Source organism: Lithobates pipiens, unplaced genomic scaffold (genome assembly GCF_037356315.1).
Source record: "Lithobates pipiens isolate NorthernLeopardFrog02 unplaced genomic scaffold, aLitPip1_a1.2 Scaffold_35, whole genome shotgun sequence".
NCBI lineage: Eukaryota > Metazoa > Chordata > Amphibia > Anura > Ranidae > Lithobates > Lithobates pipiens.
Window position 1 is genome coordinate 3,978,570 of NW_027507811.1, and position 1,138,865 is coordinate 5,117,434.

Here is a 1,138,865-nt window from a genome sequence, read left to right on the forward strand (position 1 = left end):
AAAGGTCATACCTGTGACCACGCCCTGGAGTTCCACCACCGGACTCGGAGGGAAGGGCCCTGGCTGGGGTTCAGGGGGGCCCTTCATGGTTTCTTGCATCGGGGCCCTGAAGGTTCTAGTTACGCCACTGTCTACAATGCAACAGCTACAACAAGAAAACGCTCAATTGAGGGAAGAAACCAAATACACTAAAATCACAAATGATACTCCACAATCAGGGAACACAATTAAAAGTCCGTACAGACAGAGTGCCATCAACAGACTGGTGAGACCCATCAACTTCCTAAAATTATCATTACAAAGCCCAGCAATAGCCGAGACAACCCCAGTATGCCCATCAACGTAGCCTCACTGTGCCCATCAATGGAGACTCACCTGTGCCCATTAACACACACAGCCTCCAGTAGGAGAAGGACCCTCTTACATTGGAGGTCAGTAAGAGAAGGACCCTCTTACATTGGAGGTCAGTAGGAGAAGGACCCTCTTACATTGGAGGTCAGTAAGAGAAGGACCCTCTTACATTGGAGGTCAGTAAGAGAAGGACCCTCTTACATGGAGGTCAGTAAGAGAAGGACCCTCTTACATTGGAGGTCAGTAAGAGAAGGACCCTCTTACATTGAGGTCAGTAGGAGAAGGACCCTCTTACATTGGAGGTCAGTAAGAGAAGGACCCTCTTACATTGGAGGTCAGTAGGAGAAGGGACCTCTTACATTGGAGGTCAGTAGGAGAAGGACCCTCTTACATTGGAGGTCAGTAGGAGAAGGACCCTCTTACATTGGAGGTCAGTAGGAGAAGGACCCTCTTACATTGGAGGTCAGTAAGAGAAGGACCCTCTTACATTGGAGGTCAGTAGGGGAAGGACCCTCTTACATTGGAGGTCAGTAGGGGAAGGACCCTCTTACATTGGAGGTCAGTAAGAGAAGGACCCTCTTACATTGGAGGTCAGTAAGAGAAGGACCCTCTTACATTGGAGGTCAGTAGGAGAAGGACCCTCTTACATTGGAGGTCAGTAAGAGAAGGGCCCTCTTACATTGGAGGTCAGTAAGAGAAGGACCCTCTTACATTGGAGGTCAGTAAGAGAATGACCCTCTTACATTGGAGGTCAGTAAGAGAAGGATCCTCTTACATTGGAGGTCAGTAAGAGAAGGATCCTCTTACATTGGAGGTCAGTAGGAGAAGGACCCTCTTACATTGGAGGTCAGTAAGAGAAGGACCCTCTTACATTGGAGGTCAGTAGGAGAAGGACCCTCTTACATTGGAGGTCAGTAGGAGAAGGACCCTCTTACATTGGAGGTCAGTAGGAGAAGGACCCTCTTACATTGGAGGTCAGTAGGAGAAGGACCCTCTTACATTGGAGGTCAGTAGGGGAAGGACCCTCTTACATTGGAGGTCAGTAGGGGAAGGACCCTCTTACATTGGAGGTCAGTAGGAGAAGGACCCTCTTACATTGGAGGTCAGTAGGAGAAGGACCCTCTTACATTGGAGGTCAGTAAGAGAAGTACCCTCTTACATTGGAGGTCAGTAAGAGAAGGATCCTCTTACATTGGAGGTCAGTAGAGAAGCACCCTCTTACATTGGAGGTCAGTAGGAGAAGGACCCTCTTACATTGGAGGTCAGTAAGAGAAGGACCCTCTTACATTGGAGGTCAGTAGGAGAAGGACCCTCTTACATTGGAGGTCAGTAAGAGAAGGACCCTCTTACATTGGAGGTCAGTAAGAGAAGGACCCTCTTACATTGGAGGTCAGTAAGAGAAGGACCCTCTTACATTGGAGGTCAGTAAGAGAATGACCCTCTTACATTGGAGGTCAGTAAGAGAAGCACCCTCTTACATTGGAGGTCAGTAGGAGAAGGACCCTCTTACATTGGAGGTCAGTAAGAGAAGGACCCTCTTACATTGGAGGTCAGTAAGAGAAGGACCCTCTTACATTGGAGGTCAGTAGGAGAAGGACCCTCTTACATTGCAGGTCAGTAAGAGAAGGACCCTCTTACATTGGAGGTCACTAAGAGAAGGACCCTCTTACATTGGAGGTCAGTAAGAGAAGGACCCTCTTACATTGGAGGTCAGTAAGAGAAGGACCCTCTTACATTGGAGGTCAGTAAGAGAAGGACCCTCTTACATTGGAGGTCAGTAGGAGAAGGACCCTCTTACATTGGAGGTCAGTAAGAGAAGGACCCTCTTACATTGGAGGTCAGTAGGAGAAGGACCCTCTTACATTGGAGGTCAGTAAGAGAAGGACCCTCTTACATTGGAGGTCAGTAGGAGAAGGACCCTCTTACATTGGAGGTCAGTAAGAGAAGGACCCTCTTACATTGGAGGTCAGTAGGAGAAGGAACCTCTTACATTGGAGGTCAGTAAGAGAAGGACCCTCTTACATTGGAGGTCAGTAAGAGAAGGACCCTCTTACATTGGAGGTCAGTAGGAGAAGGACCCTCTTACATTGGAGGTCAGTAAGAGAAGGACCCTCTTACATTGGAGGTCAGTAAGAGAAGGACCCTCTTACATTGGAGGTCAGTAGGAGAAGGACCCTCTTACATTGGAGGTCAGTAAGAGAAGGACCCTCTTACATTGGAGGTCAGTAGGAGAAGGACCCTTTTACATTGGAGGTCAGTAAGAGAAGGACCCTCTTACATTGGAGGTCAGTAGGAGAAGGACCCTCTTATATTGGAGGTCAGTAAGAGAAGGACCCTCTTACATTGGAGGTCAGTAAGAGAAGGACCCTCTTACATTGGAGGTCAGTAGGAGAAAGACCCTCTTACATTGGAGGTCAGTAAGAGAAGGACCCTCTTACATTGGAGGTCAGTAGGAGAAGGACCCTCTTACATTGGAGGTCAGTAAGAGAAGGACCCTCTTACATTGGAGGTCAGTAGGAGAAGGACCCTCTTACATTGGAGGTCAGTAGGAGCAGGACCCTCTTACATTGGAGGTCAGTAAGAGAAGGACCCTCTTACATTGGAGGTCAGTAGGAGAAGGACCCTCTTACATTGGAGGTCAGTAGGAGAAGGACCCTCTTACATTGGAGGTCAGTAGGAGAAGGACCCTCTTACACTGGAGGTCAGTAAGAGAAGGACCCTCTTACATTGGAGGTCAGTAAGAGAAGGACCCTCTTACATTGGAGGTCAGTAAGAGAAGGACCCTCTTACATTGGAGGTCAGTAAGAGAAGGACCCTCTTACATTGGAGGTCAGTAGGAGAAGGACCCTCTTACATTGCAGGTCAGTAAGAGAAGGACCCTCTTACATTGGAGGTCACTAAGAGAAGGACCCTCTTACATTGGAGGTCAGTAAGAGAAGGACCCTCTTACATTGGAGGTCAGTAAGAGAAGGACCCTCTTACATTGGAGGTCAGTAAGAGAAGGACCCTCTTACATTGGAGGTCAGTAAGAGAAGGACCCTCTTACATTGGAGGTCAGTAGGAGAAGGACCCTCTTACATTGGAGGTCAGTAAGAGAAGGACCCTCTTACATTGGAGGTCAGTAGGAGAAGGACCCTCTTACATTGGAGGTCAGTAAGAGAAGGACCCTCTTACATTGGAGGTCAGTAGGAGAAGGACCCTCTTACATTGGAGGTCAGTAAGAGAAGGACCCTCTTACATTGGAGGTCAGTAAGAGAAGGACCCTCTTACATTGGAGGTCAGTAAGAGAAGGACCCTCTTACATTGGAGGTCAGTAGGAGAAGGACCCTCTTACATTGGAGGTCAGTAAGAGAAGGACCCTCTTACATTGGAGGTCAGTAAGAGAAGGACCCTCTTACATTGGAGGTCAGTAAGAGAAGGACCCTCTTACATTGGAGGTCAGTAGGAGAAGGACCCTCTTACATTGGAGGTCAGTAAGAGAAGGACCCTCTTACATTGGAGGTCAGTAGGAGAAGGACCCTCTTACATTGGAGGTCAGTAAGAGAAGGACCCTCTTACATTGGAGGTCAGTAGGAGAAGGACCCTCTTACATTGGAGGTCAGTAGGAGAAGGACCCTCTTACATTGGAGGTCAGTAGGAGAAGGACCCTCTTACATTGGAGGTCAGTAAGAGAAGGACCCTCTTACATTGGAGGTCAGTAGGAGAAGGACCCTCTTACATTGGAGGTCAGTAGGAGAAGGACCCTCTTACATTGGAGGTCAGTAGGAGAAGGACCCTCTTACATTGGAGGTCAGTAAGAGAAGGACCCTCTTACATTGGAGGTCAGTAAGAGAAGGACCCTCTTACATTGGAGGTCAGTAAGAGAAGGACCCTCTTACATTGGAGGTCAGTAGGAGAAGGACCCTCTTACATTGGAGGTCAGTAAGAGAAGGACCCTCTTACATTGGAGGTCAGTAGGAGAAGGACCCTCTTACATTGGAGGTCAGTAAGAGAAGGACCCTCTTACATTGGAGGTCAGTAAGAGAAGGACCCTCTTACATTGGAGGTCAGTAGGAGAAGGACCCTCTTACATTGGAGGTCAGTAGGAGAAGGACCCTCTTACATTGGAGGTCAGTAGGAGAAGGACCCTCTTACATTGGAGGTCAGTAGGAGAAGGACCCTCTTACATTGGAGGTCAGTAGGAGAAGGACCCTCTTACATTGGAGGTCAGTAAGAGAAGGACCCTCTTACATTGGAGGTCAGTAGGAGAAGGACCCTCTTACATTGGAGGTCAGTAGGAGAAGGACCCTCTTACATTTAAAAATAATTTAAAAGGGGAGGACGGGTTTAAGGATAAAAAATAGATTTGCTAATGAAATGCAGCGAGCAGTGTACGTGTACGTGTAGCATACTTTTATAAAATCTAATATAAATGTAAAAAAAAAAAAATAAATACCTCCTACAATTTTTAAAAGTACACAACTAAAAGGTAAAAAAAAAACGATTATTAAAAACAAAAATATAAATAAGAATTTACTTAAATAAAAATAAATAAAAATAATAATTTTTTTATAATATTATATATATATATAATATTATAAAAAAATAATTATTTTTATTTATTTTTATTTAAGTAAATTCTTATTTATATTTTTGTTTTTAATAATCGTTTTTTTTTACCTTTTAGTTGTGTACTGTAGGAGGTATTTATTTCTTTTATTTAAAAAAAAAAAATATATATATATATATATATAATAATTAGACCGAAAAAATACCTTTTATAATAAAAATAATTAAACACTAGTTGTGGCTTTTATTTGAAATAGATACAAGCTGAAATTAAAAATCATTGAAAAAATAAAAATAAATATTTTTCTACATTATATGTGCATCTATTCACAAAAAAAAAAAAAAAAAAGAAAGAAAATCATTTCTAAAAAAGGCAATATTAAATGATATTTATTTTAACATTTTAGACAATAGTATAGTACGTTGATTTAGCAGATTAGGTGTTAGTTTATTTTGAATGAAAGCTGACTCCTCGTGCTCCTCATGGTCCTCGTGCTCCTCGTGCTCCTCGTTGTCCTCGTGCTCCTCGTGCTCCTCGTTGTCCTCGTGCTCCTCGTGCTCCTCGTGCTCCTCGTTGTCCTCGTGCTGCGTCTGGTCTTCACAGGTAATACTGAACAGGTATACTGGTCAGTATTACCTTTTGCCCACGATTCAAATGGCGGTTTGTGAACCGCCCTCTGAACGTGGGTGACGTCATGACGTCACTTCCTTTTTCTTCCTCGTGCGAGAACTCGAGCCTGGGGGCCGCACAGACTCCTGGGAAATTTAAAAAAAAAAAACGATCCCAGGAGACAGTGCGGCCAACAGGAAGCGCAGACCTGCCGCTGAAGCCCCGCCCATGCCCGCAGCCGCACCGCCCCTATCCGAAATCTCCAGGACCAGGAAATTCAAAAAGAGAAAAAGACAGAAGATGCCAGCAGCAAGGTAAGGAGGGAATATCCTGCAATTACACAACAAGACAATCATAAGGGCATAGGAGTTGTAATTCGGGTGGAGCTCCGCTTTAAATAAATTGCAAATTAAAAATGTCCATTTAAATTGATTTACATACATGTCCCCCTTGGTGGGAGCGGAGATGACCCCCATCTATAAGGATATTCAGTACATACACACACAGCACAAGGCCGTGTTCACACTACGAGACGTTTCTCGGGGGCTGCAGTTCCTCTGAGCTCCACAAGGTGGTGATCTTCTCACTTCTACCATAGAGACAGGAAGTCTCTATGGAAGACAGGAAGTGATGTCAGGTTATAAATAGGATGTTTCTGGTGAGAGGGGAGTCGGGAGAAAGCAGAGAGGAGGTAATAAGATCTTATTTTCTATTTACACACAGTAACCCCCCCGTCATGTCCGTCCTCTTCCTCCATAGTCACTGTGACGTCTTTTTATCTCCAGCAGATGATGATACACACATATATAGTGTGGAGACCTAGATTACCCCCTTCAGGGGCAGAACATTCCCCCACTTACGGGGCCGGAACATTCTCTTCATATTGGAGATAAATTCTAGTAATTTTGTTCCTCTAAACAAACGCCCAACTATGCCCTCCCAGTGGTGTCACTTGGTTTGGTGTCACCCCCATCCCCCCCACATCGGTCACGGAGATACCCCGGGGCAATGAGCAGGCTAGCACAGCAGCACAGCTCTTCCCTTGTGCAAGCCCCCTAATGTAACCCCCCCATGTAATCCCCCCCCCCAATCTAATCCCCTTATGTTCAACCCCCCCCATGTAACCCCCATGCAATCTCTCAAATGTAACCCCCCCATGTAATCCCACTAATGTACCCCTCCCGTGTATATCTCCCCTCTCTACATCTACGTACATACACATGTCCTTCCTCCTAGGCCCCTCCTCCTGTCGTGGATATACAGTCAGTGTGGAGGAGGAGCCCAGACTCCATCAGCTCTGAGGGGTAAGGATGAGCTCCGGCGTGTTCGCAACGAGCATGTGCAGAGCCCGCCAGGAAGTCGGCGCTGCGCTGATCACAGGCAGTGAGATAAGTGCAGCGCAGTGCCGACTTCCTGGCGGGCTCTGCACGTGGGCTGTGCGAACACGCCAGAGCTCATCCTTACTGAGGAGTGTAATTGGGATAGCCGGCACCTCTCCCCGTCTTCCGGCACCTCTCCCCGTCTTCCATCAGCCGGCCACCTCTCCCCGTCTGCCGGCCTCCTCTCCCCGTCTGCCGGCCTCCTCTCCCCGTCTGCCGGCCGCCTCTCCCCGTCTGCCGGCCGCCTCTCCCCGTCTGCCGGCCGCCTCTCCCCGTCTGCCGGCCGCCTCTCCCCGTCTGCCGGCCGCCTCTCCCCGTCTGCCGGCCGCCTCTCCCCGTCTGCCGGCCGCCTCTCCCCGTCTGCCGGCCGCCTCTCCCCGTCTGCCGGCCGCCTCTCCCCGTCTGCCGGCCGCCTCTCCCCGTCTGCCGGCCGCCTCTCCCCGTCTGCCGGCCGCCTCTCCCCGTCTGCCGGCCGCCTCTCCCCGTCTGCCGGCCGCCTCTCCCCGTCTGCCGGCCGCCTCTCCCCGTCTGCCGGCCGCCTCTCCCCGTCTGCCGGCCGCCTCTCCCCGTCTGCCGGCCGCCTCTCCCCGTCTGCCGGCCGCCTCTCCCCGTCTGCCGGCCGCCTCTCCCCGTCTGCCGGCCGCCTCTCCCCGTCTGCCGGCCGCCTCTCCCCGTCTGCCTGTCACGATAATAGGGGATTGCGGTTCCCGGAGGACATGCGGGCACTGGGCTATGGTGGGCTATGGGACTCCTCCCCTGAGCTGTCTGCCTCACAATATTATGTCCAACTACCCCCGCCCCCCTCCCCCCCGACCATCGCAGGGAGCCAAGGAGACACTGGAGTGTGCAGGGGAAGGAGGAAGAAGTGAGAGCCATGGCACCTCTCTCAGTACAGTGTCGGGTGTCACCCCTCTGGCGGGTATCACCTGGGTGCAGCATGCACCCCCCGCTTCCCCCCTAGCGATGCCACTCTGTCCTCCTACACCCCTCCTGTGCCCTGTCCTTGATATCTGGTTTTCCTCCAATTCGGAATACTTCTAAGCAGATGGTATTAAAGGTCTGTTCCACAGAGGTGAGAAGTGCGTGACCATAGGACAGGGATCTGCAATTAGCGGACCTCCGGCTGTTGCAAAACTACAAGTCCCATCATGCCTCTGCCTCTGGATGTCATGCTTGTGGCTGTCAGAGTCTTGCTATGCCTCATGGGACTTGTAGTTCTGCAACAGCTGCAGGTCCACTAACTGCATATCCCTGCCATAGGAGGTGGATATGTAGGGAAGGAAGAGTCAGCGGACTAGATTTCAGATCCCTGGCACATCTGGATCTTGCTGAGGGTAAGGACTTATTGGCCTCCCCTCGTATATCCTGGAATACAGTATTGTAGATCTGTGATTCTGTTTCAAAAACCAATCGGTAAGGCTGCAGTCAGAAAGTGGCGTCGGCCATCTTGGTACACCCCGCACTGCTCACCACCAAACTGATAGTCATAAGGGACAGACGACATTATTTGACACCCTCATTCGGTGGCGTTGATGTACAGTACCACACCTCCCAACTTTCCGAGATGGGAACGAGGGACACCTATTAGCAAAAGTATGTTGTGATAGGACACGCCCCCTTAAAGAGGAATTGTAAAAAAAAAAAAAAATGATTGGTTAAACCCACAAGTGCTTTTTTTTTTACCGCTACTGTTCCTTTATATTGGCTTTTGGAATTTACAAATGCAGCAATTTAGATGAAAGGTTTAGTCCTGGGAAACACTTTTTGAAAGATAAAAAGTGAATTTTATATAAAACTATATAGATCAGAGACAAAATGAGGGACAAATGAGGAGGAGAGAAAAACGGAGGGACCTTGTTTCAAATTTATGGACAGACCCTCCACATCCGGGACAGTCCCTCCACATCCGGGACAGTCCCTCCACAGACTCTCCACATCCGGGACAGTCCCTCCACAGACTCTCCACATCCGGGACAGTCCCTCCACAGACTCTCCACATCCGGGACAGTCCCTCCACAGACTCTCCACATCCGGGACAGTCCCTCCACAGACTCTCCACATCCGGGACAGTCCCTCCACAGACTCTCCACATCCGGGACAGTCCCTCCACAGACTCTCCACATCCGGGACAGTCCCTCCACAGACCTTCCACATCCGGGACAGTCCCTCCACAGACCTTCCACATCCGGGACAGTCCCTCCACAGACTCTCCACATCCGGGACAGTCCCTCCACAGACTCTCCACATCCGGGACAGTCCCTCCACAGACTCTCCACATCCGGGACAGTCCCTCCACAGACTCTCCACATCCGGGACAGTCCCTCCACAGACTCTCCACATCCGGGACAGTCCCTCCACAGACTCTCCACATCCGGGACAGTCCCTCCACAGACTCTCCACATCCGGGACAGTCCCTCCACAGACCTTCCACATCCGGGACAGTCCCTCCACAGACCTTCCACATCCGGGACAGTCCCTCCACAGACTCTCCACATCCGGGACAGTCCCTCCACAGACTCTCCACATCCGGGACAGTCCCTCCACAGACTCTCCACATCCGGGACAGTCCCTCCACAGACTCTCCACATCCGGGACAGTCCCTCCACAGACTCTCCACATCCGGGACAGTCCCTCCACAGACCTTCCACATCCGGGACAGTCCCTCCACAGACCTTCCACATCCGGGACAGTCCCTCCACAGACTCTCCACATCCGGGACAGTCCCTCCACATCCGGGACAGTCCCTCCACAGACTCTCCACATCCGGGACAGTCCCTCCACAGACCTTCCACATCCGGGACAGTCCCTCCACAGACTCTCCACATCCGGGACAGTCCCTCCACAGACCTTCCACATCCGGGACAGTCCCTCCACAGACCTTCCACATCCGGGACAGTCCCTCCACAGACTCTCCACATCCGGGACAGTCCCTCCACAGACCTTCCACATCCGGGACAGTCCCTCCACAGACCGTCCACATCCGGGACAGTCCCTCCACAGACCGTCCACATCCGGGACAGTCCCTCCACAGACCGTCCACATCCGGGACAGTCCCTCCACAGACCGTCCACATCCGGGACACTCCCTCCACAGACCGTCCACATCCGGGACACTCCCTCCACAGACCTTCCACATCCGGGACAGTCCCTCCACAGACCGTCCACATCCGGGACAGTCCCTCCACAGACCGTCCACATCCGGGACACTCCCTCCACAGACCGTCCACATCCGGGACACTCCCTCCACAGACCGTCCACATCCGGGACACTCCCTCCACAGACCTTCCACATCCGGGACACTCCCTCCACAGACCTTCCACATCCGGGACACTCCCTCCACAGACCTTCCACATCCGGGACAGTCCCTCCACATCCGGGACAGTCCCTCCACAGACTCTCCACATCCGGGACAGTCCCTCCACAGACTCTCCACATCCGGGACAGTCCCTCCACAGACTCTCCACATCCGGGACAGTCCCTCCACAGACCTTCCACATCCGGGACAGTCCCTCCACAGACCTTCCACATCCGGGACAGTCCCTCCACAGACTCTCCACATCCGGGACAGTCCCTCCACAGACCTTCCACATCCGGGACAGTCCCTCCACAGACCTTCCACATCCGGGACAGTCCCTCCACAGACCGTCCACATCCGGGACACTCCCTCCACAGACCGTCCACATCCGGGACAGTCCCTCCACAGACCTTCCACATCCGGGACACTCCCTCCACAGACCTTCCACATCCGGGACAGTCCCTCCACAGACTCTCCACATCCGGGACAGTCCCTCCACAGACTCTCCACATCCGGGACAGTCCCTCCACAGACTCTCCACATCCGGGACAGTCCCTCCACAGACTCTCCACATCCGGGACAGTCCCTCCACAGACTCTCCACATCCGGGACAGTCCCTCCACAGACTCTCCACATCCGGGACAGTCCCTCCACAGACTCTCCACATCCGGGACAGTCCCTCCACAGACTCTCCACATCCGGGACAGTCCCTCCACAGACTCTCCACATCCGGGACAGTCCCTCCACAGACTCTCCACATCCGGGACAGTCCCTCCACAGACTCTCCACATCCGGGACAGTCCCTCCACAGACTCTCCACATCCGGGACAGTCCCTCCACAGACTCTCCACATCCGGGACAGTCCCTCCACAGACTCTCCACATCCGGGACAGTCCCTCCACAGACTCTCCACATCCGGGACAGTCCCTCCACAGACTCTCCACATCCGGGACAGTCCCTCCACAGACTCTCCACATCCGGGACAGTCCCTCCACAGACTCTCCACATCCGGGACAGTCCCTCCACAGACTCTCCACATCCGGGACAGTCCCTCCACAGACTCTCCACATCCGGGACAGTCCCTCCACAGACTCTCCACATCCGGGACAGTCCCTCCACAGACTCTCCACATCCGGGACAGTCCCTCCACAGACTCTCCACATCCGGGACAGTCCCTCCACAGACTCTCCACATCCGGGACAGTCCCTCCACAGACTCTCCACATCCGGGACAGTCCCTCCACAGACTCTCCACATCCGGGACAGTCCCTCCACAGACTCTCCACATCCGGGACAGTCCCTCCACAGACTCTCCACATCCGGGACAGTCCCTCCACAGACTCTCCACATCCGGGACAGTCCCTCCACAGACTCTCCACATCCGGGACAGTCCCTCCACAGACTCTCCACATCCGGGACAGTCCCTCCACAGACTCTCCACATCCGGGACAGTCCCTCCACAGACTCTCCACATCCGGGACAGTCCCTCCACAGACTCTCCACATCCGGGACAGTCCCTCCACAGACTCTCCACATCCGGGACAGTCCCTCCACAGACTCTCCACATCCGGGACAGTCCCTCCACAGACTCTCCACATCCGGGACAGTCCCTCCACAGACTCTCCACATCCGGGACAGTCCCTCCACAGACTCTCCACATCCGGGACAGTCCCTCCACAGACTCTCCACATCCGGGACAGTCCCTCCACAGACTCTCCACATCCGGGACAGTCCCTCCACAGACTCTCCACATCCGGGACAGTCCCTCCACAGACTCTCCACATCCGGGACAGTCCCTCCACAGACTCTCCACATCCGGGACAGTCCCTCCACAGACTCTCCACATCCGGGACAGTCCCTCCACAGACTCTCCACATCCGGGACAGTCCCTCCACAGACCCTCCACATCCGGGACAGTCCCTCCACAGACCTTCCACATGCGGGACAGTCCCTCCACAGACCTTCCACATGCGGGACAGTCCCTCCACAGACCTTCCACATGCGGGACAGTCCCTCCACAGACCTTCCACATGCGGGACAGTCCCTCCACAGACCTTCCACATGCGGGACAGTCCCTCCACAGACCTTCCACATGCGGGACAGTCCCTCCACAGACCTTCCACATGCGGGACAGTCCCTCCACAGACCTTCCACATGCGGGACAGTCCCTCCACAGACCCTCCACATGCGGGACAGTCCCTCCACAGACCTTCCACATGCGGGACAGTCCCTCCACAGACCCTCCACATCCGGGACAGTCCCTCCAAATCCGGGACAGTTGGGAGCGATGTATCACTAAACAAATCATCACATAGATTACTTTTTGTCCCCTATGTGATGTGGGGTGGGGAGGGGGGGGAGTTTAAGTTAAGTAAAAAAAATAAATATTTTTTTTAATTGTAAAAAAAATAGTTACACCCAAGAGCATAAAATCTCCCCCTCAAAAAAAAAATGTGCCCTCTTCACCACATATACATTTTACATGTTACATATCGCCACACGTGCCGGAATGAGAGCGATAATTCTAACACCAGACCTCCACCGTTATATATATATATATATATATATATATATATATATATATCTGCTTTGAAAGCCTCCTTTTGGTCATCAGTTTAGCATATTAACCACTTCAGATCCGCGCTATTGCCAAATGACGGCATTAGCGCGGACCTACATTTTCAGGACTACGTCTATTGACGTCGTCCTGGTTACGAGCGGCCTGCGCGCCCCCTGAGGGGCGCGCGCGGCGCGCTCTGTGATCGGCGAGTCCGTGAGACTCGCCTGATCACCGATCCGTGTAAGGGGTCGATCCCGACCCCTTATCAAGTGATCAGCTGTCAGCCAATGACAGCTGATCATGTGATAGAACGGAGCCGGTAATCGGCTATTATTCCTCCTCGCGCTGACAGCGCGAGGAGAGAAAAAAAAAGCCGATCACCGGCGGCCGTGATCGGGACATCAGTCCCGATCACGGCCATCAATACAAGGGACCACCTGCCACCTGCCTGTGCCCACCTGCCTCCCGCAGTGCCATCCTGAAAAAAAATAAAAGAAAAAGTAAGTGCCCCCCGTCAGTGCCCCCTGTCAGTGCCCATAGTGCCCACAGTGCCACCCACAGTGCCACCCACAGTGCCACCCCACAGTGCCACCCACAGTGCCACCCAATCTGCCTCAAAGGTGCTGCACCCCAGTGCCGCCCATCAGTGCCCAGCAGTGCCGCCCATCAGTGCCCAGCAGTGCCACCTATCAGAGCCACCTATCAGTGCCACCTATCAGTGCCCATCAGTCCCATCTATCTGTGGTACCTATCAGTGCCCATCCGTGCCACCCATCCGTGCCACTTATCCGTGCCACCCATCCGTGCCATCTTATCTGTGCCCATCTTTGCCCATCAGTGCCGCCTTATCTGTGCCCATCGGTGCCGCCTTATCTGTGCCTATTAGTGCCGCCTTAACTATGCCTATCAGTGCCCACCAGTGCAGCCCATCAGTGCCCACCAATGCAGCCCATCAGTGCCCACCAATGCAGCCCATCAGTGCCCACCAATGCAGCCTATCAGTGCCGCCTAATCAGTGCACTTCAATGAAGGAGAAAAATGACCCGTTTGCAAAATTTTATAACAAACTATTAAAACATGATTTTTTTTTTTTTTTTTTTTTTTTTTGCATCTTTTTTTGTTTGTTTAGCAAAAAATAAAACTCCGAGCTGTAATTAAATACCACCAAAAGAAAGCTCTATTTGTGGGAAAAAAATGATAAAAATTTCATTTGGGTACAGTGTTGTATGCCCGCGCAATTGTCACTCAAAGTGCATCAGCGCTGAAAGCTGAAAATTGGTCTGGGACTGAGGGGGGTTTAAGTGCCCAGTAAGCAAGTGGTTAAAAATCAGGTACTGAAGTTTGTCGCCATTTTACAAGCGCAAACAAATTTAAGGTTTGGTATCTATTTACTCGGTGCAATCTCATCTTTTATATTTTACCAAAAAATTTGGAAATTTTTTGGGATTTTGTGCCCCCTAAAATTTACGTTCAATGCTTTTTTTTTTTTTTTTTTACTCAAATTTTGTGTTTCCTTACTTGCGGTAATATTGCGTGACATAAATGTTTGGAGCAACCACTATTTTATTCTCTACGGTGTCCGCTTTAAGAAAATATATCGTATTTTGGGGGAATTTATGGAATCTTCAGGCCTTACATTTTGCAAAAAAAAAAATGCAAAAACAGCTCTACCTGAGAAAGGATAAATTCACCTTCGGGAACAAGTTCCACCCGTAAGATTTGTTAGTTAGAAAAATACGGCTTCTGATATTTTCATCTCCTGGAATCAAAGCACATTTGTCAAGCCCCGCCCTAAACAGTCCAAATTAAATGTGTTCCCATGGGGGTAGTAGTTCTTCAATGAACATCAAGCCTCCTATATCCCTCCCCTCCCCCCCAACATCCTATTATTGTGTGACCAACACCATCCAAATAATTCTTACTTTCATTTCCCAAAGTTATCCGTCTACAAGGAGACCTGTATAGATCAAATGACACCACCAATGAGGATGGAGGAGGACCGGAGTCACATGACTGAGAGGATACTAAACCTCACCCTGGAGATCATCTACCTGCTGACCGGAGAGGTGAGGAGGATTCTGGGAGGTCACATGACATCACTCTTATCTCTATTAATAAAACACAGACCTGACCGGAGAGGTGAGGAGGATTCTGGGAGGTCACATGACATCACTCTTATCTCTATTAATAAAACACAGACCTGACCGGAGAGGTGAGGAGGATTCTGGGAGGTCACATGACATCACTCTTATCTCTATTAATAAAACACAGACCTGACCGGAGAGGTGAGGAGGATTCTGGGAGGTCACATGACATCACTCTTATCTCTATTAACCACTTCAGCTCCGGACCAATAAACACCTTAAGGACCAGAGGTCTTTTTGCAATTTCGCACTGCGCTGCTTTAACTGGTAATTGCGCGGTCATGCAATATTGCACCCAAACGAAATTTGCGTCCTTTTCTTCCCACAAATAGAGCTTTCTTTTGATGGTATTTGATTGCCTCTGCGATTTTTTTTTTTTTTTTTTGCGATATAAATGGAAAAAGAGCAAAAATTTTGAAAAAAAAAGATATTTTCTTCTTTTTGTTATAAGAAAAATCGAATAAACTAAATTTTAGTCATACATTGAGGGCAAAATTTATTCAGCCACATGTCTTTAGTAAAAAAAATGTCAATAAGCGAATATTTTTTGGTTTGCGCAAAAGTTATAGCGTCTACAAACTAGAGTACATTTTCTGGAATTTACACAGCTTTTAATTTATGACTGCCTATCTCATTTCTTGAGGTGCTAAAATGGCAGGGCAGTACAAATCCCCCCCAAATGACCACATTTTGGAAAGTAGACACCCCAAGGAAATTGCTGATGGGTATGTTGAGCCCATTGAATATTTATTTTTTTTGTCCTAAGGGATTGAATAATGACAAAAAAAAAAAAAAAAAAATTTTTTACAAAAAGTTGTCACTAAATGATATATTGCTCACACATGCCATGGTTATATGTGGAATTGCACCCCAAAATATATTCCGCTACTTCTCCCGAGTATGGGGATACCACATGTGTGGGACTTTTTGGGAGTCTAGTCGCGCACGGCACCCCGAAAACCAATCACTGCCTTCAGGATTTCTAAGGGTGCAAATTTTTGATTTAACTCCTCACTACCTATCACAGTTTCGAAGGCCATAAAATGCCAAAATAGCACAAAACCCCCCAAAATGACCCCATTTTGGAAAGTAGACACCCCAAGCTATTTACTGAGAGGCATGTTGAGTCCATGGAATATTTTATATTTTGCCACAAGTTGCGGGAATATTACAAACTTTTTTTTTTTTGCACCAAGTTGTCACTAAATGATATATTGCTCACACATGCTATGGGCATATGTGAAATGACACCCCAAAATACATTCTGCTGCTTCTCCCAAGTACGGGGATACCACATGTGGGGGACTTTTTGGGAGCCTAGCCACGTACGGGACCCCGAAAACCAAGCACTGCCTTCCGGATTTGAATATAAAATGCTATAAAAAACAAACTAACCAGAGTCACCCGTAACACTTATACGGTGATCAGTGGTGAAAGGGTTAACTAGGGGCAATCAGGGGGTTCAAATTTTTATTAGGTAGTATATGGGGGTCCCTGGCGCTATATAAAAACCTGACGGGGAACCTAAATAACTAACTGGCTAACCAGCGTCACCAGTGACACTTATACTGTGATCGCTGGTGAAAGGGGGTGAAAGGGTTAACTAGCAGCAATCAGGGGGTTAAAACCATTATTGGGTAGTATATCGGGGTACCTAGCGCTATAAAAACCTGGCGGTGAACCTAAAAAAATAACTAGCTACCTAGCGACACTGATGCAGCGCTCAGAAAAATTATCGCTTAGTGACACTGGCAAAAGGGGGTGAAAGGGTTAACTAGCGGAAATCAGGGGGTTAAAACCATTATTGGGTAGTATATCGGGGTACCTAGCGCTATAAAAACCTGGCGGTGAACCTAAAAAAATAACTAGCTACCTAGCGACTGTAGCGACACTAATGCAGCGATCAGAAAAACGATCGCTTAGTGACACTGGCAAAAGGGGGTGAAAGGGTTAACTAGCGGCAATCAGGGGGTTAAAACCATTATTGGGTAGTATATCGGGGTACCTAGCGCTATAAAAACCTGGCGGTGAACCTAAAAAAATAACTAGCTACTTAGCGACACATGCAGCGATCAGAAAAATGATCGCTTAGTGACACTGGCAAAAGGGGGTGAAAGGGTTAACTAGCGGCAATCAGGGGGTTAAAACCATTATTGTGTAGTATATCGGGGTACCTAGCGCTATAAAAACCTGGCGGTGAACCTAAAAAAATAACTAGCTACCTAGCGACTGTAGCGACACTAATGCAGCGATCGGAAAAACGATCGCTTAGTGACACTGGCAAAAGGGGGTGAAAGGGTTAACTAGCGGCAATCAGGGGGTTAAAACCATTATTGGGTAGTATATCGGGGTACCTAGCGCTATAAAAACCTGGCGGTGAACCTAAAAAAATAACTAGCTACCTAGCGACTGTAGCGACACTAATGCAGCGATCAGAAAAACGATCGCTTAGTGACACTGGCAAAAGGGGGTGAAAGGGTTAACTAGCGGCAATCAGGGGGTTAAAAACATTATTGGGTAGTATATGGGGGTACCTAGCGATATAAAAACCTGGCGGTGAACCTAAAAAAATAACTAGCTACCTAGCGACACATGCAGCGATCAGAAAAATGATCGCTTAGTGGCACTGGCAAAAGGGGGTGAAAGGGTTAACTCTAGGGGCAATCAGGGGGTTAAATCTTTATTGGGGGGTAATAGGGGGCTACCCTGGACCTAACACTAACTGTCCTGACAGTTTTTACTGTCACAACTGACACTGAATGCATTGATCAGTAAAGAAATGATCAATGCAATCAGTGACACTGTGACTGGGGGGGGGGGGGGGATCGGGGGGCGATCGGGGGGGGGGGTTTGTGTGCCTGTGTGTACCTACATGTCAGTGTAGTGTTGGTGCACACTTACTTTTAGTCTTCTCCTCGTAGTCCGGTCAAAAAGACCGCCCCGAGGAGAATGACATCACTTCCTCCTTCCTGTGTAAACAATACACAGGGGAGGAAGCTTCTCATTGGCCAGGAGCGATCCAGAGGGGGTGGCCGAAAACCAACGGCCATCCCCTCATCACGGAGCGCTCCTGGACCGAATCGGACCGCCGTAAACAGCGGGAGGGGGTCCGATCGGACCCCCCACCCGCTGGAAGGCAATCACGTAGATGTACGTGATTCTGCCTGCCTGTGCCATTGTGCTGACGTACAATGGCAATACGGCGGTCCTGAAGTGGTTAATAAAACACAGACCTGACCGGAGAGGTGAGGAGGATTCTGGGAGGTCACATGACATCACTCTTATCTCTATTAATAAAACACAGACCTGACCGGAGAGGTGAGGAGGATTCTGGGAGGTCACATGACATCACTCTTATCTCTATTAATAAAACACAGACCTGATCGGAGAGGTGAGGAGGATTCTGGGAGGTCACATGACATCACTCTTATCTCTATTAATAAAACACAGACCTGACCGGAGAGGTGAGGAGGATTCTGGGAGGTCACATGACATCACTCTTATCTCTATTAATAAAACACAGACCTGACCGGAGAGGTGAGGAGGATTCTGGGAGGTCACATGACATCACTCTTATCTCTATTAATAAAACACAGACCTGACCGGAGAGGTGAGGAGGATTCTGGGAGGTCACATGACATCACTCTTATCTCTATTAATAAAACACAGACCTGACTGGAGAGGTGAGGAGGATTCTGGGAGGTCACATGACGTCACTCTTATCTCTATTAATAAAACACAGACCTGACCGGAGAGGTGAGGAGGATTCTGGGAGGTCACATGACATCACTCTTATCTCTATTAATAAAACACAGACCTGATCGGAGAGGTGAGGAGGATTCTGGGACTCTAACATGATGTTCCTATTGGTTCCTCAATACAGAGATTTCCTCTTGTGAAGTCCGGTGATCATATGACCATCACAGTGCCTCCATGTGACTCCCTAAAACCTGAGAGACACAACATGGAGAAGATTCTAGAAGTCACCAAGAAGATGATGGAGCTGCTGACAGGAGAGGTGAGGAGGATTCTGGGAATTCTGGGACATTATCCAGTAACAGACAAGGGATGTGTCTGGATGGTGACTGTATCATTGTGTGTGTCAGGTTCCTATAAGGTGTCAGGATGTCACTGTCTATTTCTCCATGGAGGAGTGGGAGTATTTAGAAGGACACAAGGATCTCTACAAGGACGTCATGATGGACAATCAGCCGCCCCTCACATCACCGGGTAAGAGGAGACTTTATTGTAAAGGAGAGAGCAGTACGGAGGCTCCACCTAGATCCCCCATCATCTGATAAACACATAGAAACAATGTATTCAGTCAGTGTGTGTGTTTCCTACAGATGGATCCAGTAATGGGAACCCACCAGAGAGATGTCCCCGTCCTCTGTATTCCCAGGATTCCACACAGGAAGGTCACACCATCCCCCACTGTTACAAGGTTGGTAGGACGGAGCATCTAGAACATGGATTCATGGAGATGTGTGGATTTTCTATGTAAACTTATATTTTACAGATGATATTTTCTCTCATTTTCTTGGTTTAGAGTGGAGATCCAATGGATATAGAATTTGAGGTGAAATCAGAAGAAGAAGAGAGGTATGTGAGGGATGATCAGCAGTCTATGGAGGAGGATGGACTATTGAGGCTAATTCTAGAGGACGGCACTCTCACAGAGATCAGCACAGGTGGGTCATTAACACTAAATCCATTCCTCCCCCCCATACTGCTCACTGATTGGTCCAGAGTAGGGCGGGGGCTGGGTGATATCAGCCTGCAATCCCCTGGTCACTTTCCTGAGCTGTGTTCCCCGTCCTGTATTCCTGGATTTCTCTCCGATAATCTTACTTCTCTGTGCTGGCAGGAAAATGTTAACTTTTGGTATAGGCGTTTCTCAGCATAGGCATCTGGGGGATGTGTTTTAAATCTTGGCAAGAGGGGGACCTACTCAATATTAGGTGGATGGTTATGATTTCACGGCCAGTTGGTGTATTGCATGGTACATACTCCTGACCCCTGCACTATATACTATATACACTATATACTATATATACTATATGTTGTACATTACATACTCCTGAAACTCGTCCTATAATCCCCTCATCACTGTCACTCCTATAGAAGACAGTTCTCGTTGTTTCCTCACTCTCTGACTAAGGTCCATGAATAAAGAAATGATCTGGTAGGAGATCAGAGGACCCATTTACTAGTTACCTTGAGGGGGGAATTGTAAGATCCTCAGAGACAAAGCTGCCTGATGTGGGCGGAGTCCTGGTTTAGGGGAACCAATCAGCTCGTGTCTAGTAATAATAAGCCAAATGGTCCGGGGCTGAAGTGGTTAAACAATTCTACTTATAATTTGTCCTAAGTCACAACCTTTATATTTTTACCTTATAACAGAATTATCATTAGGTCAGTAGATACTAAAATTGTAATCGTATCTGTGACCTGGAATATAATATGTATAATTTGAATGACTTATAACCACATGTATTTTAAACACAATACTGACTGCACCATTTGAAGTGAACTTTGGACAAACTCAGTGGATATTTAGAGATGGATTAGGTATCTACACAGCTCCTAAAATCTAACACAATGGGTTTTGCTGGACGAGGGTGATTTCTACGTGATAACAGTCTGTATAACCCTTTTGTCTAAGGCTGTCTGTCGCTTTTCTTTACCCACCAAAGATAGGTAAATATCTTCTTTGTTTTGTGAAATGGGACATTATTGTTCAGGCAAATCTGTTTCAACACCAGGTTTGTATAATCTAAAAATGGTTGATCCATTGAAATCATATGTTTTCCAAGTTTTCAATGGATCCGCCATTTTTTTTTTGTCACTCCTATAAAAGACAGTTCTCGTTGTTTCCTCACTCTCTGACTAAGGTCCATGAATAAAGAAATGATCTGGTAGGAGATCAGAGGACCCATTTACTAGTTACCTTGAGGGGAGAATTGTAAGATCCTCAGAGACAAAGCTGCCTGATGTGGGCGGAGTCCTGGTTTAGGGGAACCAATCAGCTCATGTCTAGTAATAATAAGCCAAATGGTCCGGGGCTGAAGTGGTTAAACAATTCTACTTATAATTTGTCCTAAGTCACAACCTTTATATTTTTACCTTATTACAGAATTATCATTAGGTCAGTAGATACTAAAATTGTAATCAGATCTGTGGCCTGGAATATAATATGTATAATTTGAATGGGGGGGGGGGGGGAATTGTAAGATCCTCAGAGACAAAGCTGCCTCATGTGGGCGGAGTCCTGGTTTAGGGGAACCAATCAGCTGATGTCTAGTAATAATCTTTGTATTTCTATTTTAGTAGATGGACGGGAGATGAGGAAAACCTCAGAGGATTGTCTCACTTTGTCTCCAGACTGTAAAGTAGAAGATGAGGACATCACACAGTATAGTCCAGGAGAAAACCCGACTACCTCAAATGTCCATCCGGCACCACACAGTGTAGATGGACCATCGTATTCCTCTTATCCTGAGGAACCTCAGACTGTGCGGGACGGTGCCGGACCATCGTATTCCTCTTATCCTGAGGAACCTCAGACTGTGCGGGACGGTGCCGGACCATCGTATTCCTCTTATCCCGAGGAACCTCAGACTGTGCGGGACGGTGCCGGACCATCGTATTCCTCTTATCCTGAGGAACCTCAGACTGTGCGGGACGGTGCCGGACCATCGTATTCCTCTTATCCCGAGGAACCTCAGACTGTGTGGGACGGTGCCATCCTTCCTAAGGATAAGAGGTTTGACTGTACTGAGTGCGGGAATTGTTTCCGCTTTGAATCCGGTCTTATTGTGCATAAAAGAATTCACACAGGAGAGAAGCTATATTCCTGTCCTAAGTGTGGGAAATGTTTTACACAGCAGTCGAGACTTAACACACATAAGAGATCTCACAAAGGGGAGAAGCCGTTTTCCTGTCTTGAGTGTGGGAAATGTTTTTCACACAATTCCAGTCTTAACACACATCAGAGATCTCACACGGGGGAGAAGCCATATTGCTGTCTTAGGTGCGGGAAATGTTTTTCACAGAAGTCTAGTCTTAACACACATCAGAAATCTCACACAAGAGAGAAGCTATATTCCTGTCCTAAGTGTGGGAAATGTTTTACACAGCAGTCTAGACTTAACACACATCAGAGATCTCACACAGGGGAGAAGCCGTTTTCCTGTCTTGAGTGTGGGAAATGTTTTTCACACAATTCCAGTCTTAACACACATCAGAGATCTCACACAGGGGAGAAGCCATATTGCTGTCTTAGGTGCGGGAAATGTTTTTCACAGAAGTCTACTCTTAACACACATCAGAGATCTCACACAGGGGAGAAGCCATATTCCTGTCTTGAGTGCGGGAAATGTTTTTCAGAGAAGTCCTATTTTTACAAACATCAGAGATCTCACACGGGGGAGAAGCCATATTGCTGTCTTAGGTGCGGGAAATGTTTTTCGCAGAAGTCCAGTCTTAACACACATCAAAGATCTCACACGGGGGAGAAGCCGTATTCCTGTCCTGAGTGCGGGAAATGTTTTTCACTGAAATTCAGTCTTAACAAACATCTGAGATCGCAACACTGAGGTAGATCCACTTTCTACATCTGATTGGCAGAAGTGTAAACCACAGAAGTCCTTTGTTTACAAACATCAGAGATCTCACGGAGGAGAAGCCGTATTCCTGTCCTGAGTGAGGGAATTGTTCCTCACTGAAGTCCTGTCTTCCTGTACATCAGGGGGTCCCACACAACCCTGGAGGTGTATTAGTGAGTGCGGGAAATGTCTTGTATATGAATGTTTCTGGATATGTGGGGAAGAAGCACCCCCTGATATACACCTCAGATATACTCCATGGCTGATCTTCATCATGGAAGAAACAGTTGATAAGGAGATCAGAGATCACCAAAGACATGGATGAAGTGTTGTACCGTGTCGGCCGTTGATAGCAGGAGAAAAATAAAAATGGAGTCATTACCTCTCATTGGCTGAGTACATTTTGTGGTGTAAACTCTTGAAAGAGGTCTGTTCTCTCAAGTCGTCTTCAAGGACGAAACACGTAAACCCCCCACTTAAAAAGCGGCCCTCTAGGCCTTTTAAAATAAAAATGGAGTCATTACCTCTCATTGGCTGAGTACATTTTGTGGTATGGAGACTTAGAGTTCTGTTATTCTCTTACAAGAGGTCTGTTTTCTCATGTCGTCTTCCAGGACGAACCACGTTAACCCCACCACTCAAAAGGCGGTCCTCTAGGGCTTTTAAAATAAAAATGGAGTAATTTCCGCTCATTGGCTGAGTACATTTTCTAATATCTGTACCAGTGTCACTGACATACCAGTACCTGATCACCATCACACCAGTACCATGTGACCAGTGCAGCCAGTAATATCTGTACCAGTGTCACTGACATACCAGTACCTGATCACCATCACACCAGTACCATGTGACCAGTGCAGCCAGTAATATCTGTACCAGTGTCCCTGACATACCAGTACCTGATCACCGCCACACCAGTACCATGTGACCAGTGCAGCCAGTAATATCTGTACCAGTGTCAAACCAGTACACGCCAGTTCCTGATCACCGTCACACCAGTGCCATGTGACCAGTGCAGCCAGTAATATCTGTACCAGTGTCAAACCAGTACACACCAGTTCCTGATCACCGTCACACCAGTACAGTGTCACCAGAGCCAGCAGAAACACGAACGCCATGTCCAAAAAAAGGTACAGAAGTGAATGGGGAACCTTTCATATTCTGATCATGACAGATGAGAGTAGTTGGGAGGAGGTCTCACTGTCAGATTGGGATTCTGAATATGAACCTGTGGAGAGCAGCGGTTCAGTAAGGAAGGTGAAAGGATCCCAACAAAGAGAACCGAAAAAGCAGCAGGTGAGAACCAGCAGTGCAGTACATCCTGGTGATTACAGGTGGGCCGAACTAACGCCTGTTTGGTTCACGGCACAACTCTCGAAATTCAAGAAAGTTTCGGAGCCGAATAATGAACCCCATTGAAGTCTATGGGACCCTAACTGGAAAAATCAAAAGTGCCCATTCAAGTAATTGGGAATACAATGGTGATGGGCGTCCAGGTACTGCACTGGGGGACATGTATCAATGAAATAAAGTTTTTGAAAAACATCATTTGTAATATACTGATGCTTAAGGGGGTCGCCTTAGTCTGCCTGTAAAGTGGTGCATCTGTAGCATGTATAGAACCTGCTTCAGCAAAAATTACATTTATAAAGGCCAAAAAATTACATTTAAATAGATTTTCGATGCAAGGTTTCTTTATTTTGTAAGTAACTGGGTTGGGGAGCCAGTCTGTATGATGAGGCCACAATGTCGTGCACTGGGAACAAGATTAGAGATTTTTTGGATAAATTCTGGTGTCTTTTGCAGACTTTGGATAGAAGTCGCAGGTGTGGAAAAATTGGGCTTTGTGTGTTGGTGGCGACTTCACACTATAACCCTATAGAGGTACTCTTGATGATCAAGCAATGGCTGTGCATGATCAAGGAGCAAGTGGCTGACGCTGTGTTCAAATAACTCAGCTGACTCCTCCATGCATGATGCTGGAGCTATGACAGTAATGGCTTTGGACAAGGAGGCAAGTTTAGCCACTCTGGCAGCTGCAGGGGACTGCACACCAGTCTCTGCTTAGATGATGGAGGATGAGGATGGTTTAGTAAGCCAGTCCACTGCCTCCTCTGCATTGTGTGGCTGGACTGCACGGGAAACATCACTAAACAGAGGAAATTATGCCCTGCGTAAGGACTGACCACAACCTTTGCCCGTGGATAACTACACTGCTGGACCCCTCACAGTGCCATGGGAACGTCTGCCTCTCCTTGTTGTCCTCCCAGACATGATAATGGGGGCTTATTACTAAAATTTGAGAGACACAAAAATGTGTACGTGGATGTACTTTAATCAATGAAAAGTGGTGTTTGGTGCACTTTAACTTGAGTACTCACTACACAGACACACTCCACTGGTACACTAGAATATACTACAGTAAACATGCACTAACACACCTCAATACACTGCAGTAAACGTACAATAACGCACCTCAATATACTGCAGTAAGCATGCACTAACGCACCTCAATATTTTGTAGTAAACGGGCACTATCACACCTCAATATACTGCAGTAAACGTACAATAACGCACCTAAATATACTGCAGTAAGCGTGCACTAACGCACCTCAATATATTGTAGTAAACGGGCACTATCGCACCTCAATATACTGCAGTAAACGTGCACTAATGCACCTCAATATACTGCAGTAAACGTGCACTAACGCACCTCAATATACTGCAGTAAACGTGCACTAATGCACCTCAATATACTGCAGTAAACATGCACTAGCGCACCTCTATATACTGCAGTAAACGTGCATTAACGCACCTCAATATACTGCAGTAAACATGCACTAGCGCACCTCAATATACTGCAGTAAACGTGCATTAACACACCTCAATATACTGCAGTAAACATGCACTAGCGCACCTCAATATACTGCAGTAAACGTGCATTAACACACCTCAATATACTGCAGTAAACATGCACTAGCGCACCTCAATGTACTGCAGTAAACGTGCACTAATGCACTTCAATATACTGCAGTAAACATGCACTAGCGCACCTCAATATACTGCAGTAAACTTGCACTAATGCACCTCAATATACTGCAGTAAACGTGCACTAACACAACTCAATATACTGTAGTAAACGTGCACTAATGCACCTCAATATACTGCAGTAAACATGCACTAGCGCACCTCTATATACTGCAGTAAACGTGCATTAACGCACCTCAATATACTGCAGTAAACATGCATTAGCGCACCTCAATATACTGCAGTAAACGTGCACTAACGCATGTCAATATACTGCAGTAAACATGCACTAACACACCTCAATACACTGCAGTAAACGTACAATAACGCACCTCAATATACTACAGTAAACATGCACTAGCGCACCTCAATATACTGCAGTAAACGTGCATTAACACACCTCAATATACTGCAGTAAACATGCACTAGCGCACCTCAATATACTGCAGTAAACGTGCATTAACACACCTCAATATACTGCAGTAAACATGCACTAGCGCACCTCAATATACTGCAGTAAACTTGCACTAATGCACCTCAATATACTGCAGTAAACGTGCACTAACGCACCTCAATATACTGCAGTAAACGTGCACTGACACTAAAGTGAATTTGAACGGTCACACTACACTCAGTCTGCACTATCACTATATTCACATTACACTTGCACACACAATAGAAAAATAACACTCTAGTATCAATGAGCAGAGCCCTGTTCTATATCTCTCCACTCCAATGGCCGCTGTGGGAAGGATACTTTTATAGAGGGGGGTGGGTGTATGAGGAATGGGTCATGATTGGGCACAATCATCATTACTTTCTCCCATCATGGCTCTGACAGTGTTCTGTGCCCTGATTTGGCAAATCCTTCATTGGTTCAGCCAATCAGGGCTTCCAATGCCCTGTGTAGATTGCAGTGAGCCGAACAAACATTTGAATGCCCTGACAAATTCAGATGTTCATCAAATGGGCAAACAGCCAATTCCACGGCCGAACCATTCGCTACTGGTGACGTGGTGAGCACCAGCAGCGCAGTACATCCTGGCGAAATGGAGACCACTGGCAGTGCAGTACTTCCTGGTGAGGTGGCGAGCACCAGAAGCACAGTACCGCATGCGATCCTGAAAATGTCAATTCACTATTGCTTTATGCAGTATTTACCGCAAAAAGGCTCGGTAAATACCACAAAAACAAGAGTTAAGTCAATAAACAAAAGGGGGTCAACATGGGGTTCACCCCAATCCATACCAGGCCCTTTGGTTTGGTATGAATTTTGTCTGTCTTCTTCTCACTGTAATGAAGTTGCTCTAAAAAGGAAGGTCAGTACAACGGACAACAGATTTCCATAACGGCACACATCAAAGTAATAGTTTAAAATGCTATATTAGAGAGGTGATGTGTGAAGAAATTCATTCTGGCCGCCGGGCGACAAATGTGACATTCGTTGAGTTCTAAACAGTCCCTGAAAGATAATACAGTGAGTCCCTTCCCCCGGCTGAATAACAGATGTTGCCTATTCTGGCCATTGTAATTTGTGGTTAGAACTCACTCTTAAATAAATTGCCAATTAAAAATGACCATTTAAATTTATTTACACATATGTCCCTTGCATAGTTGCCAACAGTCCCCATTTTCCCGGGACAATCCAGACTTTGGGACCCTCGTCCCGATCGGAGGCCGTCCCGATTCGGGATTTTACCTTTTTGTCCATGGAAAAACAGGAATGTTTGGTTCTGCAGCAGTTCTGGCTCCTGGCTCCAACAAAATGGCTGCCGGTGCCACCGCGAGAGCTTTCCCCTTGTGTTCAGCTAAATCTCCTCTCATTCCTCGTGTTCGGTGGAGAGGGGAGGGGCCGATCCACGCAGCCAATGAATCAGCTTCTCTCTTCACAATTCTCCAGCCGGGGGGTTAGCTGCACGGAACAGCCCCTCCCCTCTCCATTGAACACGAGGAACAAGAGGAGATGTAGCTAGTCTGCAGCCAACCCTTTGCTGGGGGCACTGATTTAAGAGGCACTCTGCTGGGGGCACTGATTTAAGAGGCACTCCGCTGGGGACACCTGATGTAAGAGGCACTCCGCTGGGGACACTGACTGCTGGGGACACCTGATGTAATAGGCACTCCTCTGGGGACACCTGATGTAAGAAGCACTCTGCTGGGGACACCTGATGTAAGAGGTACTGTGCTGGGGACACTGACTGCTGGGGACACCTGATGTAATAGGCACTCCTCTGGGGACACCTGATGTAAGAGGCACTCCGCTGGGGACACTGACTGCTGGGGACACCTGATGTAATAGGCATTCCTTTGGGGACACCTGATGTAAGAAGCACTCTGCTGGGGACACCTGATGTAAGAGGTACTGTGCTGGGGACACCAGATGTAAAGGAGGACTCTGCTGCTGGAGACACCAGATGTAAAGGAGGGCTCTGCTGCTGGGGACACCAGATGTAAAGAAGGGCTCCACTGCCGGGGACACAGATGTAAAAGAGGGCTCCGCTGCTAGGGACATCAGATGTAAAGGATTGCTCCACTACCGGGGACACCAAATTTAAAGGATGGCTCCGCTGCCGGGGACACCAGATGTAAAGGAGGGCTCCGCTGCCAGGGACACCAGATGTAAAGGAGGGCTCCACTGCTGGGGATACCAGTTGTAAAGGAGGGCTCCAATGCTGGGGACAGCATATGTAAGGAGGGGGCTCTGCTGCCAGGGACACAGATCTGTAAGGAAGGACTCTGTTGAGGGCACTTGATGTAAGGACGGACTCTGCTGGGGGCACCTGATGTAAGGTTGGACTCTGCTGAGGGCACCTGATGTAAGGACAGACTCTGCTGGGGGCACCTGATGCAAGGACAGACCCTGCTGGGGTCACTTGATGGGATCTGTCGACTGGCTTCGTTGCAGGTGACACGCTCAGGGGTCCCACTGATTCTGGATTATGGTGAGTTGAATGATTTCATTCTATATTACAATGTAATAATAGAAATAATGCGCTTCAATCATCCTGACACCATAACAACCATGGTGCCGGGATGATTGAAGTGCTAACACCAGGTGTTTGGAGTATCTTTATCTGTTGATTTGTTAAACTCTGGAATACACATTTCTATTGTGGTGTAGGATCTGGGCCTGCTGTCCCTCCATCCCTCTTTCCTTCCTTCTCTCTCCTTCCCTCCTTCTTTCTCTCTCCCTCTCTCCTTCTTTCTCTCTCCCTCCCTCCCTGTTTTCCCTCTTTCTTTCTCCATCTCTCATTTATCTCAAACTCTAACTACACCCCCATTTGGACCACGCCCATATAAGCCACCCCCACTATTTTACATAAATCACACCCGATTTGTTGGTGCACTGTGCTGGGCACCGCATTTTTCTTTTTTTGCTGTGTCACACCTACAAATGCATGCCTAGCCCCCTAATTATAATAATACCCTGCCTACAGCCAAAAAAGTGTCCCTATAAACTTTTGTACAATGTTGGCAACAATGCCCTTGGTGGGAGTGGAGATGACCCCATCTATAAGGACAGGGCCATCTTTAATATCGATTGGACCCTGGGCAAAAATGTTCTTAGGGCCCCCCTCCCCCCATGCAATTTCGCTCTCCACCTTCTCTGAGACATACAATAAATAGCAGCTAGACTTAAAATCAGTTTACTGTATCAGATCAGGCAGCAATTGCGATTGGTTGCCAGAGGTTACAGCATATCATTACTGTTTACTGACTTGCTTGAGGTTACAGCACTCCTTAAGGCTCAATGATTAGTTGCTAGAGGTTACAGCACATTTCTGCTTGTTGATTGGCTGCTAGAGATTGCTGTACAGTAATACTGCTCACTGGTTACTATAGGTTACAGCACATCTTCTCCTCACTGCAGGGGGGCATGATATACCTATGAATGCTGCCTTTATTTACATATCAATGCAGTTGGCCTCAGCTATTTACATATGCATGTCACTGCTATTTATATATGAATGCCAGTATTTACATGTAAATGCAGGTCTGCGGGTAAGTCATCTGTACACAACAATAGGGCAGAGCTGGGCAGCATTAGTAGCAGCACAGGACTAAAACTTCAAGGGACAAGAGAATGTAAACTGGGATAGTTGGCAAGTAAGGGGCAGCTGCTTTGGCCCCCACAACAATGACAGGGCCCAGGGCAGCTGCCCCTTTTGCCCTGCCTTAAAGACAGCTTTGTATAAGGATATACAGTACATACACACACAGCACAAGGCCGTGTTCACACTACAAGACGTTTCTCTGGGCTGCAGTTCCTCTGACCTCCACAAGGTGGGGATCTCACTTCTACCCAGACAGGAAGTCTCTATGGAAGATGGGAAGTGATGTCAGTTACAGACAGGAAGTTCCGGGTGAGAGGGGAGTCGGGAGGAAGTAGAGAGGAGACAAAGATGGAAGTGGCAGTAGAGGAGGTAATGAGATCTTATCTTCTATTTACACCCAGTAACCCCCCCGTCATGTCCGTCCTCTTCCTCCATAGTCACTGTGATGTCTTTTATCTCCAGCAGATGATGATACACACATATATAGTGTGGGGACCTAGATTACCCCCTTCAGGGGCAGAACATTCTCCCACTTACAGGGCCGGAACATTCTCTTCATATTGGAGATAAATTCTAGTAATTTATTCCTTTAAATCAGGGGTCCCAAACTGGCGGCCCTCCAGCTGTTGTGAAAGTACAAGTCCCATGAAGCATTGCAAGGCTGACAGTTACAAGCGTGACTCCCACCAGCCGAGCCCGAGGCATGATGGGACTTATAGTTTCGCAACAGCTGGAGGGTCACCAGTTAGAGATCCTCTGCTCTAAACAGACAGCACTGACAATAAATAGACAAGACAATGACCATCCTGACTACACAGCTAACAAATGGACATACCGGTATCGGGGCAGATACTAGGCGCGTTTGTGAGAGTATCGGTACTCGCGAAAATGCTCCGATACCGGAAACCGATACAGGAAGTGACGTCAGCTTGGGAGTGGAACGCCTCCTCCTCCTCCCCTCCGGCCAGCTGTCTCCTCTGGCCCAGGGCCATCTTAATGCACGGGCCAGCCTGGGCACTGCCTATGTGAGTGGGATCTGTAGTGCTCCAATCACAGGTCATGGAGAGGAGAGCCGGCGGGGATCGGAGCAGTAGACATTCCTCCAGCACAAGTAGCAGAGGTAAGATCATGCCCCGATCTAGGGGGGGTTATTGGGGGAGGGTGGGGTACTGGGGAGGGGTGGGCTCCCCCCTTCCTAGCCCTCCACCACCCCTGACACTTGCCGGCAGTCTCCCATCTCCGCATGGCACACATCTTGAGCACAGAACTAAGAGCTCCTCCTCCCCCTCCCATTCCCTTACAGCTACCGTGTGTATAGTGTATAGATGGCTACTGCAACTCCATCCCCACCATGGAAGGTCACCGCTCAGAACTGCAACCAGTATCTAGATATACACTGTGCAGGGAATGGGATTTCACCTCCAGTGTGTGCTGTGTGGGGAGCTCTGCCTGTGTTCAGGATGTGTACAATGCAGGGATGGGGGACAGAGCTCTGCCAGCAGTGACCCCTTACTGTGCCCTCCTACCCTCCTTACTGTGCCCTCCTGCACCCCTTACTGTGCCTTCCTACCCCTCTTACTGTGACCTCCTACCCACCTCACTGTGCCCTCCCAACCCCCTTACTGTGCCCTCCCAACCCCCTTACTGTGCCCTCCTACCCCTCACTGTGCCCTCCTACCCACCTTACTGTGCCCTCCTACCCACCTTACTGTGCCCTCCTAACCCCCATACTGTGCCCTCCTACACCCCTTACTGTACCCTCCTACCCCCTTACTGCGCCCTCCTACCCCTCTTACTGTGTCCTCCTACCCCCCTTACTGTGACCTCCTACCCACCTCACTGTGCCCTCCCAACCCCCTTACTGTGCCCTCCTACCCCTCTTACTGTGCCCTCCTACCCCTCTTACTGTGCCCTCCTAACCCCCTCTACTGTGCCCTCCTAACCCCCTCTGCTGTGCCCTCCTAACCCCCTCTACTGTGCCCTCCTACACCCCTTACTGTACCCTCCTACACCCCTTACTGTGCCCTCCTACCCCTCTTACTGTGCCCTCCTACCCCTCTTACTGTGTCCTCCTACCCCCCCTCTACTGTGCCCTACTACCCACTTTACTGTGCCCTACTACCCACTTTACTGTGCCTTCCTACACCCCTTACGGTTCCCTCCTAACCCCCTTTACTGTCAGTGTTGCCAACCAGCAGTATATTTACTGGCAGCCAGTAAAAGCAAAAGGTTGCCAGTAAAAAATATGGCTGTGATGCTCGGCTTGGTCCGGAGCCGGCTGAGACCATCCTAGTGCCTGCTAGAGTGTGATGGGGTGGCTCTGGCGGAGGCGGTGCTTGAGTGAGCATGTCGTGTGATGTCATAGTGCAATGGTGCCAAGCAGAGCTGCCAGAGCCTCATGTGGTACAGGAGCAAGGCAGGCTGGGACCGGGACCATCAGTGCTGTGTGGACTGGAGGGACCACTTGGCTTGGACTGTGACTCCGGAGGGGACGTGTTGTGTCAGTGAGGTGTCATCGTCATCTGCGCTGCTGCACACTGCTGTCAGTGTCAACGTGAGAGTCCATTTTATGTGTGTTTTTTGCCTTATTATCTTCATTATCATCTTCATTAAATCACATTGCTAATTGCATATTGTACGTGTTTGTAGCCTAAATACTCAAATTTGCACTTAAAACTGTAATTTTATAACTTTTGGAAATGCCAGTAAAAATGTGGCTGTGCCAGTAAATTGTGGGTGTTGTGTCAGTAAATTTCAATATGGTAGGTTGGCAACACTGTTTACTGTGCCCTCCTACCCCCCTTTACTGTGCCCTCCTACGCCCCTTTACTGTGCCCTCCTAACTCCCTTATTGTGTCCTCGTAACCCCCTGTGTTGTGTCCTCCTCTCTTTAACAGCTCTCACCTCTGACCCAATGTCTCCCGATGACCCTCCCATCCCCATCCTTTTCCCCCCAGTGATCACAGCCTTTTCCATCCCAACTCTCCCACCCCACAATCCCTATTTCACCCCTCCCTCAACTACCCTTCTCTCAACGTACAGCAACCCTTCTATTGCCCCCCCCACATCCTATTATTGTGTGACCAACACCATCTAAATAATTCTCACTTTCATTTCCCAAAGTTATCCGTCTACAAGGAGACCTGTATAGATCAAATGACGGCACCAATGAGGATGGAGGAGGACCGGAGTCACATGACTGAGGAGATACTAAACCTCACCCTGGAGATCATCTACCTGCTGACCGGAGAGGTGAGGAGGATTCTGGGAGGTCACATGACATCACTCTTATCTCTATTATATAAAACACAGACCTGACCGGAGAGGTGAGGAGGATTCTGGGAGGTCACATGACATCACTCTTATCTCTATTAATAAAACACAGACCTGACCGGAGAGGTGAGGAGGATTCTGGGGGGTCACATGACATCACTCTTATCTCTATTAATAAAACACAGACCTGACTGGAGAGGTGAGGAGGATTCTGGGAGGTCACATGACATCACTCTTATCTCTATTAATAAAACACAGACCTGACCGGAGAGGTGAGGAGGATTCTGGGAGGTCACATGACATCACTCTTATCTCTATTAATAAAACACAGATCTGACCGGAGAGGTGAGGAGGATTCTGGGAGGTCACATGACATCACTCTTATCTCTATTAATAAAACACAGACCTGACCGGAGAGGTGAGGAGGATTCTGGGAGGTCACATGACATCATTATTGTCTAGTCTGGTCAGTAGACCATGTTCTTATTGTAGACATTTAGATGATGTCAGATGATTGATGTCGGTTTATCTTTCTCCTGATCTGTAGGATTATGTTGTAGTGAAGAAGTCTAGTGGGGAGCCAATCTCAGGAGGATGGAGCAGGACCCAGAGCCCCACCATGGTGCCTCCCCCTCCTCCTCCCATACCTGAGAGGAACAAAGAGCAGAAGATCCTGGAACTGACCACGATGATGGTCCATCTGCTGACAGGAGAGGTGAGGAGGATTCTGGGAATTCTGGGACATTATCCAGTAACAGACAAGGGATGTGTCTGGATGGTGACTGTATCATTGTGTGTGTCAGGTTCCTATAAGGTGTCAGGATGTCACTGTCTATTTCTCCATGGAGGAGTGGGAGTATTTAGAAGGACACAAGGATCTCTACAAGGACGTCATGATGGACAATCAGCCGCCCCTCACATCACCGGGTAAGAGGAGACTTTATTGTAAAGGAGAGAGCAGTACGGAGGCTCCACCTAGATCCCCCATCATCTGATAAACACATAGAAACAATGTATTCAGTCAGTGTGTATGTTTCCTACAGATGGATCCAGTAATGGGAACCCACCAGAGAGATGTCCCCGTCCTCTGTATTCCCGGGATTACACACAGGAAGGTCACACCATCCCCCACCATCATCGGGTAGATGAGTGACAATCATTGGTAGTTCTGATTTATACACAGCATGATTGTTACAATGAATGTTTTATTATATATTCAGAGTGGAAACCTCGGGGATTATAATATTGATGTCAAAGAAGAGTATAAAGAGGAGGATGAGGAGTATGGAGTGATGGAGGAGTTTTCTGAAGGACACAAGGATATGATGGAGACACCAAATACCAGGAACCCACCAGAGAGATGTCCCCGTCCTCTGTATTCCCGGGATTCCACACAGGAAGATCACACCATCCCCCACTGTTACAAGGTTGGTGGATTGGAGCATCTAGAACATGGACTTCTGGAGAGGATGTTTTTTTTTATTATTATTTTTTTTTTTAAGTGATGTCACAATAATAAATCTTCTATCTTACAGATGATATTTTCTCTCTCATTTTCTTGGTTTAGAGTGGAGATCCAATGGATATAGAATTTGAGGTGAAATCAGAAGAAGAAGAGAGGTATGTGAGGGATGATCAGCAGTCTATGGAGGAGGATGGAATAACGGGGACATTTATAGAGGAGGACACTCCTACAGAGATCAGCACAGGTGGGTCATTAACACTAAATCCATTCCTCCACCCATACTGCTCACTGATTGGTCCAGAGTAGGGCGGGGGCTGGGTGATATCAGCCTGTAATCCCCTGGTCACTTTCCTGAGCTGTGTTCCCCGTCCTGTATTCCTGGATTTCTCTCCGATAATCTTCCTTCTCTGTGCTGGCCAGAAAATGTTGATTTTTGGTATACAGTGCCTTGCGAAAGTATTCGGCCCCCTTGAACTTTTCAACCTTTTGCCACATTTCAGGCTTCAAACATAAAGATATAACATTTTTATTTTTTGTGAAGAATCACCAACAAGTGGGACACAATTGTTCTTCACAAAAAATTAAAATTTTATATCTTTATGTTTGAAGCCTGAAATGTGGCAAAAGGTTGAAAAGTTCAAGGGTGCCGAATACTTTCGCAAGGCTCTGTAGGTGTTGGTCGGCCTAAGCACCTGGGGGTTGTGTTTTAAATCTTGGAAAGAGGGGGACCTACTCAATATTAGGTGGATGGTTATGATTTCATGGCCAATCGGTGTATTGCATGGTACATACTACTGACCCCTGCACTATATACTCTATGTTGTACATTTCATACTCCTGACACTCGTCCTATAATCCCCTCATCACTGTCACTCCTATAAAAGACAGTTCTCGTTGTTTCCTCACTCTCTGACTAAGGTCCATGAATAAAGAAATGATCTGGTAGGAGATCAGAGGACCCATTTACTAGTTACCTTGAGGGGGGAATTGTGAGATCCTCAGAGACAAAGCTGCCTGATGTGAGCGGAGTCCTGGTTTAGGGGAACCAATCTGCTCGTGTCTAGTAATAATAAGCCAAATGGTCCGGGGCTGAAGTGGTTAAACAATTCTACTTATAATTTGTCCTAAGTCACAACCTTTATATTTTTACCTTATAACAGAATTATCATTCGGTCAGTAGATACTAAAATTGTAATCGTATCTGTGACCTGGAATATAATATGTATAATTTGAATGACTTATAACCACATGTATTTTAAACACAATACTGACTGCACCATTTGAAGTGAACTTTGGACAAACTCAGTGGATATTTAGAGATGGATTAGGTATCTACACAGCTCCTAAAATCTAACACAATGGGTTTTGCTGGACGAGGGTGATTTCTACGTGACCAATCAGCTGATGTCTAGTAATAATCTTTGTATTTCTATTTTAGTAGATGGACGGGAGATGAGGAAAACCTCAGAGGATTGTCTCACTTTGTCTCCAGACTGTAAAGTAGAAGATGAGGACATCACACAGTATAGTCCAGGAGAAAACCCGACTACCTCAAATGTCCATCCGGCACCACACAGTGTAGATGGACCATCGTATTCCTCTTATCCCGAGGAACCTCAGACTGTGCGGGACGGTGCCGGACCATCGTATTCCTCTTATCCTGAGGAACCTCAGACTGTGCGGGACGGTGCCGGACCATCGTATTCCTCTTATCCCGAGGAACCTCAGACTGTGCGGGATGGTGCCGGACCATCGTATTCCTCTTATCCCGAGGAACCTCAGACTGTGCGGGACGGTGCCGGACCATCGTATTCCTCTTATCCCGAGGAACCTCAGACTGTGCGGGACGGTGCCGGACCATCGTATTCCTCTTATCCCGAGGAACCTCAGACTGTGCGGGACGGTGCCGGACCATCGTATTCCTCTTATCCTGAGGAACCTCAGACTGTGCGGGACGGTGCCGGACCATCGTATTCCTCTTATCCCGAGGAACCTCAGACTGTGCGGGACGGTGCCGGACCATCGTATTCCTCTTATCCCGAGGAACCTCAGACTGTGCGGGACGGTGCCGGACCATCGTATTCCTCTTATCCTGAGGAACCTCAGACTGTGCGGGACGGTGCCGGACCATCGTATTCCTCTTATCCCGAGGAACCTCAGACTGTGCGGGACGGTGCCGGACCATCGTATTCCTCTTATCCCGAGGAACCTCAGACTGTGCGGGACGGTGCCGGACCATCGTATTCCTCTTATCCCGAGGAACCTCAGACTGTGCGGGACGGTGCCGGACCATCGTATTCCTCTTATCCTGAGGAACCTCACACTGTGAGGGCCAGTGCCGCCCTTCCAACAGATAAGATGTTTTCCTGTCCTGAGTGCGGGAAGTGTTTTTCAAAGAAGGTTCATCTTTCCAAGCATCAGAGATGTCACACGGGTGAAAAGCCGTTTTCCTGTCCTGAGTGCGGGAAATGTTTTTCAGATAAGTCCAGTCTTTACCCACATCAGAGATCTCACACGGGTGAAAAGCCGTTTTCCTGTCTTGCGTGCGGGAAAAGTTTTTCACACCAGTCCAGTCTTTACACACATCAGAGATTGCACACGGGGGAGAAGCCCTATTCTTGTTCAGAGTGCGGGAAATGTTTTTCAGATAAACCCAATTTTAACACACATCAGAGATCTCACACGGGGGAAAAGCCCTATTCTTGTCCAGAGTGCGGGAAATGTTTTTCAGATAAGCCCAATTTTAACACACATCAGAGATCTCACACAGGGGAGAAGCCGTATTCCTGTTCTGATTGCGGGAAATGTTTTTCACAGAAGTGCACCCTTAACAAACATCAGAGATTGCACACAGAGGAGAAGCCCTTTTCCTGTACTGAGTGCGAGAAATGTTTTTCAGACAAGTCCCAGCTTGACAGACATCAGAGATCGCACACGGGGGAGAAGCCGTATTCCTGTCCTGAGTGCGGCAAATGTTTTTCACACAAGTCCCTGCTTGATAGACATCAGAGATCTCACACGGGGGAGAAGCCATATTCCTGTCCTGAGTGCGGGAAATGTTTTTCAGATAAGTTCAATTTTAACAGACATCAGAGATCTCACAAGAAGCAGGGGCCACTTTCCTGTCTTGAGTGAGGGAAATGTTCCTCACTGAAGTCCTGTCTTCCTGTACATCAGGGGGTCCCACACAACCCTGGAGGTGTATTAGTGAGTGCGGGAAATGTCTTGTATATGAATGTTGCTGGACATGTGGGGAAGAAGCACCCCCTGATATACACCTCAGATATACTCCATGGCTGATCTTCATCATGGAAGAAACAGTTGATAAGGAGATCAGAGATCACCAAAGACATGGATGAAGTGTTGTACCGTGTCGGCCATTGATAGCGGGATAAAAATAAAAATGGAGTCATTACCTCTCTTTGGCTGAGTACATTTTGTGGTGAAAACTCGTACAAGAGGTCTGTTTTCTCAAGTCGTCTTCCAGGACGAAAAAACGTTAACCCCACCACTTAAAATGCGGTCTTTAAGGCCTTTTAAAATTAAAATGGAGTCATTACCTCTCATTGGCTGAGTACATTTTGTGGTGGAAGATTTCACAAACACTTACAGGTCTGTTTTATAAAACTCCTTGAAGAAATCTGATGCACATTCACCAAACTGATGAATTTTGTCCATATTTTATTTCTTATGATGATTTCCTATGATCATTGGCTCCATCTTGTGGCCATAATACAGTGTTGCACTAGTTTTACTGATGAAGGTCTTTCAGTAAAAAATATTGCATTATAAACACTAGATGGCGCTGAGGGTCATAGGAAATCACTGTGTTCTTTATAAAATGGACAGAATTTTTAACGGCTGGGCAAATGTCAGTTTAATCAACTAATATTCTATAAAATGAGACCCCTTCGTTTCTTCCATTAGACGTGATTTCATACAAATAACTGAGATCATACACTTATGAGTACAGAAGACATCGAAAAACGTGAAGCCAACAATATTATACCAACCATTGATTTACAAAGGACATTTCTACATTTGGTCATTAGGTGGCGCTAAGTATGGGGATTAGGGCCAACTAGTGGCCAAATGTGGTATTTTCCATTTTAAATCAATGGAAAACATATGAAAAGCTCAGCAAATAGCCGAATAACATTAATTGTTTTACCCCGATACACAGAGAAGGAATGTACATGCACTTTACCCGGGCAAATTATTTCTGATTAGACCCCTAAGTGTCAGGAGATGTATATTTAACCACCTCCCACCCAGCCATTATACATATACAGTTGGAGGAAAGCTTTGTCTATTTAGGAGAACGTACCCGTACATCCTCCCACTGTACCCGTCGGGGGGGGGGGGGGGGGTGTAGCGGTGGGACCTGTGATTGTTGTGTCTCTTGGACTCCTCCAAGCACAGTTTGGGGCACAGGGCCCCATCAATATCTGTACCAGTGATACTGACATACCAGTACCTGATCACGTCACACCAGTACCATGTGACCAGTGCAGCCAGTAATATCTGTACCAGTGTCACTGACATACCAGTACCTGATCACCGTCACACCAGTACCATGTGACCAGTGCAGCCAGTAATATCTGTACCAGTGTCACTGACATACCAGTACCTGATCAGTGTCACACCAGTACCATGTGACCAGTGCAGCCAGTAATATCTGTACCAGTGTCACTGACATACCAGTACCTGATCACCATCACACCAGTACCATGTGACCATTGCAGCCAGTAATATCTGTACCAGTGTCACTGATATACCAGTACCTGATCAGTGTCACACCAGTACCATGTGACCAGTGCAGCCAGTAATATCTGTACCAGTGTCACTGACATACCAGTACCTGATCACCGTCACACCAGTACCATGTGACCAGTGCAGCCAGTAATATCTGTACCAGTGTCACTGACATACCAGTACCTGATCACCATCACACCAGTACCATGTGACCAGTGCAGCCAGTAATATCTGTACCAGTGTCACTGACATACCAGTACCATGTAACCAGTGCAGCCAGTAATATCTGTACCAGTGTCACTGACATACCAGTAACTGATCACCGTCACACCAGTACCATGTGACCAGTGCAGCCAGTAATATCTGTACCAATGTCACTGACATACCAGTACCTGATCACCATCACACCAGTACCATGTGACCAGTGCAGCCAGTAATATCTGTACCAGTGTCACTGACATACCAGTACTTGATCACCGTCACACCAGTACCATGTGACCAGTGCAGCCAGTAATATCTGTACCAATGTCACTGACATACCTGTACCTGATCAAATTCACACCAGTACCATGTGACCAGTGCAGCCAGTAATATCTGTACCAGTGTCACTGACATACCTGTACCTGATCAAATTCACACCAGTACCATGTGACCAGTGCAGCCAGTAATATCTGTACCAGTGTCAGACCAGTACACAGCAGCAACCATGGTCCTGATCACCGTCACACCAGTACAGTGTCACCAGAGCCAGCAAAAACCTGAACACCATGAAAAGGAGTACAGAAATGAGGGGGGGGGGGGGGGGTTCAGATTGTGATCATGGCAGATGAGAGTAGCTGGGAGGAGGTCTCACTGGCATATTGGGATTCTGAATATGAACCCGTGGAGAGCAGCGGTTCAGAAGATGAAAGGTTCCCAACAAAGAGACACCTCACTCCAAAGATCGTTTCCTACAACCCACTTTCTGAGACACAGCTTTATTCAGGATGTCGGGTACGTTGTCCGAATGTAATGTGGCATTGATCGGTGCCTGCCACCGAACACCATTAAGGGACAGCTGTTGGCCCCTCCAATATTTCAAGGATTCTTGGCAAGTTGACTTGGGTCACATCTTTCTGATCAGTCACATTGTCCCGTGGCTCTATGTGTTATTATAACTTCAGTATCCTTTCTTCAAACGATTGCCCAAGGTTCCTTCTACGACCCCAGCACAGAAGGCAGCCTTCCTTGTTACTATTGTCTTCACCTGAGAAGGTAACTGAGTTGGTGGCCAATCACCTTTTCTTATTCTTCTCAAGAACATGATCGATTTACAGCCCATCCGTCCTTCCATAGACTGTGTTCACCTTTCTGAGGATATCATGTTACCCTCCATTTGTCTGTCTTCTTCTCACTGTAGCGAAGTTGCTAAAAATAAGTAAGCTCCCTACAACGGTCACCAGATTTCCACGAGGACACACATTGGATTATTATTTTAAAATGCTATATTATAGAGGTGATGTGTGAAGAAAAAAATTCTGGCTGTCGGGCAGCAAGTGTAACATTCGTTGAGTTCTAAACATTCCCTGAATGATAATACAGGGAGTACCTTCTCCCGCCGAATAACAGATGTTACCTATTCTGGCCATCGTACTTTGTGGTTAGAACTCACTCTAAAATTAAAATACAATAAAAAATGTCCATATTTGTTACATATACGCTCCTCTTGGTGGGAGTGAAGATGACCCCATCTATAACACACAGCACAAGGCCGTGTTCACACTATGAGATGTTTCTCGGGACTGCAGTTCCTATTAGCTCCACAAGGTGGTAATCTCACTTATACCATAGAGACAGGAAGTCTCTATGGAAGACAGGAAGTGATGTCAGGAACAGACAGGAAGTTCCAGGTGAGAGGTGAGTCGGGAAGAAGTAGAGAGAAGACATTGTTGGAAGAGGCAGTAGAAGAGGTAATAAGATCTTATTTTCTATTTACACCCAGTAACCCCTCCATCATGTCCGTCCTCTTCCTCCATAGTCACTGTGATGTCTTTTCTCTCCAGCAGGTGATGATACACTCATGTATAGTGTGGAAACCTAGATCAACCCCTTCAGGGGCAGAACATTCCCTCACTTACCGGGCCGGAATATTCTCTTCATTTTGGAGATAAATTCTAGTAATTTGTTCCTCTAAACAAACAATTGTCAATTGACAATAAATAGACAAGACAATGACCATCCTGACTACACAGCTAACAAATGGCCATTCCTGGTGTTCGTTTTCAAATATACTTTCAGGCAGGCAGGTGATTCAGTGATCTGCAGGGCATAAAATATATATATATACAGTCTCCTATATATATATATATATATATATATATCTACTGCATTCTAGTCTAGCCAAGCCTATATCTGACTGCAGGGCCATTCCTGGTATACATTTTCTAGTAAACATCAGGCGGTGTTTTGCTAATAAAATTTTACAGCATGTCTGGAAGGCCACCAAGGAGAGGCAGACGCTCACAGCCCACTAAAAGAAGGCAAGCAGGCTCTGTGTCTACAGCCAACAGTGCTGGTTGTGGACACATCCTCAGCACGTGGCCGTGGGGCATGCTTGCCCTTTTTTTAGCAGCTGGCCGTGTTGATCCACAACATGCAGAAGAGTTGGTAGAGTGGATAACTAAGCCATAGTAGAGTAGTTTGCCTGCCAATGCAGCTGCCAAAGCGGCCTCTTCCATCGGCTCAGTGTCATCAGTCACTTCTTCCCTAGCCCCACCATCATGCACAGAGGAGTCCCCCAAACTTTTCAACCACAGTGTCGGGTACATGCTGCAGGAGGATGCGCAGCATTTTGAAGGCTCCAATGATCATACCCAGGTTGAGGAAGGCAGTAATGTGAGCCCAGAGAGAGGGGGTGCCCAAGAAGGACAAAAAACTGTCTGTCCTCCCAGCTGCAGCATACTGCCAGGTTTGCTCCAGTGACTAGAAGGGAGGGGATGATGAGATCGCTGACTCTATGTGGGTGCCTGATAGAAGCGTGCAGGAGGCACATCTCTGAGGCAGGATGCCCTCCAGAGGCCAGCTTAAGGGCAGCCACCCAACTACATCACACTGCAGAGCTCCTCATGTGCAGGGCACTGCTGACTCCCCACATATTTTAAAAAAGTTCTTTGGTGTGGGCCTTTTTTGATATGTGTGCAGCAGATCGCACCGTTGCTGTTTGCAACATATGTCTGAAGCGTGGCCAAAACAGCAGCCGCTTGGGCACCATATGCTTAACCATACGTCGACCTCCCATGCAGTCCGTTGACAACAGTACTTAAAAGACCCACACCAAAGAACAAGGCAGACCTCTCCTTGCTCCTCATAAGTTGGGATCTCCAACCCCACTATAACTTCAGTCCTCTCAGAAACCTGGACTGAGAGGAATGAAGGTGTAGAATTAGGTGTGCCCGGTACTTGCGAGCAATCTGCTATCGCTACACCAACATCCGATTGTACCAGTTGCTAAACCATCAAAAGAAATTCGGGCCCAGCCATCCACATGCTCACCGGCTGAATGCTAGCTTGGCTAAATTGCTAGAACTCCAACTGCTGCCTTTTCAGCTGGTAGACTGCCCCCTTTCTTGAATTTGTAGAATGTGCGGTACCCCTTCTTTTCATGGAAGGCCATTCCGGCTCTCTACCAGCATGTGGAAGGCAATGTCTTGGCCTTGTTGGACAGCGCAGTCAGCGGTAAGGTGCATATTATCATGGTCCAGCAGGCATGGGCAGGGACGTTACTTTTCTTTCACGGCGCACTGGGTAACTCTGCTGGCAACTGGGAAGGATGCAGGACAGGGTGCAGTATTGCTGGAGCTTTTTCTGCCACCACGCCTCCAAATCGCTAGTAGTGGTGATTCAGCCACAGCTATCTCCTCCACCCCTACTCTTCTTCCTCTATGGCCTCTTCCTCTGCAGATTTGTCCTCTGAACCAGCGGTGCTCCGTAGGCATTCAAGGGGCTACGCAAGCACTCAGACTCAGAGGTGGTTGAAGTCACTCCAGCTTCAGCCAGGAATAGTGGTTTGCGACAATGGCACCAACCTCCTCTCTGCCCTCCGACAGGGACACTTGATCCATGTTCCTGTTTGGCTCACTTCCTTAATTTGGTGGTGCAGCGGTTCTTGTGCAGGTACCCAGGCTTAAAGGATCTCCTGAGGCAGGCCAGGAAAGTCTGTGGGCATTTCTGCCGGTCATATAATGCCAATGCTCCTTCAAAAGGAATGCAACCTGCCCAAGAACAGCCTCATTTGTGACATGCGCACCAGGTGGAACTCAACGTTGGCATTGCTGCAGCGGCTGCACATGCAGCAGAGGGCCATCAATGAGTACCTGTGCGACTATGGCACCATGACAGGGTCAGGGGAGCTTGGCTTTTTTTTGCCACGCCAGTGGCTAATGATCAAGGATGCATGCACTGTCCTGTCACCATTTGAGGAAGCCAGGAGGATGGTGACAGTGCATGCATTAGTGATACTGTTTCTCTTGTCTTCCTGTTGGAGCACACGCTTTGTGGAATAATGGACAGGGCACTTGAGGCAGAACAGAGGGAGGAAGAGGAGGACTTACTTACCTCTCAAGGCCCCCTTTATCCAGACAGTATTCCTGCGGGCCCGCTGATCACACAGGAGGAGGATTGTGTCAGCATGGAGGTGGAGCCTAGCACTCAGCAGCAGACTTCAAGGGATCGTTTTCAGTCCCCAGAAACCCATGGACTTGTAGGTGTCTGGAAGGAGGTGGCTGTGGATCATGTCATCCTTAGTGAGCCAGAGGACTCCGGATCAAATGCCTTAGCAAACCTTTGCTGCATGGCCTCCCTGATCCTGCAAAGCCTGCGAAAGGACCCTCAGATTTGTGGTATCAAGGAGAGGGATCATTACTGGCTGGCAACCCTTCTTGATCCATGTTACAAGGGTAAGGTTGCGGAATTTATCCAGCCTCTGCAGAGGATGAAACATCTTTGGGAGGCCTTGCAGAAAGGTTTGTGCAATGCATTTCCAGAGTCTGGGAGGTTACAATTTCCTGGTCCGCCTGGACAATGTGTTGCTGAGGCTTCGGTGAGTCACAGAAGGAGTGGTGGAGAAGGTGGCCGTCTGATCGATACGTTCAGACAATTTTTTTATTCCGCAGCCCCAAGGTCTGATCGGTTCCAGAAACCATCGCCAACATCTGATTTACATGGTGCAGGAATACCTAGGGCCAAGATCAGACTTGGAGACATTTCCAACCAAAAATCCACTGGGTCTTGAGGATGGATCACTGGCCAGAGTTTGCACAGTCTGCAATTGAGCTACTGGCCTGTCCTGTATCCAGTGTTCTTTCTGAATTCACATTCAGTGCCGCTGGATAGTGATGGACGAACGTTTCGCCCGGCGGTCGTTTCGCGGCGAATTTCCGACTTTCGCCGTCCGCGGGTTCGAACGCCTTTTTCCGTCGTTCGCCCCGGCGGACTTACGTGTTTAATGTATACAAGAACTTTAACCTTTCGTGACACGTTTATCATGTGTTACAGGACAACCAATTGAGACATGACAGCTCATGGACACTTGGACATTCCCCCTAACCTATAAATACACCCGATCCGGTGGCCATTTTACATTCTTTCTTCTGTCACTGTAGGGAAAGGATCCTGTGTGGAGTAGGGACAGAGAAAACGCTAGCTATTTGGTACACAAAAGTTCTTTTCAGGACTGGTATAGGTGTTAGGTCAGCAGCCTGAGTTTCTTTTGTCAGTTTAGATAAAGGGACAGAGCGCTGTATGCTGCTATTTTAGGGACAGCTCAGCCAGATTAGTCTTTCTTCATCATCATCATCATCATCATCATTAGCTGTTACTATCAGGTCCACAAAAGAGCTGTTCCAGCTAATCGTTCCAGCCTACTCTTTTTTGCCAATTTGTATAGGGACAGGCAGGAAGCAGTGTGTCAGGCAGTGAGGATAATTTTAAAGACTTGCTGTTACTATTAGTTCCACAAAGGTTCTTTTCAGGACTGGTATCAGTGGTACGGTAATAGGCTTGTACACGTATAATATTCTTTCTTCCAAATATAGAAAGAATATTATACTTGACTGCTGCCCTTCTGCTGCAGTCTGCTAATCATTCACAACTCACTTGTTCCACAAAGCTCTTTATCAGGACTGGTAACTTGGTCTGTCTAGGGTGCTACGGTACATAGGCTTGGGTGCGGTACAGTCTGCTGTTCTGTAAGGACCGCTATCGGTCCACAATACATAGGGTTGCCGTGCACTACTGCTGACCGCTGCCCTATACTGCAGCAGTCCTTCAGCGGTATAGGGACTGACGCACAGTCTGCTAAACACTAATACACAACCTGCTTGGTCCACAAAAGTTCTTATAAGGACTGGTAACTTGGTATAGGGTGCTACGGTACATAGGCCTGAGTGCGTTACAGTCTGCTGTTCTGTAAGGACCGCTATCGGTCCACAATACATAGGGTTGACGTGCACTACTGCTGACCGCTGCCCTATACTGCAGCAGTCCTTCAGCGGTATAGGGACTGACGCACAGTCTGCTAAACACTAACACACAACCTGCTTGGTCCACAAAAGTTCTTATAAGGACTGGTAACTTGGTATAGGGTGCTACGGTACATAGGCCTGAGTGCAGTACAGTCTGCTGTTCTGTAAGGACTGCTATCGGTCCACAATACATAGGGTTGCCGTGCACTACTGCTGACCGCTGCCCTATACTGCAGCAGTCCTTCAGCGGTATAGGGACTGACGCACAGTCTGCTAAACACTAATACACAACCTGCTTGGTCCACAAAAGTTCTTATAAGGACTGGTAACTTGGTATAGGGTGCTACGGTACATAGGCCTGAGTGCAGTACAGTCTGCTGTTCTGTAAGGACCGCTATCGGTCCACAATACATAGGGTTGCCGTGCACTACTGCTGACCGCTGCCCTATACTGCAGCAGTCCTTCATTGGTATAGGGACTGACGTACAGTCTGCTAATCACTAACACACAACCTGCTTGGTCCACAAAAGTTCTTATAAGGACTGGTAACTTGGTATAGGGTGCTACGGTACATAGGCCTGAGTGCAGTACAGTCTGCTGTTCTGTAAGGACCGCTATCGGTCCACAATACATAGGGTTGCCGTGCACTACTGCTGACCGCTGCCCTATACTGCAGCAGTCCTTCATTGGTATAGGGACTGACGTACAGTCTGCTAATCACTAACACACAACCTGCTTGGTCCACAAAAGTTCTTATAAGGACTGGTAACTTGGTATAGGGTGCTACGGTACATAGGCCTGAGTGCGTTACAGTCTGCTGTTCTGTAAGGACCGCTATCGGTCCACAATACATAGGGTTGCCGTGCACTACTGCTGACCGCTGCCCTATACTGCAGCAGTCCTTCAGCGGTATAGGGACTGACGCACAGTCTGCTAAACACTAACACACAACCTGCTTGGTCCACAAAAGTTTTTATAAGGACTGGTAACTTGGTATAGGGTGCTACGGTACATAGGCCTGAGTGCAGTACAGTCTGCTGTTCTGTAAGGACCGCTATCGGTCCACAATACATAGGGTTGCCGTGCACTACTGCTGACCGCTGCCCTATACTGCAGCAGTCCTTCATTGGTATAGGGACTGACGTACAGTCTGCTAATCACTAACACACAACCTGCTTGGTCCACAAAAGTTCTTATAAGGACTGGTAACTTGGTATAGGGTGCTACGGTACATAGGCCTGAGTGCGTTACAGTCTGCTGTTCTGTAAGGACCGCTATCGGTCCACAATACATAGGGTTGCCGTGCACTACTGCTGACCGCTGCCCTATACTGCAGCAGTCCTTCAGCGGTATAGGGACTGACGCACAGTCTGCTAAACACTAACACACAACCTGCTTGGTCCACAAAAGTTTTTATAAGGACTGGTAACTTGGTATAGGGTGCTACGGTACATAGGCCTGAGTGCAGTACAGTCTGCTGTTCTGTAAGGACCGCTATCGGTCCACAATACATAGGGTTGACGTGCACTACTGCTGACCGCTGCCCTATACTGCAGCAGTCCTTCAGCGGTATAGGGACTAAGAGTTTTGTCACAGGGTGATTTAAAAAATGACAGGCAGAGGAAGAGGCAGGCCCTTCCGCAGGGGTGGTAGGGGTAGGGCAGGAGCAACAGCCTTGAGCCAAAGTGGGAAGTTGCAGAAGGTGCGTTCAATTACTTTAAAGGACGCACCAGACTTGGTTGAGTGGCTCACTCAGCCTTATTCTTCTGCACCCTCCTCATCCTCTCGATCTGCACCCTCTTCTTCACTCTCTGCTATGTGCACCCCCAAAGACACTACCACCAACAACACCACCACCACCACATACCTTCCGCTTGAGTGCAAATGGGGGCCTTCATGCTCCAGTGTTTTAATAGGGACCCCCGTATAAAAAGCATGAGGGTCAAGGACCAGTACTGGGTGGCAACGTACTTAGATCCCCGGTACAAACACAAAATGGCGGAAATGTTACCGCCGTCGCAGAGGGCTGTCAGAATGCAGCACTTCCAGGCCTTGCTTCGAGAAATGCTGCATTCTGCTTTTGCGTGCGCTGGCAGAGGAGCAATTCCCACTCCCAGAGAAGGATTTGCGGGTACCAATCCAACAGCGCCTGCAAGAAGAGGCCGGTTTGAAGATGTGTTGGTGACTTCGGATATGAGGTCATTCTTTCAGCCGACCCATCGACAGGTGTCATCCGGATCCAGCATCAGGGAACGCCTAGACCGTCAGGTGTCCGACTACATTGGGTTAACGGCCGATGTGGACGCTCTGAGGAGTGATGAACCCCTAGACTACTGGGTGGGCAGGCTTGACCTCTGGCCAGAGCTTGCCCAATTTGCAATCGAACTGTTGGCTTGCCCCTCATCCAGTGTCCTGTCCGAAAGGACGTTCAGCGCAGCAGGGGGGATTGTGACCGATAAGCGTACTCGCCTAGCTCACGACAGTGTTAACTACCTCACATTTCTAAAAATGAATGAGGCATGGATCTCGGAGGAATTCAACACATGTGATCAGTAGACCATGTATATGTCTATAAACAATTTTTGGAATCAAGCACACAGACCTTCTTAATTCATTTGGCTCACTTCCCTGACCCAAAAAAGCACACCGTACTATATGCCCCTACCCTCCTCTTTGAAGAGGTTGAGCGGTGTCATATTTCTACTGGGGCTGCTTATTATGAGGGGTTCCCACCATCCCTGTGCTGTGCTGACTTCCTCCTGGGTGTTCTTATTATGAGGGGCTCCCACCATCCCTGTGCTGTGCTGACTTCCTCCTGGGGGTTCTTATTATGAGGGGATCACACCATCCCTGTGCTGTGCTGACTTCCTCCTGGGGCTGCTTACGGTGCTGCTGTCAGCGCTGTATGTCACGGAGCTGCTGTCAGCGCTGTATGTCACGGAGCTGCTGTCAGCGCTGTATGTCACGGAGCTGCTGTCAGCGCTGTATGTCACGGAGCTGCTGTCAGCGCTGTATGTCACGGAGCTGCTGTCAGCGCTGTATGTCACGGAGCTGCTGTCAGCGCTGTATGTCACGGTGCTGCTGTCAGCGCTGTATGTCACGGAGCTGCTGTCAGCGCTGTATGTCACGGAGCTGCTGTCAGTGCTGTATGTCACGGAGCTGCTGTCAGCGCTGTATGTCACGGAGCTGCTGTCAGCGCTGTATGTCACGGAGCTGCTGTCAGTGCTGTATGTCACGGAGCTGCTGTCAGCGCTGTATGTCACGGAGCTGCTGTCAGCGCTGTATGTCACGGAGCTGCTGTCAGCGCTGTATGTCACGGTGCTGCTGTCAGCGCTGTATGTCACGGAGCTGCTGTCAGCGCTGTATGTCACGGAGCTGCTGTCAGCGCTGTATGTCACGGAGCTGCTGTCAGCGCTGTATGTCACGGAGCTGCTGTCAGCGCTGTATGTCACGGAGCTGCTGTCAGCGCTGTATGTCACGGTGCTGATGTCAGTGCTCTGTATTACGGTGCTGCTGTCAGTGCTCTGTATCTCCTGCACCCTCTTGTTTGCCTACCCTGGTCCCTGACCTTCCCTCTCCTCCATTGCCTTCATTAGCTCCATAGTCCTGAATTGTCAGAACAATTTCCCAAATAAAAAAAAAATGCTTGTAGTTATCGATCCCAAATTCACCTCATACATGTATTATGCTATTGTCCAGGTGGTGGGACTACGTGCTACCCCCTAATAATTACCCCGTGGCCGCAAATTCGACCTAAAGGTTTGCGAAATTCGCCTCCCATTGAAGTCAATGGAGCCCGCGGCGAACGGTCGTTTTCGCGAACGTTTGTGTCCGTTCGCGTTTCGCGTTCGCGAAACGTCCCGTCGGAAGTTCGTCCATCACTACCGCTGGAGGCTTTGTAACCGATCACAGAGTGCGCCTGTGTACAGACTCAGTTGATCGGCTCACCTTCATAAAAATGAATCAGTCTTGGATCACCAACTACCAAGCACCTGATGTAACCGATTAATTTTTCTATGAATGTGAGATACCTTAAAGACTGCCTATGCTGAGTGACTATCCTATTCCTCCTCAATGTTCATGTTGATAGCTTCTATGAACATTTTTGTTTCAGGGCACCACCTCCACCGCCTAAGACACAATTTTTCTGCAGCGTTTAACAATAATGTAATTACAATTTTTGATCTAATATTTCACAGCAGGGCCTGTTCCTGTGCCCACCACGAGTAACTATGAGGGCTTACAGTGTTGTGGCACCACCGCCTAAGACCCAATTTTTCTGCCCCTGTTTAACAGGGGCATGTAATTACAATTGTTGATACAATATTTCACAGCAGGGTCAGTTCCAGTGCCCACCAAGAGTAACTGAGGGCTTACAGTGTTCTGGTACCACCAACACCTAAGGCCCAATTTTCCACAGAGTATATAAGGCAGACCGTATAGTATATACAGGCGGTCCCCTACTTTCAAGCATCCGACTTATAAATGACTCCTACTTACAAACGGAGGGAGACAACAGGAAGTGAGATGAAATCTACCCCTAGGAAGGGAAATTCTCTACTGTAAGTGTTAATATGGGAAAAAGGTGTCTCCACTAATGCTTTATCACCAATCCTTGTTTCCCTAATAACCCCACATTTTCAAAATCCAATTGTCATTGGGACAGAAAGTGAGGTGAAATCTTCTGAACAGACAGCAAAACAAATGTTACAGGGGTTATAACCCTTCCCTTTGTTATCCAAAAAGCTTAAAAATAGATTTTTCGGCTGGAGCTACTCTTACGAAATGTACCAGTTCCAAATTACAAACAGAATCAAATTAAGAACAAACCTATAGTCCCTGTCTTGTTTGGACCGCCTGTATACTGCTGTTCTGAGTATATAGGGTCTGGGGGCCCAATGCCTTTTCTTTTTTTTTTATTTGGGTGCGGGGTTCCATTTAATATCCACACAAGACCCAAAAGGCCTGGTAATTGGGGGGAGGGGGTACTCATGCCATTTTTCTCAATAATTTTCATCCATATTGCTAGGACCCGACATTACATTACAGCCGAAAACGGTTTTAAATTACTTTTTTTTCCTTTAGAAAAACACGGGAAACATGCGCCACTTTACAGACATACTATAGACACCCCCCAGGTACGATATTTAAAGGAATATTTCACTTTTATTGTTTCACTTAAAGCATTATTAAAATCACTGCTCCCGAAAAAAACAGCAGTTTTTAAAACTTTTTTTTGCATTGATGCAGGACCCGGGCCCTCAAACACTTTTTAGGACAATATCATGCATATTAAATTTAAAATTCACACTTTTGATTTTTCAGGTTCGGGTCCCATAGACTTTAACGGTGTTCTAATGTTCGCGCAAACTTTCGGTCCATTCGCATGTTCTGCCGCAAACCGAACCGGGGGGGGGGGGGGGGGGGGTGTTTGGCTCATCCCTAGTCATAAGGGACAGACAACATTTCTTGATACCCTCCTTCAGTGAGGTTGATGTACTGTACCACACCTCCCAACTTTCTGAGATGGGAACGAGGGACACCTATTAGCAAAAGTATGTTGGCATGCCACGCCCCCTTAAAGGGAAATTGTACAAAATAAATGATTGGTTAAACGCACAAGGGCTTTTATTTTTACCACTACAATTTTTTTAAATTGGCTTTTGGAATTTACAAATGCAGCAATTTAGAATTTGGACGAAAGGTTTATCACCAGGAAACGCTTTTTGAAAGATAAAAAGTGCATTTTATATACAACTATATAGATCAGACCAAAATGAGGAGGAGAGAGGAACCTTTTTCCAAACCTGGGACAGTCCCTCCAAAATCTGGGACAGTCCCTCCAAAATCCGGGACAGTCCCTCCAAAATCCGGGACAGTCCCTCCAAAATCTGGGACAGTCCCTCCAAAATCCGGGACAGTCCCTCCAAAATCCGGGACAGTCCCTCCAAAATCCGGGACAGTCCCTCCAAAATCTGGGACAGTCCCTCCAAAATCCAGGACAGTCCCCCTGAAATCTGGGACAGTCCTTCCACATCCAGGACAGTCCTTCCACATCCGGGACAGTCCTTCCACATCCGGGACAGTCCTTCCACATCCGGGACAGTCCCTCCAAATCAGGGACAGTTGGGAGCGATGTATCACTAAACAAATTATCACATAGATAAATTTTTGTCCCGTATGTGAAGGGAAAAAATAAGTTGAGTAAAAAAAACATCTTTTTAATTGTAAAAAATTAAAGTTACACCCAAGTGCATGAAATGCCCTCCCCCGCACCCCATATTGACAGAAAAACACAGAATTGTTGAAATTTTTGCTGATTTATTAAAAAAGAAAAACTGAAATATCAAATGGTCCTAAGTATTCAGACCCTTTGCTGTTACAATCATATATTTAACTTTCTTTAAATATATTTAAATATATATATATATATATATATATATATATATATATATATATATATATATATATATATATATATTCAAATTTCTTCTGATCATCCTTGAGATGGTTCTACACCTTCATTTGAGTCCAGCTGTGTGTTGATTATACTGATTGGACTTGATTAGGAAAGCCACACACCTGTCTATATAAGACCTTCCAGCTCACAGTGCATGTCAGAGCAAATGAGAATCCTGAAGTCAAAGGAAGAGCTCAGAGACAGAATTGTGACAAGGCACAGATCTGGCCAAGGTTACATAAAAAAAAATTCTGCTGCACTTAAGGTTCCTAAGAGCGCAGTGGCCTCCATAATCCTTAAATGGAAGATGTTTGGGACGACCAGAACCCTTCCTAGAGCTGGCCGTCCGGCCAAACTGAGCTATCGGGGGAGAAGAGCCTTGGTGAGAGAGGTAAAGAAGAACCCAAACATCACTATGGCTGGGCTCCAGAGATGCAGTTGTAGATGGGAGAAAGTTGTAGAAAGCCAACCATCACTGCAGCCCTCCACCAGTCAGGGGGCTTTATGGCAGAGTGGCCCGACGGAAGCCTCTCATCAGTGCAAGACACATGAAAGCCCCGCATGGAGTTTGCTAAAAAAAAAAACACCTGAAGGACTCCAAGATGGTGAGAAATAAGATTCTCTGGTCTGATGAGACCAAGATAGAACTTTTTGGCCTTAATTCTAAGCGGTATGTGTGGAGAAAACCAGGCACTGCTCATCACCTGTCCAGTACAGTCCCAACAGTGAAGCATGGTGGTGGCAGCATCATGCTGTGGGGATGTTTTTCAGCTGCAGGGACAGGACGACCGGTTGCAATCCAGGGAAAGATGAATGCGGCCAAGTACAGGGATATCCTGGAAGAAAACCTTCTCCAGAGTGCTCAGGACCTCAGACTGGGCTGAAGGTTTACCTTCCAACAAGACAATGACCCTCAGCACACAGCTAAAATAACGAAGGAGCGGCTTCACAACAACTCCGTCACTGTTCTTGAATGGCCCAGCCAGAGCCCCGACTTAAACCCAATTGAGCATCTCTGGAGAGACCTACAAATGGCCGTCCACCAACGTTTACCACCCAACCTGACAGAACTGGAGAGGATCTACAAGGAGGAACGGCCGAGGATCCCCAAATCCAGGTGTGAAAAACTTGCTGCATCTTTCCCAGAAAAGACTCATGGCTGTATTACATCAAAAGGGGCTTCTACTAAATACTGAGCAAAGGGTCTGAATACTTAGGACCAGGTGTTTGTGTATATATATATATATATATATATATATATATATATATATATAATAATTATCGGGTACTGAAGTTTCTGCCCATTTAAAGGGCACACACAAATTTAAGGTTTGGCATGTTTGGTATCTATTTACTCGCTGCAACTTCATCTTTTATATTTTATCCTAAAAACTGGAAATTTATTGCAATTTTGTGCTCTCTAAAATTATCTTTCAATGTGTCTACAAGGAGACCTGTATAGATCAAATGAGGATGGAGGAGGACCGGAGTCACATGACTGAGAAGATAATAAAACTCACCCTGGAGATCATCTACCTGCTGACCGGAGAGGTGAGGAGGATTCTGGGAGGTCACATGACATCACTCTTATCTCTATTAATAAAACACAGACCTGACCGGAGAGGTGAGGGGGATTCTGGGAGGTCACATGACATCACTCTTATCTCTATTAATAAAACACAGACCTGACCGGAGAGGTGAGGAGGATTCTGGGAGGTCACATGACATCACTCTTATCTCTATTAATAAAACACAGACCTGACCGGAGAGGTGAGGAGGATTCTGGGAGGTCACATGACATTACTCTTATCTCTATTAATAAAACACAGACCTGACCGGAGAGGTGAGGAGGATTCTGGGAGGTCACATGACATCACTCTTATCTCTATTAATAAAACGCAAAACGCAGACCTGACCGGAGAGGTGAGGACGATTCTGGGAGGTCACATGACATCACTCTTATCTCTATTAATAAAACACAGACCTGACCGGAGAGGGGAGGAGGATTGTGGGAGGTCACATGACATCACTCTTATCTCTATTAATAAAACACAGACCTGACCGGAGAGGGGAGGAGGATTCTGGGAGGTCACATGACATCACTCTTATCTCTATTAATAAAACACAGACCTGACCGGAGGGGTGAGGAGGATTCTGGGAGGTCACATGACATCACTCTTATCTCTATTAATAAAACACAGACCTGACCGGAGAGGTGAGGAGGATTCTGGGAGGTCACATGACATCACTCTTATCTCTATTAATAAAACACAGACCTGACCGGAGAGGTGAGGAGGATTCTGGGAGGTCACATGACATCACTCTTATCTCTATTAATAAAACACAGACCTGACCGGAGAGGTGAGGAGGATTCTGGGAGGTCACATGACATCACTCTTATCTCTATTAATAAAACACAGACCTGACCGGAGAGGTGAGGAGGATTCTGGGAGGTCACATGACATCACTCTTATCTCTATTAATAAAACACAGACCTGACCGGAGAGGTGAGGAGGATTCTGGGAGGTCACATGACATCACCCATTGTCTAGTCTGGTCAGTAGTCCATGTTCTTATTGTAGATGATGTCAGATGATTGATGTCGGTTTATCTTTCTCCTGATCTGTAGGATTATGTTGTAGTGAAGAAGTCTAGTGGGGAGCCAATCTCAGGAGGATGGAGCAGGGCCCAGAGCCCCACCATGGTGCCTCCCCCTCCTTCTCCCATACCTGAGAGGAGCAAAGAGCAGAAGATCCTGGAACTGACCACCATGATGGTCCATCTGCTGACAGGAGAGGTGAGGAGGATTCTGGGAATTCTGGGACATTATCACTGAAAGTATCATTAGGATCTGTACATTATCTGCATTGTTACCATTGATGTCATTTTTATTATATATTCAGAGTGGAAACCTGAGAGATCCTAAAGTTGAGATTAAAGAAAAGATAAAAGAGGAGGATGATGAGGATGGGGGGATGGAGGAAGAACACAAAGATCTGTACCAGGACACCATGGGGGAGTCATCCAGATACAGGAACCCACCAGAGAGATGTCCCCGTCCTCTGTATTCCACACAGGAAGGTCACACCATCCCCCACTATTACAAGGTTGGTGAGACGGAGGTTATAAAACACGTGGAGATGATGTGTGGATTTTCTATGTGATGTCACAATAATAAATCTTCTATCTTACAGATGATATTTTCTCTCATTTTCTTGGTTTAGAGTGGAGATCCAATGGATATAGAATTTGAGGTGAAATCAGAAGAAGAAGAGAGGTATGTGAGGGATGATCAGCAGTCTATGGAGGAGGATGGAATAACGGGGACATTTATAGAGGAGGACACTCCTACAGAGATCAGCACAGGTGGGTCATTAACACTAAATCCATTCCTCCACCCATACTGCTCACTGATTGGTCCAGAGTAGGGCGGGGGCTGGCTGATATCAGCCTGTAATCCCCTGGTCACTTTCCTGAGCTGTGTTCCCCGTCCTGTATTCCTGGATTTCTCTCCGATAATCTTCCTTCTCTGTGCTGGCAGGAAAATGTTGATTTTTGGTATAGGCGCTGCTCGGCCTAGGCACCTGGGGGATGTGTTTTGGTTGTTGGCAAAAGGGGGACCTACTCAATATTAAATGGATGGTTATGATTTCATGTCCAATCTGTGCATTTACTAGTTACCTTGAGGGGGGAATTGTAAGATCCTCAGAGACAAAGCTGCCTGATGTGGGCGGAGTTCTGGTTTAGGGGAACCAATCAGCTGATGTCTAGTAATAATCTTTGTATTTCTATTTTAGTAGATGGACGGGAGATGAGGAAAACCTCAGAGGATTGTCTCACTTTGTCTCCAGACTGTAAAGTAGAAGATGAGGACATCACACAGTATAGTCCAGGAGAAAACCCGACTACCTCAAATGTCCATCAGGCACCACACAGTGTAGATGGACCATCGTATTCCTCTTATCCTGAGGAACCTCAGACTGTGCGGGACGGTGCCGGACCATCGTATTCCTCTTATCCCGAGGAACCTCAGACTGTGCGGGACGGTGCCCGACCATCGTATTCCTCTTATCCTGAGGAACCTCAGACTGTGCGGGACGGTGCCGGACCATCGTATTCCTCTTATCCCGAGGAACCTCAGACTGTGCGGGACGGTGCCGGACCATCGTATTCCTCTTATCCTGAGGAACCTCAGACTGTGCGGGACGGTGCCGGACCATCGTATTCCTCTTATCCCGAGGAACCTCAGACTGTGCGGGACGGTGCCGGACCATCGTATTCCTCTTATCCTGAGGAACCTCAGACTGTGCAGGACGGTGCCGGACCATCGTATTCCTCTTATCCTGAGGAACCTCAGACTGTGCGGGACGGTGCCGGACCATCGTATTCCTCTTATCCTGAGGAACCTCAGACTGTGCGGGACGGTGCCGGACCATCGTATTCCTCTTATCCCGAGGAACCTCAGACTGTGCGGGACGGTGCCGGACCATCGTATTCCTCTTATCCCGAGGAACCTCAGACTGTGCGGGACGGTGCCGGACCATCATATTCCTCTTATCTCGAGGAACCTCAGACTGTGCGGGACGGTGCCGGACCATCGTATTCCTCTTATCCCGAGGAACCTCAGACTGTGCGGGACGGTGCCGGACCATCGTATTCCTCTTATCCCGAGGAACCTCAGACTGTGCGGGACGGTGCCGGACCATCGTATTCCTCTTATCCCGAGGAACCTCAGACTGTGCGGGACGGTGCCGGACCATCGTATTCCTCTTATCCCGAGGAACCTCAGACTGTGCGGGACGGTGCCGGACCATCGTATTCCTCTTATCCCGAGGAACCTCAGACTGTGCGGGACGGTGCCGGACCATCGTATTCCTCTTATCCCGAGGAACCTCAGACTGTGCGGGACGGTGCCGGACCATCGTATTCCTCTTATCCCGAGGAACCTCAGACTGTGCGGGACGGTGCCGGACCATCGTATTCCTCTTATCCCGAGGAACCTCAGACTGTGCGGGACGGTGCCGGACCATCGTATTCCTCTTATCCCGAGGAACCTCAGACTGTGCGGGACGGTGCCGGGCCATCGTATTCCTCTTATCCCGAGGAACCTCAGACTGTGCGGGACGGTGACGGACCATCGTATTCCTCTTATCCCGAGGAACCTCAGACTGTGCGGGACGGTGTCGGACCATCGTATTCCTCTTATCCCGAGGAACCTCAGACTGTGCGGGACGGTGCCGGACCATCGTATTCCTCTTATCCTGAGGAACCTCAGACTGTGCGGGACGGTGCCGGACCATCGTATTCCTCTTATCCCGAGGAACCTCAGACTGTGCGGGACGGTGCCGGACCATCGTATTCCTCTTATCCCGAGGAACCTCAGACTGTGCGGGACGGTGCCGGACCATCGTATTCCTCTTATCCTGAGGAACCTCAGACTGTGCGGGACGGTGCCGTCCTTCCAACAGATAAGAGGTTTTCATGTACTGAGTGCGGGAAATGTTTTTCACACAAGTCCACTCTTTACACACATCAGAGATCTCACACAGGAGAGAAGCCGTATTCCTGTACTGAGTGTGGGAAATGTTTTCAAGTGAAGTCCACTCTTTACCGTCATCAGAAATCTCACAAGGGTGAGAAGCCGTATTCCTGTACTGAGTGTGGGAAATGTTTTTTACTGAAGTCCATCCTCTACAACCATCAGAGATCTCACACAGGGGAGAAACCATATTTCTGTCCTGAGTGCGGGAAATGTTTTTCACAGAAGTCCAGTTTTAACTTGCATCAGAGATCTCACACGGGGGAGAAGCCGTATTCCTGTTCTGAGTGCGGGAAATGTTTTTCACTGAAGTCTAGTCTTAACTCACATCAGAGATCTCACATGGGTGTGAAGCCATATTCCTGCCCTGAGTGTGGAAAATGTTTTCAAGAGAAGTCCACTCTTTACCGTCATCAGAGATCTCACACGGGGGAGAAGCCATATTTCTGTCCTGAGTGCGGGAAATGTTTTTCAGAGAAGTCCAATTTTTCCATACATCAGAGAACTCACACGGGGGAGAAGCCGTATTCCTGTCCTGAGTGCGGGAAATGTTTTTCAATGAAGTCCAATCTTTCCACACATCAGAGATCTCACACGGGGGAGAAGCCACATTTCTGTCTTGTGTGCGGGAAACGTTTTTCACATAAGTCCAGTCTTTACAAACATGAGAAAGTGCACACGAGGGAGGAGTCACTTTCCTGTCCTGAGTGAGGGAATTGTTCCTCACTGAAGTCCTGTCGTCCTGTAAATCAGAGGTCCCACACAAGCCTCCAAGTGTATTAGTGCGTTGAGTGCGGGAAATGTCTTGTATATGAATGTTGCTGGACATGTGGGGAAGAAGCACCCCCTGATATACACCTCAGATATACTCCATGGCTGATCTTCATCATGGAAGAAACAGTTGATAAGGAGATCAGAGATCACCAAAGACATGGATGAAGTGTTGTACCGTGTCGGCCATTGATAGCAGGAGAAAAATAAAAATTGGGTCATTACCTCTCATTGGCTGAGTACATTCTGTGGTATGGAGACTTAGAGGTCTATTATTCTCTTACAAGAGGTCTGTTTTCTCAAGTCGTCTTCCAGGACAAAACACGTTAACCCCACCACTTAAAAGGCGGTCCTCTAGGGCTTTTAAAATGAAAATGGGGTCCTTACCTCTCATTGGCTGAGTACATTTTGTGGTGGAAGGTTTCACAAACACTTACAAGTCTGTTTTTTAAACTCCTTGAAGAAATATGATGCACATTCACCCAACTGTGATGAATTTTGGTCATATTTTATTTCTTATGATGATTTCCTATGACCATTGGCTCCATCTTGTGGCCATAATGTGGTGTTGCACTAGTTTTACCAATGAAGGTCTTTCAGGAAAAAATACTGTGTTATAAACACTAGATGGCGCTGAGGGTCATAGGAAATCACTGTGTTCATTATAAAATGGACAGAATTTTTCACGGCTGGGCAAATGTTTGTCACAATCATCAGCTAATATTCTATAAAATAGACCCCTTCGTTTCCTCCATCAGACGTGATTTCATACAAATAACTGAGATCATACACTTATGAGTACAGAAGACATCGAAGAACGTGAAGCCAACAATATTATACCGACCATTGATTTAGAAAGGACATTTCTACATTTGGTCATTAGGTGGCGCTAAGTATGGGGATTAGGGCCAACTAGTGGCCAAATGTGGTATTTTCCATTTTAAATCAATGGAAAACATATGAAAAGCTCAGCAAATAGCCGAAGAACATTCGTTTTTTTTACCCGGCTCCTGGTGAAGTGGGGAGCACCGGCAGTACACGGCTTTCGAGAGCCGATCACTACAATAGATTACATCGTCGTGGGAAGTTGTATTCTGTCTTAGGAGAATTTCCCGTAACTCTGGTAACCTATTCACTTTCGCTATTTACCGCAAAAAGCTAAAAAAAAAAGCGTGCTCCCCCCTCCACCTGAACCATACCAGGCCACATCACTTCAACTTGTGGGGTGCTTTGGGGCAGGGGGGGGGCTCTGCCCCTCCCAAAGCACCTTGACCCCTTGTTGCTGGGAACAAGGTGCTCTTCCCCACAACCCTGGCCAGTGGTGGTTGTGGAGGTCTGTGAGCAGGGAGCTTTCCAGAGTCTGGAAGCCCCAGATCCTGCCCCACCCCAATGTGAATGAGTATGGGGTACATGGGTACGCCTACTTATTCACCCAAAAAAAATGTGTAGTTTAATCACAGGAGGCAGCTTTTGACAAGTCCTTTTTTTTTTTGTCTCCTTGTTGTTGGGGATAAGGGCCTCTTCCCCACAACCCTGGGCAGTGGTTGTGGGGGTCTGTGGGTGGGGGGCTTACTGGAATCTGTAAGCCCCAGCTCTATGGGAATGGGTAAAGGGTACATGGTACTCCTCCTTATTCACCAAAAAAAAGTGTAGTGTAAACACAGGAGGCAGTTTTTCGACAAGTCCTTTATTAATAAAGCAAAAATAAAAGAAGAACCCCCCCCCTCCCCGGTGTAGATCCATCATCAATTACGATGACCTCCCCATACTTGGATACCGTAAGATACCGCTTTTGTGATTGGAACCCTATGAGCCTAGCTCAGAAGGAAGCCTTTCCTGACATTGTTTCAACTAAACATGTGCAAAAGGAAAAAATTTGTTTAGTTTCGTTTCATTTTAATTCGTTAATTCATTAATTTCCTTTAGTTATATTCGCTAACTTCCTTAAATTCGTTTTTAGGATTTCGTTTAGTTTTCTACCGAATTCGAAAAATCTGCCGCATTCGAAAATATTTCAACCAAATTCGAAAATATTTCTACCGGATTCGAAATGATTTCAACATGATTCGACATTATTTCAACATGATTCGAAAATATTTCAACCAAATTCGAAAATATTTCTACCGGATTCGAAATGATTTCAACATGATTCGAAATTATTTCAACCGCATTCAAAATGATTTCAACATGATTCGAAATTATTTCTACCGGATTCAAAATTATTTCAACATGATTCGAAATTATTTCAACCGCATTCGAAATGATTTCAACATGATTCGAAATTATTTCAACCGCATTCGAAATGATTTCAACATGATTCAAAATTATTTCAACCGCATTCGAAATTATTTCAACATGATTCCAAATTATTTCAACCGCATTTGAAATTATTTCAACATGATTCGATATTATTTCAACCGCATTCGAAATTATTTCAACATGATTCGACATTATTTCAACCGCATTCTAAATGATTTCAACATGATTTGAAATTATTTCTACCGGATTCTAAATGATTTCAACATGATTCAAAATTATTTCAACCGCATTCGAAATTATTTCAACCGCATTCGAAATTATTTCAACCGCATTCGAAATTATTTCAACATGATTCCAAATTATTTCAACCGCATTTGAAATTATTTCAACATGATTCGATATTATTTCAACCGCATTCAAAATTATTTCAACATGATTCGACATTATTTCAACCGCATTCTAAATGATTTCAACATGATTTGAAATTATTTCTACCGGATTCTAAATGATTTCAACATGATTCAAAATTATTTCAACCGCATTCGAAATTATTTCAACCGCATTCGAAATTATTTCAACCGCATTCGAAATTATTTCAACATGATTCCAAATTATTTCAACCGCATTTGAAATTATTTCAACATGATTCGATATTATTTCAACCGCATTCAAAATTATTTCAACATGATTCGACATTATTTCAACCGCATTCTAAATGATTTCAACATGATTTGAAATTATTTCTACCGGATTCTAAATGATTTCAACATGATTCAACATTATTTCAACCACATTCGAAATTATTTCAACATGGTTTGAAATTATTTCAACCGCATTCGAAATGATTTCAACATGATTCGAAATTATTTCAACCGCATTCAAAATGATTTGAACATGATTCGAAATTATTTCAACCGCATTCGAAATTATTTCAACATGATTCGAAATTATTTCAACCGCATTCGAAATTATTTCAACATGATTCAACATTATTTCAACCGCATTCGAAATTATTTTAACCGCATTCTAAATTATTTCAACATGATTTGAAATTATTTCAACCGCATTCAAAATTATTTCAACATAATTCGAAATGATTTGAACATGATTCGAAATTATTTCTACCGGATTCGAAATGATTTCAACATGATTCGACATTATTTCAACCGCATTCGAAATGATTTCAACATGATTCGACATTATTTCAACCGCATTCGAAATGATTTCAACATGAATGAATGAATGAATGAATGAAATACTTATATAGCGCACAATGCGAACTGAATCGCCTCTAGGCTATGCGAACATGATTCGAAATTATTTCAACCGCATTCGAAATTATTTCAACATGATTCAAAATGATTTCAACCGCATTCGAAATGATTTCAACATGATTCGACATTATTTCAACCGCATTCGAAAGGATTTCAACATGATTCGAAATTATTTCAACCGCATTCGAAATGATTTCAACATGATTCAAAATTATTTCAACCGCATTCGAAATGATTTCAACCGCATTCGAAATGATTTCAACATGATTCGACATTATTTCAACCGCATTCAAAATGATTTCAACATGATTCGACATTATTTCAACCACATTCGAAAATATTTTGTGACCCGACTTTAGGGCCACGTATCTCGGGGTCACTTGGTGCTAGAAACTCTAAATTTGGTATGCAAACACAATAGTACTAGCACTACAACATATCCAAATTTGGAGTTTCTAGCACCAAGTGACCCCGAGATACATGGCCCTAAAGTCGGGTCACAAAATATTTTCGAATGCGGTTGAAATAATGTCGAATCATGTTGAAATCATTTCGAATGCGGTTGAAATAATGTCGAATCATGTTGAAATAATTTCGAATCATGTTGAAATAATTTCGAATCCGGTTGAAATAATGTCGAATCATGTTGAAATCATTTCGAATGCGGTTGAAATAATGTCGAATCATGTTGAAATAATTTCGAATCCGGTTGAAATAATTTCGAATCCGGTTGAAATAATTTCGAATCATGTTGAAATCATTTCGAATGCGGTTGAAATCATTTAAAATCATGTTGAAATCATTTAGTACTTCGGCTCAAATACAATACAACACCCTTCTAACTCAGTTCTCAGGAATGCACTTTGCCGGTAATCCATCCTCCAGCCATAAAATTATTTAGCTGATTGGACTATAAGATTTACTTTGAGCTGACCTTTTGTTTCATTAGCTCTTTAAAGAATTACCGAATCATGTTGAATTCATTCGAATTCATTCGTTATATTTCTTTCGTATTCGTTGTAATTCGTTATTTTTTTATTCGGACATTCAGATGCGAAATTCGGCCGAATTTTCGATTCGTTACGAAACGAATTGCACAAGCCTAACCACTTTCAGACCGGACCATTTTGCTGGTAAATGACCAGAGGTCTTTTTACACTTTGGCACTGCGCTGCTTTAACTGGTAATTGCGCGGTCATGCAATGTTGTACCCAAACAAAATTTGCGTCCTTTTCTTCCCACAAATAGAGCTTTCTTTTGATGGTATTTGATTGCCTCTGCGATTTTTATTTTTTGCGATATAAACGTAAAAAGACCGCAAATTTTGAAAAAAAATGATATTTTCTACTTTTTGTTATTAGAAAAATCCAATAAACTCAATTTTAGTCATACATTTAGGCCAAAATGTATTCAGCCACATGTCTTTGGTAAAAAAAAAGTCAATAATTGTATATTTATTGGTTTGCGCAAAAGTTGTCACATCTACAAACTAAGGTACGTTTTCTGGAATTTACGCAGCTTTTAGTTTACGACTGCCTATCTCATTTCTTGAGGTGCTAAAATGACAGGGCAGTACAAAACCCCCCCAAATGACCCCATTTTGGAAAGTAGACCCCCTAAGGAAATTGATAAGAGGCATGTTGAGCCCATTGAATATTTTATTTTTTTGCCTCAAGCGATTGAATAATGACAAAAAAAAAATTTTTTTTTTTTTTTTACACAAAGTTGTCACTAAATGATATATTGCTCACACATGCTATGGGCGTATGTGAAATGACACCCCAAAATAAATTCTGCTGCTTCTCCTGAGTACGGGGATACCACATATGTGGGACTTTTTGGGAGCCTAGCCGCGTACAGGGCCCCGAAAACCAAGCACCGCCTTCAGGCTTTCTAAGGGCGTAAATTTTTGATTTCACGCCTCACTACCTATTACAGTTTTGAAGGCCATAAAATGCCAAGATGGCACAAAACCCCCACAAATGACCCCATTTTAGAAAGTAGACACCCCAAGCTATTTGCTGAGAGGCATGTTGAGTCCATGGAATATTTTATATTTTGCCACAAGTTGCGGGAAAATTACAAACTTTTTTTTTTTTTTTTTTTTTTTCACAAAGTTGTCACTAAATGATATATTGCTCATGCATGCCATGGGCATATGTGAAATGACACCCCAAAATAAATTCTGCTGCTTCTCCTGAGTACGGGGATACCACATATGTGGGACTTTTTGGGAGCCTAGCCGCGTACGGGGCCCCGAAAACCAAGCACCGCCTTCAGGCTTTCTAAGGGCGTAATTTTTTGAGTTCACTTCTCACTACCTATTACAGTTTTGAAGGCCATAAAATGCCAAGATGGCACAAAACCCCCACAAATGACCCCATTTTAGAAAGTAGACACCCCAAGCTATTTGCTGAGAGGCATGTTGAGTCCATGGAATATTTTATATTTTGCCACAAGTTGCGGGAAAATTACAAACTTTTTTTTTTTTTCACAAAGTTGTCACTAAATGATATATTGCTCACGCATGCCATGGGCATATGTGAAATGACACCCCAAAATAAATTCTGCTGCTTCTCCTGAGTACGGGGATACCACATATGTGGGACTTTTTGGGAGCCTAGCCGCGTACGGGGCCCCAAAAACCAAGCACCGCCTTCAGGCTTTCTAAGGGCGTTACAGTTTTGAAGGCCATAAAATGCCAAGATGGCACAAACCCCCCCCCCCAAATGACCCCATTTTAGAAAGTAGACACCCCTAAATTTAGGGGTACACTAGTGAGACTAGGTAATAAATGGCGGGTGCCCTGAAACTATAAAAAAATAACTAACCAACCAGCGTCACCTGTAACAGTTATATGGTGATCACTGGTGAAAGGGTTAACTAGGGGGCAATCAGGGGGCTTTATGCGGTAGTATATGGGGGTCCCTGGCGCTATAAAAAGCTGCGGCGAACCTAAATACCTACCTGCCTAACTAGCGTCACCTGTGACACTAATACAGCGATCAGAAAAACGATCGCTTATTAGGCTGGGTTCACACTGGAGCGATGCGGGAACGCCACGAATGCGCGGCGGGTTCCCGCATCGCATGCCTCCCGGCGGCAGTTCACACTGCCCTATGCGAACTGCTGGGAGTGTCAGTGAAATGTTAATGACACCCCCAGATCAGTTCGCATATCGCAGTGCGATCTGCAAACTTGGATCGCATGGTGTGAACACCCATGCGATCCGATTCTGCTGCGGACCAAAAAAAGGGTCCCGTGCGAGTTTGCGGCGGGTGCGGCGGGTGCGACACGAATTCAGCCATACTATCTGTATAGCTGAACTCGAATCGCACAGAGATCGGATGTGATTTGCACTGCAGTGCGGTGCGAATCACATCCGTTCTCATAAACCGCTGCAATGTGAACCCAGCCTTAGTGACACTGGCGACGGGGGGTGATCACGGGGTTAAACCTTTATTGGGGGGGTTAGGGGGGTACCTTAGAACTAAAGGGGGCTAACCCTAACTGCCCTAACAGTTATTAGTCACAAATGACACCTGCCGGGTGATCAGGGGGTTAAACCTTTATTAGGTAATAAATGGCGGGTGCCCTGAAACTATAAAAAAATAACTAACCAACCAGCGTCACCTGTAACAGTTATATGGTGATCACTGGTGAAAGGGTTAACTAGGGGGCAATCAGGGGGCTTTATGCGGTAGTATATGGGGGTCCCTAGCGCTATAAAAAGCTGCGGCGAACCTAAATACCTACCTGCCTAACTAGCGTCACCTGTGACACTAATACGGCGATCAGAAAAATGATCGCTTATTAGGCTGGGTTCACACTGGAGCGATGCGGAAACGCCGCGAATCCGCGGCGGGTTCCCGCATCGCATGCCTCCCGGCGGCAGTTCACACTGCCCTATGCGAACTGCTGGGAGTGTCAGTGAAATGTTACTGACACCCCCAGATCAGTTCGCATATCGCAGTGCGATCTGCAAACTCGGATCGCATGGTGTGAACACCCATGCGATCCGATTCTGCTGCGGGCCAAAAAAAGGGTCCCGTGCGAATTTGCGGCGGGTGCGGCGGGTGTGGCGGGTGCGGCGGGTGCGGCGAATGGCTGAACTCGAATCGCACAGAGATCGGATGTGATTTGCACTGCAGTGCGGTGCGAATCACATTCGTTCTCATAAACCGCTGCAATGTGAACCCAGCCTTAGTGACACTGGCGACGGGGGGTGATCACGGGGTTAAACCTTTATTGGGGGGGTTAGGGGGGTACATTAGAACTAAAGGGGGCTAACCCTAACTGCCCTAACAGTTATTACAGTCACAAATGACACCAATGCAAAAAAAAAAAAAAAAAATGACATTGGTGTCACTGTGACTGGGGGGCAGGGGTAATTGGGGGGGTGATCGGGGGGTAAAGGGGGGGTGTGAGTGTGCCTGGCATGTTCTACTGTGTGTGGGATGTGTTGGTGCAACTCACTGATCCGCTCTCCTCCGTGTCGGAACGAAAAATACCGACACGGAGGAGAGAATACATCACTTCCTCTCCTGTGTTTACATTACAGGAGAGGAAGTGATGTCACCGGGGATTTCCATTCGTCGGGAGCGATCGCGAGGGGGTGGCCATGAATGAATGGCCGTCCCCTCGTCCGGGATCGCTCCCGAACGAAAACCGACCGCCGCAGGCACCGGGCGGGGGCCCGATCGGGCCCCCGACCCGCGGGAGGCAAATCACGTACATGTATGTGCTTATGCCTGCCCGTGCCATTCTGCCGACGTACATCGGCGTGCGGCGGTCGGCAAGTGGCTAGTTTCAACCTGGAGAAGTGTATCCATGTTGGTGGCCATTCACCTTTTCTTATTCTTCTTAAGGACTTTTTGATTGCTTTACATCCCACTCCAAAGATCGCGTCCTACAAACCCAAATTCTGAGATACAGCTTTATTCAGGGTGGCAGTTACATTGTCCAATTGTAATGTGCCATTGATCAGTGCCTGCCACTGAACAATATTAGGGGCCAACTGTTGGGCCCTGTAATATTCAAAGGATCCTTGGCAACTTGACTTGGGTCACATCTTTCTTATAGGCATCAGTCCCGTTGTCCCGTGGCTCTATGTGTTATCAGAACTTCAGTATTCTTTCTTCAAACCATTGCCCGAGGTTCCTTCTACGACCCCAGCAGAGAAGGCAACCTTCCTTGTTCCTGTTGTCTCAACCGGAGAAGGTATCTGAGTTGGTGGCCAATCACCCTTTTTTTATTCTTCTTAAGAACGTGATTGACTTTAGACTTGTGTACAAGGAAAAAATTTGTTTAGTTTCCTTTCGTTTTAAATCGTTAATTCATTAATTTCGTTTAGTTATATTCGTTAACTTCCTTAAATTCGTTTTCGGATTTCGTTTAGTTTTCTACCGAATTCGAAAAATCGGCCACATTCGAAAATATTTCAACCAAATTCGAAAATATTTCTACCGGATTCGAAATTATTTCAACATGATTCGACATTATTTTAACCACATTCGAAAATATTTTGTGACCCAACTTTAGGGTCATGTATCTCGGGGTCACTTATAGCTAGAAATCCCAAATTTGGATATGTTGTAGGGCCAGTACTATTGTGTTTGCATACCAAATTTGGGGTTTCTAGCTATTAGTGACCCCGAGATATGTGGCCCCAAAACCGGGTCGCAAAATGTTATTCTCTGCTCTAATAACTAATAACATTTTGCGACCCGATTTTGGGGCCACATATCTCGGGGTCACTTATAGCTAGAAACCCCAAATTTGGTATGCAAACACAATAGTACTGGCACTACAACATATCCAAATTTGGGATTTCTAGCTATAAGTGACCCCGAGATACATGGCCCTAAAGTCGGGTCACAAAATATTTTCGAATGTGGTTAAAATAATGTCGAATCATGTTGAAATAATTTCGAATGCAGTTGAAATAATGTCGAATCATGTTGAAATAATTTCGAATTCGAAATTATTTCAACATGATTCGACATTATTTCAACCACATTCGAAAATATTTTGTGACCCGACTTTAGGGCCATGTATCTCGGGGTCACTTGGTGCTAGAAACCCCAAATTTGGTATTCAAACACAATAATACTAGCAATACAACATATCCAAATTTGAAGTGTCTAGCACCAAGTGACCCCGAGATACATGGCCCTAAAGTCGGGTCACAAAATATTTTCGAATGTGGTTAAAATAATGTCGAATGCAGTTGAAATTAGAGATCGACCGATATATCGGCCGATATTTGCCGTTTTTTAAATAATCGGCATCGGCCGATTGTGTTGATAAAAAGCCGATTCTACAGCGGGACTTTGAAATGACTTCTGTAAGAAGTCAGTGTGAGTTGTCTGAGTCGTCATAGCAACACTTTCCTCCTCTCTGGGCAGACTGCCAAGAAAAGAACTAAAAGATACAATGTTTACACTTCTGAATGAATGAAATCATCTCAGTGTGTAGAAGTTCTCAGTTTAACCATTTAAAGACTAAATCTTTTCTGACACTTGTTGCTTACAAGTAAAAATCCTGTATTTTCTGCCAGAAAATCACTTAGACCCCCCAAAAATTATATATATTTTTTTAGCAGAGATCCTAGGGAATAAAATAGCGGTTGTTGCAATATTTTATGTCACACGGCATTTGCACAGAGGTCTTTCAAATGCATTTTTTTGGGAAAAAAATACACCATTTAAAAAATAAAAATAAAATAAAAACAGTAAAGTTAGCCCATTTTTTTTTTTTTTTGTCCAAAAGTTTTGACTACCCGTTTTTATTTAATATATAGGTTTTTTTTTTTTTTAATCTAGATCATACATACAAGTAAACTGATTGGAGGTTTGTTTTGTTTAATAAATGTTTAAAGCGGGAGTCCGCCGGGACTCCGCGTTTTTTTTTTTTTTTTTTTAAAGCCAGCAGCTAGAAATACTGCAGCTGCTGACTTTTAAAATAGTGACACTTACCCGCCCAGCGCGCCCGCGATGTCGGCACCCGAAGCCGATCTCTAGATCGACACTCGAGTGCTGCCGCCGCCATCTTTGGTATGGGAATCAGGAAATGGAGCCTTTCGGCTTAATTTCCCGGTTCCCTACTGCGCATGCGCGAGCCGCGCTGCGCAATGAGGACGGTCCCCGCTGCCTCTGGGATCTGTGTGTTTCCCAGCAGGCAGCGGGGCACTTGCGGAAGGGGGCGGGCACTTGTGGAAAGGGGCGTAATGTACGCCCCTTTCCGCAGAGAGCTAGCCCGGAAGTGGGTGCAGTTACCTGGATTATCCAGGTAACTGCACCCCCCTCCCCCCTGAAAGGTGCCAATTGTGGCGCCGGAGGGGGGGAGGGTTCCGATGAGCGGAAGGTCCATTTTAGGGTGGACCTCCGCTTTAAGTGTAAGAAATTTTCTGTATCACTTATGAAGGCTGCTTTCACACTGGAGCGGGCAGACGTTGATGGTAAAACGCAAGTTTTAGCGGCTCTTTACCATCATTTTAGCGGTGCTATTTGGCTGCTAGTGGGGCACATATAACCCAGCTAGCGGCCAAGGAAGAGGTTAAATGCGCCCATGAAGCACCGCTGCCAAATCGCATTGCATGCGCTTCGGCAGTGGTGCCCATTCATATCAATGGGCAGGAGTGGTGGAGGAGCGGTATACACCACTCCAAACGTGCTGCTTGCAGGACTTTTTTTTTTTAAGATCCTGCCAGCGCATCGCCTCAGTGTGAAAGCGCTCTGTCTTTCACACAGACTGCAGGGGAGCCATTTTGCAGGCACTTTACAGGCGCTATTTTTAGCCCAAAAGCGCCTTAAAAAACGCCCCAGTGGGAAAGGTGTGTTAGATCAAGGGGGATTAAAAATAAATAAATAAAATAAAATCGGCCTAACATATCGGCCCAAAAAAAATCGGCATCATATATCGGCTATCGGCCGCCATGATTTCTAAATATCGGCATCGGCCAGAGAAAAACCCATATCGGTCGACCTCTAGTTGAAATCATTTCGAATGCGGTTGAAATAATTTCGAATGCAGTTGAAATAATTTCGAATGCGGTTGAAATAATTTCGAATGCGGTTGAAATAATTTCGAATGCGGTTGAAATAATTTCGAATGCGGTTGAAATAATTTCGAATGCGGTTGAAATAATTTCGAATCATGTCGAATTCATTCGAATTCATTCATTATATTTCTTTCGTATTCGTTGTAATTTGTTATTTTTTTATTCGGACATTCGGATAAATTCGGCCGAATTTCGATTCGTTACGAAACGAATTGCACAAGCCTAATTGACTTACAGACCATCCTTCCTTCCATAGAACGTGTCCACCTTTCACCTGTCTGAGGATACCATCCATGTGTCTGTCTTCTTCTCACGGTAATGAAGTTGTTCTAAAAAGGAAGGTCAGTACAACGGACACCAGATTTCCATAAAGACCCACAATAAAGTATTATTTTAAAATGCTATATTAGAGAGGTGATGTGTGAAGAAAAGAATTCTGACTGTCGGGTGGAAAGATGTGACCTTTGTTGAATTCTAAACATTCCCTGAATGATAATGCAGGGAGCACCTTCTCGAATAACAGATGTTCCCTATTCTGGCCATCGTACTTTGTGGTTAGAACTCTCTCTAAAATTGAATTGCCAATTAAAAATGTCCATATGAATATGTCCCCCTTGGTGGGAGTGGAAATGACCCCCCATCTATAAGCATATGCAGTACATACACACCAAGGGGCGGACTAAGAACTCATGGGGCCCCTGGGCAATAGGAGATTATGGGGCCCCCAAGCAATCCGAGATTATGGGGCCACACAGTGTACACAAACACACACACACACACACACAGTATACAATCACACAGTATACACAGACATGTTTCTATTGGCTGAGAAGGTACTGGAGAGGTGGGGCAGCTATAATCTCGGGATTTTTAGACCAAAAGGATGTCGGTAAAGGGACATTTCAGAGACAGATGAAAACACAGATTTTTTACATCCTGTCCCCGGTTTTACTGAGGCTGGCAACCCTGATGGGGCCCCCTAGTGGCCCGGGGGCCCTCGGGCAGTGCCCGAGTGGCCGAATGGTCAGTCCGCCCCCGATACACACACAGCACAGGGCCGTGTTCACACTACGAGACGTTTCTCTGGGCTGCAGTTCCTCTGAGCTCCACAAGGTGGTGATCTTCTTCCCAGACAGAACGTCTCTATGGAAGACAGGAAGTGATGTCAGGTACAGACAGGAATTTCTGGGTGAGAGGTGAGTCGGGAGGAAGTAGAGAGGAGACATTGTTGGAAGTGGCAGTATAGGAGGTAATAAGATCTTATTTTCTATTTACACCCAGTAACCCCCCCGTCATGTCCGTCCTCTTCCTCCATAGTCACTGTGACGTCTTTTATCTCCAGCAGATGATGATACACACATATATAGTGTGGGAACCTAGATTACCCACGTCAGGGGCAGAATATTTCCCCTACTTAAGGGGCCGGAATATTCTCTTCATTTTAGAGATAAATTCTAGTAATATGTTCCTCTAAACAAACAGCACTGACAATAAATAGACAAGACAATGACCATCCTGACCATACATGACCTACAGAGGGCAATTATTACACTACACAGGCAGCCAATGGGCAATCATTACACTATGCAACCTACACAATGATGGAGTGCCGGGGTCAGGAGTATGGAGCATAGAGCCCCTTACATTGCTGGTCAGGAGGAAGAAATCATCCCCCAGCCTGCCATGAAGAATATATTCCATCATTGGTGTCAGAGGGAGGAAAATAATGAGGGGTCTGAGGGAAGTAGAGGAGCTAACCCTCTGTACTGTGCCCTCCTACCCCTATTACTGTGCCCTCTTAACCCCCTGTATTGTGCCCTCCTAACCACCCTGTACTGTGCCCTCCTACCCCGCTGTGCTGTGCCCTCTTAACCACCTGGGGTACCCAGGGGGTACTGAGGCTAGAGGACTTTGGGGCCCCTGAGGGGTAGTAGAGTTGAATGGCTCATAAGGTTGGAAGGTAGCAGGGCCCTCCTAACCCCTTACTGTGCCCTCCTACCCACCCTGTACTGTGCCCTCCTACCCACTCTGTACTGTGCCCTCCTACCCCGCTGTGCTGTGTCCACTTAACCACCTGGGGTACCCAGGGGGTACTGAGGCTAGAGGACTTTGGGGCCACTGAGGGGTAGTAGAGTTGAATGGCTCATAAGGTTGGAAGGTAGCAGGGCCCTCCTAACCCTATTACTGTGCCCTCCTACCCACCCTGTACTGTGCCCTCCTACCCACTCTGTACTGTGCCCTCCTACCCCGCTGTGCTGTGCCCTCTTAACCACCTGGGGTACCCAGGGGGTACTGAGGCTAGAGGACTTTGGGGCCCCTGAGGGGTAGTAGAGTAGGGCTCTTAGGGAAGAGGAGGCTGTAGGGTCAGGGGGACTCTAAGTAGGGAATGGTGCTTTTGGTCTATAATGGTCCTACCACCTACACTTACTTTTCAGACCTCCCTTACAAAAGTCCTACCAGGAAATTAAAGCAACCTTCACCTTTTTACCTTCTCGCCTTCTTGCCATCTCACTGGTCAAATGAACATTTTTCAAGATACCAAGAATGAAGAAGGGCAGTCCTTCATCCCTTGGTGGGCACTCGAATGGTCAGGGGTCAGTGCTATGCATACAGAGAGACAGTCCAATACCTTCCCATGACACAGGGTCTGGCAGTGCCCGGTGCTGGAATTCAGAGCCCCAGGAACCCACCACCACTCTATACAATGTCCTGGATACTACAGTATATTTGGCAACCAAGAGAACAAACCCCTCCCCCTACTGTCCTCCTCCTACCCACACTGGGCTGTGATTGGATGGAATAGAACAGATCCTCCCCCACAGCTCTCTACTCCACCAGTAGCATCCTCATGTTATCCAATCCAATCCCTTCTCTTACTGCAGAGACATCACTCCTGTCGGTCAGCAGGCTGCCGGAGATTGGAGCCTTGCAGCCGGAGTTCTGGCAATTATCCTGATTATCCGGCAACTCCGGGCCAAAAGTCTAGCAATTTAGAATGAACAAAAACTCTGGAGGGTTGCAGGCTGTAAAATTTAAATTTGGAATTTTTGTGTATCCTAGTCTTCAAGTAACGAGCTGGGCGTTGCACCTGTGGTTAGGAGGATGGCGTGAGAGACCATATAGCAGACCCACTTAGAGCTGAGTCCATTTCTGTAGGAAGTTCCCCTTCTTGGACATCACGATGACCCTCCATTGACCTCACAGCACTGCCTCAGAGCAAATGGAAGGATCATATTTATCATTTCTTGTCTGCAGATCTCATACTAATCAAATCCAGTTCAGAAACCAAACAAACCCAACAGAGAAAAGGGAATTTCTGATCTGACAGGTCAAGAAGGTCCCGGGTATGGGTGGGCGAACGGTTCGGCCCAGGCATTAGTTCAGGCTGAACATTAGCTGTTCGCCCATTCGATGAACACCCAAATTATGGGTCTTTTTGTTAATTTGTTAATGCATTACTGCAAGTTTAACACCGTATATTTCAGTGCGTTACTGCAAGTTTAACACCGTATATTTCAGTGCGTTACTGCAAGTTTAACACCGTATATTTCAGTGTGTTACTGCAAGTTTAACACCATATATTTCAGTGCGTTACTGCAAGTTTAACACCGTATATTTCAGTGCATTGGTGTACCTTTAACGCAGTATATTTCTGTGCTTTACTGCATGTTTGACGCAGTATATTGCAGTGCCTCAGTGCAGTTTTACTGCAGTATATTATAGTGTGTCAGTGGAGTGTGTCTGTGTAGTGAGTACTTAAGTTAAAGTGCACCAAACACCACTTTCCATTGATTAAAGTGCATCCACATTTCCACATCTTTATTACATTTTGTTAAAAACCTCTCCCCCCATCATGTCTGGAAGGACAAGAAGGAGAGGCATACGTTCCTGTGGCACTGTGAGGGGGCCAGCAGCGTAGGTGTCCATAGGAAAAGGTAGACGCGGTCAGTCCTCGGGCAGGGCATCATTTCCTCTGTTTAGTCGTGTTGCCCATGCCAGTCACAGCATGCAGAGGAGGTGGTGGACTGGCTTACTAAACCGTCCTCCTCCTCCGACACTCAAGCAGAGACTAGTGCACAGCCCACTGCAGCTGCCAGAGTGGCTAAACCTGCCTCCTTGTCCACAGCTTTTCCTGCCATAGCCCCGGCATCAGGCATGGAGGAGTCAGCTGAGTTATTTGAACAAAGTGTCAGCCACTTGCTCCTTGATGATGCACAGCCATTACTTGATTCAGATGTTGGGTCTGAGGTTGAGGAAGGCAGAAACATGAGCCTGCAGAGAGGGGAAAACATTGGTACAAAAATTGGCAGTCATGTTCCCCCAGCTGCAGCGTATTGCCAAGTTGTCTCTAGTGGTAATGAGGATGGAGGAGATGATGATGAGTTCACTGCCGTGACTTCGGTTCCAGATAGAGCAGAGGAGGAAAGTGAGGGCGAGGCACAACTCCAATGAGGCAGCCATCAGGGAAGAGTAGAGAGCAGCCACCCTATTCCATAACATTGTGGAGCTGTTATCTCCCAGCCCACTTCCCACAGCTCAGCTGTCTGGGCCTTTTTTAGCACATGTGCAGCTGATCGCACTGTTGCAATTTGCAAACTTTGTCTCAAGCACATCAAGCGTGGCAAAAACACCAGCCACCACCATCATGTGGTACCCAAGTACCATATGCTTGACAAGGCATTTAACCTCCCACCAGTCAGCCCGTTGGCAAGAGCACCTGAAAGCCACACAAAAGGGGCACAATTCTGTTCCTCCTCCTTACTCACTTCAATCTGTCCCCCGCTATACCTCATGGCCTCTCAGCAGCCTCCACTGATAAAGATGATGGTATAGCGCAGGGTGTCCCAGGTCCTTGCAGCTCATCTGCCAGTAGCACACCACCAGTGGTAGACTATAGCCGGCAAATTTCTCTGCCCCATCTGCTGCAGCGGGGAAAAATAATAATACAACCAATGCCACCCACATGCCCAGCATCTAAATGCAAGCTTGTCAAAGATGCTGGCTCTAAATTTCTCTGCCCCATCTGCTGTAGCGGGGAAAGGGAAAAAAAAATACAACCACTGCCACCCACATGCCCAGCATCTAAATGTAAGCTTGTCAAAGCTGCTGGCTCTACAACTTCTGCCTTTCCATCTGGTGGATTCTGCCCCCTTTTGTGAATTTGCAGAATGTGCTGTACCACAATGGCAGGTTCCCAGTCGTTATTTCTTTTCATGTAAGGCCATTCCAGCTCTGTACCATCATGCGGAAGGCAATGTTGTTAGCGTTGTTGGGCAAGGCAGTCAGCCGCAAATTACACGTTACTGCTGACATGTAATCCAGCAAGCATGATCAGGGACGATTTATTTCATTCACAGCACACTGGGTAACTCTGCTTGAAATTTGGAAGGATGCAGGACAGGGCTCAGTTCTGTAGCTTGTTGTACCACAACGTCTCCATTCAGCTAGTTGTGATGATGCAGAATTTTTCATCTCTTCCTCCTCCTCCATGCCCTCCTCTGCTGAATTGACCTATGAACCACAAGTACCCCCTAAGCGTTCAAGGGGCTATTCAATGAGTCAGGCTAAAAGGGGCAATGTGGTGCTTCAGCTGGTGTGCGTAGGGGACAAGAACTACACCGGAGCAGAGATTCTTTGCAGCTCTGCAGGAGCAGGCCCAGAGGTGGTTCACGCCATGCCAGCTGGAGCCAGGAATGGTGGTGTGCGATAGTGGCACAAACCTTCTGTCCGCCCTTAGAAAGTTGACACATATGCCATGCTTTGCACGTGTCCTCAATTTGGTGTTGCAGCATTTCTTAAATAGGTACGCAGGGTTGGAAGATCTGCTAAAGCCAGCCAGAAGAGTCTGTAGTCATTTCAGACGGTCATAAACAGCCAGTGCTTGGTTGGCTGAAATTTAGTAGGAATTCCACCTGCCCGTAAAACCGTCTAATTTGTCACATGCCCATCAGGTGGAACTTGACGTTGGCAATGCTACACATGCACGAGTACCTGTTTGAGTATGGCACAACGACAGGCTCAGGCCTGCTCTGCTTTTTTTCTCCATGCCAATGGCTGCTCATAAAGGATGCATGCACTGTACTGTCACCATTTGAGGAGGCCAAAAGGATGGTAAGTCGTGACAATGCATGCATCAGTGACACAATCCCGGGTAAACAGTACAAAAAGTATACAGTCTGGAAACTTGTTGGGATCATACTGTGCCAGGTGAGGAATCCCCCCGCCTCTCCCAGTGCATCACCCAGGCCTTTCTGGACTAGCCCGGTTGGAGGGCTGGATTACCTGGGATTCTCCCAGTTTGAGGTAGACAGCCAAGTGGTAGCCTCAGACTGTGAGAAACCTGAGTTGAAATAGAGGAAAGTGAAAAAGGAAAAGGGGGATAGAAGTCCTCATAAAAGAGGAGAGGGTGGGGGGAGGGGCGTGCCTATTGTGGGGCTGTGGGAAATGCGTGGCTGTTGCTGGGCTGAGGGGTGGTGTGTACCTGGTTACCTGGTATGAGGGAGATTCCCACATAATGGGCCCAAGGCTCTCAGATCTTTTGGAATTTCTTTGAAGTGTCTGTCAGGATGCTGGATAGCTTTTCTTGGGTCATAATCCACGATATCTTCCCTCTGACCGCCTGCAAGAAGGGTTTTGGTGATTGTGATTTTAGCACCCAGGAGGATAAAATGAATTAGCTATTGGGAAGCCTTAGGGAGTCCTGGGACATGTGCATTGAGGATGTCCACCTCTGGGGACCTGGCAATCGGTCACCTTGTAGATCGTATTGAAGATTTGTCTCCAAAATGAGCGAATCTTGGGGCATTCCTGCCATGTGTGGGCCATGGAGCCCAGGAGTTGACATGCTCTGAAGCATAGAGGTTTTGCTGAGGGGTAAATGGCTGCCAGCCTGGCAGGGGTTAGGTACCATCTGGTTATTTTCTTAACGCTGGCCTCCATGAGGGAGATGTTTTGGATCCCTTTGAAGGATCTGGTAAAAGCCACTTGCCAGGACTCCAGCTCCAGGCTGCATTAAAAATCAGCCTCCCAATCCGTCATGTAAGAAGTTTCTTCAATAGGGTGAGTGAGGGTGAAGTATATCACTGAGATGCCCCCCCCCCCCCCCCCCCTTTGCTCCATGGCCTGTCCACACCACAATTTGTATGCTGTGAATTTGAGAGGGAGGGGTTTGTCCCTCCAGATTTTATGTAAAAAATTGGAAATTTGATTGAAGCGGAACCTTTCCGAGTCCGGGAGCTCCAAGTTTTTCATACAGAAGCTGAGGGTAATTGGACCGCTAGAAGTGAAGTAGTGCCTTATCCGGTATAGCCCCTTATCCAGCCACCACTTGAATGCTGTAATGTCCAATCCAGGTGGAAAATCAGGGTTGTGGAAGAGGTGTGTGAGTGGGCGTCCTGCTGAGACCAGAACTGGGGTGTGCCTGAGCCTGTCCCATAAGGTGCATGAGTGGGATAAAGTGGGTGAGAGACTAGGGGGCCGAGTCTTTGGGGGGCACCATAGGAGATAATCTAACGTGAAGTTGGGGGTGGCCTGCCTTTTCGATTGTCACCCAGTCAGGATTTTCATATCTGGAATAGATAGGGGACAATTGGGCCAGTCTAACCTCTATGAAATGTTTATGTAAGTTTGGGAGGCCTAGTCCTCCTCTGCGTCTATGGAGGAATAGAGTGCTTTGTTGGATGCGATATCCCGCTTTACACCAGTTATATTTTAGTATTTTACTTTGGAGTGATCGCAGGTGGTCTTTCCTGACTGGTATAGTGAGGGAGCGGAAGAAATGGAGGATTCTCGGGAGTAAGGTAATTTTAATTGAGTTGATCCTTCCTAGCCATGATAGTTCATGTTTACGGTCTTCCTCCAGTTTCTTGAAGAGTGGAGGATAATTGTGGGTGTAAAGAGTTTCTGTTTTGGCTGTCAATGAGATGCCTAGGTAGCGAATGGAAGTATTGTTCCATTCAAATTGAAATGACTGTTTTAGCAAAGAGACCGTCCGGAGAGGCAGGGATACGTTGAGGGCTTGTGATTTGGAGAAGTTGACTCGAAGACCCGAGATTTTGGCAAAGTCTTCTAGTACTTGGCACAGATTGGGGAGTGAGGTGAGGGGGGAGGTCAGGAAACGGAGGATGTCATCCCACCCTAAGAGAGAAAAGATGTAAGACCAGGACACTGTATCAAAGGCCTTCTGCTGGTCTAAGGATAGGAGAAATCCCTGTTGTTTCGCCCCCCCCCAGTTTATTTGTAAGATCGAGGTTATGTCTGTTGCCCGCCGGATTTGGTCAGGGCCCTGTCTTCCGGGTAGGAAACCCACTTGATCTTTATGTATGTATTGACTGATAAAGGACGCCAGCCTGTTTGCTAGTATTTTGGTGAGTATTTTTAAATCGTTATTTATGAGGGAAATTGGGCGATAATTACTAACGTCTTCATGATTTTTTCTGGTTTGGGTATGACTGTGATAAATGCCATATTGAGGTGGATATCTAGGGGGTCTCCTTTGGTTTTGAAATTTGGTCAGGTGCGGCGTTATGGTGTCCTCAAAGGATTTGTAGTAGGGTATGGATAGACCATCAGGTCCTGGGGCTGACCCCTTTCTGAGGTCCCTGATGACCACCAACAAATCCTCCTCTTTGATGGATGATTCCATCCTCTCTTTGTGGGCATCAGTTGGGGAGGGGATGGGGAGGCCATCCAGGAACCGCGGGATCAAGCCAGCGTTGGACTGAGTGGGTAGGCTGTATAGTTTTGAGTAGAATCCCTGGAAAGCTTTGAGTATCTTGACTGTGGTGGTCGTGGGGGGTTGACCTGCTACCCTGATCTTGGGTTTGGTGTGGACCCTGATGCGAGGGGATAGTTTAGCTGCTAAAAGGGGACCCATTTTGTCTGCCTGGGCGTAGTATTTATGTCTGCTCCAACGGATGGATTTTTCGGCATTAGCAGTGAGTGCGAGATTGAGATCTAATCTGGCTTTGTCAATTTGAGATATGGGGCTCTTGGATGGGTCTTTTTTGCGCAGAGCCCTTAGTTCAACATATTCCCTGTCTAGAAAAAATATGTCGGCCCGCCTTTCCCGTTTAACTTGGGTGGAGATCTGAATGAGCCTGCCCCTGATGAAAGCTTTGTGCGCAGCCCAGAGCATTTCTGGGGTGGTTTGTTCCGTGTTATTGAGAGTAAAGTACTCTTGTAGGGCTTTTCCGATTTCTGAAACTCTGATGGGGTCAGAAAGCAAAGACTCATTCAGTCTCCATTGTCCTTGTAACCCACCCGAGGTCCCGGAGTGGATTGTTATGACTACAATTGAGTGGTCCGATAATGCTGTCTCCCTGATGTGGGCTTTGAAGACTACTGGAAGGAGGGTGGACGGGGTTAGGATATGGTCAATCCTCGCATAAGTGTTGTGAGGGTGCGAGTAATGGATGAAGTCCCTCTTGGAGGGGTTGAGTTCCCTCCATGTGTCTGCCAGACCGTGAGCATATAATACCTTTACTATTTTGAGGCTCTCTTGTTGTGCGAGTTAGTTGGGACCGGGGGGGGGGGGTTTCGATTTGTCTAGGTCCTTGTCGAATGCGACATTCGAGTCACCCCCAAAGATGATCGTTCCTTCTAGCCTCGAGGAGAGGGTGCTCAGTAGGGAATTGAAAAATTTGGCTAGTCCATTATTTGGTGCATAATATGAAACTAGGGAGTACAGGTGGTCCCCCAGCCTGCCTTTAACCAGAATGAATCTCCCTTCTGGATCAGCATAGTCAGAGATTTTTATGAATTTGCAGGTTTTGGATATTATGATCAACACCCCCTTGGTTTTGTTGTCTGTGTTGGCTAGGAAGAAGTGAGAGAAGTGTGGGTGGAGGAACTTGGGGCTATACCAGGAAGGGAAGTATGTTTTAATGTAACATAAGAATGTCTAACTTGAGGGACTTGTAGTAGTTTAGTACCTTCCTCCTCTTAATCGGAGAGTTGAGGCCCTGGACATTGTGGGAAGCTATGTGGAGTTTAGCCTCTGGGCCGTCAGCCACGGAGCAAAGGAGGTGGAAATCTGTGTGAACTGCCCTCACTTACCCTTGGATGTCTTGAAACCGAGATAGTTTCGGAGGGTTCTCCGCTTTGTTCTGGTGGAGCCTTGGCTCCCATTTCCTGTAAGGTGTGTTGTTGATCTGAAAAAGACACTGGTATTAGGCACAAGAAAGGTGAACCAGAATTCGGGGGGGGGGGGGGACTGGAACAGGGCGCCCTGTGAATAAAATTTTCCTTTCAAGTAAAAATATGAAGTATAACACGGTTTTCATATGATTTGTCTGATGTGAGACCTCTACCCTTCTTAACCACCCAGAGGGTCCCACCCTTCACCCCAAAGCGAGGGGTCGGGGGGGAACCCCCCAGCTTGTCGGTGAATAACATCCCTGGGAGTCAGTATCTCTAAAGGCTTCTTACCCCCCTCCCCACCACAGCAGAGCATCCATTGGGGGGATAAGTCTAAATACTTTACGCAGTGTGGGAACGCTGCCCCTTAGAGGGGTGTAGGTAAAATCTGAAGAGCAGGGGCGTGGCCTGAACATGGAAGAGTAAAGACGTGCCTTGCCTGAGCTCCCGGCCGTCTCTCACCTCCACGGTTACTGCTGCTGCTAAATTGCACTATGCCCGCCTCAAAGAAGAAGTCCTTGCAGAAACTCAACAGAGCTACTCGACCGCCGACTCCCGCATCGCTATCGGGAGATATTGGGAGACTTTTTCAGTCCTCCCAGCACCGCTCCACAGGCCCCAATATGGCGGCGGAGCAGGCCCACGCGGATGCTGACCGGGCCACCTGCTCATCGCCGGATTTGGACTCAGAGACCTCCCAGGCTTACCTACCGGCTCCGCAGCTGGGTACACCCCTGGTGACCCACGGCTTGACACGGGACACTATGGAGACCCCCCGCTCACTACAGCCGATTGATGCGGACCTCCGCCTGCTGCTACAGGCTCTCCCCACGAGAGCAGACATCACCGCCTTAATAGATAGGGTGGAAGAGACACACCGACATGAGATGGCACTCGTCAGAGGGGAGGTGAAAGATCTGGCGGTTAGGGTTGCTGGCGGCGAACATTCTCTGTCGGCCTTGGAGTTGCGGATGGCGGCAATGGAGGCCTCGCAGGAGGCCCATGCGGACATGCTCCTCACGCAGCAATTGAGGTTGGAGGAGATGGAAGACCGCAGCCGCAGAAACAACCTGCGGCTGCGGGGGTTGCCTGAAGCGACTGGAGCAGAGGATTTGGCGGACACGGTTGCTGCAATCTTCCGCGGTATTCCGGGAGTGGAATTGCCCTCTAGACTGGAGTTTGACAGAGTACACCGCGCTCTGGGCCCCAAGTCGACAGATTTAACTCGGCCAAGGGACGTAGTTTGCCGGCTGCACCATTATAGCCTTAAAGAGGAGGTCCTGCGGAAAGCTTGGGAGGCCCCTACCTTAGAATTTGATGGAGCTGAGGTGAAGATCCTCCCGGACATCTCCCGTGCCACCCTCCAGCGACGGGCTTTACTGAAGCCTCTGCTAGATCTTGCACGTCGATGTGGTGCTACCTATCGCTGGGGCTACCCGCTCTCGGTGACGTTTCGTAAGGACCAACACACCTTTTCTCTTCGTACTGTGGATTCGCTACCCGCTCTGTTCGGTTTCCTGGACGTGGAGCCCATCGTTGTTCCGAATTGGCTGGCGTCTCTACCTCGTCCGCAAGGTCCAGAGCCGACCCGGGGACGACGGAATGACTTCCCACCTAGACAACAGCGACAGCGCCGCAGATCTAGAGCGCCCTCGGGGGAGGACTCCCGCGAGCTCTAAGGTACCCCTCCTTTGTTTTTTCTGATTTCTGACCAGCTGCCCCCCCCTCCTCCCTTCGGCTGTCTCCGGGGTTATTACCTCTGTCCTTTGCGATGTCCCGATGTCCCGTTGTTTTACGTTGCGGATGTAGACTCTGTGCATGGTCGCCCCCCCCCATTTTTTATTTTTCCTTAACTCCCCTTCAGCAACTTTCCGGGCCTCCCCCCCTCCCCCCCCTCATCGTGGAGCCATTGCTGGAGTCGCCTCATCCGCCACCTCCATGTGAAGATGTTCCCCGGGTGCTAACATTTTTTATTTTGGGTTTCGAGCTGGACCTGGACTCTCCACTTCTGAATCTTCTGGGGGGGGTTAATCCCCCGTGCGGCTGTCCTCTTCATAGGGGATAGCGCTGTTAGCTGCCCCGGGGTTGGCACGGGGTAGGACTGCCTGCTAACCTTCGCTGATGTGCCCGCACTCCTCTACGAGCGGACAAGCTGACCGTCGTATTTTCCGACGGTTCCTCTATACCTTTTGGCGGGGGACGCCTGGATGTGATCGATCGAACGAACGCTATTACGCTGAGTTCCGCTGCCCTGGCCACCCCTGTGACCCGATCGGATGGGGACTTCTCTTTACATGACCGGAACCGGGGGCTTGAACGTTCGGATATATGATGGCCCTTTTCTCTGCTGACTGGTGCTGGGAACTGATTGCCATGTTTTCTGGGCTTGGGAGGGGGGGCCACATTGCTGATGGGTGTTGCCTGTTGTCCGTGTTGGGAGGGGGGTGTCCGGGACAGAGAGGTTTCTGAGACTTGAGGGGGCGGCGGATTGTATGTACCCAGATGGGCCTCTGTGTACCCTTCTCAGCTGAGAAGAGTCATGTTGACCGCCTTCCCTGGGTCGCTGTTCAGTATTTTATCCTTCTGCTCTGTCTGTTCACTTTATTTGCACATTTGATTTTTGGTTTGATTCTGTATTTTGTTTGTTTTGGTTTTGATGTTTTGAGGTGTTCTGCATAGTGCATCTGTGATCTACTAGAGGTGGGTGGCGAACCTGTGGAGCTGGCTGCCTGGTTCCTGGTCAGTCTCGTCCCCACCATTAGGCTGGCATATCTCGCCGGGGGGTACGGTTTGTTCCCCCGGGGAGCTTATATGCTCATATTTCTATAGTAGGGAGATAGGGGCACTAGGCCCACTCCCGTGTTACGGTTCTTTGTTCTTCTCTTCCTCTCCTCCATTTGGTTCTCCCCTCTTCCTAAACTGGTCCCTGCCTTCTGACTTTCCTGTTCACATCTCTCCTTTCTATCTCTGCTTATTCCTATCTCATCCCTTCTGCTGCTATCTTTTCCCCTCCTCTGCCCTTCCCGCCCCTTCCCCATCCCCACTCTAACCCCGCCCTGGTCCCACCTGAACCCCCCCCCCCCCCCTCCCTTCCTATTAACCTTGTCTACCCACCCCGGTGTTCCCCCCCCCTTTCCGATTTGGTGGTTCCCCCCAATGTGATCATGTCAGTATCACATGTGAAGGTTCTCTCCCTTAACGCGAAGGGCCTTAATACGCCCGAAAAGCGTCGTATTCTTTTAGCTGATCTGCGAAGATTCCATGCGGATATCGCCTTTATTCAAGAGACGCATTTTAAACCGACTGCCCTGCCATATCTACGTAATAGACACTACCCGTGGGCGTATCATTCGACCAACCCGCTAGCTAAATCCAAAGGGGTCTCCATACTCCTCTCTGGTCATCTCCCGTGGCGGTGCCAGGGGTCCCTGTTAGACCCCTCAGGCCGATATGTATTTATTAAAGGGCTTCTTGGCCATGTCCAGGTAACTTTGGCGGCCGTTTACGCCCCTAATGAGCTCCAAGCCACTTTTCTAGAGAGGACCATGGACAAATTGCAGGAATTTAAAGAAGGGCAATTGTTGCTGGGGGGTGACTTTAATGTCCCGCTAGTCCCGTCTGTAGACACTTCGTCGGGTCAGACTTCCATGCCGGTTGCACAGCTTAAACGTATCGCAAAGACGCTACATAACTTACAACTCATAGATATTTGGAGACTCCAACACTCGGGTGAGAGAGATTACACGTTTTACTCCCCCATGCACAAGCTCTACACCAGAATTGATTATTTTCTGATCCCCCACTCCCAATTGCATGCGGTTGTTAGCTCCTCCATCGGTGACAGGACGTGGTCGGACCATGCGCCGGTTTTCCTAACCTACAGATTCTCAGATGCTCCCTCTTTGACGAATAGATTTTGGCGGTTGAACGAAAGCCTCTTACAGACCCCGGAAGTCTTGGAGGATGTTACCAACACTTTGCGTTGTTATTTTCAGGAAAATGACCTCCCTGACTGTGCCCCGGGAGTTCTGTGGGAGGCCCACAAAACAGTAGTGCGCGGGGTCCTCATAAAACATGGGGCACGGATAAAACGGGAGCGCGCCAAGCAGTTAGACCAGCTTTTGGCGCAGCTACACGTCTTGGAGGCCAGACACAAACATGCCCCCTCCCAATCCTCTGAAAATGACCTACTGATCGTCCGGAGGAAGATTACGGATATACTTTATTATAGGGCTAAGGCAGCTCTACAATCTTGCCGCAAGCTGACTTATGAGGCAGGCGACAAATGTGGGAAGCTACTGGCGAGACTGGTGCGGGAGCGTAGACTTTTAACTTATGTTCCTCATGTCATGGCGCCGGGGGGCCGGAAGGTCCACTTACCCATGCAAATTACCCGTGAGTTCAGGAATTTTTACTCGGACCTGTATAATTTGCGGGCGCATCACCCTCTTCCGACGGCTTTGGCCGATTACCTAGAGAGATCCCAGATGCCATCTCTGTCACCAGAAGTGCGGGAGGAACTAGATTCGCCCATTACCATGGCCGAAATCCGTAGCGCTATAGGGACGATGAAGCCGGGGAAGGCTCCGGGACCGGACGGCTATACGCTCCAATACTATCGACGATTGCTAGACCTGTTGGGGCAACCCATGCTTGCGCTTTTTAACGCCATAGGGATAGGAGGGGACTTCACTAGAGATTCCTTAGCTGCTCACATCTCAGTGATTCATAAAGAGGGGAAGGACCCGGCATCCTGCGGTAGTTACCGTCCGATTTCTCTCCTAAATGTGGATCTAAAAATTTACACCAAGGTCTTGGCTGCTAGGCTGGCAAGTCATCTCCAGCAATTAGTCCATTTAGACCAGGTCGGCTTCATTCCCTCCCGTGAGGCCCGAGACAGTACCACGAAGGTGCTCAATCTGATTCACGTGGTGAGGTCGGCGGGCACACCGTGTGTGTTGTTGAACACGGATGCTGAAAAGGCCTTTGATCGCGTGAGCTGGCCCTTTCTGTTTGCTGTGCTCCGACATGTGGGATTGGGGGAACGGATGATAGCGCGTATATCGGGGGTTTACTCTGGACCGACTGCGCAAGTTAAAGTCAATGGGACTTTATCAACTCCCTTCCCGATAACCAATGGGACGCGCCAGGGTTGCCCCCTATCTCCTCTCCTGTTCGCGCTATCCTTAGAACCTTTCTTAGCCACGGTGAGACTGAACCCAGACATACAGGGGGTTGTTCTGGGAGACGCGCAATATAAAATTTCGGCTTATGCGGACGATATGCTTTTCACATTGACTAACCCCAGCATCTCCTTACCGAACCTGCTCAGGGAGTTTGAGGTGTACGGCACATTGTCCAACCTAAAGATTAACTTCACCAAATCGGAAGCCATGGGGATACTGGTACCGCCACGGTTACTTCCCACTTTACGCTCTAGCTTTCGTTTTAAGTGGACGACGACCGCCCTGACTTATCTAGGCACTAGCATTTCTCCAGACCTCGCGGATCTGTACGGACGCAATTTCCCCCCCTTACTTACTAAGACGCGGCTGCTTCTGGACTCATGGCAAAAGGGAACACACTCCTGGTTCGGTAGATGTAATCTACTGAAAATGTGCATTTTACCTAAATTTTTGTATCTGTTTCAGACTTTGCCGATCAAAATCCCCCCTGCCTATTTTAGGCAGGTGCAAGCCCTGTTTACCCGTTTTGTCTGGGCACAGAAGCGGCCTCGAATACCACGATCTCAACTATCCCTTCCGAAACAATGCGGGGGTATAGCGTTACCGGACGTCGGGCGGTATTACAGCGCCTCCCATTTGAGTAGAGTGATTGATTGGGGTCGTAACCCCACCACCAAATTGTGGGTCCAAATTGAGCAACGCCAATGCCCGGCTCCGTTGCAGTCTGCTCTTTGGTGTAGGGCCACGTTGCCGAGAGAGGTGAAGGTTCATCCCCTCATAGGCAATACTCTCTACCAGAGTGAGAAGGTAGCATTGCGATGTTCCCTGACAACCGCGGAGTCGCCGCTAACACCAATCCTGGGTAACCCTGGCTTTTTGCCGGGTCTGCCGACCACGCAATTCAAGAGGTTACGGGACTCCAACCTTACTAGGGCCCCTCAGTTTGTAACACGCGACGGTTGGGTCTCTATTGGTGACCTTATGGACCACGGGGGCCTTTATGGTCTGGATTTCTGGAATGCTGCGCGTCTACATCACTTCCTACAGTCCCTCCCGAACCCTAAGGCTTATTCCAGAGCGCTGACAGTGTTTGAGGAATACATTTCTGGCACGGAACCCATCTCCCGACTTCTCTCTAAGATGTATGCGTTATTGATTACCCCACCTCCTACGCACCGTATCTCTAGTCTCGCGAAATGGGAGGGGGATCTCGATCGCACTTTTACACCCGCGCAAGTTTCGCGGGTTTTACGGTTTACCCTGAAATCCTCAATATGCACTAAAACACAGGAGCTGAACTATAAAATCCTCACGAGATGGTACCTGACTCCCAGCCGACTCCACCTTATCTTCCCGGACGTATCGGCCTGTTGCTGGCGTTGTGGGGAGATGAGGGGTACAGTCCTGCATATCTTTTGGTCCTGCCCCAAGCTTTCTGACTTCTGGACGGCTGTCCGAAACATAGCCCAAAAGTTTACAGAATGGCAGATCCCGCATGACCCGGCGTTCTTCCTCTTACACGTATCGGATGTATCCCCTAAGATATATGCACGATCCATATTGCGTCATCTCACCAATGCAGCCAAATCTTGTATCCCTTTGCTATGGAAGCAACAAACCCCCCCCTCCGTGGCAATGTGGCTGCGGAGGGTGGAGGATATTAACAAAATGGAGGATTTGATTATGACTGCCCAAGATAGGCAAGAAGCATACCAAAGGACCTGGTCGCTTTGGAATACGTTTGTGTACTCGACTGAAGGCAGGAGTCTTCTGGTGCGTTGAGCGGAGAGGTGCGGATTGACGGGTATCCACGGGGGGAACTCTAAATCGCCCCCATTCCTCTTTCCTACTTGATCCCCTATCTTGCCCTCCCTTACTCCCCTCTTCCCACAATCCCCCTTCCTCCCCTCTCTACTGTTCCTCTACCCTATCCCACTCCCCCCCCCCCCCAAGTATCTTGTCTCCCCCTCTTTCTTCTGGGTGTGCGCCCACTTTGTGCCTCTACATGTGGTTGCGACCGATTGCCGGCTCATGTTAGCCTTGACCTCTATCTGTAGACCTGGGTCTGAGCTGTTAAGCGGCTCTGGTGTGTTTTTGGTCCCCCCTCCACACTTGGTTGAGGGAGTGCTACCTGTGGGGTCCACTCATTATTTACACTGTACTGCAGGGTTGGTAATCGCACTTTCTGTTACTGTGTTGTGCACTCAGGGGGCTGCGTCCTTCACTGTACATGTTGTATTTTCTTGTTTAGGGTCTCTACCCTATCTGTGTAAAAAATTTTGAATAAAACTTATATTTGCAAAAAAAAAAAATCTGAAGAGCAAACCGGAGAGGCCTGAGAGTCTTGGAGGGCCCAGAACCTTCCATGGTCAACACCGTCAACAAAAAATAAACTCGAAACTGCGAACAGCTAACTCAGTAGTTAAGGCCTAAGTGGTAAATGAAACTTGGGGCCTGGGCTGAGTAAAGCCCACATCAGTGAGGTTACGAGTCCTCTGGTCTGAACTGTAGGTTTGGGAGAAAAAAAGAGGCAGTCCATGGGGGACTTGCTTCAGGTGGGACCGTTGTCTTTGGCCTTCTTCGCTTTTCCTTTGGTCCACAGGGAGGACTGAGGGCTGGTTGGTGTTGGTCTTTTTTTGGAGCCAGTGCCGTTGTTGCAGGTGTCCATTTCAGCTTCTTGGGATATGAGCTTTAGGTGCAGGAGTATTTTTTCTCCTTCCGTTAAGGTGGAGAAAGCATAGTGTCTCTCCTTGTCGGTAAACTTGAACGCAAGCGGGAAGGCACATCTGTATTTTATATCCCTCTGAGTCAGTGCCTGGAGTAGTGGTTTCAGAGATCTTCTCTGAATCGTGGAGGGTGAGAGGTTCGCAAAGATCTGTACCTGGTGGTCCTGGCACATCACTTTAGGAGCAGACCTAGCTTGTTTCATCACTTCCTCTTTCACTGAATAGTGGTGGGGTTTGACAATAATGTCTCTCGGGGCGCCGTCTTTCCTGGGGGTCCCTAGGGCTCTGTAGGCCCTATCTAGTTCAAGGCGGTGAGGAGAAATATTGGGTAGCAGGTTTTTAATCAGGTCCTGCGCTGCTTCTGGAACATTCAGCGCCTAGAGGCGATTCAGTTCGCATTGTGCGCTATATAAGTATTTCATTCATTCATTCATTCATTCAGTATGGTCTCCGAGAGCCCCCAGGTTTCGTTAATGATAGTAGAACGCGTTGTCCACAGACTCCGTAGACCATCTGACATTTATCAAAATGAATCAGTCCTAGATTGCCAGCAGTGGGTGTTGATTTCATCTGGAATAATGTTTTTGGTGTAGGTTTCATGGGCACAATTAATACCCAAAGACCATTTTTTCCGCACCTGTTCGACAGGTGCATATCATTTTAATTCTTGTTAAACCTCTGCTCTCTACTATATTGCCCAGCTCATCTTTTGTGTGTTCCATGTAATCTAATTCTTTTGCTTTTGTGCGTGGACCCATTAAAGTCAAACTGGCAGCCACATAAGGTGGGGGGTCCTCCTCTATAGAGTCTTCTGGCCAAACGTAGTAAATTTGGGCAGTACTTTTATTAAACATCTCCATCAAGCCAGTTTGATTTGCTACTTTAGCTTCTGTCTCCCATGTGCGAGCTATTCTCCACGTTCTTTCACTGCACAGTAGTGGGCCATAATCGTGCAGAAAAGTTTGCCATGCTTGTAAATCAAAAGTCCCTTCAGATTTTAAAGGTTTAGCTGTTCCCTTTGTCCATTCTACCCATTTATCTAGGGGCTCAGTATAGGCGGAACCGTACCTTCGGTTCATATATTCTCTAGCACTCATCTTGCGCTGGGCATTTTCTGAAGGCCTCTCTTCCTTCATTCCCTTAATTAATTTAATGCCCATAATGACTGGCCAGTCTTCTCTACTTGTGCCTATATACTCTTGCCTCTAAAACAAATTGTACAGCAAATCTGCAGATTTACAAGAAGAGTCTCCAATTATCTACGTGGATAGAAGGGGTTTATGACAATAGACAAAACACTCATTAAGAGACCCTCTTCGTCTCTTCTCTTCTCTGTGAGTTTTATCTGACCCTACCATGCACCTCTGACCCAGGTTGCCCACAAGGAGTCAACGCAGGGAACTGCAGAGGATTCTCCCTACCCACACACAGTCCAACCCGTGAAGGGGGACACAAACACATTCACACACACACGTTACCCAACCAGAAAGGTCTGAGAGTGGTCTGGTTTCCTTGAGAACTGACAGATAGGATACATAGGAAAGGCAGAAATATAACAAGCTTAAAGACAGCTTACCTAGCCGGCATTTAGATGTCTGCGTTCCCGATGATCCCGATCAAAGCGCGGTTCCTTCTGGAAACTCTGCCAACCTCCTGGCTGGCTCGCCAAATTGTTATGATTAATTTCTGTTTGGGACTCTAAAATAAAGTTAATACTGCAACTCAGTGCTCGACAAAACCCGGTCGCCAGGTCGCATTGGCGACTAGAATCAGCGACCTTGCGCCTGGGGCAGCATAGCTGGGGGTATCCCGTCTCCGTGGACCCCCCCCCCGCGTGATCGCGTCGGGCCGCGCGATCGCGTCGCGCCGCAGGCGGCCGGTAATTGAGCCCCCGGCTTTGAGGCCTTCTGTGATCCTATGGTTCCTTCTGGAACCTGGTGCCCTCTTGTGGTGGCCGTTGGAATTACAACCAACAATGCTAATGGGCCAGTCTTTCTCCATCCCTTTACTTAGAACCCCTAAACAAAACAAAAAAAAAAAAAAAAAATTATATATATATATATATATATATATATATATATATATATAAAATATATATATATATTTTTTTTTTATTATTTATTCTAACACCCTAGAGAGTAAAATGGTGGTTGTTGCAATACTGTCTGTCACACCATATTTGCACAGTGGACTTACAAGCGCACTTTTTTGGGGGGAAAATTTTTTATTTAATAAAAAAAAAAGACAACAGTAAAGTTAGCCCAATTTTTTTTTTTTATATTGTGAAAGATAATGTTACGCCGAGTAAATCGATACCCAACATGTCACGCTTCAAAATTGCGCCCGCTCATGGAATGGCGACAAACTTTTACCCTTTAAAATCTCCATAGGTGACGTTTAAAAAATTCTTCAGGATGCACGTTTTGAGTTACAGAGGAGGTCTGGGGCTAGAATTATTGCTCTTACTCTACCGATCGCAGCGATACCTCACATGTGTGGTTTGAACACCGCTTTCATATATGCGTTCGCTTCTGCACGCAAGCTTGGCAAGACAGGGCGCATTTAAAACAATTTTTTTTTCTTATTTTAACTTTTATTCTTATTTTTTTCACTGTTCTTTTAAAAAAAAAAAAAAAATGTGTGTCACTTTTATTCCTATTACAAGGAATGTAAAAATCCCTTGTAATAGAAAAAAGCATGACAGGTCCTCTTTTATATATGAGATCTGGGGTCAGAGAGACCTCACATCTCATATTTACACTAAAATGCAATTTAAAAATGTCCCTCTAAGAGCTATGGGCAATGACTTGGAGACAGGTGGGGGGCTGGGGGCTATCTTCCCCTCACTCGTCTCCATGTCAGGCCAGGGACAGGTCCAGATCGCCGTCACGGACCTGGCTCCTATCTTTTTTAGCTGGCTCCTAGATTCCAAGCAAATTTGTCAACCCCTGCTGCAACTGCAGGAACAGATTCACAGGACTCAATCACTATGTTTAAAATGTCTGTTCAGTGGCAAAATGTATTATTACATCTTATTCTATACATAGATAAGAAAGGGGGTGGTGTGAGATGTTATTAAAAACGAACAAATAGAAATATGTTATTAAAAGCTAAGAAATATATTATTAAAAGCTAGCGAATCCAATACAACATTTGCAAAAGTAAAACATTGAGAAGGGAGGGGGGAGTAGAGAGTGTTTAGTTCCCGATGATCCCGATCAAAGCGCGGTTCCTTCTGGAAACTCTGCCAACCTCCTGGCTGGCTCGCCAAATTGTTATGACTAATTTCTGTTTAGGACTCTAAAATAAAGTTAATACTGCAGCTGCAGGAACAGATTCACAGGACTCAATCACTATGTTTAAAATGTCTGTTCAGTGCCAAAATGTATTATTACATGTTATTTTATACATAGATAAGAAAGGGGTGGTGTGAGATGTTATTAAAAACTAACAAATAGAAATATGTTATTAAAAGCTAACAAATAGAAATATATTATTAAAAGCTAGCGAATAGAACAATTGCAAAAGTAAAACATTGAGAAGGGAGGGGGGAGTAGAGAGTGTTTAGTTGGAGATGTTTCTGTGTGTTAGGTGAAGGTTACAGAACACATTTCAGCAGCGAGAACAAAATGGAGTCTCTTGTGCTTAAATGAACAGTACAGTGAATGTCCATGTCAACAGCAAGGCCAATTCTTGCTTTCGTCAAGAGTACTTCTATAGGGTTACGATGTGAAGGCACCATCGACACCAAAAGATCAATTTTTCCGCACCTGTTACTTCTGTCGGAGGTCTGTGGAAAAGACACCAAAATTTATCCAAAAAATCTCTAATCTTGTTCCCAGTGCACTACATTGTGGCCTCATCATATGCTTAGATATGCTCATCATTGCTTAGAAAATAAGAAAGCTTGCAAAGAAAATGTCATTTTTTTTGTCTTTATAAATACAATTATTGCTGCAGCAGGTTCTATACATGGTACAGATGCACCACTTTACAGGTAGTAAACTATAACACTATATTGAAAGGCATTTTTCATTTTTATGCTTTCACTTTAAGCATCAATAAATCACTGCTCATTTAAGAATGATGTATTTTACAAATTTTGTTTTCATTGATACATGTCCCCCCAGGGCAGTACCTGGACCCCCATAACCATTGTATGCACTTACTTGCATATAAGCCTTCAAAATGGGCACTTTTGATTTTTCCAGTTTGGGTCCCATAGACTTCAATGGGGGGTTTCGTAATTCGGTTCCAAACCTTTGCGATGTTCGAAAGTTCTGGTGCGAACTGAACAAGAGGTCGTTCGCCCCATCCCTAGTCCCGGGTCCTCTAAGATGTAACAAACACTAAACCAGGCTCAGAAAACCCCGGTACCAGGCCGCCATGGCGAAAAACAATTGTGTCCTGGTGCTTGGGCTGCCACCCGAATTCTCCACACACCACATGCGCGCCCTTCGCTATGTATCCCGATTGCCCATCTGCAGGCTCGGGACTGGCATAAAGGGTGCCAGCGGCTTAGAGGGGAATGCAGAGCAGACACACATCCGATCTCCTCCCCTTCTTGTTGCTGACCCGGAAGTGATGTGTATGACATGACTTCCAGGTCCTCATTAACAGTTTCCCCCGACCATCGAGGCGATGAGCATTGCATTACATTCAGTGGAGCACAGGGGAGACATTGGGGGTCTTTTAGACCCTGGATGTCTCAATAAAGAGAACCTGTCACCAAAAAAATATCATCACTTTTTGTCCTGTAATTAAATACTTTTTAACTGTAAAAAGCTAAAGTTACACCCAAGCACCTAAAATCCCCCCCCCCAAAAAAATTGAGGCCCCCCACCACCACCACATATACACACGTACAAACGTAAACACACGCAGCGGGGCGTCTACACATGATAACACTGATTGTGCTACACGCATTACATATCACTGCACACGCCGAGATGAGAGCGATAAATCTGACAACAGACCTCCACCGTAATGCTAAACTGATGACCTATAGGAGGCTTTCAAAGCAGATATAAATATATATATATATATATATATATATATATATATATATAATAAATATTGGGTACTGAAGTTTGTCATCATTTCACGAGCGCACGCAAATTTCAGGTTTGACATGTTTGGTATCTAGTTACTCGGTGCAATCTCATCTTTTTATATTTTACCAAAAAATTCAGTCCAATACCATCCAAATAATTCTTACTTTCATTTCCCAAAGTTATCCGTCTACAAGGAGACCTGTATAGATCAAATGACGGCACCAATGAGGATGGAGGAGGACCGGAGTCACATGACTGAGAAGATACTAAACCTCACCCTGGAGATCATCTACCTGCTGACCGGAGAGGTGAGGAGGATTCTGGGAGGTCACATGACATCACTCTTATCTCTATTAATAAAACACAGACCTGACCGGAGAGGTGAGGAGGATTCTGGGAGGTCACATGACATCGCTCTTATCTCTATTAATAAAACACAGACCTGACCGGAGAGGTGAGGAGGATTCTGGAAGGTCACATGACATCACTCTTATCTCTATTAATAAAACACAGAGCTGACCGGAGAGGTGAGGAGGATTCTGGGAGGTCACATGACATCACTCTTATCTCTATTAATAAAACACAGACCTGACCGGAGAGGTGAGGAGGATTCTGGGAGGTCACATGACATCACTCTTATCTCTATTAATAAAACACAGACCTGGCCGGAGAGGTGAGGAGGATTCTGGGAGATCACATGACATCACTCTCATCTCTATTAATAAAACACAGACCTGACCGGAGAGGTGAGGAGGATTCTGGGAGGTCACATGACATCACTCTTATCTCTATTAATAAAACACAGACCTGACCGGAGAGGTGAGGAGGATTCTGGGAGATCACATGACATCACTCTCATCTCTATTAATAAAACACAGACCTGACCGGAGAGGTGAGGAGGATTCTGGGAGATCACATGACATCACTCTCATCTCTATTAATAAAACACAGAGCTGACCGGAGAGGTGAGGAGGATTCTGGGAGGTCACATGACATCACTCTTATCTCTATTAATAAAACACAGACCTGACCGGAGAGGTGAGGAGGATTCTGGGAGGTCACATGACATCACTCTTATCTCTATTAATAAAACACAGACCTGACCGGAGAGGTGAGGAGGATTCTGGGAGGTCACATGACATCACTCTTATCTCTATTAATAAAACACAGACCTGACCGGAGAGGTGAGGAGGATTCTGGGAGGTCACATGACATCACTCTTATCTCTATTAATAAAACACAGACCTGACCGGAGAGGTGAGGAGGATTCTGGGAGGTCACATGACATCTCTCTTGTCTAGTCTGGTCAGTAGACCATGTTCTTATTGTAGACCTTTAGATGATGTCAGATGATTGATGTCGGTTTATCTTTCTCCCGATCTGTAGGAATATGTTGTAGTGAAGAAGTCTAGTGGGGAGCCAATCTCAGGAGGATGGAGCAGGACCCAGAGCCCCACCATGGTGCCTCCCCCTCCTCCTCCCATACCTGAGAGGAGCAAAGAGCAGAAGATCCTGGAACTGACCACCATGATGGTCCATCTGCTGACAGGAGAGGTGAGGAGGATTCTGGGAATTCTGGGACATTATCCAGTAACAGACAAGGGATGTGTCTGGATGGTGACTGTATCATTGTGTGTGTCAGGTTCCTATAAGGTGTCAGGATGTCACTGTCTATTTCTCCATGGAGGAGTGGGAGTATTTAGAAGGACACAAGGATCTCTACAAGGACGTCATGATGGACAATCAGCCGCCCCTCACATCACCGGGTAAGAGGAGACTTTATTGTAAAGGAGAGAGCAGTACGGAGGCTCCACCTAGATCCCCCATCATCTGATAAACACATAGAAACAATGTATTCAGTCAGTGTGTGTGTTTCCTACAGATGGATCCAGTAATGGGAACCCACCAGAGAGATGTCCCCGTCCTCTGTATTCCCGGGATTCCACACAGGAAGGTCACACCATCCCCCACTGTTACAAGGTTGGTGGGACGGAACATCTAGAACATGGACTCCTAGAGATGATGTGTGGATTTTCTATGTGATGTCACAATAATAAATCTTCTATCTTACAGATGAAATTCTCTCTCGTTTTCTTGGTTTAGAGTGGAGATCCAATGGATATAGAATTTGAGGTGAAATCAGAAGAAGAAGAGAGGTATGTGAGGGATGATCAGCAGTCTATGGAGGAGGATGGAATAACGGGGACATTTATAGAGGAGGACACTCCTACAGAGATCAGCACAGGTGGGTCATTAACACTAAATACATTCCTCCACCCATACTGCTCACTGATTGGTCCAGAGTAGGGCAGGGGCTGGGTGATATCAGCCTGTAATCCCCTGGTCACTTTCCTGAGCTGTGTTCCCCGTCCTGTATTCCTGGATTTCTCTCCGATAATCTTCCTTCTCTGTGCTGGCAGGAAAATTTAGTTTTTTTGGTATAGGCGCTGCTCAGTCTAGGCCCCTGGGGGATGTGTTTTGGATGTTGGCAAAAGGGGGACCTACTCAAATTTTAGGTGGATGGCCATGATTTTATGGCTGATTGGTGTATTGTATGGTACATACTCCTGACCCCTGCACTATATACTCTACTGTATGTTGTAAAAGACAGTTCTCGTTGTTTCCTCCCTCTCTGACTAAGGTCCATGAATAAAGAAATGATCTGGTAGGAGATCAGAGGACCCATTTACTAGTTACCTTGAGGGGGGAATTGTAAGATCCTCAGAGACAAAGCTGCCTGATGTGGGCGGAGTCCTGGTTTAGGGGAACCAATCAGCTCATGTCTAGTAATAATCTTTGTATTTCTATTTTAGTAGATGGACGGGAGATGAGGAAAACCTCAGAGGATTGTCTCACTTTGTCTCCAGACTGTAAAGTAGAAGATGAGGACATCACACAGTATAGTCCAGGAGAAAACCCGACTACCTCAAATGTCCATCCGGCACCACACAGTGTAGATGGACCATCGTATTCCTCTTATCCTTGGGAACCTCAGACTGTGCGGGACGGTGCCGGACCATCGTATTCCTCTTATCCCGAGGAACCTCAGACTGTGCGGGACGGTGCCGGACCATCGTATTCCTCTTATCCTGAGGAACCTCAGACTGTGTGGGACGGTGCCGGACCATCGTATTCCTCTTATCCCGAGGAACCTCAGACTGTGCGGGACGGTGCCGGACCATCGTATTCCTCTTATCCCGAGGAACCTCAGACTGTGCGGGACGGTGCCGGACCATCGTATTCCTCTTATCCCGAGGAACCTCAGACTGTGCGGGACGGTGCCGGACCATCGTATTCCTCTTATCCCGAGGAACCTCAGACTGTGCGGGACGGTGCCGGACCATCGTATTCCTCTTATCCCGAGGAACCTCAGACTGTGCGGGACGGTGCCGGACCATCGTATTCCTCTTATCCCGAGGAACCTCAGACTGTGCGGGACGGTGCCGGACCATCGTATTCCTCTTATCCCGAGGAACCTCAGACTGTGAGGGACGGTGCCGGACCATCGTATTCCTCTTATCCCGAGGAACCTCAGACTGTGCGGGACGGTGCCGGACCATCGTATTCCTCTTATCCCGAGGAACCTCAGACTGTGCGGGACGGTGCCGGCCTTCCAACACATAAGATATTTCAATGCCCTGAATGCGGGAAGCGTTACCGTTCTAAATACGATCTTAATGTGCATAAAAGATCTCACACAGGAGAAAAAACACATTCCTGTCCTGAGTGTGGGAAATGTTTTTTACACAATTCCACTCTTATCTCACATCAGAGGTTTCACACAGGGGAAAAGCCTTATTCCTGTCTTGAGTGTGGGAAATGTTTTTCAAAGAAGTCTAGTCTTAACACACATCAGAGATCTCACACGGGGGAGAAGCCATATTCTTGCCCTGAGTGCGGGAAATGTTTTTCAGAGAAGTCCTATTTTTTCAAACATCAGAGATCTCACACAGGGGAGAAGCCATATTGCTGCCCCGAGTGCGGGAAATGTTTTTCAGAGAAGTCCTATTTTTACAAACATCAGAGATTGCACACAGGGGAGAAGCCATATTCCTGTCTTGGGTGCGGAAAATGTTTTTCACAGAAGTCCAGTCTTAATACACATCAGAGATGCCACACGGGGGAGAAGCCGTATTCCTGTCCTGAGTGTGGGAAATGTTTTTCACAGACATCCAGTCTTAAAACACATCAGAGATCCCACATGGGGGAGAATCCGTATTCCTGTCCTGAGTGTGGGAAATGTTTTTCACAGAAGTCCAGTCTTAAAAAACATCAGAGATCTCACACAGGGGTGAAGCCATATTCTTGTCTAGAGTGCGGGAAATGTTTTTCAGATATGTCCAGTTTTCACAGACATCAGAGATCTCACACGGGGGAGAAGCCGTATTCCTGCCCTGAGTGCGGGAAATGTTTTTCAGAGAAGTTCAATTTTTACAAACATCAGAGATCTCACACCGGGGAGAAGCCATATTCCTGCCCTGATTGTGGGAAATGTTTTTCAGAGAAGTCCTATTTTTATAAACATCAGAGATTGCACACAGGGGAGAAGCCATATTCCTGTATTGTGTGTGGGAAATGTTTTTCACAGAAGTCCAGTCTTAACACACATCAGAGATCCCACACAGGGGAGAAGCCGTATTCCTGTTCTGAGTGCGGGAAATGTTTTTCAATGAGGTCCAGTCTTAACACACATCAGAGATCTCACACAGGGGAGAAGCCGTATTCCTGTCTAGTGTGCGGGAAATGTTATTCAGATAAGTCAAATTTTTACAGACATCAGAGATCTCACACGGAGGAGAAGCTGCATTCGTCTCCTGAGTGAGGGAATTGTTCCTCACTGAAGTCCTGTCTTCCTGTACATCAGGAGTCCCACACAACCCTGGAGGTGTATTAGTGAGTGCGGGAAATGTCTTGTATATGAATGTTGCTGGACATGTGGGGAAGAAGCACACCCTGATATACACCTCAGATATACTCCATGGCTGATCTTCATCATGGAAGAAACAGTTGATAAGGAGATCAGAGATCACCAAAGACATGGATGAAGTGTTGTACCGTGTCGGCCATTGATAGCAGGAGAAAAATAAAAATGGAGTCATTACCTCTCATTGGCTGAGTACATTTTGTGTTGAAAACTCTTGCAAGAGGTCTGTTTTCTCAAGCCGTCCTTCAGGACGAAACACGTTACCCCCACCACTTAAAAGGCGGTCCTCTAGGCCTTTTAAAATAAAAATGGAGTCCTTACCTCTCATTGGCTGAGTACATTTTGTGTTGAAAACTCTTGCAAGAGGTCTGTTTTCTCAAGCCGTCCTTCAGGACGAAACACGTTACCCCCACCACTTAAAAGGCGGTCCTCTAGGCCTTTTAAAATAAAAATGGAGTCATTACCTCTCATTGGCTCAGTACATTTTGTGGGGAAAGATTTCCCAAACACTTACAGGTCTGTTTTTTAAAACTCCTTGAAGAAATATGATGCACATTCACCCAACTGTGATGAATTTTGTCCATATTTTTTTTCTTATGATGATTTCCTATGATCATTGGCTCCATCTTGTGGCCATAAGACGGTGGTGCACTAGTTTTACTGATGAAGGTGTTTCAGGAAAAAATATTGCATTATAAACACTAGATGGCGCTGAGGGTCATAGGAAATCACTGTGTTCATTATAAAATGGACAGGATTTTTCACGGCTGGGCAAATGTTTGTCACAATCAACTAATATTCTATAAAATAGACCCCTTCGTTTCCACTATCAGACGTGATTTCATACAAATAACTGAGATCATACACTTATGAGTACAGAAGACATCGAAGAACGTGAGTTTCATATGACGGGCAGGCGGTGCGGCTCTCATTCTGGGCGGGCGTCATATGAGTCACGGCCGATCACAGATGGTACCTACACTGTGCACGGCACGTGCACATCGGGGGCAGTGTGTTCCCGGGAACACCGCTCGTCACCGACACTGGTAAACAGCCATTGGCCGGCGGCTGTTTACCGCGTGATCGGCCGTGATCCTTTCACTGCCGATCACTAAATGTAAACACAGCGGTAACGAGATGTTACCGGGTGCTCCTCCTCACACACCGATCGTGTGTGAAAAGGAGATTGCGGTAACATCTCCTTACCGCTTAGTGTATACCAATCGCACCAATTTCTCCACCAATAAAGAGGACCTGCCACCACCCAACAAAGTACCTGTCACCACCCATCAGAGTACCCGAGTACCTGTCACCAGTCCATCAGATTAACCAAGTACTTGTCACCAGCCCATCAGAGTACCCGAGTACCTGTCACCAGCCCATCAGAGTAACCGAGTACCTATCTGCAGCCCATCAGAGTACCTGTCACCAGCCCATCAGAGTACCCGAGTACCTGTCATCAGCCCATCAGAGTAACCGAGTACCTATCTGCAGCCCGTCAGAGTACCTGTCACCAGCCCATCAGAGTACCCGAGTACCTGTCACCAGCCCATCAGAGTAACCGAGTACCTATCTGCAGCCCGTCAGAGTACCTGTCACCAGCCCATCAGAGTAACCGAGTACCTATCTGCAGCCTGTCAGAGTACCTGTCACCAGCCCATCAGAGTAACCGAGCACCTATCTGCAGCCCGTCAGAGTACCTGTCACCAGCCCATCAGAGTACCCGAGTACCTGTCACCAGCCCATTAGAGTAACCGAGTACCTATCTGCAGCCCGTCAGAGTACCTGTCACCAGCCCATCAGAGTACCCGAGTACCTGTCACCAGCCCATCAGAGTACCCGAGTACCTGTCACCAGCCCATCAGAGTACCCGAGTACCTATCTGCAGCCCGTCAGAGTACCTGTCACCAGCCCATCAGAGTACCCGAGTACCTGTCACCAGCCCATCAGAGTAACCGAGTACCTATCTGCAGCCCGCCAGAGTACCTGTCACCAGCCCATCAGAGTACCCGAGTACCTGTCACCAGCCCATCAGAGTAACCAAGTACCTATCTGCAGCCCGTCAGAGTACCTGAGTACTTATCTGCAGCCCATGTCTCATAGAATATACATTGGGGTGTTTGCTTTCCAAAATGGGGTCATTTTGGGGGTAATTCCATTGTCCTGGTGCTCAAGGACCTTCAAAAGTGTGATAGGTAGGAATGAAATGAGATGTGTAATTTATGCTCCTAGAACGCCTGAAGGTGCTACTTCAATGTTGGTCCTCTGTATGTGACCAGGCTGTGTAAAAGTCTCACACATGCGGTATCGCCATACTCTGGAAGAGTAGCAGAATGTGTTTTGGGGTGTAATTTTTGGTATGTACATGCTATGTGTTAGAAATATCTTATAAATTGACAACTTTGTGTAAAAAAAAAAAAAGCGTTTTCATTTTTTCCCACATTTTCCAAAAACTTCTGGAAAATGAACCGTTCAAAAGACTCGTTCTGCCTTATAGATTATACGTTGGGGTGTTTGCTTTCCAAAATGGGGTCATTTTGTGGGCAATTGCACTGTACTAGTGCTCCAGGGCCTTCAAAAGTGTAATAGGTGGTTGAGAAATTAGATAATTTTATGCTCGTAGAACGCCTGAAGGTGCTACTTCAATGTTGGGCCTCTGTACATGGCCAGGCTGTGAAAAAGTCTCACACATGTGGATTCGCTGTACTCGGGATGAGTAGCAGAATGTATTTTGGGGTATAATTTGTTGTATGCATTAAGGATGAGCCGAACACCCCCCTGTTCGGTTCGCACCAGAACCTGCGAACAGACCTAAACTTTGTGTGAAATTTAGAACCCTATTAAAGTCTATGGGACTCGAACGTTCAAAATCTAAAGTGCTCATTTTAAAGGCTAATATGCAAGTTATTGTCCTAAAAAGTGTTTGGGGACCCGGGTCCTGCCCCAGGGGACATGGATCAATGCAAAAAAAAAGTTTTAAAAACTGTATTTTTTTCAGGAGCAGTGATTTTAATAATGATTAAAGTGAAACAATAAAAGTGTAATATTCCTTTAAATTTCGTAGCTGGGGGGTGTCTATAGTATGCCTGTGAAGGGGCGCATGTTTCTGGTGCTTAGAACTGTCGCTGCACAAAGTGTCATTTCGCAAGGAAAAAAAGTCTTTTAAAATCACTTGCGGCCGCAATGAATTGTCGGTGTTCTCTGCATTACGGGAGCCGACAATTCATTCATTGATAAAAAAAAAAAAAGCGTGGGGGTTCCCCTAAATTTAATTACCAGGCCCTTCAGGTCTGATATGGATATTAAGGGGAACCCCGCGTCAAATTAAAAAAAGAAATTGACGTGGGGTCCCTCTAAAAATCCATACCAGACCCTTTATCCGAGCACGCAACCTGGCAGGCCGCAGGAAAAGAGGGGGGGGAACGAGAGAGCACCCCCCCCTGAACCGTACCAGGCCACATGCCCTCAACATTGGGAGGATGCTTTGGGGGTCTGTGACCCCTCAAAGCACCATGTCCCCATGTTGATGGGGACAAGGGCCTCATCCCCCACAACCCTGTCCGGTGGTTGTGGGGGTCTGCGGGCGGGGGGCTTATCAGAATCTGGAAGCCCCCTTAAACAAGGGGACCCCCAGATCCCGGCCCCCCCCCTGTTTAAAATGGTAAGGGGGTACAAAAATACCCCTACCATTTCACAAAGAAAGTGTAAAAAATGGTTAAATAAGACAAACACACTTTTGAAAAAGATTCCAGCGGTGGTAATCCACTCTTGCTATCCAGCGACGGATGATCATCTCTCCGGGGTCCAGCAATCGCTCATCTGATCCAGCGACGGGTAATTTTCAGTCCAGCGCAGTCCATTCATGCATCCGTCTTCTGTCTCCACTGAGGAGACACTGTGGGGATCTGACGTTTCTTATATTAGGAGGGCGGGGCAATCCGTCACCTGACCCCGCCCCCTCTGACACTAGTGAGGGAAGCCAGGGCTTCCCCAATGACGTATGGGTGACCGGAAACCTGCGTTACATCAGAGGGGGGCGGGGTCACTCATACGTCATTGGGGAACCCCTGGCTTCCCTCACTAGCGTCAGAGGGGGCAGGGTCAGGTGACCGGTGGCCCTGCCCTCCTAATATAAGAAACGTCAGTGCTGGGATCCCCGCAGTGTCTCCTCAGTGGAGACAGAATACGGATGCATGGATGGACTGAAATTTAAAGGAATATTACACATTTATTGTTTCATTTTAATCATTATTAAAATCACTGCTCCTGAAAAAACTGACAATTTTAAAACTTTTTTTTTTGCATTGATCCATGTCCCCTGGGGCAGAACCCGGGTCCCCAAACACTTTTTAGGACAGTAACTTTCATATTAGCCTTTAAAATAAGCACTTTATATTTCTCCCATAGACTCTATTTGCATGAAAAAAGGATGCAAATTTCATATGAGTAAAGTGTTGCATGGCTGAGTAATTGTCATTCAAAGTATGAGAGCGCTAAAAATTGGTCTGGGCAGGAAGGGGGTGTAAGTGCCCTGTATTGAGGTGGTTAATGAAGCCATCAATATTATACCGACCATTGATTTAGAAAGGACAATTCTACATTTGGTCATTAGATGGCGCTAAGTATGGGGATTAGGGCCAACTAGTGGCCAAATGTGGTATTTTCCATTTTAAATCATGGAAAACATGAAAAGCTCAGCAAATAGCCGAAGAACATTCATTTTTTTTACCCCGATACACAGAAAAGGAATGTACATGCCCTTTACCCATGCAAATTACCGTGCAAATTATTTCTGAATAGACCCCTAAGCGTCAGGAGATGTAATCACCTCCCGCCCAGCCATTATACACATACAGTTGGATGGGAGCATTGTCTATTTAGTACAGGGCCGACGCTCCCGCTAGGCGAACTAGGCAGCCGCCTAGGGTGCACTGCTGCCTAGGGGGCGCAGCCACGACCACTGAGCCTAACCAGGGAACACGAAGGGCTGAAGAATGTCTGGCGGACACAGCTGGGGAGGTGGAGTAGGACACTGGGGAGCCAGGTCTCCGGGCATAGGCGAAACTATCCTGCCCTTTTCCTATTGTCACCCACACCCTACTCAAGACTAGCGCCACCCCCGCGCCAGGGTGGGCGGTTGGCTTTGGGGGGGGGGGGAGTTAGTTTGGCCTAGGGTGCAAAATAGTCATCCTGGGCAATTGGCAGAGGACCGGCAGTTCACAGCTTTTGAGAGCCGATCAGGACAGTTCATGCAAATTTATTTGAAGGGACAAGCACGAAAAATTTTCTCGGAAGATAACAGAACAAACGTTTTTCATTTAATCAGTACAGTATTCGTCCATAAAAATCGAGTGACCAAGACTCGGAGGCTCGGAAACGAAGGATTACTATACAATACATTACATCATCGCGGGAAGTTGTATTCTGTTTTACGCTAATCCTCGTAACTCTGGTAACCGATTCACTTATCACTATGAGACTAGTAGCAAAAATAAAAAGCAGACGATCGTTCCACCGATATTCTCATGGTGTGTCTCAGGCATTAATCTGGTGCTGTCGGTTATTTCAGTATCTGTCCTCCAAACCAATGTGTGACATTCTCTCTATGGGCTCCATTCACAGAAGCAGATCACACGTGGTATTTAGGTGTTTTCCCAAATACAACACGCGACCCTGAAGATGTCAATTCACTATTGCTTTATGTGGTATTTACCGCAAAAAACGCTCGGTAAATACCGCAAAAACGGGAGTGGAAGTCAATTTACAAAAGGGGGGAAAAAAAATGCATGCGGTAAATAAGTAGTGGTCTCGGCATGCGATATTGAAGGAACCGGCAGCCGCTGGCATCCTTAACAACTAGTAAACAACATTGAGCGGGCGGCCGGCGCGTCCTTAACAACCAATGATCCATCAGATGTCGGAGGGATTCCCCGCTGACAGCTGACTGTAAAGAAAAAGATTTGCTGGCAATGAAGAAGAAAAAAAAAAAATAGGCATGGGGCTCACCCAATCCATACCAGGCCCTTTGGGTCTGGTATGAATATTGAGGAGAACCCTCGTGCCAAAATGTAAAAATAAATGGCGTGCCCCCCCTCCCCCAAATCCGTTCCAGACCCTTATCTGAGCATGCAGCCCGGCAGGACAGGAAAAGGGGGGGGGATAAGGGAGTGCCCCCCCCCTCCTGTACAATTCCAGGCCACATGCCCTCAACACGGGGGAGGGTGTTTTGGGGCAGAGTGGGCTCTGCCCCCCCAAAGCACCTTGTCCCCATGTTGACGGGGACAAGGGCTGTTTCTCCACAACCCTGACCAGTGGTTGTGGGGGTGTATGGGTGGGTGCTTATCGGAATCTGGATCCCAGCCCCCCCCCCCCATGTGAATAAGCATGGGGTACATGGTTCACCTTCTCTTTCCTCAAGAAAAAAAGTAGCGTAAAAAAAAACACAGGAGGCAGTTTTTGACAAGTCCTTTATTAGAACAAAAACTAAAAAATTTAAGAAAAAGTCCCCGGGTGTAGATCGATGGTCAGTCACTATGACCTCCCCATACTCGGATACTGCAAGATACCGCTTTGTGAATGGAGCCCCATGAGCCTAGCCCAGAAGGAACCCTTTCTCGTCATGGTCTCAACCTGGAGAAGTGTATTCGAGTTGGTGGCCCTTCACCTTTTCTTATTCTTCTTAAGGACTTTTTGATTGCTTTACATCCCACTCCAAAGATCGGGTCCTACAACCAACTTTCTGATTCACAGCTTGATTCAGGGTGTCAGTTACGTTGTCCGGATGTAATGTGGCATTGATCAGAGTCTGCACTGAACAACATTAAGGGCCAGCTGTTGGCCCCTGCAATATTTCAAGGATGCTTGGCAACCCTTACTTGGATCACAACAATGGAATCAGTTACATTGTCCAATTTATTAAGCCTCCCGTGGCTAGGGATGAGCTTCGTGTTGGAGTCGAACGTACGTTCGACTCGAACATTGGCCGTTCGGCGAATTCCGAACGTTTTGGCCGTTCGCGTCAAAATTCGAGTGACGCGCGCGCGGACCACAATGCACTGCGTTGGCGCAGTGCATTGCTGCCCCATGATTGGCCAAGCATGCACTGTGACCCCGCATGCTTGGCCAATCGCAGCGCCGGCAGCGAGGAGAGCCATGATTGGCCACAGGCATCCTGCCTGTGGCCAATCATAGCTCAGGCTGTGTAGTGCACGCCCCACACTATATAAGGCCGCCTTTAAGGCGGCCTCCTGTAGTGTGTTACTTTGCATCTGAAGCAGTGGGTGTTCTGTGTACCTTCAACACAGTACACACCGATCGTTTTTGGCTGATTTCCTATCTTGCTGCTGTGTAGTGGTTGTTGTCTGTGCCCTGACTGCAGTATACACCACTATATTCACCTCACCTATATAGCTAGTGATCTAGCTTTAACCACTTAACAACTGCCCATTGCCGATTAACGGCTTCAGGGCGGTTGTTTAACTCAGAGAGGCCGTTAATTAACGGCCTCCCAGAATTCTGCTCTCGCGTGCCCCGAGGTGTGCGCACTCGAGAGCATCCGTGACCGCCGGGTCCATAGGACCCGGCGCATCATGGTAAACGGCCGCTCATAGCGGCCGTTTACCACGTGATTGCTCCGTCAAATGACGGAGTGATCACTTGGAAACAAACCGGCGTCATGTTATGACGCCTGTTCCTCCCTCCCCTTTCTGTACCGATCGGTACAGCGGAGGGGAAAGAGATCGGTGTCAGCAGCGATGTGGGCTGCATCTGCAGTGCCCACATCGCTGCTCACCGAATTTAACCCCTCAATTCCCTGCCAATACTCTGCAATACCAGTGCATACTCTGCAGTACCCTGCCATTACTCTGCAGTACCCCGCCATTACTCTGCAGTACCCCGCCATTACTCTGCAGTGCAGTACCCCGCCATTACTCTGCAGTGCAGTACCCTGCCATTACTCTGCAGTGCAGTACCCTGCCATTACTCTGCAGTGCAGTACCCCGCCATTACTCTGCAGTGCAGTACCCCGCCATTACTCTGCAGTGCAGTACCCCGCCATTACTCTGCAGTACCCCGCCATTACTCTGCAGTGCAGTACCCCGCCATTACTCTGCAGTGCAGTACCCCGCCATTACTCTGCAGTGCAGTACCCCGCCATTACTCTGCAGTGCAGTACCCTGCCATTACTCTGCAGTGCAGTACCCTGCTATTACTCTGTAGTACCCCGCCAATACCCCGCCAATACTCTGTAATACCCTGCCATAAATTGCCATACCCAGCCATACTCAGAGATACCCAGCCATACTCGGTGATACCCTGAAATACCCAGCCATAGACGCCCCCCACCCCTCACCGCCCTCCGGTGCTTCTACCAACTCGCCAGTACGATCAAAGCCAGAATCTTTTTTTTATTTTTTATTTCAGGCTTCCCAGCCTAGAGGTGAGATGTGGGGTCATATTGACCCCCCAGATTTCACTGTAAAGAGGACCTGTCACCCCATATTCCTATTACAAGGGATGTTTACATTTCTTGTAATAGGAATAAAAGTGATCAAAAATATATTTTTGGGGAAAAAAATGTCAAACTAAAATAAATAAAGTAAAATGAACAATAAAAAAATAAAATAAAAATTAAAGCGCCCATGTCCCCATGTGCTCGCATGTGCCACACATGTGAGGTATCGCCGAGAATGTTAGAGCGAGAGCAATAATTCTAGTCCTAGACCTCCTCTGCAACTCAAAACATGTAACCAGTAAAAAAAAAATTTAAAGCGTCGCCTATGGGGATTTTTTAAGTAGCGACGTTTGGCGCCATTCCACGGGCATGTGCAATTTTGAAGAGTGACATGTTTGATATCTATTTACTCAGCATAACTTCATCTTTCACTTTATGCAAACATTGGGCTAACAAGTGGTTAATAATAGAGCTTGCAGTCAGTAGTGTTAGGAGATAGTGCGTGCTGTCTGCGTGCTCTGTACCCAGTACATACCGCTATAATATAGGGCAGGCCCCTACTTTCAAACATCCAACTTACAAACATCTCCTACTTGCAAACGGAAGGAGACAACAGCAAGTGAGATGAAAAAAGATGGACGACAAAACAAATTATACAGGGGTGATAACCCTTCCCTATGTTTTCCAAAAAGCTTAAAGATAGTTTTTTTGACTGGAGCTACACTTTAAAAATGTACCGGTTGAAAATGACAAACAGATTCAACTTAACACAACAAACCTACACAGTCCCTGTCTTGTTTGCACCGCCTGTATACTGCTGTTCTGAGTATATAGGGCCTGGGGGCCACACGCATTTCCTTTTTTTAATATGGGTACGGGGTTCCCCTTAATATGCGTACAAGACCCAAATAGGCTGGTAATGGGCAGGGAGGGCTACCCATGCCATTTTTCTGAATGATTTTCAACCATATTGCAGGAACCAGATATAACATTAAAACCGCAAGCAGTTTTAAATGGTGTTATTTCCGTTTAATGTCATTTTGTGCAGGGACTGTTCTAAACACGGGAAACACGTGGCACTTCACAGGCATACTACAGACACCCCCCAGGCACCATATTTAAAGGAATATTTCACTTTTTTTTTTTCACTTTAATCGTCATTAAAATCAGTGCTCCCGCCAAAACGGTAGTTTTTAAAACTTTTTTTTGCAGTGACCCATGTCCCCTGAGGCAGGAGGCAGGTCGCCAAACCCTTTTTAGGACACTATCTTGCATATTAGCCGTTAAAATGAGCACTTTCCAATTCGAACGTTCGAGTCCCATAGACTTCAATGGGGTTCTAACGTTCGTACCGAACGCGGGGGTCGTTCGCAAGTTCTGGTGCGAACCGAACCGGGGGGTGTTCGGCTCATCCCTACCCGTGGCACTATTTGTTATCAGCACTTCAGTATTCTTCCTTCAAACCATTGCCCAAGGTTTATTCTATGACCCCATCGCAGAAGGCAGCCTTCCTTGTTACTATTGTCTCATATTAGGTAGTTGGTGGCCAATCACCATTTCTTATGCCGTGTACACACGGTCGAACTGTTTGACGTACTTAGTCCATTGAAACACATTTCAGCGGACAATCCGCTCGTGTGTGGGCTTCAGCGGACTTTTTCAGCGTGCAGTCCGGAGTGCTAAGAATTTCGGATTTTCCAAAAATCTGTCCGTCGTACTTTGGTTTCAGCGGACAATACGGTCGTCAGTATGCTAGTTCGACGGACTAAGAATGGCGCATGCCCAGAAAGGATTTACACGGCGGAAGGTTGCATTGCTGTGTATTGGACTTCCTATTTCTAGTCCCGTCGTACGTGCTGTACACGTCATCGCGCAAGCTTTCGACGGACTGTTTGTGTATCCGTGTGTGGTCAAGTCCGTTCAGTGGAAACTACGACGGATTGTCCGTCGGATTGTATGACGGACTAAGTATGCCATACAATCCGCTCGTGTGTACGCGGCATTACTCTTCTCAAGGACATGGTTGATTTACAGCCCATCCTTCCTTCCAAAGACTGTATCCACCTTTCACCTTCCTGAGGATACCACGCTACTCTCCATTTGTCTTCTTCTCACTTGAAAGAAGTTGCTAGACAAAAAGTAAGCTCTACAAGGGTCACCGGTAGTGATGGCCGAACGGTTCGCCCGGCGGTCGTTTCGCGGCGAATTTCCGACTTTCGCCGTCCGCGGGTTCGAACGCCTTTTTCCGTCGTTCGCCCCGGCGGACTTACGTGTTTAATGTATACAAGAACTTTAACCTTTCGTGACACGTTTATCATGTGTTACAGGACAACCAATTGAGACATGACAGCTCATGGACACTTGGACATTCCCCCTAACCTATAAATACACCCGATCCGGTGGCCATTTTACATTCTTTCTTCTGTCACTGTAGGGAAAGGATCCTGTGTGGAGTAGGGACAGAGAAAACGCTAGCTATTTGGTACACAAAAGTTCTTTTCAGGACTGGTATAGGTGTTAGGTCAGCAGCCTGAGTTTCTTTTGTCAGTTTAGATAAAGGGACAGAGCGCTGTATGCTGCTATTTTAGGGACAGCTCAGCCAGATTAGTCTTTCTTCATCATCATCATCATCATCATCATTAGCTGTTACTATCAGGTCCACAAAAGAGCTGTTCCAGCTAATCGTTCCAGCCTACTCTTTTTTGCCAATTTGTATAGGGACAGGCAGGAAGCAGTGTGTCAGGCAGTGAGGATAATTTTAAAGACTTGCTGTTACTATTAGTTCCACAAAGGTTCTTTTCAGGACTGGTATCAGTGGTACGGTAATAGGCTTGTACACGTATAATATTCTTTCTTCCAAATATAGAAAGAATATTATACTTGACTGCTGCCCTTCTGCTGCAGTCTGCTAATCATTCACAACTCACTTGTTCCACAAAAGTTCTTATAAGGACTGGTAACTTGGTCTGTCTAGGGTGCTACGGTACATAGGCTTGGGTGCGGTACAGTCTGCTGTTCTGTAAGGACCGCTATCGGTCCACAATAGATAGGGTTGCCGTGCACTACTGCTGACCGCTGCCCTATACTGCAGCAGTCCTTCAGCGGTATAGGGACTGACGCACAGTCTGCTAAACACTAATACACAACCTGCTTGGTCCACAAAAGTTCTTATAAGGACTGGTAACTTGGTATAGGGTGCTACGGTACATAGGCCTGAGTGCGTTACAGTCTGCTGTTCTGTAAGGACCGCTATCGGTCCACAATACATAGGGTTGACGTGCACTACTGCTGACCGCTGCCCTATACTGCAGCAGTCCTTCAGCGGTATAGGGACTGACGCACAGTCTGCTAAACACTAACACACAACCTGCTTGGTCCACAAAAGTTCTTATAAGGACTGGTAACTTGGTATAGGGTGCTACGGTACATAGGCCTGAGTGCAGTACAGTCTGCTGTTCTGTAAGGACCGCTATCGGTCCACAATACATAGGGTTGCCGTGCACTACTGCTGACCGCTGCCCTATACTGCAGCAGTCCTTCAGCGGTATAGGGACTGACGCACAGTCTGCTAAACACTAACACACAACCTGCTTGGTCCACAAAAGTTCTTATAAGGACTGGTAACTTGGTATAGGGTGCTACGGTACATAGGCCTGAGTGCAGTACAGTCTGCTGTTCTGTAAGGACCGCTATCGGTCCACAATACATAGGGTTGACGTGCACTACTGCTGACCGCTGCCCTATACTGCAGCAGTCCTTCATTGGTATAGGGACTGACGTACAGTCTGCTAATCACTAACACACAACCTGCTTGGTCCACAAAAGTTCTTATAAGGACTGGTAACTTGGTATAGGGTGCTACGGTACATAGGCCTGAGTGCAGTACAGTCTGCTGTTCTGTAAGGACCGCTATCGGTCCACAATACATAGGGTTGACGTGCACTACTGCTGACCGCTGCCCTATACTGCAGCAGTCCTTCATTGGTATAGGGACTGACGTACAGTCTGCTAATCACTAACACACAACCTGCTTGGTCCACAAAAGTTCTTATAAGGACTGGTAACTTGGTATAGGGTGCTACGGTACATAGGCCTGAGTGCAGTACAGTCTGCTGTTCTGTAAGGACCGCTATCGGTCCACAATACATAGGGTTGCCGTGCACTACTGCTGACCGCTGCCCTATACTGCAGCAGTCCTTCATTGGTATAGGGACTGACGTACAGTCTGCTAATCACTAACACACAACCTGCTTGGTCCACAAAAGTTTTTATAAGGACTGGTAACTTGGTATAGGGTGCTACGGTACATAGGCCTGAGTGCAGTACAGTCTGCTGTTCTGTAAGGACCGCTATCGGTCCACAATACATAGGGTTGCCGTGCACTACTGCTGACCGCTGCCCTATACTGCAGCAGTCCTTCATTGGTATAGGGACTGACGTACAGTCTGCTAATCACTAACACACAACCTGCTTGGTCCACAAAAGTTCTTATAAGGACTGGTAACTTGGTATAGGGTGCTACGGTACATAGGCCTGAGTGCGTTACAGTCTGCTGTTCTGTAAGGACCGCTATCGGTCCACAATACATAGGGTTGCCGTGCACTACTGCTGACCGCTGCCCTATACTGCAGCAGTCCTTCATTGGTATAGGGACTGACGTACAGTCTGCTAATCACTAACACACAACCTGCTTGGTCCACAAAAGTTCTTATAAGGACTGGTAACTTGGTATAGGGTGCTACGGTACATAGGCCTGAGTGCGTTACAGTCTGCTGTTCTGTAAGGACCGCTATCGGTCCACAATACATAGGGTTGCCGTGCACTACTGCTGACCGCTGCCCTATACTGCAGCAGTCCTTCATTGGTATAGGGACTGACGTACAGTCTGCTAATCACTAACACACAACCTGCTTGGTCCACAAAAGTTCTTATAAGGACTGGTAACTTGGTATAGGGTGCTACGGTACATAGGCCTGAGTGCGTTACAGTCTGCTGTTCTGTAAGGACCGCTATCGGTCCACAATACATAGGGTTGCCGTGCACTACTGCTGACCGCTGCCCTATACTGCAGCAGTCCTTCATTGGTATAGGGACTGACGTACAGTCTGCTAATCACTAACACACAACCTGCTTGTTCCACAAAAGTTCTTATAAGGACTGGTAACTTGGTATAGGGTGCTACGGTACATAGGCTTGAGTGCGGTACAGTCTGCTGTTCTGTAAGGACCGCTATCGGTCCACAATAGATAGGGTTGACGTGCACCACTGCTGACCGCTGCCCTATACTGCAGCAGTCCTTCAGCGGTATAGGGACTGACGTACAGTCTGCTAAACACTAATACACAACCTGCTTGGTCCACAAAAGTTCTTATAAGGACTGGTAACTTGGTATAGGGTGCTACGGTACATAGGCTTGAGTGCGGTACAGTCTGCTGTTCTGTAAGGACCGCTATAGGTCCACAATAGATAGGGTTGACGTGCACCACTGCTGACCGCTCACCTATACTGCAGCAGTCCTTCAGCGGTATAGGGACTAAGAGTTTTGTCACAGGGTCATTTAAAAAATGACATGCAGAGGAAGAGGCAGGCCCTTCCGCAGGGGTGGTAGGGGTAGGGCAGGAGCAACAGGCTTGAGCCAAAGTGGGAAGTTGCAGAAGGTGCGTTCAATTACTTTAAAGGATGCACCAGACTTGGTTGAGTGGCTCGCTCAGCCTTACTCTTCTGCACCCTCCTCATCCTCTCGATCTGCACCCTCTTCTTCACTCTCTGCTATGTGCACCCCCAAAGACACTACCACCAACAACACGACCACCACCACCACCACCACATACCTTCCGCTTGAGTCACTGGAATTATTTTCCGATCCATATCAAGAGGACATTTCTGATGCGCAGCCACTCTTGGTATTGGATCAGGAAGAGGAGGTAGCAACAAGCGCTACTCAGCAGTCTGACGCCAGTACCCAGATCAGCCCAAGGAGGAGGTTGGTCCCCGGTGTTGCTGCCTACTCCGAGATCTCTACTTATAGCGGTGGGGAAGGTGACGTTGATGATGACGTGTCTAGTGATGTCACGTGGGTGCCCACAAGAGAGGAAGAGGAGGGGAGTTCAGAGGGAGATATGGACCAGCAGATAGGGAGGAGAAGCAGCAATGACTTACATTGCACAGCAGGGACAAAGCAGACTGCAAATGTATCAGGAGCGAGTCATCGACCATGTACGGTCACATCTGGCGCTCCCAGGACACCGGCACATGGCTCCGCAGTGTGGGCTTTTTTTAACGTGTCCGCTGCTGACAATAGCGTTGCCATCTGCAATCTTTGCAGTCAACGCGTTAGTCGCGGTAAGCCCAATACTCACCTAGGGACGACCGCCTTAAGAAGGCACATGAGCAGCCATCACCGAGCCCAGTGGGAGCAACGGAACACACAAAGCCACACTGCAGGCTCTCACCGTCCAGCCTCGTCTTCTACTTCTCCTTCTCCTCTCTCCTCACAATTGTCCTCCACTCCACCTTCCATCACGCCAAGCTCACATTTTTCTGCAAAAAGGCAGGCTTCCGTGGGCCTAATGTTTGAGCGTAAAAAAATGATGACGCCGGATAACCCTCTTGCCCAACGGTTGGCGGCTGGCTTGTCAGAACTCATAGCCCGCCAACTACTGCCATATAAACTGGTGGACTCGGAGGCCTTTCGCAAATTTGTGGCCATTGGAACACCACAATGGAAGGTCCCAGGAAGGAAGTATTTCTCAGAGAAGGGCATCCCAGAGCTATATGGCCATGTTCAGCGGCAAGTGAATGTATCTCTGGCACACAGTGTCGGTGCCAAGATACATCTGACCACAGACACGTGGTCTAGCAAACACGGGCAGGGAAGGTATATCAGTTTTACTGCCCACTGGGTGAACCTTCTGACGGCCGTCAAGCATGTAACCCGTGGCACCCGTGTAGATTTGGTTTTACCGCCACGGATTGCATGCAGGCCTGACTCTTCTTCTCCTCCTCCTACTCCATCCTCCTCCCTCTCCTCCTCAGCTGCCTCCTCCTTTTCCGCTGCTAGCGTCTCTTCCACTGCACCGCCCAAGCTCCCCAGAACCTATTCCACATGCCAGGTGAGACGTTGCCATGCCGTGCTGCGTCTGTTGTGCCTGGAAGCAAAGAGCCACACTGGCCCGGCACTCCTTTCAGCTTTGCGTTCACAGGCAGATGAGTGGCTAACACCGCTCAATTTGACAGTTGGTAAAGTGGTGTGTGACAACGGTGCCAATCTGCTTAGCGCATTGAAACAGGGCAAAATCACGCACGTGCCGTGCATGGCACACGTCTTAAACTTGGTCGTGCAGCGATTCCTTGTCAAATACCCTGGGGTCCAGGACATCTTGCGGCAGGCAAGGAAAATCTCGGCCCATTTCAGAAGATCTTACACGGCCATGGCTCGCCTTGCTGACATTCAGCGGCGACACCATCTGCCGGTCAGACGTCTTATTTGCGATTGCCCGACGCGATGGAACTCAACCTTCTATATGCTTGATAGGCTGCTCCAGCAGAAACGTGCAGTTAACGTCTACCTGTATGAACTCTGCGAAAGAAACGGTTCTGGGGAGCTGGGTTTTTTTTCACCGCGCCAGTGGCTGCTCATGCGCGACACATGCAGACTTCTGCGGCCATTTGAGGAGATCACCAAACTGGTCAGTCGCAGCCATGGCGCCATCAGTGACATGGTACCTTATGCCTTCTTTCTGGAGCGTGCATTGCGTCGTGTCATTGATCAGGCTGTGGAGGAGCAGGAGCGGGAAGATGAGGAAGTCGCAATGCTGGATGAATTCCCAGGGGGGGCTACTCTATCTGAGACAAGTCAACAACAGGAGTCTGATGAGGAGTCAGAGGAGGATGGTGCCGGGGCGGATGAGCAGGAGCAAGAAGAGCATGCTTTAAACCTTTCTGGGATCCCTGTTGTGCGAGGATGGGGAGAGGAGAATGAAGAGGACGACATTATCCTGGATGATGAGCAGGAGCCAGGCCACCACACCGCTTCCACTTTAGTGCAAATGGGGGCCTTCATGCTCCAGTGTTTTAATAGGGACCCCCGTATAAAAAGCATGAGGGTCAAGGACCAGTACTGGGTGGCAACGTACTTAGACCCCCGGTACAAACACAAAATGGCGGAAATGTTACCGCCGTCGCAGAGGGCTGTCAGAATGCAGCACTTCCAGGCCTTGCTTCGAGAAATGCTGCATTCTGCTTTTGCGTGCGCTGGCAGAGGAGCAATTCCCACTCCCAGAGAAGGAGTTGCGGGTACCAATCCAACAGCGCCTGCAAGAAGAGGCCGGTTTGAAGATGTGTTGGTGACTTCGGATATGAGGTCATTCTTTCAGCCGACCCATCGACAGGTGTCATCCGGATCCAGCATCAGGGAACGCCTAGACCGTCAGGTGTCCGACTACATTGGGTTAACGGCCGATGTGGACGCTCTGAGGAGTGATGAACCCCTAGACTACTGGGTGGGCAGGCTTGACCTCTGGCCAGAGCTTGCCCAATTTGCAATCGAACTGTTGGCTTGCCCCTCATCCAGTGTCCTGTCCGAAAGGACGTTCAGCGCAGCAGGGGGGATTGTGACCGATAAGCGTACTCGCCTAGCTCACCACAGTGTTAACTACCTCACATTTCTAAAAATGAATGAGGCATGGATCTCGGAGGAATTCAACACATGTGATCAGTAGACCATGTATATGTCTATAAACAATTTTTGGAATCAAGCACACAGACCTTCTTAATTCATTTGGCTCACTTCCCTGACCCAAAAAAGCACACCGTACTATATGCCCCTACCCTCCTCTTTGAAGAGGTTGAGCGGTGTCATATTTCTACTGGGGCTGCTTATTATGAGGGGTTCCCACCATCCCTGTGCTGTGCTGACTTCCTCCTGGGTGTTCTTATTATGAGGGGCTCCCACCATCCCTGTGCTGTGCTGACTTCCTCCTGGGGGTTCTTATTATGAGGGGATCACACCATCCCTGTGCTGTGCTGACTTCCTCCTGGGGCTGCTTACGGTGCTGCTGTCAGCGCTGTATGTCACGGAGCTGCTGTCAGCGCTGTATGTCACGGAGCTGCTGTCAGCGCTGTATGTCACGGAGCTGCTGTCAGCGCTGTATGTCACGGAGCTGCTGTCAGCGCTGTATGTCACGGAGCTGCTGTCAGCGCTGTATGTCACGGAGCTGCTGTCAGCGCTGTATGTCACGGAGCTGCTGTCAGCGCTGTATGTCACGGTGCTGCTGTCAGCGCTGTATGTCACGGAGCTGCTGTCAGCGCTGTATGTCACGGAGCTGCTGTCAGTGCTGTATGTCACGGAGCTGCTGTCAGCGCTGTATGTCACGGAGCTGCTGTCAGCGCTGTATGTCACGGAGCTGCTGTCAGCGCTGTATGTCACGGTGCTGCTGTCAGCGCTGTATGTCACGGAGCTGCTGTCAGCGCTGTATGTCACGGAGCTGCTGTCAGTGCTGTATGTCACGGAGCTGCTGTCAGCGCTGTATGTCACGGAGCTGCTGTCAGCGCTGTATGTCACGGAGCTGCTGTCAGCGCTGTATGTCACGGTGCTGCTGTCAGCGCTGTATGTCACGGAGCTGCTGTCAGCGCTGTATGTCACGGAGCTGCTGTCAGCGCTGTATGTCACGGAGCTGCTGTCAGCGCTGTATGTCACGGAGCTGCTGTCAGCGCTGTATGTCACGGAGCTGCTGTCAGCGCTGTATGTCACGGTGCTGATGTCAGTGCTCTGTATTACGGTGCTGCTGTCAGTGCTCTGTATCTCCTGCACCCTCTTGTTTGCCTACCCTGGTCCCTGACCTTCCCTCTCCTCCATTGCCTTCATTAGCTCCATAGTCCTGAATTGTCAGAACAATTTCCCAAATAAAAAAAAAATGCTTGTAGTTATCGATCCCAAATTCACCTCATACATGTATTATGCTATTGTCCAGGTGGTGGGACTACGTGCTACCCCCTAATAATTACCCCGTGGCCGCAAATTCGACCTAAAGGTTTGCGAAATTCGCCTCCCATTGAAGTCAATGGAGCCCGCGGCGAACGGTCGTTTTCGCGAACGTTTGTGCCCGTTCGCGTTTCGCGTTCGCGAAACGTCCCGTCGGAAGTTCGTCCATCACTAGTCACCGGATCTCCACGAGGACACACATTGGATTATTATTTTAACATGCTATATTAGAGAGGTGATGTGTGAAGAAAATAATTCTGGCAGTCGGGCGGCAAAGGTGGCATTTGTTGAGTTCCAAACATTCCCTGAATGATAACACAGCGAGCACCTTCTCCCGCCGAATAGCAGATGTTACTTATTCTGGCCATCGTACTTTGTGGTTAGAACTCACTCAAAACAGAAAATTGGCAAGTAAAAAAGTCCATATACATTTATTTACATATATGTTCCTTGGTGAGAGTGGAGATGACCCCATCTATAAGGATATACAGTACTTATATACACACACAGCACAAGACCGTGTTCACACTATGAGACGTTTCTCGGGAGCTGCAGTTCCTACTGAGCTCCACAAGGTGGTGATCTCACTTCTACCCTGACAGGAAGTCTCTATGGAAGACAGGAAGTGATATCAGGTACAGACAGGAAGTTCCGGGTGAAAGGTGAGTCGGGAGGAAGTAGCGAGGAGACATTGTTGGAAGTGGCAGTAGAGGAGGTAATAAGACCTTATCTTCTATTTACACCCAGTAACCCACCGTCATGTTCGTCCTCTTCCTCCATAGTCACTGTGACGTCTTTTTCTGTTCAGTATTTTTATCGAGGAGTTCATAAGAAAGACAGAGAAGGTTATAGTTACAGTTACACGGGATACAATTTCTTTGAACATTAGCATACAGAAGCTTAGGTGCCGGAGGTTGAACACATTAAGTACAATCAATATATAGCCAATAAAAAGGGTTAGCGAGGAGGACTGAAACTTGGGGTGACTAATTTTCCTTGTACGATGTTGAGTGTGCCTCCAGTCCGCCCGCTCACCCCTGATGGGATCAAACGGTGAACGGGTGGAGGCACATCTGTCAAATAACATTTCGTCCTTAACAGTAGCTAGAGGTGTGGTATAGGGAGTATATGAATAGTCTGCACTTTATGCCACCACCTTCATTCACGTAGAAAATTGGTCTGATAAGAGAGTTTTGAAGACCATAACTTGAGGGTGGATTGGTAGGGGTTCAACTTTGCTAACACAAGCTATCGGTTGGGATGTGAACGGATATCCCATGTAAGTGGGCCAAATGGTTGCGGGTAGATTTAGAAAAGCAGAGGGGTGAAAGGCCAAGGTGTGGGTGTGCGGTGGGTTGGGGTTCCTCGAGGGTTTGTAAATAGTTGGGATCACTACCCATTGCCCACTCCAAATATATCAAGAAGAGAAAGAGTGGGAGAAAGTCTCCCATGACGGTAGTGCGATTCGCGGTCAGGAAATGTTTAGTGATAGGCTGAAGTGTATTAACAAAGCAATAACAGAGATTTGTCAAAGTCAGGAGGTAAGCAGTACTTGACCCATGGTTGCCATATTTTGCCAAACTTCTTTATTTTATAGTTTTCAATAGTGGTCATTTTGGCGAAGACAAGGCTCATCCTGTGTTTGGCTTCAGCCATAACCAAGGTTTGGGATTTCCATGCCTTGGGGATGGTTTTGTGTGGCTGTGGTGGTAAGGTGGATGAGTAATCGGAATTGAGCAAGAGAAAGTACATCTGGTTTAGGGTTAAAAGGGGCTTGGGTCGGGGAGAATATTGGTTTCCAAGGCATTGGAGGCCATAGCAAAGATTTTTTTCCAGAATTCTTGGGCAACTGGGCATTGCCACCATATGTGAATGTGGGTGCCCGATTTGGAGCAGCCCCAAAAGCAGGTCCCTGGGTATGATGGGACAAATTTTGCTATTCTCGCTGGTACTAGATACCATCATGCCAGAACTTGGTTGAGCGGCACAGTGGTGTAGTGGTTGGCACTCTCACCTAGCAGTAAAAAGGGTCGCTGGTTTGAATCCCAACCACGACACTACCTGCCTGGAGTTTGCATGTTCTCCCTGTGCCTGCGTGGGTTTCCTCTGGGTACTCCGGTTTCCTCCCAGTACTCCGGTTTCCTCCCACACTCCAAAGACATGCAGGTAGGTCAATTGGCTTCTGTCCCAAATTGGCCCTAGTATATGAATGGGGACCTTGGATTGTTGGATCCTTGAGGGTAGGAACTGATGTGAGTGCAATGTACAGGGATAGGGACAATTGTAGACACTCCCTCAGGTTGAACTAGATGGACTGGTGTCTTTATTCAACCTTACTAACTATGTAACTTTACAATTGGTTTCAAGCGCCAAGCTATCGGGGGAGGAAGTTTTGGTGGCTAGCCATATGCTAGACCAATCTGCGATCTCGAATGTGCGTTCTATGTCTAGTGCCCATTTGGTGTGGTAAAATGGTAGTGCTTTGTTTGGGATTGCATTAAGATGTTGGTATACTGTAGGAGTGATATCAGTCCTCTGATGTGGGAGTCACTCTTACAGATGCGTTCACATTGTGTAATTTGGTTTAGTGGTGATCTCGTTTGGGCGATGGGCATATAGAAATTTTTCGCCTGCACTGTATTAGAAACTGTACTATGACTGCACTGTATTTTATATGTATTATGAACACCACCAGAAGTGTAGTAGAAACTGTACACACTGCATTAAATACTGTGTACACTGCCTGCACTGTATTAGAAACTGTACAATAGCTGCACTGTATTATGTACTGTGTAGACCACCAGAAGTGTATTAGAAACCGTACACACTGTATTAGATACTCTATGCACTGCTTGCACTGTATTAGAAACTATACAATGGCTGCACTGTATTATATACTGTGTACACCACCAGAAGTGTAGTAGAAACTGTGCACACGGTATTAGATACGCCTGCACTGTATTAGAAACTGTACTGTGTACCGTGAACACCACCAGAAGTATATTAGAAACTGTACACATTGTATTAGATACTGTATACACAGCACTGTATTAGCAACTGTACACCACAGAATGCACTGCAGATATAGGCTACACTGAATGCAGTATATATATATATATATATATATATATATATATATATATATGTATATATATATATATATATATATATACACACACACACACACAGTACACCTGGCAATGACACTTGGCTACAATGTAAAGTAGTGAGTGTACAGCTTGTATAACAGTGCAAATTTCCTGTCCCCTCAAAATAACTCAACACACAGCCATTAATGTCTAAACCGCTGGCAACAAAAGTCAGTACACCCCTAAGTGAAAATGTCCAAATTGGACCCAATTAGCCATTTTCCCTCCCGGTTTCATGTGACAGGCCGTATATGGGTTGAATTTCAAAAGAATTTTCTTTCGAAAGTTTTATCTAAGAATTAGTGGGCTGCAGCAATAGCTGATTTTCGTGCGGCAATCAAATGTGAGTAATCGGACATCGGAAATTTTGGGTGGGGGGTCAGCCTGTCTTTGCTCAGACCATACGCCGCACACTGCATCAAATTGGTTTGCATGGCTGTCATCCCAGAAGGAAGCCTCTTCTAAAGATGATGCACAAGAAAGACCACAAACAGTTTGCTAAAGACAAGCAGACTAAGGAGATGGATTACTGGAACCATGTCCTGTGGTCTGATGAGACCAAGATAAACGTATTTGGTGTCAGATGGTGACAAGCGTGTGTGGGGGCAACCAGGGGAGGAGGACAAAGACAAGTGTGTCTTGTCTACAGTCAGGCATGGTGGTGGGAGTGTTGTGTTCTGGGGCTGCATGAGTGCTGCCGGCACTGGGGGGCTACAGATCATTGAGGGGACCATGAATGTCAACATGTACTGTGACATACTGAAGCAGAGCATGATATCCTCCCTTCAGAGACCGAACCGCAGGGCAGTATTCCAACATGATAACCACCCCAAACACACCTCCAACACCACCACTGCTTTGCTAAAGAAGCTGAGGGTAAAGGTGATGGACTGGCCAAGCATGTCTCCAGACCTAAACCCTATTGATCATCTGTGGGACATCCTCAAAAGGAAGGTGGAGGAACGCAAGGTCTCTAACATCCCCCAGCTCCGTGATGTCATCATTGAGGAGTGGAAGAGGATTCCAGTGGCAATTTGTGAAGCTCTGGTGAACTCCATGCCCAAGAAAGTTTAGGCAGTGCTGGAAAATAATGGGGGCCACACAAACTATTGACACTTTCGGGACCAATTTGGACATTTTCACTTAGGGGTGTACTGACTTTTGTTGCCAGCGGTTTAGACATTAATGGCTGTGTGTTGAGTTATTTTGAGAGGACAGAAAATTGACACTGTTATACAAGCTGTACACTCACTACTTTACATTGTAGACAAGTGTCATTTCTTCAGTGTTGTCACATGAAAAGCGAGAAGAAAAGATTTACACAAATGTGAGTGAGGGGTGTACTTACTTTTGTATATACTAGACATATATATATATATGTATGTGTGTGTGTGTGTGTATATATATATATAATATATAAATACTCTGCCTGAAGTGTATTAGAAACAGTACACCATGGAATGCACTGTAGATATAGGCTACACTGGATGCAGAGTATATATATATATATATATATATATATATATATATATATATATATATATATATAAAATAATAATACACTGCCTGCACTGACTGAATATATAGTCTATGCTAAATGCAGAGTATATATACTAGACTATATATATATATATATATATAATCTCAAATACACTGCCACTAACTGAATAACCTGCTTGCTTAATCTAACTCAAGCTATCTCTCTGTCCACGCCAACAACACTACACACGGCCACTATGTCAGCAGCCTTATATAGTGTGGGGCGTAGACTTAGTCCCCTTGAGTCATGATTGTGCCTCTGGCCAATTATGGCTCTCTCAACAGAGCGTGCTGTGATTGGCCAAAGTATGCAGGTTTAGGTGCATGCTTTGGCCATTCATACAGCAATGCACTGCAAACTTGCAATGCATTATGGGGCTTTCCGCGGTGCTCAAATTTTCCGCGAACTTCCCATATGTTCGGTTCGTTTTAACAAACGAACACCCGATGTTCGAGTCGAACTTAAGTTCTACTCTCTACTCCACCAGCAGCATCCTCATGTTATCCAATCCCTTCTCTTACTGAAGAGAGTGACATCACTCCTGTCAGTCAGTAGGCTGCCAGAGATTGAAGCTTAGTAATTATCCTAATTAGCCGGCAACTCCGGACAAAAGTCAGCAAGTTCCCCTTAAGCCGCGTACACACGGGCGGACTGTCTGGCCCACTTAGTCCGCCGAAACACATTTCAGCGGACAGTCCGCTCGTGTGTGGGCTTCAGCGGACTTTTTCAGCGTGCAGTCTGGCGAACTAAGTATTTCGGAATGTTCGAAATACTGGCCGCTGGACTCGCATTTCGGCGGACAATCCGCCCGTGTGTATGCCAGTCCGCCGTACTTTTGAAATGAGCGGACTTTTCCCGCCCGGAGAAAAGTCCGCTCATTTCCAGCGGGTCTCCAGGTAGGCGGGGCCCGCGAAGGAGACGTCGCTGGCCCCGCCGCCTGGTATGGACTTAAAGGGGAACCCCAACGCCGAAAAAAATCGGCGTGGGGGTCCCCCCCAAGTCCACAACAGACCCTTGTCCGAGCACGCTACCCGGCCAGCCAGGAAAGGGGGGCGAGCGAGCGCCCCCCCCCTCCTGAGCCCTACCAGGCCACGTGCCCTCAACATGGGGGGGTGCCTTGGGGAAGGGGGGGCCGCGCGGCCCCCCCACCCCAAAGCACCTTGTCCCCATGTTGATGAGGACAAGGGCCTCTTCCCGACAACCCTGGCCGTTGGTTGTCGGGGTCTGCGGGCGGGGGGCTTATCGGAATCCGGGAGCCCCCTTTAATAAGGGGGCCCCCGGATACCGGCCCCCCACCCTATGTGAATGAGTATAGGGTACAATGTACCCCTACCCATTCACCTGTAAAATAAAAGTACAAAAAAAAACACAACACACAAGATAAAATACTTTATTGCACAGCTCCGGGGGTCTTCCGTCTTCGGGGGTCTTCTCGCCGGACTCCTCCGCTATCTTCTTGTAGCTCTTTTGCTAGCGGAGGAGTCCGGCTTTCTTCCTCACCGCCGGCCTCTTCTCCCGACTTCGGGGGTCGTGTCCCCCTCTTCGGTTCTTCTGCCGGGCCACCGCGCCTTCTTCTAGCTCTTTTACAGGCGGTGGCCCGGTCTTCTGCCGCCGCCGCCGCCCATTCTTCTTCTTCTTCTTCTCCAGGAGATGTTGACACGACGCTCTCTATATAGGGACCAGGGGCGGTGTCACATGGCTTTATGTCACATGGGTTGGTGTCACATGGTGACCCCGCCCCCTTACGATGTCATAGTCCCCATGTGACACCAACCCATGTGACATAAAGCCATGTGACACCGCCCCTTGTCCCTGGCATTGCAGCGCGGCCCTGGCATTGTGGCCGGAGAGAGCGTCGTGTCAACATCTCCTGGAGAAGAAGAAGGAGAAGAAGAAGAAGAAGAACGGGTGGCAGCGGCGGCGACAGAAGACCGGGCCACCGCCTGTAAAAGAGCTAGAAGAAGGCGCGGTGGCCCGGCAGAAGAACCGAAGAGGGGGACACGACCCCCGAAGTCGGGAGAAGAGGCCGGCGGCGAGGAAGAAAGCCGGACTCCTCCGCTAGCAAAAGAGCTACAAGAAGATAGCGGAGGAGTCCGGCGAGAAGACCCCCGAAGACGGAAGACCCCCGGAGCTGTGCAATAAAGTATTTTATCTCGTGTGTTGTGGTTTTTTTTTGTACTTTTATTTTACAGGTGAATGGGTAGGGGTACATTGTACCCCCATACTCATTCACATAGGGTGGGGGGCCGGTATCCGGGGGCCCCCTTATTAAAGGGGGCTCCCGGATTCCGATAAGCCCCCCGCCCGCAGACCCCGACAACCAACGGCCAGGGTTGTCGGGAAGAGGCCCTTGTCCTCATCAACATGGGGACAAGGTGCTTTGGGGTGGGGGGGCCGCCCCAAGGCACCTCCCCATGTTGAGGGCACGCGGCCTGGTACGGCTCAGGAGGGGGGGCGCTCGCTCGCCCCCCTTTCCTGGTCGGCCGGGTAGAGTGCTCGGTCAAGGGTCTGTTGTGGACTTGGGGGGGACCCCCACGCCGATTTTTTTCGGCGTTGGGGTTCCCCTTTAAGTCCATACCAGGCGACGGGGCCAGCGACGTCTCCTTCGCGGGCCCCGCCTACCTGGAGACGTCGCTCGAAATGAGCGAACTTTCCTCCGCGTGTGTGGGCGAGTCCGTTCATTTCAAAAGTAGGGCGGATAGTACGGCGGACTTAGTACGCCGTATTAGTCCGCTCAAAAAGTGCCGTGTGTGGTCAAGTCCGTTCATTCGAAAGTATGACGGACTGTCCGTCGGATTGTCTGACGGACTAAGTTGGCCATACAGTCCGCCCGTGTGTACGCGGCTTTAGAATGCACAAAATCTCTGGATGACTGCACTCTAGAATATTTCAATTTGGAATTTTTGTGCATCCTAGTGTGCAGGTAACGAGCTGGACATTGCATCTGCAATTGAGAGACCATGTATCAGACCTACCTAGAGCTGAGTCTATTGTGTAGGAAGTTCCCCTTCCTGGACATCATGATGACCCTCCATTGACCTCACAGCTCTGCCTCAGAGCAAACAAGTCACAGGAAGGATCGTATTTATCATTCCTTGTCTGCAGATCCAATACTAATCAAATCCAGTTCAGAAACCAAACAAACCCAACAGGGAAAAGGGAATTTCTGATATCCGGCAGGCCCAGAGGGCAAATTTGTAGCGCGTGGGCTCCCTCATGCTTCAAAGCCTGCGACAGGACCCAAGAATGCGTGGCATAAAGAAGAAGGATTACTATTGGTTGGCAACCCTCCTTGACCACCGTTACAAGGGGGAAGTCTCCGAACTCGTCCCGTCCCCACAGAGAGTGCAGAAGATGAAATCTCTTGAGGACACCTTAAAGAGGAGGTTATCTAACGCTTTTCCCGACTCTTTGAAATCACTGGGCAGCACTGCTGAATCGCCTGCAAAGCGATTCGGCAGCTGCTCTTTTAACCCCGTGTTAACCTCTTCTTTGGTAAAGCGTAAAGTGCCGCTAAAACGAGCAGCTCTTTACCACAAGTCCAGTGTGAAAGTGGCCTAAGTGATGCATTTCACTATTTCTTTAGTCCTCGCCACCCAAGACTGTTAGCTTTCACATCCCATCAGCAGCGTCTGCATCACACGATGGATGATTATCTAGGGGAAAAAACAGAGATGGAAAACTTTCCAGTTGATGATCCACTGGCTTACTGGGTCAGTGGAATAGACCACTGGCCAAAACCTTCCCAGTATGCAATTGAGCTGCTGGGCTATCATGCATCCAGCGTGCTTTCCAAATGGGCATTCAGTGCTGCTGGAGGTTTTGTTACTGATAATAGCGCACGTTTGTCCACAGACTCCGTGGACCGTCTGACATTTTTTCAAATTAATCAGTTCTGGATTGCCAGCAGCTATGAAGGCCCTGATGGCGATGTTGCCGATTAAGTGTTTTTAGGATGTGGAATCTCTGCAGGACTTCTAGGCTGCCTAGCTTTGTGGGTATTGATTTCATCTGGAAGAATATTTTTGGTGTAGGTTTTATGAGCACAAATAACACCCAAAGACCACGTTTTCTGCACCTGTTTGACAGGTGCATACCATTGCAATTTTAGACAGCAAGGCCAATTCTGGCTTTCATCAGGAGTACCTCTATAGGGTTATGGTGTGAAGGCACCACCGACACCCAAAGACCATTTTTACGGCACCTGTTGCTTCTATCCAAAGTCTGTGAAAGAGACACCAGAAATTATCCAAAAAAATCTCTAATCTTGTTCCTAGTGCCCTATATTGTGGCCTCATCATACAGACTGGTTTCTCAAGTCGTTGCTTACAAAATAAAGGCAGCTTGCAGGGCAAAAAGACATTTTTTATAAATACAATTATTGCTGCAGCAGGTTCTTTACATGGTACAGATGCGCCACAGGTAGACTAAAGGCACTATATTGAAAGGAATTTTTCATTTTTATGCTTTCACTTTAAGCTTCTTTTTTCATTGTTACATGTCCTTCAGGGCAGTACCCGGACCCCAATAACCATTTTATGCCCAATTAATTGCATATAAGCCTTCAAAATGGGCACTTTTGATTTTTCCAATTTGGGTCCCATAGACTTCAATGGGGTTCGTTTATTCGACTCTGAACTTTCGCAATGTTCAAAAGTTCTGCTGCGAACCGAACTGGGGGCCGTTCCGCCCATCCCTAGTCCTGGGTCCTGTAACAAACACTAAAACAGGCTCAACAAACACCAGGTGCCAGGCCACCGTGGCAACAAAAAATGTCATCCTGGAGCCTGGGCTGCCGCCTGAATACTCCGCACTCCCCATTATCTAGGGGCGAAAACAGAGATGGAGAGCTTTCTAGTTGATGATCTACTGGCTTACTGGGTCGTGGGAATAGACCACTGGCCAGAACTTGCGCAGTATTCAATTGAGCTGCTGGGCTGCCCTGCATCCAGCATGCTTTTCGAATGGACATTAAGTGCTGCTGGAGGTTTTGTTACTGATGCTAGAACGCATTTGTCCACAGACTCAGTGGACCGTCTGACATTTTTTTTTAAATGTATCCTGATTGCTGCTATGTATCTTGATTGCCCATCTGCAGGCTGGGGACTTTCATAGCGGGTGCTGCCGGGTATAGGGGAGAGAGGAGAGCGGACACACATCCGCTCTTCTTCCCTTCTTGTTGCTGACCTGGAAATTAGGTGTATGACATGACTTCTAGGTGCTCAATGACAGTTTCCCCGCCCATCGAGGCCGGGAAAAAATGTAATGCAGTGTGATGTGCATTGCATTACATTCAGTGAAGCTCAGGGTCCTTTTATACCCTGGATGTCTCATTAAAGAGAACCTGTCACCAAAGAAAATCATCATATAGAAGACTTTTTGTCCCGTATGTGGTGGGGGGGGGGGGGATAAGTAAAATAAAAAAGAAATTTTATTGTAAAAAGTTAAAGTTACACCCAAGCACATAAAATCCCCCCCCCCCCCAAAAGAATTGGGAGCCCCCAACCACCACATATACACGTTTCATATCGATGCGCACGCCATAATGAGAGATATAATTCTAATACCAGACCTCCACTGTAACATAAAACTGATGATCTAGAGGAGGCTTTCAAAGCAGAAAAAAAATATATATAAAATATCGTGTACTGAAGTTTGTCGCCATTTCACGGGCACACACAAATTTAAGATTTGACATGTTTGGAATCTATTTACTCGGTGCAACCTCGTCTTTTATATTTTACCCAAAAATTTGCGGTAATATTGTGTGACATAAAAATTTGGAACAACCACTATTTTATTCTCTAGGGTGTCCGTTTTAAGAAAATATATCGTGCTTTGGGGGAATTTATGGAATCTTCAGGCCTAAAATGATTTTTTAAACGTGTGCAAAAAAATGCAAAAATGTCTCTGCCTGAGAAAGGGTTAAAGAATAAATTCACCTTCGGGAACATGTTCTACCCATAAGATTTGTTAGTTACAAAAAAACGGCTTCTAATATTTTTAACTCCTATATTCAAAGCAAATTTATCAAGCCCCGCCCTAAACAGTCCAAATTAAATGTGTTCCCATGGGGGTAGTAGTTCTTCAATGTACATCAACTCACCTATATCCCTCCCCTCCCCCCCACATCCTATTATTGTGTGACCAACACCATCCAAATAATTCTTACTTTCATTTCCCAAAGTTATCCGTCTACAAGGAGACCTGTATAGATCAAATGACGGCACCAATGAGGATGGAGGAGGACCGGAGTCACATGACTGAGGAGATACTAAACCTCACCCTGGAGATCATCTACCTGCTGACCGGAGAGGTGAGGAGGATTCTGGGAGGTCACATGACATCACTCTTATCTCTATTAATAAAACACAGACCTGACCGGAGAGGTGAGGAGGATTCTGGGAGGTCACATGACATCACTCTTATCTCTATTAATAAAACACTGACCTGACCGGAGAGGTGAGGAGGATTCTGGGAGGTCACATGACATCACTCTTATCTCTATTAATAAAACACAGACCTGACCGGAGAGGTGAGGAGGATTCTGGGAGGTCACATGACATCACTCTTATCTCTATTAATAAAACACTGACCTGACCGGAGAGGTGAGGAGGATTCTGGGAGGTCACATGACATCACTCTTATCTCTATTAATAAAACACAGACCTGACCGGAGAGGTGAGGAGGATTCTGGGAGGTCACATGACATCACTCTTATCTCTATTAATAAAACACAGACCTGACCGGAGAGGTGAGGAGGATTCTGGGAGGTCACATGACATCACTCTTATCTCTATTAATAAAACATAGACCTGACCGGAGAGGTGAGGAGGATTCTGGGAGGTCACGTGACATCACTCTTATCTCTATTAATAAAACACAGACCTGACCGGAGAGGTGAGGAGGATTCTGGGATTCTAACATGATATTCCTATTGGTTCCCCAATACAGAGATTTCCTCTTGTGAAGTCCGGTGATCATATGACCATCACAGTGCCTCCATGTGACTCCCTAAAACCTGAGAGACACAACATGGAGAAGATTCTAGAAGTCACCAAGAAGATGATGGAGCTGCTGACAGGAGAGGTGAGGAGGATTCTGGGAATTCTGGGACATTATCCAGTAACAGACAAGGGATGTGTCTGGATGGTGACTGTATCATTGTGTGTGTCAGGTTCCTATAAGGTGTCAGGATGTCGCTGTCTATTTCTCCATGGAGGAGTGGGAGTATTTAGAAGGACACAAGGATCTCTACAAGGACGTCATGATGGACAATCAGCCGCCCCTCACATCACCGGGTAAGAGGAGACTTTATTGTAAAGGAGAGAGCAGTACGGAGGCTCCACCTAGATCCCCCATCATCTGATAAACACATAGAAACAATGTATTCAGTCAGTGTGTGTGTTTCCTACAGATGGATCCAGTAATGGGAACCCACCAGAGAGATGTCCCCGTCCTCTGTATTCCCGGGATTCCACACAGGAAGGTCACACCATCCCCCACCATCATCAGGTAGATGAGGAACAATCACTGATAGTATCATTAGGATCTGTACATTATCTGCATTGTTACCATTGATGTCATTTTTATTATATATTCAGAGTGGAAACCTGAGAGATTCTAAAGTTGAGGTTAAAGAAGAGATAAAAGAGGAGGATGATGAGGATGGGGGGATGGAGGAAGAACACAAAGATCTGTACCAGGACACCATGGGGGAGTCATCCAGATACAGGAACCCACCAGAGAGATGTCCCCGTCCTCTGTATTCCCGGGATTCCAAACAGGAAGGTCTCACCATATCTCAATGTTACAAGGTTGGTGGGATGGAGCCTCTAGAACATGGACTGGTGGAGATGATGTGTGGATTTCTTTTATGATGTCACAATAATAAATCTTCTATCTTACAGATGATATTTTCTCTCATTTTCTTGGTTTAGAGTGGAGATCCAATGGATATAGAATTTGAGGTGAAATCAGAAGAAGAAGAGAGGTATGTGAGGGATGATCAGCAGTCTATGGAGGAGGATGGAATAACGGGGACATTTATAGAGGAGGACACTCCTACAGAGATCAGCACAGGTGGGTCATTAACACTAAATCCATTCCTCCACCCATACTGCTCACTGATTGGTCCAGAGTAGGGCGGGGGCTGGGTGATATCAGCCTGTAATCCCCTGGTCACTTTCCTGAGCTGTGTTCCCCGTCCTGTATTCCTGGATTTCTCTCCGATAATCTTCCTTCTCTGTGCTGGCCGGAAAATTTAGTTTTTTTGGCATAGGCGCTGCTCGGAAGGATGTGTTTCAGATCTTGGCAAAAGGAGGACCTGCTCAATATTAGGTGGATGGCCATGATTTTATGGCTGATTGGTGTATTGTATGGTACATAATCCTGACCCCTGCACTATATACTCTACTGTATGTTGTAAAAGACAGTTCTCATTGTTTCCTCACTCTCTGACCTCTGGTGGGGCTCAGCCCCGCTGTTATTCATGACTAAATCATGGACTAAATAAGGAAGTGCAGGACTTATTCTGTTGGGAAGATGGCAATGAGTGATAGAGGGGGAGGGGACACTCCTTGAGCGGGGAATTGTAAGATCCTCAGAGACAAAGCTGCCTGATGTGGGCGGAGTCCTGGTTTAGGGGAACCAATCAGCTCATGTCTAGTAATAATCTTTGTATTTCTATTTTAGTAGATGGACGGGAGATGAGGAAAACCTCAGAGGATTGTCTCACTTTGTCTCCAGACTGTAAAGTAGAAGATGAGGACATCACACAGTATAGTCCAGGAGAAAACCCGACTACCTCAAATGTCCATCCGGCACCACACAGTGTAGATGGACCATCGTATTCCTCTTATCCTGAGGAACCTCAGACTGTGCGGGACGGTGCCGGACCATCGTATTCCTCTTATCCTGAGGAACCTCAGACTGTGCGGGACGGTGCCGGACCATCGTATTCCTCTTATCCTGAGGAACTTCAGACTGTGCGGGACGGTGCCGGACCATCGTATTCCTCTTATCCTGAGGAACTTCAGACTGTGCGGGACGGTGCCGGACCATCGTATTCCTCTTATCCTGAGGAACCTCAGACTGTGCGGGACGGTGCCGGACCATCGTATTCCTCTTATCCTGAGGAACCTCAGACTGTGCGGGACGGTGCCGGACCATTGTATTCCTCTTATCCCGAGGAACGTCAGACTGTGCGGGACGGTGCCGGACCATCGTATTCCTCTTATCCTGAGGAACTTCAGACTGTGCGGGACGGTGCCGGACCATCGTATTCCTCTTATCCTGAGGAACCTCAGACTGTGCGGGACGGGGCCGGACCATCGTATTCCTCTTATCCTGAGGAACCTCAGACTGTGCGGGACGGTGCCGGACCATCGTATTCCTCTTATCCCAAGGAACCTCAGACTGTGCGGGACGGTGCCGGACCATCGTATTCCTCTTATCCCGAGGAACCTCAGACTGTGCGGGACGGCGCCGTCCTTCCAACACATAAGCGGTTTTCCTGTACTGAGTGCAGGAAATGTTTTACACAAAAGTCCAGTCTTAACTCACATCAGAGATTGCACAAGGGTGAGAAGCCGTATTCCTGTACTGAGTGCGGGAAATGTTTTTCACTGAAGTCCACCCTTTACACCCATCAGAGATCTCACACGGGGGAAAAGCCGTTTTCCTGTCCAAAGTGTGGGAAATGTTTTTCGCACAATTCCAGTCTTTACTCACATCAGCGATCTCACACGGGGGAAAAGCCATTTTCCTGTCCAGAGTGCGGGAAGTGTTTTTCACGCAATTCCAGTCTTATCTCACATCAGAGATCTCACATGGGGGAGACGCCGTATTCCTGTCCTGAGTGCGGGAAATGTTTTTCACAAAAGTCCAGTCTTTACACCCATAAGAGATTGCACAAGGGTGAGAAGCCATATTCCTGTTCTGAGTGCGGGAAATGTTTTTCACTAAGGTCCACCCTTTACACCCATCAGAGATTGCACAATGGTGAGAAGCCGTATTCCTGTCCAGAGTGCGGTAAATGTTTTTCACACAGATCCAGTTTTAACTCACATCAGAGATCTCACACGGGGGAGAAGCCGTATTCCTGCTCTGAGTGCGGGAAATGTTTTTCAGAGAAGTGCAGTCTTAACTCACATCAGAGATCTCACACAGGGGAGAAGCCGTATTCCTGTCCTGAGTGTGGGAAATGTTTTTCTCAGAAGTCCCATCTTAACTCACATCAGAGATCGCAACACGGAGGAAGATCCACTTTCTAGTTCTGATTGGAACCCACAGAAGTCCTCTGTTTACAGTCATCAGAGATCTCACACAGGGGAGAAGCCATATTCCTGTCCTGAGTGAGGGAAATGTTCTTCACTGAAGTCCTGTCTTCCTGTACATCAGGGGGTCCCACACAACCCTGGAGGTGTATTAGTGAGTGCGGGAAATGTCTTGTATATGAATGTTGCTGGACATGTGGTGAAGAAGCACCCCCTGATATACACCTCAGATATACTCCATGGCTGATCTTCATCATGGAAGAAACAGTTGATAAGGAGATCAGAGATCACCAAAGACATGGATGAAGTGTTGTACCGTGTCGGCCATTAATAGCAGGAGAAAAATAAAAACTGAGTCATTACCTCTCATTGGCTGAGTACATTTTGTGGTATGGAGACTTAGAGGTCTGTTTTCTCAAGTCGTCTTCCAGGACGAAACACGTTAATCACACTACTTAAACGGCGGTCCTTTAGGCCTTTTAAAATAAAAATGGAGTCATTACCTCTCATTGGCTGAGTACATTTTGTGGTGGAAGATTTCACAAACACTTACAGGTCTGTTTTTTAAAACTCCTTGAAGAAATATGATGCACATTTACCCAACTGTGATGAATTTTGGTCATATTTTATTTCTTATGATGATTTCCTATGATCATTGGCTCCATCTTGTGGCTATAATGCGGTGTTGCACTAGTTTTACTGATGAAGGCCTTTCAGGAAAAAAATACTGCATTATAAACACTAGATGGCGCTGAGGGTCATAGGAAATCACTGTGTTCATTATAAAATGGACAGAATTTTTCACGGCTGGGCAAATGTTTGTCACAATCATCAACTAATATTCTATAAAATAGACCCCTTAGTTTCCTCCATCAGACGTGATTTCATACAAATAACTGAGATCATACACTTATGAGTACAGAAGACATCGAAGAACGTGAGTGAGTGAAGCCAACAATATTATACCGACCATTGATTTAGAAAGGACAGTTCTACATTTGGTCATTAGGTAGCGATAAGTATGGGGATTAGGGCCAACTAGTGGCCAAATGTGGTATTTTCCATTTTAAATCAATGGAAAACATATGAAAAGCTCAGCAAATTGCCAAATAACATGAATTTTTTACCCCGATACACAGAGAAGGAATGTACATGCACTTTACCCGGGCAAAGCAAAGCAACTTGTCCCCGTGTTGATGGGGACAAGGGCCGTTTCTCCGCAACCCTGACCAGTGGTTGTGGGGGTGTATGGGCGAGGGCTTATCAGAATCTGGATCCCAGCCCCCCCCCCCCCCCAAGTGAATAAGCATGGGGTACATGGTACACCTTCTCTTTCCTTAAGAAAAAAAGTAGCGTAAAAAAAACCCCAGAGGAGGCAGTTTTTGACAAGTCCATTATTAAAAATAACAAAAAAATTTAAGAAAAGTCCCCGGGTGTAGATCGATCGTCAACCACTATGACCCCCCCTCCCCATACTGGGATCCCGTAAGATACCGCTTAGTGAATGGAGCCCTATGAGCCTAGCCCAGAAGGAAGCCTTTCTTGTCATTGTCTGAACCTGGAGAAGTTTATCCAAGATGGCGGACTACCACTTTTTCTTTTTGTGGTTAGAACTCACTCAGAAATTAAATTGGCAATTAAAAATGTCCATATAAATGTATTTACATATATGTCTCTCTTGGTGGGAGTGCAGCTGACCCCATCTATAAGGATATACAGTCAGGGCAGGACTTACCATTGGGCTTGACTGGGCTCAAGCCCATGGGCCCTGCCCAATAGGGGGCCCCTCTGAGATACATAGCCGAGTGTACTCGGCTCAGCTCTGCTCACAGTCACGCCCAGTCCCACCCTATGATGGAAATAACACAGGGACTGGGCGTGACTGTGAGCCGAGCCGAGTATACTACTCTTAGCTCCGCTCGGGACTGCGAGAGGACCCGAGAGCCACCAAAAGGACCCGAGAGCCGCTGAGATGACCCAAGAGCTGCCGAGATACACAGGACTCTGTATCTCGGCGGCACCATTTTTAAACTTCAAGAATGCAATGACAACCTGCAAATGACACTGGGGCAAGGCTGTAAATGACAAGGCTACACTGACAAGGCTGCAAATGACACTGACAAGGCTGCAGATGGATGGGCAAGGCTGCAGATGGATGCTGATCAAGCTGCATTGATGGGCATTTAAATGTAAGTTTTACTCAAACTTCCCTCCTAAAAGTTTTTCTCCTTAAAATTGCCGCCTAAACTTGGGGTGCGTGTTATATGCCGGCTCGTGTTGTACGCCGATAAATATGATAATGTATAGAAGGTATGGCCCGAAAGTGACTCAAGTCCAGGGGCCCCCACCACCCTAAGTCCTGCCCTGTATACAGTACATACACACACAGCACAAGGCCGTGTTCACACTACGAGACGTTTCTCGGGGTTGCAGTTCCTGTGAGCTCCACAAGGTGGTGATCTCACTCCTACCCAGACAGGAAGTCTCTATGAAAGACAGGAAGTGATGTTCAGGTACAGACAGGAAGTTCCGGGTGAGAGGTGAGTCGGGAGGACGTAGCCGGGAGACGTTGCTGGAAGTTTCAGCAGAGGAGGTAATAAGATCTTATTCTCTATTTACACCCAGTAACCCCCCCCCCCCCCCCGTCACGTCCGTCCTCTTCCTCCATAGTCACTGTGACGTCTTTTTCTGTTCAATGTTATTATTGAGGAGTACATAAGACACATACACAAGCTTAGGTGCCGGAGGTTGAACACATTAAAGAGGAAGTAAACCTTGATGGGTTCTACTTCCTCTTTGTTTCCCTGCAAAGGTAAAGCATAATGGGCTGCTATGCATAGTAGCCTATTATGTGACACTTACCTGCTGGAGAAGCCCGCGATGTCCCCGTCTTCCTCGCTAGCAGCGAGCGACCATTCTTCACCCCTCTTCCTTTCCGGGGGCCGCGAACTCCGGCTCTGTGACTGGCCTGGATTCGCGTGACGTCACTCCCAGCGCTTGCACGTGGGAGCCGCCAGTCACGGCATGACCCGAGCTAGGAACGGCACAGCGTGCCCTTTCTAACTCCGGCGCATGCGCAGAAGAAACTGTCATACGGCAGTTTTCAAATATCTCCTAGACCTACACGGTCTAGGAGATATTTCAAGCACCTACGGGTAAGCCTTAATCTAGGCTTATCTGTAGGTTAAAGTGGTCTGTAAGGGTTTACAACCACTTTAAGTACAATTAATACATGGCCAATAAAACGGGTTAGCGAGGAGGACTGAAACTTGGGGTCACTAATGGTCCTTGTTACCGTGTTGAGTGTGCCTCCAGTCCACCTGCTCACCCTTGATGGGATCGAACTTTGAACGGGTGGGAGCACATCTGTCAAATAACATTTCGTTCTTAACCACTACAATACAGGGCACTTTCACCCCCTTCCTTCCCAGCCCAATTTTCAGCTTTCAGCGCTCTCGCTCTTTCAGTGACAATTGCGTGGTCATGCTACACTGTACCCAAATGAAATTGTTATCATTTTTTCGCACAAATAGAGCTTTATTTTGGTGTTATTTATTCACGACTCCGTTTTTTTTTTTTTTGCGATATAAGCGCAAAAATAGCGGAAATTTGGAAAAAAAACTATATTTTCTTTTTTCTATTTGAAAAGAAATCCAATAAAATCAAATTTTGTCATAAATTTAAGCCAAAATGTATTCTGCTACATGTTTTTGGTAAAAAAAATTCCGTTAAGTGTATAATAATTGGTTTGTGTGATCACGGACATATGTACGCAAATGATCATGTACATATGTGTGCAGGTGATCACGTACATATGTGTGCAGATAATCATTGGGACATGTGATTTTAGTGGGACATATGTGGGGGACATGTTTTTATTATTAGGGACATGTGTTTTTATTATTTGGGGACATGTATGTTTTGGGGACATGTGTGTTTTGGGGACATATGTGGGGACTGTGTTTGTACTGTGTGGTGTGTTGTGTGTGTACACTACACTGATGATCAGTGAGTAAAAAGCTGTAAAAAGCAGCCCATACTCACTGATCATCAGCCAGCTGCAACGATCTGCTCTCTTCTCCTCAGCGGTGACTTCCGTGTGAGGAGAGGAGAGCCGATTGCCTAGCAACCGGCTGTTTGTTTACATCACATGACGGCCGTGATTGGACACGGCCGTCATGTGATCAGGAGGGCCAATTACAGAGCCCTCCTGCCGATCTGAGATGTGCCGTGTCCGGGTGACACGAGCACATCGGGATCGCGCCGCTGCGCGGGAGCGCGCGCGCGCGATCCCGCTGCTCCTGAATGACGTTCCCAAACGTCCTATCAGGAGCAGGCGGCTCCCACCCGGCCGTATATACGCATTGGCCGGGTGGGAAGTGGTTAACAGTAGTTAGAGGTGTGGTATAGGGAGTATACGAATAGTCTGCACTTTATGCCACCATCTTCATTCACGTAGAAAATTGGTCTGATAAGAGAGTTTTGAAGACCATGACTTGGGGGGGATTGGTAGGGGTTCAACTTTGCTAAAACAAGCTATCGGTTGGGATGTGAACGGATATCCCATGTAAGTGGGCCAAATGGTTGCGGGTAGATTTAGAAAAGCAGAGGGGTGAAAGGCCCAGGTGTGGGTATGTGCGGTGGGTTAGGGTTCCTCGAGGGTTTGTACATGGTAGGGATCACTACCCATTGCCCACTCCAAAAATATGAAGAAGAGAGAGGGGAGTAGAAAGTCACCCATGACGGTAGTGCGATTCGTGGTCAGTAACTAGTGATAGGGTGAGGTGTATTAACAAGGCAATAACAGAGATTTGTCAAAGTCAGGCGGTAAGCAGTGCTTGACCCATGGTTGCCATATTTTGCCAAATTTTTTTATTTTATCGTTTCAAGAGTGGTCATTTTGGCGAAGACAAGGGCTCTATTCATCCTGTGTTTTACTTCAGCCACAACCAAGGTTTGGGATTTCAATGCCTTGGCGATGGTTTTGTCTGGCTGCGGTGGTAAGGTGGATGAGTAATCGTAATGGTACATGAGAAAGTACATCTGGTTTAAGGTTCCAAAGGGCTATGGTTGGGCCGGGGAGAATAGTGGTCATTTTGGCGAAGACAAGGCTCATCCCGTGTTTGACTTCAGCCATAACCAAGGTTTGGGATTTCCATATCTTGGATATGGTTTTGTCTGGCTGCGGTGGTAAGGTGGATGAGTAATCGGAATGGTACACGAGAAAGTACATCTGGTTTAAGGTTCGAAAAAGGGCTATGGTTGGGCCGGGGAGAATAGTGGTCATTTTGGCGAAGACAAGGCTCATTCTGTGTTTGACTTCAGCCATAACCAAGGTTTGGGATTTCCATATCTTGGATATGGTTTTGTCTGGCTGCGGTGGTAAGGTGGATGAGTAATCGGAATGGAACATGAGAAAGTACATCTGGTTTAAGGTTCGAAAAAGGGCTATGGTTGGGGCGGGGAGAATAGTGGCCATTTTGGCGAAGACAAGGCTCATCCTGTGTTTGACTTCAGCCATAACCAAGGTTTGGGATTTCCATATCTTGGATATGGTTTTGTCTGGCTGCGGGGGTAAGGTGGATGAGTAATCGGAGTTGAGCATGATAAAGTACATCTGGTTTAAGGTTCAAAAGGGCTATGGTTGGGTTGGGGAGAATATTGGTTTCCAAGGATTTGGAGGCCATAGCAAAGATTTTTTTTTTTTCCAGAATTCTTGGGCAACCGTATGTGAATGTGGGTGCCCAAGTCGGGGGAGCCCCGAAAGCAGGTCCCTAGGTATCATGGGACAAATTTTGCTATTTTCGCTGGTACTAGAACTTTATAATTGGTTTCAAACGCCAAGCTATCGGGGGAGGAAGATTTGGTGGATAGCCATATGCTGGACCAATCTGCGTTCCATGTCTAGTGCCCATTTTGTGGTGTAAGATGGTCGTGCTTCATTTGGGATTGCATTAAGATGTTGGTATAGGAGTGATATCAGTCCTCTACAGATGCTTTGTTCGAATTGTGTCATTTGTTTTAGTGGTGATCTCGTTTGGAGGAAGGGCAAATAGAAATTTTTCACTTGCAGGTAGCGAAAGAGTTCAATTCTAGGGAGTCCAAAAGTTTTGCATAGTGTAGAGAATGCATGGATAGCATTGTAGGGAAACTAGCGCATGGAGCCTGGATAGGTTTACGTTAGACATGGGACGAAGAACATCATGGGACATGGATCAAGTGTCCCTGTCGGAGGGCGGAGAGAAGGTTGGTGCCATTCTCGCATACAATCATTCCTGGCTGAAGCTGGTGTGGCGTCAAACCACCTCTGAGTCTGCCCCTGCAGAGCTGACAGAATCTCTGCCCCAGTGTGGCTCCTGTCCCCTAGGCAGACCAACTCAAGCACTGCATGGCATCTTTTAGCCTGAGTGCTTGCATTGGCCCTTGAACGCTTACGGAGCACCACTGATTCAAATTATGCAGGAGAGGCCACAGAGGAAGAAGAGGAGGGGGGGAGGAGAAAGCTGTGGCAGAATCACCACTAGCATTTTGGAGGCGGGGTGGTGGAACAAGCTCCAACAATACTGAACCCTGTCCTGCATCCTTAACCAGTGCGCAGTGAAGGAAAGGTAACGTCCCTGCCCATGCCTGATAGACCATGAGTCAGCAGTAATATGCACCTTACTGCTGATCGGCCTGTCCAACAAGGCCAAAACATTGCCTTCCACATGCCGGTAGAGAGCCGGGAATCGCCTTCCGAGAAATTAAATGGAATTTTGGAACCTGCCACTGAGGTACAGCACATTCCACAAATTCACGAAAGGGGGCAGATTCTACCAGCTGAAAAGGCAGCAGTTGCAGTGCTAGCAATTTGGCCAAGCTGGCATTCAGCCACTGAGCATGTGGATGTCTGGGACCAAATTTCTTTTTACAGTTCAACAACTGGGGTAGGGAAATTTGCCTGCTAAAATCAGATGGTAGTGTACTGATAGCAGATTGGCTGCAAGTACTTGGGACACCTATTGCTATACCTTCATTCCTCTCAGTGCAGGTTTCTGAGAGGACTGGAGGTATAGTGGGGTTGGAGATCCCAGATGAGGAGCAAGGAAAAGTCTGCCTATTTCTTTGATGTGGGTCTTTCAAGTGCTGTTGTCAACGGACTGCATGGAAGGTCGTCATGTGACTGGTCAAGCATGTGGTGCCGAAGTGGCTGCAGTTCTGGCTGTGCTTTATCCGCTTCAGACAGGTAGCAAACAGCAACTGTGCGATCTGCTGCACACGTGTCAAAAAAGGCCCACACTAAGGAACTTCTCAAAATCAGCCAGTAGTCAGCAGCGCCCTGCACCTCCGGAGCTCTGCGGTGTGATGCAGTAGGGTGGCTGCCCTTAAGCTCCCCCCCAGAGGACATCCTGCCTTGTTGGATTTGTGCCTTTTGATCTTTCCAGTTTGGGTCCCATAGACTTCAATGGGGTTCGGTATTCGGTTGCGAACTTTCACCAATGTTCGAAAGTTCTGGTGCAAACCGAACTGGGGGTCGTTCCGTCCATCCCTAGTCCTGGATCCTCTAAGATGTTACAAACACTAAACCAGGCTCAACAAACCCCAGGTGCTAGGCCGCCATGGCGACAAAATATTGCATCCTGGCGCCTGGGCTACCGCCCCGAATACTCCACACAGCCCATGCACGCCCTCCGCATTTATCCTGATTGCAAAAATCATCACATGGAGGACTTTTTGTCCCGTATGTAATGGGAAAAAAAATAAGCAAAAGAAAAAAAGATAAAAAAATAATTTACACCCAAGCACATAAACCCCCCTCCCCCTACATCTTATTATCGTGTGACCAATACAATCCTAATAATTCTTACATTAATTTCCCAAAGCTATCCGTCTACAAGGAGACCTGTATAGGTCAAATGACGGCACCAATGAGGATGGAGGAGGACCGGAGTCACATGACTGAGAAGATACTAAACCTCACCCTGGAGATCATCTACCTGCTGACCGGAGAGGTGAGGAGGATTCTGGGAGGTCACATGACATCACTCTTATCTCTATTAATAAAACACAGACCTGACTGGAGAGGTGAGGAGGATTCTGGGAGGTCACATGACATCACTTATCTCTATTAATAAAACACAGACCTGACCGGAGAGGTGAGGAGGATTCTGGGAGGTCACATGACATCACTCTTATCTCTATTAATAAAACACAGACCTGACCGGAGAGGTGAGGAGGATTCTGGGAGGTCACATGACATCACTTATCTCTATTAATAAAACACAGACCTGACCGGAGAGGTGAGGAGGATTCTGGGAGGTCACATGACATCACTCTTATCTCTATTAATAAAACACAGACCTGACCGGAGAGGTGAGGAGGATTCTGGGAGGTCACATGACATCACTCTTATCTCTATTAATAAAACACAGACCTGACCGGAGAGGTGAGGAGGATTCTGGGAGGTCACATGACATCACCCATTGTCTAGTCTGGTCAATAGTCCATGTTCTTACTGTAGACTTTTAAATAATGTCAGATGATTGATGTCGGTTTATCTTTCTCCTGATCTGTAGGATTATGTTGTAGTGAAGAAGTCTAGTGGGGAGCCAATCTCAGGAGGATGGAGCAGGACCCAGAGCCCCACCATGGTGCCTCCCCCTCCTCCTCCCATACCTGAGAGGAACAAAGAGCAGAAGATCCTGGAACTGACCACCATGATGGTCCATCTGCTGACAGGAGAGGTGAGGAGGATTCTGGGAATTGTGGGACATTATCCAGTAACAGACAAGGGATGTGTCTGGATGGTGACTGTATCATTGTGTGTGTCAGGTTCCTATAAGGTGTCAGGATGTCACTGTCTATTTCTCCATGGAGGAGTGGGAGTATTTAGAAGGACACAAGGATCTCTACAAGGACGTCATGATGGCCAATCAGCCGCCCCTCACATCACCGGGTAAGAGGAGACTTTATTGTAAAGGAGAGAGAAGTACGGAGGCTCCACCTAGATCCCCCATCATCTGATAAACACATAGAAACAATGTATTCAGTCAGTGTGTGTGTTTCCTACAGATGGATCCAGTAATGGGAACCCACCAGAGAGATGTCCCCGTCCTCTGTATTCCCGGGATTCCACACAGGAAGGTCACACCATCCCTCAATATTGCAAGGTTGGTGGGGTGGAGATTATAAGACACAGACTCATGGAGACAATGTGTGGATTTTCTATGTGATGTCACAATAATAAATCTTCTATCTTACAGATGATATTTTCTCTCTCATTTTCTTGGTTTAGAGTGGAGATCCAATGGATATAGAATTTGAGGTGAAATCAGAAGAAGAAGAGAGGTATGTGAGGGATGATCAGCAGTCTATGGAGGAGGATGGAATAACGGGGACATTTATAGAGGAGGACACTCCTACAGAGATCAGCACAGGTGGGTCATTAACACTAAATCCATTCCTCCACCCATACTGCTCACTGATTGGTCCAGAGTAGGGCGGGGGCTGGGTGATATCAGCCTGTAATCCCCTGGTCACTTTCCTGAGCTGTGTTCCCCGTCCTGTATTCCTGGATTTCTCTCCGATAATCTTTGTATTTCTATTTTAGTAGATGGACGGGAGATGAGGAAAACCTCAGAGGATTGTCTCACTTTGTCTCCAGACTGTAAAGTAGAAGATGAGGACATCACACAGTATAGTCCAGGAGAAAACCCGACTACCTCAAATGTCCATCCGGCACCACACAGTGTAGATGGACCATCGTATTCCTCTTATCCCGAGGAACCTCAGACTGTGCGGGACGGTGCCGGACCATCGTATTCCTCTTATCCCGAGGAACCTCAGACTGTGCGGGACGGTGCCGGATCATCGTATTCCTCTTATCCTGAGGAACCTCAGACTGTGCGGGACGGTGCCGGACCATCGTATTCCTCTTATCCCGAGGAACCTCAGACTGTGCGGGACGGTGCCGGACCATCGTATTCCTCTTATCCCGAGGAACCTCAGACTGTGCGGGACGGTGCCGGACCATCGTATTCCTCTTATCCTGAGGAACCTCAGACTGTGCGGGACGGTGCCGGATCATCGTATTCCTCTTATCCTGAGGAACCTCAGACTGTGCGGGACGGTGCCGGACCATCGTATTCCTCTTATCCCGAGGAACCTCAGACTGTGCGGGACGGTGCCGGACCATCGTATTCCTCTTATCCCGAGGAACCTCAGACTGTGCGGGACGGTGCCGGACCATCGTATTCCTCTTATCCTGAGAAACCTCAGACTGTGCGGGACGGTGCCATCCTTCCAACACATAAGACGTTTCCCTGTTCTGAGTGCGGGAAGAGTTTCTATTTTAAATTTAATCTTGATGAGCATAAAAGATCTCACACAGTTGAGAAGCGGCTTTCCTGTACTGAGTGCGGGAAGTGTTTCCATTTGAAAAGCAATCTTGATGTGCATAAAAGATCTCACACAGGAGAAAAAACGCATTCCTGTCCTGAGTGCGGGAAATGTTTTACACAAAAATCCAGTCTTAACTCACATCAGAGATTGCACAAGGGTGAGAAGCCATACTCCTGTCCTGAGTGTGGGAAATGTTTTTCACTGAAGTCCACCCTTTACACCCATCAGAGATCTCACACGGGGGAAAAGCCATTTTCCTGTCCAGAGTGCGGGAAATGTTTTTCGCACAATTCCAGTCTTATCTCACATCAGAGATCTCACACAGGTGAAAAGCCGTTTTACTGTCCTGAGTGCGGGAAATGTTTTTCACGCAATTCCATTCTTATCTCACATCAGAGATCTCACACGGGGGAGACGCCGTATTCCTGTTCTGAGTGCGGGAAATGTTTTTCACAAATGTCCAGTCTTTACACGCATCAGAGATTGCACAAGGGTGAGAAGCCGTATTCCTGTTCTGTGTGCGGGAAATGTTTTTCACAAAAGTCCAGTCTTAACTCACATCAGAGATCTCACACGGGGGAGAAACCATATTCCTGTCCTGAGTGCGGGAAATGTTTTTCAGAGAAGTCCAGTCTTAACACACATCAGAGGTCTCACACAGGGGAGAAACCATATTCCTGTCCTGAGTGCGGGAAATGTTTTTCACAGAAGTCCGGTCTTAACTCACATCAGAGATCGCAACACGGAGGTAAATCCACTTTCCAGTTCTGATTGGAACCCACAGAAGTCCTCTGTTTACAGTCTTCTGAGATTGGACATGGGGGAGAAGTCATTTTCCTGTTCTGAGTGAGGGAAATGTTCCTCACTGAAGTCCTGTCTTCCTGTACATCAGGGGGTCCCACACAACCCTGGAGGTGTATTAGTGAGTGCGGGAAATGTCTTGTATATGAATGTTGCTGGACATGTGGGGAAGAAGCACCCCCTGATATACACCTCAGATATACTCCATGGCTGATCTTCATCATGGAAGAAACAGTTGATAAGGAGATCAGAGATCACCAAAGACATGGATGAAGTGTTGTACCGTGTCGGTCATTGATAGCTGGAGAAAAATAAAAATGGAGTCACTACCTTTCATTGGCTGAGTACATTTTGTGGTGTAAACTCTTCCAAGAGGTCTGTTTTCTCAAGCCGTCCTTCAGGACGAAACGCGTTAACCCCACCACTTAAACGACGGTCCTCTAGGCCTTTTAAAATAAAAAGGGAGTGATTACCTCTCATTGGCTGAGTACATTTTGTGGTGGAAGATTTCACAAACACTTACAGGTCTGTTTTTTAAAATTCCTTGAAGAAATATGATGCACATTCACCCAACTGTGATGAATTTTGTCCATATTTTATTTCTTATGATGATTTCCTATGATCATTGGCTCCATTTTGTGGCCATAATGCGGTGTTGCACTAGTTTTACTGATGAAAGTCTTTCAGAAAAAAAAACTGCATTATAAACACTAGATGGCGCTGAGGGTCATAGGAAATCACTGTGTTCATTATAAAATGGACAGAATTTTTCACGGCTGGGCAAATGTTTGTCACAATCATCAACTAATATTCTATAAAATAGACCCCTTAGTTTCCTCCATCAGACGTGATTTCATACAAATAACTGAGATCATACACTTATGAGTACAGAAGACATCGAAGAACGTGAGTTAATGAAGCCAACAATATTATACCGACCATTGATTTAGAAAGGACAATTCTACATTTGGTCATTAGGTGGCGCTAAGTATTGGGGATTAGGGCCAACTAGTGGCCAAATGTGGTATTTTCCATTTTAAATCAATGGAAAACATATGAAAAGCTCAGTAAATAATATATAATAACATTAATTTTTTCCCCCGATAACCCAGAGAAGGAATGTACATGCCCTTTACCCGGGCAAATTTCTGTGCAAATTATTGCTGAATAGACCCCTAAGTGTCAGGAGATGTTTATTTAACCCCCTCCCGCCCAGCCATTATACATATACAGTTGGAGGGGAGCTTTGTCTATTTAGGGGAACGTACAGGTCCTACGCTCCCACTAGGCGAACTAGGCAGCTGCCTAGGGGGCATGGCCACTGACTTCCCCTCTAGCCTAACCCGGGGAACACGGGGGGCTGAAGAATGTCTGGTGGACACTGGACACACCTAGGGAGGTGGAGGGAGGACCCTGGGGAGAGAGGACACTGGGGAGCCAGATGAGGTGGGCACCATCTGATTAGACCCCTAAGTGTCAGGAGATGTTTATTTAACAACCTCCCACCCAGCCATTATACATATACGGTATGTTTAGGGGAACATACCCATACATCCTTCCACTGTACCTCTTCGGGGCATGTAGCGGTGTCACCTGTGATCGTTGTGTCTCTTGGACTCTGTGATCACAGATCAGGGTACAGGGCCCCATCAACACCTGTACCAGTGTCACTGACATACCAGTACCTGATCACCGTCACACCAGTACCATGTGACCAGTGCAGCCAGTAATATCTGTACCAGTGTCACTGACATACCAGTACCTGATCACCATCACACCAATACCATGTGACCAGTGCAGCCAGTAATATCTGTACCAGTGCCACTGATATACCAGTACCTGATCACCGTCACAGCAGTACCATGTGACCAGTGCAGCCAGTAATATCTGTACCAGTGTCACTCATATACCAGTTCCTGATCACCGTCACAGCAGTACCATGTGACCAGTGCAGCCAGTAATATCTGTACCAGTGTCACTGACATACCAGTACCTGATCACCGTCACACCAGTACCATGTGACCAGTGCAGCCAGTAATATCTGTACCAGTGCCACTGATATACCAGTACCTGATCACCGTCACAGCAGTACCATGTGACCAGTGCAGCCAGTAATATCTGTACCAGTGTCACTCATATACCAGTTCCTGATCACCGTCACAGCAGTACCATGTGACCAGTGCAGCCAGTAATATCTGTACCAGTGTCACTGATATACCAGTTCCTGATCACCGTCACACCAGTACCATGTGACCAGTGTAGCCAGTAATATCTGTACCAGTGTCAAGCCAGTACACTGTTACATCAGTCCCGTTGTCCCGTGGCTCTATGTATTATCAACACTTCAGTATCCTTTCTTCAAACCATTGCCCAAGGTTCCTTCTATGACCTCAGCACAGAAGGCAACCTTCCTTGTTCCTGTTGTCTCAACCTGAGAAGGTATCTGAGTTGGTGGCCAATCACCTTTTCTTATTCTTCTCAAGAACGTGATTGACTTACAGCCCATCCGTCCTTCCATAGATCCATACTTCCATAAGTGGTGTCCACCTTTCACCTTTCTGAGGATACCATGTTCCCCTCCATTTGTCTGTCTTCTTCTCACTGGAATGAAGTTGCTCTTCAATAAAAAATAAAGTAAGCTCCGGACTTCCACGAGGACACACATTGGATTATTACTTTAACATGCTATATTAGAGAGGTGATGTGTGAAGAAAAGAATTCTGGCTGTCAGGCGGCAGATGTGACATTCATTGAGTTCTAAACATTCCCTGAATGATAACACAGCGAGCACCTTCTCCCGCTCAATAACAGATGTTACCTATTCTGGCCATCGTACTTTGTGGTGAGAACTCACTCTAAAATTTAATTGCCAATTAAAAATAAATGTATTTTTACATATATGTCCCCCTTGGAGGGAGTGGAGATGATGACCCCCATCGATACAGATATACAGTACATACACACACAGCACAAGGCCGTGTTCATACTACGAGATGTTTCTCGGGGGGTGCAGTTCCTCTGAGCTCCACAAGGTGGTGATCTCACTTCTAGCCAGACAGGAAGTCTCTATGGAAGACAGGAAGTGATGTCAGGTACCGACAGGAAGTTCTGGGTGAGAGGTGAGTCGGGAGGAAGTCATTGTTGGAAGTGGCAGTAGAGGAGGTAATAAGATCTTATTTTCTATTTACACCCAGTAACCCCCCCGTCATGTCCGTCCTCTTCCTCCATAGTCACTGTGATGTCTTTTATCTCCAGCAGATGATGATACACACATATATAGTGTGGAAAACTAGATTACCCCCTTCAGGGGCAGAACATTCCCCCCACTTACGGGGCCGGAACATTCTCTTCATATTGGAGATGAATTCTAGTAATTTGGTTCTATAAACAAACAGCACTGACCATAAATAGACAAGACAATGACCATCCTGACTACACAGCTAAAAAATGGACATACTGGTATCAGGGGCCGATACTAGGCGCGTTTGTGAGAGTATCGGCACTCACGAAAATGCTCCGATACCCGAATCCGATGCAGGAAGTGACGTCACCTTGGAAGTGGAACGCCCCCTCCTCCAGCCCAGGGCCATCTTAATGCACGGGCCAACCTGGGCACTGCCTATGTGAGCGGGATCTGTAGTGCTCCAATCATAGGGTGTGGAGAGGAGAGCCGGCGGGGATCGGAGCAGTAGACATTCCTCCAGCACAAGTAGCTCAGATCATGCCCCGATCATGCCCCCGGGGGGGTTATTGGGGAGGGGTCTACTCTTCCTAGGTGATAGGTACTGTATCTGTAATTGGTATTGGCGAGTACTTGAAAAAAGTATTGATACTCATAATTGGTGTTAAAAAAACGCTATCGGTGTCTCCCCATGGGCAATCATTACACTATTCAGCCAACACAATGATGGAGTGCAGGGGTCAGGAGTATGGAGCATAGAGCCTCTTAGATTGCTGGACAGGAGGAAAAAAACATTCCCAACCCCCTGTACTGTGCCCACCTAGCGCCCTGTAATGTGCCCTCCTACCCACCCTGTAATGTGTCCTCCTACACCCGTTACTGTGCCCTCCTATCCCCTGTACTTTGCCCTCCTATCCCCCCATACTGTGTCCTTCTACCCACCCTGTACTATGCCCTCCTGTGCTGTGCCCTCCTAACCCCCTGTACGTTGCCCTTCTGTGCTGTGCCCTCCCTGTGTTTTGTCCTCCTTCCTCCATCAGCTATCACCTCTGCCCTAATGTCTCCCAATGACCTTCCCATCTCCATCCCCCTCCCCCCCCCCCCCCCCCCAGCGATCACAGCCTTTTTCATCCCAACTCTCCCACCCCACAATCCCTATTTCACCCCTCCCTCAGCTACCCTGCCCTCACTTACCCCTCTACTCCCCCTCCCACCCTGCCCTCACCCACCACCCAAACCACCCCTCTACCTACTCTTCTTAAGCTATAGGTATCTGTAATTGGTGTCGGTTACTACTTGAAAAAAGTACTCGTTGTTAAAAAAAAAAAAATGCTATTGCCTAGTACTGCTGCTCAGGGCAATCATTACACCATGCAGCCAACACAATGATGGAGTGGCGGGGTCAGGAGTATGGAGCATAGAGCTCCTTACATTGCTGGTCAGGAGTAAGAAAACATCCCCCAGCCTGCCATGAAGAATCTGTTCCATCATTGGTGTCAGAGGGATAGAAATTCTGAGGGATGTAGAGTAGCTGAGCAACATCTCAAGGGGTACTGAGGCTAAAGGACTTTGGGGCCCCTGAGGGGGTAGTGGAGTTGACTGGCTCCAGGCCATTGATAGGATAGGTGGGCTGCAGGGCTCTAAGGGAAGAGGAGGCTATAGGGCTCAGGGGGACTCTAAGGTAGGGAGGGGGCTTTTGGTCTATGATGGTTCTCCCACCTGCACTTAAATTTCAGACCTCCTTACAGAACTCCTGCCAGGAAATGAAGGCGACCTTCACCTTTGTAATGAAACGTCCCACACTCCACTTGAGTGCTTTCGTCATATACCGCTTCCTTCCAGTCTAAATATAAATATCAGATCTTCTCTACCACTTCCAGCCACAAACCTCTTTATTGAGGTAAATACTCGGGACAATCCCCCCCCCCTTTTGCATTCCAGGCGGGGTACACTATCCAATCAGCAGGGAGAGCTGTTGGAGGAATTTGTTCAGAGAGCAATGCATAGCCGGATTGTACTATCGTTCCTATGGATGCAAAGCTATCTGCAGGGACACGCTCATGGCCCCTCTACGTGGTGATCAGAAACACAGAAAGACATGAGCGTACATCCCATCACAAAAGCAGATCGGTATCAAACCGATAATGTCTTTGCAGAGCGAGCATATCCCCACCAGTCTAACAAATCTGCGCATAACCCATGGCCCCTCGCTGGTGGACATATCTTTGCAGGCGAACACCTCTCCACATCCAAGAGGAAGGTTTTCACTACCAAAGGCCCTTCAACGGTGCCGGTTGTCATGGTTATGCAATAGAGTTGTCTGCTTACCTGTTTTCATGTGTTCATCTCTAGAGACCAGCCGACCCTCACCTGACTGCTTTTGTAATCCATCCTCTGGCATGGCTCCACCCTAGCTCCTATCAGAGGACTCTATATTAACCTGTGCACTGCAGGCCAATCCTGCTGATCAACCTTTGTGTGTTAGCTTCCTGTTACCTGCCGTGTGCTCTGCTGTTGTTCCGTTACCGACTTTGGCGTGTCCTTGACTATCCCTGTTTGCCTGTGATCCTGACCTTTTGGCGTGTCCCTGACTATTCCTGTCTGCTTGTGGCCCCGACCTTGGCTTTGTCCCTCACCATCCCTATCCTCCTGTTGCCTACTGTGGGTGTGAGCTGGGGGTCGCGACCTGGAGTCAGTTGCAGCCAAGTCCATCCTCACCACTCGAGGCTCTGGTGAACACCTGCTGGCTCTTAGACTCCGCGCCACAGGGAATCTTATGCTCTAACCCCGGTGGAATCCATCTTGGTGTTCTGGCGGCCCTGCCTTCCTATCACCTTGACCCCCGTCCACAGCAGTCAGCCGTAGGGTCCACAACCTTGCGGTGCACTCCTGATCCCTACGGTGTGCATCTGTCACCTGGCCTCAAGGTGACCTGACACCGGTGTTCTGGCATATAGCGTCCGTCAATCGGCTAGTGTCCGCTCCGTACTGCACAGGCGCAGCGCTTGATGAAGATGAACGGCTCCTGCGCCGAGAGTGGAGGTGGTAGCCCCACCATCCAAGTGGACATAGGGCTGCAAATATTAGAGGGCCGCTTCGCTCGCCGCGCTTCGGGCACGGCCCTCGCTGCGTTCAGCTCTTTATATTCCAACTCTATGTCCACTTGGATGGTGGGGGCTAGGACCTGGACTCACGGCGCAGGCGCCGTTCATCTTCGGCTATTTTCGAAATCTGTGTGTAGTACACAGCGGACACTATCCGATAAGGGACACAATGTGATAGGACACCGGTTCGCTCCGGAGCTGCAAGTAGAACTAACACTGGGAGAAACTGTGACAATACATATTAAATACATCTTAATAAAATTTTTACAACAGTATATAATACAGTGTGTACAGTATATAGTACACTGCAGGCAGTGTACAGTATATAATACAGTACAGGCGGTGTACAGTATATAATACAGCACAGTGCGGTGTGAAAAAAAATCCCTGTGTCCGGAAGGCCACCAAGGAGAGGCAGACGCTCACAGGCCACTAAAAGAGTTCAAGCAGCCTCTGAGTCTACATTGAAAAGTGGTGGTTGTGGACACAGTGCATCCTCTGCAGGCGGGGCGCGCTTGTCCTCTTTTTCTACTGCTGGGCGTGTTAATGAGCCACAACAGGTGGAGTGGATAACTAAGCCCTCCTCATTCTCTGTCACCCAGACTCATACTAGTTTGCCTTTCAACGCAGCTGCCAAAGCAGACTGTTCCACCGGCTCTTTGTCCACAGTTACTCCTTCAATAGCCCCACCATCATGCACAGAGGAGTCATCAGAATTATTCGACCACAGTGTCGGTTACATGCTGCTGGAGGATACACAGCAATTTTAAGGGTCCGATGTTGATTCCCAGGTTTAGGAATGAAATAACGTGAGCTTAGAGAGAGGGGGTGCCACAGAAGGACAAGAAACTGGCAGTCATGTTCCTCCAGCTGCAGCATACTGCCAAGTTTGCTCCAGTGACGAGGAGGGGATGATGAAGTCACTGACTGTACTTGGGTGCCTGAGAGAAGAGAGGAGGAAAGTTAGGCACAATTCCGAGGCAGGATGTCCTCCAGGGGTCAGCTTAAGGGGAGCAACCCTATTGCATCACACCGCAGAGCTCCATAGGTGCAGGGCGCTGCTGACTCCCCACTGACTTCCAAAAGTTCATTGGTGTGGGCTTTTTTTTTTTTTTGACACGTGCAGTAGATTGCATAATTGCTGTTTCCAATCTATATCTGAATCGGATAAAGCGTGGCCAGAACAGCAGCGGCTTGGGCACCACATGCTTGACAAGACATATGATGACCTGCCATGCAGTCCGTTGGCAACAGCACCTGAAAGACCCACATCATAAAAAAAGGCAGACTTCTCCTTGCTCCTCATCTGGGATCTCAACCCTACTATACCTCCAGTCCTCTCAGAAACCTGCACTGAGAGGAATGAAGGTAGAGCAATAGGTGTCCCAAGTACTTGCAGCCAATCTACTACACCACCAGTTGATTTCAGCAGGCAAATTTTGCTACCCCAGTTGCTGAACCATAAAAAAAATACTGTCCCAGTCATATACATGCTCAGTGTCTAAATGCTAGCTTGGACAAATTGCTAGCACTACAACTGCTGCCTTTTCAGCTGGTAGACTCTGTCCCCTTTCCTGAATTTGTGGAATGTGCTGTACCACAGTGGCAGGTTTGAAAATAAATTTATTTTCACGTAAGGCTATTCTAGCTCTCTACCGCCATGTGGAAGGCAATGTTTTGGCCTCGTTGGACAGGGCGGTCAGAAGCAAGTTTCATATTACCCTTGACTCATGGTCCAACAGGCATGGTCAGGGATGTTACCTTTCGTTCACGGCGCACTGGGTAACTGCTGGCAGCTGGGAAGGATGCAGGAAAGGGATCAGTGTTGGAGCTTGTTCCGCTACCATGCCTCCAAAAATCTGGTGATGATTCTGCCACAGCTCTCTGCTCCACCCAGTCATCTTCTTCTTTCTCCATGGCCTCTTATTCAGAATTGTCCTCTGAACCAGCAGTGCTCCCTAAGCGTTCAAGAGGCTACGCAAGCAGTCAGGCTAAAAGATGCCATGTGGTGCTTCAGTTTGTCTACCTAGGGGACAGAAGCCACACTGGGGCAGAGATTCTGTCAGCTTTGCAGGGGCATGCTCAGAGGTGGTTGACACCACGGCAGCTTGAGCCAGAAATGGTTTAATGCGACAATAGCACCAACCTTCTCTCCACCCTTCCGACAGGGACACTTGACACATGTTCCATGCTTGCCACACATCCTAAATTTGATGGTGCAGCATTTCTTGACCAGCTACCTAGGCTTACAAGAACTTCCGAGGCAGGCTAGAAAAGTCTGTCGGTATTTCTAGCTGGTTAGTTACAAAAAAAATGCCTTCTAATATTTTTATCTCCTGGATTCAAAGCACATTTGTCAAGCCCCGCCCTAAACAGTCCAAATTAAATGTGTTCCCATGGGGGTAGTAGTTCTTCAATGTACATCAACTCACCTATATCCCTCCCTTCCCCCCCACATCCTATTATTGTGTGACCAATACCATCCAAATAATTCTTACTTTCATTTCCCAAAGTTATCCGTCTACAAGGAGACCTGTATAGATCAAATGACGGCACCAATGAGGATGGAGGAGGACCGGAGTCACATGACTGAGAAGATACTAAACCTCACCCTGGAGATCATCTACCTGCTGACCGGAGAGGTGAGGAGGATTCTGGGAGGTCACATGACATCACTCTTATCTCTATTAATAAAACACAGACCTAACCGGAGAGGTGAGGAGAATTCTGGGAGGTCACATGACATCACTCTTATCTCTATTAATAAAACACAGACCTAACCGGAGAGGTGAGGAGAATTCTGGGAGGTCACATGACATCACTCTTATCTCTATTAATAAAACACAGACCTGACCGGAGAGGTGAGGAGGATTCTGGGAGGTCACATGACATCACTCTTATCTCTATTCATAAAACACAGACCTGACCGGAGAGGTGAGGGGGATTCTGGGAGGTCACATGACATCATCACTCTTATCTAGGTCTCAGTAGACCATGTTCTTATTATAGAATGTAGATGATGTCAGATGATTGATATCGGTTTATCTTTCTCCTGATCTGTAGGATTATCTTTTAGTGAAGATGAGCAAGACCCAGAGCTCCACCATGGTGCCTCCCCCTCCTTCTGCCATACTTAAAAGGAACAAAGAGCAGAAGATCCTGGAACTGACCACCATGATGGTCCATCTGCTGACAGGAGAGGTGAGGAGGATTCTGGGAATTCTGGGACATTATCCAGTAACAGACAAGGGATGTGTCTGGATGGTGACTGTATCATTGTGTGTGTCAGGTTCCTATAAGGTGTCAGGATGTCACTGTCTATTTCTCCATGGAGGAGTGGGAGTATTTAGAAGGACACAAGGATCTCTACAAGGACGTCATGATGGACAATCAGCCGCCCCTCACATCACCGGGTAAGAGGAGACTTTATTGTAAAGGAGAGAGCAGTACGGAGGCTCCACCTAGATCCCCCATCATCTGATAAACACATAGAAACAATGTATTCAGTCAGTGTGTGTGTTTCCTACAGATGGATCCAGTAATGGGAACCCACCAGAGAGATGTCCCCGTCCTCTGTATTCCCGGGATTCCACACAGGAAGGTCACACCATCCCCCACCATCATCAGGTAGATGAGGAACAATCACTGATAGTATCATTAGGATCTGTACATTATCTGCATTGTTACCATTGATGTCATTTTTATTATATATTCAGAGTGGAAACCTGAGAGATCCTAAAGTTGAGGTGAAAGAAGAGATAAAAGAGAAGGATGATGAGGATGGGGGGATGGAGGAAGAACACAAAGATCTGTACCAGGACACCATGGAGGAGTCATCCAGATACAGGAACCCACCAGAGAGATGTCCCCGTCCTCTGTATTCCCGGGATTCCACACAGGAAGGTCACACCATCTCTCCATATTGCAAGGTTGGTAAAATGGAGTATCTAGAACATGGACTGGTGGAGATGATGTGTGGATTTTGTATGTAAGCTTATATCTTACAGATGATATTCTCTCTCATTTTCTTGGTTTAGAGTGGAGATCCAATGGATATAGAATTTGAGGTGAAATCAGAAGAAGAAGAAGAGAGGTATGTGAGGGATGATCAGCAGTCTATGGAGGAGGATGGAATAACGGGGACATTTATAGAGGAGGACACTCCTACAGAGATCAGCACAGGTGGGTCATTAACACTAAATACATCCCTCCACCCATACTGCTCACTGAAAATAAAAGTGATAATGGGGGAGGAGTCAATAACCCAATGATGGGGGTCTTCAGGATCAGTCCAGTCTTCATCTTGGTTGTTCTCCCCCCATCCTCACTCTCTGACCTCTGGTGGGGCTCAGCCCCGCTGTTATTCATGACTAAATCATGGACTAAATAAGGAAGTGCAGGACTTCTTGTGTTGGGAAGATGGCAATGAGTGATAGAGGGGGAGGGGACACTCGTCCTATAATCCCCTCATCTCTGTCACTCCTATAGAAGACAGTTCTCGTTGTTTCCTCCCTCTCTGACTGAGGTCCATGAATAAAGAAATGATCTGGTAGGAGATCAGAGGAGCCATTTACTAGTTACCTTGAGGGGGGAATTGTAAGATCCTCAGAGACAAAGCTGCCTGATGTGGGCGGAGTCCTGGTTTAGGGGAACCAATCAGCTCCTGTCTAGTAATAATCTTTGTATTTCTATTTTAGTAGATGGACGGGAGATGAGGAAAACCTCAGAGGATTGTCTCACTTTGTCTCCAGACTGTAAAGTAGAAGATGAGGACATCACACAGTATAGTCCAGGAGAAAACCCGACTACCTCAAATGTCCATCCGGCACCACACAGTGTAGATGGACCATCGTATTCCTCTTATCCCGAGGAACCTCAGACTGTGCGGGACGGTGCCGGACCATCGTATTCCTCTTATCCCGAGGAACCTCAGACTGTGCGGGACGGTGCCGGACCATCGTATTCCTCTTATCCTGAGGAACCTCAGACTGTGCGGGACGGTGCCGGACCATCGTATTCCTCTTATCCCGAGGAACCTCAGACTGTGCGGGACGGTGCCGGACCATCGTATTCCTCTTATCCTGAGGAACCTCAGACTGTGCGGGACGGTGCCGGACCATCGTATTCCTCTTATCCCGAGGAACCTCAGACTGTGCGGGACGGTGCCAGACCATCGTATTCCTCTTATCCCGAGGAACCTCAGACTGTGCGGGACGGTGCCGGACCATCGTATTCCTCTTATCCCGAGGAACCTCAGACTGTGCGGGACGGTGCCGGACCATCGTATTCCTCTTATCCCGAGGAACCTCAGACTGTGCGGGACGGTGCCGCCCTTCCAACACATAAGAGGTTTTACTGTCCTGATTGCGGGAAGTGTTGCCAGTCTCAATCCAAACTTAATAGTCATAAAAGAACTCACACGGGGGAGAAGCCGTATGTGTGCCCTGAGTGCGGGAAATGTTTTTCAGATAAGTCCAATCTTTCCAGACATCAGAGATCTCACACAGATGATAAACAGTATTCCTGTTCTGAGTGCGGGAAAAGCTTTGTACTAAAGTCACAACTTTCCACACATCAGAGTTCTCATATGGGGAATAATTCAGGAGAAAACCCGGAAACCTCAAATGTCCATCCGGCACCACACAGTGTAGATGGACCATCGTATTCCTCTTATCCTGAGGAACCTCAGACTGTGCGGGATGGTGCCGGACCATCGTATTCCTCTTATCCCGAGGAACCTCAGACTGTGCGGGACGGTGCCGGACCATCGTATTCCTCTTATCCCGAGGAACCTCAGACTGTGCGGGACGGTGCCGCCCTTCCAACACATAAGAGGTTTTCCTGTCCTGAGTGCGGGAAGTGTTGCCAGTCTCAATCCAAACTTAATATTCATAAAAGAACTCACACGGGGGAGAAGCCGTATGTGTGCCCTGAGTGTGGGAAATGTTTTTCAGATAAGTCCAATCTTTACAAACATCAGAGATCTCACACGGATGATAAACAGTATTCCTGTTCTGAGTGCGGGAAAAGCTTTGTACTAAAGTCACAACTTTCCACACATCAGAGTTCTCATATGGGGAATAATTCAGGAGAAAACCCGGAAACCTCAAATGTCCATCCGGCACCACACAGTGTAGATGGACCATCGTATTCCTCTTATCCCGAGGAACCTCAGACTGTGCGGGACGGTGCCGGACCATCGTATTCCTCTTATCCCGAGGAACCTCAGACTGTGCGGGACGGTGCCGGATCATCGTATTCCTCTTATCCCGAGGAACCTCAGACTGTGCGGGACGGTGCCGGACCATCGTATTCCTCTTATCCCGAGGAACCTCAGACTGTGCGGGACGGTGCCAGACCATCGTATTCCTCTTATCCCGAGGAACCTCAGACTGTGCGGGACGGTGCCGGACCATCGTATTCCTCTTATCCCGAGGAACCTCAGACTGTGCGGGACGGTGCCGGACCATCGTATTCCTCTTATCCCGAGGAACCTCAGACTGTGCGGGACGGTGCCGGACCATCGTATTCCTCTTATCCTGAGGAACCTCAGACTGTGCGGGATGGTGCCGGACCATCGTATTCCTCTTATCCTGAGGAACCTCAGACTGTGCGGGACGGTGCCGTCCTTCCAACAGATAAGAGGTTTCCCTGTACTGAGTGCAGGAAGTATTTTTCAAGCAAATCCTATCTTAAAAAACATCAGAGATATCACACGGGTGAAAAGCCATTTTCCTGTCTTGAGTGTGGGAAATGTTTTCCTCATAAGGCCCAACTTAATTATCATCAGAGATCTCACACAGGGGAGAAGCCGTATTCCTGCCTTGAGTGCGGGAAATGTTTTTCAGAGAAGTCAGATTTTTATAGACATCAGAGACTTCACAAGGGGGAGAAGCCGTATTCATGTCCTGAGTGCGGGAAATGTTTTTCAGAGAAGTCCAGTCTTAACAAACATCAGAAATCTCATACGGGGGAGAAGCCGTACTTCTGTCCTGAGTGCGGGAAATGTTTTTTAGAGAAGTACAATCTTTCCAGACATCAGAGATCTCACACGGGGGAGAAGCCGTATTCCTGTGCTGAGTGCGGGAAATGTTTTTCATTCAAGTCCAGTCTTTCTGCACACCAGAGATCTCACACGAAGAGAAGCCGTATTCCTGTCCTGAGTGAGGGAAATGTTCCTCACTGAAGTCCTGTCTTCCTGTACATCAGGGGGTCCCACACAACCCTGGAGGTGTATTAGTGAGTGCGGGAAATGTCTTGTATATGAATGTTGCTGGACATGTGGGGAAGAAGCACCCCCTGATATACAGCTCAGATATACTCCATGGCTGATCTTCATCATGGAAGAAACAGTTGATAAGGAGATCAGAGATCACCAAAGACATGGCTGAGTACATTTTGTGGTATGGAGACTTAGGCCGCGTACACACGGGCGGACTGTTCGCCCAACTTTGTTCGTCAAACAATCCGACAAACAGTCCGCTCAAAATTTGCATGAACGGACTTGACCACACACGATGAACGAACAGTCCGCTGAAAGCATGCGCGATGACGTGAACGGCACGTACGACGGGAAGAGAAATACGACGTCCAACACACTGCAATGCAACCTTCGCCGTGTAAATCCTTTCTGAGCATGCGCGAAACTTAGTTTGTCGAACAAGCCTACACACGAGCGGACTGTCCGCTGAAACCAAGTTTCAGCGGACTGTCTTACGGAAATTCCGAAAAACTTTGTTCGTCAGACTGTCCGCTGAAACTGTCCGCTGAAGCCCACACACGAGCGGACTGTCCGCTGAAACACTGTTCAGCGGACAAAGTTCGGCGAACAGTCCGCCCGTGTGTACGCGGCCTTAGAGTTCTATTATTCTGTTGCAAGAGGTCTGTTTTCTTAAGTCGTCTTCCAGGACGAAACACGTCAACCCCACTACTTAAAAGGTGGTCCTCTAGGCCTTTTAAAATTAAAAATTGAGTCATTACCTCTCATTGGCTGAGTACATTTTGTGGTATAGAGACTTAGAGGTCTATTATTCTCTTGAAAAGTACATTTTGTGGTGTAAACTCTTGCAAGAGGTCTGTTTTCTCAAGTCGTCTTCCAGGACGAAACACGCTAACCCCGGCACTTAAAACGCGGTCTTCTTCTTCTAAGCCTTTTAAAATTAAAAACATAGTCATTACCTCTCATTGGCTGAGCACATTTTGTGGTATGGCGACTTAGAGATCTATTATTCTCTTGCAAGACGTCTGTTTTCTTAAGTCGTCTTCCAGGACGAAACACGTCAACCCCACCACTTAAAAGGCGGTCCTCTAGGCCGTTTAAAATAAAAATGGAGCCATTACCTCTCATTGGCTGAGTACATTCTGTGGTATGGAGACTTAGAGGTTTATTATTCTCTTGCAGAGAGTACATTTTGTGGTCTAAACTCTTACGAGAGGTCTGTTTTCTCAAGTCATCTTCCAGGACGAAACACGTTAACCCCGCCACTTAAAACGCGGTCTTTTCAGCCTTTTAAAATGAAAAACGTAGTCATTACCTCTCATTGGCTGAGTACATTTTGTGATGGAAGGTTTCACAAACACTTACAGGTCTGTTTTTTAAAACTCCTTGAAGAAATATGATGCACATTCACCCAACCGTGATACATTTTGGCCATCTTTTATTTCTTATGATGATTTCCTATGGTCGTTGGCTCCATCTTGTGGCTATAATGCGGTGTTGCATTAGTTTTACCGATGAAGGTCTTTCAGGGAAAAAAGCATTATAAACACTAGATGGAGCTGAGGGTCATAGGAAATCACTGTGTTCATTATAAAATGGACAGAATTTTTCACGGCTGGGCAAATGTTTGTCACAATCATCAACTAATATTCTATAAAATAGACCCCTTAGTTTCCTCCATCAGACGTGATTTCATACAAATAACTGAGATCATACACTTATGAGTACAGAAGACATCGAAGAATGTGAGTGAATGAAGCCAACAATATTATACCGACCATTGATTGATTCAGAAAGGACAATTCTACATTTGGTCATTAGGTGGCGCTAATTATGGGGATTAGGGCCAACTAGTGGCCAAATGTGGTATTTTCCATTTAAAATCAATGGAAAACATTTGAAAAGCTCAGCAAATAGCCGAATAAATATATTTTATTGATGATCACCTCTGCGGTCTTTTTATTTTTTGCACTATAAACAAAAAAAAAAAGAGTGTCAATTTTGAAAAAAAAAAGCAATATTTTTTTACTTTTTGCTATAATAAATATCCCCCAAAAATATATAAAAAAAAAACGATTTTCTCAGTTTAGGCCGATACGTATTCTGCTACATATTTTCCGCAATAAGCGTTTATTGTTGGGTTTGCGCAAAGTTTATAGCGTCTACAAAATAGGGGATAGATTTATGGCATTTTTATTATTACCGGTACGTTTTTTTGTAGTAACGGTGGATATCTGCGATTTTTATCGTGACTGCGACATTACGGAGGACACATCGGCCACTTTTTTTTTACACTATTTTGGGACCATTGTTATTTACACAGCGATCAGAGCTATAAAAATGCACTGATTAGGGTATAAATTACACAGGCTGGGAAGGGATTAAACACTAGGGGGCGATCAAGGGGTTAAGTGTGTCCTAGGGAGTGATTCTAACTGTGAAGGGGTTACCTAGGACAGTGATGGCGAACCTTGACACCCCAGATGTTTTGGAACTACATTTCCCATGATGCTCATGCACTCTGCAGTGTAGCTGAGCATCATGGGAAATGTAGTTCCAAAACATCTGGGGTGCCAAGGTTCGCCATCACTGACCTAGGACATGACAGCGATCACTGCTCCCGGTGACAGGGAGCAGTAGATCTCTATCATGTCACTAGGCAGAATGGGCAAATGTCTTGTTTACATAGGCAGCTCCCCGTTCTGCCGTTCCGTGACAGGATCGCGGGCATCCGGCGGACATCAAGTCCGCGGGAACCACGGTCACGGAGCACGCGGCGGGCGCGTGCGCGTGCCCACAATGCCGCATCTTAAAGGGGACATACCTGTATGCCCTTTTGCCCACCCGTGGCATTTTGCTGACGTCTGTCGGTGTGTGGCGGTCGGGAGGGGGTTAGCAAATAAGGGGAAGACCAAAAAGGCAGGAAAGAAAGGAAGAGGGTGGGTGGGGGGTAGGTATGGACACAACCATATGGGACTGTCCTCACACCACAACGCCAATAATAGACATATTTGACGTGTCTTCTTTTCACTGGAATGAAGTTGCTATTCAATTAAAAGAAAGTAAGCTCCGTACAACGGACACCGGATCTCCACGAGGACACACATTGGATTATTATTTTAAAATGCTATATTCGAGAGGTGATGTGTGAAGAAACGGATTCTGGCAGTCGGGCGGCAAATGTGACTTTCGTTGAGTTCTAAACATTCCCTGAATGATAACACAGCGAGCCCCTTCTCCCGCTGAATAACAGATGTTCCCTATTCTGGCCATCGTACTTTGTGGTTAGGACTCTAAAATTAAATTGCCAATTAAAAATGTCGATGTAAATTTATTTACATATATGTCCCCCTTGGTGGGAGTGGAGATGACCCCATCTATAAGGATATACAGTACATACACACACAGCACAAGGCCGTGTTCACGCTACGAGACGGTTCTGGGGGGGCTGCAGTTCCTCTGAGCTCCACAAGGTGATGATCTTCTTCCTTCTAGCCAGACAGGAAGTCTCTATGGAAGACAGGAAGTGATGTCAGGTACAGACAGGAAGTTCCGGGTGAGAGGTGAGTCGAGAAGAGAAATTGCTGGAAGAGGCAGTAGAGGAGGTAATAAGATCTTATTTTCTATTTACACCCAGTAACCCCCCCGTCATGTTCCGTCCTCTTCCTCCATAGTCACTGTGACGTCTTTTATCTCCAGCAGATGATGATACACACATATATAGTGTGGGAACCTAGATTACCCCCTTCAGGGGCAGAACATCCCCCCACTTACGGGGCTGGAACATTCTCTTCATTTTGGAGATACATTCTAGTACAGTGATTCTCAACCAGGGTTCCTCCAGAGGTTGTAGGGGTTCCTTCTGCCTCTCAGATAAGTTCTCACTCACACCATTGATCTTTTTAGCTATGTTTAAGGAGGTAATTCTTCCCAATGACCACAAGTGTGGGGACCGTTCTTCCCACTGACCACAAGTGTGGGGACCATTCTTCCCACTGACCACAAGTGTGGGGACCATTCTTCCCACTGACCATCACACTATTGTATCATGAGTTGTGGAATTCAAATTTTTAGCAGGGGGTTCCCCGAGACCAGAGAACTATTTCAAGGGTTCCTCTGTGTTGAAAAGGTTAAGAAAGGCTGTTCTAGTAATATGTTCCTCTAAACAAACATCGCTGACAAAAAATAGACAAAACAATCACCATCCTGACCATACATGGCCTACAAAGGGCAATTATTACACTACACAGGCAGCCAATGGGCAATCATTACACCATGCAGCCAACACAATGATGGAGTGCCGGGGTCAGGAGTATGGAGCATAGAGCTCCTTATGTTGCTGGTCAGGAGAAAGAAAACATTCCCCAGCCTGCCATGAAGAATATGTTCCATCATTGCCCGCTCTGTCTGTAACAAACTCACCTCTCTCCACGACCTCTTTATCAATAATGAATTGAATCTACTCGCCATTACTGAACCCTGGCTTCATGAAGTGGAGTGGGAATCCTTCTATCCCCACATTGCACCTTTCAGGTACTTCACCCACCTCCCTCTCTCTGCCACCTACTGGCCATTACTGAAACCTGGCTTCATGAATCCGACACTGCGTCTTCTACTGCCCTCTCCTATGGTGGTCTTCTCTGGACTCACTCCCCTCAGACCCTGTGGATGGAATAGAAGTGGAGTGGGAATCCTTCTATCCCCACATAGCACTTTTCGAATACTTCACCCACCTCCCTCTCTCTGCCACCCTCCTCATTTGAGGCACACAGCATTCCTCTATTCTTTCCAGTTTCTCTAAGGATAGCTTTGATCTACCCGCTCCCTAGACCCGTATTGGCCTTCCTTGATAATTTCTCTGCCTGGCTACCTTACGTTCTCTCTTCTGAAATCCCCACGATCATTCACAGTGACTTCAACATCCCTGTTAATAATAACACTCCTGCTACCTCCCGAATTCTCAGTCTAACATCCTCCTTAAATGAATGGATACACGCTTCTACCCACTCTGGTGGCAATACCCTTGACCTTGTTTTCTCCCACCTATGTACTCCAGGCAACCTCTCCAACTATCCTTTCCCTCTCTCTGATCACCACCTTATTAGTTCCACTCTCTCACTCTCCTCCACCCCCTCACCCTCCAACCACCTAACAGTTACCCTTATGCTGCGTGCAGCAGATCAGACTATCCGGCGGACTTAATCTGGCAGACAAACCGCCGTAAAGTCCGCTGGACTGTCCGAATGAGCAGACTTGCCCACACATGTGACTTTTCCGGCGGACTAGGTCTGACGGACATAGTCCGCCGGACTATCCGCCGTACTTTTGAAATGAACGGACTTGCCCACACACACACACGGAGGAAAGTCCGTTCATTTTGAGCACGCCTCCAGGTAGCCGGGGCTAGCGAAGGCAGCGTCGCTGGCCCCGTCACCTGGTATGGACTTAAAGGGGAAGCCCTACGCCAAAAAAAGGCATGGGGGTCCCCCCCCCCAGGTCCATATCAAACCCTTATCCGAGCACGCAACCCGGCCGGTCAGGAAAGGGGGTGGGGATGAGCGAGCGCCCCCCCTCCCCCCTCCGGAGCGGTACCAGGCCGCGTGCCCTCAACATGGGGGGGTGCTTTGGGGAAGGGGGGGCCGCGCGGCCCCCTCACCTCAAAGCACCTTGATGAGGACAAGGGCCTCTTCTCAACAAGAGGTTGTCGGGGTCTGCGGGCGGGGGGCTTATCGGAATCCGTGAGCCCCCTTTAATAAGAGGGCCCCCCGGATCCCGGCCCCCCACCCTATGGGAATGAGTATGGGGTACAATGTACCCCTACCCATTCACCTGTGAAAAAAATGTAAAAAAAAAAACAACACACAAGGGTTAAAAATAGTTTATTGCACAGCTCCGGGGGTCTTCTCGCCGGACTCCTCCACTATCTTCTGCTAGCTCTTTTACTAGTGGAGGAGCCCGGCTTTCTTCTTCGTCGCCGCCCTCTTCTTCCGACTTCGGGGGTCTTGTCCCCCTCTTCGGTTCTTCTTGCCGGGCCTCCGCGCCTTCTTCTAGCTCTTTTACAAGCGGTGGCCCGGTCTTCTGTCTCCGCCTTCTGTTCTCTTCTTCTGTTCTTCTCTTGAGCTGTTGACTCGTCGCTGTCTCTGGCCACAATGACAGGCACGCGGTGTGCGGCGACTTATATAGGGACATCGCCGGGTGATGTCCCCGTCCATTATGATGTCACAGTCCCAGCATCCTCTGGCTCGCTCGTCCCCACCCCCTTTCCTGACCGGCCGGGTGGCGTGCTCGGATAAGGGTCTGCTATGGACCTGGGGGGGACCCCCACGCCGTTTTTTCAGCGTAGGGCTTCCCCTTTAACTCCATACCAGGTGACGGGGCCAGCGACGCTTCATTCGCTGGTCCCGGCTACCTGGAGCCGCGCTCAAAACGAACTGACTTTTCTCCGTGCGGTGCGGCGGACTAGCACACACACGGCCGTATTGCCCACCGGACTTTTGGTGCAAAACTACTTTCTTAGTCCGCCGGAATTTTGGGTAAAAAAAAGTCAGCCGGAGCCCACTTTCCACCGGATTGTTTAATCGTGTGTACGCAACATTAGAAACCTTCGTCACCTCAACTCTTCTCTACTCTGCTACTGACCACCTCCATGACAAAATCTCACCTCTTTCCTGCCCCAACCTAACCACTTCTGTCTACAACGCTTCACTGTCATCCTCCCTGGACACACTGGCCCCCCACACTACACACACAATCAGGCCCCCGACCTCTACAACCTTGGCCAACAGATGACACCAGAAGTCTGAAAAAACATAGCCGTGCTCTTGAGCTCCAGTGGCGTAAGACCGAGTCTCAGAAAGATCTCAACCAATATAAATCTGCCTTCCAAAAATACAGTTTGTGTCTCCTCACAGCCAAGAAGTCCTATTTTATCACTCTCATTAACAACTTTTCATCCCGTCCCCATCAGCTCTCCTCTACCTTCAACTCTACTTCGGCCTCCACCTCATCCACTGCCCAGGAGATCTCTTCAAACAGAAGATTTATACAATTTGTGATGTGACCTCCGCTGTACAGATACCTTCTCCACTTAAAACTCCACGCCCACCGGTACAATCATTACTTCCCTCATTCAACCCACCACTATAGACAATGTTGTTAAACTTCTTGCTAACTACCTGTCCCCTGGACCCTGTTCCCTTGCAAATGCTAGGGTCACCCTCTGGCTCTATCCTACACTCTCTGGCCCACATCTTCAATCTCTCCCTCTCTTCCGGCATCTTCCCCAACTTTCTAAAACATGCTCTAGTCACCCCCAACGCTTAAAAAGTCCTCACTGGGCCCCACCAATCTTAACAACCTACGCCCCATCTCCCTGCTCCCCTTTATATCCAAACTACTTGAACGTCTGGACTACAAGTGAGCAACCACCTCGCCGAAAATAACATTCCTGATCCCCTTCAGTCTGGATTTCGCCCTCTACCCTCCACGGAAACTGCCCTTCTCATACTAACAAGCTATCTACTAATGGGCAGAACTAATGGACACTATTCTGTACTCTGGACCTTTATGCTGCCTTTGATACAGTTGACCCCCCCTTCCTCCTCAATCAACTCCACGCCTTTGATATCCATGACTGTACTCTTCGCTGGTTCTCTTCCTACTTATTCCACCGTATCTTCAGTGTCACTTACAATTCTACTTTCTCCTCTCCTCTTCCTTTCTCTGTTGGGGCCCTCCAAGGTCTCCTCACGCATCATTAATTTACTAACAGACATATCAGCCTGGATGTTGCACCACTTCCTCCAACTCAAGATATCCAAAACCGAGCTCATAATATTTCCTCCTCCACGTGCCCCTTCCCCCGATCTCCCTGTCAAGATCGATGGCACAACCATCAACCTGTCCCCACATGCCAAGAATCTAGGTGTTATCCTGGACTCTGAACTCTCCTTTAGGCCCACATCCAATCGCTGTCCAAATCTTGCTACCTCAGCCTCTGCAACATCTCCAAAATATGCCCCTTCCTAACCAATGTCACCACAAAGATCATAGTTCACTCCCTGGTTATCTCTCACCTTGACTACTGCAACTCCCTCCTCATTGGATTACCTTTACATAGGTCACTCCCCCCTTCAGTCCATCATAAATGCTGCTGCCAGACTCATCCACCTTACCAACCGCTCAGTGTCTACTACTCCTCTCTGCCAATCCCTCCACTGGCCTCCATTCAGTGTCCTCCACCCCTCTCTACCAATCCCTCCACTGGTCTCCATTCAGTGTCCTCCACCCCTCTCTACCAATCTCTCCACTGGCCTCCATTCAGTGTCCTCCCCCCCTCTCTACCAATCCCTCCACTGGTCTCCATTCAGTGTCCTCCACCCCTCTCTACCAATCCCTCCACTGGCCTCCATTCAGTGTCCTCCATCCCTCTCTACCAATCCCTCCACTGACCTCCATTCAGTGTCCTCCACCCCTCTCTACCAATCTCTCCACTGGCCTCCATTCAGTGTCCTCCCCCCCTCTCTACCAATCCCTCCACTGGTCTCCATTCAGTGTCCTCCACCCCTCTCTGACAATCCCTCCACTGGCCTCCATTCAGTGTCCTCCACCCCTCTCTGCCAATCCCTCCACTGGCCTCCATTCAGTGTCCTCCACCCCTCTCTACCAATCCCTCCACTGGCCTCCATTCAGTGTCTTCCACCCCTCTCTACCAATCCCTCCACTGGCTTCCATTCAGTGTCCTCCACCCCTCTCTACCAATCCCTCCACTGGCCTCCATTCAGTGTCCTCCACCCCTCTCTACCAATCCCTCCACTGACCTCCATTCAGTGTCCTCCACCCCTCTCTACCAATCCCTCCACTGACCTCCATTCAGTGTCCTCCACCCCTCTCTGCCAATCCCTCCACTGGTCTCCATTCAGTGTCCTCCACCCCTCTCTACCAATCCCTCCACTCACCTCCATTCAGTGTCCTCCACCCCTCTCTGCCAATCCCTCCACTGGCCTCCATTCAATGTCCTCCACTCCTCTCTACCAATCCCTCCACTGGCCTTCATTCAGTGTCCTCCACCCCTCTCTGCCAATCCTTCCACTGGCCTCCATTCAGTGTCCTCCACCCCCCTCTACCAATCCTTCCACTGGCCTCCATTCAGTGTTCTCCACCTCTTTCTGCCAATCCCTCCACTGGCCTCCATTCAGTGTCCTCCACCCCTCTCTGCCAATCACTCCACTGGCTTCCATTCAGTGTCCTCCACCCCTCTCTACCAATCCCTCCACTGGCCTCCATTCAGTGTCCTCCACCCCTCTCTGCCAATCCCTTCACTGACCTCCATTCAGTGTCCTCCACCCCTCTCTGCCAACCCCTCCACTGGCCTCTATTCAGTGTCCTCCACCCCTCTCTGACAATCACTCCACTGGCTTCCATTCAGTGTCCTCCACCCCTCTCTACCAATCCCTCCACTGGCCTCCATTCAGTGTCCTCCACCCCTCTCTGCCAATCCCTTCACTGACCTCCATTCAGTGTCCTCCACCCCTCTCTGCCAATCCCTCCACTGGCCTCCATTCAGTGTCCTCCACCCCTCTCTACCAATCCCTCCACTGACCTCCATTCAGTGTCCTCCACCCCTCTCTACCAATCCCTCCACTGGCCTCCATTCAGTGTCCTCCACCCCTCTCTACCAATCCCTCCACTGGCCTCCATTCAGTGTCCTCCACCCCTCTCTGCCAATCCCTTCACTGACCTCCATTCAGTGTCCTCCACCCCTCTCTGCCAATCCCTTCACTGACCTCCATTCAGTGTCCTCCACCCCTCTCTGCCAATCCCTCCACTGGTCTCCATTCAGTGTCCTCCACCCCTCTCTACCAATCCCTCCACTGGCCTCCATTCAGTGTCCTCCACCCCTCTCTACCAATCCCTCCACTGACCTCCATTCAGTGTCCTCCACCCCTCTCTACCAATCCCTCCACTGGTCTCCATTCAGTGTTCTCCACCCCTCTCTGCCAATCCCTCCATTGGCTTCCACTCATCCAATGAATTAAATTCAAGATAGTAACCATAACTTACAAAGCCATCCACAACTCAGCCCCCAGCTACATCACTAACCTAATTTCAAAATACCAACCCAATCGTTCTCTTTATTCCTCCCAAGACCTCCTGCTCTCCAGAACCCATGTTACCTCCTCCGATGCTCACCACCAGTACTTTTCCATAGCATCTCCCATCAGATGGAACTCCCTACCCTAATTTGACGGATTATCTCCAACTCTGTTTGCTTTCAGATGATCCCTGAAAACCCTCCACTTCAGAAGAAGCCTATCCTACCCCCACCTAACAACTGTACTTTAATTTTCTCCATCAGCCCATCCCCCACAGTTATTACCTTTTGTTTCACCCTCCCTCCTAGATTGTAAGCTCCTGTATTATATTGTATTGTATCTGTACTGTCTGCCCTCAAGTTGTAAAGTGCTGCACAAACTGTTGGTGCTATATAAATCCTGTATAATAATCATTGGTGTTATAGGGAGGAAAATACTGAAGGTTCTGAGGGATAAAGGGGAGCTGAGGAACATCTCAGGGGGTACTGAGGCTAAAGGACTTTGGGGCCCCTGAGGGGGGTAGAGGAGCTGAATGGCTCTGGGTCCTTGATCGGGTTGATGGACAGCAGGGCTCTGAGGGAAGAGGAGGCTGTAGGGCTCAGGAAGACTTTAAGGTAGGGAGGGGGGCTTTTGGCCTATGATGGTTCTACGACCTGCACTTACTTTTCCGACCTCCTTATAGACTTCCTGCCAGGAAATGGAGGCGACCTTCACCTTCTTACCATCACACTGTTCAAAAAAAATATTTTAAGATACCAAGGGAAATGAAGAAGGGCAGTCCTTCACCCCTTGGTGGTCACTCGTAATTGGAGGAGGTCTGTTGGAATTCAGAGCCCCAGGAACCCACCACCACTCCGTACAATGTCCTGGATATTACAGTATACTTGGCAACTAAGAGAACAAACCCCTCCCCCTAAACTTCGGCCAAAAGGCAGCAAGTTCCGCTTAGCATGCACAAAAACTCTGGATGGCCGCACTCTGTGACATTTCAATTTGGAATTTTTGTGCCTCCTAGTCTTCAGGTGAGGAGCTGGACATTGCACCTGCGGTTACGCGGACAGCGTGAGAGACCATATAGCCGACCCACCTAGAGCTGAGTCCATTTGTGTAGGAAGTTCCCCTTCCTGGACATCATGATGACCCTCCATTGACCTCACAGCACTGCCTCAGAGCAAACAAGTCACAGGAAGGATCATATTTATCATTCCTTGTCTGCAGAGATAATACTAATCAAATCCAGTTCAGAAACCCAATAGAGAAATTTTGGCCAAGAGGGTTCTGGGTTTGCTGAAATGTAGGAAAACACTAAACAGTCCAGACCAAATTTGTTCCCATGGGAGCAGTAATAATTAAATGTACAGCAACCCTCCTATTACCCCCCTCCCCCCCACATCCTATTATTGTGTGACCAACACCATCTAAATAATTATTACTTTCATTTCCCCCAAGTTATCCGTCTACAAGGAGACCTGTATAGAACAAATGACGGCACCAATGAGGATGGAGGAGGACCGGAGTCACATGACTGAGAAGATACTAAACCTCACCCTGGAGATCATCTACCTGCTGACCGGAGAGATGAGGAGGATTCTGGGAGGTCACATGACATCACTCTTATCTCTATTAATAAAACACAGACCTGACCGGAGAGGTGAGGAGGATTCTGGGAGGTCACATGACATCACTCTTATCTCTATTAATAAAACACAGACCTGACCGGAGAGGTGAGGAGGATTCTGGGAGGTCACATGACATCACTCTTATCTCTATTAATAAAACACAGACCTGACCGGAGAGGTGAGGAGGATTCTGGGATTCTAACATGATGTTCCTATTGGTTCTCCAATACAGAGATTTCCTCTTGTGAAGTCCGGTGATCATATGACCATCACAGTGCCTCCATGTGACTCCCTAAAACCTGAGAGACACAACATGGAGAAGATTCTAGAAGTCACCAAGAAGATGATGGAGCTGCTGACAGGAGAGGTGAGGAGGATTCTGGGAATTCTGGGACATTATCCAGTAACAGACAAGGGATGTGTCTGGATGGTGACTGTATCATTGTGTGTGTCAGGTTCCTATAAGGTGTCAGGATGTCACTGTCTATTTCTCCATGGAGGAGTGGGAGTATTTAGAAGGACACAAGGATCTCTACAAGGACGTCATGATGGACAATCAGCCGCCCCTCACATCACCGGGTAAGAGGAGACTTTATTGTAAAGGAGAGAGCAGTACGGAGGCTCCACCTCGATCCCCCATCATCTGATAAACACATAGAAACAATGTATTCAGTCAGTGTGTGTGTTTCCTACAGATGGATCCAGTAATGGGAACCCACCAGAGAGATGTCCCCGTCCTCTGTATTCCCGGGATTCTACACAAGAAGATCAGAATGGAATCCTCTGGGATGATAATACTGATGTTAAAGAAGAGTATAAAGAGGAGGATGAGGAGTATGGAGTGATGGAGGAGATTTCAGAAGGACAGAAGGATATGATGGAGCCACCAAATACCAGGAACCCACCAGAGAGATGTCCCCGTCCTCTGTATTCCCGGGATTCCACACAGGAAGGTCACACCATCCCCCACTGTTACAAGGTTGGTGGAACGGAGAATCTAGAATATGGACTTCTGGAGAGGATGTATTTTTTCTATGTGATGTCACAATAATAAATCTTCTATCTTACAGATGATATTTTCTCTCATTTTCTTGGTTTAGAGTGGAGATCCAATGGATATAGAATTTGAGGTGAAATCAGAAGAAGAAGAGAGGTATGTGAGGGATGATCAGCAGTCTATGGAGGAGGATGGAATAACGGGGACATTTATAGAGGAGGACACTCCTACAGAGATCAGCACAGGTGGGTCATTAACACTAAATACATCCCTCCACCCATACTGCTCACTGATTGGTCCAGAGTAGGGCGGGGGCTGGGTGATATCAGCCTGTAATCCCCTGGTCACTTTCCTGAGCTGTGTTCCCCGTCCTGTATTCCTGGATTTCTCTCCGATAATCTTCCTTCTCTGTGCTGGCAGGAAAATGTTGATTTTTGGTATAGGCGCTGCTCGGCCTAGGCACCTGGGGAATGTGTTTTGTGTTTAGGAAAAAGGGGGACCTACTCAATATTAGGTGGATGGTTATGATTTTATGGCTGATTGGTCTATTGTACATTACATACTCCTGACCCCTGCACTATATATTCTATGTTGTACATTACCTGACACTCGTCCTATAATCCCCTCATCACTGTCACTCCTATAGAAGACAGTTCTCGTTGTTTCCTCCCTCTCTGACTAAGGTCCATGAATAAAGAAATGATCTAGTAGGAGATCAGAGGACCCATTTACTAGTTACCTTGAGGGGGGAATTGTAAGATCCTCAGAGACAAAGCTGCCTGATGTGGGCGGAGTCCTAGTTTAGGGGAACCAATCTGCTCGTGTCTAGTAATAATAAGCCAAATGGTCCGGGGCTGAAGTGGTTAAACAATTCTACTTATAATTTGTCCTAAGTCACAACCTTTATATTTTTACCTTATAACAGAATTATCATTAGGTCAGTAGATACTAAAATTGTAATCGTATCTGTGGCCTGGAATATAATATGTATAATTTGAATGGGGGGGGAGGGGGGAATTGTAAGATCCTCAGAGACAAAGCTGCCTGATGTGGGCGGAATCCTGGTTTAGAGGAACCAATCAGCTCCTGCCTAGTAATAATCTTTATATTTCTATTTTAGTAGATGGACGGGAGATGAGGAAAACCTCAGAGGATTGTCTCACTTTGTCTCCAGACTGTAAAGTAGAAGATGAGGACATCACACAGTATAGTCCAGGAGAAAACCCGACTACCTCAAATGTCCATCCGGCACCACACAGTGTAGATGGACCATCGTATTCCTCTTATCCCGAGGAACCTCAGACTGTGCGAGACAGTGCCGGACCATCGTATTCCTCTTATCCTGAGGAACCTCAGACTGTGCGGGACGGTGCCGGACCATCGTATTCCTCTTATCCTGAGGAACCTCAGACTGTGCGGGACAGTGCCGGACCATCGTATTCCTCTTATCCCGAGGAACCTCAGACTGTGCGGGACGGTGCCGGACCATCGTATTCCTCTTATCCTGAGGAACCTCAGACTGTGCGGGACGGTGCCGGACCATCGTATTCCTCTTATCCTGAGGAACCTCAGACTGTGCGGGACGGTGCCGGACCATCGTATTCCTCTTATCCCGAGGAACCTCAGACTGTGCGGGACGGTGCCGGACCATCGTATTCCTCTTATCCTGAGGAACCTCAGACTGTGCGGGGCGGTGCCGGACCATCTTATTCCTCTTATCCCGAGGAACCTCAGACTGTGCGGGACGGTGCCGGACCATCGTATTCCTCTTATCCCGAGGAACCTCAGACTGTGCGGGACGGTGCCGGACCATCGTATTCCTCTTATCCTGAGGAACCTCAGACTGTGCGGGACGGTGCCGGACCATCGTATTCCTCTTATCCCGAGGAACCTCAGACTGTGCGGGACGGTGCCGGACCATCGTATTCCTCTTATCCTGAGGAACCTCAGACTGTGCGGGACGGTGCCGGACCATCGTATTCCTCTTATCCTGAGGAACCTCAGACTGTGCGGGACGGTGCCGCCCTTCCAACAGATAAGATGTTTTCTTGTACTGAATGCGGGAAGTGTTTCCGCTTCAAAGGCAATCTTAATTTGCATAAAAGATCTCACACAGGAGAAAAGCCGTATTCCTGTACTGAGTGCGGGAAATGTTTTTCACACAATTCCAGTCTTAATTCACATCAGAGATTTCACACGGGGGAGAAGCTATGTTCCTGTCTTGAGTGCGGGAAATGTTTTTCAAAGAAGTCTAGTCTAAACACACATCAGAGAACTCACACGGGCGAGAAGCCATTTTCCTGTCTTGAGTGCGGGAAATGTTTTTCACACAATTCCAGTCTTAAGTCACATCAGAGATCTCACACGGGGGAAAAGCCGTATTCCTGCCCTGATTGCGGGAAATGTTTTTCAGACAAATCCTATTTTTACAAACATCAGAGATCTCACATGGGGGAGAAGCCATATTCCTGCCCTGAGTGTGGGAAATGTTTTTCAGAGAAGTCCTATTTTTACAAACATCAGAGATCTCACACGGGGGAGAAGCCGTATTTCTGTCCTGTGTGCGGGAAATGTTTTTCACAGAAGTCCAGTCTTAACACCCATCAGAGATCTCACACGGGGGAGAAGCCGTATTCCTGTCCTGAGTGCGGGAAATGTTTTTCAGTGAAGTCTAGTCTTAACAAACATCAGAGATCTCACACGGGTGGGAAGACGTATTCCTGTCTTGGGTGCGGGAAATGTTTTTTACAGAAGTCCAGTCTTAACACACATCAGAGATCCCACACAGGGGAGAAGCCATATTCCTGTCCTGAGTGCAGGAAATCTTTTTCAGTGAAGTCCAATCTTTCCACACATCTGAAATCTCACACGGGGGGAGAAGCCGCATTGCTGTCCTAGGTGTGGGAAATGTTTTTCAGATAAGTCCAATCTTTACAAACATGAGAAACTGCACACGGGGGAGAAGCCATATTCCTGTTCTGACTGAGGGAATTGTTCCTCACTGAAGTCCTGTACATCAGGGGGTCCCACACAACCCTCGAGGTGTATTAGTGAGTGCGGGAAATGTCTTGTATATGAATGTTGCTGGACATGTGGGGAAGAAGCACCCCCTGATATACACCTCAGAGATACTCCATGGCTGATCTTCATCATGGAAGAAACTGTTGATAAGGAGATCAGAGATCACCAAAGACATGGGTGAAGTGTTGTACCATCTCGGCCATTGATAGCAGGAGAAAAATAAAAATGGAGTCCTTACCTCTCATTGGCTGAGTACATTTTGTGGTGAAAACTCTTGCAAGAGGTCCGTTTTCTCAAGTCGTCTTCCGGGACGAAACGCGTTAACACCACTACTTAAAAGGTGGTCCTCTAGGTCTTTTAAAATAAAAATTTAGTCGTTACCTCTCATTGGCTGAGTACATTTTGTGGTGGCAGATTTCACAAACACTTACAGGTCTGTTTTTTTTAAACTTTAAAAATTTTATTTCTTATGATGATTTCCTATGATCATTGGCTCCATCTTGTGGCCATAAGACGGTGTTGCACTAGTTTTTACTGATGAAGGTATTTCAGGAAAAAATACTGCGTTATAAACACTAGATGGCGCTGAGGATCATAGGAAATCACTGTGTTCATTAGAAAATGGACAGAGTTTTTCACGGCTGGGCAAATATTTGTCACAATTATCAACTAATATTCTATAAAATAGACCCCTTAGTTTCCTCCATCAGACGTGATTTCATACAAATAAATGAGATCATACACTTATGAGTACAGAAGACATTGAAGAACGTGAAGCCAACAATATTATACCAACCATTGATTTAGAAAGGACAGTTCTACATTTGGTCATTAGGTGGCGCTAAGTATGGGGATTAGGGCCATCTAGTGGCCAAATGTGGTATTTTCCATTTTTTAAATCAATAGAAAACATATGAAAAGCTCAGCAAATAGCCAAATAACATGAATTTTTTTTACCCCGATACACAGAGAAGGAATGTACATGCCCTTTACCAGGGCAAATTGCTGTGCAAATTATTTCTGAATAGACCCCTAAGTGTCAGGAGATGTTTATTTACCCACCTCCCACCATAGCCATTATACATATACAGTTGGACGGGAGCTTTGTCTATTTAGGAGAACGTACCCGTACATCCTCCCACTGTAGCCCTCGGTTCCTGAACACTGTCACACCAGTACAGTGTCACCAGAGCCAGCAAAAGCCTGAACAAGGGATGGAGGGAGGAAGCTAGAGAAGGAAGGAAAGAAAGAGGGATGGAGGGACAGCAGGCCCAGATCCTACACCACAATAGAAATATGTATATTCCAGAAAGTTTAACAATCAGCAGAAAAAGATACTCCAAACACCTGGTGTTGGCGCTTCAACCATCCCGGCACCATGGTTGTTATGGTGTCAGGATGATTGAAGCGCATTATTTCTATTATTACATTGTATTATAAAATGAAACCCTGCACGATTTTCTCTCCGCCACCGTTAGAGAAGACCAGCTCTTGTGGAGCCCAGTCACTCACTAAGCGGAAGGAAAAAGAGGTGGAGCCCAGGTGGCTGGCAATAGAAATGGAGCTGTCACCAATTCCCCAACAGGTCACAGACTAGCACCGGGGTGGAGGGGGGGGGGGATTGCCGGCAACTCAATTTCTATTGGCAGCCACCCGGGCTCTAGCTCTTTTTTTTTTTCCCCTCGGTAAGTGACCGGGCTCCACGAGAGCTGGTCTTCTGTAAAATGGCTCTGCCGATTCTCCGGGAGTCTGGAAATATGCAAATTTCCCATGATTTTTCCCGGGACCATAAAAATGGGACAAGGGTCTAAAACCTGTGAATGTCCTGGGAAAATCGGGACTATTGGCATGTATGGAAGTGGTGAGCAGTACATCCTGGTGAAGTGCCACGCAACGGCAGCACAATACATCCTGGTGAGCTGGCAAACACCGGCAGTGCGGTACATCCTGGTGAGAACCAACAGCGCAGTACATCCTGGTGAGGTGGCGAGTAATCCTCTGATCCATCCTTTGGCCATCATCCCTCCGGTGGGCATCCATTCGAAAGTAGTGCTGCTAAGGACCAGAGGAGTTTATTTCCCATTGGATACTGTATGTGCCGATGAAAGATTCCCCTGGGTATATTACACCACAAGTGGTGAGCACCAACAGCGCAGTACATCCTGGTGAAGTGTTGAGCACCAGCAGGGCAATACATCCTGGTAATGTGGCGAGAACCAGAAGTGCAGTACATCCTGGTGAGGTTGCAAGCATCGGCAGCGCAGAGCATCCTGGAGATGTGGTGAGCACCAGCAGTGCAGTACATCCTGGTGAGGTGGCGAGCACCAGCAGTGCAGTACATCCTGGTGAAGTGGTGAGCACCAGTAGTGCAGTACATCCTAGTGAAGTGGTGAGCACCAGCAGGGCAATACATCCTGGTGATGTGGCGAGAACCAGCAGTGCAGTACATCCTGGTGAGGTTGCAAGCACCGGCAGCGCAGAACATCCTGGTGATGTGGTGAGCACCAGCAGTGCAGTACATCCTAGTGAAGTGGTGAGCACCAGCAGGGCAATACATCCTGGTGATGTGGCGAGAAGCAGCAGTGCAGTACATCCTGGTGATGTGGCGAGAAGCAGCAGTGCAGTACATCCTGGGGAGGTTGCAAGCACCGGCAGCGCAGAACATCCTGGTGATGTGGTGAGCACCAGCAGTGCAGTACATCCTGGTGATGTGACGAGCACCAGCAGTGCAGTACATCCTGGTTGAAGTGGCGAGCACCAGCAGTGCAGTACATCCTGGTGAGGTGGCGAGCACCAGCAGTGCAGTACGTCCTGGTGAGTTGGCAAACACCAGCACCAGGATGTACGGCGACGTGGCTGGGGATGACGTCAACTATCAGATTATTAACACGCCAAGATATATTTAGGCATCGGGGGCGTGGCCTGCTGCGGATCGGGGTGGCTGCCTGAATCTCTTTTTTGGCAGGGCTGCTCAGATCTACAGCAACCCAGCTCAACTTCATCTTCCCGAGAGAGGGGAAATGTCTGGGACCCGTTCCGGCTTGTCCAAGGGATACAAACCTCACTCACTACATACGGCTCCTCGGGCCCAGATGGCCCCCTGGCTCTGGGACACGCTCCAGCAAGAGCAGGCAGTTCCAACAAAACTGCCGCCCTACATGCAGCTCCAGAGCCTGGAGAAACCTCCATAATGCAAGCGCATGAGGGGGATGGACCGCCTTAACTCCCCCTGGAACACTAGCTAAAAAAGCAGCTCTGGGTAGTAGGGGTGTTGAATTTAATCGCAGCATCGATGCATCGCGATTCGGCCGCCCGCGATTCAACATCGATGCTGTGGATGACATAATCGATTTTGGGGTGATGTCATCAGCGTGCCACACTGTGCCCTGCCTTTCTGAACGGAGCTGAAAGCAGCCGAAAGGCGCAGTCCCCCGAACTGAGTCGTGGGCATTAGCTGCACACTCATTTCCTACCTCCCGCTGACGTCATCCCCAGCCGCATCGCCATGTTTTTAGCCAGCTGCTACAGGAGAGGAGACATGTGGAGCGATTGTCCCCGACTCCCGGTCTCCAGAGTCCTCCTCAGCTCACTGTCACATAGGCTGCTGCGGGACACCTAAGCCAGCGTCCCGCACTTGTCCTCCTCACAACAGGCTGCTGCGGGCAGTGGGAGACCCGAGCGAGCCAGAAGAATACAGGATGGCCACGCTTTTCCTCTTCCCAGGCTGCAGTGGGAAACCAGTGCACACTGTCATCATCATCAGGTACTTAATTCAGACACATCTGATGCACCATTATGTGCACGTTTTTCATGAATTATGGTTTATGCATGTCTTATTGTCTTAGTCATTGATTCACATCACAACTTCATTGATACTTTATTTTTTGTATGATTTATGGTTTTGCTCATAACTGTCCCCACACATGGAGCCATGCATTGCATGTGTGGGGCAGTGATGAGCAAAACCATAAATCATACAAAAAATAAAGTATCAATGAAGTTGTGATGTGAATCAATGACTAAGACAATAAGACATGCATAAACCATAATTCATGAAATGGCATACATTGTCATTTAGGGGACGTTATGGGGACATTGTCCGTAGTCTCTGACCCTCTCTTGTATCATGTCCGCAATCTCTGACCCGCTCTTGCATCATGTCTGCAGTCTCTGACCCTCTCTTGCATCATGTCCGCAGTCTCTGACCCTCTCTTGCATCATGTCCGCAGTCTCTGACTCTCTCTTGTATCATGTCCGCAGTCTCTGTCCATCTCTGGTATCATGTCTGCAGTCTCTGCCCATCTCTTGTATCATGCCCGCAGTCTCTGACCCTCTCTTGTATCATCTCCGCAGTCTCTGACCCTCTCTTGTATCATGTCCGCAGTCTCTGACCCTCTCTTGTATCATGCCCGCAGTCTCTGACCCTCTCTTATATCATGCCCGCAGTCTCTGACCCTCTCTTGTATCATCTCCGCAGTCTCTGACCCTCTCTTGTATCATGCCTGCAGTCTCTGACACTCTCTTGTATCATGTCCGCAGTCTGTCCATCTCTTGTATCATGCCTGCAGTTTCTGACCATCTCCTGTGTCATGCCTGCAGTCTCTGACCCTCTCTTGTATCATCTCCGCAGTCTCTGACCCTCTCTTGTATCATGTCCGCAGTCTCTGACCCTCTCTTTTATCATGCCTGCAGTCTCTGACACTCTCTTGTATCATGTCCGCAGTCTGTCCATCTCTTGTATCATGCCTGCAGTTTCTGACCATCTCCTGTGTCATGCCTGCAGTCTCTGACCCTCTCCTGCATCATGTCCGCAGTCTCTGTCCATCTCTTGTATCATGCCTGCAGTCTCTGACCCTCTCTTGTATCATGTCCGCAGTCTGTCCATCTCTTGTATCATGCCTGCAGTTTCTGACCATCTCCTGTGTCATGCCTGCAGTCTCTGACCCTCTCTTGAATCATCTCCGCAGTCTCTGACCCTCTCTTGTATCATGTCCGCAGTCTCTGACCCTCTCTTTTATCATGCCTGCAGTCTCTGACACTCTCTTGTATCATGTCCGCAGTCTGTCCATCTCTTGTATCATGCCTGCAGTTTCTGACCATCTGCTGTGTCATGCCTGCAGTCTCTGACCCTCTCCTGCATCATGTCCGCAGTCTCTGTACATCTCTTGTATCATGCCTGCAGTCTCTGACCCTCTCTTGTATCATATCTGCAGTCTCTGACCCTCTCTTGTATAATGCCTGCAGTCTCTCAACCCTCTCTTGTATCATGTCCGCAGTCTGGCCATCTCTTGTATCATGCCTGCAGTCTCTGACCATCTCCTGTATCATGCCTGCAGTCTCTGACCCTCTCTTGTATCATATCTGCAGTCTCTGACCCTCTCTTGTATCATGTTGGCAGTCTCTGGCACTCTCTTGTATCATGTCTGCAGTCGCTGACCCACTCTTGTATCATGTCCGCAGTCTCTGACCCTCTCTTTTATCATCTCCGCAGTCTCTGATATTCTCTTGTATCCTGTTCGCAGTCTACGACCCTCTCTTGTACCCTGTCCGCAATCTCTGACCCTCTCTTGTATCATGTCTGCAGTCTCTGACTATCTCCTGTAGTATGTCTGCAGTCTCTGATCATCTCCTGTAGTCATTTGGGGCAGTCTGGAGCTCCTCTTTAAGTTGTCTGCTGTGTTTACACTTTGCTACATGCAGGGAGTGTTGTCTTTTTTTTTTTTTAAGAACAGATAAAATTTAAAAAATTGAGTTCTTCTGACTGCTTGAATTTTATAGATGAAAACTGTGCGCAGTAATTGTGATGCATCACGCAATCGAATCAAATCAAATCGTGGACAGGATAATCGAATCAAATCAAATCGTGGACAGGATAATCGTAATCAAATCAAATTGTGAGGCCAGTGAAGACATGCACCCCTACTGGATAGGGATTTATTTTATTATTGCATAAATATGAAATCTGAGGTCTTTTGGACCCCAGATCTCACATTAAAGAGGACTTGCCATTTTTTTAATTTTCCCTATTTATTCCTATTAGAGATGTTTAGATTCCTTGTAATAGGAATAAAAGTGACCCAAACATTTGTTTTTGAAGGACGGTGTAAAAAAATAAAAAGTAAAATAAATAAGAAAAAAATGATGTGTGCAATTCTAATTATCTGTATAGTTTTAATACTATGAAACAAAAATTACTGGCATAGAAAAGTGAATAAATATAAATATATAAATAATAATAATAATCATAATAAATATATAAATATAATGATATCTATGGAAGTTAGATGCGGCAGCAGAGTGGTAAAAATCAGTTGTAAATAGTTGGCGAGGTCCGCAGGCTTCACTGATTCAGGTAACCCCCCGAATTTGATGTTGTTGCATCTAGATCGATCCTCTAGGTCTGCCAATTTTGCTTTAAAATACTTACAAACCACACGTCACCGTTGTACGTCGGGACATTGACGTAGAATGCCGGAGTTATGGCAGCAGACAGCTGCCATAACCCCGGTATATTCTTAAACGGCGGGCAGTAATCATTATGATAAAAGTGGTCTCCGCAGTGGATTCGCCGCAAGATTACTTTTATCGGGGACGGGAGAGGGACCCCGGCTCCCGCCGCACTACGGTCCTCTCCATGCTTACCGGAGCTGTCTGTAGCTGCGAAGACGCTGGCGTCCTCTCCCCTGACAGGCCTGGAGAAGAGTGAGGGAATGATAGTCCCCACTGGGGTTTATTATTTTTTTTCTAAACAAACTAAAAAAAAGATCAACATTTTTATTTATTTTGTACGTTTTTCTTAGTTTCCGTTATAAAACTTTGCTTTTTCCTTCCCTGGCGGGCACTGATGAGGCTGCACTAATGGGCACTGATATGTAGAATTGATGGGCACTGGTAGGCTACACTGATGTGCAGCACTGATAGGCGGCACTGAAAGGCACTAAGTGGCACTGATAGATGGCACTGGATAGGCAGCACTGATGAGGAGCTACTGACAGGCAATCCTGATTGGCATCTGAAGGGCACTGACAGGCATTACTGATGGGGCACTGATTAGCACTTTGATTGGCACTGATGTTCTTAATAGGGCACAGACTGGCAGCTGATGCGCACTGATTGGCAGCTGATGGGCACATCTGATGGGGGCTGTGCTGATAATCAGCACATTGATTATCAGCACAGCCCCCATCAGATGTGCCCATCAGCTGCCAATCAGTGTGCATCAGCTGCCAGTCTGTGCCCTATTAAGAACATCAGTGCCAGACCCTCCTCTGACAGGGAGAAGTGCTGATCGCTCTCCCTGTCAGCGCGAACCGAGGAAAGCAGTTTACCGGCACTTCCTGGTTCACGCGATGATCAGCTGTGATTGGTCACAGCTGATCATGTGTGTAATACCATATGACGATCAGTGATGCGGTGTGTCAGACTGACACACAGCACCACCGATCGCCACGCTGCATGCCCCCGCGGGCCCGCGCCGGGCATGTAGTCTTGCTGGACGTCATATGACGCCCAGTCAGGTTAACAAAACCACCGCCCGGCTGTCATTCTGCTATAGGCCAAGTGGGAAGTGGTAAAATGTGATCAATCACACATGCGATGAGCTATAAAAAACACAGCAAGAGCAATGTCAAAAATTGTTGCAAACATTACATTAATTACATGCTGTACATGTATTGTATTAAATGGTTACTCTCCGAAGTTCGAAGAACAATCTTTGCTACCCGACGCGTTTCAGGTTCAGGGGTATTTATAAGAGAATCTATATTTGACAATTTGTCAAGATAAGATAGACGGTGCAACATTCAGATATACAAATATTCACATAGACTACAAGTCGTCACCGCGGTAGGTGGCATGGTTGGGGGTATAGTGTGGCCAACCAAACTCAACCAAAGAGCCCCATGGAGGTCCCTATGAGGAATAGGTCGCAAAACTGGGTAAACAGGTAGCAGGAACGAATCTGGTAAGAAAGGGGTTTCACAGTGTAGGCCAAAAAAACAAGACCTTTCGCAGTCCCTGAGTAAAAAAAAAAAAAACGTATTGGATGCATGTCATTCAATCCACGTTATCACGTAGCGTGCGTCATCCTCCCTGGTAACCAGGATTGTGACCCTCCCCCCCACTTTATCATCTAGAACATCTTCATCCAAGCCTCACCTAACAACCCCCACCCCCCCACCTCCCAAACCACCCCTCTATCTACTCTGCGTAGGTGATAGGTATCGGAATTCGGTATCGGCGCATACTTAAAAAAGTATCGGTACTCCTACTCAGCGTTTAAAAAAAATGGTATCGGTGCAAACCTAATCATTAAAAAAATAAAAAAAGTAGATCTCTAAGTGTTGGAAATCTTCCACCACAAAATGTACTCAGCCAATGAGAGGTAATGACTCAATTTTTATTTTAAAAGGCCTAGAGGGCCGCCTTTTAAGTGGCGGGGTTAACGCGTTTCGTCCTGGAAGACGACTTGAGTAAAAACAGACCTCTTGCAAAAGTTTACACCACAAAATGTACTCAGCCAATGAGAGGTAATGACTCCATTTTTATTTTTCTCCTGCTATCAATGGCCGACACGGTACAACACTTCATCCATGTCTTTGGTGATCTCTGATCTCCTTATCAACTGTTTCTTCCATGATGAAGATCAGCCATGGAGTATATCTGAGGTGTATATCAGGGGGTGCTTCTTCCCCACATGTCCAGCAACATTCACATACAACACATTTCCCGCACTCACTAATACACCTCCAGGGTTGTGTGGGACCCCCTGATGTACAGGAAGACAGGACTTCAGTGAGGAACATTTCCCTCACTCAGGACAGGAATATGGCTCCTCCTCCGTGCGAGTTCCCTGATGCAAAGACTGGACTTGTCTAAAGTGGCTTCTTTCCCGTGTGCAATCTCAGATGTGCATAAAGACTGGACTTATCTGCAAAACATTTTCCACACTCAGCACAGGAATACGGCTTCTCCCCCGTGTGCACTCTCTGATGAATAGAAAGATAACACTTCTGTGCAAAACATTTCCCGCACTCAGGACACGAATACGGCTTTTCCCCCGAGTGACACTTTTGATGTGCAACAAGAACTGATTTTAGTACAAAGCATTTCCCGCACTCAGAACAGGAATATGGCTTCTCATCCCAGTGCAATCTCCGATGGCTGTAAAGATAGGACTCCTGTGAAAAACATTTCCCACACTCAGGACAGGAATATGGCTTCTCCATGGTATGAGATCTCTGATGTCTGTGAAGATTGGATTTCCTTGAAAAACATTTCCCGCACTCAGGACAGGAATGTGGCTTTTCCCCTGAAGGAGTCCTTTGACCTGTAACAAGATCTGATTTTTGTACAAAAAGTTTCCCGCACTCAGAATTGGAAAAAGGCTTCTCCCCCGTGTGAGACTTCAGATGTGTGTCAAGATCTGATTTTCTTACAAAACATTTCCCGCAAACAGAACAGAGATGAGGCTTTTCAGCCGTGTGAGTCCTTTGATGTCTGTCAACATAAGACTTCTGTGCAAAACATTTTCCACACTCAGGACAGGAATACGGCTTCTCCTCTGTGTGAGATCTCTGATGTGTTGAAAGATGGTACTTCTGAGAAAAACGTTTCCCGCACTCAGGACAGGAATACGGCTTCTCCCCTGTGTGAGATCTTTTATGCTTCTTAAGATTGCCTTTAAAATTGAAACACTTCCCACACTCAGCACAGGAAAACCTCTTATCTGTTGGAAGGACAGCACCGTCCTTCACAGTCTGCGGTTCCTCGGGATAAGAGGAATACGATGGTCCGGCACCGTCCCGCACAGTCTGAGGTTCCTCGGGATAAGAGGAATACGATGGTCCAGCACCGTCCCGCACAGTCTGAGGTTCCTCGGGATAAGAGGAATACGATGGTCCATCTACACTGTGTGGTGCCGGATGGACATTTGAGGTAGTCGGGTTTTCTCCTGGACTATACTGTGTGATGTCCTCATCTTCTACTTTACAGTCTGGAGACAAAGTGAGACAATCCTCTGAGGTTTTCCTCATCTCCCGTCCATCTACAAAAATAGAAATACAAAGATTATTACTAGACATGAGCTGATTGGTTCCCCTAAACCAGGACTCCGCCCACATCAGACAGCTTTGTCTCTGAGGATCATTCAAAAGTCATTTAAATTATACATATTATATTCCAGGCCACAGATACGATTACAATTTTAGTATCTACTGACCGAATGATAATTCTGTTATAAGGTAAAAATATAAAGGTTGTGACTTAGGACAAATTATAAGTAGAATTGTTTAACCACTTCACCCCCGGACCATTTAGCTTATTATTACTAGACACGAGCAGATTGGTTCCCCTAAACCAGGACTCCGCCCACATCAGGCAGCCTTGCCTCTGAGGATCTTACAATTCCCCCCTCAAGGTAACTAGTAAATGGGTCCTCTGATCTCCTACCAGATCATTTCTTTATTCATGGACCTTAGTCAGAGAGGGAGGAAACAACGAGAACTGTCTTCTATAGGAGTGACAGTGATGAGGGGATTATAGGACGAGTGTCCCCTCCCCCTCTATCACTCATTGCCATCTTCCCAACACAAGAAGTCCTGCACTTCCTTATTTAGTCCATGATTTAGTCATGAATAACAGCGGGGCTGAGTCCCACCAGAGGTCAGAGAGTGAGGATGGGGGAGAACCACCAAGATGAAGACTGGACTGATCCTGAAGACCCCCATCATTGGGTTATTGACTCCTCCCCCATTATCACTTTCTGTTTTGGGTCTGAGGTTATACACACATATCCCTCCCTTTAATGCATGCCAATATTTTGTTTGCTTTGTTAGCAGCATCTTGGCATTGCATGCCATTGCTGAGCCTATCATCTACTAGGACCCCCAGGTCCTTTTCCATCCTAGATCCCCCCAGAGGTTCTCCCCCCAGTCTATAGATTGCATTCAGATTTTTGACACCCAAATGCATTATTTACATTACATTTTTCTACATTGAACCTCATTTGCCATGTAGTTGCCCCTCCCCCCATTCATTTGTTCAGATCTTCTTGCAAGGTTTCCACATCCTGCGGAGAAGTTATTGCCCTGCTTAGCTTAGTATCGTCCGCAAATACAGAGATTGAACTGTTTCCCCCACTCTCCAGGTCGTTTATGAACAAATTATATAGGATTGGTCCCAGCACAGAACCCTGGGGGACCCCACTACCCACCCCTGACCATTCCGAGTACTCCCCATTTATCACCCCCCTCTGAACTTGCCCTTGTAGCCAGTTTTTAATCCATGTACTCACCCTATGGTCCATGCCAACACACCTTATTTTGTACAGTAAACGTTTATGGGGAACTGTGCCAAATGCTTTTGCAAAATCCAGATACACCACGTCTACGGGCCTTCCTTTATCTAGATACACCACATCTACGGGCCTTCCTTTATCCAGATACACCACGTCTACGGGCCTTCCTTTATCTAGATACACCACGTCTACGGGCCTTCCTTTATCTAGATACACCACGTCTACAGGCCTTCCTTTATCTAGATACACCACGTCTACGGGCCTTCCTTTATCTAGATACACCACGTCTACGGGCCTTCCTTTATCTAGATACACCACGTCTACGGGCCTTCCTTTATCTAGATACACCACGTCTACAGGCCTTCCTTTATCTAGATACACCACGTCTATGGACCTTCCTTTATCTAGATACACCACATCTACGAACCTTCCTTTATCTAGATACACCACGTCTACGGGCCTTCCTTTATCTAGATACACCACGTCTACGGGCCTTCCTTTATCTAGATACACCACGTCTACGGACCTTCCTTTATCTAGATACACCACGTCTACAGGCCTTCCTTTATCTAGATACACCACGTCTACGGGCCTTCCTTTATCTAGATACACCACATCTACGGACCTTCCTTTATCTAGATACACCATGGCTACGGGCCTTCCTTTATCTAGATGGCAACTCACCTCCTCATAGAAGGTTAGTAGATTGGTTTGGCAAGAACAATGAATCCATGCTCATTACTGCTAATGATACCGTTCTCATTACTAAAATCTTGTATATAGTCCCTTATCAGCCCCTCCAAGAGTTTACATACTATTGATGTTAGGCTAACTGGTCTGTAATTCCCAGGAATGTATTTTGGGCCCTTTTTTAAATATTGGTGCTACTTTGGCTTTTCTCCAATTTGCTAGTACCATTCCAGTCAGTAGACTGTCAGTAAAAATTAGGAACAATGGTCTGGCAATTACTTGACTGAGTTCCCTAAGTACCCTCAGGTGCAACCCATCAGGTCCCGGTGATTTATTAATGTTAAGTTTCCCAAGTCTAATTCTATCCTCTGTTAACCATGGAGGTGCTTCCTGTGATGTGTCATGAGGATAAACACTGCAGTTTTGGTTACTGAATCCCCCCAATTCCCTTGTGAAGACTGAGGAGAAGAATAAATGCAATACCTTCACCACCTCTCTATCCTTTGTAACCAGATGTCTTTCCTCATTCTTTATGGGGCCAATATGGTCTGTCCTCTCTTTTTTACTGTTTACATACTTAAAGAATTTCTTGAGTTTTTTTTGCTCTCCTCCGCTATGTGTCTTTCATGTTCTATATTAGCCATCCTTATTGCACCCTTACATTTCTTGGTGCATTCTTTATAAAGTCTGAATGCTGATGATGATCCCTCAACCTTGTATTTTTTTGAAGGCATTCTCCTTTGCTTTTATATGCATTTTTACATTGGAGTTAAGCCACCCAGGACTTTTGTTCGCTCTTTTAAATGTATTACCCAATGGGATACATTGGCTAATGCCCTTATTTAATATGCTCTTAAAGCAAACCCATCTCTCCTCCGCATTCTTTGTTCCTAAGATTTTATCCCAATTTATGCCTTCTAGTAAGGTTTGTAGTTTAGGGAAGTTGGCTCTTTTTAAATTCAGTGTCTTTATATTCCCCTTATGTTTCCTATTTGTGTGATTTATACTGAAGCCCTCCACATTCTTTGTTCCTAAGATTGTATCCCAATTTATGCCTTCTAGTAAGGTTTGTAGTTTAGGGAAGTTGGCTCTTTTTAAATTCAGTGTCTTTATATTCCCCTTATGATTCCTATTTGTGTGATTTATACAGAAGCCAATTGACCTATGATTGCTGTTACCTAAATTGCCTCGTATTTCCACATCCGTGAGCAGGTCTGTATTGTTGGTAATCAGTAGATCCAGCAACGCTTTATTTCTAGTTGGTGCGTCTACCATCTGACCCATAAAATTGTCCTGCAAGACGTTTAGGAACTGGCGAGCCTTAGATGAATGCGCGGTTCCTTCCATCCAGTCTATGTCTGGATAATTTAAATCCCCCATTATGATAACACTTCCCATCCTTGCTGCTAATCCAAATTGTGATAGGAGATCCGTCTCCCCCTCCTCCTTCAGGTTAGGGGGCCTATAGCATACTCCCAGTATTATTTTCCCCTTAGCTTCATCCCTTTGGAGCTCTACCCATAAGGATTCCACCTCCTCCCTAGCTCCCATAGTGATGTCATCTCTCACATTCACTTGTACATTATTCTTGATATATAGGCATACCCCTCCTCCTTTTTTTTACCCTCTCTATCCTTGTGATAAAGGGTATACCCTTGAATGGTTGCCAGCCAATCATGAGACCTGTTGAGCCAGGTCTCTGAAATTCCCACAAAATCCAAATCCTCCTCGTACAATAGTATCTCTAGCTCACCCATTTTGTCCGCCAGGCTCCTGGCATTGGTGAACATGCCTCGTAGTTTAGACCGGTCACATATTATCCACTTATTGAGTGTTCGGAGATTGCAACTAGGGCTTGCTACTATATTCACCTTGGGATTATGTACTTTGGTCAACCTACCACTAATGCCCCCAATACTACCCTCTGGAATATGTTCCTCGCTGACTATTGCTACCTCTGGACCCTCCCCCTCATCGCCTAGTTTAAAAACCCCTCTAACTTTTTGGCCATCTTCATTCCCAGCTCAGCTGCACCCTCCTCATTTAGGTGCAGTCCGTCCTTTCTATAGTACTGGTTATCGACCGAGAAGTCAGCCCAGTCCTCCAGGAACCCAAACCCCTCCTTACTACACCAGCTCTTCAGCCACTTGTTTACTTCCCTAATCTCCCTTTGACTTTCTGGTGTGGCTCGATGTACCGGTAGTATTCCTGAGATTACTACCTTGGAGGTCCTTTTCCTCAATTTAGCTCCTAAGTCCCTAAAATCGTTCTTTAGGACACTCCATCTGCCTCTGTCATTGGTGCCAACGTGCACCATGACAGCCGGGTCTTCCCCATCCCCTCTCAGTAATCTGTCCACCAGATTAGTGATGTGCCGAACCCGAGCCCCCCGGGAGACAACATACTGTGTTACTGTTCGGCGCTTCAGGTCTTTGTTACAGATTGGCCTCTCTGTCCTTCTAAGAATTGAGTCCCCTACCACCAGAATCTGTCTTTCCTTTCCCCCCACTCTCACTGGAGGAGTTCTTCCCCCCGTAGCTAGGAGAGTCCCTGAGCTCCAGCAGTGATGGTCCCTGACTGGTTTCACCGATGTCACTCAACGACCCACCTGTGCTGATCTCTGTAGGAGTGTCCTCCTCTATAAATGTCCCCGTTATTCCATCCTCCTCCATAGACTGCTGATCATCCCTCACATACCTCTCTTCTTCTTCTGATTTCACCTCAACTTTTATATATATCAGATCTTCACCCTAAACCAGAAAAATGAGAGAAAATAACATTTGTAAAATATAAGCGTTCGCTTGTGACAAAATAAATGGAGAATACTTTATTAATCCCAAAAGGAAATTGGGGAATCCAAACATTATCTCCACCTGTCCATGTTCTAGTTGTTTCATCCCACCAACCTTGAAACAGTGGGGGATGGTGTGACCTTCCTGTGTGTAATCCCGGGAATACAGAGGACGGGGACATCTCTCTGGTGGGTTCCTGGTATTTGGCGGCTCCATCATATCCTTGTGTCCTTCTGAAAACTCCTCCATCACTCCATACTCCTCATCCTCCTCTTTATACTCTTCTTTAACCTCAACTTTAAAATCTCTCAGGTTTCCACTCTGAATATATAATAAAAATGACATCAATGGTAACAATGCAGATAATGTACAGATCCTAATGATACTATCAGTGATTGTTCCTCATCTACCTGATGGTGGTGGGGGATGGTGTGATCTTCCTGTGTGGAATCCCGGGAATACAGAGGACGGGGACATCTCTCTGGTGGGTTCCCATTACTGGATCCATCTGTAGGAAACACACACACTGACTGAATACATTGTTTCTATGTGTTTATCAGATGATGGGGGATCTAGGTGGAGCCTCCGTACTGCTCTCTCCTTTACAATAAAGTCTCCTCTTACCCGGTGATGTGAGGGGCGGCTGATTGGCCATCATGACGTCCTTGTAGAGATCCTTGTGTCCTTCTAAATACTCCCACTCCTCCATGGAGAAATAGACAGTGACATCCTGACACCTTATAGGAACCTGACACACACAATGATACAGTCACCATCCAGACACATCCCTTGTCTGTTACTGGATAATGTCCCAGAATTCCCAGAATCCTCCTCACCTCTCCTGTCAGCAGCTCCATCATCTTCTTGGTGACTTCTAGAATCTTCTCCATGTTGTGTCTCTCAGGTTTTAGGGAGTCACATGGAGGCACTGTGATGGTCATATGATCACCTGACTTCACAAGGGGAAATCTCTGTATTGGGGAACCAATAGGAACATCATGTTAGAATCCCAGAATCCTCCTCACCTCTCCGGTCAGGTCTGTGTTTTATTAATAGAGATAAAAGTGATGTCATGTGACCTCTCAGAATCCTCCTCACCTCTCCGGTCAGCTCTGTGTTTTATTACTAGAGATAAGAGTGATGTCATGTGACCTCCCAGAATCCCCCTCACCTCTCCGGTCAGGTCTGTGTTTTATTAATAGAGATAAGAGTGATGTCATGTGACCTCCCAGAATCCTCCTCACCTCTCCGGTCAGGTCTGTGTTTTATTAATAGAGATAAGAGTGATGTCATGTGACCTCCCAGAATCCTCCTCACCTCTCCGGTCAGGTCTGTGTTTTATTAATAGAGATAAGAGTGATGTCATGTGACCCTCCCAGAATCCTCCTCACCTCTCCGGTCAGCAGGTAGATGATCTCCAGGGTGAGGTTTAGTATCTTCTCAGTCATGTGACTCCGGTCCTCCTCCATCCTCAGTGATGTGGTCATGTGGTCTCTGCGGGTTTCTCTGTAGACGGACAGTGGAGAATTATTAGGACTTTATTGGTTGTACAATGTTAGGATGGGGATAGAAGGAGTTAATATGCCGGTTGCCCCCCAGTGGGAATTAGAACAGGTAGATTTATCTATAAAAAAAAAATTGCATAATTATTCATTCAGCAAATCTGAGCATTTGTTGTGCGCAAATTTTATTTTATTAAGCGCAGTAGTGAAATACCACATTAGGGGCCACTAGACGAAGCTGAGGAGCACAAGAAATACATAGAGTTATAACTTTGTAACAAGAGATACGATGTAGCAATTCTGGAGAACACTAGAGGGAAGTAACCAATGGGTGTGCAGCATAGGCAGGTTGTTGAAAAGCTATCTGTCCCCTTTCAGAGGGTGAAAGATTGCATGACCGCGATGATGCTTAATGAACAGATGTCGAGCATCCGCGGGGACACTCGTGCCAAGTTCCTCAAAATTTGTGAGTCATGGCTGTCATATGACTTTCCTACCCCCCCCAGCCAGCTTGGGCCGCCTGTGATGGACAATCCAGATGTTCCCGAGCCCTTCCCTTTTCCCTCATATCCTGGTCCTCATCCTTCTGGCCTTCCCTTTCTTTCCTAGACTCCCCTATCCCTTCTCTAGCGCCCCCTACCCAGTAGGTGAGCGACCTCCATCCCTTTAGTTTCACCTTTCTACCCTAACGTTCTTGTTTTCTGCTCCTCTATCCTCGTTAGTTCTGTTTTGGCTGTTCATTACGTTGCACCACCTTTTGGGTTTCGACTGGCCTAGGGGGTGCCCCGTAGTTATGGGGAGCCTCTCTGGGGCCCCTGGATCCTGACGGTATGCTTATATACATGCCGGTAATTTTTCCTTTCCCCGGAGATGCGCTTTAAAAAAAAAAATTAATAAAAAAAATCACACACACCTGGTAAAATCGGATATAAATATGTAAACTTTTAACATTTGACGTCCCCAGGAAACAATAACGAACTTCACTCCCCAACGTGGTGCAAAGACAACGCTGTAGAAGCTCCTACAGGTCATCAGCTTAGAGAAACCCGGGAATAACGGCCCCCAGAATTATTCCTCTCACTCCGGGGGGGGGGGGGGGGGGGTGACAATGTGCGGCCAACATCCCCCCTATGTGATAGTATAGTAGAAATGACAGGTCCTCTTTAAGGTGTGACAAACCTAGCTAGACCTCCTAACATCACCTATGGACGTCAGTGGAGCTGACGAAGCACAGATCAGGATCGATCAGCTTCTTCCCCGACCACAGTGACCGGGGAATGACGGCTCTGAGCCTGGAAGTGATGAAACGCTCGTCTCTTCTGGGTTCATTCACCGGAGAGGAGATCCGAGAACTGATCACCCTCCGCTCCATCCGCCATACCGGTCCCGGGCCTGCAGGAGGGGCAGAGGAGCCCCGGGTACATGGTGGAGGTAGTCAGGTGCGGGGGAGGGGTTTGTATCTTCAAAATAAAGGGTGTCGAACTGCCAATTTCACTACAACCGGAATCTCATTCTTCATTACAAGAGACTTCTAAGGGGAGAAGATCTCCAATATGAAGGGATTTTTCCCGTCCCTTAGGTAGGGGAAATGTTCTGCCCCTGAAGGGGTTAATCTAGGTCTCCACACTATATATGTGTGTATCATCATCTGCTGGAGATAAAAGACGTCACAGTGACTATGGAGGAAGAGGACGGACATGACGGGAGGGGGGGTTACTGGGTGTAAATAGAAAATAAGATCTTATTACCTCCTCTGCGGCCACTTCCAGCGACGTCTCATCCCGACTCACTTCTCACCCGGAACTTCCTGTGTGTACCTGACATCACTTCCTGTCTTCCATAGAGACTTCCTGTCTCTATGGTAGAAGTGAGAAGATCACCACCTTGTGGAGCTCAGAGGAACTGCAGCCCCTGAAAAATGTCTCGTAGTGTGAACACGGCCTTGTGCTGTGTGTGTATGTACTGTATATCCTTATAGATGGGGGTCATCTCCACTCCCACCAAGGGGGAGAGAAATATATTACTGCCTAGTCCAGCCTTTCTCAGCCAGGGTTCCTCCAAAGGTCTCTAGGGGTTCCTTGAGCAATGAACAATTTCTGTCTCTCAGTAACAACTGACATCAATGATCTCTAAGGGGGGCAGTCTTCCCACTGATGGCGATGTAATAAAGTCCTTTTCCAACTGACATAAGGGGGTTCTTCTCTTAAATTTCTAGGGGATATCTATGCAGCATGTGCATGGTTATCATTATGTATGTTGTGGTTTAACCCTGCTCCGTTCTCATATATTACCAAAAGTATTGGGACACCTGCCTTTACACACACATGGACTTTAATGGCATCCCAGTCTTAGTCCGTAGGGTTCAATATTGAGTTGGCCCATCCTTTTCCACTATAACAGCTTCAATTCATCTGGGAAGGCCGTCCACAAGGTTTAGGAGTGTGTCTATGGCAATGTTTAACCATTCTTCCAGATACGTATTTGTGAGGTCAGGTACTGATGTTGGAGGAGATGGCCTGGCTTGCAGTCTCCACACTAATTCATCCCAAAGGTGGTCTGTTGGGTGGAACTCAGGACTCTGTGCAGGCCAGCCAAGTTCATCCACCCCAAACGTACTCATCTATGTCTTTGTGTACCTTGATTTATGCACTGGTCCAAATTCCCGTAGGAGCTGCTAGATGTCGTGGTTCACCCGTCACCTGGCCCAGCCCAGCATTCACTTCTCAGAACTTTTTATTTATTTTTTATATTGAGAGGATCGCTTCCTCTCCAATCTTCAGGTATTTCTCCTCCAGCACATGGCTTCCTCTACAATCTTCAGGTATTTCTCCTCCAGCACATCACTTCCTCTCTAATCTTCAGGCACATCTAGGACAAAGTGGTTAGGCCTGACACTAGCTCAGCCAGGCCTATAGCAATTGCCCTTTGCAGGCAGGGACCGTGGGCCCCTAGAGTGTAGCAAAATAGAAAGTCTCTGGTACTAGCTGTCCTAAACATGGCTACTGAGCCCAGTAATCCATCTTCAGGCCCTGCCAGCCCTCCTGGCTGCAGCTGCCTCTTTCCACTGCCCGTTTTACTACATTCCACTCTCCCGGTTCTGCACCCATCTCAAACTGAGCTCTCTCAGGTGTGCCTCCCCAGTCCTCCCAACTGTTCCTCACTCACCAGCCCTTCTGGCTGCGACCAGTTGTCCTCCCTGGAGTCCCTCAGCAGTGTTCTGTCCTCTCCCTGCTCTCTCCTGTGCCTCTGTTCCAGGATCTCTTCTCTCCTCCTGGATGCACCCGAGCCCAGGCCCAAGGTCACCCCCCCCACACACTAAGGGAGGTCCCTGTAGGTCCAGACAGTCTCAGCACTCTCTCACTCATCTGTTCCACCAGACAACTCCTCCCCAGCTGGGCTGACCCCGGGTATTCGAGGAGGCCTGCCCCCTGCCAATCCAAGTTGGGGATTAATCGGGGCTCCTCAGAACGCCCCAGGCAGCGCCACCTCTCCTCCTCTCTTTCTAGCACCTTTTATAAAGAGGGAGGAGACAGTGATGATACCTGTGAGTCACCCAGCCCTGCCCTGAGCCACTCCCAGCCCAGAATGAAAACAAGCAGGCCTAGCCACCAGCTAGATATATACATTTTAATATAAATAAAATTTGTGAAAATTGATATCAATTATTATTACTAAGTCAAAAATTGTTATATGTAGGTGCTGCAACACTAAAATCTAAATACTCAATTCAACATCTATGTATATATACACAAGTGAGCAATCCTAACCAGTAAGTTATCAAATCAGTGAAAAAGAAATAGGAAAAAAATCCCTATAATAAAGTCCATATCAAATAATCAAAGAAAATAAATAAATATGTAGTGAATGTCCATGTATATTTCCAGTACAAAGCATGGATATCCATAATGTTCAGAGGTGTGTTTTCTTACATCAGAATAGGAGAAATGAAAGCCTCTTACCAGAGGGGATGGATCTCAAATTATAAGGATAAAGCATATCCCACTCTGTCGGCTCCAATGCAAAAAGACCTCCTCCCACTGTAGCGATCACTTCACCAGAGACTAAGGAATACTATCCAAACAATTCCAACTCCACTGAGGGGTCTGCTTAATGCTCTCCAGCAAGTGTGAGATTAAAGAAGGAGAAACTTCATGGTGCAGTAAAAAATTAAGGTTTTATTGCACTTCATGAACCAAACAAAGAAAAACCATATAGAAACAGCCACAGAATTCCCCCTGCAGGCTGGGGCGTGGTGACGTCAAAGATAGTTACTCCACCCAACGCGTTTCCCTTGTAAGAAGCATCGACTGGGAATGGAGACAATGTTCCCAGTCTATGCTTCTTACAGTGAAGCACGTCATGTGGAGTAACTATCTTCGAATTCCGTGCCTGGGTCTATATGGATTTTCTTTGTTTGGTTTGTGAAGTTTCTCCTTTAATCTCACACATGTTGGAGAGCATTGAGCAGACCCCCTGGTGGAGTTGGAATTGTTTGGATAGTATTCCTTAATCTCTGGTGGAGTGATCGCTACAGCGGGAGGAGGCCTTTTCGCATTGGAGCTGAAATAGTGGGATATGTTTGATCCTTATAATTTTGGATCCATCCCCTCTGGTAAGAGGCTTTAACTTCTTCTATTCTGATATAAGAAAACACACCCCTGAACATTACAGATATCCATGCTTTGTACTGGAAAATATATTTGATTATTTGATGTGGACTTTATTATAGGGTTTATTCCTATTTTTCACATCTCAGCTACGGGCAAAACTACCCGACTCTTCTATTACAGGCCACTAGAAGGAACTGACAATTATAAGAAATCACCATTTGCAACGGTTGGGGCGTATGCTCGTCACATTTGATGAACACATTTTTTAGAAACAGACCTGTAAGTGTTTGTGAAATCTTCCACCACAAAATGTACTCAGCCAATGAGAGGTAATGACTCCATTTGCATCTTAAAAGGTGTAGAGGCCCGTTTTTTAAATGTTGGGGTTAACGTGTTTCGTCCTCAAAGACGACTTGAGAAAACAGACCTCTTGCAAGAGTTTACACCAAAAATATACTCAGCCAATGAGAGGTAATGACTCCATTTTTATTTTTCTCCTGCTATCAATGGCCAACACAGTACAACACTTCATCCATGTCTTTGGTGATCTCTGATCTCCTTATCAACTGTTTCTTCCATAATGAAGATCAGCCATGGAGTATATCTGAGGTGTATATCAGGGGGTGCTTCTTCCCCACATGTCCAGCAACATTCATATACAAGACATTTCCCGCACTCACTAATACACCTCCAGGGTTCAGTGAGGAACAATTCCCTCACTCAGGACAGGAATATGGCTTCTCCCCCGTGTGAGATCTCTGATGTCTGGAAAGATTGGACTTCAGTGTAAAACATTTCCCGCACTCAGAACAGGAAAATGGCTTCTCCGCCATGTGAGACTTCAGATGTGTAGCAAGAAATGAATTATTTTCAAAACATTTCCCATATGCCTCGTGAGTCCTTTGATGTCTGGCAAGGTGTGGCTTCTGTGAAAACCCTTTCCCGCATTTAGGACAGGAAAACGGCTTCTCCCCCGTGTGAGATCTCTGATGTGTGACAAGAGCTGATTTCTGTGCAAAACATTTTCCACACTCAGGACAGGCATGCGGCTTCTCCCCCGTGTGAGATCTCTGATGTGTGGCAAGAACCGATTTAATTGCAAAACATTTTCCACACTCAGCACAGGAATAGGGCTTCTCCCCCGTGTGCAATGTCTGATGTGCTGAAAGATGGCCCTTCTGATAAAAACATTTCCCACACTCAGGACAGGAATACGGCTTCTCACCTGTGTGAAATCTTTTATGCTTCTTAAGATTGCCTTTTAACTTGAAACACTTCCCACACTCAGCACAGGAAAACGGCTTATCTGTTGGAAGAACGGCACCGTCCTTCACAGTCTGAGGTTCCTCAGGATAAGAGGAATACGATGGTCCGGCACCGTCCCGCACAGTCTGAGGTTCCTCAGGATAAGAGGAATACGATGGTCCATCTACACTGTGTGGTGCCGGATGGACATCTGAGGTAGCCGGGTTTTCTCCTGGACTATTTTGCTTATGAGATCTCCAATGTCTGATAAGAAGTGATTTCCATGCAAAACATTTCCCGCACTTAGGACAGGAAAAAGGCTTCTCTCCTGTGTGAGATCTCTGATGTATTAAAAGATGGGACTTCTGTGTAAAACGTTTCCCACACTCAGGGCAGGAATACGGCTTCTCACCGGTGTGAGTTCTTCTATGTACATTAAGATTGCCTTTCCAATTGAAACACTTCCCGCAGTCAGGACAAGGAAACACATCATCTGTTGGATGGATGGCACTGACCCTCACAGTCTGAGGTTCCTCGGGATAGGAGGAATACGATGGTCCGGCACCGTCCCGCACAGTCTGAGGTTCCTCGGGATAAGAGGAATACGATGGTCCGGCACCGTCCCGCACAGTCTGAGGTTCCTCGGGACAAGAGGAATACGATGGTCCGGCACCGTCCCGCACAGTCTGAGGTTCCTCGGGACAAGAGGAATACGATGGTCCGGCACCGTCCCGCACAGTCTGAGGTTCCTCGGGATAAGAGGAATACGATGGTCCGGCACCGTCCCACAAAGTCTGAGGTTCCTCGGGATAAGAGGAATACGATGGTCCGGCACCGTCCCGCACAGTCTGAGGTTCCTCGGGATAAGAGGAATACGATGGTCCGGCACCGTCCCGCACAGTCTGAGGTTCCTCAGGATAAGAGGAATACGATGGTCCGGCACCGTCCCGCACAGTCTGAGGTTCCTCAGGATAAGAGGAATACGATGGTCCGGCACTGTCCCGCAAAGTCTGAGGTTCCTCGGGGTAAGAGGAATACGATGGTCCGGCACCGTCCCTCACAGTCTGAGGTTCCTCGGGATAAGAGGAATACGATGGTCCGGCACCGTCCCTCACAGTTTGAGATTCCTCAGGATAAGAGGAATACGATGGTCCGGCACCGTCCCGCAAAGTCTGAGGTTTCTCAGGATAAGAGGAATATGATGGTCCAGTTACACTGTGTGGTGCCGGAAGGACATCTGAGGTAGTCGGGTTTTCTCCTGGACTATTTCGCTTATGAGATCTCCAGTGTCTGATAAGAAGTGATTTCCATGCAAAACATTTCCCGCACTTAGGACAGGAAAAAGGCTTCTCTCCTGTGTGAGATCTTTGATGTATTAGAAGATGGGACTTCTGTGTAAAACGTTTCCCACACTCAGGGCAGGAATACGGCTTCTCACCGGTGTGAGTTCTTCTATGTACATTAAGATTGCTTTTCCAATTGAAACACTTTCCGCACTCAGGACAAGGAAACACATCATCATCTGTTGGAAGGATGGCACTGACCCTCACAGGTTCCTCGGGATAAGAGGAATACGATGGTCCATCTACACTGTGTGGTGCCGGATGGACATTTGAGGTAGTCGGGTTTTCTCCTGGACTATACTGTGTGATGTCCTCATCTTCTACTTTACAGTCTGGAGACAAAGTGAGACAATCCTCTGAGGTTTTCCTCATCTCCCGTCCATCTACTAAAATAGAAATACAAAGATTATTACTAGACATCAGCTGATTGGTTCCCCTAAACCAGGACTCCGCCCACATCAGGCAGCTTTGTCTCTGAGGATCTTACAATTCCCCCCTCAAGGTAACTAGTAAATGGGTCCTCTGATCTCCTACCAGATCATTTCTTTATTCATGGACCTTAGTCAGAGAGGGAGGAAACAACGAGAACTGTCTTTTATAGGAGTGACAAAAACAAAATGGCGGATCCATTGAAAACTTGGAAAACATATGATTTCAATGGATCAACCATTTTTAGATTATACAAACCTGGTGTTGAAACAGATTTGCCTGAACAATAATGTCCCATTTCACAAAACAAAGAAGATATTTACCTATCTTTGGTGGGTAAAGAAAAGCGACAGACAGCCTTAGACAAAAGGGTTATACAGACTGTTATCACGTAGAAATCACCCTCTTCCAGCAAAACCCATTGTGTTAGATTTTAGGAGCTGTGTAGATACCTAATCCATCTCTAAATATCCACTGAGTTTGTCCAAAGTTCACTTCAAATGGTGCAGTCAGTATTGTGTTTAAAATACATGTGGTTATAAGTCATTCAAATTATACATATTATATTCCAGGCCACAGATACGATTACAATTTTAGTATCTACTGACCTAATGATAATTCTGTTATAAGGTAAAAATATAAAGGTTGTGACTTAGGACAAATTATAAGTAGAATTGTTTAACCACTTCAGCCTCGGACCATTTGGCTTATTATTACTAGACACGAGCAGATTGGTTCCCCTAAACCAGGACTCCGCCCACATCAGACAGCTTTGTCTCTGAGGATCTTACAATTCCCCCCTCAAGGTAACTAGTAAATGGGTCCTCTGATCTCCTACCAGATCATTTCTTTATTCATGGACCTTAGTCAGAGAGGGAGGAAACAACGAGAACTGTCTACTATAGGAGTGACAGTGATGAGGGGATTATAGGACGAGTGTCCCCTCCCCCTCTATCACTCATTACCATCTTCCCAACACAAGAAGTCCCGCACTTCCTTATTTACTCCATGATTTAGTCATGAATAACAGCGGGGCTGAGCCCCACCAGAGGTCAGAGAGTGAGGATGGGGGGAGAACAACCAAGATGAAGACTGGACTGATCCTGAAGACCCCCATCATTGGGTTATTGACTCCTCCCCCATTATCACTTTCTGTTGAAGGTTCCAAAGTCTGAGGATGTTATCACATTATTATCACCATGTAAAAGTCTGTCCTCCAATCACATCATCAGATATAAAATGTCCAGCTGGTAGGAAATGGGTGTAACAAAAGAGAATACATATTATGTGTGTATATATAGCAGTAGGGGGAGGGGAGAGAGCAGAAGTCAGGAGTATGTAATGTACAACATAGAGAATATAGTGCAGGGGTCAGGAGTATGTAATGTACAACATAGAGAATATAGTGCAGGGGTCAGGACTCATAATATTGGTGTTTAGGAATCAGTAATGGCTTAAATATTTACTTAACTGAGACAAGTTGCAGAGGTCCCACACCGCTCCTCCCATCTCCTGAGACTGCACTCAGTGATTTGGGTCTGAGACTATACAGACATATCCCTCCACCCGGCACAGCCAGCAAATAACAGAGCAAGTAACCCCGGGAGAATTGTTCTGTCAGAGGTCTTACTAGACCCGGGCATGGGGCAGAAGACCCAAGGTACATACCCCAGATGCCTAGGTCTAGTAACACCTATGGTGAAATTTTGCTGCCGGCTGATCCCCAGAATCTCCATAAATCCAGTCTAGATCCATAAATTGTGTCGGCAGCACAGAGAAGGAAGATTATCGGAGAGAAATCCAGGAATACAGGACGGGGAACACAGCTCAGGAAAGTGACCAGGGGATTACAGGCTGATATCACCCAGCCCCCGCCCTACTCTGGACCAATCAGTGAGCAGTATGGGTGGAGGAATGGATTTAGTGTTAATGACCCACCTGTGCTGATCTCTGTAGGAGTGTCCTTCTCTATAAATGTCCCCGTTATTCCATCCTCCTCCATAGACTGCTGATCATCCCTCACATACCTCTCTTCTTCTTCTTCTGATTTCACCTCAACTTTTATATCTATCGGATCTTCACCCTAAACCAAGAAAATTAGAGAAAATATCATCTGTAAAAATAGGATTTTTGTACTTACCGTAAAATCCTTTTTCTCAGAAGTTCATTGACGGACACAGCTCCAGTAATCTTGACCGTAGGGTTATTACGCCACCTTCAGCAGAGGACTAGGCAGAACATGTAATACATGTGTAAACAACAGAACTTTACAGTTCCGCCCAGGGGGGTGGTCCCTCTGATAATAACCCCTCAGCCTGCTTCCTGCAGCTCAGTATTGTCAAAAAGCAGTATAACGTAAACCAATAGGAGGGGAGGGAGCTGTGTCCGTCAATGAACTTCAGAGAGAAAGGATTTTACGGTGAGTACAAAAATCCTATTTTCGCTCTTTTGTTCATTGATGGACACAGCTCCAGTAAGCTTGACCATAGGGACGTCCCCAAGCAGTGTCATAACGAGGGGTGGGAAAAGCAACATAACTTCACCCATAACCAACAGTGCTCTGTAACAGGGGAGTCGCCATCTTACTAATCGCATCAGAACTTGCGGTCAACAAATGCAACAGTGCATATATAAGAGTGCAGAATTGCAACATTACACGGCCGCCTGCAATACTTTGCGGCCAAAGCAAGCATCAGACGATGCGCTTACATCCACTTTGTAGAATTTGGTAAAAGTGTGAACAGACGACCAAGTCGCCGCCTTACACACTTGAGAGACTGACGCTTTATGTCGGAAGGCCCAAGAGGTTCCAATTGCCCCGGTGGAATGGGCCGTGACAGGAAAGGGGGGCACCTGCCCCTTCAGGGCGTAGGCCTGGACCACAATCTGTCTGATCCACCTGGAAATGTTGGCCGACGAGACCGCCATCCCTTTTTTTCGGACCAGCTACCGAAACGAACAGCGAGTCTGACTTCCGAAAGGGAGCCGTGGCAGACAAATACACCCTTAGAGCCCCGGACCACGTCCAGGGAATGAAGGGCCACCTCTTTAGGATGTGTCGGTTTAGGACACATAAATGGTAACACAATCTCTTCATTGATGTGAAAAGCCGAAAACCACCTTCGGCAGAAAAAAAGGGTGCGGACGCAACACCACCTTATCCTTGTGGATTACCAGATAGGGCGACTTGCAAGACAAGGCCACCAGTTCCGAAACCCTCCCGGCCGATGTGATGGCCACTAGGATTCCGCTTTCTGAGAAAGAGTCAACAAGGCAATTTCCCTGTTGTTCTTGAACTGCGGTTTCTGAAGCGCCGATAGCACCAGGTTCAGATCCCACGGGGGCAAGGGTGGACACACCCCGGAGGGACTACATGCCGGACCCCTTGTAAATAAAGTGCTCACTAAAGAGTAAGACGCTAGGGGTCATTGGAAAAAAACAGCCAAAACTGATATCTGTACCTTAATGGTGCTTATGCCTCACTATAGGAACAGCAGGATCCTGGAAACGGAATAGGTGCGCGGAAGCCACCCCATCTCCTCACACATGGAGATACAGGCCTTCCATGTACGATGGTATATCTTCCCGAGGAGAAGATTTTCGTGCCCTCAACATAGTTGAAATCACCGGGTTCTGACAGGCCCCGGTTCCTTAGCACCTGGCTCTCAACAGCCATGCCGTTAAAACCAGCGATGGTAAAGCAGGATGGAGAATCGGAACTTGAGACAGAAGGTCTTCTTGCATCGGTAGTCGCCAGGGAGCATCCGCAATCATGCGCACTAAGCCGGCGTACCAGGGACGCCGAGGCCAATCTGGGGCAATCAGTATCACTGGAATCCCCTCGGCCTCCACTCTGCGGAGCAGACGTGGTAACAGTTTTAGCGGTGGAAAAGCGTAGATCAGTTTGTACTGACCCCATGGAGCCACCAGCAGGTCTGCCGCGTCCGCCCAAGGATCTCTTGCCCTGGATACGAATCTCGGCACCTTCCAATTGAGTCAGGAGGCCAGGAGATCCACGTCTGGTGTGCCCCACCAGCAGCCTGAACACCTCCGGATGCAACGTCCATTCTCCTGGGTTCAGCATCTGGTGATTTAGATAGTCCGCCTGCCAGTTTTCTACTCCCGGGATGTAAATGGCTGCCAGGGCCGGTACATGTCGCTCTGCCCACTGAAGGATGTGAGCGACCTCCCGTGCTGCAGCCAAGCTTCTTTTTCTTCCTTGATGGTTGACATATGCCACCGCCGTGGCGTTGTCTGACTGGATCCTGATCGGACGCTCCTCTTAGTCTCAACGGCCATGTGGAGAGGCATAGCCTGATCACTCGGAGCTCGAGCACATTGATCGGCAACTTGGATTCCTCCCCCCGACCAGAGGCCCTGGGTCGACTGTACTCCCAGTACTCCACCCCAGCCGGTCAGACTGGCGTCCGTTGTGATCACTGTCCAATGCAGAGGTAGGAACGACTTCCCGGACTGAAGTGCCGGGGGCCTCAGCCACCAGAGCAGGGAGTCCCTGACTGATTGGCTCACCTGAATCTGCCGATCCAGGGATAACGGAGATTTGTCCCATTTTGTCAATATCTCCTTCTGGTGACTCTGGTGTGAAAACCACTTCAAAGTACTGCCTCGTAGGAGGCCACCATGAGGCCCAGGACTCGCATGCAGAAGCGCAGTGACGACCACCTGCGGTTCATTAACAGCTTCACCGTGGCTCTGAGAGTCTGCAGTTTGTCTGAAGGGAGAAACACTTCCACGGAGTCCAGCAGTAAGCCTAGGTACTCCAGGCGCTGAGTCGGTATAAGTACCGACTTTTTGAGGTTCAGCAGCCACCTAAATTCCTGCAGGGTTTGCATGGTGATCGCCACATCCTCCTTTAAGTCTGAGGCGGAAGCTGCTCTCAGGAGATCGTCTCGGTGACCCACAATTGCGATCCCGCGTTGTCGCAACAACACCAAACTTGGAACCAATACCTCGGGGTGCTGATGCCAAGCCAAAAGGGAGAGCCGCAAACTGGTAGTGGGCTACCCCAACTGCAAAGCGCAGAAATCTCTGATGCCTGAGGCATATGGGTGTGTGCAGGTACGCATCCTGGATGTCCAAAGACGCCAGGGAGTCCCCTTGATGGAGTGCAGCGACTACTGAGCGAACTGATTCCATTCTGAACCTCTGTACCTTTACAAAGTAATTGAGGGCTTTCAGGTCCAAGATTGGCCGTACCCCTTCCTTTTTAAGGACTACAAACAGATTGGAGTAGAACCCCTGAAACCTTTCCAACTCCAGAACAGGTACTAACACCCCGCGACTCAGCAGGTCCCTTACCGCTCCCAATAGGGCCCCCCGGCGAGCCGGGAGTAAGGGTATGCTGGAGGAGAAGAATCTGTTTGGTGGCCAAGAAAGGAACTCTATCTTGTATCCAGCGGAAATCAGTTTGCAGAGCCATTGGTCAGACAGCTGAGAGGCACACCGGGCTGTAAACTCCCGAAGGCGACCCCCCACCCGTGTGACGGGTGGGGGCAAACCTTCATGCGGTAGCACATTTGTTCGCAGGCTTGCGGTTCCAGGGACGCTTTTGTCCCTCAGAGGTCATCCTGTCGGACTGGGAGCGTTTAGACGAAGTCCCGGACGGACGAAAAAGCCTCTTTTGAGCGGAAAACGAGGGCCCTTGCCTGCGGCGTGGCTCCTTAGCCTTCCTGGCCTGTGGGAGCAAGGTACTCTTCCCACCTGTGACATTCTTAATGATGTCATCCAACGAGGCTCCAAAAAGCCGCTCACCACGGAAGGGTAGATCCGTCAAGGCTCTTTTAGATGCCCGGTCAGCCCGACCAGCATTTTAGCCAAATCAGGCGCCTCAGCACCACTGCTGACACTGAAGCCCTGGAGAGCAAAGGAAGCGTATCACAAACGTACTTAAGGCGGTGCACTAACTGGTCTGCTAGTTCCACGCAGACGGGAGTAGCCTGCTGCTTCTCCAGTTCGCGGTGCAGAAGTTTTTCCCATTCAGTAAGTGTCTGCGACACAAGTACTGTGCCCAGTACTGGTCGTATTGCTGACCCCACAACCATAAACAAGGAACGGGCCCGCTGCCTCGGCCGTCCTGTCGGTAGGGTCCTTAAATGCAGGAGTCCCCTCTACCGGGATTGTGGTTACTTTATCTAACCTGTATACTGAGCGGGTCCACTACCGGAGGAGCCGATCATTTTTTAAGAAGGCTCTCCTCAAAGGGGTAACACGCCGCCATTCTTTTTGGGACCGAAAAAGTCTACCCCATTCCTTGTATATGAACTTATCGAAATAAGTCAGATACGGAAACACCTTAGGTGTACAGGCTGGCTTACGGGACCCAAAAGGGACCGCTACTTCAGCAGAGGGACCTGCTGTATCCTGAATTTTCAGGGTATCACACACAGCTGTAATAAGTGCTCCAACTATCGCTTTGTCCTGCGCGGACCCGGACGGGAGAGACGGGAGAGCAGCGGGGCCAGAGTCTGCGTCAGAGCTTTCCCCGGAGGACAGGGGGGGGGTGGGGACAGGGGCCGATTTTTACCACCTTTGCTCCCGCATACCGCCTCCACCCTGGCAACGAACGTTTCAAGGACAGCCAACCAAGCGCCCAAAGGCACTGCACTGTTTGCAGACGAGCCGGTTGCAATTGCAGGGAGTTCTGGGGGAAGAAAAAACAGTTTATGAAGCCATGCTGACCCACCCTGTCTGCCACCCTTGGGGACTTAGAACACAGGTGCACAATCCCACCCTCCTAGCTGCTGCAGACCGAGGGGCCCCCACCACAGCACTCACCACCCCAACCGAGTGCTGCGCCGTTCAGTTACAGGTGTCTGCGTCCGGTATCAGCTCCCAGGTGTCCCGAGCAAAAAAAAACGCGCCGTTCTGAGAAGCAGGGACCAGCGCTGAGGATAAAAACCACGCAGAGCTACAACAAAATGGCCGCCCTGTATAAGGGACAATCACAGGTAAAATGGCCACTGAACTTCAGAAAAATGGCCCCCTGACCATGCTTTCCACTGAGGCACACAGAAAATGGTCGACAAACAACTGTACACAGTGAATGAAAAGAGATAATGGCAGCAGAACAACGCTATGGCGATCGGCACATGCAGACCTCCAGACACCCAGCGGGGGAGACCACAGACACCCAGGGACACAGACACCCACCGCAGCCCCCAAGCTAAGGTCAGAGCCCCCCAGAGGACCCTGGCTCCGGTACACACACCGCTCAGTAGCCCGTCATGCAGCATCCCCCACGGGGGGAGGGAAAGAGGGACAGGGAGAGAAGAGAGGGAGGAGAGGGACCCCCCTAATTGACTTCCCAGGGAATGCCCAGCTGCTCAACCCCGCCGAGGAAGGAAGAGCTGTACTTACCATCCAGATGAGCTGGGGACATCCCATCGCAGACCTCCTCCCGAGCAGTACGGGGTGGCTGCTGGCCACGACACACTGTGACAAGGACTTTGGTAGTCCGGTCATATGTGTGCCCCGGAGCTTTGTGCTCACCGGCCATCCCTGGAGCCTGAGGGGCATTTAGTGGCCGACCCAGCGTGTAGCTAGGGTCTGCACGCGCTCGATGGCCAGCCTGGGGAGACTACAAGGATCTAGATTATCCAGCCTGTCACCCAGTCGGCTGTCGATAGCAGATCACAGGATCTTTAAATCTTGCGCAAAAGGCAAAAACTCCGGAAAAAAATCCCAGGACCAATGGTCCCGCAGGGAGCCTAGGTCCTTCTCCTTCACTAGGCAGAAAAAAGCTGCAGGAAGCAGGCTGGAGGGTTATTACCAGAGGGGCCACCCCCTGGGCAAATTGTAAAGTTCTGTTGTTTTCACATGTATCACATGTTCTGCCCAGTCCTCTTCTGAAGGTGGCGTAATAACCCTACGGTCAAGATTACTGGAGCTGTGTCCGTCAATGAACGAAAGAGAAATATAAGCTTTAACTTGTGACGTAAGAATACTTTTTTGATCCCACAGGAAAATTGGGAAATCCAAACATCATCTTCACCAGTCTAGTCTAGTTGTTCAGTCCCACCAACCTTAAAATAGTGGGGGATGGTGTGACCTTCCTGTGTGGAATCCCGGGAATACAGAGGACGGGGACATCTCTCTGGTGGGTTCCTGGTATTTGGTGGCTCCATCATATCCTTGTGTCCTTCTGAAAACTCCTCCATCACTCCATACTCCTCATCCTCCTCTTTATACTCTTCTTTAACAGCAATATTATCATCCCCGAGGTTTCCACTCTGAATATATAATAAAACATTCATTGTAAGAAACATGCTGTGTATAAATCAGAACTACCAATAATTGTTCCTCATCTACCTGATGATGGTGGGGGATGGTGTGATCTTCCTGTGTGGAATCCCGGGAATACAGAGGACGGGGACATCTCTCTGGTGGGTTTCTGTATCTGGATGACTCCACCATGGTGTCCTGGTACAGATCTTTGTGTTCTTCCTCCATCACCCCATCCTCATCATCCTCCTCTTTTATCTCTTCTTTAACCTCAACTTTAGGATCTCTCAGGTTTCCACTCTGAATATATAATAAAAATGACATCAATGGTAACAATGCAGATAATGTACAGATCCTAATGATACTATCAGTGATTGTTCCTCATCTACCTGATGATGGTGGGGGATGGGGTGATCTTCCTGTGTGGAATCCCGGGAATACAGAGGATGGGGACATCTCTCTGGTGGGTTCCCATTACTGGATCCATCTGTAGGAAACACACACTGACTGAATACATTGTTTCTATGTGTTTATCAGATGATGGGGGATCTAGGTGGAGCCTCCGTACTGCTCTCTCCTTTACAATAAAGTCTCCTCTTACCCGGTGATGTGAGGGGCGGCTGATTGGCCATCATGACGTCCTTGTAGAGATCCTTGTGTCCTTCTAAATACTCCCACTCCTCCATGGAGAAATAGACAGTGACATCCTGACACCTTATAGGAACCTGACACACACAATGATACAGTCACCATCCAGACACATCCCTTGTCTGTTACTGGATAATGTCCCACAATTCCCAGAATCCTCCTCACCTCTCCTGTCAGCAGATGAACCATCATGGTGGTCAGTTCCAGGATCTTCTGCTCTTTGCTCCTCTCAGGTATGGGAGAAGGAGGGGGAGGCACCATGGTGGGGCTCTGGGTCCTGCTCCATCCTCCTGAGATTGGCTCCCCACTAGACTTCTTCACTACAACATAATCCTACAGATCACGAGAAAGATAAACCGACATCAATCATCTGACATCATCTAAATGTCTACAATAAGAACATGATCTACTGACCAGACTAGATAAGAGTGATGTCATGTGACCTCCCAGAATCCTCCTCACCTCTCCGGTCAGGTCTGTGTTTTATTAATAGAGATAAGAGTGATGTCATGTGACCTCCCAGAATCCTCCTCACCTCTCCTGTCAGGTCTGTGTTTTATTAATAGAGATAAGAGTGATGTCATGTGACCTCCCAGAATCCTCCTCTCCTCTCCGGTCAGGTCTGTGTTTTATATAATAGAGATAAGAGTGATGTCATGTGACCTCCCAGAATCCTCCTCACCTCTCCGGTCAGGTCTGTGTTTTATTAATAGAGATAAGAGTGATGTCATGTGACCTCCCAGAATCCTCCTCACCTCTCCGGTCAGCAGGTAGATGATCTCCAGGGTGAGGTTTAGTATCTTCTCAGTCATGTGACTCCGGTCCTCCTCCATCCTCAGTGATGTGGTCATGTGATCTATGCAGGTTTCTCTGTAGACGGACAGTGGAGAATTATTAGGACTGTATTGGTTGTACAATGTTGGGATGGGGATATAAGGGGTTAATATGCTGGCTGCCCCCCCCCCCCCCCCCAGTGGGAATTAGAACAGGTAGATCGGGTTTATCTATAAAAAAAAAAAAATTGACCTCAATATCATGACCTCATCAATATACTACAAAGGCAGAGAGACCTCATGTGAGAGGCAGAGTTTCTGCTCAGGGAGATAGTAGGGGGAGAGCAGTTGCTGCCCATCAGTGCCTCCTCATCAGTGTCACTTACTAGTGCCTATCAGTGCCGCCTTATCAGCGCACATCAGTGAAGGAGAAAAATTTCCTGCATGGGGAGATAGGTGGAGAGCATTTCTTGCCGGGGAGTTGCTGCCCATCAGTGCCTCCTCATCAGTGTCACTTATCAGTGCCCATCCATGCAACCTACCAGTGCCCACCAGTGCCACCTACCAGTACTTACCAGTGCCACCTCATCAGAGCCCACCAGTGCCATCTACCAGTACCTACCAGTGCCGCCTCATCAGAGCCCACCAATGCCACCTACCAGTGCCCATCAATGCAGCCTCATCAGCGCACATCAGTGAAGGAGAAAAATGACCCGTTTGCAAAACGTTATAACAAACTTTGAAAATGTTTTCTTTACATTTTCAGCCTTTTTTCATTTGTTTAGCAAAAACCCTCGGTGGCAATTAAATACCCCCAAAAAGAAAGCTCTATGTATGTGATAAAAATGCCACGTGGGTACCGTGTTACATGACCGCGCAGTTGTCATTCAAAGTGCGTCAGCGCTGAAAGCTGAGAATTGGCCTGGGCAGGAAGGAGGGGAAAATGCCCAGGAGGCAAGTGGAGTTGCCCCCCCCGGTATGTAAGGGTTAAATGCTCATGTACGTGTCGGTCATTTTTCCTTTCCCCCCGGAGATGGGCTTTGAAAAAAAATATATATTTTGACGTACACCTGGGAAAATCAGAATTTTTCGCTCATTAAAAAAAACGTATGTCCGTCCAACGCTCCCCCCTATGTGATAGCATAGTAGAAATGACAGGTCCTCTTTAAGGAGACAACAGAGGTCTATTAGACCCCCTAACATCACCTATGGACCTCAGTGGAGCTGATGAAGTACAGATCGGGATCAGCTTCTTCCCTGACCACAGTGACCGGGGAACGACGGCGCTCGTCTCTTCTGGGTTCATTCACCGGAGAGGAGATCCGAGAACTGATCACCCTCCGCTCCATCCGCCATACCAGTCCCGGGCCTGCAGGAGGGGCAGAGGAGCCCGGGGTACACGGTGGAGGTAGTCAGGTGCGGGGGAGGGGTTGGTATCTTCAAAATAAAGGGTGTCGAACTGCCAATTTCAGTACAACCCGAATCTCATCCTTCGTTACAAGAGACTGCTAAGGGGAGAAGGTGACACATCCCCAACATGAAGGGAGTGTTCCGTCCCGTAAGTGGGGGGATGTTCTGCCCCTGAAGGGGGTAATCTAGGATCCCACACTATATATGTGTGTATCATCATCTGCTGGAGATAAAAGACGTCACAGTGACTATGGAGGAAGAGGACGGAACATGACGGGGGGGAGGTTACTGGGTGTAAATAGAAAATAAGATCTCATTACCTCCTCTGCTGCCTCTCCCAGCAACGTCTCGTCCCGACTCACGTCTCACCCGGAACTTCCTGTCTGTACCTGACATCACTTCCTGTCTTCCATAGAGACTTCCTGTCTCTATGGTAGAAGTGAGAAGATCACCACCTTGTGGAGATCAGAAGAACTGCAGCCCCCGAGAAACGTCTCGTAGTGTGAACACGGCCTTGTGCTGTGTGTGTGTGTACTGTATATCCTTATAGATGGGGTCATCTCCACTCCCACCAAGGGGGAGAGAAATATATTACTGCCTAGTCCAGCCTTTCCCAGCCAGGGTTCCTCCAAAGGTCTGTAGGGGTTCCTTGAGCAATGAACCATTTCTGTCTCTCAGTAACAACTGACATCAATGATCTCTAATGCCACGTACACACGATTGGACTATCCGGCGGACTAGAGTTCGCCGGACAATTCAACCATATGTGGGCTCCGGTGGACTTTTTCTTCCCAAAAGTCCGGCGGACTTTGAAAGAAGTCTTGACTCAAAATTGTCCGCCGGACTCGGCTTTCAGGCGGGCAATCGGCTCGTCTGTTGTGCTAGTCGGCCGGACTTTCCAAATGAACGGACTTGCGCACACATGGACTAAAGTCCGTTCATTTTGAACGTGACTCCAAGTACGACGGGACTAGCGAAGGAAGTCAATGGTTTTTAAAATAGTTATTAGCCCTTGTACACACGGGTCGGACATTCCGACAACCAAATCCGTCGGATTTTGTCCGAAACTGTTGCATACACACAGTCGGACAAAGTTGTCAGAAAATCCGATCGTATTTAACGCGATGACGTTATTTTCGTTACCATGGGACTACGTTCAGGCTCGTAGCCAATAGCTTTGGTCTAGGAATTTGATCTGAGCATGCGTGGCACTTTGTCCGATCGGAATTCTCTACACATGATCAGACAAAGTCCGATCGGATCATGTTGTTGGAAAATTTTATAGCCCAGCTGGAAAACTTGGTCCGTCGGATACTTCCATGGAAACAGTCCGATGGATTATCCGACAACACGGTCCTATCGGACATTGTACATCGGAATGTCCGACCGTGTGTACAAGGGCTTAGACAGCTCCGGGGGTCTTCTTCCGACTTCGGGGGTCTTCTCGCTGGGCTCCTCCACTATCTTCTGCTCTTTTACTAGCGGAGGAGCCCGGCTTTCTCCTTCGTCGCCGCTCATTCGGATAGTCTGATCGTGTGTACGTGGCATAAAGGGGGGCAGTCTTCCCACCGATGACGATGTAATAAAGTCCTTCTCCCACTGACATAAGGGGGTCCTTCTCTTAAATTTCTAGGGATATCTATGCAGCATGTGCATGGTTATAATTATGTATGTTGTGGTTTAACCCTGCTCCGGATGCTTCGTTCCCATATACACTATATTACCAAAAGTATTGGGACACGTGCCTTTACACGCACATGGACTTTAATGGCACCCCAGTCTTAGTCCGTAGGGTTCAATATTGAGTTGGCTCTGCCCTTTGCAGCTATAACAGCTTCAATTCTTCTTGGAAGTGTGTCTATGGGAATGTTTAACCATTCTTCCAGATGCCCATTTGTGAGGTCAGGCACTGATGTTGGACGAGATGGCCTGGCTTGCAGTCTCCACTCTAATTCATCCCAAAGGTGTTCTATTGGGTGGAACTCAGGACTCTGCTGTGCAGACCAGCCAGTTCCTCAACCCCAAACATACTCATCCATGTCTTTGTGGACCTTGGGTATCCCAGTAGGAGCTGCTAGATGTGATGGTTCACCCGTCACCTTGCCCAGCCCAGCATTCACTTCTCAGTCACTCAGAGACACGGAACAGTCAGAGAACTTTTTATTTATTTATTTATTTTATTGAGAGGATTGAACTTGGATGGGGTTAGGGAGATAAGGGATGCCCATCACAAATTACAAAACTTTCCTGGGATGACTATATACACTCCATCTCACCTCCAGCACATCCCTTTCTCTCCAATCTTCAGGTATTTCTCCTCCAGCACATCGCTTCCTCTCCAATCTTCAGGTATTTTCTCCTCCAGCACATCGCTTCCTCTCCAATCTTCAGGTATTTCTCCTCCAGCACATCGCTTCCTCTCCAATCTTCAGGTAATTCTCCTCCAGCACATCGCTTCCTCTCCAATCTTCAGGTATTTCTCCTCCAGCACATCGCTTCCTCTCCAATCTTCAGGTATTTCTCCTCCAGCACATCGCTTCCTCTCCAATCTTCAGGTATTTCACCTCCAGCACATCGCTTCCTCTCCAATCTTCAGGTATTTCTCCTCCAGCACATCGCTTCCTCTCCAATCTTCAGGTATTTCTCCTCCAGCACATCGCTTCCTCTCCAATCTTCAGGTATTTCTCCTCCAGCACATCGCTTCCTCTCCAATCTTCAGGTATTTCTCCTCCAGCACATCGCTTCCTCTCCAATCTTCAGGTATTTGTCCTCCAGCACATCGCTTCCTCTCCAATCTTCATGTATTTCTCCTCCAGCACATCGCTTCCTCTCCAATCTTCAGGTATTTCTCCTCCAGCACATCGCTTCCTCTCCAATCTTCAGGTATTTCTCCTCCAGCACATCGCTTCCTCTCCAATCTTCAGGTATTTCTCCTCCAGCACATCGCTTCCTCTCCAATCTTCAGGTAGTTCTCCTCCAGCACATCGCTTCCTCTCTATTCTTCAGGTAGTTCTCCTCCAGCACATCGCTTCCTCTCCAATCTTCAGGTATTTCTCCTCCAGCACATCGCTTCCTCTCCAATCTTCATGTATTTCTCCTCCAGCACATCGCTTCCTCTCCAATCTTCAGGTATTTCTCCTCCAGCACAACGCTTCCTCTCCAATCTTCAGGTATTTCTCCTCCAGCACATCGCTTCCTCTCCAATCTTCAGGTATTTCTCCTCCAGCACATCGCTTCCTCTCTAATCTTCAGGTATTTCTCCTCCAGCACATCGCTTCCTCTCCAATCTTCAGGTATTTCACCTCCAGCACATCGCTTCCTCTCCAATCTTCAGTTATTTCACCTCCAGCACATCGCTTCCTCTCCAATCTTCAGGTATTTCTCCTCCAGCACATCGCTTCCTCTCCAATCTTCAGTTATTTCACCTCCAGCACATCGCTTCCTCTCCAATCTTCAGTTATTTCACCTCCAGCACATCGCTTCCTCTCCAATCTTCAGGTATTTCTCCTCCAGCACATCGCTTCCTCTCCAATCTTCAGGTATTTCTCCTCCAGCACATAGTTTCCTCTCCAATCTTCAGGTAGTTCTCCTCCAGCACATCGCTTCCTCTCTTCAGCTACAGCTATCACAAAGTGGTTAGGCCTGACACTAGCTAAGCCAGGCCTTTACAGGCAGGGACCGTGGGCCCCTAGAGTGTAGCAAAATAGAAAGTCTCTGGTACTAGCTGTCCTACACATGGCTACTGAGCCCGGTAACCCATCTTTGGGCCCCACCAGCCCTCCTGGCTGCAGCTGCCTCTTTTACCACAGTCCACTCTCCCGGTTCTGCACCCATCTCAAACTGAGCTGTCTCAGGTGTGCCTCCCCAGTCCTCCCAAATGTTCCTCACTCACCAGCCCTTCTGACTGTGACCAGTTCTCCTCCCTGGAGTCTCTCAGGAGTGTTCTCTCCGGCTGTCCTCTCCTTGCTGTCTCCTGTGCCTCTGTTCCAGGATCTCTTCTCTCCTCCTGAATGCACCCGAGCCCAGGCCCAAGGTCACCCCCTCCCCCACACTAAGGGAGCTCCCTGTAGGCCCCCAACAGTCTCAGCACTCTCTCACTCCATCTCTTCCACCCGACAACTCCTTCCCATCTGGGCTGACCCTGGGTATTCGAGGAGGCCTGCCCCTTGCCAATCCAAGTCGAGGATTGATCAGGGCTCCTCAGAACAACCCAGGCAGCCCCACCTCTCCTTCTCTCTTTCTAGCACCTTTTATAAAGAGGGAGGAGACCGTGATGATACCTGTGAGTCACCCAGCCCTGCCCTGAGCCACTCCCAGCCCAGAATGAAAACAAGCAGGCCTAGCCACCACCAACTAGATGTATACATTTTAATATCTTGCGCTTACCCAAAAATTGGTGAAAATTAATTGATAGAAATTATTATTACTAAATCAAAAATTGTTATGTGTAGGTGCTGCAACTCTAAAATCTAAATACTCAATTCAACATCTATGTACAGTGGGGCAAAAAAGTCAGCCACCAATTTGGTCAGCCACCAATTGTGGAAGTTCTCCCAATTATAAAGATGAGTGAGGCCTGTAATTGTCATCATAGGTGTCACCTCAACTATAAGAGACAAAATGTGGAAACAAATCCAATCACATTGTCTGATTTGGAAAGAATTTATTTGCAAAATGTGGTGGAAAATAAGTATTTGGTCAAAATCAAAAGTTCCTCTCAATACTTTGTTATATCTCCTTTGTTGGCGATGTCAGAGGTCAAATGTTTTCTGTAAGTCCTCACAAGGTTGTCACACACTGTTGCTGGTATGGTGGCCTCCATGTCCTCCATGCAGATCTCCTCTAGAGCAGTGATGTTTTGGGGGCTGTCGCTGGGCAACACGGACTTTCAACTCCCTCCAAAGGTTTTCTATGGGGTTGAGATCTGCAGACTGGCTGGGCCACTCCAGGACCTTGAAATGCTTCTCAAGAAGCCACTCCTTCGTTGCCCCGGGCGGTGTGTTTGGGATCATTGTCATGCTGAAAGACCCAGCCACGTTTCATCTTCAATGCCCTTGCTGATGGGAGGAGGTTTGCACTCAAAATCTCACGATACACGGCCCCATTCATTCTTTCATGTACACGGATCAGTCGTCCTGTTCCCTTTGCAGAGAAACAAACCCAAAGCATGATGTTGCCACCTCCATGCTTCACAGTAGGTATGGTGTTCTTTGGTTGCAACTCAGCATTCTCTCTCCTCCAAACACGACAAATTGTGTTTCTACCAAACAGTTCTACTTTGGTTTCATCTGACCATATGACATTCCCCCAATCCTCTTCTGGATCATCCAAATGCTCTCTAGCAAACCTCAGACAGGCCGGACATGTACTGGTTTAAGCAGGGGTACACATCTGGCACTGCAGGATCTGAGTCCCTGGCGGTGTAGTGTGTTACTAATGGTAGCCTTTGTTACGTTGGTCCCAGCTCTCTGCAGGTCATTCACTAGGTCCCCCCGTGTGGTTCTGGGATTTTTGCTCACCGTTCTTGTGATCATTTTGACCCCACGGGGTGAGATCTTGCATGGAGCCCCAGATCGAGGGAGATTATCAGTGGTCTTGTATGTCTTCCATTTTCTAATTATTGCTCCCGCAGTTGATTTCTTCACACCAAGCTGCTTGCCTGTTGCAGATTCAGTCTTCCCAGCCTGGTGCAGGTCTACAATGTCGTTTCTGGTGTCCTTCGACAGCTCTTTGGTCTTCACCATAGTGCAGTTTGGAGTGTGACTGTTTGAGGTTATGGACAGGTGTCTTTTATACTGATAACAAGTTCAAACAGGGGCCATTAATACCGGTAATGAGTGGAGGAGAGAGGAGCCTCTTATAGAAGAAGATACAGGGCTGTGAGAGACGGAAATCTCGCTTGTTTGTAGGAGACCAAATACTTATTTTCCACCAGAATTTGCAAATAAATTATTTCAAAAAGAATACAATGTGATTGTCTGGATTTGTTTCCACATTTTGTCTCTCATAGTTGAGGTGACACCTATGATGACAATTATGCCGCGTACACACGTAGCCGACTATCCGGCGAACTTCCCGCCAGACTGTCCGTCGGACTTTCCGAACAAGCTACTTGCCCACACACGGCACTTTTTCAGCGGCCCCCCCACCCCAAAGCACCTTGTCCCCATGTTGATGAGGACAAGGGCCTCTTCCCCACAACCCTGGCCGTTGGTTGTCGGGGTCTGCGGGTGGGGGGCTTATCGGAATCCCCCTTTAATAAGGGGGCCCCCAGATACCGGCCCCCCACCCTATGTGAATGAGTATTGGGTACAAAGTACCCCTACCCATTCACCTGTAAAATAAAGTACAAAAAAAACACAACACACAAGATAAAATAGTTTATTGCACAGCTGCGGGGGTCTTCCGTCTTCAGGGGTCTTCTCTCCGGACTCCTCCGCTATCTTCTTCTAGCTCTGTTGCTAGCGGAGGAGCCCGGCTTTCTTCCTCGCCGCGGCCTCTTCTTCCGACTTCGGGGGTCTTGTCCCCCTCTTCGGTTCTTCTGCCGGGCCACCGTGCTGCGGCGAGGAAGAAAGCCCGCGAGAAGACCCCCGAAGACGGAAGACCCCCGGAGATGTGCAATAAACTATTTTATCTTGTGTGTTGTGTTTTTTTTATGTACTTTATTTTACAGGTGAATGGGTAGGGGTACATTGTACCCCATACTCATTCACATAGGGTGGGGGGCCGGTATCCGGGGGCCCCCTTATTAAAGGGGGCTCCCGGATTCCGATAAGCCCCACGCCCGCAGACCCCGACAACCAACGGCCAGGGTTGTCGGGAAGAGGCCCTTGTCCTCATCAACATAAGGGACAAGGTGCTTTGGGGTGGGGGGGCCGCGCGGCCCCCCCACCCCAAGGCACCCCCCATGTTGAGGGCACGTGGCCTGGCACGGCTCGGAGGGGGGGTGCTCGCTCGTCCCCCCCTTTCCTGGCCGGCCGGGTAGCGTGCTCGGACAAGGGTCTGATGTGGACCTGGGGGGACCCCCACACCGATTTTTTTCGGCGTTGGGGGTTCCCCTTTAAGTCCATACCAGGTGGTGGGGCCAGCGACGTCTCCTTGCGGGCCCCGCCTACCTGGAGACCCGCTCGAAATGAGCGGACTTTTCTCCAGGTGGGAAAAGTCCATTCATTTCAAAAGTACGGCGGACTGGCATACACACGGCCGGAATGTCCGCCGAAATGCGAGTCCGGCGGGAAGATTGGAGTGCAAAACTACTTTCTAAGTCCGCCGTACTTTCGGGTCAAAAAAGTATGCCGGAGGCTACACACGGGGGGATTGTCCGGCGGACTTGAGTTTGCCGGACTTTTCCACCCGATTGTTTGATCGTGTGTACGCGGCATAACAGGCCTCTCTCATCTTTTTGGGAGAACTTGCGCAATTGGTGGCTGACTAAATACTTTTTTGCCCCACTGTATATATATATACAAAAGTGAGCAATCCTAACCAGTAAGTTATCAAATCAGTGAAAAAAAAAATAGGAAAAAAAATCCCTATAATAAAGTCCATATCAAATAATCAAAGAAAATAAATATATAGTGAATGTCCATGTATATTCCCAGTACAAAGCATGGATATCCGTAATGTTCAGCTGTGTGTTTTCTTATATCAGAATAGGAGAAATTAAAGCCTCTTACCGGAGGGGATGGATCCCAAATTATAAGGATAAAGCATATCCCACTCTGTCGGCTCCAATGTGAAAAGACCTCCTCCCGCTGTAACGATCACTCCACCAGAGATTAAGGAATACTATCCAAACAATTCCAACTCCACTGAGGGGTCTGCTTAATGCTCTCCAGCATGTGTGGGATCAAAGAAGGAGAAACTTCATGGTGCAGTAAAAAATGAATGATTTTATTGCACTTCATGAACCAAAGAAAATCCATATAGACACAGCCACGGAATTCCTCCTGCAGGCTGGGGCGTGGTGACATCAACGATAGTTACTCCACCCAACGCGTTTCCCTTGTAAGAAGCATCGACTGGGAATGGAGAGAATGTTCCCAGTCTATGCTTCTTACAGCGAAACACGTCATGTGGAGTAACTATCTTTGAATTCCGTGGCTGGGTCTATATGGATTTTCTTTGTTTGGTTCGTGAAGTTTCTCCTTCTTTAATCTCACACATGTTGGAGAGCATTAAGCAGACCCCTTGGTGGAGTTGGAATTGTTTGGATAATATTCCTTAATCTCTGGTGGAGTAATCGCTACAGTGGGAGGAGGCCTTTTCGCATTGGAGCTGAAAAATTGGGATATGTTTGATCCTTATAATTTTGGATCCAACCCCTCTGGTAAGAGGCTTTAACTTCTTCTATTCTGATATAAGAAAACACACCCCTGAACATTACGGATATACATGCTTTGTATTGGAAAATGTCTTTGATTATTTGATGTGGACTTTAATATAGGGATTTTTCCTATTGTTTTCACTGATTTGATAACTTTTTGGTTAGGATTGCTCACTTTTGTATATATACATAGCCACCAGCTAGGCCTTCTTAAATTTCTCTGCTCTATAGAAAAATCTAAACCTCTAGCACCTACTTAACTGTCCCATAGACACACTCCTAAACCTTGTGGTCGGCCTTTCCAGAAGAGTTGAAGCTGTTATAGCTGCGAAGGGTGGGCCAACTCAATATTGAACCCTACGGACTAAGACAGGAATGCCATTACCGTTCATGTGCGTGTACAGGCAGGTGTACCAATACTTTTGGTAATATAGTGTATGTCTATGACTGAATAATGGGAATAATGTATCTTTAATAACACAGAATTACACTATATCTACAATTATATACTTCTACAGATCACATCTCAGCCACAGGTCAAAACTAACCGACTCTTCTATTACAGGCCAATAGAAGGAACTGACAATTATAAGAAATCACTATTTGCAACGGTTGGGCATATGCTCGTCACATTTGATGAACAAATTTTTTAGAAACAGACCTGTAAGTGTTTGTGAAATCTTCCACCACAAAATGTACTCAGCCAATGAGAGGTAATGACTCCATTTTTATTTTAAAAGGTCTACAGGACCGCCTTTTAAGCGGTGGGGATAACGCGTTTCGTCCTGGAAGACGACATGAGAAAACAGACCTCTTGCAAGAGTTTACACCACAAAATGTACTCAGCCAATGAGAGGTAATGACTCCATTTTTATTTTTCTCCTGCTATCAATGGCCGACACGGTACAACACTTCATCCATGTCTTTGGTGATCTCTGATCTCCTTATCAACTGTTTCTTCCATGATGAAGATCAGCCATGCAGTATATCTGAGGTGTATATCAGGGGGTGCTTCTTCCCCACATGTCCAGCAACATTCATATACAGGACATTTCCCGCACTCACTAATACACCTCGAGGGTTGTGTGGGACCCCCTGATGTACAGGAAGACCAGACTTCAGTGAGGAACATTTCCCTCACTCAGGACAGGAAAGTGGCTTCTCCCCTGTGTGAGATCTCTGATGTCTGGAAAGATTGGACTTCAGTGTAAAACATTTCCCGCACTCCGGACAGGAAAATGGCTTCTCCGCCATGTGAGACTTCAGATGTGTAGCAAGAAATGAATTATTTTCAAAACATTTCCCACGTGCCTCGTGAGTCCTTTGATGTCTGGCAAGATGTGGCTTCTGTGAAAACCCTTTCCCGCATTTAGGACAGGAATACGGCTTCTCCCCCGTGTGAGATCTCTGATGTATGACAAGAACTGATTTAATTGCAAAACATTTTCCACACTCAGCACAGGAATAGGGCTTCTCCCCCGTGTGCAATGTCTGATGTGCTGAAAGATGGCCCTTCTGATAAAAACATTTCCCACACTCAGGACAGGAATACGGCTTCTCACCTGTGTGAAATCTTTTATGCTTCTTAAGATTGCCTTTTAACTTGAAACACTTCCCACACTCAGCACAGGAAAATGGCTTATCTGTTGGAAGTACGGCACCGTCCTTCACAGTCTGAGGTTCCTCAGGATTAGAGGAATACGATGGTCCAGTTACACTGTGTGGTGCCGGATGGACATCTGAGGTAGCCGGGTTTTCTCCTGGACTATTTTGCTTATGAGATCTCCAATGTCTGATAAGAAGTGATTTCCATGCAAAACATTTCCCACACTTAGGACAGGAAAAAGGCTTCTCTCCCGTGTGAGATCTCAGATGTATTAAAAGATGGGACTTCTGTGTAAAACGTTTCCCGCACTCAGGGCAGGAATACGGCTTCTCACCGGTGTGAGTTCTTCTATGTACATTAAGATTGCCTTTCCAATTGAAACACTTCCCGCAGTCAGGACAAGGAAACACATCATCTGTTGGATGGATGACACCGTCCCGCACAGTCTGAGGTTCCTCAGGATAAGAGGAATACGATGGTCCGGCACCGTCCCGCACAGTCTGAGGTTCCTCGGGATAAGAGGAATACGATGGTCCGGCACCGTCCCGCACAGTCTGAGGTTCCTCGGGATAAGAGGAATACGATGGTCCGGCACCGTCCCGCACAGTCTGAGGTTCCTCGGGATAAGAGGAATACGATGGTCCGGCACCGTCCCGCACAGTCTGAGGTTCCTCGGGATAAGAGGAATACGATGGTCCGGCACCGTCCCGCACAGTCTGAGGTTCCTCAGGATAAGAGGAATATGATGGTCCGGCACCGTCCCGCACAGTCTGAGGTTCCTCAGGATAAGAGGAATATGATGGTCCGGCACCGTCCCGCACAGTCTGAGGTTCCTCAGGATAAGAGGAATACGATGGTCCGTCACCGTCCCGCACAGTCTGAGGTTCCTCAGGATAAGAGGAATACGATGGTCCGGCACCGTCCCGCACAGTCTGAGGTTCCTCGGGATAAGAGGAATACGATGGTCCGGCACCGTCCCGCACAGTCTGAGGTTCCTCAGGATAAGAGGAATATGATGGTCCGGCACCGTCCCGCACAGTCTGAGGTTCCTCAGGATAAGAGGAATACGATGGTCCGGCACCGTCCCGCACAGTCTGAGGTTCCTCGGGATAAGAGGAATACGATGGTCCAGTTACACTGTGTGGTGCCACATGGACATCTGAGGTATCCGGGTTTTCTCCTGGACTATTTTGCTTATGAGATCTCCAGTGTCTGATAAGAAGTGATTTCCATGCAAAACATTTCCCACACTTAGGACAGGAAAAAGGCTTCTCTCCCGTGTGAGATCTCTGATGCATTAAAAGACTGGACTTCTGTGTAAAACGTTTCCCACACTCAGGGCAGGAATACGGCTTCTCACCGGTGTGAGTTCTTATATGTACATTAAGATTGCCTTTCCAATTGAAACACTTTCCACACTCAGGACAAGGAAACACATCATCTGTTGGAAGGATGGCACTGACCCTCACAGTCTGAGGTTCCTCGGGATAAGAGGAATACGATGGTCCGGCACCGTCCCGCACAGTCTGAGGTTCCTCGGGATAAGAGGAATACGATGGTCCGGCACCGTCCCGCACAGTCTGAGGTTCCTCAGGATAAGAGGAATACGATGGTCCGGCACCGTCCCGCACAGTCTGAGGTTCCTCAGGATAAGAGGAATACGATGGTCCGGCACCGTCCCGCACAGTCGGAGGTTCCTCGGGATAAGAGGAATACGATGGTCCGGCACCGTCCCGCACAGTCTGAGGTTCCTCGGGATAAGAGGAATACGATGGTCCGGCACCGTCCCGCACAGTCTGAGGTTCCTCGGGATAAGAGGAATACGATGGTCCGGCACCGTCCCGCACAGTCTGAGGTTCCTCGGGATAAGAGGAATACGATGGTCCGGCACCGTCCCGCACAGTCTGAGGTTCCTCAGGATAAGAGGAATACGATGGTCCGGCACCGTCCCGCACAGTCTGAGGTTCCTCAGGATAAGAGGAATACGATGGTCCATCTACACTGTGTGGTGCCGGATGGACATTTGAGGTAGTCGGGTTTTCTCCTGGACTATACTGTGTGATGTCCTCATCTTCTACTTTACAGTCTGGAGACAAAGTGAGACAATCCTCTGAGGTTTTCCTCATCTCCCGTCCATCTACTAAAATAGAAATACAAAGATTATTACTAGACATCAGCTGATTGGTTCCCCTAAACCAGGACTCCGCCCACATCAGGCAGCTTTGTCTCTGAGAATCTTACAATTCCCCCCTCAAGGTAACTAGTAAATGGGTCCTCTGATCTCCTACCAGATCATTTCTTTATTCATGGACCTTAGTCAGAGAGAGAGGAAACAACAAGAACGGTCTTTTACAACATACAGTAGAGTATATAGTGCAGGGGTCAGAAGTATGTAATGTACAATACACCAATCAGCCATAAAATCATGGACATCCACCTAAAATTGAGTAGGTCCCCCTTTTGCCAACATCCAAAACACATCCCCCAGGGTCCTAGGCCGAGCAACGCCTATGCCAAAAAAACAAAATTTTCCTGCCAGCACAGAGAAGGAAGATTATCGGAGAGAAATCCAGGAATACAGGACGGGGAACACAGCTCAGGAAAGTGACCAGGGGATTACAGGCTGATATCACCCAGCCCCCGCCCTACTCTGGACCAATCAGTGAGCAGTATGGGTGGAGGAATGGATTTAGTGTTAATGACCCACCTGTGCTGATCTCTGTAGGAGTGTCCTCCTCTATAAATGTCCCCGTTATTCCATCCTCCTCCATAGACTGCTGATCGTCCCTCACATACCTCTCTTCTTCTTCTGATTTCACCTCAACTTTTATATCTATCGGATCTTCACCCTAAACCAAGAAAATTAGAGAAAATATCATCTGTAAAAATAGGATTTTTGTACCATAAAATCCTTTTTCTCTGAAGTTCATTGACGGACACAGCTCCAGTAATCTTGACCGTAGGGTTATTACGCCACCTTCAGGAGAGGACTAGGCAGAACATGTAATACATGTGTAAACAACAGAACTTTACAGTTCCGCCCAGGGGGGCGGTCCCTCTGATAATAACCCTCCAGCCTGCTTCCTGCAGCTCAGTACGTCAACAAGCAGTATAACCTAAAACCAATAGGAGGGGCCGGAGCTGTGTCCATCAATGAACTTCAGAGAAAAGGATTTTTACGGTGAGTACAAAAATCCTATTTTCTCTCTTTCGTTCACTGACGGACACAGCTCCAGTAAGCTTGACCCTAGGGACGTCCCCAAGCAGTGTCATAACGAGGGGTGGGAACAGCAACATAACTTCACCCACAACCAACGGTACTCTGTAACAGGGGAGTCACCATCTTACTAACCGCATCAGAACTTGCGGTCAACAAATGCAACAGTGCATATATAAGAGTGCAGAATTGCAACATTACACGGCCGCCTGCAAAACATTGCGGCCAAAGCAGGCAGACGATGCGCTTACATCCACTTTTTGCTGACCCCACAAACATAAACAAGGAACGGGCCGCTGCCTTGGCCTTCCTGTCGGTAGGGTCCTTAAATGCAGGAGTTCCCTCTACCGGGATTGTGGTTACTTTATTTAACCTGGATACTGGGGGGGTCCACGACCGGAGGAGCCGACCATTTTTTAAGAAGGCTCTCCTCAAAGGGGTAACGCACCAGCATTCTTTTTGGGACGGAAAAGGTCCGTTGCGGTCTACCCCATTCCTTGTATATGAACTTATCGAAATAAGTCAGATACGGAAACACCTTAGGTGTACGGTCTGGCTTACGGGACCCAAAAGGGGCCGCTACATCAGCAGAGGGACCTGCTGTATCCTGAATCTTCAGGGTATCACACACAGCTGTGATAAGTGCTCCAACTATCGCTTTGTCCTGCACGGACCCGGACGGGGACTCATCCTCACCGTCCGATCGGTTTTGGTAAGCGTCATCTGATCTATCAGAGCAGCGGGGCCAGAGTGTGTGTCAGAGCTTTCCCCGGAGGACGGGGGGGGGGGGGGGTGGGGGCAGGGGCCGCTTTTTACCACCTTTGCGTCTGCACACCGCCTCCACCCTGGCAACGAACGTTTTAAGGACCGCCGACCAAGCGTCCAAAGGCACTGCACTGTTTGCAGACGAGTCGGTTGCAATTGCAGGGAGTTCTGGGGAAGAAAAACCAGTTTCTGAAGCCATGCTGACCCACCCTGTCTGCCACCCTTGGGGACTTAGGACAGGTGCACAATCCCACCCTCCTAGCTGCTGCAGACCGAGGGGCCCCCACCACAGGCTTTATCACCCCGACGAGTGCTGCGCCGTTCAGTTACAGGTGTCTGCGTCCGGTATCAGCTCCCAGGTGTCCTGAGCAAAAAAAACACGCCGTTCTGAGAAGCAGGGACCAGCACTGAGGATAAAAACAACGCTGAGCTACAACAAAATGGCCGCTCTGTATAAGGGACAATCACAGGTAAAATGGCCACCGAACTTCCGAAAAATGGCCCCCGACCATGCTTTCCACTGAGGCACACAGAAAATGGCCGACAAACAACTGTACACAGTGAATGAACAGAGATAATGGTGGCAGAACAGCGCTATGGCGATCAGCACATGCAGACCTCCAGACACCCAGCCGGGGAGACCACAAACACCCAGGGACACAGACACCCAGCGCAGCCCCCAGTCTAAGGTCGGAGCCCCCCCAGGAGACCCTGGCTCAGGTACACACACCGCTTAGTAGCCCGTCATGCAGCATCCCCCATGGGGGGGGGGGGGAATAGGGACAGGGAGAGAAGAGAGGGAGGAGAGGGACCCCCCTAATTGACTTCCCAGGGAATGCCCAGCTGCTCAACCCCGCCGAGGAAGGAAGAGCTGTACTTACCATCCAGATGAGCTGGGGACATCCCATCGCAGACCCACTCCCGAGCAGTACGTGGTGGCTGCTGGCCACGACACACTGTGACAAGGACTTTGGTAGTCCGGTCATATGTGTCCCCCAGAGCGTTGCGCTCACCGGCCATCCCTGGAGCCTGAGGGGCATTTCGTGGCCGACCCAGCACGTGGCTAGGGTCTGCATGCGCTCGATGGCCAGCCTGGGGAGACTACAAGGATCTAGATTATCCAGCCTGTCACCCAGTCAGCTGTTGATAGCAGATCACAGGATCTTTAAATCTTGCGCAAAAGGCAAAAACTCAAAGACAAAAAAAATCCCAGGACTAGGTCCTTCTCCTTCACTAGGCAGAAAAAAGCTGCAGGAAGCAGGCTGGAGGGTTATTACCAGAGGGGCCGCCCCCTAGGCGGAATTGTAAAGTTCTGCTGTTTTCACATGTATCACATGTTCTGCCCAGTCCTCTCCTGAAGGTGGCGTAATAACCCTACGGTCAAGATTACTGGAGCTGTGTCCGTCAGTGAACGAAAGAGAAATATAAGCTTTAACTTGTGACATAAGAAACACAGAATACTTTTTTGATCCCACAGGGAAATTGGGAAATCCAAACATCATCTTCACCAGTCTAGTCGTTCCACCCCACCAACCTTAAAATAGTGGGGGATGGTGTGATCTTCCTGTGTGGAATCCCGGGAATACAGAGGACGGGGACATCTCTCTGGTGGGTTCCTGGTATTTGGTGGCTCCATCATATCCTTGTGTCCTTCTGAAAACTCCTCCATCACTCCATACTCCTCATCCTCCTCTTTATACTCTTCTTTAACAGCAATATTGTAATCCCCGAGGTTTTCACTCTGAATATATAATAAAACATTCATTATAACAAACATGCTGTGTATAAATCAGAACTACCAATAATTGTTCCTCATCTACCTGATGATGGTGGGGGATGGTGTGACCTTCCTGTCTGGAATCCCGGGAATACAGAGGACGGGGACATCTCTCTGGGGGGTTCCTGTATCTGGATGACTTCACCATGGTGTCCTGGTACAGATCTTTGTGTTCTTCCTCCATCACCCCATCCTCATCATCCTCCTCTTTTATCTCTTCTTTAACCTCAACTTTAGGATCTCTCAGGTTTCCACTCTGAATATATAATAAAAATGACATCAATGGTAACAATGCAGATAATGTACAGATCCTAATGATACTATCAGTGATTGTTCCTCATCTACCTGATGATGGTGGGGGATGGTGTGACCTTCCTGTGTGGAATCCCGGGAATACAGAGGACGGGGACATCTCTCTGGGGGGTTCCCATTACTGGATCCATCTGTAGGAAACACACACACTGACTGAATACATTGTTTCTATGTGTTTATCAGATGATGGGGGATCTAGGTGGAGCCTCCGTACTGCTCTCTCCTTTACAATAAAGTCTCCTCTTACCCGGTGATGTGAGGGGCGGCTGATTGTCCATCATGACGTCCTTGTAGAGATCCTTGTGTCCTTCTAAATACTCCCACTCCTCCATGGAGAAATAGACAGTGACATCCTGACACCTTATAGGAACCTGACACACACAATGATACAGTCACCATCCAGACACATCCCTTGTCTGTTACTGGATAATGTCCCACAATTCCCAGAATCCTCCTCACCTCTCCTGTCAGCAGCTCCATCATCTTCTTGGTGACTTCTAGAATCTTCTCCATGTTGTGTCTCTCAGGTTTTAGGGAGTCACATGGAGGCACTGTGATGGTCATATGATCACCGGACTTCACAAGAGGAAATCTCTGTATTGGAGAACCAATAGGAACATCATGTTAGAATCCCAGAATCCTCCTCACCTCTCCGGTCAGGTCTGTGTTTTATTAATAGAGATAAGAGTGATGTCATGTGACCTCCCAGAATCCTCCTCACCTCTCCGGTCAGGTCTGTGTTTTATTAATAGAGATAAGAGTGATGTCATGTGACCTCCCAGAATCCTCCTCACCTCTCCGGTCAGGTCTGTGTTTTATTAATAGAGATAAGAGTGATGTCATGTGACCTCCCAGAATCCTCCTCACCTCTCCGGTCAGGTCTGTGTTTTATTAATAGAGATAAGAGTGATGTCATGTGACCTCCCAGAATCCTCCTCACCTCTCCGGTCAGGTCTGTGTTTCATTAATAGAGATAAGAGTGATGTCATGTGACCTCCCAGAATCCTCCTCACCTCTCCGGTCAGCAGGTAGAGGATCTCCAGGGTGAGGTTTAGTATCTTCTCAGTCATGTGACTCCGGTCCTCCTCCATCCTCAGTCATGTGATCATGTGATCTATGTGGGTTTCTCTGTAGACGGACAGTGGAGAATTATTAGGACTGTATTGGTTGTACAATGTTGGGATGGGGATATAAGGGGTTAATATGCCGGATGCCCCCCAGTGGGAATTAGAACAGGTAGATCGGGTTTATCTATAAAAAAAAAAAAATTTACCTCAATATCATGACCTCATCAATATACTACAAAGGCAGAGAGACCTCATGTGAGAGGCAGAGTTGCTGCTCAGGGTGATAGTAGGGGGGGAGCAGTTGCTGCCCATCAGTGTCACTTACTAGTGCCTATCAGTGCCGCCTTATCAGCACATATCAGTGAAGGAGAAAAATTACCTGCATGGGGAGATAGGGGGAGGGCATTTGCTGCACGGGGAGTTGCTGCCCATCAGTGCCTCCTCATCAGTGTCACTTATCAGTGCCCATCCATGCCACCTACCAGTGCCACCTACCAGTACTTACCAGTGCCGCCTCATCAGAGCCCACCAGTGCCATCTACCAGTACCTTCCAGTGCTGCCTCATCAAAGCCCACCAGTGCCACCTACCAGTACCTATCAGTGCAGCCTCATCAGTGCCCATCAATGCAGCCTTATCAGCGCCCATCGGTGAAGGAGAAAAATTACCTACATGGGGAGATAGTAGGGGGAGAGCAGTTGCTGCACGGGGAGTTGCTGCCCATCAGTGCCACCTATCAGTGCCCACCAGCGCACATCAGTGAAGGAAAAAAAATTACCCGTTTGCAAAATGTTATAACAAACCATGAAAATGTTTTCTTTACCTTTTCAGCCTTTTTTCATTTGTTTACCAAAAAACAAAACCCTCGGTGATTAAATACCACCAAAAAGAAAGATGTATGTGATAAAAATGTCACGTGGGTACCATGTTACATGACCGCGCAATTGTCATTCAAAGTGCGCCAGCGCTGAAAGCCGAGAACTGGTCTGGGCAGGAAGGAGGGGAAAATGCCCAGGAGGCAAGTGGAGTTGCCCCCCCCCCCCCCCGGTATGTAAGGGTTAAATGCTCATATACATGTCGATAATTTTTCCTTTCCCCCAGAGATGGGCTTTGAAAAAAATATATATATATTTTGACGTACACCTGATAAAATCAGAATTTTTCGCTCATAAAAAAAAAACGTATGTGCGTCCAACACCCACCCCTGTGATAGCATAGTGGAAATGACAGATCCTCTTTAAGGAGACACCTATGGACCCCAGTCAAGCTAATGAAGTACAGATCGGGATCGATCAGCTTCTTCCCTGAACACAGTGACCGGGGAATGACGGCTCTGAGCCTGGAAGTGATGAAATGCTCGTCTCTTCTGGGTTCATTCACCGGAGGGGAGATCCGAGAACTGATCACCCTCCGCTCCATCCGCCATACCGTTCCCGGGGGCCTGCAGGAGGGGCAGGCACATGGTTAAAGTAGTGGGGCACGGGGATATTTGTATTGTGGGAGGAGGGTTGTAGAATTGCGAATTTCAATACGACCCAAAATCCGCATCTCATCCCTCGTTACAAGAGACTGCTAAGGGGGGAAGGTGACACATCTCCAATATGAAGAGAATGTTCCGGCCCCGTAAGTGGGGGGGAATGTTCTGACCCTGAAGGGGTTAATCTAGGTTCCCACACTATATATGTGTGTGTATCATCATCTGCTGGAGATAAAAGACGTCACAGTGACTATGGAGGAAGAGGACGGAACATAATGGGGGGGTTACTGGGTGTAAATAGAAAATAAGATCTCATTACCTCCTCTGCTGCCTCTCCCAGCAACGTCTCGTCCCGACTCACATCTCACCCGGAACTTCCTGTCTGTACCCGACATCACTTCCTGTCTTCCATAGAGACTTCCTGTCTCTATGGTAGAAGTGAGATCAAGTGAGACCTTGTGGAGCTCAAAGGAACTGCAGCCCCCCGAGAAACGTCTCGTAGTGTGAACACGGCCTTGTGCTGTGTGTGTATGTACTGTATATCCTTATAGATGGGATCATCTCCACTCCCACCAAGGGGCAGAGAAATATATTACTGCCTAGTCCAGCCTTTCCCAGCCAGGGTTCCTCCAAATGTCTCTAGTGGTTCCTTGAGCAATGAACAATTTCTGTCTCTCAGTAACAACTGACATCAATGATCTCTAATGCCGCGTACACACGATTGGACTATCCGGCTGACTTAGTCCGGTGGACCAGAGTTCGCCAGACAATTCGACCATATGTGGGCTCCAGCGGACTTTTTCTTCCCAAAAGTCCGGCAGACTTTGAAAGAAGTCTTGACTCAAAATTGTCCGCCGGACTCGGCTTTCAGGCAGGCAACCCCTGTGTGCTAGTCGGCCGGACTTTCCAAATGAACGGACTTGCCCACAGACGGACTAAAGTCCGTTAATTTTGAACGTGACTCCAAGTACGACGGGACTAGCGAAGGAAGTCAATGTCGCCGCCTCCATCAGCGAGATTGACACCTTGCTGGCCCCGTTGCCTGTTATGGATTTTAAGGGGAACCCCTACACCGGAAAAACACCATGAGGGTCCCCCAAAGTCCATACCAGACCCTTATGCGAGCACGCAGCCCGGCCGGTCAGAAACGGGGTGGGGATGAGCGAGCGCCCCCTCTCCTGAACCGTACCAGGCCGCGTGCCCTCAACATGGGGAGGTGCTTTGGGGAAGGGGGGCAAATAAATTATTTCAAAAATAATACAATGTGATTGTCTGGATTTGTTTCCACATGTCTCTCATAGTTGAGGTCTACCTATGATGACAATTACAGGCCTCTCTCATCTTTTTGGGATAACTTCCGCAATTGGTGGCTGACTAAATACTTTTTTGCCCCACTGTGTATATATATACAAAAGTGAGCAACCCTAACCAGTAAGTTATCAAATCAGTGAAAAAAAAAATTGAAAAAAAAATCCATAAAAAAAAGTCCATATCAAATAATCAAAGACAATAAATATATAGTGAATGTCCATGTATATTCCCAGTACAAAGCATGGATATCCGTAATGTTCAGCTGTGTGTTTTCTTATATCAGAATAGGAGAAATTAAAGCCTCTTACCGGAGGGGATGGATCCCAAATTCTAAAGATCAAATATATCCCACTCTGTCGCATCCAATGCGAAAAGACCTCCTCCCACTGTAGCGATCACTCCACCAGAGATTAAGGAATACTATCCAAACAATTCCAACTCCACTGAGGGGTCTGCTCAATGCTCTCCAGCATGTGTGAGATTAAAGAAGGAGAAACTTCATGGTGCAGTAAAAAATGCACTTCATGAACCAAAGAAAATCCATATAGACACTGCCATGGAATTCACCCCTGCAGGCTGGGGCATGGTGACATCAATGATAGTTACTTTACCCAACGCGTTTCCCTTGTAAGAAGCATCGACTGGGAACGGAGACAATGTTCCCAGTCCATGCTTCTTACAGCGAAACACGTCCTGTGAAGTAACTATCTTTCAATTCCGTGGCTGGGTCTATATGGATTTTCTTTGTTTGGTTCATGAAGTTTCTCCTTCTTTAATCTCACACACCCTCGGTGAAGTTGGACTTGTTTGGATAGTATTACTTAATCTCTGGTGGAGTAATCGCTACAGCGGGAGGAGGTCTTTTCGCATTGGAGCTGAAAGATTGGGATATGTTTGATCCTTATAATTTTGGATCCATCCCCTCTGGTAAGAGGCTTTAACTTCTTCTATTCTGTTATAAGAAAACACACCCCTGAATATTACGGATATCCATGCTTTGTATTGGAACTATACATGGACATTCACTATATACTTATTTACTTTCTTTGATTATTTGATGTGGACTTTATTATAGGGTTTTTTCCTATTTTTTTCACTGATTTTATAACTTTTTGGTTAGGATTGCGCACTTTTGTATATATACATAACCACCAGCTAGGCCTGCCTAAATTTCCCTGCTCTATAGAAAAATCGAAAACCTCTAGCACCTACCTAACTGTCCCATAGACACACTCCTAAACCTTGTGGACGGCCTTTCCAGAAGAGTTGGAGCTGTTATAGCTGCAAAGGGTGGGCCAACCCAATATTGAACCCTACGGACAAAGTCTGGAATGCCATTAAAGTTCACGTGCGTGTATAGGGAGGTGTCCCAATACTTTTGGTCATATAGTGCATGTCTACGACTGAATACTGGGAATAATGTATCTTCAATAACACAGAATTACACTATATCTACAATTATATATTTATACAGATCACATCTCAGCTACGGCAAAACTACTACTAAGACTCTTCTATTACAGGCCACTAGAAGGAACTGACAATTATAGGAGATCACCATTTGCCACGGTTGGGCGTATGCTCGTCACATTTGATGAACAAATTTTTTTAAAACAGACCTGTAAGTGTTTGTGAAATCTTCCACCACAAAATGTACTCAGCCAATGAGAGGTAATGACTCCATTTTTATTTTAAAAGGTGTAGAGGGCCATCTTTTAAGTGGTGGGGATAACGCGTTTCGTCCTGGAAGACGACTTGAGAAAACAGACCTCTTGCAAGAATTTACACCACAAAATGTACTCAGCCAATGAGAGGTAATGACTCCATTTTTATTTTTCTCCTGCTATCAATGGCCGACACAGTACAACACTTCATCCATGTCTTTGGTGATCTCTGATCTCCTTATGAGCCATTTCTTATGTTGTTGCCTTTTTATTTGGAAAGTTTTATTATCCCCCACATGGGTGTGGCCCCTTTCTCAATACTATGTTTCAATGGGAGAAACATTTACCAATCCAACCTCTAGATGGCACTATTGTATCATTCATTACATAGGACATCTTTGTCAAAAGGTCAGGCTATGGTTGAGGTCTATTTATAAAATATTTGTTGGACGATTATAACATTTGTTGGACGATGATAACAAGCATCCCCCCCCCCCCCCCCAGTGATTTCCTATGATCATCAGCTCCATCTAGTGGCCATAATCCAGCAAATACACTACAATACCACACTATTGCCATTAGATGGCGCTGATGATCATAGAAAATCACTGCTCACATTCGTTGAACAAGTGTTTAACAAACAGACCTGTAAGTGTTTGTGAAATCTTCCACCACAAAATGTACTCAGCCAATGAGAGGTAATGACTCCATTTTTATTTTAAAAGGCCTAGAGGACCACCTTTTAAGTGGTGCGGTTAACGCGTTTCGTCCTGGAAGACGACTTGAGAAAACAGACCTCTTGGAAGAGTTTACACCATAAAATGTACTCAGCCAATGAGAGGTAATGACTCCATTTTTATTTTTCTCCTGCTATCAATGGCCGACACGGTACAACACTTCATCCATGTCTTTGGTGATCTCTGATCTCCTTATCAACTGTTTCTTCCATGATGAAGATCAGCCATGGAGTATATCTGAGGTGTATATCAGGGGGTGCTTCTTCCCCACATGTCCAGCAACACTCATATACAAGACATTTTCCGCACTCAAGGCACTAATACACCTCAAGGGTTGTGTGGGACCCCCTGATGTACAGGAAGACAGGACTTCAGTGAGGAACATTTCCCTCACTCAGGACAGGAAAGTGGCTTCTCCCCTGTGTGAGATCTCTGATGTCTGGAAAGATTGGACTTCAGTGTAAAACATTTCCCGCACTCAGGACAGGAAAATGGCTTTGCTGCCATGTGAGACTTCACATGTGTAGCAAGACATGAATTATTTTCAAAACATTTCCCATATGCCTCGTGAGTCCTTTGATGTTTGACAAGATGTGGCTTCTGTGAAAACCCTTTCCCGCATTTAGGACAGGAAAACGGCTTCTCCCCCGTGTGAGATCTCTGATGTATGACAAGAGCCGATTTCTGTGCAAAACATTTTCCACACTCAGGACAGGAATGCGGCTTCTCCCCTGTGTGAGATCTCTGATGTGCGGCAAGAACCGATTTAATTGCAAAACATTTTCCACACTCAGCACAGGAATATGGCTTCTCCCCCGTGTGCATTGTCTGATGTGTTGAAAGATGGCCCTTCTGATAAAAACATTTCCCGCACTCAGAACAGGAATACGGCTTCTCACCTGTGTGAAATATTTTATGCTTCTTAAGATTGCCTTTTAACTTGAAACACTTCCCGCACTCAGTACAGGAAAACGGCTTATCTGTTGGAAGGACGGCACCATCCCGCACAGTCTGAGGTTCCTCGGGATAAGAGGAATACGATGGTCCGGCACCGTCCCGCACAGTCTGAGGTTCCTCGGGATAAGAGGAATACGATGGTCCGGCACCGTCCCGCACAGTCTGAGGTTCCTCAGGATAAGAGGAATACGATGGTCCGGCACCGTCCCGCACAGTCTGAGGTTCCTCGGGATAAGAGGAATACGATGGTCCGGCACCGTCCCGCACAGTCTGAGGTTCCTCGGGATAAGAGGAATACGATGGTCCGGCACCGTCCCGCACAGTCTGAGGTTCCTCGGGATAAGAGGAATACGATGGTCCATCTACACTGTGTGGTGCCGGATGGACATCTGAGGTAGCCGGGTTTTCTCCTGGACTATTTTGCTTATGAGATCTCCAATGTCTGATAAGAAGTGATCTGCATGCAAAACATTTCCCACACTTAGGACAGGAAAAAGGCTTCTCTCCCGTGTGAGATCTCTGATGTACTAAAAGACTGGACTTCTGTGTAAAAGATTTCCCGCACTCAGGGCAGGAATACGGCTTCTCACCGGTGTGAGTTCTTCTATGTACATTAAGATTGCTTTTCCAATTGAAACACTTTCCGCACTCAGGACAAGGAAACACATCATCATCTGTTGGAAGGACGGCACTGACCCGCACAGTCTGAGGTTCTTCAGGATAAGAGGAATACGATGGTCCAGTTACACTGTGTGGTGCTGGATGGACATCTGAGGTAGCCGGGTTTTCTCCGGGACTATTTTGCTTATGAGATCTCCAGTGTGTGATAAGAAGTGATTTCCATGCAAAACATTTCCCGCACGTAGGACAGGAAAAAGGCTTCTCTCCCGTGTGAGATGTCTGATGTGATAAAAGATGGGACTTCTGTGTAAAACGTTTCCCACACTCAGGGCAGGAATACGGCTTCTCACCCGTGTGAGTTCTTATATGTACGTTAAGATTGCCTTTCCAATTGAAACACTTCCCACACTCAGGACAAGGAAACACATCATCTGTTGGAAGGACGGCACCATCCTGCACAGTCTGAGGTTCCTCGGGATAAGAGGAATACAATGGTCCGGCACCGTCCCGCACAGTCTGAGGTTCCTCGGGATAAGAGGAATACAATGGTCCGGCACCGTCCCGCACAGTCTGAGGTTCCTCGGGATAAGAGGAATACGATGGTCCGGCACCGTCCCGCACAGTCTGAGGTTCCTCGGGATATGAGGAATACGATGGTCCGGCACCGTCCCGCACAGTCTGAGGTTTCTCAGGATAAGAGGAATACGATGGTCCGGCACCGTCCCGCACAGTCTGAGGTTCCTCGGGATAAGAGGAATACGATGGTCCGGCACCGTCCCGCACAGTCTGAGGTTCCTCGGGATAAGAGGAATACGATGGTCCGGCACCGTCCCGCACAGTCTGAGGTTCCTCGGGATAAGAGGAATACGATGGTCCGGCACCGTCCCGCACAGTCTGAGGTTCCTCAGGATAAGAGGAATACGATGGTCCGGCACCGTCCCGCACAGTCTGAGGTTCCTCGGGATAAGAGGAATACGATGGTCCGGCACCGTCCCGCACAGTCTGAGGTTCCTCGGGATAAGAGGAATACGATGGTCCGGCACCGTCCCGCACAGTCTGAGGTTCCTCGGGATAAGAGGAATACGATGGTCCATCTACACTGTGTGGTGCCGGATGGACATCTGAGGTAGCCGGGTTTTCTCCTGGACTATTTTGCTTATGAGATCTCCAATGTCTGATAAGAAGTGATCTGCATGCAAAACATTTCCCACACTTAGGACAGGAAAAAGGCTTCTCTCCCGTGTGAGATCTCTGATGTACTAAAAGACTGGACTTCTGTGTAAAAGATTTCCCGCACTCAGGGCAGGAATACGGCTTCTCACCGGTGTGAGTTCTTCTATGTACATTAAGATTGCTTTTCCAATTGAAACACTTTCCGCACTCAGGACAAGGAAACACATCATCATCTGTTGGAAGGACGGCACTGACCCGCACAGTCTGAGGTTCTTCAGGATAAGAGGAATACGATGGTCCAGTTACACTGTGTGGTGCTGGATGGACATCTGAGGTAGCCGGGTTTTCTCCGGGACTATTTTGCTTATGAGATCTCCAGTGTGTGATAAGAAGTGATTTCCATGCAAAACATTTCCCGCACGTAGGACAGGAAAAAGGCTTCTCTCCCGTGTGAGATGTCTGATGTGATAAAAGATGGGACTTCTGTGTAAAACGTTTCCCACACTCAGGGCAGGAATACGGCTTCTCACCCGTGTGAGTTCTTATATGTACGTTAAGATTGCCTTTCCAATTGAAACACTTCCCACACTCAGGACAAGGAAACACATCATCTGTTGGAAGGACGGCACCATCCTGCACAGTCTGAGGTTCCTCGGGATAAGAGGAATACAATGGTCCGGCACCGTCCCGCACAGTCTGAGGTTCCTCGGGATAAGAGGAATACAATGGTCCGGCACCGTCCCGCACAGTCTGAGGTTCCTCGGGATAAGAGGAATACGATGGTCCGGCACCGTCCCGCACAGTCTGAGGTTCCTCGGGATATGAGGAATACGATGGTCCGGCACCGTCCCGCACAGTCTGAGGTTTCTCAGGATAAGAGGAATACGATGGTCCGGCACCGTCCCGCACAGTCTGAGGTTCCTCGGGATAAGAGGAATACGATGGTCCGGCACCGTCCCGCACAGTCTGAGGTTCCTCGGGATAAGAGGAATACGATGGTCCGGCACCGTCCCGCACAGTCTGAGGTTCCTCGGGATAAGAGGAATACGATGGTCCGGCACCGTCCCGCACAGTCTGAGGTTTCTCAGGATAAGAGGAATACGATGGTCCATCTACACTGTGTGGTGCCGGATGGACATTTGAGGTAGTCGGGTTTTCTCCTGGACTATACTGTGTGATGTCCTCATCTTCTACTTTACAGTCTGGAGACAAAGTGAGACAATCCTCTGAGGTTTTCCTCATCTCCCGTCCATCTACTAAAATAGAAATACAAAGATTATTACTAGACATCAGCTGATTGGTTCCCCTAAACCAGGACTCCGCCCACATCAGGCAGCTTTGTCTCTGAGGATCTTACAATTCCCCCCTCAAGGTAACTAGTAAATGGGTCCTCTGATCTCCTACCAGATCATTTCTTTATTAATGGACCTTAGTCAGAGAGTGAGGAAACAACGAGAACTGTCTTCTATAGGAGTGACAGTGATGAGGGGATTATAGGACGAGTGTCCCCTCCCCCTCTATCACTCATTGCCATCTTCCCAACACAAGAAGTCCTGCACTTCCTTATTTAGTCCATGATTTAGTCATGAATAACAGCGGGGCTGAGCCCCACCAGATGTCAGAGAGTGAGGATGGGGGGAGAACAACCAAGATGAAGACTGGACTGATCCTGAAGACCCCCATCATTGGGTTACTGACTCCTCCCTCATTATCACTGACATGGACATTCACTGTACTGTTCATTTAAGCACAAGAAACTCCATTTTGTTCTCGCTGCTGAAATGTGTTCTGTAAACGTCACCTAACACACAGAAACATCTCCAACTAAACACTCTCTACTCCCCCCTCCCTTCTCAATGTTTTACTTTTGCAATTGTTGTATTATATTCGCTAGCTTTTAATAATATATTTCTATTTGTTAGCTTTTAATAACATCTCACACCACCCCTTTCTTATCTATGTATAAAATAACATGTAATAACACATTTTGGCACTGAACGGACATTTTAAACATAGTGATTGAGTCCTGTGAATCTGTTCCTGCAGCTGCAGTATTAACTTTATTTTAGAGTCCCAAACAGAAATTAATCATAACAATTTGGCGAGCCAGCCAGGAGGTTGGCAGAGTTTCCAGAAGGAACCGCTGTTTAATCGGGATCATCGGGAACTAAACACTCTCTACTCCCCCTTCCCTTCTCAATGTTTTACTTTTGCAAATGTTGTATTGGATTCGCTAGCTTTTAATAATATATTTCTTAGCTTTTAATAACATATTTCTATTTGTTAGTTTTTAATAACATCTCACACCACCCCCTTTCTTATCTATGTATAAAATAAGATGTAATAATAAATTTTGTCACTGAACGGACATTTTAAAACATAGTGATTGAGTCCTGTGAATCTGTTCCTGCAGTTGCAGTATTAACTTTATTTTAGAGTCCCAAACAGAAATTAATCATAACAATTTGGCGAGCCAGCCAGGAGTTTGGCAGAGTTTCCAGAAGGAACCGCGCTTTGATCGGGATCATCGGGAACACAGACATCTAAATGCCGGCTAGGTAAGCTGTCTTTAAGCTTGCTATATTTCTGCCTTTCCTATGTATCCTATCTGTCGGTTCTCAAGGAAACCAGACCACTCTCTGACCTTTCTGGTTGGGTAACGTATGTGTGTGTGTGTGTGTGTGTGTGTGTGTGTGTGTGTGTGTGTGTGTGTGTGTGTGTGTGTGTGTGTGTGTGTGTATGTGTTTGTGTCCCCCTTCACGGGTTGGACTGTGTGTGGATAGGGAGAATCCTCTGCAGTTCCCTGCGTTGACTCCTTGTGGGCGACCTGGGTCAGAGGCGCATGGTAGGGTCAGATAAAACTCACAGAGAAGAGAAGAGACGAGGAGGGTCTCTTAATGAGTGTTTTGTCTATTGTCATAAACCCCTTCTATCCACGTAGATAAGTGGAGACTTTTCTTGTAAATCTGCAGATTTGCTGTACAATTTGTTTTAGCGGCAAGAGTGTATAGGCACAAGTAGAGAAGACTGGCCAGTCATTATGGGCATTAAATTAATTAAGGGAATGAAGGGAGAGAAGCCTTCAGAAAATGCCCAGCGCAAGATGAGCGCTAGAGAATATATGAACCGAAGGTACGGTTCCGCCTATACTGACCCCCTAGATAAATGGGTAGAATGGACAAAGGGAACAGCTAAACCTTTAAAATCTGAAGGGACTTTTGATTTACAAGCATGGCAAACTTTTCTGCACGATTATGGCCCACTACTGTGCAGTGAAAGAACGTGGAGAATAGCTTGCACATGGGAGACAGAAGCTAAAGTAGCAAATCAAACTGGCTTGACGGAGATGTTTAATAAAAGTACTGCACAAATTTACTACGTTTGGCCAGAAGACTCTATAGAGGAGGACCCCCCACCTTATGTGGCTGCCAGTTTGACTTTAAGGGGTCCACACACAAAAGCAAAAGAATTAGATTTCATGGAACACACAAAAGATGAGCTGGGCAATATAGTAGAGAGCAGCTGAACGAATCAAAGACAAGAGCTTCTCATCTTACACCCAAATCATAAGCCGCAACCAAAACCTCCTGGTCTCCACCAACCGTCTTTGGGCAGACTATCTCCCCAAAGACCAAAGCGAAGAGTCTCGGGGGTTATTTTAGACGCACAAATGTCAATGGATGCGCAAATAGGAGCCGTAGTCAGTGGATCTCACCATCTGCTGCGCATGCTTCGCAGACTCCTCCCTTTTATCCCAAAGAATGACAAAGCAGTGGTAGTTGGAACAATCATTAATTCACGACTGGACTACGCAAACTCGCTTTACATAGGATTACCACAATATCAACTTGTGCGATTACAGCTGATCCAAAACACGGCAGCAAGGCTGATAACAGGAAAAAAACCCTGGGAATCCATCTCTCCTTCGCTGAGGAGCTTACATTGGCTAACCGTAAAAAATCGGATCACGTTCAAGACCCTTTGCCTCACCCACAAATGCGTGCATAGAGAAGCTCCGCAATACCTAATGGAGAAAATAAATCATTACACACCAAACCGCAGTCTTCCATCAGCCAACAAAAACCTCCTCCTCGTGCCCAAAGCCCGGTATAAATCCAAGGGGGATCGGAGATTCGCTGTCCAAGGGCCTCGGCTATGGAATGCTCTACCAATCAACATCCGCCTAGAAGAAAATCACCTGGCTTTTAGGAAAAAACTCAAGATCTTCCTCTTTTAGCAGATGATCAAAGCTCGCCACAGCGCCTAGAGGCGATTCAGTTCCCATTGTGTGCTATACAAGTATTTCATTCATTCATTCATTCAGCAGAGGTTTAACAGCCCCATATCAACCTACAAAGAGGGATTTGGCTTGTATCCTAGAAACAGATGATTGGCATAAATCCAAAGGCACACATGCAAAACTAGATCTCTCTGAACTTAAAGTGGTTGTAAACCCTTACAAACCACTTTGACCTACAAGTAAGCCTAGATTAAGGCTTACCTGTAGGTCCAAGAAATATCTCCTAAACCTATATGGTTTAGGAGATATTTGCCCGAAAACAGGCACCGCTGTCTACGGCGCGCAGGCGCACTGAGCGCGGCATTCTCAACGACGGAGCTGCCGCGCGTGTCGGCTCCCGTGCGCATGCGCGGGAGTGACGTCATCGCGGCTTCGCCGAATGACAGCGGCGGAGCTGCGAGACCCCACCAAGAAGATGGATGCGCCGGACTACAGGGGACAGCGGCGACTTCGCTGGCTCCTGTGTCAGGTAAGTGACACATAATGGGCTACTATGCGATGCATAGTAGTCCATTATGCTTTGCCTTTGCAGGGAATGAAAGAGGAAGTAAACTCATCAGGGTTTACTTCCTCTTTAAGGCTTTGGCCAGAGAAAGAGAGATAGAGTCTGAACCGGAGCAAACCATAATTTCCAAATTGTGGCATCAAAATGAAGAGAGTGAAGGGAGATGCCGCCCCTTCTGCCCCGGTCACAGAGCAATCTGTTGCAGTTTATCCTGTCAGAACCCAATTATTTTTTGAAGGTAATGCTGTTGACAGTAAGTCTCAAATTAAATGGCATGTACCTTTTAGTCCCCAAGATATGAGATCCATATTAGAGGGATTGGGAGATCCTAGAAAGAATCCATTTGGGTTTGCAAACAAACTTAGTGCTGCACAGGAAGCATATGAGGCTTCTGCTACTGACATTCATCAGCTTCTTATTAAAGCAGTGGGAAGCAACATGTCTGGCTATATACTTAAAGAATGGGGTGTAGATGTCAAAAATCTAGGTAAGATGGTTAGTGGACGGGAGGTTTGTGAGAAATTGAAGGAAAAGTTGCCCCAAATATATGGACAAACCAGACATGCAGAATTAATGAATGCTAAGCAAGGGAAAGAGGAGGCATCAGGGGCTTATTGGAGGAGGTTAAGTGATATGGCTGAGGAAGAGAAGGTGGGAGAAATTGCAAGTCCATCTACACAACTGGTGAAACAAAGGTTTCTTGATGGTTTAATACCCCCAGTTGAAAGAAAAGTTGCTCACAGCAAGGCCTGAGGCAGGCAATATGTCTATTCGAGACGTCCTGCCTATCCTGTTATCCATATAAAACAGGATTAACCAAAAAGACAGCAAACCCAAGGTTATGTATGTGGGGAAGCAGAGAGGAAGAGGCAAAGGCAATTTCAGAAATCATGGCAATCGGGGCCAATTATATTCTACAATTGTAATACGGAAGGACACATACCCAAATTCTGCCATCTTCCTGACCGTAGACTGGAAAAGAGCTTAGAGGCACCTCATGCTGATCCCAGTTCTCTGCCAAAAGCAGTGGATCAGGCATAGGAAAATGGCATGCCAGTATCAATCATGTTAAATAGGGGAGACAATGGTCCCGAGGCCAGAGTAGAAGTATTTTTACAAGAACTCCCCTATCCTAGAGGAGAAACAGAATTAACCTGTTTAATAGATACTGGTGCAAGCCAAAGTGTTTTTAAACCACTTTCAGACCGGACCATTTTGCTGGTCAAAGACCAGACCACTTTTTGCGATTCGGCACTGCGTCGCTTTAACTGACAATTGCGCGGTCGTGGCGACGTGGCTCCCAAACAAAATTGACATCCTTTTTTCCCCACAAATAGAGCTTTCTTTTGGTGGTATTTGATCACCTCTGCGGTTTTTATTTTTTGCGCTATAAACAAAAATAGAGCGACAATTTTGAAAAAAAAAAACGCATTATTTTTTACTTTTTGTTATAATAAATATCCCCCAAAAATATATAAAAAAACATATTTTTCCCTCGGTTTAGGCCGATACGTATTCTTCTACATATTTTTGGTAAAAAAAAAAATCGCAATAAGCGATTATTGATTGCTTTGCGCAAAAGTTATAGCGTTTACAAAATAGGGGATAGTTTTATAGCATTTTTATTAATAATTTTTTATTATTATTTTTTTTTAACTAGTAATGGCGGCGATCAGCGATTTTTATTGTGACTGCGACATTGTGGGGGACCCATCGGACATTTTTGACACATTTTTGGGACCATTGTCATTTATACAGTAATCACTGCTATATAAATGCAGTGATTCCTGTGTAAAAGACACTGGCAGTGAAAGGGTTAACCAGTGGGTGGCAGTGTAGGGGTTAAGTGTTCCTAGGGTTGTGTTACTAACTGTGGGGGGGTTGGGCTTTCATTTAGTGAACACTGATCTCTGCTCCAATCACATGGAGCAGAGATCAGCGTCACTAGTTGCTAGGCAGAATGGAGAAATGTTGCTTACAACGGCACTTCTTCATTCGGCCGCTCCGCGAGACGATCGCGGGGATGCCCCAGCGGCGATCGACACACGGGGGTCCCGACCAGCGCGGGAGCACGCCGCCGCCGGCGCGCACACGATGGCAGGGCGGCAAATTTAAAGGGACGTACATGTACGCCCATTTGCCTGCCCGTGCCATTCTGTCGACGTACATCGGCGTGCGCTGGTCGGCAAGTGGTTAATGGATACTGGTGCAAACAAAAGTGTTTTTACTATAGAGGACTTACCTCCAGGATTATTATCTACAAATGTTATCTCTGGTGTTGGCCTAACCGGGACCTCTACTGATTTGGTTGAGTCCAAGCCACTTAAACTCAGGCTAGGACAGCAAACAGAAATTGTCGCTAAAGTGTTAGTTTCAGACACAGTTCCCACCAATCTTTTGGGAGCTGACATTTTGAATCAAATTTTAGCAAACATAGACTACACTCCTACAGGAGTCCAAGTGGTCAGTAGTCTGTCAGGAGAAGTTTTAAACACTGCGTGTGGAGTATTTTTAATCCAAGACTCCACTCCGCCATTTCCACCAGAATTGAAAGTGATTCCTGCTGAATTATGGGCCACCAGCAAATATGATGTAGGTCTGCTGGATTGCACCCCAGTCGTGATAAAAATTAAACCAGGAGCCCATCCCCCACAGATTAAACAGTACCCCCTGAGTATTGCTCAGATTGAGGGGATAAAGGATCAAATCACTCAACTGAAAGCAGCAGGGGTTGTTGTACCATTTAACTCCCAAGTCAATACACCCCTGTTCCCAATTGCAAAGAAGCCAGACAAGAAGGGTGGGCAGGTGACATACCGCATGGTGCATGATTTGAGAGCCATTAACAAAATAATTGAGGCAGATACCCCGATTGTGCCCAATCCCCACACTTTACTAAGTGGAATACCTGCCTCCAGCTTTACAGTGATTGATCTTGCAAATGCTTTCTTTTTGGTGCCCCTGCACCCAGATTGCTGGCACCTTTTTTCTTTTACCAATGATGCCTAAAAATTAGCATGGACAAGACTGCCCCAAGGCTGCGTGAGTAGCCCCTCTGAATATAATACTGCGTTAAAGCAGGTATTGGACCAATGGTCCCCCCACACCCAAACACAGTTTTTCTTCAGTACATAGTGTGGTGGAGATTTTGATATATAATATTAATAGCAAGGAGCTTAAAGGAAACCATTATGGATGTATGACTTAATATTTTCAGGTTTATGTGTGTATGTGGGCAGAGGTTTTAATACAGAAATGTCTCCTATCTCGTGGGAACCATTGAATGTCCCCAGGTGTTAAGTGAATACCAATCATCTTTGCAGACATTGAGGCTCCACCTCCCCAGGGGACATTAACATGCTAACGTCGGAACTGTTTGGGCTTAAGGATCAAAGGAGGTGGTTCATTAATTGATAGACGAAGTGGCACCGGACGTTCAGACCTGAAAGCGGAGGTCCACCCTAAAGTGGACCTTCCGCTCATTGGAATCCTCCCCCCCCCTCCGGCGCCACAATTGGCACCTTTCAGGGGGGAGGGGGGGTGCAGGTACCTGTACAGTACAGGTATCTGCACCCACTTCCGGGATAGCTCTCTGCGGAAAGGGGCGTAGATTACGCCCCTTTTTTCCGAAAGTCCCCCGCTGCCTGCTGGGAAACACACAGATCCCAGAGACAGCGGGGACCATCCTTATTGCGCAGCGCGACTCGCGCATGCGCAGTAGGAACCCGGGAAATGAAGCCGAAAAGGCTCCACTTCCCGATTCCCATACCAAAGATGGCGGCGGCGGCAGCACCCGAGAGACGATCGAGAGATCGGCTTCGGGTGCCGACATCGCGGGCGCGCTGGGCGGGTAAGTGTCCTTATTTTAAAAGTCAGCAGCTGCAGTATTTGTAGCTGCTGGCTTTTAAAAAAAAAAAACGGCGGACTCCCGGTTGAAAGATGGACATTTCTGGGAGCTTGAGAATTAGCCAATCAGTGTGTGAGCCATCCTGAACCATCGACATTTAGACTTCAGACTCAGCCAGAGGTTGATGCGAACTCAGATCCAATGGGTGCGTTCCATCTTCTGATTGGCCGAAAATGCATATAAAATAGGTCAAGAGTTAGCTGATGGCCTGTTCAGTTCCAGACCATCGGGGCGATAGGATGTCCGTGTAACGTATTCTCTCTCTCTCTCCCCACTTGTCTTGAAATATTGATAATATATTGAAAGTGTATGTCTATTGTAACCATATGATCTAAATTATCTTTGCAGCCTTTGAAGCAACACTGTACTTGTAACATCACTTGAGTTATATGATAAGTTCTAATTATTCTAAAGTTTATTTTCTGTATAAATAAATGTAATTGTTTATCTTTTCGCACTGTTATCGTTCGTTTTTATTCTTATATAGACAAAGGTTTGATCGCTTATTTCTTGTATCGTTAATCATTTAAGTGAGATATAAAAATAGCCAGAACAATAGATGATTTGCTTATTTGTTCTGATAAAAAGGACATTTGTAGCAGAGAAACAGTAAGCCTTTTCATGTTTCTCTATAACAGTAACAACAAAGTTAGCAAAGATAAGCTACAATACTGCCAAGAGAAAGTGATCTTCCTGGGTCACTGCATTTCACATGGAATCCGTCACCTAACCCCAGATAGAGTTAAAATAATAATAACAATAATTTGAAAAGCCAAGAAATGTACGGCAACTACGTGCCTGCCTGGGGTTAGTGGGATATTGTAGGGACTGGATTCCAAATGCATCAGAACTTATGGCTCCTCTATATGAGGCTACCACTAGAAACCCTTTCAAACTCACACGGGACAATGAATTGCAGATGAAGGAGCTTATTAACCACTTGGGATCCGCGCTATTGCAAAATGACGGCAATAGCGCGGACCCACATTTTCGGGACTACGTCTATTGACGTAGTCCCGGTTACGAGCGGCCTGCGCGCCCCCTGAGGGGCGCGCGCGGCGCGCTCTGTGATCGGCGAGTCCGTGAGACTCGCCTGATCACCGATCCGTGTAAGGGGTCGATCCCGACCCCTTATCACGTGATCAGCTGTCAGCCAATGACAGCTGATCATGTGATAAAACGGAGCCGGTAATCGGCTAGTATTCCTCCTCGCGCTGACAGCGCGAGGAGAAAAAAAAAAAGCCGATCGCCGGCGGCCGTGTTCGGGACATCAGTCCCGATCACGGCCAGCAATGTAAAAGGACACCTGCCCCCTGCCAGTGCCCACCTGCCACCCGCAGTGCCATCCTGAAATAAAGTAAGTGCCCCCCTGTCAGTGCCACCCAGCAGTGCCCATAGTGCCACCCAGCAGTGCCCACAGTGCCACCCAGCAGTGCCCACAGTGCCACCCAGCAGTGCCACCCAGCAGTGCCACCCACAGTGCCACCCAAAATCTGCCTCAGGTGCTGCACCCCAGTGCCGCCCATCAGTGCCCAGCAGTGCCGCCCATCAGTGCCCAGCAGTGCCGCCCATCAGTGCCCAGCAGTGCCACCTATCAGAGCCACCTATCAGTGCCACCTATCAGTGCCCATCAGTCCCATCTATCTGTGGTACCTATCAGTGCCCATCCGTGCCACCCATCCGTGCCACTTATCCGTGCCACCCATCCGTGCCATCTTATCTGTGCCCATCTTTGCCCATCAGTGCCGCCTTATCTGTGCCCATCGGTGCCGCCTTATCTGTGCCTATTAGTGCCGCCTTAACTATGCCTATCAGTGCCCACCAGTGCAGCCTATCAGTGCCCACCAATGCAGCCCATCAGTGCCCACCAATGCAGCCCATCAGTGCCCACCAATGCAGCCTATCAGTGCCGCCTAATCAGCGCACTTCAATGAAGGAGAAAAATGACCCGTTTGCTAAATTTTATAACAAACTATTAAAACATGATTTTTTTTTTTTTTTTTTTGCATCTTTTTTTGTTTGTTTAGCAAAAAATAAAACTCCGAGCTGTAACTAAATACCACCAAAAGAAAGCTCTATTTGTGGGAAAAAAATGATAAAAATTTCATTTGGGTACAGTGTTGTATGGCCGCGTAATTGTCATTCAAAGTGCATCAGCGCTGAAAGCTGAAAATTGGTCTGGGACTGAGGGGGGTTTAAGTGCCCAGTAAGCAAGTGGTTAAAATTTTGAATCTCCCGCCATTGGACTTCCTGACTATACTAAGCCCTTGTACACACGGTCGGAGATTCCGACAACCAAATCCGTCAGAGTAATTCCGGAAGAGGTCCGGAAGTGATGTTGCATACACACGGTCGGACTAAGTTGTCGGAAAAAATCCGATTGTACATAACGTGATGACGTTATTTCGTTTAGGACGGGACTACGTTCAGGCTAGTAGCCAATAGCTTTGGTCTAGGAATTTGATCTGAGCATGCGTGGCACTTTGTCCGTCGGAGTAGGCTACACATGATCGGAGCATTTTGTCGGAAAATTTTACCGGCAAGTTGGAAAAGTTGGTCCGTCGGATATTCCGATGGAAACAGTCCGATGCAGACCACACACAGTCGGAATATCCGACAAAACGCTCCGATAGGAAACATTCCGTCAGCTGTCAGAGATCTTGTTAGATCCAAGGATGGGGCAGAAGACCCAAGGTACATACCCCAGGTGTCTAGGTCTAGTAACATCTATGGTGAAAATCAACATTTTGCTGCCGGCTGATCCCCAGAATCTCCATAAATCCAGTCTAGATACATAAATTGTGTCGGCAGCACAGAGAAGGAAGATTATCGGAGAGAAATCCAGGAATACAGGACGGGGAACACAGCTCAGGAAAGTGACCAGGGGATTACAGGCTGATATCACCCAGCCCCCGCCCTACTCTGGACCAATCAGTGAGCAGTATGGGTGGAGGAATGGATTTAGTGTTAATGACCCACCTGTGCTGATCTCTGTAGGAGTGTCCTCCTCTATAAATGTCCCCGTTATTCCATCCTCCTCCATAGACTGCTGATCATCCCTCACATACCTCTCTTCTTCTTCTGATTTCACCTCAAATTCTATATCCATTGGATCTCCACTCTAAACCAAGAAAATGAGAGAGAAAATATCATCTGTAAGATAGAAGATTTATTATTGTGACATCACATAGAAAATCCACACATCATCTCTAGGAGTCCATGTTTTAGATTCTCCATCCCACCAACCTTGTAACAGTGGGGGATGGTGTGACCTTCCTGTGTGGAATCCCGGGAATATAGAGGACGGGGACATCTCTCTGGGGGGTTCCTGGTATTTGGTGGCTCCATCATATCCTTGTGTCCTTCTGAAAACTCCTCCATCACTCCATACTCCTCATCCTCCTCTTTATACTCTTCTTTAACAATAATATTATAATCCTCGAGGTTTCCACTCTGAATATATAATAAAACATTCATTGTAATAAACATGCTTGTGCGTAAATCAGAACTACCAATAATTGTCTCTCGTCTACCTGATGATGGTGGGGGATGGTGTGACCTTCCTGTGTGGAATCCCGGGAATACAGAGGACGGGGACATCTCTCTGGTGGGTTCCCATTACTGGATCCATCTGTAGGAAACACACACACTGACTGAATACATTGTTTCTATGTGTTTATCAGATGATGGGGGATCTAGGTGGAGCCTCCGTACTGCTCTCTCCTTTACAATAAAGTCTCCTCTTACCCGGTGATGTGAGGGGCGGCTGATTGGCCATCATGACGTCCTTGTAGAGATCCTTGTGTCCTTCTAAATACTCCCACTCCTCCATGGAGAAATAGACAGTGACATCCTGACACCTTATAGGAACCTGACACACACAATGATACAGTCACCATCCAGACACATCCCTTGTCTGTTACTGGATAATGTCCCAGAATTCCCAGAATCCTCCTCACCTCTCCTGTCAGCAGATGGACCATCATGGTGGTCAGTTCCAGGATCTTCTGCTCTTTGCTCCTCTCAGGTATGGGAGGAGGAGGGGGAGGCACCATGGTGGGGCTCTGGGTCCTGCTCCATCCTCCTGAGATTGGTTTCCCACTAGACTTCTTCACTACAACATAATCCTACAGATCAGGAGAAAGATAAACCGACATCAATCATCTGACATCATCTAAATGTCTACAAGAAGAACATGGACTACTGACCAGACTTGACAAGAGTGATGTCATGTGACCTCCCAGAATCCTCCTCACCTCTCCGGTCAGGTCTGTGTTTTATTAATAGAGATAAGAGTGATGTCATGTGACCTCCCAGAATCCTCCTCACCTCTCCGGTCAGGTCTGTGATTTATTAATAGAGATAAGAGTGATGTCATGTGACCTCCCAGAATCCTCCTCACCTCTCCGGTCAGGTCTGTGTTTTATTAATAGAGATAAGAGTGATGTCATGTGACCTCCCAGAATCCTCCTCACCTCTCCGGTCAGGTCTGTGATTTATTAATAGAGATAAGAGTGATGTCATGTGACCTCCCAGAATCCTCCTCACCTCTCCGGTCAGGTCTGTGATTTATTAATAGAGATAAGAGTGATGTCATGTGACCTCCCAGAATCCTCCTCACCTCTCCGGTCAGCAGGTAGATGATCTCCAGGGTGAGGTTTAGTATCTTCTCAGTCATGTGACTCCGGTCCTCCTCCATCCTCAGTGATGTGGTCATGTGGTCTCTGCGGGTTTCTCTGTAGACGGACAGTGGAGAATTATTAGGACTGTATTGGTTGTACAATGCTGGGATGGGGATATAAGGGGTTAATATGCCGGCTGCCCCTCCAGTGGCAATTAGAACAGGTAGATCGGGATTATCTATAAAAACAAAATTGACCTCCCTCAATATACGATGATGAAGTACAGATCGGGATCGATCAGCTTCTTCCCCGACCACAGTGACCGGGGAATGACGGCTCTGAGCCTGGAAGTGATGAAATGCTCGTCTCTTCTGGGTTCATTCACCGGAGAGGAGATCCGAGAACTGATCACCCTCCGCTCCATCCGCCATACCGGTCCCGGGCCTGCAGGAGGGGCAGAGGAGCCCGGGGTACATGGCGGAGGTAGTCAGGTGCGGGGGAAGGGGTCGTATCTTCAAAATAAAGGGTGTCGAACTGCCAATTTCACTACAACCCGAATCTCATCCTTCGTTACAAGAGACTGCTAAGGAGAGAAGGTGACACATCCCCAATATGAAGAGAATGTTCCGTCCCAAAAGTGGGGGGATGTTCTGCCCCTGAAGGGGGTAATCTAGGTTTCTACACTATATATGAGTGTATCATCATCTGCTGGAGATAAAAGACGTCACAGTGAATATGGAGGAAGAGGACGGACATGACGGGAGGGTTACTGGGTGTAAATAGAAGATAAGACGTTATTACCTCCTCTACTGCCTCTTCCAGCAACGTCTTGTCCCGACTCACTTCTCACCCGGAACTTCCTGTCTGTACCCGACATCACTTCCTGTCTTCCATAGAGACTTCCTGTCTCTATGGTAGAAGTGAGAAGATCACCACCTTGTGGAGCTCAGAGGAACTGCAGCCCCAGAGAAACGTCTCGTAGTGTGAACACGGCCTTGTGCTGTGTGTGTATGTACTGTATATCCTTATAGATGGGGTCATCTCCACTCCCACCAAGGGGGAGAGAAATATATCACTGCCTAGTCCAGTCTTTAGCATTATATATGTTGTGGCCCTGCTCCTGATGCTCCGTTCCCATACCCTATATTACCAAAAGTATTGGGGCGCCTGCCTTTACACGCACACGCATGGACTTTAATGGCATCCCAGTCTTAGTCTGTAGGGTTCAACATTGAGTTGGCCCACCCTTTTCCGCTATAACAGCTTCAATTGTTCTGGGAAGGCTGCCCACAAGGTTTAGGAGTGTGTCTATGGCAATTTTTAACCATTCTTCCAGATGCGTATTTGTGAGGTCAGGCACTGATGTTGGACGAGAAGGCCTGGTTTGCAGTCTCCACTCAAATTCACCCCAAAGGTGTTCTATTGGGTGGAACTCAGGACTCTGTGCAGGCCAGCCAAGTTCCTACACCCCTACTCATCTATGTCTTTGTGGATCTTGCTTTATGCACTGGTCCAAATCATTTGGTGGAGGGGGGATTATGGTGTGGCCAGGCTTTCTCATTCAACATCAGTGCCTGACCTCAAAAATTAGTGTAGCAGTAGCCCTTTAACAGCCGCTAGATGTTGTGGTTCACCCGTCACCTTGCCCAGCCCAGCATTCACTTCTCAGTCACTCAGAGACACGGAACAGTCAGAGAACTTTTTATTTATTTTATTGAGGGGATTGAACTTGGATGGGGTTAGGGAAATATGGGATGCCCATCAGAATTGGAAAAAAATATGCTTGGGACGACTCTATACACTCCATCTCACCTCCAGCACATCGCTTCCTCTCCAATCTTCAGGTAGTTCTTCTCCAACACATCGCTTCCTCTCCAATCTTCAGGTATTTCTCCTCCAGCACATCGCTTCCTCTCTAATCTTCAGGTATTTCTCCTCCAGCACATCGCTTCCTCTCTAATCTTCAGGTATTTCTCCTCCAGCACATCGCTTCCTCTCCAATCTTCAGGTATTTCTCCTCCAGCACATCGCTTCCTCTCAAATCTTCAGGTATTTCTCCTCTAGCACATAGCTTCCTCTCCAATCTTCACGTATTTCTCCTCCAGCACATCGCTTCCTCTCCAATCTTCAGGTATTTCTCCTCCAGCACATCGCTTCCTCTCCAATCTTCAGGTATTTCTCCTCCAGCACATCGCTTCCTCTCCAATCTTCAGGTATTTCTCCTCCAGCACATCGCTTCCTCTCCAATCTTCAGGTATTTCTCCTCCAGCACATCGCTTCCTCTCCAATCTTCAGGTAATTCTCCTCCAGCACATCGCTTCCTCTCCAATCTTCACGTATTTCTCCTCCAGCACATCGCTTCCTCTCCAATCTTCAGGTATTTCTCCTCCAGCACATCGCTTCCTCTCCAATCTTCACGTATTTCTCCTCCAGCACATCGCTTCCTCTCTAATCTTCAGGTAGATCTCCTCCAGCACATCACTTCCTCTCCAATCTTCAGGTATTTCTCCTCTAGCACATCGCTTCCTCTCCAATCTTCAGGTATTTCTCCTCCAGCACATCGCTTCCTCTCCAATCTTCATGTATTTCTCCTCCAGCACATCGCTTCTTCTCCAATCTTCAGGTATTTCTCCTCCAGTACATCGCTTCCTCTCCAATCTTCAGGTAATTCTCCTCCAGCACATAGCTTCCTCTCCAATCTTCAGGTAGTTCTCCTCCAGCACATCGCTTCTTCTCCAATCTTCAGGTATTTCTCCTCCAGCACATCGCTTCCTCTCCAATCTTCATGTATTTCTCCTCCAGCACATCGCTTCTTCTCCAATCTTCAGGTATTTCTCCTCCAGCACATCGCTTCCTCTCCAATCTTCAGGTATTTCTCCTCTAGCACATCGCTTCCTCTCCAATCTTCATGTATTTCTCCTCCAGCACATCACTTCCTCTCCAATCTTCAGGTATTTCTCCTCCAGCACATCGCTTCGTCTCCAATCTTCAGGTATTTCTCCTCCAGCACATCGCTTCGTCTCCAATCTTCATGTAGTTCTCCTCCAGCCCATCGCTTCCTCTCCAATCTTCAGGTATTTCTCCTCCAGCACATCGCTTCCTCTCCAATCTTCAGGTATTTCTCCTCCAGCACATCGCTTCCTCTCCAATCTTCAGGTATTTCTCCTCTAGCACATCGCTTCCTCTCCAATCTTCATGTATTTCTCCTCCAGCACATCGCTTCTTCTCCAAACTTCACATATTTCTCCTCCAGCACATCGCTTCCTCTCCAATCTTCAGGTATTTCTCCTCTAGCACATCGCTTCCTCTCCAATCTTCAGGTATTTCTCCTCTAGCACATCGCTTCCTCTCCAATCTTCAGGTATTTCTTCTCCAGCACATCGCTTCCTCTCCAATCTTCACGTATTTCTCCTCCAGCACATCGCTTCCTCTCCAATCTTCAGGTATTTCTTCTCCAGCACATCGCTTCCTCTCCAATCTTCAGGTATTTCTCCTCCAGCACATCGCTTCCTCTCCAATCTTCAGGTAGTTCTTCTCCAACACATCGCTTCCTCTCCAATCTTCAGGTATTTCTTCTCCAGCACATCGCTTCCTCTCCAATCTTCACGTATTTCTCCTCCAGCACATCGCTTCCTCTCCAATCTTCACGTATTTCTCCTCCAGCACATCGCTTCCTCTCCAATCTTCAGGTAGTTCTCCTCCAGCACATCGCTTCCTCTCCAATCTTCAGGTATTTCTCCTCCAGCACATCGCTTCCTCTCCAATCTTCAGGTATTTCTCCTCCAGCACATCGCTTCCTCTCTAATCTTCAGGTATTTCTCCTCCAGCACATCGCTTCCTCTCCAGTCTTCACGTATTTCTCCTCCAGCACATCGCTTCCTCTCCAATCTTCACGTATTTCTCCTCCAGCACATCGCTTCCTCTCCAATCTTCAGGTAGTTCTTCTCCAACACATCGCTTCCTCTCCAATCTTCAGGTATTTTCTCCTCCAGCACATCGCTTCCTCTCCAATTTTCAGGTATTTCTCCTCCAGCACATCGCTTCCTCTCCAATCTTCAGGTATTTCTCCTCCAGCACATCGCTTCCTCTCCAATCTTCAGGTATTTTCTCCTCCAGCACATCGCTTCCTCTCCAATCTTCAGGTATTTCTCCTCCAGCACATTGCTTCCTCTCCAATCTTCAGGTATTTCTCCTCCAGCACATCGCTTCCTCTCCAATCTTCACGTATTTCTCCTCCAGCACATCGCTTCCTCTCCAATCTTCAGGTATTTCTTCTCCAGCACATCGCTTCCTCTCCAATCTTCACGTATTTCTCCTCCAGCACATCGCTTCCTCTCCAATCTTCAGGTGTTTCTTCTCCAGCACATCGCTTCCTCTCCAATCTTCACGTATTTCTCCTCCAGCACATCGCTTCCTCTCTAATCTTCAGGCACAGCTAGCACAAAGTGGTTAGGCCTGACACTAGCTCAGCCAGGCCTTTAGCAATTGCCCCTTCCAGGCAGGGACCGTGTGTCCCTAGAGTGTAGCAAAAAACTGAGCCCAGTAACCCATCTTCAGGCCCTGCCAGCCCTCCTGGCTGCGGCTGTCTCTTTCCACTTCCCCTTTTACCACAGTCCACTCTTCTGGTTCTGCACCCATCTTAAACTGAAAACTCCCAGTTCTCTCGGGTGTGCCTCCCCAGTCCTTCAGACGATTCCTCACTCACCAGCCCTTCTGGCTGCGACCAGTTGTCCTCCCTGGAGTCTCTCAGGAGTGTTCTTTCCTGCTGTCCTTGCCTCCTCCTGTGCCTCTGTTCCAGGATCTCTTCTCTCCTCCTGAATGCACCTGTGCCCAGGTCCAAGGTCACCCCCCACCGTCCAGACTGGGGAGCTCCCTGTAGGTCCCGACAGTCTCAGCACTCTCTCACTCCATCTCTTTCACCTGACAACTCCTCCCCATCTGGGCTGACCCTGGGTATTCGAGGAGGCCTACCCCTTGCCAATCCAAGTTGGGGATTGATCAGGGCTCCTCAGAACACCCCAGGCAGCGCTACCTCTCCTCCTAGCACCTTTTATAAAGAGGGAGGTGACAGGGATTCTACCTGTGAGTCACCCAGCCCTGCCCTGAGCCTCTCCCAGCCCAGAATGAAAACAAGCAGGCCTAGCCACCAACTAGATATATACATTTTAATATCTTGCGCTTACCCAAAAATTGGTGAAAAATTAATTCATATAAATTCTTATTACTAAGTGAAAAATTGTTATATGTAGGTGCTGCAACTCTAAAATCTAAATACTCAATTCAACATCTATGTATATATACAAACGTGAGAAACACTAACCAGTAAGTCATCAAATCAGTGAAAAAAAAAATAGGAAAAAAATCCTTGTAATAAAGTCCATATCAAATAATCAAAGAAAATAAATAAATATATAGTGAATGTCCATGTATATTCCCAGTACAAAGCATGGATATCCGTAATGTTCAGCGGTGTGTTTTCTTATATAAGAATAGGAGAAATTAAAGCCTCTTACCAGAGGGGATGGATCCCAAATTATAAGGATCACACATATCCCACTCTGTCGGCTCCAATGCAAAAAGACCTCCTCCCGCTGTAGCGATCACTCCACCAGAGATTAAGGAATACTATCCAAACAATTCCAACTCCACCGAGAGGTCTGCTTAATTCTCTCCAGCATGTGTGAGATTAAAGAAAGGGGAAACTTCATGGTGCAGTAGAAAATTAAGGTTTTATGTTCAAGTATTATTGCACTTCATGAACCAAACAAAGCAAATCCATATAGACACAGCCACGGAATTCCCCCTGCAGGCTGGGGTGTGGTGACGTCAAAGATAGTTACTCCACCCAACGCGTTTCCCTTGTAAGAGGCATCGACTGGGAATGGAGACAATGTTCCCAGTCCATGCCTTTTACAGGGAAACACGTCATGTGGAGTAACTATCTTTGAATTCCGTGGCTGGGTCTATATGGATTTTCTGTGTTTGGTTTGTGAAGTTTCTCCTTCTTTAACCACTTTCCGACCAGCGCACGCCGATGTACGTCGACAGAATGGCACGGGGCAGGCAAATGGGCGTACATGTACGTCCCTTTAAATTTGCCGCCCTGCCATCGGGAGCGCGCCGCCGGCGGCGCGCTCCCGCGCTGGTCGGGACCCCCGTGAGTCCGGCCGCGGGACCCGCGGACTCGATCGCCGCGGGCATCCCCCGCGATCGTCTCACGGAGCGGCCGAATGGAGAAGTGCCGTTGTAAACAACATTTCTCCATTCTGCCTAGCAACTAGTGATGCTGATCTCTGCTCTATGTGATTGGAGCAGAGATCAGTGTTCACTAAATGAAAGCCCAACCCCCCCACAGTTAGTAACACGCCCCTAGGAACACTTAACCCCTACACTGCCACCCACTGGTTAACCCTTTCACTGCCAGTGTCATTTACACAGGAATCACTGCATTTATATAGCAGTGATTACTGTATAAATGACAATGGTCCCAAAAATGTGTCAAAAATGTCCGATGGGTCCCCCACAATGTCGCAGTCACAATAAAAATCGCTGATCGCCGCCCTTACTAGTAAAAAAAAAAAATAATAAAAAATTATTAATAAAAATGCTATAAAACTATCCCCTATTTTGTAAACGCTACAACTTTTGCGCAAACCAATCAATAATCGCTTATTGTGATTTTTTTTACCAAAAATATGTAGAACAATACGTATCGGCCTAAACTGAGGGAAAAAAATGTTTTTTTATATATTTTTTGGGGGATATTTATTATAACAAAAAGTAAAAAATAATGCGTTTTTTTCAAAATTGTCGCTCTATTTTTGTTTATAGCGCAAAAAATAAAAACCGCAGGGGTGATCAAATACCACCAAAAGAAAGCTCTATTTGTGGGAAAAAAAGGACGTCAATTTTGTTTGGGAGCCACGTCGCCACGACAGCGCAATTGTCAGTTAAAGCGACGCAGTGCCAAAAGTGGTCTGGTCTTTGACCAGCAAATTGGTCCGGTCTGAAAGTGGTTAATCTCACACATGCTGGAGAGCATTAAGCAGACCCCTTGGTGGAGTTGGACTTGTTTGGATAGTATTCCTTAAAACCACTTCGCGCCCCAGGCCAATTCTGACATTTCTCTCCTACATGTAAAATTCCTAATTTTTTTGCTAGAAAATTACATAGAACCCCCAAACATTATATATGTTTTTTTAGCAAAGACCCTAGAGAATACAATGGCGGACTTTTTATCTGGCGCGGTATTTACGCAGCAATTTTTCGAACACGTTTCATGTTAAAAAAAAAAACCAGTAAAGTTAGCCCAATTTTTTTGCATAATGGGAAAGAGGAGGATACGCCGAGCAAATAGATACTCAACATGTCACTTCAAAATTGCACGCGCTCGTGGAATGGCGTCAAACTTTGGTATTTAAAAATCTCCATAGGCGACGCTTTAAATTTTTTTACTGGTTACATGTTTTGGGTTACAGAGGAGGTCTAGAGCTAAAATTATTGCTCTCGCTCTAACGTTCGCGGCGATACCTCACATGTGGGGTTTGAACACCGTTTTCATATGTGGGCGGGACTTACGTATGCGTTCGCTTCTGCGTACGAGCTCACGGGGACAGGGGCGCTTTACATTTTTTTATTGTTAATTTTATTTTTATTTTTCTAGTTTGACACTTAAAAAAAAATTTGATGACTTTTATTCCTATTACAAGGAATGTAAACATCCCTTGTATTAGGAATATGGCACGGTCGGACATATTTACAGTGAGATATGGGGGGGTCAATAAGACCCCATATCTCACCTCTAGGCTGGGAAGAATAAAAAAAAAAAAAAAAAAAGATCAGTGCTTTCCTGCCAGATCTGGTCCGCCAGAAATCTCTATGGTAACTGGCGGGGGCCGGCGGATCCTGTGACCGACTCACCGATGGAAGTCGGGGGGTGGCGTCCCCTCCCGCCGCCCGTAAGAACGATCAAGCGGCGGAACAGCCGCTATGATCCTTCTTATGGTGCAGGGAATCGCCGGCTGAAAACGCCAATATCTGTGGCCTCAGGCATCATTCAGATATAACCACCGAAAGCCCATGACATCAATAGACGTAGTATGGGCACCAAGTGGTTAATCTCTGGTGAAGTGATCGCTACAGCGCGAGGAGGTCTTTTCGCATTGGAGCCGACAGAGTGGGATATGTGTGATCCTTATAATTTGGGATCCATCCCCTCCGGTAAGAAGCTTTAATGTCTCCTATTCTGATATAAGAAAACACACCGCTGAACATTATAATTATCCATGCTTTGTACTGGAAATATACATGGACATTCACTATATATTAATTAATTTTCTTTGATTATTTGATATGGACTTTATTATAGGCATTTTTTTCCTATTTTTTTCACTGATTTGATAACTTACTGGTTAGAACTTCTAATTTTTGTATATATATCTATATGTTGAATTTAGTATTTCGATTTTAGAGTTGCAGCACCTACATATAACAATTTTTCACTTTGTAATTATAATTTATATCAATTCATTTTCACCTATTTTTGGGTAAGCGCAAGATTTTAAAATGTATATATCTAGCTGGTGGCTAGGCCTGCTTGTTTTCATTCTGGGCTGGGAGTGGCTCAGGGGAGGGCTGGGTAGAATCACTGTCACCTCTCTCTTTATAAAAGGTGCTATAAAGAGAGGAGAGGTGGAGCTGCCTGGGGTGTTCTGAGGAGCCCTGATCAATCCCCAACTTGGATTGGCAGGGGGCAGGCCTCCCAGAATACCCGGGGTCAGCCTGGCCAGGGAGGAGTTGTCAGGTGAAATAGATGGTGTGAGAGAGTGCTGAGGCTGTCGGGGCCTACAGGGAGCTCCCCTGTCTGTTGGGGGGGGGGGGTGAGCTTGGGCCTCGAGTGCATCCAGGAGGAGAGATCCTGGAACATAGGCACAGGAGAGAACAGGGAGAGACAGCGGGAGAGAACACTGCTGAGAGACTCCAGGGAGGACAACTGGTCGCAGCCAGAAGGGCTGGTGAGTGAGGCACAGTCAGGAGGACTGGGCGGGGATCAGCGACTTATAGCAGGACTGCATTGCCGTGGACAAGTCGGACATTAACTGACACCTTTAACACTTTTTTGAAGACCAGTGACACCAATACAGTGCTAAAAAATATGCACTGTCACTGTACTAATAACACCGGCTGGGAAGGGGATAACATCAGGAGCGATCAAAGGGTTAAATATGTTCCTAAGGAGTGCTTGCTAACCGTAGGGGAGGTTCTTTCACTGTGGGAAGGCAGAGATCTGTGTTCCTGTTTAGCAAAAAAAACACAGGATCTCTATCTTCCCCTCTCACATATCTGCCTCCGAAGCTGGACTGGGACAAAAATTTGGCCCTGGACTTCATCCAGACCGGCCCAGTTTGACAGGTGACAGGTCTCTCCCATACCGGCGGGCCAACCCCCGATGGCTACCCAAGCACCCCCTGTCAGGGAAATTTGGCCGTACGCTATGCGCACACCATATCTCCTGTGCTAATAAGCACACATTTCGTCTAATGATATAATGCACCTTGCCTATCATTCTATTTCCCGTATATGCCCAAGAAAACAGACATCACCACAGCTTACGTTCTCAGCTCCATCAGCATGACTGCCTTGCCGAGCAGTCCACTTGCTTTTATTCACACACACACACACAAAGGAAGTGACAAACTGGAGGGTTTGCCTCCAACAGCCAATCGCCTCCTACACAGGATGTGACCTCACAGGAAATGACCAAATAAGGATGTAACACAGGATGTGAATGTCAACACAGGAAATGACCAAATAAGCATGTAACAACACAGGATGTAGATGTCAAGACAGGATAAATGAATGTATACAACAGCCAATGAAGGATGACTACACTTCCTGCTGATGGGAGGCTATCTGCAGGTGTACGCCATGGCACCTCAAATACGTTGATCAGGCATACAGGGGTGACAGGAGCGCACATCCCCCCCAGACGATCGTTCTGTGCATTGCACAGGGGCCCTTCGCTGGTGGACATAACTCCACTCTGCAAACACCTCTTTCCAAACAACGGGAAGTTTTCCACTACCTAACAGGTCTCAACCAGCGTCAGTCTGCCCCAGTCAGCTCTTTAGAGCGGGTTTCGGGAGAACTAACACTGGGAGACACTTATGACAATACATATTAATATACATCTTAATAAAATTTCCACAACGCCCCCTTCACTGACCATTAGCTGTTCTACTTTATTTCTCTTATAGGCAGTACCAGTGGCGAAGCTAGACATTCTTTTACCCGGGGCAAAGAATCAGTTAGGCCCCTCCCAACGTGACAAGATTAGGCAGGACAGTGGGAAACTCCCAGGCCATAGCTGCTGAGTAAGCTGTCTGTCCCCTCCCCCTGTGCTCCCTCTGGTCCCTCCCTGCTCACCTTTTGCTCCCTCTGGTCCCTCCCTGCCCCTCTGGTCCCCCCATGCTCTTCTGGTCCCCCCCATGCTGCTCTGGTCCCTCCCTGCTCCTCTGTGCTCCCTCCCCTGCTCCTCTGGTCCCCTTCCTGCTCCTCGGGTCCCCTCTGTTCTTCCACATGCTTCGGTGTTCCCCTCCTGCTTCTCTGTTGCCCCCCCATGCTCCTCGGTACCCTTGTGCTTCTCTGGTCCCCCTGTGATTCTCTGGTTCTCCCCGTGCCTCTCTGGTCCCCCTGTGCTCCCTCTGGTCCTTGCCTGCGCACCCCTTGCTCCTTCTGGTCCCTCCCTGCTCCTCCGGTCCCCCGTGCTCCTCTGGTCCCCCCCATGCTACTCTGGTCCCTCCCTGCTCCTTGGGTCCCCTCTGGTTCTCCACATGCTTCTGTGTTCCCCTCCTGCTTCTCTGTTACCCCCCATGCTCCTCGGTACCCTTGTGCTTCCCTGGTCCCCCTGCTCCTCTGGTCCCCCCGTGCTCCCTCTGGTCCCTCCCTGTACACCTCTTGCTCCCTCTGGTCCCTTCCTGCTCCTTCGGTCCCTCCCTGCTCCTCTGGTCCCCTTTCTGCTCCTTGGGTCCCCTCTGCTCCTCTGGTTCTCCACATGCTTCTGTGCTTCTCTAGTCCCCCCGTGCTTCTCTGATTCCCCCGTGCTTCTCTGGTCCCTTCCTGCTCCTCCGGTCCCCCCATGCTCCTCTGGTCCCCCCCAATGCTGCTCTGGTCCCTCCTTGCTCCTCTGCGCTCCCTCCCCTGCTCCTCTGGTCCCCTTCCTGCTACTCTGGTCCTGCCCCCTACTTCTCTGGCCTCCTCTGCTCCTCCACATGCTTCTGCTTTCCCCTCCTGCTTCTGTTGCCCCCTATGCTCCTCGGTACCCTTGTGCTTCTCTGGTCCCCCCTTGCTTCTCTGGCTTCCCCATGCTCTTCTGGTCCCCCACATGCCCACATGCTTCTCTGGTCCCCATGCGCCTCTATTCCCCCCCCCCCCCCGCTCACCTCCTCTCCTTGACTAGTTGTGCAGTTCATGCTGAGTATAGACATGATCCTCAGGAGCTGACACTGAGAAGCTCATCGTATGATCCAGGAGAGCAGCCAATCACAGCTGTAACATAACCTCCCTCAGCACTCGTTCTCCTGGTCTTTCCTTCCCCCCACTTTCCATCCCATCTGCTGCCATGGGGGGAATCTAGATGGAGAGCAGGGGGGAAGGAAAGACCAGGAGAATGAGAGCCGAGGAAGGTTATGTTACAGCTGTGATTGGCCGCTCTCCTTGTGGATCATATGATGAGCTTCTCAGTGCCAACTCCCGGTTGTTTTGATGGCCAGTACATGCCCGTCTGCCTCTCTCGGGAACAGATTGGCACCCACTGTGTTCAATCACAGGGGGAGCGGGTGGCAATGCGCGCCCCAGACCCGGAAATAGAGATAACATACAGAAAAGGTGATTTCGCGCTGAAGGGCCGCCCTGCTGCAGTACATGTTCGCGGGGACGGTCATGTACATGCGGTTAAGGTTGAAAAATTCCGCTTTCAGCCATCAAGACCACAGTGACCGGGGAATGAGGGCTCTGAGCCTGGAAGTGATGAAATGCTCGTCTCTTCTGGGTTCATTCACCGGAGGGGAGATCCGAGAACTGATCACCCTCCGCTCCATCCGCCATACCGGTCCCGGGCCTGCAGGAGGGGCAGAGGAGCCCGGGGTACATGGTGGAGGTAGTCAGGTGTGGAGGAGGGGGGGGGGTCGGTATCTTTGAAGGAAGGGTGTGGAAGTGGTGGGATTAACGTGTTTCGTCCTGGAAGACGTCTTGAGAAAACAGACCTCTTGTAAGAATTTACACCACAAAATGTACTCAGCCAATGAGAGGTAATGACTTTATTTTTCTCCTGCTATCAACGGCCAACACGGTACAACACTTCATCCATGTCTTTGGTGATCTCTGATCTCCTTATCAACTCTTTCTTCCATGATGAATATCAGTCATGGAGTATATCTGAGGTGTATATCAGGGGGTGCTTCTTCCCCACATGTCCAGCAACATTCATATAAAAGACATTTCCCGCACTCACTAATACACCTCGAGGGGTGTGTGGGACCCCCTGATGTACAGGAAGACAGGACTTCAGTGAGGAACATTTCCCTCACTCAGGACAGGAAAGTGTCTTCTCCCCCGTGTGAGTCCTCTGATGTCTGGAAAGATTGGACTCCAGTGCAAAACGTTTCCCACACTCAGGACAGAAAAATCGCTTGTCCGTTGCGTGAGACTTCAGATGTATGACAAGAGCTGATTCTTTTAGAAAACATTTCCCACACTCAGAACAGAAAGCCTCGTAAGTCCTTTGATGTCTGGCAAGATGTGACTTCTGTGGAAAGCTTTTCCCACATTTAGGACAGGAATACGGCTTCTCCCCCGTGTGAGTTCTCTGATGTATGGAAAGACAGGACTTCCGTAAAAAACACTTCCCGCACTCAGGACAGGAATACGGCTTCTCACCTGTGTGAAATCTTTTATGCTTCCTAAGACTGCCTTTTAACTTGAACCACTTCCCGCACTCATCACAGGAAAACGGCTTATCTGTTGGAAGGACAACACCGTCCCGCACAGTCTGAGGTTCCTCAGGATAAGAGGAATACGATGGTCCGGCACCGTCCCGCACAGTCTGAGGTTCCTCAGGATACAAATTTTTTACAATGTGAGATCTTTCATGTTTAGAAAGATCGGACTTCTGTAAAAAGCGTTCCCCGCACTCAGGACAGGAATACGGCTTTCCTCCAGTATGAGATCTCTGATGTGCGTTAAGACTGTTAAAATGTGCAAAACATTTTCCGCATTTAGGACAGGAATACGGCTTCTCCCCCGTGTGCGATCTCTGATGTGTGACAAGAATTGCTTTCTGTGCAAAACATTTTCCACAATCAGGACAGCAATATGGCTTCTCCCCTGTGTGAGATCTCAGATGTACGATATGATTTGAAAGGCTTATAAAACGTTTTCCACACTCAGCACAGGAATATGGCTTCTCCCCCGTGTGAGATCTCTGATGTGTTAAAAGACTGGACTTTTGTGAAAAACATTTCCCGCACTCAGGACAGGAATATGGCTTCTCACCTGTGTGAGTTCTTCTATGCTTCTGAAGATTGCCTTTCAAATTGAAATACTTCCCGCACTCAGGACAAGGAAACCCCTCATCTGATGGAAGGATGGCACTCTCCCTCACTGTCTGAGGTTCCTCGGGATAAGAGGAATACGATGGTCCGGCACCATCCCGCACAGTCTGAGGTTCCTCAGGATAAGAGGAATACGATGGTCCGGCACCGTCCCGCACAGTCTGAGGTTCCTCGGGATAAGAGGAATACGATGGTCCGGCACCGTCCCGCACAGTCTGAGGTTCCTCGGGATAAGAGGAATACGATGGTCCGGCACCTTCCCGCACAGTCTGAGGCTCCTCGGGATAAGAGGAATACGATGGTCCGGCACCGTCCCGCACAGTCTGAGGTTCCTCAGGATAAGAGGAATACGATGGTCCGGCACCGTCCCGCACAGTCTGAGGTTCCTCAGGATAAGAGGAATACGATGGTCTGGCACCGTCCCGCACAGTCTGAGGTTCCTCAGGATAAGAGGAATACGATGGTCCGGCACCGTCCCGCACAGTCTGAGGTTCCTCAGGATAAGAGGAATACGATGGTCTGGCACCGTCCCGCACAGTCTGAGGTTCCTCGGGATAAGAGGAATACGATGGTCCGGCACCGTCCCGCACAGTCTGAGGTTCCTCAGGATAAGAGGAATACGATGGTCTGGCACCGTCCCGTACAGTCTGAGGTTCCTCAGGATAAGAGGAATACGATGGTCCCGCACCGTCCCGCACAGTCTGAGGTTCCTCGGGATAAGAGGAATACGATGGTCCCGCACCGTCCCGCACAGTCTGAGGTTCCTCAGGATAAGAGGAATACGATGGTCTGGCACCGTCCCGCACAGTCTGAGGTTCCTCAGGATACAGACTTTTTACAATGTGAGATCTTTGATGTTTGGAAAGATCGGACTTCCGTAAAAAGCATTCCCCACACTCAGGACAGGAATACGGCTTTCCTCCAGTGTGAGATCTTTGATGTGCGTTAAGATTTGAAACCCGTGCAAAACATTTTCCACATTTAGGACAGGAATACGGCCTCTCCCCCGTGTGCGATCTCTGATGTGTGATAAGATCTACTTTCTGTGCAAAACATTTTCCACAATCAGAACAGCAATATGGCTTCTCCCCTGTGTGAGTTCTCCAATGTACGATATGATTTGAAAGGCTTATAAAACGTTTTCCGCACTCAGCACAGGAATACGGCTTCTCCCCCGTGTGCAATCTCTGATGTGCTAAAAGATGGCCCTTCTGATAAAAACTTTTCCCGCACTCAGGACAGGAATACGGCTTCTCACCTGTGTGAGTTCTTCTATGCTTCTTAAGATTGCCTTTTAACTTGAAACACTTCCCGCACTCATCACAGGATAATGGCTTATCTATTGGAAGGACAACACCATCCCGCACAGTCTGAGGTTCCTCAGGATAAGAGGAATACGATGGTCCGGCACCGTCCCGCACAGTCTGAGGTTCCTCAGGATAAGAGGAATACGATGGTCCGGCACCGTCCCGCACAGTCTGAGGTTCCTCGGGATAAGAGGAATACGATGGTCCGGCACCGTCCCGCACAGTCTGAGGTTCCTCGGGATAAGAGGAATACGATGGTCCGGCACCGTCCCGCACAGTCTGAGGTTCCTCGGGATAAGAGGAATACGATGGTCCGGCACCGCCCTGCACAGTCTGAGGTTCCTCAGGATAAGAGGAATACGATGGTCCGGCACCGTCCCGCACAGTCTGAGGTTCCTCAGGATAAGAGGAATACGATGGTCCGGCACCGTCCCGCACAGTCTGAGGTTCCTCAGGATAAGAGGAATACGATGGTCCGGCACCGTCCCGCACAGTCTGAGGTTCCTCGGGATAAGAGGAATGCGATGGTCCATCTACACTGTGTGGTGCCGGATGGACATTTGAGGTAGTCGGGTTTTCTCCTGGACTATACTGTGTGATGTCCTCATCTTCTACTTTACAGTCTGGAGACAAAGTGAGACAATCCTCTGAGGTTTTCCTCATCTCCCGTCCATCTACTAAAATAGAAAAATAAAGATTAATCGGAGAGAAATCCAGGAATACAGGACGGGGAACACAGCTCAGGAAAGTGACCAGGGGATTACAGGCTGATATCACCCAGCCCCCGCCCTACTCTGGACCAATCAGTGAGCAGTATGGGTGGAGGAATGGATTTAGTGTTAATGACCCACCTGTGCTGATCTCTGTAGGAGTGTCCTCCTCTATAAATGTCCCCGTTATTCCATCCTCCTCCATAGACTGCTGATCATCCCTCACATACCTCTCTTCTTCTTCTGATTTCACCTCAAATTCTATATCCATTGGATCTCCACTCTAAACCAAGAAAATAAGAGAGAAAATATCATCTGTAAGATAGAAGCTTACATACAAAATCCACACATCTTCATTCGTTCATGTTCTAGATGCTCCGATCCACCAACCTTGTAACAGTGGGGGATGGTGTGATCTTCCTGTGTGGAATCCCGGGAATACAGAGGACGGGGACATCTTTCTGGTTTGTTCCTGGTATTTGGCGGCTCCATCATATCCTTGTGTCCTGAGAACTCCTCCATCACTCCATACTCCTCAACCTCCTCTTTATACTCTTCTTTAACAACAAACTCATCACTCCCGAGGTTTCCACTCTGAATTTATAATAAAACATTCATTGTAACAATCATGCTGTGTATAAATCAGAACTACCAATAATTGTCCCTCATCTACCTGATGATGGTGGGGGATGGTGTGACCTTCCTGTGTGGAATCCCGGGAATACAGAGGACGGGGACATCTCTCTGGTGGGTTTCCATTACTGGATCCATCTGTAGGAAACACACACACTGACTGAATACATTGTTTCTATGTGTTTATCAGATGATGGGGGATCTAGGTGGAGCCTCCGTACTGCTCTCTCCTTTACAATAAAGTCTCCTCTTACCCGGTGATGTGAGGGGCGGCTGATTGGCCATCATGACGTCCTTGTAGAGATCCTTGTGTCCTTCTAAATACTCCCACTCCTCCATGGAGAAATAGACAGTGACATCCTGACACCTTATAGGAACCTGACACACACAATGATACAGTCACCATCCAGACACATCCCTTGTCTGTTACTGGATAATGTCCCAGAATTCCCAGAATCCTCCTCACCTCTCCTGTCAGCAGCTCCATCATCTTCTTGGTGACTTCTAGAATCTTCTCCATGTTGTGTCTCTCAGGTTTTAGGGAGTCACATGGAGGCACTGTGATGGTCATATGATCACCGGACTTCACAAGAGGAAATCTCTGTATTGGAGAACCAATAGGAACATCATGTTAGAATCCCAGAATCCTCCTCACCTCTCCGGTCAGGTCTGTGTTTTATTAATAGAGATAAGAGTGATGTCATGTGACCTCCTCCCAGAATCCCCCTCACCTCTCCGGTCAGGTCTGTGTGTTTTATTAATAGAGATAAGAGTGATGTCATGTGACCTCCCAGAATCCTCCTCACCTCTCCGGTCAGGTCTGTGTGTTTTATTAATAGAGATAAGAGTGATGTCATGTGACCTCCCAGAATCCTCCTCACCTCTCCGGTCAGGTCTGTGTTTTATTAATAGAGATAAGAGTGATGTCATGTGACCTCCCAGATTCCTCCTCACCTCTCCGGTCAGGTCTGTGTTTTATTAATAGAGATAAGATTGATGTCATGTGACCTCCCAGAATCCTCCTCACCTCTCCGGTCAGGTCTGTGTTTTATGAATAGAGATAAGAGTGATGTCATGTGACCTCCCAGAATCCTCCTCACCTCTCCGGTCAGGTCTGTGTTTTATTAATAGAGATAAGAGTGATGTCATGTGACCTCCCAGAATCCTCCTCACCTCTCCGGTCAGGTCTGTGTTTTATTAATAGAGATAAGAGTGATGTCATGTGACCTCCCAGAATCCTCCTCACCTCTCCGGTCAGGTCTGTGTTTTATTAATAGAGATAAGAGTGATGTCATGTGACCTCCCAGAATCCTCCTCACCTCTCCGGTCAGGTCTGTGTTTTATTAATAGAGATAAGAGTGATGTCATGTGACCTCCCAGAATCCTCCTCACCTCTCCGGTCAGCAGGTAGATGATCTCCAGGGTGAGGTTTAGTATCTTCTCAGTCATGTGACTCCGGTCCTCCTCCATCCTCAGTGATGTGGTCATGTGATCTATGCTTTGTTTCTCTGTAGACGGAGAGTGGAGAATTATTAGGACTGTATTGGTTGTACAATGCTGGGATGGGGATATAAGGGGTTAATATGCCGGCTGCCTCCCCAGTGGCAATTAGAACAAGTAGATCAGGATTATCTATAAAAACAAAATTGACCTCCCTCAATATACGATGATGAAGTACAGATCGGGATCGATCAGCTTCTTCCCCGACCACAGTGAGCGGGGAATGACGGCTCTGAGCCTGGAAGTGATGAAACGCTCGTCTCTTCTGGGTTCATTCACCGGAGAGGAGATTTGAGAACTGATCACCCTCCGCTCCATCCGCCATACCGGTCCCGGGCCTGCAGGAGGGGCAGAGGAGCCCGGGGTACATGGCGGAGGTAGTCAGGTGCGGGGGAGGGGGTCGTATCTTCAAAATAAAGGGTGTGGAACTGCCAATTTCACTACAACCCGAATCTCATCTTTCCTTACAAGAGACTGCCAAGGATAGAAGGTGACATATCTCCAATATGAAGCAAATGTCCCCGCCCCTTAAGTAGGGGAAATGTTCTGCCCCTGAAGGGGTTAATCTAGGTTCCCTCATTATATTATTATTATACATGATTTATATAGCGACGACAGTTTACTCAGCGCTTTACAACATTGGGGCAGACAGAACAATTACAATAAAGGGGGGGGGAGGAATCAGAGGGCCCGGCTTGTTAGAGCTTACAATCTAGGAGGGAGGGTCAGGTTATACAAAAGTGTAATAGCTGTGGGGGATGAGCCAATGGAGGAAATAGTGAAGGTGTTAGATGGAGGCAGGATAGGCTTCTCTGAAGAGGAACGTTTTCAAGGACCGCCTAAAAGTGGATACATTTAGAGACAGTCTCATAGATTGGGGCAGGGAAATTCCAGAGGATGGGCGAGGCTCGGGAGGAGTCCTGGAGGAGGATATGGGAGGGAGGTGATGAGGGAGCTAGAGAGTAGGAGGTCTTGGGAGGAACGAAGAGGGCGATTAGGTTGGTATTTTGAGACTAGGCTATAGTGATGTACCCGGGGGGGGGGGGGGGCCGAGTTGTGGACGGCTTTGTAAGTTATTGTTAGTATTTTGAATTTAATTGGTTGAGCGAGTGGCAGCCAATGGAGGGATCGGCAGAGAGGGGTGGCAGACACTGTGCGGTTTGTGAGGTGGATGAGTCTGGGCGCAGCATTCATGATATATGTGTGTATCATCATCTGCTGGAGATAAAAGAAGTCACAGTGACTATGGAGGAAGAGGACGGAACATGACGGGAGGGTTACTGGGTGTAAATAGAAGATAAGATTTTATTACCTCCTCTGCTGCCACTTCCAGCGACGTCTCGTCCCGACTCACTTCTCACCCGGAACTTCCTGTCTGTACCTGACATCACTTCCTGTCTTCCATAGAGACTTCCTGTCTCTATGGTAGAAGTGAGAAGATCACCATCTTGTGGAGCTCAGAGGAACTGCAGCCCCCGAGAACCGTCTTGTAGTGTGAACACGGCCTTGTACTGTGTGTGTATGTACTGTATATCCTTATAGATGGGGTCATCTCCACTCCCACCAAGGGGGAGAGAAATATATTACTGCCTAGTCCAGCCTTTCTCAGCCAGGGTTCCTCTAAAGGTCTCTAGGGGTTCCTTGAGCAACAAACAATTTCTGACTCTCAGTAACAACTGACATCAATGATCTCTAAGGGGGGCAGTCGTCCCACTGATGACGATGTAATAAAGTCCTCCCCCTGACATAAGGGGGTCCTTCTCTTAAATTTCTAGGGGTATCTATGCAGCTTGTGCATGGTTATCATTATGCATGTTGTGGTTTAACCCTGCTCCTCATGCTCCGTTCCCATATACCCTATATTACCAAAAGTATTGGGACACCAACACGCACATGAACTTTAATGGCATCCCAGTCTTAGTCCGTAGAGTTTAATATTGAGTTGGCCCACCATTTTCTGCTATAACAGCTTCAACTCTTCCAGGAAGGCCGTCCACAAGGTTTAGGAGTGTGTCTATGGCAATGTTTAACCATTCTTCCAGATGCGCATTGGTGTGGTCAGGCACTGATGTTGGACGAGATGGCCTGGCTCGTAGTCTCCCAAAGGTGTTCTATTCAGGGGAACTCAGGACTCTGTGCAGGCCAGCCAAGTTCCTCCACCCCAAACTCACTCATCCATTTCTTTGTGGACCTTGCTTCATGGACTGGTCCAAATCATTTGGTGGAGGGGGGATTATGGTGTGGCCAGGCCTTCTTGTCCAATATCAGTGCCTGACCTCAAAAATGAATGTAGCACTATCCCCGTAATAGCCGCTAGATGTTGTGGTTCACCCATCACTTTGCCCAGCCCAGCATTCACTTCTCAGTCACTCAGAGACATGGAACAGTCAGAGAACTTTGTTTTATTGAAGGGATTGAACTTGGATTGGGTTAGGGAAATATGGGATGCCCATCAGAATTGACAAAACTTGCTTGGGACAACTATATACACGCCATCTCACCTCCTGCACATCGCTTCCTCTCTAATCTTCAGGCACACCTAGCACAAAGTGGTTAGGCCTGACACTAGCTCAGCCAGGCCTTTAGCAATTGCCCTGTGCAGGCAGGGACCGTGGGCCCCTAGAGTGTAGCAAAAAACTCAGTCCAGTAACCCATCTTCAGGCCCTGCCAGCCCTCCTGGCTGCAGCTGTCTCTTTCCACTGCCCCTTTTTTACCACAGTCCACTCTTCTGGTTCTGCACCCATCTCAAACTGAAAACTCACAACTCTCTCGGGTGTGCCTCCCCAGTCCTCCTGACTGTGCCTCACTCACCAGCCCTTCTGGCTCCGACCAGTTGTCCTCCCTGGAGTCTCTCAGCAGTGTTCTCTCCGGCTGTCCTCTCCCTGCTCACTCCTGTGCCTCTGTTCCAGGATCTCTTCTCTTTTCCTGGATGCACCCGAGCCTAGGCCCAAGGTCACCCCCCTGCCCAGACTGGGGAGCTCCCTGTAGGCCCCAACAGCCTCAGCACTCTCTCACTCCATCTCTTTCACTCGACAACTCCTCCCCAGCTGGGCTGACCCCGGGTATTCGAGGAGGCCGGCCCTCTGCCAATCCAAGTTGGGGATTGATCAGGGCTCCTCAGAACACGCCAAGCAGCGCCACCTCTCCTCCTCTCTTTCTAGCACCTTTTATAAAGAGGGAGGAGACAGTGATGATACCTGTGAGTCACCCAGCCCTGCCCTGAGCCACTCCCAGCCCAGAATGAAAACAAGCAGGCCTAGCCACCAGCTAGATATATACATTTTAATAGCTTGCGCATACCCAAAAATTGGGTAATATTGAAAATCGTTATATTTAGGTGCTGCAACTCTAAAATTGAAATACTCAATTCAACATCTATGTATACTATATATACAAAAGTGAGCAATCCTAACCAGTAAGTAGGGATGAGCCGAACACCCCCCGGTTCGGTTCGCACCAGAACTTTCGAACTGACCTAAAATTCGTGCAAACTTTAGAACCCCATTGAAGTCTATGGGACTCGAACGTTCGAAATAAAAAGTGCTAATTTTAATGGCTAATATGCAAGATATTGTCCTAAAAAGGGTTTGGGGACCTGGCTCCTGCCTAAAATGTTTTTAAAAACTGCAGTTTTTTCAGGAGCACTGATTTTAATGACGATTAAAGTGAAAAAAAGTGAAATATTCCTTTAAATATCATGGCTGGGGGGTGTCTATAGTATGCCTGTGAAGTGCCACGGGCTTTCCCGTGTTTAGAAGAGTCCCTGCACAAAATTACATTTCTAAAGGAATAAAAGTCATTTAAAACTGCTTGCGGTTTTAATGTAATATCTGGTTCCGGCAATATGGATGAAAATCATTGAGAAAAATGGCATGGGTAGCCCCCCCTGCCTATTACCAGCCCCTTTGGGTCTTGTATGGATATTAAGGGGAACCCCGTACCCATATTAAAAAAAGGAAATGCGTGGGGCCCCCAGGCCCTATATACTCAGAACAGGAGTATACAGTTGGTGCAAACAAGACAGGGACTGTGTAGGTTTGTTGTGTTAAAGTGGTGTTGCCACCAAAAAATAAAAAATTGTTTATAATTCTTTAAAAAAATGTAAAAAAAATAATTTTTTTACTCACCTCTAAATACCTGTTGCTAGGGGGTCCCTCGTAGTCTGCCTTCTTCCTTGCTGGTGACCTCAATTCCCCTTGCGCCGCACAGTCATCTGGGACCTGTCACGTGTGCGGCGTATCACGGCGCCCTGCGCCGCTCGCGCATGCGCAGTGGGTGCCTGGCTGTGAAGCCACAGACAGGTGCCCACAGTACGAATGACGGCACCACGAGCGGAGCGGGGAACGAGGGGGGATTTGTTCTCCCGCATCGCTGGACCCTGGGACAGGTAAGTGTCTGATTATTAAAAGTCAGCAGCTGCAGTATTTGTAGCTGCTGACTTTTAATTTTAGTAGGAGACGTTTGTAAGTTGGATGTTTGAAAGTAGGGGCCTGCCCTATATGCTCTGCAGAAATTTGGGCCTAAGGTGTTGGTGTTGCCACAATACTGTAAGCTCTCAAAGTGACTCTTGGTAGGCGCTGGAGAGCCCTGCTGTGAACAATTATATCAAGAGTTGTAATTACATGCCATTGATGAACAGTGGTAGAAAAATAGGGCCTTTGGTGGTTGTGGTAGTGGTGCTGGTGCCACAACACTGTAAGTTCCCACAGTTACTCTCGGTGGGCGCAGGAACGGGCCCTGCTGTGAAATATTATATCAAGAATTGTAATTACATGCCCCTGTTAAACAGAGGCTGAAAAATTGGGCCTTAGGCACTGTTTGCTGTTGCCACAACACTGCAACCTCTCCCAGATACTCTAGTTGGAGTGCAGGAATGAGCCCTGCTGCAAAGTATTGCATAAAAAATTTAAATTACACGCCCCTCTTAAACAGGAGCAGAAAAATTGGGCTGGTGGCACCGGTGCCACGACACTGCAACCTCTCCCATATACTCTATTTGTAGTGCAGGAATGAGCACTGCTGCAAAGCATTGCATCAAAAATTTTAATTACACGCCCCTGTTAAACAGGGGCTGAAAAATTGGGCTAGTGGCACTGGTTCTGGTGCCACGACACTGCAACCTCTCCCATATACTCTATTTGTAGTGCAGGAATGAGCCCTGCTGCAAAGCATTGCATCAAAAATTGTAATTACACGTCCCTGTTAAACAGGGGCTGAAAAATTGGACTGGTGGCATCACCCAGAACCAAAAATGTTCTTCCAAGATATCAGCGGAGGAGGAAGAGGATAGACAGTCAACATAACAGGACAGTCACTCAGCATCGGCATAGGCAGTCTTGAAGGGATGTGATATTTTAAAAAAAATTATTCTGTTACATCAGCTTCAGGTGCTTGGTAGCTGGTGGTGATCCAAGACTGATTCATTATGAAGGTCAGTCGATCAACCGAGTCTGTGGACAGGCGAACCCTGTGATCGGTTACAAAGCCACCAGCAGCACTGAAGGTGCGTTCCAAAAGAACGCTGGATGCAGGACAGGCCAGTAGCTCAATTGCATACTGTGCAAGCTCTGGCCAGTGATCCATCCTCAAGACCCAGTAAGCCAGAGGATTTTCGGTGGGAAAGGTGTCCAAGTCTGACCTTGCCCCTAGGTATTCCTGCACCATGTAAATCAGACGCTGGCGATGGTTGCTGGAACCGATCATACCTTGGGGCTGCGGACTAAAAAAATTGTCTGAATGCATCGGTCAGACGGCCACCTTCTCTACCGCTCCTTCTGACTGATGCCTCAGCAACACGTTGTCCAGGACCAGGAGTTTGTAACCTCCCAGTCTCTGGGAACGCGTTGCACAGACCTTTCTGCAAGGCCTCCCAGAGATGTCTCATCCTCTGCGATGGCAAGATAAGGTCCACAACCTTACCCTTGTACCGTGTTCAAGGAGAGTGGCCAGCCAGTAATGGTCCCTCTCCTTGATCCGAAGAATACGAGGGTCCTTCCGCAGGCATTGCAGGATCAGGGAGGCCATGCACCTTAGTTTAGCTGAGGCATTCAGTCCGGAGTCCTCTGGGTCACTAAGGACAACATGATCCGCAGCCACCTCCTCCCAGCCACGTTCAAGTCCATGGGTTTCTTGGGACTGTAAATCATCCCTACAAGACTGCTACTGCTGAGTGCCAGGCTCCACCTCCATGCTGACACAATCATCCTCCTCCTCCTCCTGTGTGATGGGTGACACAGCAGGAACACTGTCTGGATAAAGGGGGCCTTGAGAGGCAAGGAAGTCCTCCTCTTCCTGCCTCTGTTCTGCCTCAAGTGCCCTGTCCATTATTCCACGCAGCGTATGCTCCAACAGGTAGAAAAGAGGTACATTGTCACTGATGCAGGCACTGTCACTGCTCACCATCCTTGTGGCCTCCTCAAACGGTGACAGGACAGTGCATGCATCCCTGATCATGCTCTACTGGCGTGGTAAGGAAAAACCGAGCTCCGCTGGCCCTGGTGCCGTAGTCGCACAGGTACTCATTGATGGCCCTCTGCTGTGTGTGCAACCGCTGCAGCATGGCCAACGTTGAGTTCCACCTGGTGGGCATGTCACATATAAGGCGCTTCTTGGGCAGGTTCAACTCCTTTTGGAGCTCAGCCAGCCGAGCACAGGCATTAAATGATCGGCGGAAATGCACAAAAACTTTCTTGGCCTGCTTCAGGACATCCTGTAAGCCCGGGTACCTGCCCAAGAACCGCTGCACCACCAGGTTAAGGACGTGAGCCACACAGGGCACATGGGTCAGTTGTCCCTGTCGGAGGGCGGAGAGGAGGTTGGTTCCATTGTCGCAAACCACCAATCCTGGTGTGGCGTCAACCACCTCTTGGCCTGCCCCTTCAGAGCTGACAAAATATCTGCCTCAGTGTGGCTCCTGTCCCCCAAACAAACCAGCGCAAGCACGGCATGGCATCGTTTTGCCTGCATACTTGCGTAGCCCATTGAATGCCTACGGAGCACCGCTGGTTCAGAGGACAGAGCACTGGCAAAGGCCATGGAGGAAGCAGAAGAGGAGGGGGTGGAGGAGAGAGGTATGTCACAACCAGTAGTAGCATTTTGGAGGCGTGGTGGCGGAACAACCTCCAACACTACTGAACCTTGTCCTGCATCCTTCCCAGCTGCCAGAAGAGTGACCCAATGGGCCGTGAAAGACAGGTAATGTCCCTGTCCATGCCTGCTGGACCATGAGTCAGCGGTAATATGCACCTTACGGCTGACCGCCCTGTCCAGCGAGGCAAAGACATTGCCTTCCATATGCCCGTAGAGAGCCGGAATCGCCTTCCATGAGAAAAAGTGGCGTTTGGGGATCTGCTACTGAGGAACTGCACACTGCACAAACTCACAGAAGGGGGCCGAGTCTACCAACTGAAAAGGTAGCAGTTGAAGTGCTAGCAATTTAGCCAAGTTAGCATTCAACCGCTGGGCATGTGGATGGCTGGAAGTGAACTTCTTTCTACAGTCCAGCAGCTGGGGCAGGGAAATTTGCCTGCTACAATCGGACGTGGGTGTACTGCTAGCAGAGTGCCTGCAAGTACTTGGCTGTGACACACCTAATTCTATACCTTCATTCCTCTCAGTGCAGGTTTCAGAGAGGACTGAAGGTCTAGTGGGGTTGGAGATCCCAGCTGAGGAGGAGCAAGGAGAGGTCCGCTTTGTTCTTTGGTGTGGGTCTTTGAGGTAAGCTTGCCAACGAGCTGCAGGTCAACATATGTCTGGTCAAGCATGTGGTGCCCAAGCAGCTGATGTTTTGGCCACGCGAGATACGCTTGAGACATATGTTGCAAATAGCAGCGGTGCGATCTGATGTACTTGTCTCAAAAAAGACCCACACCAGAACTTTTTGAATAACGCGCAGAGGCAGCGCCCTGCACAGGCGGAGCTCTGCGGTGTGATTCAGTAGGTGTGCTGCCCCTAAGCTGGCCCCCGGAGGGCATCCTGCCTCATTGGAGATGTGCCTCCTCCTCCTCCCTACCAGCCACCCACGTGGAGTCAGTGCCCTCATCATCCCCTACCTCTTCATCACTGGAGCAAACCTGGCAGTATGCTGCAGCTTGTGGAACATGACTGCTAGATTGCTGTCCTTCTTGAGCATCCCCTCTCTCTGCGCTCACGCTACAGCCTTCCTCTAGCTGAGTATCATCATCAGAGCCTACAAAACACTGGGCATCCTCCTGGAGCATGTACCCAACACTGTGCTCAAAGAGTTCGGGGGAGTCCTCAGGAGGACGTGGTGGGTCTAGGGAAGGAGTCACTGATGATGACATTAAGACGAGGGAAGAGGATGCGTTGGCAGCTGCTTTGCTAGTACCCTGAGCCTGGGTGAGAGAGGATGAGGAGGATGAAGAGGGCTTGGTCATCCAATCTACCAAGTCTTCAGCATGATGCGGATCAACACGTCCAGCTGCCGGAAATAAAGACAAGTCTGTCCCATGGCCACGTGCTGATGACAATGCACCGCGTCCATGACCAGCACTGTTGTCTCTAGACACAGAGCCTGCTTGCCCTCTTTTATTGGCTCGTGCCTGTCTGCCTCTCCTTGTTGGCCTTACAGACATGGTAATGGCCTGCAGGGAGATGGGAAAACCAGCAATCGGGTAGTGTATATTGTGCTGGAGGCACAAAACACCCACTAACTCCTGCAGATGCCTTTATTATAGAACACCAGCAATTAAAGGGTAGATACCGCTGTATACTGTGCTGTGCTGGAGGCACACAACACCAACTAACTCCTGCAGATGCCTTTAATATAGAACACCAGCAATAAAGGGTAGATACAGGTGTATACTGTGCTGTGCTGGAGGCACACAACTCCAACTAACTCCTGCAGATGCCTTTAATATAGAACACCAGCAATAAAGGGTAGATACAGGTGTATACTGTGCTGTGCTGGAGGCACACAACACCCACTAGCTCCTGCAGATGGCTCAATTAGAGAAGAGCAATATAGGTAGATACAGGTGTATACTGCGCTGAAGGCACACAGACAACACCCACTAACTCCTGCAGATGGCTCAATTAGAGAAGAGCAATATAGGTAGATACAGGTGTATACTGCGCTGGAGGCACACAACACCAACTAACTCCTGCAGATGGCACAATTAGAGAAGAGCAATATAGGTAGATACAGGTGTATACTGCACTGAAGGCACACAGACAACACCCACAAACTCCTGCAGATGGCTGAAGGCTCAATTAGAGAAGAGCAATATATGTAGATACAGGTGTATACTGCGCTGAAGGCACACAGACAACACCCACTAACTCCTGCAGACCCTGGAACACTACACAAGGCCACCGTGCTGGCGGCCTTATATAGTGTGGGGCGTGTACTACACAGCCTGAGCTATAATTGGCCACAGGCATCCTGCCTGTGGCCAATCATGGCTCTCCTCGCTGCCGGCGCTGTGATTGGCCAAGCATGCGGGGTCATAGTGCATGCTTGGCCAATCATGAGCCAGCAATTGTGGGCTGTGAGCGCCACACGAATTTGGTGTGAACGGTCCATAACGTTCGGTATTCGCTGAACGGGCGAACAGCCAATGTTCGAGTCGAACACCAAGCTCATCCCTAGCAGTAAGTTATCAAAGCAGTGAAAAAAAAAATAGGAAAAAAATCCCTATAATAAAGTCCATATCAAATAATCAAAGAAAATAAATATATAGTGAATGTCCATGTATATTCCCAGTACAAAGCATGGATATCCGTAACGTTCAGCAGCGTGTTTACTTATATCAGAATAGGAGAAATTAAAGCCTCTTACCGGAGGGGATGGATCCCAAATTATAAGTGTAGCACTAACCCCCAAAGGAGCTGCGTGTTTTATTCGGGCTTACCGTTACCTCTTCTGCTCGCCTCTTCATCTTAGAGGGTCCCGTGGAAAGTAGCCCTAATGAAGATATATCAGACATGTGGTCCTTTTTGAAGATTTATTTAGGGGTAACACCAAAGAAAGACACAAGACACAGTCCTTTAATAGAGGGTTAGGGGATAAGGGGAAGTTCAGGCACCTGGTAATTGCGGGTTAGAGCTATCAGTCAGATCCAGAGGACAAACAGTTCCACAGACTGGATCCAGCAGTCACCAGATAGGCCCCTCTCACTTGACCTAGCAGCCGATGATATGCCAAACAAAGTCTCTGCCACAGACTTGTTAATGAAACTTAGTGGTTCTTGAAAGTAGATGCACAACAAAGTCTCTGCCACAGACTTGTTAATCGAACATAGAGATTCTTGAGAGTTTTTAGGAAGAACTACCATACAGTATCAGATTCTTTCAGCCAACCCGGCGATACTATAAGGATATCGATCCGGGATGCCTCCTCAAACTGAGTTTCCAGGCTCCTCCAGAGACACCAGCCTTGCACTCGGTCCTCCACTGTAAAAGTCCTCCCCTAGATCCTTCAGCTTTCCTCAGCTTCTCCCCACAGGCGAGACAGCACAGGACCACCCCTAGATCAGTAAGCCCCAAAACATTCCTGGGCCTACACTCTCAGTTGCAGAGCCTCGGGCCAGCAGGCCCCGAGGTACAGGACCAGGCGTCACAGACCCTAGGCCAGGAGGGCCCTGGGGTTGGGATCATGGACCCCAGAAAAACACAACGAACCCTGAAAAAATGGCATCGGTACCTTAAATACCCTATCCCAGAATGTTCCCAGTCCATGCTTCTTATAGGGAAACACGTCATGTGGAGAAACTATCTTTGAATTCCGTGACTGGGTCTATATGGATTTTCTTTGTTGGGTTTGTAAAGTTTCTCCTTCTTTAATCTCACACATGCTGGAGAGCATTAAGCAGACCCCCCTGTGAAGTTGGATAGTATTCCTTAATCTCTGGTGGAGTAATCACTACAGCGGGAGGAGGTCTTTTCGCATTGGAGCTGAAAGATTAGGATATGTTTGAGCCTTATCATTTTGGATCCATCCCCTCTGGTAAGAGGCTTTAACTTCTTCTATTCTGATATAAGAAAACACACCCCTGAACATCACGGATATCCATGCTTTGTACTGGAACTATACATGGACATTCACTATATACTTATTTACAGTATTTTCTTTGATTATTTGATGTGGACTTTATTATAGGGTTTTTTCCTATTTTTTTCACCAATTTCATAACTTTATGGTTAGGATTGCACACTTTTGTATATATACTGTACATAGCCACCAGCTATGCCTGCCTATATTTCCCTGCTCTATAGAAAAATCTAAACGTCTAGCACCTACCTAACTGTCCCATAGACACACTCCTAAACCTTGTGGACAGCCTTTCCAGAAGAGTTGAAGCTCTTATAGCTGTGAAGGGTGGGCACACTCAATATTGAACCCTACGGACTAAGACTGGAATGCCATTAAAGTTCATCTGCGTGTACAGGCAGGTTTCTCAATACTTTTGGCAATATAGTGTATGTCTATTAGGGGTGCGCACCTTCACTGGGCTCACGATTCGATTATGATTATCTGGTCAACGATTCGATTCGATTCCGCGATGCATCACGATTACCGACGAGCTCCCACTTCCGCTTGGACCGCCTAGTGTCTTTTTATTAAAAGTCAGAAGTTTCACTTTTTTTTGTAGCTGCTGACTTTTAATAAACATAAAATTGACTGGAACTCCGCTTTGAATTAAAAATAACCTCACTCCCTTAAAGTGCACTACAAGGTACAGACATTCACACACGGCTGCTGGGAGGTCAGGAGGGATAACAATCCACAGCTTACAAACAGCCCTGTGAAGTTCCCTGTACCATCTCTGTGCTGACCAGTGGCGGCTGGTGCTCAAAATATTTTTTTTGGGGGGGGGGGGGCGCAAACAAACTGAAAAATACTGAACCTCCCCCATCAAAACGCAGCCACTGTGCCCGTAAAACGCAGCCACCTGTGCCCGTCAAACGCAGCCACTTGTGCCCGTCAAACGCAGCCACCTGTGCCCGTCAAACGCAGCCACCTGTGCCCGTCAAACGCAGCCACCTGTGCCCGTCAAACGCAGCCACTTGTGCCCGTCAAACCCAGCCACCTGTGCCCTTCAAACGCAGCCACCTGTGCCCTTCAAACGCAGCCACCTGTGCCTGTCAAACGCAGCCACCTGTGCCCATCAAATGCAGCCAGCGTGAGGTGTAAGTAGACTACAAACCCATTTGTACTCTACTTGCTGTTACATTGCATGATGTGCCCTGCTGTATTTATTAAAAAAAGTATGTGCTTTTTTAAGAAATATGTCACTATACTGCATTCCACAGTAAATACATCCCGATCATAGGCCGTGCCCGGTGTTGTGCCGAGAATGGTTTCCCCGTCTCAATCTGTTCCCCCTGGCTCTCGGCTCAGATCGGAACTATATGGAAGGAGTAATAATATTGTACCATATATATGTGTGGATGGACTAATACATACATTATATATATATATATATATATATATATATATATATATATATATATATATATATTATGTGTGGATGGAGTAATACATATATGTGTATAGAATAGACTAATAATATTGTACAGGGGACGGTGAAAATGTGATTTGCATTCGGGGTAGAGGAGGAGGAGGAGCTGCAGTGCAGAGGGCTGGACAGGCGGAGTCCTGATCTGAGCCGAGAGCCAGGGGGGAACATATTTCGACGTGGCAACCATTCTCGGCACAACACCGGCCCGCCTCTCGCCTCCCTCCTCTCAAGTCTCTTGAGTTTCAGCGGGGAATTCTCAGCCCCGCCCGCTGACTATAGTTATCATATCAAAAGAGAGAGCGAGCGGGGCTAAGAATTCCCCGCTGACGTCAGGACTCGAGAGACGTGAGAGGAAAGAGGAGGGAGGCGGGAGGCGAGAGGCAGGTCGAGCTCGGCACGGCACATGATCGGGATGTATTTACTGTGAATTTCGGTATCAAGTGACACGTTTTTTTTTAAAAGCACATACAGCTGGGCACATCATTCACTGCAAGTCGCCATTTATTAAAAAAAAAAAAAAAAGTCATTTTAAAACTATGCTCGGAGTGCTTTCCTGGGAGGGGCGGGGCAAGTTTTTATGACGTCACCCGCAATCGATTTTCCGGTCCGTATGCATCGATGCACCTGAATCCCGATGCATCGATTCATTTCAGCACCCCTAATGAATACTGGGAATAATGTATCTTTAATAACACAGAATTACACTATATCTACAATTATATACTTCTACAGATCACATCTCAGCTACGGGTAAAACTACCCGACTCTTCTATTACAGGCCACTAGAAAGAACTATAAAATAATCGGAGATCACCATTTGCAACGGTTGGGCGTATGATCGTCACATTTGATGAACACATTTTTTAAAAACAGACCTGTAAGTGTTTGTGAAATCTTCCACCACAAAATGTACTCAGCCAATGAGAGCTAATGACTCCATTTTTATTTTAAAAGGTGTAGAGGGCCAATCTTTTAAGTGTTGGGGTTAACGTGTTTCGTCCTGGAAGACGACTTGAGAAAACAGACCTCTTGCAAGAGAATAATAGACCTCTAAGTCTCCATAGCACAAAATTGTACTCAGCCAATGAGAGGTAATGACTCCATTTTTATTTTTCTCCTGCTATCAATGGCCGACACGGTAAAAGACTTCATCCATGTCTTTGGTGATCTCTGATCTCCTTATCAACTGTTTTTTACATGATGAAGCCATGGAGTATATTTGAGGTGTATATCAGGGTGTGCTTCTTCCAGAAACATTCATATACAAGACATTTCCCGCACTCATTAATACACCTCAGGGGTTGTGTGGGATCCCTGATGTACAGGAAGACAGGACTTCAGTGAGGAACATTTCCCTCACTCAGGACAGGAAAGTAGCTTCTGCCCCGTGTGAGATCTCTGATGTCTGGAAAGATTGGACTTCAGTGTAAAACATTTCCCGCACTCAGGACAGGAAAATGGCTTCTCTGCCATGTGAGACTTCAGATGTGTAGCAAGAAATGTATTATTTTCAAAACATTTCCCTCATGCCTTGTGAGTCCTTTGATGTCTGGCAAGATGTGGCTTCTGTGAAAACCCTTTCCCGCATTTAGGACAGGAAAACGGCTTCTCCCCCGTGTGAGATCTCTGATGTGTGACAAGAACTGATTTCTGTGCAAAACATTTTCCACACTCAGGACAGGAATACGGCTTCTCCCCTGTGTGAGATCTCTGATGTGTGGCAAGAACTGATTTAATTGCAAAACATTTTCCACACTCAGGACAGGAATACGGCTTCTCCCCTGTGTGAGATCTCTGATGTGTGGCAAGAGCTGATTTAATTGCAAAACATTTTCCACACTCAGCACAGGAATAGGGCTTCTCCCCCGTGTGCAATGTCTGATCTGCTGAAAGATGGCCCTTCTGATCAAAACATTTCCTGCGTGCCTCGTGAGCCCTTTGATGTCTGGCAAGATGTGGCTTCTGTGAAAACCCTTTCCCGCATTTAGGACAGGAAAACGGCTTCTCCCCCGTGTGCGATCTCTGATGTGTGACAAGAGCTGATTTCTGTGCAAAACCTTTCCCACACTCAGGACAGGAATACGGCTTCTCCCCCGTGTGAGTTCTCTGATGTGTGGCAAGAACTGATTTCATTGTAAAACATTTTCCACACTCAGGACAGGAATAGGGCTTCTCCCCCGTGTGAGTTCTCTGATGTGTGGCAAGACCTGATTTCATTGTAAAACATTTTCCACACTCAGGACAGGAATACGGCTTCTCCCCCGTGTGAGATCTCTGATGTGCTGAAAGATGGTCCTTCTGATAAAAACATTTCCCGCATTCAGGACAGGAATACGGCTTCTCACCTGTGTGAGATCTTTTATGCTTGTTAAGATTGCCTTTTAACTTGAAACACTTTCCGCACTCAGCACAGGAAAATGGCTTATCTGATGGAAGGACGGCACCGTCCCTCACAATCTGAGGTTCCTCAGGATAATAGAAATACGATGGTCCATCTACACTGTGTGGTGCCGGATGGACACCTGCGGTAGCCGGGTTTTCTCCTGGAATATTTTGCTTATGAGATCTCCAATGTCTGATAAGAAGTGATTTGCATGCAAAACATTTCTCGCACTTAGGACAGGAAAAAGGCTTCTCTCCCGTGTGCGATCTCTGATGTATTAAAAGATTGGACTTCTGTGTAAAACGTTTCCCGCACTTAGGGCAGGAATACGGCTTCTCACCGGTGTGAGTTCTTCTATGTACATTAAGATTGCTTTTCCAATTGAAAGACTTTCCACACTCAGGACAAGGAAACACAACATCATCTGTTGGAAGGACGGCACCATCCCTCACAGTCTGAGGTTCCTCGGGATAAGAGGAATATGATGGTCCGGCACCGTCCCGCACAGTCTGAGGTTCCTCAGGATAAGAGGAATACGATGGTCCGGCACCATCCCTCACAGTCTGAGGTTCCTCGGGATAAGAGGAATACGATGGTCCGGCACCGTCCCGGAAAGTCTGAGGTTCCTCAGGATAAGAGGAATACGATGGTCCGGCACCGTCCCGCACAGTCTGAGGTTCCTCAGGATAAGAGAAATATGATGGTCTGGCACTGTCCCGCACAGTCTGAGGTTCCTCAGGATAAGAGGAATATGATGGTCCGGCACCGTCCCGCACAGTCTGAGGTTCCTCAGGATAAGAGGAATACGATGGTCCGGCACTGTCCCGCACAGTCTGAGGTTCCTCGGGATAAGAGGAATACGATGGTCCGGAACCGTCCAGCACAGTCTGAGGTTCCTCAGGATAAGAGGAATATGATGGTCCGGCACCGTCCCGCACAGTCTGAGGTTCCTCAGGATAAGAGGAATACGATGGTCCGGCACCGTCCCGCACAGTCTGAGGTTCCTCAGGATAAGTGGAATACGATGGTCCGGCACCGTCCCGCACAGTCTGAGGTTCCTCAGGATAAGAGGAATACGATGGTCCGGCACCATCCCGCACAGTCTGAGGTTCCTCAGGATAAGAGGAATACGATAGTCCGGCACCATCCCGCACAGTCTGAGGTTCCTCGGGATAAGAGGAATACGATGGTCCGGCACCATCCCGCACAGTCTGAGGTTCCTCAGGATAAGAGGAATATGATGGTCCGGCACCGTCCCGCACAGTCTGAGGTTCCTCAGGATAAGAGGAATACGATGGTCCGGCACCATCCCGCACAGTCTGAGGTTCCTCGGGATAAGAGGAATACGATGGTCCGGCACCATCCCGCACAGTCTGAGGATCCTCAGGATAAGAGGAATACGATGGTCCGGCACCGTCCCGCACAGTCTGAGGTTCCTCGGGATAAGAGGAATACGATGGTCCATCTACACTGTGTGGTGCCGGATGGACATTTGAGGTAGTCGGGTTTTCTCCTGGACTATACTGTGTGATGTCCTCATCTTCTACTTTACAGTCTGGAGACAAAGTGAGACAATCCTCTGAGGTTTTCCTCATCTCCCGTCCATCTACTAAAATAGAAATACAAAGATTATTACTAGACATGAGCTGATTGGTTCCCCTAAACCAGGACTCCGCCCACATCAGGCAGCTTTGTCTCTGAGGATCTTACAATTCCCCCCCTCAAGGTAACTAGTAAATGGGTCCTCTGATCTCCTACCAGATCATTTCTTTATTCATGGACCTTAGTCAGAGAGTGAGGAAACAACGAGAACTGTCTTCTATAGGAGTGACAGTGATGAGGGGATTATAGGACGAGTGTCCCCTCCCCCTCTATCACTCATTGCCATCTTCCCAACACAAGAAGTCCTGCACTTCCTTATTTACTCCATGATTTAGTCATGAATAACAGCGGGGCTGAGTCCCACCAGAGGTCAGAGAGTGAGGATGGGGGGAGAACAACCAAGATGAAGACTGGACTGATCCTGAAGACCCCCATCATTGGGTTATTGACTCCTCCCTCATTATCACTTTCTGGTTAAGGTTCTAAAGTTGGAGGAAGTTATCACATTATTATCACCATGTAAAAGTCTGTGATCCAATCACATCATCCGATATAAAATGTCCAGCTGGTAGGAAATGGGTGTAACAAAAGAGAATACATATTATGTGTATATATAGCAGTGGGGGGAGGGGAGAGAGCAGAAGTCAGGAGTATGTAATGTACAACATAGAGAATATAGTGCAGGGGTCAGGAGTATGTAATGTACAACATAGAGAATATAGTGCAGGGGTCAGGACTCATAATAATATTGGTGGCTTAATGTTTATCTGAGACAAGTTGCAGAGGTCCCACACTGCTGCCTCCCATCTCCTGAGACTGCACTCAGTGACTTGGGTCTGAGACTATACAGACATATCCCTCCACCCGGCACAGCCAGCAAATAACAGCACAAGTAACCCCAGGAGAATTCTTCTCTCAGAGATCTTACTAGAACCGGGCATGGGGTGGAAGACCCCAGAAACATACCCCAGATGCCTGGGTCTAGTAACGCCTATGGTAAAATACAAAATTTTGCTGCCAGCTGAACCCCAGAATCTCCATAAATCCAGTCTAGCCACTACAGATCCGTGCTATAGTTGAATGACAGCTACAGCCCGGACCTGCTTTGCCGGGATGATGTCTATTGACGTCGCCCCGTGCCCGAGCGGCCTGCGCACGGCGCGCTCTGTGATTAGCGAGTCTATGAGACTCACTGGATCACAGATCGGAGTAAGTGGTTGATCACGACCCCTTATCACGTGATCAGCTGTCAGCCAATGATAGCTGATCATTTGATGTCAACAGAGCCGGTAATCAGCTATTTTTTTCTCCTCGTGCTGACAGCGTGAGGAGAAAAAAAAAAGCCGATCACTGGCGGCCATGTGAGGGACATCAGTCCCCATCACGGCCAGCTGCGGCCAGCCCATCAGTGCCCACCTGTGCCCCCTGCCAGTGCCACCTAACAATAGGCAACAGTACCGCCTATCAGTGCTACCTATCAGTGCCCATCTGTACCGCCTTATCTGTGCCACCTTAACTATGCCTATCAGTGCCCACCAGTGCTGCCTCATCAGCACATATCAATGAAGGAGAAAAATTACCTGTTTGCAAAATTTTATAACAAACTATTAAACATGATTTTTTTTTTCTAAATTTTCCATAATTATTTTGTTTGTTTAGCAAAAAATAAAAATCCCAGCCGTGATTAAATATCACCAAAAGAAAGTTCTATTTGTGGGGAAAAAGTTATAAAAATTTCATTTGGACACAGTGTTGTATGACCGCGTAATCGTCATTCAAAGAGGGCGAGCGCTGAAAGCTGAAAATTGGTCGGGGCAGGAGGGGAGGTGAAAGTGTCGAAGTGGCTGGATCCATAAATTGTGTCGGCAGCACAGAAAAGGAAGATTATCGGAGAGAAATCCAGGAATACAGGACGGGGAACACAGCTCAGGAAAGTGACCAGGGGATTACAGGCTGATATCACCCAGCCCCCGCCCTACTCTGGACCAATCAGTGAGCAGTATGGGTGGAGGAATGGATTTAGTGTTAATGACCCACCTGTGCTGATCTCTGTAGGAGTGTCCTCCTCTATAAATGTCCCCGTTATTCCATCCTCCTCCATAGACTGCTGATCATCCCTCACATACCTCTCTTCTTCTTCTGATTTCACCTCAAATTCTATATCCATTGGATCTCCACTCTAAACCAAGAAAATGAGAGAGAAAATATCATCTGTAAGATAGAAGATTTATTATTGTGACATCACATAAGAAATCCACACATTGTCTCCATGAGTCTGTGTTTTATAATCTCCATCCCACCAACCTTGTAATATGGAGGGATGGTGTGATCTTCCTGTGTGGAATCCCGGGAATACAGAGGACGGGGACATCTCTCTGGTGGGTTCCCATTACTGGATCCATCTGTAGGAAACACACACACTGACTGAATACATTGTTTCTATGTGTTTATCAGATGATAGACATGGGCACCGTCAATAAATTCGTTTTGTTCTGTTCCGTTACGATTCGTATTAAAATTAATTTGTACATCGTGTCCGAAATTTCGTTTAGCTTCGTACGAAATACGAATTACCGTTAGATTTGTTAATTTGTAGGAACGATGTTCGTTACGATGAATTTAAAGGCAAAAATATACCTCAATATGACAGTCGATGCTGATGGAAGTTTGGTTTTTATCCGAAATACGAAATTCCGTTGAAGAATTTCCTATCCGAAATACGAAGTTTCATTAGATGAGAAAGAGAGAAGCGGATTGTCTGCCATGCACCGCTGGTCCAGTTTGCGCCTGCTCCTCCTGGGGCTGCTTATTATGAGGGGCTCCCACCATCCCTGTGCTATGCTGATTTCCTCCTGGGGCTGCTTATTATGAGGGGCTCCCACCATCCCTGTGCTGTGCTGACTTCCTCCTGGGGCTGCTTATTATGAGGGGCTCCCACCATCCCGGTGCTATGCTGACTTCCTCCTGGGGCTGCTTATTATGAGGGGCTCCCACCATCCCTGTGCTATGCTGACTTCCTCCTGGGGCTGCTTATTATGAGGGGCTCCCACCATCCCTGTGCTATGCTGACTTCCTCCTGGGGCTGTACCTCTGCTGTGCATATTATGAGGGGCTCCCACCATCCCTGTGCTGTGCTGACTTCCTCCTGGGGCTGCTTATTGACTTCCTCCTGGGGCTGCTTATTATGAGGGGCTCCCACCATCCCTGTGCTATGCTAACTTCCTCCTGGGGCTGCTTATTATGAGGGGCTCCCACCATCCCTGTGCTGTGCTGACTTCCTCCTGGGGCTGTACATCTGCTGTGCTCAGTATGTCAGTACAGCACAGGAATGGTGGAAACCCCTCATAATGAGCACAGCAGAGGTACAGCACCCGGAAGAAATCAGCACAGCACAGGGATGGTGGGAGCCCCTCATAATAAGCATAATGACTGAGTCGTCGTCGATGTGACGACAACTAATCCGAAATTCGTAAACAAAAATTCGTATTGCGTACAGAATTCGGACGCATGGCAATTCGTATTTCGGATCCTCCCGAACGTACGAATTTTGGGAAATTCATACAAAACGAATCGCACATGTCTATCAGATGATGGGGGATCTAGGTGGAGCCTCCGTACTGCTCTCTCCTTTACAATAAAGTCTCCTCTTACCCGGTGATGTGAGGGGCGGCTGATTGTCCATCATGACGTCCTTGTAGAGATCCTTGTGTCCTTCTAAATACTCCCACTCCTCCATGGAGAAATAGACAGTGACATCCTGACACCTTATAGGAACCTGACACACACAATGATACAGTCACCATCCAGACACATCCCTTGTCTGTTACTGGATAATGTCCCAGAATTCCCAGAATCCTCCTCACCTCTCCTGTCAGCAGCTCCATCATCTTCTTGGTGACTTCTAGAATCTTCTCCATGTTGTGTCTCTCAGGTTTTAGGGAGTCACATGGAGGCACTGTGATGGTCATATGATCACCGGACTTCACAAGAGGAAATCTCTGTATTGGTGAACCAATAGGAAGATCATGTTAGAATCCCAGAATCCTCCTCACCTCTCCGGTCAGGTCTGTGTTTTATTAATAGAGATGAGAGTGATGTCATGTGATCTCCCAGAATCCTCCTCACCTCTCCGGTCAGGTCTGTGTTTTATTAATAGAGATGAGAGTGATGTCATGTGATCTCCCAGAATCCTCCTCACCTCTCCGGTCAGGTCTGTGTTTTATTAATAGAGATAAGAGTGATGTCATGTGACCTCCCAGAATCCTCCTCACCTCTCCGGTCAGGTCTGTGTTTTATTAATAGAGATAAGAGTGATGTCATGTGACCTCCCAGAATCCTCCTCACCGCTCCGGTCAGGTCTGTTTTTTATTAATAGAGATAAGAGTGATGTCATGTGACCTCCCAGAATCCTCCTCACCTCTCCGGTCAGGTCTGTGTTTTATTAATAGAGATAAGAGTGATGTCATGTGACCTCCCAGAATCCTCTTCACCTCTCCGGTCAGGTCTGTGTTTTATTAATAGAGATAAGAGTGATGTCATGTGACCTCCCAGAATCCTCCTCACCTCTCCGGTCAGGTCTGTGTTTTATTAAAGCGGAGGTCCACTCTAAAGTGGACCTTCCGCTCATTGGAATCCTTCCCCCCTCCGGCGCCACAATTGGCACCTTTCAGGGGGGAGGGGGGTGCAGGTACCTGTACAGTACAGGTATCTGCACCCACTTCCGGGATAGCTCTCTGCGGAAAGGGGCGTAGATCTACGCCCCTTTCCGAAAGTCCCCCGCTGCCTGCTGGGAAATACACGGATCCCAGAGGCAGCGGGTCCATCTGTATTGCGCAGCGCAACTCGCGCATGCGCAGTAGGGAACCGGGAAATGAAGCCGAAAGGCTCCACTTCCTGATTCCCATACCCAAGATGGCGGCGGCAGCACCCGAGAGACGATCGAGAGATCGGCTTCGGGTGCCGACATTGCGGGCTCGCTGGGCGGGTAAGTGTCACTATTTTAAAAGTCAGCAGCTGCTGGCTTTAAAAAAAAAAAAAAAACGGCGGACTCACGCTTTAATAGAGATGAGAGTGATGTCATGTGACCTCCCAGAATCCTCCTCACCTCTCCGGTCAGGTCTGTGTTTTATGAATAGAGATAAGAGTGATGTCATGTGACCTCCCAGAATCCTCCTCACCTCTCCGGTCAGGTCTGTGTTTTATTAATAGAGATAAGAGTGATGCCATGTGACCTCCCAGAATCCTCCTCACCTCTCCGGTCAGGTCTGTGTTTTATTAATAGAGATAAGAGTGATGTCATGTGACCTCCCAGAATCCTCCTCACCTCTCCGGTCAGCAGGTAGATGATCTCCAGGGTGAGGTTTAGTATCTTCTCAGTCATGTGACTCCGGTCCTCCTCCATCCTCATCGATGTGGTCATGTGATCTCTGCGGGTTTCTCTGTAGACAGTGGAGAATTATTAGGACTGTATTGGTTGTACATTGTTGGGATGGGGATATAAGGGGTTAATATGCCGGCTGCCCCCCAGTGGGAATTAGAACAGGTAGATCGGGTTTATCTTAGAAAAAAAAAATAAGAGAGACCTCATATGAGAGGCAGAGTTTCTGCTCGGGGAGATAGTAGGGGGAGAGCAGTTGCTGCCCATCAGTGCCTCCTCATCAGTGTCACTTATCAGTGCCCATCTGTTCCACCTACCAGTGCCGCCTCATCAAAGCCCACCAGTGCCACCTACCAGTATCTATCAGTGCCCAGCAGTGCCTCCTATCAGTGCCCACCAATTGCCGCAAGAACCGGCTGCGCTACGGAACTTGCTAAAGATATATTGCTTTTGGAAAGAAGTTCCAACTTTTTATCTTTTGGATCCTTTAACATCAGCGCATTATCCATCGGACATGTGAGACTCTTGTTCACTGAGCATCAATTGCTGGAACCCCCTCCCATTTATTATAGAAGTCCTCTTCCATAGGATAAAGTGTGGATCATTTCTAAGGAGGATAATTTTGTTTATCCGGATGTTCCCATTCAGAATAAATACGTTTTTTTAGCCATGCATGAACAGGAAAAGCATCCCCAGATGGGGGAGGTTTTAATGATCCCAAACCAGGAGGTGGGTTCATCAAGAGCCTGCGCTGCAGGCAGCAAAAATGTGGAACGAACCAATTTAGTAAGAGAATGCACAAGCAACCTGTCTTGTGATGCTACTCCTTCTATATTAGGATCCTCAGAAGAGGATATATTAGTATCTTCCAAATCTTTTGGAAGATCTTCCTGATCCCCAGCCTCCTGAACTTCAATAAGAGGGTCTTGAGCATAAGATGGGGATCTGCTACGTTTGGCCCCACTATGGAGCGATATCATAGCATCAATCTTCTTTTCCAAATTACAAATGGTAGAAGAGAAAAAAAAACCTCCTGTGTGATATATACAGGGGCTGAAGTGTATAGCGCAGCTGCAACAACAGTCTCCCCTGGCGGCTCAATCTGACCGGCCGCACCACTCTCAGAGGAGGATGACATTCTTTTGGAAATGGATTTAGCTTATTGTGAAACCATTGACCCTTTAGGACCCTTAGAGGAGTTCCTGGTCCCTCTTCCACTCATAGCCTGAAGCAAAAAAGCAGAGGCACTACCAAAAAGAATGTACACTGCTAGGTTATAGTCCAGCGCTATAAGCTGCTATTAATACCCAGCCTGGTAAAGTAATAATGTGTCAAAGGGAAATGCCCGTGTCACCAAATCTAAAGTAAACCACCTCTGCTCATGTGTCCCTCCACAGCCAGCAGCACCAAACCACAGTGCTTTAAAAACGTCCTCCACGTGCGGCCGGCATCTAACGCCATTAGCCCCGCCCCCCTGCACTAATTATGCCCCCCCATCTTTCAAAAGAAAGTGTTTTCCCGCATGAGTGGCGGACTTCAGGAGCCTTGCAAACAGCTGATATGGCGGCGGGGGGAGGGGGGTTAAAAACCACCGCTGAGCGGCCACGCGGTTTGTTTGTTTAAAAAAAAAAAATGCTTTCGGCATATAGGCCCCCGAAGGGGAAAATTGCAACATTGGGGGCGCAGGAGGAGAACCAGTCCCACCCTTTCTTACCGGAGGACCTACTTGTTGTGGCCGGAGGAGAGGAGGAAATGAAGGCTTCTGGCACAGCGCTGTTTCCAGCATCAGGCGGCGAGTGCTCAATACAGCCCCCCAGGGGTGACACACAGGCATAACAACATTATAACTTAAAAGGAGAAATTCATAAGAAAATCTCCACTTACCTTCCCACCGCAGGGTTATCTGAGATAAACCCAATCTTCACCTTTCACGGTGGGCTCCGAAATCTTCAGGAAGAGGGGAACCTAGATTGTGTTACCCACAATCCTGGACCTGCGACAGCCCCCGGCTAGTTAAAACTTTATGGCCTCACTACCAAAAAGTACTGGATCCCAGGGTCCAGCTCTCTAAAAAGAGAAACCTCGTTTCTTCGGACACGAGGCCCGGGGTACCATTCCTTAGGCCTATGAAAGGACACTCTGAACGGATCCGGTCAGCATGGCTAGCCCCAACAAGGATTGCTTCCAGTGGAGCTCAGCACAGCACATCTTTACTCGTGACCAACACCTTAGACACTGGCAAAAAAGACCGAGGACTCCCAGTGATGGGAGGGGTTATATAGGGAGTGCACTTCTTGCCTTAGGGGTGTGCCAGTGTCCATCACCTATCAGTGGCCATTATAATCCCACATAGTAACTACTATGGCTCTGTGTCCCTTGATGTATGAAAAGAAGGCGTAGCCCTCCCCCCCACACACAATTATGTAAACTTTTAACATTTGACGTGCCCATGAAACAATAACTAACTTCACTCCCCAACGTGGTGCAAAGACAACGCTGTAGAAGCTCCTACAGGTCATCAGCTTCAAGAAAACCGGGAATAGCGGCCCCAGAATTATTACTCTCACTCCGGGGGGGGGGGGGGGGGGGGGGTTACTATGTGTGGCCAACACCTCCCTATGTGATATTTCTACTATACTAACAGGTCCCCTTTAAGGAGACATCAGGGGTTTATTAGACCCCCTAACATTACCTATGGACCTCAGTGGAGCTGATGAAGTACAGATCGGGATCAGCTTCTTCCCGGACCACAGTGACCAGGGAATGACGGCTCTGAGCCTGGAAGTGATGAAACGCTCGGCTCTTCTGGGTTCATTCACCGGAGAGGAGATCCGAGAACTTATCACCCTCCGCTCCATCCGTCATACCAGTCCCGGGCCTGCAGGAGGGGCAGAAGAGCCCCGGGGTACATGGCGGAGGTAGTTAGGTGCAGGGGAGGGGTTCGTATTTTCAAAATAAAGGGTGTCGAACTGCCAATTTCACTACAACCCGAATCTCATCCTTCGTTACAAGAGACTGCTAAGGAGAGAAGGTGACACATCCCCAATATGAAGGAAACGTCCCCGCCCCTTAATTAAGGGAAATGTTGTGCCCCTGAAGGAGTTAATATAGGTCTCCACACTATATATGTGTGTATCATCATCTGCTGGAGATAAAAGACGTCACAGTGACTATGGAGGAAGAGGACGGAACATGACGGGGGGGGGGGGGGGGTTACTGGGTGTAAATAGAAAATAAGATCTTATTACCTCCTCTGCTGCCTCTCCCAGCAACGTCTCCTCCCAACTCACTTCTCACCCGGAACTTCCTGTCTGTACCTGACATCACTTCCTGTCTTCCATAGAGACTTCCTGTCTCTATGGTATAAGTGAGAAGATCACCACCTTGTGGAGCTCAGAGGAACTGCAGCCCCCGAGAAACGTCTCGTAGTGTGAACACGGCCTTGTGCTGTGTGTGTATGTACTGTATATCCTTATAGATGGGGGTCATCTCCACTCCCACCAAGGGGGAGAGAAATATATTACTGCCTAGTCCAGCCTTTCTCAGCCAGGGTTCCTCCAAAATGTCTCTAGGGGTTCCTTGAGCAATGGACAATTTCTGTCTCTGTCTTCCCACTGCTGACGATGTAATAAAGTCCTTCTCCCACTGACATAAGAGGGTCCTTCTCTTAAATTTCTAGGGGTATCTGTGCAGCATGTGCATGGTTATCATTATCTATGTTGTGGTTTAACCCTGCTCCTCATGCTCCCTTCCCATATACACTATATTATCAAAAGTATTGGGGCGCCTGCCTTTACATGAACATTAATGGCATCCCAGACTTCAGGTAAGTCTGTCCACAAGGTTTAGGAGTGTGTCCATGGCCATTCTTCCAGAAGCACAGTTGTGAGGTTAGGCACTGATGTTGGACAAGAAGGCCTGGCTCTCAGTCTCCGCTCTAATTCCTCCCAAAGGTGTTCTATTGGATTGAGGTCAGGACTGTAGGCCAGTCAAGTTCCTCCACCCCAAACTCACTCATCCGTATCTTTATAGACCTTGCTTTGTGCACTGGTGGGCAGTCATGTTGGAGCAGGAAGGGGCCGTCCCCCAAACTGTTCTCAAAAAGTTGGGAGTATGAAATTGCCCAAAATGTCTTGGTATCCTGACGCCTTAAGCGTTTCCTTCACTGGAACTAAGGGGCCAAGCTCAACCCCTGAAAAACACCAGCCCCTCCCCCCCCCCCCCCCACCACGATAATTCCCCCTCCACAAATGATTTGGACCAGTGCACAAAGCAGCCAGCCAGTCGGGAAATGGGTGACACTTCGGGGGGGGGGGGGGGGGGAAGGAGGCCCTGATAATGAAGGAGCTCGGTGCTTCGGGTGACTGGTTCCCCACATATTGGGACTGACCTTGCAGGACAGGGCGCCCTAGGGACCTAGTGTGTAGACATATGCAGAACGAGAAAATGTATTTAGTTTGGACCAATTAGTTATGTTGCCAATTTCGTTTTCATTGCAGTCGTAACAAAATTTGTTTTGTTTCGTTATCAACCAGCTTCTAAATTTTCCAATGGATCTGAAATATTCAAATTGAAAATATCAAATTGATTCAAATTCGTTGTGAAGAATAGCTGCTTCTATGCTATTCAGATTTCAGAAGACGGTCATATTCAATTTTTTATTTCTATTCTATTCCTTTATTTTCTATTCAATTTTATTCTATTCTTTTGTGTTCTATTCTATTCTACTCTATTCTTTTCGAAATTTGAATTTCAGAAGACGGCTATATTCTGTTTTATTTTATGCGATTTTATAACTTTCTATTCCTTTATTTTCTATTCTATTGTATTCTATTCTTTTTGAAATTCTAATTTTGGAAGAGGGCTATAGTCTTTTTATTTTTTTCCTATTCTTTTCTATTTTATTCTATTCTTTTATTTAGCTGCTACAAACTTTTCATTTTTATATAAATATCTTCTGGTCTCCCCAAGAGCCTGTATTCACTATATCTGCTCTCCCTGGGACTCTGCATTCACTATATCTGCTCTCCCCAGCAGCCTGCATTCACTATATTTGCTCTCCCCGGGACTTTCCATTCATGATACCTGGTCTCCCCATTCACTATATCTGCTCTCCCCAGGAGCCTGCATTCACTATATCTGCTCTCCCCAGCAGCCTGCATTCACTATATTTGCTCTCCCCGGGACTCTCCATTCATGATACCTGGTCTCCCCATTCACTATATCTGCTCTCCCCAGGAGCCTGCATTCACTATATCTGCTCTCCCCAGCAGCCTGCAGTCACTATATCTGCTCTCCCCAGGAGCCGGCATTCACTATATCTGCTCTCTCCAGGACACTCCATTCATGATATCTGATCTCCACAGGACCCTGCATTCACTAAATCTGGTCTCCCCAGGACCCTGTAGTCACTATATCTGCTCTCCCCGGGACCCTGTAGTCACTATATCTGCTCTCCCCGGGACCCTGCAGTCACTATATCTGCTCTCCCGGGACCCTGTAGTCACTATATCTGCTCTCTCCAGGACTCTCCATTCGCGATATCTGATCTCCCCAGCAGCCTGCAGTCACTATATCTGATCTTCCCAGTAGCCTGCATTCACTATATCTGGTCTCCCCAGGACTCTGCAGTCACTATATCTGATCTCCCCAGGACCCTGTAGTCACTATATCTCCTCGCCTCAGGACCCTGTAGTCACTATATCTGCTCTCCCCGGGACCCTGTAGTCACTATATCTGCTCTCCCCGGGACCCTGCAGTCACTATATCTGCTCTCCCCGGGACCCTGTAGTCACTATATCTGCTCTCTCCAGGACTCTCCATTCGCGATATCTGATCTCCCAAGCAGCCTGCAGTCTCTATATCTGATCTCCCCAGGACCCTGCATTCACTAAATCTGGTCTCCCCAGGACCCTGTAGTCACTATATTTGCTCTCCTCAGGACTCTGCATTCACTATATCTTATCTCCCCAGGACACTGCATTCACTAAATCTGGTCTCCCCAGGACCCTGCAGTCACTAAATCTGGTCTCCCCAGGACCCTGCAGTCACTATATTTGCTCTCCTCAGGAGCCTGCATTCACTATATCTTATCTCCCCAGGACTCTGCAGTCACTATATCTGGTCTCCCACAGTACACAGAACACGGAAATGCAATCGTTTAGTAATTATAAACTGCTAAATACCTTTTCCCATCAGCAGTATATATATCAGTGTCTGGTTAAAAGTTGTAGGAGGAGTTTTTATTCTCCTATGAGTCTGCAGGTCCCCCGACCCTCTGTCTGGACAGTGCTGATTGGCCCTGTGCTGATCACATGTACTCTCCCAAGAAAAACAAAGTAAAAAAGCTCTCTAGTAATACACACCAAACTGAGCATGTGCAGCTTGTCCTCAAGGCTCTATTCTATCAGTAGATGGATTGTGCTGGAATAACGTGAGACGGATTTATCCTGCTGGTACATATTACGGTCACGTTTCATTAAGAGTTAAGTATATGCAGCGCTAGAAGCATCAAATGATAAAATAATAGTCCATAGTGTTAAAACAGAGTTCTTTGTTCAGGGGAAATACTGGCACCACCCACGGTGCAGACAGAGATACAATAAGGTGAACGTGAGATTATCCTCCACCGAACATCAACACACCAGGCCTCTTACCAAAGGAAGTGGACCACTGAATTACAGGTGGACAAACAAGCATGATATATATCCACAGCGCCACCGAACCACTTTATTTGGATCATAGAAAGGCTGTATTTTGTAGTCCCACTCAATGGTAATTCATAGGTACATGCATAGGATACAAGAAAGCAACTCCTCATGGCGTAGTATTTAAAACCAAGGTACATTTATTTCTTACAAAAAGCCAGGGCACTCACATTTTGAGAAATACAAACAAGCATATCAAAAGTTGCAATACGTCATGGATAGCAGCTGTTTCCAACCACAAAGATGGCCGCAGTCGGCACGTTACAGTGTCGTGACACCAGAGCTCCACCCTACGTGGCGTTTCGTCCCAATAGGGACGTCGTCAGTCGTGTTTCATTAACACAGTGATTTCCTGTAACCCTCAACTCCATCTATTGGCCATAATGCAGTATTTGTCCCATAATTCCTCAAAAGAAAAAAAAAAAGGGGGGGAAAAAAGCACATTATGGCCATATCACGGTAACCACAAAGACATGGTGACTTGCTAACCAGGATGTGGTTCTGTGACGGGACGGGGGGGGGGGGGGGGGGACTACGAGGGCATAAGGGGAATTTATACTGAGCAAGTAAGACTGGCTGTGATACATTTTCACAGCCCGCACTACCTCTGGCCACCACTAGAGGGAGACTCCACTCCAATCCAGCTGGCTGACCAAACGAATGGAACATAACGGATGGATAATATTAAATAACAATAATACATTTTTTTTTATTATTATTATTATTATTATTAATAATAATAATAATTTGTATAGTTCCATTTGTTTAGATGCGGCATTCATAATTTCGGATAATTTGTAACTTCGGAAAAATTCGTATTCGTTCACTAACAGCCAAATTTGAAAGGAAATTCCAATACCTATAATTTAATAGTTATTATAAGTTAGTTATTATTTCTAATTTTCGTTCTTTCAAATTTTCTTTCTTATTTTCAGATTTTCAAAATTTTCTGATTTACAAATTTTCTAATTTTACGAATTGCGATCATAATGAATGAATCGAAAAAGGAAGAAAACAATTGAACGAAAAAAAATCAAAAACAAACAAAATTTTCGGCAGTGCACATCTCTAGAGCTGGGTAATTAGGGGCTGTAGGGCTCAGTTTGTGGGGTGAGTGGGGACCTGGAGGGATTTGTTTGTTGTCGCCACCCTCCTATTTTTTTTTTTTTTTTCAATTCTATTCTTTTCCATTTTGAATTTCAGAAGATCGTTATAATTTAATTCTATTCTTTTTTTATTCTATTCTATTCCTTTCTATTCTGTTCTTTTTTTTTTCTATCCTATTTTGTTCTGTTTTACTTTATTATATTTTCTGTTCTATTCTTTTCTATTCTCTTTTTCTCCCTATTCTTTTTTATTCTCTTTGTAAATTGGAAAACTGAAATTAGAAAATCAAATTCTAAAAACGAATTTCGAAGTAGAAAACTATTTTGAATTGGAAAGCCTTTTCGAATTAGAAAACTATTCGAAATCGATCCGAATTTGAATCGATTTGAGTAAAAATCAATGAAAAAAATTTAGAAAAACGGCTTAAACTAAACAAATTCATGTAAATAACGAAAAAACTAATTTTTTCCTTCTGCACATGTCTAATATCCCACGCTACTCCATTTATTGGAATATGGATGTGGGCTGGACTTTAGCCTCTGGCCAATCAACCCCCCGGGGGATGACCCACGTCTCAGCCCACAGGATGTTCTGATGTTGAATGGGAACGGTTCCGACAGAGGCGGCTCTCTAATTAGGCAAATAAGGCGGTCGCCTAAGGCCTCGCACTCACAGGGGCCTCCTGACAGCCTAATTGAAGAGCCGCCTCTGCTGACAACAATGCCGCTGCGGCATTAAGCTCAGACCGGCAACGGTTTAACATTGCCTGTGAGATAGAGGACAGACACCAGCACTGAGATAGAGAGCACTGACACCAGCACCAAGAGCACTGACACCAGCACTTTAAAGCTCTTAATATATGTAATTTGTACAGTTCATTTTTTTATCGCTTGAATTATTTTTCCCATTATGGGCAGGGGTGGGGCCTCATGTATAGGTTTTGCCTAAGGCCTCAAAAAGCCTAGAGCCGCCTCTGGCGTTCCGATCACTGGGTCGGGGGATAGGATTTCCGACACCAGCACATCGGTCCGATCGTGACAAGACCAATCACTGCCCGTCGCAGTCTAGCGCCATATAAGTATTTTGTGTGGTTTTTTTTTACGGGAGCGACAAATACGGATTTCCATGTACACCTCGCCCAACGTCTGTCCCATCAGAAGGAATTATTTCCAGGTCTCGGCAACTAATATTTTAGCTTTTATAAGAGATAAAATGTATTCCTCAGATGTGTTGCTATTAAAGCTGGCAGAGAGTTCGGGAGCCTCCTGACTGCCCCCTGCTGGCTCTTGTAGCCAAAACCACTAGAACTTTCTTTGAGGCTTCAAGAAAGTGAGAGATCTGTCTACACGGATAGGAGACTTTTATTGGCATCTAGGTGTCATCTCTGTCCTTTTCACATGCTAATTGAGGAACATACATTACCAAACTCAATATTGAACCCTACGGACTATGACTGGGATGTCATTAAAGTTCATGCGCGAGTAAAGGCAGGCGTCCCAATACTTTTGGTAATATAGTCTATGACTAAAAAATAGGAATAATGTATCATTAATAACACAGAATTACACTATATCTACAATTATATACTTCTACAGATCACATCTCAGCTACGGACAAAACTACCCGAGACTCTTCTATTACAGGCCACTAGAAGGAACTGACAATTATAGGAGGTCACCATTTGCCACGGTTGGGGCGTATGCTCGTCACATTTGAGGGACACATTTTTTAGAAACAGACCTGTAAGGGTTTGTAAAATCTTCCACCATGAAATGTACTCAGCCAATGAGAGGTAATGACTCCATTTTTATTTTAAAAGGCCTAGAGGACCGCCTTTTAAGTGGTGGGGTTTCGTCCTAGAAGACGACTTGAGAAAACAGACCTCTTGCAAGAGTTTACACCACAAAATAATGTACTCAGCCAATGAGAGGTAAGGTCTCCATTTTTATTTTTCTCCTGCTATCAATGGCCGACACGGTACAAAACTTCATCCATGTCTTTGGTGATCTCTGATCTCCTTATCAACTGTTTCTTCCATGATGAAGATCAGCCATGGAGTATATCTGAGGTGTATATCAGGGGGTGCTTCTTCCCCACATGTCCAGCAACATTCATATACAAGACATTTCCCGCACTCACTAATACACCTCCAGGGTTGTGTGGGACCCCCTGATGTATAGGAAGACAGGACTTCAGTGAAAAACATTTCCCTCTCTCAGGACAGGAAAGTTGATTCTCCCCCTGTGTGAATCCTCTGATGTCTGGAAAGATTGGACTTCTGTGAAAAGCCTTTCCCGCATTTAGGACAGGAATACGGCTTCTCCCCTGTGTGAGATCTCTGATGTGTGGAAAGATGGGACTTACCTATAAAACATTTCCCGCACTCAGGACAGGAATATGACTTCTCCACTGTGTGAGTTCTTTTATGATTCCTAAGACTACCTTTTAACTTGAACCACTTCCCGCACTCATCACATGAAAACGGCTTATCTGTTGGAAGGACGGCACCGCCCCGCACAGTCTGAGGTTCCTCAGGATAAGAGGAATACGATGGTCCGGCACCGTCCCCCACAGTCTGAGGTTCCTCAGGATAAGAGGAATACGATGGTCCGGCACCGTCCCGCACAGTCTGAGATGCCTCAGGATAAGAGGAATACGATGGTCCGGCACCGTCCCGCACAGTCTGAGGTTCCTCGGGATAAGAGGAATACGATGGTCCGGCACCATCCCTCACATTCTGAGGTTCCTCAGGATAAGAGGAATATGATGGTCCGGCACCATCCTGTACAGTCTGAGGTTCCTCAGGATAAGAGGAATACGATGGTCCGGCACCATCCCGCACAGTCTGAGGTTCCTCAGGATAAGAGGAATACGATGGTCCGGCACCGTCCTGCACAGTCTGAGGTTCCTCGGGATAAGCGGAATACGATGGTCCGGCACCGTCCCGCACAGTCTGAGGTTCCTCAGGATGAGAGGAATACAATGGTCCGGCACCGTCCCTCACAGTCTGAGGTTCCTCAGGAGAAGAGGAATACGATGGTCCGGCACCGTCCCGCACAGTCTGAGGTTCCTCAGGATAAGAGGAATACGATGGTCCGGCACCGTCCCGCACAGTCTGAGGTTCCTCGGGATAAGAGGAATACGATGGTCCGGCACCGTCCCGCACAGTCTGAGGTTCCTCAGGACAAGAGGAATACGATGGTCCGGCACCGTCCCGCACAGTCTGAGGTTCCTCAGGATAAGAGGAATACGATGGTCCGGCACCGTCCCGCACAGTCTGAGGTTCCTCGGGATAAGAGGAATACGATGGTCCGGCACCGTCCCGCACAGTCTGAGGTTCCTCGGGATAAGAGGAATACGATGGTCCGGCACCGTCCCGCACAGTCTGAGGTTCCTCGGGATAAGAGGAATACGATGGTCCGGCACCGTCCCGCACAGTCTGAGGTTCCTCAGGATACAGATCTTTTACAATGTGAGATCTTTGATGTTCCGAAAGATCGGACTTCAGTGAAAAGCGTTCCCCGCACTCAGGACAGGAATACGGCTTTCCTCCAGCGGCAGATCTTAGATGTGCTTTAAGACTTGAATACCGTGCAAAACTTCTTCCGCATCTAGTACAGGAATACGGCTTCTCTCCAGTGTGAGATCTTTGATGTGCTAAAAGAGCTACTTTCTGTGCAAAACATTTTCCACAATCAGAACAGATATATGGCTTCTCCCCTGTGTGAGTTTTCTGATGTACGATATAATTTGAAGTGCTTATAAAACGTTTTCCGCACTCAGCACAGGAATACGGCTTCTCCCCCGTATGCAATCTCCGATGTGCTAAAAGATGGCCCCTCTGTGAAAAACATTTCCCGCACTCAGGACAGGAATAAGGCTTCTCACCTGTGTGAGTTCTTCTATGCTTCTTAAGATTGCCTTTTAACCTGAAAAACTTCCCGCAGTCATCACAGGAAAATGGCTTATCTATTGGAAGGACAGCACCATCCCCTACGGTCTGAGGTTCCTCAGGATTAGAGGAATACGATGGTCCGGCACCGTCCCGCACAGTCTGAGGTTCCTCAGGATAAGAGGAATACGATGGTCCGGCACCGTCCCGCACAGTCTGAGGTTCCTCGGGATAAGAGGAATACGATGGTCCATCTACACTGTGTGGTGCCGGATGGACATTTGAGGTAGTCGGGTTTTCTCCTGGACTATACTGTGTGATGTCCTCATCTTCTACTTTACAGTCTGGAGACAAAGTGAGACAATCCTCTGAGGTTTTCCTCATCTCCCGTCCATCTACTAAAATAGAAATACAAAGATTAGTACTAGACATGAGCTGATTGGTTCCCCTAAACCAGGACTCCGCCCACATCAGGCAGCTTTGTCTCTGAGGATCTTACAATTCCCCCCTCAAGGTAACTAGTAAATGGGTCCTCTGATCTCCTACCAGATCATTTCTTTATTCATGGACCTTAGTCAGAGAGGGAGGAAACAACGAGAACTGTCTTTCATAGGAGTGACAGTGATGAGGGGATTATAGGACGAGTGTCCCCTCCCCCTCTATCACTCATTGCCATCTTCCCAACACAAGAAGTCCTGCACTTCCTTATTTACTCCATGATTTAGTCATGAATAACAGCGGGGCTGAGCCCCACCAGAGGTCAGAGAGTGAGGATGGGGGGAGAACAACCAAGATGAAGACTGGACTGATCCTGAAGACCCCCATCATTGGGTTATTGACTCCTCCCCCATTATCACTTTCTGTTTAAGGCTCCAAAGTTGGAGGATGTTAACACATTATTATCACCATGTAAAAGTCTGTCCTCCAATCACATCATCCGATATAAAATGTCCATCTGGTAGGAAATGGGTGTAACAAAAGAGAATACATATTATGTGTATGTATAGCAGTGGGGGGAGGGGAGAGAGCAGAAGTCAGGAGTATGTAATGTACAACATAGAGAATATAGTGCAGGGGTCAGGAGTATGTAATGTACAACATAGAGAATATAGTGCAGGGGTCAGGACTCCTAATATTGGTGTTTAGGAATCAGTAATGGCTTAACTATGTACTTAACTGAGACAAGTTGCAGAGGTCCCACACCGCTGCCTCCCATCTCCTGAGACTGCACTCAGTGACTTGGGTCTGAGACTATACAGACATATCCCTCCACCCGGCACAGCCAGCAAATAACAGAGCAAGTAACCCCGGGGGGATTGTTCTGTCAGAGATCTTGCTAGACCCGGGCATGGGGCAGAAGACCCAAGGTACATACCCCAGGTGCCTAGATCTAGTAACACCTATGGTGAAAATCAACATTTTGCTGCCAGCTGATCCCCAGAATCTCCATAAATCCAGTCTAGATACATAAATTGTGTCGGCAGCACAGAGAAGGAAGATTATCGGAGAGAAATCCAGGAATACAGGACGGGGAACACAGCTCAGGAAAGTGACCAGGGGATTACAGGCTGATATCACCCAGCCCCCGCCCTACTCTGGACCAATCAGTGAGCAGTATGGGTGGAGGAATGGATTTAGTGTTAATGACCCACCTGTGCTGATCTCTGTAGGAGTGTCCTCCTCTATAAATGTCCCCGTTATTCCATCCTCCTCCATAGACTGCTGATCATCCCTCACATACCTCTCTTCTTCTTCTTCTGATTTCACCTCAAATTCTATATCCATTGGATCTCCACTCTAAACCAAGAAAATGAGAGAGAAAATATCATCTGTAAAATAGAAGCTTTAACTTCTGACATAAGAAACACAGAATACTTTTTTGATCCCACAGGGAAATTGGGAAATCCAAACATCATCTTCACCAGTCTAGTCGTTCCACCCCACCAACCTTGTAACAGTGGGGGATGGTGTGATCTTCCTGTGTGGAATCCCGGGAATATAGAGGACGGGGACATCTCTCTGGTGGGTTCCTGGTATTTGGTGGCTCCATCATATCCTTGTGTCCTTCTGAAAACTCCTCCATCACTCCATACTCCTCATCCTCCTCTTTATACTCTTCTTTAACAACAACAATATTATCATCCCCGAGGTGTCCACTCTGAATATATAATAAAACATTCATTGTAAGAAACATGCTGTGTATAAATCAGAACTTCCAATAATTGTTCCTCATCTACCTGATGATGGTGGGGGATGGTGTGATCTTCCTGTGTGGAATCCCGGGAATACAGAGGACGGGGACATCTCTCTGGTGGGTTCCTGTATCTGGATGACTCCCCCATGGTGTCCTGGTACAGATCTTTGTGTTCTTCCTCCATCACCCCATCCTCATCATCCTCCTCTTTTATCTCTTCTTTAACATCAATATTATCACCCCCGAGGTTTCCACTCTGAATATATAATAAAACATTCACTGTAACAATCATGCTGTGTATAAATCAGAGCTACCAATAATTGTCAATCATCTACCTGATGATGCTCTGACTCCTCCATCACCCCATCCTCATCATCCTCCTCTTTTATCTCTTCTTTAACCTCAACTTTAGGATCTCTCAGGTTTCCACTCTGAATATATAATAAAAATGACATCAATGGTAACAATGCAGATAATGTACAGATCCTAATGATACTATCAGTGATTGTTCCTCATCTACCTGATGATGGTGGGGGATGGTGTGACCTTCCTGTGTGGAATCCCGGGAATACAGAGGACGGGGACATCTCTCTGGTGGGTTCCCATTACTGGATCCATCTGTAGGAAACACACACACTGACTGAATACATTGTTTCTATGTGTTTATCAGATGATGGGGGATCTAGGTGGAGCCTCCGTACTGCTCTCTCCTTTACAATAAAGTCTCCTCTTACCCGGTGATGTGAGGGGCGGCTGATTGTCCATCATGACGTCCTTGTAGAGATCCTTGTGTCCTTCTAAATACTCCTACATACAGAAATAGACATGCATAGTACAGTCATCACCTGGACAAGTCTCTTGTCTGGTACCGGATAATGTCCCAGAATTCCCAGAATTCTCCTCACCTCTCCAGTCAGCAGCTCCATCATCTTGTTAATGACTTCTAGGATCTTCTGCAGGTTTTGTTTTTCAGGTTTGAGGGAGTCACATGGAGGCACTGTGATGGTCATAGGATCACTAGACCTTACAGGAGGAAATCTCTGTATTGAGAAACCAAAAGGAACATTGTGTTAGAATCCCAGAATCCTCCTCACCTCTCCGGTCAGGTCTGTGTTTTTATTAATGGAGATAAGAGTGATGTCATGTGACCTCCCAGAATCCTCCTCACCTCTCCGGTCAGGTCTGTGTTTTATTAATAGAGATAAGAGTGATGTCATGTGACCTCCCAGAATCCTCCTCACCTCTCCGGTCAGGTCTGTGTTTTATTAATAGAGATAAGAGTGATGTCATGTGACCTCCCAGAATCCTCCTCACCTCTCCGGTCAGCAGGTAGATGATCTCCAGGGTGAGGTTTAGTATCTTCTCAGTCATGTGACTCCGGTCCTCCTCCATCCTCATTGGTGTGGTCATGTGATCTATGCTGTGTTTCTCTGTAGACGGACAGTAGAGTATTATTAGGACTGTATTGGTTGTACAATGTTGGGATGGGGATATAAGGGGTTAATATGCCGGCTGCCCCCCAGTGGGAATTAGAACAGGTAGATCGGGGTTATCTATAAGAAAAAATTGACCTCCATCAATATACTACAAAGGCAGAGAGACCTCATGTGAGAGGCAGAGCTGCTGCTCGGGGTGATAGTAGGGGGAGAAAAGTTGCTGCCCATCAGTGCCTGCTCATCAGTGTCACTTATTAGTGCCCATCTGTGCCACCTTCCAGTACTTATCAGTGCAGCCTTATCAGTGCCCACTAGTGTATCTGCATGGGGAGATAGTAGGGGGAGAGCAGTTGCTGCATGGGGAGTTGCTGCCCATCAGTGCCGCCTCATCAGTGCCACCTATCAATGCAGCCTCATCAGTGTCACTTATCAGTGCCCATCAGTGAAGGAGAGAAAAATTACCTGTTTGCAAAATTTTATAACAAACTATGAATTTTTTTTTTTACATTTTCAGTCTTTTTTCATTTGTTTACCAAAAAACAAAACCCTCAGTGGTGATTAAATACCACCAAAAAGAAAGCTCTATTTATGTGATAAAAATGTCACGTGGGTACCGTGTTACATGACCGCGCAGTTGTCATTCAAAGTGCGCCAGCGCTGAAAGCTGAGAATTGGCCTGGGCAGGAAGGAGGGGAAAATGCCCAGTAAGGGTTAAATACTCATTTTTCCTTTCCCCCGGAGATGGGCTTTGAAAAAAAAATGGAGAACGGGGGGGTGTGGCTGGAAGAACCTCAGAGAATACGGAACATCATCCCTGTTACTGGATTTATTGTGTAAAGGGGAAGAGAAGGAAAGGGATTATCGTGGCGCCAAAAACTAACAGGGACACTATATATGCATTAAAAATATTTAACAATATAATTTTGTTTCACACTCAAAGCTCTTGCGCATGCGCCGAAGCAATTTAGACAGCGCGCCTACAATTCCCGTAGTGCAGAGCGTCAGCATCTAAGTACTGCATGTCGCCCAGCCACGCGCACAAAGAGAAGGCTCAGGTGCACGCGAGCCACACCGCCGAGCGCACACAATCCCCACCACTGCAGAGCATGCCAGCATCACACGACAGTAGCCGAGGAGCCAAAACGTGCCCCACGGTATAGCAGCCATTACGGCAAATCGCGTCAACCAGCGCATGCGCACTGCCGTTAGATGTGGGCATGCACGTAGATGTAATAATAGGGGATTGGGCTGCAGCAAAGAGCTATAAACGGGCTGATGATGTATAATACAGCTACAGCCCTTGGGTGTCCATGCAGAAAACAGCGGCGCAATGAACGGTGGCCCAGTTGGGGTTTAATATGATCCCCAATGCGTACGGTGAAAGTGTCGTTTCGTCTTGCCGACATAGAAAGAACCACATCGGCAAAATGCCAAATATACCACACCTATTGTCTTACAGTTCACTCGATGTCTAATAGTGTGGATACTTCAATTAGGAAGCACAATTTTCCTAGAATTAGAGATATACGGACACATATTACAGTTACCACACGGAAAGGTACCAACGTTTTTCTTGGACTGTGGGTTTTCAACGGAACGATGACTGGTAATCAAGCGATCCCTCAATGAGAGGGACCGTCGATGTATCTATGCCAAGAAATGACCTTAGACAATCTATTGTCTAAGGTCATTTCTTGGCATAGATACATCGATGATGTACTTTTTTTTTTGGTCCGGTAACAGACGAAAAACAAGCTCTGGACTGCCGCACTCTTCAGAAGACCACTTTCTTTTATTGGAAAATCACATCACAGCTCAACAAACACAGCGAACAAGGAAACATTTTTCCTTGTTCGCTGTGTTTGTGTGAGGGCTGGCTTAGCCCTTCCTCCTCGGGGCTGGCCGCTCAGCTATCGGCTAATTGCCAGTTCTCTTCTCTTTCCACTGTTACCAACTGTTCCCGATGATGTTCGTCTGACCTGCCTATTTTAAGCCTTCTAGCTCACTCTTTCCTTTGCCTTCACGTTGGTCACATCACTAGGAACCATCTCCTGCTGTTTGTTTCAAGACTGGCTTGCTGACATCCCTCCTGGCTTCTATCCTGCTTGCAGTTGCTCTCCATGGATCCCTGACGTCTGGACTGGCTGATTACCCGATCTGGTCTATGAACTTTGGACTGGCTGACTACCCGATCTGGCTATGCTTGACTACGCTTTTTTCTATTTACCTTTCTATTTTTATTAATAAACAAGTGTGATTTGATTGTACTTCTGTCTCTTTCTGTTTCATGGTTCCTGACAGTTTGTTGAGCTGTGATGTGATTTTCCAATAAAAGAAAGTGGTCTTCTGAAGAGCGCGGCAGTCCAGAGCTTGTTTTTCGTCTGTTGCTAGTGGTAATAGCCAGCACCTGTGGCTTCCCATCCGAAGAGAGACGGTTTACAGCCTGCATGTGTGCTCCTGGAGCGGTGAGATCCCTTCTCTTTTGGTCCGGTACTCGAGATGAACTCAGCTTGTTTGTCGACTCTTTAGCAGACAACAATTACAATTTAAAATTCGCAAGTTAAAGAGGAAGTAAACCCTGATGGGTTTACTTCCTCTTTCATTCCCTGCAAAGGTAAAGCATAATGGACTACTATGCATCGCATCGCATAGTAGTCCATTATGTGTCACTTACCTGACACAGGAGCCAGCGAAGTCACCGCTGTCCCCCGTAGTTCTGAGTGTCCATCTTCTTGGTGGGTCTCGCTGCTCCGGCGCTGTGATTCGCCGGCACGGCAATGACGTTAATCTTTTCAGATAAATCATCGGATGCTACACAGCCTGTGCGCTTGACTACTCAATTTTCTAACCAACATGCCCAAGTGCGGGATATACTGAACCAATTTTGGCCCTTACTGACTGCTGATGCGACTATCAGTGAATATGTCAGGTCGCACCCTGACCTGACATATCGATGGCCCCTCTCATTGTGGGATCGCTTGATTACCAGCCATCTTTCCGTATAGTAACTGTGATATGTGTCCGTATATCTCTAATTCTAGGAAAATTGTGGAAGTATCCACACTATTAGACATCGAGTGAACTGTAAGGTCTTGTACACACGCTCGGACGTTCCGACAACAATCCTGATGGGAGGTTCCCGACGGATCCTGTCCGAAACTGGTGTTGCATACACACGGTCGGACAAAGTTGTCGGGAAAATCCGATCGTTCACAACGTGATGACGTACGTTCGTTACGACGGGACTACGTTCAGGCTAGTAGCCAATAGCTTTGGTCTCGTAAATTTGATCTGAGCACGCGTGGCACTTTGTCCGATCCGGAATTCTCTACAAAGCGATCGGAGAAAGTCCGATCGGATCACGTTGTGGGAAAATTTTATATCCAGCTCTTGTTAGTCGGACATTCCGACGGGAAAAAAAAGTCAGATGGAGCCCACACATGGTCGGATTATCCGACAACGCGGTCCAATCGGACATTTTCCGTTGGAATGTCTGACCGTGTGTACAGGGGCTAAGACAATAGGTGTGGTATATGTCGGCAAGACGAAACGACCCTTTCACGTACGCATTGGGGATCCTATGTATAAACGCAGCACCGCTACTGCCATTAACAGACATATGGGCACTCAACACAATTTTGACTTGCGTATGGTCAGTTTAGCAGCCCTCGATCATGTACCTACGCATGCGAGAGGGGGCGGAATTGACAACAAATGACTTCAACTTGAAACAAAATGGATTCATAATTTGGATGCGATTCATTTTCCAGGCTTAAATTAAAGCGAAGCGGCTGCGGTAGTTTTCCCACAAAGTGGGAGAGCTGAGCATATCTCCATCCATCAATCACCATAAAACCTGTTTTTTTCTTAAAGCGGGAGTCCGCCGGGACTCCGTGTTTTTTTTTTTTTAAAAGCCAGCAGCTACAAATACTGCAGCTGCTGACTTTTAAAATAGTGACACTTACCTGTCCAGCACGCCCGCGATGTCGGCACCCGAAGCCAATCTCTAGATCGTCTCTCGGGTGCTGCCGCCGCCATCTTGGGTATGGGAATCAGGAAATGGAGCCTTTCGGCTTCATTTCCCGGTTCCCTACTGCGCTTGCGCGAGTCGCGCTGCGCAATAAGGACGGGCCCCGCTGCCTCTGGGATCTGTGTGTTTCCCAGCAGGCAGCAGGGCACTTGCGGAAAGGGGCGTAATCTACGCCCCTTTCCGCAGAGAGCTATCCCGGAAGTGGGTGCAGTTACCTGGATTATCCAGGTAACTGCACCCCCCTCCCCCCTGAAAGGTGCCAATTGTGGCGCCGGAGGGGGGGAGGATTCCGATGAGCGGAAGGTCCACTTTAGGGTGGACCTCCGCTTTAATTTCGTGCAGTGGTTCTAAAACTCCGTGCTTAATTACGTCTTTTAATTGTGCTTCCTCCTTCACCCAATTTCCTCCTATCTCTTTACAACCTAATAAAAAAATACAAATTTTTCCTTTAGTGCTATGAGAGGTGAATTATATTTCCCATTTGCTTGCCTATAAACCTTATCCCAAATTCTAAGCCCTTGTACACACGGTCGGAGAATCCGTCGGAATGTGTCCTATCGGACCGTGTCGTCGGATAATCCGACTGTGTGTGGTATGCATCGGACTGATTCCATCGGAATATCCGTCGGACCCAATTTTCCAACATGTTGGAAATATTTCCCGACAAACTGGTCCGACATACTCCGATCATGTGTAGAGAATTCCGATCGGACAAAGTGCCACGCATGCTCAGATCAAATTCCTACACCAAAGCTATTGGCTACTAGCCTGAACGTAGTCCCGTCGTAACGAAATAACGTCTTCACGTTCTGAACGATCGGATTTTCCGACAACTTGGTCCGACCGTGTGTATGCAACAGTTTCGGACAAAATCCGAAGGACAAAATTCAACAGATTTGGTTGGCAGAATGTCCGATCGTGTGTACAGGGGCTAAGAGTGTTGCGTGTTAAATTGTTCCCTTATAGGGAGACTGTCCTCATGTGTGGGGGGGGGGGGTTCCATATTTGCTTTCCTAATTGTGCCTTACAACTTGCGTGCTCAAGGTTTACCCACCTTTTTTCCGTGTTATCCCTCTTTGTCCACTCACTCACTCTAGACAAAACGACCGCGTTATAATAAGTCTGTACGTCTGGGATCGCCAACCCAACCCTATCTTTAGGTTGTCGCAAGCTGGCAAGGGCTAATCTAGGTTTTTTTTTGTTCTGCCATACAAATTTCATTAGCACCGATTTTAATTTCGCCAGACAAACGTTGGGAAGTGCTATCGGTAGCATCTGAAACCGGTACAGAATTTTAGGAAATATTATCATCTTCACTGTATTTATACGCCCTAGCCACGATAATGGTCTATTACCGCATCTTTTGCATTCCGCCTGGATTTCGTCTAATAACGGTATGTAATTAATTCGGTACTGTTTCTTCTCGGACTTAGCCAACTTAATTCCCAGATACTTGAGTTCCTTCCGCCACGGGAAACTCCATTCCCGGCGGAGTGCCTGCTCCTCAACTCTATTGATATTGATGTTTAATATCTCAGATTTAAGCCGGTTTATTTTGAAATTGGATAAGTCCCCGTACTGTTCTAGCATCCTTATTAAGTTTGGCATAGTCTTCTTTGGGTTGCTAATGTAAAACAGTATATCATCCGCGAATGCGGAGAGTTTATGTTCCTCCTTCCCGATTTTTACACCTAATATGTCTGGGTTTTCCCGAATTGACGCCAAGAGGGGTTCCAATGACAACACAAATAGGGGGGGGCGACAATGGGCACCCCTGCCTTGTACCCCTTTTCATTTCGAAATGGGATGACTCCTGCCCAGGGCCGTCTTTAATTTTGATTGGGCCCTGGGCAAACATTTTCTTGGGGGCCCCCCCTCCATTCTGAGACATACAAAAAATAGCAGGTAGACTCAAAATCAGTTTACTGCAGCAGATCACGCAGTGATTGCAATTGTTTGCCAGAGGATACAGCCTATCCTTACTGCTCGCTGGCTGGTTGCTAGAGGTTACAACACATAATTTCTGCTTGCCGATTGGTTGCTAAAGGTTAATGCACATCATTACCACTTACTGATTGGCTGCTAGAGATTAAAGCAGATCACTACTGTTTGCTGATTGGTTGCTAATGGCTAATACACATCATTACCTCTCACTGAGCAGTGGAGCAATCCTAAATAATTGAGCAAGTAAAGGGGCACATTAATACACATACTACAGGAGAGTGTCAGAGAGTGCAGACATACTACAGGAGAGGTTCAGAGACTGCAGACATACTGCAGGAGACAATCAGAGACTGCAGACATACTGCAGGAGACAATCAGAGACTGCGGACATACTGCAGGAGACAATGAGAGACTGGCGACATACTGCAGGAGACAATCAAAGACTGCGGACATACCGCAGGAGACAATCAGAGACTGCGGACATACTGCAGGAGACAATCAGAGACTGCGGACATGCTACAGGTAATGGTCAGAGAACTTTCAGCAATGCACAGCTTGACAGTTGAATAACACAGCTCAGGGTTTAAGCAGTCAGGCATTTTATGGGTGCAAGGACATACCTGAGCAGCCAAACACACTACATACATTTAGAGGTATGTGGGCGGGGCTTCCATTCTCTGATCTCACTACAACAGCCGAGAGCTCCACTGATGCTTTGTAGGGGGGCCCCGTTACCCGTGAATTGGGGCCCCAATGAAGGTTTTGCAGAGTGCACAGAGGACACGGGAGGCTGTATTCCCGCGCTAGCCAGCTGAGAGGGGCGGGGCCGGGAGCTCCACTGACGCTCTGACCCCGCCCCCGTGCAGCCTGTATGCTCAGAACAGAGCGGCTGTAGTGAGAGCCAGTGATCGGAGTGGGAGCGTCAGTGGAGCTCCAGGCCCCGCCCCCTCTATACTGGCTGGGGAATACAGAGGTCCGGGGGCGGGGCCGGGAGCTCCACTGACACTCCCACTTCGATCACTGGCTCTCACTACAGCCGCTCTGTTCCGAGCATACAGGCTGCACGGGGGCAGAGCGTCAGTGGAGCTCCCGGCCCCGCCCCCTCTCAGCTGGCTAGTGCGGGAATACAGCCTCCCGTGTCCTCTGTGCACTCTGCAAAACCTTCATTGGGGCCTCAATTCGCGGGTAGCAGTGCGGGCCCCCCTACAAACATTGGGCCCAGGGCAGGTGCCCCGTTTACCCTGCGCTAAAGACGGCCCTGCTCCTGCCCATTAACTTTTATCCTTGCCGTAGGCTGATTATATAAAACTCTCACCTTCTGGATCATTTTCGGGCCTATCCCCATCCTTTCTATTGTGTGAAACATGAACCCCCAGTCCACTCTGTCGAAGGCTTTCTGCGCATCCGTCGACAAGAGTAGACTGGGGGTCTCCCCCCCCCCCCCCCCCCGTCGCATCTGTTGGATTAGGAGAAGTGTTGTTATCCCGTTATCTCTTCCCTCCCGCCCTGGAACAAACCCCACCTGATCCGGGTGGACTAAGGTTGTCATCAAACCCCTCATCCGCTCTGCCAGAACCTTTGCATATAATTTTGTATCTGTGTTAAGCAACGAGATCGGCCTAAAAACTTGTACATTGTGTTGGATCTTTCCCCCTCTTTTTGGATTAAGGTGATTGTAGCCATTTGGCCTTCACTACTCATTTTATATTCCTCTCCCAACCCGTTCGTATAATCGACACATTTTTGGGGTGAGAATTTCTCTGTATGTTTTATAATAAAACGTTGTAAACCCGTCTGGTCCAGGAGATTTTCCCGGGGCTGATTTTTTATCAATGCCCTATTTATTTCCTCTTCTGTTATTGGCCTCTCGAGAGTCTCCCTGTCTTGAATGCTTATTTTGGGTAATCTGACTTTTTTTTTTAGGAAGCCCAAGATGTTCTTCTCTCTAGCCTTATCCTGGGCCCCCTGATGTCTATCTGAATAGATCCCCTCGTAATATTTCCTAAAAGTATCCGCGATTTCTTTCGTTGTATATACCATACTACCATTTTTATTTACCATTTTTCCAATAAAATGTTTGTTTTGTTTTTTTTGTAACATCTTTGCTAGGTACTTACTCGGCTTATCTCCCCATAGGTATTGTTCGCGGGCCAGGCCATTGAAAACCCTCTTGGTTTCTTGTTCCATCAGGCCCTTTAATTCTTCCCTTTTACTTACTAATTTTTTATACACCATTTCCTTTTGATTCTGACCTTTTTTATGCGCTTGTTCCAAGTTGTGTATCTCTTCCATTAATACTTTAATATTCTCGGACCCCATTTTTTTATTTAATTTTTTTGACCCTAACGCTATCAAAATTCCCCTGATGTATGCTTTGTAGGCTTGTGCAATTCGTTTCATAACGAATCGAAATTCGGCCGAATTTTGCATCTTTCGGACATTCGGATGCATCCGAATGTCCGAATAAAAAAAATAACAAATTACAACGAATACGAAAGAAATATAACGAATGAATTCGACATGATTCGAAATTATTTCAACTGCATTAGAAATTATTTCAACATGATTCGACATTATTTCAACCGCATTCGAAAATATTTTGTGACCCGACTTTAGGGCCATGAATCTCGGGGTCACTTGGTGCTAGACACTTCAAATTTGGATATGTTGTATTGCTAGTATTATTGTGTTTGCATACCAAATTTGGCGTTTCTAGCTATAAGTGACCCCGAGATATGTGGCCCCAAAATCGGGTCGCAAAATTTCATTCTCTGCTCTATTAACTAATAACATTTTGCGACCCGATTTTGGGGCCAGATATCTCGGGGTCACTTATAGCTAGAAACCCCAAATTTGGTATGCAAACACAATAATACTAGCAATACAACATATCCAAATTTGAAGTGTCTAGCACCAAGTGACCCCGAGATACATGGCCCTAAATTCGGGTCACAAAATATTTTCGAATGTGGTTGAAATAATGTCGAATCATGTTGAAATCATTTCGAATTTGGTTGAAATATTTTCGAATGTGGCCGATTTTTCGAATTCGGTAGAAAACTAAACGAAATCCGAAAACGAATTTAAGGAACTTACCGAATATAACTAAACGAAATTAATGAATTAACGAATTAAAACAAAACGAAACTAAACGCATTTTTTCCTTTTGCACATGTCTAATGCTTTGTGTGCATCCCATAATGTGTGACCTGCTATTCCCGTCGTATAGTTTAATGCGAAATACTGTTCAATTTCTCTGCCAATCTTGGCCCTATCCTCCTCATCGCGTAGCGGGTCTTCATTGATCCGCCACGACGGGGTACTTGTCCCGCTGAAGTAAATTGTTCTGTTATTTATTCTTACTTTTGTCCTTTTTTTTGTTTACTTTAGTACAAGCAGTTATCATTTCCCTGAGGAAGCCAATGGTTTTGGCGAAACATGTAGGAGCTGATATCTCAAACCACAGGCTAACACAAGATCTATGCCTGTGGGGTTCTTTTTAGTTGCTTAATAGCTGAATTATCAATTGCTTAGTACCCATTGTGTCAACTTTTGTCTATGTCATATTGTTTGTACTTGTTTAGCGTTTTTGTATTTTTGTCTCATTAAAATAAAATTATATTGTTAAATATTTTTTATGCATATATAGTGTCCCTGTAGTTTTTGGCGCCACGATAATCCCTTTCCTCCTCCTTCTCTTCCCCTTTACACATGAAAAAAAAAAAAAAAAACATTTTCACACACACACCTGGTAAAATCGGAATTTTCGCTCATAAATTAAAAACGTAGCCCCCCCCACACACACAATTATGTAAACTTTTAACATTTGACGTGCCCAGGAAACAATAACTAAACTTCACTCCCCAACGTGGTGCAAAGACAACGCTGTAGAAGCTCCTACAGGTCATCAGCTTAGAGAAAACCGGGAATAACGGCCCCCAGAATTATTCCTCTAACTCCGGGGGTGGGGGGTGACAATGTGCGGCCAACACCCCCCTATGTGATAGTATAGTAGAAATGACAGGTCCTCTTTAAGGAGATATCAGGGGTCTATTAGACCCCCAAACATCACCTATGGATCTCAGTGGAGCTGATGAAGTACAGATCGGGATCAATCAGCTTCTTCCCCGACCACAGTGACCGGGGGAACGACGGCTCTGAGCCTGGAAGTGATGAAACGCTCGTCTCTTCTGGGTTCATTCACCGGAGAGGAGATCCGAGAACTGATCACCCTTCCGCTCCATCCGCCATGCCGGTCCCGGGCCTGCAGGAGGGGCAGAGGAGCCCGGGGTAGGTAGCCAGGTGCGGGGGAGGGGTTCTTATCTTCAACATAAAGGGTGTCGAACTGCCAATTTCAGTACAACCCGAATCTCATCCTTCGTTACAAGAGACTGCTAAGGAGAGAAGGTGACACATCCCCAATATGAAGGGAATGTCCCCGCCCCTTAAGTAAGGGAAATGTTCTGCCTCTGAAGGGGTTAATCTAGGTTTCCACACTATATATGTGTTTATCATCATCTTCTGGAGATAAAAGACGTCACAGTGACTATGGAGGAAGAGAATGGACATGACGGGGGGGGGGGTGAGGGGTTACTGGGTGTAAATTGAAGATAAGATCTTATTACCTCCTCTACTGCCTCTTCCAGCAACGTCTCGTCCCGACTCACCTCTAACCTGGAATTTCCTGTCTGTAACCGACATCATTTCCTGTCTGTATCTCACATCACTTCCTGTCTGTACCCGACATCACTTCCTGTCTTCCATAGACACTTGCTGTCTCTATGGTAGAAGTGAGAAGATCACCATCTTGTGGAGATCAGAGGAACTGCAGCCCCGAGAAACGTCTCGTAGCGTGAACATGGCCTTGTGCTATGTGTGTATGTACTGTATATCCTTATAGATGGGGGTCATCTCCACTCCCACCAAGGGGGAGAGAAATATATTACTGCCTAGTCCAGCCTTTCTCAGCCAGGGTTCCTCCAAAGGTCTCTAGGGGTTCCTTGAGCAATGGACAATTTCTGTCTTTCAGTCTTCCCACTGCTGACGAAGGAAGGAAGTCCTTCTCCCACTGACATAAGGGGGTCCTTCTCTTAAATTTCTAGGGGTATCTGTGCTGCATGTGCATGGTTATCATTATGTATGTTGTGGTTTAACCCTGCTCCTGATGCTCCGTTCCCATATACACTATATTACCAAAAGTAGTGGGACGTCTGCCTTTACACACACATGAACTTTAATGACATCCGTCTTAGTCCGTAGGGTTCAATATTGAGTTGGCCAGCCCTTTGCACTCCATAACAGCTTCAACTCTTCTGGGAAGGCCGTCCACAAGGTTTAGGAGGGTGTCTATGGGAATTTTTGACCGTTCTTCCTGAAGCACATTTGTGAGGTCAGGTACTGATGTTGGACGAGAAATCCTGGCTCTCAGTCTCCGCTCCAATTCATCCCAAAGGTGTTCCATCGGGTCGAGGTCAGTCAAGTTCCTCCACCACAAACTCGATCATCCGTGTCTTTATGGACCTTGCTTTGTTCACTGGTGGGCAGTCATGTTGAAACAGGAAGGAGTCACCCTCCCCCAAACTGTTCCCACAAAGTTGGGAGCACGAAATTGTCCAAAATGTCTTGGTATGGTGACACCTTAAAGTGGTTGTAAACCCTTACAAACCACTTTGACCTACAGGTAAGCCTAGATTAAGGCTCACCTGTAGGTCCAAGAAATATCTCCTAAACCTATATGGTTTAGGAGATATTTACCCGAAGACAGGCAACCGCTGTCTACGGCGCATGGCGCACTGGGCAAGCACTGGAACTGAAAAAAACAAACAGAGACAACAGTATGGTGGTCCTATCCCTGAATTAGATAAAACAAGAAAAACCCCTAAATGGGACTCTGTCAGACCACCAACACATAAAATAGGACTAATAAAATGTTGTTTTTATTAATACAAAAAGTCAAGACCACACAGACTAAAAACAGACGGCTAGCATCTGAACAATGTGCAATACAATACAAAACCACAATAGAACATCACAAGAACACTTACGCTCTCGTTAGGGTAGAAAAACCCCAATACCCGACGCGTTTCCAGTTTTGCTTGGAAACTTTCATCAGGGGTAGAGAGCAGAATGAGATGAAGTGTAATTAAAGCTCATGATAGAGCCATTCCCCAATAGTAGGCTTGTGCAATTCGTTTCGTAACGAATCGAAATTCGGACGAATTTTGCATCTTTCGGACATTCGGATGCATCCGAATGTCCGAATAAAAAAAATAACAAATTACAACGAATACGAAAGAAATATAACGAATTAATTCGAATGAATTCGACACGAATTCGAAATTATTTCAACCGCATTCGAAATTATTTCAACCGCATTCGAAATTATTTCAACCGCATTCGAAATTATTTCAACATGATTCGACATTATTTCAACCACATTCGAAAATATTTTGTGACCCGACTTTAGGGACATGTATCTCGGGGTCACTCAGTGCTAGAAACTCCAAATTTGGATATGTTGGAGTGCTAGTACCATTGTGTTTGCATACCAAATTTGGGGTTTCTAGCTATAAGTGACCCCGAGATATGTGGCCCCAAAATCGGGTCGCAAAATGTCATTCTCTGCTCTATTAACTAATAACATTTTGCGACCCGATTTTGGGGCCACATATCTCGGGGTCACTTATAGCTAGAAACCCCAAATTTTGAGTTTCTAGCACCAAGTGACCCCGAGATACATGGCCCTAAAGTCGGGTCACAAAATATTTTCGAATGTGGTTGAAATAATGTCGAATCATGTTGAAATCATTTCGAATCCGGTAGAAATATTTTCGAATTTCGTTGAAATATTTTCGAACGTGGCCGATTTTTCGAATTCGGTAGAAAACTAAACGAAATCCTAAAAACGAATTTAAGGAAGTTAACAAATATAACTAAGCAAAATTAATGAATTAACGAATTAAAACGAAACGAAACTAAACAAATTTTTTCCTTTTGCACATGTCTACCCAATAGGATATCTTCATATACGATGCAGATGCAGTTGGGTGCCAAGACAAGGTCCATAGCGACCCACGCCCAGGAAGTAATTCCCCCCTCCGCAGAGTATACAGGCCGGTGTAAATTACAGGTTAAGAATCCACCCCTCACTAAAGATGTGGGGGGGGGTGGGTGTATAAGCTAAAGCCAACGTAGATCCGAGCCTCAAATGTGGCCCCGAGGAGGTCCCCCGTTTTTTGGATCCCTTGTTGGAAACACCAGAAAGTGTAGGGCTCCATCTGATCAAGACGTGACGCTTCATAGGACCTCCTTTCTAACAAGGGATCCAAAAAACGGGGGACCTCCTGGGGGCCACATTTGAGGTTCGGATCTACGTTGGCTTTAGCTTATACACCCCCACATCTTTAGTGAGGGGTGGATTGTTAACCTGCAATTTCCACCGGCCTGTATACTCTGATGCCGCGTACACACGATCGGAATTCTCGTCGGAAAAAGCTCCGATGGTTTTCCCGACGGAATTCGGCTCAAGCTTTCTTGCCTACACGCGGTCAAAACAAATTCCGATCATTTATAACGCGGTGACGTACAACACGTATGACGTGACTAGAAAAAGGAAGTTCAATAGCCAATAGCTTCCGTCTCGTAGTTGAATCTGAGCAATGCGTGATTTTTGGCGTGTCGGAATTGCATACACACGATCGGAATTACCGATAGAAAGTTTTTCCGTCTGGAAAATTGAGAACACGCTATCAATTTTTTGGCTGGCGGAAATTCGGACAGCTAAATTCCGATGTAGCGTATACACGGTCACATTCTCCGATGAAAAGCTCCCATCGGTCTTTTTCTGGCCGGAATTCCAATTGTGTGTACGCGGCATGAGGCTCGGGTCTTCCTGGGAGTGTGTCGCTAGGGTACTTGTCTTGGCTCCCAACTGCATCTGCATCGTATATGAAGAGATCCTATTGGGGAATGGCTCTATCATGAGCTTTAATTACACTTCGTCTCATTCTACTCTCTACCGCCAATGAAAGTTTTCAAGCAAAACTGGAAACGCGTCGGGTATTGGGGTTTTTCTACCCTAATGAGAGCATAAGTGTTCTTGTGATGTTCTGTTGTGGTTTTGTATTGTATTACACATTGTTCAGATGCTAGCCATCTGTGTTTAGTCTGTGTAGTCTTGACTTCACTGAAACTAAGGGGCCAAGCCCAACCCCTGAAGAACAACCCCCACACCATAATCCCCCCTCCACCAAATGATTTGGACCAGTGCAAAACAGCCAGCCAGTCGGGAAATGGGTGACACCTCAAGGGGGGGGCCCTGATAATTAAGGAGCTCGGTGCTTCGGGCGACTGGTTCCCCACATATTGGGACTAACCTTGCAGGACAGGGCGCCCTAGGGACCTAGTGTGTAGACATATGCAGAACGAGAAAATGGATTTAGTTTGGACCAATTAGTTATGTTACCAATTTCGTTTTCGTTGCAGTCGTAACAAAATTTGTTTTGTTTCGTTATCGACCAGATTCCAGAATTTCCAATGGATTTGAAATATTCAAATTGAAAATTTCAAGTTGATTGAAATTCATTGTGAAGAATAGCTGCTCCTATGCTATTCAGATTTCAGCAGACGGTTATATTCCAATTTTTACCATTCTATTTTTATTTTCTATTCTATTCCTTTATTTTCTATTCAATTTTATTCTATTCTTTTCAAAATGTGAATTTCAGAAGATGGCTGTAGTCTATTTTATTTAATGCTATTCTATTACTTTCTATTCTATTCCTTTATTTTCTGTTCTATTTTATTCTATTCTTTTCTATTTTATTCTTTTATTTAGCTGCTACATACTCTCCATTTTTATATAAACGTCTTCTGGTCTCCCCGGAACTCTGCAGTCACTATATCTGCTCTCCCCAGGACCCTGCAGTCACTATATCTGATCTCCCCAGGACCCTGCAGTCACTATATCTGCTCTCCCCAGGACCCTGCAGTCACTATATCTGCTCTCCCCAGGACTCTGCAGTCACTATATCTGCTCTCCCCAGGACTCTGCAGTCACTATATCTGATCTCCCCAGGACTCTGCAGTCACTATATCCAATCTCCCCTGGAGCCTGTATTCAATATATATCTGATCTCCCCAGGACCCTGCAGTCACTATATCTGCTCTCCCCAGGACTCTGCATTCACTATATCTGCTCTCCCCAGGACTCTGCATTCACTATATCTGGTCTCCCCTGGACCCTGCAATCACTATATCTGATCTCCCCAGGACCCTGCAGTCACTATATCTGATCTCCTCGGGACTCTGCATTCACTATATCTGATTTCCCCAGGACTCTGCATTCACTATATCTGCTCTCCCCGGGACCCTGCAGTCACTATATCTGATTTCCCAAGGACCCTGCAGTCACTATATCTGATCTCCCCGGGACCCTGCAGTCACTATAGCTGATGTCCCTGGGACTCTGCATTCACTATATATGCTCTCCCCAGGACCCTGCAGTCATATCTGATCTCCCCAGGACTCTGCATTCACTATATCTAATCTCCCCAGGACCCTGCAGTCACTATATCTGATCTCCCCAGGACCCTGCAGTCACTATATCTGATCTCCCCGGGACTCTGCATTCACTATATCTGATCTCCCCCAGAGCCTGCAGTCACTATATATACTCTCCCCAGGACCCTGCAGTCACTATATCTGATCTCCCCCAGAGCCTGCAGTCACTATATATACTCTCCCCAGGACCCTGCAGTCACTATATCTGATCTCCCCCAGAGCCTGCAGTCACTATATATACTCTCCCCAGGACTCTGCAGTCACTATATCTGATCTCCCCCAGAGCCTGCAGTCACTATATATGCTCTCCCCAGGACCCTGCAGTCACTGTACCTGGTCTCCCCAGGACCCTGCAGTCACTATATCTGGTCTCCCCTGGAGCCTGTATTCCCTATATCTGCTCTCCCCAGGAGCCTGCATTCACTAGATCTGGTCTCCCCAGGACTCTGCAGTCACTATATATGCTCTCCCCAGGACCCTGCAGTCACTATATCTGATCTCCCCAGGACCCTGCAGTCACTATATCTGATCTCCCCAGGACCCTGCAGTCACTATATATACTCTCCCCGGGACCCTGCAGTCACTATATCTGGTCTCCCCAGGACCCTGCAGTCACTATATTTGATCTCCCCAGGACCCTGCAGTCACTATATCTGGTCTCCCCAGGGCTCTGCATTCACTATATCTGATCTCCCCAGGACCCTGCAGTCACTATATCTGATCTCCCCAGGACCCTGCAGTCACTATATATACTCTCCCCAGGACCCTGCAGTCACTATATCTGGTCTCCCCAGGACCCTGCAGTCACTATATCTGGTCTCCCCAGGACTCTGCATTCGCTATATCTGATCTCTCCAGGAGCCTGCAGTCACTATATATGCTCTCCCCAGAAGCTTGCAGTCACTATATATGCTCTCCCCAGGAGCCTGCAGTCACTATATCTGCTCTCCCCAGGACCCTGCAGTCACTATATCTGGTCTCCCCAGAAGCTTGCAGTCACTATATATGCTCTCCCCAGGAGCTTGCAGTCACTATATCTGCTCTCCCCAAGACTCTGTAGTCACTATATCTGCTCTCCCCAGGACTCTACGGTCACTATATCTGCTCTCCCCAGGAGCCTGCAGTCACTATATCTGGTCTCCCCAGGAGCCTGCAGTCACTATATCTGGTCTCCCCAGGAGCCTGCAGTCACTATATCTGGTCTCCCCTGGAGCCTGTATTCCCTATATCTGCTCTCCCCAGGAGCCTGCATTCACTAGATCTGGTCTCCCCAGGACTCTGCATTCACTATATCTGATCTCCCCCGGAGCCTGCAGTCACTATATATGCTCTCCCCAGGACCCTGCAGTCACTATATCTGATCTCCCCAGGACCCTGCAGTCACTATATATACTCTCCCCACGACCCTGCAGTCACTATATCTGATCTCCCCAGGACCCTGCAGTCACTATATCTGATCTCCCCGGGACTCTGCATTCACTATATCTGATCTCCCCCAGAGCCTGCAGTCACTATATATACTCTCCCCAGGACCCTGCAGTCACTATATCTGATCTCCCCAGGAGCCTGCAGTCACTATATATGCTCTCCCCAGGACCCTGCAGTCACTATATATGCTCTCCCCAGGACCCTGCAGTCACTATATCTGATCTCCCCAGGACCCTGCAGTCACTATATCTGGTCTCCCCAGGGCTCTGCATTCACTATATCTGATCTCCCCAGGACCCTGCAGTCACTATATCTGTTCTTCCCAGGACCCTGCAGTCACTATATATACTCTCCCCAGGACCCTGCAGTCACTATATCTGGTCTCCCCAGGACCCTGCAGTCACTATATCTGCTCTCCCCAGGACTCTGCATTCACTATATCTGATCTCTCCAGGAGCTTGCAGTCACTATATCTGCTCTCCCCAAGACTCTGTAGTCACTATATCTGCTCTCCCCAGGACTCTGCATTCACTATATCTGATCTCTCCAGGAGCTTGCAGTCACTATATCTGCTCTCCCCAAGACTCTGTAGTCACTATATCTGCTCTCCCCAGGACTCTACGGTCACTATATCTGCTCCCCAGGAGCCTGCAGTCACTAGATCTGGTCTCCCCTGGAGCCTGTATTCCCTATATCTGCTCTCCCCAGGAGCCTGCATTCACTATATCTGGTCTTGCCAGGAGCCTGCCGTCACTATATCTGCTCTTCCTAGGACCCTACATTCACTACAGTGTCTCCCAACAGTAAGTACACTCCTCAGTCACATTTTTGTAAATATTTTATTCTATCTTTTCTTGTGACAACACTGAAGAAATTACACTTTGCTACAATGTAAAGTAGTGAGTGTACAGCTTGTATAACAGTGAAAATTTGCTATCCCCTCAAAATAACTCAACACACAACCATTATTGTCTAAACCACTGGCGACAAAAGTGAGTACACCCCTAAGTGAAAATGTCCAAATTGGGTCAAAGTGTCAATATTGTGTGTGGCCACCATTATTTTCCAGCACTGCCTTAACCCTCTTGGGCGTCCTCTTCCCCTCCTCCATGATGACATCACAGAGCTGGTGGATGTTAGGGACCTTGCGCTCCTCCACCTTCCATTTGAGGATGCCCCACAGATGCTCAATAGAATTTAGGTCTGAAGACATGCTTGGCCAGTCCATCACCTTTACCCTCAGCTTCTTTAACAAGACAGTGGTGGTCTTGGAGGTGTGTTTGGGGTCGTTATCATGTTGGAATATTGCCCTGCGGCCCAGTCTCTGAAGGGAGGGGATCATGCTCTGCTTCAGTATGTTACAGTACATGTTGGCATTCATGGTTCCCTCAATGAACTGTAGCCCCCCCCAGTGCCGGCAGCACTCATGCAGCCCCAGATCATTACACACCCACCACCATGCCTGACTGTAGACAAGACACACTTGTCTTTTCCTTAGTCTGCTTGTCTTCAAACTGTTTTCGGGCTTAGTTGTGCATCATCTTTAGAAGAGGCTTCCTTCTGGGGTGACAGCCATGCCAACCAATTTGATGCAGTGTGCGGCGTATGGTCTGAGCACTGACAGCCTGACATATTCCCCCCCCCATTCAACCTCTGCGGCAATGCTGGCAGCACTCATACGTCTATTTCCCAAAGACAACCTCTGGATATGACGCTGAGCCCGTGACCTCAACTTCCTTGGTGGACCATGGCGAGGCCTGTTCTGAGGGGAACCTGTCCTGTTATACCGCTGTATGGTCTTGGCCACCGTGCTGCAGCTCAGTTTCAGGGTCTTGGCAATCTTATAGTCTAGGCCATCTTTATGTAGAGCAACAATTCTTTTTTTCAGATCCTCGGAGAGTTCTTTGCCATGAGGTGCCATGATGTACTTCCAGTGACCAGTATGAGAGAGTGAGAGCGATAACACCAAATTTAACACACCTGCTCCCCGTTCACACCTGAGACCATGTAACACTAATGAGTCACATGACACCAGCGGAGCGAAAATGGCTAATTGGGCTCAATTTGGACATTTTCACTTAGGGGTGTACTGACTTTTGTTGCCAGCGGTTTAGACATTAATGGCTGTGTGTTGAGTTATTTTGAGGGGACAGCAAATTACACTGTTATACAAGCTGTACACTCACTACTTTACATTGTAGATAAGTGTCATTTCTTCTGTGTTGTCACATGAAAAGATAGAAGAAAATATTTATAAAAATGTGACTGATGGGGTGTACTTACTTTTGTGAGATACTGTTTATCTGGTCTCCCACAGAACATGGAAATGCAATCGTTTTAGTAATTATAAACTGGCAAATAAATTTTCCCATCATCAGTATATATATATATATCAGTGTCTGGTTAAAACTTGTAGGAGGAGTTTTTATTCTCCTATGAGGCTGCAGGACCCCCGACCCTCGATCTGGACATTGCTGATTGGCCCTGTGCTGATCACATGCACTCTCCTAAGAAAAACAAAAAGCTCTCTAGTAATACACACCAAACTGAGCATGTGCAGCTTGTACTCAAGGCTCTATTCTATCAGTAGATGGATTGTGCTGGAATAACGTGAGAAGGATTTATCCTGCTGGTACATATTACAGTCGTGTTTCATTAAGAGTAAAGTATATGCAGCGCTAGAAGCATCAAATGATAAAATAATAGTCCATAGTGTTAAAACAGAGTTCTTTGTTCAGGGGAAATACTGGAACCACCCACGGTGCAGACAGAGATACAATAAGGTGAACGTGAGATTATCCTCCACCGAACATCAACACACTGGGCCTCTTACCAAAGGAAGTGGACCACTGAATTACAAACAAGCATGATATATCCACAGCGCCATCAAACCACTTCAATTGGATCATAGAAGGCTGGATCTTGTAGTCCCACTCAAATGGTAATTCAAGGGTACATGCATAGGATACAAGAAGGCAACTCCTCATGGCTTAGTATTTAAAAACAAGGTAACTTTATTTCTTACAAAAAGCCAGGGCACTCACATTTTGAGAAATAAAAACAGGCATATCAAAAGTTGCAATTCGTCATGGATAGCAAATGTTTCCAACCACAAAGATGGCCGCAGTCGGCACGTTACAGTGTCGTGACATCAGAGCTCCACCCTACGTGGCGTTTCGTCCCAATAGGGACGTCGTCAGTCGTGTTTCATTAACACAGTGATTTCCTGTAACCCTCAACTCCATCTAGAGGCCATAATGCAGTATTTGTCCCATAGTTCCTCAAAAGAAATTAAAAAAAGCACATTATGGCCATGTCACACTAACCACACGGACATGGTGACTTGCTAACCAGGATGTGGTTCTGTGACCGGGGGGGGGGGGGGGGGGGACTAGGAGGGAATAAGGGGAATTTATACTGAGCAAGTAAGACTGGCTGTGATACATTTTCACAGCCCGCACTACCTCTGGCCACCACGAGAGGGAGACTTCACTCCAATCCAGCTGGCTGACTACACACAGGCAGATACGGATCTTACATACAATCTGACCCGCACTACCTCTGGTCACCACCAGACGGAGACTCCACTCCAATCCAGCTGGCTGACCACACGCAGACAGCCTAGCACTTAGCACACACTTCTAGGGTTCCTCCAGCTTATCGTACAAGCCCGAGGCCCCAATTGGCTTGTAAAAGGTTGTCCTCTGCGCCCCAAACCCTCTCGCTTGTGATATTAGCAAATTAAAATTCGCCATCGGTTTCCCCTGGCTTCTCGTCCTGGCCAATCAGGACAGGAGACTGAAGATTTGGAACCCGGAAAGAAGACCATGGGGTTAATGTGGAAGCCACGGAGCCGGGTAGACATGTGCAATTTGTTTTGTTACGAATTCGTTATTTAACAAAATTTCCACACATTCGTAAATTCGGAAATATCCGAACGAAAACCTGTTTAACAACTTTTCCCAAATATTCGTAAAATTCGAAGATCCAGAAATTAGAAAATTCGTAAATTCATAAATTAGAAAACCCCAAAAAAAATCGGAAATAATAACCAATAATAACAACTTAACTATTAAATTATAGGTATTGGCATTTCCTTTCAAATTTGACTATTAGTGAACGTAATGAAAAACGAATTTAATCCGAAGTTACGAATTATCCCAAATTATGAATGCTCTAAACGAATGGAACATAACGGATTAATAATATTAACCACTTGCCTACTGGGCACTTAAACCCCCCTTCCTGCCCAGACCCATTTTCAGCTTTCGGTGCTCTCACACTTTGAATGACAATTACTCAGTCATGCAACACTGTACCCAAATGAATTTTTTGTCCTTTTTTTTCCCCCACAAATAGAGCTTTCTTTTGGTGGTATTTGATCACCTCTAGGTTTTTTATTTTTTGCGCTATAAATGAAAAAAGGACTGAAAATTTTGAAAAAAAATATATATATTTCTTTGTTTCTGTGGTAAAATTATGCAAATTATAAATTTTTCTTCATAAATTTTGGCCACAATTTATACTGCTACATCTCTTTGGTAAAAATAACCCAAATTAGTGGATATTATTTGGTCTTTGTGAAAGTTAGAGAGTCCACAAGCTGTGGTGCGAATCACACAAAATTGATCACATCTGATGTACTGGTGGCCTATCTCACTTCTTGTGACCCGAACAAGTCAGGAAAGTACAAATACCCCCCAAATGACCCCTTTTTGGAAAGTAGACATTCCAAGGTATTTAGTAAGAGGCATAGTGAGGTTTTTGGTGTTGTCATTTTTTCCCACAATTCTTTTCAAAATTAAGATTTTTTTTTTGTTTTTTATTTTTTTCCCCACAAAATTGTCATTGTAATAGGTTATTACTCTCACATGGCATGTGTATACCACAAATGACACCCCAAATTAAATTCTGCTGCTCCTCCTGAGTATTACGATACCACATGTGTGGGACTTTTTCACAGCCTGGCCACTTAGAGAGACCCAACATAAAGGGAGCGCCATCACGTGTTCTAGGAGCATAAACTACACATCTAACTTGTTGACTAACTATTACACTTTTGAAGGCCCTGGAGCACCAGGACAATGACACGTGACACTGACGGCAGATGGCACTGATACGTGGCACTGATGGCACGTAACACTGATGTGACACTGACGACAGATGGCACTTATACATGGCACTGATGACACTTGACACCGATGACAGATGGAACTAATCTGTGGCACTGATGACACGTGACACTGATATGACACTGATGACAGATGGCACTGATGACAGATGGCACTAATACGTGGCACTGATGACACCTGACACTGACAGGTGGCACTGATACGTAGCACTGATGACATGTAACAGGTGGCACTGGGGATACATGGCACTAGGGACAGGTGGCACTGGTGACACATGGCACTAGAGATGGGCAGCACTGGGGAAAGGTGGCACGGATAGGTGGCAATGGGAACAGATGACACTGATAGGTGGCACTGGGGACAGATGGCATTGATAGGTGGAACTGGGGACACATGGCACTGACAGGTGGCACTGGGGACAGATGGCATTGATAGGTGGCACTGGGGACACATGGCACTGGCAGGTGGCACTGGGGACACATGGCACTGGCAGGTGGCACTGGGGACAGGTCGCACTGGGGACAGATGGCACTTGTAGGTGGCACAGGGGACAGATGGCACTGACAGGTGGCACTGGGGACAGGTGGGCATGTGTGTGTGTGTGTGTGTGTGTGTGTACACTCACAGTCACAGACGCTGCAGCACGGAAGCTCTCCCTCCTCACACGCTGTCTCTGTGTGAGGAGGGGAGCCAGTGACGAGAGATGATCTCATATGTTTATATACGAGATCACCTTTCATTGGATAGCCTGATCGAGTGCTAAATGGCCGCTGTGATTGGCCATTTAGCACGATCTATGATTGGCTGTGGCCGAGAGACACGACCAACACAGAACTTCCCCGATGCGCGCCCGCGGCGGCGCGCATTAGGGAAGTAAACAGGAGGACGTCCAGGGACGCCCTCCCGGCAGTTAGCGTCCGCTCTGTAGCCGTCTTTTGGCTATAGGGTGGGCAGGAAGTGGTTAAATAATAAAAAGTTGTTATTTATTATTATTAATTTGTTCAGTTCCATTTGTTTAGATGCGGTATTCATCATTTTGGATCATTAACTTCGGAAAAATTCATATTCGTTCACTAAGAGCCAAATTTGAAAGGAAATTCCAATACCTATAATTTAATAGTTATCAGTTAGTTATTATTTCGAATTTTCTTTCTTATTTTCAGATTTAGAAATTTTCGGATTTTCACATTTTTGAATTTCCTAATTTTCTGATTTTCTAATTTCCGAATTTTCTGATTTTTCTATTTTTCGAATTTTCCTAATTTATGAATTGCGATCATAACGAATGACCCAAAAAAAGGAAAAATAAAATTGAACGAAATTAAAAGAAAAGAAGAACACAATTTTCGGCAGTGCACATGTCTATAGCGGAGTATTAGGGGAGCCGTGAGCACTGGAGGGCTCAGTTTGTAGGATGTGTGGCAACCTGGAAGGGTGGGTTTGTTGCCGCCATCCTCCTATTTTTTTTTCCAATTCTATTCTTTTCCATTTCGGATGTCATAAAATTGTTATCATTTAATTCTATTCTTTTTTATTTTTTATTCTATTCTATTATTTTATTTTCTATCCTATTTTGTTCTGTTTTACTCTATTACATTCTATTTTTTTTTTCTATTCTATTTCTTTATTCTCTATTTTATTCTCTTTGTAAATTGGAAAAGTATGCAAAATTAGAAAACATTTCGAATTGGAAAATTTTTCAAATTGGAAAACTTTTCGAATTGGAAAACAATTCAAAATTTATTTGAAAAAATATTTGAATCGATCCGAATTAAAAAATTCTAATCAATTTGAGTATGAATAAATGAAAAAAAAAAAAAAAAAAAAACGGCTTAAAAACTAAACAAATGTATGTAAATAACGAATCAAAACAAAACGAATTTCTTCATTCTGCACATGTCTAATATCCCACGCTTCGCCATTTATTGGAATATGGATGTGGGCTGGACTTTAGCCCTTGGCCAATGAGAATCAACCTCGGGGGATGTCCCCGTCTCAGCCCACAGGAAGTTTTGATGTTGAAGGGGCCCGGGAAGGGTTTCCGATCGCTAGGTCGGGGGTAGCATTTCCGACAGCACGGGAGTCCAATCGTGACTAGAACAGCTTCAACTCTTCTGGGGTAGGCCGTCCACAAGGTTTAGGAGATGTGTCTATGGGGAATGTTTGACCATTCTTCCAGAAGCACATTTGTGAGGTCAGGGGCAGATGTTGGACAAGAAGACCTGGCTCAGTGTCTCCACTCTAATTCATCCCAAAGGTGTTCTAATCGGGTTGAGGTCATGACTCTGTGTAGGCCAGTCAAGTTCCTCCACCCCAAACTCGCTCATCCATGTCTTTATGGATCTTGCTAAACCTTGTGGACGGCCTTCCCAGAAGAGTTGAAGCTGTTATAGCGGCAAAGGGCGGGGCCAACTCAAATATTGAACCCTACGGACTAATGGCGCGTACACACGATCGGAATTCTCGTCGGAAAAAGCTCTGATGGTTTTCCCGACGGAATTCGCCTAAAGCTGTCTTGCCTACACGCGGTCACACCAAATTCCGATCATTTATAAACGCGGTGACGTACAACGCGTACGACGTGATTAGAAAAAGGAAGTTCAATACCCAGTAGCCAATAGCTTCCGTCTCGCAGTTGAATCTGAGCAATGCGTGATTTTTGGTGTGTCGGAATTGCATTACACACGACCGGAATTACCGATAGAAAGTTTTTCCATTGGGAAAATTGAGAACGTGCTATCAATTTTTGGCTGGCGGAAATTCGGACAGCTAAATTCCGATGGAGCGTACACGGTCGCATTTTCCGATGAAAAGCTCTCATCTGTCTTTTTCTGGCTGGAATTCCAATCGTGTGTACGCGGCATGAGACTGGGATGCCATTAAAGTTCATGTGCGTGTACAGGCAGTCGTCTCAATACTTTTGGTAATATAGTGTATGTCTGTCTATGACTGTATACTGGGAATAACGTATCTTTAAAAAAAAAAAAAAAAAATTATACTATATCTACAAATCACATCTCAGCTATGGGCAGAACTACCCGACTCTTCTATTACAGGCCACTAGGAGGAACTGACAATGATAGGAAATCACCAATTGCCACGGATGGGCGTATGCTCGTCACATTTGATGAACACATTTTTTTTTTAAAAACAGACCTGTAAGTGTTTGTGAAATCTTCCACCACAAAATGTACTCAGCCAATGAGAGGTAATGACTCCATTTTTATTTTAAAAGGCATAGAAGACCGCCTTTTAAGTGGTAGGGGTTAACGTGTTTCGTCCTGGAAGACGACTTGAGAGAACAGACCTCTTCCAAGAGTTTACACCAGGAAATGTACTCAGCCAATGAGAGGTAATGACTCCATTTTTATATTAAAAGGTGTAGAGGACCATCCTTTAAGTAGTGGGATTAACGTGTTTCGTCCTGGAAGACGACTTGAGAAATCAGACCTCTTGCAAGAGTTTCCACCACAAAATGTACTCAGCCAATGAGAGGTAATGACTCAATTTTTATTTTTCTCCTGCTATCAATGGCCGACACGGTACAACACTTCATCCATGTCTTTGGTGATCTCTGATCTCCTTATCAACTGTTTCTTCCATGATGAAGATCATCCATGGAGTATATCTGAGGTGTATATCAGGGGGTGCTTCTTCCCTACATGTCCAGCAACATTCATATACAAGACATTTCCCGCACTCACTAATACACCTCAAGGGTTGTGTGGGACCCCCTGATGTACAGGAAGACAGGACTTCAGTGAGGAACATTTCCCTCACTCAGTACAGGAAAGTGGTTTCTCCCTTGTGTGAGTCCTCCGATGTCTGGAAAGATTGGACTTCAGTGTAAAACATTTCCCGCACTCAGGACAGGAAAATGGCTTCTCCGCCCTGTGAGACTTCAGATGTGTAGCAAGAAATGAACTTTTTTCAAAACATTTACCACACTCAGGACAGGAATACGGCTTCTCCCCAGTGTGCAATTTCTGATGTCTGCGAAGATTGGACTTCTGTGAAAAACATTTCCCGCACTCAGGACAGGAAAATTTCTTCTCCGTCGCGTGAGACTTCAGATGTGCGACAAGAGCCGACTCTTTTAGAAAACATTTCCCACACTCAGAACAGAAAGCCTCGTGAGTCCTTTGATGTGCGTTAAGATGTGACTTCTGTGAAAAGCCTTTCCCGCATTTAGGACAGGAATACGGCTTCTCCCCAACGTGAGTTCTTTGATGTGTGACAAGAACCGATTTCTGTGCGAAACATTTTCCACACTCAGGACAGCAATACGGCTTCTCTCCCGTGTGCAATTTCTGATGTGTGGAAAGATTGGACTTCATTGAAAAACATTTTCCACACTCAGAACAGGAATACGGCTTCTCCCCCGTGTGCAATCTCAGATGTGCCGAAACATGGCCCTTCTGAAAAAAACGTTTCCCGCATTCAGGACAGGAATACGGCTTCTCACCTGTGTGAAATCTTTTATGCTTCTTAAGATTGCCTTTTAACTTGAAACACTTCCCACACTCAGCACAGGAAAATGGCTTATCTGTTGGAGGGACGGCACCGTCCCGCACAGTCTGAGGTTCCTCAGGATAAGAGGAATACGATGGTCCGGCACCGTCCCGCACAATCTGAGGTTCCTCGGGATAAGAGGAATACGATGGTCCGGCACCGTCCCACACAGTCCGAGGTTCCTCAGGACACGGATTTTTTACAATGTGAGATCTTTGATGTTCGGAAAGATCGGACTTCCGTGGAAAGCGTTCCCCGCACTCAGGACAGGAATACGGCTTTCCTCCAGTGTGAGATCTTTGATGTGCGTTAAGACTTGAAAACCGTGCAAAACATTTTCCGCATTTAGGACAGGAATACGGCTTCTCCCCCGTGTGAGATCTCTGATGTGCGATAAGAACTGCCTTCTGTGCAAAACATTTTCCACAATCAGGACAGCCAAACGGCTTCTCCCCCGTGTGAGATCTTTGATGTATGATAAGAACTGCTTTCTGTGCAAAACATTTTCCACAATCAGGACAGCAATATGGCTTCTCCCCTGTGTGAGATCTCCGATGTACGATATAATTTGAAAGGTTTATAAAACGTTTTCCGCACTCAGCACAGGAATACGGCTTCTCCCCCGTGTGAGATCTTTGATGTGTTAAAAGACTGGACTTCTGTGAAAAACATTTCCCGCACTCAGGACACGAGAACGGCTTCTCTCCTGTGTGAGTTCTTCTATGCTTCTGAAGATTGCCTTTCAAACTGAAATACTTCCCGCACTCAGGACAAGGAAACCCCTCATCTGATGGAAGGACGGCACCGTCCCGCACAGTCTGAGGTTCCTTGGGATAAGAGGAATACGATGGTCCGGCACCGTCCCGCACTGTCTGAGGTTCCTCAGAATAAGAGGAATACGATGGTCCGGCACCGTCCCGCACAGTCTGAGGTTCCTCAGGATAAGAGGAATACGATGGTCCGGCACCGTCCCTCACATTCTGAGGCTCCTCAGGATAAGAGGAATACGATGGTCCGGCACCGTCCCGCACAGTCTGAGGTTCCTCAGGATAAGAGGAATACGATGGTCCGGCACCGTCCCGCACAGTCTGAGGTTCCTCAGGATAAGAGGAATACGATGGTCCGGCACCGTCCCGCACAGTCTGAGGTTCCTCGGGATAAGAGGAATACGATGGGCTGGCACCATCCTGCACAGTCTGAGGTTCCTCGGGATAAGAGGAATACGATGGTCCGGCACCGTCCCGCACAGTCTGAGGTTCCTCGGGATAAGAGGAATACGATGGTCCGGCACCGTCCTGCACAGTCTGAGGTTCCTCAGGATAAGAGGAATACGATGGTCCATCTACACTGTGTGGTGCCGGATGGACATTTGAGGTAGTCGGGTTTTCTCCTGGGCTATTTCGCTTATGAGATCTCCAATGTCTGATAAGAAGTGATTTCCGTGCAAAACATTTCCCGCACTTAGGACAGGAAAAAGGCTTTGTGTGAACACTCTGATGTGACAAAAGATGGGACTTTTGTGTAAAACGTTTCCCGCACTCAGGGCAGGAATACGGCTTCTCACCGGTGTGAGTTCTTCTATGTACATTAAGATAGCCTTTCCATTTGAAACACTTCCCGCAGTCAGGACAAGGAAACACATCGTCTGTTGGATCGATAGCATTGTCCCTCACAGTCTGAGGTTCCTCGGGATAAGAGGAATACGATGGTCCGGCACCGTCCCGCACAGTCTGAGGTTCCTCGGGATAAGAGGAATACGATGGTCCGGCACCGTCCCGCACAGTCTGAGGTTCCTCAGGATAAGAGGAATACGATGGTCCATTTACAATGTGTGGTGCCGGATGGACATCTGAGGTAGTCAGGTTTTCTCCTGGACTATTCCGCTTATGAGATCTCCAGTGTTTGATAAGAAGCGATTTCTGTGCAAAACATTTCCCACACTTAGGACAGGAAAAAGGCTTCTCTCCCGTGTGAGATCTCTGATGTATTAAAAGATGGGACTTCTGTGTAAAACGTTTCCCACACTCAGGGCAGGAATACGGCTTCTCACCGGTGTGAGTTCTTCTATGTACATTAAGATTGCCTTTCCAATTGAAACACTTTCCACACTCAGGACAAGGAAACACATCATCATCTGTTGGAAGGGTGGCACTGACCCTCACAGTCTGAGGTTCTTCGGGATAAGAGGAATACGATGGTCCGGCACCGTCCCGCACAGTTTGAGGTTCCTCTGTGATGTCCTGATCTTCTACTTTACAGTCTGGAGACAAAGTGAGACAATCCTCTGAGGTTTTCCTCATCTCCCGTCCATCTACTAAAATAGAAATACAAAGATTATTACTAGACATGAGCTGATTGGTTCCCCTAAACCAGGACTCCGCCCACATCAGGCAGCTTTGTCTCTGAGGATCTTACAATTCCCCCCTCAAGCTAACTAGTAAATGGGTCCTCTGATCTCCTACCAGATCATTTCTTTATTCATGGACCTTAGTCAGAGAGGGAGGAAACAACGAGAACTGTCTTCTATAGGAGTGACAGTGATGAGGGGATTATAGGACGAGTGTCCCCTCCCCCTCTATCACTCATTGCCATCTTCCCAACACAAGAAGTCCTGCACTTCCTTATTTACTCCATGATTTAGTCATGAATAACAGCGGGGCTGAGCCCCACCAGAGGTCAGAGAGTGAGGATGGGGGGAGAACAACCAAGATGAAGACTGGACTGATCCTGAAGACCCCCATCATTGGGTTATTGACTCCTCCCTCATTATCACTTTCTGTTTAAGGGCCCAATGTTGGAGGATGTTATCACATTATTATCACCATGTAAAAGTCTGTCCTCCAATCACATCATCCGATATAAAATGTCCAGCTGGTAGGAAATAAGTGTAACAAAAGAGAATACATATTATGTGTATATATAGCAATGGGGGGAGGGGAGAGAGAGCAGAAGTCAGGAGTATGTAATGTACAACATAGAGAATATAATGCAGGGGTCAGGAGTATGTAATGTACAACAGAGAATATAATGCAGGGGTCAGGAGATTGTAATTTACAACACAGAGTACATAGTGCAGGGGTCAGGAGTATGTAACATGCAATATATAATTACTGTATACAGTGTAATGGTCAGGAGGACTCATAATATTGGCATTCAGTAATCAGTGGAAGATGAAATGTTTACATGAGACAAGGTGCAGAGGTCCCACACCGCTCCTCCCATCTCCTGAGACTGCACTCAGTGACTTGGGTCTGAGACTATACAGACATATCCCTCCACCCGGCACAGCCAGCAAATAACAGAGCAAGTAACCCCGGGGGAATTGTTCTGTCAGATCTTGTCATACCCGGGTATGGGGCAGAAGACTCAAGGTACATACCCCAGATGCCAAGGTCTAGTAACGCCTATGGTGAAAATGAACATTTTTCTGCCAGCTGATCCCCAGAATCTCCATAAATCCAGTCTAGATCCATAAATTGTGTCGGCAGCACAGAGAAGGAAGATTATCGGAGAGAAATCCAGGAATACAGGACGGGGAACACAGCTCAGGAAAGTGACCAGGGGATTACAGGCTGATATCACCCAGCCCCCGCCCTACTCTGGACCAATCAGTGAGCAGTATGGGTGGAGGAATGTATTTAGTGTTAATGACCCACCTGTGCTGATCTCTGTAGGAGTGTCCTCCTCTATAAATGTCCCCGTTATTCCATCCTCCTCCATAGACTGCTGATCATCCCTCACATACCTCTCTTCTTCTTCTGATTTCACTTCAACTTTTATATCAATTGGATCTCCACTCTAAACCAAGAAAATGAGAGAGAAGATATCATCTGTAAAATATAAACTTTAACTTGTGACATAACAAGAAACACAGAATACTTTTTTGATCCCACAGGGAAATTGGGAAATCCAAACATCATCTTCACCAGTTGTCAGGTCACTTGAGACCAGGTGACAGATGCACTCCGTAGGAGTCGGAAGTGCACCGCTAGGTAGTGGACCTTAGGACTGACTGCTGCGGATTGTACCCAGGGAGATTCAGGACAAGGTCTACAGGATCACTAACACAGATCCCAATTGGAGCTGGAGCATAGATTTCCCAGGGCGCGGAGTCTAAGAGCCAGCGGGTGTTCGCCAGAGCCTCCAGTGGTGAGGATGGACTTCGCTGCAGTCTGGCTCCAGGTCGCGGCCCCTATGGTCTCACAGCTCACGCTCACAGTAGACTACAGGAGAAGGAAGCAGCAGGCTGGAACGACAAGGATAGTAAGGGGATACGGTAGAGGTCAGGGCAACTAGCAGACAGGAACAACAGAGTACACGCCAAAGGTTCCGGGTCACAGGCAGACAGGGACGGTCAGGGACATGCAAAAGGTCAAGGTCACAAGCAGACAGGAATTGTTGAGAAAGCGCCAAGGTCGGTAACTGAGACAAACGTAGAGCACACAGCAAGCAGGAACCAGGAAGCCAAACACACAATGAATACACAATGGTTGATCAGCCCTGTTGGTTTGCAGTGCACGGGCTAATACAGGGTTCCCTGATAGGGCCTGGGGTGGAGCCATGCTTAGAGGAGAGGTTATAAAAACCACCAGGTGGAAGTGGCTGGCCTCTTAGTCAGAACACATGAGGGGAGGTAAGCAACCAGTGGAAGATCACTGCATAACCATGACAGTACCCTCCCTCTTACGAGGCCTCCCCCTACCCCTCCCCGGAGCAGGCTTAAAGGGAAACTCCAGATGGAACCTCCTCAACAGACGAGAAGCAAAGACCTCATATGCAGCGATCCAAGACCTCTGCTCAGGGCCAAACCCTTTCCAATGTACGAGGTACTGAAGAATGCCTTTACGGAGCCGGGAATCCAAAACTTGACTAACCTCATATTTTAGATTATCCTCAGAGACTGGAAACGAGGTAGGGAGAGGACGAGAGGACTTGAGGACTAAAAGCTTTTTAGGAATGGGTAAGGGCATGAGAAGATCAGGAGTCTGAGCAGAGTCCCCCAGACCCTTATAGATGAGCTCGAGATCCAGCACAGGACCACCAGACTGGGCAGGGGTCAGTGGATCCCTGAGGTCAGGTTGGTTAGAAGGTGACATGTCACAAGAGTCAAGCTGGATAGCTGAAACTCAAACAGAATGCAGAGAGCCCTGAGAAAAAGATTGAAAACCCCACCTGGCCGAATGAGGTATTCTATCCAAAGGATGGATTGAGCCTCTTAAATGGCTTTGAATGGACATAGTAGCAGTAGGGTGAGGCCAGGTTACAGAAGGTCCTGAACAAGAAGCAGGAAGCTCATTGGGCATGGGCTGGACTGGCATAACTGGTGCAGAGGCCGACTGAATTGTATTGTCAGGTGTAGCGACCATCTCAATCGCATCACAGGGCATAGCGACTGTGAAACTTGCAGACAAGTTAGCCTGGCTGTGCGTCCAAGGGAGATTAGGGACAGGCAAAGGTAAATGGTTATGCAAACTGGAGTGAAAGATCGACTCAGGTTCACAGGTGGGCCTCTCATCCAGAGTACCACATGACCCAGAGAGTGCACCAGTCAGACTATTGCAGGACGCATCCCAGAGATCGCTATATACAGCGGGAAGAGCAGAAGATACTGGGATGGTGGCAACAGGAAGTTTCTCTTTTGGGGTAACCTTGAGTAGGCAGGAAGAGGAACAGGAGGAACCCCAAGCCAGGATCTATCCAGCAGACCAGTCGACGTGTGGAGAATGGAGCCGTAACCAAGGAAGAGCTAATATGATAGGAGATGAAGCCTTAGGTAAGACAAGGAAGGATATCCACTCCTGGTGGAGTTTCCCTACTGACATCTTAACAGGAAGAGTCTGAAAGCGGATAGGACCCCCTGGGAGAACAGTGCCATCAATCGCAAAGACCACCAATGGTGTTGTAAGGGGCAAAAGGGTAAGTCTCATGGAGGATGCAGTTTCCCAATCCGTGAAATTGGCAGCGGCTCCGGAATCCAGATGTGCTGAGACCGAACGAGAGGAAGCACCGACATAAAGCAACACAGAAAGGAGAAGACGAGAAGGTGAAGGTGATATCTCAGGGGTCTAATACTCCACCTTCCAGATGTATTAGCCCTGAGCGTTTTTCCAGACGAAGAGAACAAGTGTCACGGAAATGACCTTTGGCCCCACAATAGAGGCATAGGCCCAGAGTTCTGCGCCTAGCACGTTCTTCGGGAGATAACTTTGTCCGGCCCAACTGCATAGGTTCATCAGTAGGCAGGGGGTGCTCCTCGGGTGGAAGAGAAGTGACTGGGGGCTCAGACTGCCTAAAGAACGAGGAGTGCTGGCGTCTTTTTCCAGGGCCCTCTCCTGAAAGCGAATATCGATCTGGTTACACAAGGTGATGACACTGTCCAGATCAGCAGGAAGGGATCTTCCTGCTAATTCATCCTTCACTCTATCAGAGAGGCCATGTAAAAAGGTTGCAACTAGGGCCTCATTATTCCAGCTCAATTCAGCTGTGAGGATATGGAACTGAAGAGCATACTGTCCCACAGACGCAGACTCTTGACGGAGACGTAAAAGAGCGCTAGCCGCTGAGGAGACACGACTCGGTTCCTCAAAGATATTCCGAAAAAGTTTCAAGAAATCAGACAGGCTAGAAACCACTGGATCATTCAGTTCCCACAGAGGGGCGGCCCAAGCTAACGCCTCGCCGGACAGGAGGGATATGATATATGCGACTTTCGCCCGATCGGACAGGAAGTTTTGGGGCTGAAGTTCAAAATGAATTGTGCACTGGCTAAGGAACCCCCTGCAAGCCTTGGAGTCCCCAGAGAAACGGACCGGAGCTGGTAGTTGTAATGAATATGTGGCTGCGACTGATGCAATAGGTGCAGCTGCAGATAGCGATTGAGGCTGTTGAACCGGGGGTCCTAATGAGGCCTGAACCTGTTCAACACGGGATGCCAAATCCTGAAGGAATCGCATCACCTGGGTCTCAAGTCTGCGAACTAAGCCCTGCAATGGATCATCTGCGGGTAGCGGCACATCAGCTGGGTCCATGGCTGATCAAACTGTCAGGTCACCCGAGACCAGGTGACAGATGCACTCTGTAGGAGTCAGAAGTGCACCGCTAGGTAGTGGACCTTAGGACTGACTGCTGCGGATTGTACCCATGGAGATTCAGGACAAGGTCTACAGGATCACCAACACAGATCCCAATGGGAGCTGGAGCATAGATCCCCAGGGAGTGGAGTCTAAGAGCCAGCAGGTGTTCACCAGAGCCTCCAGTGGTGAGGATGGGCTTCGCTGCAGTCTGGCTCCAGGTTGCGGCCCCTATGGTCTCACAGCTCACGCTCACAGTAGACTACAGGAGAAGGAAGCAGCAGGCTGGAACGACAAGGATAGTAAGGGTATAAGACTAAGGATAAGGATGAGGTTAGGGAAACTAGCAGACAGGAACAACAGAGTACACGCCAAAGGTTCCGGGTCACAGGCAGACAGGGATGGTCAGGAACATGCAAAAGGTCAAGGTCACAAGCAGACAGGAATTGTTGAGAAAGCGCCAAGGTCGGTAACAGAGACAAAACGTAAAGCACACGGCAAGCAGGAACCAGGAAGCCAAACACACAATGATGGAAGTGGCTGGCCTCTTAGTCAGAACACGAGGGGAGGTAAGCAAACAGAGGAAGATCACTGCATAACCATGACACCAGTCTAGTCTAGTTCCGTCCCACCAACCTTGTAACAGTGGGTAATGGTGTGACCTTCCTGTGTGGAATCCCGGGAATATAGAGGACGGGGACATCTCTCTGGTGGGTTCCTGGTATTTGGTGGCTCCATCATATCCTTGTGTCCTTCTGAAAACTCCTCCATCACTCCATACTCCTCATCCTCCTCTTTATACTCTTCTTTTACAACAATATTATAATCTTCAAGGTTTCCACTCTGAATATATAATAAAACATTCATTGTAATAAACATGCTGTGTATAAATCAGAACTACCAATAATTGTTCCTCATCTACCTGATGATGGTGGGGGATGGTGTGACCTTCCTGTGTGGAATCCCGGGAATACAGAGGACGGGGACATCTCTCTGGGGGGTTCCTGTAGCTGGATGACTTCACCATGGTGTCCTGGTACAGATCTTTGTGCATTTCCTCCATCCCCCCATCCTCATCATCCTCCTCTTTTATCTCTTCTTTCACCTCAACTTTAGGATCTTTCAGGTTTCCACTCTGAATATATAATAAAAATGACATCAATGGTAACAATGCAGATAATGTACAGATCCTAATGATACTATCAGTGATTGGTCCTCATCTACCTGATGATGGTGGGGGATGGTGTGACCTTCCTGTGTGGAATCCCGGGAATACAGAGGACGGGGACATCTCTCTGGGGGGTTCCTGGTATTTGGTGGCTCCATCATATCCTTGTGTCCTTCTGAAAACTCCTCCATCACTCCATACTCCTCATCCTCCTCTTTATACTCTTCTTTAACATCAATATTATCATCCCCGAGGTTTCCACTCTGAATATATAATAAAACATCCATTGTAACAAACACTGTGTAATAATCAGAACTACCAATAATTGTCCCTCACTTACCTGATGATGGTGGGGTATGATGTGACCTTCCTGTGTGGAATCTCGGGAATACAGAGGACGGGGACATCTCTCTGGTTGGTTCCCATTACTGGATCCATCTGTAGGAAACACACACACTGACTGAATACATTGTTTCTATGTGTTTATCAGATGATGGGGGATGGGTGGAGCCTCCGTACTGCTCTCTCCTTTACAATAAAGTCTCCTCTTACCCGGTGATGTGAGGGGCGGCTGATTGTCCATCATGACGTCCTTGTAGAGATCCTTGTGTCCTTCTAAATACTCCCACTCCTCCATGGAGAAATAGACAGCGATATCCTGACACCTTATAGGAACCTGACACACACAATGATACAGTCACCATAAAGACACATGGATGCGGGGAGAGCAGTTGCTGCACAGGTAGACAGTAGGGGGAGAGCAGTTTCTGCATGGGGAGATAGTAGGGGAGAGCAGTTGCTGCATGAGGAGATAGTAGGGGGAGAGCAGTTGCTGCATGAGGAGATAGTAGGGGGAGAGCAGTTGCTGCATGAGGAGATAGTAGGGGGAGAGCAGTTGCTGAACAGGAGACAGCAGTTGTTCCATAGGGAGATAGTAGGGGACAGCAGTTGCTGCACGGGGAGATAGTAGGGGTAGACCAATTGCTACACGGGGGGATAGTAGGGGAAGAGCAGTTGCTACACGGGGAAATAGTAGGGGAAGAGCAGTTGCTACACGGGGAGATAGTGGGGGGAGAGCAGTTGCTGCACGGGGAGATAGTAGGGGGAGAGCAGTTTCTGCACGGGGAGATAGTAGGGGGAGAGCAGTTGCTGCATGGGGAGATAGTAGGGGGAGAGCAGTTGCTGCACGAGGAGATAGTAGAGGGAGTGCAGTTGCTGAACAGGAGACAGCAGTTGTTCCACAGGGAGATAGTAGGGGACAGCAGTTGCTGCACAGGGAGATAGTAGGGGTAGAGCAGTTGCTGCACGGGCAGATAGTAGGGGTAGAGCAGTTGCTACATGGGGAGATAGTAGGGGTAGAGCAGTTACTACATGGGGTGATAGTGGGGGTAGAGCAGTTGCTACACGGGGAAATAGTAGAGAGAGAGCAGTTGCTGCACGGGGAGATAGTAGGGGGAGAGCAGTTGCTGCACATGGAAATATAGAAAAGTGATGGCAGAAAAAGACAGTAGTCCATCGAGTCTGCCCCCCCCCCCTTTTTTTCACGTTAACTTTATCATCTGACTATAGGTCTACGTTTGTCCCAAGCATGTTTGAAGCCATATACTGTTGACTGTCTCACTACCTCTGCTGGTAGTTGATTCCAATCATCGACTACCCTTTCAGTAAAATTATACTTTCTAAGATTAGTTTTGAACTTTCCTCCGGGTAGTTGGAGGTCATGTCCCCGTGTTCCTCAATTTGGTTTCATATTGAAAATACTGCCCTCCTGAACCTTATTCACCCCCCTTGATGTATTTATAGGTTTCCGTCATGTCTCCCATTTCCCTTCTTCCCTCCAAACTGGACGTATTAAAGTGGTTGTACACCTCGGTCATGAAATTCGAACTAAGCACATGTATCTGTAGTGTTTACTTGTCTCTCTCCAAAGCTCCGAGTGTTGTTTCTCTCTGGTTCTTTGTTCCTCTAATATCTAAGAGTTATCTTTGAGTTTTCATGTGGGGGGGGGGGGGTTTGGGGGTCCCTTTCCTCCAATCAGTTTCAATCTTCTCCACCCCCTCCTCTACTCCAAACATGAGGAAGGAGGATTTTATCACAAATATGCCCTATGGAATGTTGTTGGCAAGAGAAGACAGCAGATCAGCAAGTAAAACTTATGTAGAAGGATTTGTTTTATCTCCGTTTATCATCCAAGGCCAGTCGCTTCACTGGGTATATGAGAAGGTTTACGACCACTTTAACTTCCTCTAGTGATATAAAGATCTATGCAAAGGAATCAGGACCTCCTTCTTCATGCTGGTGACCCCTCTAGTGATATAAAGATCTATATAGAGGAATCAGGACCTTCTTCCTCCTGCTGGTGACCCCTCTAGTGATATAAAGATCTATATAGAAGAATCGGGACCTCCTTCTGGTGACCCCTCTAGTGATATAAAGATCTATATAGAGGAATCAGGACCTCCTTCCTCCTGCTGGTGACCCCTCTAGTGATATAAAGATCTATATAGAGGAATCAGGACCTCCTTCCTCCTGCTGGTGACCCCTCTAGTGATATAAAGATCTATATAGAGGAATCAGGACCTCCTTCTGGTGACCCCTCTAGTGATATAAAGATCTATATAGAGGAATCAGGACCTCCTTCCTCCTCCTGGTGACCCCTCTAGTGATATAAAGATCTATATAGAGGAATCAGGACCTCCTTCCTCCTGCTGGTGACCCCTCTAGTGATATAAAGATCTATATAGAGGAATCAGGACCTCCTTCTGGTGACCCCTCTAGTGATATAAAGATCTATATAGAGGAATCAGGACCTCCTTCTGGTGACCCCTCTAGTGATATAAAGATCTATATAGAGGAATCAGAACCTCCTTCCTCTTGCTGGTGATCCCTCTAGTGATATAAAGATCTATATAGAGGAATCAGGACCTCCTTCCTCCTGGTGGTGACCCCTCTAGTGATATAAAGATCTATATAGAGGACTGAGGACCTCCTTCCTCCTGCTGGTGACCCCTCTAGTGGTATAAAAATCTATATAGAGGAATCAGAACCTCCTTCCTCTTGCTGGTGATCCCTCTAGTGATATAAAGATCTATATAGAGGAATCAGGACCTCCTTCCTCCTGGTGGTGACCCCTCTAGTGATATAAAGATCTATATAGAGGACTGAGGACCTCCTTCCTCTTGCTGGTGACCCCTCTAGTGATATAAAGATCTATATAGAGGAATCAGAACCTCCTTCCTCCTGCTGGTGATCCCTCTAGTGATATAAAGATCTATATAGAGGAATCAGGACCTCCTTCCTCCCGCTGGTGACCCCTCTAGTGGTATAAAAATCTATATAGAGCAGTGGTTCTAAACCTTTTTAATGCCATGACCCCTTGATAACATTTCCCAAGTTGTGGAGACCCCCAGCAGTAAAATTATCTTCGTAGCCTGGGTTGTCAGCACCCAAGGCAAGACAAGTAATTTAAGCCCCTAACCAACCACGGACATTTAGTGCTCCATGAGTCCCTTCCACTCGTACAGTATTAAAAACCCCTTATGGTACATTTTAGGATGTACCACTCTTTGTTCTCCTTTCTTTCCCTTTTATCTCTATCAATCCTAATTTGTCCCCCCCCCCCCCCCAATCCCCCTCTTTAGCCGTCTTTCTTGTTGCTTCTCTTACTCCTTGGTGGGGGTTATGGGATGAGTGGCAGTGCTGGTGGGGGGTGGGATCAGTGGCAGTGCTGGGGGGGGGGGGGGGTAGTTCTGATCAGCAGTGGGGACTTTTAATAGCAACTATAATCACAGGTAGTGTTACTCACCGTGTCTCCGACTTTGTGGTGTCTCGCAGCATGCCGGAATCAGGAGATAGGGTCTCCTCAAGTCCCCTCCCACTTCACATTCCTCGGTCCCTGCCCCCCAGCCATGCTGTGAACTGAATGGATGGCTGCGAAGAGGCTGAGTGGGCGAAAAAAAGGCTTGGAGAGCAGTGCGGGCTTCAGGATCTGCCCAGGATTCGGTGACCCCTGGCAAATCATCATTCGACACCCAGGTTGAGAACCACTGATCTATACGGAGCTATCGAGAACCTCCTTCCTCCTGCTGGTGAGCCCTCTAGTGATATAAATATCTATATAGAGGAACCAGGATCTCTGACCCCTCCCCTCTCCTGTTGGTGGTCCCTCTAGTGATATAAAGATCTATATAGAGGATTGAGGACCTCCTTCCTCCTGCTGGTGATCCCTCTAGTGATATAAAGATCTATATAGAGGAATCAGGATCTCCGTCCCCTCCCCCCTCCTGTTGGTGGTCCCTCTAGTGATATAAAGATCTATATAGAGGAATCAGGACCTCCTTCCTCCTGCTGGTGACCCCTCTAGTGATATAAAGATCTATATAGAGGAATCGGGACCTCCTTCCTCCTGCTGGTGACCCCTCTAGTGATATAAAGATCTATATAGAGGAATCGGGACCTCCTTCCTCCTGCTGGTGACCCCTCTAGTGATATAAAGATCTATATAGAGAAATCAGGACCTCCTTCCTCCTGCTGGTGACCCCTCTAGTGATATAAAGATCTATATAGAGGAATCAGGACTTCCTTCCTCCTGCTGGTGACCCCTCTAGTGATATAAAGATCTATATAGAGGAATCAGGACCTCCTTCCTCCTGCTGGTGACCCCTCTAGTGATATAAAGATCTATATAGAGGAATCAGGACTTCCTTCCTCCTGCTGGTGACCCCTCTAGTGATATAAAGATCTATATAGAGGAATCGGGACTTCCTTCCTCCTGCTGGTGACCCCTCTAGTGATATAAAGATCTATATAGAGGAATCGGGACTTCCTTCCTCCTGCTGGTGACCCCTCTAGTGATATAAAGATCTATATAGAGGAATCAGGACTTCCTTCCTCCTGCTGGTGACCCCTCTAGTGATATAAAGATCTATATAGAGGAATCGGGACCTCCTTCCTCCTGCTGGTGACCCCTCTAGTGATATAAAGATCTATATAGAGGAATCGAGACCTCTTTCCTCCTGCTTGTCTCTTCTGGGTTCACTCTCCAGAGAGGAAATCCTAGAACTTATCATCCGCCACTCCATACACCATGCCGCTCCCGGGCCCAGAGGAAGGGCAGAGGAGCCTGGGGTATATGGCAGAGGTCTTCATGTGCAGGGGAGGGGTTGGTATCATCAAAGAAAGGGTGTGGAAGTGTCAATTTCAGTACAACCCAAATCCAAATCTCATCCCTCATACAAGAGACTGGAATGGTGAGAAGGCGACACATCTCAAAAAGAAAGAGAATGTGAGGCCCCGTAAGTGATGGAATGTTCTGATCCTGAAGGGGTTGATCTAGGTTGTGTGTGTGTACCATCATCTGCTGGAGATAAAAGACGTCACAGTGACTATGGAGGAAGAGGTTACTGGGGGTAAATAGAAAATAAGATCTTATTACCTCCTCTGCTGCCAATTTCTGCAAAGTCACCTTTGTACTTCGTACCTCAGGAATGTCCTATTTGTTGCTGACATCACTTCCTGTCTTCCATAGAGACTTACTGTCTCTATGGTAGAAGTGAGAAGATCACCACCTTGTGGAGCTCAGAGGAAATGCAGCCCAGAGAAACGTCTCGTAGTGTGAACACGGCCTTGTGCTGTGTGTTTATGTACTGTATATCCTTATAGATGGGTCATCTCCACTCCCACCAGGGGGGGAGAAATATATTACTGCCTAGTCCAGCCTTTCCCAGCCAGGGTTCCTCTAAAGGCTTCTATGGGCTCCTTGAGCAATGAACAATTTCTGTCTCTCACTAATAACTGACATCAATGATCAGTAACGGGGATAGTCTTCCCACTGATGATGTAAGAAAGTCCTTCTCCCACTGACCACTGATATAAGGGGTCCTTCTCCCATTGGTCACCAATGTAAGGGACCACTACACTGACCACTGATATAAAGGGTCCTTTTCCCATTGATCACCAATGTATGGGACCACTACACTGACATAAGGGGGTCATTCTCACATTGGTCACTAGGGATGAGCCGAACACCCCCCAGTTCGGATCGCACCAGAACTTTCGAATGCACCTAAAAATTTGTGCAAACTTTAGAACCCCATTGAAGTCTATGGGACTCGAACGTTCAAAATAAAAAGTGCTAATTTTAATGGCTAATATGCAAGATATTCTCCTAAAAATGGTTTGGGTACGTGGCTCCTGCCCCAGGGGACATGGGTCAAAGCCTAAAATGTTTTTAAAAACATCAGTTTTTTCGGGAGCACTGATTTTAAAGAGGAGCTGCACAAAAAAAAAAAATATTAAAAGCCAGCAGCTACTAATATTGCAGCTGCTGACTTTTAATAATATCACACTTACCTGTCCCAGGTTCCAGCGATGTCGGCGGCAGATGACGAGCTATCGCTCGTCTCGCTGCAGCCACCGCCTCCATCCTCTGTCAGGGAATCGGGAAGTGAAGCAAGAGGGCTTCACTGCCCGGTTCCCTACTGCGCATGCGCGAGTCGCGCTGCGCTGGTTCCCCGCTGTGTCTCTGGGAACTGTGTGTTTCCCAGAACACAACGGGGGGGCGGAGCCAATGCGGCGGTGGGCGGAGCCATGCGGCGGTCTGGCCGGAAGTGGGTGCAGTTACCTGGATTATCCAGGTAACTGCACCCCCCTCCCCCCCGAAAGGTGCCGATTGTGGCACCGGAGGGGGGGAGGGATAATACTAGCGGAACTTCCCCTTTAGGGTGAAGAACCGCTTTAATGACGATTAAAGTGAAATATTCCTTTAAATATGGTGCCTGGGGGTGTCTATAGTATACCTGTGAAGTGGCACGTGTTTCCCGTGTTTAGAACAGTCCCTGCACAAAATGACATTTAATGGAATAAAAGTCATTTAAAACTGCTTGCGGTTTTAATGTAATATCTGGTTCCTGCAATATGGATGAAAATCATTGAGAAAAATGGCATGGGTAGCCCTCCCTGCCCATTACCAGCCCCTTTGGGTCTTGTATGGATATTAAGGAGAACCCAAAAGGAAATGCGTGTGGCCCCCAGGCCCTATATACTCAGAACAGCAGTATACAGGCGGTGCAAACAAGACAGGGACTGTGTAGGTTTGTTGTGTTAAGTAGAATCTGTTTGTAATTTTCAACTGGTACATTTTTAAAGTGTAGCTCCAGTCAAAAAAATGGAATTACGTACCGGTAATGTCCTTTTCCAGGAGTCTTTCAGGACAGCCACCTTAGAGAGACACCGGCTCCTCCCCTCTGAGGAAACACCGCCTTCAATTTCATAATTTAAGCCTCCTCCTCCCTTCGTTCCTCAGTTCTTCCAGAGTACCTCCGGCCAAACTGGGGAGACACAAGAACACGTCAAACAAATAAACTTTTTAAGTCTTACCTGACGATCTCATGTAATGAGTTCCCGATGATCTGCAACAATTTGGGTGGGAACCGGTGCTGTCCTGAAAGACTCCTGGAAAAGGACATTACCGGTACGTAATTCCATTTTTCCCCAATCGTCTTTCAGGACAGCCACCTTAGAGAGGATAAGCGAGTATATTACCTTAGGGTGGGACTACTGCCTGTAGCACCTTACGACCAAAGGCTTGGTCTTTGGCTGACAGAAGATCCAGTCTATAGTGTCTCACAAACGTAGAAAAACTGGACCACGTTGCAGCTCTACAGATCTGTTCCGGAGACGCACCAGCCCACTCTGCCTGAGAAGTTGCCACGGCCCTGGTTGAGTGTGCTCTAATGCCAGCTGGAGGATCTAATCCCCCTGCCACGTATGCCTGCCCAATGGCTAACCTTAACCATCTAGCTATGGTACGTCTAGAGGCTTTGGAACCCTTCCTGGCCCCTGAAAATAAAACAAAAAGTGAATCTGTCTTTCTGAACTGACTTGTGCAGTCTAAATAATAAAGAACACATCTTCTAACATCTAGTCTGTGAAACATGTGTTCCTGTTCTCTAACTGGATTTGAACAAAATGTAGGTAGCACAATCTCCTGCATCCTGTGGAAACTAGAAGCTACCTTAGGCAAAAAGGCCGGATCTATCTTCAAAACCAGACGATCCGGAAAAGCCTGAAAAAAGGGAGCCCTGACAGAAAGGGCTTCGAGTTCACTTACTCTTCTTGCTGTAGTGATCGCCACCAAAAACACCGTTTTGAGAGTGATCAGCTTTAATGAGCAAGATTCTAACGGCTCAAAAGGTTCCCCTGTGAGAACCTGTAAAACTAAAGAAAGATCCCAAACCGGGAAGGGGGAGCTTGAAGCTGGTCTTTGCCTACCTAGGGCCCTGAAGAACCTTACGACCCAAGGATCTGACGCTAGATGTTTCTCTAAAAACACGCTCAAAGCGGAAACCTGAGCTTTTAGTGTTCCAAGCGCTAACCCCTTATCCGCCCCTGCCTGTAGGAACTCTAGAACGGCTATAGGGCTATGCACGTTGAAGGAACCCTCTGAACACCAGCTGTTAAACCGTTTCCATACCTTTAAGTAAATGGACTGGGTTTCCTTTTTCCTACAGTTTAGAAGAGTGGCTACCAACCGGTCTGAGAAGCCCTTGGCTTTTAGCAATTCTTCCTCAGAAGCCACGCTGCCAGGTTCCATCGTCCTACCTGAGGGCAGAACACCGGACCTTGAGACAGGAGATCCTCCTGCACTGGGAGAATCCAGGGGGGTTCTACAGACAGGCCCTTCAAGATCGAGAACCACGGCCTCCTGGGCCAGTGAGGTGCAATTAGAATGAGGGTAGTATTCTCCACTTGAAATTTCCTTAATACTGCTGGAATGAGCACTGGAGGGGGGAAGCATAGCACCTGGAGAAACCCCAACTCTGTGCTAGTGCGTCCACCGCCAATGCCCCGTCCCCCCTGTTTATGGAGAAGAACGTTGCTACCTTCGCATTTTCCCTTGCGGCAAAGAGATCTATTGCAGGAATCCCCCATCTCCGGGTGATCATTTCGAATATTTCCTGCTTGAGAACCCAATTGCCTTCTCTCAGAGTTCTCCTGCTGAGAAAATCTGCCACCTGATTTTGTTCTCCCTTCAAGTGGATTGCTGAAAGGGACAGGATATTTGCTTCGGCCCATCTGAGGATGGCTTCCGCTAGGGCCCATAAGGACTTGCTCCTGGTGCCCCCCTGTCTGTTGATGTAAGCTACCACCGAGGAGTTGTCCGACCTTACCCTTACGTGATTCCCCCGGAGCTCCTTCTGAAAGGTTCTGAGAGCTAGATCTACTGCCCTCAGCTCCCTCCAATTCGAGGATCTCCTCGAGTCCCTCTTTTCCCAAATACCCTGTATTAATTGGGAGTCTAGGTGTGCCCCCCAACCTGAGCTGCTTGCATCGGTCGTGACCACCCTGGGAGGTTGGCATGACCCACTCTAGACCTTGGGACAAATTTGCTCCCTTCCTCCACCACCAGAGGGACCTCTTTACCTGATCTGGAATCGAAACCAGAGAATCCAAAGATTCCTGGCTGTGATCCCAAACCTTCAGCACAAATAATTGTAGAGGGCGGTAATGTAACCCTGCCCACTGAACCGCTGGAAGAGCGGATGTCAGCAACCCTAGCGCTGACATGATCTTCCTTATGGAGATCTGGTGGTTGCCCTGAAGACACAACAGAGCCCTGTCTATCTTTTGAATTTTTTCCAAAGGAAGAAAGACCCTTTGTACTGTTGAGTCCAACTCGTACCCTAGGAAAGTGACCCTCTGGGAAGGGATTAAGTTGGATTTCTCCAGGTTCAGGAGCCAACCCAGGCTTACTAACAGGTTTCTTGTGACCTGTAAATCCTGAATTAATTGTGCTGGGGAAGGGGCAAACAGAAGGAGATCGTCGAGATATGCGATCACCGAGATTCCCCTGAGACGCAGAAATGCCAGAACTTCTGCCATCACTTTGGTGAAGATTCGGGGGGAAGAGGATAGTCCGAAAGGAAGCGCTCTGAACTGAAGGTGTAGTACTTCCATTGGAGTTCTCACTGCCAGTCTGAGAAAACGCTGGTGGGACTCTGCGATTGGAATATGCAGGTATGCATCTTTCAGATCTATTGATGCCATGAAGCAGTTCGGAGGTAGGAGTGCTTTTACTGAGTAAACCGAATCCATCCGAAACCTTCTGTAGGTAACTGAGACATTCAGGGGCTTCAGGTTCAGGATGAGCCTGAACTTTCCCGAAGGCTTGCGAATCACGAAGACGTGAGAGTAGAAGCCTCTGCTTGTCTCTCCTACTGGAACCCGTACTACCACCTCCTGTTCTTCCAACTCCTGAAGAGAGGAAAGAAGGGCAGATGATTTTTCTGCGCATTTTGGCAGCTCGGTGACAAGGAACCTCAGAGGAGGGAGTTCCGAAAACTCCAAATGGTAGCCTCTTCTGACGATCCCCAAGACAAACTGATTGGAGGAAATCATTTCCCACTGTGGGAGGAAGGCCCCCAATCTTCCTCCCACCGTGACCCTGTCACTGAGATTTTTTGGGCTGTTCAGGAGGGCGAAAAATTGCTCCCCCGGGGCCCTTGCTTTTGAGTCCCCAACTTTTCTTCTGCTGAACCGTACGGGGTGGTACAACCCTTTTCTGGGGACGAGTCTTTCTTTTGGCTTGTTCCCCAAATTTCCTTTTAACAGGAAAGGCCTTTCTTTTGTCTGCTGTGCGATCTAGCACCGCTTCAAGGCCTGGTCCAAACAGTAGATCTCCTGTAAAGGGGATTCCACAAAGTTTAAGTTTGGATGCATTGTCTCCAGGCCAGGTCTTCAACCATAAGGCTCTCCTGGCAGAGTTGGTCAGGGCCAAGGACCTTGCCGACATCCTCACGGATTCCGCCGAAGCGTCCGCTATGTAGGCTATCCCTTTAAGAAGCATGGGAAAGGAGGATAGAATAGTCTCCTTTGCTGTCCCTGCTTCAATGTGTGCGCTAATCTGGGTGAGCCAATACTCCATGTTGCGGGCCACCACCGTGGTTGCCATGGCTGGCTTAAGATTTCCCTGTGACGAATCCCAGGCCTTCTTAAGAAGGTAATCCATCCTTCGATCCATAGGGTTAGACAGTACCCCCATATCCTCAAAGGATAGATCAGTGTGTCTGGACACCTGGGAAAAAGCAGCGTCTAGTCTGGGAGATTTATTCCAGACGAGAGTCTCTTCCTCCGAAAAAGGAAACCTACGTCTTAATGCCCCAGAAAAGAAAGGTTTCCTTTCGGGATCCCGCCATTCCTTCTTGATGGTATCGATCAAGACGTTATGCACTGGGAACACCCGCTTCTTTTGTTCCCCCATGCCCTTGTACATCCGATCATGGAGTGACAATGTCTTAGTTTCTTCTTGAATACCTAAAGTGGTATGAATCGCTCCCAAGAGCTCATCCACATCCTCCAGGGAAAGCTTATACCGCGAGATTCTGCTGGATTCCCCATCCAACATCTCTGCGTCAGACTCCCCCTGGGAGTCTGAAACGACACTGTCAATTTCCTCCTCAGCTTCCTCCCTGGGACCCTCTGAATTCTCTCCCCTTGCAGGAGGAACATCCACAGGGCTGGATGGTACACTCTGCTGCGCTGGTGTAGGAGTGCTCGGAGGCTGGGGCCACTGAAAACTGGAAAAAAAGTTTTGGAAGGACTGAAAGGTACCAGAGAGTTCCTTCATAGAAGCTACCAGATCTGCACCCTGCTCTACTGCCTGTTCCTTAAGTAAATCCTCAATACATTGTTTGCAAATAGCTTTAGACCAGGAGTCTCCCATAGACGTTCTACATGAAGGGCACTTCTTCTTAGAACCATGGGGGGACTTGCTCGTGGCTTTCTGAAAGACACAAAATACAGGAAGGGGCAGCATGAGCCTAAAAAACAGCAACACCAGCGCTACATAGAGGACCACCGGGAGTGCCCCCCCTAGGATCAACCATCACCAGGATCCCAGACACACTACCCTTCCCCCCGACCACCAAGGAGGAACACCAGTGGAGCTACTGGATACAAGTAAGGGAACACCTCCCCAGGTTTCCTCTTACCTTCGAGTGGCTGGTGCTATTATCTCCAGGAGTTTTTGAAGCCTCTGCCTCGGACATTCTCCCGTTGAGGAAGCGTGGTACGAATGCGCCTCTAACAGCTACCTGTGCAACTGTGAAAAGAGAGGCTGCACCAGCCGAACGCTAGGTTCCCTTTCACGTGCCGCGTCCGGAACCGGAAGACGCGGATCGAACGAAGGGGTCCGCCCCCACCGGAACTGACGTCGCCCGCCTACCGGTCCGGCTTCCAGCTCCCAGCCGGCTGCGTACACAGGGGGGCCCTGGACGCCTTCGTTCAGCACCCCACTGGGCGAAACGCAAGGATGAACCTCTCCAAAGACTTCCTGCTTTCCCCAAGCGAAGATTGGAGTGCGTGTAAAGGTCAGTCGAGTATTCAGCTTCCCCAGCCGACTGGACTGTTTGTTCCGTTGAAACCCCCGCGGGTGAACGAACGGACGACCCCATGAACTTCCCGCTTTCCCCAAGCGGAGTTTAGGGTATATGGACAGTACGAACACTTCAGCTCCCCGCCGATAGGACTGTCCTGGACCGACCGATGAACGGTCGGATAGCCGAACGGGGCCAGGGCTCCGCTCGGATGGCTTCAGTTTCACCAACCGAATTTAGCCTTAAGGTTCCTTGGCGATGTCTCCCCGCCGGAGGAAACACCATAACTGAGGAACGAAGGGAGGAGGAGGCTTAAATTATGAAATTGAAGGCGGTGTTTCCTCAGAGGGGAGGAGCCGGTGTCTCTCTAAGGTGGCTGTCCTGAAAGACGATTGGGGAAAACTATCTTTAAGCTTTTTGGAAAACATAGGGAAGGGTTATCACCCCTGTATAATTTGTTTTGCCGTCCGTCTTTTTTCATCTCACTTGCTGTTGTCTCCTTCCGTTTGCAAGTAGGAGATGTTTGTAAGTTGGATGTTTGAAAGTAGGGGCCTGCCCTATATGCTCTGCAGAAATGGCAGAACAAGGTGTTGGTTTTGCCACAACATTGTAAGCCCTCAAAGTGACTCTTTGTGGGCGCTGCAGCGCCCTGCTGTGAACGATTATATCAAGAAGAGTAATTACATGCCATTGTTGAACAGTGGTAGAAAATTTGACCTTTGGGGGTTGTGGTGCTGGTGCCACAACACTGTAAGTCCTCACAGTTTTACTCTCGGTGGGCACAGGAATGGGCCCTGCTGTGAAATATTATATCAAGAATTGTAATTACATGCCCCTGTTAAACAGGGGCTGAAAAATTGGGCCTTAGGCACTGCTTGCTGGTGCCACGACACTGCAACCTCTCCCATATACTCTAGTTGGAGTGCAGGAATGAGCCCTGCTGCAAAGCATTGCATCAAAAATTGTAATTACATGCCCCTGTTGAACAGGGGCTGAAAAATTGGGCTGGAGGCACACAACACCCACTAACTCCTGCAGATGCCTTTATTATAGAACACCAGCAATAAAGGGTAGATACAGGTGTATACTGTGCTGTGCTGGAGTCACACAACACCCACTTTAACTCCTGCAGATGCCTATATATTAGAGAACAACAGCAATAAAGGGTAGATACAGGTGTATACTGTGCTGGAGGCACACAACACCCACTAACTCCTGCAGATGCCTGAGAAAAGAACATACTGTCCCTGCCTATCTTGCTCTTTCCCTGCACGCCAGAACACACTACACAAGGCCGCCGTGCTGGCGGCCTTATATAGTGTGGGGCGTGTATTAAACCCCCAAGCTATAAATTGGCCACAGGCATCCTGCCAGTGGCCAATTATGGCTCTCTTCGCTGCCGGCGCTGTGACTGGCCAAGCATGCGGGGTCACAGTGCATGCTTGGCCAATCATGAGCCAGCAATGCACTGCGATTGCGCAGTGCATTGTGGGCCGTGAGCGCCACACGAATTTGGTGCGAACGGCCCATAACATTCGGTATTCGCCGAACAGCCGGTGTTCGAGTCGAACATGCGTTCAACTCGAACACCAAGCTCATCCCTATATGTATCGTATCGTTTTGTAATCCTTAGTTTCCAATCATCCGAGTCTCGGTCACTCGATTATATCAGGACAAATACTGTTATTATGACAAGAAACATTTTCATGCTTTTCCCTTCAAATCATTTTTCCATGAACTGTCTAAATCGGCTCTCGAAAGCTGTGTATTGCCGATGCTCGCTACTTCACCAGAATGTACTGCTCTACTGACACCATTGGCGGGGCACTATTCTTCCACTGATACCAACATTTGGGCACTTTTTCTCCCCTTAAACCAAAGATGGGGCACCATTCCCCATACTGACACCATCAATGGGGCACTATTCTTCGTCCCTATTGATCACCAATATAAGGGACCACTAAACTGACCACTGATATAAGGGGGTCCTTCTCTCATTGGTCAACGATGTAATGGACCACTACACTGACCACTGTGTCTCCCATGTTCAGTTAATCACCTGCAGGACTAGCACCGGCATGGCGGATGTTGCGATGTAGAGAGGAGGGAGATTAGTGAACATCTGTTTTTATAGGCTCTTGATGTCTCAATAAATACAACCTGTCATGACAATATCCTATCACATACGGGGGTTATTGATTCCTTATGTGAAAGTAATAAAGGTAAATGGGAAAAAAAGTGTTTAGCACCCTCTAGTGTGCTAGAATGTAAATAGGTTTCTTAGTGTAGGAAAATTTAGCCTCCCTGAGAGCCAGGCTGGGTTTGAATTTGGCTCAGTAATCCAGCCTCTCCGAGTGAGCCGAGGAGGCTGGATGACTCAGAAAGCAGCACCTCTGGTACCTCCCCCTACTTACTGAAACCTTGGAGAAACTTCCAGAAGAATGAGTGGGAGGTTAGGAGGAGCGCTTGGAGTATTTATGAGGGCCCTAGCCAATCCCCAGTAAAATGGGATGGCGAGGGACAGGCCACCTCCAAATACTTATGGATCCTGCAGTCGGGTAGAAGATGGAGATCAAGTGCTGAGGAGGCTGTCGGTGGCCCTTGATGGTGCCCTAGTCTCGGACCTAGGGCTCAGATCCTGGAGGAATCCTCTTAAAACACACGGAGGAGCCATGTCCTCTACGCATGAGAGTAGGTGTCAGGACAGCAGGAGAGAGCCAGCACTTCAGAAGTCAGCCAGGTGGCTGGCGAGTGTGGCAGCCTTGGAGGACTGAGGAGAAGTAGCCAAGAGGGCTAGTGAAAGGGATAGCTGCAGCCAGGTGCCTGAAGAGATGGTGCTGGGATCAGTAGTCACGGGGATGTAAGCTGGACACTGGAGTTTTCTACACAACCAGATGGGCCCAGGGTCCCTGCCTATAAAGGGCTTTTGCTCACAAATCTGACGGTTGCCTCTTTTCTGAAGATGCAATGTGCCTGGCTGTGCAGGGTGAGGGATCCCATTTCACCAGCGGCTCCCTAGGGAGGTGTGCTACAACTGTAAAAATGTAAAATTACAGGGTGTGGCCTGGAGCGGCATGGCGTAGGGTGCTCTGACTGAAAGCTCTGCTCTAACGTTATCCTTTCACACCAGTCCTGGGATTCTCCTGCCCATTTTTTGCCTACCTTGCCTCTGCTTTGCTGTCCCACCTGCTGCTTCCCAATGTCACCCCCCAAGAAATCAACGGGAGTCATTGAAAAGCTGGACAGATTCAGGCATTAAGAGCGTGAGGCTGGGGGGGGGGGGGGGGGGAGATGGCGCCAGCTCATTTTCTGAGTCTGACCATGCTGCCGTGGACAATGTCAAGGTCCTAGAAGTGATCTCCACCTTTGAGAGTACACTAACTGCTAAGATCAAGGAAGTGAAGGTGGACATCTCGCTTATCCACCAGGATTTTCAGAAACTGCCAGGGCGGGTCTCGAAGACTGAATGGCGGATCAGCCATGTGGAGGAGCAACTTCCACCATTAGAAGTCACCCACCGAGCAGCTCCAACACCAACTACACTCCATTCTGCAGAAGCAGGACGACGTAGAGAACAGGCTTCGGTGCTGCAATCCCCCACTTCATGGCTCTGCCTGAGGGCATGGAGGGCTTCCGATACTCCACCCTTCTTGGAAAACATGCTCACCGCCACCCATAGCAAGGATGCTTTTTCAGCTTATTTTGTAGTTGAGCGAGTCCATCGTCTGGCTGCAATACCCCTGCCTAGCAGTGCTCCTCTGCACATGTTCATCGTCTAGTCTATGCCCTTGTACACACGGTCGGACATTCCGGCAACCAAATCCGTTGGATTTTTTCTGACAGATTTTGTCCGAAACTGTTGCATACACACGGTCGGACAAAGTTGTCGGAAAATCCGATCGTTCAGAACGTGATGACGTTATGACAGGACTACGTTCACGCTTTTAGCCAATAGCTTTGGTGTAGGAATTTGATCTGAGCATGCGTGGCACTTTGTCCGATCGGAATTCTCTACACATGATCGGACAAAGTCCGATCGGATCATGTTGTCGGAAAATTTTATAGCCAAGCTGGAAAACTTGGTCCGTCGGATATTCCGACGGAAACAGTTCCGATGGAGCCCACACACGGTCGGATTATCCGACAACACGGTCCGATCGGACATTTTCCGTCGGAAATGTCCGACCGTGTGTACAAGGGCTATGAACCTCCGGGACCGAGACGTTATCCTTATGCCGTGTACACACGGCCGGACGTTTCGACAGCAAAATGTCCGGCGGAACGAATCCGCCGGAAAATTCAATCGTGTGTGCTCTTCATCGGACCTTTTCTGTCTAAAAATCAGACGGACTTTAGAAATAGAACGTTTCAAATTTTTCAGCCGGAACTCCACCGGACCCAGTTCCTATCGAGAAATCCGTTTGTGTGTATGCTAGTCCGTCGGACGAAAAACCGACGCTAGGGCAGCTATTGGCCACTGGCTGTGAACTTCCTTATTCTAGTCCGGTCGTACGTCATCACGTTCGAATCCGTCGGACTTTGGTGTGATTGTGTGTGGCCAAGTCCGTCCGGAAAGTCCGTCAGAAACTCTGCCAAAAGTCCATTGGGAAGACCGTCGGACCTAGTCTGACGGAAAGTCCGGTCGTGTGTACATGGCATCAGGCTTACCTCCTAGAAGCATAATATTCCTTACAGGAATGTCAAAGTGTATCCTGACTTTTCCGCAGAGGTACAATGACGATGGGCTAAATTTACCAAGGCCAAACGCCAGCTACGGATCAAGCACCTGTCTTACGACATGCTCTATCCCGCAAGATTGCACATAGTTGGGGATGAGAAGATACTTTTTCTTTTAATGATTCCAAATCCTTTATTGAATGGCTGGAGTGACGGGACAATGCAGGCCCTGCAACGACCTGAAGTTTGCATCCCCCACTTCACAATCCATGGCTCTCCTTCACGTCCGCAGTGTTGGATTCATCCTGGATACCCTCATAGCGGATCTTCAATCTACAATGACTTGTAAGTTTATCCCCTCCATCCTTTCCCATCTCCACCCCGACTGCCTGTATTGATACTTCTATGCACTTCTCCTCGAGGCAAGTCAAGTTCTTCTGCCCCAAACTGGCTCATCCATGTTTTGGTGGAAGGGGGACTCATGGTGGGGGGGTTGTTTTTCAGGGGTTGGGCTCGGCCCCTTAGTTCCATTGAAGGGAATTCTTACGGCGTCGGCATACCAAGACATTTTGGACAATTTCATGCCCCCCAACTTTGTGGGAACAGTTTGGGGGACGGCCCCTTCCTGTTCCAACACGACTGCCCACCAGTGCACAAAGCAAGGTCCACAAAGACATGGATGAGCGAGTTTGGGGGTGGAGGAACTTGACTGGCCTGCACAGAATCCTGACCCCAACCCGATAGAACACCTTTGGGATGAATTAGAGTGGAGACTGCGAGCCAGGCCTTCTCGTCCAACATCAGTGCCTGACCTCACAAATGTGCTTCTGGAAGAATGGTCAAACATTCCCATAGACACCCTCCCAAACCTTGTGGACGGCCTTCCCAGAAGAGGTGAACTTGTTATAGCGGCAAAGGGTGGGCCAACTCAATATTGAACCCTCCGGACTAAGACTGGAGGGTCATTATAGGTCATGTGCATGTAAAGTGCATGTCTCCTCCTTTCCCTTCATACTTTACATATTGAAGTGGTTGTACACATCGGTCATGAAACTCAATGAAGAACATGTACAGTGCTTTGAAAAAGTATTCACACCCCTTGAAATCTTCCACATTTTTTCATGTTACAACCAAAAACGTAAATGTATTTTATTGGGGATTTTATGTGATGGACCAACACAAAGTGTCACATAATTGTGAAGTGGAAGGAAAATGATAAATGATACAAATAAATATGTGAAAAATGTGGGGGAGGGGCATTTGTATGGCGCCCCCTTTACTCTGATACCCCTAACTAAAATCTAGAGGAACCAATTGCCTTCAGAAGTCACCTAATTAGTAAATAGAGCCCACCTGCGTGTCATTTAATCTCAGTATAAATACAGCTGTTCTGTGAAGCCCTCAGAGGTGTGTTAGAGAACCTTAGTGAACAAACAGCATCATGAAGGCCAAGGAACACACCAGGCAGGTCAGGGATAAAGTTGTGGAGAAGTATAAAGCAGGGTTTGGTTATAAAATAAAATCTCCCAAGCTTTGACCATCTCACGGAGCTCTGTTCAATCCATCATCGGAAAATGGAAAGAGTATGGGCACAACTGCAAACCTACCAAGACATGGCCGTCCAACCTAAACTGACCGAGCCGGGCAAGGAGAGCATTCATCAGAGAAGAGCCAAGAGGTCCATGGTAACTCTGGAGGAGCTGCAGAGATCCACAGCTCAGGGGGGAGAATCTGTCCACAGGACAACTATTAGTCGTCTCTCCACAAATCTGCCCTTTATGGAAGAGTGACAAGAAGAAAGACATTGGAGAAAGAAAGTCATAAGAAGTCCTGTTTGTAGTTTGTGAGAAGCCATGTGGGGGAGGGGGCAGCAAACATGTGGAAGAAGGTGATCTGGTCAGAGGAGACCAAAATTCTACTTTATGGCCTAAAAGCAAAACGCTATGTGTGGGGGAAACTAACACCGCCCATCCCCCTGAACACACCATCCCCACCGTGAGACATGGTGGTGGCAGCATCATGTGGTGGGGATGGTTTTCTTCAGCAGGGACAGGGAAGCTGGTCAGAGTTGATGGGAAGATGGATGGAGACAAATACAGGACAATCTTAGAAGAAAACCTGTTAGAGTCGGCAAAAGACTTGAGACCGGGGCGGAGGTTCCCCTTCCAGCAGGACAACGACCCGAAACATCCAGCCAGAGCTACAATGGAATGGTTTACATCAAAGCATATTCATGTGTTAGAATGGGCCAGTCACAGTCCAGACCTAAATCCCATTGAGAATCTGTGGCAAGACTTGAAAATTGCTGATCACAGACGCTCTCCATCCAATCTGACAGAGCTTGAGATATTTTACAAAGAAGAAGAAGAATGGGCAGAAATGTCCTCTCTAGATGGGCAAAGCTGGTAGAGACACCCCCAAAAAGACTTGTAGAGAAAGGGGGTTCTACAAAGTATTGACTCCGGGGGGCGCCATACAAATGCCCCTCCCCCACACTTTTCACATATTTATTTGTATCATTTATCATTTTCCTTCCACTTCACAATTATGTGACACTTTGTGTTGGTCCATCACATAAAATCCCAATAAAATACATTTATGTTTCTGGTTGTAACATGAGAAAATGTGGAAAGTTTCAGGGGGTATGAATACTTTTTCACTTCTTAGAAGTCTTCCTGACACGCGAGATAAAATTTACAGCGGGGAGGGAGAGAAGCACAGAGCGTGTCTATTCAGAACACAGCTGTGTATGTTCCTTTGTTCTTCACTAGGTATATGAGAAGGTTTACGACCACGTCAAGCTCCTCTAGTGATATAAAGATCTATATAGAGGAATCAGGACCTCCTTCCTGCAGGGGGGGATAAAAGACGTCACAGTGACTATGGAGGAAGAGGACGGACATGACGGGGGGGGGGTTACTGGGTGTAAATAGAAAATAAGATCTTATTACCTCCTCTGCTGACGATTTCAGCAACGTCTCCTCTCTACTTCTTACCTCAGAAACTTTCTTTCTGTAGCCAACATCACTTCCTGTCCGTAGTTGACATCACTTCCTGTCCATAGTTGACATCACTTCCTGTCTCTATGGTACAACTGAGATCACCATCTTGTGGAGTTCAGAGGAACTGCAGCCCCCGAGAAACGTCTCATCTTGTGTACATCAGTGTTTATCAACCTTTTACGGTGAAGTACCCCTGCAGGTAGGGGGTCGCCACCTCATCCCTTTAAAACCAAACCCATATGAACTGCACGGGTTCTGTGGCTGATTAAGGTGGTAATTAACCACTTTCAGCCCCCCCGGACCATTTTGCTGGCCAAAGACCAGACCGCTTTTTGCGATTCGGCGCTGCGTCGCTTTAACTGACAATTGCGTGGTCGTGCGACGCGGCTTCCAAACAAAATTGACATCTTTTTTTTCCCCCTTTTTGGTGGTATTTGATCACCCCTGCGGTTTTTATTTTTTGCGCTATAAACAAAAATAGAGCGACAATTTTGAAAAAAAACGCATTATTTTTTACTTTTTGTTATAATAAATATCCCCCAAAAATATATAAAAAAAACATTTTTTTTCCCTCAGTTTAGGCCGATACGTATTCTTCTACATATTTTTGGTAAAAAAAAAAAAAAAAACAACAATAAGCGATTATTGATTGGTTTGCGCAAAAGTTATAGCATTTATAAAATAGGGGATAGTTTTATAGCATTTTTATTAATATTTTTTTTTTTTTACTAGTAATGGCGGCGATCAGCGATTTTTATTGTGACTGCGACATTGCGGCGGACACATCGGACATTTTTAACACATTTTTGGGACCATTGTCATTTATACAGCAATCAGTGCTATATAAATGCAGTGATTCCTGTGTAAATGACACTGGCAGTGAAAGGGTTAACCAGTGGGTGGCAGTGTAGGGGTTAAGTGTTCCTAGGGGGCGTGTTACTAACTGTTGGGGGGGGGCTGGGCTTTCATTTAGTGAACACTAATCTCTGCTCCAATCACATGGAGCAGAGATCAGCGTCACTAGTTGCTAGGCAGAACGGGGAGATGCTGTTTACAACGGCATTTCCTTTGTTCAGCCGCCCCCGTGAGACGATCGCGGGTATGCCCCAGCGGCGATCGAGTCCGTGGGAACCGCGACCGGACTCACGGGGGGTCCCGACCAGCACGCGAGAGAGCGCCGCTGCCGGCGCGCTCGCGATGGCAGGGTGGCATTAAAGATTGGACGTACCTGTACGCCAATATGTCTACCCGTGCCATTCTGCCGGCGTACATCGGCGTGCGCCGGTTGGGAACCAGTTAAACTCACTTGGTGCCTTCTCTGCATTTAATTAGCCTCAGAACCCGTGTAATTCATGTTTTTTTCGGGTTTAAAGGGATGAGGTGGTGACCGTACCTGCAGGTCTACAAAAAATTTCCTACGTGAACCTGTTTCGATAAAGTAATTTCTATTGTTTGGGTGTCGTGGTTTGTGTAATGTCAGTGTGTGTGTTTGTGATGGTTTTTGTATGTGTGCATGCTGCAATGGCAGATAAACACTCATATACTGATGAGGCTGCACTGATGGGCACTGATGAGGCTGCACTGAGAGGGGGCAGTGATGAGGTGGCACTAATAGGAGGCACTGATGATGGCATACCAAGACATTTTGGACAATTTCATACCCCCAACTTTGTGGGAACAGTTTGGGGGACGGCCCCTTCCTGTTCCAACATGACTGCCCACCAGTGCACAAAGCAAGGTCCATAAAGACATGGATGAGCGAGTTTGGGGAGGAGGAACTTGACTGGCCTGCACAGAATCCTGACCCCCAACCCGATAGAACACCTTTGGGATGAATTAGAGCGGAGACTGCGAGCCAGGCCTTCTCATCCAACATCAGTGCCTGACCTCACAAATGCTCTTCTGGAAGAATGGTCAAACATTCCCATAGACACCCTCCTAAACCTTGTGGACGGCCTTCCCAGAAGACGTGAACTTGTTATAGCGGCAAAGGGCGGGGCCAACTCAATATTGAACCTTCCGGACTAAGACCCCCAGTCTTTATAGGTCATTATAGGTCATGTGCGTGTAAAGTGCATGTCTCCTCCTTTCCCTTCATACTTTACATATTGAAGTGGATGTACACATCGGTCATGAAACTCAATGAAGAACATGTACAGTGCTTTGAAAAAGTATTCATACCCCTTGAAATCTTCCACATTTTCTCATGTTACAACCAAAAACGTAAATGTATTTTATTGGGATTTTATGTGATGGACCAACACAAAGTGTCACATAATTGTGAAGTGGAAGGAAAATGATACAAATAAATATGTGAAAAGTGTGGGGGGGGGGGGGGGGGCTTTTGTATTCAGCCCCCTTTACTCTGATACCCCTAACTAAAATCTAGAGGAACCAATTGCCTTCACCTAATTAGTAAATAGAGCCCACCTGCATGTAATTTAATCTCAGTATAAATACAGCTGTTCTGTGAAGCCCTCATAGGTGTGTTAGAGAACCTTAGTGAACAAACAGCATCATGAAGACCAAGGAACACACCAGGCAGGTCAGGGATAAAGTTGTGGAGAAGTATAAAGCAGGGTTGGGTTATAATAAAATCTCCCAAGCTTTGAAGATCTCACGGAGCTCTGTTCAATCCATCATTGGAGAATGGAAAGAGTATGGGCACAACCGCAAACCTACCAAGACATGGCCGTCCACCTAAACTGACCGGGCCGGGCAAGGAGAGCATTCATCAGAGAAGAGCCAAGAGGTCCATGGTAACTCTGGAGGAGCTGCAGAGATCCACAGCTCAGGGGGGAGAATCTGTCCACAGGACAACTATTAGTCGTCTCTCCACAAATCTGCCCTTTATGGAAGAGTGACAAGAAGAAAGACATTGGAGAAAGAAAGTCATAAGAAGTCCTGTTTGTAGTTTGTGAGAAGCCATGTGGGGGAGGGGGCAGCAAACATGTGGAAGAAGGTGATCTGGTCAGATGAGACCAAAATTCTACTTTTTGGCCTAAAAGCAAAACGCTATGTGTGGGGGAAACTAACACTGCCCATCCCCCTGAACACACCATCCCCACCGTGAGACATGGTGGTGGCAGCATCATGTGGTGGGGATGGTTTTCTTCAGCAGGGACAGGGAAGCTGGTCAGAGTTGATGGGAAGATGGATGGAGACAAATACAGGACAATCTTAGAAGAAAACCTGTTAGAGTCGGCAGAAGACTTGAGACCGGGGCGGAGGTTCCCCTTCCAGCAGGACAACGACCCGAAACATCCAGCCAGAGCTACAATGGAATGGTTTACATCAAAGCATATTCATGTGTTAGAATGGCCCAGTCACAGGCCAGACCTAAATCCCATTGAGAATCTGTGGCCAGACTTGAAAATTGCTGATCACAGACGCTCTCCATCCAATCTGACAGAGCTTGAGATATTCTACAAAGAAGAAGAAGAAGAAGAATGGGCAGAAATGTCCTCTCTAGATGGGCAAAGCTGATAGAGACACCCCCAAAAAGACTTGTAGAGAAAGGGGGTTCTACAAAGTATTGACTCCGGGGGGCGCCATACAAATGCCCCTCCCCCACACTTTTCACATATTTATTTGTATCATTTATCATTTTCCTCCCACTTCACAATTATGTGACACTTTGTGTTGGTCCATCACATAAAATCCCAATAAAATACATTTACGTTTTTGGGTGTAACAAAAATGTGGGGAATGTCAAGGGGTATGAATACTTTTTCAAGGAACTGTATCTGTAGTGTTTACTTGTCTCTCTCCAAAGCTTTGAATGTCGTTTCTCTCTGGTTCTTTGTTCCTTTCCAGCATGAGTCACTTCTCAGACGTTTTCCTGACACACGAGATACAATTTACAGCGGGGAGGGAGAGAAGCACAGAGCGTGTCTATTCAGAACACAGCTTTGTATGTTCCTTTATTCTTCACTAGGTATATGAGAAGGTTTACGATCATGTCAAGCTCCTCTAGTGATATAAAGATCTACATAGAGGAATCAGCACCTCCTTCCTCCTGCTGGTGACCCCTCTAGTGATATAAAGATCTATATAGAGGAATCAGGACCTCCTTCCTCCTGCTGGTGACCCCTCTAGTGATATAAAGATCTATATAGAGGAATCAGGACCTCCTTCCTCCTGCTGGTGACCCCTCTAGTGATATAAAGATCTATATAGAGGAATCAGGACCTCCTTCCTCCCGCTGGTGACCCCTCTAGTGATATAAAGATCTATATAGAGGAATCAGGACCTCCTTCCTCCTGCCGGTGACCCCTCTAGTGATATAAAGATCTATATAGAGGAATCAGGACCTCCTTCCTCCTGCCGGTGACCCCTCTAGTGATATAAAGATCTATATAGAGGAATCAGGACCTCCTTCCTCCCGCTGGTGACCCCTCTAGTGATATAAAGATCTATATAGAGAAATCAGGACCTCCTTCCTCCTGCTGGTGACCCCTCTAGTGATATAAAGATCTATATAGAGGAATCAGGACCTCCTTCCTCCTGCTGGTGACCCCTCTAGTGATATAAAGATCTATATAGAGGAATCAGGACCTCCTTCCACCTGCTGGTGACTCCTCTAGTGATATAAAAATCTATATAGAGGAATCAGGACCTCCTTCCTCCCGCTGGTGACCCCTCTAGTGATATAAAGATCTATATAGAGGAATCAGGACCTCCTTCCTCCTGCTGGTGACTCCTCTAGTGATATAAAAATCTATATAGAGGAATCAGGACCTCCTTCCTCCCGCTGGTGACCCCTCTAGTGATATAAAGATCTATATAGAGGAATCAGGACCTCCTTCCTCCCGCTGGTGACCCCTCTAGTGATATAAAGATCTATATAGAGGAATCAGGACCTCCTTCCTCCTGCTGGTGACCCCTCTAGTGATATAAAGATCTATATAGAGGAATCAGGACCTCCTTCCTCCTGCTGGTGACCCCTCTAGTGATATAAAGATCTATATAGAGGAATCGGGACCTCCTTCCTCCTGCTGGTGACCCCTCTAGTGATATAAAGATCTATATAGAGGAATCAGGACCTCCTTCCTCCCGCTGGTGACCCCTCTAGTGATATAAAGATCTATATAGAGGAATCAGGACCTCCTTCCTCCTGCTGGTGACCCCTCTAGTGATATAAAGATCTATATAGAGGAATCAGGACCTCCTTCCTCCCGCTGGTGACCCCTCTAGTGATATAAAGATCTATATAGAGGAATCAGGACCTCCTTCCTCCTGCTGGTGACCCCTCTAGTGATATAAAGATCTATATAGAGGAATCAGGACCTCCTTCCTCCTGCTGGTGACCCCTCTAGTGATATAAAGATCTATATAGAGGAATCGGGACCTCCTTCCTCCTGCTGGTGACCCCTCTAGTGATATAAAGATCTATATAGAGGAATCAGGACCTCCTTCCTCCCACGGGTGACCCCTCTAGTGATAGCAAGATCTATATAGAGGAATCCGGACCTCCTTCCTCCTGCTGGTGACCCCTCTAGTGATATAAAGATCTATATAGAGGAATCAGCACCTCCTTCCTCCTGCTGGTGACCCCTCTAGTGATATAAAGATCTATATAGAGGAATCAGGACCTCCTTCCTCCTGCCAGTGACCCCTCTAGTGATATAAAGATCTATATAGAGGAATCCGGACCTCCTTCCTCCTGCTGGTGACCCCTCTAGTGATATAAAGATCTATATAGAGGAATCCGGACCTCCTTCCTCCTGCTGGTGACCCCTCTAGTGATATAAAGATCTATATAGAGGAATCAGGACCTCTTTCCTCCCGCTGGTGACCCCTCTAGTGATATAAAGATCTATATAGAGGAATCAGCACCTCCTTCCTCCTGCTGGTGACCCCTCTAGTGATATAAAGATCTATATAGAGGAATCAGGACCTCCTTCCTCCTGCTGGTGACCCCTCTAGTGATATAAAGATCTATATAGAGGAATCGGGACCTCCTTCCTCCCGCTGGTGACCCCTCTAGTGATATAAAGATCTATATAGAGGAATCGGGACCTCCTTCCTCCCGCTGGTGACCCCTCTAGTGATATAAAGATCTATATAGAGGAATCGGGACCTCCTTCCTCCCGCTGGTGACCCCTGTAGTGATATAAAGATCTATATAGAGGAATCCGGACCTCCTTCCTCCTGCTGGTGACCCCTCTAGTGATATAAAGATCTATATAGAGGAATCCGGACCTCCTTCCTCCTGCTGGTGACCCCTCTAGTGATATAAAGATCTATATAGAGGAATCCGGACCTCCTTCCTCCTGCTGGTGACCCCTCTAGTGATATAAAGATCTATATAGAGGAATCCGGACCTCCTTCCTCCTGCTGGTGACCCCTCTAGTGATATAAAGATCTATATAGAGGAATCCGGACCTCCTTCCTCCTGCTGGTGACCCCTCTAGTGATATAAAGATCTATATAGAGGAATCAGGACCTCCTTCCTCCTGCTGGTGACCCCTCTAGTGATATAAAGATCTATATAGAGGAATCAGGACCTCCTTCCTCCTGCCGGTGACCCCTCTAGTGATATAAAGATCTATATAGAGGAATCGGGACCTCCTTCCTCCTGCTGGTGATCCCTCTAGTGATATAAGATCTATATAGAGGAATCAGGACCTCCTTCCTCCCGCTGGTGACCCCTCTAGTGATATAAAGATCTATATAGAGGAATCGGGACCTCCTTCCTCCTGCTGGTGATCCCTCTAGTGATATAAGATCTATATAGAGGAATCAGGACCTCCTTCCTCCTGCCGGTGACCCCTCTAGTGATATAAAGATCTATATAGAGGAATCGGGACCTCCTTCCTCCTGCTGGTGATCCCTCTAGTGATATAAGATCTATATAGAGGAATCAGGACCTCCTTCCTCCTGCTGGTGACCCCTCTAGTGATATAAAGATCTATATAGAGGAATCTGGACCTCTTTCCTCCCGCTGGTGACCCCTCTAGTGATATAAAGATCTATATAGAGGAATCAGGACCTCCTTCCTCCCGCTGGTGACCCCTCTAGTGATATAAAGATCTATATAGAGGAATCGGGACCTCCTTCCTCCTGCCGGTGACTCCTCTAGTGATATAAAGATCTATATAGAGGAATCAGGACCTCCTTCCTCCCGCTGGTGATCCCTCTAGTGATATAAAGATCTATATAGAGGAATCAGGACCTCCTTCCTCCCGCTGGTGACCCTTCTAGTGATATAAGATCTATATAGAGGAATCAGGACCTCCTTCCTCCTGCTGGTGACCCCTCTAGTGATATAAGATCTATATAGAGGAATCAGGACCTCCTTCCTCCTGCTGGTGACCCCTCTAGTGATATAAAGATCTATATAGAGGAATCTGGACCTCTTTCCTCCCGCTGGTGACCCCTCTAGTGATATAAAGATCTATATAGAGGAATCAGGACCTCCTTCCTCCTCCTGGTGACCCCTCTAGTGATATAAGATCTATATAGAGGAATCAGGACCTCCTTCCTCCCGCTGGTGACCCCTCTAGTGATATAAAGATCTATATAGAGGAATCAGGACCTCCTTCCTCCTGCCGGTGACTCCTCTAGTGATATAAAGATCTATATAGAGGAATCAGGACCTCCTTCCTCCTGCCGGTGACTCCTCTAGTGATATAAAGATCTATATAGAGGAATCAGGACCTCCTTCCTCCCGCTGGTGACCCCTCTAGTGATATAAGATCTATATAGAGGAATCAGGACCTCCTTCCTCCTGCTGGTGACCCCTCTAGTAATATAAAGATCTATATAGAGGAATCAGGACCTCCTTCCTCCCGCTGGTGACCCCTCTAGTGATATAAAGATCTATATAGAGGAATCTGGACCTCTTTCCTCCCGCTGGTGACCCCTCTAGTGATATAAGATCTATATAGAGGAATCAGGACCTCCTTCCTCCTGCTGGTGACCCCTCTAGTAATATAAAGATCTATATAGAAGAATCGGGACCTCCTTCTGGTGACCCCTCTAGTGATATAAAGATCTATATAGAGGAATCAGGACCTCCTTCCTCCCGCTGGTGACCCCTCTAGTGATATAAAGATCTATATAGAGGAATCAGGACCTCCTTCCTCCTGCTGGTGACCCCTCTAGTGATATAAAGATCTATATAGAGGAATCTGGACCTCTTTCCTCCCGCTGGTGACCCCTCTAGTGATATAAGATCTATATAGAGGAATCAGGACCTCCTTCCTGCGGCGGGGGGGGGGGTGGGGTGTTGGTATCATCAAAGAAGGGGTGTGGAAGTGCCAATTTCAGTACAACCCGAATCCGAATACAAGAGATGGATGAGGTGAGAAGGTGATTGGTGGGAAAGGTGACACGTCTCCAATATGAAGAAAATGTTCCGGCCCATAAGTGGAGGAATGTTCTGCCCCTGAAGGAGTTAATCTAGGTTCCCACACTATATATGTGTGTATCATCATCTGCTGGAGATAAAAGACGTCACAGTGACTATGGAGGAAGAGGACGGAACATGACGGGGGGTTACTGGGTGTAAATAGAAAATAAGATCTTATTACCTCCTCTGCTGCCAATTTCTGCAACGTCTCCTCTCTACTTCTTACCTCAGAAACTTTCTTTCCATAGCCAACATCACTTCCTGTCCGTAGTTGACATCACTTCCTGTCTTCCATAGAGACTTCTTGTCTCTATGGTACAAGTGAGATCACCATCTTGTGGAGCTCAGAGGAACCGCAGCCCCCGAGAAACGTCTCATCTTGTGTACATCAGTGTTTATCAACCTTTTACGGTGAAGTACCCCTGCAGGTTGGGTCGCCACCTCATCCCTTTAAAACCGAACACATATGAATTACTCGGGTTCTGGGGATGATTAAGGTGGTAATTAAACTCACTTTGTGCCTTATCTGCATTTAATTAACCTCAAAACCCGTCTAATTCATGTGTGTTCAGGTTTAAAGGGATGAGGTGGTGACCGTACCTGCAGGTCTACAAAAAAAAAATCCTAAGTACACCTGTTTTGATAAAGTAATTTCTATTGTTTGGGTGTCGTGGTGTGTGTAATGTCAGTGTGTGTTTGTGGTGATTTCTGTGTGTCTGTGATGGTTTTTGTATGTGTGCATGCTGCAATGGCAGATACACACTCATATACTGATGAGGCTGCACTGATGGACAATGATGAGGCTGCACTGATGAGGTGGCACTAATAGGAGGCACTGATGAGGGCTGCACTGATAGGTGGTACTGATAAGAGGCACTATTGGGTGGCACTGATAGGAGGCATTGATAGGCGGGACTGATAGGCAGCACTGGTGAGGCACTGATATGAGGCCCTGATAGGAGACACTGATGGCTGGCACTGATAGGAGGCACTATGGTTGCCACCTCATCCCTTTAAACCCAAACACGTATTAATTACATGGATTCTGTGGCTGATTAAGGTGGTAATTAAACTCACTTGGTGCCTTACCGGCATTTAATTAGCCTCAGGACCTGTGTAATTGATATGTGTTCGGGTTTAAAGGGATGAGGTGGCAACTCTAGGAGCCACTGATAAGAGGCACTGATATGAGGTACTGATAGGAGGTACTGATGGTTGCACGGATAGGAGGCACTGATGGCTGGCACTGATAGGAGACACTGATGGCTGGCACTAATGGTTGCACGGATAGGAGGCACTGATAGGAGACAATGATGGCTGGCACTGATGGTTGCACGGATAGGAGGCACTGATGGCTGACACTGATGGTTGCACGGATAGGAGGCACTGATGGCTGACACTGATGGCTGGCACTGATGGTTGCACGGATAGGAGGCACTGATGGCTGACACTGATGGGAGACACTGATGGTTGCACGGATAGGAGGCACTGATGGCTGACTCTGATGGCTGACACTGATGGTTGCACGGATAGGAGGCACTGATTGCTGACACTGATGGCTGACACTGATGGTTGCACGGATAGGAGGCACTGATGGCTGACACTGATGGGAGACACTGATGGTTGCATGGATAGGAGGCACTAATGGCTGACACTGATGGGAGACACTGATGGTTGCATGGATAGGAGGCACTAATGGCTGACACTGATGGCTGGCACTGATGGTTGCACGGATAGGAGGCACTGATGGCTGACACTGATGGCTGGCACTGATGGTTGCATGGATAGGAGGCACTGATGGCTGACACTGATGGCTGGCACTGATGGTTGCATGGATAGGAGGCACTGATAGGAGACACTGATGGCTGCCACTGATAGAAGGCACAGATAGGAGGCATTGATGGATCGTACTGATCAGAGGCAATGATGGCTGGCACTGATAGAAGTCACTGATGAGGCTGCACTGATATGAGGCATTGGTAGGAGGCACTGACTGCTGGCACTGAAATGAGGCACTGATTGCTGGCACTGATAGTGTATTGGATCAGAACAAAAGTCCGATATTATTATATCTACCCCCCGATCAGATTGAATATAAAGCAAGTGTGCTTCAAGCAACCCACACTGAGACTTAGTTCAGAGTCAAGTTACTTTCTGTTTTAATTTCCTCTTTTCCAGACTTTTATACAATTTCGTTAAAGATTAAGAAACGTCAATAAGACTAGCGCATGCAAACCCCAAAACAGCCACAAATATATATAATACATAAAGCGACAAACTATTGGCTTTAGCTGGGTGCCCATTTGAGGAAGTAGCTTTGTTCCTTGCGGTGATTCTTGCTTCTTTTAAACCTTTGGTTGTTATCTTGTTATATTTGGAATGTATTCTCGGAAGCAGGCGTGAACTTCTGATAACTGTTGGAGTCCAGTTTCTAGGCAAGGGCGAGCTTTTGCAAAATATGTTTTTAAGGCTGATAAATTGAAGCTGACATGTCAGTAGAGTTGCCACCTTTTCTTCAAGTCAAACCCGAACACTTTAGCGGCACACTTTTTTTATAGTATAAACTATACATTTATTTTGCAATTAAATAACATTTCTAATCATATGAAGTTAATCACAAGAGTCCCCCTTTACATCAGAGTCCACAGAGTTCTCCTTTTACATCTGAATATGCAGAGTTCCCTTACACTGTAAGGTGGGACTCTGTAGACTCTGATGTAAGGGAGAACTATGGGGACTCTAACATAAGGGATGCTCTGAGAACCCTTATTTACCTTAGTGTACTCACTCAGAGGCAGAAGATAGAAGGGGGAGACTTCAGTCACAGACAGGGATGGATGGTGAGCTCACTCACCCCTTGGCAGTCAGCACCTCTCATCCAGATGTATCTGAGGCTGCTGGACTTCAAATTTCCAGCCTCCCACTTCCCTTTTCCGAGGCACAGCACTGGGGATTGGAGTGTGGGCAGACACATAGGGGTAGGGGAGGGAGGAAAGGAGCAGATCAAGCCCTCTCTCCTCTCCCGTCTGTATGTGGGGGGAACTGTTAGTGCTGGCTTTGGGCAGTGTGAAAGAGAGTGTAACAGACACTCTCAGCTTAGACAACTGCAGCCAGCAACCTTGCTGTGAGGCCATAGTCCAGTCTAAATAATGTGTCCGGGTTTCAGGCAGTCTGAAACCTGGACGCATGGTTCCAAACCCGAACTGTCCAGGTGAATCCCGGACAGGTGGCAACCCTACATGTCAGGCATAATATATAAAACATGTACTCATATAAACATTGGAATAGACATTTCAGAATTCTCTTAATCACATCCATTACGGATAGGAGACACTGATAGGAGACATTGATGGCTGCCACTAATAGGAGGCATTGATGGCTGGCACTGACTACTGGCAGTAATAGGAGGCACTAATGGTCGGCACTGATCGGAGGCAATGATGGCTGGCACTGATAAGAGGCACTGATGAGGCTGCACAGATATGAGGCACTGATATGAGGCATTGGTAGGGGGCACTGACTGCTGGCACTGATGGCTGGCACTGATGGCCTGCACTGATAGGAGGCACTGATGGCTGGCACTGATAGGAGGCACTGATGGCTGGCACTGATAGAAGGTACAGATAGGTGGCATTGATGGCTGGCACTGATAGGAGGCACTGGTGGCTGGCAGTAATAGGAGGCACTGATGGCTGAACGGATAGGAGGCACTGATGGCTGGCACTGATAGGAGACACTGATGGCTGGCACTGATAGGAGACACTGATGGCTGGCACTGATAGGAGACACTGATGGCTGGCACTGATAGGAGGCACTGATGGCTGGCACTGATAGAAGGCACAGATAGGCAGCATTGATGGCTGGCACTGATAGGAGGCACTGGTGGCTGGCAATAATAGGAGGTACTGATGGCTGGCACTGATAGGAGGAACTGATAGTAGGCACTGATGGCTGGCACTGATAGGTTCCTGAGCAGACGCAGGGACATGGGAAGTGACAGGCAGGACTCACATTACCCTTTTTTCTGTATGTGCAGGATTGCACAGTGGAGAGGAGATCAAGGGGCCGTAGCAGACATCATCCTGATACGTTCTTAGTACATCGCACAAGATCCGAGGTGCGCTGGAGGGGGAGGAGCCGGGAGATGGGATGATGTGAGGCCGCCTACTGACCCTAATCTTGCGGGCAGTGCAATGGACTCAATTGGGTCCTGCTGCCCTGACACCACCCGACCAACCCCCCCCTCTTCAATGTGTGGCAAATGGGGGCGGATCACCCCCCTTTGTTGGTATGCCACAGTGCCGCGCTACAGCTGTATGCGGGAGGTGGCTGTACGAGGAGTGGCTCAGGAAACACTGGGCCTACCCCCTGCTCATGTTGCACGTACCCCCAGGGGTACGCGTTCCACAGGTTGAGGAACCCAGGTGTACACGGCCTTGTGCTTTGTGTGTATGTACTGTATATCCTTATAGATGGGGTCATCTCCACTCCCACCAAGGGGGAGAGAAATATATTACTGTCTAGTCCAGCCTTTCCCAGCCAGGGTTCCTCCAAAGGTCTCTAGGGGTTCCCTGAGCAATGAACAATTTCTGTCTCTCCACAGATGCTGCTGTTGGTGCTGGGCAGAGCTCAGTGAAGTTTGGCCCTGATACCAGCTTTCCTGCTGGAGGCTCCTGCTGGAGGCTCACCAGGTTGTTCTTCATCAGCAGAACGGTCTTATCAAATCCCATGTCTCTGTCAGTATTGTGGGAGAAAGGCCAACTGCCTCTTCTCTCAGGAATGCTGAAGCTGCTGTTGGTGATGGGCAGAGGTTAGCAGAGGTCTGCCCTGTTGTCAGCACTTGAGCTTTGAATGAATGAATGAATGAAATACTTATATAGCGCACAATGCGAACTGAATCGCCTCTAGGTTTGGAGACGACAATCTCCGGAGTTTCCACTGCCGATTCTCTGGCATGCTGCTGAACGTGTTCTAGCATTTTTCTCAGTTTCCTGTATGCCCTTTCCACATGCTGTTCCTTCCTTAGCAAACAGTCTAGATCAGGTTTAAGCTCTGAGACTCCTGCAAGACTGAGCATAGCCTCTCTGTATTCTCGCAGGTCTTCGAGGGTAGGTTCCCCTTCATCGCCAAACACAAAACAATCGGTAAGTAAAGGCTCTCGCTCAGTAATCCAGGGCCTCCAACGTCATATCCCTCCGGAGAGCATTCTGTCGTCTCCCCTAAATATTCCTGCTCTGCGTTCCATTGCAGAGCCCGATATTGATTATCCAGCTCTATCTCCTGCTGGACCAGCCTGTTCAACTGATGCTGCGTACACACGATCGAATTGTCTGGCGTACTTAGTCCGATGAAACCCATTTCACCGGACAATCCGATCGTGTGTGGGTTTCAGCAGACTTTTCCAGCGTGAAGTCCGGCGGACTAAGAAAGTATTTTTGCACTCCAATCTTCCCGTCGGACTTGGGTTTTCAGCGGACAATACGTTCGTCAGTATGCTAGTCCGGTGGACTAGGAATGACGCATGCTCAGAAGCGAAGTACGAAAAAAGGAAGCTATTGGCTACTGGCTATTGAACTTCCTTTTTCTAGTCCCCGTCGTACGTGCTGTACGTCATCGCGCTAGCAAACGCCGGACTTTCTGTGTGTCCGTGTGTGGCCAAGTCCGTCCGGTAGAAAGTCCGCCGGGACTATCCACCGGATTGTTTGCCGGACTAAGTACGCCGGACAATTCGCTCGTGTGTACGCGGCATCAGTCACCCATTGCTCCTGGGGCCGCTCTCCCAGGAATCCCAATCCGTAACTCCCATTGTTCACTGGCCCGTTGCTCTGGGGTTGGAAAGCACTTGCCCCGTTACATACCAGCGACCTGGAGGGCTCTAATCCAGAGTCCTACCCGAATCCGCTGCCTGAGCTCCAGGTATTCATCGCAAGACACAGTCCTGAAGTATGCTGAAAGGAAGAACCGCAGCAGCCCCGGGAACTCTGATGCCGGATCCATATCTCCGCTGCGGTGACAGAATTCTATTATCCCGATCTTGGATCCAGGGGGAGGTTTGGAGGTTCACAGCCAGGAAGCACGATCCCGCCGCTGCCAACCAGTTGTGATAAACCCTTGTCCTCAACAGGACTATGCCCACCATAAATGCTTCCTCTGTCCAGAACCAGCACTATCCAAGACCCTTTAGCCCACCCAATCACTAGTCGTAACTCAGTGTAGGTTGAAAAACAGCCGACTCTCTTTATTCAAGCACGTGTTACAACAGATATACAACTCGGAGACACCACACCACCCCCCCCCCCCCCCAGGATTCCGGGCGGGGCAAATTGTCCAATCACAATAGAGACACAGGTCAGGTGTATTCAAACTTCTCATCAGTAAACAGTCTTATCAGCAGGGAGAGCTGCTGGAGGAATCCCCCCCCCCCTTCCACAGAGATACACATCCCATAATACAGACAACTCAAGTCTCCCGCGGGCGTCTTCCGGCAGTTGGCTGCGGGCTCCCGGACAACCGCACGCGCAGGAGCGATCCCCCGGCTAGGAGACAGAGCAGCCCGAGCGGCCGAATGGAGGACGGGCGCTCTGTCTGTGGCCGACAAGCACATTGACAGTTCTCTTCTATATCAATCCGCCGGGCAGACCGGGACTGTCACGTACTTGTCGCACGGGAGATCACTGCGCAGCGGCACCCGACAGTGGAGAAAGAGTCCGCTTGATAGGGGAACGTTTTTTGTTTTCTCTTTTAATTGCTACAGCCTGCCGATCACAGTCTTCTGTGGCTCTTTAACCATGTGATCGGGCTGTGACCAATTACAGCCGGTCACATGGAAACATGGAGATGCCGGTAATCGGCGCTCCTTGCCACACACTGACAAAGTGTGAGGAGAGGAGAGCCGATCAGCGGCATCTCTTCACAGGGGACATCTAGGTGTGTAATCCGGGCACTAATCATCAATGCCCTGATTACAATTAAGTGCCCACCAGTGCCAGCAATGATTGCCCACCGCTGCCAGCAATCAGTGCCAACCAGTGCCCACAATTGCCACCAATCTGTGCCCACAAGTGCCAGCAATCTGTGGCCATTAGTGATGCCAGTCAGTGCTGGCCATCAGTGCTGCCCATCAGTGCCGCTTTTCTGTGCCCACCAGTGCTGCCTATCTGTGCCCACCAGTGCAGCCTATCTGTGCCCACCAGTGCCACCTATCAGTGTCACCTCTCTGTGCCCACCAGTGCCGCCTCTCCACATATCAGTGCCCATAAGTGCGGCCTATTCGTGCCTCCTCATCGTTGCCACCTAATCAGTGCCCAAAAGTGCCATCTCATCAGTGCCGCCTATCGGTGCCCATAAGTGCGGCATATTCGTGCCTCCTCATCGTTGCCACCTAATCAGTGCCATCTCATTAGTACAGCTTATCAGTGCCGCCTCATTAGCGCCCATCAGTGAAGGAGAAAAATTACTTTTTTTACAAAATTTATTGACAGAAACTAAGAAAAAAACTTTTATGTTTTAAAATTTTTGGTCTATTTTTTTAATTTTTTTTAGGAAAAAATGAAATCACAGCAGTGATTAAATACCACCAAAAGAAAGCTCTATTTGTGTGAAGAAAATGATAACAATTTCACATGGTTACAGTGTAGCATGACCGTGTAATTGTCATGCAAAGTGTGACAGCGCTGAAAGCTGAAAAATGGCCTGGGCAGGAAGGGGGGGGGGGGGGGGTAAGTGCCTGGTATTGAGGTAGTTAAAGTCCAGGTGTGTACCAAACAAATGATACATATGAAAGGTTGTCCATGTTAACGTGACAAAGTGAAAAGTTCCATATCCGTGTTCATCACCAAATATCCCAGTGACTCCACACAGCTACAGGTGGACCCCTCGTCACAGTGGACGCCTATGGCTTAAAACCCAGCCGGGGGCCTTTCTCCACCCCTCAAGACGACTTCGCACTTCGGATGGTGTCAGTGGAAATGGATAGAGGGTTGCCACCGAAAAAGAAACCAAAAAAACGGCTCCACATAGTGTAAAATATCCCCAGGACGACGTCAGTTGTGACGAAACGCGTAGGGAGGAACGACGAGCTGACGTCACCATCTCTCTTCTCACGTCCCGCCGATCGGGTTTGTTTGGACGATCCAAACTTAAGGCTGTTTTAGATGTCGGCTGATTGGGTATTGCTGTGAGTGAGATCTCTAATAAACCTAAAGGATATTTTACACTAGGTGGAGCCGTTTTTGGTTTTCTTTTCGGGGGCAACCCTCTATCCATTTCCATTGACACCATCTGGAGTAAGGAGTGATCCTTTTAATTCATTATAGACCCCAGATCTCTCCATAAAGAGGACCCGTCACCCCCTATTACTGTCACATGGGATGTTTACATTCATTACAGACCCCGGATCTCTCCATAAAGAGGACTCGTCACCTCCTGTTACTGTCACATGGGATGTTTACATTCATTATAGACCCCGGATCTCTCCATAAAGAGGACCCCTCACCTCCTATTACTGTCACATGGGATATTTACATTCATTATAGGCCCCAGATCTTTCCATAAAGAGGACCCGTCACCTCCTATTACTGTCACATGGGATGTTTACATTCATTATAGACTCCGGATCTCTCCATAAAGAGGACCCCTCACCTCCTATTACTGTCACATGGGATATTTACATTCATTATAGGCCCCAGATCTTTCCATAAAGAGGACCCGTCACCTCCTATTACTGTCACATGGGATGTTTACATTCATTATAGACCCCTGATCTCTCCATAAAGAGGACCCGTCACCTCCTATTACTGTCACATGGGATATTTACATTCATTATATACCCCGGATCCCTCCATAAAGAGGACCGTCACCTCCTATTACTGTCACATGGGATGTTTACATTCATTATAGACCCCAGGTCTCTCCATAAAGAGGACCCGTCACCTCCTATTACTTTCACATGGGATGTTTACATTCATTATAGACCCCAGATCTCTCCATAAAGAGGACCCGTCACCGTCTATTACTGTCACATGGGATGTTTACATTCATTATAGACCCCGGATCTCTCCATAAAGAGGACCCGTCACCTCCTATTACTGTCACATGGGATGTTTACATTCATTATATACCCCGGATCCCTCCATAAAGAGGACCCCTCACCTCCTATTACTGTCACATGGGATGTTTACATTTATTATAGACTCCGGATCTCTTCATAAAGAGGACCCGTCACCTCCTATTACTGTCACATGAGATGTTTACATTCATTATAAACCCCGGATCTCTCCATAAAGAGGACCCATCACCACCTATTACTGTCACATGGGATGTTTACATTCATTATAGACCCCAGATCTCTCCATAAAGAGGACCCATCACTTCCTATTACTGTCACATGGGATGTTTACATTCATTATAGACCCCAGATCTCTCCATAAAGAGGACCCGTCACCTCCTATTACTGTCACATGGGATGTTTACATTCATTATAGACCCCGGATCTCTCCATAAAGAGGACCCATCACCGTCTATTACTGTCACATGGGATGTTTACATTCATTATAGACCCCGGATCTCTCCATAAAGAGGACCCGTCACCTCCTATTACTGTCACATGGGATGTTTACATTCATTATATACCCCGGATCCCTCCATAAAGAGGACCCCTCACCTCCTATTACTGTCACATGGGATGTTTACATTTATTATAGACTCCGGATCTCTTCATAAAGAGGACCCGTCACCTCCTATTACTGTCACATGAGATGTTTACATTCATTATAAACCCCGGATCTCTCCATAAAGAGGACCCATCACCACCTATTACTGTCACATGGGATGTTTACATTCATTATAGACCCCAGATCTCTCCATAAAGAGGACCCATCACTTCCTATTACTGTCACATGGGATGTTTACATTCATTATAGACCCCAGATCTCTCCATAAAGAGGACCCGTCACCTCCTATTACTGTCACATGGGATGTTTACATTCATTATAGACCCCAGATCTCTCTAGAAAGAGGACCCGTCACCCCCTATTACTGTCACATGGAATGTTTACATTAATTATAGACCCCGGATCTCTCCATAAAAAGGACCCGTCCCCCCTATTACTGTCACATGGAATGTTTACATTCATTATAGACCCCGGATCTCTCCATAAAAAGGACCCGTCACCTCCTATTACTTTCACATGGGATGTTTACATTCATTATAGACCCCGGATCTCTCCATAAAGAGGACCCGTCACCTCCTATTACTGTCACATGGGATGTTTACATTCATTATAGACCCTAGATCTCTCCATAAAGAGGACCCGTCACGGTCTATTACTGTCACATGGGATGTTTACATTCATTATAGACTCCAGATCTCTCCAGAAAGAGGATCCGTCACGGTCTTTTACTGTCACATGGGATGTTTACATTCATTATAGACCCCAGATCCCTCCATAAAGAGGACCCGTCACCGCCTATTACTGTCACATGGGATATTTACATTCATTATAGACCCCAGATCTCTCCATAAAGAGGACCCGTCACCTCCTCTTACTGTCACATGGAATGTTTACATTTATGATAGACCCCTGATCTTTCCATAAAGAGGACCCGTCACCTCCTATTACTGTAACATGAGATGTTTACATTCATTATAGACCCCGGATCCCTCCATAAAGAGGACCCGTCACCTCCTATTACTGTAACATGAGATGTTTACATTCATTATAGACCCCGGATCCCTCCATAAAGAGGACCCGTCACCCCCTATTACTGTCACATGGGATGTTTACATTCATTATAGACCCAAGATCTCTCTATAAAGAGGACCTGTCACCTCCTATTACTGTCACATGGGATGTTTACATTCATTATCGACCCCGGATCTCTCCATAAAGAGGACCGTCACCTCCTATTACTGTCACATGGGATGTTTACATTTATTATAGACCCCAGATCTCTCCATAAAGAGGACCCGTCACGGTCTATTACTGTCACATGGGATGTTTACATTCATTATAGACCCCAGATCTCTCTATAAAGAGGACCCGTCACCCCCTATTACTGTCACATGGGATGTTTACATTCATTATAGACCCCAGATCTCTCTATAAAGAGGACCCGTCACCCCCTATTACTGTCACATGGGATGTTTACATTCATTATAGACCCCAGATCTCTCTATAAAGAGGACCCGTCACCCCCTATTACTGTCACATGGGATGTTTACATTTATTGTGACAGCAATAAAAGTGATCAGATTTTTTTTTTAAAGTATAAAAAAAAAAAAAAAAAAAAAAAAGATTTTAAAGCACCCCAGTCCCTGCGAGCTTGAGCATCAAAAACGCATACGTAAGATGCACCCGCATATGTAAACGGCGTTCAAATCACACATGTGAGGTATCGCCGCCATCGTTAGAGCGAGAACAATAATTCTAGGTACCGTGGTTTATCGCCATTCCACGAGCGTGCGCAATTTTAAAGCATGACATGTTGGGTATCTATTTACTCGGCGTAACATTATCTTTCGCATCATACAAAAAATTGGGCTAACTTTATTGTTTCGTTTCTCTTTAGTTCACAGAAAGTTTTTTTTTTCCCAAAGAAGTGCTTTTGAAAGACCGCTGCGCAAATACCGTGTGACAAAAAAATATTGCAACGATCGCCATTTTATTCTTTAGGGTCTCGGCTTAAAAAAAATATATAAATAAAGCAGGGATGAGAAGATACTTTTTTTTTTGTTGTAGATCCTGAATCCTTTATTGAATGGCTGGAGTGACGGGGACAATGCAGGCCCTGCACCGACCTGAAGTTTGCATCCCCCACTTCACAATCCATGGCTCTCCTTCACATGCGCAGTGCTGGGTTCTTCCTGGATTCCCTCATAGCGGATCTTAAATCTACAATGACTCGTAAGTATATCCCCTCCATCCTTTCCCATCTACCCCCGACTGCCTGTATTGATACTCCTATGCACTTCTCCTTGAGGTCAGGGACGCCAGTCAAGTTCTTCCACCCCAAACTCGCTCATCCATGTCTTTATGGACCTTGCTTTGTGCACTGGTAAAAATAATTTGGTGGAGGGGGGATTATGGTGTGGGGGTTGTTTTTCAGGGGTTGGGCTTGGCCCCTTAGTTCCAGTGAAGGGAACTCTTAAGGCGTCGGCATACCAAGACATTTTGGACACTTTCATGCTCCCAACTTTGTGGGAACAGTTTGGGGATGACCCCCTTCCTGTTCCAACATGACTGCCCACCAGTGAGCAAAGCAAGGTCCATAAAGACATGGATGAGCGAGTTTGGGGTGGAGGAACTTAACCAACCTCAACCCGATAGAACAGCTTTGGGATGAAGTAGAGCGGAGACTGCGAGCCAGGCCTTCTCCTCCAACATCAGTGCCTGACCTCACAAATGCGTTTCTAGAAGAATGGTCAAACGTTCCCTTATGCCGCGTACACACGGCAGGACTTTTCAACAGGAAAGGTCCGTAGGACAATTAGACCGTGTTTGGGGCTTCATCGGACCTTTGCTGTCGAATAAAAAAAAAATCAGACGGACTTTAGATTTAGAACGTTTCAAATCTTCCCGACGGACTCGAGTCCGGTCGAAAAATCCGCTCGTCTGTATGCTAGTCCGACGGACGAAAACCGACGCTAGGGCAGCTATTGGCTACTGGCTATGAACTTCCTTATTCTAGTCCGGTCGTACGTCATCGCGTTCCAATCCGTCGGACTTTGGTGTGATTGTGTGTGGCCAAGTCCGTTCGTTCGGAAAGTCCGTCGGGAAGACCGTTAGACCTAGTCCCTCGAAAAGTCCGCTCGTGTGTACGTTGCATTAGACACACTACTAAACCTTGTAGACGGTCTTCCCAGAAGAGTTGAAGCTGTTATAGCTGCAAAGGGTGGGCCACCTCAATATAGAACCCTACGAACTAAGACTGGGATGCCATTAAATTTAATAGGCCCGTAAAGGCAGTCGTCCCAATACTTTTGGTAATATAGTGTATGTCAATGACTGAATACTGTATCTTTAATAACACAGAATTACACTATATCTATGATTATCTACTTCTACAGATCACATCTCAGCTACGGGGGGGAACTACTATTATAGGAAATTGCCATTTGCCACGGTTGGGCGAATGCTCGTCACAGTTGATGACCAATTTTTTTTTTTTTAAAACAGACTTGTAAATGTTTCCACCACAAAAATGTACTCAGCCAATGAGCGGTAATGACTCCATTTTTATTTTAAAAAGCCCTAGAGGACTGCCTTTTAAGTGGTGGGGGTTAACGTGTTTCGTCCTGGAAGACGACTTGAGAAAATAGACCTCTTGCAAGAGAATAATAGACCTCTAAGTCTCCATAGCACAAAATGTACTCAGCCAATGAGAGGTAATGACTCCATTTTTATTTTAAAAAGCCCTAGAGGGCCGCCTTTTAAGTGGTGGGGGTTAACGTGTTTCGTCCTGGAAGACGACTTGAGAAAATAGACCTCTTGCAAGAGAATAATAGACCTTCAAGTCTCCATACCACAAAATGTACTCAGCCAATGAGAGGTAATGACTCCATTTTTATTTTAAAAAGCCCTAGAGGGCCGCCTTTTAAGTGGTGGGGGTTAACGTGTTTCGTCCTGGAAGACGACTTGAGAAAATAGACCTCTTGCAAGAGAATAATAGACCTTCAAGTCTCCATACCACAAAATGTACTCAGCCAATGAGAGGTAATGACTCCATTTTTATTTTAAAAAGCCCTAGAGGGCCGCCTTTTAAGTGGTGGGGGGTTAACGTGTTTCGTCCTGGAAGACGACTTGAGAAAACAGACCTCTTGCAAGAGAATAATAGACATTTTTATTTTTCTCCTGCTATCAATGGCCAATAACTCAATTTATATTTTAAAAGGCCTAGAAGACCACCTTTTAAAGTGGTGGTGTTAACATGTTTTTTCCTGGAAGACAACTTGAGTAAAAACAGACCTCTTGCAAGAGTTTACACTACAAAATGTACAAAATGTACTCAGCCAATGAGAAGGTAATGACTACATTTTTCGTTTAAAAGGCCTAGAGGACCGACTTTTAAGTGGTGGGGTTAACGTGTTTCGTCCTGGAAGACGACTTGAGAAAACAGACCTCTTGCAAGAGAATAATAGACCTTCAAGTCTCCATACCACAAAATGTACTCAGCCAATGAGAGGTAATGACTCCATTTTTATTTTAAAAAGCCCTAGAGGGCCGCCTTTTAAGTGGGGGGGGGTTAACGTGTTTCGTCCTGGAAGACGACTTGAGAAAACAGACCTCTTGTAAGAGAATAATAGGCCTTCAAGTCTCCATACCACAAAGTGTACTCAGCCAATGAAAGGTAATGACTCCATTTTTATTTTTCTCCTGCTATCAATGGCCAATAACTCAATTTATATTTTAAAAGGCCTAGAAGACCACCTTTTAAAGTGGTGGTGTTAACTTGTTTTTTCCTGGAAGACAACTTGAGTAAAAACAGACCTCTTGCAAAAGTTTACACCACAAAATGTACAAAATTTACTCAGCCAATGAGAAGGTAATGACTAAATTTTTCGTTTAAAAGGCCTAGAGGACCGACTTTTAAGTGGTGGGGTTAACGTGTTTCGTCCTGGAAGACGACTTGAGAAAATAGACCTCTTGCAAGAGAATAATAGACCTTCAAGTCTCCATACCACAAAATGTACTCAGCCAATGAGAGGTAATGACTCCATTTTTATTTTAAAAAGCCCTAGAGGGCCGCCTTTTAAGTGGTGGGGGTTAACGTGTTTCGTCCTGGAAGACGACTTGAGAAAATAGACCTCTTGCAAGAGAATAATAGACCTTCAAGTCTCCATACCACAAAATGTACTCAGCCAATGAGAGGTAATGACTCCATTTTTATTTTAAAAAGCCCTAGAGGGCCGCCTTTTAAGTGGTGGGGGGTTAACGTGTTTCGTCCTGGAAGACGACTTGAGAAAACAGACCTCTTGCAAGAGAATAATAGACATTTTTATTTTTCTCCTGCTATCAATGGCCAATAACTCAATTTATATTTTAAAAGGCCTAGAAGACCACCTTTTAAAGTGGTGGTGTTAACATGTTTTTTCCTGGAAGACAACTTGAGTAAAAACAGACCTCTTGCAAGAGTTTACACTACAAAATGTACAAAATGTACTCAGCCAATGAGAAGGTAATGACTACATTTTTCGTTTAAAAGGCCTAGAGGACCGACTTTTAAGTGGTGGGGTTAACGTGTTTCGTCCTGGAAGACGACTTGAGAAAACAGACCTCTTGCAAGAGAATAATAGACCTTCAAGTCTCCATACCACAAAATGTACTCAGCCAATGAGAGGTAATGACTCCATTTTTATTTTAAAAAGCCCTAGAGGGCCGCCTTTTAAGTGGGGGGGGTTAACGTGTTTCGTCCTGGAAGACGACTTGAGAAAACAGACCTCTTGTAAGAGAATAATAGGCCTTCAAGTCTCCATACCACAAAGTGTACTCAGCCAATGAAAGGTAATGACTCCATTTTTATTTTTCTCCTGCTATCAATGGCCAATAACTCAATTTATATTTTAAAAGGCCTAGATGACCACCTTTTAAAGTGGTGGTGTTAACTTGTTTTTTCCTGGAAGACAACTTGAGTAAAAACAGACCTCTTGCAAGAGTTTACACCACAAAATGTACTCAGTCAATGAGAAGGTAATGACTAAATTTTTAGTTTAAAAGGTCTAGAGGACCGACTTTTAAGTGGTGGGGTCAACGTGTTTCGTCCTGGAAGACGACCTGAGAAAACAGACCTCTTGCAACAGTTTACACCACAAAATGTACTCAGCTAATGAGAGGTAATGACTCAATATTTATTTTTCTCCTGCTATTAATGGCCGACACGGTACAACACTTCATCCATGTCTTTGGTGATCTCTGATCTCCTTATCAACTGTTTCTTCCATGATGAAGATCAGCCATGGAGTATATCTGAGGTGTATATCAGGGGGTGCTTCTTCCCCACATGTCCAGCAACATTCATATACAAGACATTTCCCGCACTCACTAATACACCTCCAGGGTTGTGTGGGACCCCCTGATGTACAGGAAGACAGGACTTCAGTGAGGAACAATTCCCTCACTCAGGACAGGAATATGGCTTCTCCCCCATGTGACATCTCTGGTGTGCAGAAAGACTGGACTTGAATGAAAAACATTTGCCGCACTCGGCACAGGAATACGGCTTCTCCCCCGTGTGAGATCTCTGATGGATAGAAAGATAACACTTCTGTGCAAAACTTTTCCCGCACTCGGGACAGGAGAACGGCTTTTCCCCCGAGTGACACCTCTGATGTGTGACAAGATCTGATTTTTGGACAAAACATTTCCCGCATTCGGAACAGGAGAAAGGCTTCTCACCCGAGTGCCATCTCTGATGGCTGTAAAGATAGGACTTCTGTGAAAAACTTTTCCCACATTTAGGACAGGAATACGGCTTCTCCACCGTGTGAGATCTCTGATGTCTGTGAAGATTGGACTTCAGTGAAAAACATTTCCCGCACTCAGGACAGGAATGCGGCTTGTCCCCTGAATGAGTCCTTTGACCTTTAACAAGATCAGATTTTTGTACAACGGAACCCTCGCACTCACGATAGGAAAATGGCTTCTCCCCCGCGTGAGACTTAAGATGCGTGACAAAATCTGATTTTTTTAAAAAGCATTTCCCACACTCAGAGCAGAGATGAGGCTTTTCAACCATGTGAGTCCTTTGGTGTCCGTCAAGATGTGACCTCTGTGAAAAGCATTTCCCGCACTCAGGACAGGAATACGGCTTCTCCCCAATGTGAGTTCTTTGATGTGTGACAAGAACTGATTTCTGTGCAAAACATTTTCCACACTCAGGACAGGAATACGGCTTCTCCCCCGTGTGGGATCTCTGATGTATGATAAGATTTGAAATCTGTACAAAACATTTTCCGCATTTAGGGCAGCAATACGGCTTCTCCCCCGTGTGAGATCTCTGATGCACTGAAAGATGGGATTTCTGAGAAAAACATTTCCCGCACTCAGGACAGGAGTACGGCTTCTCTCCTGTGTGAGATCTTCTATGCTTCTTAAGATTGCCTTTAAAATTGAAACACTTCCCACACTCAGCACAGGAAAACCTCTCATTTGTTGGAAGGATGGCACCGCCCCGCACAGTCTGAGGTTCCTCAGGATAAGAGGAATACGATGGTCCGGCACCGTCCCGCACAGTCTGAGGTTCCTCGGGATAAGAGGAATACGATGGTCCGGCACCGTCCCGCACAGTCTGAGGTTCCTCGGGATAAGAGGAATACGATGGTCTGGCACCGTCCCGCACAGTCCGAGGTTCCTCAGGATAAGAGGAATACGATGGTCCAGCACCGTCCCGCACAGTCTGAGGTTCCTCAGGATAAGAGGAATACGATGGTCCGGCACCGTCCCGCACAGTCTGAGGTTCCTCGGGATAAGAGGAATACGATGGTCCGGCACCGTCCCGCACAGTCTGAGGTTCCTCAGGATAAGAGGAATACGATGGTCCGGCACCGTCCCGCACAGTCTGAGGTTCCTCGGGATAAGAGGAATACGATGGTCCGGCACCGTCCCACACAGTCTGAGGTTCCTCGGGATAAGAGGAATACGATGGTCCGGCACCGTCCCGCACAGTCTGAGGTTCCTCGGGATAAGAGGAATACGATGGTCCGGCACCGTCCCGCACAGTCTGAGGTTCCTCAGGATAAGAGGAATACGATGGTCCATCTACACTGTGTGGTGCCGGATGGACAATTGAGGAAGCCAAGTTTTCTCCTGGACTATTCCTGATATGAGATCTTTGATGTGTGATAAGAAATGATTTCTGTACAAAAGATTTTCCACACTCAGGACAGGAATACGGCTTCTCCCCCGTATGAATTCTCTGATGTACTGAAAGACTGGACTTCCTTGAAAAACTTTTGTCACACTCAGAACAGGAAAATGTCTTCTCTCCCGTGTGAGTTCTCTGATGTACTGAAAGATGGGACTTCTGTGAAAAACATTTCCCACACTCAGGGCAGGAATACGGCTTCTCACCTGTGTGAGATCTTTTATGCACATTAAGGTTGCCTTTCAAATTGAAACACTTCCCGCACTCAGGACAGGGAAACCTCTTATCTGTTAGAAGGACGACAGTATACCTCACAGTCTGAGGTTCATCGGGATAAGAGGAATACGATGGTCCGGCACCGTCCCGCACAGTCTGAGGTTCCTCAGGATAAGAGGAATATGATGGTCTGGCACCGTCCCGCACAGTCTGAGGTTCCTCAGGATAAGAGGAATACGATGGTCCGGCACTGTCCCGCACAGTCTGAGGTTCCTCAGGATAAGAGGAATACGGTGGTCCGGCACCGTCCCGCACAGTCTGAGGTTCCTCAGGATAAGAGGAATACGATGGTCCGGCACCGTCCCGCACAGTCTGAGGTTCCTCGGGATAAGAGGAATACGATGGTCCATCTACACTGTGTGGTGCCGGATGGACATTTGAGGTAGTCGGGTTTTCTCCTGGACTATACTGTGTGATGTCCTCATCTTCTACTTTACAGTCTGGAGACAAAGTGAGACAATCCTCTGAGGTTTTCCTCATCTCCCGTCCATCTACTAAAATAGAAATACAAAGATTAATACTAGACATGAGCTGATTGGTTCCCCTAAACCAGGACTCCGCCCACATCAGGCAGCTTTGTCTCTGAGGATCTTACAATTCCCCCCTCAAGGTAACTAGTAAATGGGTCCTCTGATCTCCTACCAGATCATTTCTTTATTCATGGACCTTAGTCAGAGAGGGAGGAAACAACGAGAATTGTCTTCTATAGGAGTGACAAAAAAAAAAAAAAAATGGCGGATCCATTGAAAACTTGGAAAACATATGATTTCAATGGATCAACCATTTTTAGATTATACAAACCTGGTGTTGAAACAGATTTGCCTGAACAATAAAGTCCCATTTCACAAAACAAAGAAGATATTTTGTTTCGTATTGTGTTTAAAATACATGTGGTTATAAGTCATTCAAATTATACATATTATATTCCAGGCCACAGATACGATTACAATTTTAGTATCTACTGACCTAATGATAATTCTGTTATAAGGTAAAAATATAAAGGTTGTGACTTAGGACAAATTATAAGTAGAATTGTTTAACCACTTCAGCCCCGGACCATTTGGCTTATTATTACTAGACATGAGCTGATTGGTTCCCCTAAACCAGGACTCCGCCCACATCAGGCAGCTTTGTCTCTGATGATCTTACAATTCCCCCCTCAAGGTAACTAGTAAATGGGTCCTCTGATCTCCTACCAGATCATTTCTTTATTCATGGACCTTAGTCAGAGAGGGAGGAAACAACAAGAACTGTCTTCTATAGGAGTGACAGTGATGAGGGGATTATAGGACGAGTGTCCCCTCCCCCTCTATCACTCATTGCCATCTTCCCAACACAATGAAGTCCTGCACTTCCTTATTTAGTCCATGATTTAGTCATGAATAACAGCGGGGCTGAGCCCCACCAGAGGTCAGAGAGTGAGGATGGGGGGAGAACAACCAAGATGAAGACTGGACTGATCCTGAAGACCCCCATCATTGGGTTATTGACTCCTCCCTCATTATCACTTTCTGTTTAAGGTTCCAAAGTTGGAATCGTAAATGTGTTTTATTGGGATTTTATGTGATGGACCAACACAAAGTGGAAGGAAAATGATAAATTATACAAATGTGTGAAAAGTGGGGGGAGGAGCATTTGTATGGCGCCCCCCGGAGTCAATACTTTGTAGAACCCCCTTTCTCTACAAGTCTTTTTGGTGGCGTCTCTACCAGCTTTGCCCATCTAGAGAGGACATTTCTGCCCATTCTTCTTCTTCTTTGTAAAATATCTCAAGCTCTGTCAGATTGGATGGAGAGCGTCTGTGATCAGCAATTTTCAAGTCTGGCCACAGATTCTCAATGGGATTTAGGTCTGGGCTGTGACTGGGCCATTCTAACACATGAATATGCTTTGATGTAAACCATTCCATTGTAGCTCTGGCTGGATGTTTTGGGTCGTTGTCCTGCTGGAAGGTGAACCTCCGCCCCGGTCTCAAGTCTTCTGCCGACTCTAACGGGTTTTCTTCTAAGATTGTCCTGTATTTGTCTCCATCCATCTTCCCATCAACTCTGACCAGCTTCCCTGTCCCTGCTGAAGAAAACCATCCCCACCACATGATGCTGCCACCACCATGTCTCACGGTGGGGATGGTGTGTTCGGGGGATGGGCGGTTTGCTTTTAGGCCATAAAGTTGAATTTTGGTCTCCTCTGACCAGATCACCTTCTTCCACATGTTTGCTGCCCCCTCCCCCACATGGCTTCTCACAAACTACAAACAGGACTTCTTATGACTTTCTTTCTCCAATGTCTTTCTTCTTGTCACTCTTCCATAAAGGGCAGATTTGTGGAGAGACGACTAATAGTTGTCCTGTGGACAGATTCTCCCCCCTGAGCTGTGGATCTCTGCAGCTCCTCCAGAGTTACCATGGGCCTCTTGGCTCTTCTCTGATGAATGCTCTCCTTGCCCGGCCTGGTCAGTTTAGGTGGACGGCCATGTCTTGGTAGGTTTGCGGTTGTGCCATACTCTTTCCATTTTCCGATGATGGATTGAACAGAACTCCGTGAGATGATCAAAGCTTGGGAGATTTTATTATAACCAAACCCTGCTTTATACTTCTCCACAACTTCATCCCTGACCTGTCTGGTGTGTTCCTTGGCCTTCATGATGCTGTTTGTTCACTAAGGTTCTCTAACACACCTCTGAGGGCTCCACAAAACAGCTGTATTTATACTGAGATTAAATGACACACAGGCGGACTCTATTTACTAATTAGGTGACTTCTGAAGGCAATTGGTTCCACTAGATTTTAGTTAGGGGTATCAGAGTAAAGGAGACGCCATACAAATGCCCCCCCTACACTTTTCACATATTTATTTGTATAATTTATCATTTTCCTTCCACTTCACAATTATGCGACACTTTGTGTTGCTCTATCACATAAAATCCCAATAAAATATATTTACGTTTTTGGTTGTAACATGAAAAAATGTGGGAAATTTCAAGGGGTGTGAATACTTTTTCAAGGCACTGCATAGTGCAGGAATCAGGAGGGTGACTTGGGTCTGAGACTATACAGACATATCCCTCCACCCGGCACAGCCAGCAAATAACAGAGCAAGTAACCCCGGGGGGATTGTTCTGTCTGAGATCTTACTAGACCCGGGCATGGGGGAAAAGACTCAAGGTACATACCCCAGGTGTCTAGGTCTAGTAATGTCTATGGTGAAAGTCAACATTGTGCTGCCAGCTGATCCCCAGAATCTCCATAAATCCAGTCTAGAGACATAAATTGTGTCGGCAGCACAGAGAAGGAAGATTATCGGAGAGAAATCCAGGAATACAGGACGGGGAACACAGCTCAGGAAAGTGACCAGGGGATTACAGGCTGATATCACCCAGCCCCCGCCCTACTCTGGACCAATCAGTGAGCAGTATGGGTGGAGGAATGGATTTAGTGTTAATGACCCACCTGTGCTGATCTCTGTAGGAGTGTCCTCCTCTATAAATGTCCCCGTTATTCCATCCTCCTCCATAGACTGCTGATCATCCCTCACATACCTCTCTTCTTCTTCTGATTTCACCTCAAATTCTATATCCATTGGATCTCCACTCTAAACCAAGAAAATGAGAGAGAAAATCATCTGTAAGATAGAAGATTTATTACTGTGACATCACATAGAAAGAATACACATCATCTCCACCAATCCATGTTCTAGATGCTACATCCCACCAACCTTGTAACAGTGGGGGATGGTGTGACCTTCCTGTGTGGAATCCCGGGAATACAGAGGACGGGGACATCTCTCTGGTGGGTTCCTGGTATTTGGTGGCTCCATCATATCCTTGTGTCCTTCTGAAAACTCCTCCATCACTCCATACTCCTCATCCTCCTCTTTATACTCTTCTTTTACAACAATAATATAATCCTCGAGGTTTCCACTCTGAATATAAAATTAAAAAAAGAAAAACATTGTAGCAAACAAGCTTGTGTAGAAATGTTAACCACCAATGATTGTTCCTCATCTACCTGATGATGGTGGGGGATGGTGTGACCTCCCTGTGTGGAATCCCGGGAATACAGAGGACGGGGACATCTCTCTGGGGGGTTCCCATTACTGGATCCATCTGTAGGAAACACACACACTGACTGAATACATTGTTTCTATGTGTTTATCAGATGATGGGGGATCTAGGTGGAGCCTCCGTACTGCTCTCTCCTTTACAATAAAGTCTCCTCTTACCCGGTGATGTGAGGGGCGGCTGATTGTCCATCATGACGTCCTTGTAGAGATCCTTGTGTCCTTCTAAATACTCCCACTCCTCCATGGAGAAATAGACAGTGACATCCTGACACCTTATAGGAACCTGACACACACAATGATACAGTCACCATCCAGACACATCCCTTGTCTGTTACTGGATAATGTCCCAGAATTCCCAGAATCCTCCTCACCTCTCCTGTCAGCAGCTCCATCATCTTCTTGGTGACTTCTAGAATCTTCTCCATGTTGTGTCTCTCAGGTTTTAGGGAGTCACATGGAGGCACTGTGATGGTCATATGATCACCGGACTTCACAAGAGGAAATCTCTGTATTGGGGAACCAATAGGAATATCATGTTAGAATCCCAGAATCCTCCTCACCTCTCCGGTCAGGTCTGTGTTTTATTAATAGAGATAAGAGTGATGTCATGTGACCTCCCAGAATCCTCCTCACCTCTCCGGTCAGGTCTGTGTTTTATTAATAGAGATAAGGGTGATGTCATGTGACCTCCCAGAATCCTCCTCACCTCTCCGGTCAGGTCTGTGTTTTATTAATAGAGATAAGAGTGATGTCATGTGACCTCCCAGAATCCTCCTCACCTCTCCGGTCAGGTCTGTGTTTTATTAATAGAGATAAGAGTGATGTCATGTGACTTCCCAGAATCCTCCTCACCTCTCCGGTCAGGTCTGTGTTTTATTAATAGAGATAAGAGTGATGTCATGTGACCTCCCAGAATCCTCCTCACCTCTCCGGTCAGCAGGTAGATGATCTCCAGGGTGAGGTTTAGTATCTTCTCAGTCATGTGACTCCGGTCCTCCTCCATCCTCAGTGGTGTGGTCATGTGATCTCTGCGTGTTTCTCTGTAGACAGTGGAGAATTATTTGGACTGTATTGGTTGTACAATGTTGGGATGGGGATATAAGGGGTTAATATGCCGGCTGCCCCCCCAGTGTGAATTGGAAGAGGTAGATCGGGTTTGCTTAGGGGGTCTAGTTCTAAAAAAAAAAAAATTTGCATAATCATTCGTCCAGCAAATCTGCATGAGCATTCACTGTGTGCCAATTGTGCGAATACGAGCACTTTTTCCCTTAACGAATGTCATTTTATTAAGGGCAGTAGTGAATTACCACATGGGGGGGGGGGGGGGGGGCACTAGATGGAGCTGAGGAGCACAGGAAATACACAGAGTTATATCTTTGCAACAAGACATAGGATGTAACAATTCTGGAGAACACTAGAGGGAATAAATGCAACCAAAGGGTGTGCCGCATACGCAGGTTGTTGAAATGTTATTGGAGCTCCATTTGTACGCAGCCCGCCATCACCTTGCTGTGCGGTAGAAAGTACTAAAAACACCCCTCCCCCCTCCCCCCCATAAAAAAAATAACTGGGCTGTCCATTCACCTTCACCAATATACTACAAAGACAGAGACCTCATATGAGAGGCAGAGTTGCTGCTCGGGGAGATGTGTCCTGATTGTCAGTACAGTCTCAACAGTTCTCACCAGTGCTGCCTATTCGTGCCTCCTCATCATTGCCCATCAGTGAGTGCCTCCTCATCATTGCCCATCAGTGAGTGCCTCCTCATCATTGCCCATCAGTGAGTGCCTCCTCATCATTGCCCATCAGTGTCTCCTTACCACTGCCCATCAGTGCCTCCTCATCAGTGCCCATTAGTGTCTCCTCATCATTGCCTATCAGTGCCTCCTCATCAGTGCCCACTCACCAGTGCCTCCTCATCAGTGCCACTCAGTGCCGTCTCATCTTTGCCCATCAGTGCCTCCTCATCAGTGCCTCCTCATCAGTGCCCAGCATTGCCTCCTCACCAGTGCCCATCAGTTCCTCCTCACCAGTGCCCATCAGTACCTCCTCATCAGTGCCCATCAGTGCCTCCTCATCAGTGTCCATCAGTTCCTCCTCATCATTGCCTATCAGTGCTTCCTCATCAGTGTCTCCTCCCCAGTGCCTCCTCATCAGTGTCTCCTCACCAGTGCCTCCTCATCAGTGCCCACTCACCAGTGCCTCCTCATCAGTGCCCACTCACCAGTGCCTCCTCATCAGTGCCATCTCATCTTTGCCCATCAGTGCCTCCTCATCAGTGCCTCCTCATCAGTGTCCAGCATTGCCTCCTCACCAGTGCCCATCAGTTCCTCCTCACCAGTGCCCATCAGTACCTCCTCATCATTGCCTCCTCATCAGTGTCCATCAGTGCCTCCTCATCATTGCCTAGCAGTGCTTCCTCATCAGTGTCTCCTCCCCAGTGCAGCCTACAAGTGCCCATCAGTGAGGGAGGAACATTTTATAACAAAATATGAAAAGAAAAAATGTTTTTCAAAATGTTCATTTTTTTTCATTTGTAAAAACCCCTCAGTGCTGATTAAATACCACCAGAAGAAAGCTCTATTCGAGTGATAAAGTGATAAAAATGTCATATGGGTACAGTGTTGCACTACCGCGCAATTGTCAATCAAACTGTAACAGCGCCGAAAATTGGTCTGGGCAGGAATGGGGTGAGAGACCCCGGTAGACAAGTGGTTAAGGAGACATCAGAGGTCTATTAGACCCCCTAACATGACCTATGGACCCCAGTGGAGCTGATGAAGTACAGATCGGGATCGGCTTCCCCGACCACAGTGACCGGGGAACGACGGCTCGGAGCCTGGAAGTGATGAAATACTCCTCTCTTCTGGGTTCATTCACCGGAGAGGAGATCCGAGAACTGATCACCCTCCGCTCCATCCGCCATGCTGGTCCCGGGCCTGCAGGAGGGGCAGAGGAGCCCGGGGTACATGGCGGAGGTAGTCAGGCGCGGGGGAGGGGTTGGTATCTTTGGAGGAAGAGTGCAAAAGTGTTGATTTCAGTACAACCCGAATCCGAACCTCATCCCTCCGTATTAGGTGACAAATCTCCAATATGAGGGGAATGTTCCGGCCCCGTAATTGGGGAAATGTTCTGCCCCCGAAGGGTTTAATCTAGGTCTCCACACTATATACGTGTGTATCATCATCTGCTGGAGATAAAAGACGTCACAGTGACTATGGAGGAAGAGGACGGACATGACGGGGGGGGTTACTGGGTGTAAATAAAAAATTAGATCTTATTACCTCCTCTGCTGCCAATTTCTGCAACGCCTCCTCTATACTTCCTCCAGACTCACCTCTCACCCGGAACTTCCTGTCTGTACCTGACATCACTTCCTGTCTTCCATAGAGACTTCCTGTCTCTATGGTAGACATGAGAAGATCACCACCTTGTGGAGCTCAGAGGAACTGCAGCCCCGAGAAACGTCTCGTAGTGTGAACACGGCCTTGTGCTTTGTGTGTATGTACTGTATATCCTTATAGATGGGGGTCATCTCCACTCCCACCAAGGGGGAGAGAAATATATTACTGCCTAGTCCAGCCTTTCCCAGCCAGGGTTCCTCCAAAGGTCTCTAGGGGTTCCCTGAGTAATGAACAGTTTCTGTCTCTCAGTAACAACTGACATCAATGACCTGTAAGGGGGTCAGTCTTTCCACTCTTGACGATGTTAGAAAGTCCTCCTCCCACTGATATAAGGGGGATCCTTCTCCAATTGGTCACCAATGTAAGGGACAACTACACTGACCACTGATGTAAGGGGGTCTTTCTGCATTAGCCACCAATGTAAGGGGCCACTACAATGACCAGTAATATACGAGGGTCCTTCTCCCATTGGTCACTGATGTAAGGGACCACTACACCGATTTCTCATATAAGGGGGTCCTTCTCCTATTGGTCAGCACTGTAAAGAACCACTACACTGACCACCGATATAAGGGGGGCCTTCTTCTATTTATCATTACTGTAAGGGACCACTACCCTGAACACTGATATACGAGAGTCCTTCAACCTATTGGTCACCCCTATAAGGGACCACTACACTGACCATGCATATAAGAGAGTCCTTCACCCTATTGGTCACCACTATAAGGGACCACTACACTGACCATGCATATAAGAGAGTCCTTCACCCTATTGGTCACCACTATAAGGGACCACTACACTGACCACTCATATAAGAGAGTCCTTCACCCCATTGGTCACCACTATAAGGGACCACTACACTGACCATGCATATAAGAGAGTCCTTCACCCTATTGGTCACCACTATAAGGGACCACTACACTGACCACTCATATAAGAGAGTCCTTCACCCTATTGGTCACCACTATAAGGGACCACTACACTGACCACTCATATAAGAGAGTCCTTCACCCTATTGGTCACCACTATAAGGGACCACTACACTGACCATGCATATAAGAGAGTCCTTCACCCTATTGGTCACCACTATAAGGGACCACTACACTGACCATGCATATAAGAGAGTCCTTCACCCTATTGGTCACCACTATAAGGGACCACTACACTGACCACTCATATAAGAGAGTCCTTCACCCCATTGGTCACCACTATAAGGGACCACTACACTGACCATGCATATAAGAGAGTCCTTCACCCTATTGGTCACCACTATAAGGGACCACTACACTGACCACTCATATAAGAGAGTCCTTCACCCTATTGGTCACCACTATAAGGGACCACTACACTGACCACTCATATAAGAGAGTCCTTCACCCTATTGGTCACCACTATAAGGGACCACTACACTGACCATGCATATAAGAGAGTCTTTCACCCTATTGGTCACCACTATAAGGGACCACTACACTGACCATGCATATAAGAGAGTCCCTCACCCTGTTGGTCACCACTATAAGGGACCACTACACTGAACACTAATATGAGAGTCCTTCATCCCATTGGTCACCACAGTGAGGGGCCACTACACTGACCTCTCATATAAGGGGGCCCTTCCCCATTAGCCAACAATGTAAAGGAGCATTACACTGACCACTCAAAGAAGGGGATACTTCTCCTATTGGTAACCAATGTAAAGGACTACTACACTGACCACTTACATACACGAAAGCTCTCCATATCTGTTTTCACCCCTAGATAATCTTCCACCATTTGATGTAGACACTCCCGATAGGATGTGGAAGCTGACAGCCCTGGGCGCCGAGGACTAAAAATTTTTGAAACGCATCAATGAGGCGGCCCCCTTCTCCATCGCTCCTCGTTTGACTAACAGAAGCCTCAAAACGAGCTTTTCTACTTAGACTGAAACCTACCAGAGTCTGGAAAGGCGTTACATAAACTCCTTTTTTAAGGTGTCCTCAAGATATTTCATCCTCTACTTCCTCTGTGGAGACTGGATGAGTTCCAAGACTTTCCACTTGTAACGGTGATCAAGGAGGGTTTGCCAACCAATAACGATCCTTCTCCTTGATGCCACGAATTATCGGGTCTTTTCGCAGGCTTTGAAGTATAAGGGAGCCCGTGCACCACAAGTTTGCGGAGGCATGAAAAGCAGAGTCCTCGAGGGTCACTGAGGTCTACAGTATCTGCCACCTACTACTTCCAAGGTTTCTGGAGACTGAAACCATCTCTTAAGTTTTGACATATGTCTTCCTCTGCTTCAATGCCTCAAAAAGCTGCTGTGGTGTTGCAAGTAAAGCAAGTCCTCCTCTTCCTCCCGCTGCTCTGCCTTTGAGTGCCCTGTCCATAATGCCACGCAAAGCATGCTCCAGCAGGAACACAAGAGGGATTGTGTCACTGATGCATGCAATGTCACGGCTCACCATCTTTATCGCCTCCTCTGATGGTGGCATGCATCCTTTATCAGCAGCCATTGGTATGGGGAAAAAAGCTGAGCTCTTCTGAGCCTGTCGTTGTTCCATCCCCACCCAGGTACTCATTGATGGCCTTCTGCTGCATGTGCCGAAGTTTTGTTCCACCTGGCGGGCATGTCACAAATCAGGCGGTTTTCGGGCAGGTGGAATTCCCGCTGAACCGAGCACTGGCTGTGTAGGACCGCTCGAATTGGCAGCAGACTCTTCTGGTCTGCTGTTGCAGATCTTCCTACCCTGGGTACCTGTTTAAGAAACGCTGCACCACCAAACTGAGGACACGTGCCAGGTATGGCACACGTGTCAACTTTCCCTGTCGAGGGGCGGGCAGGAGGTTAGTGCCATTATCGCACACAACACAATTCCTGGCTCAAGCTGGCATGGCGTGAACCGCCTCTGGGCCTGCCCCTGCAGAGCTGAAGGAACCTCTGCTCTGGTGTGGCTCATGTACCCTAGACAGACCTGCTGAAGAACTGCATGGCACCTTCTTGTTGAATATCAGCTTGAACGCTTAGGGAGTGCTGGTGGTCATAGGACATTTCAGCACAGAGGGGCATGGAGGTAGGAGAAGAGGGTGGAGATGACAGATGTCCCATCACCATGGAGCAAGCTGCAGCACTGAGCCATGTCCCGCATCCTTCCCAGTGTGCTGTGAACAAAATTTATCATCCCCGACCATGCTTGGTGGACCACGAGTCAGCAGTAAGGTGGACCTTGCGGGCTGAATACCTTGCCCAACGATGCCAAAACGCTGCCTTCTGCATGATGGTACAGAGCTGGAGTGGCCTTGCGTGAAAAGAAATGGCGACTGGGAACCTGCCATTGTGGTACAGCACATTCTGCAAATTCACGGAAAAGGAGGCAGAATCCACCAGAGGAAAAGGAAGGAGTTGTAAAGCCAGCAATTTGGACAAGCTGGAATTTAGATGCTGGGCATGTGGATGGGAAAGCAGCTGGGGCAGAGAAATTTGCCTGCTATACTCTACAGCTGGTGGTGTGCTGCTGGCAGCCGTGTTGCAAGGACCTGTGACATCCTCTTCTACACCATCATCCCTGTCAGGGGAGGCTGCTGAGAGGTCATGAGATATAGCGTTGGGTAGACATATAAGGTGAGGAGGGAGGAGAATTGTGTCCCTTGTATGTAGCTTTTTAGGTGCTCTTGCCAACTGGCTGAGTGGTGGGAGGTTCAATGCCTTGTCAAGCAAGTGGTGCCCAAATGGTTGGTGTTTTTGCCACGCTTGATCTGCTTGCAGCAGAGATTGCAAATCGCGAAAGTGCGCTCAGCTGCACATGTGCTAAAAAAAGGCCCGGACAGCGGAGCTGTGGGAAGTGGGCCAGGAGAGAAGAGCTCCACAATATGAGGGAATAGGGTGGCTGCTCTCTACTCTTCCACGATGGCGGCCTCTGGAGGACATCGAGCCTTGTTGGGGTTGTTTCTCACCCTCACTTTCCTCCTCTGCTCTATCCGGCACCCAAGTCACGTCAGTGACCTCATCATTATCATCATCCTTCATCCTCATCATCATCTCCTCCAGCCTCATCATCCCCGGAGAAAACTTGGCAATACGCTGAAGCTGGGGGGAACATGACTGCCAATTTGTGTACCAGTGTTCTCCCCTCTCTGTAGGCTCATGTTCCTCCACCTCAGAACCAACATCTGAACCAAGCAATGGCTGTGTATCGTCAAGGAGCAAGTGGCTGACACTGTGTCTAAATAACTCCGCTGACTCCTCCATGCATGATGCTGGGGCTATGGCAGGAATAGCTGTGGACAAGGTGGCAGAATAAGTCTCTCTGGCAGCTGCAGTGACCTGTGCTTTAGTCTCTGCTTGGGTGTCGGAGGATGAGGAGGATGAGGAGGATGAGGAGGATGAAGAGGATGAGGAGGATGAGGAGGATGAGGAGGATGAAGATGATGAGGAGGATGAGGAGGATGAGGAGGATGAGGAGGAGGAAGAGGATGAGGAGGATGAAGAGGATGAGGAGGATGAAGAGGATGAGGAGGATGAGGAGGATGAAGAGGATGAGGAGGATGAGGAGGATGAAGAGGATGAGGAGGATGAGGAGGATGAAGAGGATGAGGAGGATGAAGAGGATGAGGAGGATGAGGAGGATGAGGAGGATGAGGAGGATGAGGAGGATGAGGAGGATGAGGATAGTTTAGTACGCCAGTCCACCACCTCCTCTGCATTGTGTGATTGGGTAGCACGGGCAGCATCACTAAACAGAGAAAATGATGCCCTGCCTGAGGACTGACCATGGCCACCTTTGCCTGTGGACACCTACACTGCACACACACTATACTAACACTACACTATACTAACACACTACACTATACTAACACACTAAACTAACACACACACACTACACTAACACACTACACTATACTATACTAACACACTACACTATACTAACACACTACACTATACTAACACACTAAACTATACTAACACACTACACTATACTAACACACTAAACTAACACACACACACTACATTAACACACACACTATACTAACACTTCACTAAAGCGTCATACACACAATATGACTTTTCGACAACAAAACCGTGTTATTTTTTCCGAAGGATTTGGTTGGCTCAAACTTGTCTTGCACACACACAGTCACACAAATGTCGGCCAACAATTACCAACGTAGTGACGTGCTACGTGGTTTTTCAGCTCTTTATCGCCACCCTTTGGGTTCCTTCTGCTAATTTCGTGTTAGTAGAAATTTGGTGCGTGTTGATTCGCGCTTTTCTTTTATCGTTTTTCATTTATCGCTTTTCAGTTTGTTCCTGGACGGCCGTTCGCCCCCCCCCCCCCCCCCCCCCCCAGCCATGTTGCGGAATCGGAGAAGATAAACGTGTTATTTATTATTGGCCTCGGAGTCATTGCTTTGACATTATTTTTTGGGTAGAATAATAATGATCTGATTTGTTATATTTTCTATATTTTTGGATGAATAGAACACATTTTTTGGGTGAAGTTCTATTGGTGGATATCATGTCTAATTTTATTTGTTTTTCTTTCTTTTTTTAACGCACAATAAAAACAATTGTGTAGAATAATACTTGGCTGTGTGTTTTACTTCAAGTGACAGTTTGGGAATCGGCGGTTACATTTTATAAAATACAATGTAACATTGACAAGGGACCCCGACATAGTTGTATCTTTTATCCCATTAAAGAAGAAGAGAATTGTGCGCTGCGTTTCCAGATTTCATTACGCGAATGTTAATTCTCCATTACGAACGCGAGTTTACAAGACCGAGCGCTTCCGGCTCGTTCCTCGCTTCCGAGCATGCTTGTTTGTACTTTGGACTTTTGTCCGACGGACTTGTGTGCACACGCCCCGGAAAAATCCGACAACAGACATTTGTCCGCGGAAAATTTGAGAACCTGCCATCCAACATTTGTTGGATAGCAGAAAGTCTGACAATAGTTGTCCGATGGAGCGTACACACGCGGTCAGACTTACCGGCAACAAGCTCACTGTTAGGAAATTCCCTTGTGATCAGTAAAAAAAACATCAGGTGTTCTGAGAAGCAGGAAAATTTATTTCTGATGTGGCCCACAACAGGGAGACATGCTTACAGCACGAAAGCTGAAGAAAAAGTCCCCACAAAAGAAAGTGTTCCGCCCTCACATATCCCACAAGAATAACATCTCTGTGCTTCTATTGGCTTAGGAAAACATAAATTAAGTTGTCATGGCACAGGCTTGCACTTTATAAGCTATACATGTTCCGTGCATTCTTAGGCTATCATATTTAGTTAAATCTAATCATCCTACTTACTATGGAGTTAATTAGGACAAAACAATACAATGAGTTAATACAATAATGTGCTCAGAAGTAAGCTTTTTCACAAATCAGTCTCAGGAATATTGTTTTTCTAATAGTCACACAATAAACATTTAAAACTTTTCTAACACTCACATCCAACATTTCCCCGTCGGAAAATCCCATCGCGTGTACGCGGCATAACACTACACTCAAGCCGCGTACACACGATCAAACAATCCGGTGGAAAATTCTGGCGGACTCAAGAACAGAAGAACAGAAGGTGGCGACAGAAGACCGGGCTACCGCTTGTAAAAGAGCTAGAAGAAGGCGCGGTGGCCCGGCAAGAAGAACCGAAGAGGGGGGACAAGACCCTCGAAGAGGGGGACAAGACCCCCGAAGAGGGGGACAAGACCCCAGAAGTCAGAAGAAGAGGGCGGCGGGGCGAAGAAGAAAGCCGGGCTCCTCTGCTAGTAAAAGAGCTAGTAAAAGAGCTAGAAGAAGGCGCGGTGGCCCGGCAAGAAGAACCGAAGAGGGGGGACAAGACCCTCGAAGAGGGGGACAAGACCCCAGAAGAGGGGGGACAAGACCCCCGAAGAGGGGGACAAGACCCCAGAAGTCAGAAGAAGAGGGCGGCGGGGCGAAGAAGAAAGCCGGGCTCCTCTGCTAGTAAAAGAGCTAGTAAAAGAGCTAGAAGAAGGCGCGGTGGCCCGGCAAGAAGAACCGAAGAGGGGGGACAAGACCCTCGAAAGAGGGGGACAAGACCCCCGAAGAGGGGGGACAAGAACCCCGAAGAGGGGGACAAGACCCCAGAAGTCAGAAGACCCAAGATGGGGACAAGGTGCTTTGGGGTGGGGGGGGGGCCTGGTATGGCTCAGGAGGGGGGCGCTCGCTCGTCCACACCCCCTTTCCTGGCCGGCCGGGTTGCGTGCTCGGATAAGGGTCTTATATGGACCTGGGGGGGGACCCCCACACCGTTTTTTCGGCATAGGGCTTCCCCTTTAAGTCCATACCAAGTGATAGGGTCAGCTACGTGTCAATCTCGCCGCCGACATTGACTTCCTTCGCTAGTCCCGGCTACCTGGAGCCACGTTCAAAATGAACTGACTTTCCTCTGTGTGTGTGGGCAAGTCCGTTCATTTCAAAAGTACGGCGGAAAAGTCCCGTGTGTGGGCAGGTCCTCTCGATAAGGGTCTGATATGGACCTGGGGGGCTGGTCCCGGCTACCTGGAGCCGTGCTCAAAATGAACAGACTTTACTCCGTGTGTGTGTGTGTGGGCGAGTCCGTTCATTTGAAAAGTACGGCGGATAGTCCGGCGGTATGGTGGATAGTCCGGCAGATTAAGTCCACCGTACCTAGTCCGCCGCAAAAGTACCGTGTGTGGGCAGGTAGCTCGTTCGGAAAGTCCGGTGGACAGTCCGGCGGTTTGTCGGCCAGACTAAGTCCGCCGGATAGTCTGATACGTGTGTACGCGGCATAACACACACCCACTATACTAACTTTTTTAGCAACTTCATTCCAGTGAGAAGAAGACAGACAAATGGAGGGTAACGTGGTATCCTCAGGAAGGTGAAAGGTGGACACCACCTATGGAAGGACGGGTGGGCTGTAAATCAATCATGTTCTTGAGAAGAATAAGGCTTCGTGTACACGGAACGTTGTTCAACCTCTCCTGAAAGATTTAACTTGACAGCTTAGAAACCGGCGTCTAAGAAAGGCCTAAGAAAGCTGATTGGCCACCAACTCAGATACCTTCTCCGGTTGAGACAACAGGAACAAGGAAGGTTGCCTTCTGTGCTGGGGTCGTAGAAGGAACCTCGGGCAATGGTTTGAAGAAAGGATACTGAAGATCTGATAACACATAGAGCCACGGGACAACGGGACTGATGCCTATCAGAGACACGTGACCCAAGTAAGGGTTGCCAAGCATTCTCGAAATATTGGAGGGGCCAACAGCTGGCCCTTAATGGTGTTTAGTGGCAGGCTCTCATCAATGCCACATTACATTCGGACAATGTAATGCCGCGTACACACACGACCATGACATTTGTATTGTCTGACACTTCCACCCCCCCACCTTTTGCCACATACCCCCCATCACCCCCCTTTCCTCCAAACCCCCTCACACCCCATTAAACCAGACCAGACTGCGTTTGGAGTAAAGGGCCAAAGGCCTTGATTTATTAACCAAAATATATAAATATAAAATATAAACTTTTAATAAATAACTTTTAATAATAATAACTTATTAACTTTTCCTTTAACACTGGAACATGGGTCCTTAGCATATCAAGGACCCTACTGGTCACTGCACCATCTATTTTACCTCTTGACCTCCAGACGGTATCCCCTGTCTCGGAGGCTAAACCCAAACCAATGCAGTGACCTACCCCTTTTCTCCTCCGGTTACCCCCTTGTAACCAGGAAGTACATCCCCAACCATCCCCATCCCCATAGATGGGTACAACCTAATTACCACCTGCACCACTTACCCTTCTAAACTGACCCCCCAAACAACCAGCACACCCTGCCAACACCCCCTCACAACCAAATCCTACCAACCACAGGGGAGGGTGGGTGGGAATCTCTTCCTCCTCCGCTCTCCAAGTGGCCTAGCTTCCGCTCGGCTTCCCGGCCGAACGTGCTAGCTCCGCCCCCTGGCTCCGCCTACCCGGCTTCTTAAAGCGGCCCACCTGTATTGTTTTAAAGCGGCGACAGTGCATGCAAACAACTGTCATGCCGTCCCTGCGCTTAGCAGCCTTTGGCCGCTGCTCTGTGGCCTCTCTGACTTTCCGACGGACTGGGTCCGACGGAACGGATCCGCCGTACAATTCGACCGCGGTCGAAAAATCAGATGGACTTTAGATTTAAAACATGTTTCAATTCTTTTTCCCGACGGACTCGAGTCCGGTAGAAAAAAAAATCAGTTTGTCTGTGTGCTAGTCCGACGGACGAAAACCCCGACACGCGAGGGCAGCTATTGGCTACTGGCTGAGAACTTCCTTATTCTAGTCCGGTCGTACGACATCACGGTCGAATCCGTCGGACTTTGGTGTGATTGTGTGCGGCCAAGTCCGTTCGTTCGGAAAAGTCCGTCAGAACTCCGCCAAAAGTCAGTCGGACCTAGTCCGTCGAAAAAGTCCGGTCGTGTGTACGCCGCATAACTGACACCCGGAATAAAACTGTGACTAAAGCCCCATACACACGATCGGACTTTGTACCAACTTTCCCGTGGACTTTTGTACAAAGGGCGTGGTCCACAAGTTTGTATTGCATACACACGATCGGACTTTTTGACAACAAACACGAACGTAATGACGTCACAACGTACTGACGCCGCTTCAGAGGGACGTTCAATGACTCCAGCGCCACCTTTGGTCAACTTCTGTATTGTAGTTCGATCGTTTGCATTGGTGCTGAGCATGCGTGTTTGTACCTTGTACAAAAGTCCGATGCTTTTGCATACACACGGTCGGACTTTGCTCCATCTGACTTTTGTTGCCAGAAAGTTTGTCCGTTCGCACAGCCAACAAAAGTCCGATGAAAACCAAAAAAGTTTGTCCGATGGAGCATACACACGGTCGGATGTTGCTCCAAAACAGCTCATTTGCATGTTTGTTGTCAAAAAGTCCGACCGTGTGTACGGGCCTTTAGAAAGTGGGTTGTAGGATCCGATCTTTGGAGTGGGATGTAAAGCAATCAAAAAGTCCTTAAGATACACCTGTTCAGGTTGAGACAAAGGCTTCCTTCTGGGCTAGGCTCATAGGGCTCCATTCACAAAGTGATATCTTACCACATCCGAGTATGCGGTGGGAATCGTGATTGATGATGGATCTACAACGGGGGGGGGGGGGGGACTTTTATTTATCTTAGTTTTTTTAATAAAGGACTTGTCAAAAACTGCCTCCTATGTTTAAATAAATATTTTTATAAGGCAAGGAAAGCTTGACGGCCACCGTCCATTCGCGAACTGTAGGCGGAGAGGCCTGAAGCCACATCCTAGCTATCAGAAATGTGGCCATAAAGAGGAAAATGATGTCTATTACTATCTTGATCGGGGAGCAAACCCAGCAAGCACTCTTTAGGGCATAGGGTTAAAGGGGAGCCCATATGATCATTTAGGAACTGAACTACCTGCGACCAGTAGCCCTGGATGATAAGGCATGACCCCCAATAGGTGATAGAAGGATCCACTTGGGTCCCCACATCTAGGGCAGAAGGGATCATGGTTACATGGTTACATAGTAGGTGAGGTCGAAAAAAAAGACACAAGTCCATCAAGTCCAACCTGTGAAATGGTGCTGTCGGTACCTACTGTATATAGGCAGATGGGACTTAAATAGGTTCTATGTAGTATATGTACAGTAGCTGGGTGGGTCTGTCAAATGCTTTGGGGAAACTAGCTTACAGGGTGCCAGGACTTCCTCCCACTCCTCGTCCTCCAGCTCCCCCCCCATGTCTGCCTCCCAATGAGCTTTCAAATTGAAGGCTAAATCATTCGCCGGTGGTTGGAGAAGTTTGCTATAAAAGATGGATGTCAGGTTTTTTTTTAGAGTCCGTGCCCATAAATATATGCAATGGGTAGAGAAAGGTTAAGTTGGGGACAGAGTCTCCAAATTGGGCACGTAGTGCGTGACGAAGGTGGAGGTAATGAAAGAACATAGAGTTGGGTAAGTTACACTCCGACCTAAGTTCCTGAAACGACCTAATACCATTATTGGTAAATAATTGGGAAAGGTATAAAATATGAAAAGCCCACTCTGGGGGAACCGTTCTCCCTTGTGTTGTATTTTCGGGGTGAGCAGCATTCTTCCATCTCCCGTTGTGTCTTTTCATTGCTATATAACCCCACAAGCAATCCACACTTCTAAATCAGGTATGGTGAGTAGTTTTGACAGACCTGAGTTACCCCAATGGGCTGTATGGTCGTGTAGAAGGAGCCTTCATCCTGCACAGTGCCAATTCCCATATCTTACAGTGGAGATAGACCAGTCCCTTGGGAGCTCCCAAGCTAGCTGGGTCTCAAGTGTTGCCCAAAAGGATCTGAAAAGGGTGGATGACCAGGCCAGAGATGGGCTGACATGCTAAGGCAATGTATGTAGGGGAAGACGGGACCAGGGCCGTTTTTAAGGCAGGGCAAAAAGGGCAGCTGCCCTGGGCCCAGTCCTTGTGGTGGGGCCCAAAGCAGCTGCCTCATACTTCCCAAATATCCTGGTTTAAATTCCCCTCGACGCTTGAGGTTTTAGTCCTGTGCTGTGTCCCGATATCTCAGTGTGAAGTGCTGCTACTAATGCTGCCCAGCTCTGCCCTATCGTTGTGTACAGATGACTCACCTGCAGACCCTGTGTTTACATGTAAATAGTGGTGGCATTCATATGTAAATAGCAGCGGTCGGCGACATTCATATGTATATCATGCCCCCCTGAGCTCATATCCACAGTAATCTCTAGCAACCAATCAACAAGCAGAAATCGTGTGCTGTGACCTCTAGCAACTAACCAGTGAGCTGTAATGTCTTCTGTAACCTCTAGCAACCAGTCAGTGAGCGGTAATGATACACTGTAAACTCTGGCAACCAGTCAGTGAGCGGTAATGATACACTGTAACCTCTGGCAACCAGTCAGTGAGCGGTAATGATACACTGTAACCTCTGGCAACCAGTCGGTGAGCGGTAATGATACACTGTAACCTCTGGCAACCAGTCAGTGAGCGGTAATGATACACTGTAACCTCTGGCAACCAGTCAGTGAGTGGTAATGATACACTGTAACCTCCGGCAACCAGTCAGTGAGCGGTAATGATACACTGTAACCTCTGGCAACCAGTCAGTGAGCGGTAATGATACACTGTAACCTCTGGCAACCAGTCAGTGAGCGGTAATGATACACTGTAACCTCTGGCAACCAGTCAGTGAGCGGTAATGATACACTGTAACCTCTGGCAACCAGTCAGTGAGCGGTAATGATACACTGTAACCTCTGGCAACCAATCGCAATAGCTGCCTGATCTGATTCAGTAAACTGATTTTGAGTCTAGCTGCTTATTGTATGTCTCAAAGCAGGTAGAGAGCGAAACAGCATGGTGGGGGGGCCCCAAGAAAAGTTTTTTGCCCAGGGTCCAATCAATATTAAAGACGGCCCTGGACGGGACCAGGTCTGAGTTTTGGTTCCACATTAAGTTTGATATCGTTTTTAAGGGACCTACTGACCCGAACACCGAAATATTTGATCTGATTGGCACGTATCAAGTGGGGAGGGGTTTGGTAAACGTTTGGAGCCCCAAGATCTAAGGGGAGGGTTTAGGACTTGTCCCAGTTATTTTGTAAACCGGAAAATTCCCCAAAATGTTTGATGAGGCATAATGCTGTTGATAGGGAGTTGCCCGTATCTGCCAGATACAGTAGCATGTCATTCATATACAGACGAATGGTTTCAACCAATTGCCCGGACCACAGACCTGCTCTCGCAATTTCTGAAGATCCTGGCGGATAAGCGAGATGTCCACTTTCCTCGATCTTAGAGGTTAGTGTACTTTGCCAGGTGGAGATCACTTCTAGGACCTTGACATTGTCCCCAGCAGCCTGGTCAGACTCGACAGATGAAGCGACGGCATCTTCTTCCCCCCGCCTCACGCTCCTAATGCCTGAATCTGTCCAGCTTTCCAACGACTCCCAATGATTTCTTGGGGGGGGGGGGGGTGTCATCCAGCAGGTGGGACAGTAAGACAAAGGCAAGGTAGGAAAAAAACGGGCATGAGAACTCAAAAGTTTGAGTGGAGCTCTCAGTCAGAGCACCCTACGCCTTGCCTCTCCAGACCACGCCCTGTCACTTTACATTTTGTACACTTTTTTCCATTTAACTTTATTGTTTTCACATAAGGAACCAATAACCCCCTATGTGATAGGATATTGTCCTGACGGATTGTCTTTAATAGACCTCAAGAGCCTATAAAAACATTTTCATTGATCTCCCTCCCCCTCTACACCTCAACATCTGCCATGCCGGTGCCACTCCTGCAGGTGATTAGCTGAACATGGGAAACATGGTGGGGGTAGTGACCAATGGAAGAAGGACCTCCTTATATCAGTGGTCAGTGTAGCGGTCCCTTACATTGGGGACCAATGGAAGAAGGACCCCCTTATATCAGTGGTCAGTGTAGTGGTCCCTTACATTGGGGACCAATGGAAGAAGGACCCCCTTATATCAGTGGTCAGTGTAGTGGTCCCTTACATTGGTAGCCAATGGGAGAAGGACCTCCTTATATCAGTGGTCAGTGTAGCGGTCCCTTACATTGGTAGCCAATGGGAGAAGGACCTCCTTATATCAGTGGTCAGTGTAGCGGTCCCTTACATTAATGGCCAATAGGAGAAGGACCCCCTTATATCAGTGGTCAGTGAAGTGGTTCCTTACATTGGTGACCAATGGGAGAAGGACCCCCTTATATCAGTGTAGTGGTCCCTTATGTAGCACTAACCCCCGAAGGAGCTGCTGGTTAGATTTGGAGCTTATCGTTACCTTCTTCTTCCTCACTTCATGTCTAGGGGCAGGCCCGGACTGACCATAGGGCAGACCGGGCATTTGCCCGGTGGGCCGGGGCCGCCCGTGGCCTGTTGATGATCAAGCCGCACAGCGGGAGGTAAGCGGCAGCCGCGGCCTGATCTTGGGTAACACACTCGCCTACCGCCATGCAGCCGTGCCTGTGTCCTGCGGAACTGGCAGCTGGATGGGCTGTGCTGTGTGTCTCTCTCACACACAGCTCAGCCTCAGCGCCCCGCTGACAGTTCCGCTCCCCTCCTCCAGCCATGGGCGTCCGCGCGGTGGGGAAAGCTTCTGCTGTCACTATTCCCCCCTCGCTCCCCCTCCCCTTCTCACGTCGGCAGCAGGGGAAGAGAAGGCGTTCCTGTTTGGTCGTTTTCCCTCCCCATTGGCCAACACAGAGGGCCAATCAGAAGAAACTAGAGGGGCATCATGGGAAATGTAGTCCCAGAGATACATGGCACCATTGGTCTCAGCAGGGAGCAGACTACAGTCCCCAGCATGCACTCTGCTGGGGTGAAAGAGAAAACCCAGAAACAAGCTGAGGAGTGCTTGTAGCAGCTACTACAGGAGACATGGCAAATGAAACAGAGGACTGTGCTGGGGGAACTAATAGCCCCAGCACAACCAGCCACGCTGCACCGCACCACCAGAGAGAGTGGCGCTGCACCGCACCACCAGAGAGAGTGAGTGACGCTGCACCGCACCACCAGAGAGAGTGACGCTTCACCGCACCACCAGAGACAGGGACGCTGCACCGCACCACCAGAGAGAGGGACGCTGCACCGCACCACCAGAGAGAGGGACGCTGCACCGCACCACCAGAGAGAGGGACGCTGCACCGCACCCCCAGAGAGAGCCACGCTGCACCGCACCACCAGAGAGAGCCACGCTGCACTGCACCGCCAGAGAGAGCCACCCTGTACCCGCAGCGCCAGAGGGAGCCACCCTGTACTCGCAGCACCAGAGAGCAGGTCAGTGTAACTGGGCCATGGACACAATAGGAGACAGACAGTACTGGCATGGCCCCAATAGGACTGGGACACTATAATATAAAGGGGACTGCCCCGTAAAAGCGCACTGTAATCATTGCAGTGCCCCTTTTTAGTGCAGTTCCCTTTATATTTTACAGTGTCCCTGCACATTACAGTGTGGAGGACCAACACCAGCCACCCCCGCTAATGTCTACCGAACCCCCCCCCCCCCCCCCCCCCCGGTCCCTGGAAAGGTTGGCTGCTCAATCTAAAATGCCCGGGCCTATTTTTTGTCCCAGTCCGGGCCTGTCTAGGGGTGTCCCGTGGTAGGTGGCCCAGTAACTTGAGAGACTGGCGACAGATCCACTTGAATGGATTTTATTTGCAAAACGTAGACAATGAACAGTCTCCTAAATTGGGATCAGAGGGTTGGAAAAGAAGTTCAGGTTCTCTTAGTGTCAAAGTCAAATGTTGAAGAACTTGCTTACTTTGACTGCATCCAGAGAATAGCCATTCGCAGCTGGATGATCACTCAGGTTGGACAGTCCCTCTCTCACAAGGCCCAGCAGCCAACAAGGTGCTTCCTCAGGAACAAAGTCTCTGCCACAGACGTTGTTGTAGGACACACAAGATATGTCTCTGCCACAGACGTTGTTGTAGAACACACAAGATATGTCTCTGCCACAGACGTTGTTGTAGAACACACAAGATATATCTCTGCCACAGACGTTGTTGTAGAACACACAAGATATGTCTCTGCCACAGACGTTGTTGTAGAACACACAAGATATATCTCTGCCACAGACGTTGTTGTAGAACACACAAGATATGTCTCTGCCACAGACGTTGTTGTAGAACACACAAGATATGTCTCTGCCACAGACGTTGTTGTAGAACACACAAGATATGTCTCTGCCACAGACGTTGTTGTAGAACACACAAGATATATCTCTGCCACAGACGTTGTTGTAGAACACACAAGATATGTCTCTGCCACAGACGTTGTTGTAGAACACACAAGATATATCTCTGCCACAGACGTTGTTGTAGAACACACAAGATATGTCTCTGCCACAGACGTTGTTGTAGAACACACAAGATATATCTCTGCCACAGACGTTGTTGTAGAACACACAAGATATGTCTCTGCCACAGACGTTGTTGTAGAACACACAAGATATGTCTCTGCCACAGACGTTGTTGTAGAACACACAAGATATGTCTCTGCCACAGACGTTGTTGTAGAACACACAAGATATGTCTCTGCCACAGACGCTGTTGTAGAACACACAAGATATGTCTCTGCCACAGACGTTGTTGTAGAACACACAAGATATATCTCTGCCACAGACGTTGTTGTAGAACACACAAGATATGTCTCTGCCACAGACGTTGTTGTAGAACACACAAGATATGTCTCTGCCACAGACGTTGTTGTAGAACACACAAGATATATCTCTGCCACAGACGTTGTTGTAGAACACACAAGATATGTCTCTGCCACAGACGTTGTTGTAGAACACACAAGATATGTCTCTGCCACAGACGTTGTTGTAGAACACACAAGATATGTCTCTGCCACAGACGCTGTTGTAGGACACGTAGGAAAACTAAACTTGAAGAACACTCGTGGGATACCTGGATCTTTCAGCCAGCTTGGCGATATCCATGAGACTGGATTCTCTTGGGTACTCCAGCTCCTCCAGGCTCTCACTAAGAAACCAACCCGTACGCGGCCTTCTTCTGAAGAGTCCTCCCCGGATAGCGTGAAGTCACTGGGTCTCTCCCAAACCGGAGATGGCCCCCAAACACCTCAGAATCCTCCTTTAGTTTCCTTGCCTCGGGCTAGCCAGCCCCGAGACATCAAATTCGGGTGGATTCGCACCCCAAGCCACAGCCTTCCTGGGGGCTGGTCAGGAGGACCAGGACCATGAAGTCAGTACATCCTTCTAGACCGGAACCCCGAACCACGTAACGTCCGTATCTTAAATACCCTCTCCCAGAAAGCACAGCAAGAGTGTCACTCCCACTGGGCGGGCTCCGAGAGAGAGTAACTTAAGCACCCAACCAGACCATATTTCCATACCTGCCAGAGGAGACAGCGCCCCCTGTGGTCAGGCGGAACATCTCATAGTCCAGTCAGACTGATGCTGAAGTCCAAATTTAGACAATTGTACCCAAACCAAACTGCCGTTTAGGTGTAACCTTAACTTTGAAAAACGCATAGTGCGTGCTCTTCAGGAGCCGTCGCTACACTTACATTGATGGCTAATGGGGAAGGACCCCTTTATATCAGTGGTCAGTGTAGCTGTCCCTTATTTGGTGACCAGTTGGAGAAGGACGCCCTTATGTCAGGGGGAAGACCACCCCACTTTCAGATCATTGATGTCAGTTGGTACTGAGAGATAGGGTTGCCACCTGTCCAGGATTCACCCGGACAGTTCGGGTTTGGAATCATGTGTCCAGGTTTCAGACAGCCTGAAACCCGGAACATTATTTAGACTGGACTATGGCTTCCCAGCAGGGTTGCAGGCTGTAGTTGTCTAAGCTGAGAGTGTCTGTTACACATTTTCACTATGCCCAAAGCCAGCCCTAACAACCCCCCCCCCCCCCCAAACACACACACAGAAGGGAGAGGAGAGAGGGCTAGATCTGCACCTCTTTCCTCCACCCCCACCCCTCTGTGTCTGCCCACACTCCAATCCCTGGTGCTGTGCCTCAGAAAAGGAAAGTTGGGGCTGGAAATTTGAAGTCCAGCAACCTCAAATACATCTGGATTGAGAAGAGCTGACTGCCAAGGGGTGAGTGAGCTCACCATCCATCCCTGTCTGTAACTGAAGTCCCCCCCCCCCTTCTCTCTCCTGCCTCTAAGTGAGTACACTAAGGTAAATCAGAGTTCTCACAGCACCCCTTACACCAGAGTTTCCCTTTACACCAGAGGCTACAGTGTGCCCCCTACAGAGTCCTCTCCGTACATCAGGGTTCCCAGAGCATCCTTTATGTTAGAGGCTCCAGAGTTCTCCCTTACATCAGAGTCTGCAGAGTCCCCCCCTTAAAGTGAAAGGGAACTCTGCAAGTTCAAATGTAAAAGGGGAACTCTGTGGACCCTGATGTAAAGGGCGACTCTTATTATTAACGTCATATGATTATGATTCAATAGCAAAATATATGTATCGTTTATACTATTAAAAAAATTGCTGTGCGCCGCTAAAGTGTTCGGGTTTGATTTGAAGAAAAGGTGGCAACCCTACTGAGAGATATAAATTGTTTATTGCTCAAGGAACCCCTAGAGACCTTTGGAGGAACCCTGGCTGAGAAAGGCTGGACTAGGCAGTAATGTATTTCTCTCCCCCTTGGTGGGAGTGGAGATGACCCCATCTATAAGGATATACAGTACATACACACACAGCACAAGGCCCTGTTCACACTACGAGATGTTTCTCGGGGGCTGCAGTTCCTCTGAGCTCCACAAGGTGGTGATCTTCTCACTTCTACTCAGACAGGAAGTCTCTATGGAAGACAGGAAGTAATATCGGGTACAGACAGGAAGTCTCTATGGAAGACATGAAGTGATGTCAGGTACAGACAGGAAGTTCCTGAATGGCAAAGTACAGAGGAGACATTGCTGGAAGTTTCAGTAGAGGAGGTAATAAGATCTTATTTTCTATTTACACCCAGTAACCCCCCCCCCCGTCATGTTCCGTCCTCTCCTCCATAGTCATGTGACGTCTTTTATCTCCAGCAGATGATGATACACACATATATAGTGTGGAGACATAGATTACCCCCTTCAGGGGCAGAACATTTCCCGGACTTACGGGGCCGGAACATTCCCTTCATATTGGGGATGTGTCACCTTCTCTCCTTAGCAGTCTCTTGTAACGAAGGATGAGATTCGGGTTGTACTGAAATTGGCAGTTCGACACCCTTTATTTTGAAGATACAAACCCCTCCCCCGCACCGGACTACCTCCGCCATGTACCCCGGGCTCCTCTGCCCCTCCTGCAGGCCCGGGACCGGCATGGCGGATGGAGCGGAGGGTGATAAGTTCTCGGATCTCCTCTCCGGTGAATGAACCCAGAAGAGACGAGCATTTCATCGCTTCCAGGCTCAGAGCCGTCATTCCCCGGTCACTGTGGTCGGGGAAGAAGCTGATCGATCCCGATCTGTACTTCATCAGCTCCACTGAGGTCCATAGGTGATGTTAGGGGGTCTAATAGACCTCTGATATCTCCTTAACCACTTGCCGACCGGCGCACATCGATGTACGTCGGCAGAATGGCACGGACAGGCAAGTGGGCGTAGAGGTATCTCCCTTTAAATGTGGCACCGTGCCATCGCCGGCGTCACGCGCATGTGCCAGTCGGGACCTCCGTGAGTCCGGTCACGGGTCCCCGCGGACTCGATCGCCGCGGGGATACCCGCGATCGTCTCACGGAGAGGAAGAACGGGGAGATGAGGAAGTAAACAAGCATCTCCCTGTTCTGCCTAGCAACAGTGACACTTATCTCTGCTCCCTCTGATTGGAGCAGAGATCAGTGTTCACTAACACACAGCCACGCCCCCCCCCCCCCCCACAGTTAGCAACACTCCCCTAGGACACACGTAACCCCTACACTGCCACCCACTGTTAACCCCTTCACTGCCAGTGTCATTTACACAGGAATCACTGCATTTGTATAGCACTGATTGCTGTATAAATGACAATGGTCCCAAAAATGTGTCAAAAATGTCCGATGTGTCCGCCATAATGTCGCAGTCACAATAAAAATCGCAGATCGCCGCCATTACTAGTAAAAAAAAAAAATATTAATAAAAACGCCATAAAACTATCCCCTATTTTGTAAACGCCACAACTTTTGCGCAAACCAATCAATAATCGCTTATTGCGATTTTTCTTTTTACCAAAAATATGTAGAAGAATACGTATCGGCCTAAACTGAGGGGAAAAAATGTTTTTTTATATATTTTTGGGGGGATATTTATTATAACAAAAAGTAAAAAAATAATGCGTTTTTTTTTCAAAATCGTCGCTCTTTTTTTGTGTATAGCGCAAAAATAAAAACCGCAGAGGTGATCAAATACCACCAAAAGAAATCTCTATTTGTGGGGGGAAAAAAGGACGTCAATTTTGTTTGGGAGCCACGTCGCACGACCCGCGCAATTGTCAGTTAATACGACGCAGTGCCGAATCGCAAAAGCGCTCTGGTCTTTGGCCAGCAAAATGGTCCAGGGGCGGGGGGCTTAAGTGGTTAAAGAAGTCCTGTTATTTATACTACGCTAGCATTGAAGCTGGAATGGGTATTAGCAGAAGGGCAAAAAAAAAAGTAGAAAAAATGTAACGGTGGTAAATTTAAGTGTGAATGATACCGTCAGGATCCAGAGAGGCTCCCCATAACTACGGGGCGCCCCCCTAGGCCCCTCGGAACCCAAAAGGTGGTGCAACATAATGTACAACCAAAACTGAACTAACGAGGATAGAGGAGCAGAAAACAAGAACGTTAGGGCAGAAAGGTGAAGGTAAGGGGATAGAGGTCGCTCACCTACCGGGTAGGGCACTAGAGAAGGGATAGGGGAGTCTAGGAAAGAAAGGGAAGGCCAGAAGGATGAGGAAAAAGGGAAGGGCTCAGGAAAATCTGGATTGTCCGTCACAGGCGGCCCAAGCTGGCCTGGGGTAGGGTAGGAAAGTCATATGACAACAGTGGTTCCCAAATTTTGAGGAACTTGGCACGAGTGTCCCCGCGGATGCTCGACATCTGTTCATTACGCATCATCGCGGTCATGCAATCTTTCACCCTCTGAGAGGGCACAGGTAGCTTTTTCCAGGCTTGGGCCAGGGCCGTTTTTAAGGCAGGGCAAAAGGGGCAGCTGCCCTGGGCCCTGTCATTGTTATGGGGCCCAAAGCAGCTGCCTCATACTTGCCAACTATCCTGGTTTAAAATTCTCTCGTCCCTTGAGGTTTTGGTCCTGTGCTGTGTCCCAATATCTGAGTGTGAAGTGCTGCTACTAATGCTCTGCCCTATTGTTGTGTACACACTCACCCGCAGACTCTGTGTTTACATGTAAAATAGCGGCTGCATTCATATGTAAATAGCGGCGGCCGGCGGACTTGATATGTATATCAAGCCCCCTGGAGGCAATATCCACAGTAATCTCTAGCAACCAATCAACAAGCAGAAATCATGTGCTGTAACCTCTAGCAACTAATCGGTGAGCCGTAATGTGTGCTGTAACCTCTAGCAACTAATCAGTGAGCGGTAATGATACACTGTAACCTCTAGCAACTAATCAGTGAGCGGTAATGATACACTGTAACCTCTAGCAACTAATCAGTGAGCGGTAATGATACACTGTAACCTCTAGCAACTAATCAGTGAGCGGTAATGATACACTGTAACCTCTAGCAACTAATCAGTGAGCGGTAATGATACACTGTAACCTAAGCAAACAATCGCAATAGCTGCCTGATTTGATTCAGAAATCTGATTTTGAGTCTAGCTGCTATTTATTGTATGTCTCAGAGCATGTGGAGAGCAAAACTGCATGGGGGGGCCCCAAGAAAAGTTTTGCCCAGGGCCCAATCAGTATTAAAGACGGCCCTGGCTTGGGCGATAGTTCTTTTGGCTGACAGGAACAGGTAGGAGGTAAGTTCCTGCTGATAAGAAAACTGGCCTGGTATTGGACAAGTTATAAGACAAACTTGGCCTCTTTTGGTACGGGCAGGCAAAAAAAACAACGTGAACAACGAGACCAAAAGCCAATTAGTCTAGGACATTTCCACTATATATGTATAACATCCCCCCCGATGGCCACAACCCCGGAAACAGCGGTCACCGTTGGATGGATTGGCATGGGCGATGCGAACAGGGACCCCGATACCAGCGTAGGAACACCTTATATGCCGCCTCCAAGGTGGCTGTATCAAACAAGCATTTGGCCACAGAAGACCAGGCCCCGCTCCACCAGTCCACCAACTCTATTTAGGTCACCAAATCTACATAAGTGAGAGCGGTATGAGGTGAACGAGAAGCATAGAGAGCCCAGATGAGGCCTGGGGATCACGGGGAGTGCAGGCAGATGTGCAGTGGCGTAACTAGAGCCTTCAGGGCCCCGATGCAAGAAACTATGAAGGGCCCCCCTGAACCCCAGCCAGGGCCCTTCCCTCCAAGTCCAGCGGTGGAACTCCAGGGCGTGGTCACAGGTATGACCTTTGTGAGCCCTGTAGTTCCACCACTGCTATCAGTAGTTTTTTTTAATTTTTAGGTGCCCCATTGGGGGAATGTCCCTAGGCAGGATGGGGTCCCCATCCCCAGAAGAGATGAGGTCTTTTTCTCCAGGGCAGATGAAGTTACTGCCCCCAGGGGAGAAGGGGTCCCTGTCCCCAGGGGAGGTGGGGGTCCCTGTCCCCACCTGAGAAGGGGTCCCTGTCCCCGGGGGAAGATGGAGGGGGTATGTAATGGTGTGTGGGGGATGGGGTCCTCTCACTCACCATGACCAAGCTGCAGGCCGCGCATTCATCCATGTTGGCCTGGGCTCCATCCAGTGTGCTGGACGGGCGATCAGCATATCTCCCAGAAAGACCTTTCATCATCTGTGAATGACGGGGGAGGAGGGGGGCTGGCAGACAAGCCTGCAGTGTCCTCCGGGAAGCTCTCATAGGGCTTAACTGCATCTGTGTGCTTAAAGTTTGTTTACCCGGGAGAAGTATGCAGTGCAGTGTGGTATGGACACGGGGGGGGGGGGGGGGGGGTGGGACTCTGGCTGGGGAGAACAGACATCGGACTGAGCGGGAATGCATGGAGCAGGAGAGGGGTACTCTGAGGAGCCGGCCGAGGACACAGGTCATGCGGGGAATGCACAACTAAAGAGCAGCCAGTGCGATAGTCGAGCATGGAGCTCTGCTAGTCACCCTCCTCCTCCAGCCACCCGTGTGCATGGTGCACTGGTACCCCTAGCTGCCTATGCTGCTGCCGGCCAAATGTAGAGGGGGCTGCATGGGCCCCCTGCATCACAGGGCCCGGTTGCGGTCGCGACTGCTGCACCCCCTATAGTTACGCCCCTGCAGATGTGCTTGAACACGGTTTTCTGGAGCGGGTACGTAGCAGTCCTGCGCAGCGAGGTGAGCCAACGCTGAAGTTGGAGGTGGCGGAAGAGCTCCTCATCTGGCACGTCATGGGTCTCCCGAATCGAAGCCCACATGGGAAGTGATCTGGTGGTTAGGAAGTGTCGAACATGTGAGAACCCATTAGAGACCCACCAAGAGAGGGGCTCCAATAACTTTTCAACAACCTGCGTATGCTGCACACCCATGGGTTACTTCCCTCTAGCGTTCTCCAGAATTGCTACATCGTATCTCTTGTTACAAAGTTATAACTCTATGTATTTCTTGTGCTCCTCAGCTTCATCTAGTGGCCCCCAATGTGGTATTTCCCTACTGCGCGTAATAAAATAAAATCCGCACACAATGAATGCTCATGCAGATTTGCTAAATGAATAATTATGCAATTTTTTTATAGATAAACCCGATCTACCTCTTCCAATTCCCACTGGGGGGGCAGCCGGCATATTAACCCCTTATATCCCCATCCCAACATTGTACAACCAATACAGTCCTAATAATTCTCCACTGTCCGTCTACAGAGAAACACAGCATAGATCACATGACCACATCACTGAGGATGGAGGAGGACCGGAGTCACATGACTGAGAAGATACTAAACCTCACCCTGGAGATCATCTACCTGCTGACCGGAGAGGTGAGGAGGATTCTGGGAGGTCACATGACATCACTCTTATCTCTATTAATAAAACACAGACCTGACCGGAGAGGTGAGGAGGATTCTGGGAGGTCACATGACATCACTCTTATCGCTATTAATAAAACACAGACCTGACCGGAGAGGTGAGGAGGATTCTGGGAGGTCACATGACATCACTCTTATCTCTATTAATAAAACACAGACCTGACCGGAGAGGTGAGGAGGATTCTGGGAGGTCACATGACATCACTCTTATCTCTATTAATAAAACACAGACCTGACCGGAGAGGTGAGGAGGATTCTGGGAGGTCACATGACATCACTCTTATCGCTATTAATAAAACACAGACCTGACCGGAGAGGTGAGGAGGATTCTGGGAGGTCACATGACATCACTCTTATCTCTATTAATAAAACACAGACCTGACCGGAGAGGTGAGGAGGATTCTGGGAGGTCACATGACATCACCCATTGTCTAGTCAATAGTCCATGTTCTTATTGTAGATGATGTCAGATGATTGATGTCGGTTTATCTTTCTCCCGATCTGTAGGATTATGTTGTAGTGAAGAAGTCTAGTGGGGAGCCAATCCCAGGAGGATGGAGCAGGACCCAGAGCCCCACCATGGTGCCTCCCCCTCCTCCTCCCATACCTGAGAGGAACAAAGAGCAGAAGATTCTGGAACTGACCACCATGATGGTCCATCTGCTGACAGGAGAGGTGAGGAGGATTCTGGGAATTCTGGGACATTATCCAGTAACAGACAAGGGATGTGTCTGGATGGTGACTGTATCATTGTGTGTGTCAGGTTCCTATAAGGTGTCAGGATGTCACTGTCTATTTCTCCATGGAGGAGTGGGAGTATTTAGAAGGACACAAGGATCTCTACAAGGACGTCATGATGGACAATCAGCCGCCCCTCACATCACCGGGTAAGAGGAGACTTTATTGTAAAGGAGAGAGCAGTACGGAGGCTCCACCTAGATCCCCCATCATCTGATAAACACATAGAAACAATGTATTCAGTCAGTGTGTGTGTTTCCTACAGATGGATCCAGTAATGGGAACCCACCAGAGAGATGTCCCCGTCCTCTGTATTCCCGGGATCCCACACAGGAAGGTCACACCATCCCCCACCATCATCAGGTAGATGAGGAACAATCACTGATAGTATCATTAGGATCTGTACATTATCTGCATTGTTACCATTGATGTCATTTTTATTATATATTCAGAGTGGAAACCTGAGAGATCCTAAAGTTGAGGTTAAAGAAGAGATAAAAGAGGAGGATGATGAGGATGGGGGGATGGAGGAAGAACACAAAGATCTGTACCAGGACACCATGGAGGAGTCATCCAGATACAGGAACCCACCAGAGAGATGTCCCCGTCCTCTGTATTCCCGGGATTCCACACAGGAAGGTCAGAGTGGAAACCTCGGGGATGATAATATTGATGTAAAAGAAGAGTATAAAGAGGAGGATGAGGAGTATGGAGTGATGGAGGAGTTTTCAGAAGGACACAAGGATATGATGGAGCCACCAAATACCAGGAACCCACCAGAGAGATGTCCCCGTCCTCTGTATTCCCGGGATTCCACAAAGGAAGGTCACACCATCTTTGAGTGTTACAAGGTTGGTGGATTGGAGCATCTAGAACATGGACTTGTGTATATTTTCAGTTTTTTGATGCCACAATTTTAAAGTTTATATATTACAGATGATATTTTCTCTCTCATTTTCTTGGTTTAGAGTGGAGATCCAATGGATATAGAATTCGAGGTGAAATCAGAAGAAGAAGAGAGGTATGTGAGGGATGATCAGCAGTCTATGGAGGAGGATGGAATAACGGGGACATTTATAGAGGAGGACACTCCTACAGAGATCAGCACAGGTGGGTCATTAACACTAAATCCATTCCTCCACCCATACTGCTCACTGATTGGTCCAGAGTAGGGCGGGGGCTGGGTGATATCAGCCTGTAATCTCCTGGTCACTTTCCTGAGCTGTGTTCCCCGTCCTGTATTCCTGGATTTCTCTCTGATAATCTTTGTATTTCTATTTTAGTAGATGGACGGGAGATGAGGAAAACCTCAGAGGATTGTCTCACTTTGTCTCCAGACTGTAAAGTAGAAGATGAGGACATCACACAGTATAGTCCAGGAGAAAACCCGACTACCTCAAATGCCCATCCGGCACCACACAGTGTAGATGGACCATCGTATTCCTCTTATCCCGAGGAACCTCAGACTGTGCGGGACGGTGCCGGACCATCGTATTCCTCTTATCCCGAGGAACCTCAGACTGTGCGGGACGGTGCCGGACCATCGTATTCCTCTTATCCTGAGGAACCTCAGACTGTGCGGGACGGTGCCGGACCATCGTATTCCTCTTATCCTGAGGAACCTCAGACTGTGCGGGACGGTGCCGGACCATCGTATTCCTCTTATCCCGAGGAACCTCAGACTGTGCGGGACGGTGCCGGACCATCGTATTCCTCTTATCCCGAGGAACCTCAGACTGTGCGGGACGGTGCCGGACCATCGTATTCCTCTTATCCTGAGGAACCTCAGACTGTGAGGGACGGTGCCGGACCATCGTATTCCTCTTATCCAGAGGAACTTCAGACTGTGAAGGACGGTGCTGTCCTTCCAAAAGATAAGAGGTTTTCCTGTGCTGAGTGCGGGAAGTGTTTCAATTTTAAAGGCAATCTTGAGAAGCATAAAAGATTTCACACAGGTGAGAAGCCGTATTCCTGTCCTGAGTGCGGGAAATGTTTTTCTCAGAAGTCCCATCTTTCAACACATCAGAATTTGCACACGGGGGAGAAGCCGTATTTCTGTGCTGAGTGTGGAAAATGTTTTGCACAGAATTCAAATCTTACCAGACATAAGAGATATCACACGGGGGAGAAGCCGTATTCTTGTCCTGAGTGTGGAAAATGTTTTGCAGAGAAATCAGTTCTTGTCACACATCAGAGATCTCACACGGGGGAAAAGCCGTATTCCTGTCCTAAATGCGGGAAAGGCTTTTCCCAGAGGTCACATCTTGCCGGACATCAAAGGACTCACAAGGCTCTTTGTTCTGAGCATGGGAAATGTTTTGTAAAAGAATCAGATCTTGTCACACATCTGAAGTGCCACACGGCGGAGAAGCCATTTTCCTGTCCTGAGTGCGGGAAATGTTTTACACTGAAGTCCAATCTTCACCGACATCAGAGATCTCACACGGCGGAGAAGCCATTTTCCTGTCCTGAGTGTGGGAAATGTTTTTCCAATAAGTCCAGTCTTTCCAGACATCAGAGATCTCACAAGAAGTAGAAGCTCCTTTCCTGTCCTGAGTGAGGGAAATGTTCCTCACTGAAGTCCTGTCTTCCTGTACATCAGGGGGTCCCACACAACCCTTGAGGTGTATTAGTGAGTGCGGGAAATGTCTTGTATATGAATGTTGCTGGACATGTGGGGAAGAAGCACCCCCTGATATACACCTCAGATATACTCCATGGCTGATCTTCATCATGGAAGAAACAGTTGATAAGGAGATCAGAGATCACCAAAGACATGGATGAAGTGTTGTACCGTGTCGGCCATTGATAGCAGGAGAAAAATAAAAATGGAGTCATTACCTCTCATTGGCTGAGTACATTTTGTGGTGGAAACTCTTGCAAGAGATCTGTTTTCTCAAGTCGTCTTTCAGGACGAAACACGTTAACCCCACCACTTAAAAGGCGGTCCTCTAGGCCTTTTAAAATAAAAATGGAGTCATTACCTCTCATTGGCTGAGTACATTTTGTGGTAGAAGATTTCACAAACACTTACAGGTCTATTTAAAAAAAAAAAAAATGTGTTCATCAAATGTAACGAGCATACGCCCAACCAGGGGGTGATCTCCTATGAATGTCAGCTCCTTCTAGTGGCCTGTAATAGAAGAGTCGGGTAGTTTTGCCCATAGCTGAGATCTGTAGAATTATATAATTGTAGATATAGTGTAATTCTGTGTTATTAAAGATTAGTGATGGACGAACTTCCGACAGGATGTTTCGCGGACGCGGCCAAAAGTTCGTGAATCGGAAAGTTTGCGGCGGGCCCCATTGACTTTAATGGCAGGCCAACCTTAAAAACCTCCAGGTCATATTTTCAGCCACAAAATACTTACTAGCTGTGCACACATAGTCCCACAACATGGACACTGACATAACAAAAGTATGAAGTGAATCTGGGATCGACAACGACAAGCATTCTTTTTTTTATCTGTGAAATTTTGACAATTCAGGAGCGCATGAAGGCCATGGAGGAGAGGCAAGGTCAGGGCAGGCTATGAAGGGGGTGCAGGAGATGATCAGTGCCACAGTCAGGGCAGAGCAGTCCTGTGCCAGTGTCCCAGTGTGCCAACCTGTGCCTCCCTCTGCCCGGCCCTTACCCCCACCTATGCAGGGCTCCACTGCGGTGGTCCGGAGGTGCCAGTCCAGTGCTGATCCTCAGCCATGGTGTTGGCACTGCCTGCTGATTGGTTTCTCCACTGCTATCTCCCTCACTGTCTGAAACCAGCACCGCGATACAGACTGAGCACTGACACCAGCACCGTGATAGAGAGCACTGACACCAGCACCGTGATAGAGAGCACTGACACCAGCACCTTGATAGAGTGCACTGACACCAGCACCGTGATAGAGTGCACTGACACCAGCACCGAGATAGAGAGCACTGACACCAGCATGAGATAGAGAGCACTGACACCAGCACCGAGATAGAGAGCACTGACACCAGCACGAGATAGAGAGCACTAACACCAGCACTGTGATAGAGAGCACTGACACCAGCACCGTGATAGAGTGCACTGACACCAGCACCGTGATAGAGTGCACTGACACCAGCACCGTGATAGAGAGCACTGACACCAGCACCGTGATAGAGTGCACTGACACCAGCACCGTGATAGAGAGCACTGACACCAGCACGAGATAGAGAGCACTGACACCAGCACTGTGATAGAGAGCACTGACACCAGCACCATGATAGAGTGCACTGACACCAGCACCGTGATAGAGTGCACTGACACCAGCACCGTGATAGAGAGCACTGACACCAGCACCGTGATAGAGTGCACTGACACCAGCACCGTGATAGAGAGCACTGACACCAGCACGAGATAGAGAGCACTGACACCAGCACGAGATAGAGAGCACTGACACCAGCACCGAGATAGAGAGCACTGACACCAGCACTGTGATAGAGAGCACTGACACCAGCACCGTGATAGAGAGCACTGACACCAGCACCTTGATAGAGAGCACTGACACCAGCACCGTGATAGAGTGCACTGACACCAGCACCGTGATAGAGATCACTGACACCAGCACCGTGATAGAGTGCACTGACACCAGCACCGTGATAGAGTGCACTGACACCAGCACCGTGATAGAGAGCACTGACACCAGCACCGTGATAGAGTGCACTGACACCAGCACCGTGATAGAGAGCACTGACACCAGCACCTTGATAGAGTGCACTGACACCAGCACCGAGATAGAGAGCACTGACACCAGCACCGAGATAGAGAGCTCTGACACCAGCGCCGTAATAGAGAGCACTGACACCAGCGCCGTGATAGAGAGCACTGACACCAGCACTGAGATAGAGAGCACTGACACCAGCACCGTGATAGAGAGCACTGTTGGTGGTAGGAATGAGCTTCGTGTTCGAGTCGAACGTAAGTTCGACTCGAACATTGGCCGTTCGGCGAATTCCGAACGTTTTGGCCGTTCGCGTCAAAATTCGAGTGACGCGCGCGGACCACAATGCACTGCGTTGGCGCAGTGCATTGCTGCCCGATGATTGGCCAAGCATGCACTGTGACCCCGCATGCTTGGCCAATCGCAGCGCCGGCAGCGAGGAGAGCCATGATTGGCCACAGGCATCCTGCCTGTGGCCAATCATAGCTCAGGCTGTGTAGTGCACGCCCCACACTATATAAGGCCGCCTTTAAGGCAGACTCCTGTAGTGTGTTACTTTGCATCTGAAGCAGTGGGTGTTCTGTGTACCTTCAACACAGTACACACCAATCGTTTTTGGCTGATTTCCTATCTTGCTGCTGTGTAGTGGTTGTTGTCTGTGCCCTGACTGCAGTATACACCACTATATTCACCTCACCTATATAGCTAGTGATCTAGCTTTAACCACTTAACAACTGCCCATTGCCGATTAACGGCTTCAGGGCGGTTGTTTAACTCAGAGAGGCCGTTGATTAACGGCCTCCCAGAATTCTGCTCTCGCGTGCCCCGAGGTGTGCGCACTCGAGAGCATCCGTGACCGCCGGGTCCATAGGACCCGGCGCATCACGGTAAACGGCCGCTCATAGCGGCCGTTTACCACGTGATTGCTCCGTCAAATGACGGAGTGATCACTTGGAAACAAACCGGCGTCATGTTATGACGCCTGTTCCTCCCTCCCCTTTCTGTACCGATCGGTACAGCGGAGGGGAAAGAGATCGGTGTCAGCAGCGATGTGGGCTGCATCTGCAGTGCCCACATCGCTGCTCACCGAATTTAACCCCTCAATTCCCTGCCAATACTCTGCAATACCAGTGCATACTCTGCAGTACCCTGCCATTACTCTGCAGTACCCCGCCATTACTCTGCAGTACCCCGCCATTACTCTGCAGTGCAGTACCCCGCCATTACTCTGCAGTGCAGTACCCTGCCATTACTCTGCAGTGCAGTACCCTGCCATTACTCTGTAGTACCCCGCCATTACTCTGCAGTGCAGTACCCCACCATTACTCTGCAGTGCAGTACCCTGCCATTACTCTGCAGTGCAGTACCCTGCCATTACTCTGCAGTACCCCGCCATTACTCTGCAGTGCAGTACCCCGCCATTACTCTGCAGTGCAGTACCCTGCCATTACTCTGCAGTGCAGTACCCTGCTATTACTCTGTAGTACCCCGCCATTACTCTGCAGTGCAGTACCCTGCTATTACTCTGTAGTACCCCGCCAATACTCTGTAATACCCTGCCATAAATTGCCATACCCAGCCATACTCAGAGATACCCAGCCATACTCGGTGATACCCTGAAATACCCAGCCATAGACGCCCCCCACCCCTCACCGCCCTCCGGTGCTTCTACCAACTCGCCAGTACGATCAAAGCCAGAATCTTTTTTTTATTTTTTATTTCAGGCTTCCCAGCCTAGAGGTGAGATGTGGGGTCATATTGACCCCCCAGATTTCACTGTAAAGAGGACCTGTCACCCCATATTCCTATTACAAGGGATGTTTACATTTCTTGTAATAGGAATAAAAGTGCTCAAAAATATATTTTTGGGAAAAAAAATGTCAAACTAAAATAAATAAAGTAAAATGAACAATAAAAAAATAAAATAAAAATTAAAGCGCCCATGTCCCCATGTGCTCGCATGTGCCACACATGTGAGGTATCGCCGAGAATGTTAGAGCGAGAGCAATAATTCTAGTCCTAGACCTCCTCTGCAACTCAAAACATGTAACCAGTAAAAAAATATTTAAAGCGTCGCCTATGGGGATTTTTTAAGTAGCGACGTTTGGCGCCATTCCACGGGCATGTGCAATTTTGAAGAGTGACATGTTTGATATCTATTTACTCAGCATAACTTCATCTTTCACTTTATGCAAACATTGGGCTAACAAGTGGTTAATAATAGAGCTTGCAGTCAGTAGTGTTAGGAGATAGTGCGTGCTGTCTGCGTGCTCTGTACCCAGTACATACCGCTATAATATAGGGCAGGCCCCTACTTTCAAACATCCAACTTACAAACATCTCCTACTTGCAAACGCAAGGAGACAGCAGCAAGTGAGATGAAAAAAGATGGACGACAAAACAAATTATACAGGGGTGATAACCCTTCCCTATGTTTTCCAAAAAGCTTAAAAATAGTTTTTTTGACTGGAGCTACACTTTAAAAATGTACCAGTTGAAAATGACAAACAGATTCAACTTAACTCAACAAACCTACACAGTCCCTGTCTTGTTTGCACCGCCTGTATACTGCTGTTCTGAGTATATAGGGCCTGGGGGCCACACGCATTTCCTTTTTTTAATATGGGTACGGGGTTCCCCTTAATATGCGTACAAGACCCAAATAGGCTGGTAATGGGCAGGGAGGGCTACCCATGCCATTTTTCTGAATGATTTTCAACCATATTGCAGGAACCAGATATAACATTAAAACCGCAAGCAGTTTTAAATGGTGTTATTTCCGTTTAATGTCATTTTGTGCAGGGACTGTTCTAAACACGGGAAACACGTGGCACTTCACAGGCATACTACAGACACCCCCCAGGCACCATATTTAAAGGAATATTTCACTTTTTTTTTTTCACTTTAATCGTCATTAAAATCAGTGCTCCCGCCAAAACGGTAGTTTTTAAAACTTTTTTTTGCAGTGACCCATGTCCTCTGAGGCAGGAGGCAGGTCGCCAAACCCTTTTTAGGACACTATCTTGCATATTAGCCGTTAAAATGAGCACTTTCCAATTCGAACGTTCGAGTCCCATAGACTTCAATGGGGTTCTAATGTTCGTACCGAACGCGGGGGTCGTTCGCAAGTTCTGGTGCGAACCGAACCGGGGGGTGTTCGGCTCATCCCTAGTTGGTGGTAGTGTCTTTGGGGGTGCACACAGCAGAGAGTGAAGAGGTTGCAGATCGAGAGGATGAGGAGGGTGCAGAAGAGTAAGTCCTTGTACACACGATCGGAGATTCCGACGGAATGTGTCCGATCGGAGCGTTTTGTCGGATATTCCGACTGTGTGTGGTCTGCATCGGACTGTTTCCGTCTGAATATCCGTCGGACCAAATTTTCCAACTTGCCGGAAATATTTTCAGACAAAATGCTCCGGTCGAACATACTCCGATCATGTGTAGAGAATTCCGATCGGACAAAGTGCCACGCATGCTCAGATCAAATTCCTACATCAAAGCTATTGGCTACTAGCCTGAACGTAGTCCCGTCGTAACGAAATAACGTCATCACGTTCTGAACGATCGGATTTTCTGACAACTTTGTCCAACCGTGTGTATGCAACAGTTTTGGACAAAATCCGACGGATTTGGTTGTCGGAATCTCCGATCGTGTGTACAAGGGCTAAGGCTGAGTGAGCCACTCAACCAAGTCTGGTGCGTCCTTTGACGTAATCGCACGCACCTTCTGCATTTTGGCTCAAGCCTGTTGCTCCTGCCCTACCCCTACCACCCCTGCGGAAGGGCCTGCCTCTTCCTCTGCCTGTCATTTTTTAAATGACCCTGTGACAAAAGTCTCTAGAGAAGTGCAGTATGTATGTGGAAGAAGGTATATAACACCCCGCTTCAATCTGTCGTTTTTGGGGGGCCACTGGTCTATCACACCAGTTATAATACTTTTTCTAGTTGCGTTTGTCACTCTTTGTAGTATCGCTGCAGAACCGCTCAGCAGTCACAATGCTGCACAGTGGAAACGCACTATACTATGCTTTCTATATGTGCAAGTATTTTATACGTGTTGTTAAGAACCTTGGGTATTGAGTCTGACTTAGTGGAAGGGGACCTCTCTTACGGCTCTGGTTCTGGTCTCACTGGAACGGGAACAGAGAGACCGGAGCACAGTGGGGTAGGAGAGTCCAGCCAGGTGCAGCAGCAGGTGTCGGGAGATGAGGATCCTCTGAAGCAGGAACTCTCTGTAGCAGGGAAGCAGAAGGCTGCAGGCCACTGGATCAGGATGGATGGAACCTCTGGATGCAAGGTAGCAGATACAGGGACAGGCAGGAGACAGCAGAGGTATCAGGTGCAGGCAGGCGTTCGGCAACAGGAAATCAGTCCAAGAAGGGTCAAACAAGCTGGGGTCGGAGCAGGAGAGGTCAGCAAGGTCAAACGGAGCCGGGTCAGATATCAGATAGGTAGCAGGCAGGTAAGCAGGTATTTTCAGGCACTAGCTGCAGACGAGACAGCACAGAACCACTGTAGCTGCGCCTTTAAAAAGGGCCACTGGCGCCAATCGAGCTAACGCTCGTCTGTGCGTGCGTGTACCGTGCGCACATACGATCGACGTGCACCCGCGCGCGTTGGAAGACGCTCGTACCCACGACGACCCGCGGCACTAGTGCGCGTACGGAAAGTCGATCGTACGGAACGGACGGATTCCTGACATTGCCCCCCCACAAGGGGCAACCTCCGGGTGCCCCAAGTGGCTCTTTTTTCCGGGTGTGCAGCAAAGAAGGCTCGGATCAGTCTATTAGCATGTACATTGGAAGCAGGTTCCCAAGAATTATTCTCCGGGCCATAGCCCTTCCATTTAATTAGAAACTGACCTTGTCCCCGTCGTTTTCTGAAATCCAGAATGGCCTCCACTTCAAATTCCTCGCTGCCATCAATCAGCACGGGGTCAGGTGGCCTTGTTTCTCTACCAGGGAAGGGATCAGGTACAGCAGGCTTAAGAAGAGCTACATGAAAGACTGGGTGTATTCTCATGGAATCAGGCAGGGACAATTCATAAGACACCTCGTTAATCCTCCTCTTAACGGGAAATGGGCCCAGAAACTTGGGTGCCAATTTCCTGGAGGGACATGCTAATTTTAGATTAGAAGAAGACAGCCATACCTGGTCCCCGACTTGAAGGATCAATTCTTCCTCGATCAAAGCTCTTCTTGATGTCAGCCTGAGCCTTGGTTATGACCTCCTGCAGGGTCCGATTATTCTGCTGGAGAAAGGATACCGTATCCTGTACTGCTGGCACATGAGATTCTGTAAGGATATCGGGAAGAAAAGACAAGTTAAAACCGTAATTGGCAAAGAACGGGGACTGCCCGGTGGTGGCATGGCTGGCATTGTTGTAGGCGAATTCCGCCAGTGGTAACAGGGAGACCCAATCGTCTTGGACAAAAGAAGAAAAGCACCTAATATACTGCTCGAGGGTTTGATTGGTGCGCTCCGTTTGCCCATTGGTCTGTGGGTGGTAGGCAGAGGACAGGGCCAATTCAATCTTTAAAGATTCACATAGGGCTCGCCAGAAACGGGAGGTGAATTGAACCCCTCTATCAGACACAATATTGGTGGGCACCCCGTGGAGCCTGATTATTTCTTTAATAAAAATATGGGCAGTCTCGGTCGCGGAAGGGGTTCCCTTTAAGGGTAGGAAGTGTGCCATCTTGGTCAGACGATCACAAACTACAAAGATGGCATTGCAATTCTCGGACGGGGGAAGTTCCACAATGAAATCCATAGTGATCATCCGCCAAGGGCGGTCGGGTGCGGGAAGAGGTTTAAGCAGCCCCCAAGCCCGAATTCTGGGAACTTTATTCCGATTGCATACAGGGCAGGAACTTACATACTGTTTGCAAAACTCCCTCATGCCTGGCCACCAGAAGGAGCGCTGCACCAGTTCTAAAGTCTTACGGACACCAAAGTGCCCAGCGAGTGGGTGGTCATGAAGGAGGCCCAAAACCTTAATTCTCACATCTTCAGGGACGAAGATCAGGTTATCCTTCCAAAACAAGCCTTCTCTGGACGCTAGTGAGAGTCCCGGGGGACAGGAAGATGTAGAAGAGGCACTCCTTAGCAGAGACACTAGGTCTGGCTGGATGAGTAGGAAGGAGTTAGCAGGGAGGATGGTATCCGGGGGTGTGATGTCCTTGGGGCTGTCAAACATACGGGAAAGGGCATCTGGCTTGACGTTTCTTGATCCAGGGCGATAGGTTATGTGGAAACAGAACCGGGAGAAAAAGAGGGCCCAGCGAGCCTGCCGAGGTTTTAAGCGTTTTGCGGTACGGAGGTACTCGAGGTTTTTGTGGTCCGTGTAGATGAGCACGGGGTGTACCGCCCCCTCGAGTAAGTATCTCCACTCCTCCAAAGCAGACTTGATGGCAAGTAATTCCCGGTCGCCCACATCATAATTCCTCTCCGCCGGAGAGAGTTTTCGGGAAAAGAACCCCACGGGGTGCATCAGGTCGTCTTTACCTATGCGTTGGGAGACCACTGCCCCTACTGCTATCTCAGAGGCATCTACCTCCAGAATATAAGGTCTAGATGGATCCGGGTGACTGAGGATAGGAGCAGAGGTGAATAAGTCCTTGAGTCTTTTGAAGGCGGCCTGGGCTTCAGGGCCCCAATGGAAGCGCGTATTTAGTTTGGTGAGCTGGGTGATGGGCGAGATAATGGCTGAGAAACCCTTAATGAATTTTCTATAAAAGTTGGCGAAGCCCACAAAGCGTTGGATGCCTTTTTTGTCAGAGGGGGCTGGCCATTCGAGGACAGCAGCGACCTTCTGCGGGTCCATCCTGATGCCCGCTGGGGAGATTTCAAGGCCGAGGAATTGGATCTCCTGTTGTTCGAATTTACACTTCTCGGCTTTAGCGTAGAGTCCGTGTTGCCGGAGCCGAAGTAGTACTCTGCCAACGTGTCCCCGGTGCTGCTCCAGGGACCCAGAGAAGATCAGGATGTCATCAAGATATACGATGACAAAGATATCCAAGAAATCCCGGAAGACGTCATTAATTAAGTGCTGAAAGGTAGCTGGGGCGTTACATAACCCGAAAGGCATCACTAGATACTCGTAGTGCCCAAAACGAGTTCGGAACGCAGTCTTCCATTCGTCACCTGCTCGAATGCGGACCAAATTATAGGCTCCTCTCAAGTCTAGCTTAGTGAAGATAGTGGCCGACCTTAGTTTTTGGAAGAGTTCTGGAATCAGGGGTAGGGGATAGCGGTTTTTAATTGTGACCCTGTTTAGCTCCCGATAGTCCACACAGGGTCGAAGGGTCTGGTCCTTCTTAGTAACAAAAAATATTCCAGCCCCGGCCGGAGATGTAGAGTGCCGGATGAACCCCTTTTGGAGATTCTCGGAGATGTATGTCTTCAGAGCCTCCTGTTCCTTCTCGGATAACGGATAGACACGTCCAAACGGGATCTCTGCCCCAGGGAGGAGCTCTATGGGACAGTCGTAGGGGCGATGCGGGGGTAAGGAATCAGCCCCCCGTTTACTGAAAACATCCAGAAACTCGTGGTAAGGCTCGGGGACGGATTGACATGAGTCCAGATCTGGGTCTAGGCAGAGAAGAGTTCCGGATTGTTCAGAAGCCCCTGAAAAGCAGTGGTCCTGGCAGTAAGAGGAGAGGAACTTCACCTCCCCCGAAGTCCAGTTAATGGAGGGATTGTGGGCCTGCAGCCATGGGATGCCCAGAATCACAGGAAAGAGTGGGGATGAAATTACATCAAGGATCAACAGTTCCGTGTGTTGGCAAGAGGTGGAGGTAGGTAGTGGAAGGGTCTCCTGGGTGACTCGGCCGGACTTAATCTGGGAACCATCAGCCAAGAAGATAGCGAGTCCATGAGTCTTTTGCTTGAGTGGAATGGAATGTAGGTCGGTGAAGGCGGAATCAATGAAGCAACCGCAGGCTCCGGAGTCAAGGATGGCGTTGACGTGGATCGTTCTTCCCGAAAGCTGAAACGAGAGCAGAAGGGCAACATGGAGAGAGTTGGAGGGAAGGATACAGGTACTGCGAGACACTGAAGAGAGGCACTTACGTGACTTCACCGGACAGCTGGCCACATAATGTCCGGAGCCGCCACAGTATAGACACAAGTTCATCTGACGGCGGCGGGCTCGCTCTTCAGGAGACAGGGAAGGTCGGAGAAGTCCAAGCTGCATAGGTTCCTCAGGAGCAGGAGGCACACTGGCAGGTCCTCTTTGAGGGAGAGGAGAGAAGAAAGGTGTGGAAGATGGGGTCCTGGCCGTCATCCAGGCAGGTCTCAGTGGTTGGGAAGAGCGTTCGGCCCTACGCTCGCGAAGTCTGCGGTCTATCTGAATGGCCAAAGCAATCAAGTCCTCTAAGGCGTCGGGAGTGCCAACGCGAGCTAACTCGTCCTTGAGACCTTCAGACAGGCCCATGCGGAATTGGTGTCTGAGGGCCGACTCATTCCACTGGGTATCTGCGCTCCAGCGTCTAAAGTCCGAGACATAGTCCTCAGCCGTCCTACGGCCTTGCTGGAGCGCAGTTAATGCGGATTCTGCGGTGGCAGCCCGTTGGGGATCATCATAAAGCTGTGCCATCCCTTCGAAGAAGGTGGAGAGAGTCTGTGTAAGGGGACTGTCATTCTCCAGGAGATGGTGGGCCCAGGACTGAGGTTCTTCTTGCAGGAGAGAAATGACAAATCCCACCTTAGTTGCCTCCAGCGAAAAAGTCCTGGGCTGGAGGGCAAAGTAAAGCTGGCAGGCGTTGCGAAAAGCCCGGAACTTGGAGCGGTCCCCAGAAAATCTTTCCGGAATGGGAACCCTAGGCTCAGGTGGGAGCATCATGACTGTCGAATGAGCTGCAGGCTGGGCAGCAGGAGGCTGAGGTGTGGTGTCTGGAGACCCCGAAATGGAGAGATGCTGGACCCGCTCCTCCAATCTGGTGTAGCCATCCTGAAGGGACTTCACGGCCTGGGTGAGAGCCGCAAGGTGAGAGCAAATCTCCTTCATGGCGGAGGCCCCTTCCGCAGACTCAGACATGGCTGTCTCGTACTGTTAAGAACCTTGGGTATTGAGTCTGACTTAGTGGAAAGGGACCTCTCTTACGGCTCTGGTTCTGGTCTCACTGGAATGGGAACAGGGAGACCGGAGCGCAGTGGGGTAGGAGAGTCCAGCCAGGTGCAGCAGCAGGTGTCGGGAGATGAGGATCCTCTGAAGCAGGAACTCTCTGTAGCAGGAAAGCAGAAGGCTGCGGGCCACTGGATCAGGATGGATGGAACCTCTGGATGCAAGGTAGCAGATACAGGGACAGGCAGGAGACAGCAGAGGTATCAGGTGCAGGTAGGGGTTCGGCAACAGGAAATCAGTCCAAGAAGGGTCAAACAAGCCGGGGTCGGAGCAGGAGAGGTCAGCAAGGTCAAACGGAGCCGGGTCAGATATCAGATAGGTAGCAGGCAGGTAAGCAGGTATTTTCAGGCACTAGCTGCAGACGAGACAGCACAGAACCACTGTAGCTGCGCCTTTAAAAAGGGCCACTGGCGCCAATCGAGCTAACGCTCGTCCGTGCGTGCGTGTACCGTGCGCACATACGATCGACGTGCACCCGCGCGCGTTGGAAGACGCTCGTACCCACGACGACCCGCGGCACGAGTGCGCGTGCGTGTACGGAAAGTCGATCGTACGGAACGGACGGATTCCTGACACGTGTATTACACACCTATATACTGCACACCAAATAGTACACCTATACCAGTCCTTAAAAGGACCTTTGTGGACCTAGTAGCTAGTGATTTGCAGACTGTCCCTCAGTCCCTACACTGATAAAAGACAGCTGCAGAATCGGTCAGCAGTCAAGTATAATAGGCTTTCTATATTTGAAAGAAAGTATATTATACGTGTATTATAACCCTATATACTGTACACCTATACCAGTCCTTAAAAGGACCTTTGTGGACCTAATAGTAATAGCTAGTGATTAAACTGACTGTCCCTGCTCCAGACAGCGTCCTGTCCCTCCCTACACTGACAAAAGACAGCTGCAGAATCGGTCAGCAGTGCACTCAGCAATCACCAGCACAGCAGTGCACCAGAACCCTATATACTGTACACCTATACCAGTCCTTAAAAGGACCTTTGTGGACCTAATAGTAATAGCTAGTGATTAGACTGACTGTCCCTTCCCCACACAGCGTCCTGTCCCTACACTGACAAAAGACAGCTGCAGAATCGGTCAGCAGTGCACTCAGCAATCACCAGCACAGCAGTGCACTGAACCCTATATACTGTACACCTATACCAGTCCTTAAAAGGACCTTTGTGGACCTAATAGCTAGTGATTTGTGTCACTACAGTCTCTCCCTGCTCCACACAGCAACCTCTCCCTACACTGACAAAAGACAGAATGTAAAATGGCCGCCAGATCAGGTCTATTTATAAAGTAGGGGGAATGTCCATGTGCTGAAATGTCTCATTTGGCTGTCCTGTACCCCATGATGGATGTGTCATCATAGGTCAAAGTTCACGCATATGTCCACCGCTCGAACAGCGCCAGAAGTCCGCCGGTTTGGCGAATCACGACCACGCAAAATTCACCGCGAACCGACCGCTGGGCAAACCGCAAGGCCATCCCTATTAAAGATACATTATTCCCAGTATTCAGTCATAGACATACACTATATTACCAAAAGTATTGGGACGCCTGCCTTTGCACGCACATGAACTTTAATGGCATCCCAGCCTTCGTCCGTAGGGTTCAGTATTGAGTTGGCCCCGTCCTATGCAGCTATATAACGACTTCAACTCTTCTGGGAAGGCCATCCACAAGGTGTGTGTCACGGACCCCCATACTCAAGAAGAGTCTGACCGCCGTATACGCTTCCTTTTGTCCAGTTAGCAGCACGATCCAAGACCCCTTAGCCCACCCAGTCACTTCTCGAGACAGCAGTGTAGGGTGAAGAAACATAAGAGGTTTATTCAAACACAGGTACAAAGAGATATACAATCAGGGGACAACCCCCCCTGCTTTACATAATTACCTCCTCCAGTAACGTAAACGCACAGGTATATTCAACCATCCAACAGGACACTGTCTTTAGGAGGGGCCGCTGGAGAAATCCCCTCCTCCCCTCTCACAGCTCATCCACATAGACAAACACCCCACAACAGGTTGCTCGCGAGGCAGACTGACACAGTAGAACAATGGGATACAGGCTCACCTCAAACGATCTAGTAACAGTATACAACGGTTTATGAGACCGAGCTCATACAATATTCCAGCAGTCGGAAAGGTGGAATTCATTTATCTTCATATATTTCATGAGGGACGTTGTTCAGAAATATTACTGTCCGAAGTGAAAGAGCCTCTTCATTCTTTCAACACAAACCAGACTTGTAGAACCCTGGATGACAGGAAATGCTGAGTCCAGGGTGGTTGTACTGTGAGTCAGGTTAGTGCAGACCCGACTGGGGTTCTCCCCTACCCCTAATAGACACACAGTGACTTACACATAAGAGATGGGGAGCTGGACGAGGAGTTTACAGAGCTCTCCCAAGCATGCTGGGTTCCACAAGGCCCCCTGCCCAAAAGTGACTCCCGTCACAGTGTGTCTATGGGAATGTTTGACCACTCTTCCAGAAACGCATTTGTGAGGTCAGGTGCTGATGTTGGACAAGAAAGCCTTGGCTTCCAGTCTCCACTCTAATTCACCCCAAAGGTGTTCGGGGTGAGGTCAGGCTAGTCAGGGCAGCGCAGTCCTGTGCCAGTGTCCCAGTGTGCCAACCTGTGCTTGAGCCCCTTCCTCTGCCCGGCCCTTACCCCCACCTATGCAGGGCTCCACTGCGGTGGTCTGGAGGTGCCAGTCCAGTGCTGATCCTTAGCCATGGTGTTGGCACTGCCTGCTGATTGGCTTCTCCACTGCTATCTCCCTCACTGTCTGAAACCAGCACCGCGATACAGACTGAGCACTGACACCAGCACCGTGATAGAGAGCACTGACACCAGCACCGAGATAGAGAGCACTGACACCAGCACTGTGATAGAGAGCACTGACACCAGCACCTTGATAGAGTGCACTGACACCAGAACCGAGATAGAGAGCACTGACACCAGCACCGTGATAGAGTGCACTGACACCAGCACCGTGATAGAGTGCACTGACACCAGCACCATGATAGAGAGCACTGACACCAGCACCGTGATAGAGTGCACTGACACCAGCACCGTGATAGAGTGCACTGACACCAGCACCATGATAGAGAGCACTGACACCAGCACCGTGATAGAGAGCACTGACACCAGCACCGAGATAGAGAGCACTGACACCAGCACCGTGATAGAGTGCACTGACACCAGCACCGTGATAGAGTGCACTGACACCAGCACCGTAATAGAGAGCACTGACACCAGCACCGTGATAGAGAGCACTGACACCAGCACCGTGATAGAGTGCACTGACACCAGCACCGTGATAGAGAGCACTGACACCAGCACCGAGATAGAGAGCTCTGACACCAGCACCGTAATAGAGAGCACTGACACCAGCACCGTGATAGAGAGCACTGACACCAGCACCGTGATAGAGAGCACTGACACCAGCACTGAGATAGAGAGCACTGACACCAGCACCGTGATAGAGAGCACTGTTGGTGGTAGTGTCTTTGGGGGTGCACAACCAGGTCAGGCCAGTCTAGTTCCTCCACCCCCAAACTTGCTCACCCATGTCTTTATGGACCTTGCTTTGTGGACTGGTCTAAATCATTTGGTGGAGGGGGGATTATGGTGTGGGGGGGGGGTTGTTTTTCAGGGGTTTGGGCTTGGCCCCTTAGTTCCAGTGAAGGGAACTCTTAAGGTGTCCGCATACCAAGACAATTTGGACATTTTCATACCCCCAACTTTGTGGGAACAGTTTGGGGACGGCCCCTTCCTGTCCCAACATGACTGCCCACCAGTGCACAAAGCAAGGTCCATAAAGACATGGGTGAGCGAGTTTGGGGTGGAGGAACTTGACTGCCCTCAACCCCATAGAACACCTTTGGGATGAATTAGAGTGGAGGCTGCAAGCCAGGCCTTCTCGTCCAACATCAGTGCCTGACCTCACAAATGTATTTCTGGAAGAATGGTCAAACGTTCCTAAACTCCTGAACCTTGTGGAAGGCCTTCCCAGAAGAGGTGAAGCTGTTATAGCTGCAAAGTGTGAGCCAACTCAATATTGAACCCTACGGACTAAGACTGAGATCAGGGGTGGATCCAGGTGGGGGGGGGGGCAACGGGTCAATTGCCCCCACCAAGAAACTAGTGAGCAGGCTGTGCTGACGCCGACCCCCTTCAGGGCAGTGGCACCGAAACTGAGAGGCTCTGTGAAGGGACACGGGCAGAGCCGCAGCTGCAGGGGAATTTCCACCCCTCCTTCTCCTTGAGCCGAGCATTCACCTGGCAATGCCGGCTTCTATTGGCTACATTCAGAGCCAATGGCTGGTAAACTAGAAGGGAGATGATTGTGGGACATGTAGTCCTGGACACCAACAGGCCCCAGGATGATTCCCTGAGAGGACTGCAGCCCCCAACATGCCGAGCGGGAAGGGGAAGAGAGACAATGAGGCTGTCGAGTGTAGGGACCCAGTGATTTTATTATTATCCTCCAAGGTAAGGATTTACCTCCCCTCCACCTGGCTGCATCCCCCCTGTCCTCCCCTCCACCTGGCTGCATCCCCCCTGTCCTCCCCTCCACCTGGCTGCATCTCCCCTGTCCTCCCCTCCACCTGGCTGCATCCCTTGTCCTCCCCTCCACCTGGCTGCATCTCCCCTGTCCTCCCCTCCACCTGGCTGCATCCCCCTGTCCTCCCCTCCACCTGGCTGCATCTCCCCTGTCCTCCCCTCCACCTGGCTGCATCCCCCCTGTCCTCCCCTCCACCTGGCTGCATCTCCCCTGTCCTCCCCTCCACCTGGCTGCAACCCCCTGTCCTCCCCTCCACCTGGCTGCATCCCTTGTCCTCCCCTCCACCTGGCTGCATCTCCCCTGTCCTCCCCTCCACCTGGCTGCATCCCCCCTGTCCTCCCCTCCACCTGGCTGCATCTCCCCTGTCCTCCCCTCCACCTGGCTGCATCCCCCCTGTCCTCCTCTCCACCTGGCTGCATCCCCCCTGTCCTCCCCTCCACCTGGCTGCATCTCCCCTGTCCTCCTCTCCACCTGGCTGCATCCCCCCTGTCCTCCTCTCCACCTGGCTGCATCCACCCTGTCCTCCCCTCCACCTGGCTGCATCACCCTATCCTCCCCTCCACCTGGCTGCATCTCCCCTGTCCTCCTCTCCACCTGGCTGCATCCCCCCTGTCCTCCTCTCCACCTGGCTGCATCCCCCCTGTCCTCCTCTCCACCTGGCTGCATCTCCCCTGTCCTCCCCTCCACCTGGATTCATCCACCCCATCCTCCCCTCCACCTGGCTGCATCCCCCCTATCCTCTCCTCCACCTGGCTGCATCTCCCCTGTCCTCCCCTCCACCTGGATTCATCCACCCTGTCCTCCCCTCCACCTGGCTGCTCCCACCCTGTCCTCCCCTCCACCTGGCTGCTCCCACCCTGTCCTCCCCTCCACCTGGCTGCATCCGCTTTATCCTCCCCTCCACCTGGCTTCATCCCTCCTATCCTCCCCTCCACCTGGCTGCATCCCCCTGTCGTCCCCTCCCACCTGGCTGCATCCCCCTATCCTCCCCTCCACCTGGCTGCATCCCCCTATCCTCCCCTCCACCTGGCTGCTCCCACTCTGTCCACCCCTCCACCTGGCTGCATCCCCCTATCCTCCCCTCCACCTGGCTGCTCCCACCCTGTCCTCCCCCCCACCTGGCTGCATCCCCCCTCCACCTGGCTGCTCCCACCCTGTCCTCCCCTCTACCTGGCTGCGTCCCCCTATCCTCCCCTCCACCTGGCTGCTCCCACCCTGTCCTCCCCTCCACCTGGCTGCATCCCCCTATCCTTCCCTCCACCTGGCTGCTCCCACCCTGTCCTCCCCTCCACCTGGCTGCGTCCCCCTATCCTCCCCTCCACCTGGCTGCTCCCACCCTGTCCTCCCCTCCACCTGGCTGCATCCCCCTATCCTTCCCTCCACCTGGCTGCTCCCACCCTGTCCTCCCCTCCACCTGGCTGCATCCCCCCTGTCCTCCCGCCCACCTGGCTGCATCTCCCCTGTCCTCCCCTCCACCTGGATTCATCCACCCCGTCCTCCCCTCCACCTGGCTGCTCCCACCCTGTCCTCCCCTCCACCTGGCTGCATCCGCCTTATCCTCCCCTCCACCTGGCTTCATCCCTCCTATCCTCCCCTCCACCTGGCTGCATCCCCCTGTCCTCCCCTCCACCTGGCTGCATCCCCCTATCCTCCCCTCCACCTGGCTGCTCCCACCCTGTCCTCCCCTCCACCTGGCTGCATCCCCCTATCCTCCCCTCCACCTGGCTGCTCCCACCCTGTCCTCCCCTCCACCTGGCTGCATCCCCCTATCCTCCCCTCCACCTGGCTGCTCCCACCCTGTCCTCCCCTCCACCTGGCTTCATCCCTCCTATCCTCCCCTCCACCTGGCTGCATCCCCCTGTCCTCCCCTCCACCTGGCTGCATCCCCCTATCCTCCCCTCCACCTGACTGCATCCACCTCTCCACGTGGCTGCATCCACCCTGTTCTCTCCCCACCTGGCTACATCCACCCTGTCCTTCCACCTGGCTGCATCATCCCAGTCCTTCCCTCCTCTTGGCTGCTCCCATCTTGTTCTCCCCTCCACCTGGCTGCATCCCTTGTCCTCCCCTCCCCCTGGCTGCTCCCACCCTGTCCTCCCCTCCACCTGGCTGCATCCCCCCTGTCCTCCCCTCCACCTGGATTCATCCACCCCGTCCTCCCCTCCACCTGGCTGCTCCCACCCTGTCCTCCCCTCCACCTGGCTGCATCCGCCTTATCCTCCCCTCCACCTGGCTTCATCCCTCCTATCCTCCCCTCCACCTGGCTGCATCCCCCTGTCCTCCCCTCCACCTGGCTGCATCCCCCCTGTCCTCCCCTCCACCTGGATTCATCCACCCCGTCCTCCCCTCCACCTGGCTGCTCCCACCCTGTCCTCCCCTCCACCTGGCTGCATCCGCCTTATCCTCCCCTCCACCTGGCTTCATCCCTCCTATCCTCCCCTCCACCTGGCTGCATCCCCCTGTCCTCCCCTCCACCTGGCTTCATCCCTCCTATCCCCCCTCCACCTGGCTGCTCCCACCCTGTCCTCCCCTCCACCTGGCTGCGTCCCCCTATCCTCCCCTCCACCTGGCTGCTCCCACCCTGTCCTCCCCTCCACCTGGCTGCATCCCCCTATCCTTCCCTCCACCTGGCTGCTCCCACCCTGTCCTCCCCTCCACCTGGCTGCATCCCCCCTGTCCTCCCGCCCACCTGGCTGCATCTCCCCTGTCCTCCCCTCCACCTGGATTCATCCACCCCGTCCTCCCCTGCACCTGGCTGCTCCCACCCTGTCCTCCCCTCCACCTGGCTGCTCCCACTCTGTCCACCCCTCCACCTGGCTGCATCCCCCTATCCTCCCCTCCACCTGGCTGCTCCCACCCTGTCCTCCCCCCCACCTGGCTGCATCCCCCCTCCACCTGGCTGCTCCCACCCTGTCCTCCCCTCTACCTGGCTGCGTCCCCCTATCCTCCCCTCCACCTGGCTGCTCCCACCCTGTCCTCCCCTCCACCTGGCTGCATCCCCCTATCCTTCCCTCCACCTGGCTGCTCCCACCCTGTCCTCCCCTCCACCTGGCTGCATCCCCCTATCCTTCCCTCCACCTGGCTGCTCCCACCCTGTCCTCCCCTCCACCTGGCTGCGTCCCCCTATCCTCCCCTCCACCTGGCTGCTCCCACCCTGTCCTCCCCTCCACCTGGCTGCATCCCCCTATCCTTCCCTCCACCTGGCTGCTCCCACCCTGTCCTCCCCTCCACCTGGCTGCATCCCCCCTGTCCTCCCGCCCACCTGGCTGCATCTCCCCTGTCCTCCCCTCCACCTGGATTCATCCACCCCGTCCTCCCCTCCACCTGGCTGCTCCCACCCTGTCCTCCCCTCCACCTGGCTGCATCCGCCTTATCCTCCCCTCCACCTGGCTTCATCCCTCCTATCCTCCCCTCCACCTGGCTGCATCCCCCTGTCCTCCCCTCCACCTGGCTGCATCCCCCTATCCTCCCCTCCACCTGGCTGCTCCCACCCTGTCCTCCCCTCCACCTGGCTGCATCCCCCTATCCTCCCCTCCACCTGGCTGCTCCCACCCTGTCCTCCCCTCCACCTGGCTGCATCCCCCTATCCTCCCCTCCACCTGGCTGCTCCCACCCTGTCCTCCCCTCCACCTGGCTTCATCCCTCCTATCCTCCCCTCCACCTGGCTGCATCCCCCTGTCCTCCCCTCCACCTGGCTGCATCCCCCTATCCTCCCCTCCACCTGACTGCATCCACCTCTCCACGTGGCTGCATCCACCCTGTTCTCTCCCCACCTGGCTACATCCACCCTGTCCTTCCACCTGGCTGCATCATCCCAGTCCTTCCCTCCTCTTGGCTGCTCCCATCTTGTTCTCCCCTCCACCTGGCTGCATCCCTTGTCCTCCCCTCCCCCTGGCTGCTCCCACCCTGTCCTCCCCTCCACCTGGCTGCATCCCCCCTGTCCTCCCCTCCACCTGGATTCATCCACCCCGTCCTCCCCTCCACCTGGCTGCTCCCACCCTGTCCTCCCCTCCACCTGGCTGCATCCGCCTTATCCTCCCCTCCACCTGGCTTCATCCCTCCTATCCTCCCCTCCACCTGGCTGCATCCCCCTGTCCTCCCCTCCACCTGGCTTCATCCCTCCTATCCCCCCTCCACCTGGCTGCTCCCACCCTGTCCTCCCCTCCACCTGGCTGCGTCCCCCTATCCTCCCCTCCACCTGGCTGCTCCCACCCTGTCCTCCCCTCCACCTGGCTGCATCCCCCTATCCTTCCCTCCACCTGGCTGCTCCCACCCTGTCCTCCCCTCCACCTGGCTGCATCCCCCCTGTCCTCCCGCCCACCTGGCTGCATCTCCCCTGTCCTCCCCTCCACCTGGATTCATCCACCCCGTCCTCCCCTCCACCTGGCTGCTCCCACCCTGTCCTCCCCTCCACCTGGCTGCATCCGCCTTATCCTCCCCTCCACCTGGCTTCATCCCTCCTATCCTCCCCTCCACCTGGCTGCATCCCCCTGTCCTCCCCTCCACCTGGCTGCATCCCCCTATCCTCCCCTCCACCTGGCTGCTCCCACCCTGTCCTCCCCTCCACCTGGCTGCATCCCCCTATCCTCCCCTCCACCTGGCTGCTCCCACCCTGTCCTCCCCCCCACCAGGGTGCATCCCCCCTCCACCTGGCTGCTCCCACCCTGTCCTCCCCTCCACCTGGCTGCGTCCCCCTATCCTCCCCTCCACCTGGCTGCTCCCACCCTGTCCTCCCCTCCACCTGGCTGCATCCCCCTATCCTTCCCTCCACCTGGCTGCTCCCACCCTGTCCTCCCCTCCACCTGGCTGCGTCCCCCTCTCCTCCCCTCCACCTGGCTGCTCCCACCCTGTCCTCCCCTCCACCTGGCTGCATCCCCCTATCCTTCCCTCCACCTGGCTGCTCACACCCTGTCCTGCCCTCCACCTGGCTGCATCCCCCCTGTCCTCCCGCCCACCTGGCTGCATCTCCTCTGTCCTCCCCTCCACCTGGCTGCTCCCACCCTGTCCTCCCCTCCACCTGGCTGCATCCGCCTTATCCTCCCCTCCACCTGGCTTCATCCCTCCTATCCTCCCCTCCACCTGGCTGCATCCCCCTGTCCTCCCCTCCACCTGGCTGCATCCCCCTATCCTCCCCTCCACCTGGCTGCTCCCACCCTGTCCTCCCCTCCACCTGGCTGCATCCCCCTATCCTCCCCTCCACCTGGCTGCTCCCACCCTGTCCTCCCCTCCACCTGGCTTCATCCCTCCTATCCTCCCCTCCACCTGGCTGCATCCCCCTGTCCTCCCCTCCACCTGGCTGCATCCCCCCTGTCCTCCCCTCCACCTGGCTGCATCCCCCTATCCTCCCCTCCACCTGACTGCATCCACCTCTCCACGTGGCTACATCCACCCTGTCCTTCCACCTGGCTGCATCATCCCAGTCCTTCCCTCCTCTTGGCTGCTCCCATCTTGTTCTCCCCTCCACCTGGCTGCATCCCTTGTCCTCCCCTCCCCCTGGCTGCTCCCACCCTGTCCTCCCCTCCACCTGGCTGCATCCCCCCTGTCCTCCCCTCCACCTGGATTCATCCACCCCGTCCTCCCCTCCACCTGGCTGCTCCCACCCTGTCCTCCCCTCCACCTGGCTGCATCCCCCTATCCTCCCCTCCACCTGGCTGCTCCCACCCTGTCCTCCCCTCCACTTGGCTGCATCCACCCTGTTCTCTCCCCACCTGGCTACATCCACCCTGTCCTTCCACCTGGCTGCATCCTCCCAGTCCTTCCCTCCTCCTGGCTGCTCTCACCCTTGGCTGCGGTCACTTCGAGGCTTGGTATAACCGGTGTTCTGCCGTATAGTATCCGGCCATCAAATAGTGTCCGCCCCGTACTGCGCATGCGCAGTACGGAGCAGACGAAGCTTCGGAAAATGTCCGAAGCTGAACGGCACCTGCGTCGTGAGTGGAGGTGGTAGCCCCACCATCCAAGCGGACATAGGGTTGTGAATATTAGAGGGCCCCTCGCTTCGCTCGCCACGCTTCTTTTATATTCCTACTCTATGTCCACTTGGATAGTGGGAATAGAACCTGGACTCAGTGCGCAGGCGCCGTTCATCCTCGGCGATTTTTGGAATCTGTGTTGCTGTGTACTGCGCATGCACAGTACACAGCGGACACTATCGGATGGAGGACGTTATAGGACAAGACACCGGCCCTCCATATGGAATCCACTTCCTGTTGCAGGCATTGCTGCCCGACGACTGATGATGCTTGAGGGATCGCCTGTGGAGGAGCCCTCATTGGCTCTCCCTTCTCCAATTCAATTCTTCAATTTCTAGCTTTCGGCGCTGTCGCACTTTGAATGACAATTGCGCGGTCATACAACGCTGTACCCAAAGTACATTTTTTATCATTTTCTTCCCACAAATAAAGCTTTCTTCTGGTGGTATTTGATCACCTGATGCGGGTTTTAAATTTTTTCCGCTATAAACGAAAAAAAGCACCGACAATTTTGAAAAAAACAAAACTGATGGGCAATGATAGGCAGAACTGACGGGCAACACTGATGGGCAGCACTGATGGGCAGCACTGATGGGCAGAACTGACGGGCAACACTGATGGGCAGCACTGATGGGCAGCTACTGATGAGAAGCTGTAGGGTGGGTACTCCTGCGCTAAAAGGAATTTGTGATGTATACAAAGTAATGGGTGCTGCATACACCGTATGGACCAAACTCGTGTCCAAATTTGTGTAGTATGTGAAGGGAGGGGGGTGGTGTTGCGCTACCTCTAGTATATTTTTTGGTATATTACCACGGTATTGCCAAAATATTAGTTAAATATCCAGCAATAAACGATAAAGTGCATTTAAGTGCAAAAAAAAAAAATCAGTGAATGATCTTAAATTAATTAATTGAATACATTGAATAGGTATGTTTAACCACTTCCCGACCAGCGCACGACGATGTACGTCGACAGAATGGCACGGGGCAGGCATATTGGCGTACATGTACGTCCAATATTCGTTGCCGCCGTGCCATCGGGAGCGCGCCGCCGGCGGCGCGCTCCCGCGCTGGTCGGGACCTCCGTGAGTCCGGTCGCGGGACCCGCGGACTCGATCGCCGCGGGCATCCCCGCGATCGTCTCACGGAGCGGCGGAATGGAGGAAATGCTGTATAAACAACATTTTCTCATTCTGCCTAGCAACTAGTGACGCTGATCTCTGCTCCATGTGATTGGAGCAGAGATCAGTGTACACTAAATGAAAGCCCAACCCCCCCACAGTTAGTAACACACCCCTAGGAACACTTGACCCCTACACTGCCACCCACTGGTTAACCCTTTCACTGCCAGTGTCATTTACACAGGAATCACTGCATTTATATAGCACTGATTGCTGTATAAATGACAATGGTCCCAAAAATGTGTCAAAAATGTCCGATGGGTCCCCAACAATGTCGCAGTCACAATAAAAATCGCAGATCGCCGCCATTACTAGTAAAAAAAAAAAAAAAAAAAAATTATTAATAAAAATGCTATAAAACTATCCCTATTTTGTAAACGCTATAACTTTTGCGCAAACCAATCAATAATCGCTTATTGCGATTTTTTTTACCAAAAATATGTAGAAGAATACGTAGCGGCCTAAACTGAGGGAAAAAATGTTTTTTTATATATTTTTGGGGGATATTTATTATAACAAAAAGTAAAAAATAATGCGTTTTTTTCAAAATTGTCGCTCTATTTTTGTTTATAGCGCAAAAAATAAAAACCGCAGGGGTGATCAAATACCACCAAAAGAAAGCTCTATTTGTGGGAAAAAAAGGACGTCAATTTTGTTTGGGAGCCACGTCGCACGACCGCGCAATTGTCAGTTAAAGCGACGCAGTGCCGAATCGCAAAAAGTGGTCTGGTCTTTGACCAGCAAATTGGTCCGGTCTGCAAGTGGTTAAAAACGCATAATAGTTTTAGAACAACGAGAGACACAGTAAACAATCTCTAAACAGCAAAAAAAATAAAATTATAGCTAAAGGTGACTATATCACTTGTGCAATATATATAAAATATAGGTGAATGGTTCAAAAAGTGATAGATTGCAAACGAATAAAGCAAAATTGACTCAAGATATATATAAGTAACGTATATACAAATAATTCGACTAGCTACATAAATATAAAGTGCGGTATTGAATTTTAATCCTTGATCCAGTGTGCAAATATTGGTGCAAACGTGCAAAGGTGCTTCGCTGGAACACTATGTATAGCTATCTTGGTATTATAGTGACACTGTGCCTATAACCACTTAAGGACCAGGCCTCTTTTTCAGATTTGGTGTTTTCATGTTTAAAACAGTTTTTTTTGCTAGAAAATTACTTAGAACCCCCCAAACATTTTATATTGTTTTTTTTCTAACACCCTAGAGAATAAAATGGCGGTCATTGAAATACTTTTTTTCACACCGTATTTGCGCAGCGGTCTTAGAAGCGCACTTTTTTTGGAAAAAATTCACTTTTTTGAATAAAAAAATAAGACAACAGTAAAATTAGCCCAATTTTTTTTTTTTATACTGTGAAAGATAATGGTATGCCGAGTAAATTGATACCCAACATGTCACGCTTCAAAATTGCGCCCGCTCGTGGAATGGCGTCAAACTTTTAGCCTCAAAAATCTCCATAAAAAATTCTACAGGTTGCATTTTTTTGCGTTACAGAGGAGGTCTAGGGGCTAGAATTATTGCTCTCGCTCTACCGATCGCGGCGATACCTCACATGTGTGGTTTGACCACCGTTTTCATATGCGGGCGCTACTCACGTATGCGCTCGCTTCTGTGCGCAAGCTCGTCGTGACGGGGTGTTTTAAAAATTTTTTATTTTTTTTCTTATTTATTTTAATTTATTTTATTTATTTTTACACTTTAAAAAAAAAAAAAAAAAATGGATCACTTTTATTTCTATTACAAGGAATGTAAACATCCCTTGTAATAGAAAAAAGCATGACAGGTCCTCTTAAATATGAGATCCGGGGGGGGGTCAAAAGGTCCTCACATCTCATATTTGGGCTAAAATGCAACAAAAAAAAAAAAAAATAAATAAAAAAAGAAAATCGGACATTTAAAAAAAAAAATATAGCTTTAAGAGGTATGGGTGGAAGTGACGTTTTGACGTCGCTTCCGCCCTCCTATGGTATAGAGACGAGTGGGGGGGACCATCTTAGCCTCACTCGTCTCCATACCCAGCAGACGGAAGGACCCGATCGCCTCCGCCGCTACCGACAGCTCCGGTAAGCGGCGGAAGGTGCGGGAGGGCGGCGGGAGGGGGGGGTGGCACCTCTCCCGCCGCCGATAGCGGTGATCTCGCGGCGAATCCGCCGCGGAGACCACCGTTATCGTTCAGCCGACCGCCGCCTGAAGAGATGGATATCTCGGTTGTGGCAGCAGCTGCTGCCGTTACCGAGATATCCCTCTTCAAAAAAATGGACGTACATCGGCGTGCGCTGGTTGGCAAGTGGTTAAGTGCAGAAAAGAAATCAGATCTTCAGTGTCCTAGACACCCGTGGAAAAAATGGGTGATTACCTTACTGCTGTAAGGTATACAGCGTATAGCAGAGTAATCTTTAGAGCCGGTTCACACTGCGGGCGATGCGAGGCGACACGACTTGCCTCGCCTCGATCTGACAAGTCGCCCCCGTTCTGTACAATGGAACCGTTCTGAGAGGAGCGACTCGAGTCGCTCCGACTCAGAAAAAAGGGTTCCTATACTACCGTGTTTCCCCGAAAGTAAGACAGTGTCTTACTTTCTTTTTATCCCCAAAAGCCCCACTATGTCTTACTTTCAGGGTATGTCTTATATTGGAAAAAAATCCCAGCATGCAGAGCTGCACTGCGCTACAGAAGAGGACTACAAGTCCCAGCAAGCAAGGCTGCACTGCATTACAGAGGACTACAAGTCCCAGCATGCAAGGCTGCACTGTACTACAGAGGAGGCCTACAAGTCCCAGCATGCAAGGCTGCACTATGGAGGACTACAAGTCCAAGCATACAAAGCTGCTATGCTCAGCAGAGGAGAACTGTAAGCCCGGTATGTTGGGACTTGTAGTCCTCCTCAGCTGCATCTTGCGGTTACATAATAAGAGCTGCAGAGAATCTCTTCACACCCCCCCTCCCCCTCCTTGGTCTCTCTCTGTATGACCAGCACTGACCTGTACCGGGAGGACACAGAGCCAGTGACACCCGTCGGCAGTGATCCGGGACCTGGCGCAATAATCCCCTTCTCTGTGGTTGCGTCGCGCCGTTCTGATCAGTCTCGGGCAGCGGCTGTCACTCACAGCCGAGCAGAGTGAAGCCACCTCCCCCTCCTCTTGTATGGCTACACAGTGCTGTGTATGGAGGAGGAGGGGGACGCGGCTTCAGTGAAGCCACCTCCCTCTCCTTCTCCTTCATGGACAGCACTGTGTAGCCATACAAGAGGAGGGGGAGGCGGCTTCACTCTGCTCGGCTCTGACAGCCGCTGCCCGAGACTGATCAGAACGGCGCTGTCTCTTCAGTCGGAGGGGGAGGGCGCTGGCCTGGCACCCCCCCAGGGTGTGGCACCCGGTGCGGCCCGCACCCCCCGCCCCACTCTTAGTACGCCACTGGAGGCGGCAATACCCCCGTGTTTCCCCGAAAGTAAGACATATGTCTTACTTTCGGGGTACGGCTTATATTAGCCGACCCCTCTGAAACTCCCGATACGTCTTACAATCGGGGGTGTCTTACTATCGGGGAAACACAGTACTTTCGGGCGACCTCGGGGCGACTTGCATTGACTTCTATACAGAAGTCATCTGCAAGTTGCCGCTGAGGTCGCGGCAGGTCGCGGCGAGGCAAGTCGGTGTCGCCTCGCATCGCCTGCAGTGTGAACTGGCCCTTAGGAGGAGGGGAGAGTCCCTTCAGCTCGGTTCAATCCTGGACTTTCATTCACTTTTAAGTGGAGCCAGGGGGATGGGGGGGGGGGGGGAGAGAGGGGTGGGAGTAATCCTTTTCTTCCTCTCTTTCACTGGGTGCCTCGGATCATATCATTCTCGATATGCATTTAAAAGAGATAAAACAGGCCCACCATGGTGTAGTATTTTGAATGGAAAAGGTACTTTTATTTAAATTTGTTAAAAACACTCACATTTCTGTAGCATAAAAAAGCGTTGTATAAACGAGCGCCGAGCTCGTATCTCAATGCCTGAGCGTCTGTTCTGGTGTCTTAGTTAGCCTCGGGTCCTACGCGTTACGTCACCTTTAGCTATAATTTTTTTTTTTTTTTTTTTTTGCTGTTTAGAGATTGTTTACTGTGTCTCTCGTTGTTCTAAAACTATTATGCGTTTTTAAACATACCTATTCAATCTATTCAATTAATTAATTTAAGATCATTCACTGATTATTTTTTTTTTGCACTTAAATGCACTTTATCGTTTATTGCTGGATATTTAACTAATATTTTGGCAATACCGTGGTAATATACCAAAAAATATACTAGAGGTAGCGCAACACCACCCCCCTCCCTTCACATACTGATGAGAAGCTACTGACAGGCATTACTGAGTAGCACTGATTCGCACTTTGGAGCACTGACAGGCATTACAGATGAGGCACTGATTGGCACTTTTTAGGGCACTGATTGGTACTGTTGAGAGCACTGTTTGGCACTTTGATGGGGCACTGGCACTTTTTTTGGCACTGTTGTGGGCACTGATTGGAACTTTTATGGGCACTGACGGGCATTACTGATGGGGCACTGATTGGTACTGTTGTGGGCACCGATTGCCACTTTGGGGCACTGACAGTCATTACTGATGGGGCACTGATTGGCACTTTTTTGGGCGCTGATTGGTACTCTTGTGGGCACTGATCGGCACTTTGGGGCACTGACAGGCATTACAGATGGGGCACTGATTGGCACTTTTTGGGCACTGATTGGTACTGTTGAGGGCACCGATTGGCACTTTGATGGGGCACTGACAGGCATTACTGATGGGGCACTGGCACTTTTCTGGGCACTGATTTGTACTGTTGTGTGCACTGATCGGCACTTTGATGGGGCACTGACAGGCATTACTGATGGGGCACTGGCACTTTTTTGGGCGCTGATGGCACTGTTGTGGGCACTGATTGGCACTTTGGGGCACTGACAGGCATTACTGATGGGGCACTGATTGGCACTTTTTTGGGCACTGATTGGAAATGTTGAGGGCACTGATTGGCACTGACAGCCATTACTGATGGGGCACTGGCACTTTTTTGGGCACTGATTGGTACTGTTGTGGGCACTGATCGGCACTTTGATGGGGCACTGACAGGCATTACTGATGGGGCACTGGCACTTTTTTGGGTGCTAATGGGACTGTTGTGGGCACTGATTGGCACTTTGGGACACTGACAGGCATTACTGATGGGGCACTGATTGGCACTTTTTTGGGCACTGATTTGTACTGTTGAGGGCACTGATTGGCACTGACAGGCATTACTGATGGGGCACTGGCACTTTTTTGGGCACTGATTGGTACTGTTGTGGGCACTGATCGGCACTTTGATGGGGCACTGACAGGCATTACTGATGGGGCACTGGCACTTTTTTGGGCACTGATGGCACTGTTGTGGGCACTAATCGGCACTTTGGGGCACTGACAGGCATTACTGATGGGGCACTGATTGGCACTTTTTTGGGCACTGATCGGCACTTTGGGACAATGACAGTCATTACTGATGGGGCACTGGCACTTTTTTGGGCACTGATTGGTACTGTTGTGGGCAATGATCGGCACTAACGGGGCACTGATTGCCACTTTTTTGGGCACTGATTGGCACTGCTGTGGGCACTGACAGGCATCTATAGAGGGGGGACAGTCTGGCAGCTGATGGGCACTGATTGGCAGCTGATGGGCACATATGATGGGGGCTACACTGATAATCATTGTGCTGATCATCAGCACAGACTCCCCTCCCCCCCCCGACAGGGAGAGCCGCCAATTGTCCATTTCCCCCTCTAGATCCAAGTTCCCACTAGGTGGAGTATATCCATCTTCTATCATCACACAGTCCCCGTCTTTTCAGACCGCATCCTGGAGGAATCTCTACGAGCCGGTTCTGAGGGTTCGCGTCGGGTTGGGTGTCAGGGAACAACAACACTGATGCATGTTCTTAAGCTTCATGATATGAGTTATCACTCAAAAATCTTAGTGAGAGCAGTGGCATTATGGTTCTGCTCATGTATATGCTGATATATATATATATATTTGGATATCAATATGTAATTTTATCTTGCAGAAAGTTGTATTTACTGTATACTGAAGACACTCCTGAAGAAGGCGTCCCGAAACGTGTTGGGTGTCTGTATCTAATCTTTCCAATATTCATGTATGGCCGTCATACACTGTTCTTCACTTGATGTTTTCTATATGTACAATTTGTAATAAAATTTGATATCTTTACAATTCTCACTACCTCTTTGACTTTGTTCTACCAGTGCCTCTACAGTCCCACCCCTTGAGGGATCTCTCCATTTTCCATTTATTAGGGGATGTAGGGACTCAATCCATTGCAGCCATATTCCACTTTCGGCCAGGGGGAGCGATAGCTACTCAGTCTGGTTGTTGGCTAAAATAAGCTCAACTTCTGGACGTGCTTTGCATCCAATGTCCATGTAGATGCCTTCTAACTGAGCCTGGACCCATAAAAACCTTCCAGGATACAAACAAACAAACAATGGTATCCACCACTGGCATCAAATTTTGGAAGTTGTAACCCTTAAAGCGGGAGTCCGCCGGGAGTTCCGCCGTTTTTTTTCTTTTTAAAAGCCAGCAGCTACAAATACTGTAATGTCGGCACCCGAAGCCGATCTCTCGATCGTCTCTCGAGTGCTTGGGTATGGGAATCAGGAAGTGGATTTCCCGGTTCCCTACTGCGCATGCGCGAGTCGCGCTGCGCAATAAGGATGGTCCCCGCTGCCTCTGGGATCCGTGTGTTTCCCAGCAGGCAGCGGGGGACTTTCGGAAAGGGGCGTAATCTACGCCCCTTTCCGCAGATAGCTATGCCGGAAGTGGGTGCAGATACCTGTACTGTACAGGTACCTGCACCCCCCTCCCCCCTGAAAGGTGCCAATTGTGGCGCCGGAGGGGAGAGGGTTCCGATGAGCGGAAGGTCCACTTTAGGGTGGACCTCCGCTTTAACTTTTGCTTTACGTCTTAGTAAATCTCTAACCCAGCACTGATTTGCGGCCAATGAACTGAGCATTGCATTTATGATGTCCTGAAAAATAGAAAGGTCTTCAGAGTGGTGGACTGCGCGCTCTTGATGTAGCTCAGTGTGTAGAGCGCTCGTCTTGTAGCTTGAAGGTCGTGTGTTCAAACCTACATGTAGAAAACCCAGTTTTGTGTTTCATGAGCCACCAAATGTTTTTCAATTGTTGTATTTGGTATATAGTTCTACAGAGAAGACATGTTGCGGGCTAGAGCACGTGGTGCATGGTGTTGGTGTCCTGCTGTTGAATGCCGAAACCCCTGGGCTTCTTAGTTCAATAAGAATGATGTGGAAATAATTCAGTGTTTTGTGGGCCACTAAATGTTTTTCAATTGTTCCATCATGTTGTCTCCAGTATATAGTTCTACAGAGAAGTTGCATTGCTGGCTAGAGCCTGTGGGGCTCGTTGTTTGTGTGGTGCTCGTTGTTGGTGTGCTTTTGTTGAACGGAGGAAGCTGTGGATTTCTTAGTTCAAATCTCTGATGTGGTATTCGTTTTATGTTTTCCAAGGGGTAAGAAAGTCTGGATCCCTAATATAGACTAGCAACTCGCTCGGACGTCTTTTGGTTCTGTGGCGCAGCATGTCAGCTTCTGACGTTTGAATCAGAAGGGCTGTAGGTTCGATTCCATCAAGCGAGTGAAAATGGTTCCTCAAAGTAGCCTCCAAGACTTTGGGAGTTGTGTGAAGGGCGGATGAAGTTGTTAAACTGCAATGAAATGCTCAGGTCTTGACTAAGTTGGTTATGTGGACCACCATTGGTTGGGGTTGAGTGGCCCTGAACTGGGGACATGAATACTGTGAAGGAGAAGGGCATGTTGATGAAAAGTATGAGAGTCGTTGTTAAAATACCAAAAATAAAGGACTTCTTCAATCTTAAGATGTTTGCTTGGAACTTGTTGTCATATGAGGTTGGGTTCCTTCAGCATCTTCCACTTTGTGGCACACTGTCCACTGCTTGTGGTTTTCATACCAATGGTTTCACAGATATCTGTTACATGGTTGGACCTCATTTCCTTGAGGCTTCATTCATTTGCTGCTAAGGTCACTCACTTGATGGTTACATGGCTGGAACTCGTTTCATTCACATGGCACCAAGGTCATCCACACATTTCATTGACGCTTCATTCACTTGCTGCCAAGGTCACTCACTTGATGGTTACATGGCTGGAACTCGTTTCATTCACATGGCACCAAGGTCATCCACACATTTCATTGACGCTTCATTCACTTGCTGCCAAGGTCACTCACTTGATGGTTACATGGCTGGAACTCGTTTCATTCACATGGCACCAAGGTCATCCACACATTTCATTGACGCTTCATTCACTTGCTGCCAAGGTCATCCACTTTGATGGTTACATGGATGGAACTCATTTGATTGAGGTTGTATTCACATGACACCAAGGTCATCCCCATGATGGTGAGAAGGTCCACGCCTTGTCCTCTCATTACACATGAGGCCACCAAGCACATAGTTGCTGTTCCACCAAAAAACATCCCTGAGTAGACACCTGCTTGGAGAAGCAAACTCACAGCCTTCAAGATTCCACCTTTTCCACCCTACATGCTGTGCCACAGAACTGGATGCTCAAAACTGACAGCAGTGCCTATACAGCCTAAATTCAAGCTGCAGTGTGAAGTAAGTCATGGCAAACGATATGAAGAAGATTGGTTGCTATTGGTTTCAGCAATTTGTGCAACATTAAGAAATAAAGCTGGAAAGGTGACTACCTGAGGAGTTGAACTCTTGACCGTTTTGATTATGAGATCGTCAACTTACCCCCAAGGCTATAGTCATGGATGGTGGACAGTACCCCAAACCAGAGTTGTAATGTCATGACATACCATATGATCAGTGGATTAATGTCCAAACATTGTACTAAATTGCCATCATCCAACAAAAACTAGTCTCCCAGTTGACCTTCCAAAGGATATTTCCATCTGGTAAAAAATTTATTTTCAAGAATACGTTACCTTGAGCATTATCTTAATTGCTGCTTGCAAAGTACAATAACCCAAAGCAACCGTCATGAAATAACACCTAGTCTGAAAGTTGATTGGTTATTATGGGCTTCTTCGGTTTATGTAACTTTAATAAATGAATGAGAAGATGGCTGCTCGAGGACCTGAACTTGCAAACTTATTGTTTGTGAGATCAGTGGTATACATGGAAGGTCATTGCTTCAGATGGTGGGGAGAGATTTAAAACTAGACCTTTATTATCATGAAAGAACATATGACTAGGGGCTTAATCGTTGAATATTTGACTAAATTGCTACCATCAGACCCTAAACCAGTCTGCCACTTGGCTTAGAGGAAATTCCAATTTGGTAAAACTTTACTTTCAAGAGTCCATTGCCATGAACCACAGGGCACTATCTCAACTGCTGCCTACAAAGTGCGATAATCCATGGCAATTAATAAGAAAGGATAAGTCCTCCGGGAGGTGATTGGTTGCTTTAGCTTTTTTTTTTTTGCAATTTTAATAAATGAATCTGAAAAGGTGGTCACCTGGGGACTTGAACTTGCAACCATTTTGCTTGCTAGTCCTGTAGTCTTACATACAAGGCCACTGCCTGAGATGGTGTGTGAGGCTCAAAACTAGACCTTTAATTTAACGGGATACCATAAGACTGGTTGATTAACACCCACACTATTTACTAAACTGCTACCACCAGACCTAGACAAATCTCTCACCCGGCCTAGAGGAAATTCCCATCTGGTAAAACTCTACCTTCAAGAGTCCTTGGCCACAAACCACAGGGCATTGTCTCAACTGCTGCCTACAAAGTGCAATAACACAAAGCAACCAATATGGAAGGACACCTCGTCTCAAAGTTAATTGGGTGCAGCATAAGGTTTCTGCAACTTTATTAACTAAATCTGAAAAGGTAGCCACCTAAGGATTCAAACTCGCAACCATTTCTTTGCTAGCTCAGTGACATACATACAAGGGCATTTCCTCTGATGGTAAGTGGCTGTCAGAACTAGAGCTTTAATATCATGGAATACCATATGACTAGTGCATTAATATTCAAACATTTTACTAAATTGCTACCACCTGACCTAGACTAGTCTCCAACTTAACCTCCTCCTAAGTGCACTTTCAAGACTTCATTGCCTTGAACCAGGGGACACCATTCTCAACCTCTGCCTATAAACAAAGTGCAGTAACCCCCAGCAGCCAAGTACCTAGTCTGAAGACACCATCTCGACCTCTGCCTACAAACAAGTAGGGATGAGCCGAACACCCCCCTGTTCGGTTCGCACCAGAACCTGCGAACAGACCTAAACTTCGTGTGAACTTTAGAACCCTATTAAAGTCTATGGGACTCGAACGTTCACAATCTAAAGTGCTCATTTTAAAGGGTAATATGCAAGTTACTGTCCTAAAAAGTGTTTGGGGACCCGGGTCCTGCCCCAGGGGACATGGATCAATGCAAAAAAAAGTTTTAAAAACGGCCGTTTTTTCAGGAGCAGTTATTTTAATAATGATTAAAGCGGAGGTCCACCCTAAAGTGGACCTTCCGCTCATCGGAACCCTCCCCCCCTCCGGCGCCACAATTGGCACCTTTCAGGGGGGAGGGGGGGTGCAGATACCTGTACAGTACAGGTATCTGCACCCACTTCCGGAATAGCTCTCTGCGGAAAGGGGCGTATATTACGCCCCTTTCCGCAAGTGCCCGCCCCTTTCCGCAAGTGCCCCGCTGCCTGCTGGGAAAACACACAGATCCCAGAGGCAGCGGGGACCGTCCTTATTGCACAGCGCGACTCGCGCATGCGCAGTAGGGAACCGGGAAATGAAGCCGAAAGGCTCCATTTCCTGATTCCCATACCCAAGATGGCGGCGGCAGCACCCGAGAAACGATCTACAGATCGGCTTCGGGTGCCGACATCGCGGGCGCGCTGGACAGGTAAGTGTCACTATTTTAAAAGTCAGCAGCTGCAGTATTTGTAGCTGCTGGCTTTTAAAAAAAAAAAAAACCCGGAGTCCCGGCGGACTCCCGCTTTAAAGTGAAACAATAAAAGTGTAATATTCCTTTAAATTTCGTAGCTGGGGGGTATCTATAGTATGCCTATGAAGGGGCGCATGTTTCCCGTGCTTAGAACTGTCCCTGCACAAAGTGTAATTTCTGCAGGAAAAAAAGTCTTTTAAAATCACTTGCGGCTATAATGAATTGTCGGCTCCCCGTAATACAGAGAACACTCAATGAGTGTTCTCTGTATTAGCCGACAATTCATTCATTCATTGATTAAAAAAAAAAAAAGCGTGGGGGTTCCCCTGAATTCAATTACCAGGCCCTTCAGGTCTGACATGGATATTAAGGGGAACCCCGTGTCAAAAAAAAAAATAAAATTGACGTGGGGGTCCCCCTAAATATCCATACCAGACCCTTCAGGTCTGATATGGATATTAAAGGGAACCCCGCATCAAATTTTAAAAAAAATTGACGTGGGGGTCCCCTTAAAAATCCATACCAGACCCTTTATCCGAGCACGCAACCTGGCAGGCCGCAGGAAAAGAGGGGGGGACGAGAGAGCGGCCCCCCTCCCTCCTGAACCGTACCAGACCACATACCCACAACATTGGGAGGATGCTTTGGGGGTCTGTGACCCCTCAAAGCACCTTGTCCCCATGTTGATGAGGACAAGGGCCTCATCCTCACAACCCTGGCCGGTGGTTGTGAGGGTCTGCGGGCGGGGGGCTTATCATAATCTGGAAGCCCCCTTTAACAAGGGGACCCCCAGATCCCGGCCCCCCCTGTTTGAAATGGTAAGGGGGTACAAAAGTACCCCTACCATTTCACAAAGAAAGTGTAAAAATGGTTAAATAAGACAAACACTTTATCCCTTTATTAAAAATAAAAAAATAAAAAAAAGATTCCAGCGGTGCTAATCCACTCTTGCTATCCAGCGATGGATCTCCGGGGTCCAGCGATGGATGATCATATCCAGTGATGTGGGATCTCTCAGTCCAGCGCTGTCCATACATCCTTCTTCTGTCTCCACTGCGGAGACTGCGGAGATCCCAGCGCTGACGTTTCTTATATTAGGAGGGCGGGGCCACCCGTCACCTGACCCCGCCCCTCTGACGCTGGTGAGGGGAGCCAGGGGTAGTGATGGCCGAACAGTTCGCCCGGCGGTCGTTTCACGGCGAATTTCGGCTGTTCGCGGTCCGCAAGTTCGGCGGACTATTGGCGCCGTTCGCCCGGCGGACTTCCGTGTTTTTACTGTGTAAAATAACTTTGACCTGATGACACATCCATCATGGGGTACAGGACAGCCAATTGAGACATTACAGCACAAGGTCACTTGGACATTCCTCCTAACCTATAAATACACCCGATCCAGCGGCCATTTTACATTCTTTCTTCTGTCACTATAGGGAAAGGTTGCTGTGTGGAGTAGGGAGAGATAAATCGCTAGCTATTTGGTACACAAAAGTTCTTTTCAGGACTGGTATAGGTGTTAGGTGTATATAGGTTTGCTGTGCTACTGATTGTTGCAGCAGCCTGAGTGTCTTTTGTCAGTTTAGAGAAAGGGACAGAGCGCTGTGTGCTGCTATTTTAGGGACAGCCAGATTAGTCATCATCATCATTAGCTGTTACTATCAGGTCCACAAAAGTGCTATTCGAGTAACCAGTTATCGTTCCAGTCTCCTCTGTTTTGCCAGTTTGTATAGGGACAGGAAGGAAGCAGTGTGTCAGGCAGTGAGGGTCAGTTTAAACAGTAGCTGTTACTATTAGTTCCACAAAGGTTCTTTTCAGGACTGGTATCAGTGGTATGGTAATAGGCTTGTACACGTATAATATTCTTTCTTCCAAATATAGAAAGAATATTATACTTGACTGCTGCCCTATACTGCAGCAGTCCTTCATCGGTATAGGGACTAAGAGTTTTGTCACTGTCACTGAGTTTTGTGCTGTGCTGATTTTCACCTGGGGGTTCTTATTATGGGGGGATCACACCATCCCTGTGCTGATTTTCTCCTGGGGGTTCTTATTATGAGGGGATCACACCATCCCTGTGCTGATTTTCTCCTGGGGGTTCTTATTATGAGGGGATCACACCATACCTGTGCTGTGCTGATTTTCTCCTGGGGGTTCTTATTATGAGGGGATCACACCATTCCTGTGCTGTGTTGATTTTCTCCTGGGGGTTCTTATTATGAGGGGATCACACCATCCCTGTGTCCTGTGCTGATTTTCTCCTGGGGGTTCTTATTATGAGGGGATCACACCATCCCTGTGCTGTGCTGATTTTCTCCTGGGGGTTCTTATTATGAGGGGATCACACCATACCTGTGTCCTGTGCTGATTTTCTCCTGGGGGTTCTTATTATGAGGGGATCACACCATCCCTGTGCTGTGCTGATTTTCTCCTGGGGGTTCTTATTATGAGGGGATCACACCATCCCTGTGCTGATTTTCTCCTGGGGGTTCTTATTATGAGGGGATCACACCATCCCTGTGTCCTGTGCTGATTTTCTCCTGGGGGTTCTTATTATGAGGGGATCACACCATCCCTGTGCTGTGCTGATTTTCTCCTGGGGGTTCTTATTATGAGGGGATCACACCATCCCTGTGCTGTGCTGATTTTCTCCTGGGGGTTCTTATTATGAGGGGATCACACCATCCCTGTGTCCTGTGCTGATTTTCTCCTGGGGGTTCTTATTATGAGGGGATCACACCATCCCTGTGCTGTGCTGATTTTCTCCTGGGGGTTCTTATTATGAGGGGATCACACCATCCCTGTGCTGATTTTCTCCTGGGGGTTCTTATTATGAGGGGATCACACCATCCCTGTGCTGTGTTGATTTTCTCCTGGGGGTTCTTATTATGAGGGGATCACACCATCCCTGTGTCCTGTGCTGATTTTCTCCTGGGGGTTCTTATTATGAGGGGATCACACCATCCCTGTGTCCTGTGCTGATTTTCTCCTGGGGGTTCTTATTATGAGGGGATCACACCATCCCTGTGCTGTGCTGATTTTCTCCTGGGCCTGCTTATTATGAGGGGATCACACCATCCCTGTGCTGTGCTGACTTCCTCCTGGGGCTGCTTATGGTGCAGGTGTCAGTGCTGTAAATCACGGTGCTGATGTCAGTGCTCTCTGTCACGGTGCTGCTGTCAGTGCTGTATATAACGGTGCTGGTGTGAGTGCTTAAGGTCACGCTGCTGATGTCAGTGCTCTCTATCACGGTGCTGCTGTCAGTGCTGTATATCACGGTGCTGATGTCAGTGCTGTATGTCATGCTTCTGATGTCAGTGCTCTCTATCACAGTGCTGCTGTCAGTGCTGTATATCACGGTGCTGGTGTGAGTGCTTAATGTCACGCTGCTGATGTCAGTGCTCTCTATCACGGTGCTGCTGTCAGTGCTGTATATCACGGTGCTGGTGTGAGTGCTTAATGTCACGCTGCTGATGTCAGTGCTCTCTATCATGATGCTGCTGTCAGTGCTGTATATCACGGTGCTGATGTCAGTGCTGTATGTCACGCTTCTGATGTCAGTGCTCTCTATCACGGTGATGCTGTCAGTGCTGTATATCACGGTGCTGGTGTGAGTGATTTATGTCACGCTGCTGATGTCAGTGCTCTCTATCACGGTGCTGTTGTCAGATGACTATCACGGTGCTGGTGTCATTGCTGTATGTCACGCTGCTGATGTCAGTGCTCTCTATCACGGTGCTGCTGTCAGATGACTCTATCACGGTGCAGGTGTCATTGCTGTATGTCACGCTGCTGATGTCAGTGCTCTCTATCACGGTGCTGCTGTCAGATGACTCTATCACGGTGCAGGTGTCATTGCTGTATGTGACGTTGCTGGTGATCATCTCCTGCACCCTCTTCTTTGCCTACCCTGGTCCCTGACCTTCCCTCTCCTCCATTGCCTTCATGCGCTCCATAGTCCTGAATTGTCAGAACAATTTCCCATATAAAAAAAGAATGCTTGTAGTTATCGATCCCAAATTCACCTCATACATGTGTTACGTCATTGGCCATGTGGTGGGACTATGTTTGCACAGCTAATAATTATTTTGTGGCTGCAAATTTGACCTATAGGTTTGCAAAGTTCGCCTCCCATTGAAGTCAATGGGGCCCGCCGCGAACGTTACGGTTCGCGAACTATCGGCTGCGTTCGCGGTTCGCGTTCGCGAAAACGTCCCGTCGGAAGTTCGTCCATCACTAGCCAGGGGTTCCCCAGTGACGTATGGGTGACCCCGCCCCCTCTGATGTAACGGAAACCTGCGTTACATCAGAGGGGGCGGGGTCACCCACACGTCACTGGGGACCCCCTGGCTTCCCTCTCCAGTGTCAGAGGAGCGGGGTCAGGTGACGGGTGGCCCCGCCCTCCTAATATAAGAAACTTCAGCGCTGGGATCTCTGCAGTGTCTCCTCAGTGGAGACAGAAGACGGATGTATGGACAGCGCTGGACTGAGAGATTCCCCCGTCGCTGGATATGGTCATCCATCGCTGGACCCCGGAGATTCGTCGCTGGATAGCAAGAGTGGATTAGCACCGCTGGAATCTTTTTTTTTATTTTTTTTATTTTTAATAAAGGAATTTTTCAAAAGTGTGTTTGTCTTATTTAACCATTTTTACACTTTCTTTGTGAAATGGTAGGTAAGTACCCCCTTACCATTTCAAATGGGGGGGGCGGGATCTGGGGGTCCCCTTGTTAAAGGGGGCTTCCAGATTCTGATAAGCCCCCCGCCCGCAAACCCTCACAACCACCGGCCAGGGTTGTGAGGATGAGGCCCTTGTCCTCATCAACATGGGGACAAGGTGCTTTGAGGGGTCACAGACCCCCAAAGCATCCTCCCAATGTTGAGGGTATGTGGCCTGGTACGGTTCAGGAGGGAGGGGGGGCCGCTCTCTTGCCCCTCCTCTTTTCCTGCGGCCTGCCAGGTTGCGTGCTCGGATAAAGGGTCTGGTATGGATTTTTAGGGGGACCCCCACGTCAATTTATTTTACATTTGACACGGGGTTCCCCTTAATATCCATGTCAGACCTGAAGGGCCTGGTAATTGAATTTAGGAGAACCCCCACGCTTTTTTTTTATTTTTTTATCAATGAATGAATGAATTGTCGGCTAATACAGAGAACACTCATTGAATGTTCTCTGTATTACGGGGAGCCGACAATATAGCCGTAAGTGATTTTAAGACTTTTTTTCCTGCAGAAATGACACTTTGTGCAGGGACAGTTCTAAGCACCAGAAACATGCGCCCCTTCACGGGCATACTATAGATACCCCCCAGCTACCACATTTAAAGGAATATTACACTTTTATTGTTTCACTTCAATCATTATTAAAATCACTGCTCCTGAAAAAACTTCAGTTTTTAAAACTTTTTTTGCATTGATCCATGTCCCCTGGGGCAGGACCCGGGTCCCCAAACACTTTTTAGGACAATAACTTGCATATTACCCTTTAAAATTAGCACTTTAGATTTCTCCCATAGACTTGTATAGGGTGTTCCGGCTTTTCGAATTTGCTGCAAACACCCCAAATTGTTCACTGTTCGCTGAACAGGCCAACAGGCAATGTTCGAGTCGTACATGAGTTCGACTCGAACTCGAAGTTCATCCCTACAAACAAGGTGCAACCAAGTACCTAGTCTGAAGACACCATATCGACCTCCACCTACAAAAGTCTGAAAGCCAATTGGCTGCTATGAGTTTATGCAACTTTAATCATTTAAACCAAGCAGGTGACCACCTCAGGATTTAAACTCACAAGCTTTGCTTCTACGCCACCACAGTCATACACAACACCACCACCACCACCACCAATGGTGATGGGAGTACCTAAACCAGTAGTTGTATTATCATTACATATTATCATATTAGTGGCTTCATGCCGAAAAATTGGACTAGATTGCTATCCCCAGACTTTGACTAGTCTCCTACTTAGTGTACTAAGGGATCATCTCATCTGGTAAAAATGTAGTTTCACCAGGCCATTCTCTTGAACCATGGGGCACAGTCTCAACTGCTCCCAAAATGTTTCCAGATTGGTCTGGTAGTTTTACCAGGCCAATCTCTTGAACCATGGGGCACAGTCTCAACTGCTCCCAAATTGTTCAATAAAGAAGTCTGAAATGGTGGTTATCTGAGGATTCAAACTCAAAACCCCTTGTTGGTGACAACTACCAGAATATGCTCAATGCCAAAGACCCAGACAGTAGGTGAGCTTCTTGAGACCAACACTAGACTAGTCGCTCACTTGGCCTACAGCAAGATTTTTGCATCTGGTAAAACTCTCCTTTCAAAAGCAAGTTCCCTTGAACCATGCGCATCATCTTAACAGATGCCATTACCTTCAAGATCTTTCACTACACATGATCTTCATCTCTACTCTCTATGATATACTCCTGACCACTGCACTCTATACACTGGGCTGTATATGATATACTCCTCCTGACCACTGCACTCTGTACACAGGGCTGTATATGATATACTCCTCCTGACCACTGCACTCTGTACACAGGGCTGTATATGATATACTCCTCCTGACCACTGCACTCTATACACATTATTCAGGGTTACCTCTAAACTTGTGTGACCTGTAAAGGCTTTTAAAGGGTCTCCTATGAGCAATGTTTGGATATGGAAGTTTGTCCTCATTGCACCGACACACACCATTTTTTTTGTTTTTTTGGTTCAATACATTTTTTATTATAATTTTAAAAATACATTAAAAAAAGGATATAATCCTAACATTACAAACAATGTCTAGAAAACGACTACGAACAAAACACCTTGTGCATCCCTCCCATAGCATACTCATATATATATATTCCATAGATGAACAAAGCAAAACACAAACATTAAAAACAGACATCACTATAACTGGGTAAAGGATGTTGTATCCCAACGCGTTTCACTGACCGTGCTTCTTCAGGGGAGATGAAAAATCTGATGCAGGCTGCTTGGGGCTTTATTGTCATTGGATGAACCTATTGTTGCTGGGGAGATCTGTTGCTGCTGGTGGGGAAATCTATTGTTTCTATGGGTCAATTGTTGATGGGAGAGCTTTGCTGTTGAGGGAGGGGTCTGTTGTTGCTAGGAGGGATCCATTGTTGCTGTGGAGCTCTATAGTTGCTGATGGAATATTTTACTGCTGGAGGGATCTATAGTTACTGTGAGGGACCTATTGCTGGGGAGATTTCTGGGAAAATCTATTGTTGCTGGAGGGGGAAACTATTGTTTCTACGGGGTCATTTGTTGATTGGAGAGATTTACTGTTGAGGGAGGAGTCTATTGTTGCTGGCTGTTGTAGAGTCTATTGATAATGGATACTGGCAGATCTATTGTTGCTGGGGTGGCTCTATTTTTGCTGGGGGTATTTTCTTACTGGGGATCTGTTGTTGCTTGGAGGGATCCATTGTTGCTGATGGGATATTTTATTGCTGGGAGAATCTATAGTTACTGTGAGGGATCTATTGCTGGGGAGATCAGGAGATTTCTGGGGAGCTCTATTGCTGCTGGTGGGAGAATCTATTGTTTCTATGGGGTTAATTGTTGATTGTAGAGATTTAATGTTAAGAGAGGGGTCTATTGTTGCTGGCTGCTGTAGAGTTTATTGATACTGGAAGATCTATTGTTGCTGGGGGTATTTCCTTGTTAAGGATCTATTGTTACTTGGCGTAATCTATTCTTGCTGGGGGAATCTATAGTTACTGTGAGGGATCTATTTTGCTGGTGAGATCAGGAGATTGCTAGGGAGATCTATTTTTTTGTCGCTGAGGAGTCTATTGTTGCTGAGGTGATATATTGTTGCTGGGGGGGGGGGGGGGGTCTGTTGTTGCTGGCTGCAGGGGACCTATTTTTACTGCTTTTCATTGGAAAATTCCATACAAGATACTTAGCATCCAATGAATGATACTTTTCTGTATTCTTTAGGTAAAGGGTGGAACCAAGGAATGGAGCTCAGAGCTGGAACCGAGGGATGGTGCTTGGAAGTGGGTAGGGGGTGGAACCAAGGGATGGTGCTCGGAGGTGGAACCAAGGAATGGAGCTCAGAGCTGGAACCGAGGGATGGTGCTTGGAAGTGGGTGGGGGTGGAACTAAGGGACGGTGCTCGGAGGTGGAACCAAGGCATGGTGCTCAGAGATGGAACCAAGGGATGGTGCTTGGAAGTGGGTAGGGGGTGGAACCAAGGGATGGTGCTCGGAGGTGGAACCAAGGCATGGTGCTCAGAGATGGAACCAAGGGATGGTGCTTGGAAGTGGGTAGGGGGTGGAACCAAGGGACGGTACTCGGAGGTGGAACCAAGGCATGGTGCTCAGAGATGGAACCAAGGGACGCTGCTCAAAGGTGGGTAGGAGGTGGAACCAAGAGACAGTGCTTGGAGGTGGAACCAAGGGACGGCGCTCAGAGGTGGAACCAAGGGACGGCGCTCAGAGGTGGAACCAAGGGACGGCGCTCAGAGGTGGAACCAAGGGACGGCGCTCAGAGGTGGAACCAAGGGACGGCGCTCAGAGGTAGAACCAAGGGACGGCGCTCAGAGGTGGAACCAAGGGACGGCACTCAGAGGTGGAACCAAGGGACGGCACTCAGAGGTGGAACCAAGGGACGGCACTCAGAGGTGGAACCAAGGGACGGCACTCAGAGGTGGAACCAAGGGACGGCACTCAGAGGTGGAACCAAGGGACGGTGCTCGAAAGTGGGCAGGAGGTGAAACCAAGGTACGGTGCACGAAGGTGGGCAGGAGGTGAAACCAAGAGACAATGCTCATAGGTGGATAGGGGGTGGAACCAAGGGTCAGTGTTTGGAGGTGGGTGGGAGGTAAAACCAAGGGAGTGTTAGGAGGTAGAACCAAAGGACAGTGTTCAGAGGTGGGTAGGAGGTAGAACCAAGGGATAGTGCTCGTAGGTGGGTGAAAGGTGAAAACAAGGGAAGGTGTTCGGACTAGAACCAAGGGACAGTGTTCGGAGGTGGAACCAAGGCATGGTGTTCAGAGGTGGGTAGGAGGTAGAACCAAGGGATGATGTTTCGGAGGTGGCCAAAGGTAGAACCAGAAAAAAGTGTTCGGAGGTGGGTAGGAGGTGGAACCAAGGGACAGAGCTTGGAGGTGGAAAAACCAAGGGATGGTACTCAAAGGTGGGTAGGTGGTGGAACCAAGGGACAGCGCTTGGAGGTGGAACTAAGGGACGGTACCCGGAGGTGGAACCTAGGGTAGGAGGTGAAACCAAGGGACGGTGCTCGAAGGTGGGCAGGAGGTGAAACCAAGGGATGGTGCTCAGAGGTGGGTAGGGGGTGGAACCAAGGGTCAGTGTTTGGAGGTAAAACCAAGGGAGTGTTCAGAGGTGGAACCAAGGGACAGTGTTCAGAGGTGTGTAGGAGGTAGAACCAAGGGATGGTGCTCGGAGGTGGGTAGGGAGTGGAACCAAGGGACGGTGTTTGGAGGTAGAACCAAGGGACGGTGTTCGGAGGTAGAACCAAGGGACGGTGTTCGGAGGTAGAACCAAGGGACGGTGTTCGGAGGTAGAACCAAGGGACGGTGTTCGGAGGTAGAACCAAGGGACGGTGTTCGGAGGTAGAACCAAGGGACGGTGTTCGGAGGTAGAACCAAGGGACGGTGTTCGGAGGTGGGTAGGAGGTGAAACGAAGGGAAGGTGTTCGGAGGTGGGTAGGAGGTAGAATCAAGGGACATTGTTCAGAGGTGGAACCAAGGGACGGTGTTCAGAGGTGGGTAGGAAGCAGAACCAAGGGACGGTGCTCAGAGGTGGGTAGGGGGTGGAACCAAGGAAAAGTGTTCAGAGGTGGAACCAAGGGACAGAGCATGGAGGTGGGTAGGAGGTAGAACCAAGGGACAGAGCATGGAGGTGGGTAGGAGGTAGAACCAAGGGATGGTGCTCGGAGCTAGAACCAAGGGTAAGATGTGAAACCAAGAGACGGTGCTCAGAGGTGGAACCAAGGAATGGTACTCAAGGTCTACTGTACCCATAAGTACATAAGGTAATGACTCCATTTTTATTTTCCTCCTTCTATCAATGGCCGACACGGTACAACACTTCATCCATGTCTTTGGTGATCTCTGATCTCCTTATCAACTGTTTCTTCCATGATGAAGATCAGCCAGGGAGTATATCTGAGGTGTATATCAGGGGGTGCTTCTTCCCCACATGTCCAGCAACATTCATATACAAAACATTTCCCGCACTCACTAATACACCTCCAGGGTTGTGTGGGATCCCCTGATGTACAGGAAGACAGGACTTCAGTGAGGAACATTTCCCTCACTCAGACCAGTAAAGTGGCTTCTCCCCCGTGTGCAATCTCTGATGTCTGTGAAGATTGAACTTCAGTGTAAAACAATCCCCGCACTCAGGACAAGAATACGGCTTCTCCCCCGAGTGAGAACTCTGATGTCTCTTAAGAGTGGACTTCAATGAAAAAAATTTCCCACACTCAGGACAGGAATACGGCTTTTCCCCCGTGTGTGATCTCTGATGTGTGGAAAGAGTGGACTTTTGTGAAAAACATTTCCCGCACTCAGGACAGGAATACGGCTTTTCCCCTGTGTGTGATCTCTGATGTGTGGAAAGAGTGGACTTCTGTGAAAAACATTTCCCGCACTCAAAACAGAAATATGGCTTCAAGCTCATATGCGATCTCTGATGTTTGTAAAGACTGGGCTTCTGTGAAAAACATTTCCCACACTCAGGACAGGAATACGGCTTCTCTCGCATGTGAGATGCCTGATGTGTTACAAGTTTTGATTTTTTTACAAAACATTTCCCACACTCAGTACATGAATAGGGCTTCTCCCCCGTGTGAGACCTCTGATGAATCACAAGTTGAGAATTTTTTACAAAACATTTCCCGCACTCAGTACAGGAATACGGCTTTTCTCCAGTATGCAATCTCTGATGTATGTCAAGATTGAACTTATTTGAAAAACATTTCCCGCACTCAGTACAGGAAAACGGCTTCTCCCCAGCATGAGATCTCTGATGTGAGGCAAGTACTGATTTTTGAACGAAACATTTCCCACACTCAGGACAGGAATATGGCTTCTCACCTGTGTGCGATCTCTGATGTATGCTAAGATGGGACTTCCGTGAAAAACATTTCCCGCACTCAAGACAGGGATATGGTTTCTCACCTGTGTGCGATCTCTGATGTCTGTTAAAATGGGACTTCAGTGAAAAACATTTCCCGCACTCGGGACAGGAATAAGGCTTCTCCCCTGTGTGAGATCTCTGATGTTTTACAAGTTCTGATTTTTTTACAAAACATATCCCACACTCAGAACAGGAAAACACGTTCTCACCTGTGTGAGATCTTGTATGCACATTAAGACGTGATTTAAAAGGGAAACACTTCCCGCACTCAGTACAGGAAAACCTCTTGTCTGTTGGAAGGACTGTCTGAGTCTCCTCGGGATAAGAGGAATACGATGGTCCGGCACCGTCCCGCACAGTCTGAGGTTCCTCGGGATAAGAGGAATACGATGGTCCGGCACCGTCCCGCACAGTCTGAGGTTCCTCGGGATAAGAGGAATACGATGGTCCGGCACCGTCCCGCACAGTCTGAGGTTCCTCTGGATAAGAGGAATACGATGGTCCATCTACACTGTGTGGTGCCGGATGGACATTTGAGGTAGTCGGGTTTTCTCCTGGACTATACTGTGTGATGTCCTCATCTTCTACTTTACAGTCTGGAGACAAAGTGAGACAATCCTCTGAGGTTTTCCTCATCTCCCGTCCATCTACTAAAATAGAAATACAAAGATTATTACTAGACATCAGCTGATTGGTTCCCCTAAACCAGGACTCCGCCCACATCAGGCAGCTTTGTCTCTGAGGATCATTCAAAAGTCATTCAAATTATACATATTATATTCCAGGTCACAGATACGATTACAATTTTAGTATCTACTGACCTAATGATAATTCTGTTATAAGGTACAAATATAAAGGTTGTGACTTAGGACAAATTATAAGTAGAATTGTTTAACCACTTCAGCCCCGGACCATTTGGCTTATTATTACTAGACACGAGCTGATTGGTTCCCCTAAACCAGGACTCCGCCCACATCAGGCAGCTTTGTCTCTGAGGATCTTACAATTCCCCCCTCAAGGTAACTAGTAAATGGGTCCTCTGATCTCCTACCAGATCATTTCTTTATTCATGGACCTTAGTCAGAGAGGGAGGAAACAACGAGAACTGTCTTCTATAGGAGTGACAGTGATGAGGGGATTATAGGACGAGTGTCCCCTCCCCCTCTATCACTCATTGCCATCTTCCCAACACAAGAAGTCCTGCACTTCCTTATTTAGTCCATGATTTAGTCATGAATAACAGCGGGGCTGAGCCCCACCAGAGGTCAGAGAGTGAGGATGGGGGGAGAACAACAGCTCAGGAAAGTGACCAGGGGATTACAGGCTGATATCACCCAGCCCCCGCCCTACTCTGGACCAATCAGTGAGCAGTATGGGTGGAGGGAGGTATTTAGTGTTAATGACCCACCTGTGCTGATCTCTGTAGGAGTGTCCTCCTCTATAAATGTCCCCGTTATTCCATCCTCCTCCATAGACTGCTGATCATCCCTCACATACCTCTCTTCTTCTTCTGATTTCACCTCAAATTCTATATCCATTGGATCTCCACTCTAAACCAAGAAAATGAGAGAAAATATCATCTGTAAGATAGAAGATTTATTATTGTGACATCACATAGAAAATCCACACATTGTCTCTATAAGTGTGTTTTATAACCGACATCCCACCAACCTTGTAACAGTGGGGGATGGTGTGATCTTCCTGTGTGGAATCCCGGGAATACAGAGGACCGGTTGGTGGGTTCCTGGTATTTGGTGGCTCCATCACATCCTTGTGTCCTTCTGAAAACTCCTCCATCACTCCATACTCCTCATCCTCCTCTTTATACTCTTCTTTAACAACAAACTTATCATCCCCGAGGATTCCATTCTGATCTTCTTGAGTGGAATCCTGGGAATACAGAGGACGGGGACATCTCTCTGGTGGGTTCCTGTATCTGGATGACTCCACCATGGTGTCCTGGTACAGATCTTTGTGTTCTTCCTCCATCACCCCATCCTCATCATCCTCCTCTTTTATCTCTTCTTTAACCTCAACTTTAGGATCTCTCAGGTTTCCACTCTGAATATATAATAAAAATGACATCAATGGTAACAATGCAGATAATGTACAGATCCTAATGATACTATCAGTGATTGTTCCTCATCTACCTGATGATGGTGGGGGATGGTGTGACCTTCCTGTGTGGAATCCCGGGAATACAGAGGACGGGGACATCTCTCTGGTGGGTTCCCATTACTGGATCCATCTGTAGGAAACACACACACTGACTGAATACATTGTTTCTATGTGTTTATCAGATGATGGGGGATGGGTGGAGCCTCCGTACTGCTCTCTCCTTTACAATAAAGTCTCCTCTTACCCGGTGATGTGAGGGGCGGCTGATTGTCCATCATGACGTCCTTGTAGAGATCCTTGTGTCCTTCTAAATACTCCCACTCCTCCATGGAGAAATAGACAGTGACATCCTGACACCTTATAGGAACCTGACACACACAATGATACAGTCACCATCCAGACACATCCCTTGTCTGTTACTGGATAATGTCCCACAATTCCCAGAATCCTCCTCACCTCTCCTGTCAGCAGCTCGATGACCTCTCTGGTGGCTTCTAGAATCTTCTTTTTGTTTCTCTATGCTATATGGTAGCGAGGCGAAGGCAACGCGATGGTCATGTGATCTCCAGACTTCACAAGAGGAAAACTCTGAAAAACACAAATAGTAAAATCAAATTGCATTCCCAGAATCATGTGTCAGGAATGTGTTGCGCTCCTCATTCCAGCATCCTGGTTTTGGCTGTGATCCATTCTCTCTCTCTCTGTCTGTCCACCTGCAAGGCGATTGATGTGGTCAGTCTCTGGGTGGAGACCCAACCTGATTTAAGCCAGCCAAGCCTGCAGTCTCATGCTTGTGATATTGCGTTTGTAACATGTGCTTCAAGCTCTCTGTCTGTCCTGCTCTGCTATTTGGATTCCCTCATTGATGACCTTGGATCGAATATCGACTACTCTCTGAACTCTGTCTGCCTTTTGACTATGGATTTGACCCTGACTATTCTGAACTTTGCCTGCCTTGTACCCGGACTGTCGTTGAACCACTCTGCCTTTCTGCAAATCGCAAGTACCTGGTTGCTGTGCTGAGTTCGTACCTGCCCTGGCATGGTGGCCAGGCACTATAGCATTGTGTATAAGTCCTGGAGGCAACTGAGAACTGGTAGGCCTCCTTGCCTTATGGGAATATAGGCTATAGGTAAAGAACACAGTGTATGTATAGTGTATGACCACCTGTGTTAGGGGTAAGTGTGGCATTGTTAGTATAGATGTAGAAATTCTACAATAGACTGATGATGTGAGAAGGTGATTGGTGGAAAAAGTGACACATCTCCTAAATCAGAGATATGCAATTAGCGGACCTCCAGCTGTTGCAAAACTACAAGTCCCATCATGCCTCTGGGTGTCATGCTTGTGGCTGTCAGAGACGTTTCAGCCCTGTAAGTAGGAGAATGTTCTGACCCTGAAGGGGTTCATCTACATTTCCATTGTATATATGGCTGGGGGGGGGGGGGGGGGGGCACATGTCTTTCTATAGGTGGGTTCTTTATTTAAGTGGTGATTGCACAAAATGAGACTACACACCAAACAGACTGCAGGTGACCTTTTTTCCCCTCTCAGCTCTCCTTCCTCTCTATAACATGTGCTTCCCACCAATCCTTCTGACAGTTGTGCCCTCTCTCCTTATCCTCTTTCCCTCACCCCTCTTCTCCACCCCACAGCCTGTATATATCACCCTCACTTCTGTCCTCTCCCTATTCCTGCATCACCAACTCCTGATAATTCTAAACCCACATGATAATAAAACCTCCAGGACTCTGAGGCATGTCCCTTCATATAAATCACACTCCCATATTACCTCCCCCACCCTTCTGCTTCTCCTAACCTCTGGAGATTAAACCCCAAACCCTGAGCCTCCAATGTTTGCCTCTCATCCCCCCATGCCTTCTGGCAGCAGCTGCAATCCACACAATTTAGTTTCTATCCCTCTTCTTCCTCAAACCAGCCTCCTCTTCTCTTGCGCCCTTTGGAATGCCTCCTCTGTCTGTAACAAACTCACTTCTGTCCATGACCTCTTTATCACTAACTACTTGCTGTTACTGAAACCTGACTTCATGAATCCGACACTGCTTCTCCCGCTTCCCTCTCCCATGATGGCCTTCTCTGGACTCACTCCCCCAGACCCAGTGGGCAGAAGGGAGGTGGAGTGGGAATCCTTCTAGCCCCACATAGCATCTTTCAGGTACTTTACCCACCTCCCTCTCTGTCACTCTCCTCATTTGAGGCACATTGTATTCGTCTATTTTCTCCAGTTTCCTTAAGAAGTGCTGTACTATCGGCTTGGACCGGTATCAACCTTTCTTGATGACTTCTGTGCCTGGCTACCCTACTTTCTCTCTTCTGAAATCCCCACAATCATTCTCTGTGACGTCAACATCCCTGTTAATACTAATACTCCCGCTACTTCTAAACTTCTCAGTCTAACCTCCTCTTTTGACCTGAAGTAATGGATACACAATGGATACACGATGGATACACAATGGATACACAATGGATACACAATGGATACACGCTTCTACTCACTCTAATGGCAACACCCTCAACCTTGTATTCTCTTACCTATGCTTGCAGTGCAACCTCTCCAATAGTGTCAGGCGAGCGGTTCGGACTGAGCATAAGAACGGCCCACACATCATTGACAAGGGGGCCCCCAGATCCAAGTCCCCCTATGAGTAGGAGTATATAGTACCCCTACTCATTCACCAAAACTAAATAAAAACACACTGTTTTTGACAATTCCTTAAATAAAAATAGAAAAACAATATCCTCCGATGTAGATCCATCATCAATCACGATGCACTCCACACCCAAAAAAAAGTTGCGCCTGCAACGAAGACTAACCGCCTAATGCAGGCTCCGCTGTTTAACAGTGCTTAAATAGTTAAGGGGCGGGGCCACCTGGCAATGTCACCTGCTGGCACCGCCCCATGTGACGTCAACCAACCCAGCATGCATCGATTGGTGATGTCACACGGGGCAATGCCACCAGGTGACTTTGCCATGTAGCTCCGCTACATTGTCAACAATGAATTGTCAACAACTGTGTGTGTTTTTATTTCTTTTGACACTTTTTTGGTGAATGGGTAGCAGTCCAATTTCCTATAAGCTCCCTGCCCGCAGACCCCCACAACCACAGCCCAGGGTTGTCGGGAAGAGGCCCTTGTCCCCATCAACATGGGAAAAAGGTGCCCATGGTGCCCCCCTACCATGCTGAGGGCATGTGGCATGGTATAGTTCAGGAGGGAAGGCGCTCTCTCGTCCTTCCCTTTTTTGGCCTGCCAGGCTGTATGCTCGGATGCCCAAAGGGCCTGGTATTGATTGGGGAGACCCCCACACTGTTTTTTTTTTAAACATGTTTCTATTGCCAGCAATGGCTTGCAGCTGGGGAAATCAATTTAAATGTCTTTTTTATCTTTATATATGTCAGTTGTGCTGCAGCAGGTGCTATACATGGTACAGATGTGCCACATTATAGACAAACTAAGGGGACCCCACAGGCACAATATTTAAAGGCATTTTTAATTTTTCACTTTAAGCATCATTAAAATCACTGCTCTTAACTTGCATATAATCCTTCAAAATCTGGGTCACAAAGACTTTCATAGGGTTCGTGGCTCAGGTCCAAACTTTTTCCATGTTTGGGAGTTCTGGTGTGAACCGAATCCAGGGGTATTTGGCCCCTCACGACAATCCTTTTCCTCTCTCTGATCACTACCTTATTAGTTTTCACTCTCTCCCAATCTTCCACCTCCTCTCCCTCTAACCACCTAACAGTCACCCATAGAAACCTTTACCACCTAACCCACCTTAACCCTTCTCTTCTCCATTCTCCATGACAAAATCTCACCCCTGTCCTGCCCCAAGCTAACCACCGCTGTCTACAATAGATCCCTGTCCTCCACCCTGGACACACTCTCCCCCCCCCCCCCCCGCTCCCTACACAAAGAATCAGGCCCCAACCCCTACAACCTTGGCAAGCAGATGACACCAGAAGTCTCAAAAACCATAGCAGTGCTCTTGAACGCCTGTGACGTAAAACGAATGCCCTGTACACACGGTCGGAAATTCAGACGGAAAAAGGTCCGATCGGATTATATTGTCGGAAAATCTGATCGTGTGTGGGCTCTATCGGACTTTTTCCGTCGGAAATTCAGACGGAAAAAATTTGAGAGCAGGATGTAAAATTTTCCGACAAAAAAAATCCGATCTGACTTTTTCCGATCGTTTGTAGAGAATTCCGACGGACACTAGACATGTGCAAAAGGAAAAAATTTGTTTAGTTTAGTTTCGTTTTAATTTCGTTAATTCATTAATTTCGTTTAGTTATATTCGTTAACTTCCTTAAATTCGTTTTCGGATTTCGTTTAGTTTTCTACCGAATTCGAAAAATCGGCCACATTCGAAAATATTTCTACTGGATTCGAAATGATTTCAACATGATTCGACATTATTTCAACCACATTCGAAAATATTTATTGACCCGACTTTAGGGCCATGTATCTCGGGGTCACTTGGTGCTAGAAACTCCAAATTTGGATATGTTGTAGTGCTAGTACCATTGTGTTTGCATACCAAATTTGGGGTTTCTAGCTATAAGTGACCCCGAGATATGTGGCCCCAAAATCGGGTCGCAAAATGTCATTCTCTGCTCTAATAACTAATAACATTTTGCGACCCGATTTTGGGGCCACATATCTCGGGGTCACTTATAGCTAGAAACCCCAAATTTGGTATGCAAACACAATGGTACTAGCACTACAATATATCCAAATTTGGAGTTTCTAGCACCAAGTGACCCCGAGATACATGGCCCTAAAGTCGGGTCAATAAATATTTTCGAATGTGGTTGAAATAATGTCGAATCATGTTGAAATCATTTCGAATGCAGTTGAAATAATGTCGAATCATGTCGAATTCATTCAAATTCATTCGTTATATTTCTTTCGTATTCGTTGTAATTTGTTATTTTTTTATTCGGACATTCGGATGCATCGGAATGTCCGAAAGATGCAAAATTCGGCCGAATTTCGATTCGTTACGAAACGAATTGCACAAGCCTAACGGACACAGTGCCATGCATGCTCAGATCAAATTACGAGACCAAAGCTATTGGCCACTAGTCCCGTCGTCGAACATCACCACGTTCCGAACGATCGGATTTTCCGACAACTTTGCTCGACCGTGTGTATGCAACACCAGTTTTGGACAAAATCCATTGGAAAAAATCAGACGGATTTTGTTGGTCGGAATGTCCGACCCGTGTGTACAAGGCATTCGTCTCAGAAAAACTTCAATCAATATAAATCTGCCCCCTCCAAAAATACAACTCCTGTCTCCTCACTGCCAAGCAAACCTATTTTATCACTCTCATTAACAACCTATTATCCAGTCTCTGTTACTTATACCTTCAACTCTACTTTGTCCTCCACTGCCTCCAGCCACTAACTCATCCACTGCCCAGAAGATCACCAATCACTTCAAAAATAAAATTAATACAATTCGTGATGAGATCTCCACTGTACAGATACCTCCCCTACTTATCACTCCATGTCCACAGGTACAATCAACATTTTCATTATTCAACCCTGCTACCATAGATGAGGTTGCTAAACTTTTTTCTAACGCTCACCCAACCACCTGCCAGACTTTATCCAGTTCCCTCGCAAATACTGTGGTCACCTTCTGGCTCTAACTCACATTTTTAATCTCTCCTTCTCTTCTGGCATCTTCCCTATATCTCTAAAACATGCACTAGTCACCCCCATACTTAGAAAGCCTTCCTTGGACCCCCACCAATCTTAACAACCTTCACCCCATCTCCTTTGCTCCCCTTTTCCTCCAAGCTTCCTGAACGTCTGGTCTACAACCGACTGAGTCACCGTCTATAACCCTCTTGATCCCCTTCAATCTGGATTTCGTCCTCAACACTCCAGAGAAACTGCTCTCCTTTAACTCATAAATCATCTAACGGCTAAATCCAATGGACACTATTCTGTACTCCTACTTCTGGACCTCTCTGCTGCCTTTGACAAAGTGGACCACCCCCGCCTCCTCAAAAAACTCCTCTCCTTTGGTCTCAGTGACTGTAGTCTTCGCTGGTTCTCATCTTACCTTTCCCACCACACCTTCAGTGTCACAACTTTACTTCCTCCTCTCCTCTTCCTTTCTCCATCGGGATCCCTCAAGGTTCTGTTCTTGGACCTCTCCTATGCTCGTCTACACCTCCTCCCTGGGTCAGCTGATAGCCCCCATTGCTTCCAATACCATTTACGATGACACCCAAATCCTTGTCTCCACCCCTCAGCTCACTCCGTCAGTCTCCTCATTGTTTTACTAATTTACTAAGAGACATATCAGTCTGGATGTCTCACCACTTCCTCAAACTCAACTTGTCTAAAGCTGAGCTCATAATATTTCTTCTCCCACGTGCCCCTCCCCCTGACTTATCTGTCAAGATCGATGACTCAAATATCTACCTGCCCCCGCATGCCAAGGTGCTAGGGGTAATCCTGGACTCCGAGGTTTCCTCTCAGACCCACATCCATATGCCCCTTCCTAACCAATGACACCACAAAGCTCCTAATCCACTCCCTGGTTATCTCTACTGCAACTCCCTCCTCACTGGATTACCTTTATACAGGCTCCTCCCCCCTTCAGTACATCATGAATGCTGCTGCCAGACTCATCCACCTTACCAACCATTCAGTGTCCTCCACTCCTCTCTGCCAATCCCCCCACTGGCCTCCATTCAGTGTCCTCCACCCCTCTCTGCCAATCCCTCCACTGGTCTCCATTCAGTGTCCTCCACCCCTCTCTGCCAATCCCTACACTGGTCTCCATTCAGTGTCCTCCACCCCTCTCTGCCAATCCCTCCACTGGTCTCCATTCAGTGTCCTCCACCCCTCTCTGCCAATCCCTCCACTGGTCTCCATTCAGTGTCCTCCACCCCTCTTCTCCAATCCTTCCACCGGCTTCCATTCAGTGTCCTCCACCCCTCTCTGCCAATCCCTCCACTGGCCTCCATTCAGTGTCCTCCACCCCTCTCTGCCAATCCTTCCACTGGTCTCCATTCAGTGTCCTCCACCCCTCTCTGCCAATCCCTCCACTGGCCTCCATTCAGTGTCCTCCACCCCTCTCTGCCAATCCTTCCACTGGTCTCCATTCAGTGTCCTCCACCCCTCTCTGCCAATCCCCCCACTGGCCTCCATTCAGTGTCCTCCACCCCTCTCTGCCAATCCCTCCACTGGTCTCCATTCAGTGTCCTCCACCCCTCTCTGACAATCCCTCCACTGGTCTCCATTCAGTGTCCTCCACCCCTCTCTACCAATCCCTCCACTGGTCTCCATTCAGTGTCCTCCACCCTCTCTGCCAATCCCTCCACTGACCTCCATTCAGTGTCCTCCATCCCTCTCTGCCAATCCCCCCACTGTCCTCCATTCAGTGCCCTCTGCCCCTCTCTGCCAATCCCTCTATTGGCCTCCATTCAGTGCCCTCCACCCCTCTCTGCCAATCCCATCATTGGCTACTGCTCACCCAATAAATTAAATTCAAAATACTAACAATTTACGAAGGCATCCACAACTCGCCTCCTCCCACGCTCATCTCCAGGACTTTTCCCCAGCCTCTCTCATCGTCTGGAGCTTCTTACCCAAATTTGTTTGACTATCTCCTACACTGTCCACTTTTAGAGGATCCCTGAAAAAACCCTTCTCTTCAGAGAAGCCTATCCTGCTCCCCTACCTAACAATAGGACTGTTATTTTCTCCATCAGACCATCCCCCACCGTTATTGCCTTTTGTATCAATCAGCACTCTCTTTAATGATCAGGGCCCTCTGATTCCTCCTGTATTGAATTGTATCTGTACTGTCTGCCCTCACATTGTAAAGCGCTGCGTAAACTGTTGGTGCTATATAAATCCTGTATAATAATATATGTGTGTATCACCATCTGATGGAGATAAAAGACGTCACAGTGACTATGGAGGAAGAGGACGGACATGACGGGGGGGGGGGGGTTACTGGGTGTAAATAGAGAATAAGATCTTATTACCTCCTCTGCTGCCACTTTCAGTGATGTCTCCTCCTTCTCCTTCTATAACAAAGAGCTTTCTGTCTGTAGCTGACATCACTTCCTGTCTTCCATAGGGACTTCCTGTCTGGTTATAAGCGAGATCGCCATCTTGTGGATCTCAGAGGAACTGCAGCCCGAGAAACGTCTCATATAGTACATATCCTTGTGCTGTGTATGTACTGGTAGGGATGAGCCACATGAATGTGAAAAATCAAAAGTGCTAATTTTAAAGGCTTATATGCAAGTTATTGCTATAAAAAGTGTTAGGGGACCCGGGTCCTGCCCCCAGGGGACATGTATCAATGCAAAAAAAAAAAGTTTTAAAAACGACCGCTTTTTCAGGAGCAGTAATTTTAATAATGCTTAAAGTGCAACAATAAAAACAAAATATTCCTTTAAATATTGTGCCGGGGGGTCCCCTTAGTCTGCCTGTAAAGTAGCACATCTTTCCCGTGTTCATAACAGTACCGCATGAAAAATTACATTTCTAAAGGAAAAAATTTTATTCAAAACTGCTCACGGCTGTAATGTGTTGTCGGATCTCGGCAATATAGATAAAAATCATTAAAAAAAACAGAGTGGCTCCCCCCCCCCCCAAATCCATATCAGGCCCTTTGCGTCTGGTATAAATATTAAGGGAAACCTCGTGCCAAAATTTTTAAAAAAATGGCGTGGGGGTCCCCCCAAAATGCATACCAGGCCCTTCAGGTCTGGTATGGATTTTAAGGGGAACCCCGCACCAATTTTTTAAAAAAAAATGGCGTGGGGGTCTCCCGAAAATCCATACCAGACCCTTATCTGAGCACGCAACCTGGGAGGCCTTAGGAACCATACCAGGCCACATGCCCTCAACATAAAGAAGGTGCTTTGGGGTCCTCTTCATCACAACCCTTGCCCGATGATTGTGGGGGTATGCGGGTGGGGGGCTTATCAGAACCTAGAAGCCCCCTTTACCAATGGGGTGCCCAGATCCCACCCCTCCCTATGTGAATGGGTATCAGGTACATTGTACCCCTACACATTTACCAAGAAAAGCGTAAAAAAAATGACAGGAGACAGCTTTGGACAATTAATTTAATCAAATTTTTTTTTTTAAAGTATCCCGCGATGTAAAAAACTCCATGGGAGGCGTCCAGCTGACTGCAGTCATTTTTCAATGATGGCTGTTATATAGCTGAGGTCAAGTGATGTCAGAGGGGGCGGGGTCACCTGTTTACATCACCGGGTGGCCCCGCCCTTGGATATATAAGCGCTGTAATCGTGAAAAAGGCTGCAGATGGCGGGGCACCTCCCATGAAGGCAGAGTTTTTACGTTTTTTTGGGGGAGAAGGTGCTTTGGGGGACCCCAAAGTACCCTCCCCATTTTGAGGGCATGTGGCCTGGTACGGTTCAGGAGGGGGGGCACTCCCTCGGCCCCCTTTCTGCGGCCTTCCAGGTTGCGTGCTTGGGTAAGGGCCTGGTATGGATTTTGGGAGGACCCCCACGCCATTTGCCCTAAAATCCATACCAGACCTGAAGGGCCTGGTAATAGACTGGGGGGGGGGGGGGACTCACGCAATTTTTTTCAATGATTTTTATGTATATTGCCGGGATCCGACAATAAATTAGAGCCGCAAGCCATAACACACACAGAAGTAAATGGTGTTAAACTGGCAGTAACGCACACAAAACGATATGGCATTAAACTGGCAGTACCGCACACAGAACTATATGGCATTAAACTGGCAGTAATGCACACAAAACTAAATGGCGTTAAACTGGCAGTAACGCACACAAAACTATATGGCGTTAAACTGAATGAATGAAATACTTGTATAGCGCACAATGCGAACTGAATCGCCTCTAGGCGCTGTGGCGAGCTTTGATCGTCTGCTAAAAGAGGAAGGTCTTGAGTTTTTTCCTAAAAGCCAGGTGATTTTCTTCTAGGCGGATGTTGATTGGTAGAGCATTCCATAGCCGAGGCCCTTGGACAGCGAATCTCCGATCCCCCTTGGATTTATAGCGGGCTTTGGGCACGAGGAGGAGGTTTTTGTTGGCTGATCGAAGACTGCGGTTTGGTGTGTAATGATTTATTTTCTCCATTAGGTATTGCGGAGCTTCTCTATGCACGCATTTGTGGGTGAGGCAAAGGGTCTTGAACGTGATCCGATTTTTTACGGTTAGCCAATGTAAGCTCCTCAGTGAAGGAGAGATGGATTCCCAGGGTTTTTTTCCTGTTATCAGCCTTGCCGCCGTGTTTTGGATCAGTTGTAATCGCGCAAGTTGATATTGTGGTAATCCTATGTAAAGCGAGTTTGCGTAGTCCAGTCGTGAATTAATGATTGTTCCAACTACCACTGCTTTGTCATTCTTTGGGATAAAAGGGAGGAGTCTGCGAAGCATGCGCAGCAGATGGTGAGATCCACTGACTACGGCTCCTATTTGCGCATCCATTGACATTTGTGCATCTAAAATAACCCCGAGACTCTTCGCTTTGGTCTTTGGGGAGATAGTCTGCCCAAAGACGGTTGGTGGAGACCAGGAGGTTTTGGTTGCGGGCTTATGATTTGGGTGTAAGATAAGAAGCTCTGTCTTTGATTGGTTCAGCTGGAGGGAGTTGGTGGTCATCCAGTCCTCTATTGATTTGAGGCAGTTTTCAAGTTGTTGTTGGTGATCTTTTTTTCCATTGATCCGGAAATAAAGTTGCGTGTCGTCAGCGTAAGAGTGGAAGCAGAGATCTGAGCATCTGATAATTTGGAGAAGTGGGCGAATGTAAATGTTGAAGAGAACGGGTGACAACGGAGAGCCTTGAGGGACTCCGCAGGTGACTGCCCGAGTTTCGGAGAGGAATTTTCCTAGTTTCACTGTCTGTGACCGATTTCCTAGGAAGGACGCGAACCATTGGAGATCTATGTCTTGGACTCCGGCTACTTCTGTGAGGCGGACGAGTAGAGTATTGTGATCTACTGTATAAAACGCTGCACTTAGGTCTAGCAGTACGAGGAGACACGGCTCTCCGTCATCTGCTGCTTCGAGGGCGTCATCCCAAATCTTGAGGAGAGCTGTTTCTGTTCCATGACCCCGGGCGGAAGCCTGATTGCAGCGGGTCCAGGAGTTTGTGAGTATCCAGGTGAAGTTGTAGCTGATGTACTACAGCTTTCTCCATGATCTTAGAAATGGTGTTGAGGCTTGTAATTGGCCTACGGTTGTTTGGATCCTGAGGGTCCAGGTTTGGTTTCTTGAGTAGAGGTTTGACGATGCCTTGTTTGAGGATGCTGGGAACAATCCCTTCGTGGAATGATTGGTTTATGAGGTGGGTTATTTTTGGAGCCACGATTTCGGAGCATTCTTTCAGTAGTTTTGTGGGGATGATGTCAATAGGTGAGGTACTGTCACGCAGTTTATTAATGATGTTTTTTGCGGTGTCTACGGTAATTGGGGATAGTGATAATTTCGGCGGTTGCGGTATGTTGGTGCAGACATCCTCTTTATGTATTTGCTGGCTGAGGTTGGATGTTTTCTTCTGACAAATTGTTTTCCTGATGGTTTTGACTTTATCAATGAAAAAATTCGACAGTTTGTCACAGTAATCCTGGGATTACAGTAAACTGGCAGTAACGCATACAGAAGTAAATGGTGTTAAACTAGCAGTAACGCACACAGAAGTAAATGGCGTTAAACTGGCAGTAATGCAATCAAATGAATGGTGTTCAACCATTACTACAGTGAAACTATCTGAGCGGTCCCTACTCTAGCTGCACACTCCGAAAAGCTGAATAATGGTCCTCCTCACTACACTCACACTATCCCTAGACTGACACTAAACTAATATTCTACACTGACTATGGAAGAAAAATAGCACAGTATAGAACACTAACTAATTGATAGCACTGAACAGAGCCCTGTTCTATCTCTCTCCATGCCAAAATCACACTGAAAATGCCCGTCATTGAAAGAATACTTTTATACTGTGGGGCGGGAATGAGCCATGATTGGATAAATTCATGATGACAGTGTCCATTCATGACTCTGACAGTGCTCTGTGCCCTGATTGGCTGAAGCTTTCACTGCTTCTTGACTGGCTTGCATAGAGTCCTGACCTCAAGCTGATATGCTCAGGTTGGATTAAGAGGAATTTTACGTTTTTTGTTCTACCTCAAAACCCTTTGGAGGAATTAGACTGCGAGTCAGGCCTTCTCGTACAACATGAGGTCAGAGCCTGACCTCACAAATGTTCTTCTGGAAGATGGTCAAACGTTCCCATAGACATACTCCTAAACCTTGTGGACAGTAGACACGGGCGGCGTCAAAAAAATTGTTTTGTTTTGTTCCGTTTTGTTCCATATGAAAAAAAATTCTTGGTACGAAATTTAATTCGGATTGGTACGAAATATGAATTTTCGTTAGATTCGTAAACTTTTCGTTAAAATAACGAAAGTTCGTTATGATGAATTTATCATTATGAGGGGCTCCCACCATCCCTGTGCTGTGCCGACTTCCTCTGATTGGTGAACAAAACACCAGCCACGTTTCTGTTAATTTGGATCCGAAATTCATTAACAAAATTTCGTATGAAATTCGTAAGCATAGAAATTTGTATTTCGGATTCGTACAAATTCTCAATTCGAAAATACGAAACTAATCGCACATGTCTAGTGGACGGCCTTCCCAGAAGAGTTGAAGCTGTTGTAGCTGCAAAGGCTAAGTCCTTAAAGACATGGAGGAGCAAGTTTGGGGTGGAGGAACTTGACTGGCCTTCACAGAGTCCTGGCCTCAACCCGATATGCTCTACCACCACATCTGCTTTCCATCCCAAGCCTTGCTGTAGTGAGTCGGTTCGACATCCCTCTGTGTTGGTGTCATCACATCCAGCGCGCCACCCGACTACACCAGCTGCACCGTCCGGCGGTTTGGAGTCTTATGTCCGGTCCATTGGGGGCCTCTTCACATCACTGACTCTTACGGGTTCAATCAGTGGTCCACCATCCCTTCCATAGTGTGGATGCCCATGCAACATCTGACACCTACACACCTTTTGGTCGCACCCAGCACCAGCCTTGACATGCCTGAGTCAGCCTGTTGAGGTTTGGGTGAGATCGAGGTTCAAAATCATGCGTGATGTTTAACATTGATTGTCAGACATATTTTAACCCTTTCCATTCTTGGAATCCTTTGACTTTACAATAAACCTTTTTAATCACAACCCGAGGCATAGTCAATTTGATGACTTTTCTGAGGTATGGCTCATGTGGTTTGTAGCCCTCACACTCCATCGCTAGATTAAGAGAAGTCTAACTGGGATTACTGGGAATTAATGTTTATAACCTTCCCGTAAACAAGACTCAATTTTCTCGCTTAAATTGTGTGTCTTCAACTCTTTTGGGTATCACTAAAAATGTCTGAACCCAGAGTGTCAGAGGACTTGTAAGATTGGGGCAACCAATGGGGTACAGATTCAGCAAGCGGCTCTCAAAGGGGTGGGGGGGGTTAGCGCCCGGCTCAGACAAACTATTAGCTCTCGGTCTATTTTCAATGTGCAAAACCATTTGTAATGGAAGCTTTTTTATTTTTCTGACCCTGGAGGCAGAGAGGTTTTATCCAAGGGCAAAAATGTACCCCTACCTGCAGGTCACCACTGGATGTGCCGATACGGGTGGAGACATGTTTACAGCAGCAGACAGCCTTGCTCCTTTTCATCGCTCATGGGGAACAGGCTGGGCAGAGATTAGAACATCTGAGATCCCGGGTGCGGGTATTTGCAGTATACTTGCTGCACCATGGTCACGTAGGATGTTATATAGTTACATAGCTACATAGTAGGTGAGGTTGAAAAAAGACACAAGTCCAACCTATGTGTGTGACTATATGTCAGTATTACATTGTATATCCCTGTATGTTGTGGTTGTTCAGGTGATTATCTAATAGTTTCTTGAAACTATCAATCGTCCCCGCTGAGACCACGGCCTGTGGAAGGGAATTCCACATCCTTGCCGCTCTTACAGTAAAGAACCCTCTACGTACTTGAAGGTTAAACCTCTTTTCTAATTTTAATGAGTGGACACGAATCTTGTTAAATTCCCGTTTGCGAAAAAGTTTTCTCCCTATTGTGGGGTCACCAGTCCGGTATTTATATATTGTGGGGTCACCAGTCCGGTATTTATATATTGTGGGGTCACCAGTCCGGTATTTATATAATGAAATCATATTCCTTCTCAAGCGTCTCTTCTCCAGAGCTCACAACCTTTCCTCATAACTAATATCCTCCAGACCCTTTATTAGCTTTATTGCCCTTCTTTGTAGTGGCTCCATTTCCAGTACATCCTTCCTGAGGACTGGTGCCCAGAACTGGACAGTATACTCCAGGTGCAGCCGGACCAGAGTCTTGTAGAGCGGGAGAATTATCGTTTTATCCCTGGAGTTGATCCCCTTTTTAATGCCAATATTCTGTTTGCTTTGTTAGCAGCAGCTTGCCATTGCTGAGACCATCATCTACTAGGACCCCCAGGTCCTTCTCCATCCTAGACCCCCCCAGAGGTTCTCCCCCCCAGTCTATAGATTGCATTCAGATTTTTGCCACCCAAATGCATTATTTTACATTTTTCTACATTGAACCTCATTTGCCATGTAGTTGCCCATGTGCCATGTATGAATGAGACCCAAGACTGGATTTTAGCTAACCTTACCGTGCAAGGCGGCAACATCATATTGTGGTGGCCAGTAAAAAAACTTTAAAAAAAAATGCGTCCTAAGAAATTTTACGAAATGTTTTAAGAGATGAAAAAATAAAAAATATTGTGCACTGCCTACCACAGGATGGTGACCTTAGCACCTGGTCAACATGGTTGGCTTTTATTCACTCTTATGCCCCGTACACACTGATGGGAGACACCAGGTGAAAGGGGTCACACTGATGGGAGACACCAGGTGAAAGGGGGCACACTGATGGGAGACACCAGGTGAAAGGGGGCACTCTGAGGAGAATTCCTGAGGTAAGTTGGATTTTCCTACAGAAAGTGTTTGATGAGAGCTCGCTGTCGGAAATTCCGGCCGTGTTTAGGCTCCAACGGACATTTTCCATTGGAAATTCCAGCCTTGTGTAGGCTCCATCGGACATTTTCCATTGGAAATTCCGACCGTGTGTAGGCTCCATTGGACATTTTCCATTGGAAATTCCGACCGTGTGTAGGCTCCATCGGACATTTTCCATTGGAAATTCCGGCCGTGTGTAGGCTCCATCGGACATTTTCCATTGGAAATTCCGGCCGTGTGTAGGCTCCATCGGACATTTTCCATTGGAAATTCCGACCGTGTGTAGGCTCCATCGGACATTTTCCATTGGAAATTCCGGCCGTGTGTAGGCTCCATCGGACATTTTCCATTGGAAATTCCGACCGTGTGTAGGCTCCAACGGACATTTTCCATTGGAAATTCCGGCCGTGTGTAGGCTTCATCGGACAATTTCCATTGGAAATTCCAGCCCTGTGTAGGCTCCATTGGACATTTTCCATTGGAAATTCCGGCCGTGTGTAGGCTCCATCGGACATTTTCCATTGGAAATTCCGACCGTGTGTAGGCTCCATCGGACATTTTCCATTAGAAATTCCGACCATGTGTAGGCTCCATCGGACATTTTCCATTAGAAATTCCGACCGTGTGTAGGCTTCATCGGACATTTTCCATTGGAAATTGTGGCCGTGTGTAGGCTCCATCAAATATTTTCCATTGGAAATTTCCGACCGTGTGTAGGTTCCATCGGACATTTTCCATTGGAAATTCCGGCCGTGTGTAGGCTCCATCGGACATTTTCCATTGGAAATTCTGGCCGTGTGTAGGCTGCATCGGACATTTTCCATTGGAAATTTCCAACCGTGTGTAGGCTCCATCGGACATTTTCCATTGGAAATTCCGACCGTGAGTAGGCTCCATCGGACATTTTACATTGGAAATTTCCGACCGTGTGTGGACTCCATTGGACATTTTCCATTGGAAATTCTGACCGTGTGTAGGCTCCATCGGACATTTTCCATTGGAAATTCCGGCTGTGTGTAAGCTCCATTGGACATTTTCCATTGGAAATTCCAACCGTGTGTAGGCTCCAACGGACATTTTCCATTGGAAATTCCCACCATGTGTAGGCTCCATTGGACATTTTCCACTGGAAATTCCAGCCCTGTGTAGGCTCCATCGGACATTTTCCATTGGAAATTCCGGCCGTGTGTAGGCTCCATCGGACATTTTTCATTGGAAATTCCGACCGTGTGTAGGCTCCATCGGACATTTTCCATTGAAAATTCCGACCGTGTGTAGGCTCCATCAGACATTTTCCATTGGAAATTCCGACCGTGTGTAGGCTCCATTGGACATTTTCCATTGGAAATTCTGGCTGTGTGTAGGCTCCATCGGACATTTTCCATTGGAAATTTCCAACCGTGTGTAGGTTCCATCGGACATTTTCCATTGGAAATTCCGACCGTGAGTAGGCTCCATCGGACATTTTCCACTGGAAATTTCCGACCGTGTGTAGGCTCCATCGGACATTTTCCATTGGAAATTCTGACCGTGTGTAGGCTCCATCGGACATTTGCCATTGGAAATTCCGGCCGTGTGTAGGCTCCATCGGACATTTTCCATTGGAAATTCCGGCCGCGTGTAGGCTCCATCGGACATTTTCCATTGGAAATTCCAGCCGTGTGTAGGCTCCAACGGACATTTTCCATTGGAAATTCCCGCCGTGTGTAGGCTCCATTGGACATTTTCCACTGGAAATTCCAGCCCTGTGTAGGCTCCATCGGACATTTTCCATTGGAAATTCCGGCCGTGTGTAGGCTCCATCGGACATTTTTCATTGGAAATTCCGACCGTGTGTAGGCTCCATCGGACATTTTCCATTGAAAATTCCGACCGTGTGTAGGCTCCATCAGACATTTTCCATTGGAAATTCCGACCGTGTGTAGGCTCCATTGGACATTTTCCATTGGAAATTCTGGCTGTGTGTAGGCTCCATCGGACATTTTCCATTGGAAATTTCCAACCGTGTGTAGGTTCCATCGGACATTTTCCATTGGAAATTCCGACCGTGAGTAGGCTCCATCGGACATTTTCCACTGGAAATTTCCGACCGTGTGTAGGCTCCATCGGACATTTTCCATTGGAAATTCTGGCTGTGTGTAGGCTCCATCGGACATTTTCCATTGGAAATTTCCAACCGTGTGTAGGTTCCATCGGACATTTTCCATTGGAAATTCCGACCGTGAGTAGGCTCCATCGGACATTTTCTATTGGAAATTTCCGACCGTGTGTAGGCTCCATCGGACATTTTCCATTGGAAATTCTGACCGTGTGTAGGCTCCATCGGACATTTGCCATTGGAAATTCCGGCCATGTGTAGGCTCCATCGGACATTTTCCATTGGAAATTCCGGCCGCGTGTAGGCTCCATCGGACATTTTCCATTGGAAATTCCAGCCGCGTGTAGGCTCCATTGGACATTTTCCATTGGAAATTCCGGCCGTGTGTAGGCTCCATCGGACATTTTCCATCGGAATTTCCGTCACACGAAATTTGAGATCCGGATCTCAAATTTTCCGACAACAAAATACGTTGCAGCAAATTTCCGATTCTGTGTAGGCAATTCCGACGTGCAAAATTCCTACGCATGCTCGGAAACAATTTGACGCATGCTCAGAAGCATTGAACTTGATTTTTTCTCGGCTCGTCATAGCGTTGTACATCACCACGTTCTCGGCGGTCGGAATTTGGTGTGACCGTGTGTAGGCAAGACAGCTTGAGCGGAATTCCGTCTGGAAAACCATCGGAGCTTTTTCCGACCATAATTCCGATCGTGTGTACACGGCATTAAAAGCAGCTGGGGACAGATGCAACATTGGATCGATGCTCCATCGACCTGGGTAAGTATAATAAAAAAAAAAAAAAACCCTCTGCCTCCTAAGAACCCCCCCCTCCCCCAAGCAAATATTCCCACTGTAAAATATCTCCCTCCCTCAAATATCCTCCCAAAAATTAAACCCCCCGTCTCTAAGCCGACTCCCCAAAACAAAAATATCTCCCTCAGTCTACACCCTCTGCCCCAGCAAAGATTTCTAATTGTGAAGAAAATCTCCCTCCATCCAATCAAATTCCCCTCCCAAAATCAAATCCACCCCCTGTAAACTTCTCTACAAAAAACTCCCCCCTTCTCCAAAAGCAAACCCCCCCCCTTGCCTTAACCCCCCTCCCCACACCAAAAGAAATTCCCCCAGGCTGGAATTCTCACTTCCTCCTTCCCAAAAACAGAAAATTGATGCCTCCCCACTTACCAGACCTCAGATTCAGCACGACACAGAGGTAGGAAAACTTCTGCATCCCCAGTCTCCATTCGGCTGTGTCATATGATACCTCAAGGAGGAGTTTAGGAGTTCCCTCAACTGTGCACTGTCAATTGCCGGCATCTGAGACCTCGCAGTCATTTCATGCTATTCGGGGGGACCCTTTACTAAAATGAGGGGATTGGGCACAATAGAAAGGGGGCCTGGCTGCTGCACTCGGAAACTCTGATTGCTTCCACTGTGCCGATGCTGAGGCTAAACAGCAGGGAAACTGTCTGGGTATTTTGCCAGGATGCTCTGGGGGAAGGGGGTTTTGGAACACCCATGACCCCCCTCCTTATCTACGCCCCTGCCGTGTGCAATACATACAAAATAGAATACAGAACTTCCACATTTCCTTTACACGTTCATTCAACAAAGTTTTTAGAAACAGACGTGTAAGTGTTTGTGAAATCTTCCCCCACAAAATGTACTCAGCCAATGAGAGGTAATGACTCAATTTTTATTTTAAATGGTCTAGAGGACCACCTTTTAATTGATGGTCTTAACGCGTTTCGTCCTGGAAGACGACTTGAGAAAACAGACCCCTTGCAAGAGTTTACACCACAAAATGTACTCAGCCAATGAGAGGTAAGGACTCCATTTTTATTTTTATCCCGCTATCAATGGCCGACACGGTACAACACTTCATCCATGTCTTTGGTGATCTCTGGTCTCCTTATCAACTGTTTCTTCCATGATGAAGATCAGCCATGGAGTATATCTGAGGTGTATATCAGGGGGTGCTTCTTCCCCACATGTCCAGCAACATTCATATACAAGACATTTCCCACACTCACTAATACACCTCCAGGGTTGTGTGGGACCCCCTGATGTACAAGAAGACAGGACTTCAGTGAGGAACATTTCCCTCACTCAGGACAGGAAAGTGGCTTCTTCTTTGAGTGCAATCTCTGATGTGCGTAAAGATTGGACTTCCTTGAAAAAAATTTCCCACACTCAGGACAGGAAAACGGCTTCTCCCCCGTGTGGGATCTCTGATGCCTGTCAAGATGGGACTTCTGCGAAAAACATTTCCCACACTCAGGACAGGAAAGTGGCTTTTCCCCCGTGTGAGATCTCTGGTGTCTGTCAAGATGGGACTTCAGTGAAAAAAATTTCCCGCACTCAGGACAGGAATACGGTTTCTCCCCTGTGTGAGATCTCTGATGTCTGTCAAGATTGGACTTCTGTGAAAAACATTTTCCGCACTCAGGACAGGAATGTGGCTTTTCTCCCGTGTGCAATTTCTGATGTTTATAAAGACTGGACAAATCTGAAAAACATTTCCCGCACTCAGGACAGGAATAGGACTTCTCTCCCGTGTGCAATTTCTGATGTTTGTAAAGACTGGCCTTCTCTGAAAAACATTTCCCGCACTCAGAACACGAATACGGCTTTTCCCCGGTGTGCAGTCTCTTATGTCTGTGAAGACTGGACATAAATGAAAAACATTTCCCGCACTCAGGACAGGTATACGGCTTCTCACCTGTGTGCAATCTATGATGTGCAACAAGTTGCGATTTTAGTAAAAAACATTTCCCGCACTCAGCACAGGAAAACTCTTTCTCTCCTGTGTGCGATTTCTGATGTATGGAGAGATAAGACTTCTGTGAAAAACATTTGCCGCACTGAGGACAGTAATAGGGCCTCTCTCCTGTGTGAGTTCTTTTATGTACTTTAAGATTGCATTTCAAATTGAAACACTTCCCGCACTCAGGACAGGGAAACCTCTTGTCTGTTGGAAGGACGGCACCGTCCCGCACAGTCTGAGGTTCCTCAGGATAGGAGGAATACGATGGTCCGGCACCGTCCCGCACAGTCTGAGGTTCCTCGGGATAAGAGGAATACGATGGTCCGGCACCATCCCGCACAGTCTGAGGTTCCTCAGGATAAGAGGAATACGATGGTCCGGCACCGTCCCGCACAGTCTGAGGTTCCTCGGGATAAGAGGAATACGATGGTCCGGCACCGTCCCGCACAGTCTGAGGTTCCTCGGGATAAGAGGAATACGATGGTCCGGCACCGTCCCGCACAGTCTGAGGTTCCTCAGGATAAGAGGAATACGATGGTCCGGCACCGTCCCGCACAGTCTGAGGTTCCTCAGGATAAGAGGAATACGATGGTCCATCTACACTGTGTGGTGCCGGATGGACATTTGAGGTAGTCGGGTTTTCTCCTGGACTATACTGTGTGATGTCCTCATCTTCTACTTTACAGTCTGGAGACAAAGTGAGACAATCCTCTGAGGTTTTCCTCATCTCCCGTCCATCTACTAAAATAGAAATACAAAGATTATTACTAGACATGAGCCGATTGGTTCCCCTAAATCAGGGCTCCGCCCACATCAGGCAGCTTTGTCTCTGAGGATCTTACAATTCCCCCCTCAAGGTAACTGGAACTGCCTCCTCCCAGCCAGGTACTACTCACAAGGGTTCTGGGGACAGAAAACCACCTCTTAAGGTTTGACTTATGTCTTCCTTCGCTCCAATGCCTCCAAAACTGCCATAATCCTCCTCCCTCTCCTCGAGTGTTCTGTGGCTTCCCAAGAATGGTGTCTGCATAAAGCAGAACCTTGAGTGGAAAGGAAATCCTCCTCTTCCTCCCACTGCTCTGCCTTGAGTGCCCTGTCCATAATGCCACGCAGAATCTGCGCCAGCAGGAACAAAACAGGGATTGCTTGAATGCCACCATCCTTGTGGCCTCCTCAAATACAGTGCATGCATCCTTTACGGGGGGGGGGTGGGGAAAGAGCCTGTGGTTGTGCCATACTCCCACAGGTACTCGTTGATGTTCCTCTGCTGCATGTGCAGCAGCTGCAGGATTACCAAAGTTGAGTTCCACCTGGTGGGCATGTCACAAATCAGGCGGTTTACGGGCAGGTGGAATTCCCGCTGAATTTTAGCAGACTGAGTACTGGCTGTGTATGAACGACTAAAACGGCTAGACTTTTCTGGCCTGCTTTAGCAGATCTTACAACCCTACCTACCTACCTTACCTACTTAAGAAATTCTGCAACACCAAATTTAGGACATGTGTCAGGCATGGCATATGAGTCAACTTTCCCTGTCTAAGGATGGACAGGAGGTTTGTGCCATTGTGGTACAGCACATTCTGCAAATTCCCGGAAGGGGGCAGAATCCACCAGGCAGAAAGGCAGACATTGTAAAGCCAGCAGCTTTGACAAGCTTGAATTTAGACACTGGGCATGTGGGTGGCAGTGACTATTTTTTTTTTCCACTGCTATCGTTTACAGCTGGTGGTGTGCTGCAATGACCTGGGACACCCTGCGCTATACCATCAACTCTGTCAATGGAGGCCGCTGATAGGACATGAGGTATAGCGGGGGCAGACTGAGGTGAGGAGGAGCAGAATTGCGCCCCTTTTGTGTGGCTTTCAGGTGCTCTTGCCAACGGGCTAAGTGGTGGGAGGTTAAATGCCTTCTCAAGCATTGGGATACCCAAATGGCTGGTGTTTTTGCCACTCTTGAGGCAAAGTTTGCAAATTGCAACAGTGCGATCGGCTGCACATGTGCTAAAAAAAGGGCTGAGCTGTGGGAAGTGGGCCGGGAGATAACAGCTCCACAATGCGATGGAATAGAGTGGCTGCTCTCTACTCTTCCATGATGGCTCCCTTGTTGGGGTTGTGCCTCACCCTCTGCTCTACCCGGCACCCACGTCATGTCATGACCTCATCATCATCTCCTCCATCCTCATCACCACCGGAGACAACTTAGCAATACGCTGCGGCGGGGGGAACATGACTGTCAATTTGTGTACCAGTGTTCTCCCCTCTTGGTAGGCTCATGTTCCTGCCTTCCTCAACCTCAGAACCAACATGTGACTGAGGATGAGGACGGTTTATGAAGCCAGTCCACCACCTCCTCTGCATGCTGTGGCTGGATAGCATGGGCAACATCACTAAACAGAGGAAATGATGCCCTGCATGAGGACGATCCACGTCCACCTTTGCCTGTGGACACCTGCGCTGTTGCCCCCTCATAGTGCCATGGGAATATCTGCCTCTCCTTGTTGTTCTCCCAGACATGATGGGGGGTTTATTAGAGAAATGTGTACTTGGATGCACTTTAATCAATGAAAAGTGGCGTTTGGTGCATTTTAACCTGAGTACTCACTACACAGACACTCTCCACTGACACACGTCAATATACAGCAGTAAACGTTCCCTAACACAGTTGAATATACTGCAGTAAAAGTGCACTAACACACCTCAATATACTGCAGTAAATTTACACTAACACACCTCAATATACTGCAGTAAATTTACACTAACACACCTCAATATACTGCAGTAAATTTGCACTAACACACCTCAATATACTGCAGTAAACGTGCACTAACACGCCTCAATATACTGCAGTAAACGTGCACTAACACACCTCAATATACTGCAGTAAACGTGCACTAACACACCTCAATATACTGCAGTAAACGTGCACTAACACATCACAACATACTGCAGTAAACGTGCACTAACACATCACAACATACTGCAGTAAACGTGCACTAACGCACCTCAATATACTGCAGTAAACGTGCACTAACACACCTCAATATACTGCAGTAAACGTGCACTAACACAGTTCAATATACTGCAGTAAACGTGCACTAACACAGTTCAATATACTGCAGTAAACGTGCACTAACACAGTTCAATATACTGCAGTAAACATGCACTAACACAGTTCAATATACTGCAGTAAACGTGCACTAACGCACCTCAATATACTACAGTAAACATGCACTAACGCATCTCAATATACTGCAGTAAACGTGCACTAACGCACCTCAATATACTGCAGTAAACATGCACTAACACATCACAACATACTGCAGTAAACATGCACTAACACAGCTCAATATACTGCAGTAAACATGCACTAACACGGTTCAATATACTGCAGTAAACATGCACTAACACAGTTCAATATACTGCAGTAAACATGCACTAACACAGTTCAATATACTGCAGTAAACGTGCACTAACACAGTTAAATATACTGCAGTAAACGTGCACTAACACAGTTCAATATACTGCAGTAAACATGCACTAACACAGTTCAATATACTGCAGTAAACATGCACTAACACAGTTAAATATACTGCAGTAAACATGCACTAACACAGTTAAATATACTGCAGTAAACGTGCACTAACACAGTTCAATATACTGCAGTAAACATGCACTAACACAGTTCAATATACTGCAGTAAACATGCACTAACACAGTTAAATATACTGCAGTAAACATGCACTAACACAGTTAAATATACTGCAGTAAACGTGCACTAACACAGTTCAATATACTGCAGTAAACGTGCACTAACACAGTTCAATATACTGCAGTAAACATGCACTAACACAGTTCAATATACTGCAGTAAACATGCACTAACACAGTTAAATATACTGCAGTAAACGTGCACTAACACAGTTCAATATACTGCAGTAAACGTGCACTAACAGTTCAATATACTGCAGTAAACATGCACTAACACAGTTCAATATACTGCAGTAAACATGCACTAACACAGTTCAATATACTGCAGTAAACGTGCACTAACACAGTTCAATATACTGCAGTAAACGTGCACTAACGCACCTCAATATACTGCAGTAAACGTGCACTAACACAGCTCAATATATTGCAGTAAACGTGCACTAACACAGTTCAATATACTGCAGTAAACGTGCACTAACACAGTTCAATATACTGCAGTAAATATGCACTAAGGCACCTCGATATACTGCAGTAAAACATGCACTAAGGCACCTGAATATACTGCAGTAAACATGCACTAACGCATCTCAATATACTGCAGTAAATGTGCACTAATGCACCTCAATATACTGCAGTAAACATGCAGAAACGCACCTCAATATACTGCAGTAAACATGCAGAAACGCACCTCAATATACTGCAGTAAACGTGCACTAACACACCTCAATATACTGCAGTAAACGTGCACTAACACACCTCAATATACTGCAGTAAACGTGCACTAACACACCTCAATATACTGCAGTAAACGTGCACGAACACAGTTTAATATACTGCAGTAAACGCGAAACGAACGCACCTCAATATACTGAAGTAAAGGTGTAAACGTGCCCTGAAACACTAAACTGACAGTAAAGTAAAAATGAACGTTCTCACTACACTTTCACTATATTCACACTACACTGACACTCACTATAGTGCACTAACTGTCTAGTAGCACTGAACAGAGCCCTGTTCTGTCTCTCTCCATGCTGATATCACACTGCAAATGGACACTCTGGGAAAGGAAACTTTTATAGAAGGGGGTGGGTCTTTGAGCAATGCTTGGGCCCAGTCATCATTACTTTCTCCAATCATGACTCTGACAATGTTCTGTGCCTTAATTGGGCACATCCTTCATTGCTTCAGCCAATCAGGGCTTCCAATGCACTGTGTGGCATGCAATACATTGTGGGGCGCTTGGCGGGCCAAAGAAACGCCCCAACAATTCGGGTGTTCGTTGAACGGGCTAACAGCCATTATTCAGCCTGAATTCATTCTCGAGCTAAACTGTTCACCCAACACTACTTATATCATCCAGCCCCCGCCCTACTCTGGACCAATCAGTGAGCAGTATGGGTGGAGGAATGGATTTAGTGTTAATGACCCACCTGTGCTGATCTCTGTAGGAGTGTCCTCCTCTATAAATGTCCCCGTTATTCCATCCTCCTCCATAGACTGCTGATCATCCCTCACATACCTCTCTTCTTCTTCTGATTTCACCTCAAATTCTATATCCATTGGATCTCCACTCTAAACCAAGAAAATGAGAGAAAATATCATCTCTAAAATTTAACTTTACATACAAAATCCACACAGCACCTCCATGGGTCCATGTTCTAGTGGCTCCGTACTACCAACCTTGTAACAGTGGGGGATGGTGTGATCTTCCTGTGTGGAATCCCGGGAATACAGAGGACGGGGACATCTCTCTGGTGGGTTCCCGTAGCTGGATGACTCCTCCATGGTGTCCTGGTACAGATCTTTGTGTTCTTCCTCTATCATCCCATCCTCATCATCCTCCTCTTTTATCTCTTCTTTAATCTCAAATTTAGGATCTCTCAGGTTTCCACTCTGAATATATAATAAAAATGACATCAATGGTAACAATGCAGATAATGTACAGATCCTAATGATACTATCAGTGATTGTTCCTCATCTACCTGATGATGGTGGGGGATGGTGTGACCTTCCTGTGTGGAATCCCGGGAATACAGAGGACGGGGACATCTCTCTGGTGGGTTCCTGGTATTTGGTGGCTCCATCATATCCTTGTGTCCTTCTGAAAAGTCCTCCATCACTCCATACTCCTCATCCTCCTCTTTAAACTCTTCTTTAACAACAATATTATAATCCTCGAGGTTTCCACTCTGAATATATAATAAAACATTCATTGTAACAATCATGCTGTGTATAAATCAGAACTACCAATAATTGTCAATCATCTACCTGATGATGGTGGGGGATGGTGTGACCTTCCTGTGTGGAATCCCGGGAATACAGAGGACGGGGACATCTCTCTGGTGGGTTCCCATTACTGGATCCATCTGTAGGAAACACACACACTGACTGAATACATTGTTTCTATGTGTTTATCAGATGATGGGGGATCTAGGTGGAGCCTCCGTACTGCTCTCTCCTTTACAATAAAGTCTCCTCTTACCCGGTGATGTGAGGGGCGGCTGATTGGCCATCATGACGTCCTTCCCGGCTCCGCTCTCCTCTCCTGTCAGCAGCTCGATGATCTCTCTGGTGACTTCTAGAATCTTCTTTGTATTTCTCTATTCTATCAGGGAGGGAGGTGGAGGCAATGTGATGGTCATGTGATCTCCAGACTTCACAGGAGGAAAACTCTAGATCTGAACACAAATAGAAAAAAATCAAATGACATTCCCAGAATCCTCCTCACCTCACTGGTCAGGTCTCTATTTTGTCAAAGCCCCACTTCAGGGTGAGGTAGGGTCGCCGCCTCATCCCTGTAAACCCGAACACATTAATTCTGATTCTGAGGCTAATTTGATGCGGATAAGTGAGTTTAATTACCACCTTAATCAGCCTCAGAACCCGTCTAATTAATATTTCTTCGGTTTTATAGGGATGAGGTGGAAACTCTAGGGTGAAGTATAATTTACTCACAAAGGGCCCCCCCTTCCCCCCGATCTGTAGGTTAAAAGATTGTTGTAAGCAATTCTGGTGTCCTGATGAAGTCCTGACTTGCTAGTAAGGACACCAAGGGCTCATCCACATCCTAAGGGCATCAGAAAAAAAAAAGCTCGGACAGATGTGTACACCGCTCAGGTGAACGAGTGATCAGCCAATCAAAGTGGGTGCCGGCCCCCCGGCTCGCCAACGCAGAATACAAGTATAGATGGAAATCAGCCGCACACCACCAGGAACTTGGATATCCTGCCCACCTCTGGCATATGTGAATAAAGGATATTTCTTCAGCCAAGCTCCTGGTGGTGTGCGGCCGATTTTCCTTTTATACCTGCATCAGAAAAAAAGGGCCAGATAGAGGAAGAGCTGTGAGGTCAGTGTGATGTCATAGGATTCTGTGACTCTGGTCGGAGGGAAATTGGGAGGAGGAGATGCTGTGAGGTCAGTGTGATGTCATAGGATTCTGTGACTCTGGTCGGAGGGAAATTGGGAGGAGGAGATGCTGTGAGGTCAGTGTGATGTCATAGGATTCTCTGACTCTGGTCGGAGTCATTGGGAGGAGGAGGAGCTGTGAGGTCATTGCGATGTCATAGGATTCTGTGACTCTGGTTGGAGGGAAATTGGGAGAAGGTGGAGCTGTGAAGTCAGTGTGATGTCATAGGATTCTGTGACTCTGGTCGGAGGGAAATTGGGAGGAGGAGCTGTGGGGTCAGTGTGATGTCATAGGATTCTCTGACTCTGGTCGGAGGGTTATTGGGAGGAGATGCTGTGAGGTCAGTGTGATGTCATAGGATTCTCTGACTCTGGACGGAGGGTCATTGGGAGGAGGAGCTGTGGGGTCAGCGTGATGTCATAGGATTCTGTGACTCTGGTCGGAGGGAAATTTTTGAGGACGAGGAGCTGTGAGGTCAGTGTGATGTCATAGAATTATCTGACTCTGGTTGGAGGGACATAGGGAGGAGGAGATGCTGTGAGGTCAGTGTGATGTCATGGGATTCTCTGACTCTGGTCGGAGAGTCATTGGGAGGAGGAGGAGCTGTGGGGTCAGAGCGATGTCATAGGATTCTGTGACTCTGGTTGGAGGGAAATTGGGAGGAGGAGGAGGAGCTGTGAGGTCAGTGTGATGTCATAGAATTATCTGACTCTGGTTGGAGGGACATTTGGAAGAGGAGCTGTCAGGAGCGCTTTGTGAGCTTTCTGTACACAGAATTATTTCTCCTGGGTGCGTCCCTCCTCTCCTAATCTGAAAGATGATCTTTGTCTTGATGATCCGAAAGGGGTTAATCTAGGTCAGTGTTTCTCAACTCCAGTCCTCAAGGCCACCCCGACAGGTCATGTTTTCAGGATTTCCATTGATTTGCACAGGTGATTTGATCAGTTTCACTGCCTTAGTAATTACCACAGCCATTTCATCTGAGGGAAATCCTGAAAACATGACCTGTTGGGGCGCCTTGAGGACTGGAGTTGAGAAACACTGATCTAGGTTTCCACACTATATATGCGTGTGTAGCGGCGGCTCCTTAAGAGCACGCGCTATGCGTTTTTCTAAAGTTAAAGATGCCTAAACTGCAGTTTGGTTCGGGTACAATTATCTAAATTTGGACCTCAGCATCAGTCTGACTGGACTGTGAGATGTTCAGCCTGGCCACAGGGGGCACTGTCTCTTCTGGCAGGCATGGAACTATGGTCTGGTCAGGTGTTTAATTTACTCTATCTCTGAGCCTGCCCAGTGGGAGTGGTGCTCTCGCTGTGCTTTCTAGGAGAGGGTATTTAAGATGCGGACGTCACGTGGTTCGGGGGTTCCGGTCCAGTATGATGTGCTGACTTCATGGTCTTGGTCCTCCTGACCAGCCCCCAGGAAGGCTACGGCCTGGGGTGTGGATCCACCCGAATTTAATGTCTCAGGGCTGGCTAGCCCGAGGCAGGGAAACGAAAGGAAGGATTCTGAGGTGGTTGGGTGCCGTCTCCGGTTCGGGAGAGACCCAGAGTACTTCAAGCATTCCAGAGGAGGACTCTTCAGAAGAAGACCACGTACGGGTTGGTTTTCTTAGCAAGAGCCTGGAAGGGCTGAAGTAACCAAGAGAATCCGGTCTTGTGGATATCGCCAAGCAGGGTGAGAGATCCGGGTATCCTACGAGTGTTCCCAAGCTTAGTTTTCCTACGTGTTCTGCAACAACGTCTGTGGCAGAGACTTGTTCCTGAGGAAGCACCTTGTTGGCTGCTCGGCCTTGTGAGAGAGGGACTGTCCAACCTGAGTGATCATCCAGTCGTCAGTCTCAAGTTACTGGGCCACCTACCACGGGACATCCCCAACAAAGAGAACGGAAGGTAACAGTAAGCCCAAAAATAACCAGCAGCTCCTTCGGGGGTTAGTGCTACATGTGTGTCATCATCTGCTGGAGATAAAAGACGTCACAGTGACTATGGAGGAAGAGGACGGAACATGACGGGGGGGGGGTTACTGGGTGTAAATATAAAATAAGATCTTATTACCTCCTCTACTGCCACTTCCAACAATGTCTCCTCTCTACTTCCCCCGACTCACCTCTCACCCGGAACTTCCTGTCTGTACCTGACATCACTTCCTGTCTTCCATAGAGACTTCCTGTCTGGGTAGGAGTGAGATCTCCACCTTGTGGAGCTTAGAGGAACTGCAACCCCCGAGAAACGTCTCGTAGTGTGTACACGGCCTTGTGCTGTGTGTGTATGTACTGTATATCCTAATAGATGGGGTCACCTCCACTCCCACCAAGGGGACGGGGTTGCCCACCATATGTACGTTTATGGACAGTTTATGAAAATCAGTTAAGGATATAAAATATTTGTAATAATACTGTATTCTGTATGCACAGTGTAGCAACCAATAGCGCTGCTTGTCTGAGTAGGTGGGCAGGACTGCTGAAGAGTCAAATACCCTTCACTAATGCATTGGCAGTTGCTCCGCCTTCTTAGCCAATCAGCACGTCACTGTAACCCGCCCCTCCCCCCCAGCCCACCACATTTGACTGAAAACAAATCCTGGAGGGTGTAAACAGGACTGTACAGAAAGAGCTCCACAACTGAAGACCATCAGAAACAATGTCCACCAATCTCATGGAATGCCGGCTGTAGAGCCTTCAGAAGGTCTAATCAGTGTGATTACCCGCAGTGCAATGTACATCTCCTGTACTATGGCTGCAGTCTCTGATCATCTCCTGTACTATGTCTGCAGTCTCTGATCATCTCCTGTACTATGTCTGCAGTCTCCGATCATCTCCTGTACTATGTCTGCAGTCTCTGATCATCTCCTGTACTATGTCTGCAGTCTCTGATCATCCTCTGTACTATGTCTGCAGTCTCCGATCATCTCCTGTATTATGTCTGCAGTCTCCGATCATCTTCTGTACTATGTCTGCAGTCTCCGATCATCTCCTGTACTATGTCTGCAGTCTCCGATCATCTCCTGTACTATGTCTGCAGTCTCCGATCATCTCCTGTATTATGTCTGCAGTCTCCGATCATCTCCTGTACTATGTCTGCAGTCTCCGATCATCTCCTGTACTATGTCTGCAGTCTCCGATCATCTCCTGTATTATGTCTGCAGTCTCCGATCATCTCCTGTACTATGTCTGCAGTCTCCGATCATCTCCTGTACTATGTCTGCAGTCTCCGATCGTCTCCTGTACTATGTCTGCAGTCTCCGATCGTCTCCTGTACTATGTCTGCAGTCTCCGATCGTCTCCTGTACTATGTCTGCAGTCTCCGATCGTCTCCTGTACTATGTCTGCGGTCTCCGATCGTCTCCTGTACTATGCCTGCGGTATCCGATCGTCTCCTGTACTATGCCTGCGGTCTCCGATCGTCTCCTGTACTATGCCTGCGGTCTCCGATCGTCTCCTGTACTATGCCTGCGGTCTCCGATCGTCTCCTGTACTATGCCTGCGGTCTCCGATCGTCTCCTGTACTATGCCTGCGGTCTCCGATCGTCTCCTGTACTATGTCTGCGGTCTCCGATCGTCTCCTGTACTATGTCTGCGGTCTTCGATCGTCTCCTGTACTATGTCTGCGGTCTCCGACCGTCTCCTGTACTATGTCTGCGGTCTCCGACCGTCTCCTGTACTATGTCTGCGGTCTCCGATCGTCTCCTGTACTATGTCTGCGGTCTCCGACCGTCTCCTGTACTATGCCTGCGGTCTCTGATCGTCTACTGTACTAAGTCTGCAGTCTCTGATCGTCTCCTGTACTATGTCTGCAGTCTCTGACCGTCTCCTGTACTATGTCTGCAGTCTCTGACCGTCTCCTGTACTATGTCTGCAGTCTCTGATTATTTCCTGTACTATGTCTGCAGTCTCTGATCATCTCCTGTTCCATGTCTGCAGTCTCTGATCATCTCCTGTACTAGCACAGTCTACAAAAATGCCATTAGTGTGTGGATTATAACAGTCACCACTTTTTATCAACTCCTCTCTCTCTCTCTCTCTCAGCATTCGCAATGACAATAGGAGGTAAATATCACACTAATGCCGCGTACACACGAGCGGACTTTGAGGGACTAGGTCCAACGGTCTTTCCGACGGACTTTCGGCAGAGTTCCGATGGACTTTCCGAACTAACGGACTTGGCCACACACAATCACACCAAAGTCCGACTGATTTCAACGTGATGACGTACGACCGGACTAGAATAAGGAAGTTCATTATCCAGTAGCCAATAGCTGCCCTTGCGTCGGTTTTCATCCGTCGGACTAGCATACACACGAGCGGATTTCTCGGTAGGAACTGGGTCCGGCGGAGTTCCGGCGAAAAAAATTTGAAACATGTTCCATTTCTAAAGTCCGTCAGATTGTTGGACAGCAAAGGTCCGATGGAGCCCACACACGATTGAATTGTGCGACGGATTCGCTCTGTCTGACCTTTTCTGTCGAAACAGTCCAGTCGTGTGTACGTGGCATAAAATTACTACTAGGGGGGGGGGACCCCGACTTCAGGCTGCCCCTTTTTGACCAGTCCTGATCTATTTTTCCTTTTTCATTAGTGTGATATTTACCTCAATTGTCAAATTTGTTGATGCTGAGAGAGAGAGAGAGAGAGAGAGAGAGAGAGAGCGCGAGAGAGAGAGAGAGAGAGAGAGAGAGAGAGAGAGAGAGAGAGAGAGAGAGAGGAGTTGTCATAGTTCTAGATACTAATGGCATTTGTAGCCGACACATTTTTCCTATCAATTTAAATTGACGATTAAAACTGCTGTTGAAAGTATTGATTCTTCCTGTCGCAATAAGCACAGCCCGCCAGTATTAGTTATGCTTCTTATGTTAGAAATAGAAAATCCCGGAGAATAAAACACTTCTATTTGTTTCATAACACTTTAAAGCAGGGATGTCCAAACTTTTTTCAAAGAGGGCCAGATTTGATGAAGTGAACATGCGCGAGGGCCGACCATTTTGCCTGACATTCTTTGAACCATTAAAATTCGGTCTAAGTGTGTTCGTCCGAGCACTAATACACAGCCCAACAAGAATTCTCTTGCCTCAAGTGTATTATTTGGCGTATAACACGCACCTTCACTTTAAGAGGGAAGCTTCAGGAAAAAAAAATTACATTTTTAAATAAAGAACCGTGAAGCAAAATAAGGGTCAGTGCCCATCTGCAGACCCACAATTGCCAGGAATACAGCGGCCACCATTGCTAGAAATGCAGCGCCCACCATTGCTAGAAATTCACTCACCATTGCCAGGAATGCAGCCCCACCATTGCCGGGAATGCAGCCCCACCATTGCCGGGAATGCAGCCCCACCATTGCCGGGAATGCACCCACCATTGCCGGGAATTCAGCCCCACAATTGCCGGGAATTCAGCCCCACCATTGCCGGGAATGCAGCCCCACCATTGCCGGGAATGCAGCCCCACCATTGCCGGGAATGCACCCACCATTGCTGGGAATGCACCCACCATTCCCGGGAATTCAGCCCCACAATTGCCGGGAATTTAGCCCCACCATTGCTGGGAATGCACTCACCATTGCCAGGAATGCAGCCCCACCATTGCCGGGAATGCACTCACCATTGCCAGGAATGCAGCCTCACCACTGCCAGGAATGCAGCCCCACCATTGCCAGGAATGCAGCCCCACCATTGCCAGGAATGCACTCACCATTGCCAGGAATGCAGCCCCACCATTGCCAGGAATGCAGCCCCACCATTGCCAGGAATTCAGCCCCACCATTGCCGGGAATGCAGCCCCACCATTGCCGGGAATGCAGCCCCACCATTGCCAAGAATGCACCCCCACCATTGCCAGGAATGCACCTACCATTGCCAGGAATTCAGCCCCACCATTGCCGGGAATGCACCCACCATTGCCAGGAATTCAGCCCCACCATTGCCGGGAATGCACCCCCACCATTGCCAGGAATGCACCCACCATTGCCAGGAATTCAGCCCCACCATTGCCAGGAATGCACCCACCATTGCCAGGAATTCAGCCCCACCATTGCCGGGAATGCACCCCCACCATGGCCAGGAATGCAGCCACCATTGCCAGGAATGCAGCCCCACCATTGCCGGGAATGCAGCCCCACCATTACCGGGAATGCAGCCCCACCATTGCCGGGAATGCACCCACCATACCCGGGAATTCAGCCCCACCATTACCGGGAATTCAGCCTCTCCATTGCCGGGAATTCAGCCCCACCATTGCCGGGAATTCAGCCCCACCATTGCCAGGAATGCACTCACCATTGCCAGGAATGCACTCACCATTGCCAGGAATTCAGCCCCACCATTGCCGGGAATGCACTCACCATTGCCAGGAATGCAGCCCCACCATTGCCGGGAATGCACTCACCATTGCTAGGAATTCACTCACCATTGCCAGGAATGCAGCCACCATTACCATCAGTGCAGCCATGGAGGGCAGGACGAGTGCCAAAGACATCCTACAGGAGAATTTCCTGTTTACACAACGGCCTCTTTAAGAGAAAGTCCGCCTCCTCTGATGGACAGAACAGTCGTCCAATGGCAGAGATGGGACTTCCTATTACAGCTGCCATGTAAACAGGAAATTCTCCTCCTGTGTGCACGGCACTCGTCCCGCCTCCTCCCTCTGAGGCAGCCGGACTATAGATCTTTTGTGACCCCGGCGCTGGGACCACGGGCCTCGATTGGCCTGCGGGCCGGACTTTGGAGATGCCTGCTTTAAAGGAAAGCGCTTCGTGCCAACATGACCCTTGCTCTATTCCGCCAGCCTCTAGAGAGGTCACCTGTGGCATGGACTGCCCTCTCTGCCACATCAACAAGGGTTCCACAGACGGTCGGGTTGACAAAACAAGCAGCTGCTGCAAGTGGGGAGAGAACATTCCATCAGTTACTTGGATCGAAGAATGAAGCTAAACATTGGCTTACATTCCCTTTCATCCTCTGTGCAATTGTGGCACGGTCTTGGTAGCTAGTGTACTGTTTAAAGTTCTCAAGGTGGCGGTGGAGTAGATGAAAGAGGGCAGGGGCAGCCAGGGACATGGAGTCACTCTGGAGGGTTTAAGTGTGTTCTGAAAAAAGCAGCAGTACATCATGCAATGATGTGAGCTTTTGCCATTCACTGTAATGCTGCACAGTGCTCTGGACGGTGATCTGAGGAGGCCTGTAATGCAGCACAGTGCTCTGGACAGTGGCTGTCTTGCTACACAGTACTCTGGATGGTAGTCTGAGCTGAGGAGGCTTGTAATGCTGAACAGTGCTCTGGACAGTATCCCGAGGAGGCCTGTAATGCGGCACAGTGCTCTGAGGAGGCCTGTAATGCTGCACAGTGCTCTGAGGAGGCCTGTAATGCTGCACAGTGCTCTGGACAATGGCTGTCTTGCTACACATACTCTGGATGGTAGTCTGAGCTGAGTAGGCTTGTAATGCTGCACAGTGCTCTGGACAGTATCCTGAGGAGGCCTGTAATGCGGCACAGTGCTCTGGACAGTGGTCTGAGGAGGCCTGTAATGCTGCACAGTGCTCTGGGCAGTGGTCTAAGGAGGCCTGTAATGTTGCACAGTGCTCTGGACAGTGGTCTGAGGAGGCCTGTAATGCTGCACAGTGCTCTGGACAGTGGCTGTAATGCCACAAAGTGCTCTGGATAGTGGTCTGAGCTGAGGAGGCCTGTAATGCTGCACCGTGCTCTGGACAGTGGTCTGAGGAGGCCTGTAATGCGGCACAGTGCTCTGGACAGTGGTCTGAGGAGGGGCCTGTAATGCTGCACAGTGCTCTGAGGAGGCCTGTAATGCTGCACAGTGCTTTGGACAGTGGTCTGAGGAGGCCTGTAATGCTGCACAGTGCTCTGGACAGTGGCTGTAATGCCACAAAGTGCTCTGAGCTGAGCAGGCCTGTAATGCTGCACAGTGCTCTGGACAGTGGTCTGAGGAGGCTGTAATGCTGCACAGTGCTCTGGACAGTGGCTGTAATGCTACAAAGTGCTCTGGATGTTAGTCTGAGCTGAGGAGGCCTGTAATGCTGCAGTGTTCTGGACAGTGGTCTGAGGAGGCCTGTAATGCACATAGTGCCCTAAAGTGGTGGTCTGACTCTGAGAGGCCTGTATGCTGCACAGTGCTGGATGGTGGTCTCAGCTCTGAGGGGTGGCCTTTAATGCACAATGCTCTGGATTCTGGTGGTCAGAGGAGGCATGTAGTGCACACACAGTGCTCTGGATGGATGATGGTCACTATGAGGGGAGGCCTGTAATGCACAGTGCTCTGGACAGACGATGGTCACTCTATGGGGAGGCCTGTAATGCACAGTGCTCTGGACAGACGATGGTCACTCTATGGGGAGGCCTGTAATGCACAGTGCTCTGGACAGACAATGGTCACTCTATGGGGAGGCCTGTAATGCACAGTGCTCTGGATGTTGGTGGTCAGAAAAGGCCTGTAATGCTGCACAGTGCTGGATGGTGGTATCAGGTCTGAGGGATGGCCTGTAATGCTGCACAGTGCTCTGGATGCCGGTGGTCAGAGGAGGCCTGTAATGCACACAAAGTGCTCCGGCCAGACAGTGGTCACTCTGAGGGGAATCCTGTAATGCACAGTGCTCTGGATGCCGGTGGTCAGAGGAGGCCTGTAATGCATGCACAGTGCTCTGGACAGACAGTGGTCACTCTATGGGGAAGCCTGTAATGCACAGTGCTCTGGATGCCGGTGGTCAGAGGAGGCCTGTAATGCATGCACAGTGCTCTGGACAGACAGTGGTCACTCTATGGGGAAGCCTGTAATGCACAGTGCTCTGGATGCCGATGGTCAGAGGAGGCCTGTAATGCATGCACAGTGCTCTGGACGGGCGGTGGTCTGAGGTGAGGCCTCAGGCCTCAGTAACTGTAATATACACACTCACAGTGCTCTCGTCTGCTCTGGACGGTCATCATTGTGAGAGTGGGGAGTGGGACTGAGACTCTCGTCGGGAGGCCGTGCTGCTCTGGACGGTCGGCCTGAGGACAACTGCTGCTAAGCACTGCGCGCTACGGACTCGACTCGCTTGCTGGGAGCGGAAGCAGGAGCAGCTCAGTGAAAACCGGAATGTTCCGAGGGTGAATGTCCCCCGCCTCGCATTTTGGTTCGTTAATGGAATCGATCTTCTTCATAGTTTTTGGGCATTGGACATAAACGTGATGTACTTTTCGTTTCGTTTTTCATCACTGCAAAAATGCTGCCGATGAAAATTTTGACGAAACCGGTTTCGTCGCCGAAATTAACACTGTACGAGGGGCGGATTTTTGGGGGGGTTGGGGGTGGATTTGTACTGGGAGGAGGGGAATTTTTTATAAGGGGGTAAGGATTTAGATTAGTGCTCAATTATTTTTTTTTGGGGGCGGGCACAGATTGGCATGTTCGCCCTGGGCTCTAGATGTCCTGGCATCGGTCCAAGGTATTTAGTAAGAGGCACGGCGAGTTTTTTTAAAGTTGTAATTATTTGTCAAGACTTTTTTTTTTTTTTTTCTAATAAAGTTTTATTGATTTTTAAACATACAAGTACAAACATTACAGAAGAGAAGACCTTCCCCTACAGTGACAACATTGATCAGATCAGATTGTGGATTCAGTCCATAGCGGCCGATGAAGAGAATCCTCAGCTCCATCTAGTGGCCACAATGCGGTATTGGTCCTCAAATACCTCCATGGAAAAAATGGCGAGATAGCACATCATGGCCACTAGATGGAGCCGACGCTTATTGGAAATCACAATTCACCATGACTGGGCACATTTTTGTCCCATTTGATGAACACATTTATTAAAAACAGACCTGTAAGTGTTTGTGAAATCTTCCACCACAAAATGTACTCAGCCAATAAGAAGTTAAGGACTCCATTTTAATTTTAAAAAGCCTAGAGGAATGCCTATTAAGTGGTGGGGGTTAACGTGTTTCGTCCTGGAAGACGACTTGAGTAAAAACAGACCTCTTGCAAGAGAATAATAGACCTCTAAGTCTCCATACCTCAAAATGTACTCAGCCAATGAGAGATAATGACTAGAAGACATTTCCCGCACTCACTAATACACCTCCAGGGTTGCGTGGGACCCCCTGATGTACAGGGAGACAGGACTTCAGTGAGGAACATTTCCCTCACTCAGTACAGGGAAGCGACTTCTCACCTGTGTGAGATTTCCGATGTCTGTAAAAATTGGACTTATCTGAAAAACATTTGCCGCACTCAAGACAGGAATATGGCTTCTCCCCCGTGTGCAACCTCTGATGTTTGGAAAGATAGGACTTCTGTGAAAAACATTTCCCGCACTCAGGACAGGAATACGGCTTCTCACCTGTGTGCAAACTCTGGTGATGGTAAAGAGAAGCCTTGTGTGAAAAACATTTCCCGCACTCAGGACAGGAAAGTGGCTTCTCCCCCGTGTGAGACCTCTGATGTTTTTGAAGATTGGACTTCTGTGAAAAACATTTCCCGCACTCAGGACAGGAATGTGGCTTCTCCCCCGTGTGAGTTCTCTGATGTACGGAAAGATTGGACTTCAGTGAAAAACATTTCCCGCACTCGGGACAGGAATACAGCTTCTCCCCCGTGTGCAACCTCTGATGATTGTAAAGAGAGGACTTGTGTGAAAAACATTTCCCGCACTCAGAACAGGAAAGTGGTTTGTCCCCCGCGTGAGATCTCTGATGTCTATAAAGATGTGACTTCATTAAAAAACTTTTCCCGCACTCAGGACAGGAATGTGGCTTCTCCCCCGTGTGAGATCTGTGATGTCTGTAAAAATTTGACTTATTTGAAAAACATTTTCCACATTCATTACAGGAAAACGGCTTCTCCCCGGTGTGCAATCTCTGATGATTGTAAAGACTGGACATCTGTGAAAAACATTTCCCGCACTCAGGACAGGAATATGGCTTCTCACCTGTGTGCAATCTCTGATGATTGTTAAGAGAGGACTTATGTGAAAAACATTTCCCGCACTCAAGACAGGAAAGTGGCTTGTCCCCCGTGTGAGATCTCTGATGTTTACAAAGATTGGACTTCAGTGAAAAACATTTCCCACACTCAGGACAGGAATGGGGCTTCTCCCCCGTGTGAGATCGCTGATGTATGTAAAGATTGGACTTCAGTGAGAAACTTTTCCCGCACACAGAACAGGAATAAGTTTTTTCCCCCGTGTGAGACATCTGATGTCTGCAAAGATGGAACTTATCTGAAAAACATTTCCCGCAGTCAGAACATGAATGGGGCTTCTCTCCCGTGTGAGACCTCTGATGTTTGTAAAGAGTGGACTTCACAGAAAAACCTTTCCCACATTCAGCACAAGAAAACCTCTTATCTTTTGGAAGGACGGCACCGCCCCGCACAGTCTGAGGTTCCTCAGGATAAGAGGAATACGATGGTCCGGCACCGTCCCGCACAGTCTGAGGTTCCTCAGGATAAGAGGAATACGATGGTCCGGCACCGTCCCGCACAGTCTGAGGTTCCTCAGGATAAGAGGAATACGATGGTCCGGCACCGTCCCGCACAGTCTGAGGTTCCTCAGGATAAGAGGAATACGATGGTCCGGCACCGTCCCGCACAGTCTGAGGTTCCTCAGGATAAGAGGAATACGATGGTCCGGCACCGTCCCGCACAGTCTGAGGTTCCTCAGGATAAGAGGAATACGATGGTCCGGCACCGTCCCGCACAGTCTGAGGTTCCTCGGGATAAGAGGAATACGATGGTCCGGCACCGTCCCGCACAGTCTGAGGTTCCTCAGGATAAGAGGAATACGATGGTCCGGCACCGTCCCGCACAGTCTGAGGTTCCTCAGGATAAGAGGAATACGATGGTCCGGCACCGTCCCGCACAGTCTGAGGTTCCTCGGGATAAGAGGAATACGATGGTCCGGCACCGTCCCGCACAGTCTGAGGTTCCTCGGGATAAGAGGAATACGATGGTCCGGCACCGTCCCGCACAGTCTGAGGTTCCTCGGGATAAGAGGAATACGATGGTCCGGCACCGTCCCGCACAGTCTGAGGTTCCTCGGGATAAGAGGAATACGATGGTCCATCTACACTGTGTGGTGCCGGATGGACATTTGAGGTAGTCGGGTTTTCTCCTGGACTATACTGTGTGATGTCCTCATCTTCTACTTTACAGTCTGGAGACAAAGTGAGACAATCCTCTGAGGTTTTCCTCATCTCCCGTCCATCTACTAAAATAGAAATACAAAGATTACTAGACATCAGCTGATTGGTCCCCCTAAACCAGGACTCCGCCCACATCAGGCAGCTTTGTCTCTGAGGATCTTACAATTCCCCCCTCAAAGTAACTAGTAAATGGGTCCTCTGATCTCCTACCAGATCATTTCTTTATTCATGGACCTTAGTCAGAGAGGGAGGAAACAACGAGAACTGTCTTCTATAGGAGTGACAAAAATAAAAATGGCGGATCCATTGAAAACTTGGAAAACATATGATTTCAATGGATCAACCATTTTTAGATTATACAAACCTGGTGTTGAAACAGATTTGCCTGAACAATAATGTCCCATTTCACAAAACAAAGAAGATATTTTGTATTGTATTTAAAATACATGTGGTTATAAGTCATTCAAATTATACATATTATATTCCAGGCCACAGATACGATTACAATTTTAGTATCTACTGACCTAATGATAATTCTGTTATAAGGTAAAAATATAAAGGTTGTGACTTAGGACAAATTATAAGTAGAATTGTTTAACCACTTCAGCCCCGGACCATTTGGCTTATTATTACTAGACACGAGCTGATTGGTTCCCCTAAACCAGGACTCCGCCCACATCAGGCAGCTTTGTCTCTGAGGGTCTTACAATTCCCCCCTCAAGGTAACTAGTAAATGGGTCCTCTGATCTCCTACCAGATCATTTCTTTATTCATGGACCTTAGTCAGAGAGGGAGGAAACAACGAGAACTGTCTTCTATAGGAGTGACAGTGATGAAGGGATTATAGGACGAGTGTCCCCTCCCCCTCTATCACTCATTGCCATCTCCCCAACACAAGAAGTCCTGCACTTCCTTATTTAGTCCATGATTTAGTCATGAATAACAGCGGGGCTGAGCCCCACCAGAGGTCAGAGAGTGAGGATGGGGGGAGGACAACCAAGATGAAGACTGGACTGATCCTGAAGACCCCCATCATTGGGTTATTGACTCCTCCCCCATTATCACTTTCTGTTTAAGGTTCCAAAGTCTGAGGATGTTATCACATTATTATCAACATCGAAAAGTCTGTCCTCCAATCACATCATCCGATATAAAATGTCCAGCAGGTAGCAAATGGGTGTAACAAAAGAGAATACATATTATGTGTATATATAGCAGTGGGGGGAGGGGAGAGAGCAGAAGTCAGGAGTATGTAATGTACAACATAGAGAATATAGTGCAGGGGTCAGGAGTATGTAATGTACAACATATTGTATAAGATACAACAGATAGGACTATATAGTATCAGAATTATGTAATGTAAAACAGAATATATAGTGCAGGGGTCAGGACTCATAATATTGGTATTCAGTGGTGGCTTACATGTATGTATTTAGTGTTAATGACCCACCTGTGCTGATCTCTGTAGGAGTGTCCTCCTCTATAAATGTCCCCGTTATTCCATCCTCCTCCATAGACTGCTGATCATCCCTCACATACCTCTCTTCTTCTTCTGATTTCACCTCAAATTCTATATCCATTGGATCTCCACTCTAAACCAAGAAAATGAGAGAGAAAATATCATCTGTAAGATAAAAGATTTATTATTGTGACATCACATACAAAAAAAATTCCTATCCAGAGGTCCATGTTCTAAATTCTCCATCCCACCAACCTTGTAACAGTGGGGGATGGTGTGACCTTCCTGTGTGGAATCCCGGGAATACAGAGGACGGGAACATCTCTCTGGTGGGTTCCTGGTATTTGGTGGCTCCATCATATCCTTGTGTCCTTCTGAAAACTCCTCCATCACTCCATACTCCTCATCCTCCTCTTTATACTCTTCTTTAACATCAATATTATCATCTCCGTGACATCTCTCTGGTGGGTTCCCATTACTGGACCCATCTGTAGGAAACACACACACTGACTGAATACATTGTTTCTATGTGTTTATCAGATGATGGGGGATCTAGGTGGAGCCTCCGTACTGCTCTCTCCTTTACAATAAAGTCTCCTCTTACCCGGTGATGTGAGGGGCGGCTGATTGGCCATCATGACGTCCTTCCCGGCTCCGCTCACCTCTCCTGTCAGCAGCTCGATGATCTCTCTGGTGACTTCTAGAATCTTCTTTGTATTTCTCTATTCTATCAGGGAGGGAGGTGGAGGCAATGTGATGGTCATGTGATCTCCAGACTTCACAGGAGGAAAACTCTAGATCTGAACACAAAGCGAAAAATCTGATTAAATTCCTGGGTTCCCCCTCACCTCTCCGGTCAGGTCTGTGTTTTATTAATATAGATAAGAGTGATGTCATGTGACTGTCAGAAACCATGAAATCAGGCCGAGACAGAAGTACAGTTAAAAATCACACTTGTTTAATAATAAAAGTAAAAATAACAAACATAGTCAACACATAGCCAAAGTTCAGTAACCGGAACAGATAGTCAGCCAAGCCAGAAGTCAGGGATCAATGTAGTGAAACAGCAAGCAGGATCTGGAGTCAGAAGAGATGTCAGCAAAGCAAATCTTGAACAGGACCGCAGGAGATATTTTCTGTGATGTTGACCAAGGCGAAGGCAGAGATCCTCTGGACTGAATGGCTTAAGTAGGCAGGACTAGTGAGCAGGATATCATAAACAGGTGAGTAACTGTGGAGAGATAGGAGCTGGCCAATAAGCTGACAGCTGAGCGGGCAGCTCAGAGAAGGAAGGGCTGTGTCCAGCCCTGACAGTATCCCCCCTCCTCAATGACCCCTCCCCCTCTGAGGACCACCAGGCTTGAGGGGAAAATGTCTATGGAAATCACGGAGGAGGACAGGGGCATGTACGTCCGAGGATGAGACCCTGGAGTGTTCCTCCATACCGTACCCTTTCCAATGCACCAAGTACTGTATGCACCTACGGGAGTCAAAAATGGACTGTACTTCATACTCCTCATGGTTCTCAACCTGTACAGGGTGAGGATGAGGCACCGAGGTGGTAAAGCGGTTGCAGATCAAAGGTTTTAATAAGGAGACATGAACTACATTTGAAATATGCATATTAGATGGAAGGTCTAACGCGTAAGCCACTGGGCTAATCCTGCGAAGGATACAGAAAGGCCCAATAAACCGAGGTGAGAACTTCAGAGAGGGAACACGAAGTCGGAGGTTGGGAGATGACAGCCAGACCCTGTCCCCAAGGAAGGTGCAGGCAGGCGTCTGCGGTCAGCATGGAGTCTGTACCTATCATTAGCATGATGCAAAGCCTCCTTGACTTGTACCCAAGTGCAACAAAGACCACTGCGATGCTCCTCTAATGCAGGAATACTCTGCGGAACAAACGAGTCAGGCAACATGGAAGGTTGGAAACTATAATTCGCCATAAACGGGGACAATCGTGAGGCAAAATTCAAGGCACTGTTGTGAGCAAACTCTGCCCACAGTAATAGGCCAGACCAGTTGTTACGATGGTTATAAATATAGCAACATAGGAATTGTTCCAAAGACTGATTGGCTCGTTCTGTGGCCCCATTAGACTGCAGGAGATATGCAGAGGAGAAAGCAAGCTGAATGCCCAACTGTGCACAAAAGGTTCGCCAACAGCAAGCAGGATCTGGAGCCAGAAGGGATGTCGGCAAAGCAAGTCTTGAACAGGATCGCAGGAGATGGTCAACATCACGGAAACTAAGGCGGAGAACCTCTGGACTGGATGGCTTAAGTAGGCAGGACTGACGAGCAGGGTCATCAACAGCTGAGTACCTGTGGAGAGATAGGAGCTGGCAATTAGCCGACAGCTGAGCGGCCAGCTCTGAGAATTAAGGGCCGAGCCCAGCCCTGACTGTGGCCTCCCAGAATCCTCCTCGCCATTCCAGTCAGGTCTGTGTTTTATTAATAGAGATGAGAGTGATGTCATGTGACCTCCCAGAATCCTCCTCACCTCTCCGGTCAGGTCTGTGTTTTATTAATAGAGATAAGAGTGATAATGTCATGTGACCTCCCAGAATCCTCCTCACGTCTCCGGTCAGGTCTGTGTTTTATTAATAGAGATGAGAGTGATGTCATGTGACCTCCCAGAATCCTCCTCACCTCTCCGGTCAGGTCTGTGTTTTTATTAATAGAGATAAGAGTGATGTCATGTGACCTCCCAGAATCCTCCTCACCTCTCCGGTCAGGTCTGTGTTTTATTAATAGAGATAATAGTGATGTCATGGGACCTCCCAGAATCCTCCTCACCTCTCCGGTCAAGGATCCATTTTGTCAAATCCCCATTTCTGGCTGGGGTAACATTTACTCACAAAAGACACCCCCCCCCCCCCCCCGCCCATAAGTTAAAAGCTTGTCGTAAGCCAACATCCTAAGAGCATCAGAAAATAAAAAGAGCCAGTTGGAGGGACATTGGAAAGAGGAGCTGTGAGGTCAGTGTGATGTCACAGGATTCTCTGACTCCGATTGGGAGGGACTTTGGGAGCTGTGGGGGGCGCTCTGAGATTTCTGTGCACAGAACAATTTCTCCCAGGTGCGTCCCTCCTCTCCTAAACTGAAAGATGATCATTTTCTTTGGGCTTTGTCAGGACACATCATATTCCTGTGATCTCCGTGTTCTCTGGAGACTTTACTGATCACATTTTAGGATGAATATCTGAGACTGGGATCATTATGGAAAAATTCGATCTTTTGTTACTCATCGTAAAATCCCTCTCTCTTACGTTAATTGATGGACACAGCTGCTTCTCGGAAATTTGGTTCCTCCTATGGGAAGTCCTCTCTGGGCATAAAACTCGCTCTCTGCTATAGACCTCCAGGCATCCACAAGCAGCGTCAAAGGAGAAACTCCATAGAGGGGGTGGTTCCTGTGTCCGTCAAACTCAGAAAAATTGATTTTATGGGGGGAGTAACAAAAAAATCCACTTTTCTCAAACGTTCATTGACGGACACAGCTGGTTCTTCTTAACCACGTAAGGACCGCCTCCTGTCCATATACGTCGGCAGAATGGCACGGCTGGGCACAAGCACGTACCTGTACGTTGCTTTTTAAGTGCCCAGCCGTGGTCGGGAGCGCACCGCTGGCGGACGCGCTCCCGACCCGGTCCTGAGCTCCGTGACCGCGGCACCAGCGGACCCGATCGCCGATGGTGACCCGCGATCGGGGTCACAGAGCTGAAGAACGAGGAGAGGTCTGTGTAAACAAACCTCTCCCCCGTGCTTCCTACTGTGGCTGTCACCGATCGTCTCTTTCCTTTTATAGGGAAGGACGATCAGTGAGGTCACGTGCCAAGCCACGCCCCCTACAATAAAAAATAAAAAAAAACACATAACATCAAACATAACACCTACGCTGCCCCCTAGTGGTTAACTCCTTCACTGCCAGTGTCATTTACACAGGAATCAGTGCATTTAAATAGCACTGATTGCTGTATAAATGACAATGGTCCCAAAAATGTGTCAAAAATGTCCGATGCGTCCGCCATAATAAAAAATCACTGATCGCCACCATTACTAGTAAAAAAAAAAAAAAAATATTAATAAAAATGCTATAAAACTATCCCCTATTTTGTAAACGCTATAACTTTAGCACAAACCAATCAATAATCTCTAATTGCGATTTTTTTTTTTACCAAAAATATGTAGAAGAATACGTATGAGGAAAAAAAAAATGTTTTATATATTTTTGGGGGATATTTATTATAGCAAAAAGTTAAAAATATTGCATTTTTTTCGAAATTGTCACTCTATTTTTGTTTATAGCACAAAAAAATAAAAAACCGCAGAGGCGATCAAATACCGCCAAAAGAAAGCTCTATTTGTGGGAAAAAAAGGACGCCAATTTTGTTTGGAAGCCGCGTCGCACGACCGCGCAATTGTCAGTTAAAGCGACGCAGTGCCGAATTGAAAAAAGGGGGCCTGGTCCTTTGGCTGCAAATTGGTCCGGGGGGCTTAAGTGGTTAAGCAGTGTCACAACGAGGGGCGGGGCAAGCCAACTATTGGAGAAACAACCCCGGGGGAAAAAATGCCAACGCTCCAAATCACCCCAAGGAGGTGCCTGAGAGTCCTAAGCAGCCACCTGCAAAACTTTTTCGGCCAAAACTAGCATCCGAGAATGACAAAACGGCAACTTTATAGAATTTAGAAAACTTGTGCACAGGCGACTAGGTCCCCGCTTTGCAAACTTGAGGGCAGGCGCCTGATGCTGGAACGCCCTTGGCGGATTGTGCCGCAACAGGGAAGGGAAGTTCCCACCCCCTTAATGGATTGTGCCTGCCGAATTCAACAAGAAACAGTGGCAGAAAAGACCGCCGTGCGTTTCTTCAGGATGTCCATAAGCACCTTCCGAAAAGCGGGCTTCACAAAAAAAAATAATAAATGACTCGCAAACCTTGTCCACGGAGCGCAAGGCCACCTCCCTAGGTGTGACGGCTGAGGACACCAGGAAGGACAAAGACCTCAATAAAGTGAAAATCCACCACCACCTTCAGAAGAAAAGTAGGAGGAGTGCAAAACCAGATAAGGTTGCATACAGGACAAGGCCACCGACACCCGCCGCGCTGGAGTGATAGCGACTAGGAAGGCAACTTTCAAGGTAATATCCCGGATGCTTTCTGGGAGGCTTCTGAAGAGCCGACAACACTAAATTCAAGGTTCACAGTGGCAACGGAGAACGCACAGGGGCCACCACATGACAAACCCCTTGAATGAAGGTGCGGACCAAAGAATGCATAGCCTAGGGACCCCGAAAGAAAAAAAAACAGAGCAGAGACTTGAGCCTCGATCTTCCTCAAAGCAAGAATCTGATCCACGCTATGTTTCAGGAAAGCCAAACATCCCGAGCCACCGAAAAAAGCCAAGATAGAACCCCAGGGCTTCGCACCAAAATGATATAGGCCCTCCAGAGGGATGAGAAATATTCCGGAAAGGTAGACTTATGCCGCGTACACACGATCGAATTGTCCGGCGTACTTAGTCCGCCGAAACGCATTTCACCGGACAATTCGATCGCGTGTGGGCTTCAGCGGACTTTCTCAGCGTAAAGTTCGGCGGACTTAGAAAGTATTAGTAAGGACTTGAGTTTTCAGCGGACAATACGTTCGTCAGTGTGCTAGTCCGGCAGACTAAGAATGACGCATGCTCAGAAGCGAGTACGAAAAAAGAAGCTATTGGCTACTGGCTGTTGAACTTCCTTTTTCTAGTCCCGTCGTACGTGCTGTACGTCATCGCGCTAGCAAACGCCGGACTTTCTGTGTGTCCGTGTGTGGCCAAGTCCGTTCGGTAGAAAGTCCGCCGGATTATCCGCCGGATTGTTTGCCGGACTAAGTACGCCGGACAATTCGATCGTGTGTACGCGGCATTACAAGCCTTTAACAGAGTTGGGATCGCCGAAGCAGACAACCCCATCCATTACAAACCTGTCTTACAATAGCTACTAGGGATGGGCGAACGCGAGTTCGGGCCCAACTTTGGTTGTTCGGATGTTCTGCGAACAGAAAACATTATGCAGAGTTCGGGGAAAAATTGAAAGCCGCCGGAACACCGTTAAAGTCTATGGGAGGCTAACATGAAAAAAACTCAAAAGTGCTAATTTTAAAGGCTTATATGAAAGTTATTGTCATAAAAAGTGTTTGGGGACCCGGGTCCTGCCCCAGGCGACATGTATCAATGAAAATCTTTTTTTTTTTAACCAGTTCCCGACCGGCGCACGCCGATGTACGTCGGCAGAATGGCACGGGCAGGCAAATGGGCGTACCCGTACGGCCCTTTAAATTTGCCGCCCTGCCATCACGAGCGCGCCGCCGGAGGCACGCTCGCGTGTCTGTCGGGGCCCCCGTGAGTCCGTTCGTGGGTCCCGCGGACTCAATCGCCGCGGGCATACCCGCGATCGTCTCACGGGGCGGCTGAAAGGAGAAATGTCGTTGTAAACAGCATCTCACCATTCTGCCTAGCAACAAGTGATGCTGATCTCTGCTCCATGTGATTGGAGCAGAGATCAGTGTTCACTAAATGAAAGCCCAACCCCCCCACAGTTAGTAACACACCCCTAAGAACACTTAACCCCTACACTGCCACCCCACTGGTTAACCCCTTCACTGCCAGTGTCATTTACACAGGAATCACTGCATTTATATAGCACTGATTGCTGTATAAATGACAATGGTCCCAAAAATGTGTCAAAAATGTCCAATGTGTCCGCCACAATGTCGCAGTCACAGTAAAAATCGCTGATCGCCGCCATTACTAGTAAAAAAATTATTAATAAAAATGCCATAAAACTATCCCTATTTTGTAAACGCTATAACTTTTGCGCAAACCAATCAATAATCGCTTTTTTACCAAAAATATGTAGAAGAATACGTATCGGCCTAAACTGAGGGAAAAAATATGTTTTTTTATATATTTTTGGGGGATATTTATTATAACAAAAAGTTAAAAATAATGTGTTGTCGCTCTATTTTTGTTTATAGCGCAAAACATTAAAACCGGAGAGGTGATCAAATACCACCAAAAGAAAGCTCTATTTGTGGGGAAAAAAGGACGTAAATTTTGTTTGGGAGCCACGTCGCACGACCGCGCAATTGTCAGTTAAAGCGACGCAGTGCCGAATCGCAAAAAGTGGTCTGGTCTTTGACCAGCAAAATGGTCCGGGGCTGAAGTGGTTAAGGGGAGCCCTGCTCCAAATTTTTTAAAAAAAAACGGTGTATGGTCCCCCCCAAAATCCATACCAGACCCTTATCTGAGCACACAACCTGGCAGGCCGCAGGAAAAGAGAAGGGGGATTAGAGAGCACCCACCTCCCTCTTCTGAACTGTACCAGGCCACATGCCCTCAACATGGGGAGGATGCTTTGGGGTAGCCCCCCCAAAGCACCTTGTCCCCATGTTGATTGGGACAAGGGCCTCAACCCCACAACCCTTGCCCGGTGGTTGTGGGGGTCTGCAGCAGGGGGGGGGGCTTATCGGAATCTGGTAGCCCCCTTTAACAAGGGGGGCCCCAGATCCCGGCCTCCCCTCTGTGTGAAATGGTAACGGGGTACACTTGTAGCCCTACCACTTCACAAAAAAAGTGTCAAAATGTTAAAAACGACAAGACACAGCTTTGGGACAAATCCTTTATTTAAAAAAAAAAAAAAAAAAAATGTCCCACAATGTCCATTCATCTTCTTCTATCTCGCCGCGACTGACCGAAAAAAAAAAAAAAAAAAAAAAACACGCTTCTCCGCCTTTGACAGTTCTTATAACATTGACCCTTTATTTGTGAAATGGTAGGGGTATTTATACTGTTACCATTTCACACGGGGGGGGGGGTCCAGGATCAGGGGGTCCCCTTGTTAAAGGGGGCTTCCAAATTCCGATAAGCCCCCGCCTGCAGACCCCCACAACCACCAGGCAAGGGTTGTGGGGATGAGGCCCTTGTGCCCATGAACATGGGGACAAGGTGCTTTGGGGGGCTACCCCAAATCACCCTCCCCATGTTGAGGGCATGTGGCCTGGTATGGTTCAGGAGAGGGGGGGGGTCACTCTCTCACCCCCCTCTTTTCCTGCAGCCTGCCAGGTTGCGTGCTTGGATAAGGGTCTGGTATGGATTTTGGGGGGGGGGCCCACGCCATTTTTAAAAAAAATTTGGCTCATGGTTTCCCTTAATTTCCATATTAGACCGGAAGGGCCTGGTATGGATTTTAGGGGGACCCCCCACGCAATTTGAAAAAAAAAATTGGTTTGGGGTTCCCCTTAATATTCATACCAGACCCAAAGGGTCTGGTAATGGACTGGGGGGGGGGGGGGATCCCATGCCATTCTTTTCAATTAGTTTTATCTATATTGCTGAGACCCAACAATTCATTACAGCCGTGATCAGTTTTAAATGGGGGCAAATCTTCAGGCTGAGCAGGACCTATTCATGGACTTGGAGTACTTCTAAAACCAAGGGCATTTGGCGCCACCCGCAGGTGGCCTGAAAGGTTTGGAGCCCTTAGTTCAGGGCCCAGGGAAACAAAAAATCTGATTGTTAGCCGAGAAGCCTGGTCTATCCTTCTAACATGGCTCTTTTCCCTTCTGGTCTGAGGCCGAAAAGGTACTCTTGCCACCTGTAAAATGTTTGATAATACAATCCAGCATAGCCCCAAAAAGCAAGTCTACCTGGAAGGGCAGGTCTGCCAAGGCTGTGTTGGAAGTTTAGTCAGCGGACCAACAGTTCAGCCAAAGGGCCCACTTAGAACCACCGCCGAAAATGGAAAGTGTGGGGAGAAGTGGGGCCACGTCACGGGGCGCGTCAAACAGAATTCTGCCCCCGGACCAACCAGTCCATAAATTCCACATACGCTTGAGGCATCTGGCTTGGAGTCAAGGTTCGTTGCAAAACCTTTTGTTCATTTGGACAGTGTCTGGGACACCAGGGTGCGGTGGCCACACAGGCTGGAGCGCAGATCCTGCAATGGCTATTGATTCTGCCCCAGGATCTGCAGGGTGCTTAAATAAGGTAGATTCCTCCACTGAGATCACCATGGTCTTATGGAGCCAGGAGCTAGGTGGATCCACCACCGGTGGAATAGTCCATTTCTTTGGAAGGGCCTCCTCAAGGGGTAACATACCGCGATGTGCCTAGGCAGTTAAAACAGAAGCCTTGGACAACCCCCATACAGGTATGTTGAAATATGTGGGGGTAAGGTGGACTTCACAGCACCAAGAGACCATTACCCCAGCAGATGCCCCAGCGGAAGTCTCAGAAGGAAATAGCCCATTGGTCCCCTACGCCTCCGACAGAGGAACACAGGTCCCTGGTCACAACAGGCAAGGAGGGGGTGCAATCACCTTCCAGGCAGCAAATTTCCAACCAAGCGGGCTCCAGCCCTCTTCTACGGTGGAGCCTGAGAAAAGCAGGGTGGAGGCTAATAGGGCTTGCCCAGCACCAACCCCCCAAGCTCTGCCCAAATGGCCTGGCAGCGAAAAACTTTTTTTTTTAAATGAAAGCCCCCAAAAAAAAAAAAAAAAATGGCCAACAGATGCAGCCAATAAGGGCCACCGCTAAAGCTCAAGCCCACACTTCACGTATGTGTGTCCACAACCCCCCCACCCCCAGCTCCGCAGGGAGCTCACCCACTGAAAGCCATAACAGAATGCAACAGGGCAGACCTCGGTGGCCCCCACACCTACTACCGGACCTCCAGGTTGGACATGCAATCCTCAGCATCCCATGTCTCAGGGAGAAAGGGGGATGGGATAGAGGAGGGAATAGACCACCGCAAGGTCTGGAGGGGACACCGCAGGACCGACCCCCACCCCCCGGGAGTAAGGTGGGGGCAATGCCATGTCTACTTACCAATCCAGCGACGCATGCGGGTAAGGCTCCTATGACAGATCCTCTCAACCGAAGTAGGGGGGCTGTCGGCCAGGGGTAGCACTGTGACATGGACTATAGGTGCCTAGACGTTTAACTCTCTGGCTGCCCCCCGGTCTGGGAGGCATCGTTGTGGCCGAACCGAGCACGGGGCTGGCCGTTTCCGTGTGCTTGCTGATCAGGCCGGTGTAACCAGATTGCATCTAGATTATCCGGCCCATCACGCTAGCAGGAAGCATCAGATAATCTGTTAGCATAGACCAGTGATGGTGAACCTCGGCACCCCAGATGTTTTGGAACTACATTTCCCATGATGCTCACCTACACTGCAGAGTGCATGAGCATCATGGGAAATGTAGTTCCAAAACATCTGGGGGTGCCAAGGTTCGCCATCACTGGTATAGACTGATGAGGCGAGAACGTGACTGGTGGGAAAGGTGACACATCTCCAAAATGAAGATTCTCCATAAGTGGGGGATGTTCTGCCCCTGAAGGGGTTAATCTAGGTTCCCACACTGTATATGTGTGTATTATCATCTTCTGGAGATAAAAGACGTCACAGTGACTATGGAGGAAGAGGACGGACATGACGGGGGGGTTACCGGGTGTAAATAGAAAATAAGATCTTATTACCTCTTCCAGCGATGTCTCCTCTCTACTTCCTCATGACTCACCTCTCCCACGAAACTTCATATTTATAACTGACATCACTTCCTGTCTAAACCTGACATCACTTCCTGTGTAACCTTGACATCACTTCCTGTCTTCCATAGAGACTTCCTGTCTGGCTATAAGTAAGATCGCCACCTAGTGGAGCTCAGAGGAACTGCAGCCCCGAGAAACATCTCGTAGTGTGAACACGGCCTGGTTCTTCTGTGTGTGTATGTACTGTATATTTATTTTAATTATTTATTTCAGTTACTTATATAGCGCCATCAATTTACGCAGCGCTTTACATATACATTGTACATTCACATCAGTCCCTACCCTCAAGGAGCTTACAATCTAAGGTCTCTAACTCACATTCATACATATTAGGGACAATTTAGACAGGATCCAATTCACCTACCAGCATGTCTTTGGAGTGTGGGAAGAAACCGGAGTACCCGGAGGAAACCCACACAGGCACAGGGAGAACATGCAAACTCCAAGCAGGTAGTGTTATGGTTGGGATCCAAACCAGCGACCCTTCTTACGGCTAGGCGAGAGTGCTAACCACTACACCACTGTCCCGCCCATATCCTTATAGATGGGGTCATCTCCACTCCCACCAAGGGGGCGGGGTTGCCCACATCTGTAAATTTATGGGCTGTTTATTAAAATCTGTTAGGGGTAAAAAATGGCTGTAATAATAATGTATTCTGTATACACAGTAGTTGTACAGGACTACTGATGAGACAAATACCCTGCACCGATGCACTGGCAGTTGCCCTGCCTTCTTAGCCAATCAGCACATCACTGTACCCCCCCCCCCCCCCACACACACACACACACACACACACACACACATTTGACTATAAACAAATCCTGGAGGGTGTACACAGCACTGTACACAAAGAGCTCAACAACTGAAGATAATCAGAATCAATGTCCACCAATCACATGGAATGCCGGCTGTAGAGCCTTCAGGAGGTCTAATCAGTGTGATCACCCGCAGTGCAATGTTCATTTCCTGTACTATGTCTGCAGTCTCTGATCACCTCCTGTACTATGTCTGCAGTCTCTGATCATCTCCTGTACTATGTCTGCAGTCTCTGATCATCTCCTGTACTATGTCTGCAGTCTCTGATTGTCTCCTGTACTATGTCTGCAGTCTCTGATCATCTCCTGTATTATGTCTGCAGTCTCTGATCATCTCCTGTACTATGTCTGCAGTCTCTGATCATCTCCTGTATTATGTCTGCAGTCTCTGATCGTCTCCTGTACTATGTCTGCAGTCTTTGATCATCTCCTGTATTATGTCTGCAGTCTCTGACCATCTCCTGTATTATGTCCGCAGTCTCTGATCATCTCCTGTACTATGTCTGCAGTCTCTGACCATCTCCTGTATTATGTCCGCAGTCTCTGATCATCTCCTGTACTATGTCTGCAGTCTCTGACCATCTCCTGTATTATGTCTGCAGTCTCTGATCATCTCCTGTACTATGTCTGCAGTCTCTGATCATCTCCTGTACTATGTCTGCAGTCTCTGATCATCTCCTGTATTATGTCCGCAGTCTCTGATCATCTCCTGTACTATGTCTGCAGTCTCTGATCATCTCCTGTACTATGTTTGCAGTCTCTGATCGTCTCCTGTACTATGTCTGCAGTCTTTGATCATCTCCTGTATTATGTCTGCAGTCTCTGACCATCTCCTGTATTATGTCCGCAGTCTCTGATCATCTCCTGTACTATGTCTGCAGTCTCTGACCATCTCCTGTATTATGTCTGCAGTCTCTGATCATCTCCTGTATTATGTCCGCAGTCTCTGATCGTCTCCTGTACTATGTCTGCAGTCTCTGATCATGTCTGCAGTCTCTGATCATCTCCTGTACTATGTCTGCAGTCTCTGATCATGTCTGCAGTCTCTGATCATCTCCTGTACTATGTCTGCAGTCTCTGATTATCTCCTGTATTATGTCCGCAGTCTCCGATTACCTCCTGTACTATGTCTGCAGTCTCTGATCATCTCCTGTACTATGTCTGCAGTCTCTGATCACCTCCTGTACTATGTCTGCAGTCTCCCACGTCTAATTTTTCTAACATACTGTGACCAGAACAATATAATGTTGTCAGTTACCAGTATTACCCTGGAGAAGTGATCAGCAATAGCAGTGACCTTTACTGGTATAAGCAACCATTTTTACTGAATGAAACTGGTTCAGTTTGTTTTGGTGTGATTAGTCAAAGCTAAACACATGTTGTGATTGGCCCTGTCTGTACCATGTGATCAATGTAACCAATCACAGCTAGCGACACAATTGTTTGATAGGAGAAGCCACCCATCGTGTACAATTGTCATGTGATCTGCTTTGATTGGTTGCAGCGATCACATGGTACCCGCACCGAGCTGGCACACTCATGTCCGATGGTCACAGCCGGTGACAGATCGTGCCACAGTGCAGCCAGGGAGGATGTCATGTGATGTCCACCCGGATCGCCAAAAGTCCCGCCCAGCCGTCATTTGACAATAGGTTGGGTGGGAAGTGGTTGATACATTGACCTTCTTTTTCTCTTCCAAGGTCAGCTGGCATCGCTCTCCAGGGTGCTAGAAAGGTCCCAGGTGATGGGCACTCGGTGTCACTCCACCTGCGTCGGCTCAACGCACTCTGATGCTCTGGGATGGCCCAGATCTTAATCAATGAATTGCTGACCCTGGGCATGCTCTTCCCTGGTTTGAGGTCCCAGGGGCCACATCAGAGGGCTTTTTTCGGGCCACGGGTGGGTCACGGGACATGGGTTGAGCACCCCTGGAATCTACAAACTACGGTTTAGATATATTTCAAAATTGATCAATCCGGATGTACTGACGGCCGATCTAGATTCTTGAGGCCTGAAAACGCCAGGACAGTACAGATACCCCCCCCCCCCCCCCATGACTCTTTTCTGTGAAGTAGACACTCCAAGGCAAGGCTGAGACAAGGGGGGTGGGCAAGAGGGGAAGCTGCCCTGGGCACTGTTTTATCATGTGAGGTAGGGGGGCACCGCAAGCAGATTGGAGGGAGGGGGATTTGATTTGGGTGCAAATTGTTTCTAGTAAAAGAAATGTGGGGGGGGGGGTGTGTTTGGAGTGGTGTGGTGTTTGGGGGGATGGGGCAAAATGATTTGTGGTAGGAGGGGGGATGTGGGGGTTTGCGTTAGAAGAGGTGACATGGTAAAGGTGATTTGTGCTAGAAAGGGAATTTTTTTTGGGGGGGGGGGGATTTGTGCTAGTAGGGATGATATGGGGGTATTTGTGTTAGAGGGGGAATTTTTTGTTCGGGGGAGGATTTTCGCTAGGAGGGTGGATGGGGGATTTTGGAGTGGGGAAGAGAGAATGTATATTTAGAGGTTAAATTTGAGGGGTAGAGGATTTATGCTACGAGGGGTGATTTTCTCTCCCAATGCCTCTTCCCCCCCTCCATCTCTCTCTCACTCCCCCTCTCTCTCTCATCCCTCTCAGTCTCTCATCCCTCTCTCTCTCAGCCCCGTCTCCCTCTCACCCCCTCTCAGTCTATCACTCCCTCTCAGTCTCTCATCCCTCTCTCTCTTTCAGCCCCCTCTCCCTCTCACCCCTCTGTCTCTTACCCCATCTCAGTCTCTCATCCCCCTCTCAGTCTCTCACCCCTCTGTCTCTTACCCCGTCTCAGTCTCTCATCCCCCTCTCAGTCTCTCATCCCTCTCTCTCTTTCAGCCCCCTCTCAGTCTCTCATCCCCACTTAGTCTCTCATCCCCTCATCCCTCTATCTCTTTCAGCCCCCTCTCCCTCTCTCTATTTCACCCCCTCAGTCTCTCATCCCCTCTCAGTCTCTCATCCCTCTCTCTCTTTCAGCCCCCTCTCCCTCACACCCCCTCTCAGTCTGTCATCCCCTCACCCCTTTCTCTCTTTCAGCCCCCTCTCAGTCTCTCACCCCCTCTCTCTTTCAGCCCCCTCTCCCTTTCACCCCCTCTCAGTTTCTCACCCCTCTCCCTCTCACCCTGTCTAAGTCTATCACCCCCTCTCAGTCTCTCATCCCTCTCTCTCTCCCTCTCACCCCCTCTCAGTCTCTCATCCCTCGCTCTCTCAGCCCCCTCTCCCTCTCCCCCCATCTCAGTCTCTCATCCCTCTCTCTCTTTCAGCCCCCTCTCCCTCTCAATCTCTCATCCCTCTCAGCCCCCTCTCCCTCTCAGTCTATCACCCCCTCTCAGTCTCTCACCCCCTCTCAGTCTCTCATTGCTCTCTCTCCCTCAGTCTCTCATCCACCTCTCTCTTTTAGCCCCCTCTCCCTCTCAGTCTCTCATCCCTCTCTCTCTTTCATCCCCTCTCAGTCTCTCATCCCTCGCTCTTTCAGCCCCCTCTCCCTTTCACCCCTCTGTCTCTCACCCCCCTCTCTCTATTTCACCCCCTCTCAGTCTCTCATCCCTCTCTTTCAGCCCCCTCTCCCCCTCCTCAGTCTCTCATCCCTCTCTCTCTTTCAGCCCCCTCTCCCTCTCACCCCTTCTCAGTCTCTCATCCTCTCTCTCTTTCAGCCCCTTCTCAATCTCTTACCCTCCTCTCTCTCTCTCTCGCTCACCCCCTCTCAGTCTCTCATCCCTCTCTTTCAGCCCCCTCTCAGTCTCTCACCCCCTCTCTCTCTCACCCCTCTGTCTCTCACCCCCTCTCAGTCTCTCATCCCTCGCTCTCTCTGCCCCCTCTCCCTCTCCCCCCATCTCAGTCTCTCCTCCCTCTCTCTCTTTCAGCCCCCTCTCCCTCTCAATCTCTCATCCCTCTCAGCCCCCTCTCCCTCTCAGTCTATCACCCCCTCTCAGTCTCTCATCCCTCTCTCTCTTTCAGCCCCCTCTCAGTCTCTCACCCCCTCTCAGTCTCTCATCGCTCTCTCTTTTTTTCAGCCCCCTCTCCCTCCCTCAGTCTCTCATCCACCTCTCTCTTTTAGCCCCCTCTCAGTCTCTCATCCCTCTCTCTCTTTCATCCCCTCTCAGTCTCTCATCCCTCTCTCTTTCAGCCCCCTCTCCCTTTCACCCCTCTGTCTCTCACCCCCCTCTCTCTATTTCACCCCCTCTCAGTCTCTCATCCCTCTCTTTCAGCCCCCTCTCCCCCTCCTCAGTCTCTCATCCCTCTCTCTCTTTCAGCCCCCTCTCCCTCTCACCCCTTCTCAGTCTCTCATCCTCTCTCTCTTTCAGCCCCTTCTCAATCTCTTACCCTCCTCTCTCTCTCGCTCACCCCCTCTCAGTCTCTCATCCCTCTCTTTCAGCCCCCTCTCACTCTCACCCCTCTGTCTCTCACCCCCTCTGTCTCTCATCCCCCTATCTCTCTCTCTTTCAGCCCCCTCTCAGTATCTCACCCCTCCCTCTCTCTTTCACCCCCTCTGAGTCTCTCATCCCTCTCTCTCTTTCAGCCCCCTCTCCCTCTCACCCCATCTCTCTCTCTTCCCCCTCTGTCTCTCACCCCCCTATCTCTCTTATCCCGCTCTGTCATCCCCCTCTCTTTCACCCCCCTCTATCACCCCTCTGTCCCTCATCCCCTCTCTCTTCCCCCTCTCTTTCTCACCCCTCTGTGTCTCATCCCCCTCTCTTTCCCACCCTCTCCCAGTCTCTCATCCACTCTCTTTTATCTTTTCTCTCGCACCCCTCTCAGTCTTTCATCCCTCTCTTCCTCTTTCACCCCCTCTCAGTCTCTTTTTCACCCCCTTAGTCTCTCACCCCCCTCTCTCTCACCCCTGTCAGTCTCTCACACACCTCTCATTCCCCTCTCTTACACCCCTCTTTCTCTCACCCCTATCAGTCTTTCACACACCTCTCATTCCCCTCTATTTCACCCCTCTCTCTCTCATCCCTCTGTCTCCCTCCCCCCTCCTTTCTCTCTTTCACCCCCTCTCTCCTCTCGCTCTCTCAACCTTCTCAATCTCTTATACCCACTCTCTCTTTCACCCCCCACCCCTCTGTCTCTCATCCCCATCTCTCTCTTTCGCCCACCTCTCACCACTCTGTCTCTCACCCCTCTGTCTCCGATCCCCCTATCTTTCACCCCCTCTCACCCCTCCTCAGTCTCTCATTACTCTCTCTCTTTCAGCCTCCTCTCTCTCTCTCCCCCCTCTCTCTCATCCCTGTCAGTCCCTCACACACCTCTCATTCCCCTCTTTCTCTCACCCCTCTGTCTCATACCTCTCTCTCTCTCTTTCACCCCTGTCTCCCATCCCCTTCTTTCTCTCTTTCACCCCCTCTCTCCTCTCGCACCCTTCTCAGTCTCTCATACCCACTCTCTAACCCCTCTGTCTCTCATCCCCCTCTCTCTCCCACCCCTGTGTCTCCGATCCCCTATCGCTTTCACCCCCTCTCTCCCTCTCCTCAGTCTTTCATCCCCCCCTCTCTCTCACACCCCCCTGAAGAGTTTGAGTTCTAATAGGAAGAGGTGGCGTTTATAGATTGAGGGGTGGATCTTAAACAAGGTGTGGGAGAGGTTTAGATGGGGGATCCCCGATTTCAGTCTTGCCTAGGGCAGCACAAACCAAAATACACCACTGACTGGGAGGAGGGGGGGATTTATTTTTGCGGGGGTAAGCATGCAGATTAGTGCTCAATTTATTTTTGGGGTGGGGGGGGGGTTGCTGACACATAATGCTCATACATCTTGGGGGGCGGGCACAGATTGGCATGTTTGCCCTGGGCTCTAGATGACCCGTCGCCGGTCCAAGGTATTTAGTAAGAGGCACCACACGTTTTTGTTTTTGTTTTTAATTTGTAATTATTCATCATACATTTTTGGAAAAATTAAGATTTTTTTTTTTTCTAAAGAATAAAGTTTTATTTGTTTTCAAATATACAAGTACAAACATTACAGAAGAAATGGCCTCGGTGAGGTGGATTACAGTGAGAACACGAGTACATTGATCAGATTATACATTCAGTCCATAGCAGCCTGAGGTCTTACATACAAAAGAGCCAATGAAGAGATTCCTCAGCTCTATCTAGTGGCCATAATGCAGTATTTGACCCAAAATACCTCACATCAAAAAAATAAATAAATAGTGAAATAACGCAAAATTTCCTATCAAATACTTAACATAATTTTCCTTTCCTGATGGACTCCATGGCAGCAGTATACGTTTAGGTAGCCCCATACGACCCCACTCCCATACATATTCTGGCCAAAGGCCGCATTCCGTAAATAGCCTACTCATGACACTGGGAGGGAACTCCTGCTGCCATGGAGGAAAATTATGGTAAGTATTTTATGGGAAATTTTCCATTTTCCTGATAGACTCCCATGGCAGCACAAGTTTGGGAACTAACTAGCCCAAAAAACAAGGGTGGGATGCCGAAAAAAAGGTCTCCAACATAGCACCCAGCCAACAGAGACCTTATGGATGGATATTAACAGTCTAAGGACGTTAGCTACACCCTACAATGAACCAGAACAACCTTAATGAAAGACATGTCACCCCCCCTCCCCCCTACAAATATTCCTGGCACCCCACAGGAAGCCTACAAAGTCTACACAGTGCTGGTTGAGTGTGTGGTCACTGCTTTCATGGGAATCAAGCCCTAAGCCCTATAAGCCTATTGGCTAGCTGGAATGACCCATCAAGCGATGATTCCGGATGATATCTCCGTCCCGGTGGTTCTGCTAGAGAGAGCGATACAAATATCTCAAAAGGTCAGAGCAAACCTGTAGCTTGAGAGCATGCTCGAAGTATCCCGATACCCATGGCATGGAGCCAGTTATCCTTGGTGGTCCTGCATACGGGAGGAACAAATCTTTGTTCTCAAAGAACGCCAAAGCCACCTCAAATTGACGCCCAGTATGGATATAAACATTACCCATACTAGGCAGAATGCCAACAAGGATCCCTCATGGCACCAAGGGCCAGATCCCGGCAAACCTCCTGACTGAGGGGGGAAAAAAAAGAAAGAACCCCGAGAGAGACTGCCTTCATGACCAAGCCTATACTCAAAACTGGACTGAAAGAGATCCCATCTGGAGATGCAAGCTGCCAAAGGGTCCTAAAAGCCCTGAATCTGGCAAACTTCCAGCTGAGGATGTGGCCCTTACAAAGATTGACATCATGGCTCAATCCTTACTCCAACTGGACTGGAGGAGATCCCACCTGGAGCTGTAAGCCACCAAAGGATCCTTCCTAGCCTAAAGCTTTGATGTTGGCAAACTTCCTGGCTTATGAGATAGCCCTTAAAGTGCATGTCTTCATAGCTCAGTCTTTACCCAAGCTGGACTGAAAAAAGATCTCATCTGGAACTGGCAAGGAAGTCCAGAGCAAGTAGTTAATCCCGCCTAGAGAGTCGTGGCTCTCCTTCCAGTCTCAGAAGCAGCCCCCCATCAAAGTAGGGATAGACTGCCCATGATACATTGGATATGACCAGGACTGCAGAAACCTGCCCTCTAAGCCCTCCGTCACACGGTAGGACATTCCGACGGAAAATGTCCGATCGGACCGTGTTGTTGCATAATCAGACCATGTGTGTGGTCTCCATCGGACTGTTTCCGTCGGAATATCCGACGGACCAAGTTTTCCAGCTTGGCTATAAAATTTTCCGACAACATGATCCGATCGGAAACCTTGTCCGATCATGTGTAGAGAATTTCCGATCGGACAAAGTGCCACGCATGCTCAGATCAAATTCCTACACCAAAGCCATTGGCTACTAGCCTGATGGTAACGAAATTACGTCATCACGTTCTGAACGATCGGATTTTCCAACAACTTTTCCGACCGTGTGTATGCAACACCAGTTTCGGACAAAATCCGTCGGATTTGGTTGTCGGAAATGTCCGACCGTGTGTACAAGGGCTAAGAGAGCTTTAGGATCAGTTGAGGTCCAGTGTGTACCTAACCAGGAGGGCCGAAGCAAAAGAAAACCCAAGCAGTCCATCTTGAGCAAGCTTTATTCAAATCCTTTTGCAGGATTTATAGATATTAGCTTAGAGAAACGGCAGCCAAGCCCGATCAGTCTCTCTCCCTCCCAGGATGAGAAACTGGAAGAGATGAACAAGGGTGAAATATTGCTCTCTATGACAGAAGATCTCATCTGAGAGAGAGGACTTTAATCCGATACCCTGGTATCAAAGGCAGGAACCTAGCCCTGTTTGGCCAATGGGAAATTACTGCAATAATTGCCACGGTCTTTAACAACAGACCCCAAAAAACAATATATAGATCGGAGTGGAGGGAAAGCATGTGGCTTGTGGGACCTTTCCTGATCTGTCACCCAGGGCTTGGCCCAGGACCCTAGAGAAAAGCTTTACAGCTTGTAACAGGAAGGAGATGCTACCAGATTGAACGCTGAAATCTTGTCCAGAGATACAAATACACTTGAAGGAACCTGGATGTAGTAACCACTTGTTGCCCAATTGGGCCACAGAATACGGATTCTTCCCAAAAGTTCTGAATGTAGACTCAATGAGATATTAGAGAGATTCTTCTCCACCCAGGTCAAATTTCCTTTTGTTTTGTATAACCATAAGTGAAGTTACTCCCTAACAGCCGGCATGGCGTCTGGTCCCTTCTGCTGACCTCAAGCCAAACATACTCGTGTATCCTCAACGTCTTCTACGGGGCAATCGATGCATCCGCAGGGCAACCCGGATCCCGGAGGCAGGAATGCAGCTGCTATATCTGCCTTGGGCACACTTAATGGCCACACGCCAATACTCTGAATGGTGTAAGGTTATCAGTGGTGTACCCCAAAGGTTCAGTGTTGGGACCCTTACTTATTAATATCTTTATAAATGATATCGGGTCTGGCATCAAAAGTAACATTTCCGTCTTTGCAGATGACACCAAGCTATGCAGTGGAATAACGTCCTTACAGGATGTCTCCAATTTACAAGCCGACCTCAATGCTCTTTCTGATTGGGCGACTATGTGGGAGATGAGGTTTAATGCTGATAAATGTAAAGTTCTGCACTTGGGGGCTAAAAATATGCATCATACATACTAGGGGGGAGTACAACTAGGGGGATACGTAGTGGAGAAGGATCTTGGGGGATCCGTAGCGGAGAAGGATCTGGGGGGATCCGTAGTGGAGAAGGATCTGGGGAAATCAATGGTGGAGAAGAATCTGGAGGAATCAATGGTGGAGAAGGATCTGGGGGTATCCATGGTGGAGAAGGATCTGGGGGAATCAATGGTGAAGGATCTGGGGGATCCATGGTGGAGAAGGATCTGGGGGTATCGGTGGAGAAGGATCTGGGGGTATCCATGGTGGACAAGGATCTGGGGGAATCAATGGTGGAGAAGGATCTGGGGGGATCCATGGTGGAGAAGGATCTGGGGGTATCCATGGTGGAGAAGGATCTGGGGGATCCATAGTGGAGAAGGATCTGGGGGAATCAATGGTGAAGGATCTGGGGGATCCATGGTGGAGAAGGATCTGGGGGTATCGGTGGAGAAGGATCTGGGGGTATCCATGGTGGACAAGGATCTGGGGGAATCCATGGTGGAGAAGGATCTGGGGGGGATCCATGGTGGAGAAGGATCTGGGGGTATCCATGGTGGAGAAGGATCTGGGGGATCCATAGTGGAGAAGGATCTGGGGGGTTCCATAGTGGAGAAGGATCTGGGGGATCCCATAGTGGAGAAGGATCTGGGGGAATCAATGGTGGAGAAGGATCTGGGGGTATCCATGGTGGAGAAGGATCTGGGGGAATCAATGGTGGAGAAGGATCTGGGGGATCCATGGTGGAGAAGGATCTGGGGGATCCATGGTGGAGAAGGATCTGGGGGTATCCATGGTGGAGAAGGATCTGGGAGAATCCATAGTGGAGAAGGATCTGGGGGGGTTCCATAGTGGAGAAGGATCTGGGGGGGTTCCATAGTGGAGAAGGATCTGGGGGGATCCATGGTGGAGAAGGATCTGGGGGAATCAATGGTGGAGAAGGATCTGGGGGGATCCATGGTGGAGAAGGATCTGGGGTAATCAATGGTGGAGAAGGATCTGGGGGAATCAATGGTGAAGGATCTGGGGGAATCCATGGTGGAGAAGGATCTGTGAGGATCCATAGTGGAGAAGGATCTGGGGGAATCCATGGTGGAGAAGGATCTGGGGGTATCCATGGTGGAGAAGGATCTGGGGGTATCCATGGTGGAGAAGGATCTGGGGGTATCCATGGTGGAGAAGGATCTGGGGGTATCCATGGTGGAGAAGGAGCTGGGGGAATCAATGGTGAAGGATCTGGGGGATCCATAGCAGAGAAGGATCTGGGGGAGTCTTTGGTGCAGAAGGATCTGGGGGTTTTGGTAGATCATAAGCTCAATAATAACATACAATGCCACGATGCGGTTTCCAAAGCGAGCAAAGCCCTTTCTTGTATTAGGAGAGGTAAGGACTCCAGAGAGAGAGATATCATCTGTATAAATCATTAGTAAGACCTCATCTGGAATATGCAGTTCAGTTTTGGGCTCCAGTTCTCAAAAAGGATATCGGGGAACTGGAGAAAGTGCAGAGAAGGGCAACCAAACTGATAAGAGGCATGGAGGAGCTCAGCTATGAGGAAAGATTAGAGGAACTGAATTTATTCCCTCTTGAGAAGAGGAGATTAAGGGGGGATATGATCACCATGTACTAATATATAAGGGGTCCATATAGTGAACTTGGTGTTGAGCTATTCACTTTACAGTCAACACAGAGGACACAGGGTTTACTCTCCAGCAATCCATCCTCGGTATATGTGTGCCATAACACCACCCTGCTGAGAGCTGGGGACTCAGTGACCACTCGAGCCATCCTGGAAGACTTCTGGATATCACAGGACGCTCCTGACATCGTCACAGCTGTTGCGCACGAGACCCGGCAGCCAATGCTTCCAAAAGGTAGGAAAAGTTCATACAAAAATGGTCCTATGAGCGAGGAGGACAAAAAAAAAAGGAAAGCAGCCTCTGCCTGAAAATGTATGGGATTGGAGTCTCATGGGGTAGGACCAAAGACAAGGCTACACAAACGTATGCTGCCATGGACATCTGTCAGGAAAGCACATCATGGCTACTAGAAGGAACTGACTATTATAGGGAATTGGAATTCACCATGACTGGGCGAATGCGCCTCACATTTGATAAACACATTTGTAACAAACATTTTTAACAGACCTGTAAGTGTTTGTGAAATCTTCCACCACAAAATGTACTCAGCCAATGAGAGGTAATGACTCCATTTTTATTTTAAAAAGTGTAGAGGACCGCCTTTTAAGTGGTGGGGTTAACGCGTTTCGTCCTGGAAGACGACTTGCGAAAACAGACCTCTTGCAAGAGTTTACGCCACAAAATGTACTCAGCCAATGAGAGGTAAGGACTCCATTTTTATTTTTATCCTGCTATCAATGGCCGACACGGTACAACACTTCATCCATGTCTTTGGTGATCTCTGATCTCCTTATCAACTGTTTCTTACATGATGGAGATCAGCCATGGAGTATATCTGAGGTGTATATCAGGGGGTGCTTCTTCCCCACATGTCCAGCAACATTCATATACAAGACATTTCCCGCACTCACTAATACACCTCGAGGGTTGTGTGGGACCCCCTGATGTACAGGAAGACAGGACTTCAGTGAGGAACATTTCCCTCTCTCAGGACAGGAACACGGCTTCTCCCCCCGTGTGAGATCTCTGATGTCTGTAAAAATTGGACTTATCTGAAAAACATTTCCCGCATACAGGACAGGAATACGGCTTCTCCCCTGTATGCAGTCTCTCATGTTTGTAAAGACTGGATTTCTGTGAAAAACATTTCCCGCACTCAGGACAGGAATGCGGCTTCTCCCCAGTGTGAGATCTTTGATGCTTGACAAGATCTGCATTTTGTACAAAACATTTCCCGCACTCAGTACAGCAAAACCTCTTATCTGTTGGAAGGGCAGCACCGTCCCGCACAGTCAGAGGTTCCTCAGGATGAGAGGAATACGATGGTCCGGCACCGTCCCGCACAGTCTGAGGTTCCTCGGGATAAGAGGAATACGATGGTCCGGCACCGTCCCGCACAGTCTGAGGTTCCTCAGGATAAGAGGAATACGATGGTCCATCTACACTGTGTGGTGCCAGATGGACATTTGAGGTAGCCGGGTTTTTTCCTGGACTATTCCCTGTGTGAGATCTCCGATGTTTGTAAAAATTGGACTTATCTGAAAAACATTTCCCACACTCAGGACATGAATACGGCTTCTCCCCCGTGTGAGTTCTCAGATGTTTGACAAGATCTGCTTTTGGTACAAAACATTTCCCACAAACAAAACAGGAATACGGCTTCTCACCTGTGTGAGTTCTTTTATGCACAAAAAGATCAGATTTAAAACGGAACCACTTCCCACACTTAGGACAGGAAAAACTCTTATCTGTTGGAAGGATGGAACCATCCCGCACAGTCTGAGGTTCCTCAGGATAAGAGGAATACGATCGTCCGGCACCGCCCCCTACAGTCTGAGGTTCCTCGGGATAAGAGGAATACGATGGTCCGGCACCGTCCCGCACAGTCTGAGGTTCCTCGGGATAAGAGGAATACGATGGTCCGGCACCGTCCCGCACAGTCTGAGGTTCCTCAGGATAAGAGGAATACGATGGTCCGGCACCGTCCCGCACAGTCTGCGGTTCCTCAGGATAAGAGGAATACGATGGTCCGGCACCGTCCCGCACAGTCTGAGGTTCCTCAGGATAAGAGGAATACGATGGTCCGGCACCGTCCCGCACAGTCTGAGGTTCCTCAGGATAAGAGGAATACGATGGTCCGGCACCGTCCCGCACAGTCTGAGGTTCCTCGGGATAAGAGGAATACGATGGTCCGGCACCGTCCCGCACAGTCTGAGGTTCCTCAGGATAAGAGGAATACGATCGTCCGGCACCGCCCCCTACAGTCTGAGGTTCCTCGGGATAAGAGGAATACGATGGTCCGGCACCGTCCCGCACAGTCTGAGGTTCCTCGGGATAAGAGGAATACGATGGTCCATCTACACTGTGTGGTGCCGGATGGACATTTGAGACAGATGGGATTTCTCCTGTACTATTCCCTGTATGAGTTCTCTGATGTCTGTAAAAATTGGACTTATTTGAAAAACATTTCCCACACTCAGGACAGGAATATGGCTTCTCCCCCGTGTGAATTCTCAGATGTTTGACAAGATCTGCTTTTGGCAAAAAACGTTTCCCGCACACAAAACAGGAATACGGTTTCTCAACTGTGTGAGTTCTTTTGTGCACATAAAAATCAGATTTAAAACGGAAACACTTCCCACACTTAGGACAGGAAAACCTCTTATCTGTTGGAAGGATGGCTCCATCCCCCATAGTCTGAGGTTCCTCAGGATAAGAGGAATACGATGGTCTGGCACTGTCCCGCACAGTCTGAGGTTCCTCGGGATAAGAGGAATACAATGGTCCGGCACCGTCCCGCACAGTCTGAGGTTCCTCAGGATAAGAGGAATACGATGGTCCGGCACCGTCCCGCACAGTCTGAGGTTCCTCAGGATAAGAGGAATACGATGGTCCGGCACCGTCCCGCACAGTCTGAGGTTCCTCAGGATAAGAGGAATACGATGGTCCATCTACACTGTGTGGTGCCGGATGGACCTTTGAGGTAGCCGGGTTTTCTCCCGAACTATTCCCCGTATGAGATCTCTGATGTCTGTAAAAATTGGACTTGTTTGAAAAACATTTCCCACACTCAGGACAGGAATATGGCTTCTCCCCTGTGTGAGTTCTCAGATGTTTGACAAGATCTGATTTTGGTACAAAACGTTTTCCGCACACAAAACAGGAATACGGTTTCTCACCTGTGTGAGTTCTTTTATGCACATAAAGATCAGATTTAAAACGGAAACACTTCCCGCACTTAGGACAGGAAAACCTCTTATCTGTTGGAAGGATGGCACCGTCCCGCACAGTCTGAGGTTCCTCAGGATAAGAGGAATACGATGGTCCAACTACACAGTGTGGTGCCGGATGGACATTTGAGGTAGCTGGGTTTTTTCCTGGACTATTCACTGTATGAGATCTCCGATGTCTGTAAAAATTGGACTTGTTTGAAAAACATTTCCCACACTCAGGACAGGAATACGGCTTCTCTCCCGTGTGAGTCCTCTGATGTTTGACAAGATCTGAATTTTGTACAAAACATTTCCTGCACACTGAACAGGAATACAGCTTCTCACCTGTGTGAGTTCTTTTATGCACATGAAGATCAGATTTAAAACGGAAGCACTTCCCGCACTCATTACAGGAGAACCTCTTATCTGTTGGAAGGACGGCACCATCCCGCACAGTCTGAGGTTCCTCGGGATAAGAGGAATACGATGGTCCGGCACCATCCCGCACAGTCTGAGGTTCCTCGGGATAAGAGGAATACGATGGTCCGGCACCGTCCCGCACAGTCTGAGGTTCCTCAGGAGAAGAGGAATACGATGGTCCGGCACCGTCCCGCACAGTCTGAGGTTCCTCGGGATAAGAGGAATACGATGGTCCGGCACCGTCCCGCACAGTCTGAGGTTCCTCGGGATAAGAGGAATACGATGGTCCGGCCCCGTCCCGCACAGTCTGAGGTTCCTCAGGATAAGAGGAATACGATGGTCCGGCACCGTCCCGCACAGTCTGAGGTTCCTCAGGATAAGAGGAATACGATGGTCCATCTACACTGTGTGGTGCTGGATTGACATTTGGATTAGCCGGGTTTTTTCCTGGACTATTCCCCGTATGAGATCTCTGATGTCTGTAAAAATTAGACTTATTTGAAAAACATTTCCCACACTCAGGACATGAATACGGCTTTTCCCCTGTGTGAGTTCTCAGATGTTTGACAAGATCTGCTTTTGATACAAAACATTTCCCGCACACAAAACAGGAATACGGCTTCTCACCTGTGTGAGTTCTTTTATGCACATAAAGATCAGATTTAAAACGGAAGCACTTCCCACACTTAGGACAGGAAAACCTCTTATCTGTTGGAAAGACGGCACCGTCCCGCACAGTCTGAGGTTCCTCGGGATAAGAGGAATACGATGGTCCGGCACCGTCCCGCACAGTCTGAGGTTCCTCAGGATAAGAGGAATACGATGGTCCGGCACCGTCCCGCACAGTCTGAGGTTCCTCGGGATAAGAGGAATACGATGGTCCGGCACCGTCCCGCACAGTCTGAGGTTCCTCGGGATAAGAGGAATACGATGGTCCGGCACCGTCCCACACAGTCTGAGGTTCCTCAGGATAAGAGGAATACGATGGTCCAGCTACACTGTGTGGTGTCGGAGGAAAATTTGAAGAAGCCAATTTTTTTTTTCCTGGACTATTCCCCGTATGAGATCTCTGATGTCTGTAAAAATTTGACTTATTTGAAAAACATTTCCCACACTCAGGACATGAATACGGCTTTTCACCCGTGTGAGTTCTCAGATGCTTGACAAGATCTGATTTTGGTACGAAACATTTCCCACACACAAAACAGGAATATGGCTTCTCACCTGTGTGAGTTCTTTTATGCACATAAAGATCAGATTTAAAACGGAAACACTTCCCACACTTAGGACAGGAAAACCTCTTATCTGTTGGAAAGACAGCACCGTCCCGCACAGTCTGAGGTTCTTCGGGATAAGAGGAATACGATGGTCCGGCACCGTCCCGCACAGTCTGAGGTTCCTCGGGATAAGAGGAATACGATGGTCCGGCACCGTCCCGCACAGTCTGAGGTTCCTCAGGATAAGAGGAATACGATGGTCCGGCACCGTCCCGCACAGTCTGAGGTTCCTCAGGATAAGAGGAATACGATGGTCCGGCACCGTCCCGCACAGTCTGAGGTTCCTCAGGATAAGAGGAATACGATGGTCCGGCACCGTCCCGCACAGTCTGAGGTTCCTCAGGATAAGAGGAATACGATGGTCCGGCACCGTCCCGCACAGTCTGAGGTTCCTCGGGATAAGAGGAATACGATGGTCCGGCACCGTCCCGCTCAGTCTGAGGTTCCTCGGGATAAGAGGAATACGATGGTCCGGCACCGTCCCGCACAGTCTGAGGTTCCTCGGGATAAGAGGAATACGATGGTCCATCTACACTGTGTGGTGCCGGATGGACATTTGAGGTAGTCGGGTTTTCTCCTGGACTATACTGTGTGATGTCCTCATCTTCTACTTTACAGTCTGGAGACAAAGTGAGACAATCCTCTGAGGTTTTCCTCATCTCCCGTCCATCTACTAAAATAGAAATACAAAGATTAGTACTAGACATCAGCTGATTGGTTCCCCTAAACCAGGACTCCGCCCACATCAGGCAGCTTTGTCTCTGAGGATCTTACAATTCCCCCCTCCCCCCCATTCAAATTATACATATTATATTCCAGGTCACAGATACGATTACAATTTTAGTATCTACTGACCTAATGATAATTCTTTTATAAGGTAAAAATATAAAGGTTGTGACTTAGGACAAATTATAAGTAGAATTGTTTAACCACTTCAGCCCCGGACCATTTGGCTTATTATTACTAGACACGAGCTGATTGGTTCCCCTAAACCAGGACTCCGCCCACATCAGGCAGCTTTGTCTCTGAGGATCTTACAATTCCCCCCTCAAGGTAACTAGTAAATGGGTCCTCTGATCTCCTACCAGATCATTTCTTTATTCATGGACCTTAGTCAGAGAGGGAGGAAACAACGAGAACTGTCTTCTATAGGAGTGACAGTGATGAGGGGATTATAGGACGAGTGTCCCCTCCCCCTCTATCACTCATTGCCATCTTCCCAACACAAGAAGTCCTGCACTTCCTTATTTAGTCCATGATTTAGTCATGAATAACAGCGGGGCTGAGCCCCACCAGAGGTCAGAGATTGAGGATGGGGGGAGAACAACCAAGATGAAGACTGGACTGATCCTGAAGACCCCCATCATTGGGTTATTGACTCCTCCCTCATTATCACTTTCTGTTTAAGGTTCTAAAGGAGGATGTTATCACATTATTATCACCATGTAAAAGTCTGTCCTCCAATCACATCATCTGATATAAAATGTCCAGCTGGTAGGAAATGGGTGTAACAAAAGAGAATACATATTATGTGTATATATAGCAGTGGGGGGAGGGGAGAGAGCAGAAGTCAGGAGTATATAATGTACAACATAGAGAATATAGTGCAGGGGTCAGGAGTATGTAATGTACAACATAGAGAATATAGTGCAGGGGTCAGGACTCATAATATAGGTATTTAGTAATTAGTGGTGGCTCCAGTGAGCCCAGGGTCCCAGGTGCCATTTTAAGAGGGGCGGCAGCCGGCAGCCGGCAGTAACAAGCTGTACCGGCTGTCTCCCGAGAACTGACTGTGGGACTGCTGTGAAAAGCTGCATCCAATGATTGTGCAGTCCGTCCTGCGATCCGTTACTGACGTTTGCCGGAGCCGCTCAGTGTGTGACCCTGCCATGTAATGTAACTGAATGCAGAGAGAGACCAGCTGTCAAAATTGAGCGTTGATGTTGGGGCGGGACCCATCAGCTATCAAACACCAGCCAATGGAAAGGGGTCTGGGCGGGTCGCTACTTGCATGTGCCCTCTCCCCCTTTCTTAAGCAGCCCGATCATTGGCTGGTGTTTGATAGCTGTTGGGTCCCGCCCGCCTTCGACATCACCGCTGAATTTTGACAGTCGGGTCTCTCTCTGCAGCAGTTACATTACATGACAGGGTCACACACAGTTTCACTAAGCGTCTTTATCGGCTCAGTGTGAAATTCCCTCTCCTCTGTCAGTGCCAATCAGTGCCACCTGTCAGTGCCCATGTTTCCAATCAGTGCCAATCATTCCCACCTATCAGCGCTGTCAATCAATGCCCATGAGTGCTGCTTATCAGTGCCCATCAATGTTGCCAATTAGTGCCACTAAATGCTGCCAATCAGTGCTTTCTATTAGTGCCAATCAGGGCCACCTATCAGTGGCAATCATTGCTGCCTGAGAGCATGGATGGGGAGATGAACTCAGCAGCCAGGCGCATTGTCCATGGGGGGCCGGCCTGGTGGGGCACAACTGAAATCTGTTGATGTTTGTTATCTCACATGCCAACCTTTAGTATAATAGGTGATCACCACACTACTATTTACAATAAACTACTGGAGGTAAAATAAAATAAAAAGTGTCAGTAAAAGGCCTGCCGCTAAGCACTGTTATATGTTTTCTCACACCACAAAAAAATAATAATAATGCAGAGCTAATTTACTGATCAATAACTTAACAATAATGGTGGGGGCATTTCATTCTTGGGCCCAGGCAGCACAACGTCTTGGGCCGGCCGGGGGGTGGGGCCTGACAGGTATTTAGTGTGAATGACCCACCTGTGCTGATCTCTGTAGGAGTGTCCTCCTCTATAAATGTCCCCGTTATTCCATCCTCCTCCATAGACTGCTGATCATCCCTCACATACCTCTCTTCTTCTTCTGATTTCACCTCAACTTTAGGATCTCTCAGGTTTCCACTCTGAATATATAATAAAAATGACATCAATGGTAACAATGCAGATAATGTACAGATCCTAATGATACTATCAGTGATTGTTCCTCACCTACCTGATGATGGTGGGGGATGGTGTGACCTTCCTGTGTGGAATCCCGGGAATACAGAGGACGGGGACATCTCTCTGGGGGGTTCCCATTACTGGATCCATCTGTAGGAAACACACACACTGACTGAATACATTGTTTCTATGTGTTTATCAGATGATGGGGGATCTAGGTGGAGCCTCCGTACTGCTCTCTCCTTTACAATAAAGTCTCCTCTTACCCGGTGATGTGAGGGGCGGCTGATTGTCCATCATGACGTCCTTGTAGAGATCCTTGTGTCCTTCTAAATACTCCCACTCCTCCATGGAGAAATAGACAGTGACATCCTGACACCTTATAGGAACCTGACACACACAATGATACAGTCACCATCCAGACACATCCCTTGTCTGTTACTGGATAATGTCCCAGAATTCCCAGAATCCTCCTCACCTCTCCTGTCAGCAGATGGACCATCATGGTGGTCAGTTCCAGGATCTTCTGCTCTTTGCTCCTCTCAGGTATGGGAGAAGGAGGAGGAGGCACCATGGTGGGGCTCTGGGTCCTGCTCCATCCTCCTGAGATTGGCTCCCCACTAGACTTCTTCACTACAACATAATCCTACAGATCAGGAGAAAGATAAACCGACATCAATCATCTGACATCATCTACAATAAGAACATGGACTACTGACCAGACTAGATAACAGTGATGTCATGTGACCTCCCAGAATCCTCCTCACCTCTCCAGTCAGGTCTGTGTTTTATTAGTAGAGATAAGAGTGACGTCATGTGACCTCCCAGAATCCTCCTCACCTCTCCGGTCAGGTCTGTGTTTTATTAATAGAGATAAGTGTGATGTCATGTGACCTCCCAGAATCCTCCTCACCTCTCCAGTCAGGTCTGTGTTTTATTAATAGAGATAAGAGTGATGTCATGTGACGTCCCAGAATCCTCCTCACCTCTCTGGTCAGGTCTGTGTTTTATTAATAGAGATAAGAGTGATGTCATGTGACCTCCCAGAATCCTCCTCACCTCTCTGGTCAGGTCTGTGTTTTATTAATAGAGATAAGAGTGATGTCATGTGACCTCCCAGAATCCTCCTCACCTCTCCGGTCAGGTCTGTGTTTTATTAATAGAGATAAGAGTGATGTCATGTGACCTCCCAGAATCCTCCTCACCTCTCCGGTCAGCAGGTAGATGATCTCCAGGGTGAGGTTTAGTATCTTCTCAGTCATGTGACTCCGGTCCTCCTCCATCCTCAGTCATGTGATCATGTGATCTATGTGGGTTTCTCTGTAGACAGATAATGAAGAATTATATGGACTGTATTGGTTGTACAATATTAGGATGGGGATAGAAGGGGTTAATAGGCTGCCTGTAGTAGGAATTGGAACATACAGTATATATTGGGTTACTTAGGGGGATCTTTTTATAAAGTGTGGTCAAAGGTCTTCTGAGGCCATCAAGACCAATGCAGAGCCCATAGCCCTTGACTGGACAGGAGGAGGGACAGTCCGCTGCCAAAGCATAGGGGAGAAGAGGAGATTGGCAGTTGTTAAGGGATCAGAGGATCGGATAAATAAATGTGCTTTCCTGATTTCCCTACACAAAAATGACCATGAATCCCTTGAAGTGGGGCTGCCACCATTATACGAGGGTTAAATGCTCATTTAGGTTTTGGTCATTTTTCGTTTCCCCCGGAGATGGGATTTAAAAAAAAATACATAAAGGTAAAATCTGCATTTTATGCTTGTAAAAACAATTATGTTAACCCTTAAATCTGTGTGTCCCCAAAATACGGTGACTAACTTCACTACCCAACATGGTGCAAAGACAACGCTGTAGAAGCTCCTACAGGTCACCAGTTTCGAGAAAACCGGGAATAACGGCCCCCAGAATTATGCGTGGCCAAGAGCCCCTTAGACCAGTGGTTGTCAACCCCAGTCCTCCAGTATCCCCATCAGGCCATGTTTGCAGGTTCTTCCTTTATCTTTCACGGGCGCTTTAAATCAGAGTCGATGGCTTGGTAATTTGAAAAGCTATTTCATCTAAGAAAAATTCCCAAAACATGGCCTGTTGGGGGTACAGTACTTGAGGACTGAAGTCGAGGAACCACTGCCTTAAATGACAGCATAGTACAAATGACAGGTCCTCTTCAAGAAGATATCAGGGGTCTATTAGACACCCTAACATCAACTATGCCCCCCCCCCCCCCCCCCCCCCAGTGAAGCTGAAGTGCAGATCGGGATCAGCTTCTTCCCTGACCACAGTGACCGGGGAATGACGGCTCTGAACCTAGAAATGATGAAATACTCGTCTCTTCTGGGTTAATTCACCAGAGAGGAGATCTGAGAACTGATCACCCTCCACTCTATCCGCCATGCCAGTCCCGGGCCTGCAGGAGGGGCAGGCACATGGTTAAGGTAGTGGGGCACGGGCATATTTGTATCGTCCGAGGACCTCCACTCCATCCTCCATGCCGGTCCCTGGCCTGCAGGAGGGGCAGGCACATGGTTAAGGTAGTGGGGCACGGGGATATTTATATCGTCCGAGGACCTCCACTCCATCCACCATGCCGGTCCCGGGCCTGCAGGAGGGGCAGGCACATGGTTAAGGTAGTGGGGCACGGGCATATTTGTATCGTCCGAGGACCTCCACTCCATCCTCCATGCCGGTCCCTGGCCTGCAGGAGGGGCAGGCACATGGTTAAGGTAGTGGGGCACGGGGATATTTGTATCGTCCGAGGAAGGGTGTGGAAGTGTGAATTTTAGTACAAAACAAGTCCTAATCCCTCGTTACAAGACACGGCTAAGGTGAGACATCTCCAATATGAAGAGAAAGTTCCGGCCCCGTAAGTGGGGGGGAATGTTTTGACCCTGAAGGGGGTTAATCTAGGTTTCCTCACTATATATGTGTGTATCATCATCTGCTGGAGATAAAAGACGTCACAGTGACTATGGAGGAAGAGGACGGACATGACGGGGGGGGGGGTTACTGGGTGTGAAAATAAGATCTTATTACCTCCTCTGCTCCCTCTTCGAGGAACGTCTCCCCTCTACTTCCTCCCGACTCACCTCTCACCCAGAATGTCCTGTCTGTACCCAACATCATTTCCTGTCTGTACCTGACATCACTTCCTGTCTTCCATAGAGACTTCCTGTTTGTACCTGACATTACTTCCTGTTTTCCATAGAGATTTTCTCTCTGGGTAGAAGTGAGAAGATTACCCCCTTGTGGAGCTCAGAGGAACTGCAGCCACGAGAAACATCTCGTAGTGTGAACATGGCCTTGTGCTGTGTGTGTATGTACTGTATATCCTTATAGATGGGGTCATCTCCACTCCCACCAAGGGGGATAGAAAATGGAAAATTTCCTATCAAATACCATAATTTTCCTCTTCTGATGGGCTCCATGAGTATACATTTGGGTAGCCCCCGCCCTCGCTCCTACCCCACAGGACCCCACTCCCATAAGTTTTCAGACTGAGCCAGAAGCCACGTTCGGTAACTAGTCTACTTATGACACTTGGAGGGAACTCCTGCTGCCATGAAGCCCATTAGGAAAAGAAAATTATTGTAAGTATTTGATTAATTTTTTTAAATTTCCCTGAAAGGCTCCATGGCAGCATACATTTGGGAACTAACTAGCCCAAAAAAACAAGGGTGGGATGCCAAACAAAGTAAGGTTTCCAACATAGCACTTAGTCAACATAAATCTTATGGGTAGATATTAACAGTGTAAGGAAGCTAGCTACACAAAAGTGAGCCAGAACAACCTTAATGGAAGACATGTCACCTCCCCCCCCCCCCCCCGAAAATATTCCTGGCATCCTTTCACAGGGAGCCCATGAAGCCTACACACTCCTGGTTGAGTGCGTTGTTACTGCTTTCATAGGAATCAAACCCTAGGCTTTATAAGTCTATTGGCTAGCTGGGACCACCCATCCAGCGATGATTCTGAATAATATTTCTGTCCCACTGGTTCTGTTAGAGAGAGAGAGATATGTACTACAATTCTAACCAAAGCTATAGCTTGAGAACATGATCGAAGTATCCCACTATCCATGGCATGGAACCAGTTATCCTTGGTGGTTCTGCATACAGGAGGAACAAAACCTTTGTTCTCATAGGATCCCGAATCCACCTCAGATTGCAACCCAGTATGGATATAAACGCTACCCATAATAGGCAGAATGTCAACTAGGATCCCTCATGGCAAAAAAACCCAGGTCCCGGTAAACCTCCTGGCTGAGGAAAAAATAACCCTTAGAGAGGCTGCCTTCATGACCAAACCTCAAAACTGTACCGAAAAAGATCCCATTTTGGAGCAGCAACTGCCAAAGGGTCCTAAAAGACCCGATACTGGTGAAATTCCTGCTGAGGATGTAGCCCTTGGAGATGTTGACAACATGGCCCAATCCTTACTCCAACTGGGCTGGAGGTGATCCCACCTGGAGCTGTAAGTCCCCAAAGGATCCTTCCTAGCATAGAGCTTTGATCTTGGCATATTTCCCAGCTGAAGGGATAGCCCTTAGAGTACATGTCCTCATAGATCAGTCTTTACCCAAGCTGGACTGAAAGGAGATCTCATCTGGAGCTGGCAAGGAAGTCCAGAGCCAGTAGTAAATCCCACCTAGAGGGTCTTGGCTTTCCTTCGAATCTCAGAACAGCCCTTATCAAACTATTGAAAGAGTAATGCCACGTACACAAGACTGGACTTTCCAGCAAACTAGGTCCGACAGGATTAGTCCGTCGGACAGTCCGATCATGTGTGGGCTAATCCGTTAGTCAGTTTTTCGGGAATAAAATTTGGCGGACCTAGAAATAGAACATGTTTCAAATCTATCCGACGGACTCAAATCGGGAAAACCGTTTGTCTGAGTGCTGGTCCGACGGACCAAATACGATTCAAGGGCAGCTATTGGCTACTGGCTATTTAACTTCCTTTTTTTGTCCCGTTTACATCACCACATTCAAAACTAATAGACTTAGTGCAGTCGTGTGTGGCCAAGCCCGTTCGTTCAGAAAGTCAGTCGGAACTCCGCCCAGGGGGTTAAGTCCATGCCCCACACTATATGCACGTCGGCCCTGTGTAGTGTGTTGCTAGCATTAACCAAGAGAGTGTAATTTAATTTAGATCAGAGGTCTCAAACTGGTGGCCCTCCAGCTGTTGAAAAACTACAAGTCCCATGAGGCATTGCAAGGCTGACAGTTAAGAGCAAGACTCCCAAAGGCAATAGCATGATGGGACTTGTAGTTTCGCAACATCTGGAGGGCCACCAGTTTGAAACCCCTGATTTAGATTGAGCAGGCAGGCGATTCAGTTAGCTGCAGTGTATTTAATATATATATATATATATATATATATATATATATATATATATATATATATATATATATGTACAGTGCCTTGCGAAAGCATTTGGCCCCCTTGAACTTTTCAACCTTTTGCCACATTTCAGGCTTCAAACATAAAGATATAAAAATTTTATTTTTTGTGAAGAATCACCAACAAGTGGGACACAATTGTGAAGTGGAACGAAATCTATTGGATTTTTGAAAATGTTTTAACTAATAAAAAAATGAAAAGTGGGGCGTGCAAAATTATTCGGCCCCCTTGCGTTAATACTTTGTAGAGCCACCTTTTGCTGCGATTACAGCTGCAATTCGCTTGGGGTATGTCTCTATCAGTTTTGCACATCGAGAGACTGAAATTCTTGCCCATTCTTCCTTGCAAAACAGCTGGAGCTCAGTGAGGTTGGATGGAGAGCGTTTGTGAACAGCAGTTTTCAGCTCTTTCCACAGATTCTCCATTGTATTCAGGTCTGGACTTTGACTTGGCCATTCTAACACCTGGATACGTTTATTTGTGTACCATTCCTTTGTAGATTTTGCTGTATGTTTGGGACCATTGTCTTGTTGGAAGATAAATCTCCGTCCCAGTTTCAGGTCTTTTGCAGACTCCAACGGGTTTTCATCCAGAATGGTCCTTTATTTGGCTGCATCCATCTTCCCCTCAATATTAAACATCTTCCCTGTCCCGGCTGAAGAAAAGCAGGCCCAAACCATGATGCTGCCACCACCATGTTTGACAGTGGGGATGGTGTGTTGAGGGTGATGAGCTGTGTTGCTTTTACGCCAAACATATCGCTTTGCATTGTGGGCAAAAAGTTCGATTTTGGTTTCATCTGACCAGAGCACCTTCTTCCACATGTTTGGTGTGTCTCCCAGGTGGCTTGTGGCAAACTTTAGACGAGACTTTTTATGGATATCTTTGAGAAATGGCTTTCTTCTTGCCACTCTTCCATAAAGGCCAGATTTGTGCAGTGTACGACTGATTGTTGTCCTATGGACAGACTCTCCCACCTCAGCTGTAGTTCTCTGCAGTTCATCCAGAGTGATCATGGGCCTCTTGGCTGCATCTCGGATCAGTCTCCTCCTTGTCTGAGCTGAAAGTTTAGAGGGGCGGCCAGGTCTTGGTAGATTTCACAGTGGTCTGATACTCCTTCCATTTCAAAATGATCGCTTGCACAGTGCTCCTTGGGATGTTTAAAGCTTGGGAAATCTTTTTGTATCCAAATCCGGCTTTAAACTTCTCCACAACAGTATTACGGACCTGCCTGGTGTGTTCCTTGGTCTTCCTGATGCTCTCTGGGCTTTCAACAGAACCCTGAGACTATCACAGAGCAGGTGCATTTATACAGAGACTTGATTACACACAGGTGGATTCTATTTAGGACAACATTGGATCATTCAGAGATCCTCGCTGAACTTCTGGAGTGCGTTTGCTGCACTGAAAGTAAAGGGGCCGAATAATTTTGCACGCACCACTTTTCAGTTTTTTATTTGCTAAAAAAGTTTAAATTATCCGATAGATTTCGTTCCACTTCACAATTGTGTCCCACTTGTTGGTGATTCTTCACAAAAAATTAAAATTTTATATCTTTATGTTTGAAGCCTGAAATGTGGCAAAAGGTTGAAAAGTTCAAGGGGGCCGAATACTTTCGCAAGGCACTGTATATATATATATATACAGTCAGTCTCATATATATATATATATATATATATATATATATATATATATATAGATAGATAGATAGATATCCACTGTATCCAGTTTAACTAGATCTGACTGCAGTCTGTTCCTGGTGTACTCTTTCTAATATACTTCAGGCAGGCAGGCGATTCAGTTAGCTGCAGTGTATTTAATATATATACACAGTCAGTCTTGTATATATATTTATACATCCAGTGTAGCTAGATCTGACTGCAGGCTGTTTCTAGTGTACTTTTTCTAATATACTGTCAGGCAGGCAGGTGATCTGCAGTGCATGAAATATATATATAGTCTCCTAAATATATATCCACTGCATTCTAGTCTAGCCAATCCTATATCTAACTGCAGGCCATCCCTGGTATACTTTTTCTAGTAAACTTCAGGCGGTGTTTTGCTAATAAAATTTTTCAGCATATCTGGAAGGACACCAAGGAGAGGCAGACGCTCACAGGCCACTAAAAGAGGTCAAGCAGGCTCTGTGTGTACAGCCAACAGTGCTGGTCTTGGACAAGGTGCATCCTCAGCACGTGGCTGTGGGGCACGCTTGTCCTTTTTTTTCGGCAGCTGGCCGTGTTGTTCCACAACATGCAGTAGAGTTGGTAGAGTGGATAACTAAGCTGTTCTCATCCTCTGTCACCCAAGCTCAGAGTAGTTTGCCTGCTAATGCAGCTGCCAAAGCGGCCTATTCCATCGGCTCAATGTCATCAGTCACTCCTTCCCTAGCTCCACCATCATGCACGGAGGAGTCCCCCGAACTGTTCGACCACAGTGTTGGATACATGCTGCAGGAGGATGTGCAGCATTTTAAAGGCTCTGATCATGGTACCCAGGTTGAGGAAGGCAGTAACATGAGCCCAGAAAGAGGGGGGGGCCAAGAAGGACAACAAACTGGCAGTCATGTTCCCCCAGCTGCAGCATACTGCCAGGTTTGCTCCAGTGAGGAGGAGGGAGGGGATGATGAGGCCACTGACTCTACATGGGTGCCTGATAGAAGAAAGGAGGAGGAGGCACATCTCCAATGAGGCAGGGCAGCCACCCAAATGCATCACACCGCAGGCGCTGCTGACTCCCCACGTATTTTGAAAGTTCTTTGGTGTGGGCCTTTTTTGATACATGTGCAGCAGATCGCACCATTGCTGTTTGCAACATATGTCTGAAGCGTATCAAGCGTGGTCAAAACAGCAGCTGCTTGGGCACCACCTGTTAGACTAGACATATGTCAACCTCCCATGCAGTCCGTTGGCAACAGTACTTAAAAGACCCACACCAAAGAACAAGGCGGACTTCTCCTTGCTCCTTATCAGCTAGGATCTCCAACCCCTCTATACCTTCAGTCCCCTCAGAAACCTGCACTGAGAGGAATGAAGGTGTAGAATTAGGTGTACCAAGTACTTGCGGGCTATTGCTACTCCAACATCCGATTGGAGCAGGCAAATTTCAATACCCCAGTTGCTAAACCATCAAAAGAAATTTGGTCCCAACCATCCACATGCTCAGCGGCTGAATGCTAGCTTGGCTAAATTGCTAGCACTCCAACTGCAGCCTTTTCAGTTGGTAGACTCTGCCCCCTTTTGTGAATTTGTGGAATGTGCAGTACATCAGTGGCAGGTTCCTAAATGCCATTTCTTTGTAGGCCATTCCGTCTCTCTACCGGTATGTGGAAGGCAATGTCTTGGCCTTGTTGGACAGGGCATTCAGCGGTAAGGTGCATATTACAGCTGACTTATGGTAAGGTTGCAGAACTTATCCAGCCTTCACAGAGGATGAAACATCTTTGGGAGGCCTTGCAGAAAGGTTTGTGCAAAGCGGTTGCAGAGCCTGGACCTCCTGGACAACGTGTTGGTGAGGCTTCAGTCAGTCACAAAAGGAGCGGTGGAGAAGGGGGCCGTCTAACCGATGTGTTCAGACAATTATTTAGTCCGCAGCCCCAAGGTCTGATTGGTTCCAGCAACCATCGCCAGCGTCTGATTTACATGGTGCATGAATACCTAGGGGCAAGATCAGACTTGGAGACCTTTCCAACCAAAAATCCACTGGGTTACTGGGTCTTGAGGATGGATCACTGGCCAGAGCTTGCACAATATGCAATTGAGCTACTGGCCTATCCTGCATCCAGCTTTCTTTCGGAATGCACATTCAGTGCTGCTGGAGGCTTTGTAGCTGATCAAAGAGTGCGCCTGTCCACAGACTCAGTTGATCGGCTCACTTTCATGAAAATTAATCAGTCTTGGATTACCAGCTACCAAGCACCTGATGCTGATGTAACCAATTCATTTTTCTATGAATGTAAGACCCCTTGAAGACTGCCTATGCTAAGTGACTATCCTGTTATGCTGAGTGACTATATTATTCCTCCTCAATGTTCATGTTGATAGCTTCTAAGAACATTTTTGTTTCAGGGCACCACCACCAGCGCCTAAGGCCCAATTTCTGTAAAATTTTGCAGCAGGGTTCTCTAGCTCGTTCTTGCGCTCAGCTAGAGTATCTGTGAGGGGCTGAAGTGTTGTGGTACTAGCACCAGTGCCTACGGACCAATTTTTCTGCCCCTGTTTAACAGGGGCATGTAATTACAATATTTTCTCGAATATTTCACAGCAGGGCCTGTTCTTGCGCTCAGCAACATAATCTGTGAGGGGTTACAGGGTTGTGGCACCACCACCAGTGCTTAAGACCCAATTTTTCTGCCCCTTAACAGGGGCCTGTAATTTAAAATTTTGATCTAATATTTTACAGCAGGGCCCGTTCCTGCACCCACGAAGAGTAACTGTGAGGGCTTACAGCGTTGTGGCACCACCCACACCTAATGCCCAATTTTCCACAGAGCGTAAAGGGCAGGCCGTATAGTATATACAGGCGGTCCCCTACTTTCAAACATCCGACTTACAAACGACTCCTACTTACAAATGGAGGGAGACAACAGGGGGTGGGAGGAAATCTACCCCTAGGAAGGGAAATTCTCTCTTGTAAGAGTTAATATGGGAAAAAGGTGTCTGCTGATGCTTTCACCAATCCTTGTTTCCCTAAAAACCCCAAATTTTCAAAATTCAATCGTCATTGGGACAGAAAGTGAGGTGAAATCTTCTGAACAGGGGCACCAACACCAAAATAAATGTTACAGGGGTGATAACCCTTCCCTATGTTATCCAAAAAGCTTAAAAGCTTAAAAGCTTTTGGCTGGAGCTACACTTACAAAATGTATCTGTTCCAAATTACAAACAGATTCTACTTAAGAACAAACCTACATTCCCTGTCTTTCTTGGGACCACTTGTTTACTGCTGTTCTGAGTATATAGGGCCCGGGGGCCCCACACCTTTTTTTTTTTTATTTGGGTACAGGGTTCCCCTTAATATCCATACAAGACCCAAAGGGCCTGGTAATGGGCTGGGGGGGGGGGGGGGGGGGAGGATGCCATTTTTCTCATTAATTTTCATCTATATTGCCGGGACCTGCCATTACATTACAGCCGCAAGCAGTTTTAAATGACTTTTTTTCCTTTAGAAATGTCATTTTGCTCTCAGACTGTTCTAAACACGGGAAACATGCGCCACTTTATAGGCATACTATAGACACCCCCCAGGTACAATATTTAAAGGAATATTTCACTTTTCTTTTTTCACTTTAAGCATTATTACTGCTCCCGAAAAAACTTCAGTTTTTAAAACTTTTTTTGCATTGTTACATGTCCCCTGGGCCAGGACCCGGGTCCCCAAACACTTTAGGACAATAACTTGCATATTAGCCTTTAAAATTCGCACTTTTGATTTTTCACGTTGGGGTCCCATAGAATTTAACGGTGTTTGAATGTTCGCATGAACTTTCGGTCCGTTCACGGTCTGCCGCAAACCGAAACGGGGGTATTCGGCTCATCCCTAATGGGCAAATAAAGTGCCCTGATGGGCACTGATAAGCTGCACTGATTGACACAGATAGCCTGCACTGATGGGCAAAGATAAACTGCACTGATGAGGCTGCACTTATGGGCACTGATAACTGCACTAATGGGCACTGATGAAGCTGCACTAATGAGGCTGCACTGACAGCACAGAGGTGGCACTGATGAGGCTGCACTGATGGGCATTGATAAGGCTGCACATTTACTATGTCCTGTAATGCTGGGGCTGTATACTCTGTCCTGTGATGCTGGGGCTGTATACTCTGTCCTGTGGTGCTTGGGCTGTATACTCTGTCCTGTGGTGCTTGGGCTGTATACTCTGTCCTGTGGTGCTTGGGCTGTATACTCTGTCCTGTGATTCTGGGGCTGTATACTTTGCCCCAGGGTTGCTGGGGCTGTATACTCTGTCCTGTGATGCTGAGGCTGTATACTCTGTCCTGTGATGCTGAGGCTGTATACTCTGTCCTGTGGTGCTTGGGCTGTATACTCTGTCCTGTGGTGCTTGGGCTGTATACTCTGTCCTGTGATTCTGGGGCTGTATACTTTGCCCCAGGGTTGCTGGGGCTGTATACTCTGTCCTGTGATGCTGAGGCTGTATACTCTGTCCTGTGATGCTGAGGCTGTATACTCTGTCCTGTGGTGCTTGGGCTGTATACTCTGTCCTGTGGTGCTTGGGCTGTATACTCTGTCCTGTAATGCTAGGGCTGTATACTCTGACCTGTGGTGCTTGGGCTGTATACTCCGTCCTGTGGTGCTGTAAAATCTGTCTTGTGATTCTGGGGCTGTATACTCTGTTCTGAGGTGCTGGGGCTGTATACTACATTCTGTGATGCTGGGGCTGTATACTATGTCCTGTGATGCTGGCGCTGTATACTCTGTTCCTGTGATGCTGGGGCTGTATACTCTGTCCTGTGATGCTGTATACTATGTCCTGTGATGCTGGGGCTGAATACTCTGTCCTGTAATGCTAGGGCTGTATACTCTGACCTGTGGTGCTTGGGCTGTATACTCTGTCCTGTGGTGCTGTATACTCTGTTATGTGGTGCTGGGGCTGTATACTCTGTCCTGTGGTGCTGAGGCTGTATACTAAGTTCTATGATGCTGGGGTTGTATACTATGTCCTGTGATGCTGGCGCTGTATACTCTGTTCCTGTGATGTTGCGGCTGTATACTCTGTTCCTGTGATGCTGGGGCTGTATACTCTGTTCCTGTGATGCTGGGGCTGTATACTCTGTCCTGTGATGCTGGGGCTGAATACTCTGTCCTGTAATGCTGGGGCTGTATACTCTGTCTTGTGATGCTGAGGCTGTATACTCTGCCTTGAGCATTTCTTGCACCTCGAACACTCCCTGAACACTGGCAAATCAGCTTCCCAGCTTGCAAGCTGGGAAGCTTCCCATAGACTGCTGTGTGTCCGGCGCCTGGACACTCTTAAAGTGACCACTGCACCAAACTTTGAGGAGACTGTACCAAACTTCGATAACGTTTTGTTAACATAAGTGAAGTTACTCCCTAGCAGCTCGCATGGCATCTGGTCCCTTCTGCTGACCACAAGACAAACATACTCATGTATCCTCGACCTCTTCCATTGGGCAATCGATGCATTCGCAGGGTGACCCGGATGCCAGAGGCAGGAACGCAGCTGCTATATTTGCGTTGGGCACACTTAATGGCCACCCGCTAATGGCTGGACTCCCAGCCAATGTTCGCCGATGGCAGGACCCATTTTCTCTGCATATGTGTGCCATAACACCACCCCGCTGATAGCTGGGACTCTGTGACCACTAGGGCCATCCTGGAAGACTTCTGGATATCACAGGACACTCCAGACATCCGCACAGCTGCCCCGCCTGAGACATCAGCCATTACTTTCAAAAGGTAGGACAACTTCATATAAAAATGGTCCTATGAGTGAGGAGGACAAAAAAGCAACGTGGCCTTTGGCTTAGCCTGAAATTTTATGGGAGTAGGGTCCTATGGGGTAGGAGCGAGGACAGGGTTACCCAAACGTATGCTGCCATGGACATCTGTCAGGATAGCACATCATGGCTACTAAAAGGAACTCACTATTATAGGAAATTGCAATTCACCAAACCTGGGCGAATGCATGTCACATGAGGAATATATTTTTAACAAACAGACCTGTAAGTGTTTGTGAAATCTTCCACCACAAAATGTACTCCGCCAATGAGAGGTAATGACTCCATTTTTATTTTAAAAGGCCTAGAGGACCGCCTTTTAAGTGGTGGTGTTAACGTGTTTCGTCCTGGAAGACGACTTGAGTAAAAACAGGCTTCTTTGCAAGAGTTTACACCATAAAATGTATTTAGCCAATGAGAAGTAATAGCTCCATTTTTATTTTTCTCCTGCTATCTATGGTCAATAACTCCATTTTTATTTTAAAAGGCCTATAAGACCGCTTTTTAAGTGGTGGGGTTAACGTGTTTCGTCCTGGAAGACGACTTAAGAGAACAGACCGCGTTTACACCACAAAATGTACTCAGCCAATGACAGATAATGACACCATTTTTATTTTTCTCCTGCTATCAATGGCCGACACGGTACAACACTTCATCCATGTCTTTGGTGATCTCTGATCTCCTTATCAACTGTTTCTTCCATGATGAAGATCAGCCATGGAGTATATCTGAGGTGTATATCAGGGTGTGCTTCTTCCCCCACATGTCCAGCAACATTCATATACAAGACATTTCCCGCACTCACTAATACACCTCGAGGGTTGTGTGGGACCCCTGATGTACAGGAAGACAGGACTTCAGTGAGGAACAATTCCCTCATTTAGGACAGGAAAGTGGCTTCTCGTCCGTGTGAGATCTCTGATGTTTGTAAAAAGTGGACCTATCTGAAAAATATTTCCCGCACTCAGGACAGGAATACGGCTTCTCCCTTGTGTGAGATCTCTGATGCTTGACAAGTTCTGATTTTTGTCGAAAACATTTCCCACATTCAAAACAGGAATACGGTTTTTCATACAAGCAAGATTTTTGATGTGTGACAAGATCTGAATTTTGAACAAAACATTTCTTACACCAGGTACAGGAATGTGGCTTATCATCGGTGTGAGTTCTTTTATGCACATAAAGGTCAGATTTAAAACAGAACCACTTCCCACACTCAGTACAGAGAAAGTTCTTATCTGTTGGAAGGACGGCACCGTCCCGCACAGTCTGAGGTTCCTCAGGATAATAGGAATATGATGGTCCGGCACCGTCCTGCACAGTCTGAGGTTCCTCAGGATAAGAGGAATACGATGGTCCGGCACCGTCCCGCACAGTCTGAGGTTCCTCGGGATAAGAGGAATACGATGGTCCGGCACCGTCCCGCACAGTCTGAGGTTCCTCAGGATAAGAGGAATACGATGGTCCGGCACCGTCCCGCACAGTCCGAGGTTCCTCAGGATAATAGGAATACGATGGTCCGGCACCGTCCCGCACAGTCTGAGGTTCCTCAGGATAAGAGGAATACGATGGTCCAACTACACTGTGTGGTGCCTGATGGACATTTGAGGAAGCCAAGTTTTCTCCTGGACTATTCTCCATATGAGATCTTTGATGTGTGTTAAGAAGTGTTTTCTGTACAAAACATTTTCCACACTCAGAACAGGAAAAAGGCTTCTCTCCCGTGTGAATTCTCTGATGTCCTAAAAGACTGGACTTCTGTGAAAAACCCTTCCCACACTCAAGACAGGAATACGGCTTCTCACCTGTGTGAGTTCTTTTGTGTACATTAAGATGGGATGTATAATAGAAACACTTTCCACATTCAGGACAGGGGAACCTCTTATCTATTGGAAGGCCAGCACCGTCCCTCACAGTCTGAGGTTCCTCAGGATAAGAGGAATACGATGGTCCGGCACCGTCCCGCACAGTCTGAGGTTCCTCAGGATAAGAGGAATACGATGGTCCGGCACCGTCCCGCACAGTCTGAGGTTCCTCGGGATAAGAGGAATATGATGGTCCGGCACCGTCCCGCACAGTCTGAGGTTCCTCAGGATAAGAGGAATACGATGGTCCGGCACCGTCCCGCACAGTCTGAGGTTCCTCGGGATAAGAGGAATACGATGGTCCGGCACCGTCCCGCACAGTCTGAGGTTCCTCAGGATAAGAGGAATACGATGGTCCGGCACCGTCCCGCACAGTCTGAGGTTCCTCGGGATAAGAGGAATACGATGGTCCGGCACCGTCCCGCACAGTCTGAGGTTTCTCGGGATAAGAGGAATACGATGGTCCGGCACCGTCCCGCACAGTCTGAGGTTCCTCGGGATAAGAGGAATACGATGGTCCGGCACCGTCCCGCACAGTCTGAGGTTCCTCGGGATAAGAGGAATACGATGGTCCGGCACCGTCCCGCACAGTCTGAGGTTCCTCGGGATAAGAGGAATACGATGGTCCATCTACAGAGTGTGGTGCCGGATGCACATTTGAGGAAGCCAGGTTTTCTCCCGGACTATTTCCCATATGAGATATTTGATGTGTGTAAAGAAGTGATTTCTGTACAAAACATTTTCCACACACAGAACAGGAAAAAGGCTTCTCTACCGTATGAATTCTCTGATGTCCTAAAAGACTGGACTTCCTTGAAAAACATTTTCCACACTCAGAACATGAAAATGTCTTCTCTCCTGTGTGAGTTTTACGATGTGCTAAGAGATTGGACTTCTGTGAAAAACATTTCCCACACTCAGGGCAGGAATACGGCTTCACACCTGTGTGAGATCTATTATGCACATACAGGTTGGATTTAAAACGAAAACTCTTCCAGCATTCAGTACAGGGAAACATCTCATCTGTTGGAAGGACGGCCCCGTCCCGCACAGTCTGAGGTTCCTCAGGATAAGAGGAATACGATGGTCCGGCACCGTCCCGCACAGTCTGAGGTTCCTCGGGATAAGAGGAATACGATGGTCCGGCACCGTCCCGCACAGTCTGAGGTTCCTCAGGATAAGAGGAATACGATGGTCCGGCACCGTCCCGCACAGTCTGAGGTTCCTCGGGATAAGAGGAATACGATGGTCCGGCACCGTCCCGCACAGTCTGAGGTTCCTCAGGATAAGAGGAATACGATGGTCCATCTACACTGTGTGGTGCCGGATGGACATTTGAGGTAGTCGGGTTTTCTCCTGGACTATACTGTGTGATGTCCTCATCTTCTACTTTACAGTCTGGAGACAAAGTGAGACAATCCTCTGAGGTTTTCCTCATCTCCCGTCCATCTACTAAAATAGAAATACAAAGATTATTACTAGACATCAGCTGATTGGTTCCCCTAAACCAGGACTCCGCCCACATCAGGCAGCTTTGTCTCTGAGGATCTTACAATTCCCCCCTCAAGGTAACTAGTAAATGGGTCCTCTGATCTCCTACCAGATCATTTCTTTATTCATGGACCTTAGTCAGAGAGGGAGGAAACAACGAGAACTGTCTTCTATAGGAGTGACAGTGATGAGGGGATTATAGGACGAGTGTCCCCTCCCCCTCTATCACTCATTGCCATCTTCCCAACACAAGAAGTCCTGCACTTCCTTATTTACTCCATGATTTAGTCATGAATAACAGCGGGGCTGAGCCCCACCAGAGGTCAGAGAGTGAGGATGGGGGGAGGACAACCAAGATGAAGACTGGACTGATCCTGAAGACCCCCATCATTGGGTTATTGACTCCTCCCCCATTATCACTTTCTGTTTAAGGCTCCAAAGTTGGGGGATGTTATCACATTATTATCAACATGCAAAAGTCCAGTGCAGGCTCTGGCGTTTGACATTTCACATATTGGTAAGAGACGGAGCTACCTGGCGACATCCCCTGCTGGCACCACCCCCTTGTGACCTCACTGACCCAGCATGCACCAGTTGGTGACATCACAAGGAGCGTACCACTAAGAGTGACTATACGAGGTGGCCCCGCCCCTTACCTATATAAGAACTGTCAAACAGCGAGGCAGGCATTTGACGGTCAGCCTACCTCGCCGGCAGAGCGCTTTTATATCCCCGCTGGTGGCAGCTGGCGTGAATCTATATAGGGGGACATGTTTTTGACCCGAAGTGCCATTTTTTAGTTCTACTTTTTATGTTGCGGGCAATGTTTTTTTAGCTGTGAGCGGGGAAGATAATTAACAGCTGATGACTCATTGGTTGTTGAGGATGCGGCGGCCGGCTTTGCCCAATCAGGGCTTAGAATGCACTGTGAAGCATGCAGTGCATTGTGGGGTGCTCAGTAGGCGAACATCCTGCCAGGCGCCCCCGCAAATTTGGGTTTTTGCCAAATGGGTGAACAGGCAATGGTTGGGCTGAGCTTTTGGTTGGCCTGAACCAAACACTGGGAGTATGTAATGAACAACATAGAGTATATAGTGCAGGGGTCAGGACTCCTAATACTGGTATCCAGTAATCAGTGGTTACTTACATGTACTTATGTTACTTATGTTATGTACGTATTTAGTGTTAATGACCCACCTGTGCTGATCTCTGTAGGAGTGTCCTCCTCTATAAATGTCCCCGTTATTCCATCCTCCTCCATAGACTGCTGATCATCCCTCACATACCTCTCTTCTTCTTCTGATTTCACCTCAACTTTAAACTCTCTCAGGTTTCCTCTCTGAATATATAATAAAAATGACATCAATGGTAACAATGCAGATAATGTACAGATCCTAATGATACTATCAGTGATTGTTCCTCATCTACCTGATGATGGTGGGGGATGGTGTGACCTTCCTGTGTGGAATCCCCGGAATACAGAGGACGGGGACATCTCTCTGGTGGGTTCCCATTACTGGATCCATCTGTAGGAAACACACACACTGACTGAATACATTGTTTCTATGTGTTTATCAGATGATGGGGGATCTAGGTGGAGCCTCCGTACTGCTCTCTCCTTTACAATAAAGTCTCCTCTTACCCGGTGATGTGAGGGGCGGCTGATTGTCCATCATGACGTCCTTGTAGAGATCCTTGTGTCCTTCTAAATACTCCCACTCCTCCATGGAGAAATAGACAGTGACATCCTGACACCTTATAGGAACCTGACACACACAATGATACAGTCACCATCCAGACACATCCCTTGTCTGTTACTGGATAATGTCCCACAATTCCCAGAATCCTCCTCACCTCTCCTGTCAGCAGATGGACCATCATGGTGGTCAGTTCCAGGATCTTCTGCTCTTTGCTCCTCTCAGGTATGGGAGAAGGAGGGGGAGGCACCATGGTGGGGCTCTGGGTCCTGCTCCATCCTCCTGAGATTGGCTCCCCACTAGACTTCTTCACTACAACATAATCCTACAGATCACGAGAAAGATAAACCGACATCAATCATCTGACATCATCTACAATAAGAACATGATCTACTGACCAGACTAGATAAGAGTGATGTCATGTGACCTCCCAGAATCCTCCTCACCTCTCCGGTCAGGTCTGTGTTTTATTAATAGAGATAAGAGTGATGTCATGTGACCTCCCAGAATCCTCCTCACCTCTCCGGTCAGGTCTGTGTGTTTTATTAATAGAGATAAGAGTGATGTCATGTGACCTCCTCCCAGAATCCCCCTCACCTCTCCGGTCAGGTCTGTGTGTTTTATTAATAGAGATAAGAGTGAGGTCATGTGACCTCCCAGAATCCTTTTCACCTCTCCGGTCAGTTCTGTGTTTTATTAATAGAGATAAGAGTGATGTCATGTGACCTCCCAGAATCCTCCTCACCTCTCCGGTCAGGTCTGTGTTTTATTAATAGAGATAAGAGTGATGTCATGTGACCTCCCAGAATCCTCCTCACCTCTCCGGTCAGGTCTGTGTTTTATTAATAGAGATAAGAGTGATGTCATGTGACCTCCCAGAATCCTCCTCACCTCTCCGGTCAGGTCTGTGTTTTATTAATAGAGATAAGAGTGATGTCATGTGACCTCCCAGAATCCTCCTCACCTCTCCGGTCAGGTCTGTGTTTTATTAATAGAGATAAGAGTGATGTCATGTGACCTCCCAGAATCCTCCTCACCTCTCCGGTCAGCAGGTAGATGATCTCCAGGGTGAGGTTTAGTATCCTCTCAGTCATGTGACTCCGGTCCTCCTCCATCCTCAGTGAGTGATGTGATCATATGATCTATGCGGGTTTCTCTGTAGACGGATAGTGGAGAATTATCTGGACTGTGTTGATTGTACAATATTAGGATGGAGATATAAGGGGTTAATATGTTGCCTCATAGAATATACGTTGGGGTGGAAATGGGGTAATTTTTTGGGGTGTTTCCATTGCCCTGGTGCTCCAGGACCTTCAAAACTGTAAGAGGTAGTCAAGAAATGATATGTGTAATTTATGCTCCAAGAACGCCTAAAGGTGCTCCCTGCATTTTGGGCCTCTGTATGTGGCCAGGCTGCGTAAAAGTCTCACACATGTGGTATCGCCGTACTCGGGAGGAGTAGCAGAATGTGTTTTGGGGTGTAATTTGTGGTATGTCCTGTATATCCTGTGTGTGAGAAATAACCTGCTAATATACTAATTTTGTGAAACAAAAATAAAAAAATTAAAATAAATCTTGATTTTGCAAAGAATTGTGGGAAAAAAATGACAACTTCAAAAAATTCACCATGCCTCTTACTAAATACCTCGGAATGTCTACTTTCCAAAAAAAGGGGTAATTTGGGGGGTATTTGTACTTTCCTGGCTTGTTAGGGTCTCAAGAAATGAGATCGGCCGTCAGTACTTCAGATGTGATCAATTTTCCGTGATCGGCACCATAGCTTGTGGACTCTATTTTTTACCAAAGATATGTAGCAGTATAAAATTTTGGCCAAAATTTATGAAGAAAAATTACTAATTTGCTAAATTTTTATAAACAGAAACAAAGAAAAATGCATTTTTTTTTTTTTTTTTACAGAATTTTCAGTCTTTTTTCTTTTATAGCGCAAAAAATAAAAAACCCAGCGGTGATTAAATACCACCAGAAGAAAGCTCTATTTGTGGGAAAAAAAGGCCAAAAATTTCATATGGGTCCAATGTTGCATGACTGAGTAATTGTCATTCAAAATGTGAGAGCACCGAAAGCTGAATATTGGTTTGGTTAGGAAGGCGGTTTAAGTGGCCAGTGGTCAAGAAGCGGTTTGCGGGTGCACGCACCCTCCGCGAATGTGATCGCGGGTCCCGTAGACTCGATGTCCGTGGGGATACCTACAGACTCCATGTCCGAGGGGGATACCCGCGATCGTCTCATGGAGAGGAAGAACAGGGAAGTGCTAATGTAAACAAGTATTTCCCCGTTCTGCCTAGTGACAGTGATCATAGCTCCCTGTAATCGGGGGCGGTGATCAGTGTCGTGTCACGCGTAGCCCCTCCCCTAAAGAGTTAGAATCGCCACCATTACTAGTTAAAAAAAAAAAAAAATTATTAATAAAAATCCCATAAAACTATCCCCTATTTTGTAGACGCTATAACTTTTTTGGGGATATTTATTATAGCAAAAAGTAAAAAATAATGTTTTTTTTCGAAATTGTCGCTATATTTTTGTTTATAGGGCAAAAAAAATGAAAACCGCAGAGGCGATCAAATACCACCAAAAGAAAGCTCTATTTGTGGGGGGGGAAAGGACGTCAATTTTGTTTGGGAGCCAAGACGCCCGACCGCGCAATTGTCAGTTAAAGCGACGCAGTGCCGAATCGCAAGAAGTGCACCGGTCTTTGGGCAGCCAAATGGTCCGGGTGGCTTAAGTGGTTAAAGAAAACCGTAAATAACGGCCCCCAGAATTTTGTGTGGCCAAGAGCCCCTTAGATCAGTGTTTCTCAACTCCAGTCCTCCAGTACCCCCAACAGGCCATGTTTGCAGGTTCTTCCTTTTTCTTGCACAGGTGCTTTAAATTAGAGTCGATGGCTTGGTATTTTGGACAGCTATTTTATCTAAGAAAAATTCCCAAAACATGGCCTGTTGGGGGTACAGTACTTGAGAACCTCTGCCTTAGATGACAGCATGGTACAAATGACAGGTCCTCCTCAAGAAGACATCAGGGGTCTATTAGACCCCCTGACATCAACTATGCCCCCCCCAGTGAAGCTGATGAAGGACAGATCGGGATCAGCTTCTTCCCTGACCACAGTGACCGGGGAATGACGACTCTGAACCTAGAAATGATGAAATACTCGACTCTTCTGGGTTAAATCGCCAAAGAGGAGATCCGAGGACTGATCACCCTCCACTCCATCCGCCATGCCGGTCCCGGGCCTGCAGGAGGGGCAGGCACATGGTTAAGGTAGTGGGGCATGGGCATATTTGTATCGTCCGAGGAAGGGTGTGGAAGTGTGAATTTTAGTACAAAACAAGTCCGAATCTCATCCCTCGTTAGAAGTGTATGCTAATGAGAGAAGGTGACACATCTCCAATATGAAGAGAATGTTCTGGGCCCGTAAGTGGGGGGATGTTCTGCCCCTGAAGGGGTAAATCTAGGTCTCCACACTATATATGTGTGTATCATCATCTGCTGGAGATAAAAGACGTCACAGTGACTATGGAGGAAGAGGACGGAACATGACGGGGGGTTACTGGGTGTAAATAGAAAATAAGATCTTATTACCTCCTCTGCTGCCTCTTCGAGGAACGTCTCCCCCTCTACTTCCTCCTGACTCACCTCTCACCCAGAACGTCCTGTCTGTACCTGACATCACTTCCTGTCTTCCATAGAGACTTCCTGTCTGTACCTGATATTACTTCCTGTCTTCCATAGAGATTTACTCTCTGGGGAGAAGTGAGAAGATCACCACCTTGTGGATCTCAGAGGAACTGCAGCCCCGAGAAACATCTCGTAGTGTGAACACGGCCTTGTGTTGTGTGTGTATGTACTGTATATCCTTATAGATGGGGTCATCTCCAAGGGGGATAGAAAATGGAAAATTTCCCATCAAACACCATCATATTCCTTTCTTGATGGGCTCCATGAGTATACATTTGGGTAGCTCCGTCCTTGCTCCTACCCCACAGGACCCCACACCCATACATTTTCAGACCACGTTTGGTAACTAGCCTACTTATGACACTGGGAGGGAACTCCTGCTGCCATGGAGCCCATTAGGAAAGGAACATTACAGTAAGTGTTTGATAGGAAATTTTCAGTTTTCCTGAAAGGCTCCATGGCAGGATATGTTTGGGAACTAACTAGCCCAAAAAACAAGGGTGGGATGCCAAAAAAAAGTAAGGTTTCCAACATAGCACTTAGTCAACAGAAACCTTATGGATGGATATTAACAGTATAAGGAAGCTAGCTACACAACAATGAGCCAGAACAGCCTTAATGGAAGACATGTCACCCCGCCCCCGAAAATATTCCTGGCACCCTTTCACAGGGAGCCCACAAAGCCTACACACTCCTGGTTGGATGTGTGGTCACTCCTTTCATAGAAATCAAGCGCTAGGCTCTATAAGTCTATTGGCTAGCTGGAATCACCCATCCAGCAATGATTCTGGATAATATCTCTGTCCCAGTGGTTCTGTTAGAGAGAGAGAGAGATATGTACTAAAACTCTAACCAAAGCTATAGCTTGAGAACATGATCAAAGTATCCCAATATCTATGGCATGGAACCAGTTATCCTTGGTGTTTCTGCATATGGGAGAAACAGAACCTTTGTTCTCATAGGATGCTAAAGCTACCTCAGATTGCAACCCAGTATGGACATAAACACTACCCATACTAGCAGAATGTTAACGAGGATCCCTCATGGCAAAAAGACCCAGGTCCCGCCAAACCTCCTGACTGAGGAAAAAAGAACCCTAAAGCCCCGTACACACGAGAGGACTTATGTCCGAGAGACTTCCGAAGGAGTTCTGCCGGAGTTCCGACAGAGTTCTGACGGACTTTTCGACTGAGCGGACTTGGCCACACACAATAACACCAAACTCCGACGGATTCGAACGTGGTGACGTACGACTGGACTCGAATAAGGAAGTTCATAGCCAGTAGCCAATAGCTGCCCTAGCGTCGGTTTTAGTCCGTCGGAATAGCATACACACGAGCGAATTTTTCGGAGAAACTGGGTCCGGCGGAGTTCCGTCGGAAAAATTTGAAGCATGTTCCATTTTCTAAAGTCCGTCAGACTTTTGCGAATCAAAAGTCCGTTGCAGCCCACACACGATCGAATAGTCTGACGGAATCATTCCGTCGGACTTTGGATGTTGAAAAGTCCGCTCGTGTGTACGGGGCTTTAGAGAGGCCGTTTCATGACCAAACCTCAAAACTGGACCGAAAAAGATCCCATTTGGAGCAGCAACTGCCAAAGGGTCCTAAAAGACCTGATTCTGGTAACATTCCTGCTAAGGGTGTAGCCCTTAGAGAGGTTGACAACATAGCCCAATCCTTACTCCAACTGGACTGGAGGTGATCCCACCTGGAGCTGTAGGTCCCCAAAGGTTCCTTCCTAGCATAAAGCTTTCATCTTGGCATATTTCCCAGCTGAAGGGATAGCCCTTAGAGTACATGTCTTCATAGATCAGTCTTTACCCAAGCTGGACTAAAAGGAGATCTCATCTGGAGCTGGCAAGGAAGTCAAGAGCAAGTAGTAAATTCCACCTAGAGGGTCTTGGCTTTCCTTCAAGTCTCAGAAGCAGCCCCCCATCAAACTTTTGGATGAGTAAGGGACAGCCTACCCATGAGACATTGGATATGACAGGGACTTCAGAGATCTGCCCTCTAATGCCGTGTACACATGGCTGGACTTTTTCAACAGCAAAGATCCGACGGAATGAAATCCATTGGACAATTTGACCGTGTGTGGGCTTCAACGGACCTTTGCTGTCGAAAAATCAGATGGACTTTAGATCTGGAACATGTTTCAAATCTTTACGACGGACTCGAGTCCGGTCGAAAAATCTGGTCGTCTGTATGCTAGTCCAACGGATGAAAACCAACACCAGGGCAGCTATTGGCTACTGACTATGAACTTCCTTATTCTAGTCCAGTCGTACGTCATCACGGTCAAATCCAACAGACTTTGGTGTGATTGTGTGTGGCCAAGTCTGTTCATTCGGAAAGTCCGTCGAAAGTCCGTCGGGAAGACTGTCAGACCTAGTCTGCCGGAAAGTCCGGTCGTGTGTACACGGCATAAGAGAACTTTAGGATTAGTTGAAGTCCAGAATGCACCGGACCAGAGGACTGAAGCAGAAGAAAAAAGCAGTCCAAACTGAACAAGCTCTTTTCAAATCCTTTTGTGGGATTTATAGATATTATCTTACAGAAACAACAGCCAAGCCTGATTAGTCTCTTCCTGCCAGGATAAGAAACTGGAAGAGATGAACAAGGGTGGAGTATTGCTCTCTGCCACACACCTGAGAGTAAGGACTTCAATCCGATAGCACAATATCAAAAGCGGGAACCAATGCATGTTTGGCCAATGGGGAATTATGGCAAAAATTGCCACGGTCTTTAGCAACAGACCCCAAAAAAACTGTATATGGATCGGACTGGAAAGCATATGACTTATGAGACCTTTCCTGATCTTTCACAGCATCCACACCAAGGACCTGGCCCAGGTCCCTAGGAAAAAGCTTTCCTGTTTGTACAAGTAAGGAGCTGAGAACAGATCTAACTTTGAAATCTTGTCCATAGATTAGGATTAATTAGATTAAATAGACTTGCAGGGACCTGGATGAAGAAACCATGTATTGCCCAATTGGGCCACAGAATATGGATATTTCCCAGAAATTCGGAATGTAGATTAAAATGAGATGATAGAGAAATTCTACTCCCCCAGATCACAGTCACCTCTACCTCCTCTTAGTAGACCTTGTGAGAAAAGGCAAAGGGAGCAAAAAAGAGCTGAGAGAATGTTCAAAAAAACTTCCAACAGGGGAGTTCCGCTGGCAAAACAAGTTTCAGACAGGGAAGTTCCACCGGCAAAACAACTTCCCGACAGGGGAATTCCACTGGCAAAACAAGTTCCCGACAGGGGAGTTCCACTGGCAAAACAAGTTCCAGACAGGGGAATTCCACTGGCAAAACAAGTTCCCGACAGGGGAATTCCACTGGCAAAACAACTTCCAGACAGGGGAATTCCACTGGCAAAACAACTTCCAGACAGGGGAGTTCCACTGGCAAAACAAGTTCCCGACAGGGGAGTTCCACTGGCAAAACAAGTTCCCGACAGGGGAGTTCCACTGGCAAATCTACTTCCCGACAGGGGAGTTCCACTGGCAAAACTACTTCCCGACAGGGGAGTTCCACTGGCAAAACTACTTCCCGACAGGGGAGTTCCACTGGCAAAACAACTTCCCGACAGGGGTGTTCCACTGGCAAAACTACTTCCCGACAGGGGAGTTCCACTGGCAAAACTACTTCCCGACAGGGGAGTTCCACTGGCAAAACAACTTCCCGACAGGGGTGTTCCACTGGCAAAACAACTTCCCGACAGGGGTGTTCCACTGGCAAAACAACTTCCCAACGGGGGAGTTCCACTGGCAAAACAAGTTCGCAACAGGGAAGTTCCACTGCCAAAACAAATTCCAAAGAGGGAAGTTCCACTGGCAAAACAACCTCACGGCAGGGAAGTTCCACTGGCAAAACAACTTCTCAACAGGGGAGTTCCACTGGCAAAACAAGTTCCCAACAGGGAAGTTCCACTGGCAAAACAACTTCCCAACAGGGAAGTTCCACTGGCAAAACAACTTCCCGAAAGAGAAGTTCCAAATTCCAGACAGGGAAGTTCCACTGGCAAAACAACTTCCCGATAGGGGAGTTCCACTGGAAAAACAACTTCCCAGCAAGGGAGTTCCACTGGCAAAACAACTTCTCAACAGGGAAGTTCCACTGGCAAAACAACTTTTCAGCAAGGGAGTTCCACTGGCAAAACAACTTCCCAACAAGGGAGTTCCACTGGCAAAACAACTTCCCAGCAAGGGAGTAAGACTGGAAAAACAAGTTCCCAACAGGGAAGTTCCACTGGCAAAACAAATTCCAAAGAGGGAAGTTCCACTGGCAAAACAACTTCCCGACAGGGGAGTTCCACTGGCAAAACAACTTCCCGACAGGGAAGTTCCACTGGCAAAACAAATTCCAAAGAGGGAAGTTCCACTGGCAAAACAACTTCCCGGCAGGGAAGTTCCACTGGCAAAACAACTTCCCGACAGGGGAGTTCCACTGGCAAAACAACTTCCCGGCAGGGAAGTTCCACTGGCAAAACAAGTTCCCGACAGGGGAGTTCCACTGGCAAAACAACTTCCCAACAGGGGAGTTCCACTGGCAATAGCCCTGCAGCACAGAAGATGTATTACTGTGGGAGAGAAAAAGAGAGAGAGAGAAAAAAGACTGTTTCAGGACAGGAGGACATGTCTATTGAGCCCCCCTCAATATAGGGATGGGAGAGATCATGGTCCTGATCATCAAGCATTGAGACACTGACAGGTGAATAGGGATGATGTTCGAGTCGAGTCGTCCCCTGCCAAATATCTATAGGAGGGGTTTCCACCATCCCTGAAAAGTTTCATTTTGTATGTCTTATTTTCAGTGTGATGTGTATTATGTGTGACGTTACATATCACAGAGACCGATATTGTGGTAATATTGACGTTTATTGAGATTTCCATACATTAGAGGGTTCCACCATTATTGTGTTATTGATTAGTAGGTTATCGCTGCACTTTTTTTTTTTTTCACATGCCGACATTTACTTGTGCCACGTGCCGATGTAAAGCAGCATGTCCCAGCTCTTTCTCTCTGTGGCACGGTTAGGGATGTGCTTCTATACACCATACAAGCACTGATTGCTGTTCAGAAAGATCTTAAAGCTACAGCAGGAGGAGGAATATTTCTAATATGCCAATGCAAATGCCTACCGATGGCAGGGCCTACTCTCCAGGCATTGATCCTTTGCATATGTGTGCCATGACACCACCCCACTGATAGCTGGGGTCCCAGCAAATGCCCGCCGATGGCAGGGCCCACTCTCCAGGGATCTATCCTCCTCATATGTGTGCCATGACACCACCCCGCTGATAGCTGGGCTCCCAGCCAAAGCAAATGCTGCCAATGGTAGGGCCTACTCTCCAGGCATTGATCTGCATATGTGTGCCATAATACCACCCTGCTGATAGCTGGGGTCCCAGCAAATGCCCACCGGTGGCAGGGCCTACTCTCCAGAAATTGATCCTCTGCATATGTGTGCCATGACACCAGCCCGCTGATAGCTGGGGTCCCAGCCAAAGCAAATGCCAATGGCAGGGCCTACTCTCTAGGCATTGATCTTCTGCATATGTGTGCCATAATACCACCCTGATAGCTGGGGTCCCAGAAAATGCCCATCGGTGGCAGGGCCTACTCTCCAGAAATTGATCCTCTGCATATGTGTGCCATGACACCACCCCTCTGATAGCTGGGCTCCCAGCCAATGCAAATGCCTGCCGATAGCAGGGCCTACTCTCCCAGCATTGATCCTGTGCATATGTGTGCCATAATACCACCCCGCTGATAGCTAGGGACTCAGTGACCACTCGGGACATCCTGGAAGACTTCTGGATAACACAGATCGCTCCTGACATTGGCACAGCTGTTCTGCATGACACCTGGTCGCCAATACTTCCAAAATGTAGGTGTACATCAGGGTGTGCTTTGCAATGAAACGTCCCACACTTCGCTTGAATGCTTTCGGCATGTACCGTCTCCTCCCAGTCTGAATATAGATATCAGATATTTCAATTGCTGACAACCACAAACTAGGCAGTACTCGTTTGGTTGCTCAACATAAACACCAAACGAGTCCTGCCTTGTTCCTGGTTGTAATATTCAGCTGATATCTTCTATCTATTCTCAGACTGGAGGAAGCACTCAAGCGGAGTGTGGGACGTTTCGTTACATGCTTCCTCCCCACATGTCCAGCAACATTCAATATAGAAGACATTTCCCCGCACTCAAGGCACTAATACACCTCAAGGGGTTGTGTGGGACCCCTTAAGCCCCATACACACTATCAGATTTTCTGCTGAGTTTTTCCTTCAGATTTACCAAAACCATATAATATGAGGCCAAACCTTAAGAGTTTCAATGTGTATTCAATCAGGCAGGCCCTTGTACTACATGGTTTTGGTAAATCTGAAGGAAAAACTCAGCAGAAAATCTGATAGTGTGTATAGGGCTTAATGTACAGGAAGACAGGACTTCACTGAGGAATATTCCCCTCATTTAGGACAGGAAAGTGGCTTCTCCCCCCGTGTGAGATCTCTGATGTCTGTAAAAAGTGGACCTATCTGAAAAATATTTGCCGCACTCAGGACAGGAATACGGCTTCTCCCCCGTGTGAGATCTCTGATGTGAGTTAAGACCGGACTTATTTGAAAAACATTTGCCACACTCAGGACAGAACGTGTGAGATCTTTGATGCTTGACAAGTTCTGATTTTTGGCGAAAACATTTCCCGCACTCCAAACAGAAATACGGTTTTTCATACAGGCAAGATTTTTGATGTATGACGAGATCTGATTTTTGAACAAAACATTTCTTGCACCAGATACAGGAATGCAGCTTCTCACATGTGTGAGTTATTTTATGCACATAAAGGTCAGATTTAAAACTGAACCACTTTCCGCACTCAGTACAGGGAAAGTTCTTATTTGTTGGAAGGACCACACCCTCACTCACAGTCTGAGGTTCCTCAGGATAAGAGGAATACGATGGTCCGGCACCGTCCCGCACAGTCTGAGGTTCCTCGGGATAAGAGGAATACGATGGTCCGGCACCGTCCCGCACAGTCTGAGGTTCCTCAGGATAAGAGGAATACGATGGTCCGGCACCGTCCCTCACAGTCTGAGGTTCCTCGGGATAAGAGGAATACGATGGTCCGGCACTGTCCCGCACAGTCTGAGGTTCCTCAGGATAAGAGGAATACGATGGTCCGGCACTGTCCCGCACAGTCTGAGGTTCCTCGGGATAAGAGGAATACGATGGTCCGGCACCGTCCCGCACAGTCTGAGGTTCCTCAGGATAAGAGGAATACGATGGTCCGGCACCGTCCCGCACAGTCTGAGGTTCCTCGGGATAAGAGGAATACGATGGTCCGGCACCGTCCCGCACAGTCTGAGGTTCCTCGGGATAAGAGGAATACGATGGTCCGGCACCGTCCCGCACAGTCTGAGGTTCCTCGGGATAAGAGGAATACGATGGTCCATCTACACTGTGTGGCGCCGGATGGACATTTGGGGATGCCAGGTTTTCTCCTGGACTATTCCCTATATGAGATCTTTGATGTGTGTTAAGAAGTGATTTCTCTACAAAACATTTTCCACACTCAGGACAGGAATACGGCTTCTCTCCCGTATGAATTCTCTGATGTCCTAAAAGACTGCACTTCCTTGAAAAACATTTCCCACACTCAGAACATGAAAATGTCCTCTCTCCTGTGTGAGTTTTACGATGTGCTAAGAGATTGGACTTCCTTGAAAAACATTTCCCGCACTCAGAGCAGCAAAATGTCTTCTCTCCCGTGTGAGTTTTATGATGTTCTAAAAGATGGGACTTCTGTGAAAAACATTTCCCGCACTCAGAGCAGGAAAATATCTTCTCTCCCGTGTGAGTTTTATGATGTGCTAAAAGATGGGACTTCTGTGAAAAACATTTCCCGCACTCAGGGCAGGAATATGGCTTCTCACCTGTGTGAGATCTATTATGCACATACAGGTTGGATTTAAAACGAAAACTCTTCCAGCACTCAGTACAGTGAAACATCTCATCTGTTGGAAGGACAGCCCCGTCCCGGACAGTCTGAGGTTCCTCGGGATAAGAGGAATACGATGGTCCGGCACCGTCCCGCACAGTCTGAGGTTCCTCGGGATAAGAGGAATACGATGGTCCGGCACCGTCCCGCACAGTCTGAGGTTCCTCGGGATAAGAGGAATACGATGGTCCAGCACCGTCCCGCACAGTCTGAGGTTCCTCGGGATAAGAGGAATACGATGGTCCATCTACACTGTGTGGTGCCGGATGGACATTTGAGGTAGTCGGGTTTTCTCCTGGACTATACTGTGTGATGTCCTCATCTTCTACTTTACAGTCTGGAGACAAAGTGAGACAATCCTCTGAGGTTTTCCTCATCTCCCGTCCATCTACTAAAATAGAAATACAAAGATTATTACTAGACATCAGCTGATTGGTTCCCCTAAACCAGGACTCCGCCCACATCAGGCAGTCTTGTCTCTGAGGATCTTACAATTCCCCCCTCAAGGTAACTAGTAAATGGGTCCTCTGATCTCCTACCAGATCATTTCTTTATTCATGGACCTTAGTCAGAGAGGGAGGAAACAACGAGAACTGTCTTCTATAGGAGTGACAGTGATGAGGGGATTATAGGACGAGTGTCCCCTCCCCCTCTATCACTCATTGCCATCTTCCCAACACAAGAAGTCCTGCACTTCCTTATTTAGTCCATGATTTAGTCATGAATAACAGCGGGGCTGAGCCCCACCAGAGGTCAGAGAGTGAGGATGGGGGGAGAACAACCAAGATGAAGACTGGACTGATCCTGAAGACCCCCATCATTGGGTTATTGACTCCTCCCTCAAACAGAGTTTATAGTGCAGGGCTCAGGACTATGTAATGAACAACATAGAATATATATTGCAGGGGTCAGAATCTCCATAAATCCAGTCTAGATACATAAATTGTGTCGGCAGCACAGAGAAGGAAGATTATCGGAGAGAAATCCAGGAATACAGGACGGGGAACACAGCTCAGGAAAGTGACCAGGGGATTACAGGCTGATTACCCAGCCCCCGCCCTACTCTGGACCAATCAGTGAGCAGTATGGGTGGAGGGAGGTATTTAGTGTTAATGACCCACCTGTGCTGATCTCTGTAAGAGTGCCGTCCTCTAGAATTAGCCTCAATAGTCCATCCTCCTCCATAGACTGCTGATCATCCCTCACATACCTCTCTTCTTCTTCTGATTTCACCTCAAATTCTATATCCATTGGATCTCCACTCTAAACCAAGAAAATGAGAGAGAAAATATCATCTGTAAGATAGAAGCTTACATAGAAAATCCACACATCTCCATGAGTCCATGTTCTAGATCAGTGATGGCGAACCTTGGCACCCCAGATGTTTTGGAACTACATTTCCCATGATGCTCATGCACTCTGCAGTGTGATTGAGCATCATGGGAAATGTAGTTCCAAAACATCTGGGGTGCCAAGGTTCGCCATCACTGATCTAGATGCCCCGATCCACCAACCTTGTAATAGTGAGGGTTGATGTGACCTTCCTGTGTGGAATCCCAGGAATACAGAGGACGGGGACATCTCTCTGGTGGGTTCCCATTACTGGATCCATCTGTAGGAAACACACACACTGACTGAATACATTGTTTCTATGTGTTTATCAGATGATGGGGGATCTAGGTGGAGCCTCCGTACTGCTCTCTCCTTTACAATAAAGTCTCCTCTTACCCGGTGATGTGAGGGGCGGCTGATTGGCCATCATGACGTCCTTGTAGAGATCCTTGTGTCCTTCTAAATACTCCCACTCCTCCATGGAGAAATAGACAGTGACATCCTGACACCTTATAGGAACCTGACACACACAATGATACAGTCACCACCCAGACACATCCCTTGTCTGTTACTGGATAATGTCCCAGAATCCTCCTCACCTCTCCTGTCAGCAGCTCCATCATCTTCTTGGTGACTTCTAGAATCTTCTCCATGTTGTGTCTCTCAGGTTTTAGGGAGTCACATGGAGGCACTGTGATGGTCATATGATCACCGGACTTCACAAGAGGAAATCTCTGTATTGAGGAACCAATAGGAATATCATGTTAGAATCCCAGAATCCTCCTCACCTCTCCGGTCAGGTCTGTGTTTTATTAATAGAGATAAGAGTGATGTCATGTGACCTCCCAGAATCCTCCTCACCTCTCCGGTCAGGTCTGTGTTTTATTAATAGAGATAAGAGTGATGTCATGTGACCTCCTCCCAGAATCCTCCTCACCTCTCCGGTCAGGTCTGTGTGTTATTAATAGAGATAAGAGTGATGTCATGTGACCTCCTCCCAGAATCCTCCTCACCTCTCCGGTCAGGTCTGTGTTTTATTAATAGAGATAAGAGTGATGTCATGTGACCTCCCAGAATCCTCCTCACCTCTCCGGTCAGGTCTGTGTTTTATTAATAGAGATAAGAGTGATGTCATGTGACCTCCTCCCAGAATCCTCCTCACCTCTCCGGTCAGGTCTGTGTTTTATTAATAGAGATAAGAGTGATGTCATGTGACCTCCCAGAATCCTCCTCACCTCTCCAGTCAGGTCTGTGTTTTATTAATAGAGATAAGAGTGATGTCATGTGACCTCCCAGAATCCTCCTCACCTCTCCGGTCAGGTCTGTGTTTTATTAATAGAGATAAGAGTGATGTCATGTGACCTCCCAGAATCCTCCTCACCTCTCCGGTCAGCAGGTAGATGATCTCCAGGGTGAGGTTTAGTATCTTCTCAGTCATGTGACTCCGGTCCTCCTCCATCCTCATTGGTGTGCTCATGTGATCTATCCAGGTTTCTCTGTAGACGGATAATGAAATATTATCTGGACTGTATTGGTTGGACAATATTTGTATGGGAAAATAAGAGTTAATAGGCGGGTTGCCCCCAGTGGGAATTGGAACATCCAGATTGGGTTACTTAGGGGGATCACAGGTTCTCTGAGGTCATCATGACCAATGAAGAGCCCATAGCCCTCGATTGGACGTGAGGAAGGGCATTCCAGTGTCAGAGCGTAGGGGAGTAGAGGAGATTGCCGCTAGTTGAGGGATCAGAGGATCGGATAAGTAAATGTGCTTTTTCTGGTTCCCTACACCAAAATGACCATGAAACCATTGAAGTGGGGCTGCCCTCATTATACGAGGGTTAAATGGGTTTAGGTTTTGGTCATTTTTAATTTCCCCGGAGATGGGATTTTTTTAAAAAAAATCTATTTTTACACACATGGTAAAATCTGCCTTTTATGCTTCTAAAAACAAAGCGCCCCCCCCCCCCCCCCCACACACAATTATGTTGACCCTTAAAGCGGAGTTCCAGCCACATTTTTTATTTTTTTTCATGTATCCAAGCATAATGTATTATTATCATAAATATATTTATTTTATACTCACAACTTATTAAATCCTCTTCTGCCCATTGCCATGATGATTGTGGGCACGTGAAGCCCAATCGATACCTCTTCCGGGAATAGCGATGGTTACCCAGCATGCACCTCTCGATATCACGCATGCGCGATTCTCCGGCGCCCGATAGCGTCGATTGTTTCGAAAGATGCCATTACAATGGGCGACGGCGGAGGAAGGTCCTGCCCCGTTATTATGGCAACCACCGTAAATCGCATCATTTCCTATCGGAAAATGACGGGCGGCGACGGAGGAAGGTCCTGCCCCGTTATTATGGCATTCACCCTAAATCGCATCATTTCCTATCGGAAAATGACGGGCGGCGACGGAGGAAGGTCCTGCCCCGTTGTTTTGGCAACTGCCTTAAATCGTATAATTTCCTATCGGGAAATGACGGGCGGCGACGGAGGAAGGTCCTGCCCCGTTATTATGGGATCCACCGTAAATCGCATCATTTCCTATCGGGAAATGACGGGCAGCGACGGAGGAAGGTCCTGCCCTGTTGTTATGGCATCCACCCTAAATCGTATAATTCACTATCGGGAAATGACGGGCGGCGACGGAGGAGGTCCTGCCCCGTTATTATGGCATCCACCGTAAATCGCATCATTTCCTATCGGGAAATGACGGGCGGCGACGGAGGAAGGTCCTGCCCCGTTATTATGGGATCCACCGTAAATCGCATCATTTCCTATCGGGAAATGACGGGCAGCGACGGAGGAAGGTCCTGCCCTGTTGTTATGGCATCCACCCTAAATCGTATAATTCACTATCGGGAAATGACGGGCGGCGACGGAGGAGGTCCTGCCCCGTTATTATGGCATCCACCCTAAATCGCATCATTTCCTATCGGGAAATGACGGGCGGCGACAAAGGAAGGTCCTGCCCCGTTGTTATGGCAACTGCCTTAAATCGCATAATTCACTATCGGGAAATGACGGGCAGCGACATAGGAAGGTCCTGCCCCGTTATTATGGCAACCACCCTAAATCGCATAATTTCCTATCGGGAAATGACGGGCAGCGACGGAGGAAGATTCTGCCCCGTTGTTATGGCAACTGCCTTAAATCGTATAATTTCCTATCGGGAAATAACGGGCGGCGACGGAGGAAGGTTCTGCCCCGTTGTTTTGGCAACTGCCTTAAATCGTATAATTTCCTATCGGGAAATGACGGGCGGCGACGGAGGAAGGTCCTGCCCCGTTATTATGGGATCCACCCTAAATCGCATAATTCACTATCGGGAAATGACGGGCGGCGACGGAGGAAGGTCCTGCCCCGTTATTATGGCAACCACCCTAAATCGCATAATTTCCTATCGGGAAATGACGGGCAGCGACGGAGGAAGATTCTGCCCCGTTGTTATGGCAACTGCCTTAAATCGTATAATTTCCTATCGGGAAATAACGGGCGGCGACGGAGGAAGGTTCTGCCCCGTTGTTTTGGCAACTGCCTTAAATCGTATAATTTCCTATCGGGAAATGACGGGCGGCGACGGAGGAAGGTCCTGCCCCGTTATTATGGGATCCACCCTAAATCGCATAATTTCCTATCGGGAAATGACGGGCAGCGACGGAGGAAGGTCCTGCCCTGTTGTTATGGCATCCACCCTAAATCGTATAATTCACTATCGGGAAATGACGGGCGGCGACGGAGGAAGGTCCTGCCCCGTTATTATGGCATCCACCCTAAGTCGCATCATTTCCTAACGGGAAATGACGGGCGGCGACGGAGGAAGGTTCTGCCCCGTTATGGCATCCACCCTAAATCGCATAATTTCCTATCGGGAAATGACGGGCGGCGACAAAGGAAGGTCCTGCCCCGTTGTTATGGCAACTGCCTTAAATCGCATAATTCACTATCGGGAAATGACGGGCGGCGACAGAGGAAGGTCCTGCCCCGTTATTATGGCATCCACCCTAAATCGCATAATTTCCTATCGGGAAATGACGGGCGGCGACGGAGGAAGATTCTGCCCCGTTATTATGGCATCCACCCTAAATCGCATAATTTCCTATCGGGAAATGACGGGCGGCGACGGAGGAAGATTCTGCCCCGTTATTATGGCATCCACCCTAAATCGCATCATTTCCTATCCGGAAATGACGGGCGGCGACGGAGGAAGGTCCTGCCCCGTTGTTATGGCAACTGCCTTAAATCGTATAATTTCCTATCGGGAAATAACGGGCGGCGACGGAGGAAGGTTCTGCCCCGTTATTATGGCATCCACCCTAAATCGCATCATTTCCTATCCGGAAATGACGGGCGGCGACGGAGGAAGGTCCTGCCCCGTTGTTATGGCAACTGCCTTAAATCGTATAATTTCCTATCGGGAAATAACGGGCGGCGACGGAGGAAGGTTCTGCCCCGTTATTATGGCATCCACCCTAAATCGCATAATTTCCTGACGGGAAATGACGCGATTTATGATCACTGTACTGCCTGTGGGCAATGGCGCGATTTAAGGCAGTTGCTTAACAATGTGGTGGGACCTTCCCGCCCCGGTCACTGTGGTCAGGGAAGAAGCTGATTAATCCCGATCTGTACTTCATCAGCTTCACTGAGGACCATATAGGGTTGCCACCTCATCCCTTTAAAACTGAACACATAATGATTACACAGGTTCTGTGGCTGATTAAGATGGTAATTATACATACTTGGTGAATTAAATTAGCCTCAGAACCTGTGTAATTCATATGTGTTCGGGTTTAAAGGGATGAGGTGGCAACCCTATATGGTCCTCAGTGAAGCTGATGAAGTACAGATCGGGATCGATCAGCTTCTTCCCTGACCACAGTGACCGGGGAATGACGGCTCTGAGCCTGGAAGTGATGAAACGCTCGTCTCTTCTGGGTTCATTCACCGGAGAGGAGATCCGAGAACTGATCACCCTCCGCTCCATCCGCCATACCGGTCCCGGGGGCCTGCAGGAGGGGCGGGCACATGGTTAAAGTAGTGGGGCACGGGGATATTTGTATTGTGGGAGGAGGGTTGTAGAATTGCGAATTTCAATACGACCCAAAATCCGCATCTCATCCCTCGTTACAAGAGACTGCTAAGGGGGGAAGGTGACACATCTCCAATATGAAGAGAATGTTCCGGCCCCGTAAGTGGGGGGGGATGTTCTGCCCCTGAAGGGGGTAATCTAGGTTTCTACACTATATATGTGTGTATCATCATCTGCTGGAGATAAAAGACGTCACAGTGACTATGGAGGAAGAGGACGGACATGACGGGGGGTTACTGGGTATAAATATAAAATAAGATCTTATTACCTCCTCTGCTAGCAATTTCAGCAGTCACCTCTACCTCTTATCACACGGAGATTCCTGTCTGTACCTGACATCACTTCCTGACTGTACCTGACATCACTTCCTGTTTTCCATAGAGACTTCCTGTCTCTATGGTAGACGTGAGAAGATCACCACCTTGTGGAGCTCAGAGGAACTGCAGCCCCCGAGAAACGTCACGTAGTGTGAACACGGCCTTGTGCTGTGTGTGTCTGTACTGTATATCCTTATAGATGGGGGTCATCTCCACTCCCACCAAGGGGAAGAGAAATATATCACTGCCTAGAACCATTGCACGTTCATCCCCCTTTCCTGACCAGGCAGGCTGCATGCTCGGATTAAGAGTTTGCTATGTATTTAGTTGATCTTACATAGTTACATAGTAGGTGAGTTTGAAAAAAAGACACAAGTCCATCAAGTCCAGCCTATGTTGTTTGTTTTTTTGCTTTAAGGACCCCTTTTAAAATACCTACTCGATTCAAAAAGTGTGGAATGTAATTTTGTTGGACTCTACATAAAAGTTTTTTTCTTTCATTTTTGTTGCATGCTGTTTTTTTTTTTTTTTTAACCACTTTCAGCCCCGGACCAATTTGCTGGTCAAAGACCAGACCACTTTTTGCGATTCGGCACTGCGTCGCTTTAACTGACATTTGCGCGGTCGTGCGACGTGGCTCCCAAACAAAATTGACGTTCTTTTTTTCCCTACAAATAGAGCTTTCTTTTGGTGGTATTTGATCACCCCTGCGGTTTTTATTTTTTGCGCTATAAACAAAAATAGAGCGACAATTTTGAAAAAAACGCATTATTTTTTACTTTTTGTTATAATAAATATCCCCCAAAAATATATAAAAAAACATTTTTTTCCCTCAATTTAGGCCGATACGTATTCTTCTACATATTTTTGGTAAAAAAAATCGCAATAAGCGATTATTGATTGGTTTGCGCAAAAGTTATAGCGTTTACAAAATAGGGATAGTTTTATAGCATTTTTATTAATTATTTTTTATTATTTTTTTTTTTACTAGTAATGGCGGCGATCTGCGATTTTTATTGTGACTGCGACATTGTCGGGGACCCATCGGACATTTTTGACACATTTTTGGGACCATTGTCATTTATACAGTAATCACTGCTATATAAATGCAGTGATTCCTGTGTAAATGACACTGGCAGTGAAAGGGTTAACCAGTGGGTGGCAGTGTAGGGGTTAAGTGTTCCTAGGGGTGTGTTACTAACTGTGGGGGGGTTGGGCTTTCATTTAGTGTACACTGATCTCTGCTCCAATCACATGGAGCAGAGATCAGCGTCACTAGTTGCTAGGCAGAAAGGGAAAATGTTGTTTATACAGCATTTCCTCCATTCGGCCGCTCCGTGAGACAATCGCGGGGATGCCCGTGGCGATCGAGTCCGCGGGTCCCGCGACCGGACTCACGGGGGTCCCGACCAGCGCGGGAGCGCGCCGCCGGCGGCGCGCTCCCGATGGCACGGCGGCAACGAATATTGGACGTACATGTACGCCAATATGCCTGCCCGTGCCATTCTGTCGACGTACATCGTCGTGCGCTGGTCGGGAAGTGGTTAAAGAAGCCAGCAATGAAATTTGCCAGCAATCTTAGCCCTTGTACACACGGTCGGAGATTCCGACGGAATGTGTCCTATCAGACCGTTTTGTCGGATATTTCGACTGTGTGTGGTCTCCATTGGACTGTATCCGACGGACCAACTTTTCCAACTTGCCGGTAAAATTTTCCGACAAAATGCTCCGATCATGTGTAGCCTACTCCGACGGACAAAGTGCCACGAATGCTCAGATCAAATTCTATTGGCTACTAGCCTGAACGTAGTCCTGTCGTAACGAAATAACGTCATCACGTTATGTACAATCGGATTTTCCGACAACTTTGTCCGACCGTGTGTATGCAACAGTTTCGGACAAAATCCAACAGATTTGGTTGTCAGAATGTCCGACCCGTGTGTACAAGGGCTTAGACAATTTTTTTTCTTTTGTCGGTGCTGCTGCAGCACTTTCTGTACATTACAGAGATGTTCCTCTTCGCAGAAATGGAAGAGAGCCAAGTGGTTTAACGCCAAGGATTTTTGCGGACAGAGGCAATGAGCTTTTTAATGTTAGCAAGCATGTTGGTTGAAGGTCCTTCTTCATCATAATGACAATGTGGGGGAGGGAAATCCCCCGCACCTTCCTCCAGTACTGCATCCATATCCTCTCCATTCCTTTTGGTCTCTGCATTCTTTAGGGCTGGCATATCGGGATCTGACTCTGTTTGGGAAACTGGAGTGGGAGAAGAGGTGGGACGTTTTAGAGCTCTGGACAAAGATGGCCGCATTAAGGCCGTAATCTGTCCAAGGAATGGCGACTGAAAATTCTGCTTTTGTCAGGTAGGCCGCATGTTATGTGCCTGAGATAGAGCTAGAACCAGATATGGACGTTATGGAAGATATTGACAGTAGGACAAACCAGGTCCTACTCCATTGCAAGGGACACATTGTCACTCTGAGGCTGAGTAGACCTTCCACAGAGTGAATGTTCTCCTGTGATTTAGAACTGGCTATCTTTCACCTGGTGCCCACTATAATTACAAGTGAGGGTATTGCCCTGTGGGAGTAGGGTGCATTAGATAGGGGTAAGTGTGTCGTGATGTTGTATATGGTAACCCATACGTAGACTGTAATGGAACCGCTTTCCACACTCTGAGTGGATCCTCCAGTCTGAACATAGATATCAGATATTATAGCCGCCTAACGCAACTAAGAACCAGGTGTGACTTGTTTGGCTGGAAAACTGGAACATTTTTATGTAAAAAATTACACAGAATAGATACACCAAAGTAGGGCATCCCCTCTCCTGTTAATATTACCCTAACAATACAACCTTTACACAGGAATATAATTACAACAACCAAACATATACTATAAACATTACCTTAATTAGCCACCTGGATGACTCAGAGGTCTCATTCCAGGTCAGACTTGCCGAAGTTGAGCTTAGAAGGTACAATAGACTCTAACATAACTATAAACACAGAACACCTTCAGACAATAGCAGGAGACCCCAGACGCAGACTGTCCGGGTCCTACCTACAATTGTCTGTAAGGCATAGCTCATAAGATGTTCCATCATTCCGATACAGTGGAATTATTGTATCATAGATTTCTTGAAGGATATTGTGGATAAAAATGACTGTCCCACAATTAATATTACACCTTTCAATCCACTCCAGAAGGGAAGCTTTATTGTCTTTATTCAGGGAAGTAAGCCAAGCCTCGTTCTCAGCGTCCATTAAGTGGTAATCCATCATTATATAATGATCTGCTCTCTCCCTGGGCCATAATCCGTGGCTAAGAGGCTTGCTCCTAGTCCTCTCCAAAAGAGGTTGGTTAGGTCTGTCACTGTCATGGTTATGCAATAGAGTTTATCTGTCAGCTTACCTGTCTCCACGTGTTCATCTCTAGAGACCAGCCGACTCTCACCTGACTGCTTTTATAATCCCTCCTCTAGCATGGCTCCACCCTAGCTCCTATCAGAGAACTCTATATTAACCTGTGCACTGCAGGCCAACCCTGCTGATCAACCTTTGTGTGTATGGCTCCCTGTTTCCTGCCTGCCGTGTGCTCTAAATTTGTTTCTGTTACCGACCTTGGCGTGTTCTCTACTATTCTTGTCTGCTCGTGACCCTGAACTTTTTGGCGTGAACTCTGTTGTCCTTGCCTGCTTATGACCCCGATCTTGGCTTATTCCCTTACTATCCCTATCCTCCTTTTGCCTACTGTGGGTGTGAGAACCCTGGGGGTAGCGACCTGGAGCCAGTTTACAGCCCAGTCCATCCTCACCACTAGAGGCGCTGGTGAACACCTGCTAGCTCTTAGATTCCGCACCCTAGGGAATCTTATGCTCTAACCCCAGTGGGATCCATCTTGGTGTTCCAGCGGCCCTACCTTCCTTACCACCTTGACTCCCATTCGCAGCAGTCAGCTGTAGGGTCCACTACCGTAGGGTGCACTCTCGATCTCAAAGGGGTGCATCTGTCACCCAGCCTCAAGGTGACCTGACAGTCACATTTCTCCCCCATCAAAAGTCGACTAACAAGGTCCCAGACCTCCATCTGCTCTGGACATGCGTTAGTCGAGCACTATGTACTCACCTAGGTGGTCAACCTGATTTCCATTCTTGGCTGCAGGGAAGGGTTACTGTCAGTAGGTGTAAGACAGAGGTCATTGACTATCTGTCCAGCCACCAGCGCTTCAACTGGGTTGTCTCTATCATTCCATGGCTCAGTCTGTTGTTGGGCAGAGGGGCCGACTGCCACAGTTCCCTGAAGCTGTGGAGACACTGTGGGTGCCAGTCAGAGGCCAGCGGTGCTCTGCCCTGTTGCCAGCTATTCAGCTGGGATTAGAGGCTTCACTGCCTCAGCTTGAGGGACCAACTGCCCCAGCTCCCCGGGATCCTGTAGTTGTTGCCAGTATGGGGCAGGGGCTGTCCTGTTGTCAGCACTTCTGCTGGGGATGCCAAACCATTGGCTCCAGCTAACTGTTGGGGAGGGAGGCTGGTTAGATTCATCTTCCGTTTCCTCATCTGGTTGCTGGGATGACATTTCTCTGTCGCCGTCTCCCAGGTTTACGGATCCTGGCTGGGGAGGGAAGACAATTTCCTCCCCTCTGGCTGACTGTTGGGGAGGGAGGACGACAACCTCCTCTCCCTTCTCCCCCTGGAAGCGGATCTGATGCTGGGAAGTGACCGTTTCCTTCTCACCCTGGGCCTCCGGAACTGCAGCAGGTGTGGGGCAGAGGTCTTGGACTCTCTGTCCTGTTGCCAGTGCCTTAGCTGGAGAAGTTTGTTGTAACTTTACAGATGCTGCTGTTGGGAAGTCCCATGTCCCTGTCAGTGGAGTGGGAGATAGGCTGGCTGCCTCTTCTCTCAGGAAGGCTGAAGCTGTTGTTGGTGCTGGGCAGAGCTCAGTGATGTTCTGCCCTGATGCCAGCTCTTCTGCTGGAGGCTCCTTCTTCAGCAGAAAAGTCGATTAAATCACTAGTCTCTGGAATTGCTTAACCACTTCCCGACCAGCGCACGACGATGTACGTCGACAGAATGGCACGGGCAGGCATATTGGCGTACAGGTACGTCCAATATTCAATGCCGCCCTGCCATCAGGAGCGCGCCGGCGGCGGCGCGCTCACCCGCACTGGTCAGGACCCCCGTGAGTCCGGTCGCGGGACCCGCGGACTCGATCGCCGCGGGCATCCCCGCGATCGTCTCACGGAGCTGCCGAATGGAGGAAATGCTGTGTAAACAACATTTCTCCATTCTGCCTAGCAACTAGTGACGCTGATCTCTGCTCCATGTGATTGGAGCAGAGATCAGTGTTCACTAAATGAAAGCCCAACCCCCCCACAGTTAGTAACACACCCCTAGGAACACTTAACCCCTACACTGCCACCCACTGGTTAACCCCTTCACTGCCAGTGTCATTTACACAGGAATCACTGCATTTGTATAGCACTGATTACTGTATAAATGACAATGGTCCCAAAAATGTGTCAAAAATGTCCGATGTGTCTGCCACAGTGTCGCAGTCACAATAAAAATCGCTGATCGCCGCCATTACTAGTAAAAAAAAATTAATAAAAAATGATTAATAAAAAAGCTATAAAACTATCCCTATTTTGTAAACGCTATAACTTTTGCGCAAACCAATCAATAATCGCTTATTGCGGTTTTTTTTTACCAAAAATATGTAGAAGAATACGTATCGGCCTAAACTGAGGGAAAAAAATGTTTTTTTATATATTTTTGGGGATATTTATTAAAACAAAAAGTAAAAAATAATGCGTTTTTTTTTAAAATTGTCGCTCTATTTTTGTTTATAGCGCAAAAAATAAAAACCGCAGAGGTTATCAAATACCACCAAAAGAAAGCTCTATTTGTGGGGAAAAAAAGAACGTCAATTTTGTTTGGGAGCCACGTTGCCACGACCGCGCAATTGTCAGTTAAAGAGACGCAGTGCCGAATCGCAAAAAGTGGTCTGGTCTTTGACCAGCAAAATGGTCCGGTCTGCAAAGTGGTTAAAATCCAGGGCACGGGCTGGTGGTCCTTGGGCCCGGTGCCAACACTTTGTCAGTTGACTCATCATTCATAATATCCTCTGATGAAAAGTCAATTAAACCCCTGTTTTCTGTGATCCGTGGCTGTGGAATGAGGATGGCTACCTCTTCTCCCGAGCCCTTGAACTTTCGTTGGACAGACACATTTCTCCATCAAGGATTGTCCCATGCAGAAAGAGGATCGTCAAAGGTGAGTCAACCATAAGACCTCCGCTTCCATAGCTGTGGGCAGAGATGGGCAAAGCACATACGGGTGAAAAAAAGGCACCTGAATTCCTTATGAGGGCTCTAGGTGAGAGTGAGTGGGCAGGGGCGGACTGACCATTGGGCTACTCGGGCACTGCCCGAGGGCCCCATGCCACTAGGGGGCCCCATCAGGGTTGCCAGCCTCAGCAAAAGCAGGGACAGTATGTAAAAAAATTGTGTTTTTTTTTTTACATCTGTCTTTCAATTGTCCCTCACCGGCATCCTTTTGGTCTAAAAATCCTGAGATTATAGCTGCCCCGCCTCTCCAGTACCTTCTCAGCCAATAGAAAAATGTCTGCGTGTACTGTGTGATTGTATACTGTGTGTGATTGTATACTGTGTGGCCCCATAATCTGTGATTGCCTGGGGGGGGCCCCATAATCTCCTATTGCCCGGGGGGGCCCGATGAGTTGTCAGTCCGCCCCTGTGAGTGGGTGTAACCTTGTGAGCTGCCTAACTCCTAACCTGAAGCTAAAAAAATAAATATAAATAAAAATAAATATAAAAATGAAAAATAATAAAAATAAAAATAAAGATATAAGACTACAATAAAAAATAAACCAAAAAAAAAAAAAATTGTGTGTGTGTATACTGTGTGGCCCTGGGGGCCCCATAATCTCCTATTGCCCGGGGGGGGGGGGGCCCATGAGTTGTCAGTCCGCCCCTGTGAGTGGGTGTAACCTTGTGAGCTGCCTAACTCCTAACCTGAAACTAAAAAACAGAAAATTGTACCATACTTACCGTAATTTTCTTTTCCTGGTGCCTATCCATGGCAGCATACCTGTGACAAGCTCCGCCTTGGCTCCTCCCTCAGGACTAGTGAATATTATAAAAGAAAAGGTTAGTACAGCCCCCGCATTCTCGTTAATATAGAATACCGAGGGTGGGATTGTATGCTGCCATGGATAGGCACCAGGAAAAGAAAATTACGGTAAGTATGGAACAATTTTCTGTTTTCCTGGTGCCTCCATGGCAGCATACCTGTGACAAATAACTAGCTGAGACGGGTGGGATAATGCTTAGAGGTTTATTTAAAGAATTTATTATTTAGAAGAGGCGAAGGCCGAGGTGACTGCCTGTCTGCCAAACTCCACTGAGGAGAGAGCTCCTGGGTCCACCCTGTAATGTTTCAGGAATGTGTGTTGGGATGACCAGGTTGCTGCCCGACAAATAGTTTCGATAGACACATTCGCTCTTGCCGCCCAAGAGGCAGAAACCGCTCTTGTGGAGTGCGCCCTGACCGCCGAAGGGGTCTCTAGTCCCTTTGTCCTGTACACCTTGTGGATGAGTTTGACGATCCATGAGGCGATCGTTCTGGCTGATGCCTCCTTTCCTTTGTATTTTCCCCAGGGAATTATGAACAGTCTGATGGAAGCCCGGAATGAAGCTGTGGCTTGCAGATAGCATTTCAGAGTGGAGGCGATGTCTAATTCATGAAGAGCAACAGAGTCCTGTTCAGAAAATGTTGGGAGTGCCCAGGGTTCTGACATGCTCAAGGATGAAGCGACCTTGGGAATGAACCCTCGTACCGTTCTGAGTTCCACTCTATCTGGGTAAAATATAATGTGATCCTGATCTGCTCCCAAGGCTTGGAGCTCTGACACCCGTCTGCCGGAGGTTATGGCTATCAGAAAGGCTAATTTTAAAGTTAGATTCCAAAGCGATGCTGAGTTCGAAGGGGCAAAGGGTGGATTGGCTAAGGACTCCAGGATGACCGTAAGGTCCCAAGTGGGAAAAGATTGTTTGGTTGGTGGTCTGATCTTCCTGACGGCCTTAAAGAATTGGATTAACAATGGATCCTCCATCCATCTTTTACTGGTTGCTGCTGAGATCGCTGACACCTGTACCTTCAATGTACCTAACGCAAGACCTAGGTCCAGGCCTGCCTGTAAGAACTCAGGAATTTGAGATGACGAAGGGGAACCTGGGTCACAGTTTCTAACAAGCATGAAGGCCCTGAACTTGTTACATACTTTATCGTATATGTTGTTCGTGGATGGTTTTCTCGCTTTGAGCAGGGTTGCGATCACTTTGTCGGAGCACCCCAGGGTTTGCAACCTTTTCCTTTCAGTTGCCAGATGTGAAGGTCCAGCCTGCAGGGATCTGGGTGGATGTGGGATCCTTGCGACAGGAGGAGGGGTACTATTGGAACCTTGACTGGAGGACTGGTGCTCAGATCCATTACCGTAGGGAACCAGGGCCTTCTTGGCCAGTATGGTAGAATCACTATCACCGTCGATGTCTCCCTCATGAGTCTTGACAGGAACCTCGGTATGAGGGGCCGCGGAGGAAAAGCGTAGGCCCGATCGCATGCCCAAGGGGCTAAGAGGGCATCTGTTGCCTCCGCCTGGGGGTGCGGAAACCTCGAGATAAACCTTGGAAGTTTGGTGTTGGATGCTGTCGCAAAGAGGTCTAGCTCGAGTGGCCCCCACTGGATCACTATCCAGCTGAAGATTTCCGGGTGTAAGGACCACTCGTTGGTATCTGCGAACCTGCAGGAAAGGCCGTCCGCCCTTGAGTTGAGATGGCCGGGCAGATAGACTGCCCTCAGGTCCTTCAGATTCCTTTCGGCCCAGAGGAATATGGGCTCCACCTCGTTCAGGAGAGATCTGCTGCGTGTTCCCCCTTATCGGTGCACATAGGATACCGCGGCCCTGTTGTCCATCCTGAGGAGAACTGGTTTGCCCGAAAACTCGAACTCCAGGGCTAGTAGTGCAAGATAGGCCGCTCTGAGCTCCAGGACATTGGACACCATGCCGGCTGCATTGAAGGACCATCTTCCTTGTACTGAGGTCTGGTTGGAATGTGCTCCCCAACCAGCTGCGCTGGCATCGGTAGTAATTATGGTCCAGTCGACATGCCCTAGCGGGCAAGACTTCGGAAGCGACTGTCTCTTCATCCACCAATGTAGACTCCTGAGCATCCGGGTCGTCAGGTGTATGGGTTGGGATAGACATCATCTGTTCCACAGTCTTAAGAACTCCAGCTGAAAATGTCTCAAATGCCAGTGGGCCCAGGGGACCATAGGGATGCATGATGACATCCGTCCTATCAGGCTCAAATAATTTGAGGCTGTCAGGTAGGATCTCAAGCTCACCTTCTTAATTTGTTGGATAATGGAAGATACCTTCTGAGGTGGGAGAGACACCGTTCCGTTCATTGAACAGGGCTCCCAGATAGACCATCTCTTGAGTCGGAGAGAGGAGACTTTTCTCGTGGTTTATCTTCCATCCAAAATCCACTAGTGTTGTCAACAGGATATTCCTGTGTTCCAATAACTGGGTTGGGTCCTTCGCCAGGAGTAGAAGGTCGTCCAGATAGTGATACACCCGGAGCCCCAATTCTCTCAGAGGTGCTATGATGGCAATCAGGGTCTTTGTAAAGACTCTTGGTGACGTGCAGAGGCCAAATGGAAGGCTCTGAAATTGGAGATGATGTACTTGCCCCACCGCAAATCTCAGGTATTTCTGGAATGTAGGGAGTATGGGTATGTGTAAGTAAGCGTCTTGCAGGTCTATTGACAACATCCAATCCCCTGGTTGGACTACGCGAATAATCGTCTGTAGAGACTCCATCTTGAATTTTTCCAGAAAGATATAGCGATTTAGCCTCTTTAGGTCTATCACGGGTCTCCACCCTCTGTTTCTCTTGGGGACTAGAAACAGGGTGGAATAGAAACATAAAAATCTCTCGGATGGAGGCACTGGAACTACTGCTCGTTGCTCCTGTAGGGAAAGAAGAAATTGCTTTAGAGCTTCCGCTTTCTGAGGAGATCTTGATACCCTTGTCGGGGAAAAAAAGTCCTTGGGAGGTTTTTCTAGGAAAGACCAGAAATGACCGTGTTTGACTGTTGCAACTACCCAAGGATCCCTGCATTTTTGTTCCCAAATCTTTGAGAACTGTTTCAACCTGGCCCCCACAGGGATCACTTGGGCTGGCCTGGCGTCAAAAGGATTTTGATGGATCCTGTGGGGTGGGTACTGGCCTCTGCCTCCTGGACTTGAGAAGCGTAGACTCTGTGCTTTTCCAGTTGTGCCTGAAGCCTTTCCCTTGTCTGGATTGGCGGTAGTCCCTATTTTGGAGTATTGGAACCTTGGTGCGGATGATCTGAAACGTCTGGATCGCCTGTCTTGGGGAAGTAGGCCTGACTTTCCGCCAGTAACCTGAGAGATGGCCTTGTCAAGTTTCTCCCCAAACAAGGCTTTACCATCGAAAGGTATCTTGCACCAGTTTTGCTTTGAGGCAATGTCCGCTGCCCACGGTTTTAGCCACAGTGCCCTCTTGGCCATTACTGAGTGAAGCATTGCTCTTGCGGAGCAACGAATTGAGTCGATGGCGGACTCCCAAAATGAAGTCTGCTGAGAGCTTCAGCTCATCCAACGCCTTGATTATATCTTCCTTAGGGATGTCCTGTTGGATTGCCGACTCTATATTATCCATCCAAACGCGTAATGCGTTGGACACTGATGTCAGGGCTATCGCAGGTTTACAGACATTGGCTGCCATCTGATAGGCCTTCTTAAGGTTAAGGTCCATCCTCCTATCCAGAGGGTTCTTGAAGGAAGTTGAATCTTCCATGGGCAAAGAGACATTTTTGGCCAGCCTTACTACTGCGGCATCAACCACTGGAGGGCCCTCCAGAATTGCGGAATCCGCTTCCGATCGCTTGTTTAACAGCTTGCACATAAGGCCGGACCAAGGCAAAGGCAAAGCCAGAGGCATCTGGGTCATCTGAGGAATCCTCTGAAATGGCCATTTCGTCCTGATGCCTAGAGGAGGAGGCAGGGAACGGACAAAAACTTCCACTCGTGGACGGCCTGGGCATGGAGGCCTCAGCCGCCTGCTCCTGAGAAGGGGATGCCGGTTGTTGCATCGGCATTGTGGCGACCAACCTTTACTGCCTCTTTAAGGAGATCTGGCACTTGTAGGCCCTCAGACTCTCTGTCTGCTGCATAGTCTCTAAGGCAATCTCGACAAATTAGTTTGTCAGGCCTGCGGTGGCACCCCGCTTCCGGACATCTAGTAGGTCTAGGTCTCGGGGAACGTGAGTGACGACGCCTCTTGGCCGAAGCTTTTCTGCCACTTCTGTAAGTCCCATGTCTGGGCGATCTGACTCTACTGTGACAGGAGTCATCCTTATCTTCGTATCGCCTTGAGGTCTTCTTAGACATCTTCTGGCGTACAGGACTGAAATACAAAAGTACCGTCCTTAGTGCACTCTTTTTTTTTTTTTTTTTTTTTTTTTTTTTAAACTTACCTGGACGTAGGTCCTTACCTTGGGAGTAGAGTAGGATCTTGAGCGGGCGGCGAAAGGCTCATATTAGGTGGCTTAGCAGAGGTAACAGCTAGGAAAGAGTCAGAGGAGAGGCGTCGACTGGTCATGCACTAATTTACAAGGAAAAGAAGGGAATTTGCCTACAGAAGTAACGATTTTCCCCCCCCCTTACTACTGTGTGCTTTTTTTGTTTTTTTTTTTTGTTTTTGTTTTTGGAAATTCCAATGACAAAATAAAATGTATTATTATTATTTTTTAAATAACTTAATAAATTAATAAATCATCGATTAAAAAATTATTCCTCCAGCAAAATATATAAAAGACAAAATGCATCTACAAGCATTAAGACATGTCTTACCTTTAACAGCGGTGGGAATAGCCTGGAAGTCCAGAGTGTAGTTCTTTTGTCAGCCACAGGCATAAAATAGGAGGAGGGGGAGTGGAAGCACGCTTGTGCTCCACCCCAGCCACTCTGAGGGCAAAGTGGACATTTCGCCCTCAGTAAAAATGGCCGTCGAAGCCTCCGAAGCTACTGCGCATGCGTCGAGACGAACTGTCGAAACATACGACCCGCCGGCGCATGCGCAGACGACAGCGGGGAACGCCGAGCGACAATAAAGCACCAGAGGCTCGCCGCGCGCGGCCCCTAGTGAGTGGGAATGACAGACGCAAGGGGGAAGGAAGGGGGGGGGGGGGGGCTCTAAAAGGAATGGGAGCCAGGGAACAACCAGGGTGCTGGAGAGGAAAGAGAAAGAGAGGGAGACAGGGGAGACCAGAAAACGAAAGCGAGTCTCAAGAACAGGGAAAAGCTGCCACCTCTGCTGCCATGAACTAAAGCCTGAATGCCCGTACTGCAGGTAAAGCTCTTACTTAAGAGACAAACTGCTTGTCCCAAAAGATCCTACAGAAGGGACTTCCAACCTTATTAGCGCATTTAGCTGCCCAAGAGAAGGAACTGCGTCCGGGAGAGGCTTGAACCCGGACGGACGCTGCCGAATGCAGAAGGTAAGGACGCCGACCAGGATTCACTGCCATGAGGTATGAGGAAAAAAAGGAGAATGCGGGGGCCGTACTAACCTTTTCTTTTATAATATTCACTAGTCCTGAGGGAGGAGCCAAGGCGGAGCTTGTCACAGGTATGCTGCCATGGAGGCACCAGGAAAAATAAATATAAATAAAAATAAATATAAAAATGAAAAATAATAAAAATAAAAATAAAGATATAAGACTACAAGAAAAAATAAACAAATAAAAAAAAAAAAATTGTGTGTGTGTATACTGTGTGGCCCTGGGGGCCCCATAATCTCCTATTGCCCGGGGGGGGGGGGGGGGGGCCCATGAGTTGTCAGTCCGCCCCTGTGAGTGGGTGTAACCTTGTGAGCTGCCTAACTCCTAACCTGAAACTAAAAATAAAAAAATTAATATAAATAAAAATAAATATAAAAATGAAAAATAATAAAAATAAAAATAAAGATATAAGACTACAAGAAAAAATAAACAAATAATAAAAAAAAAAAATTGTAAATGAAAGAAAAAATTAATAAATAAATGAAAAACAAAAATAAATGAATGAAAAAAATTCAAATAAAACTGAAATTAAAATAAAGTAAAAATAAAAATAAAATCAAACATAAACAGCTGCCCACACTTCCCAAATGTGACAATACAAACTGATATACCAAATGTGCGGCGCTAAAAAAATGAAAAAAAATTAAAATAAAAAATTAATGAAAAACTTATGCATAAAACCTATAATGTGAAACAAACCAAACTTAAATAATATAATTAAAGTGCACGTGCTCCATGTGATGCACACAAATCCTCAATAATGTAAAAAAGTCCATAATGCAAATGTAAACGTTAGAGCAAGATGATAAAATCTGCATGCAAGGTCCAAAACATATATATATAAAGAAAGTGCACGTCTATTGCACAGGAAATCCTTAATATTTCAACAGTCCAAACGTAATAAACAGTGATAGTGATTTCTATATGTGGTAGGCATTACATAGAACCCCCAAACATTATATATTTTTTTTTCAAACATTATATATTTTTTTTTATAGCAAAGACCCTGGAGAATACAATGGCGGTTGTTGCAACTTTTTATCTCGCACCGTATTTGCGCAGCAATTTTTTGATACGCCGAGTAAATAGATACCCAACGTGTCATGCTTCAAAATTACACGCGGAATGGCGCCAAACTTTGATATTTAAAAAATTCCCATAGGCGACGCTTGAAATTTTTTTTACTGGTTACATGTTTTGCATTCTAGAGCTAGAATTATTGCTCTCGCTCTAACGTTCGCGGCGATACCTCACGTGTGTGGTTTGCACACCGTTTTCATATGTGGGCGGGACTTACATATGCGTTCGCTTCTGCGTACGAGCTCACGGGGACGGGGGCGCTTTAAGCATGTGCCAAAGACGCCTCACTGCGCCAACCCAAACCTGCGCAAAAAACCTGATGGAAAAAGGCGGGGAAAATGCCCAGGAGGTGCACAGGACGTGACCTCAACCTGATGGAAAAAGGCAGGAAAATGCCCAGGAGGAGCACAGGAAGTGACATCAACCTGATGGAAAAAGGCGGGGAAAATGCCCAGGAGGAGCACAGGAAGTGACATCAACCTGATGGAAAAAGGCGGGAAAATGCCCAGGAGGAGCACAGGAAGTGACATCAACCTGTTGGAAAAAGGCGGGGAAAATGCCCAGGAGGTGCACATTAAGTGACCTCAACCTGATGGAGAAAGGCGGGAAAATGCCCAGGAGGAGCACAGGAAGTGACATCAACCTGATGGAAAAAGGCGGGAAAATGCCCAGGAGGAGCACAGGAAGTGACATCAACCTGATGGAAAAAGGCGGGAAAATGCCCAGCAGGCGCACAGGAAGTGACATCAACCTGATGGAAAAAGGCGGGAAAATGCCCAGGAGGCGCACAAGAAGTGACCTCAAATTTACCTATATAGGCCCAGCCCAGACACTGCCAAATTGCTGGATTATCTTCAGTCCCCCCTTGTTCCTGTGCTAGTGTGTGATCTGTCTGAACTTGTTATGACCTGGAAACCTATTTGACTACTCTTGATTGCTGCTTGCCATTGACCTCGGATTTGTACCATTCTACTTCTTTGCCCCTTATTGTACCCAGCTGCCAGCTGTCACCTCTTGGACACTCTGAGACATAGAACAGTCCATGTACTTTGTTTTTGTGTTTTTATTGAGGGGATTGAACCTGGATGGGGTAAAGGAAGTATGGGATGCCCCTTAGAATTAGCAGAACTAGCTTGGGACCACTATATACACTTCAATCTCCACTCCAGCACAACTCTTGCAGACTATCGCTCCTCAGCTCCTCCAGCGCTTTGCCTACTTGAAGTTTTTAGGCACAGCTAGCACAAAGTGAGTAGGCCTGACACTGGTTCAGCCAGGCCTTAGCTATTGCCTTTTGCAGGCAGGGACCGCGTGCCCCTAGAGGGTAGCAAAAAGAAGAACGTTCCCGGTGCTAGCTGCCCTTCTCCAATGCCCCTTTTACCACAGTCCACTCTTCCGGTTCTGCACCCATCCCAGACTGCATCCTCCCAGTCCTTTCAGGCATGCCTCCCCAGTCCCCTCTGGCCTCCGCATGTTACCAGCCCTCCTGGATGTGATCAGTTGTTTCTCTCAGTGGAGACTTGCACAGCAGTGTTCTCTCCTGCTATCCTCTCTTGCTCCTCCTGTGCCTCCTGTGCAGGACACCTTCACGTTTTCTTGGAAGGCCCCGTCTGCACCCGAGCCCAGGACCAAGGCCACACCCCCCCCTCCAGACTGGGGAGCTTCCTCATAGGCCCGACACAGCCTAGCACCCCCCCATCTGCAGCTCTTCCACCCAAAAAACTCCTCCTCAGCTGGGCTGACCCTGGTTATTCGAGGAGGCCTGCCCCCTGACCAATTCAGACTGGGGATTGGTCAGGGCTCCCCCAGAACAGACCAGGTGGCTCCACCTCGCCTCCAGCCTCTCTTTCTAGAAACCACTGGAAGATTTTAGAAAGAAGTAGGAGGTCCTGGTGATGCCAGCCTGCAAGTCACCCAGCACTACCTTGAGCCACTCCCAGCCCAGATCAAAATGCAGGCCCAGGATTGGCTCCCAGCCAAGCCTGGAAATTGACCAAAAACTCACTAGCACTCTAGAGGGCGCTACAATGCCAAATGGACAGATGATTACTGACAACGCGCTGCTATAAGACCACCTATATTTTGGGTCTTAGCGCTTAGTCACGAGGCTGCAATTTCTTTTCCTTCTTACTTTTGGGATTTTTGTTCTTTCAAATTTTCATTCTTTCTGATAATAATTTATTGAGTTCAAAGTTTATTATAGTCGTTTTTATTCTTCTTCTTCTTATTATTATTATTAATAAATAATATTATTATTAACCACTTCCCGCCCACGGCCGTCATATGACGTCCTGGACTTTCAGTGGGAATATCTGAATGATACCTGCAGCCACAGGCATCATTCAGATATCCTTGTTTTCAGCCGGCGATTCTGTGCACCATAAGAATGATCATAGCGGCAGTTCCGCCGCTTGATCCTTCTTACAGGCGACGGGAGGGGACATCCCCCACTCCCGCCGCCATCCGGTGCTTCTCCGGGCTCTCCCGTGCCATCGGGGACCCGGAGAAAGAATCGTCCGGCGCCGGAAGATGGCGATAGAGATTTCCGGTGACCAGATGGTCACCAGTCATCTCTATGACCGTCGGAGGCCCGGGCGCGACGTCATAACGGGTTCCTGGAAGTAAACAAAGCCGCGATCGCGGCTTTAAGCATGGGATCGGTGAAATTTTTTTCCACGATCTCATGCTTTCCAGCCTGGAGGAGAGATGTGGGAGGTCTTACTGACCCCACATCTCTCCATAAAGAGGACCTGTCACATAGATCCCTATTACAAGGGATGTTTACATTCCTTGTAATAGGAATAAAAGTGATCAAAAAAAAAAAAGTAAAAAATAAAGTAAAAATAAAAAAAAAATAAAGTAAAAAAAAAAAAAAAAAAATGAGTTTTTTAAAACGCCCCTGTCCCCAGTAGCTCGCGTTTAGAAGCGAACGCACGCGTTAGCCCCGCCCACATATGTAAACGCCATTCAAACTACACATGTGAGGTATCGCCACGTGCGTTAGAGCGCAAGCAACAATTCTAGCTCTAGACCTCCTCTGTAACTCTCAATATGTAACCAATAAAAAAATTTAAAGCGTCGCCTATGGAGATTTTTAAGTACTGAAGTTTGGCGTCATTGTGCGCAATTTTAAAGCGTGACGTGTTAGGTATCTATTTACTCGGCGTAACATCATCTTTCACAAAATAAATTGGGCTAACTTTACTGTTTTGTTATTTTTTTAAATCATGAAACGTTTTTTTTTTCCCCCAAAAAAAATGCGTTTGAAAAATTGTTGCGCAAATATTGTGCGAGATAAAAAGTTGCAATGACCGCCATTTTATTCCCTAGGGTGTTTGCTAAAAAAATATATATATATATATATATATATATATATATATATATATATATATATATATATATAGATATATATATATATATATATATATATCTATATATATATCTATATATATATAGATATATATATATATATATCTATATATATAGATATATATATAATGTTTGGGGGGTTCTGAGTAATTTTATAGCAAACAAATTATGATTTTTACATGTAGGAGAGGAGTGCCAGAATAGGCCCGGTATTGAAGTGGTTAATAATAATAATAATAATAAAAAAACTATAATAATATTTAATAATTTAATTATAATACAGAATACCAAAAAATTAAATTACCCGAATGTAATCGATTAGTTAAACTCGTAGGTTGAACCGTTTTTCGCTATTTTGGATTTTCGGTCTTTCTGATAATAATTTATTTAATTGATAGTTTATTATAGTTTTTTTTATTCTTATTATTATTAACAAACAATAATAATAATAATAAAACTCTAAAAATAGTTAATAATTTCATTAAAATAGAGAATACCAAAAAATTTAATTACCCGAATGTAATCGATTCGTTAAACTTGTAGGTTGAGCCGTTTTTCACTATTTTGGATTTTTCGCTCTTTCTGATAATAATTTATTTAGTTGATAGTTTATTATAGTTGTTTTTATTCTTCTTATTATTAACAAATAATAATAATAATAATAAAACTCTAAAAATAGTTAATAATTTAATTAAAATAGAGAATACCAAAAAATTTAATTACCCGAATGTAATCGATTCGTTAAACTTGTAGGTTGAGCCGTTTTTCACTATTTTGGATTTTTCGCTCTTTCTGATAATAATTTATTTAGTTGATAGTTTATTATAGTTGTTTTTATTCTTCTTATTATTAACAAATAATAATAATAATAATAAAACTCTAAAAATAGTTAATAATTTAATTAAAATAGAGAATACCAAAAAATTTAATTACCCGAATGTAATCGATTCGTTAAACTCGTAGGTTGAACCGTTTTTTTGCTATTTTGGATTTTCGTTCTTATTTTCGTATTTCGATCTTTCTGATAATTTATTTAGTTCATATATAGTTGTTTTTATATAGTTGTTTTTATTCTTATTATTTATTATTAATTAATGATATTTATGTAGCGCTGGCTCCTGACGAGCATGCGCTATTTGTTTTTTTTAAAATGAATATTCCTGAAACGGCAGTTGGGTTTTGGGGTTAATTCGGCTAAATTATGGTTTCAGTACCAGTCCAGGTGGATTGTACAGAATTCTCCTTGGCCGCAGGTGTCGCTGTCTCCACCGGCAGGTATGAGAATGCAGTTTAGCTGGGTGCATTGGATGCCAGTCTTTCTCTCGGAATCAGCCCATTGGGAGTGTTTATCCTGCTGTGCATTCTGGGAGGGGGTATTTAAGGTCCTGAGATCACGTGCTTCGGGGGTTTCCGGTCCAGAAGATATCTTCTGTCTGTTTTGGTCCTGGTCCTCCTGACCAGCCCTCATGGCCCTCCTGGCCTGGGGTTGCGGATCCATGCACTTCCAAGTCTCGGGGCTGGATGGCCCGAGGCGAAGCAACTGCAGGGAGAGGCCTGAGTGGATATCGGGGCCTAATGATCCAAGGGTGGTCCGGTGCCGTCTCATCTAAGCAGAGGCCCAGCAACTGGAGGAGCATCCAGGGGAGGACTCTTCTGGAGAAGGCCGTGTGCAAGGCTGGTTTCTCTGAAGGAGCCTGGAGGCTCAGTTGAAGGACACTTCATGGATCTACACTCGTACGGTATCGCCGGACCGGTTGAGAGATACTGGTACCGTATGATAGCTCTTTAAATTTGGCTACGTCCCTCAGTTATGCTCAAGTCTGTGGCAGAGACTTTTCTCAAGTATTCCACATCCAAGTCTGTGGCAGAGACTTTGCTTTACTCAACACCCCACCGGCTGCTAGGCCTAGTGAGAGGAGGTCTATCCAGGGGGGATTGTGAGAATCCAGCTGTGAAATGGTAATTCTTTAGATTTCTTCTATGAGAGACTTTCTATATTTGTAGTTCCAAAAATGATCCAAGAGTGGTCCGGTGCCGTCTCATCTAGGGAGAGGCCCAACAACTGGAGGAGCATCCAGGGGAGGAATCTCGGGAGAAGGCTGTGTGAAAGGCTGGTTTCTCTGAAGGAGCCTGGAGGCTCAGTTGAAGGACACTTCATGGATCTACACTCGTACGGTATCGCCGGACCGGCTGAGAGATACTGGTACCGAATGATAGCTCTTTAAATTTGGCTACGTCCCTCAGATACGCTCAAGTCTGTGGCAGAGACTTTTCTCAAGTATTCTACATCCAAGTCTGTGGCAGAGACTTTGCTTTACTCAACACCCCACCGGCTGCTAGGCCTAGTGAGAGGAGGTCTATCCAGGGGGGGTTGTGAGAATCCAGCTGTGAAACGGTAATTCTTTGGATTTCTTCTATGAGAGAATTTCTATATTTGTAGTTCCAAAAATGATCCAAGGGTGGTCCGGTGCCGTCTCATCTAAGGGAGAGGCCCAACAACTGGAGGAGCATCCAGGGGAGGACTCTTCGGGAGAAGGCCGTGCGCAAGGCTGGTTTCTCTGAAGGAGCCTGGAGGCTCAGTTGAAGGACACTTCATGGATCTACACTCGTACGGTATCGCCGGACCGGGTGAGAGATACTGGTACCGTATGATAGCTCTTTAAATTTGGCTACGTCCCTCAGATACGCTCAAGTCTGTGGCAGAGACTTTTCTCAAGTATTCTACATCCAAGTCTGTGGCAGAGACTTTGCTTTACTCAACACCCCACCGGCTGCTAGGCCTAGCGAGAGGAGGTCTATCCGGGGGGGTTGTGAGAATCCAGCTGTGAAATGGTAATTCTCTGGATTTCTTCTATAAGAGACTTTCTATTTTTGTAGTTCCAAAAATGATCCAAGGGTGGTCCGGTGCCGTCTCATCTAAGGAGAGGCCCAACAACTGGAGGAGCATCCAGGGGAGGACTCTTCAGGAGAAGGCCGTGCGCAAGGCTGGTTTCTCTGAAGGAGCCTGGAGGCTCAGTTGAAGGACACTTCATGGATCTACACTCGTACGGTATCGCCGGACTTTCTATTTTTGTAGTTCCAAAAGTACTTGAACTTCCTCCTAACCCTCTTCCCGAAACTGAGAGACTATTTTCAAATAAATAACCCAAAAGAAGATCCAGTGTGTCAGTTTCTACATTCCTTTGGGCCATCTACCACGGGGAAACCCTAGATGGAGACGAAGGTCAAGAAGGCAACGGTAAGCCCAATAAAACCAGCAGCTCCTTCGGGGGTCAGTGCTACAATAATAGGAATAAAAAAAACAATAAGTTAAAGTAATGCAGTGCCCTATTGCAAATAAAGGGGGGTAAATCTTCCGGAGCTGTAGGGGTTAAAGACAATTATATTGTGTAACTTGTCTAGTGGAGACAAGACGCGCTCCTTCCCCTTTTAGAGACAAGACGCGCTCCTTCCCCTTTTAGAGACAAGACACGCTCCTTCCCCTTTCTGTTGCTAGGCAGATATAATACGTATCTCCTCTCCTGATCCCGCGCTGTGCACTGCCCCCCCCCCCCCCCCCGGGGGAAGGAAGCCGCTACGCTCATTATAAATGGCATATTTTGTTTCCTTTTTCATACATTTTGTAATGAAACATGTTATGTGTGATTCCAAAGTCCTGATCTAGAACAGGCCACGGCTCCGACATTTAGGAGTCGGATTTTCGCCTGGCGGTTAGCTTGAAAAGTTCATTCCGGAAGCTGCCGATCCCGCCCACCATCCAGAGCTGTGTTTACTCCCGCTCTTCGCTCTGTCCCAGATTAAGGTAGGAGAGTGAAGGGGCAGAGCTGCAGGGGTTGTAATGTGAATGGGGGGCAGAGCTGCAGGGGCTGTAATGTGAATGGGGGGCAGAGCTGCAGGGGCTGTAATGTGAATGGGGGGCAGAGCTGCAGGGGTTGTAATGTGAATGGGGGGCAGAGCTGCAGGGGCTGTAATGTGAATGGGGGGAGCTGCAGGGCCTGTAATGTGAATGGGGGGGGAGAGCTGCAGGGGCTGTAATGTGAATGGGGGGGAGAGCTGCAGGGGCTGTAATGTGAATGGGGGGAGCTGCAGGGGCTGTAATGTGAATGGGGGGGAGCTGCAGGGGCTGTAATGTGAATGGGGGCAGAGCTGCAGGGGCTGTAATGTGAATGGGGGGCAGAGCTGCAGGGGCTGTAATGTGAATGGGGGGCAGAGCTGCAGGGGCTATAATATGAATGGGCAGAGTTACAGGGGCTGCAATGTGAATGGGGGGGGGGGGGGGTAGCAGGGGCTGTAATGTGAATGGGGGAGCTGCAGGGGCTGTAATGTGAATTGGGGGAGCAGCAGGGGCTGTAATGTGAATGGGGGGAGCTGCAGGGGCTATAATGTGAATAGGGGGAGCTGCAAGGGCTGTAATGTGAATGGGGGGCAGAGCTGCATGGGCTGTAATGTGAATGGGGGGAGCTGCAAGGGCTGTAATGTGAATGGGGGGGAGCTGCAGGGGCTATAATGTGAATGGGCAGAGTTACAGGGGCTGCAATGTGAATGGGGGGGGGTAGCAGGGGCTGTAATGTGAATGGGGGAGCTGCAGGGGCTGTAATGTGAATTGGGGGAGCAGCAGGGGCTGTAATGTGAATGGGGGGAGCTGCAGGGGCTATAATGTGAATAGGGGGAGCTGCAAGGGCTGTAATGTGAATGGGGGGCAGAGCTGCATGGGCTGTAATGTGAATGGGGGGAGCTGCAAGGGCTGTAATGTGAATGGGGGGGAGCTGCAGGGGCTATAATGTGAATGGGGGGCAGAGCTGCAGGGGCTATAATATGAATGGGCAGAGTTACAGGGGCTGCAATGTGAATGGGGGGGGTAGCAGGGGCTATAATGTGAATGGGGGAGCTGCAGGGGCTGTAATGTGAATTGGGGGAGCAGCAGGGGCTGTAATGTGAATGGGGGGAGCTGCAGGGGCTATAATGTGAATGGGGGGAGCTGCAAGGGCTGTAATGTGAATGGGGGGCAGAGCTGCAGGGGCTGTAATGTGAATGGGGGGAGCTGCATGGGCTGTAATGTGAATGGGGGGAGTTGCAAGGGCTGTAATGTGAATGGGGGGGAGCTGCAGGGGCTATAATGTGAATGGGGGGCAGAGCTGCAGGGGCTATAATATGAATGGGCAGAGTTACAGGGGCTGCAATGTGAATGGGGGGGGGGAGTAGCAGGGGCTATAATGTGAATGGGGGAGCTGCAGGGGCTGTAATGTGAATGGGGGGGGAGCAGCAGGGGCTGTAATGTGAATGGGGGGAGCTGCAGGGTCTGTAATGTGAATAGGGGGCAGTGTTGTAGGGGTTGTAATGTAAATGGGAGGGGCAGGGCTGCAATGTAAATTATGAGGACAGAGCTGTGGGTGGATGATAATGTGAACGAAGGGACAGAGCTGGGGGGGGCGGGGTAGAGCCACGGGGGGAGGGGCTGTCATGGGAAGAGGGGGCAGAGCACACCACTGTGGAGGGTGACCTGAAGGGGGGCAGAGGACACCAGTGTGGGGGGGTGATGTGAAGGGGGGGGAGGACACCACTGTTGGGGGGTGACATGAAGGGGGGCAGAGGACACCGCTGTGGGGGGTGACATGAAGGGGGGCAGAGGACACCGCTGTGGGGGGTGACATGAAGGGGGGCAGAGGACACCACTGTGGGGGGTGACATGAAGGGGGGAGGAGGACACCACTGTGGAGGGGTGACATGAAGGGGGGAGGAGGACACCACTGTGGGGGGGTGACATGAAGGGGAGCAGAGGACACCACTGTGGGGGGGTGACATGAAGGGGAGCAGAGGACACCACTGTGGGGGGGGTGACATGAAGGGGGGCAGAGGACACCACTGTAGGGAGGTGACATGAAGGGGGGCAGAGGATACCACTTTCGGGGGTGACATGAAGGGGGGCAGAGGACACCACTGTAGGGGGGTGCCATGAAGGGAGGCAGAGGACACCACTGTAGGGAGGTGCCATGAAGGGGGGCAGAGGACACCTCTGTCGGGGGTGACATGAAGGGGAGCAGAGGACACCACTGTAGGGAGGTGCCATGAAGGGGGGCAGAGGACACCACTGTGGGGGGTGACATGAAGGGGGGCAGGGGATATTGATGTAAGAAGGGAATTGTAATATAAATAGGGGGGGGGGCTGTGATGTGAAGGACCCGAGTCCTCGCACAAACTTGTGATTCGGCAGAAATGTTTTCTGATTGGACCTCCATGAATTGTAATTCAGTAGCTCTCATCTAGAAGGTCCAGCAGGAAGGATGAGGATTATGAGGATTAGTGATCCTGTTAGGAGGGGGGTTGGGGTGCCCCCTTAATATGGGTTTATCATTTTTTCTTTCCTCTGGCTTATTATTACAATAGAACGATGGGGCAATTATTAGGAAATGTCCCGGGCACTATGCCCAGAGGCTTCAGCAGAAAAAGAGGAACTTGCTTTCTAATGGAATATAACGCATTATATATTAGTCTATAGAATGTTACAGAAGCTTTATTATTGGTTGTGTATTATGGGGAGGGGGGGTGGGGGATGGGGCTTTACCCATTGCTTAAATTCAGAAATTAGCGTCCAGACGTTTCCTGTTTTGTGTATGTAAGATGCTGAAAAGAGGAAATGAAACAAGTTCTGCTTTATCATTACTTCAGAAGATTGGTGAGGAGAGGAGGGGCCGAAACAGGTCAGTATAGAGAAGGGAGATGGGTGAGGATCGGAGGGGTTGGCACAGGTCAGTATAGAGAAGGGAGATGGGTGAGGAACGGAGGGGCCGGTACAGGTCAGTATAGAGAAGGGAGATGGGTGAGGAATGGAGGGGCCGGCACAGGTCAGTATAGAGAAGGGAGATCGGTGAGGAACGGAAGGGCCGGCACAGGTCAGTATAGAGAAGGGAGATGGGTGAGGAACGGAGGGGCCGGAACAGGTCAGTATAGAGAAGGGAGATTGGTGAGGAACGGAGAGGCGGCACAGGTCAGTATAGAGAAGGGATATCGGTGAGGAACGGAGGGGCCGGAACAGGTCCGTATAGAGAAGGGAGATCGGTGATACAAAAGGAATAAATCCTTTTAGATACATAAATATTATTAAGTCCTTATAGATTATTTGAAGGGGGCAGTATGACAGTAGGGGGGCAGTATGACAGGGCAGAGTGACAGGAGGGGGGCAGTGTGAGAAGAGGAGAGCAGCATAATGGGGGGCAGGATATAGGAGGGGGGCAGTGTGACAGGAGGGGGGCAGTTTAAAAGGAGGGGAGCAGTATCATGGGGGGGCAGTGTGACAGTGGTGGCAGTATGACAGGAGGGGGCAGTACGACAGTAGAAGGGTAGTATGACAAGACTGAGGCAGTGTGACAAGAGAAGCGTACCTAGGCAGTGTGAAAGGAGGAGTGCAGTATGACAGGGGCAGTGTGATAGGAGGGGGGCAGTATGATTGGGTAGAAGGGAAGTATGACAAGAGGGGGAAGTGTGACATTAGAAGGGTACCTAGGCATTGTGACAGGAGAGGGGGAGTGTTTTAGGAGGGAGGCAGTATGACGGGGGTGGCAGTATGATAGGAGGGGGGACAGTGTGACAGTAGAAGGGTAGTATAACAGGAGGGGTGCAGTGTGACAAGAGAAGGGTACCAAGCATTGTGACAGGAGGGGGGAAGTGTGATAGGAGGGGGGCAGTATGATGTGGGCAGCGTTATGGGGGGGGACAGTGGGATGGAGGCAGTATGACAGGAGGGAGCAATGTGACAAGAGAAGGGTACCTAGGCAGTGTGACAGTGGGGGAGTAGTATGAAGGGGGGCAATGTGACAGTAGGGGAGTAATATGACTGGGGACAGTGTGACAAGAGGGGGCAGTGTGACTGGAGCGGCAGTATGATATGAGGGGGGCAGTATGAAAGGAGGGGGAAGTGTAACAAGAGAAGGGTACCTAGGCAGTGTGACAGTGGGGGAGTAGTATGATGGGGGGCAGTGTGACAGATGTGGGGCAGTATGATGGAGAGGCAGTGTTATAGGAGGGGGGCAGTATCAAAGGAGGGGGAAAGTATGATGGGAGCAGTGTTATGGGGTGGGGCCAGTGTGATGGGGGCAGTATGATGGGAGCAGTGTGACTAGAGGGGGCGGCAGGGTGACGGGGTGGCAGTATGACAGACTTAATTTACCACCAGCCCGCAGACAACCAAATAACCTGTCTATCAGTATGCTTTAAAAGCAGAGGTTTAGTCTGCACACATTTGTAAATGCATGTATAAGCCACAGAGCCTTGTCAAGGCACCCTGGTATCTGTGGTCCCTATCACTAACCTATAAGTGTCCCCACAGTGGAGGCACATACATTCTGATGGATAGGGGAGAGCAGATGGACTGAAGAGGGAGCCACCCCTTCTTAAAGGTACAGGAGCACACTGAACACCCAGCATATAGCACAATGGCTACAAAGTGCGTTGCCTGACCATAAAACACGACAGCGATACAAAAAAGGTGCCACTTGCCCCCACCTATAGCTGGCTATCGCAGTAAGAAGCATTGGAAGGCTAACAACAGGTACAAACCATATCACCATACTCAGGAGGAGCAGGAGAATGTATTTTGAGGTGTAATTGTTGGTATGTATATGTTAGAAATATTGTATAAATGGACAACGTTGTGTAAAAAAAAAAATTGTTTTCCTTTTCTTTCCACGTTTTCCAAAAACTTGTGGAAAAAAATGACCTGTTCAATTCACTCATGGAGAGGTAGTAAAAAATCGATATGTGTAATCTATGCTCCTAGAATGCCTGAAGGTGCTCCCTGCATATTGGGCCTCTGTATGTGGCCAGGCTGTGTAAATGTCTGCTATCACCATACTCGGGAGGAGTAGCAGAATGTGTTTCGGGGTGTAATTTGTGGTATGCATATGCCAGGGATCCTCAAACTACGGCCCTCCCAGCTGTTGCAGAACTACATATCCCATGAGGCATTGTAAAACTCTAAGGCAGCATACACACGAGAGGATTGTCCGTCCAACTAAGTCCGTCAGACAATCCGACAGACAGTCCGTCCTACTTTTGAATGAACGGACTTGACCACACACGATGAACAGACAGTCCGTTGAAAGCTTGCGCGATGACGTGTACAGCACGTACGACGGGACTAGAAATACGACGTCCAATACACTGCAATGCAACCTTCGGCCGGGTAAATCCTTTCTGAGCATGCGCCATACTTAGTCCGTCCAACTAGCCTACTCACGAGCGGACTGTCCGCTGAAACCAAAGTTGGACGGACAATATTACGGAAGACTTAGTCCGCCAGACTGTCCGCTGAAAAAGTCCGCTGAAGCCCACACACGAGCGGACTGTCCGCTGAAACACGTTTCAGCGGACTAAGTTGGACGGACAATCCTCTCGTGTGTACGCGGCCTAACATTCACAGAGATGACTAGGCATGATGGGAATTGTAGTTCCTGAACAACTGGAGGGCCGTAGTTTGCAGACCCCTGGCATATGCTGTGTGTGAGAAATAACCTGCTAATATGACAATTTTGTGAAAAAAAAAAATCTTGGTTTTGCAAAGAATTGTGGGGAAAACAAACTTAAAAAAAAACTCACCATGGCTCTTACTAAATACCTTCCATTGTCCTGGTGCTCCAGGGCCTTCAAAAGTGCAAGAGGTAGTCCAAAAATGTATGCTCCTAGAATGTCTGAAGGTGCTCCCTGCATATTGGGCCTCTGCATGTGGCCAGGCTGTGTAAAAGTCTCACACATGTGGTATCACCATACTCAGGAGGAGTAGAAGAATGTGTTTTGGGGTGTAATTTGTGGTATGCGTATGCCAGGGATCCTCAAACTACGGCCCTCCCAGCTGTTGCAGAACTACATATCCCATGAGGCATTGTAAAACTCTAACATTCACAGACATGACTAGGCATGATGGGAATTGTAGTTCCTGAACAACTGGAGGGCCGTAGTTTGCAGACCCCTGGCATATGCTGTGTGTGAGAAATAACCTGCTAATATGACAATTTTGTGAAAAATAAAAAAAATCTTGGTTTTGCAAAGAATTGTGGGGAAAACAAACTTAAAAAACTCACCATGGCTCTTACTAAATACCTTCCATTGTCCTGGTGCTCCAGGGCCTTCAAAAGTTCAAGAGGTAGTCCAAAAATTTATGCTCCTAGAATGCCTGAAGGTGCTCCCTGCATATTGGGCCTCTGCATGTGGCCAGGCTGTGTAAAAGTCTCACACATGTGGTATCACCATACTCAGGAGGAGTAGAAGAATGTGTTTTGGGGTGTAATTTGTGGTATGCGTATGCCAGGTATCCTCAAACTACGGCCCTCCCAGCTGTTGCAGAACTACATATCCCATGAGGCATTGTAAAACTCTAACATTCACAGACATGACTAGGCATGATGGGAATTGTAGTTCCTGAACAACTGGAGGGCCGTAGTTTGCAGACCCCTGGCATATGCTGTGTGTGAGAAATAACCTGCTAATATGACAATTTTGTGAAAAAAAAAAATCTTGGTTTTGCAAAGAATTGTGGGGAAAACAAACTTAAAAAAAACTCACCATGGCTCTTACTAAATACCTTCCATTGTCCTGGTGCTCCAGGGCCTTCAAAAGTGCAAGAGGTAGTCCAAAAATGTATGCTCCTAGAATGCCTGAAGGTGCTCCCTGCATATTGGGCCTCTGCATGTGGCCAGGCTGTGTAAAAGTCTCACACATGTGGTATCACCATACTCAGGAGGAGTAGAAGAATGTGTTTTGGGGTGTAATTTGTGGTATGCGTATGCCAGGGATCCTCAAACTACGGCCCTCCCAGCTGTTGCAGAACTACATATCCCATGAGGCATTGTAAAACTCTAACATTCACAGACATGACTAGGCATGATGGGAATTGTAGTTCCTGAACAACTGGAGGGCCGTAGTTTGCAGACCCCTGGCATATGCTGTGTGTGAGAAATAACCTGCTAATATGACAATTTTGTGAAAAATAAAAAAATCTTGGTTTTGCAAAGAATTGTGGGGAAAACAAACTTAAAAAAAAAACTCACCATGGCTCTTACTAAATACCTTCCATTGTCCTGGTGCTTCAGGGCCTTCAAAAGTGCAAGAGGTAGTCAAAAAAATGATAGTTGTAATTTATGCTCCTAGAATGCCTGAAGGTGCTCCCTGCATATTGGGCCTCTGCATGGTTTTGCAAAGAATTGTGGGGAAAAAAAACTTAAAAAAAAAAACTCACCATGGCTGTTACTAAATACCTTCTATTGTCCTGCTGCTTCAGGGCCTTCAAAAGTGCAAGAGGTAGTCAAAAAAATTATATTTGTAATTTATGCTCCTAGAATGCCTGAAGGTGCTCCCTGCATATTGGGCCTCTGCATGGTTTTGCAAAGAATTGTGGGGAAAAAAAACTTTAAAAAAAAAACTCACCATGGCTCTTACTAAATACCTTCCATTGTCCTGGTGCTCCAGGGCCTTCAAAAGTGCAAGAGGTAGTCAAGAAAATTATATTTGTAATTTATGCTCCTAGAATGCCTGAAGGTGCTCCCTGCATATTGGGCCTCTGCATGGTTTTGCAAAGAATTGTGGGGAAAAAACTTTAAAAAAAAACAACTCACCATGGCTCTTATTAAATACCTTCCATTGTCCTGGTGCTCCAGGGCCTTCAAAAGTGCAAGAGGTAGTCAAAAAAATTATATTTGTAATTTATGCTCCTAGAATGCCTGAAGGTGCTCCCTGCATATTGGGCCTCTGCATGGTTTTGCAAAGAATTGTGGGGAAAAAAAACTTTGAAAAAAAACTTTAAAAAAAAACTTTAAAAAAAAACTCACCATGGCTTTTACTAAATACCTTGGAATGACTATTTGAACTTTCCTGGCTTGTTCGGGTCTCAAGAAATGAGATAGGCCACCAGTACATCAGGTGTGATCAATTTTCAGCGATTGGCATCATAGTTTGTGGACTCTGTAACTTTCACACAGACCAAATAATATACACCGATTTGTTTTTTTTTTTTTTACCAAAGATATGTAGCAGTATAAATTTTGGTCAAAATGTATGAAGAAAAATTACTAATTTGCAAAATGCATTTTTTTTTTTTACAGAATTTGCATTCTTTTTTAATTTATATATTAAAAAAATAAATAAATAAATAAAGCAGAAGTGATTAAATACCACCAGAAGATAGCTCTATTTGTCTGAAAAAAAGAACACAAATGTCATATGGGTCCATCGTTGCATGACTGAGTTATTGTCATTCAAAATGTGAGAGCACCAAAAGCTGAAAATTGGTCCTCTTTAGGAAGGGGGTTTAAGTGCCCAATGGGTAAGTGCCAGGCTGAGTAGTCAGTATCCGAAACCGAGGTCATCAACGAGGGCAGACAGAGAGCTTGAAGCACATGTTACAAATACAATATCACAAGCATGAGACTGCGGGCTTGGCTGGCTTAAATCAGGTTTGGTCTCCAACCAGAGACTGACCACATCAATCACCTTGCAGGTGGATAGACAGACGGGGGAATGCATCACAGCCAAAACCAGGATGCTGGAATGAGGAGCGCAACACACTCCTGACAAATGGATTGTACTACTTTTATTAGTGGCGGGGGGTGGGCGGTTTATTTAGGGGGAATTGGGATATGTATGTCTTTATTTTATAAGATTTAAAAAAGAATAAAAAGGGAAAAATTTAATTGGTAGTAAATGTCCGGAAATATTTTTCCATAATGATCCAAGTCTCAGATCTTCATCCTAAAATGTGATCAGTAAAGTCTCCGGAGAACACGGAGATCACAGGAATATGATGTGTCCTGGTAAAGCCCAAAGCCCAAGATCATCTTTCAGTTTAGGAGAGGTGGGACGCACCCGGGAGAAATTATTCTGTGAACAGAAACCCCATAGGGTGCCCCTCCACAGCTCTTTCTCCCAATTTCCCTCCAACCAGAGTCAGAGAATCCTATGACATCACACTGACCTCACAGCTCCTCCTCCTAATATCCCTCTACCCGCCTCTATTTTTCCTGATGCTGTTAGGATGTGGGCCGACCCCTGACCTCCTCACTTTCAAAGTAGGGCTGTTGGACCTCCATCAGAAACCTCAACATGAAGTGGGGTTTAAATAAAGAGACCTGACCAGTGAGGTGAGGAGGATTCTGGGAATGTCATTTGATTTTACTATTTGTGTTCAGATCTAGAGTTTTCCTCCTGTGAAGTCTGGAGATCACATGACCATCACATTGCCTCCACCTCCCTCCCTGATAGAATAGAGAAATACAAAGAAGATTCTAGAAGTCACCAGAGAGATCATCGAGCTGCTGACAGGAGAGGTGAGCGGAGCCGGGAAGGACGTCATGATGGCCAATCAGCCGCCCCTCACATCACCGGGTCACACCATCCCCCACTGGTACAAGGTTGGTGGATCGGAGTATCTAGAAACAACGTTTTCATTTTTTTAAGTGATCTTTCAATAGTAAATCTTCTATCTTACAGATGATATTTTCTCTCTCATTTTCTTGATTTAGAGTGGAGATCCAATGGATATAGAATTTGAGGTGAAATCAGAAGAAGAAGAGAGGTGTGTGAGGGATGATCAGCAGTCTATGGAGGAGGATGGAATAACGGGGACATTTATAGAGGAGGACACTCCTACAGAGATCAGCACAGGTGGGTCATTAACACTAAATCCATTCCTCCCCCCATACTGCTCACTGATTGGTCCAGAGTAGGGCGGGGGCTGGGTGATATCAGCCTGTAATCCCCTGGTCACTTTCCTGAGCTGTGTTCCCCGTCCTGTATTCCTGGATTTCTCTCCGAATAAGTAGGGGTACAATGTACGCGATACCCATTCACATGGGGGGGAGAACGGGAACTTGGGGCCCATAATATCCGATAAGCACCCTGCCCGCAGACCCCCACAACCACCGGGCAAGGGTTGTGGGGATTAGGCCCTTGTCCCCATCAACATGAGGACAAGGTGCTTTGGGGAGACCTCAAAGCACTCTCCCCATGTTGAGGGCATGTGGCCCGGTAAGGTTCTGGATGGGGTGGGGGGGACTCGAATATCGGGCTCATCACTATTACATACTCCTGACCCCTGCACTATATACCCTGTGTTGCACTTTACATACTCCTGACTTCTGCTCGATATACTCTATGTTGTACATAACATACAGACTTTTCCATGGTGATAATAATGTGATAACATCCTTGAACTTTGGACCCTTAAACAGAAAGTGATAATGGGGGAGGAGTCAATAACCCAATGATGGGGGTCTTCAGGATCAGTCCAGTCTTCATCTTGGTGGTTCTCCCCCCATCCTCACTCTCTGACCTCTTGTGGGGCTCAGCCCCGCTGTTATTCATGACTAAATCATGGACTAAATAAGGAAGTGCAGGACTTCTTGTGTTGGGAAGATGGCAATGAGTGATAGAGGGGGAGGGGACACTCGTCCTATAATCCCCTCATCACTGTCACTCCTATAGAAGACAGTTCTCGTTGTTTCCTCACTCTCTGACTAAGGTCCATGAATAAAGAAATGATCTGGTAGGAGATCAGAGGACCCATTTACTAGTTACCTTGAGGGGGGAATTGTAAGATCCTCAGAGACAAAGCTGCCTGATGTGGGTGGAGTCCTGGTTTAGGGGAACCAATCAGCTCATGTCTAGTAATAATCTTTGTATTTCTATTTTAGTAGATGGACGGGAGATGAGGAAAACCTCAGAGGATTGTCTCACTTTGTCTCCAGACTGTAAAGTAGAAGATGAGGACATCACACAGTATAGTCCAGGAGAAAACCCGACTACCTCAAATGTCCATCCGGCACCACACAGTGTAGATGGACCATCGTATTCCTCTTATCCTGAGGAACCTCAGACTGTGCGGGACGGTGCCGGACCATCGTATTCCTCTTATCCTGAGGAACCTCAGACTGTGCGGGACGGTGCCGGACCATCGTATTCCTCTTATCCTGAGGAACCTCAGACTGTGTGGGACGGTGCCGGACCATCGTATTCCTCTTATCCTGAGGAACCTCAGACTGTGCGGGACGGTGCCGGACCATCGTATTCCTCTTATCCCGAGGAACCTCAGACTGTGCGGGACGGTGCCGGACCATCGTATTCCTCTTATCCTGAGGAACCTCAGACTGTGTGGGACGGTGCCGGACCATCGTATTCCTCTTATCCTGAGGAACCTCAGACTGTGCGGGACGGTGCCGGACCATCGTATTCCTCTTATCCCGAGGAACCTCAGACTGTGCGGGACGGTGCCGGACCATCGTATTCCTCTTATCCCGAGGAACCTCAGACTGTGCGGGACGGTGCCGGACCATCGTATTCCTCTTATCCTGAGGAACCTCAGACTGTGCGGGACGGTGCCGGACCATCGTATTCCTCTTATCCCGAGGAACCTCAGACTGTGCGGGACGGTGCCGGACCATCGTATTCCTCTTATCCCGAGGAACCTCAGACTGTGCGGGACGGTGCCGGACCATCGTATTCCTCTTATCCCGAGGAACCTCAGACTGTGCGGGACGGTGCCGTCCTCCCAACACATAAGAAGTTTCCCTGTACTGAGTGTGGGAAGTGCTTCTATTATAAATCCAAACTTAATTTACACAAAATAACTCACACGGGTGAGAAGCCATATTCCTGTCCTGAGTGCGGGAAATGTTTTTCACAGAAGCCCAATTTTGACACACATCTGAGATCTCACACGGGGGAGAAGCCGTTTTCCTGTTCTGAGTGCGGGAAATGTTTTTCACAGAAGTCCCATCTTTCTTCTCATCAGAAAGTGCACACGGGGGAGAAGCCACATTCCTGTCCTGAGTGCGGGAAATGTTTTTCACGGAAGTCCCATCTTTCCTATCATCAGAAATTGCACACGGGGGAGAAGCCACATTCCTGTCCTGAGTGCGGGAAATGTTTTTCACGGAAGTCCCATCTTTCTTCTCATCAGAAATTGCACACGGGGGAGAAGCCGTATTCCTGTCCTGAGTGCGGGAAATGTTTTTCACGGAAGTCCCATCTTTCCCATCATCAGAAATTGCACACGGGGAAAAAGTTGTATTCCTGTTCTGAATGCGGGAAAGGTTTTACAGTGAAGTCCGCCCTTTCTGAACATCAAAAAGTGCACACGGGGGAGAAGCCGTATGCCTGTTCTGAGTGCGGGAAATGTTTTTCACATAAGTCCACTCTTTCCCATCATCAGAAGTTGCACACGGGGGAAAAGCCATATTCTTGTTCTGAGTGCGGGAAATGTTTTTCAGTGAAGTCCCATCTTTCCGATCATCAGAGATTGCACACCGGGGAGAAACCGTATTCCTGTCCTGAGTGCGGGAAATGTTTTACAGTAAAGTCCTCTCTTTCCGATCATCAGAAATTGCACACGGGGGAAAAGCCGTATTCCTGTCCTGAGTGCGGAAAATGTTTTTCATTGAAGGACAGTCTTACCACACATTTGAGATTGCACACGGGGGAGAAGCCATATTCCTGTGCTGAGTGCGGGAAATGTTTTTCACAGAGGTCCCATCTTTCCTGTCATCAGAAATTGCACATGGAGGAGAAGCCATATCCCTGTCCTGAATGCGGGAAATGTTATTCACAGAAGTGCAATCTTTCTTATCATCTAAAATTGCACACGGGGGAGAAGCCGTATGCCTGTTCTGAGTGCGGGAAATGTTTTTCACATAAGTCCACTCTTTCCCATCATCAGAAGTTGCACACGGGGGAAAAGCCATATTCTTGTTCTGAGTGCGGGAAATGTTTTTCAGTGAAGTCCAGCCTTTCCACACATCAGAGATTGCACACCGGGGAGAAACCGTATTCCTGTCCTGAGTGCGGGAAATGTTTTACAGTAAAGTCCTCTCTTTCCAAACATCAGAGACTGCACACGGGGGAGAAGCCGTATTCCTGTCCTGAGTGTGGGAAATGTTTTTCCAATAAGTCCAGTCTTTCCAAACATCAGAGATCTCACACGGGGGAGAAGCCATATTCCTGTCCTGAGTGAGGGAAATGTTCCTCACTGAAGTCCTGTCTTCCTGTACATCAGGGGGTCCCACACAACCCTCGAGGTGTATTAGTGAGTGCGGGAAATGTCTTGTATATGAATGTTGCTGGACATGTGGAGAAGAAGCACACCCTGATATACACCTCAGATATACTCCATGGCTGATCTTCATCATGTAAGAAACAGTTGATAAGGAGATCAGAGATCACCAAAGACATGGATGAAGTGTTGTACCGTGTCGGCCATTGATAGCAGGAGAAAAATAAAAATGGAGTCATTACCTCTCATTGGCTGAGTACATTTTGTGGCGTAAACTCTTGCAAGAGGTCTTTTTTTAATCAAGTCGTCCTTCGGGACGAAACGCGTTAACCCCCACCACTTAAAAATCGGTCCTCTAGGCCTTTTAAAATAAAAATGGGGTCATTACCTCTCATTGGCTGAGTACGTTTTGTGGGGGAAGATTTCACAAACGCTTACAGGTCTGCTTCTAGAAACTTTGTAGAATGAATGTGACGCACATTCCTCCAGCCGTGAGAAATATTCGCCATATTTATATAATACAGTGATTTTTTTTTTTTTTTTTTTTTTTTTTTACAATCATCGGCTCCATCTAGTGGCCATACTGTGTTATTTCTCTATTTTTAGGGATTAGGGTTTTTCAGAAAAAAAATTATGGCCGCTAGATGTAGCTGTCGATTATAGGAAATTATTGTTTTTATTGAATCGGGGGCAGAATTCGGGACGGCTGGGAAATGATTGTAACATTCACCCTTCCCCCCCACCCCCATTCACACAGAAGGAATGTACACGCACTTCCCCCCGGAGAACGTTTACACCACTTTTTTTTTTTATGGATGGACCCCCAAGACCCGCCCCTTTCCTGACACTTTTTGTTTACAAGTTAAAATCTGTATTTTGTTGCTAGAAAATTACTTATAACCTCCACACATTATAAGCCGTATATACCGTATATGTATATATATATATATATATATATTTATATATATATATATATATATATATATATATATATAATTTATATATATATATATATATATATATATATATATATATATATATATATATATTATATATATATATATATATATATATATTATATATATATATATTTATATTTATATTATATTATATATATATATATATATATATATATATATATATACACTGTGTATATATAGTGCTGTGAAAAAGTATTTGCCGGCTTCCTGATTTACATTTTTTTTTTTTTTCATATTTCTCACACTTAAATGATTCAGATCATCCAACAAACGTTAATATTACACAACAATAATCCGAGTAAATACAAGACGCAGTTTTTTAATTATTATTTCATTTATTAAGGGGGGGAAAAAAAACGTTCAAACCTGCCTGGCCCTGTGTGAAAAAGAAATTGCCCCCTCCCATGCTGAATTCATGAATGAACTGTGATTAAACACAATTTTTTTTTTTGGAAAAGCTGAGACAAATTTCACTTGCCACGCCCAGGCCTGATTACTGCCAGAGCTGTTGAATCAAGAAGTCACATGAATAGAAGCTGTCTGACAAAGCGAAGCGCGCCAGCAGATCACAAAAAGCCGCACATCGTGTCACAATCTAAAAAAGAAATCAAGAACTGCTTAAAAAACAAAGTAATGTACATGTGCTTTGGGACTCCAGTGAATCGCGGTGAGAGCCGTTATCCACAAATGGAGATAACTTGGAAGAGCGGTGAACCTTCCCAGGAGTGGCCGGCCAACCAAAAATGACTCCAAGAGCACGACGAGGACTCATCCAGGAGGTCATAAGAGAACCCAGAACAACATCTAAAGACCTGCAGGCCTCACTTGCCTCGGGTAAGATCGGTGCTCGTGATTCAACGATACGAAAGAGACTGGGCAAAAAATGGAGATAACTTGGAACGGTGGAGAACCTTACCAGGGGTGGCCGGCCTACAGAAATTACTAAATAAGAGCATGACAGATCACAAAAAGCCACACATCATGTCGCAATCTAAAAAAAAAATCAAGAACAGATAAAAAAAACTAAGTAATGTATGTGTATCGGTCTAGGAAGGGTTTCAAAAAACATTTCTAAGGCTTTGGAACTCCAGGGAACCGCGGTGAGAGCCGTTATCCACAAATGGAGATAACTTGGAAGAGTGGTGAACCTTCCCAGGAGTGGCCAACCAAAAATGACTCCAAGAGCATGACGAGGACTCATCCAGGAGGTCATAAGAGACTCCAGAACAACATCTAAAGACCTGCAGGCCTCACTTGCCTCGGGTAAGATCGGTGTTCGTGATTCAACAATACGAAAGAGACTGGGCAAAAAATGGAGATAACTTGGAACGGTGGAGAACCTTACCAGGGGTGGCCGACCTACAGAAGCTACTAAATAAGAGCATGACGAGGACTCATCCAGGAGGTCATAAAAGAACCCAGAACAACATCTAAAGACCTGCAGGCCTCACTTGCCTCGGGTAAGATCGGTGTTCGTGATTCAACAATACGAAAGAGACTGGGCAAAAAATGGAGATAACTTGGAACGGTGGAGAACCTTACCAGGGGTGGCCGACCTACAGAAATTACTAAATAAGAGCATGACGAGGACTCATCCAGCAGGTCATAAAAGAACCCAGAACAACATCTAAAGACTTGCAGGCCTCACTTGCCTCGGGTAAGATCGGTGTTCGTGATTCAACAATACGAAAGAGACTGGGCAAAAAATGGAGATAACTTGGAACGGTGGAGAACCTTACCAGGGGTGGCCGGCCTACAGAAATTACTAAATAAGAGCATGACGAGGACTCATCCAGCAGGTCATAAAAGAACCCAGAACAACATCTAAAGACTTGCAGGCCTCACTTGCCTCGGGTAAGATTGGTGTTCGTGATTCAACAATACGAAAGAGACTGGGCAAAAAATGGAGATAACTTGGAACGGTGGAGAACCTTACCAGGGGTGGCCGGCCTACAGAAATTACTAAATAAGAGCATGACGAGGACTCATCCAGCAGGTCATAAAAGAACCCAGAACAACATCTAAAGACCTGCAGGCCTCACTTGCCTCGGGTAAGATCGGTGCTCGTGATTCAACAATACGAAAGAGACTGGGCAAAAATTGGCGTCCATGGGAGAGTTCCAAGGCCAAAGCCACCGCTGACCAAAAAAGAACACAAAGGCTCATCTCACATTTACCAAAAAAAACAAAACATCTTGATTATCACCAAGACTTTTAGGCAAATATTCTGTGGTCTGATGAGACAAAAAATTTTACTTTTTGGAAGGTGTGCGTCCCGTTACATCTGGCCCCAAATGAATATGGCATTTCCTAACAGGAACATCATACCAACAGTCAGACATGGTGGTGGTAGCGTGATGGTCTGGGGCTGCTTTGCAGCTTCAGGACCTGGACGACTTACCGTAATTGATGGAACCATGAATTCTGAGCTCTACCAGAAAATCCTAAAGGAGAATGTCCGGCCATCAGTTCCTGACCTCGAGCTCAAGTGCACTTGGGTTATACAGCATGACAATGATCCGAAACACAACAGCAAGTCCACCTCCTAATGGCTCAAACAAAGCAAAATGTAGGTTTTGGAGTCGCCTAGTCAAAGGCCGGACTTGAATCCAATTGAGATGCTGTGTCTGGACCTTACACAGGCCGTTCATGCTGGAAAACCCTCCAGTGTGGCTGAATTAAAACAATTCTGCAAAGAAGAGCGGGCCAAAATTGCTCCACGGCGATGTGAAAGACTCATTGCCGGTTATCGCAAACGCTTGATTGTAGTTGTTGCCTCCAAGGGTGGCACAACCAGTTATTAGGTTTAGGGGGGCAATTACTTTTTCCACATAAAGCCAAGGCAGGTTTGGACAGCTTTTTTGCCTTAATCAATGAAACCATCATTTAAAAAAACTGCATTTTGTATTTACTCGGGTTATCTTTGTGTAATAATAAAATTTGTTTGATGATCTGAGTAGTTTAAGTGTGAAATATGCAAAAAAAAATATTCAAATCAGAAAGGGGGCAAATACTTTTTCACAGCATTGTGTGTGTGTGTGTTGTCATGGCCGAGATGCATTAAAATATTATATTTTTCATGGAACTTTCAAAAGCTTAGGAGTCATCACTTCAGGAGAGCACCCCCCCCATAGGGAGGGCTGATTATGCCATCCATTGGAGAGTTAAAGTTAAGAAGCAAAAACTATGTCGAAGCCGAGTAAACATGAATCTGTTACACAACCTTTAATTAAAGGAAAAGCTTGGGTAAATAATCCCCATTGTTTCAAAGGGTGAATTTGCCTTTCCTAGTCAACCCCCGATGTTGACTCAAGCTTTCCCTCAGACAATGACTGAGATGCAAGGTTAATGTTAAACCAGAACGACAACAGTCCCAAATATATGAACAGACTATCAGGATATTGACCAAAAAGTGCCTATAAGGGGAAATTGTTTTTACAGCTAAACCTTTATCTAAACCAGTGATGGCGAACCTTGGCATCCCAGATGTTTTGGAACTACATTTCCCATGATGCTCATGCACTCTGCAGTGTAGTTGAGCATCATGGGAAATGTAGTTCCAAAACATCTGGGGTGCCAAGGTTCACCATCACTGATCTAAACCCTCAGTAAAGCCTGTCCAAAGTCCATTTCAAATGCTCAAGGAAGATATTCAACTCTTGTATGTATGTGTTTTTTTTTTTTTAAATATATGTGATCATAAGTGATGCAAATGCTATATCAGATTCCGGGTCACAGATACGACTATAATTTTAATATCCACTGACCCCATGAGTAATCTGCTTTAAGATAGAAATCTAAATTTTGATATAGAACAAATGAAGAACTGTGTTTAGATACCCATCATTGTTGTAAAGACATAAGAAACCGTGACGGCATCTACATGAAAATACCCGTATAACATGTTTTGTCCCATAGGATAGGACATAGGACATGCAGGAGTCATGCGTTTATCCATATAAATATCCATTTTGTGTGATATTAATTAATCATATTTATACTAAGTGTATTTTATTTTGTAACAATTGCCGGGGTCCCTGAACAATATAGATCTTTATTCATAAGCCCCAATATATAGATAGATGCCAATTATCAAATAGTATTAAAGTGGAGGTCCACCCTAAAGTGGACCTTCCGCTCATTGGAACCCTCCCCCCCTCCGGCGCCACAATTGGCACTTTTCAGGGGGGAGGGGGGTGCAGATACCTGTACAGTACAGGTATCTGCACCCACTTCCGGCGTAGATTCTGCAGAAGCTACGCCCCTTTTTCCCTAGAATCTACGCCCCTTTCCGAAGGTCCCCCGCTGCCTGCTGGGAAACACACGGATCCCAGAGGCAGCGGGGACCATCCTTATTGCGCAGCGCGACTCGCGCAATGCGCAGTAGGGAACCGGGAAATGAAGCCCGAAAGGCTCCACTTCCTGATTCCCATACCCAAGATGGCGGTGGCAGCACCCGAGAGACGATCGAGAGATCGGCTTCGGGGTGCCGACATCGCGGGCGCGCTGGGCGGGTAAGTGTCATTATTTTAAAAGTCAGCAGCTGCAGTATTTGTAGCTGCTGGCTTTTAAAAAAAAAAAAACGCGGACTCCCGCTTTAACAATTAATTTAGGATACATTTTCTGCCCTCAGACACACCTAGTGGCTGAAGATGATATTACTTGAGCTCACCAGGTAAATCATTAAATTTCTCCAACTAATGGAGAATAAGCCAAACCTTCTGGGTTGAGCTTATGATAATTTTACGAGCTTATTGTCCCAGATGGTATAAAGGATGTGAGGGCCATAGAGAGAGGATCACAGACCCACATGCAGGGCTGGACTGGGACAGAAAATTGGCCCTGGACTTCATTCAGACCGGCCCACTTTAATTTTGCAAACACGCACAAAAACAGTATGTAAACTATACACAATTGCGCAAAAAAATAAGATAAAATTATTCATCAGTTACTGTGACCAGTGCCATTAAATTATTAATCAGTTACTGTGACTAGTGCCATTAAATTATTCATCAGTTACCGTGGCCAGAGCCATTAAATTATTCATCAGTTACCATTGCCAGTGCCATTAAATTATTCATCAGTTACCGTGGCCAGTGCCATTAAATTATTCATCAGTTACCATTGCCAGTGCCATTAAATTATTCATCAGTTACCGTGGCCAGTGCCATTAAATTATTCATCAGTTACCGTGGCCAGAGCCATTAAATTATTAATCAGTTACCGTGGCCAGAGCCATTAAATTATTCATCAGTTACCGTGGCCAGAGCCATTAAATTATACATTAGTTACCGTGGCCAGTGCCATTAAATTATTCATCAGTTACCGTTGCCAGTGCCATTAAATTATTCATCAGTTACCGTGGCCAGTGCCATTAAATTATACATCAGTTACCATGGCCAGTGCCATTAAATTATTCATCAGTTACCGTGGCCAGTGCCATTAAATTATTCATCAGTTACTGTGGCCAGTGCCATTAAATTATTCATCAGTTACTGTGGCCAGAGCCATTAAATTATTCATCAGTTACCGGGGCCAGAGCCATTAAATTATTCATCAATTACCGTGGCCAGTGCCATTAAATTATACATCCGTTACCATGGCCAGTGCCATTAAATTATTCATCAGTTACCGTGACCAGTGGCATTAAATTATTCCTCAGTTATTGTGGCCAGTGCCATTAAATTATTCATCAGTTACCGTGGCCAGAGCCATTAAATTATTCATCAGTTACCGTGGCCAGTGCCATTAAATTATACATTAGTTACCGTGGCCAGTGCCATTAAATTATTCATCAGTTACCGTTGCCAGTGCCATTAAATTATTCATCAGTTACCGTGGCCAGTGCCATTAAATTATACATCAGTTACCATGGCCAGTGCCATTAAATTATTCATCAGTTACCGTGGCCAGTGCCATTAAATTATTCATCAGTTACTGTGGCCAGTGCCATTAAATTATTCATCAGTTACTGTGGCCAGAGCCATTAAATTATTCATCAGTTACCGGGGCCAGAGCCATTAAATTATTCATCAATTACCGTGGCCAGTGCCATTAAATTATACATCCGTTACCATGGCCAGTGCCATTAAATTATTCATCAGTTACCGTGACCAGTGGCATTAAATTATTCCTCAGTTATTGTGGCCAGTGCCATTAAATTATTCATCAGTTACCGTGGCCAGAGCCATTAAATTATTCATCAGTTACCGGGGCCAGTGCCATTAAATTATTCATCAGTTACCGTGGCCAGTGCCATTAAATTAATAATTGACCAGTGGCATTAAATAATAATCAGTTACCGTGACCAGTGACATTAATATTAATTTAATGCCACTGGTCAATTATTAATTTAATGTCACTGGTCAATTATTAATTTAATGTCACTCGCCACGGTAACTGATCAATAATTTAATGCCACTGCTCACGGTAATTGATGATCAGTTACTGTAGCCAGTGACATTAAATTAATAATTGACCAGTGGCATTAAATTAATATTAATGCCACTGGTCACGGTAACTGATTATTATTTAATGCCACTGGTCATTCAGGGACACCCCCCCCCCCCCCCCCCAAAAAAGATGATTTTTTAGCCAATTTTTGGGGCAGGGGCATATGAAATCAGCAAACCTGTGTGCAAGATCAAAAGCGGGCCCTAGGCTTTAAGAACAACAACACATGTCTTAAATTGCACTAAATATTGGCTTAAAGGGGGTGTTGTTTAGGGCTGCAACTAACAATTATTTTCAGAATCGATTAGTTGGCCGATTATTGTTTTGATTAATCGGTTAATAACCTTAAAAAAAAAAGTGGGTCAAATTGACGTTTAATAAATAGGGAATGCGGAGTGTATGGTGGTGAGTAATATGTACAGGAGAGGAGTGCGGAGTGTATGGCGGGGGGTGATATGTACAAGAGAGGAGTGTATGGCAGGGGGGTAATATGTACAGGAGAGGAGTGCGGAGTGTATGGCGGGGGGTGATATGTACAAGAGAGGAGTGTATGGCAGGGGGGTAATATGTACAGGAGAGGAGTGCGGAGTGTATGGCAGGGGGGTAACATGTACAGTGGAGGAGTGCGGAGTGTATGGCAGGGGGGTAACATGTACAGTGGAGGAGTGCGGAGTGTATGGCAGGGGGGTAACATGTACAGGAGAGGAGTGCGGAGTGTATGGCAGGGGGGTAACATGTACAGTGGAGGAGTGCGGAGTGTATGGCAGGGGGGTAACATGTACAGGAGAGGAGTGCGGAGTGTATGGCAGGGGGGTAACATGTACAGTGGAGGAGTGCGGAGTGTATGGCAGGGGGGTAATATGTACAGGAGAGGAGTGCGGAGTGTATAGCAGGGGGGTAACATGTACAGTGGAGGAGTGCGGAGTGTATGGCAGGGGGGTAACATGTACAGGAGAGGAGTGCGGAGTGTATGGCAGGGGGGTAACATGTACAGTGGAGGAGTGCGGAGTGTATGGCAGGGGGGTAATATGTACAGGAGAGGAGTGCGGAGTGTATAGCAGGGGGGTAACATGTACAGTGGAGGAGTGCGGAGTGTATGGCAGGGGGGTAACATGTACAGTGGAGGAGTGCGGAGTGTATGGCAGGGGGGTAACATGTACAGTGGAGGAGTGCGGAGTGTATGGCAGGGGGGTAACATGTACAGGAGAGGAGTGCGGAGTGTATGGCAGGGGGGTAACATGTACAGGAGAGGAGTGCAGAGTGTATGGCAGGGGGGTAACATGTACAGTGGAGGAGTGCGGAGTGTATGGCAGGGGGGTAACATGTACAGTGGAGGAGTGCGGAGTGTATGGCAGGGGGGTAATATGTACAGGGGAGGAGTGCGGAGTGTATGGCAGGGGGGTAACATGTACAGTGGAGGAGTGCGGAGTGTATGGCAGGGGGGTAACATGTACAGTGGAGGAGTGCGGAGTGTATGGCAGGGGGGTAACATGTACAGTGGAGGAGTGCGGAGTGTATGGCAGGGGGGTAACATGTACAGTGGAGGAGTGCGGAGTGTATGGCAGGGGGGTAACATGTACAGTGGAGGAGTGAGGAGTGTATGGCAGGGGGGTAACATGTACAGGAGAGGAGTGTGGAGTGTATGGCAGGGAGGTAACATGTACAGGAGAGGAGTGCGGAGTGTATGGCAGGGGGGTAACATGTACAGTGGAGGAGTGCGGAGTGTATGGCAGGGGGGTAACATGTACAGTGGAGGAGTGTGGAGTGTATGGCAGGGGGGTAACATGTACAGTGGAGGAGTGCGGAGTGTATGGCAGGGGGGTAACATGTACAGTGGAGGAGTGCGGAGTGTATGGCAGGGGGGTAACATGTACAGTGGAGGAGTGCGGAGTGTATGGCAGGGGGGTAACATGTACAGTGGAGGAGTGTGGAGTGTATGGCAGGGGGGTAACATGTACAGGAGAGGAGTGCGGAGTGTATGGCAGGGGGGTAACATGTACAGTGGAGGAGTGCGGAGTGTATGGCAGGGGGGTAATATGTACAGGAGAGGAGTGCGGAGTGTATAGCAGGGGGGTAACATGTACAGTGGAGGAGTGCGGAGTGTATGGCAGGGGGGTAACATGTACAGTGGAGGAGTGCGGAGTGTATGGCAGGGGGTAACATGTACAGTGGAGGAGTGCGGAGTGTATGGCAGGGGGGTAACATGTACAGGAGAGGAGTGCGGAGTGTATGGCAGGGGGGTAACATGTACAGGAGAGGAGTGCAGAGTGTATGGCAGGGGGGTAACATGTACAGTGGAGGAGTGCGGAGTGTATGGCAGGGGGGTAACATGTACAGTGGAGGAGTGCGGAGTGTATGGCAGGGGGGTAATATGTACAGGGGAGGAGTGCGGAGTGTATGGCAGGGGGGTAACATGTACAGTGGAGGAGTGCGGAGTGTATGGCAGGGGGGTAACATGTACAGTGGAGGAGTGCGGAGTGTATGGCAGGGGGGTAACATGTACAGTGGAGGAGTGCGGAGTGTATGGCAGGGGGGTAACATGTACAGTGGAGGAGTGAGGAGTGTATGGCAGGGGGGTAACATGTACAGGAGAGGAGTGTGGAGTGTATGGCAGGGGGGTAACATGTACAGGAGAGGAGTGCGGAGTGTATGGCAGGGGGGTAACATGTACAGTGGAGGAGTGCGGAGTGTATGGCAGGGGGGTAACATGTACAGTGGAGGAGTGTGGAGTGTATGGCAGGGGGGTAACATGTACAGTGGAGGAGTGCGGAGTGTATGGCAGGGGGGTAACATGTACAGTGGAGGAGTGCGGAGTGTATGGCAGGGGGGTAACATGTACAGTGGAGGAGTGCGGAGTGTATGGCAGGGGGGTAACATGTACAGTGGAGGAGTGTGGAGTGTATGGCAGGGGGGTAACATGTACAGGAGAGGAGTGCGGAGTGTATGGCAGGGGGGTAACATGTACAGTGGAGGAGTGCGGAGTGTATGGCAGGGGGGTAATATGTACAGGAGAGGAGTGCGGAGTGTATAGCAGGGGGGTAACATGTACAGTGGAGGAGTGCGGAGTGTATGGCAGGGGGGTAACATGTACAGTGGAGGAGTGCGGAGTGTATGGCAGGGGGGTAACATGTACAGTGGAGGAGTGAGGAGTGTATGGCAGGGGGGTAACATGTACAGGAGAGGAGTGTGGAGTGTATGGCAGGGGGGTAACATGTACAGGAGAGGAGTGCGGAGTGTATGGCAGGGGGGTAACATGTACAGTGGAGGAGTGCGGAGTGTATGGCAGGGGGGTAACATGTACAGTGGAGGAGTGTGGAGTGTATGGCAGGGGGGTAACATGTACAGTGGAGGAGTGCGGAGTGTATGGCAGGGGGGTAACATGTACAGTGGAGGAGTGCGGAGTGTATGGCAGGGGGGTAACATGTACAGTGGAGGAGTGCGGAGTGTATGGCAGGGGGGTAATATGTACAGGGGAGGAGTGCGGAGTGTATGGCAGGGGGGTAACATGTACAGTGGAGGAGTGCGGAGTGTATGGCAGGGGGGTAACATGTACAGTGGAGGAGTGCGGAGTGTATGGCAGGGGGGTAACATGTACAGTGGAGGAGTGCGGAGTGTATGGCAGGGGGGTAACATGTACAGTGGAGGAGTGCGGAGTGTATGGCAGGGGGGTAACATGTACAGTGGAGGAGTGAGGAGTGTATGGCAGGGGGGTAACATGTACAGGAGAGGAGTGTGGAGTGTATGGCAGGGGGGTAACATGTACAGGAGAGGAGTGCGGAGTGTATGGCAGGGGGGTAACATGTACAGTGGAGGAGTGCGGAGTGTATGGCAGGGGGGTAACATGTACAGTGGAGGAGTGTGGAGTGTATGGCAGGGGGGTAACATGTACAGTGGAGGAGTGCGGAGTGTATGGCAGGGGGGTAACATGTACAGTGGAGGAGTGCGGAGTGTATGGCAGGGGGGTAACATGTACAGTGGAGGAGTGCGGAGTGTATGGCAGGGGGGTAACATGTACAGTGGAGGAGTGTGGAGTGTATGGCAGGGGGGTAACATGTACAGGAGAGGAGTGCGGAGTGTATGGCAGGGGGGTAACATGTACAGTGGAGGAGTGCGGAGTGTATGGCAGGGGGGTAATATGTACAGGAGAGGAGTGCGGAGTGTATAGCAGGGGGGTAACATGTACAGTGGAGGAGTGCGGAGTGTATGGCAGGGGGGTAACATGTACAGTGGAGGAGTGCGGAGTGTATGGCAGGGGGGTAACATGTACAGTGGAGGAGTGCGGAGTGTATGGCAGGGGGGTAACATGTACAGGAGAGGAGTGCGGAGTGTATGGCAGGGGGGTAACATGTACAGGAGAGGAGTGCAGAGTGTATGGCAGGGGGGTAACATGTACAGTGGAGGAGTGCGGAGTGTATGGCAGGGGGGTAACATGTACAGTGGAGGAGTGCGGAGTGTATGGCAGGGGGGTAATATGTACAGGGGAGGAGTGCGGAGTGTATGGCAGGGGGGTAACATGTACAGTGGAGGAGTGCGGAGTGTATGGCAGGGGGGTAACATGTACAGTGGAGGAGTGCGGAGTGTATGGCAGGGGGGTAACATGTACAGTGGAGGAGTGCGGAGTGTATGGCAGGGGGGTAACATGTACAGTGGAGGAGTGCGGAGTGTATGGCAGGGGGGTAACATGTACAGTGGAGGAGTGAGGAGTGTATGGCAGGGGGGTAACATGTACAGGAGAGGAGTGTGGAGTGTATGGCAGGGGGGTAACATGTACAGGAGAGGAGTGCGGAGTGTATGGCAGGGGGGTAACATGTACAGTGGAGGAGTGCGGAGTGTATGGCAGGGGGGTAACATGTACAGTGGAGGAGTGTGGAGTGTATGGCAGGGGGGTAACATGTACAGTGGAGGAGTGCGGAGTGTATGGCAGGGGGGTAACATGTACAGTGGAGGAGTGCGGAGTGTATGGCAGGGGGGTAACATGTACAGTGGAGGAGTGCGGAGTGTATGGCAGGGGGGTAACATGTACAGTGGAGGAGTGTGGAGTGTATGGCAGGGGGGTAACATGTACAGGAGAGGAGTGCGGAGTGTATGGCAGGGGGGTAACATGTACAGTGGAGGAGTGCGGAGTGTATGGCAGGGGGGTAATATGTACAGGAGAGGAGTGCGGAGTGTATAGCAGGGGGGTAACATGTACAGTGGAGGAGTGCGGAGTGTATGGCAGGGGGGTAACATGTACAGTGGAGGAGTGCGGAGTGTATGGCAGGGGGGTAACATGTACAGTGGAGGAGTGAGGAGTGTATGGCAGGGGGGTAACATGTACAGGAGAGGAGTGTGGAGTGTATGGCAGGGGGGTAACATGTACAGGAGAGGAGTGCGGAGTGTATGGCAGGGGGGTAACATGTACAGTGGAGGAGTGCGGAGTGTATGGCAGGGGGGTAACATGTACAGTGGAGGAGTGTGGAGTGTATGGCAGGGGGGTAACATGTACAGGAGAGGAGTGCGGAGTGTATGGCAGGGGGGTAACATGTACAGTGGAGGAGTGCGGAGTGTATGGCAGGGGGGTAACATGTACAGTGGAGGAGTGCGGAGTGTATGGCAGGGGGGTAACATGTACAGTGGAGGAGTGCGGAGTGTATGGCAGGGGGGTAACATGTACAGTGGAGGAGTGTGGAGTGTATGGCAGGGGGGTAACATGTACAGGAGAGGAGTGCGGAGTGTATGGCAGGGGGGTAACATGTACAGTGGAGGAGTGCGGAGTGTATGGCAGGGGGGTAATATGTACAGGAGAGGAGTGCGGAGTGTATAGCAGGGGGGTAACATGTACAGTGGAGGAGTGCGGAGTGTATGGCAGGGGGGTAACATGTACAGTGGAGGAGTGCGGAGTGTATGGCAGGGGGGTAACATGTACAGTGGAGGAGTGCGGAGTGTATGGCAGGGGGGTAACATGTACAGGAGAGGAGTGCGGAGTGTATGGCAGGGGGGTAACATGTACAGGAGAGGAGTGCAGAGTGTATGGCAGGGGGGTAACATGTACAGTGGAGGAGTGCGGAGTGTATGGCAGGGGGGTAACATGTACAGTGGAGGAGTGCGGAGTGTATGGCAGGGGGGTAATATGTACAGGGGAGGAGTGCGGAGTGTATGGCAGGGGGGTAACATGTACAGTGGAGGAGTGCGGAGTGTATGGCAGGGGGGTAACATGTACAGTGGAGGAGTGCGGAGTGTATGGCAGGGGGGTAACATGTACAGTGGAGGAGTGCGGAGTGTATGGCAGGGGGGTAACATGTACAGTGGAGGAGTGCGGAGTGTATGGCAGGGGGGTAACATGTACAGTGGAGGAGTGCGGAGTGTATGGCAGGGGGGTAACATGTACAGTGGAGGAGTGCGGAGTGTATGGCAGGGGGGTAACATGTACAGTGGAGGAGTGTGGAGTGTATGGCAGGGGGGTAACATGTACAGGAGAGGAGTGCGGAGTGTATGGCAGGGGGGTAACATGTACAGTGGAGGAGTGCGGAGTGTATGGCAGGGGGGTAATATGTACAGGAGAGGAGTGCGGAGTGTATAGCAGGGGGGTAACATGTACAGTGGAGGAGTGCGGAGTGTATGGCAGGGGGGTAACATGTACAGTGGAGGAGTGCGGAGTGTATGGCAGGGGGGTAACATGTACAGTGGAGGAGTGCGGAGTGTATGGCAGGGGGGTAACATGTACAGGAGAGGAGTGCGGAGTGTATGGCAGGGGGGTAACATGTACAGTGGAGGAGTGCGGAGTGTATGGCAGGGGGGTAACATGTACAGTGGAGGAGTGCGGAGTGTATGGCAGGGGGGTAACATGTACAGTGGAGGAGTGCGGAGTGTATGGCAGGGGGGTAACATGTACAGTGGAGGAGTGCGGAGTGTATGGCAGGGGGGTAACATGTACAGTGGAGGAGTGAGGAGTGTATGGCAGGGGGGTAACATGTACAGGAGAGGAGTGTGGAGTGTATGGCAGGGGGGTAACATGTACAGGAGAGGAGTGCGGAGTGTATGGCAGGGGGGTAACATGTACAGTGGAGGAGTGCGGAGTGTATGGCAGGGGGGTAACATGTACAGTGGAGGAGTGTGGAGTGTATGGCAGGGGGGTAACATGTACAGTGGAGGAGTGCGGAGTGTATGGCAGGGGGGTAACATGTACAATGGAGGAGTGCGGAGTGTATGGCAGGGGGGTAACATGTACAGTGGAGGAGTGCGGAGTGTATGGCAGGGGGGTAACATGTACAGTGGAGGAGTGTGGAGTGTATGGCAGGGGGGTAACATGTACAGGAGAGGAGTGCGGAGTGTATGGCAGGGGGGTAACATGTACAGTGGAGGAGTGCGGAGTGTATGGCAGGGGGGTAACATGTACAGTGGAGGAGTGCGGAGTGTATGGCAGGGGGGTAACATGTACAGTGGAGGAGTGAGGAGTGTATGGCAGGGGGGTAACATGTACAGGAGAGGAGTGTGGAGTGTATGGCAGGGGGGTAACATGTACAGGAGAGGAGTGCGGAGTGTATGGCAGGGGGGTAACATGTACAGTGGAGGAGTGCGGAGTGTATGGCAGGGGGGTAACATGTACAGTGGAGGAGTGTGGAGTGTATGGCAGGGGGGTAACATGTACAGTGGAGGAGTGCGGAGTGTATGGCAGGGGGGTAACATGTACAGTGGAGGAGTGCGGAGTGTATGGCAGGGGGGTAACATGTACAGTGGAGGAGTGCGGAGTGTATGGCAGGGGGGTAACATGTACAGTGGAGGAGTGTGGAGTGTATGGCAGGGGGGTAACATGTACAGGAGAGGAGTGCGGAGTGTATGGCAGGGGGGTAACATGTACAGTGGAGGAGTGCGGAGTGTATGGCAGGGGGGTAATATGTACAGGAGAGGAGTGCGGAGTGTATAGCAGGGGGGTAACATGTACAGTGGAGGAGTGCGGAGTGTATGGCAGGGGGGTAACATGTACAGTGGAGGAGTGCGGAGTGTATGGCAGGGGGGTAACATGTACAGTGGAGGAGTGAGGAGTGTATGGCAGGGGGGTAACATGTACAGGAGAGGAGTGTGGAGTGTATGGCAGGGGGGTAACATGTACAGGAGAGGAGTGCGGAGTGTATGGCAGGGGGGTAACATGTACAGTGGAGGAGTGCGGAGTGTATGGCAGGGGGGTAACATGTACAGTGGAGGAGTGTGGAGTGTATGGCAGGGGGGTAACATGTACAGTGGAGGAGTGCGGAGTGTATGGCAGGGGGGTAACATGTACAGGAGAGGAGTGCGGAGTGTATAGCAGGGGGGTAACATGTACAGTGGAGGAGTGCGGAGTGTATGGCAGGGGGGTAACATGTACAGGAGAGGAGTGCGGAGTGTATGACAGGGGGGTAACATGTACAGTGGAGGAGTGCGGAGTGTATGGCAGGGGGGTAACATGTACAGTGGAGGAGTGCGGAGTGTATGGCAGGGGGGTAACATGTACAGTGGAGGAGTGTGGAGTGTATGGCAGGGGGGTAACATGTACAGGAGAGGAGTGCGGAGTGTATGGCAGGGGGGTAACATGTACAGTGGAGGAGTGCGGAGTGTATGGCAGGGGGGTAATATGTACAGGAGAGGAGTGCGGAGTGTATAGCAGGGGGGTAACATGTACAGTGGAGGAGTGCGGAGTGTATGGCAGGGGGGTAACATGTACAGTGGAGGAGTGCGGAGTGTATGGCAGGGGGGTAACATGTACAGGAGAGGAGTGCGGAGTGTATGGCAGGGGGGTAACATGTACAGGAGAGGAGTGCAGAGTGTATGGCAGGGGGGTAACATGTACAGTGGAGGAGTGCGGAGTGTATGGCAGGGGGGTAACATGTACAGTGGAGGAGTGCGGAGTGTATGGCAGGGGGGTAACATGTACAGTGGAGGAGTGCGGAGTGTATGGCAGGGGGGTAACATGTACAGTGGAGGAGTGTGGAGTGTATGGCAGGGGGGTAACATGTACAGGAGAGGAGTGCGGAGTGTATGGCAGGGGGGTAACATGTACAGTGGAGGAGTGCGGAGTGTATGGCAGGGGGGTAATATGTACAGGAGAGGAGTGCGGAGTGTATGGCAGGGGGGTAACATGTACAGGAGAGGAGTGTGGAGTGTATGGCAGGGGGGTAACATGTACAGGAGAGGAGTGCGGAGTGTATGGCAGGGGGGTAACATGTACAGGGGAGGAGTGCGGAGTGTATGGCGGGGGGTAATATGTACAAGGGAGGAGTGCGGAGTGTATGGCAGGGGGGTAACATGTACAGTGGAGGAGTGTGGAGTGTATGGCAGGGGGGTAACATGTACAGGAGAGGAGTGCGGAGTGTATGGCAGGGGGGTAACATGTACAGGAGAGGAGTGCGGAGTGTATGGCAGGGGGGTAACATGTACAGTGGAGGAGTGCGGAGTGTATGGCAGGGGGGTAATATGTACAGGAGAGGAGTGCGGAGTGTATGGCAGGGGGGTAACATGTACAGGAGAGGAGTGTGGAGTGTATGGCAGGGGGGTAACATGTACAGGAGAGGAGTGCGGAGTGTATGGCAGGGGGGTAACATGTACAGGGGAGGAGTGCGGAGTGTATGGCGGGGGGTAATATGTACAAGGGAGGAGTGCGGAGTGTATGGCAGGGGGGTAACATGTACAGTGGAGGAGTGTGGAGTGTATGGCAGGGGGGTAACATGTACAGGAGAGGAGTGCGGAGTGTATGGCAGGGGGGTAACATGTACAGGAGAGGAGTGCGGAGTGTATGGCAGGGGGGTAACATGTACAGTGGAGGAGTGCGGAGTGTATGGCGGGGGGTAACATGTACAGTGGAGGAGTGCGGAGTGTATGGCGGGGGGTAACATGTACAGGGGAGGAGTGCGGAGTGTATGGCAGGGGGGTAATATGTACAGGAGAGGAGTGCAGAGTGTATGGCAGGGGGGTAACATGTACAGTGGAGGAGTGCGGAGTGTATGGCAGGTGGGTAACATGTACAGTGGAGGAGTGCGGAGTGTATGGCAGGGGGGTAACATGTACAGGAGAGGAGTGCGGAGTGTATGGCAGGGGGGTAACATGTACAGTGGAGGAGTGCGGAGTGTATGGCAGGGTGGTAACATGTACAGGGGAGGAGTGCGGAGTGTATGGCAGGGGGGTAATATGTACAGGAGAGGAGTGCAGAGTGTATGGCAGGGGGGTAACATGTACAGTGGAGGAGTGCGGAGTGTATGACAGGGGGGTAATATGTACAAGGGAGGAGTGCGGAGTGTATGGCGGGGGGTAATATGTACAGGGGAGGAGTGCGGAGTGTATGGCGGGGGGTAATATGTACAGGAGAGGAGTGCAGAGTGTATGGCGGGGGGTAATATGTACAGGGGAGGAGTGCGGAGTGTATGGCGGGGGGTAATATGTACAGGAGAGGAGTGCGGAGTGTATGGCGGGGGGTAATATGTACAAGGGAGGAGTGCGGAGTGTATGGCGGGGGGTAATATGTACAAGGGAGGAGTGCGGAGTGTATGGCGGGGGGTAATATGTACAGGAGAGGAGTGCAGAGTGTATGGCGGGGGGTAATATGTACAAGGGAGGAGTGCGGAGTGTATGGCGGGGGGTAATATGTACAAGGGAGGAGTGCGGAGTGTATGGCGGGGGGTAATATGTACAGGGGAGGAGTGCGGAGTGTATGGCGGGGGGTAATATGTACAGGAGAGGAGTGCAGAGTGTATGGCGGGGGGTAATATGTACAAGGGAGGAGTGCGGAGTGTATGGCGGGGGGTAATATGTACAAGGGAGGAGTGCGGAGTGTATGGCGGGGGGTAGTTAGTGGAGAGAGGAGGAAGAGGAGTGCACCTCCTGATAGTCTATCAAAGTTCCAAGGATACCAGACAGTACAATTATCCCCGTGATAGCAGCCAGTTTGTCTTTGAAGATGGGGAAGGGGGCAAGTTGTGAAAGAAGAATACTTGCAGTGATTTGGGGGATAAGAGCATGCTGGATGTGCTAGGAGGACACACTTTGGGAGGGGAGAGAAATTGTGCAGGAAGGGGGGGGGGGGGGGGGGGTTGAATAAAAAAATCTGACCCCCCCCCCCCCAGCACAATTTCTCTCCTCTGCTAAAGTGCCCCCTAGCACATCCAGCACGCTCTTATCCCCCAAAATCGCTGCAAGTATTCTTTTTGACAACTTGCCCCCCGTCTCTGTGTCTTCTTCTCCTGCAAGTGTCAAGCACAAACCTCAGATCAGCACATCCCGTCCTGTTGTGTCCATTCCCCTCCCCCTCCTTCTCCTGTCTGTGAGCCGAGGAAAAGGGGGAGGGGACTTCAGTCCATGTGTTAGTGTGAGGTGGGCAGGAGGGGGGGGGGAAGGGAGAGAAGCCGTGCAGTACACAGTAGTGATGGGAAGTTCGGATCTTTAAAATGAATCGGTTCATTTGGAACTGCTCACTGAAATGAAGCGATTCAATGAATCGATTCTTCGGTTCACTTGCTGAGTCTACTGACAAGCAAGTGAACCGAAGCTCTGATTCAACCTTCTTAAATGAGTAGAATCAGAAGACTGATTCACACAGAAGGTTGGCAGGTCCTGGTGATGTTTACTTTGATTTAGTTCATCGGCGCAGAGCACAATTGTTGTCAATTGACAATTATTCCATTGTTGTCAGATTAGCGCAGTGTCATGCATTTTGGTGATACACAAACAGCTGTGTTAGGCTGGGTTCACACTTGTGCGATGCGGGAACCCTGCGATTCCACGACGGGTTCCTGCATCGCACCCGACTCGCATGACAGTTCACAACGACATATGCGAACTGCTGGGGAGTGTCATACAATGTTAATGGCACCCCCATTTCAGTTCGCATGTCGCACTGCAAAGTGTCAGTTTGGACATGAATCGGATCGCATGAGTGCTATGCGATCCGATTCTGGTGCGGACCAAAAAAAGGGTCATGTGCGAGTTTAGTCCGAATGCGATACGATTTCAACCATACTATCTGTATGGCTGAAATCGCATTGCACGGACATCGCCTGTGATTTGCAGTGCAGTGCAAATCGCATGCGATTTTGCACTATGCAGCAGTGTGAACCGGCCCTGAGCCGAGGTTTCCGCAAATTTGATGGATAGCAATGTTACCTGTGAAGTTGCCCCAGAATGCAGGTCACATGCACACAAACCCCGCTTTTCATTTAGGCTCTGTTTCCACTTGTGCAACTTGTCCTGCGACTTGGGACTGCAAAGTCGCATGACAAGAAGTACCCGATTTCCAATGAGTACCATTCATATCTGTGCGACTTCAAGTCACAGCGACTTCAAAGTAGTCCCTGCACTACTTTGGTCCCATTGTAATGTGACTTGAGGGCCATAAACTTCCAGAATACACAGGCATGGCTTCAAGTCGCGGCATAATCGTGCAACTTTCTGGCTTTTCAGGCTAACGCAGCCTGAAAGTTGCACAATTCTGCCTCAATTTTGATGCGACTTTAAAGCAATGCCTGTGTATTCCGGAGGTCTATGGATCTCAAGTTGCATCAAAGTGGGACCAAAGTAGTGCAGGGACTACTTTGAAGTGGCACAGATATGAATAATACTCATTGGAAATCATAGAGTACAAAGTCGCAGGACAAGTTGCACAAGTGGAAATGGAGCCTAAATGAAAAGCGGGTTTTTGTGCATGTGAACTGCATTCTGATGGGCCAACTTCACAGTTAACATTGCCAGCCATCAGATTTGCCCGCAGTCTTTACAGCGCATGCGCAGGAATGATGATCAGATTTTACTACCACTACCATGGGCGAAGTACCCCTGGTAGTAAAATCCAATCGTTAAGGCTATTTTCACACTTGTGCGACTTGAAAGTCAAGTGCTTTTGCCATGATTTTTGCCATGACTTGAAGCAATGTCTGTGTAATCTGGAGGTCTCTGCCACAAGTCGCATCAAAGTCAGACAAAAGTAGTACAAAAACTACTTTGAAGTCGCACAGATATGAACTGAACTCGTTGGAAATCATGGGGTGTGACTTGTCATGTGACTTTGCAGTCTCAAGTCGCAGGACAAGTCGCATGAGTGTGAAAGGGCCTTAGGCTGTCCGTACCACCTGATCACTGCTGCTACTTCATTGGTTTAGTGTATTGTTTTACTGGTGGTGACTCGTTATTCTTTCAGTGTACTGGGTTCTAAAAACTGATACGATTCTTTAACTCGGTAACTTGTACGATTCTTTAACTCGGTAACTTGTACGATTCTTTATCTCGGTAACTTGTACGATTCTTTAACTCGGTAACTTGTACGATTCTTTAACTCGGTAACTTGTACGATTCTTTATCTCGGTAACTTGTACGATTCTTTAACTCGGTAACTTGTACGATTCTTTATCTCGGTGTACTGTGTACTCCTGGCTCTTGTTTTAAGTTTGTATCCAGTTCCTGAGTGTCACTGTGCTTTGAGTCAGCTGATTGGTTGCAGGGAGGGGCGGAGCTCTCTCACTCTAGGATCATATTACCACTGCCAACTCTGCTGCTCTGCTATGTACTGAGTGCAGAGTGAAGTGTTTCAAACGAATCAGTTCACTGAAAAGAATCGATTCAAAAGAACGATCCGTTCATGAACTGGACATCACTAGTACACAGTGTGTGGGAACAGAAACACCCCACACAAGCTGCAAGCCAGTCACTGGAGCCAATTGCGGAGGTAAAAGAACCAGCAGTGACTCCCAGCAGCACTAGCGCGGAGGAGGAGGATGTAAAATCCTCCTCCGCATTCAACGCTGGGCTGTGACGTCACTGGTTGCCAGACGCAAGGCGGCTATAGCAACCAGTGATCAGGAGGAGGTGGAGGCGGAGCTAGAGCCAGCGCTATGGAGGCTCGGTCCGCCCCTGTTCCCAGATTGTCAATTTCATTCCGGTACAATTTATGCCAGCATCACGAGGGGGTGGTGCTTGTGTGCCGGGTGCAGGAGCAGAGCTGCCGCCGCCAGCCTTATTGTAACACAGGACAGACAGGGAGAGTCCAGGGAGAGTGTAGTGATTCAAACACATAACACACTGTCTGACAACCGGCCCACTGAGCCAATCGGCCCACCGGGAAACTCCCGGTAGTCCCGATGGCCAGTACAGGCCTGCCCACATGCCGGATACACCCCCTCTAGACGATCAATAAGGCTGATGATATTTGACCATTCCCCCATCTTGCTGGACCTCGTGACTGGAACCACTCGATGTACTTAGATGTTGGTGGACATCTTCCCCTTTTAAACTGTTGATAAGATACAGACCATACGAATATTAATTATCTTTTTCTCTGATAATTGTAGGGATTGTAGTTTATAGTTTGTGTTGACATTATCATATACAGTGTGTAGGGTGATTTATCATTATCATTTGCCCGTATTGATTGTCTAGGCTGTGTATTATTGAAGCCGTTTTTGAGGAAATTTCAGACACAAACCTGTATTACATCAATTTAAATTTCTGTGGTCCCGGGGAGAGTGTTTATTAAATAATAATATTTCTTTCAAATTGGCAATATCCATCTGTTGACTCCTTGAGACATACTTTGGATTCCTTCCGGCTGAAGAAATTCAGAGGACTGTTTCCCCCGAGCGACAAGGGATATTGTGTTCTTGGAAGTAAGAGAGCGATTACCGCACATATTTTTCTAACAGAACAATTTGGGCTCCCCTGAGTTATTTGTAATATATTAAAGCGGGATTCCGCCCACCCAGTGGCGTAACTAAAACCTTCAGGGCCCCAATGCAAGAAACCATGAAGGGCCCACCTGAACCCCAGCCAGGGCCCTTCCCTCCGAGTCCGGCGGTGGAACTCCAGGGCGTGGTCACAGGTATGACCTTTGTGAGCCCTGTAGTTCCACCACTGGTATCAGTAGTTTTATTTTTATTTATTTTTAGGTGCCCCATTGGGGGACTGTCCCTAGGCAGGATGGGGTCCCCGTCCCCAGAAGAGATGAGGTCCCTTTCTCCAGGGCAGATGAAGTTACTGCCCCCAGGTGAGAAGGGGTCCCTGTTCCCAGGGGAAGTGGGGGTCCCTGTCTCCACATGAGAAGGGGTCCCTGTCCCCAGGGGGAGATGGAGGGGGTATGTAATGGTGTGTGGGGGATGGGGTCCTCTCACTCACCATGACCAAGCTGTAGGACATGCACTCATCCATGTTGGCCTGGGCTCCATCCAGTGTGCTGGATGGGCGATCAGCATATCTCCCAGAGAGACCTTTCATCATCTGTGTATGACGGGGAGGAGGGGGGCTGGCAGACAAGCCTGCAGTGTCCTCTGGGGAGCCGGCTCTCATAGGGCTGCACTGCATCTGTGTGCTTAAAGTTTGTTTACCCGGGAAAAGTTTGCAGTGCAGAGTGGGCCGGACTCGGGGTGGGCGGGACTCTGGCTGGGGAGAACAGACATCGGACTGAGCGGCAATGCATGGAGCAAGAGAGGGGTACTCTGAGGAGCCGGCTAAGGACACAGGTCATGCGGGGAATGCACAACTAAAGAGCAGCCATATGTAGAGGGGGCTGCACTGGCCCCCTGCATCACAGGGCCCGGTTGCGGTCGCAACTGCTGCACCCCCTATAGTTACGCCCCTGCGCCCACCTATATTTTTTTTTCCAGGTTCATTTATATACTTTATTAATGTAATGATAGTACTCACTTTTTGTGGTTTGAAGTTCCCTCGCTTGCCGATTTCGTCAACAACAATAACTTATAAAAAATGTATCCTGGCCGTTGTCATTTTGCTTGTGGGCATTTGAAGCCCAAAAGCAATTTTTTCTGGGAGGCGGTGAATGCTGTGCTCCCAGCATTCACCGCTCGATCCCGCGCATGGCTCAACGATAACAGCGAGCAGCGCCGTCAAAATCCGGGTTGCCATCGCAACGTGACCGGCGTCACTCGGGCTTCCGAGATCTCGCGAGATTTCGGCATGACTGCGTTCCCCACTGATTCTTGGGAAGACTCTGACAAAGCTCCCAGGGGTCTTTGCATAGCCGGGGGAAAGGCGATAAACACGCCTACTCCCACGGGAGGAGAGCCCGGAAGTCAAGATACTAATTACGCTTAAAAGGTAATTACGGCAAAATTTTTTTGTTTTTTTTAATGGGCATTTGAGCATCTATGGCCCTAACAGATTTCATTAAGATGAACTTGCAAATTTGAGTACAACACCGCTTTAAGAAATATTGTTCCATTGCCGTGTTGATGTTTTGGTAATGCGTGTGTGAAATATCAAGCACCAGAAAGTTCAGTTCTGTTTGAAATTGTATAACTATACTTGTTAATTAATAAAGTCAAATTATTTACTTATTATTTTTGTTGGGAGATATTTATATATTGGTAAGAAAATCCCCCATAATTTAAACAAACTCAGGAAAGGATTGTGGCATGTACTAATTAGTTCACCAATTTACCGTAAGGTTGGAGGCACTGAAAAACAAAACACTGAGATCTTAATTAAGATTCCATACCACACTCACAACAGTGTGTGTGTGTGTGTGTGTGTGTGTGTGTTTGTGTGTGTGTGTGTGTGTGTAATATATAAATATATATATTTTTTAGCATTGACCCTTGAGAATAAAATGGAAGTCATTGCAATTTTTTTATGTTGAGCGGCTGTTTTTCAAACGCAAATTATTTTTTAAAATACCCTTTAATTAATTTTAATGCAAAAGAACGCAAAAAACCCAAAGTTTTGTTGAAATATAAAAAAATTATGTTATGCCGAGTAAATAGATACCCAACATGTCACGCTTTAAACCTGCGCACGCTCGTAAAAATGGCGACAAACTACAATACGTAACCACTTCCCTACTGACGTATAGACAAATGACGCTGGCAGGAACACTCCTTCCCTCCGGACGGGCGTCATATGACATCCTGGGGGGCGTGCAGAGATCAGGGTTGATGTGTGTCCCTTCGGGACACAGGTCATTCTCATTAGAGTAAAGAGCCAATGAAAATGGCTCTTTACCACGCGACCGGCTGTGACCAAGGAAAAGATTGCGGTAAAAGCTAGTTACCCATCACAGTGTAACCCAATACACACTGATTGCCCCAAAATAAAGAGTACCTGTCACCAGCCCATCAGAGTACCTGTCACCAGCCCATCAGAGTACCCATCACCAGCCCATCAGAGTACCCGAGTACCTGTCACCAGCCCATCAGAGTACCTGTCACCAGCCCATCAGAGTACCCGAGTACCTGTCACCAACCCATCAGAGTATCTGTCACCAGCCCATCAGAGTACCCGAGTACCTGTCACCAGCCCATCAGAGTACCCGTCACCAGCCCATCAGAGTACCCGAGTACCTGTCACCAGCCCATCAGAGTATCTGTCACCAGCCCATCAGAGTACCCGAGTACCTGTCACCAGCCCATCAGAGTACCTGTCACCAGCCCATCAGAGTACCCGAGTACCTGTCACCAGCCCATCAGAGTACCCGTCACCAGCCCATCAGAGTACCCGAGTACCTGTCACCAGCCCATCAGAGTACCTGTCACCAGCCCATCAGAGTACCCGAGTACCTGTCACCAACCCATCAGAGTATCTGTCACCAGCCCATCAGAGTACCCGAGTACCTGTCACAGCCCATCAGAGTACCTGTCACCAGCCCATCAGAGTACCCGTCACCAGCCCATCAGAGTACCCGAGTACCTGTCACCAGCCCATCAGAGTATCTGTCACCAGCCCATCAGAGTACCCGAGTACCTGTCACCAGCCCATCAGAGTACCTGTCACCAGCCCATCAGAGTACCCGAGTACCTGTCACCAGCCCATCAGAGTACCCGTCACCAGCCCATCAGAGTACCCGAGTACCTGTCACAGCCCATCAGAGTACCTGTCACCAGCCCATCAGAGTACCCGTCACCAGCCCATCAGAGTACCCGAGTACCTGTCACCAGCCCATCAGAGTATCTGTCACCAGCCCATCAGAGTACCCGAGTACCTGTCACCAGCCCATCAGAGTACCTGTCACCAGCCCATCAGAGTACCCGAATACCTGTCACCAGCCCATCAGAGTACCTGTCACCAGCCCATCAGAGTACCCGAGTACCTGTCACCAGCCCATCAGAGTACCTGTCACCAGCCCATCAGAGTACCCGAGTACCTGTCACCAGCCCATCAGAGTACCTGTCACCAGCCCATCAGAGTACCCGAGTACCTGTCACCAGCCCATCAGAGTACCTGTCACCAGCCCATCAGAGTACCCGAGTACCTGTCACCAGCCCATCAGAGTACCTGTCACCAGCCCATCAGAGTACCCGAGTACCTGTCACCAGCCCATCAGAGTACCTGTCACCAGCCCATCAGAGTACCCGAGTACCTGTCACCAGCCCATCAGAGTACCTGTCACCAGCCCATCAGAGTACCCGAGTACCTGTCACCAGCCCATCAGAGTATCTGTCTCCAGCCCATGCCTCATAGAATATACGTTGAGGTGTTTTCTTTCCAAAATGGGGTCATTTTGTGGGTGTTTCCATTGTCCTGGTGCTCCGGGACCTTCAAAAGTGTGATAGGTTGTCAGGAAATTAGATGTGTAATTTCTGCTCCTAAAACTGAAGGTGCTCCCTGCATGTTGGGCCTCTCCATGTGGCCAGGCTGTGTAAAAGTCTCACACATGTGGTATCGCCATACTCAGGAGGAGTAGCAGAATGTATTTTGCAGTGTAATTGGAAGTATGCATATGCTGTGTGTGAGAAATAACCTGTTGTTATGACAATTTTGTGTAAAAATAAATAAATAAATGAAAACCTTGATTTTTTTCCCCAAGAATTGTGGTCAAAAATTACAACTTAAAAAAAAACTTTGCCTCTTACTAAATACCTTGGACTGTATACTTTCCAAAAAAGGGGTTATTTGGGGGATATTTGTACTTTCCTGACATTTCAGGGTCTCAAGAGATGAGAATCGATCATCAGTACATCAGGTGTGATCAATTTTTAATGATTTGCACCATAGCTTGTAGACTCTATAACTTTTACACAGACTAAATAATATCCACTAATTTGGGTTATTTTTACCAAAGATATGTAGCAGTATAAATTTTGGCCCAAATTAATGAACAAAAATTACGTGCAAATTTTATAATAGAAACTAAAAAAAGCTGAGTTTTATTTTCATAATTTTCGCTTTATTTTTATTTATTTTTACTTATATCGCAAATTATATAATAAAAAAACAACCCAGTGGTGATTAAATACCACCAAAAGAAAGCTAAATTTGTGTAAAAAAAAAAAAAAATGATAAAAATGTTTTTTGGGTTCAGTGTTTGTCGTTCAAAGTGTGAGAGTGCTGAAAGCTGAAAATTGGTCTGGGCAGGAAGGGGGTAAAAGTGCCCGGTGTTGAGGTGGTTAAAAACCTCCATAGGCGACACTTTAAAGAATTTTACAGGTTATCAGTTTAGAGTCACAGAGGAGGTCTTGAGATAGAATTATTGCTCTCATTATAATGTTTGTGGGTGATACCTCACGTGTGTGTGTGTGGTGCGAACACCGCATGTGCGCAACCTACATGTGTGTTTGCTTCTACACAGGAGCACGGAGGGATGGGGGCACTTTAAAATATTTTATTTTTACACTGTCCCTTTAAAAAAAAAAAATTGTTATCACTTTTATTCCTATCACAAGAAATGTAAACATCCCTTGTGATAGAAATAAGGGATGACAGGTCCTCTTTATGGAGACATCTGGGGTTTATAAGATACCAAATCTCTCCTCCACCTTTAAAAGCAAAAAAAGGAAGAAAAAAAAGCGGAAGTGATGTCATGGTCCTCCAAGATCATAGAGGTGATCAGAGATGATCTGGTCTCTGTTCACCTCTATGGTAAGCCCGAGGAACACTGCCGAGCAGCAGGAGGGGGAAGGAGGAGACCCCCTGCTCCTAAAAGCAATCCAGCAGCTAATCAGCCACTCGGATCGCTTTTATGAGAAACGGAATCGCCGGCTGACAAAAAAACCCCCCAAAAAACAGGTTATGGCTGATAGCTTCATGACGTCGCTCCCGGCCTCCTAGATCAGGGATCTCCAAACTACGGCCCTCCAGCTATTGCGGAACTACACATCCCATGATGCATTGTGAAACTGACATTCACAGACATGACTAGGCGTGATGGAAATTGTAATTCCTAAACAGCTGGAGGGTCGTAGTTTGGAGACCCCTCATAGAGGGACAATCTGGTCTCTCCTCACCTCTGCGGCAAGCCACGCGAACTGCCGCATCCTTTCCCAGGCTCGCCAGGGAGAACGGTAAGCCCGAGAAACACTGGCGGGCGGCGGTGGGGTTGGGCGGCGTCCCCTCCACCTTTTTCTTTTTTTTTCCCTCAGTTTAGGCCGATACGTATTCTTTTACATATTTTTGGTAAAAAAAAATCGCAATAAGCGTTTTTTTTGATTAGTTTGCGCAAAAGTTATAGCGTCTACAAAATAGAGGATAGTTTTATGGCATTTTTATTAATAATTTTTTTTTTTTTTTACTAGTAATGGCGGCGATCAGCGTTTTTTATCATGACTGCGACATTATGGCGGACAGATCGGACAATTTTGACACATTTTTGGGACCATTGGCATTAATACAGCGATCAGTGCTTTAAAATTGCATTGATTACTGTAAAAATGTCACTGCCAGTGAAGGGGTTAACCACTAAGGGGCGGGGGGAGGGGGGTTAAGTGTGTCCTAGGGGGAGTGTTACTAACTGTCTGGGGGATGGGCTTCTGTGACGTGGACACTGATCGCTGCTCCCGATGACAGGGAGCAGACGATCAGTGTCCTGTCATTAGGCAGAACGGGGAGATGCTGTTTACATCGGCATCTCCCCGTTCTTCAGCTCCATGACACGATCGCGGGTATCCCCACGGCGATTGAGTCTGTGGGACCCGTGGGCATGGCCAGGGAGTTTGCGCGGCGGGAATTTCAAAGTAACATACGGGTATGTTACTTTGCCCAGCCATGCCATTCTGCTGACGTATATATGCCGACAGTGGTTGGCAAGTGGTTAAGTGCTTGGGAGTAACTTTCAGTTTTTTTTTTTTTTATTTAACTTTATTGCTATCAGATAAGGGACCAATAGCCCCCTATGTGATAGCATTTTGTTGTGACAGGTAAAACAGAATAGAAAATAAAAGAATAGAATAAAAGAGAAACTAATACAATAGAAAAAAAAACAATTGAACAAAATAGAATATAAACGACTTCCGAAATTTCGAATTTTGAATGCTGTGGAATAAATTCTAATTTGAATGTCGATTAGGATTTTCCAAATTCGGTCGCATTGAATTCAATTCATCCGTATACAGAAAACTAGAATCGAAATTTGAATGAATTAAACAAAGTTACCTAATTTAACTAAATAAAATTATTTAAATTACGAATCGAAAAACAAAAATGTTTTTATTTTGCACATGTCTATTCACAGCTTCTCCGGTCACAGAGATCAGGAACGATGACACTGAACCCGGAAGTGACCTAATACATATCACTTCCGGGTTCATTCTAGCTAGGGGTGATGAGCGAGCGGATGTTCTCTGGTCTCTCTCTCCTCTACCATGCTGGTGCCTGGAGGTGGAATTTCGGCGTCCAGGTAAACATGGTGGGGGGGGGTCTGGGGAAGCCATCCAGTGACTGTATAGAGGTTACAACCCTGTGACGATGTCTGAGAGCGCACTTATACTTCACCACAATGTTCCAGAAGAAATTACTGCTGGTCTCCGTGACAAATGACTCCATCATTGTAGGTAGGTTGGGGGAAGGTTTCCCTGAGCATCGTAATTTGGTGTTTGGCCATTTCCACCATTGGCCATGTCTGTAAAATATCTTATCCTTGTGTTTGCCGAGACTCTGATACTGGATTGGTAATATCATAGATTTCCATAACCAAGAATGAGATGAGGAAGGATCCATATCGTGTCCAGTCATGAAGCAGATTTCTAGCCTCTCTCACAGCTTTACTGTCAGATCTAAGGGATCCACCAATGTTCTCCAGGCAGTACAATACGGGGCCAAATGTATTTTTTTCCTGGGGGGCAAGCCTGAGTGACAATGGGAGAAGAACCCCCTTATATCAGTGGTCAGTGTAGTGGCCCCCTTACATTGGTGACCAATGGGAGAAGGACCCCCTTATATCAGAGGTCAGTGTTGTGGCCCCCTTACATTGGTGACCAATGGGAGAAGAACCCCCTTATATCAGAGGTCAGTGTTGTGGCCCCTTACATTGGTGACCAGTGGAAGAAGAACCCCCTTATATCGGTGGTCAGTGTTGTGGCCTCCTTACATTGGTGACCAATGGGAGAAGAACCCCCTTATATCAGAGGTCAGTGTTGTGGCCCCCTTACATTGGTGACCAATGGGAGAAGAACCCCTTATATCAGAGGTCAGTGTTGTGGCCTCCTTACATTGGTGACCAATGGGAGAAGAACCCCCTTATATCAGAGGTCAGTGTTGTGGCCTCCTTACATTGGTGACCAATGGGAGAAGAACCCCCTTATATCAGAGGTCAGTGTTGTGGCCCCCTTACATTGGTGACCAATGGGAGAAGAACCCCCTTATATCAGAGGTCAGTGTAGTGGTGCCCTTACATTGGTGACCGATGGAAGAAGGACCCCCTTATATCAGAGGTCAGTGTTGTGGCCCCCTTACATTGGTGACCAATGGGAGAAGAACCCCCTTATATCAGAGGTCAGTGTTGTGGCCCCCTTACATTGGTGACCAGTGGGAGAAGAACCCCCTTATATCAGAGGTCAGTGTTGTGGCCCCCTTACATTGATGACCAATGGGAGAAGAACCCCCTTATATCAAAGGTCAGTGTTGTGGCTCCCTTACATTGGTGACCAATGGGAGAAGAACCCCTTATATCAGAGGTCAGTGTTGTGGCCTCCTTACATTGGTGACCAATGAGAGAAGAACCCCTTATATCAGAGGTCAGTGTAGTGGTCCCTTACATTGGTGACCAATGGGAGAAGAACCCCCTAATATCAGAGGTCAGTGTTTTGGCCCCCTTACATTGGTGACCAATGGGAGAAGAACCCCCTTATATCAGAGGTCAGTGTAGTGGCCCCTTACATTGGTGACCAATGGGAGAAGGACCCCCTTATATCAGTGGTCAGTGTAGTAGTCCCTTACATTGGTGACCAATGGGAGAAGAACCCCCTTATATCAGAGGTCAGTGTTGTGGCCTCCTTACATTGGTGACCAATGGGAGAAGAACCCCCTTATATCAGAGGTCAGTGTAGTGGTCCCTTATGTTAGGGACCAATGGGAGAAGGACCCTTTTATATTAGTGGTCAGTAGAAGGACATTCTTACATCATCATCAGTGGGAAGACCACCCCACTTACTGATCATTGATGTCAGTTGTTACTGAGAGACAGAAATTGTTCATTGCTTGTGGAACCTCTAGAACCCTTTGGAAGAACCCTGGCTGAGAAAGGCTGGACTAGGCAGTGATATATTTCTCTCCCCCTCGGTGGGAGTGGAGATGACCCCATCTATAAGGATATACAGTACATACACACACAGAGTGGCTGCTGGTCCATATGTTTTGACAAATAGGAAAGCCAATCATAGAATGATTTAATTTTATATAAATGATAATAGGACTAAGATTTTTTAACATCTTAAAGTTACAAAATTTTAGTCATTTTATCATTTATTAAAAAAAAAAAAAATCGTTCTATGTGTGCGCACTGTGCAGGGCGCCCGACTAATGGGAGTCTTCTTTTTTGACAAGCACGTGATCAGAGCCTGAGGCTCTAATTGGCTTGTTTTAAATTGTCCTCGGGGCACAGAGCTCTCCGCCCCGATCCCTCCCACTTTGGCTATTAGTGAATCAATAATCGCCATTGCGTCACTTCTATTTTCTATCTTCTCAACCCGGCCAATCAGAAGGCTAAAGATTTGGAACCTGGAAAGTTAACACGGAAGCCACGGAGGAGAGCCGTATCAGGGGAGCTGTGACTGTGGTGAGTGTGGACCTGGAGGGGTTTGTTTGCACTCCCCCCCCCCCCCTCCAAATTTTAGTTTTGTTTGCAAAATTGTCGATTTTTTTTTTATTTAGTAAATAATAACACCCCCAGTGGTGATTAAAAACCACCAAAAGAAAGCTCTATTTGTGGGAACAAAATGATAAAAATGTCATATGGGTACAGTGTTGCATGACCACGTAATTGTCATGCAAAGTGTGACAGCTCTGAAAGCTGAAAATTGACCTGGCCAGGAAGGGGGTGAAATTGTCCGGTAGGCAAGGGGTTAATGTTGCTAGTAGTTTTGAAGTTTTCCAAACCCCCGAGTTCTACAAGAAATTCATTACAAAAAAACAAATCCTTAAACAGTTTTTTGGAGTCTGAGTGAATGGACTGGTGTTTGGGTGACTGGGGGGGCCTCTGTACTGTTTGGGAAAGAACCAGATATAATCAGTGGCTCCTGCGGGGGGAGCACCACACATCTATAAGGTTATACAGTACACAGCAAAAGGCTGTGGTCACACTACGAGATGTTTTTCGGGGGCTGCGGTTCCTCTGATCTCCACAAGATGGTGAGCTCACTTCCACCCAGACAGGAAGTCTCTATGGAAGACAGGAAGTGATGTCAGGAAAAACAGGAAGTGATGTTGGATAAAAACAGGAAGTTCCATGAGGTACGATTAACAGAGGAGAAACGTTGTTGGAAGCTGCAGCAGAAGAGGTAATAAGATATTATTTTCTATTTACACCCAGTAACCCCCCCGTCATGTTCCGTCCTCTTCCTCCATAGCCACTGTGACGTCTTTTATAATTCAGATACATCCTAAATATGATGTCAGGTATAAAAGGAGGTTGCAGGTGAGAGGTGAGTCGGGAGGAAGTAGAGAGGAGACATTGTTGGAAATGGCAGTAGAGGAGGTAATAAGATCTTATCTTCTATTTACACCCAGTAACCCCCGTCATGTCCGTCCTCTTCCTCCATAGTCACTGTGACGTCTTTTATCTCCAGCAGATGATGATACACACATATTATTATTATTATACAGGATTTATATAGTGCCAACAGTTTGCACAACATGAGGGCAGACATTACAATACAATATAATGAGTGCCCGTGTGCAGCGAGTGCCCGTGTATTGTGGGTGCACTAGGAGTAGAGAGCTGGGAATTGGGTAGGTTACAAATAGTCTTACTCAAATTCCCCAATAGAATAGAGGGTAAAATGTCCAACAGGACTGGTGATGCCACTCAGTGCACATCCTGCACCATGTATGGGTTCTTTAATGAGCCGATCAAGGGCACATCCTGCTGTGGGAGATGAGAGCGAGTTGTTTCTTTGGAATTCCAGATCCTGGATCTGAAGAATCGAGTAACAACACTGAGAAGCATTAGCAACCTGGAGAGGAGCTTGGACATTAACCAGTAGGTGCTGGCGGGGGCCAGCCTAGAGGAGGTTGGAGAGATGGAAGCACAGGAACCAGAGGTGGGTGACAGAAAGGAGGAGGGGTAGAGGAAAGAGTATTAGGGAGGCCAGTCCTGAGTTGGTACACTCCAACAAATATGCCAAGTTGCATGATGATGAGGATATAATCTCAGGGTGGGCAGTGCTGGAGCAGGCGCCCTTCCCTAGCTGCCAGGGGAGTGAGGGTCCAGTACGGAGGAGAGCGGTGATACAGGTAAGGCCAGACAAGTGCTGGTAGTGGGAGACTCAATTATTAGGAGGACAGATAGGACAATCTGTCAGAAAGACCGGGGTTGCAGAAGAAGTGTGGTATTTACCAGGCTCTCGGGTTCGGCACATCGCGGATCGGGTGGACAGATTATTGCGAGGGGATGGAGAGGACCCAGCAGTCATAATACATGTTGGTACCAATGACCAAGTGAGAGGAAGGTGGAGAGTCCTAAAAAAGTGATTTCAGGGACTAGATTGAGGAAAAGGACCTCCAAGGTGGTTTTCTCTGAAATGCTACCTGTACCTCGAGCCACACCAGAGAGGCAGCAGGAGCCTAGGGAACTGAAGACGTGGCCGAGGAACTGGTGCAGGAAGGAGGGATTTGGGTTCCTGGAGGACCGGGCTGACTTCTCAGTCGGTTACCGGCTCTTTAGTAAGGACGGGCTTCACCTTAATGGGGACGGTACAGCTTTATTGGGAAGCAAGATGGCCACAAAGCTGGAGGGGCTTTTAAACTCGGTGTTGGGGGGCGGAGGGGGAGATCAGAGAAAGTGAAAGCCGACAGGGATGCTGGTGACAGAGGGTGATAGGAGAGTCAGCAGTAGTAATAGCAGTGAAAATACAACCATACCAAGTAATTACGGGGTAAGTGAGTGGGCAATTCAAATTCAAAAACAGCCAGGAGAAACAAAGTGGGGAAACAATAAGAGGAGTATACACAAATGCTAGGAGTCTATCTAACAAAATAGTGGATCTGGAGCTGCCATTACACAAGGAAGACTTGGACTTTGTGGGAACAACTTGGTTTGACAGCTCACACGTTCGGCTGGTCAATATACAGGGGTGTTCCTTGTATAGAAAGAAGAGAGGGGGGGGGGGTGTCTATATGTCGAAAGTGATATAAGGGTGCTAGAGAGGAGTGACGATGTATAGGACCAGGGGGGGGGGGGGGGGGTTGGAATCAGTATGGGTAGAACATGAAACAGAGGAAGTAGGAAGTGAGTGGGAAATTAATAGTGGGGGTATGCTATAGGCCACCCGACCTGAAGGAGCAGAAGGATCTGGAATGAGTATCTCAGATAGAAATGGCAGGGAAATGTAATCATAATCGGGGACTTCAATTATCCCGAGATCGACTGGGCAGAGGGAACGGCTCACTCACTAAAGACCCGTCATTTCATGAATGTTTTACAGGACAACGTCATGTCCCAAAATGGTGGATTCCCCAACTAGAAAGAATGCCCTGCTAGATCTATTAATTACGAACGATCCAAGTCTGATCTCAGATGTGGAGATACGTGACAACTTGGGATCTATCGATCATAGGATGAACGCGCTTACCATAAATCACAGAAAAGGGAGGCATCTGGGTAATACAAAAACACAAATTTTCAAACGAGCCGATTATCCTGAACTACGGTCATTGCTACATCATTTGGACACAGTGTTGCATGACCGCGCAATTGTCATTTAAAGCGCGACAGCGCTGAAAGCTAAAAAATTGACCTGGGCAGGAAGGGGGTAAAATTGCCGGTAGGCAAGGGGTTAATGTTGCTAGCAGTTTGAGTATCCCAAACCCCTGAGTTCTACAAGCAATTCATTACAAAAGACAAACCCTGAGACTGTTTATTGGAGCCGGGGTGAATGGACAGTTACTTGGGTTACTGGTGGCCTCTGTATTGTTTGGGAAAGAACCAGATATCATCAGTGGCTCCTGCGGGGGGGAGCACTACACATCTATAAGGATATACAGTACATACACACACAGCACAAGGCCGTGTTCACACTACGAAGCGTTTCTTGGGGCTGCAGTTCCTCTGAGCTCCACAAGGTGGTGATCTCATGTCTAACATGGAGACAGGAAGTTTCTATGGTAGACATGACAGGAAGTCTCTATGGAAGACAGGAAGTGATGTCAGGTATAAATAGAAAGTTCCGGGTGAGAGGTGAGTCAGGAGGAAGTAGAGAGGAGACGTCACTGGAAGTTTCAGCAGAGGAGGTAATAAGATCTTATTTTCTATTTCCACCCAGTAACCCCCCCCCCCCCGGTCATGTTCCGGTGTAGTGTCACAGTTTTCTACCTATCACAAGATGGTGCGGAAGTGACGTTGTTGCGTACTGCGCATGCGCGATGCGTTCCAAACGCTCGCGCCGTGCGTTCCAACATAGTTTCGGCAATACAGTTCAGCGAAACCATCACATAATGTTACGGAAGTGAAGTTACACACAACACAAACACTGGGCCGTTCGTTACAACACTAATACTTCCCTTGTTACCTAGTAGGTTTTGCATTGCTGGGACTTGTAGTGCCTATCCTGAGCTACATGCTTCAATGTTCAGTGTCCTCATCCCTATCCCCCTGCTTCAATGTTCAGTGTCCTCATCCCTATCCCCGAGCTTCAATGTTCAGTGTCCTCATCCCTATCCCCCTGCTTCAATGTTCAGTGTCCTCATCCCTATCCCCGAGCTTCAATGTTCAGTGTCCATCCTTATCCCTGTGCTTCAATGTTCAGTGTCCTCATCCCTATCCGCAAGCTTCAATGTTCAGTGTCCTCATCCTTATCCCCATGCTTCGATGTTCAGTGTCCTCATCGAAGCAGGGGGATAAGGATGAGGACACTGAACATTGAAGCTCGCGGATAGGGATGAGGACACTGAACATTGAAGCAGGGGGATAGGGATGAGGACACTGAACATTGAAGCTCGGGGATAAGGATGAGGACCCTGAACATTGAAGCAGGGGGATAAGGATGAGGACACTGAACATTGAAGCTCGGGGATAGGGATGAGGACACTGAACATTGAAGCTCGGGGATAGGGATGAGGACACTGAACATTGAAGCAGGGGGATAGGGATGAGGACACTGAACATTGAAGCTCGGGGATAGGGATGAGGACACTGAACATTGAAGCAGGGGGATGAGGACACTGAACATTGAAGCTCGGGGATAGGGATGAGGACACTGAACATTGAAGCAGGGGGATAGGGATGAGGACACTGAACATTGAAGCATGTAGCTCAGGATAGGCACTACAAGTCCCAGCAATGCAAAACCTACTAGGTAACAAGGGAAGTATTAGTGTTGTAACGAACGGCCCAGTGTTTGTGTTGTGTGTAACTTCACTTCCGTAACATTATGTGATGGTTTCGCTGAACTGTATTGCCGAAACTATGTTGGAACGCACGGCGCGAGCGTTTGGAACGCATCGCGCATGCGCAGTACGCAACAACGTCACTTCCGCACCATCCTGTGATAGGCAGCAAACTGTGACACTACACCGTCCTCTTCCTCCATAGTCACTGTGACGTCTTTTATCTCCAGCAGATGATGATACACACATAAATAGTGTGGGAACCTAGATTAACCCCTTCAATATCAAAACATTCCCCCACTTACAAGGCTGAACCATTTCCTTTATTTTGGAAATGTGTCACCTTTTCCACCAATCACCTTCTCACCTCATCAGTCTATTGTAGAATTTCTACATCTATATTAACAATGTCGCGCTTACCCCTAATGCAGGTGGTCCGACACTATAGCTGGCTTCTGTGTTCTTCATCTATAGAAGGCCCCTTTCCCATACTGGTACTCAGTTGCCCCCAGGACTTATACACAATGCTATAGTGCCTGGCCACCACGCCAGGGCAGGAACAAACTGAGTACTGCAACCAGGTACTTGCGATTTGGCATTTGTTACAAACGCAATATCACAAGCATGAGACTGCAGGCTTGACTGGCTTAACCGCTTACAGACCAGAAGATTTTCCTGCTTAACCACTTCTGGTTCTGCAGAAAAACAGCCGCCGCGCGCCCGCATCTTAGCGATCATTGGTGCGGTGTGTCAGTCTGGCATGCCGCTATACCGATCTCGGTAAAGACGCGGCGGAGGCTCTTTACCACAGTGATCAGCCATGTCCAATCCCGGCTGATCACGATGTAAACAGGAAGAGCCATTGATTGGCTTTTCCTCACTCGCATCTGACAGAAGCAGGTAGAGGAGAGCCGATCAGTGGCTCTCCTGGCAGGGGTGGTCTGTGCTGATTGTTTATCATCGAGCCCCACCTTGAATTCCCACACTGGACCACCAGGGAAGCCCCCCAACAGGTGGGTGGCTAGGTACATCCCCCATGGCCATCCACATGTAAAAATTGATGCCCAAAATATGTCAATCAGTGCCCACAAATGGACACTGACTGGCACCTCTGTGGCACAATAAAAAACAGTGATGCCCAACAATACCACCTATCAGTGCCACCCATAAGTATCCACCAGTGCCGCCTATCAGTGCCACCTATCAATGCCACCTCATCAGTGCAGCCATATCCGTGCCAATCATTGAAGAAGAAAACGTACTTAATTACAAAACATTTTAACAGAAACAAAGAAACTTTTTTTTTTTTCCCAACTTTCGGTTATTTTATTTGTTGCGCAAAAAATACAAATCGCAGAGGTGATCAAATACCAACAAAGAAAGTTCTATTTATTAGGGATGCACTGAAATTTCGGCCGCCGAAACATATCGGTCGAAAATTGTGTTTTCGGCAAAGTGCCGAAAGGAAAATCTTGCCGAAAATGGGGGCGGGGCCTTGCGGGGCTCCGCCCCTGGTGCCGCCCATTGCATGGGTGTTTTCCTGGCTCGCCCCCAGTCCTCCGTCCTCCCTCCTCCCTCCTCCTTTCGTCCCTCCTCCTTTCCTCCTGCCCGACAGTGCGGTGATCTCCGTGTGTCACGGAGCTGTGCATTGAATTGCTTGGGCGGCTGCAGTAATGATGTCCCGCCTCCTGTGACAGATGGTACACTGATCCAATGGCGGGACATTGAATCAGCGTGACGTGATTACAGGAGGCGGGACATTTACTGCAGCCGCCCAGGCAATTCAATGCACAGCTCCGTGACACACGGAGATCACGGAGAAGGGTTAAGTTATTGCTAGTAGAGGTAATGATATGAGCATTCCCAATAGAAGTCTGTTGGAACGGAACCAGGTAGCTTGCTTGGGGCCAGTTCACACCAGATGCAGTTCCGTGTGCTTTATTTTTTTTGCACAAAATGCATGCACAGTGTTTTCCATGTATTCCAATGGCTCTAGTTCACACCATGCGGAAACTGACTGCATGGTGTGAACTAAAGCCATTGGAATACATGGAAAACACTGTGCATGTATTTTTATCAGGCAGGCTGCATCTGAGGGGAACTGGTGAGGCTGCTTTGATCTCCTGTACCATGCCTGCAGTCTCTGACCATCTCCTGTACCATGCCTGCAGTCTCTGACCATCTCCTGTACCATGCCTGCAGTCTCTGACCATCTCCTGTACCATGCCTGCAGTCTCTGACCATCTCCTGTACCATGCCCGCAGTCTCTGACCATCTCCTGTACCATGCCCGCAGTCTCTGACCATCTCCTGTACCATGCCCGCAGTCTCTGACCATCTCCTGTACCATGCCTGCAGTCTCTGACCATCTCCTGTACCATGCCTGCAGTCTCTGACCATCTCCTGTACCATGTCCCCAGTCTCTGACCATCTCCTGTACCATGTCCCCAGTCTCTGACCATCTCCTGTACCATGTCCCCAGTCTCTGACCATCTCCTGTACCATGTCCCCAGTCTCTGACCATCTCCTGTACCATGTCCCCAGTCTCTGACCATCTCCTGTACCATGCCCGCAGTCTCTGGCCATCTCCTGTACCATGCCTGCAGTCTCTGACCATCTCCTGTACCATGTCCCCAGTCTCTGACCATCTCCTGTACCATGTCCCCAGTCTCTGACCATCTCCTGTACCATGTCCCCAGTCTCTGGCCATCTCCTGTACCATGCCCGCAGTCTCTGACCATCTCCTGTACCATGTCCCCAGTCTCTGACCATCTCCTGTACCATGCCCGCAGTCTCTGACCATCTCCTGTACCATGCCCGCAGTCTCTGACCATCTCCTGTACCATGCCCGCAGTCTCTGACCATCTCCTGTACCATGCCCGCAGTCTCTGACCATCTCCTGTACCATGCCCGCAGTCTCTGACCATCTCCTGTACCATGCCCGCAGTCTCTGACCATCTCCTGTAATATGTCCCCAGTTTCTGACCATCTGCTGTATGAAAATATTTTTTAAAAACAGTAATTTTCGGTATCGGTGCTGTTTCGGTATCGGTTTCGGTTTTCGGCCTAGTGTATTTTTCATTTTCGGTATCGGTTTCGGCACCAAAAAACCCATTCGGTGCATCCCTAATATTTATGGCAACAAAATGATAAAAAAAATGTGTTTGGGTACAGTGTCACATGACCGCACAATTGTCATTCAATTTGCGTCAGTGCTGATAGCTGAAAATTGGCCTGGGCAGGAAGGTGTATAAGCGCCCGAAGGGTTTTTTTCGAATGAGGAAAAAAACATCGGGTTAACGGCCGATGTGGACGCTCTGAGGAGTGATGAACCCCTGGACTACTGGGTGGGCAGGCTTGACCTCTGGCCAGAGCTTTCCCAATTTGTAATGGAACTATTGGCTTGCCCCTCGTCCAGTGTCCTGTCCGAAAGGACGTTCAGCGCAGCAGGGGGGATCGTGACCGATAAGCGCACTCGCCTAGCTCACGACAGTGTTGACTACCTCACATTTATAAAAATGAATGAGTCATGGATCTCGGAGGAATTCAACACATGTGACCAGTAGACCATGTATATGCATAACTCTATAAACAATTTATTTAATTGAGCACACGGACCTTTTTTCTACCCTTGACTCACTTCCTTGTACAAAAAAAGCACACCGTACTATATGCCCGTACCCTTCTGTTTGAAGAGGTTGAGCGGTGTCATATTTTTGGGTCCCGCAGCAAGTTGCTGGTATCAGTGCTGGTGTCAGTGCTCTCTATCGCGGTGCTGGTGTCAGTGCTCTCTATCTCGGTGCTGGTGTCAGTGCTCTCTATCTCGGTGCTGGTGTCAGTGCTCTCTATCTCGGTGCTGGTGTCAGTGCTCAGTCTCTATCGCGGTGCTGGTTTCAGACAGTGAGGGAGATAGCAGCGGAGAAGCCAATCAGCAGGCAGTGCCAGCACCATGGCTGAGGATCAGCGCTGGACTGGCACCTCCAGACCACCACAGTGGAGCCCTGCATAGGTGGGGGTAAGGGCCGGGCAGAGGGAGGGGCTCAAGCACAGATTGGGACACTGGCACAGGACTGCGCTGCCCTGACTGTGGCACTGATCATCTCCTGCACCCCCTTCATAGCCTGCCCTGACCTTGCCTCTCCTCCATGGCCTTCATGCGCTCCTGAATTGTCAAAATTTCACAGATAAAAAAAGAATGCTTGTCGTTGTTGATCCCAGATTCATTTCATACATGTGTTATGTCAGTGTCCATGTTGTGGGACAATGTGTGCACAGCTAGTAAGCATTTTGTGGCTGAAAATATGACCTGGAAGTTTTTTAAGGTTCGCCTGCCATTAAAGCGGTTCTCCATCCTAAAGGGGAAGTTCCGCTAATCTGATCCCTCCCCCCCTCCGGTGCCACAATCGGCACCTTTCAGGGGGGAGGGGGGTGCAGTTACCTGGATAATCAAGGTATCTGCACCCACTTCCGGGACAGACCGCCGTGGATGCCCGCCCCCCCCCCCCCCGTTGTGTTCTGGGAAACGCACAGTTCCCAGGACACAGCGGTGACCAGAATAGACGCACGACTTGTGCATGCGCAGTAGGGAACTGGGCAGTGAAGCTGCAACGCTTCACTTCCCAATTCCCTGACAGAGGATGGCGGCGGGGACAGCAGAGAGACGAGCGGTCCCTCGTCATCTGCCGCCGACATCACTGGACTCTGGGACAGGTAAGTGTCAATTTATTAAAAGTCAGCAGCTGCAATGTTAGTAGCTGCTGGCTTTTAATATTTTTTTTTTTAGGTGCAGAACCGCTTTAAAGTCAATGGGGTCCTCCGCGAACCTTGTGGTTCGAACTTTTGGCCACGTTCGCGTTGGAAGTCCGTCCATCACTATTAGTAATGTCTCCGGAGATCACAGGAATATGATGTGTCCTGGCAAAGCCCAAAGACAACGTTCATCTTTCAGTTTAGGAGAGGAGGGACGCACCCGGGAGAAATCATTCTGTGTACAGAAACCTCACACAGCTCCTCCTCCCAATGTCCCTCCAATCAGAGTTAGAGAATCCTATGACATCACACTGACCTCACAGCTCCTCCTCCTAATATCCCTCTATTCGACTCTCCTTTCCTGATGCTCTTTAGGATGTGGGCCGGCCCCTGACCTCCTCACTTTCAAAGTAGGGCTGTTGGACCTCCATTGTATGTAATATCAGAAACCTCAACATGAAGTGGGGTTTAAATAAAGAGACCTGACCAGTGAGGTGAGGAGGATTCTGGGAACGTCATTTGATTTTACTATTTGTCTTCAGATCTAGAGTTTTCCTCCTGTGAAGTCTGGAGATCACATGACCATCACATTGCCTCCACCTCCCTCCCTGATAGAATAGAGAAATACAAAGAAGATTCTAGAAGTCACCAGAGAGATCATCGAGCTGCTGACAGGAGAGGTGAGCGGAGCCGGGAAGGACGTCATGATGGACAATCAGCCGCCCCTCACATCACCGGGTAAGAGGAGACTTTATTGTAAAGGAGAGAGCAGTACGGAGGCTCCACCTAGATCCCCCATCATCTGATAAACACATAGAAACAATGTATTCAGTCAGTGTGTGTGTTTCCTACAGATGGATCCAGTAATGGGAACCCACCAGAGAGATGTCCCCGTCCTCTGTATTCCCGGGATTCCACACAGGAAGGTCACACCATCCCCCACCATCATCAGGTAGATGAGGAACAATCACTGATAGTATCATTAGGATCTGTACATTATCTGCATTGTTACCATTGATGTCATTTTTATTATATATTCAGAGTGGAGACCTGAGAGATCCTAAAGTTGTTGTTAAAGAAGAGATAAAAGAGGAGGATGATGAGGATGGGGTGATGGAGGAGTCAGAGCATCACCAGGTAGATGATTGACAATTATTGGTAGTTCTGATTTATCTACAACAGGGATATGCAATTAGCGGACCTCCAGCTGTTGCAAAACTACAAGTCCCATCATGCCTCTGGGTGTCATTCTTGTGGCTAGTTTCGCTATGCCTCATGGGACTTGTAGTTCTGCAACAGCTGGAGGTCCGCTAATTGCATATCCCTGATCTACAAGCATGATTGTTACAATAAATGTTTTATTATATTTTTCAGAATGAAAAGCCAGAGGGTAACATTGTTGTTAAAGAAGAGTATAAAGAGGAGGATGAGGAGTATGGAGGGATGGAGGAGTTTTCAGAAGGACACAAGGATATGATGGAGCCACCAAATACCAGGAACCCACCAGAGGGATGTCCCCGTCCTCTGTATTCCCGGGATTCCACACAGGAAGGTCACACCATCCCCCACTGTTACAAGGTTGGTGGGATGGAAAATTATAAAACACAGACTCATGGGGACGATGTGTGGATTTTCTATATGATGTCACAATAATAAATCTTCTATCTTACAGATGATTTTCTCTCTCATTTTCTTGGTTTAGAGTGGAGATCCAATGGATATAGAATTTGAGGTGAAATCAGAAGAAGAAGAGAGGTATGTGAGGGATGATCAGCAGTCTATGGAGGAGGATGGAATAACGGGGACATTTATAGAGGAGGACACTCCTACAGAGATCAGCACAGGTGGGTCATTAACACTAAATCCATTCCTCCACCCATACTGCTCACTGATTGGTCCAGAGTAGGGCGGGGGCTGGGTGATATCAGCCTGTAATCCCCTGGTCACTTTCCTGAGCTGTGTTCCCCGTCCTGTATTCCTGGATTTCTCTCCGATAATCTTCCTTCTCTGTGCTGCCGACACAATTTAGGCATCTAGACTGGATTTATGGAGATTCTGGGGATCAGCCGGCAACAAAATTTCACCATAGGTGTTACTAGACCTAGGCATCTGGGGTATGTACCTTGAGTCTTTTGCCCCATGCCCGGGTCCAACAAGATCCCAGGCAGGACAATTCTCCCCGGGGTTACTTGCTCTGTTGTCTGCTGGCTGTGCCGGGTGGAGGGATATGTCTGTATAGTCTCAGACCCAAGTCACTGAGTGCAGTCTCAGGAGATGGGAGGAGCGGTGTGGGACCTCTACAACTTGTCTCATGTAATCATTTCAGCCACCAATATTATGAATTCTGATCCTTACACTGTAATTTATATTGTACATAACATGCAGACTTTTCCATGGTGATAATAATGTGATAACATCCTCCAACTTTGGACCCTTAAACAGAAAGTGATAATGGGGGAGGAGTCAATAACCCAATGATGGGGGTCTTCAGGATCAGTCCAGTCTTCATCTTGGTTGGTTAGGGGAACCAATCAGCTGATGTCTAGTAATAATCTTTGTATTTCTATTTTAGTAGATGGACGGGAGATGAGGAAAACCTCAGAGGATTGTCTCACTTTGTCTCCAGACTGTAAAGTAGAAGATGAGGACATCACACAGTATAGTCCAGGAGAAAACCCGACTACCTCAAATGTCCATCCGGCACCACACAGTGTAGATGGACCATCGTATTCCTCTTATCCTGAGGAACCTCAGACTGTGCGGGACGGTGCCGGACCATCGTATTCCTCTTATCCCGAGGAACCTCAGACTGTGCGGGACGGTGCCGGACCATCGTATTCCTCTTATCCCGAGGAACCTCAGACTGTGCGGGACGGTGCCGTCCTTTCAACAGATAAGCCATTTTCCTGTGCTGAGTGTGGGAAGTGCTTTGATTATCAATCCAGACTTAATGTACACAAAAGAACTCACACAGGTGAGAAGCCGTATTCCTGTCCTGAGTGCGGGAAATGTTTTGCACAAAAGGCCAGTTTTTCCTATCATCAACAATTGCACACGGGGGAGAAGCTACATTCCTGTCCTGAGTGCGGGAAATGTTTTGCACAGAAGGCCAGTCTTTCCGATCATCAGAATTTGCACACGGGAGAGAAGCCGTATTCCTGTCCTGAGTGTGGGAAATGTTTTTCACAGAAGTCCAGTCTTTGCTATCATCAGAAATTGCACACAGGGGAGAAGCCACATTCCTGTCCTGAGTGTGGGAAATGTTTTTCAATGAAGTCCAGTCTTACCACACATCAGAGATTGCACACGGGGGAGAAGCCATATTCCTGTCCTAAGTGCGGAAAATGTTTTTCACAAATGTACGCTCTTTTCCACCATCAGAAGTTGCACACAGGGGAGAAGCCATATTCCTGTTCTGAATGTGGGAAATGTTTTACAATGAAGTCCACTCTTTCCGATCATCAGAAAGTGCACACGGGAGAAAAGTTGTATTCCTGTTCTGAATGCGGGAAATGTTTTTCAGTGAAGTCCAGTCTTACCACACATCAGAGATTGCACACGGGGGAGAAACCATATTCTTGTCCTGAGTGTGGCAAATGTTTTTCACACAAATCCTATCTTTCCTGTCATCAGAAATTGCACACGGGGGTGAAGCCATTTTCCTGTTCTGAATGCGGGAAATGTTTTTCACATAAGTCAAAGCTTTCATATCATCAGAAAGTGCACACTGGGGAAAAGTCACATTCCTGTCCTGAGTGCGGAAAATGTTTTTCATTGAAGGACAGTCTTACCACACATTTGAGATTGCACACGGGGGAGAAGCCATATTCCTGTGCTGAGTGCGGGAAATGTTTTTCACAGAGGTCCCATCTTTCCGGTCATCAGAAATTGCACATGGAGGAGAAGCCATATCCCTGTCCTGAATGCGGGAAATGTTATTCACAGAAGTGCAGTCTTTCTTATCATCTAAAATTGCACACGGGGGAGAAGCCATATTCCTGTCCTGAGTGCGGCAAATGTTTTTCACAGAAGTCCCAGCTTTCCGAACATGAGAGATTGCACACAGGAGAGAAGCCGTATTCCTGTCCTGAGTGCGGGAAATGTTTTTCCAATAAGTCCAGTCTTTCCAGACATCAGAGATCTCACAAGAAGAAGAAGCTCCTTTCCTGTCCTGAGTGAGGGAATTGTTCCTCACTGAAGTCCTGTCTTCCTGTACATCAGGGGGTCCCACACAACCCTGGAGGTGTATTAGGGAGTGCGGGAAATGTCTTGTATATGAATGTTGCTGGACATGTGGGGAAGAAGCACCCCCTGATATACACCTCAGATATACTCCATGGCTGATCTTCATCATGGAAGAAACAGTTGATAAGGAGATCAGAGATCACCAAAGACATGGATGAAGTGTTGTACCGTGTCGGCCATTGATAGCAGGAGAAAAATAAAAATGGAGTCATTACCTCTCATTGGCTGAGTACATTTTGTGGCGTAAACTCTTGCAAGAGGTCTGTTTTTACTCAAGTCGTCCTTTGGGACGAAACACGTTAACCCCACCACTTAAAAAGAGGTCCTTTAGGCCTTTTAAAATAAAAATGGAGTTCTTACCTCTCATTGGCTGAGTACATTTTGTGGTGTAAACTCTTGCAAGAGGTCTGTTTTCTCAAGTCGTCTTCAAGGACGAAACGCGTTATCCCCACCACTTAAAAGTCAGTCCTCTAGGCCTTTTAAAATAAAAATGGAGTCCTTACCTCTCATTGGCTGAGTACATTTTGTGGGGGAATATTTCACAAACACTTACAGGTCTGTTTCGAAAAAACTGTGTTGAATGAATGTGACGCGCATTTCTCCAGCCGTGACAAATATTCGCCATATTTATATAATACAGTGATTTTTTTTTTTTTTTACAATCATCGACTCCATCTAGTGGCCATAATGTGTTATTTCTGTAATTTTAGGGATTAGGGTTTTTCAGAAATAAAATTATACCCGCTAGATGTAGCTGTCGATTACAGGAAATCGTTTTTATAGAATCGGGGGCAGAATTCGGCACGGCTGGGAAATGATTGTAACATTCACCCTTTCTCCCCCCCCCCCCATTCACACAGAAGGAATGTACACATACTTCCCCCCGGAGAACGGTTACGCCACATTTTTTACGGTTGTACCCCCTAGACCAGCCCCTTTTCTGACACTTTTTGTTTACAAGTTAAAATCTGTATTTTATTAATTTTTTTCCAAAACAACAAGTTTATTGGTGGTTGTAACAACATGACATACAACGAGCAATGTACACAGGGGCATCAAAACGACCGAATCACATTCACATATGATATACAGAATACACAGATTATCTATTGTTTTGTTGGTCATACTTCATGTATGCCCACCCGAGCATATCACCGCCCAGGCCCCCCCAAGCATCCGCCGAGGGGGCAAGGGGAGCAAAGCCGCCCAGGGGGGGCCACGCACCTCTTCAATATAGGCCAAATTCACTCAGCCGGCACCGCCATACAGCCTCCTTACCCCTGCATCCCAGCGGTTATCTCACCCGTTGAACTAAAACTACATGACTTAAATAGTTCCTAAGCCATGAGGCCATTCAGCACCCTCGATGCGTTCTGTTAAGATAGATCCGTGCAGGTATCCGGACTGGCGATCCACCTGTCCCAAATCCTATTATACTTGTTGGGGCATCCCCTATAACCTTCTTCAATGGCAGCGGTAAATTCACCTCGGCTATCCATGCCCTGACTGTGAGAGGTACAGTTCGTAGCCACAGCCTGGCAATCAGCTTCCTAGCACTAAACAGAGTCTCATGTAGGAAAACGGTATGACATTGGTCAGTCTGTGTATCGGTCATAAGCCCGAGTAAACATAGTTTAGGGTCAACTTGTAAGGGGGGAACCCATGTGGTCATGCAGGAACTGAATGATGCGTAACCAATATGCCTGAATATCCGGGCATGCCCAAATCAGATGATAAAATGTGCATGGGTGGTCCCCGCAATGCGGGCACCTCGGGTCCTGGGATGTTTTGTATTTGCAAATTCTTATTGGCGTGAGGTATGCCTTATGTATGATATAAAGTTGGGTTAGACGGTCTGATAACCTAGGGGAAGCTAGCTTGACATTGGTGAGAATATCCTCCCAGTCTTCAGTATCCAGCGGGCCCACCTCCTTTTCCCATCTATGTTTAGCTACTTCCGCAATCCTGGACACCGCGCGCGTTCTAAGGAGAGTATATGTGGTGGATATTAGTTTGGTGGGGTCCTCCCCCCACCATGATGCCCACCAGGGACAGCTCTTGGGGGTTTGGGAACCCGTCCGTAAACTGGGCCCGAAGGGCATGAGAGAGCTGTACATAGCGAAAAACCATATGTGAGGGTATTGCGATTTCCTCCTGTAGCGTACGAAAGCTGCGGGTGCCCAATGGGGTAACAACCTGATATAAGTACACTACGCCCCTGGAAGCCCATAAACCTACTCCTGGTAACGATTGGAGCTCCCCAAGTTGGGTATGGTGCCACAGTGGGGTGTGAGAATGTACCCAATCAGCCCCGATCATCCTTTGTGCAATGTCCCATATGTGCCTGTGTTGGTCCAGTAGGGGATTACTACCCTTCCCTCTCCTGCCACTCTCTCTCCCCCCTAAATAAAACCTGAAGAGGGGTGTGAGCATGGCTGTGGGGCTTCCCACATGTCAGCGTTTGGTATCTGGGTCCGTCCGACTTCAGCAGGTGTTGGAAATGGGATAGCTGGGCTGCAATGTAATACGAGTGGAGGTCGGGGAGTGCTGTTCCCCCTTGATCAGTAGGGTTCTTAAGCCAATTTGTGCCTCCCAGACCCCCAGATAAAGGTATTAAGGATAGTGTCCAGTGTTTTTAATATCTTGAGGGGTATGAGAGGGGGCAAATGTCACAATTTATAAAGGAATTTGGGCAAAATGATCATTTTTATCAAATTGATCCTGCCCATTACTCCCAGGGGAAGTCGGGCCCATGATTGGGTTTTGGTTTTCAGGTAGGGGATCAGTGGCAGGATGTTATTTGTGATAAATTCTAGGGGCTCCCTGGTGGCCTGGATACCCAAATATTGAATGGAGGACACGATTGAGTGGTAACAAAGCTGCGTCGCAGGTAGGGGGGGACACATCTATGGGCAAAATCTGAGATTTGGACCAGTTAACCCGGAGGCCCGAATAAACACCAAATTCCTCTATAGTCCGAAGGGCCGCCCGTAAGGACGGCCCCTCGTCTGCCAAGTAGAGAAGCATGTCGTCGGCGTACATGCTCACCTTCTAGACGAGGGGGCCCGACTGAAGTCCTCGAATATCAGCGTTGGTTCGGAGAGAGGCCGCAAGCGGCTCCACCGCCAAGGCATACAAGAGCGGGGACAGCGGGCAGCCCTTCCTAGTCCCCCGCCTCAGAGGTAATGGTTCTGACAGTTGCCCATTCACTGCTACCCGAGCCTCCGGGGAAAAGTATAACACCTTAACCCATTTTATAAAGTTAGGGCCAAACCCGAAGCGTCCAAGGCACTCCCACAAATACTCCCACTCTACAGAGTCTAATGCCTTGGCAGCGGCCAATGCCACCACGACCCTGGCACCGACCATCTCATGGCAAGCTTGAAGGTTCATGTGTAGTCTACGGATGTTCATTGCCGTGTTCTTACCTGGCATAAAACCAGTTTGGTCCGGGTGGATCAGGGAAAGGATATGTGGGTTCAGCCGGGATGCAAAAATTTTGGCCATTATCTTTATGTCTACCTGGAGCAGAGAAATCGGTCTGTACGATTCAAGGAAACGGGGGTCCTTTCCTGGCTTCGGGAGAACAACTATCGTCGCTTGCCGTAGAGTATTGGGGAGGGACCCAGAGTCAAATAAAAAATTGTATAAATTGAGAAGTTCAGGGACTAGCACCGCAGGATATCCCGCATAGAAGTCTAGTGGCAGCCCATCCTGCCCAGGGGCCTTAGATGCTGCTAGAGATGAGATTGCTGCCTCGACCTCCCCCTTGGTGAAGGGGAGCTCCAATTTCGTGGCCTGGGCCGCAGACAGTTGCACGAACGGGACATTCCGCAGGAATGCCCGAGTCTCCTGCACCGTAAACGCCACTCGGGATGTATACAATTCAGCATAGTATTGCCGAAACAGCTCGGCAACGGCCATCGGGTCTGACACCAGGGTATTATTCTTGTCTAATAATGATACCACCACCGGCGGCCTGGCATCCTGGTGAGCCAGGTACGCCAGGAGCTTTCCCCACCCTCTCGCCCTGTTCAAAAATGCGTTGTTTCGAAAAAAAGTGTTTACGCCTAGCCTGCTCATAATGTAATTGATCTAATTGAGCGCTGAGGCGTTGGCCTGCATAGGATTAGACATAAAAGCATTCGTCGCCAATTCTAATTGTTCCATCGCCTGTTGTGCGGCCGCTTTAATCTATTAATCTGGCTGATCAAGGTGGAACGGGCATGTATTTTGAATGCTTCCCACACTGGCCCCCTTCCCAACTCCCCCCCCCCCCCCCCCCCCGTTAAAATCCGTATTTTTTTGCTAGAAAATTTCTTATAACCCCCAAACATTATAAGCTATATATATACTGTGTATATACAGTGCTGTGAAAAAGTATTTGCCCCCCTTCCTGATTTAAATTTTTATTTTATTTTTCATATTTCTCACACTTAAATGATTCAGATCATCCAACAAATGTTAATATTGCACAAAGTTAATCGAGTAAATACAAGATGCAGTTTTTTTAATTATTATTATATTTTAATTATTATTTCATTTGTTAAGGGGAAAAAAGCTGTTCAAACCTGCCTGGCCCTATGTGAAAAAGTAATTGCCCCCTCCCATGCTGAATTCATGAATGAACTGTGATTAACCACAATTTTTTGGAAAGCTGAGACAAATTTCACTTGCCACGCCCAGGCCTGATTACTGCCAGAACTGTTGAATCAAGAAGTCACATGAATAGAAGCTGTCTGACAAAGCGAAGCACGCTAACAGATCACAAAAAGCCGCACATCATGTCACAATCTAAAAAAAAAACAAGAACAGATTAAAAAACAAAGTAATGTACATGTATGGGTCTAGGAATGGTTTCAAAACCCATTTCTAAGGCTTTGGGACTCCAGTGAACCGCGGTGAGAGCCGTTATCCACAAATCTAGATAACTTGGAAGAGTGGTGAACCTTCCCAGGAGTGGCCGGCCAACCAAAAATGACTCCAAGAGCATGACGAGGACTCATCTAGGAGGTCATAAGAGAACCCAGAACAACATCTAAAGACCTGCAGGCCTCACTTGCCTCGGGTAAGATCGGTGTTCGTGATTCAACAATACGAAAGAGACTGGGCAAAAAATGGAGATAACTTGGAACGGTGGAGAACCTTACCAGGGGTGGCCGGCCTACAGAAATTACTAAATAAGAGCATGACGAGGACTCATCCAGGAGGTCATAAGAGACTCCAGAACAACATCTAAAGACCTGCAGGCCTCACTTGCCTCGGGTAAGATCGGTGTTCGTGATTCAACAATAAGAAAGAGACTGGGAAAAAAATTGGCGTCCATGGGAGAGTTCCAAGGCCAAAGCCACCGCTGACCAAAAAGAACACAAAGGCTCATCTCACATTTACCAAAAAAAAAAAAAAACATCTTGATTATCACCAAGACTTTTAGGCAAATATTCTGTGGTCTGATGAGACAAAAATGTTACTTTTCGGAAGGTGTGCGTCCCGTTACATCTGGCCTAAAACTAATACGGCATTTCCTAACAGGAACATCATACCAACAGTCAGATATGGTGGTGGTAGCGTGATGGTCTGGGGCTGCTTTGCAGCTTCAGGACCTGGACGACTTACCGTAATTGATGGAACCATGAATTCTGAGCTCTACCAGAAAATCCTAAAGCAGAATGTCCGGCCATCAGTTCCAGACCTCGAGCTCAAGTGCACTTGGGTTATACAGCATGACAATGATCCGAAACACAACAGCAAGTCCACCTCCTAATGGTTCAAACAAAGCAAAATGTAGGTTTTGGAGTCGCCTAGTCAAAGCCCGGACTTAAATCCAATTGAGATGCTTTATTATGACCTTACACAGGCCGTTCATGCTGGAAAACCCTTCAATGTGGAGGAATTAAAACCATTCTGCAAAGAAGAGTGGGCCAAAATTGCTCCACGGCGATGTGATATTAAAATAAAGTTGCGCTGCAAAATGTCGAATAAGAGTGATGATCACGGTGAAAAAAACGAAAAAAAACCCTCACAACAAAAAATCAGATTAGACCCATCAAATGAATCGTCCTTTCTGGTTCAAGTGTAATAAAACACAAAATAATACTAATGTCCTTGATAAGAATACTGCGGATGAGAGAAATATTCAGATGAACCCCCGGCAGAAAACAAATCCTTCCGGTGATGGTATCTAAGGGTCCTTACCGGATCAGTTGGACTCCCGTATGAGCGGAGTCAACTAGGCAGGCAGACACAGCCCTCTGCGGGGGCAACTGGAACTTCTGTGAGCACAAACTCCGCCGACGAAATCCGGAAGTGAACGAGGGGACGCGAACTCGCCAATCACCACTGTAATCCAGCGCGATTCTCCAGGAAGGGATCCAAGGTTTCTCAGCCGAAACAAGTGACAGCTTATCAGCTGATATATCAGCTTATCTAAAAAGGAAAAACGCGCAGACTCGGACCGGACGGGTGCGGGTAGGAAAGGGGAGGAAAAAATGGACTCCAATAGTGAATTACCATTAAGATCGAAGAGTCAATTTTAATATATAAAAAAAGCCGGTGGTTTACCCCACTAACGGCCACAATACGTGATGTGAAAGACTCATTGCCGGTAATATCGAAAAAACTTGATTGCAGTTGTTGCCGCCAAGGGTGGCACAACCAGTTATTAGGTTTAGGGGGTAATTACTTTTTCCACATAAAGCCAGGCAGGTTTGGACAGCTTTTTTGCCTTAATGAATGAAACTATTATTGTAAAAACTGCATTTTGAATTTACTCAGGTTATCTTTGTGTAATAAGATTTGTTTGATGATCTGAGTCATTTAAGTGTGACAAATATGCAAAAAATATATAAATAAATAAATAAAAAAATAAAAAAATATATAAAAGTGTAATAGGTTGTCAGAAAAATAGAGGTGTCATTTATGCTTCTAGAACTGAAGGTGCTCCCTGCATGTTGGACCTCTATGTGGCCAGGCTGTGTAAAAGTCTCACACATGGGGTATTTCCATATTCAGGAGGAGTAGCAGAATGCATTTTGGGGTTTAATTGGAAGTACGCATATGCTGTGTGTGACAATTTTGTGTAAAAATAAAAGAAAACCTTGATTTTTTTTTTCCCCCCCCAAAAATGGTGGCAAAAAATTACAACTTCAAAACACTTGCCATCCCTCTTACTAAATACCTTGGACTGTCTATTTTCCAAAAAGGGGTCATTTGGGGGGTATTTGTACTTTTCTGACATTTCAGGGCCTCAAGAAATGAGAATTGTCTGTCAGTACATCAGGTGTGATCAATTTTTAATGATTTGCACCATAGCTTTTAGACTCTATAGCTTTCACACAGACCACATAATATCCACTAATTTAGGTTATTTCTACCAAAGATATGTAGCAGTATAAATTTTGGCCCAAATTAATGAACAAAAGTTACTTTTTTGCAAATTTTATAATAGAAACTAAAACAAAAGTGGTTTTTATTTTTATAATTTTCTCCAATTTTTTTTTTTTACTTGTATCGTAAAATATAAAAAAAAAACACTGTTGATTTAATACCACCAAAAGAAAGCTCAATTTGTGTAAAAAAAAAATATATATAAAAAAAAAAAAAAAAACAATAAAAATGTTGTTTGGGTTCAGTGTTACATGACTGAGTAATTGTCATTCAAAGTGTGAGAGCGCTAAAAGCTGAAAATTGGTCTGGGCAGGAAGGGGGTGAAAGTGCCTGCCATTGAGGTGGTTAAAAACTTCCATAGGTGACACTTTAAAGAATTTTAGGGCTTATTAGGCATGAGCTTCGGGTTCGACTTGAACATCGTCTGATCAGCGAATTCCAAATGTTATGGGCCATTCGTGCCAAATTTGAGTGGTGCGTCACAGCCCCTAATTCACTGCGCCATCGCAGTGCATTGCTGGCTGATGATTGGACAAGCATGCACTATGACCCGCATGCTTTCGCCAATCACAGCTCAGAAAAAACGGAGAGCCATGATTGGCCCAAGCCAGGGTGGCTTTGGCCAATTATGTCTTAGGGGGTTTAGTACACGCCACACAATATATAAGGCCGCCTGCGTGGCGGCCTTGTGTAGTGTGTTGCGGTGTCCTTTGCACGGTGTGCACCTGAAGCTTTACCTGAATACAATTTCCGTCATTCTCATACAAATACAGGCAAGGAGCTGCAGTATTTTGTTTTAGTGTCCTTTGCACAGTGTGCACCTAAAGCTTTACTTGAATTCAATTGCCGGCGTTCTCATACAAATACAGGCAGGGAGCTGCAGTATTTTGTTTTAGTGTGCTTTGCACAGTGTGCACCTAAAGCTTTAACTGAATACAATTGCCGGTGTTCTCATACAAATACAGACAGGGAGCTGCAGTATTTTGTTTTAGTGTCCTTTGCACAGTGTGCACCTAAAGCTTTACTTGAATACAATTGCCGGCGTTCTCATACAAATACAGGTAGGGAGCTTCAGTATTTTGTTTTAGTGTCCTTTGCACAGTGTGCACCTAAAGCTTTACCTGAAGACAATTGCTGGTGTTCTCATACTAATAATACTACAGGCAGGCAGTTGATTCTGCTAGCTGCAGTATAATCAGTATATATATATATACGTCCCAGCTTTGTGCAGCTACATCTCCCTGCAGACCATTAGTATGTCTGGAATGCCAACAAGGAGAGGCAGACAGTCACAAGCCAATAAAAGAGGGCAAGCTCTGTGTCTAGAGGCAACAATGCTGGTCGTGAACACGATGCATCCTCATCAGCATGTGGCCGTGGGACACACTCGTCCTTTTTTTCGGCAGCTGGCCGCGTTGAGCCGCAACATGCTGAAGACTTGGTAGAGTGGATGACCAAGCCCTCCTCATCCTCACCCAGGCTCAGGGTACTTTGTCTGGCAAAGCAGCTTCCCTCGGCTCAGTGGCATCAGTCACTCCTTCCCTAGCCCCACCATGTCCTCCTGAGGAGTCCCCCGACTTGTTTGATCACAGTGTTGGGTACATGCTCCAGGAGGATGCCCAGCGTTTTGAAGGCTCTGATGATTGTACCCAGCTAGAGGAAGGCAGTAACGTGAGCCCAGAGAGATGGGGTGCCCAAGAAGGACAGCAATCTGGCACTCATTTTCCCCCAGCTGCAGCATACTGCCAGGTTTGCTCTAGTGATGAGGAGGGAGGGGATGATGAGGTCACTGACTCCACGTGGGTGCCTGACAGGAGGAGGAGGAGGCACATCTCCAACGAGGCATGATGCCCTCCAGTGGCCAACTTAAGGGCAGCACACCAACTGCATCACACCGCAGAGCTCCGCATGTGCAGGGCGCTGCTGTTTCTGTGTGTTATTCCAAGAGTTCTTTGGTGTGGGCCTTTTTTGAGACGAGTGCATCAGATTGCACCGCTGCTATTTGCAACACATGTCTCAAGCGTATCTCGGGTGGCCAAAACATCACCTGCAGGTCGTTGGCAAGCGTACCTAAAAGACCCACACCAAAGAACAACGCAGACCTCTGCTTGCTCCTCATTAGCTGGGATCTCCACCCCCGCTATACCTTCAGTCCTCTCTGAAACCTGCACTGAGAGGAATGAAGGTGTAGAATTAGGTGTGTCACAGCCAAGTACTTGTGGGCAATCTGCTATTGGTACACCAACATCAGATTGTACCAGGTAAATTTCCCTTCCCCAGCTGCTGCACCGCCAAAACAAGTTCACTCCCAGCCATCCATGTGTCCAGCAGTTGAATGCTAGCTTGGCTAAATTGCTAGCACTTCAACTGCTGCCTTTTCAGTTGGTAGACTCTGCCCCCTTCAGTGAATTTGTGGAATGTGTGTTTCCTCAGTGGCAGGTTCCCAAACGCCACTTTTTTGCATGGAAGGCGATTCAGGCTCTCTACCGGCATGTGGAAGGCAATGTCTTGGCCTCGCTGGACAGGGCAGTTAGTGGTAAGGTGCATATTACCACTGACTCATGGTCCAGCAGGCATGTTACCTATCTTTCACGGTGCGTTTGGTGACTGCTGGCAGCTGGGAAGGATGCAGGACAAGGTGCAGTAGTGTTGGAGGTTGTTTCGCCAACACGCCTCTAAAATGCTACTACTGGTGATTCTGACACACCTCTCTCCTCCACCCCCTCCTCTTCTTCCTCCATGGCCTCTTCCTGTGCTACGCAAGTACATAGGCAAAAAGATGCCATGCGGTGCTTGCGCTGGTGTGCTTGGGGGACAGGAGCCACACTGGGGCAGAGATTCTGTCAGCTCTGTAGGGGCAGGCTGAGAGGTGGTTGACGCCATGCCAGCTTAAGCCAGGAATGGTGGTTTGTGACAATGGCACCAACCTACTCTCCGCCCTCCGACAGGGACAACTGACCCATGTGCCCTGTTTGGCTCATATCCTTAACCTGGTCGTGCAGCAGTTCTTGGGCAGGTAACGGGCTTACAGGATGTCCTGAGGCAGGCCAGGAAAGTCTGTGTGCATTTCCCCAGTCATATAATGCCAGTGCTCGGCTGGCTGACCTCCAAAAGGAATTTAACCTGCCCAAGAACCGCCTAATCTGTGACATGCCCACCAGGTGGAGCTCAATGTTGGCCATGCTGCAGCGGCTGCACACATAGCAGAGGGCCATCAATGAGTACCCATGCAACTATGGCACCAGGAGAGGGTCAGGGGAGCTTGTTTTTTTTCCCCACGCTAGTGGGCCATGATCAGGGATGCATGCACTGTCCTGTCACCATCTGAGGAGGCCACGAGAATGGTGAGCAGTGACACTGTGGCATCAGTGACACTGTCCCTCTTGTCCACCTGTTGGAGCACAAGCTGCGTGGAATAATGGACAGGGCACTTGAGGCAGGAAGCGGAGGACTTCCTTACCTTTCAAGGCCCCCGTTATCCAGACAGTATTCCTGCTGACCTGCCAATCACACAGGAAGCGGAGGAGGAGGAGGATTATGTCAGCATGCAGGTGGAGCCTAGCACTCAGCATCAGCAGTAAAGGATCATTTACAGTCCCAAGAAACCCATAGACTTGTACGTGGCTGGGAGGAGGTGGCTGCGGATCATGTTGTCCTTAGTGACCCAGAGGACTTCGGACCGAATGCCTCAGCTAACTTACGCTGCATGGCCTCCCTGATCCTGCAAAGCTTGTGGAAGGATCCTCATATTCTTCGGATCAAGGAGAGGGATCATTACTGGCTGCCAACCCTCCTTGATCCACGTTACAAGGGTAAGGTTGCGGACCTTATGTTGCCGTCGCAGAGGATGAAACATCTTCAGGAGGCCTTGCAGAAAGGTCTGTGCAACGCGTTCCCAGAGCCTGGGAGGTTACAAATTCCTGGTCCTGGACAACGTGTTGCTAAGGCTTCGGTCAGTCACAGAAGGAGCGGTGGAGAAGGTGGCCATCTGACCAATGCGTTCAGACAATTTTTTAGTCCGCAGCCCCAAGGTATGATCGGTTCCAGCAACCATCGCCAGCGTATGATTTACATGGTGCAGGAATACCTAGGGGCAAGATCAGACTTGGACACCTTTCCCACCAAAAACCCTCTGGGTTACTGGGTCTTGAGGATGGATCACTGGCCAGAGCTTGCACAGTATGCAATTGAGCTACTGGCCTGTTCTGCATCCAGCGTTTTTTCAGAACGCACATTCAGTGCTGCTGGAGGCTTTGTAACCAAACACAGGGTGCGCCTGTCCACCGACTCGGTTGATCGGCTCACCTTCATAAAAATGAATCAGTCTTGGATCATCACCAGCTACCAAGCACCTGATGCTGATGTAACCAAATCATACAATTTTTGATCCAAAACTTTGCAGCAGGGCTCATTCCTGCGCTTCAACTAGAGTTTCTGTGAGGTGTTGCAGTGTTGTGGCACCAGTGCCTAAGGTCCAATTTTTCTGACCCTGTTCAACAGGTGCATGTAATTACAATTCATTATATAATATTTCACAGCAGGGCCCATTCCAGTGCTCACCAGGAGTAACTGTGAGGACTTACAGTGTTGTGGCACCAGCACCACCACCACCAAAGGCCCAATTTTTCTACCACTGTTCAACAGTGGCATGTAATTATAATTCTTGATATAATAGTTCACAGCAGGGCGCTCCAGCGCCCACCAAGAGTCACTTTGAGGGCTTACAGTGTTGTGGCAATACCAACACCTTAGGCCCAAATTTCTGCAGAGCATATAGGGCAGGCCCCTACTTTCAAACATCCAACTTACAAACGTCTCCTACTTGCAAACTGAAGGAGACAACGGGAAGTGAGATGAAATATATCCCTAGGAAGGGAAATTCTCTCCTGTAAGAGTTGATATGGGAAAAATGTGTCTCCTCTCCACTTATGCTTTATCACCAATCCTTGTTTCACTAAAAACCCCAAATTTTCGAAAAACATTTGTCATTGGGACAGAAAGTGAGGTGAAATCTTCTGAAGAGGTGCAGAGACAGCAAAAAAAAGTTACAGGGGTGATAACCCTTCCCTATGTTTTCCAAAAAGCTTAAAAAAATTTTTTTGACTGGAGCTACACTTTAAAAATGTACCAGTTCAAAATTACAAACCTTCACAGTCCCTGTCTTATTTGCACCGCCTATATACTGCTGTTCCAGGTACGATATTTAAAGGAATATTTCACTTTTTTTTCACTTTAAGCATCATTAAAATCACTGCTCCTGAAAAAAAGTCAGTTTTTAAAACTTTTTTTGCATTGATACATGTCCCCTGGGGCAGGAGCCGGGTCCCCAAACCCTTTTTAGGACAATAACTTGCATATTAGCCTTTAAAATTAGCACTTTTGATTTCAAACGTTCGAGTCCCGTAGACTTTAACGGGGTTCCAAAGTTCCATCATTGTAGGTAGGTTGGGGGAAGGTTTCCCTGAGCATCGTAGTTTGGCAATTTCCACCATTGAAAAAAGTAAAAAATAGTGTAGCGCTTCTTAAGTGATAAATGTAATCAACATGTGTTAGGAGAATGATCATATAACAAAGATCGTATAAATAATATATATGAGCAAATTAAAGTCCAAGAAATGGGTGTAAGCTTCCGTGATAAAGCTGGCACGAAGATGGTCAGACCGTATCAAAGTAAGAGGCAAATCCTACTAAACGAATATGTCCATGTACATCAGCTTGTCTGGAAAACATTAAGAAAAGTAGATAGATACTTCTTACCAACTATGTTGGACTCACACAGTCGTATAACAGTTGAGTCAGTAAGGCTTGGGGTCTCAATCTGGGACCAAGGAGTAGATCAGGAAGGTCCGTCAACTTGGTGGGGAAACTCCAAAAGACTGTATGCCCAATGATGAGTCTCACCGATGGAACTTCAGAATGGTTTGGAAATCCAGCTCAGATGCGGCCCATTACACACCGATACTCCAAATACCCCAAGATGAAGGGGAAAGTATTTTGGGGGTTTTTAAACCAAAAAAGAAAAAAGGAAGAAAGAGCTCCACATGGTGCGGGTCAGGCGGTAAAAATGATAATTTATTAAAAGTCAAAAGAATTAATACTGACTTAGTGATCACAAAGCGAATAGAAAAACTCACACCAGCATTAGGTACACCGGAATATAATACGTTATCCTCTAATTTAAAAATCTAATTTAAAAAATCATCTAGAGAAAGAGGAAAAAGACCAACGTACCAAAAAACAAAAGAAGTATAATCGCGACGTTAATGATTATAAATCTAACTCTGTCTTCAATTGGCAGAAAAAAATTGCCTCTGAACTAGGTAACAATCCAACATTGGATAATATACAGCCTGAGGCTATGGAGATGGAAAGAAGGTTGATTTATGAACCCCCTCCACCCCAGCCCAGGCCCACGGGTTCTCTTAGAACAAATGACTATGAATTTAGATCTCCTGTCCAAGCACAATACCCTAACCATCAAGGTAAAGGTTCTAAACCCCGAAACAAGGGTAGAGGCAGAAACAATCAGCGTCACGGCCCAGATAGACACCATGGAGATACCAATGGTGGCTATCAATACACTCCCCGTGATTATAGTAGAACCCGACGAGACGATAAATACAGTCACAGGAGGGATGACCATTCACACAGTACTCCTATTCGTACCTATAATCGTTATCTACCTCTTAGGGATGATGATAACTTTGATTTCCAACGCGACCCTCCTCCCTATATGACATATAATGATGAGCCTCCATTCAGACCTCCATATAACCGTAATTATCCACCAGGGCCCCCTTACCATCAGGATTTTCACAGGGATACCCCTATCCGTGGAGGAAACCTAAAACCAAACGAGGCACCAGAGGGGGGAGGCGCATCCAGCACAAAAAGAAAGAGGACACAGTAGGCGCGGGTATATTTAACCTTAGTACAGCAACATTATCAGCGAGTGAAAAACGCATTTTAGATAAGGGCCTTAAATTTGTCCCACCAAGAAAACTTAACAAATTCAATACATTCATTGACGTGCAGAAATTCATTCGGAAGTTACACATTCAGAGACATTTTTTGTCCTCACCTAGCAGTATTAACACGATTCCTGACTCTACATCAGTTAGACATTCCGGATTGAGCAATCCCTCTTTGTTCAACCCAGGTATTCTACCTCCATCGATCAATGTTTTCAAAAACCTTATTTTAAATGATTTGGACAAGTTACCTATTAAAAAGGTACATCAAGACCCCTCTATAGCCCAGGGTCTCAAATCTTTATGTGAAAGAAAAAATCTTATCATCCGCCCTGCAGATAAGGGGGGTGGTTTAGTGGTATTAGACAAAATATGTTACATTAATGAAATGAACAGGTTACTGAATGATGCTACTACCTATAGCCTTTTACCAGGTGATCCTACCTCCAAATATAAAAAAGAACTCACACAGATTATAGACGAAGGCTTCTCTCTGAATATCTTAAACAAAAAAGAGAGGGAATTCATGATTCCACTGGCACCACGCATTCCGACAATATACCAACTCCCCAAGATTCACAAGGATTTGGTGAATCCACCAGGCCGTCCAATTGTTAGTGGTATAGATTCCATTACCTCGCGAATAGGTAAATACATAGACACTTACCTCCAGCCCTTAGTAAGGAACATACCATCTTATTTACAGGATACAGGTGACACAATTCGACTATTAGAGAATATACAATATCATGACGACCTTATCCTAGTCACAGCGGATGTATCTGCGTTGTATACTTCTATTCCACAGGATTTAGGTCTAGGAGCTGTTGAATTATTTCTTTCCAGGGATCCCACACTCCCTGTGATACACAGAAACTTCCTTATGCAATTATTAGAATTTGCCATGTCTCACAATTACTTTTGGTTTCAGGGCACTTCTATACCCAGACCAGAGGGGTTGCCATGGGGGCAAAATATGCTCCCAGCCTGGCCAATCTGTTTATGGCCCAGTGGGAGGAGGATGTCGTCTATGCCCTTGACAGGCCGGAATTGGTGCTGTGGGCCAGGTATATAAACGACATCCTCCTCCTGTGGAGGGGCAGTCGACCATCCTTAGATGCCTTCATGGCAACCCTCAATAGTAATGATCGTGGTATTCAGCTCACCTTCGAGGCCAGCACAACTAACATCCATTTTCTTGACTTAGAAGTCACAGTAGTGCAGAAACGCCTAGTCCTGAGAACTTTTTTTAAGCCAACAGACTGAAACGGATATATTCCCGTTGATAGTTGCCACCATCGTCAATGGCTTAGATCCATTCCACGTGGACAATTCCTCAGGCTTAGGCGTAACTGCACGAATACTAGTGACTTCATCTCCCAATCCTATACCATCCGTAAGAGGTTCCTAGACAAGGGCTATGATCCATGCGCCCTTGATGCCGACATCCAAGCAGCCCTACATACAGATAGGGCTTCCCTTATTCAGAAGAAAGTCAAATCAAGAACAAATGATAAATTCAAATGGTCTTTCTTTACCACCTTCTCTACACAACACACTGAGATAAAGAGAATCATTAATAGGCATTGGAAGGTGTTATCTAGTGACAAAATCCTAGGTGGAATAATTCCTGAGAAAGCCGGAATTATTTATAGGGGAGCCCGATCGATACAAAACGATATCTCCCCCAATGTAATTGACATCCCTAGACCTATACAATTTTTCCCACAGAGTAAGGGATATTTTCCCTGTAGAAAATGCAACGTATGCATACACAACACGTTTGGTAGGGGGAAAAGTGACTCTTTTACATCTACAGCCACCTCACGTAGGTACTTGATGAAACACTTTACCACCTGTACCACCAGGTATATTGTTTATTTGATCACCTGTCCGTGCAATCAACAATATGTTGGCCGCACCATTCGTAACTTCTCAATTAGAGTCAACGAACACCTCAGTAAAATCAAAAAAGGCTGTGACAAGCACACAGTCCCGAGACACTACCTTGAAAAACATAATAGGGACCCCACGGGTACACGCTTCCAAATCATTGATAAATTTGTCCCGAGCTGGAGGGGAGATTCATGCCTACGGGGGGTGTCGCGCCTCGAGACGTTTTGGATTTATGAATTGAGGTGCTACTCCCCCTTTGGCATGAACACAGACTGGGACATTAACAGTTTCATTAACCAGGCCTAATTTATTCAGCCTCAGATCATCACAATCACACCCCACTTTCGCTATGTTCCCCTATTCACATTTTCACTTTTTTTTATCCATTGTCTTGTTTACATATCAATTACGCATCTTTCTATGCTCACGGTACACACTTTATATTGCTCGGGTGCCCCCGTTTCTGCACGTCACTTATTTATTTTCAGTATTGTTCATGTTTATTTCCAATCCCTGTCCCATGTTATAATTCAGACATGTGTGACTACATGGTTATTTTTTATAACCTTTTGTGACCTAGGACAGATGTTTCTTGGGAAATATACATAGACTTATTTTTAAGCCCTAAAGAGCCCTAGGGCCCTTTCTTGCTAGTCGGTGCGTAATTGGAACGCACAGGATTTGATTATTTTATTTATCTTATTTTTCATTTTTGAGACCATTTTCCTATTAACAATTCCCTAAGTGTCAGCTTTGGAGGGGTGTCCAAGTTTCCCCCCCCTCCTTTGTCTTCCCCTTTTGACGTTTTGTTTTTCTAACTTAAGGTGATGAGTTGCGGTTGCCATGGTCACGTTGCAACTTGACGTTCGTTGCGGCGTGACGTGGCTATGTCTCCTCTTCTGCCTGTTCCGGGTATAGCGAGTCTCTTATGGCGCATGACGCGACGCGCCTACATCGTGGTCTACGACGCATGCGCATTGCCGTCACGCCTCCGATCGTCCTGATTGGCTGTTATGCCGCTCGCCACGCTTTGTGGCGGGTGACGTACATCGTGCGGCAAATGGCGCCAAACTCTGACGCCCCTCCCCTTTCCTACACCCGTACTTCCATGCGTGCACCTTTCTTCCTCGTGGACGCACGCCCTTCTCAACCCCTCCCATGTCTGGTCATGTGACGCACATGTTTGGTGATTGGTGGAGGTTTCCCTGTCATACTATACGTCACCACGTTTTTTAGTCACCTGATCGTACTCTCGTACAATAGGATAACATGTAGCATCAGTTACCATGACTATATAGACACATCTTTCGGCTGTATAACGCCAGTAAATCAATAATGAACATCCAACCTGCACAATGACCGATCGCCATCAGATATTACCATCCTGACCTGTTAAGATCCACTGTGACACAATACAAAAGGGAACAAGTCTCTTCAGGTGATGGCTTTACAATACACTTTACATGTTATTATTATTACATGGTTGATTATCCTACATGAGTGTTAGATGCAATCTTACATATGTTCTATCTGTTGATTGGTCCTCCCTGGAGGTTTGAGGAGGTCCAGATTAACATATGTGATCTATCTATGTTTACGGCTGTTTATCCATTTTTCACTGTTACCAAATTCAACTTAACTGCTCTTATCAGTAGTAAGGTCATATTCTGCACGATATTTGTATTTGTTTACTATGTTTGAACATGTTTACCCTGATTTGATTAGACTGTTTATCTTATTTGTAAGGGGTTGTCTGAGATACGAGTTCCCGCCCCCTTATAGGTGGAACCGTTTTCAGACACCCTATATATTTGTTAGCAATGTGGTGGGTCCCAACATGCCCCTGTCGAAGACATATGTGTCGAAACGCGTCGGGCTAGCTGTTGGCACCCCACATTGCTTTTATTTTCATTTTTATTCTATTCGCTTTGTGATCACTAAGTCAGTATTAATTCTTTTGACTTTTAATAAATTATCATTTTTACCGCCTGACCCGCACCATGTGGAGCTCTTTCTTCCTTTTTTCTTTTTTGGTTTAAAAACCCCCAAAATACTTTCCCCTTCATCTTGGGGTATTTGGAGTATCGGTGTGTAATGGGCCGCATCTGAGCTGGATTTCCAAACCATTCTGAAGTTCCATCGGTGAGACTCATCATTGGGCATACAGTCTTTTGGAGTTTCCCCACCAAGTTGACGGACCTTCCTGATCTACTCCTTGGTCCCAGATTGAGACCCCAAGCCTTACTGACTCAACTGTTATACGACTGTGTGAGTCCAACATAGTTGGTAAGAAGTATCTATCTACTTTTCTTAATGTTTTCCAGACAAGCTGATGTACATGGACATATTCGTTTAGTAGGATTTGCCTCTTACTTTGATACGGTCTGACCATCTTCGTGCCAGCTTTATCACGGAAGCTTACACCCATTTCTTGGACTTTAATTTGCTCATATATATTATTTATACGATCTTTGTTATATGATTATTCTCCTAACACATGTTGATTACATTTATCACTTAAGAAGCGCTACACTATTTTTTACTTTTTGCTTGTTCAACTTTGTTTGTTTAAGTGTTGGCTGCTGTGTTTTTTGTATACACTTGATTCTAGCGCAGTGTTTTTTCCCCCTATTTTTTCTAATTTCCACCATTGGCCATGTCTGTAAAATATCTAATCCTCATATTTGCCGAGACTCTGACACCAGATTGGTAATATCATAGATTTCCATAACCAAGAATGAGATGAAGAAGGATCCATATCATGTCCAATCATGTAGCAGATTTCTGGTCCCACTCACAGCTTTACTGTCAGATCTAAGGGATCCACCAATGTTCTCCAGGCAGTACAATACGGGGCCAAAGTTATTTTTTTCCTGAATGACAATGGGAGAAGGACCCCTTATATCAGAGGTCAGTGTAGTCTTCCCTTACATTGGTGACCAATGGGGGAAGGACGCCTTATATCAGTGGTCAGTGTAGTGGTCCCTTACGTTGGTGACCAATGGGAGAAGGACGCCTTATATCAGTGGTCAGTGTAGTGGTCCCTTACATTGGTGACCAATGGGAGAAGGACGCCTTATATCAGTGGTCAGTGTAGTGGTCCCTTACATTGGTGACCAATGGGGGAAGGACGCCTTATATCAGTGGTCAGTGTAGTGGTCCCTTACATTGGTGACCAATGGGAGAAGGACGCCTTATATCAGTGGTCAGTGTAGTGGTCCCTTACGTTGGTGACCAATGGGAGAAGGAACCCTTTATATTCGTGGTCAGTAGGAGAAGGACATTCTTACATTGTCATCACTGGGAAGACCGCCCCACTTAATGTTCATTGATGTCACTGGGAGACAGAAATTTTTCATTGCTCCAGGAACCCCTAGAACCCTTTGAAGGAAGGAACCCTGGCTAAGGAAGGCTGGACTAGACAGTAATATATTTCTCTCCCCCTTGGTGTGAGTTGAGATGACCCCATCTATAAGGATATACAGTACATGAGCCGGTCCATATGTTTTGACAAAGAGGAAAGCCAATCATAGAATGATTTCATTTTAAATAAAAGATAATATGACTAAGATTTTTTAACATCTTAAAGTTACAAAATGTTAGTCATTTTATAATTTATTTAAAAAAAATATTGTTCTATGTGTGTGCACTGTGCAAGGCGCCGGACTAATGGATGTCTATTTTTTGACAAGCATGTGATCAGAGCCTGAGGCTCTAATTGGCTTGTTTTAAATGGTACTCGGGGCACAGAGCTCTCCGCCCCGAACCCTCCTACTTTGGCTTTTAGTGAATCAATAATCGCCATCGCGTCACATCCAGTTTACATTTACTCAACCCGGCCAATCAGAAGGCCGAAGATTTGGAACTCGGAAAGTTAACACGGAAGCCACGGAGGAGAGCCGTATCAGGGGAGCTGTGACCGTGGCGAGTGTGGATCTGGAGGGGTTTGTTTGCTCCCCCCCCCCCCCCAAAATTATTATTTTTTTTTTCAAAATTGTTGATTTTTTTTTGCTTATTTAGTAAAAAAATAACACCCCCAGTGATGATTAAAAACCACCAAAAGAAAGCTCTATTCGTGGGAACAGAATGATAAAAATGTCATATGAGTACAGTGTTACATGGCCACGCAATTGTCATTCAAAATGTGACAGCGCTGAAAGCTGAAAATTGTCCTGGGCAGGAACGGGGTGAAATTGCCCGGTAGGCAAGGGGTTAATGTTGCTAGCCGTTTGAGTATCCCAAATCCCCGAGTTCTACAAGCAATTCATTACAAAAGACAAACCCCTAGACTGTTTATTGGAACCGCAGTGAGTGGACTGTTGGCGGGACTCAGTACTGTTTGAAAAAGAACCAGTTATCATCAGTGGCTCCTGCGGGGGGAGCACTACACATCTATAAGGATATACAGTACATACACACACAGCACAAGGTCATGTTCACACATTTACGAGAAGTTTCTCTGAGGCTGCAGTTCCTCTGAGCTCCACAAGGTGGTGATCTCACTTCTACCCAGACAGGAAGTCTCTATGGAAGACAGGACGTGATGTCAGCTAAAGACAGGACGTGATGTCAGCTAAAGACAGGAAGTGATGTCACCTAAGACAGGAAGTGATGTCAGCTAAAGCCAGGAAGCTCCTTGTAATACGAGGTAGAGGTGACTTGGCTGAATTTGGCAGCAGAGGAGGTAATAAGATCTTATCTTCTATTTACACCCAGTAACCCCCCCCCCCGTCATGTTCCGTCCTCTTCCTCCATAGTCACTGTGACGTCTTTTATCTCCAGCAGATGAGGATACACACATATATTATTATGATACAGGATTTATATAGTGCCAACAGTTTACACATTGCTTTACAACATGAGGGCAGACAGTACCATAGCTCCCAACTGTCCCTGATTTGGAACAATGTCCCTCTGTCCCAAATGTCGGGAGGTATGCAGTACAATTACAATACAATATAATGAGTACCCGGGTGCTGTGAGTAGACACGTGCGGTTAGTTTCATCCCGAATTAATATTCGGACACATTTTTCATTATTCCGAGATTCTGATATATCCGAATGCGAATACCTGAATTACAATATAAACAAATTTTCCCGAATGCTCCGAATAACGTAACCAAATACGGACTGAAATTCTAATCTAATTTTACATCGAACTCCAGTCGAATTCTATCTACACGTATTGCTGAAATCAATGACGGCGTGCGTTATTAGGAGGACCATTTGGAAATGATGCTGTTTTTGTTAATTTAACGAGTCATTTGATGAAGATTTTTCTTTTGTTTGTTCACTTTGCTGCATTCGAATCGAAAACAATATAAAATTTTCGGTTTGAGCAATTCGAAAGCTTACTGATTTTGATTGTTTCGAATCGGAAAAAAAAAAATTGGTAAATTAGAAGAAAATGCCGAATACGAATCGATCCAATCAACCGAATTTAACGAAAACAAATTAAATAGATTAACGAATCAAAACGAAACCAAACAAAACGAGTTTTTTCATCATGCACATATCTAGCTGTGAGTGCCCGGGTGCCGCGAGTGCCCGTGCATTGTGAGTGCACTAGGAGTAGAGAGCTGGGAATTGGGTAGGTTACAAATAGTTATGCCCTGTACACACGGAAAATGTGCGATCGGAGCTCGTTGTCGGAAATTCCGATCGTGTGCGGGCTCCATCTGACTTTTTCCATCTGATTTTTCCGACACACACAATGTTTGAGATCTGGATATAAAATTTTCCGACCACAAAATCCGATCGTTTGAATTCCGATCGCGTGTAGACAATTCTGACGCAAACAAAGTGCCACGCGTGCTCAGAATAAATTACGAGACGAAAGCTATTGGCTACTGGCTATTGAACTTCCTCTTTATAGTCCCGTCGTACGTGTTCTACGTCACCTCGTTCTTGACGATCGGAATTTCCGACAACTTTGTGCCACTGTGTGTATGCAAGACAAGGTTGAGCCAAAAAATCTGACGGATTTTGTTTGTCGGAATGTCCGATCGTGTGTACAGGGCATTAGTCTTACTCAATATCCCCAATAGAATAGAGCAGTGATGGCGAACCTTGGCACCCCAGATGTTTTGGAACTACATTTCCCATGATGCTCCACTACACTGCAGAGTGCATGAGTATCATGGGAAATGTAGTTCCAAAACATCTGGGGTGCCAAGGTTCGCCATCACTGGAATAGAGGGTAAAATGTCCAACAGGACTGGTGATGCCACTCAGTGCACATCCTGCACAATGTATGGGTTCTTTGATGAGCCGATCGAGGGGACATCCTGCTGTGGGAGATGTGAGCGAGCTGTTTCTCTGGAAGCCCAGATCCTGGATCTGGCGAATCAAGTAGCAACACTGAGAAGCATTAGCAACCTGGAGAGGAGTTTGGGCATTAACCAGTAGGTGCTGGCGGGGTCCAGCCTAGAGGAGGTTGGAGAGATGGAAGCACAGGAACCAGAGGTAGGTAGCTGGGTGAAAGAAAGGAGGAGGGGTAGAGGAAAGAGTGTTAGGGAGGCCAGTCCTGAGTTGGTACACCCCAACAAATATGCCAAGTTGCATGATGATGAGGATATAATCTCAGGGGTGGCAGTGCTAGAGCAGGTGCCCTTCCCTAGCTGCCAGGGGAGTGAGGGTCCAGTACGGAGGAGAGTGGTGATACAGGTAAGGCCAATCAAGTGCTGGTAGTGGGAGACTCAATTAATAGGAGGACAGATAGGACAATCTGTCAGGAAGACCGGGGTTGCAGAAGAAGTGTGGTGTTTACCGGGCACTCGGGTTCGGCACATCGCGGATCAGGTGGGCAGATTATTGGGAGGGGATGGGGAGGACCCAGCGGTCATAATACATGTTGGCACCAATGACCAAGTGACAGGAAGGTGGAGAGTCCTAAAAAAGTGATTTCAGGGACTAGATTGAGGAAAAGGACCTCCAAGGTGGTTTTCTCTGAAATGCTACCTGTACCTCGAGCCACACCAGAGAGGCAGCAGGAGCCTAGGGAACTGAAGACGTGGCCGAGGAACTGGTGCAGGAAGGAGGGATTTGGGTTCCTGCAGGACCGGGCTGACTTCTCAGTCGGTTACCGGCTCTTTAGTAAGGACGGGCTTCACCTTAATGGGGTTGGTACAGCTCTATTGGGAAGTAAGATGGCCACAAAGCTGGAGGGGCTTTTAAACTAGGTGTTGAGGGTAGGATCAGAGAAAGTGATAGCCGACATAGAGCTGGGGACAGAGGGTGATAGGAGAGTCAGCAGTAGTAATGGGAGTGAAAATACAACCATAAGAAGTAATCACGGGGTAAGGGAGTGGGCAATTCAAATTCAAAAACAAAGCCAGGAGAAAGAAAGGGGTGGAAACAATAGGCACTCAAACAACAATAAGAGGAGTATACACAAATGCTAGGAGTCTAGCTAACAAAATAGTGGATCTGGAGCTGCCATTACTCGAGGAGGACTTGGACTTTGTGGGAAAAACTGAAACTTGGTTTGACAGCTCACACGATTGGCTGGCCAATATACAGGGGTATCCCTTGTATCGGAAGGACAGGGAAGGTAGAAGAGGGGGAGGGGTGTCTCTATATGTCAAAAGTGATATAAGGGTGCTAGAGAGGAGCGACGTTATGTATGGGTAGAACATCGAAGGGAGGAAGTGAGTGGGAAATGAATAGTGGGGGTATGCTATAGGCCACCCAACATGAAGAAGGAGGAGGATCTGGAATGACTATCTCAGAAAGAAATGGCATTTTTTTTTATGTTGGCGCAGGGTTCCCCATAAAATCCATACCAGACCTGACAGGATTTTTTTTTTGGGGGGGGGGCCCTTTTTTATTTCATTTGGGTGCAGGGTTCCCTTTAGCCACTTCAATACATTGTATTATATATACTACACTGACTGTACTATATACTCTGGACTGTATTATATATACTATACTGACTGCACTATATACTCTGGGCTGTATTATATATACACTATACTGACTGCACTATATACTCTGGACTGTATTATATATACTATACTGACTGCACTATATACTCTGGACTGTATTATATATACACTATACTGACTGCACTATATACTCTGGACTGTATTATATATACTATACTGACTGCACTATATACTCTGGACTGTATTATATATACTATACTGACTGCACTATATACTCTGGACTGTATTATATATACACTATACTGACTGCACTATATACTCTGGACTGTATTATATATACACTATACTGACTGCACTATATACTCTGGACTGTATTATATATACTATACTGACTGCACTATATACTCTGGACTGTATTATATATACACTATACTGACTGCACTATATACTCTGGACTGTATTATATATACACTATACTGACTGCACTATATACTCTGGACTGTATTATATATACTATACTGACTGCACTATATACTCTGGACTGTATTATATATACACTATACCGACTGCACTATATACTCTGGACTGTATTATATATACTATACTGACTGCACTATATACTCTGGACTGTATTATATATACACTATACTGACTGCACTATATACTCTGGACTGTATTATATATACACTATACTGACTGCACTATATACTCTGGACTGTATTATATATACACTATACTGACTGCACTATATACTCTGGACTGTATTATATATATACTATACTGACTGCACTATATACTCTGGACTGTATTATATATACTATACTGACTGCACTATGTACTCTGGACTGTATTATATATACTATACTGACTGCACTATGTACTCTAGACTGTATTATATATACTACTGGGACTGAACTATGCAAAATTGTAATATAAAAAACAAAAAAAAAACAAATCCTGCGAGCCTTATGCCCTGTACACACGGTCAGACATTCCGACCACAAAATCCGTCGGATTTTTTCCAACGGATTTTGGCCGAAACTTGTGTTGCGCACACACACACACACACGGTCGCACAACGTTGTCGGAAAATCCGATCGTTCTGAACGAGGTGATGTCAAACAGGTACGTCGGGACTATAAATGGGCCAGTAGCCAATAGCTTTTGTATCTTTTAAGTTTATTCTGAGCATGCGTGGCACTTTGTCCGTCGGGAATTGTCTACACACGATCGGAAATTTTATGCGATCGGATTTTGTCGCCGGAAAATTTTAGATCCTGCTCTCAAACTTTGTGCGTCGGAAAATCCGACAGAAAAAGTCAGATGGAGCCCACACATGGTTGGATTTTCAGACAACGTGATCCAATCGGACTTTTTTCATTGGAATTTCCGACCGTGTGTACGGGGCATTAAAAAGCCCCCTCCTAACTATATGCCACTATCAAGCTACGAAAATGAAAAACAAGTCTCATACATATATGCATAATAAAATAAGATAAGGTCCGATCTTGTCGGAAAATCCGATCGTGTGCGGGCTCTATCGGACTTTTTCCGTCGGAAATTCCGGGATCTCAAATTTTCCGACAAAAAAAAAAATCAGATCGGACTTTTTCCGATCGTTTTGTAGAGGATTCCGATCGGACAAAGTGCCACGCATGCTCAGATTGAATTACGAGACCAAAGCTATTGGCTACTAGCCTCAACGTAGTCCCATCGTATGCAACGAACGTCATCACGTTCCGAATGATCGGATTTTCCGACAACTTTGTCTGACCGTGTGTATGCAACACCAGTTTCGGACAAAATACGTCGGAAAAAAAAATCTGATGGATTTTGTGGTCGGAATGTCCGACCGCGTGTGTACAGGGCATTAGTCAAATCACGCATATGAACCATTATGGGTTTCTCAGCTGTTTCCCTGGTTCAGAAGTTTCCTCGTAGTATCGTAGTATTCCATGTAGTATTCAAAAAGTGCATGAAAAAGGAAAAAAAAAAGCTGATCACAGGGACACTTGTATGGTTTATGCACTTGCACTTCTTTATTTAGTTTTATTATATTTTATTTATGCATTTTTGCTATCACATTTTTATGCATTTTTGCTATGCATTAAGGACTTTTTGCCAGTTATTATTTTGTTTGTTCCCTTGAATAGTATTTGTGTATTATGTATATGGTGGCACCACGTAATTCTAAGGGGTCTATATAATTTTATTGAGTTTTCTCTGGGTTAGGGTTAGGGGTTAGGGTTGCGGGTTAGGGTTAGGGTTAGGGTTTCCCCTAGAAGAACAAGGTTAGGACTCAGGGATTAGAATAGGGACCTCCCCCAAAGGTCAGGAGGCGTGTCCCCAGAGGTCAAAGGTCAAGTGTCGGGCTGACCCACCCCCAGCAAAGTGTTCCGCCTACCCCAACTAAGTCGGGGCATGAAAAAGTCGGGGCTTGAACAAGTCGGGGTAAGTGCACTTTATATCCATTATTTGTTTGCCACACATTGCACTTGCACTTTATACCAGTTGAGTGTTTACTACTTATGCACTTTACTATTCTCCTGTGGATCTATAATTATAGATTAAGGACACGGATTATTAAGTATAGAACCAGTCTAGCGCAGCACATATCTATCCCAGAGTTCAGAGTAGTCGATATCCGAAACCGAGGTCATCAATGAGGGAATCCAAACAGCAGAGAAGGGCAGACAAACGGAGAGCTTGGAGCAGGTGTTACAAATGCAGTATCGCAAGCATGAGACTGCGGGCTTGGCTGGCTTAAATCGGGTTTGGTCTCCACCCCGAGACTGACCACATCACTCACCTTGCAGGTGGGACAGACAGACAAAAAGAGTGCATGACAGCCAAAATCAGGATGCTGGAATGAGGAGCGCAACACACTCCTGACAAATGGATTATACTACTTTTATTAGTGGGGGGGGGGGGTTATTTAGGGAGGATTAGAAATATGTATGTCTTTATTTTATAAGATTTAAATTAGAAAAAAGAGGGAAAAATGCAATTTGTAGTAAATATCTGGAATTTTTTTTCCCATAATGATCCCCAGTCTCAGATATTCATCCTAAAAAGTCTCCGGAGAACACGGAGATCGCAGGAATATGATGTGTCCTGGCAAAGCCCAAAGAAAAAGTTCATGTTTCAGTTTAGGAGAGGAGGGACGCACCCGATAGAAATGATTCTGTGTACAGAAACCTCACACAGCACCTCCCACAGCTCATCCTCCCGATGTCCCTCCAATCATAGTTAAAGAATCCTATGACATCACACTGACCTCACAGCTCCTCCTCCTAGTATCCCTCTATCCGACTCTTTTTTCTGATGCTCTTAGGATGTGGGCCGGCCCCTGACCTCCTCACTTTCAAATTAGGGCTGTTGGACCTCCATTGTATGTAATATCAGAAACCTCAACATGAAGTGGGGTTTAAATAAAGAGACCTGACCAGTGAGGTGAGGAGGATTCTGGGAATGTCATTTGATTTTTACTATTTGTCTTCAGATCTAGAGTTTTCCTCCTGTGAAGTCTGGAGATCACATGACCATCACATTGCCTCCACCTCCCTCCCTGATAGAATAGAGAAATACAAAGAAGATTCTAGAAGTCACCAGAGAGATCATCGAGCTGCTGACAGGAGAGGTGAGCGGAGCCGGGAAGGACGTCATGATGGACAATCAGCCGCCCCTCACATCACCGGGTAAGAGGAGACTTTATTGTAAAGGAGAGAGCAGTACGGAGGCTCCACCTAGATCCCCCATCATCTGATAAACACATAGAAACAATGTATTCAGTCAGTGTGTGTGTTTCCTACAGATGGATCCAGTAATGGATCAGGGGACACAGAGCCATAGTAATTACTATGTGGGTTATATATCGGACTGACAGGTGCTGGACACTGGCACACCCCTAAGGCATGTACTTCCCCCATATAACCCTTCCCAATATTGGGAGTCCTTAGTTTTTTCGCCAGTGTCTAAGGTGTTGGTCACAAGTAAAGATGTGCTGTGCTGAACTCCGCGGGTAGTAATCCTTGATGAGAGCTGGCCACCCTGACCGCATCCGTTCTGATGTCTTTTTCATGGGCTAAATGAATGGTACCCGGGCCTCGTATCCAAAGAAACAAGGCTTTGCTTGCGAACGCTTCTCTTTGAGAGCTGGGCCCTGGGATCCAGTACTTTTTGGGAGTAAGGCCATAAAGTTTTTACTGGCAGGGTGCTGTCGCAGGTCCAGGATTGTGGGATAACTTGAGAGTTCCCCGGTTCCTTTAAGGTCTCGGAGCCTACCGTGAATTTTTTAAAAGGCAGACTGCGGTTGCTCGGCGGAGGATTTACCACTCCCCCCCCCCCCCCACGCCATGCTGCAGGCGCCGCTCACGTGGGAAAATGCTCTCCTTTGAAAAAGGAAAAGGGGGGCCATATTCTGCGTGGGGGCGTGGCAAAGGGACCAGGAACTCTTCTAAGGGGTCAATGGTTACACAACAAAACTAAAAACCCTTCCAAAAGAATGTCATCCTCCCCTGAGAGGGATACGGCTAGTCAGATTGAGCCGTCAGGGGAAACTGTGCTTGCAGTCGCACAAGACGTTTCAGCCCCTGAGTATGTCACACGAGAGGTTTGGTCTTCTACCATTCCCAATTTGAAAAAGAAGCTTGATTCTATTTTATCCCTCCAGAGGGGGGGGGTTAAACGTAGCAGATCCCCATCTAATGCTCAGGACCCTCTTATTGAGGTGCAGGAGGCTGGGGATCAGGCAGATCTTCCCAAAGATTTAGGAAGATACTGGTTTATCCTCTTCTGAGGATCCTAATATAGGAGTAACACCACAAGACAGGTTGCTTGTGCACTCCCTTGCTAAGTTGGTTCATTCAACTTTTTTGCTGCCTCTTGATGATCCCACCTCTAAGTTAGGATCATTAAAACCTCCTCCCTCCTCCGTCTGGGGATGCCTTTCCTATTCATGCATGGCTAAGGAAGCTTATGTATGCTGAATGGGAACATCCGGATAAGCAATATTATCCGCCTAAGAGATTCTCTAAACTGTATCCTATGGAAGAAGATTTCTATAAGAAATGGGGAGGGGGGGGGGGGTGGTTCCATCGGTTGACGCTATGAAAGATGTGGCCATTCAGATCTCACGGCTTATGCTTGGACTAGTGCATTCTCGCAGAATTCTTTGGCTGAAGAGTTGGTCAGCCGAAGCGCCATTAAAAAAGCTCCTAGCCAGTTTCCCTTTTCATGGTGAACGGCTATTTTGGAGATGATTTGGATAAATACCTACAAAAGATTTCTAATGGCAAAAGCTCTCTTTTACTAGTAAAAAAGAAATTCAGACATTTCTCCTTTAAGCGGGCTTCTTCTCCTGTGCCAGGGGCATCAGCCTCTAGGCAGTCTCGACAGCCTCAATCGTCAGGTTCAAGAGGAAAACCCCAAGGGCAGCACCAGGGTCAGAAGAGATCTTGGGGCAGAAAGCCCACAAAACAGAGTGCTAAAGCCTCCTTATGAAGGGGCACCCCGCCGCTCGTTCGGGTGGGGGGGGGAGGAAGGCTCCTGCAACGCTCAAGAATCTGGCAGGAGCAATGTCAAGACAGATAGGTGGCTTCTGCTGTTTCTCTAGGTTAAAAACTAGAGTTCCCAGTTTTTCCGTCTCCTCGGTTTCTAACATCAAATGTTCCCAAGGATCCAGAGAAGAGGAAGGCTCTCCTTCTAGCACTGGATCATCTACTATCCAAATCAGTGATATCAGAAGTTCCCTTATGCCGCGTACACACTATCAGACTATCCGGCGGACTTAGTCTGGCGGACAAACCGTCGGACCTGCCCACACACAACCGGACTTTTGCAGCGGACTAGGTCTGTCGGACTATGGCGGGAGTCCGCCGTACTTTTGAAAATGAACGGACTTGCCCACACACGGAGGAAAGTCCGTTCATTTTGATCGCGGCTCCAGGTAGCCGGAACTAGCGAAGGAACTCAATGTCGCCGCCTTTGGTGGCGAGATTGACACGTCGCTGGCACCGTCACCTGGTATGGACTTAAAGGGGAAGCTCTACGCCAAAAAAACGGCGTGGGGGTCCCCCCCCAAGGCCCAAATAAGACCCTTATCCGAGCACGCAACCCAGACGGTCAGGAAAGGGGGTGGGGTTGAGCGAGCGCCCCCTTCCATCCTGAGCCATACCAGGCCGCATGCCCTCAACATGGGGGGGTGCTTTGGGGAAGGGGGGGCCGCAGGGCCCCCCCACCCCAAAGCACCTTGTCCCCATGTTGATGAGGACAAGGGCCTCTTCCTGACAACCCTGGCCGTTGGTTGTCGGGGTCTGCGGGCGGGGTGCTTATCGGAATCCGGGAGCCCCCTTTAATAAGGGGGCCCCAGATACCGCCCCCCCACCCTATGTAAATGAGTATGGGGTACAGTGTACCCCTACCCATTCACCTGGTGGAAAAAATGTAAATAAAACCCAACACAAGGTTTTAAAATAATTTATCGCACAGCTCCGGGGGTTTTCTTCCGACTTCGGGGGTCTTGTCCCCCTCTTTGGGGGTCTTGTCCCCCTCTTCGGTTCTTCTTGCCGGGCCTCCGCTTCTTCCTTTAGCTCTTTTACTAGCGGTGGCCTGGTCTTCTGTCGCCGCCTCTGCCTCTTCTTCCGACTTCGGGGGTCTTGTCCCCCTCTTCGGTTTTTCTTGCCGGGCCTCCACCTTCTTCCTTTAGCTCTTTTACTAGAGGTGGCCCGGTCTTCTGTCGCCGCCGCCTCTTCTTAAGACTTCGGGAGTCTTGTCCCCCTCTTCGGTTCTTCTTGCCGGGCCTCCGCTTCTTTCTTTAGCTCTTTTACTAGAGGTGGCCTTGTCTTCTGTCGCCGCCTCCGCCTCTTCTTCCGACTTCGGGGGTCTTGTCCCCCTCTTCGGTTCTTCTTGCCGGGCCTCCGCCAGCTCTTTTACTGGCGGTGGCCCGGTCTTCTGTCGCCACATGGGCAGATTGTCCGGCGGACTCTGCTCCGCCGGATAGTCTGATCGTGTGTACGCGGCATAAGAGGAATAAGGCAAAGGTTTGTATTCAAACCTCTTTACGGTTCCAAAGCCAAACGGGGAAATAAGACCTATTCTAGATCTCAGAGATCTGAATCGGCACTTGAACATCCGATCCTTTGGCATGGAGTCAATCCGGTCAGTTGTAGCCATCCTCCAAGGAGGGCAATTTTATGGCTTCTATCGATATCAAGGATGCATATCTCCACGTGCCAATATTTCCCGCTCACCAGAAGTTTATGCGCTTCGAGGTAGAAAATCATCATTTTCAGTTTGTGGCCCTGCCATTCGGTCTAGCCACAGCACCACGGGGGTGTTCTCAAAAATTCCGGTGCCTCCTTTAGCCAGATTAAGGGCTCAGGGCATAGCGGTCCTAGCCTACTTAGACGATCTACTTTTAATAGATCATTCAGTTTCAGGGCTAAACCACAGTCTGGTTACAACGGTAAGCTACCTGGAATCTCTAGACTGGATTCTCAACCTAGAAAAATCCTCCTTAAAGCCATCAAGGAGAGTACAGTACCTGGGTCTGATCATAGATACCAGGCAGAAAAAGGTATTTCTACCCCAGAAAAGAATCAGTTCCATTTAAGAACTAATTCAACTCATCAAGGCAAAGAAAAAGCCTTCCATTGGGTTGTGCATGAGACTATTGGGAAAAATGGTGGCCTCCTTCGTTTCATTCAAGATTGCTACAAAGCGCAACCCTGTCAGCCTGGAACAAGAAGGTTCAGGCCTTAGATTCATCTGGCTCCCGACGTACGTCAGAGGCTAAATTGGTGGTTGATATCCAGCAACCTTCAAAAGGGAAAATTGTTTCTACCAGTCTCTTGCAAAGTGGTGACTACGGATGCCAGTTTTCTAGGCTGGGGAGCAGTCCTGGAAGAGGATTCTGTCCAAGGGAAGTGGTCCAAGTTGGAAAGGACCTTGCCTATCAACATTTTGCAGATTCGGGCAGTTCCTCCTGGCTCTAAAGGCCTGGACGGTCAGACTGAGGGACTGTCCTGTCAGGATTTGAAGAGACCATTCACCCAGAATTAATCGTTGGCAAACCAAGACCTTCTGGGCCACCAGAATCACCTCCTTTCGTTCCTGCGAAGCAGCAGAACTGGAGGAAACGCATAGATCAGAGAAAACGTATCCCATGGGAAGACTAATGCGTTTTCCGCCTGCTAGCGAATCCTTTGTTCTCGACACAAAATTGTGAACCTTGTTGCTGAATCTGGACGCAAACAGGTCTACGTCCGGAGTACCCCATCTCTGACATATCGCTAGGAAGATGTCAGGGTGAAGAGACCATTCTCTCAGAAATAATCGTTGGCGACTCAAGTAGTCCGCCTGCCAATTCTCTATCCCGGGAATGAATATTGCCGATAGGCAGGGGACGTTGTGTTCTGCCCAAGACTGAACATGATTCACCTCTTTTTGGGCTGCACGACTCCTCATGCCCCCCTGGTGATTGATGTAAGCCACAGCCGTGGCATTGTCAGACTGAATCCTGACAGGACAGTCCCTCAGTCTGACTGTCCAGGCCTTTAGAGCCAGACGAACTGCCCGAGTCTCCAAAATGTTGATAGGCAAGGTCCTTTCCAAATTGGACCACTTCCCCTGGACAGAATCCTCTTCCAGGACTGCTCCCCAGCCTAGAAGACTGGCATCCCTAGTCACCACTTTCCAAGAGACTGGTAGAAATGATTTTCCCTTTTGAAGGTTGCTGGATATCAACCACCAATTTAGCCTCGTACTTCGGGAGCCAGAGGAATTGGAAAATCTAAGGCCTGAACCTTCTTGTTCCAGGCTGACAGGATTGCGCTTTGTAGCAATCTTGAATGAAACGAAGGAGGCCACCATTTTTCCCAACAGTCTCATGCACAACCCAATGGAAGGCTTTTTTGTCTGACAATGCCACGGCTGTGGCTAACATCAATCACCAGAGGGGCACGAGGAGTCGTGCAGCCCAAAAAGAGGTGAATCATGTTCTGTCTTGGACAGAACACAACGTCCCCTGCCTATCGGCAATATTCATTCCCGGGATAGAGAATTGGCAGGCGGACTACTTGAGTCGCCAACGATTATTTATGAGAGAATGGTCTCTTCACCCTGACATCTTCCTAGCGATATGTCAGAGATGGGGTACTCCGGACGTAGACCTGTTCGCGTCCAGATTCAACAACAAGGTCCACAACTTTGTGTCGAGAACAAAGGATCCGCTAGCAGGCGGAAAATGCATTAGTCTTCCCATGGGATCAGTTTTCTCTGATCTATGCGTTTCCTCCAGTTCTGCTGCTTCGCAGGATCAAGCAGGAACGAAAGGAGGTGATTCTGGTGGCCCAGAAGGTCTTGGTTTGCCGAGATCATAAAGATGGCAGTAGGAGTTCCTTGGACGTTACGGCCAGACCTTCTCGCGCAAGGTTCGGTATTCCATCCTACCTTACAGTCGCTAAATTTAACGGTCTGACTATTGAGACCCACATTCTAAAGGATTGTGGGTTGTCTCCTTCCGTAATATCTACCTTGACTAATTCCAGGAAGCCGGCTTCCAGGGTCATTTACTATAGAGTCTGGAAGGCATATGTTTCCTGGTGCGGATCCAGGGGTTGGCACCCCAGGAAGTATGTCACAGGTAGAATCCTTGATTTCCTGCAAATAGGATTAGAAATTAAGCTGGCCTTGAATACTATCAAGGGCCAGATCTCGGCCTTGTCCATATTTTTTCAACGGCCTTTAGCTTCTCACTCTTTAGTGCTTTGTTCGGGGGGTAACCCGGATCAATCCCCATATCAAGGCACCTCTAAATCCTTGGGATTTGAAATTGGTCTTGTCGGCTTTGCAGAAACAGACTTTTGAACCTTTACAAGAAATTCCCTTGGTTCTTTTGACCAGAAAGATAGTCTTTCTGGTTGCCATTTCTTCTGATAGAAGACTATCAGAACTAGCGTCTCTCTCTTGTAAAGAGCCATATCTGATCATGCATAAGGATAAGGTGGTGTTACGCCCTCTTCCTGAATCCCTGCCAAAGGTGGTGACGGGTTTTCACTTAAACCAAAGATATCGTTCTTCCTTCTTTCTTCCCAGAGCCTCAATCTAGGGAAGAGAAGGCACTACATTGCATAAGGATGAGGTGGTGTTACGCCCTCTTCCTGAATCCCTGCCAAAGGTGGTGAGAGGTTTTCACTTAAACCAAAGATATAGTTCTTCCTTCTTTCTTCCCAGAGCCTCAATCTAGGGAAGAGAAGGCACTACATTGCATAAGGATAAGGTGGTGTTACGCCCTCTTCCTGAATCCCTGCCAAAGGTGGTGACAGGTTTTCACTTAAACCAAAGATATCGTTCTTCCTTCTTTCTTCCCAGAGCCTCAATCTAGGGAAGAGAAGGCACTACATTGCATAAGGATAAGGTGGTGTTACGCCCTCTTCCTGAATCCCTGCCAAAGGTGGTGACAGGTTTTCACTTAAACCAAAGATATCGTTCTTCCTTCTTTCTTCCCAGAGCCTCAATCTAGGGAAGAGAAGGCACTACATTGCATAAGGATAAGGTGGTGTTACGCCCTCTTCCTGAATCCCTGCCAAAGGTGGTGACAGGTTTTCACTTAAGCCAAAGATATCGTTCTTCCTTCTTTCTTCCCAGAGCCTCAATCTAGGGAAGAGAAGGCACTACATTGCATAAGGATAAGGTGGTGTTACGCCCTCTTCCTGAATCCCTGCCAAAGGTGGTGACAGGTTTTCACTTAAACCAAAGATATCGTTCTTCCTTCTTTCTTCCCAGAGCCTCAATCTAGGGAAGAGAAGGCACTACATTGCATAAGGATAAGGTGGTGTTACGCCCTCTTCCTGAATCCCTGCCAAAGGTGGTGACAGGTTTTCACTTAAGCCAAAGATATCGTTCTTCCTTCTTTCTTCCCAGAGCCTCAATCTAGGGAAGAGAAGGCACTACATAGCATAAGGATAAGGTGGTGCTACGCCCTCTTCCTGAATCCCTGCCAAAGGTGGTGACAGGTTTTCACTTAAGCCAAAGATATCGTTCTTCCTTCTTTCTTCCCAGAGCCTCAATCTAGGGAAGAGAAGGCACTACATTCCCTTGATGTAGTGATCAGAGTGTATTTAAAGGCGACCGCTCAGGTTCGTAAAACATATGTTTTATTCAGATGGTCCAAAGAGAGGACAGGCAGCGTCAAGATCCACTATTTCCAAGTGGATTCGTCAAGTCATTATTCAGGCTTATGGTCTAAAGAAGAAAATTCCTCCTTTTCATGTTAAGAGCACACTCAGCCAGGGCGATTAGTGCCTCTTGGGCGGTGCATCATCAGGCCTCTGTGGCTCAGATCTGTAAGGCCGCGACTTGGTCTTTGGTTCAGACATTTACCAAATCAATATTAAAGGTCATGAGGATATTGCCTTAGACGCAGTGTACTGCAGGCTGTAGTATGAGTCCTCTGGCCTCCTGTCTTCTGTTGTGTCTCCCTCCCTTCAGTTGGCATTGCTCCGAGACATCCTACATAGTAACTACTATGGCTCTGTGTCCCCTGATGTATGAAAAGAAAACAGGATTTTTAAAACAGCTTACCTGTAAAATCCTTTCCTTTGATGTACATCAGGGGACACAGAGGTCCCTTCTTGTTATACACTTGTATTGCTTGGCTACAAAACTGATGACTCCCAGTAATGGGAGGGGTTATATGGGGGAAGTACACGCCTTAGGGGCGTGCCAGTGTCCAGCACCTGACGGTCCGATATATAACCCATATAGTAATTACTATGGCTCTGTGTCCCCTGATGTACATCAGAGAAAAAGGATTTTACAGGTAAGCTGTTTTAATAATCCTATTTTTCAGTCAGTGTGTGTGTTTCCTGCAGGCGGATTCTGTGATGAGAGCCCACCAGAGAGATGTCCCCGTCCTCTGTATTCCCGGGATTCCACACAGGAAGGTCACACCATCCCCCACCATCATCAGGTAGGTGAGGAACAATTATTGGTACTTATGATTTATACACAGCATGTTTGTTACAATAAATGTGTTGTTATATCTTTCAGAGTGGAAACCTCGGGGATGATAATATTGATGTTAAAGAAGAGTATAAAGAGGAGGATGAGGAGTATGGAGTGATGGAGGATTTTTCAGAAGGACACAAGGATATGATGGAGCCACCAAATACCAGGAACCCACCAGAGAGATGTCCCCGTCCTCTGTATTCCCGGGATTCCACACAGGAAGGTCACACCATCCCCCACCATCATCAGGTAGATGAGGAACAATCACTGATAGTATCATTAGGATCTGTACATTATCTGCATTGTTACCATTGATGTCATTTTTATTATATATTCAGAGTGGAAACCTGAGAGATCCTAAAGTTGAGATTAAAGAAGAGATAAAAGAGGAGGATGATGAGGATGGGGTGATGGAGGAAGAACACAAAGATCTGTACCAGGACACCATGGAGGAGTCATCCAGATACAGAAACCCACCAGAGAGATGTCCCCGTCCTCTGTATTCCCGGGATTCCACACAGGAAGGTCACACCATCCCTCAATATTGCAAGGTTGGTGGGACAGAGATTATAAAACAGACTCATGGAGACGATGTGTGGATTTTCTATGTGATGTCACAATTATAAATCTTCTATCTTACAGATGATATTCTCTCTCATTTTCTTGGTTTAGAGTGGAGATCCAATGGATATAGAATTTGAGGTGAAATCAGAAGAAGAAGAGAGGTATGTGAGGGATGATCAGCAGTCTATGGAGGAGGATGGAATAACGGGGACATTTATAGAGGAGGACACTCCTACAGAGATCAGCACAGGTGGGTCATTAACACTAAATACATTCCCTCCACCCATACTGCTCACTGATTGGTCCAGAGTAGGGCGGGGGCTGGGTGATAACCCAATGATGGTGAATGCAACATCCGAAGAAAGGAGATTACTCGTTCTACTCCCCTGTGCATGGGACGTACACCAGGATAGATTACTGGTTGGTGGAACACCAGCTATTGGAGGAAGTGGTAGATACAGACATCGGAATCAGGACCCTTTCAGACCATGCACCCACAAATATGAGAATTAATATTCCAGAGGTGAATAAATCCTCGTTTACTTGGAAACTTAATAAAGAATTATTAGATGTAGAAGGAGAGGAAATAATAAGAAAGGAGTTGGAATTTTTTTTTTTGCCTCAAATGGGAAGGGTGAGACGGCGGAGAACATACTATGGGAGGCCCATAAGCCCTTTGTACACACGGTCGGAGATTCAGTCGGAATGTGTCCTATCGGACCGGTTTGTCGGATAATCCGACTGTGTGTGGTATGCATCGGACTGTTGCCGTCGGAATATCCGTCGGACCCAATTTTCCAACTTGTTGGAAATATTTTCCGACAAACTGGTCCGATAGGACATACTCCGATCATGTGTAGAGAATTCCGATCGGACAAAGTGCCACGCATGCTCAGATCAAATTCCTACATCAAAGCTATTGGCTACTAGCTTAAACGTAGTCCCGTCGTAACGAAATTACGTCATCACGTTCTGAAAGATCGGATTTTTCGACAACTTTGTCCGAGCTGTGTGTATGCAACAGTTTCGGACAAGATCCGACGGATTTGGTTGTCGAAATCTCCGAACGTGTGTACAGGGGCTAAGACTTACATAAGAGGAATATATATTTCCCTTGGGGCAAAAAGAAAAAGAGAAAGGAATAACAAGGTTAGAATAGAATAGGTTAGAATTAAAACAGAGAACAGAGAAACAGAACGGACAAGGACAGATACAGGAGATACAACGGGATTTAGCTACTAAAAAAGTAGAGCTAGAGGAAATAATGGAGCAAGAAGAGAGGAGAGAATATTATAAGATAGCGAAAGAGCGATATATGTGGGGTAACAAGAACAGTAAGAGTTTAGCGAGGATATTGAGTAAAAAGAAAACAAAAAACTTAATTGAGAAAATACTACCGTGTTTCCCCGATAGTAAGACACCCCCGATTGTAAGACGTATCGGGAGTTTCAGAGGGGTCGGCTAATATAAGCCGTACCCCGAAAGTAAGACATATGTCTTACTTTCGGGGAAACACGGGGGTATTGCCGCCTCCAGTGGCGTACTAAGAGTGGGGCGGGGGGTGCGGGCCGCACCGGGTGCCACACCCTGGGGGGGTGCCAGGCCAGCGCCCTCCCCCTCCGACTGAAGAGACAGCGCCGTTCTGATCAGTCTCGGGCAGCGGCTGTCACTCACAGCCGAGCAGAGTGAAGCCGCCTCCCCCTCCTCTTGTATGGCTACACAGTGCTGTCCATGAAGGAGAAGGAGGGGGAGGCGGCTTCACTGAAGCCGCCTCCCCCTCCTCCTCCTCCTCCATACACAGCACTGTGTAGCCATACAAGAGGAGGGGGAGCCGCTGCCCGAGACTGATCAGAACGGCGCGACGCAACCACAGAGAAGGGGATTATTGCGCCAGGTCCCGGATCACTGCCGACAGGTGTCACTGGCTCTGTGTCCTCCCGGGAAAAGGTCAGTGCTGGTCATACAGAGAGAGACCAAGGAGGGGGAGGGGGAGGGGGGGTGTGAAGAGATTCTCTGCAGCTCTTATTATGTAACCGCAAGATGCAGCTGAGGAGGACTACAAGTCCCAACATACCGGGCTGTGTGGGCTTACAGTTCTCCTCTGCTGAGCATAGCAGCTTTGTATGCTTGGACTTGTAGTCCTCCATAGTGCAGCCTTGCATGCTGGGACTTGTAGGCCTCCTCTGTAGTACAGTGCAGCCTTGCATGCTGGGACTTGTAGTCCTCTGTAATGCAGTGCAGCCTTGCTTGCTGGGACTTGTAGTCCTCTTCTGTAGCGCAGTGCAGCTCTGCATGCTGGGATTTTTTTCCAATATAAGACATACCCGGAAAGTAAGACATAGTGGGGCTTTTGGGGATAAAAAGAAAGTAAGACACCGTCTTACTTTCGGGGGAAACACGGTAGATAAAAATAGTGAGACCAAGTATAAGACTAAAGACATAGCGGAGGTATTCAGGGAATACTATGAGCAACTATACTGGGTTAAAAAAAAGGAGACAGAACAAAAAGAGAACATTAGAAGGGGGAAAATGAAAGAATATAAAGAATTAAAGAATATATAATAAACGCCAAGGTCCCTAGATTATCAAATAGCACAGGAATTGGAGACCCCCATAACAGTATCTGAAGTAAACCAAGCAATAAAAGAAACTACAGGAGGGAAAAGTCCGGGCCCTGATGGCTATACAATAGAATATTTTAAGAAATTTGGGGAAATACTGTCACCAAGGATATGTGCGTATTTCAATGGCCTAGGTACAAACTATGGTCTGGGTAAGGAAGCCTCTCTAGCGATTTATTACTACAATATTTGAAAGAAGGGAGCGAGGGCTTGATATGCTCAAACTATAGACCAATCTCATTGTTAAATACTGACATAAAACTGTTTGCAAAAATATTAGCTACTAGAATTAAAAAATTAGTCCCGAACCTGCTCCACCCAGACCAAGTGGGGTTTGTGGGGGGCCGAGAGGGAAGGGATAATGGAGTGAGGACATTATTGCTTCTCCAGAAAACTCAAGAGTGTAGAATCCCCAGTCTGCTCTTATCGATAGACGCAGAAAAAGCTTTCGATCGAGTAGACTGGGGATTCGTGATGGGCACACTGAAGGAAATGGGATTCGGTTCCCGAATCCTGAGTTGGATAAAAACACTCTATGACTGTCCAATGGCAGTGGTAAGTGTAACGGCTCCCCTAATATAAAGGGGGTTAACGCCATTTACGATGTTCCCTCTCCTAGGCACACATCCACTCGCTACCAATATCCACAGCTAAACGACCCTTTCCTATAGGAGCCGACACCCCTCTGGCAAAAAGACGAGACGCACTCTGTCTCTTCTGTAGTAGGAATGACTTTATTAAAGAGCAACATTGTAACTTTATACACAATTCAAGGCACATGCTTTAACATGAACAAGGGCCCAGCTCCACCCACACATCCCAAGACTCAACACCTCATCCTGACGTCTGCTAGGCTTCAAACGATCCCACCCAATACATATCTTTTCACAAAGGGTTGGCAGCCAGTCTGTCTGGCACTTTACAATACACACAAGGACAGACTTAAATGAACAATAGAAATGCAAAACAACTTAATTCCTCACAGCAATGATACTTAACCCCCATATACAGTATACATCCAATCTATATACAATCTATATATGCTTCAAACGATCCCACCCAATACACATCTTTTCACAAAGGGTTGGCAGCCAGTCTGTCTGGCACTTTACAATACACACAAGGACAGACTTAAATGAACAATAGAAATGCAAAACAACTTAATTCCTCACAGCAATGATACTTAACCCCCATATACAGTATACATCCAATCTATGTACAATCTATATATGCTTCAAACGATCCCACCCAATACACATCTTTTCACAAAGGGTTGGCAGCCAGTCTGTCTGGCACTTTACAATACACACAAGGACAGACTTAAATGAACAATAGAAATGCAAAACAACTTAATTCCTCACAGCAATGATACTTAACCCCCATATACAGTATACATCCAATCTATATACAATGTATATACAGCCTTGAATATGGCTATCACAGACCATATCGGGGGTTTCTTTTATTCACCCTGTGTCCAAAGTGACCCCACTGTCACAGTAAGGCTAAACGGTAATATGTCTGCCCCCTTTAGGATGTACAACGGGACTAGACAGGGATGCCCACTATCACCTATATTGTTCGTATTGACATTAGAACCACTGTTGGAGACAGTGAGGAAAAATCCTGATATAGGAGGAATAGAGGTCCGGGAAGAGACACATAAGATGTCCTATTTTATGTGACGAAACCCAGAATCTCTATGCCAAACTTGGTAAAGACGATCGAGCAGTATGGAGAATTATCAAATTTTAAAATAAACTCAAAGAAAACAGAAATGTTGAATGTCAATATGAGCAATAAAAAAGAACAGAATATTAAGGGGGAATTTCCCTTCCGGTGGAAGAAGGAAATTAAATATCTCGACATAAAATTGGCAGCCTCATTAAGGAAAATCTATGAGGTAAATTATATCCCCCTACTGGACGAAGTAAGAGAAGATACGAAAACAATAATGATAAAACCATTGTCCTGGATGGGTCGGATAAATGCCCTAAAGATGATCATACAACCAAAAATACTATACAAGCTACAGATGTTACCGATATATATCCCTCCAGTCTATTTTAATATCATTAAATCCTTAATAACCAAGCTTATTTGGAAAAATAAGAAACCTAGAATAGCCTTAGCCCTTGTACACACGGGTCGGAGATTTCCGACAACCAAATCCGTCGGATTTTGTCCGAAACTGTTGCATACACACGGTCGGACGAAGTTGTCGGAAAATACGATGGTTCAGAACGTGATGACGTTATTTCGTTACAACGAGACTACGTTCAGGCTAGTAGCTTTGGTGTAGGAATTTGATCTGAGCATGCGTGGCACTTTGTCCGATCGGAATTCTCTACACATGATCGGAGTATGTCCTTGTACACACGGTCGGAGATTCCGACAACCAAATCCGTCGGATTTTGTCCAAAACTGTTGCATACACACGGTCGGACAAAGTTGTCGGAAAATCCGATCTTTCAGAACGTGATGACGTAATTTCGTTACGACGGGACTACGTTCAGGCTAGTAGCCAATAGCTTTGATGTAGGAATTTGATCTGAGCATGCGTGGCACTTTGTCCAATCGGAATTCTCTACACATGATCGGAGTATGCCCTTGTACACACGGTCGGAGATTTCCGACAACAAAATCCGTTGGATTTTGTCCGTCGGATCTTGTCTGAAACTGTTGCATACACACGATCGGACAAAGTTGTCGGAAAATCCGATCGTTTAGAATGTGATGACGTAATTTCGTTACGATGGGACTACGTTCAGGCTAGTAGCCAATAGCTTTGGTGTAGGAATTTGATCTAAGCATGCGTGGCACTTTGTCCGATCGGAATTCTCTACACATGAATATTTCCGGCAAGTTGGAAACGTTGGTCCGACGGATATTCCGACGGAAACATTCCGATGCAGACCACACACAGTCGGAATATCCGACAAAACGCTCCGATCGGACACATTCCGTCGGAATCTCCGACCGTGTGTACAAGGGCTATGTCCGATCGGAGCATTTTGTCGGAAAATTTTACCAACAAGTTGGAAAAGTTGGTCCGACGGATAATCCGACGGAAACAGTCCGATGGAGACCACACACAGTCGGAATATCCGACAAAACGGTCCGATAGGACACATTCCGTCGGAATCTCCAACCGTGTGTACAAGGGGTTAAAGGTATTACAACTGGGAAAAGAGAGGGGAGGTTTAAAAGTACCGGACTTTAAGAAATATTATGAATCTATAGTGTTAACACGGGTGGCGGAGTGGACAAAACTAGACGATGAAAAGAGATGGGTGGCAATAGAACACAGCTCAGCAGAGACACGATTAGGAAGGGAAATCTGGATACCTCCAAAATATAGATTACTAGGACCAACAACACTGGCACTCACAAAAAAACGTGTTTAGAATATGGGACGGAATTCATAAACATAATAAATGGACAATACAATTCCCCATTAATGGCGTTAAAAGAAAAGAATTTATTCCCACCGGGGAAGAGCACTATGGGAGGGCATTGGATTAAAAGAGAAGACACTCAATCAGGGGCGTAACTATAGGGGGTGCAGCAGTCGCGACCGCAACCGGGCCCTGTGATGCAGGGGGCCCATGCAGCCCCCTCTACATATGGCCGGCAGCAGCATAGGCAGCTAGGGGTACCAGTGCACCATGCAATCGGGTGGCTGGAGGTGGAGGGTGACTAGCAGAGCTCCATGCTCGACTATCGCACTGGCTGCTCTTTAGTTGTGCATTCCCAGCATGACCTGTACCCCTCTCCTGCTCCATGCATTGCCGCTCAGTCCGATGTCTGTTCTCCCCAGCCAGAGTCTCCCTCCCCCCCGAGTCCGGCCCACACTGCACTGCATACTTCTCCCGGGTAAACAAACTTTAAGCACACAGATGCAGTGCAGCCCTATGAGAGCCCCCTGGAGGACACTGCAGGCTTGTCTGCCAGCCTCCCTCCTCCCCCGTCATACACAGATGATGGAAGGTCTTTCTGGGAGATATGCTGATCGCCCGTCCAGCACACTGGATGGAGCCCAGGCCAACATGGATGAGTGCTCGGCCTGCAGCTTGGTCATGGTGAGTGAGAGGACCCCATCCCCCACACACCATTACATACCCCCTCCATCTCCCCCTGGGGACAGGGACCCCTTCTCACCTGGGGGCAGGGACCCTCATCTCCCCTGGGGACAGGGACCCCTTCTCACCTGGGGACAGGGACCCCCTCCTCCCCTGGGGACAGGGACCCCGTCTCACCTGGGGGCAGTAACTTCATCTGCCCTGGAGAAAAGGACCTCATCTCTTCTGGGGACGGGGACCCCATCCTGCCTAGGGACAGTGCCCCAATGGGGAACCTAAAAATGTAAAAAAAAAAAAAACTACTGATACCAGTGGTGGAACTACAGGGTTCACAAAGGTCATACCTGTGACCACGCCCTGGAGTTCCACCGCCGGTCTCAGAGGGAAGGGCCCTGGTTGGGGTTCAGGGGGGGCCCTTTATGGTTTCTTGCATCGGGGCCCTAAAGGTTCTAGTTACGCCACTGCACTCAATTGAGACACATAATAAAAGCGGGCAAAATAAACACTTTAGAAACACTACAAAAAGGAAAGGAGTATATGGATATAGATGGATGGCGGTACCTCCAGCTCAGACATTTTGTCTCATCATTGCCACAACCGTTGAGAAGTGGAGAAGACCTAAATGTTCTAGAGCGGATGTGCGAAGGGAAAATAATAAGGGTAAACATCTCACAGATCTCATATAAGATGCTGGGAGGAATGGATGAGATGGAGGTGCCCACCTATATAAAAGAATGGGAAGAAGAAATAGAACCGCGAGGGGAGAAACAGAATATAGAAAAAAATGTTGCGCTTAACACACGGGACATCTAAAAACCTTAACACAATAGAAATGAATTCTAAAAGCCTTGTTAGGTGTTAGGTGGTATAGGACGCCAGATATGATGATGAGATATCAAGAAGATCAACCCGGGAATTGTTGGAGGGGGTGTGGACAACAAGGGAACGCGGCACATATATGGTGGGAATGCCCAAAAATTAGAAAGTTCTGGAGAGAAATATTTGATCTGATTAAAAATAACAACAGGAACTCGGGTACCAGAAAAACCCTTGGACATGCCTCTTCCACGGTACAGATACCCCAACCCAAAAGTATAAAGAGCCCCTCATAGGACATTTAATAAATGTGGCAAAGAGCCTGATCCCCAAAAAATTGGAAACAGGTAGAAGCTCCAAAACCGAGGGAACGGATAGAAAGAGTAGAGGATATGTATAGAATGGAGGGACGGGAAGAAGATGAGGAGAGTGGAAAAAAGAAATTCCGAAAGAAATGGGAACAATGGAAATTGTTCAAATTAACGAAGAAATATAGCGAGGTGGTAGGGCTATAGGAGGGCTGGGGGGGGGGTGGGGGGAGAGGGATGAGGGGGGAAAATAAAAGAATCAGGTGGGGGTATTGAACAAGGAGAAAGAAGTATTATATTTTTATCAGCCCGGAGGGGAAAGGGGAAGACAGCCACCCCCCTGCCAGCTCAGAAATGGGTACTGAAAAGGAGATTCCCCTCAAGGCTCAAGGTTTATGATGTTTTTTTCCTTGTATACCATGTTTAATTATGTGAGTTTTATATTTTGTGTATAAAAAAAATATTAAATAAAGAATTACAAAAATAACCCAATGATGGGGGTCTTCAGGATCAGTCCAGTCTTCATCTTGGTTGTTCTCCCCCCATCCTCACTCTCTGACCTCTGGTGGGGCTCAGCCCCGCTGTTATTCATGACTAAATCATGGACTAAATAAGGAAGTGCAGGACTTCTTGTGTTGGGAAGATGGCAATGAGTGATAGAGGGGGAGGGGACACTCGTCCTATAATCCCCTCATCACTGTCACTCCTATAGAAGACAGTTCTCGTTGTTTCCTCGCTCTCTGACTAAGGTCCATGAATAAAGAAATGATCTGGTAGGAGATCAGAGGACCCATTTACTAGTTACCTTGAGGGGGGAATTGTAAGATCCTCAGAGACAAAGCTGCCTGATGTGGGCGGAGTCCTGGTTTAGGGGAACCAATCAGCTCGTGTCTAGTAATAATAAGCTAAATGGTCCGGGGCTGAAGTGGTTAAACAATTCTACTTATAATTTGTCCTAAGTCACAACCTTTATATTTTTACCTTATAACAGAATTATCATTAGGTCAGTAGATACTAAAATTGTAATCGTATCTGTGGCCTGGAATATAATATGTATAATTTGAATGACTTTTGAATGATCCTCAGAGACAAAGCTGCCTGATGTGGGCGGAGTCCTGGTTTAGGGGAACCAATCAGCTCATGTCTAGTAATAATCTTTGCATCTCTATTTTAGTAGATGGACGGGAGATGAGGAAAACCTCAGAGGATTGTCTCACTTTGTCTCCAGACTGTAAAGTAGAAGATGAGGACATCACACAGTATAGTCCAGGAGAAAACCCGACTACCTCAAATGTCCATCCGGCACCACACAGTGTAGATGGACCATCGTATTCCTCTTATCCTGAGGAACCTCAGACTGTGCGGGACGGTGCCGGACCATCGTATTCCTCTTATCCCGAGGAACCTCAGACTGTGCGGGACGGTGCCGGACCATCGTATTCCTCTTATCCCGAGGAACCTCAGACTGTGCGGGACGGTGCCGGACCATCGTATTCCTCTTATCCTGCGGAACCTCAGACTGTGCGGGATGGTGCCGGACCATCGTATTCCTCTTATCCCGAGGAACCTCAGACTGTGCGGGACGGTGCCGGACCATCGTATTCCTCTTATCCTGAGGAACCTCAGACTGTGCGGGACGGTGCCGGACCATCGTATTCCTCTTATCCTGAGGAACCTCAGACTGTGCGGGACGGTGCCGGACCATCGTATTCCTCTTATCCCGAGGAACCTCAGACTGTGCGGGACGGTGCCGGACCATCGTATTCCTCTTATCCCGAGGAACCTCAGACTGTGTGGGACGGTGCCGGACCATCGTATTCCTCTTATCCCGAGGAACCTCAGACTGTGCGGGACGGTGCCGGACCATCGTATTCCTCTTATCCTGAGGAACCTCAGACTGTGCGGGACGGTGCCGGACCATCGTATTCCTCTTATCCCGAGGAACCTCAGACTGTGCGGGACGGTGCCGGACCATCGCATTCCTCTTATCCTGAGGAACCTCAGACTGTGCGGGACGGTGCCGGACCATCGTATTCCTCTCATCCTGAGGAACCTCAGACTGTGCGGGACGGTGCCGGACCATCGTATTCCTCTTATCCCGAGGAACCTCAGACTGTGCGGGACGGTGCCGGACCATCGTATTCCTCTTATCCTGAGGAACCTCAGACTGTGCGGGACGGTGCCGGACCATCGTATTCCTCTTATCCCGAGGAACCTCAGACTGTGCGGGACGGTGCCGTCCTTCCAACACATAAGAGGTTTTCCTGTCCTGATTGCGGGAAGTGTTGCCAGTCTCAATCCAAACTTAATATTCATAAAAGAACTCACACGGGGGAGAAGCCGTATGTGTGCCCTGAGTGCGGGAAATGTTTTTCAGATAAGTCCAATCTTTACAAACATCAGAGATCTCACACGGGTGAGAAACCGTATTCCTGTTCTGAGTGTGGGAAAAGCTTTGTACTAAAGTCACAACTTTCCACACATCAGAGTTCTCATAGGGGGAATAATTCAGGAGAAAACCCGACTACCTCAAATGTCCATCCGGCACCACACAGTGTAGATGGACCATCGTATTCCTCTTATCCCGAGGAACCTCAGACTGTGCGGGACGGTGTCGTACTTCCAACAGATAAGAAGTTTCCCTGTACTGAGTGTGGGAAGTGCTTCTATTATAAATCCAAACTTAATCTACATAAAAGAACTCACACAGGTGAGAAGCCGTATTCCTGTCCTGAGTGCGGGAAATGTTTTTCACAGAAGTCCAGTCTTTCCAATCATCAGAAATTGCACACGGGGGAGAAGCCACATTTTTGTCCTGTGTGCGGGAAATGTTTTTCAAAGAAGTACCATCTTTTTGTTCATCAGAAATTGCACACGGGAGAGAAGCCACATTCCTGTCCTGAGTGCGGAAAATGTTTTTCACAGAAATCCAGTCTTTCCAGCCATCAGAAATTGCACACGGGGGAGAAGCCTTATTCCTGTTCTGAGTGCGGGAAATGTTTTTCATGGAAGTCCAGTCTTTCTGAGCATCAGAAATTGCACACGGGGGAGAAGCCACATTCCTGTCTTGAGTGCGGGAAATGTTTTTCACAGAAGTCCCATCTTTCCGCTCATCAGAAATTGCACACGGGGGAGAAGCAACATTCCTGTCTTGAGTGCGGGAAATGTTTTTCACGGAAGTCCAGTCTGTCCACACATCAGAAATTGCACACGGGGGAGAAGCCGTATTCCTGTCCTGAGTGCGGGAAATGTTTTTCAGAGAAGTCCACTCTTTCCGATCATAAGAGAGTGCACACGGGTGAGAAGCCGTATTCCTGTAAAGATTGCGGGAAATGTTTTACAGTGAAGTCCACTCTTTCCTATCATCAGAAACTGCACACAGGGGAGAAGCCATATTCCTGTCCTGAGTGCAGGAAATGTTTTTCACATAAGTCCGCTCTTTTCCACCATCAGAAATCGCACACGGGAGAGAAGCCACATTCCTGTTCTGAGTGCGGGAAATGTTTTTCAGTGAAGTCCAGTCTTACCAAACATCAGAGATTGCACACGGGGGAAAAGTTGTATTCTTGTTCTGAATGCGGAAAATGTTTTACAGTGAAGTCCTCTCTCTCTGATCATCAGAAAGTGCACACGGGGGAGAAGCCATATTCCTGTCCTGAGTGCGGGAAATGTTTTTCACAGAAGTCCCATCTTTCCCATCATCAGCAATTGCACACGGGGGAAAAGCCATATTTTTGTCCTGAGTGCGGGAAATGTTTTTCGCAGAAGTCCACTCTTACCACGCATCAGAGATTGCACACGGGGGAGAAGCCGTATTCCTGTCCTGAGTGCGGAAAATGTTTTTCAGAGAAGTCCACACTTTCCAAACATCAGAAATTGCACACGGGGGAGAAGCCGTATTCCTGTCCTGAGTGTGGGAAGTGTTTTTCACATAAGTCCGCTCTTACCATACATCAGAGATTGCACACGGGGGAGAAGCCGTATTCATGTCCTATGTGCGGGAAAAGTTTTTCAGAGATGTCCACACTTTCCAAACATAAGAAATTGCACACGGGGGAAAAGCCGTATTCCTGTACTGAGTGTGGGAAATGTTTTTCACAGAAGTCCAATCTTACCACACATCAGAGATCTCACACGGGGGAGAATCCATATTCCTGTCCTGATTGAGGGAAATGTTCCTCACTGAAGTCCTGTCTTCCTGTACATCAGGGATCCCACACAACCCTCGAGGTGTATTAGTGAGTGCGGGAAATGTCTTGTATATGAATGTTGCTGGACATGTGGGGAAGAAGCACCCCCTGATATACACCTCAGATATACTCCATGGCTGATCTTCATCATGGAAGAAACAGTTGATAAGGAGATCAGAGATCACCAAAGACATGGATGAAGTGTTGTACCGTGTCGGCCATTGATAGCAGGAGAAAAATAAAAATGGAGTCCTTACCTCTCATTGGCTGAGTACATTTTGTGGTGTAAACTCTTCCAAGAGGTCTGTTTTCTCAAGTCGTCCTTCGGGACGAAACACGTTAACCCCACCACTTAAAAGGCGGTCCTCTAGGCCTTTTAAAATAAAAATGCAGTCATTACCTCTCATTGGCTGAGTACATTTTGTGGGGGAAGATTTCACAAACACTTACAGGTCTGTTTCTATAAAACCTTTGTAGAATGAATGTGTAAAGGAAATGTGTGAGTTGTGTATAGAATTGTATTGTATTTTGTATGTATTGCACACGGCACTAATAATGTTTTCATTACATGTTTTGCATTCTTTCCAGTCCTGATTAGAATTAGCCTGCCTATGTTACGCCCCTTGTATTAGAATTAGCCTGCCTATGTTACGCCCCTTGTATTAGAATTAGCCTGCCTATGTTACGCCCCTTGTATTAGAATTAGCCTGCCTATGTTACGCCCCTTGTATTAGAATTATCCTGCCTATGTTACGCCCCTTGTATTAGAATTATCCTGCCTATGTTACGCCCCTTGTATTAGAATTAGCCTGCCTATGTTACGCCCCTTGTATTAGAATTAGCCTGCCTATGTTACGCCCCTTGTATTAGAATTAGCCTGCCTATGTTACGCCCCTTGTATTAGAATTAGCCTGCCTATGTTACGCCCCTTGTATTAGAATTAGCCTGCCTATGTTACGCCCCTTGTATTAGAATTAGCCTGCCTATGTTACGCCCCTTGTATTAGAATTAGCCTGCCTATGTTACGCCCCTTGTATTAGAATTAGCCTGCCTATGTTACGCCCCTTGTTACCATAAACGTACAATTGCAATATTAATGTGACAGCTACGTAATCATGTGTATAAAAACCTTCAATTGTGTCGTAATAAAACAGAAGAGTTATTTGGGAAGATGCGGAGCGTTTCTTTTGTGTCTGTTCCCTACTGCAGTAGTTATTTATTTGGAACCGCTAATCAATATGAGGATAGGAGTCGCCTATCAATAAAATTCCACAACAAATGTGACGCGCATCCCCCCCAGTTGTGACCGGTATTGGTCCTATTTTATTTCAGTGATTTTCTATGATCATCGGCTCCGTCTAGTGGTAGTAATGTGGCACTGCAGTATTAATACCGCATTATTGCGCCATAATTGAGATGACGGTCATAGGAAATTGCTGTGATAATGAAAATACGGGCAGAATTTGGCACAGCTGGGCGAATGCTCGTCACATTAAAGGACATAAGATAATGAAACCAGCAATATTATACCAACCATTAATGTAATACAGAGAAAAGTGCATTTGGCTATTATACGGCACTAAGTATCACAGGCATTAGCTCCATCTAGTGGCCGAATGCAACATTCTCCATGTCCCTGAAGACCCCTTTGAGGGGTATGCCCACCGCGATGCGTGAAGCTTGGACGCTATATATTGGACAGGTAAGACAGGGTCAACCAAGGCCCCCTGATAAGGCAATACAGCCAGCCCTCCTGTACTGGGCCTGGGCCCAGACAGTTCAAAATGGGGGGGGGGAGGGCAGGCACTTGCTGAACAGGAAGGCCGGCTGTACCTTCTTATTGCAGATACCGATCCTCTTCTGACTTCCCCTGCAGTGCGGCCAGCTTCTCCCTCCAACTGCACTGCAGGGGAAGTGGTTCTAGCACGTGCACTCCTTCCATCTTCGGTCAAGGCCCCCACGTGCGCTCTTCTCCCCCGCAGCAGCTTCCGGCATCCCTCTTCTCCTCACACAGGGGGGATGTTTCAGGATGGAGAGCAGGGGAAGGGGCCAGTACATGTAGAATTTATTGGCCCCTTCCTTTCCTGAATGAACACAGTGAGCGATCAGTGCCAATCGCTCCTGTGTCCTTTCACAACTGAAGCATAGTAAAGGAGAGGCCAGGCTTGCTCTGACTACGCTTGCTATCTCTTATCCTGACCCTGGCTTGCTCTGACTACGCTTGCTATCTCTTATCCTTACCCCGACTTGCTCTGACTGCGCTTGCTATCTCTTATCCTGACCCCGGCTTACCCTGACTACGCTTGCTATCTCTTATCCTGATGCCGGCTTGCTTTGACTACGCTTGCTATCTCTTATCCTGATCCCGGGTTTCTCTGACTACGCTTGCTATCTCTTATCCTGACCCTGGCTTGCTCTGACTACGCTTGCTATCTCTTATACTGACCCGGCTTGCTCTGACTGCGCTTGCTATGTCTTATCCTGACCCCGGCTTGCCCTGACTACGCTTGCTATCTCTTATCCTGATCCCAGGTTGCTCTGACTACGCTTGCTATCTCTTATCGTGACCCCGGCTTGCCCTGACTGCGCTTGCTATCTCTTATCCTGACCCTGGTTTGCTATGACTAAGCTTGCTATGTCTTATCCTGACCCCGGCTTGCTCTGACTACACTTGCTATCTCTTATCCTGACCCCGGCTTGCTCTGACTACGCTTGCTATCTCTTATCCTGACCCCGGCTTGCTCTGACTGCGCTTGCTATGTCTTATCCTGCCCCCCGGCTTGCTCTGACTGAGCTTGCTATGTCTTATCCTAACCCCGGCTTGCTCTGACTACGCTTGCTATTTCTTATACTGACCCCGGCTTGCTCTGACTACGCTTTCTATCTCTTATCCTGACCCTGGTTTGCTCTGACTAAGCTTGCTATCTCTTATCCTAACCCCGGCTTGCCTTGACTACGCTTGCTATCTCTTATCCTGACCTCGGCTTGCCCTGACTACGCTTGCTATCTCTTATACTGACCCCGGCTTGCTCTGACTACACTTGCTATCTCTTATCCTGACCCCGGCTTGCCCTGGTGACCTTGCTTAACCTCTCTTCTGTTTTATATCCTGTTGCCAAACCTTGCCTGCATCTTGACCATTCTCTGCCTGCCTTTGATGCTGATATCCAATCCTCTGTTGCTGACCTGGCTCGTCTGATTCTGCATCCAGTTATCTATCTCCTCTGCCTAGTTCCTGGTGTCACTGGCCCTCCATCTACTGTGTTCTCTCCATCCGCTGTTCCTGTGGCCATCCGCTGCTTCAACTATCCAGCCCTGTTCTGGTTACATACCCAGCCAAACATCTCCGCAACCAATTGAGGATCTTGCAGGCACTCCTACCTCACCACGCTTTACAACTCCAGTGTGCTTTGCACTGTGGCAACTCCAGTGGTCCTTGAGCCGGAGCTCTGCATGAGGTCTCCTTCTACACGTCAGGCTCGGCCACAGGTACATGACCCACCTAGAACCCTTTATAAGGTACTATCCCCCCCCCCCCCCGACAGTTTGGGTTTGGAATCATGCATCCAGGTTTCGGACTGTCTGAAACTCGGACTGGACTATGACTTCCCAGCAAGGTTGCTGGCTCCAGTTGTCTAAGCCTCAAGTGTCTCTCACACACTGCCTAAAGCCAGCACTAACACCCCCTCCCCCCACATACAGACAGGAGAGGAGAGAGGGCTCTATCTGCTCTTCTTTCCCCCCAGCTCCTACCCCTCTGTGTCTGCCCACACTCCAATCCCCGGTGATGTGCCTCAGAAAAGTCAAGTAGGGGTGGGAAATTTTAAGCCCAGCAGCCACAGCTACATCTGGATGAGAGGTGCTGACTGCCAAGGGGTGGGTGAGTGAGCTCACCATCCATCCCTGATCTTTTTTACAATCGTCGGCTCCATCTAGTGGCCACATGTGTTATGTTGATATTTTTACGATTAAAGCGGAGGTCCACCCTAAAGTGGACCTTCCGCTCATTGGAATCCTCCCCCCCTCCGGCGCCACAATTGGCACCTTTCAGGGGGGTGCAGGTACCTGTACAGTACAGGAATCTGCACCCACTTCCTGGATATCTCTCTGCGGAAAGGGGCGTAGATTACGCCCCTTTCCGAAAGTCCCCCGCTGCCTGCTGGGAAACGCACAGATCCCAGAGGCAGCGGGTCCATCCTCATTGCGCAGCGCGACTCGCGCATGCGCAGTAGGGAACCGGGAAATGAAGCCGAAAGGCTCCACTTCCTGATTCCCATACCCAAAATGGCGGCGGCAGCACCCGAGAGACGATCGAGAGATCGGCTTCGGGTGCTGACATCGCGGGCGCGCTGGGCGGGTAAGTGTCACTATTTTAAAAGTCAGCAGCTGCTGTATTTGTAGCTGCTGGCTTTAAAAAAAAAGAAAACGTGGAGTCCCGCTTTAAGGTTTTTTTAGAAAACATTATGGCCGCTCGATGTTGCGGACGAATTATAGGGAATTATTATTTTTATTGAACTGGGACCAGAGATCGGCATGGCTGGGAAATGATTGTAACATTCATCTTTTTCCCCCAATTCACACAGAAGGAATGTACACGCACTTTCACCCGACACTTTTTGTTTACAAGTTAAAATCTGTATTTTGTTTTTATAGAAAATGAATTATAACCTCCAACATTATATACTGTGTATGTGTGTGTGTATAGAGATATACATATATACATATACAGTATATCCCCAAACATTATATACTGTGTATAGGTGTGTGTATAGAGATATACATATACACATATACAGTATGGAAAAAAACATAATAAATAACCCGATGTTTTTTAGAATATAAAAAATCGCGTTATGTCGAGTAAACAGACACCCAACATGTCACGCTTTAAAACTGCGCACGCTCGTAAAAATGGCAAGAAACTACGATGCTTAACCACTGACGTATAGACGAACAACGCCAGCAGGAACACTCCCTCCCTCCGGGCGGGGCGTCACAGGACGTCTGCCTGCTCTCGCCGCTCTTGCCCGCCCCCTTCGTGACACAGCCCATCGCCGATCGGGGTGAAGAGTCAATGAAAATTGTTTCTTTACCACGTGACCGGCTGTGTCCAAGGACGAGGAGGAGATTGCGGTAAAAAGCTAGTTACCAATCACAGTGTACACCAATACACACTGGTTGCCCCAAAATAAAGAGTACCTGTTACCAGTCCATCTGAATACCCGAGTACCTATCACCAGCCCACCAGAGTACCCAAGTACCTGTCACCACCTCATCAGAGTACCCGAGTACCTATCACCAGCCCACTAGAGTACCCAAGTACCTGTCACCACCTCATCAGAGTACCCGAGTACCTATCTGCAGCCCGCCAGAGTACCTGTCACCACCTCATCAGAGTACCCGAGTACCTGTCACCAGCCCACTAGAGTACCCAAGTACCTGTCACCACCTCATCAGAGTACCCGAGTACCTGTCACCAGCCCACCAGAGTACCCAAGTACCTGTCACCCCCTCATCAGAGTACCCGAGTACCTGTCATCAGCCCATCAGAGTACCCAAGTACCTATCACCAGCCCATCAGAGTACCCAAGTACCTGATACCAGCCCATCAGAGTACCCGAGTACCAGTCACCACCTCATCAGAGTACCCGAGTACCTATCACCAGCCCATCAGAGTACCCATGTACCTATCACTAGTCCATCAGAGTACCCGAGTACCTGTCACCAGCTCATCAGAGTACCCATGTACCTATCACTAGTCCATCAGAGTACCCGAGTACCTATCACCAGCCCATCAGAGTACCCAAGTACCTGATACCAGCCCATCAGAGTACCCGAGTACCAGTCACCACCTCATCAGAGTACCCGAGTACCTATCACCAGCCCATCAGATTACCCGAGTACCTGTCACCAGCTCATCAGATTACCCGAGTGCCTGTCTCAAGCCCAGAGTACCCAAGTACCTATCACCAGCTCATCAGTTTATCCGAGTGCCTCAAGTCCAGAGTATCCAAGTACCTATCACCAGCCCATCAGAGTACCCGAGTACCAGTCACCAGCCCATCAGAGTACCCAAGTACCTATCACCAGCCCATCAGAGTACCCGAGTGCCTGTCTCAAGCCCAGAGTACCCGAGTACCTATCTGCAGCCCATCATTGTACCTGCTTAGGGAGGAGACTTTTTGTTTGATAATCTCAGACTACTGTTTTTCACTCTCTTCTCATTTCTCTTTGTCTTCTATCGCTGCTCTTGTCCTTTTTCTTCCCCCTACGGAGCCGTGTTTACTCTCTCAGTGCAGAGCGGCCCAACGTCACGGTTCCCATGACAGCGGCGGCCGCGCAGCTGGGCGTCCTGCCAATACCCAGCGATGATTATCCACAATGCGCATGCGTGGCGTGCTGTGATTGACTCTGGGCTGCCCTGCCAGGCAATGGGGATGTCTAGTTGTGCTGATTGTGTGACTGGTTGAAGACAGGAAAAATGGACTTTGAGGGCACGTACAAAAGTATTATATTTTAATAGTCTACATTAAAAGATTCACAACAAATTACAAACACAATAACATAATAAAAGATAGGTCGGGCTTGATGTAGTCGCCCTGGAGGATATGATAGATAATACTTCCTGTGTGAGAAATACTCCCACACATATGTATGTTCCTCTCAGGATGGATTCCACGTGTCCTTGACGTAAAAATTCTGCTCTACATGTTTCGCCACCCGAACCGTCACTTCTTCAGGAGTTTGAATATTTCTATTCAAAGAAACATACTTTAATTACAGTACATACTACAGCAAAAAAAAAATGTATACATGTATATGCATCTATGTGGACATTTTCACTTATACAAGAAGTGGATTCAATGAAAACGATACTCACTTGCGCCAGGCGCACCAAGCCACGACACGCCCCCCAATGATCCTCCAGAGCCCCAACATACAGAGAGCGACCATAGATGAGCACATTTGTCAGGATGTGGGGGCATACAAGGTAGCTAAAGGTATAATATATATATATATATATATATACGGTAAATAACCCAGAATGCATTTATTATATATGCATATTTAGCTGGATAACCCTTCCCATTACTTACGTAGCAATGTAGAGCTGATAAACATCCACTAGCACTATGGTGAGACAATATAGGGCTCATAGACACCTGTGTGTTCCCCTATAGCTCCTGAAGAAGCCACGCTTCGGGTCGCAAAACATGTAGAGCAGAATTTCTTATTATAATATATTTATAATATATTTAACATAGGAAAAACAGAGCAGTTGGTGATAACAGTCATACATGTTAACATATAGTCCATAACAAAGGGTCATACATGAGTGCGCCGGAACCATTAAAGTTATAACTGAGTCATATTAAGATAGGAAGAAAGTAGCTCTATAAGCCGGCAGTGACAGAGTCCGGAGAAGAGATTAGGGGAATCTTCTACGTTGTAGGACATAGGACAAGGAAGTCCAGTGGGGATACAGAAAAAAGAGCTCCCTTGGGATGGAGGGATGATTGGTCAGAATTGCCAGAGTTCATTTTCATGGAGGTAAACCCTCCTGGTTTTTCTCGCTCTTGGAGCTCTCCTTGGCTTTTTTGGTTTTGGGAGTTTGCCATATGGAAGTAAGAGGGCTAGAGGGAGATGGACGCTTTGCCGTAATTGCAGTTGAGGTTTGCATCGGCGAAGGGAGATCCATGGAGCTGATACCCAGCTTCAGCAGCAGGTGTACCCCTTCAGGAAAGGAAGAAAATCGGAAAGATTTGTTGTTAACTTTGAGGCCAAAGGGGAAAATCTACCAGTATTTGATATTCTTCTGTTGGAAGGCTGAAAGTAAAGGTTTAAGTGTCCGTCTCCTCTGAATCGTGGAGGGAGAGATATCGGCGAACATTTGAAATGCATGCCCCATAATCTGTAGTTGCTTTGTGGTGTGGGCCCTTTTCATCACCTCTTCTTTAATTCCATAGTAGTGCGGTTTCACCACAATGTCCCTGGGCAGGCCATCAGCACGTAGTGGGCCCAGGGCCCTATGAGCTTGGTCCAGTTCCAATCTGTGAGGGCGAATGTCAGGGATGAGTTCCTTGATGAGGGAGGAAACTGCTTATTGTATGTCAGTAATACTTTCTGGCAGGCCTCTAATCCTGAAGTTTGTGCCTTCGAGACCTATTTTCCAGGTCGTCGATTTTGGCCATAGCAAACGTCAAGTTGATTGTGTAGATCTTGTATGCGATCAGTTTTTTTGGTTCGCCCTGGTAACTGTGGTATCCGCTTTTGGTCTCATTTGTTTCAATACGTGCACCCAGGCTTTGTAATTCATGTTTGATGTCTGAGGTAATGTCTGTCACTTTTTTCCTTGATTTTGATTGGTGGTAGTTCATTTCTATTCTGTTTCCACTGTATGCACTTTATCACATGCCTGACGAAGGGGTCCTGCGTGGCTCCGAAACGTTGCACCTATTCTGTTAGGATGTGATCTTTCTACAATAAAAGTTGTGGACTGCAACTCAAGATCCATGGTGTGCTGGTGAACATGTGGATTTATATAGAGCTGACATCTCAAAACTACGGCCCTCCGGCTGTTGCGGAACTACATGCCCTGTGAGGCATTGTAAAACTTTGACATTCACAGACATGACTAGGCATGATGGGAATTGTAGTTCCTGAACCACTGGAGGGCCATAATTTGGAGACCCCCTGAGGAACCGATCGCCTCCATTTCCCTCCTACAGCCGCTGCTTATCCTCCACTTCTTCACTCCCTCCCACCGCCATTCAGCGGGGGCTGCAGGAGGGAGATGGAGGTGATCAGTTCCTCTAAATGCCACGGCCCCCCATATACAAATGTGTAGACAAATAGGACAGGGGAGCCGCATGGTCCCCCTCAAGCATGGGGCCGGGTCACAGCTGTGCCCCCTATAGTTATGCCTCTGCCCCAATCCCTCTCCTGTTATTCTACAAACAATACATTACAAAAAGACTGTTTATTGGAGTCGGAGTGAATGGACGGTTACTTGGGTGACTGGTGGCCTCTGTACTGTATGGGAAAGAACCAGATAACATCAGTGGCTCCTGCGGGGGGAGCACTACACATCTATAAGGATATACAGTACATACACACACATAGATCCCAACTGTCCCTGATTTCGAGGGGCTGTCCCTGATTTGGAGCAATGTCCCTCTGTCCCTCTTTCCTCCTCATTTGCCCCTCATTTCGGTCTGATCTATATAGTTGTATATAAAATGCACTTTTTAGCGTTCAAAAAGTGTTTTCCGGTGCTAACCCTTTTATCAAAATTCTAAATGGCTGCATTTGTAAGTGTTAAAAGCCAGTATAAAGGAATAGTAGTGGTAAAAAAAATCCCTTGTGGATTTAGTTAACCTTTTTTTTTTTTTTGGTTAATTCTCCTTTAAGAGGGTGTGGCAGGGGGCATGTCCTATGCCTACATACGTTTGGTAGTAGGTGTCCCTTATTCCCATCTCAAAAAGTTGGGAGGTATGCACACACACGGCACAAGGCCGTGTTCACACTATGAGATGTTTCTCTGGGCCGCAGTTCCTCTGATCCCCACAAGGTGGTGATCTCACTTCTACCCAGACAGGAATTCTCTATGGAAGACAGGAAATGATGTCAGCTACAAACAGGAAGCTCCTTGTGAAACGAGGTAGAGGTGACGTGGCTGAAATTGGCAGCAGAGGAGGTAATAAGATCTTATTTTCTATTCTTTAACCCCCCCCCCCCCCCCCGTCATGTTCCGTCCTCTTCCTCCATAGTCACTGTGACGTCTTTTATCTCCAGCAGATGATGATACACACATATATATTATTATTATTATACATGCGGGCAATGAAGTACAGAGGAGTAGGCAAGAGCAATGTCAAACAAGCCGAGGTCAGGTGCAGGTAGAAAACCAGGGAGTCCGAAGGGCAAGCCGAAGTCGTCAGGTAATCAGAGCAGAGATACGGGTACAGGAGCAAGGTCACGGGAAGCTGTTGATCTGGCAGCACCGGGCAATGGGTTCAGCCAAACTAAATAGGCCGGTCGGCGACAAACAGTGTGCGCACCCGGACACCGGTGCCCATAGAAGCACGCGAGCCAGTGCTCACAGGAACACGCCCGCCAGCGCGCACATCAGGGCCAGTCGGCACACGCACACAAGTGCCCACAGAGGCAGGCACACCCGAGCGCACAGGAACACACGCGCCAAAGCGCAGCGGCCAGCCAGTCGTCCAGCCAGGTAACCTCTCTGACAGAAGAGTTTTCAGGGATTGTCTAAAAGTTGAGAGAGTAGGAGATAGTCAGACCCATTGGGATAGGGAGTTCCTGAGAATGGGAGAGGCTCGGGAGAAGTCTTGGAGGTGAGCATGGGAGGAGGTGACAAGAGAGCTAAAGAACAGGAGGTCTTGGGAGGAACGAAGAGAACAATTTGTTTGGTATTGTGAGACAAGGTTAGTGGTGTAGCTGGGGACCGAGTTGTGGATGACTTTGTAAGGCTGGCCATACATTATACAATTTTCTTGTTCAATTTTCTTTAGATTTACCTTCAACTATGTAGTGCAAGGACCTGCCTGGTTGCATACAAATTGAAAGTGTATAGGCTTGACCTCATATTATATGGTTTTGGTAAATTGAACAATGTATAGCCAGCCTTAGTTGTTGTTAGTATTTTGAATTGAACTCAACAGGTGAGTGGAGGCCAGTGGAGGGATTGGCAGAGAGGGGTGGAGGATACTGAATAGAGGCCAGTGGAGGGATTGGCAGAGAGGGGTGGAGGACACTAAATATAGGCCAGTGGAGGGATTGGCAGAGAGGAGTGGAGGCCAGTGGAGGGATTGGCAGAGAGGAGTGGAGGCCAGTGGAGGGATTGGCAGAGAGGAGTGGAGGCCAGTGGAGGGATTGGCAGAGAGGGGTGGAGGGATTGGCAGAGAGGGGTGGAGGACACCCAATGGAGACCAGTGGAGGGATTGGCAGAGAGGGGTGGAGGACACTAAATGGAGGCCAGTGGAGGGATTGACAGAGGGCGTGGAGGACATTGAATGAAAGGCCAGTGGAGGGATTGGGAGAGAGGGGTGAAGGACACTGAATTGAGGCCAGTGGAGGGATTGGCAGAGATGGGTGGAGGATACTGAATGGAAACCAGTAGAGGGACTGGCAGAGAGGTGTGGAGGACAACAATTAGAGATCAGTGGAGGGATTGGTAGAGAGGTGTGGAGGACAACAATTATAGATCAGTGGAGGGATTGTCAGAGAGGGATGGAGGCCAGTGGAGGGATTGGTAGAGAGGGGTGGAGGACACCAAATGGAGGCCAGTGGAGGGATTGGCAGAGAGGGGTGGAGGACACCAAATGGAGGCCAGTGGAGGGATTGGCAGAGAGGGGTGGAGGACACCAAATGGAAGCCAGTGGAGGGATTGGCAGAGAGGTGTGGAGGACACTGAATGGAGGCCAGTGGAGGGATTGGCAGAGAGGGGTGGAGGACACTGAATGGAGGTCAGTGGAGGGATTGGTAGAGAGGGGTGGAGGACACTGAATGGAGGCCAGTGGAGGGATTGGCAGAGAGGGGTGGAGGATACTGAATGGAAACCAGTAGAGGGACTGGCAGAGAGGGGTGGAGGACAACAATTAGAGATCAGTGGAGGGATTGTCAGAGAGGGGTGGAGGACACCAAATGGAGGCCAGTGGAGGGATTGGCAGAGAGGGGTGGAGGACACTGAATGGAGGTCAGTGTAGGGATTGGTAGAGAGGGGTGGAGGACACTGAATGGAGGCCAGTGGAGGGATTGGCAGAGAGGTGTGGAGGACACTGAATGGAGGTCAGTGGAGGGATTGGCAGAGAGGTGTGGAGGACACTGAATGGAGGCCAGTGGAGGGATTGGCAGAGAGGGGTGGAGGAAACTGAATGGAGGCCAGTGGAGGGATTGGCAGAGAAGGGTGGAGGACACTGAATGGAGGCCAGTGAAGGGATTGGCAGAGAGCGGTGGAGGACACTGAATGGAGGTCAGTGGAGGGATTGGCAGAGAGGGGTGGAGGACACCAAATGGAGGCCAGTGGAGGGATTGGCAGAGAGGGGTGGAGGACACTGAATGGAGACCAGTGGAGGGATTGGTAGAGAGGAGTGGAGGACACTGAATGGAGACCAGTGGAGGGATTGGCGGAGAGGAGTGGAGGACACTGAATGGAGGTCAGTGGAGGGATTGGCGGAAAGGAGTGGAGGACACTGAATGGAGGCCAGTGGAGGGATTGGTGGAGAGGAGTGGAGGACACTGAATGGAGGCCAGTGGAGGGTTGGTAGAGAGGGGTGGAGGACACTGAATGGAGACCAGTGGAGGGATTGGTGGAGAGGAGTGGAGGACACTGAATGGAGGCCAGTGGAGGGTTGGTAGAGAGGGGTGGAGGATACTGAATGGAGGTCAGTGGAGGGATTGGCAGAGAGGGGTGGAGGACACTGAATGCAAACCAGTGGAGGGATTGGAAGAAGCTGAGTGGCTGGAAAGGTGGAATCTGGCAGCAGCAATCATGATGGACGGAAGGGGGAGGAGCTTATGTAAAGGTAAGCCAATGAGGAGGGAGTTGCAGTAGTCAAGGCAAGAGATGACCAGGGAGCAAACTAGGAGCTTTATGGTGTCATTGGTTAGGAAGGGGCGTGTTTTGGAGATGTTGCGGAGGTTGAGGTGGCAAGCTTTGGACAGTGATTGGATGTGGGGACCAAAAGGATAGTTCAGAGTCCAGGATTACCCCTGGCATGTGGGGACGGGTAGATAATTGAGAAGTTGATTTTGACAGAGAAATCAGGGGAAGGGGCACGTGGGGGAGGAAATATGAGCTCAGGTTTTGGATAAATTGAGTTTAAAGAAGTGGTGTGACATCCAGGCTGATGTGTTTGTTAGTAAGTTAGTGATGTGTGAGGAGACTGATGGAGTTGAGGGGTAGAGAGATAGATTCGGGTGTAATCAGTGTAGAAATGGTATTGGAAGCCATGGAGGCTATAAGCTGACCCAGGGAGGAGGTGTAGATTGAGAATAGGAGGTCCAAGAACAGATCCTTGGGGGACCCTGATGGAGAAAGGGAGAGGAGGAAGTAAAGTTGTGACGCTGAAGGTGCGGTGGGAAAGGTAGGATGAGAACCAGCGAAGACTACAGTCACTGAGACCAAAGGATTGGCGTTTTTTGAGTAGGAAGGGGTGGTCTACTGTGTCACAGGCAGCAGAGAGGTCCAGAAGTAGGAATACAGAATAGCGTCCATTGGATTTAGCCGTTAGCAGATGATTTGTGACTTTAGGATGAGCAGTTTCTGTGGATGGTTGAGGGTGATATTCAGGTTGAAGGGAATCAAGACGGTTATTCTCAGTGAGATGGTCACTCAGTTGGTTGTAGACCAGACGTTCAGGAAGTTTGGAGGAAAAGGGGAGCAAGGAGATGGGGCGTAGGTTGGTAAGATGGCGGGGTCCAATGAAGGCTTTTTAAGCATAGGGGTGACTAGTGCATGTTTTAGAGAGTACTTGCGAGGGTCCAGGGGGCAGGTGGTTAGGTGGGTATTGAAAAACGTTTAGCAACCCTGTCTGTAGTAGCAGGGTTTAGAAAGGGAACAGTTGATTGTGACAGTGGATATGGAGTGATAAGTGGGGGGGTTATCTGTACAGCGGAGATCTCATCATGAATTGTATCAATCTTATTTTTGAAGTGATTGGCGATCTCCTGGACAGTGGATGAGTTGGTGGATGAAGGTAGTGGAGGACGAAGTAGCGTTGAAGGTAGAGGAGAGCTGATGGGGACGGGATGATAAGTTGTTAAAGAGAGTGATAAAATAGGTCTGCTTGGCAGTGAGGAGACAGGAATTGTATTTTTGGAGGGCAGATTTATATTGGTTTAAGTCTTTCTAAAACTTAGTCCTACATCTCAGGCGCTCAAGAGCACGGCCTTGTTTTTTAAAACTTCTGGTGTCATTTGTTTGCCAAAGTTTTAGGTGTACTGGCATTACTGTGTGTAGTGGGGGGGGGGGGGGCAGTGTCCAGGGTGGGGAAAGGGATCTATTGTAGACGAGAAGTGGTTAGGTTGGGGCGAGTGATATTTTATCATAGAGGTGCTGTCACGGACTTGGAGGGAGGCCGAGATGCTGAGAGGGCTCCCCTTGCGGCCGAGTGCAACACAACCCTGAAGATGACACAGGGATGCAGTGCCCACAGAAGCACTGGTTGCCAGGTAGTAGCAGTTGGTGTCAGGAACTGAGTAGAGCAAGTCTCTGGGGGCAACCGTGCTTGGGATGTCCAAGAAAAGAACAAACGGGAGTCCAGTAGCGGAGTCAAGGCCAGGCCAGGGGTCAAACACAGTAAATCAGTCCAAAGATCGGAGCCACAAGTCCAGAACAGGAAACCGGAGTATTCAGAGTCCGTAAGCCAAGCCGGGATCAGATGCAGGAAGCAGACAAGGGAAGTCGGGTGCAAGCCGGTAGTAGGAGCAGGAGATCAACAGGAGTAGGTCAAACAAGCCGGGTCGGTACACAGGAGATCGGATAGCAGGAATCACGGACACATGTATACAGGAGAAGCTGACGATAATGCAGCACTGTCAGAAGAGTGTTTAAATAGGCAAGGCGCCTGTGTCACGTCGTACGTGCACCGTTGCGCACGTGCGTTCGTACGACTGCGACATTGTTACGTCATGCTTTCCTATCATAATCGCGCACTCGCGTTCGCTCGAACGCAACGCCAGGCGTTCGTTTTAGAAAGCACATTGCACCTCCGTGTGCGCTGACGCGCGTTAACATGGCCATACCTTGCGAAATTGCGCATAGGGATGCGCCTATTTTCCTGACAGGTGGTGATGGTCAGTAGCAGAGAAGAGAATGGTTAAGGTGGGTTAGGCGGCGAAGGTTTCCACAGGTAACTGTTAAGCGATTGGAGGAAGAGATGGTGGAAGACTGGGAGAGAGTGGAAATAATAAGGTGGTGATCAGAGAGAGAAAAAGGATTGTTGGAGAGGTTGCACGGAGTGCATAGGTAGGAGAATACAAAGCCGGGTGTGCAGCCATCAGAGTGAGTAGAAGCGTACATCCATTGTGTATCCATTGTGTATCCATTGCTTCAGGTCAAAGGAGCAGGTTAGACTGAGAAGTTTAGAAGTAGCAGGATTAACAGGGATGTTAAAGTCACTGAGAATGATTTCAGAAGAGAGAAGGTAGGGTAGCCAAGCAGAGAAGCCACCAAGGAATATTTATACGGGTCCAGGAGGCCAATAGATCACAGAACTTCTAAAAGAAACTGGAGAAAATAGACGAATACAATGTGCCTCAAATGAGGAGAGTGACAGAGAGGGAGGTGGGTGTAGTACCTGAAAGATGCTATGTGGGGCTAGAAGGATTCCCACTCCACCTCCCTTCTGTCCACTGGGTCTGGGGGAGTGAGTCCAGAGAAGTCCATCATGGGAGAGGGAAGCAGGAGAAGCAGTGTCGGATTCATGAAGTCAGGTTTCAGTAACAGCAAGTAGTTAGTGATAAAGAGGTCATGGACAGAAGTGAGTTTGTTACAGACAGAGCAGGCGTTCCAAAGGGTGCAAGAGAAGAGGAGGCTGGTTATGGGAAGAAGAAGAATAGTAGCTAAATTGTGTGGATTGCAGCTGTTGCCAGAGGGCATGGGGGGGATGGGAGATTTGGGCACAGTTAAATGATGGAGGTCCAGGGTTTGGGGTTTAATCTCCAGAGGTTAGGAGAAGCAGAAGGGTGGGGGAGGTAATATGGGAGTGCGATTTATATGAAGGGACATGCCTCAGAGTCCTGGAGGTTTTATTGGGTTTAGAATTATCAGGAGTCGGTGATGCAGGAATAGGGAGAGGACAGGAGTGAGGGGGATATATACAGGCTGTGGGGTGGAGAAGAGGGGTGAGGGAAAGAGAGATTAAGGAGAGAGGAGACAACTGTCAGAAGGATTGGTAGAAAGCACATGTTATAGAGAGGAAGGAGAGCTGAGAGGGGAAACAAGGTCACCTGCAGTCTGTTTGGTGTTTTTCAAAGTAGTTTGCTGTGTATTCTCACTTTGTGCAATTACTGAAGTGCAGAGCTGGAGAACGCCCACTAAAATAAAGAACCCACCTATAGAAAGACATGTACCCCCCAGATATATAATGTGGAAATGTAGATGAACCCCTTCAGAGTCAGAACATTCCCCCCACTTACAGGGCTGAAAAGTTTCCTTCATTTAGGAGATGTGTCACTTTTTCCATCAATGACTTTCTCACCTCATTCGTCTATTGTAGAATATCTACATCTATACTAACAATGTCACGCTTACCCCTAACACAGGTGATCGGACGCTATAACTGGCTTCTGTGTTCTTCACCTATAACAGCCCCCTTTGCCATAAGGCAAGCAGGCCTCCTAGTACTCAGTTGCCCCCAGGACTTATACACAATGCTGTGGTGATTGGCCACCATGCCAGGACAGGAACGACCTGAGAACAGCAACCAGGTACTTGCGGTTGGCAGACAGGCAGTGTGGTTCAACGACAGTCCAGGTACAAGGCAGGCAAGGTTCAGAATAGTATGGGTCAAATCCATAGTCAGAGTTCAAAAAGTAGTTGATATCCAAACCGAGGCCTGCAATGAGGGAATCCAAACAGCAGAGCAGGGCAGATAGAGAGCTGCGAGCTTGAGACTGCAGGCTTGGCTGGCTGAAATCAGGATTGGTCTCCACCCAGAGACTGACCACATCAACCACCTTGCAGGTGGGACAGACAAACAGAATGCATCACGGCCAAAACCAGGATAATAGAATGAGGAGCAGGAGCGCAACTATCGGGAACCATAAACCAGACAGAGACAGAAAGTGCAGTTAAAATCACATCTTTGATGTAATAGCAAAAATAACAGAACAGGAGGGTAGTCAAAAACAGAAGCCAGGGTTTGGAAGCCGGAGCGGGTAATCAGACGAGCCGGGATCAGACACCAGAAATCAGCGTTGTCAGAAGCCAAAAATCCAGATCAGAAATCAGAAGAGACGTCAGCCAGGCCAAGTCATAACAGGAAAACAGCGGAGACACGCTGGAGATGTTGACCAGGCGAAGGCGCAGAGAGAATGAGCAAGGAAGTTTGAGGCCCGGTTCACACCGCTGCGGGGGGAGATCCGGATGTGATTCGCACAGCAAATCACATCCGATCTCCGTAGCGATGCAAGTTCAGCCATACAGAAAGTATGGCTGAATTCGCAGCGCTCCCGCAGCAAACTCGCACGGGACCCTTTTTTGGGTCCGCAACAGAATCGGATCGCATGGGGGTTCACACCATGCGATCCGATTCCTGTGCGAGTCGGCAGATCGCACTGCAATATGCGGACGGATCTGGGGGTGTCATTAACATAACATTGACACTCCCAGCCGTCCGCATAGGGCAGTGTGAACTGCCGGCGGGAGGTGTGCGATGCGGGTAAACGCTGCGGATTCGCGGCGTTCCCGCATCGCAGCGGTGTGAACCCGGCCTAAATAGCAAAAAGGGTCTGGCTGTAGGCCGGACTAATGAGACAGGTAATGGTAACCAGGTGAGTGGCTGGCAATTAACTGACAGCTGAGCAGCCTCTGTGCACCGAGACGAGAGGTGCTAGTAATAGCAAAAGCCAAACCCTGACAACAACAAACTCCTGACAAACGGATTATACTACTTTTATTAGTGGCGGGGGATGGGGTGGTTTATTTAGGGGGCATTAGAATATGTATCCTATTATTTTATAAGATTCAAATAAGAAGAAAGAGAGGGAAAAATGCCATTTGTAGTAAATATCCAGAATTTATTTTTCCATAGTGATCCGAGTCTCAGATCTTCATCCTAAAATGTGATCAGTAAAGTCTCCGGAGATCACAGGAATCTGATGTGTCCTGGCAAAGCCCAAAGACAACGTTCATCTTCCAGTTTAGGAGAGGAGGGACGCACCCGGGGGAAATGATTCTGTGTACAGAATCCTCACACAGCTCCCCCCACAGCTCCTCCTCCCAATGTCCCTCCAATCAGAGTTAGAGAATCCTATGACATCACACTGACCTCACAGCTCCTCCTCCTAATATCCCTCTATCCAACTCTTTTTCCTGATGCTCTTAGGATGTGGGCCGGCCCCTGACCTCCTCACTTTCAAAGTAGGGCTGTTGGACCTCCATTGTATGTAATATCAGAAACCTCAACATGAAGTGGGGTTTAAATAAAGAGACCTGACCAGTGAGGTGAGGAGGATTCTGGGAATGTCATTTGATTTTACTATTTGTCTTCAGATCTAGAGTTTTCCTCCTGTGAAGTCTGGAGATCACATGACCATCACATTGCCTCCACCTCCCTCCCTGATAGAATAGAGAAATACAAAGAAGATTCTAGAAGTCACCAGAGAGATCATCGAGCTGCTGACAGGAGAGGAGAGCGGAGCCGGGAAGGACGTCATGATGGACAATCAGCCGCCCCTCACATCACCGGGTAAGAGGAGACTTTATTGTAAAGGAGAGAGCAGTACGGAGGCTCCACCCATCCCCCATCATCTGATAAACACATAGAAACAATGTATTCAGTCAGTGTGTGTGTTTCCTACAGATGGATCCAGTAATGGGAACCCACCAGAGAGATGTCCCCGTCCTCTGTATTCCCGGGATTCCACACAGGAAGGTCACACCATCCCCCACCATCATCAGGTAGATGAGGAACAATCACTGATAGTATCATTAGGATCTGTACATTATCTGCATTGTTACCATTGATGTCATTTTTATTATATATTCAGAGTGGAAACCTGAGAGATTATAAAGTTGAGGTTAAAGAAGAGATAAAAGAGGAGGATTCGGGAGGTCACACCATCCCCCACCATCATCAGGTAGGTGATTGGCAATTATTGGAAGTTCTGATTTATACACAGCATGATTGTTACAATGAATGTTTTATTATATATTCAGAGTGGAAACCTCGGGGATAATATTAATGTTGTAAAAGAAGAGTATAAAGAGGAGGATGAGGAGTATGGAGTGATGGAGGAGTTTTCAGAAGGACACAAGGATATGATGGAGCCACCAAATACCAGGAACCCACCAGAGAGATGTCCCCGTCCTCTGTATTCCCGGGATTCCACACAGGAAGATCACACCATCCCTCCATATTGCAAGGTTGGTGGGACGGAGATTATAAGACACAGACTCATCGAGATGATGTGTGGATTTTCTATGTGATGTCACAATAATAAATCTTCTATCTTACAGATGATATTCTCTCTCATTTTCTTGGTTTAGAGTGGAGATCCAATGGATATAGAATTTGAGGTGAAATCAGAAGAAGAAGAGAGGTATGTGAGGGATGATCAGCAGTCTATGGAGGAGGATGGAATAACGGGGACATTTATAGAGGAGGACACTCCTACAGAGATCAGCACAGGTGGGTCATTAACACTAAATCCATTCCTCCACCCATACTGCTCACTGATTGGTCCAGAGTAGGGCGGGGGCTGGGTGATATCAGCCTGTAATCCCCTGGTCACTTTCCTGAGCTGTGTTCCCCGTCCTGTATTCCTGGATTTCTCTCCGATAATCTTCCTTCTCTGTGCTGCCGACACAATTTATGTATCTAGATTCTGGGGATCAGCAAAATGTTCATTTTCACCATAGACATTGCTCAGCCTAGGCACCTGGGGTATGTACCTTGGGTCTTCTGCCCCATGCCCGGGTCTAGTAAGACCTCTGACAGAACAATCCCCCCGGGGTTACTTGCTCTGTTATTTGCTGGCTGTGCCGGGTGGAGGGATATGTCTGTATAGTCTCAGACCCAAGTCACTGAGTGCAGTCTCAGGAGATGGGAGGAGCGGTGTGGGACCTCTGCAACTTGTCTCATGTAATCATTTCCTCTTCCACTGATTACTGAATACCAATATTATGAGTCCTCCTGACCATTACATTGTATACAGTACTATTGCATGGTAGATACATCTGTTGTACATTACATACTCCTGACCCCTGCACAATTTGCTCTATGATGTACATTACATACTACTGACTCCTGCACTGTATACTTTATTTTGTACATTACATACTTCCATAGGCATGCGCAGGGGGTACTTAAGGAACTCGGTCAAGTAATTGCCAGATCATTGTTCCTAATTTTTACTGACAGTCTACTGACTGGAATGGTACCAGCTGATTGTAGAGAAGCCAATGTAGCACCAATATTTCAAAAAGGGCCCAAAATACATTCCTGGGAATTACAGACCAGTTAGCCTAACATCAATAGTATGTAAACTCTTGGAGGGGCTGATAAGGGACTATATACAAGATTTTAGTAATGAGAACGGTATCATTAGCAGTAATCAGAATGGATTCATGAAGAATCGTTCTTGCCAAACCAATCTACTAAACTTCTGTGAGGAGGTGAGTTGTCATCTAGATAAAGGAAGGCCCATAGACATGGTGTATCTAGATAAAGGAAGGCCCGTAGACGTGGTGTATCTAGATAAAGGAAGGCCCGTAGATGTGGTGTATCTAGATAAAGGAAGGCCTGTAGACATGGTGTATCTAGATAAAGGAAGGTCCGTAGATGTGGTGTATCTAGATAAAGGAAGGCCCATAGACGTGGTGTATCTAGATAAAGGAAGGCCTGTAGACATGGTGTATCTAGATAAAGGAAGGCCTGTAGACATGGTGTATCTAGATAAAGGAAGGCCCATAGACGTGGTGTATCTAGATAAAGGAAGGCCCATAGACGTGGTGTATCTAGATAAAGGAAGGTCCGTAGATGTGGTGTATCTAGATAAAGGAAGGCCCGTAGACGTGGTGTATCTAGATAAAGGAAGGCCCGTAGACGTGGTGTATCTAGATAAAGGAAGGCCCGTAGACGTGGTGTATCTAGATAAAGGAAAGCCCGTAGACGTGGTGTATCTAGATAAAGGAAGGCCCGTAGACGTGGTGTATCTAGATAAAGGAAGGCCCGTAGACGTGGTGTATCTAGATAAAGGAAGGCCCGTAGACGTGGTGTATCTAGATAAAGGAAGGCCCGTAGACGTGGTGTATCTAGATAAAGGAAGGCCCGTAGACGTGGTGTATCTGGAAAAAGGAAGGCCCGTAGATGTGGTGTATCTAGATAAAGGAAGGCCCGTAGATGTGGTGTATCTAGATAAAGGAAGGCCCGTAGACGTGGTGTATCTAGATAAAGGAAGGCCCGTAGACGTGGTGTATCTAGATAAAGGAAGGCCCGTAGACGTGGTGTATCTGGATAAAGGAAGGCCCGTAGATGTGGTGTATCTAGATAAAGGAAGGCCCGTAGACGAGATGTGGTGTATCTAGATAAAGGAAGGTTCAGAGTTCAGATGGTGGTGATAAATGGGGAGTACTCGGAATGGTCGGGGTGGGTAGTGGGGTCCCCCAGGGTTCTGAGCTGTGACCAATCCTATTTAATGTGTCCATAGATGACCTGGAGGATGGGGATGGGGGAAACAGTCCATTCTCTGTATTTGCGGACGATACGAAGCTAAGCAGGGCAATAACTTCTCCGCAGGATGTGGAAACCTTGCAAAACGATCTGAACAAATGAATGGTGGGAGGGGCAACTACATGACAAATGAGGTTCAATGTAGAAAAATGTAAAATAATGTATTTGGGGGGCAAAAATCTGAATGCAATTTATAGACTGGGGGGAGGGGAACCTCTGGGGGGATGTAGGATGGAGAAGGACCTGGGGGGAGGGGAACCTCTGGGGGGATGTAGGATGGAGAAGGACCTGGGGGGAGGGGAACCTCTGGGGGGATCTAGGATGGAGAAGGACCTGGGGGTCCTAGTAAATGATGGGCTCAGCAATGCCAAGCTGCTGCTAACAAAGCAAACAGAATATTGGCATTAAAAAGGGATCAACTCCAGGGATAAAAGGATAATTTTCCCCTCTACAAGACTCTGGTCCGGCCGCACCTGGAGTATACTGTCCAGTTCTGGGCACCAGTCCTCAGGAAGGATGTACTGGAAATGGAGCGACTACAAAGAAGGGCAACAAAGCTAATAAAGGGTCTGGAGGATATTAGTTATGAGGAAAGGTTGTGAGCTCTGAACTTATTCTCTCTGGAGAAGAGACGCCTGAGAGGGGATATGATTTCATTATATAAATACCGGACTGGTGACCCCACAATATACAAATACCGGACTGGTGACCCCACAATATACAAATACCGGACTGGTGACCCCACAATATATAAATACCGGACTGGTGACCCCACAATATACAAATACCGGACTGGTGACCCCACAATATATAAATACCGGACTGGTGACCCCACAATATATAAATACCGGACTGGTGACCCCACAATAGGGAGAAAACTTTTTCGCAAAAGGGAGTTTAACAAGACTCGTGGCCACTCATTAAAATTAGAAGAAAACAAACTATGTAGAGGGTTCTTTACTGTAAAAGCGGCAAGGATGTGGAATTCCCTTCCACAGGCGGTGGTCTAAGCGGAGGGCATCGATAGTTTCAAGAAACTATTAGATAATCACCTGAATGACCACAACATACTGACATATAATCACACACAAAGGTTGGACTTGATGGACTTGTGTCTTTTTTCAACCTCACCTACTATGTAACTGGTTTAGGGGAACCAATCAGCTCCTGTCTAGTAATAATCTTTGTATTTCTATTTTAGTAGATGGACGGGAGATGAGGAAAACCTCAGAGGATTGTCTCACTTTGTCTCCAGACTGTAAAGTAGAAGATGAGGACATCACACAGTATAGTCCAGGAGAAAACCCGACTACCTCAAATGTCCATCCGGCACCACACAGTGTAGATGGACCATCGTATTCCTCTTATCCTGAGGAACCTCAGACTGTGCGGGACGGTGCCGGACCATCGTATTCCTCTTATCCCGAGGAACCTCAGACTGTGCGGGACGGTGCCGGACCATCGTATTCCTCTTATCCTGAGGAACCTCAGACTGTGCGGGACGGTGCCGGACCATCGTATTCCTCTTATCCCGAGGAACCTCAGACTGTGCGGGACGGTGCCGGACCATCGTATTCCTCTTATCCTGAGGAACCTCAGACTGTGCGGGACGGTGCCGGACCATCGTATTCCTCTTATCCCGAGGAACCTCAGACTGTGCGGGACGTTGCCGGACCATCGTATTCCTCTTATCCCGAGGAACCTCAGACTGTGCGGGACGTTGCCGGACCATCGTATTCCTCTTATCCTGAGGAACCTCAGACTGTGCGGGACGGTGCCGGACCATCGTATTCCTCTTATCCCGAGGAACCTCAGACTGTGCGGGACGGTGCCGGACCGTCGTATTCCTCTTATCCCGAGGAACCTCAGACTGTGCGGGACGGTGCCGGACCGTCGTATTCCTCTTATCCTGAGGAACCTCAGACTGTGCGGGACGGTGCCGGACCGTCGTATTTCTCTTATCCTGAGGAACCTCAGACTGTGCGGGACGGTGCCGGACCGTCGTATTCCTCTTATCCCGAGGAACCTCAGACTGTGCGGGACGGTGCCGGACCATCGAATTCCTCTTATCCTGAGGAACCTCAGACTGTGCGGGACGGTGCCGGACCATCGTATTCCTCTTATCCCGAGGAACCTCAGACTGTGCGGGACGGTGCCGGACCATCGTATTCCTCTTATCCCGAGGAACCTCAGACTGTGCGGGACAGTGCCGGACCATCGTATTCCTCTTATCCCGAGGAACCTCAGACTGTGCGGGACGGTGCCGGACCATCGTATTCCTCTTATCCCGAGGAACCTCAGACTGTGCGGGACGGTGCCGTCCTTCCAACAGATAAGAAGTTTTCCTGTCCTGAGTGCGGAAAGTGTTTCCATTATAAATACAAACTTAATAGGCATATAAGATTTCACACGGGGGAGAAGCCATATTCCTGTCCTGAATGCGTGAAATGTTTTTCAGACAAGTCCAGTCTTTACAGACATAAGACAGTGCACATGGCAGTGAACCCGTTTTCCTGTTCTATGTGTGGGAAATGTTTTTCAGATAAGTCCACTCTTTCCATGCATCAGAGATTGCACACTGGGGAGAAGCCATATTCCTGCCCTGAGTGCGGGAAATGTTTTTTACGGAAGTCCACTCTTTCCACACATCAGAGATGTCACACGGGTGAGAAACCATATTTCTGTCCTGAGTGCGGGAAATGTTTTTCACAGACGTCCACTCTTTCCAAACATCAGAGACTACACACGGGGGAGAAGCCATATTCCTGTACTGAGTGCGGGAAATGTTTTTCAATGAAGGCCAGTCTTTCCTATCATCAGAGATTGCACACGGGGGAGAGACCATATTCCTGTTCTGAGTGCGGGAAATGTTTTTCAGAGAAGTCCAGTCTGTCCTATCATCAGAGATTACATACGGGGGAGAGACCGTTTTCCTGTTCTGAGTGCGGGAAATGTTTTTTACAGAAGTCTGCTCTTTCCATACATCAGAGATTGCACACAGGGGATAAGCCGTATTCCTGTACTGAGTGCGGGAAATGTTTTTCATTGAAGTCCATTCTTTCCAAACATCAGAGATTGCACATGGGGGAGAAGCCGTATTCCTGTCCTGAGTGTGGGAAATCTTTTTCAGTGAAGTCCACCTTTTACAAACATCAGAGATCTCACACAGGGGAGAAGCCGTATTCCTGTCCTGAGTGCGGGAAATGTTTTTCACAGAAGTCCATTCTTTCCAAACATCAGAAATTGCACACGGGGGAGAAGCCTTATTCCTCTCCTGAGTGCGGGAAATGTTTTACAGTGAAGTCCAGTCTTACTACACATCAGAGATCTCACACAGGTGTGAAGCCATATTCCTGTCCTGAGTGCGGGGATTGTTTTACACTGAAGTGCAATCTTCAAAGACATCAGAGATTGCACACAAAAGAGAAGCCATATTCCTGTCTTGAGTGCGGGAAATCTTTTTCAGTGAAGTCCACCTTTTACAAACATCAGAGATCTCACACGGGGGAGAAGCCGTATTCCTGTCCTGAGTGTGGGAAATGTTTTTCAATAAAGTCCAGTCTTTACACGCATCTGAGATCTCACACAGGTGAGAAGCCACTTCCCTGTCCTGAGTGCGGGAAATGTTTTTCACAGAAATCCCACCTTTACACACATCAGAGATTGCACACAGGGGAGAAGCCATATTCCTGTCTTGAGTGTGGGAAATGTTTTTCAGAGAAGGCCACCCTTTACAAACATCAGAGATCTCACACAGGGGAGAAGCCGTATTCCTGTCCTGAGTGCGGGAAATGTTTTTCACAGAAGTCCCATCTTTCCCATCATCAGAAATTGCACACGGGGGAGAAGCCTTATTCCTGTCCTGAGTGTGGGAAATGTTTTACAGTGAAGTCTGGTCTTACTACACATCAGAGATCTCACACGGGGGAGAAGCCATATTCCTGTCCTGAGTGCGGGGATTGTTTTTCACTGAAGTGCAATCTTCAAAGACATCAGAAATTGCACACGGGGGAGAAGCCATATTCCTGTCCTGAGTGCGGGAAATGTTTTTCACAGAAGTCCCATCTTTCCCATCATCAGAAAATGCACACGGGGGAGAAGCCGTATTCCTGTCCTGAGTGCGGGAAATGTTTTTCACAGAAGTCCCATCTTTCCCATCATCAGAAATTGCACACGGGGGAGAAGCCGTATTCCTGTCCTGAGTGTGGGAAATGTTTTTCACAGAAGTCCCATCTTTCCCTTCATCAGAAAATGCACACGGGGGAGAAGCCGTATTCCTGTCCTGAGTGCGGGAAATGTTTTTCACAGAAGTCCCATCTTTCACTTCATCAGAAATTGCACACGGGGGAGAAGCCACATTCCTGTCCTGAGTGTGGGAAATGTTTTTCACAGAAGTCCCATCTTTCCCTGCATCAGAAATTGCACACGGGGGAGAAGCCGTATTCCTGTCCTGAGTGTGGGAAATGTTTTTCACAGAAGTCCCATCTTTCCAATCATCAGAAATTGCACATGGGAGAGAAGCTGTATTCCTGTCCTGAGTGCGGGAAAGGTTTTTCACAGAAGTCCACCCTTTCCCATCATCAGAAATTGCACATGGGGGAAAAGCCATATTCCTGTCCTGAGTGCGGTAAATGTTTTTCACAGAAGTCCAATCTTACTGCACATCAGAGATCTCACACGGGGGAGAAGCCGTATTCCTGTCCTGAGTGTGGAAAATGTTTTTCACAGAAGTCAAATCTTTCCCTTCATCAGAAATTGCACACGGGGGAGAAGCCGCATTCCTGTCCTGAGTGCGGGAAATGTTTTTCAGAGAAGTCTGCTCTTTCCACACATCAGAGATTGCACACGGGGGAGAAACCATATTGCTGTTTTGAGTGCGGGAAATGTTTTTCAGACAGGTCCTCTCATAAAAGACATCAGAGATTTCACTCGGGTCAGAAGCCGTATTCCTGTCCTGAGTGCGGGAAATGTTTTTCACAGAAGTACCATCTTTCCAAACACCAGAGATTGCACTCAAAAGAGAAGCCATATTGCTGTCCTGAGTGAGGAAATTGCTCCTCACTGAAGTCCTGTCTTCCTGTACATCAGGGGGTCCCACACAACCCTGGAGGTGTATTAGTGAGTGCGGGAAATGTCTTGTATATGAATGTTGCTGGACATGTGGGGAAGAAGCACCCCCTGATATACACCTCAGATATACTTCATGGCTGATCTTCATCATGGAAGAAACAGTCGATAAGGAGATCAGAGATCACCAAAGACATGGATGAAGTGTTGTACCGTGTCGGCCATTGATAGCAGGAGAAAAATAAAAATGGAGTCCTTACCTCTCATTGGCTGAGTACATTTTGTGGTGTAAACTCTTCCAAGAGGTCTGTTTTCTCAAGTTGTCCTTCGGGACGAAACACGTTAACCCCACCACTTAAAAGGTGGTCCTTTAGGCCTTTTAAAATAAAAATGGAGTCCTTACCTCTCATTGGCTGAGTACATTTTGTGGGGGAAGATTTCACAAACACTTACAGGTCTGTTTCTATAAAACCTTTTGTAGAATGAAGGTGTAAAGGAAATGTGTGAGTTGTGTATAGAATTGTATTGTATTTTGTATGTATTGCACACGGCACTAATAATGTTTTCATGACATGTTTTGCATTCTTTCCAGTCCTGATTAGAATTATCCTGCCTATGTTACGCCCCTTGTATTAGAATTATCCTGCCTATGTTACGCCCCTTGTATTAGAATTAGCCTGCCTATGTTACGCCCCTTGTATTAGAATTATCCTGCCTATGTTACGCCCCTTGTATTAGAATTATCCTGCCTATGTTACGCCCCTTGTATTAGAATTAGCCTGCCTATGTTACGCCCCTTGTATTAGAATTAGCCTGCCTATGTTACGCCCCTTGTATTAGAATTAGCCTGCCTATGTTACGCCCCTTGTATTAGAATTAGCCTGCCTATGTTACGCCCCTTGTATTAGAATTAGCCTGCCTATGTTACGCCCCCTTGTATTAGAATTATCCTGCCTATGTTACGCCCCTTGTATTAGAATTAGCCTGCCTATGTTACGCCCCTTGTTACCATAAAAGTACAATTGTAATATTAATGTGACAGCTACGTAATCATGTGTATAAAAACCTTCAATTGCGTCGTAATAAAACAGAAGAGTTATTTGGGAAGATTCGGAGCGTATCTTTTGTGTCTGCAACTCCAGTGGTCCTTGAACCGGAGCTCTACATGAGGTCTCCTTCTACACGTCAGGCTCGGCCACAGGTACGTGACCCACCTAGAGTCCTTATAAGGTACTCAGATGCCTCCTGATAATGACCAGGATTCATTGCAGGACACCTGGGTTACCATACACTCTGTCCAGACACTTACCCTATCTCCCGCACCCTACTCCATGAGTACCCCACAGGGGAGTACCCTCACTATGGTGGAGACCAGGAGAATAAGAGCCAATTCTAAGTCACCCCCCCCCCCCCCCCCGTATATCGAAAAAGATAAATATCACGTCAGCTGAAGAAATAGAGGGGGGTAACCGGTAACAAATCGGATACCTCAGAGTCTATCTCATATACCTCCACCTGTCCGGGATTCACCCCGACAGTCCGGGTTTGGAATCATCGTCTGGGTTTCAGACTGTCTGAAACCCGGACACATTATTCCGACTGGACTACGGCTTCCCAGCAGGGTTGCTGGCTGCAGTTGTCTATACTGCAAGTGTCTCACACACAGCCCAAAGCCAGCACTAACACCCCCCTCCCCCCCCACATACAGATAGGAGAGGAGAGAGGGCTCTATCTGCTCCTCTTCCTCCTGCTCCTACCCCTCTGTGTCTGCCCCACACTCCAATCCATGGCGATGTGCCTCAGAGAAATCAAGTGGGGGTGGGAAATTTGAAGCCCAGCAGCTACAGATACATCTGGATGAGAGGTGCTGACTGCCAAGGGGTGAGTGAGCTCACCATCCATCCCTGTCTGTGACTGAAGTCTCCCCCCTCCCCCGTTCTCTCTCCTGCCTCTGAGTGAGTACATTAAGGTGAATCAGAGTTCTCAGGGCACCCCCTACATCAGAGTTCCTCTTTACACTAGAGGCTGCAATGTTCCCCCTTACATCAGAGTCCTCTCCGTACATCAGAGTCCTCAGTGTTTCCTTTATAATTTAGGGTTTCCAGAACATCCCTTATGTCAGAGTCCCCATGTTTCGCCCTTACATCAGAGTCTGCAGAGTCCCCCCTTACAGTGTAAGGGAAATCAGATGTAAAGGGGAACTCCGTAGACTCATGTAAAAGGCGGTGGATTTAGATGTAAAACGGGGACTCTGTGGATTTCGGTGTAAAAGGGGGACACCGTGGCTTCAGAGGTAAAAGGGGAACTCTGTGGATTCTGATGTAATGGGGGACTCTGTGGATTCCCGGTGTAAAAGGGGAACACTGTGGCTTCAGATGTAAAAGGGGAACTCTGTGGATTCTGATGTAATGGGGGACTCTGTGGATTCTGGTGTAAAAGGGGGACACTGTGGCTTCAGATGTAAAAGGGGAACTCTGTGGATTCCCGGTGTAAAAGGGGGACACTGTGGCTTTAGATGTAAAAGGGGAACTCCGTAGACTCAGATGTAAAGAGGGAACTCTGTGGATTCAGATGTAAAGGGGGAACTCCGTAGACTCAGATGTAAAGGGGGAACTCTGTGGATTCAGATGTAAAGGGGTAATTCCATAGACTCAGATGTAAAGGGAAGACTCTGCGGACTCTGATGTAAAGGGGGATTCTGTGGATTCCGGGGTAAAAGGGGGACACTGTGGCTTCAGATGTAAAAGGGGAACTCCGTAGACTCAGATGTAAAGAGGGAACTCTGTGGCTTCAGATGTAAAAGGGGAACTCCGTAGACTCAGATGTAAAGGGGGAACTCTGTGGATTCAGATGTAAAGGGGGAACTCCATAGACTCAGATGTAAAGGGGAGACTCTGTGGACTCTGATGTAAAGGGGGACTCTGTGGATTCTGGTGTAAAAGGGGAACTCTGTAGACTTAGATGTAAAGAGGGAACTCTGTGGATTCAGATGTAAAGGGGGACTCTGTGGATTCAGATGTAAAGGGGGACTCTGTGGATTCAGATGTAAAGGGGGACTCTTGTGATTAACTTCATATGATTAGAAATGTTATTTAAAGGGGTTGTAAATGTTCATGTTTTTTCACCTTAATGCATCCTACGAATGATCGATCCCACGCTCGATCGTTGCCCGGGGCTTCTCCGGTCTTCTCGGCTCTTCATTGGATAGATTGATAGCAGCGCAGCCATTGGCCATTGCTGTCAATCACATCCAAGAACACGGCCCGCCGGGGGGGGGGGGGGGCGGGACCGGGTCATACACGCTGTGTCTATGGAGCCAGCCAGCCCGCAAGCTAACCCCCTCGGGATAGAGCTTCCCAGAGGGAGGTTAGCTATTGCGGGGAGGAGCCCAGACAGCCGCCGAGGGACCCCAGAACAGGAGGATCGGGGGCCACGCTGTGCAAAACTTAACTGCACAGTGGAGGTAAGTATAATGCCTCGTACACAGGTCCGGACTTTCCGGCAGACTAGGTCCGCCGGGATCAGTCCATCGCACAATCCGATCGTGTGTAGAATAATCCGATCGTTTTTCTTAAAAAAAATAAAATACGACGGACCTAGAAATAGAACATGTTTCAAATCTGTCCGGCGATCTCAATTCCTATCGGGAAAACCCTTTGTCTGTGTGCTGGTCCGACGGACCAAATACGACGCAAGGGCAGCTATTGGCTACTGGCTACTGAACTCCCTTTTTTAGTCCCGTCGTGCGTCATCACGTTCAAAACGAACGGACTTTGTCCGTTCGTGTGTGGGCAAGTCCGTTCGTTCGGAAGTCCGGTCGAAAATCCATCGGGAATACCGTCGGAACCTTTTCTGCCGGAAAGTCCGGTCGCGTGTGCGCGGCATTACATGTTTGTTATTTAAAAAAAAAAAACGAACCCCACATACAAACCCCTTTAATCACACAGTATATGTATAGATTATACTATAAAAAAAATTGCTGCGCGCCGATAAAGTGTTCAGGTTTGACTTGAAGAAAAGGTGGCAACCCTACCGTCGCCCCGTACCATATCAAACACTTACCCGCCCAGCGCGCCCGCGATGTCGGCACCCGAAGCCGATCTCTCGATCGGTCTCTCGGGTGCTGCCGCTGTGACGGACCGGGGTTTATATGGTCACAAAACAAACACCCCAAAGCAAAGTACATATTCATTTTTTTATTTTTTTTTATTTCTAAATATCTCCCTTCTATTCTATTAATAACCAGTAGATGGCAGAGAAGGTACACAAACAGAGTCTATATAAGGCCACACACCATGTGACTGGAAATTAACCCTTTCATGACTAAGCCTATTTTTGAAATTTGGCGTTTACAAGTTAAAATCCATATTTTTTGCTAGAAAATTACTTGGAACCCCCAAACATTATATATATATATTTTTTTTAGCAGAGACTCTAGAGAATAAAACGGCGATTGTTGCAATATTTTATGTCACACGGTATTTGCGCAGCGGTGTTTTAAACGCAACTTTTTGGGAAAAGGGACACTTTCATGAATAAAAAAAAAAAAAAAACAGTAAAATTAGCCCAATTTTTTTGCGTAATGTGAAAGATAATGTTACGCCGAGTAAATAGATACCAAACATGTCACACTTTATAATTGCGCGCACTTGTGGATTGACGACAAAGTACCGGTACCTAAAAATCTCAATAGGCGACGCTTTAAATTTTTTTTACGGTTACCAGGTTAGTATTACAGAGGAGGTCTAGTGCTAGAATTATTGCTCTCGCTCTGACGATCGCGGCGATACCTCACGTGTGATTTGAACACCGTTTACATACGCGGGCGCGACTTCTGTATGCGTTTTCTTTGCTTCGCGAGCTCGGGGGGACGGCGGGCGCTTTAAAAAAAAATTTTTTCTTTTTTTATTTATTTTAAAATGACTAAATTGTTTTTAAAAAAATAAATAAAAATGTATCACTTTTATTGCTGTCACAAGGAATGTAAACATCCCTTGTGACAGTAATAGGTGGTGACAGGTACTCTTTATGGAGGGATCGGGGGTCTAAAAGACCCCCCACCCCTCCTTTACACTTCAATGTATTCAGATCGCCGAAAACGGCGATTCTGAATACCGGATATTTTTTTTTAAACCGGCGCCATTGGCAGCCGAGTAAACGGGAAGTGACGTCATGACGTCGCTTCCGTGTTTACGATGAGGAGACTGGAACGAAGCCGATTACGGCTTCGTTCCAGTTCCTCCCCAGCAGCCGGAGGCGTCGGAACGTGAATCGGTGCTCCCGATCGAGCGGGAGCACCGGTAACAGCGGCCGGAGGGGGGGGACGTCCCCTCCCGCTCCCCCGGCATAACAGCCGAGCAGCTTTTAGCCGCATCGGTTGTTATGCCTGGATAGCCAATCGCCTGCTGAAAAAAACGGTACCGGGATGATGCCTGCAGGTGCGGGCATCATCCCGGTATAACCCCCGGAAGCCGAGTACGCACATCTGCGTACGCTCGGCGGGAAGGGGTTAAACTACTTCCAGCCATAAAGTCAGTGGTCATATCTCATGCTGTTTGTGTGATTCTTTGCAGGTATGTACTCTAAATTGTTCCTAATCTGTATTAACCTGTGATAGAAAGATTCCTAAACATCTTGAGCAGATGCAGAAAAAGTCTCAGCAGATTTTATGCTATAGTTTTGCTGTAATTAGAAGTTTAGAACAGCATGTGTGAGAAACAAGTGAAAAGGGCATAAGAACATGAAAATACTGCATTAGTCAGAACAAATGTCTATTATAAGCACTAATCCGTTCTAAATAAGTATATTTAAACCTGATTTATTGAAAATTGCATAGATTATAAAACACATGATTTCTGTTATTAATATAGAAAAAAAACGATTGTATGTAAAGCTTATGCATTGCGTCATACAGACATGCAATGTGCACCATCTAGTGGTTAAAAAAGAGTACTACCAAGATAATATCTGTATTAAAGCAATGCATTACCAGTATGATTATTGCACACTTAACCACTTCAGCCCCGGACCAATAAACAGCCTTAAGGACCAGAGGTCTTTTTACAATTTCGCACTGCGCTGCTTTAACTGGTAATTGCGCGGTCATGCAATATTGCACCCAAACGAAATTTTCGTCCTTTTCTTCCCACAAATAGAGCTTTCTTTTGATGGTATTTGATTGCCTCTGCGATTTTTATTTTTTGCGATATAAATGGAAAAAGAGCGAAAATTTTGAAAAAAAAAAGATATTTTCTTCTTTTTGTTATAAGAAAAATCGAATAAACTAAATTTTAGTCATACATTGAGGGCAAAATTTATTCAGCCACATGTCTTTAGTAAAAGAAATGTCAATAAGCGTATATCTGTTGGTTTGCGCAAAAGTTATAGCGTCTACAAACTAGAGTACATTTTCTGGAATTTACACAGCTTTTAATTTATGACTGCCTATCTTATTTCTTGAGGTGCTAAAATGGCAGGGCAGTACAAACCCCCCCCCCCCCAAATTACCCCATTTTGGAAAGTAGACACCCCAAGGAAATTGCTGATGGGTATGTTGAGCCCATTGAATATTTATTTATTTTTGTCCTAAGGGATTGAATAATGACAAAAAAAAAAAAAATTTTTACAAAAAAGTTGTCACTAAATGATATATTGCTCATACATGCCATAGTTATATGTGGAATTGCACCCCAAAATACATTTTGCTGCTTCTCCCGAGTATGGGGATACCACATGTGTGGGACTTTTTGGGAGTCTAGCTGCGTACGGCACCCCGAAAACCAATCACTGCCTTCAGGATTTCTAAGGGTGAAAATTTTTTATTTCACTCCTCGCTACCTATCACAGTTTCGAAGGCCATAAAATGCCAAAATAGCACAAAACCCCCCCAAATGACCCCATTTTGGAAAGTAGACACCCCAAGCTATTTACTGAGAGGCATGTTGAGTCCATGGAATATTTTATATTTTGCCACAAGTTGCGGGAATAGTACAAATTTATTTTTTTTTTGCTCAAAGTTGTCACTAAATGATATATTGCTCACACATGCTATAGGCATATGTGAAATTACACCCCAGAATACATTCTGCTGCTTCTCCTGAGTACAGGGATACCACATGTGTGGGATTTTTTGGGAGCCTAGCCGCGTACAGGACCCCAAAATCCAAGCACCGCCTTCAGGATTTCTAAGGGCATACATTTTTTATTTTACTCCTCACTACCTATCACAGTTTTGAAGGCCATAAAATGCCAAGATGGCACAAAACCCCCCCAAATGACCCCATTTTGGAAAGTAGACACCCCAAGCTATTTGCTGAGGGCCATGTTGAGACCATTGAATATTTTTTTTTTGTCCCAAGGGATTGAATAATGACAAAAAATAAAAAAAATTTTTTTTTTTACAAAAAGTTGTCACTAAATTATATATTGCTCACACATGCCATAGTTATATGTGGAATTGCACCCCAAAATATATTCTGCTGCTTCTTCTGAGTACGGGGATACCACATGTGTGGGACTTTTTGGGAGTCTAGCTGCACACGCACCCCGAAAACCAATCACAGCCTTCAGGATTTCTAAGGGTGCAAATTTTTGATTTCACTCCTCACTACCTATCACAGTTTTGAAGGCCATAAAATGCCAAAATAGCACAAAACCCCCCGAAATGACCCCATTTTGGAAAGTAGACACCCCAAGCTATTTACTGAGAGGCATGTTGAGTCCATAGAATATTTTATATTTTGCCACAAGTTGCGGGAATATTACAAACTTTTTTTTTTCACAAAGTTGTCACTAAATGATATATTGCTCACACATGCTATGGGCATATGTGAAATTACACCCCAAAATACATTCTGCTGCTTCTCCTAAGTACAAGGATAACACATGTGTGGGACTTTTTGGGAGCCTAGCCGCGTACGGGACCCCGAAATCCAAGCACCGCCTTCAGGATTTCTAAGGGCATAAATTTTTTATTTTACTCCTCACTACCTATCACAGTTTTGAAGGCCATAAAATGCCAAGATGGCACAAAACCCCCCAAATGACCCCATTTTGGAAAGTAGACACCCCAAGCTATTTACTGAGGGCCATGTTGAGACCATTGAATTTTTTTTTTACAAAAAGTTGTCACTAAATGATATATTGCTCACACATGCCATGGTTATATGTGGAATTACACCCCAAAATACATTTTGCTGCTTCTCCAGATTACGGGGATACCACATGTGTGGGACTTTCAGGGAGCCTAGCTGCGTACGGGGCCCCGAAAACCAATCACCGCCTTCAGGATTTCTAAGGGTGAAAATTTTTGATTTCACTCCTCGCTACCTATCACAGTTTCGAAGGCCATAAAATGCCAAAATAGCACAAAACACCCCCAAATTACCCCATTTTGGAAATTAGACACCCCAAGCTATTTACTGAGAGGCATGTTGAGTCCATGGAATATTTTATATTTTGCCACAAGTTGCGGGAATAGTACAAATTTTTTTTTTTTGCTCAAAGTTGTCACTAAATGATATATTGCTCACACATGCTATGGGCATATGTGAAATTACACCCCAAAATACATTCTGCTGCTTCTCCTGAGTACAGGGATACCACATGTGTGGGACTTTTTGGGAGCCTAGCCGCGTACGGGACCCCAAAATCCAAGCACCGCCTTCAGGATTTCTAAGGGCATACATTTTTTATTTTACTCCTCACTACCTATCACAGTTTTGAAGGCCATAAAATGCCAAGATGGCACAAAACCCCCCCAAATGACCCCATTTTGGAAAGTAGACACCCCAAGCTATTTGCTGAGGGCCATGTTGAGACCATTGAATATTTTTTTTTTTGTCCCAAGGGATTGAATAATGACAAAAAATAAAAATAATTTTTTTTTTTTACAAAAAGTTGTCACTAAATTATATATTGCTCACACATGCCATGGTTATATGTGGAATTGCACCCAAAAATAAATTCTGCTGCTTCTCCTGAGTAGGGATGAGCTTCGTGTTCGAGTCGAACGTACGTTCGACTCGAACATTGGCTGTTCGTGCGTTCGGCGAATTCCGAACGTTTTGGCCGTTCGCGTCAAAATTCGAGTGACGCGCGCGCGGACCACAATGCACTGCGTTGGCGCAGTGCATTGCTGCCCGATGATCGGCCAAGCATGCACTGTGACCCCGCATGCTTGGCCAATCGCAGCGCCGGCAGCGAGGAGAGCCATGATTGGCCACAGGCATCCTGCCTGTGGCCAATCATAGCTCAGGCTGTGTAGTGCACGCCCCACACTATATAAGGCCGCCTTTAAGGCGGCCTCCTGTAGTGTGTTACTTAGCATCTGAAGCAGTGGGTGTTCTGTGTACCTTCAACACAGTACACACCAATCGTTTTTTGGCTAATTTCCTATCTTGCTGCTGTGTAGTGGTTGTTGTCTGTGCCCTGACTGCAGTATACACCACTATATTCACCTCACCTATTGTTAGGGTCCAGGTGTGGAAGCCCGACTTGTAGGAGGAGACCTCTCTTACAACGCTGGTTCAGGAGCCGCTGGAATGGAGACAGCGGTCTCGAGAGCACAGTGGGTAGGAGTGCCTGCTGGATAGGACCGCTGGAGCTGATGGTAGAGCAGAGGATCCTCTGGAAAGGCTGAGCGACTGGAGGTTTGCTGGAAGGCTGAGGAATGCAGACAGTAGCTTCGGGAGCCGACCACTGAACAGGCAGAAGGCTGGAGCAGAGTCAGACGGTCCGGGTCAAGGTAAGTAGGCAGGTGGCAACAGGAGGCAAGAAGTGTCGGTAAAACTGGCAGAGGTCGGCAACGGAATCGTAGGCAGGAGAGGTAGCGAGGTCAGGCAAGCCGGGTCGGGTTCGGAGAAGGCAGAGAAGTCAAACAGGCCGGGTCGGTAACGGTAGCAGGTAATCAGGTTCAGAATCAGGTATTCAGGCACTCAGGAGCTGAGACTAAACAGCGCCGCACCAGCGCGCTTGAGGAACCTTTAAACGTTCAGTGGCGGGAAGTAGCGCACGAACGCCACTCACGACCACGCGAACGAGCGCGCGCACGAACGGCACACACGACGATACATATTAGCGTGTAAACGAACGCGCACGCGAACGCGTACGCGAACGCGCAGGGAACACGCGTCGACGCCTGTGTGAACGCAGTTGTGCCTGTCTATTGCTGGTAAGTTCCTGACACCTATATAGCTAGTGATCTAGCTTTAACCACTTAACAACTGCCCATTGCCGATTAACGGCTTCAGGGCGGTTGTTTAACTCAGAGAGGCCGTTGATTAACGGCCTCCCAGAATTCTGCTCTCGCGTGCCCCGAGGTGTGCGCACTCGAGAGCATCCGTGACCGCCGGGTCCACAGGACCCGGCGTATCACGGTAAACGGCCGCTCATAGCGGCCGTTTACCACGTGATTGCTCCGTCAAATGACGGAGTGATCACTTGGAAACAAACCGGCGTCATGTTATGACGCCTGTTCCTCCCTCCCCTTTCTGTACCGATCGGTACAGCGGAGGGGAAAGAGATCGGTGTCAGCAGCGATGTGGGCTGCATCTGCAGTGCCCACATCGCTGCTCACCGAATTTAACCCCTCAATTCCCTGCCAATACTCTGCAATACCAGTGCATACTCTGCAGTACCCTGCCATTACTCTGCAGTACCCCGCCATTACTCTGCAGTACCCCGCCATTACTCTGCAGTGCAGTACCCTGCCATTACTCTGCAGTGCAGTACCCTGCCATTACTCTGCAGTACCCTGCCATTACTCTGCAGTACCCCCCATTACTCTGCAGTAACCCCCATTACTCTGCAGTAACCCCCATTACTCTGCAGTACCCGCCATTACTCTGCAGTACCCGCCATTACTCTGCAGTACCCACAATACTCTGCAGTACCCTGCCATTACTCTGTAGTACCCCCCAATACTCTGCAGTACCCTGCTATTACTCTGCAGTACCCCGCCAATACTCTGTAATACCCTGCCATAAATTGCCATACCCAGCCATACTCAGAGATACCCAGCCATACTCGGTGATACCCTGAAATACCCAGCCATAGACGCCCCTCACCGCCCTCCGGTGCTTCTACCAACTCGCCAGTACGATCAAAGCCAGAATCTTTTTTTTATTTTTTATTTCAGGCTTCCCAGCCTAGAGGTGAGATGTGGGGTCATATTGACCCCCCAGATTTCACTGTAAAGAGGACCTGTCACCCCATATTCCTATTACAAGGGATGTTTACATTTCTTGTAATAGGAATAAAAGTGATCAAAAATATATTTTTGGGGAAAAAAATGTCAAACTAACATAAATAAAGTAAAATGAACAATAAAAAAATAAAAGAAAAATTAAAGCGCCCATGTCCCCATGTGCTCGCATGTGCCACACATGTGAGGTATCGCCGAGAATGTCAGAGCGAGAGCAATAATTCTAGTCCTAGACCTCCTCTGCAACTCAAAACATGTAACCAGTAAAAAAAAAATTTAAAGCGTCGCCTATGGGGATTTTTTAAGTAGCGACGTTTGGCGCCATTCCACGGGCATGTGCAATTTTGAAGAGTGACATGTTTGATATCTATTTACTCAGCATAACTTCATCTTTCACTTTATGCAAACATTGGGCTAACAAGTGGTTAATAATAGAGCTTGCAGTCAGTAGTGTTAGGAGATAGTGCGTGCTGTCTGCGTGCTCTGTACCCAGTACATACCGCTATAATATAGGGCAGGCCCCTACTTTCAAACATCCAACTTACAAACATCTCCTACTTGCAAACGGAAGGAGACAACAGCAAGTGAGATGAAAAAAGATGGACGACAAAACAAATTATACAGGGGTGATAACCCTTCCCTATGTTTTCCAAAAAGCTTAAAGATAGTTTTTTTGACTGGAGCTACACTTTAAAAATGTACCGGTTGAAAATGACAAACAGATTCAACTTAACACAACAAACCTACACAGTCCCTGTCTTGTTTGCACCGCCTGTATACTGCTGTTCTGAGTATATAGGGCCTGGGGGCCACACGCATTTCCTTTTTTTAATATGGGTACGGGGTTCCCCTTAATATGCGTACAAGACCCAAATAGGCTGGTAATGGGCAGGGAGGGCTACCCATGCCATTTTTCTCAATGATTTTCAACCATATTGCAGGAACCAGATATAACATTAAAACCGCAAGCAGTTTTAAATGGTGTTATTTCCGTTTAATGTCATTTTGTGCAGGGACTGTTCTAAACACGGGAAACACGTGGCACTTCACAGGCATACTACAGACACCCCCCAGGCACCATATTTAAAGGAATATTTCACTTTTTTTTTTCACTTTAATCGTCATTAAAATCAGTGCTCCCGCCAAAACGGTAGTTTTTAAAACTTTTTTTTGCAGTGACCCATGTCCCCTGAGGCAGGAGGCAGGTCGCCAAACCCTTTTTAGGACACTATCTTGCATATTAGCCTTTAAAATTAGCACTTTCCAATTCGAACGTTCGAGTCCCATAGACTTCAATGGGGTTCTAACGTTCGTACCGAACGCGGGGGTCGTTCGCAAGTTCTGGTGCGAACCGAACCGGGGGGTGTTCGGCTCATCCCTACTCCTGAGTACGGGGATACCACATGTGTGGGACTTTTTGGGAGCCTAGCTGGGTACGGGGCCCCGAAAACCAATCACCGCCTTCAGGATTTCTAAGGGTGAAAATTTTAGATTTAACTCCTCGCTACCTATCACAGTTTCGAAGGCCATAAAATGCCAAAATAGCACAAAACCCCCCCAAATTACCCCATTTTGGAAAGTAGACACCCCAAGCTATTTGCTGAGGGCCATGTTGAGACCATTGAATATTTATTTTTTTTGTCCTAAGGGATTGAATAATGACAAAAAATAAAAATAATTTTTTTTTTTACAAAAAGTTGTCACTAAATTATATATTGCTCACACATGCCATGGTTATATGTGGAATTGCACCCCAAAATACATTTTGCTGCTTCTCCTGAGTACGGGGATACCACATGTGTGGGACTTTTTGGGAGGCTAGCTGCATGCGGGGGCCCCGAAAACCAATCACTGCCTTCAGGATTTCTAAGGGTGAAAATTTTAGATTTCACTCCTCGCTACCTATCACAGTTTCGAAGGCCATAAAATGCCAAAATAGCACAAAACCCCCCCAAATGACCCCATTTTGGAAAGTAGACACCCCAAGCTATTTGCTGAGGGCCATGTTGAGACCATTGAATATTTTTTTTTTTGTCCCAAGGGATTGAATAATGACAAAAAATAAAAATATTTTTTTTTTTTACAAAAAGTTGTCACTAAATAATATATTGCTCACACATGCCATGGTTATATGTGGAATTGCACCCCAAAATACATTTTGCTGCTTCTCCTGAGTACGGGGATACCACATGTGTGGGACTTTCAGGGAGCCTAGCTGCGTACGGGGCCCCAAAAACCAATCGCCACCTTCTGGATTTCTAAGGCCGCGTACACACGGGCGGACTGTTCGCCCAACTTTGTCCGCTGAACAGTGTTTCAGCGGACAGTCCGCTCGTGTGTGGGCTTCAGCGGACAGTCTGACGAACAAAGTTTTTCGGAATTCCCGTAAGACAGTCCGCTGAAACTTGGTTTCAGCGGACAGTCCGCTCGTGTGTAGGCTTGTTCGACAAACTAAGTTTCGCGCATGCTCAGAAAGGATTTACACGGCGAAGGTTGCATTGCAGTGTATTGGACGTCAAATTTTTCGTCCCGTCGTACGTGCCGTTCACGTCATCGCGCACGCTTTCAGCGGACTGTTCGTTCATCGTGTGTGGTCAAGTCCGTTCATGCAAATTTTGAGCGGACTGTTTGTCGGATTGTTTGATGAACAAAGTTGGGCGAACAGTCCGCCCGTGTGTACGCGGCCTTAGGGCGCAAATTTTTGATTTCACTCCTCGCTACCTATTACAGTTTCGAAGGCCATAAAATGCCAAACTAGCACAAAACCACCCCAAATTACCACATTTTGGAAAGTAGACACCCCAAGCTATTTGCTGAGAGTCATGTTGGCTGAACGAAAAAAAAGAGATTGATCGGTGGGTATGCCCACCATTAGAATACCCCCCTTCATCCACCCACTTCTAATGATGGACATACATGCACCATTTATATATGCCGAAGCATGGGGGCATTCTCCCGCAAAAAAAGTTATGCCGCGTACATATGTTCAAATTTTTCCACGGGCAAGCCCTCCGTCGGAATTTTAACCGTATGTACGCGGCATTAGGAGCAAAATCGCTCCTCCACCCCTTATGCCCCCATGCTTCGGCATATATGCTCTTTTTTAACTGTGGTGGTGAAATCACCTCCTACAGCACTGGAGTCACGGCTTTATGTATCGTGGGAGCAAACGCTGTTGCTGTCAAGATAAATAAATCCGCGCTGCAGCTGAATGGCGTACCTGCTAAGCAAATTATGGTTAACGTTAAAACAAAGTAACATTACAGTATAACAGTAAAACCTTACCATACCATACCTGCAAAGCAAATGTAAAAAAAAACAGTAAAAAATAAAACATTTTTTAACACAACCTGTGCCTAAAATATATATATGCCGAAGCATGGGGGCATCCTCCCGCAAAAAAGTTATGCCATGTACATACGTTCAAACTTTTCCACGGGCAAGCCCTTCGTCGGAATTTTGACCGTATGTACGCAGTATTAGGAGCAAAATCGCTCCTCCACCCCTTATGCCCCCATGCTTCGGCATATATGCTCTTTTTTAACTGTGGTGGTGAAATCACCTCCTACAGCACTGGAGTCGCGGCTTTATGTATCGTGGGAGCAAACGCTGTTGCTGTCAAGATAAATAAATCCGCGCTGCAGCTGAATGGCGTACCTGCTAAGCAAATTATGGTTAACGTTAAAACAAAGTAACATTACAGTATAACAGTAAAACCTTACCATACCATACCTGCAAAGCAAATGTAAAAAAAAACAGTAAAAAATAAAACATTTTTTAACACAACCTGTGCCTAAAATATATATATGCCGAAGCATGGGGGCATCCTCCCGCAAAAAAGTTATGCCATGTACATACGTTCAAACTTTTCCACGGGCAAGCCCTTCGTCGGAATTTTGACCGTATGTACGCAGTATTAGGAGCAAAATCGCTCCTCCACCCCTTATGCCCCCATGCTTCGGCATATATGCTCTTTTTTAACTGTGGTGGTGAAATCACCTCCTACAGCACTGGAGTCGCGGCTTTATGTATCGTGGGAGCAAACGCTGTTGCTGTCAAGATAAATAAATCTGCGCTGCAGCTGAATGGCGTACCTGAAAACAAGAAAAATGGTTAACAATAAAACACAGTAAACAGTAAAGTATAAAAAATTAGAGAGAAGAGAGAGAGAGAGAGAGAGAGAGAGAGAGAGAGAGAACAATAAAACGACAACTATTTTTGGTTTTTATATTTTATATTTTTTTTGGTTTTTTTATGTTACTTATTTTTTTTTCTTTTATACACTTTTTTTTGAACTGTAAACTGTAACAACTGTAACATTTCGGGTCTCTCAAAATGCGATGGCATCTTGGGAGACCCTGTGTTAGTGTGCCTAGCCTGTGAAAGGCTGTACCCTACGCTAATACTTCACTAGTGTGTGGTAGTGTTCAAAACACTCACCAAGGCAAAGACCAGGATTGCCAGGACAGCGTGGACAATAACAACGGGTGTCACGCCTAAATCCGCGCTTGGTACAGACACGACATCTTTTTTGGGGGGCTCGTTGGGTAGGGGTACTCGGGATGGCATAAGAATAATGCCTCTCATGCAGCCGGCTTACTGCATTTGGTTGGGAATGGTGAGGTGCAGAACCCTCTGGATACAGAAGCTCTGTGACAACCTCTCTTTGAAAGAAAAGAAAGGTTAAAGTCCCGCCTGAAGTTTTGTATAGCACAAAAGCATTCAGCAAAGCCAATTGAAATAAGTAAGCAGACACTTTTTTGTACCAGCGTCTGGCCTTACAGGAAACTAGATATGGCGCCAACAACTGGTCATTGAGGTCCACCCCTCCCATATTTTTGTTATATTTGTGGACACAGAGGGGTTTCTCCACAATACCAGTCGCCGTAGAAATTTGGACCGTCGTGTCTGCATGAAGGGAGGTAAGAAAGAAAACATTCTTATTATCCCTCCACTTCATAGCGAGCAAATTATTACACCGATAGCAGGCTCTCTCCCCCAGCCTAAGACGGGAATCTACAAGCCGCTGGGGAAAGCCCCGGCGATTAGGTCGCACGGTGCCACATGCTCCAATCTGATTATCAAACAAGTGACTAAACAGTGGCAGGCTGGTGTAATAATTGTCCACGTACAAGTGGTACCCCTTTCCGAATTAGGGTGACACCAAGTTCCACACTATCTTGCCAGCTCTTCCTATGTAGTCAGGGCAGTTCTCCGGCTCTACGTAACTATCTTTACCCTCATAAACCATAAAGCTCCATGCATAGCCTGTGGCCCTGTCACAGCACTTATAGAGCTTGACCCCGTATCTGGTACGCTTGTTGGGAATGTACTGTTTGAATGACAAGCGACCATGAAACTTAATCAGGGACTCATCAACGCAGACAACTTTTTGGGGAGTAAACAAGTCTGCAAAACGTTGGTTGAAATGGTTTATGAGGGGCCGAATTTTGTAGAGCCGATCGTATTCAGGGTCTCCACGTGGACGACAAAGTTCATTGTCACTGAAGTGCATGAACCGCAAGATCTGCTCGTATCGTTTCCTGGACATGGAGTTAGAGAACACGGGCATATGGTCAGTCGGATGCGTGGACCAATAAGCCCGCAACGTCATGAATTTATGTGTGCCCATGTTGAGGGAAAGGCCCAGAAAGGTCTTAAATTCGGAAACTGTAACTGGTTTCCAATCTCTGGCAAGGGAAGGCAAATGGGGATTAGCGGCGATGTGTTGACCAGCATATAAATTGGTTTGGTCCACAATAGATCTATAGAGATCTTCCGTGAAATACAGAGAATAAAAATCAAGTGGCGTAAAATCATCTGTATCCACCTGAATACCAGGTTGGGCAGTGAATGGGGGAAGTACTGGTGCTGCAGAAGTGGTGGGCACCCAATCAGGATTGGCGAATTCTGCAGGAAGGGCACTATGGGAACGACGGGCCTGCCTTCGTCTTCTTCTTGGTGGCAGCGGGACACTACTTGTGCTTGCCACCTCGCCAGCTTGAACTGCACTTATGGGACTCGCTACGTCACCACGTGATGCTGCAGTGCTGGATGTACGTCCAGGGTGTACTAGGCCGCTGGTGCTTGCCAGTTCACCAAAAGGATGAGCGGCGCTAGTATTGGCTCTATGCTCCATACGAGGGACTTGCGGTTCCTGCACCTCAACAACATCAGAAGATCGGGGTCGGGTACGCCTGACGTTAGCAGGGACCTCATCTTCTTCGTCAGAGCTATCTGTCATGGAGCCGCTGTCCTCTACAGGTTCGTATTCTGAGCCTGAATCTGACAGATCAGTGTCTTCCTCTTCACTATCTGTCATGCTCAGAAACGTGTAGGCCTCTTCACTAGTGTACCTTCGCTTTGCCATTTTGGGCTCTAAATTTAGAGGTACACTAGTGAGACTCACAGGTAAAAAAGCACCTAGGCTGTCAGCGACTGTTTCAAAGCGCTACAAAAAAAACTGTTAGCGATCGCAGGGATCAGGCCTGACTCTGCGAATGCTGCAGTTATGTGTGTTGTGTTTTGTAAGTGACAGTGATCGATCGATACTGCACTTGGGTGGGATGGGCTGGGCGGAGGGGCAAAACGCAGGTGCTAGCAGGTATCTGGATTGCTCCTGCTAACAATGCGTTTTTTTAGAACCCTAAACTGCTGGGCACGCTAGTATAGATCTGATCAGATCAGATATTGATCTGTTCAGATTCTATACCACTAAGGGAGGTGTATGCTTTGCACGTGGGTGTTAGCGGTACTGCCACTAACCTAGCACTGCCTGGGGCGACGCAGACCCTGACCCTAAAACCTAATTGATATCACCCGCCGGGTGATCAGGGGGTTAAACCTTTATTAGGTAATAAATGGCGGGTGCCCTGATGCTATAAAAAGCGAACTACCTAACCAGCGTCACCCGTAACACTTATACGGTGATCACTGGTGAAAGGGTTAACTAAGGGCAATCAGGGGGTTAAAACCTTTATTGGGTATTTATATGGGGGTACCTGACGCTATATAAAAACCTGACGGGGAACCTAAATAACTAAATAACTAACTGGCTAACCAGCGTCACCAGTGACACTTATACAGCGATAGCTGGTGAAAGGGTTAACTCTAGGGGCAATCAAGGGGTTAAAACCTTTATTAGGTTATATATTGGGGTACCTAACGCTATAAAAACCTGGCGTTGAACCTAAAAAAAAAAAACTAGCTTCCTAGCGGGACCAGTGACGCTAATGCAGCGATCAGAAAAACGATCGCTTAGTGACACTGGTAAAAGGGGGTGAAAGGGTTAACTGGGAGGGCAATCAAGGGGTTAAACCTTTATTGGGGGGGGTAGGGGGCTACCCTGGACCTAAAGGGGCCTAACACTAGCTGCCCTGACACTTTTTACAGTCACAACTGACACTAAATGCAGTGATCAATAAATAAATGATCACTGCAATTAGTGACACTGTGACGGGGGGGGGGGGGGGGTTGGGCAGGGGCCGATCGGGGGGGGGGGGGTGATCGGGGGGTGACTGGGGTGAAAAGTGTGCCAATGTGTCAGTGGACTGTTGGTGCACTTACTTGGATGTCTTCACTCCGCGCCGTCCGGTCAAAAAGACCGACACGAGGAGTGTGACATCACTTCCTCCTTCCTGTGTTTACACAGTGGGAGGAAGCTTCTCATTGGCCAGGAGCGATCCAGAGGGGGTGGCCAGAAACCAACGGCCATCCCCTCATCCCGGATCGCTCCTGAAGCGAACCGGACCGCCGCATCCAGCTTGAGGGGGTCCGATCGGACCCCCCACCCGCTGGAAGCCAAGCACGTACATGTACGTGCTTGTGTCTGTCGGTGCCATTGCAATGACGTACATTGGCAATGCGGCGGTCCTTAAGTGGTTAACCACTTGCTTACTGGGCACTTAAACCCCCCTCAGTCCCAGACCAATTTTCAGCTTTCAGCGCTGATGCACTTTGAATGACAATTGCGCGGGCATACAACACTGTACCCAAATGAAATTTTTATCATTTTTTTCCCACAAATAGAGCTTTCTTTTGGTGGTATTTAATTGCAGCTCGGAGTTTTATTTTTTGCTAAACAAAAAAAAAAAAGAAATCATGTTTAATAGTTTGTTATAAAATTTTGCAAACGGGCCATTTTTCTCCTTCATTGAAGTGTGCTGATGAGGCGGCACTGATAGGCTGCACTGGTGGGCACTGATGGGCTGCATTGGTGGGCACTGATAGGCTGCATTGGTGGGCACTGATAGGCTGCACTGGTGGGCACTGATAGGCATAGTTAAGGCGGCACTAATAGGCACAGATAAGGCGGCACCGATGGGCACAGATAAGGCGGCACTGATGGGAAAAGATGGGCACAGATAAGGTGGCATGGATGGGTGGCACAGATGGGTGGCACGGATGGGCACTGATAGGTACCACTGATAGATGGGACTTATGGGCACTGATAGGTGGCTCTGATAGATGGCACTGCTGGGCACTGATGGGCGGCACTGCTGGGCACTGGTAGATGACACTGATGGGCACGGATATGTGGCACTGGGGTGCAGCACCTTTGTTGAGGCAGATTGTGGGCACTGCTGGGTGGCACTGTGGGCACTGCTGGGTAGCACTGCTGGGTGGCACTGTGGGCACTGCTGGGTGGCACTGACGGGGGGCACTTACTTTTTTTAATGTGGCACTGGCAGGGGGCAGGTGGGCACTGGCAGGGGGCAGGTGGGCACTAGCAGGGCTGGCCATGATCGGGATTGATGTCCCGATCACGGCCGCCGGTGATCGGCTTTTTTTTTTCTCCTCGCGCTGATAGGAATAATAGCCGATTACCGGCTCCGTTCTATCACATGATCAGCTGTCATTGGCTGGCAGCTGATCACGTGATAAGGGGTCGGGATCGACCCCTTGCACGGATCGGTGATCAGGCGAGTCTCGTAGACTCGCCGATCACAGAGCGCGCCGCGCGCGCCCCTCAGGGGGCACGCAGGGCGCTCGTGCACGGGACTACGTCTATTGATGTCGTCCCGGAAAAGGAGATCCGCGCTGTAGCCGTCATTTGGCTATAGCGCGGATCTCAAGTGGTTAAACTGTACCAGAGAGATAAAGATAATTATCTATAACACTGAATAACAGGGATATATATGTTATTAAAATATAGTAATGTTCATTGTTGTAACTACGCTTTAAAATACTGTAGTTAAAATCGGTATTATATATTGTAAATGGTTATAAACATGTGACTATAAAAATGTAAAAGATGTATTGTTATGTAAAAATAAAACTACTTCCAGCCATAAAGTCAGTGGTCATATCTCATGCTGTTTGTGTGATTCTTTTGCAGTCCACGCCAAGCTGATCACCTTATCTCATTGCGTCTACAATCATCGGCTCTCTTAATTCACATTTTGAGGCCGGTAACACCGCCGCCATCTTGGGTGTGGGAATCAGGGAGTGGAGCCTTGCGGCTTCACTTCCCGGGTTCCCTACTGCGCATGCGCAAAAATCACGCTGCGCAATAAGGATGGTCCCCGCTGTCCCTGGGATCCGTGTGTTTTCCCAGCGGACAGCGGGGGGACCCGCAGGAAGTGGCGTAAATATCCGCAGATTCTGCGGATATTTATGCCGGAAGTGGGTGCAAATACCTGTACTGTACAGATATCTGCACCACCCCCCCTCCCCCCTGAAAGGTGGCAATTGTGGCGCCGGAGGGGGGCAGGGTTACGATCTCTCGATCGTCTCTCGGGTGCTGCCGCCGCCATCTTGGGTATGGAAATAGGGTTGCCACCTTTTCTTCAAGCCAAACCCGAACACTTTTGCGGCACAGGGCAATATTTTGTTTATTTTTTCAGTAAACACTATAGGATTATAAAAGACCTGGGATATATTTGGGTGCCCCAAGGAGAGTAGTAATGTAGCGCACAGATCGCACCAGTGGGTGCGGCCAAATTGCTCTTGCTGACATCATCAACCCACCCTTCAGTGATGCCGAACCTGACCTCAAACAGCTGCCCACAGCGGCAACAGATTTGTGTATGACTATCTGGGTTACTTGGGGAGCCACAGCCTAGTCTGAATAATGTGTCTGGGTTTCAGGTGGACTGAAACACGGACACAGGATTCAAAACCCGAACTGTCCGGGTGAATCCTGGACAGGTGGCAACCCTATATGGGAATCAGGAAGTGGAGCCTTGGGGCTTCACTTCCCGGGTTCCCTACTGCGCATGCGCAAATCGCGCTGCGCAATAAGGATGGTCCCCGCTGTCCCTGGGATCCGTGTGTTTTCCCAGCGGACAGCGGGGGGACCCGCAGGAAGTGGCGTAAATATCCGCAGATTCTGCGGATATTTATGCCGGAAGTGGGTCCAAATACCTGTACTGTACAGGTATCTGCACCCCCCCCCCCGAAAGGTGCCAATTGTGGCACCGGAGGGGGGCAGGGTTCCGATCTCTCGATCGTCTCTCGGGTGCTGCCGCCGCCATCTTGGCTATGGGAATCAGGAAGTGGAGCCTTGCGGCTTCACTTCCCGGGTTCCCTACTGCGCATGCGCAAAAATCACGCTGCGCAATAAGGATGGTCCCCGCTGTCCCTGGGATCCGTGTGTTTTCCCAGCGGACAGTGGGGGGACCCGCAGGAAGTGGCGTAAATATCCGCAGATTCTGCGGATATTTATGCCGGAAGTGGGTGCAAATACCTGTACTGTACAGGTATCTGCACCCCCCCCCCCGAAAGGTGCCAATTGTGGCGCCGGAGGGGGGGGGGGGGAGGGTTCCGATGAGTGGAAGTTCCACTTCAGGGTGGAGCCCCGCTTTAATAAATAATGAATAATTAAAAACAGGATTGTGAGGAGAAAAAGTGAAAAAAGCACCAGTATTCTGAATGGTAGCCCCGTGACTGATCTGGCTGTATGGACCCGGTCTGTAAGCGAGTTCCAGTAGGAGTGGAGTGCGTGCCTTATGACGCTAGGAAGCCGGCTAGATGTGGTGGGTGTCCAATGGACAATATACACCGTGCAATCTCACCACTCCCCGACCGCGCTGAAAGGCTCCTAGTGCCGCATGGAGGAAGTCCACATGGAGGTCGTCTGCCAAGCACACTTCGTTGGTGCCGCTCCGTGTGTGCGGTGTCTGTCCGCAGGTGGAAAACGTGGAAGTGGGTGTATGCAGGGTCCGGTCACATGGGTGATGATGCCGTGCTTAATGCACTCAGGGTTAAATGCAAGGTAGGAGGGAATTCATATAAATTAGGGTTAAAGAGCCAATCAGCGGCTCTTTACCATGTGATCAGCTGTGTCCAATCATAGGCCAGTTATCGGCATTTCATTCCTCATGCTGATAGCGTGAGGAGAGATGTTAAAGGGACATAAACAGGGCACTGATTACTAGTGCAGTCTCAACAGTGCCCACCAGTGCCCATCAGCAATGCCAATTAGTGCCTCCTCATCAGTGCCACCTATCAGTTTCCATCAGTGCAGCTTCATCAGTGAAGGAGAAAGTTACCTGTTGGCAAAATTGTGTATCAAACAATGAAAAATTTTAGGTTTTGTTTTCAAAATGTTTAATTTTTTTTGTTTATTTAGCAAAAAACAAAACAAAAAGAAAAACCAGAAGTGATCAAATACCACCATAAGAAAGCTTGATTTGTGGGGAAAAAATTATACAAATGCCATATGTCTACAGTGTTACATGACCGCGCAATTGTCATTCAAAGCGTGAGAGCGCTGAGAGCTGGCCTGGGCAGGAAGGGGGTAAAATTGCCTGGTAGGCAATGGGTTAATGTTGCTAGCAGTTTTGGAGTATCACAAACCCCCGAGTTCTACAAGCAATTCATTACAAAAAGAAAAACCCTGAGACTGTTTATTGGAGTCGGAGTGAATGGACTGTAACTTGGGTGACTGGGGGGCCTCTGTACTGTTTGGGAAACAACCAGATATCATCAGCGGCTCCTGTGGGGGGAGCACTACACATCTATAAGGATATACAGTACATACACACACAGCACAAGGCCGTGTTCACACTACGAGACGTTTCTCTGAGCTGCAGTTCCTCTGAGCTCCACAAGATGGTGATCTCACTTCCACCATAGAGACAGGAAGTCTCTATGGAAGACAGGAAGTGATGTCAGGGACAGGAAGGAAGCTCCTTGTGCTATGAGGTAGAGGTGACGTTGCTGGAACTGGCAGTAGAGGAGGTAATAAGATCTTATTTTCTATTTACACCCAGTAACCCCCCCCCCCCCCCCCGTCATGTCCGTCCTCTTCCTCCATAGTCACTGTGATGTCTTTTATCTCCAGCAGATGATGATACACACATATATATTATTATTATACAGGATTTATATAGAGCCAACAGTTTGCACAACACGAGGGCAGACAGTACAGTTATAATACAGGAGGAATCAGAGGGCCCTGATCCTTAGAGCTTACAATCTTAAAGGGAGGGTCAAATGATACAAAAGGCAATAACTATGGGGGATGGGCTGATGGAGAAAATAGTCCGTCTCAGGGAGTGTAAGCCCCCCGTACACACAGTCGGACATTCCGACAACAAAATCTGTCGGATTTTTTCCGACGGATTTTGTCCGAAACTGGTGTTGCATACACACGGTCGGACAAAGTTGTCGGAAAATCTGATCATTCGGAACGTGGTGACCTTCGTTCGTTACGACGGGACTACGTTCTGGCTAGTAGCCAATGGCTTTGGTCTCGTAATTTGATCTGAGCATGCGTGGCACTTTGTCCGATCGGAATTCACTACGAACGATCGGAAAAAGTCAGATTGGATTTTGTTGTCAGAAAATTTTAGGTCCTGCTCTCCAATTCGAAGTCCAATAGAGCCCACACGATCGGATTTTCCGACAATATAATCCGATCATACCTTTTCCGTCTGAATTTCCGACCGTGTGTACGGGGGCTAAGAGGACGCGGGGCCACACAATAAGATTGGAGGATAAGCGGTTTAACCTTAAACTGCACGGGGGGTGGGGGTTCACTGTCAGGGCAATAAGGTTGTGGAACTCTCTTCCACAATTGGTGGTGTATGGATATTTTTAAAAGAATCTTGGATATACATCTTAAAGAGCACAACGTACATTGCTATGGTGCCTGGCCACCACGCCAGGACAGGAACAAACTGAGGACAGCAACCAGGTACTTGCAGTTGGCAGACAGAGTGGTTCAACGACAGTCCAGGTACTGTACAAGGCAGGCGTGGTTCAGAATAGTCAGGGTCAAATCCATAGTCAAAAGGCAGGCAGAGTTCCGAGAGTAGTTGATACCAGAACCGAGGTCATCAACGAGGGCAATCCAAACAGCACAGCGGGGCAGACAGAGAGCTTGGAGCACATGTTACAAATGCAATATCACAAGCATGAGACTGCAGGCTTGGCTGGCTTAAATCAGGTTTGGTCTCCACCCAGAGACACTGACCACATCAATCACCTTGCAGGTGGGACAGACAGACAGAATGCATCACAGCCAAAACCAGGATGCAGGAATTATGAGCAGGAGCACAACTGTCAGGAACCATAAAGACAGAGATGGAAAATGCATTTAAAAATCACACCTTTTGATGCAAAAATAACACTGAACAGGAACGTGGTCAAAAGCAGAAGCCAGGGTTTGGAAGCTGGAGCGGGTAATCAGAGGAGCCGGAATCGGACAACAGAAAACAGCGTTGTCAGAAGCCAAAAATCAGGATGAGAAATTAGAAGAATGCGCAAGGCAGTTTAACCACCTCAAGGTCGGGCACTTTCACCCCCTTCCTGCCCAGGCCATTTTTCAGCTTTCAGCGCTGTCACACTATTTGAATGGCAATTGCGCGGTCATACTACACTGTACCCATATGAATTTTTTAATCATTTTCTTCACACAAATAAAGATTTCTTTTGGTGGTATTTAATCACTGCTGGGCTTTTTATTTTTTCTCCTTCACTGATATGCGCCGATGAGGTGGCACTAATGAGCACTAATGAGGTGGCACTGATTAGGTGGCACTGATGAGGAGGCACTAATATGCCGCACTGATGATAGGCGGCACTGAATAGAGGCACTGATGGGAACTGATAGGTGGCACTGGTGGACACTGATAGGCGGCACTGATTGGTGTCACTGATGGGCACTGATTGGTGTCACTAATGGGCACTGATTGGTGTCACTAATGGGCACTGATTGGTGTCACTGATGGGCACCGATTGGTGTCACTGATGGGCACTGATTGGTGTCACTGATGGGCACTGATTGGTGTCACTAATGGGCACTGGTGTCATTGGGCACTGGTGTCACTGGGCACTGGTGTCACTGATGGGCACTGATTGGTGTCACTGATGGGCACTGATTGGTGTCACTAATGGGCACTGATTGGTGTCACTGATGGGCACTGATTGGTGTCACTGATGGGCACTGATTGGTGTCACTGATGGGCACTGATTGGTATCACTAATGGGCACTGATTGGTGTCACTAATGGGCACTGGTGTCACTGATGGGCACTGATTGGTGTCACTGATGGGCACTGATTGGTGTCACTGGGCACTGATTGGTGTCACTAATAGGCACTGATTGGTGTCGCTGATGGGCACTTCTGGGACTTTACTGTAATCAGGGCACTGATGATTAGTGCCCTGATTACCTGTCCCGGTGTCCCCAAGAGATGCCGCCGATCGGCTCTCCTCGCCACACAGTATGTTAGTGTGAGGCGAGGAGAGCTGATTACTGGCACTTCCGCCTTTACATGTGATTGGACACAGCCGATCACATGGTTAAAGAGCCGCTTCATCAGCTCTTTAAAGAGATCAGGGGCGTGCCGTGTCCTGGCAACATGGTGCTGCAGCGATCGCCGCCATTCTGGGGTGACATCCACCCAGAGCGAGAGACGCACCCCTCCTCCGTCATTTGATGGTGGGCGGGCGGCAAGTGGTTAAATAGCAAAAAAGGGTCTGGCTGTAGGCTGGACTAATGAGGCAGGTAATGGTGACCAGGTGAGGCACTGTAGAAACAATGAGTGGCTGGTAATTAACCGACAGCTGAGCAGCCTCTGTGCACTGAGACAAGAGCTGCTAGTAATAGCAGAAGCCGAACCCTGACAAATGGATTATACTACTTGTATTAGTGGTGGGGGGTGGGAGGTTTATTTAGGAGGGGTTGGAATATGTATGTCTTTATTTTATAAGATTTAAATAAGAAGATATAGGGGAAAATGTAATTTGTAGTAAAAATCTGGAAAAAAAATTCCATAATGATCCCAGTCTCAGATCTTCATCCTAAAATGTGATCAGTAAAGTCTCCGGAGAACACGGAGATCACAGGAATATGATGTGTCCTGGCAAAGCCCAAAGACAACGTTCATCTTTCAGTTTAGGAGAGGAGGGACGCACCCAGGAGAAATGATTTTGTGTACAGAAACCTCATAGAGCTTCCAGCCACAGTTCCTCCTCCCAATGTCCCTCCAATCAGAGTCAGAGAATCCTATGACATCACACTGACCTCACAGCTCCTCCTATCCCTCTATCCGACTCTTTTGTCTGATGCTCTTAGGATGTGGGCCGGCCCCTGACTTCCTCACTTTCAAAGTAGGGCTGTTGGACCTCCATTGTATGTAATATCAGAAACCTCAACATGAAGTGGGGTTTAAATAAAGAGACCTGACCAGTGAGGTGAGGAGGATTCTGGGAATGTCATTTGATTTTACTATTTGTGTTCAGATCTAGAGTTTTCCTCCTGTGAAGTCTGGAGATCACATGACCATCACATTGCCTCCACCTCCCTCCCTGATAGAATAGAGAAATACAAAGAAGATTCTAGAAGTCACCAGAGAGATCATCGAGCTGCTGACAGGAGAGGAGAGCGGAGCCGGGAAGGACGTCATGATGGCCAATCAGCCGCCCCTCACATCACCGGGTAAGAGGAGACTTTATTGTAAAGGAGAGAGCAGTACGGAGGCTCCACCCATCCCCCATCATCTGATAAACACATAGAAACAATGTATTCAGTCAGTGTGTGTGTTTCCTACAGATGGATCCAGTAATGGGAACCCACCAGAGAGATGTCCCCGTCCTCTGTATTCCCGGGATTCCACACAGGAAGGTCACACCATCCCCCACCATCATCAGGTAGATGAGGAACAATCACTGATAGTATCATTAGGATCTGTACATTATCTGCATTGTTACCATTGATGTCATTTTTATTATATATTCAGAGTGGAAACCTGAGAGATTCTAAAGTTGAGATTAAAGAAGAGATAAAAGAGGAGGATGATGAGGATGGGGGGATGGAGGAAGAACACAAAGATCTGTACCAGGACACCATGGTGGAGTCATCCAGATACAGAAACCCACCAGAGAGATGTCCCCGTCCTCTGTATTCCTGGGATTCCACACAGGAAGATCACACCATCCCCCACCATCATCAGGTAGATGATTGACAATTATTGGTAGTTCTGATTTATACACAAGCATGTTTGTTACAATTAGGGATGGCCGAACTGTTCGTGGCGAATATGGCGTGTTTGCGATTTCGCCCGATCGGCGTACTATTGCCGATGTTCGCCCGGTGGACATATGTGTTTATATTATGAAAGAACTTTGACCCATTATGACACATCCATCATGGGGTACAGGACAGCCAATTGAGACATTTCAGCACATGGACATTCCCCCTACCTTATAGGACTGGTATAGGTGTACAAATATATAGGGTGCTGGTGCTGACTGCTGCCCAATTCTGCAGCAATCTTTTATCAGTGTAGGGTCTGAGGGACAAATCACAAATCACTAGCTACTAGGTCCACAAAGGTCCTTTTAAGGACTGGTATAGGTGTACTATTTGGTGTGCAGTATATAGGTGTGTAATACACATATAAAATACTTGCACATATAGAAAGCATAGTATAGTGCATTTCCACTGTGCAGCATTGTGACTGCTGAGCAGTTCTGCAGCGATACTACAAAGAGTGACAAACGCAATAAAAAAAAAAGTATTATAACTGGTGTGATAGACCAGTGGCCCCCCAAAAACGACAGATTGAAGCGAAGTGTTATATACTTTCTTCCACATACATACTGCACTTCTCTAGAGACTTTTGTCACAGGGTCATTTAAAAAATGACAGGCAGAGGAAGAGGCAGGCCCTTCCGCAGGGGTGGTAGGGGTAGGGCAGGAGCAACAGGCTTGAGCCAAAATGACAAATTGCAGAAGGTGCGTGCGATTACGTGAAAGGACGCACCTGACTTGGTTGAGTGGGTCACTCAGCCTTACTCTTGTGCACCCTCCTCATCCTCTCAATCTGCACCCTCTTCTTCACTCTCTGCTATGTGCACCCCCAAAGACACTACCACCATATACCTTCCGCTTGAGTCACAGGAATTTTTTTCTGATCCATATCAAGACGTTTCCGATGCGCAGCCACTCTTGGTATTGGATCAGGAAGAGGAGGTAGCAACAACCGCCACTCAGCAGTCTGACGACAGTACCCAGATCAGCCCAAGGAGGAGGTTGGTCCCCGGTGTTGCTGCCTACTCCGAGATCTCTAATTATAGCGGTGGTTAAGGTGACGTTGATGATGACGTGTCTAGTGATGTCACGTTGGGTGCCCGCAAGAGAGGAAGAGGAGGGGAGTTCAGAGGGAGATATGGACCAGCAGATAGGGAGGAGAAGCAGGAAGAACTTAGATTGCACAGGAGGGACAAAGCAGACTGCTAATGTATCAGGAGCGAGTCATCGACCATGTACGGTCACATCTGGCGCTCCCAGGATACCGGCACATGGCTCCGCAGTGTGGGCTTTTTTTAACGTGTCCGCTGCTGACAATAGCGTTGCCATCTGCAATCTTTGCAGTCAACACATAAGTCGCGGTAAGCCCAACACTCACCTAGGGACGACCGCCTTAAGAAAGCACATGAGCAGCCATCACCGAGCCCAGTGGGAGCAACGGAACACACAAAGCCACACTCCAGGCTCTCACTGTCCAGCCTCGTCTTCTCCTTCTCCTCTCTCCTCACAATTGTCCTCCACTCCACCTTCCATCACGCCAAGCTCACGTTTTTCTGCAAAAAGGCAGGCTTCCGTGGGCCTAATGTTCAAGCGTAAAAAAAAAATGATGACGTCGGATAACCCTCTTGCCCAACACGGGCAGGGAAGGTATATCACTTTTACTGCCCACTGGGTGGACCTTCTGACGGCCGTCAAGCATGTAACCCGTGGCACCCGTGTAGATTTGGTTTTGCCACTATGGATTGCATGCAGGCCTGGCTCGTCTTCTCCTACTCCATCCTCCTCCTCGGCTGCCTCCTCCTTTTCCGCTGCTAGCGTCTCTTCCGCTGCGCCACCCAAGCTCCCCAGAACCTATTCGACATGCCAGGTGAGGCGTTGCCATGCTGTGCTGCGTCTGTTGTGCCTGGAAGCCAAGAGCTACACTGGCCCGGCACTCCTTTCAGCTTTGCGTTCACAGGCAGATCAGTGGCTAACACCGCTCAATTTGACAGTTGGTAAAGTGGTGTGTGACAACGGTGCCAATCTGCTTAGCGCATTGAAACAAGGCAAAATTACGCACGTGCCATGCATGGCACATGTCTTAAACTTGGTTGTGCAGCAATTCGTTGTCAAATACCCTGGGGTCCAGGACATCTTGCGGCAGGCAAGGAAAATCTCGGCCCATTTCAGAAGATCTTACACGGCCATGGCTCGCCTTGCTGACATTCAGCGGCGACACAATCTGCCGGTCAGACGTCTTATTTGCGATTGTCCGAAGCGATGGAACTCAACCTTCTATATGCTTGATAGGCTGCTCCAGCAGAAACGTGCAGTTAACGTCTACCTGTATGAACTCTGCGGCAGAACAGGTTCTGGGGAGCTGGGGTTTTTTTCACTGCACCAGTGGCTGCTCATGCGCGATGCATGCAGACTTCTGCGGCCCTTTGATGAGATCACCAAACTGGTCAGTCGCAGCCATGGCACCATCAGTGACATGGTACCTTATGCCTTCTTTATGGAGCGTGCATTGCATCGTGTCATTGATCAAGCTGTGGAGGAGCAGGAGCAGGAAGATGAGGAAGTCACAATGCTGGATGAATTCCCAGGAGGGGGCTACTCTATCTGAGACAAGTCAACAGGACTCTGAAGAGGAGTCAGAGGCGGATGGTGCCGGGGCGGATGAGGAGGAGCAAGAAGAGCATGCTTTAAACCTTTCTGGGATCCCTGTTGTGCGTGGATGGGGAGAGGAGAATGAAGAGGACGACATTATCCTGGATGATGAGCAGGAGCCAGGCCACCACACCGCTTCCAGTTTAGTGCAATTGGGGGCCTTCATGCTCCAGTGTTTTTAACAGGAACCCCCGTATAAAAAGCATAAGGGTCAAGGACCAGTACTGGGGGCAACGTACTTAGACCCCCGGTACAAACACAAAATGGCGGAAATGTTACTACCGTCACAGAGGGCTGTCAGAATGGAAAACTTCCAGGCCTTGCTTCGAGAAATGCTGCATTCTGCTTTTGCGTGCACTGGCAGAGGAGCAATTCCCACTCCCAGAGAAGGAGTTGCGGGTACCAATCCAACAGCGTCTGCAAGAAGAGGCCGGTTTGAAGATGTGTTGGTGGCTTGTGATATGAGGTCATTCTTTCAGCCGACCCATCGACAGGTGTCATCTGGATCCAGCATCAGGGAACACCTAGACCGACAGGTGTCCGACTACATTGGGTTAACGGCCGATGTGGATGCTCTGAGGAGTGATGAACCCCTGGACTACTGGATGGGCAGGCTTGACCTCTGGCCAGAGCTTGCCCAATTTGCTATCGAACTCTTGGCTTGCCCCTCGTCCAGTGTCCTGTCCGAAAGGACGTTCAGCGCAGCAGGGGGGATCGTGACCGATAAGCGCACTCGCCTAGCTCACGACAGTGTTGACTACCTCACATTTCTAAAAATGAATGAGGCATGGATCTCGGAGGAATTCAACACATGTGACCAATAGACCATGTATATGCATAACTCTATAAACGATTTATTTAATCGAGCACCCAGACCTTTTTTCTACCTTTGGCTCACTTTCTTGTACAAAAAAAGCACACCGTACTATATGCCCGTACCCTCCTGTTTGAAGAGGTTGAGCGGTGTCATATTTTTGGGGCCCAGCAGCGAATTGCTGGTATCAGTGCTGCTGTCAGTGCTCTCTATCTCTGTGCTGGTGTCAGTGCTCTCTCTATCTTGGTGCTGGTGTGGTCTCAGTGCTCTCTATCTCGGTGCTGGTGTCAGTGCTCTATATCTCGGTGCTGGTGTCAGTGCTCTATATCATGGTGCTGGTGTCAGTGCTCTCTATCACGGTGCTGGTGTCAGTGCTCTCTATCACGGTGCTGGTGTCAGTGCTCTCTATCTCGGTGCTGGTGTCAGTGCTCTCTATCTCGGTGCTGGTGTCAGTGCTCTCTATCACGGTGCTGGTGTCAGTGCTCTATCACGGTGCTGGTGTCAGTGCTCTCTATCTCGGTGCTGGTGTCAGTGCTCTCTATCTCGGTGCTGGTGTCAGTGCTCTCTATCTCGGTGCTGGTGTCAGTGCTCTTTATCTCGGTGCTGGTGTCAGTGCTCTCTATCTCGGTGCTGGTGTCAGTGCTCTCTATCACGGTGCTGGTGTCAGTGCTCTCTATCACGGTGCTGGTGTCAGTGCTCTCTATCACGGTGCTGGTGTCATTGCTCTCTATCTCGGTGCTGGTGTCAGTGCTCTCTATCACGGTGCTGGTGTCAGTGCTCTATATCACGGTGCTGGTGTCAGTGCTTTATATCACGCTGCTGGTGATCATCTACTGCACCCTCTTCATAGCCTACCCTGACCTTTCCTCTCCTCCATGGCCTTCATGCGCTCCACAGTCCTGAATTGTCACAATTTCACAGATAAAAAAGAATGCTTGTCGTTGTCGATCCCAGATTCACCTCATACATGTGTTATGTCATTGGCCATGTGGTGGGACTATGTGTGCACAGCTAGTAAGTATTTTGTGGCTGAAAATATGACCTGTAAGTTTTTAAGGTTCGCCTCCCATTTAAGTCAATGGGGCCCGCCGCGAACTTTGCGGTTCGCAAACTTTTGGCCGTGTTCACGGTTCGCGTTCACGAAACGTCCCGTCGGAAGTTAGTCCATCTCTATTTACAATGACTGTTGTATTATATATTCAGAGTGGAAACCTCGGGGATGATAATATTGTTGTTAAAGAAGAGTATAAAGAGGAGGATGAGGAGTATGGAGTGATGGAGGAGTTTTCAGAAGGACACAAGGATATGATGGAGCCACCAAATACCAGGAACCCACCAGAGAGATGTCCCCTTCCTCTGTATTCCCGGGATTCCACACAGGAAGGTCACACCATCCCCCACCATCATCAGGTAGATGAGGAACAATCACTGATAGTATCATTAGGATCTGTACATTATCTGCATTGTTACCATTGATGTCATTTTTATTATACAGTGCCTTGAAAAAGTATTCACACCCCTTGATGTTAAAGAAGAGTATAAAGAGGAGGATGAGGAGTATGGAGTGATGGAGGAGTTTTCAGAAGGACACAAGGATATGATGGAGCCACCAAATACCAGGAACCCACCAGAGAGATGTCCCCGTCCTCTGTATTCCCGGGATTCCACACAGGAAGATCACACCATCCCTCCATATTGCAAGGTTGGTGGGATGGAGAATCTACAACATGGACTTGTGGAGAGGATGTGTATTTTTTCTATGTGATGTCACAATAATAAATCTTCTATCTTACAGATGATATTTTCTCTCTCATTTTCTTGGTTTAGAGTGGAGATCCAATGGATATAGAATTTGAGGTGAAATCAGAAGAAGAAGAGAGGTATGTGAGGGATGATCAGCAGTCTATGGAGGAGGATGGAATAACGGGGACATTTATAGAGGAGGACACTCCTACAGAGATCAGCACAGGTGGGTCATTAACACTAAATCCATTCCTCCACCCATACTGCTCACTGATTGGTCCAGAGTAGGGCGGGGGCTGGGTGATATCAGCCTGTAATCCCCTGGTCACTTTCCTGAGCTGTGTTCCCCGTCCTGTATTCCTGGATTTCTCTCCGATTTAATCTTTATATTTCTATTTTAGTAGATGGACGGGAGATGAGGAAAACCTCAGAGGATTGTCTCACTTTGTCTCCAGAGTGTAAATTAGAAGATGAGGACATCACACAGTATAGTCCAGGAGAAAACCCGACTACCTCAAATGTCCATCCGGCACCACACAGTGTAGATGGACCATCGTATTCCTCTTATCCTGAGGAACCTCAGACTGTGCGGGACGGTGCCGGACCATCGTATTCCTCTTATCCTGAGGAACCTCAGACTGTGCGGGACAGTGCCGGACCATCGTATTCCTCTTATCCTGAGGAACCTCAGACTGTGCGGGACGGTGCCGGACCATCGTATTCCTCTTATCCTGAGGAACCTCAGACTGTGCGGGACGGTGCCGGACCATCGTATTCCTCTTATCCTGAGGAACCTCAGACTGTGCGGGACGGTGCCGGACCATCGTATTTCTCTTATCCTGAGGAACCTCAGACTGTGCGGGACGGTGCCGGACCATCGTATTCCTCTTATCCCGAGGAACCTCAGACTGTGCGGGACGGTGCCGGACCATCGTATTCCTCTTATCCTGAGGAACCTCAGACTGTGCGGGACGGTGCCGGACCATCGTATTCCTCTTATCCTGAGGAACCTCAGACTGTGCGGGACGGTGCCGGACCATCGTATTCCTCTTATCCCGAGGAACCTCAGACTGTGCGGGACGGTGCCGGACCATCGTATTCCTCTTATCCTGAGGAACCTCAGACTGTGCGGGACGGTGCCGGACCATCGTATTCCTCTTATCCTGAGGAACCTCAGACTGTGCAGGACGGTGCAATTTTTCCAACAGATAAGAGGTTTCCCTGTACTGAGTGTGGGAAGTGTTTCTATTATAAATCCAAACTTAAGGTACATAAAATAACTCATACAGGTGAGAAGCTATACTCCTGTCATGAGTGTGGGAAATGTTTTTCAATGAAGTCCAGTCTTTCCACACATCAGAAATTGCACACGGGGGAGAAGCCGTATTCCTGTCCTGAGTGTGGAAAATGTTTTTCAATGAAGTCCAATCTTTCCACACATCAGAGATTGCACACAGGAGAGAAGCCGTATTCCTGTCCTGAATGCGGGAAACATTTTTCGATGAAATACACTCTTTCAAAACATCAGAAATTGCACACGGGGGAGAAGCCATATTTCTGTCCTGAGTGCGGGAAATGTTTTTCAACGAAGTCCACTCTTTCCAAACATCAGAAATTGCACACGGGGGAGAAGCCATATTCCTGTCCTGAGTGCGGGAAATGTTTTTCAGAAAAGTCTTATCTTTATTATCATCAGAGATCTCACACAGGGGAGAAGCCTTATTCCTGTCCTGAGTGCGGGAAATGTTTTTCAACGAAGTCCACTCTTTCCAAACATCAGAAATTGCACACGGGGGAGAAGCCATATTCCTGTCCTGAGTGCGGGAAATGTTTTTCAGAAAAGTCTTATCTTTATTATCATCAGAGATCTCACACAGGGGAGAAGCCTTATTCCTGTCCTGAGTGCGGGAAATGTTTTTCACAGAAGTCTAATCTTTACAGACATCAGAGATCTCACACAGGGGGAGAAGCCATATTCCTGCCCTGACTGAGGGAATTGCTCCTCACTGAAGTCCTGTCTTCCTGTACATCAGGGGTCCCACACAACCCTGAAGGTGTATTAGTGAGTGCGGGAAATGTCTTGTATATGAATGTTGCTGGACATGTGGGGAAGAAGCACACCCTGATATACACCTCAGATATACTCCATGGCTGATCTTCATCATGGAAGAAACAGTTGATAAGGAGATCAGAGATCACCAAAGACATGGATGAAGTGTTGTACAGTGTCGGCCATTGATAGCAGGAGAAAAATAAAAATGGAGTCATTACCTCTCATTGGCTGAGTACATTTTGTGGTATGGAGACTTAGAGGTCTATTTTTCTCTTGCAAGAGGTCTGTTTTCTCAAGTCGTCTTCCAGGACGAAACGCGTTAACCCCACCGCTTAAAAAGCTGTCCTCTTGGGCTTTAAAATAAAAATGGAGTAATTTCCTCTCATTGGCTGGGTACATTTTGTGGTATGGAGATTCTTATGCCACGTACACACGACCGGACTTTTCGACAGCAAAGCTCAGATGGAACAAATCCATCGGACAATTCGATCGTGTGTGGGCTCCATCGGACCTTTGCTGTCCAAAAATCTGATGGACTTTAGAAATAAAACATGTTTCAAATTTTTCCGCCGGGCCCAGTTCCTATAGAGAAATCCGCTCGTGTGTATGCTAGTCCGGTGGATGAAAACCGACGCGAGGGCAGCTATTGGCTACTGGCTATGAACTTCCTTATTCTAGTCCGGTCGTACGTCATCACGTTCGAATCCGTCGGACTTTGGTGTGATCGTGTGTGGTCAAGTCCGTTCATTCGGAAAGTTCATCAGAACTCCGCCGAAAGTCAGTCGGACCTAGTCTGCCGGAAAGTCTGGTCGTGTGTACGCGGCATTACGAGGTTTTACTCTTGCAAGAGGTCTGTTTTCTCAAGTCGTCTTCCAGGACGAAACACGTTAACCCCTACCACCTAAAAGGCGGCCCTCTAGGGCTTTTAAAATAAAAATGGAGTCATTACCTCTCATTGGCTGAGTACATTTTGTGGGGGAAGATTTCACAAACGCTTACAGGTCTGTTTCTAAAAACTTTCTTGATTGATTGTGAAGCGCATTCCCCCAGCCGTGACCAGTATTGGTCATGTTTTATTTCAGTGCTTCACTGGTTGAAGAATTAAATAGGTTCTTCTCGCGCTTTAAGGTTGTGTTACCAAACGGGGATATAGGGCAGCGATGGCAAACCTTGGCACCCCACACAGGGCCGTTTTTAAGGCAGGGCAAAAGGGGCAGCTGCCCTGGGCCCTGTCATTGTTGTGGGGCCCAAAGTGGCTGCTTCATACTTGCCAAATATCCTGGTTTAAATTCCCTCATCCCCTGAGGTTTTAGTCCTGTGCTGCGTCCCAATATCTGTGTGAAGTGCTGCAATTAATGTCGCCCAGCTCTGCCTTATTGTTGTGTAAAGAGGACTCACCTGCAGACCCTGAATTTACATTTAAATTACCAGCATTCATATGTAAATAGTGGCAGCATTCATATGTAAATAGGGGATATCATGCCCCCCTGAGGTCATTTTCACAGTAATCTCTAGCAACCAATCAAAAAGCAGAAATCCTGTGGTATAACCTTTAGCAACTAATCAGTGAGCTGTAATGTGTGCTGTAACCTCTAGCAACCAGTCAGTGAGCGGTAATGATACACTGTAACCTCTGGCAACCAGTCAGTGAGCGGTAATGATACACTGTAACCTCTGGCAACCAGTCAGTGAGCGGTAATGATACACTGTAACCTCTGGCAACCAGTCAGTGAGCGGTAATGATACACTGTAACCTCTGGCAACCAGTCAGTGAGCGGTAATGATACACTGTAACCTCTGGCAGCCAGTCAGTGAGCGGTAATGATACACTGTAACCTCTGGCAACCAGTCAGTGAGCAGTAATGATACACTGTAACTTCTGGCAACCAGTCAGTGAGCAGTAATGATACACTGTAACCTCTGGCAACCAGTCAGTGAGCTGTAATGATACACTGTAACCTCTGACAACCAGTCAGTGAGCTGTAATGATACACTGTAACCTCTGGCAACCAGTCAGTGAGCGGTAATGACACACTGTAACCTCTGGCAACCAATCGCAATAGCTGCCTCTGATTCAGTAAACAGATTTCAAGTATAGCTGCTAGATGGGGCCCCAAGAAAAGTTTTGCCCGGGGTCCAATCAATATTAAAGACGGCCCTGACCCCAGATGTTTTGGAACTACATTTCCCATGATGCTCACGCACTCTGCAGTGTAGTGGAGCATCATGGCAAACGTAGTTCGAAAACATCTGGGGTGCCGAGGTTCTCCAATAGGATTTTCCGACAACAAATTCCATGTTTTTTTTGTTTTTTTTCGACGGATGTCGGCTCAAACTTGTCTTGCATACACCACGGTCACGCAATGTTGGTCGGAAATTCCGAACGTCAAGAACGCAGTGACGAACGACGAGCCGAGGAGAATGAAGTTCAATAGCCAGCGCGGATCTTCTGCCTGATTCCGAGCACGCGTGGAGCTTTGTGCGTCAGAAATTGTGTACACACACGATCGGAATTTCCGACAACGGATTTTGTTGTCCGGAAAATTTGAGAAGCAGCTCTCAAATTTTGTGTGAAGGAAATTTCAGATGGAAAATGTCCGAAGGAGCCTACACGTGGTCGGAGTTTCCAACAACAAGCTCCTATCAAACATTTTCCGACCGTGTGTACGGGGCATTAGAAGGAAGGGGATTTCTAGAAGATACAAAATTCTGGTGAAGAGGAATGTGTTGGAAAAGCGGCCATACAAAGGTAAATGGGAAAAAGAACTGGGAATACAGGTGAATGATGTAGAGATGGGGAAAAAACCGAGATTGGTAGACTTAACGTCAATTGAAAGCAACGCTACAGAAACGAGTTAGAAAAGTATAGAACGTTGGTATATAACCCCAGACAAGGCACATAAATATCAAAGGGAGACAGGCATGTACTGGCCATCAGGACTACTGGGAGTTTCCCGGTGGGCCGATGGCTCAGTGGGCCACTCTGATGTAAGGGGGCTGCTGATGGGACACTCTGATGTAAGGGGGCTGCTGATGGGACACTCTGATGTAAGGGGGCTGGTGATGGGACACTCTGATGTAAGGAGGTGCTGATGGGACACTCTGATGTAAGGGGGCTGGTGATGGGCCACTCTGATGTAAGGGGGCTGCTGATGGGACACTCTGATGTAAGGGGGCTGCTGATGGGACACTCTGATGTAAGGGGGCTGCTGATGGGACACTCTGATGTAAGGGGGCTGGTGATGGGACACTCTGATGTAAGGAGGTGCTGATGGGACACTCTGATGTAAGGGGGCTGGTGATGGGCCACTCTGATGTAAGGGGGCTGGTGATGGGACACTCTGATGTAAGGGGGCTGATGATGGGACACTCTGATGTAAGGGGGCTGGTGATGGGCCACTCTGATGTAAGGGGGCTGATGATGGGACACTCTGACGTAAGGGGGCTGGTGATGGGACACTCTGATGTTAGGGGGTCCTGATGGGACACTCTGATGTTAGGGGGCTGGTGATGGGCCACTCTGATGTAAGGGGGTGCTGATGGGACACTCTGATGTAAGGGGGCTGCTGATGGGACACTCTGATGTAAGGGAGGTGCCGGTGGGACACTCTGATGTAAGGGGGTGCCGATGGGACACTCTGATGTTAGGGGGGTGCCGATGGGACACTCTGATGTTAGGGGGGTGCTGATGGGACACTCTGATGTTAGGGGGTGCTGATGGGACACTCTGATGTAAGGGGGTGCTGATGGGACACTCTGATGTTAGGGAGGTGCCGATGGGACACTCTGATGTTAGGTGCTGCTGATGGGACTCTGATGTAAGGGGGCTGCTGATGGGACTCTGATGTAAGGGGGCTGCTGATGGGACTTTGATGTAAGGGGGCTGTTGATGGGACTCTGATGTAAGGGGGCTGCTGATGGGACTCTGATGTAAGGGGGTGCTGATGGGACACCTAAAATGTAAGTGGGCTGGTCTGGATGAAGTCCAGGGCCAAATTTCTGTCCCAGTCCAGCCCTGAAGGGAGACCTCGCAATTTTTGCTGGAGGGAGTGTAGAGAACCTGGAACCATGGCCCATATCTGGTAGACACGTCCAAAAATTAGAACATACTTGAGAGTAGACATGCGCGATTCGGGAGGATCCGAAATACGAATTGTTATGCTTTCTGAATTTTGGACGAAATTTCGTTAACGAATTTCGGATCCAAACTCCTAACGAACATTTCGTAATTGTTACAAAAAGTTAACAAACCTAAAAGTTAAAAACCCCAGGAAGTCGGCACAGCACAGGGATGGTGAGGACCCCTCATAATGATGAATTCATCATAACCAACATTCGGAATTGTTACGAAAAGTTAACGAACCTAACGCAAATTTGTGTCCGAAATTCAATTTGGATTCGTACGAAATCCGAAATTTTCGTTAGGTTCCTTAACTTTTCGTAACAATAATGAATGTTCGTTATGATGAATTTATCTTTTAATTCCAATATGGAACGGAACGAAACAAATTTATTGACGGCGCCCATGTCTACCAGAGAGAGGTATTGCAGACAATAAAGGAAATAACGGAAGTTGAGGTAGAAGAGGACCCCTTGGGTTTGTTCATCAGACGAAAACCCCAACCGATCGATATATGACATCACTGGTCCCTCCACTGTTAAAACGCGGCGATAAGTTGAATCCCTAGACAATGGCGGGACCCGGAGAGTCCCGCACTGAGGAGTTGGTGCAACAAAGTAAATGAAATGTATAGTTTTGAGTAGTTGAGATTTATCGGGGAGGAGGGATGGGTTGGATTTGAAGAAAAGTTGAGTGGTTGGGTCAAGTTTAAGTCTACAATACGTTTTGCCGAAAAGATGGGCGCTATATGAGGGCAGAGGAAAAGAGAAGGGGTACAGTTTGGGACACGAAGATAGGAACTATGTCCAGAGAGGAGGGGTGGGATGGGAGGAGGCAATCTGCTTAGCAGAAACACAGGATCTCTGTCACCCCGACTAGCAGAATGGCCATCTGCTTAGCTGAAGTTCCAGATCACGTAACTAGTCTGGTGCAGAGTGTCTGCTCTGGCACAGTAAATCTGTAAAAGAAAATCCCAATAAGCGTAATGTATATTGATTGGTTTGTGCAAATGTTAAATCGCCTACAAACTATGGGGTATTTTTACATTTATATTTATTTGTGTTTGCTAGTAATGGCGAGGATCAGGAACTTATAGTGGGATTGCGATATTGGGGCTGACAGTCAGGACACAAAAGCCGCGTACACACGGGCGGATTGTATGGCCTACTTAGTCCGTCATACAATCCGACGGACAGTCCGTCATACTTTCGAATGACTTGACCACACACGGATGCACAAACAGTCCGTCGAAAGCTTGCGCGATGACGTGTACAGCACGTACGACGGGACTAGAAATAGGACGTCCAATACACAGCAATGCAACCTTTCGCCGTGTAAATCCTTTCTGAGCATGCGCCATTCTTAGTCCGTCGAACTAGCCTACTCACGAGCGGACTGTCCGCTGAAACCAAAGTATGACGGACAGTATTACGGAAATTCCGAAATACTTAGTACGCCAGACTGCACGCTGAAAAAGTCCGCTGAAGCCCACACACGAGCGGACTGTCCGCTGAAATGTGTTTTGATGGACTAAGTTGGCCAGACAGTCCGCCCCTGTGTACGCGGCTTAACTGACACTTTTTGGTGACCAGTGACACCAATACAGTGATCAGTGCTAAAAAAATAAAAATGCACTGTCACCGTATTAATGACACTGGCAGGGAAGGGGTTAATATCAGTGGCAATCAATGGGTTAACTGTGTGCCTAAGTAGTGCTTATTCTCTGTGGGGGGACGTGCTTGTACTAGGGGAAGCCATAGATCCATGTCTTCTGTAATGACAGAACGGCAATCTGCCTTGTTTACAAGCATTGGCGGTAGGGTTTCCGCCTGTTCCGGGACTCACCCGGACAGTCTGGGGTTTGAATCATGTGTCCGGTTTTCAGTCTGCCTGAAAGCCGGACACATTATTTAGACCAGACCGCGGCTCCCTAAGATAGCTGGAGAGAGGATTTGGGGTGTTCTCCAACCTCCAGCCTGCAGGGGGTGATAGAGAGCCGGCACAGCTCAGTGTCAGCATGGCTCTGCAGGGGAGTGAAGACTGGAGATAGGAAGGGGGAGCTGCATTGTTTTTAGTTATTGATCTGTAAGTACAGGGAAAAGGGGGGACAACTTTGATGCATCGAGGGACACCTGGGGGTACCTGATGTAACAGGGGACTGTGATGTAAGGGGAAACTCAGATGGGGGACCTGATGTAAGGGGGACTCTGATGGGGGACCTGATGTAAGGGGGGACTCTGATGGGGCACCTGATGAAAAGGGGGGACTCTGGGGGCACCTGATGAAAAGGGGGGACTCTGATGGGGGCACCTAATGTAAGGGGGACTCTGATGGGGCACTTGATATAGGGGGGACTCTGATGGGGGCATCTGATGTAGGGGGGATTTTGATGGGGGCACCTGATGTAGGGGGGACTCTGATGGGGGAACTTGATGTAAGGGGGACTTTGATGAGGGCATCTGATGTAAGGGGGACTCTGATAGGGTCACCTGATGTAAGGGAGACTTTGATGAGGGCACCTGATGTAAGGTGGACTCTGATGGGGGCACCCGATGTCAGGGGACTTTGATGGGGGCACCCGATGTAAGGGGGATTTTGATGAGGGCGCCTGATGTAAGAGGGACTTTGATGAGGGCACCTGATGTAAGGGGGACTTTGATGGGGTCACCTGATGTAAGGGGGACTCTGATGGGGCACAAGAAATAAGGGGGACTTGATGAGGGCACCGGATGTAAGAGGGACTCTTATGGGGGCACCTGATGTAAGGGGGACTCTGATGGGAGCACCAGGTATAAGGGGGACTCTGATGGGAGCACCAGATATAAGGGGGACTCTGATGGGAGCACCAGATATAAGGGGGGCTCTGATGTGGGCACCAGATATAAGGGGGGGCTCTGATGGGGTCACCTTATGTAAGGGGGGCTCTGATGGGGCACCTGATGTAAGGGGGACTTTGATGAGGGCACCTGATGTAAGGGGGACTCAGATGGGGACACCCGATGTAAGGGGGACATTGATATGGGGGCACCTGACGTAAGAGAGACTGATGGGACACCTGATGTAAGGGGGCACTCTGATGAGGACCCTAGATATAAGGGGGACTTGCATACTAAAAAAAAAAAAAATTGTTGCTTGAATGAAGTGTTCGAGATTGGCTTTAAGCAAAGGTGACAACCCTAATTGGTGGGTGCCGGTGGACATCGAGTTTGCAATACCACCAGAGACAGCTGATTACAGATCGGGATACAGAGCCAATCAGCCTCTCTTTACCATGTGATTAGCTGTGTCCAATCACAGATGATCACGGATGTAAACACAAGCCGGTTATCGGCTCTCCTCACGCGGTCAGCTGAAGAAAGGAATGCCGATAACCGGCTTGTGTTTACATCCGTGATCATCTGTGATTGGACACAGCTAAACTGGCTTGTGTTAAAGGGACATTGGCACTGATACACGGGGCACTGATTATCAGTGCAGTCTCAACAGTGCCCCCCACCAGTCCTGCCAATCGGTGATCATCAGTGCTGCTCATCCGTCCTGCTTATCTGTGCCCATCAGTGCCGCCACATAGGCGCACATCAGTGAAGGAGAAAAATTACCTGCTTGCAAAATTATATAACAAACTATGAAGGGGGTAAAATTGACCTGGGCAGGAAGGGGGTGAAAGTGCCCAGTAGGCAATGAGTTAATGTTTCTAGCAGTTTTGGAGTATCCCAAACCCCCGAGTTCTACAAGCAATTCATTACCAATAGACAATCCCCGAAACTGTTTATTGGAGCCGGAGTGAATGGACGATTGCTTGGGTGACTGGGGGGCCTCCGTACTCTGGGAAAAGATGGGAAAGAACCAGTTATCATCGGTGGCTCTCCTGCGGGGGGAGCACTACACATCTATAAGGATATACAGCACACTTTATATATGTACCTCACTGTTTAGTACCTACAATTTGTACTTATTTACTCTTTTTAATAAAACATTTCTGTTAAAAAAAAAAAAAAAAAAGGATATACAGTACATACACACACAGCACAAGGCCGTGTTCCCACTACGAGATGTTTCTCGGGGCTGCAGTTCCTCTGAGCTCCACAAGGTGGTGATCTCAATTCTATCTAGACAGGAAGTCTCTATGGAAGACAGGAAGTGATGTCAGGTATAAATAGGAAGTGTCGGGTGAGAGGTGAGTTGGGAGGAAGTATAGAGGAGACATTGTTGGAAGCGGCAGTAGAGGAGGTAATAAGATCTTATTTTCTATTTACACCCAGTAACCCCCCGTCATGTCCGTCCTCTTCCTCCATAGTCACTGTGATGTCTTTTATCTCCAGCAGATGATGATACACACATATATTATTATTATACAGGATTTATATCGTGCCAACAGTTTGCACAACATGAGGGCAGACAGTACAGTTACAATACAATATAATACAGGAGGAATCAGAGGGCCCTGATCCTTAGAGCTTACAATCTAAAGAGGAGGGTCAAACGATACAAATGGTAATGACTGGGGGATGGGCTGATGGAGAAAGTAGAAGTACGGCTGTTCGGTGGAGGCAGGATAAGCTTCTCTGAAGAGAAGGGTTTTCAGGGATCGTCTTAAAGTGGACAGAGTAGGAGATAGACAAATTGGGATTTCCAGAGGATGGGAGAGGCTCTGGAGATGACTATGGGAGGAGGTGACTAGAGAGCTGGATAAAGGGAGGTTTTGGAAGGTACGAAGAGATTGATTTGGTTGGTGTTGTGAGACTAGATTAGTGATGTAGCTGAGGGCTGAGTTGTGGATGACTTTGTAAGTTGTTGTTAGTATTTTGAACTTAATTGGTTGGGTGAGCGGAAGCCAGTAGAGTGATTAGTGATCAGCGCCTAGAGGCGATTCAGTTCGCATTGTGCGCTATATAAGTATTTCATTCATTCATTCATTAGCAGAGAGGGTTGGAGGACACTGAATGGAGACCAGTGGAGGGATTGGTAGAGAGGGTTGGAGGACACTGAATGGAAGCCAGTGGTGGGATTGGTAGAGAGGGGTGGAGGACACTGAATGAAGGCCAGTGGAGGGATTGGTAGAGAGGGGTGGAGGACACTGAATGGAGGTCAGTGGAGGGATTTGCGGAGAGGGGTGGAGGACACTGAAGGGAAGCCAGTGGAGGGATTGGTAGAGAGGGGTGGAGGACACTGAAGGGAAGCCAGTGGTGGGATTGGTAGAGAGGGGTGGAGGACACTGAATGGAGGCCAGTGGAGGGATTGGTAGAGAGGGGTGGAGGACAATGAATGGAGGCCAGTGGAGGGATTGGCAGAGAGGGGTGGAGGACACTGAATGGAAGCCAGTGGAGATATTGGTAGAGAGGGGTGGAGGCCACTGAATGGAGACCAGTGGAGGGGTTGGCTGAGAGGGGTGAAGGAAACTGAATGGAGGCCAGTGGAGGGATTGGCAGAGAGGGGTGGAGGACACTGAATGGAGGCCAGTGGAGGGATTGGTAGAGAGGGGTGGAGGTCACTGAATGGAGACCAGTGGAGGGATTGGCTGAGAGGGGTGGAGGATACTAAATGGAGGCCAGTGGAGGGATTGGTAGAGAGGGGTGGAGGACACTGAATGGAGGCCAGTGGAGGGATTGGTAGTGAGGGGTGGAGGACGCGGAATGGAGACCAGTGGAGGGATTGATAGAGAGGGGTGGAGGACACTGAATGGAGGCCAATCTAGGAATTGGTAGAGAGGGGTAGCACAATGAACGGTTGGTAAGGTGGATGAGTCTGGCAGCAGCATTCATGATGGACTGAAGGGGGATAGTGTATGTAAAGGTAAGAGAAGGAGGAGGGAGTTGCAGTAGTCGAGAGGTGACCAGGGAGTGGAATTGGAGTTTTGTGGTGTCATTGGTTAGGAAGGGGCATATTTTGAAGATGTTGCGCAGGTTGAGACGGCAAGCTTTGGACAGTGATTGGATGTGGGGCCGAAAGTAGAGTTCAGAGTCCAGGATTACCCCTGGCACCCTGGCATGTTGGGACGGTGATAGTTGAGTCATCGATCTTAACAGAGAAGTCAGAGGAAGGGGCACGTGGGGGGAGGAAATATTATGAGCTCGGTTTTGGATAGATTGATTTGGAGGAAGTGATGTGACATCCAGACTGATATGTCTGTTAGTAACTTAGTGTTGCATGAGAAGACTAATGGAGTGAGCTGAGGAGTAGAGACATATATTAGGGTTTTATCAGCCTAGAAATGGTATTGCAAGCCTTGGAGGCTATAAGCTGACCCATGGAGGAGGTGTAGATCGAGAAAAGGAGAGGCCCAAGAACAGAACCTTGGAGGACCCCGAAGGAGAAAGGAGGAGGAAGTAAAGTTGTGATGCTGAAGGTGCGGTGGGATAGGTAGGATAATGTTGAAGGTGTGGTGGGATAGGTAGGATGATGTTGAAGGTGTGGTGGGATAGGTAGGATGATGCTGAAGGTGCGGTGGGATAGGTAGGATAATGTTGAAGGTGTGGTGGGATAGGTAGGATGATGTTGAAGGTGCGGTGGGATAGGTAGGGTGATGTTGAAGGTGCGGTGGGATAGGTAGGATGATGTTGAAGGTGTGGTGGGATAGGTAGGGTGATGTTGAAGGTGCGGAGGGATAGGTAGGATGATGTTGAAGGTGCGGTGGGATAGGTAGGATAATGTTGAAGGTGTGGTGGGATAGGTAGGATGATGTTGAAGGTGCGGTGGGATAGGTAGGATGATGTTGAAGGTGCGGTGGGATAGGTAGGATGATGTTGAAGGTGCGGTGGGATAGGTAGGATAATGTTGAAGGTGCGGTGGGATAGGTAGGATGATGTTGAAGGTGCGGTGGGATAGGTAGGATAATGTTGAAGGTGCGGTGGGATAGGTAGGGTGATGTTGAAGGTGCGGAGGGATAGGTAGGATGATGTTGAAGGTGCGGTGGGATAGGTAGGATGATGTTGAAGGTGCGGTGGGATAGGTAGGATGATGTTGAAGGTGCGGTGGGATAGGTAGGATGATGTTGAAGGTGCGGTGGGATAGGTAGGATAATGTTGAAGGTGCGGTGGGATAGGTAGGATAATGTTGAAGGTGCGGTGGGATAGGTAGGATGATGTTGAAGGTGCGGTGGGATAGGTAGGATGATGTTGAAGATGCAGTGGGATAGGTAGGATGATGTTGAATGTGCGGTGGGATAGGTAGGATGATGTTGAAGGTGCGGTGGGAAAGGTAGGATGATGTTGAAGGTGCGGTGGGATAGGTAGGGTGATGTTGAAGGTGCGGTGGGATAGGTAGGGTGATGTTGAAGGTGTGGTGGGATAGGTAGGATGATGTTGAAGGTGCGGTGGGATAGGTAGGATGATGTTGAAGGTGCGGTGGGATAGGTAGGATGATGTTGAAGGTGCGGTGGGATAGGTAGGATGATGTTGAAGGTGCGGTGGGATAGGTAGGATGATGTTGAAGGTGCGGTGGGATAGGTAGGATGATGTTGAAGGTGCGGTGGGATAGGTAGGATGATGTTGAAGGTGCGGTGGGATAGGTAGGATGATGTTGAAGGTGCGGTGGGATAGGTAGGATGATGTTGAAGGTGCGGTGGGATAGGTAGGATGATGTTGAAGGTGTGGTGGGATAGGTAGGATGATGTTGAAGGTGCGGTGGGATAGGTAGGATGATGTTGAAGGTGCGGTGGGATAGGTAGGATGATGTTGAAGGTGCGGTGGGATAGGTAGGATGAGTTCCAGTGAATAGTACAGTCATGGAGACCAAAGTAGAGGAGTTTTTTGAGGAGGAGGGGGTGGTCCACTGTGTCAAAGGCAGCAGGGAGGTCACGGAATAGGAGCACAGAATAGCGTCCATTGGATTTAGCCATTAGCAGATGATTTCTGCGTTTAAGGAGAGCAGTTTTTGTGGAGTGTTAAGGGTGAAATCCAGATTGAAGGGGATAAAGAAGGTTATTTTCAGGGAGGTGGTCAGTCAGTTGGTTGTAGACCAGATGTTCAGGAGGTTTGGAAGAAAAGGGGAGCAAGGAGATGGGGCATAGATTTTTAAGGTTGGTGGGGGTCCAATAAAGGCTTTCTAAGTATGGAGGGTGACTGGTGCGTGTTTTAGAAAGTTGGGGAAGATGCCAGAAAAGAAGGAGAGATTGAAAATATGAGAGGGTGTAGGATAGAGCCAGAGGGTGAGTGCAGTAATTGTGAAGGAACTGGGTCCAGGGGACGGGTGGTTGGGTGGGCATTAGAAACAAGTTTAGCAACCTCATCTATAGTAGCTGGGTTGAATAAGGGAAGTGTTGATTGTACCTGTGGACATGGAGTATTAAGTAGGGGAGGTATCTGTACACCGGAGGTCTCATCATGAATTGTATCAATCTTATTTTTGAAGTGATTGGTGATCTCCTGGACAGTGGATGAGTTGGTGGATGAAGGTAGTGGAGGACGAAGTAGCGTTGAAGGTAGAGAAGAGTTGATGGGGACGGGATGATAAGTTGTTAATGGGAATGATAAAATAGGTCTGCTTGGCAGTGAGAAGACTTTTATCGGTTGAAGTCTTTTGTAATGCCGCATACACACGACCGAACTTTCCCGCAGAAAAGGTCAGACGGAATCATTCCGATGGATATTCCGATCGTGTGTGGGGCTTCATCTGACTTTTTTTTTTTTTCAAAAATTCCAATGGACCTAGAAATAGAACATGTTTCAAATCTGTCCGACGGAATCCATTTCAATCGGGAAAACCGTTCGCCTGTATGCTGGTTCGATAGACCAAATATGACACTAAGGCAGCTATTGGCTACTGGCTATTGAAATTCCTTTTCTAGTCCCATCGTACGTCATCACGTTCGAAATCCGTCGGACTTTGGTGTGATTGTGTGTAGCCAAGTCCGTTCATTCGTAAAGTCCATCGGAACTCCGCCAAAAGTCCATCGGGAAGACCGTCGGACCTAGTCTGCCGGAAAGTCCAGTCGTGTGTACGCGGCATTAAGAGGTCTATTTTACTCTTGCAAGAGGTCTGTTTTCTCAAGTCGTCTTCCAGGACGAAACACGTTAACCCCCACCACCTAAAAGGCAGCCCTCTAGGGCTTTTAAAATAAAAATGGAGTCATCACGTTCAAAATGAAAGGACTTTGGCCCGTTCATGTGTTGGCAAGTCCTTTTCGGTCGGAAGTCCGTCATAACTCCGTCTGGGAAGGCCGTCTGACCTTTTCTGCCGTAAAGTACGGTCGTGTGTACACGGCATCAGACTTAATCCTACGCCACAGGTGCTCGAGAGCACAGCTATGTTTTTTGAGACTCCTGGTGTCATCTGTTTACCAAGGTTGTAGGTGTCGGGTCTCGATTCTGTGTGTAGTGAGGGGGGCCGGTGTGTGCAGGGCGGAGGACAGGGATCTATTGTGGACAGAAGTGGCTAAGTTGGGGCAGTTTCGGGAGTGAGATTTTGTCATAGAGGTGGTCAGTAGCAGAATTGAAAAGAGAAGGGTTGAGATGGTGAAGGTTTCTACAAGTATCTGTTAGGCGGTTGGAGGGAGAGGAGGTGGAAGACTGGGAGAGAGTGAAATGAATAAGGTAGTGATCAGAGAGTGGGAGAGGATTGTTGGAGAGGTTGCATGGATAGGAGGGTGATGCCAGCAGAGTGAGTAGAAGAATGTATCTATTTCTAAAATCAAATGAGGAGAATGATAGAGAGGGAGGTGGGTGAAGTACCTGAAAGATGCTATGTGGGGCTAGAAGGATTCCCACTCCACCTCCCTTCTGTCCACTGGGTCTGGGGGAGTGAGTCCAGAGAAGGTCATCATGGGAGAGGGAAGCAGGAGAAGCAGTGTCGGATTCATGAAGTCAGGTTTCAGTAACAGCAAGTAGTTAGTGTTAAAGAGGTCATGGACAGAAGTGACTTTTTTTTACAGACAGAGCAGACATTTCAAAGGACACAAGAGAAGAGGAGGCTGGTTTTGGGAAGAAGAGGAATAGAACTGAAATTGTGTGGGTTGCAGCTGCTGCCAGAGGGCATGGGGTGATGGGAGATTTGGGCACAGTTAAACGATGGAGGCCTAGGGTTTGGGGTTTAATATCCAGAGGTTAGGAGAGGTAGAAGGGTGAGGGAAGTAATATGGGAGTGTGATTTATATGAGCTCAGAGCAGGTGTTACAAATACAATATCACAAGCATGAGACTGCAGGCTTGGCTGGCTTTAAATCAGGTTTGGTCTCCAACCCGAGACTGACCACATCAATCACCGTGCAGGTGGACCGACAGACAGAAAGAATGCATGACAGCCAAAACCAGGATGCTGGAATGAGGAGCGCAACACACTCCTGGTAAACGGATTATACTACTTCTATTAGTAGTGGGGGGGAGGGGGGGTATTTATGGCGGAAAGATAACGTTCATCTTTCAGTTTAGGAGAGGAGGGACGCACCCGGGAGAAATTATTCTCTGTACAGAAACCTCAGAGAGTGCTCCGCACAGCTCCTCCTTCCAATGTCCCTCCAATCAGATTCAGAGAATCCTATGACATCACACTGACCTCACACTTACGGAAAAATGGAGACCTGACCAGTGAGGTGAGGAGGATTCTGGGAATGTCATTTGATTTTACTATTTGTGTTCAGATCTAGAGTTTTCCTCCTGTGAAGTCTGGAGATCACATGACCATCACATTGCCTCCACCTCCCTCCCTGATAGAATAGAGAAATACAAAGAAGATTCTAGAAGTCACCAGAGAGATCATCGAGCTGCTGACAGGAGAGGTGAGCGGAGCCGGGAAGGACGTCATGATGGACAATCAGCCGCCCCTCACATCACCGGGTAAGAGGAGACTTTATTGTAAAGGAGAGAGCAGTACGGAGGCTCCACCTAGATCCCCCATCATCTGATAAACACATAGAAACAATGTATTCAGTCAGTGTGTGTGTTTCCTACAGATGGATCCAGTAATGGGAACCCACCAGAGAGATGTCCCCGTCCTCTGTATTCCCGGGATTCCACACAGGAAGATCACACCATCCCCCACCATCATCAGGTAGATGAGGAACAATCACTGATAGTATCATTAGGATCTGTACATTATCTGCATTGTTACCATTGATGTCATTTTTATTATATATTCAGAGTGGAAACCTGAGAGATCCTAAAGTTGAGGTTAAAGAAGAGATAAAAGAGGAGGATGATGAGGATGGGGGGATGGAGGAAGAACACAAAGATCTGTACCAGGACACCATGGAGGAGTCATCCAGATACAGGAACCCACCAGAGAGATGTCCCCGTCCTCTGTATTCCCGGGATTCCACACAGGAAGGTCACACCATCCCCCACCATTATCAGGTAGATGAGGAACAATTATTGGTAGTTCTGATTTGTACACAGCATGATTGTTACAATGAATGTTTTATTATATATTCAGAGCGGAAACCTCGGGGATGATAATATTGATGTTAAAGAAGAGTATAAAGAGGAGGATGAGGAGTATGGAGTGATGGAGGAGTTTTCAGAAGGACACAAGGATATGATGGAGCCACCAAATACCAGGAACCCACCAGAGAGATGTCCCCGTCCTCTGTATTCCCGGGAATCCACACAGGAAGATCACACCATCCCCCACTGTTGTAAGGTTGGTGGGATGGAGAATCTAGAACTAGATCTAGAACAGCCTTTCTCAACCTTTTCAGCACAGAATAACCCTTGAAATAACTTTCCAGTCTCAGGGAACCCCCTGCTAAAAATGACTAAGTCTATAACTCATGATACATTAGTGTGATGGTCAGTGGTAAGAATGCCCCTTACACTTGTGGTCATTGGGAAGAATTACCCCCCTTACAGATAGCTAAAAAGATCAATGGTGTCAGTGGGAACTTATCTGAGAGGCAGAAATTCTCATTTTTCAAGGAACCCCTACAACCTCTGGAGGAACCCTACGGTTCCATGGAACCCTGGTTGAGAAACCCTGATCTAGAACATGGACTTGTGTAGAGGATGTGTATTCTTTCTATGTGATGTCACAATAATAAATCTTCTATCTTACAGATGATATTTTCTCTCTCATTTTCTTGGTTTAGAGTGGAGATCCAATGGATATAGAATTTGAGGTGAAATCAGAAGAAGAAGAGAGGTATGTGAGGGATGATCAGCAGTCTATGGAGGAGGATGGAATAACGGGGACATTTATAGAGGAGGACACTCCTACAGAGATCAGCACAGGTGGGTCATTAAGAGGAGCTCCAGTCTGGAATTTTTTTTTTTACTATAAGGACACTTACCTGTCCAGGGATCATGCTATGTCGGCACCCGGAACCTATTTGTCTATTGGCTCTCCGGTGCAGACATTGGCATTGCAAGTTTTCTACTGTGTATGTGTCACACTGCGCTTTCTGAATGGTCCTGCTGCCTTCTGGGACCTGTGTGTGTGTCCCAGAAGACAGCTGGGGGTGAGGAGGATTGGAGGATTTTTAACCCCCCCAAAAAAGTGCCAAATGTGTCAGTGGAAGGGGAGAGGGTGCGAGCAAGCAGAGATTCCCTTTTGGGTGGAGCTTTGCTTTAACACTAAATACATTCCTCCACCCATACTGCTCACTAGGGGTGCAACAGATCAAAAAACTCACGGATCGTTCTTCGGATCAGAGTCAGGGATCGGATCGTTCCTCGGATCAGAGTCAGGGATCGGATCGTTCCTCGGATCAGAGTCAGGGATCGGATCGTTCCTCGGATCAGAGTCAGGGATCGGATCGTTCCTCGGATCAGAGTCAGGGATCGGATCGTTCCTCGGATCAGAGTCACGGATCGGATCATTTTTCGGATCAGCAAATAATAATTTAATTTGCAAAAACCTGTGAAAATTCCACCACCATATAGTCCCCACTGTAATATCCACATCATCTCCCCCACTGTAATATTGGCTGAGTATGGCTGGGTACGGCTGGGTAGTGCAGAGTATTGGCAGGCAGGGTATTGCTGAGTATTGGCAGGCAGGGTATTGCTGAGTATTGGCAGGGTATTGCAGAGTATTGGCAGGCAGGGTATTGCTGAGTATTGGCAGGGTATAGCAGAGTATTGGCAGGCAGGGTATTGCAGAGTATTGGCAGGCAGGGTATTGCAGAGTATTGGCAGGCAGGGTATTGCTGAGTATTGGCAGGGTATTGCAGAGTATTGGCAGGCAGGGTATTGCTGAGTATTGGCAGGGTATAGCAGAGTATTGGCAGGCAGGGTATTGCAGAGTATTGGCAGGCAGGGTATTGCAGAGTATTGGCAGGCAGGGTATTGCAGAGTATTGGCAGGCAGGGTAGTGCAGAGTATTGGCAGGCAGGGTATTGCAGAGTATTGGCAGGCAGGGTATTGCAGAGTATTGGCAGGCAGGTTATTGCAGAGTATTGGCAGGGTATTGCAGAGTATTGGCAGGCAGGGTATTGCAGAGTATTGGCAGGCAGGGTATTGCAGAGTATTGGCAGGCAGGTTATTGCAGAGTATTGGCAGGCAGGGTATTGCTGAGTATTGGCAGGCAGGGTATTGCTGAGTATTGGCAGGCAGGGTATTGCAGTGTATTGCTAGAGTATTTGCTGGGTACTGCAGGGTATGGAGGTATGGCTGCTTCCATCCGATCTCTCCCCTCCACTGTACAGATTAGTACAGAGAGGGGAGAGAGGAACCGGCGTCATAACATGACGCCGGTTTGTTTACACGTGATCGCTCCGTCGCAGCGATCACAGTGTAAACGGCCTGGGTGTAGAAAGATGGCTGCCGCTTCAGAGCTAGGCCGAAGCCGCTGCCTTTCCTAAGGCCGAGACGGTGGAGCGCTCCGCGGATCACGGCATGTGCCGATCCGAGCGGGGTGACCCGTTAGGATCACGGATCGGTGACGATCAGTTGCACCCCTACTGCTCACTGATTGGTCCAGAGTAGGGCGGGGGCGGGGTGATATCAGCCTGTAATCCCCTGGTCACTTTCCTGAGCTGTGTTCCCCGTCCTGTATTCCTGGATTTCTCTCCGATAATCTTCCTTCTCTGTGCTGCCGACACAAATTATGGATCTAGACTGGATTTATGGAGATTCTGGGGATCAGCTGGCAGCACAATGTTGGTTTTCACCATAGGTGTTACTAGCCCCAGACACCTGGGGTATGTACCTTGGGTCTTCTGCCCCATGCTCAGGTCTAGCAAGACAATCCCCCCGGGGTTACTTGCTCTGTTATTTGCTGGCTGTGCCGGGTGGAGGGATATGTCTGTATAGTCTCAGACCCAAGTCACTGAGTGCAGTCTCAGGAGATGGGAGGAGCGGTGTGGGACCTCTGCAACTTGTCTCATGTAAACATTTCATCTTCCACTGATTACTGAACACCAATATTATGAGTCCTGACCCTTACACTGTATACAGTAATTATATATTGCACATTACATACTCCTGACCCCTGCACTATATATGCTATGTTGTACATTACATAGTCCTGAGCCTGGTAGGAGATCAGAGGACCCATTTACTAGTTACCTTGAGGGGGGAATTGTAAGATCCTCAGAGGCAAGGCTGGCTGATGTGGGCGGAGTCCTGGTTTAGGGGAACCAATCAGCTCATGTCTAGTAATAATCTTTGTATTTCTATTTTAGTAGATGGACGGGAGATGAGGAAAACCTCAGAGGATTGTCTCACTTTGTCTCCAGACTGTAAAGTAGAAGATGAGGACATCACACAGTATAGTCCAGGAGAAAACCCGACTACCTCAAATGTCCATCCGGCACCACACAGTGTAGATGGACCATCGTATTCCTCTTATCCTGAGGAACCTCAGACTGTGCGGGACGGTGCCGGACCATCGTATTCCTCTTATCCTGGGGAACCTCAGACTGTGCGGGACGGTGCCGGACCATCGTATTCCTCTTATCCCGAGGAACCTCAGACTGTGCGGGACGGTGCCGGACCATCGTATTCCTCTTATCCCGAGGAACCTCAGACTGTGCGGGACGGTGCCGGACCATCGTATTCCTCTTATCCCGAGGAACCTCAGACTGTGCGGGACGGTGCCGGACCATCGTATTCCTCTTATCCCGAGGAACCTCAGACTGTGCGGGACGGTGCCGGACCATCGTATTCCTCTTATCCTGAGGAACCTCAGACTGTGCGGGACGGTGCCGGACCATCGTATTCCTCTTATCCCGAGGAACCTCAGACTGTGCGGGACGGTGCCGGACCATCGTATTCCTCTTATCCCGAGGAACCTCAGACTGTGTGGGACGGTGCCGGACCATCGTATTCCTCTTATCCTGAGGAACCTCAGACTGTGCGGGACGGTGCCGGACCATCGTATTCCTCTTATCCCGAGGAACCTCAGACTGTGCGGGACGGTGCCGGACCATCGTATTCCTCTTATCCTGAGGAACCTCAGACTGTGCGGGATGGTGCCGGACCATCGTATTCCTCTTATCCTGAGGAACCTCAGACTGTGCGGGACGGTGCCGTCCTTCCAACAGATAAGAGGTTTTACTGTCCTGAGTGCGGGAAGTGTTTCCGTTTGAAATCCAAACTTAATTTGCATAAAATAACTCACACAGGAGAGAAGCCATATTCCTGCCCTGAGTGCGGGAAATGTTTTTCAGATAAGTCCAAATTTTCTAGGCACCAGAGAATGCACATGGGGGAGAAGCCGTATTCCTGTCCTGAGTGCGGGAAATGTTTTTCACAGAAGTCCCATCTTAACACACATATAAGATTACACACAGGAGAGAAGCTGTATTCCTGCCCCGAGTGTCGGAAATGTTTTTCAGATAAGTCCAAATTGGATAGACACCAGAGAATACACATGGGGGAAAAGCCTTTTTCCTGTTCTGAGTGCGGGAAATGTTTTTCAGATAAGTCCCATCTTAACATCCATATAAGATTGCACACAGGTGAGAAGCCATATTCCTGCCCTGAGTGCGGGAAATGTTTTTCACGTAAGTCCCATCTTAGCAGACATCAGATATCACACACAGGTGAGAAGCCGTATTCCTGTACTGAGTGCGGGAAATGTTTTGGGCACAAAAGAGAACTTGTCGCACATCAGAGATCTCACACGGGGGAGAAGCCGTTTTCCTGTCCTGAGTGCGGGAAATGTTTTTCAAGGAAGTCCAATCTTCACACACATAAGAGACTGCATACGGGAGAAAAGCCGTATTCCTGTATTGAGTGCGGTAAATGCTTTGTAAAGAATTCAAAACTTATCACACATCGGAGGTCTCACACAGGCGAAAAGCCGTATTGTTGTCCTGAATGCGGGAAGCGTTTTTCAGATAAGTGCAATGTTTATAAACACATCAAATTTCACATGGGAGAGAAGCCGTATTCCTGTTCTGAGTGCGGTAAATGTTTTGTACAAAAGTCTGAATTTGTCACACATCAGCGGTCTCACACGGGGGAGAAGCCATTTTCCTGTCCTGTGTGCGGGAAATGTTTTTCACGAACGAGCAACCTTTACAGACATCAGAGATTGCACACGGAAGAAAAGTCTGCACTGAGCGCGGGGAAATGTTTTGTACAAATTTAACAACTTGTGATTCATCAGAGGTCTCACACGGGGGGGAGGCCATATTGTTGTCCCGTGTGCGGGAAATGTCTCTCAGATAAGTACAGTTTAAATAAACACTGGAAAACTCATACGAAGCAGAAGCTGTTTTCCTGTTTTGAGTGCGAAAAATCTTTTTCAAATGAAATCAGATTTTTGAACTATCAGAGATCTCACACGGGGGAGGAGCCATATTCCTGTCCTGAGTGAGGGAAATGTTCCTCACTGAAGTCCTGTCTTCCTGTACATCAGGGGGTCGCACTCAAGGTGTATTAGTGAGTGCGGGAAATGTCTTGTATGTGAATGTTGCTGGACATGTGGGGAAGAAGCACCCCCTGATATACACCTCAGATATACTCCATGGCTGATCTTCATCATGGAAGAAACAGTTGATAAGGAGATCAGAGATCACCAAAGACATGGATGAAGTGTTGTACCCTGTCGGCCATTGATAGCAGGAGAAAAATAAAAATGGAGTCATTACCTCTCATTGGCTGAGTACATTTTGTGGTGTAAACTCTTGCAAGAGGTCTGTTTTCTCAAGCCGTCTTCCAGGACGAAACGCGTGAACCCCACCACTTAAAAGGTGGTCCTCTAGGCCTTTTAAAATAAAAATTGAGTCATTACCTCTCATTGGCTGAGTACATTTTGTTTGAGAAGAGTTCACAAACACTTACAGGTCTGTTTTTCTAAAAAAACTTTGTTGAATGAATGTGGCGTGCATTCCTCCAGCCGTGACCAGTATTGGTCATATTTTATTTCAGTGATTTCCTATGATCGTTGGCTCCATCTAGTGGCAATAATGTGGCACCTCAGTATTAATACCTCATTATTGCCCCAAGATGGATCTGACGGTCATAGGAAATTGCTGTGTTAATGAAATTACGGACAGAATTTGGCACAGCTGGGCGAATTCTTGTGTCACACCATTGGTAATTTTGCCAAGGATCCTGTCTGTGAGTCGGTCACAGATTAATGAGGCAGACTGGATCCTGGGCAAAACGATTGTGAATATTAATGTTCTGCTGTGTACAGAATGCAGGGGACAGGAGTGTGTAATGTTCAGAATGCAGGGGACAGGAGTGTGTAATGTTCAGAATGCAGGGGACAGGAGTGTGTAATGTACAGAATGTAGGGGACAGGAGTGTGTAAAGTACATAATATAGGGGACAGGAGTGTGTAATGTACAGAATGCAGGGGACAGGAGTGTGTAATGTACAGAATGCAGAGGAAGGGAGTGTGTAATGTACAGAATGCAGAGGACAGGAGTGTGTAATGTACAGAATGCAGGGGACAGGAGTGTGCAATGTACAGAATGCAGGGGACAGGAGTGTGTAATGTACAGAATGCAGAGGACAGGAGTGTGTAATGTACAGAATGCAGGGGACAGGAGTGTGTAATGCACAGAATGCAGGGGACAGGAGTGTGTAATGCACAGAATGCAGGGGACAGGAGTGTGTAATGTACAGAATGCAGAGGACAGGAGTGTGTAATGTACAGAATGCAGGGGACAGGAGTGTGTAATGTACAGAATGCAGAGGACAGGAGTGTGTAATGTACAGAATGCAGAGGACAGGAGTGTGTAATGTACAGAATGCAGAGGACAGGAGTGTGTAATGTACAGAATGCAGAGGACAGGAGTGTGTAATGTACAGAATGCAGAGGACAGGAGTGTGTAATGTACAGAATGCAGGGGACAGGAGTGTGTAATGTACAGAATGCAGGGGACAGGAGTGTGTAATGTACAGAATGCAGAGGACAGGAGTGTGTAATGTACAGAATGCAGGGGACAGGAGTGTAATGTACAGAATGCAGGGGACAGGAGTGTTTAATGTACAGAATGCAGAGGACAGGAGTGTGTAATGTACAGAATGCAGGGGATAGGAGTGTGTAATGTACAGAATGCAGGGGACAGGAGTGTGTAATGTACAGAATGCAGGGGACAGGAGTGTGTAATGTACAGAATGCAGGGGACAGGAGTGTGTAATGTAGATAATGCAGAGGACAGGAGTGTGTAATGTACAGAATGCAGGAGACAGGAGTGTGTAATGTACAGAATGCAGAGGACAGGAGTGTGTAATGTAGATAATGCAGAGGACAGGAGTGTGTAATGTAGATAATGCAGAGGACAGGAGTGTGTAATGTAGATAATGCAGAGGACAGGAGTGTGTAATGTACAGAATGCAGGAGACAGGAGTGTGTAATGTACAGAATGCAGGAGACAGGAGTGTGTAATGTACAGAATGTAGGGGACAGGAGTGTGTAATGTACAGAATGCAGAGGAATGCAGAGGACAGGAGTGTGTAATGTACAGAATGCAGGGAACAGGAGTGTGTAATGTACAGAATGCAGGGAACAGGAGTGTGTAATGTACAGAATGCATGGGACAGGAGTGTGTAATTTACAGAATGCAGAGGACAGGAGTGTGTAAAGTACATAATATAGGGGACGGGTGTGTGTAATGTACAGAATGCAGGGGACAGGAGTATGTAAAGTACAGAATGCAGGGGACAGGAGTGTGTAATGCACAGAATGCAGGGGACAGGAGTGTGTAATGTACAGAATGCAGAGGACAGGAGTGTGTAATGTACAGAATGCAGAGGACAGGAGTGTGTAATGTACAGAATGCAGAGGACAGGAGTGTGTAAAGTACATAATATAGGGGACGGGTGTGTGTAATGTACAGAATGCAGGGGACAGGAGTGTGTAATGCACAGAATGCAGGGGACAGGAGTGTGTAATGTAGATAATGCAGAGGACAGGAGTGTGTAATGTACAGAATGCAGAGGACAGGAGTGTGTAATGTACAGAATGTAGGGGATAGGAGTGTGTAATGTACAGAATGCAGGGGACGGGAGTGTGTAATGTACAGAATGCAGGGGACGGGAGTGTGTAATGTACAGAATGCAGGGGACGGGAGTGTGTAATGTACAGAATGCAGGGGACGGGAGTGTGTAATGTACAGAATGCAGGGGACAGGAGTGTGTAATGTACAGAATGCAGGGGACAGGAGTGTGTAATGTACAGAATGCAGGGGACAGGAGTGTGAAAATAAAAGAAAGAAAGTCTACAGGAGGGGACAGTGGTGACTGGAGGACACGAAGTCCCACACTATACTCGCTCAGGTGTAGGGCACTGTCTGTTCCTCCAGACTCAGGAATACACTGCGGCATTTGTAGGCTGCCAGGCGGGAGCGTCCTCGGGGCAGGAAACAATTCTCTTACCTTACCAGGAGCAGCCTGCGGGCAAGAAACGGGAGCCGGAATTTGGCGGGGGGGAGGGGTCTGGAAGGCAGATTGATGACTGCTTGTCTTTTGTCACATCGTGGATCACGACTGCAATATGCACCCAGCACCAGGCTGGATAGGAGGGCCAGTGGCATTTAGAGGAACCGATCGCCTCCATCTCCCTCCTGCAGCCCCCGCTGAATGGCAGTAGGAGGGAATGAAAGGGAAGCCGGCTTTCAGTGGGGGCTGCAGGAGGGAGATGGAGGTGATCGGTTCCTGTGTATGCCCCCCCCCCTCCTATCCAAGTGTACACAAATATGACAAGGGAGCCGCACGGGCCCCCTGAAGCATGGGGCTAGGTTGCAATTTTGACCCTCTATTTATGCCTCTGCCCCAATCCCTCTCATTTACAGATTCTACAAGCAATACAATACAAAAAGACTCCTAGACTGTTTATTGGAGTCGGAGTGAATGGACTGTTACTGGGGTGAGTGGAGGGGCCTCCGTACTGTTTGGGAAAGAACCAGTTAATACCACCGCTCTCTGCGGGGGGAGCACTACACATCTATAAGGATATACAGTACATACACACACCGCACAAGGCCATGTTCACCCTACGAGAGGTTTCTAAGGACTGCAGTTCCTCTGAGCTCCACAAGATGGTGATCTCACTTCTACCCAGACAGGAAGTGTCTATGGAAGACAGGAAGTGTCTATGGAAGACAGGAAGTGATGTCAGCTACAGACAGGAAGCTCCTTGTGATATGAGGTAGAGGTGACGTTGCTGGAAGCGGCAGTAGAGAAGGTAATAAGATCTTATTTTCTAACCTCCCGTCATGTTCTGTCCTCTTCCTCCATAGTCACTGTGACGTCTTTTATCTCCGGCAGATGATGATACACACATTTATTATTATACAGGATTTTGTATCGTGCCAACAGTTCTCGCAACATGAGGGCAGACAGTACAGGTACAATACAATATAATACAGGAGGAATCAGAGGGCCCTGATCCTTAGAGCTTACAATCTAGGAGGGAGGGTCAAAGGATACAAAAGGCAAAAATTGTGGGGGGTGGGCTGATGGTGAAAATAAAAGTCCAGTTGTTAGGTGGTGGGGCAGGATAGGCTTCTCATAGGAAAAAGGGTTTTCAGGGATCATCTTAAAGTGGACAGAGTAGGAGATAGTCAGACAAACTGGGATAGGGAGTTCCAAAGGATGGGAGAGGCTCGGTAGAAGTCCTGAAGATGAGCAAAGGAGGAAATGATGAGGGAGATAGAGAACAGGAGGTTTTCGGGAGGATCGAGGAGAATGATTTGGTTGGTATTGTGAGATGAGGTTAGTGATATAGCTGGGGGGGGGCGAGTTCTGGATGACTTTATAAGTTGTTGTTAGTATTTTGAATTTAATTTGTTGGGGGAGCAGAAACCAGTGGAGGACAATGAACGGTTGGTAAGGTGAATGAGTCTGGCAACAGCATTCATGATGGACTGAAGGGGTAAGGGGGTCTATATAATGGCAATCCAGTGAGGAGGAACTTGCAGTAGTCAAGGCAAGAGATAACCAGGGAGTGAATCGGTAGCTTTATGAGGTCATTGGTTAGGAAGGGGCGTAATTTGGAGATGTTATGGAGGTTGAGGTGGAAAGCTTTGGACAGCGATTGGATGTGGGGCTGAAAGGGGAAAGTTCAGAGTCCAGGATTACACCGAAGGACCCTGGCTTGTGGAGATGGGTTGAGGGTTGTGCCATCAACATTGACAGCGGAATCGGGGGAAGGGGCACGTGGGGGAGGAAATATTATGAGCTCGGTTTTGGATAGATTGAGTTTGAGGAAGTGGTGAGACATCCAGGCTGATATGTCTGTTAGTAAGTTAGTGATGCATGCGGAGACTCATGGAGTGATCTGAGGGGTAGAGACATAGATTTGGGTGTCGTCAGCGTAGAAAAGGTATTGAAAGTCATAGGAGGCTATCAGCTGACCCAGGGAGGAGGTGGAGATCGAGAATAGGAGAGGTCCAAGAACAGAACCTTGGAGGACCCCGAAGGAGAAAGGAGGAGGAGAAGAGGAGGAAGTAAAGTTGTGACGCTGAAGGTGCAATGGGATAAGTAGGATGAAAACCAGCGAAGACCACGGTCACAGAGACCAAAGGAGAGGAGTTTTTTGGGGGAGGAGGGGGTGGTACGTTGTGTCACAGGCAGCAGAGAGGTCCAGGAGTAGGATTACAGAAAAGTGTCCATTGGATTTAGTAGCTGATAGCAGATGATTCGTGAGTTTAAGGTGAACAGTTTCTGTAGAGTGTTGAGGGTGAAATTCAGATTGAGGGGAATCAAGGAGGTTATTTTCAGTGAGATGGTCGCTCAGTTGGTTGTAGACCAGACGTTCGGGAAGTTTTGGGTGAAAAGGGGAGCAAGGAGATGGGTTGAAGGTTGTTAAGCTTGGTTGGGTCCAGGGAAGGTTTTTTAAGTATGGGGTTGACTAGTGCATGTTTTGGAGAGTTAGGGAAGATACAATGTGAGTTAGAGAGTGTAGGATAGAGCCAGACGGTGATCGCAGTATTTGCCAGGGAACTGGGTCTAGGGGGCAAGTGGTTAGGTGAGCATTAGAAAATAGCCTGGCAACCTCGTCTATAGTAGCAGGGTTGAATAACAAAAGTGTTGTTTCTACCTGTGGATACGGGGTGTTCAGTAGGGGAGGCATCTGTAGATCTCATCACGAATTGTATCAATCTTATTTTTGAAGTGATTGGCGATCTCCTGGGCAGTGGATGAAGGTAGTGGAGGAGGAAGTAGAGTTGAAGGTAGAGAAGAGTTTACGGGGGCAGGATGATAAGTTGGTAATGAGAGTGATAAAATGTCTGCTTGAGAGTGAGGAGACAGGAATTGTATTTTTGGAGGGCAGATTTATATTGGTTGAAGTCCTAAGCCCTTGTACACACGGTCGGAGATTCCGACGGAATGTGTCTGATCAGACCATTTTTTCGGATATTCTGACTGTGTGTGGTCTCCATCGGACTGTTTCCATCGGAGTATCCGACGGACCAAGTTTTCCAACTTGTTGGTAAAATTTTCAGACAAAATGCTCCGATCGGACATTCTCCGATCATGTGTAGAGAATTCCGATCGGACAAAGTGCCACGCATGCTCAGATCAAATTCCTACATCAAAGCTATTGGCTACTAGCCTGATGGTAGTCCCATTGTAACGAAATTACGTCATCAGGTTCTGAACGATCGGATTTTCCGACAACTTTGTCCGACCGTGTGTATGCAACAGTTTCGGACAAAATCCGTTGGACAAAACCTGACGGATTTGGTTGTCGGAATGTCCGACCGTGTGTACAAGGGCTAAGACTTTGTCTTACACCACAAGTGCTCGAGAGCACAGATATGATTTTCAGACTTCTGGTGTCATCTGTTTGCCAAGGTTGTAGGAGTTGGGGCCTGAATCTGTGTGTTGTGAGGGGGGCCAGGGGCCGGGGAGGAGGAAAGCGATCTATTGTAGACAGAAGTGGTTAAGTTGGGGCAGGACAGGGCTGAGATTATGTCATAGTGATGGTCAGCAGCAGAGTAGAGAAGGGTTAAGGTAGGTTAGGTGGTGATGGTTTCTCATGCCACATACACACGACCGGACTTTCCGATCGTGTGTGGGATAATCCGATTGTTTTAAAAAAAAAAAATCAGAGGGACCTAGAGATAGAACATGTTTCAAATCTGTCCGACGGACTCTAATCCTATTGGGAAAACCATTCGTCTGTCTGCTGGTCTGACGGACCAAATACGACGCAAGGGAAGCTATTGGCTACTGGCTATTGAACTTCCTTTTTTTTGTCCCGTCTTACGTCATCACGTTCAAAACGAACGAACTTTGGAGCAGACATAGTCCGTTTGTGTGTGGCCAAGTCCGTTCGTTCGGAAGTCCGTCGAATGTCCATCGGGAAGAATGTTGGACCTTTTCTGCCGGAAAGACCGGTCGTGTGTACGCGGCATAAGAGTAACTGTTAGATGGCTGTAAGGGAGAGGAGGTGGAAAACTGAGAGAGAGTGAAACTAATAAGGTGGTGATCTGAGAGAGGAAAAGGATTGTTGGAGAGGAGTGCATGGAGTGCATAGGTAGGAGAATACAAGGTCAAGGGTGTTGCCATCAGTTAGTAGAAGCGTGTATCCATTGTGTATCCATTGCTTCTGTTCAAAAGAGAAAGTAATGCCGCGTGCACACGACCAGACTTTTCAACATCAAAAGTCTGACGGAATGATTCCGGCAGACCATTCGATCGTGTGTGGGCTGCAGCGGACTTTTGATTTGCAAAAGTCTGACAGACTTTAGAAATGGAACATGTTTAAAATTTTTCCACCAGAACTCCGCCGGACCCAGTTCCTACCGAGAAATCCGCTCGTGTGTGTGCTAGTCCGACGGACAAAAACCGATGCGAGGGCAGCTATTGGCTACTGGCTATGAACTTCCTTATTCTAGTCTGGTCGTACGTCATCACATTCGAATCCGTCGGACTTTGGTGTGATTGTGTGTGGCCAAGTCCGTTCATTTGGAAAGTCTGCCAGAACTCTGTCAGAACTCCGTCGAAAGTCTGTCGGACCTAAGTCTGGTCGTGTGTACGCGGCATTAGACTGAGAAGTTTAGAAGTAGCAGGAGTATTAGTATTAACAGGGATGTTGAAGTCACAGAGAATGATTGTGGGGATTTTAGATAGAGACAAACTAGGGTAGCAAGGCACAGAAGTCATCAAGGAAACTTGATACGGGTCCAGGAGGCCAAAAGCACAGCACTTCTAAAAGAAACTGGAGAAAATAGATAAATACAATGTGCCTCAAATGAAGAGAGGGAGGTGGGTGAAGTACCTGAAAGATGCTATGTGGGGCTAGAAGGATTCCCACTCCACCTCCCTTCCATCCACGGGGTCTGGGGGAGTCGGTCCAGAGAAGGCCATCATGGGAGAGGGAAGCGGGAGAAGCAGTGTCGGATTCATGAAGCCAGGTTTCAGTAACAGCAAGTAGTTAGTGATAAAGAGGTCATGGACAGAAGTGAGTTTGTTACAGACAGAGGAGGTGTTCCAAAGGGCGCAAGAGAAGAGGAGGCTGGTTTGGGAAGAAGAAGGATAGAAACTAAATTGTGTGGATTGCAGCTGTTGCCAGAGGGCATGGGGTGATGGGAGATTGGGGCACAGTTAAATGATGGAGGTCCAGGGTTTGGGGTTTAATCTCCAGAGGTTAGGAGAAGCAGAAGGGTGGGGGAGGTAATATGGGAGTGTGATTTATATGAAGGGACATGCCTCAGCGTCCTGGAGATTTTATTTTTGCAGGTTGGAGGTTGGTTGAACTAGATGGACTTGTGTCTATTTTCAAACTGACTATGTAACTATGTGGGTTTAGAATTATCAGGAGTCGGTGAGTGCAGGAATAGAGAGAGGACAGAAGTGAGGGTGATATATACAGGCTGTGGGGTGGAGAAAAGGGGTGAGGGAAAGAGAGATTAAGGAGAGAGGACACAACTGTCAGAAGGATTGGTAGAAAGTACTGTAACGACACTCCAAGTATGAAAGGGGTTAAAGACATTTAGGACATTCAATTTCCGAACACAAAGGCAGCTGCCGAACACTCCAATCAGCCGAACCATAAATCCATATGGATAATTCTCCCCCAAGTACGAGACGAGGCTCTGTCTTGAGGTTCAAACAGGAATGAATCTTTATTTTGAGATCTCACACAAATATATAAAGCAGGATGAAAATACAGCCTCTCACCAGAAACCTAATTAACATGAGCTAATTATCGAATTCTTTAGACAGCCTAGGTGACTCAGAGGCATGACCTTTAGGACAGACTTCACGTCTTCTAGCTCACCGACTATACAATACACATTTTCAAAGTAGTTTGCTCTATATTTTCGCTTTGTGAATCGCAGAAGGGCAGAGCCAAAGTGCACCCACTTAAATTAAGATCCCACTTATAGAAAGACATGTGACCCCCAGCCATATATAGTGTGGAAATGTAGATGAACCCCTTTAGGGTCAGAACATCCCCCCCACTTACATGGCTGAAATATTTTCTTCATTTTTGAGATGTGTCACCTTTTCCACCAATGACCTTCTCACCTCATCCGTCTATTGTAGAATTTCTACATCTATACTAACAATGTCACGCTTACCCCTAAGGCCGCGTACACACGCGGGGACTGTTCGCCCAACTTTGTCCGTCAAACAGTTTCGGCAAACAGTCCGCTCAAAATTAGCATGGACGGACATGGCCACACACGACGTACGAACAGTTTGCTGAAACCGTGCGCGATGACGTGAACGGCACGTACGACGGGACGCAAAATACGACGTCCTATACATTGCATTACAACTTTCGGCGTGTAAATCCTTTCTGAGCATGCGCGGAACTTAGTTTGACGAACAAGCCTACACACGAGGGGACTGTTCGCTGAAACCAAGTTTCAGCGGACAGTTTTTCGGAAATTCCGAAAAACCTTGTTCAGCAAACTGTTCGCTGAAACTGTCCGCTGAAAGCCCACACACGGACGGACTGTCCGCCGAAACACTGTTCAGCGGACAAAGTTGGGCGAACAGTCCCCGCGTGTGTACGCGGCCTAAAACAGGTGATCAGACACTATAGCTGGCTTCTGTGTTCTGCACCTTTAGAAGCCCCCTTTAACATAAGGCAAGCAGGCCTACGGGTTCATAGTTGCCCTAAGGACTTATACAATACAATGCTATAGCACAATGCTATAGATGCAGGCTACCACATTGGGCAGGTGCAAACTGAGTACAGCAACCAGGTACTTGCGGTTGGCAGACAGGCAGTGTAGTTCAACGACTCTCCAGGTACAAGGCAGGCAAGGTTCAGAATAGTCAGGATCAAATCCATAGTGAAAAGACAGGCAGGGGTCAGAGAGTAGTCGATATCCGAACCAAGGTCATCATCGAGGGAATCCAAACAAAAGAGCAGGGCAAATAAACAGAGAGCATGGAAGACTTGTTACAAATGCAATATCACAAGCATGAGACTGCAGGCTTGGCTGGCTTAAATCAGTTTTGGTCTCCACCCAGAGACTGATCACATCAATCACCGTGCAGGTGGACAGACAGAGAGAGAGAATGCACCCCCGCCAAAACCAGGATGCTGGAATGAGGAACAGGAGCGCAACACACTCCTGACAAATGGATTATAGTACATTTATTAGTGGTGGGGGATGGGAGGTTTATTTAGGGAGGATCGGAATATATATGTCTTTATTTCATAAGATTCAAATCGGAAAGAAAGGGGGGAAAAATGTAATTTAGAGTAAATGTCCGGTAATTTTTTATTCCCATAATGAAGTCTCAGCTATTTATCCTAAAATGTGATCAGTAAAGTCTCCGGAGAACACGGAGATCACAGGAATATGATGTGTCCTGACAAAACCCAAAGACAACGTTCATCTTTCAGTTTAGGAGAGGAGGGACGCACCCGGGAGAAAATATTTTGTGTACAGAAACCTCACACAGCACCTCCCACAGCTCCTCCTCCCAATGTCCCGCCAATCAGAATCAGAGAATCCTATGACATAATACCCAGTGAGGTGAGGAGGATTCTGGGAATGTCATTTGATTTTACTATTTGTTTTCAGATCTAGAGTTTTCCTCCTGTGAAGTCTGGAGATCACATGACCATCACATTGCCTCCACCTCCCTCCCTGATAGAATAGAGAAATACAAAGAAGATTCTAGAAGTCACCAGAGAGATCATCGAGCTGCTGACAGGAGAGGTGAGCGGAGCCGGGAAGGACGTCATGATGGCCAATCAGCCGCCCCTCACATCACCGGGTAAGAGGAGACTTTATTGTAAAGGAGAGAGCAGTACGGAGGCTCCACCTAGATCCCCCATCATCTGATAAACACATAGAAACAATGTATTCAGTCAGTGTGTGTGTTTCCTACAGATGGATCCAGTAATTGGAACCCACCAGAGAGATGTCCCCGTCCTCTGTATTCCCGGGATTCCACACAGGAAGGTCACACCATCCCCCACTGTTACAAGGTTGGTGGATCGGAGCTTAAAAAACACAGACTCATGGAGATGATGTGTGGATTTCTTATATGATGTCACAATAATAAATCTTCTATCTTACAGATGATATTTTCTCTCTCATTTTCTTGGTTTAGAGTGGAGATCCAATGGATATAGAATTTGAGGTGAAATCAGAAGAAGAAGAGAGGTATGTGAGGGATGATCAGCAGTCTATGGAGGAGGATGGAATAACGGGGACATTTATAGAGGAGGACACTCCTACAGAGATCAGCACAGGTGGGTCATTAACACTAAATCCATTCCTCCACCCATACTGCTCACTGATTGGTCCAGAGTAGGGCGGGGGCTGGGTGATATCAGCCTGTAATCCCCTGGTCACTTTCCTGAGCTGTTGTTCTCCCCCCATCCTCACTCTCTGACCTCTGGTGGGGCTCAGCCCCGCTGTTATTCATGACTAAATCATGGAGTAAATAAGGAAGTGCAGGACTTCTTGTGTTGGGAAGATGGCAATGAGTGATAGAGGGGGAGGGGACACTCGTCCTATAATCCCCTCATCACTGTCACTCCTATAGAAGACAGTTCTCGTTGTTTCCTCACTCTCTGACTAAGGTCCATGAATAAAGAAATGATCTGGTAGGAGATCAGAGGACCCATTTACTAGTTACCTTGAGGGGGGAATTGTAAGATCCTCAGAGACAAAGCTGCCTGTTGTGGGCGGAGTCCTGGTTTAGGGGAACCAATCAGCTCCTGTCTAGTAATAATCTTTGTATTTCTATTTTAGTAGATGGACGGGAGATGAGGAAAACCTCAGAGGATTGTCTCACTTTGTCTCCAGACTGTAAAGTAGAAGATGAGGACATCACACAGTATAGTCCAGGAGAAAACCCGACTACCTCAAATGTCCATCCGGCACCACACAGTGTAGATGGACCATCGTATTCCTCTTATCCTGAGGAACCTCAGACTGTGCGGGACGGTGCCGGACCATCGTATTCCTCTTATCCCGAGGAACCTCAGACTGTGCGGGACGGTGCCGGACCATCGTATTCCTCTTATCCTGAGGAACCTCAGACTGTGCGGGACGGTGCCGGACCATCGTATTCCTCTTATCCTGAGGAACCTCAGACTGTGCGGGACGGTGCCGGACCATCGTATTCCTCTTATCCTGAGGAACCTCAGACTGTGCGGGACGGTGCCGGACCATCGTATTCCTCTTATCCTGAGGAACCTCAGACTGTGCGGGACAGTGCCGGACCATCGTATTCCTCTTATCCTGAGGAACCTCAGACTGTGCGGGACGGTGCCGGACCATCGTATTCCTCTTATCCTGAGGAACCTCAGACTGTGCGGGACGGTGCCGGACCATCGTATTCCTCTTATCCTGAGGAACCTCAGACTGTGCGGGACGGTGCCGGACCATCGTATTCCTCTTATCCCGAGGAACCTCAGACTGTGCGGGACGGTGCCGGACCATCGTATTCCTCTTATCCCGAGGAACCTCAGACTGTGCGGGACGGTGCCGGACCATCGTATTCCTCTTATCCTGAGGAACCTCAGACTGTGCGGGACGGTTCCGTCCTTGCAACAGATAAGAGCTTTTCCTGTTCTGAGTGCGGGAAGTGTTTTTTACAAAAGTGCAAGCTTTCTGATCATCAGAAATTGCATACAGGGGAAAAGCCGTATTCCTGTCCTGAGTGCGGGAAATGTTTTTCACATAATACCGCCCTTTCCAGACATCAGAGAGTGCACATAGAGCTGAAGCCATATCCCTGTCCTGAGTGTGGGAAATTTTTTTCAAAGAATTCCCATCTTTCCAGACATCGGACAACTCACACAGGGGAAAAGCCGTATTGCTGTACCGAGTGCGGGAAATGTTTTACAGAGAAGTGCAATCTTTCCAGACATCAGAGATCGCACACGGGGGAAAAGCCGTATTGCTGTACTGAGTGTGGGAAATGTTTTTCAGATAAGACAGAACTTTCCTATCATCAGAGTTTGCACACGGGGGAGAAGCCGTATCCCTGTCCTGAGTGTGGGAAATGTTTTTTAAAGAAGTCCATTCTTTCCAGACATCAGAGATCTCACACGGGGGCAAAGCCGTATTGCTGTACTGAGTGCGGGAAATGTTTTTCAGATAAGACTGAACTTTCCTATCATCAGAGATCTCACACGGGGGAAAGGACAAATCCCTGTCCTGAGTGTGGGAAATGTTTTTCAAAAAAGTCCGCTCTTTCCGTACATCAGAGATCTCACACGGGGGAGAAGCCGTATTCCTGTCCTGAGTGCGGGAAATGTTTTTTACAAATGTCCCATCTTTCCAAACATCAGAGATCTCACACGGGGGAAAAGCCGTATTGCTGTACTGAGTGCGGGAAATGTTTTTCAGATAAGATCGTACTTTCTTATCATAAGAGATCTCACACGGGGGAAAAGCTGCATACCTGTCCTGAGTGTGGGAAATGTTTTAAACATAAGTCCAATCTTTTCAAACATCAGAGATCTCACATGGAGGAGAAGCCACGTTCCTGTCCTGAGTGAGGAAAATGTTCCTCACTGAAGTCCTGTCTTCAGGGGTCCCACACAACCCTGGAGGTGTATTAGTGAGTGCGGGAAATGTCTTGTATATGAATGTTGCTGGACATGTGGGGAAGAAGCACCCCCTGATATACACCTCAGATATACTCCATGGCTGATCTTCATCATGGAAGAAACAGTTGATAAGGAGATCAGAGATCACCAAAGACATGGATGAAGTGTTGTACCGTGTCGGCCATTGATAGCAGGAGAAAAATAAAAATGGAGTCCTTACCTCTCATTGGCTGAGTAAATTTTGTGGTGAAAGGTTTCTAAAAACTTTACTGAATGAATGTGTAACGCACAGAATGCAGGGGACGGGAGTGTGTAATGTACAGAATGCAGAGGATAGGAGTGTGTAATGTACAGAATGCAGGGGACAGGAGTGTGTAATATACAGAATGCAGGAGACAGGAGTGTGTAATGTACAGAATGCAGGGGACAGGAGTGTGTAATATACAGAATGCAGGAGACAGGAGTGTGTAATGTACAGAATGTAGGGGACAGGAGTGTGTAATGTACAGAATGTAGGGGACAGGAGTGTGTAATGTACAGAATGTAGGGGACAGGAGTGTGTAATGTACAGAATGTAGGGGACAGGAGTGTGTAATGTACAGAATGCAGGGGACAGGAGTGTGTAATGTACAGAATGTAGGGGACAGGAGAGTGTAATGTACAGAATGCAGGGGACGGGAGTGTGTAATGTACAGAATGTAGGGGACAGGAGAGTGTAATGTACAGAATGTAGGGGACGGGAGTGTGTAATGTACAGAATGCAGGGGACAGGAGTGTGTAATGTACAGAATGTAGGGGACAGGAGTGTGTAATGTACAGAATGCAGGGGACAGGAGTGTGTAATGTACAGAATGCAGGGGACAGGAGTGTGTAATGTACAGAATACAGGGGACAGGAGTGTGTAATGTACAGAATGCAGGGGACAGGAGTGTGTAATGTACAGAATGCAGGGGAGAGGAATGTGTAATGTACAGAATGAAGGGGACATTGTAATTGTAATGTACAGAATGCAGGGGACAGGAGTGTGTAATGTACAGAATGCAGGGGACAGGAGTGTGTAATGTACAGAATGCAGGGGACAGGAGTGTGTAATGTACAGAATGCAGGGGACAGGAGTGTGTAATGTACAGAATGTCGGGGACAGGAGTGTGTAATGTACAGAATGCAGGGGACAGGAGTGTGTAATGTACAGAATGTAGGGGACAGGAGTGTGTAATGTACAGAATGCAGGGGACAGGAGTGTGTAATGTACAGAATGTAGGGGACAGGAGTGTGTAATGTACAGAATGCAGGGGACAGGAGTGTGTAATGTACAGAATGCAGGGGACAGGAGTGTGTAATATACAGAATGCAGGAGACAGGAGTGTGTAATGTACAGAATGCAGGGGACAGGAGTGTGTAATGTACAGAATGCAGGGGACAGGAGTGTGTAATGTACAGAATGTAGGGGACAGGAGAGTGTAATGTACAGAATGCAGGAGACAGGAGTGTGTAATGTACAGAATGTAGGGGACGGGAGTGTGTAATGTACAGAATGTAGGGGACAGGAGAGTGTAATGTACAGAATGTAGGGGACGGGAGTGTGTAATGTACAGAATGCAGGGGACAGGAGTGTGTAATGTACAGAATGTAGGGGACGGGAGTGTATAATGTACAGAATGTAGGGGACAGGAGAGTGTAATGTACAGAATGTAGGGGACGGGAGTGTGTAATGTACAGAATGCAGGGGACAGGAGTGTGTAATGTACAGAATGTAGGGGACAGGAGTGTGTAATGTACAGAATGCAGGGGACAGGAGTGTGTAATGTACAGAATGTAGGGGACAGGAGTGTGTAATGTACAGAATACAGGGGACAGGAGTGTGTAATGTACAGAATGCAGGGGACAGGAGTGTGTAATGTACAGAATGCAGGGGAGAGGAATGTGTAATGTACAGAATGAAGGGGACATTGTAATTGTAATGTACAGAATGCAGGGGACAGGAGTGTGTAATGTACAGAATGCAGGGGACAGGAGTGTGTAATGTACAGAATGTAGGGGACAGGAGTGTGTAATGTACAGAATGCAGGGGACAGGAGTGTGTAATGTACAGAATGTAGGGGACAGGAGTGTGTAATGTACAGAATGTAGGGGACAGGAGTGTGTAATGTACAGAATGTAGGGGACAGGAGTGTGTAATGTACAGAATGCAGGGGACAGGAGTGTGTAATGTACAGAATGTAGGGGACAGGAGTGTGTAATGTACAGAATGCAGGGGACAGGAGTGTGTAATGTACAGAATGTAGGGGACAGGAGTGTGTAATGTACAGAATGTAGGGGACAGGAGTGTGTAATGTACAGAATGTAGGGGACAGGAGTGTGTAATGTACAGAATGCAGGGGACAGGAGTGTGTAATGTACAGAAAGCAGGGGACAGGAGTGTGTAATGTACAGAATGCAGGGGAGAGGAATGTGTAATGTACAGAATGAAGGGGACATTGTAATTGTAATGTACAGAATGCAGAGGACAGGAGTGTGTAATGTACAGAATGCAGGGGACAGGAGTGTGTAATGTACAGAATGTAGGGGACAGGAGTGTGTAATGTACAGAATGCAGGGGACAGGAGTGTGTAATGTACAGAATGCAGGGGACAGGAGTGTGTAATATACAGAATGCAGGAGACAGGAGTGTGTAATGTACAGAATGCAGGGGACGGGAGTGTGTAATGTACAGAATGTAGGGGACAGGAGAGTGTAATGTACAGAATGTAGGGGACGGGAGTGTGTAAAGTACATAATATAGGGGACAGGAGTGTGTAATGTACAGAATGTAGGGGACAGGAGTGTGTAATGTACAGAATACAGGGGACAGGAGTGTGTAATGTACAGAATGCAGGGGACAGGAGTGTGTAATGTACAGAATGCAGGGGAGAGGAATGTGTAATGTACAGAATGAAGGGGACATTGTAATTGTAATGTACAGAATGCAGGGGACAGGAGTGTGTAATGTACAGAATGCAGGGGACAGGAGTGTGTAATGTACAGAATGTAGGGGACAGGAGTGTGTAATGTACAGAATGCAGGGGACAGGAGTGTGTAATGTACAGAATGTAGGGGACAGGAGTGTGTAATGTACAGAATGTAGGGGACAGGAGTGTGTAATGTACAGAATGTAGGGGACAGGAGTGTGTAATGTACAGAATGCAGGGGACAGGAGTGTGTAATGTACAGAATGTAGGGGACAGGAGTGTGTAATGTACAGAATGCAGGGGACAGGAGTGTGTAATGTACAGAATGTAGGGGACAGGAGTGTGTAATGTACAGAATGTAGGGGACAGGAGTGTGTAATGTACAGAATGTAGGGGACAGGAGTGTGTAATGTACAGAATGCAGGGGACAGGAGTGTGTAATGTACAGAAAGCAGGGGACAGGAGTGTGTAATGTACAGAATGCAGGGGAGAGGAATGTGTAATGTACAGAATGAAGGGGACATTGTAATTGTAATGTACAGAATGCAGGGGACAGGAGTGTGTAATGTACAGAATGCAGGGGACAGGAGTGTGTAATGTACAGAATGCAGGGGACAGGAGTGTGTAATGTACAGAATGTAGGGGACAGGAGTGTGTAATGTACAGAATGCAGGGGACAGGAGTGTGTAATGTACAGAATGCAGGGGACAGGAGTGTGTAATGTACAGAATGCAGGGGACAGGAGTGTGTAATGTACAGAATGTAGGGGACAGGAGTGTGTAATGTACAGAATGTCGGGGACAGGAGTGTGTAATGTACAGAATGCAGGGGACAGGAGTGTGTAATGTACAGAATGTAGGGGACAGGAGTGTGTAATGTACAGAATGTAGGGGACAGGAGTGTGTAATGTACAGAATGCAGGGAACAGGAGTGTGTAATGTATAGAATGTAGGGGACAGGAGTGTGTAATGTACAGAATGTAGGGGACAGGAGTGTGTAATGTACAGAATGCAGGGGACAGGAGTGTGTAATGGATTGTCGGAGTCAGGAGTGCAAAGTAAAAAGAGCGCAGGAGTGAGGGATGTGTAGCATACAGTGAATGGGTAAAGAGAGTGCAAAATCCCCCCATTTTACCTTCTAAGAAAAAAAGACACAAAAGAAAATCCAGCACCAATCTCTGCACTCACCCTCTCAGCACAAATCCTCTCACCCCCTCCCAGAACAACCCCCCCCCCCAAATCCCCCCTGCCAACACAAATCATCTCCCCCCTTCCTCAACACAAGTCCTCCTCCCCCTCCCCAATTCCCCCACCCCCTCCCAGCACAATCCCCCCTCCCAACACAAATCCTCTTCTGCTCCAGCACAAATTGCCCCTCCCAGTATAAATCTCACATAAATCCTCCCTCCCAGCACAATCCCCCATTCCAATAGAAACCCTCCCCACCTAAACCTAATTCCACTCTTCAAAATTCTCTCACCCCCCCCCCCCCCTCAAAATAATACTCCTTTCCTTACTTCTAGTACAAATCATCTTCCCCATATCCTCCCCTCCCAGCACAACCCCTCATCCCAGCATAAATCCTCCGTTCCCCAAATCCCCCCTCCCAGCACAAATCCTCTGTCTACTTCTAGCACAAATCAACCCCTGACCCCCATCCCCCCAATCCCAGCACAAGCCCTTCTTACTTCTCCTCAGCCCCCCTAGCACAAATCCTCTGCCTACTTCTAGCACAAATAAACCATTTCATCCCAGCACAAACTTTTCTTCTTCCCCCCCTTCAACTCCCACCCCAGCACAAATCGTCCACCAGCACTAATCCTCTCCCCCCTTCCAACATAATCCGTCATCGGAAGAACGAATCCTCTCCCCCAATCCTCTCTGGCACAAATCCTCTTACCCACTAAATTCTCCACACCAGCTCATATGCACTCCTTAGTTCTATCACAAATCCTCAAACCAAAATCTCCCCTCCCCCAACACAAATCTTCTCCCCCCCTTCTGCTAAACAACCATACCTCCCAGTTCTGGTGGGTCCTTCCTGCGATTCGATCCTATTCCTGGAATTCCATGAATCCGGCCTGAGTCCTGGAGCCCAGTGCCCTATACAAGCTCCAGCACTAGGCTCCACTAAGTCACCTAGCAGGAGTGTGAGCATGGACACCCGGACAATTGTCCCACGTCTTTTGTGGGGTTCCTGGGGTCCCAGACACCACAACCGCCACCTTTGGGGCAGCTGGTACAGCGAGATGCCGGCTTCAATGGAAAGGTGCGATCATGACGAGAACCTGGGGCAAGTGATGAGGGGCCAATGTTGCTGTTACTCGAACTACTGCACCCCTGTTAGACCAGTTACTGGAGCCAAGTGCCGTAACTTGTTCCACGACTGGGCTCCAGGACTCAGCCTTGATTCCCCGGGACGCTGGGATTTTAATCAAATCCCGGGATGGTCCCAGCGAATATAGGGCGGTTGGGAGGTATGTATAACCCTCCCCCACTCAGTGAGTTTGGAACGATCCCTCTATGAAGAAGACGTGTAAAGGCAACAGTCTCACTCTCTTGAGAATTCTTTAAGGACTACTTACTGTGACACAGGTAATCTGAAGACCTTCTCTCAGCTTCAGCTTGGCTCCAACATAAATGATCCCAGTTAGATCCCCTCTGGGTGTTACCTTGATTGTTCATGAGACTTTAGGGGTGATCCTATGGCTCCACTGAGCGAGGATTATCCAGGACTTCTTAAGGCTCCTCACTTATCGAGAATCATCCATAACTTCTTAAGGCTCGTCACTGAGCAAGAATCATCAAGGACTTCTTAAGGCTCGTCACTGAGCAAGAATCATCAAGGACTTCTTAAGGCTCCTCACTGAGCGACAATCATCCAGTACTTATTAAAGCCCCTCACTGAGCAAGAATCAACCAAAACTACTTAAAGCTCCTCACTAAGCAAGAATCATCCAGGACTTAAGGCTCCTCACTGAGTGAGAATCATCCAGAACTACTTAAGGTTCCTCACTGAGCGAGAATCATCCAGAACTATTTAAGGCTCCTCACTGAGCGAGGATTATCTAGGACTTCTTAAGACTCCTCACTAAGCAAGAATCATCCAGGACTTATTAAGGCTCCTCACTAAGCAAGAATCATCCAGGACTTATTAAGGCTCCTCCCTGAGCGAGAATCATCCAGGACATATTAAGGCGCCTCCCTGAGCGAGAATCATCCAGGACTTATTAAAGCTCCTCGCTGAGCGAGGATTATCTAGGACTTCTTAAGACTCCTCACTTATCGAGAATTATCCAGAACTTCTTAAGGCTCTTCACTAAGCGAGAATCATCCAGGACTTCTTAAGGCTCCTAACCGAGCAAGAATCATCCAGGAGTTATTACATCTCCTCACTGAGCGAGGATTATCCAGGACTTCTTAAGGCTCCTCACTTATCGAGAATTATCCAGAACTTCTTAAGGCTCTTCACTAAGCGAGAATCATCCAGGACTTCTTAAGGCTCCTAACCGAGCAAGAATCATCCAGGAGTTATTACATCTCCTCACTGAGCGAGGATTATCCAGGACTTCTTAAGGCTCCTCACTTATCGAGAATTATCCAGAACTTTTTAAGGCTCCTCACTAAGCGAGAATCATCCAGGACTTCTTAAGGCTCCTCACTGAGTGAGAATCATCCAGGACTTATTAAAGCTCCTCACTGAGCGAGATATGTCCAGGACTTCTTAAGGCTCCTCACTTATCGAGAATTATCCAGAACTTCTTAAGGCTCCTCACTAATTGATTATCATCCAGGACTTCTTAAGGCTCCTCCCTGAGCGAGAATCATCCAGGACTTCTTAAGGCTCCTCACTGAGCGAGAATCATCCAGGACTACTTAAGGCTCCTCACTGAGCGAGAATCATCCAGAACTATTTAAGGCTCCTCCCTGAGCGAGAATCATCCAGGACTTATTAAGGCTCCTCCCTGAGCGAGAATCATCCAGGAGTTATTAAAGCTCCTCACTGAGCGAGAATTATCTAGGACTTCTTAAGGCTCCTCACTTATCGAGAATCATCCAGAACTTCTTAAGGCTCCTCATTAAGCGAGAATCATCCAGGACTTATTAAGGCTCCTCCCGGAGTGAGAATCATCCAGGACTTATTAAGGCTCCTCCCTGAGCGAGAATCATCCAGGAGTTATTAAAGCTCCTCACTGAGCAAGGATTATCTAGGACTTCTTAAGGCTCCTCACTTATCGAGAATCATCCAGAACTTCTTAAGGCTCCTCACTAAGCGAGAATCATCCAGGACTTCTTAAGGCTCCTCACCGAGCAAGAATCATCCAGGAGTTATTAAATCTCCTCACTGAGCGAGGATTATCCAGGACTTCTTAAGACTCCTCACTTATCGAGAATTATCCAGAACTTCTTAAGGCTCCTCACTAAGCAAGAATCATCCAGGACTTCTTAAGGCTCCTCACTGAGCGAGAATCATCCAGGACTTAAGGCTCCTCCCTGAGCGAGAATCATCCAGGACTTATTAAAGCTCCTCACTGAGCGAGAATCATCCAGGACTTATTAAGGCTCCTCCCTGAGCGAGAATCATCCAGGAGTTATTAAAGCTCCTCACTGAGCGAGGATTATCCAGGACTTCTTAAGACTCCTCACTTATCGAGAATTATCCAGAACTTCTTAAGGCTCCTCACTAAGCGAGAATCATCCAGGACTTCTTAAGGCTCCTCACTGAGCGAGAATCATCCAGGACTTATTAAGGCTCCTCCCTGAGCGAGAATCATCCAGGACTTATTAAGGCTCCTCCCTGAACGAGAATCATCCAGGAGTTATTAAAGCTCCTCACTGAGCGAGAATCATCCAGGACTTCTTAAGGCTCCTCACTAATCGATTATCATCCAGGACTTCTTAAGGCTCCTCCCTGAGCGAGAATCATCCAGGAGTTATTAAAGCTCCTCACTGAGCAAGGATTATCTAGGACTTCTTAAGGCTCCTCACTTATCGAGAATCATCCAGAACTTCTTAAGGCTCCTCACTAAGCGAGAATCATCCAGGACTTCTTAAGGCTCCTCACCGAGCAAGAATCATCCAGGAGTTATTAAATCTCCTCACTGAGCGAGGATTATCCAGGACTTCTTAAGACTCCTCACTTATCGAGAATTATCCAGAACTTCTTAAGGCTCCTCACTAAGCAAGAATCATCCAGGACTTCTTAAGGCTCCTCACTGAGCGAGAATCATCCAGGACTTATTAAGACTCCTCCCTGAGCGAGAATCATCCAGGACTTATTAAAGCTCCTCACTGAGCGAGAATCATCCAGGACTTATTAAGGCTCCTCCCTGAGCGAGAATCATCCAGGAGTTATTAAAGCTCCTCACTGAGCGAGGATTATCCAGGACTTCTTAAGACTCCTCACTTATCGAGAATTATCCAGAACTTCTTAAGGCTCCTCACTAAGCGAGAATCATCCAGGACTTCTTAAGGCTCCTCACTGAGCGAGAATCATCCAGGACTTATTAAGGCTCCTCCCTGAACGAGAATCATCCAGGAGTTATTAAAGCTCCTCACTGAGCGAGAATCCTCCAGGACTTCTTAAGGCTCCTCACTAATCGATTATCATCCAGGACTTCTTAAGGCTCCTCCCTGAGCGAGAATCATCCAGGACTTATTAAGGCTCCTCCCTGAGCGAGAATCATCCAGGAGTTATTAAAGCTCCTCACTGAGCAAGGATTATCTAGGACTTCTTAAGGCTCCTCACTTATCGAGAATCATCCAGAACTTCTTAAGGCTCCTCACTAAGCGAGAATCATCCAGGACTTCTTAAGGCTCCTCACCGAGCAAGAATCATCCAGGAGTTATTAAATCTCCTCACTGAGCGAGGATTATCCAGGACTTCTTAAGACTCCTCACGTATCGAGAATTATCCAGAACTTCTTAAGGCTCCTCACTAAGCAAGAATCATCCAGGACTTCTTAAGGCTCCTCACTGAGCGAGAATCATCCAGGACTTATTAAGGCTCCTCCCTGAGCGAGAATCATCCAGGACTTATTAAAGCTCCTCACTGAGCGAGAATCATCCAGGACTTATTAAGGCTCCTCCCTGAGCGAGAATCATCCAGGAGTTATTAAAGCTCCTCACTGAGCGAGGATTATCCAGGACTTCTTAAGACTCCTCACTTATCGAGAATTATCCAGAACTTCTTAAGGCTCCTCACTAAGCGAGAATCATCCAGGACTTCTTAAGGCTCCTCACTGAGCGAGAATCATCCAGGACTTATTAAGGCTCCTCCCTGAGCGAGAATCATCCAGGACTTATTAAGGCTCCTCCCTGAACGAGAATCATCCAGGAGTTATTAAAGCTCCTCACTGAGCGAGAATCATCCAGGACTTCTTAAGGCTCCTCACTGAGCGAGAATCATCCAGAACTATTTAAGGCTCCTCCCTGAGTGAGAATCATCCAGGACTTATTAAGGCTCCTCCCTGAGCGAGAATCATCCAGGACTTATTAAAGCTCCTCACTGAGCGAGGATTATCTAGGACTTCTTAAGGCTCTTCACTTATCGAGAATTATCCAGAACTTCTTAAGGCTCCTCACTAAGCGAGAATCATCCAGGACTTCTTAAGGCTCCTCACCGAGCAAGAATCATCCAGGAGTTATTAAATCTCCTCACTGAGCGAGGATTATCCAGGACTTCTTAAGACTCCTCACTTATCGAGAATTATCCAGAACTTCTTAAGGCTCCTCACTAATCGATTATCATCCAGGACTTCTTAAGGCTCCTCCCTGAGCGAGAATCATCCAGGACTTATTAAGGCTCCTCCCTGAGCGAGAATCATCCAGGAGTTATTAAAGCTCCTCACTGAGCGAGGATTATCCAGGACTTCTTAAGACTCCTCACTTATCGAGAATTATCCAGAACTTCTTAAGGCTCCTCACTAAGCGAGAATCATCCAGGACTTCTTAAGGCTCCTCACTGAGCGAGAATCATCCAGGACTTATTATGGCTCCTCCCTGAGCGAGAATCATCCAGGACTTATTAAGGCTCCTCCCTGAACGAGAATCATCCAGGAGTTATTAAAGCTCCTCACTGAGCGAGAATCATCCAGGACTTCTTAAGGCTCCTCACTAATCGATTATCATCCAGGACTTCTTAAGGCTCCTCCCTGAGCGAGAATCATCCAGGACTTATTAAGGCTCCTCCCTGAGCGAGAATCATCCAGGAGTTATTAAAGCTCCTCACTGAGCAAGGATTATCTAGGACTTCTTAAGGCTCCTCACTTATCGAGAATCATCCAGAACTTCTTAAGGCTCCTCACTAAGCGAGAATCATCCAGGACTTCTTAAGGCTCCTCACCGAGCAAGAATCATCCAGGAGTTATTAAATCTCCTCACTGAGCGAGGATTATCCAGGACTTCTTAAGACTCCTCACTTATCGAGAATTATCCAGAACTTCTTAAGGCTCCTCACTAAGCAAGAATCATCCAGGACTTCTTAAGGCTCCTCACTGAGCGAGAATCATCCAGGACTTATTAAGGCTCCTCCCTGAGCGAGAATCATCCAGGACTTATTAAAGCTCCTCACTGAGCGAGAATCATCCAGGACTTATTAAGGCTCCTCCCTGAGCGAGAATCATCCAGGAGTTATTAAAGCTCCTCACTGAGCGAGGATTATCCAGGACTTCTTAAGACTCCTCACTTATCGAGAATTATCCAGAACTTCTTAAGGCTCCTCACTGAGCGAGAATCATCCAGGACTTATTGAGGCTCCTCACTGAGCGAGAATCATCCAGGACTTATTGAGGCTCCTCCCTGAACGAGAATCATCCAGGAGTTATTAAAGCTCCTCACTGAGCGAGAATCATCCAGGACTTCTTAAGGCTCCTCACTAATCAATTATCATCCAGGACTTCTTAAGGCTCCTCCCTGAGCGAGAATCATCCAGGACTTATTAAGGCTCCTCCCTGAGCGAGAATCATCCAGGAGTTATTAAAGCTCCTCACTGAGCAAGGATTATCTAGGACTTCTTAAGGCTCCTCACTTATCGAGAATCATCCAGAACTTCTTAAGGCTCCTCACTAAGCGAGAATCATCCAGGACTTCTTAAGGCTCCTCACTGAGCAAGAATCATCCAGGAGTTATTAAATCTCCTCACTGAGCGAGGATTATCCAGGACTTCTTAAGACTCCTCACTTATCGAGAATTATCCAGAACTTCTTAAGGCTCCTCACTAAGCAAGAATCATCCAGGACTTCTTAAGGCTCCTCACTGAGCGAGAATCATCCAGGACTTATTAAGGCTCCTCCCTGAGCGAGAATCATCCAGGACTTATTAAAGCTCCTCACTGAGCGATAATCATCCAGGACTTATTAAGGCTCCTCCCTGAGCGAGAATCATCCAGGAGTTATTAAAGCTCCTCACTGAGCGAGGATTATCCAGGACTTCTTAAGACTCCTCACTTATCGAGAATTATCCAGAACTTCTTAAGGCTCCTCACTAAGCGAGAATCATCCAGGACTTCTTAAGGCTCCTCACTGAGCGAGAATCATCCAGGACTTATTAAGGCTCCTCCCTGAGCGAGAATCATCCAGGACTTATTAAGGCTCCTCCCTGAACGAGAATCATCCAGGAGTTATTAAAGCTCCTCACTGAGCGAGAATCATCCAGGACTTCTTAAGGCTCCTCACTGAGCGAGAATCATCCAGAACTATTTAAGGCTCCTCCCTGAGTGAGAATCATCCAGGACTTATTAAGGCTCCTCCCTGAGCGAGAATCATCCAGGACTTATTAAAGCTCCTCACTGAGCGAGGATTATCTAGGACTTCTTAAGGCTCTTCACTTATTGAGAATTATCCAGAACTTCTTAAGGCTCCTCACTAAGCGAGAATCATCCAGGACTTCTTAAGGCTCCTCACCGAGCAAGAATCATCCAGGAGTTATTAAATCTCCTCACTGAGCGAGGATTATCCAGGACTTCTTAAGACTCCTCACTTATCGAGAATTATCCAGAACTTCTTAAGGCTCCTCACTAACCGATTATCATCCAGGACTTCTTAAGGCTCCTCCCTGAGCGAGAATCATCCAGGACTTATTAAGGCTCCTCCCTGAGCGAGAATCATCCAGGAGTTATTAAAGCTCCTCACTGAGCAAGGATTATCTAGGACTTCTTAAGGCTCCTCACTTATCGAGAATCATCCAGAACTTCTTAAGGCTCCTCACTAAGCGAGAATCATCCAGGACTTCTTAAGGCTCCTCACCGAGCAAGAATCATCCAGGAGTTATTAAATCTCCTCACTGAGCAAGAATCATCCAGGACTTCTTAAGGCTCCTCACTGAGCGAGAATCATCCAGGACTTATTAAGGCTCCTCCCTGAGCGAGAATCATCCAGGACTTATTAAGGCTCCTCCCTGAGCGAGAATCATCCAGGACTTATTAAGGCTCCTCCCTGAGCGAGAATCATCCAGGACTTAGTAAAGCTCCTCACTAAGCAAGGATTATCTAGGACTTCTTAAGGCTCCTCACTGAGCAAGAATCATCAAGGACTTCTTAAGGCTCCTCACTGAGCAAGAATCATCAAGGACTTCTTAAGGCTCCTCACTGAGCGAGAATCATCCAGGACTTATTAAAGCCCCTCACTGAGCAAGAATCAACCAAAACTACTTAATGCTCCTCACTGAGCGAGAGTCATCCAGAACTTCTTAAGGCTCCTCACTAAGCGAGAATCATCCAGGACTTCTTAAGGCTCCTCACTAATCGATTATCATCCAGGACTTCTTAAGGCTCCTCCCTGAGCGAGAATCATCCAGGACTTATTAAGGCTCCTCCCTGAGCGAGAATCATCCAGGAGTTATTAAAGCTCCTCACTGAGCAAGGATTATCTAGGACTTCTTAAGGCTCCTCACTTATCGAGAATCATCCAGAACTTCTTAAGGCTCCTCACTAAGCGAGAATCATCCAGGACTTCTTAAGGCTCCTCACCGAGCAAGAATCATCCAGGAGTTATTAAATCTCCTCACTGAGCGAGGATTATCCAGGACTTCTTAAGACTCCTCACTTATCGAGAATTATCCAGAACTTCTTAAGGCTCCTCACTAAGCAAGAATCATCCAGGACTTCTTAAGGCTCCTCACTGAGCGAGAATCATCCAGGACTTATTAAGGCTCCTCCCTGAGCGAGAATCATCCAGGACTTATTAAAGCTCCTCACTGAGCGAGAATCATCCAGGACTTATTAAGGCTCCTCCCTGAGCGAGAATCATCCAGGAGTTATTAAAGCTCCTCACTGAGCGAGGATTATCCAGGACTTCTTAAGACTCCTCACTTATCGAGAATTATCCAGAACTTCTTAAGGCTCCTCACTGAGCGAGAATCATCCAGGACTTATTGAGGCTCCTCACTGAGCGAGAATCATCCAGGACTTATTGAGGCTCCTCCCTGAACGAGAATCATCCAGGAGTTATTAAAGCTCCTCACTGAGCGAGAATCATCCAGGACTTCTTAAGGCTCCTCACTAATCAATTATCATCCAGGACTTCTTAAGGCTCCTCCCTGAGCGAGAATCATCCAGGACTTATTAAGGCTCCTCCCTGAGCGAGAATCATCCAGGAGTTATTAAAGCTCCTCACTGAGCAAGGATTATCTAGGACTTCTTAAGGCTCCTCACTTATCGAGAATCATCCAGAACTTCTTAAGGCTCCTCACTAAGCGAGAATCATCCAGGACTTCTTAAGGCTCCTCACTGAGCAAGAATCATCCAGGAGTTATTAAATCTCCTCACTGAGCGAGGATTATCCAGGACTTCTTAAGACTCCTCACTTATCGAGAATTATCCAGAACTTCTTAAGGCTCCTCACTAAGCAAGAATCATCCAGGACTTCTTAAGGCTCCTCACTGAGCGAGAATCATCCAGGACTTATTAAGGCTCCTCCCTGAGCGAGAATCATCCAGGACTTATTAAAGCTCCTCACTGAGCGATAATCATCCAGGACTTATTAAGGCTCCTCCCTGAGCGAGAATCATCCAGGAGTTATTAAAGCTCCTCACTGAGCGAGGATTATCCAGGACTTCTTAAGACTCCTCACTTATCGAGAATTATCCAGAACTTCTTAAGGCTCCTCACTAAGCGAGAATCATCCAGGACTTCTTAAGGCTCCTCACTGAGCGAGAATCATCCAGGACTTATTAAGGCTCCTCCCTGAGCGAGAATCATCCAGGACTTATTAAGGCTCCTCCCTGAACGAGAATCATCCAGGAGTTATTAAAGCTCCTCACTGAGCGAGAATCATCCAGGACTTCTTAAGGCTCCTCACTGAGCGAGAATCATCCAGAACTATTTAAGGCTCCTCCCTGAGTGAGAATCATCCAGGACTTATTAAGGCTCCTCCCTGAGCGAGAATCATCCAGGACTTATTAAAGCTCCTCACTGAGCGAGGATTATCTAGGACTTCTTAAGGCTCTTCACTTATTGAGAATTATCCAGAACTTCTTAAGGCTCCTCACTAAGCGAGAATCATCCAGGACTTCTTAAGGCTCCTCACCGAGCAAGAATCATCCAGGAGTTATTAAATCTCCTCACTGAGCGAGGATTATCCAGGACTTCTTAAGACTCCTCACTTATCGAGAATTATCCAGAACTTCTTAAGGCTCCTCACTAACCGATTATCATCCAGGACTTCTTAAGGCTCCTCCCTGAGCGAGAATCATCCAGGACTTATTAAGGCTCCTCCCTGAGCGAGAATCATCCAGGAGTTATTAAAGCTCCTCACTGAGCAAGGATTATCTAGGACTTCTTAAGGCTCCTCACTTATCGAGAATCATCCAGAACTTCTTAAGGCTCCTCACTAAGCGAGAATCATCCAGGACTTCTTAAGGCTCCTCACCGAGCAAGAATCATCCAGGAGTTATTAAATCTCCTCACTGAGCAAGAATCATCCAGGACTTCTTAAGGCTCCTCACTGAGCGAGAATCATCCAGGACTTATTAAGGCTCCTCCCTGAGCGAGAATCATCCAGGACTTATTAAGGCTCCTCCCTGAGCGAGAATCATCCAGGACTTATTAAGGCTCCTCCCTGAGCGAGAATCATCCAGGACTTAGTAAAGCTCCTCACTAAGCAAGGATTATCTAGGACTTCTTAAGGCTCCTCACTGAGCAAGAATCATCAAGGACTTCTTAAGGCTCCTCACTGAGCAAGAATCATCAAGGACTTCTTAAGGCTCCTCACTGAGCGAGAATCATCCAGGACTTATTAAAGCCCCTCACTGAGCAAGAATCAACCAAAACTACTTAATGCTCCTCACTGAGCGAGAGTCATCCAGAACTTCTTAAGGCTCCTCACTAAGCGAGAATCATCCAGGACTTAAGGCTCCTCACTGAGTGAGAATCATCCAGAACTACTTAAGGTTCCTCACTGAGCGAGAATCATCCATAACTATTTAAGGTTCCTCACTGAGCGAGAATCATCCATAACTATTTAAGGCTCCTCACTGAGTGAGAATCACCCAGGAGTTATTAAAGCTCCTCACTGAGCGAGGATTATCTAGGACTTCTTAAGGCTCCTCACTTAACGAGAATCATCCAGAACTTCTTAAGGCTCCTCACTGAGCGTGAATCATCCAGAACTTCTTAAGGCTCCTCACTAAGCGAGAATCATCCAGGACTTCTTAAGGCTCCTCACTGAGCGAGAATCATCCAGGACTTATTAAAGCTCCTCACTGAGCGAGATATATCCAGGACTTCTTAAGGTTCCTCACTTATTGGGAATCATCCAGAACTTCTTAAGGCTCCTCACTGAGCGAGAATCATCCAGGACTTATTAAATCGCAAAGTACAATACAGCATGCCGCCCATCCCAGCACGCATGCGTGAGGACATCAACGCCAAAGCTCTGACCCTACGCGTTTTGTTTCCATAGAAGTTCTCAAAGAGAAATGGAGATCTCCATCATTTTATCCAGGCATTTAGGTGTGCAGCATCTCATGGCTGGAAAGACTGGTTTAAATAGTTGATTTTGAATATTTCATTTACTTATCTCATTATACACATAATGCGAATGTTTGTTTTATTTTGTTTCTTTAGATATATCTCCTTGGAAATTCATACCAAAACCTTAATCCCAGCAGGCCAATAAAGGGGCGGTAAGCATGCGATAGTAATAGGTTTAATTCAATACCCATTTAGTTTGGCCATTCTCCAAATCTTCAAACAAGCAAAATTCAGTCTGAACCTTGATTAGGACAAAACCTGCCAACCATTCCTAGTGGTCAGGGCAGAGCCGCCATCAAGAGGAGACAGCCCATACACATGTAGGGGGCCCGGGCATCAGATAGTGTGGAGAGCGCCTATACCCCTCTAGCTCCGGCTCTCCACAGTCACTTGCAGCCTGACATACTGATAAAGTGGGAGTGGGGAAAGCAGCTTGCATGGGAGTCGGAATGTGTCCATCTCCCGTCCACTATCCTCCTCGCCCTTCCCCCGTTCCACTGCTTGTCCAATCCGACACTCCCTCTCCCACTGGAGTCCACCCATCTCCACTTTCACTCCAGCCACCTACAGCACTGCATTGGATGCAAGAGGAGTTCTGTGGGCAGCAGTTTTGAAACAATAGCTGCTATCTGCCACAGCCCTGGTGGAGACCAGGCATGGGGGGGGGGGGACATTTGGTGAATGAGCCTTCCGCACCCAGAACAGCCCCCCTCAATCCCCCCACCTCTTTTTGCTCTGCTCCTTCTTTCCCCCTTTCTCTTTCTCTACCCCTCCCCCTTTCTTACCCCTCTCCTCCGCCTCACCTTCCTCTATCCCCTTCTCCCTCTTTAATGCTCTCCCTCTCTCTCATTCCCTCCCCTTCTCTCTCATTGCCTCCCCCTCTCTCTCATTCCCTCTCTCTATCTCCCTTATTCTCTCTCATTCCCCCTCTCCCTCATTCTTTCTCTCCTATATTCTCTCTCTGTCGCTCATTCTCCCTTTCCCTTGTTATCTCTCTCTCTCTCTCTCTCATTCTTTCTCTCTGCCTTGTTCTCTCTCATTCTCTGCCTTGTTCTCTCTCACTCATTCTGTCTCTTGTTCTCTAACTCTTTCATTCTCTCTTCCCCCTGTCTCTCTCCCTCTCGTTCTATCTCCTCCACATTCTTTCCCCCTCTCATTCCCTCTCTCCCCCTCGTTCTCTCTCTCCCTCTTGTTCTCTCTCCCCCTCATTCCGTCTCTCCCCTGTTCTCTCTCTCCCTCTTGTTCTCTGCCCCCTATTGTTCTCTCTCCCTCTCATTCTCTCTCTACCACTCATTCTCTTTTCCCCTTGTTCTCTCTGTGCCACTCATTCTCCCCCCCCCCCTCGTTCTCACTCTCCCTCTCGTTCGCTCCCTCTCATTCTCTCTCTACCACTCATTCTCTTTTCCCCTTGTTCTCTCTCCCCTCTCATTCTCTCTCCCCCCTCATTCTCTATCTCTCTCCTTGATTACCTCTACCCCTCATTCTCCCTCTCATTCTCTCCCTCCCTCACGTTCTCTCTCTCCTTCATTCTCTCTCTCCCTGTTTTCTCCCCACCTCATTCCCTCTCTCCCCTTTGTTCTCTCTCCCCTTTGTTCTCTCTCTCCCTCTTGTTCTGTCCCACTCATTCTCTCTCCCTCTCATTCTCTCTCTCCCTCATTCTCTCTCTCTCTGGACTGGAGTAGGAGCACATGGGATGGATGAGATGGGACTGGAGTAGGAGGACATGGGATGGAGGAGATGGGACTGGAGTAGAAGGACATGGGACGGAGGAGATGGGACTGGAGTAGAAGAACATGGGATGGAGGAGATGGGACTGGAGTAGAAGGACATGGGATGGAGGAGATGGGACTGGAGTAGGAGGACATGGGATGGAGGAGATGGGACTGGAGTAGGAGGACATGGGATGGAGGAGATGGGACTGGAGTAGGAGGACATGGAATGGAGGAGATGGCACTGGAGGAGGACGTGGGGTGGAGAAGGAGGAGGACATGGGATGGAGGAGAACGTGGGATGAAGGAGATGGGATTTGCGGAAAAGGAGATGGGACTGGAGAAGGAGGACATGGGACTAGAGGAGTAGGAGGACATAAGATGGAGGATATATTAAGTTGAAAGAGTGTTAAAATAAAAGTCACTCAATGAGATGGCCAGTGGGTAGATTAGGTGTGACGACCAGTGAGGAGGGCCCTGGAAAATGTTAGTGGTCAGGACCGGGGGGAGGCATGGAGGCCCAGGCCTAAAGCTATGTAAGGGGCCCCAGAATTTCTGATGGCTTCCCTGGGTCAGATAGTGGGCGATTACATTGGTGACCAAATAGAGAAGGACCCCCTTATATTAGTAATCAGTGTAGTGGTCCCTTACACTGGTGACCAATAAGAGAAGGACCCCTTTATATCAGTGGTCAGTGTAATGGTCCCTTACATTGGTGACCAATTGGAGAAGCATCCCTGCATATCAGTGATTAGTGTAGAGGTCCCTTGAATTGGTGACCAATGGGAAAAAGACCTCCTTACATAAGTGATCAGTGTAGAGGTCCCTTACATTGGTGGCCAATGGAAGGACTCCGATATAACAGTGGTTAGTGTAGTAATCCATTACATTGGTGACCAATGGGAGAAGGACCCCCTTGTATCAGTGGTCAGTGAGAGAAGGACATTCTCCCATTGTCATTAGTGGTATAACTAATCCCCCTTATAGATCATTAATGCCAGTTTTCACTACAAGACAGAAATTGTTCATTGCTCGGGGAACCCCTAGAAACCTTTGGAGGAACCCTGGCTGGGAAAGGCTGGATTAGGCAGTAATATATTTCTCTCCCCCCTTGGTTGGAGTGGAGATGACCCCATCTATAAGGATATACAGTACATACACACACACAGCACAAGGCCGTGTTCACACTACGAGACGTTTCTCAGGGCTGCAGTTCCTCTGAGCTCCACAAGATGGTGATCTCACTTCTACCATAGAGACAGGACGTCTCTATGGAAGACTAGAAGTGAGGTCAAGTATACAAAGGAAGTTTCGGGTGAGAGGTGAGTCGGGAAGAAGTAGAGAGAAGACATTGTTAGAAGAGACAGCAGAGGAGGTAATAAGATCTGATTCTCTATGTACACCCAGTAACCCCCCCCCCCCCCCCCGTCATGTTCCGTCCTCTTCCTCCATAGTCACTGTGACGTCTTTTATCTCCAGCAGATGATGATACACACATATATTATTATTATTATTATTATTCAGGATTTATATCACGCCAACAGTTCGCACATGATGGCGGACAGTAGGGATGAGCTCAGGCGTGTTCGCATGGAACACGTGCAGAGCCCGCCAGGAAGTGGGCGCAGCGCTGCGCTAATCACAGGCAGTGAGACATTGCCCGATCTCTGCAGCCGCACACCAGGGCAATGCCTCACTGCCTGGGATTAGCGATGCGCCCACTTCCTGGCGGGCTCTGCACGTGTTCCATGCGAACACGCCTAAGCTCATCCTTAGCGGACAGCACCATACCACCCAACTTTTGAAATTCAGAATTAGGCATGAGCTCCGGCGTGTTCGCATGGTCCACCTGCAGAGCCCCGCCAGGAAGCCGGCGCAGCGCTGCGCTAATCACAGGCAGTAAGACATTTCCCGATCTCTGCAGCTGCGCATCGGGGCAATGTCTCACTGCTTGTGATTAGCGCAGCGCTGCGCCGACTTCCTGGCGGGCTCTGCAGGTGGACCATGCGAACACGCTGGAGCTCATCCTTATTCAGAATGAGGGCTACCCAGTGGAGGAAGTGATCTGCGGTGGCAAAATGTGGGTGTGGCCATACTCTTAACAGTGGGAGGGGTTTAGGGAGTGTGGTTAAACAAAACCTGGGCTTCCTTGAACTTATACAGGGGGTCAGTAGGGAAGGGTACAGGGGTCAGTAGGAAAGGGTACAGGGGGCAGCAGGAACGGAGGACAAGGGTCAGTAGAAAAGGGTACAGGGGTCAGCAGGACGGAGGACAGGGGTCAGCAGGACGGAGGACAGGGGTCAGCAGGACGGAGGACAGGAGTCAGTAGGACGGAGGACAGGGGTCAGTAGGAAAGAGTACAGGGGTCAGCATGGCAAGGTACAGGGGCAGCAGGACGGAGGACAGGAGTCAGTAGGACATAGTACAGGGGTCAGCAGGACGGAGGACAGGGGTCAGCAGGGCAGGGTACAGGGGCAGCAGGACAGGAGTCAGTAGGGAAGGGTACAGGGGCGGCAGGAATCAGTAGGGAAGGGTACAGGGGCAGCAGGACAGAGGACAAGAGTCAGTAGGAAAGCATACAGGGGCTGCAGGACAAACGACAGGGGTCAGCAAGCCAGGATACAGGTGCAGCAGGATAGAGAACAGGAATCAGTAGAGCAGGGTACCAGGGCAGCAGGACAGGAGTCAGTAGGGCAGAGTACAGGGGTAGCAGGACAAAAAACAGGAATCAGTAGGGCAGGGTACAGGGGTCAGCAAGCCAGGATACAGGAGCAGCAGGACAGAGGACAGGAATCAGTAGGGCAGCGTACAGGGGCAGCAGGACAAAGGACAGGAATCAGTAGAGCAAGGTACAGGGGCAGCAGGACAAAGGACAGGAATCAGTAGTACGGGGGCAGCAGGACAGGAGACAGTAGAGAAGGGTACAGGGGTCAGTAGGGCAGGTTACAGGACTCAATACGCAGGTTACAGGGGTCAGCAGGGCAGGTTACAGGGGTCAGCAGGACGGAGGACAGGAGTCAGTAGGGAAGACTACAGGGGCCAGCAAGACGGAGGACAGGAGTCAGTAGGGAAGGGTACAGGAGTCAGTAGGGCAGGGTACAGGGGTTAGCAGGACAGGAATCAGTAGGGAAGGGCACAGGGGGTCAAATCCCCCCCCCCATTCTTCCTCTTAAACAAAACCCCCCCCCCCCCACCCCTTCCTAGCACAAATTCACCCCTCTCACTCCTACACTTTGCAAGAATACCCCCACTCCCAAACTAACCTTACCTGTGCACATAGCCCCCCCCCCCCCTCCATGTCATATCAGAGCTCCTCCATACAGCACTTGACACCGGTGGGAACCATAGATCAAACTGCACACTGTATGATTACCACCACCCCTCATCCACATTTCCTGCACAAGGGGAAGGGTGGATGTTACTGGTGCCAGTGCTACTGCATGCTTGTGGGCAAGCCACTGGAGCAAAGTGCTGCAACCTGTTCCAACACTAGGCAACACTCCGGGGGGGACAAATCCTCGATTCGCCGGGACAGTCCCGGCGAATTTGGGACGGTTGGGAGGTACGCAGTACAGTTACAATACAATTCAATACAGGAGCAATCAAAGGGTCCTGCTCGTTAGAAATCTAAAAGTATGTTCACATTGGAGGCGTGTTTGAAATCACGCAAGTTCAGCTGAACTCACACGATTTCAAACCCGCATTTCATTGCGAGTTCGAGGGCGATTTGAAAGACGTCTGTGCAGCTTCATTGCACAGATGTCTATTGAAATCACCCCTGAAGTTGCCAAAAGTAGTGCAGGAACTACTTTTGAAAATTGGTGTGGCGTCGCAAAGTCAGAGTCACATCGATTTGGACGGTGCCGTTGCCGGAAATAGGCTGTGATTTGGCATGTGATTTGACATGTGAATATCGGGGCTAAGAGGGAGGGTCAAAGGATACAAAAGGCAATAACTGTGGTGGATGGGCTGATGGATAAATAAAAGTCCAGGTGTTAGGGGGGGGGGGGGGTGATAGGCTTCTCTGAAGAAAAGGTTTTCAGGGATCGTCTTAAAGTAGACCGAGTAGGAGATAGTCAGTCAGAAAAATTGGGATAGGGCGTTTCAAAGGATGGGAGAGGCTCGGGAGATTAGCATGGGAGGAAGTGAGAGGAAGCTAGAGAACAGGAGGTCTTGGGATTGAAGAGAATGATTTGGTTGGTCTTGTGAGACTAGGCTAGTGATGTAGATGGGGTCGAGTCCGGGATGACTTTAGTATTTTGAATTTAATTTGTTGGGTAAGTGGAAGCCAGTGGAGGGATTGGTAGAGAGGGAGTGGAGGAATTGGCAGAGAGGGATGGAGGCCAGTGGAAGGATTGGCAGAGAGAGGTGGAGGACACTGAATGGAGGTCAGTGGAAGGATTGGCAGAGAGGGGTGGAGGACACTGAATGGAGACCAGTGGAGGGATTGGTAGAGAGGGGTGGAGGACACTGAATGGAAGCCAGTGGAGGGATTGGTAGAGAGGGGTGGAGGGCACTGAATGGAGACCAGTGGAGGGATTGGCAGAGAGGGGTGGAGGACACTGAATGGAGACCAGTGGAGGGATTGGCAGAGAGGGGTGGAGGACACTGAGTGGAGACCACTGGAGAGATTGGCAAAGAGGGGTGGAGGATACTGAATGGAGGCCAGTGGAGGGATTGGTAGAGAGGGGTGGAGGACACTGAATGGAGACCACTGGAGAGATTGGCAAAGAGGGGTGGAGGATACTGAATGGAGGCCAGTGGAGGGATTGGCAGAGAGGGGTGGAGGACACTGAATGGAAGCCAGTGGAAGGATTGGCAGAGAGGGGTGGAGGACACTGAATGGAGGCCAGTGGAGTGATTGGTAGAGAGGAGTAGCAGACGCTGAGCGGTTGGTAAGGTGGGTGAGTCTGGCAGCAGCATTCATGATGAACTAAAGGGGGGATAGTCTATGTAAAGGTAAAAAAGGAGTGAGCAGGTAGTTTTGTGGTGTCATTGGTAAGGAAGGAGCGTATTTTGGAGATGTTATGGAGGTTGAGGCGGAAAGCTTTGGACAGTGATTGGATGTGGAGCTGATAGGAGAGTCCAGGATTACACGTAGCACACTGGCATGGGGAGACGGGTTGTTGGTTGGGCCATCGATCTTGACAGATAAGTCGGGGAAAGGGGCACGTGGGGGAGGAAATATTATGAGCTCAGCTTTGGATAGATTGAGTTGGAGGAAGTGGTGTGACATCCAGACTGATCTGTCTCTTAGTAAATTAGTGATGCGGTGAGGAGACTGATGGAGTTGAGGGGTAGAGAGATAGATTTGGGTGTCATCAGCGTAGAAATGGTATTGGAAGCCATGGAGGCTATAAGCTGACCCAGGGAGGAGGTGTAGACGAGAATAGGAGAGGCTCAAGGACAGAACCTTGGGGGACCCGGGCGGAGAAAGGAAGAGGAGAGGAGGAAGTTATGATGCTGAAGGTGTGGTGGGATAATTTGGATCGCAGGATCCTGGGGACAAGGTAAGTAACTTTGTCCGTATCCTGCGATGTGATCCCGAGTGTGGCTCAGGGTTGCCTCTTTTGGTATGGAAAATTCCCCCCCGAGCCACACTCTGGAATACCGCCAGGGAGGTTAAATCCGTCTTTTCCCCCGTGTCACTTCTGGTTTTGAAATACCGCGATTCTAGCTGAGGGAAATGATGTCAGGTGCCCGCGGAAAGGAAGAGGCAGATTACAAGGGACCCCATAGCAACAGCCCTGTTGTAACTGATGGTTATTACTGTTGATTCCTGTATTTTATAGGTGGAACTCCGCTTTAAGCAGAATACCGCTCATCTCTCCCTCACTGCTAGTGCAGATGAGAGGAGGAACTGGAAGTGTACCCAGTACAGAAGGAGCTGTGTCCATTTTACAAGTGGTCTGAGAGCAGCATGGATATTGGCAGTTTTTATTTGCAGCTACACTTAACCCCACCTATGAAACAAGAAGAGGGGCAGAGTCGGGGTGAGAAAGAACAGGCCCCCACTGTTAACACGGTTTTACATCTGTTTACATTTACTTCCAATAGTGCTGAGTTTTTTGGAGGAGGGAGTGGTCCACTGTCTCAAAGGAGGTCATATGGGAGTGTGATTTATATGAGCTCGGAGCAGGTGTTACAAATGCAATATCACAAGCATGAGACTGCGGGCTTGGCTGGCTTAAATCAGGTTTTGGTCTCCACATCAATCACAGACAGACGGGGAGAATGCATCACAGCCATAACCAGGATGCTGGAATGAAGGCGCAACACACTCCTGACAAACGGATTATACTACTTTTATTAGTGGCGGAGGGGGGGTTAATTAGGAGGCATTGGGATATGTATGTCTTTATTTTAAAAGATTCAAATAAGAAGATTTAGGGAAGAATGTGATTTGTAGTAGATAGCCAGAATTTTTTTTCCCATAATGACCCCGGCACAGTCACTCATCCTAAAATGTGATCAGTAAAGTCTCCGGAGAACACGGAGATCACAGGAATCTGATGTGTCCTGGCAAAGCCCAAAGACAACTTTCATCTTTCAGTTTAGGAGAGGAGGGACGCACCCGGGAGAAAGGATTCTGTGTACAGAAACCTCACACAGCACAGCACCTCCCACAGCTCCTCCTCCCAATGTTCCTCCAATCAGTTAGAGAATCCTATGACATCACACTGACCTCACAGCTCCTCCTCCTAATATCCATATCTGACTCTTTTTTTCTGATGCTCTTAGGATGTGGGCCGGCCCCTGACCTCCTCACTTTCAAAGTAGGGCTGTTGGGCCTCCATTGTATGTAATATCAGAAACCTCAACATGAAGTGGGGTTTAAATAAAGAGACCTGACCAGTGAGGTGAGGAGGATTCTGGGAATGTCATTTGATTTTACTATTTGTCTTCAGATCTAGAGTTTTCCTCCTGTGAAGTCTGGAGATCACATGACCATCACATTGCCTCCACCTCCCTCCCTGATAGAATAGAGAAATACAAAGAAGATTCTAGAAGTCACCAGAGAGATCATCGAGCTGCTGACAGGAGAGGTGAGCGGAGCCGGGAAGGACGTCATGATGGCCAATCAGCCGCCCCTCACATCACCGGGTAAGAGGAGACTTTATTGTAAAGGAGAGAGCAGTACGGAGGCTCCACCTAGATCCCCCATCATCTGATAAACACATAGAAACAATGTATTCAGTCAGTGTGTGTGTTTCCTACAGATGGATCCAGTAATGGGAACCCACCAGAGAGATGTCCCCGTCCTCTGTATTCCCGGGATTCCACACAGGAAGGTCACACCATCCCCCACCATCATCAGGTAGGTGAGGAACAATCACTGATAGTATCATTAGGATCTGTACATTATCTGCATTGTTACCATTGATGTCATTTTTATTATATATTCAGAGTGGAAACCTCGGGGATGATAATATTGATGTTACAGAAGTGTATAAAGAGGAGGATGAGGACTATCGAGCGATGGAGGACTTTTTAGATCAACACAAGGACATGATGGAGCCACATAATACCAGGAACCCACTAGAGAGATGTCTCTCTCCTCTGTTTTCCTGGGATTACACACAGGAAGATCTCACCATCCCCCACTGTTACAAGGTTGGTGAGATAGAGAACCTAGAACATGAACTTGTGGAGAGGATGTGTATTTGTTCTATGTGATGTCACAATAGTAAATCTTCTATCTTACAGATGATATTTTCTCTCGTTTTCTTGGTTTAGAGTGGAGATCCAATGGATATAGAATTCGAGGTTCAATCAGAAGAAGAAGAGAGGTATGTGAGGGATGATCAGCAGTCTATGGAGGAGGATGGAATAACGGGGACATTTATAGAGGAGGACACTCCTACAGAGATCAGCACAGGTGGGTCATTAACACTAAATCCATTCCTCCACCCATACTGCTCACTGATTGGTCCAGAGTAGGGCGGGGGCTGGGTGATATCAGCCTGTAATCCCCTGGTCACTTTCCTGAGCTGTGTTCCCCGTCCTGTATTCCTGGATTTCGCTCCAATAATCTTTGTATTTCTATTTTAGTAGATGGACGGGAGATGAGGAAAACCTCAGAGGATTGTCTCACTTTGTCTCCAGACTGTAAAGTAGAAGATGAGGACATCACACAGTATAGTCCAGGAGAAAACCCGACTACCTCAAATGTCCATCCGGCACCACACAGTGTAGATGGACCATCGTATTCCTCTTATCCTGAAGAACCTCAGACTGTGCGGGACGGTGCCGGACCATCGTATTCCTCTTATCCCGAGGAACCTCAGACTGTGCGGGACGGTGCCGGACCATCGTATTCTTCTTATCCTGAGGAACCTCAGACTGTGCGGGACGGTGCCGGACCATCGTATTCTTCTTATCCTGAGGAACCTCAGACTGTGCGGGACGGTGCCGGACCATCGTATTCCTCTTATCCTGAGGAACCTCAGACTGTGCGGGACGGTGCCGGACCATCGTATTCCTCTTATCCCGAGGAACCTCAGACTGTGCGGGATGGTGCCGGACCATGGTATTCCTCTTATCTTGAGGAACCTCAGACTGTGCGGGACGGTGCCGGACCATCGTATTCCTCATATCCCGAGGAACCTCAGACTGTGCGGGACGGTGCCGGACCATCGTATTCCTCTTATCCTGAGGAACCTCAGACTGTGCGGGACGGTGCCGGACCATCGTATTCCTCTTATCCTGAGGAACCTCAGGCTGTGCGGGACGGTCCTAGACCATCTTATTCCTCTTATCCTGAGGAACCTCAGACTGTGCGGGACGGTGCCGGACCATCGTATTCCTCTTATCCCGAGGAACCTCAGGCTGTGCGGGACGGTGCCGGACCATCGTATTCCTCTTATCCCGAGGAACCTCAGACTGTGCGGGACGGTGCCGGACCATCGTATTCCTCTTATCCTGAGGAACCTCAGACTGTGGGGGATGGTGCCGGACCATCGTATTCCTCTTATCCTGAGGAACCTCAGACTGTGCGGGACGGTGCCGGACCATCGTATTCCTCTTATCCTGAGGAACCTCAGACTGTGCGGGACGGTGACGGACCATCGTATTCCTCTTATCCTGAGGAACCTCAGACTGTGCGGGACGGTGCCGGACCATCGTATTCCTCTTATCCCGAGGAACCTCAGACTGTGCGGGACGGTGCCGGACCATCTTATTCCTCTTATCCTGAGGAACCTCAGACTGTGCGGGACGGTGACGGACCATCTTATTCCTCTTATCCTGAGGAATTCCAGACTATTAAGGATGGTGCTGTCCTTCTAACACATAAGAGGTTTCCCTGTCCTGAGTCCAGGAAGTGTTTTTCAAGGAGCTCCAATCTTTACACACATAAGAAATTGCATACGGGGGAAAAGCTGTATTCCTGTACTGAGTGCAGGAAATGTTTTGTAAAAAATTCAGAACTTGTCATACATCAGAGGTCTCACACGGGGGAGAAGCCATATTGTTGTCTTGAGTGTGGGAAATGTTTCACAGTGAAGAATAGTTTTAATAAACACTGGAGATCTCACACAGAAGTGAAGCCGTATTCCTGTTCTGAGTGCGGGAAATGTTTTTTAGATAAGTCCAGTTTTTATGACCATCTGACTTCTCACACGGGGGAGAAGCCGTATTCCTGTCCTCAGTGCGAGAAATGTTTTTCACAGAAGTCCGGTCTTTACAGACATCAGAAATTTCACACTGGAGAGAAGCCATATTCCTGTCTTGAGTGCGGTAAATGTTTTTCAGAGAAGTCCACTCTTTCCATACATCAGGAATTGCACACGGGGGAGAAGCTGTATTCCTGTCCTGAGTGCAGGAAATGCTTTTCACAGAAGTCCGGTCTTAGCAAACATCAGAGAGTGCACGCGGAGGGAAATCCACTTTCCTCTTCTGATTGGAGGAAGTGTAACCCACAGAAGTCATCGGTTTACCGTCATCTGAGATTGGATACGGAGGAGAATGAACTTTCCTGGTCTGACTGATGGAATTGTTCCTCACTGAAGTCCTGTCTTCCTGTACATCAGGGGGTCCCACACAACCCTGCAGTTGTATTAGTGAGTGCGGGAAATGTCTTGTATATGAATGTTGCTGGACATGTGGGGAAGAAGCACCCCCTGATATACACCTCAGATATACTCCATGGCTGATCTTCATCATGGAAGAAACAGTTGATAAGGAGATCAGAGATCACCAAAGACATGGATGAAGTGTTGTACCGTGTCGGCCATTGATAGCAGGAGAAAAATAAAAATGGAGTCCTTACCTCTCATTGGCTGAGTACATTTTGTGGTATGGAGACTTAGAGGTCTATTTTTCTCTTGCAAGAGGTCTGTTTTCTCAAGTCGTCTTCCAGGACGAAACGCGTTAACCCCACCGCTTAAAAAGCTGTCCTCTTGGGCTTTAAAATAAAAATGGAGTAATTTCCTCTCATTGGCTGGGTACATTTTGTGGTATGGAGCTTTCACAAAAACTTACAGGTCTGTTTCTAAAACCTTTTGTAGAATGAATGTGTAAAGGAAATGTGTGAGTTGTGTATAGAATTGTATTGTATTTTGTATGTATTGCACACGGCACTAATAATGTTTTTATTACATGTTTTGCATTCTTTCCAGTCCTGATTAGAATTAGCCTGCCTATGTTACGCCCCTTGTATTAGAATTAGCCTGCCTATGTTACGCCCCTTGTATTAGAATTAGCCTGCCTATGTTACGCCCCTTGTATTAGAATTAGCCTGCCTGTGTTACGCCCCTTGTATTAGAATTAGCCTGCCTATGTTACGCCCCTTGTATTAGAATTAGCCTGCCTATGTTACGCCCCTTGTATTAGAATTAGCCTGCCTATGTTACGCCCCTTGTTACCATAAAAGTACAATTGTAATATTAATGTGACAGCTACGTAATCATGTGTATAAAAACCTGTTATAATAAAACAGAAGAGTTATTTGGGAAGATGCGGAGCGTATCTTTTGTGTCTGTTCCCTACTGCAGTAGTTATTTGTTTGGAACCGCTAATCAATATGAGGATAGGAGTCGCCTATCAATAAAATTCCAGAACAAATGTGACGCGCATCCCTCCAGCCGTGACCGGTATTGGTCATATTTTATTTCAGTAATTTCCTATGATCATTGGCTCCGTCTAGTGGCAATAATGTGGCACTGCAGTATTAATACCGCATTATTGCCCCATAATTGAGATGACGGTCATAGGAAATTGCTGTGATAATGAAAATACGGGCAGAATTTGGCACAGCTGGGCGAATGCTCGTCACATTAAAGGACATAAGATAATGAAACCAGCAATATTATACCAACCATTACAAAGAATTACCGCTCTAAGGTAATAACTTCTCCCAAAACAGCTGTCTCCACAATCCCACAGGGTGCTGGCTCTGTTTGCAACAGGAACTGAAGTTGAAAAGATGTAGCTGGATAGCCGCACTCCGAGTGCGGCTATCCAGCTACATCTTTTTTACTTCATTATACCAACTATTAATGTAATACAGAGGAAACTGCATTTGGCTATTATATGGCACTAAGTATCATAGGCATTAGCTCCATCTCCACGCGCGCTTTCATTGGGCCCTGCCATTTTTTTTTTTTTTAAATAGACCCCCTAAATGTCAGGAGACGTTTATTTAACCACTTTCAGCCCAAGCCTATTCTGGCACTCCTCTCCTACATGTAAAAATCATAATTTATTTTTTTCTAGAAAATCTAGAACCCCCAAACATTATATATGGGTTTTTTTTTTAAGCAGAGACCCTAGGGAATAAAAACGGCGGTCGTTGCAACTTCTTATGTCGCACGGTTTTTGCGCAGCAATTTTTCAAACGCTTTTTTTGGGGGGGGAAAAAAATATTTTACGAATAAAAAAACAAAAAAAAACCCACTAAAGTTAGCCCGATTTGTTTTTTTTTTTTTTTTTGTTTGTATAATGTGAATAATGATTAAATACCTAACACGTCACGCTTTAAAATTGCGCACACTCGTGGAATGGCGCCGTAACGTCGTTATTTTAAAAATCTCCATAGGCTATGCTTTAAAAAATTTTAGCGGTTACCTGTTTAGAGTTCCAGAGGAGGTCTAGTGCAAGAATTATTGCTCTCGCTCTTACGATCGCGGCGATACCTCACATGTGTGGTTTGACCGCTGTTTACATATGTAGGGGACGCGACCGATGTATGCGTGCGAGCACACGGGTACGGGGGGGCACTTAAAATTGGAGAGGGGAGTGGCCTAGCAATGGACGGGTGAGGACTCAAGGCAGCTCAGCTCCTGATCCACGCCGGCTCCATAAACGGCCCACGCCCAAAACGGCCCACAGTGGCTGACACCCCTCGGGCCGGAGAGGTTCACCGAACGCCCTTGATTCAACATAATAGCTAAATGGCTACATAGCTACACAGCTGCCTAATGGTGGCAGAGCAGGTGGTGAATACAGCAGCCAAATGGGGGGGGGTCACCCATCTAAAGACCAGATGCCCTACCCCACCAGTGAAGTGTGTATAAGCATGGATACCGACACAGAAAGCACTTGGATCTTCCCTGGTCATAGACTTTTTACTTTTGGACTCTTCCCAGCAACAGCTGGTGTGAAAGTTTTAGTGAAATAATTTCTAAGTGAAAAAAACAATAAGTGAAAAATAAAAATCAGAAAGTCTGTATGTAAAAGTCTATATGAAAAACTCTTCATCGGCAAAAAATTACAATTAAGTTCATATAGCAGGAAAAATTTGTCTGAAATGATGATAATTCCAATGGCGTGAGAAGATCCAGGTTCCTTCCACCTTCACCAAAAAAAAGAGAGGGGAGAGCCAAAGGAAGACGTCACATATGACGAAACACGTAGGACGGTGCTACACACTGATGTCATTACTTCCCCCCCCCCCCCCCGTGACCCCGGAAGTATGGGTGTTGCTGTTTTTTTTTTTAGCTTGCCGGCTGTTTTTTTATGTTTTAATGCGGTTTATGTTTTAATCCTCCTGTAGACGGTAGGAGGAGAAACAGTGCCTCATCATTGGTATTAGTGGGAAGAATAATTTCCATTGTTAGTGTCAGTGGGAGGAATGGTGCCCCATCTTTGGTATCAGTGGGAGGAATAGTGTCCCATCCTGTGTATCAGTGGTAGTAGTAGTGCCCCATCAAGAATAATCCCCATCATTGGTGTCAGTGCGAAGAATTGTGCCCCAACGATGATGTCAGTGGATGGGATAGTGCCCCATTGTTGCTGTCAGTGGGAGATATAGTGCCTTGTATCAGTGGAAGGAATAGTGCCCCATCCTTAGTATCAGTGGGAGGAATGGTGCCCTATCATTGGTATTAGTGGTAAGAATCATTTCCATTGTTGGTGTCAGTGGGAGGAATGGTGCCCCATCTTTGGTATCAGTGGGAGGAATGGTGCCCTATCATTGGTATCAGTGGTAGTAGTAGTGCCCCATCAAGAATAATCCCCATCATTGGTGTCAGTGCGAAGAATTGTGCCCCAACGATGATGTCGGTGGATGGGATAGTGCCCCATTGTTGGTGTCAGTGGGAGATATAGTGCCTTGTATCAGTGGAAGGAAAAGTGCCCCATCCTTGGTGTCAGTGGGAGGAATGGTGCCCTATCATTGGTATTAGTGGGAAGAATAATTTCCATTGTTGGTATCAGTGGGAGGAATGGTGCCCCATCCTTGGTGTCAGGGGGAGGAATGGTGCCCCATCCTTGGTGTCAGTGGGAGGAATGGTGTCCCATCCTTGGTATCAGTGGGATGAATGGTGCCCTATCATTGGTATTAGTGGGAAGAATAGTTTCCATTGTTAGTGTCAGTGAGAGGAATGGTGCCCCATCTTTGGTATCAGTGGGATTAGTAGTGCCCCATCAAGAATAATGCCCATCATTGGTGTCAGTGCGAAGAATTGTGCCCCAACGATGATGTCAGTGGATGGGATAGTGCCCCATTGTTGGTGTCAGTGGGAGATATAGTGCCTTGTATCAGTGGAAGGAATAGTGCCCCACGGGCCGGATAAAGGCAGGCAAAGGGCCACATCCAGCCCACGGGCCGCAGTTTGGAGACCACTGCCTTAGAGGAATTACAGAAACTCATCAAAGCCTGGTAAAGCACCGGGCCCAGATGGCTTCACTGTATACTATTATAAACTCTGGGGCCCTACCTCATGAAAATGTTTACTGGACGGGGCGATTTAACCTCTATCTTTCATAGTGAAACCTTGAGAGCCCACATTACCGTATTACCGGAAGGAAGGAGAAGATCCCGCGCAATGCGGAAGTCATAGGTCAATCTCTCCCTCCTAAAAAGTGTTTTTTTTTTAAATTATAAAAACCAACATACAATCGGTAAGAATAAAAACTGTGATCACAGAGTAAAAAGGAAAGGCAATGTTGAAAGCAGAAAGCCAAGCCCGACGTGTTTCGTCCAAATTTGGGGTTTCTAGCACCACGTGACCCTGAGATACATGGCCCTAAAGTCGGGTCGCAAAATATTTTCGAATCCGGTTGAAATAGTTTCAAATGCGGTTGAAATATCAAATTCGAAAAATGACATTTTGTGACCCGAATTTGGGGCCACGTATCTCGGGGCCACTTGTAGCTAGAAACCCCAAATTTGGTATGCAAACACAGTAGAACTAGCACTACAATCTCTTCAAATTTGGGGTTTCTAGCACCAAGTGACCCTGAGATACATGGCCCTAAAGTCGGGTCGCAAAATATTTTCGAATCCGGTTGAAATAGTTTCAAATGCGGTTGAAATATCAAATTCGAAAAATTACATTTTGTGACCCGAATTTGGGGCCACGTATCTCTGGGCCACTTGTAGCTAGAAACCCCAAATTTGGTATGCAAACACAGTAGAACTAGCACTACAACCTCACCAAATTTGAGGTTTCTAGCTCCAAGTAACCCCGAGTTACGTGGCCCCAAATTCGGGTCGCAAAATATCAAGCATTTTTCTGCAGCAGAGAATGACATTTTGCGACCCGAATTTGGGGCCACGTATCTCGGGGTCACTTATAGCTAGAAACACCAAATTTGGTATGAAACTAGCACTACAACATATCCAAATTTGGGGTTTCTAGCACCAAGTGACCCCGAGATACATGGCCCTAAATTCGGGTCGCAAAATATTTTCGAATCCGGTTGAAATAGTTTCAAATGCGGTTGAAATAATTTCGAATCCGGTAGAAATATTTTCGAATTTGGTTGAAATATTTTTCGAATGCGACCGATTTTTCGAATTCAGTAGAAAACTAAACGAAATCCGAAAAAAATTTAACTAATTTAACGAATATAACTAAAACGAAATTAAACGAAACGAAACTAAATGAATTTTTTCCTTTTGCACATGTCTAGAAATTAGCAGAAGGAGCCCAAAGGGTGGCGCTAAAGAGCTGAAAAACCACGTAGCACGTTTAGTACGTAATTGTTGGCCAACATTTGTGTGACCGTGTGTATGCAAGACAAGTTTGAGCCAAAACCCTTCGGACAAAATTCAACGGCTTTGTTGGGGGAAAGTACGATCGTGTTTACGAGGCTTCACGCATTTTTTGGTCATGTAATGAAATTAGGAGTTACTGGAGGGAGATCAGAAGGATCACCCAAAAGTTTTGTGACCTTGTGGTTCTGGAGGACCCAAACTTTTTTTTTTTCTGTTGCACGACCATAAAATACCCGTTAAAAGACATATAAGAACTCCTCTTTTAAATGCAGCAAGATCCTGTATCCCGCTTAGATGGAAGAAGACACAACCACCTTTGGTGGGTATGTGGCTTAGGTAGGTGGAAGAGCTGAACCGGTTAGAGAACCTGGTGAGGACAGGAAGGCAGAAACAAGAGAAATATAGAGAGATACGTATGGCCTCTCTGGAACCTCTTTATCAGAGGGAGAGACTCTCGTTGTTGAGGGTTGAGGGAACTACACCCTTTAGACATTGGTACTCTGGGACGACATGTATTACCGTACGTGGGTGATGGCGGGAAGGGACAAGGGGGAGGAGGAGAGACATTATTATTATTATTATGAGGAAAGGTACTATACTATCCTCTTTTTTTGGGGAAGTAAGGGGGTGTTGGTGAAGAACATTTACGTGGGGGGTTTCGAAATGCAGTCTGTATGAGGGAGCCCAAATAGGGGATCAGAGTACGGGACATACAAGACCAGAGGGAAAGAGTCGAGATGACTAAGAAAAGAATAGGTAATAAATACTTTGATAATAAATCAAATTATTATTGTTTTGTGATGATCTCCCTTTTTGTTGACTGTGATATTATGAAATGTTCCTTAAATAAAATAAAAAATTGAAATGGGAAAAAAAAATGATTATTATTATTTTTTTCACTTTCGCTTTTATACATATATATTTTTTTGGGATCACTTTTATTCCTATTACAAGGAATGTATACATCCCATGTAATAGGAATAGTGCATAAGGTCCTCTTTATAGAGACATTGGGGGTCTATAAGTACCCACATTTCTCCTCTAGACAGGAAAGGCTAAAATAAAAGAATTAAAAAAACGATGTCCGCTTTTCCAGGTGCAGGGGACAGGAGTGTGTAATGTACAGAATGCAGAGGACAGGAGTGTGTAATGTACAGAATGCAGAGGACAGGAGTGTGTAATGTACAGAATGCTGGGGAAAGGAGTGTGTGATGTACAGAATGCAGGGGACAGGAGTGTGTAATGTACAGAATGCAGGGGATGGAAGTGTTTAATGTACAGAATGCAGGAGACGGGAGTGTGTAATGTACAGAATGCAGGGGACAGGAGTGTGTAATGTACAGAATGCTGGGGAAGGGAGTGTGTAATTTACAGAATGCAGGGGATGGGAGTGTGTAATGTACAGAATGCAGGGGACAGGAGTGTGTAATGTACAGAATGCAGGGGACAGGAGTGTGTAATGTACAGAATGCAGGGGATGAGAGTGTGTAATGTACAGAATGCAGGGGACGGGAGTGTGTAATGTACAGAATGCAGGGGACAGGAGTGTGTAATGTACAGAATGCAGGGGACAGGAGTGTGTAATGTACAGAATGCAGGGGACAGGAGTGTGTAATGTACAGAATGCTGGGGAAAGGAGTGTGTGATGTACAGAATGCAGGGGACAGGAGTGTGTAATGTACAGAATACTGGGGAAAGGAGTGTGTGATGTACAGAATGCAGAGGACAGGAGTGTGTAATGTACAGAATGTAGGGGACAGGAGTGTGTAATGTACAGAATGCAGGAGATGGGAGTGTGTAATGTATAGAATGCAGGGGACGGGAGTGTGTAATGTACAGAATGCAGGGGATGGGAGTGTGTAATTTACAGAATGCAGGGGACAGGAGTGTGTAATGTACAGAATGCAGGGGACGGGAGTGTGTAATGTACAGAATGCAGGGGACAGGAGTGTGTAATGTACAGAATGCAGGGGACAGGAGTGTGTAATGTACAGAATGCAGGGGACAGGAGTGTGTAATGTACAGAATGCAGGGGACAGGAGTGTGTAATGTACAGAATGCAGAGGACGTGAGTGTGTAATTTACAGAATGCAGGGGACAGGAGTGTGTAATGTACAGAATGCAGGGGACGGGAGTGTGTAATGTACAGAATGCAGGGGACAGGAGTGTGTAATGTACAGAATGCAGGGGACAGGAGTGTGTAATGTACAGAATGCTGGGGAAAGGAGGGTGTAATTTACAGAATGCAGGGGATGGGAGTGTGTAATGTACAGAATGCAGGGGATGGAAGTGTTTAATGTACAGAATGCAGGGGACGAGAGTGTGTAATGTACAGAATGCAGGGGACAGGAGTGTGTAATGTACAGAATGCAGGGGACAGGAGTGTGTAATTTACAGAATGCAGGGGATGGGAGTGTGTAATGTACAGAATGTAGGGGATGGAAGTGTTTAATGTACAGAATGCAGGGGACGAGAGTGTGTAATGTACAGAATGCAGGAGATGGGAGTGTGTAATGTATAGAATGCAGGGGACGGGAGTGTGTAATGTACAGAATGCAGGGGATGGGAGTGTGTAATTTACAGAATGCAGGGGACAGGAGTGTGTAATGTACAGAATGCAGGGGACGGGAGTGTGTAATGTACAGAATGCAGGGGACGGGAGTGTGTAATGTACAGAATGCAGGGGACAGGAGTGTGTAATGTACAGAATGCAGGGGACGAGAGTGTGTAATATACAGAATGCAGGGGATGAGAGTGTGTAATGTACAGAATGTAGGGGACAGGAGTGTGTAATGTACAGAATGCAGAGGATAGGAGTGTGTAATGTACAGAATGCAGGGGACAGGAGTGTGTAATGTACAGAATGCAGGGGACAGGAGTGTGTAATTTACAGAATGCAGGGGATGGGAGTGTGTAATGTACAGAATGCAGGGGATGGGAGTGTGTAATGTACAGAATGCAGGGGATGGGAATGTGTAATGTACAGAATGCAGGGGACAGGAGTGTGTAATGTACAGAATGCAGGAGATGGGAGTGTGTAATGTATAGAATGCAGGGGACGGGAGTGTGTAATGTACAGAATGCAGGGGACAGGAGTGTGTAATGTACAGAATGCTGGGGAAAGGAGTGTGTAATTTACAGAATGCAGGGGATGGGAGTGTGTAATGTACAGAATGCAGGGGACAGGAGTGTGTAATGTACAGAATGCAGGGGATGAGAGTGTGTAATGTACAGAATGCAGGGGATGGGAGTGTGTAATGTACAGAATGCAGGGGACAGGAGTGTGTAATGTACAGAATGCAGGGGACAGGAGTGTGTAATTTACAGAATGCAGGGGATGAGAGTGTGTAATGTACAGAATGCAGGGGATGGGAGTGTGTAATGTACAGAATGCAGGGGATGGGAGTGTGTAATGTACAGAATGCAGGGGATGAGAGTGTGTAATGTACAGAATGCAGGGGATGGGAGTGTGTAATGTACAGAATGCAGGGGATGGGAGTGTGTAATGTACAGAATGCAGGGGACGAGAGTGTGTAATGTACAGAATGCAGGAGATGGGAGTGTGTAATGTACAGAATGTAGGGGATGGGAGTGTGTAATGTACAGAATGCTGGGGAAAGGAGTGTGTAATGTACAGAATGCTGGGGAAAGGAGTGTGTAATTTACAGAATGCAGGGGATGGGAGTGTGTAATGTACAGAATGCAGGGGATGGGAGTGTGTAATGTACAGAATGCAGGGGATGGGAGTGTGTAATAGGAATCAGGAGTACAAAGCAAAAAGAGTGCAGGAGTCAGGGATGTGTAGCATGAAGTGCATGAATAGAGTACACCCCCCCCCCCCCCCCCACACACACACACACACACACTTAACCCTCTCAGCAAGAATCCCCACTTCTTCCCCTCCACAATAGAATAGCACTAATCTACACAAAACCCCCTCCCAACACAAATTATCTTCCCCGGTCCTCAGCACAAGTCCTCCTCCACCCTCCCCAAATCCCACCCCGCCCCAGCATAATCCCCCCTTCTTCCTTGTCCCAGCACTTATCCTCACCCCTCTCAATTTACCCCTCTTAACAGAAATCATCTGCTGCTCAAAGCACAAATCTCTTCTCCCCCACTCTCCCTCCCTGAATAAATCCTCTCCCCCAATTCTCTCTCCCAACACAATCCTCCATTCCAGTAGATATCCTCCCCCACCCAATTCATCTCCAAAACCCCCCCCCCCCCATCCCACTTCTAGCACAAATCTTCCCCCTCCAAGCATAAATATTTTCCCCACTTCTAGTACAAATCATCTTCCCCATATCCCTCCTCCCAGCACTAATTAGATTCCTTTTCCCACTTTCTAGCACAACTCCTCTCTCTTCCCAAAGCTCCCCAGTCACACAAACCATGCAAAACCACCCACTGCAACCACAACTGTGAAGTAAATAAGTCCTTGTAAAAACGTGGACTACAAATGCTAGCAATCCCCCCCGAAACTGAAGATGTCTAAAATTCGGTTCAGCCCAGCGGTCACAGGATCAAGCCACCCCATACACAACTCAGCTTCCGAGAATGCAATGGTTTATTGGCTGCCAAAAAGGGGGATCCGACACAAGGTCACATTCTCAGAAGAAGCCCCGTGTTACCACAAATATGAAGAGGATCCATAAAACTGCTAGTTTATTAAATCTCCATGTACTCACAAAGGGCATGTATTGAATCGTAAGTACAATACACGGTGCTGCCCATCCTGGCACGCATGCATAAGGATGTCAAGGCCGAAAGCTCTGCCCCTACGCGTTTTGTTCCTGTAGACGTTCTCAAAATAGAAGTGGAGACCTCCCTCCTTCTTATATATAATTATTTTACGCTGTTTATCAGGAACTTTAGGTGTACAGCATCTCTTGACTGGAAAGACGGGTTTAAAGTGATTGTAAAGGTAATTTTTTTTTTTTTTTTTAATTAACAAAAATGTAAATGGGAGATTGAGACAGTTCCTAAAACTAGCCTCCGCCAAAGAAGGGGGGAAAAAACGACTATCTCGATACCGGTAGGCAATATACACTGTCACGGGGAGCGTACTTCCACTGATTGCCCTATCGTTCCCCAGCACCAGCCCTACAAGTGTTTGCTCCAAGTGTCACTGTGACGGGAGTCACTTTGGGTGTGGGTGTATTCCATGCAAAGCTCTTCCCCTATGCGTTTTGTCCCATTAGATGTTCTCAAAGGGAAGTGGAGATCTCCGTATGTTTTATATACAATTATTTTATTTTGTTTCTCTGGACCTTTAGGTGTGCAGCATATCTTGGCTGGAAAGACTGGTTTAACCACTTCAGCCCCAGAAGAAGAGGCGGAGCCGAGATGGCCACCGGGAACCTGTGAAGAGGAGGATCGGAACCATTGCACAGGTAAGTATAATATGTTTTTTATTTTAATTCAAAAGAATTAATATAAAGGGGTGGGTCCTGCGCAAATCGTGCCACTCAAATAGAATACACAAGGAAGGGAGGAAGTTGTCATTATACCCTCTTCCTGATTGTGCTTGTTTTTGCAATTAAAATGTTAGAGTCTTTACTGCTTTTTAATAAATTTACCTGCCGTTTTTTTAAACTACTACACTATGGAAGTCTCCTGTTTCTCTCTCTCCCCCTCCTCTCTCTTATTTTGAGCCATACACTGTGGAATAGAAGTGAAGACCCATATCACCTATTCTGTAAGCTGGGACTGGCCCTCTAGTGGCGGAATTGTATCATTACATCCCTCCTTTGGATTTCCTGATGGCTATTATTTATCATTTATGAATGAAATAAGAGAATCCTGGAGTTTGTTTGATTTGCTTATTCACTTCGTTTAAAGGTGAGAGTTCTGGGAGCCTTGAGTAGCGGACATTTTATTATTGTTCTATCATTAAACCTTTTTCCATTTTTTTATATATTTTTTATATATTTTTATGCGTGCTGTTTTTTGGACTATATTTTTTTCACGGCATTGTATGTATGCACATATTTATATTATTTTGAATTTGTGTATTCTATTTGAGTGGCACGATTTGCGCAGGACCCACCCCTTTATATTCATTATTTGATAGTTTGTGTTCACTATTTTGTCCTGCTGCATTTTTTAGTTAGCATTTGCACTTTATATCACTCAGGCTCTTGTTCTCAGCATCTGTGTGTCATTATATCTGATTTTGGATTTTGTTCCACTCTAGTCACTTATTACCACTTAGCGGCGCGAAGGCTGATCACTTTTAATTCAAAAGAATTGCCTTCAGTAACCCTTTAAGGCTCCTCACTGAGCGACAATCATCCAGGGCTTCTTAAGGCTCCTCACTGAGCAACAATCATCCAGAACTTCTTAAGGCTCCTTACTGGGCGACAACCATCCAGGGCTTCTTAAGGCTCCTCACTGAGCAACAATCATCCAGAACTTCTTAAGGCTCCTCACTGGGCGACAACCATCCAGGACTTCTTAAGGCTCCTCACTGAGTGACAATCATCCAGGGCTTCTTAAGGCTCCTCACTGAGCAACAATCATCCAGAACTTCTTAAGGCTCCTCACTGAGCGACAATCATCCAGGACTTCTTAAGGCTCCTCACTGGGCGACAACCATCCAGGACTTCTTAAGGCTCCTCACTGAGTGACAATCATCCAGGACTTCTTAAGGCTCCTCACTGAGTGACAATCATCCAGGGCTTCTTAAGGCTCCTCACTGAGCGACAATCATCCAGGGCTTCTTAAGGCTCCTCACTGAGCGATAATAATCCAGGACTTCTTAAGGCTCCTCACTGAGCAACAATCATCCAGAACTTCTTAAGGCTCCTCACTGAGAGACAATCATCCAGGACTTCTTAAGGCTCCTCACTGAGTGACAATCATCCAGGACTTCTTAAGGCTCCTCACTGAGTGACAATCATCCAGGACTTCTTAAGGCTCCTCACTGAGTGACAATCATCCAGGACTTCTTAAGGCTCCTCACTGAGTGACAATCATCCAGGACTTCTTAAGGCTCCTCACTGATCGACAATCATCCAGGACTTCTTAAGGCTCCTCACTGAGTGACAATCATCCAGGACTTCTTAAGGCTCCTCACTGAGTGACAATCATCCAGGACTTCTTAAGGCTCCTCACTGATCGACAATCATCCAGGGCTTCTTAAGGCTCCTCACTGAGCGACAATCATCCAGGACTTCTTAAGGCTCCTCACTGAGCGACAATCATCCAGGACTTCTTAAGGCTCCTCACTGAGCGACAATCATCCAGGACTTCTTAAGGCTCCTCACTGAGCGACAATCATCCAGGACTTCTTAAGGCTCCTCACTGAGCGACAATTATCCAGGGCTTCTTAAGGCTCCTCACTGAGTGACAATCATCCAGGACTTCTTAAGGCTCCTCACTGAGTGACAATCATCCAGGACTTCTTAAGGCTCCTCACTGAGTGACAATCATCCAGGACTTCTTAAGGCTCCTCACTGAGTGACAATCATCCAGGACTTCTTAAGGCTCCTCACTGAGTGACAATCATCCAGGACTTCTTAAGGCTCCTCACTGATCGACAATCATCCAGGGCTTCTTAAGGCTCCTCACTGAGCGACAATCATCCAGGACTTCTTAAGGCTCCTCACTGAGCGACAATCATCCAGGACTTCTTAAGGCTCCTCACTGAGCGACAATCATCCAGGACTTCTTAAGGCTCCTCACTGAGTGACAATCATCCAGGACTTCTTAAGGCTCCTCACTGAGCGACAATCATCCAGGACTTCTTAAGGCTCCTCTCTGAGCCATGGAAGGTCGGGCAGCATATCAAGGCTTGGTCACCTTCCACTGATTGTCCTATCGTTCCCCAGCACCAGCCCTACAAGTGTTTCCGCCAAGTGTCACTGTGACGGGAGTCACTTTGGGTGTGGGTGTATTCCATCCAAAGCTCTTCCCCTATGCGTTTTGTCCCATTAGATGTTCTCAAAGGGAAGTGGAGATCCCCGTCTGTTTTATATACAATTATTTTATTTTGTTTCTCTGGACCTTTAGGTGTGCAGCATGTCTTGGCTGGAAAGACTGGTTTAACCACTTCAGCCCCAGAAGAAGAGGAGGAGCCGAGATGGCCACCGGGGAACTCGTGAAGAGGAGGATCGGAGCCATTGCACAGAGCAAGTAAGTATAACATGCTTTTTATTTTAATTGAAAAAAATTGCCTTCACTAACCCTGAAGTACTAGGGTTCCTCGGGATAAGAGGAATACGATGCTCCGGGCACCGTCCCTCACAGTCTGAGGTTCCTCAGGATAAGAGGAATACGATGGTCCGGCACCGTCCCTCACAGGTGGCGATAGCGACCCGGTGCTGAGACTGAGAACTCAGCTCAGTGTCAGCATAGTGCTTCTGAAGAGTGGCTGCCCTTCGTCCTCTCTCCCCTTGTCATATGACCGGAGAGGGGAAGAAGATGCCTCTAAATTCCAGATGATCTTTGAGTACAAGGGGGGGAAGTCAGTCCCAGAGCTCCACTCTCCTCATCAGACCCCCCCCCCCCAAGATCCCCTCTCCTCTTCAGCCCCCTCCCAGATCTGCTCTCTTATCCTCAGACCCCTCCAGACCTCCTCTCTCCTCCTCAGACCCTTCCTCTCCTCCTCAGACCTCTCCAGACCTCCTCAGACCCCTCCAGACCTCCTTTCTCCTCCTCAGACCCCTCCAGGCCTCCTTTCTCCTCCTCAGACCCCTCCAGGCCTCCTTTCTCCTCCTCAGACCCCTCCAGATCTCCCTCTCCTCCTCAGACCCCTACAGACCTCCCCGCTCCTCCTCAGACCCCTACAGACCTCCTTTCTCCTCAGACCCCTCCCTCATCCTCAGACCCCCTCTCTCCTCCTCAGACCCCTCCAGACCTCCTTTCTCCTCCTCAGACCCCTCCAGGCCTGCTCTCTTCTCCTCTGACCCCTCCAGACCTCCCTCTCCTCCTCAGACCCCTACAGACCTCCGCTCTCCTCCTCAGACCCCTCCAGACCTCCTCGCTCCTCCTCAGACCCCTACAGACCTCCCCGCTCCTCCTCAGACCCCTCCAGACCTCCTTTCTCCTCAGACCCCTCCCTCATCCTCAGACCCCCCTCTCTCCTCCTCAGACCCCTCCAGACCTCCTTTCTCCTCATCAGACCCCTCCAGGCCTGCTCTCTTCTCCTCTGACCCCTACAGACCTCCTCTCTCCTCCTCAGACCCCTCCAGACCTCCTCGCTCCCCCTCAGGCCCCTCCAGACCTCCCCTCTCCTCCTCAGACCCCTCCAGACCTCCCCGCTCCTCCTCAGGCCCCTCCAGACCTCCCCTCTCCTCCTCAGACCCCTACAGGCCTCCTCTCTTTTCCTGAGACCCCTCCAGATCTCCCTCTCCTCCTCAGACCCCCTCTCTCCTCCTCAGACTCCTCCAGACCTCCTTTCTCCTCCTCAGACCCCTCCAGGCCTGCTCTCTCCTCCTCTGACCCCTACAGACCTCCTCTCTCCTCCTCAGACCCCTCCAGACCTCCTCGCTCCCCCTCAGGCCCCTCCAGACCTCCCCTCTCCTCCTCAGACCCCTCCAGACCTCCCCGCTCCTCCTCAGGCCCCTCCAGACCTCCCCTCTCCTCCTCAGACCCCTACAGGCCTCCTCTCTTTTCCTGAGACCCCTCCAGATCTCCCTCTCCTCCTCAGACCCCCTCTCTCCTCCTCAGACTCCTCCAGACCTCCTTTCTCCTCCTCAGACCCCTCCAGACCTTCTCTCTCCTCCTCTGACCCCTCCAGACCTCCTCTCTCCTCCTCTGACCCCTCCAGACCTCCTCTCTCCTCCTCTGACCCCTCCAGACCTCCTCTCTCCTCCTCTGACCCCTCCAGACCTCCTCTCTCCTCCTCTGACCCCTCCAGACCTCCTCTGACCCCTCCAGACCTCCTCTCTCCTCCTCAGACCCCTACAGATCTCCTCTCTCCTCCTCAGACCCCTACAGACCTCCTCTCTCCTCCTCAGACCCCTCCAGACCTCCTCTCTCTCCTCCTCAGACCCCTCCAGACCTCCTCTCTCCTCCTCAGACCCCTCCAGACCTCCCTTCTCCTCCTCAGACCCCTCCAGGCCTCCTCTCTTTCCCTGAGACCCCTCCAGACCTCCCTCTCCTCCTCAGACCCCTCCAGACCTCCTCTCTCCTTCTCAGACCCCTCCAGGCCTCCTCTCTTTCCCTGAGACCCCTCCAGACCTCCCTCTGACCCCCTCTCTCCTCCTCATACCCCTCCAGACCTCCTCTTTCCTCCTCAGACCCCTCCCTCTCCTTCTCAGACCCATCCAGGTTTCTTTTCTTCTCCTCGGACCCCTCCAAACCTCCTCTCTCCTCCTCAGACCCCTCCAGACCTCCCTCTCCTAATACACCTTAAGGGTTGTGTGGGACCCCTGATGTACAGGAAGACAGGACTTCTGTGAGGAACATTTCCCTCACTCAGACCAGGAAAGTTCATTCTCCTCCATGTCCAATCTCAGATGACTGTAAACAGAGGACTTCTGTGATGGACAATTCGCATACTCAGAAGAGGAAAATTGCTTCTCCCCTGTGTGCAATCTCTGATGTTTGTAAAGATTGAACTTCACTGAAAAACATTTCCCACACTCTGGACAGGAATGCGGCTTTTGCCCCGTGTGTGATCTTTGATGGTGGGAAAGATTGGACCTCTGTGAAAAACATTTCCCACACTCAGGACAGGAATACGGCTTCTCCCCAGAGTGAGATCTCTGATGTATGACAAGGTCTGATTTTTGTACAAAACATTTCCCGCACTCAGAACATGAATGTAGCTTCTCCCCCGTGTGAAGTCTCCGATGTGTGTAAAGATTACTTGTCCTTGAAAAACATTTCCCGCACTCAGGACAGAAATACGGCTTCTCACCTGTGTGAGATCTTATATGCTCATTAAGAGCGGATTTATATAGAAAATGCTTCCCGCACTCAGGACAGGAAAACCTCTTATGTGTTAGAAAGGCAGCACCATCCCTCACAGTCTGAGGTTCCTCAGGATAAGAGGAATACGATGGTCCGGCACCGTCCCGCACAGTCTGAGGTTCCTCGGGATAAGAGGAATACGATGGTCCGGCACCGTCCCGCACAGTCTGAGGTTCCTCGGGATAAGAGGAATACGATGGTCCGGCACCGTCCCGCACAGTCTGAGGTTCCTCGGGATAAGAGGAATACGATGGTCCGGCACCGTCCCGCACAGTCTGAGGTTCCTCGGGATAAGAGGAATACGATGGTCCGGCACCGTCCCGCACAGTCTGAGGTTCCTCGGGATATGAGGAATACGATGGTCCGGCACCGTCCCGCACAGTCTGAGGTTCCTCGGGATAAGAGGAATACGATGGTCCGGCACCGTCCCGCACAGTCTGAGGTTCCTCGGGATAAGAGGAATACGATGGTCCGGCACCGTCCCGCACAGTCTGAGGTTCCTCGGGATAAGAGGAATACGATGGTCCGGCACCGTCCCGCACAGTCTGAGGTTCCTCAGGATAAGAGGAATACGATGGTCCGGCACCGTCCCGCACAGTCTGAGGTTCCTCAGGATAAGAGGAATACGATGGTCCATCTACACTGTGTGGTGCCGGATGGACATTTGAGGTAGTCGGGTTTTCTCCTGGACTATACTGTGTGATGTCCTCATCTTCTACTTTACAGTCTGGAGACAAAGTGAGACAATCCTCTGAGGTTTTCCTCATCTCCCGTCCATCTACTAAAATACAAAGACAAAGATTATTACTAGACATCAGCTGATTGGTTCCCCTAAACCAGGACACCGCCCACATCAGGCAGCTTTGTCTCTGAGGATCTTACAATTCCCCCCTCAAGGTAACTAGTAAATGGGTCCTCTGATCTCCTACCAGATCATTTCTTTATTCATGGACCTTAGTCAGAGAGTGAGGAAACAACGAGAACTGTCTTCTATAGGAGTGACAGTGATGAGGGGATTATAGGACGAGTGTCCCCTCCCCCTCTATCACTCATTGCCATCTTCCCAACACAAGAAGTCCCGCACTTCCTTATTTAGTCCATGATTTAGTCATGAATAACAGCGGGGCTGAGCCCCACCAGAGGTCAGAGAGTGAGGATGGGGGGAGAACAACCAAGACTTAAGAAGTGGATGCCAAGTGTCTAACTAATTAAAGAATAATTAAGCAGAGAGGGTCCTGGTGGATCTGGTGAGTGGCCCCCCTTACATTAGGTGGTGGAGCACATTATTCAAGTGGAGCGCTGTCAATTAAAGATTTAAATGTCACGATTAAACACGCGGTGATAAAGAAAGAAGTGGAATAGAAGATTCACAATATATATTTATTATCTTCCATTTATTTACTTTATACTCTTTTTTTTTTTTTTCAATTGTATTTTATTATTTTTCCATTTTCCTAACATCATTGAATTACCTAAATGGTGGAATATGTGATACATTTGTATTGTTACTTATTGACAATTATTGGTTGCACAGAATTGCATATTTACACCTGTGTAGTTTAATGTTATATTATCACATCGTTTGCAGCTAGAACTTCAACTAAATGATCATAGTGTTTATATAAGGAGGACTCATATTATTGGTGTTTAGGAATCAGTAATGGCTTTAATATTTACTTAACTGAGACAAGTTGCAGAGGTCCCACACCGCTCCTCCCATCTCCTGAGACTGCACTCAGTGAAATCTTCAGGTGGACTTTTCAATGCCTTCCTATACAGTCCCATCTCTCGCTCTCTCATGAGATCAGCCTTCTTTTTTTTTGTATGTAACACAAGCCGGAGGGAACATCCCAGAAAAGACCAGGGAAATGCAGAATCGGCATTAACCCTTCCCCACCCAGACAGCCCAGGACTGAAGATGGCACCTTCCTAAAGGGGATTACAGGCTGATATCACCCAGCCCCCGCCCTACTCTGGACCAATCAGTGAGCAGTATGGGTGGAGGGAATGTATTTAGCGTTAATGACCCACCTGTGCTGATCTCTGTAGGAGTGTCCTCCTCTATAAATGTCCCCGTTATTCCATCCTCCTCCATAGACTGCTGATCATCCCTCACATACCTCTCTTCTTCTTCTGATTTCACCTCAAATTCTATATCCATTGGATCTCCACTCTAAACCAAGAGAAAGCTCAATATTAACATAAAAATATAAGCTTTAATATTGTCGCATCACATATCATCTACACAAGTCCATGTTCTAGATTCTCCGTCCCACCAACCTTGTAATAGTGGGGGATGGTTTGATCTTCCTGTGTGGAATCCCGGGAATACAGAGGACGGGGACATCTCTCTGGTGGGTTCCTGGTATTTGGTGGCTCCATCATATCCTTGTGTCCTTCTGAAAACTCCTCCATCACTCCATACTCCTCATCCTCCTCTTTATACTCTTCTTTTACAACAATATTATTATCACCGCAACATCTCTCTGGTGGGTTCCTGTAGCTGGATGACTCCTCCATGGTGTCCTGGTACAGATCTTTGTGTTCTTCCTCCATCCCCCCATCCTCATCATCCTCCTCTTTTATCTCTTCTTTAACCTCAACTTTAGGATCTCTCAGGTTTCCACTCTGAATATATAATAAAAATGACATCAATGGTAACAATGCAGATAATGTACAGATCCTAATGATACTATCAGTGATTGTTCCTCATCTACCTGATGATGGTGGGGGATGGTGTGACCTCCCTGTATGGAATCCCGGGAATACAGAGGACGGGGACATCTCTCTGGTGGGTTCCCATTACTGGATCCATCTGTAGGAAACACACACACTGACTGAATACATTGTTTCTATGTGTTTATCAGATGATGGGGGATCTAGGTGGAGCCTCCGTACTGCTCTCTCCTTTACAATAAAGTCTCCTCTTACCCGGTGATGTGAGGGGCGGCTGATTGGCCATCATGACGTCCTTCCCGGCTCCGCTCTCCTCTCCTGTCAGCAGCTCGATGATCTCTCTGGTGACTTCTAGAATCTTCTTTGTATTTCTCTATTCTATCAGGGAGGGAGGTGGAGGCAATGTGATGGTCATGTGATCTCCAGACTTCACAGGAGGAAAACACACAAAGAGTAAAATAAATGTTATTCCCAGAATCCTCCTCACCTCATTGGCCTCGTCTTATTTTTACTAAAACCTCACTTCACGCTGAGGTATAATTTACCCATACATAAAATCTTGGGTCATTACAGACAACACAGGCCAAAACTCCAGCATTGCTTCTCTAAATCCGGATGGAGGGACATTGGGAGGAGGAGCTGCGAGGTCAATGTGATGTCATAAGATTCTCTTACTCTGATTGGAGGGACATTGGGAGGAGGAGCTCTGAAGTAAGTGTGAGGTCATAGGATTCTCTGACTCTGGTTGGACCCCTTCTTCTGGGGTCCCTTAGTGGTGCTCCTGGCTCCTCCTCTTCTTGAGTGCCCCATCGGAGAAGCGCTCTCCCTCGGGGCACTCATGCGAGTTGCGCTCCCGTGTCCTTCTTTTGCGTCTATTGATAGACATCAGGACTCGGCTCGGCCCCCCTCCGCTCCCACATCATTGGATTTGATTGACAGCAGCGGGAGCCGATAGCTGAACTGCTATCAATCTATCCAATCAGGACCCAAGACACCGCCTGGAGCGGGTGTGCTTGTCCTTGGCGCAGGAACATTCGGGCTCAGGTAAGTAAAAGGGGGGCTCTGGTGCACTACAAGAGGTTTTTCACCTCAATGCATAGAATGTATTGAAGTGAAGAACCTCAAGGGTTTACAACCCCTTTAATCTAGGTTCCCACACTATATATGTGTGTATAATCATCTGCTGGAGATAAAAGACGTCACAGTGACTATGGAGGAAGAGGACGGACATGACGGGGGAGTTACTGGGTGTAAATAGAAAATAAGATATTATTACCTCCTCTACTGCCATTTCCAACAATGTCTCCTCTCTACTTCCTCCCGACTCACCTCTCACCTGGAACCTCCTTTTATACCTGACATCACTTCCTATCTTCCATAGAGACTTCCTGTCTTGGTAAAAGTGAGATCACCACCTTGTGGAGCTCAGAGGAACTGCAACCCCCAGAGAAACGTCTCGTAGTGTGAACACGGCCTTGTGCTGTGTGTATATGTACTGTATATCCTTATAGATGGGGGTCATCTTCACTTCCATAGATATGTTCGGTATGAGTGACAGGGATTCTGGCACCTTTGATCGGTAGATTTGTTCTTAATTTTTTTTTTTTTTGTGGCACTGCTTAGAAGAAATTTGCTTGATACTTGTGCTTGTGCAAGCTTTGTGACATCTCTATTCATCGAAATGTAGCACCTAGCTGTGAAAGGAGCCACTATTTCTCTGGTCTCCTTCTTCCTGTGCCCTGCAGGTAGCATCATGCTCTCTGACACATCTGGGCCAAAGGGTGGAGGGGTTTCAAAGGTACATGACAGACCACCCAAGGGTTAATATTGCAGACCACCGAAAGCCCCCCCGGTACCGTGAGACAACTCAGTGAACACGTGATACAAGAAGTGAGTTCAAAACGTGTCTGCCTTTTATTGGGCGTGTGTACAGCTAATACTTGGTTCAATTTACCAATCAAAAGAGGGGAGGGGGGAGTGGTTAGTAAAGGCATATATATATATATATATATATATATATATATATATATATATGATTATACAAGACAGCAATACGTGGTTATCTATGACCCCTAAAACACATCCAGCATAAGGTTACACGAGTGAACAGGCCATCTGGTTATGAGTCATAAGTCATGCACCCTGTCCCATCATCCATGGCCCATGGAACAAGGAACAGGAGAAGACAGGCCAAACCACAATGTATATATATATATATATATATATAGAAAGGCCAGTATGGTGGCCTGAAATTATGGGAGGAGCCCGGTGGAGTATATAACCAGCCCGTCCGCCTGTCTTCCTCGTCGGTTCCGGTGCGCGATACCTGATACGTCAGGTATCAAGGGCCGACTATCCAGACCAGACGCAGTGAGCCTGTTCGTCAGTTCCCGCATTTTTCGTCCCCGTCTTGACAACTCGTCTTCTCGTTCATCAGCGTCCGTCGGTTTCGCCGTCGGAGTGGCGTCGTACCCATCGAATTTATCGTCACACGTCGGGCTGGCTGTCGCAGGTAGGGCTTCGGCACCCCCTTTTCAATTCATGTATTTCGATGTACCGTCAACATTCCCTGTGCTCACGAGCCGCTCGCTGCTTTCAAATCGAATGTTTTCTGTGGCCCTCGTACGCATGTCACTGTTTTCTACTTTCGATGTAGTCGTTATCACCTTTCGACACGTTCGATTACACCACGTCAGGCGATTCATTCGCAGGTACGGCATTCGAAACCGTTCGACTGCCCGAGCATTTCTATTAGTATCGGTCGAATCATTCGACTCACAGCCGTCTGCTTGTTACGACAAGGCAAGCAGTCCGCACGTTTCGCTTGGTCTGCTTCAATTCGAATATATCTCTTCATTCATGCAGTTATGTTATGTATTTTATTTCATCTCATTCCAAGTCATTTCAGTCCCAGTCATTTCTTCCGTTTCGAATCATTTCTGTCACTAGTCGCGCTCCGGCGCGAATCCTGTCGCACCTCTGGTGCACCGATTCGCTTTGAAGTGCCCCAGGGTTTGGCCTCATTTCTGTACATGCTCCAGAGACTGAATCACTCGCAGGTTCACGCACGATCCCTGATTCTTGTCTTTGTCATGACATATCATTTCTGTCACTTATTACGCTCCAATTCGAATCCTGTCGCATTTTTCTATGCACCGATTCGTCTTGGTGTGTCCAGCTGCTACGCCTCATTTCGGTACATGCTCCAGAGACGGATTCTTTGTAACCTACAGTCCAGTCGTTGAATCCTGTCTCTGTCATGGGATATCATTTCTGTCACTTATTACACTCCAATTCGAATCCTGTCGCATTCTTTTTGCACCGATTTGTTCTGGTGTGCCCAGCTGCTACGCCTCATTTCAGTACATGCTCCAGAGTCGGATTCTTTATTGTTACCATCAGTCCAGTCGTTGAATCTTGTCTCTGTCATGGGATATCATTTCTGTCACTTATTACGCTCCAATTCGAATCCTGTCGCATTCTTTTTGCACCGATTTGTTCTGGTGTGCCCAGCTGCTACGCCTCATTTCAGTACATGCTCCAGAGTCGGATTCTTTGTTGTAACCATCAGTCCAGTCGTTGAATCTTATCTCTGTCATGGCATATCATTTCGGTCACTTATTACGCTCCGATTCGAATCCTGTTGCATTTATTTATGCACCGATTCGTTCCGGTGCGCCCAGTTGTTACGCCTCATTTCAGTACATGCTCCAAGGACAGGATTCATCTGTTTGGTTCAAGGGCTCGTCCTCTGATTCTTGTCTTTGTCATGGGTTTCATTTCTTTTCACCTATCACGTTCCGGTACGAATAGTCACATCTGTGTACCAAATTCACCCCGGCGTGCCCCAGGAATGGCCTCATTTCAGTACATGCTCCAAGGACAGGATTCATCCGTTTGGTTCAAGGGCTCGTCCTCTGATTCTTGTCTTTGTCATGGGTTTTGATTTCATTTCACCTATCACGTTCCGGTACGAATAGTCACATCGGTGTACCAAATTCGTCTCGGCGTGCCCCAGGAATGGCCTAATTTCAGTACATGCTCCAGAATCCGTTTCGTGCTCAGTCGCAAGTTGTGGCATGGCGATCCGGATCTCTGTCATGGCAGGTTCTCTCATCTCACTGTCACATGCCGCTCCCCGGTTTGGGTCCAGTTGATTTTTCAAGGTTTGGATGCCTACCAGGGGGGCCTTGCTCCTCGGCCTCATTTCATTATAAAGTTGCCTCAAAAGGGAAGAACACAGCTTCGTTCAGGCGTGTTTCGTTGTGTTTCTCCACATACAAACGTAGACTTCGTGCAATCATCGTAAATACACATCCAAGCGTAGACTTCTTGCAATCGTTGCAAGCACGCATCCAGAGATAGACTAATCGCAATCATTGTAGACCTCTCGCACTCATTGCAAGCACGCATTCGAGCGTAGTCCTCTTGCAGTCGTTGCGAGCACGCATTCGAGCCTAGACCTCTTGCACTCGTTACAAGCACGCATTCGAGCATAGACCTCTTGCACTCATTACAAGCACGCGTTCGAGCATAGACCTCTTGCAGTCGTTGCAAGCACGCATTCGAGCATAAACCTCTTGCAATCATTGCAAGCACGCATTCGAGCATAGACCTCTTTCAATCGTTGCAAGCACGCATTCGAGCCTAGACCTCTAGCGATCATTGCAAGCACGCATTCGAGCGTAGACCTCTTGCAATCATGGCAAGCACGCATTCAAGCATAGGCCTCTTGCAATCATTGCAAGCCGATGTCCAGGCACAACTTATGGCAATCATTGCTGGCAGGCACTTCTGGCTGCTCAATAGGTTGCTTTGGGGAAAGCCTGGATACCTTCCTAAATGTTCGTTGTATTACAGGGTACTTATACTTATAGGCATAGTTGATCCAGGGAAAATCCGATTGCCTCTCGAGGGGTCAGGAAGGAATTTTTTCCCCTACTGTAGCAAATTGGGCTATGCTCTGTTGGGGTTTTTTGCCTTCCTCTGGATCAGCTGCGGGCGTAGAATTGGGGTGTCGGGTGGTGTGATACCTTATTATTTTGATTTGTGGTTGGACCGGGATGGACTTCTGTCTTTTCCGGCCTGGCTACCCATGAAGCCTACTGTAAATCCTTGCAATCGTTGCAGGCACGCGTCCTAGCATAACATCTTGTAATCATGGCAAGCACGCATCCTGGGTAACATCTTGCAACCATCGCAAGCACGCATCCAAACATACATGCAAGCACAACTCCCGCAGTCTTCACAGTGCACATGCGGTAACACGAATTGCTCACAGTCACCACGTACACGTCTCCTGTGACAAACTCCCGGGCAATTGTCGCAAGCACACGTTCAAACACAACCTTTAGTCATGCCAAGGCTCGCGACTTAGCATAACTTCTTGCAATCATTCGTTGGCAAGCACGTTCTCAGTGGCACACAAACTGGCTACACGTCATTTTAAGCAGCACTTAATTGGCCACTCGTCTCCTGTGGCTTTTCTTACAAACCACTCACTGTTGCCTGTCTGTCCCTCTCTTCCTTGGGACAGTTGAGTTCAACTTCCGTCCCGCACCAGGATCATGTTGACACACGCGACTGGCTTCTTCCTGTAGCACGCCCAGGCTATTTCTAGCCAGCGTTCAACATTTCTTATCCTTACAATGCTCGGAGAGCCATCTGTTGTTACGGCCCATACAGCAAGATCCCCACTACGAGGCGTCCAGAGGCATCAGCCCATAGCCATCGGCCAATGCTCGCCCATTACAACTGCCATCTTTACGGACATATAAATATCCTCGCATATTCCCCAGTTTAGTCATCCAAAAGACACCTACAGTCCCTTCACGGCATGTCGAGCGTCGCTATGCACATCATCCCTCAGGGGTCGCGCCTTTGTGTCACGCCTATTGGTCTTACTGTCCCTCTCACAGGATCCAGAGCAAGTCCTCAGCCGGGTTCCCGCGGCAATAGCAGTCCTTGCTATGCGGGAGGAATTCCTATCGTCTGGGAATGACGTCTCCCTGTTCATTCCCTCCGTGTCTTCACTTTCTCCCCAGGTGATGACCGACGCAGCGACCTCCACGGGCTTGCGGCTGTTTTTTGCCCACCTCTGGCTCGCAGCTCCCTGGCCTCCCCAGTTACTGGCAATTCCTGGCTGCGCCAAGGCGCCCTCTCTGTTGGTTATGTCCTTCCTACGTCGACTGGTCCAGCTCTTGTTGTTGTTCCAGTTCAACATCCATTCTTCCTTTATCCCCGGTAAAGTCAATCAGGCAGCGGACGCCCTCTCCCGCTTTTAACCTTGTCTCGTTTTCGTTCAGGTACCCGGAGCCGGACTAACGTCAGCAGCTATCCCGGACTGGTCTCAACTGACCCTGGATTAGCCCCTCACCTCCTAGCGGCTACCCAACTCATTTGATCGCTCCCTTTCCCGCAATACCCTCAAAGCCTATCAATCAGCCTGGAGGGCCTTTAACCAACTTCATCACGTATCGCAGTACAGAGACGTCCCGTGTCAAGCAAGTCATAGCCTTCATTGCCTACTGCCACTCGCAGTTGGCGTTATCCTTTAATACGATCCGGCTATACCTGACCGGTGTACAACATTTCACGTCCCTCCAGGACCCTACCGTACCCTTCCTATTTTACCACGCCGTTCGGGCTGTTATGCGCGGTATCCAGAAAGCGCCAGCCGATGGCCGGCACCAAAACGACTGCCGTCACAGGAGACGTTTAGAAATATGTCAGATTTCCTGGCCACTTCACCTTTTCGGTCTCCACATTAGTGTCATTTACAAGCAGCCATACACCTGGCCTTCTACGGCTTCTTACGGCCAAGCGAGTTTTACTTGTTGTAGCCTCACAGCACGCATGCTGTGCGAGCACCACCTGGTCCGATACGAAGACCATTTCGTCTTACACTTAGCAGTCTCCAAGACGCAGCAGCTTGGCTCGGGTTCGGACATACACCTCTATAAGTCCAACAACCGCTGGTACCCGGTCGCCATTCTCACGCGCCTGTCGGCCCTTTTTGGCTGATCAACCAGGAGTTAGTCCTCTTCTGCCATTTCTCACTAAACCTCTGAACGCTGCCCGGTGGAACGTGTCAGGATACTCCCGGGTATCCTTCACCTCTGTCCTACTCACATTATCAAGAAGTTGGGCAGATGGAGGTCCACCTGTTTCGCCCGCTACATACCCAATCCGCAAGCGGAGATGACCCAGGCCTTTGTCGAGCTCACCCAGTAACAAACTTGGATCAATAAAATGCAACCCCTACCTGAATGTTTTTGCCCCCTTATTTTGGTATACCGTACGTCAGACCAGGGCACACTTTCAGGTCCATTTCAAGTAAGCGAGTTTATGTTAACCTTGTTTGTCATCCTTATCCGTATCGGTCAGAGGGCTCCACACCATAAATAGAAAGGCCAGTATGGTGGCCTGAAATTATGGGAGGAGCCCGGTGGAGTATATAACCAGCCCGTCCGCCTGTCTTCCTCGTCGGTTCCGGTGCGCGATACCCACCCACCCATCCCCTTTTTCAGGGCATTTCTCAAAGCATCATACTCCTCATGAGAGTACTCATTTCACTCCATTCATATTCATTTCATTTATCACCCACTTTCTATCTAAGGTATGCCCCCTTATTTTGGTATACCGTACGTCAGACCAGGGCACACTTTCAGGTCCATTTCAAGTAAGCGAGTTTATGTTAACCTTGTTTGTCATCCTTAACCGTATCGGTCAGAGGGCTCCACACCATAAATATATATATATATATATATATATATATATAGAGTATAAATGCTTGTGCAAGTCTGAGACTTAAATTTAAATTTATAGAAACTTATACTCATCAAGATGGAGTCACTTTGGTTTGGTCATATTACTACAGAGGGAATATTTATTGCAAATGTGTATATACCCCAGTAGCCCAAAGAATGGAAACAGCAGTGATTACACTACGAATAGGTGAAGAATGACAAAGATAATATATTGTTTATAACAAATGAGTGGAAAAGACGGGAACCCTTAAACACTATACCAAGGGTAATTCTACCTAAAAGAAGTTATGCAGCAATGACAGTCTATATTGAACCCTTTCTCCCCGCTGGCCAGCCCATTGGGGCCCAGATGTGGTGTTGGTGCGCTCAGGATAAAGATTCTCTGTACACTGGTAAAGGCATCTGAACTGTAACCCAGGCATGCAACATTGTCCCTCTTTATTAAAATGTAGTAGAGGTTGGCCCGTGGCTTGTCACCGGCTCCAGTGGTGGCAGCCGATACCTTTCCATTCCCCATTAGCAGCACAACAAAGTCAGCATCCGCAATGCTCTCCCGGAAAACCAGGCAGCGGGCTCAGTTAGAGTTAGTAGCATTCTCCCATACTAGAGAACATCTGCTGCTGCACCCCCTGCACCCCCGATTAGGTGGTAAGCAACCTAATGCACAGACGGAAAAATGGAAATTACAGAGCTGGAAACAAAAAAAACACAAAATAACTAAATAAAATAAAGCAGCTGCTAAAACTGTGACATACATACATGGAAAGATAAGAAATTCAATGTAGCAGCACTATAAAAAATAAAAACAAATAAAATAAAATAACACAAAAAAAATACTACCCTGTTTCCCCGAAAATAAGACCTAGCGTGATTGTCGGTAATGGCTGCAATATAAGCCCTACCGCCCAAATAAGCCCTACTTAAAGTCCTTGTAGGACTTATTTTCAGGGTAGGGCTTATTTGGGGGGTAGGGCTTATATTGCAGCCATCACCGAAAATCACGCTGGGTCTTATTTTCGGGAAATCAGGGTAATCCAAACAGTGAACATATGTGTACTACAACACACAGCAACATGTGTAAAAATATGCAAATATTGATAAACAGTCCATAAAAAACACATCAGTGTAGATTCTTGTGATATACACCTCTCAAAGACAGTGCACCTCCACCACACAGAATGCGCGCTTACCAAAAGGCAAGCTTTAGTGAGCCTGCGGCTAAAATACCCAGCCAGGGCCTCTATCCGGGGGGGGATGTTGAATATCCACAGGAAGGGCAACTGGAACTATGCACCAAACGACCAGGAAGACTCGAGCATCAAACCATCTGGGTCAGGCGTTACCCAGAAAAGCAAGAAGACTCTTGTAAAACGTACCAAAGGTTTATTAAAACGATTAAAATTGCACTTACAGAAGTGTAGTTATAACGATCAAAAGAAACAGCCAGCTTGCGAACACTACGTTCACTGAGTACAGCGTGATGACGTCAGCACGTCAACCTCCCTACGCTCGTTTCGTCCCGAGAAGACGCATGTTTGTGCCAAAACGCGCGTTTGGAGTAGAATATTTTATACTTTTTCATTTTTATAGCGCTGCTACATTGAATTTCTAACCTAATGTATAGTTTTGCCTCTCAGATTTGGACGTGCGGAACGAAAAATTTGTTACGTTTCAGATCGATTCATTAAGTTACTAATTTCGTTTTGTTACGTTCGTAACAAACTCATTGTTTTGAGGAAGCACAATGTCTGTGTAAAATGTACTTATTGTCTGTGTCCTGGTGGTGGCTACTCGAATACTCTTCAGTGAATACGGTTTGGCCAGTGGGGGGTGTGCAGCCGGATTCCTGTTTTCATGAATCATCTGCTGTCAGTAGGGAATCAGTGCCGATGTTCTGACAAAAACTGTCCGTCTATCGTCCGGCCAAGGAGACTCCGAAAAGTCTCTGAAGAAGAACGGCGCCTGCGCACTGAGTCCAGGTTGAATCCCCACCATCCAAGTGGACATACGGTTGCTCATAGTAACAGGGCCCATGCGGGCTCGCTTTGCTCGCCACGCTTCGGGCATGGCCTCTCTTCGCTTGGCTATTTTTTATTCTAACTCTGTGTCCACTTGGATGGTGGGGCATGAACCTGGACTCACTGTGCAGGCACTGTTTATCTTCGGAGATGTTCGGCTTCTCCTTGTCCAAGCGCAGTATAGGGCGGACACTATCCGATGGGGGACACTATTTGACACATCACCGGCTTGACAGATGTGTGGGCTAGCTGGGCCTGGGCTGGGCAGTTGATTGGGCTTGCTGGGTCTGAGATTGGCAGCTGAGTGGGCTAGCTGCATCTGAGCTTGAAAGCTGGGTGGGCTAGTTGGTTCAGAACGGGACAGCGGCTGAGTTTGAGCTTGACAGTGGGCTATCTGGTTATAGGCTTGTCAGCTGGGTGCGCTAGCTTGCTTTGGGGCTAGCCAGCTGGGCGGGCTAGCTGGCTTTGGGGCTAGCCAGCTGGGTGGGATAGCTGTCTTTGGTTTAAACAACATGATGGAGTAGCTGGACCTAGGCTTAAGAGCTGAATGGGATAGCTTGGATCTAGTCTTGATAGACTAGCGGGGTGGCTGAGCCTGGGCAACATGGCTGGTTGGACAGTCTAGGCTGAGAGGCTCTGACAGTTGGCACTGGCTAAGCACAGACAAGGAAGAGAGACAGGAGAGAAGTTAGCCTCTTCTGTCTCTCTTCCTTGTCTGTGCTTAGCCAGGACCAACTGTCACTTATTAAAGGCCCACAGCCAGAGCCTCTCAGCTGATTTAGCCTCTCAGCCTAGGACTGTGATCCACCATGGACCACTTTTGTCTCACTCAGGCACTGGCTAGTTCTGCCCTTCTCCTAACCCACCACCGCCAATGTGGTGCCACTCCCAGGAAAACTCCAGGGTGCAGCCACTGCCATGGCCATTCTCACTGGAGAGGAGAAGAAAAGCAGTCTAGAGGCAGATTCATACATATACATGTTTTCTCTGGGCACAGATCATCGTGTAAATGATGGGACTATTTGGGGGCAGCTCCAGTTGAATGGCAGCTCGTAACTGACATGATAAAAGGTTCTTACATAAAAAATCTGCAGCTCAAGGTAGCGTGGTATCGCTGGACATAAACTCCGCCCTACTAGTTTCGTCATACATGACGTCATTGGTGGCATGGGAGGTGCTTGTACTGTGGGAAGGCAGAGATCCGTATTTCTGCTTAGAAGGAACACAGGGTCACTACCTTCCCTACTGACTGAACGGCGACCTGCCTTATTTACACCGCTGTTCTGCTTCTCTCGGTAAATAGATTGAATAGGTTCAATTTAATTAAATATCCATTTAGTTCGGTCAGTCTCCAAATCTTCGATCAAGCAAAATTCAGTCTGAACCACGATTAGCACAAACCTGGAGCCCATTCCTAGTGGTCAGGGTAGTGGTCCATTACATTGATAACCAATAAGAGAAGGACCCCCCTTGTATCAGTGGTCCATAGCTCCCAACTGTCCCTGATTTGGAACAATGTCCCTCTGTCCCTCGTTCCTCCTCATCTGTCCCTCATTTTGGTCTAATCTATATCGTTAAATATAAAATTCACTATTTATCTATCAAGAAGTTTTTCCAGTGCTAAACGTTTCACCTCATTTCTAAATTGCTGCATTGATAAATTTCAAAAGCCAATATAAAGGAATAGTAGCAAAAATAGTAGCACCCAAGTGCACCTTCCACCGTAAAGATACAAGATGTGCCCTTACCAGATAGCTAGACTCCAACATTATAGGAGTCTAATCATGCATGGAATCACATATCATGAAGGATCCATCCACTGAAGGGTGGAGAAGGATAGTGTCACGGCCGCTGGTGCTGGTTTGCTGGTTTGCCACTCTTTCCCATGGAGGTTTATGTAAAAAAAAAAGGCAAAAAGTCGCCACATAGCGTAAAAAACAATCTGCAGATCAAGGTAGCGTGGTATCGCTGGACATAAACTCCGCCCTACTAGTTTCGTCATACATGACGTCATCGGGGCATGGTGTCTATACCAAAAACCACGCTTTTATAGGGTCCATGATGGAAAGAGCACAGCTCAAAACAAAATAATTTGCTCGGAATGGCCGCCACAGTTTTAAAGAAGATGATCTAGCTTTTATTCTGAAAAGAGAGGAAGTAAAATGACCGCTACACAGGAAGCAAAACCCCTGTATCAAAAGAATTAGCCAAGCCTCCCTTTCAAATTAACATGGCCGCGGGGGTCAAATGAAAAGCCAAGCCTTGGTTTGGACCGGAGAGAGATATCAAACCTCCTTTCCAAACCAAAATGGCAGAACATGGAATTTTTATCACCTTCACCTGCGCAATCACAACCCCCCCCCCCCCCCCCATTTTTTCTTACTACAGTTTCCTTTCATTGGTGACCAATGAGAGAAGGACCCCCTTATATCAGTGGTCAGTGTGTTGGTCCCTTACATTGGTGACCAATGAGAGAAGGACCCCCTTATATCAGTGGTCAATGTAGTGGTTCCTTACATTTGTGACTAATAGGAGAAGTACCCCGTTATGTCAGTGGTCACTGTAGTGGTTCCTTTCATTGGTGACCAATGGGAGAAGGACCCCCTTATATCAGTGGTCAATGTAGCGGTCCCTTATATTGGTGACCAATGGGAGAAGGACCCCCTTATATCAGTGGTCAGTGTGTTGGTCCCTTACATTGGTGACCAATGAGAGAAGGACCCCCTTATATCAGTGGTCAATGTAGTGGTTCCTTACATTTGTGACCAATAGGAGAAGTACCCCGTTATGTCAGTGGTCAATGTAGCGGTCCCTTACATTGGTGAACAATGGGAGAAGGACCCCTTGTATCTGTGGTCAGTGTAGTGGTCTCTCACATTGGTGACCAATAGGAGAAGGACAACCTTATATAAATGGTGACTGTAGTGGCCTTTACATTAGTGATCAATGGGAGAAGGACATTCTCACATTGTCATCAGTGGGAAGACTTCCCCCCTTATAGATCATTGATGTTAGTTGTCACTGCAAGACAGAAATTGTTCATTGCTCAAGGAAACCCTAGAGACCCTTGGAGGAACCCTGGCTGAGAAAGTCTGGACTAGGCAGTAATATATTTCTCTCCCCCTTGGTGGGAGTGGAGATGACCCCATCTATAAGGATATACAGTACATACACACACAGCACAAGGCTGTGTTCACGCTACGAGACGGTTCTCGGGGCTGCAGTTCATCTGAGCTCCACAAGGTGGAGATCTCAATTATACACAGACAGGAAGTCTCTATGGAAGATAGGAAGTGATGTCAGGTACCAAAAGGAAGTGATGTCAGGTACCAACAGGAAGTGATGTCAGGTATCAATAGGACGTTCCGGGTGAGAGGTGAGTCGGGAAGAAGTGGAGAGGAGACATTGTTGGAAGTGGTAGTAGAGGAGGTAATAAGATCTTATTTTCTATTTACACCCAGTAACCCCCCCCCCCCCCCCCCGTCATGTCCGTCCTCTTCCTCCATAGTCACTGTGACATCTTTTATCTCCAGCAGATGATGATACACACATATATAGTGTGGGAACCTAGATTACCCACGTCAGGGGCAGAACATTTCCCCTACTTAAGGGGCCGGAACATTCTCTTCATTTTAGAGATAAATTCTAGTAATATGATCCTCTAAACAAACCGCACTGACAATAAATAGACAATACAATGACCATCCTGACCATACATGGCCTACAAAGGGCAATTATTACACTACACAGGCAGCCAATGGGCAATCATTACACCATGCAGCCAACACAATGATGGAGTGCCGGGGTCAGGAGTATGGAGCATAGAGCCCCTTACATTGCTGGTCAGGAGGAAGAAAACATTCCCCAGCCTGCCATAAAGAATCTGTTTCATCATTGGTGTCGGAGGGAGGAAAATACTGAGGGACGTAGAGGAGCTGAGGAACATCTCAGGAGGTACTGAGGTTAGAGGTCTTTGGGGCCCCTGAGGGGGTAGAGGAGTTGAATGGCTCTGGGGCATTGATAGGGTAGATGGACAGCAGGGCTCTGAAGGAAGAGGAGGCTGCAGGGCTCAAGGAAGCTCTAAGGTAGGGAATGGGGCTCTTGGTCTATGATGGTCCTCCCACCTACACTTACTTTTCAGACCTCCTTACAGAACTCCTGCCAGGAGATGGAGGCGACCTTCACATTCTTACCATCTCACTGGCCAAATAAAAATTTCCAAGTGGAATGAAAAAGGACAGACCGCCACCCCCTGGTGGGCACTCGTACTTAGAGCAGGTCTGTGTAGCATCTGGGTGGTCATGGGTCTTTGTTGGGGTTCTTGTGGGGCAGTCCAATACCTTCCCATGACACAGGCTCTGGCAGTCCCCGGTGCTGGGATTCAGGGTCCCAGGAACCCACCACCACTCTATACAATGTCCTGGATACGACAGTATACTAGGCAACCAACAGAAAACAAACCCCACACCGCCCGAGTCCTCCTCCTACCCATACTGGGCTGCCATTGGGGGGAAGAGAACAGACTCCTCCCCCACAGCTCTCTACTCCACCAGCAGCATCCTCCTGCTATCCAATCCAATCCTTTCTCTTACTGCAGAGAGTGACATCACTCCTGTCAGTCAGCAGGCTGCCGGATGATTGGAGCCTTGCAGTCGGAGTTCTGGCAATTATCCTGATTGGTTGCTAAATCCGGCCAAATGTCAGCAAGTTCCCCTTCCTGGACATCATGATGACCCTCCATTGTCCTCACAGCTTTGCCTCAGAGCAAACAAGTCAAAGGAAGGATCGTATTTATCATTCCTTGTCTGCAGATCTAATACTAATCACATCACTGCCTCAGAGCAAACAAGTCAAAGGAAGGATCGTATTTATGATTCCTTGTCTGCAGATCTAATACTAATCACATCACTGCCTCAGAGCAAACAAGTCAAAGGAAGGATCGTATTTATCATTCCTTGTCTGCAGATCTAATACTAATCACATCACTGCCTCAGAGCAAACAAGTCAAAGGAAGGATCGTATTTATCATTCCTTGTCTGCAGATCTAATACTAATCACATCACTGCCTCAGAGCAAACAAGTCAAAGGAAGGATCGTATTTATCATTCCTTGTCTGCAGATCTAATACTAATCACATCACTGCCTCAGAGCAAACAAGTCAAAGGAAGGATCGTATTTATCATTCCTTGTCTGCAGATCTAATACTAATCACATCACTGCCTCAGAACAAACAAGTCAAAGGAAGGATCGTATTTATCATTCCTTGTCTGCAGATCTAATACTAATCACATCACTGCCTCAGAACAAACAAGTCAAAGGAAGGATCGTATTTATCATTCCTTGTCTGCAGAACTAAAACTCTAATCAAAACCACTTCAGAAACCCAACAAACCCAACAGAGAAAAGGGAATTTCTGACCCGGCAGTCCAAGAGGGTTCGGGGGTTCATGAAAATGTATCAAACACTAAACGGTCCAAACCAAACCCGGTCATAGATGCTTTGACCAGTTCAGCAGGAACCAGCCAAGATTCGAACTGTTTATGGGCAGGCTGAATGTACCCAATTTGATCGATCAATTAACTTGGGTACAACCAGCCTGCCGGATTTAACATTTGATTATTATTGCAAGTGGCTGTCATAGTCGCTAGCGATAATAACTGTGTTCTCCCAGCTTCCCCGGCTCCACCAACCCCTTCCAGGAGAACACAGGAGCTCCAAGGGAGCGATTTTCTTTCCTCCAACCCGTTGTTGGAGGAAAGAAAATCGCTCCATCTATGGCTGACTTGGGCTGGATGCACACCTGTGGCATTTTTAGTGGTTTTTCCATTTTTCGGATTTGCACTACAGAACGAGTTCCATAGATAACCGTGTTATATGTACTGTAATGCTAATCTGCAAAATGCAAAAAGCACCAAAAGTGCCATAGGTGTGAATCCAGCCTTAAGTGGGTTCCCATGGGGGCAGTAGTTCCTAAATGTACAGCAACCCTCCTACTACCCCCCCCCCCCCCCCCAAACACACACACACATTCTGTTATTGTGTGACCAATACCATCTAAATTATTCTTACTTTAATTTCCCAAAGTTATCCGTCTACAAGGAGACCTGTATAGATCAAATGACGGCACCAATGAGGATGGAGGAGGACCAGAGTCACATGACTGAGAAGATACTAAACCTCACCCTGGAGATCATCTACCTGCTGACGGGAGAGGTGAGGAGGATTCTGGGAGGTCACATGACATCACTCTTATCTCTATTAATAAAACACAGACCTGACCGGAGAGGTGAGGAGGATTCTGGGAGGTCACATGACATCACTCTTATCTCTATTAATAAAACACAGACCTGACCGGAGAGGTGAGGAGGATTCTGGGAGGTCACATGACATCACTCTTATCTCTATTAATAAAACACAGACCTGACCGGAGAGGTGAGGAGGATTCTGGGAGGTCACATGACATCACTCTTATCTCTATTAATAAAACACAGACCTGACCGGAGAGGTGAGGAGGATTCTGGGAGGTCACATGACATCACTCTTATCTCTATTAATAAAACACAGACCTGACCGGAGAGGTGAGGAGGATTCTGGGAGGTCACATGACATCACTCTTATCTCTATTAATAAAACACAGACCTGACCGGAGAGGTGAGGAGGATTCTGGGAGGTCACATGACATCACTCTTATCTCTATTAATAAAAACACAGACCTGACCGGAGAGGTGAGGAGGATTCTGGGAGGTCACATGACATCACTCTTATCTCTATTAATAAAACACAGACCTGACCGGAGAGGTGAGGAGGATTCTGGGATTCTAACATGATGTTCCTATTGGTTCCCCAATACAGAGATTTCCTCTTGTGAAGTCCGGTGATCATATGACCATCACAGTGCCTCCATGTGACTCCCTAAAACCTGAGAGACACAACATGGAGAAGATTCTAGAAGTCACCAAGAAGATGATGGAGCTGCTGACAGGAGAGGTGAGGAGGATTCTGGGAATTCTGGGACATTATCCAGTAACAGACAAGGGATGTGTCTGGATGGTGACTGTATCATTGTGTGTGTCAGGTTCCTATAAGGTGTCAGGATGTCACTGTCTATTTCTCCATGGAGGAGTGGGAGTATTTAGAAGGACACAAGGATCTCTACAAGGACGTCATGATGGCCAATCAGCCGCCCCTCACATCACCGGGTAAGAGGAGACTTTATTGTAAAGGAGAGAGCAGTACGGAGGCTCCACCTAGATCCCCCATCATCTGATAAACACATAGAAACAATGTATTCAGTCAGTGTGTGTGTTTCCTACAGATGGATCCAGTAATGGGAACCCACCAGAGAGATGTCCCCGTCCTCTGTATTCCCGGGATTCCACACAGGAAGGTCACACCATCCCCCACCATCATCAGGTAGGTGAGGAACAATCACTGATAGTATCATTAGGATCTGTACATTATCTGCATTGTTACCATTGATGTCATTTTTATTATATATTCAGAGTGGAAACCTGAGAGGTCCTAAAGTTGAGGTGAAAGAAGAGATAAAAGAGGAGGATGATGAGGATGGGGGGATGGAGGAAGAACACAAAGATCTGTACCAGGACACCATGGAGGAGTCACCCAGATACAGGAACCCACCAGAGAGATGTCCCCGTCCTCTGTATTCCCGGGATTCCACACAGGAAGGTCACACCATCCCCCACTGTTACAAGGTTCGTGAGACGGAGCATCTACAACATGGACTTCTGGAGAGGATGTATTTTTTTTGTATATGATGTCATAGTAATAAATCTTCTATCTTACAGATGATATTTTCTCTCATTTTCTTGGTTTAGAGTGGAGATCCAATGGATATAGAATTTGAGGTGAAATCAGAAGAAGAAGAGAGGTATGTGAGGGATGATCAGCAGTCTATGGAGGAGGATGGAATAACGGGGACATTTATAGAGAAGGACACTCCTACAGAGATCAGCACAGGTGGGTCATTAACACTAAATCCATTCCTCCACCCATACTGCTCACTGATTGGTCCAGAGTAGGGCGGGGGCTGGGTGATATCAGCCTGTAATCCCCTGGTCACTTTCCTGAGCTGTGTTCCCCGTCCTGTATTCCTGGATTTCTCTCCGATAATCTTCCTTCTCTGTGCTGCCGACACAATTTATGGATCTAGACTGGATTTATGGAGATTCTGGGGATCAGCTGGCAGCAAAATGTTGGCTTCCAGCTTCATAATTTGCTCAACCTACCCGATGCCCTGAGTGTAACAAGAACTCAGACAGGAACTACATATCTGATATATGGTCCTAACTGTTGTCCTATACAATATATTGTACATTACATAGTCCTGACCTCTACCCACTGCTATATTTAAACATTATTGTCTCACTTTGTCTCCAGACTGTAAAGTAGAAGATGAGGACATCACACAGTATAGTCCAGGAGAAAACCCGACTACCTCAAATGTCCATCCGGCACCACACAGTGTAGATGGACCATCGTATTCCTCTTATCCTGAGGAACCTCAGACTGTGCGGGACGGTGCCGGACCATCGTATTCCTCTTATCCCGAGGAACCTCAGACTGTGCGGGACGGTGCCGGACCATCGTATTCCTCTTATCCCGAGGAACCTCAGACTGTGCGGGACGGTGCCGGACCATCGTATTCCTCTTATCCTGAGGAACCTCAGACTGTGCGGGACGGTGCCGGACCATCGTATTCCTCTTATCCCGAGGAACCTCAGACTGTGCGGGACGGTCCCGGACCATCGTATTCCTCTTATCCCGAGGAACCTCAGACTGTGCGGGACGGTGCCGGACCATCGTATTCCTCTTATCCCGAGGAACCTCAGACTGTGCGGGACGGTGCCGGACCATCGTATTCCTCTTATCCCGAGGAACCTCAGACTGTGCGGGACGGTGCCGGACCATCGTATTCCTCTTATCCCGAGGAACCTCAGACTGTGCGGGACGGGGCCGGACCATCGTATTCCTCTTATCCCGAGGAACCTCAGACTGTGCGGGACGGTGCCGGACCATCGTATTCCTCTTATCCTGAGGAACCTCAGACTGTGCGGGACGGTGCCGGACCATCGTATTCCTCTTATCCCGAGGAACCTCAGACTGTGCGGGACGGTGCCGGACCATCGTATTCCTCTTATCCTGAGGAACCTCAGACTGTGCGGGACGGTGCCGGACCATCGTATTCCTCTTATCCCGAGGAACCTCAGACTGTGCGGGACGGTGCCGGACCATCGTATTCCTCTTATCCTGAGGAACCTCAGACTGTGCGGGACGGTGCCGGACCATCGTATTCCTCTTATCCTGAGGAACCTCAGACTGTGCGGGACGGTGCCGGACCATCGTATTCCTCTTATCCCGAGGAACCTCAGACTGTGCGGGACGGTGCCGGACCATCGTATTCCTCTTATCCCGAGGAACCTCAGACTGTGCGGGACGGTGCCGGACCATCGTATTCCTCTTATCCCGAGGAACCTCAGACTGTGCGGGACGGTGCCGGACCATCGTATTCCTCTTATCCCGAGGAACCTCAGACTGTGCGGGACGGTGCCGTCCTTCCAACAGATAAGATGTTTTCCTGTTCTGTGTGCGGGAAGGGTTTCCATTTTAAATCTCATCTTAATGTGCATAAAAGATCTCACACAGGTTTGAATGGGTTTTCCTGTTCTGAGTGCGGAAAATGTTTTGTAAAAAAATCCAAACTTGCAAAACATCAGAGGTCTCACATAGGGGAAAAGCCGTATTTCTGTCCTGAGTGCGGGAAATGTTTTCTACGAAAATCAGAACTTGTCATACATCAGAGATCGCACACAGGTGAGAAGCCATTTTCTTGTCCTGAGTGTGGGAAATGTTTTACACAGAAATCCCATCTTTACAGACATCAGAGATTGCACACAGGGGAGAAGCCACATTCCTGTCCTGAATGCGGGAAAAGTTTTTCACTGAAGTCCGTTCTTAATGAACATCAGAGATCCCACACGGGGGAAAAGCCATATTTCTGCCCCGAGTGCGAAAAATGCTTTCTACGAAAATCAGAACTTGTCATACATCAGAGATCTCACACGGGCGAGAAGCCATATTCATGTCCTGAGTGCGGGAAATGTTTTACACAGAATTCCCATCTTTACAGACATCAGAGATCTCACACGGGGGAGAAGCCACATTTCTGTCCTGAGTGCGGGAAATGCTTTCTGCGAAAACCAGAACTTGTCATACATCAGAGATCGCACACGGGTGAGAAGCCATTTTCTTGTGCTGAGTGCGGGAAATGTGTTACGCAGAAGTCCCATCTTTACAGACATCAGAGACTGCACACGGGGGAGAAGCCACATTCCTGTCCCGAGTGCGGGAAATGCTTTCTACGAAAATCAAAACTTGTCATACACCTGAGATCTCACACGGGGGAGAAGCCATATTCCTGTTCTGAGTGAGGGAAATGTTCCTCACTGAATCCTGTCTTCAAAAGCAAAGCACCCTGGACTGGATTTTGACTATTGAGTAAAGGCCGGAAAATTCCTGTTGCCTGGCTGTGCATGTGAGGGGGACCCAAGAATCAATAAATCCCCTGGGTGGGGAAGGCCCAGAAGGTGGAGAGAGAGGTCATAAATATTAGAAATAAGAGAGCAGAGATGAGGCCTAAATATTTATGTACTCTCCTGAAATCCCCTGGGTGGGGAAGGCCCAGAAGGTGGAGAGAGAGGCCATAAATATTACAAACTTAGAGGGCAGAGATGAGGCCTAAATATTTATGTACTCTTTTGAAATCCCCTGGTTGGGGAAGGCCCAGAAGGTGGAGAGAGAGGCCATAAATATTAGAAATACGAGGGCAGAGATGAGGCCTAAATATTTATGTACTCTCCTGAAATCCCCTGGGTGGGGAAGGCCCAGAAGGTGGAGAGAGGCCATAAATATTAGAAACTTAGAGGGCAGAGATGAGGCCTAAATATTTATCTACTCTCCTGAAATCCCCTGGTTGGGGAAGGCCCAGAAGGTGGAGAGAGAGGCCATAAATATTAGAAATAAGAGGGCAGAGATGAGGCCTAAATATTTATGTACTCTCCTGAAATCCCCTGGTTGGGGAAGGCCCAGAAGGTGGAGAAAGAGGCCATAAATATTAGAAATAAGAGGGCAGAAATGAGGCCTAAATATTTTTGTACTCTCCTGAAATCCCCTGGGTGAGGAAGGCCCAGAAGGTGGAGAGAGAGGCCATAAATATTAGAAATAAGAGGGCAGAGATGAGGCCTAAATATTTATGTACTCTCCTGCAATCTCTGGGTGGGGAAGGCCCAGAAGGTGGAGAGAGAGGCCATAAATATCAGAAATAAGAGGGCAGAGAAGAGGCCTAAATATTTATGTACTCTCCTGAAATCGCCTGGGTGGGGAAGGCCCAGAAGGTGGAGAGAGAGACCATAAATATTAGAAATAAGAGGGCAGAGATCAGGCCTAAATATTTATGTACTCTCCTGAAATCCCCTGGGTGGGGAAGGCCCAGAAGGTGGAGAAAGAGGCCATAAATATTAGAAATAAGAGGGCAGAGATGAGGCCTAAATATTTATGTACTCTCCTGAAATCCCCTGGTTGGGGAAGGCCCAGAAGGTGGAGAAAGAGGCCATAAATATTAGAAATAAGAGGGCAGAAATGAGGCCTAAATATTTATGTACTCTCCTGAAATCCCCTGGGTGAGGAAGGCCCAGAAGGTGGAGAGAGAGGCCATAAATATTAGAAATAAGAGGGCAGAGATGAGGCCTAAATATTTATGTACTCTCCTGCAATCTCTGGGTGGGGAAGGCCCAGAAGGTGGAGAGAGAGGCCATAAATATTAGAAATAAGAGGGCAGAGATGAGGCCTAAATATTTATGTACTCTCCTGAAATCCCCTGGGTGGGGAAGGCCCAGAAGGTGGAGAGAGAGGCCATAAATATTCTGGAGCCTGGCCATGGGATGTGTAGGATCCAGTTGCCTGGAGGGGCCCCTGTGCTGGGGGGGGGGTGGGCCTCTGCCCCTGGGCAGATGGAAAGAGCCAGAGAGAGAGAAGCACCTGAAGCCTCACATCCTTCCAGCCTCTAGGCTTAGCTGATGCCATCCTAGGAGCCATTGGGACCTGTCCAGCAGGAGGCCTGTTCACCAGTCACATGTGCTTCAGGATCCAGCTTCAACCACTACACCCCAGAGCCTATACGAGGAGAAACAGTCAGGTTCAATAGCCAGCTTGCTTACTAACAAGGGACAGCTTAGAGCCAATACAGCTATCCTACACCTCTTGCTTAGGGAATCTAAGGAGCAGCCAGGTGCCCTGGCATTTTCCATGTAGATGGGCAACCTGCATTTAGTGTTTGAAATCCTTCCTCCCCTACTGATCCGGTCATCCTACGGGAGGACAGCCTAGTGCAGTGAACCTTGGCACCCCAGATGTTTTGGAACTACGTTTCCCATGATGCTCATGCTCTCTGCAGTGTAGTTGAGCATCATGGGAAATGTAGTTCCAAAACATCTGGAGTGCCAAGGTTCGCCATCACTGCCCTAGTGATTTTCTGGCAGCCAGAGACAGTTTCAAGGCCTCAAGTTGCATTCAAGTTACGGTTCCCGGCATCCTATACCTTTCCCATCCCTATCCAAGTTCCTCCCCTAATAAACCAAAAACAACGCACCCTGGACTGGTTTTTGATTACTGAGTGAATGCTGGAAAATTCCTGTTGCTTTGCTGTGCATGTGAGGGGGGGTCTCAAAAATCCAGTGGCCCTTGGGGGTCACGCGATATGGACATCGGAGATCTCACACGGTGTACCGTGTCGGCCATCGATAGCAGGAGAAAAATAAAAATGGAGTCATTACTTCTCATTGGCTGAGAAAATTTTGTCTTATAGAGACTTAGAGGTCTATTATTCTCTTGCAAGAGGTTTGTTTTTCTCAAGTCGTCTTCCAGGACGAAACACGTTAACCCCACCACTTAAAAGGAGGCCCTCTGGGGCTTTTAAAATAAAAAATTGAGTCATTACCTCTCATTGGCTGAGTACATTTTGTGGTATGGAGACTTAGAGGTCTATTATTCTCTTGCAAGAGGTCTGTTTTCTCACGTCGTCTTCCAGGACGAAACACGTTAACCCCCACCACTTAAAAGGCGGCCCTCTAGGTTTTTTAAAATAAAAATGGAGTCATTACCTCTCGTTGGCTGAGTACATTTTGTGGTGGAAGATTTCACAAACACTTACAGGTCTGTTTGTAAAAAATGAGTTGAATGAATGTGATGTGCATTGCCCCAGCCATGACCAGTATTGGTCATATTTAATTCAGTGATTTCCTATGATCATTGGCTGCATCTAGTGGCAATAATGTGGCACTGCAGTATTAATACCTCATTATTGCCCCATAATTGAGATGACGGTCATAGGAAATTGCTGTGATAATCAAAATACAGCCAGAATTTGGCACAGCTGGGTGAATGCTTATAATGCTTGATAATTTAACCATCAATAGTAAACCAACCATTAATGTAATACTGAGGAAACTGCGTTTGGCTATTATATGGCACTAAGTATCATAGCCATTTTCTCCATCTAATACAAATATACAAAATAAGTACATTAAAGGTATTTAACTGCTTCCTACCCGGCCAATGTACAGAAACAGCCGGGTGGGAGCGTCGTCGTTTTGATTGGACGTACCTGGACGTTCCTCAGAATGGGAAACCGATCGCGGTGGCACAAACCTGTGATAGCTGTGATCACAGGACACAGCCAAGACGGGATCGGATATGGGCGCCGTGATTGGCCCTTCCAAACACGTGATGGCTGTGTCCAATCATAGCCTTCACAGTCTAAACAGCGACACGTGTCTCTGTACCAGTGCACTAAACGTCTGTCAGTGTCCCATCACGTCTGTACCAGTGTCCCATCACATCTGTCACAGGGTACCATTACATGTGTACCAGTGCACAAAACATCTGTTACAGTGTCCCATCACTTCTGTCACAGTGTCCCATCACATCTGTACCAGTGTCCCATTGTTGGAGCATCGTCGTTTTGATTGGACGTACCTGGACGTTCCTTAGAATGGGAAACCACTCGCGGTGGGTCAAACCTGTGATAGCTGTGATCACAGGACACAGCCAAGACGGGATCGGATATGGGCGCCGTGATTGGCCCTTCCGATTACGTGATGGCTGTGTCCAATCACAGCCTTCACAGTCTAAACAGAGACACGTGTCTCTGTACCAGTGCACAAAACATTTGTCGGTGTCCTATCACATCTGTACCAGTGTCCCATCACATCTGTACCAGTGTCCCATCACATCTGTACCAGTGTCCTATCACATCTGTCACAGTGTCCCATCACATCTGTCACAGTGTCCCATCACATCTGTACCAGTGTCCCATCACATCTGTCACAGTGTCCCATCACATCTGTACCAGTGTCCTATCACATCTGTACCAGTGTCCCATCACATCTGTCACAGTGTCCCATCACATCTGTACCAGTGTCCTATCACATCTGTCACAGTGTCCCATCACATCTGTCACAGTGTCCCATCACATCTGTACCAGTGTCCCATCACATCTGTCACAGTGTCCCATCACATCTGTCACAGTGTCCTATCACATCTGTACCAGTGTCCCATCACATCTGTACTAGTGTCCCATCACATCTGTACCAGTGTCCCATCACATCTGTACTAGTGTCCCATCACATCTGTACCAGTGTCCCATCACATCTGTATCAATGTCCTATCACATCTGTACCAGTGTCCCATCACATCTGTACCAGTGTCCCATCACATCTGTCATAGTGTCCCATCACATCTGTACTAGTGTCCCATCACATCTGTACCAGTGTCCCATCACATCTGTACCAGTGTCCCATCACATCTGTCATAGTGTCCCATCACATCTGTACCAGTGTCCCATCACATCTGTCATAGTGTCCCATCACATCTGTACCAGTGTCCCATCACATCTGTACCAGTGTCCCATCACATCTGTACTAGTGTCCCATCACATCTGTACCAGTGTCCCATCACATCTGTCATAGTGTCCTATCACATCTGTACCAGTGTCCCATCACATCTGTACCAGTGTCCCATCACATCTGTCATAGTGTCCTATCACATCTGTACCAGTGTCCCATCACATCTGTACTAGTGTCCCATCACATCTGTACCAGTGTCCCATCACATCTGTACTAGTGTCCCATCACATCTGTACCAGTGTCCCATCACATCTGTATCAATGTCCTATCACATCTGTACCAGTGTCCCATCACATCTGTACCAGTGTCCCATCACATCTGTACCAGTGTCCCATCACATCTGTCATAGTGTCCCATCACATCTGTACTAGTGTCCCATCACATCTGTACCAGTGTCCCATCACATCTGTCATAGAGTCCCATCACATCTGTACCAGTGTCCCATCACATCTGTACCAGTGTCCCATCACATCTGTACCAGTGTCCCATCACATCTGTACCAGTGTCCCATCACATCTGTACTAGTGTCCCATCACATCTGTACCAGTGTCCCATCACATCTGTACCAGTGTCCTATCACATCTGTACCAGTGTCCCATCACATCTGTACTAGTTTCCCATCACATCTTTCACAGTTTCCATCACATCTGTACCAGTGTCCTATCACATCTGTCATAGTGTCCCATCACATCTGTACCAGTGTCCCATCACATCTGTACCAGTGTCCCATCACATCTGTACCAGTGTCCTATCACATCTGTACCAGTGTCCTATCACATCTGTACCAGTGTCCTATCACATCTGTCATAGTGTCCCATCACATCTGTACCAGTGTCCCATCACATCTGTCATAGTGTCCCATCACATCTGTACCAGTGTCCCATCACATCTGTACCAGTGTCCCATCACATCTGTACAAGTGTCCCATCACATCTGTACAAGTGTCCCATCACATCTGTACCAGTGTCCCATCACATCTGTCATAGTGTCCCATCACATCTGTACCAGTGTCCCATCACATCTGTACCAGTGTCCCATCACATCTGTACTAGTGTCCCATCACATCTGTACCAGTGTCCCATCACATCTGTCATAGTGTCCTATCACATCTGTACCAGTGTCCCATCACATCTTTCACGGTGTCCCATCACATCTGTACCAGTGTCCCATCACATCTGTATCAATGTCCCATCACATCTGTCACAGTGTCCCATCACATCTGTATCAGTGACTCATCACATCTGTACCAGTGTCCCATCACATCTTTCACAGTGTCCTATCACATCTGTACCAGTTTCCCATCACATCTGTACCAGTGTCCCATCACATCTGTACAAGTGTCCCATCACATCTGTACCAGTGTCCCATCACATCTGTCATAGTGTCCCATCACATCTGTACCAGTGTCCCATCACATCTGTACCAGTGTCCCATCACATCTGTACCAGTGTCCCATCACATCTGTACCAGTGTCCTATCACATCTGTACCAGTGTCCCATCACATCTTTCACAGTGTCCTATCACATCTGTACCAGTGTCCCATCACATCTGTACCAGTGTCCCATCACATCTGTACCAGTGTCCCATCACATCTTTCACAGTGTCCCATCACATCTGTACCAGTGTCCCATCACATCTGTACCAGTGTCCCATCACATCTGTACCAGTGTCCCATCACATCTGTACAAGTGTCCCATCACATCTGTACCAGTGTCCCATCACATCTGTCATAGTGTCCTATCACATCTGTACCAGTGTCCCATCACATCTGTACTAGTGTCCCATCACATCTGTACCAGTGTCCCATCACATCTGTACCAGTGTCCCATCACATCTGTACTAGTGTCCCATCACATCTGTACCAGTGTCCCATCACATCTGTACCAGTGTCCCATCACATCTGTACCAGTGTCCCATCACATCTGTCATAGTGTCCCATCACATCTGTACTAGTGTCCCATCACATCTGTACCAGTGTCCCATCACATCTGTACTAGTGTCCCATCACATCTGTACCAGTGTCCCATCACATCTGTACCAGTGTCCCATCACATCTGTACCAGTGTCCCATCACATCTGTCATAGTGTCCCATCACATCTGTACAAGTGTCCCGTCACATCTTTCACAGTTTCCATCACATCTGTACCAGTGTCCTATCACATCTGTACCAGTGTCCTATCACATCTGTACCAGTGTCCCATCACATCTGTACCAGTGTCCCATCACATCTGTACAAGTGTCCCATCACATCTGTACAAGTGTCCCATCACATCTGTACAAGTGTCCCGTCACATCTTTCACAGTTTCCATCACATCTGTACCAGTGTCCTATCACATCTGTCATAGTGTCCCATCACATCTGTACCAGTGTCCCATCACATCTGTACCAGTGTCCCATCACATCTGTACCAGTGTCCCATCACATCTGTACCAGTGTCCCATCACATCTGTACAAGTGTCCCATCACATCTGTACCAGTGTCCTATCACATCTGTACCAGTGTCCCATCACATCTGTACCAGTGTCCTATCACATCTGTACCAGTGTCCTATCACATCTGTACCAGTGTCCCATCACATCTGTACAAGTGTCCCATCACATCTGTACCAGTGTCCCATCACATCTGTACCAGTGTCCCATCACATCTGTACAAGTGTCCCATCACATCTGTCATAGTGTCCCATCACATCTGTACCAGTGTCCCATCACATCTGTCATAGTGTCCCATCACATCTGTACCAGTGTCCCATCACATCTGTACCAGTGTCCCATCACATCTGTACCAGTGTCCCATCACATCTTTCACGGTGTCCCATCACATCTGTACCAGTGTCCCATCACATCTGTACCAGTGTCCCATCACATCTTTCACGGTGTCCCATCACATCTGTATCAGTGACTCATCACATCTGTACCAGTGTCCCATCACATCTGTACCAGTGTCCCATCACATCTTTCACGGTGTCCCATCACATCTGTATCAGTGACTCATCACATCTGTACCAGTGTCCTATCACATCTGTACCAGTGTCCCATCACATCTGTACCAGTGTCCCATCACATCTGTCACAGTGTCCCATCACATCTGTATCAGTGACTCATCACATCTGTACCAGTGTCCCATCACATCTGTACCAGTGTCCCATCACATCTTTCACAGTGTCCCATCACATCTGTACCAGTGTCCCATCACATCTTTCACAGTGTCCCATCACATCTGTACCAGTGTCCCATCACATCTGTACAAGTGTCCCATCACATCTGTACCAGTGTCCCATCACATCTGTACCAGTTTCCCATCACATCTGTACCAGTGTCCCATCACATCTGTACAAGTGTCCCATCACATCTGTACAAGTGTCCCATCACATCTGTACCAGTGTCCCATCACATCTGTACCAGTGTCCCATCACATCTGTACCAGTGTCCTATCACATCTGTACCAGTGTCCCATCACATCTGTACCAGTTTCCCATCACATCTTTCACAGTTTCCATCACATCTGTACCAGTGTCCCATCACATCTGTCATAGTGTCCCATCACATCTGTACCAGTGTCCTATCACATCTGTACCAGTGTCCCATCACATCTGTACCAGTGTCCCATCACATCTGTACCAGTGTCCCATCACATCTGTACCAGTGTCCCATCACATCTGTACCAGTGTCCTATCACATCTGTACCAGTGTCCCATCACATCTTTCACGGTGTCCCATCACATCTGTACCAGTGTCCCATCACATCTGTACCAGTGTCCCATCACATCTGTATCAATGTCCCATCACATCTGTCACAGTGTCCCATCACATCTGTATCAGTGACTCATCACATCTGTACCAGTGTCCCATCACATCTTTCACAGTGTCTCATCACATCTGTACCAGTGTCCCATCACATCTGTACAAGTGTCCCATCACATCTGTACCAGTGTCCCATCACATCTGTACCAGTGTCCCATCACATCTGTACCAGTGTCCCATCACATCAGTTTGAATCCTCAGATAACCACTTTTTCAGACTTCTTTATTGAACATTTAGACAGCAGTAGAGACTGTGCCCCATGGTTCAAGAGACTGGTCTGCTAAAACTAAATTTTTACCAGATGAAACGATCCCTTTGTTAACCAAGTAGGAGACTAGTCAAAGTCAATTTAGTACAATTTTTTTTTAACATGAAGCCACTAATGTGATAACATGTAATGATAATGCAACTACTGGTTCATGTGCTTCTGTCACCTTTCCTGGTGGCCTTGTGTGTATGGCAGTGTTTTCATAAATACCAAGCTTATGAGTTTAAATCCTGAGGTGGTCACTTGCTTGATTTAATTTATTAAGGGTGCAGAAACTCATAGCAACCAATTAGCTTTCAGAATAGGTACTTGGTTGCACTTTGTAGGCAGAGGTCGAGATGGTGTCTTCAGACTAGGTACTTGGTTGCAGTTTGTAGGCAGAGGTCAAGATGGTGTCTTCAGACTAGGTACTTGGTTGCACTTTGTAGGCAGAGGTCGAGATGGTGTCTTCAGACTAGGTACTTGGTTGCACCTTGTTTGTAGGCAGAGGTCGAGATGGTGTCTTCAGACTAGGTACTTGGTTGCACTTTGTAGGCAGAGGTTGAGATGGTGTCTTCAGACTAGGTACTTGGTTGCACCTTGTTTGTAGGCAGAGGTCGAGATGGTGTCTTCAGACTAGGTACTTGGTTGCACTTTGTTTGTAGGCAGAGGTCGAGATGGTGTCTTCAGACTAGGTACTTGGTTGCACTTTGTTTGTAGGCAGAGGTCGAGATGGTGTCTTCAGACTAGGTACTTGGTTGCACTTTGTTTGTAGGCAGAGGTCGAGATGGTGTCTTCAGACTAGGTACTTGGTTGCACTTTGTAGGCAGAGGTTGAGATGGTGTCTTCAGACTAGGTACTTGGTTGCACTTTGTTTGTAGGCAGAGGTCGAGATGGTGTCTTCAGACTAGGTACTTGGTTGCACTTTGTAGGCAGAGGTTGAGATGGTGTCTTCAGACTAGGTACTTGGTTGCACTTTGTTTGTAGGCAGAGGTTGAGATGGTGTCTTCAGACTAGGTACTTGGTTGCACTTTGTTTGTAGGCAGAGGTCGAGATGGTGTCTTCAGACTAGGTACTTGGTTGCACTTTGTAGGCAGAGGTTGAGATGGTGTCTTCAGACTAGGTACTTGGTTGCACTTTGTTTGTAGGCAGAGGTCGAGATGGTGTCTTCAGACTAGGTACTTGGTTGCACTTTGTAGGCAGAGGTTGAGATGGTGTCTTCAGACTAGGTACTTGGTTGCACCTTGTTTGTAGGCAGAGGTCGAGATGGTGTCTTCAGACTAGGTACTTGGTTGCACTTTGTTTGTAGGCAGAGGTCGAGATGGTGTCTTCAGACTAGGTACTTGGTTGCACTTTGTTTGTAGGCAGAGGTTGAGATGGTGTCTTCAGACTAGGTACTTGGTTGCACTTTGTTTGTAGGCAGAGGTCGAGATGGTGTCTTCAGACTAGGTACTTGGTTGCACTTTGTAGGCAGAGGTTGAGATGGTGTCTTCAGACTAGGTACTTGGTTGCACTTTGTGTGTAGGCAGAGGTCGAGATGGTGTCTTTGGACTAGGTACTTGGTTGCACTTTGTTTGTAGGCAGAGGTCGAGATGGTATCTTTGGACTAGGTACTTGGTTGCACTTTGTTTGTAGGCAGAGGTCGAGATGGTGTCTTCAGACTAGGTACTTGGCTGCTGGGGATTACTGCACTTTGTTTGTAGGCAGGGGTCGAGATGGTGTCTTCAGACAAGGTACTTGATTGCACCTTGTTTGTAGGCAGAGGTCGAGATGGTGTCTTCAGACTAGGTACTTGGTTGCACTTTGTTTGTAGGCAGAGGTCGAGATGGTGTCTTCAGACTAGGTACTTGGCTGCTGGGGATTACTACACTTTGTTTGTAGGCAGAGGTCGAGATGGTGTCTTCAGACAAGGTACTTGATTGCACCTTGTTTGTAGGCAGAGGTCGAGATGGTATCTTTGGACTAGGTACTTGGTTGCACTTTGTTTGTAGGCAGAGGTCGAGATGGTGTCTTCAGACAAGGTACTTGATTGCACCTTGTTTGTAGGCAGAGGTCGAGATGGTATCTTTGGACTAGGTACTTGGTTGCACTTTGTTTGTAGGCAGAGGTCGAGATGGTGTCTTCAGACTAGGTACTTGGTTGCACTTTGTTTGTAGGCAGAGGTCGAGATGGTGTCTTCGGACTAGGTACTTGGTTGCACTTTGTTTGTAGGCAGAGGTCGAGATGGTGTCTTCAGACTAGGTACTTGGTTGCACTTTGTAGGCAGAGGTTGAGATGGTGTCTTCAGACTAGGTACTTGGTTGCACTTTGTTTGTAGGCAGAGGTCGAGATGGTGTCTTTGGACTAGGTACTTGGTTGCACTTTGTTTGTAGGCAGAGGTCGAGATGGTATCTTTGGACTAGGTACTTGGTTGCACTTTGTTTGTAGGCAGAGGTTGAGATGGTGTCTTCAGACTAGGTACTTGGCTGCTGGGGATTACTGCACTTTGTTTGTAGGCAGAGGTCGAGATGGTGTCTTCAGACAAGGTACTTGATTGCACCTTGTTTGCAGGCAGAGGTCGAGATGGTGTCTTCAGACTAGGTACTTGGTTGCACTTTGTTTGTAGGCAGAGGTCGAGATGGTGTCTTCAGACTAGGTACTTGGCTGCTGGGGATTACTGCACTTTGTTTGTAGGCAGAGGTCGAGATGGTGTCTTCAGACAAGGTACTTGATTGCACCTTGTTTGTAGGCAGAGGTCGAGATGGTGTCTTCAGACAAGGTACTTGATTGCACCTTGTTTGTAGGCAGAGGTCGAGATGGTATCTTTGGACTAGGTACTTGGTTGCACTTTGTTTGTAGGCAGAGGTCGAGATGGTGTCTTCAGACTAGGTACTTGGTTGCACTTTGTTTGTAGGCAGAGGTCGAGATGGTGTCTTCAGACTAGGTACTTGGTTGCACTTTGTAGGCAGAGGTTGAGATGGTGTCTTCAGACTAGGTACTTGGTTGCACTTTGTTTGTAGGCAGAGGTCGAGATGGTGTCTTCAGACTAGGTACTTGGTTGCACTTTGTAGGCAGAGGTTGAGATGGTGTCTTCAGACTAGGTACTTGGTTGCACTTTGTTTGTAGGCAGAGGTTGAGATGGTGTCTTCAGACTAGGTACTTGGTTGCACTTTGTTTGTAGGCAGAGGTCGAGATGGTGTCTTCAGACTAGGTACTTGGTTGCACTTTGTAGGCAGAGGTTGAGATGGTGTCTTCAGACTAGGTACTTGGTTGCACTTTGTTTGTAGGCAGAGGTCGAGATGGTGTCTTCAGACTAGGTACTTGGTTGCACTTTGTAGGCAGAGGTTGAGATGGTGTCTTCAGACTAGGTACTTGGTTGCACCTTGTTTGTAGGCAGAGGTCGAGATGGTGTCTTCAGACTAGGTACTTGGTTGCACTTTGTTTGTAGGCAGAGGTCGAGATGGTGTCTTCAGACTAGGTACTTGGTTGCACTTTGTTTGTAGGCAGAGGTTGAGATGGTGTCTTCAGACTAGGTACTTGGTTGCACTTTGTTTGTAGGCAGAGGTCGAGATGGTGTCTTCAGACTAGGTACTTGGTTGCACTTTGTAGGCAGAGGTTGAGATGGTGTCTTCAGACTAGGTACTTGGTTGCACTTTGTGTGTAGGCAGAGGTCGAGATGGTGTCTTTGGACTAGGTACTTGGTTGCACTTTGTTTGTAGGCAGAGGTCGAGATGGTATCTTTGGACTAGGTACTTGGTTGCACTTTGTTTGTAGGCAGAGGTCGAGATGGTGTCTTCAGACTAGGTACTTGGCTGCTGGGGATTACTGCACTTTGTTTGTAGGCAGGGGTCGAGATGGTGTCTTCAGACAAGGTACTTGATTGCACCTTGTTTGTAGGCAGAGGTCGAGATGGTGTCTTCAGACTAGGTACTTGGTTGTACTTTGTTTGTAGGCAGAGGTCGAGATGGTGTCTTCAGACTAGGTACTTGGCTGCTGGGGATTACTACACTTTGTTTGTAGGCAGAGGTCGAGATGGTGTCTTCAGACAAGGTACTTGATTGCACCTTGTTTGTAGGCAGAGGTCGAGATGGTATCTTTGGACTAGGTACTTGGTTGCACTTTGTTTGTAGGCAGAGGTCGAGATGGTGTCTTCAGACAAGGTACTTGATTGCACCTTGTTTGTAGGCAGAGGTCGAGATGGTATCTTTGGACTAGGTACTTGGTTGCACTTTGTTTGTAGGCAGAGGTCGAGATGGTGTCTTCAGACTAGGTACTTGGTTGCACTTTGTTTGTAGGCAGAGGTCGAGATGGTGTCTTCGGACTAGGTACTTGGTTGCACTTTGTTTGTAGGCAGAGGTCGAGATGGTGTCTTCAGACTAGGTACTTGGTTGCACTTTGTAGGCAGAGGTTGAGATGGTGTCTTCAGACTAGGTACTTGGTTGCACTTTGTTTGTAGGCAGAGGTCGAGATGGTGTCTTTGGACTAGGTACTTGGTTGCACTTTGTTTGTAGGCAGAGGTCGAGATGGTATCTTTGGACTAGGTACTTGGTTGCACTTTGTTTGTAGGCAGAGGTTGAGATGGTGTCTTCAGACTAGGTACTTGGCTGCTGGGGATTACTGCACTTTGTTTGTAGGCAGAGGTCGAGATGGTGTCTTCAGACAAGGTACTTGATTGCACCTTGTTTGCAGGCAGAGGTCGAGATGGTGTCTTCAGACTAGGTACTTGGTTGCACTTTGTTTGTAGGCAGAGGTCGAGATGGTGTCTTCAGACTAGGTACTTGGCTGCTGGGGATTACTGCACTTTGTTTGTAGGCAGAGGTCGAGATGGTGTCTTCAGACAAGGTACTTGATTGCACCTTGTTTGTAGGCAGAGGTCGAGATGGTGTCTTCAGACAAGGTACTTGATTGCACCTTGTTTGTAGGCAGAGGTCGAGATGGTATCTTTGGACTAGGTACTTGGTTGCACTTTGTTTGTAGGCAGAGGTCGAGATGGTGTCTTCAGACTAGGTACTTGGTTGCACTTTGTTTGTAGGCAGAGGTCGAGATGGTGTCTTCGGACTAGGTACTTGGTTGCACTTTGTTTGTAGGCAGAGGTCGAGATGGTGTCTTCAGACTAGGTACTTGGCTGCTGGGGGTTACTGCACTTTGTTTATAGGCAGAGGTCGAGAATGGTGTCCTGTGGTTAAAGGCAATGAAGTCTTGAACGTGCACTTAGGAGGAGGTTAAGTTGGAGACTAGTCTAGGTCAGATGGTAGCAATTTAGTAAAATGTTTGAATATTAATGCACTAGTCATATGGTATTCCATGATATTAAAGCTCTAGTTCTGACAGCCAACTACCATCAGAGGAAATGCCCTTGTATGTATGTCACTGAGCTAGCAAACCAATGGTTATGAGTTTGAATCCTTAGGTGGCTACCTTTTCAGATTTAGTTATTAATGTTGCAGAAACCTTATGCAACCAAACCAATCAACTTTGAGACAAGGTGTCCTTCCATATTGGTTGCTATGTGTTATTGCACTTTGTAGGCAGCAGTTGAGACAATGCCCTGTGGTTTGTGGCCAAGGACTCTTGAAGGTAGAGTTTTGCCAGATGGGAATTTCCCGTAGGCTGAGTGAGAGATTTGTCTAGGTCTGATGGTAGCAGTTTAGTAAATTGTGTAAATAATAATCCACTAGTCATATGCTATCATTCCATTCAATTAAAGGTCTAGTTTCGAGCCCCACACACCATCTCAGGCAGTGGCCTTGTATGTAAGACTGCAGGACTAACAAGCAAAATGGTGGCAATTTCAAATCCCCAAGTGGCCATCTTCCATTTATTAAAATACTAAACTAAAGCAAACAATCACCTTTCAGAGGACTTATCCTTTCTTATTAATTGCCATGGATTATTGCACTTTGTAGGCAGCAGTTGAGATAGTGCCCTGTGATTCATAGCAATGGACTCTTGAAAGAAAAGTTTGGAATTTCCTCTAGGCCAAGTGGCAGACTAGTTTAGGGTCTGATGGTTTGAATTTAGTCACATTTTCAAATATTAAACCCCTAGTCATGCCCCTAGTATAAGTTCCACCCGTAGCCTGAGACAATGGCCTTGCATGTATGCTGCTAACCTCACAAGCGATAAGGTTGCAAGTTCTAATCCTCAAGCAGCCACCTTTCCATGAATCTTTTATTAAAGTTGCAAAAACGGATGACGCCCATAACAACCAATCAACTTTCAAAACAAGGAATTTTTTCACGATGGTTGCTTTGGGTTATTGTACTTTGCAAGCAGCAATTAAGATAATGCTCCAGCTAACGTATTCTTGAAAATATATTTTTTACCAGATTGGGAATATCCTTTGGAAGGTCAACTGGGAGACTAGTTTTTTTGTTGGATGATGGCAATTTAGTACAATGTTTGAACATTAATCCGCTGATCATATGGTATGTCATGACATTACAACTCTGGTTTGGGACGCACACCACCATCTGAGACTATAGCCTGGGGGGTATGTTGGTGAGCGCATAATCTTAACGGTTATGAGTTCAAATCCTCAGGTGGTCGCCTGTCCAGATTTTTTTTTTTATTAACATTGTACAAACTGCTGAAACCAATAGCAACCAAGCCTCTTCAAATCGGTTGTTACTACCCTTTGCAACTTGAATCCTGGTTGAATTTAGGATGTATAGGCATTGCTGTCAGACTTGAGAATCTAGCTCTGTGGTGCAGCATGCAGAGCAGTTGAATGTTGAATCTCAAGGCCACGAGTTCGATTCCCAACGCAGAGCAAGCAGGTGTCTACTCAGCGTTGTTTGGTGCAGAACAGCATATATGTGCTTGGTGGCAAATGTTTTTCAATTGTTCTCATCATGTCCTATTTGGTATATAGTTCTACAGAGAAGTGACATACCAACTACAGCATGTGGTGCATGGTGTTGGTGTGTTGCTGTTGAATGCTGAAATCCCTTCTTTTCTTAGTTCGAATCTCTGATGTGGTGCTTGTTTTATGTATTCAAAGGGTAATAAAGTCTAGATCTGAGATATAGTTGTACTAGCAAGAGGATTGTATGTCTTCTGGTTCTGTGGTGCCGCATGTAAGCTCCTGAAGCTTCAACCAGAAGGTGGTAGGTTCAATTCCATACAAGTGTGCAAAGATGGTGCCTCAAAGTAGCCCCAAGGCCTTTGGGGATTGTGTAAAGGGCGGATGAAATTGTAAAACTGTGATGAAGTGGTCAGGCCTTGACTAAGTTGGTGGTGCGGACCACCTTTGGTTGGACTTGAGTAACCCAAGAACTGGTAAAGGAATACTTTAACGGAGAAGGCTATGATGAAAAATATGTTACTCATTGGTAATAATGCCAAGAATTTGTGAGATGTTTGCATGAAACTTGTTGACCTATGAGAATGGATGACTTTGGTTTCCAGTCTACCAACTCTCCTGTGCTTTCTATGTGCTATTTGTTCCTCTCTGTGTAATGAGATGACCTTCATCCCTGTGTAACCATGATGTGGGTGACCTTGGCACCATGAGAATGAAGCCTCAATGAACATGCGTTCCAGCCATATAACCCTGATGTAGGTGTCCTTGAAACAATGTGATTGAAAACCACAAGCAGTGGGATACAAGAGGAGCTTGAACATAGAACGCACAGGAGAGTTGGTAGACTGGAAACTAAAGTCTTCCATTATAGGTCAACAAGTTTCATGTAAAACATCACATGAATTCTTGGCCTTTAACCTAAGAATCTCATATTTTCCATCAACATAGCCTTCTGCATTACAGTATTACTGCCACAGGTTCTTGGTTCACTCAAGCCCAACCAATTGTGGTCTGCACCATTTACAGTATTTCTGCCACAGGTTCTTGGTTCACTCAAGCCCAACCAATTGTGGTCTGCACCATTTACAGTATTACTGCCACAGGTTCTTGGTTCACTCAAGCCCAACCAATTGTGGTCTGCACCATTTACAGTATTACTGCCACAGGTTCTTGGTTCACTCAAGCCCAACCAATTGTGGTCTGCACCATTTACAGTATTTCTGCCACAGGTTCTTGGTTCACTCAAGCCCAACCAATTGTGGTCTGCACCATTTACAGTATTTCTGCCACAGGTTCTTGGTTCACTCAAGCCCAACCAATGGTGGTCCGCACCACTAACTTAGTCAAGAGCTCATCATCATCATCATCATCATCATCATCATCATCATCATCATCCTTCACACAATCCCCAAAGGGGGCTTGGTGCTAATTTGAGACACCATCTTTGCACACCGGTTAGGAATCGAACCAACCACCCTCTGGTTCAAACCTTCAGGAGCTTACAGGCTGCACCACAGAACCAGAAGACGTACAAACCAGTTGCTAGTACAACTATATCACGGATCGAGACTTTCTTACCCTTTGAAAACATAAAACACGTTCCACATCAGGGATTCGAACTAAGAAGACCAGGGCTTTCAGCATTCAACAGCAACACACCAACACCATGCACCACATGCTCTAGCCAGCAAATGACCTTCGTTGTAGAACTATATACCAAATAGGACACGATGAGAATAACTGAAAAACAATTGGTGGCAAATGAAACACAAAACTGGGTTTTATACGTGCAGATTTGAACACACGACCTTCAAGCTACAAGACAAGAGCGCTCTACACCTTGAGGTGCATCAAGAGCACACAGCCACCCAATCTGGAGACCTTTCTATTTTCCAGAACTTCATAAATGCAGCGCTCATTTTATTGGCCGAAAATAAATTCTGGGTTAGAGATTCACTAAGCAGTAAAGCAAAAGGTAAGGGTTACAACTTCCAAAATTAGATGCCAGTGAACGATACTATATTATTTAATTTTTTTATCCTGGCAGGTTATCTTTATGGGTGCAGGCTCAGTTAGAAGGAATCTACATGTTGGTGTCGGTGGGAGGAATAGTACCCCACTGTGGTGTTGGTGGAAGGAATAGTGCCCCACTGTTGTTGTCGGTGGGAGGAATAGTGCCCCGCTGGTGGTAGGAAGAATAGTGCCCCACTGTTGCTGTCCATAGAAGGAATAGTGCCCCACTGTTGGTGTTGGTGGGAGGAATAGTGCCCCACTGTTGTCGGTGGGAGGAATAGTGCCCCACTGTTGGTGTCGGTGGGAGGAATAGTGCCCCACTGTGGTGTTGGAGGAAGGAATAGTGCCCCACTGTTGTTGTCGGTGGGAGGAATAGTGCCCCGGTGGTGGTAGGAAGAATAGTGCCCCACTGTTGCTGTCCATAGAAGGAATAGTGCCCCACTGTTGGTGTTGGTGGGAGGAATAGTGCCCCACTGTTGTCGGTGGGAGGAATAGTGCCCCACTGTTGGTGTCGGTGGGAGGAATAGTGCCCCACTGTTGTCGGTGGGAGGAATAGTGCCCCACTGTTGGTGTCGGTGGGAGGAATAGTGCCCCACTGTGGTGTTGGTGGAAGGAATAGTGCCCCACTGTTGTCGGTGGGAGGAATAGTGCACCACTGTTGTCGGTGGGAGGAATAGTGCACCACTGTTGGTGTTGGTGGGAGGAATAGTGCCCCACTGTTGGTGTTGGTGGGAGGAATAGTGCCCCACTGTTGTTGTCGGTGGGAGGAATAGTGTCCCACTGTTGGTGTCGGTGGGAGGAATAGTGTCCCACTGTTGGTGGGAGGAATAGTGCCCCACTGTTGGTGCTGGTGGGAGGAATAGTGCCCCGGTGGTGGTAGGAAGAATAGTGCCCCACTGTTGCTGTCCATAGAAGGAATAGTGCCCCACTGTTGGTGCTGGTGGGAGGAATAGTGCCCCACTGTTGGTGCTGGTGGGAGGAATAGTGCCCCGGTGGTGGTAGGAAGAATAGTGCCCCACTGTTGCTGTCCATAGAAGGAATAGTGCCCCACTGTTGGTGCTGGTGGGAGGAATAGTGCCCCACTGTTGGTGCTGGTGGGAGGAATAGTGCCCCAGTGGTGGTAGGAAGAATAGTGCCCCACTGTTGCTGTCCATAGAAGGAATAGTGCCCCACTGTTGGTGTCGGTTAGGAGGAATAGTGCCCCCTTGTTGGTATCGGTGGGAGGAATAGTGCGCCACTGTTGTTGTCAGTGGGAGGAATAGTGCGCCACTGTTGCTGTCCATAGAAGGAATAGTGCCCCACTGTTGGTGTCAGTGGGAGGAATAGTGCTCTCTTGTTGGTGCTGGTGGGAGGAGAAGTGCCCCACTGTTGTTGTCAGTAGAAGGAATAGTGCCCCACTGTTGTTGTCAGTAGAAGGAATAGTGCCCCACTGTTGGTGTCCATAGAAGGAATAGTGCCCCACTGTTGGTGTCGGTGGGAAGAATAGTGCCCCCTTGTTGGTATTGGTGGGAGGAATAGTGCGCCACTGTTGGTGTCAGTGGGAGGAATAGTGCCCAACTGTTGGTGTCCATAGAAGGAATAGTGCCCCCTTGTTGGTGTCGGTGGGAGGAATAGTGCTCTCTTGTTGGTGCTGGTGGGAGAAATAGTGCCCCACTCTTGTTGTCAGTAGAAGGAATAGTGTCCTACTGTTGGTGTCAATGGGAGGAATAGTGCCCCACTGTTGTTGTCAGTTGGAGGAACAGCGCCCCATTCTTGGTGGCAGTGGCAGAAATAATGCCTCAAGGGCTAGATAATGGCAAGCAAAGGGCTGCATCTGGCCCCCGGGCCACAGTTTGGAGACCACCGTTATATAGCGTGAGGTACCCAGGGTAGAAGGAAAGTTACACTATTTGGGGGAAACTTGTATGGCCCTTACCTACCTGCCAAAGGGCTTTAAATCTCGGGATGGTGCAGACACAAGGGACACTGACATGGTCACCTATACCTGGCAGGTATGTAGTAGGGCTCTACTGCAATCCTTTGCATGTGTCAGTTGTACATATTAAGGAATCTTCATTTTATTTTTGTTGATTGCTGATGAGAAAAATAAAGAGAAGGATTTATTTGGTTGTGCCCCCCAATCCTTCCTTGCCTGGACCACCTACCTTCATCACTGTGCTATATGTCTTCTAATGCACCCCTGGCATGGTTATATCCTCTCAGTTCTCTACATAAATTTTGCAGAAATTTGTGCTTAAAGTATTTTTTTTTTTCCATTTTGGATAAAGTAAGGGAGGGTTATAGCCCCTGGCAGTTAATTTTTTTGCCATCTCTGTCCCATTGGGTACAGTGTTGTATGACCGCGTAATTGTCATTCAAAGTGCATCACCGCTGAAAGCTGAAAATTGCTCTGGGACTGAGGGGGGGGGGGAAGGGGGTTTAAGTGCCCGGTAAGCAAGTGGTTAAAAAAGGAAAATCCACTTAGCACTACAAGTGCACTAGATCTGAAGCTCTGCTGATTTTATCATCCAATCACGTGCAAGCTAAAAGGCCGTTTTTTTTTATTTTCCTTGCATGTCCCCCTCGGATTTACAGCGACTGCACTTCCAAGTGCACTTGTAGTGCAAAGTGGATTTTCCTTTCGGAAATAACCCCCAATATGTACCTGTGTTCAAGGTAGGGTTGCCACCTTTTCTTCAAGTCAAACCCGAACACTTTTGCGGCGCATAGCAATTTTTGTTTTTATAGTATAAACTATTCATATATTTTGCTATTAAATAGCATATCTAATCATATGAATTTAATCACAAGAGTTCCCTTTTACGTTGCCCTTTTAGATCTGAGTTCCCTTTCACTGTAAGGGGGGACTCTGCAGACTCTGATGTAAGGGAGAACTCTGGGGACTCTAACATAAGGGATGCTGTGTGAACCCTGATAACTGATGTATGGAGAGGACTCTGATGTAAGGGGGAACACTGCGCCCTTTGGTGTAAAGGGGAACTCTGATGTAAGGGGTGCTCTGAGAACGCTGATATACCTTAGTGTACTCACTCAGAGGCAGGAGAGAGCAGAGGGGAGACTTCAGTCAGAGACAGGGATGGATGGTGAGCTCACTCACCCCTTGGCAATCAGCACCTCTCATCCAGATGTTTCTGAGGCTCCTAGACTTCAAATTTCTGGCCTCCACTTTCTTTTTCTGAGGCACAGCGCTGAGGAATTGAGTGTGGGCAGACACAGAGGGGTAGGGGCGGGAGGGAGATGTGCAGATTGAGCCCTCTCTCCTGTCTATGTGTGTGTTGGGGGGGGGGGGGGGGGACTGTTAGTGTTGGCTTTGAGAAGTGTGAAAGAGGGTGTAACAGACACTATCGGCTTAGACAACTGCAGCCAGCAGCCTTGCTGGGAAGCCATAGTCCAGCCTGAATAATGTGTCCGGGTTTCAGGCAGTCTGAAACCCGGACGCATGATTCCAAACCCAAACTGTCCGGGTGAATCCTGGATAGGTGGCAACCCTAGTTCAAGGGGGTAACCCATACGGTTCCATCTGTTAAGTTCCCCCCTGTGTTTTTCGGGCTTGAATTTGGCCTCATCTATCATGCATAAAGCAACTTTTGGACCAATACACGAGATTCTGTTAGTCCCGTTGACTCAAAAGGTGTTTGTTTGTTTTTTGGTGGCAATCAATTTGGCAAGAAGAGTGCCCAAAATTGGTCACGCTTTCCTGCATTTTAGTTGACACCGGCAGAGAAAGCACTTTCTCTGCACACATTAGATGTGGTTCGGGCTGTCAAGGTGTCAGGGCTGGGCTCAGCCCTTCCTTCTCTGAGCTGGCCGCTCAGCTGTCGGCTAATTGCCAGCTCCTATCTCTCTCCACAGTCACTCAGCTGTTGATGATATCCTGCTCATCAGTCATGCCTACTTGAGCCGTCCAGTCCAGAAGTTCTCAGCCTTCGCCCTGGTCAACATCACAGAGACTATCTCCTGCGATCCTGTTCAAGACTTGCTTTGCTGACATCCCTTCTGGCTCCAGATCCTGCTTGCTGTTTCACTACATTGATCCCTGACTTCTGGCTTGGCTGACTATCCGTTCCGGTTACTGAACTTTGGCTATGTTTTGACTACGTTTTTTTTTTCATCGGAATAAACTCTGGCGGTTTTTCCGACGGTCTTGCCTACACGCGATCACACCAAAGTCCGACCGTCTAGAACGCGGTGACGTACAACACAAGTGCGACGGGACTAGAAAAAGGAAGTTCGATAGCCAGTAGCCAATAGCTGCCGTCTCGTACTTGCTTAAGAGCGGGCGTCGTTTTTTGGTCCTTCGGAACAGTATACAGACGAGCGGGGTTTCCCCGATGGGAATTGATTCCGTCGGAAATATTTAAAACATGTTCTATTTCTAGGTCCGTCATAATTTTTTTTTAAAAATAAATAAAAGAGTCCGATGAGGCCCACACACGATCGGAATATCCATCGGACTTTTTCTACCGGAAAGTCTGACCTCGTGTATGCGGCTTAAGGACCGGGCAGCTTCAAAGTTGACCATTGCACGGTGGATCTGTCAGCTTATTACACAAGCCTATGCCTTAAAGCGTAAGGCTCACTCTACTAGTAGAGTTTGGTCGTTCTTACGGGCGGCGGGAGGGGACCCACCCCCCACCCCTCCCGCCGCCCTCCGGTGCTTGTACCGACTCACCGCTTCCATCGGTGAGTCGGTCACAGGATCCGCCGACCCCCGGAAGTTACCATAGAGATTTCCGGCGGACCAGATCGTCCCCGGAGTCTCTATGATCGTTCGGAAGGCCGGGCGCGATGTTATGACGTCACGCCTGGCCTCTGCATTCAAATTAATGGCGCCGTTTTGGCTGGAAAGCCAGGATCGTTTTTTTTTATTTTTTTTTTTATTTATTTATTTATTTTAGGCTTCCCAGCCTAGAGGTGAGATGTGGGGGTCTTATTGACTCCCCCCATATCTCACTGTAAATATGTCCGATCGTGCCATATTCCTATTACAAGGGATGTTTACATTCATTGTAATAGGAATAAAAGTCATCAAAATTTTTTTTTTTTTAAAGTGTCAAACTAAAAAATAAAAAAATAAAATTAAGAATATAAAAAAAAAAAAAAATTTAAAGCGCCCCTGTCCCCGTGAGCTCGTACGCAAGTCCCGCCCACATATGAAAACGGTGTTCAAACCACACATGTGAGGTATCGTCGCGAACGTTAGAGCGAGAGCAATAATTCTAGCTCTGGACCTCCTCTGTAACGCAAAACATGTAACCAGTAAAAAAAAAAATTTAAAGCGTCGCCTATGGGGATTGATTTTTAAATACCAACGTTTGGCGCCATTCCACGAGCGCGTGCAATTTTGAAGTGTGACATGTTGGGTATCTATTTACTCGGCGTATATCTTCCTCTATCACATTATGCAAAAAAATTGGGCTAACTTTACTGCTTTTTTTAAAAAGCATGAAACTGTTTTTTTTTTTCTGGAAAAAACGTGTTCGAAAAATTGCAACGACCGCCATTGTATTCTCTAAGGTCTTTGCTAAAAAAAAAAAAAACATATATGTTTGGGGGGGTTCTATGTAATTTTCTAGCAAAAAAAAAAATTATGAATTTTACATGTAGGAGAGAAATGTCAGAATTGGTCTGGGTGCGAAGTGGTTAACCACTTGCTTACTGGGCACTTAAACCCCCCCCCAGACCAATTTTCAGCTTTCAGCGCTGATGCACTTTGAATGACAATTACACGGTCATACTGCACTGTACCCAAATGAAATTTGTATCATTTTTTTCCCACAAATAGAGCTTTCTTTTGGTGGTATTTAGTTACAGCTCGGAGTTTTATTTTTTGCTAAACAAACAAAAAAAGATGCAAAATAAAAAAAATCATGTTTAATAGTTTGTTATAAAATTTTGCAAACAGGTCATTTTTCTCCTTCATTGAAGTGCCCTGATGAGGCGGCACTGATAGGCTGCACTGGTGGGCACTGATCGGCTGCACTGGTGGGCACTGATAGGCTGCACTGGTGGGCACTGATAGGCTGCATTGGTGGGCACTGATAGGCTGCACTGGTGGGCACTGGTAGGCATAGTTAAGGCGGCACTAATAGGCACAGATAAGGCGGCACCGATGGGCACAGATAAGGCGGCACTGATGGGCACAGATAAGATGGCACGGATGGGTGGCACTAAGGGGCACTGACAGGTACCACTGATAGATAGGACTGATAAGTGGCACTGGTAGATGACACTGATGGGCACGGATATGTGGAACTGGGGTGCAGCACCTTTGTTGAGGCAGATTGTGGGCACTGCTGGGTGGCACTGTGGGCACTGCTGGGTGGCACTGACAGGGGGGCACTTATTTTTTTATTGAGGTGGCACTGGCAGGTGGGCACTGGCAGGGGGCAGGTGGGCACTGGCAGGGCTGGCCGTGATCGGGACTGATGTCCCGATCACGGCCGCCGGCGATCGGCTCATTTTTTTTCACCTCGCGCTGTCAGCGCGAGGAGGAATAATAGCCGATTACCGGCTCCGTTATATCACATGATCAGCTGTCATTGGCTGACAGCTGATCACGTGATAAGGGGTCGGGATGGACCCCTTGCTCGGATCGGTGATCAGGCGAGTCTCATAGACTCGCCGATCACAGAGCGTGCCGTGCACGCCCCTCAGGGGGCGCGCAGGCCGCTCGTGCGCGGGACGACGTCAATAGACGTAGTCCCGGCAAAGGAGGTTCGCGCTGTAGCCGTCATTCGGCTATAGCGCGGGTCTCAAGTGGTTAAATTCTGTAATGTACAATAAAGAAAACTGGATTTGTGTACTTACCTGTGTAGAACCTCTCCCGTAGGAGTCACTTATCCAGGTCTTCCCAACTTCAGCCTCGAAGCCAGACACCCAACGGGTTCATTCGTTGTTTCCAACCAAAGACCAGTCGAGGGGAATATTGTTTTTTATATTTTTGGAGAACTTGGATAGGGATGAGGGCAGTGATGGGATACTCGAGGAATAAGAACTATGCCCAACTGAGGACCTAATCTTACTTTTAGCATTAGTAGAGCCAGTAGAGCAAAGTCCCATTGAGTAGGTACAGGGATAGTAGGGACAATTGTAGACACTCACTCAGGTTGAACTGGATGGACTGGTGTCTTTATTCAACCTTCCTAACTATGAGGTATGCGTCTGGACAGGGCTCTTCAGGACACCAGCCGGTGTCCCCGTTAATAGACCCACAGCTGACTATAAACTAGGCTCCAGAGGGGCAGCTAGAGCACAAGGTCGTCCCCAAGATCTTTCCGATGTCTGTACTCCCAAGGACAGATGTCCGCCTCCTTCCAAGTGATGCCCTCCAATGAGAGCTTGTTCTTCTGTGGTCATTAAACATTAGAGCTCCCCCTAGCTGTCACCTGGTATCTGAATTTACACAGTGATTTCCTATGACAGTGATGGCGAACCTCGGCCCCCCCCCCCCCCCGGATGTTTTGGAACTACATTTCCCATGATGCTCAACTACACTGCAGAGTGCACAAGCATCGTGGGAAATGTAGTTCCAAAACATCCGGGGTGCCAAGGTTCGCCATCACTGTCCTATGACCATCGGCTCCATCTAGTGGTCATAATCCAGCAAAAAAACACTACAATACCACATTATTGCCATTACATGGCGCTGATGGTCATAGAAAAATCACTGCTCACATTCGTTGAAGAAATGTTTAACAAACAGACCTGTAATGTAGTCAGCCAATGAGGAGGTAATGACTCAATTTTTATTTGAAAAGCCCCAGAGGCTGCCTGTGAAAGTGGTGGGGGTTAACGCGTTTCGTCCTGGAAGACGACTTGAGAAAAAACAGACCTCTTGCCAGAGAATAATAGACCTCTAAGTCTCCATACCACAAAATGTACTCAGCCAATGAGAGGTAATGACTACATTTTTATTTTAAAAGGCCTAAAAAGGACCGCCTTTTAAGTGGTGGGGGTTAACGTATTTCGTCCTGGAAGACGACTTGAGAAAACAGACCTCTTGCAAGAGAACAATAGACCTCTAAGTCTCCATACCACAAAATGTACTCAGCCAATGAGAGGTAATGACTACATTTTTATTTTAAAAGGCCTAAAAGGACCACCTTTTAAGTGGTGGGGGTTAACGTGTTTCGTCCTGGAAGACGACTTGAGAAAACAGACCTCTTGCCAGAGAATAATAGACCTCTAAGTCTCCATACCACAAAATGTACTCAGCCAATGAGAGGTAATGGACTCAATTTTTATTTTAAAAGGCCTAAAGGACCGCCTTTTAAGTGGTGGTGGTTAATGTGTTTCGTCCTGGAAGACGACTTGAGAAAACAGACCTCTTGCAAGAGAATAATAGACCTCTAAGTCTCCATACCACGAAATGTACTCAGCCAATGAGAGGTAATGGACTAAATGTTTATTTTAAAAGGACTAAAGGACCGCCTTTTAAGTGGTGAGGGTTAACGTGTTTCGTCCTGGAAGACGACTTGAGAAAACAGACCTCTTGCAAGAGAACAATAGACCTCTAAGTCTCCATACCACAAAATGTACTCAGCCAATGAGAGGTAATGACTCCATTTATATTTGAAAAGCCCCAGAGGCTGCCTGTGAAAGTGGTGGGGTTAACGCGTTTCGTCCTGGAAGACGACTTGAGAAAACAGACCTCTTGCAAGAGAATAATAGACCTCTAAGTCTCCATACAACAAAATGTACTCAGCCAATGAGAGGTAATGACTCCATTTTTATTTTTCTCCTGCTATCAATGGCCGACACGGTACAACACTTCATCCATGTCTTTGGTGATCTCTGATCTCCTTATCAACAGTTTCTTATGTTGTTGCCTTTTTATTTGGAAAGTTTTATTATTCCCCCCACATGGGTGTGGCCCCTTTCTCAATACTATGTTTCAATGAGAGAAACATTTACCAATCCGACCTCTAGATGGCACTGTTGTATCATCCATTCCATAGGACATCTTCGTCAAAAGGTCAGGCTATGGTTGAGGTCTATGAACGGTTTCTTCCATGATGAAGATCAGCCATGGAGTATATCTGAGGTGTATATCAGGGGGTGCTTCTTCCCCCACATGTCCAGCAACATTCATATACAAGACATTTCCCGCACTCACTAATACACCTCCAGGGTTGTGTGGGACCCCCTGATGTACAGGAAGACAGGACTTCAGTGAGGAACAATTCCCTCAGTCAGACCAGGAAAGTTCATTCTCCTCCTTGTTCAATCTCAGATGACTGTAAACGGTGGACTTCTGTGGGTCACACTTCCTCCAATCAGAAGAGGAAAGTGGATCTACCACCGTGTGCAAGCTCTGATGTTTGTTAAGACCGGACTTAGTTTGAAAATATGTATCACATTTAGGACAGGGATACGGCTTCTCCCCCGTGTGCGATCTCTGATGGCTGTGAAGTTTGCACTTCTCTGAAAAACTTTTCCCGCACTCAGAACAGGAATATGGCTTCTCCCCCGAGTGCCATCTCAGGTGGATGTGAAGATGTGAATTCTCCGTAAAACGTTTCCCGCACTCAGGACAGGAATACGGTTTCACCCCCGTGTGATACCTCATGTGATTTGAGAGAGAGCCCTTCCGTGAAAAACATTTCCCGCACTCAGGACAGGAATAAGGCTTTTCCCCCGTGTGAATCCGCTGATGAAAAATAAAATGTGATTTTATTGAAAACCTTTTCCCACACTCAGCACAGGAATACGGCTTCTCCCCCGTGTGCACTCTCTGATGCAAGGTAAGATTAGACTTCTGTGAAAAACCTTTCCCGCACTCAGGACAAGAATACGGCTTCTCCCCCGTGTGAGTTCTTTTATGAAGATCAAGAGTGGATTTCAAACTGAAACATTTCCCACACTCAGGACACGAATATGGCTTTTCACCAGTGTGAGACCTTTTATGAAGATCAAGACTGGATTTTGTGTGGAAACACTTCCCGCACTCCGGACAGGAATATGGCTTCTCTCCTGTGTGAGATTTTCTATGCACACTAAGACTACAATTAAAACGGAAACACTTCCCGCACTCGGGGCAGGAATATCGTTTCTCCCCTGTGTGCAATCTCTGATGTATGGACAGATTGGACTTATGCGAGAAACATTTCCTGCACACAGGACAGGAATACGGCTTCTCACCTGTGTGAGATCTTTTATGAATATTAAGATTGTATTTAAAACGGAAATACTTCCCGCACTCACTACAGGGAAATCTCTTATGTGTTGGAAGGACGGCACTGTCCCGCACAGTCTGAGGTTCCTCGGGATAAGAGGAATACGATGGTCCGGCACCGTCCCGCACAGTGTGAGGTTCCTCGGGATAAGAGGAATACGATGGTCCGGCACCGTCCCACACAGTCTGAGGTTCCTCGGGATAAGAGGAATACGATGGTCCGGCACCGTACCGCACAGTCTGAGGTTCCTCAGGATAAGAGGAATACGATGGTCCGGCACCGTCCCGCACAGTCTGAGGTTCCTCAGGATAAGAGGAATACGATGGTCCGGCACCGTCCCGCACAGTCTGAGGTTCCTCAGGATAAGAGGAATACGATGGTCCGGCACCATCCCGCACAGTCTGAGGTTCCTCAGGATAAGAGGAATACGATGGTCCGGCACCGTCCCGCACAGTCTGAGGTTCCTCAGGATAAGAGGAATACGATGGTCCGGCACCGTCCCGCACAGTCTGAGGTTCCTCGGGATAAGAGGAATACGATGGTCCGGCACCGTCCCGCACAGTCTGAGGTTCCTCGGGATAAGAGGAATACGATGGTCCGGCACCGTCCCGCACAGTCTGAGGTTCCTCGGGATAAGAGGAATACGATGGTCCGGCACCGTCCCGCACAGTCTGAGGTTCCTCGGGATAAGAGGAATACGATGGTCCGGCACCGTCCCGCACAGTCTGAGGTTCCTCGGGATAAGAGGAATACGATGGTCCGGCACCGTCCCGCACAGTCTGAGGTTCCTCGGGATAAGAGGAATACGATGGTCCGGCACCGTCCCGCACAGTCTGAGGTTCCTCGGGATAAGAGGAATACGATGGTCCGGCACCGTCCCGCACAGTCTGAGGTTCCTCAGGATAAGAGGAATACGATGGTCCGGCACCGTCCCGCACAGTCTGAGGTTCCTCGGGATAAGAGGAATACGATGGTCCATCTACACTGTGTGGTGCCGGATGGACATTTGAGGTAGTCGGGTTTTCTCCTGGACTATACTGTGTGATGTCCTCATCTTCTACTTTACAGTCTGGAGACAAAGTGAGACAATCCTCTGAGGTTTTCCTCATCTCCCGTCCATCTACTAAAATAGAAATACAAAGATTATTACTAGACATCATCAGATATAAAACGTCCAGCTGCTAGAAAATGGGTCTAACAAAAGAGAATACATATTATGTGTATATATATATATATATATATATATAGCAGAGTGCCGAGGTCTGGCCTTTTTCTTTTACAACATATTGTATAAGGTCCAATAGGTGGGACTAAAGTGCCTTGAAAAAGTATTTATACCCCTTGAAATTTCCCACATTTGGTCACGTGTCCACCTGTGTGTAATTTAATCTCGGTATAAATACAGCTGTTCTGTGAAGCCCTCAGAGGTTTATCAGAGAACCTTAGTGAACAAACAGCATCATGAAGGCCAAGGAACACACCAGGCAGGTCAGGGATAAAGTTGTGGAGAAGTATAAAGCAGGGTTGGGTTATAATAAAATCTCCCAAGCTTTGACCATCTCAGGGAGCTCTGTTCAATCCATCATCGGAAAATGGAAAGAGTACGGGCACAACTGCCAACCTACCAAGACATGGCCGTCCACCTAAACTGACCGGGCCGGGCAAGGAGAGCATTCATCAGAGAAGAGCCAAGAGGTCCATGGTAACTCTGGAGGAGCTGCAGAGATCCACAGCTCAGGGGGGAGAATCTGTCCACAGGACAACTATTAGTCGTCTCTCCACAAATCTGCCCTTTATGGAAGAGTGACAAGAAGAAAGACATTGGAGAAAGAAAGTCATAAGAAGTCCTGTTTGTAGTTTGTGAGAAGCCATGTGGGGGAGGGGGCAGCAAACATGTGGAAGAAGGTGATCTGGTCAGAGGAGACCAAAATTCTACTTTATGGCCTAAAAGCAAAACGCTATGTGTGGGGGAAACTAACACCGCCAATCCCCCTGAACACACCATCCCCACCGTGAGACATGGCGGTGGCAGCATCATGTGGTGGGGATGGTTTTCTTCAGCAGGGACAGGGAAGCTGGTCAGAGTTGATGGGAAGATGGATGGAGACAAATACAGGACAATCTTAGAAGAAAACCTGTTAGAGTCGGCAAAAGACTTGAGACCGGGGCGGAGGTTCCCCTTCCAGCAGACCAGAAAGGCTTTGACCACCGCTATAGGAACCCGGAAATAAGGACCTGACATCACTGCTGCTTTCCCCGGAAGTAAACAGCGCCATTTTTTACAATGAAAAGCATTCGATCACACCGATCTTGTGGTTTTGAATGCTTTTAAGGGCAGAGGAGGGATCTGGGGTCTTGTAGACCTCAGATCCCTCCATAAAGAGGGCCCATCACCTCCTATTACTGGCACATGGGATGTTTACATTCATTATAGACCCCGGATCTCTCCATAAAGAGGACCCGTCACTTCCTATTACTGTCACATGGGATGTTTACATTCATTATAGACCCCGGATCTCTCCATAAAGAGGACCCGTCACCTCCTATTACTGTCACATGGGATGTTTACATTCATTATAGCCCCCGGATCTCTTCATAAAGAGGACCCGTCACTTCCTATTACTGTCACATGGGATGTTTACATTCATTATAGACCCCAGATCCCTCCATAAAGAGGACCCGTCACTTCCTATTACTGTCACATGGGATGTTTACATTCATTATAGACCCCGGATCTCTCCATAAAGAGGACCCGTCACCTCCTATTACTGTCACATGGGATGTTTACATTCATTATAGCCCCCGGATCTCTTCATAAAGAGGACCCGTCACCTCCTATTACTGTCACATGGGATGTTTACATTCATTATAGACTCCGGATCTCTCCATAAAGAGGGCCCGTCACCTCCTATTACTGTCACATGGGATGTTTACATTCATTATAGCCCCCGGATCTCTCCATAAAGAGGACTCGTCACCCCCTATTACTGTCACATGGGATGTTTACATTCATTATAGACCCCGGATCTCTCCATAAAGAGGACTCGTCACCCCCTATTACTGTCACATAGGATGTTTACATTCATTATAGCCCCCGGATCTCTCCATAAAGAGGACCCGTCACCTCCTATTACTGTCACATGGGATGTTTACATTCATTATAGACCCTGGATCTCTCCATAAAGAGGACCCGTCACCTCCTATTACTGTCACATGGGATGTTTACATTCATTATAGGCCCCGGATCTCTCCATAAAGAGGACCCGTCACCTCCTATTACTGTCACATGGGATGTTTACATTCATTATAGACCCTGGATCTCTCCATAAAGAGGACCCGTCACCTCCTATTACTGTCACATGGGATGTTTACATTCATTATAGGCCCCGGATCTCTCCATAAAGAGGACCCGTCACCTCCTATTACTGTCACATGAGATGTTTACATTCATTATAGACCCCGGATCTCTCCATAACGAGGACCCGTCACCTCCTATTACTGTCACATGGGATGTTTACATTCATTATAGACCCTGGATCTCTCCATAAAGAGGACCCGTCACCTCCTATTACTGTCACATGGGATGTTTACATTCATTATAGACTCCGGATCTCTCCATAAAGAGGACCCGTCACCTCCTATTACTGTCACATGGGATGTTTACATTCATTATAGGCCCCGGATCTCTCCATAAAGAGGACTCGTCACCCCCTATTACTGTCACATGGGATGTTTACATTCATTATAGCCCCCAGATCTCTCCATAAAGAGGACCCGTCACCCCCTATTACTGTCACATAGGATGTTTACATTCATTATAGCCCCCGGATCTCTCCATAAAGAGGACCCGTCACCTCCTATTACTGTCACATGGGATGTTTACATTCATTGTAGACCCCGGATTTCTCCATAAAGAGGACTCGTCACCCCCTATTACTGTCACATGGGATGTTTACATTCATTATAGACCCCGGATCTCTCCATAAAGAGGACCTGGCGACCTGCCTTGTTTACATAGGCAGACTGCCCCTCTGCCTCACTCAGGAACGATTGGGCGAGTCCCGGTGGACATTGGGGCCACCGGATCCACTGATTGGCTCCCGCCCATGACTAATCGCAGTGAGCCAGCGGCATGCGTGCTTCCCCCCCAGACCCGCAAGAGGCGATCACGTACAGGTACGTGATTTCACCTGTAGGAGCCACTGCTCTGCAATTAGATTATATATATATATATATATATATATATGCACACACATACACTATATATATATATTACACACATACACACACACACACACACGTGAGGAAAGTGGTTAAGGTGTGACATGTTTGGTATCTACAGGGGTTGGACAAAATTATGGAAACACCAGGTAAAAGAACAAATTCATTACCCAATATGGTGTTGAACCGCCTTTGGCCTCCAAGATGGCCCAAATTCTCCTAACCTCTGGAGATTAAACCCCAAACCCTGGGCTTTCTATCCTTTAACTGTGTCAAAACCATCACCTAATCCCCTCTGGCAGTAGTTGCAATCCACACAATTTTTTTTTTCTCTTTTAGATTACTTGCTGTTACTGAAGCCTGGCTTCATGAATCCGACACTGCTTCTCCTGCTTCCCTCTCCCATGATGGCCTTCTCTGGACTCACTCCCCCAGACCCAGTGGACAGAAGGGAGGTGGAGTGGGAATCCTTCTAGCCCCACATAGCATTTTTCAGGTACTTCACCCACCTCCCTCTCTGTCACTCTCCTCATTTGAGGCACATTGTATTCATCTATTTTCTCCAGTTTCTTTAAGAAGGGCTGTGCTATCGGCCTCCTGGACCCGTATCAACATTTCTTGATGACTTCTCTGCCTGGCTACCCTACTTTCTCTCTTTCATGGTGACCTCAACATCCCTGTTAATACTTAGACTCCCGCTACTTCTAAACTTCTCAGTCTAACCTCCTCTTTTGACCTGAAGCAATGGATACACCATGGATACACAATGGATACACCATGGATACACAATGGATGTACGCTTCTACTCACTCTGAGGGCAACACCCTTGACCTTGTATTCTCCTACCTATGCACTCGGTGCCACCTCTCCATAAATTGACAAATATAAGTCTTAGATGGGGGATAATGGAATCTGGTACCATTTTGTTTATGCAACATTCCGGGTACCAATCCTGCGTAATGTTCTTTTGTCTCTTTCGGTCCGTTGACCATGTGGATTGCACTTATGCTCATCAGGCGATGTTTTCCCAAAAACTGTATGCGTCGTCATAACCTTTGACACTGTACCTCGCAACACGGCAAATAAGTCGGCAATTTCAGTCACAAAGGCCCCAGCTAAGCCGGCACCAACGATTTGCCCTCTGTGAAGCTCAGACATGACTCCGTACTACTAGCAGCGCACAAAGTGAACGTGGAAAGTGAGGCTTCCATCCTATTAGCTCGGTGTCTTATCACACACACAGAACGTTACAGTAGCACCTTGGACTACGAGCATAATTCGTTTCCAGAAGCATGCTTGCAATCCAAAGCACTTGTATATCAAAAGCGAGCTTCCCCATAGGAATCAATGGAAACTCAGATAATCCGTTCCAGTGTCACTGCTAGTGTATGCAGTACCGCATGTGGCCAAAGGGGGTGGGGGTGCCAGAGACACTCAGAGACGCTCGGAGATGCTCAGGAATGGAGTGTTTCAGAGTGTCTCTGAGCATCACCGGCGCCCCCCCACACCTCTGTCCATGCGCTACTGCACACCCCAGAGGCATGAATCCTGCAACGTTCGAGATTAAAAAAGAAAAAAAAAACTTGTATTGCGAAACGCTCGTAAACCCCCGTTACTCGCAATCCCAAGTTTTACTGTATATCACTTCCACTTTCACCATGGGCATATTGTCATGTTCACACCTGCAGATCACATCATGTTTGCATATTTTTGCCCAACCTCTGTATTTACTCCACGTAGCATCATCCTTTTATATTTTACAAAAAAAGCTGGAGTTATGTATGGTGTGCTTCTTAAAAAAAAATAAAAAATGGCGTTTGAAAAACCGCTGCGCATATACCGTATGACATAAAAAATTGCAACAACCATCAATTTATTTTTTAGGGCCTCCGCTCCTCCCATCTCCTGAGACTGCACTCAGTGACTTGGGTCTGAGACTATACAGACATATCCCTCCACCCGCCACAGCCAGCAAATAACAGAGCAAGTAACCCCGGGGGGGATTGTTCTGTCAGAGATCTTGCTGGATCCGGGCATGGGGCAGAAGACCCAAGGTACATACCCCAGGTGCCTAGGCTGAGCAACGCCTATGGTGAAAATCAACATTTTGCTGCCGGCTGATCCCCAGAATCTCCATAAATCCAGTCTAGATCCATAAATTGTGTCGGCAGCACAGAGAAGGAAGATTATCGGAGAGAAATCCAGGAATACAGGACGGGGAACACAGCTCAGGAAAGTGACCAGGGGATTACAGGCTGATATCACCCAGCCCCCGCCCTACTCTGGACCAATCAGTGAGCAGTATGGGTGGAGGAATGGATTTAGTGTTAATGACCCACCTGTGCTGATCTCTGTAGGAGTGTCCTCCTCTATAAATGTCCCCGTTATTCCATCCTCCTCCATAGACTGCTGATCATCCCTCACATACCTCTCTTCTTCTTCTGATTTCACCTCAAATTCTATATCCATTGGATCTCCACTCTAAACCAAGAGAATGAGAGAGAGAGAGAATATCATCTGTAAAATATAAGCTTTAATTTTGAGAAATCCACACATCGTCTCCATGAGTCTGTGTTTTAGAACCTTTGTCCCACCAACCTTGTAACAGTGGGGGATGGTGTGACCTTCCTGTGTGGAATCCCGGGAATACAGAGGACGGGGACATCTCTCTGGGGGGTTCCTGTATCTGGATGACTCCTCCATGGTGTCCTGGTACAGATCTTTGTGTTCTTCCTCCATCCCCCCATCCTCATCATCCTCCTCTTTTATCTCTTCTTTAACCTCAACTTTAGGATCTCTCAGGTTTCCACTCTGAATATATAATAAAAATGACATCAATGGTAACAATGCAGATAATGTACAGATCCTAATGATACTATCAGTGATTGTTCCTCATCTACCTGATGATGGTGGGGGATGGTGTGATCTTCCTGTGTGGAATCCCGGGAATACAGAGGACGGGGACATCTCTCTGGTGGGTTCCTGGTATTTGGTGGCTCCATCATATCCTTGTGTCCTTCTAAAAACTCCTCCATCACTCCATACTCCTCATCCTCCTCTTTATACTCTTCTTTAACATCAATATTATCATCCCCGAGGATTCCACTCTGAATATATAATAAAACATTCATTGTAACAAATACACTTCTGTATAAATTATAACTTCCTAAAATTGTGCCTCATCTGTGATGATGGTGAGGGATGGTTTTGACCTACCTGATGATGGTGGGGGATGGTGTGATCTTCCTGTGTGGAATCCCGGGAATACAGAGGACGGGGACATCTCTCTGGTGGGTTCCCATTACTGGATCCATCTGTAGGAAACACACACACTGACTGAATACATTGTTTCTATGTGTTTATCAGATGATGGGGGATGGGTGGAGCCTCCGTACTGCTCTCTCCTTTACAATAAAGTCTCCTCTTACCCGGTGATGTGAGGGGCGGCTGATTGGCCATCATGACGTCCTTGTAGAGATCCTTGTGTCCTTCTAAATACTCCCACTCCTCCATGGAGAAATAGACAGTGACATCCTGACACCTTATAGGAACCTGACACACACAATGATACAGTCACCATCCAGACACATCCCTTGTGTTGAACCTTCACAGACATCAGGAAGTTATTTTCCCTCTTCTACATAAAGCTTATAAAATACAAACATGTGCATCATAAATCCACCCCCCCATATTATCGTATAATCCGTTAGTATAGACTGAGAAGGTGATTGGTGGGAAAGGTGACACATCTCCAATATGAAGAGAATGTTCCGGCCCCGTAAGTGGGGGAATGTTCTGCCCCTGAAGAGGTTAATCTAGGTTTCCACACTATATATGTGTGTATCATCATCTGCTGGAGATAAAAGACGTCACAGTGACTATGGAGGAAGAGGACGGACATGACGGGGGGGGGGGGGGGGGGTACTGGGTGTAAATAGAAAATAAGATCTTATTACCTCCTCTGCTGAAACTTCCAACAATGTCTCCTTTCTACTTCCTCCCCACTCACCTCTCACCCGGAACTTCCTATTTATAACTGACATCACTTCCTGTCTGTACCTGACATCACTTCCTGTCTTCCATAGAGACTTCCTGTCTAGGAAGTCTAAGACTTCCTGTCACTTCTGTGAGATCACCACCTTGTGGAGATCAGAGGAACTGCAGCCCCCGAGAAACATCTCGTAGTGTGAACACGGCCTTGTGCTGTGTGTGTATGTACTTTATATCCTTATAGATGGGGTCATCTCCACTCCCACCAAGGGGGAGAGAAATACATTACGGTCTAGCCCAGCCTTTCTCAGCCAGGGTTCCTCCAAAGCTTTCTAGGGGTTCCTTGAGCAATGAACAATTTCTGTCTCTCAGTATCACCGACATCCCAACCTGGAAAAACTAAATTCAGGAAGGTGGCAAACTATGGTCGCCACCTCATCCCTTTAATCCCGAACACATATGAATTACTCGGGTTCTGTGGCTGATTAACCACTTAAGGACCGCCTCCTGCACATATATGTCGTCAGAATGGCACGGCTGGGCACGAGCACGTACCTGTACGTTGCTTTTTAAGTGCCCAGCCGTGGGTCGGGAGCGCGCCGTGACCGTGGCAGTGGGACCAGCAGCGGTGATCGAGTCACAGAGCTGAAGAACGAGGAGAGGTCTGTGTAAACAAACCTCTCCCCGTGCTTCCTACTGAGCCTGTCACTGATCGTCTCTTCCCTGTTATAGGGAAAGACGATCAGTGACGTCACATGCCAGGCTACGCCCCTACAATAAAAAAAAAACACATAACGTCATACATAACACCTACACTGCCCCCTAGTGGTTAACTCCTTCACTGCCAGTGTCATTTACACAGGAATCACTGCATTTAAATAGCACTGATTGCTGTATAAATGACAATGGTCCCAAAAATGTGTCAAAAATGTCCAATGTGTCCGCCATAATGTCGCAGTCACAATAAAAATCGCTGATCGCCGCCATTACTAGTAAAAAAAGAATATTAATAAAAATGCTATAAAACTATCCCCTATCAGTGACGCTATAAACGCTATAGCTTTTGCGCAAACCAATCAATAATCACTAACTGCGATTTTTTTTTACCAAAAATATGTAGAAGAATACGTATCGGCCTAAACTGAGGGAAAAAATGTTTTTTATATATTTTTTGGGGATATTTATTATAACAAAAAGTAAAAAATATTGGATTTTTTTCAAAATTGTCACTCTATTTTTGTTTATAGCGCAAAAAATAAAAACCGCAGGGGTGATCAAATACCACCAAAAGAAAGCTCTATTTGTGGGAAAAAAAGGATGCAAATTTTGTTTGGGGGGGCCACGTCGCACGACCGCGCAATTGTCAGTTAAAACGACGCAGCGCCGAATCGCAAAAAGGGGCTTGGTCCTTTGGCTGCAAATTGCTTCGGGGCTGAAGTGGTTAAGGTGGTAATTAAACTCACTTGGTGCCTTATCTGCATTTAATTAGCCTCAGAACCCGTGTAATTCAAAGGTTTAAAGGGATGAGGTGGCAACTCTATGGCAAATACGTTTCAGGGAGGTGGCGCACGCCCCCCAAACCCCCTCCCCCCCCCACCTGAGGCAAAAAAAATGTAAATCACTTTTTTTATATTTTTTCACTGTGCTTTTGGGGGAGGAGTGGGGGGTATGTGGCAGTGAAGGGTGTCAGTAGTTTTCTTTTTTTACGTGTTGATTCTTTTACTGTTTAATTTTTTTTTTTTTTCACAATGCTTTTTTTGGGGGGGGGGGGGGGGTTGGGGCAGTGGACAGTGTTGGTAGGGCAGGGATGAGTGGTTTCTGTTGTTTTTTTACACTTTAATGTTTTAGAATTTTTTTTATATTTTTGGGGGGCTTTGGTGAGATATCAGGGGTCTAAACAAACCCCTTTGAGACAGAGAAAAAGACCGAGGGCACATATTCCTCAGTCCCTTTCTCAGCACTGAAGATGAATGGAGAGGAGACAAAATCCCACCTACATCTTGCATCGCCAACATTACATGTGTTTTTTTCATGGGGTCTCCTACTGGCACCAGGCCCTCAGGCGGTATCTAAGTGCCTGAATGCTCAGTCTGCCCCTGGGTCTTCCATATCTGTGCTGCCATGTCCGTGCCAGGAAAACTGAAAATTGTATCAAATACTTGCTGTAATTTTCCTTTCCTTTCCTGGATCCAAGTGATGGCAGCACGCTTGTAAGAGTCCAGGGATTACTACGCATGCACCAAGAGGAAATCTGTGCCAACTGAGCATGTGCCACAGACACCTCAGTGCGCCAACCCGCACCTGCGCAGAAGACTTGATGGAAAAGGGCAGCAAAATGCCCAGGAGGCGCACAGGAAGTGACCTCAACCTGATGGAAAAATGCCCAGGAGGCGCACAGGAAGTGACCTCAACCTGATGGAAAAATGCCCAGGAGGCGCACAGGAAGTGACCTCAACCTGATATAAAAAGGTGGAAAATGCCCAGGAGGTGCACAGGAAGTGACCTCAACCTGATGGAAAAATGCACAGGAAGCGTACAGGAAGTGACCTCTACCTGAAGTAAAAAGGTGGGAAAATGCCCAGGAGGCGCACTGGAAGTGACCTCAAACTTCCCTAAAAAAGTCCAGTCCAGACACTGCCAAATTGTTGAAAGTCTTCAGTCCCCCCTTGTTCCTGTGCTAGTGTGTGATCTGTCTGAACCTGTTGTGACCTGGAAACCTATTTGACTACTCTTGATTGCTGCTTGCCTTTGACCTCAGAGTTATACCTTAACCATTCTACTTCTTTGCCCCTTTTGTACTCAGCTGCCAGATTGCAACCGACCCCGGCTTGGATGTCGACCATTCTTCTTCTGATTAACCCTTTTATGCTTCGATGCCCAACTGGACTTGTCCCCGGCTCGGATCTCAGACTAAGGCTTGCACGTTGCTCCGTACCCCTGGCACCCGTGCCACTCGGTGTCCACCAAATCTCTGTCTCCATCTCCAGAGGCTTCAAGAACCCGAGGCGCAAGGGAGGCCTCCCCACTACTTCGGTCTCACATCAGGTACGTGGCCCTCGTGTCAACGCTAAACCCACCCCACTCCTTCCTAATATTGTACATGGAATGGGCTGTGGTGTGGGTGTCAACCAGTAGGGGGCCCCATGATAAAAAGTGGTGGCGCGCAAGGACACGGTGGCTGAGGTTTGGTAGTAACAGATCCCCCTCCTCCCCCAGTTGATGTAGATCCTGGGGCTCTCCCTAACCTGTACTGACAGCTCGTAGAGTGGGAAGATGGGGCAGATTGGCTCTCTTTCTCCCCGCTGACATCCAGAGTAAAGCAGCGCTGAGCCCTGGCCATCGCAGCCACTTACCTCCCGCCACCTGGAACATAAGCAATTCCACCAATTGTAGCAGAGCTCAAGGGGAGAGGAAAGGCTGGGCCCAGGGTGGGGAAAGAGAAGGGATCTGGGCCAGGTGGCACTAGGAGCGGTATTACAGCATGGTAGGGAGATCAAGAGGAGGAGCAGGGAGGGGGTCTCCATCAACTATCGGTGTGCTGTAAAATATTACCATATGGCTGAGACCAAGTGATGTAGGATAGCACTCCCGACACTTAGTACTGCCGGCCCCACAGCTAGGGGGAGCCATGCTGTCTTCCTCACTGACCTACCTACTGCCCCATTCACCTCTTCTTCCAGCACTACAATTGCCCCGTTTGTATAACTTAATGCCCCCGAGTCCTACTACCCCCCAAGCCAAACACCGGTCGTGGGCTGCCGGCTCCTCTTCCCCTGAGCTCTGCTACGATCACATGTCCCAGGTGGCTGGAGGCAGGTGGCTGCGATAGCCGAGGCTCACCATGCTTACTTCTGTCTGTCAGCGGGGGGAGGAGTAGACTAAATTTAGGAGACCAAAAAAAGATCATTCCCGGGAGATTGCGAGGAACTTGTGGGTGTGTGGGAGCTGCCGCAGAAATGCGTGAGACTCCCACACCTCACAGGAAACTTGGGATGTCTGGTATCTACTGTAAGGAGGGGGGGGGGGGGTAGACTTCCCACTGATGATAATGTAAGAATGACCTTCTCCCACTGGCCACTGATCATCACTAATGTAAGGGACCACTACACCGACCTCTGATGTAAGGGGGTCCTTCTCCCATTGGTCACCAATGTAAGGGACCACTACACTGACCACTGATATAAGGGGGTCCCTCTCCCATTGGTCACCAATGTAAGGGACCACTACACTGACCTCTGATATAAGGGGGTCCCTCTCCCATTGGTCACCAGTGTAAGGGACCACTACACTGACCACTTATATAAGGGGGTCCTTCTCCTATTGGTCACCAATGTAAGGGACCACTACACTGACCACTGATATAAGAGGGTCCTTCTCCCATTGATCACCAACTTAAGGGACCACTACACTGATATAAGAGGGTCCTTCTCCCATTGATCACCAACGTAAGGGACCACTACACTGACCTCCGATATAAGGGGGTCTTTCTCCCATTGATTACCAACGTAAGGGACCACTACACTGACCTCTGATATAAGGGGGTCCTTCTCCCATTGATCTCCAACGTAAGGGACCACTACACTGACCACTGATATAAGGGGGTCTTTCTCCCATTGATCACCAATATAAGGGAGCACTACACTGACCATTGATATAGGAAGTCCACTGGGGATGAGCCCCTCGGTTTAATTGGTATAAAGTAGAGATGAGTCAAACTTTGGTTGTCCTGGGCCCCTTTTCGTCAGGAGCCAAGCATCAGATATAGAAGCAATATTTCTACTACTTCTATACATGACAGCTTCCCGCTGTCATTGGGGCCTAAAGAAGCAGCAGGTGCTTGGAACCCACCTCGTCCCTATGAACCATGGATGTCTGACATCACTTCCCAAATATGGCCACTGGCATTACTGGCCAATGATGTCACCACTCTCCCAACCCTTCTTTCATGTAGATGATGACAACTCAGGGAGCCGTCATATTGCTAGTGGTACTGTGGGGTGCCATGCACCGCCTACCAATTCAAGTAAAAGGAGGGGGAGGGGTATCTGGGCGGTTAATAGTAAAAGGATCTTCCAGATTCTGATTACAGGAAGGGGGTTCGACTCCACAACCACCAGCCAGGATTGTGGAGAAGAAGTCCTTGTCCCCTTCAACGTGGGGGAAAGGTGCTTCTCTGAGGGTCGACCCATTCATGGAACCTCCCCGTGTTGGATGCATGTTTGGGCGGTGTGGGGTGGGGGTGGGAGTGCAAGTTTTCCTCACTTCTGGCCAGGCTGCATGCTTGGATTATGGATCCGGTGTGGATTTTTCTGGAGGATCTCACATTTTCTTTTTGTTTTTTAGATTGTTCCCCTTTATATTCATACTCTTTATACTCATTTGCTCTCCTTTATATTCATAGAAGTTCCACTTTATACTCATACCAAACCAAAGGATCTCCTATGTGATTTCAGGGAAGTTTATGCAATTTTTTTTTTGTAGTCTTGCTGTAGGATGTGCTACAGGGAAAAGTGACGTTTACAAAGAAATTTCACGCAATTTAAAACCCCTTTTTCTTCGTAAGGCCGCGTACACACCATCGAATTGTCCGGCAAACAATCTGGCGGATAGTCCGGCGGACTTTCTATACACGGACTTGGCCATACACGAACACGCGGAAAGTCCGGCGATTGCTAGCGTGATGACGTACAGCACGTACGACGGGACTAGAAAAAGGAAGTTCAATAGCCAGTAGCCAATAGCTTCCTTCTCCTACTTGCTTCTGAGCATGCGTCCTTCTTAGACCGCCGGACTAGCATACTTACGAACGTATTGTCCGCTGAAACCCAAGATTGGACTGCAAAAATACTTTCTAAGGCCGCGTACACACGGGCGGACTGTCCGGCCAACTTAGTCCGCTGAAACACAGTTCAGCGGACAATCCGCTCGTGTGTGGGCTTCAGCTGACTTTTTCAGCGGACAGTCTGGCGGACTAAGTCTTTCGGAATTTCCGTAATTTTGTCCGTCGAAACTTGGTTTCAGCGGACAGTCCGCTCGTGAGTAGGCAAGTTGGACGGACTAAGTATGGCGCATGCTCAGAAAGGATTTACACGGCCGAAGGTTGCATTGCAGTGTATTGGACGTCGAATTTCTAGTCCCGTCGTACGTGCTGTACACGTCATCGCGCACGTTTTCGGCGGACTGTTCGTTCATCGTGTGTGGTCAAGTCCGTTCATTCAAAAGTACGACGGACTGTCTGACGAACTTAGTTGGGCGGACAATCCGCCCGTGTGTACGCGGCCTTAGTCCACCGGACTTTATGCTGAGAAAGCCCGCTGAAGCCCACACACGATCAGGTTGTCCGGTGAAACGCGTTTCGGCGGACTAAGTACGCCGGACAATTCGATCGTGTGTACGCGGCATTAATGTCAGAGCTGCTGCAGCATCGCAGGAACGTGCCCCTTCACAGCCAGGATCAGGGCACCCCCTAGTCATGTTTTAACCACCTCAATACCGGGCACTGATGAGGCTGCACTCATGTGCACTGATGAGGCTGCACTTTTACTATCTTGGGGGGGGGGGTTCTAGTATTACGATGAGTTGTGATGATCTCCTATGTTTTTAAGGGGTGTCTATCATCAACATTAGAAAAAAAATTTAATGACTCGTGTAATAAAATTGACTTTTATTTTTGCTTTTCCCCAACTTGTTCATTCCCCGACTTAGTTGGGGCAGGCGGACACTTGGGTGGGTCAGCCCCGCATCTTGACCTCTGGGGGCACAGCTTCTGACCTTTGGAGCAGGTCCCTATTCCAATCCCTGAGCCCTAACCTTGTTCTTCAATGAAAAAAACCCTATCCCCCTAACTCTAACCCCTAGCCCTAACGCTTTCCCCGACTTGTTCATTCCCCGATTTAGTTGGGGCAGGCGGAACACTTGGGTGGGTCAGCCATGCCTCTTGACCTCTGGGGACACGGCTTCTGACCTATGGAGCAGGCCCCTATTCCAATCCCTGAGTCCTAACCTTGTTCTTCAAGATTGTGTATGGAATTCTGAGAGGAGGTTTCAGCACTTGTAAAGTCCCAACTCTTTTCCATTTTTGGATGTTTAGTTTTTGTTCATAGTTGAGTCGCTTAGCCTTGTTTCCACATCCTATGAAGGAAAACACGTGAACTGGGTGCAGAAAATGACAGCAGGTGCTATGGTTTGGCTGTAGCAGGTGGCAGTTTGTTGGCGGAAGGGCTGGAGAGCGGCACAATAATGAGTGTCTGCGGCCAACTGTGAAGCATGGTGGAGGTTCCTTGAAAGTATGGGGATGAATTTCTGGAAAGTAAGTTGGAGATTTGGTCAGGATCAATGGTGTCCTCAATGATGAGATATACAGGCAGATACCTCTCCATCATGCTATGCCATCAGGGAGGTGTGAGATTGGCCTCAAATGTATTCTGCAGAAGGACAACCACCCCAAACATACAGCCAATGTCATTAAGAACTATCTTCAGTGTAAAGAAGAACAAGGAGTCCTGGAAGTGATGGTTTGGCCCTCACGGAGCCCTGATCTCACCATCATGGAGTCTGTCTGGGAAACATGAAAAGACAGAAGGTTTGGAGGCAGCCGATATCCAGAGAAGATCTGTGCTTAGCTCTCCAAGCTGTACATAGAGAAGCAACCTACCTGTAAGTGTTTGTGAAATCTTCCACCACAAAATGTACTCAGCCAATGAGAGGTAATGACTCCATTTTTATTTTAAAAGGCCTAGAGGACCGCCTTTTAAGTGGTGGGGTTAACGTGTTTCGTCCTGAAAGACGGCTTGAGAAAACAGACCTCTTGCAAGAATTTACACGACAAAATGTACTCAGCCAATGAGAGGTAATGACTCCATTTTTATTTTAAAAGGCCTAGAGGACAGCCTTTTAAGTGGTGGGGTTGACGTGTTTCGTCCTGAAAGACAGCTTGAGAAAACAGACCTCTTGCAAGAGTTTACACCACAAAATGTACTCAGCCAATGAGAGGTAATGACTCCACTTTTATTTTTCTCCTGCTATCAATGGCCGACACGGTACAACACTTCATCCATGTCTTTGGTGATCTCTGATCTCCTTATGAGCCATTTCTTATGTTGTTGCCTTTTTATTTGGAAAGTTTTATTATCCCCCCACATGGGTGTGGCCCCTTTCTCAATACTATGTTTCAATGGGAGAAACATTTACCAATCCAACCTCTAGATGGCACTATTGTATCATTCATTACATAGGACATCTTTGTCAAAAGGTCAGGCTATGGTTGAGGTCTATTTATAAAATATTTGTTGGACGATTATAACATTTGTTGGACGATGATAACAAGCATCCCCCCCCCCCCCCCCAGTGATTTCCTATGATCATCAGCTCCATCTAGTGGCCATAATCCAGCAAATACAGTACAATACCACACTATTGCCATTAGATGGCGCTGATGATCATAGAAAATCACTGCTCACATTCGTTGAACAAATGTTTAACAAACAGACCTGTAAGTGTTTGTGAAATCTTCCACCACAAAATGTACTCAGCCAATGAGAGGTAATGACTCCATTTTTATTTTAAAAGGCCTAGAGGACCACCTTTTAAGTGGTGCGGTTAACGCGTTTCGTCCTGGAAGACGACTTGAGAAAACAGACCTCTTGGAAGAGTTTACACCACAAAATGTACTCAGCCAATGAGAGGTAATGACTCCATTTTTATTTTAAAAAGCCTAAAGGACCACCTTTTAAGTGCTGGGGATAACGTGTTTTGTCCTGGAAGACGGCTTGAGAAAACGGACCTCTTCCAAGAGTTTACACCACAAAATATACTCAGCCAATGAGAGGTAATGACTTCATTTTTATTTTTCTCCTGCTATCAATGGCTGACCCGGTACAACACTTCATCCATGTCTTTGGTGATCTCTGATCTCCTTATCAACTGTTTCTTCCATGATGAAGATCAGCCATGGAGTATATCTGAGGTGTATATCAGGGGGTGCTTCTTCCCCACATGTCCAGCAACATTCATATACAAGACATTTCCCGCACTCACTAATACACCTCCAGGGTTGTGTGGGACCCCCTGATGTACAGGAAGACAGGACTTCAGTGAGGAACATTTCCCTCAATCAGGACAGGGAAGTGGCTTCTCCCCCGTGTGAGATCTCTGATGTCAGTATAGCACTACCGCCGTGAGGGCAGCTGAATTTTTAGGTTCCCCTTACATACACAGCCAGGCAGCAGGAATTTTCCGCCATTCACTCAGTAGTCAAAAACCAGTCCAGGGTGCTTTGTTTTTGGTTTATTAGGGGAGGAACTTGGATAGGGATGGGAAAGTTACAGGATGCCGGGAACCGTAACTTGAATGCAACTTGAGGACTTAAAACGGTCTCTGGCTACCAGAAAAATCACCGGGCTCTCCTCCCGTAGGATAACCGGATCAGCAGGTGGGGAAGAATTTCAAAAACAATGAATGCAGGTGCTCCATCTCCATAGAAAATGCCAGGGCACCTGGCTGGTCCTTAGATTCCCTAAGTAAGAGGTGTAGGGTAGCTGTACTGGCTCTAAGCTGTCCCTTGCCAGTAACCAAGCTGGCTATTGCACCTGGCTGCTTCTCCTCGTATAGGCTCTGGGGTGGAGTGGTTGAAGCTACTCATCAACGATACTCGCCTCGACTACAGCAACTCACTCCTCATTGGACTACCTTTATATAGACTATCCCCCCCCTTCAGTCCATAATTAATGCTGCTGCCAGATTCATCCACCTTACCATCCATTCAGTGTCCTCCACCCCTCTCTACCAATCCCTCCACTGGTCTCCATTCAGTGTCCTCCGCCCCTCTCTGCCAATCCCTCCACTGGCTTCCATTCAGTGTCCTCCAACCCTCTCTTACAATCCCTCCACTGGCCTCCATTCAGTGTCCTTCACCCCTCTCTGACAATCCCTCCACTGGTCTCCATTCAGTGCCCTCAACCCCTCTCTACCAATCCCTCCACTGGCTTCCATTCAGTGTCCTCCACCCCTCTCTACCAATCCCTCCACTGGTCTCCATTCAGTGTCCTCCACCCCTCTCTACCAATCCCTCCACTGGTCTCCATTCAGTGTCCTCCGCCCCTCTCTGCCAATCCCTCCACTGGCTTCCATTCAGTGTCCTCCAACCCTCTCTTACAATCCCTCCACTGGCCTCCATTCAGTGTCCTTCACCCCTCTCTGACAATCCCTTCACTGGCCTCCATTCAGTGTCCTTCACCCCTCTCTGACAATCCCTCCACTGGTCTCCATTCAGTGCCCTCAACCCCTCTCTACCAATCCCTCCACTGGCTTCCATTCAGTGTCCTCCACCCCTCTCTACCAATCCCTCCACTGGCTTCCATTCAGTGTCCTCCACCCCTCTCTACCAATCCCTCCACTGGTCTCCATTCAGTGTCCTCCACCCCTCTCTACCAATCCCTCCACTGGTCTCCATTCAGTGTCCTCCACCCCTCTCTACCAATCCCTCCACTGGCTTCCATTCAGTGTCCTCCACCCCTCTCTACCAATCCCTCCACTGGTCTCCATTCAGTGTCCTCCGCCCCTCTCTGCCAATCCCTCCACTGGCTTCCATTCAGTGTCCTCCAACCCTCTCTTACAATCCCTCCACTGGCCTCCATTCAGTGTCCTTCACCCCTCTCTGACAATCCCTCCACTGGTCTCCATTCAGTGCCCTCAACCCCTCTCTACCAATCCCTCCACTGGCTTCCATTCAGTGTCCTCCACCCCTCTCTACCAATCCCTCCACTGACCTCCATCCCTCTCTGCCAATCCCTTCACTGGCCTCCATTCAGTGTCCTCCACCCCTCTCTGCCAATCCCTTCACTGGCCTCCATTCAGTGTCCTCCACCCCTCTCTACCAATCCCTCCACTGGTCTCCATTCAGTGTCCTCCACCCCTCTCTGCCAATCCCTTCACTGGCCTCCATTCAGTGTCCTCCACCCCTCTCTACCAATCCCTCCACTGACCTCCATTCAGTGTCCTCCACCCCTCTCTACCAATCCCTCCACTGGCCTCCATTCAGTGTCCTCCACCCCTCTCTGCCAATCCCTCCACTGGTCTCCATTCAGTGTCCTCCACCCCTCTCTGCCAATCCCTCCACTGGCTTCCATTCAGTGTCCTCCACCCCTCTCTACCAATCCCTCCACTGGCCTCCATTCAGTGTCCTCCACCCCTCTCTACCAATCCCTCCACTGGTTTCCATTCAGTGTCCTCCACCCCTCTCTACCAATCCCTCCACTGGCTTCCATTCAGTGTCCTCCACCCCTCTCTACCAATCCCTCCACTGGCCTCCATTCAGTGTCCTCCACCCCTCTCTACCAATCCCTCCACTGGCCTCCATTCAGTGTCCTCCACCCCTCTCTACCAATCCCTCCACTGGTTTCCATTCAGTGTCCTCCACCCCTCTCTGCCAATCCCTCCACTGGCCTCCATTCAGTGTCCTCCACCCCTCTCTACCAATCCCTCCACTGGCCTCCATTCAGTGTCCTCCACCCCTCTCTACCAATCTCTCCACTGGCTTCCACTCACCCAAACAAAAAAAATTCTAAGTACTAACAATAATTTACAAAGCCGTCCACAACTCTGCCCCCAGCTACGTCATTAACCGAGTCCCAAAATACCAACCGAGCAAACATTGTTGGGGGGGTGATGGGGGCAAACAACGGCCGGGCCTGTACTTACCCCATTCATGGCCTCACTTCCTTCTTGGCCACCGTGATGTCCATGCACAGCAGATGGACGAAGCAGTAGGAGAGCAGCCAGGTGAACAGAGCCAGTCGGCGGCACGCTCCAACGACAAACATCGCCATCTTTCTTCTCCCAGCTCAGGCCACACAGCAACTCTGCCTCTGCACGTGTCACCCATGGAGACTGCAATCTCATTGGCTGCTGCCAGCTCCCCCCCCCCGCCTCCTCCTCCGCTCCTCTACTCCTCCTCTCCTTATCTGCTCCAACCACCACCGCACAAGTGGGTGGGCTTGGGGCGCAGTGCTTTGCGCCCCGAGCCCAACCTTTTTGAAGCCAATTACAACCTTAGGCTCCAATCATGTGCTTCTAAAAAAAAAAAATTTGAAATCCATGCGTCCGGCGCCCTGAATGGAGATTAGGGGCCGGGCGCATGGATTAGGGGGGCTGTGCCCCCAAAGAGTGGGGCTGCCACAGCTCTGCCCCCCCCCCAGCACAGGGGTCCCCTGGATCCTGCACATCACATGGCCAGGCTTCAGAATATTTATGGCCTATCTCTCCACCTTCTGGGCCATCCCCACCCAGGGATTGGAGGAGGCTACATAAATATTTAGGCCTCATCTCTGCTCCTCTGCCCTTGGGGCTCTGCCAACTAACTCTAAACAAATTAACCCCGCCTCCTCTGCCTAGAGAAGAGCCCATCTAAATTTTCCCACACTGTACACAGTGGGTGGTACATCTGTAGAGATCTCCCTCACTCAGGAACCGGAAAGTGGCTTTTTCCCCGTGTGCAATCTCTGATGTTTGTAAAGATTAGACATAACCGAAAATGTTTTCCCACACTAAGGATAGCAGCACGGCTTCTCCCCCCGTGTGCAATCTCTAAAGTATGAGAGCTGTGATGTCCAGCAAAATTCACATAGAAGACATTTCCCGCACTCAAGTCATTAATACACCTCGAGGGTTGTGTTGGAATCCTTGATGTACAGGAAGACCGGACTTCAGTGAGGAGCAATTCCCTCACTCAGGACAGGAAAGTGGCTTCTCCCTCGTGTGAGATCTCCGATGTCTGTAAAGATGGGACTTCTGTGTAAAACATTTCCCGCACTCAGGACAAGAAAATGGCTTCTCCCCCGTGTGAGATCTCTGATGTATGACAAGTTCTGATTTTCGTACAAAGCGTTTACCGCACTGAGGACAGGAATGTGGCTTCTCCCCCGTGTGCAATCTCTGATGTCTGTAAAGATGGGAGTTCTGTAAAAAACTTTTCCCGCACTCAAGACAGAAATACGGCTTTTCCCCCGTGTGAGATCTCTGATGATTATTAAGAACGGACTTCAGTGAAAAACATTTTCCGCACTCAGGACAGGAATACGGCTTCTCCCCCGTGTGAGATCTCTGATGTGTGTAAAGATTGGATTTCTCTGAAAAACGTTTCCCGCACTCAGGACAGGAATACGGCTTCTCCCCCGTGTGAGACCTCTGATGTTTTACAAGTTCCGATTTTTTTACAAAACATTTTCCGCACTCAGAACAGGAAACCACATTCTCACCTGTGTGAGATCTTTTATGCACTTTAAGATGAGATTTAAAATGAAAACACTTCCCACACTCAGTGCAGGAAAACTTCTTATCTGTTGGAAGGGCGGCACCGTCCCGCACAGTCTGAGGTTCCTCAGGATAAGAGGAATACGATGGTCCGGCACCATCCCGCACAGTCTGAGGTTCCTCGGGATAAGAGGAATACGATGGTCCGGCACCGTCCCGCACAGTCTGAGGTTCCTCGGGATAAGAGGAATACGATGGTCCATCTACACTGTGTGGTGCCGGATGGACATTTGAGGTAGTCGGGTTTTCTCCTGGACTATACTGTGTGATGTCCTCATCTTCTACTTTACAGTCTGGAGACAAAGTGAGACAACATTTATATATATAGCAGAGGATAGAAGTCAGGACTATGTAATGTACAACATATTGTATAAGATACAACACTTAGGACCATATATCAGATGTTTATTTCCTGTTTTTGCTACACTCAGGGCATCGGGTAGGTTGAGAAAATGGTGAAACTAGAAGCCAACATTTTGCTGATCCCCAGAATCTCCATAAATCCAGTCTAGATACATAAATTGTGTCGGCAGCACAGAGAAGGAAGATTATCGGAGAGAAATCCAGGAATACAGGACGGGGAACACAGCTCAGGAAAGTGACCAGGGGATTACAGGCTGATATCACCCAGCCCCCGCCCTACTCTGGACCAATCAGTGAGCAGTATGGGTGGAGGAATGGATTTAGTGTTAATGACCCACCTGTGCTGATCTCTGTAGGAGTGTCCTCCTCTATAAATGTCCCCGTTATTCCATCCTCCTCCATAGACTGCTGATCATCCCTCACATACCTCTCTTCTTCTTCTGATTTCACCTCAACTTTTATAACAATCAGATCTTCACCCTAAACCAAGAGAATGAGAGAGAAAATATCAATTGAAAAATATAAGCTTTATTATAGTGACATCACATAAAATATCCTCACATCATCTCCAAGAGTCTGTGTTCTCGATGCGCCAGCCTTGGGGTAACAATGGGGGATGGTGTGACCTTCCTGTGTGGAATCCCGGGAATACAGAGGACGGGGACATCTCTCTGGTGGGTTCCCATTACTGGATCCATCTGTAGGAAACACACACACTGACTGAATACATTGTTTCTATGTGTTTATCAGATGATGGGGGATCTAGGTGGAGCCTCCGTACTGCTCTCTCCTTTACAATAAAGTCTCCTCTTACCCGGTGATGTGAGGGGCGGCTGATTGGCCATCATGACGTCCTTCCCGGCTCCGCTCACCTCTCCTGTCAGCAGCTCCATCATCTTCTTGGTGACTTCTAGAATCTTCTCCATGTTGTGTCTCTCAGGTTTTAGGGAGTCACATGGAGGCACTGTGATGGTCACATGATCACCTGACTTCACAAGAGGAAATCTCTGTATTGGAGAACCAATAGGAACATCATGTTAGAATCCCAAAATCCTCCTCACCTCTCCGTTCAGGTCTGTGTTTTATTAATAGAGATAAGAGTGATGTCATGTGACCTCCCAGAATCCTCCTCACCTCTCCGGTCAGGTCTGTGTTTTATTAATAGAGATAAGAGTGATGTCATGTGACCTCCCAGAATCCTCCTCACCTCTCCGGTCAGGTCTGTGTTTTATTAATAGAGATAAGAGTGATGTCATGTGACCTCCCAGAATCCCCCTCACCTCTCCGGTCAGGTCTGTGTATTATTAATAGAGATAAGAGTGATGTCATGTGACCTCCCAGAATCCTCCTCACCTCTCCGGTCAGGTCTGTGTTTTATTAATAGAGATAAGAGTGATGTCATGTGACCTCCCAGAATCCTCCTCACCTCTCCGGTCAGGTCTGTGTATTATTAATAGAGATAAGAGTGATGTCATGTGACCTCCCAGAATCCTCCTCACCTCTCCGGTCAGGTCTGTGTGTTATTAATAGAGATAAGAGTGATGTCATGTGACCTTCCAGAATCCTCCTCACCTCTCCGGTCAGCAGGTAGATGATCTCCAGGGTGAGGTTTAGTATCTCCTCAGTCATGTGACTCCGGTCCTCCTCCATCTTCATGGGTGGCGTCATTTGATCTATACAGCCCTCCTTGTAGACGGATAACTTTGGGAAATGAAAGTAAGAATTATTTGGATGGTATTGGTCACACAATAATAGGATGTGGATGTGAGGGGGTGGATCTATTGTGTTCTCCCAAAAGGAATTGGAGGGGGGAGCCAGAAGAACACAGTGTTTATTGCGACCACAAATGTTGGGTCATCATGATGTCCAGGAAGGGGAACGTTCGGACATTTGGCTGGAGTTCCCAACAAATCCGGATAATTGGCAGAACTCCGGGTGCAAGGCTCCAGTCTCCGGCAGCCTGCTGACTGGAGTTATGTCCCTGTCACTCTGCAGTAAGAGAAGGGATTGGATTGGATTGGATAACATTAGGATGCAGCTGGTGCAGTAGAGAGCTGTGGGGGAGGGGTTTGTTCTCTTTCCTCCAATGGCAGTCCAGTGTTGATAGGAGGTGCACAACGGGCGGTGAGAGGTTTGTTTTCTATTGGTTGCCAAATATGTTGTTTTATCCAGGACATTGTATAGAGTGGTGGTGGGTTCCTGGGGCTCTGAAATCCAGCACCGGGCCCCCCGTGTCATGGGAATGTCCTGGACAAGAACCACAACACAGACCCATGACCACCTGGATGCTACACAGACCTCCTCTAAGTACGAGTGCGCACCAAGGGGTGAAGGACTGCCCTTATTTATTTCATTTGTTATCTAAGTTTAATTGGATGGTAAGAAGGTGAAGGTCGCCTTCATCTCCTGGCAGGAGTTCAGTAAGGAGGTCTGTAAAGTAAGTGCAGGTGGGAGGACCATCATAGACCAAGTGTCCTCCTCCCTACCTTATAGTCTCCGTGAGCCTTACAGCTTCCTCTTCCATCAGAGCCCTGCTGCCCACCTACCCTATAAAGGGCCCAGAGCCGCTCAACTCCACTGCCCCCTCAGGGCCCCAAATCCCTTCAGCCTCAGTACCCCCTCATCTACTCTACTTCCCTCAGTATCTTTCTCCCTCTGACACCAATGATGGAACAGATTCTTCATGGCAGGCTGGGGAATGTTTTCTTCCTCCTGACCAGCAATGTAAGTGGCTCTATGCTCCATACTCCTGACCCCGGCACTCCAACATTGTGTTGGCTGCATAGTGTAATGATTGCCCATTGGCTGCCTGTGTAGTGTAATAATTGCCCTCTGTAGAGCATGTATGGTCAGTGTCTTGTCTATTTATTGTCAGTGCTGTTTATTAAGACGCCCATATTACTAAAATGTATCTCCGAAATGAAATGAATGTTCCGACCCCGATGTAAATAGAAAATAAGATCTTATTACCTCCTCTGCTCCACCTCCAGCAACGTCTCCTCTCTACTTCCTCCCGACTCACCTCTCACCCAGAACTTCCTGTCTGTAACTGACATCACTTCCTGTCTTCCATAGAGACTTCCTGTCTAGGTAGAAGTGAGATCACCATCTTGTGGAGATTAGAGGAACTGCACCCCAGAGACATCTCGTAGTGTGAACGCGGCCTTGTGCTGTGTGTGTATGTACTGTATATCCTTATAGATGGGGTCATCTCCACTCCCACCAAGGGGGAGAGAAATATATTACTGTCACCAATGTAAGAGACCACTACACTGACCTCTGATACAAGGGGGTCGTCACCAATGTAAAGGACCACTACACTGATATACGGGAGTCCTTCTCCCATTGGTCACCAATGTAAGGGACCACTACACTGATCACTGATATACGGGAGTCTTTTTCCCATTGGTCACCAATGTAAGGGACCACTACACTGACCTCTGATACAAGGGGGTCCTTCTCCCATTGGTCACCAAGGTAAGGGACCACTACACTGACCACTGATATAAGGGAGTCCTTCTCCCATTGGTCACCAATGTAAGGGACCACTACACTGACCACTAATATACGGGAGTCCTTTTCCCATTGGTCACCAATGTAAGGGACCACTACACTGACCTCTGATACAAGGGGGTCCTTCTCCCATTAGTCACCAATGTAAGGGACCACCACACCGATCGCAGATATAAAGGGGTCCTTCTCCCATTGGTCACCAATGTAAGGGACTACTACACTGACCACTGATATAATTATATTGTTTTTTCTTGGGAGGGTGCATGTGATCAGCACAGGGCCAAATAGGACTGTCCAGGCAGAGGGTTAGGGGACCTGTAGCCTCATAGGACAGTCAGAGGAGAATAAAAACTCCTCCTACAAGCTTTAACCAGACACCGTTCGAAGTAACAAGACTGCTATATACTGCTGATGCTAAAAGGTATTTAGCAGTTTACATTTTCTAAAATAATTGCATTTCCATGTACTGTGTACTATGGGAGACTAAGGAGGGCAGATATAATGAATGCAGAGTCCTGGGGAGACCAGATATAGTGACTGCAGGCTCCTGGGGTGACTAGATATAGTAAATGCAGAGTCCTGGGGAGAGCAGATATAGTGACTGCAGGCTCCTGGGGACATCAGATATAGTGACTTCAGGCTCCTGGGGTGACTAGATATAGTAAATGCAGAGTCCTGGGGAGAGCAGATATAGTGACTGCAGGCTCCTGGGGTGACTAGATATAGTAAATGCAGAGTCCTGGGGAGAGCAGATATAGTGACTGCAGGCTCCTGGGGACATCAGATATAGTGACTTCAGGCTCCTGGGGTGACTAGATATAGTAAATGCAGGCTCCTGGGGAGAGCAGATATAGTGACTGCATGCTACTGGGGTGACCAGATATAGTGAATGCAGAGTCCTGGGGAGAGCAGATATAGTGACTGCAGGCTCCTGGGGAGAGCAGATATAGTGACTGCAGGCTACTGGGGTGACCAGATATAGTGAATGCAGAGTCCTGGGGAGAGCAGATATAGTGACTGCAGGCTCCTGTGGGGAGCAGATATAGTGACTGCAGATTCCCGGGGGTGAATTCCTCCAACAGCTCTCCCTACTTATAAGACTGTTTACTGATGAGAAGTTTTAATACACCTGAACTGTGTCCTATTGTGATTGGACAGTTTTTGTTGCAACATGTGCTTGAATAAAGGGAATTTGATGTTTTGCACCCTACACTGAGCTATGGATGGTGATTGGGTGAGCTAAATGAATGAATGAATGAAATACTTATATAGCGCACAATGCGAACTGAATCGCCTCTAGGCTAAAGGGTCTTGGATAGTGCTGGTTCTGGACAGAGATAGTATTTACGGCAGACATAGACTTGTTGAGGACAGGGGTTCATCACAACTAGGGATGAGCCGAACACCCCCCGGTTCGGTTGGCACCAGAACTTTCGAACGGACCCCATATTCGTACGAACGTTAGAACCCCATTGAAGTCTATGGGACTCGAACGTTCGAAATGAAAAGTGCTAATTTTAACGGCTAATATGCAAGATACTGTCCTAGAAAGGGTTTGGGGACCTGGCTCCTGCCCCAGGGGACATGGGTCAATGCCTAAAATGTTTTTAAAAATGGCCGTTTTGGCGGGAGCACTGATTTTGATGACGATTAAAGTGAAAAAAAATAAGTGAAATATTCCTGTAAATATGGTGCCTGGGGGGTGTCTGTAGTATGCCTGTGAAGTGCCACGTGTTTCCCGTGTTTAGAACAGTCCCTGCACAAAATGACATTAAACGGAAATAACACCATTTAAAACTGCTTGCGGTTTTAATGTTATATCTGGTTCCTGCAATATGGTTGAAAATCATTGAGAAAAATGGCATGGGTAGCCCTCCCTGCCTATTACCAGCCCCTTTGGGTCTTGTACGGATATTAAGGGGAACCCCGTACCCATATTAAAAAAAGCAAATGTGTGTGGCCCCCAGGCCCTATATACTCAGAACAGCAGTATACAGGCGGTGCAAACAAGACAGGGACTGTGTAGGTTTGTTGTGTTAAGTTTAATCTGTTTGTAATTTTCAACTGGTATATTTTTAAAGTGTAGCTCCAGTCAAAAAATCTATTTTTAAGCTTTTTGGAAAACATAGGGAAGGGTTATCACCCCTGTATAATTTGTTTTGTCGTCCATCTTTTTTCATCTCACTTGCTGTTGTCTCCTTCCGTTTGCAAGTAGGAGATGTTTGTAAATTGGATGTTTGAAAGTAGGGGCCTGCCCTATATGCTCTGCAGAAATGGCGGAACAAGGTGTTGGTTTTGCCACAACATTGTAAGCCCTGAAAGTGACTCTTGGTGGGCGCTGGAGCGCCCTGCTGTGAACGATTATATCAAGAATTGTAATTACATGCCATTGTTGAACAGTGGTAGAAAAATTGACCTTTGGTGGTTGTGGTGCTGGTTAGTGATGGCCGAACGGTTCGCCCGGCGGTCGTTTCGCGGCGAATTTCCGACATTCGCGGTCCGCACGTTCGAACGCCTTTTTCCGTCGTTCGCCGCGGCGGACTTACGTGTTTAATGTATACAAGAACTTTAACCTTTGGTGACACGTTTATCATGTGATACAGGACAGCCAATTGAGACATGACAGCACATGGACACTTGTACATTCCCCCTAACCTATAAATACACCCGATCCGGTGGCCATTTTACATTCTTTCTTCTGTTACGATAGGGACAGGTTCCTGTGTGGAGTAGGGAGAGATAAACCACTAGCTATTTGGTACACAAAAGTTCTTTTCAGGACTGGTATAGGTGTTAGGTGTTGATAGGTTTGCTGTGCTGCTGATTCTTGCAGCAGCCTGAGTGTCTTTTGTTAGTTTAGAGAAAGGGAAAGGACGGTGTATGCTACAGGGACAGCCAGATTAGTCTTTCATCATCATCATCATCATCATCATCATTAGCTGTTACTATCAAGGTCCACAAAAGAGCTGTTCCAGTAACCACTAATCGTTCTCTTTTTTTGCCAATTTGTATAGGGACAGGAAGGAAGCAGTGTTGTCAGGCAGTGAGGGTAATTTTAAAGACTTGCTGTTATTATTAGTTCCACAAAGGTTCTTTTCAGGACTGGTATCAGTGGTACAGTAATAGGCTTGTACATGTATAATATTCTTTCTTCCAAATATAGAAAGGATATTATACTTGACTGCTGCCCTTCTGCTGCAGTCTGCTAAACATTCACAACTCACTTGTTCCACAAAAGTTCTTATAAGGACTGGTAACTTGGTATAGGGTGCTACGGTACATAGGCTTGAGTGCGGTACAGTCTGCTGTTCTGTAAGGACCGCTATCGGTCCACAATAGATAGGGTTGACGTGCACCACTGCTGACCGCTGCCCTATACTGCAGCAGTCCTTCAGCGGTATAGGGACTGACGTACAGTCTGCTAATCACTAACACACAACCTGCTTGTTCCACAAAAGTTCTTATAAGGACTGGTAACTTGGTATAGGGTGCTACGGTACATAGGCTTGAGTGCGGTACAGTCTGCTGTTCTGTAAGGACCGCTATCGGTCCACAATAGATAGGGTTGACGTGCACCACTGCTGACCGCTGCCCTATACTGCAGCAGTCCTTCAGCGGTATAGGGACTGACGTACAGTCTGCTAAACACTAATACACAACCTGCTTGGTCCACAAAAGTTCTTATAAGGACTGGTAACTTGGTATAGGGTGCTACGGTACATAGGCTTGAGTGCGGTACAGTCTGCTGTTCTGTAAGGACCGCTATCGGTCCACAATAGATAGGGTTGACGTGCACCACTGCTGACCGCTGCCCTATACTGCAGCAGTCCTTCAGCGGTATAGGGACTGACGTACAGTCTGCTAAACACTAATACACAACCTGCTTGGTCCACAAAAGTTCTTATAAGGACTGGTAACTTGGTATAGGGTGCTACGGTACATAGGCTTGAGTGCGGTACAGTCTGCTGTTCTGTAAGGACCGCTATCGGTCCACAATAGATAGGGTTGACGTGCACCACTGCTGACCGCTGCCCTATACTGCAGCAGTCCTTCAGCGGTATAGGGACTGACGTACAGTCTGCTAATCACTAACACACAACCTGCTTGTTCCACAAAAGTTCTTATAAGGACTGGTAACTTGGTATAGGGTGCTACGGTACATAGGCTTGAGTGCGGTACAGTCTGCTGTTCTGTAAGGACCGCTATCGGTCCACAATAGATAGGGTTGACGTGCACCACTGCTGACCGCTGCCCTATACTGCAGCAGTCCTTCAGCGGTATAGGGACTGACGTACAGTCTGCTAAACACTAATACACAACCTGCTTGGTCCACAAAAGTTCTTATAAGGACTGGTAACTTGGTATAGGGTGCTACGGTACATAGGCTTGAGTGCGGTACAGTCTGCTGTTCTGTAAGGACCGCTATCGGTCCACAATAGATAGGGTTGACGTGCACCACTGCTGACCGCTGCCCTATACTGCAGCAGTCCTTCAGCGGTATAGGGACTGACGTACAGTCTGCTAAACACTAATACACAACCTGCTTGGTCCACAAAAGTTCTTATAAGGACTGGTAACTTGGTATAGGGTGCTACGGTACATAGGCTTGAGTGCGGTACAGTCTGCTGTTCTGTAAGGACCGCTATCGGTCCACAATAGATAGGGTTGACGTGCACCACTGCTGACCGCTCACCTATACTGCAGCAGTCCTTCAGCGGTATAGGGACTGACGTACAGTCTGCTAATCACTAACACACAACCTGCTTGTTCCACAAAAGTTCTTATAAGGACTGGTAACTTGGTATAGGGTGCTACGGTACATAGGCTTGAGTGCGGTACAGTCTGCTGTTCTGTAAGGACCGCTATCGGTCCACAATAGATAGGGTTGACGTGCACCACTGCTGACCGCTGCCCTATACTGCAGCAGTCCTTCAGCGGTATAGGGACTGACGTACAGTCTGCTAAACACTAACACACAACCTGCTTGGTCCACAAAAGTTCTTATAAGGACTGGTAACTTGGTATAGGGTGCTACGGTACATAGGCTTGAGTGCGGTACAGTCTGCTGTTCTGTAAGGACCGCTATCGGTCCACAATAGATAGGGTTGACGTGCACCACTGCTGACCGCTGCCCTATACTGCAGCAGTCCTTCAGCGGTATAGGGACTGACGTACAGTCTGCTAAACACTAATACACAACCTGCTTGGTCCACAAAAGTTCTTATAAGGACTGGTAACTTGGTATAGGGTGCTACGGTACATAGGCTTGAGTGCGGTACAGTCTGCTGTTCTGTAAGGACCGCTATCGGTCCACAATAGATAGGGTTGACGTGCACCACTGCTGACCGCTCACCTATACTGCAGCAGTCCTTCAGCGGTATAGGGACTGACGTACAGTCTGCTAATCACTAACACACAACCTGCTTGTTCCACAAAAGTTCTTATAAGGACTGGTAACTTGGTATAGGGTGCTACGGTACATAGGCTTGAGTGCGGTACAGTCTGCTGTTCTGTAAGGACCGCTATCGGTCCACAATAGATAGGGTTGACGTGCACCACTGCTGACCGCTGCCCTATACTGCAGCAGTCCTTCAGCGGTATAGGGACTGACGTACAGTCTGCTAAACACTAATACACAACCTGCTTGGTCCACAAAAGTTCTTATAAGGACTGGTAACTTGGTATAGGGTGCTACGGTACATAGGCTTGAGTGCGGTACAGTCTGCTGTTCTGTAAGGACCGCTATCGGTCCACAATAGATAGGGTTGACGTGCACCACTGCTGACCGCTCACCTATACTGCAGCAGTCCTTCAGCGGTATAGGGACTGACGTACAGTCTGCTAATCACTAACACACAACCTGCTTGTTCCACAAAAGTTCTTATAAGGACTGGTAACTTGGTATAGGGTGCTACGGTACATAGGCTTGAGTGCGGTACAGTCTGCTGTTCTGTAAGGACCGCTATCGGTCCACAATAGATAGGGTTGACGTGCACCACTGCTGACCGCTGCCCTATACTGCAGCAGTCCTTCAGCGGTATAGGGACTGACGTACAGTCTGCTAAACACTAACACACAACCTGCTTGGTCCACAAAAGTTCTTATAAGGACTGGTAACTTGGTATAGGGTGCTACGGTACATAGGCTTGAGTGCGGTACAGTCTGCTGTTCTGTAAGGACCGCTATCGGTCCACAATAGATAGGGTTGACGTGCACCACTGCTGACCGCTGCCCTATACTGCAGCAGTCCTTCAGCGGTATAGGGACTGACGTACAGTCTGCTAATCACTAACACACAACCTGCTTGTTCCACAAAAGTTCTTATAAGGACTGGTAACTTGGTATAGGGTGCTACGGTACATAGGCTTGAGTGCGGTACAGTCTGCTGTTCTGTAAGGACCGCTATCGGTCCACAATAGATAGGGTTGACGTGCACCACTGCTGACCGCTGCCCTATACTGCAGCAGTCCTTCAGCGGTATAGGGACTGACGTACAGTCTGCTAAACACTAATACACAACCTGCTTGGTCCACAAAAGTTCTTATAAGGACTGGTAACTTGGTATAGGGTGCTACGGTACATAGGCTTGAGTGCGGTACAGTCTGCTGTTCTGTAAGGACCGCTATCGGTCCACAATAGATAGGGTTGACGTGCACCACTGCTGACCGCTCACCTATACTGCAGCAGTCCTTCAGCGGTATAGGGACTGACGTACAGTCTGCTAATCACTAACACACAACCTGCTTGTTCCACAAAAGTTCTTATAAGGACTGGTAACTTGGTATAGGGTGCTACGGTACATAGGCTTGAGTGCGGTACAGTCTGCTGTTCTGTAAGGACCGCTATCGGTCCACAATAGATAGGGTTGACGTGCACCACTGCTGACCGCTGCCCTATACTGCAGCAGTCCTTCAGCGGTATAGGGACTGACGTACAGTCTGCTAAACACTAATACACAACCTGCTTGGTCCACAAAAGTTCTTATAAGGACTGGTAACTTGGTATAGGGTGCTACGGTACATAGGCTTGAGTGCGGTACAGTCTGCTGTTCTGTAAGGACCGCTATCGGTCCACAATAGATAGGGTTGACGTGCACCACTGCTGACCGCTGCCCTATACTGCAGCAGTCCTTCAGCGGTATAGGGACTGACGTACAGTCTGCTAAACACTAATACACAACCTGCTTGGTCCACAAAAGTTCTTATAAGGACTGGTAACTTGGTATAGGGTGCTACGGTACATAGGCTTGAGTGCGGTACAGTCTGCTGTTCTGTAAGGACCGCTATAGGTCCACAATAGATAGGGTTGACGTGCACCACTGCTGACCGCTCACCTATACTGCAGCAGTCCTTCAGCGGTATAGGGACTAAGAGTTTTGTCACAGGGTCATTTAAAAAATGACATGCAGAGGAAGAGGCAGGCCCTTCCGCAGGGGTGGTAGGGGTAGGGCAGGAGCAACAGGCTTGAGCCAAAGTGGGAAGTTGCAGAAGGTGCGTTCAATTACTTTAAAGGATGCACCAGACTTGGTTGAGTGGCTCGCTCAGCCTTACTCTTCTGCACCCTCCTCATCCTCTCGATCTGCACCCTCTTCTTCACTCTCTGCTATGTGCACCCCCAAAGACACTACCACCAACAACACGACCACCACCACCACCACCACATACCTTCCGCTTGAGTCACTGGAATTATTTTCCGATCCATATCAAGAGGACATTTCTGATGCGCAGCCACTCTTGGTATTGGATCAGGAAGAGGAGGTAGCAACAAGCGCTACTCAGCAGTCTGACGCCAGTACCCAGATCAGCCCAAGGAGGAGGTTGGTCCCCGGTGTTGCTGCCTACTCTACTTATAGCGGTGGGGAAGGTGACGTTGATGATGACGTGTCTAGTGATGTCACGTGGGTGCCCACAAGAGAGGAAGAGGAGGGGAGTTCAGAGGGAGATATGGACCAGCAGATAGGGAGGAGAAGCAGCAATGACTTACATTGCACAGCAGGGACAAAGCAGACTGCAAATGTATCAGGAGCGAGTCATCGACCATGTACGGTCACATCTGGCGCTCCCAGGACACCGGCACATGGCTCCGCAGTGTGGGCTTTTTTTAACGTGTCCGCTGCTGACAATAGCGTTGCCATCTGCAATCTTTGCAGTCAACGCGTTAGTCGCGGTAAGCCCAATACTCACCTAGGGACGACCGCCTTAAGAAGGCACATGAGCAGCCATCACCGAGCCCAGTGGGAGCAACGGAACACACAAAGCCACACTGCAGGCTCTCACCGTCCAGCCTCGTCTTCTACTTCTCCTTCTCCTCTCTCCTCACAATTGTCCTCCACTCCACCTTCCATCACGCCAAGCTCACATTTTTCTGCAAAAAGGCAGGCTTCCGTGGGCCTAATGTTTGAGCGTAAAAAAATGATGACGCCGGATAACCCTCTTGCCCAACGGTTGGCGGCTGGCTTGTCAGAACTCATAGCCCGCCAACTACTGCCATATAAACTGGTGGACTCGGAGGCCTTTCGCAAATTTGTGGCCATTGGAACACCACAATGGAAGGTCCCAGGAAGGAAGTATTTCTCAGAGAAGGGCATCCCAGAGCTATATGGCCATGTTCAGCGGCAAGTGAATGTATCTCTGGCACACAGTGTCGGTGCCAAGATACATCTGACCACAGACACGTGGTCTAGCAAACACGGGCAGGGAAGGTATATCAGTTTTACTGCCCACTGGGTGAACCTTCTGACGGCCGTCAAGCATGTAACCCGTGGCACCCGTGTAGATTTGGTTTTACCGCCACGGATTGCATGCAGGCCTGACTCTTCTTCTCCTCCTCCTACTCCATCCTCCTCCCTCTCCTCCTCAGCTGCCTCCTCCTTTTCCGCTGCTAGCGTCTCTTCCACTGCACCGCCCAAGCTCCCCAGAACCTATTCCACATGCCAGGTGAGACGTTGCCATGCCGTGCTGCGTCTGTTGTGCCTGGAAGCAAAGAGCCACACTGGCCCGGCACTCCTTTCAGCTTTGCGTTCACAGGCAGATGAGTGGCTAACACCGCTCAATTTGACAGTTGGTAAAGTGGTGTGTGACAACGGTGCCAATCTGCTTAGCGCATTGAAACAGGGCAAAATCACGCACGTGCCGTGCATGGCACACGTCTTAAACTTGGTCGTGCAGCGATTCCTTGTCAAATACCCTGGGGTCCAGGACATCTTGCGGCAGGCAAGGAAAATCTCGGCCCATTTCAGAAGATCTTACACGGCCATGGCTCGCCTTGCTGACATTCAGCGGCGACACCATCTGCCGGTCAGACGTCTTATTTGCGATTGCCCGACGCGATGGAACTCAACCTTCTATATGCTTGATAGGCTGCTCCAGCAGAAACGTGCAGTTAACGTCTACCTGTATGAACTCTGCGAAAGAAACGGTTCTGGGGAGCTGGGTTTTTTTTCACCGCGCCAGTGGCTGCTCATGCGCGACACATGCAGACTTCTGCGGCCATTTGAGGAGATCACCAAACTGGTCAGTCGCAGCCATGGCGCCATCAGTGACATGGTACCTTATGCCTTCTTTCTGGAGCGTGCATTGCGTCGTGTCATTGATCAGGCTGTGGAGGAGCAGGAGCGGGAAGATGAGGAAGTCGCAATGCTGGATGAATTCCCAGGGGGGGCTACTCTATCTGAGACAAGTCAACAACAGGAGTCTGATGAGGAGTCAGAGGAGGATGGTGCCGGGGCGGATGAGCAGGAGCAAGAAGAGCATGCTTTAAACCTTTCTGGGATCCCTGTTGTGCGAGGATGGGGAGAGGAGAATGAAGAGGACGACATTATCCTGGATGATGAGCAGGAGCCAGGCCACCACACCGCTTCCACTTTAGTGCAAATGGGGGCCTTCATGCTCCAGTGTTTTAATAGGGACCCCCGTATAAAAAGCATGAGGGTCAAGGACCAGTACTGGGTGGCAACGTACTTAGACCCCCGGTACAAACACAAAATGGCGGAAATGTTACCGCCGTCGCAGAGGGCTGTCAGAATGCAGCACTTCCAGGCCTTGCTTCGAGAAATGCTGCATTCTGCTTTTGCGTGCGCTGGCAGAGGAGCAATTCCCACTCCCAGAGAAGGATTTGCGGGTACCAATCCAACAGCGCCTGCAAGAAGAGGCCGGTTTGAAGATGTGTTGGTGACTTCGGATATGAGGTCATTCTTTCAGCCGACCCATCGACAGGTGTCATCCGGATCCAGCATCAGGGAACGCCTAGACCGTCAGGTGTCCGACTACATTGGGTTAACGGCCGATGTGGACGCTCTGAGGAGTGATGAACCCCTAGACTACTGGGTGGGCAGGCTTGACCTCTGGCCAGAGCTTGCCCAATTTGCAATCGAACTGTTGGCTTGCCCCTCATCCAGTGTCCTGTCCGAAAGGACGTTCAGCGCAGCAGGGGGGATTGTGACCGATAAGCGTACTCGCCTAGCTCACCACAGTGTTAACTACCTCACATTTCTAAAAATGAATGAGGCATGGATCTCGGAGGAATTCAACACATGTGATCAGTAGACCATGTATATGTCTATAAACAATTTTTGGAATCAAGCACACAGACCTTCTTAATTCATTTGGCTCACTTCCCTGACCCAAAAAAGCACACCGTACTATATGCCCCTACCCTCCTCTTTGAAGAGGTTGAGCGGTGTCATATTTCTACTGGGGCTGCTTATTATGAGGGGTTCCCACCATCCCTGTGCTGTGCTGACTTCCTCCTGGGTGTTCTTATTATGAGGGGCTCCCACCATCCCTGTGCTGTGCTGACTTCCTCCTGGGGGTTCTTATTATGAGGGGATCACACCATCCCTGTGCTGTGCTGACTTCCTCCTGGGGCTGCTTACGGTGCTGCTGTCAGCGCTGTATGTCACGGAGCTGCTGTCAGCGCTGTATGTCACGGAGCTGCTGTCAGCGCTGTATGTCACGGAGCTGCTGTCAGCGCTGTATGTCACGGAGCTGCTGTCAGCGCTGTATGTCACGGAGCTGCTGTCAGCGCTGTATGTCACGGAGCTGCTGTCAGCGCTGTATGTCACGGAGCTGCTGTCAGCGCTGTATGTCACGGAGCTGCTGTCAGCGCTGTATGTCACGGAGCTGCTGTCAGCGCTGTATGTCACGGTGCTGCTGTCAGCGCTGTATGTCACGGAGCTGCTGTCAGCGCTGTATGTCACGGAGCTGCTGTCAGTGCTGTATGTCACGGAGCTGCTGTCAGCGCTGTATGTCACGGAGCTGCTGTCAGCGCTGTATGTCACGGAGCTGCTGTCAGCGCTGTATGTCACGGTGCTGCTGTCAGCGCTGTATGTCACGGAGCTGCTGTCAGCGCTGTATGTCACGGAGCTGCTGTCAGCGCTGTATGTCACGGAGCTGCTGTCAGCGCTGTATGTCACGGAGCTGCTGTCAGCGCTGTATGTCACGGAGCTGCTGTCAGCGCTGTATGTCACGGTGCTGATGTCAGTGCTCTGTATTACGGTGCTGCTGTCAGTGCTCTGTATCTCCTGCACCCTCTTGTTTGCCTACCCTGGTCCCTGACCTTCCCTCTCCTCCATTGCCTTCATTAGCTCCATAGTCCTGAATTGTCAGAACAATTTCCCAAATAAAAAAAAAATGCTTGTAGTTATCGATCCCAAATTCACCTCATACATGTATTATGCTATTGTCCAGGTGGTGGGACTACGTGCTACCCCCTAATAATTACCCCGTGGCCGCAAATTCGACCTAAAGGTTTGCGAAATTCGCCTCCCATTGAAGTCAATGGAGCCCGCGGCGAACGGTCGTTTTCGCGAACGTTTGTGTCCGTTCGCGTTTCGCGTTCGCGAAACGTCCCGTCGGAAGTTCGTCCATCACTAGTGCTGGTGCCACAACACTATAAGTCCTCACAGTTACTCTCGGTGGGCACAGGAATTGTAATTACATGTCCCTGTTAAACAGGGGCAGAAAAATTTGGCCTTAGGCACTGCTGCTGGTGCCACCACACTGCAACCTCTCCCATATACTCTAGTTTTATTGCAGGAATTAGCCCTGCTGCAAAGCATTGCATCAAAAATTGTACTTAAACGCCCCTGTTAAACAGGGGCAGAAAAATTGGGCCTTAGGCACTGGTGCTGGTGCCACCACACTGCAACCTCTGCCATATACTCTAGTTTTATTGCAGGAATTAGCCCTGCTGCAAAGCATTGCATCAAAAATTGTAATTAAACGCCCCTGTTAAACAGGGGCAGAAAAATTGGGCCTTAGGCACTGGTGCTGGTGCCACCACACTGCAACCTCTGCCATATACTCTAGTTTGATTGCAGGAATTAGCCCTGCTGCAAAGCATTGCATCAAAAATTGTACTTAAACGCCCCTGTTAAACAGGGGCAGAAAAATTGGGCTGATGGCATCAACCAGAACCAGAAATGTTCTTCCAACATATCAGCGGAGGAGGAAGAGGATAGACAATCAACATAACAGGACAGTCACTCAGCATCAGCATAGGCAGTCTTGAAGGGATGTGATATTTCAAAAAAAATTATTCTGTTACATCAGCTTCAGGTGCTTGGTAGCTGTGGGTGATCCAAGACTGATTCATCTTGATGAAGGTCAGTCGATCAACTGATTCAGTGGACAGGCGCACCCTGTGATCGGTAACAAAGCCACCAGCAGCACTGAAGGTGTGATCCCGAAAGAACGCTGGATGCAGGACAGGCCAGTAGCTCAATTGCATACTGTGCAAGCTCTGGCCAGTGATCCATCCTCAAGACCCAGTAAGCCAGAGGATTTTCGGTGGGAAAGGTGTCCAAGTCTGACCTTGCCCCTAGGTATTCCTGCACCATGTAAATCAGACGCTGGCGATGGGTGCTGGAACCGATCATACCTTGGGGCTGCGGACTAAAAAATTGTCTGAAAGCATCAGTCAGACGGCCACCTTCTCCACCGCTCCTTCTGACCGATGCCTCAGCAACACGTTGTCCAGGACCAGGAGTTTGTAACCTCCCAGTCTCTGGGAACGCGTTGCACAGACCTTTCTGCAAGGCCTCCCGGAGATGTCTCATCCTCTGCTCCCTCTGCGATGGCAAGATAAGGTCGGCAACCTTACCCTTGTACCGTGGATCAAGGAGAGTGGCCAGCCAGTAATGGTCCCTCTCCTTGATCCGAAGAATACGAGGATCCTTCCGCAGCCTTTGCAGGATCAGGGAGGCCATGCAGCGTAGGTTAGCTGAGGCATTCGGTCCGGAGTCCTCTGGGTCACTAAGGACAACATGATCCGCAGCTACCTCCTCCCAGCCACGTACAAGTCCACGTGTTTCTTGGGACTGTAAATCATCCCTATAAGACTGCTGCTGCTGATGCTGAGTGCCAGCCTCCACCTCCATGCTGACACAATCATCCTCCTCCTCCTCTTCCTCCTCCTCATCCTGTGTGATGGGTGGCACAGCAGGAACACTGTCTGGATAAAGGGGGCCTTGAGAGGCAAGGAAGTCCTCCTCTTCCTGCCTCTGTTCTACCTCAAGTGCCCTGTCCATTATTCCACGCAGTGTATGCTCCAAGAGGTGGACAAGAGGTACAGTGTCACTGATGCATGCACTGTCACTGCTCACCATCCTTGTGGCCTCCTCAAACGGTGACAGGACAGTGCATGCATCCCTGATCATGCCCCACTGGCGTGGTGAGAAAAAAAACCAAGCTCCCCTACCCTGTCCTGGTGCCGTAGTCGCACAGGTACTCATTGATGGCCCTCTGCTGCGTGTGCAGCCGCTGCAGCATGGCCAATGTTGAGTTCCATCTGGTGGGCATGTCACATATAAGGCGGTTCTTGGGCAGGGTCAACTCCTTTTGGAGCTCAGCCAGCCGAGCACAGGCATTAAATGATCGGCGGAAATGCACACAGACTTTCCTGGCCTGCTTCAGGACATCCTGTAAGCCGGGGTACCTACCCAAGAACCGCTGCACCACCAGGTTAAGGACGTGAGCTACACAGGGCACATGGGTCAGTTGTCCCTGTCGGAGGGCGGAGAGGAGGTTGGTGCCATTGTCGCAAACCACCATTCCTGGCTTAAGCTGGCATGGCGTCAACCATCTCTCGGCCTGCCCCTGCAGAGCTGACAAAACATCCGCCCCAGTGTGGCTCCTGTCCCCCAAACAAACCAGCGCAAGCACGGCATGGCATCGTTTTGCCTGCGTACTTGCGTAGCCCCTGGAACGCCTACGGAGCACCGCTGGTTCTGAGGACAGAGCACTGGAAGAGGCCATGGAGGAAGAAGAAGAGGAGGGGGTGGAGGAGAGAGGTGTGTCACAACCAATAGTAGCATTTTGGAGGCGTGGTGGCGGAACAACCTCCAACACTACTGCACCTTGTCCTGCATCCTTCCCAGCTGCCAGAAGAGTGACCCAATGGGCCGTGAAAGACAGGTAACGTCCCTGTCCATGCCTGCTGGACCATGAGTCAGCGGTAATATGCACCTTACCGCTGACCGCCCTGTCCAGCGAGGCAAGGACATTGCCTTCCACATGCCGGTAGAGAGCCGGAATCGCCTTCCGTGAGAAAAAGTGGTGTTTGGGGACCTGCCACTGAGGAACCGCACATTGTACAAACTCACGGAAGGGGGCCGAGTCTACCAACTGAAAAGGCAGCAGTTGAAGTGCTAGCGATTTAGCCAAGCTAGCATTCAACCGCTGGGCATGTGGATGGCTGGGAGTAAACTTCTTTCGCCGGTCCAGCAGCTGGGGCAGGGACATTTGCCTGCTATAATCGGACGTGGGTGTACCGCTAGCAGAGTTCCCGGAAGCACTTGGCTGTGACACACCTAATTCTACACCTTCATTCCTCTCAGAGCAGGTTTCAGAGAGGACTGAAGGTCAAGTGGGGTTGGAGATGCCAGCTGATGAGGAGCAAGGAGAGGTCCGCTTTGTTCTTTGCTGTGGGTCTTTGAGGTACGCTTGCCAACGAGCTGCATGGCAGGTCAACATATGTCTGGTCAAGCATGTGGTGCCCAAGCGGCTGATGTTTTGGCCACGTGAGATACGCTTGAGACATATGTTGCAAATAGCAGCGGTGCGATCTGATGCACTCGTCTCAAAAAAGGCCCACACCAAAGAACTTTTAGAATAACGCGCAGAGGCAGCTCTCTGCACAGGCGGAGCTCTGCGGTGTGATTCAGTCGGTGTACTGCCCCTAAGCTGGCCCCCGGAGGGCATCCTGCCTCGTTGGACATGTGCCTCCTCCTCCTCCTCTCTCCTTCCAGGCACCCACGTGGAGTCAGTGCCCTCATCATCCCCTCCCTCTTCATTGCTGTAGCAAACCTGGCAGTATGCTGCAGCTTGTGGAACATGACTGCCAGATTGCTGTCCTTCTTGAGCATCCCCTCTCTCTGCGCTCACGCTACTGCCTTCCTCTAGCTGAGTGTCATCATCAGAGCCCACAAAACACTGGGCATCCTCCTGGAGCATGTACCCAACACTGTGCTCAAAGAGTTCAGGAGACTCCTCAGGAGGACGTGGTGGGTCTAGGGAAGGAGTCACTGATGATGACATTGAGAGGAGGGAAGACGATGTGTTGGCAGCTGCTTTGCTAGTACCCTGAGACTGGGTGAGAGAGGATGAGGAGGATGAAGAGGGCTTGGTCATCCACTCTACCAAGTCGTTGGCATGTTGCGGTTCAACATGTCCAGCTGCCGAAAAGAAGGACAAGCGTGTCCCATGGCCACGTGCTGATGACAATGCACCGCGTCCACGACCAGCACTGTTGTCTCTAGACACAGAGCCTGCTTGCCCTCTTTTATCAGCTCGCGCCTGTCTGCCTCTCCTTGCTGGCCTTCCAGACATGGTAATGGCCTGAAGGGAGTTGGGTAAAAAAGCAGTTGGGTAGTGTATATTGTGCTAGAGGCACAGAACACCCACTAACTCCTGCAGATGCCTTTATTATAGAACACCAGAGATAAAGGGGTATATACAGATGTATACTGTGCTATGCTGGAGGCACACACAACTTCCAATAACTCCTGCAGATGGCAAGTGGGCTCAAATAGAGAACAGCTATGTAGGTGGATATAGCGGTATGTACTGGGTACAGAGCACGCAGACAGCACGCACTATCTCCTAACACTACTGACTGCAAGCTCTATTATAAAAGATAGATCACTAGTTTCCGGGGCAATGATGCGACCTCTTTGAGCTTAACTGAAACTGGTGGCACTTTTAAGTGACCGATGTGTTCCAGTCCTGTAGACCATAGGCAAGCAGGGATTCTGTCAAGTACTTCCTGTGTATCCTCCCTGAGTCCTGAGACAAAAACAGTTGATAACATGTGTGTGTGCCTTTTCATAGTGGTAGAAGCCCAGATCATCAAAGGCATGTATGAGTCTTGCATGATACTTCTCCACAGACTCCCCTTTATCTTGGGTAATATCTTGGATTGGGGTAGTCTGATCCACCAATGTCTCCTTTGCCCAGTCGCGGAGTTGGGCACAGAACTCCACACCTGAGGTATAGGAAGTGGCACTTATCAGGCAGGCATCACTGAAGGCCGCTTGCATGACCGGTCGAAAGACTTGCCCTGCTTTAATTTGGCATAGGCTGACCAAGTCTCTCCAGACAGCTGAGTAAGTTACTTGTATCTACACTATCCTGCGGTAGAAGGGCATTGGCTGTGTCTCAGGGTCAGGCTGACTTGTCACTAAGGCCGCTGCTTGTGATGGGGTAAAATCGACATACATCACCGGTGCCCCTTCTGGTAACCGAGACTGGTCTCTGTGCAATGCTTTACCGTTCTGTACCAAGCCTCCGCCACATCCAGCAAACCATTATCACACGGGATTCCTCTCTGTTCTTTTATCATTACACGCCACTCCTCCAGCTGCAGTCTGCCAGCACAGTCTTTCAAATCACGTACTTTCGCTACTTTGAACAACTTTTTAACTACTTGGTCACCTTCTCTCCTCTTCACAATATCACATGCTAGCATTCCCTTCTCTGGCTTGGTTATTTTCGCCATAGTCTCCGCTGACGGCTTCAGGGGCAGAACTAATGTGTTAATATCCCTCCTGCACTGCTCCGTTCTACACAGGAATCCAAGGGTGGGGGCTCCTAGCACTGTGAGGAATAGGGATGAGCTCGGTGTTCGACTCTAACATGGGCTGTTCGCCTGATTCCGAACTTTGTGGACATTAATCCACATACACATTTAGGACATGACCTTTCACCTGCCGCCCTTTGCACCGCGAAGCCTCAGCAGCTGAGCTAAAACCTCAGGGTTCTCTCAAACTGTCAACCCCGAGTCACAACATCCATAGACGCTTGTTGCAAGGTTCCATCTTCCCAGGGGACCAACGGCTCACCTGAGTCAGGACACTCAATCGCAATTGTACTTTCAGGATGACAGACACTGAACAAATAATACACAGTGTCATGGTTATGCAATAGAGTTCGTCTGCTTACCTGTCTCCATGTGTCCATTTCTAGAGACCAGCCGACCCTCACCTGACTGCTTTTATATCCATCCTCTGGCATGGCTCCACCCTAGCTCCTATCAGAGAGCTCTATATTAACCTGTGCACTGCAGGCCAACCCTGCTGATTGTTTGTTAGCTTCCTGTTACCTGCCGTGTGCTCTGCTGTTATTCCGTTACCGACTTTGGCGTGTCCTTGACCATCCCTGTTTACCTGTGATCCTGACCTTTTGGCGTGTCCCCGACTATTCCTGTCTGCTTGTGGCCCCGACCTTGGCTTTGTCCCTCACCATCCCTATCCTCCTGTTGCCTACTGTGGGTGTGAGCTGGGGGACCCTGGGGGTCGCGACCTGGAGCCAGTTGCAGCCAAGTCCATCCTCACCACTCGAGGCTCTGGTGAACACCTGCTGGTTCTTAGGCTCCGCGGCCCAGGGAATCTTACGCTCTATCCCCGCTGGGATCCATCTTGGTGTTCTGGCAGCCCTGCCTTCCTATCACCTTGACCTCCGTCAGCAGCAGTCAGCCCTAGGGTCCACAACCTTGCGGTGCACTCCTAATCCCAACGGTGTGCATCTGTCACCTGGCCTCAAGGTGACCTGACACACAGTCAGGAGAGATCCAGTGGCAGGTAAGTTAAAACAGCCCCATGCGAGGAATAAAAGTTACCTGCCTCTGGACAACCTCCAGGAGCCAACAAGACCAGTGACCAGACCAGACAGAAACAAGTCGTACAGTGGTAAGTATAAATATGCTTACCGTACTGTGAGCGTTGCGCAGGTCCTCTTGGTCTGTCTCAGCCAGCCACTCAGTCCCTGGGTCGTGGTCTCCCTTAGGTCGAAGCCTGGGGGCCCCACGTTGTCGGCGCCAGGTGTGGAGGATCTGAACCTCAAGGGGGTTCAAGGTTAGATATCTGCTGATGTTCCTAATGATAAAGTGAAGGTGTGCGTGCATGCCGGGAGCAATCACACCGACACGTCTGCTCAGTTCCATTACTTCCTTAAAGGGGTTTGTAAATTAATTTTATTTATTTTTTTAAATAACAAACATGTTATACTTACCTCCACTGTGCAGCTCGTTTTGCACAGAGTGGCCCCGAACCTGGTCTTCTGGGGTCCCTCGGCGGCTGTCTCGGCTCCCTCCCGCAGGGACTCCACAACTTCACGAGAGCTCCTTCGCATGATGTGGAGTGCTTGCGGGCTCGCTCCCGTGATACAGCCGGCGGCTATAGCCGCTCGCTGTATCACTCGGCCCCGCCCCCCGTCATTGGATGTGATTGACAGCAGCGCGAGCCAATGGCTGCGCTGCTTTCAATCCATCCACTGTAACTAATCAGCGGCCAGGCTGATTGGTGGAGAGGATGTCGGGGACGAGCGCGGGAACTTTCGAGGGGTCAGGTAAGTATAACGGGGGGCTGGGGGGGCAGTATTGTCAGATGTTTTTTCACCTTAATGCATAGAATGCATTAAGGTGAAAAAAGTTTTTACCTTTACAACCCCCTTAACTGTTTATTGCAGGGCGGTGCCCAATGTTTTATACACAAAGAGCAATAAAGTTATACGTCACTACTATGTAATTGTGGTCAGCAGTCTACAAGGCACATCTTATTGGCTGAAATACAGGAAGTATGCAGAAACTTGATTGGAGGCTTGGCTGAAGCTTGTTCCCTCTTCACTTCCTCATACTTCTAATGCGGGGGGCGGTAGGGTGCAGGCGCCATCTTAGTCCCGAAACAAAGCTAATCTGTATACTATATAATGAATTGCATAGAAACATGTATACACATAAGAAAATAGGCATTTTTCCGATTATCATTACGTACATTACATTCCTCCACAGTTTGTGGAACTCAGCATACCCTGGAGAGCTCTGGAGACTCCGTGTCCAGCTCCCTTGGCCCCTCTTCTGTGTAAATCACCCTGCGTCCATTAGGGGAACAGGGTGACTGAGAACCCCACTATACAGCCGCACTGGAATGTTGTATATATTGTGTGTTGTCTCATGCTGGTGTGGACTCTTTGCTGTGATCGTTTGGGGTGTGGCTGTATTCCAGTGTTCTATTGTGTCTGTCTGCCTTGGATATTATGGGATGTGTATGTAGATTAGCTGTGAGAGTAATGAAAGCGAATTCCTCCAACAGCTCTCCCTGTTGATAAGACCGTTTACTGATGAGAGGTTTGAACCTGACCTGTGTGTCTATTGTGATTGGACAATTTACCCCGCCCTGAATCCAAGGGTGGTGGTGGTGGGGGGATGTCTCTAAGTTGTATATCTCTGGTAACATGTGCTTGAATAAAGGAGTTTTAAAGTTGTTGTTCACCTTACACTGAGTTACGGCTGGTGATTGGGTAGGCTAAAGGGTCTTAGATAGTGCTGGTTCTGGTCAAAGGAAGCATTTACGGTAAGTGGTGGGGATAACGTGTTTCGTCCTGGAAGACGATGTGAGAAAACAGACCTCTTGCAAGAGTTTACACCACAAAAGGTACTAATGTGCACATTGATAAATCACCCTGCGTCCATTAGGGGCACAGGGTGACTGAGAACCCCACTATGATCTGTGCTATTTAGACACACTGTACAGCCACACTGAAATATTGCAAATATTGTGTGTTGTCTCATGCTGGTGTGGACTCTTTGCTGTGATCGTTTGGGGTGTGGCTGTATTCCAGTGTTCTATTGCGTCTGTCTGCCTTGGATATTATGGGATGTGTATGTAGATTAGCTGTGAGATTGGTAGGGGCGAATTCCTCCAACAGCTCTCCCTGTTGATAAGACCGTTTACCGATGAGAGGTTTGAATACACCTGACCTGCGTGTCTATTGTGATTGGACAGTTTACCCCGCCCTGAATGCAAGGGTGGTGTGGGGGGGGGGGGGGGGTGTCCCTGAGTCGTATATCTTTGGTAACATGTGCTTGAATAAAGGAGTTTGATGTTGTTATTCACCCTACACTGAGTTAAGGTTCTTAGATAGTGCTGGTTCTGGACAAAGGAAGCATTTACAACGGACATAGACCTGTTGAGGACAAGGGTTTATAACACTTTTTTCCTTCATAAAGGTCGGCCTTGCTGCAGCACTTTCTGTACATCACAGAGATATCCCCCTTCACAGGAAGGATTAGGACCCCCCCAGACATGTTATTTAAAGGAATTGGACATTTTTAATGTTTCACTTTAAGCATTTAAAAAGAAAAAAAAATCGCTGCATTCTACAAAGTTTTTAGAAACAGACCTGTAAGTGTTGGTGAAATCTTCCACCGCAAAACGTGGTGTGGGTTAACGTGTTTCGTCCTGGAAGACGACTTGAGAAAACAGACCTCTAGCAAGAGAATAATAGTCTCCATACCACAAAACGTACTCAGCCAATGAGAGGTAATGACTCTAGTTTTATTTTAAAAGGTCTAAAGGGCCGCCTTTTAAGTGGTGGGATTAACGTGTTTCGTCCTGGAAGGCGACTTGAGAAAACAGACTTCTTACAAGAGTTTATACCACAAAATGTACTCAGCCAATGAGAGGTAAGGACTCCATTTTTATTTTTCTCCTGCTATCAATGGCCGACACGGTACAACACTTCATCCATGTCTTTGGTGATCTCTGATCTCCTTATCAACTGTTTCTTCCATGATGAAGATCAGCCATGGAGTATATCTGAGGTGTATATCAGGGGGTGCTTCTTCCCCACATGTCCAGCAACATTCATATACAAGACATTTCCCGCACTCACTAATACACCTCCAGGGATGTGTGGGACCCCCTGATGTACAGGAAGACAAGACTTCAGTGAGGAACATTTCCCTCACTCAGGACAGGAACACGGCTTCTCCCCCGTGTGAGATCTCTGATGTCTGGAAAGATTGGACTTCACTGAAAAACATTTCCCACACGCGTTGCAGGAATATGGCTTCTCCCCCGTGTGTAATTTCTGATGATAGCAAAGATGAGACTTCTGTAAAAAACATTTCCCGCACTCAGGACAGGAATAAGGCTTTTCTCCTCTGTGTAATTTCTGATGATAGGCAAGATGGGACTTCTGTGAAAAACATTTCCCACACTCAAGACAAGAATATGGTTTTTCCCCCGTGTGCAATCTCTGATGACGGGAAAGAGTGGACTTCTGTAAAAAACATTTCCCGCACTCAGGACAGGAATGTGGCTTCTCTCCTGTGTGTAATTTCTGATGATAGGCAAGATGGGACTTCTGTGAAAAACATTTCCCGCACTCAGGACAGGAATAAGGCTTTTCTCCCGTGTGCAATCTCTGATGACGGGAAAGATCGGACTTCTGTAAAAAACATTTCCCGCATTCAGGACAGGAATATGGCTTCTCCCCCGTGTGCAATCTCTGATGATCAGAATGATGGGACTTCTGTGAAAAACACTTCCCGCACTCAGGACAGGAATATGGCTTTTCCCCCTTGTGTAATTTCTTATGATAGGCAAGATGGGACTTCTGTGAAAAACATTTCCCACACTCAGGACAGGAATACAGCTTTTCCCCCGTGTGCAATTTCTGATGATGGGAAAGAGCGGACTTCTGTGAAAAACATTTCCCGCACTCGGGACAGGAATACAGCTTCTCCCCCGTGTGCAGTCTCTGATGTGTGGTAAGACTGGACTTCACTGAAAAACATTTCCCACACTCAGGACAGGAATACGGCTTTTTCCCAGTGTGCAATTTCTGATGATCGGAAAGATTGGACTTCCGTGAAAAACATTTCCCGCACTCAGGACAGGGAAACTTCTTTTCTGTTGGATTATCCCTCACAGTCTGAGGTTCCTCGGGATAAGAGGAATACGATGGTCCGGCACCGTCCCGCACAGTCTGAGGTTCCTCAGGATAAGAGGAATACGATGGTCCGGCACCGTCCCGCACAGTCTGAGGTTCCTCGGGATAATAGGAATACGATGGTCCGGCACCGTCCCGCACAGTCTGAGGTTCCTCAGGATAAGAGGAATACGATGGTCCGGCACCGTCCCGCACAGTCTGAGGTTCCTCGGGATAAGAGGAATACGATGGTCCGGCACCGTCCCGCACAGTCTGAGGTTCCTCAGGATAAGAGGAATACGATGGTCCGGCACCGTCCCGCACAGTCTGAGGTTCCTCAGGATAAGAGGAATACGATGGTCCGGCGCCGTCCCGCACAGTCTGAGGTTCCTCAGGATAAGAGGAATACGATGGTCCGGCACCGTCCCGCACAGTCTGAGGTTCCTCGGGATAAGAGGAATACGATGGTCCGGCACCGTCCCGCACAGTCTGAGGTTCCTCGGGATAAGAGGAATACGATGGTCCGGCACCGTCCCGCACAGTCTGAGGTTCCTCGGGATAAGAGGAATACGATGGTCCGGCACCGTCCCGCACAGTCTGAGGCTCCTCAGGATAAGAGGAATACGATGGTCCGGCACCGTCCCGCACAGTCTGAGGTTCCTCGGGATAAGAGGAATACGATGGTCCGGCACCGTCCCGCACAGTCTGAGGTTCCTCGGGATAAGAGGAATACGATGGTCCGGCACCGTCCCGCACAGTCTGAGGTTCCTCAGGATAAGAGGAATACGATGGTCTGGCACCGTCCCGCACAGTCTGAGGTTCCTCGGGATAAGAGGAATACGATGGTCCGGCACCGTCCCGCACAGTCTGAGGTTCCTCGGGATAAGAGGAATACGATGGTCCGGCACCGTCCCGCACAGTCTGAGGTTCCTCGGGATAAGAGGAATACGATGGTCCATCTACACTGTGTGGTGCCGGATGGACATTTGAGGTAGTCGGGTTTTCTCCTGGACTATACTGTGTGATGTCCTCATCTTCTACTTTACAGTCTGGAGACAAAGTGAGACAATCCTCTGAGGTTTTCCTCATCTCCCGTCCATCTACTAAAATAGAAATACAAAGATTATTACTAGACATCAGCTGATTGGTTCCCCTAAACCAGGACTCCGCCCACATCAGGCAGCTTTGTCTCTGAGGATCTTACAATTCCCCCCTCAAGGTAACTAGTAAATGGGTCCTCTGATCTCCTACCAGATCATTTCTTTATTCATGGACCTTAGTCAGAGAGTGAGGAAACAACGAGAACTGTCTTCTATAGGAGTGACAGTGATGAGGGGATTATAGGACGAGTGTCCCCTCCCCCTCTATCACTCATTGCCATCTTCCCAACACAAGAAGTCCTGCACTTCCTTATTTAGTCCATGATTTAGTCATGAATAATAGTGGGGCTGAGCCCCACCAGAGGTCAGAGAGTGAGGATGGGGGAGAACAACAGCTCAGGAAAGTGACCAGGGGATTACAGGCTGATATCACCCAGCCCCCGCCCTACTCTGGACCAATCAGTGAGCAGTATGATTGGAGGAATGGATTTAGTGTTAATGACCCACCTGTGCTGATCTCTGTAGGAGTGTCCTCCTCTATAAATGTCCCCGTTATTCCATCCTCCTCCATAGACTGCTGATCATCCCTCACATACCTCTCTTCTTCTTCTGATTTCACCTCAAATTCTATATCCATTGGATCTCCACTCTAAACCAAGAAAATGAGAGAGAAAATATCATCTGTAAGATAGAAGATTTATTATTGTGACATCATATAGAACAAATACACATCCTCTACACAAGTCCATGTTCTAGATGCTCCAATCCACTACCTTGTAACATTGAGGGATGGTGTGATCTTCCTGTGTGGAATCCCGGGAATACAGAGGACGGGGACATCTCTCTGGTGGGTTCCTATTACTAGGTTGCTTCATCATATCCTTGGGTTCTTCTGAAAATGTGTCCATCACACCGTACTCCTCATCCTCCTCTTTATACTCTTCTTTGATACAAATATTATAATTCTCAAGGTTTCCACTCTAAAACGTATAATAAAAATAAATTAATTGAAGCAAAAAAGCCTGTGTATAAATCTCAACTACCAAAAATTAATATTCTTCACCCTACCTGATGATGGTGGGGGATGGTGTGACCTTCCTGTGTGGAATCCCGGGAATACAGAGGACGGGGACATCTCTCTGGTGGGTTCCCATTACTGGATCCATCTGTAGGAAACACACACACTGACTGAATACATTGTTTCTATGTGTTTATCAGATGATGGGGGATCGAGGTGGAGCCTCCGTACTGCTCTCTCCTTTACAATAAAGTCTCCTCTTACCCGGTGATGTGAGGGGCGGCTGATTGTCCATCATGACGTCCTTGTAGAGATCCTTGTGTCCTTCTAAATACTCCCACTCCTCCATGGAGAAATAGACAGTGACATCCTGACACCTTATAGGAACCTGACACACACAATGATACAGTCACCATCCAGACACATCCCTTGTCTGTTACTGGATAATGTCCCAGAATTCCCAGAATCCTCCTCACCTCTCCTGTCAGCAGCTCCATCATCTTCTTGGTGACTTCTAGAATCTTCTCCATGTTGTGTCTCTCAGGTTTTAGGGAGTCACATGGAGGCACTGTGATGGTCATATGATCACCGGACTTCACAAGAGGAAATCTCTGTATTGGGGAACCAATAGGAATATCATGTTAGAATCCCAGAATCCTCCTCACCTCTCCGGTCAGGTCTGTGTTTTATTAATAGAGATAAGAGTGATGTCATGTGACCTCCCAGAATCCTCCTCACCTCTCCGGTCAGCAGGTAGATGATCTCCAGGGTGAGGTTTAGTATCTTCTCAGTCATGTGACTCCGGTCCTCCTCCATCCTCATTGGTGCCGTCATTTGATCTATACAGGTCTCCTTGTAGACGGATAACTTTGGGAAATTAAAGTAAGAATTATTTGGATGGTATTGATCACACAATAATAGGATGTGGATGTGAAGGTGTGGATCTATTGTGTTCTCCCAAAAGGGATTGGGGGTACGAGTGCCCACTATGGGGTGAAGGACTGCTCTTCTTTATTACACTTGGTATGTAAGTTTTATTGGATGGTAAGAATGTGAAGGTCGCCTTCATTTCCTGGCAGGAGTTCTGTAAGGAGGTCTGTAAAGTAAGTGCAGGTGGGAGGACCATCATAGACCAAGTGTCCTCCTCCCTGAGCCATACAGCTTCCTCTTCTATCAGAGCCCTGCTGCCCACCTACCCTATAAAAGGGCCCAGAGCCGCTCAACTCCACTACCCCCCTCAGGGGCCCCAAATCCCTCCAGCATCAGGACCCCCTCAGCTAATCTACTTCCCTCAGTATCTTCCTCCCTCTGACACCAATGATGGAACATATTCTTCATGGCAGGCTGGGGAAGGTTTTCTTCCTCCTGACCAGCAATGTAAGGGGCTCTATGCTCCATACTCCTGACCCCAGCACTCCATCATTGTGTTGGCTGCATAGTGTAATGATTGTCCATTGGCTGCCTGTGTAGTGTAATAATTGCCCACTGTAGGCTATGTATGGTCCTTGCCATGTCTATTTATTGTCAGTGCGGTTTGTCTAGAGGAACATATTTAATTTATCTGCAAAATGAAGTGAATGTTCCCGGCCCCGGTGTAAATAGAAAATAAGATCTTATTACCTCCTCTGCTCAACTTCCAGCGACGTCTCCTCTCCACTTCCTCCTGACTCACCTCTCACCCGGAACTTCCTATTTATACCTGACATCACTTCCTGTCTTCCATAGAGACTTCCTGTACAGGTAGAAGTGAGATCACCACCTTGTGGAGCTCAGAGGAACTGCAGCCCCCGAGAAACGTCTCGTAGTGTGAAAACTGCCTTGTGCCTATGTATGTACTTTATATCCTTATAGATGGGGTCATCTCCACTCCCACCAAGGGGATAGAAATATATTACTGTCACCAATGTAAGGGACCACTACATTGACCTCCGATACAAGGGGGCCCTTCTCCCATTGGTCACCAATGTAAAGGACCACTACACTGACCACTGATATAAAGGGGGCCTTCTCCTATTGGTCACCAATGTAAAGGACCACTACACTGACCACTGATATAAGGGGGTCCTTGTCCCATTGGTCACCAATGTAAAGGACCACTACACTGACCACTGATATAAGGGTGTCCTTCTTATATTGGTCACCAGTGTAATAGACCATTACCCTGACCACTAGGAATGGGCTCCAGATTTTGTCTTAAACGAGGTTCAGACTGAATTATGCTTGTTTGAAGATTTAGATCAGCCTTTCTCAACCATTCCAACACAGAGGAACCCTTGAAATAGTTCTCTGGTCTTGGGGAACCCCTACTAAAAAGTAGAAACCTACAATTCATGATACAATAGTGTGATGGTCAGTGGGAAGAATGGTCCTTACACTTGTGGTCATTGGGAAAAATTACCTCCTTACATTACAGATAGCTAAAAAGATCAATGGTCTCAGTGGAAACTCATCTGAGAGGCAGAAATTGCCCAATGCTGAAGGAACCCCTAGCAACGTTTGGAGGAACCCTAGTGTTCCATGGAACCCTGGCTGAGAATCACAGATTTAGAGAATGGCTGAACTAAATGGGTATTTAGTTGAATTGAACTGAACCTTTTTACTATCGCATGCTCACTACCCTTAGCCCCCCTACACACGGTTGGAAATTCAGGCGGAAAATGCCCGATCGGATTATATTGTCGGAAAATCCAATCGTGTGTGAGCCCTATCGGACTTTTTCACAGAAAAAATTTGAGAGCAGGACCTCAAATTTTCCTACAACAAAATCCAATCTGACTTTTTCCGATCGTTTGTAGAGAATTCCGATCGGACAAAGTGCCGCGCATGCTCAGATCAAATTACGAGACCAAAGCTATTGGCTACTAGCCGCAACGTAGTCCCATCGTAACGAACATCATCACTTTCCGAACGATCTGATTTTCTGACAACTTTGTCCGACCGTGTGTATGCAACTCCAGTTTCGGACGAAATCCGTTGGAAAAAAATCTGACGGATTTTGTTGTCGGCATGTCCGACTGTGTGTACAAGGGCTTACCTGGCCAGCCAGGCTTGCTGGGATTAGGGTTTTGGTATGAATTTCCAGGGGATAAATCGAAATAAACAAAATAACACTCCCGCTTTTGGTGTAAAATGAGATAATGAGTAAATAAAATATGGTAAATCAACTATTTAAACCAGTCTTTCCAGCCTCCAGAGATGCTGCACACCTAAAGGCCCGGATAAACAACATAAAATAATAGTATATGTAGCTCCCTGATCCTAATGAGCAGACGCTATCATTTTTCAAATTTAATTGTCTGAAGCTGTAGTTGGGCTCAGACTAATTTTTCCTAAAAGTTCTGGTTTCTGTGCCAGTCCAGCTGGGTTGCACTGGTTCCCACTTGACCATAGGTGTCGCTGTCACCGCCGGTAGGTGTGGAAATGCAGCAGGCAGGATGTATTGAATACCACCTCTTGCTCGGAAATAGCTCGGTGGGAGTGGTCTCCCTGCTGTGCATTCTGTGAGAGGGTATTTAAAAGGTACCGACGCCATTTTTTGTTGGTTTGTTTTTCGGGGTCCGCTATTCCGACCTCATGGCCCTCCTGGCCTGGGGTCTGTGTCGCATGGACCTGCGCCTTCTTAATTCCCTCTATCCAATTTTCTTTGTGCAATGCTTTAGCAGATCTGTACCAAGTCTCCGCCACATCCAGCAAACCGTTATCACACGGGATTCCTCTCTGTTCTTTTATCAGTACACGCCACTCCTCCAGCTGTAGTCTGCCAGCACAGTCTTTCAAATCACATACTTTCGCTACTTTGAACAACTTTTTAACTACTTGGTCACCTTCTCTCCTCTTCACAATATCACATGCTAGCATTCCCTTCTCTGGCTTGGCTATTTTTGCCACAGTCTCGGCTGACGGCTTCAGGGGCAGTACGGGCAACTCAACGAATGGGTTAATATCCCTCCTGCACTGCTCCATTCTACACAGGAATCCAAGGGTGGGGGCTCGTAGCGCTACAAGGAAAAACTAACAGGCTCCTCTAGCGGTCTCCTCGCATTCTCCTGGCTGTTCCTTTCTATATATTAAGCTCCAGCCACCCTCATGGATGCCAAACATTAAAGAGGAAGTAAACTCATCAACTCATTCATTCCCTGCAAAGGTAAAGCATAATGCATAGTAGTCCATTATGTGTCACTTACCTGACACAGGAGCCAGCGATGTCACCGCTATCCCCTGTAGTCCGGCGCATCCATCTTCTTGGTGGGTCTCGCTCCGCCGCTGTCGTTCAGCGAAGCCGCAATGACATCACGCACGGGAGCCGCCACGCGTGGAATATCGCCGTTGACGGGTGCATGCGCCGTAGACAGCGGTGCCTGTCTTTCGGCAAATATCTTCTAAACCGTGTAGGTTTAGGATTTCTTGGACCTACAGGTAAGCCTTAATCTAGGCTTACCTGTAGGTCAAAGTGTGTTGTAAGGGTTTACAACCACTTTAATCCACATACACATACACATTTGGGACATGACATTACACCTGCAGCCCTTTGCACCGCAAAGCTTCAGCAGCTGAGCTAAACCCTCAGGGGTCTCTCACACTGTCAACCCCGAGTCACAACCTCCGTAAACGCTTGTTGCAAGGTCCCGTCTTCCCAGGGGCGAACAGCTCACCTGAGTGAGGACACTCAAGAGGTTCCGAGTTCCCAGAGGGCCAACAGCTCACCTGAGTCAGGACACTCAAGAGGTTCCGAGTTCCCAGGGGGCCAACAGCTCACCTGAGTCAGGACACTCAAGGGGTTCTGAGTTGCCAGGGGGCCAACATCTCACCTGAGTCAGGACACTCAAGAGGTTCTGAGTTCCTAGGGGGCCAACAGCTCACCTGAGTCAGGACATGCAAGAGGTTCCGAGTTCCTAGGGGGCCAACAGCTCACCTGAGTCAGGACACTCAAGAGGTTCCATCTTCAGAGGGGGCCAACAGCTCAACTGAGTCAGGACACTCAAGAGGTTCCGAGTTCCTAGGGGGCCAACAGCTCACCCGAGTCAGGACGCGCAAGAGGTTCAGAGTTCCCAGGGGGCCAACAGCTCACCTGAGTCAGGACACGCAAGAGGTTCAGAGTTCCTAGGGGGCCAACAGCTCGCCTGAGTCAGGACACTCAAGAGGTTCCGAGTTCCCAGGGGGCCAACAGCTCACCTAAGTCAGGACACGCAAGAGGTTCCGAGTTCCTAGGGGGCCAACAGCTCACCTGAGTCAGGACACGCAAGAGGTTCAGAGTTCCTAGGGGGCCAACAGCTCACCTGAGTCAGGAAACTCAAGAGGTTCCGAGTTCCCAGGGGGCCAACAGCTCACCTAAGTCAGGACACTCAAGAGGTTCCGAGTTCCCAGGGGGCCAACAGCTCACCTGAGTCAGGACACGCAAGAGGTTCCGAGTTCCTAGGGGGCCATTAGCTCACCTGAGTCAGGACACTCAAGAGGTTCCGAGTTCCCAGGGGGCCAACAGCTCACCTGAGTCAGGACACTCAAGGGGTTCTGAGTTGCCAGGGGGCCAACATCTCACCTGAGTCAGGACACTCAAGAGGTTCTGAGTTCCTAGGGGGCCAACAGCTCACCTGAGTCAGGACATGCAAGAGGTTCCGAGTTCCTAGGGGGCCAACAGCTCACCTGAGTCAGGACACTCAAGAGGTTCCATCTTCAGAGGGGGCCAACAGCTCAACTGAGTCAGGACACTCAAGAGGTTCCGAGTTCTTAGGGGGCCAACAGCTCACCTGAGTCAGGACGCGCAAGAGGTTCAGAGTTCCCAGGGGGCCAACAGCTCACCTGAGTCAGGACACGCAAGAGGTTCAGAGTTCCTAGGGGGCCAACAGCTCGCCTGAGTCAGGACACGCAAGAGGTTCAGAGTTCCTAGGGGGCCAACAGCTCGCCTGAGTCAGGACACTCAAGGGGTTCTGAGTTGCCAGGGGGCCAACATCTCACCTGAGTCAGGACACTCAAGAGGTTCTGAGTTCCTAGGGGGCCAACAGCTCACCTGAGTCAGGACATGCAAGAGGTTCCGAGTTCCTAGGGGGCCAACAGCTCACCTGAGTCAGGACACTCAAGAGGTTCCATCTTCAGAGGGGGCCAACAGCTCAACTGAGTCAGGACACTCAAGAGGTTCCGAGTTCCTAGGGGGCCAACAGCTCACCTGAGTCAGGACGCGCAAGAGGTTCAGAGTTCCCAGGGGGCCAACAGCTCACCTGAGTCAGGACACGCAAGAGGTTCAGAGTTCCTAGGGGGCCAACAGCTCGCCTGAGTCAGGACACTCAAGAGGTTCCGAGTTCCCAGGGGGCCAACAGCTCACCTAAGTCAGGACACGCAAGAGGTTCCGAGTTCCTAGGGGGCCAACAGCTCACCTGAGTCAGGACACGCAAGAGGTTCAGAGTTCCTAGGGGGCCAACAGCTCACCTGAGTCAGGAAACTCAAGAGGTTCCGAGTTCCCAGGGGGCCAACAGCTCACCTAAGTCAGGACACTCAAGAGGTTCCGAGTTCCCAGGGGGCCAACAGCTCACCTGAGTCAGGACACGCAAGAGGTTCCGAGTTCCTAGGGGGCCATTAGCTCACCTGAGTCAGGACACTCAAGAGGTTCCGAGTTCCCAGGGGGCCAACAGCTCACCTGAGTCAGGACACTCAAGGGGTTCTGAGTTGCCAGGGGGCCAACATCTCACCTGAGTCAGGACACTCAAGAGGTTCTGAGTTCCTAGGGGGCCAACAGCTCACCTGAGTCAGGACATGCAAGAGGTTCCGAGTTCCTAGGGGGCCAACAGCTCACCTGAGTCAGGACACTCAAGAGGTTCCATCTTCAGAGGGGGCCAACAGCTCAACTGAGTCAGGACACTCAAGAGGTTCCGAGTTCTTAGGGGGCCAACAGCTCACCTGAGTCAGGACGCGCAAGAGGTTCAGAGTTCCCAGGGGGCCAACAGCTCACCTGAGTCAGGACACGCAAGAGGTTCAGAGTTCCTAGGGGGCCAACAGCTCGCCTGAGTCAGGACACTCAAGAGGTTCCGAGTTCCCAGGGGGCCAACAGCTCACCTAAGTCAGGACACGCAAGAGGTTCCGAGTTCCTAGGGGGCCAACAGCTCACCTGAGTCAGGACACGCAAGAGGTTCAGAGTTCCTAGGGGGCCAACAGCTCACCTGAGTCAGGAAACTCAAGAGGTTCCGAGTTCCCAGGGGGCCAACAGCTCACCTAAGTCAGGACACTCAAGAGGTTCCGAGTTCCCAGGGGGCCAACAGCTCACCTGAGTCAGGACACTCAAGAGGTTCCGAGTTCCCAGGGGGCCAGCAGCTCACCTGAGTCAGGACAAGCAAGAGGTTCCGAGTTCCTAGGGGGCCAATAGCTCATCTGAGTCAGGACACGCAAGAGGTTCCGAGTTCCTAGGGGGCCAACAGCTCACCTGAGTCAGGACACTCAAGAGGTTCCATCTTCAGAGGGGGCCAACAGCTCAACTGAGTCAGGACACTCAAGAGGTTCCGAGTTCCTAGGGGGCCAACAGCTCACCTGAGTCAGGACACGCAAGAGGTTCAGAGTTCCTAGGGGGCCAACAGCTCGCCTGAGTCAGGACACTCAAGAGGTTCCGAGTTCCCAGGGGGCCAACAGCTCACCTAAGTCAGGACACGCAAGAGGTTCCGAGTTCCTAGGGGGCCAACAGCTCACCTGAGTCAGGACACTCAAGGGGTTCTGAGTTGCCAGGGGGCCAACATCTCACCTGAGTCAGGACACTCAAGAGGTTCTGAGTTCCTAGGGGGCCAACAGCTCACCTGAGTCAGGACATGCAAGAGGTTCCGAGTTCCTAGGGGGCCAACAGCTCACCTGAGTCAGGACACTCAAGAGGTTCCATCTTCAGAGGGGGCCAACAGCTCAACTGAGTCAGGACACTCAAGAGGTTCCGAGTTCCTAGGGGGCCAACAGCTCACCTGAGTCAGGACACGCAAGAGGTTCAGAGTTCCTAGGGGGCCAACAGCTCGCCTGAGTCAGGACACTCAAGAGGTTCCGAGTTCCCAGGGGGCCAACAGCTCACCTAAGTCAGGACACGCAAGAGGTTCCGAGTTCCTAGGGGGCCAACAGCTCACCTGAGTCAGGACACGCAAGAGGTTCAGAGTTCCTAGGGGGCCAACAGCTCGCCTGAGTCAGGACACTCAAGAGGTTCCGAGTTCCCAGGGGGCCAACAGCTCACCTAAGTCAGGACACGCAAGAGGTTCCGAGTTCCTAGGGGGCCAACAGCTCACCTGAGTCAGGACACGCAAGAGGTTCCGAGTTCCTAGGGGGCCATTAGCTCACCTGAGTCAGGACACGCAAGAGGTTCCGAGTTCCTAGGAGGCCAACAGCTCACCTGAATCAGGACACTCAAGAGGTTCAGAGTTCCCAGGGGGCCAACAGCTCACCTGAGTCAGGACACTCAAGAGGTTCCGAGTTCCCAGGGGGCCAGCAGCTCACCTGAGTCAGGACAAGCAAGAGGTTCCGAGTTCCTAGGGGGCCAATAGCTCATCTGAGTCAGGACACGCAAGAGGTTCCGAGTTTCTAGGAGGCCAACAGCTCACCTGAATCAGGACACTCAAGAGGTTCTGAGTTCCCAGGGGGCCAACAGCTCACCTGAGTCAGGACATACAAGAGGTTCAGAGTTCCCAGGGGGCCAACAGCTCACCTGAGTCAGGACACTCAAGAGGTTCCGAGTTCCCAGGGGGCCGACAGCTCACCTGAGTCAGGACACGCAAGAGGTTCCGAGTTCCTAGGGGGCCAACAGCTCACCTGAGTCAGGACACTCAAGAGGTTCTGAGTTCCCAGGGGGCAAACAGCTCACCTGAGTCAGGACACGCAAGAGGTTCCATCTTCCCAGGGGGCCAACAGCTCACCTGAGTCAGGACACGCAAGAGGTTCCGAGTTCCCAGGGGGCCAACAGCTCACCTGAGTCAGGACACGCAAGAGGTTCCGAGTTCCTAGGGGGCCAACAGCTCACCTGAGTCAGGACACGCAAGAGGTTCCGAGTTCCCAGGGGGCCAACAGCTCACCTGAGTCAGGACACTCAAGAGGTTCCGAGTTCCCAGGGGGCCGACAGCTCACCTGAGTCAGGACACGCAAGAGGTTCCGAGTTCCTAGGGGGCCAACAGCTCACCTGAGTCAGGACACTCAAGAGGTTCTGAGTTCCCAGGGGGCAAACAGCTCACCTGAGTCAGGACACGCAAGAGGTTCCATCTTCCCAGGGGGCCAACAGCTCACCTGAGTCAGGACACGCAAGAGGTTCCGAGTTCCTAGGGGGCCAACAGCTCACCTGAGTCAGGACACGCAAGAGGTTCCGAGTTCCCAGGGGGCCAACAGCTCACCTGAGTCAGGACACGCAAGAGGTTCCATCTTCCCAGGGGGTCAACAGCTCACCTGAGTCAGGACACTCAAGAGTTTCCGAGTTCCCAGGGGGCCAACAGCTCACCTGAGTCAGGACACTCAAGAGGTTCAGAGTTCCCAGGGGGCCAACAGCTCACCTGAGTCAGGACACTCAAGAGGTTCCGAGTTCCCAGGGGGCCAGCAGCTTACCTGAGTCAGGACATTCAAGAGGTTCCAAGTTCCCAGGGGGCCAACAGCTCACCTGAGTCAGGACACGCAAGAGGTTCCGAGTTCCCAGGGGGCCAAAAGCTCACCTGAGTCAGGACACGCAAGAGGTTCCGAGTTCCTAGGGGGCCAACAGCTCACCTGAGTCAGGACACTCAAGAGGTTCCGAGTTCCCAGGGGGCCAACAGCTCACCTGAGTCAGGACACTCAAGGGGTTCTGAGTTGCCAGGGGGCCAACATCTCACCTGAGTCAGGACACTCAAGAGGTTCTGAGTTCCTAGGGGGCCAACAGCTCACCTGAGTCAGGACATGCAAGAGGTTCCGAGTTCCTAGGGGGCCAACAGCTCACCTGAGTCAGGACACTCAAGAGGTTCCATCTTCAGAGGGGGCCAACAGCTCAACTGAGTCAGGACACTCAAGAGGTTCCGAGTTCCTAGGGGGCCAACAGCTCACCTGAGTCAGGACGCGCAAGAGGTTCAGAGTTCCCAGGGGGCCAACAGCTCACCTGAGTCAGGACACGCAAGAGGTTCAGAGTTCCCAGGGGGCCAACAGCTCACCTGAGTCAGGACACGCAAGAGGTTCAGAGTTCCTAGGGGGCCAACAGCTCACCTGAGTCAGGACGCGCAAGAGGTTCAGAGTTCCCAGGGGGCCAACAGCTCGCCTGAGTCAGGACACGCAAGAGGTTCCGAGTTCCTAGGGGGCCAACAGCTCACCTGAGTCAGGACACGCAAGAGGTTCAGAGTTCCTAGGGGGCCAACAGCTTTTTTTTTCTATCTCGTACGTTCTCTGATTGCAGTACGAAGGGTGTTATATATTTTATGACTTGTAGATGTGGAGCCTTCTATATTGGAAAGACTATCCGAGAGCTTAGACAGAGGATTGGTGACCACCTATACTATTCAGAAAGTGGGAAACTTACCACAATTGGTAGACATATTGGCTTTTACCATCGTTTTGACACCACAGTGATCCAATTCTTTGTCCTCGAAGTAGTCTCTCCAAACCCTAGGGGTGGAAATTGGGATCGAACGATCCTACAGAGGGAAACTTTGTGGATCGAACGACTCAACGCCACCCTACCACCAGGTCTCAATGAGACAATTTCTTACAAACCGTTTTTATAATAGATGATGTTTAACATACCACCCAAAAAACCACCCCCCCCCCTTCTTTCCTTTCCCCCTTTCCTGTTCCCCCCCCCCCCTCTTTATACCTTTAAATATGGTTACCTAAGTAATTCTCTGGTGTACGTTTCTTCTTTTTTCTGGGGGACTATATCCCCTGGTTATATATATATATATTTCTCTGTATATTAAAAATGATGTATATTATGTTATATTTTATGGATATGTTTTTTGTTTCCCTTGTTATAATTTCCCTTGTATGTGGGGAGATGTGCTTTGATCCCTAGGGTTGAGGGACAATGTTTTGCGGGTGGTATGGAGTGTCCTTAACTTTTTCCCCCCGGTGGACATGTGTTCCCCCTGGTCTGGACGAACTATTCGCCCGACTTGCAAGGATTAACCTCTGGATCATTGATCCGTCAGTGTTTCCCTTGCGCACTGGCGCAGTAACAGTATAGTACTGCACCTGCGCAGTGTGGGGTAACAGACCACATGACGTTCGGACGCCGCCGGGATTGGACGTACGTCCGACGTAGTGGTTGCTAGGCAATCTGTTCTGGCGCTCTATCAGACCGCCGGACGCACCTGCGCAGTAGCGACCGTTTAGTACGCCTGCGCTGTGCGGAGAGGCGGACCACACGACGTCGGACGCCGCCGATTTCCGGCGGACGTCAGACGCTATGTGTGTTGGGGAGTCTATTTAACGGTCTGTTTGACCGCCGAATGGACAGGTTCGCACGGACTCCATCAGGGCTGTATTAGGATATTGTCCCCGCTGACAGGTAACCACTTTATATGATGTTACTTACTTATGAATTTATCCAATTTTTCCTCTGACGCTTTGGCTTTATAATGCCCGTCGGCCTTTTACCCTGTCTATATTCAAATGTTTTATATACCTTTTGCAGTATTGATGGCCATTAAGCTATCTAACAGTGGACCTGGTATCTGATACTCAGCGAACGGTACAATATCCTTACAAGCTTGTTTAACCAGCTCAACCTTGATGTCCTGTCTTTACACGATTTCTTGATTGGCTTGTTGGTAAGCCGATTCGTTCTTATTGTAACCCTCTCTGGAATTAAGGATCCTTATTGGGGTGAAGGGTTTCTTTCTTTTCCTCCTTTCACACTGCTCAATCCACATGGATACACTTGATTATTCACGTTTGGTTTGCTAATAATTTTCACACATTTATATTAAATAGTATGGTTTAATCACTTTTGACCTTATACCTCTGGTAATTATATGTAGTCACCTGGAGCATTTCACCTTCACTCCCCCCCTTCCCCCCCCCCTTTTTCCCTCCCTTCCCCTCTCCCTTTCCCCTTCCCTCTTCTTTCCCCCCCCTTTCCCCTTTCTTCCTTAATTCAAGATATACCCTTCCTAATTGATAAATTATTATAATATTATTTATCCAGAGCCGGCGTTTACCAATCCCCCATGTTCACCGTGGGGGGACTTTGCGGATCTCCTTACCTGCAGCCTGTTCCTTGAAGTAGGGTGAGCTGACCTCCTCTTTTAAACATATAGGGAATTTGTGTATGTAAAATCAATAACATTATGATAACTGTATTGCTTATATCTTTACATGTGTGTATTATCTAATGACTGTGATACTTTTATATAGATATCCTCCTGAAGAAGCGGGCCTTTTCCCGCGAAACTAGTCGAGGAAATTTATTGTGCACTCTCTACGGTTGAATGTTCCCTATGGAGAACCCGTCAGGAATACCTCAACTGTGATGTGCATATTATTGTACTCCTTCAAGTGATATTTCAGTGTTGTTTTGTTTTATATCTTTATTAAACATTATATTGATTTTAAATTTTATTAGTGTTTTTCCATTACCAAGTACCGGTATAGTCCAATCTATTATATGGCCGAATGGAACTACATATGGGGTTGGTGTGAGCGACTACCCGGTATTCCCATTTAAGCCCTCTTTCCTTTAACAGCTCACCTGAGTCAGGACACGCAAGAGGTTCCGAGTTCCTAGGGGGCCAACAGCTCACCTGAGTCAGGACACTCAAGAGGTTCTGAGTTCCCAGGGGGCCAACAGCTCACCTGAGTCAGGACACGCAAGAGGTTCCATCTTCCCAGGGGGTCAACAGCTCACCTGAGTCAGGACACTCAAGAGGTTCCGAGTTCCTAGGGGGCCAACAGCTCACCTGAGTCAGGACACGCAAGAGATTCCGAATTCCCAGGGGGCCAACAGCTCACCTGAGTCAGGACACGCAAGAGGTTCCGAGTTCCTAGGGGGCCAACAGCTCACCTGAGTCAGGACACGCAAGAGGTTCCGAGTTCCCAGGGGGCCAAAAGCTCACCTGAGTCAGGACACGCAAGAGGTTCCATCTTCCCAGGGGGTCAACAGCTCACCTGAGTCAGGACACTCAAGAGGTTCTGAGTTCCTAGGGGGCCAACAGCTCACCTGAGTCAGGACACTCAAGAGGTTCAGAGTTCCCAGGGGGCCAACAGCTCACCTGAGTCAGGACACTCAAGAGGTTCAGAGTTCCCAGGGGGCCAACAGCTCACCTGAGTCAGGACACGCAAGAGGTTCCGAGTTCCTAGGGGGCCAACAGCTAACCTGAGTCAGGACACGCAAGAGGTTCCGAGTTCCCAGGGGGCCAACAGCTCACCTGAGTCAGGACACGCAAGAGGTTCCGAGTTCCCAGGGGGCCAACAGCTCACCTGAGTCAGGACATGCAAGAGGTTCCGAGTTCCCAGGGGGCCAACAGCTCACCTGAGTCAGGACACGCAAGAGGTTCCGAGTTCCCAGGGGGCCAACAGCTCACCTGAGTCAGGACACTCAATTGCAATTGTACTTCCAGTCTGCTGAGTCGCAATCCTTCAGGATGACAGACACTGAACAAATAATACACAGTCGGCAGAGATCCAGTGGCAGGTAAGTTAAAACAGCCCCAGGTGAGGAATAACAGTTACCTGCCTCTGGACAACCTCCAGGAGCCAACAAGACCAGTGACCAGACCAGACAGAAACAAGTCGTACAGTGGTAAGTATAAATATGCTTACCGCACTGTTATGCCGCGTACACACGATCGGAATTCCGGCCAGAAAAAGACAGATGAGAGCTTTTCATTGGAAAATGCGACCGTGTGTACGCTCCATCGGAATTTAGCTGTCCGAATTTCCACCAGCCAAAAACTGAGAGCATGTTCTCAATTTTCCAGACGAAAAAACTTTCGATCGGTAATTCCGATCGTGTGTATGCAATTCCCGACACGCCAAAAATCACGCATGCTCAGATTCAACTACAAGACGGAAGCTATTGGCTATTGAACTTCCTTTTTCTAGTCTCGTCGTACGTGTTGTACGTCACCGCGTTCTAAACGATCGGAATTTGGTGTGACCGCGTGTAGGCAAGAAAGCTTGAGCGGAATTCCGTCGGTAAAACCATCAGAGCTTCTTCCGACGTGAATTCCCAATAGTGTGTACGCGGCATTAGGGTTGCGCAGGCCCTCTTGGTCTGTCTCGGCCAGCCACTCAGTCCCTGGGTCACGGTCTCCCTTCGGTCGAAGCCTGGGGGCCCCATGTTGTCGGCGCCAGGTGTGAAGGATCTGAACCTCAAACGGGTTCAAGGTTAGATATCTGCTGATGTTCCTAATTATAAAGTGAAGGTGTGCGTTGCACGCCAGGGAGCAATCACACTGACATGTCTGCTCAGTTCCATTACTTCCTTAACAATGTTTATTGCAGGGTGGTGCCCAATGTTTTATACACAAAGAGCAATAGAGCTATACGTCACTACTATGTAATTGTGGTCAGCAGTCTACAAGGCACATCTTATTGGCTGAAATACAGGAATTATGCAGAAACGGGATTGGAGGCTTGGCTGAAGCTTGTTCCCTCTTCACTTCCTCATACTTCTAATGCGGGGGCGGTAGGGTGCAGGCGCCATCTTAGTCCCGAAACAAAGCTAATCTGTATACTATATAATGAGTTGCATAGAAACATGTATACACATAAGAAAATAGGCATTTTCCGATTATCATTACGTACATCACATTCCTCCACAGTTTGTGGAACTCAGCATACCCTGGAGAGCTCTGGAGACTCCGTGTCCAGCTCCCTTGGCCCCTCTTCTGTGTAAATCACCCTGTGTCCATTAGGGGCACAGAGTGACTGAGAACCCCACTATGATCTGTGCTATTTAGACACACTGTACAGCCACACTGGAATGTTATATATATTGTGTGTTGTCTAATGCTGTTGTGGACTCTTTGCTGTGATCGTTTGGGGTGTGGCTGTATTCCAGTGTTCTATTGTGTCTGTCTGCCTTGGATATTATGGGATGTGTATGTAGATTAGCTGTGAGAGTGATGGAGGCGAATTCCTCCAACAGCTCTCCCTGTTGATAAGACCGTTAACCGATGAGAGGTTTGAATACACCTGACCTCCGTGTCTATTGTGATTGGACAGTTTACCCCACCCTGAATCCAAGGGTGGTGGGGGGGTTGTCTCTGAGTTGTATATCTGTGGTAACATGTGCTTGAATAAAGAAGTTTTGAAGTTGTTGTTCACCTTACACTGAGTTACGGCTGGTGATTGGGTGGGCTAAAGGGTCTTAGATAGTGCTGGTTCTGGTCAAAGGAAGCATTTACGGTAAGTGGTGGGGATAACGTGTTTCGTCCTGGAAGACGACGTGAGAAAACAGACCTCTTGCAAGAGTTTACACCACAAAATGTACTAATGTGCACATTGATATTACAATTGTACTTTTATGGTAACAAGGGGCGTAACATAGGCAGGCTAATTCTAATACAAGGGGCGTAACATAGGCAGGCTAATTCTAATACAAGGGGCGTAACATAGGCAGGCTAATTCTAATACAAGGGGCGTAACATAGGCAGGCTAATTCTAATCAGGACTGGAAAGAATGCAAAACATGTCATGAAAACATTATTAGTGCCGTGTGCAATACATACAAAATACAATACAATTCTATACACAACTCACACATTTCCTTTACACATTCATTCTACAAAGGTTTTATAGAAACAGACCTGTAAGTGTTTGTGAAATCTTCCCCCCACAAAATGTACTCAGCCAATGAGAGGTAAGGACTCCCATTTTTATTTTAAAAGGCCCAAAAGACAGCTTTTTAAGTGGTGGGGGTTAACGTGTTTCCTCCTGGAAGACGACTTGGGTAAAAACAGACCTCTTGCAAGAGAATAATAGACCTCTAAGTCTCCATACCACAAAATGTACTCAGCCAATGAGAGGTAATGACTCCATTTATATTTTAAAAGGCCTAGAGGATCGCCTTTTAAGTGGTGGGGATAACGCGTTTCGTCCTGGAAGACGACTTGAGAAAACAGACCTCTTGCAAGAGTTTACACCACAAAATGTACTAATGTGCACATTGATATTACAATTGTACTTTTATGGTAACAAGGGGCGTAACATAGGCAGGCTAATTCTAATACAAGGGGCGTAACATAGGCAGGCTAATTCTAATACAAGGGGCGTAACATAGGCAGGCTAATTCTAATACAAGGGGCGTAACATAGGCAGGCTAATTCTAATCAGGACTGGAAAGAATGCAAAACATGTAATGAAAACATTATTAGTGCCGTGTGCAATACATACAAAATACAATACAATTCTATACACAACTCACACATTTCCTTTACACATTCATTCTACAAAGGTTTTATAGAAACAGACCTGTCAGTGTTTGTGAAATCTTCCCCCACAAAATGCACTCAGCCAATGAGAGGTAATGACTCCATTTTTATTTTAAAAGGCCTAAAGGAGAGCTTTTTAAGTGGTGGGGTTAACGTGTTTCGTCCTGGAAGACGACTTGAGAAAACAGACCTCTTGCAAGAGAATAAAAGACCTCTAAGTCTCCATACCACAAAATGTACTCAGCCAATGAGAGGTAAGGACTCAATTTTTATTTATCTCCTGCTATCAATGGCCGACACGGTACAACACTTCATCCATGTCTTTGGTGATCTCTGATCTCCTTATCGACTGTTTCTTCCATGATGAAGATCAGCCATGGAGTATATCTGAGGTGTATATCAGGGGGTGCTTCTTCCCCACATGTCCAGCAACATTCATATACAAGACATTTCCCGCACTCACTAATACACCTCCAGGGTTGTGTGGGACCCCCTGATGTACAGAAAGACAGGACTTCAGTGAGGAACATTTCCCTCACTCAGGACAGGAATGCGGTTTCTCCCCTGTGTGCAATTTCTGATGTGTGTAAAGATTGCCCTTCCGTGAAAAACATTTCCCGCACTCAGGACAAGAATAAGGCTTCTCCCCCGTGTGAGATCTCTGATGTCTTTTAAGAAAGGACGTGTCTGAAAAATATTTCCCACACTCAAAACAGCAATATGGTTTCTCCCCCGTGTGGGATCTCTGATGTGTGGAAAGAGCAGACTTCTGTAAAAAACATTTCCCGCACTCAGGACAGGAATATGGCTTCTCCCCCGTGTGAGATCTCTGATGAAAGGAGAGACTGGACATCGCTGAAAAACATTTCCCGCACTCAGCACAGGGATACGGCTTCTCACCCGTGTGCAGTCTCTGATGTGTGGAAAGACTGGACTTCACCGAAAAACATTTCCCGCACTCAGGACAGGAATACGGCTTTTCCCCCGTGTGCAATTTCTGATGATAGGAAAGAGTGGACTTCTGTAAAAAACATTTCCCGCACTCAGGACAGGAATAAGGCTTTTCCCCCGTATGCAATCTCTGATGACGGGAAAGATCGGACTTCTGTAAAAAACATTTCCCGCACTCAGGACAGGAATACGGCTTCTCCCCCGTGTGCAATCTCTGATGATCGGAAAGATGGCACTTCTGTGAAAAACATTTCCCGCACTCAGGACAAGAATATGGTTTTTCCCCCGTGTGCAATTTCTGATGATGGGAAAGATTGGACTTCACTGAAAAACATTTCCCGCACTCAGGACAGGAATACGGCTTCTCCCCCGTGTGCAATTTCTGATGATAGGCCAGAGTAGACTTCTGTGAAAAACATTTCCCGCACTCAGGACAAGAATATGGTTTTTCCCCCGTGTGCAATTTCCGATGCTGGGAAAGATGGGACTTCGCTGAAAAACATTTCGTGCACTCAGGACAGGAATACGGCTTCTCCCCCGTGTGCGATCTCTGATGTGTGGTAAGACTGGACTTATGTGAAAAACATTTCCCGCACTCAGGACAGGAATACGACTTTTCCCCCATGTGCAATCTCTGATGATAAGAAAGACTGGACATCGCTGAAAAACATTTCCCGCACTCAGGACAGGAATAGGGCTTCTCCCCCGTGTGCAATCTCTGATGTGTGGTAAGACTGGACTTCTGTGAAAAACATTTCCCGCACTTAGGGCAGGAATACGGCTTCTCCCCCGTGTGAGATCTCTGATGTGTGGTAAGACTGGACTTCTGTAAAAAACATTTCCCGCACTCAGGACAGGAATACGGCTTTTTCCCCGTGTGCAATCTCTGATGATCGGAAAGATTAGACTTCCGTGAAAAACATTTCCCGCACTCAGTACAGGGAAACTTCTTATCAGTTGGATTATCCGTCACAGTCTGAGGTTCCTCAGGGTTGGAGGAATACGATGGTCCGACCACCATATAGAAGATGGGCGGGTTTTCTGAACGCTGCGTCATGTCCTCATCTTCTACTTTACAGTCTGGAGACAAAGTGAGACAATCCTCTGAGGTTTTCCTCATCTCCCGTCCATCTACTAAAATACAAATACAAAGATTATTACTAGACATCAGCTGATTGGTTCCCCTAAACCAGGACTCCGCCCACATCAGGCAGCTTTGTCATGAATAACAGCGGGGCTGAGCCTCACCAGAGGTCAGAGAGTGAGGATGGGGGGAGAACAACCAAGCTGAAGACTGGACTGATCCTGAAGACCCCCATCATTGGGTTATTGACTCCTCCCCCATTATCACTTTCTGTTTAAGGCTCCAAAGTCTGAGGATGTTATCACATTATTATCACCATGTAAAAGTCTGTGCTCCAATCACATCATCCGATATAAAATGTCCAGCTGGTAGGAAATGGGTGTAACAAAAGAGAATACATATTATGTGTATATATATATATATATATATATATATATATATATAGTAGGGGGTGCAACGGATCGTCACCGATCCGTGATCCGAACGGGTCACCCCGCTCGATCGGCACATGCGGTCTCGGCCTTAGGAAAGCGGCTCCGAAGCGGCGGCCATCTTTCTACACCCTACCCTGCCAATACCCTGCCAATACCCTGCCAATACCCAGCCAATACCCAGCCAATACCCAGCCAATACTCAGCCAATACCCTGCCAATACCCAGCCAATACCCTGCCAGTACTCAGTCAATACCCTGCCAATACCCTGCCAATACTCAGTCAATACCCTGCCAATACCCAGCCAATACCCTGCCAATACTCAGTCAATACCCTGCCAATACTCAGTCAATACCCTGCCAATACTCAGTCAATACCCTGCCAATACTCAGTCAATACCCTGCCAATACCCAGCCAATACCCAGCTAATACCCTGCCAATACTCAGTCAATACCCTGCCAATACTCAGTCAATACCCTGCCAATACCCAGCCAATACCCTGCCAATACCCAGCCAATACCCTGCCAATACTCAGTCAATACCCTGCCAATACTCAGTCAATACCCTGCCAATACCCAGCCAATACCCTGCCAATACCCAGCCAATACCCTGCCAATACCCTGCCAATACCCTGCCAATACTCAGCCAATACCCTGCCAATACCCAGCCAATACCCTGCCAGTACTCAGTCAATACCCTGCCAATACCCTGCCAATACTCAGTCAATACCCTGCCAATACCCAGCCAATACCCTGCCAATACTCAGTCAATACCCTGCCAATACTCAGTCAATACCCTGCCAATACCCAGCCAATACCCTGCCAATACCCTGCCAATACTCAGTCAATACCCTGCCAATACCCTGCCAATACTCAGTCAATACCCTGCCAATACCCAGCCAATACCCAGCCAATACCCTGCCAATACCCTGCCAATACCCTGCCAATACCCTGCCAATACCCAGCCAATACCCTGCCAATACCCTGCCAATACCCAGCCAATACCCAGCCAATACCCAGCCAATACTCAGTCAATACCCTGCCAATACTCAGCCAATACCCTGCCAATACCCAGCCAATACTCAGTCAATACCCTGCCAATACTCAGCCAATATCCTTCAATACCCAGCCATACTCTGCCATGCTCTGTGATACCCAGCCAATTTTGAAGCGTGACATGTCGGGTATCTATTTACTCGGCGTATATCTTCCTCTTTCACATTATGCAAAAAAAATTAAAAATCGGGCTGACTTTACTGTTTTTTTTTAAAGCACAAAACTGTTTTTTTTTCTGGAAAAAAACGCGTTCGAAAAATTGCTGCACGAATACCATATGAGATAAAAAGTTGCAACGACCGCTAATTGTATTCTCTAGGGTCTTTGCTAAAAAAAACCAAAAAAAAAAACCATATATAATGTTTGGGGGGGGGGGGGGTTCTATGTCATTTTCTAGCAAAAAAAAATTAGGGCTGAAACAACTAATTGACAACTAATCGATTATGAAATGAATCGATTACTATTTTCATAATCGATTAGTCGGCCAGTAACAAAATGGGGTTAAAGTTAATGAGTCTGATGATATTTACCAGATTGACCATTTAATAGTATATCTCTCCTCTAACAGTATATGCAGTATATCTCCTCTAATAGTATATACAGTATATCTCTCCTCTAATAGTATATACAGTATATCTCTCCTCTAATAGTATATACAGTATATCTCTTCTAATAGTTATACACTATATCTCTCCTCTAATAGTATATACAGTATATCTCTCCTCTAATGGTATATACACTATATCTCTCCTCTAATGGTATATACACTATATCTCTCCTCTAATGGTATATACACTATATCTCTCCTCTAATAGTATATACAGTATATCTCTCCTCTAATAGTATATACAATATATCTCTCCTCTAATAGTATATACAGTATATCTCTCCTCTAATAGTATATACAATATATCTCTCCTCTAATAGTATATACAGTATATCTCCTCTAATAGTATATACAGTATATATCTCCTCTAATAGTATATACAATATATCTCTCCTCTAATAGTATATACAATATATCTCTCCTCTAATAGTATATACAGTATATCTCTCCTCTAATAGTATATACAGTATATCTCTCCTCTAATAGTATATGCAGTATATATCCCCTCTAATAATATATGCAGTATATCTTTTCTAATAGTAATACAGTATATCTCCTCTAATAGTATATGCAGTATATATCCCCTCTAATAGTATATACAGTATATCTCCTCTAATGGTATATACACTATATCTCTCCTCTAATAGTATATACAGTATATCTCTCCTCTAATAGTTATACAGTATATCTCTCCGCTAATAGTATATACAGTATATTTCTTCTAATAGTTATACACTATATCTCTCCTCTAATAGTATATACAGTATATCTCTCCTCTAATAGTTATACAGTATATCTCTCCTCTAATGGTATATACACTATATCTCTCCTCTAATGGTATATACACTATATCTCTCCTCTAATGGTATATACACTATATCTCTCCTCTAATAGTATATACAGTATATCTCTCCTCTAATAGTATATACAATATATCTCTCCTCTAATAGTATATACAGTATATCTCTCCTCTAATAGTATATACAGTATATCTCTCCTCTAATAGTATATGCAGTATATATCCCCTCTAATAATATATGCAGTATATCTTTTCTAATAGTAATACAGTATATCTCCTCTAATAGTATATGCAGTATATATCCCCTCTAATAGTATATACAGTATATCTCCTCTAATGGTATATACACTATATCTCTCCTCTAATAGTATATACACTATATCTCTCCGCTAATAGTATATACAGTATATCTCTCTTCTAATGGTATATACACTATATCTCTCCTCTAATAGTATATACAGTATATCTCTCCTCTAATAGTTATACAGTATATCTCTCCGCTAATAGTATATGCAGTATATATCCCCTCTAATAATATATGCAGTATATCTTTTCTAATAGTAATACAGTATATCTCCTCTAATAGTATATACACTATATCTCTCCTCTAATAGTATATACACTATATCTCTCCTCTAATAGTATATACAGTATATCTCTCCTCTAATAGTATATACACTATATCTCTCCTCTAATGGTATATACACTATATCTCTCCGCTAATAGTATATACAGTATATCTCTTCTAATAGTTATACAGTATATCTCTCCTCTAATAGTATATACAGTATATATCCCCTCTAATAGTATATACAGTATATATCTCCTCTAATAGTATATGCAGTATATATCCCCTCTAATAATATATGCAGTATATCTTTTCTAATAGTAATACAGTATATCTCCTCTAATAGTATATGCAGTATATATCCCCTCTAATAGTATATACAGTATATCTCTCCGCTAATAGTATATACACTATATCTGGTGGGATTCTCATCCGGGGGTGATATTCGTACCGGAGTGCCACGTACAGTTAGGGCCATAAATATTTGGACAGTGACACAAGTTTTGTTATTTTAGCTGTTTACAAAAACATGTTCAGAAATACAATTATATATATAATATGGGCTGAAAGTGCACAGTCCCAGCTGCAATATGAGAGTTTCCACATCCAAATCGGAGAAAGGGTTTAGGAATCATAGCTCTGTAATGCACAGCCTCCTCTTTTTCAAGGGACCAAAAGTAATTGGACAATGGACTCTAAGGGCTGCAATTAACTCTTGAAGGCGTCTCCCTCGTTAACCTGTAATCAATGAAGTAGTTAAAAGGTCTGGGGTTGATTCCAGGTGTGTGGTTTTGCATTTGGAAGCTGTTGCTGTGACCAGACAACATGCGGTCAAAGGAACTCTCAATTGAGGTGAAGCAGAACATCCTGAGGCTGAAAAAAAAGAAAAAATCCATCAGAGAGATAGCAGACATGCTTGGAGTAGCAAAATCAACAGTCGGGTACATTCTGAGAAAAAAGGAATTGACTGGTGAGCTTGGGAACTCAAAAAAGGGGCTGGGCGTCCACGGAAGACAACAGTGGTGGATGATCGCCGCATACTTTCTTTGGTGAAGAAGAACCCGTTCACAACATCAACTGAAGTCCAGAACACTCTCAGGGAAATAGGTGTATCTGTCTCTAAGTCAACAGAAAAGAGAAGACTCCATGAAAGTAAATACAAAGGGTTCACATGTAGATGCAAACCATTCATCGATTCCAAAAATAGACAGGCCAGAGTTAAATTTGCCCAAAAACACCTCAAGAACACTATTAAAGAGGAAGTAAACCCTGATGGGTTTACTTCCTCTTTTTTTCCCTGCAAAGGTAAAGCATAATGGACTACTATGCATCGCATCGCATCGCATCGCATAGTAGCTCATTATGTGTCACTTACCTGACACAGGAGCCAGCGAAGTCGCCGCTGTCCCCTGTAGTCCGCCGCATCCATGTTGCTTGTGGCGTCTCGCAGCTCCGACGAATCACAGCGGCGCAACCGCGATGACGTCACTCCCGCGCATGCGCACGGGAGTCGCGCCTCGCAGCTCCGCCGCTGTCATACGGCGAAGCCGCGATGACGTCACTCCCGCGCATGCGCACGGGAGTCGACAAATTTGGCAAATCCATTCTTGGATTTGCCGCATTTAGTGCGCCTGCGCGCCGCTGTCTACGGCGCATGCGCCGTAGACAGCGGTGCCCATTTTCGGGCAAATATCTCCTAAACCATATAGGTTTAGGAGATATTGCTTGGACCTACAGGTAAGCCTTAATCTAGGCTTACCTATAGGTCCAAGTTGTTTGGAAGGGTTTACTTCCTCTTTAAGTATCTGGGGGTATATGTCTCTAGGAATCCAGCAGATTACATTGCGCTGAATGTAGAACCATTATTCTCCCTGGTGCGTACCAAGATTCAGGCCTGGTCTCGTCTCCCCCTTGGGGTTTGGGGGGGCGCGTTAATCTGATTAAAATGGTCCTATTACCTAAAATACTGTATGTGTTGTGGCACGCCCCGGTATATTTGCCGCTGAAATACTTTAAATACCTTGAAAGTCTTAGGCCCTTTGTATGGGGGAATAATAGGCACAAGCTTGCTTGGCAGGCTTTGAAAAGCCCGACTGATATGGGGGGGCATGGCTCTTCCGGATCTAAATCATTACTATGTTGCCTCACAACTGTCTCAGCTTTTCCATGTAGACAAGACTGATAAACAACGTTTTCTTACCCTTCTCTCCCCTACCTGGGCACAAATGGCAGATGATCCAATAGCTGCTGTCTCGACGGGGGCGGGGAGCTCAGTCGTGGAGCCAGGTGGAGCCGGGAATGTCTACCCACTTTCTCAGGAATAGATGGCCGTTTACTGCCTTAGAAGCCCATCAATTCTTCCACAGAGGTAAATTATTAGAGCGCGAGGCAATACCCAAGACTCCCGAAGCAGATTCCCTCCCCCATGCTTTTTCATTACAGAAGGATTTGGGATCTGGCATCGACTAAACTGAATGTTGCATCACCAAATGACTATACCCCACTTTGGCATAACAAACAATTGCCGGAACTTCAAAAGATCCAGAGTGTTCAGTTGTGGGTATCGAGGGGAATATACTACCTGCATCACCTGATTCACCTTGGTACTATTAAAACGTTTCAGGCGCTGCAGGAGGCATATGGTATTCCAAACACTATGCTATTTCAGTACCTACAGGTTCAACATGCACTTAGAACACAATTCCCGCAGTCATTGCTCCCAATCCTATTGTCGCCATAGTGAAGGACACTGATCCCAAAAAGCTTATCTCGTGCTTTTATGGTATGCTTACGGCCCCCGTCTCGGCGAGACTAGCGTATGCTCTGAAGTCCCGCTGGGAGGGTGATGTGGGTGCTCTGACAGACGAGGAATGGGAGGAGGCTCTGGAGACGTGCAAGTTGGTGTCCCCTAGGCTCCAGGACAGGCTTTCTCAGATTTACATAGTGCATAAAGCATACCTCACCCCCACTCAGGACCGCCAAATATAATACGAATCAATCTGTGCTCTGCCCGATGTGTAATCTTGAGACTGGGACGTTCTTCCATCTTATCTGGTCTTGCCCCCAAACTGCAGGAACTTTGGAAACAAGTAGTATCATTTCTACATGATGTTATGGGCTCGCCCTTGGCTCTCGACCCCAAACCTTGTCTACTAGGGATATTTCCTGACGTATTAGATAAAACTACTGGCACTTTCCTGCAGGAAACCTTGTTTTCTGTTCGAAAAGTGATAGCTAGACAGTGGATGAGGCCCCTTCCACCCCGGGTTGAGGACTGGAAACGGGAAGTTAATCTTACGCTCCCATACAAAAAAATTCTTACCGTATTTGCCGGCGTATAAGACGACCTTTTACACTTAAAAAAACTGAGCAAAAAGGAGGGGGTCGTCTTATACGCCGGGTCCGCTGCTGGGATGCCTTCTGGCTGTCCGGTAATACTGTATGTAGCTTCGGCTACATACAGTATATACCACTGAACCAATCCCAGTGAGCGATGTATTCAAATGAATACAGAGCCTGCTCGGATTGGAGCAGCAATCTCTGCCAATCCGAGCAGGCTACACACAGTAGCCTGCTCCGATTGGCTTTGAGAGTGAGGCGCGGGCTGATGATGTAACAGCCTCCGCCAATCCCAGCAGGCTTTGTATTCATTAATAGAATACATTGCTCGCCGTGATTGGCTCCAGCACCAGAAGGAAGAAGGAAATGGCTCCAGCAAGAACGAAGAAGAAGAGGGATATGAAGCGTCGGAAGCCTCGGAATCGGGGGGTCGTCTTAAACGGTGAGTACGGGCAAAACATTTTAACTGTGCAGGTTTTTAGGGGGTCGTCTTATATGCCGGCAAATACGGTATATAAAAATAGGGGTTGCCCAGCTAAATATCATAGAATATGGGATAAATGGCTACAGGAGGTTGCCACGTGTGATGAGGGAATTTGATGTACTGTTACAGTAAATAACATGTCAATGTTAGGACTTTCCTTGGCTGTGATACATACCGTATATACTCGAGTATAGGCCGACCCGAATATAAGCCGAGGCCCCCAATTTACCCCCAAAAAAACTGGCAAACTTATTGACTCGTGTATAAGCCGAGGGTGAGACATGCCTGTCCATCCCTGTGTGTGTGTCCGTCCATCCCTGTGTGTCCGTCCATCCCTGTGTGTCCGTCCATCCCTGTGTGTCCGTCCATCCATCCCTGTGTGTGTGTGTGTCCATCCATCCATCCATCCCTGTGTGTGTGTGTGTCCATCCATCCATCCATCCCTGTGTGTGTGTGTGTCCATCCATCCATCCATCCCTGTGTGTGTGTGTCTCCATCCATCCATCCATCCCTGTGTGTGTGTGTCTCCATCCATCCATCCATCCCTGTGTGTGTGTGTCTCCATCCATCCATCCATCCCTGTGTGTGTGTGTCTCCATCCATCCATCCCTGTGTGTGTGTGTCTCCATCCATCCATCCCTGTGTGTGTGTGTCCGTGTGTGTGTGTGTGTGTGTGTGTGTGTGTGTGTGTGTGTGTGTGTGTGTGTGTGTGTCCAGCCTACCTGTGTCCCGAGCCTTTGTCCCGAGCCTCCGTCCCGTGCCTTGCCTCCTTGCCTCCGTCCCGTGCCGTGCCTTGCCTCCGTCCCGTGTCGTGCCTTGCCTCCGTCCCGTCCCGTCCCGTGCCGTGCCTTGCCTCCGTCCCGTGCCAGGATCGCCGCTCTTCGTCGGCGCCTCGGCGGCCATTGTAAAATTCAAAAGCCGCGCCTCCGCCTTCGCCTGTGATAGGCGGAACACTGAATTTCCCAGCAGCCTGTGTTCCGCCTATCACGGACATCGTCTCATCCTCGTCCGTAGTACGAGGATGAGACGATGTCCGTGATAGGCGGAACACAGGCTGCTGGGAAATTCAGTGTTCCGCCTATCACAGGCGAAGGCGGAGCCGGAGGCGCGGCTTTTGAATTATAGAATGGCCGCTGTCTGTCTGCTCGACACGCTGATCGAGCAGGCAGACAGCGATGACTCGAGTATAAGCCGAGGGGGGCACTTTCAGCCTCAAAAAAGAGGCTGAAAATCTCGGCTTATACTCGAGTATATACGGTAATCGCTACTGTAATGGAAAAATGTCTTTTATCTACTGTTATGGTTATGACGCAACTCCTTTTTAATGTTCGGTGTATGCCACTCTGATTGTAATCTCTGCAATAATGTTCAATAAACATTACCTGTTTAAACGTTAAAAAAAAAAAACACACCTCAAGAAGCCAGCTCAGTTCTGGAAAAGTATTCTATGGACAGATGAGACAAAGATCAACCTGTAGCAGAATGATGGGAAGAAAAAAAGTTTGGAGAAGAAAGGGAACGGCACATGATCCAAGGCACACCACATCCTCTGTAAAACATGGTGGAGGCAACGTGATGGCTATGGGCATGCATGGCTTTCAATGGCACTGGGTCACTTGTGTTTATTGATGACATAACAGCAGACAAGAGTAGCCGGATGAATTCTGAAGTGTACCGGGATATACTTTCAGCCCAGATTCATTCCAAATGGTGCAAAGTTGATCGGACGGCGCTTCATAGTACAGATGGACAATGACCCCCCCAAGCATACAGCCAAAGCTACCCAGGAGTTCATGAGTGCAAAAAAAAAGTGGAATATTCTGCAATGGCCAAGTCAATCACCAGATCTTAACCCAATTGAGCATGCATTTCACTTGCTCAAATCCAGACTTAAGACGGAAAGACCCACAAACAAGCAAGACCTGAAGGCTGCGGCTGGAAAGGCCTGGCAAAGCATTAGGGCCGGTTTACACAGCAGGCAAGGCGAGGCGACTCCGACTTGCCTCGCCGCGACCTGCCGCGGCCTCAGCGGCGACTTGCAAATGACTTCTGTATAGAAGTCAATGCAAGTCGCCCCGAGGTCGCCCAAAAGTAGTACAGGAACCTTTTTTCTGAGTCGGAGCGACTCGAGTCGCTCCTCTCAGAACGGTTCCATTGTACAGAACGGGGGCGACTTGCGAGAGCGAGGCGAGGCAAGTCGTGTCGCCTCGCATCGCCCGCTGTGTGAACCGGCTCTTAAGAAGGAGGAAACCCAGCGTTTGGTGATGTCCATGGGTTCCAGACTTAAGGCAGTGATTGCCTCCAAAGGATTTGCAACAAAATATTGAATAAATAAATATTTTGTTTGGGTTATGTTTATTTGTCCAATTACTTTTGAGCTCCTAAAATGTGGAGTGTTTGTAAAGAAAATGTGTACAATTCCTACATTTTCTATCAGGTATTTTTTGTTCAACCCTTCAAATTAAACGTTACAATCTGCACTTGAATTCTGTTGTAGAGGTTTCATTTCAAATCCAATGCGGTGGCATGCAGAGCCCAACTTGCAAAAATTGTGTCACTGTCCAAATATTTATGGCCCTCACTGTATATATGTGTGATTACAGCCCAGGATTCCCAAATACCTCCATCTATTTCCACTTCATGCAAGTTTAGAAGTATCATCGATACCAACACTGTGGCCATCAGTCACCGACAGACGTTTAGTCGGTGTGTGTGGGGGGATTATTTACACCGTCTCCCTAGGATCTCCGATTAATATAGGCAGTTTATCTCTGCTCCTCCCCCCCCCCCTCTTCCTGTACTTCATAGGCTCGAGCATTCCAGGGACCCCCTATGCAGATGCCCCCCCCGCCTATTAATGCCATAGAATTTGTACGTCGATTTGACGTGGCGGGGACAACCGCATATAGAGCCTTGGCGTCCGGACGCTCTGTACAGTGTTTGATGTTATTTTCGTCTTTAGCGTTGCCACATCCAGAGACCACGTGACGCTGGTACCTCCGAATGCTATTCAGGGCCGCCTTTAATATTGATTGGCCCCTGGGCAAACACCCCCCCCCCCATGCAGTTTTGCTCTCCACCTGCTCTGAGACATACAATAAATAGCAGCTAGGCTCAAAATCAGTTTACTGAATCAGATCAGGCAGCTATTGCGATTGGTTGCCAGAGGTTATAGTGTATCATTACCACTCACTGACTGGTTGCCAGAGGTTACAGTGCACCATTATCGCTCACTGACTGGTTGCCAGAGGTTACAGTGCACCATTATCGCTTACTGTCTGGTTGCCAGAGGTTACAGTGTACCATTACCGCTCACTGACTGGTTGCCAGAGGTTACAGTGTACCATTACCGCTCACTGACTGGTTGCCAGAGGTTACAGTGTACCATTACCGCTCACTGACTGGTTGCCAGAGGTTACACTGTACCATTATCGCTCACTGACTGGTTGCCAGAGGTTACAGTGCACCATTATCGCTCACTGACTGGTTGCCAGAGGTTACAGTGTACCATTATCGCTCACTGACTGGTTGCCAGAGGTTACAGTGCACCATTATCGCTCACTGACTAGTTGCCAGAGGTTACAGTGTACCATTACCGCTCACTGACTGGTTGCCAGAGGTTACAGTGTACCATTACCGCTCACTGACTGGTTGCTAGAGGTTACAGCACACATTACGGCTCACTGATTAGTTGCTAGAGGTTACAGCACACATTACGGCTCACTGATTAGTTGCTAGAGGTTACAGCACACATTACGGCTCACTGATTCGTTGCTAGAGGTTATAGCACATGATTTCTGCTTGCTGATTGGTTGCTAGAGATTACGGTGGATATGACCTCAGGGGGGGCATGATATACATATCCATGCCGCCGGCCGCCCCCATTTACATATAAATGCTGGTAATTTACATGTAAACACATGGTCTGCAGGTGAGTCATCTGTATACAACAATAGGGCAGAGCTGGGCAGAATTAGTAGCAGCACTTCACACTGAGGTATTGGGACACAGTACAGGACTAAAACCTCAAGGGATGAGGGAATTTAAACCAGGATAGTTGGCAAGTATGAGGCAGCTGCTTTGGGCCCCACAACAATGACAGGGCCCAGGGCAGCTGCCCCTTTTGCCCTGCCTTAAAAACGGCCCTGATGCTATTTAGTTGCAGGTGTCGGTATTTTTATCTCCCAGTGTGTATTTTTCCTTATTATAATACATTTTTCTACTATTTAACCTCCACATTGCACGTTGTGACGCTCGTTTGGTCTTCTGGTTCCTCCCAGTCTTGACAGGAAGACACCAGGCTTTTTTTTTTTTTGATCGATATCACCCAGCCCCCGCCCTACTCTGGACCAATCAGTGAGCAGTATGGGTGGAGGAATGGATTTAGTGTTAATGACCCACCTGTGCTGATCTCTGTAGGAGTGTCCTCCTCTATAAATGTCCCCGTTATTCCATCCTCCTCCATAGACTGCTGATCATCCCTCACATACCTCTCTTCTTCTTCTGATTTCACCTCAAATTCTATATCCATTGGATCTCCACTCTAAAGCAAGAAAATGAGAGAGAAAATCATCTGTAAGATAGAAGATTTATTACTATGACATCACATAAAAAAAAAAACATATCCTCTCCAGAAGTCCATGTTCTAGATTCTCCATCCCACCAACCTTGTAACAGTGGGGGATGGTGTGACCTTCCTGTGTGGAATCCCGGGAATACAGAGGACGGGGACATCTCTCTGGTGGGTTCCTGGTATTTGGTGGCTCCATCATATCCTTGTGTCCTTCTGAAAACTCCTCCATCACTCCATACTCCTCATCCTCCTCTTTATACTCTTCTTTAACAACAATATTATAATCTTCAAGGTTTCCACTCTGAATATATAATAAAAATGACATCAATGGTAACAATGCAGATAATGTACAGATCCTAATGATACTATCAGTGATTGTTCCTCATCTACCTGATGATGGTGGGGGATGGTGTGACCTTCCTGTGTGGAATCCCGGGAATACAGAGGACGGGGACATCTCTCTGGTGGGTTCCCATTACTGGATCCATCTGTAGGAAACACACACACTGACTGAATACATTGTTTCTATGTGTTTATCAGATGATGGGGGATGGGTGGAGCCTCCGTACTGCTCTCTCCTTTACAATAAAGTCTCCTCTTACCCGGTGATGTGAGGGGCGGCTGATTGGCCATCATGACGTCCTTCCCGTCTCCGCTCTCCTCTCCTGTCAGCAGCTCGATGATCTCTCTGGTGACTTCTAGAATCTTCTTTGTATTTCTCTATTCTATCAGGGAGGGAGGTGGAGGCAATGTGATGGTCATGTGATCTCCAGACTTCACAGGAGGAAAACTCTAGATCTGAACACAAATAGTAAAATCAAATGACATTCCCAGAATCCTCCTCACCTCACTGGTCAGGTCTCTTTATTTAAACCCCACTTCATGTTGAGGTTTCTGATATTACATACAATGGAGGTCCAACAGCCCTACTTTGAAAGTGAGGAGGTCAGGGGTCGGTCCACATCCTAAGAGGATCAGAAAGAGTCGGATATAGGGATAGGAGGAGCTGTGAGGTCAGTGTGATGTCATAGGATTCTCCGACTCTGATTGGAGGGACATTGGGAGGAGGAGCTGTGGGGGGTGCTGTGTGAGATTTCTGTACACAGAATCATTTCTCCCGGGTGCGTCCCTCCTCTCCCAAACTGAAAGATGAACGTTGCCTTTAGGCTTTACCAGGACACATCATATTCCTGTGATCTCCGTGTTCTCTGGAGACTTTACTGATCACATTTTAGGATGAAGATCTAAGACTGGGGATCATTATGGGAAAAAAAAAAATCTGGACATTTACTGCAAATTAAATTTTTCCCCTTTTCCTTCTTATTTGAATCTTATAAAATAAAGACACAAATATTCTAATCCCTCCTAAATAAACGCCCCCCATCACCCACCACTAATAAAAGTACTATAGCATTGTGTATAAGTCCTGGAGACAACGGAGTACTGGTAGGCCTGCTTGCCTTATGGGAAAGGGGGCTTCTATAGGTGAAGAACACAGAAGGCAGCTATAGTGTCTGACCACCTGCGTTAGGAGTAAGTGTGACGTTGTTAGTATAGATGTAGAAATTCTACAATAGATGGATGAGGTGAGAAGGTGATTGGTGGGAAAGGTGACATCTCCTAAATGAAGAAAATGTTTCAGCCCTGTAAGTGGGGGGGGGGGGATGTTCTGACCCTGAATGGGTTCATATACATTTCCACATTATATATGGCTGGGGGGGGGCACATGTCTGGGGTTCTTTCTATAAGTGAATTCTTTATCTAAGTGGGCGCACATCGGCTCTGCACTTCAGTGATCGCACAAAGTGAGAATACACAGCAAACTACTTTGAAAAACACCAAACAGACTGCAGGTGACCTTGTTCTCCCATCTCAGCTCTCCTTCCTCTCTATAACATGTGCTTTCTACCAATCCTTCTGACAGTTGTGTCCTCTCTCCTTATCCTCTTTCCCTCACCCCTCTTCTCCACCCCACAGCCTGTATATATCCCCCTCACTTCTGTCCTCTCCCTATTCCTGCATCACCGACTCCTGATAATTCTAAACCCAATAAAACCTCCAGGACTCTGAGGCATGTCCCTTCATATAAATCACACTCCCATATTACCTCCCCCACCCTTCTGCTTCTCCTAACCTCTGGAGATTAAACCCCAAACCCTGGACCTCCATCATTTAACTGTGCCCAAATCTCTCATCCTCCCATGCCCTCTGGCAACAGCTGCAATCCACACAATTTAGTTCCTATCTTCCTCAAACCAGCCTCCTCTTCTCTTGCTCCCTTTGGAACGCCTCCTCTGTCTGTAACAAACTCACTTCTGTCCATGACCTCTTTATCACTAACTACTTGCTGTTACTGAAACCTGACTTCATGAATCTGACACTGCTTCTCCTGCTTCCCTCTCCCATGATGGCCTTCTCTGGACTCACTCCCCCAGACCCAGTGGGCAGAAGGGAGGTGGAGTGGGAATCCTTCTAGCCCCACATAGCATCTTTCAGGTACTTCACCCACCTCCCTCTCTTCATTTGAGACACATTATATTTATCTATTTTCTCCAGTTTCTTTTAGCCCTTGTACACACGGTCGGAGATTCCGTTGGAATGTGTCCGATTGGAGCGTTTTGTCGGATATTCCGACTGTGTGTGGTCTCCATCGGACTGTTTCCGTCGGAATATCCGTCGGACCAACTTCTCCAACTTGCCGGAAATATTTTCCTACAAAATGCTCCGATCGGACATACTCCAATCATGTGTAGCCTACTCCGACGGACAAGGTGCCACGCATGCTCAGATCAAATTCCTAGGCCAAAGCTATTGGCTACTAGCCTGAACGTAGTCCCGTCGTAACGAAATAATGTCATCACGTTATGTACAATCGGATTTTCCGACAACTTAGTCCGACTGCGCGTATGCAACATCACTTCCGGACCTGGTCCGGAATTAATCCGTCGGAATTACTCAGACGGATTTAGTTGTCGGAATCTCCAACCGTGTGTACAAGGGCTTAGAAGTGCTGTGTTATTGGCCTCCTGGACCGGTATCAACCTTTGATGGCCTCTCTGCCTGGCTGTCCTACTTTCTCTCTTCTGAAATCCCCACATTCATTCTCGGTGACTTCAACATCCCTGTTAATAAAAACACTCCTGCTTCTTGTAAACTTCTCAGTCTAACCTTCTCTTTTGAACAGAAGCAATACACAATGGATACACCATGGATACACAAGGGATACACAATGGATACACCATGGATACACCATGAATACACAATGGGTACACAATGGATACACGCTTCTACTCACTCTGATGGCAACACCCTCGACCTTGTATTCTGCTACCTATGCACTCCATGCAACCTCTCCAACAATCCTTTTGCTCTCTCTGATCGCCACGTTATTAGTTTCACTCTCTAAGTCTTCCACCTCCTCGCCACCTAACCCACCTTAACCCTTCTCTACTCTGCTACTGACCATCACTATGACATCATCTCCTTCCTGTCCTGCCCCAACCTAACCACTTCTGTCTTCAATAGATCCCTCTACTCCACCCTGCACACACTGCCCCCCCCCCCCCCTCACTACACACAGAGTTAGGCCCCCAACTTCTACAACCTTGGTAAACAAATGAGACCAGAAGTCTCAAAATCAAATCTGCGCTCCTGAGCACCTGTGGCGTAAGACTAGTTCTTAGAAGGACTTCAACCAATATACATCTGCCCTCCAAAAATACAATTCTTGTCTTCTCATTGTCAAGCAGTCCACATTCATCACTCTCATTACCAACTTCTGATCCTGTCCCCGTCAACTCTTCTCTACCTTCAACTCTACTTCGTCCTCCACTACCTTCATCCACCAACTCATCCACTGCCCAGGAGATCGCCAATCACTTCAAAAATAAGATTGATACAATTTGTGATGAGATCTCCGCTGTACAGATACCTCCCCTACTGAACGCCCCATGTCCACAGGTACAACCAACACTTTCCTTATTCAACCCTGCTACTATAGATGAGGTTGCTAAACTTTTTTTTCTAATGCCCACCTACTCCCTAGACCCAGTTCCCTCGCAAATACTGCGGTCACCATCTGGCTCTATCCTACACTCTCTAACTCACATTTTTGCTTTCCCTAACTCTCCAAAACATGCACTAGTCACCCCCATACTTAAAACGGTGTTCCGCCCCCAAAAAAAAAAATAAATATTAAAGCGGAGGTCCACCCTAAAGTGGACCTTCCGCTCATCGGAACCCTCCCCCCCTCCGGCGCCACAATTGGCACCTTTCAGGGGGGAGGGGGTGCAGATACCTGTACAGTACAGGTATCTGCACCCACTTCCGGGATAGCTCTCTGCGGAAAGGGGCGTAGATTACGCCCCTTTCCGCAAGTGCCCGCCCCTTTCCGCAAGTGCCCCGCTGCCTGCTGGGAAACACACAGATCCCAGAGGCAGCGGGGACCGTCCTTATTGCGCAGCGCGACTCGCGCATGCGCAGTAGGGAACCGGGAAATGAAGCCGAAAGGCTCCACTTCCTGATTCCTATACCCAAGATGGCGACGGCAGCACCCGAGAGACGATCGAGAGATCGGCTTCGGGTGCCGACATCGCGGGCGCGCTGGGCGGGTAAGTGTCATTATTTTAAAAGTCAGCAGGTGCAGTATTTGTAGCTGCTGGCTTTTAAAAAAAAAAAAAACGGCGGACTCCCGCTTTAAGATGATCGCTAAAAACCCTTTTCCCATTAGAAGCCTATCCCGCCCCCATCCAACAACTGGACTTTTATTTTCTCCATCAGCTAGGGTTGCCACCTGTCCATGATTCACCCGGATACAGTCCGGGTTTTAGATCAGCGACAGAACTGCAGAACCAGACCTCTTATCCCCCTCTCATCAATTTTCAGTGCTTTTAATTATTTTAGTGGGGGGGGGGGCTATTATACTGGGGAACAGGCTGACCTGGGGGGGGATATTATACTGGGGGACAGGCTGACTAAAGAGGGATTATACTGGAGGAAAGACTGACATAGGGGAGATGTACTGGGGTACAGACTGACATAGGGGAGATGTACTCGGGTACAGACTGACATAGGGGAGATGTACTCGGGTACAGACTGACATAGGGGAGATGTACTCGGGTACAGACTGACATAGGGGAGATGTACTCGGGTACAGACTGACATAGGGGAGATGTACTGGGGTACAGACTGACCTAGGGGGACTGTACTGGGGTACAGACTGACCTAGGGGGACTGTACTGGGGTACAGACTGACCTAGGGGGACTGTACTGGGGTACAGACTGACATAGGGGAGATGTACTGGGGGACAGACTGACATAGGGGAGATGTACTGGGGTACAGACTGACATAGGGGAGATGTACTGGGGTACAGACTGACCTAGGGGAGATGTACTGGGGGACAGACTGACCTAGGGGGAATGTACTGGGGTACAGACTGACCTAGGGGGACTGTACTGGGGTACAGACTGACCTAGGGGGACTGTACTGGGGTACAGACTGACCTAGGGGGACTGTACTGGGGTACAGACTGACCTAGGGGGACTGTACTGGGGTACAGACTGACCTAGGGGAGATGTACTGGGGTACAGACTGACCTAGGGGGACTGTACTGGGGTACAGACTGACCTAGGGGGACTGTACTGGGGTACAGACTGACCTAGGGGGACTGTACTGGGGTACAGACTGACCTAGGGGGACTGTACTGGGGTACAGACTGACCTAGGGGAGATGTACTGGGGGACAGACTGACATAGGGGAGATGTACTGGGGGACAGACTGACATAGGGGAGATGTACTGGGGGACAGACTGACCTAGGGGGAATGTACTGGGGTACAGACTGACCTAGGGGGACTGTACTGGGGGACAGACTGACCTAGGGGGACTGTACTGGGGTACAGACTGACCTAGGGGGACTGTACTGGGGTACAGACTGACATAGGGGAGATGTACTGGGGGACAGACTGACATAGGGGAGATGTACTGGGGGACAGACTGACCTAGGGGGAATGTACTGGGGTACAGACTGACCTAGGGGGACTGTACTGGGGTACAGACTGACCTAGGGGGACTGTACTGGGGTACAGACTGACCTAGGGGGACTGTACTGGGGTACAGACTGACCTAGGGGGACTGTACTGGGGGACAGACTGACCTAGGGGGACTGTACTGGGGGACAGACTGACCTAGGGGGACTGTACTGGGGGACAGACTGACCTAGGGGGACTGTACTGGGGGACAGACTGACCTAGGGGGACTTTACTGGGGTACAGACTGACCTAGGGGGACTTTACTGGGGTACAGACTGACCTAGGGGGACTGTACTGGGGTACAAACTGACCTAGGGGGACTGTAGTGGGGGACAGACTGACCTAGGGGGACTGTACTGGGGTACAGACTGACCTAGGGGGACTTTACTGGGGTACAGACTGACCTAGGGGGACTGTACTGGGGTACAGACTGACCTAGGGGGACTGTACTGGGGTACAGACTGACCTAGGGGGACTGTACTGGGGTACAGACTGACCTAGGGGGACTGTACTGGGGTACAAACTGACCTAGGGGGACTGTACTGGGGTACAAACTGACCTAGGGGGACTGTACTGGGGTACAAACTGACCTAGGGGGACTGTACTGGGGTACAGACTGACCTAGGGGGACTTTACTGGGGGACAGACTGACCTAGGGGGACTGTACTGGGGTACAGACTGACCTAGGGGGACTGTACTGGGGTACAAACTGACCTAGGGGGACTGTACTGGGGTACAGACTGACCTCGGGGGACTGTAGTGGGGGACAGACTGACCTTGTTTGATTTAACTATGCTCCTTAAACTTCTCCCATTATTAACACAATTTGGTCACACCTACTGTTCCTCACGAGATGCTACTCTTTTTTGGGGCACCCAAAAGTGTCCCAGGTCTTATACGACCCTATAGTGTAAATTGAAAAAAACAAAATTGTTGTGCTCCGCTAAAGTGTTCGGGTTTGGCTTGATGAAAAGGTGGCAACCCTACCATCAGCCCATCCCCCATTTATTACCCTTTGACCCTCCCGCTTAGATTGTAAGCTCTAAGGATCAGGGCCCTCTGATTTCTCCTGTATTATATTGTATTGTAACTGTACTGTCCGCCCTCATGTTGTGCAAACTGTTGGTGTGATATAAATCCTGTATAATAATAATATATGTGTGTATCATCATCTGCTGGAGATAAAAGACATCACAGTGACTATGGAGAAAGAGGACGGACATGACGGGGGGTTACTGGGTGTAAATAGAAAATAAGATCTTATTACCTCCTCTACTGCCAATTTCAGCAACGTCACTCTACCTCGTATCACAAGGAGCTTCCTTCCTGTCTCTGACATCACTTCCTGTCTTCCATAGAGACTTCCTGTCTTGATAGAAGTGAGATCACCACCTTGTGGAGATCAGAGGAACTGCAGCCCAGAGAAACGTCTCGTAGTGTGAACACGGCCTTGTGCTGTGTGTTTATGTATTGTATATCCTTATAGATGTGTAGTGCCCCCCCCCCCCCGCAGGAGCCACTGATGATATCTGGTTCTTTCCCACACAGTACGGAGGCCCCCCACTCACCCCAGTAACAGTCCATTCACTCCGACTCCAATAAACAGTCTCAGGGTTTGTCTTCTTGTAATATATTGCTTGTAGCATCTGTAAAAGGAGAGAGATTGGGCCAGAGGCATAATGGGGGGTCACAATTGTGACCTGGCCCCATGCTTCAGGGGGCCCATAGGGTCCCCCTGTCATATTTGTCTACACTTGGATAGGAGGGGGGGAGGGTAGAGTTGCCACCTCATCCCCAGTGGCGTCACTAGGGTTGGTGTCACCCAGTGCGAAAAAAATTGGTGTCACCCCCCACCAAATATAGTCCCCCCCTCAGTGCAGACCCCCCACTAAGTACAGACCACCCTCCATCAATATAGTCCCCCCTCCCTCAGTATAAACCTCCCCCTCAGTACAGACACCCTCTCAGTGAAGACCCCTCCATCAGTACATAACCCCCTTCAGTGCAGACCCCCTCCATGCAGACACCCCCAGTACAGACACCCCCAGCAGTACAGACACCCCCCTCAGTAAAGACAGCCCCTAACGTGCAGACTCCCCAGTACAGACACACCCCAGTACAGACCCCCCAGCAGTACAGACACCCCCCTCAATACAGACACCCCCCTCAGTACAGACCCCCCTCAGTACAGACACCCCCCAATACAGACACCCTCAGTACAGACACCCCCCAGCAGTACAGATACCCCCCTCAGTACAGACACCCCCTTCCGAGCAGACCCCCCAGTACAGATACTTCCCTCGGTACAGACACCCCCCCAGTACAGGCAGACACCCCCTTCCCAGTGCAGACACCCCCAGCAATACAGATACCCCCCTCAGTGCAGACACCCCCTTCCGAGCAGACCCCCCCAGTACAGACACCCCCAGCAGTACAGATACCCCCCTCAGTACAGACACCCCCTTCTGAGCAGACCCCCCCAGTAGAGACCCTCCCAGTACAGATACCCCCCTCAGTACAGACACCCCCTTCCGAGCAGACCCCCCCCAGTGCAGACCCCCCCGTACAAACCCCTCAGTACTGACCCCCCTCAATACAGACCCACCCAGTACAGACCCCCCCCCCCTCAGTGCAGAACCCCCATCAGTATAGATCCCCCCTTACAAACCACACCTCAGAACAGCAGATATGCACACAGCGGTGTGTGTCTCTCAAGCTCTGGCTCCTCCTACTCTGTGGATGTAAACAGAGAGGATGCGGCTTTGTTTGTTCCGATCTGCTGAGGGACACAGGCGCAGTGCGAGCCTCAAGGCACAGGGCAGCAGGCGGTGTTAGCGGTGCCGCTACCCACGGGTATCACCCCTCTGGCGGGTGTCACCCGGGTGCGGCCCGCACCCCACGCACCCGCCTAGCAACGCCTCTGCTCATCCCTTTAAACCCGAACACATATTAATTACACGGGTTCTGTGGCTGGTTAAGGTGGTAATTAAACTCACTTGTTGCCTTATAGTGATGTACGAACTTTCGACGGGACGTTTCGCGAACGCGGACCGCGAACGCGGCCGATAGTTTGCGAACCGGAACCGCGGCGGGCCCCATTGACTTCAATGGGAGGCGAACTTCGCAAACCTATAGGTCAAATTTGCAGCCACAAAATAATTATTAGCTGTGCAAACATAGTCCCACCACATGGCCAATGACATAACACATGTATGAGGTGAATCTGGGATCGATAACTACAAGCATTCTTTTTTTATATGGGAAATTGTTGTGACAATTCAGGACTGTGGAGCGCATGAAGGCAATGGAGGAGAGGGAAGGTCAGGGACCAGGGTAGGCAAAGAAGAGGGTGCAGGAGATGATCATCAGCAGCGTGACATACCGGAATGACACATGCACCGTGATAGAGGCATCTGACAACAGCACCGTGATACAGAGCACTGACATCAGCAGCGTGACATAAAGCACTCACACCAGCACCGTGATATACATCACTGACACCTGCACCGGAAGCAGCCCCAGGAGGAAGTCAGCATAGCACAGGGATGGTGGGAGCCCCTCATAAGGAGCATAGCACAGGGATGGTTGGAGCCCCTCATAATGAGCATAGCACAGGGATGGTGGGAGCCCCTCATAAGGAGCATAGCACAGGGATGGTTGGAGCCCCTCATAATGAGCATAGCACAGGGATGGTGGGAGAACCTCATAAGGAGCATAGCACAGGGATGGTTGGAGCCCCTCATAATGAGCATAGCACAGGGATGGTTGGAGCCCCTCATAATGAGCATAGCACAGGGATGGTGGGAGCCCCTCATAATGAGCATAGCACAGGGATTGTGGGAGCCCCTCATAATGAGCATAGCACAGGGATGGTGTGAGCCCCTCATAATAAGCAGCCCCAGGAGGATGTCAGCATAGCACAGGGATGGTGTGAGCCCCTCATAATAAGCAGCCCCAGGAGGAAGTCAGCACAGCACAGGGATGGTGTGAGCCCCTCATAATAAGCAGGCCCAGGAGGAAGTCAGCACAGCACAGGGATGGTGTGAGCCCCTCATAATAAGTAGCCCCAGTAGAAATATGACCCACCCCTGTATACCACCCCTGCGGAAGGGCCTGCCTCTTCCTCTGCCTGTCATTTTTTAAAATGACCCTGTGACAAAACTCTCAGTCCCTATACCGATGAAGGACTGCTGCAGTATAGGGCAGCGGTCAGCAGTAGTGCACCTAAACCCTATGTATTGTGGACCGATACCAGTCCTTATAGAATAGCAGACTGTACCTCACTCAACCCTATGTACTGTAGCACCCTAGACCAAGTTACCAGTCCTTATAAGGACTTTCGTAGACCAAGTAGGTTGTCTGTGAGTGATTAGCAGACTGTACGTCAGTCCCTATACTGATGAAGCACTGCTGCAGTATAGGGCAGCGGTCAGCAGTAGTGCACCACAACCCTATGTATTGTGGACCGATACCAGTCCTTATAGAATAGCAGACTGTACCTCACTCAACCCTATGTACTGTAGCACCCTAGACAGACCAAGTTACCAGTCCTGATAAAGAGCTTTGTGGAACAAGTGAGTTGTGAATGATTAGCAGCCTGCAGCAGAAGGGCAGCAGTCAAGTATAATATTCTTTCTATATTTGGAAGAAAGAATATTATACGTGTACAAGCCTATTACCATACCACTGATACCAGTCCTGAAAAGAACCTTTGTGGAACTAATAGTAACAGCTACTGATTAAACTGACCCTCACTGCCTCACACACAGCTTCCTGCCTGTCCCTATACAAAGTGGCAAAACAGAGGCTACTGGAACAATAACTGGTTACTGGAATAGCACTTTTGTGGACCTGATAGTAACAGTTAATGATGATGATGATGATGATGATGATGATGACTAATCTGGCTGTCCCTACAACAGCAGACACAGCGCTCTGTCCCTTCCTCTAAACTGACAAAAGACACTCAGGCTGCTGCAACAATCAGTAGCACAGCAAACCTATATACACCTAACACCTATACCAGTCCTGAAAAGAACTTTTGTGTACCAAATAGCTAGCGATTTATCTCTCCCTACTCCACACAGCAACCTCTCCCTATAGTGACAGAAGAAAGAATGTAAAATGGCCGCCGGATTGGGTGTATTTATAAGTTAGGGGGAATGTCCAAGTGTCCATGTGCTGTAATGTCTCAATTGGCTGTCCTGTACCCCATGATGGATGTGTCATCAGGTCAAAGTTCCTTTACACAGTAAAAACACGGAAGTCCGCCGGGCGAACGGCGCCAATAGTCCGCTGAACGGGCGGACCGCGAACAGCCGAAATTCGCTGCGAAACGACCGCCGGGCGAACTGTTCGGCCATCACTATTGCCTTATGTGCATTTAATTAGCCTCGGAACCCGTGTAATTCATATATGTTCGGGTTTAAAGGGATGAGGTAGCAATCCCAAGGGGGGGTGGCATACACAGGAACCAATCGCCTCCATCTCCCTCCTGCAGCCGTTGGAAGCCGGCTTCCCCTTCATTCCCTTCCGCCGTCGTTCAGCGGGGGGGGGGGGGGGGGGGGGGGAGACGGAGGTGATCGGTTCCTCCCATACAGCCTGGTGGTGGGTGTTTATGGCAGTTGTGATCCACGATGTGACAAAAGACAAGCAGCCTCATGACCCAAGAGCAAAATAGTAGCGAAACTAAATGACAAGACTGATGCCCCGTACACACGGTCGGACGGACATTCCGACGACAAAATCAGTCTGCTTCCCCCCCCGACGGATTTTGGCCCAAACTTGTCTTGCATACACACGGTCGCACAAAGTTGTCGGAAAATCCGATCGTTCAGAACGAGGAGATGTAAAAAGAAGTACGTCGGGACTACAAACGGGCCAGTAGCCAACAGCTTTCATCTCGTAATTTATTCTGAGCATGCGCGGCACTTTGTGCGTCGGATTTGTCTACGCACGATCCGATTTTGTTGTCGCTAAATTTTAGATTCAGATCTCAAATTTGGTGTATCGGAAATTTCCGACGGAAAAAGTCAGATGGAGCCCACACACACACAAAATCAGATTTTCCGACAACGCAATCCGATTGCAAATTTTCAATCGGAAACGTCCGACCGTGTGTACAGGGCATTCGAGATTTAACACAGCAGCCCGGTGTTTGAGGTGAAGAGATCATTGAGGGGCGCCTTTGCTCTCCCTCAAGGATATTTTGAATCCCCGATTGGACTCATTGGAAGGACACTTTAGAACTATTGACTGAATTGGATGGAAGATTACGGCTTATAGTATCCTCTCTTCCTGCCTTATATACATATATACCTGGAGTTTTTTTGCTCACTTGTGGGCTTTACCACTATATATGATATTTTGACTATAATACCATCCTACTTCTGTAGACACCTCCTTTTCCTTTTTCTTGGTTTATCCAAAAGGAATAAAAATGATAGCTCCTGATGAAGCGTTATGATGAACGCGAAACACGTAGAGCACGTAGACGCCTCCTTTTTCTTTGTTTATCCAAAAGGAATAAAAACGATAGCTGCTGATGAAGCTTTATGATGAACGCGAAACACGTAGAGCGTGTAGACAACTCCTTTTCCTTGGTTTATCCAAAAGGAATAAAAATGATATCTCCTGATGAAGCGTTATGATGAACGCGAAACACGTAGAGCACATAGACACCTCCTTTTCCTTTGTTTATCCAAAAGGAATAAACGGTTCCCGGGAACACCCTCTCCCCTCCCTGACCCTATCCTGTACCCTACTTGTTTCCTTTCACGCATTTCTTACCCCCTCTTTTCGGGACGACCTAGTCCCCCCCACCACTGCACGTACAGTAAAACCTGCAGTTGCCCCCTCTGGAGTTGTTTCAGCGGTTGTGGGTTGTCGTGGGGGGGTACTAGTTCTCATTGTTAATCAGGTGATGTTCAACTGTGTCCGACCGTGTGTAAAGGGCATTAGAGATTTAACACAGCAGCCCGGTGTTTGAGGTGAAGAGATGATTGAGGGACGCCTTTGCTCCCCCTCTCCCTCAAGGATATTTTGAATCCCCGATTGGACTCATTGGAAGGACACTTTGGAACTATTGACTGAATTGGATGGAAGATTTACGGCTTATAGTATCCTCTCTTCCTGCCTTATATACATATATACCTGGAGTTTTTTTGCTCACTTGTGGGCTTTACCACTATATATGATATTTTGACTATAATACCATCCTACTTCTGTAGACACCTCCTTTTTGCCTTTTCTTGGTTTATCCAAAAGGAATAAAAATGAGAGCTCCTGATGAAGCGTTATGATGAACACGAAACATGTAGAGCACGTAGACACCTCCTTTTCCTTTTTCTTGGTTTATCCAAAAAGGAATAAAAATGATAGCTCCTGATGAAGCGTTATGATGAACGCGAAAACATGTAGAGCACGTAGACACCTCCTTTTTCTTGGTTTATCCAAAAGGAATAAAAATGATAGCTCCTGATGAAGCGTTATGATGAACGCGAAAACACGTAGAGGACGTAGACGCCTCCTTTTCCTTTGTTTATCCAAAAAGGAATAAAAATGATAGCTCCTGATGAAGCGTTATGATGAACGTGAAAACATGTAGAGCACGTAGACACCTCCTTTTCCTTGGTTTATCCAAAAGGAATAAAAATGATAGCTCCTGATGAAGCGTTATGATGAACGCGAAACATGTAGAGCACCTAATTATCTTTGAACTGATTCTTAATTGTTATCCTGTCCACACAAATTATCTTTTGTATTGATGGTTAATCTTCCTTATGTTGGATATGTATAGGAATGTATACAAAGTGTGATGCACCTCTAATACGCATGAGATTTAATGCTGCATGGGAACCCCGGGCAACATTTTGTAACATACCTTTCCTACCCGGAATGGAGAACGGTTCCCGGCAATGCCCTCTCCCCTCCCTGACCCTATCCTGTACTCTACTTGTTTCCTTTCACGCGTTTCTTACCCCCTCTTTTCGGGACGACCTAGTCCCCCCCCCACCACTACACGTACAGTAAAACCTGCAGTTGCCCCCTCTGGGGTTGTTTCAGTGGTTGTGGGTTGTCGTGGGGGGGTACTAGTTCTCATTGTTAATCAGGCGATGTTCAACTGGGGCTCTGTGCTTGTCCACAGATAGTTCCCAAAGGGGGGGTGGTGAGTTTGGAGCCGCTCAGTAAGCCTGACGACCCCCCCCCCCCCCACGGGGGTATTTTTTGCCCACCTCACTATTAAAAACTTTTACGTTCGAACCCCTTGACGGACCTGACCTTAGATTCTGAGTTCACTAATGAACGGTTAACCATTACGTTTTTTCTTGTTCACTTTATCGCCCCGTAGACGTAAAAAGTCCGATCGGATTATGTTGTCGTAAAAAAAAAATCCGATCGTGCGTGGGCTCTATCGGACTTTTTTCCCCGTCGGAAACTTGAGAGCTGGATCTAAAAAAAAAATTTTCCGACAACAAAATCCGATCGGACTTTTTCCGATCGCGTGTAGAGAATGACGTAGAATTTCCGACGGACAAAGTGACGCGCATGCTCGGAATAAAATTATGAGACGAAAGCTATTGGCTACTGGCCCGTTTATAGTCCCTTTACGTCACCTTGTTTAACCACTTTCAGCCCCCCCCCCCCCCCCGGACCATTTTGCCGGCCAAAGACCAGAGCACTTTTTGCGATTCGCCGCCACGTCGCTTTAACTGACAATTGCACGGTTGTGCGACGCGGCTCCCCTGCACGGTCGTCCTTTTTTTTCCCCACAAATAGAGCTTTCTTTTGGCGGTATTTGATCGCCCCTGCGGTTTTTATTTTTTGCGCAAAAAAATAAAATAGAGCGACATTTTTGAAAAAAACGCATTATTTTTTACTTTTTGTTATAATAAATATCCCCCAAAAATATAGAAAAAAAACATTTTTTCCCTCAGTTTACGTATTCTTCTACATATTTTTGGTAAAAAAAAAAAAAAAAAACGCGATAAGCGATTAATGATTGGTTTGCGCAAAAGTTATAGCGTTTATAAAATAGGGGATAGTTTTATGGCATTTTTATTAATATATATATATTTTTTTACTAGTAATGGCGGCGATCAGCGATTTTTATTGTGACTGCGACATTGTGGCGGACACATCGGACATTTTCGACACGTTTTTGGGACCATTGTCATTTATACAGCAATCACTGCTATATAAATGCATTGATTCCTGTGTAAATGACACTGGCAGTGAAGGGGTTAACCAGTGGGTGGCAGTGTAGGGGTTAAGTGTTCCTAGGGGCGTGTTACTAACTGTTGGGGGGGTTGGGCTTTAATTTAGTGAACACTGATCTCTGCTCCAATCACATGGAGCAGAGATCAGCGTCACTAGTTCCTAGGCAGAACGGGGAGATGCTGTTTACAACGGCATCTCTCCGTTCAGCCGCCCCGTGAGATGATCGCGGGTATGCCCCAGCGGCGATCGAGTCCGCGGGACCCACGACTGGACTCACGGGGGTCCCGACCGGCACGCTGCGGCATTAAAGATTGGACCTACCTGTACGCCAATATGCCTGCCTGTGCCATTCTGCCGACGTACATCAGCGTGCGCCGGTCGGGAACCGGTTAAAGCAAAGACAAGCAGTTATCAATCTGTCTTCCAGCCCCGCCCCCTTCCCCCAACCCCCCTGCTCACATTTCTTGCCTGCTGGCTGCTCCTGCTAAGGTAAGAGGATTTCGCATGGCAGCCTACAAATCCCACAGTGGATTCCTAAATCTGGAAGAACAAACAGTGCCCAACACCTGAGCGAGTCACACTGGCAACCCGTCACACTGCACAGGTACCCTTCTTAGATGTGATGGCTGCATTTTTTTTTTTCTTTATTTTTTTTTGACTTTCTTTCTTATATTTTCATCTGGTGATCCAGCCAGTAATGCCCCGTACACACGCTCAGACATTCCGCCAACAAATTCCTGGATTTTCATCCGACGGGTGTTGGCTCAAACTTGTCTTGCACACACACACACACGGTCACACAAATGTTGTCGGAAACATTCAGAACACGGTGACGTAGAAGACGTACGACGAGCCGAGCAGAAGTGAACTTCAAAAAGCCTCTTCTGCTTGATTCCGAGCATGCGTGGAATTTTGTGCGTCGAAATTGCCTCCACACGCTCGGAATTTCCGACAACGGATTCTGTTGTCGGAAAATTTGAGATCCGGCTCTCAAACATTTGTTGTCGGAAATTCCCGAGCGTGAGTACGCGGCATTAGTGTTATTTTCTCAACAGAAAAATCTCTCCAGCAGATGTAGCAGGCGGGGGACAAACCATCTCCCTCTGACAGGGGTGCTTACAATGATCAGCTTTTATTTATTTTATTTAGGCCTCTTTCACACCAACGTGCCGTTCAGGCCCGCCTGTCAGTTTTTCAGGCGGACCTGAACGGGTGCTCCATAGAGCTCTATGGAGCGTCGGATGTCAGCGGTGACATGTCCGCTGACATCCGACCCGCTCCAATCCGAAAAAGTGTGACGGAGGAAAAAGCTATTTTTCCATCCGTCTGCGGATCGGATCGGATGACGACGGGCACTGCGGTCCGTCGTCATCCGATCTCCCATAGGGGAGAGCGGCGCTGTGACAGGTCCGTCCCTGCGCAGTGTGCAGAGACGGAGCTGTCATCTCCCTGCTCAGCGGGGATCGGCGGAGTGATCCCCGCTGAGCAAACGGACATCCACGGGGCGGATCAGAACTGATCCGCCCCGTGTGAAAGGACCCTTATTCAAAAAGAAACATCATTTACTGTAAGGCCCCTTTCACACATGCTGACCGTACATTAGATCAGTTCAGTCACGTTTTTTATCATCAGTTGTTGTCAGTTTTCATCCTTTTCATTTCAGTTTTTCATCCGTTTTTCATCAGTTTATGTCCTTCTTCATCCATTTTTTGTCAGTTTTTATCCGTTTATGTTGGTTTTTCATCCGTTTTCGTCCGTTTTTCATCCGTTTATGTCCGTTTTTCATCAGTTTTTCATCCGTTTTCATCAGTTTATGTCCTTCTTCATCCATTTTTTGTCAGTTTTTGTCATCAGTTTTTATCCGTTTATGTCCGTTTTTCATCAGTTTATGTCCTTCTTCATCCATTTTTTTTGTCAGTTTTTATCCGTTTATGTCAGTTTTTCATCCGTTTATGTCCGTTTTTCATCAGTTTTTCATCCGTTTTTCATCAGTTTATGTCCTTCTTCATCCATTTTTTGTCAGTTTTTCATCAGTTTTTTATCCGTTTATGTCCGTTTTTCATCCGTTTATGTCAGTTTTTCATCAGTTTTTCATCCGTTTTTCATCACTTTATGTCCTTCTTCATCCATTTTTTGTCAGTTTTTCATCAGTTTTTGTCATCAGTTTTTATCCGTTTATGTCAGTTTTTCATCAGTTTATGTCCTTCTTCATCCATTTTTTGTCAGTTTTTCATCAGTTTTTATCCGTTTATGACCGTTTTTCATCAGTTTATGTCCTTCTTCATCCATTTTTTGTCAGTTTTTCATCAGTTTTTTATCCGTTTATGTCCGTTTTTCATCCGTTTATGTCCGTTTTTCATCAGTTTTTCATCCGTTTTTCATCAGTTTATGTCCTTCTTCATCCATTTTTTGTCAGTTTTTCATCAGTTTTTATCCGTTTATGTCCGTTTTTCATCAGTTTATGTCCTTCTTCATCCATTTTTTGTCAGTTTTTCATCAGTTTTTTATCCGTTTATGTCCGTTTTTCATCCGTTTATGTCCGTTTTTCATCCGTTTTTCATCAGTTTATGTCCTTCTTCATCCATTTTTTGTCAGTTTTTCATCAGTTTTTGTCATCAGTTTTTATCAGTTTATGTCCGTTTTTCATCAGTTTATGTCCTTCTTCATCCATTTTTTGTCAGTTTTTCATCAGTTTTTGTCATCAGTTTTTATCCGTTTATGTCCGTTTTTCATCAGTTTATGTCCTTCTTCATCCATTTTTTTTTTGTCAGTTTTTATCCGTTTATGTCAGTTTTTCCATCCGTTTATGTCCGTTTTTCATCCGTTTATGTCCGTTTTTCATCAGTTTTTCATCCGTTTTTCATCAGTTTATGTCCTTCTTCATCCATTTTTTGTCAGTTTTTCATCAGTTTTTGTCATCAGTTTTTATCCGTTTATGTCAGTTTTTCATCAGTTTATGTCCTTCTTCATCCATTTTTTGTCAGTTTTTCATCAGTTTTTATCCGTTTATGTCCGTTTTTCATCAGTTTATGTCCTTCTTCATCCATTTTTTGTCAGTTTTTCATCAGTTTTTTATCCGTTTATCATCCGTTTATGTCCGTTTTTCATCAGTTTTTCATCCGTTTTTCATCAGTTTATGTCCTTCTTCATCCATTTTTTGTCAGTTTTTCATCAGTTTTTTATCCGTTTATGTCCGTTTTTCATCCGTTTATGTCCGTTTTTCATCCGTTTTTCATCAGTTTATGTCCTTCTTCATCCATTTTTTGTCAGTTTTTCATCAGTTTTTGTCATCAGTTTTTATCCGTTTATGTCCGTTTTTCATCAGTTTATGTCCTTCTTCATCCATTTTTTGTCAGTTTGTCACCAGTTTTTGTCATCAGTTTTTATCCGTTTATGTCCGTTTTTCATCAGTTTATGTCCTTCTTCATCCATTTTTTGTCAGTTTTTCATCAGTTTTTGTCATCAGTTTTTATCCGTTTATCATCAGTTTATGTCCTTCTTCATCCATTTTTTGTCAGTTTTTCATCAGTTTTTATCCGTTTATGTCCGTTTTTCATCAGTTTTTCATCCGTTTTTATCCACTTTTTTTAGAACTGTATGCAATCATTTTTTCATGAATTATGTGGATTTTCCCATGATTCCTTGTTTTCCCCAGCCTGCATTGTGCTTCCCACACTGCTTTGTGGTTTCAGCTGGCTTTGTGCTTCCTGATTCCTTGCTGTAGTGTATGTGCTTATTTAGCAATGGATTTGGACAGATTTTTTGAGCATGTGACATTATTTGTCATGCTATCTTATTTGAGGAGACAGAAACGCATGAGCAGGAACAAATCTGCAATAAGACGCAGGTACTGGACACATCCCATGCTGCTGAAGAGGCCCACTGAAGGTTTTTTTTGCTCTGCACTATGCAGATCTGCGACAGTTCCCGCAAAAAAAAAATTAATTTTACGCGAATGTCTCTACCAACGTTTTGAATTTTTTATTAGAAAAGTTGCAACCCCGTTTGGAAAGGATGAACACGGATATGAGACGTTGTGTGCCTGCTGAGGAGCGACTTCTACTTGCCCTGAGGTAACTGAATTAGGACAATTCTGCAAAGATGAGTGGGCCAAAATTCCTCCAGGACGCTGTAAAAGCCTCATTGCACGTTATCGCAAACGCTTGGTTGCAGTTGTTGCTGCTAATGGTGGCCCAACCAGTTATTAGGTTTAGGGGGCAATCACTTTTTCACACAGGGCCATGATGGTTTGGATTTTTTTTCACCTTTAATAATAAACACCTTCATTTACAAATTGCATTTTGTGTTTACTTGTGTTGTCCTTGACTGTTGTTTAAATTGGTTTGATGTTCCGAAACACTTAAGTGTGACAAACATGCAAAGGAACAGGAAATGAGGAAGGGGGCAAACACTTTTTCACACCACTGTATGTGGCAAGAAATTGCAAATGGGTTTTGGAATAAGACCCAATTCCCTAATTGTGTTGGAGCCCTGGATGGGAAACACATCCGAATTCAGATGCCACCTGGATCTGGCTCACAATATTTTTTTTTGTATACAAACGTTTTTTTTGGGGGTAAAAGAAAAATAAGTAGATCAACAGACACAAGTACATGACTGCATCAAGGGCAAGCATAAAAGAAATACACAACATACAAATATTGCTGGCACAGCAGCGGACCAGGCACAAAAGAGAACATTTACAGAAGTGATTAACGTACAAAGCCTAGACCGTATGCACCAGATGATGCTTATCAAGTTCAAGTATGTATATAATAGAAGGCTAGTAAAACAAGAGAAATTAAACTAAACACAAATAAAAATTTAACCGTGTAAAAATTATTACTGCTGACTTCACGAACAAACAGCGAATATAACATAGTTCTGACTCCAAGCTGGTGCTAGCCCTAGGCCTGGGTCAAAGAGATGGGAGAATAAACCATCAATCGCAAAAATAGAAGGATTCAGCAGAACCGTCTGGACTCTGCTGCATCACCTACTGGGGATGTTGGGGGGAAGGCCCCCCCGTGGGACCGGACCCCATCGGCCAATCGGACCATTTAGCGGTATGAACATGCATGGTGTCCATAATGGTGTGGTGTACCCGTTCCACTAGACGGATAGCGTCCATCCTACTAAGGACCTGTGACCAGGGGGTGAACTGCGAGCGCCAATGTAGCGCAATCGTCCAGTGAACAGCGCAGAACAGTGTGTTGATCAACCTTTGGGTGGGACGGGAAACCCCTGTTATAGGAGCGAACAATAAACAGTGTTCAGGTGATAAGTTGATCACGGATCCAACAATCGAGGATACCATGGGTGCGTACTCGATCCCACACCTCCTGGAGCCGGGGACAGCTCCGGAAAATATGGACCAGAGAGCCCGTTTCCGGGCAACCCCTAAAACAGTGATCAGGAACCGTGGGGGTAAAACCTGTGGATCCTATCCGGGGTGAGGTACCAACGAGTGTGAAGCTTCACCACCGTGTCCTTCATCGCCATTGATCTGGCACACCTATGCATATTCACGAGCATCTTACGCCACTCATCAGGCGAGAACTCTGTGTCTAGATCAGTTTCTCCAGAGGCCCATCGCCCTAGTCTTCTCTGGCATCTGGGATTCCAGAAGATGTTTGTACACTGTAGAGATAATACCCCTGTCTCTGGAGTGTCCATAGCATAAAGATTCAAATTGAGTGTTAGAGGTGGTGTGTAAGGAGCTATAATGTGTTTGAAAAAAGTGGCGAATCTGAAGATATTTGTAAAATTCCGCCCTAGGTACCTCATGCTGTGATTGGAGTTGTGAGAAGGAGGTGAAGACACCTCGTCTAACAGATAGGGCCCGCAGAGTGACCAAGGACTTTCGGATCCACCATCTAAAGGCAGCAGGAGACCCAAACGCCAGAGGGAATCTCCTATCGCTCCGGCTCACAATATTTTAACTATAAGAAATACTTCTCCCTTGTGCTTATGGCAATCTGTGACAGTAATTATAAGTTTGTAGCTGTAGATATTGGGGCGTATGGACGTACTGCAGACTCAAGAGTGTTTACATCATCGAAAATAGGGAGAAGACTACTTGAGGGCCACTTCCATTTGCCATCAGACAAACCTCTTCCAGGAACTGTGGGGCCAGATATGCCACATGTACTTGTAGCTGATGAGGCATTTGCACTTTCTATGAATCTCCTAAGGCCTTATGCCAGGCACAATCTAACTCCCCCCCCAAAAAAAAATTTTTAACTATCGGTTGAGTCGCGCAAGGCGACTTATTGAATGTACCTTTGGCATTTTGACCAGCAAGTGGCGCATATTCCATACAACAATTCAACTGAGCCTGAAGAATGCCGAACTAGCTATACAAGCATGTTGTGTCCTCCATAACATTATACGTGAGAAAGAAGGAATTACTGTTGAGGAAGAGGACGAGATCGATTTACCTTCTGTACGGTTTACTGGACTGCGACCCAACAATTCAGTTGTTACCATGCGTGATACGTTTGCAAACTATTTCATGTCCCCAGAGGGAGAGGTTCCGTGGCAGTATCAACATGTGTAAAAACACTCACCAGGCACTTTATTGGGTATACCTTTGTTAGTACATTTGTTTTCCCACATAAACTGGAAATGCAATAGTTTTAAGAAATAATGCATTTTCATAGTTGTAAGGGTAGGGAGAGTCACCCTTTAAGTTCAAGCAGAGTCTAAATGTAATAAGACAAGTTTAAACAGATATTTACTGAAGTTTAGTGAAACACCATGCTTTGCAAGTTACTTCTGATGTCTGCAAGAAACAGGATGCATTTGTGGTCAGAGCTAGCTGTTAGAATTTATAGGAAGTAGGAAATATTCATAAGGTGAAATGAAGCTATGTGGTTTAATTATAGATGATTTCTTAAGGTCATTTATATAAATATATGTCTGTATGTCTGGAGACTTTTGATCAGAATTCCCCTAAAAAAAGTCCATTAACTGTATGACGCACTAGATGTTAATGTTTCATGATTGGTCAAATGTCTTGAATGTCTTGTCTAAATCTGATTGGCTGACAATGCAATTTGAAGCACATAAAAAGTAGTATACAGGAAATAAAGAACTTGTAGTCACGATAATCCTCAACTCGTGTGATTGTCTGATTTTACCCAATCGATTGAAAGGGCTTTCCAGTGGTCACTAAAGTCCAGCCCGGGCTAATCAGAAGGGGGGCGCGCCTTACAAGTGGTACCAGAAGTGGGGTGCAGTCATTTGAACGGGTAGGTTTTCTTTGAAATTACTTTTTATAAGTCTTTTTGAGAAACTTGCCTGTTTTAATGCTGTACCTAGAACACTTGATGTACTTGATTGTGGTTTTCAAGACAATGATATAATTTGTCTCTGTCTTTGAAAGAAGGCAGCTCGCTCAGTTAAAGAGTTATAAGAGTTGAGACCCTCGCTAGGCGGGCCGGGGTCAGGAATAAGATAAAGAAAAAATCCTCGCTAGGATGGCTGGGATGAAACATAAGAATATAGACAAATAATTGAAAATTTAAGTTTTCAATTACAAAGGACTGGTCACTGGAAACCTCTAGAATTAATGTCAGGACATTTTCCTGGGTATTTGTTGGCAGGACGCTGCCCTGAGTGTTTAACAGGCTTATTATTTGTATACAAATAATCTCAAACCTATTTGGTTGCTAATGTTGATGATGGTTATTATCACAAGGTGGGAAAAAGGTCTTTTGTTCCGTGAAGGTGCACCACGGATACAAACATTAAGGTTTAATATATATAATAATGTTGTGCTTCAAGAAGGTTTAACTGTTAAAGGTGTCAGGAATATTATTGAATTCAGAACAAGTGAACAATTTATAGTCTGTCCAAAATCATTAAGAGTGTGTTCTGCAATTAATGTATATAAATAGAAGTCATATTATAAGTTAAAGTATAAGAATTGAATATGGGAAATCAGCTGGGTAAGGGAGGTCCAGGAGGTAAGCTGGAACAGCCCACCCCATTTGATTTTGTGTTGGGAAATTATGGAAAACATTGTACTGAACCCTTTTGGGCAAACACACTATCCAGAGCTCATATTCTTCAAGTTTCAGGTTTAACTGCTGACAGCCCTTGTTGCCAAGAGAATTGGGAGGAGGTTACTAAATTTTATGAGCAACACAAACAGTACAATTATCCACCATTTCCCCATAATAATGATTACATGATTGAATGTTATAAAGCATGGTCTAAAACATTGAAGGAATATAGAAAACGGTTCCCTCATCCCCTAGATGCATGCCCCCTGTCCCTTATGTAATGACCCCCATTTTATCACTGAGAACTATACCGAGGGCTGCTCTATGGGAATAAATGGGACAGATGTTACAGAAATGCATACATACATACATACATACATACATAGTTCTAGAAGTCGTTCTCGCTCTCTTGTCAGAGAGCAAGGAAGAAGAAATAGAGGAGTCACAAGATGATGACCTCTCTTTAAAAATGAGTCACCTTAAAATGCCTCTCCAAAAGTCTGTAAATGAAACAGAATTAGTGTCAGAAGATGTAACAGGGGAAGATTTTTATTCCTTTGTGTTACAGTTGTTTAAAATTTAAACATCCTGTGAAATTGGTAGCCCACTATTGTTTGTTAGTACAGCCATGAATAATAGAGACCCTAAAGTCACACAAATTATAAAATTTGTTAATTCTGATTGGGCTACACAGAGTCCTAAATATTTTATGGAGGACGTTAAAAAAAAAAAAAACGAGCATCCTCCGGGGTTTTTCATACAAAAGGGGGATTATTCACGCAAACCACACCTGAAATCTCCCCTGATATTTCTGCCATGTTTCCTTGCTCTCAATGACTGACCACGAGGGTCATATCCTCAGCCCTATGACAATCAAGGATGTTTTAACTGTGGGGATTCTTCCCACTGGAAATCTGATTGTCCTCAAAGGAAGGGCTATAGACCACGGTGAGGTGTCCAAGGAGAGCTGATTTCAGAGGCAGATATCAGGGAAGGGGTCAACAACACCAACAGGGATATCCGCAAGAACGGAAACCTCCTCACATACAAAGTGAAAGTAGAACTCCCGGTCGTTCTCCAAATCAACCTAATGACAAACACCCCGTCGAACCACTTCAGGTGTCAGACTTGCAGGATAGACCCTTAACCAAGCAAAGTTTTGCCATCCTCACTGATTTCCCTTTATGTCTAATGGGACGGGACCTTATGTCCTCATTGAGGATGATAAATTTGACTTACAAGGGGGTATGACAGCTAAAGCAGTTAACTGTGACTTAACTATGCCTAAGCGAAGGGACCTGACATTTTACTTCATGCCCATACCAAAATCCCCCCCCCCCCCCCTGGACTTGAATGCAACCACGCCCCCCCCCCCCCCCCCCGGAGACTCACCCAATTTGGGCGTAGTCCAAGACAGATGTAGGACATATCAAATGCACTTCATATGTCCCTACTTTCAAGCCCGGCACCTCTTGCATCTTTCAGAAACAATACACACTACACACTAAAAACTACAGAGTATACAGCCACAAATTGAAGAGTATTTACAAAGGGGAATCCTTAAACCCATCATTAGTCCCTGGAATACCCCCATAAATCCTGTCAGAAAGGCCAGTGGGGAGTGGAGGATGGTGCAGGACCTGCAGGGATTAAACAAATAGTTTCAGACATTACTGGGATCTTAAAAATTTCTGCCACATCAACCACTTACACGGTACTAGACTTATCCAATGTTTTTTCTTTAGCATTGATGTACATGAGGATTTTCAGGAAATCTTCCCTTTTTACCTGGGGCCCCTGGCCAACAGCTGACCTGGACACGTTGTCTCCCTCGGATGTGTGGACAGTCTGGCAGCCTTTTCAATGGTTTTGAAAGTCACCTTGGATGGGTATCACCCCAGGGATCTGTCCTACTACAATATGTAGATGACCTACTGTTGTGTAGTGTGAGCGGGATGCAGTGTGCAGCAGACTTCGAAAAGCCTGATGAATCACCTGTTTCTCAAGGACCACTTGGCGTCTTGGAAAAAGATCCAGTGGTGCAGGGACAAGGTGGAATACCTAGGATGTATTATCTCAGGCGTGACACGACAGGTGTCACCTGAACAAGTCACAACCCTGACCTGTCTCGGTCCCCTGAAGGATAAGGGAGCGTTCTTTTCCTTCTTCAGCTTTATCATCTACTGTAGGTGATGGATCCCAGACTGTTCTTTTTATGACTCAGTCCTACGCCCTGCCACTGAATTGACTGCCCCAAAACAGGTCACATATACTGAGGAAATGACACAAGCTTTTAACTCTTTGTTTCAGTCCTTGGCCAGTGCCCCAGCACTGGGCTTGCCAGATTACAGAAAATCCTTTGTAGTCAGGGACCCTGCATTCGCTGCGGTTCTAGCGCAAATGCACGGTACTCACTACCGCCCCGTGGCCTACCTTTCAAAAAAAAAAAAAAAAAAAAACTACCAATTCAAGTCCAGGGCCTGCCTGCCTGTCTACAAGCTGTGGCTGCTTTGCAATGACTGTAAAGGAGGCATGTAAAATTACTCTCGGCACTGACACAACTCTGTATACCACACACACTGTAGTGCATATTCTACAAAAACATGTCAACTCAACACATGACAGCTCAGAGATCCAGTGCAATGGTACCATGACTGTTCTAAAGAATTGACTAATACAACTTCACCAAGACTGACACTCTCAACCCTGAATTTTAAGACATTTTTGTTGATGGAAGTTGTTCCAGGCCCTCAGATAGCACGTACAAAACAGGGTATGCAGTAGTTACTTTGCCTGACCAGTTAAGCACAACAAGCTGAGCTACATGCCTTAACTAGAACATGTCAGTTATTTCAGGGACAGGAAGTGAACATTTACACATTTACACTGACAGCAAATATGCTTTCAACGTGGCCCATGATTATGGAATGATCTGGACTAATCAGGGGGTTAAAACTGCAGACAACAAACAAATTGCCAACCAAAAATGGGTGGAAAACCTCCTGAAAGCACTGCATTTACCATCCAAGGTTAATATTATAAGAGTGAAAGGCAATTCTTTTGACAAAACAGAAACTACTAAAGGTAACAATTTAGCTGACAGAGCAGCCAACAAGATACCTTGTACAAAGAAAAGCACAACCCAAAGACATGGATTGCTGGGTTCATGCAGGTTTGACACGCAATCCGGATGGATTGTGGTCAAACAAGGAGGGAGTCAGTAGGTTTGGTTTACCTGCTACCATATACTCTGACCAGGGGCCCGCTTTCACAGCAAAACTCACCCAACAGTTAGTGAAAGTTTTGGGGATATGGAAGTTCCACATTCCTTACCATTCACAGAGTGCAGGAGTAGTGGAAAGGATGAACAGGAACATTAAGGACAAGCTAAGGAAAGCCACACAGGGTACTATGAAGAACTGGCTTCATTTCTTGCCAGGGGTACTCTTCCAGATAAGGACCACCCCTCATGCCAGGACAGGTCTCTCTCCCTTTGAAAACCTAATGGGTAGGCCAGCACAAAAGCCCTAAAATAGGTGAGGAGTCTAACTTATTTTCCTTACAGGAAGAGCACGTGAAACATTTGGTAGGTAGCCTTACTGAAAACTATGATGAGGTTGCTGGCACTTTCTCTCCTATTTTCACAGAGCTCAAGCATCCCTTCATACCAGGAGACAAAGTGTTGATCAAACAACTTGCAGTCCGCAAGCAACCAGGTCCCGCCTTCCAAGGTCCATTTGAAGTCCTCAAGGTCTCCAGGACAGCAATTCTGACCGAGCAAAGCCCGCAATGGATCCACGCATCAAGGATAAAGAAAGTGCCACAGCAGCAAGAACCAGAGATGGTCCCAGAACCAGAGGGAAGCCAGGACCAAACGGATCCGAAGAGACACTGACCCAACCACTCCCTGCCACCCTCTCCCTCGTATTCGAAGAGACTCTGATCCCATCGCTCCCTGCCCCTCTCCCCTACAGCCCCTTTGTCCCACAGCCAAGCTGCCTTCCTTCTAGGGTCCCCCAAGCCCCAATTCACAAAGCCCAGAAGGTGCAATGTTAAAATTATTCTTATTTTGTCAATTGCATTAACCATGAAGGTATTCTTATTAACTGTTTTTGGGTGCTGGCTTACATCTTCATGCGGAATGAGTAGGCATAACAAAAGGGGTCAGGGGTAGAGCAACATTTACAGAAATGATTTATAATTATCCCTTCTGTATACAGACAGGAGATATAATGTCAAAAGCACAAATTGCAGCAACAACTGAGTATCACATCCAGAGGAGGGATGGGACATGTAATATAACAGCAATCATATTGTTAGCAACATATAAAGGGACACAATGATGAAAGGGCGAAATTGCAGGACCGAATGAGACGTCTGGGAGACTCCTGGAATCCATTCTCTGGTGTGGGAGGTTGGTTTGGTTCGTTCTGGGATAGTATCATGAATTTCTTTAAGAAAGTAGGAATGATCCTCATCATCATACTTATCCTGGGAATTGCAATTTATGCCACCATTAAGATTGTATTTTGTCTAAATGGGTAGAATTACCAAAATCAAACCTTCCACTTCAGACCCATACACAGCCATGGCTAGATTCTACACAGAACATAGGTGGTTCTGAGAATGATCAAGAGAGGACTTCGTCCTTCATGATCAAAGGAGGGATTGTAAGGGTAGGGAGAGTCACCCTTTAAGTTCAAGCAGAGTCTAAATGTAATAAGACAAGTTTAAACAGATATTTACTGAAGTTTAGTGAAACACCATGCTTTGCAAGTTACTTCTGATGTCTGCAAGAAACAGGATGCATTTGTGGTCAGAGCTAGCTGTTAGAATTTATAGGAAGTAGGAAATATTCATAAGGTGAAATGAAGCTATGTGGTTTAATTATAGATGATTTCTTAAGGTCATTTATATAAATATATGTCTGTATGTCTGGAGACTTTTGATCAGAATTCCCCTAAAAAAAGTCCATTAACTGTATGACGCACTAGATGTTAATGTTTCATGATTGGTCAAATGTCTTGAATGTCTTGTCTAAATCTGATTGGCTGACAATGCAATTTGAAGCACATAAAAAGTAGTATACAGGAAATAAAGAACTTGTAGTCACGATAATCCTCAACTCGTGTGATTGTCTGATTTTACCCAATCGATTGAAAGGGCTTTCCAGTGGTCACTAAAGTCCAGCCCGGGCTAATCAGAAGGGGGGCGCGCCTTACAATAGTAGCAGTATAGCAGTCTTGTAACTGCTATCAGTGTATAAAGCTTGTAGTTTTCATTCTCCTAGTGCCAAGATCAATCACCATTGACCCTATGACCATCACATTCTTTTGTATCAGTTGTTTTTGTGTTATATAGAGTACAATAAACACAATAAAATATTCCATACAGTCCATTATGTTTAATAATGTCAGTGACGACAACATAAAAAAGCAAAAAAAAATTCAAATCGACAACCATATTTCATGTGACATGCCACGTGAAATGCCACGTGACCACGTGACATACCACATGGCCACGTGACATGCCACGTGACCACGTGACATGCCACATGGCCACGTGGGCACGTGACCACGTGACATGCCACATGGCCACGTGACATGCCACATGGCCACGTGACATGCCACATGGCCACGTGACATGCCACATGGCCACGTGACATGCCACATGGCCACGTGACATGCCACATGGCCACGTGACCATGTGACATGCCATGCCATGAAATGTCAGTGACGACAACATAGAAACGCAAAAAAAAAAATCAAATCGACAACCATATTTCCAAAAATATATATAACCCAAAAAAAAACAAAAAATTGCTGCAGTGCAAACTGGGTGGCCAACTAGAATGGGGGAGGCAACATAAAATGTTTTTTTTTTTTAAAGGTCTTGATAATAAGGACTGTGGGAAGTGGGATAGGGATTGGATGACTGGGGAGAACTAAGGTAAGAAGTGGCCGGGGAACTGGAGGGTGCCACTTGAGGTGGGGGGGGTGCAAAATTTTGGGCAGTGGGGGCTGGAGCACGTTGGTGATGGGGGATAATGCCTGGGTGGTGATATGGATGGGGATAAGGATGCTGCGGAGCTTGCTCACCATATGGACGTTGGGGATGGGTAATAACTGGTGGCATGGGATCTCCAGATAGTGCAGCCCTTACGCACACACCAGTGAAATTGAAGATGGCCATGTGAACGTCCATTTTGCGTGCAGTCGGAACCTTTGAAATGTGGTGGTATAGGTTCTTCACAAAGCTTGCATCTTCATTATTGGGGTCTGCAAAAGGATCATTGCTATCCGCCCGTCTCATTGCCGTCATCTCTTGCATAAAGGACAGCATAGCTCCATCCATGTCAGGCCTATGCTGTCCGTGTCGTTTGCTTCTGGAAGCAGTAGTAACAGAACGAATCTGAGGGTTGGAACATTTATTAGTACATTTTATTCTACATTTCCACATTTCAAAATGGGACATTTTATATAGGATACTTACAGGCACACGTTGTGGCACACGTCTTTCAAGCGTGGCTGTAGATTGTGAAGATGGCATTTCCTCAGGAGCTTGCTCCCTACCACCAACTCCAATGTCTTCCTCTGCCGCAGGCTGGGTATCCACTGCACCCCCTTCCTCTTCTGTATCTGAAATGTTGCTGGTGGTACTGTAAAATATTTGTTAATAGATGGATTACAGGTGAGTACAGTAGAGTTATTACAATACATGGATCCATGTGTGTCATTAAAAAGTGGACCACTTATACATACAGGTAGGTGCAAGAAATATCCCCTAAACCTACACGGTTTGGAGATATTAGCAGAAAACCCGTAGACAACGGCGCCTAAGCGTGCCGTTTCTGAAGACGCTTGTGCCATGACTGGTGGATCCCACGTGCATGACGTCATTGTGGCTAGGGCCAGTCACAGTACCGAAGCCATGATACGCAGAAGTCACTCAGGGAGTGATGGCGGCAACGGAGGAGGGGAACGGGGACCACAGCGGGGGCTTCCATCACAGGTAAGTAATTCATAATGAGCTAGCATGCTTGTACTTTTCTGTACTTTTGTACTTCCTCTTTGGAGTATATCATTTTTTTTACTCGGCCAAATAATTTAATATAGGGGAGAAATAATGTATTTACTTACTTTCTTAAGTTCATAACACTTCCAAGTCCAGTGAATCAAAAAAGGGGCTTTTTTTTTTGTTGATGGTCCTGCTCCGCTCCGGCTTTCTCTTGCCTCCTCCCGTCTGTAGCGGTCTCTAAGGGATCTCCACCGTGTGATGATTTTATCACCTGTATAGGAACAGTAGACACAATGAACTGATAGAACTCCAACATGACAATTACATATAATATGAGGCCACGTGGCCTCGTGACCATGTGGCCACGTGACATGCCACATGAAATGCCACGTGACATGCCACATGAAATGCCACGTGACATACCACATGGCCACGTGACATGCCACATGGCCACGTGACCACGTGACATGCCACATGGCCACGTGACATGCCACATGGCCACGTGACATGCCACATGGCCACGTGACCGCGTGACATGGCCACGTGACATGCCACATGGCCACGTGACATGCCACATGGCCACGTGACATGCCACATGGCCACGTGACATGCCACATGACATGCCACATGGCCACGTGACCACGTGACATGCCACATGGCCACATTTCATGCCACATGGCCACGTGACATGCCACATGGCCACGTGACATGCCACATGGCCACCTGACATGCCACATGGCCACGTGACATGCCACATGGCCACGTGACCACGTGACATGCCACATGGCCACGTGACCGCGTGACATGGCCACGTGACATGCCACATGGCCATGTGACATGCCACATGGCCACGTGACATGCCACATGGCCACGTGACATGCCACATGACATGCCACATGGTCACGTGACCACGTGACATGCCACATGGCCACGTGACATGCCACATGGCCACGTGACATGCCACATGGCCACATGGCCACCTGACATGCCACATGGCCACGTGACATGCCACATGGCCACGTGACATGCCACATGGCCACGTGACCACGTGACATGCCACATGGCCACGTGACATGCCACATGGCCACGTGACATGCCACATGGCCACGTGACCACGTGACATGCCATGCCATGAAATGCCATGTGTTTAACCATGCCAAGCCACAAACTGCTTACCACGTATCCGACGGTGCTTATTACTAAGCGACATCCAGTTTGGTTTGACCTCCTCAAAAATCTCCTCCCACTTCATGCTGGTGATATGGCGGTCACTGTACTCAGCACATGTTTTGTCCCATAAGCCAGGCCTGGCATGCACGAGCTGAATGAGCCTTTCATGGGAGACATCTCTGGCCATTTTTTCTCTTCTCTCCAGGCTGCTCTCCTCTCTCTCTCTCTCTTGGCAGGTCTCCTCTCTCTTGGCAGGTCTCCTCTCTCTTGGCACGTCTCTTCAAAACACACAGGTTCAGGCAGCTCTCTTTCTATGCACTCTCCTCTCCTCTCTCCACTAGCAGCATGTGCTTGTACATGTGACTGACCACTACCTGGGTCAGAGGTCACCTGTACATTAATATATATTTTTTGCTCAAAAACGGATGTCTGCGGAACGGATCGTCCGCAAACGTCTGTTTTACGTCCGTTACGTTCTTTGAACGGAAGAGAAAATAGGGTTTTCTTCCGTTCGGAAAAACGGAGCTGAACGGAAACGGACGTTAACGAACGTTTGCGGATGGTCATCCGCAAACGTCCACAATGCCATTGACATGCATTGTGCTCCGTTTTCATCCGAAAACGGATGTAGGGAAAAACGGACGAACGGTCCGCACATGTGAAAGGGGCCACTGATTATATAGTGCAAGGTGAAGTTTGGATTCACTGTCACACTGGCTCCTTCATGTTACACTGGTCTCCACCACACTGGCATTCTGTACATTACACACTCCTGTCCCCTGCATTCTGTACATTACACACTCCTGTCCCCAGCATTTTGTACATTACACACTCCTGTCCCCTGCATTCTGTACATTACACACTCCTGTCCCCTACATTCTGTACATTACACACTCCTGTCTCCTGCATTCTGTACATTACACACTCCTGTCCCCTACATTCTGTACATTACACACTCCTGTCTCCTGCCTTCTGCCTTCTGTACATTACACACTTCTGTCCCCTAAATTATGTACATTACACACTCCTGTCCCCTGCATTCTGTGCATTACACACTCCTGTCCCCTGCATTCTATACATTACACACTCCTGTCCCCTGCATTCTGTACATTACACACTCCTGTTCCTTGCATTCTGTACATTAAACACTCCTGTCCCCTACATTCTGTACATTACACACTCCTGTCCCCTGCATTCTGTACATTACACACTCCTGTCCCCTACATGCTGTACATTACACACTCCTGTCTCCTGCATTCTGTACATTACACACTCCTGTCCCCTACATTATGTACATTACACACTCCTGTCTCCTGCCTTCTGTACATTACACACTCCTGTCCCCTAAATTATGTACATTACACACTCCTGTCCCCTGCATTCTGTGCATTACACACTCCTGTCCCCTGCATTCTATACATTACACACTCCTGTCCCCTGCATTCTGTACATTACACACTCCTGTCCCCTGCATTCTGTACATTACACACTCCTGTCCCCTGCATTCTGTACATTACACACTCCTGTCCCCTGCATTCTGTACATTACACACTCCTGTCCCCTACATGCTGTACATTACACACTCCTGTCTCCTGCATTCTGTACATTACACACTCCTGTCCCCTACATTCTGTACATTACATACTCCTGTCTCCTGCCTTCTGTACATTACACACTCCTGTCCCCTAAATTATGTACATTACACACTCCTGTCCCCTGCATTCTGTGCATTACACACTCCTGTCCCCTGCATTCTATACATTACACACTCCTGTCCCCTGCATTCTGTACATTACACACTCCTGTTCCCTGCATTCTGTACATTAAACACTCCTGTCTCCTACATTCTGTACATTACACACTCCTGTCCCCTACATTCTGTACATTGCACACTCCTGTCCCCTGAATTCTGTACATTACACACTCCTGTCCCCTGCATTCTGTACATTACACACTCCTGTCCCCTGCATTCTGTACATTACACACTCCTGTCCCCTGCATTCTGTACATTACACACTCCTGTCCCCTGCATTCTGTACATTACACACTCCTGTCCCCTGCATTCTGTACATTACACACTCCTGTCCCCTGCATTCTGTACATTACACACTCCTGTCCCCTACATTCTGTACATTACACACTCCTGTCTCCTGCATTCTGTACATTACACACTCCTGTCCCCTACATTCTGTACATTACACACTCCTGTCTCCTGCCTTCTGCCTTCTGTACATTACACACTCCTGTCCCCTAAATTATGTACATTACACACTCCTGTCCCCTGCATTCTGTGCATTACACACTCCTGTCCCCTGCATTCTGTACATTACACACTCCTGTTCCCTGCATTCTGTACATTACACACTCCTGTCCCCTGCATTCTGTACATTACACACTCCTGTCCCCTGCATTCTGTACATTACACACTCCTGTCCCCTACATGCTGTACATTACACACTCCTGTCTCCTGCATTCTGTACATTACACACTCCTGTCCCCTACATTCTGTACATTACACACTCCTGTCTCCTGCCTTCTGTACATTACACACTCCTGTCCCCTAAATTATGTACATTACACACTCCTGTCCCCTGCATTCTGTGCATTACACACTCCTGTCCCCTGCATTCTATACATTACACACTCCTGTCCCCTGCATTCTGTACATTACGCACTCCTGTTCCCTGCATTCTGTACATTAAACACTCCTGTCTCCTACATTCTGTACATTACACACTCCTGTCCCCTACATTCTGTACATTGCACACTCCTGTCCCCTGCATTCTGTACATTACACACTCCTGTCCCCTGCATTCTGTACATTACACACTCCTGTCCCCTGCATTCTGTACATTACACACTCCTGTCCCCTGCATTCTGTACATTACACACTCCTGTCCCCTGCATTCTGTACATTACACACTCCTGTCCCCTGCATTCTGTACATTACACACTCCTGTCCCCTACATTCTGTACATTACACACTCCTGTCTCCTGCATTCTGTACATTACACACTCCTGTCCCCTACATTCTGTACATTACACACTCCTGTCTCCTGCCTTCTGCCTTCTGTACATTACACACTCCTGTCCCCTAAATTATGTACATTACACACTCCTGTCCCCTGCATTCTGTGCATTACACACTCCTGTCCCCTGCATTCTATACATTACACACTCCTGTCCCCTGCATTCTGTACATTACACACTCCTGTTCCCTGCATTCTGTACATTAAACACTCCTGTCTCCTACATTCTGTACATTACACACTCCTGTCCCCTACATTCTGTACATTGCACACTCCTGTCCCCTGCATTCTGTACATTACACACTCCTGTCCCCTGCATTCTGTACATTACACACTCCTGTTCCCTGCATTCTGTGCATTACACACTCCTGTCCCCTACATTCTGTACATTACACACTCCTGTCCCCTACATTCTGTACATTACACACTCCTGTCTCCTGCATTCTGTACATTACACACTCCTGTCTCCTACATTCTGTACATTACACACTCCTGTCCCCTGCATTCTGTGCATTACACACTCCTGTCCCCTGAATTCTATACATTATACACTCCTGTCCCCTGCATTCTGTACATTACACACTCCTGTTTCCTGCATTCTGTAAATTACACACTCCTGTCCCCTGCATTCTGTGCATTACACACTCCTGTCTCCTGCATTCTGTACATTACACACTCCTGTCTCCTGCATTCTGTACATTACACACTCCTGTCCCCTGCATTCTGTACATTACACACTCCTGTCCCCTGCATTCTGTACATTACACACTCCTGTCCCCTGCATTCTGTACATTACACACTCCTGTCCCCTACATTCTGAACATTACACACTCCTGTCCCCTGCATTCTGTACATTACACACTCCTGTCCCCTACATTATGTACATTACACACTCCTGTCCCCTACATTCTGTACATTACACACTCCTGTCTCCTGCATTCTGTACATTACACACTCCTGTCTCCTGCCTTCTGTACATTACACACTCCTGTCCCCTAAATTATGTACATTACACACTCCTGTCCCCTGCATTCTGTGCATTACACACTCCTGTCCCCTGCATTCTGTGCATTACACACTCCTGTCCCCTGCATTCTATACATTACACACTCCTGTCCCCTGCATTCTGTACATTACACACTCCTGTTCATTGCATTCTGTACATTAAACACTCCTGTCCTCTGAATTCTGTACATTACACACTCCTGTCCCCTGCATTCTGTGCATTACACACTCCTGTCCCCTGCATTCTGTGCATTACACACTCCTGTCCCCTGCATTCTGTACATTGCACACTCCTGTCCCCTGCATTCTGTACATTACACACTCCTGTCCCCTACATTCTGTACATTACACAATCCTGTCCCCTGCATTCTGTACATTTTTTTTTATTTAATTGCTTTTTATTAAAAAAAAGAGATTTGGTTTATACATACATAAAGCATGATTTTCCAAACATAGAAAAAGTATACATATCACAACAAGAAATACAGATTTTCCCTTCAAAAATGTACTTAGCGCCGCAGGCGCAATCATACATAACACTCTAGTTGTCTCTAACACACCTACAAATCTATCCCCCCCCCCCCCCCCCAAAAACCCTTCGAACACGTGCTGTTAAGTCCAGCCAAGCCTATTGTGGCTAGCCGGTAAAGGAGTGGCAGGTCCCTTCAGGAACAGAAATAAGGAGCATCCGGAAAACTCCCAAACCACGCCAAGCCTGAGCTGCGAGTGGGTACGCCTTAAGTCCCATCCTCCACTATCTCGTCCGGGGGGTAACCAATATCTCCCAACCATGGATTCCATAGCAGCTTGAATTTTTTTAAGTTGTTTTGTCTAATAAACAGTTTACACCAAATTGTAGAGTTTATGGCATTTATCCATGCTTGCAGTGCTGGGGGGGTTCTTTGCCTGCCAGTTCATCGCAATTAAGCGTCTGGCCTGATACAGGCATCTTGATATAGATATTTTTGTTACAGCAGAGATTCTACCCCTTTCCATAATCCCTAATAGACAAGTCTTAGCTTCTGGTTCCAGGATAGTATTAAAGATCCTGTTAATTCTATGTACGATTTCTATCCAGTACCGATATAATTTTGGGCACTTCCATACCATATGGAGCAGATCCCCTGGTGCTCCACATCTAGGGCACTCACCATTAGACTTTCTACTTATCTTCAACATTTTTTTAGGGGTGTAATATGCTCTATAAAGAAAGAGCTTGTGGGACATGCGCTGCGATGGGGAGATAGACACCAGGTTCCCTTGAGCTAGGATCTCATCCCATTGCTCTTGCCCAATTGGTCCCAAGTCTTCCTCCCATCCCCTCCTGCTCTTATCCGGTCCCTCTCCATTCAGGATTTTATCCTTGAGTTTTATATATAAACTAGAAATCTGACCCTTTGTTTGTCCTCGCTCGAGGAATCCCTGAAACAGGGGGCTCTTCACCCTCTCAATAACAAGTGTGCCGTACTGTGCTTGTATCCCGTGTCTCACTTGCAAATATATATAAAATGTTTTGTTAGAGATACCAAATTCCTGACGAAGACCTTCGAAAGATTTCATAATATTCCCCTGATAGAGATGCACCAGTCTACTGATCCCGCTCCTCTCCCACTCCAGGGGCCGATCTATACTATTTAATTCGGCCAATTCTCCATTGTTCCATAGGGGAGTATACTCAGTTACTCCCTCATAGCCCAGGAGTTGCTTGGCTATCTGCCATACTTTCCTCGCCAAAACATTAGTAGAGCATTTACAAGCAAATGAGTTGGCCTCCAAAACTTCAACTAAGGTTTTATGATATGCTTTATTAATCATCAATTTATGATTCGGCACAGTCACCCCCCTCCAGTCCAGCCCCAGTTAAATGCTGGAGCTGGGCTGATAGAAAGTAAGTTCTTGGATGCGGTATCGCTACTCCTCCCTTTTCCACAGGGAGCTGCAGCGTCCGCAGCCGAATCCGAGGCTGTCTCTTTTTCCATACTAATTCACGAATCAATCCCTCCAGTCTGTTGAACCACTTCTGGTTAATCCAGACTGGGGAATTGTGGAGGATATATAAGATCTGCGGCTGCCAAATCATTTTTACTAGGTTGCAGCGTCCCGCCACAGACAGGGGGAGGCGACACCAGTTATTGACCTTCTGCTTCAGTTTCGCCAGTAGTGGTGCCAGATTCTCCTCAACATACCGATTTATAACCCAACTTGGCTACTTCTGTCTACAACAGTTCGCTGTCATCCACCCTGGATACCTTGGCTCCCCTTACTACGCACAGAATCAAGCCCCGGCCGCTGCAACCCTGGCAAACAGACAATACCAGAAGCCTCAAAAAACGTAGCCGTGCTCTTGAGCGTTTGTGGTGTAAAACTAAGTCACAGCAAGATTTCAGCCAATATAAATCTGCTCTCCAAAAATACCATTCCTGCCTGCACGCTGCCAAACAGACCTACTTTATCACTCTCATTAACACCCTCTCACGCAGTCCCCGTCAACTCTTTTCTACCTTTACCACTCTACTTCGTCCTCCATTACCCCCACCCACTAACTTACTCACTGCCCAGGAGATTGCTTATCACTTCAAAAATAAGATTGAGACGATTCGTCTCGAGATCTCCGCTTTACAGACATCTCCCTCACCTTACACTCCCTGTCCTCCTGCACAATCAATACTTTCCTCTTTTGACCCAGCTACTATAGAGGAAGTCACTAAACTTTTTTCTAATGCCCGCCTAACCTCCTGCCCCCTGGACCCCATTCCTTCTCAAATACTACGGTCACCATCTGACTCAATCCTACACTCCTTAACTCACATCTTCAACCTCTCACTCTCTACTGGCATCTTCCCCAACCCTCTAAAACATGCACTAGTCACTCCCATACCAAAAAAGGCCTCAGACCCCACCAATCTTAACAACTTAAGACCCATCTCTTTACTCCCTTTTGCCTCCAAACTCCTCGAACGTTTAGTCTATAACCGACTGAGCAACCACCTCACTGAATATAACCTTCTCGATCCTTTTCAGTCTGGATTTCGCCCACAGCACTCCACAGAAACTGCCCTTCTAAAACTCACCAACGACTTACTAACAGCCAAAACCAACAGTCATTATCCCATACTCTTACTCTTGGACCTTTCTGCTGCCTTTGATACAGTTGACCACCCCCTCCTCCTCAAAAAACTCAATTTGCTTGGTCTCCATGACTGCGCCCTCCGTTCTCATCGCACCTTCAGTGTCACTTACAACTCCACTTCCTCTTCTCCAACTCCTCTTACCGTTGGGGTCCCCCAAGGTTCTGTCCTTGGACCTCTACTATTCTCGATCTACACATCCTCCTTGGGTCAGCTGATAGCCTCCCATGGCTTTCGCTACCATTTATATGCTGATGACACCCAAATCTATCTCTCTACCCCTCAGCTCACCCCATCAGTCTCCTCACGCATCGCTGATCTACTAACAGACATATCAGCCTGGATGTCACACCACTTCCTCAAACTTAATCTATCTAAAACCGAGCTCTTAATATTTCCTCCCCCCACGTGCCCCTTCACCTGACTTCTCTGTCAAGATCAATGGCACATCTATCAGTCCATCCCCACATGCCAGGGTGCTAGGGGTAACCTTAGACTCCGAACTGTCCTTTCAGGCCCACATACAAGCCCTGTCCAAATCATGCCGCCTCAACCTCCGCAACATTTCCAGCATACGCCCCTTTTTAACTAATGACACCACCAAGCTTCTAATTCACTCCCTGGTCATCTCTCGCCTCGACTACTGCAACTCCCTCCTCGTTGGATTACCTTTACATAGACTACCCCCCCCCTTCAGTCCATAATGAATGCTGCTGCCAGACTCATCCACCTTACCAGCCATTCAGTGTCCTCCACCCCTCTCTGCCAATCCCTGCACTGGCTTCCACTCACCCAACGAATAAAATTCAAAGTACTAACAATAATTTACAAAGCCATCCATAACTCCAGCCCCCAGCTACATCACTGACCTAGTCCCAAAATACCAACCAAACCGCTCTCTTCGGTCATCTCAAGACCTCCTGCTCTCTAGCTCCCTTGTCCCCTCCTCCCATGCTCGCCTCCAGGATTTCTCCAGAGCTTCTCCCATCCTCTGGAACTCCCTACCCCAATCTGTCCGACTGTCCCCTAATCTATCCATCTTTAGACGATCCCTGAAAACCCTTCTCTTCAAAGAAGCCTATCCTGCTTCTAACTAACACTGTTTTACTTCCCCCATTAGCTCATCCCCCACAGCTATTACCTCTTGTATCAATTGCCCCTTCCTTTTTAGATTGTAAGCTCTAACGAGCAGAGCCCTCTGATTCCTCTTGTGCCAAATTGTAATGTAAATGTAATGTCTGCCCTCATGTTGTAAAGCGCTGAGCAAACTGTTGGCGCTATATAAAACCTGTATAATATAATAATAATAATATCTCTAGGAATCCAGACACCCAAGTATTTCAACTTGGGTACCACTTCTAGTCCCACAACTGTAGGCAATGTTTGATCTCCAGACTCCGACAATGGCACAAGGGCTGATTTACTCCAGTTAATAACCAAACCTGATTGTTGCCCAAATTCCTTCATCAGCCGTACTACACTGTTCAGAGTAGAGCTCACATCGCCAATAAAAAACAGGACATCGTCTGCAAATAAGGCCAGCTTCTCCTCCTCTAGTCCGCGCCGGAATCCCTGGATGTCCGGGCGTGATCTCGCCATCACAGCCAGGGGTTCCATAGCCAACACGAACAAGAGGGGAGACAACGGGCACCCCTGCCTCGTACCCCTTTCTAGATGAAACGTATCGGAGAATAGAGTCCCCATTTTAATCTTGGCCCTAGGTCCCCTATATAGTAATTTTACCCATTGGATGAATAGGGGGCCAAAGCCGAAGCGTTCCAATACGCCCCAGAGATAGCCCCACTCCAGGCTGTCAAAGGCTTTGGTAGCGTCCAAAGCTAGTATGGCACCTGGGTTATCATTGTCTCTAGGTATTTGTAAATTTAGAAAAACCCTCCTAATATTAGTGTTAGTTGTTCTGCCCGGGATAAACCCGGACTGGTCTGGATGTATTAATTTATGAATATAGCTATTTAACCGGGTTGCTAGGACCTTGGCTAGGATTTTTACATCTGAACATAACAGGGATATCGGCCGGTATGACGAGACTTCTTGTTGATCCTTCCCCTCTTTGAGAATTAAAGTGATATTAGCCTCCAGCATTGAAGCGGGGAGCTCCCCCGCCTCTAATGCATGGTTTAACGTTTCCAGTAGTGCCGGCATCAGCTGTTCACTATATCGTTTATAAATTTCTACTGGAAGCCCATCGGGGCCAGGAGATTTATAATTTAGGCATACTGCTCATCGCGCATTTTAGTTCTTCCAAAGTAAGTGGTGAGTCTAAATTCAATTTATCCTGGTCTGAAAGCATAGGGATAGCTGTTTGGTGCAGGAAATTAGTGGCCAAGCCCTCACAATCCTGTATGGTTGATTTATATAAGGTTCTATAGTAGTCACTAAGTACCTTCATAATCTCGGTTTTAATTGCCTGTATTGCTGTAGTGGGGCCATTAGTTTGCAAATATAGTTTTATTAGTATTTTGAACAAAGAAAACATACATTGGGAAAGCCCCAAAACAAATAACAGTAAGTGCAACAGGAGAGACAAAAGACGTCGCAGCCTCACAGACACGCTATACAGGTATTGGCATGGGAACATATAGATTATCAGCAAAACATGTCCTACTCACTGGCCTTGGAGGCCAATCCCTCCTGGTCAGGACCGGCAAAGATGCCCCCGCCTCTTTATAGGAAGCGATCACGCCGAAGCCTAACCTAGCGCTTCGGCATAAGGTCATTGGGAGCATGGTCGGAGACGCGGCCAAAAAAGAGAGTGAAGATTAAGATGAAAGTGAAAGAATAACAGAGAAAAGAGAAAAAAGGAAGAAAGGGGAAGGGGGAAGGAAGAGATAAGGGGAAGAGGTGGTGGGTAAGGGGGGGGGGGGAGGGGAGGGAGGGGCAGGGCGGGATCGGTTTCCCCTACGCGGTATGTCAGACCCCAGTGGCAAGTAAATTAACGGCCAAATAGAGCTTTGCCCTCATCTGAGTATACAAACACGTTCCAGAGAGACCAAGTCTTTCGATAGGTCTCCTGCCGATCCTGGGCTGTAAGCACCAGGTCTTCCATTTTATTTATATCCTCCACCTTCCTCACCCACATTGCCGCTGAAGGCGGCGTCTGCTGTTTCCAAAGCAAGGGGATACAGGACTTGGCCGCATTCGTTAAGTGACGTAGTATCGATCGTGCGTATGTCCTAGGGGGTATGTCCGAAACATGCAGTAAGAAAAAGGCTGGGTCATTAGGGATCTGCCATTCTGTAAATTTCTGAGATATGGTCCGGACCGCGGCCCAGAACTCCGAAAGCTTAGGGCAGGACCAAAAAACATGAAAAATTGTGCCCGTCCTTCGCGACAGCGCCAGCAGTACTCAGATGCGTCAGGGTAGATAAGGTGAAGGCGACTAGGCGTCAGGTACCACCGGACAAGAATTTTGTAGTTCGTCTCTTGTATTTTGGTACAAATCGAGGACCGCAGAGCGAACCGCAGTATGTTGTTAATTTGTGGTTGCGTAAAAGTGCGGCCCAGGTCTATCTCCCATTTAGTAAGACCCGCAATGTGTGGTGGTTGAGCAGGTGTATTGAGTAGAACGTACATTTTAGAAAGGATTCGGGAGATCGGTTCAGTGTCAGAACAGTATTCTTCAAAAGTAGTAAGTGGTCTAGTATAGTCTAGGGGGTTCGGGAGAGAATGGAGAAAGTGATGCAGGCAAGGGCCATTAGTTTGAACCAATAAGGAGAGAACTCGACCCACCTTCTCCCCTTCGCCAAAATAATATTGACGTTGGAAAATACGTTGGTTCTCTACCCTTTTTAGAAGTGCCATTTTATATATCTGTTGGCTGTCCACCCAGGTCTGTTGTTTCCCCGGCGACGGGTCCTCCACAAACTCTCTCTCGGCCTGGATAACATCATTTCTAATTTTCCCCTCTTGGTCTCGAGCTTCCCGTTTTTGTTATTGCAATTTTCTGTATGAGTATTCCTCTAAAAAAGGCTTTTAGGGAGTCCCAAACTATTCCGGGTGCCGCTGTCCCTCTGTTAATCTGGAGAAATTCCCCTATTTGATCCCCTAAAAGGTTGGAGCTATCAATTAGCTCCAACCAAGCGGGGTTTATTCTCCACTCTCTCGGTGTGGGGCGCACTCTCCCGTATTCAAAGTTATAACCAAGGGGGAATGATCTGAAATCCCACGTACCCCATATTCTATGTCTGCCACCAACCCAACTGCCTCTTTGTTCCCCAAACCCATGTCTATTCTTGATAGCGTCTGGTGGGTACTGGAAAAACAAGAATACTGCCTATCCTGAGGATGTCGCATACGCCAGATGTCCCTTAAACCAACTTCCAATAGAAATTCATGTAATCGACCTGTTCTGTTCCCAGCTGGACAAGGGAATCTGTCCAGACGCTTATCTATGATTTCATTGAAATCACCGGCTATTATCCACGGGACGCCCATTTTACCCAAGCTAAACATGAGAAGTTTATCCATAACCTCTAGCTTAAAAGGAGGAGGTATATAGATATTCGCTAGAACATATTCTTGCCCAGCCACCAAGCAATGCAAGAAGACAAATTTCCCCTCCCCATCTATCTGAGACTCTTTACATAAAAAATCTATACCCTTCCAAACTAACACACTCACACCGCGAGAATACGATGAATAGAAGGAATGATAATATGCCTGGAATTTCCGATTATGTAACAAAGAGGCCGTGGTTGGGGTTAGGTGGGTTTCCTGTAGAAAAAGCAAACCAGGTCCCTTTCCTTCCATCTCCAACATCACAGACCCCCTTTTCTTAGGGTCTCCCAAGCCCCTCACATTCCACGAAGTTATATTCCACCTACCCATCAGCTCCAGTGATTGTTATGCCCATGGGGGGGATAGGGTGAGGGGGGAGGGAACCGCTTCCTCTCCCCAACACCTCTCCCCGTCCCAACCTGTCCCCCATCACCACCCCGTTGCTCACAGCACGTGTTCGAAGACTCCCCTCCCTCCCTCCCCCCGCCCAACCCTGCCCATCAGAGCCACCCCTAGGGGTCTCGATTGTAGCCGGTATAATCATACCCCATTCAAGAGTGTCCAAACTCACCACCCCCCCCACATGGTCTTACCACACCCATTTACTAAACTTCTAAGATGGAATCATAATCTCTCCATGACACCAATTATGCCCTTCTAAAAAAAAAAAAACTGCATTCTGTACATTACACACTCCTGTCCCCTACATTCTGTACATTACACACTCCTTTCCCCAGCATTCTGTACATTACACACTCCTGTCCCCTACATTCTGTACATTACACACTCCTGTCCCCTACATTATGTACATTACACACTCCTGTCCCCTGCATTCTGTACATTACACACTCCTGTCCCCTGCATTCTATACATTACACACCCCCGTCTCCTGCATTCATTACATTACACACTCCTGTCCCCTACATTCTGTACATTACACACGCCTGTCCCCTGCATTCTGTACATTACACACTCCTGTCCCCTGCATTCTATACATTACACACCCCCGTCTCCTGCATTCATTACATTACACACTCCTGTCCCCTACATTCTGTACATTACACACTCCTGTCCCCTACATTCTGTACATTACACACTCCTGTCCCCTACATTCTGTACATTACACACTCCTGTCCCCTACATTCTGTACATTACACACTCCTGTCCCCTACATTCTGTACATTACACACTCCTGTCCCCTGCATTCTGTACATTACACACTCCTGTCCCCTACATTCTGTACATTACACTCTCCTGTCCCCTACATCCTGTACATTACACACTCCTGTCCCCTACATCCTGTACATTACACACTCCTGTCCCCTACATTCTGTACATTACACACTCCTGTCCCCTGCATTCTGTACATTACACACTCCTGTCCCCTGCATTCTGTACATTACACACTCCTGTCCCCTACATTCTGTACATTACACTCTCCTGTCCCCTACATCCTGTACATTACACACTCCTGTCCCCTACATCCTGTACATTACACACTCCTGTCCCCTACATTCTGTACATTACACACTCCTGTCCCCTACATCCTGTACATTACACACTCCTGTCCCCTACATTCTGTACATTACACACTCCTGTCCCCTACATCCTGTACATTACACACTCCTGTCCCCTACATTCTGTACATTACACACTCCTGTCCCCTACATTCTGTACATTACACACTCCTGTCCCCTACATTCTGTACATTACACACTCCTGTCCCCTACATTCTGTACATTACACTCTCCTGTCCCCTGCATCCTGTACATTACACACTCCTGTCCCCTACATCCTGTACATTACACACTCCTGTCCCCTACATCCTGTACATTACACACTCCTGTCCCCTGCATTCTGTACATTACACACTCCTGTTCCCTGCATTCTGTGCATTACACACTCCTGTCTCCTGCATTCTGTGCATTACACACTCCTGTCTCCTGCATTCTGTGCATTACACACTCCTGTCTCCTGCATTCTGTACATTACACACTCCTGTCCCCTGCATTCTGTACATTACACACTCCTGTCCCCTGCATTCTGTACATTACACACTCCTGTCCCCTGCATTTTGTACATTACACACTCCTGTCCCCTGCATTCTGTACATTACACACTCCTGTCCCCTGCATTCTGTACATTACACACTCCTGTCCCCTACATTCTGAACATTACACACTCCTGTCCCCTGCATTCTGTACATTACACACTCCTGTCCCCTACATTATGCACATTACACACTCCTGTCCCCTACATTCTGTGCATTACACACTCCTGTCCTCTGAATTTTGTACATTACACACTCCTGTCTCCTGCATTCTGTACATTACAAACTCCTGTCCTCTGAATTCTGTACATTACACACTCCTGTCCCCTACATTCTGTACATTACACACTCCTGTCCCCTGCATTCTGTACATTACACACTCCTGTCCCCTACATTCTGTACATTACACACTCCTGTCCCCTACATTCTGTACATTACACACCCCCGTCTCCTGCATTCATTACATTACACACCCCCGTCTCCTACATTCTGTACATTACACACTCCTGTCCCCTGCATTCTGTACATTACACACTCCTGTCTTCTGCATTCTGTACATTACACACTCCTGTCCCCTGCATTCTGCACATTACACACTCATGTCCCCTGCATTCTGTACATTACACACTCCTGTCCCCTGCATTCTGTACATTACACACTCCTGTCCCCTGAATTCTATACATTACACACTCCTGTCCCCTGCATTCTGTACATTACACACTCCTGTCCTCTGCATTCTGTACATTACACACTCCTGTCCTCTGCATTCTATACATTACACACTCCTGTCCTCTGCATTCTGTACATTACACACTCCTGTCCCCTACATTCTGTACATTACACACTCCTGTCCCCTGCATTCTGTGCATTACATGGAATTAATCCAGTGGAGAGGAGAACCACATCCAAAAAAGAAGGAATGGAAACTCAATGGCCACAGGAAAAGGGGAACTTTGATTGTGACAATCAAATGAGGAAATGCAAAAAAAAGAATAAGAATATAAAAAAAAGAACATTATTATATCACATTAAAACCATAAACTAAGAGACAGGTGATATATTTAGGCAGACGATATGTGATTTTACAAGTCTGAAAAAATCAACGCGTTTCGCTCTATTAGCTTCTTCAGGATTTACGCTTGAAGATGGCAACCATCTAGTACACGCTCCCTGCAAATCTACACAGTCAAATATAAGGCTCTCAAAATATTTGAAAGGAAAGAGTGGGTCCGGCCAGGATCCCTTAACGCTCACACCAGATCAAATGATGGAATTGAAGATCTCATAGGTGTGGATCAGCCTTATTCAAGATGGTGGAAGCTTCCAAGGAGAATGGGTTCCTCAAGCTGGATATAGAGGAGAGAGGGAGAAGAGGATGGGAGATAATTGCCCCCCCCCCAGTGTAGGGAACTCACAGCAGCATATTCATATCCACAATCGTTTTGTCCAGGATCCAGTCTGCCTCATTAATGTGTGACCGACTCACAGACTGGATCCTTGGCAAAACGATTAAAGGTGTGCCAAACATTCGCCCAGCTGTGCCAAATTCTGTCGGTATTTTCATTAACACAACAATTTCCTATGACCGTCAGATCCATCTTGGGGCAATAATGTGGTATTAGTACTGCAGTGCCACATTATTGCCACTAGATGGAGCCAATGACCATAGGAAATAATAAAATACGTCCAATGCTGGTCACGGCTGGGAGAATGCAAACAAACCTGTAAGGGTTTGTGAAATCTTCCACCACAAAATGTACTCAGCCAATGAGAGGTAATGACTCCATTTTTATTTTAAAAAGGCCTAGAAGACCGCTTTTTAAGTGGTGGGGTTAACGTGTTTCGTCCTGGAAGACGACTTGAGAAAACAGACCTCTTGCAAGAGAAAAATAGACCTCTAAGTCTCCATACCACAAAATGTACTCAGCCAATGAGAGGTAATGACTCCATTTTTATTTTAAAAAGGCCTAGAAGACCCCTTTTTAAGTGGTGGGGTTAACATGTTTCGTCCTGGAAGACGACTTGAGTAAAAACAGACCTCTTGCAAGAGAAAAATAGACCTCTAAGTCTCCATACCACAAAATGTACTTAGCCAATGAGAGGTAAGGACTCCATTTTTATTTTAAAAGGCCTAGAAGACTGATTTTTAAGTGGTGGGGTTAACGTGTTTCGTCCTGGAAGACGACTTGAGTAGAAACAGACCTCTTGCAAGAGAATAATAGACCTCTAAGTCTCCATACCACAAAATGTACTCAGCCAATGAGAGGTAATGACTCAATTTTTATTTTAAAAGGCCTAGAAGACCGCTTTTTAAGTGGTGGGGTTAACGTGTTTCGTCCTGGAAGACGACTTGAGAAAACAGACCTCTTGCAAGAGAAAAATAGACCTCTATGTCTCCATAGCACAAAATGTACTCAGCCAATGAGAGGTAATGACTCCATTTTTATTTTAAAAAGGCCTAGAAGACCGCTTTTTAAGTGGTGGGGTTAACGTGTTTCGTCCCGGAAGACGACTTGAGAAAACAGACCTCTTGCAAGAGAATAATAGACCTCTAAGTCTCCATACCACAAAATGTACTCAGCCAATGAGAGGTAAGGACTCCATTTTTATTTTTCTCCTGCTATCAATGGCCGACACGGTACAACACTTCATCCATGTCTTTGGTGATCTCTGATCTCCTTATCAACTGTTTCTTCCATGATGAAGATCAGCCATGGAGTATATCTGAGGTGTATATCAGGGGGTGCTTCTTCCCCACATGTCCAGCAACATTCATATACAAGACATTTCCCGCACTCACTAATACACCTCCAGGGTTGTGTGGGACTCCCTGATATACAGGAAGACAGGACTTCAGTGAGGAACATTTCCCTCACTCAGCACAGGAATATGGCTTCTCTTCCATGTGAGATCTCTGGTGTTTATCAAGGACAACAATACGGCTTTTCTGCCGTGTGAGACCTGTGATGTTTGACAAGATGTGAATTTTGTACAAAACATTTCCCGCACTCGGTACACGTATAGGGCTTTTCTCCCGTATGCAACCTCTGATGTCTGTAAAGGTTGCTGTTTTGTGAAAAACATTTCCCGCACACAGGACAGGAAAACGGCTTCTCACCTGTGTGAGACCTTTGATGTGAGACAAGACCTGATTTTTGTACAAAACATTTACCGCATTCAGAACAGGAATATGGCTTCTCCTCCATGTGGAATTTTTGGTGTTTAAGAAAACTGTACTTATCTGAAAAACATTTCCCGCACTCAGGACAACAATAAGGCTTTTCTCCCGTGTGAGACCTCCGATGTGTGACAAGTTCTGAATTTTTTACAAAACGTTTCCCGCACTCAGTACAGGAATATGGCTTTTCTCCCGTGTGCAATCTCTGATGTGTGTAAAGATAGGACTTCCTCGAAAAACATTTCCCGCACTCAGAACAGGAAAACGGCTTCTCCGCCGCGTGAGACCCCTGATGTTCGACAAGTTGTGATTTTTGTCCAAAACATTTCCAGCACATAGTACAGGAATACGGCTTCTCACCTGTGTGTGATATCTGATGTCTGTTAAGATGGGACTTCCGTGAAAAACATTTCCCGCACTCAGGACAGGAATACAGCTTATCACCTGTGTGCAATGTTATATGTATGTCAAGACTGGACTTCTGTGAAAAACATTTCCCACACTCAGGACAGGAATATGGCTTCTCTCCCATGTGAGTTGTTTTATGCCTATTAAGTTTGGATTTCAAACGAAAACACTTCCCGCACTCAGGACAGGAAAAGCTCTTCTCTGTTGGAAGAACGGCACTGTCCCGCACAATCTGAGGTTCCTCGGGATAAGAGGAATACGATGGTCCGGCACCGTCCCGCACAGTCTGAGGTTCCTCGGGATAAGAGGAATACGATGGTCCGGCACCGTCCCGCACAGTCTGAGGTTCCTCAGGATAAGAGGAATACGATGGTCCGGCACCGTCCCGCACAGTCTGAGGTTCCTCGGGATAAGAGGAATACGATGGTCCGGCACCGTCCCGCACAGTCTGAGGTTCCTCAGGATAAGAGGAATACGATGGTCCGGCACCGTCCCGCACAGTCTGAGGTTCCTCAGGATAAGAGGAATACGATGGTCCGGCACCGTCCCGCACAGTCTGAGGTTCCTCGGGATAAGAGGAATACGATGGTCCATCTACACTGTGTGGTGCCGGATGGACATTTGAGGTAGTCGGGTTTTCTCCTGGACTATACTGTGTGATGTCCTCATCTTCTACTTTACAGTCTGGAGACAAAGTGAGACAATCCTCTGAGGTTTTCCTCATCTCCCGTCCATCTACTAAAATAGAAATACAAAGATTATTACTAGACATGAGCTGATTGGTTCCCCTAAACCAGGACTCCGCCCACATCAGGCAGCTTTGTCTCTGAGGATCATTCAAAAGTCATTCAAATTATACATATTATATTCCAGGCCACAGATACGATTACAGTTTTAGTATCTACTGACCTAATGATAATTCTGTTATAAGGTAAAAATATAAAGGTTGTGACTTAGGACAAATTATAAGTAGAATTGTTTAACCACTTCAGCCCCGGACCATTTGGCTTATTATTACTAGACACAAGCAGATTGGTTCCCCTAAACCAGGACTCCGCCCACATCAGGCAGCTTTGTCTCTGAGGATCTTACAATTCCCCCCTCAAGGTAACTAGTAAATGGGTCCTCTGATCTCCTACCAGATCATTTCTTTATTCATGGACCTTAGTCAGAGAGTGAGGAAACAACGAGAACTGTCTTCTATAGGAGTGACAGTGATGAGGGGATTATAGGACGAGTGTCCCCTCCCCCTCTATCACTCATTGCCATCTTCCCAACACAAGAAGTCCTGCACTTCCTTATTTAGTCCATGATTTAGTCATGAATAACAGCGGGGCTGAGCCCCACCAGAGGTCAGAGAGTGAGGATGGGGGGAGGACAACCAAGATGAAGACTGGACTGATCCTGAAGACCCCCATCATTGGGTTATTGACTCCTCCCTCATTATCACTTTCTGTTTAAGGTTCCAAAGTTGGAGGAAGTTATCACATTATTATCACCATGTAAAAGTCTGTCCTCCAATCACATCATCCGATATAAAATGTCCAGCTGGTAGGAAATGGGTGTAACAAAAGAGAATACATATTATGTGTATTTATAGCAGTGGGGGGAGGGGAGAGAGCAGAAGTCAGGAGTATATAATGTACAACATACAGAATATAGTGCAGGGGTCAGGAGTATGTAATGTACAACATACAGAATATAGTGCAGGGGTCAGGAGTATGTAATGTACAACATAGAGCAGGTCTCAAAATTTTAAGTTCTGAGCTACTTGCCTGGTCTTAAGAGTTACTTGCCACCAGTTGCCCCGTCCCTAATCCTGCCCTTATACACCCTCATAAATTATCATATTTTAATCCAGATCATACACGGGTATGACATGATTGCAAATTTGAAAATCCCCCCTAGCTCTCTTACCTCTCACAAATGCCCCCCCCCCCCCCCCCAGCTCTCTCACCTAACTTAAATGCTCTCCAGGTATCACAAATGCGCCCAGCTCTTTCACTTCTCACAAATGCCTCCCAGCTCTCTCAAAATGCCCCTCAGCTCTCTTACCTCTCAAAAATGCCCCCCCCCCCCAAGCTATCACAAATGCCCCCCACTTCTCACCTCTCACAAATGCCTCCCAGCTCTCACCAATGCCCCCAGCATTCTCCCCAATGCTACCCCACCTGCTGTCTCACTAATTCCCCCCCCAGCTATACTAATGTTACCCCCCAGCTCTCTCATTAATGCTACCCCCCAGCTCTCACTGATGCCCCCAGCTCTCTCACTAATGCTACCCCCCCAGCTCTCTCACTAATACCCCCCAGTTCTCTCACTAATACCCCCCCCAGTTCTCTCACTAATACCCCCCAGTTCCCTCACTAATACCCCCCCAGTTCTCTCACTAATACCCCCCAGTTCTCTCACTAATACCCCCCAGCTCTTTCACCAATACCCCCCCAGCTCTCTCACTAATACCCCCCAGTTCTCTCACTAATACCTCCCCCAGCTTTTTCACCAATACCCCCCCCAGCTCTCTCACCAACACCCCCCAGCTCTCTCACCGTGCCGCTGACAGCTCCGACTGTCGGGACTGAAGTACAGAGCCGGAGGAGGAGTTTATCAGCATTTCACTCGGCTCTACGCTCCAGTCCTGACAGACGGGGAAAGAAGGCACCTCGGATTGGAACAAAAACAATGCGGGCGGTTGCGGTGCCGGGACCCCGGAGCACCCACCAGAAAATCTGGGGCATATGCCCTGGGTGCCTGTCCCTCGCGCAAAAAAAACTGTCTCTCCAAACTAGAACATGCAGGGGCTACAGGATTCCTTACCAGGGGAGCCGCTGAGATGCAGAAAGCGGGAGCAGGAGGGGAAAGCAGAGGGCAGATCTAGCCTGAAAACTGTGCCAGTGGTGTCTGCATGGGGGGGGGGGGTTATCCCCTCAGCATCCACAGAATGCCTCTTCTCAGCAGGATCCTGGCTGATTCTGCCTGCTTTACCCGCCCAACCTTTATTTTCATTTGCCGGGGTCAGGAGTATGTAATGTACAACTTAGAGTATATAGTGCAGGATATAGTGAAGGGGTCAGGAGTATGTAATGAACAATATAAAGTATTTAGTGCAGGGGTCAGGGCTATGTAATGTACAACATAGCGTATATAGTGCAGGATATAGTGAAGGGGTCAGGAGTATGTAATGAACAATATAAAGTATATAGTGCAGGGGTCAGGGCTATATAATGTACAACATAGAGTATATAGTGCAGGGGTCAGGAGAATCTAACATGCAATATCTAAATACTGTATATAGTGTAAGGATCAGGACTCATAATATCGCAGTTCAGTAATCAGTGGTGGCTTAAATAATTACATGAGACAAGTTGCAGAGGTCCCACACCGCTCCTCCCATCTCCTGAGACTGCACTCAGTGACTTGGGTCTGAGACTATATAGACATATCCCTCCACCCGGCACAGCCAGCAGACAACAGAGCAAGTAACCCCCGGGGGGATTGTTCTGTCAGAGGTCTTACTAGACCCGGGCATGGGGCAGAAGACCCAAGGTACATACCCCAGGTGCCTAGGTCTGAGCAACACCTATGGTGAAAATCAACATTTTGCTGCCAGCTGATCCCCAGAATCTCCATAAATCCAGTCTAGATCCATAAATTGTGTCGGCAGCACAGAGAAGGAAGATTATCGGAGAGAAATCCAGGAATACAGGACGGGGAACACAGCTCAGGAAAGTCCCCAGGGGATTACAGGCTGATATCACCCAGCCCCCGCCCTACTCTGGACCAATCAGTGAGCAGTATGGGTGGAGGAATGTATTTAGTGTTAATGACCCACCTGTGCTGATCTCTGTAGGAGTGTCCTCCTCTATAAATGTCCCCGTTATTCCATCCTCCTCCATAGACTGCTGATCATCCCTCACATACCTCTCTTCTTCTGATTTCACCTCAAATTCTATATCCATTGGATCTCCACTCTAAACCAAGAAAATGAGAGAGAAAATATCATCTGTAAGATAGAAGATTTATTATTGTGGCATCACATAGAAAATCCACACATCATCTCTAGGAGTCCATGTTGTAGATCAGGGATATGCAATTAGCGGACCTCCAGTTGTTGCATAACTACAAGTCCCATGAGGCATAGCAAGGCCCTGACAGCCAGAGGCATGATGGGACTTGTAGTTTTGCAAAAGCTGGAGGTCCGCTAATCTAGATGCTCCGATCCACCAACCTTGTAACAGTGGGGGATGGTGTGACCTTCCTGTGTGGAATCCCGGGAATACAGAGGACGGGGACATCTCTCTGGTGGGTTCCTGGTATTTGGTGGCTCCATCATATCCTTGTGTCCTTCTGAAAACTCCTCCATCACTCCATACTCCTCATCCTCCTCTTTATACTCTTCTTTAACATCAATATTATCATCCCCGAGGTTTCCACTCTGAATATATAATAAAACATTCATTGTAACAATCATGCTGTTTATAAATCAGAACTACCAATAATTGTCGATCATCTACCTTATGATGGTGGGGGATGGTGTGACCTTCCTGTGTGGAATCCTCCTCTTTTATTTCTTCTTTAACCTCAACTTTAAATGTGAGGGGCGGCTGATTGGCCATCATGACGTCCTTCCCGGCTCCGCTCACCTCTCCTGTCAGCAGCTCGATGATCTCTCTGGTGACTTCTAGAATCTTCTTTGTATTTCTCTATTCTATCAGGGAGGGAGGTGGAGGCAATGTGATGGTCATGTGATCTCCAGACTTCACAGGAGGAAAACTCTAGATCTGAAGACAAATAGTAAAATCAAATGACATTCCCAGAATCCTCCTCACCTCACTGGTCAGGTCTCTTTATTTAAACCCCACTTCATGTTGAGGTTTCTGATATTACATACAATGGAGGTCCAACAGCCCTACTTTGAAAGTGAGGAGGTCAGGGGTCGGCCCACATCCTAAGAGCATCAGAAAAAGAGTTGGATAGAGGGATACTAGGAGGAGGAGCTGTGAGGTCAGTGTGATGTCATAGGATTCTCTAACTCTGATTGGAGGGACATTGGGAGGAGGAGCTGTGGGGGGAGCTGTGTGAGATTTCTGTACACAGAATCATTTCTCCCGGGTGCGTCCCTCCTCTCCTAAACTGAAAGATAAACGTTGTCTTTGGGCTTTGCCAGGACACATCACATTCCTGTGATCTCCGTGAATTCCGGAGACTTTACTGAGGACATTTTAGGATGAATATTTGAGACTGGGATCATCATGATAAAAAAAAAAAAAAAAAATTCTGGACATTTACTACAAATTATTTTCTTTTCCTGTATCTTCTTATTTGAATCTTATTAAATAGAAACATACATATTCCAGTCCCCCCTTAAATACATCCCCCGCCACAAATAAAAAGTAGTATAATCCATGTATCAGGAGTGTGTTGCGCTCCTCATTCCAGCATCCTGGTTTTGGCGGGGGTGCATTCTCTCTCTCTGTCTGTCCACCTGCAAGGTGATTGATGTGGTCAGTCTCTGGGTGGAGACCAAACCTGATTTAAAGCCAGCCAAGCCTGCAGTCTCATGCTTGTGATATTTCGTTTGTAACATGTGCTCCAAGCTCATATAAATAATACTCCCATATTACTTCCCCCACCCTTCTGCTTCTCTTAACCTCTGGAGATTAAACCCCAAACCCTGGAGTATAACTGTGCCCAACGCTACCGTCACCCCATGACCTCTGACAGGCGCTGCAATCCACCCAATTTAGACTCTATTCCTCTTCTTCCCCAAACCAGCCTGCCCTTCTCTTGCATCCTTTGAAATACCTGCTCTGTCTGTAACAAACTCACTTCTGTCCATGACCTCTTTTTTACTAACTAACTACTTGCTGTTACTGAAACCTGGCTTCATGAATCCGACACTGCTTCTCCTGCTTCCCTCTCCCATGATGGCCTTCTCTGGACTCACTCCCCCAGACCCAGTGGGCAGAAGGGAGGTGGAGTGGGAAGCCCCACATAGCTTCTTTTAGGTACTTCACCCACCACCCCCTCTGTCATTACTAATTTGAGGCACTTTGTATTCATTTATTTTCTCCACTTTTTTTTTAAGAAGATCTGTGCTATCGGCATCCTGGACCGGTATCAACATTTCTTGATTATTTCCCTGCCTGCCTTCCCTACTTTCGCTCTTCTGAAATCCCCACAATCATTCTTGTTGACTTCAACATCCCTGTTAATACTAATGCCCTGCACACACGGTCAGCCTTTCCAACGGAAAAAATGTGCGATCGTATCTTGTTGTCGGAAAATCCTCACGTGGGCTCCATCGGATTTTTTTCCATCAGAATTTCCAACACACTAAAATTTTCCGACAACAAAATCCAATCGTTTAAATTCCGATCGTGTGTGTAGACAATTTCCGAACGGACAGAGTGCCACGCACGCTCAGAATAAATTATAAGACGAAAGCTATTGGCTACTGACCTCTTTATAGACCCGTCGTACGCGTTCTACGTCACCGCGTTCTGAACGATCGGCTTTTCCGACAACTTTGTGCGACCGTGTGTGTGCAAGTCGAGTTTGGGCCAAAATCCGTTGGAAAAAAAAAATCAGACGGATTTTATCATTGGAATTTCCGACCGTGTGTACAGGGCATAACACTTCTGCTACTTCTAAAATGCTAAATCTAACCTCCTCTTTTGACCTGAAGCAATGGATACATGCTCCTACTCAATCTGATGGCAACACCCTCCTACGAAAGCACTCCAGACAACCTCTCCAACAATCTTCTCACTCTCTCTGATAACTACCTTATTAGTTTTACTTTCTCCCCGTCTTCCACCTCCTCTCCCTCCAACCGCCTAACAGATCCTCATCACAAAAACCTTCACCACTTCAACCCTTCTCTTCTCTACTCTGCTACTGGCCACCTCTATGACAAAATCTCACCCCTGTCCTGCCCCAACCTAGCCACTTCTGTCTACAATAGATCCCTGTCCTCCGCCCTGGACACACCGGCCCCTCTCGCTACACACAGAATCAGGACCCGACCCCCTACAACCTTGGTAAGCAGATGACACCAGAAGTCTGTGGCGTAGGATCGAAGTCTTAGCCCTTGTACACACGGTCGGAGATTCAGACGGAATGTGTCCGATCGGACCGTTTTGTTGGATATTCCGACTGTGTGTGGTCTCCATCAGACTGTTTCTGTCAGAGTATCCAACGGACCAAGTTTTCCAACTTGTTGGTAAAATTTTCAGACAAAATGCTCCGATCGGACATTCTCCGATCATGTGTAGACAATTCCAATCGGACAAAGTGCCACGCATGCTCAGATCAAATTCCTACACCAAAGCTATTGGCTACTATCCTGAACGTAGTCCCGTCGTAACGAAATAACGTCATCACGTTGGATTTTCCGACAACTTTGTCCGACCGTGTGTATGCAACAGTTTCGGACAAAATCCATCGGACAAAATCCGACGGATTTGGTTGTCGGAATCTCCAACTGTGTGTACAAGGGCTAAGAAAGACTTCAACCAATATAAATCTGCCCTCCAAAAATACAATCCCTGACTCTCATTTACACCTTATCATCCCACCCCGGTCAATTCATCCCTACCTTCAACTCTACTTCACCCTCCACTGCTTCCCTCCACTAACTCATCCACCGCCCAGGAGATCGCCAATCACTTCAAAAATAAAACTGATACAATTCGTGATGAGATCTCCACTTTACAGATCATCCCCCCCCCCACTTATCACTTCATGTCCACGGGTACAATCATCACTTCCCTAATGCCTTGTACACACGGTCGAAAATTCCGACGAAAAAAGGTCAGATCGGATTATATTGTCGGAAAATCCGATCATGGGTGGGCTCTATCGGACTTTTTCCGTCGGAGCAGGATCTCAAATTTTCAGACAAAAAAAATAAAAAATCTGATTTGACTTTTTCCGATCGTTTTGTAGAGAATTTCCGATCCGACAAAGTGCCACGCGTGCTAAGATCAAATTTACGAGGCCAAAGCTATTGGCTACTAGCCTCAACGTAGCCCCGACGTAACGAAAGAACGTCATCACGTTCCCAGCGATCGGATTTTACGACAACTTTGTCCGACCGTGTGTGTTTGCAACACCAGTTTAGGACAAAATCCGTCGGAGAAAAAAAAAATCAGATGGATTTTGTGGTCGGAATGTCCGACCATGTGTACAAGGCATTAGTCAACCCTGCTACTATAGACAATGTTGCTTTACTTTTTTTCTAATGCCCACCCAACCACCTGCCCCTCTGACCCAGTTCCCTCGTAAATACTGCGGTCACCTTCTGGCTCTTTCCTACACTCTCTAACTCACATTTAAAATCTTCTTTTCTGGCATCTTCCCCAACTTTCTAAAACATGTACTAGTCACGCCCCATACATAGAAAGCCTTCATTGGACCCCACCAGTCTTCAATCTATGCCCCATCTCCTTGCTCCCCTTTTGCTCCAAAGTGCCCGAACATCTGGTCTACAACCAGCAGAGTGACCCCCTCACTGAAAATAACCCTTCAATCTGGCTTTTGCCCTCAAAGCTCCACAGAAACTGCTCTCCTTAAACTCGCAAATCATCTTCTAATGGCTAAATCCAATGGACACTATTCTATACTGCTACTGCTGGATCCCTCTGCTGGTTTTGACAGAGTGGACAACCCCCTTTTCCTCAAAAAACTTCTCTCCTTTGGTCTCCGTGACTGTAGTCTTCCCTGGTTCTCATCCTACCTTTCCCACCACACCTTCAGCGTCAAAACATTACTTCCTCCTATCCTCTTTCTTTCTCCATAGTTACATAGTTAGCTAGGCTGAAAGTCCATCCACAAGTCCATCCAGCTCAACCATAAAAATATATCAGGGTCCCGCAAGGTTCTGTTCTTGGGACTCTCCTATTCTCGATCTACACCTTCTCAGCTTATAGCCTCCATGGCTTCCAATACCATTTCTATGCTGATGACACCCAAATCTATCTCTCTACCCCTCAACTCACTCCATCAGTCTCCTCACCGCATCACCAATTTACTGACAGACATATCAGCCTGGATGTCACACCACAACTTTACTTCCTCTTCTTCTCCTCCTCCTTTCTCCTTCGGGGTCCTCCAAGGTTACGTTGTTGGACCTCTCCTATTCTCGATCTACACCGCCTCCCTAGGTCAGCTGATAGCCTCCTATGACTTTCAATACCTTTTCTACGCTGACGACACCCAAATCTATGTCTCTACCCCTCAGCTCACTCCATGAGTCTCCTCACGCATCACTAATTTCACTAACAGCCATATCAGTCTGGATGTCACACCACTTCCTCCAACTCAATCTATCCAAAGCTGAGCTCATAATATTTCCTTTCCATGACTTCTCTGTCAAGATCAATGGCACAACCATCAACCCGTCTCCACATGCCAGGGTCCTAGGTTTAATCCTGAACTCTCCTTTCAGCCAGGGCCGTTTTTAAGGCAGGGCAAAAGGGGCAGCTGCCCTGGGCCCTGTCATTGTTGTGGGGCCCAGAGCAGTTGCCTCATACTTGCCAACTATTCTGGTTTAAATTCCCTCATCCCTTGGTGTTTTAGTCCTGTGCTGTGTCCCGATATCTCAGTGTGAAGTGCTGCTACTAATACTGCCCAGCTCTGCCCTATTGTTGTGTAAAGATGACTCACCTGCAAACCCTGTGTTTACATGTACATTACCCGCATTTATATGTAAATAGCGGCGGCATTCCTATGTAAATAGGGGCAGCCGGCAGCATTGATATGTATATCATGCCCCCCTGAGGTCATATCTACAGTAATCTCTAGCAACCAATCAACAAGCAGAAATCATGTGCTGTAACCTCTTGCAAAAAATCAGTGAGCCGTAATGTGTGCTGTAACCTCTAGCAACCAGTCAGTGAGCCGTAATGTGTGCTGTAACCTCTAGCAACCAGTCAGTGAGCAGTAATGGTACACTGCAACCTCTGGCAACCAGTCAGTGAGCGGTAATGGTACACTGTAACCTCTGGCAACCAGTCAGTGAGCGGTAATGGTACACTGTAACCTCTGGCAACCAGTCAGTGAGCGATAATGGTGCACTGTAACCTCTGGCAACCAATCGCAATAGTTGCCTGATCTGATGCAGTAAACTGATTTTGAGTCTAGCTACTATTTATTGTATGTGTCAGAGCAGGTGGAGAGCAAAACTGCATGGGGGGGGGCCCCAAGAAAAGTTTTGCCCAGGGTCCAATCAATATTAAAGATGGCCCTTTCAGCCCCATATCCAATCACTGTCTAAAGCTTTCTGCCTCAACCTCCACAACATCTCCAAACTACGTCCCTTCCTAACCAATGACACCACAAAAGTCACAAAAAAAGTGCAGCACTCTCCTTCAATATAGTGCATTCAAATTATAGTTGTAGCACCCCCTAGCATTGCTAGAGTGCTAGCGTTGGGATTTTTGCACAGTATAGATAAATTGTCAGGCTTGGCTGGCAGCCAAGCCTGTGTGTGCTTTGATCTGGGTTGGGAGTGACTCAGGCAGAGTTGGGTGACTCAATGGCAGCATCAAGGGGACCTCCCACTTCTTTCCAGAACATGCACGAATCTTCTGGGTTGGGAGTGACTCAGGCAGAGTTGGGTGACTCAATGGCAGCATCAAGGAGACCTCCCACTTCTTTCCAGAACATGCACGAATCTTCTGGGTTGGGAGTGACTCAGGCAGAGTTGGGTGACTCAATGGCAGCATCACGGAGACCTCCCACTTCTTTCCAGAACATGCTGGAATCTTCTGGGTTGGGAGTAACTCAGGCAGAATTGGCTGACTCAATGGCAGCATCACAGAGACCTCCCACTTCTTTCCAGAACATGCTGGAATCTTCTGGGTTGGGAGTGACTCAGGCAGAGTTGGGTGACTCAATGGCAGCATCACGGAGACCTCCCACTTCTTTCCAGAACATGCTGGAATCTTCTGGGTTGGGAGTGACTCAGGCAGAGTTGGGTGACTCAATGGCAGCATCACGGAGACCTCCCACTTCTTTCCAGAACATGATGGAATCTTCTGGAAAGGAAGGAGGATAGGAGAGGTGGAGCTGTCTGGAGTATTTTGAAGAGCCCCGACCAATCCCCAACTTGGATTGGCAGATGGCAGGCCTCCTCAAGTACTCAGGGTCAGCCCAACTGGGGAGGAGTTGTTTGGGATGAAGCTGGAGATGGAGTGCCAGGCTGTCGTGGCCTTGGAGGGAGCTCCGCAGTCTGGGGGGGGTGACCGTGGGCCTGGGCTCGGTTGTGGACAGGACTCTCCCAAGACACACGGAGGTGTTTTGGACAGGAGGTACGGGAGCAAGGAGAGAACAGCAGGAGTGTACTGCCAGGCAAGTCTCCATGGAGGAACAACAGGTTGCAGCCAGGAGGGCTGGTGAGTGACACACAGACAGGAGGGCTGGGAACTGGGAAATTGCATTCTGGGATGGGTGCAGAGCCAGTGGAGTGGACTGTGGTGGCACGGGCAGTGGAGAGAGGCAGCTGCAGCCAAGAGGGCTGGCAGGGCCTGAAGATGTGGTGCTGGAATCAGTAGCCACGTGGACAGCTAGCATCAGGGGCCCTGCCTGCAAAGGACATTTGCTTTGGGCCTAGCTGTGCCTGTGTCAGGCATAAATCACAGTGCTAGCTAGTCCTGGGAATGGAGATCAAGAATTGTACTGGAATTGGAAGTAAGGAAGCATAACCAAGTGATATGCTGGAGCTGGAGCTGGAAGTGAAGAGGTGTATATACAGAGACTGTATATAGTTTGAATTCCCAATTCTTTGCTCTTCAATCAACCTCCAGAGCCAAGAGCTGCTCACATCCTTCCATATAGAGTGGGTTGTAGAGCAAGGTGGATTCATGGGCGCCAGACACTTCTTGAACGCAAAGAGATTTTATGTCTCTTGAACAGAACTGTGGGAGTGAGGGTTTAGGGTCAGGACACCCTTAAGGTAGATGCAATGTCAATTAGCAGACTCCGAGACTTCTATAGGCAGACAGACATGCAGGGAAAGGCATCCAGCAAGACACCACACCTGCATGTGTAGGAGAGCTGTCTCCTATGGCAACAGTCTTATAACAGTTCCTAACACAAGTTATAATGAACTCCTTTACTTTTCTACAATCACCTCTCACTCCACTGAGCTCCCGGTCTCTCTCACTAGACTTGCCGATTCACTGCCACAGAATCCCTTCAGCTCCTCCAATCCTCACGGTGGTATCTTCCTCAAACTTCACCCCCGCCTCTCTGCTCGGTCCCTGGCTTGGCACTCCAGGTACTCCTCAAGCATCACCCCACTGGCCTGCTCGGTCCCTGGCTTGGCACTCCAGATACTCCTCAAGCGTCACCCAACTGGCCTGCTCGGTCCCTGGCTTGGCACTTCAGATACTCCTCAAGCATCACCCCACTGGCATGCTCGGTCCCTGGCTTGGAGCTCCAGATACTCCTCAAGGGTCACCCAACTGGCCTGCTTGGTCCCTGGGTTGGCACTCCAGATACTCCTCAAGCATCACCCCACTGGCCTTCTCGGTCCCTGGGTTGGCACTCCAGATACTCCTCAAGCATCACCCCACTTGCCTGCTCGGTCCCTAGCTTGGCACTCCAGATACTCCTCAAGCATCACCCCACTGGCCTGCTCGGTCCCTAGCTTGGCACTCCAGATACTCCTCAAGCGTCACCCCACTGGCCTGCTCGGTCCCTGGCTTGGCACTTCAGATACTCCTCAAGCATCACCCCACTGGCCTTCTCAGTCCCTGGCTTGGAGCTCCAGATACTCAAGGGTCACCCAACTGGCCTGCTCGGTCCCTGGGTTGGCACTTCAGATACTCCTCAAGCATCACCCCACTGGCCTTCTCGGTCCCTGGGTTGGCACTCCAGATACTCCTCAAGTATCACACCACTTGCCTGCTCGGTCCCTGGCTTGGCACTCCAGATACTCCTCAAGTGTCACCCAACTGGCCTGCTCGGTCCCTGGCTTGGCCCTCCAGATACTCCTCAAGCGTCACCCAACTGGCCTGCTCGGTCCCTGGCTTGGCACTCCAGATACTCCTCAAGCGTCACCCCACTGGCCTGCTTGGTCCCTGGCTTGGCACTCCAGATACTCCTCAAGCATCACCCCACTGGCATGCTCGGTCCCTGGCTTGGAGCTCCAGATACTCCTCAAGGGTCACCCAACTGGCCTGCTTGGTCCCTGGGTTGGCACTCCAGATACTCCTCAAGGGTCACCCAACTGGCCTGCTCGGTCCCTGGCTTGGCACTCCAGATACTCCTCAAGGGTCACCCAACTGGCCTGCTCGGTCCCTGGCTTGGAGCTCCAGATACTCCTCAAGGGTCACCCAACTGGCCTGCTTGGTCCCTGGGTTGGCACTCCAGATACTCCTCAAGCATCACCCCACTGGCCTTCTCGGTCCCTGGGTTGGCACTCCAGATACTCCTCAAGCATCACCCCACTTGCCTGCTCGGTCCCTAGCTTGGCACTCCAGATACTCCTCAAGCATCACCCCACTGGCCTGCTCGGTCCCTAGCTTGGCACTCCAGATACTCCTCAAGCGTCACCCCACTGGCCTGCTCGGTCCCTGGCTTGGCACTTCAGATACTCCTCAAGCATCACCCCACTGGCCTTCTCAGTCCCTGGCTTGGAGCTCCAGATACTCAAGGGTCACCCAACTGGCCTGCTCGGTCCCTGGGTTGGCACTTCAGATACTCCTCAAGCATCACCCCACTGGCCTTCTCGGTCCCTGGGTTGGCACTCCAGATACTCCTCAAGTATCACACCACTTGCCTGCTCGGTCCCTGGCTTGGCACTCCAGATACTCCTCAAGTGTCACCCAACTGGCCTGCTCGGTCCCTGGCTTGGCCCTCCAGATACTCCTCAAGCATCACCCAACTGGCCTGCTCGGTCCCTGGCTTGGCACTCCAGATACTCCTCAAGCGTCACCCCACTGGCCTGCTCGGTCCCTGGCTTGGCACTCCAGATACTCCTCAAGCGTCACCCCACTGGCCTGCTCGGTCCCTGGCTTGGCACTTCAGATACTCCTCAAGCATCACCCCACTGGCCTGCTCGGTCCCTGGCTTGGCACTCCAGATACTCCTCAAGCATCACCCCACTGGCCTTCCCGGTCTCTGGCTTGGCACTCCAGATACTCCTCAAGCGTCACCCCACTAGCCTGCTCGGTCCCTGGCTTGGCACTCCAGATACTCCTCAAGTATCACACCACTTGCCTGCTCGGTCCCTGGCTTGGCACTCCAGATACTCCTCAAGTGTCACCCAACTGGCCTGCTCGGTCCCTGGCTTGGCCCTCCAGATACTCCTCAAGCGTCACCCAACTGGCCTGCTCGGTCCCTGGCTTGGCACTCCAGATACTCCTCAAGCGTCACCCCACTGGCCTGCTTGGTCCCTGGCTTGGCACTCCAGATACTCCTCAAGCATCACCCCACTGGCATGCTCGGTCCCTGGCTTGGAGCTCCAGATACTCCTCAAGGGTCACCCAACTGGCCTGCTTGGTCCCTGGGTTGGCACTCCAGATACTCCTCAAGGGTCACCCAACTGGCCTGCTCGGTCCCTGGCTTGGCACTCCAGATACTCCTCAAGGGTCACCCAACTGGCCTGCTCGGTCCCTGGCTTGGAGCTCCAGATACTCCTCAAGGGTCACCCAACTGGCCTGCTTGGTCCCTGGGTTGGCACTCCAGATACTCCTCAAGCATCACCCCACTGGCCTTCTCGGTCCCTGGGTTGGCACTCCAGATACTCCTCAAGCATCACCCCACTTGCCTGCTCGGTCCCTAGCTTGGCACTCCAGATACTCCTCAAGCATCACCCCACTGGCCTGCTCGGTCCCTAGCTTGGCACTCCAGATACTCCTCAAGCGTCACCCCACTGGCCTGCTCGGTCCCTGGCTTGGCACTTCAGATACTCCTCAAGCATCACCCCACTGGCCTTCTCAGTCCCTGGCTTGGAGCTCCAGATACTCAAGGGTCACCCAACTGGCCTGCTCGGTCCCTGGGTTGGCACTTCAGATACTCCTCAAGCATCACCCCACTGGCCTTCTCGGTCCCTGGGTTGGCACTCCAGATACTCCTCAAGTATCACACCACTTGCCTGCTCGGTCCCTGGCTTGGCACTCCAGATACTCCTCAAGTGTCACCCAACTGGCCTGCTCGGTCCCTGGCTTGGCCCTCCAGATACTCCTCAAGCATCACCCAACTGGCCTGCTCGGACCCTGGCTTGGCACTCCAGATACTCCTCAAGCGTCACCCCACTGGCCTGCTCGGTCCCTGGCTTGGCACTCCAGATACTCCTCAAGCGTCACCCCACTGGCCTGCTCGGTCCCTGGCTTGGCACTTCAGATACTCCTCAAGCATCACCCCACTGGCCTGCTCGGTCCCTGGCTTGGCACTCCAGATACTCCTCAAGCATCACCCCACTGGCCTTCCCGGTCTCTGGCTTGGCACTCCAGATACTCCTCAAGCGTCACCCCACTGGCCTGCTCGGTCCCTGGCTTGGCACTTCAGATACTCCTCAAGCGTCACCCCACTGGCCTGCTCGGTCCCTGGCTTGGCACTTCAGATACTCCTCAAGCGTCACCCCACTGGCCTGCTCGGTTCCTGGCTTGACACTCCAGATACTCAAGCATCACCCCACTGGCCTTCTCGGTCCCTGGCTTGGAGCTCCAGATACGCCTCAAGGGTCCCCCAACTGGCCTGCTCGGTCCCTGGGTTGGCACTCCAGATACTCCTCAAGCGTCACCCCACTGGCCTTCTCGGTCCCTGGCTTGGAGCTCCAGATACTCCTCAAGCGTCACCCCACTGGCCTTCTCGGTCCCTGGCTTGACACACAAGGCTGCTCTGCAAGCGTCACCTCCGCTGGTTGGGTCCCTGGTTTGATGCCCACTGAAGTTTCCCGATTCTTCACCGTCCCCGGGTTGGTAAGAATGCTGCTCCGGTACTTGCTTCAGCTACTCACTGTGGTCCCTGGTAATAAGGTGGTTGGTCCCTTATTGGCGATAGCTTCCCCTTTACCTCTGACCACAACTGGTTCTCCAGCCTGCAGAACTGTCACTTCTGGTTGGACTGAAAACCCGCAATCCCAACCCTTTGCTGCTCCCTTGCTCCTGCATAGACCCTCAGACAACCTAGCAGCCAGATGTCCCCGGGATAGGCCCAGACTCCGGCCTAACATCCCGGGCAACACAACACACTTCCACCAAGACAGCTGTCCAGGCGGCACAGAACCCTGTTCACCCAAATATGTAGGTTACACCCCATATATAGTCCTAATCTGTCCTTGCTTTGCCCTCGTCTTATCTAATGTCACCAGGTACCCGGCCACCTAGAGGCAAAAGCAAGAAGTGCAGCAATTCCAGAATTAGGGTGAAATCAATTGATCCCTAACAATTAGCCAAGGTAACTACACCTGGCAGGTAAAATTAGGAGCAACCCCGCCTAAACATCAGAGTCCATCTTTTCTTTTAAGCGCTTGGCGACCGCCGCCTGTACATTTACGACGACACAATGGCACGGACAGGCAAATGGGCGTACAGGTACGTCCCTTTAAATTTGCCGGCGTGGCATCATGTGCGCGCTGCCGGTGGTGCGGGCCCTCCATGAGTGTGATTCGGAAGTGTGTATTTAGGAATACCCGCGATCGTCTCATGGAGAGAGAAGAACAGGGAAATGCCGATGTAAACAAGCATTTCCCCATTCTGCCTAGTGACAGGACACTGATCACAGCTCCCTGTAATCGGGAGCAGCGATCAGTGTTGTGTCACACACAGCTCTTCCCCCTCCCAGAATTAGAATCACTCCCTAGGACACACTTAACCCCTACAGCGCCACCTAGTGTTAACCCCCTTCACTGCCAGTCACATTTACACAGTAAAAAATGCATTTTTAATCACACTGATCGCTGTATAAATGTGAATGGTCCCAAAATAGAGCCAAAAAGTGTCCGATCTGTCTGCCATAATGTCGCAGTCATGATAAAAAAAAAAAAAAATCACATTACTAGTAAAAAAAATGCCATAAAACTATCCCCTATTTTGTAGACGCTATAACTTTTGCGCAAACCATTCAAACGCTTTTTGCAATTTCTTTTTACCAAAAATATGTAGAAGAATACGTATCGGCCTAAACTGAGGGAAAAAAAAAGTTTTTTTTTTTATATATATTTTTTGGGGATATTTATTATAGCAAAAAGTAAAAAATATTGCGTTTTTTTCCAAAATTGACGGTCTTTTTTTGTTTATAGTGCAAAAAATAAAAAGCGCAGAGGTGATCAAATACCACCAAAAGAAAGCTCTATTTGTGGGGGGGGGGGGGGGGGAAAGTTTGTTTGAGAGCCACGCCGCATGACCGTAACTGACAGTTGTCAGTTAAAGCAAAGCAGTGCCGAATCGCGAAGAAAAACAAAACACGCTCTGGTCTTTGGCCAGCCAAATGGTCCGGGGGGCTGAAGTGGTTAACAGATCCGCGGTGGTGCAAGACCTAGAACGAAAAAAAAACCCGTAAGCGAACAAAAAAAAAACGTGCACGTGAAACACACACTAAAAAGTGCACTTAAGGGTTTGCTTTTAGTCCATCCCCTGAAGGAGTAGGACTTCTACCCTGAACCCCGGGGGGCAAGGCTGCCGACGGGGGAAAACATAGGTTTACATGGTCTGCCTAGCCAGAAGGCCTGGCAGACCTCCGTTCTCCTTGGACAGCCAAAGCCATCCTTGAATACTAGGTCAGGGGAGCTCTCCCAAAGAGAAGACACTCCAGGGGCAGGGGAGGGAGGAACCTGAGGGCCACACATCAGGGTGAGCCCGAAGACTCACACCCTTCATCCATGAGAAAACACACAAAAGTAAAAAGTGACAAACAGTGGGAGAAAAATAAATAAAAAAGTGACCGTGCCAAATAGTGCACTGGCCGGGCCCTACTGATTCATTCCCTGGTCACTGGCTCTCGCCCTGGACTACTGCAATTTCCTCCTCACAGGATTGCCTTTATATATGTAGCGCCGGTACTTCTGAGTACGCGCCACGTCTGTGTAGCGGATGAAATTTGGGATCAAATGTCACGCGCATTGTAAATTTTCGTTTTTGCCTCAGGACCCTACAGTACTGAGGGTTAATTGTGTAGGTAGGAGTTGTTCGTGAGACCCGTGTGGTCTGTTCTGATTCCAGGACCGGGGTAGCCCCGTGAGGGGTCCCGGTCATGGGGTGTCTGACATCCAGCAGCATGTTCCTGTCAGTGGCCCCTGTTAGACCCGACTGGTCTGGGGGTAGGGATCCGTCTGTTCCCGAGTCTCGGAGCCGGCTGGTCCGAGGTGCTGTAACTGAGGGAGGACTCAAGGTGTCTGGGTGTGCTCTCGGCTCGGAGGGACACCGCAGCTCGTGGAAGTGACCGGGGGAGGACTCTTCGGAGGAGGGCCGGTGTCCTATCGCATACAGTCCCCCATCGGATAGTGTCACACACACAGATTCCGAAAATAGCCGAGGATGAACGGCGCCTGTGCCGTGAGTCCAGGTTCTAGCTCCACCATCCAAGTGGACATAGAGTAGGAATATAAAAGAGCCGAGCGCAGTGAGGCCGAGCCCGAAGCGTGGCAAGCGAAGCTCGCCCGGGAGGGGCCCTCTAATTTTCCGAACCCTATGTCCGCTTGGATGGTGGGGCTACCACCTCCACTCACGCGCCGTTCATCTTCGGAGATTTTCCGAGGCTTCTTCTGCCCCGTACTGTACGGGGCGGACACTATATGATGGCAGGACACTATCTGCCAGAACACCGGCAAGTGGCATCTGGAGAAGTGCCTGGTTACTGAGTTGGGAAGGACATTGACGAGTCGACACTTTTCCAGTACCTCAAAGGAAGCAGGAAACGTTCCAGGTACGGTTGGAAAAAGGTTCCTGTTCATCTTCAGTTGATTGTTCAAGTTTTGAGTCAACGTGCTGACTGCCATGATCTCTGGCTAGAGGTCTGTTCAGCCTTGAAGTGCCTAGCTGTGAGTGGCTACTCTCTGGGTGGAAGTAGAGACTTGTTAAACCTGCAGTTCAAGGTGCCTGAGTTCTTCACCCCGTGCCCTCTGTTCCCTAAGAGACTGTGTTTTGTGAAAGTTCTACTGCAAAATAAAACCTTTTGAAAGGACTTTATCTGCGTCAGTGTACAAGTCGTTGGGTATCAACCCCGGGAACCCCTAGACGCGGAGGAGCAGGCAAGGAGAAGGTAACCGGTAAGCACATTCAGTCAAGGCCGCCCTGCAACGGGTTATGGCCGCTACATCTGTAAATTTAGTTTTTCCCCCAAGACTGTAGTTGAGTCTTGGGGTTAATTGTTCTAAATTGTGGTTTTGGCATCAGTTTGGCTGGGCTGTACTAATGTTCTGCCTGGTCATAGGTGTAGGTGGCACCTTTGACGGGCATTGGAACGCAGTCTGGTTGGACGCATCGGGTACCAATCTCTCTCTCGGAGCGAATCGGTGGGTGCGTTGTCTCGCTGTGTATTCCGGGAGAGGGTACTTAAGGTGCTGAAGTCACGTGGTTCTGGGTTTCCGGTCCAGATGTATGTTCTTACTGCATGGTCCTGGTCCTCCTGACCAGCCCCCAGGGGCCCTCATGGCCTGGGGTGCGGATCCATCCGTTTCCGAGTCTCGGAACTGGCTAGTCCGAGGCACGGTAACTGGAAGGAGGATTCTAAAGTGGTCCGGTGCCGTCCCGGGTTTTGGAGAGGCCCAGCAACTCGTCATGCGATCAGGGGAGGACTCTTCGGAAGAGGGCCACGCACGAGGCTGGCTGCTCGGTAAGAGCCTGGATGCTGAGCTGTATGGACACTAATTGAATCCACATTTCGTACGGTATCGCCGGACCGGCTGCAAGATACTGGTACCGCAAGAAGGTTCCTATTCCTATCCTTCTGTTACAACTAAGTTCCTGGGAGAGACTTTCTGTGTTCATCTAAAAGTTTGCAACCAAGTCTGTGGCAGAGACTTTGCTAAGTTTGATTCATGTGTCGGCTGCTAAGTCCATAAACCAGGATTTTTCCGACAGTGGAAATATCCAGTTGCGAGTGGCTATTCCCTGGATTACCTAGAGAGAGACATTCATTGAGTTTCAGCTGTTTTCAAAGTGCCTGAGCTTCCATACCTATACCCTCTATTCCGAACTCAGAGACAGTGTTTCTGTTCAACGTTTTAAGCAAATAAAAATTCCTAAAGGAATTCAAGTGTCGGTCTGTGCATTTATTGGGCCCTCAACCTCGGGAACCCCTAGACAAAAACGACGAGCTACAAGGCGGAAGAGGTAAACGGTAAGCCCAAGAAAACCAGCCACTCCTTCGGGGGATCAGTGCTACATATAGGCTCCTCCTCCCTTCAGTACATCATGAATGTGGCTGCAGGACTCATCCACCTTACCAACCGTTCAATGTCTGCCACTCCTCTCCGCTAATCCCTCTGCTGGCCTCCACTCACCCAACAAATTTAATTCAAAATACTAACAACAACTTATAAAGTCATCCAGAACTCGGCCCCCCAACTACATCACTAACCTAATCTCACAATACCAACCAAATCATTCACTTCGTTCCTCCGAAGACCTCCTGTTCTCTAGCTCCCATGTCATCTCCTCCCATGCTGGCCTCCAGGACTTCTCCTGAGACTCTCCCATCCTATAGATTTTCCTACCCCAATCTGTCCAACTATCTCCTACTCTGTCCAGTTTTAGACGTTCCCCATTGACAACGTCTGCCGATGACGAAACGCGTCTGGAGGAATGGCACGTAGTGACGTCATCACCATGCGATCCGAATAGGAGGACGGGCTCCGTTTGTGTATGCTGGCCGACAATCCTTTTTATGCTTTTAACTGCCTAATTGTAAGTGCAATAATTTATTCAATGAATGAATATATTACACTATGGTCAGTTCTTTTCTCTTCTTGAGCATCCATTGAAAGCATACGGTTACTGGGACGGAGGAAGCGGGCAGTACTACATTGTGGTCCCCCGCAAGCTTGAAGGCCTAGGCTGGGTTATAACCACCTGCCTTTAATGCTTGCCGTTTGGCAAGCAGAATCTACAGCTATGGTGGTTGGGCACTTTATCTGTTTGTGTATGCACACTGCAGTGTTTTAATCAACTAATGACCGCAATTCAATCTTTATATTTCATCGATTCCCTTGGCATCATGATTTTTCCCATGGACTCAATTCACTAATATTATGTAGCGCAGCTTTTCCATTTTATCTCCTACGCTGTCCAGTTTAAGACGATCCCTGAAAACCCTTCTCTTCAGAGAAGCCTATCCCACCGCCACCTAACAACTGGACTTTTATTTTCTCCGTCCGCCCATCCCCCCACAGTTATTGCATTTTGTATCCTTTGACCCTCCCTCTTAGATTGTAAGCTCTAAGGATCGGGGCCCTCTGACTCCTCCTGTATTATATTGTATTGTAACTGTACTGTCTGCCCTCGTGTTGTGCAAACTGTGCGACAAAAATCCTGTATAATAATAATAATATATGTGTGTATCATCATCTTCCGGAGATAAAAGACGTCACAGTGACTATGGAGGAAGAGGACGGAACATGACGGGGGAGGGGGGGGGAGTTACTGGGTGTAAATAGAAGATAAGATCTTATTACCTCCTCTACTGCCTCTTCCATCTCTACCTCATATCACAAGGAGCTTCCTGTCTGTAGCTGACATCACTTCCTGTCTTCCATAGAGACTTCCTGTCTGGGTAGACATAAGACCGCCATCTTGTTGAGCTCAGAGGAACTGCAGCCCCCGAAAAACGTCTCGTAGTGCGAACACGGCCTTGTGCTGTGTGTGTATGTACTGTATATCCTTATAGATGGGGTAATCTCAACTCCCACCAAGAGGGAGAGAAATGTATTACTACAGTGACTATGGAGGAAGAGGACGGAACATGACGGGGGGGTTACTGAGTGTAAATAGAATATAAGATCTTATTACCTCCTCTACTGCCACTTCTACCTCGTATCACAAGGAGCTTCCTGTCTGTAGCTGACATCACTTCCTGTCTTCCATAGAGACTTCCTGTCTGGGTAGACATAAGATCGCCATCTTGTTGAGCTCAGAGGAACTGCAGCCCCCGAAAAACGTCTCGTAGTGTGAACACGGCCTTGTGCTGTGTGCGTATGTGCTGTATATCCTTATAGATGGGGTCATCTCCACTCCCACCAAGGGGGAGAGAAATATATTACTACACTGACTATGGAGGAAGATGACGGACATGACAGGGGGGGGGGGTTTACTGGATGTAAATAGAAAATAAGATCTTATTACCTCCTCTGCCACTTCCACCAACGTCTCCACTCTACTTCCTCTCGACTCACCTCTCACCCGGAACTTCCTATTTATAAAATGACATCACTTCCTGTCTTCCATAGAGACTTCCTGTCTGGGTAGACGTGAGGAAATCACCACCTTGTGGAGCTCAGATGAACTGCAGCCCCGAGAAACGTCTCGTAGTGTGAACCCGGCCTTGTGCTGTGTGTGTATGTACTGTATATCTTTATAGATGGGGTAACCTCCACTCCCACCAAGGGGGAGAGAAATATATTACTACAGTGACTATGGAGGAAGAGGACGGACATGACGGGGGGGGGGTTTACTGGATGTAAATAGAAAATAAGATCTTATTACCTCCTCTGCCACTTCCACCAACGTCTCCACTCTACTTCCTCTCGACTCACCTCTCACCCGGAACTTCCTATTTATAAAATGACCTCACTTCTTGTTTGTGCCTGACATCACTTCCTGTCTTCCATAGAGACTTCCTGTCTGGGTAGACGTGAGGAAATCACCACCTTGTGGAGCTCAGATGAACTGCAGCCCCGAGAAACGTCTCGTAGTGTGAACCCGGCCTTGTGCTGTGTGTGTATGTACTGTATATCCTTATAGATGGGGTAACCTCCACTCCCACCAAGGGGGAGAGAAATATATTACTACAGTGACTATGGAGGAAGAGGACGGACAAGACGGGGGGGGGGTTTACTGGATGTAAATAGAAAATAAGATCTTATTACCTCCTCTGCCACTTCCACCAACGTCTCCACTCTACTTCCTCTCGACTCACCTCTCACCGGAACTTCCTATTTATAAAATGACCTCACTTCTTGTTTGTGCCTGACATCACTTCCTGTCTTCCATAGAGACTTCCTGTCTGGGTAGACGTGAGGAAATCACCACCTTGTGGAGCTCAGATGAACTGCAGCCCCGAGAAACGTCTCGTAGTGTGAACCCGGCCTTGTGCTGTGTGTGTGTATGTACTGTATATCCTTATAGATGGGGTAATCTCCACTCCCACGAAGGGGGAGAGAAATATATTACTACAGTGACTATGGAGGAAGAGGACGGACATGACGGGGGGGGGTTTACTGGATGTAAATAGAAAATAAGATCTTATTACCTCCTCTGCCACTTCCACCAACGTCTCCACTCTACTTCCTCTTGATTCACCTCTCACCCGGAACTTCCTATTTATAAAATGACCTCACTTCCTGTTTGTACCTGACATCACTTCCTGTGTTCCATAGAGACTTCCTGTCTGGGCTGACATGAGGAAATCACCACCTTGTGGAGCTAAGATGAACTGCAGCCCCGAGAACCATCTCGTAGTGTGAACATGGCCTTGCGCTGTGTGTGTATGTACTGTATATCCTTATAGATGTGTAGTGCTTCCCCCCGCAGGGACCAATAATATTAACAGTTTCTTTCCCAGAGGCCCCCAGCCACCCAAGTAACAGTCCATTCACCATACCTCCCAACTTTTGAACTTCCCAATGAGGGACACTTCAGGCAAGGGACAACCTGCCAGCGGTGTGCAATGTGGCAAAATGTGAGTTTGTAATGTACAGAGTGAAGGAGTCAGGGGTGTGTAGTGCACAGAACGCAAAGGTCAGGTGTGTAATGCACAGAACATAGCTCCTAATTGTCCCTGATTTTGAGGTACTATCACCCCATTTGGAACAAAGTCCCTCCGCCGCTCTTTCCGTCTCATTTTGGTCTGATCTATATAGTTATATATAAAATACACTTACTTTTTCATTCCCCCCCCCGTGCTAAACCTTTCATACAATTTCCAAATTTCTGCATTTGTAAATTTCAAAAGCCAGTATAAAGGAATAGTATTGGTAAAAAAAAAAATTACTGTTGGGTTTAACTAATAATTTTTTTGTGTGTGGGATTCTCCTTTAAGGGGGTGAGACAGTGGGTGTGTCCTATGTCTACATACTTTTGCTAATAGGTGTCCCTCATTCCCATCTCAAAAGGTTGAGAGGTATGACAGAATGCAGGGGTCAGGCATGTGTAATGTACAGGATGCAGGTGACAGGAGTGTGTAATGTATAGAAAGCGGGGGACAGGAGTGTGTAATTTACAGAATGCAGGGGACAGGAGTGTGTAATGTACAGAATGCAGGGGACGGGAGTGTGTAATGTACAGAATGCAGGGGACAGGAGAGTGTAATGTACAGAATGCAGGGGACAGGAGTGTGTAATGCAGAGAATGCAGGGGTCAGATGGGTGTAATGCACAGAATGCAGGGGACAGGAGTGTGTAATGTATAGAATGCAGGGGACAGGAGTGTGTAATGTACAGAATGCAGGGGATGGGAGTGTGTAATGTACAGAATGCAGGGGACAGGAGTGTGTAATGCGCATAATGCAGGGGACAGGAGTGTTTGGAGTCTGCATTTTTTTTACTACATTATTTTACTACATAAAGAGTGCATCGTTGAGGGGTGTGCTACATAAAGAGTGCAGGGTTGTAGGGTGCACTATGTACTGAGTGCAGTATTGCAGGATGCACTATGTATTGAGTGCAGGGTTGCGGAAGCGCTACGTACTAAGTGCAGGGTTGATGGGTGCGCTATGTACTGAGTGCAGGGTTGCGGGATGCGCTACGTACTGAGTGCAGGGTTGCGGGTTGTGCTATGTACTGAGTGCAAGATTGCGGAATGTGCTAAGTACTGAGTGCAGGGTTGCGGGATGCGCCACGTACTGAGTGCAGGGTTGCTGGGTGCTCTACGTACTGAGTGCAGGTTTGCGGGGCGCACTACATACTGAGTGCAGGGATGAGGGGCGTGCTATGTACTGAGTGCAGGGTTGTGGGATGGGGAGGGTGGAGAGGGGGGCGGGGGGGGGAAGAGAGCAAAGTGATCAGCCGATGCCCAGTGGAATTTTAGAACAAAATTTGTAGATTGTATAGCAATCAATTGATGGATGCAGCACTTCTCCTGCACAACACTTGCTTGCAGATTATTGCACTTTCTCTCTCTTCCTCCTGCACAACTCTTGACTCCCAAGAGCAGCTAGTATATATAATACCCATTTTTTTGGGGTTAAAACATAAAAGATGAGGTCGCGTCAAGTAAATAGATACCAAACATTCCATGTTGCAAAATTGTGTGCGCCCGCGATACCGCCAAAAACTAATGTGTCCAAAAAAAATCAACATAGGTAACAACTAAAAGCCATTACAGCTCATCAGTTTAGAGTTAGCTAGAATGACTGTTCTCTGACGTTCGTGGCGAAATGTCACGCGGTTTACATACACGTACGCGCCCTGGGCTTGTGTTTGCGCAGCTGCGGCTCAAAAAGACAGTACATTTCGGCTCATTCCTATTAGAGAGTCAGTGACCACAGGCATCCTGACAACCAGGGACACGTCACCACCCGTCCCATTCAGCCAGACCTTCCTGACATAGGAATGAATGTAAACAAAGGGGAGTGAAGCCAATCCTTTCAGAAGTGACCCGATCCTCATAGACTGCTCATTCCATCCGTCCCTGGACAGGGAATGTTCTATAAGTTGGTTGGTTCATCCATCGCGATGGGCATACCCCCCAAAGGGTTCTTCAGGGACATGGAGAATGTTGCATTCGGCCACTAAATGGAGCTAATGCCTATGATACTTAGTGCCATATAATAGCCAAATGCAGTTGCCTCTGTATTACATTAATAGTTGGTATAATGAAGTAGAAAAGATGTGCGGCTATCCAGCTACATCTTTTCAACTTCAGTTCCTGTTGCAAACAGAGCCAGCACCCTGTGGGATTGTGGAGACAGCTGTTTTGGGAGAAGTCATTACCTTAGATCGGTAATTCTTTGTAATGGTTGGTATAATATTGCTGGTTTCATTATCTTATGTCCTTTAATGTGACGAGCATTCGCCCAGCTGTGCCAAATTCTGCCCGTATTTTCATCACAGCAATTTCCTATGACCATCATCTCAATTATGGGGAAATAATGCGGTATTAATACTGCAGTGCCACATTATTGCCACTAGACGGAGCCAATGACCTTAGAAAATCACTGAAATAAAATATGACCAATACCGGTCACGGCTGAGGGGATGCGCGTCACATTTGTTCTGGAATTTTATTGATAGGCGACTCCTCTCCTCATATTGATTAGCGGTTCCAAATAAATAACTACTGCAGTAGGGAACAGACACAAAAGATACGCTCCGCATCTTCCCAAATAACTCTTCTGTTTTATTATGACACAATTGAAGGTTTTTATACACATGATTACGTAGCTGTCACATTAATATTACAATTGTACTTTTATGGTAACAAGGGGCGTAACATAGGCAGGCTAATTCTAATACAAGGGGCGTAACACAGGCAGGCTAATTCTAATACAAGGGGCGTAACATAGGCGGGCTAATTCTAATACAAGGGGCGTAACATAGGCAGGCTAATTCTAATACAAGGGGCGTAACATAGACAGGCTAATTCTAATACAAGGGGCGTAACATAGGCAGGCTAATTCTAATACAAGGGGCGTAACATAGGCAGGCTAATTCTAATACAAGGGGCGTAACATAGGCGGGCTAATTCTAATACAAGGGGCGTAACATAGGCAGGCTAATTCTAATACAAGGGGCGTAACATAGACAGGCTAATTCTAATACAAGGGGCGTAACATAGGCAGGCTAATTCTAATCAGGACTGGAAAGAATGCAAAACATGTAATGAAAACATTATTAGTGCCGTGTGCAATACATACAAAATACAATACAATTCTATACACAACTCACACATTTCCTTTACACATTCATTCTACAAAGGTTTTATAGAAACAGACCTGTCAGTGTTTGTGAAATCTTCCCCCACAAAATGTACTCAGCGAATGAGAGGTAAGGACTCCATTTTTATTTTAAAAGGCCTAGAGGACCACCTTTTAAGTGGTGGGGTTAACGTGTTTCGTCCCGAAGGACGACTTGAGAAAACAGACTTCTTGGAAGAGTTTACACCACAAAATGTACTCAGCCAATGAGAGGTAAGGACTCCATTTTTATTTTTCTCCTGCTATCAATGGCCGACACGGTACAACACTTCATCCATGTCTTTGGTGATCTCTGATCTCCTTATCAACTGTTTCTTCCATGATGAAGATCAGCCATGGAGTATATCTGAGGTGTATATCAGGGTGTGCTTCTTCCCCACATGTCCAGCAACATTCATATACAAGACATTTCCCGCACTCACTAATACACCTCCAGGGTTGTGTGGGACCCCCTGATGTACGGGAAGACAGGACTTCAGTGAGGAACATTTCCCTCACTCAGGACAGGAATATGGCTTCTCCCCCGTGTGAGATCTCTGATGTCTGGAAAGATCAGACTTCTGTGAATAACATTTCCCGCAAACAGGACAGGAATACGGCTTCTCCCCTGCGTGCAATTTCTGATGTGTGCAAAGATTGCCCTTCCGTGAAAAACATTTCCCGCACTCAGGACAAGAATAAGGCTTCTCCCCCGTATGAGATCTCTGATGTCTGGAAAGATCGGTTTTAAGTGAAAAACATTTCCCACACTCAGGACAGGAATGCGGCTTCTCCCCCGTGTGCCATTTCTGATGATAGGAAAGATTGCCCTTCAGTGAAAAACATTTTCCGCACTCAGGACAGGAATACGGCTTCTCCCCTGTGTGCAATTTCTGATGTGTGTAAAGCTGACCCTTCAGTGAAAAACATTTACTGCATTCAGGACAAGAATACGGCTTCTCCCCTGTGTGAGATCTTATATGTCTGGAAAGATCGGTCTTAAGTGAAAAACATTTCCCGCACTCAGGACAAGAATAAGGCTTCTCCCCCGTATGAGATCTTTGATGTCTGGAAAGATCGGTCATATGTAAAAAACATTTCCCACACTCAGGACAGGAATACGGCTTCTCTCTTGTGTGCAATTTCTGATGATAGGAAAGATTGCCCTTCACTGAAAAACATTTTCTGCACTCAGGACAGGAATACGGTTTCTCCCCTGTGTGCACTCTCTGATGTGTGTAAAGCTGACCCTTCAGTGAAAAACCTTTCCCGCACTCAGGACAAGAATACGGCTTCTCCCCCGTGTGAGATCTTATATGTCTGGAAAGATCGGTCTTAAGTGAAAAACATTTCCCGCACTCAGGACAGGAATACGGCTTCTCCCTCAAGTGTAATTTCTGATGATGGCAAAGATGGGACTTCAGTGAAAAACATTTCCCGCACTGAGGACAGGAATACGGCTTCTCCCCTGTGTGCAGTTTCTGATGTGTGCAAAGATTGCCCTTCAGTGAAAAACATTTCCTGCACTCGGGACAAGAATAAGGCTTCTCCCCTGTATGAGATCTTTGATGTCTGGAAAGAGCGTTCATATGTGAAAAACATTTCCCGCACTCAGGACAGGAATACGGCTTCTCCTCTGTGTGGGTTCTTTTATTTACATTAAGTTTGGGTTTATAATATAAACACTTCCCACATTCAGTACTTCCCACACTCTTATTTGTTGGAAGGATGGCACTGTCCCGCACAGTCTGAGGTTCCTCGGGATAAGAGGAATACGATGGTCCGGCACCGTCCCGCACAGTCTGAGGTTCCTCGGGATAAGAGGAATACGATGGTCCGGCACCGTCCCGCACAGTCTGAGGTTCCTCGGGATAAGAGGAATACGATGGTCCGGCACCGTCCCGCACAGTCTGAGGTTCCTCGGGATAAGAGGAATACGATGGTCCATCTACACTGTGTGGTGCCGGATGGACATTTGAGGTAGTCGGGTTTTCTCCTGGACTATACTGTGTGATGTCCTCATCTTCTACTTTACAGTCTGGAGACAAAGTGAGACAATCCTCTGAGGTTTTCCTCATCTCCCGTCCATCTACTAAAATAGAAATACAAAGATTATTACTAGACATGAGCTGATTGGTTCCCCTAAACCAGGACTCCGCCCACATCAGGCAGCTTTGTCTCTGAGGATCTTACAATTCCCCCCTCAAGGTAACTAGTAAATGGCTCCTCTGATCTCCTACCAGATCATTTCTTTATTCATGGACCTTAGTCAGAGAGGGAGGAAACAACGAGAACTGTCTTCTATAGGAGTGACAGTGATGAGGGGATTATAGGACGAGTGTCCCCTCCCCCTCTATCACTCATTGCCATCTTCCCAACACAAGAAGTCCTGCACTTCCTTATTTACTCCATGATTTAGTCATGAATAACAGCGGGGCTGAGCCCCACCAGAGGTCAGAGAGTGAGGATGGGGGGAGGACAACCAAGATGAAGACTGGACTGATCCTGAAGACCGTATATACTTTTGAGGAAGCAATCAGCAATCAGGATGCAAAGCATCAGATGGTTGTGGTTTGAGGACTGTTCACCAGTGTGAATGTCTTTTCTTCAAGTTTTGTTGTGTTTGTGCATTGTGTACATAACTACATATAATATATTTTACATTTAAACATAAGGGAGCACATATATTATATCATTATATTTTGTCTCACCAATGTATTATTTCTGCACTTTAATGAGAGAGACACTTTCATAGTCTGCCTTCCAGTATTTGCTTTAGGGATTGTTCATGAGGAGTGCTGCACTATTATTTTTTAGAATGTACAACATAAGAGTATATAGTGCAGGGGTCAGGAGTATGTGATGTACAATATAAATTATATAGTGTAAGGATCACTGAAAAGTTTACATGAGACAAGTTGCAGAGGTCCCACACCGCTCCTCCCATCTCCTGAGACTGCACTCAGTGACTTGGGTCTGAGACTATACAGACATATCCCTCCACCCGGCACAGCCAGCAAATAACAGAGCAAGTAATCCTGGGGGGATTGTTCTGTCTGAGATCTTGCTGGACCCGGGCATGGGGCAGAAGACTCAAGGTACACACCCCAGGTGCCTAGGCTAATGCCTATGGTGAAAATCAACATTTTGCTGATCCCCAGAATCTCCATAAATCCAGTCTAGAGACATAAATTGTGTCGGCAGCACAGAGAAGGAAGATTATCGGAGAGAAATCCAGGAATACAGGACGGGGAACACAGCTCAGGAAAGTGACCAGGGGATTACAGGCTGATGTCACCCAGCCCCCGCCCTACTCTGGACCAATCAGTGAGCAGTATGGGTGGAGGAATGGATTTAGTGTTAATGACCCACCTGTGCTGATCTCTGTAGGAGTGTCCTCCTCTATAAATGTCCCCGTTATTCCATCCTCCTCCATAGACTGCTGATCATCCCTCACATACCTCTCTTCTTCTTCTGATTTCACCTCAAATTCTATATCCATTGGATCTCCACTCTAAACCAAGAAAATGAGAGAGAAAATATCATCTGTAAGATAGAAGATTTATTATTGTGACATCACATACAAAAAAAAATACATCCTTTCCAGAAGTCCATGTTGTAGATGCTCCGTCTCACCAACCTTGTAACAGTGGGGGATGGTGTGACCTTCCTGTGTGGAATCCCGGGAATACAGAGGACGGGGACATCTCTCTGGGGGGTTCCTGTATCTGGATGACTCCTCCATGGTGTCCTGGTACAGATCTTTGTGTTCTTCCTCCATCACCCCATCCTCATCATCCTCCTCTTTTATCTCTTCTTTAACCTCAACTTTAGGATCTCTCAGGTTTCCACTCTGAATATATAATAAAAATGACATCAATGGTAACAATGCAGATAATGTACAGATCCTAATGATACTATCAGTGATTGTTCCTCATCTACCTGATGATGGTGGGGGATGGTGTGACCTTCCTGTGTGGAATCCCGGGAATACAGAGGATGGGGACATCTCTCTGGTGGGTTCCCATTACTGGATCCATCTGTAGGAAACACACACACTGACTGAATACATTGTTTCTATGTGTTTATCAGATGATGGGGGATGGGTGGAGCCTCCGTACTGCTCTCTCCTTTACAATAAAGTCTCCTCTTACCCGGTGATGTGAGGGGCGGCTGATTGGCCATCATGACGTCCTTCCCGGCTCCGCTCACCTCTCCTGTCAGCAGCTCGATGATCTCTCTGGTGACTTCTAGAATCTTCTTTGTATTTCTCTATTCTATCAGGGAGGGAGGTGGAGGCAATGTGATGGTCATGTGATCTCCAGACTTCACAGGAGGAAAACTCTAGATCTGAACACAAACAGAAAAAATCAAATGACATTCCCAGAATCCTCCTCACCTCACTGGTCAGGTCTCTTTATTTAAACCCCACTTCATGCTGAGGTTTCTGATATTACATACAATGGAGGTCCAACAGTCCTACTTTGAAAGTGAGGAGGTCAGGGGCCGGCCCACATCCTAAGAGCATCAGAAAAAAGAGTCGGATAGAGGGATATTAAGAGGAGGCACTGTGAGGTCAGTGTGATATCATAGAATTCTCTGATTGGAGGGACATTGGGAGGAGGAGTCTTGAGCACCTATGGCGTAAGACTAGTTCTTAGAAGCACTTCAACCAATATACATCTGCCCTCCAAAAATACTATTCCTGTCTCCTCACTGTCAAGTAGGGATGAGCTGAACACCCCCCCCCCCCCCCCCCCGGTTCGTGGCAGAACATACGAACAGTCAAAAAATTTGTGCGAACACCGTTAAAGTCTATGGGATATGAACGTGAAAAATCAAAAGTGCTCATTTTAAAGGCTAATATGCAAGCTATTGTCATAAAAAGTTTTTGGGGGCCCAGGTCCTGCCCCAGGGGACATGTAAAAAAGGACGTTGGGCCCCCAGACCCTATATACTCTGAACAGCAGCAGTATACAGGCGGTCCCCGGGTTACAAACAAGACAGGGACTGTAGGTTTGTTCTTAAGTTGAATCTGTTTGTAATTTGAAACAGGTACATTTTGTTAGTGTAGCTCCAGCCAAAAAAATATATATTTTTAAGCTTTTTGGATAACATAGGGAAGGGTTATCACCCCTGTAACATTTGATTTGCTGTCTGTGCCCCTGTTCAGAAGATTTCACCTCACTTTCTGTCCCAATGATAATTGGACTTTGAAAATTTTGGGTTATTAGGGAAACAAGGATTGGTGATAAAGCATCAGTGGAGACACCTTTTTCCCATATTAACTCTTACAGGAGAGAATTTCCCTTCCTTGGGGTAGATTTCCTCTCACTTCCTGTTATCTTCCTCCGTTTGTAAGTAGCAGTCATTTGTAAGTCGGATATTTGAAAATAGGGGACCGCCTGTATATACTATACGGCCTGCCCTATACACTCTGTGGAAAATTGGGCCTTAGGTGTCTGTGGTACCAGAACACTGTAAGCCCTCACAGTTACTCTTGGTGGGTGCTGGAACAGGCCCTGCTGTGAAATAATATATCTAGAATTGTAATTACATGCCCCTGTTAAACAGGGGCAGAAAAATTGGGCCTTAGGCGGTGGTGCTGCCACAACACTGTAATACCTCACAGATTCTCTTGTTGAGTGCAGGAATGAGCCCTGCTGTGAAATATTAGATCAAGAATTGTAATTACGTACCCCTGTTAAACACGGGCAGAAAAATTGGGCCTTAGGCAGTGGTGCTCCGAACCAAAAATATTCTTAGAAACCATCATCATGAAGATTGGGGAGGAATAGGATAGTCACTCAGCATAATAGGATAGTCACTCAGCACATGCAGTCTTCAAGGGATCCCACATCAATAGAAAAATCAATCGGTTACATCAGCATCAGGTGCTTGGTAGCTGGTGATCCAAGACTGATTCATTTTTATGAATGTGAGCCGATCAACAGAGTCTGTGGACAGGCGCACTCTGTGATCGGATACAAAGCCTCTAGTAGCACTGAATGTGCATTCAGAAAGAACTCTGGATGCAGGACAGGCCAGTAGCTCAATTGCATATTGAGCAAGCTCTGGCCAGTGCTCCAATCCAATGGATGTTCTGTTGGAAAGGTCTCCAACTCTCATCTTGCCCCTAGATATTCCTGCACCATGTAATTCAGACACTGGCGATGGTTGCTGGAACTGATCAGACCTTGGTGCTGAGGACTGAAGAATTGTCTGAAGGCATCAGTCAGCCGGCCACATTCTCCACCGCTCTTTCTGTGACTGAATGAAGCCTCAGCAACACGTTGTCCAGCATTAGAAAGTTGTAAACTCCCAGGCTCTGGAAACGCACTGCACAAACCTTTCTGCAAGGCCTCCCGAAGATGTTTCATCCTCTGGGAAGGCTGGATAATTTCTGCAACCTTACCCTTGTAACGTGGATCAAGACGGATTGCCAGCCAGTAATGATCCCTCTCCTTGATACCACAAATCCTAGAGTCATTTTGCAGGCTTTGCAGGATCAGGGAGGCCATGCAGCGTAGGTTTGCAGAGGCATTCGATCCTGAGTTCTCTGGGTCACTAAGGATCTGTCAGGGCTGGCTTAGCCCTTCCTTCTCTGGGCTGGCTGCTCAGCTGTCGGCTAATTGCCAACTCTCATCTCTCTCCACAGTTACCAGCTGTTCCTGATCATGCTCGTCTGGCCTGCCTACTTAAAGCTGTCCAGCTCACTTCACCTCTGCCTTGGTCACATCACAAGAAACCATCTCCTGCAGTTCTGTTTAAAGACTGGCTTGCTGACAACCCTTCTGGCTCCTTATCCTGCTTGCTGTTGCTCTACTTGGATCCCTGACTTCTGGCCTGGCTGACTACTCGATACGGTTACTGGACTCTGGCTATGCTTTGACTACGCTTTTTCTATTTACCTTTTTAGTTTTATTTAATAAACAAGTGTGATTTAATTGTACTTCTGTCTCGGTCTGATTCATGGTTTCTGACAGGATCACATGATCCTCAACCACCTCCTCCCAGCCACCTACAACTCCATGGGTTTCTGGGGACTAAAAACGATCCCTTGAAGACTGCTGCTGATGCCGAGTGTTATCCTCCACCTACATGCTGACACAATCCTCCTTCTCCTCTTCTTCCTGTGTGATCGGCGGGCCCGCAGGAATACTATCTGGATAAAGGGGGCCTTGAGAGTTAAGGAGGTCCTCCTCTTCCTTCTGCTGTTCTGCCTCAAGTGCCCTGTCCATTATTCTATGAAGCGTGTGCTCCAACAGGAAGACAAGAGGCACAGTATCACTGATGCATGCACTGTCACTGCTCATCATCCACGTGGCCTCCTCAAATGGTGACAGGACAGTGCATGCATTCTTGATCAGTAGCCACTGGCGTGGCGAAAAAAAGCCAAGCTCCTCTGACCCGATGCCATACTCACACAGGTACTCATTGATAGCCCTCTGCTGCATGTGCAGCCGCTGCAGCATTGCCAATGTTGAGTTCCACTTGGTGGGCATGTCACAAATGAGGCGGTTCTTGGGCAGGTTGCATTCCTTTTGAAGGTCAGCCAGCCGAGCACTGGCATTATATGACCGATGGAAATGACTACAGACTTTCCTGGCCTGCCTTTAGGAGATCCTCTAAGCCCCGATACCTGCTCCAGAACCACTGCACCACCAAATTCAGGACGTGAGCCGAACAGAGAACATGGGTCAAGTGTCCCTGTCAGAGGGTGGAGAGGAGGTTGGTACCATTGTCGCATACAACCATTCCTGGCTAAAGCTGGAGTGGCATCAACCACCTCTGAGCCTGCCCCTGCAGAGCTGACCGAATCTCTGCCCCAGTGTGGCTCCTGTCCCCTAAGCACACCAGCTCAAGCACCGTATGGCATCTTTTTGCCTGAGTGCTTGCGTAGCCCATTGAACGCTTACGGAGCACCGCTGGTTCAGAGGAGAAATCTGCAGAGGAAGAGACCATAGAGGTAGAAGAAGAGGAGGGGTGGAGGAGAGAGCTGTGGCAGAATCACCACTAGCATTTTGGAGGCGTGGCGCCGGAACAAGCTTCAACAATACTGAACCCTGTCCTGCATCCTTCCCAGCTGCCAGCAGAGTTACCCAGAGCTCCATGAAGGAAAGGTAATGCCCCTGTCCATGCCTGCTAGACCATGAGTCAGCAGTAATATGCACCTTACTGCTGACCGCCCTGTCCAACTAGACCAAGACATTGACTTCCACATGCTGGTAGAGAGCCGGAATGGCCTTCCATGAAAAGAAATGGTGTTTGGGAACCTGCCACTGAGGTACCGCACATTCCACAAACTCACAAAAGGGGGCACAGTCTATCAGCTGAAAAGGCAGCAGTTGCAGTGCTAGCAATTTGGCCAAGCTAGCATTCAGACGCTGAGCATTTTTTTTGATGGTTTAGCAACTGGAGTAGGGAAATTTGCCTGCTAAAATCGGATGTTGGTGTACCGCTAGCAGATTGGCCAGAAGTACTTGGGACACCTATTTCTATACCTTCATTCCTCTCAGTGCAGGTTTCTGAGAGGACTGGAGGTATAGTGGGGTTGGAGATGACAGCTGATGAGGAGCAAGGAGAGGTCCGCCTTGTTCTTTGATGTGGGTCTTTTAAGTGTTGATGACAACGGACTGCATGGGAGGTGATCATATGTCTGGTCAAGCATGTGGTGCCCAAGTGGCTGCTGTTTTGGCCACGTTTGAAAGGCTTCAGACATTTTGAAAATATGCGGGGAGTCAGCAGTGCCCTACACCTGCTTAGCTCTGCGGTGTGATGCAATAGGGTGGCTGCCCTTAAGCTAACCCCCTGGAGGGCATCCTGCCTCATTGGAGATGTGCCTCCTCCTCTATCAGGCACCCAAGTAGTCAGTGACCTCATCATCCCCTCTCTCCTCATCACTGGAGCAAACTTGGCAGTATACTGCAGCTGCCAGTTTCTTGTCCTTCTTGGGCATCCCCTCAATCTGGGCTCACGTTACTGTCTTTCTCAACCTGGGTACCATCATCGGAGCCTTCAGATCACTGCACATCCTCCTGCAGCATGTACCCGACACTGTGGTCGAATAGTTCGGGGGACTCTTCCGTGCATGATAGTGGGGCTAGGAAAAGAGCGACTGTTAACATGGAGCCAATAGAATAGGCCACTTTGGCAGCTGCATTGGCAGGAAACCTACTCTGAGCCTGGGTGACAGAGGATGAGGACGGCTTTGTTATCAATTCCACCAAATCTTCTGCATGTTGTGGCTCAATAACATGGCCAGCTGCAGAAAAAAAGGACAAGTGTGCCCCACGGCCACGTGCTAAGGATGCACCGTGTCCACGACTAGCACTGTTGACACAGAGCCTGCTTGCCCTCTTTTAGTGGCCTGTGAGCGTCTGCCTCTCCTTGGTGGCCTTCCGGACATGCTGTAAATTTTGTTTAGCAAAACACACTACAGTGTATTGTGTTCTGTGTACACCACCAGAAAAGTAGTAGCAACTGCACTAGGGGTTCACGGTACTGTGTACACCAACAGAAGTGTAATAATAACAACTATGGGTGCATTGTATTGTGTACACCACCAGGAAAGTAGTAGCAACTGCAGTAGGGGTGTAAAGTATTGTGTACACCACCAGAAGTCTAATAGCAACTATGGGTGCACTGTATGTATTGTGTACTGTGTATACCACCAGAAAAGTAGCAGCAACTGCGCTAGGGGTGCATGGTACTGTGTACACCAACAGAAGTATAACAACAACTATGTGTGTACTGTATTGACCACCAGAAAAGTATGAGCAACTGCACTATGGGTGCAAAGCACTGTATACTGTGTACACTGCCTAAAGTATATTAGAAACAGTACACTAGGAACGGTCTGCAGTCAGATCTAGCTAAACTGGATACAGTGGATAGATTTTATATATATATATATATATATATATATATATATATATATATATATATATATATATATACACATTAAATACACTGCAGCTAACTGAATCACCTGCCTGCCTGAAGTATATTAGAAACAGTACACCAGGAAAGGACTGCAGTCAGATATAGCTAAACTGGATACAGTGTATATATAAATTTTAAATACACTGCAGCTAAATGAATAATCTGCCTGCCTGCTCAATCTAAATGAGACACTCTCTTCGTCCACGCCAACAACACACTACACGAGGCCGAAGTGCAGGCAGCCTTATATAGTGTGGGGCGTGGACTTCGTCCCCCTGAGCCATGATTGGCAAAAGGCACCCTGCCTTTGGCAAATTATGACTCTCTTAGCTGAGGGCACTGTGACTGGCCAAAGCGTGCAGGTCATGGTGCATGCTCTGGCCAATCACAGCAATTACAGCAATTCACCTCGCTCCTGCAGTGCATTATGGGCCGTTACGCGGTGCTCAAATTTGGCAAGAACGGCCCATAATGTTCGGTTTTCTCCGATCGGGCGAACAACCAATGTTCGAGTCGAACTCATGTTCGACCTGAACAGAAAGCTCATCCCTACTTCTAAGTGTTGCTACTCGATTCTTCACATCCAAGGAATCTGGGCTTCCAGAGAAACAATTTCGCTCACATTGCCCACAGCAGGATGCGCCCTCGATTGGCTCATCAAGGAACGCATACATGGTGCAGGATGTGCACTGAGGGGCATCACCAGTCCTGTTGGACATTTTACCCTCTATTCTACTGGGGAAATTGAATAAGACTAACTATTTGTAAGGCGTTGTGAAAGCTGCTGGCACTATATAAAGCCTAATCCTGTATAATAATAATAATAATAATATATGTGTGTATCATCATCTGCTGGAGATAAAAGACGTCACAGTGGCTATGGAGGAAGAGGACGGAACATGACGGGGGGGGGGGGGGGTTACTGGGTGTAAATAGAAAATAAGATCTTATTACCTCCTCTGCTGCCACTTCAAAAATTGTTTCCTATGTTAATTGTACCTCAAGGAAATTCCTGTCTTTATCTAACATCACTTCCTGTTTGTCCCTGACATCACTTCCTGTCTTCCATAGAAGTTGTATAAACTGTTGGTGTGATATAAATCCTGTATAATAATAATATATATGTGTGTATCATCATCTGCTGGAGATAAAAGACATCACAGTGACTATGGAGGAAGAGGACGGACATGACGGGGTTAAAAAAATAGAAAATAAGAACTTATTACCTCCTCTGCTGCCAATTTCAGCCAAGTCACCTCTACCTCGTAATCACAAGGAGTGTCTTATCTGTACCTGACATCACTTCCTGTCTTCCATAGAGACTTCCTGTCTGGGTAGAAGTGAGATCACCATCTTGTGGAGCTCAGAGGAACTGCAGCTCAGAGAAACGTCTCGTAGTGTGAACATGACCTTGTGCTGTGTGTGTATGTACTGTATATTCTTATAGATGTGTAGTGCTCCCCCCGCAGGAGCCACAGTACTTTCCCAAACAGTACAGAGGCCCCCCAGTCACCCAAGCAACTGTCCATTCACTCCGACTCCAATAAACAGTCTCAGGGTTTGTCTTTTGTAAAGAATTGCTTGTGGAACTCGGGGTTTGGGATACTCCAAAACTGCTAGCAACATTAACCCCTTACTTACCGGGCAATTTTACCCCCTTCCTGTCCAGGACAATTTTCAGCGCTGTCCAACTTTGAACAACAATTGCGCGGTCATGTAACACTGTACCCATACGACATTTTTATCATTTTGTTCCCACAAATAGAGCTTTCTTTTGGTGGTTTTTAATCACCACTGGGGGTGTTATTATTTACTAAACAAAAAAAAAGATCAACAATTTTGAAAAAAAAAAAAAAGACAAATTTACAAATTTGCAAACAAACCCCTCCAGGTCGACACTCGGACCACGGTCACAGCTCCCCTGATACGGCTCTCCTCCGTGGCTTCCGTGTTAACTTTCCGGGTTCCAAATCTTCAGCCTTCTGATTGGCCGGGTTAAGAAGATGGAAACTGGAAGTGACGCGATGGCGATTATTGACTCACTCAGCGCTGTCGCAGTTGGAATAACAATCGCGCGGTCATTGGTTGGCCGGCCACTCCTGGGAAGGTTCCCCACTCTTCCAAGTTATCTCCATTTGTGGATAACGGCTCTCACCGCGGTTCACTGGAGTTCCAAAGCCTCCAAAATGGGTTTTGAAACCCTTCCTAGACCGATACACGTACATTACTTTGTTTTTTAAGCAGTTCTTGAATTTATTTTTATAGATTGTGACATGATGTGCGGCTTTTTGTGATCTGTTGGCGCGCTTCACTTTGTCAGACAGCTTCTATTCATGTGACTTCTTGATTCAACAGCTCTGGCAGTAATCAGGCCCGGGCGTGGCAAGTGAAATTTGACTCAGCTTTCCAAAAAAAATAGTGGTTAATCACAGTTCATTCATGAATTCAGCATGGGAGGGGGCAATTACTTTTTCACATAGGGCCAGGCAGGTTTGAGCAGCTTTTTTTCCCCCCTTAATAAATGAAATAATAATTTAAAAACTGCGTCTTGGATTTACTCAGATTATCTTTGTGTAATATTAACGTTTGTTGGATGATCTGAATAATTTAAGTGTGAGAAATATGCAAAAAAAATAAAAAATAAATCAGCAAGGGGGCAAATACTTTTTCACAGCACTATATATACACAGTATATCATATATATATATATATATATATATATATATATATATATATATATATATATATATATATATATATATATATATCAGACGAGGGGAGTGGCCGTATGTGAGTGATAGCGGCGTGCGAGTGAGAGATGTGAACGAGCCGCCATGCTGTCTCCCGTGTGACGAACGTACAGGCTGCTGTTGGAGGCTGAGTAGGCTCTGGGAGAGGTGCCTGTTGGAAGAGCCTCGGGCGGGCGCCGAGGAGGAGCCGAATTGCCGAAACCTTCCCGAAGTGTTCCGGAAGCACCCGAGGTTGACCGAGGTCGGCCGTGACCATCCGAGTCGGCGGGTGCAGGAGTGGAGACGCCGGTGTCAGCGTGGAGAGCGGCGGTGGTGGTGCGCTCTTGAAGCAGCCCGTGTGGGAAGCTGAAGCCTGGGAGAAGGCCCCCCCCAGGGCGAGCTCGGGGAAGTACGGACAGTTACCGCACCAGTTGCCCCCGGCACCCTCCTATCCGGCTGGAATGAATTGGACCTGAACAACGTGGACAGAGTGTATGGGAGACGTCCGGATTACAACAGCAACTTACTATCCGCTTTAAATAGTTTGATGCCGAGGATATTAAGATTATAGCCTACACGGATTTGAACTGAACTATATACATTTCATTAAGTTAAGTGCTGCAGACACCCGGAATTTAAATTTTCTTTTACATTATATTAAGCAGCACTTTCTTATTGGTTTGCTGGATAGTTGAAAATAGTAAAACTATAACCGTATATTGTTATTAACCACTTCAATACCGGGCACTTAAACACCTTCCTGCCCAGACCGATTTTCAGCTTTCAGCGCTGTCGCACTTTGAATGACAATTGCGCGGTCATGCTACACTGTACCCAAATGAAATTTTTATCATTTTTTCCCCACAAATAGAGCTTTCTTTTGGTGGTATTTAATCACCTCTACGGTTTTTATTTTTTGCGCTACAAATAAAAAAATACCGAAAATTTTGAAAAAAAAAAATGTTTTTTTTTGTTTCAGTTTCAAAACTTTGTAAATAAGTACGTTTTCTCCTTCACTGATGGGCACTGATGGGGCTACGCTGATGGGCACTGATAATGCAGCACTGATGGGCACCAATGAAGTGGCACTGATGAGGTGGCATTGATGGACACTGATAGGCGGCACTGATAGGCGGCACGGATGGACGACACGGATGGGCGACACGGATGGACACTGATAGGTGGCACAAATTGGCACTGATAGCTGGCACGGATTGGCATGGATAGGCGGCACAGATGGGCATGGATAGGCGGCACAGATGGGCATGGCTAGGCGGCACAGATGGGCATGGGTGGGCACTCATAGGCGGCACAGGTGGGCACTCATAGGCGGCACAGGTGGGCACTCATAGGCGGCACAGGTGGGCACTCATAACAGGTGGGCACTCATAGGCGGCACGGGTGGGCACTCATAGGCAGCATTGGTTTTATACTGTACTAATGGATGCCAGTGCCAAACAATAATGCATGCCAATCAGTGATGCCCATTGTGGGCACTGATTGGCATCCATTATGGGCACTGATTGGCATCCATTGTGCTGACCATGGGCATCCCTGGTGGTCTAGGGAGGATTACCTTTTCCCTGGTGGTGTCCCTGGTGGTCCAGTGTGGGCATCCTCGGGGGGGCTGTGCTGATAATCGATCAGCACAGACCCCCCCCTGTCAGAGGAGCAGCCGATCGGCTCTCCTCTACTCACGTCTGACAGACGCGAGTGAGGGAAAGCCGATCACCGGCTCTTCCCATTTACACTGTGATCAGCCGTGATTGGACACGGCTGATCACGTGGTAAAGAGTCTCCGTCGGAGACTCTTTACCGAGATCGTAGTTGCCGGGTGTCAGACTGACACCCCGCAACAACGATCGCCGCGATGCACACCCCCGGGGGCGCGCAGCGGCTCATAATCCTGAGGATGTCATATGACGTCTGGTCAGGATTATCAAACCACTTTGCCGCCGTCTATTTGTAATAGGGCGGGCGGCAAGTGGTTAAACACCAGCACACAGCAGCCTGGGAAGGAAAAAAAAAAAAAAAAGAGGAAAGAAAGAGAAAGACTTTTTTTTTTTCAGCATTGTATCACCATTAACCTTGATAACCTTAACATTGAGGACTTTTTTTTGGGAGGGGAAATCTTTGCATATGATACTCCGTGTTTTGTTTTCTCCCATTTACCCCTCTCCTCTCTCTAGAATCTCGAGGGGCGTTTTTTTTTTTCTCTCCCTCCCTCTTCTTACATAATCTGATATTAAACTAATATGTCGAGGAGACGAGGAGAAGAACAGGTGCAACAGGAGGGTATGGGGGTCACAACAACTTCGCTCTTCCAAAGAAAAAAGTAACGAGACAGCAGCGGCGGCGGCTGCGGCAAAATTAGAGCGGTATGTCCATACCCCTGGCCAAACACCAACAAAGGGGGGACAGACGGTGCAAATAAAAATACATCAGGGGGCCCCCGTAGATAGAAAAAGTCAAGACCAATTATCTACAATGGCACTGGTAGCATCTGGACATAAGAGTAAAAGCAATAAGAGCCAGGGGGATATCCAGTGCGATTTGGAACCTGCCATGAGTAATAGCTCATCTGTGGAGTAGGCCCCAACTTTGAAGGATGTTTCGCAAGCGGTAAATGCATGTAAATCTTCTTTGGGAGAACTGGCTGTCCAGTTAACAGGAATGAAGGAGGAAATGTTACTAGTTCGTCAAGATATTCAAAAAAGCTGTTGAAAGAACAACGGTGTTGGAAACAAGAATAAGTCAACTAGAAGATGATGTACATCCAATACAATCGGAGGTTAAGAGCATGAGAAAACAACTGGATAGCTATGCTATTAAATTGGATGAAATAGAAAATAAGTCCCGCAGGGATAACATCAGGTTGATGGGGCTACCTGAGAAAAGTGAAGGTCTTGATGCCATAAAATTCCCGGAAACTTGGTTTATAGAACTTTTTGGAAAAGAAAACTTTTCCTCTTTTTTTTGCGATAGAACGGGCCCATCGGGTCCCCTTTAGAGCTCCGCCCCCCCGGAGGACGTCCTAGACCCATACTGTTGAAGTTCTTTAACCACTTGAGACCCGCGCTATAGCCAAATGACGACTACAGCGCGGACCTCCTTTGCCGGGACTACGTCTATTGACGTCGTCCCGTGCACGAGCGGCCTGCTCTGTGATCGGTGAGTCTATGAGACTCGCCTGATCACCGATCCGAGCAAGGGGTCGATCCCGACCCCTTATCACGTGATCAGCTGTCAGCCAATGACAGCTGATCATGTGATATAACGGAGCCGGTAATCGGCTATTATTCCTCCTCGCGCTAACAGCGCGAGGAGAAAAAAAAGAGCCGATCACCGGCGGCCGTGATCGGGACATCAGTCCCGATCACGGCCAGCCCTGCCAGTGCCCACCTGCCCCCTCATCAATAAAGATGATTAAAAAATAAGTGCCCCCGTCAGTGCCACCCAACAGTGCCCACAGTGCCACCCAGCAGTGCCCACAATCTGCCTCAACAAAGGTGCTGCACCCCAGTGCCACATATCCGTGCCCATCAGTGTCATCTACCAGTGCCCATCAGTCCCATCTATCAGTGGTACCTATCAGTGCCCCTTAGTGCCACCCATCTGTGCCACCCATCCGTGCCATCTTATCTGTGCCCATCTGTGCCACCTTATCTGTGCCGCCTTATCTGTGCCTATTAGTGCCGCCTTAACTATGCCTATCAGTGCCCACCAGTGCAGCCTATCAGTAACCACCAATGCAGCCTATCAGTGCCCACCAATGCAGCCTATCAGTGCAGCCTATCAGTGCCGCCTCATCAGCGCACTTCAATGAAGGAGAAAAATTACCTGTTTGCAAAATTTTATAAAAAACTATTAAACATGATTTTTTTTTTTGCATCTTTTTTTGTTTGTTTAGCAAAAAATAAAACTCCGAGCTGTAATTAAATACCACCAAAAGAAAGCTCTATTTGTGGGAAAAAAATGATAAAAATTTCATTTGGGTACAGTGTTGTATGCCCGCGCAATTGTCATTCAAAGTGCATCAGCGCTGAAAGCTGAAAATTGGTCTGGGCAGGAGGGGGGTTTAAGTGCCCAGTAAGCAAGTGGTTAACTATAAAGATAAAGTGACATTGATGCGTAAGGCGAGGGAGATGGGGAACAACTCCTATAAAGGCACAAAGATCTCACTTTATCCAGACTATTCTCTTGAATTGCAGAGACGTAGGGCGGAATTCCGTGTCATTAAATCCACCTTGCAGCTACATAAAGTAACATACGCACTTTTATATCCAGCAAGACTGCGTGTGATGGCCCCCGGGTGGGACTCAGGTTTTTGATTCCACAGCTGGGGCATTACAATGGTTGGAAGCTAATAAGGAGACCCTTCAGAGAAGTCAGGGGGAAAGGGAGGGAATTTAGAAAGTGAGGGGGTGAGGTTATAAGTTGGTAGTTAAAAAAAAAAAAAGAGAGAAAAAATAGTAGGAATTGGAAGATATGCTGAGGTAGGATGGTAGGGAGATAGTGAGGTGGCATATGTGAGTTTGGGAAAAAGGTGGGGTATGGATGTTATGGTCACGTTAAACTCCCCTAGGGAGCACCTTGATAGGTGGAGGGAGGGGAGGGAAGGGGGGTAGGAGGAGGGGGGTGGGTGGGAAAATTGTATAAAAAATTTCACGTGAAGGTAAAATTTGAATACTGCACGATAAATGAACAGGAAAATAAGATAAATAAGAGTGCGCACTCTAATAAGGTAATATATATAATGGTTAAAAGTAATTCACAAGTATACAAAGTATGGAAAAATCAACGGGTGGTGAAATATTTACGGGAGCACTTTTGAATATGGGGGTACCTGTAGGGTTTGTATACCATAAGTATTATGTATATTTGCTCCATGTATTTGTGATGTTTCTTCTCTTTTTTGTCTTGCTGGTTCTCTTTTTTCGCTATAATAGATGGTACAGGTTAAAACTCTTAATATTGGGTCCTGGAATGTGAGGGGGCTGGGCAGTACGATCAAAAAGGCGACAGTCTTTGCCATGCTGGAGAGATTTGACGTTGGACTGGCCTGCCTGCAGGAGACTCATTTAACAAATATGTCTAATGCCGCGTACACACGAGCGGACTGTATGGCGTACTTAGTCCGTCATACAATCCGACGGACAGTCCGTCCTACTTTCGAATGAACGGACTTGACCACACACGGATGCACAAACAGTCCGTCGAAAGCTTGCGCGATGACGTGTACAGCACGTACGACGGGACTAGAAATAGGAAGTCCAATACACAGCAATGCAACCTTCCGCCCTGTAAATCCTTTCTGGGCATGCGCCATTCTTAGTCCAACGAACTAGCCTACTGACGAGCGGATTGTCCGCTGAAACCAAAGTACGACGGACAGAATTTTCGAAAAATCCGAAATACTTAGTACGCCAGACTGCACGCTGAAAAAGTCAGCTGAAGCCCACACACGAGCGGACTGTCCGCTGAAATGGGTTTCGACGGACTAAGTACGCCATACAGTCCGCCCGTGTGTACGCAGCATAAGTTACAATTAAAAAACAGGAAATTTCAACAGCAGTATCACTCAGTATATACCTCTTATTCAAGAGGGGTGAGCGTGATAATAAAAAACGGGGTGAGTTTCTCCTGCAGGCAGGTCAGTATTGACGAATTGGGCCGATATGTTTTTTTTGTATGGTGTATTGGAGGGTAGATGTTGTATTTTGGCAAATATATATATATACCCCTTTAAGGGGAAAACACTGCGCTAAAATTTAGTATATATGGAAAGAGGCCTCAACAGCCAAAAACAGCAGCCAACACCAAAAAACAAACAAAGTTCAACAAACAAAACAATAAAAACAGTGTAGCGCTTCACTAATAGATGTGGTCAGCATAAATTATATGGATAAAAGCAAAAATAATATAAATAAAAATGCCTAAAGAAAAGTCCAATATTAGCCACACATTCCACTATGTAGCCAGCCCAAGGGTGGCCGAACCGTCACAGAGGGGGGAGATTGGACTGGGCGGATGTATTCATACGAGTCTGCTTGACTGTAACATCAGAGAAGAATGGATAAAATACTTCTTACCGACTTAGTTGGACTCATACAGTCATATGACAGTTGAGTCTAGAAGGCTTTAGGTCACAGTTTGGGACCGAGGAGTACGAAGAAGAAGGTCTGTTGAGCTGATGGATGAGCTCAAAACGATTGTAAGCCCTGTGATGGATCCTTTCAAATGGAACGTCAAGGGTGTATGTAGTCAAGCTCAGACGTAGCCCGTTGTACTGATGCTCCAATCTCACCCAGATAGAGAGGGAGACGTTGTGGAGGTTTAAGCCAAGAAAACAGAAAAAAGGAAAAAAGAAAAAAGGCTCCACATGGTGCAGGTCAGATGATATAAAAAAGGTTGATTTATTGAAGTCAAAAAATAATTAATGACTTAGTGATCACATAGACAGTCTAAAATAGAGATTAAAAGCAATGTAGGGTGCCAACAGCTCGCCCAACGCGTTTCGACATATGTGTCTTCTACAGGGGCATGTTGACATGCCCCTGTAGAAGACACATATGTCGAAACGCGTTGGGCGAGCTGTTGGCACCCTACATTGCTTTTAATCTCTATTTTAGACTGTCTATGTGATCACTAAGTCATTAATTATTTTTTGACTTCAATAAATCAACCTTTTTTATATCATCTGACCTGCACCATGTGGAGCCTTTTTTCTTTTTTCCTTTTTTCTGTTTTCTTGGCTTAAACCTCCACAACGTCTCCCTCTCTATCTGGGTGAGATTGGAGCATCAGTACAACGGGCTACGTCTGAGCTTGACTACATACACCCTTGACGTTCCATTTGAAAGGATCCATCACAGGGCTTACAATCGTTTTGAGCTCATCCATCAGCTCAACAGACCTTCTTCTTCGTACTCCTCGGTCCCAAACTGTGACCTAAAGCCTTCTAGACTCAACTGTCATATGACTGTATGAGTCCAACTAAGTCGGTAAGAAGTATTTTATCCATTCTTCTCTGATGTTACAGTCAAGCAGACTCGTATGAATACATCCGCCCAGTCCAATCTCCCCCCTCTGTGACGGTTCGGCCACCCTTGGGCTGGCTACATAGTGGAATGTGTGGCTAATATTGGACTTTTCTTTAGGCATTTTTATTTATATTATTTTTGCTTTTATCCATATAATTTATGCTGACCACATCTATTAGTGAAGCGCTACACTGTTTTTATTGTTTTATATATATACCCCCACCGTTTAAAATGGAGGTTGTGTGTAAATTAATGGAATTTATTGGGGATAAAGAAAATGTCCCGGTCATTGCGTTAGGAGACTTCAACGAAGTCCTTGATGAAGAGATTGGCAGGCTCCCACCTAGGGTGCGGCTCAGGAATATGGGTGAAACTAGGTTGCGTTGCTTTTTGGAGGAGATAGGGTTAATGGATTTATGGCGAGAGAGAAACCCGAAAGTTAAACAATATTCTTGCTTTTCAGGATCCTATGCTACCCTCTCTAGAATAGACCTGGTCCTGGGGAATGTAGAAATGGCACAAAATATAAGGGACATAGTATACATGCCCAGAGGGATCTCAGACCACTCACTGATATGGGTGGTATTAAATACGGAGGAGAAGAGAACTCAAGTGGGTTGGAAGTTTAGTCCATTTTGGTTTGAACTAATAAAGGATGTAGAGGAGGTCACGTTGAGACTACAAGAGTTCATAAGTTTCAACGTGGGTACCGCCCCCAACAAGTGTAACTTGGGATGCCCTAAAGGCTTTCCTTAGGGGCATCCTGATCCAGCAGGTAGCAAGAATTAAGCGAAAATCTAGGATGTGGGAGGAGAGTATTAGGAAGGAATTGATAGAGGCTGAAAATAATTATGTAAAAGACCCAACAACCTCAGAAAAACAAAAAATATAATATTCCAGAAACAGCGCTACTTTGGGGAAGGGGAGGGGGGTGGGCAGATTGTTGGCTCAGCTGGTAAAATCAAATTCCCCTCCGTCTGCCATCTCTAGCATGAGAGCCCCCGAATGGGGCATTGGTCCTAAGAGGGGAAGAGATAGTAGAAACCTTTGGAGATTACTATAGAGAATTGTATTGTTCACAAGGAGTGGGGGAGGAAGGGGAAATGGATAGATTTTTGGAGGGTTTAGAGATGGTGACTCTCTCCCAAGAGGAGAGGGAAGAATTAGATGCCCCGATAACCCTTGGTGAATTACAACAAGCAGTGGTCGGGATGGCTAATCAAAAGTCCCCAGGACCAGACGGGCTTCCGGTAGAGACATATAAATATTATGGAGAGACGCTGCTTCCAGAGTTGTATAAAGCCCCGTACACACGAGCGGACTTTTCAACATCAAAAGTCTGACGGAACGATTCCGGCAGACCATTCGATCGTGTGTGGGGCTGCAACGGACTTTTGATTCGCAAAAGTCTGACAGACTTTAGAAATGGAACATGCTTCAAATTTTTCCACCAGAACTCTGCCGGACCCGGTTCCTACCGAAAAATTTGCTTGTGTGTATGCTATTCAGACGGACTAAAACCGACGCGAGGGCAGCTATTGGCTACTGGCTATGAACTTCCTTATTCGAGTCCAGTCGTACGTCATCACGTTCTAATCCGTCGGACTTTGGTGTGATTGTGTGTGGCCAAGTCCGTTCATTCGGAAAGTCCGTCAGAACTCTGTCAGAACTCCGGCAGAACTCCTTCGAAAGTCTGTCGGACATAAGTCTGGTCGTGTGTACGCGGCATAAGACATTAATAGGGGCGGTGGAGAAGGGGAAATTGCCTGCCTCGATGACAGAAGCAACTATTATTGTGATTCCCAAAGCAGAAAAGGACCCATTAGAGGTGGCCTCATACAGGCCAATCTCGTTATTGAACTCAGATGAAAAAATTTTAGCCAAGGTATTATCAAATAGGCTGAATCAAGTTATCACAAAGTTAGTACATCCAGACCAAAACGGGATTTATCCTGGGAAGATCCACCAGCATGAACATTAGAAGGACTTTTTTGAATATGCAGACACCGTCAGAGAACATGGGGGCAAGAGCTATAATGTCCTTAGATGTAACTAAGGCTTTTGATAGCCTAGAGTGGAAGTATCTCTGCCGTGTACTGGAGAAAATAGGATTTGGCCCCGCCTTTACTGGATGGATCAAAATGATGTACAATGCCCCTAGTGCCAGGGTAAGGGTCAATGGCAAGTATTCTGAAAAGATTGAAATGAGCAGGGGGACAAGGCAAGGTTGCCCACTGTCGCCTGTGCTCTTTGCACTCGCTATGGAGCCATTGGCAATTGCTATTAGGGCAAACTTGGGGATAAAAGGTTTCCAAAGGAAGGGGGAGAGACAGGAAAAGATCGCTTTATATGCGGATGATGTCCTCCTCTTCTTGGGGGATACTGGTCCATCTCTGGAACAGGCAGTCAGTCTGGTAGAAGGTTTTGGAAGGTTTACGGGGTTGGTTATAAACTGGGGGAAGTCTGAGCTGCTCCGAGTCGACCCCCTGGATGCTGCGGTTGCGCCGGGGGCGCCACAGGTGAAGGTGGTAGATGTCATGAATAGTGATGGCCGAACGGTTCGCCCGGCGGTCGTTTCGCGGCGAATTTCCGACTTTCGCCGTCCGCGGGTTCGAACGCCTTTTTCCGTCGTTCGCCCCGGCGGACTTACGTGTTTAATGTATACAAGAACTTTAACCTTTCGTGACACGTTTATCATGTGTTACAGGACAACCAATTGAGACATGACAGCTCATGGACACTTGGACATTCCCCCTAACCTATAAATACACCCGATCCGGTGGCCATTTTACATTCTTTCTTCTGTCACTGTAGGGAAAGGATCCTGTGTGGAGTAGGGACAGAGAAAACGCTAGCTATTTGGTACACAAAAGTTCTTTTCAGGACTGGTATAGGTGTTAGGTCAGCAGCCTGAGTTTCTTTTGTCAGTTTAGATAAAGGGACAGAGCGCTGTATGCTGCTATTTTAGGGACAGCTCAGCCAGATTAGTCTTTCTTCATCATCATCATCATCATCATCATTAGCTGTTACTATCAGGTCCACAAAAGAGCTGTTCCAGCTAATCGTTCCAGCCTACTCTTTTTTGCCAATTTGTATAGGGACAGGCAGGAAGCAGTGTGTCAGGCAGTGAGGATAATTTTAAAGACTTGCTGTTACTATTAGTTCCACAAAGGTTCTTTTCAGGACTGGTATCAGTGGTACGGTAATAGGCTTGTACACGTATAATATTCTTTCTTCCAAATATAGAAAGAATATTATACTTGACTGCTGCCCTTCTGCTGCAGTCTGCTAATCATTCACAACTCACTTGTTCCACAAAAGTTCTTATAAGGACTGGTAACTTGGTCTGTCTAGGGTGCTACGGTACATAGGCTTGGGTGCGGTACAGTCTGCTGTTCTGTAAGGACCGCTATCGGTCCACAATAGATAGGGTTGCCGTGCACTACTGCTGACCGCTGCCCTATACTGCAGCAGTCCTTCAGCGGTATAGGGACTGACGCACAGTCTGCTAAACACTAATACACAACCTGCTTGGTCCACAAAAGTTCTTATAAGGACTGGTAACTTGGTATAGGGTGCTACGGTACATAGGCCTGAGTGCGTTACAGTCTGCTGTTCTGTAAGGACCGCTATCGGTCCACAATACATAGGGTTGCCGTGCACTACTGCTGACCGCTGCCCTATACTGCAGCAGTCCTTCATTGGTATAGGGACTGACGTACAGTCTGCTAATCACTAACACACAACCTGCTTGGTCCACAAAAGTTCTTATAAGGACTGGTAACTTGGTATAGGGTGCTACGGTACATAGGCCTGAGTGCGTTACAGTCTGCTGTTCTGTAAGGACCGCTATCGGTCCACAATACATAGGGTTGCCGTGCACTACTGCTGACCGCTGCCCTATACTGCAGCAGTCCTTCATTGGTATAGGGACTGACGTACAGTCTGCTAATCACTAACACACAACCTGCTTGGTCCACAAAAGTTCTTATAAGGACTGGTAACTTGGTATAGGGTGCTACGGTACATAGGCCTGAGTGCGTTACAGTCTGCTGTTCTGTAAGGACCGCTATCGGTCCACAATACATAGGGTTGCCGTGCACTACTGCTGACCGCTGCCCTATACTGCAGCAGTCCTTCAGCGGTATAGGGACTGACGCACAGTCTGCTAAACACTAACACACAACCTGCTTGGTCCACAAAAGTTCTTATAAGGACTGGTAACTTGGTATAGGGTGCTACGGTACATAGGCCTGAGTGCAGTACAGTCTGCTGTTCTGTAAGGACCGCTATCGGTCCACAATACATAGGGTTGCCGTGCACTACTGCTGACCGCTGCCCTATACTGCAGCAGTCCTTCATTGGTATAGGGACTGACGTACAGTCTGCTAATCACTAACACACAACCTGCTTGGTCCACAAAAGTTCTTATAAGGACTGGTAACTTGGTATAGGGTGCTACGGTACATAGGCCTGAGTGCGTTACAGTCTGCTGTTCTGTAAGGACCGCTATCGGTCCACAATACATAGGGTTGCCGTGCACTACTGCTGACCGCTGCCCTATACTGCAGCAGTCCTTCATTGGTATAGGGACTGACGTACAGTCTGCTAATCACTAACACACAACCTGCTTGGTCCACAAAAGTTCTTATAAGGACTGGTAACTTGGTATAGGGTGCTACGGTACATAGGCCTGAGTGCGTTACAGTCTGCTGTTCTGTAAGGACCGCTATCGGTCCACAATACATAGGGTTGCCGTGCACTACTGCTGACCGCTGCCCTATACTGCAGCAGTCCTTCAGCGGTATAGGGACTGACGCACAGTCTGCTAAACACTAACACACAACCTGCTTGGTCCACAAAAGTTCTTATAAGGACTGGTAACTTGGTATAGGGTGCTACGGTACATAGGCCTGAGTGCAGTACAGTCTGCTGTTCTGTAAGGACCGCTATCGGTCCACAATACATAGGGTTGCCGTGCACTACTGCTGACCGCTGCCCTATACTGCAGCAGTCCTTCATTGGTATAGGGACTGACGTACAGTCTGCTAATCACTAACACACAACCTGCTTGGTCCACAAAAGTTCTTATAAGGACTGGTAACTTGGTATAGGGTGCTACGGTACATAGGCCTGAGTGCGTTACAGTCTGCTGTTCTGTAAGGACCGCTATCGGTCCACAATACATAGGGTTGCCGTGCACTACTGCTGACCGCTGCCCTATACTGCAGCAGTCCTTCATTGGTATAGGGACTGACGTACAGTCTGCTAATCACTAACACACAACCTGCTTGGTCCACAAAAGTTCTTATAAGGACTGGTAACTTGGTATAGGGTGCTACGGTACATAGGCCTGAGTGCGTTACAGTCTGCTGTTCTGTAAGGACCGCTATCGGTCCACAATACATAGGGTTGCCGTGCACTACTGCTGACCGCTGCCCTATACTGCAGCAGTCCTTCAGCGGTATAGGGACTGACGCACAGTCTGCTAAACACTAACACACAACCTGCTTGGTCCACAAAAGTTCTTATAAGGACTGGTAACTTGGTATAGGGTGCTACGGTACATAGGCCTGAGTGCAGTACAGTCTGCTGTTCTGTAAGGACCGCTATCGGTCCACAATACATAGGGTTGCCGTGCACTACTGCTGACCGCTGCCCTATACTGCAGCAGTCCTTCATTGGTATAGGGACTGACGTACAGTCTGCTAATCACTAACACACAACCTGCTTGGTCCACAAAAGTTCTTATAAGGACTGGTAACTTGGTATAGGGTGCTACGGTACATAGGCCTGAGTGCGTTACAGTCTGCTGTTCTGTAAGGACCGCTATCGGTCCACAATACATAGGGTTGCCGTGCACTACTGCTGACCGCTGCCCTATACTGCAGCAGTCCTTCATTGGTATAGGGACTGACGTACAGTCTGCTAATCACTAACACACAACCTGCTTGGTCCACAAAAGTTCTTATAAGGACTGGTAACTTGGTATAGGGTGCTACGGTACATAGGCCTGAGTGCGTTACAGTCTGCTGTTCTGTAAGGACCGCTATCGGTCCACAATACATAGGGTTGCCGTGCACTACTGCTGACCGCTGCCCTATACTGCAGCAGTCCTTCAGCGGTATAGGGACTGACGCACAGTCTGCTAAACACTAACACACAACCTGCTTGGTCCACAAAAGTTCTTATAAGGACTGGTAACTTGGTATAGGGTGCTACGGTACATAGGCCTGAGTGCAGTACAGTCTGCTGTTCTGTAAGGACCGCTATCGGTCCACAATACATAGGGTTGCCGTGCACTACTGCTGACCGCTGCCCTATACTGCAGCAGTCCTTCATTGGTATAGGGACTGACGTACAGTCTGCTAATCACTAACACACAACCTGCTTGGTCCACAAAAGTTCTTATAAGGACTGGTAACTTGGTATAGGGTGCTACGGTACATAGGCCTGAGTGCGTTACAGTCTGCTGTTCTGTAAGGACCGCTATCGGTCCACAATACATAGGGTTGCCGTGCACTACTGCTGACCGCTGCCCTATACTGCAGCAGTCCTTCATTGGTATAGGGACTGACGTACAGTCTGCTAATCACTAACACACAACCTGCTTGGTCCACAAAAGTTTTTATAAGGACTGGTAACTTGGTATAGGGTGCTACGGTACATAGGCCTGAGTGCAGTACAGTCTGCTGTTCTGTAAGGACCGCTATCGGTCCACAATACATAGGGTTGACGTGCACTACTGCTGACCGCTGCCCTATACTGCAGCAGTCCTTCAGCGGTATAGGGACTAAGAGTTTTGTCACAGGGTGATTTAAAAAATGACAGGCAGAGGAAGAGGCAGGCCCTTCCGCAGGGGTGGTAGGGGTAGGGCAGGAGCAACAGCCTTGAGCCAAAGTGGGAAGTTGCAGAAGGTGCGTTCAATTACTTTAAAGGACGCACCAGACTTGGTTGAGTGGCTCACTCAGCCTTATTCTTCTGCACCCTCCTCATCCTCTCGATCTGCACCCTCTTCTTCACTCTCTGCTATGTGCACCCCCAAAGACACTACCACCAACAACACCACCACCACCACATACCTTCCGCTTGAGTGCAAATGGGGGCCTTCATGCTCCAGTGTTTTAATAGGGACCCCCGTATAAAAAGCATGAGGGTCAAGGACCAGTACTGGGTGGCAACGTACTTAGATCCCCGGTACAAACACAAAATGGCGGAAATGTTACCGCCGTCGCAGAGGGCTGTCAGAATGCAGCACTTCCAGGCCTTGCTTCGAGAAATGCTGCATTCTGCTTTTGCGTGCGCTGGCAGAGGAGCAATTCCCACTCCCAGAGAAGGATTTGCGGGTACCAATCCAACAGCGCCTGCAAGAAGAGGCCGGTTTGAAGATGTGTTGGTGACTTCGGATATGAGGTCATTCTTTCAGCCGACCCATCGACAGGTGTCATCCGGATCCAGCATCAGGGAACGCCTAGACCGTCAGGTGTCCGACTACATTGGGTTAACGGCCGATGTGGACGCTCTGAGGAGTGATGAACCCCTAGACTACTGGGTGGGCAGGCTTGACCTCTGGCCAGAGCTTGCCCAATTTGCAATCGAACTGTTGGCTTGCCCCTCATCCAGTGTCCTGTCCGAAAGGACGTTCAGCGCAGCAGGGGGGATTGTGACCGATAAGCGTACTCGCCTAGCTCACCACAGTGTTAACTACCTCACATTTCTAAAAATGAATGAGGCATGGATCTCGGAGGAATTCAACACATGTGATCAGTAGACCATGTATATGTCTATAAACAATTTTTGGAATCAAGCACACAGACCTTCTTAATTCATTTGGCTCACTTCCCTGACCCAAAAAAGCACACCGTACTATATGCCCCTACCCTCCTCTTTGAAGAGGTTGAGCGGTGTCATATTTCTACTGGGGCTGCTTATTATGAGGGGTTCCCACCATCCCTGTGCTGTGCTGACTTCCTCCTGGGTGTTCTTATTATGAGGGGCTCCCACCATCCCTGTGCTGTGCTGACTTCCTCCTGGGGGTTCTTATTATGAGGGGCTCCCACCATCCCTGTGCTGTGCTGACTTCCTCCTGGGGGTTCTTATTATGAGGGGATCACACCATCCCTGTGCTGTGCTGACTTCCTCCTGGGGCTGCTTACGGTGCTGCTGTCAGCGCTGTATGTCACGGAGCTGCTGTCAGCGCTGTATGTCACGGAGCTGCTGTCAGCGCTGTATGTCACGGAGCTGCTGTCAGCGCTGTATGTCACGGAGCTGCTGTCAGCGCTGTATGTCACGGAGCTGCTGTCAGCGCTGTATGTCACGGAGCTGCTGTCAGCGCTGTATGTCACGGAGCTGCTGTCAGCGCTGTATGTCACGGTGCTGCTGTCAGCGCTGTATGTCACGGAGCTGCTGTCAGCGCTGTATGTCACGGAGCTGCTGTCAGTGCTGTATGTCACGGAGCTGCTGTCAGCGCTGTATGTCACGGAGCTGCTGTCAGCGCTGTATGTCACGGAGCTGCTGTCAGCGCTGTATGTCACGGTGCTGCTGTCAGCGCTGTATGTCACGGAGCTGCTGTCAGCGCTGTATGTCACGGAGCTGCTGTCAGTGCTGTATGTCACGGAGCTGCTGTCAGCGCTGTATGTCACGGAGCTGCTGTCAGCGCTGTATGTCACGGAGCTGCTGTCAGCGCTGTATGTCACGGTGCTGCTGTCAGCGCTGTATGTCACGGAGCTGCTGTCAGCGCTGTATGTCACGGAGCTGCTGTCAGCGCTGTATGTCACGGAGCTGCTGTCAGCGCTGTATGTCACGGAGCTGCTGTCAGCGCTGTATGTCACGGAGCTGCTGTCAGCGCTGTATGTCACGGTGCTGCTGTCAGCGCTGTATGTCACGGTGCTGATGTCAGTGCTCTGTATTACGGTGCTGCTGTCAGTGCTCTGTATCTCCTGCACCCTCTTGTTTGCCTACCCTGGTCCCTGACCTTCCCTCTCCTCCATTGCCTTCATTAGCTCCATAGTCCTGAATTGTCAGAACAATTTCCCAAATAAAAAAAAAATGCTTGTAGTTATCGATCCCAAATTCACCTCATACATGTATTATGCTATTGTCCAGGTGGTGGGACTACGTGCTACCCCCTAATAATTACCCCGTGGCCGCAAATTCGACCTAAAGGTTTGCGAAATTCGCCTCCCATTGAAGTCAATGGAGCCCGCGGCGAACGGTCGTTTTCGCGAACGTTTGTGCCCGTTCGCGTTTCGCGTTCGCGAAACGTCCCGTCGGAAGTTCGTCCATCACTAGTCATGAAATATCTCGGTATATATTTGACAGCAAACCCCGAGCAGTATATTAACCACTTCAATACAGGGCACTTAAACACCTTCCTGCCCAGACCAATTTTCAGCTTTCAGCGCTGTCGCACTTTGAATGACAATTGCGCGGTCGTGCTACACTGTACCCAAATGAAATTTTTATCATTTTTTTCCCACAAATAGAGATTTATTTTGGTGGTATTTGATCACCTCTGCGGTTTTTATTTTTTGTGCTACAAATAAAAAAATACCGAAAATTTTGAAAAAAAAAATGTTTTTTTTTGTTTCAGTTTCAAAACTTTGTAAATAAGTATGTTTTCTCCTTCACTGATGGGCACTGATGGGGCTACACTGATGGGCACTGATAAGGCGGCACTGATGGGCACCAATGTGGCACCAATGAAGTGGCACTGATGAGGTGGCATTGATGGACACTGATATGTGGCACTGATAGGCGGCACTGATAGGCGGCACTGATGGGCGACACGGACGGACACTGATAGGTGGCACAAATTGGCAGTGATAGCTGGCACGGATTGGCATGGATGGGCGGCACAGATGGGCATGGATAGGGATAGGCGGCACAGATGGGCATGGATAGGCGGCACAGATGGGCATGGGTGGCCACTGATAGGCGGCACAGGTGGGCACTGATAGGCGGCACAGGTGGGCACTGATAGGCGGCACAGGTGGGCACTCATAGGCGGCACAGGTGGGCACTCATAGGCGGCATTGGTGTTATACTATAGTAATGGATGCCAATCAGTGCCAAACAATAATGCATGCCAATCAGTGATGCCCATTGTGGGCACTGATTGGCATCCATTATGGGCAGTGATTGGCATCCATTATGCTGACTGGCATCCCTGGTGGTCTAGGGAGGATTACCTTTTCCCTGGTGGTCTGGTGGCGTCCCTGGTGGTCTAGTGTGGGCATCCTCGGGGGGGCTGTGCTGATAATTGATCAGAACAGACCCCCCCTGTCAGAGGAGCAGCCGATCGGCTCTCCTCTACTCACGTCTGACAGACGCGAGTGAGGGAAAGCCGATCACCGGCTCTTCCCATTTACACTGTGATCAGCCGTGATTGGACACAGCTGATCACATGTTAAAGAGTCTCCGTCGGCTCATAATCCTGATCACGTCATATGACGTCCGGTCAGGATTATGAAACCACTTTGCACCCGTCAATTGCCTATAGGGCGGGCGGCAAGTGGTTAATAAAAATTTAATGCCACTTCTAAATAAATGTAAGCGAAAATGTGACGTCTGGAGCAGGCTTCCGTTGTCGGTGATGGGGCGTTGCAGTTTGATTAAGATGATATGGATGCCCCAATTGCTATACGTCCTACATAATGCACCGGTATGGATATGCAAAAAATGGTTTAAAAAGCTTGAATCCCCTCTTCCGGGAGCTTATCTGGAGGAAGGGTACGGCTAGGATCCGGCTCCAGACCTTGCATCTACCAATAGATAGAGGGGGGTCTGGCGGTGCCACACCCCAGGAACTATTATTTGGCGGCGCAGCTGCAGCATCTGGCGGGTTGTGACTCGGAGCATGGAAGAAACCTAAAAGGAGGGATTATGATGATAGGAGCCCTACATGAATCCATAGCTGAGGTCTTGGAGGCAGACTCCTTCCAGTATAATAACTCTGTAACTAGGATGTTGGGAAAAGTATGGAAAACGGTAAAATTGATAATGGGGTACTCAGGGTTGCCAGAATTTACGCCTTTATGGGATAACAAAAATTTACCGGAATTACTTTTAATTGGGAAGGTTAAAATATGGGAAAGGCAGGGCATAACTAAATTGATCCAACTATATGACGGCAATGTCTTAAAGACATTCCTGGACCTAAAGAAGGAATATGATATACCACAACAATCTTTTTTTTAGATATTTACAGTTGAGACACGCTTTAGCAGCACAGTTTGGGGTACATATGCCAGTGTGGGATAAAACACCTCTACTATGGAAGGTTATCACAATGGATAAGGTCAGCGGGTGTATATCAGTAGTTTATAAGCAGTTATGTATGAATCTAAAGCCTCATACACACGGTCGGACTTTGTACAAACTTTCCCGTGGACTTTTGTACAAAGGGCGTGGTCCACAAGTTTGTATTGCATACACATGGTCGGACGTTTTGACAACAAACACGAACGTAATGACGTCACAACGTACTGACGCCGCTTCAAAAGAGGACGTTCAATGACTCCAGCGCCACCTTTGGTGAACTTCTGTATTGTAGTCTGATCTTTTGCATTGGTTCTGAGCATTGCGTGTTTGTACCTTGTACAAAAGTCCGATGCTTTTGCGTACACACGGTCGGACTTTGCTCCATCAGACTTTTGTTGCCAGAAAGTTTGTCCGTTCACACAGCCAACAAAAGTCTGATGAAAACAGAAAAAGTTTGTCCGATGGAGCGTACACACAGTCGGATGTTGCTCCAAAACAGCTCATTTGCATGTTTGTTGTCAAAAAGTCCAACCGTGTGTACGGGCCTTTAATCAGGACATTGATCACCCAAACCTAAAGAGGAGGTGGGAAGAGGATATTGGGGAAATATCAGATGGGCAATGGAGGAGAATAATGGAGCTGGGGCCAATGACATCGGTTTCTCCCTCACAAAAAATCTCACATTTGATGTTGGTACACAGGGCGTATTATACACCTAAGAGATTATATTCGTTTGGTGGGAAGGCCGATGACAGTTGCCCTAGATGCCGGAGACAGGGAGACCTTATACACATGGTGTGGCGATGCCCAAAGCTGTTTCGGTATTGGAGAGAGGTGGTGGAAACTATTAATAAAATCTTTGAGGTAGAATTGGAAATGGACCCGATATTTTGTGTGCTGGGCTATAGGAAGGAGCCGGGAGAACAAAAATGTACTACGGTGGCAGTTATACGCTGTCTTTTCCAAGCGCGTAGAATAATTGCTCAGAGATGGCAGGCGGAAGAGGGCCCCCTTGGTGAGTGAATGGACACAAGCCATCAGCGAATTAATATGGAAAGAGAAGACAGTATATGTAAAAAAGGGGTAATCTTAGAGAGTTTAAAAAAATATGGTGGCCTTGGGTAAAGGAGATTGGGATACCCCATGGATTAGAAAGGAGAAGGAGAGAGAATAGTTTAACCACTTACAGACCGGACCAATTTGCTGGTCAAAGACCAGACCACTTTTTGCGATTCGGCACTGCGTCGCTTTAACTGACAATTGCGCGGTCGTGCGACGCGGCTCCCAAACAAAATTGACGTCCTTTTTTCCCCACAAATAGAGCTTTCTTTTGGTGGTATTTGATTACCCCTGCGGTTTTTATTTTTTGCGCTATAAACAAAAATAGAGCGACAATTTTGAAAAAAACGCATTATTTTTTACTTTTTGTTATAATAAATATCCCCCAAAAATATATAAAAAAAAAATTCTTTCCCTCAGTTTAGGCCGATACGTATTCTTCTACATATTTTTGGTAGAAAAAATCGCAATAAGCGATTATTGATTGGTTTGCGCAAAAGTTATAGCGTTTACAAAATAGGGATAGTTTTATAGCATTTTTATTAATAATTTTTTATTATTTTTTTTTTTACTAGTAATGGCGGCGATCAGCGATTTTTATTGTGACTGCGACATTGTGGGGGACCCATCGGACATTTTCGACACATTTTTGGGACCATTGTCATTTATACAGTAATCACTGCTATATATATGCAGTGATTCCTGTGTAAATGACACTGGCAGTGAAAGGGTTAACCAGTGGGTGGCAGTGTAGGGGTTAAGTGTTCCTAGGGGTTACTAACTGTGGGGGGGGGCTGGGCTTTGATTTAGTGTACACTGATCTCTGCTCCAATCACATGGAGCAGAGATCAGCGTCACTAGTTGCTAGGCAGAATGGAGAAATGTTGTTTACAAAGGCATTTCCTCCATTCGGCTGCTCCGTGAGACGATCGCGGGGATGCCCGCGGCGATCGAGTCCGCGGGTCCCGCGACCGGACCCACGGGGGTCCCGACCAGCGCGGGAGCGCGCCGCCGGCGGCGCGCTCCCGATGGCAGAGCGGCATCGAATATTGGACGTACCTGTATGCCAATATGCCTGCCCGCGCCATTCTGTTGACGTACATCGTCGTGCGCTGGTCGGGAACCGGTTAAATTTAAATAGGTAGATCTCAACTTAGGCTATTAGTAAATATCTTAAAAGCCGGAAAAGAAAAACTCTAGTAGAATTACAATGTTAACCACTTCAGCTCCGGACCAATAAACACCTTAAGGACCAGAGGTCTTTTTGCAATTTCGCACTGCGCTGCTTTAACTGGTAATTGCGCGGTCATGCAATATTGCACCCAAACAAAATTTGCGTCCTTTTCTTCCCACAAATAGAGCTTTCTTTTGATGGTATTTGATTGCCTCTGCGATTTTTTTTTTTTGCGATATAAATGGAAAAAGAGCGAAAATTTTGAAAAAAAAAGATATTTTCTTCTTTTTGTTATAAGAAAAATCGAATAAACTAAATTTTAGTCATACATTGAGGGCAAAATTTATTCAGCCACATGTCTTTAGTAAAAAAAATGTCAATAAGCGTATATTTTTTGGTTTGCGCAAAAGTTATAGCGTCTACAAACTAGAGTACATTTTCTGGAATTTACACAGCTTTTAATTTATGACTGCCGAGGTGCTAATTTATGACTGCCTCATTTCTTGAGGTGCTAAAATGGCAGGGCAGTACAAATCCCCCCCAAATGACCCCATTTTGGAAAGTAGACACCCCAAGGAAATTGCTGATGGGTATGTTGAGCCCATTGAATATTTATTTATTTTGTCCTAAGGGATTGAATAATGACAAAAAAAAAAAATGTACAAAAAGTTGTCACTAAATGATATATTGCTCACACATGCCATGGTTATATGTGGAATTGCACCCCAAAATATATTCCGCTACTTCTCCCGAGTACGGGGATACCACATGTGTGGGACTTTTTGGGAGTCTAGTCGCGCATGGCACCCTGAAAACCAATCACCACCTTCAGGATTTCTAAGGGTGCAAATTTTTGATTTAACTCCTCACTACCTATCACAGTTTCGAAGGCCATAAAATGCCAAAATAGCACAAAACCCCCCAAAATGACCCCATTTTGGAAAGTAGACACCCCAAGCTATTTACTGAGAGGCATGTTGAGTCCATGGAATATTTAATATTTTGCCACAAGTTGCGGGAATATTACAAACTTTTTTTTTTTTGCACCAAGTTGTCACTAAATGATATATTGCTCACACATGCTATGGGCATATGTGAAATGACACCCCAAAATACATTCTTCTGCTTCTCCTGAGTACGGGGATACCACATGTGTGGGACTTTTTGGGAGTCTAGTCGCGCACGGCACCCCGAAAACCAATCACCACCTTCAGGATTTCTAAGGGTGCAAATTTTTGATTTAACTCCTCACTACCTATCACAGTTTCGAAGGCCATAAAATGCCAAAATAGCACAAAACCCCCCCAAATGACCCCATTTTGGAAAGTAGACACCCCAAGCTATTTACTGAGAGGCATGTTGAGTCCATGGAATATTTTATATTTTGCCAAAAGTTGCGGGAATATTACAAACTTTTTTTTTTTTTGCACAAAGTTGTCACTAAATGATATATTGCTCACACATGCTATGGGCAGAAGTCAAATTACACCCCAAAATAAATTCTGCTGCTTCTCCCGAGTACGGGGATACCACATGTGGGGGACTTTTTGGGAGCCTAGCCACGTACGGGACCCCGAAAACCAAGCACTGCCTTCCAGATTTGAATATAAAATGCTACCAAAAAACCTGTTAGCGATGGCAGGGATCAGGCCTGACTCTGCGATCGCTGCAGTTATGTGTTTAGTGTTTTGTAAGTGACAGTGATCGATCGATACTGCACTTGGGTGGGCTGGGCAGAGGGGCAAAACGCAGGTGCTAGCAAGTATTTGGGCTGATCCTGCTAACAATGCGTTTTTTTGGAACCCTAAACTGCTGGGGACGCTAGTATAGATCTGATCAGATCAGATATTGATCTGTTCAGATTCTATAGCACTACGGGAGGTGTATGCTTTGCGTGTGGGTGTTAGCGGTACTGGCACTAACCTAGCGCTGCCTGGGGCGACGCAGACCCTGACCCTAAAACCTAATTGATATCACCCGCCGGGTGATCAGGGGGTTAAACCTTTATTGGGTAATAAATGGTGGGTGCCCTGATGCTATAAAAAACAAACTAACCAGAGTCACCCGTAACACTTATACGGTGATCAGTGGTGAAAGGGTTAACTAGGGGCAATCAGGGGGTTCAAATTTTTATTAGGTAGTATATGGGGGTCCCTGGCGCTATATAAAAACCTGACGGGGAACCTAAATAACTAACTGGCTAACCAGCGTCACCAGTGACACTTATACTGTGATCGCTGGTGAAAGGGGGTGAAAGGGTTAACTAGCAGCAATCAGGGGGTTAAAACCATTATTGGGTAGTATATCGGGGTACCTAGCGCTATAAAAACCTGGCGGTGAACCTAAAAAAATAACTAGCTACCTAGCGACACTAGCGACACTGATGCAGCGTTCAGAAAAATGATCGCTTAGTGACACTGGCAAAAGGGGGTGAAAAGGTTAACTAGCGGAAATCAGGGGGTTAAAACCATTATTGGGTAGTATATCGGGGTACCTAGCGATATAAAAACCTGGCGGTGAACCTAAAAAAATAACTAGCTACCTAGCGACACTAATGCAGCGATCAGAAAAATGATCACTTAGTGACACTGGCAAAAGGGGGTGAAAGGGTTAACTAGCGGCAATCAGGGGGTTAAAACCATTATTGGGTAGTATATCGGGGTACCTAGTGCTATAAAAACCTGGCGGTGAACCTAAAAAAATAACTAGCTACCTAGCGACTGTAGCGACACTAATGCAGCGATCAGAAAAATGATCGCTTAGTGACACTGGCAAAAGGGGGTGAAAGGGTTAACTAGCGGCAATCATGGGGTTAAAACCATTATTGGGTAGTATATCGGGGTACCTAGCGATATAAAAACCTGGCGGTGAACCTAAAAAAATAACTAGCTACCTAGCGACACATGCAGCGATCAGAAAAATGATCGCTTAGTGACACTGGCAAAAGGGGGTGAAAGGGTTAACTCTAGGGGCAATCAGGGGGTTAAATATTTATTGGGGGGTGATAGGGGGCTACCCTGGACCTAACACTAACTGTCCTGACAGTTTTTACTGTCACAACTGACACTGAATGCATTGATCAGTAAAGAAATGATCAATGCAATCAGTGACACTGTGACTGGGGGGGGAGGGGGGGCGGGGGGGGGGGGGTTTGTGTGCCTGTGTGTACCTACATGTCAGTGTAGTGTTCGTGCAGACTTACTATTAGTCTTCTCCTCGTAGTCCGGTCAAAAAGACCACCCCAAGGAGAATGACATCACTTCCTCCTTCCTGTGTAAACAATACACAGTGGGAGGAAGCTTCTCATTGGCCAGGAGCGATCCAGAGGGGGTGGCCGAAAACGAACGGCCATCCCCTCATCACGGAGCGCTCCTGGAGAGAACCGGACCGCCGTAACCAGCGGGAGGGGGTCCGATCGGACCCCCCACCCGCTGGAAGGCAATCACGTACATCTACGTGATTGTGCCTGCCTGTGCCATTGTGTTGACGTACATTGGCAATACGGCGGTCCTGAAGTGGTTAAAGAGGGAAGGTGGGCTTTTGAGAAGGGAGGGGGTGGGGGGAGGGGAGAGGGATAAATTGACGATAAGGTAGATAACACGGAATATAGAGGATAAGAATTATTGTGATGTGATATAAGATTTGTAATGGTGATTTACTATTGCCTCTTTTCTTTTTTTCTTTCTTCTTTTCCCTGTTAAAGAAAATGCTGCTAATGTGTATCGAGTATTTTAATGTTTTATAAATGTGAAGGAAAATGGAATAAAGAATATAAAAAAAAAAAAATAATAATTATATATATATGCGGCATATAATGATTGGGGGTTATAAGTGATTTTCTAGCAACAAAATACAGATTTTAACTTGTAAACAAAAAGTGTCAGAAAAGGGGCGGGTCTAGGAGGTCCATCCATAAAAAAAAAAATGTGGTGTAAACGTTCTCCGGGTGGGAGTGCATGTACATTCCTTCTGTGTGAATGGGGGGGGGGAAGATGAATGTTACAATCATTTCCCAGCCGTCCCGAATTCTGCCCCCGATTCAATAAAAACAATAATTTCCTATAATCGACAGCTACATCTAGCAGCCATCATTTTTTCCTGAAAAAACTTAATTCCTAAAAATAGAGAAATAACACATTATGGCCACTAGATGGAGCCGATGATTGTAAAAAAAAAAACCCCAAATCATTGTATTATATAAATATGGCGAATATTTGTCATGGCTGGAGGAATGCGCGTCACATTCATTCTACAAAGTTTTTAGAAACAGACCTGTAAGTGTTTGTGAAATCTCCCCCCACAAAATGTACTCAGCCAATGAGAGGTAAGGACTCCATTTTTATTTTTCTCCTGCTATCAATGGCCGACACGGTACAACACTTCATCCATGTCTTTGGTGATCTCTGATCTCCTTATCAACTGTTTCTTCCATGATGAAGATCAGCCATGGAGTATATCTGAGGTGTATATCAGGGGGTGCTTCTTCCCCACATGTCCAGCAACATTCATATACAAGACATTTCCCGCACTCACTAATACACCTCCAGGGTTGTGTGGGACCCCCTGATGTACAGGAAGACAGGACTTCAGTAAGGGAACATTTCCCTCACTCAGGACAGGAATACGGCTTCTCTCCTGTGTGAGATCTCTGATGTCTTTCAAGGCTTGATTTACGTGCAAAACTTTTCCCACATTGAGGACAGGAATATGGCTTCTCCCCCGTGTGTAATCTCTGATGACTGGAAAGATTGGACTTCTGTGAAAAACATTTCCCACACTCAGGACAGTAATATGGCTTTTCCCCTGTGTGCAATTTCTGATGATCGTAAAGATAGGACTTCCGTAAAAAACATTTCCCGCACTCAGGACAGTAGTATGGCTTCTCCCCCGTGTGCAATTTCTGATGATCGGAAAGAGAGGACTTTACTGTAAAACATTTCCCGCACTCAGGACAGGATAACGGTTTCTCCCCGGTATGCAATCTCTGATGTGTGGAAAGACTGGACTTCACTGAAAAACATTTCCCACACTCAGAACAAGAATATGGCTTTTCCCCCGTGTGCAACTTCTGATGGTGGAAAAGAGCGGACTTATGTGAAAAACATTTCCCACACTCAGAACAGACATACGGCTTCTCCCCTGTGTGCAATTTCTGATGATAAGAAAGATGGGACCTCCGTGAAAAACATTTCCCGCACTCAGAACAGACATAGGGCTTCTCCCCCGTGTGCACTTTCTGATGATAAAAAAGATGGGACTTCTGTGAAAAACATTTCGCGCACTCAGGACAGTAATACGGCTTCTCCCCCGTGTGCACTTTCTGATGAGCGGAAAGATAGCACTTCCTTGAAAAACATTTCCCGCACTCAGAACAGGAAAATGGCTTTTCCCCCGTGTGAGATCTCAGATGTGTGTCAAAATTGGGCTTCTGTGAAAAACATTTCCCGCACTCAGGACAGGAATACGGCTTCTCACCTGTGTGGGTTCTTTTGTGTACATTAAGTCTGTATTTATAATAGAAGCACTTCCCACACTCAGTACAGGGAAACTTCTTATGTGTTGGAAGGACGGCACCGTCCCGCACAGTCTGAGGTTCCTCAGGATAAGAGGAATACGATGGTCCGGCACCGTCCCGCACAGTCTGAGGTTCCTCGGGATAAGAGGAATACGATGGTCCGGCACCGTCCCGCACAGTCTGAGGTTCCTCGGGATAAGAGGAATACGATGGTCCGGCACCGTCCCGCAGAGTCTGAGGTTCCTCGGGATAAGAGGAATACGATGGTCCGGCACCGTCCCGCACAGTCTGAGGTTCCTCGGGATAAGAGGAATACGATGGTCCGGCACCGTCCCGCACAGTCTGAGGTTCCTCGGGATAAGAGGAATACGATGGTCCGGCACCGTCCCGCACAGTCTGAGGTTCCTCGGGATAAGAGGAATACGATGGTCCGGCACCGTCCCGCACAGTCTGAGGTTCCTCGGGATAAGAGGAATACGATGGTCCGGCACCGTCCCGCACAGTCTGAGGTTCCTCGGGATAAGAGGAATACGATGGTCCGGCACCGTCCCGCACAGTCTGAGGTTCTTCGGGATAAGAGGAATACGATGGTCCGGCACCGTCCCGCACAGTCTGAGGTTCCTCGGGATAAGAGGAATACGATGGTCCGGCACAGTCCCGCACAGTCTGAGGTTCCTCAGGATAAGAGGAATACGATGGTCCGGCACCGTCCCGCACAGTCTGAGGTTCCTCAGGATAAGAGGAATACGATGGTCCGGCACCGTCCCGCACAGTCTGAGGTTCCTCAGGATAAGAGGAATACGATGGTCCGGCACCATCCCGCACAGTCTGAGGTTCCTCAGGATAAGAGGAATACGATGGTACGGCACCGCCCCGCACAGTCTGAGGTTCCTCAGGATAAGAGGAATACGATGGTACGGCACCGTCCCGTACAGTCTGAGGTTCCTCGGTATAAGAGGAATACGATGGTCCGGCACCGTCCCGCACAGTCTGAGGTTCCTCGGGATAAGAGGAATACGATGGTCCGGCACCGTCCCGCACAGTCTGAGGTTCCTCGGGATAAGAGGAATACGATGGTCCGGCACCGTGCCGCACAGTCTGAGGTTCCTCGGGATAAGAGGAATACGATGGTCCATCTACACTGTGTGGTGCCGGATGGACATTTGAGGTAGTCGGGTTTTCTCCTGGACTATACTGTGTGATGTCCTCATCTTCTACTTTACAGTCTGGAGACAAAGTGAGACAATCCTCTGAGGTTTTCCTCATCTCCCGTCCATCTACTAAAATAGAAATACAAAGATTATTACTAGACATCAGCTGATTGGTTCCCCTAAACCAGGACTCCGCCCACATCAGGCAGCTTTGTCTCTGAGGATCTTACAATTCCCCCCTCAAGGTAACTAGTAAATGGGTCCTCTGATCTCCTACCAGATCATTTCTTTATTCATGGACCTTAGTCAGACAGGGAGGAAACAACGAGAACTGTCTTCTATAGGAGTGACAGTGATGAGGGGATTATAGGACGAGTGTCCCCTCCCCCTCTATCACTCATTGCCATCTTCCCAACACAAGAAGTCCTGCACTTCCTTATTTAGTCCATGACTTAGTCATGAATAACAGCGGGGCTGAGCCCCACCAGAGATCAGAGAGTGAGGATGGGGGGAGAACAACCAAGATGAAGACTGGACTGATCCTGAAGACCCCCATCATTGGGTTATTGACTCCTCCCCCATTATCACTTTCTGTTAAAGGGTCCAAAGTTGGAGGATGTTATCACATTATTATCACCATGGAAAAGTCTATATGTTATGTACAACATAGAGTATATCGAGCAGAAGTCAGGAGTATGTAAAGTGCAACACAGGGTATAAAGTGCAGGGGTCAGGAGTATGTAATAGTGATGAGCCCGATATTCGAGTCCCCCCCACCCCATCCAGAACCTTACCTGGCCACATGCCCTCAACATGGGGAGGGTGCTTTGAGGTCTCCCCAAAGCACCTTGTCCTCATGTTGATGAGGACAAGGGCCTAATCCCCACCACCCTTGCCCGGTGGTTGTGGGGATCTGCGGGCAGGGTGCTTATCGGATATCATCGGCCCCAAGTTCCCGTTCTCCCCACCACGTGAATGGGTATCGGGTACATTGTACCCCTATTTATTCACCAAATAGGTGTCAAAAAAGTAAAATGGACAGGAGACAGTATTGGACAAGTCCTTTATTAAAAAAAAATGTCCCTTGATGTAAATCTATCGGCAATCATGGTGTCCGGTGGTCCCGAAAAAAAGGAAAAAACTCCGCCTCTCCATGACTGCCGTCTTTTCGCTTGACAACTGTTATATAGGCAGCGGCGGGGCCACCCGGTGATGTAAACGGGTGACCCTGCCCCCCCGACGTCACAAATTACTCTGCCATAGACTTGCTAGACCCGGGCATGGGGCAGAAGACCCAAGATAAATACCCCAGGTGCCTAGGCTGATGCCTATGGTGAAATACAACATTGTGCTGCCATCTGAACCCCAGAATCTCCATAAATCCAGTCTAGATACATAAACTGTGTCGGCAGCACAGAGAAGGAAGATTATCGGAGAGAAATCCAGGAATACAGGACGGGGAACACCCCCACCCTACTCTGGACCAATCAGTGAGCAGTATGGGTGGAGGAATGGATTTAGTGTTAATGACCCACCTGTGCTGATCTCTGTAGGAGTGTCCTCCTCTATAAATGTCCCCGTTATTCCATCCTCCTCCATAGACTGCTGATCATCCCTCACATATCTCTCTTCTTCTTCTGATTTCACCTCAAATTCTATATCCATTGGATCTCCACTCTAAACCAAGAAAATGAGAGAGAAAATATCATCTGTAAGATAGAAGATTTATTATTGAAAGATCACTTAAAAAAATGAAAATGTTGTTTCTAGATACTCCGATCCACCAACCTTGTAACAGTGGGGGATGGTGTGACCTTCCTGTGTGGAATCCCGGGAATACAGAGGACGGGACATCTCTCTGGGGGGTTCCTGTATCTGGATGACTCCTCCATGGTGTCCTGGTACAGATCTTTGTGTTCTTCCTCCATCACCCCATCCTCATCATCCTCCTCTTTTATCTCTTCTTTAACCTCAACTTTAGGATCTCTCAGGTTTCCACTCTGAATATATAATAAAAATGACATCAATGGTAACAATGCAGATAATGTACAGATCCTAATGATACTATCAGTGATTGTTCCTCATCTACCTGATGATGGTGGGGGATGGTGTGACCTTCCTGTGTGGAATCCCGGGAATACAGAGGACGGGGACATCTCTCTGGTGGGTTCCCATTACTGGATCCATCTGTAGGAAACACACACACTGACTGAATACATTGTTTCTATGTGTTTATCAGATGATGGGGGATGGGTGGAGCCTCCGTACTGCTCTCTCCTTTACAATAAAGTCTCCTCTTACCCGGTGATGTGAGGGGCGGTTGATTGGCCATCATGACGTCCTTCCCGGCTCCGCTCACCTCTCCTGTCAGCAGCTCGATGATCTCTCTGGTGACTTCTAGAATCTTCTTTCTATTTCTCTATTCTATCAGGGAGGGAGGTGGAGGCAATGTGATGGTCATGTGATCTCCAGACTTCACAGGAGGAAAACTCTAGATCTGAACACAAATAGTAAAATCAAATGACATTCCCAGAATCCTCCTCACCTCACTGGTCAGGTCTCTCTTTATTTAAACCCCACTTCATGTTGAGGTTTCTGATATTACATACAATGGAGGTCCAACAGCCCTACTTTGAAAGTGAGGAGGTCAGGGGCCGGCCCACATCCTAAGAGCATCAGACAAAAAGGGTCGGATAGAGGGATATTAGGAGGAGGCACTGTGAGGTCAGTGTGATGTTATAGAATTCTCTGATTGGAGGGACATTGGGAGGAGGAGGCTTGAGCACCTATGGCATAAGACTAGTTCTTAGAAGGACTTTAACCAAGATACATCTGCCCTCCAAAAATACAATTCCTGTCTCCTCACTGTCAAGTAGGGATGAGCTGAACACCCCCCCCGGTTCGGTTCGCAGCAGAACATACGAACAGTCAAAAAATTTTGTGCGAACCCCGTTAAAGTCTATGGGATACGAACGTGAAAAATCAAAAGTGCTCATTTTAAAAGGTAATGTGCAAGCTATTGTCATAAAAAGTTTTTGGGGGCCCGGGTCCTGCCCCAGGGGACATGTATCAATGCAAAAAAAAGTTTTAAAAACTTTTTTCGGGAGCAGTGATTTTAATAATGCTTAAAGTGAAACAATAAAAGCAAAATATTCCTTTAAATATCATGCCTGTGGGGTGTCTATAGTATGCCTGTAAAGTGGCGCATGTTTCCTGTGTTTAGAACAGTCCCTGCACAAAATGACATTTCTAAAAGGAATAAAAGTAATTTAAAACTGCTTGCAGCTGTAATGTATTATCGGGTTCTGGCAATATAGATGAAAATCATTGAGAAAAACGGCATGGGTGCCCCCAGCCCATTACCAGGCCCTTTGGCTCTGGTATGGATATTAAGGGGGGCCCCACGCCCAAATAAAAAAAAGGCAGGGGCCCCCAGGCCCTATATACTCTGAAAAGCAGCAGTATACAGGCAGTCCCTGGTTTACAAACAAGACAGGGACTGTAGGTTTGTTCTTAAGTTGAATCTGTTTGTAATTAGAAATTTGGTACATTTTGTTAGTGTAGCTCCAGCCAAAAAAATATATATTTTTAAGCTTTTTGGATAACATAGGGAAGGGTTATCACCCCTGTAACATTTGATTTGCTGTCTGTGCCCTTGTTCAGAAGATTTCACCTCACTTTCTGTCCCAATGACAATTGGATTTTGAAAATTTTGTGTTATTAGGGAAACAAGGATTGGTGATAAAGCATCAGTGGAGAGACCTTTTTCCCATATTAACTCTTACAGGAGAGAATTTCCCTTCCTTGGGGTAGATTTCCTCTCACTTCCTGTTGTCTTCCTCCGTTTGTAAGTAGCAGTCATTTGTAAGTTGGATATTTGAAAATAGGCGACCGCCTGTATATACTATACGGCCTGCCCTATACACTCTGTGGAAAATTGGGCCTTAGGTGTCGGTGGTACCAGAACACTGTAAGCCCTCACAGCTACTCTTGGTGGGTGCTGGAACAGGCCCTGCTGTGAAATATTATATCTAGAATTGTAATTACATGCCCCTGTTAAACAGGGGCAGAAAAATTGGGCCTTAGGTGTCGGTGGTACCAGAACACTGTAACACCTCACAGATTCCCTTGTTGAGTGCAGGAACGAGCCCTGCTGTGAAATATTAGATCAGGAATTGTAATTACACACCCCTGTTAAACACGGGCAGAAAAATTGGGCCTTAGGCAGTGGTGGTGGTGCCCTGAACCAAAAATATTCTTAGAAGCCATCATCATGAAGATTGGGGAGGAATAGGATAGTCACTCAGCATAATAGGATAGTCACTCAGCATATGCAGTCTTCAAGGGATCCCACATCCATAGTAAAAATCAATCAGTTACATCAGCATCAGGTGCTTGGTAGTTGGTGATCCAAGACTGATTCATTTTTATGAATGTGAGCCGATCAACAGAGTCTGTGGACAGGCGCACTCTGTGATCAGTTACAAAGCCTCCAGCAGCACTGAATGTGCATTCAGAAAGAACGCTGGATGCAGGACAGGCCAGTAGCTCAATTGCATATTGAACCAGCTCTGGCCAGTGGTCCATTCTCCAATCCAATGGATGTTCTGTTGGAAAGGTCTCCAACTCTCATCTTGCCCCTAGATATTCCTGCACCATGTAATTCAGACACTGGCGATGGTTGCTGGAACTGATCAGACCTTGGCGCTGAGGACTGAAGAATTGTCTGAAGGCATCGGTCAGCCGGCCACATTCTCCACCGCTCTTTCTGTGACTGAATGAAGCCTCAGCAACACGTTGTCCAGCACTAGAAAGTTGTAACCTCCCAGGCTCTGGAAACGCATTGCACAAACCTTTCTGCAAGGCCTCCCGAAGATGTTTCATTCTCTGCGAAGGCTGGATAATTTCTGCAACCTTACCCTTGTAACGTGTATCAAGACGGATTGCCAGCCAGTAATGATCCCTCTCCTTGATACCACAAATCCTAGAGTCTTTTCGCAGGCTTTGCAGGGTCAGGGAGGCCATGCAGCGTAGGTTTGCAGAGGCATTCGATCCGGAGTTCTCTGGGTCACTAAGGATCTGTTAGGGCTATCTTAGCCCTTCCTTCTCTGGGCTGGCTGCTCAGCTGTTGGCTAATTGCCAACTCTCATCTCTCTCCACAGTGACCAACTGTTCCTGATCATGCTCGTCTGGCCTGCCTACTTAAAGCTGTCCAGCTCACTTCACCTCTGCCTTTGCCTTGGTCACATCACAAGAAACCATCTCCTGCAGTTCTGTTTAAAGACTGGCTTGCTGACATCCCTTCTGGCTCCTTATCCTGCTTGCTGTGCTCTATTTGGATCCCTGACTTCTGGCCTGGCTGACTACTCAATACGGTTACTGGACTCTGGCTATGCTCTGACTACGCTTTTTGTATTTACCTTTTTAGTTTTATTTAATAAACAAGTGTGATTTAATTGTACTTCTGTCTCGGTCTAATTCATGGTTTCTGACAGGATCACATGATCCTCAACCACCTCCTCCCAGCCACATACAACTCCATGGGTTTCTGGGGACTGAAAACAATCCCTTGAAGACTGCTGCTGATGCCGAGTGTTATCCTCCACCTACATGCTGACACAATCCTCCTCCTCCTCTTCTTCCTGTGTGATCGGTGGGCCCGCAGGAATACTATCTGGATAAAGGGGGCCTTGAGAGTTAAGGAAGTCCTCCTCTTCCTTCTGCTGTTTTGCCTCAAGTGCCCTGTCCATTATTCTATGAAGCGTGTGCTCCAACAGGAAGACATAAGGCACAGTATCACTGATGCATGCACTGTCACTGCTCATCATCCTCGTGGCCTCCTCAAATGGTGACAGTGCATGCATTCTTGATCAGTAGCCACTGGCGTGGCGAAAAAAAGCCAAGCTCCCTTGACCCTGTCCTGGTGCCATACTCACACAGGTACTCATTGATGGCCCTCTGCTGCATGTGCAGCCACTGCAGCATTGCCAATGTTGAGTTCCACCTGGTGGGCATGTCACAAATGAGGCGGTTCTTGGGCAGGTTGCATTCCTTTTGAAGGTCAGCCAGCCGAGCACTGGCATTATATGACCGGTGGAAATTACTACAGACTTTCGTGGCCTGCCTTTAGGAGATCCTCTAAGCCCGGATACCTGCTCCAGAACCACTGCACCACCAAATTCAGGACGTGAGCCGAACAGAGAACATGGGTCAAGTGTCCCTGTCGGAGGGTGGAGAGGAGGTTGGTACCATTGTCGCATACAACCATTCCTGGCTAAAGCTGGAGTGGCATCAACCACCTCTGAGCCTGCCCCTGCAGAGCTGACAGAATCTCTGCCCCAGTGTGGCTCCTGTCCCCTAAGCACACCAGCTCAAGCACCGTATGGCATCTTTTTGCCTGAGTGCTTGCGTAGCCCCTTGAACGCTTACGGAGCACCGCTGGTTCAGAGGAGAAATCTGCAGAGGAAGAGACCATAGAGGAAGAAGAAGAGGAGGGGGTGGAGGAGAGAGCTGTGGCAGAATCACCACTAGCATTTTGGAGGCGTGGTGCCGGAACAAGCTCCAACAATACTGAACCCTGTCCTGCATCCTTCCCAGCTGCCAGCAGAGTTACCCAGAGCTCCATGAAAGAAAGGTAGTGTCCCTGTCCATGCCTGCTAGACCATGAGTCAGCGGTAATATGCACCTTACTGCTGACTGCCCTGTCCAACTAGACCAAGACATTGACTTCCACATGCTGGTAGAGAGCCGGAATGGCCTTCCGTGAAAAGAAATGGTGTTTGGGAACCTGCCACTGAGGTACCGCACATTCCACAAATTCACAAAAGGGGGCACAGTCTATCAGCTGAAAAGGCAGCAGTTGCAGTGCTAGCAATTTGGCCAAGCTAGCATTCAGACGCTGAGCATTTTTTTTGACGGTTTAGCAACTGGAGTAGGGAAATTTGCCTGCTAAAATCGGATGTTGGTGCACCGCTAGCAGATCAGCCACAAGTACTTGGGACACCTATTTCTATACCTTCATTCCTCTTAGTGCAGGTTTCTGAGAGGACTGGAGGTATAGTAGGGTTGGAGATCACAGCTGATGAGGAGCAAGGAGAGGTCTGCCTTGTTCTTTGATGTGGCTCTTTTAAGTGTTGATGAAAATGACTGCATGGGAGGTCGTCATATGTCTGGACAAGCATGTGGTGCCCAAGCAGCTGCTGTTTTGGCCACGTTTGAAAGGCTTCAGACATATGTTGCAAACAGCAAAGGTGTGATCTGCTGCACACGTGTCAAAAAAGGCCCACACCAAAGAACTTTTGAAAATATGCGTGGAGTCAGCAGCGCCCTACACCTGCTTAGCTCTGCGGTGTGATGCAATAGGGTGGCTGCCCTTAAGCTGCCCCCTGGAGGGCATCCTGCCTCGTTGGAGATGTGCCTCCTCCTCTATCTGGCACCCAAGTAGAGTCAGTGACCTCATCATCCCCTCCCTCCTCATCACTGGAGAAAACTTGGCAGTATGCTGCAGCTGGGGGAACATGACTGCCAGTTTCTTGTCCTTCTTGGGCCTTCCCTCTCTCTGCGCTCACATTACTGTCTTTCTCAACCTGGGTACAATCATTGGAGCCTTCAAATCGCTGTGCATCCTCCTGCAGCATGTACCCGACACTGTGGTCGAATAGTTCGGGGGACTCCTCCGTGCATGATAGTGTCGCTAGGAAAAGAGCGACTGTTGACATGGAGCCAATAGAATAGGCCATTTTGGCAGCTGCATTGGCAGAAAACCTACTCTGAGCCTGGGTGACAGAGGATGAGGACGGCTTTGTTATCAATTCCACTAAATCTTCTGCATGTTGTGGCTCAATAACATGGCCAGCTGCAGAAAAAAAGGACAAGTGTGCCCCAAGGCCACGTGCTAAGGATGCACCGTGTCCACGACTAGCACTGTTGACACAGAGCCTGCTTGCCCTCTTTTAGTGGCCTGTGAGCGTCTGCCTCTCCTTGGTGGCCTTCCGGACATGCTGTAAATTTTGTTTAGCAAAACCACACTACAGTGTATTGTAACTGTGTACACCACCAGAAAAGTAGTAGCAACTGCACTAGGGGTTCACGGTACTGTGTACACCAACAGAAGTGTAATAATAACAACTATGGGTGCATTGTATGTATTGTGTACACCACCAGAAAAGTAGTAGCAACTGCACAAGGGGTGCATGGTATTGTGTACACCAACAGAAGTGGAATAACAACTATGGTTGCACTGTATTGTGTACACCACCAGGAAAGTAGTAGCAACTGCACTAGGGGTGTACAGTATTGTGTACACCACCAGAAGTCTAATAGCAACTATGGGTGCACTGTATGTATTGTGTACTGTGTACACCACCAGAAAAGTAGCAGCAACTGCACTAGGGGTGCACGGTACTGTGTACACCAACAGAAGTATAACAACAACTATGTGTGTACTGTATTGACCACCAGAAAAGTATGAGCAACTGCACTATGGGTGCAAAGCACTGTATACTGTGTACACTGCCTAAAGTATATTAGAAACAGTACACTAGGAACGGTCTGCAGTCAGATATAGCTAAACTGGATACAGTGGATAGATATATATATATATATATATATATATATATATATATATATATATATATATATATATATATATATATATATATATATATATATATACATTAAAGAGGAAGTAAACCCTGATGGGTTTACTTCCTCTTTTTTTCCCTGCAAAGGTAAAGCATAATGGACTACTATGCATCGCATAGTAGCTCATTATGTGTCACTTACCTGACACAGGAGCCAGCGAAGTCGCCGCTGATCCCTGTAGTCCGCCGCGTCCATCTTGCTGGTGGCGTCTCGCAGCTCCGACCAATGACAGCGGCGCAACCGCGATGACGTCACTCCCGCGCATGCGCACGGGAGTCGCGCCTCGCAGCTCCGCCGCTGTCATACGGCGAAGCCGCGATGACGTCACTTCCGCGCATGCGCACGGGAGTCGACAAATTTGGCAAATCCATTCTTGGATTTGCCGCATTTAGTGCGCCTGCGCGCCGCTGTCTACGGCGCATGCGCCGTAGACAGCGGTGCCCATTTTCGGGCAAATATCTCCTAAACCATATAGGTTTAGGAGATATTGCTTGGACCTACAGGTAAGCCTTAATCTAGGCTTACCTATAGGTCCAAGTTGTTTGGAAGGGTTTACTTCCTCTTTAAATACACTGCAGCTAACTGAATCACCTGCCTGCCTGAAGTATATTAGAAACAGTACACCAGGAAAGGACTGCAGTCAGATATAGCTAAACTGGATACAGTGTATATATAAATTTTAAATACACTGCAGCTAAATGAATAATCTGCCTGCCTGCTCAATCTAAATGAGACTCTCTCTTCGTCCACGCCAACAACACACTACACGAGGCCGAAGTGCAGGCAGCCTTATATAGTGTTGGGTGTGGACTTCGTCCCCCTGAGCCATGATTGGCAAAAGGCACCCTGCCTTTGGCAAATTATGTCTCTCTTAGCTGAGGGCACTGTGACTGGCCAAAGCGTGCAGGTCATGGTGCATGCTCTGGCCAATCATCATACAGCAATTCACCTCGCTCCTGCAGTGCATTATGGGCCATTACGCGCCGCTCGAATTTGTACGAATGGTCCATTGTGTTTTTTTCGCCGAACGGGCGAACAACCAATGTTGGAGTCGAACTCATGTTCGACCTGAACAGAAAGCTCATCCCTACTTCTAAGTGTTGCTACTTGATTCTTCAGATCCATGATCTGGGCTTCCAGAGAAACAGTTTTGCTCACATCGCCCACAGCAGGATGCGCCCTCGATTGGCTCATCAAGGAACGCATACATGGTGCAGGATGTAGCATCACCAGTCCTGTTGGACATTTTACCCTCTATTCTACTGGGGAAATTGAATAAGACTATTTGTAAGGCGTTGTGAAAGATGTTGGCACTATATAAATCCTAATCCGGTATAATAATAATAATATATGTGTGTATCGTCATCTGCTGGAGATAAAAGACGTCACAGTGACTATGGAGGAAGAGGACGGAACATGACGGGGGGGTTACTGGGTGTAAATAGAAAATAAGATCTTATTACCTCCTCTGCTGCCACTTCAAAAAATGTTTCCTCTGTTAATTGTACCTCAAGGAAATTCCTGTCTTTATCTAACATCTCTTCCTGTTTGTCCCTGACATCACTTCCTGTTTGTCCCTGACATCACTTCCTGTCTTCCATAGAAGTTGTACAAACTGTTGGTGTGATATAAATCCTGTATATTAATAATAATAATATATGTGTGTATCATCATCTGCTGGAGATAAAAGACGTCACAGTGACTATGGAGGAAGAGGACGGAACATGACGGGGTTAAAAAAAATAGAAAATAAGATCTTATTACCTCCTCTGCTGCCAATTTCAGCCAAGTCACCTCTACCTCGTAATCACAAGGAGTGTCTTATCTGTACCTGACATCACTTCCTGTCTTCCATAGAGACTTCCTGTCTGGGTAGAAGTGAGATCACCATCTTGTGGAGCTCAGAGGAACTGCAGCTCAGAGAAACGTCTCGTAGTGTGAACATGACCTTGTGCTGTGTGTGTATGTACTGTATATTCTTATAGATGTGTAGTGCTCCCCCCGCAGGAGCCACAGTACTTTCCCAAACAGTACAGAGGCCCCCCAGTCACCCAAGCAACTGTCCATTCACTCCGACTCCAATAAACAGTCTCGGGGATTGTCTTTTGTAAAGAATTGCTTGTAGAACTCGGGGGTTTGGGATATTCCAAAACTGCTAGCAACATTAACCCCTTACTTACCGGGCAATTTTACCCCCTTCCTGTCCAGGACAATTTTCAGCTTTCAGCGCTGTCCAACTTTGAACAACAATTGCGCGGTCATGTAACACTGTACCCATACGACATTTTTATCATTTTGTTCCCACAAATAGAGCTTTCTTTTGGTGGTTTTTAATCACCACTGGGGGTGTTATTATTTACTAAACAAAAAAAAAGATCAACAATTTTGAAAAAAAATAATACAAATTTACAAACAAACCCCTCCAGGTCGACACTCGGACCACGGTCACAGCTCCCCTGATACAGCTCTCCTCCGTGGCTTCCGTGTTAACTTTCCGGGTTCCAAATCTTCAGCCTTCTGATTGGCCGGGTTGAGAAGATGGAAACTGGAAGTGACGCGATGGCGATTATTGACTCACTCAGCGCTGTCGCAGTTTGAATGACAATCGCACGGTCGTGCTACAATGTACCCACATTTTTTATCATTTTGTTCCCACAAATAGAGCTTTCGTTTGGTGGTATTTGATCACCTCTGCGATTTTTATTTTTTGCGCAACAAATAAAAAAAGACCTACATTTTCTGTTAACATTTTTTTGTAAATAAGTACCTTTTCTTCTTCAATGACGGGCACTGATATGGTTGCACTGACAGGCACTGATAAGGTGGCATTAATGGGCACAGATGAGGTGGCGCTGATGGGCCCTGATAGGTGGCACTGGTATGAGGCACTGATGGGCACTCATAGGTGGAACTGATGGGCACTCATAGGCAGCACTGATGTGTATTCATAGGCGGCACTGATGGGTACTTATGGGTGACACTGATGGGTACTTATGGGTGGCACGGATGGGCACTGATGACACTAATGAGTTGCAATGCTGAACATCACTGATGTCATTTGTTGCATAATGGTGCCAGTCAGTACCCATTCATTCATTCATTTTCACATGTGGATGGCTATGGGGTACATACCTGGCCATCCACATGTTGCCCCCTTCCCTGTTGGTCCTGGCGGCTTCCCTGTTGGTCCGATGTGGGCATCCGATGGGGGGCTGTGCTGATAAACAATCAGCGCAGACCCCCCCCCCCTTGTCAGGAGAGCTGCCGATCGGCTCTCCTCTACTCGGGTCTGTCAGACGCGAGTGAGGAAAAGCCGATCAACGGGGGTTCTTCCCCCATTGGTCACCAATGTAAGGGATCATTACACGGACCACTGATATAAAGGGGTCCTTCTCCCATTGGTCACCACACTGATATAAGGGGGTTCTTCCCCCATTGGTCACCAATGGATCTCTACACTGACCTCTGATATAAAGGAGTTCTTCTCTCATTGGTCACCAATGTAAGGGACCACTACACTGACCTCTGATATAAGGGGGTTCTTGTCCCATTGTCACTCAGGCTTAACCCCCAGGGAAAAAATACATTTGGCCCCGTATTGTACTGCCCGGAGAACATTGGTGGATCCCTTAGATCTGACAGTAAAGCTGTGAGCGAAGCCAGAAATCTTTCCTTCCTCATCTCATTCTTGGTTATGGAAATCTATGATATTACCAATCCGGTATCAGAGTCTCGGCAAACACGAGGATAAAATATTTTACAGACATGGCCAATGGTGGAAATGGCCAAACACCAAATTGCGATGCTCAGGGAAACCTTCCCCCAACCTACCTACAATGATGGAGTCATTTGTCACAGAGACCAGCAGTAATTTCTTCTGGAACATTCTGGTGAAGGATAAGTGCGCTCTCAGACATCGTCACAGGATTGTAACCTCTATATGGCTCCCCAGACCCCCCCCCACCATGTTTACCTGGACGCCAATAGCCCACCTCCAGGCACCAGCATGGTAGAGGAGAGAGAGACCAGAGAACCTCCGCTCGCTCATCACCCCTAGCTAGAATGAACCCGGAAGTGATGTGTATTGGGTCACTTCCGGGTTCAGTGTCATCGTTCCTGATCTCTGTGACCGGAGAAGCTGTGAATAGACATGTGCAAAATGAAAACATTTTTGTTTTTCGATTCGTAATTTAAATTATTTTCTTTAGTTAAATTAGGTAACTTTGTTTAACTCATTCGATTCAAATTTTCTGAATTCGGATGAATTGAATTCAATGCGACCGAATTTGGAAAATTCTAAATCGACATTCAAATTAGAATTTATTCTACAGCATTCAAAATTCGAATTTCGGAAGACGTTTATATTCTATTCTGTGCAATTGTTTTTTTTTAAATGATGGTTTCATTTATAAAAGGCAAAAAAGCTGTCCAAACCTGCCTGGCTTTATGTGAAAAAGTAATTGCCCCCCTAAACCTAATAACTGGTTGTGCCACCCTTGGCGGCAACAACTGCAATCAAGCGTTTGCGATAACCGGCAATGAGTCTTTCACATCGCTGTGGAGCAATTTTGGCCCACTCTTCTTTGCAGAATTGTTTTAATTCAGCCACATTGGAGGATTTTCCAGCATGAACGGCCTGTGTAAGGTCAAGACACAGCATTTCAATTGGATTTAAGTCCGGGCTTTGACTAGGCGACTCCAAAACCTACATTTTGCTTTAAAAAATAGGGATGGAGACCTGTGTACCGGATTGTCATGGTCTCATACAAAGCCCCAACCTTTCTCTCCTTTTATGCACTACATTTTGCTTTGTTTGAACCATTAGGAGGTGGACTTGCTGTTGTGTTTCGGATCATTGTCATGCTGTATAACCCAAGTGCACTTGAGCTCGAGGTCAGGAACTGATGGCCGGACATTCTCCTTTAGGATTTTCTGGTAGAGCTCAGAATTCATGGTTCCATCAATTACGGTAAGTCCTCCAGATCCTGAAGCTGCAAAGCAGCCCCATACCATCACGCTACCACCACCATGTCTCACTGTTGGTATGATGTTCCTGTTAGGAAATGCCGTATTCGTTTTGGGCCAGATGTAACGGGACGCACACCTTCCGAAAAGTAACTTTTTTGTCTCATCAGACCACAGAATATTTGCCTAAAAGTCTTGGTGATAATCAAGATGGTTTTATATTTGGTAAATGTGAGATGAGCCTTTGTGTTCTTTTAGGTCAGCGATGGCTTTGGCCTTGGAACTCTCCCATGGACGCCATTTTTTGCCCAGTCTCTTTCGTATTGTTGGATCACGAACACCGATCTTACCCGAGGCAAGCGAGGCCTGCAGGTCTTTAGATGTTGTTCCGGGTTCTTTTATGACCTCCTGGATGAGTCCTCGTCATGCTCTTATTTAGTCATTTCTGTAGGCCGGCCACCCCTGGTAAGGTTCTCCACCGTTCCAAGTTATCTCCAATTTTTGCCCAGTCTCTTTCGTATTGTTGAATCACGAACACCGATCTTACCCGAGGCAAGTGAGGCCTGCAGGTCTTTAGATGTTGTTCTGGAGTCTCTTATGACCTCCTGGATGAGTCCTCGTCGTGCTCTTGGAGTAATTTTTGGTTGGCCACTCCTGGGAAGGTTCACCACTCTTCCAAGTTATCTCCATTTGTGGATAACGTCTCTCACCGCGGTTCACTGGAGTCCCAAAGCCTTAGAAATGGGGTTTGAAACCCTTCCTAGACCCATACATGTACATTACTTTGTTTTTTAATCTGTTCTTGATTTTTTTTAGATTGTGACATGATGTGCGGCTTTTTGTGATCTGTTGGCGCGCTTCGCTTTGTCAGCTTCTATTCATGTGACTTCTTGATTCAACAGCTCTGGCAGTAATCTGGCCTGGGCGTGGCAAGTGAAATTTGTCTCAGGTTTCCAAAAGAAAATTGTGGTTAATCACAGTTCATTCATGAATTCAGCATGGGAGGGGGCAATTACTTTTTCACATAGGGCCAGGCAGGTTTGAACGGATTTTTTTCCCCCCTTAATAAATGAAATAATAATTTAAAAACTGCGTCTTGTATTTACTCGGATTATCTTTGTGTAATATTAACATTTGTTGGATGATCTGAATAATTTAAGTGTGAGAAATATGCAAAAAAAATAAAAAATAAAAAAAATCAGGAAGGGGGGCAAAAACTTTTTCACAGCACTATATATACACAGTATATCATATATATATATATATACGGCATATAATGATTGGGGGTTATAAGTAATTTTCTAGCAACAAAATACAGATTTTAACTTGTAAACAAAAAGTGTCAGGAAAAGGGCGGGTCTAGGGGGTCCATCCATAAAAAAAATGTGGTGTAAACGTTCTCCGGGGGGAAGTGCGTGTACATTCCTTCTGTGTGAATGGGGGGGGGGGGGAAGAATAATGTTACAATCGTTTCCCAGCCGTCCCGAATTCTGCCCCCGATTCAATAAAAACAATAATTTCCTATAATCGACAGCTACATCTAGTGGCCATAATTTTTTCCTGAAAAAACTTAATTCCTAAAAATAGAGAAATAACACAATATGGCCACTAGATGGAGCCAATAATTGTAAAAAAAAAAAACCCAAATCACTGTATTATATAAATATGGCGAATATTTGTCATGGCTGGAGGAATGCGCGTCACATTCATTCAACAAAGGTTTTAGAAACAGACCTGTAAGTGTTTGTGAAATCTTCCCCCACAAAATGTACTCAGCCAATGAGAGGTAATGACTCCATTTTTATTTTTCTCCTGCTATCAATGGCCGACACGGTACAACACTTCATCCATGTCTTTGGTGATCTCTGATCTCCTTATCAACTGTTTCTTCCATGATGGAGATCAGCCATGGAGTATATCTGAGGTGTATATCAGGGGGTGCTTCTTCCCCACATGTCCAGCAACATTCATATACAAGACATTTCCCGCACTAATACACCTCGAGGGTTGGGTGGGACCCCTGATGTACAGGAAGACAGGACTTCAGTGAGGAACATTTCCCTCACTCAGGACAGGAATACGGCTTCTCCCCTGTGTGAGATCTCTGATGTCTTTCAAGGCTTGATTTACGTGCAAAACTTTTCCCACATTGAGGACAGGAATATGGCTTCTCCCCCGTGTGTAATCTCTGATGACTGGAAAGATTGGACTTCTGTGAAAAACATTTCCCACACTCAGGACAGTAATATGGCTTTTCCCCTGTGTGCACTTTCTGATGATCGTAAAGATAGGACTTCCGTAAAAAACATTTCCCGCACTCAGGACAGTAGTATGGCTTCTCCCCCGTGTGCAATTTCTGATGATCGGAAAGAGAGGACTTTACTGTAAAACATTTCCCGCACTCAGGACAGGATAACGGTTTCTCCCCGGTATGCAATCTCTGATGTGTGGAAAGACTGGACTTCACTGAAAAACATTTCCCACACTCAGAACAAGAATATGGCTTTTCCCCCGTGTGCAACTTCTGATGGTGGAAAAGAGCAGACTTATGTGAAAAACATTTCCCGCACTCAGAACAGACATACGGCTTCTCGCCTGTGTGCACTTTCTGATGATAAGAAAGATGGGACCTCCGTGAAAAACATTTCCCGCACTCAGAACAGACATACGGCTTCTCCCCCGTGTGCACTTTCTGATGATAAGAAAGATGGGACTTCTGTGAAAAACATTTCGCGCACTCAGGACAGTAATACGGCTTCTCCCCCGTGTGCACTTTCTGATGAGCGGAAAGATAGCACTTCCTTGAAAAACATTTCCCGCACTCAGAACAGGAAAACGGCTTTTCCCCCGTGTGAGATCTCAGATGTGTGTCAAAATTGGGCTTCTGTGAAAAACATTTCCCGCACTCAGGACAGGAATACGGCTTCTCACCTGTGTGAGTTCTTTTGTGTACATTAAGTCTGTATTTATAATAGAAGCACTTCCCACACTCAGTACAGGGAAACTTCTTATGTGTTGGAAGGACGGCACCGTCCCGCACAGTCTGAGGTTCCTCGGGATAAGAGGAATACGATGGTCCGGCACCGTCCCGCACAGTCTGAGGTTCCTCAGGATAAGAGGAATACGATGGTCCGGCACCGTCACGCACAGTCTGAGGTTCCTCGGGATAAGAGGAATACGATGGTCCGGCACCGTTCCGCACAGTCTGAGGTTCCTCGGGATAAGAGGAATACGATGGTCCGGCACCGTCCCGCACAGTCTGAGGTTCCTCGGGATAAGAGGAATACGATGGTCCGGCACCGTCCCGCACAGTCTGAGGTTCCTCGGGATAAGAGGAATACGATGGTCCGGCACCGTCCCGCACAGTCTGAGGTTCCTCAGGATAAGAGGAATACGATGGTCCATCTACACTGTGTGGTGCCGGATGGACATTTGAGGTAGTCGGGTTTTCTCCTGGACTATACTGTGTGATGTCCTCATCTTCTACTTTACAGTCTGGAGACAAAGTGAGACAATCCTCTGAGGTTTTCCTCATCTCCCGTCCATCTACTAAAATAGAAATACAAAGATTATTACTAGACATGAGCTGATTGGTTCCCCTAAACCAGGACTCCGCCCACATCAGGCAGCTTTGTCTCTGAGGATCTTACAATTCCCCCCTCAAGGTAACTAGTAAATGGGTCCTCTGATCTCCTACCAGATCATTTCTTTATTCATGGACCTTAGTCAGAGAGGGAGGAAACAACGAGAACTGTCTTCTATAGGAGTGATAGTGATGAGGGGATTATAGGACGAGTGTCCCCTCCCCCTCTATCACTCATTGCCATCTTCCCAACACAAGAAGTCCTGCACTTCCTTATTTACTCCATGATTTAGTCATGAATAACAGCGGGGCTGAGCCCCACCAGAGGTCAGAGAGTGAGGATGGGGGGAGAACAACCAAGATGAAGACTGGACTGATCCTGAAGACCCCCATCATTGGGTTATTGACTCCTCCCCCATTATCACTTTCTGTTAAAGGTTCCAAAGTTGGAGGAAGTTTTCACATTATTATCACCATGGAAAAGCCTGTATGTTATGTACAACATAGAGTATATCGAGCAGAAGTCAGGAGTATGTAAAGTGCAACACAGGGTATATAGTGCAGGGGTCAGGAGTATGCAATAGTGATGAGCCCGATATTCGAGTCCCCCCCACCCCATCCAGAACCTTACCTGGCCACATGCCCTCAACATGGGGAGGGTGCTTTGGGGTCTCCCCAAAGCACCTTGTCCTCATGTTGATGGGGACAAGGGCCTAATCACCACAACCCTTGCCCGGTGGTTGTGGGGATCTGCGGGCAGGGTGCTTATCGGATATCATCGGCCCCAAGTTCCCGTTCTCCCCCCCATGTGAATGGGTATCGGGTACATTGTACCCCTATTTATTCACCAAATAAGTGTCAAAAAAGTAAAAAGGACAGGAGACAGTATTGGACAATTCCTTTATTAAAAAAAAATGTCCCCTGATGTAAATCTATCGACAATCACGGTGTCCGGTGGTCCCGAAAAAAAGGAAAAAACTCCGCCTCCCCATGACTGCCGTCTTTTCGCTTGACAACTGTTATATAGGCAACGGCGGGGCCACCCGGTGATGTAAACGGGTGACCCTGCCCCCCCGACGTCACAGATTACTCTGCCATAGACTTGCTAGACCCAGGCATAGGGCAGAAGACCCAAGATAAATACCCCAGGTGCCTAGGCTGATGTCTATGGTGAAATACAACATTGTGCTGCTGGCTGAACCCCAGAATCTCCATAAATCCAGTCTAGATACATAAATTGTGTCGGCAGCACAGAGAAGGAAGATTATCGGAGAGAAATCCAGGAATACAGGACGGGGAACACAGCTCAGGAAAGTGACCAGGGGATTACAGGCTGATATCACCCAGCCCCCGCCCTACTCTGGACCAATCAGTGAGCAGTATGGGTGGAGGAATGGATTTAGTGTTAATGACCCACCTGTGCTGATCTCTGTAGGAGTGTCCTCCTCTATAAATGTCCCCGTTATTCCATCCTCCTCCATAGACTGCTGATCATCCCTCACATACCTCTCTTCTTCTTCTGATTTCATCTCAAATTCTATATCCATTGGATCTCCACTCTAAACCAAGAAAATGAGAGAGAAAATATCATCTGTAAGATAGAAGATTTATCATTGAAAGATCACTTAAAAAAATGAAAACGTTGTTTCTAGATACTCCGATCCACCAACCTTGTAACATTGAGGGATGGTGTGACCTTCCTGTGTGGAATCCCGGGAATACAGAGGACGGGGACATCTCTCTGGTGGGTTCCTGGTATTTGGTGGCTCCATCATATCCTTGTGTCCTTCTGAAAACTCCTCCATCACTCCATACTCCTCATCCTCCTCTTTATACTCTTCTTTAACCTCAATATTATCATCCCCGAGGTTTCCACTCTGAATATATAATAAAACATTCATTATAACAATCATGCTGTGTATAAATCAGAACTACCAATAATTGTCAATCATCTACCTGATGATGCTCTGTCTCCTCCATCCCCCCATCATCATCATCCTCCTCTTTTATCTCTTCTTTAACCTCAACTTTAGGATCTCTCAGGTTTCCACTCTGAATATATAATAAAAATGACATCAATGGTAACAATGCAGATAATGTACAGATCCTAATGATACTATCAGTGATTGTTCCTCATCTACCTGATGATGGTGGGGGATGGTGTGATCTTCCGGTGTGGAATCCCGGGAATACAGAGGACGGGGACATCTCTCTGGTGGGTTCCCATTACTGGATCCATCTGTAGGAAACACACACACTGACTGAATACATTGTTTCTATGTGTTTATCAGATGATGGAGGATCTAGGTGGAGCCTCCGTACTGCTCTCTCCTTTACAATAAAGTCTCCTCTTACCCGGTGATGTGAGGGGCGGCTGATTGGCCATCATGACGTCCTTCCCGGCTCCGCTCTCCTCTCCTGTCAGCAGCTCGATGATCTCTCTGGTGACTTCTAGAATCTTCTTTGTATTTCTCTATTCTATCAGGGAGGGAGGTGGAGGCAATGTGATGGTCATGTGATCTCCAGACTTCACAGGAGGAAAACTCTAGATCTGAACACAAATAGAAAAATCAAATGACATTCCCAGAATCCTCCTCACCTCACTGGTCAGGTCTCTTTATTTAAACCCCACTTCATGTTGAGGTTTCTGATATTACATACAATGGAGGTCCAACAGCCCTACTTTGAAAGTGAGGAGGTCAGGGGCCGGCCCACATCCTAAGAGCATCAGAAAAAAGGGTCGGATAGAGGGATATTAAGAGGAGGAGCTGTGAGGTCAGTGTGATGTCATAGGATTCTCTGATTGGAGGGACATTGGGAGGAGGAGTCTTGAGCACCTATGGCATAAGACTAGTTCTTAGAAGGACTTTAACCAGGATACATCTGCCCTCCAAAAATACAATTCCTGTCTCCTCACTGTCAAGTAGGGATGAGCTGAACACCCCCCCCCCCCGGTTCGGTTCGCGGCAGAACATACGAACAGTCAAAAAATTTTGTGCGAACCCCGTTAAAGTCTATGGGATACGAACGTGAAAAATCAAAAGTGTTCATTTTAAAGGGTAATATGCAAGCTATTGTCATAAAAAGTTTTTGGGGGCCCAGGTCCTGCCCCAGGGGACATGGATCAATGCAAAAAAAAGTTTTAAAAACTGCTGTTTTTTTCGGGAGCAGTGATTTTAATAATGCTTAAAGTGAAACAATAAAAGCGAAATATTCCTTTAAATATCGTGCCTGGGGGTGTGTCTATAGTATGCCTGTAAAGTGGCGCATGTTTCCCGTGTTTAGAACAGTCCCTGCACAAAATGACATTTCTAAAGGAATAAAAGTAAAACTGCTTGCAGCTGTAATGTATTATCGGGTTCCGGCAATATAGATGAAAATCATTGAGAAAAATGGCATGGGTCCCCCCAGCCCATTACCAGGCCCTTTGGCTCTGGTATGGATATTAAGGGGAACCCCACGCCCAAATAAAAAAAAAAGGCGTGGGGCCCCCAGGCCCTATATACTCTGAAAAGCAGCAGTATACAGGCAGTCCCCGGGTTACAAACAAGACAGGGACTGTAGGTTTGTTCTTAAGTTGAATCTGTTTGTAATTAGAAATTTGGTACATTTTGTTAGTGTAGCTCCAGCCAAAAAAATATATATTTTTAAGCTTTTTGGATAACATAGGGAAGGGTTATCACCCCTGTAACATTTGATTTGCTGTCTGTGCCCTTGTTCAGAAGATTTCACCTCACTTTCTGTCCCAATGACAATTGGATTTTGAAAATTTTGTGTTATTAGGGAAACAAGGATTGGTGATAAAGCATCAGTGGAGAGACCTTTTTCCCATATTAACTCTTACAGGAGAGAATTTCCCTTTCTTGGGGTAGATTTCCTCTCACTTCCTGTTGTCTTCCTCCGTTTGTAAGTAGCAGTCATTTGTAAGTTGGATATTTGAAAATAGGCGACCGCCTGTATATACTATACGGCCTGCCCTATACACTCTGTGGAAAATTGGGCCTTAGGTGTCGGTGGTACCAGAACACTGTAAGCCCTCACAGCTACTCTTGGTGGGTGCTGGAACAGGCCCTGCTGTGAAATATTATATCTAGAATTGTAATTACATGCCCCTGTTAAACAGGGGCAGAAAAATTGGGCCTTAGGCGGTGGTGGTGCCACAACACTGTAACACCTCACAGATTCTCTTGTTGAGTGCAGGAACGAGCCCTGCTCTGAAATATTAGATCAAGAATTGTAATTACACACCCCTGTTAAACACGGGCAGAAAAATTGGGCCTTAGGCAGTGGTGGTGGTGCCCTGAACCAAAAATATTCTTAGAAGCCATCATCATGAAGATTGGGGAGGAATAGGATAGTCACTCAGCATAATAGGATAGTCACTCAGCATATGCAGTCTTCAAGGGATCCCACATCCATAGTAAAAATCAATCAGTTACATCAGCATCAGGTGCTTGGTAGTTGGTGATCCAAGACTGATTCATTTTTATGAATGTGAGCCGATCAACAGAGTCTGTGGACAGGCGCACTCTGTGATCAGTTACAAAGCCTCCAGCAGCACTGAATGTGCATTCAGAAAGAACGCTGGATGCAGGACAGGCCAGTAGCTCAATTGCATATTGAACCAGCTCTGGCCAGTGGTCCATCCTCCAATCCAATGGATGTTCTGTTGGAAAGGTCTCCAACTCTCATCTTGCCCCTAGATATTCTTGCACCATGTAATTCAGACACTGGCGATGGTTGCTGGAACTGATCAGACCTTGGCGCTGAGGACTGAAGAATTGTCTGAAGGCATCGGTCAGCCGGCCACATTCTCCACCGCTCTTTCTGTGACTGAATGAAGCCTCAGTAACACGTTGTCCAGCACTAGAAAGTTGTAACCTCCCAGGCTCTGGAAACGCATTGCACAAACCTTTCTGCAAGGCCTCCCGAAGATGTTTCATCCTCTGCGAAGGCTGGATAATTTCTGCAACCTTACCCTTGTAACGTGTATCAAGACGGATTGCCAGCCAGTAATGATCCCTCTCCTTGATACCACAAATCCTAGAGTCTTTTCGCAGGCTTTGCAGGGTCAGGGAGGCCATGCAGCGTAGGTTTGCAGAGGCATTCGATCCGGAGTTCTCTGGGTCACTAAGGATCTGTTAGGGCTATCTTAGCCCTTCCTTCTCTGGGCTGGCTGCTCAGCTGTTGGCTAATTGCCAACTCTCATCTCTCTCCACAGTGACCAACTGTTCCTGATCATGCTCGTCTGGCCTGCCTACTTAAAGCTGTCCAGCTCACTTCACCTCTGCCTTTGCCTTGGTCACATCACAAGAAACCATCTCCTGCAGTAAAGACTGGCTTGCTGACATCCCTTCTGGCTCCTTATCCTGCTTGCTGTGCTCTATTTGGATCCCTGACTTCTGGCCTGGCTGACTACTCAATGCGGTTACTGGACTCTGGCTATGCTCTGACTACGCTTTTTGTATTTACCTTTTTAGTTTTATTTAATAAACAAGTGTGATTTAATTGTACTTCTGTCTCGGTCTAATTCATGGTTTCTGACAGGATCACATGATCCTCAACCACCTCCTCCCAGCCACATACAACTCCATGGGTTTCTGGGGACTGAAAACGATCCCTTGAAGACTGCTGCTGATGCCGAGTGTTATCCTCCAGCTACATGCTGACACAATCCTCCTCCTCCTCTTCTTCCTGTGTGATCGGCGGGCCCGCAGGAATACTATCTGGATAAAGGGGGCCTTGAGAGTTAAGGAAGTCCTCCTCTTCCTTCTGCTGTTCTGCCTCAAGTGCCCTGTCCATTATTCTATGAAGCGTGTGCTCCAACAGGAAGACAAGAGGCACAGTATCACTGATGCATGCACTGTCAATGCTCATCATCCACGTGGCCTCCTCAAATGGTGACAGGACAGTGCATGCATTCTTGATCAGTAGCCACTGGCGTGGCGAAAAAAAGCCAAGCTCCCTGACCCTGTCCTGGTGCCATACTCACACAGGTACTCATTGATAGCCCTCTGCTGCATGTGCAGCCACTGCAGCATTGCCAATGTTGAGTTCCACCTGGTGGGCATGTCACAAATGAGGCGGTTCTTGGGCAGGTTGCATTCCTTTTGAAGGTCAGCCAGCCAAGCACTGGCATTATATGACCGGTGGAAATTACTACAGACTTTCCAGGCCTGTCTTTAGGAGATCCTCTAAGCCCGGATACCTGCTCCAGAACCACTGCACCACCAAATTCAGGACTTGAGCCGAACAGAGAACATGGGTCAAGTGTTCCTGTCGGAGGGTGGAGAGGAGGTTGGTACCATTGTCGCATAATACAACCATTCCTGGCTAAAGCTGGAGTGGCATCAACCACCTCTGAGCCTGCCCCTGCAGAGCTGACAGAATCTCTTCCCCAGTGTGGCTCCTGTCCCCTAAGCACACCAGCTCAAGCACTGTATGGCATCTTTTTGCCTGAGTGCTTGCGTAGCCCCTTGAACGCTTACAGAGCACCGCTGGTTCAGAGGAGAAATCTGCAGAGGAAGAGACCATAGAGGAAGAAGAAGAGGAGGGGGTGGAGGAGAGAGCTGTGGCAGAATCACCCCTAGCATTTTGGAGGCATGGTAGCGGAACAAGCTCCAACAATACTGAACCCTGTCCTGCATCCTTCCCAGCTGCCAGCAGACTTACCCAGAGCTCCGTGAAGGAAAGGTAATATCCCTGTCCATGCCTGCTAGACCATGAGTCAGCGGTAATATGCACCTTACTGCTGACTGCCCTGTCCAACTAGACCAAGACATTGACTTCCACATGCTGGTAGAGAGCCGGAATGGCCTTCCGTGAAAAGAAATGGTGTTTGGGAACCTGTCACTGAGGTACCGCACATTCCACAAATTCACAAAAGGGGGCACAGTCTATCAGCTGAAAAGGCAGCAGTTGCAGTGCTAGCAATTTGGCCAAGCTAGCATTCAGACGCTGAGCATTTCTTTTGACGGTTTAGCAAAATTTGCCTGCTAAAATCGGATGTTGGTGCACCGCTAGCAGATCGGCCACAAGTACTTGGGACACCTATTTCTATACCTTCATTCCTCTTAGTGCAGGTTTCTGAGAGGACTGGAGGTATAGTAGGGTTGGAGATCACAGCTGATGAGGAGCAAGGAGAGGTCCGCCTTGTTCTTTGATGTGGCTCTTTTAAGTGTTGATGAAAATGGACTGCATGGGAGGTCGTCATATGTCTGGTCAAGCATGTGGTGCCCAAGCAGCTGCTGTTTTGGCCATGTTTGAAAGGCTTCAGACATATGTTGCAAACAGCAACGGTGTGATCTGCTGCACACGTGTCAAAAAAGGCCCACACCAAAGAACTTTTGAAAATATGCGTGGAGTCAGCAGCGCCCTACACCTGCTTAGCTCTGCGGTGTGATGCAATAGGGTGGCTGCCCTTAAGCTGCCCCCTGGAGGGCATCCTGCCTCGTTGGAGATGTGCCTCCTCCTCTATCTGGCACCCAAGTAGAGTCAGTGACCTCATCATCCCCTCCCTCCTCATCACTGGAGAAAACTTGGCAGTATGCTGCAGCTGGGGGAACATGACTGCCAGTTTCTTGTCCTTCTTGGGCCTTCCCTCTCTCTGCGCTCACATTACTGTCTTTCTCAACCTGGGTACAATCATTGGAGCCTTCAAATCGCTGTGCATCCTCCTGCAGCATGTACCCGACACTGTGGTCGAATAGTTCGGGGGACTCCTCCGTGCATGATAGTGTCGCTAGGAAAAGAGCGACTGTTGACATGGAGCCAATAGAATAGGCCATTTTGGCAGCTGCATTGGCAGAAAACCTACTCTGAGCCTGGGTGACAGAGGATGAGGACGGCTTTGTTATCAATTCCACTAAATCTTCTGCATGTTGTGGCTCAATAACATGGCCAGCTGCAGAAAAAAAGGACAAGTGTGCCCCAAGGCCACGTGCTAAGGATGCACCATGTCCACGACTAGCACTGTTGACACAGAGCCTGCTTGCCCTCTTTTAGTGGCCTGTGAGCGTCTGCCTCTCCTTGGTGGCCTTCCGGACATGCTGTAAATTTTGTTTAGCAAAACCACACTACAGTGTATTGTAACTGTGTACACCACCAGAAAAGTAGTAGCAACTGCACTAGGGGTGCACGGTACTGTGTACACCAACAGAAGTGTAATAATAACAACTATGGGTGCATTGTATGTATTGTGTACACCACCAGAAAAGTAGTAGCAACTGCACAAGGGGTGCATGGTATTGTGTACACCAACAGAAGTGGAATAACAACTATGGTTGCACTGTATTGTGTACACCACCAGGAAAGTAGTAGCAACTGCACTAGGGGTGTACAGTATTGTGTACACCACCAGAAGTCTAATAGCAACTATGGGTGCACTGTATGTATTGTGTACTGTGTACACCACCAGAAAAGTAGCAGCAACTGCACTAGGGGTGCACGGTACTGTGTACACCAACAGAAGTATAACAACAACTATGTGTGTACTGTATTGACCACCAGAAAAGTATGAGCAACTGCACTATGGGTGCACAGCACTGTATACACTACCTGAAGTATATTAGAAACAGTACACCAGGAACGGTCTGCAGTCAGATATAGCTAAACTGGATACAGTGGATATATATTAAATACACTGCAGCTAACTGAATCACCTGCCTGCCTGAAGTATATTAGAAACAGTACACCAGGAAAGGACTGCAGTCAGATATAGCTAAACTGGATACAGTGTATATATAAATTTTAAATACACTGCAGCTAAATGAATAATCTGCCTGCCTGCTCAATCTAAATGAGACTCTCTCTTCGTCCACGCCAACAACACACTACACGAGGCCGAAGTGCAGGCAGCCTTATATAGTGTGGGGCGTGGACTTCGTCCCCCTGAGCCATGATTGGCAAAAGGCACCCTGCCTTTGGCAAATTATGTCTCTCTTAGCTGAGGGCACTGTGACTGGCCAAAGCGTGCAGGTCATGGTGCATGCTCTGGCCAATCATCATACAGCAATTCACCTCGCTCCTGCAGTGAATTATGGGCCATTACGCGCCGCTCGAATTTGTACGAATGGTCCATTGTGTTTTTTTCGCCGAACGGGCGAACAACCAATGTTGGAGTCGAACTCATGTTCGACCTGAACAGAAAGCTCATCCCTACTTCTAAGTGTTGCTACTCGATTCTTCAGATCCAAGATCTGGGCTTCCAGAGAAACAATTTCGCTCACATCGCCCACAGCAGGATGCGCCCTCGATTGGCTCATCAAGGAACGCATACATGGTGCAGGATGTGCACTGAGGGGCATCACCAGTCCTGTTGGACATTTTACCCTCTATTCTACTGGGGAAATTGAATAAGACTAACTATTTGTAAGGCGTTGTGAAAGCTGTTGGCACTATATAAATCCTAATCCTGTATAATAATAATAATATATGTGTGTATCGTCATCTGCTGGAGATAAAAGACGTCACAGTGACTATGGAGGAAGAGGACGGACATGACGGGGGGGTTACTGGGTGTAAATAGAAAATAAGATCTTATTACCTCCTCTACTGCCACTTCAAAAAATGTTTCCTCTGTTAATTGTACCTCAAGGAAATTCCTGTCTTTATCTAACATCTCTTCCTGTTTGTCCCTGACATCACTTCCTGTCTTCCATAGAAGTTGTACAAACTGTTGGTGTGATATAAATCCTGTATATTAATAATAATATATGTGTGTATCATCATCTGCTGGAGATAAAAGACGTCACAGTGACTATGGAGGAAGAGGACGGAACATGACGGGGTTAAAAAAATAGAAAATAAGAACTTATTACCTCCTCTGCTGCCAATTTCAGCCACGTCACCTCTACCTCGTAATCACAAGGAGTGTCTTATCTGTACCTGACATCACTTCCTGTCTTCCATAGAGACTTCCTGTCTGGGTAGAAGTGAGATCACCATCTTGTGGAGCTCAGAGGAACTGCAGCTCAGAGAAACGTCTCGTAGTGTGAACATGACCTTGTGCTGTGTGTGTATGTACTGTATATTCTTATAGATGTGTAGTGCTCCCCCCCGCAGGAGCCACAGTACTTTCCCAAACAGTACAGAGGCCCCCCAGTCACCCAAGCAACTGTCCATTCACTCCGACTCCAATAAACAGTCTCGGGGATTGTCTTTTGTAAAGAATTGCTTGTAGAACTCGGGGTTTGGGATATTCCAAAACTGCTAGCAACATTAACCCCTTACTTACCGGGCAATTTTACCCCCTTCCTGTCCAGGACAATTTTCAGCTTTCAGCGCTGTCCAACTTTGAACAACAATTGCGCGGTCATGTAACACTGTACCCATACGACATTTTTATCATTTTGTTCCCACAAATAGAGCTTTCTTTTGGTGGTTTTTAATCACCACTGGGGGTGTTATTATTTACTAAACAAAAAAAAAGATCAACAATTTTGAAAAAAAATAATACAAATTTACAAACAAACCCCTCCAGGTCGACACTCGGACCACGGTCACAGCTCCCCTGATACGGCTCTCCTCCGTGGCTTCCGTGTTAACTTTCCGGGTTCCAAATCTTCAGCCTTCTGATTGGCCGGGTTGAGAAGATGGAAACTGGAAGTGACGCGATGGCGATTATTGACTCACTCAGCGCTGTCGCAGTTTGAATGACAATCGCACGGTCGTGCTACAATGTACCCACATTTTTTATCATTTTGTTCCCACAAATAGAGCTTTCGTTTGGTGGTATTTGATCACCTCTGCGATTTTTATTTTTTGCGCAACAAATAAAAAAAGACCTACATTTTCCGTTAACATTTTTTTGTAAATAAGTACCTTTTCTTCTTCAATGACGGGCACTGATATGGTTGCACTGACAGGCACTGATAAGGTGGCATTAATGGGCACAGATGAAGTGGCGCTGATGGGCCCTGATAGGTGGCACTGGTATGAGGCACTGATGGGCACTCATAGGTGGAACTGATGGGCACTCATAGGCAGCACTGATGTGTATTCATAGGCGGCACTGATGGGTACTTATGGGTGACACTGATGGGTACTTATGGGTGGCACGGATGGGCACTGATGACACTAATGAGTTGCAATGCTGAACATCACTGATGTCATTTGTTGCATAATGGTGCCAGTCAGTACCCATTCATTCATTCATTTTCACATGTGGATGGCTATGGGGTACATACCTGGCCATCCACATGTTGCCCCCTTCCCTGTTGGTCCTGGCGGCTTCCCTGGTGGTCCGATGTGGGCATCCGATGGGGGGCTGTGCTGATAAACAATCAGCGCAGACCCCCCCCCCCTTGTCAGGAGAGCTGCCGATCGGCTCTCCTCTACTCGGGTCTGTCAGACGCGAGTGAGGAAAAGCAGAGCAACGGGGGTTCTTCCCCCATTGGTCACCAATGTAAGGGATCATTACACGGACCACTGATATAAAGGGGTTCTTCTCCCATTGGTCACCACACTGATATAAGGGGGTTCTTCCCCCATTGGTCACCAATGGATCTCTACACTGACCTCTGATATAAAGGAGTTCTTCTCTCATTGGTCACCAATGTAAGGGACCACTACACTGACCACTGATATAAGGGGGTTCTTCTCCCATTGTCACTCAGGCTTAACCCCCAGGAAAAAAAATAAATTTGGCCCCGTATTGTACTGCCTGGAGAACATTGGTGGATCCCTTAGATCTGACAGTAAAGCTGTGAGCGAAGCCAGAAATCTTTCCTTCCTCATCTCATTCCTGGTTATGGAAATCTATGATATTACCAATCCGGTATCAGAGTATCGGCAAACACGAGGATAAGATATTTTACAGACATGGCCAATGGTGGAAATGGCCAAACACCAAATTGCGATGCTCAGGGAAACCTTCCCCCAACCTACCTACAATGATGGACTCATTTGTCGTGGAGACCAGCAGTAATTTCTTCTGGAACATTGTGGTGAAGGATAAGTGCGCTCTCAGACATCTTCACAGGGTTGTAACCTCTATACAGTGACTGGATGGCTTCCCCAGACCCCCCCACCATGTTTACCTGGACGCCGAAATTCCACCTCCAGGCACCAGCATGGTAGAGGAGAGAGAGACCAGAGAACCTCCGCTCGCTCATCACCCCTAGCTAGAATGAACCCGGAAGTGATATGTATTAGGTCACTTCCGGGTTCAGTGTCATCGTTCCTGATCTCTGTGACCGGAGAAGCTGTGAATAGACATGTGCAAAATGAAAACATTTTTGTTTTTCGATTCGTAATTTAAATTATTTTCTTTAGTTAAATTAGGTAACTTTGTTTAACTCATTCAGATCGATTCTAATTTTCTGAATTCGGATGAATTGAATTCAATGCGACCGAATTTGGAAAAATTCTAAATCGACATTCAAAATTCGAATTTCGGAAGACGGTTATATTCTATTCTGTGCAATTGTTTCTAAAAGGCAAAAAAGCTGTCCAAGCCTGCCTGGCTTTATGTGGAAAAAGTAATTGCCCCCCTAAACCTAATAACTGGTTGTGCCACCCTTGGCGGCAACAACTGCAATCAAGCGTTTGCGATAACCGGCAATGAGTCTTTCACATCGGCGTGGAGCAATTTTGGCCCACTCTTCTTTGCAGAATTGTTTTAATTCAGCCACATTGGAGGGTTTTCCAGCATGAACGGCCTGTGTAAGGTCAAGACACAGCATTTCAATTGGATTTAAGTCCGGGCTTTGACTAGGCGACTCCAAAACCTACATTTTGCTTTGTTTGAGCCATTAGGAGGTGGACTTGCTGTTGTGTTTCGGATTATTGTCATGCTGTATAACCCAAGTGCACTTGAGCTCGAGGTTGGGAACTGATGGCCGGACATTCTCCTTTAGGATTTTCTGGTAGAGCTCAGAATTCATGGTTCCATCAATTACGGTAAGTCGTCCAGGTCCTGAAGCTGCAAAGCAACCCCAGACCATCACGCTACCACCACCATGTCTCACTGTTGGTATAATGTTCCTGTTAGGAAATGCCGTATTCGTTTTGGGACAGATGTAACGGGACGCACACCTTCCGAAAAGTAACTTTTTTGTCTCATCAGACCACAGAATATTTGCCTAAAAGTCTTGGTGATAATCAAGATGGTTTTATTTTTTTTGGTAAATGTGAGATGAGCCTTTGTGTTCTTTTTGGTCAGCGGTGGCTTTGGCCTTGGAACTCTCCCATGGACGCCAATTTTTGCCAAGTCTCTTTCTTATCGTTGAATCACGAACACCGATCTTACCCGAGGCAAGTGAGGCCTGCAGGTCTTTAGATGTTGTTCTGGGTTCTCTTATGACCTCCTGGATGAGTCCTCGTCATGCTCTTATTTAGTCATTTCTGTAGGCCGGCCACCCCCGGTAAGGTTCTCCACCGTTCCAAGTTATCTCCATTTTTTGCCCAGTCTCTTTCGTATTGTTGAATCACGAGCACCGATCTTACCCGAGGCAAGTGAGGCCTGCAGGTCTTTAGATGTTGTTCTGGGTTCTCTTATGACCTCCTGGATGAGTCCTCGTCATGCTCTTATTTAGTCATTTCTGTAGGCCGGCCACCCCCGGTAAGGTTCTCCACCGTTCCAAGTTATCTCCATTTTTTGCCCAGTCTCTTTCGTATTGTTGAATCACGAACACCGATCTTACCCGAGGCAAGTGAGGCCTGCAGGTCTTTAGATGTTGTTCTGGGTTCTCTTATGACCTCCTGGATGAGTCCTCGTCATGCTCTTATTTAGTCATTTCTGTAGGCCGGCCACCCCCGGTAAGGTTCTCCACCGTTCCAAGTTATCTCCATTTTTTGCCCAGTCTCTTTCGTATTGTTGGATCACGAACACCGATCTTACCCGAGGCAAGTGAGGCCTGCAGGTCTTTAGATGTTGTTCCGGGTTCTCTTATGACCTCCTGGATGAGTCCTCGTCATGCTCTTGGAGTCATTTTTGGTTGGCCGGCCACTCCTGGGAAGGTTCACCACTCTCCATTTGTGGATTATGGCTCTCACCGCGGTTCACTGGAGTTCCAAAGCCTTAGAAATGGGTTTTGAAACCCTTCCTAGACCGATACACGTACATTACTTTGTTTTTTAAGCAGTTCTTGAATTTTTTTTTTAGATTGTGACACGATGTGCGGCTTTTTGTGATCTGCTGGCGCGCTTCGCTTTGTCAGACAGCTTCTATTCATGTGACGTCTTGATTCAACAGCTCTGGCAGTAATCAGGCCTGGGCGTGGCAAGTGAAATTTGTCTCAGCTTTTCCAAAAAAAAAAAAAAATTGTGGTTAATCACAGTTCATTCATGAATTCAGCATGGGAGGGGGCAATTACTTTTTCACATAGGGCCAGGCAGGTTTGAACGGCTTTTTTCCCCCCCTTAATAAATGAAATAATAATTTAAAAACTGCGTCTTGGATTTACTCGGATTATCTTTGTGTAATATTAACATTTGTTGGATGATCTGAATCATTTAAGTGTGAGAAATATGAAAAAAAAAAAAAAAAAAAATCAGGAAGGGGGGCAAATACTTTTTCACAGCACTATATATACACAGTATATATATATATATATATATATATATATATACGGCATATAATGTTTCGAGGTTATAAGTAATTTTCTAGCAACAAAATACAGATTTTAACTTGTAAACAAAAAGTGTCAGGAAAGGGGCGGGTCTAGGGGGTCCATCCATAAAAAAAATGTGGTGTAAACGTTCTCCGGGGGGAAGTGCGTGTACATTCCTTCTGTGTGAATGGGGGGAAAAGGGTGAATGTTACCATCATTTCAAAGCCGTGCCGAATTCTGCCCCCGATTCAATAAAAACAATAATTTCCTATAATCAACAGCTACATCTAGCGGCCATAATTTTTTTCTGAAAAAACGTAATTCCTAAAAATAGAGAAATAACACATTATGGCCACTAGATGGAGCCGATGATTGTAAAAAGAAAAAAAAAAATCACTGTATTATATAAATATGGCGAATATTTGTCACTGCTGGAGGAATGCGCGTCACATTCATTCTACAAAGTTTTTAGAAACAGACCTGTAAGTGTTTGTGAAATCTTCCCCCACAAAATGCACTCAGCCAATGAGAGGTAAGGACTCCATTTTTATTTTAAAAGGCCTAAAGGACCACCTTTTAAGTGGTGGGGATAACGCGTTTCGTCCTGGAAGACGACTTGAGAAAACAGACCTCTTCCAAGAATTTACACCACAAAATGTACTCAGCCAATGAGAGGTAATGACTCCATTTTTATTTTTCTCCTGCTATCAATGGCCGACACGGTACAACACTTCATCCATGTCTTTGGTGATCTCTGATCTCCTTATCAACTGTTTCTTCCATGATGAAGATCATCCATGGAGTATATCTGAGGTGTATATCAGGGGGTGCTTCTTCCCCACATGTCCAGCAACATTCATATACAAGACATTTCCCGCACTCACTAATACACCTCCAGGGTTGTGTGGGACCCCCTGATGTACAGGAAGACAGGACTTCAGTGAGGAGCAATTCCCTCACTCAGGACAGGAATACGGCTTCTCCCCCGAGTGAGAGCTCTGATGTCTTTCAAGGCTTGATTTACGTGCAAAACTTTTCCCACATTGAGGACAGGAATAGGGCTTCTCCCCCGTGTGCAATTTCTGATGTCTGGAAAGACTGGACTTCTGTGAAAAACATTTCCCGCACTCAGGACAGAAAAGTGGCTTTTTTAGTGTGTGCACTTTCTGATGATCGTAAAGATGGGACTTCCGTAAAAAACATTTGCCGCACTTAAGACAGTAATATGGCTTCTCCCCCGTGTGCAATCTCTGATGCTTGGTAAGAGTGGACTTCTGTGAAAAACATTTCCGGCACTCAGGACAGGAATAAAGCTTCTCGCCCGTGTGCACTTTCTGATGACTGGAAAGAGAGGACTTCTGTAGAAAACATTTCCCGCACTCAGGACAGGAATACGGCTTTTCCCCCGTGTGCAGTTTCTGATGATCGGAAAGATGGGACTTCCGTGGAAAACATTTCCCGCACTCAGGACAGGAATATGACTTTTCCCCCGTGTGCAATTTCTGATGCTCGGAAAGAGAGGACTTCAGTGTAAAACATTTCCCGCACTCAGGACAGGAAAACGGCTTTTCCCCCGTGTGCAATTTCTGATGATATGAAAGAGTGGACTTTACTGTAAAACATTTCCCGCACTCAGAACAGGAATACGGTTTCTCCCCGGTGTGTAATCTCTGATGTGTGGAAAGACTGGACTTCACTGAAAAACATTTCCCGCACTCAGAACAAGAATATGGCTTTTCCCCAGTGTGCAACTTCTGATGGTGGAAAAGAGCAGACTTATATGAAAAACATTTCCCGCACTCAGGACAGGAATACGGCTTCTCCCCCGTGTGCAATTTCTGATGATGGGAAAGATGGGACTTATGTGAAAAACATTTCCCACACTCAGAACAAGCATAGGGCTTCTCCCCCGTGTGCAGTTTCTGATGTTCAGAAAGGGCGGACTTCACTGTAAAACCTTTCCCGCATTCAGAACAGGAATACGACATTTCCCCCGTGTGCAATTTCTGATGTTGGGAAAGACTGGACTTCTGTGAAAAACTTTTCCCGCACTCAGGACAGAAATACGGATTCTCCCCCGTGTGCAATTTCTGATGATAGGAAAGATAGCACTTCCGTGAAAAACATTTCCCGCACTCAGGACAGGAATGTGGCTTCTCTCCCGTGTGCACTTTCTGATGAGAAGAAAGATGGGACTTCTGTGAAAAACATTTCCCGCACTCAGAACAGGAATACGGCTTCTCCCCCGTGTGAGATCTCAGATGTATGTCAAAACTGGGCTTCTGTGAAAAACATTTCCCGCACTCAGGACAGGAATATGGCTTCTCTCCCGTGTGCACTTTCTGATGATTGGAAAGATAGCACTTCTGTGAAAAACATTTCCCGCACTCAGGACAGGAATACGGCTTCTCCCCCGTGTGAGTAATTTTGTGTAAATTAAGTTTGGATTTATAATAGAAGAACTTCCCACACTCAGTACAGGGAAACCTCTTATCTGTTGGAAGGACGGCACCGTCCCGCACAGTCTGAGGTTCCTCGGGATAAGAGGAATACGATGGTCCGGCACCGTCCCGCACAGTCTGAGGTTCCTCAGGATAAGAAGAATACGATGGTCCGGCACCGTCCCGCACAGTCTGAGGTTCCTCAGGATAAGTGGAATACGATGGTCCGGCACCGTCCCGTACAGTCTGAGGTTCCTCAGGATAAGAGGAATACGATGGTCCGGCACCGTCCCGCACAGTCTGAGGTTCCTCAGGATAAGAGGAATACGATGGTCCGGCACCGTCCCGCACAGTCTGAGGTTCCTCGGGATAAGAGGAATACGATGGTCCGGCACCGTCCCGCACAGTCTGAGGTTCCTCAGGATAAGAGGAATACGATGGTCCGGCACCGTCCCGCACAGTCTGAGGTTCCTCAGGATAAGAGGAATACGATGGTCCGGCACCATCCCGCACAGTCTGAGGTTCCTCGGGATAAGAGGAATACGATGGTCCGGCACCGTCCCGCACAGTCTGAGGTTCCTCGGGATAAGAGGAATACGATGGTCCGGCACCGTCCCGCACAGTCTGAGGTTCCTCGGGATAAGAGGAATACGATGGTCCGGCACCGTCCCGCACAGTCTGAGGTTCCTCAGGATAAGAGGAATACGATGGTCCATCTACACTGTGTGGTGCCGGATGGACATTTGAGGTAGTCGGGTTTTCTCCTGGACTATACTGTGTGATGTCCTCATCTTCTACTTTACAGTCTGGAGACAAAGTGAGACAATCCTCTGAGGTTTTCCTCGTCTCCCGTCCATCTACTAAAATAGAAATACAAAGATTATTACTAGACATCAGCTGATTGGTTCCCCTAAACCAGGACTCCGCCCACATCAGGCAGCTTTGTCTCTGAGGATCTTACAATTCCCCCCTCAAGGTAACTAGTAAATGGCTCCTCTGATCTCCTACCAGATCATGGGCGTCCGCAGCAGGGGGCAAGGGGGGTCAAGTGCCCCCCCTGGAATCCCCAAGGTGTTGCAGCCGCCGCCATGCTGCATTTTTTTTCCTGAGTCCGCTGGCGGCTGCAGCCTCCGCTCTCCTATAGATCACAGCGCTGGCTGGTTCTGGGTTTAGCGGCTGCTCTGTAACATGGTCCCGCCCCCCCCAGAACGGCTCGTGTGAAAGTAGAGAGAATCAATGTTCCGCCTATCACACGAGCCGGTCTGGGGGGGCGGGGCCATGTTACAGAGCGGCCGCCGAACACAGAGCCAGCCAGCGTTGTGTGATCCAGAGGAGGAGATGCCCATCTGTACAGCCTGCCCTGTGTGCCACAGTCCCTGGATAGGAGGATCAAGGAGGGGGGCTGCAGTGCTCTCCTCCACCACCACACTCTCCTTCCTCCCCCACTACTCTCCTCCACCACCACACTCTCCTGCCTCCCCCAGTGCTCTCCTCCACCACCGCACTCTCCTGCCTCCCCCAGTGCTCTCCTCCACCACCACACTCTCCTGCCTCCCCCAGTGCTCTCCTCCACCACCGCACTCTCCTGCCTCCCCCAGTGCTCTCCTCCACCACCACACTCTCCTGCCTCCCCCAGTGCTCTCCTCCACCACCGCACTCTCCTACCCCCCCCACTACTCTCCTCCACCACCACACTCTCCTGCCTCCCCCAGTGCTCTCCTCCAACACCGCACTCTCCTGCCTCCCCCAGTGCTCTCCTCCACCACCGCACTCTCCTGCCCCCCCACAGTGCTGTCCCCCACCACCACACTCTCCTGCCCCCCCAATCGTCTCCTCCACCACCACACTCTCCTGTCCCCCCCCAGTGCTCTCCTCCACCACCACACTCTCCTGTCCCCCCAATGGTCTCCTCCACCACCACACTCTCCTGCCCCCCCCACCACCACACTCTCCTGCCCCCGCCCAGTGCTCTCCTCCACCACAGCACTCTCTTCCCCCCCCAGTGCTCACCTCCACCACCACACTCTCCTGTCCCCCCCCCCCAGTGCTCTCCTCCACCACCACACTCTCCTGCCCCCCCAATGGTCTCCTCCACCACCACACTCTCCTGTCCCCCCCCCAGTGCTCTCCTCCACCACCACACTCTCCTGCCCCCCCAGTGGTCTCCTCCACCACCACACTTTCCTGCCCCCCCAGTGGTCTCCTCCACCACCGCACTCTCCTTCCCCCCCCAGTGGTCTCCTCCACCACCACACTCTCCTGTCCCCCCAGTGCTCTCCTTCACCACCGCACTCTCCTGCCCCCCCCCCCAGTGCCCTCCACCACCACACTCTCCTGCCCCCCCAGTGCTCTCTTCCACCACCGCACTCTCCTCCCCCCCAGTGCTCTCCTCCACCACCACACTCTCCTGCGCCCCAGTGCTCTCTTCCACCACCGCACTCTCCTCCCCCCCAGTGCTCTCCTCCACCATCACACTCTCCTGTCCCCCCCCAGTGCCCTCCACCACCACACTCTCCTGTCCCCTCCAGTGCTCTCCTCCACCACCACACTCTCCTGTCCCCCCCCCCGTGCTCTCCTCCACCACCACACTCTCCTGTCCCCCCCCCAACCCAGTGCTCTCCTCCACCACCGCACTCTCCTGCCCCCCCAGTGCTCTCCTCCACCACCACACTCTCCTGTCCCCCCAGTGGTCTCCTCCACCACCACACTCTCCTGCCCCCCCACAGTGCTCTCCTCCACCACCACACTCTCCTGTCCCCCCCCCAGTGCTCTCCTCCACCACCGCACTCTCCTGCCCCCCCAGTGCTCTCCTCCACCACCACACTCTCCTGTCCCCCCCAGTGCTCTCCTCCACCACCGCACTCTCCTGCCCCCCCAGTGCTCTCCTCCACCACCACACTCTCCTGTCCCCCCCAGTGCTCTCCTCCACCACCGCACTCTCCTGCCCCCCAGTGCCCTCCACCACCACACTCTCCTGCCCCCCCAGTGCTCTCCTCCACTGCACTCTCCTGCCCCCCCCAGTGCTCTCCTCCACCACCACACTCTCCTGCCCCCCAGTGCCCTCCACCACCACACTCTCCTGCCACCCCAGTGCTCTCCTCCACCACCACACTCTCCTGCCCCCCCCAGTGCTCTCCTCCACCACCACACTCTCCTCCCCCCCCAGTGCCCTCCACCACCACACTCTCCTGCCCCCCCAGTGCTCTCCTCCACCACCACACTCTCCTGCCCCCCCCAGTGCTCTCCTCCACCACCACACTCTCCTCCCCCCCAGTGCCCTCCACCACCACACTCTCCTGCCCCCCCAGTGCTCTCCTCCACTGCACTCTCCTGCCCCCCCCCAGTGCTCTCCTCCACCACCACACTCTCCTGCCCCCCCAGTGCTCTCCTCCACCACCACACTCTCCTGCCCCCCCCAGTGCTCTCTTCCACCACCACACTCTCCTGTCCCCCCTAGTGCCTTCTACCACCACACTCTCCTGCCCCCCCCCAGTGCTCTCCTCCACCACCGCACTCTCCTGCCCCCCCCAGTGCTCTCCTCCACCACCACACTCTCCTGCCTCCCCCAGTGCTCTCCTCCACCACCGCACTCTCCTGCCCCCCCCAGTGCTCCCCTCCACCACGCACAATCTCCTGCCTCCCCCAGTGCTCTCCTCCACCACCACACTCTCCTGCCCCCCCCAGTGCTCTCCTCCACCACCACACTCTCCTGCCCCCCCAGTGCTCTCCTCCACCACCACACTCTCCTGCCCCCCAATGGTCTCCTCCACCACCACACTCTCCTGTCCCCCCCCCCCAGTGCTCTCCTCCACCACCACACTCTCCTGCCTCCCCCAGTGCTCTCCTCCACCACCGCACTCTCCTGCCCCCCCCAGTGCTCCCCTCCACCACCGCACTCTCCTGCCCCCCCCCAGTGCTCTCCTCCACCACCACACTCTCCTGCCCCCCCCCAGTGCTCTCCTCCACCACCACACTCTCCTGCCCCCCCAGTGCTCTCCTCCACCACCACACTCTCCTGCCCCCCCAATGGTCCCCCCCCCCAGTGCTCTCCTCCACCACCACACTCTCCTGTCCCCCCAATGGTCTCCTCCACCACCACACTCTCCTGCCCCCCCCCCACCACCGCACTCTCCTGTCACCCCAGTGCTCTCCTCCACCACCGCACTCTCCTGCCCCCCCCAGTGCTCACCTCCACCACCACACTCTCCTGTCCCCCCCAGTGCTCTCCTCCACCACCACACTCTCCTGTCCCCCCCCCAGTGCTCTCCTCCACCACCACACTCTCCTGCCCCCCCAATGGTCTCCTCCACCACCACACTCTCCTGTCCCCCCCCAGTGCTCTCCTCCACCACCACACTCTCCTGTCCCCCCAATGGTCTCCTCCACCACCACACTCTCCTGCCCCCCCCCCACTACCGCACTCTCCTGTCCCCCCCCAGTGCTCTCCTCCACCACCGCACTCTCCTGCCCCCCCCCAGTGCTCCCCTCCACCACCGCACTCTCCTGCCCCCCCAGTGCTCTCCTCCACCACCACACTCTCCTGCCCCCCCAGTGCTCTCCTCCACCACCACACTCTCCTGCCCCCCCAATGGTCTCCTCCACCACCACACTCTCCTGTCCCCCCCCCAGTGCTCTCCTCCACCACCACACTCTCCTGTCCCCCCAATGGTCTCCTCCACCACCACACTCTCCTGCCCCCCCCACCACCGCACTCTCCTGTCCCCCCCAGTGCTCTCCTCCACCACCGCACTCTCCTGCCCCCCCCCCAGTGCTCTCCTCCACCACCGCACTCTCCTCCCCCCCAGTGCTCACCTCCACCACCGCACTCTCCTGTCCCCCCCCAGTGCTCTCCTCCACCACCGCACTCTCCTGCCCCCCCCCCCAGTGCTCTCCTCCACCACCGCACTCTCCTCCCCCCCCAGTGCTCTCCTCCACCACCACACTCTCCTGTCCCCCCCCCAGTGCTCTCCTCCACCACCACACTCTCCTGCCCCCCCAATGGTCTCCTCCACCACCACACTCTCCTGTCCCCCCCCAGTGCTCTCCTCCACCACCACACTCTCCTGTCCCCCCAATGGTCTCCTCCACCACCACACTCTCCTGCCCCCCCCACCACTGCACTCTCCTGCCCCCCCCAGTGCTCTCCTCCACCACCGCACTCTCCTGCCCCCCCAATGGTCTCCTCCACCACCACACTCTCCTGTCCCCCCCCAGTGCTCTCCTCCACCACCACACTCTCCTGTCCCCCCCAGTGCTCTCCTCCACCACCACACTCTCCTGCCCCCCCAGTGCTCTCCACCACCACCACACTCTCCTGCCCCCCCAATGGTCTCCTCCACCACCACACTCTCCTGTCCCCCCCCAGTGCTCTCCTCCACCACCACACTCTCCGGTCCCCCCAATGGTCTCCTCCACCACCACACTCTCCTGCCCCCCCCCACCACCGCACTCTCCTGTCCCCCCCCAGTGCTCTCCTCCACCACCGCACTCTCCTGCCCCCCCCCAGTGCTCTCCTCCACCCCCGCACTCTCCCCCCCCCCCCCCCAGTGCTCACCTCCACCACCACACTCTCCTGTCCCCCCCCAGTGCTCTCCTCCCCACCACACTCTCCTGTCCCCCCCCAGTGCTCTCCTCCACCACCACACTCTCCTGCCCCCCCAATGGTCTCCTCCACCACCACACTCTCCTGTCCCCCCCCAGTGCTCTCCTCCACCACCACACTCTCCTGTCCCCCCAATGGTCTCCTCCACCACCACACTCTCCTGCCCCCCCCCCCACCACCGCACTCTCCTGTCCCCCCCCAGTGCTCTCCTCCACCACCGCACTCTCCTGCCCCCCCAGTGCTCTCCTCCACCACCACACTCTCCTGTCCCCCCCAGTGCTCTCCTCCACCACCGCACTCTCCTGCCCCCCAGTGCCCTCCACCACCACACTCTCCTGCCCCCCCAGTGCTCTCCTCCACTGCACTCTCCTGCCCCCCCCAGTGCTCTCCTCCACCACCACACTCTCCTGCCCCCCAGTGCCCTCCACCACCACACTCTCCTGCCCCCCCAGTGCTCTCCTCCACCACCACACTCTCCTGCCCCCCAGTGCCCTCCACCACCACACTCTCCTGCCCCCCCAGTGCTCTCCTCCACCACCACACTCTCCTGCCCCCCCACAGTGCTCTCCCCCACCACCACACTCTCCTGCCCCCCCCCCAGTGCTCTCCTCCACCACCACACTCTCCTCCCCCCCAGTGCCCTCCACCACCACACTCTCCTGCCCCCCCAGTGCTCTCCTCCACTGCACTCTCCTGCCCCCCCCCAGTGCTCTCCTCCACCACCACACTCTCCTGCCCCCCCAGTGCTCTCCTCCACCACCACACTCTCCTGCCCCCCCAGTGCTCTCTTCCACCACCACACTCTCCTGTCCCCCCTAGTGCCTTCTACCACCACACTCTCCTGCCCCCCCCCCAGTGCTCTCCTCCACCACCGCACTCTCCTGCCCCCCCCAGTGCTCTCCTCCACCACCACACTCTCCTGCCTCCCCCAGTGCTCTCCTCCACCACCGCACTCTCCTGCCCCCCCAATGGTCTCCTCCACCACCACACTCTCCTGTCCCCCCCCAGTGCTCTCCTCCCCCACCACACTCTCCTGCCTCCCCCAGTGCTCTCCTCCACCACCACACTCTCCTGCCCCCCCAGTGCTCTCCTCCACCACCACACTCTCCTGCCCCCCCAATGGTCTCCTCCACCACCACACTCTCCTGCCCCCCCCCACCACCGCACTCTCCTGTCCCCCCCAGTGCTCTCCTCCACCACCGCACTCTCCTGCCCCCCCCCCCAGTGCTCTCCTCCACCCCCGCACTCTCCTCCCCCCCCAGTGCTCACCTCCACCACCACACTCCCCTGTCCCCCCCCCAGTGCTCTCCTCCACCACCACACTCTCCTGTCCCCCCCCAGTGCTCTCCTCCACCACCGCACTCTCCTGCCCCCCCAGTGCTCCCCTCCACCACCACACTCTCCTGCCCCCCCCAGTGCTCTCCTCCACCACCACACTCTCCTGCCCCCCCAGTGCTCTCCTCCACCACCACACTCTCCTGCCCCCCCAATGGTCTCCTCCACCACCACACTCTCCTGCCCCCCCCCACCACTGCACTCTCCTGCCCCCCCCCAGTGCTCTCCTCCACCACCGCACTCTCCTGCCCCCCCAATGGTCTCCTCCACCACCACACTCTCCTGTCCCCCCCCAGTGCTCTCCTCCACCACCACACTCTCCTGTCCCCCCCAGTGCTCTCCTCCACCACCACACTCTCCTGCCCCCCCAGTGCTCTCCTCCACCACCACACTCTCCTGCCCCCCCAATGGTCTCCTCCACCACCACACTCTCCTGTCCCCGCCCCAGTGCTCTCCTCCACCACCACACTCTCCGGTCCCCCCAATGGTCTCCTCCACCACCACACTCTCCTGCCCCCCCCCACCACCGCACTCTCCTGTCCCCCCCCAGTGCTCTCCTCCACCACCGGACTCTCCTGCCCCCCCCCCAGTGCTCTCCTCCACCCCCGCACTCTCCTCCCCCCCCAGTGCTCACCTCCACCACCACACTCTCCTGTCGCCCCCCAGTGCTCTCCTCCACCACCACACTCTCCTGTCCCCCCCCCAGTGCTCTCCTCCACCACCACACTCTCCTGCCCCCCCAATGGTCTCCTCCACCACCACACTCTCCTGTCCCCCCCCAGTGCTCTCCTCCACCACCACACTCTCCTGTCCCCCCCAATGGTCTCCTCCACCACCACACTCTCCTGCCCCCCCCCACCACCGCACTCTCCTGTCCCCCCCCAGTGCTCTCCTCCACCACCGCACTCTCCTGCCCCCCCAGTGCTCTCCTCCACCACCACACTCTCCTGTCCCCCCCAGTGCTCTCCTCCACCACCGCACTCTCCTGCCCCCCAGTGCCCTCCACCACCACACTCTCCTGCCCCCCCAGTGCTCTCCTCCACTGCACTCTCCTGCCCCCCCCCAGTGCTCTCCTCCACCACCACACTCTCCTGCCCCCCAGTGCCCTCCACCACCACACTCTCCTGCCCCCCCAGTGCTCTCCTCCACCACCACACTCTCCTGCCCCCCCACAGTGCTCTCCCCCACCACCACACTCTCCTGCCCCCCCCCCCAGTGCTCTCCTCCACCACCACACTCTCCTCCCCCCCAGTGCCCTCCACCACCACACTCTCCTGCCCCCCCAGTGCTCTCCTCCACTGCACTCTCCTCCCCCCCCCCAGTGCTCTCCTCCACCACCACACTCTCCTGCCCCCCCACAGTGCTCTCCCCCACCACCACACTCTCCTGCCCCCCCCCAGTGCTCTCCTCCACCACCACACTCTCCTCCCCCCCAGTGCCCTCCACCACCACACTCTCCTGCCCCCCCAGTGCTCTCCTCCACTGCACTCTCCTGCCCCCCCCCCAGTGCTCTCCTCCACCACCACACTCTCCTGCCCCCCCAGTGCTCTCCTCCACCACCACACTCTCCTGCCCCCCCCCAGTGCTCTCTTCCACCACCACACTCTCCTGTCCCCCCTAGTGCCTTCTACCACCACACTCTCCTGCCCCCCCCCAGTGCTCTCCTCCACCACCACACTCTCCTGCCTCCCCCAGTGCTCTCCTCCACCACCGCACTCTCCTGCCCCCCCAATGGTCTCCTCCACCACCACACTCTCCTGTCCCCCCCCAGTGCTCTCCTCCCCCACCACACTCTCCTGCCTCCCCCAGTGCTCTCCTCCACCACCACACTCTCCTGCCCCCCCAGTGCTCTCCTCCACCACCACACTCTCCTGCCCCCCCAATGGTCTCCTCCACCACCACACTCTCCTGTCCCCCCCCCAGTGCTCTCCTCCACCACCACACTCTCCGGTCCCCCCAATGGTCTCCTCCACCACCACACTCTCCTACCCCCCCCCCCCCACCACCGCACTCTCCTGTCCCCCCCCAGTGCTCTCCTCCACCACCACACTCTCCTGTCCCCCCAATGGTCTCCTCCACCACCACACTCTCCTGCCCCCCCCCACCACCGCACTCTCCTGTCCCCCCCAGTGCTCTCCTCCACCACCGCACTCTCCTGCCCCCCAGTGCCCTCCACCACCACACTCTCCTGCCCCCCCAGTGCTCTCCTCCACTGCACTCTCCTGCCCCCCCCCAGTGCTCTCCTCCACCACCACACTCTCCTGCCCCCCAGTGCCCTCCACCACCACACTCTCCTGCCCCCCCAGTGCTCTCCTCCACCACCACATTCTCCTGCCCCCCCCCCCCCCCCCCCAGTGCTCTCCTCCACCACCACACTCTCCTCCCCCCCAGTGCCCTCCACCACCACACTCTCCTGCCCCCCCAGTGCTCTCCTCCACTGCACTCTCCTGCCCCCCCCCCAGTGCTCTCCTCCACCACCACACTCTCCTGCCCCCCCAGTGCTCTCCTCCACCACCACACTCTCCTGCCCCCCCCCAGTGCTCTCTTCCACCACCACACTCTCCTGTCCCCCCTAGTGCCTTCTACCACCACACTCTCCTGCCCCCCCCCAGTGCTCTCCTCCACCACCGCACTCTCCTGCCCCCCCCAGTGCTCTCCTCCACCACCACACTCTCCTGCCTCCCCCAGTGCTCTCCTCCACCACCGCACTCTCCTGCCCCCCCCAGTGCTCCCCTCCACCACCGCACTCTCCTGCCCCCCCCAGTGCTCTCCTCCACCACCACACTCTCCTGCCTCCCCCAGTGCTCTCCTCCACCACCACACTCTCCTGTCCCCCAATGGTCTCCTCCACCACCACACTCTCCTGCCCCCCCCCCCACCACCGCACTCTCCTGTCCCCCCCCCAGTGCTCTCCTCCACCACCGCACTCTCCTGCCCCCCCAGTGCTCTCCTCCACCACCACACTCTCCTGTCCCCCCCAGTGCTCTCCTCCACCACCGCACTCTCCTGCCCCCCAGTGCCCTCCACCACCACACTCTCCTGCCCCCCCAGTGCTCTCCTCCACTGCACTCTCCTGCCCCCCCCAGTGCTCTCCTCCACCACCACACTCTCCTGTCCCCCCAATGGTCTCCTCCACCACCACACTCTCCTGCCCCCCCCACCACCGCACTCCCTGTCCCCCCCAGTGCTCTCCTCCACCACCGCACTCTCCTGCCCCCCCCCCCAGTGCTCTCCTCCACCCCCGCACTCTCCTCCCCCCCCAGTGCTCACCTCCTCCACCACACTCTCCTGTCCCCCCCAGTGCTCTCCTCCACCACCACACTCTCCTGTCCCCCCCCCCAGTGCTCTCCTCCACCACCACACTCTCCTGCCCCCCCAATGGTCTCCTCCACCACCACACTCTCCTGTCCCCCCCCAGTGCTCTCCTCCACCACCACACTCTCCTGTCCCCCCAATGGTCTCCTCCACCACCACACTCTCCTGCCCCCCCCCCACCACCGCACTCTCCTGTCCCCCCCCAGTGCTCTCCTCCACCACCGCACTCTCCTGCCCCCCCCCCAGTGCTCACCTCCACCACCACACTCTCCTGTCCCCCCCAGTGCTCTCCTCCACCACCACACTCTCCTGCCCCCCCCAGTGCTCTCCTCCACCACCACACTCTCCTGCCCCCCCAATGGTCTCCTCCACCACCACACTCTCCTGTCCCCCCCCAGTGCTCTCCTCCACCACCACACTCTCCTGCCCCCCCAATGGTCTCCTCCACCACCACACTCTCCTATCCCCCCCCCAGTGCTCTCCTCCACCACCACACTCTCCTGTCCCCCCAATGGTCTCCTCCACCACCACACTCTCCTGCCCCCCCCCCACCACCGCACTCTCCTGCCCCCCCCCCAGTGCTCTCCTCCACCACCGCACTCTCCTGCCCCCCCAATGGTCTCCTCCACCACCACACTCTCCTGTCCCCCCCCAGTGCTCTCCTCCACCACCACACTCTCCTGTCCCCCCCAGTGCTCTCCTCCACCACCACACTCTCCTGCCCCCCCAGTGCTCTCCTCCACCACCACACTCTCCTGCCCCCCCAATGGTCTCCTCCACCACCACACTCTCCTGTCCCCCCCCCCAGTGCTCTCCTCCACCACCACACTCTCCGGTCCCCCCAATGGTCTCCTCCACCACCACACTCTCCTGCCCCCCCCACCACCGCACTCTCCTGCCCCCCCCCCAGTGCTCTCCTCCACCACCGCACTCTCCTGCCCCCCCAATGGTCTCCTCCACCACCACACTCTCCTGTCCCCCCCAGTGCTCTCCTCCACCACCACACTCTCCTGCCCCCCCCCCAGTGCTCTCCTCCACCCCCGCACTCTCCTCCCCCCCAGGTGCTCACCTCCACCACCACACTCTCCTGTCCCCCCCCAGTGCTCTCCTCCACCACCACACTCTCCTGTCCCCTCCAGTGCTCTCCTCCACCACCACACTCTCCTGCCCCCCCAATGGTCTCCTCCACCACCACACTCTCCTGTCCCCCCCCCAGTGCTCTCCTCCACCACCACACTCTCCTGTCCCCCAATGGTCTCCTCCACCACCACACTCTCCTGCCCCCCCCCCCCACCACCGCACTCTCCTGTCCCCCCCCCAGTGCTCTCCTCCACCACCGCACTCTCCTGCCCCCCCAGTGCTCTCCTCCACCACCACACTCTCCTGTCCCCCCCAGTGCTCTCCTCCACCACCGCACTCTCCTGCCCCCCAGTGCCCTCCACCACCACACTCTCCTGCCCCCCCAGTGCTCTCCTCCACTGCACTCTCCTGCCCCCCCCAGTGCTCTCCTCCACCACCACACTCTCCTGCCCCCCAGTGCCCTCCACCACCACACTCTCCTGCCCCCCCAGTGCTCTCCTCCACCACCACACTCTCCTGCCCCCCCCCCCAGTGCTCTCTCCCACCACCACACTCTCCTGCCCCCCCCCAGTGCTCTCCTCCACCACCACACTCTCCTCCCCCCCAGTGCCCTCCACCACCACACTCTCCTGCCCCCCCAGTGCTCTCCTCCACTGCACTCTCCTGCCCCCCCCCAGTGCTCTCCTCCACCACCACACTCTCCTGCCCCCCCAGTGCTCTCCTCCACCACCACACTCTCCTGCCCCCCCCCAGTGCTCTCTTCCACCACCACACTCTCCTGTCCCCCCTAGTGCCTTCTACCACCACACTCTCCTGCCCCCCCCCAGTGCTCTCCTCCACCACCGCACTCTCCTGCCCCCCCCAGTGCTCTCCTCCACCACCACACTCTCCTGCCTCCCCCAGTGCTCTCCTCCACCACCGCACTCTCCTGCCCCCCCAATGGTCTCTTCCACCACCACACTCTCCTGTCCCCCCCCAGTGCTCTCCTCCACCACCACACTCTCCTGCCACCCCCAGTGCTCTCCTCCACCACCACACTCTCCTGCCCCCCCAGTGCTCTCCTCCACCACCACACTCTCCTGCCCCCCCAATGGTCTCCTCCACCACCACACTCTCCTGTCCCCCCCCCAGTGCTCTCCTCCACCACCACACTCTCCGGTCACCCCAATGGTCTCCTCCACCACCACACTCTCCTGCCCCCCCCCACCACCGCACTCTCCTGTCCCCCCCCAGTGCTCTCCTCCACCACCGCACTCTCCTGCCCCCCCCCCAGTGCTCTCCTCCACCCCCGCACTCTCCTCCCCCCCAGTGCTCACCTCCACCACCACACTCTCCTGTCCCCCCCCAGTGCTCTCCTCCACCACCACACTCTCCTGCCCCCCCAATGGTCTCCTCCACCACCACACTCTCCTGTCCCCCCCCCAGTGCTCTCCTCCACCACCACACTCTCCGGTCCCCCCAATGGTCTCCTCCACCACCACACTCTCCTGCCCCCCCCACCACCGCACTCTCCTGTCCCCCCCCAGTGCTCTCCTCCACCACCGCACTCTCCTGCCCCCCCAGTGCTCTCCTCCACCACCACACTCTCCTGTCCCCCCCAGTGCTCTCCTCCACCACCGCACTCTCCTGCCCCCCAGTGCCCTCCACCACCACACTCTCCTGCCCCCCCAGTGCTCTCCTCCACTGCACTCTCCTGCCCCCCCCCAGTGCTCTCCTCCACCACCACACTCTCCTGCCCCCCAGTGCCCTCCACCACCACACTCTCCTGCCCCCCCAGTGCTCTCCTCCACCACCACATTCTCCTGCCCCCCCACAGTGCTCTCCCCCACCACCACACTCTCCTGCCCCCCCCCCCCCCAGTGCTCTCCTCCACCACCACACTCTCCTCCCCCCCAGTGCCCTCCACCACCACACTCTCCTGCCCCCCCAGTGCTCTCCTCCACTGCACTCTCCTGCCCCCCCCCCCCAGTGCTCTCCTCCACCACCACACTCTCCTGCCCCCCCAGTGCTCTCCTCCACCACCACACTCTCCTGCCCCCCCCCAGTGCTCTCTTCCACCACCACACTCTCCTGTCCCCCTAGTGCCTTCTACCACCACACTCTCCTGCCCCCCCCCCAGTGCTCTCCTCCACCACCGCACTCTCCTGCCCCCCCCAGTGCTCTCCTCCACCACCACACTCTCCTGCCTCCCCCAGTGCTCTCCTCCACCACCGCACTCTCCTGCCCCCCCCAGTGCTCCCCTCCACCACCGCACTCTCCTGCCCCCCCCAGTGCTCTCCTCCACCACCACACTCTCCTGCCCCCCCCAGTGCTCTCCTCCACCACCACACTCTCCTGCCCCCCCAGTGCTCTCCTCCACCACCACACTCTCCTGCCCCCCCAATGGTCTCCTCCACCACCACACTCTCCTGTCCCCCCCCAGTGCTCTCCTCCACCACCACACTCTCCTGTCCCCCCAATGGTCTCCTCCACCACCACACTCTCCTGCCCCCCCCACCACCGCACTCCCTGTCCCCCCCAGTGCTCTCCTCCACCACCGCACTCTCCTGCCCCCCCCCCCCAGTGCTCTCCTCCACCCCCGCACTCTCCTCCCCCCCCAGTGCTCACCTCCTCCACCACACTCTCCTGTCCCCCCAGTGCTCTCCTCCACCACCACACTCTCCTGTCCCCCCCCCCCAGTGCTCTCCTCCACCACCACACTCTCCTGCCCCCCCAATGGTCTCCTCCACCACCACACTCTCCTGTCCCCCCCCAGTGCTCTCCTCCACCACCACACTCTCCTGTCCCCCCAATGGTCTCCTCCACCACCACACTCTCCTGCCCCCCCCCCCCACCACCGCACTCTCCTGTCCCCCCCCAGTGCTCTCCTCCACCACCGCACTCTCCTGCCCCCCCCCCAGTGCTCACCTCCACCACCACACTCTCCTGTCCCCCCCAGTGCTCTCCTCCACCACCACACTCTCCTGCCCCCCCCAGTGCTCTCCTCCACCACCACACTCTCCTGCCCCCCCAATGGTCTCCTCCACCACCACACTCTCCTGTCCCCCCCCAGTGCTCTCCTCCACCACCACACTCTCCTGCCCCCCCAATGGTCTCCTCCACCACCACACTCTCCTATCCCCCCCCCAGTGCTCTCCTCCACCACCACACTCTCCTGTCCCCCCAATGGTCTCCTCCACCACCACACTCTCCTGCCCCCCCCCCACCACCGCACTCTCCTGCCCCCCCCCCAGTGCTCTCCTCCACCACCGCACTCTCCTGCCCCCCAATGGTCTCCTCCACCACCACACTCTCCTGTCCCCCCCCAGTGCTCTCCTCCACCACCACACTCTCCTGTCCCCCCCAGTGCTCTCCTCCACCACCACACTCTCCTGCCCCCCCAGTGCTCTCCTCCACCACCACACTCTCCTGCCCCCCCAATGGTCTCCTCCACCACCACACTCTCCTGTCCCCCCCCCAGTGCTCTCCTCCACCACCACACTCTCCGGTCCCCCCAATGGTCTCCTCCACCACCACACTCTCCTGCCCCCCCCACCACCGCACTCTCCTGCCCCCCCCCCAGTGCTCTCCTCCACCACCGCACTCTCCTGCCCCCCCAATGGTCTCCTCCACCACCACACTCTCCTGTCCCCCCCCAGTGCTCTCCTCCACCACCACACTCTCCTGCCCCCCCCCCCAGTGCTCTCCTCCACCCCCGCACTCTCCTCCCCCCCCAGGTGCTCACCTCCACCACCACACTCTCCTGTCCCCCCCCAGTGCTCTCCTCCACCACCACACTCTCCTGTCCCCTCCAGTGCTCTCCTCCACCACCACACTCTCCTGCCCCCCCAATGGTCTCCTCCACCACCACACTCTCCTGTCCCCCCCCAGTGCTCTCCTCCACCACCACACTCTCCTGTCCCCCAATGGTCTCCTCCACCACCACACTCTCCTGCCCCCCCCCCCCACCACCGCACTCTCCTGTCCCCCCCCCAGTGCTCTCCTCCACCACCGCACTCTCCTGCCCCCCCAGTGCTCTCCTCCACCACCACACTCTCCTGTCCCCCCCAGTGCTCTCCTCCACCACCGCACTCTCCTGCCCCCCAGTGCCCTCCACCACCACACTCTCCTGCCCCCCAGTGCTCTCCTCCACTGCACTCTCCTGCCCCCCCCAGTGCTCTCCTCCACCACCACACTCTCCTGCCCCCCAGTGCCCTCCACCACCACACTCTCCTGCCCCCCCAGTGCTCTCCTCCACCACCACACTCTCCTGCCCCCCCCCCAGTGCTCTCTCCCACCACCACACTCTCCTGCCCCCCCCCAGTGCTCTCCTCCACCACCACACTCTCCTCCCCCCCAGTGCCCTCCACCACCACACTCTCCTGCCCCCCCAGTGCTCTCCTCCACTGCACTCTCCTGCCCCCCCCAGTGCTCTCCTCCACCACCACACTCTCCTGCCCCCCCAGTGCTCTCCTCCACCACCACACTCTCCTGCCCCCCCCAGTGCTCTCTTCCACCACCACACTCTCCTGTCCCCCCTAGTGCCTTCTACCACCACACTCTCCTGCCCCCCCCCAGTGCTCTCCTCCACCACCGCACTCTCCTGCCCCCCCCAGTGCTCTCCTCCACCACCACACTCTCCTGCCTCCCCCAGTGCTCTCCTCCACCACCGCACTCTCCTGCCCCCCCAATGGTCTCTTCCACCACCACACTCTCCTGTCCCCCCCCAGTGCTCTCCTCCACCACCACACTCTCCTGCCACCCCCAGTGCTCTCCTCCACCACCACACTCTCCTGCCCCCCCAGTGCTCTCCTCCACCACCACACTCTCCTGCCCCCCCAATGGTCTCCTCCACCACCACACTCTCCTGTCCCCCCCCCAGTGCTCTCCTCCACCACCACACTCTCCGGTCCCCCCAATGGTCTCCTCCACCACCACACTCTCCTGCCCTCCCCCACCACCGCACTCTCCTGTCCCCCCCCAGTGCTCTCCTCCACCACCGCACTCTCCTGCCCCCCCCCCAGTGCTCTCCTCCACCCCCGCACTCTCCTCCCCCCCAGTGCTCACCTCCACCACCACACTCTCCTGTCCCCCCCCAGTGCTCTCCTCCACCACCACACTCTCCTGTCCCCCCCCAGTGCTCTCCTCCACCACCACACTCTCCTGCCCCCCCAATGGTCTCCTCCACCACCACACTCTCCTGTCCCCCCCCCAGTGCTCTCCTCCACCACCACACTCTCCTGTCCCCCCAATGGTCTCCTCCACCACCACACTCTCCTGCCCCCCCCCCACCACCGCACTCTCCTGTCCCCCCCCAGTGCTCTCCTCCACCACCGCACTCTCCTGCCCCCCCAGTGCTCTCCTCCACCACCACACTCTCCTGTCCCCCCCAGTGCTCTCCTCCACCACCGCACTCTCCTGCCCCCCAGTGCCCTCCACCACCACACTCTCCTGCCCCCCAGTGCTCTCCTCCACTGCACTCTCCTGCCCCCCCCCCAGTGCTCTCCTCCACCACCACACTCTCCTGCCCCCCAGTGCCCTCCACCACCACACTCTCCTGCCCCCCCAGTGCTCTCCTCCACCACCACACTCTCCTGCCCCCCCACAGTGCTCTCCCCCACCACCACACTCTCCTGCCCCCCCCCCAGTGCTCTCCTCCACCACCACACTCTCCTCCCCCCCAGTGCCCTCCACCACCACACTCTCCTGCCCCCCCCAGTGCTCTCCTCCACTGCACTCTCCTGCCCCCCCCCCCAGTGCTCTCCTCCACCACCACACTCTCCTGTCCCCCCAATGGTCTCCTCCACCACCACACTCTCCTGCCCCCCCCACCACCGCACTCTCCTGTCCCCCCCCAGTGCTCTCCTCCACCACCGCACTCTCCTGCCCCCCCCCCCCAGTGCTCCCCTCCACCACCGCACTCTCCTGCCCCCCCAGTGCTCTCCTCCACCACCACACTCTCCTGCCCCCCCCAGTGCTCTCCTCCACCACCACACTCTCCTGCCCCCCCAATGGTCTCCTCCACCACCACACTCTCCTGTCCCCCCCCAGTGCTCTCCTCCACCACCACACTCTCCTGTCCCCCCACTGGTCTCCTCCACCACCACACTCTCCTGCCCCCCCCACCACCGCACTCTCCTGTCCCCCCCAGTGCTCTCCTCCACCACCGCACTCTCCTGCCCCCCCCCCAGTGCTCTCCTCCACCACCGCACTCTCCTCCCCCCCAGTGCTCACCTCCACCACCGCACTCTCCTGTCCCCCCCAGTGCTCTCCTCCACCACCGCACTCTCCTGCCCCCCCCAGTGCTCTCCTCCACCACCGCACTCTCCTCCCCCCCAGTGCTCTCCTCCACCACCACACTCTCCTGTCCCCCCCAGTGCTCTCCTCCACCACCACACTCTCCTGCCCCCCCAATGGTCTCCTCCACCACCACACTCTCCTGTCCCCCCCCCCAGTGCTCTCCTCCACCACCACACTCTCCTGTCCCCCCAATGGTCTCCTCCACCACCACACTCTCCTGCCCCCCCCCACCACCGCACTCTCCTGCCCCCCCCCCAGTGCTCTCCTCCACCACCGCACTCTCCTGCCCCCCCAATGGTCTCCTCCACCACCACAGTCTCCTGTCCCCCCCCAGTGCTCTCCTCCACCACCACACTCTCCTGTCCCCCCCAGTGCTCTCCTCCACCACCACACTCTCCTGCCCCCCCCCCCCATTGCTCTCCTCCACCCCCGCACTCTCCTCCCCCCCAGTGCTCACCTCCACCACCACACTCTCCTGTCCCCCCCCCCAGTGCTCTCCTCCACCACCACACTCTCCTGTCCCCCCCCCAGTGCTCTCCTCCACCACCACACTCTCCTGCCCCCCCAATGGTCTCCTCCACCACCACACTCTCCTGTCCCCCCCCCAGTGCTCTCCTCCACCACCACACTCTCCTGTCCCCCCAATGGTCTCCTCCACCACCACACTCTCCTGCCCCCCCCCACCACCGCACTCTCCTGTCCCCCCCCAGTGCTCTCCTCCACCACCGCACTCTCCTGCCCCCCCAGTGCTCTCCTCCACCACCACACTCTCCTGTCCCCCCCAGTGCTCTCCTCCACCACCGCACTCTCCTGCCCCCCCAGTGCTCTCCTCCACTGCACTCTCCTGCCCCCCCCCCAGTGCTCTCCTCCACCACCACACTCTCCTGTCCCCCCAATGGTCTCCTCCACCACCACACTCTCCTGCCCCCCCCACCACCGCACTCTCCTGTCCCCCCTCAGTGCTCTCCTCCACCACCGCACTCTCCTGCCCCCCCCCAGTGCTCTCCTCCACCACCGCACTCTCCTCCCCCCCAGTGCTCACCTCCACCACCGCACTCTCCTGTCCCCCCCCCCAGTGCTCTCCTCCACCACCGCACTCTCCTGCCCCCCCCCCAGTGCTCTCCTCCACCACCGCACTCTCCTCCCCCCCCAGTGCTCTCCTCCACCACCACACTCTCCTGTCCCCCCCCAGTGCTCTCCTCCACCACCACACTCTCCTGCCCCCCCATGGTCTCCTCCACCACCACACTCTCCTGTCCCCCCCAGTGCTCTCCTCCACCACCACACTCTCCTGTCCCCCCAATGGTCTCCTCCACCACCACACTCTCCTGCCCCCCCCCCACCACCGCACTCTCCTGTCCCCCCCAGTGCTCTCCTCCACCACCGCACTCTCCTGCCCCCCCAATGGTCTCCTCCACCACCACACTCTCCTGCCCCCCCCCACCACCGCACTCTCCTGTCCCCCCCCAGTGCTCTCCTCCACCACCGCACTCTCCTGCCCCCCCCCAGTGCTCCCCTCCACTACCGCACTCTCTCCTGCCCCCCCCCCAGTGCTCTCCTCCACCAACACACTCTCCTGTCCCCCCCCAGTGCTCTCCTCCACCACCACACTCTCCTGCCCCCCCCCACCACCGCACTCTCCTGTCCCCCCCCAGTGCTCTCCTCCACCACCGCACTCTCCTGCCCCCCCAATGGTCTCCTCCACCACCACACTCTCCTGCCCCCCCCCACCACCGCACTCTCCTGTCCCCCCCCAGTGCTCTCCTCCACCACCGCACTCTCCTGCCCCCCCCCAGTGCTCCCCTCCACTACCGCACTCTCCTGCCCCCCCCAGTGCTCTCCTCCACCACCACACTCTCCTGCCCCCCCCAGTGCTCTCCTCCACCACCACACTCTCCTGCCCCCCAATGGTCTCCTCCACCACCACACTCTCCTGTCCCCCCCCAGTGCTCTCCTCCACCACCACACTCTCCTGTCCCCCCAATGGTCTCCTCCACCACCACACTCTCCTGCCCCCACAATGCCCCCCACCACCGCACTCTCCTGTCCCCCCCAGTGCTCTCCTCCACCACCGCACTCTCCTGCCCCCCCCCAGTGCTCTCCTCCACCACTGCACTCTCCTCCCCCCCCCAGTGCTCACCTCCACCACCACACTCTCCTGTCCCCCCCCAGTGCTCTCCTCCACCACCACACTCTCCTGCCCCCCCAGTGGTCTCCTCCACCACGCACTCTCCTGCCCCCCCAAGTGGTCTCCTCCACCACCACACTCTCCTGTCCCCCCAGTGCTCTCCTTCACCACCGCACTCTCCTGCCCCCCCAGTGCCCTCCTCCACCACCACACTCTCCTGCGCCCCAGTGCTCTCTCCACCACCACACTCTCCTGTCCCCCCCAGTGCCCTCCACCACCACACTCTCCTGTCCCCCCCAGTGCTCTCCTCCACCACCACACTCTCCTGTCCCCCCCCCTCAGTGCTCTCCTCCACCACCACACTCTCCTGTCCCCCCCAGTGCTCTCCTCCACCACCACACTCTCCTGTCCCCCCCCCCCCAGTGCTCTCCTCCACCACCGCACTCTCCTGCCCCCCCAGTGCTCTCCTCCACCACCACACTCTCCTGTCCCCCCAGTGGTCTCCTCCACCACCACACTCTCCTGCCCTCCCACAGTGCTCTCCTCCACCACCGCACTCTCCTGTCTCCCCCAGTGCTCTCCACCACCACCACACTCTCCCTGCCCCCCCCAGTGCCCTCCACCATCACACTCTCCTGCCCCCCCAGTGCTCTCCTCCACTGCACTCTCCTGCCCCCCCCAGTGCTCTCCTCCACCACCACACTCTCCTGCCCCCCAGTGCCCTCCACCACCACACTCTCCTGCCCCCCCAGTGCTCTCCTCCACCACCACACTCTCCTGTCCCCCCCAGTGCTCTCCTCCACCACCACACTCTCCTGTCCCCCCCAGTGCTCTCCTCCGACTGCACCACACTCTCCTGCCTCCCCCCCCAGTGCT

General features: G+C 47.9%; 47 protein-coding genes, 3 long non-coding RNA genes and 1 pseudogene across 71 annotated transcripts in view; 22 read left to right on the forward strand and 29 right to left on the reverse strand.

Annotated features, from left to right (window-relative positions):
* LOC143955453 (uncharacterized) overlaps positions 1-98,143 on the forward strand; it is a 274,185-nt gene extending 176,042 nt beyond the window's left edge. The window contains exons 5-16 of the mRNA XM_077465497.1: positions 7,042-7,623; positions 18,977-19,115; positions 19,232-19,329; positions 19,435-19,576; positions 21,216-22,478; positions 23,667-23,788; positions 35,663-37,444; positions 56,934-58,273; positions 72,815-72,895; positions 72,993-72,999; positions 80,579-81,604; positions 96,364-98,143. Coding sequence (XP_077321623.1) covers positions 7,042-7,623; positions 18,977-19,115; positions 19,232-19,329; positions 19,435-19,576; positions 21,216-22,478; positions 23,667-23,788; positions 35,663-37,444; positions 56,934-58,273; positions 72,815-72,895; positions 72,993-72,999; positions 80,579-81,604; positions 96,364-97,857 — 8,076 coding nt within the window. The 3' untranslated portion in view covers positions 97,858-98,143. The remainder of the gene's footprint in view (positions 1-7,041; positions 7,624-18,976; positions 19,116-19,231; positions 19,330-19,434; positions 19,577-21,215; positions 22,479-23,666; positions 23,789-35,662; positions 37,445-56,933; positions 58,274-72,814; positions 72,896-72,992; positions 73,000-80,578; positions 81,605-96,363) is intronic.
* Positions 29,714-34,813, forward strand: LOC143955915 (oocyte zinc finger protein XlCOF29-like). The gene is made up of 6 exons (XM_077466037.1): positions 29,714-29,943; positions 32,698-32,826; positions 33,395-33,562; positions 33,651-33,774; positions 33,891-34,274; positions 34,415-34,813. Exons 1-5 carry the CDS (start codon positions 29,857-29,859, stop codon positions 33,998-34,000), a joined length of 618 nt encoding a protein of 205 aa, XP_077322163.1. The 5' UTR covers positions 29,714-29,856; the 3' UTR covers positions 34,001-34,274; positions 34,415-34,813.
* LOC143956157 (uncharacterized) lies at positions 40,963-41,282 on the forward strand. Its single transcript, XR_013269856.1, has 2 exons — positions 40,963-41,016; positions 41,110-41,282. It is a non-coding gene; the product is annotated as an uncharacterized LOC143956157 (long non-coding RNA).
* Positions 53,294-55,742, forward strand: LOC143955905 (uncharacterized). The gene is made up of 4 exons (XM_077466029.1): positions 53,294-53,578; positions 54,657-54,824; positions 54,931-55,134; positions 55,252-55,742. The coding sequence occupies exons 1-4, from the start codon at positions 53,495-53,497 to the stop codon at positions 55,453-55,455; spliced, it is 660 nt and encodes a 219-aa protein (XP_077322155.1). The 5' UTR covers positions 53,294-53,494; the 3' UTR covers positions 55,456-55,742.
* On the forward strand, positions 71,133-95,966 carry LOC143955979 (gastrula zinc finger protein XlCGF66.1-like). Its single transcript, XM_077466105.1, has 5 exons — positions 71,133-71,181; positions 93,215-93,343; positions 94,422-94,589; positions 94,678-95,015; positions 95,139-95,966. Exons 2-4 carry the CDS (start codon positions 93,248-93,250, stop codon positions 94,867-94,869), a joined length of 456 nt encoding a protein of 151 aa, XP_077322231.1. The 5' UTR covers positions 71,133-71,181; positions 93,215-93,247; the 3' UTR covers positions 94,870-95,015; positions 95,139-95,966.
* Positions 98,144-127,212: 29,069 nt separating the features above from the next.
* LOC143955454 (uncharacterized) lies at positions 127,213-157,989 on the forward strand. Its single transcript, XM_077465498.1, has 7 exons — positions 127,213-127,401; positions 128,040-128,902; positions 129,026-131,358; positions 138,787-138,856; positions 140,870-142,510; positions 151,892-152,029; positions 153,435-157,989. Exons 3-7 carry the CDS (start codon positions 129,707-129,709, stop codon positions 156,012-156,014), a joined length of 6,081 nt encoding a protein of 2,026 aa, XP_077321624.1. The 5' UTR covers positions 127,213-127,401; positions 128,040-128,902; positions 129,026-129,706; the 3' UTR covers positions 156,015-157,989.
* On the forward strand, positions 140,308-604,501 carry LOC143955596 (uncharacterized). The gene is made up of 2 exons (XM_077465678.1): positions 140,308-140,511; positions 600,730-604,501. The coding sequence occupies exon 2, from the start codon at positions 601,827-601,829 to the stop codon at positions 604,212-604,214; it is 2,388 nt and encodes a 795-aa protein (XP_077321804.1). The 5' UTR covers positions 140,308-140,511; positions 600,730-601,826; the 3' UTR covers positions 604,215-604,501.
* LOC143955715 (uncharacterized) lies at positions 152,271-416,066 on the forward strand. 2 transcript variants are annotated; one of them, XM_077465831.1, is made up of 6 exons: positions 407,265-407,323; positions 412,318-412,433; positions 412,989-413,582; positions 413,672-414,070; positions 414,188-414,329; positions 414,503-416,066. In XM_077465831.1, the coding sequence occupies exons 4-6, from the start codon at positions 413,744-413,746 to the stop codon at positions 415,753-415,755; spliced, it is 1,722 nt and encodes a 573-aa protein (XP_077321957.1). In that variant the 5' UTR covers positions 407,265-407,323; positions 412,318-412,433; positions 412,989-413,582; positions 413,672-413,743; the 3' UTR covers positions 415,756-416,066. The 2 variants fall into 2 exon arrangements, with proteins under 2 accessions (XP_077321958.1, XP_077321957.1); XM_077465832.1 differs by lacking the exons at positions 407,265-407,323; positions 412,318-412,433; positions 412,989-413,582 and adding an exon at positions 152,271-152,455 and having other exon boundaries at positions 413,864-414,070.
* Positions 167,853-169,707, forward strand: LOC143955931 (uncharacterized). Its single transcript, XM_077466055.1, has 3 exons — positions 167,853-168,339; positions 168,456-168,739; positions 168,861-169,707. The coding sequence occupies exons 1-3, from the start codon at positions 168,255-168,257 to the stop codon at positions 169,062-169,064; spliced, it is 573 nt and encodes a 190-aa protein (XP_077322181.1). The 5' UTR covers positions 167,853-168,254; the 3' UTR covers positions 169,065-169,707.
* Positions 169,790-172,165, forward strand: LOC143955684 (uncharacterized). Its single transcript, XM_077465794.1, has one exon. It carries the CDS (start codon positions 169,805-169,807, stop codon positions 171,653-171,655), a length of 1,851 nt encoding a protein of 616 aa, XP_077321920.1. The 5' UTR covers positions 169,790-169,804; the 3' UTR covers positions 171,656-172,165.
* LOC143955552 (uncharacterized) lies at positions 180,301-219,640 on the reverse strand. Of its 3 annotated transcripts, none has more exons than XM_077465612.1 (3): positions 218,161-219,390; positions 193,632-195,465; positions 180,301-181,498 (listed from the first exon to the last, which is right to left on the reverse strand). In XM_077465612.1, exons 1-3 carry the CDS (start codon positions 218,900-218,902, stop codon positions 180,652-180,654), a joined length of 3,423 nt encoding a protein of 1,140 aa, XP_077321738.1. In that variant the 5' UTR covers positions 218,903-219,390; the 3' UTR covers positions 180,301-180,651. The 3 variants fall into 3 exon arrangements, with proteins under 3 accessions (XP_077321738.1, XP_077321736.1, XP_077321737.1); XM_077465610.1 differs by lacking the exon at positions 180,301-181,498 and adding an exon at positions 219,397-219,640 and having other exon boundaries at positions 193,134-195,465; positions 218,161-218,829; XM_077465611.1 differs by lacking the exon at positions 180,301-181,498 and having other exon boundaries at positions 193,134-194,010; positions 194,065-195,465.
* LOC143956044 (zinc finger protein 573-like) lies at positions 183,527-187,523 on the reverse strand. The gene is made up of 4 exons (XM_077466174.1): positions 187,393-187,523; positions 187,181-187,304; positions 186,638-187,064; positions 183,527-186,514 (listed from the first exon to the last, which is right to left on the reverse strand). Exons 1-3 carry the CDS (start codon positions 187,495-187,497, stop codon positions 186,901-186,903), a joined length of 393 nt encoding a protein of 130 aa, XP_077322300.1. The 5' UTR covers positions 187,498-187,523; the 3' UTR covers positions 183,527-186,514; positions 186,638-186,900.
* Positions 197,626-208,489, reverse strand: LOC143955977 (gastrula zinc finger protein XlCGF66.1-like). 2 transcript variants are annotated; one of them, XM_077466102.1, is made up of 6 exons: positions 207,078-208,489; positions 205,330-205,444; positions 204,740-204,907; positions 204,316-204,651; positions 203,728-204,226; positions 197,626-197,768 (listed from the first exon to the last, which is right to left on the reverse strand). In XM_077466102.1, exons 2-4 carry the CDS (start codon positions 205,423-205,425, stop codon positions 204,460-204,462), a joined length of 456 nt encoding a protein of 151 aa, XP_077322228.1. In that variant the 5' UTR covers positions 205,426-205,444; positions 207,078-208,489; the 3' UTR covers positions 197,626-197,768; positions 203,728-204,226; positions 204,316-204,459. The 2 variants fall into 2 exon arrangements, with proteins under 2 accessions (XP_077322228.1, XP_077322229.1); XM_077466103.1 differs by lacking the exon at positions 207,078-208,489 and having other exon boundaries at positions 205,330-207,071.
* LOC143956041 (gastrula zinc finger protein XlCGF66.1-like) lies at positions 222,799-226,749 on the reverse strand. The gene is made up of 4 exons (XM_077466172.1): positions 225,623-226,749; positions 223,774-223,888; positions 223,220-223,354; positions 222,799-223,131 (listed from the first exon to the last, which is right to left on the reverse strand). Exons 2-4 carry the CDS (start codon positions 223,849-223,851, stop codon positions 222,940-222,942), a joined length of 405 nt encoding a protein of 134 aa, XP_077322298.1. The 5' UTR covers positions 223,852-223,888; positions 225,623-226,749; the 3' UTR covers positions 222,799-222,939.
* On the reverse strand, positions 238,090-247,026 carry LOC143955936 (uncharacterized). 3 transcript variants are annotated; one of them, XM_077466061.1, is made up of 5 exons: positions 245,902-247,026; positions 245,100-245,214; positions 244,226-244,605; positions 243,725-244,109; positions 238,090-243,599 (listed from the first exon to the last, which is right to left on the reverse strand). In XM_077466061.1, exons 4-5 carry the CDS (start codon positions 244,076-244,078, stop codon positions 243,396-243,398), a joined length of 558 nt encoding a protein of 185 aa, XP_077322187.1. In that variant the 5' UTR covers positions 244,079-244,109; positions 244,226-244,605; positions 245,100-245,214; positions 245,902-247,026; the 3' UTR covers positions 238,090-243,395. The 3 variants fall into 3 exon arrangements, with proteins under 3 accessions (XP_077322187.1, XP_077322186.1, XP_077322185.1); XM_077466060.1 differs by having other exon boundaries at positions 245,100-245,544; XM_077466059.1 differs by having other exon boundaries at positions 245,100-247,026.
* On the reverse strand, positions 257,403-280,608 carry LOC143956125 (uncharacterized). The gene is made up of 3 exons (XM_077466258.1): positions 276,897-280,608; positions 272,861-272,866; positions 257,403-259,987 (listed from the first exon to the last, which is right to left on the reverse strand). Exons 1-3 carry the CDS (start codon positions 279,405-279,407, stop codon positions 257,684-257,686), a joined length of 4,821 nt encoding a protein of 1,606 aa, XP_077322384.1. The 5' UTR covers positions 279,408-280,608; the 3' UTR covers positions 257,403-257,683.
* LOC143955850 (uncharacterized) lies at positions 260,687-264,724 on the reverse strand. Its single transcript, XM_077465967.1, has 7 exons — positions 264,173-264,724; positions 262,753-262,868; positions 261,827-261,961; positions 261,615-261,738; positions 261,401-261,498; positions 261,118-261,321; positions 260,687-261,010 (listed from the first exon to the last, which is right to left on the reverse strand). The coding sequence occupies exons 1-7, from the start codon at positions 264,246-264,248 to the stop codon at positions 260,807-260,809; spliced, it is 957 nt and encodes a 318-aa protein (XP_077322093.1). The 5' UTR covers positions 264,249-264,724; the 3' UTR covers positions 260,687-260,806.
* On the reverse strand, positions 280,744-299,150 carry LOC143955889 (uncharacterized). Its single transcript, XM_077466010.1, has 4 exons — positions 298,940-299,150; positions 298,648-298,860; positions 298,359-298,568; positions 280,744-281,506 (listed from the first exon to the last, which is right to left on the reverse strand). The coding sequence occupies exons 1-4, from the start codon at positions 299,057-299,059 to the stop codon at positions 281,303-281,305; spliced, it is 747 nt and encodes a 248-aa protein (XP_077322136.1). The 5' UTR covers positions 299,060-299,150; the 3' UTR covers positions 280,744-281,302.
* LOC143955630 (uncharacterized) lies at positions 291,529-298,320 on the reverse strand. Its single transcript, XM_077465730.1, has one exon. The coding sequence runs from the start codon at positions 296,879-296,881 to the stop codon at positions 294,734-294,736; it is 2,148 nt and encodes a 715-aa protein (XP_077321856.1). The 5' UTR covers positions 296,882-298,320; the 3' UTR covers positions 291,529-294,733.
* Positions 319,994-566,186, reverse strand: LOC143955521 (uncharacterized). 7 transcript variants are annotated; one of them, XM_077465553.1, is made up of 9 exons: positions 566,064-566,186; positions 565,282-565,416; positions 565,079-565,202; positions 335,226-335,323; positions 334,942-335,148; positions 334,640-334,852; positions 334,354-334,560; positions 330,304-330,445; positions 319,994-328,961 (listed from the first exon to the last, which is right to left on the reverse strand). In XM_077465553.1, the coding sequence occupies exons 1-9, from the start codon at positions 566,157-566,159 to the stop codon at positions 325,912-325,914; spliced, it is 4,272 nt and encodes a 1,423-aa protein (XP_077321679.1). In that variant the 5' UTR covers positions 566,160-566,186; the 3' UTR covers positions 319,994-325,911. The 7 variants fall into 7 exon arrangements, with proteins under 7 accessions (XP_077321679.1, XP_077321685.1, XP_077321684.1 ...); XM_077465559.1 differs by lacking the exons at positions 565,079-565,202; positions 565,282-565,416; positions 566,064-566,186 and adding exons at positions 489,160-489,355; positions 492,147-492,194; XM_077465558.1 differs by lacking the exons at positions 565,079-565,202; positions 565,282-565,416; positions 566,064-566,186 and adding exons at positions 335,438-335,561; positions 354,888-355,122.
* Positions 378,625-486,349, reverse strand: LOC143955341 (uncharacterized). The gene is made up of 3 exons (XM_077465410.1): positions 482,316-486,349; positions 460,188-461,653; positions 378,625-381,433 (listed from the first exon to the last, which is right to left on the reverse strand). The coding sequence occupies exons 1-3, from the start codon at positions 483,744-483,746 to the stop codon at positions 379,405-379,407; spliced, it is 4,926 nt and encodes a 1,641-aa protein (XP_077321536.1). The 5' UTR covers positions 483,747-486,349; the 3' UTR covers positions 378,625-379,404.
* On the reverse strand, positions 385,544-389,113 carry LOC143956025 (gastrula zinc finger protein XlCGF66.1-like). The gene is made up of 4 exons (XM_077466158.1): positions 388,776-389,113; positions 386,417-386,531; positions 385,863-385,997; positions 385,544-385,774 (listed from the first exon to the last, which is right to left on the reverse strand). The coding sequence occupies exons 2-4, from the start codon at positions 386,510-386,512 to the stop codon at positions 385,583-385,585; spliced, it is 423 nt and encodes a 140-aa protein (XP_077322284.1). The 5' UTR covers positions 386,513-386,531; positions 388,776-389,113; the 3' UTR covers positions 385,544-385,582.
* Positions 461,751-463,256, reverse strand: LOC143955917 (uncharacterized). Its single transcript, XM_077466039.1, has 2 exons — positions 462,584-463,256; positions 461,751-462,462 (listed from the first exon to the last, which is right to left on the reverse strand). Exons 1-2 carry the CDS (start codon positions 462,995-462,997, stop codon positions 462,259-462,261), a joined length of 618 nt encoding a protein of 205 aa, XP_077322165.1. The 5' UTR covers positions 462,998-463,256; the 3' UTR covers positions 461,751-462,258.
* Positions 499,630-502,366, reverse strand: LOC143955634 (uncharacterized). Its single transcript, XM_077465735.1, has one exon. The coding sequence runs from the start codon at positions 502,349-502,351 to the stop codon at positions 500,219-500,221; it is 2,133 nt and encodes a 710-aa protein (XP_077321861.1). The 5' UTR covers positions 502,352-502,366; the 3' UTR covers positions 499,630-500,218.
* Positions 503,620-514,212, reverse strand: LOC143956005 (uncharacterized). Its single transcript, XM_077466134.1, has 4 exons — positions 514,194-514,212; positions 504,280-504,475; positions 503,931-504,163; positions 503,620-503,808 (listed from the first exon to the last, which is right to left on the reverse strand). The coding sequence occupies exons 2-4, from the start codon at positions 504,311-504,313 to the stop codon at positions 503,635-503,637; spliced, it is 441 nt and encodes a 146-aa protein (XP_077322260.1). The 5' UTR covers positions 504,314-504,475; positions 514,194-514,212; the 3' UTR covers positions 503,620-503,634.
* On the reverse strand, positions 526,793-536,779 carry LOC143955342 (uncharacterized). The gene is made up of 8 exons (XM_077465411.1): positions 536,736-536,779; positions 534,893-535,007; positions 534,166-534,333; positions 533,954-534,077; positions 533,740-533,837; positions 533,410-533,650; positions 533,233-533,240; positions 526,793-531,460 (listed from the first exon to the last, which is right to left on the reverse strand). The coding sequence occupies exons 2-8, from the start codon at positions 534,968-534,970 to the stop codon at positions 526,796-526,798; spliced, it is 5,382 nt and encodes a 1,793-aa protein (XP_077321537.1). The 5' UTR covers positions 534,971-535,007; positions 536,736-536,779; the 3' UTR covers positions 526,793-526,795.
* On the reverse strand, positions 551,347-555,267 carry LOC143955966 (oocyte zinc finger protein XlCOF29-like). The gene is made up of 4 exons (XM_077466093.1): positions 555,236-555,267; positions 552,673-552,791; positions 551,581-551,960; positions 551,347-551,464 (listed from the first exon to the last, which is right to left on the reverse strand). The coding sequence occupies exons 2-4, from the start codon at positions 552,748-552,750 to the stop codon at positions 551,452-551,454; spliced, it is 471 nt and encodes a 156-aa protein (XP_077322219.1). The 5' UTR covers positions 552,751-552,791; positions 555,236-555,267; the 3' UTR covers positions 551,347-551,451.
* On the reverse strand, positions 560,198-841,158 carry LOC143955622 (uncharacterized). The gene is made up of 4 exons (XM_077465719.1): positions 840,890-841,158; positions 564,865-564,962; positions 564,472-564,613; positions 560,198-563,741 (listed from the first exon to the last, which is right to left on the reverse strand). Exons 1-4 carry the CDS (start codon positions 840,921-840,923, stop codon positions 561,823-561,825), a joined length of 2,193 nt encoding a protein of 730 aa, XP_077321845.1. The 5' UTR covers positions 840,924-841,158; the 3' UTR covers positions 560,198-561,822.
* Positions 645,651-698,363, forward strand: LOC143955344 (uncharacterized). Its single transcript, XM_077465412.1, is given in 6 exon segments — positions 645,651-646,078; positions 646,168-646,263; positions 646,501-646,704; positions 646,829-646,970; positions 647,699-649,302; positions 694,988-698,363. Coding segments are annotated over 5 exon segments (5,136 nt in total). The 5' UTR covers positions 645,651-646,078; positions 646,168-646,239; the 3' UTR covers positions 698,150-698,363.
* On the forward strand, positions 670,227-686,991 carry LOC143955848 (uncharacterized). 2 transcript variants are annotated; one of them, XM_077465965.1, is made up of 6 exons: positions 670,227-670,308; positions 677,013-677,208; positions 685,384-685,481; positions 685,562-685,768; positions 685,858-686,070; positions 686,192-686,991. In XM_077465965.1, exons 2-6 carry the CDS (start codon positions 677,175-677,177, stop codon positions 686,594-686,596), a joined length of 957 nt encoding a protein of 318 aa, XP_077322091.1. In that variant the 5' UTR covers positions 670,227-670,308; positions 677,013-677,174; the 3' UTR covers positions 686,597-686,991. The 2 variants fall into 2 exon arrangements, with proteins under 2 accessions (XP_077322091.1, XP_077322092.1); XM_077465966.1 differs by having other exon boundaries at positions 686,162-686,292.
* On the forward strand, positions 716,558-718,738 carry LOC143956053 (uncharacterized). Its single transcript, XM_077466182.1, has 4 exons — positions 716,558-716,746; positions 716,836-716,925; positions 717,005-717,211; positions 717,335-718,738. Exons 3-4 carry the CDS (start codon positions 717,077-717,079, stop codon positions 717,536-717,538), a joined length of 339 nt encoding a protein of 112 aa, XP_077322308.1. The 5' UTR covers positions 716,558-716,746; positions 716,836-716,925; positions 717,005-717,076; the 3' UTR covers positions 717,539-718,738.
* Positions 719,829-759,753, forward strand: LOC143956084 (uncharacterized). Of its 6 annotated transcripts, none has more exons than XM_077466209.1 (3): positions 719,829-724,470; positions 742,180-742,187; positions 758,792-759,753. In XM_077466209.1, the coding sequence occupies exons 1-3, from the start codon at positions 720,735-720,737 to the stop codon at positions 759,461-759,463; spliced, it is 4,416 nt and encodes a 1,471-aa protein (XP_077322335.1). In that variant the 5' UTR covers positions 719,829-720,734; the 3' UTR covers positions 759,464-759,753. The 6 variants fall into 6 exon arrangements, with proteins under 6 accessions (XP_077322335.1, XP_077322334.1, XP_077322333.1 ...); XM_077466208.1 differs by lacking the exon at positions 742,180-742,187 and adding an exon at positions 734,149-734,154 and having other exon boundaries at positions 719,829-724,417; positions 758,821-759,753; XM_077466207.1 differs by lacking the exon at positions 742,180-742,187 and adding an exon at positions 734,413-734,420 and having other exon boundaries at positions 719,829-724,386.
* On the forward strand, positions 747,653-749,681 carry LOC143956151 (uncharacterized). Its single transcript, XR_013269851.1, has 2 exons — positions 747,653-747,972; positions 749,229-749,681. It is a non-coding gene; the product is annotated as an uncharacterized LOC143956151 (long non-coding RNA).
* LOC143956054 (uncharacterized) lies at positions 757,210-757,848 on the forward strand. The gene is made up of 2 exons (XM_077466183.1): positions 757,210-757,435; positions 757,561-757,848. Exons 1-2 carry the CDS (start codon positions 757,301-757,303, stop codon positions 757,762-757,764), a joined length of 339 nt encoding a protein of 112 aa, XP_077322309.1. The 5' UTR covers positions 757,210-757,300; the 3' UTR covers positions 757,765-757,848.
* On the forward strand, positions 767,802-794,193 carry LOC143955563 (uncharacterized). Of its 3 annotated transcripts, XM_077465635.1 has the most exons (9): positions 767,802-767,879; positions 774,223-774,418; positions 774,535-774,632; positions 774,722-774,934; positions 775,014-775,220; positions 775,666-775,807; positions 791,290-791,387; positions 791,513-791,654; positions 792,160-794,193. In XM_077465635.1, exons 2-9 carry the CDS (start codon positions 774,385-774,387, stop codon positions 793,914-793,916), a joined length of 2,691 nt encoding a protein of 896 aa, XP_077321761.1. In that variant the 5' UTR covers positions 767,802-767,879; positions 774,223-774,384; the 3' UTR covers positions 793,917-794,193. The 3 variants fall into 3 exon arrangements, with proteins under 3 accessions (XP_077321761.1, XP_077321762.1, XP_077321763.1); XM_077465636.1 differs by lacking the exon at positions 774,722-774,934; XM_077465637.1 differs by lacking the exons at positions 767,802-767,879; positions 774,223-774,418; positions 774,535-774,632; ... (1 more) ...; positions 775,014-775,220; positions 775,666-775,807 and adding exons at positions 783,811-784,163; positions 790,978-791,173.
* Positions 775,832-780,621, forward strand: LOC143955661 (uncharacterized). Its single transcript, XM_077465763.1, has one exon. It carries the CDS (start codon positions 778,128-778,130, stop codon positions 780,111-780,113), a length of 1,986 nt encoding a protein of 661 aa, XP_077321889.1. The 5' UTR covers positions 775,832-778,127; the 3' UTR covers positions 780,114-780,621.
* Positions 810,618-821,869, forward strand: LOC143955618 (uncharacterized). The gene is made up of 5 exons (XM_077465711.1): positions 810,618-812,968; positions 818,502-818,911; positions 819,001-819,207; positions 819,331-819,472; positions 819,646-821,869. Exons 3-5 carry the CDS (start codon positions 819,073-819,075, stop codon positions 821,580-821,582), a joined length of 2,214 nt encoding a protein of 737 aa, XP_077321837.1. The 5' UTR covers positions 810,618-812,968; positions 818,502-818,911; positions 819,001-819,072; the 3' UTR covers positions 821,583-821,869.
* Positions 838,790-840,854, reverse strand: LOC143955920 (uncharacterized). Its single transcript, XM_077466044.1, has 2 exons — positions 840,239-840,854; positions 838,790-840,131 (listed from the first exon to the last, which is right to left on the reverse strand). Exons 1-2 carry the CDS (start codon positions 840,608-840,610, stop codon positions 839,898-839,900), a joined length of 606 nt encoding a protein of 201 aa, XP_077322170.1. The 5' UTR covers positions 840,611-840,854; the 3' UTR covers positions 838,790-839,897.
* A 12,617-nt stretch (positions 841,159-853,775) lies between the features above and the next one.
* LOC143955908 (uncharacterized) overlaps positions 853,776-1,138,865 on the forward strand; it is an 865,587-nt gene continuing 580,497 nt past the window's right edge. The window contains exons 1-3 of the mRNA XM_077466031.1: positions 853,776-853,850; positions 856,506-856,634; positions 857,274-857,408. Coding sequence (XP_077322157.1) covers positions 856,539-856,634; positions 857,274-857,408 — 231 coding nt within the window. The 5' untranslated portion in view covers positions 853,776-853,850; positions 856,506-856,538. The remainder of the gene's footprint in view (positions 853,851-856,505; positions 856,635-857,273; positions 857,409-1,138,865) is intronic.
* LOC143955345 (uncharacterized) lies at positions 857,900-858,647 on the forward strand. Its single transcript, XM_077465413.1, has 2 exons — positions 857,900-858,136; positions 858,260-858,647. The coding sequence occupies exons 1-2, from the start codon at positions 857,900-857,902 to the stop codon at positions 858,461-858,463; spliced, it is 441 nt and encodes a 146-aa protein (XP_077321539.1). The 3' UTR covers positions 858,464-858,647.
* LOC143955346 (uncharacterized) lies at positions 858,773-861,778 on the forward strand (the record flags this gene model as incomplete). The annotated part of the gene is made up of 2 exons (XM_077465414.1): positions 858,773-861,332; positions 861,433-861,778. A coding segment is annotated over one exon (2,100 nt), but the record flags the coding sequence as incomplete, so codon positions are not given.
* Positions 886,962-1,138,865, reverse strand: part of LOC143955348 (uncharacterized) — a 316,606-nt gene continuing 64,702 nt past the window's right edge. The window contains 10 exon segments of the mRNA XM_077465415.1: positions 886,962-889,060; positions 899,993-900,002; positions 909,364-910,330; positions 930,084-930,305; positions 932,033-932,150; positions 935,060-937,225; positions 938,043-938,111; positions 954,854-956,562; positions 968,198-968,339; positions 968,464-968,670. Of these exon segments, the coding sequence (XP_077321541.1) occupies positions 887,441-889,060; positions 899,993-900,002; positions 909,364-910,330; positions 930,084-930,305; positions 932,033-932,150; positions 935,060-937,225; positions 938,043-938,111; positions 954,854-956,562; positions 968,198-968,339; positions 968,464-968,670 (7,230 nt within the window). The 3' untranslated portion in view covers positions 886,962-887,440.
* LOC143955983 (uncharacterized) lies at positions 895,368-896,579 on the reverse strand. Its single transcript, XM_077466108.1, has 3 exons — positions 896,078-896,579; positions 895,866-895,963; positions 895,368-895,756 (listed from the first exon to the last, which is right to left on the reverse strand). The coding sequence occupies exons 1-3, from the start codon at positions 896,160-896,162 to the stop codon at positions 895,484-895,486; spliced, it is 456 nt and encodes a 151-aa protein (XP_077322234.1). The 5' UTR covers positions 896,163-896,579; the 3' UTR covers positions 895,368-895,483.
* LOC143955913 (uncharacterized) lies at positions 910,257-913,345 on the reverse strand. The gene is made up of 5 exons (XM_077466036.1): positions 913,281-913,345; positions 911,883-912,011; positions 911,125-911,317; positions 910,872-911,008; positions 910,257-910,790 (listed from the first exon to the last, which is right to left on the reverse strand). The coding sequence occupies exons 2-5, from the start codon at positions 911,976-911,978 to the stop codon at positions 910,587-910,589; spliced, it is 630 nt and encodes a 209-aa protein (XP_077322162.1). The 5' UTR covers positions 911,979-912,011; positions 913,281-913,345; the 3' UTR covers positions 910,257-910,586.
* Positions 937,612-939,910, reverse strand: LOC143955972 (gastrula zinc finger protein XlCGF66.1-like). Its single transcript, XM_077466098.1, has 6 exons — positions 939,770-939,910; positions 938,888-939,016; positions 938,626-938,760; positions 938,414-938,537; positions 937,905-938,297; positions 937,612-937,780 (listed from the first exon to the last, which is right to left on the reverse strand). Exons 2-5 carry the CDS (start codon positions 938,981-938,983, stop codon positions 938,191-938,193), a joined length of 462 nt encoding a protein of 153 aa, XP_077322224.1. The 5' UTR covers positions 938,984-939,016; positions 939,770-939,910; the 3' UTR covers positions 937,612-937,780; positions 937,905-938,190.
* LOC143955349 (uncharacterized) lies at positions 968,694-969,163 on the reverse strand (annotated as a pseudogene). The gene is made up of 2 exons (XR_013269799.1): positions 968,972-969,163; positions 968,694-968,857 (listed from the first exon to the last, which is right to left on the reverse strand). The product of XR_013269799.1 is annotated as an uncharacterized LOC143955349 (transcript).
* Positions 997,418-999,028, reverse strand: LOC143956131 (uncharacterized). The gene is made up of 3 exons (XR_013269830.1): positions 998,765-999,028; positions 998,118-998,283; positions 997,418-998,036 (listed from the first exon to the last, which is right to left on the reverse strand). It is a non-coding gene; the product is annotated as an uncharacterized LOC143956131 (long non-coding RNA).
* Positions 1,016,128-1,046,612, reverse strand: LOC143955350 (uncharacterized). Its single transcript, XM_077465416.1, has 5 exons — positions 1,044,707-1,046,612; positions 1,021,643-1,021,816; positions 1,021,357-1,021,563; positions 1,020,961-1,021,099; positions 1,016,128-1,017,866 (listed from the first exon to the last, which is right to left on the reverse strand). Exons 1-5 carry the CDS (start codon positions 1,046,351-1,046,353, stop codon positions 1,016,467-1,016,469), a joined length of 3,567 nt encoding a protein of 1,188 aa, XP_077321542.1. The 5' UTR covers positions 1,046,354-1,046,612; the 3' UTR covers positions 1,016,128-1,016,466.
* LOC143955939 (uncharacterized) lies at positions 1,047,336-1,055,380 on the reverse strand. Its single transcript, XM_077466066.1, has 5 exons — positions 1,055,360-1,055,380; positions 1,048,343-1,048,538; positions 1,048,131-1,048,228; positions 1,047,829-1,048,041; positions 1,047,336-1,047,702 (listed from the first exon to the last, which is right to left on the reverse strand). Exons 2-5 carry the CDS (start codon positions 1,048,374-1,048,376, stop codon positions 1,047,499-1,047,501), a joined length of 549 nt encoding a protein of 182 aa, XP_077322192.1. The 5' UTR covers positions 1,048,377-1,048,538; positions 1,055,360-1,055,380; the 3' UTR covers positions 1,047,336-1,047,498.
* LOC143955351 (uncharacterized) overlaps positions 1,081,719-1,138,865 on the reverse strand; it is a 68,297-nt gene continuing 11,150 nt past the window's right edge. Inside the window, 5 exon segments of the mRNA XM_077465417.1 lie at positions 1,081,719-1,082,653; positions 1,099,880-1,101,223; positions 1,102,675-1,102,816; positions 1,102,928-1,103,059; positions 1,116,763-1,119,110. Of these exon segments, the coding sequence (XP_077321543.1) occupies positions 1,082,007-1,082,653; positions 1,099,880-1,101,223; positions 1,102,675-1,102,816; positions 1,102,928-1,103,059; positions 1,116,763-1,119,110 (4,613 nt within the window). The 3' untranslated portion in view covers positions 1,081,719-1,082,006.
* LOC143955353 (uncharacterized) lies at positions 1,082,872-1,085,936 on the reverse strand. The gene is made up of 4 exons (XM_077465418.1): positions 1,085,855-1,085,936; positions 1,085,602-1,085,743; positions 1,083,286-1,084,195; positions 1,082,872-1,082,875 (listed from the first exon to the last, which is right to left on the reverse strand). Exons 1-4 carry the CDS (start codon positions 1,085,918-1,085,920, stop codon positions 1,082,872-1,082,874), a joined length of 1,122 nt encoding a protein of 373 aa, XP_077321544.1. The 5' UTR covers positions 1,085,921-1,085,936.

Excerpts from the sequence above, each read along its gene's own strand:
- LOC143955915 (XM_077466037.1), top strand. The coding sequence starts at position 29,857 with ATGTCAGTTACAGACAGGAAGTTCCGGGTGAGAGGGGAGTCGGGAGGA. Across the intron at positions 33,563-33,650 it reads TCCATCTGCTGACAGGAGAG|GTTCCTATAAGGTGTCAGGA; the intron begins GTGAGGAGGATT and ends TGTGTGTGTCAG. Across the intron at positions 33,775-33,890 it reads GCCGCCCCTCACATCACCGG|ATGGATCCAGTAATGGGAAC; the intron begins GTAAGAGGAGAC and ends TGTTTCCTACAG.
- LOC143955905 (XM_077466029.1), top strand. The coding sequence starts at position 53,495 with ATGAGGATGGAGGAGGACCGGAGTCACATGACTGAGAAGATAATAAAA. Across the intron at positions 54,825-54,930 it reads TCCATCTGCTGACAGGAGAG|AGTGGAAACCTGAGAGATCC; the intron begins GTGAGGAGGATT and ends TTATATATTCAG. Across the intron at positions 55,135-55,251 it reads CCATCCCCCACTATTACAAG|AGTGGAGATCCAATGGATAT; the intron begins GTTGGTGAGACG and ends TTCTTGGTTTAG.
- LOC143955979 (XM_077466105.1), top strand. The coding sequence starts at position 93,248 with ATGACGGCACCAATGAGGATGGAGGAGGACCGGAGTCACATGACTGAG. Across the intron at positions 93,344-94,421 it reads TCTACCTGCTGACCGGAGAG|GAATATGTTGTAGTGAAGAA; the intron begins GTGAGGAGGATT and ends CCCGATCTGTAG. Across the intron at positions 94,590-94,677 it reads TCCATCTGCTGACAGGAGAG|GTTCCTATAAGGTGTCAGGA; the intron begins GTGAGGAGGATT and ends TGTGTGTGTCAG.
- LOC143955454 (XM_077465498.1), top strand. The coding sequence starts at position 129,707 with ATGTGGGCGGAGTCCTGGTTTAGGGGAACCAATCAGCTCATGTCTAGT. Across the intron at positions 131,359-138,786 it reads GGAGGAAGATCCACTTTCTA|TTTGGGTCCCATAGACTTCA; the intron begins GTTCTGATTGGA and ends TGATCTTTCCAG. Across the intron at positions 152,030-153,434 it reads TCCATCTGCTGACAGGAGAG|CAGAGACAAAGCTGCCTGAT; the intron begins GTGAGGAGGATT and ends TTGTAAGATCCT.
- LOC143955931 (XM_077466055.1), top strand. The coding sequence starts at position 168,255 with ATGGAGGAGTGGGAGTATTTAGAAGGACACAAGGATCTCTACAAGGAC. Across the intron at positions 168,340-168,455 it reads GCCGCCCCTCACATCACCGG|ATGGATCCAGTAATGGGAAC; the intron begins GTAAGAGGAGAC and ends TGTTTCCTACAG. Across the intron at positions 168,740-168,860 it reads CCATCCCCCACTGTTACAAG|AGTGGAGATCCAATGGATAT; the intron begins GTTGGTGGAACG and ends TTCTTGGTTTAG.
- LOC143955684 (XM_077465794.1), top strand. The coding sequence starts at position 169,805 with ATGTGGGCGGAATCCTGGTTTAGAGGAACCAATCAGCTCCTGCCTAGT.
- LOC143956044 (XM_077466174.1), bottom strand. The coding sequence starts at position 187,497 with ATGACCATCACAGTGCCTCCATGTGACTCCCTAAAACCTGAGAGACAC. Across the intron at positions 187,305-187,392 it reads TGGAGCTGCTGACAGGAGAG|GTTCCTATAAGGTGTCAGGA; the intron begins GTGAGGAGGATT and ends TGTGTGTGTCAG. Across the intron at positions 187,065-187,180 it reads GCCGCCCCTCACATCACCGG|ATGGATCCAGTAATGGGAAC; the intron begins GTAAGAGGAGAC and ends TGTTTCCTACAG.
- LOC143955977 (XM_077466102.1), bottom strand. The coding sequence starts at position 205,425 with ATGACCACATCACTGAGGATGGAGGAGGACCGGAGTCACATGACTGAG. Across the intron at positions 204,908-205,329 it reads TCTACCTGCTGACCGGAGAG|GATTATGTTGTAGTGAAGAA; the intron begins GTGAGGAGGATT and ends CGTGATCTGTAG. Across the intron at positions 204,652-204,739 it reads TTCATCTGCTGACAGGAGAG|GTTCCTATAAGGTGTCAGGA; the intron begins GTGAGGAGGATT and ends TGTGTGTGTCAG.
- LOC143955552 (XM_077465612.1), bottom strand. The coding sequence starts at position 218,902 with ATGTGGGCGGAGTCCTGGTTTAGGGGAACCAATCAGCTGATGTCTAGT. Across the intron at positions 195,466-218,160 it reads TTATCCCGAGGAACCTCAGA|CTGTGAGGGTCAGTGCCATC; the intron begins CTGTGAGGGTCA and ends ATCCCGAGGAAC. Across the intron at positions 181,499-193,631 it reads TCTCACACGGGGGAGAAGCC|GTTTTCCTGTGCTGAGTGTG; the intron begins GTTTTCCTGTCC and ends AACAGATAAGAG.
- LOC143956041 (XM_077466172.1), bottom strand. The coding sequence starts at position 223,851 with ATGGAGGAGGACCGGAGTCACATGACTGAGAAGATACTAAACCTCACC. Across the intron at positions 223,355-223,773 it reads TCTACCTGCTGACCGGAGAG|AGATTTCCTCTTGTGAAGTC; the intron begins GTGAGGAGGATT and ends TCTCCAATACAG. Across the intron at positions 223,132-223,219 it reads TGGAGCTGCTGACAGGAGAG|GTTCCTATAAGGTGTCAGGA; the intron begins GTGAGGAGGATT and ends TGTGTGTGTCAG.
- LOC143955936 (XM_077466061.1), bottom strand. The coding sequence starts at position 244,078 with ATGTCCCCGTCCTCTGTATTCCCGGGATTCCACACAGGAAGGTCACAC. Across the intron at positions 243,600-243,724 it reads CCATCCCCCACTGTTACAAG|AGTGGAGATCCAATGGATAT; the intron begins GTTGGTGGGATG and ends TTCTTGGTTTAG.
- LOC143955850 (XM_077465967.1), bottom strand. The coding sequence starts at position 264,248 with ATGTCAGGTACAGACAGGAAGTTCCGGGTGAGAAGTGAGTCGGGACGA. Across the intron at positions 262,869-264,172 it reads TGGAAGTGGCAGCAGAGGAG|AGAAACAAAGCATAGATCAC; the intron begins GTAATAAAATCT and ends CTCCGTCTACAG. Across the intron at positions 261,499-261,614 it reads GCCGCCCCTCACATCACCGG|ATGGATCCAGTAATGGAAAC; the intron begins GTAAGAGGAGAC and ends TGTTTCCTACAG.
- LOC143956125 (XM_077466258.1), bottom strand. The coding sequence starts at position 279,407 with ATGTGGGCGGAGTCCTGGTTTAGGGGAACCAATCAGCTCATGTCTAGT.
- LOC143955630 (XM_077465730.1), bottom strand. The coding sequence starts at position 296,881 with ATGTGGGCGGAGTCCTGGTTTAGGGGAACCAATCAGCTCATGTCTAGT.
- LOC143955889 (XM_077466010.1), bottom strand. The coding sequence starts at position 299,059 with ATGTCATTTTTATTATATATTCAGAGTGGAAACCTGAGAGATCCTAAA. Across the intron at positions 298,861-298,939 it reads AGGAGTCAGAGCATCATCAG|AGTGGAAACCTCGGGGGTGA; the intron begins GTAGATGATTGA and ends TTATATATTCAG. Across the intron at positions 298,569-298,647 it reads CCATCCCCCACCATCATCAG|AGTGGACACCTCGGGGATGA; the intron begins GTAGATGAGGAA and ends TTATATATTCAG.
- LOC143956025 (XM_077466158.1), bottom strand. The coding sequence starts at position 386,512 with ATGACCACACCACTGAGGATGGAGGAGGACCGGAGTCACATGACTGAG. Across the intron at positions 385,998-386,416 it reads TCTACCTGCTGACCGGAGAG|AGATTTCCTCTTGTGAAGTC; the intron begins GTGAGGAGGATT and ends TCCCCAATACAG. Across the intron at positions 385,775-385,862 it reads TGGAGCTGCTGACAGGAGAG|GTTCCTATAAGGTGTCAGGA; the intron begins GTGAGGAGGATT and ends TGTGTGTGTCAG.
- LOC143955715 (XM_077465831.1), top strand. The coding sequence starts at position 413,744 with ATGGAGGAAGAACACAAAGATCTGTACCAGGACACCATGGAGGAGTCA. Across the intron at positions 414,071-414,187 it reads CCATCTTTGAGTGTTACAAG|AGTGGAGATCCAATGGATAT; the intron begins GTTGGTGGATTG and ends TTCTTGGTTTAG. Across the intron at positions 414,330-414,502 it reads TCCTACAGAGATCAGCACAG|TAGATGGACGGGAGATGAGG; the intron begins GTGGGTCATTAA and ends TTTCTATTTTAG.
- LOC143955917 (XM_077466039.1), bottom strand. The coding sequence starts at position 462,997 with ATGTCATTTTTATTATATATTCAGAGTGGAAACCTGAGAGATCCTAAA. Across the intron at positions 462,463-462,583 it reads CCATCCCCCACTGTTACAAG|AGTGGAGATCCAATGGATAT; the intron begins GTTGGTGGGATG and ends TTCTTGGTTTAG.
- LOC143955341 (XM_077465410.1), bottom strand. The coding sequence starts at position 483,746 with ATGTCTAGTAATAATCTTTGTATTTCTATTTTAGTAGATGGACGGGAG. Across the intron at positions 461,654-482,315 it reads AGAAGCCACTTTCCTGTCCT|CAGAGACAAAGCTGCCTGAT; the intron begins GAGTGAGGGAAA and ends TTGAATGATCCT. Across the intron at positions 381,434-460,187 it reads TCTCACTCGGGGGAGAAGCC|GTTTCCCTGTCCTGAGTGCG; the intron begins GTATTCTTGTCC and ends AACAGATAAGAG.
- LOC143955634 (XM_077465735.1), bottom strand. The coding sequence starts at position 502,351 with ATGTGGGCGGAGTCCTGGTTTAGGGGGACCAATCAGCTGATGTCTAGT.
- LOC143956005 (XM_077466134.1), bottom strand. The coding sequence starts at position 504,313 with ATGATGGCCAATCAGCCGCCCCTCACATCACCGG. Across the intron at positions 504,164-504,279 it reads GCCGCCCCTCACATCACCGG|ATGGGTCCAGTAATGGGAAC; the intron begins GTAAGAGGAGAC and ends TGTTTCCTACAG. Across the intron at positions 503,809-503,930 it reads CCATCCCCCACTGTTACAAG|AGTGGAGATCCAATGGATAT; the intron begins GTTGGTGGGATG and ends TTCTTGGTTTAG.
- LOC143955342 (XM_077465411.1), bottom strand. The coding sequence starts at position 534,970 with ATGGAGGAGGACCGGAGTCACATGACTGAGAAGATACTAAACCTCACC. Across the intron at positions 534,334-534,892 it reads TCTACCTGCTGACCGGAGAG|GATTATGTTGTAGTGAAGAA; the intron begins GTGAGGAGGATT and ends CCTGATCTGTAG. Across the intron at positions 533,651-533,739 it reads CCATCCCCCACCATCATCAG|AGTGGAAACCTGAGAGATCC; the intron begins GTAGGTGAGGAA and ends TTATATATTCAG.
- LOC143955966 (XM_077466093.1), bottom strand. The coding sequence starts at position 552,750 with ATGGAGGAGGACCGGAGTCACATGACTGAGAGGATACTAAACCTCACC. Across the intron at positions 551,961-552,672 it reads TCTACCTGCTGACCGGAGAG|GATTATGTTGTAGTGAAGAA; the intron begins GTGAGGAGGATT and ends CGTGATCTGTAG.
- LOC143955521 (XM_077465553.1), bottom strand. The coding sequence starts at position 566,159 with ATGAGCACACCAATGAGGATGGAGGAGGACCGGAGTCACATGACTGAG. Across the intron at positions 565,203-565,281 it reads TGGAGCTGCTGACAGGAGAG|GTTCCTATAAGGTGTCAGGA; the intron begins GTGAGGAGGATT and ends TGTGTGTGTCAG. Across the intron at positions 328,962-330,303 it reads TCCTACAGAGATCAGCACAG|TAGATGGACGGGAGATGAGG; the intron begins GTGGGTCATTAA and ends TTTCTATTTTAG.
- LOC143955596 (XM_077465678.1), top strand. The coding sequence starts at position 601,827 with ATGTGGGTGGAGTCCTGGTTTAGGGGAACCAATCAGCTCATGTCTAGT.
- LOC143955848 (XM_077465965.1), top strand. The coding sequence starts at position 677,175 with ATGATGGACAATCAGCCGCCCCTCACATCACCGG. Across the intron at positions 685,769-685,857 it reads CCATCCCCCACCATCATCAG|AGTGGAAACCTGAGAGATCC; the intron begins GTAGATGAGGAA and ends TTATATATTCAG. Across the intron at positions 686,071-686,191 it reads CCATCCCTCAATATTGCAAG|AGTGGAGATCCAATGGATAT; the intron begins GTTGGTGGGACA and ends TTCTTGGTTTAG.
- LOC143956053 (XM_077466182.1), top strand. The coding sequence starts at position 717,077 with ATGGAGGAGTTTTCAGAAGGACACAAGGATATGATGGAGCCACCAAAT. Across the intron at positions 717,212-717,334 it reads CCATCCCTCCATATTGCAAG|AGTGGAGATCCAATGGATAT; the intron begins GTTGGTGGGACG and ends TTCTTGGTTTAG.
- LOC143956084 (XM_077466209.1), top strand. The coding sequence starts at position 720,735 with ATGAGGAAAACCTCAGAGGATTGTCTCACTTTGTCTCCAGACTGTAAA.
- LOC143956054 (XM_077466183.1), top strand. The coding sequence starts at position 757,301 with ATGGAGGAGTTTTCAGAAGGACACAAGGATATGATGGAGCCACCAAAT. Across the intron at positions 757,436-757,560 it reads CCATCCCTCCATATTGCAAG|AGTGGAGATCCAATGGATAT; the intron begins GTTGGTGGGATG and ends TTCTTGGTTTAG.
- LOC143955563 (XM_077465635.1), top strand. The coding sequence starts at position 774,385 with ATGATGGACAATCAGCCGCCCCTCACATCACCGG. Across the intron at positions 774,633-774,721 it reads CCATCCCCCACCATCATCAG|AGTGGAAACCTGAGAGATCC; the intron begins GTAGATGAGGAA and ends TTATATATTCAG. Across the intron at positions 775,221-775,665 it reads CCATCCCCCACTGTTGTAAG|AGTGGAGATCCAATGGATAT; the intron begins GTTGGTGGGATG and ends TTCTTGGTTTAG.
- LOC143955661 (XM_077465763.1), top strand. The coding sequence starts at position 778,128 with ATGTGGGCGGAGTCCTGGTTTAGGGGAACCAATCAGCTCATGTCTAGT.
- LOC143955618 (XM_077465711.1), top strand. The coding sequence starts at position 819,073 with ATGGAGGACTTTTTAGATCAACACAAGGACATGATGGAGCCACATAAT. Across the intron at positions 819,208-819,330 it reads CCATCCCCCACTGTTACAAG|AGTGGAGATCCAATGGATAT; the intron begins GTTGGTGAGATA and ends TTCTTGGTTTAG. Across the intron at positions 819,473-819,645 it reads TCCTACAGAGATCAGCACAG|TAGATGGACGGGAGATGAGG; the intron begins GTGGGTCATTAA and ends TTTCTATTTTAG.
- LOC143955920 (XM_077466044.1), bottom strand. The coding sequence starts at position 840,610 with ATGTCATTTTTATTATATATTCAGAGTGGAAACCTGAGAGATCCTAAA. Across the intron at positions 840,132-840,238 it reads CCATCCCCCACTATTACAAG|AGTGGAGATCCAATGGATAT; the intron begins GTTGGTGGGACG and ends CTCTTGGTTTAG.
- LOC143955622 (XM_077465719.1), bottom strand. The coding sequence starts at position 840,923 with ATGATGGCCAATCAGCCGCCCCTCACATCACCGG. Across the intron at positions 564,963-840,889 it reads GCCGCCCCTCACATCACCGG|ATGGATCCAGTAATGGGAAC; the intron begins GTAAGAGGAGAC and ends TGTTTCCTACAG. Across the intron at positions 563,742-564,471 it reads TCTTACAGAGATCAGCACAG|TAGATGGACGGGAGATGAGG; the intron begins GTGGGTCATTAA and ends TTTCTATTTTAG.
- LOC143955345 (XM_077465413.1), top strand. The coding sequence starts at position 857,900 with ATGTCATTTTTATTATATATTCAGAGTGGAAACCTGAGAGGTCCTAAA. Across the intron at positions 858,137-858,259 it reads CCATCCCCCACTGTTACAAG|AGTGGAGATCCAATGGATAT; the intron begins GTTCGTGAGACG and ends TTCTTGGTTTAG.
- LOC143955983 (XM_077466108.1), bottom strand. The coding sequence starts at position 896,162 with ATGGAGGAGTGGGAGTATTTAGAAGGACACAAGGATCTCTACAAGGAC. Across the intron at positions 895,964-896,077 it reads GCCGCCCCTCACATCACCGG|ATGGATCCAGTAATGGGAAC; the intron begins GTAAGAGGAGAC and ends TGTTTCCTACAG. Across the intron at positions 895,757-895,865 it reads CCATCCCCCACCATCATCAG|AGTGGAATCCTCGGGGATGA; the intron begins GTAGGTCAAAAC and ends TTATATATTCAG.
- LOC143955913 (XM_077466036.1), bottom strand. The coding sequence starts at position 911,978 with ATGACGCCACCCATGAAGATGGAGGAGGACCGGAGTCACATGACTGAG. Across the intron at positions 911,318-911,882 it reads TCTACCTGCTGACCGGAGAG|AGATTTCCTCTTGTGAAGTC; the intron begins GTGAGGAGGATT and ends TCTCCAATACAG. Across the intron at positions 911,009-911,124 it reads GCCGCCCCTCACATCACCGG|ATGGATCCAGTAATGGGAAC; the intron begins GTAAGAGGAGAC and ends TGTTTCCTACAG.
- LOC143955972 (XM_077466098.1), bottom strand. The coding sequence starts at position 938,983 with ATGACGGCACCAATGAGGATGGAGGAGGACCGGAGTCACATGACTGAG. Across the intron at positions 938,761-938,887 it reads TCTACCTGCTGACCGGAGAG|AGATTTCCTCTTGTGAAGTC; the intron begins GTGAGGAGGATT and ends TCCCCAATACAG. Across the intron at positions 938,298-938,413 it reads GCCGCCCCTCACATCACCGG|ATGGATCCAGTAATGGGAAC; the intron begins GTAAGAGGAGAC and ends TGTTTCCTACAG.
- LOC143955350 (XM_077465416.1), bottom strand. The coding sequence starts at position 1,046,353 with ATGTGGGCGGAGTCCTGGTTTAGGGGAACCAATCAGCTCATGTCTAGT. Across the intron at positions 1,021,564-1,021,642 it reads CCATCCCCCACCATCATAAG|AGTGGAAACCTCGGGGATGA; the intron begins GTAGATGATCGA and ends TTATATATTCAG. Across the intron at positions 1,021,100-1,021,356 it reads CCATCCCCCACTGTTACAAG|AGTGGAGATCCAATGGATAT; the intron begins GTTGGTGGATCG and ends TTCTTGGTTTAG.
- LOC143955939 (XM_077466066.1), bottom strand. The coding sequence starts at position 1,048,376 with ATGATGGCCAATCAGCCGCCCCTCACATCACCGG. Across the intron at positions 1,048,229-1,048,342 it reads GCCGCCCCTCACATCACCGG|ATGGATCCAGTAATGGGAAC; the intron begins GTAAGAGGAGAC and ends TGTTTCCTACAG. Across the intron at positions 1,047,703-1,047,828 it reads CCATCCCCCACTGTTACAAG|AGTGGAGATCCAATGGATAT; the intron begins GTTGGTGAGACG and ends TTCTTGGTTTAG.
- LOC143955353 (XM_077465418.1), bottom strand. The coding sequence starts at position 1,085,920 with ATGTCCCGTCCTCTGTATTCCCGGGATTCCACACAGGAAGGTCACACC. Across the intron at positions 1,085,744-1,085,854 it reads CCATCCCCCACTGTTACAAG|AGTGGAGATCCAATGGATAT; the intron begins GTTGGTGGATCG and ends TTCTTGGTTTAG. Across the intron at positions 1,084,196-1,085,601 it reads TCCTACAGAGATCAGCACAG|TAGATGGACGGGAGATGAGG; the intron begins GTGGGTCATTAA and ends TTTCTATTTTAG.